General features: G+C 41.7%; 4 protein-coding genes, 1 non-coding gene and 3 pseudogenes across 21 annotated transcripts; 4 read left to right on the forward strand and 4 right to left on the reverse strand.

Moving 5' to 3' along the window:
• Positions 1-18793: 18793 nt before the first annotated feature.
• On the forward strand, positions 18794-19625 carry LOC100430485 (ribonuclease H1 pseudogene; annotated as a pseudogene).
• Positions 19626-43020: 23395 nt separating this feature from the next.
• Positions 43021-391913, forward strand: HHAT (hedgehog acyltransferase). Of its 9 annotated transcripts, XM_077937234.1 has the most exons (13): positions 43511-43624; positions 64633-64766; positions 81144-81211; positions 106904-107017; positions 119808-120002; positions 123800-124015; positions 137522-137693; positions 179171-179321; positions 227216-227251; positions 303794-303995; positions 338555-338699; positions 355307-355361; positions 389904-390006. In XM_077937234.1, exons 2-12 carry the CDS (start codon positions 64676-64678, stop codon positions 355333-355335), a joined length of 1419 nt encoding a protein of 472 aa, XP_077793360.1. In that variant the 5' UTR covers positions 43511-43624; positions 64633-64675; the 3' UTR covers positions 355336-355361; positions 389904-390006. The 9 variants fall into 9 exon arrangements, with proteins under 9 accessions (XP_077793340.1, XP_077793360.1, XP_014972971.3 ...); XM_077937214.1 differs by lacking the exons at positions 43511-43624; positions 355307-355361 and adding an exon at positions 43021-43159 and having other exon boundaries at positions 389904-391913; XM_015117485.3 differs by lacking the exon at positions 355307-355361 and having other exon boundaries at positions 389904-391913.
• Positions 93699-93810, reverse strand: LOC114674771 (U5 spliceosomal RNA). The gene has a single exon (XR_003725877.2). It is a non-coding gene; the product is annotated as a U5 spliceosomal RNA (small nuclear RNA).
• Positions 391914-393999: 2086 nt separating the features above from the next.
• Positions 394000-847745, reverse strand: KCNH1 (potassium voltage-gated channel subfamily H member 1). 2 transcript variants are annotated; one of them, XM_015116791.3, is made up of 11 exons: positions 847460-847745; positions 820443-820566; positions 816692-816798; positions 802889-803017; positions 795122-795240; positions 738302-738775; positions 647637-648066; positions 530135-530334; positions 523675-523927; positions 490416-490612; positions 394000-399767 (listed from the first exon to the last, which is right to left on the reverse strand). In XM_015116791.3, the coding sequence occupies exons 1-11, from the start codon at positions 847536-847538 to the stop codon at positions 398910-398912; spliced, it is 2970 nt and encodes a 989-aa protein (XP_014972277.1). In that variant the 5' UTR covers positions 847539-847745; the 3' UTR covers positions 394000-398909.
• LOC106993703 (importin-7 pseudogene) lies at positions 583529-586604 on the reverse strand (annotated as a pseudogene).
• LOC144338626 (uncharacterized) lies at positions 824327-837667 on the reverse strand (annotated as a pseudogene).
• A 120812-nt stretch (positions 847746-968557) lies between the features above and the next one.
• RCOR3 (REST corepressor 3) lies at positions 968558-1026954 on the forward strand. 5 transcript variants are annotated; one of them, XM_028852849.2, is made up of 12 exons: positions 968558-968912; positions 969289-969345; positions 980496-980573; positions 983148-983200; positions 985194-985355; positions 987048-987172; positions 988172-988250; positions 999613-999831; positions 1005780-1005857; positions 1015095-1015152; positions 1023650-1023891; positions 1024352-1026954. In XM_028852849.2, the coding sequence occupies exons 1-12, from the start codon at positions 968744-968746 to the stop codon at positions 1024694-1024696; spliced, it is 1665 nt and encodes a 554-aa protein (XP_028708682.1). In that variant the 5' UTR covers positions 968558-968743; the 3' UTR covers positions 1024697-1026954. The 5 variants fall into 5 exon arrangements, with proteins under 5 accessions (XP_028708682.1, XP_028708685.1, XP_077793307.1 ...); XM_028852852.2 differs by having other exon boundaries at positions 968558-968909; XM_077937181.1 differs by lacking the exon at positions 1023650-1023891.
• An 11618-nt stretch (positions 1026955-1038572) lies between these two features.
• TRAF5 (TNF receptor associated factor 5) lies at positions 1038573-1084993 on the forward strand. Of its 4 annotated transcripts, XM_028852877.2 has the most exons (12): positions 1038573-1038635; positions 1041317-1041413; positions 1064375-1064593; positions 1065538-1065595; positions 1067501-1067602; positions 1071076-1071240; positions 1071873-1071950; positions 1072258-1072332; positions 1077221-1077313; positions 1081619-1081759; positions 1083448-1083616; positions 1084265-1084993. In XM_028852877.2, the coding sequence occupies exons 3-12, from the start codon at positions 1064376-1064378 to the stop codon at positions 1084837-1084839; spliced, it is 1674 nt and encodes a 557-aa protein (XP_028708710.1). In that variant the 5' UTR covers positions 1038573-1038635; positions 1041317-1041413; position 1064375; the 3' UTR covers positions 1084840-1084993. The 4 variants fall into 4 exon arrangements, with proteins under 4 accessions (XP_028708710.1, XP_077793284.1, XP_028708712.1 ...); XM_077937158.1 differs by lacking the exon at positions 1041317-1041413; XM_028852879.2 differs by lacking the exons at positions 1038573-1038635; positions 1041317-1041413 and adding an exon at positions 1039618-1039634.
• The last annotated feature ends 10295 nt before the right edge of the window (positions 1084994-1095288 follow it).

Here is a 1095288-nt window from a genome sequence, read left to right on the forward strand (position 1 = left end):
AAGCCAGACCCCAGAGAGCCCTACAAGTTGGAACTGGGTCTCTCCTCTCAGCATGGGGACAACTTTGTCTCTTCCCCATCAGGCACATTGACCAGCTGAAAGATATTCAGTATGGTCACAGAGAAGGCAATCCGGAGTAAAAGATGCTTATTTAAAATGGATAATTCTTCCTCTCTCATCCTACTGAAAATATCTCTCTCTGTCCCTTGCTCCCTCCTGCAGTTTCAGCAGGGGTGTTGTGTGATCACATGTTAATTGAGTTGTAATTCCTCCTCCTGTTAAAGTGGGTATTTGTTCACGGGAGAGTTTAATGCTGTTGTACTGGGATGTCACAGATAGTTCTTCCTTCTTTACAGCAGTATGTAGTCAATGCTACATGTCAGCTGTATTGTCATTATTCTGCCAAATGGAGGATTGTAGTGGTTATGGTTGATTGGCACTCAGCATCTAGTCTGCCTTCACAGGTAGCATTTCCTGTTTGATTTACAGAAGCGGGTAAACTAAACTCCTCATTTCTCAGACTCCCTTGCAGCTAGGTTTCTAGAAGACAATTAGGTTCTCCCAATTAGATGTGCCTGACCCAAGTGAGACAAAGGCTGTCTTCATGCAGCTTTGACTATTAAGGATCTACCAGAGAACCAAGCAGCTAAGCTTGTCCTACCTCAGGGTGTTGCTCAGAGCCATCCCTGGAACCAGCAGCAAGCATGATTGTACAGACAGTATGTTTCTCTAAAGCAGCCTTCCAGCGCTCTGTCACCAGTCTTGTAGGTGTCAGGAGGCAATGATGTGGTGGTGGTGGTGATGGTGGTGGTAGCAGATGCCTGAATCCAGCTATGGATTTTTAAATTCATCAGCTTCAGATTTGCCCACCTTTGTAGCAGCTCCCCTGTTGGGCCAGTTCTGGTGTGCTGTTCTGAAAGTCATTCTAGGAGGCACAGTCTGGGGTCTGCTGCTTCAGCCCTGGCAATAATCTTTCAGGCATCTAATTCCTGATACTACATAATCTTTTTGTTTAAAATTGGTATAATGGTTTCTGTTTCCTATACCTGAACTCTTTTAAAACAGGGGGCTTTGGAAGTACAAAGAGCTGAGAGCCATGGAGAAAAATTCTAGCATTTGACTGTGGAAAGGGGACAGTTATAGTACCGCTCTTGCTGAAATGCCCATGAAAAGCTAGAAAGGTACTTTTTATGCCTATATGTATTACAAGTTGGTCAGAGGGCTTAGATTTAAAGCTTGCCCTAGGAAAGTTTCATTCATTTAGTCATTCAACAAACCTTTATTTTCTGCCAGGAACTATACTAGGCACTGTGGCCAAATAAAGAATAAACCATAATCCTTGCTCTCCAGGTGCTTGGAGCAAACATCCAAAGTAAAATTAAAGGCAGCTTGGAAGAAGCATCTTAACCAAAGTTTGGGAATAAGATCAAATTTAGATTAAATTGTGATTGATGACAGTTAAAATTGCCCAATTCTGTAGAGCTATTCCTCTTAAATCCTTTTTGGAGCTGACATGAGTCAGTAGATAAATAGCCTCACCTATGTGTTTCATTGAAATGCTTGTTTCCTGAGCATCTTCCCCGAGTGGAGTGTTTGTTTCATATGCATTAGCAAAGAATTATATTTTTCATTTAAAAAATATCTAGAAATGTTATTCCAAACTAGAACTCAGGTACAACACACATACCGTGGTTTGGAATGTGATATCAAGGTATCTATCACCAGCTCAATGCAGAGCATTAAAACTCTGGGAAAAATACAGCATCCTAAATGATGAATTTGCAAAACTGAACTTTTAAGGCAACAACAATAAGATGTCACTGGCTACTGCTTTATATATACGCAAAGGTTTTTGATAATATTGACCAATTATTAGGTTGGTACAAACGTAATCATGGTTTTTGTCATTAAAAGTAATGGAAGGCCTGGTGCAGTGGCTCATGACTGTAATCCCAGGACTTTGGGAGGCCAAGGTGGGTGGATCACCTGAGGTCAGGAGTTTAAGACCAGCCTGGCCAACATGGCGAAACCCCATCTCTACTAAAAAATACAAAAATTAGTCCATGGTGGCGTGGTGGCAGATGCCTGTAATCCCAGCTACTCAGGAGGCTGAGGCAGGGAGAATTGCTGGAACCCGGGAGGCAGAGGTTGCAGTGAGCCGAGGTCACACCACTGCACTCCAGCCTGGGTGAGAGTGAGACTCTGTCTTAAACAAACAAACAAACAAAAAGTAATGTGAAAAGCCTCAATTACTTCTGCACCAACCTAGTATATTGATTGTTTATTTTAACATGTATAAAACAAAAATAGAACTCTTCTTCATTTTCTTCACCCAAACATTTGTTTCCACGAGGGCAAGGACCTCTTCTATTTTGTTCACTGCTGTATTTCCAGCAACTGAAATAGACTCTTGCACATAGCTGGGCTCAATGAATATTATTTGAATGTTGAATATATCTTTTTAAAAGATTTTCTGTGCTGGGCATGGTGGCTCATGCCCGTAATCCCAGCACTTTGGGAGGCCAAGGTAGGCAGATCACGAGGTCAGGAGATCTGGAGCAGCCTGGCCAACATGGTGAAACTCCATCTCTACTAAAAATACAAAAATTAGCCGGGCATGGTGACAGGTACCTGTAATCCCAGTTACTCAGGAGGCTAAGGCAGGAGAATCGCTTGAACCCGGAGGCAGAGGTTGCAGTGAGCCAAGATTGTGCCATTGCACTCCAGCCTGGGGAACAAGAACAAGACTTCATCTCAAAAAAAAAAAAAAAAAGAGATTTTCTGGGCCAAGCACAGTGGCTCATGTCTATAATCCCAGCATTGTAGGAGGCTGGGGCAGGAGGATTGCTTGAGGCCAGACGTTTGAGACCAGCCTGAGCAACATAGTAAGACCCCCTTCTCTACAAACTTTTTAAAAAAAATATTAACCAGGCATGTTGGCATATGCCTGTAGCCCTAGCTACTCAAGAAGCTGAGGCAGGAGGATAGCTTGAGCCCAGTGGTTCAAGGTTATAGTGAGCTATGATTGCACCACTGCATTCCGTCCAGGCTGAGTGACACAGTGAGACTCTGTCTCTAAAAAATAATAATTAAAAAAAGATCTGTCTGGCTACTGTGTGAAGGATAGGCTATGGGGTGCAAGATGGCAAGCAAGGTGGCTACAGTAATCCAGGTGGGCAGGTGAGAGATGGTGGTGGCTTAGATTAAGGGTCTTTGGTGGAAGTGATAAGAAGTAGTCTGATTTGGAATCTCCTTAGAATGGAAACCTGTCAAGACCTGCCAATGGATAGGCTATGGAGTGTGAGAAAAAAAAAAAAAAAAAGGAATCAAGAGTGACTCCTAAATCTACTGCTAGAGCAATTGGGGGAATCATGGTCCATTTATGGGAACTCTCGGTGTAGGGACAGCCCAGGCAGCAGACTAGGCAAGTGTGTACGTGGCCTGGTCAAGGAAGAGCAAGGAGGCTAGTGAGCAGTGAGCCAGAAAAGGCAGGAGCTGAGGTCAGAGAGGTGTTTGGCACAGATCATGAGGATCTTGTCAAGGAAGGTGAAGACAGTTGATGTTGTTCTGAGTGATGGGAAGCTCTTGGAGGTACAAACTACAAGTGTTCTAACACATGATCACATTCGCATTTTTAAAGGATGATTCGGGCTTACGTATGTAGAAAATCAACCACAGAAATGAAGAAATAAAAATGGAGAGACTTGTTAGAGCTATAGCAGGGGAGAGGGTAAGAGACAGCGGTGGCTTGAACCAGGTTGGTGGCTGGGGTGGGGATGAGACCAGTGAGATCATGTCTGCTTCTGAAACATGCCAAGCTCATTCCCTCCTCCTGGACCCTCCCTGGTTGGTCCTACTAACTAGGCTGCACTGCACTCACTGTTCCACCTCATGCAGGTCTCTCCCCAATTATATCCTCGGAGGTCTTCCCTGAGAAAGATCACCTTTAACACAGTGCCTGGTGCCTCCTCTCTCACTCTTTGCTTTATTTTACTCATACTCTGTATCACCCACTGTTTTTATATTTTATTGACGTATTTTTATCATCAACTTCCCCCACTAAAAGGTCAACTCCATCAGGGCAGAGGTTTTGTTGTACTCACTGCTGCATCACCAGCCTCTAGGTCAGTGTCTGCAAACAGGTATTTGTTGAATATAAACGAAGCACTTAGGTAGGTGCTGGGAAGATTTTCTTTATATGACAAAGGGTTTCGTATGCAAATATTCAGCATAAACATGACTAAAGGACAGGGAGTATTCAAACTATGTTAAGTGCAGTGGTCCGATCATGGCTCACTGCAGCCTCCACCTCCAGGGCTCAAGTGATCCTCCTGCCTCAGCCTCCTGAGTACTGGGATTATAGGCATGCACCACCATGCCCAGCTAATTTTGTTCATTTTTTATAGAGATAATGTCTCACTATGTTGCCCAGGCTGGCCTCAAACTCCTGGCCTCAAACGATACTCCCAATTTGGTGTCCCAAAGTGCTGGGATTACAGGCATGAGCTACTGGGCCCAGACTACACAGGGGAACTTCTCATTGACATACAGTCAATAGGTGAGGGGCATAGCAGCAGGTTGATGCTTATGTATGTAAGTACTCTCTTGCACCAAGGTACAGGTCTAAATAAGAAAATTTAGTTATTTTTAATAAAAGTGCCTGGCTCATCATTTAAAAAATAGAACTTTTTGGGGGTGTAATTCCTGTTTAAAAAAAAAAAAAGATAGCATGTATTCATAATACAGACCTTTACACAAGCATATGCATTGAACAAATACATGTTGTCTTATTATTTTTGAATGCAGTCTTTTCCCCCTATTTCCTTTTCTTTAGTCAGCCCTAGCCCCATTTCTTCCCACCATAACACCTTGAATATGGAGTATACTTTTCTCTTTTTTATGTAATTCTGTATAGAATATATACCTATACACATACCCAGGGGGAATGCTGTTCATTGCTTTACAATGTGGGATCATTTATACACCTTTTCTCTCCTCATCTCAACACCACCTCATAGAAACTCCTCCAAGCTATCTGGCATACTCTGATTTTCCATGTTCATTGGTTACATACTATTCCATGGTGTGGACATGTAATAATGTGTTCAGCTATTCCCTCTTGGAAGGCAACCCTCTGTTTCCTGGCTTTTGCTCCTTTGAACTATGCCATAACACCCATCTTTGAAATGTACAGTTTCAGAGCAGGAGGTGAAGCTGGATGCTCTTTCATTCAATCCCACAGTTTTACAGTTAAGATGAAAAAGGATCAGAAAAGTAAAAGAACATGCCCAAGGTCACACAGCTATTGGCTTGGTGCTTTGTAAAAATTTGAATAGCTATTATTTCACACGCTCTTCACAAGCAGGGCAAGTATTATCATGTCAACCTTAAAAGTGGAGAAACTGAAGTCAAAGAGACCAATTGCTTTGATTTTATTGCCAGTGAGGGCTAAAGCTAGGGCTTAAAGCCAGGACTTCTGATTCCTGATCCCCAGTAGCTTCTTCCACTCCTACGTTGATGGAAACCATTAACTCAAAACTTCTACAGGGCAGCCTTCTGTTAATATATTCTAGACATCAACTATATACCAAGCCTGAAAAAAAAAAAAAGTTTCGTTAAAAGAATGATACAGTGTGGATTTGCCCATAATTCACAGCGTACTTTCCTTACCTATTAGAATAAATGATAGTCGAGGTTGTTAAAAACTGTCTTTGAAATCAGACAGATTTAATTGTGAGTGCTGGCTCTGTCACTAACTCTGCAACCTTCAGCGGATTATCCAGCATCCCTAAAACCCAGTTTCCTCATCTATAACCAAGGATATAATTGCACTGCACCTACCTTCTCAGGTATTGTTAGGATTAGATGCCACAGGTGTAAGAGCAGATAGGACAGTGCCTGGCACATAGTAAGCTCTTGATAAAGATTAGCTATTATTTTGGATGCTGTAATTCTTAGGTCTCACCCAACTGAACCAGTAGATATCTTTGATATCTTTCCTTCTTCACTCTTGTCTAGGACAGGGAAAGTCTTTCTTATCTACAGGTCCAGGGCAGCTCGATATCCTTGCTGGTTACTTTGTTATTTCTTCGTAAGTGTAGGGTTAGAGCGGGGAAGACCTTGAAACAGTTGTCTCTTTTAGCATTGTACATTGGCTAAAGTGGAGGGGAATCTGTCCCCGAAAACGGCAGAATGGGAATATTCTGACCCTTCTGAGCACGCCTGACTGTGTGAGCCATGGAGAATGCAGACATTTTTCAGCAACAGAACATAACTGTCAATGGATGTGTTACAGCTATTTTAGTGCCTTCTCCCCTCCTGGAGAAAAGCCATTTTCAAGCCCGTTGCTTGCAATGCATCAAGTGATGAAACACAGATAACAAATTGTGATTTGTTTGGCTTCATGCTTATTACACCCCCGGTTCTGGAAAGCATTGCACTTAGCCCCTTAATAATCCCTCTCCTGGGATCAATTACTAGGATTTATCTGGTTCCTCGAGCATAAAAGTGTTTTATTGTTTTTACTTTTGCTCCAAGTGAAGTGTGAGTGGGTAGGCCAGGTTTAAAGGGACTGTCCCAGGCAAGAATGTGAAGCTGCGATCATTGGCCCTGCTTTTACTGTCTACCGGGTCCTCATGACCAGGAAAGGGGGGAATATTTGGAAACGCCTTCCCTGGGGAGGCATCAGGTCCAGATGTCCTCATCTCTAGCTACTTGCATGTACATAGAATGTAGGTCTGCAGGTGCCTAACAAGGTGGGTGCTGCTCCAGGGGAGAGGCTGGAAAGCAGAACCAAGTTACCATCTCAGACCAAATCGTTTTTCCTCTAGAGTTTCACTGTAATCCAAACCAGTTGAACATTTGAGAAGTGGGTACCATGAAAAGGGGTAATGGAATTAGCTTTCATGTTTTTCCAGGACTCTAAACCATATTTCCTGTCACAACTGTACATTATTAATACAAGGCATCTGTTAGCGCAGAACTGCCTGAAAATGTGCACCCAAAAACCTTACATCTGGTTTCAATAATTTTTTTCTGACATTTGTAGTTGGTGGTGGTGGGGAGTGGGAGGAGGATGGGAAAAAAGGGGGAATTAAAGCAAGATGTTGCCTTTAACCCATCAGAAGCTCCTGTTGGAGCCGAAAGCTGGCGTTCTTAACGTGGTTTCTGCATTAGGTAATATAATTATATTAATTTAGCAGCAAATAGCAAGACTCCAGGCCTGGTGGGTGTGGGTGCCCGCTCGCTTTTATCCTGCCTTCTCTGGCTGCAGCAATTAGCTTCCTCTTGAGAAGGGGATTAGGAGGACCACCCCCCAGCGGCGGGGGTTGGGGGGCTCTCTCAGAACTGTCAGGTGTCATTCGGCTTACCCAGTCCCCCCACCACTCCCCGCCCCTGCAATTAACTCGCTCTCCTGCTTTGCCAGCCCCTCACCCGCGCAGAGACAAAGAGGCCTGTTCCCGAGGTGTCCGACCTCCTGCCCCCTCGGCGGGCCCCGCCCGGGTTCCTCCAGCAGGAATCGCCCCAGGCGCTGGGAGCCAGAGCAGGCCGGCTCTGACACCCGCCCCAGACTTTCCACGATCAGGTTTCAGCTCGACTAACGAGGGGGAAAGAAAGAACGCGCGACTTCCGCGGGCCAGAGCTGCGCCGGGGCCCGGGGGAAATGCAGGCCTGGCCTGGGTGGGAGGCGATGCGAAGAGGCTCCGGGCTCGGCCAGTGTCTGCCCCGGGACTGGGCCCTGGGACTGGGCGGGGCACAGGCGTCCCAGGAGGGGGCGCCCTAACTCGACGCGTACGGGCCACCTGTGCCTCCCACGCCTGCGCTGCCACCCGCCCTGCTCCGCCGTCGCCTCCTCAAAAGTGCCCCGGGTCCTCCGAGGCGGCGTCGTCCGAGATGCTCTGCAGAAGGAACGTCGGCTAAAGCCGGTCCTTGGGTACCCCCTGCCTCAGGAGGGGCAGAGCCCGGTTTGTCTTAAGTAGAACACTTGCCAAAAGGGGCTCTTTGGGATTTCGGACTTTTTTTTCCCCAAGCAACAGACGTACCTTTCTAGACTCACCAACTTAGAAACACAGGTTTTCTGTTTGTTTCATTAATAGACCTTCAAAGACCATCATGTCCCACAGCCTCCTCCTTTTCCAGATGAGGGAACTGAAAATCAGAAAGATTTTGCCTTTTGCTCAAGGTCACACAGCTCAAGTTCACTGTGCGACTGGGACTAGAGGGTCCGAATATTCTGCAGCTATGATATGAAAAAAAATAAGTTTGGCTGGAGGGTGGAGGGCATCCAGGTCTGTCCTGGCCAGCCGGCGGAGAGGCTCAGCCCAGGGTTCAGATTTTCCTGGAGCCAGTCCACCAGCGGTCAGGCCACATGTGAGTAATAAAGAATTGAGTGTTGTGTACTTTAGGCTGGTCTCCCTCTTCCTGGCCCCCTTTCCCGGCCTTAACTTCCTTTTGGAGTCCCTACTGACTTCTGGGTGTCCACCATGGGCCCTGTTGGAAAAATTTCAGCTCCATCCCAGAATAAAAGGAATGAAAACCTGGGGAAAGGAGCCAAGGAGGAAAAGCCACAAATACGCATCTGGCCGCGGCAGAGGGAGCAGATCCAAGAGTCTGCAGAGATGCACCGTGACTGCTGTTTGCAAAGTTTCAGCTGCCAGACACTGGGCTGCCCTCCTGGGTCCCGCTCCTGAGAAATCAGAGCAGTAGAGAGAAGACACATGTTCCCCACCAAATTTTTCCTGCTGCCAAGTCCTTCAAGTTTCTGCAGACCATGGGGAAGAGCAAGAACTGTGGAGTCAGACAAGAGGTAGCTGGAATTCCAACTCCCCAACCCATTAGATGGGGCCTTGAGTAAGTGACTCGACCTCTCTAAGCCTCAGTTTCTTTGCCTGTTACATGAGGGGAACAATAGGACCATTATGAGGACTTATATAATGTGTACTATATAAAGCACTTTACACAGTTCTTGTACCCAGGGCTACATTGTAACTTTTGTGGATTTTAGGCATTTTGGCCTTTGTGGCCCTGAGCCCTTCATCAAAAACAAAAATTAAAAAATACAAAAATATTTTATGGCTGCATTTGTATAAAGATGAACATAGTAATATTATGTAGTAAAGCATTTTTTTTTTTTTTTTGAAATGGAGTCTTGCTCTGTGGCCCAGGCTGGAGTACAGTGGCATGATCTTGGCTCACTGAAACCTCTGCCCACTGGGTTCAAGCGATTCTCCTGCCTCAGCCTCCTGAGAAGCTGGGATTACAGGCACTTGCCACCATGCCTGGCTAATTTTTGTATTTTTAGTGGAGACGGGGTTTCACCATGTTGGCCTGGCTGCTCTCAAACTCCTGGCCTCAAGTGATCTACCCGCCTTGGCTTCCCAAAGTGCTGGGATTACAGGCTTGAGCCAGCGTGCCCAGCCAGTACTAAAGCATTTTTTAATCTAAAAGTATTATATATTGTTTTGTTTCTACAAAGAAATTACAACATTTCCGTGGGCCCCCAAAAGCCCTGTGGGCCCTCGACACTGTGCCTAATGGATGTCAGCCCTGCTTGTCTCCCAGCTCAGGATCTGCTTTTAGGGTAGCCCAAACAAAGACATAGGGGCATGTCTATGGTGTGTGAGGAGCCACAGCAAAGAGGCAAACGAGAAGAGTGTAATGAGTGAAGGTGGGGGGAAATTGGAGAGAAATAATTTTCACAGACTCAGCCTCCCCACAATCCTCTGGCCATCACATGGGGCTGCTGTTGTAGCCTTCCCTGCAGGGTCTGTCAGGACTGTGCTTCCTGTACATTAGGTCTGCCCTCAGCACTACTGGCCTTCTATCTCCACTCCCTCTGCTCATACCCAGGCAGGTGGGTAGTGTAAAGTCCACCTTCCCCTATAGGCCCCTCTCAGTAGTTCCTCTTCACAGACAGGCATCTGTCCTGCCAGGATTCTAGTCCCTCTTGTCAAGGGGAGATCCCAGGCTTTGAAGCAACACTGCCCTAGCCTCCCGAGGCCCACATGTGGAATATCTGGCCATGCCCTCCCACCCACTTTTCTTCTCAGGGCAGGCCCACCTCTGGGGTACTTTTCAATTGCAGAGAGCCTCAGAAAGAGAGTGGACATGAGAAAAAAAGGCGCTATCCTACATGATATTAGCTTTTCTTCCATCTGAAGTCACAAGGCTGGGTCATGCAGTCAGTCCCTGGGGGCACATAGCTCTTAGGATTCTCTTCCAGCTACCAGGCAACTGGCAGAGACTAAACAGCTTATGTTTCTAAAGAGGGAGTGACTGGTGTTTATCAAAGACTGATGTGTGGGCTCCAGCGGCCTCTCCAGACGGTGGCTGAGGCCTGTCCTGAGCTCTGGGAAAGCAGGAAGTCCCCGGCTGGGCTGAGACTTGCTGGCTTTGCAGGAGCACTGGCAGGATCTGAGGAAAGCATTCCTCACAAATGTCTCCTTCAGAGGCTGGTGGATTCCTTAACAGCTAATTAGTGAGAAGTCACTACCATGATGGGAGCTGACCTAGGCCTTCCTCCACCTCCTCCTCGGGGTCGAGACCCCAGGAGAGACCAGCAATGCTTTACTATGGCCGTATTTCCTCCCCGACATCAATGCTTTCCTTAGGAATCATCTCTCCAGTTTCAGCCTTTTCTCAGAAACCAGCTTTTCTCTGACAAGTTTGCAGCTCAAAAGGAACTGGCTCCTCTTACTGTTGAAATCGGGCACATCTGGAAGCAGTAAACTTTTCAGCAGGCTGAGGGGGAAGAAAAGATGTCTTGTAGGGGACAGATTTACCTCTGGGACTAATTATTCTTTGTATTTCACCCGTCACATTTACCATCTTCATCAGAGCAAAGAGACAATAAGTGATATTAAATCCCAGAAAGATGCTTCTCCCCTTCAAGGAGAATCTCCTCTCAACACCCTGTCCTCTGACAAGGGCCATGTCACTGAGGTTGACACCGGGGCCTGGGAATCAGGGATGGGTGGGGCAGAGGTGCTTCCAAATGCTTTTCCTCGTTTGAATATAGTGTCTGTGTTTTCTATTGCTGGAAATATCCTTATGGGTCTGAAATCAAAGTCTTCTCTGGCCAGATTTTCCCCAGACGTAGGCTCCCTTTGGAAAGATAGAAATGAGAGGGGATTGGTTGTGGGGTTAAAAAATCATTTTGGGGGAATTCTGAACCAGCTCTTCTCCTCCCTTCTTCCTATCAAAAACTCATCCTGTGGCCAGTTGCACTGGCTCACACCTGTAATCCCAGCACTTTCGGAGGCTAAGGCAGGAGGATTGCTTGAGCTCAGGATTTCAAGACTAGCCTGGGCAACATGGTTAAACCCAGTCTCTCCAAAAAATACAAAAATTAGCCAGGCATGGTGGCACATGCCTGTAGTCTGAGCTACTTGGGAGGCTGAAGGGGGAAGATTGCTTGAGCCTGGGAGGTTGAGGCTGCAGTGAACTGAGATTGTGTCACTGCACTCCAGACTGGGTGACAGAGTGAGACCCTGTCTCAAAAACAAACAAATGAAACATCCTGGTAAAAAGATCAGAGAAGACACTGAGTCAGATTCTTCCAGAGCTGGGTGACAGTTGTGTGAAACCCCTATTAACCCCAGTGAGTGAGGCACCAAGTTCAAGAGGCTGAAGGTGAGGCCCAGAGTCAGCAAATGAGACATGGGGTTTTATTAGCGGCTTCCATACAGGGGAGCATCAGGATGGACAACATAATTGGGTGGCCTAGTGGCAGTGGGCTGGGCAGGAAAACTGCAATGGCCTCCAAATCTCATGCAGTTTGTATAGCATTTTCACTTAACACCCTCCCCCTAACAACTTTCACCCAGCAGACTTCATTTTGTCCCAAAATTCAGGGCCTCAATCCCCTGTACCACCGGTGTTCCACAGGATGGGCTGGGGACTCAGATGTTCTGCCTAGACAAAGAATTAATCTCCTGGTTGGCTACTCCCAGATTCCCTAGCTCAGAACACACATTCTGGTGCATCTGCCACACAGGGTCATTCCGAGGGTTTGCTAAACTTAATGCTGACAGGTGCGTTTACCCTACAATGACCCTCCACAAAGCCATCACTGTGATACCAGGGTTCAGGAGTTGTCACTTCCTTTCCCAACCACATAAATGAGCAGCTCAGACAGGGCCCCAGCATCCGATTGATTGTCTTCCCAATCCACACCTTTTTAACCCTTCGAACAGATACCACTCAAGTCAAGGGGATGAGTGTAGGATAAGATGTTCTCTCCCTCTGCACTCTTGTCAGATGTTGGCCTGAGGTGGCCCAGGAGGATCACAACCCCATCTTCTGAAGGGTGCCTGGTGTCTTTCAGGTCTTCCTTACTTAAAATGTGCTTGACAAAATTAGCATTAGTTGAAAGCTCCTTCAAAAGTACACAGTCTCCTCACCCTTTCCTGCCCCGCATCCCAGGCATCTTTAACAAGACCTCCAGGTGATTTGTATGAATGCTGTAGAATGAGAAGTTGTGTTCCAGATCAGTAGTTCTCAGTAATTGGCTTGGCTCGGAATCACCAGCAAGGGTTGTTAAAATGTTGACTGCAGGACACTACCCCAGAGTTTCTGATTCCAAAGGTCTGGCATGGCTGAGAATGTACATTTTTAATAAGTTCCCATGTGGTGCAGGTTGTGCTGATCCAGGGACAACGCCAACGTGGTTCCCAAGCCTAATTGCATAACACTTAAGGAATTGTGTTTAAAAATACAGATTCCTGGGCTTTACTTAAGAAATTCAGATTCAGAGGTCTTATAATCTAGTAACAGGGTTGTTACAACAAAGTACATTTGTATAGCACTTTACAGTTTACAAAATGCTTTTGTCAGAGGCTTTTGAACCAGAGCAACTCCATCTTGAATAGGAGCTGGGTAAAATGAGGCTGAGATCTACTCGGCTGCCTTCCCAGAGAGTTAAGGCATTCTAAGTCACAGGATGAGATAGGAGGTCAGCACAAGATATAGGTCATAGAGACTTTGTTGATAAAACAGGCTGCAGTAAAGAAGCCAGTTAAAACCCACCAAAACCAAGATGGTGACAAGAGTGACCTTTGGTTGTCCTCACTGCTACACTCCCGCCAGCGCCATGACATTTTACAAATGCCATGGCAATGTCAGGAAGTTACCCTATATGGTCTAAAAAGGGGAGGCATGACTAATTCACCCCTTGTTTATCATATAATCAAGAAATAACCATAAAATATGCAACCAGCAGCCCTCAGGGCTGCTCTGCCTGTGGAGTAGCCACTCTTTTATTCCTTCACTTTACTAATAAACTTGCTTTCACTTTGCTCTATGGGCTTACCTCAAATTCTTTCTTGCATGAGTTCCAAGAACCGTCTCTTGGGGTCTGGATCAGGACCCCTTTCCAGTGATGAAATGAGAGAGTTCCCTGGCCTCTTTGTAGGATGCACAACAGGGGTGTGGCTCATTTATTTACCGCCCCCCCACAACAAACACACAAATCCCTTAAGGTAACGGGAGCACGCAGGTGAGCAGGTGCAGGAGCTGGGGTGAGTGCTTTTGGGCTCCAGCCCCACAGCAGTGTCTAGGGGTGTTACAATGCTCTTTTAACCCTGCCGTATGGGGATGGCTTTACTGTTAAACAGCTGAGTGAAGAGTCAGTATGAGAGCCTTTTTGGGTTCCTGTATCCAGTGCATCCCGAATTCTTGTCCAGTATCCAGGAAGAATCAGGTCACACAGACTTGAAGGATGGTGAATGCAGGGATTTTACTGAGTGATGGAGGTAGTACTCAGTGGGACGGGGAGCTGGGGAGGGGATGGAGTGGGAAGATGATCTTCCCCTGGAGTTCAGGCATCCTGCAGCCAGTCTCCTCTGCAACTGCTCCCAGCTGAGCTCTTGACCTTCAGACACTTTGTCTGTTCTCCCCTTCTCTGCCATGCTGCTCTGCTGCTCTTCTGCTTGTGGAGCCTGGCGTTTGAGGTTTTTATGGGTACAGAATCGGGGTATGATGGGCCATGGTGGTTTTGGCAAACACTTGGGCAGGAAAACAAGGATAACTGTTCTCATTTAGGGCCGTGGTTTCCAGGCTTGAGGGTGGGGCCTCTGCTGGGGAACCACTCTCTTCTACCCAGTATTTCCCTGCCTCCTGTCTGTATCAGTAACACTTTTATAAGCAATATTCCATTTACTCTTTGGAGTGAAGAATCTTCTTACAAACAAGGAGGAAGCTCAGGCTCTGAGAGGTTAAGCAATTTATCTAATATTTCTTAGTGAGTAAGCCAAGATTTGAACCCAAGAATTCCAAAGCCACAACCCAAACTTTTCCATCTCATCATAGCCTGTTACAAAAGCATTGTAAAGATTGAGGCCATTTCAAGTATTTTTAGTTTCGTGATCACATTTGAGTTAACTGTTCACAGGGTTTTTCAGAGGCAGTTTTATGGTTTTGTGGAACCTGGTTAATGAACAGATAAGACTGTTTTGTACGGAGCAACATCTATTCCCATGCTGGTAATATCCTTGGGTACTTAGAAGTGTGCCAAATAGATTGAACATGCCTTCTCTGGTCTTAACTACCCTTCCAATTCTCCTTTTTTTAAAACAGTTAAAAAAAAATAAAAATAAAAAGACCCAACCCTTTCTTCAAAGGTCAAACTGATCAAGTTTTGATTTAGCTGAGCCTGAATCAATGAGTTTACTGAGTGTACAGACTCCCAGTCCACATCACTGCCATAATGCCCAACTAAGCTTTTTCAGTCAAAGAAAAGGCATCTGCTTGCATTGTAAGTACTAGTTGTTGATGACCAAAAAAAAAAACCATTGTATGCCTTAGGCCATATCTATGAAAAAAAAAAAAATCTTCCCAGAATCTGTCCTCAGATCCTTTTTAAATGCAAGTTGAGACGAGAGGTTTCCAAGCTGGCTGGGACAGAGAACAATGCCCTGGAGCTGTGGGTGTGGGAGTGGGTGCGGCTTGTCATCTGGCAGCTTTTGAAGAGTTGTCAAAAAAAGGCCATTTTGAAATAAGTGCTCCAGTTACCTACAAGAGGGCAGCGCCTAGGTCAGAAATGTCCAGAGGTCTCCTTGAAAAAAGAAAAGGGGAGAAAACAACCTTCCTAGCTGGGAAGCAGAGCTGATATTCTCCCATTGCACGAACCCCTTTCCGAGAGGTGTTTCTGGGAGCACTGAGATCAAATTACAAAACCATTTTCTGCCTCACATTACTCAGTTTTTTTCTTTCTTTCTTTCTTTCTTTTTTGAAATAGGGTCTCACTCTGTCACCCAGGCTGGAGTGCAGTGGCGTGATCTTGGCTCACCGCAGCCTCCATCTCCAGGGCTCAAGCGATCCTCCCACCTCAGCCTCCCGAGTAGCTGGGACCACAGGCACATGCCATTATGCCTGGCTACTTTTTGTATTTTTGGTAGAGATGGGGTTTTACCGTGTCGGCGAGGCTAGTCTTGAACTCCGGGGCTCAAGTGATCCACCTGCCTCAGCCTCCCAAAGTGCTGGGACTATGGGCGTGAGCCACCATGCCTGGCCTTAGTTGGGGTTTTAAGTGGCAAAACTTTCTTCTTTCAAAGTCCAGTGCTCCATTGATTTTCCCCTTTCCTCCCTGTCTGGCAGGAATGGCAGTGAGGAAGTCAAGGTGCTACAGAAGAGTGAGTCGAGGGTGCCTGTATCTTAGATCACATGCCATAACCAGGAAATATTTTTAGAAATCCAGAAAAAAAAAAATCTCCTGGGCGAATGGTGTCGATTTTGTGCTGTTTGGGGAAAGTGGCTCATCAGAGTAAATGCCTCTTTCTCTGATGCCTTAAGTATCCTCCCTGCCTCAGATGAGCAGGTTATTAAGGTAATGTTACCCTTTATTGTTGAAAAGCAGTGTAAATAGACACCCAGACTACAGAGATTACCTGCTTTCAAACTGCAGAAATGAGACACTTTCTCTTACAATTTCCCTTTCCACCAAATAGCATACCCTATTTACTTGGGGGAAATAGTCGCCTTCTTATAATGACCACACCCATTTGCTCAGATGGAAGAAGCTGGCAAAGTAAGTGCTGTTATTATCTGGGCAAATCTTTGAGAGTTTTCTTCCTCATCCTGTGTTGTTCCACTGTGAGCTTACTGCCCTCCCTTCATTCAGTCACATACAGAAGGTACTGCCCCTTCTGCTCCCCACAAGGGTCAAGGAACTCCCAGTCCTAGGATGGAGGGTGTCTCTTGACTGATGGGGATGGCGGTAGGGGTGAGAATCATTTCAGGACCATCTGATACTGAGAGAGGAGACCCAGCCTGCTGCCCTTGGAGAGCTCTCAGCTGATGAAGAAGGCACAGCCCTGACATGAGGAAATTTACACACACACGTGCACACATAGACACATACATATATACATTTACACATGTACATATGTGCACATATATATACATGCATTTCCACCAAATATTATATATTAATATATTTTTTCTTGGAATATATAGAGAAAAGTAGTATTTGATGAGTAACACTGAGACTAAGAGAGCATAATTAGTATTCATTGACCCAAACTATGGAGTTAGTGCTGGGGAAAAGAGATTTTAAAGGGAGCAGGTGTCCGGCTCCATGTAGAGCGAGTCAGTGTGACCGAGGTGTACTCTGAGTGCTTAATATTAGCCTAGGAAAGAATAGCAGAGACTCCGCCTGCTGCCTCCCGATAGGGATTTCTTTATAACCAAAGCACAATAGCTTTACCCAGCCCACTGTAACAGGATAAACAAGTTTGATGTAACTTCCAAATCTATTTTCTATTGTAAGTTCGTTTATTGAATAAAATAGCAATTCAACATGTTTGCAAATCATGGTGCTGTTAGATGCCAACGCTGGCAGCGATTCATGTGTTTACTGTACAGCTCGCCCAGTTAGGCTCTGCTACTCAGCAGAGCAGCAATGTGGAATTCCAAACAGCTGCAAGTAGTAAGTGGAAAGCGATTTTTGCTAATCATCCAGGAGGTTATGTGGCATGGTGGAAAATGGTTCCAGACAGCAACTTGCATGTAGAGTCAGGACTTGGAAGCGGCTTCTGGATATTTGCTTTTTGGACTGATACAAAGTAAGAGCGAAGTGGTGACGTGATCTTGCACACTTGCATTTGGTATTCTCTAAATGTGAACCTGAATTTGTTTTACATTAGAAAACCCCTTTTCAACAGTTTTTGGGCCTGGTTCCCAGGATCTGAGGAAAATGCACAAAAGCAAAGATGTGGTCCACTTATGGGGGAATATGGGAAAGCTACCTCCTCACGCTTCTCCAAAGGATTTAAAAATTCTTCTGAGGATGTGTGTGGTTTTTTAAAATCTATTTTGAATGTAGAATTAACTTATATCCATTCAGCCAGAGAAAAGTTGATCTTGGTTTCTCAGTAAAAGCACATTTCAAGATATCGACGTGGAAACAGGGGCTTTGGTGGTGGTCTACCAAGAAGTATACCTAATCTGTGAGTATCCCTGCTCAAGCTGGCCACTCTAAAACTCAAGACTTCCTAGGCCTACCATCACCTTTTGCCATGTAATGATCCCCAGCCCTGCTCCTCCTTGTCCTGGCTAGAGCTTAGAATGGGCTTTGGAAGCCCAGGCTAGAGGCTGCATTTCTCTCTCATCAAGAATGGGAAGTGAAGACCCTCTGCTGCTGCTTTTTGTCTGTGGCTGGAGCACTAAGAACATGGCCTCGAAGCTGGCTTCCAGATACCCAAGCAGCCAGGATCTCTGCTAGGTCCCTTCTGTCCTGGTGTTTGGCATCCGAGGTAGCCCTAGCCTGTGTTCCAGCCACCTAGCTGGTTGCTGCCAGCTCAGTTTCCCAGGACTTGGGCCTAATCCCGGTCTCACGCCTCACATGGAGCCGGCTGGTTCCTGTTAGCATGTCAGTCTACCCCTAACGGCGAGCATCGTTGCTGCCAAGAACTCATGAAACTGGATTCCCGTCCCTTGGACTTGTCTGTGGCTGCTCAGGGAAGGGCTGCGTCTGGTCCATATGTTCTGATTCATGATATCCCCTCCCGGCAGCCTGTAGTGCAACTGGCTTCAATCTGGAATTCTAGGTAGTGCTAACCCCTCTTTTGGAATAGCTCCTTATAGCTATGATCTGTGCTGAACAAAATAATCTTATAAAGTGCAGAGGCTTTCAGAGAATGTTATCTACCTTTCAAAGTAAAGTTCTCAAGAACATTCTAGAAGATCACGTTTTGTTTTTTTTCCACAGCTTAGCTCAAGGCATAGGGGATTTGATAGATTTATGACAAGGACTTTTTCAAATGTATTGATCTGGCTAGCTTTGGTCCTCAGAAGAATGTTCTGCCCTGGAGCAGGCCCGTCTTATCAGACACAGCTACACAAATGGGTTAGTTCTTGCAAGTGGTCCACCGACTGACCATAGAGAAAAATAATTAGCCAAGTCTTTAGTTATGCCTCAGAGTGGACATTTTTTTTTTTTTTTTTTTTTTTAAAGATAGGTTCTCACTCCTGTCGCCCAGGCTGGAGTGCAGTGGCACAATCTGGGCTCACTGCAGCCTCGATCTTCCGGGATCAGGTGATTCTCCCACCTCAGCCTCCACAGGTGTGGGCCATCATGCCCAGCTAACTTTTTGTAATCCTTTCAGTAGAGATGGGGTTTTGCTATGTTCCCCAGGCTGGTCTCAACTCCTGGATTCAGGCAATCCACCCACCTCCACCCCGAAAAGTGCTGGAATTATAGGCATGAGCCACCGTGTCCGGCCTCAGAGTGTACTTTTACTGAAGCTATTTTTGGTGGGCACTGTTGGGGTCGCACTGGTTTGAAGCGAGGGTGAGCCATGTGCCAGCCTTGATAGCTGTGCGCTGCCGCAGAGACCGTTGCAGCCTCAGGATGGCCTATGCTGTGGGGAGGGCCTGCAGGACCGGGGTCTTTCTGACCTGGAGTGAATGTAGAGCATAGGTGGACCTATTTCCTGCTGCCAGATTTAAGAAGTTTGCCACAGAAAATGAGGCCTGGGCCTTTGTCAGGAAATCTGCAAGCCCAGAAGATTCAGAAGGGCAGAAAAATAAACATGTACAAGAATCACAAACGAAAGCCATCAAGGGACTCCATGAGCCATTGAATGGCGATGGAGATGAAAGCGCAGAGTCGTGTGCAAAGCCTGTGAAGCAAATCACAGAGCCAGCACCTCGAATGAGCAGGGACATTTTCTTACATCGAAGGCTTTGTCGTCGAGTACACTGATGGCTGCTGCTCCAGAAACGGGTGGAGGAGAGCACTTGTGGGAACTGATGTTTACTGGGGGCCAGGCCATCCTTTAAATGTAGGCATTAGACTTCCTGGGTGACAGACAAACCAAAGAGCAGAAAATCATGCAGCCTGCAACACCATTGAACAAGGAGAGGCTGAAAACATCAAAAAATTGGTTCCGTACACAGATAGTATGTTTACTGTAAATAGTATAACTAACTGGGTTCAAGGTAGGAAGAAGAACAGGTGGAAGACAAGTACAGGGAAAGAGGTGATGAACAAAGAGGACTTTGTGGCACTGGAGAAGCTCACTCAAAGCATGGGCATTCAGTGGATACTTGTTCCTGGTCATCCAGGGTTTATCGGGAATGAAAAAGCTGATAGATTAGCAAGAGGAGCTAAACATTCTGAAGACTAAGCAAAGTGACTTTATTACTTGGGAAAAGTTGAGCCAGTGGCTGTTTTGCTACTTTTGCTTACTGGTACAGAAAAGAGACTACAGGCTGGACCATTGCAGTGGATGAGCAGATGTGGCTTTCACACTGAATCATGGTGGCACGGTGGCATTCTGTGATACATTTTGATAAAAAGTGGTTAAATATATAATAAATTGAACATCTCTCAGATTTAAGAATTATGTGAGATTTCAGCATTATGCTTACTAGGTTTGATACTGTTCTTGCTTATTTTATTGCAATCTGTTGTAAAATGCCACAGGTTTGATTTTTTTTTTTTTTTTTAGACAGAGTCTTGCTCTGTTGCCCAGGCTGAAATGTAGTGGCACAATCTCAGTTCACTGCAACCTCCACCTCGAGGATTCAAGTGATTCTCCTACCTCAGCCTCTCGAGTAGCTGGGACTACAGGCGCGTGCCACCACGCCCGACTAATTTTTGTATTTTTAGTAGAGATGGGGTTTCATCATGTTGGCCAGACTGGTCTCAAACTCCTGATCTCAAGTGATCCACCCACCTCAGCCTCCCAAAGTGCTAGGATTATAGGTGTGAGCCACTGTGCCTGGCCCACAGCTTTGATTTTGATAAGAAATCAAAAAAACATTGGTTAAAAGATGCAGGTCAGAAGTCTAGAAATATTCTGAAAAAATCCATTTACCTTCCAGTTCACAGACTTGAATCTCTTGCTTTTACAGGTGACTTGTGCATGTGGGCACATTAGAGACAGATGCAGCCTGGGGCCTGGGCGGGCTGCTCAGCAGAGAGGATGTGAGCTGGTCTTAGCCTCACATGCCTGCCTGCTGGGCAATGACATAACAGGCCAAGCCTGCACACAGGCGACCCTGGCTGCTAGGCCACTCTCTAGGAACAGACAACTTGTAAAGACCAAGATGTATAAATCAATCTTTCCAAAATTTCTTTGGCTCTTTTATTGAAAACTGTGCACACTTAAAAAAAAAGTTTGACATGATCATTGATTTAGTTTTAAACCTTTTTATCATAAAACGAAAACATACAGGAAGACAGACAGACAGACATACACACACACACACACACACACACACACACACACACACACGCTGTTTTCATTGAGACTTCTGCCTAGAAGAAAATCCTTATTGATCTGTATGTTCTGAAGGCTAGTGGCATTCAAAACTGTTAGCAGCATTCAGACATTTTTTATTTATTAATGGAACATTAATTTTTTAAAACCTCCCTTATTATTATTTTTTCTTTTTTTCTTTTTTTTTTTTTTTTTTTTTTTTGAGACGGAGTCTCGCTCTGTTGCCCAGGCTGGAGTGCAGTAGCATAATTTTGGCTCACTGAAACCTCTGCCTCCCAGGTTCAAGCAATTCTCCTGTCTCAGCCTCCAGAGTAGCTAGGATTATAGATGTGCGCCACACCACGCCCAGCTAATTTTTGTACTTCTAGTAGCAGGGTTTCACCATGTTGGTTAGGCAAACTCCTGGTCTCATGTGATCCATCCACCTCAGCCTCCCAAAGTGCTGGGATTACAGGCGTGAGCCATGGTGCCCGGCCAAAACCTCCCTTTTAAAAAAACCAATAATAATCTGTTAATCTAAATGCATACAGAAACACAACTTATGAGTTGGCCATTTTTTTCTTGCAATGGAAAATTAGATAACAACTACTGAACAGGCTCACAAATCATAACTTGGAAATACAGTTAAAACAGAGGTACATATGATCGTTTACTACTATTTTGCTTATTTCCAATAGATAGAATCACTATAAATGTCCCACATTAACATTTGTGTTTGTTCATTTCTGGTGAGTCCAAAAGGAATAAAAAAGTATTCCCAAACATTTAATATTTTAATTGTTTTGTTATTTTCAATGGGTTTTAGAAATAATCACTTACTCTGGTGTCATCCATTAGTAAAAACTTATTACTGCTTCAAATCATCTTTTGGCTAGATTGTATATAGAAATAAACGTGTAATTCATTAAAAATCTACTTGGTACATGTTGCCAGGCTTAGTCAAGGGAGCCCTAAAGCAGAGGTGTTTGAGACCTCTCCATTAAGCTATGAATACCTTTTTGTTAGTTACAAAACTTCTCTTACTGTAGGTAAAATAGGTGAAATGGTGGCTGATGTTGAGTCTGTGGTAGAAGGCCCAGACTCTGTTGTGAGCCACTCCTCCAGTCTCAAGGGTCTCCTTAGAATACCTAGACTACTATGGAGCACAGTTTGAAAACATGGCCTATTAGATGAGGTGTAATTTCAACCTTAGTGTTTCTTGGGTACTAAAGGGGGTCACCTTAATAGTAGTAACCCATGCCAGGCACCGTGGTGGACACCTGTAATCCCAGCACTTTGGGAGGCTGAGGTGGGTGTTCTTGAGTCTAGGAGTTTGAGACCAGCCTGAGTAACATGGCAAAACCTCATCTCTACAAAAAATACAAAATTAAAAAAACATCGTAATAACCCAAGTTTTATTGACTCTTCTTACCACATACTCAACTAGGACCTTTTATTTGTTTCAACAAAGTTCCATCCAGACTTCATAGAGTATGTCTTACATGTCCTTATGAATGGTGACCATATTATTATAGTCAACACACAGATTCCTCTAGGCTCATCCTTCTTCTCTGGCCTCAGTCCCATCCAATGTTCTCTGTCCACAAAACCTCTTGAGAGTGACTCTCCATTGCCCTAGCTTCTGGCCACCACAATCAGAATTTCAACATCCAAGCCAACTAAATCCAGAGGCCAAAGTTTCTAATCCATGAGGGCCAGAACAGCACTAGGTCCTGGCCCATCTGCCTGGCAACCTGTGTCATGCTGGTCCCTTAGGAAAGTAAGAATGATACTCTTGCCTCAGGCCTCACTGAGTCCCTCACAAAGACCAATAGTATAGCTTTAGCTCACAGCCCCTTTTCTACCAGGCTCAGACACCAAACTGAGGTGCCAGGTATGGAACAAATCCCACTTTGGCCTTTTATTTTTACCTCCAACCAGATGGCCATCAAACCTCCTCCCGTCTGTTTCTACCCCATATAGCAAACCTGCAAACTGACTATTCTTGTCCACCCACCAGTTTAGGTCCATTCTCTGACATGTTTAAATCTCAGTTTGGGCTCAAAGTGGAATTAATTCATCAGATGACATTATTCTAAAATTTGATGTCGGCTGTCTTGTTTCCCTTAGATTGACACCATTCACTTCTTTACGCTGTGGCTCTGAGCCCAGCCCTGGGGTGCTATAAGCTTAGATGGAGAGATGTGTTCAGGACATGAGGCACCTTCAGCACATGTACCAATATCTTTGGCCCTTGGAATGAATGTGTTATCCAAAGGGCAGCTACTGTCTTTACTAGATTTCCTGGAAAATTACAAAGAAAAACAAACAAACAAATAAACCACAAAAGCTATTTCCTGATTTTTCCAGCAACTCTGACTAGTTTTGAGTAGGTTGTTTTTATTATTTCTTCCTTTGGGGAACAAATTAAAGTTGTGTGTTTATTTCTGCAACATTGAGGAACACAAAGAGAAAGTCTCCCAAAAGGATGATCCTCTTTCCCATTCCAGATATTTGCCAACAACCACATGAAAAGGAAAAATATGCTTGAAGACATTGCATTATGCAATAGATTTGCCTTATAATATCACTTATAATTCCGATTCTATTTTAAATTCATGTAAGGTGTGACTCCCACTCCCTTGCGCCATCCAAAGTCATTTAAAGACCTAGGAGGGCTGGGCATGGTGGCTTATGCCTGTAATTCCAACACTTTGGGAAGCCAAGTTGGATGGATTGCTTGAACCCAGGAGTTTGAGACTAGCCTGGGCAACCTGGGGACAAACCTTGTCTCTACAAAAATGATAAAATTAGCCAAGCATGGTGGCATGCACCTGTAGTCTCAGCTACTCAGGAGGCTGAGGTGTGTGAATTACTTGAGCCCAAGAGGTCAAGGCTTCTGTGAGCTGAGATTGTGCCACTGTAATCCAGCCTGGGCAACAGAATGAGACCCTGTCTCAAAAAACAAACAAACAAACAAACAAACAAAAACCCTAGATGATAAATAAATAATCATACTGATAACAGCCTCTCATATTACCAGAGAGAACACGATTCTAATAAAAGCCAGTCATGACCACACTCAACATCTGGGATGGGGAAAAACTGTTGTGTTCTTTTCCCATTGGCTCTCCTTTTGGTCATATGAAGACAGCTTTAGGGCATTTGGAAGGCCTGTCTTGAGAACTTCTCAAGGCTGGTTTTAGTTAGTGGCACTTAGAGTACAACATTTTTAGATTTTTCCAAGAGGACCATCTATAAGCAATATTTCACCTGCCAATAGCAACAGCATCTCATAACCATGATGTGCTACTGTGCTCAAAGAATGCCTCCCTCTTCAAGGTAACAAAAGAATAGAACAAAGGCAGTTGAAGGAACTGAGACATATAAATGTATTGGTTTCATACAGCTGCAGTAACGAAGTACCAAAAACTTGGTAGCTAAAAACAACAGAAATTCATTCTCTCACAGTTCTGGAGTCACACGTCCAAAATCAAGGTGCTAGCAGAGTTTGTTCTTTCTGGAGGCACTGAGGGAAAAGCTGTTCCATGCCTCTCTCCTGGCTTCCGGTTGCTGCAAGCAATCCTTGGGTTCCTTGGTTTGTAGATATATCACCCCAATTTCTGTCTTCACATTGCTTCTTCTCCATGTGCCTTCTTCCTCCCCTCTTCTCCCCTTCCTTTCCCTCCCCTCTCCTCTTCTCCCCACCCTTCCTCTCCTTTCCTTTCCTCTCTTCTTCACTCCTCTTTTTCTCTTTTCAAGACACTTGTCATTGGATATAGGCTGATCCTAAGCAAACATAATCTCATCTCAAGATCCTTAATTAATTACATCTGCAGAGATCCTTTTTAAAAATAAGGGGATTAGAGACCAGCCTGGGCAACAGGGTGAAACCCCATCTCTACAAAAAATACAAAAAATTAGCTAGGTGTGGTGGCGTGTGCCTGTAGTCCCAGCTACCCGGGAGGCTGTGGTGGGAGAATCACCTGAGCCTAGGAGGTTGAGGCTGCAGTGAGCCATGATCGTACCACTGCACTCCAGCCTGGGTGATAGAGTGAGACTCTGTCTCAAAAAAAATAAAAAAATAAATGAATAACATTTAAAAATAAATATAAAAGTATGGGCATATTCACAGATTCTGTATCTTTTTTGGAAGGGGGATGGTGGCACCATTCAACCACCATAACATGTAAAGGAAAGTCAAGTAAATCCAATTAAAAAAGGCAACAAACATGTCTATAATCCTTTAAGAACAGATAAAATGACTGGAATTACGAACTGGGGATCAAGATATTGAGTTACATAGTCTTAGTTCTGTCAGTGTTGACTCTAGGATACTGGGCAAGACCTTCTCCTTTGCAGGCCTGGTATCTGCATTTATAAAATGAGAGGATGGATTAAATTAGCTTGAAAGTATGTTCTAGCTCTGGTGTTCCATGATTCCATATGAACATCCATTCTCCTAACTAGTTCTCACATGAGCTTATGTGCACACACACATGGGTGCAAGTCATACCCCACCCTCTTACAGATCAAGCCAGCCACCTCCCAAACCCAAATGTGGTTTCCACACTGAATCTATAACCTATGCTTTCTCATGTGGGGCATCTGGGAGCTGACTTCCATTGTGTCATGTTTGACTTGGCTGGAGAAATAAATTTGGCAGTGCTTAGAAATGCCACACCTTTATATTCTGAGTTTTTCCACAATCTTCTTGGTGTCCAGGACTTCTGATCACTTTTCTTTCTTATTTTCCAATTGCGTATTTCAGCCTGTGGTCTTCAGCCTTCCCACTGCTTTTAATGCCGCAGGAGCGGCCCACGTCTCAGATGATTGTCCTGGCACTGGCAGATGACCTAAGAAGGCAATAAACAGATAAAGAAGAGAGACTTGGAAATTCCTTGGCATCACTTCTTCTGGAACTCTTGATGGTAAAATGACCACATGCCAGAAATTACACTGCAACTCTACTCCAGAAAATCTGTGTGGCATCTAATTTTGGCGGATTAACTGAGTCTTACTATCCCAGACTTCATGTGAGGGCTGTGCAAGGGAAGGGTATACTCATGGAATTGTAGAATGACAGCTGGAGAAACTGTACACTTTTTTTCTATGTACAGTGTATATGCATTTTTCTAAAACCTAAGTTCCGTGAGAGTACAGAGTGTTGTTCACAGCTCTCTCCTCAGCACCTAGCCCAGGGTGTGGCAGGTAGTAGGCACTCATCAAATTTCTGATTATGAATGAAAATTAATGCAAATCAGATTCTTAGAAGAGTTCAGATCTCATGCAACATCCTCATTTCTGATTCATTTTCAGTAGCCAGAAATGTTAGTAGGCTAACACTTCAGTTTCTCTGCTAAATAATTGATGAACTAAAAAGGACTAAAAATATCAAGAGAATTCACCTGTAAGGAGGAGCTCTGCACGCCTTCCATTGTCGGCATTAAGGATAGCCCTTCAACTTACCTGCTTTGTAAATTTAGGCATTTTTAACATTGAGTTTTCTTAAACTTCTGTCTCTGCCTCCCCATTCTCCCTGCTGGGCACCTCCCCACCCCCTACCCCCGCCAGGTGCGTGCACAGGAACACACACACACAAGTGGCAGAGGGTCTCATCTCTCTTTGCCACTAGCCTGGCACCTATGGAAACAAACAAGGTCCTGTGCAGCCACCTAGTGGTGTCTCCTCACCCCTGCAGTTCCACATGGCTTCTAAAGGAAATAACAGAGGGCACTGGGAGGCACTGAGATACTTTGAAGACGGCCCACTTCCTCAAGGCATCTGGGACCTCACACAGAGGTGAGCCAGAGGGAAAAAAGGAGAGCGAGCTCAGGGCGTGCCTGGCTCCGGCCGCTGCCTCACTTCCTCGGGGGTCAGCGGCCAAAGGCGGTGGGGGTGAGGCCAGACGACCCTGCACCACCCGAAGGAAGTGATGTCATGGTCTTCTTCTCCGAGAAGCCTTTGACACGGAGGGCGGGGGCGGGGGGATAGGAATGAGTGCCAGGGTGGGACAGACAGCCCTTGTTCCATGGGAAACGTCGGGCTTTGAGAGACTTGTTTCATAAACATGCCTTGCCTCAATTTTGAACCCTCCATTTGAGTTCCTTTACAGAATTGTCCCTTGGGACTGAGAAACTGTTGTGATTGCAGAGGACACAGAAAAGGGTCAGCCAAGCAGTGATCAGAGAACAGGGGCAGGCAGAACTCAACAGCCACTAGGCAATGGGGTTTAAATGAAGAACCATAACATTGAACGAGGCTCCTGGGAGCTTAAGGACTCTGGAATCTTTCCACAGGGTCTCCAACCTTCACAGGTCCCAGGGTGCTGAGCCTAAGAAGGAGATGGAAGTAAAAGACCAGCACGATCAGACACACACCATTAGAAATACCTTTCTTCTCATTTCATACTCCACCCTGCAGTACCACTGTGAGTGCTACCATCCCGAGAGCACCTTGCCTTTGTGGATTTGACCAGTTTTCACCTGAGTAGTAATGTATCTTACGTCCACTGGAACCTTCCTTTACCCACGGACAGCTCTGTGTAAGCCTTTCTCGTCTGCCTACTACTTCTGCCTATAAATTATTAGGTTTCTCCATTTAAAATAAACGGAATTTCCCTCAAGCTTACGATCCATACTCATCCACACCCACACTCCTCGCCAGTGTCTCCAAAGAGCAGTTTATTTTGACCACTCTGTTCTGACCCCATTCCCATCTGGCTTCTGTCCTAAGCATGGTGGAAATTGCCTTTTTGGAGGTTGCTCATGACTTTCTACTTGCCAAATCCAAAGGCTTCATTAATAATAACATGTCAGTTTTGATATTTTATACAGTCACAGCTCTTGGTGTTCAAGGATGTAACTTAATTTTCTTAGAGCTGACCTCAAATCGTTAACTCAACCTCCAATGTCTGTGGCCTTCCTAATTCAAGATAAATCCAGCCTTTTCTGTTTTTTATCTTTTATTTTTTAGAGATGGAATCTTGCTCTGTCACCCAGGTGGGAGTGCAGTGGCACAATCATAGCTCACTGTAGCCTCCTGGGCACAAGGGATCCTCCTTCCTCAGTCTCCCGAGTAGGTGGGATTACAGATGCGTGCCACCACACTTGGATAATTTTTAAATTTTTTTCTGTAGAGACAGGACTCTCACTTTGTTGCCCAGATTGCTCTCAAACTCCTGGGCTCAAACAATCCTCCCACCTCAGCGTCCCAAATGCTGGGATTACAGGTGTGAGCCGCCACACCCAGTGCCCATTCTGTTTTTATTCTTATTTAAAATTTTTATTTTTATGTAACTTGTGTTAGAAATGTACCATCAGACCCATTTTTTTTGAGACAGGCTCTCGCTCTGTCGCCCATGCTAGAGTATAGTGGCTTGATCTCAGCTCACTGCAACCTCTGCTTCCTGGGCTCAAACAATTATCCCTCCTCAGCCTCCCGAGTAGCTGAGACTACAGGCACACACCACAAACCTGGCTAAGTTTTTGCATTTTCAGTAGAGACAGGGTTTCGGAATGTTGCCCAGGCTGGTCTTGAAGTCCTGGACTCAAGCAATCCACTCACCTCAGCCTCCCAAAGTGCTGGGGTTACAGGTTGGAGCCACCACACCCAGCCTCATTCTGTTTGAAAACAGAATTAAAACATAGTCTTTGAGAAGCAAATCAGAAGTTCCCTCCCCTTATTCCCCGACATTTTTTCAGTCTCTGTAGCTGCAGGGGGCATGTGACTGGGGGCAGCATTCGTGCATCATGTCGGTGTGGGGAGAAAAGCAGTGTCTGGCCCATCATGACATTCTGTCTACACCAATTTCCACTGACTAGTGACCCTTGCAACTTGATCTCATTGTCCTGAGCCAGCACTAGTTTCTGATGGCCAAGTTTCCACTGTCGCCTCTCTTTGCCTACATCCTTATGGTCCAGACTGCAGCTCCTTTGGATCCTTTTGGCTTGTCCAGGGCCTCTTCTGCATCCCTTTTGGTGGCCATAGAAACTTTTCAGATTTTTCTCCAGCCTCGCCAAGATGCGTGGGGGCTCTGAGTGGCCACCCTAAATCATGACTGCTCTGTTCTTCCAATGCCATTCTGGATGTGGAAATTCTCCCAGGAACTATGATTCTCCCTGGTGCATTCTGAGAGGAGAGACACATGTGTCCTCTGCTATGGAGAGTCTCTGGTGATGTATGAATTTCTTTGACTGTGACCATAAAAGAAAATGCATTTTACATCACGGCCGAGCACACGTACACATCACACACGAAACAACAACTTCATGAAACAACATTACCATTACCTTGCAACGAACTCTGGGATTTCCTAGTCCATTGTATTCTGTTTCTTTTCATGCTGGTTTCATCCCAATAAACCGATTTTATGATGCAAGAGGTCTCAGCCCACAGTTTAAAAAATATTGCCTTGATAGTGGGTTTGCTTGGTTCAGAGGGCGGGCTCTGGGCTCCATACCAAAACTTAGGAAGCAGCTACACACTTGTTTTGTTCTTTCTCAAAATGCACAGCTTTCAGAATCAAAGAAAGTCCTGCCTCTCAAGCTGTTGTCTCTACTATGGGTTTAAAATAAATCCATTCAGACATTCAACAGATTTTTTCTTCTCAGCTTTATCTACTTTCTGTCTGAGAACAATGTGTATGGAGTATGACACATGATAAAGAAAAGAGTAATGGCTATAAAGAAGCACAAGGGGAAAAAACCCTCAGTTAATATTCCCAAATATACCTATAATCCCAGCACTTTGGGAGGCCGAGTTAGGTGGATCACTTGAGGTCAGGAGTTGGAGACCAGCCTGGCCAGCATGGTGAAACATACAAAAATTAGCCAGGCATGGTTGGAGGTACCTGTAATTCTGGCTACTTGGGAGGCTGAGGCATGAGAATCGCTTGAACCCGGGAGGTAGAGGTTGCAGTGAGCTGAGACTGCACCCGTGCACTCCAGCCTGGGCGACAGAGCAAGACTTAGTCTCAAAAAACAAACAAAAAAAAATCCAAGCATTACATATTCTATTGGTAATAGTAATAGTAACTAATTATGATTGAGTATGTATTATGGGCCAGGTATGATGCTTAGCATTTCATGTTTATTATTTCAGTTAATCCTTACACCATCCCTATGATATGGTACAAATATTATCCCCATTTTATAAAAAGGAAGTTAAGGCTAACCTAAATTTGACTCTTTCCCTACCCTTTACATTCAGAGACCATTTCTCATGTCTGTTAGTTTCTTTGTTCTAGCCCTACCTCCATAAAATTAGGGATGAAAACTAGACCCTCTCTCTCAGCTCAGAAAGAGTCCAGCAAACTTTCAAAGGCAAGGCTGCTTTCTGCTAAGTTGGAAAAGTGAGGTCTTGCTGCACAGGCCTGCAGCTTGACCTGCACCCATCCCTCCTGCTGCTGTTAGCCATTCTCCTTCTAGGGCTTTCTATGGCCTAAAACTCAAGATCATCCAGAATCTTCTTCCAACCAGAAGGGATTGGGAGTCTGTCCTTCTCCTTAGCAACCTGCAGATCCTCATAGGAAATGATCACGGTAACTTCCCTTTATCTTTTCTAAAAGCCACATCTATAAAAGGGAGAAAGATGACTCAAGAATGCAAACAAAACATAACTATAAGTTTGAATTTTCTCCTTTGAGTTGGTGAGTTCCTTCTTTATCTAGCAAGTATTAATATTTATTGAAGATGTACTAGGCACAGTTCTAGGTGCTACTGGAGATTTGATGATGAGCAAGACAGATCAAATTCTTCCCCTTCTGAAATTTACACTCTATAGGGGCTGGTTTCTGGGGAGGGCAGGCAGTGGCTGGAGGTTTTCAGCTTTCTTTTAAGTCACACTTCCCAGTAAGAAATGTGTTTTGCACGGCAAGGTAGTATATTCCTTCTCCCTTCTGCCCCCACACAATAGAATCAAAGTTTTGTAGAACACTTGCTCTTACTAATATAAAAACTAAAAACATAAAGTTAATATTGCCTTATTAATACTTGAATGCAGCTGGGTGTGGTGACTCACATCTGTAATCCCAGTACTTTGGGATGCTAAGTCAGACAGATTGCTTGAGCCAAGGAGTTTGACACCATCCTGGGCGATATAATGAGACCCTGTCTCTACAAAAAATAAAACAAAATTAGCCAGGCCTGGTGGCAGGTGCTTGTGGTCCCAGCTACTCAGGTGACTGAGGTAGGAGGAGTGCTTGAACCTGGGTGGTTAAGGCTGCAGTGAGGTACGGTGGTGCTACTGCACTCCAGCCTGGGTGAGAGAGTGAGACCTCATCTCAAAACAAAAACAAAAACAAAAACAAAAAACTTGAATGCAGCATAAGAAAACTTTCCCCAACAAGCAATACAAAAACAAGAGTCAGGCAAGATTGTATTTAATGCACTAGGAGTACTTGTCTGCTTCTAAGTTTATTCCAGTCCAGAACATACAAGGATAATTCTCACTGTGCATACATTCATGTGCCTGTTTCTTTCTTTCCTTTGTTTTAATTGGTTTTAAAAGTTGGAAATCCTTGTTCATACAAATAGGTAATTGTGAGTGGTGATAATAAAGATGCATTCTTTTTGCCTATGAATGGAGATTCTTCTTTAATCTTACCCTACAATTATGATTCATTTAACGTCTTGTGATTACTCTTTCGTACAAACATAGAACTAAGCTGCAATAATTCATTCACCCCTTTTGGGCAGCAAGTTTAGGTCACTTATTGATTCAGGGTTCTGAAAAGAAAATGAGTCTTTCATTTGAAACCTTTTATCTTGTGTTTACAATTTGTCATCTGGAAAATCATGATTGCATCTGGAAAATCACTCCAAGTTTGAAACTGAGGAGTGAAATATAACGATCTCCCTAATTTTATTTCCATCATACTGACTTTACTAATAATATCATTTTCAATATGTTGTAACAATATGAGGAACAAATAGGTGCTAGGGTGATTGCTCTTAAGGTGACTTGCCATAACAAAATGTCTTTGGAATCCTGGACGTGTTGGACTTGCTGAATTATATTGTTGTTTTCTCCCTGAAGTTATACATTTAAGTTCATTTAAGAAAAATCAATAACCTCCATTAAATATACTAATTAAAAATGCCAAACATTGTCTTTGAAAATGAGATTGCTTGCCAAATGAGATTGCTTTCCAACTAGAAAAACGTGACTGTCATTTCTGAGTTTATTCATCCTGCTTAATACTTTCCCTTACGTTTCCGTAGGATAACCAATGAATTTCAGTGAGCTTCAGTGTGAGAGTATGGTTCATTCCAGTCTCACCAAAACACATCAATATTTTGGTTATTGATGAGCTCTTTTTAATAAATTTAACAACCTTCATGATGTTTTCCAATACCTCTATGAGATTTAGCAGAATTACTTCAAGAGATGGCACATTTCTATTGATTCTGATTTCTAAACACAACTGTCATTAATAGTTTTTACAAATATTTTAATAGCTTTGCTGTTTTCTAGCAATATCAGCTGGCCCTGCCTGTCACTCATTATTCCATTATTACATTTTATTTTATTTTAAAACGTAAATTAAAATAATTAAATTTGTTATTTTCTTTTAGAGATAGGGACTCCCTATGTTGTCTGAGCTGGAATGCAGTGCTTTTCTCAGACATGATCATAGCATGCTATATCCTTGAACTCCTCGGCTCAAGTGATCCTCCCTCCTCAGCTACCCAGGTAGCTGGGACTAAAGGTGCATGCCATCATGCCCAGCTCTATTTTTCCATTTTAGTAGATATTGACCAACAAAGCATTTTTCCACTTTTGTAAATATATACAATCCATTGTGTGTGCGGTTAAACAACACAAACACCCCCCCACACTCACACAGATCTTGTTGTTTTGCATACATGAGAGGAGTTTAACAACTTGCAGTATCTGTGCTCTTTTGGGGATGGATCTCAAGGTCTATACTGGATTTTAACCACATGAGAAGCATGACTCTAGAAGGTTCTGCAGTAGCACAGATCTGACTAGAAATACTACTATCCCAAAGAATTGTACACTTCAATTTATTAGCTGATTTGGTATTAAAAATCATATTCATCATAGCTATTTATATTAGAGAATAATTTTTATGTTTTTATTTTGAAAGATTGATTTTTTAAAGTGGTTTCATTTTGAAGTAGTATAGGTACATAATAGTTGTATATATTTATGGGGGTACATTTGATACTTTGATACAGGTATGCAATGTGTAATAATCACATTAGGGCAATTGGAGTATCCATCATCTCAAGCACTTATCATTTCTTTATGTTAGGGACATTCCAATTCCACTATTTTAGTTATTTTAAAGTAGACAACAATGTATTGTTAACTATAGTCACCCTATTGTGCTACCATATAGATCTTATTCATTTTATCTAACTGTATTTTTGTGCCCATTAACCATTTCCATTTTATCACCCTATCATTGCTACCCTTCCCAGTCTCTGGTAGCCATAATTGTACCCACTAATCTCCTCCCTGAGTTCAAATTTTTTTCTCACATATATGAGTGAGAACATGAGATATTCGTCTTTCTACACCTGGCGTACTGCACTTAACATAATGTCCCTCAGTTCTCTCTGTGTTGGTACAAATGGCAGGATTTCATTCCTTTTAGTGGTATATAATATTCCATTCTCTGTATGTGCCACAGTTTTTTATCCATTCATTTGTTGACGGACTCTTAAGTTGATTCCATATCTTGGCTATGGTGAATAGCACTTCACTAAACAGGGGAGTGCAGATATCTCTTTGATATACTGATTTCCTTTCTTTTGGATATATACCCAGCAGTAGGATTGCTGGATCATATGGTAGTTCTATTTTTCATTTTTTGAGGAACCTCCATAGTGTTCTCTATAGTGGTTGTACCAATTTACATTTCCACAAACAGTGTACAAGGGTTTCCCTTTCTCCACATCCTCACCAGCTTTCGTTATTGCCCGTCTTTTGGATAAATGCCATTTTAATTGGGGTGAGATAATATTTCATTGTAGTTTTCATTTGCATTTCTCCAATGATTTGATGTTGAGCATTTTTCCTGTACCTGTTTGCCATTTGTATGCCTTCTTTTGAGAAATGTCTATTTAGATCTTTTATCCATTTTTAAATTGGATTATTATTTTTTTCCTAATGAGTTGTTTGAGCTCCTTATATATTGTGGTTACCCTTTGTCAGATGGGTAGTTTGCAAATATTTCCTCCCATTCTGTGACTCGTCACTTCACTTTGTTGATTTTTTGCTTTGCTGTGCAGAAGCTTTTTAGCTTGATGTGATCCCAGTTGTCCATTTTTGCTTCGGTTGCTTGTGCTTCTGAGGTCTTACTCAAGAAAGCTTTGCTCAGACCAATGTTCTGGAGAGTTAGAAGAATAATTTTTCAACAACTGTGTGAGATCCATTTTCTCTTTTGTCCAACCATATGTAACTAAGTCTCGTTTACAGTTTATAGAACAGGCCAGGCGCGTTGGCTCATACCTGTAATCATCTCACTTTGTTAGGCTGAGACGGGCGAATCACTTGAGGTCAGGATTTCAAAACCAGCCTGGCCAAAATGGTGAAACCCCCTCTCTACTAAAAACGCACACAAAAATTAGCCGGGCGTGGTGGCGGGCACCTGTAATCCCAGCTACTTGGGAGGCTGAGGCAGGAGAATCACTTGAACCTGGGAGGTGGAGGTTGCAGTGAGCCGAGATTGTGCCATTGCACTCCAGTCTGGACCACAGGTTGAGTCTCCACCTCAACAAAACAAAACAAAACAAAACAAAACAAAACAAAACAAACAAAAAAACAGTTAATAGAACAACAGAGAAATTGTGTCAATAATTTTTTGTCCTTTGTTTTCTTTTAAAAATGTTTGAAGAGCTTATTAGTAAGTCTAGCATGCTGTGTTTCCAAGTGTCCTCCTAGTTTTGAAGGTGTCATTGCAAATAATATATTGGGGTTTGTCACTTTTGTTGGATTTTATGCACTGAAAATTTTTAAAAAAATAATCCGTCTTATAAAGCTGTGCATTCTCTTTTTCTTTTTAAAAGACATCTCAAATGAAGTTGAAGCTAACTAATTAGAATCAATCATTTTCTCAACATTGTCACTATTTACAGTTCTAGGTTGAACTTGGGCATTTCTCTAATTTTTCCTTCATTATTCTTTTCTAATAAGAAGAAATCCTGTTAAAGGGAAATTCATGCTAATTTAACAAAATACACATTTGATGCAAACCTGAGACATATCTCACTTGACAATGTTCTTTCAGAAAAAGGCTTTACAATGAACTCTGACTAATGTTAACATAAAATATAAACAGCTAATTATCTTATAAATATCATGGGCATATTCATATCATATATCAGAAAATCAAATGAGATGTTTGTTTTTAGAAGGTAGAATGACTTGTACTAGCCAACTGATATTCATCATAGTCTTTTTTTTTTTTTAATTCTTTTTGAGACAGAGTCTCACTCCATCACCCAGGCTAGAGTGCAGTGGTGCGATCTTGGCTCACTGCAATTTCCACCTCCCAGGTTCAAGCGATTATCCTGCCTCAACCTCCCAAGTACCTGGGATTACAGGTGTGTACCACCATGTCTGGCTAATTTTTTTTTTTTTTTTTTTTTTTGTGGTAAAGATGCAGTTTCACCATGTTGGCCAGGTTGGTCTCGAACTCTTGGCCTCAAGTGATCCACCTGCCTCAGCCTCTGTAAATGCTGGGATTATAGGCGTGAGCCACTGTGCTTGGCCCCTCATAGTCTTTTATTAGCTTTCTTAATCCCACTCATAGCAATTGGATGTAGTATTTCTTACAGTGTTCACAATTCCTAAAAAAGTCCAGTGATGTGTTCTCATATTTTCTATTTTATTCTAATTGCTTATTCTACTCTATTTCATTTTGTTAAAAAATAAGTAAAAAAAAAAAAAATTAAATGTAGTTGTGACCCATTAAGTTTATTTTACAACCTACTATGGTATTTTGTCTTCCAAGTAGTCTGAATAATGGTGACATAAATAATAAATATATAAACAAATGAGAGAAGTTCAGAGAGTGGTAAGTGCTATAGGAAAATGTAAAAGAATAATGTGATAGAAGAGAGTGACTGGGCAGAGATTAATTTTGCCAGGGATTGAATTTACCCTGGATAGGAAGGGTTCTTGGAGATGCTAATGAATTGCACTCTGCATAGTTTAGATTACTGATATAAGCCTGTTCTTCAGCATTTATGTGTAGTTTGAACTATATCATTTTAATTGTACTTCTGATTTGCCTATTGTTTTGTGTATATCTGGTGAATCCCCAGCCAGACTGCAACTTCCTGCAGGAGAAGTCTTTTTTCCCTTTTTATAAAATCTCCCCCAATACTCAGTTTTGTGCTGTGTGTAAAGTTGGTGCTAGACAAATGCTAGTTCAATGTTGATTATTGAAAATCACAATAAACCAGGGTGGACATTCTTATAGGTGGAGCAGACAAAAGCCTGTGCCAGATGGTCAGGGTTGGGTAGATCCTTGAATCCTTCAAAATAGCTCATGATTGCTCCTTGAGTGTGAATCTTTGTAATTAGAAATTCACTCCTTTGTCTTCCAGCCTCTATCAATGAAGTCTTAGCAACCATTTATGCCTCTGTTGAATGAGTATAATTCTGTGGCTGAGTCACGGCTGAACTTAAAAGGAGGATTGGCCTGGTTAATCCCTCCTAAGCACCAGTTTTTCTGTCTGGAGAGTTGCTACCAGATACTCAGGTCTGTCTGTCTGGATGGGATGCCCCAGTGGAATACTTAGCTTCTACTAATTGAGAGTCAGAGAGAAAACACACCCAGTGCAGGTGCCTGATTAATGACTTATGATTAAAGTAATAGTATAGAGAGGGACTGACCATTTATTACTCACATTTATATACTAATTTTGGTATTTTTGTTTTTAAGGAAATACAATACCAAGGCACAAATTGGTTCCCTCCTTTAAACCTCAATTATCATCAATTTTGCTCTATTTACTCTATTTCTGGTTTGCTTCTCAACTTCAGGGAGGACTCTCCTTGGCTTTGCTTGTAGTCAGAACTGAAGCCTTTCAAGCCAAGGTATGTCCGGTCATGTCTTGCCTCAGGGCTGACTGCTCTGGCTCCAAGTCGGGAAGGTCCAGAGGCCTTACTGCTCCAAGAGAAGCAGAGATCCTCAAAGTTCAGCCACTTCTGCCTGTGTGTGAAGCATTAAAGGCGGGGGAGAATCTCCCTCTTCTCCCTCTCCTCCCATCTACACTCTCCCCAACCCAACTTTTCTCCTGGTATTTAGACTTTGACATTGGTTTACTCCATTAATCTTATTTCTCATTTCCAAAAGGAACTTAGTTTCCTACCATCCATTCCTTCTACTCCAATCCCTGGCATTTAAAAGATGTTTATGCTTTTTAACAAGTGGTATTGGGAAAGTTGGATCACCATATGCAAAAGATTGAAGCTGGACCCTTATCTAATACCAAATACAAAAATTAACTTGAAATGGATCAAACTCCTAATCATAAGAATTAAAATTATAAAAATTTCAGAGGAAAATACAGGAAAAAATCTTCATGACATTGGTTTCTTGGATATGACATTAAAAATACCAGAAACTGGCCAGGCATGATTGTTCATGCCTGTAATCTCAGCACTTTGGGACGCCGATGTGGGAGGTTCACTTGAGCTCAGTAGTTTGAGACCAGCCTGGGCAACATAGTGAGACCTCTTCTCTACTAAAGATAAAAACAATTAGCCAGGCATGGTGGCATATCCTGATAGTCCCAGCTACTTGGGAGGCTAAGGCAGGAGGATCGCTTGAGCCCTGGAGATGGAGGCTGCAGTGAGGTATGAATGTGCCATTGCACTACAGCCTTGGTGACAGTGAGGCCCTGTTTCAAAAAACAAAATAAAAACAAAAACAAAAAAAAGCAACAAAAGAAAAAATAGTTAAATTAGATTTCACCAAAACTAAAATGTCTGTGCATCAAGTGACACAATCAGCAGAGTGAAAAGACAACCCATGGGATGGGAGAACATATTTGCAAATCATATATTTGATGAGTGATTAATATCCAGAATGTGTAAAGAACTCCTACAACTTAACAAGAAAACCAACAATACAATTTTTAAAAATGGGCATAGGACTTGATTAGACAGTTCTCCAGAGAAGGTATGTAAATGACCAATAAGCATATGAAAAGATGATCAACATCATTAATCATTAGGGAAATGTAAATTAAAACTACAAGGAGATACTACCCCATAATGATTAGAATGGCTAGTATAAAAACAAATAAAAAAATAACAAGTATTGGTGAGGATATGGAGAAATTGCACTGTTGATGGGAATGTAAAATGGTACAGCCTCTATGGAAAATAGTATGGCAATTCTTCGTAAAAATTAAAAACAGAATTACCATATGATTCAGCAATTTCACTTCTGGGTATATACTCAAAAGAACCCAACGCAGGGTCTCAAAGAGATGTTTGTATATCTGTGTTCATGGCAGCATTATTCACAATAGCCAAAAGAAGAAAGCAACTCAAGAGTCCATAGAGAGATAAATGGAAAAAATGTGTGACATACATACAATGGAATATTAGCAGTTTTAAAAAGGAAGGAAATTCTGACATGTGTCAGCTTAAAATGAAATCACACATTTTTTATACATTTAGAAAACAGACTTTATTTCTTATATAAGGTTGCAGACTGCAGGGTGGCCATCTTACAGGCTGAGAAGTGTAGCCTCTGGTTTTTTAAAGCCATTCAGCCACTCTTACGTCTTTTGATTGGAGAGTTTAGTCCATTTACATTCAATGTTATAATTGATAAGTAAGGACTTACTCCTGCCATTTTGTTATTTGTTTTCTGGTTGTTTGGTGGTCTTCTCTTCCTTCTTTCCTTCCTTTCTGCGTTCCTTTTAGTGAAGGTGATTTTCTCTGGTGGTTATGTTTTAATTTCTTGCTTTTTATTTTTTGTGTATCTGTTGTATGTTTTTGATTCAAGGTTACCATGAGGCTTGAAAATTATATCTTATAACACATTATCTTAAATTGATGACAACTTAACACTGAGTGCATAAACAAACAAGCAAGCAAAGAGAAAACTAATGAAAACTCTGCATTTTAACTTGCTTACCCTACTTTTTAACTTTTTGTTGTTTCTATCTTATTGTATTGTTTATGTCTTGAAAAGTTGTGGTAGCTATTATTTTTAATTGCTTCCTCTTTCAGTCTTTTCACTCAAGATATGAGGAGTTTACACACCACAATTACTGTGTTAAAATATTCTGTGTTTTTCTGTGTATGTACTATTACCCGTGAGTTCTGCACCTTCAGATGATTTCTTATTGCTCATTAACGTCCCTTTCTTTCAGATTGAAGAACTCCCTTTGGCATTTCTTGTACAGGGCTGGTGTTGATGAAAAATCCTTCAGCTTTTTTTGTCTGGAAAAGTCTTTATTTCTATACTTTTATGTTTGAAGGATATGGTTCACTGAATATACTATTCTAAGATAATTTTTTTTCTCCTCAGCACTTTAAACATGTCATGCCACTCTCTCTTGGCCTGTAAGGTTTCCCCTGAAAAGTCTGCTGCCAGACGTATTGGCGCTCCATTGTAGAGCTTTTTTTAAAATTTATTTTGTTTTTTGAGACATAGTCTCATTCTGTTGCCCAGGTTGGAGTGCAGTGATGCAATCTCAGCTCACTGCAACCTCTGCCAACCAGGTTTAAGTGATTCTCCTGCCTCAGCCTCCCAAGTAGCTGGGATTAGAGGCACCCACCACCATGCCTGGCTAATTTTGTATTTTTAGTAGAGACAGGGTTTCCCCATGTTGGTCAGGTTAGTCTCAAACTCCTGACCTCAGGTGATCCACCTGCCTCAGCCTCCCAAAGTGTTAGGATTACAGGTGTGAGCCACTGTGCCCGGCCAGTATCCTTTCTTTATCCTTGACCCTTGGAAGTTTGATTATTAAATGTCTTGAGGTAGTCTTATTTAGGTTAAATCAGCTTGGCGTTTTATAACCTTTTTCTACTTGGATATTGATCTATTCCTCTAGGTTTGGAAAGTTCTCTGTTATTACCCCTTTCAATAAACTTTCTACCCCTATCTTTTCTCAACCTCCTCTTTAAGGCCAATAACTCTCAGATTTGCCTTTTGAGGCTAATTTGTAGATCTTGTAGGTGTACTTCATGTTTTTTTTTTTTTTTTTTTTTTGAGACGGAGTCTCGCTCTGTCGCCCAGGCTGGAGTGCAGTGGCGCGATCCATGTTTTTAAATTATTTTTTCTTTTGTCTCCTCCCACTGTGTATTTTCAAATAGTCTGTCTTCAAGCCCACTAATTCTTTCTTCTACTCGATCAATTCTGCTATTAAAGGACTCAGATGCATTCTTCAGCATATCAATTGTATTTTTCAGTTCCAGAATTTTGGGCTTAATTCTTTTCAATTATTTCAATTGCTTCATTAAATTTACCTGATAGGATTCTGAATTCCTTCTCATGTTATCTTGAATTTCATTGAGTTTCTTCAAAAGAGCTATTTTGAATTCTCTGTCTGAAAGGTCACTCTGGGAGTGATGCCTTATTTAGTTTGTTTGGTGATGTCATGTTTTCCTGGATGGTCTTGATGCTTGTGAATGTGTGTCAGTGTCTGGGCATTGAAGAGTTAGGTATTTATTGTAGTCTTCACAGTGTGGGTTTGTCCTCATCCTTCTTGGGAAGGCTTTCCAGGTATTCAAAGGGACTTGGGTGTTGTGATCTTAGTTTTGGGTCACTGCAGTCATTTCTGCATTAGGGGGCACCCCAAGCCCAGGAATGCTATGGCTCTTGCAGACTCAGAGGTACCACCTTAGTGGTCTTGCATAAGATCTGAAAGAATCTTTCCCCAGCTGCTGCTGGAGGATGAGGGAGGGGTAGCGTCTGCAATTCAAGACTGTCTTTTCTACGCTTTTCAGTGCCTCTTTCAGTGATACAAAGTTAAAACCTGGTACTGCAATGGCCCACTTGATCTCTGGTTCTTATTAAGGTGTGTTTTTGTGGATAGCCGTTCATTTTGTTGTTCTTGAAGGGAGGACAATTGGTAGAGGCTTATATTTGGCCATCTTGCCCCACCTCTCTTAGATTTTGATAAATTTTAAGGGTTTTCATATTGCCAAATTGCTTACCCAACTAAACATTGTGTGTGAGTGCTATCACATAGCACCCATGCCAGGCTGTAATGTTATTTATTAATTTTTTGCCAACTTAATGTGTGAAAATTGTGTGTTCTTATTTTACTATACATTTCGTTGAGCTTTTTGCAATATATTTTGTTTCCTAATTTTATTTCCCTCCTCCTTTTTCTAGTGGGTTGTCTATAAATGTGTCTTGCTCGTCTATAATTGGTTTCTAATGTTTTCTTATTGATTGTATTAACTCTATATATAATTTTAAAATTAACACTTTGCAAATTTCTTGCAAATACCCCAGTCTATTGCTAATCTTTAAATTTTTGCTATTATGGCCAAGCACGGTGGCTCACACCTGTAATCCCAGCACTTTGGGAGGCTGAGGCAGGTGCATCACTTGAGGCCAGGAGTTCGAGACCAGCCTGGCCAACAAGGCAAAACCCTGTCTCTACTAAAAATTACAAAAATTAGCCAGGTGTGGTGGCTGGTGCATGCCTGTAATCCCAGCCACTCAGGTGGATAAGCCATGAGAATTGCTTGAATCTGCAGTGAGCTGAGATCATGCCACTGCACTCAGTCTGGGTGACAGAGTGAGACTCTCTCTGAAATATATATATACACACATAATTTTTGGCTATTTTTATTTAATTGATGTTTCTGATTGCCTGTGTTTAAATCTACCTTTATCTCCTTTGTGTTCTCTGGTGAATTTGAAGTGTGTTTATAGATAGGGGTTAAATCACACTGAACCTATATTAACAACAGCATCTTTTAGAAATTATGTAGGAGCTGTTATCACATCCCTGTCTCTAAGTCTGACACTACCTGAGTTGAGTTCTTATTCCACCACTCCCTCTGCCAAACCCTTGGATCTAGAGTTGCCAGATAAAATACCCAGTTAAATTTGATTTTCAGATACCTAGGATGTAAATTTGAATTTCAGATAAACTTTCTTTTTTTTTTGGTAGAGATGGAGTTTCATCATGTTGGCCAGGCTGGTTTCAAACTCCTGGATTCAAGTTATCTGCTCACCTTGGCCTCCCAAAGTGCTGGGATTACAAGCTTCCTGTAAGTACTTTTTTCTTTTTTTAAACACAAGTATATTCAAATATTGCATGGGTCATAGTGATACTAAAAAGTTACATATTGTTCATCTGAAATTATGTACTTATTTTTTGAGACAGAGTCCGGCTCAGTCACCCAGGTTGGAGTGCAGTGGTGCTATCTGAGCTCACTGCAACCTCTGCCTCCCCGGTTCAAGCGATTCTCATGCCTCAGCCTCCCAAGTGGCTGGGATTACAGGCGCAGGCCACCACACCCGGCTAATTTTTGTATTTTTAGTAGAGAGGGGGTTTCACCATGTTGGCCAGGCTGGTCTCAAACTCCTGGCCTCAAGCGACCCTCCTGCTACGGCTCCCAAAGTGCTGAGATTACAGGTGTGGGCCACCGTGCCCAGCCTGAAATTCAATTTTAATTGAGTATGCTGTATTTTTATTTGTTAAATCTGGCACTCCTATTTGGGGCTAGTTTACTAACACCTGCTTACTGAACACCATTCTGTACTAGATTTTGGGGTGGGTGGGTTGGGAGAAAGCAGAAAGAAAAGATGGCTCCAGCTCTTGGAGAGTTCATACTCTGGTTTCCTGGAGAATTCTACAATCGTTAAAATAATCCTCTCGACCATTACAATGACTGCTAGATGAAATTTCTGAGAGCACAGCTTCCGCATTTCCCTGCTGCCTAGGGCAGAGTTATCCACTTTTACCTTATCATAGAACCACCTGAGCCGCCCCTGCCATGGACAGTCTGATTCATTTGGTTTGGGGAGGGATCGGGAAGCCCGAGGTTTTAAGGAGAGCCAGGTGAGTATGCTGAAATAAGTCTGTAGAACTCTGGCAAGCCTGTCTGTTGGCTCAGGTTTGGAGGCCTCCGAGCAGCAACATCGTGCCAATTACACCCCGTTGGGGCATCTTCAGATCTTTCACTCTTCACAACTCAATCAAAATCTTCGTACCCATTTTGCAGTAGTGATCTCTGTAAGTTGTTTTACAATTCATAAAGTTTATTCTGTTTGATCTTCACTCTAATTTACAAGGAAAAGCAGGGAAGTTTATTTCTGTTTTACAGAGGTGGACAGGGAGGCTCACAGGGGCTAAGTTCACACAGCAAGCCCTCGAAACTGCCAGGGCTGCAAAGCCCGCCCTCTTTCCACCGCACCGAACTACCTTCCTTTCGCCTACAAAACGTAGGTGGGGACCACTGGTGTTGGAATGAAGGCCCACCTCGAGTTTCAGGTGACTTCCACTCTGCAATTAACTTGCAGGCAGCCCCACACCTGCAATGAACATACAGGTGGGGGGAGAGATATACACGCCAGGGTCAGTGGAAACCAGCAGCCGAGGGGTGAGCGGGGCTAGGGGTCCCGGGCCGCCGGCGGGGCACACGCGGTTCGGAGAGGCAGGCCGCTCTGTGGCCAGTCCCCCTGCGGCAGCACGGCCTGCTCGCCACCGCTCCGGGAGCGCCGCGGGTTCCCGAGGCCGGGCGCGGAGGGCGCGCGGGCACGGCGGCAGGGGCGTGCTCAGAGGACGCGCGCTGGACTACTCCTCCAAAGGGCAGCTCCGGGGGAAAGAGGGTGGCGTCCCGGGGAAGCCCGCAGCCGCCGCCGATGTCGCTGGGACTCGGAAGTGCCGAAAGAGGGGTGTTGGGAACTCGCGGCTCGCGTGAACGTTGCCGTCGCCGCCGCCCGGGACAGCCCGGAGGTTGGTAACTGGTGACCGTAGGGGGTCCTGGGGAGGTTAGATGGTGAATTTTCTGCGTCAGTTTACTTCGTTAAAAAAAAAAAATGCACAAAACGCTTTCCGTTTCCTACCCCAGTTTCCGTGTGCGCGCCCGAGGGCGGGACAGAGGAAGTTCCCGGTCGGGCGAAGGAGACAAAAGCGGCGGGGGCCGCGCGCTCAGTGCGCCCGGGCAAAGGCGGGGATCTGGGCGCCGGGACATGTCCGCGCACGGCCCAGCTGGCGTCCTCTCTCCTTGGCTTCGTCCCCAGCTTCCGGCACTGCTGCGGGGAGTTGCGAACTCTGGTCCCCTTGGCAGTATCAGCGGTGCGCCTGCCTGCCTGCCTGCTGTGACTCCAGGGACTCTAAAGTTAGAGACTTCCTTTGCGTTCTGTCTTCAGGACTCAGTTTCCTTCCTCTGTTCTGAGTCTAACCTTCAGGTGACAGGTCTTTATGCGGAAAACCCCTCCCCCCAATCCTCACCAGAGGTGCTTTACGGGTAGCATTGTGTTAAAAAATGTGTTACTACCTGTGTTCGTTGCTCTTGGATCAAGGTTGTAGAGCTAGGGCATTTGGCATCCTCGGAGGCTTGCATTATGTGGGAGTGAGACATTGCTTCTCTGTCTCTTTCTGTTTTTGTTGTTGTTTGTGTTTTTGAGACGGAGTTTGGCTCTTATCGCCCAGGCTGGAGTGCAATGGCACAATCTAAGCTCACTGCAACCTTCGCATCCCCGTTTCGAGCGATTCTCCAGCCTTGCCTCCTGAGTAGTTGGGATTACAGGCATGCGCCACCAAGCCCGGCTAATTTTGTATTTTTAGTAGCGACGGGGGTCTCACCATGTTGGCTAGGCTGGTCTCGAACTGTTGTCCTCAGGTGATCTGCCCGCCTCGGCCTCCCAAAGTGCTGGGATTACAGGCGTGAGCCACTGCGCCTGGCATCTCATTCATTCTCAGAGCTAAGGACCGATTTCAATGTGATTAAGTGCTATGGGAACGCAAGGAGAAGAGAGGGAAGGCTTCATTGAAGAAGTGGTAGTTAATTGAAGGAGACTTTGAGGAATGATTTTTTCCCCCTTCCATTCCTCATGTTCCATTTTCCCTGTGATTTTTCTCCCTCCTTTCTGGTTGCCAGTCAGTCCTTAATTGTGAATAAGTGTTTGATAAGGACAGCTCTGACCTGAGAGATTCCATTAATGTTAATTTAAGGAGACTATGTGCTTGTTAGGTGCTTTAGATACATTATTTCTAAACCTTACAGTAACTGGGAAAGATAGGTGGTGGTATAGCTTTTCACAGTGGGATAGAGAAAGCCTTGGAGGGGAGCCAAAGCTGCAGACTAGTACATGTCAGGGCTGGGTTTTGGACTCCTCTTTTGGATCAACGCCTGTGCTTTATCTGCTGTTTACTTTGTCCCCTCCTTGGGAGTAGGTTAGATGGATGAACCTAGGGTGAAAGTCAAGTCTCTGGAGGGAGCAGCCATTTTTGTGGGTGGCCAGATGTTGGGAGCTCTGTAGGTAGCATCACGAATTTGCGAGCATGGGCCTTAACTGCACCCCCAGCTTCCAGATGGACCTGGCCCAGCGGGAAGTGTTCCCTAAAGTAGTGGTCCCAACCTTTCTGGCACCAAGGACCGGTTTCATGGAAAATAATTTTTTCATGGACCGGGGGAGTGGGGATGGTTTGGGATAATTCAAGCGCGTTACATTTATTTTGTTTATTTGTTTTGAGATAGTCTTGCTGGGTCACCCAGGCTGGAGTGCAGTGGCACGATACCAGCTCACTGCAACCTCCACCTCCCGGGATCAAGCAATTCTCGTGCCTCAGCCTGCAGAGTAGCTTACAGGTGTGCGACACCACACCCGGCTAATTTTTGCATTTTTAATAGAGACAGGATTTCACCACGTCAACCAGGCTGGTCTCAAATTCCTGAACTCGAACTCCTGAACTCAAGCCATCCTCTCCTTGGCCTCCCACAGTGCTGGGATTACAGATGTGAATCACCATGCCCCCCCTGCATTACATTTATTGTGGACTTTATTTCTATTGTTACATTGTAATATACAATGAATACAACTCACCATAGAGTAGAATCAGTGGGACCCCTGAGCTTGTTTTCCTGCAACTAGGCGGTCCCATCTGATGGTGTTGGTAGACATTGACACGCAAAGTCTGTTTGCTTATGTCCAGTCTACTCCATAGTCTCATTTTGGTTGCTGTCACTGCAGAAGACCCTGCTTCACAAAGATAGGATGTTGGCAATGGAAGCAGGCTTTTTGGTGCTTTTGTGGCAATCTCAGGATGTTTCGCCTTGGCTTTAATCCAGAATGTACGGAGATGTGAAGTCGTCTCAAACGTACTTCTAGGGCCCCATCATTTGCGATCTCAAGCAGCTGGTCCTCTTCTGGCATGGACAAAGTCAATTCATCTGGCTTATTCACAAATGGGTGTAGGATCCTTCCCAGTTCGTGGGTCTCTTGTAGTTGGGAAGTAATGCTCAAACTCTTGAAAGCTGAGATAGGTGATCATGCACCAGCTGGGAGAGAGAAGGCCCTGACTTAGTCTCTTTCAAAATCTCTGCTAATGTTTGAAACATGTCAGAAATCCGTGTTCGCTTGTCGCCCCAATGATTCCAGTTTGGTTTTGAGTGCAGCCATTTATCTGTTGACTTGAACACAGTTCTCCCCTGAAGGGACAGATTGAGTTCATTGAGGAGGTAAGCAAGTAAGCAAGTTTTGCAACCCCTTCTGTGAAATGTGCTGCCAGTGGTGACTGTTTTTCTAAAAGAAATCCCTGGAGTGGCCCTCATAACTCAAACTCTGGCCAGTGATCTATCTTTAGTCATCCCACTTCTGTGTATAAAAGATGTGTGTGCCCTACATCCATCTCATAAAGCTGCGTGAACAGATGTGAGTTAAGGGCATGTACTTTAATGTGGTTAATAATTTCAATCATATCCTGCAAAACGTTGTTAAGTTCAGGTGACATTTTCCGGCTAGCCAGCACTTCTCTATGGATGTCACAGTGCATAGACTCATTCAGAAGTGACCTCTTTGACCTGAGTAGTGAAACCAGCCGTAGCAGTCGCTCTGCTCATGCACATACTACCCAAAATGACCAATTCAGTTTTCCTGATAGGTAATCATTCAAAGACTTGAATAGTTGTGCAGCTGTGGTGTTGGTTAGCAACAAAAGTGCAAGTGACACATCCTCGTGCATCTAACATCCTCATGCACATCCTCCTGAAAACCGTATCACATAAAAACAAGCATTGTTGCCTTGTCAACATTGGTAGACTAGTCAATCCAGATTGCGCACTGCAGTGACTCATTAATCCTCTCTAACAATTGTGCCTCAATATCTTCTGCTATTTCAATTCGCCTAGTTATGCTGCTAGAGAAGAACACATGCCACCTTTTGAACTGCAGCCTCTCCTAAAAGTTCAGAACAAATGTCCTTAGAAGTAGGCAGGACCAACTCTTCACCAATAGTAAAGGGCTTCTTAGCTTTAGCAATATGGTTAGCCACTAAGAATGATGCTCTCATTGCAGACACATTTGATGAAATGGTAGCCTTCAATAATTGCTTCTGTTCTTTGTGCTTATGTTTTTTCTTTTGAAACACTCCAAAGGTTTGTCTTTTAATGCAGGGTGCTTGGTCTCTATGTGGTGAAGCAGTTTTGAAGGTTTCATGGCTTCATTGGATAGCCAGTAGCCACATGTTATACAAAGTGGGTTTGGAGAATGTGAATCACCTGTTGCAATGAACCTGTAATTTGAGTTTGACTCCTGGTATTTTCTTTTAAACGCAGCTTTCTTTTTGTTGGCAGTCTTAGCGTCTTCTGTCTCATCATTGGGTCTTTCCCCCTTTTCAAAGAAGCTTACCAGTGATGTTTGTTTTTTCTCATTTTGGCTAGGGTTAACTTGTGGGCTTACCAAAACTGTGACTGAGACAAATGTGCAGCGTAGGAAACAGGCACAGCTGGAAGTGGTAAATAAAATAATGGGCGGGCCATGAGTGGACTAAAATAGGTGTCAGATTCTGATTAAAGCCTGCCCACGGATGCGGTTGTACAGTGGAAGTACATCAACTTACTTGCCATTATAAAGCCTGCCACCAGACGCAGCTTGTTGCTTGACACTCACTGATAGGATTTTGATATGAGTCTGCAAGCAATTGATTTATTATGGTCTCTGTGTAGTCAAACCTCTCTGTTAATGCTAATCTGTATTTGCAGCCACTCCCCAGTGCTAGCATCACTTGTAGTCCCAACAACTTGAGGGGCTGAGGAGGAAGGATCATTTGAGCCCAGGAGGTCAAGGCTGCAGTGAACTATGATCAGGCCACTGCACTCTAGCTGGCATGACAGAGTGAGACCCTGTTTCTTAAATAATAAAGTGAAAAAACTAAAAAAGCTCCAAATTTATGAGTATATGTACTTCTTTATTAATATAGTAAGTAACTTTTATTAAAAAGTAAAAACAAATTCAGTGCAGTAGCAAATAACTCCTGTAATTTCAAAGTAGTGATGCCCACGTAAATGGTATTTTGTAGTATTTTCAAAAGCTACACTGTGGTATGAAAGTATCTGTGGTATGAAAGTATCTGACTTTTCCTGGTGACAGTCATCAGACCTGCTCTTACTACCATGATTTTCTGGTTTTTTGAGACAGCGTCTCACTGTGTCACACAAGATGGAGTGCAGTGGCATAATCTCGGCTCACTGCAACCTTCACCTCCCGAGTTCAAGCAATTCTCATGCCTCACCCACCCCAGTAGCTGGGATTACAGATGTTCACCAACATGTCAGGCTAAGTTTGTAGTTTTAGTAGAGACAAGGTTTCGTCATGTTGGCCAGGCTGGTCTTGAACTCCTGACCTGAAGTGATCTGCCCACCTCGGCCTCCCAGTGTGTTGGAATTACAGGCGTAATTCCAACATATCTGGCCGGAACTGCTCTTACTACTGTGATTTGTTGTCCACATCTATAATCCAATGAAATGCTAATTTTCAACCAGAAATTCATGAAAATAGAGATATTTGAGCTCATATCCCGCTGAATTCTCTCTATGGACACCTTGGGAGTGGAGGGCTGGGGATCCTGGGTTACGTACAACCCTACTTAGTGGTTGTTTTCATCTAAGTACTTGCTGGCCACCTTAGAGTATCACTTTTTTTTTTTTTTTTTTTTTTTTGAGAAATGGTCTTGCTCTGTTTCCCAAGCTGGATCACAGCTCACTGCAGCCTCAACTTCCCAGGCTCCCACCTCAGCCTGCCGAGCAGCTGGGACTACTGGCGTGCAACACCATTCCTGGCTAATTTTTGTATTTTTAGTAGAGAAGGGATTTCGGCATGTTGCCGAGGCTGGTCTCAAACTCCTAGGCTCAAGTGATCTGCCCACCTCAGCCTCCCAAAATGGTGGGATTACAGGCATGAGCCACCACACCTGGCCTGTTAGCGCATTACTGATAGCAGTTTCCTTCTCCTTCAGTTAGTGTTCCCCTTAGCCCGGGTTCACAGTTGTTTCTGTTTGATGAAAGCTTTTGAGAGAGCATTGCTGGATTGTTTATATAATCTACCTGCTGTGCTCCTTCTGTGGGTAATACCATTGGAGAATATTCCTGAAATAGTGGATGTGTGTCATGTATACACCCTACCTGTCTTTTTTTTTTTTTTTGGCGAGTAGAAATTAACCTTAGTGGGCCGGGCGCGGTGGCTCAAGCCTGTAATCCCAGCACTTTGGGAGGCCGAGGCGGGCGGATCACGAGGTCAGGAGATCGAGACCATCCTGGCTAACACGGTGAAACCCCGTCTCTACTAAAAATACAAAAAAAAACTAGCCGGGCGAGGTGGCGGGCGCCTGTAGTCCCAGCTACTCGGGAGGCTGAGGCAGGAGAATGGCGTAAACCCGGGAGGCGGAGCTTGCAGTGAGCTGAGATCCGGCCACTGCACTCCAGCCTGGGTGACAGAGCAAGACTCCGTCTCAAAAAAAAAAAAAAAAAAAAGAAATTAACCTTAGTGGTAGATGATGTTATTAGTGTCAGGGAGGAAAGATGAACTACAATCACATATACCACAGACAGAAGCTCTTAAGATGTTATGAACAATTTCATGGTAATACATTTGAAAATTCAGATGAAATTGACAAGTTTTTTCCAATAAAATGTATTACTGAAGACAAAAGCTAGAAAAAAGAGTAGTCCTATATCTACCAAAGACATTGAATTTGTAGTTAAAAACCTTTCCACAGCAAAATTTTCAGGCCCAGATGGCTTTACTAGTGAAACTTCCAAACATTTAAGAAAATTAAAGAGGAACCACTTTCCAGTTTCATTTATGAGGCCAGCACAATCTTGTTACTAAAAATTGATAAGGATATGACAAGAAAAGTATAGACCAAATGCTCATACAGACAGACACATAAGTCTTAAATAATGGTAAGTCAAATCTAGCAATCTATAAAAAGGATAATAAATCATGACCAAGTTAGATTTATTTCAGGAATGTAAACTTTGGCTAACACTAGAAAAGTCAACAAATGCAATTTAACTCCATACATGAAGTAAAGGAGAAAAATTATTTGATACAATTCAGCACCCATTCATGATTAAAAAGAAAAAAAAAAACCTCCTTGCAAGCTGGAGCATTGAGATAAATTAGATTTAAAATAACAGAGGGTATGGTATTGCTCTGCAAATCTATAGATTTGGGCTAATCCCAATCAAAATCCTGGCAAATTTTTTTCTTCAAAAATAGGTGATAAGCTGATTGTAAAATTTATTTGGAAATTCCAGACAGTCTTAAGAGCAAAATTGGAGGACCTAAGCTACTAGATCAGTATTTAGTCATGTCAGTGTGGTATTGCATAAAACTACACAGATTATGGAACTGAGCAGAGAATCCATAAACAGGCTTATACATCTGTGGTCTGTTGATTTATGACAGAGGCAACTCTGCAGGGCACTGCAGAGGCAACACTGCAGGGCAGTGGAGAGAAGATGGTCTTCTCAGTAAATGACACTGGGTCGATTCGCTATCTACATAGACAAAATGAAGCTAGATTATGTACCTCATCTCATATACAAAAATTAAGATAACATCATATGCCTAAATGTGAATGCTAAAACAAAGCACCTGGAAGAAAGCTAAGTAAAATATCTTTATGACCCAGGGACAAGTTTTTTGAATAGGATACAAAAAGCACTAATTTGTACAGTTATAAGAATGAACCAATTATTGCCTCACATAACAACATGGATGAATCTTGTGACACAAAGCTGAACAAAACTAAGATAGATGTAAAAGAGTAAGTGCAATGTGATTCCATTCATGTGAAGTTCAAAAACAGACAACTAAATAAACCATGGTGGTAGAAGTCAGGCTAGTGGTCACCTTTGATGGAGTTAGTGACTAGGAAAGGGCAGAAGGGGCTTCAGAGGCGTTCTTTCACTTTTTTGAGACAGGATCTCGCTCTGTCACCCAGGCTGGAGTGCAGTGGTGTGATCTCAGCTCACTGCAACCTCCCTCTCCTGGGTTCAAGTGATCCTATCACCTCAGCCCACCTGAGTAGCTGGGACTATAGGCATGAGCCACCATGCCTGGCTGATTTTGTTTTTTGTTTTTGTTTTTGTTTAGAGATGGGGTCTTGCCATGTTGCCCAGGCTGGTCTTGAACCCCTGGGCTCAAGCAATCTGCCCATCTCCTCCTTTCAAAGTGCTAGAATTACAGATGTGAGCCACTACCTCTGGCCTGGCATGCAATTTTTATCTCAGTGATAATTACTTGGTAATTACATAAGGCTTTCCACTTCTCAAAAGCCCTAAGGGCTGGGCATGGTGGATCATTCCTGTAATCCCAGCACTTTGGGAGGCTGAGGAGGGAGGATCACTTGAGGTCAGGAGTTTGAAATCAGCCTGGCCAACATAGCAAGATCCTGTCTCTAAACAAAAGAAGACCAAAAAAATAGCAGGGTGTGGTGATGTGAGCCTGCAATCCCAGCTACTCCTGAAGCTAAGGCAGGAGGACCACTCTTGAGCCCAGGAATTTGAGGCTGCAATGAGCTATGATCATGCCATGCACTGTAGTCTGGGTGACAGAGTGAGACCCTGTTTAAGAAAAAAATAAAAAATAGTAAAAAGGAAGTCTTAAGGTTTTTTCTTCATTTAAGTATATTTTAATAAAGTTTACTTAAAACCTTGTAAAAAGTTAGGTTCATTCTGATGCTCCCAGGCTGGGGAGTGTAAGATGTGGTGGGCACGAGCCTTGCTGATTAAAAAGGTTTAAAATAGGTTGAGAATTTTCAGGGGGAAAGAATGCAATATCGCATCAGTAGCTTTTTTTGAATTAGGGACTTATAAAATTGACTCCCTTTTGCCAATCTTTAATGGCAGAGATCTGGCTTAAGGGAATTTCATATAAAAAGACTTAGAGTTATGTTTGATTATAAGATTGATACCAGTGTGAGGTGGAAATAAAAGCTAAGGGAGTATTAAGTAGAAAATTTTGTTTTCAGATTTAATTTTCTTCCAATTTAAGTTTTGAAAGTTTATGACCACTGGATTAAAAAACTTTTCTTCCAATTTAAGTTTTAAAAGTTCATGACCAGTGGATTAAAAAACAATCTGTTTTCTATAAATCCTTTCAGTTAGGTACTTTCCTCCCATAAGGCCATGAACTAACTGAGGGCAGGGGTGGCATGTGAGTTTCCTATTACACCTGTACTAAATTAACACAAATTCAGTGGCTTAAAACAACAGACATTTATTACCTTATGGTTCTGGATGTCAGAAGTCCAAAATATGACAGCAGGGTTCATTTCTTCTGGAGGTTCTAGGGAAGAATCTTTTTGCTGTCGTTGCCTTTTCCAGCCTCTAGATGCCTCTTAGATTCCTTCATCCGGGAGCCCTTCCTCCATCTTCCAAGCACACCACTCTAACCTCTGCCTCCATCATCACCTCACACTTCCTCTCTGTCTCTGACCCTTCCGCTTCCTTCCTAAAAGGAACCTTGTGATTACCTCGGGCCCACCCAGATAATCCAGGCTAACCTCTCAATCAAAAGATCCTTAATCACATCGGCAAAGTCCCTTTTGCTGTGTAAGGCAACATATTCACAGTTCCAGGGATCAGGACATGGACACTTCTAGGGGACCCATCTTTGGTGGACCCCACAGAGGGGATCTTTATATTTTGTCTTCACAAAGAGCACAGTTCCTAGTTGTCAGTAGAAGTTCATTCGTATTTGTTGAATGAAGACATGGGTCTAAGATTTCATTATTTGAGTGCAGTTTCTGAAAGAAGAGAAGTGATGGACTTGTCCTCCCACTGACACAACTGAAGCTTTGGGTTCAGGTTTAGGTACATGTATTATACAGAGACAACTGACAGTAAGGCAGAGGATCTGGGGACAGGCATAGTGGCTCATGCTTGTAATCCCAGCACTTTGGCAGGAATAGGTGGGAAGATCACTTGAGCCTGGGAGTTCAAGACCAGCCTGGGCAACATAGTGAGACACCCCCCCCCCATTTCTTAAAAAAAAAAAAAAAAAAAATGGGTGTGGTGGCTTTTGTCTATAGTCCTGGCTACTTGGGAGGCTGAGATGGAAGGATTGCTTGAGACTGGGAAGTTGAGACTGCAGTGAGCCAAGATTGTGCCACTGCATTCCAGCCTGAACAACAGAGAGTGAGACCTTGTTTCAGAAAGGAACCTGGAACCAAGTCATTGAAGTAATGGTTGAAGGAATCATAGATGTTAGTCTGGAAGAGGGTTTAGATGGAGTAGATGGCATTAGTTATCTATAAATATTTGAAGGAGTATTATTGGAAAGAATAAAAAAGCCTTTTTAGCATACTCAACAGTAATAGCATTAAAAACAACAAATAAGCATTTCAGAGTTTACTATGCCTAAGGCACTGTTTTATCATTTTATAAATTAACTTAATCCTCACATCAATCTTCTGAGGTTCGCTATTACTGTATTTTACAGATAAGGAAACTGAGGCTCAGAGAGGTTATGCACCTTGTCCTAGGTCACACAAGCGTGAAGCAGCAAAGCTGGGATTCAATCTTTGGCATTCTGACTCCAGAGCCATCCCTGAAACCATATCACACTGTGCTGTCTCCATGCCTTTAGTTCCAGAAGGTAGGAGAGGACTAGTGGCAGAGGAAGTCCACCCCTGTATTTTTTAGAAATCTGTATGTTTTAGAAATACAGGGGTAGATTTCAAGGGAAAACACAACAATCAGAACTGCTAGCCAGGCATAGTGGTGTGCACCTGGGAGGCTGAGGCAGGAGGATCGCTTGAGCCCAGGAGTTTGGAGCTGCAGTGAGCTGTGATCATGCCACTGCATTCCAGCCTGGGTGACAGAGTGAGACCCTGTCTCAAAACAAAAACAACAAAAGCAACAGCTGCTTAGGAACAGTGTTTCTCTGCCTTGTAATGTTACTGGAAATGGTCAAGTAGGCTATTATAAAAAGAATTCCCCAAACTGGCTGGAGATGAGACCAAATGGCAACAGAGATCCCACTGATTTTGAAAAAAATTAATTTTTTTCACTACATATATAAGAAGGGAGGGAACAACCTTTGTGACATTTTATGTAATAAAGATCCATTGTGAAAGGTATCTTTTCAACTAATTTTCCAGATTTTATTGATGAGTAACTCTTTATAATATACCTGGTGTGACAGATGTGTCCTCACCCCTTTTTAAGGTACCCTTGCTGCTCCTCCCATAAAGAAGTATAGTCTGTTTTCTCCTCCTTGAATCCAGGCTGGGTTTTGGACTTGCTTTGACCAATAAAGTGTTCTGTGGACTCTGGAGCCTGGTCCTTAAGGGATGTTGCACCTCTTGCCTCTGTTCTTTTGGTACCCTGAAGCCCCACTGCTGTGAAAAAGCCGAGTCTAGCCTACCAGAGGAGGAGCCCTGGCCTGGAGGAGAAGGGAGGGGCCTTGTGTGAGCTGGCGCCAAATGCCAGACATGTGCATGAGGTCATCATGGCCCCCTCCAGCCCCAGTGGAGTTGTGTGATGACAGAAGTCACACACAACTGAGTGACCCCAGGAGGGACATGAACAGAACTATCTAGACTGACATCCCACAAAATCCTTAAAAAGAATAAATGTTTATTGTTGTAAGGAACTACATGTTGTGATGGTTTCTTATGCAGCAATACATAACTGATACATAATATGTTGGTGTGGGTTTGGAAGTAGTGGGTATTTTAAACTATTCTGTAATTAGACATTTTCCCCAGTCCAGTGGACCTCTTTCAGTCTATCTAGTCATTCTTCTGTGTTGGTGAAACCTTTCTGGGTTTGGAGAAGTATTTCCTCTTAGTATTATGTGTGTTGAAGGATAAGAGTCTTTATAAGACTCTTATGTGGGGACCGGGCACGGTGGCTCACACCTGTAATTCCAGCAGTTTGGGAGGCTGAGGCGGGAGGATCACTCGAGGCCAGGAGTTCAAGACCAGCCTGGGCAACATGGCAAAACCCCATCTCTACTAAAAACAGAAAACTTAGCAGGGCGTGGTGGTGTGCACCTGTAATCCCAGCTACTCAGCAGTCTGAGGCATGAGAATTGCTTGAGCCCAGGAAGTGGAGGTTGCAGCGAGCTGGAATCATGCCAGCGCACTTCAGCCTGGGGGACAGAGCAAGACTGTGTCTCAAAAAAGGAGAAAAAAAAAAAAACTGAAGTCGGGTTTGGAGAGAATTGTGATATGGGAATCTGGACTTGGTGGTTTTCTTGGAGAAAATCATGTAATTTAGAGTCTATAAAATGGGGTTCCGTTTCATGAAAATTGGACTCTGGAAAAGGCAAAAGTGTCATACCACTTTTTGCGAATATGCTAGAATATTGCACTACTATTTCATTTTCTTTAAAGCCATTGTCATTTCAGTGGGCATGTGCTTCTTTCACTTTTATTACTTGTGGTTTCCAGAGTGCTCATTTGTTCCTGAATTTAGACCTATTTCAATTTTACTCTTATCTCTGCATAACTGCTAACTTTCCCCTCTTACTTACAAGGTAGATCGGTTTGGTTTAGTTTGCCTTTTTCAGTAAATCTTTTAAGGAATGTACGTGAGTTAGATGTTTCATGTGTATTTTGATTACATTTCATTGATTTAAAATTTTTTTCATCATAGAGAGTGTCTAATGTTATGCATAACGTTTAAAAATTCTATTACACTTAGACCACTTATATTACCTTCTGGCTTTCCTAATGGATTGATTTCATTATAGATTTTGGAAAATGAATCCAGTACACTCTAAGAATAGTGAGGTGGCTGAGGGAAGGCTCTGCAGTTAGACTCAGTGGGTATGAATTTAAGCTTTGCCACCTACCAGCTATGTGATTTGGGGCAGGTTTCTTTATCCTTTCTGGGCCTTGGTTTCCTCTTGTGTTAAGTGAGGTTATCAGAAGCACCAACCTCAAAGGGTTGTTATGAAGATTAAGTGAGATAATGCTTGTAAAGTGCCTTTTCAGCATAGGAAATCCGTAAATAGTACTTGTTATAGTACAGCTATTACTAAAGCATAAGAAAACTCAGTAGAGGGAAATCTTCGTTTAGGACATTAAGCAGTTAGTCAGTAGAAGTGACGATGGTGATGCTGGTGTGGGGGGATTGTTAGCTTAATGATGAGAGCTGTCTTATTAAAGTCCTCTGGTGCGTGTGAATATTGGGTTATAGCCCATTTAGTGCTTGATATCAAGATTTAAAAGCAGAAAAAATTTAAAATGGAAGTGTTGGAATCCATTAGTTGCCTGCATCAGAATTAAAGCTAAAGTACTTTTGAATGATATTGGAAGTTGCTGGGGGAAAACCATCTTGCAGCCATTATGTTTATGCATGTTTCAGGGTTTGGCAAGGTGAGCTGTGCTTTTCTTCCAAGATCAAGGAACCGGATTTCTGCCTGTATGACAGCGGGGGTTGGGAATTTTGGTTCTAATTTTTGCTTCATTGCTGGCTTCTCTGTCCATGGGCAGATCGCTGCTTCTTCCCAAGCAGGATTCTGATTCCTGAAAGGGCTCTAAAAGCTTAGCCCTCCTGTGAGGATCAGAGTAGATGGCAACTTTGAAAGCAGGTGGAGGGTAATTCCAAAGTAAATGCAAATGTAAGTAGCTCCAGTATAGAAAAAGCTCTGTTAGCTGAGAGATTCTTGCCATTTTACAGCTCAGATTTTATTCTGTGGCCCTCTTGAGTTCTATAATTCCCAGATAAATATATTTTTTGAAATATTCAACTTTGGGGTGTTTGTACCCAATTTGCAGGTGGAGAAAGCTCCCTATTACTCCAGTCTGAATTCCTTCCGTCTGATTCTAGGGAAACCTTTGCTATGATTTCCTTTAATGTCTAATATTAAAGGCATGTTCTGTCGCTGTGTCCTCACTTGCCTCGAAATTCTCACTCTTTTCAACATTTAACTTCGAGATCCTGTTGTCTTACAGCTTTGGAGTTGCTGTTTTATCTTCTTTATCTTCCTCTTTTTTCCCCCCTACCAACTTCTGGACTAGTTTGATGCCAGGGACAACTTACTTTTTCCCCGTCTGTGTGGCTTGGTTCCAGCACTCTCTCCACTTTCACTAAGGGCCTAAATCATCCACCTCCCTGCCTCTTGGGTCTACCACAGCATCAAGGCGCTGCTTTGTAGAGCTTCGTTCGAATAATTTTATGTACTGGCTTGCAAGCCTGAGGTTCTGCAGGAAATAAAATCTAAACGTGAAATCGTATGTTTTAAGACTCCTTACCACTTGGCTCCTGTTCTCCCTTCCCTGAACCATCCACACTTTCTCTTCTTTACAGTTCTGACCAGTATTCCCAAACTGGGAAAGTGTTCGTAGGCACATCTCACCATCACACATCCCAACAACCCAATCACTCTTACGTATCAATAGTGCAATCTCATTTATGTAGATTAATCAGGTAGACTGCTACTTAAACACAGGCTATGTCACTATAGATTGGCTGTTTTCTATAGAAATGATGCTGTAAGTGGTGATGACTTTTCTAGGCTATCTCACAGCTACCCACTTAGCTGATAATATTGGTGCAGGACTGACTGCATGAAAACAGAAAAGAAGCATCAGTTACACATTTTAGTAAGAATCTCCTTGATTTCAGATAGCTCTGCCTAAAGAGGGACATGCTTGTTTAGAGCATGAGAAATGGACACTTGATAATTTTCTGAGAGACTTTTTGGGAACCTCTAAGGGCCTGGACATTTTAAAAAGGTTCCAGTCATATTCCCAAATATACAGCTTTCCTTTTCTTTTTCCTTTTCCTTTTCATTGTGTCATAAATCCCTTAAGAGATATCTACTCTGATTTACTTTCTGGCTGCACAGCTGAAATAAACAGGGAAAACAAAGTAGGGAAATAATTTTCCTGAGATAAGTGGGCAAGTGTTGAAGGCTGAAAGAATGAGGGTCGTGATCAACTTAGTATACCACTGGAAGCTATATGAGTAAACAGCAAACTGTTTCTCATGAAAGCAGGTTGTTGGCAAACTGACAAACTGTGTCTGCCTCCCAGAAGGAATGCTGGGGACAGTCACCACCCAGGCACAGTGTTTCTTGTGATTAGGCAAATCTGAAGCCTGTTAGCAATAATGTGAACCTGTGATCAATCAAGCAGCTGACCAGTCGTTACCTCCTCCTCCCTGCTCTTTCTACCCAATAAAAACAAAGGGCTGTAGAAGTTGGAGGTTGCTGCTTTTGCTCACTAGAAGCAGGGAGCTCTCTTCTTCCCCGGCCCCTTCCTTTAAAATCGTTACTTTTGTTTTAAGTTTTCATTTCTGCCTTCATCCTCCTTCCTTTAGTCTCCTAATGATGGTCTCAAGTAGTAACAGTAGTAACTGTTGTAATGACGATCTCAAGTGGTAACAGTAGTGACTGTCGTAGTGACAGTCTCAAGTAGTAACTATGGCAGTCAGCTACAGGCAAGAGTTGAAAAGAGAGGTGAGGAAGAAAGGTCTGTTAAGGAGGGTGGGGGAGTGTCTGTGCGGTGGTGGTGTTTTGAGGTGGCATTCGTGTAATGGAGAGTGGTGAAAATGAAAGTGGAATGCCCATCGTTCCCTTGAGGGTAGCAGAGAAGGTAGGTGGTGAGGAAGAGGCACTGGGCTGGGCTGAAAGCTTGCAGGTGGCCCCCAGGGATAGTTTGCTTGCTGTCCAGGGTGGCCTTGGATTGGGCGTCAGAAGAGGAAGGAGACATTAACGAAAGCCCTGGGGATGCCAACCTCCTGAAAGAGGTCCAGATGCAGGTAGGATGGGCACACCCTTGGAAGGTCAGCCAGATTTCTTTGATTCAGGGGGAAAATCAGGGTCTGGGCTAGGTAGGCTCCTGATGAATGAAATTCACTAGTAACTGCTGATGTTTGTTGAGTGCTTATTCACTGCCAGGCCCTGGGCTGGCAGTAAAATGTAAAATGTAAGCATTTTACATTTAACCCCTCAACAACCCTATGAGAAAACATTTGGGAGGCCATTATTTACCCAAGTTTCCTCAACCAATAAATGACAGAGCCTGGGACTCCCCCCGCACCTGCCCACCCTTCCTCCCCCGACCCCACAGGTGGGTTTGGTGCCAGAATTTATCACTGTGCTGTCAGGTGGAGACTATTTGGTTCAATCCCTAAATTTTGGGGGTGAGGGGTCAGCTAGTTTTGCTGCTTCGTTACCTGCTGTTTTGCTGCTACTGTGTATCTTTGTGCATATGTCTACAAAACATGTAGCATTATTGAAACTGTTATTGTTTCCTTATACCACTGAATAGAAGAAAGTGGAGTTTGTGCTGGGGCCACTGTCTGTGGAGTTTGCACATTCTGGCTATGTCTGCAGGGGTTTTCTCTGGCTACTCGGTTTCCTCCCACGTCCCAAAGCTGTGCCCATTAGGTGAATTGGCGTGTCTAAATGGTCCCAGTGTGTGAGTGTAACTGAGCACCCTATTAAGTTTTTCTGTGATGGCATCGAATGCCTGTTGATGTTCATCTGTCCAAGGTTGGGGGCTCTGAATCTAGTCCCTTTTAAAGGCCTCATAAATTGGCTTAGCCGTCAACCCCAAATTTGGAATTCAAATTCAACAAAAGCCAGACATTCCTAGGAATCCCTGCAATTGCCTCCTGTTTTGGGGAGCCTTTGGGGCCACTGTTATCTGCTTTCAGTCGGGTCTTTAGGCTCCTTCAGCCTGAAGTCGAGGTTCCAGAGACTAGACCTTGATACAGCACAGACACCTGTGAAAATCTCCCCTACCAGGAGATGGCTTCAAGGCTACAGTCAATTTACAACCCAGCTGAGCCCCAGATGATGCCAGCCCATTCACAAGATGGAGCAACAATTCAAGATGAGTCATCGGAACAAGTCATGCGGGCCTGCACAGCCTCACCCCATGCCACAACTTCCTTCCCCTTCTTTTTTATTTATGTATTTTTATTTTATTTATTTTATTTTTTTGAGACGGAGTCTTGCTCTGTCGCCCAGGCTAGAGTGCAGTGGCCTGATCTCGGCTCACTGCAAGCTCCGCCTCCCAGGTTCACGCCATTCTCCTGCCACAGCCTCCAGAGTAGCTGGGACAACAGGCGCCCGCCACCACGCCCGGCTAATTTTTTGTATGTTTAGTAGAGATGGGGTTTCACCGTGTTAGCCAGGATGGTCTTGATCTCCTGACTTTGTGATCTGCCTGCCTCGGCCTCCCAAAGTGCTGGGATTACAGGCGTGAGCCACGGCGCCCAGCCTGCCTTCCCCTTCTTAAGCCTTTGCACTTCACTTGGAAATTTGAAGTGGTTCCATTAAGGCAAGAGTCTAGACCGTCTTGCCCATTGCTAGCTTTGGTCTGTAATCAAGTCACTTTCTTTCTACCATACCTCTATCTTGCTAATTTGTTTTGCAAGTAGTGAGCAGCTGAACCTGTGTTTGGTAATGAGTGTGGGGGTGTGAGTATGAGTGGGTTCTGCGCTGAGATGGCATCCTGTCCGGGGTTGGTTCCTTCCTTGCGTCCTGAGCTGCTGGAATGGGCTCCAGCTACCAGAGACCCTAAATTGGAACAAGTGGGGTGAAAAATGAATGCATAAAAATTACCTAATAAAAATTTGTAAAGTCTATGATAATCATACAAATGCATGACAAAAAAATGTAGTATGGAAGCTCTCAGTGAGCCCACCCTAATTGTAAATGTTTTGAACTGCATGGTGGCAGGAGGTGCTCGTTATAATTTTTGCTTTGCAAACATTTTATTCCTTGGTTTCACCCACCACCAGTACAACTGCCATCACTTGCTGATTCATCAAACTTGGGTAAATAATGATCTTACCTGTGCTTATTAATCTTTAAGTGTATGTATAGCTCATGTTTATTCATGTTTATTTCAGTGTTTACTATTAGAAGTGTTTTGGTCTTTAGATGTTTGGTGTTTTTGTGACCAGAAATATGCAGTAGGAACTTACCTTTTGTTTATATCAATTAGCCTATGGTAAAATTAGTTGCATTATACATTGTTTTGCTTAAAGTTACAATTTCCAAGACCCTACTAGTGATGTTAAATAAGGACTCATTGTACAATCCAGCTAAGAGCAGCACTAAGCTGAGTGCAGTGGCTCACGCCTGTAATCCCAGCACTTTGGGAGGCCATGGTGGGCAGATCTCCTGAGCTCAGCAGTTTGAGACCAACCTGGGCAACAAAAAAACTAGCCTGGCGTTGTGGTGCATGCCTGTAATCCCAGCTACTCAGGAGGCTGAGGCAGGAGAATCACTTGAGCCTGGGAAGTTGAGGCTGCAGCGAGCTGAGATCATGCCACTGTACTCCTGCTTGGGCAACAGAGCAAGACCCTGTCTCCAGGAAGAAGAAAAAAAGCACCAAAATGAAAAATTATTAAACCGAATTTTCTAGTTCCCTGAGGATTAAATCCTTAATGCAGGAGAATTGTCTCAGATAGAATGTCCCTGAAAAGCATCTAATGGCAAGCCTTCTAAAACTTTCATTTAGTCTACAAGATCATTTGTGTTCAAATTTCAATCCTTTTAGAAGATCAGCTTTTTGTTAATCAGATTCTTCATGAGGCAAAGAGGTCATCCGATGTAATACCAACATCTTTTGACAGGCGAGACATTAAATTATAAACCAAGAAGTTAAAATTACCTTCCCACTAAGGGGAAGCCTATCAAATTCCGGAAAAGCTCCAGAAAGGAGTCTTGTTATTCTGAAGATGAAAGTATTTAAAAATAAATTGTGAGTAGAAATGGATAAAGCTAGAAGTAGTTCTGAAAAATAGTAAGGAACTTGAGAACGTGTTATTGAAATACTAGGGTTTAGGCATTTGTTTTAAAGCATGAATGACTGCTTCCGGATCTCTTAAGTTGCAGGAAAAGTCCAGACCAAACTTTCTGGGTGACTTTTAGGTAATGAAATGGGGCACTCTGGGTGCAAGACCGCTTATTTCTGAAATCATGGTTTATCAAAGCTGAAGTTTATTTCCCTTCCTGCTCTGTCTCCCAGTGGCCTGAAGAAAGGAGTTTGTGTGTGGCAGATTCTGAGTCAGGCTCTAAGTCTGAGTCACTGTACACTGGCATTAATGGGATTGGCCGTGGCAGAGTGGACGGGCAGGGGCCTGGGTCCAAAGACTTGGCTTTGAGCCTTGGCTCAGTTATTTACTTATTTGTTTACTCATTTATTTAGACAAAAATTGTGCATATTTATGGTGTACAATGTGATGTCTAGCTATACATTATGAGATGATTAAATCAAGGTAATTAACATACCCATCACCTTACCTGCTTATCATTTTATGATGAGAACATTTACGGTCTACTCTTAGCACTTTTTAAGACTATAATACATTATTGTTAACTATAATCACCATGCTGTATGATAGATCCTCAGAATTTATTCATCCTGTCCAACATCTTTTAACCAGCATTTTCCCCCTTCCCCCCAGCCCCTGGCAACCACCACTTCTGTGAGTTTGACTTTTTTTAGATTTCACATATAAGTGAGATCATGCAGTATTTGCTTTTCTGCTCTGGCTCAGTTATTTCTGGCTCTGTGACCTCATCACATTTGTCATCTATAAAATGCCTACCTCCCCTGTTCCACTTCCACCTACTTCACCAGGCTGTTGTGAAAACAAAATGAGATAATGTGTGAATTCTGGGTTTTGGCATTACTGTCACATGTTAGAAGTAGTTGGTGGGGTTGGGGAGGGGGGTGCGGCTTAAAATTTTGCTCTTAGTTTGGCATCCACAATGAGACATATTTGAGAGGTTTAAGTAAAGCAGTAAAGGCCATAAATGGGTTTAAATTTAGTGAACTCTGTTAGTTGGAACATTTGGAATCATTTAATTTGCTGAATTTTAGGATCTAACTTTCCTGTACCTTCTCTATTACTTAGAATATAGTCATGGCTACCATGATGGAGAGATCTAGAATAGGAGAGGCTTCAACAACCTAGAAATGCATTTCTTTCTCCTGTAACAGTCTAGATCTAAGTAGTCTGGGGCACTTTGGGGGTTGGGGGTAGTACATGGATTTGGGGGCTGAGAGGCCTCTGTCTTGTCCACGTGGCTTTCACCTCTTCATCCATGGTGGCTGTTCCAATTCTGTTCAACAGGAAAGGGAGGGAAAGAAAGAGATGGCCACAGCCATGTCCCTTCACTCACATCCTTTTGAATGGAGCTATTCAGGTGTCCACACTTAGCTACAGTGTAGTGTTGGTGTCCAGAGGAAATTTTAATTGCTGTGTGAGAAGAGAGACTGAATTCTGAAAAGGGGTAGTGAGGGGCAGTGGGTAACAAGCAGTGTCTGTCACAGATGCCTGTGGTTATGTCATTAACTGCCCTTTAAGAAATGTATGGATGAGGCCTGGCACAGTGGCTTGTGCCTATAACCCCAGCTACTCAGGAGGCTGAGGAGACCAGGAAATCAAGATCAGTCTGGGCAACATAGACCCTGTCTCCAAAAATACATAAATAAAGTGCGTAGATGCATGGCAGACAGAGAGGTTTATAGTATTCCATTCTGATAATCAACTGCAGGATGGTACTTGATTTCTTATATATATTTTTTGAGGCAAGGTCTCACTCTGTCACCCAGGCTGGAGTGCAGTGGCACAATCTTGGCTCACTGCAACCTCAGCCTCTTGGATTCAAGTGATTTTCCTGCCTCAACCTCCTGAGTAGCTGGGATTACAGGCAAGCGCCACCACGCCTGGGTAATTCTTGTATTTTTAGTGGAGACAGGTTTTGCTGTGTTAGCCAGGCTGGTCTCAAACTCCTGGCCTCAAGTGATCCACCTGCCTTGGCCTCCCAAAGTGATGGGGTAACAGGTGTGTGCCACCGTGCCCCGCTGATTTTAAGTTTTTATTATATTTTTTAGAGATGGGATCTGGCTATTTTGCCCAGGCTGGTCTTGAACTCCTGGCCTCAAGTGATCCATCTTGGCCTCCCAAAGTGTTGGGATTACAGGCATGAGCCACCATGCTTGGCCTATAGTATGATACTTGAAAGGGACAACAAGGATGGTGAGCCTGTTGGCTTAGAGGTTTGGATATTGTTTGTGCTTTTCAGACTTTTTGAAGCCATTTATTATTCACAAAGCACATGGTAGTCCCTTCTTGCTACATTCCAGGCACTGCGCTAGGGGCTGGGGAGTCAGCGATCATCGTCCCTGCTATCTGAGGTTCACTCCACAGAAGAGACAAGTATATTATGCAATGAGTAGAGAACTGTCTGATGTATACTCTGATGGGAGGCTGTGGGAACCCCTAGGAAAAGACCTGACCCCTTTGACAGGCAGGATGCGTGTGTGTGGTGTATGTGTGGGTGTGCACGTGCATGTGTTTGTTGGATGCAGGAGGGAGTAAGGTCACAGGGAGGAGGAGGCTTTATTGGGGTTATGTCTGTATCACCTCGAATAGTGATGGTCTCAGGGAGTGTGAACTAACTGAATTGATGTTAAGATGCTGTTCTCTAGTGCCATGTTCATGGCTTAATGTTTTGTCTCTTTCTCAGAAACTCTCAGCGTGGGCATCGGGAATCTTCGTGCCTAGGAGCCATGCTGCCCCGATGGGAACTGGCACTTTACCTACTTGCCTCACTAGGCTTCCACTTCTATTCCTTCTATGAAGTTTACAAAGTCTCCAGAGGTAAGGCTCCAAGCTTTTCTGACCTTCTATCAAACAAGGAAACTCCTGTCAAAAAAAAGGAGCAGAGGTGGAAGATTCAAGAAGATGATCCAATAGTGTCGGATGATGTGGGCCTTGATTTGCTTCCCCCTGTCTTGGATAGTTTGAATCAGTGACCTGAGTCCATTAAGTTTTCTACCCTAATCCTTGGTCTTTTAGGTGATGCTGTGGCTTGTCTTCTATAATTGGTGGGTTTGATTCAAAGGCTATTGAAGGCCATGGAGGGGATTTGCATTCAGAATTCAAAGTAAAACTCTTAAATTTCTCTTTCATCATTACTCCTCTCAGACATATGAGACCCGGGCTCGTTTTATCTTCTTGTTCTGTCATTTTTAGTGTGTTGCCTTTGTCTGAGTGCTGGAGATAAATCATCATCAGGTCACATCCCTGCCCATACGAAGGAGAATGGGGACCCTCCTTTATTTTAGTGGCAGTTTGGCAGGGAGCACTAGTCACTCCTGCTCACGCCCAGTTGGCCAGCACTGAGTCCCACGGGCACAGCTGGGAGGTTGGGAAATAGTCATTAGCTTGGTGGCTATGTGCTACCTAAAACTACTTTTTTTTTTTTTTTTTTGAGACCTAGTTTCACTCTTGTCACCCAGGCTGGAGTGCAATGGCACGATCTCGGCTGACTGCAACCTCTGCCTCCTGGATTCAAGCAATTGTCCCAGCTCAGCCGCTGGGATTACAGGTGCCCACCGCCATGCCTGGCTAATTTTTGTATTTTTAGTAGAGATGTGGTTTCACCATGTTGGCCAGGCTGGTCTCGAACTCCTGACCTCAGGTGATCCTCCTGCCTCAGCCTCCCAAAGTGCTAGGATTACAGGTGTGAGCCACTGCACCCAGCCTAAAACTTCTCATGTTATGGAAGAAAGAGAAAGAATTTTGGAGGGTCCTTGAGCAGTCTCTGCCATAGGTAGCGAGAGTGTCCTTGAGGTGATAGTGATTACTGAGCCTTGTCTTAAGAAGAGCAAGAGTCAGCCAAGTAGAGAAGTGAGCAGAGGAACTCTGAACAGAGTTAAGTTTGCAGGCAAATGATGTTGGAGATAGCTTACCATCATCAGGGAACTACAAACCACTCATCAGGACTAGAGTGCAGAGTGTGATGGGGAGTGAAAGAGTTGAGCTTAGATCAAAGAGCAGGGATAGGTTGTGAAAGACATGGGTTGTATATTTGGCCAAGGAGTTTGGACCTTATCTTGAAGACAGGATGGCATATTGAAAGTAGTGCAGTCATTTAAAATGACAAAGGTAGGTTTTGGGAAGTACAGTTGAGAATGCTCTGCCTTCAGCATCTGCTACTCTATGGATCACCAGGGTTGATCTTCCTCTGCATTCTGAATGTGTCCCATTCATAGCCACGGACTTGGTTGCAGGAAATGACCATCTAAAGGAGATGAGCAGGGTTCTTTGGGCAAGGCTGTCGAAGTGGCTGCATTCTCTTGCTGGAGCCTCTGAGCTCTCAGAGCTTATGAAGAGGAACTAACCTGCTCTGTGTCAGGCTCCGTGTTAGATACTTCATGTACCTTGTCTCACTTGATCTTTAGCGCAGCCCTATGAGATAGGATATTTAGAAAACAAGCTTGGCTGCAGAAACTTAGCCTCCAGAGTAACTGTAGTTCACAGCTAGTGTGGTGTCTAGCTAGCATCAGAGACCCTGGTTCCTTCTCCCATGTTCCCCTGCTGTCTTCAACATGTCCCACCTTTTGTAAGGTAGCTGCTCTAGCTCTTGTTGTCAAGTTTGCTCTTTGATCAGCAGGAAGGATGGAAGGGAAGGGGAGGACAGGCTCTCTCCCTTTCAGAACTTGACTTGAAAGTGGCTTATATCATATCTATTCAAGTACTACTCACCAGAACCTAGTCCTGTGACCACATTCACTGAGAGGGGAGCTAGGAAATGTAATCTCTGGTTGGGAGGCCATTTATCCAGCCAAAGCACACGGATTCTATTGTAGAGAAAGCAAGAAGGGACATGAGCAGTCCATTGGCAGTCTCCTCCATAGAAGGGTATCTTCGTTACCTATTTCTGCACAACAAGCTATCCTGAAGCTTTGTGTTTTAAAGAAACAACCACCTTTTATGATCTCTCACTGTTCTGTGAGATTCCCCCTACCTCCCGTTTTGAATATACTTTATTTTTTAAAAGTCGTTTTAAAGCCAGGCATGGTGGTGCACTCCTGTAGTCCCAGTTACTTGGGAGGCTGAGGCAGTAGGATCACTTCAACTCAAGAGCTTAAGACCAGCCTGGACAACACAGCAAGACCATGTTTCAAAAACAGAACAACAAGAAAAGCAGTTTTTGGTTCACAGCAAAATTGAGCAGATAGTACAGAGAGCTCCCATAATACCCCATGCTCCTATACACACACAGCCTTGCCAACTAGCAGCGTCCAGCACTGGAGGGGTACGTTTGTTACAATTGATGAACCTACACTGACATATCATTATCGCCCAAAGTCCATACTTTACAATAGGGTTCACTCTTGGTGGTGTACGTTCTTTAGGTTTTAAGAAATGTGTAATGACCCATATCCACCATTGTAGTATCATATAGAGCAGTTTCACTGCCCTAAAACTCTTCTGTGCTTCGGCTACTTATCCTTCCCTCCCCCTGCCCCAACCCCTGGTAGCTCCTACTCTTTTTACTGTGGCCATAGTTTTACCTTTTCTAGAATGTCATATGTTTGCCTTTTCTTCAAATCATACAAAATGTAGCCTTTTCAGATTGATTTTTTTTTTTTTTTTTTTTTTTTTTTTTTTTTTACTTAGTAATAAGCATTTAAGGCTTCTCAGTGTCTTTTTATGGCTTGATAGCTCCTATCTTTTTACTGCTAAATAATTTGTGGTCTAGAAAAAACCACAGTTTATTAATCCACTCGCCTGCTGAAGGACATCTTGGTTTTTTCCAAGTTTTGGCAATTACAAATAAAGCTGCTATAAAGATCATGCATAGGTTTTGAATGGACATAAGTTTTTACCTCCTTTGGATAAATACCAAGGAGTGCAATTGCTGGATCATATAGTAAGAATATGTTAATTTTTGTAAGAAACTGCCAAACTGTCTTCCAAAGTGCCTGTGCCTTTTGTATTCCTGTCAGCAGTGAATCAGAGTTTCTGTTCTCTGCATCTTGCCAGCAACTGGTATTGTCACAGTTCAGGATGTTGTCCATTCTAATAGGTATGTAGTAGTATCTCATTGTTTTTCTATAAGGAAATGCATTTGCATTTTCCTAAGGACATACGATGTGGAGCATCTTTTTATATGCCTGTTTGCCATCTGTGTATCTTTGGTAAGGTGTCTGTCTGGTTCTTTTGCCCATTGTTAAATTGGGTTGATATGTCTTTTGCAAATAGTTTCTCCTAGTGTATGGCTTGTCTCATTGTCTTGACAGTGTCTTTAGAAAAACAGAAATTTTGAAATTTTAATGAAGTCTAGCTTATCAATTTTTTTTTTAAGGATTGTGCCTTTGGTCTTAGATCTAAAAAGTCATCACCCTACCCAACATCATCTAGATTTTCTCTTATGTTATCCTCTAGAAGTTTATAATTTTACATTTTATATTTAGGCCTATGATTCATTTTGAGTTAATTTTTGTAAAGGGTGTAAAGTCTGTGTTTAGACTGATTTTTTTGCAGGTAGATGTCCAGTTGTTCAGCACCATTTGTTGAAAAGACTATCTTTTCCTCATTGTTTTGCCTTTGCTCCTTTGTCAAAATTCAGTTAGCTATATTTATCTGGGTTTATTTCTGGGCTCTCTGTTATGTTCTATTGATATATTTGTCTATTCTTACACCAATACCATAATGTCTTGATTACTGTAGCTTTACAGTAAGTCTTGAAGTTGGATAGTGTCAGCCTTCTGACTGTTACTTGTGTTGTCTATTCTGGGTCTTTTGCCTGTCTGTATAAACTTTAAAGTCAGTTTGTTGACATCTACAAAATAATTTTAATTATAAAATAAAGATGTTTGTAGCAGTTTTATTAATAATTGCTAAAAATTGGAAGCAACCAGGATGTCATTAAGCAGGCAAATGGATTAATAAATTGCAGTATATTCAGACAATGGAATTTGCCAGGATTTTCACTGGGGTTGCATTGAATCTATAGATCAAGTTGGGAAGAACTGACATCTTGACAATATTGCGTCTTCCTAGCCATGAACATGGACTATCTCCCCATTTATTTAGTTACTTGATTTCTTTCATGAGAGTTTTATTGTTTTCCTGATATAGATCTTATATATATTTTGTTAGATTTATAGCTCAGTAGTATTTCATTTTTTGGGTGACAATGTAAATGGTGTTGTTTTAAATTTCAAATTCTATTTATTTCATTGCTGATATATAGGTAAGAAATTGACTTTGGTATAGTTACCTTAAATCCTGCAATCTTGTTGTTATTGCTTATTAATTCCAGGAGTTTTTCTGTCAGTTCTTTCAGATTTTCTACATAGGTAATCATGGTGTCTGCAAAGATGATTTTATTTCTTCCTTCTCAATCTTATATACCTTTTCTTTGTTGTTGTTGCCTTAATTAGGATTTCCAGTAGAATCTTGAAAAAGAGAGATGAGAGGAATATCCTTGCCTTATTCCTAATTTAACTGGGAAAACTTCTAGTTTCTCACCATTAAGTATGACGTTAGCTGTGGGTTTTTTATAGATGCTTTTCATCTATCTAGTTAAGGAAGTTCCCCTCTATTCCTAGTTTTCTGAGAGCTTTTGTTATGAACGACTGTATTAGTTAGGGTTCTCCAGGGAAATAGAATCAACAGGCTACATATAGCTATAAAAGGAGATTTATTACAAGGAATTGGCCCACACAATTATAGAGGCTGGGAAGTTTCATGATCTTCTGTCTGCAAGCTGTAGACCTGCGAAAGCCAGTGGTGCCATTCAGTTCAAGTCCGAAGGCCTGAGAACTGGAGCAGCCTAGGATGTAAATCCCAGTCTGAGGGCAGGAGAAGATGAACCGAGATGATCTAGCTCAAGCAGTAGCCAGAAACAAGAGTGAATTCTTCCTTCCTCCTCCTTTTGTTCTATTTAGACCCTCAATGGATTGGATGGTGCCCACCCGCATTAAAGAGGGCAACCTACTGTATCTGATTCAAATGCTTAACTCCTCAAGAAACACCCTCACAGGCACCTAGAAATAGTGTTTAATCTGGGCATTCCCTGGCCTGGTCAAGTTGACACATAGCACTAACCAACACAATAGATGCTGGTTTTTGTCAAGTGCTCTTTCTGCATTTCTTGATCATTTTATTCTTCTTTAGCCTGTTGATGTGTTGGATTACATTGATTTTTTGTGTTCTGTGAGATTTTGACTTTAATATACCTGGACTGGACTCAGCTGGCCTTTCTCCTGTTTCCTGTATTGTCAGCTGGGGCTGCAGTCATCTGGTGGCTCGATTGGGCTCACTCATCCAGGGTGGCTCACTCACATGGCTGGCAGTTGGTGCTGGCTGTCAGCTGGGAGCTCAGCTGGGGACTGTCAAGTGGAGTACTATGGTTCTCTCTAAATGGCTTCATGTGGCTTACATTTCTTACATTTATAACGGGGCAGCTGGGTTCCAGCTGTTGCACGTGCCACCTGGGAAGTTATACAGGTCACTTCTGCCTCATTTATTGGTCAAAGCAAATCACAGGGCCAGTCCAGATTGAAGGGGAGGAAAGACTACACCTTTTTACAGGTGGAGCAGCATATGGAGGAAGAGAAGAGTCTGATGGCAGCCACCTCCTGGAGTTTCTCTTCTATAATGGGTGTTATACTTCTTTACCCACATGAATCACTGAGGCTCAAAAGTATTACTTGTCCAAGGTCATGTATCTAATAACTAATAGAGCTGAAGCTTAAACCTAGGACTCTACAACTCTACTTCTTATGTTGTGGTAGCTTCTGGGAATGGGGCAAGGGGTCCCTTTGTAGATAGTACAAAACTTTTCTGCACCTTAACCTGTCCAGATGCTGTCATGCTGTGCGTCATGCTGACCACTCCCTAGCCTGAAGCTTCCTAAATCCTTAATGCCTTTCCTTTTATTGTCAGTGCCGACATTCCCAAGAAATATATTCCTCAAATGCTTTTGCCAGTTTAGCTCACAGGAGCCAGATCCCCGTGCCATGCTTAAGTATGTTTAACTGGTGCAGTGTTGAGCCTTCTTGGTTCCATATCTCACTTTCTAATTCAGGAAAAAGTGCTACTTACCCACATTGTAGAAGTGGGTCACTGGAAAAATTGTCTCTACTGTGAACTTTTTTAGGGCATTCGTGTCTGGAGCAAATGTGCTGCCTAGAATAGACTAGGGGCTCCAAGTGTATTTGTTAAGTGAAATGTCTCTGGTGGGCATCTGCATGGCTACTCTCCTTGGGCACAGAGCAGGCATCTCATTCACGGCTGTCTCTATCAGCAGTAGTGGGGTTGTCATGTGGTTGGGGACAGCAGACTGATTTTAACAGTTTTAGTCAAATGGAATCTCTCAGCAAATCCATAGCAGGGACTCAATAGAATACCCCTTCTTCCTTGCAACTCTACCAAATTAGAGTATCTTGAAGTCACATGGAAATATTTGGGGTGGTGACAGTGATCTGCTATGCTGGCTGACCTCGCCCCTGGTGCTCTGCAGTACTGTGGCTAATACACAGCTATTGCATTAGGTTGGTGCCTTATGGCTTAGTAGACATAAAACTTTTTATCTGTTTACTTTTTTTTTTTTTTTTTTTTTTTTTTTTGAGAGTCTTGCTCTGTCACCCAAGCTGGAGTGCAGTGGCACAATCTTGGCTCACTGTAACTTCTGCCTCCTGGGTTCAAGTAATTCTCCTGTCTCAGCCTCCCTAGTAGCTGTGACTACAGGTGCATGCCACCACACCTGGCTAATTTTTGTATTTTTAGTGGAGACAGGGTTTCACCATGTTAGCCAGGCTGGTCTCAAATTTCTAACCTCAGGTAATCCACTCCTCCCAGCCTCTCTAAGTGCTGGGATTACAGGCATGAGCCACCACGCCCAGCCCCTCTCTGTTTACATTTAATGTGAAAATGCAATGTGCCATGCATCAGAAGGCTTGTGTGATAGGCCTTGAACGAACTGATGCCTCTGCCTAAAAGAATGCCATATATTTTTCTGGCCATATCAATTTAATGCAATATTCAGAATAAAAACTATTGAATTCTCATCATTGAAAATCCTGGTGATAGAAGGAATTCACCTGTTTTGTTTTTGTTTTTTTTTTAAAGAAAGCACCTGGGAGGGGAAGTCTTTGACTATTTCAGTTTACCACCTATTGGTTCTTATTTAAATGTTTTATTTCTTCTTGTACCCATTTTGACATTTTACAGCTTTCTAGGGATCTACATACTTTATGTAGGTTTTCAGTTTGATTAGTATATTGTGGCTCTTAACTTTTTAAATTTTTTTGTGGTTTCATTTTATATTTTATCTGCATCATCTTCACTCTCTTCATTTCCTCTTTCCATTTCTTCCTCCCTTCTATTTTTTTTTCTTTCATCAGTGGTGCCAGAAATCTTATTAATCTTTTCATCATTTGGCTTTATTTTCTCAGTCATTTCTTTTTGTTTTCTAACTCATTGATTTTTGCCCTTATCTCATTATTTTCTTCCTTATTGTTTCTTTAGGTTTGGTCTGTTCCTTTTTATTTCAGTGTCATGAGTTGAATGCTTATCTCATTTACTTTGTAAAGAATGTGTTTGGATTGTTGATTGTTTTTCTCAGAAGGATTTCTAGAAGAGGAATTATAGAGTAAAACCACACAACCATTTTTCAGGTGCTTAATAGATGTACCCAGGCTGCTCTCAGGAAGGCTGTGCCAATTCACGCTTCCAAAGGAGGAGATCCATTTTTCTGTACTACTCCCAGCAAGTTGAATGCTCTTCAATCCATCTCAAGTGTATTTAGTATATGATGTGATATTTTTTCACAAATAGGTAACTAAACATTATGTCTTTTTTTTGAGACGGAGTCTTGCTCTATTACCCAGCCTGGAGTACAGTGGCACGATCTCTACTCGCTGTTACCTCTGCCTCCTGGGTCCAAGCAATTCTCATGCCTCTACTTCCCGAGTAGCTGGGATTACACGTGTGCACCACCACACCCTGCTAATTTTTGTATTTTTAGTAAAGACAGGTTTTTACCATGGTGGTCAGGCCGGTCTCAAACTCCTCGGCCTCCTAAGGTGCTGGGATTACTGGTGATTCTGATAATTATGATGGAATCTTGGTCATATACTGAATTCTTTTGTTAAAATTTAAAGTTTATTTTTATTTTTTATTTTACAAAAATAGAGACAAGATGTATGTTGCTGAGACTGGTCTCAAACTCCTGGACTCAAGCAATCTTCCTGCCTCTGCCTCCCAAAGTGCTGAGATTACAGACATGAGCCAGGTTGCCTGGCCTCACATATTAAATTATTATATTCTGTTTAATTGACTTCTCAATCAATTCTTACATCAATACTGTGCTGTTTTAATTATCCTTGATTTATAAAATGCTTAAGTATCTGGAGTAAGTTATTAGTCATTGGTTCTTTGTTTTCAGATCTTTCTTAGGCTATTCTTACTGGCTTATTCTTCCAGATATATATTTGAAATTGGCTACTTTCAAAAAATCATTAGGGTTTTAGTTAGAATTGTAATAAACTTATAAATTAATTTGTAAATAATTGATATTTTTATAATGTGTCTTTCTATCCAATAATATATTTTTTCTTTGCTTATTCAAAATCTTTAATCACTTCCCTTAATGAAGGTTTGTGGTCTTCTTCAAAATAGATCCTGCTGAAACTTAGGATTATTTCTGAGTCTTTTCCTTTCTCCTTTTGCGATTGGGATATTTTCCAAATTTCCTAGCTGATTATTTCTGATCTACACAAAAGGTATTTATTTTGGTTTATCTATTTTATATTTTAGCAATTTATTGAATTCTCTTATGTTCCATTGGCTCATTTGATTTTCCTTGTTCTTGTATTGATAATACCATCCGCAGATGATGATGGTAGTTTTGCTTCATTTGTTTTTGCTTTGCTAGGACATCTAGAACAATACAACAGTTGAATGTTATCCTGTTTTAATTCTGACTTTAATGGAAATCTCTGTATAGTGAAAGCTTGAACAAGCTTTACTTGTTTTTAAAAACTCATGTTAAGGAATCCTAGCCCCTTTAAATTGGCAATAAGTGTTTAATTTTATTTGTTTTTAAAGTACCTATTCCTTTTTTGACCTATTGATACATTTTAAAGTCATCAGTTTTCCAAAGGCAAACCATACGAATTCAATCCTACTACAAACCTACCATGGCCATGGTATTTTTAAACATACTTTTCCCCCTAGGGTTAAAAAAATATGGATTTCTAAGTGAGAGTGGTTGGCCTGTAATTTTGTTTTGTCTCATCCCCAATTTCAATCTTGATATTCTGTTAGCTTTATAAAACAACTGGAGATGATTCCATTTTAAAAAATATTATGGTACTGTTAAGGTAGTTTATGAAATGTCTGCATCAGTGTCTGATGTTATTCACTTCTAAGTATGTCTAGGCATGAAGTCTCTTTGGGAGTTTATTCATTGAAAACTTTTCAGTACTTTTCAGGGTTATTTGTATGCTTTCATTCTTAAGTCAGTTTGAACAATTCATATTTTTCTATTTCATTATTACTGTTTTTGAGACAGTGTCTCATTCTGTTGCTCAGGCTGGAGTGTAGTGGCTCGATCCTAGCTCACTGCAAACTCAAGCACCTGGGCTCAAGTGATCCTCCAACTTCAGCCTCCTAAGTAGCTAGGACTACAGGCACACATTACCACACTTGCACACTTGCTTGGCTATTTTTTTTTTTTTTTTTGGTGATAGGATCTTTCTATGTTGCCCAGGCTAGTCTTGAACCCCTGGCCTCAAGCCAAATCCCAAAGTCCCGGGATTATAGGCATGAACCACTATGCCTGGCCTGTGAAAATTATTTTCTAATGAAAAGCAGCCACCCTAGAACCTTCTGATTTTACAGAGACCAGGCACATCTTCTTTTATGAAGTAGCTATGATCCTGAAAAGTTGCATATTAATGACATTTTCATAAATGAAATTGTGTTTCCCATTGATTTGCATTTTCATGTCACAGGCTTTTTTTTTCATTTTTTTAATATTCAGTGATATATCTGTAGTTAATGTTTCTTTAAATACACTCTAGCACCAGGGAGCCCTCATATTTAAGGAGCCTTTGCTTTTTATGGTGCAAAGTATTTATTTGAATCACCACTCCCTGTTTCTTTGTTTTTATATAGTTGTTCTTAAAGTGGGATACAGCTAGTATAGCTGAACACATTCACCTTCTACCTTTTGTTTATTTCTGTATAAACCTGTGGTTTTCATTGTTACTAAGCTCGATTTATGAATAAAGGATACAGAAGCTCATTTATAGATCAGTTCTTTCTTTTACGTTGTTCATGCAACGTGCTAACCTCTCATGGGGCATGGGCTTTTTTGGAAGTAATTTTTCCCACTGACTTTTGTGATTAGAGGAACTTATTTGGTTGCAAGATGATCAGTAACTCTGGAGAGCCCAGTCCAGGGTGGGAAAACAAAGGCCACTGGTCCTGTCCTTGAACAGGTGTCCTTGCTCTTAGAACCAGGTGAGCTGACTGAGTATGGCTGGGGCCACCAGGGGTCCTTCAGTTAACAAGACTTTGTGAAAAGACCCAAATGTACTTCTGTAGGAGCCGGGAACTGAACAGCCTGTCATGAAGCTTTAACAGTGAGTGTTGTGGAACAGCCAAGGCTCCAAACATTCTGTTTGGTGATGCTTCACATTATATTTGACTGTGGTTTCCATTGTTACCTATGGCCAGAGTCTTAGGAAACAGTTGAATCACTGTCTTCGTATTGGAATGGATCCCAAGTCTTATAGCCTATCCCTTCCTTCTTGCACTGGCATTTTCCTCCTGGGTTGACACTGGTCCTTCAGGTAGGTGTTGGGGTTCAGGAGCACTACCTCAAAACGTGGCATCTTGGCATTTGAGAAAACAGCAGAAGCGGGAAAGTTACTCCCAACCTTTCTCCCCTGAAGCAGGTCATAAAACCCTCATCTGAGAGGTGCCTTCTCTATACACAAAGGAAGGGAACATCCTTATCTCAGAAGATGAAGGATCACACAGAAGAAATAGGTCTTGCTAAGTTCCCCTCAGTTTATTGCCATTAGAACATACTCATTTTGTCCAAATCTATTTCTCCACGACTGTCCAATCTTCATCAAACCTAGCATAAAATACACAAATTTAGCCATTTCTTTGGGTCTTCATTTCTTTACGAAGACTCCTGTATCATGTAAAACTTACATTAAATACATTTGTATGCTCTTCTCTTGTTAATGTGCCTTTTGTTACAGGGGCCTCAGTCATGAACCTACGAAAGTTAGAGGAAAAATATTTTTTTATCCTCACATAGGGGGAGTATTGGCTTCCAGATAATCTGCTTTCTTAAGACTTCTAGTAAGCCTCCCACAATGACATGGGGCAGAGACTGGGCTGGCGGGCATTTGCGGGCAAGCCCTAGTATTAGACTCCACAGCTCCTCATTCCTTCTGCTCCCCATCTGGTGCTCCATGTCAGACCCCACACACTGAACATGCATAGAGCTTATGGCTTACTCTTGGCTTGAGAGTTTCCATTTCAGTCCAGGCTGCTTCTCCTTCTCCCAGAAGCTCTAAAGTTTCCCATGCAAATTACACACCTGGTGGTCTGCCCCTGCAGACTCAGAATTTCTCAGGTGAGTGGCAGATGAGCAGCCCTATTTGGGAGTTCTGAAGGACATTTATGCAGTGTCTCCTTTTACATCCATTGGCATATATGATTTGCTTTCCCTTGGGTTATTTTTAAATCACTTTTTTATTCCTCAAGTGGAAATTGGAAGAGGAAAGAAGGAGCCCCTAGGCCTCCAGAGTGTCATAAAAAGCCACCCCCTTTCTGTAGGATAATCTGCAGATGAATATTTGAGAGTTGCTTACCACTAAATTCTCCCATCATCAGAAGCCCATCTTTTCTGTGCCGCCCTTCCTATTCTCAATGACTACCACAGTCTGTTGTACTCGTGGCTTCCTGGAGAAATAATCAGTAGGAGCTGATTGGAGTTTTGCCAATGCGTAGAAACAGCGGGGCACGTGCGCCATGACTGGGTGTGCTGCTCCCAGTGGCTTGTGTCTTGTGTCAGACTAGGGTGTGTGTGTGTATGTGTTTTCTTCTCTTTCTGATTATTGCCCTCTTACTACACCCACCCCAGAATTAATTTCCCATCAAAATGCTGAGAGTGAAAAGGGGTAGGTTAGTTAGAGGTTTTAAGTAAATGGTTTACCACCACAGCTCATTGACAGTGATTAAAATGCAAATCCTCTCACTCAGTAGGTAGGATGGAGCTTTGATGTATCCTTTTGTGGAAGGCAAGAATCAACAGCTGACGTGGTAATCAGGACTCATCAGCAGAAATTGCTTCATTTCTATGCTCTCAGGCAGTTTTGTGAAGCACTGAATTTGGGGAAATAGAAACAGGGCACTGGAAGAAAGAGCGGGCTCTGCCAGTCAGTCCTTTGTGATGGGGAGAGAATTCCCAGGCACAGAAGGCTGCTTTTCTGTTTGTGGTGGCCTCTTGCTTGACTGTGTTTGACTTAGGATAAAAACTCCAGTTCTGCTCAAAGAACGAAGGTCCGAGGTCCCTCCCTAAGAATAAAACTGCCTGTGCAAACATTATGAATGTAACTGCCTTTGTAGGACTAACAGATTAGTCATAAGATTAGAAATGAAGCTTAGGAGTTATGCAGCTGGAGGCCACAAGATTCTAAACCATCCCAATTGCTCCTAGGTAAAACTATCACTATTGTAAAACCTAAGATTGGTGCTTGAGATATTTTGCAGACCCTGTACTGGAGGGATCAGCTGGTGCCACCCAGATCGATGAACTGGCTCACCTGATCTTGTGGCTCCCACTCAGGAACCGACTCAGTACAACAGGACAGCTTTGACTCCCTATGATTTCATCTCCCACCTGACCAATCAGCCCTGGCCCTCTACCTGCCAAATTATCCTTAAAACAAAACAAAACAAACAAAAAACCAGTCTCACGAGGTCAGGAGTTCGAGACCAGCCTGACCAACATGGTGAAACCCTATCTCTACTAAAAATACAAAAATTAGCCAGGCATAGTGGCGCACACCTGTAATCCCAGCTACTCGAGAGTCTGAGGCAGGAGAATCGCTCTCACCCAGGAGGCGGAGGTTGCAGTGAGCCGAGATTGCAGCACTGTACTCCAACCTGGGCGACAGAGCGAGACTTCTTCTGGGGCGGGGCTGGGGGAAATTTTCAGGAGACTGATTTCAGTAATAATAAAACTCTCATCTGCCATTTAGGCAGCTCTGTGTGAATTAAATTTCTCTATTATCATTCCTCTGTCTTGATAAATGTGCTGTGTCTGGGCAGCGGGCCAAATGAACCCAAAGGGCGGTTACCAGAACATATAATCAGAAATTCTGAGGGTTACTGCAACTTGTGGAAAGATGTCCTGCCTCAGGTTCTCCTGTATCAACTACATTCTGCAGCTGGGGTTTTCAGCTAACTTAAGGCAATGTGAAGACAGTGAGTTCCAAATGGGTCATGAATGGATTTAACTTAGAATTTAAAATTTATGTCAGGGAGCATTTGTGTCAAGAAATGAGACAAAGGTGATATATATGAATTCTCCAAAACATGAGGAAAGATTTTTTTTTTTTTTTTTGATATGAAATTTCACTCTTGTGCCCAGGCTGGAGTGCAATGGTGCGATCTCGGCTCACTGGAACCTCTGCCTCCTGGCTTCAAGCGATTCTCCTGCCTCAGCCTCCCAAGTAGCGGTGATTACAGGCACCTACCACCACACCCAGCTAATTTTGTATTTTAGTAGACATGGGGTTTCTCCATGTTGGCCAGGCTGGTCTTGAACTCCCGACCTCAGGTGATCTGCCTGCCTTGGCCTCCCAAAGTACTGGGATTACAGGCTTGAGCCACTGCGCCTGGTCAAGGACGGATTTTTGGTCTAGAGCTATGCTGTCCAGTACTGTAGTCATGGGCCACACTGGATAGGGAGCATTTGAAATGTGGCCAGGTCAAACTGAGGTGTGCTATAAAGATGACATGTAAATAGGATTTTAAAGAATTAGAAAAAGGGAATGTAAAATAACTCATATCACTGTTTAATATTGATTTCATGTTGAAATACAATTTATATTGGAGTAAATAATATAGTAAAATTAACTTGACTTTTTTTTTTTTTTTTTTTTTACTTTGTGGCTATTAGAAACTAAATTTTTAAGTGTGGCTCATGTTCTATTTCTATTGGGCAGCACTAGGGAAGATTTTATCATCATTCTCCAGTCTGCATAGGGCTCCTTGCTCCCACTAGAGGGAGGTATGTTCCAGCCTCAGGAACTCTGAGGCTAGCGTGTAAATAAATGCCACTGCTTTTGAGTGAACTCTTAAAACAAGAAGCACCAAAAGAAGAGCTTAAGTTTTCGCTTTGTTTTAATCCCGTGTAACTCTGATGTTTCTAAAGGTTGCAGTTTGTGTGAAAGTGAAGCCAAAACAGAAGAGGGAAGAGGCAGAAAGTTTTTCTACTCTCTTTGCCCTAATGAATTCAGAGGTTTCTGTTACTTCTTTATTGGATCACAGTAACTTGTCATTTGTTTGCCAATTGTTCCCTTGGACTTGAGTCTGTGTGTCTGTGTGCAGTGCAACATGCAAATAGGTGCGTGCACACACACATACACAATGTCGTCTTGCATACAGCGGTCACAGAGAGGACCAGTGCCCTACTGTAATCACACACCTCCATGGCACACCCAGAGCACTTGGAGTGCACTGTAGCTGGGGCTCCTGGAGGTGTGCCATGTGTACCCTGGGCCGGTGTGCAAGCCCCTCCCTTTTTGTATTGTTCCTAAATGTTGCCTGTAGTCTGACGCTTGGCTTGCTGTTTGCATCTAGTGTGTGTGAATCTGCCCCTTGATCCTACTCTGAACCCAGCATCATTTCATGATTATATTTTAGTGACAGCACTCTCTCCTGGGTTTCCTTCTGGGTAGCTCCTTTTTGGTTTCTTGTGGTTTTTATACTTTTGTTGATCTGATAAGCATTAATATTTCCCCATTCTTGTCTAGGTACTCTTTGTCCTTTTTTGGGGGGGAATCTCAGTCATTCTGGTGGCTTTGTGCCACCCTTATACTGAGAACTCGTAAGTCTTTATCTCCAGCTTAGAGCATTCCTTTGAGCTCCACCCACACCCATGCAGCTGCCTACAGGACATCGCACCTCAGCATCAGCCCCCACAGCATTCCTTCCTGCATCAATTCACTCATCAGCACTATCGTCATTTCTTATTCTGTGTTTGTCTATCTTCCCCAGTCAACAGTAAGCCCCAGGAAGACAAAAGCCACACCAGTCTGGCTGCATTTCATTCCTAGTATCTTGTACTGTGTCTGGTTATTGTATATCCCCAAGAAGTGTTTGCAGATATTATTTTATCTTTGGTTTCAAATCAACTGTATTGTTTACTTATATACATTCTCATTACCATTATATGACTATTTTATTATATTTTGTTAGCATTATATCATAGTGGATCCAATCACCATATTTTGTGGCAAGTCAGTGTCAAAATTTCTTTCTTTTTTTTTTCTTTCTTTCTTCTTCTTTTTTTTTTTTTTTTGAGATGGAGTCTTGCTCTTGTTGCCTAGGCTAGAATACAATGGTGCAATCTTGGCTCACTGCAACCTCTGCCTCCCCGTTCAAGCGATTCTCCTGCCTCAGTCTCCTGAGTAACTGGGATTACAGGGGCCTGCCACCACACCTGGCTAATTTTTGTATTTTTAATAGAGGTAGGGTTTCACCATGTTGGTCAGGCTGGTCTCGAACTCCTGAACTCGTGATCCGCCCTCCTCATTCTCCCCAAGTGCTGGGATTACAGGCGTGAGCCACCATGCCTGGCCCAAAATTTCTAACAGCATGTGCACGTCGGCCATTTGCAGTAACCCTTCCCATGTTTTCCTGTGTTGGAAACTCTTCTCCCTTGCTCTCTCCTTTTGTGACCCTTATTACAAGCCAAATTTCCATCAGTGGCTCTACGTATTTCCAGGAACTTAGGTCACAGAACACTGGAAAGCAGGGTCAAGCAGTGTGGTATGTTTCCGTGCCTGCAGCTTAGTCCACCGGCTGCTTTTCCAGGACATGGTCCAATTCCTTTAGTGCTTCAGCTCTTCAGCCAACCCAATTTTGTTTAGATTTGTGACTAACGAAGACTTTTTTTTTTTGTTGGTTTGTTTTGGTCAGAACATGAAGAGGAGCTGGACCAGGAATTTGAGCTGGAGACTGACACTTTATTTGGAGGATTAAAGAAGGTACAAAGTGGATGAATAAAAAATCTCAGTTTTCAAACCTGGTTTCAATATTTCACATCACGTTTGTATTTGGAGTCGATCCAGGTATCGTATTCAGCAACAATCTGGAATGAGGTGTCCTTTCTGCTGTAAAGGTGTGAGTGTGCTGTGTTGGGGAAGGCATTCCCAGGGTCTGTATCTTCTTGTCCCCTGTTCTCTTCTGAAGATACCAGAAATATGATTAACTTTATCAGTTAGGACAGTTTTCACTTTTGGAAAGCTCAGAAACTTCTTTCTTGACCTAGCCAGATCCATTAGAATCACATGTGGCCCCTGGACACTCCTACACCGACCGTTGGCAGCTGCAGAAACATCTTCCTTCCGGCCCCTGAGTGTCCCTGGCTGTTCACGCTGCTGCACAGCGTGCTGGGAATTCACATTCCTCCTCCCTCTGGTGGGGCGGTGCCAGGGTGCTGGCTCACTTGTCTTCAGCAGCAGCTCATTTTGTATTTTGTCTACTTTGGTAGCAGGCAGAGTGGCCACTGTTCTTTCACATACCCGTGTCTTTCTAGATGTGACCAGTAGCACGTCTGTGCTAGAGTATATATTCTGGGTAGGGTACCACACCCTTCTCTTCCAATTGAGAGATGCCTGACTACTTTTTTCTCCCACCAGAACCCCTGTCCTTTTGAGGCTGGAGTTCTTCTCATTCTTCTCCATTCAGTTTCTTAGGGCCCCATTTCAGTTACGACTTGGACCGTGGAGGGTCCAGGGCCCAGCTCATGGTGTGGGCTTCGGGTCAAGGCTGATTATGGGCTGCATATTTGTTTTTCTAAGTATTTTTATATGTTTTTAAAATGTTATCAGAGCATTGTTTGTTTTTTGTTTTGTGTTTTCTATTTTTACTTTAAGTATGTAATATACCAAATAAATCATAAATTCAATCAGCTTTTTGTGGGCTGGCTTGGGACATAAAAGACACCTTGCATTCCAGGTTCTGAACATTCTGCTTATGAATGAACTTTTGCAAGACAGTTCATGTCCAAGTTGGGTACTGCCTGTACTAATATTTTTCTCCTGTTGTAAGTTGCAGATCTTACTCGAATTGTAACAAATATAGCTCAATTTCCATTTTGATTTGCTAGGGTAAGCCGTTCCTTTCTCCCAGCGCTGTACAGAGCCATGCATAAGATCCAAGGCCCATGTTTGTCTGGAACTAGGAAGAGGATCCTGCCCTGCGTGGGGTGCCATTCTTGGCTTTCCTTGCTCTACCCACCAGATACTTCCATGAAAACTTAGATGTAAATTGAATTTTCATCCGTGGCATCCATTTCTAGATAGCTCTTCTTTAAATAAGCTCTTTTTAGGATTGTTAGTGAGAATGTAATGTGGGTAGTATTGTACCCACCTCAGAGATGAGGACATTTAGGAAGCTTTGTCACAAAGTGGAATTTGAGATGTAATAGGAGGTAGCCTTTGTGTGTCTCAGATCTACTCTTTACGACTATAACATTAGCAGATGTCTTACAGCAGAAAAAAAGGTGATTTTTTTCCTTTTAGAATTAAAATTCAAACATTTTAGATAATATTGAAATATAGAATTATGTGCCAGGGGCACAAATAAGCAGACACATTGGAGAGACTTTGAGCTGCAGAGGAGCAGTGGTGAGGCAGCACGAGAAAGGAAACACAGGGTGAGGCCCCAACAAGGTTTGGAGCTGCCACGGATTTCATTATCAAGGGCAGGCTCAGCCCAGTCGTGTGTTGCTACTTCTAGACAAAGGGGCTTTGTCTTCACTGACTTCCCGGCTCCTGTCACTTCATTGGGTCAAGCCCAGCTGCTTGACTGACTCCCTGCAGAGGCTCCAGAGCCCTGCAGAGATGACCACTTCTCAGTGCTCTCCACTCCCCACAGTGCTCTCAGTGCTCTCCACTCCCCACAGTGCTCTCCACTCTCCACAGTGCTCTCCACTCCCCACAGTGCTCTCCACTCCCCACAGTGCTCTCCACTCTCCACAGTGCTCTCCACTCTCCACAGTGCTCTCAGTGCTCTCCACTCCCCACAGTGCTCTCCACTCTCCACAGTGCTCTCCACTCCCCACAGTGCTCTCCACTCTCCACAGTGCTCTCCACTCCCCACAGTGCTCTCCACTCTCCACAGTGCTCTCCACTCTCCACAGTGCTCTCAGTGCTCTCCACTCCCCACAGTGCTCTCAGTGCTCTCCACGCCCCACAGTGCTCTCCACTCTCCACAGTGCTCTCCACTCTCCACAGTGCTCTCCATTCTCCACAGTGCTGTCCACTCTCCACAGTGCTCTCAGTGTTCTCCACTCTCCACAGTGCTCTCCACTCTCCACAGTGCTCTCCACTCTCCACAGCGCTCTCAGTGCTCTCCACTCTCCACAGCAGCTCTCATAACAGGGCTGGGGTTGGGAGTGTTGTTGCTCAGGCCACTTCTGCCTTCACAGAAAAGTCCACGTGGCACAGGCACGTACTCTGGGAGCTCCAAGGATTCAGTCTTTTGCCATCCCGACAAATCTGTCTGTCCATCCCTCTGTCTCTCATTCATCGACAGTGCTGTGAGCGCCTCTCACCTTCTCATCTTTCTGCTTCTCATCACCTTGCATGTGGGGTGGGTGGTTTGGAGCCCTATAATTTATGGAGGAAATGGTGAGTCCTGGTGGATATCCAGCAGATGAAGGACATTGATATAGGTCCTTAGGATCAAAACAGTCTTTGCTGAATATTTCTTTTCTCAGAGGCTGTAGGAGGTGGCAAGCACATGCTATTTTGGTCCAAATTCTAATCAAAAGAAGATATTAGGTGTGACTAGAAATCATGACCTTTAGAAGAAAGTTTATGTTTTCTGACCAGCCCATCCCTTGAATGTTAGTCTGCAGCTGGATTGGTAAACCTCAGAACTGCTGACATTATTATTATTATTATTATTATTATTATTATTATTATTATTTTGAGACAGAGTCTCCCTCTGTTGCCCAGGCTAGAGTGCAGTGGCATGATCTTGGCTCACTGCAAGCTCTGCCTCCTAGGTTCTAGTGATTCTCCTGCCTCAGCTTCCTGAGTAGCTGGGGTTACAGGTGCCTGCCACCAAGCCCAGCTAATTTATTTTATTATTATTATTTTTTAGTAGAGATGGGGTTTCATTATGTTAGGCTGGTCTCGAACTCCTGACCTCAGGTGATCCACCTGCCTTGGCCTCCCAAAATACTGGGATTACAGGCATGAGCCACCATGCCTGGCCGACATTTTATTTTATTTTGTTGAGACAGGGTCTCGCTCTGTAACCCAGGCTGGAGTGCAGTGGCACAATCTCAGCTCACTGCAACCTCCATCTCTCGGGTTCAAACATTTCTCCTGTCTCAGCCTCCCAGGTAGCTGAGATTACAGGCACACACCACCACGCCTGGCCAATTTTTGTATTTTTAATAGAGATGGGGTTTCACCATCTTGACTAGGCTGGTTCAAACTCCTGGCCTCAAGTGATCCACCTGCCTTGGCCTCTCAAAGTGCTGGCATTACAAGTGTCAGCCACCATGACTGGCCACATTTTTTTTTTAAATATTATTATTTTTTTTAGAGATGGGATCCTGCTCTGTCACCCAGGCTGGAGTACAGTGGTGTAATCACAGCTCACTGGAGCCTTGAACTCCTGGGCTCAAACGATCCTCCTGCCTCAGCCTCTTGAGTAGCTGGGACTACAGACATGCACCACCATACCTGGCTAATTTTTTATTTTTTGTAGAGATGGGGTCTCACTATATTACCCAGGCTGGTCTTGAACTCCTAGCCTCAGCCTCCCAAAGCACTGGGGTTACAGGTGTGAGCCACACTGCCTGGCCACTACTGACATTTTAGATCAGATGGCTGTTGTGGGGAGCTGCTCTGGACATTGTACAATGCTTAGCAGAATCCCTGGACTCTACCTAGTAGATGCTAGCAGCATTTCCTGCCCTAAGCCTTAACAATTTAAAAAAGTGAGCTGGGTATGGTGCCTCACTCCTGTAATCCCAGCACTTTGGAAGGCTAAGGCCAGCAGATCACTTGAGGTCAGGAGTTTGAGATTAGCCTGGCCAACATGATGAAACCCCATGTCTACTAAAAATACAAAAATTAGCCAGGCATGGTGGCATGTGCCTGTAATCCCAGCTACTCCAGGGGCTGAGGCACGAGAATGGCTTGAACCCAGGAGGTGGAGGTTGCAGTGAGCTGAGATGGTGCCACTGCACTCTGCACTCCAGCCTGGGCATCAGAGTGAGACCCTGTCTCTAAAAATAAAAACAAAAACAAAAAACAATTTAAAAAGTCTCCATGCATTGTCAAATGCTCCCGGGAGGCAAAATCATCCCCTTTTAAAAGCAGCTCGTCTATAGCAATATTTAAGTGCTCTTAAATGACCACTGTCTTAGTCATGCCAATTTGCCATTCTTACCTTTGCTCATCCTGTTCCTCTTCTGGATTGGGGCTCACGCCTTCCCTGTCTGGCCGTCACTCACACTCCAGATCATAGCTGGCTCCCTGTCATGGAAGCATTGCCTGAACCTCAAGCCGGCCTTGGTACTCATAGTTCCTGACACTTCCCTGCCTCTCTCTTTACTTCCTTCCACAAATACAGCTTTCAACGAGAGGGTCTCTGTGCTCAAGTCCATATGGAGTGCTGGGGACGGTGGCGAACCAGACAGACAATGTTCCTATGCTAGTGTCTCCTACTAGGGACAGGCTGACCACAAATAAATGAACAAACAATGGCCGCAGACTGAGCTAAATGACATGAAGGCAGTAAACAGGGTGATAAGATAGCTCTATTTTGGATCAAATTGTGTACCCTATTATGAAAAATTGATTTGTAGAATTTTATTTGGTGTTATCCTTTCTCACATAGATTGTGGGTCCCACAAAAGCAAGGCTGGGATTTTAATCATTTCTGTATCTTCAATGCCTGGAGCAGAGTCAGTGAGTATTTTGTTGAATTTAACTGTAGGAAAGAGTGAAGTGCCAGGTTGCAGCATGGAGGTGAAATACATCGTCCTCCGTGCCTCTAGATAGCCGTGTAGGTAAGCGGGCGAAGTGGGACGGTGTGTAGAGTCAGAGGAGGGAGAGACCACTCTGGGCACAAAACAATCACAAACTGCCTCTGGGAGAAGGGGCTGCACCTTCACCTGAGCTGCAAAGAATGGGTAGGGTTTGGCAAGATCATCGGTAGAGGAGACGCTGTTCCAGTGGTGTCGCTGTGGTTAGAAAAGGGAAGAACATATTAGGGAAATGGTGACTCGAAGTGAAGCTTCACTTAGGGCAGTGAAAGGGAGCTGGACCTGACTGTAGTCCTCCAATTTTTGACGATGTTCGGGTTTGGAGGATTACAGCCCCAATCAAGAATGCCTTTGAGCTTTGTCATTTCTTTGAGCTTTGTCATTTCTTTGAGGGTAACGCTGATGGCACTTGCCGAGACAACAGATGCGGTGTGGGTGCTTGTGTAGGTGCGGCTGTCAAGGGCTGTTCAGACTCCATATGCTTTGGTTTTTGCATCCTTTTTTGTAATGTTTGCTCTTCCAGGCTGTCAGGGTAAAAGCGTCCCGCGACCCCCCAACCCCGCAGGCTCCAGCGTGCTGTGCTAGAGCCTGTGTGTGGCAGGGATGGGGTGAACCCAGACTTGCTGGGTTCTGGCGTGATCTGTCGTCGTATTTGCCAGTCCCTGTCTGTTACTTCTTACTGGTCTTCTCTCTAGTGATGCCAGGGAGATAGGGGAAATATTTCAGTGCCCATGTTGCTTGCTCGATGAAGTAAACATGTTTCTAGACAGTAGCATCTGAACCAAACTGATGCAAATGAAGTTCTATGTCAGGTATATTGTCATTAATTTTTTTCATTTTATTTAGGATTCAAGATCATAAATACTTGGCATAATGGAAAGAGCACAGGTTTGGAGTTGGATGGGCTTGAGTTCAAATTTGGCTTTGCTACATCTGGGAAAATAATTTACCTCCTTTGTAAAAAAAATGTATGTGTTTGAGACAGGCTGAAGTACAGTGGCATGATCTCGGGTCACTGTAACCTCTGCCTCCCAGGTTCAAGTGATTCTCTTGCCTCAGCCTCCTGAGTAGCTGGGGTTACAGGCGTGTGCCACCACACTCAGCTAGTTTTTGTATTTTTAGTAGAGATGGTGTTTTGCCATGTCGGCCAGGCTGGTCTCGAACTCCTGGCCTCAAGTGATCCACTCATCTCGGCCTTCCAAAGTGCTAGGATTACAGGCATGAGCCACTGTGGCCTGGCCTCATTTCCCTCCTTTTAGCCTCAGTTGTATTACCTGAAACATGGGAATAAAAGGTTATGAAGAGGTGATGGACAGAAAACACCCAGCATGCTTGTGGTTAGTATAGAATCGATGAACAATACATGTTATTCTGGTTATTGTTATTTTTTTCTTCCATGGATGAATAATTCCTTGCTTTAGCACTAAGAATTACTGATTCTTGGTTGGGCGCGGTGGCTCATGCCTGTAATCCCAGCACTTTCAGAGGCTGAGGTGGGCGGATCACCTGAGGTCAGGAGTTCACAACCAGTCTGGCCAACATGGTGAAACTCTGTCTCTACTAAAAATACAAAAATTAGCTGGGTGGTGGCGGGTGCCTATAATCCCAGCTACTTGGGAGGCTGAGGCAGGAGAATCACTTGAACCTGGGAGGCGGAGGTTGCAGTGAGCCGAGCCTGCACCATAGCACTCCAGCCTGGGCAACAAGAGTGAAACTCCGTCTCAAAAAAAAAAAAAAAAAAAGAATTGATTCTCCCTTTCTAGCAAGGAGGTAATGTTCTACAGAGTGACATTTACATGTAGAGGGGGACTGCTATTGAAAAGAGCTCTCAAAATCCTAATGCATTATAAAGAGTGTTACAAGTAATCAATTCTGTTCTTTCCTGAGGACACATTTTCCCATGACAGGTTTCTGAAATTGGGGCAGACCTCTAAATAAGCTGTTCTTTCAGAAGTAAAATCAGAAAGGACTTTCCAGTGCCTGTGAGGAGGCTTAGGAAGAAGAGGCAGAGGCAGGCAGGGAAGCTTGAATACGAATGACTGTGAACATAGAGAAAGAGGTACTTCTATAAAGATGTAGTTTTTAGCTACTTACGCTTTGCCCATGAAGGTTTTAAGATCTGGCTTATTTATAAATGCCTCTGCATTTTAATACTTCAGGAAAACAACATTCCATTTTGACTCATTTAACAAATGAGTTAAATGTGCACCTGCTGTGTAAGCAGCTTCCAGGCCACGTGCCAGGGATGCTGTGACATTCCAGGCTCAGTCTCTGTCCTGAGTGGGCTCTGAAGTTTTGGGGAAGGTGATGATGTGACAGTGAGCTGGTGGTGCAATAGCCACTGGGGCTTGTAGAGGCAGAGGGTGCAGAGAACCCCACCGGCAGGGACTGAAGGGAGGTGATGGCTGGGCGACGGGAAAGCTAGGTGAAGGGAATAGCATGCCTGACGACCTGGATTTGAGTGAAATAAATTTGACTTGGCTGGAAGGTTGAGTTGTGAGGAGGGCAAATGACTCAAGATAGGCAGGGAATAGATCATAAAGGCCATGGAGTGCCATATGTGGAGTCTGGACTTTATCCAGAGGGCAGTGGTCAGTCATTGAAGGGTTTCAGGTGCCATTTCTTCTGTGGACTCTTTCTGAAGCCCTCTGACTGATTTTCCTGTCTTGCCCTGTCTCTGTCTTCTTTCTCTTCTCTACACACACATACACACGTGCACACACACACACACACACGCTCTCTCTCTCTCTCTCTCTCTCTCTCTCTCAGTCTGTTAGTTTTGCAGAGCTAAACGCTTGATTCTACCTTCACCTTTTTTTTTTTTTTCCCATACAAAGTCTCGCTGTGTCACCCAGGCTGGGGTGCAGTGGCATGATCTTGGCTCGCTGCAACCTCTGCCTTCTGGGTTCAAGTGATTCTCTTGCCTCAGCCTCCCAAGAAGCTGGGACTACAGGTGCCCATCACCATGCCTGGCTAATGTTTGTATTTTTAGTAGAGATGAGTTTTCACTATGTTGTCCAGGCTGGTCTTGAACTCCCGACCTCATGATCTGCCCACTTTGGCCTCCCAAAGTCCTGGGATTGCAGGCGTGAGCCACTGCGCCTGGCCTTCAAGGACCTTTTCAATGAAACAAATAATATTTCCCATGAACTACTAGATAGAAAAGAGAGAGAACAGAGCAGGTTACCTGGTGGCTAAGAATTAATAAACAAATTTGCTGTTTATCCATTCACAATGCAGATGCTTTTTTTCTTTTTCTTTTTTTTTTTTTTTTTGAGACAGAGTCTCACTCTGTCACCCAGGCTGGAGTGCAGTGATGTGATCTCGGCTCACTGCAACCTCTGCCTCCCAGATTCAAGTGATTCTTCTGCCTCAGCCTCCCGAGCAGCTGGGCCTATAGGCACATACCACCACGCCCAGCTAATTTTTTGTATTTTTAGTCGAGACGGGGTTTTACCGTGTTAGCCAGGATGGTCTTGATCTCCTGACCTCCTGATCAGCCCGCCTCGGCCTCCCAACGTGCTGGGATTACAGGCGTGAGCCACTGCACCTGGCTGCAGATCCTGTTTTTACATGAGGCAGAGAGCTACAATTCCTATTCCTGTTCTCACCAGGAAATCACTAGCATCTTACGTTTTTCCTACCTGTCTGCAAATTTAAATGTCAGGAAGAAAATCTAGCATGGATGAGACTAGACAAAAGGTCTTGTACTGATGGGTAAGGAGCCGGCATTCTTTGTGTTCACAAGAAGGAAGCAAACCTGACCTTCCATCGCTAATCATGGGTTTTTTCTTATTTATTTATTTTTTTGAGACAGAGTCGCACTCTGTTGCCCGTGTTAGAGTGCAGTGGCGCAACCACGGTTCACTGTAACCTCTGCCTCCCAAGTTCAAGTGATTCTCGTGCCTCAGCCTCCCAAGTAGCAGGGCCTATAGGCATGTGCCACCATACTTGGCTAACTTTTTGCATTTTTAGTGGAGACAGGTTTTCAACATGCTGGCTAGGGTGGTCTCAAACTCCTGGCCTCAAGTCATCCGCCCGCCTTGGCCTCCCAAAGTGCTGGGATTACAGGTGTGAGCCACCCCACCTGGCCTAATCCGTGGGTTTCTTGCCCCTGCCATTTGGAGACCCTTCAACCCACATTCTTTGTCTGGAGGGGCTGGCATGGTACACAGGAATCTGTCTCTGCTAAGCAAGCCTCTCTGGAAAGGGGAAAAACTGTATAAAATCCAATTTTCTGTTAATCAAGACAGGCTGAACATTCACACACACAGCCAAATCACTTATTAATCTCCTGTCAGATGGAGGGAGGCAGAGAGATGACAGACATGCTGGAATAATCTTTGAGGGGCTGCGGCTTAATGAAAATGAGTTAAGGCCTAACCTCTGTAAACTCACCAGAATTTACACACATGAAACAAAGCAAATGTTGCCAAGAGATCAATGTTCCTTTACAAGAAGTCCCCAACCCCAATGGGCATGTTCACCTCAACTCAGCAAACATTATCAAGAGTCTACTCATGTTTGAGGGAGTTCGATGCAAAGATGAAGACATTCCCACTGTTGAGAATGGTGAGAAATTTCTCAGTCACAAAGCAGTCAGTTTACAAGTCAGTGCTTACTACCTGCTTTCTGGTCTGGGTTGTGATAATACTGTAGGTTAAGGAAGTAAGAGGCATTATTTCTCTACTCAACAAGTTTGTACTCTAGTTGAGAATTCCAGGAGGACACCCCTAGCTTTAATACGGCTGATGTGTGAAGTATGTAACAAGAGCCAGGGCTGTACACAGCCAGGACAGTTGGCCCTGCTGGTGGGTCCTGCCTGAAAGCTGGCCCTGGCATGCCGTTTAACAAAGTGTTTCCATAGGTAGGATTGTCCCTAGTCGGTGTAGCCAAAAATTGCTGGGAGAGTTTCTAGCCTTGGAATGATCAGAGAAGACTCTCTGGAGTAGGTGGGTTGGAGCTGAGTCTTGAATGGAAGTACTATGTTTTGAACTGACCCAAGCCTATTTTGTTGTTTAACAAAATAAAGTTCTTTGGTTTTACTCTTGGTAACTTCTGGCATTTGGAGGTGAATAGGAGTTAAACGTCTTCTCTCCCACAACCTTGCCACCAAGTGGTATGTTAAACAGTGAAAGTGTCTAACTCTGAATTCTCCTACAAGTACAAACATTCATTAGGTAGGGAGGTACAAAACCCATCATTGAGCCTGTTCCTGAAAGCTTGTGAAGCCTCTATTGTTTGTCTTTAGGTACTCCAACAAGCATCTTGCAGGAAGTTCCTTCTGAGGCTGGTGCAATTCTATTCTGCTGGCTGAAACCCTTCTACTCTGATTAGAGGATAGAGCCTTATTGAAGCAAAAGACACAGACCAAGAGAGTGTTAGACCTTCAATGCTTTGGGTGCTGGACTCAAGGGAGTTTTTTTTTGTCTTTTTTTATAGGGTCTCTCTTGGCCAGGCTGGAGTGTAGTGGTGCCAGCACCATAGCCCCCAGAATAGCTGGGACTGTGAGCATGTGCCACCATATCCAGCTAAGTTTTAAAATTTTTTTTTTTTTTTTTTTTTTTTTTGAGACGGAGTCTCGCTCTGTAGCCCAGGCTGGAGTGCAGTGGCCGGATCTCAGCTCACTGCAAGCTCCGCCTCCCAGGTTCACGCCATTCTCCGGCCTCAGCCTCCCGAGTAGCTGGGACTACAGGCACCCGCCACTTCGCCCGGCTAGTTTTTTTTTTGTTTTTTTTTTTGTATTTCTTAGTAGAGACGGCGTTTCACCGTGTTAGCCAGGATGGTCTCGATCTCCTGACCTCGTGATCCACCCGTCTCAGCCTCCCAAAGTGCTGGGATTACAGGCTTGAGCCACCGCGCCCGGCCAGTTTTAAAATTTTTGTACAGACAGGGTCTTGCTTTGTTGCCCAGGCTTATCTCAAACTCCCTGCCTTAAGCAGTCCTCCTGTCATGGCCCCCCATACTGTTAGGATTACAGGTGTGAGCTACCATACCCAGACTGACTTATTTATTTATTTATTTATTTTTTAAAGATAAGAGTCTTGCTCTGTCATCCAAGCTGGAGTGCGGTGGCATGATCATAGCTCACTGTAACCTCTAACTCCCGGGCATAAGCAATCCTTCTGGCTCAGCCTCCCAAAGTGTTGGGATTACAGGTGTGAACCACTGCACCTGGCCTCAAGGGATTCTTACATACTTCATTAGTACAAGGGTAATAATGAAAAATTTTAATCCATCACATGTTGAGCACCATGCTTTTCATTAGTAAAATATTTATTCCTAACATTCCTTATGCTAGTAAACTTTCAGGTGCAGCTTTAGGTACCATGTTGGAATTATTTGAATTGTAGTCATGTATGGGAGTAGATTTCTGATTAGAGTCCTTCAAATGCTAACTCACTCTTTCTGGACTCCTTATTTGGATACTTTCAATGTTAAGAACTGTCCTTAGAGGTGGATTAAAGTTAATTTACACACAAATATATAAGTGCTGTAACAGGATTCAGAATTATATAAGTGCCATAACAAGACCCAGAGAGAAAGGGGGAAGGGATTATTCCAGCCTAGGGCAGGTTGAATAGTGGCGGGATCTGAAATTTGGGGGGAGGTATGGGGAAGCGGGAAGGAGGGAAAACATTTCCTTCTCTCAGTACATTTCCTAAAAGTGGTGCCTGTCAGCATTTTTAAAAAGGTTATTACCTTTTAAAATCGTGACATGACAGTTGATAAGCCTTTGTTAAAAAGAAATTAAGCAGCAGCAGCAAGGTAAGAGCGAGATCACAGGGGCACGTGGGAGAAGATGTAAAGTGGGGTGTCTTTGTGTGGGGAACTGACTGATGCCACTTTCAGGGATGACAATAGCTGCCGAAAAGTTTGAGATGGATGAAGGTTTGTTATTCCACCATAATTTTGCTCCCAGGTTTGATGAAAGCAAATCTCAGGTCAAATTCTATCTGGCATATGTACGTTTATTAAACACTTGCTAGGCAAGCAGTGGAAACCAGTTTACACCAAGCTGATCAGTGGAATTGATGGAGTCCTTTAAGGAGCTTGCATCACCACCTTGCATTGAATTTTTTACTAGGTAGATAGAATATTATCTAGAGTGGGATGGATTTGGGCCTTCTTTAAAGACAGGCAACCAGAAATTCTCCAACCATGTGACTGAATTTAGGATCTTAAAGGCCATCACTTCTAAATTGTCTAAGCCAGTCTGTGTCTCTAATGTTAATGTTGTTAATTAGCAAGTCAGATGCCACCAGGGAAAGTTATATGACTTTTGAGATATTTGACTCATATATGACTCGGAGTTCTGAGATGGAAAACAAGAGTTAACCATGGCCTTGCAAGTTCTGTTACTCAGTGTTTAAGCTAACAGTGAACAGCATAACACTACAATCTAAAGTTGCTGCACTACAATGCTTTCATTTTAAAATCTTTTTTTATAAAACATGATCTGCCTTGCCAAGGCAAGGCTTCAAAAAATTAATTTTAAACTGATTTGTTTCTCTCCACGGAAATCTTTAGTAAAAGGCGAAAGATTTATTCGATCTGAAGAGAAACCAGTGAACACCGAAACTCGGTTTTAACTCATTATGGCAGTAACTGCAACTCCTAGTACACCGATGGTGCCTACAGTTCACACAAAAAGAATTACTGCCTACAGTTTGCACAAAAAGAATTATTCAATCTTCCCATAGTTAGAAATGTTGAGTCAAAAGAAATATTCTTTTAAGCTTTAAAGAGTTTACTATGTGCAGGGTACTATGGGTATGCAAATGAATGTTGAGTCATCGCCTTGAGATTCCACACCTTGTTATTCACCGGGTGCCTTTGGTGCTACCACTAGGGGGCGAAGTAGAGGACATGCTAGCAGGGTTCTAAATCCCATCCTGGGTTAACCATAGAAACTCTTGTTTTAGCCCTTTTTATACAATGGGACTTGGAGTACGATTTGTTATCTTTAGCATCGTCTTATTTTGAAACAATTACACACTTATAGGAAGTTGCAGCAGTAGTACAGAGAGGCTTTGTGTACCTCTAGCCAGATTCCCCAGTGGGGAATCTTTTTGTCCCCCAACTTTTAATTTTAGATTCCAGGGGTATATACACAAATTTGTTACCTGGGTATATTGTGTGACGCTGAGGTTGAGGGTGTGAATAATCCTGTCACCCAGGTACTGAGCACAGTACTCAATAGTTTTTCAGCCCTTGCCAGTCCTCCCTCCCACCCCCCAGCAGTCCCTGGTGTCTGCTGTTGTCAACAGGAGGACCTGATGGTTAGCTCCCCAGTGGGGAATCTTCCATAGTAAACTCAAACCCAGGAACTTGACATTAGTACAGCCCACAGACTTTAATCAGATTTCACCTGTTTTGCAGGCACCTATTTGTGTATATGTATATAGTTGTATGCAGTTTTATCACGTGTAAATTCATGTAAACACCAACATAATAAAGATATAGGACCTTGAAGAGCTACTCCGTGCTACCTCTTCTGTGGCCATACTCACCCTGTTCCTCCTCATCTCTAATCCCTGAAAAACCACAATGCTTTTAATATATATAAAATTATATTAGGATTCTTATATCTTATTGGTGAGAAGATATTTTTATCATTCTTCAATGACCCTTTTTGACCCTGGTGATTTTCTTTCTCTGAAGTCTACTTTATCTGCCATTGATAGAGCCACTCCCACTTTCTTTTGATTCATGTAAGTATGCCATATTCTTTTCCATCCTTTTAACTTTCCACCTCCCCATTTCATTATATTTAAAGTGAATTCCTGTAGACAGTCTAGAGTTGGGTCATTTTTCTAGCAATCCATTCTGCCAAGCTCTGGCTTTTAATTGCTGTATTTAATTTGATTGGGGTTTATTCAGCTTCTTGAATCTGTAGGTTTTTGCTTTTTGCCAAATTTGGGGATTTTTTTTTTTTTTGCCATTATTTCTTTGAACATATTTTTAACCTCATTTTTTTTCTTCTTTCTTTCTGGAAAATTTAATGACACCAATGTCAGGTCTTTTGTTCTTATATCAAGGGTCTCTGAGGCTGTATTTTTTCAGTCAGTTTTCTCTCTCTCTTGTTCAGATTGGGTGATTTTTATTGACCTATCCTTAGGTTCAAAAAAAAAAAAAAAAACTCACTGTGTCATCCAAGCTGGAGTGCAGTGGTGCAATCTTGGCTCACTGCAATCTCTGCCTCCTGGGTTCAAACGATTCTTCTGCCTCAGCCTCCCGAGAAGCTGGGATTACAGGCATGTGCCACCATGCCCAGCTAATTGTTTTGTATTTTTACTAGATAGGGGGTTTTGCCATGTCAGCCAGGCTGGTCTGGAACTCCTAGCCTCAAATGATCCACCCATCACGGCCTCCCAAAGTTATGGGATTACAGGCGTGAGCCACCATGCCTGGCTCAATAATTCTTTCTTATGTAATCTACTTTTGCTATTAAGCCCATCTAGTAAGTTATATTAAGTATAATTAATATTGCATTACTGTAAATATTAATATATCAACATTTACTTCATACTTAATTTTATTTTGCTTATTGTCATTCCGTAGGTCCTCAGCTCTCTAGCCCAGTCTGCTCTTTTCACCGTTCAGAATCTCCTTGCATTTGTTTTATAGATTACATCCAAGGGTTTTAGCTGTCATTAGTGGAAGGATAGGGATAAATGTGCGGACTATGTCTTGCCTGAAAGCAGAGGTCTCTGTGTTGTAGTCTGTGTTTTAAAGTAAGTTTCAGGTATCATAAATAAGATGAGTTATTTTATTAATACACAAATAGGTTTCTGAAGAGAGATGGTAGAAGCAATGGACAGCGGGGGAAGGATGGGGCAGTGTGCCCTGAGGATGTGGTGAGCCTTGGTCTTGTTCTTGTCTGTCTCTATTCCCGGTCTCCCAGGTTCCTGGGCTGCCTGTGATGGCTGGTGGGTTCACAGGTGATCTGGGTGGGGAGGTGTCTCTTGAACAGCTTGGGAGCTAATGGGCAAAGGGGACAGAGGTAAAGATGTATGGGAGTACTCTTCAACATAGCTCTGCTCACCTGTTTCCCTGGTCTTTCAGGCAGTATGTAAAGTAGAAAGGTGGCATCTGGGATTATGGAGGGTTCCTTTCTTCTTCCCCTAAATAGATGGCAAAAGTGTTAATTCTTCCTTTTTCTCTCTGAGATTATACTTTCTTAATTGGCCTTTTGCCCTGGGGATCTCCAACATTTTGGGCTTCCATGTGGAGTTCCAGTTTGCTATGTTTGCCCACTGCAGAGATGTTCTGTACAAACCAGTTTTCTTGCATGTGTGAAGACTTCCTCAGCAGAGAGTAAATTCTCTGAGTATAAGGATCATTTTAGGGGCTGTGGCCCCCAACAGGCTGAGGATCTTTTTTCCTTCCATGTTATTGTGACTCACTTTGTCTTTTTGATATTCTGGGGAAGTGACATTAATGGTATGTGTGATTTATTAGCATATTTTGAAGCTGAGGAGTCATGATTCTGTGTAATTTGTTCTCCAGTCATCTCATTCTATTACATTTTTTTGTCATGATCTCCAATTTGTTTATCACCTTTTTTCATCGTTTATAGCTCTTTTTTTCCATATACCTTGTAGAAAATATAGTGTTTTTCCAGTTTGAGAGATGTGGGGAAAATAATATAGTTTTGTGCCTTCAAGTTCACCCTGAAATTTAATGTTTCTTTTTAAACATTTGATTCCTTCTTTGCTGGCTTTAGGAGGAAAGGAAAGGTGGGAATATGGCATAGACAGAGCAGGGAGACAGAATCTATTCATGTTAAACCGAATAGATTCTGCAGTCTTGCTCTCCTGCATAATCCAAAGTGACTTCTGAGAAATAGGTAGGTAGGTAGAGAGTTGTGACCAGAGGATGTTACTGAGTTTAGGTTGGCAGTTGGGCTGAAGATATGCGAAATAATTTACCCATGTTCATTAGGTCCTCTTGTCTTAAGAGGCTTTCTCTTTTCTTCTTCCACAAAACACCTCCCCTTTACCATTTTACCCTGGACCAATTTGCCTGGCGTGTGTGGCGAGGGGCAATGAAGAGGCTGGGAATGGTACACAGTAGAACAGGGCAGCCTGGGCCTGTCCTGTTGGCGGCGTCCCTGCCCTTGTAAGCATCTTCACCTATGCAGGAGGGTGATGATGTTTCAGCAGGGACTTCGTTATTTCCAGAAAAAAAGGTTTTATTAGTGGAAGCGTTTTATCTTTCAGAAAGTATTGACTGGGAGAGAGTGTTGTCTCTGGAAATTGTAAGCAGTAAAATGATTTAGTTCAAATTCTTTTAGAAAGAGAAAAGCAGTTGTTGAAGGAAAAAGAAAACTCTTCCAATAATTGCTCAATGAATCATTAGCCCGGGTTCATTCGGAGAGCAGTGCCTCTTTTGTGCAGAATTCTTACAAAATTAGTCTCCTTTTGTGTTTCTTGTCTGGAGATTTACGGGCCATTCAGGTCAGTTTGCTGCCTTAGAATGTGCAGGGAAACATTTGTGATTTCAAGAACCTCATAAAGGTTTTCTCTGATTGCAGATAACTCTTATTTAGTGTAATAAGATATTATATATGGTCTCAAAGTAAACAATAAGCAAATAATGCTATTTAGGAAATAAGTACACAAACGTGTAGCATTTCTGTAGTATTTTATTTTTACAACTTGCTAGGTATGAGGATAAGGAAAATAGTAAATATATTCAGTTCTATACTGTTTTCTCTGAAGGAAAAAGGTATAATAATGAAAAATATACAGTGGTTGGTAAGGTAGGTCATTTCCTTTTTTTTTCTTTAAAAATTGATATATAATAGTTGTACACATTTTTGGGGTACATTTGATACTTTGACACCTCTATACAATGTGTAATTATCAAATAAAGGTAATTGGGATATCCATCACCTGAAACATTTACCTTTTTTTGGTATAGAGAACATTACATGTCTTTTGGTTTTGAAATACATAAATGCATCTGTGACTGTATTCTAACAAACAATCACTGCCTTCATTACCTAGTTCTTGAGCATTCATTGGGTTGACCTAGCTGGTGTTTTCTTCCATGTCATTTTCCTCCATTGAATAGACTTATTTCAGACTAGTGTCCTTCAAAGTGAATTGTTTTCATAATGCTTTTGTTATTAAGCTGGAGCTGGATTCCAATCAGAGGAAACATTTCTTCCATAGTATGTTAGTCATGGTTCCACTGCAGACAACAGAATCTGTTGCAGTCATTTTAAAAAGACAATTATTGCAGGGATTTAAAGACATTTCAGAATAATGGAAAGACCTCTAGGAGCAGGCACTAAGTGAGCTACCAGAAACAGTTCCGAGAGCCACCCTACACATCTGCTGCCACATAGCCCCTGGCTTGAGAACCTAGGGCTCTGGTGCCACATCTGACAGCTTCAGCATCTCTGACCTGACTAGACCCCAGAATCTCCATCATGGCTGCTGCAGAACAGCCAAAGGGCCTCTGCCACCATTTTCTTCAGAAGTCTTACAGCCCATGCATCGTTCCTTTACTCTCAGAGTCATAGTGTTTGTATTTGTTCATCAGAAGTTCAGCTATTTTTAGACCTGCCAGCTACAGGGAATTCGGGGATATGTAGTTTTCAACCTTCTAACCTGTAATGTGTAGGAAGTAATGCTAGAGAGGACTGAAGAGTCATGGTTGAGTTAATTGGCAGTACCTGCTGTACAAGCAGATGTTTTCTTCTTAGCAAAAGATTAAGATGGTTGCTTTCCTGAATGCTGAAGTTCCTTTTTGTTAACTATGGACTCACTTCTTTTCAGTCCACAATCTCTAGAACTTGCTTCTTTCCTTTTGTTGCACTGGGTTTGGGATCTTGAACAGCTGAACTCTCTCATATTCTAACTATGGGTGCTTCTAACTGTTTCAGGATGTGCGGCTTGAAAACTCCTGGAGTTGTGTTTCTGGGCCTATGAAAGTAAAATCGAGTTTGTTGTTTGTTCATTTATTTGTATATTTACTGAACAAACAAGGACATAGTACTTCATACATTCCTGGCTGTATTCCAGGTGTTTTCCATACTTTAGTTTATGTGTTTCTTATGAATATGAAATGGGTCCTCTATTGTAATAATACTATGCTTTGGCCATGTCTTGAGAGTCAGTAATTGATTTTTCAGAGAGTGGGCCTTGAGTTGGTCAGGAAAATCTGCAGAGCAGATCATCCACTAGAACTATTCTGTGAGCTTATATTTTCTCCCTACCTGGGGTTATAAAGGCATTCTAAGCCAGAAACTGGGTTCTTCACTTTTGGTATCTCTTCTTCCCCTTTCCCAGCAGACTGTGCTGATATCAGGTTCCTAAAAATAGTTTGACTCATTGTATAATCATTCAAATTTTTCGAACTTTTATTGAGCATCTAATATATTATGTTTATTGAAGGATACAAAGCTTAATATATATGTAGACCCTGTCGGAAAGGAGCTCACAGTCTAGTGGAGAGATAGCTCAGTAACCTGTAATTAAAACACAATGGGGGCTGGACCTGGTGGCTCACGCCTGTAATCCCAGCACTTTGGAAGGCCGAGAAGGGTGGATCATTTGCAGTCAGGAGTTCGAGACCAGCCTGGCCAATGTGGTGAAACCCCATCTCTACTAAAAATACAAAAATTAGTTGGGCGTGGTGGTGCACACCTGTAATTCCAGCTTCTTGGGAGCTGAAGCAGGAGAATCGCTTGAACTCAGGAGGTGGAGGTTGCAGTGAGCCGAGATCATGCCACTGCACTCCAGCCTGGTGACAGAGCGAGACTCCATCTCAAAAATAAAATAAAATAAAATAAGCCGGGCGCGGTGGCTCACGCCTGTAATCCCAGCACTTTGAGAGGCTGAGGCGAGAGGATCACAAGGTCAGGAGATCGAGACCATCTTGGCTAACACGGTGAAACCACATCTCTACTAAAAATACAAAAAAAAAAAAAAAAAAAAAAAATTAGCCGGGTGTAGTGGCGGGCGCCTGTAGTTCCAGCTACTCAGGCAGCTGAGGCAGAAGAATGGTGTGACCCCGGGAGGCAGAGCTTGCAGTGAGCTGAGATCGCACCCCTGCACTCCAGCCTGGGCGACAGAGCGAGACTCTGTCTCAAAATAAAATAACATAAAATAAAAAAATAAAAAGCACAGTGGGATAAGTTGCTTTGATGCAGGTAACCATAGTGGCATATTATGAGAGCATAGGCAAGGGACACTGAGTCCAGGCTGAATGGATGGATTAGGAAAGACTTCCTGGGAGAAGGCTTGCCTGAGCTGAGACCTGAAAGGTAGGTCCTCATTCACATGATGCTTCAGTGATGGTTTTTCCAAATAGAGGGAGCAAAGTGTGGGAGGCCCAGCTGCATGAATGTCAGGCTGTGGGGTCAGAGGGGTCAATGCAGTTGTAATGTGGGATGGTGGGGGCAGTGAAGGTTAGGTAGGACAGGGGGACAGGGCCATTTTATGAAGAACTGCATGAGTCTCACTGAGAAGTTTCTCTGAAATGCTAAGGGGAGCACATGAAGAATATTAAGTGGGGGAAATAACATGATCAATTATGCTCTTAAAAATATTACTTTGGTGCTGTGTAGGGGGCATGGAATGGAAGGAATAAGGCCAAATGGGTAGAAGTGAGTAGAGAACAGTCTGCAGAATTGAAGTAGGTCTAGCATATGGTACAGGGAGGAAAACGATTTTGCAGTAGCTCCAAGACTTTCCTGGATATCAAAGCCTAATTGATGTGCTGTGATTGAGCATATGAAGCAGCATATACTAGATGCTCAATAAACTTTCTTGAAATATTTGAATGATTATACAATGGGTCAAATCATTTTTTAAAAAGTTTTATTTATTTTTATTTTTTTGAGACAAAGTCTTGCTCTGTTACCTAGGTTGGAGTGCAGTGGCATGATCTCGGTTCACTGCAACCTCCACCTCCCAGGTTCAAGTGATTTTCATGTCTCAGCCTCCCGAGTAGCTGGGATTGTAAGTATGTACCAGCACTCCCAGCTAATTTTTGTATTTTTAGTAGAGATGGGGTTTCACCATGTTGGCCAGGCTGGTCTCGAGCTCCTGGCCTCAAGCTATCCACCCACCTCAGCTTTCCAAAGTGCTGGGATTATAGACGTGAGCCACTGCACCTGACCTCAAATCATTTTCAAGGCTCATCCATGGCCTTTCTTAGACTCTGCTTCATTTGTAGATGTAAACTTCTGAGCTGATAGCAAGCTATCTACAAATGCCATCAACAGGCCTAATAAAACAGTGCTCCTGACCCATCTCACTAGGAGATAAACAGTGGAACTATTCAGCAGGTCATGGACTGATTACAAAAAAAATCCAAAAAGACTCCAAAAACAGTGGGGCCAGGGATCTGGATTGAGGAACTAGCAGACTGAGCTAACTGATGTGGCAACAGGGTGAATTTCTCTCATTCACTTAGGGCGTCTTGATGAGTGCCTTGGCACTTGGCTTGGTACCTTACATTTTAGTCTATTGACCAGGCCTCAGTAGCTATGCATTTGTGTTGTTTTCAGCTAGAGAATAGTCCTCAATTTTCTGGGGAATGCAAGAGAAAGCACAGAACCAGAATTTTAGCCATCCCTTGTGATAACAACACAGTACTCCAGCTAAGCGGCTGAGAGTGAGTTGTGATCTGGCAAGGTTTAAGGGCGATGAGAATTCAAGGCTAGAAGGAGGAAAGATTTACTCAGTGGTGAGTTGCTAGGGCAAGTCCTCACTTGCCAGGAATTTTTTCTTGTAACTTTCTTCCCTAGTGACATAGGGGTGTGAGAAGGGGGGACCACCCCCTCTGCACGGGTGGGTGACAAGCACTTTCTTAGTATTTCTTTCCTTTAGCCTAGAAAATAACTGTCTTTCCCATTTTCTGAAAGGAATCTTAGACATTGTGCTAGTGGAGCCCTTCATTTTACACACAAGGAAATTCAAGTCCAGATAAGTGACTTTTCCAAGTTTAAACAGGGGGAGAAATGTGATAAGTACTAGATGGCCTGATTTTTTGGCTCCCTTCCTGCTCCCCGCCATTTGAAAGGCTTACTGAATGTTGGGTATATAGGAGACAGATTTGAGTCAAGGTTCTTGCTCCCGGAGAACTCCATTTTTCCCTCCAGAGAGAAAATACATGAATAAAAGTAATATAATAAATATGCCATAATAAAAGTTCTAGAATTGAGATGTGGATGACAGAGAAGGGAGTGCAGTGAGGTCCACCTGGGAGGCGCAGGGATGGGAAAGCCTCACTTCTGTGCTGACATTTGAATTGTACTATTTAGTGAGTGTTTTGTGCATGTCACTGGGCTGGCTTTGTGGCTGTGGGGCATTAATGAGGTGCACTCTGGGTTGTAGATTGTCTAGTCAAATAGTTTTGTGGGCCAAAGGGGTGGGAAGGGCAGAGAGTTCAGGTACAGGGACAAGTATGAGTAGAAACATCTCAGAAAAGGGTTTCCTCCTTGGCATCAGACAGGCCTAGGTTAGAAACCCAGTTCTGCCCCTTACTAGATTTGGACAAATAATCTGCTTTCTCTGACCTCCAGTTAACTCATTAGTAACACAGAGATAAAAAACAGAACTACTTAAAAAAGTAAAAAGAAGAATAAAGGAAAAATGAGCTTCAGGCCAGGCGCAGTGGCTTATGCCTGTAATCCCAGCATTTTGGGAGGCTGAGGCTGGTGGATCACTTGAGGTCAGGAGTTTGAGACCAGCCTGGACAATGTGGTGAAACCCCGTCTCTACTAAAACTACTAAAATTAGCCAGGTATGGTGGTATGTACCTGTAGTCCCAGCTACTTTGGGAGACTGAGGCACGAGAATCACTTGAGCCTGGGAGGCAGAGGTTGCAGTGAGCCAAGGTTGTGCCACTGCACTCCAGCCTGGGCAACAGAGTGAGAGTGTCTCAAATAAAAAGAGCTTCAAATTGCTGACAGAAAAAAACCCCCAAAAAACCCAAAAAACAAAAAACCCAAAACTTATTTATTTCAACTACATGACATTCTGAAAAAAGTGAAATATGGAGACAGTGAAAAGATCACTGTTTGCCAGGGATTGAGGGGGGGCAGGGTCAGGTTAGGAGGGATGAAGAGGTAGAGTACAGAGGATTTTTAGGGCAGTGAAACTATTCCGTATGATATGAAAATGGTGGATATGTGTTTTTATACATTTGTCCAAACCCATAGAATATGCAACATCAAGAGTGAACCCTAATGTAAACTATGGACTTTGGATGACAATGATGAATCAGTGTAGGTTCACCAATTGGAACAAATATATTACTGTGGTGGGGGATGCTGATGGAGAGGGGTTAAGGGGTCTATGGGAACTCTCTGAACGTTGTGCTTAATTCTTCTGTGAACTGAAAACTCTCTAAAAGATAAGGTCTATCAAACAAATGAACCACTTTAAAGATTGTTATGAGGTTGTAATTAGAAAACACATACTCGAATGTTCATCAGTGATTGTATGGGAAGAAAGGACAGGTCTGTCAGGTTCCTGGACATATGAAGTTGAGTTGCAGCACTGTTACCCCTCTCACTTTGCAGTGGATTTTTAGTGTCTTCATTGTGGGGTGTGGTGGTCTTGGTGCTGGGGGTGTTCCCATTTAGACTTTGAGCTCCTCATGGTGCCTAGAGTAGAACTCCATTGTGGGTAGGAAAAGCAGCAGTTACAAACACTAGGCCCAGACCCTTTCCTTTGTTAAGAAAGGAAAAAGTGTTTTGCCAGGAAGGTAGAGTTACTATTTAAGAAACCCAGAACGATTGTGTCTCTCAGAGTCCTTAGTATTGCCTGTTGGCAGAATGCAAGCCTCGGAATAAACAACCGCATTTGTTAACTTGTTCAGTGAATTCCGAAGTCTGGGTGCTCAGAGCTTTGAACGGTGAACAGGAGGATGACTGCTCTGTTGGTGAGTGTTAGGTAGCAGCTTCGGAGTGTGTGCCCTCCCCGGCTGGGAATGGTACGGGGTGGGCTGAGCTGTTAAGGATTCTGTGAGTTTATGAACATTCAGCTGTAGGAAGGCTTCATCAGTTGTGCAGATCGGTCCCCAGGCTGGTAGTATCACATCATCTGGAAGCTTGTTAGAAATACAGAATCCCAGGCCCCAGTCTTGATTGACTGCATCAGAATCTGCATTTTAACAAGTAGGTGGCTGTGTCCACCTTGAGGTTGGATGTGGGTGACTTCTCCTTGGAGTACAGCCTCCAAGCTTCCATGGAGAAGCCTGCCTAGTTCTGCCTGGCTGGGATTTAGCCCCAGTTTATAGCTGACCCCCTTAGAGTCCCAAAGAAGAGACTCCTAATTGACTAATAACCATGGAGTCAAGAAAGAAAATGGGGGAAAGGACAGAACATGATGTTGTTCCTGATTTCAGGCTTTCATGTTTGCCTTGAAATGTGTGACTGAGCTCAGAGTCTATAAAGCTTTTGCTTCGAGAAGCAGTGAGTCAATATTTTTCTTACCCAAATCATTAAACATCATCTTGACCTTTTCATTGGCCCAGCTTTTGTGTGTGGTCATTTCCCTTAGGTAACTTTTTTAAATGGGGAAGAATAGACATGAGAGAGACATTTTTATTGACTTTAAATGAATGTTTTTTGTAATAATTAGCGGTGAAAGGCCATGCGTAATTTTTGTTGATGGGATTTTACCAGCAGAGTTTTCAGGAGTCCTGGACTTTCTGGTGGAACAGAAAGTCTTAGATGTTTTGTCATATTATATCCTTTTCTCCCCCCTAAAAAATTAAACTTGGAGAAGTTTTGAGGCATAGGTAAGCTTGGGGTCATGAATTCTAAATGTAATTCTAAGTGTTCAAAAATGTTATATTTAAAAAACTCAAACGTTGTTTTTTCTTTTTTGAGTTTGTGTTAAAAAAAAAAGTCTCGGCTTTCCGTGTCTTTTTAGCTATATCCCTGTTATAAAAGTGGTATTTTACTAACATGGCCTCATCACATGACCTTTGAACTTGTTTACCTTTATTTGGTTAATTGACTCTCAGCTAACTTGGAAATCTCTAGATGGGGAAATAAACTGTGGATCAGGGATCAGGAGCCAGGTTAAAGCTTTGAGTTCTCTGCCGTGCTGCCTGGCTGTGTGTTGGTGGGCATGTCCCAGACTCTGGTGTAGTCATCTCTAAATGGAAGCAATTCAACTAGATACATGATTTCCAGCAGGGGACAGGGGCTTTAGGAGCAGATCATGTATCAGGATCTGGGGTGTGGAGAGCACGTGTAATTTGAGAATGCACAGTATTGTATTTCCTTATTTGAAGAAATGGGAAAACTTTTTTTAAATGAGTGGCACAAAGTAAAGCATGATACAGTCTTGGCTGGTGGTTTACAAGGGATGGGAAGCACATGGTTCTAGCAGTGAGTAATGGGTACTGCTGTTAAGTGAGTACTGTGTGCTGTTATAAACTTTTAATATACATATGCTCTTATTTAAGCCTCAAAAATCCCTGTAAGGTAAGTACTATTGTTGTATGAAGAAAAAGAACAGAAAGGTTAAGAATCATGTTCAAGGTCATCACAGCAAGTGTGAGTAGATCTGGGCTCTGGACCCAAACCAAGCCTCCAGTCTTAGCTACCTTGCACTCATAGTCTGTTATGAATCAAGATCAATTTTATGTGTATCTTACCTTCTGCAAAAAAAGTTTTATTTGTGTGTAACTGGTATGACATTACCCCACAATCTTAGGTACACCAAAAAAATCACACTTTTCTTCAAATCCAGTTAAGAGAGACTTCAAGTTCTACTTGTGGAGATTGGTGAGGGGTTCAATATCAGTAGTCATTGCAGGAGTCCTTTTCCAGGCACACGTTTTGGTTAGAAAATTCTGAGACCTCAAATCCCCCTCCATCCTGTGTGCATCTCCCCATGCTCCTCTTGGCCTCTGTGGTCCTTTCTGGGGCTCCTGAGGCCATGACTTGGAGGTGCTGGTTTCTAAGCATCCACATGTCCACTCTTTTCAGAGGTTTCTACCTACTCCTGCTGGGGAGCTTCATACATGTGGAACCTGGTACCGATGCAGACACAGAATGCCACATGGACACGGAGCTTCTTGGGGGGAAGGGAAGTGTACCTTTCATTCCTTTATTATAAATTTATATGAAATTAGTTAATTTCTCTGACAAATTATTCTGTCTGTAAATGGTAACAAGACTCAGAATGACTGACTTTAAGCCATATTATTAGTGTCCAATTTACATTTCTCTTCTTAGTGAAAACATCTAGTTGTCTAAACCGGGATAGCCTCAATTCATTACTTGTGCTATCTCTGTGACCTTGGGTAAATGAATTGAGTTCTTTAAGTCTCTGTTTCATCTTTTGCAAAATGGAAATAATAATAGTATCTATACTATAGAGGGCTCTGGGAGATCAGCTATAACAAAGACACTGAGTTGTAGAAAGTCCAAGGTGCATTTGGGGAATGGCAATAGCAATGATTCTGTTAGGTTGATGCAAAAGTAATTGCAGTTTTTGCCATTAACTAATAGCAAGCTGGAGGGGAGTGTACAGGTGGATGGGGAAAGGCTAGAAGTATGTAAAGCCTGTACAGAGTTTGGACTCACACTGACCTTTCCAGTTTTATTAACTGGAGTTTGTGTTCTGACTCAGACATGTACTGAAATCCCTCTGATAAACTCCTATTTTGTCCTATTTAGGATGCGACCGACTTTGAGTGGAGCTTCTGGATGGAATGGGGGAAGCAGTGGCTGGTGTGGCTTCTCCTTGGCCACATGGTAGTGTCTCAAATGGCCACACTGCTGGCAAGAAAGGTATGATTATTTGTGTTGTTACGTTTTAAGTGTGTTTTTCCTTTGCTTCTTGTAAAGAAAGAGTCCAAGCTAGGAATCAGAAGACATGAATATTAGCATTGGGGGCCTGGAAAAAATGATAAAGTTGTTAACGATCAATATAACATTTAAGATAAAAGTTCATAGTTCATATCCTGCACTTACTTTTTCCAACTTATTTTCAGACATTGAATATAAAGGTTGTAGAGTAAAACTAACCATGGAGGGTGGTGGTGGTCTTTAAGATCACTTCCGATCAATTTATCAAAAAGTTGCCTGTTGTTGAGAATCTAGACGAGTCCAAATTCAGAAGAAAATTGATGATTTACTTAAGAAGTGGGAATAATTTTAATCTCAAGTAGTTTATGCTGCTGTCGCTGTTTTAGATGGGAAGTCCAGTAGCATTTTGCTCTTGCCTTGGTCTGGCTTAGATAATGAAAGATTCTTCAAAGTGGTTATTTGAAAACTACTTTTATATGAGGCAGGATTGAGACCCTCTTCACAGGTCTAGCTAGCAAGGGACCTGGTATACTGCCAGGGGGATCTTTCTGTCACCTGAAGGCCAGGGTGTTGATCAGAGGCCTCTGATAAATGCTTCTTGCTTGCTATAGATTCCTGGCGGAGGAAAAAGTCTGTGCTTGGAAATTTACTGAGTAAAAACAAGACACAACCAATACCTGATTTGGAATTCAACCTAGGAAAAATGTTTTGATTCTCAGAGGTTCCCGGAGGTGATAAAACTGAAGTAGAAGAGAAACAGAAACCTCTGGAGATTGAGACCAGAAAGTGAGATACAGAAACAGGATGCCTTGTGGTTAGAGATGTGCACCTAACTTGAGTCAGTTTCTGACTCTACTGAAAATCGGTGCTTCCTGGGCATTGCTTCTAACCCTGGAAGATAGGCAATCCCAACAGCATATTAACTTCCTCTTAAATATGATATTGATTATTTTTTTGTACTCAAGTGGCTGCTGAACTGGCAAAATCCAAAATATTAGACGTCGTCAGATCTGAATATATTTTAAAATTTCATGTAACTTTGTGAGCAGACCTAATAATAATTTTTTTTGTTCCTAAGCTAGTAATAAATATATCTACCTCAGCCCTCGTTAATGGTTTTCTTTTCTCCCACAAATTTCTGTTTAGTTTCTTTTCCCCAAGAATTCAAAATTTCTGGAAATTTAACATTTTAATTTGTAACAAAGTTTTCCCACTCATGTGTAAATGACTTATTACCATAAGTCTTAGTTTTCCTATATGTAAAATGAATAGCTTCATACTGTTTTTTCTTTACCTCTGTGAGGGGAAGATGATGTACTTCGAGGATTGTACTAATTGTGTGGTGGAAGAGTGCTAGACATTGTATTACTCATGTTGGTCCTTAGTTTGGTCACTGATTAGCTTTCTAACCTGAGCAAAGGTTTTCACTGCATCTTCATTTATGGTCTTAGTGAATTTTTGTTGCTTAGAATACATAAAACTGAGTAATTTTATAAGAAAATGAACTTATTTAGTAATTTATGAAGAAAAGGAATTTACACAGTTATGGAGGCTGGGAAGTCCAAGGTTGAGGAGCCACATCTGGTGAGGGCCTTCTTGCTGGCGTCTCTGCAGTCCTGAGGCCATGCAGGAGATCAGGTGGTGGGCGTGATAGCTCAGGTATCTTTTCCTCTTCTTATAAAGCTTCCAGTCCCACTCCCATGATAACTCATTAATTCATGATATGGTTTGGCTCTGTGTCCTTACCCAAATCTCATGTCAAATTGCAATCCCCACGTCTTGGAGGAGGAGCCTGGTGGGAGGTGACTGAATCATGGGGGCAGACTTCCCGCTTACTGTTCTCATGATAGAGTTCGTATGAGATCTGGTTGTTTGAAAGTCTAGCACTCCCCACTTTGCTCATTCTCTCTTCTGCTCTGCCGTGGTAAGATGTGCTTGCTTCCCCTTTGCCTTCCGCCATGATGGTAGGCATTCCAGTCATGCTTCCTGAGGCATTCCAGTCATGCTTCCTGTTAAGTCTGTGGAAGTGTGAGTTAATTAAACCTCTTCCTCATAAATTACCCAGTCTCAGGTAGTTCTTTGTAGCAGTGTGTAAACAGACTAATACAACCTATGAATGAATGAATCCATTAATGAAGGCAGAGCCCTCATGATCCAATTGCTTCTTAAAGGCTGTACCTCACAATATTGCCACACTGGGGATTAAATTTCAGCACCAGTTTTGGAGGGGACAAACATTCAAAACATAGCAGTTGTCCTCTGCAAGATAGGATCAATAATATAGTATCAGTTTTTTTAATCCCTTTAAAATATGATGAACTTCATTTGTTAGACATTTCATCCTTAAAAGTAAAGATGAAACATGGAAAAGTGGAACAAAGAGAAAGCATAAAAGAAATGGTTGAAATAAGTTTAAATATGTCAGTCATTACAATCAACATAAGTGGATTCTCAAAAAAGATGAAGATTGTCAGACTAGATGAAAAAAAGAAAGAGAAATAAGGGAAAACAAAAACCAAAACGGAGCTCAGAGAGGCTTTTCTTAGCTGGATATCCTTAAAACAGAAGGACACATAATTTGAAAGTAAAAGTATGAAAAGATGTTCCAGGCAAATATTAAACCCCTCTCCCTCTGACAAACTACTGGTGCAGTTTTATTAATAGCGGCAAAGAGCATTACTGGTGACAAAGAGGGCTGCTGTTGAATAACAAACAGTTCATTTCTTATTAGGAAGATATTAAAACTCTAAGTTTATTTGCTTCAAAATATATAAAACAAAAAGTGATCATAAACATAAAGATAGATAGGTCTATTATTGTAGGGAGATTTTTTTCATGTTTTTTTATTTCAATGGTTTTTGGAGTACAGGTGGTTTTTGGTTACATGGATAAATTCTTCAGTGGTGATTTATGAAATTGTAGTGTACCTGTCACCCAAGCAGTGTATACTGTAGCCAATATGTAGTCTTTTATTCCTCACCCCCACAACCTTTCCCTCCGTAGCCCCAAAGTCCATTATACATTCTTATGCCTTTGTGTCTTCATAGCTTAGCTCCCCCTTATAAATGAGAACATATGATATTTGGTTTTCCATTTCTGACTTACTTCACTTAGAACAATGGCCTCCAGCTCCAACCAAGTTGCTGCAAAAGACATTATTTCTTTCCTTTTTATGACTGAGTAGTTATTCCATGGTGTACATATACCACATTTTCTTTATCCTCTCGTTGGTTGATGGGCACTTAGATTGGTTCCATATCTTTGCAATTGCAAATTGTGCTGCTATAAACATGCAGGTGCGTGTGCCTTTTTCATACAATGACTTCTTTTCCTTTGGGTAGATACCCAGTAGTGGGATTGCTGGATCAAATGGTAGTTCTACTTTTAGTTCCTTAAGGAATTCCTATACTGTTTTCTATAGTGGTTGTACTAATTTATGCTTCTGCCAGTAGTGTGAAAGTGTTCCCTTTTTATCACATTTACAGCAATATCTATTTTTTTGACTTTTAATTATTGATAAGTAATTATGGAAATTAAGTTGAAAAGCAATAAAAACAAGATCTACTTTTGTCAAACTAGAAGGTATACATATGCTTACCTCATAATAATTTTCAATATGAATTAAGAAGTTAAAATGAAAATCAAAAGTATTAAACTTTTAGAAAATATGACATAGAATATTGATGCCGACACAGATTTTTTTCATACAAGATACAAAAAGTGCAAATTATAGAGGAAAACACTGATAAATTTACATTAAAATTAAAAACTTTTTATCTAATGACACAATAGAAAAGTGGAAAGGCAAGTCAATAGTGGAAAAGTAATTTGCAAACTGACAAAGGATTGGCATATGGAATAAAGAAATTTCGTATAAAAGACAATCACTCAATAGAAAAATGATATAAGATATGAAGAGGAATTTGTAGAAGAGGAAACATAAATGACCAATAAACATATGAAAAAATGTTAAATTCATTAGTAATCAAACAATTGCATCTTAAAACTACAATAAGATATCATTTTATGCTTTCTAGTTTGGCAAAAACAAAACAAAAATCCCCTGATGATATCAGCGTTAGCTGCCTGAACTCATCCAGAAAGGGTGTTGAATATATATTGGTATAACTACTTAGTAACACATTATATAGTAAAGCCAGAGGAGGGCCTACCCTACAGCCACCAGCACTGTGTGATTTTATTTTCCTTTACAGACAGGACCTCACTGTGCTACCCAGGCTGGAGTGCAGTGGTGTAATCATGGCTCACTGTAACCTCGAACTCCTGGGCTTAAGCAATCCTCCTTCCTCAGCTCCTGAGTAGCTTGGACTACAGGCTGTGACACCACACCTGGCTAATTTTAAAAAGTTTTTGTAGAGACGAGATCTCACTATATTGCCCAGACTGGTCTTGAACTCCTGGCCTCAAGTGATCCTCCCATTTCACCCTCCCAAAGTGCTGGGATTACGGGCATGAGCTAGTGCACCTGGCCAGATATTTCGTATATTTTTAACTGAACACGTGGAAGAATGAAATGATGGGCAGAAGGAAAGGTGGAGTTGCCCTGGGGACACTGTGTTTTCATCTGTCCCCCCCATGTCTCTGGGCCATGTGCATCAGGACCCACATGGCCTCCTCTGATGGGTCTCCTTTGCCTCTCACCCTTGTTCTTGTTCCTCCTGTTCGCTTCCTGTAGATCAGTGTTTCTTAAATTTTTTTCAGTATTGTCCCTGAGGCACCTTTCGAGATAATTTTTTCCCTGATCATCTCTCCTCCTCTGTGAAATTTGAGTACTACAGATATCCTGTATATATCTGTTTATTTAGTGTGCGTATGCATAAGGAGTAAGGTTTTCTTGCCCCCGATAACCAACAAGTAACCTAAAACTTAGACAAAATATAGTACTAGTCTTCTACAAATGTTCAATTATTAAACAACAATAGAGATGGAGTCTTGCTGGTCTCAAACTCCTAGCTTCAAGCGACCCTCCCACATCTGCTTTACGAAGTGCTGGGATTACGGGCATGAGCCACCATGCCCAGTCATCACTAATTTTAATTTCCATTTTATCCTTAGGTCTAGCCTATAAAATCTGCCCCACCCCACCTCATTTGAAGGAGATACAACCCTTGTTGAGAATGCATGATTGAGATTAATTACCTTTTCCTGATTAGATGCCCCTCCCTCTTTCCAAACCTCCTCTACGTTCAGCTCCTGTTTTGCACCTGACACTATCAGAAATCTAGCTATATTAGGATATAGATGTCCCTTCATTTAATTTGCTTGTACCTTTGACTTCTTGCTCCTCCTCTTGTGGGAAGCAGTATTTGGTGTGGTTAAGAGCGCTAGGGTCAATCCCTGCATTGCTACTCTCAAACTGTGTAACCTTAAGTTCCTGAATATCTCTAAGGCTGTTTCCACAGTTGTGCAAGCGGCATGGCACTGCTGGCTTCATGGAGTTGTGGAGAGGGGCTGATAAGCAAACGTTTTTCAAGGTTATGCTTGCACATGAGGACAGCCCAATAGATGGTGTCTGCTGCTGTCATCTGCTGGCATTTGCTCCTGAGAGCAGTTTATGTTATTCAAGAATGGAGGGGACCATCTTGAGATTCCAAAATCCTCAAGGGCATAGGCCGTGTCTAGCATCCGTAGCAATGTTCCCATGCTGATGGACTTTTCAAGCTTGTCTTGGGTCCTGGGGGAAAGGATTGAGAAACACAGCCCCTTCTCTTGGGGAGTCACAGTTGAGTGGGAAGTTAGGAAAGCAAATACTGTTCACTGTTCTGTACCTGATGTGGTTGGCTGGGCACGCTATGGTGGGAGAAGGTGTGGGCCTCACCTGCCTTTCTGGTGTCAGGGCAGGCCTCCGAGAAGGTGGCTTTTGAGCTGTGGCTTCAAGGAAATGGAGTTCACTTGTTTCAGCTTCCTGCATCTTGTTACCAGGCAGGGCTGGACAGGGGGACTAGTCTTTTTCTCTGCAGAGCACATCTTATCCAATGTCCGTAGGAGGTGTTCTTTTGCATTTTTCTTGGAATGAGGCAGAGTGAGCACTGAGTCATCTCCCTCTGTATGTGCCTCTGTCATCCTCTGGGTGACCGCAGGTTTGATTTGTGAGACAGCTGGTGGGCCGGGTTCGGCCTGTGGCTGGGGCACAGTGCTTTCTTTGTCTGAGTTTGCTTGGCCCTTACATAAGTATGAACCACAGCGTTGGCCTCATTAGCACTCTGCTTTCACCACCTGGACTAAGTGTTCCAGATGGCCTTAATTCGGGTAGTTGTTTTTGGTACTTATTCAGGGTGGAAGATTTAGGCTGCAGTTGTCCTTTTTTTTTTCCTCCCCATTCTCTGAGGCATCCTAAACTATAGGCAATACTATGCAGGGACAGGCTTTAGCAATTCTTGCTGCTATAGCCTTAAGCCCTGAAAGATTCTAGCCTTCTCCTTTATCTAATATCTAATCTCGTCTCTTCCTTGGCTCGCTGCACCTCCTCCCACGGAGAGGTGGCAGGTTATTTTTATTTTCAAAAGCATGATCTATCTTTTTTTTTTTTTTTTTGCCATGGTAAGAAATAAAACTTTCCACTGAGTTACTTGGCTCAGTTAAACACCCTTTCCCTGGATAAGGCTCTCTCTTTGGGTTTTGGTGAGACTTCATCAGGAGCCAGTGGCCCTGGAGGGAAGGCTGAATCACGGCTCTGAGCTTTGGCTGTGTGTGTGTTATGATTGGATTGGATGTCGCGGGTCAGATAGTTGCCTCCTTTCATGAATGCCAACTGTGGCCTCACCACCACCTGAGACGTTGTGTTCTCTGCCCTCAGAACCAAAAAATACCCCCATGTGAACTTACTGAGAAGTCTGACCTGGTGTAGGGCTGAGGGTGGGTGCTGTTGCTAACCACACAGCTGGGTTCTCACTGTGCCTCTGATGGGGAGAACCCACATCATTAGCTATTGGCTGATGGGCTGAGCTCATCAGGCGCAGGATATGAAAGGGCTGAGAAGCCTGACCCATGGTGCTGAGTGAGATGAGTTAACCAACCTCTGGAAGGCTGCAGGGAGCAGAGCTTTTTTCCAGGACATTCCCAAATCCATGCGCCGAATAGAAATATCATGTGCTAATGGTTCTCCTGGAATCAGCCCCTTTCTACCTCCATCAATGCATGTCTAAGGAGAGATAAAATTCCTTTTGTGTGGGCCTGCTGGCCTTTACTCCCAGGAAAAAGCAGGCTAGAATGCAGTTTTTCAGACTCTGGGATGGGTGGGTTGTATCTTTCTGTTTGGGGAGATTGTATATAAATATATATGTATATATAAGACATATATATTTCAGTAGAGCTGCTGTTAATTATGTAGTATGTAATAAATTACGTCATACATAAGAATATTGATTGATTCCCATTCTTATTTCCCAAATAATGCTCCCATTGAGTGGTTTCTTGGCAGATGTGCAAAAAGAATAGGCAGGGACATCTGATAATGTTGCCAACAGGAATTCTGACCAAGGCTGACACTTTCATTCCTCCCTACAGAGGTAAACTCTAAGGAGGGAACCCACTCAGGCACATCCTGTTATCACTTGGCGCCCTTGGCACAGAATGAGCTGAAGTAGAAACAGATGGTGTGAGAAGGGGCATTGGCAGTTTTTCCTGACTCCTTATGAAGAAGGTTTTAAGAGTATGGATTTCAAAAGAAAGAGCAAATCTGTAGTCTTTTCTTAGGGTCACTGATTCCATCCTTGGAGCTCTGCCAGCTCAACTGGTTATTCTCCCGGGAGACTCTGCTGGGGTGATGGATAGAAGGCTCTATAGCAGGTATCCACTTTCCTGGATTGGTACCTGTGCCCCATCGGTTGTTAACTATTGGAGATTTCCCCCAACAGAAGTACAGTTGAGAGATGCTGTGAGTGGCAAACAGGTAATAGGCGGTGAGATGTGAAATGTCTCTTCCATTCTACCTACATACGCAAAACAGCCTTTGTTTATAAAGGGTTAAGTAGGACAAGTAGAGACTTTGGAAGACAGTAGGTTTTCACATTAGTGGGTTCCAAAGCCCACATTTTAGTACTATTTTCTTGTTTCTTCTTAGTCATGATCACAAGGTTAAATCCCAAGACTTGGGAAAGCGTATCCATCTACCCAGCTATCCATCCATGCAACTATTCTCTCCGTCCTTCCATCCAGTAGTTATGAAACACTTGATATATGCTGGGCACTGTGCCAGATTCTGGGCTCACATTACTGTAATCTAAACAAAGCAGGAGTTTAGCCTGTTAAAGGAGACTATCAAGTAGAGTCAGACCCCATTTTGAGAGTGGTTCAGTGTAGACCCAGGGAGCAGAGGGGAAGGATGCCTGCTTAAGTCAATCAGGGTTAGTAAGATCTATGTCTCATCAGAGAGGCCATAGCGTTCTCAGTCTGGCTTTGTCTCCACTGCTACATAAATAGGGTACACTTCCTTATTTTTCATCAGACTTTTAAACATTTTCCCTCTTCCCCTGCTTTCTGTTCATCTTCTATTAGAAATGGAAGAACCTGGAATAAAGAGCATTAAGGGAGGGTCAGAGTAGTTCCAGTGGGGCTGTCATCCTGTGCTCCAGCAAACCCATCTCAAGCTTCAGGTCACTCATGCTTTGATACCTTTTAAAAGAGCATGATAAATTCAAATTAAAACCACAACAAGATGTCATTACACACTTACCAGAATGGCTCAGATAGAACATAGTAACAGCACCAAATGCTGGCAAAGATGTGAATAAACTGGATCACACATGCATTGCTGGCAGGAAAGTATAATGCTACAGCCATGCTGGAAAATGTTTTATAGTTTATTATAGAGCTAAATATGCAACTACCTTGCACCCCAGCAAGTGTGATCTTGGGCGTTTATCCCAGAAAAATGAAAACTTATTTTTACACAAAAATCTATACATGTATGTTTGCATAAGTTTTATTTGTAATAGCCCCAAAATGGAAACAGCCTAGACAGCCTCCAGTAGGTAAATGGCTAACAAGCTGTGGTATATCCACATCATGGAACATTACTCAGCAATGAAAAGGAGCAAACCATTGATACAGCAACTTGAAGATATCTGCCGGAAATTACGCTGAGTGAAAAAGGCCAATCTTTGAAATGGAGAAGAGGTTATTGGTTGTCAGGATTAGGGATGGGGGTGGTCAGAGGAGTGGGAAGGAGGTAAATGTGGTATAAAATGGCAACATGAGGAATCCTTGTGGTGATGGAGCCGTTCTGCATTTTTACTGTGGTAGATACCAAACCTATACATGTGATAAAATTGTATAGAACTAAACACACACATAAATGAATACAAGTGAAACTAGGGAAATCTGAGTAAGTTTGGTGCATTGCAGCAACATCAATATCCTGGTTGTGATATTTGTGGTTTTAAACAATGTGCCATAGGAAGAAACCGGGTAAAGTGTACAAGGGATGTCTCCTGTATGTATATGTGAATACAACTATCTCAATAAAAATCTGAGAACATTATATAAAAGTTGTATGCAATTGGAATCTAAATTTATACATCAGAAACATCACAATCCAACATTAAGGCCATGTTTTACTTATACACTTGATGTGATCAATGTGATTCTTTGTGTCTTCTTTCAAGTAACAAGTAATTCCCAATCACATTCATGATTTGAACCTTGTAATTTAAATGAATTGGGCTATTTTGGTGTTTAGGTGTGTTTTCAAACTTGAGTTTGACGTACAGTACATGTATGACCAAATCTTGCATGTCTGCTCTTATTACCTTTAGAACTTGGGGAAAAAAAGTCTGAAAGCCTTTCTAGTGATGAGTCAGAAGTGTTGTTTTGGAACAAAATGCAACACATTTTATTTTTTTATTTTTGAAAAGTTAAAAAAAATTCTGGCCTGGTTGATGTCAGATGTCAGAGGCTTAATACTGATAGTTAAGCATTTTTACTTAAGAGAGAAAAAAGGTCGATAAACACATACACACATTTGGAGTAGAGATGGATGGGACAAGGCTATCCTTAGGCCTTTGCTTATGAAACTGGCCTTTGAAATGCTTAGAAAAAGCTCTTCTGCTGCCCAGAGGAGCAGGCCGTCCATGCTGCTGCTCACCCTGCTGGGCCATGCCACCCTTTAATCCTGGAACCCTCTTCATAGTGCTTGAGATCTAGGTATGTGCATGGGAAGGATCGTGGTTGGGCAGCTGTGCCCTAAGGGCTACATCTATAATGGGGACGGCCCTGCCATGATGCCAGTTGGATTGCAAGGCATGGGAGGCTGATTCTGCTCTAGCAGGATTTTGTTTACTTGTTTGTAACTTATTTTGAGATGGAGTTTCACTCTTGTCTCCCAGGCTGGAGTGCAATGGCGCGATCTTGGCTCACTGTAACCTCTGCCTCCCGGGTTCAAGTGATTCTCCTCTTGCAGGATTTTAATGGTGTTTTGGGGATAGGATTCATTCCAATGGCATTTTTATAGACAAAGTATGAAAATCAACATTGTAGTGGGATTCTAATCTATACAACAGTTTTGTGTAGGTGATTCTTTTTGCGTTATTCACATCTTTTCGTGGCCTATACATCATGAATGTATATAGTAGAGTTGCTTGTACCTGGGGAGAATCAGTGCATAATACTAAGATGGGTAGAGAACATGAGGCTCATGTGAGAGCATGTCCTGTGATGTCTTAGACCAGTTAAGTGTCGTCTGCCTGTACTGTTTGGCAGTAGGGAAACAGTGGGGGATGAATATGGGACAAATTTGTCTGCCTCAAGGTGGCTTTGGAGACCACTGTTAAATTCATCATAGAGTCTCTCCAGTAAATGGGGTTTGCACAACACTGTGAAGTATTTCCTGAAGGTTCTTTCAGCATTTTCCAAGTTGAAGCAGCTTCAGACTGTGGTAAGTTCCCAGATGAATCCTAGCAAACAGGCTTTTTCCGAAGGGATCAAATAGCACTTAATAAAAACATAACTGTGTCTATGTATGTAGCCACACATGCACGAAAAAGAATTCCATTGGTAAATGCTGTAGGTCATGTTGGAAAAGAACCTCCTTTTTTTCATTTGTTAAAACTACTTCTTCAAATAGTCTTTGGCGACGTATTCCTTATAATTGGACTCTGCCCAGAGGTGAGGGTTTGAAGCAAATTTATGTGGCTGTTTTCTGTGGGTAGTAGGATGGAAAAATAGTAAAAATGAACTTCACATTTCTCTGGTTTTCCTGGAACTTAAAAATGGCTGACCTAGTCTCATATTTAAAATGTTCTCTAAGAGTATAGGTTTGGGAAAGAATAGTAGGTAGGCAATATTTTGAAAGTGTTAGCATCAAAGCATGGGATTTGCAATTTATACTCCACACCTGTCTTGCCCTGAAAAGTCTTTGGCTCCACAAGAAGACTTAAATTCAGGCACTTCTCACTTTTCAATTCGGTGTGTTCCTGGGATCCACATTTTAAAATGCGTCCCTGTGAGACATCACATTTCCCTATGGGAATAACAACCGTATTTGTAGAGTCCTTCCTGTGTATACACCCCATGAAGGAGATACCGTTATTATTCCAGTTTTGTTTTGTTTGTTTTTGAGATGGAGTCTTGCTGTGTTGCCTAGGCTGGAGTGCAATGGTGCGATCTCAGCTCACAGCAACCTCCGCCTACCAGGTTCCAGGGATTCTTCTGCCTCAGCCTCCTGGGTAGTTGGGATTGCAGTCACCTACCACACCTGGCTAATTTTTGTATTTTTAGTAAAGATGGGGTTTATGCCATGTTGGTCAGGCTGGTCTCAAACTCCTGACCTCAGGTGATGCGCCTGTCTTGGCCTCCCAAAATGCTGGGATATTCCAGTTTAAATATGAAGAAATTAATCCACAGAGATGGAGTCATTTACCTCAGGTAACACAGGTAGTTATGAGACACAAGCATTTCAATTTAGGCAGTTAGACTTCAAAGCTTGAATCATTAAACCACAATGATATCTTGCGTCTCAAAGTTAAAACATTATAGTTATTAAATAAGGATTTCCCCATCAGATCTGACCAAAGTTATATCATGAAGCAAAGATATGTTAATTCATCTACTTATTCAATGTGATAACTATAAATTACTTGATGATTAGATAAAAATCTGTGATTCTCCTAAAATGGGAATAAATGTATCAATCAGGTAGACTATGCAAAGTCCTCAGTAGCTCATAAAGCAGGTAAGATGCAATTTTTCTATGACATAAATTTGACTAATCAATATGCAAAAAATCAAAAATGGAAAAATCCCTACATATTTAAAATCTCTGGCTTAGACTTTGGAAAGTCTTTCGTGGTTTGGATGATCCAGTTTTCTTAAGAAGCCTTCCTAGAAATGTGTACTAATACTTCCTCTCACCTTCACTTCTGAAGGATGGTGTATGTAGGATGTGGTCCAGTTGGCAGTTTTCCAGCTGTCTTCTGGCTTTCATTGTGTCTGTTGAAAAGTCAATCCAATATCTTATTGTTGTGTGACCCAGGGGTCTGGGTGGCTTTGGTTGAAGGCAGGAGAGTGGTTACTTGCTTCTGGGTGGAGCTGTTGGGACTCTGGGGGTTAATGTGGAAAGTCCCTCTGAATCTTGTTTGTTTTGTACCAAAATTCCCAGGGCAGTGATAATTAGAGTTTCTTTATTGGGTAATTAAATGTGATCCTCTTACATGTAGAACTTTCAGTATCAATTCCATGAGCTCACTTCTCTTTCTTTTCCTCCCTCTCCTTTCCCTCCCTGTCTCTCTCTGGTTGGGCCCCACCCTGTCTGCAGCACAGACCCTGGATTCTCATGCTCTATGGGATGTGGGCCTGCTGGTGTGTGCTGGGGACCCCTGGTGTGGCCATGGTTTTGCTCCATACCACCATCTCTTTCTGCGTGGCCCAGTTCCGGTCTCAGCTCCTGTCGTGGCTCTGTTCTCTCCTCCTGCTCTCCACACTGAGGCTGCAGGGTGTGGAGGAAGTTAAGGTAAGTGTCTTCCTGTTACCATCGGGAATCCAGAGAAGGCCCTTTTGGCTTTGCCTTGATCCCAGTAGACACCTTGGTTTTCAGATGAGATGATTGTAGAACTGTGATGGGGCTCCCCATAGTGGCCATACAAGGTTGCTACATGTGAACCCTAGTGGTGCATTCTGCAGTCCTATCATTCCTGGCTGTGTTTTAGCCCTGTGAGATTGCCCAGGGCTGGCCCTGTACCATCTCTCAGAGTTTGGGTAGGCATGTGGAGTGCCAGATGTCACAGGGCCAGAGGGCCAGGAACAAAGAGAGAAGAAACAAACAGAGGATTTACTAAAAATCATCTGGAGAGTGCCCTACAATTTATAGGGAATGTACACATCACTCAACTCATCTGATGGCCACAATGGCCCTGTGGTGGTAAGTCAGGTCTTTTTCTTCTTCCTAGTTGATTGAACAGATTCATTTATTCATTTATTGAGATGGAGTCTTGCTCTGTCACCCAGGCTGAAGTGCAGTGGCGCAATCTTGGCTCACTGCAACCTCTGCCTCCTGGGTTCAAGCGATTCTCATGCCTCAGTCAACCGAGTAGCTGGGACTACAGGTACCTGCCACCATACCCAGTTAATTTTTGTATTTTTAATAGAGACGGGGTTTCACCATGTTGGCCGGGCTGGCCTGAAACTCTTGGCTTCATGTGATCTGCCCGCCTTGGCCTCCCAAAGTGCTGGGATTATAGGTGTGAGCCATTGTGCTTGGTCAGGAACAGATTTATTATCTACTCATGTGACCTAGTGGAAGCACTTTCAATTTAGATAGTGAAAACAAAGGGTTATCTCCAAAGGGCCCAGACCAAGCTTTCATTTTAGTAAACCCAGAGGCATTTTGACAGACTCAGTCACCTATGGGTTGTTTGTGCTAATAGAGGAGGACACTGGGCTCAAACCACACTTCCTTATAGCTTTTGTTTGCATTAGTAAAGTCTTATTTTATAGGCACTTACCTTTTAGCTTTATTTTTTTCTTAGTCACAATAACAGTGCATTTTTATTTTATGATTGCACATCAGACTTGGCCCAGAGGATGGTGGATGACAGAGGGACTGCCTTCCGAGTTGAAGAGTTTACTGTGCCTTGCTGAGGCGATTGCACCTATCAGCAAATTCTTCTTGCACTGCATTTTCTGATTTCTGTTGTGTGTTCTCTGATCATCTCCTGGCAGTGGCTAGCATCTCCTGGACAGCTCCGGACTATCTGGTTCTGTCTTTGGTAACTGGAATAACCTAGCCCTGCTTGTGCAAATGAAGCTTAGGCCCCTCAGGCTATCTCAGGCCCACTCAGGCTGTGTGAGATTCCTTCTTTCACTTGTCTATTGAATACACCCTTTACATGTGCAAGTTGGAGCTGCCAAGGTCTGCGGCTGCAGGGGAGAAAAGGGAGAGTCTGTGTGGAACTCTCAACCATCCAGAAGTGGGAGCTTTCTTTTAAGGTAGAAATGCATGGCAAGAAGAACACAAGTCCAAGTCCCCAGCTCCAGGGTCTGGTCCTGGGCACTCGGCTTCAGAGCCCTTCACCTTTGGGGTCAGTTGACTCTGAGAATAGCCAGCCTGAGAGATGCACAGCTTGGAAAACACTGGGGGTCATGTGCCTAGGGCAGGACCATTGATGTTTCCCACCTTCATCGACCTTCTCCTTCCTAGCCCGGTTCCCAAACACTGCCCAACTGGCAGGAGCTGTTTTTTTGAGTCAGGCCAATCTGCTTACCTTTCCCTTTACACATTTACATATGCTTACACTGTTTGTTGGAACCAACCCTTCCCATCATCCCTGTCCACCTGATTCTCTTTCAAAGTACAGCTTAGACCTCAGTCTCTAAAGGCAAGTAATAAAAGAGGGCCACAGAAAACACAGATCATTTAGTATCACATACTGCTCTGAGAGCTGCTGGCTCTTACAAACCGGGGACACAATAAAACAGTAGCATGTAAGTGACCAGGTATCACATAGAGCTTTGGGGACACTACACACACCTATCCCTTCCTCTAACCCCCTAGGATCTCCATAGGCACATTCAAAATCTTGGGCTGTGTTGGATATTCTTTATTCAATCACTGTGGGACTGGAACTCCTGTGGTATCTATATTTTTGTTCATTCATTCAGTCACTCCTTCGTTGATCCAGGTGACTGCACTTAGCATTCATGTGCCCTGCATCGACACAGTAATGGGAAGGAACATGATGGGAAATGTGAGATGGATGACCTGGTTTCTAGTCTTTTCTAATCCCCGTCTCTTCTTACTCTGAAGCTGGAGCAATCATTTAGCCTCTGAGCCTCAGTCTCATTATTTGGAAAATGGAAGTAATAATTCCTCTTCCTTTCTCATGGGATTGTTCTGATAGTCAAACAAGATAATCTATGTTAAGTGATTTTGTGAAAATTGTAGCATTTTGAAAGTTGAAGCATTTTTTGCTGTTTTTAGTCTACCTTAATTTTTCTCACTCTCATTAATGATGTGGGGCTAATATTTTAAGCACATATATCAAAATCTGGACTTATGAGAGTATATCAGATAATCACTCCATTTTAACAAAAGATACTTCCCAGAGTGATTAACTAGGCAACCATTTAAGCAAGTGTGCTTAAAAACAGATTTACAGTAAAAATGAAAACAAGTTCATACCTAACTTTTTGGGGACCTGGCAAGTGTAAAAACAGAATCTAATTCCATTTATCATTTCTTTGGGGACAGTATCCGTTATGGATGTTGGAGGTAAATAAATATTCATTTGTTCTGTAAGTTTTACAGTGATTTGAAAAACATTGAGGAAGGAGATCATATGATTAGAAACTAGCTGGGTTTCCATGCTTTTGCACATGTGGTTCTCCTGATATGATTATCCTCTTTCCCCTTGGTGGCTGTTAAAGTCTTGTACAAGAAGTAGAAACTCTGTTCAGTGGTTGGTTTTTCTGTGTACAGCTTTAAGAGACTCTGATGGATCAAATTAATTACTTTCTCCTTTGACCCAAGTTATATTTCTTCTATATATTTCCATAAATAGCTTTTCTCACTGAATGTATTTTTGGAAAACATAAAAAATATAGAAAAATATAGAAGTTAGAAAATACTTCCTGATTTTACTCCCTGATATTAACATTTTACTGTATTTCCTTCTCATCTTTTGTTCCACGCATATTTTTGCACAGGTTATTTCTTGTTTCATGCTGTATTGTAATTGCATGTTTACACATCTATGTCCTGTATGAGAATTTAACATATTGAGGGCAGGGTTTATTTTTTAATATTTGTCTATAAAACTTATTTGACAGATGCTACTCAACTAAATGTAGAGCCAAACTGGTAACAAAAGAGCGAAAAGAAAAATACGTTGAAGACAGAAATCCCATGGGACATTTTAAGCCCCTCTTTGTTATCCGAATAGTTGAAGAAGCTGTCAGAGTATCCACTGGATGTAGCTAATCTGCACTTTATGCCCTGGGTATCTGATACATGTGTGTCTGGGAAAACCTTCATTATGTTGTGTCAGTCCTAATGCTAAGTTTACATTAGAGATGTTCTTTTTCCTACTGCTCATTAACTGCTTGCTTTGATTACCAATGAGATTTACCTGGTGTTCATTGGTTCTTGACTCCCCTTTATGGCACAGCTGCTCTACCTGAAGAAGAGGTCGCCTTCCCAGAGCCTGCTAGGATTCTCAGATGAAGGTGGCCCTGCTGGCCAGCAGCTGCAATGGGACTGGACGATGTCCCTGCTGGCCACTCAGAGGTTGTTCTCTCCTTTTGATTTTGTAGAGAAGGTGGTACAAGACAGAAAACGAGTACTACCTGCTGCAGTTCACGCTGACCGTTCGCTGCCTCTACTACACCAGCTTCAGCCTGGAGCTCTGCTGGCAGCAGCTGCCTGCTGCGTCGACCTCCTACTCCTTTCCCTGGATGCTGGCCTATGTCTTTTATTATCCAGTCTTCCACAATGGGCCCATCCTCAGCTTCCCGGAGTTCATCAAACAGGTAGAGCCCGCTGGGGATGGGATTGGGATTCTGTAGATTAAGCCTTTGTCACTGTTGCTCTGGGCTTCTCTGACTCTTGAGTCATTTCATTCAGAGGTGCCCACAGATTTACAACACTATTAGTTCTCATGAGGTTTTATGGAATAGATGAAATGCATATGAGAAATGAGCCTTTAAAGTTTGACCCCTCAGATATGTTAGCTCTAGGGGGTCCCACCTTGATTTTCAGTGAACTCTGGCAACCAGGATTAATGAGTGGGGCACAACGAGGAGTTTGGGAGTTGGTATCCAATGTGGCGAAGTCCCAAGGAAAGAAAAAAATTTGATTATGATGCTATTACTTGAAGGAATAGAAAAGGAAACTGTCTAAGCTGTTGCTTGGCAAATAATATGTTTCCTTTTATATTCAAAAGCTGCTTAAGAAATAGTCCTGCCATAGCCTGGGAGCTGTTCAGGGTGACCTAGATGTGAGAACAGAGTGGAGTTGAAGTAAGTTCGAAGGCAATGGTGTGTGTTGAGGACTGGATTCCCCTTTGTGCCCAGGCCCCTGCCTGCCTTCCTTGGACAGCATCCTTGTCTGAAATGCCATGTTAAACTACCTTTGTTGTTCCCCCCTACTTCACTTTTCCCCCTTGCTTACAACTTTCTTTTTTTTCTGCCTCCTCAACCTACCTCTAGTTTCATGGAGCATAATTGCTAAGTTAATTCACATAAGGAATTAGTAATTGACAATGCCTAAAACAGTGTTTCTCAAGGGATCTTCTACCCCCACCACCAAAACAAAACAATCCTCATAGAGGAGAGAATAACATGTACGTGCATACACACATATGCATGCACACGCACAACACACACCCACACATATGCACACACCTGGAAGTGCAGGGCAAGCAGCAGTGTTGCACATTTCTGGGCAGCAACATGAAAGATGCTCCCTGAAAAAGAAGAGAGGGTTCTTAGAAATCATATTTTGTCCTCAGAGTTCCACTGAATTATGCATTGTATTAAAGGATATATTTTTGCATTATAACAATAACATAATGTTCTAAAATTTCCAGTGAAAGTATGTAACTTTTTATATCTCTAGAAATCTGTAAGTGAAATCGATATTCTAGACAGATATGTTTAGTCTGTGGTTTCTCATACCTCGGTTTGGGATTGTTCTTTTGTCATGAAGGAATTTAAAATCTGCGTTTGAAATTGTGTTTAAAATTATTGTGTGAAAGAGATGGTTTAATGATGGCAGCTGATCTTCTAACTCAATGATTTGCAAAGTGTAGTTCCCAGACCAGCAGCGTCAGTATCACCAGAGAACTTGTTAGAAATACAAATTCTCAGGTCCTCTCCAACCTCCTGAATCAGAACCTGTAGGGTTAGAACCCAGGAAGGTGGTTTAACAGGCCCTTCAGGAGGAGGGTGGGAGTAAAGGTAGGGTGGGCACAGCATAGGGTGGGTTCCTCTCTTTTACAATCTCCTTACCTTTGTGAGTATTTGAATTATTCCCAGTTTGCCAGGCAATAACTTTTGGACCAAACATCCACACACAGACACCCCTTTCCTGAGGATGGCTGATAATTTTCAGAGAAACATAAACTAAATCCATTAGGAGGAAACAGATTATTTTCCCAACTTCCTCTTATATATAAGCTTTGCCCTGTATGCTCTGCACTTTATTATTATGCAAAATATCTGTTCCTGTTATTTCTCATCTCCTTTTTCTTCTTTTTTTGAGACAGAGTCTTACTCTGTCACCCAGGCTGGAGTGCAGTGGTGCAATCTCAGCTTACTGCAACCTCTACCTGCTGGGTTCAAGTGATTCCCGTGTCTCAGCCTCCTGAGTAGCTGGATTACAGGCATGCACCAGCAAGTCCAGCTAATTTTTTGTATTTTTAGTAGAGACCGGGTTTTGCTATGTTTCCCAGGCTTGCCTCTAACTCCTGAGGTCAGGCAGTCTGCCCTCAGCCTCCCAAAGTGCTAGGATTACAGGCTTGAGCCACCATGCCCGGCCCCCTTTTCCAATTGTGCCTTTTAGGGTCTAGTAAGAATATTAGAGGCCTCTAGTAGGGTCCTGTGTCACACAGAGGCATGCTTTAAGATTATTTCCCACCTAAATCCTTAGCCAAGGACTCTCATTCTCTTGAGTCTCAGTCTGGGGAAGTGAAGGGGCAGGTTGCTTCCTATAGGGGCCGGGTATAGACACTCTGGGTTTTATCCATGTCTTTTCCTTCCCCCCCCCCCTTTTTTTTTAACCTGTTCCAAAACAATAGCAATTGCTGACAGCAGGGAACTCGAAAGGGCAAATTAAAACCTCTATGTTTTGGGGAGTATTCATAAAACAGTCATTCTAGAAAAGGATAAATGTTCAGTAAGATATAGGGCAAATTTAAAAAGCCAGGAGGTTTCCGCACTTGCTGAAAGTGGCTGTGGGAAACTTCCCTTCTATGGAGAAGGGGGCTCTAAAGGGGGAGGGGGTTAAACCAAAAAGGTTATCTTGTAGTGAAAGGGTTCTTTCAGAGAAGCCAAGAAGGAAAAGGCTGGGAGGTGGGGAAAGAAAGCTAGTTGGAAGAACTTGTAAGTTAGATTTGCTCTGAATGAATGCTTGAATGAATGCATGCATGAAATGCCTTCAGCTATAAGGATTGGAAATATTGAAATGCATGGTTCTTAGACTGGCAGGTCAATGCCTAAAAATAACGTAGAGCAGGAGAATGACGCTGCACCACCAGGGGGCAGCAGTGCCCCATCGTGGAAACCAACCCCAGCGGGAAATCTTCACCCAGTATCTGCAAACTCCTAAGGATCAAATGACAATGTTAGTTTTAGGCATACCCCTGGAGAACGTATCTTCCACCCAATTTACATACACAAAATGAGGGAGGTATAGAAGAGGTATCTTCTGCAATGTAAAGCGTATGAAATTTGCATAATTAGTCATGAACAGGTAAAAATTTGCCTCAGCGCCTTAACTTGAAGGCTATTTCTGGTGGCATTTAGAGTTTTAGGAACATGGGCCCGATTTGATTTTCTCTCATGTTTCTGTGGCACTCGGATACCAAGTCAGCGGTGAGGCAGGGATTCTGAGGGACTTAGGGAAGGGAAGGACGTGGTGTTTATACTTGCTTAGCCTGGAGCCTGGGGCCGGTACGTCTTGAAGAGGTTGACTGGTGTGGTGTAGGCACTGGGGAGAGGAGCAGCCTTAGCGTGGTAGGCCAGGGACTCTTCCTTGCTGGGCACTGTGCTCTCCCACCTTAGAGAAGCCAGTGGTCAAATAGGGAATTTGGCATGGAGGTTAAGAGCAAAGATCCTGGAGCCCACCCTCCAGAGTTTGAATCCCTGCTCTGCTTTGGCTTGAGAGTGCTTGCCGAGTTATTTACCTTATTTATGCCTCAGTCTTCTTATCAGTGAAATGGGAAGAATAATAGTGCCTCCCTCAAGATTGCTGTGAGGATTAAATAATTGTGTATAGGTAATGTGGTTTGACAGGTTAATACTATAAAGTGTTAATTCTTACTCTTATTATTTGAGACAGAGTCTGGCTCAGTTACTCAGGCTGGAGTGCAGTGGCACAACTTCAGCTTTCTGCAACCTCCAGCTCCTGGTATCAAGTGATTCTCATGCCTCAGTCTCCCAGGTAGCTGGAATTATAGGTGTGCACCAACACACCCAGCTCATTTTTGTATTTTTAGTAGAGACGGTTTCACCATGTTGGCCAGGCTGGTCTCGAACTCCTGACTTTAGGTGATCTGCCTGTCTCGGCCTCCTAAAGTGCTGGTGTTACAAGTGTGAGCCACCATGCTCGGTCTCTTACTTTTATTATTGTGATTATTGGCCAGAAAGCATGTGGTAGGGTAGTTTAGGTCAGAAGGGAGACCCTGGGTATCCAGTCTGGTAGGCAGGCACAGCAGCAGGGGATACTGGGCCATGGCCATGCTTGGGCTCAGAAGAGGCCAGTGTGCTGGTTCCATCTATTTGAAGAGAGACCCAGGCAATTGCTGCGGGAACAGGCATGGGGGCAGTCCCAGAGTTGCTGGGACTGGCAAGAGCTGTGCAAGGCAGTCAATGTCCCAGAAGCTTTGTTTAGTATTTGGCATGGGCTCCTGGAATGATGCGAATTGTAATAAAATATACTAGCTGATCATTTAGTCTGAGCCAGGCTTTATACAATTCTAACTTCAAATTTTTGAGATTGTCTCACTCTGACACCCAGGTTGGAGTGCAATGGTGCAATCATAGCTCACTGTAGCTTTGGCCTCCCGAGCTCAAGTGATCCTCCCACCTCAGCCTCCTGAGTAGCTGGGACTATAGGTATGCATCACCACACTTGGCTAATTTAAAAAAAAATACTTTTCTAGAGATGAGGTCTTGCTATGTTGCCCAGGCTGGTCTCAAACTCCTGGCCTCAAGTGATCCTTTTGCTTCGGCCTCCCAAAGTGCTGGGGTTACAGGCACACACAATTGTGCCTGGCCATTCTAGCTTGTTTATTCCTCACAACCTATGAGAGAGATACTGTCATGACCACTTTATGGACAGGGAAACAGAGACAAAGAGAGGCTATTGCAATGCAGATAGGGTGAAGGGAATCAAGACATGGGCCTTATTGTGCTGACTTGGTGTGTGAGAGGAGTTAGAGTGGGATGGAGTGTCGCCTGGTGGACATGCAGGTCTGGAGGCTCAAGCTGGCTGGACCAAGTACCAGTCTTGGCAGCAGCAACACCTGGAGGCCCCACTTGCTGTTCCAGGAGAGCTCACTGGACGTCACTGGCCTTGGTCTGGATGGCTGGGGGGGCGGGAGTAATGTGGGTCTGATTAGGGAATGATTTGTTAGGAGTAAGGGTATGGTCTGTGACCAGTATAAAGGACTAAAACAACTGCCACAAGGCCTCCTAGACCCAAGCAAGAGAAGCCAATAAGTTAGTGGCTCAGGTGGTCCAGCTGAATATCTGGCTCTGGGGAGGGCTTTTGTTTTGTGCTCACAAACATATGTATTATTCGCGTGTGAAGAAAAAGAACCTTTCAGCTTTGAGAACTGTCATCTTTAATCATCAGAATATATTTGGAAGAGAGAGAAAGGTGTCGCTATTCCTTTTTATGCAATTTGCATGAAATGAGGTTTTAAAATATAATGCATTTTGAAATGCACTTTGCAGATGAGTTAATGTGTATTTTTTAGTGATGCTTGAACTTCTCAATTTCCATGGTAGCAGTTTCCAGTGGTCTTAAGGTTGGCAGTCCCCTAGGTTTGAAATGTCTCAAATGAAGTACTTTGCATGCAGGCAAGAGAGCTGCCCTGCACATTAGATGGGCTGTATATGGGCTGTCTGTTCTTCCTGCTGGGTCGAAAAGGGACAAATTTTGGACTTTTTTTTTTTTTTTTGAGATGGAGTCTCGCTGTGTGGACCAGGATGGAGTGCAGTGCCGCAACCTCAGCTCACTGCAACCTCCAACTCCTGGGTTTACGCCATTCTCCTGCCTCAGTCTCTTGAGTAGCTGGGACTGTAGGTGCCTGCCACCAGGCCCGGCTAATTTTTTTTTATTTTTTAGTAGAGACGAGGTTTCACTGTGTTAGCCAGGATGGTCTCGATCTTCTGACCTTGTGATCGCCCTCCTTGGCCTCCCAAAGTGCTGGGATTACAGGCATGAGCCACCATGCCTGGCCGGATTTTTTAAACAAAAGACAGTCAATTAGATTGCACATGTAAATAGACTGTAATAATGATATGAGTCTAAAGAATCATGAAAAACCTTTTTTTATTTTTTTATTTTTTTTTCAGGTGAAAGCAAATAGAAAGTTGGATTGTTTTTCTTTTGCTATGTTTATTTGTACAATTTTTTTTTTTTTTAATTTAGATGGAGTCTCGCTCTGTCGCTCAGGCTAGAGTGTAGTGACTCAATCTCAGCTCACTGCAACCTCCACCTCCCAGGTTCAAGCGATTCTCCTGCCTCAGCCTCCTGAGTAGCTGGGATTGCAGGCACAAGCTACCACACATGGCTAATTTTTGTATTTTTAGTAGAGACAGGGTTTGACCATGTTGGCCAGGCTGGTCTTGAACTTCTGACCTCAAGTGATCCGCCTGCCTTGGCCTCCCAAAGTGCTGCGATTACAGGCATGAGCCACCATGCCTGGCTTATTTGTGCAATTAATAAACATTTCTGTTGCTCAGAGCAAGGAGGCAGTTAGCACCAGAAAGGGAGTGTTGCAGAGAAAGGTCTAGCCCTTTTGGTCCTGTAGTGACATGTAATTATGCCTTATTAAACCTGGTAGGGAAGTTTTAGCTTGTGGAAACTAGGGAAGTCATTATTAGGAAGGCAACATCTGACAAAATGTACCTCATGATTTTTCTTAATTAAGATATTTGTGTCATTTTAGAAACTATGTAGTTTGAGGAGGGAAAGGAAGCCTTTGAATTGACCTTGAAACGTGATTGCCTGGAACTGAGAGGTGATTGGGTGTTAGTGGTATTTTCTTGATTGTCATGGGGGCTGTTGGTTCTGGCCTGTTGGCTCCCTTCCAGTCCAGCTGCTATCTCTCCACTCCTTGGGATGGGGCTCCATACCCAACACTGCTTGGAAGCCTGAGGTGCAGTCCTGGCCTTCAGGGGACCTGAGCTTGGGGTAGGTTATGCTGAACAGCCTGTGGGCCATATGCACAGTTGCTTATTTAGAAACTGTAGAAATATGGCTGTGGGTGAAGATTATCTGCTGTCAACACTGCTTTTGAGGCCATTATCGCGTTCAGCTAGAAGACTTGCTTCTCTCCAAGAGTTTGGGCAGGTTGGGCACACTGATTTATATCTGTAATCCCAGTGCTTTGGGAGGCTGAGGTAGGAGGATCACTTGAGGCCAGGAGTTTGAGACCAGCCTGGGCAACATGGTGAAACTCAGCTCTACAAAAAATAAAAAAATCAGCTGGGCATGGTGGTACATGCCTGTAGTCCCAGCTACTGGGGAGGCTGAGGCAGGAGGATCGCTTGAGCCCAGGAGATCAAGGCTACCATGAGGTAGGGTCACATCATTGTATTCCAGCCTAGGCAATAGAGTGACAGCCTGTGTCATAAAGAAAAGAGTCTGGGTGCCAGGAAAGACCTGTCCATTGGTCTACAGTGATTTTGCTGCCTCTACATGTCTTAACCTTGGTGTGAACTCCTCTAGCCTCTACAGACTAATGGATAGTATATGTCTTAGTCCATTCAGACTGCTATAACAAAATATCATAAACTGGATGGCTTCTAAGCATCAAACATTTATTTCTGACAGTTCTAGAGGCTGGGAAGTCCAAGATCAAGACACTGGCAGATTTGATGTCTGCTAAGGGCCTGCTTCCTGGTTCACAGGCTGGTATCTGTCACTGTGTGCTTTTGTGGTGGAAGGGGTCTAACTCTTCAGCATCTCTTTTGTAAGGGCACTATTCCCAACCATGAAGAATGCCCTCATGACCTAATTACTTCCTAAAGACCCCATCTCCTAGTACCATTACCTTGGGTGTTAGGATTTCAACATAGGAATTTTTGGAGGGATGTAAACATTCAATTTATAACATTCTGCCCCTGCCACCTGAAAATTAATATCCTCCTTACATGCAAAATATACTCATTCCATCCTGATAGCCCCAATAGTATTAACTTGTTCCAGCACCAGCTCAAGTGTCTGAAATCCAAAGTCTCCTTTAAATATCATCTAAGTCAGATGTGTGTAATACTCAAGGTATGATTCATCCTAATGCAAATTCCCCTTCAGCTATGAGCCTGTGAAATCAAGCTCTGTGCACCCAAATACAATGGTGAGACAGGCATAGGATGGACACTCCAATTCCAAAAGGTAGAAATCAGAAAGAAGAAAGGAGTAAAAGCTCCCGAGGAAGTCCAAAACCTTAAGGCTCAGGAATCATCATTTTTGGCTCATTACTCTGCCCTCCAGGCCCACGAGGGTGGAGGTTTCACCTTCCAGACACACTGGGGTGCCTTCTGGACACATGGTGGCAGGGAGGGGGGTTGTGGCTCTGCCTTCATGGGGGCTTTGCGCCTCCTGCCAATCGCCCAGGCCAGAATCTTGAGCTGGTGGCTCTACTGGTCTGGGGTCATGAGAGCAGTGCCACCTGCATGGCTCTGCTGGACCCTGCCTTTGTGCAGTTATTTGTCTGGGCCCCATGGCTCTGTAGGCATTGTTAGAAATCTAGGTGGAGGCAGCCACACCCGCTTACAGCTTCGCTGGTTGCAGTGCCAACTACACTGCACTGGGGCCCACAGAAGCCACTCTTGGGGCAGCCAAGGAGTTTGGTGATGGGGAGTGGGGAGCAGAGCCCACAGTGTGAGGCAGGACTGGGCAGTGACATCCCCTCCTTTGCATCTGCAATTGCTCTGTCCCCCAGGCCTTTGCACTCTGGCCTGTGATGATGGTGGCAGCAAAGAGGGTCAAAATATTCACAATATTATAATGTTACATTACTTTTTCTCTGACTGAAAAGAACCAATTTTAATTGTAAAACATAACTAAAATCTCACCATCCAAAGATTACCATTGTTGGCATTTGGTGTATATCTTTCCAGCCTTTCATTATTTTATGCACATTGAACAAAAATAGTTTTCATGACTGAATTCCCTTTGGAATCACTCTTCCATTGTCTTAGACAGGAGGGTCCTGGCTTCTGTTTAAACAGCTGACTAACCTTATCAGGTGGTTGTTTGGCCACATTCTCAATGTTCTCTCCTGAAGAGGCTTTCTCATTCTTTATAGTATGGAAAAGCTGAGAGTTTTCCAGATCTTTAAGTTCTGCTTCCCTTCTGATTAACACTTTTGTCTTTAAATCACTTTTCTCCTCTACTGTTTTACTATAAACAGTCAAGAGGAGCCAAGCTGCACCTTCAACACTTTGCTTAGAAATGGCTTTAGCTAAATATCCAATTTCATTACTCACAAATTCTGCCTTCCACGAAACACTAGGATATGAACACAATTCAGCCAACTTCTTTGCTGGTTCATAACAGGATTGCTTTTCTTTCAGTTTTCAATACCATATTTCTCTTGTCTAAGAAATCATCAGATGGCCTTTACCATGCATATTTCCACCAACATTCTGTTCACTACTGCTTAGCTCTTCTCTAAGAATATTGAGGCTTTCTCTACAGCTCTTCTCCTTTCCTTCTGAGCCCTTGCCAAAATTTCCCTTAAAGATCCATTTACAGCAATGTAGACTTCTTAAAGCATGCACCTCCAAACTCTTCCAGCCTCTATCCATTACCCCTTCCAAACTAATTGCATATTTTTGGGTGTTTGTTAAAGCAGCACTCCCACTCTTGGTACTGATTTTCGGCCGTAGTCCATTTGGGCTGCTGTAACAAAATACTATAAACTGGTTGGCTTATAAACAACATAAATGTATTGCTTACAGTTCTAGAGGCTGGGAATTCCATGATCAATGAGCTGGCAGATTCCGTGTCTGGTGAGGGCCTGCTTCCTTGTTCATAGATTGGCACCTTCTCACTGTCTTCACATGGTAGAAGGAACTAACTAACTCTCTGAGGTTTCCTTGATGAGAGCACCAATCCTAATCATGAAGGCTTTACTCTCATGACCTAATCACTTCTCAAAGGCCCCACATCCTAGTACCATCTCCTTGGGGGTTAGGATTTCAACATATGAATTTTAGGGGGACACAAACATGCAGACCAGAGCAGTGTGTTTGTAATCATTTCTTCTTTTGCTAGTGGTTATTAGGTCAAAATGAATTTGCTTTGGAGAGCTGGAAAAGGGTTGAGAATGAACAAAGAAGAACTCAGTACATAGCTACAAAAAACAAAAAAACAAAAAACCTAAGAGTGAAGGGAGAAGGAAAGGAGAAATAAAAATTAGTCTAGCATAAAACACGGAGAAGAATACTCACTCATAGAGGATGCTGGGCTTCCTGGCAGAAGTTCCGATGCCAGGCATTTGGAGAAACAGGATGAAGAAATAGAGGGGTCTTGAGGACATTGGCCTCACTAACAGAGAGGGTCCAAATATTCACAATATTGTAAGGTCACATTACTTTTTCTCTGATTTAAAAAAGAACCAATTTGGCCGGGTGCGGTTGCTCACACTTGTAATCCCAGCACTTTGGGAGGCCAAGGTGGGTGGATCACTGGAGGTCAGGAGTTTGAGACCAGCCTGGCCAATGTGGAGAAACCCTGTCTCTACTACAAATACAAAAAATAGCCAGGTGTGGTGGTGGTACGTGCCTGTAATCCCAGCTACTTGGGAGGCTAAGGCACAGGAATCGCTTGAACCTGGGAGGCAGAGGTTGGGGTGAGCTGAGATTGTGCCACTGCACTCCAGCCTGGGTGACAGAGTGAAACTGTGTCTTAAAAAAAAAAAATTAATTGTCAAAAATAACTAAACTCTCACCATCCAAAGATGACCACTGTTGACATTTGGTGTATATCTTTCCTGCCTTGGATTATTTTATGCACATTGAATAAAAATAGTTTTCATGACTATATAATATTGAGGTACACACATGCACTTAACCAACACCCTAGTGTTGGACATTTGGGTTATTTCCTTTTAACTTCTTGTTTATTAACACAAACGTGAATGATCTGGCAGGTCGATGTTTCCACGCTGAGGATTTAGTGATTGACTGGCTTGTAACAGATCTGCTGCCATAGACTTTGTAGGGTCTCTCAGAGCATGCATGCTTGGGGTAAGGATTCAAGTGAAAACCATTCTCAGTTTATGCCCAGAAAGGGGTCTGCCTGGGGTCACTAGTGCATCTTTAATTGCAGTTAGGTCTGATCAATACAAGTCTGCAAATACCCAAGGATACCCAGTCTTCCTTCTTGGAGAACTCAAGTTCTGCTTCCTGTCAATACTAACCAGATGAATTCTCCAAAGCAGTTACTGTTGTTTCTTAACAATGCAGATTGGTATGACTGCATAAAATGTCTTCCTGAAGTGAACTGAGGGAAACAAAAGGCAAAAGGGAAATTCCTGTTAGTTTTGCCAATTTTTTCCTTTTTTTTTTTTTTCTGAGACAGAGTCTCTCTCTGTCATCTAGGGTGGAGTGCAGTGGTATAGTCTAGGCTCATTGCAATCTCTGCCTCCCGGGTTAAAATGATTCTCCTGCCTCAGCCTCTTGGATAGCTGGGATTACAGGTGTGTGCCACCACATTCAGCTAATTTTTGTATTTTTAATAGAGATGGGGTTTCACCATGTCAGCCAGGCTGGTCTTGAACTCCTGACCTCAGGTGATCCACCTGCCTCCGCCTCCCAAAGTACTGGGATTATAGATGTGAGCCACCACCATACCCAGCCTAATTTACATTTTAAAAGTTAAACCAACAAGCTTTCCTGGGCATAGTTAACCAAGCAGATGGCAAAAGGGAGAAAGCTGTTTGTGCAGAAGATTGTAATGCCAATGAGCCGACCAAAATTTCTTAGCCTGGCTTCTTGTTGCGGGAGGACAGTTTGAGAGACTGGAAGTTTCTAACACTGGAAGTGTTAGAAAATGGAATAAAAATAAATCCCCTGCTGTGTAACTCTGTCTTCCCCACTGGGGGCAGTGCCTGCCACTCTCCTGGCTGCAGTGGGACCCACTGCATCCTGATGGTAGAGGAGAGAGAAGCTAAGGAGCTACCTCACGGAATGGGCCTTTGTGTCATGAGCCCTGGTAGGCAAATGCTAAAGCAAGCTCATTTCCTCCACCGGCTAATGTGTGCAGATGCAGCTTCGACATTTAACATTAGTCTGTCCTCTACATTTCAAGGGAGCTTTCAGTCTAATAAAATCTTGTCATTGTGAGATCCAGAAAACTTACTGCTCTCTCTAGTTTTTCTGTATTTATATTTGTTTAGTGGTATAAGGCTGAATGAAATGGAATTCACTTCACATTTTCCAGCATGTTTATGAATTCTAGAATCTATGTGTTTTAAGTTATTATGCATCTCTAAACAACAGGCAGTGAGGTGAGACCACAGAACCAGGCTTTAAAATTTTTCGTCTGTGTTGTCCACATGTATTGAGTATGCCCTCAGTAGCTTCTATTTGTATCTGTGACATTCCTCTCTTGCCTTTGGTGTTTGGCTCTGAGCTGTCTCCTAATGCTGCCCTGTAGCTGGTTGTCTGGGACATCACATGGGAAGGATGGGAAGACATACATGGAAATGGTTAATGATAGATACTAACTACCAAGTATCCAGGGCTTCTTGTATGCCAGTCACTGTACTTAGTACTTCACATACTTCATCATATTTAATCATCACAACAATGTTTTTTACTTTATGTTTGAGGAAGCCCAGACTCTGAAAGGTTAAGTAATTTGCTCAGGATCACACGGCTGCGTAGTTTGTGGTAGAATTTGATCTTGATCCTCTGACTCTAAAGTCCATTTTTTAAAGAAGAAAATTCCTTTTCTAATAACATCAAAAAGAACAAAATATTCAGGAATAACTTTAATCAAAGAGGTATAAGACTTGTACACTGGACACTACACACATTGCTGAAAGAAATTTAAAGAAGACCTGATAAATGGAAAAACAGCCCGAGTTTATGGAGTGAAAGACTCAATATTGTTTTGATGACAAAACTACCCAAAGTGATTTATTTTACTTTTTCTTTGTTTTGTTTTTTAGACGGAGTCTCGCTGTGTCGCCCAGGCTAGAGTGCAGTGGTGTGATCTTGGCTCACTGCAACCTCTGTCTCCCGGGTTCAAGCAATTCTCCTGCCTCAGCCTCCTGAGTAGCTGGGATTACAGGCATGTGTCACACCACGCCTGGCTAATTTTTGTATTTTTAGTAGAGATGGGGTTTCACCATATTGGCCAGGCTGGTCTCGAACTCCTGACCTCAGGTGATCTGCCCACGTGGGCCTCCCAAAATCCTGGGATTACAGGTGTGAGCCACCGTGACCCACCTTATTGTATGTTTTCTAAAGTCTGTATTCTTAACTGTTATGCTCTGCTGCCTACTAGGCAAGAGACTTGTTCCACATATTGTCTGCCATGTTTCGAAAACAACTTAGGGTGAAATGACACTCCCACACATCATTTTCCCTTGCTCTCAGCCCCTGTCTTTTTCTCTGTCTCTTCTACCAGTCCTGTGTCTCTTTTTGAGTGGGCCCTGCTTTTACCAGCCTCAGACATGAGTAGGTGATGGAAGAATTCAGGCAGGGTGGCGCCTGTAGCCTAAAGAAACTCCAAATTCCCAGTGGGGAAAATACACCGTGTGCTGCCCTTCCACTTGGGTTTTCCCAGGGCTGATGCTGGAGTGGAGGGATCAGTGCAGAACGTGGCTTTGGTTCTTGGCACTAGGCTAGCTTGTTGACCCCCATCCCCCATTCTTATTTTGAGACAGTGTTCAAGCTCAGATATGATTCTTCCACCCAAGAATGTTGAGTGTTCCCAAGACAAGCCAAACCAACCCTCTGTCAGCCGGCATAGCAATAATGTTTGTGGGAAGTTTATGAAAAATCTTATCGAGGGGACTGTTTCAGAAATCAATCACCACCTAATGACCTCTTTTGTTTCCACTTTAGATGCAGCAGCAGGAGCATGAATCCCTGAAGGGCAACGTGTGTGTCCTGGCCCTGGGGCTGGGCCGCCTTCTTTGCTGGTGGTGGCTGGCCGAGCTGATGGCTCACCTGATGTACATGCATGCCATCTACAGCAGCATCCCCCTCCTGGAGGCTGTCTCTGGTTGGACGTTAGGTAATTGTGGGAATCACTAACAGTGGGATGAGCCCCAGTAGTCAGTTAGCATCAGAGTGGAGCTGGAGTGGGGGTGAGGAGGGGTGCAGCTGCCTAGAGCAAACCCTCTTTATTATTATTTTTTAACCTACTCCTCTTGTGGCCAAGATTATGCACGTGAGAAGTGGTTGATGTGGTTGACATGATTGACGGAAGTGAGAGCTGTGCTTATAATCTGGGAACCAAGAATGGTGGCATTCTCCTCTGTAATGGGATCCTACTGAGCTTAGCTGGGTCCACATCTTCACAGATAGCTAGCATTGCGTTTAGCAGTAGAAAGCAGGAGTTGCTGGGGGCAGCTTTGAGTTCATTCTAAGAGGGAATGCTCCAAGATTGAGTTGTTCCACAGTCTTCCTTGTTCTTTGTGCATAGGGTATAAAAGAATACGAGGCTGGTTGTGGTGGCTCATGCCTGTAATCTAAGCACTTTGGGAGGCTGAAGCGGGCAGATCACTTGAGGTCAGGAGTTTGAGACCAGCCTGGCCAAGATGGTGAAATCATGTCTCTACTAAAAGTACAAAAATTAGCCAGGTGTGGTGAGAGACACCTGTAATCCCAGCTACTCGAGAAACTGAGGCAGGAGAATCACTTGAATCTGGGAGGCGGAGTTTGCAGTAAGCCAAGGTCATGCCACCACACTCCAGCCTGGGTGACAAAGCATGACTCTGTCTCAAAAAAGAATGAGTTTGAGGATCACACAGTTGTAGGTTTGAGTTTCAGCTTCACCAATGACTGATGGGTAACCTTGGCAGTTTACTTAACCTCTGAGCTCCAGCACCCTCATCTGTAAAACAGGGAGACTTAACTTTGTGGAATAATAGGAGGATATTAGAAAGTGCCGCACATTGAGGGTATACCTTGTAAAGTGTCTGGGGGATAGAATAAAGGGTGTGTGTGTATTTCCCTCTGTAGATACCCTTTTCTTATCTACCCTTTCCTGTGTGTCTGCCAGGGAGGTGGCATGGAAGTCTTATTTCCTCTGCAGGGCTAGTCTCCAGTATAGGATTTGTCTGTGGAGAAACCACTCTTCTTTATTCCTCTGGCCAAAACAGCAGAGCCCATGCCCGTTTCTGAATAAAATCTCTTCACTTCCTTGTTCTCTCTTTTTTTGAGGACTCCCGCAGTGACTGACTTCTGCCTGTACTCTGACCTCCAGCCTGTAGCTCCAATAACTGTGTGATCCTCAGGCAGATTAAGCTGTTTCCTGCTGAGGGCAAGAGTACAAGCCCGACTCCCTCCTTATCTGTTTAACATTTCATAGATCTTCCTAAACAAATCTTGATTGTTCTTGGTATCACACGTACTTAATCAGGATGTTTCCAAGGAAGAAACCTTTAAGATGGAAAAAATGCTAAGCTATTTTAATGATAGTCTCTTTCTTCAAAACAAAATTTTTTATAGTTTGGGGTTGCTTAATATTGTAAGGTTTTAATGATACAATTAGACAAACAGAATATGATTAAATGATAGCTTATACTAAGTCAGATCCCAGTTGTACGGGATACACACTAAGGGACTGTTTCAGCGTGAGGGTTTTTAAACTACAAGTAATGGAAGACACAATTCAAAATGGCGCTTAAACAATAAGGAAAAGTTATTCCATATAACAATGATACCTAAGTTCAGCACTAGGGGTAGTAAATTATGTGACTCTGATGGCACCAATACACCTTTTGTATGTCTACCATTCAGCTTAAACTAACCAGAATCTTAGAAGCCCTTAGTTTGTGCTCCTAATCCCATCAGCCTCTGTCACCCTTTCTGAAAAGGTAACCTGAATATTGTATTTATCCTTTTCTTTTTTTTCGTCATACTTTTACCACAGTTAAAATTGCATATGTTAACACCTCTTCATATGAATAGATTCATACTTGGTATGTATGTTCTATGACTTGATTTTCTTGTTTAACATGTTTTTGAGAAATATTCATGTTAACATGTAACTAGGTACCACTTATTTTCACTGCTGTATAGCATTCCAGTGTATCCATATACAAGAAGTTATTTGTCCATTCTACATATAGAAGGACATTTGAGTTTTTTTACAGGGTTTTGCTGTTCCATATAATGCCATTTCTGTGTCTCTTGGAGCTCACGTGTAAGGGTTTCCCTGTAGGGCTGTAACTTTCAAACTCTTTGGCACATTACCCACAGTAAGAAATACATTTTGTATTACAGGTGTGTGCATGAGTGTATGCATGTCTGTGTCTGTGTGTAAACTCTCACAAAGTCATACTTTACCTTGAACCACCTGCAATGTATACTGGCTGATATTTTCTGTTCCATATTATTCTATTTTAAAATATTCTATTTTAAAATCCCTGAATTAGATGAGTCACTATCCAGAGTTTGTCAAACATTGCTCGAATATATGTATGTCTATATATCTATATCTAGAAATAAGTATCATGGGTAGTATATATGTTCAGATTTATAACATAAATTATTTTTTAAATTGGCTAAACCAATTTATGCTCTTCTTGGCAGTGTATGAGGGTTTCCCTTGCTTGAAATTCTCACCAACACTTGATACTACTCAAAGCAATTTATAGATTTAATACAATCCCTATCAGTGACATTCTTCACAGAAAAAAAAAAAAACAAACTAAAATTTGTGTGGAACCAGAAAAGAACCGGAATAACCAAAGCAATTCTGAGCAAAAAAAAAAAAAAAGCTGGAGTCAGAACACTGCCACACCTCAAAATATACTACAAAGCTGTAGTAACCAAAACATCATGGTACTGGCATAAAAACAGGCATGTAGATCAATATAAAAGAATAGAGAACCCGGAAATTAATTCACATATCTTTTAATTTTGAAAATCTGGTGGTTGTGAATTTTATCTCATGGTTTTAATTTGCCTTTCCTTGGTTACTAATAAATTTGAGCATCTTTTCATAGGCTTAAAGGATTTTATTATATTATTTCTTATTTATTTTTGAGATAGTCCCACTCTGTCACCCAGGCTGGAGTATGGGTGATCTCAACTCACTGCAACTTCCACCTCTTGAGTTGAAGCAATTCTTATACCTCAGCCTTCCAAGTAGCTGAGATTACAGGCGTGCACCACCATACTCAGCTAATTTTTGTATTTTTAGTACAGACAGGGTTTCACCATGTTGGCCAGGCTGGTCTTGATCTCCTGACCTCAAGTGATCCACCCACCTCAGCCTCCCAAATTCCTAAGCTTACATCTATGAGCCCCTGTGCCTGGCCTGGTATATCATTTCTAATGAATAACTGTTGATAACTTTTGCCCATTTTTCTAATGGGATTTCTGTCTTTTTCTTATGGATTCATAAAATTTATTCTATATTATTTGAAAAAAGTCGTATGTGTAGTTGCAAATATTGACATCTTTTGGTTTGTGGTTTGACTTCTAATGTTTGTATGTTGTCTTTTGATGAACAGGCTTTATTTTAATGCAGTTGCATTTAGACATTTTTATTTATCATTTTTACTTTTTTGGGTCTTTCAAAAATAATTATTTCAAAAATATAAATAAAAATAATTAGGTAATTCTCTATTTTCTTCTAAAACTTTTAAAGTTAAAAAAATCTTTGGTTATTATGGACATTTGCATCATAGACTGATAAAATATAAACCATTCAAAGTAATTTTTTTTTTAAATTGACAAATAATAACTGTACATACTCATGGGGTACATGGTGATGTTTTGGTACATACAATGTATGGTGATCAGATCAGGGTAATTAGCATATCCATCATCACAAGCATTTATCATTTCTTTGTGTTGGGAACATTCAGTATTTTCCTTCTAGCTATTTGAAACTGTGTAATATATAATTAACGCTAGTCATCCTACAGTGCTATAGAACACTACAACTTATTCCTTCTACCTACTGTAGTTTTGTATCTTTTAACAAATCTCTCCCTATCCCTCCCTTTCCAGCTTCTAGTATTTTCTCTTTGGTTTTTTCACTTCTGTATGAACATTTATTAGCTTCCACCTATGAGTGAGAACATGTGGCGTTAACTTTTTGTTTCTAGCTTATTTCACTTAACAGAATGTCCCCCAGTTCCATCTTTGTTGCCTCAAATGATAAAATTTCATTCTTTTTTATGGTGGCATGGTATTCCATAGTGTAAAAATACCACATTTTCTGTTTCTTTTTTTTTTTTTTTTTTTGAGACAGAGTCTCGTCCCGTCGCCCAGGCTGGAGTGCAGTGGTGTGACCTCGGCTTATTGCAACCTCCGTCTCTTGGTTTCAAGTGATTCTCTTGCCTCAGCCTCCTCAGTAGCTAGAATTACAGGTGCCTGCCACCACACCTGGTTAATTTTTATATTTTTGGTAGAGATGGGGTTTCACCACATTGGCCTGGTATTACATTTTGAGGATGAGAGGTGGGGGTCTGGTTCAATTCTTCTGCATTTGGGTATTCAGTTTTCTCAGTACCATTAGTTGAACAGACTGTCCTTTCCTTAATGAGTGTTTTTGGCAGCTTTGTCAAAAATCAGTTGGCTTAGATAGTGGATTAATTTCTGGGTTCTCTATTCTTTTATATTGATCTATGTGCCTGTTTCTATGCAAGTACCATGTTGTTTTGGTTACTACAGTTTTGTAGTATATTTTGAGGTCTGGCAGTGTTCTGACTCCAGCTTTGTTCTTTTTGCTCAGAATTGCTTTGGCTACTCAGGATCTTTTGTGGTTCCACACAAATTTTAGGGTTTTTTTTTTTCTATTTTTGTGAAGAATGTTACTGGTATTTTGATAGGAATTGTATTAAATCTATAAATTGCTTTGAGTAGTATTGACATTTTAACAATATTCTTTCAATCCATGAGCATGGGATGTTTTTCCATTTGTTTGTATCCTCTTCAATGTTTGTATTTCTTTCATCAGTGTTTTGCAGTTTTCCTTGTGAAGGTTTTCACTGCCTTAGTTAAATTTACTCCTAGTTATTTTACTTTTTTGTAGCTACTGGAAGTGGAATTGCCTTCTTGATTTCTTTTTTTTTTTTTTTTGAGACGGAGTCTCACGCTGTTGCCCAGGCTGGAGTGCAGTGGCGCGATCTCGGCTCACTGCAAGCTCCGCCTCCTGGGTTCACGCCATTCTCCTGCCTCAGCCTCCTGAGTAGCTGGGACTACAGGCGCCCGCCACCGCGCCCGGCTAATTTTTTTTTTGTATTTTTAGTAGAGACGGGGTTTCACTGTGGTCTCGATCTCCTGACCTTGTGATCCGCCCGCCTCGGCCTCCCAAAGTGCTGGGATTACAGGCTTGAGCCACCGCGCCCGGCCGCCTTCTTGATTTCTTTAGTTCACTGTTTGTGTATAGAAATGATACTGATTTTTGTCTAATTGTACCCTGCAGCTTTACTGAATTTGTTTATCAATTCAAATAGTTTTTTTGGTAGAGTCTTTAGGTTTTTCTTTCTTTCTTTCTTTCTTTTAACTCTAAGTTCAGGGGTACATGTGCAGGTTTATTACATAGGAAATTTGTGCCATGGTTTATTTTTTTTTTGGTACAGATATTTCATCACCCAGCTATTAAGCTGAGTACCCATTAGTTATTTTTCCTGATCTTTTCCCTCCTCCCACCGTCCACCCCATGATAGGCCCCAGTGCATGTTGTTCTCTTCTATGCCTCCAGCTCCAACCATGTCCCTGCAAAGGACATTATATTGTTCTATTTTATGGCTGCATAGTATTCCATGGTGTATATGTACCACATTTTCTTTATCCAGGCTGGGCATTGTTGATGGGCATTTAGGTTGATTCCATGTTTTTGCTATTGTGAATAGTGTTGCAATGAACATACACATGAGTGCGTCTTTATAATAACACTATTTATATTCCTCTCAGTATATACCCAGTAATGGGATTGCTGGGTCAAATGGTATTTCTGTCTTTAGGTCTTTCAGGAATTGCCACACTGTCTTCTATAATGGTTGAACTAATTTACACTCTTACCAACAGTGTATAAGTGTTCCTGTTTCTCCACAATCTGGCCAGCATCTGTTATTTTTGGACTTTTTAGTAACAGCCATTCTGACTGGCATGAGATGGGATCTCATCGTGGTTTTGATTTGCATTTCTCTAATGATCAGTGATGCTGAGCTTTTTTTTCACATGATTGTTGGCCACATGTATGTCTTCTTTTGAAAAGACTTTATGTCCTTTGCCTATTACTTAATGAAATTGTTTATTTTTTTCTTGTAAATTTGCTTAAGTTCTTTGAGATGCTAGATATTAGACCTTTGTCAGATGCCTAGTGTGCAAAAATTTTCTCCCATTTTGTAGATTGTCTGTTTACTCTGTTGATAGTTTGTTTTGCTGTGCAGAAGCTCTTTAATTAGATCCCATTTGTCAATTTTGCTTTTGTTGCAATTGCTTTTGGCATCTTCGTCATGAAGTCTTTGCCCATGCTTGTGTCCCAAATGGTATTGCCTAGATTGTCTTCCAGGGTTTTTATAGTTTTGGGTTTTACATTTCTGTCTTTAATCTATCTTGGGTTAATTTTTGTATGTGCTATAAGGAAGGGGTCCAGTTTTAGTCTTCTGCATATGGCTAGCCAGTTATCCCAGCACCATTTATTGAATAGGGAATTATTTCCCCATTGCTTGTTTTCGCCAGGTTTGTTGAAGTTCATATAGTTGTATGTGTGTGGCCTTATTTCTGGATTCTCTGTTCTGTTTCATCAGTCTATGTGTTGGTTTTTGTATCAGTATCATGCTGTTTTGGTTACTATAGCCCTTTAGTGTAGTTTGAAGTTAAGTAGCATGATGCCTCCAGCTTTGTTCTGTTTGCTTAAGATTGCCTTGGATATATGGGCTCTTCTTTGGTTCCATATGAATTTTAAAATAGTTTTTTCTAGCTTGGTGAAGAATGTCAATGGTAGTTTAATAAGAATAGCATTGAATCTGTAAATTGCTTTGAGCAGTATGGCCATTTTCACAATATTGATTCTTCCCATCCATGAACATGGAATGTTTTCCCATTTGTTTTGTATCATCTCTGGTTTCTTTGAGCGGTGGGTTGTAGTTATCCTTGTAGCTATCTTTCACTTCCCTAGTTAGCTGCATTGCTAGGTATTTTATTATTTTTGTGGCAGTTGTAAATGGTAGTTTGTTGCTGATTTGGCTCTCAGCTTGACTGTTGTTGGTGTATACGTATGCTAGTGATTTTTGCACATTGATTCTGTATCCTGCGGCTCTGCTGAAGTTATCAGCTTATGAAGCTTTTGGGCTGAGATGATGGCGTTTTCTCAACATGGATCATGTCATCTATAAACGGGTAGTTTTACTTCCTTTAATACCTAGTTTATTGAGAGTGTTTAACCATGAATGGATGTTGTATTTTATTGAAAGCTTTTTCTGCATCTATCGAGATAATCATGTGGTTTTTTTCTTTAGTTCTGTTTTTGTAATAAATTACATTTATTGATTTACATATGTTGAGTCAACCTTGTGTCCCAGGGATAAAGCCTACTTGATTGTGGTGGATAAGCTTTTTAGTGCAGTGGTGGATTCTGTTTGCCAGTGTTTTGTTGAGGATTTTTGCATTGATGTTTGCAAGGACATTGGCCTGAAGTTTTCTTTTTTTGTATCTCTGCCAGGTTTTGGTATCAGGATGATGCTGGCCTCATAGAATGAGTTAGGTAGGAATCTCTCCTCCTCAATTTTTTGGAATAGTTTCAGTAGGAATGGTACCAGCTGTTTTTTGTACATCTGGTAGAATTTAGCTGTGAAGCCATCTGGTCCTGGGCTTTTTTGGTTGGTAAGCTATTTATTACTGCTTCAATTTCAGAGCTTCTTATTGGTCTGTTCAGGAATTCAGTTCTTTTCCTGGTTCTGTCTTGGGAGGGTGTATGTGTCCTGGAAATGATAACTTTCTTCTAGATTTTCTAGTTTGACATATTCATAATATTCTCTGATGGTTGTTTGTATTTCTGTGGGGTCAGTGGTAATATCCCCCTTGTTTCTTATTGTGTTCATTTGAATTTTCTCTCTTTTCTTTATTAGTCTAGCTAGTGGTCTATTTATTAATTTTTTTAAAAAAAACAATTCCTGGATTCACTGACCTTTCAAGTCTCTAATCCCTTTAGTGCAGCTCTGATTTTGGTTATTTCTCGTCTTCTGCTAGCTTTGGGTTTGGTTTGTTCTTGGTTCTTTAGTTCTTTTAGTTTTGATGTTAGGTTATTAACTTGAGATCTTTCTAACTTTTTGTTGTAGTCATTTAGTGTTATAACTTTCCCTCTTAACGTTGCCTTAGCTGTGTCCCAGAGACTCTGGTATGTTGTATTTTTATTCTGGTTGGTTTGAAAGAACTTGCTCATTTTGCCTTAATTTCATCATTTGCCCAAAAGTAATTCAGAAGCAGGTCATTCAATTTCCATGTAATTATATGATTTTGTAGTGCCAGCTACTCAGGCTGAGATGGGAGAATCACTTGAGCCCAGGAGGTCAAGGCTGCGGTGAGCTATGATCGCACCACTGCACTCCAGCAGCCTGGGCAACAGAGTGAGACTCTGTCCTCCACTCCGCGCCCCCCGCCAAAAGAAAAACCTTCATAGATTAAAGTGGTTAATTATTTTTAGCTACAATACCTATCATAAATCACCTATGAAATCATAGGTGATATGGCATACTTAAACTTTCCCCAATTCTTATGAGAAATTTTAAATATCTAGAATGTTTGAAGGAATTATGTAACAAACACAATGGATCCACCGTGTAGATCCAACAATTGTTAATTTTTGCCCCCAAGTAACATTCTCCTACCTAACTACAATTACATATCACGCTTGAAAATAGTACTTTTCTAATACCTAATATCTAGTCTATCTTCACATTTTCCTAGTTGTCTCCAAATATATTTTAAAGTTATTTTTGTCAACCCAGAATCAGCCAAATGCATCATTTGGTTTCATGTCTATTAGTCTACTTCAATCTAGAATAGTTCAACCATGTTTTAAAATGATAAGACTTTTTGAGGAGTCCAGACCTATTGTCTTTTAAAATGTCCCACACGCTAGATTTGATTTTTTTAAATTGCGTTATTCTTAAATTTGTTCTTCTATCCTGTCTGTTTCTGTAAATTGAAACTTAGATCTAGATCCTCTAGAGTCTTGATTTAATAAAACAATTTTTTTGCAAAAATAATATAGAATGCCCTGTGTTTCGTGTTGTATCTGTGGGGTGCATATAATGTCAGGTGGCCCCCTCTGTTTGCATCACAAAGTTAAATCACCTGCATATGGTGGTGGCGCCCCATCTCTCTCTTCTGAAGGTACATTTATCCCTTTGCAATTAGCAAGCAATATGTGGGATGTTAATTCAGTGCTATCTGAGTATCTTGTTCCCCAAAAACCTGGAAAATAGTGTTAGTGAATAGTTTTAACATTTTTTGATGAAACTTGCCTGAATCAGTTTTTTGAGTAGGAGTTTGAAATGCTGATTTTCCAAATCTATCATTATACCTGCATTTGATAGCTGGCATTCTTCTGTAAAGAAGACTTTTCCATCATAAACTGGAGCTGACTACAGTTTCTCATAAAAAGCCAGGGCAAATGTGTAATCGTTCCTCTTTAAACTTCATTTTATTTATTTATTTATTTATTTTTTTGAGATGGAGTCTCGCTCTGTCGCCCAGGCTGGAGTGCAGTGGCCAGATCTCAGCTCACTGCAAGCTCCGCCTCCCGGGTTCACGCCATTCTCCTGCCTCAGCCTCCCGAGTAGCTGGGACTATAGGCGCCCGCCACCTCGCCCGGCTAGTTTTTTGTATTTTTTAGTAGACACGGGGTTTCACCGTGTTAGCCAGGATGGTCTCGATCTCCTGACCTTGTGATCTGCCCGTCTCGGCCTCCCAAAGTGCTGGGATTACAGGCGTGAGCCACCGCGCCCGGCCTAAACTTCATTTTATAGAATAAGGAGTTCAGTGAAATATTCTCCTTCAATAGTAGTGTCAAATAATTTTATATTTTACAATTCAATGTAGTAATTTTCCTTTTGGATGCTAAAATTGTCCCAAATTTGGTCAGGCTGGCTTCTGTGTTCTCTTGACGAGCCTTTATTTGACTCTGAATGTTTCCTTAGTTTCTGGAACTGAAAGATACTCCAGTGCTCATCTTATATTTTCCTTAGCCCTGTATTGGAATCAGCCAAATCTTCAAAGGAGCCTTCGTTCCTTTTAGTTGGGGAATTATATTTGGGAGCCGAGATCCTAGTCTGTCCATTACTACAGGGGTGCTATTGTTTGGAGGCCTGAAAATTTCCAGTGAGTAGACTGGGGAATATGTTTTTACAAAAACATGAGTTTTGTAAAATGTGAGTTCATACTGAGATTTTAAATTCAGATTTAACATTACTATGTGTTTTCTTAGCAACTTTGATTTTATACTTGTGCCTTTTTTCTTTATTAATGAAGATCATAGTTTCTAACTACATGAGCATATTATTTGTGGTGACACTATGAGTAGTTTCAAAATTATAATACTCAACATTTTGACTAAAAATCACTGAATGACATTTAAGAATCATTTCAGTTCTTTTTTTCTCTTAGAGTCGAGGTAGATACTGAGTGCTCTGTATTCAAAAGCCATTTGAAATAATGCTTTTTAATGTGTGCTCATATTACTGATTTGATATTTGGTTAAATTCTTCTAAATTTGAATATGTCTTTTTATCAGTCCTATTTTTTATTTTTATAAGTTCTTTTTGATGCCTTTTTGTATCTGTGAGGTCTTATAGTTTCTTTTCCTTGCATATTCTTTCAAGTTTACTTATGTTTTCAAACATGATAAATATGTTTATCTTATATTCTATAGCTCGTAATTCTACATCTGCAATCTTTGTTGGTCTGATTATCCATTTTACTTCTGTCAGTTCTCACCCATATTTTGGGATGTTTGATTGTGAGCCCATGTTAATTGCTGCTTTGTCCTTGGGAATTCTTTGGTGTCTGTGTTTGAAATACATTCATCCAGAGAATATTTAGGTTTATATCTGCCAGGTGCTTGGAGTTATTACCAACGTGGTGTCACTTACATTTCTGGCTTGGGATTCTGAGGGGACACACCGGCAATGGGAATTTTGGGCTTTGGAAATCTGAATTTGTGTGGGCTCTCACCCTGATCTCCTATGTGTATGGGCTCCCAGGACCGCCGCCTGTCCCCACATGTGGCTTGTGGAAAACAAAGCCTAGGTCCTTGCAGCCTGGCAGGTTTTACCAGGGTAAAGACAAGCACCACCGCTCACCCATTTTTCAGCTCTTACTTTATATGTATATGTTTGGTCTCCAAGGACTTTTCCAAATAGCTCAAGCATATATTTTAAAATGATGCTTTTACATATTTCATTTAACATTTCTTAGGTGTTCTCCATTGGCATGATTTTCAAGATGGGACAGTCTGTTATATTGCCAGAAATGGAAATTCCCCTATACCTCTTTTTAAGAAGGAAGAAATCTCCCAAGAAACATTTCCAGCAGCTTCCCCCTTTATGCACCTTGTAGCTGTAACTGCATCATCTGGGTCATATGCCCATATTATAATCATCCCATGATTAGTTGTAACCAGGAATTTCTTTCAGGTTACTATGGGGAAGAGGTTGGACACTGGAATGAAATTCCCTTTCCAGTGGCAAGGACTGGGGGAAGAGAGTTGTTTGAGAGGCAGCCAGTACTTTGTATTAGGGCAAATACTTCTGAATACAAAGTTGCAGTGTAATGTTTCAAATTGGAAAATTTGAAAAGTAGTATCATAGGCAGCCAAGAAAATAGAAGATTTAAATTTTATGATTGTTTTATTCCACTCTTAAAACAATTAATTTGAGGCTTATGATTTGCAGAGTGACCAAATATCTCATTTTGCAGTCCTATTTTATATCTGTTGTCCTGACATCATTATAATAGTTCCTTTCATTCTCAAAAGTGTCATTGAAAAGTGAGCATCCATGGATTTTGGTATCTGTAGGGGTTCTGGGAACCAATTCCCCAGGGATACAGAGGACAACTATATAGTTAGATGCGACTGGAGCTCAGGAGTGGGATTGACAACGGAGACAGGTACGTGGGAACTGTTGCACACATGTGATAACTGAGGCCACAAGAGTGAAAGAACTTCCTTGAAAAATGTGTAGAATGAGAATAAAGGAGGGCCAAGTATAGAACTTTAGGGAATGCTAAAATTTAAGAGGTGAGCTGAAAAAGAGGAGTCAAAAACGAATGAGAAGGAATTTTAATAAACAAGGGAGGAAGCCAATGGTTTTGTGAAGGTTGCAAGAAGAAAGCTCAATTTATCAGAGGTTGAAAAGAGGCTGAGTAAGAGGGGATTTAAGAGAGTCTTTTGGCAAACGGGAGGTCATGGTTGACTTTGGTTATGGTTGACATTGTTCATTTTGGGAGACTAAAAACCAAGGTTACAGAATAAATCAAAGGTGAAAAAATAAGAGGCAGAAGCCAATATGCTGCTTTGGTTGTGTTAAATGATGATGCCTAGTATGTTCTGTTTCCCTGCCACGTAGTCTCAGATGGCCTTGCTGTCACATAGCCCAGTGGGTCCTGACTGCATCTTTTTTCCTTCTGGTGGACCTGCCATCTCCAGGCCACTCCTCAGGGTCTCCGTCTCTCCAGGCTGCCATGGTTGGAATATAGCATGGCAAACACCCCCTTTCTTTCCAGCATGTGGGCATCTTCAGCTTCAAGGTTTGGGGGCTAATCCTTCTTGAGATGATGTTCAGAAAGATAAAATAAGCATAAGGGGGTTATGAGGTTTGCAGAAGGCATATGGGCTTTGCGCCCTGGTTGCAGCCTCTGATTTCCTTCTGAACTAATACAGAGCTACAGTAATTTTTTTATTCTATCACTTTTAACCTCTCAATGGTAGGGCTCTCCTTCCATGATGGCCATTTTTTCCATCCAAAAGTTGTAGTTAAGTGTGAGGCAGCAGCACAGACAGAGTAAAAGATGCCTCTTTGTCTTACGTGGAAGAAGACATACAATATATCCTTCATCTCTAAACATCTCAGGACTGGGTAACATTCTACCCTGTCCAGGAATGACCCCCTCCGAACGCCCCAAGCTGAGTGAGAGCTGCTTTAGAGAAGTGCCTATACCACTGCCTCTGGGGTCTTTCTCCTGCAGCACTGACAGCACAGGTGCTTAATGAGTACTTCACGTGCAGGTTCAGGTGAAGTAAAATTTCACAGGGACTCTGCCTGGCAAATGACATCAGATTGGTGTTAGTGTGAGCAGCCAGATATCCAGATGAGTGATTGATGCAAGATTTTGCATAAGGCAGCGAAGGGAAATCATACATCTTACGTTATTATTCCAAAAAGGGATCGCTGCAAAGTTAACAGAAATAGAGAATATAAATAGAGGTGGTTTCTCATGGGATTGATGTGGTTAATCAAAGGAGAGAAATTCACATACTCCATGGAAGGTGTTCAACCCTTTCCTGGCGGGGATGGAACAAAACAGTGGTGGCTGCTTGTCTGTCAGGGCTCCGTTGCTACTCACTGTGATTGAGAGGACATTGGGGGCTCCATGGCAACAGGGCGACATTTGTTTTTCTTTCATTTCCCTTAATCCTCTCCTGGAGATATCAAAGTAAAATTTTCTTCCCATTTATTTTTCTCTCTCTTCAGGGTGATGTTGATGATGATTATTAATTTTAACCTTCTCCTTCAGTTTCTAGTGAGGGTTAGAGCTGCTGTAATCAGCCTCTCAGGTGGAGGCCAGGCTCCAGGAAGATCTGCTCCCTGAGCACTGCCTGGGCAGGGCATTGGGCTGTGGATGTTTTCCACACCAGCGTTGTACTGGTCTACGTGGGGTTACCTCTGCCCCCGCTGCAGCTGGCCCAGCACCTGCATTAGACGTATCTTACTGGAAGGATAGAACTTTAGAGAACACTAATATTTGACAGGTGAATAGAAAAAGAGGGCCATTAATGAATCAGAAGGAATATTAATTAATGAGGAAGGAAACAAGTGTCTCGCGAAGGTTTAAAAAAGAAGGAGGTGCACAATTTTTCAGAAGTTGAAGAGAGGCCAAGTAAGAGGGGACTGAAGAGATTCTGTTTCAGTTTTGGCAAATGAGTCGTGGTTGACTATGGTCATGGTTGCCACTGTTCATTTTTTGGGAATATAGGGTTGAAGAATAATCAGATATGAGAAAATAGAAATTGTTTGGGGGAAACTTTCAGTGTTTCTGCTTTCAGCAACTAAAAGCAATCAGAAACTAGTGGGAAATGTGATCGTGATTATAGCTTTCTGAAGGCCAGTGGGAGGCTGAATTCTCTTAATATGCAGGAATATTCAGGAAGAGGATACTGAGCAGCTCCTATCCATGTCTGCCGAGTTCAAACAAGGTTTAAGTTTAAGCAAGGAAGTGTTATTAGATATAGTCCTCAAGTGGTGTACCACAGACTGAACACCTCGAGGAAGACACACACTATCTCTTATAGAGCTGAAAACATGCACACGTCTTTCCCTAAGTAACTCTTCAAGTCCAGGCTCTCAGCGGGCTCAAGGGAGTGTCCACATCTCCTGGAATTAGGTCATAATGTTAATATCCTACAACTGTGAGCTCAGTTGTAGAGTTAGCTACCATTGACACACTTCATATTAAATAGAAGGGGAAAGAGATGAGAATGAAGAGAAATGTTAGTCAAAATTTACATGTAAATGCATTATACGGCAAATAAAGTACAGGTAATGGTTTAGAGTGAATTTTTATGTTTTTCATTAAGAAAACTTTTTAACTTTCAAAATTGATATATAATGTACATATTTTGGGGGTACACGTGATAATTTGATACATTCATATAACCAGAGTAATTGGGATCTCTTTTTAAATGCTGGGAACATTTGAATTATTTTCTTGCTGTTTTGAAATGTACAATCAATTAATGTTAACTATAGTTACCCTATTGATCTATTGAACAGCAGGTCTTCTCTCTTCTAAGTGTATATGTGTACCCATTAATCAGCCTCTCTTCATCCTCCCCTTCTGCTTACCCTTCCCAGTCTCTGGTAAACCACCAATCTACTCTGTCTTAACGAGATTCACTTTTATATCTCTGACATGTGAGTGAAAACATGCAGTGTTTATCTTTTTGTGCTTTGCTTATTTCACTTAACATAATGACCTCCAGTTCCGTTCATGTTCTACAAATGACAGAATTTCTTTTTTATGGCTGAATAATATTCCACTGTATTTATATTTCAGTTTTTTAACTCCATTAATGGACATTTAGGTTGATTTCATATTTTGGTTATTGTGAATAATGCTGCAATAAACATGGGGAGTACAGATATTGCTTTGACATGTGGATTTCCTTTCTATGGGGTGTATACCTAGTAGTGGAATTGCTGGATCATATGGTGGTTCTATTTTTGTGTTTTGGGGGAGTTTTTATATTGTTTTTCATAGAGGCTGTAGTAATTTACATTTCCACCAACAGTGTATGAGGTTCCCCCGTTCTTCACATCTTCAGCAGCATCTTTTTTTTTGTTTTTTTTTGATAAAAGCCATCCTAACTGGGGTGAGACAGTATCTCATTGTGGCTTTGATTTGCATTTCTCTAATGATTAGTTATGTTGTGCACTTTTTCATATGTTTGTTGACCATTTATATGTCATTTTTTGAGAAATGTCTTTTAGGTCTTTTGCCCATTTTTAAATTGGATTCTTTTTTTTTTTGGTATCGAGTTGTTTGAGTTCCTTGTATATTCTGGTTATTAATCTTTTGTCAGATAGATAATCTGTAAGTATTTTCTCCCATTCTGTGGGATGTCTCTTCACTTTGTTGATTATTTCTTTTGCTGTGCAGAAACTTTTTAGCTTGATGTAATCCATTTGTCTATTTTTTCCTTTTGTTGCCTGTGGTTTTGAGGCCTCGCCTAGAATCTTTGCCCAGACCAGTGTCCTGGAGTATTTTCCCAATGTTTTCTTCTAGCAGTTTCACAGTTTCAGGTCTTGGATGTAAGTCTGTAGTGTGGTTTGAATTAATTTTTGTATGTGGTGAGAGATAGAGGTCTAATTTGGTTCTTCTGCATGTGGTTATCCAGTTTTCCCAGCACCATTTATTGAAGAGAATGCCCTTTGCCTATTTTATGTTCTTGGCACCTTTGCGGAAAATGAGTTCACTGTGTATGCATGGATTTATATCTGGGTTCTCTATTCTATTGCATTGATCTGTACATCTTTTTTAAAATGCCATTACCATGCTTGATTTGGTTTCTATAGCTTTGCAGTATATTTTGAAGTCAGATAGCGTGATACCTTCAGCTTCGTTCTTTTTGCTCAGGGTTGCTTTGGCTATTTGGGGTCTTCTGTAGTTCCATATGAATTTTAGGATTTTTTTTCTATTTCTGTGAAGGATGTCATTGGCATTTTGATGGGGATAGAGCAATTTCTGTGCCTGATCAGGGGGGTTGTGACTTTCCCCTTCATTCTGTGTTCTTTTTTGCCTTCAGTTAGTACTTCTGCTGTTGGGTTTCTTAACTCTGGTGTGATCCAAATTTTGATTCTTCACAGGTCTAAGCCATTGCAAGTCCTGCTGTTGTCTTCCATTAACTAACCAGTAGACATGGCAATACTAGGTGATACCCCACAAAATCCCCTAAGTTTCCTTTATACTCCTCCTGCCTCCATTGTGTAGGAGTAACTCAATTTCCCTTTGACAGTAAAGGTTAAGCCTTCCAGCTTGTACTATAACTCCTCTTTCACTTGTTCTCCTAGTTCCATGAGGAACCCCAAATGGCTGGGTGATAGTAGGTTTTGATTTGATAGAGTCATTGTTTTGTCCCCTGGTGGAAGCACTTCTTTGCTGTGTGGTAAGACCTCTAACCAAGCACATCACAGAGTTGCATGGATGGGAAGAGGATTTCTTAGGAGTAGGTTAAGACGTGCAATAGTGAGAGGTGCCACTCCTTCTTCCCCTCTTTGAATACTGACTCTACATATTTAGGTGATGGGTAAGAGCACCATATGGAGTTTGCTGGCTCAGAGCACATTCTATATCCTGTGGGATAGAATCTCAACGTCACATGATGATGTATATGGGAACCTTTGACAGACTATTCTGTAAGGCTAACTGCTTTCGAATGATGGGATAAGACTAGTGAATCCCATAGCCCAACGTCTGACTTCATTTGCTACAAAATGAGGTCATTAGACAAAAGTGATGTTATGTCTGATAACATGACAGTGACTAAGACAGTCATTACGCCCATGGATGGTGAAACTGGCAGACACGTTGGTGAATTTGGAAAGCAGATTCACAAGGAACAACTCTCTGGCCCCTCCAAAACAGAAGAGGTCTAGTATAATCAGCCTCATACCAGAATATGGAAGGTCATAGGAAACTGGCAAATTAGGGACCCAGCTGTGCTAATAGCCAGGTTAATCTTGGTGAGAGGCTGTCCACATTGTTGATCCTATGCAAAGCTTTCATTACTGCCATTGCGGCTACTTTGGTCATGAGCCCATTGGAATGGCTGTGGAAAGAAGCTGGCTGATGTGCAGGGGCCATGACACCTTGTTATTTAGACTGCCAGGCCCTTTTGTTGAGTATTTACATGGGTCACAAATATCTCCACTGGGCTTATTTTGAGATGTTCATTTATATGCCTCTTCACTGATTTAAATGCCTCCTTATTAACGTTTATCCAATTGAATTCCTTCCACAATCCTAACTATCCCAGGAAACTATTGGACACTCCCATGAATCAGTTTTAGATTCTTACAGAAAAATTGACTAATGATATGTACCACTTGAAATTCCACCCAGTGTGAGGCTTTTTCCTTATTTGCTGTCCTTCAGGGCCACCTCACGTGCAAGGTTGCAGCTGTTCATTTCCAGCAGATTCCAGCATATCATGGGGAGCCATCAGTGAACAGAGCTCAGTTTCCCCTCCTCTACCAAGTCCTCTTTGGGCCTTAGGTGTGGGATGAGAGAAGGATAGCTATATAGCAGGAGTCAGCATATTGGGAGGAAGAGTTCTCTTTTCCTGCAACTTATTTGTGACTTCAGGATTCTCCTTGTGTGTGTGTGTATGTGTGTACACACACGTGTATGTATCCATTGATAATGGAATGCTTCCTGATATTGTGGCTAGGTGAATCAGATAACTCTAGTTGATAATGGATCACTCAGGTAATATGGTTCTCTGGTGTCCTGTGGTCAGGGATAGCTCACCTGGTGAATGAGTTAGAATGGCATGCACAGTTATGTATATATCACTTCCAAATTCCAAAGAGGTCTGCCAAAGCTGTGCCTCTTTCTTATGGATGAGTGGCATAAGGTAGACCAACTTGCCCTTTACTTGTATCTTGAACTTCCAGAAACTGCTCTGAAGTGATATACCCATATATATATATGTTTATTTCTGATATGCTCATACTTACTAAGGCATCTGGTATGCCTGCCACTCTTAATTTTGTAGGTCCTATTGGCATGCTCTATTAATGATTTTTCTTATGGTTATTTGGCTCTCTAGTTTAGAATCTTTAGATCTGTGAACTGACTCAGGTCTGGAAATTGGATAAATGATCATGGTGGCTTAAGTTAAGCCTTGTTCACTAAGACTAGATTATTTGCCAGTTATATAATGACAATAAAAATAACAGTAGTGGAAATGATAGCTAACATATATTGAGCACTTAATCTGTGCCAAACACTGCTTTAAAAGCTTTGTATTATATTAGCCTGTGTAATTCTCATGGCAGCCCTATGAGCAGGTAGAATCTTATTGCTATATTACAGTGAGGAAATGGAGACACAGAGAGGTTCAACTTGAATATTTGTCTGTTTAAGGTCTATGGACCTCATGATCAGTTGCCCTTCTCCAAAAATCCCAGTGAATCAGAGCATCTGACCACCAGGAAGGCCATGTGGCTTACTGTGGTCATCATGCACACGTCACCTTGGGGTTAAGTGGCATTATTTAGTCTATTACTTAAGGGGTTTGGTGTCCGCATTGAAATGAAGAATCTCGTTGTCTCCTAACAGCATTCTCAGCCCGCAGAGAATGGCCTTGGCAACACATTTCTGAGATGCTTGTGCTCCCCTCACTAGTGTATTTATTTATCAAATTCTCAGTGAAGGGAGTGTCTTCTGAGCTCTCTTAGAGACATAATTAGGGAGTGGGCTAGCAGGTCACACATGATAAATCCACCCTGACATTCTTATCTCCTGAAATCATTCTATTACTTCCTCTATGACTTCCCAAAGAATTTCTGGCATCTCAGCCCCACACATATGGGCAGCTGTGGTGTCTGGGTTTCCAGAGTCATACAGTCAGCTCCACTCCCAGCTGCTGCAGCTGGCATGTGGAATCCTGACTTGCTGGTAAGTGTACTCATATTGATCATTCCACCCCATCCAGTTAGTCTTCTTCCCTCCATCTAGATTCCTCAGAATCCATTTGCACATATATAGGTCAGAGTTTTGTGGTTCTTTTGGAGTGAAAGCCTTGTAATAGGCCCCTTGGGGCATGCTGGGGCTCATTTCTAGACAGTGAGGCATGGTGAGCAGGAGAGATGAAGAAAATCTGCTTCTCTTGCAAAGTAATTCCTTCATGAGACTTCATTGAAAGGGTCTTCAGGTAAGGCCAGATCAGCCTCACCTGAAAGCCTTACACAGGGAAAAATGGGCTGTCACTGCTGGGAAGTGATGCTCCCTGAGGTTTGGGGACTTGGGCTTTTCTGAATCACCTTAAATATCCGTTTTAGTTTTTAGGAGTTTCACTCTTTGTGGATTGGTAGCCCAGTCTATAGATATCTTGCAAGGGTGAGAATTCAGCTGGCAATGTAATTTAATAAAGATAAGGATAAAACTTTTTGGTTTTTTTGTTTATTGAGCCTGCTGACTACAAGAAATAAGAGATGGTTTTTAGCAGAGGCCGAGAAGGTCCCTGGGTTTCAGTCCATGCCCTGAGCTGAGAATTTAGGAATTTGAGCCTGTCATTCTCCTCTTAATCTCATTCTTTAAGCTCTCCTTGGCAGTTGAAAGCCACCAGCCTACACCATATTTCTTGGAATTAAAGACATCATGCCCTTAGTAGTTGTAAACTGTGTTCCCCAGGGAGGCTAGTTTGCAGGTGCTTATTAGGGTGTTCTCTTGAGATTAATTCTTGTGGGAGGAAAGGGGTGGAAGGAGGACCTGGAAGAGGGAAGAGCCAACTGTGATGGAGTCTTCATGGAAGCTCCAGTCGATTCTGTAGGGAGTTCTGCAGGTGGGGTAATTCTTTGGAGTGGTCCCAAGCAGAGTGAGGAGGCTAAGCCTTTCTACCCCCATGGCAATCAGTCCTTGGATGTAGCCTGCCCCAGAAAGGCTTGGGCGAGGTAGCTTTCCTGAGTGGATGCAATCTCCAGTGGAGGCAATCCCCAGCTGGGGGTTTCTGCTGGTCACCTCCCATCAGCTGGGACAGTGAGTCCTTCATTGCTTAAGGAAATCTGGGCAGTGCATCCTAGTATTCACCACAATAGTGTTTTGTGGAATTGTCTACTCAGTCACCCAGTGTTGGCTTCAATGGTTGCTTCTTTCCAGGTGACTCCAGACAATAATTTGATGAACAATTTCAATACTGTGTACCTGGAGCTTCCAGAGTCTCACTATTGATTAGTAGCTGGATTTTCACTGCCTTCAGCTCCAAAGCATCAAGACAACCAAGTCTAGGTTCCCCAGGTTTTCCTGAGTGTCTCGTGCCGACAGGTACTGAGTATCAGTTTCTTGAAACTATCAATTTCTTCCTTGGAAGTAGGAGAAACCAACTTTGGATGATTTATGCAGAAAATAAAATGTGTTAAAAGGAAAATGAGTAGCTCATACAATCACAGAACTCTGAACTCAGAGGACTGAATCCAGGGCTATGCAGCCAGGACTCAAACCCCACAATATGCCACAGTCTGTAAGGATGCCACCGCCTCCTAGGGTAACTTGCACTAGCCACTGTGTGCTGCCACTAATGTCACTGCCACTAGAGTGTGCTCGTCTAGTGGACAGAGCCTATTCAAAGTGCAGGGGAACCCGCGGGGACTGTGTGATGTGGATGGAGGGTAAGGAATGAGCAACGGGAGAGGGACTGTGGTCAAGTTTCACAAATGCCCATGTTGATTTTAGACAGCAGCAGCTTGTTGAATGGCTTGAGAATCAAGTTGCAAATAAGACCTCTTACATAGGAAATCTGAAGCCTGCTGGGCCCAGAGGGACAGAAAGCTCAGTAATTGGTTTTTCTAGAGGTACTGGTCTGAATGTCAAGTGTCTTTGCCAAAAGAGACCTTGCTCACTTTTCCGATCAATCTTTCTCTACACCTTCTGCCTGTCAAGTTGTTACCTAAGTGAGTTTTTTGGTGGTTAATCTACAAATATGACACTTTTTCAAATTATTTGCATTTTAATGTCAGTGAAAGTCAAGCTTGTCTTTAGATTTTGACAAAGATAGCCCCATGGCTCACCAAAGATATCTTAGTTCAAACTGTTCTTTTTAATAGTATAGTAATAATAGCAACATATTTTCCTCACCATGAAAGTGGAAATGATTGGCAGTTGGAAAAAGTATTTGTTCATTGACATCTTCTCAAATTTGTAATTAAGAGCAACAAATAATCTGCTAAACATTTCAACATGCAATAAATGTGTATATAAAAACAGATATACACATGTAAACATGTGTATATATGTACACACACACACACACACACATACACACACATTTTTAAATAGAGACTGGGTCTCACTATTTTGCCCAGGCTGGCCTCAAACTCCTGGACTTGAGCAATCCTTCCACCTCAGCCTCCCAAAGTACTGGGATTACAGATGTGAACCACCATGCCCAGCCAATATATAACACACAAACGAGGTTTTTTTTTTTTTTTTTTTTCTTTCTCCTGAGACAGAGTCTAACTCTGTTGCCCAGGCTGGAGTGCAGTGGTGTGATTTCGGCTCACTGCAACCTCCACCTCCTGGGTTCAAGCGATTCTCCTGCCTCAGCCTCCTGAGTAGCTGGGATTACAGGCATGCACCACCACACCCAGCGAATTTTTGTATATTTAGTAGAGACAGGGTTTCACCATGTTGGTCAGGCTGGTCTTGAACTCCTGACTGTGTGATCTGCCTGCCTCAGCCTCCCAAAGTGCTGGGATTACAGGCCTGAGCTACTGTGCCCAGCCAACACACAAACAAGTTTTAAACAGTGGTCACATGTTGACTAGTGAGCACAGTGGTGCAGAGAATATAAAATAGAATTGTGCTAGTATCTCTCGCTAGCCCTCTCTGCCTTTACTATTTGCCTTCTGCATTTTGTCCAGATAATCTACAAGGATTTGCAAGCCCTGTGTTCTTTACAGGCTACTTTTTTTTTTCCTTTTAAAAGGTCGCCTTGGCTTCAGAGCTTACAACCTACTTTGAAAGCTTACTATATTACGAACTTTTCCTCTATGTGGTGAAATAATCTTTTAGATTTCATTCTTTTAGAATATATATATTTTTTACTAGTTTTCAGGTATTCCTTTCTATGGCTTTACTAAAATTTAGTTAACCAATTCTCTGTTGTTGATTATTGCTTAAAATTTTGCCTCATTATAAATAATGTTTTAGTGAACATATTTACATTAACCTTTTTAAATTCACCTGGGATGATTTCCTCAGGGTAATTTCCTAGGTCAAAGGCTTTTGCAACTCATTGCCAAACCAGACTTTAGAAGGGTAGTGTCATTTTTCTTTCTTGACATCAGCAGTGTTTGAGAGAGGTGGTTGGTGGTGGACTGATTTTTTGTTAATGCAATTGATTTCTATTTAGAAGGCTAGACATCTCTTGCCACCTGCCCTACCTTTCTCTATTTTCTGGATTCTCCTCCCCTGCTATCCTCTTAGGGTGCTCATTAACATTCCTTCGCTCTTGGACAGTTACAGGCTCTCTCTCTGAGTATGAAGCAAGCTGCAGTCAGGTGCCATCTAAGCAGCCAACTATGGGAAAAGCGCAAAGGGCGGAACCTGCGGGAGATTCTCTTGTCAGGTGGGCAAGGCATGGAACTGTGGCCCTCTCCCCCAGCCTTTTCCCAAAAGACAACTGGGGCCTCACGGGAACCTTACAGGGCTTCTTGGAGGTCAGATTGCTTGAATATTGAGGCTATGAACCTACTGCATATATATATATATATATATATATATATATATATATATATATATATATATATATGAGTTTTTAGATAGGACAAACTTTTCTTCTTGCAAGATTATAGTGTTTGAAGCCTTTCAAATATGTCCTTCCCGTTTATGGAAAAAATACCATATTAATCAAGACACCAGTCAGTGGATGTTAGGAATAATGGGACAATCGGGACTTTGGGATTGTGGGGTGTAAAACTTGTTCTACAATGGTGCGACCTTGTTAAAAAGCAGAATATTTCTGCAGTTGTGTGCTGGCTTGTCATTGAGCTTAGATTAAAGCCAGTCTGATCCTCCTTAACAAAACATCATGTGGTCTGGCACCTGCCTCCGTGACTCATCTCCTCCCACCCTTGCCCCGGCCCCTGTGCTCCAGCACTCTGGGCTTCCTGCTCATCTTCAGACAGAGCAAGCATGGTGCCACTGCAGGGTGCTTTTATGAGCCGTTCCTTCATGTTAGAATGCTTTTGCCTTTCGTCATCATATGACTTCTTGTCATTCCCATCTCTGCTTAAATGTCATTGCCCCAAAGAAGCTGTCCTTGGTGACCCAAACAGAAATAGACAACCAGCGTTCTACATCACTGGATTTTTTTTCTCTGCGTAGGACTCATTGCCATCTGAAATTTTCCTCGTTTGTCTGCCTTCCATCCCTGAGTCTATGTTCCATGGACATAGGAACCTTAGTGAACTTGTTAATCATGGTGTCCCCACTGCCTAAAACAGTAGATAGCTAATATTTGACACTCCATAAATATTTATTGAGTATATGAATAGTGCAGTTGGTCAGGTAAACGCCTTTGTAGTTTGTTAAAAGCAAGTATCCTCAGTAGACTCATCTGGGGTCTGAAGATCTGAGCTTTAGTCTTAACCCCATATCCACGAATTCTGTGACATTGGAAAAACCACTTGTCATCTCTGAATCTCAGTGTCCTTATCTGTAAAATAAGAATCATAGTACTTACGCAGAGAACCCCCATGGTGGTTGAGAGGAATAGCTGTGACAGTAGAGATGCGCAAGCTGTCTGTAAGCTTTTCAACAAATGGACATTGTCTCTACCTGTTTATTAGAAGTAATTACAGGAGATTACCACAGGGTGCTTCCAAAGCTTGGAAAAAGAGAAAATGCAGCCCACTACAGAGAGAAGACTTTTATATCAGTGCATGATGGGTTAGAAACATGTATTTTGGTGGGCACTTGATTGAGGATCATTTAATTGGAGGCTTTAATCATACCATTGGAAAGATTTTGCCGATCAGAAAGGGAGCTGGTTTAGTCAGAACTAGACAAGGAAACGTCCAGAAGGCAAATCCTGACAATTCGCAGTCAAGCATTGGCTGGGGAAGGATGCCCTGGTTCAGCAATTTGCTTTGTCATGTCAGGTGGCAGAATATCCCTGTGGAGGAGACAGGTGCCTCCATCTTTCACAGCTTGAAGTCACTGAAGGTTCAGGTTCTTGAACCAGGGCCAGTGCCCCGGCCCTGATTTCTTTCTCACCAAGCACTCTCTGAATGCATCATTTGACTTCTTATGTGACTGACCTAAAGAAGATATGAGGCCCCACATTCTGGTAATATAGATCTGTCTCCGTGAGCTGGGTTAATGTGTGTCTACCCCTACACACAGATCTGTCTCAGGGTGCTGACAAATCAGGCTCCTGACCCACAAATCGGAGGACCCAGACCCTGGCTGAGGTGACTGTCAGTGTACAGCCACCTTGAAGGGGATGTGGCTGGGTGACCGGCTGCCTCGATCAGGGACTCCCACTCGGTAGCATAACTTTCCATCTGCAATGTGGTCATAGTTTAATTTGACAATTTATTTGGTTAGAGGTTCTTTTTTGTTTCTGAGATGGAGTCTTGCTCTGTTGCCCAGCCTGTAATGCAGTGGCTCGATCTCAGTGCTCACTGCAGCCTCTGCCTTCCTGGTTCAGGTGATTCTCCTGGCTCAGCTGCCCGAGTAGCTGGGACTACAGGCGCCTGCCACCACCCCCGGCTAATTTTTGTATTTTTAGTAGAGACAGGGTTTCACCATGTTGGCCAGGCTGGTCTTGAACTCCTGACCTCAGGTGATCCACCCACCTCAGTCTCCCAAAGTGTTGGGATTACAGGCATGAGCCACTGTACCCAGCAATTAAGAGATTCTTGAATGTAATTGATATTTTGTGTATGCATAGGAGGGTTTATCAGTCTTAGTGTAATAGTTTAGGGTAGACATACTAGAAGGGGCCAGGAGGTGGCAGTAAAAGATAGCTAGTCATTTAACCAATTCAAATTAGACCAAATTAGCCTAATATTCAGCCTCTCTAGGGTAATTTGCAAAGTATTGAGGTTGGAGCAGGATGGGTATTGCTTCTAGACCAGAGAGAGAGAGAGAGAGTCTACCGAAGTAGCCATTCTCATCCCAGCTTTCATGATTTCCCTGAATCTTTTTACTTTAAACTGTTTTTCATTAAATTCTCCTGTGAAATTAAAAAATTCTCAACTTACTCTAGTTTTCAGATTTTATGTAGAACATGTTTTTATATATAGGCTGTAGGTTGGACTGTCACTGGATTTCAGCAGTGAGGGTCTCCCAGCTCCTTAATTTCTAGATAAGGTGGACCTGACTCTTTATTCCCTAGATGGAGCGTGGCCCAGTGCTGTTCTGAGACATTTACTCCTATGCCACTTCTGTCCCTCACCTCCTGCTTCCATGGAATTGGTTCTGTTTGGGGATCATATTGCTGTCCCTATTGAATATCACCCTGGCTATCACGTGGCATTTGGTTATTTTTCTTAATTTGTACACACACACCATGCATGACACACACAACCACCAACAAAAATCTCTTTGGATGCAGCACGTGTTAGAGGACTTTAATAAAGGTTTGGGAGACAGTTCCACAAGCAGCTTAAAATTAGTGGTCGGACCTCCTGGATCCCTCTGCCATATCTGAAACTCAGACTCTGGCCTCTGGCCATGCTGTTCTGTCTTCTCTGTCTAGCTCCTTTTTCTGCCTTTTCTCCCCTTAGGAACAAAGCTCATCCTCTACTTTTTTTTCTAAACAGACTGATCTTTCTAAAACACAAAACAAATCATATAATTTTCTTATTTGATTTCCCAGGTCTCCCGCTATAAAGTTGTGCTTTGTAGCTGACGAGTGTGACCCTTTCTGATAGTGCCTTTCCCGTTGCTGAAGTCGCATCACCCTTCCTGTCTACGCTTTTTCCGCCCCAGCTGCGCTGGGATGGTTCATTTCTTCATGCTTTGGCTATGCCATTGCTTCAGGTTTTCTTTAGTTAATGCCTCTAAAACATCTCACTTCTGAACTACTCCCCCTGAGCCCCCAGGTTTAGAGGGAGCCTCCCTCTGCTCCTTCATGACTAAAATGAATTACTTTTCATTGGGAGAGAGAAGCTGAGAGTTCCAGTCTTAAACTGTCACCAATTTTGTGACACAGGGCATATTAAGGGAGGCTAAATGATTATGAGGAGTTATTTAAGTGCTGACCCTCCTCAAATGTAATTGTGATCACTGAAAAAGTGATGGTCATTTAATTCACATCAGTTCATCAAAGTTTCATTAAGTCTTCATAAAGAAATTTCTACTCATGAATTCGCTCTCTAAATGTTGGGTGCCAGGTACTGTGTGGGGCCACAGGTATAGAGAGGAAGCGGAGATTTCCAGCGGGAGTATGCATCCATAGTTCTGGGATTCAGGGGAAATATCAATGTTAGTGATACGTATTTGGGATTCAATAGTGAGAATATAGGCTGGGCGTGGTGGCTCCTGTTATCCCTGCACTTCGGGAGGCTAAGGTGGGTGGATCATGAGGTCAGGAGTTCAAAGCCAGCCTGGCCAACATGGTGAAACCCCATCTCTACTAAAAATACAAAAACTAGCAGGGCTTGATGGCAGGCACCTGCAATCCCAGTTTCTTGGGAGGCTGAGGGAGGAGAATTGCTTCAACCCGGGAGGCAGAGGTTGCAGTGAGCCAAGATTGCGCCGCTGCACTCAGCCTGGGCAACAGAGCAAGACTGCGTCTCGGGTGGGGGACAGGAAACAGTGAGAATATGGCTATTAAAGCTATTGGGAAGGGTGCCGACTAGGGAAAATATATGGGAGATCTGTATAGATCACTGGAGCCGTGGAGACATCCTGCTTTTCAAACATTTCTTATGTGAAAGGGAAGATGTTCTGAGTGCAACTTTCCTATTCTGAAGAATTAAAAAATTATTTTGTATCTTAAAAAAAATTTTTTTTTTTCAGATGGAGTCTTGCTCTGTTGCCCAGGCTGTAGTGCAGTGGTATGAGCTGCCGTACCTGGCCATATCTTTTATAATTGGTACATTGTAAATCATTTTTTTTTTTTTTTTACGAACTCCAAGGACTGTGACAATAGCAGAGGGCACATTTTATAATGAATCTACATATTAAATAAATATATAGATAAAATGTACAAACAGCTTTCCCCTGGAATGCTAGCAAATTTGAAAATTAGCTGAGGATTTATCTTTTGAGGGAGCTTTGATAACTGGCAGTAACTTTTTTTTCTTTTCTACTAATCCTTACCCGATGGAATAGGGTGGTGTTAAAAGTGATTTGTTAAAATAGGTGTTAAAATAGGGTTTTGTTAAAAGTGTGGGCGGATCACGAGGTCAGGGGATTGAGACCATCCTGGTTAACACAGTGAAACCGCGTCTCTACTAAGAATACAAAAAATTATCTGGGCGTGGTGGTGGGCGCCTGTAGTCCCAGCTACTCGGGAGGCTGAGGCAGGAGAATGGCGGGAACCCAGGAGGCGGAGCTTGCAGTGAGCCGAGATCGGGCCACTGCACTCCAACCTGGGCGACAGAGCGAGACTCCGTCCCAAAAAAAAAAAAAAAAAAAAAAAAAAATAGCGCTATTTGTAGAAGTATTTTAGCAGAACTCTGCAGAGAAGCTTGGAGCTTGGTTTCTCTAGTAGGGAGTATTAGGTTGGGTCTGGGTGATTGCTGATCTTCACTCTCAGGCTAGCAGAGCATTGTTTCTTTACAGTTAAGTTGTGCTTATCAAAATGATAGCAGTCTTTAGCTAATAAAATGAAAGGTCACTTCTGTGGCACAAGATTTCTCTTTGAAATTCCCTGCATGTTCTCTTTTCGGATAACTCAGTGATGGATGTCAGAATGAATTTGGAACATTACCTTTGAAATTCTGCCACAGAACAAACTGAGCGAGAAAGGTGACTTTTTTTCTTTTCTATACCTGAAAATCTGAAAATATTAGCGAAATTAGTATTTGGAAAATTAAAACAACAGAAAGGTAATCTCTATTTTTCCAAGAAAGCTGCTATTTACACTTTGAAATATCTTTTTATATTTATATTTATTTATTTAGAGACAGGGTCTCACCCTGTTACCTAGGCTGGGGTGCAGTGGTGCGACCATTGCTCAACATAGCCTTGAACTCTTGGGCTCTGGTGATCCTCCCACCTCAGCCTCCCAGGTAGCTATGACTATGGGCATGCATTACCATGCCTGGCTAATTTTTAAATTTTTTATAGAGACATGGTTTTGTGTGTTGCCCAGGCTGGTCTCCAACACTTGGTCTCCAGTGATCCTCCTGGCTCAGCCTCCCAAAACATGATATATCTTTTAAAAAATGGGGAAACAAAGTAGAGTGTGGATCTTCTAACTTAGGTCTCTAAAACTTGACTGGGCATAATTTTCTAGTACTTGTTTTATATATAGATTTCAGGTCTCTGGCTCAGATACTAAACAGAATCTTTCAAGGAGAGGCTAGGATTCTCTGTGATTATTATCCCGGAAGGTGTTTAGGACCAGATACATTTCAGAAGCGCTGTTGTAATTGCTAAAGATCATGGGGCATCTTGTTGTAGAAAGACATTCTTCTTCATAGGCTGCCAGTTCCCAGCGATCTAAGGACTGATAAGCTAATTCATTATTCTGATCCTTGACATTCTCCCCCTTCTCCCTCCCATCATTGGCCTCTCCATTTTTCTATTTTTCATGCTTTCTATGTACAAAGGCCAAGCAAGGAGGTGGGATTGTGCTGAGATAAGCCCATTTTGCTCATTGCCCCCTGCACATGCATTCAGTGGGTGGTGAGGAGGAAGTTGAATATTCAGGATTGAGGTGGGGGCTCTCAATGCCTCCCCTTTTAGAATATTGTATTCTGGAAAATTAAAAGCGAAAATGTAGAATTAACCCTAATGTATTCATCACCCAGGTTCAACAATTATCAACTCCTGGCCAATTTTCTTTCATCTGTACTCTCTCCCGTATTGTTTTAAAGCAAATCCCAGACATCTTATTACCTGTAAATATTTCAGTAGTATCTCTAAAAGATAAGAACTCTTACATTCTTTTGAACTTCAGAATCTTCTAAGAAAACAGAATATGGCAGAGTGGAGCTTTACCCTAACTAGGCAGAGCCTAGGATTAACGGGAGCAAAGACAGTGACTTGAGGTTTTTCTTTAAAAGAACTCAAAAAGGTAACATTTCTTCAATTCATTATTGAATGGTGCTTCTCTATGGTAAATCCATGGTAAATCCAGGTATGTGAGTTTATGGGAGAAAAGAGCTTTAGCAAGGGATTTGAGAGTGAGCGAGGAGGTAGAAAAGTGAAAATAATTGAAAGTTACATGGCAAAGTTTATAATAAAGCTTTGTGAAATGTACATTAGAGTCCTTTTTAAACACTTAACTGTTCACTGATTGGAGATTAAAAACCTGTCTAAGTGTAAGTAATCAGTTTTTTAGCTCAGTGTTTAAGTACTAACTGTTGTTGATATAACGCCTGTGCACCTATCTAAATGGTGATGAAATGCCAGCAAAGTTATCCATTTGCTTTTTCTCATTCTACAACATAACAGTGAGAGGAAAGAGATAAGACATTTGACATCTGATATTTGTTTTGAAAGCTGGGGAGACAAACATATATTAGTTAGCATAATATTCCTTTCTTTTTCCACTCTTTTGAGGAATTAAACATTCTAAGGTTTGTTAAGATACAGTAGAAAGATTTTTTATAAGTTTTCTTCTTGGATTAGAATCCTGAGGTTATTTAAAATTAATGCAGTGTGAACCTAAAGCTACTCTGGGATTTACTACTCTGGAACTTGACTGTTCAATTACAGATATTCTATGTAGTGTGAAGATAATTTCATGGTGCATGCTTGCAGAATGGAAGAGATGCCTGCTTGATGTGCTGTTATAAATATATACTGAAATGTAGCAAGTTGCAGCACGGTTATTTAAAATACCAACTATTCTCTGCCTTCCCTTTCCCCCTTTATCTCCTTCCCCCATAGTCCCCTCAGAATACCATGATCTTTGTTCATTCTTACCTAACTCATTGTTGTGCTCAGGTAACTTGGTGTACATATAACTTCTTAGATGCAGAAAATAGCTGCATCTAAGAAAATAGCTGCATCAAAGTATCCAACAAATTCAGATTTCCATACGTCAACTTTTAAGCCAAGTTGACGTATGGAAATCTGAATTTGTTGGATACTTTGGTGGGGGGGGCAATTATTTGCTTTCTGAAGATATTCTTTACTTTTTTGAAGGATTTGCAATAGAATCCTTTAATTAGTGGTTAATTTTCAATTCATTCTGCACATAGATTTTACAGAGCACTTCTTTTAGGCAAAGTGAGTGATTGTATTAGTTTGTTTTCATGCAGCTGATAAAGACATACCCGAAACTGGGAACAAAAAGAGGTTTAATTAGACTTACAGTTTCACATGGCTGGGAAGGCCTCAGAATCACCACGGGAGGCAAAAGGTACTTCTTACATGGTGGTGACAAGAGAGAAATGAGGAAGAAGCAAAAGCGGAAACCCCTGATACACCCATCAGATCTCGTGAGACTTACTCACTATCACGAGAATAGCACAGGAAAGACCAGCCCCCATGATTCAATTACCTCCCTGCTCCTGGGTACCTCCCACTACGCATGGGAATTCTGGGAGATACAATTCAAGTGGAGATTTGGGTGGGGACACAGCCAAACCATATCATGGACTCTGCCTGAAAATGTGCTTTTTAGAACTGTCAGGACATTTTGCCCTGTATAAAGCTCCCTTCTTGTCCCACATTATTTCATTAAGTCTTGCCTGGCTGTGTATGTGGAGTATTACTTTGCTTCTGCTGTGTGGAATCTTGCCTGCATTTCTTGAATCAAGTACAAGATGATGTCATAGGTGGTATCCTGAGGAACAAGATGGGCAAATAGGATTTAATATTCTACCTAGGTAAATTGTCTCCTCCAGCAACACATCTTTTCTTTAAAGAGGGGCATTTTGGTGATTTGAACCCGTTAAGAAGAAATTTTCCAAAACTAGGATTTTCCATGTCTAACATGTTCAAAGAATAGTCACTCTGGGAAGTAAACTCTCTCTTGGGTTTCCAAGTTAGTAACCACTCATTGTGACCTTGAGAGGATCAGTTTGGTGTTAAAGAAAAAGAAGAAACAGTTACCTGGGAGAGTGTTAGTTCATGGTTGACCAGTATAGAGCCCTTTCTACAGATCACTGGCTCCTCTCATTTAAGGACAAAGCAAGGGAGAATGATGGGAGGCCAGGAGACAATTTGGATGCAGCTGTGGAAGCCCTTTTTGGGGCTGACTCTTGACCTTGACAGAGATCACCTCTGGGAGCGGCTGAAAGGCTTCCTGAGCTTGATGGTCCTTGGCACACTAAGTGCCTGTCTTCTTGTCCCTGTCTTTCACATCACCTGCCCTTTATAGCAGAAAAAGGTATCTCTTATTGTGCCTGTGCTTCTTTGACCTGGTATTAGCTTGAAACAACTCAAAGAGCAAATCTGTTCACCTAGAGTTGCTCACCACAATGCGCCACCCCCTCATTTGATCTCAAATACCTTTGCATACATTGTGCTGCTTGAGGCTGGATTTTCTGAGGACCTTTAGAGCTCCTTCCCTGTGTTTTTTTGGTTCATTTGTTTTTTTTTTTTCCCTGCTTGAAATAACCTCTGTCGGCTCCCTGGTCAGCTTCACACAGGCTCTGTTCCACGTCTGGCCTCAGAGTTGTGTGTGAATCTAGTAAACATGGTGACTTGGAGACAGCTGACCCGATTCAAGTTACGACCCTGCCACTTGTTAGTGTGTGATCTTAGGCAAATGTTGTAACCTTTCTGTGTCCAAGTTTCCATCTGTAAAATGGGGAGTAATAGTAGTTCTTACCACAGAGAGAATGGAGCAAACACTTGTTTCTCCACCCTTAGTTTAAGAAATAAAATATTACAACATAGTTGAAGCCTGATTGGGTTCCCTCCTGATTGTGTTTCCCACCCTGCCCCTAAATGGCAGCCACTATCCTGAATTTGGTATTTTTATTCTTCTACATCTGTTTATGCTTTTACTGTTTGTGTGACTATTGTTTTACGTGGATATTGGTAAATAATAAGACCCGTGAGAGACGAGATGGAACTGTCTGAGAAGCCACGTGTGAAGGGTGTGTAGATCCCACTCTAGCAATTTGTGGGGGGAGGAGAGTGCAAAGCTCTGCCATAGCTCTCATCAGGAGAGCACCAGGTTTTGGTGTTGTCCCCTTCTGTTTGGCTGCTGTCCCTCCAGGTCTGTTGATGCACCCAAGGGGCACAGCCTGGCCTCTTTGTAGTGTTTTGTGCGTTCACGCAGAAAGGAATTATGCAGCCAGAAGTTTATAGCCCCAAACCACTCTCCAACCCACTCTAGTCTGTTCTTGCTTCATTTTACCAATGTCTGCTTTGTTTGTTCCTAGTTTTACGGATGTGATTAATGTTCCTCCCGCCTCTGACTTGTTGCCTTTTTTCCCCTTTCTGTCTCCCCTCCCTCCCTGGTTTGGTCTTACTTACTCTGAACACTCAGTCTTTGCATTTCCTAGAAGCAGCCCTGAAGCCTCTTCTGTGAACTACTCACCAGCCGGATGCAGCCGGGGTCCTGGGACCACCCCCTTTTTGAGCACCAGAGGGTCCACTACCGGGTGTGCATGGCCTTGCCATCAACATGCACAGCCAATTGTTTAGAGCATATTATTGCTGTACTATGAGTAGGGGATTTTGTGATATAGACCGTGCACAGTCAGGTAGATTACAGGTGTTCCCCTTAGTCAGAGATTCAGCTCAGGATCTCTTAGTGGATGAGTCTGAGCTACTGGTTTCTGACTGTTTCTCCTTCAGCAGGCCAGTGACACTGTTGAGCTCAGAAGTGGGGACACTAGCTTATTCCTGGTGGGGCTGCCTCTAGCTCTAGAGGTTTAGGTTGAATTGAAATGACACCAGTTGCTATAGTCATTCATTTCCAGAAATCAATGCTAGAGATGACTGAATTCCTTTTGCTTCTTTGGCCCCTCTGGCTGGCCAGGCTTCACACGAGGTGTCCCCGGTGCCTCTCCCCTACACGCTGCTCTTCCTTCTGGGCTCTAGCACTTGCTGCCCTGGAGTATATGGCAGCCATTCCTCAGTTCGGCCCATGACCTCACTCCCTTCCCCGACCAGTCACATTTACTGACTTTGGTTTTCTGGGTGCTGATCCATCTCCTCGTGACCAAGCACATTACAGAACTCCTGTGGGGCAATAGCTACCTTTTGTTCAGTGTGTCTACAGAGCCATCATGATGACTCTCAGCACTGGTGTTGACCACCTCAGGACATTAGCTTCTCTTCTTCCTTCACCCCTGGCTGGGAGAGAAAATCTCCAAGTGTCTGTTGTGGCACTTCTACCTTATGTTGAAGTTCCTGGTCTGTACTCTTCTTGATTCATCTTTATATTTCCAGTACTTACCCCAGATCTTATATATAAGAGGTTCTTATAAATAACCTCATATGAGAAAAAACTTATTTAAAAAAATGTAAGGTTCTTGAAGCTACAAAGCTTTTTTTAAAAATTATTCTTCTTCTTATTATTTTTTGAGACGGAGTCTCGCTCTGTCACCCAGGCTGGAGTGCAGTGGCCGGATCTCGGCTCACTGCAAACTCTGCCTCCTGGGTTTATGCCATTCTCCTGCCTCAGCCTCCCGAGTGGCTGGGACTACAGGCACCTGCCACCTCGCCCGGCTAGTTTTTTGTATTTTTTAGTAGAGACGGGGTGAAGCTACAAAGCTTTAATCACAAAGTTAAGCAAAATCTAGCGTAGGTTTGATGTGTACAAAGTAAAAGTTATTAGAGGGACTTGGAGCAGAAAATGTCCAGATGAGAGGTCAGGCCATGGACTGATGCAGGAACCCAGGACAGGCTGGAGATGAGAGCGTGGAGAGAGTCGGGGGGCACAAGCTAGTAAGGCAGCTTCCTGAAGCTGAGGGAAGTGAATTTTCATGAGGCAGTTGCTGAGTTGTTCTCCAGGTCTGTGGGGGAATTAACAATTCACAGGGTGATCTCATACAACTCAGACCCTTGTGTTTACCCCCGGGAAGATCTTCTGATCATTAACAAGGTTCACTGGATGCGCTACTCTGTATTGTGTGCCTGCTGCTTGGAGGTCCTGATGTTCAGCCATGTGGGGATGGCCTCTGGATATCCTGTAATCTGGTAGACAGTATCAGCAAGTGCAAAAAGACCTGTAAGATAATGAGTAGTAGAAATGTTAGTTGCACTTCCTCATATGTGGTACAGATAATAGAACACTAGAATTGAAATCATATGAGTTAAGCATTTTTTAAAAATCTAAAAATTTATATGTAGAGAAGGTACTTTTGGAAGCTTGGCATTTGGAGAAGATGCCGTTGATTTTGGAGCCAAAAGACCTGGGTTAAAGTCCCAACTGTGGATTGACTCTGAGGCTTGCAAAGGTCACTTAATCCTTATCAGTCTTTGCATTCTAATATGATATATGGGGGCAATACTTGTGGGATAGGGTGGTAAAAATTAACAGTGGGATAATGGACATGAAAGTGCATTCATTCTTTCATCCCATTCATTCATTCAGCAAATACTCATTGCTCATTTTGTGTTATGTGCCAGGCACTGGTTGGTGCTAAGGAGATGGAATTAAAGAAGATAGCTGTGATCTTTGCCCTTCAGATCTTATCGATAACTAGACTTTACAGAAAGCTGAACCACATTATGTACTGGGAAAATACTGTGTGACTATTTCAGCTGGGGCAGTTAGAAAAACTTTAAGAAATAATCGCACTTAGATGCGTAATGGCAGTTTAAGGGTAACTCTACCCTTAAACTTAGGTAGAATTTTGACAGACAAAATGGAGGAAGGGAACCTCTAGGCAGAGAAAAGAGTGTGAGCAAAGAGAAAGTGAAGGAGAGAATTGGATAAAATGAGTGGTTCAATGAGGACAGGAATGTCAGGGCAGGAAAAATAGGTTGGGCCTGGCCTTGGCTTCTCCTTCCCATTCCCTCCACCTTTCAGCGTGAGATTTTTAGCCACTCATTTGTGGACTAGAGCCGAGAGAAGGGTGATCAGCCAGATGGGATCTAGTCACTAGCTTCTTCATTTTTAGTTAAAATTATGACAAGTCAAGATTAAACACAAAGAAGGGCTGGGTAGGTATGTATGTCAATCTGGGAAGAACTAAATTCCAGGGGAGCTAGTTGGGATCTTTTCTTAGCCCTCCTAGAACTCTTATAGAATTTGACATTCGTCTCCTTTTGTCTTGAAAATCTGTGCCATTTACAGTTTTCAAGGGGAGAAAGCTAAATTCTGTTTCAGACGAGTTGAGTTTCAAGATGGCCCAATTAGAGGTGGCCTGCTGTTAGGCAGAATTAACTACACATTTAGTAACTTCAAGGCAGTAGCTGACATAGTGCTGGGACTTCTTTCTCTCCTTTTCACCAATGTTCTTGATACTGGGAATACAATATCTAAGGTCCCAAACCTACAGAAGACTCGTTGATTTGGTGGCAGGTCTGAACTTCAGTAGAGATTTAAAAATCCTCAGAGCTGACTGTATGCACTTCCCGGAAGTACTGTGATACAGTTTGTCTTCCTACTGTAGTATAAGGGGAATTTTTCATTCAGTTACTTCTTAAGGAAATGCTTATCAAACATCAACCATATGACAGATATTAGGTGCTGGGAATGCAAGAGGTATAAGACACCATTCCTGATCTTAAGGAACCTATAGTCTTAAGCTATACACACATGTATACAACTGTGGTCTGATAGGATAAGGACAGACAGATCATAAGAAGGGAGTATGATGAGAGCCCAAGAGGAAGCAGAGTGGCTGCATAGCTGACCTCCTCACCCCCTTCAAGTTTTGCTCAAATGTCCTTGTTTTGATGAAGACCACCCCACTCTCCTTTTAAAAAGGGCAGCATCAGCCACCTCAGCACTTCAGAGCTCCCTCACCCTATTCTACGGTTTTGCTTTTTCCATTACATTTATTGTCCTCTGTCTCAGTTGGCTGTTGCTGAATAACAAACCATCTCCAAACTTACCAGCTTAAAACAATGATTGCCTCTGTCTCCCTGTTCTGTTGGTTGACTGTACTTGGCTGGGTAGTTCTTGCTTGGGGTCTCTCCTATAGTTGCAGTCAGACATCAGCCAGGGTTGCCGTCTTTCAAAGGTGTAACTGGGCAGGATATCCAAGAGGTTTTCTCACATGGCTGGCCATTCAGGCTGCTGTCAGCTGGGAGCTCAGCTGATGCTGTTCCCCAGAATATCTTCATGTGGCCGCTCTGTGTGGCTTGGCCTTCTTTATATGACAACTGGGTTCTAAGAGGTACTATTCAAAGATTGAGCATTCCAAGGGGCAGGAAGTGGAAGGTGTCCGGCCAGTGGCAGACCACACTTGGAATTAGAACAACATCACTTCTTCTGTATCTGTTGGTCCTAGGACCTGCCCAGATTTACTCTTGATGGGGGAGTGGCAAGGTCACATTGCAGAAGACCATATGGGATGAAAGATACAGTTGCAGCCATCGTCAGGAAGTCATTCTGTCATACTTCCTAAAAAGTTTATAAAGTTTATTTTTATGTCTATTTTTTTGTTGACTCTTGCTAGGGTATAAGCCCCATGAGAGCAGGAGTATCCACTGATGCATTCCAAGCACCTAGAACCATGCTTGGCACATATGTACACAATGAATGTTTGTTATATGTGCAATGAATGGTGTCTGATCCTCTGTGTTTAGGTTGTTGCCTGTCCTCGGGGTGTGAGTATTAATCTCACTCCTAATTACATTCTTTTCTCTTTCAACAGACCGTAACACTCCATAAGGGCTGTTATCATGCCTTTTTATTCACCACCATATTGCTCAGTGCCTGGCAAGGAGCTGATGTTCAATAACTGTATGTTAAATGAATGAGATGAGACCATATTTGAGCTGGGATCTGAAGGATACATAGTATTTTGCCAAGAAAAGAAGGAGGGGTAGGGCACAGAGTCAGAAGAAAATACTGTGTGGCAAAAGAGAAGGATAAATGAGACTGCAGTGAAACTGTGAATCCCCTGAGGCTAGGTCCCACCGATTTGACCTCTAGTCTATTTCTCATAGGACATAACTGGTGATTCCATTAGTCATACCCTCTGCACATGCTTGTTGAATGAATGTCAAAGGAGTGTGTAATACATGAACTTATATATGGCTTTTTTATGTGGGGGAAGAAGTTGGGTTAGATAAAGTCATAACTCTTGCTAATTGAGAAAATCTTACATATACAAACCCAGAAATATTTGTTAAAGTATTGAAAAATAGTAAAATGTAATTTTTTTGAGCATAACGAAGTTAGTTCAATTTATGTCAAATAACTTGCAATCAGAGTAGAGTCATTTATAGTCTTATGTTGCCTTCCTGCCTATTGTATGCCCAAGAGAATGCAACAAGATATTTAGGGTCAACCCTGAAACGTAGACCAAATCTTACAAGGGAAAGAGACTAATTTTTAGGTCAAGGGGAAAGAAGAGTGAGCCATGCATTTTTCTTTTTTCTTTTTCTTTTTTCTTTTTCTTTTTTGGGACAGAGTCTCACCCTGTCACCAGGCTGGAGTGCAGTGGCATGATCTTGGCTCACTGCAGTCTTCGCCTCCCAGGTTCAAGTGATTCCACTGCCTCAACCTGGAATTGCTTGAACTGAGTAGCTGGGAGTACAAGCATGCACCACCACGCCCAACGAATTTTTTGTGTTTACTTAGTAGAGACGTGGCTTCACCATGTTGGCCAGGATGGTCTCGATCTCCTGACCTCGTGATCCACCTGCCTCAGCCTCCCAAAGTGCTGAGACTACAGGCATGAGCCACCGTGCCTGGCCAAGCCATGCATTTTTCAAAGGGATAATGAAAATCAACAGCAAGACAGCAGAGTAGTGAAATCCACGGTGCAAACCCAATTTTTAAAGAAAATTAACACACAAATTATTATTTGTAATTTAATCTTTAAATTTAATATTGTTTTAAAAATCATTATGTGTCTTTTATTATATAAGCTAGTAAACCAGATATTAAAATTTCAAGGAAAAAATCTATTTAAGCCTTTCATATCTTAAGTCATAAGAAATATTCAGTGATAGGAAAATAGAACACTTGTATGACTTCTTTTTTTTTAAATATTATAAAAATGTATTTAATCATATTGTTGGTTATCTGGTTAACTTTTCTCTATATCTTTTTTTAAGTTCTAGGGTACATGTGCACAACGTGCAGGTTTGTTACATATGTATACATGCTTTCCATTCACATAGCGCTTTAAGAAAACCCAAATCAAGCCCAATTACCTTATCTTTAATTATATTTAGCAGTAGAGTTTATTAAACATCTATGCAAAATCAGTCTTTTCCTTAGCCCAGTTCTGTGTGAAAGTACTAACAAATAGTGAATATTTTGTACACACAGTGACTCATAAAAACGTAGACTCAGCCGTAGATTTTAATTTATATGCCTTGGATCTGACAAATGTACAAAAATAGTGTAAAAAATAAAGCAATACTTGAGACATGAAGCAACCCATTTTTCCTGATCTGGCATCCTGTTAGCAGGGAGGAGAAGTCTGTGATGCTTCATATACATAAGAGCTTGGCATGGCCTTAACCATGCATACTCTTCCATAGGTCCATTGTTGCCTTCAGTTTTCAGGTGGATTATTTTCAGCTCTGGAAGCATTGTACCCTTTAATCAGTCATTCTTACGTATGTGTCCTGCCATCTCTAGTTGTGGAATTTTTCTGGCTAGAGCCTAGTGGTTCATTTTGCATGAGTTGAGAGCCTCCCTCATTGCCATCTCAGCCAGTGAGACTGATTTGTCACCCAGAGTGATCACATGCCCTTCAAGTATTTTATGATAGTATTGCTAGGACATATGTCTCACTTCTTGCTGAACGTGTGGTGTATGCCTATATTCACCTGTATGTATACATATATATTCACACACATATATCAGATTTGTTTTCCTGACTCTTACCAGGCACATCCAAGAATGCTGAAAGTTTATCCCTAGCCCTTCAGCAAGTATGACTGTAGTCTGATTTTCAAAAGTCTGAAGAACCTGTTTGATCACTTCTGAATGGGAACGAGACACAGCGGTTCCCAGGGGTTTCTCCTTGTAGGATGTATGACTTTCACATTTGAAACACCACCTGCCATCACCCAAACTGTATATTCAGAAAGTGGCTTATGTTTTTCTTCTGGCACCAGGGTTACCATTTATAGCCACACACTCGATAATAGTGACATTCTTTCAAAGATCATAGTGGGGCATCAAAGAGGACAGACGGTGGTATTTTCTGCTAGTACCTCTCTGAAGCTTGGTTATTTCCTTCAGAATATCCCAGAAGATAACCTGGTCTGCCACACCGACATGTCCTACAGTAATTTTCTGCACAGTGGGGAGGGCAATCTTGAGGTGAGAGAGCGTGTGACCATTTATCATCTTCCCTGGGGGTTCCTTCTGGGCTTGGCCTGTGGTCTTCTCCTTGTGGGCACTGCTCTGGCGGACCCACTGCCTCCTTACTCCGCTAGACCTCAGGCCTTCATGTGAGTTTTCCTTTTTTTTTTTTCCCAAAGAGCTTTATTGGAAGATAGCTCACATACCATAAAATCCACCCCTTTAAAGGGTACAGTTCAGTGACTTTTAGTATATTCACAGATATGATTCACCTATCACCACCACCAGTTTTAGAATATTTTCATCGCCTTGAAAAGAAACCCCACCTTTTATTAATTGCTGCCACTTCTCCCCAAGAAACCACTAATCTACTTTGTCTCTATAGATTTCCCTATTCTGGGCCTTCATATGAATGGAATAATACAATATGTGGTCTTTTGTGACTGGCTTGTTTCACTCAGCTTCATGTTTTCAGGGTTCATCCACATTGTGGCATTTATCAGTACTTCATTCCTTTTTATGGTGGGAAGTTATTCTGTTGTATAGACAGACCACACTGTGTTTATCCATTCATCTGCTGATGGATGTTTAGGTGGTCTCCTCTTTTGGCTATTGTGAATAATGCTGCTCTGTACATTGGGGTACACGTTTTTGTGTGAACATATGTTTTGTGTGAACATTTCGTTTCTCTTAGGTATATAACAAGGAGTGGAGTTGCTGGGTCATGTGTAACTCTGCTGAATCATTTGGGGAACCACCAGACTGTTTTCCAAAGCAGCTGCCTCGCTCTGCACTCCCAGCAGCTGTGCCTGGTGGTTCCAGTTTCTCCAGATCTCCATCAACACTTGCTGATCTGACCTTTCGATTCTAGTTATCCTAGTGGGTATAGACTCGTGTAGGTTTTCTTTTTTAACTTTGAACTTTTGGGTGTGCATTGTGGATGCATGTATGTATGAGGTATGGGAGATACAGCAAACAGGCATATGATGCATAATGATCGATACAGGCATTCAGTGTATAATAATCACATCAGGGTAAATAGGGTATCCATTACCTCAAGCATTTATCCTTTGTGTTAAAAATAACCCAATTATATTTTTCTAGTTATTTTAAAATGTGTAATTAATTATTGACCAAAGTTAACCTGTTATTCGGCCAAATACTAGATCTTATTCTTTTTTTTTTTTTTTTTTTTGTACCCATTATCACGTAGGTTTTGAAAGATTTTGGAAGGATTTTCCCCTTTGTAATAGTTTTTTAATGCACTGTACACATTTTGGGCATTCTCTTTCCTAGTATCTGTAAAAGCATGACTGCTAAGAGGTCCTCTTGCCTGTCACAATAATGAAATTTCATTTTTTGTTAATCGAAAATGGTTTTCATTGAAGAAAACCAATGTGGGATACTTTTGTAAAATGTGCGAGTGGAAGGGAGGAAGGGGTGGGTAGAGAAGCGAGGCAGTTGGCATAGCTCCTGGGGTGTTGGTCTCCTCCAGGAAGCTGCTGTGACTCTCATCCGTGTGTCTGACCGGCCTGTTTGCCTTTCAGGAGGACTGGCGTTAGCCCAGGTGCTCTTTTTCTACGTGAAGTACTTGGTGCTCTTTGGCGTGCCGGCTCTGCTCATGCGCCTGGATGGACTCACTCCGCCCGCCCTCCCTCGCTGCGTGAGCACCATGTTCAGTTTCACCGGGATGTGGAGGTCAGGCGCTGGGTTTGCTAAAGTTGGTCAGGCTTGTCCAGTGGGAGGAGCACGGCTGGACAGGCCTCAAAGGGTTCGGGCTACTGTCCTCTCCCTGTCTCTCGCTCAAGCTGCATTTGGCATCCGTTTCTTCATCCTACTAACAGGATGACTAATCCATGCTTTCTGGGTCTCTCACAATTATGATTAGTCTATGTAGATAGGTGAGATAAGAAAGTTTCTTTCTGAGTCTGTGTACTGGTGCACAAAGGGTTATGTTTGAAGTAGTTTCTTACTAACTTGGGAAAGGCTACTGTATCTTCATTTTTTAATTGCTTTCTCTTTTTCTTGAAAATGACATCAGTATATGTGAGACTGTTAAGAAAAAAAGACTCAGGATAATAGGTTAGGCCAGTGTTGCAGCATACTATTTATAAATGTCTCTAAGTTTCATTTTTCTTATTTCTTAAACGGTAGTCAAGGTAATCTCTGTCTCAAGGAGTTGTTTTGAAGATTAAATAACCTAATGTGTGTAGAGCAGGTGGTATAACATAGATGTTTACTAATGTTAGCTTTAACACTTGTGTTATTCTTATGCTCAGTGAACATGATAGACAGATACTTTTTTCTGAAATTTTCTTACTTTTCTAGATTTTGACCCATAGTCTTATGGTTGGTGTGGAGTCTTTTTTTCCTTAGTCCTTCTGCCATTTCAGATTGTTGTTTTCAATGTGATGGACTTGTTGCTGTGTTCCTCTTATCACTTCCAGAGTGTAATAAGTGACAGGATTGTGTTTGCAATGGGAAACCTAATGGAAGAACCTCAGGGTCAGCACTGGCACAACCATGGGAGTCGGTGCCTGATTCATGTGGCTCATTCCTTTTTATTTTTTGATTTTTGAGACAAGTTCTCGCTATGTTTCCCAGGCTAGTCTCAAACTCTGGGCTAGATCCTTCCACCTCAGCTCCCCCAGTAGCTGGGATTACAGGCTTATTCATTCTTAAATTTCGTCTCTGTAGGCAAAAAAACCCAAGACACAGGTAGGGAAAGAGCTCAATAAATACTGCCACATCTAATGTTGCTGTTCAAAAGGAGGTGGGTAGCACTCAACATCCTGATTTTTCATAGTAACTTATTACAGATGCTGAATTTATCAGAGCCTCTCTAAATACATTTTATTTTTGGTCCAGCTTGCTTCTTGGAGTAAGAAATTTCCTATGGTGATTGCAAGGAATGTCGAGTAGTTACTTTGATTTGTCCTTACTTCATCAAATATCACAGGTTGCCCTGTTTTCATGGCAAGATTGGGGAATGTTGGCAAAGAGGTACTCTCTAACTAGAAAGCCAGGGAATGGTTTTTGTTGAAAAGGTGACGCTGGTTGGAAGGCTCTGTTAACTTTTGATTTACTCATCAAAGTCACTTACTGAGTCAATGGGTTGGGACCCAGCATGATTTGGGGACATGTCACAAGTATCTGGTGTGAACCTTGCACAGTCCCTGTGCCTACTCAGTGTGAATGCTTGTACTGTTGCATTTCTTGGGAAGCACATTCTCCTAAAAGGCTTCTCCCGTATTGGCTGGCATGATAAAACCATAACTCCCTGGCATGCATGCTGGTTTCTGGGCCCATGTCCATAAATACCAACCCATTATGTCACCAGAGGCAGTTTTGGCAGTTGACTACATTTCATACTCAAAATGGTTGTCTTCTTGTCCTTTATTTTAATTTTTTTTTTTTTTTTGTCCAAGGAAGACCTTCAGCTCTATATCAACCACAGAGGTGGAGAGAACATGTCTGTCAAGACCGTTGTCACTGTCTTGATTAGAACTAGACTCATATAGTTGAGACCCCAGGCTGCTGAGACACTCTCCCCTCACTCAGTTAAAGTTTTAAGACAAATGTGGACAAAAGAGTAGTAATGAAAAGTTATTCTGAGGAGGAAGCTCTGGGGTGACCCCTTGGAGTGATGTGGTTCTAAAAAGAGGTGTTTCTGAGGGCATGTGACAAAATAACAAAGAGGGCCTTTCCTGGGAGTGACCTAGACTTTTATCCTGGCTTCTTTAGCATGCATAGGTGTAGGTTTTCCTCTCCACATTTTTAGGTTTCTTGAAGGATTTTCTGGGCTGCTAATTATACTTAGAAACACACAGGTCTTTGTACAGAATGGCCATTTCATACTAAGTAGTTAAATTTAGGTATGGAGATGAACTTTTTCTGAGATTCAGTGTACAATGTAAGACTCGGAAGTAGTTTTTTAATTGAAAAAAAAAATAGAATAACAATTAGAGTGTCTCTTTTGTGTGATTTGCAGATGCTCCTTTACTAGTAGGAGGAGGTTGACCATGTTGCATGTTCGGTATCTGGTAGCATAACCCTGACACTGGTCTTGGTCTCATTCTCTAACTGTTCTCTTTAAGAATGCTTGTTAAAGGAAACTAGGTTTTGAATTTGTAATTTCTATTAACAGCTAACCTTACTTTTTCTGGGCCATCTGTTGAAGTATTGCTGCGGACAGGGAATGGCTCTCTTCCTGAATTTAGGTTTGAGAAGAATTTAATCATGAGCAGATGTGAACGCTGGTGATGCAAATTATTCTGCTGGGTCATGTCAGCTATTCACATGGTGACGTAAAGGGTAAGGTGGATGGGAAGTGGAGAGAAGAATCTCCAGAGATGATTTAATGGTTACCTGAACTTCTCAGAGATCTACACTGAATGAGATTTAGAACTGCTGATAGAGGAATATTTAGCCCCCCCATTTTAATGGAGCCATACCCTCCTGAACACCATGCTGACTGATTGCATCATCTTTCAGCCTACTTAGCATTGAGAGACTTGAAGTCAGCAGCCTGCCATATCAGAGGAATATGAGCTCTACATCATAGAAAAGATAAAATTGGCCATTACCAGAGACATAATCTTCCTTGCCATGCTAGTTCAAATTGACTGTGAAAAATTGCAATTCACCAAGAAGGCCCAAACCTGAAAGTTAGGACCTGATGGGTTTGTTTTTCTTTCCTCGTAAACCTTCTCTTTCATATAATTTCTGCTCAGATTATTTACAGATATAATAAGACTCCAAGGAGTACATGTATTCCCACTTGCATGATTTTTCCATGGTCTTATGGACCTGAGAAAATGATAATTTTCTGCTTAATTTTTGGATTTCACATTTTAATTTAGATGGGCTGAGATCTGTAATAAGCATTTTTTGCCAGGAGTCATTAAAGATGACGTTGCATGTCTAAGGCTCCAAATAAGAGATCTGATCCTATTTTTGTGATTTGATTTCTAGCTGTGGAAGCAAAGTGATAGAATTTCCCATGGTGGCTGGTGAGTTATGGGTCAGTTTCAATTATTTCAGGAATCCTGCACAGCTTGCCCTCTGCATTTCTTGAATTATGATGCTTTCAGGTGTTCAGAGGCAAACTCATGCATCATTGCTTATCCCAGGGGGATCTGGGTGCTGTTGGTGGCTGCTAGACCTTAATACATAGGAGTATCTTTAGGCTGGGGATGAGGAGGAATCTGAGCACCTTCTTTTAGTCAGGTAGATTGCGTGGGCTGTTAGGTCAATAGAAGAATTTAGGTCCCTAGGTAGAGAGTTGGTCCAGCATGTTAGATGATAAATCAGCTCTACAAACTGCTGGCTTTGCATTAGTACTGCCTTTGAATCATGCTTAACCACCAGTTGCAGGGCAGGATGGCGGGCATGGAGTTGGTGAAATATTTTATCATGTCTACCGACATTGTTGGGTAGAAAGCTGGAATAGGGTGAGCATAAATAAGAAAAGGTCAAATAGGTGCTGTTAATAAAAGATTGCTTTTTTGGGCAGCGATCTATTGACTAAGAGCTGGCTACCTACTAGTTATGTGACTTTGGACAAATAATTTAAATTCTCTGGGTCAGTCTTTTAATCTCTAATAGGAGAATAGTACTACTTTGCCTCATAGGGGTGCTATGAGGATTGAGCGAGCTTGGCATATAGTAGGTCCTCAGGAAGGGGTAGTTTCTTAGTACTTTTTTTTTTGCTTGAAAATAAAACAAAGCCAGAGGTGACCGAGAGGTCCACCTGCTAATGGACTGGGGTAGGGAGGCAGGGAGCAGTGATGGGACTGGCCGATGGAAGGCTAAATTTCAGCTCTGCGCCGGAGATGTGATGATTCAGAGACAGAGACTACGGTGGAAGCAGTACGGGCTGGACCTTCAGAGGAGGGGCCTTGGTCTTGTCATTTTTGTCTGCTTCCTTATGTGAGAGGAAGACTGAGGTGTTGGATGAAAAGACTAGGAACAGCATCTTGTCACTAGACAATGCCTGTGTTCCCATCTACTTGTCTGTTAGCCCCAGCCACATTGAAGGGAGATGACCACCAGGATCCCTGTGCTGAAGTACAACCACCCCTACAAATCTCCTTATTCCTCAGTTTCTTGAGGCATTAAAATGGGGCTGATCATAGTACTCATCTCACTGGATTGTTGTAAGGGTTAGGTAAGATCATATACTAAAGCACTGGATACACTGCAGGCAAGCTGCAGACACCAAAATATAAGTGATTAACTAATCATTACATAATTATATAAATAATGATTAATAATCATTACAAATAGAGTAAAACTTATACCGTTTGTTCGTTTGTAGTTTATTTATGAGACAGTGTCTCGCTCTGTCACCCAGGCTGGAATGCAGTTGTGTGATTATAGCTCATAGCAGCCTCTACCTCCTGGGCTCAGGTGATCCTCCTGCCTCAGCTTCCCAAGTAGCTGTGACCACAGACACGCACCACCATACCCAGCTAATTTTTTTTTTTTTAAGTTCTGGGATACATGTGCTGAATGTGCAGGTTTGTTACATAGGTATACACGTGCCATGGTGGTCTGCTGCACCCATCAACCCATCATCTAGGTTTTAAGCTCCACATGCATTAGGTATTTGTCCTAATGTGCTCCCTCCCCTTTCCCCCACACCTGGCTAATTTTTAAAATTTTTTGTAGAGGAAGGGTCTCTACTATTTTGGCTAGACTGGTCTTGAATTCCTGGCCTCAAGCAATCTTCTCACCTTGGTCTCCCAAAGTGCTGGGATTACAGGCATGAGACACTGTGCCCAGCCCCACCATTTGCTTGTTTTTTAATTTCTCAGAAAAGAAAGACCTGATAAGGTGCTAAGTGTTGAAGTAGATGGAAGGTAGAAGAGGTGAGTGACAAAAGGTGGAAGACATGGATTTCAAATTAGATGCATGTGAGTCCCCTGAATCTGCCCCAGTATGACCTCTCCCCCACCCCTCACAGAGCTCTTATTCATTCATATAACTTTGCAAGCAGTTTCCAGCCACTAGACATTTATATTACCTCACATTTTTGGGTACCTACCTTAGTCAACCCCTATCTCATAGTTCCATCTCAACAAACTCAAAACATATTCTCTTTCTTGTAGCATTCATATTTTGAAATCCCCTTACCTTTTCCTTCAAACATAGACTTCCATAGATCAAAGTGGAAAGGGCTATCAAGTTAAAGCAAATTTTACAAACCATCATTATATTTTGCTTCCTGAATTTATTTTGCTTCACGGATTTATTTTTGCTTCACAGATACTGTGTCCTCTTCTCCATTTTCTCCCCGTGTGGAAGATTTTTTTTGGGGTGCCTTTACTGACAAGCTCTTAGATGACTGTTAGAGTAAGAAGTAATCTAATGTAAGAAGCACCAGACATTTTCAGATGGAAGATGTTGATCACCAGTCACCAGAACATAGTGTCTGAGGCCACAGATCTAGAGCCTGAACTGCCTGGGTTTGAATCCTGGCTGCACTGCTTATTAGCCGATGACCTCTCTGTGCCTTCGTTTCCTTCTCTGTAAGATGGAGATACTATAAAGGGTATCCAATTCCTAATGGAGCTGGAACCCTGTACCTTTCATGGTAATAGTCACACTCTACTTGGTTGCAACCCACCAACCCATAAGCCCTTTGAAGGCAGTGATCATGTCTTATTCTTTTTTTTTTTTTTTTTTTTTTTTTTTTTTTTGAGATGGAGTCTTGCTCTGTCCCCCTGGCTGGAGTGCAGTGGCACTATCTCGGCTCACTGCAAGCTCCGCCTCCCGGGATCATGCCATTCTCCTGCCTCAGTCTCCCGAGTAGCTGGGACTACAGGCGCCCGCCACCGCGCCCGGCTAATTTTTTTTGTATTTTTAGTAGAGCGGGGTTTCACCATGTTAGCCAGGATGGTCTCGATCTCCTGACCTTGTGATCCGCCCGCCTCGGCCTCCCAAAGTGCTGGGATTACAAGCGTGAGCCACCGCGCCCGGCGATCATGTCTTATTCTTGTTTAATGTTGTAATCCTAGCACCCTCCTCGGTGCCCAGCATTCAGTGGAAATCTATGCTGAATGGACACTGGTCACTCTTCTGAAATTTTGATCACCAGGTCTTAAGAGCAAGATTTCCAAGTATTTAGGTCTGGCAGCTGAGCGGCTTCTCTCTGCAGCATGTGGTGATATGTGGCTGTAGGTGTACCATACCATGACTGCTGTTGATACGCCACTGTCATCTCCCTGTTTTTCTCATTAAGTATTAATGCGTGACATGCCAACATATTGCATCTGCCGCGATTTCTTTGCGAATGACTTTGCCTTGTAAGGAATCTAGAAAGAAGAATGTTTGCCTTTCTTACTTTATTACTGTCATTATTTTATCAGATGTTGTGCCACATCCTCGATATGAGATGAGGGAGAAAGTTACAAATATAAAGGGAGAAAAGGGATTCAATTCAGACTTGGCTGTGAGAGAGGAGTTTGGCAACTGTTTATCTTTGGGGGTAGGATTTTTCTGAGGGAGGTGCTGAAAGGAGATATCCTAATGCCTTAAAGAGGAAGATGAGGAGCTGGATGTGGGGCTGGGAGTGAAGCCTTTCTAAAACACATCCTCAGAATAGCCCAAACTCTAATCATAATAATCATAATAACAGCAATAGCAGTAGCAGCAGTGCAAAGAACATAATGCTTACATTCTGCCAGGACAGTTGTTTTTAAAACATGTTTTAAATTCATTTAAAATAACATTATTAAGCCCAATATATGTTAATATAACATTTTTTCTGAAAAAGTCACTATTTCCAATATCAAATAATTTAGTGAGAAGAGTTTTTTTTTGCAGATTTAAACAAAATTCTAGCAATTTTCAATGCATTGTTGTTTACTATAGTCACCATATTGTATGACAGATCTCTTGAATTTACTCCTTCTAACTGAAATTTTGTATCCTATGAAGTAGTCAATATAATTACAGATAATCTAGGGAAATGGACAAATATTAAGAACAAGTCTAATTCATCTAAAATATTCACCACCTTTGGAAAGTAAAATTATCTGCTCCTGGAATAAGATCAGATAACATCTCAAAATCAATTAGAAGGTACTTGAGCTATTACAGCTTTGAAAATGTGTATCCCTGTGTTTGTGCATGCACACACACTCAAGTATAATTTATTCAGAAAAAAAGTCCTCCCACACAGCTTGTTCCCACTTCTGCAAGGACAGTTCTAAGTTCTTTTATATATTCAATGTATTTCATCTTTACAAAACCCCTGTGAAGTAGGTACTATTATTTTTGCACTCTACAGATGATGAAATTGAGGCATAGAGAGGTTGAGTAACTCTCCTTAGATCACACAGCGAGTGAGTGGTGGAGCTGGGATTTGAATCCAAACACATGGCTCTTGAGTCTGTGCTCTTGATCACTCCCTTTTACTGTCTCTCTAGTGAAATGGAACTGAAGCAGATTTCTCCTTCATAGTCTGGAGTGTGGGGCTTGTGGGACAGGATCTGGAATTTAGAGGTACCTGAGAATGACTATGGCTTACATACTGACTCCCTAGAAAGGGAATGGTTCAAGGAGTGATGGGAAGGGTTCAGTCTGTGTCACGGTTGATGAAAATAGTCAAACTCTGTAAAATATTTAAAGAGGTTTATTCTGAGCCAAATATGAATGATCAAGACCCAAGACACAGTCTCAAGAGGTCCTGAGAACCTGTGTTTGTTAGGTTATAGCTTGGTTTTATACCTCAAGGAGACATAACACATCAATGATTGCACGTGAGTTATGCATTTGTTTGGTCTGGAAAGGCAGGACAACTTGAAGTGGGGGCTTACAGGTCACAGGTGGATTTAAAGATTTTCTGATTATCAATTGGGAAAAGAGTTATCATCTAAAGACCTAGAATCGATAGCAAGGAATGTCTGGGTTAAGAGAAGGGGTTGTGGAGACCAAGGTTCTTATTATGTAGATGAAGTAGCTACTCTTAGAGACAATAGATGGCAAATGTTTCCTCTTCAGACCTTTAAAAGGTGCTCAACTCTCAGCCAATCTCTTCAAGATCAGAAAAGGACCTGGAAAGGGAAGGGGATTCTCTACAGAATGTAAATTTCCCCCACAAGAGACAGCTTTGCAGGGTCATTTCAGAATATGTCAAAGAGATATATTTTAGGGTAAAATACTTTAATTTCTTTCAGGGCCTGCTATCTGTCATGTAATGCTATACTAGAGTCAGGTTGAAATTTGGTATCTTATTGCCACAAAGAGTCTGTTTTGTCTTAAGATCTCTGTTTTAATGTTAATGCTGGTCAGTTGTGCCTGAATTTTGAAGGGAAGAGAGTATAATGAGGCATTTCAACCCCTTCTTCCCATCATGGCCTGAACTAATTTTTCAGGTCTACTTTTAAATCCCCTTAGCCAAGAGAAGAGGTCCATTCAGTCGGTTGGGGGGTTCAGTGTTTTGTTTTTGGTTTATAGCACCGAGGGGGAGGGTTGGGGAGAAAGAGAATCACCAGTTTAACCTGAGTCACTGACTGGATGAATGGTGTGGGGCCACTGGGGGCTTCTGTTCTTATCTTACATCCTTGTATTACAAACAGCAATCCAGAAACAGCTGCCCTGATAGAGGAAGGAAGTGGAGGCTTTACCTGGTGCCCACAAAGACTTAATTTGACTTAATTTCTCCTGCCAGTGTCTCCTCCTGCATCTCCTTTCCCACAGCCACCTTGACGACTGTCCTCCTCTTCTGTTCCTTTATCTCATTTCATGCTGGGTCAGGTCCTCCTTGCCAATGAAAAAGGAGAATTGTCCTACATCTGCTGGTCTTTAAGCTTCTGGGTCTCCTAGCTCTACCTTATTTCTAATTCAGACATACCTTCAGCAAAGTAGTGTTGCTTTTTGCCCCACCTCAGTTCTGAGGACTGAGTGCAACCTTCTATTTTTCTTAAATATTTACAGAATATTTGGATATGTCAATTTCACATTTATATGCAATTAAGGCTCTCATTCTTTTCCTGTATAATTTCTGCCTTTAGTCATCAGCTGAGAATGTCCTTCTACACTCCATCTAAAATTTATTTTTATGTAGGGCAGAAATTCCTAATTTGTGGATCCACAAGCCACTGATTCAGTTTTTCTTTAGCTTTTCGAAAGGCTACCCCCGTAGAATCCCTGCCTCCTAGCATGGGGACCGGCACACAGTAGGCACTTAACAAACCGATATTTTCTAAGTGAAAGAATGCATGATCCTTCACTATTCCCACTCCCTTGAGGAAGAGATAAAGAGTAATTATTTATTTTCCGAGACAGGTTCTCATTCTGTCGCCCAGGCTAGGTGCAGTGGTGCCATCATGGCTCACTGCAACCTCCACCCCTCCACCTTTCGGGTTCAGGTGGTCTTCCCACCTCAGCCTCCTGAGTAGCTGGGACTATAGACGTGCACCACCATGCTTGGCAAATTTAATTTTTGAAATATAGGTTTAACTTAATTTTTTATTTCCAGTGGTTAACCTGCCAGCCTAAGTCCATTTATGGTCATCATAAAATGCTGTCTTTTGCCATAGTCTCTATTTCCTATATTGACCTGAGACTTTCTGGGCCCATCCTCCAGCAGCCTGCATTCCAGGTTTTGTGTTTCTTTAAAATGTAAATGTTTCCATTTTTGTGTGTATTGAAAAACTCAGCATTAGAATCCAAGAAGGAGTTTGTGTTTCTTTATTGGTCTAGTGGATAAGAGTGAGTCTGACGAGGAGGGAAAGGTGGTGAACTTGGCCTGGTTGGGGTCCAGACTTCTTTTCTTCCTAACTTGGCCTCACCCCAGGTGTTTTTTGTTTGTTTGTTTGTTTGTTTTTGAGGCAGGGTCTCACTCTGTCACTAAGGTTGGAGTGCATTGGCTCAATCAGGGATTACTGTAGCCTCAACTTCCCAGGCTCAAGTGATCTTCCTGCCTCAGCCCACCCCCCCCACCACCCCCCCGCCAAAGTAATTGGGACTACAGGTGTGGGCCACCACACCTAGCTATTTTTTTTTTTTTTTTTTTTTTAATTTTAGAGACAAGGTCTCACTGTGTTGCCTATGCTGGTCTCGAACTCCTGAGTGCAAGTGATCCACCTCCCTTAGCCTCCCAAAGTGTTGGGGTTACAGGTGTGAGCCACTGTGCCGAGCTAACCCCAGTTCTTATTAACTAGGCAGAACCTTTTGAGTCCTGGCCAGGCTCTGACAAAGCTGTGTACTTTGTGGTAGGCTTACCTTGCCATCCATCATGGTGCACCTTATCCTGGTTTCCTGGCCTTCATCCCTCTACCTTTAATGCAAGAACTTCTGGATCTCTTCTTGCACAGGGATTGCTGAGGAAGACTTAGCACTGCCAGCCAAGCTCTCTCCTTCACTCTGCCTAACTACGTTTACTGTGATATGATCACCCTGTGTTTTTGTGGAAAGCATCTTGCAAGAGTCGTCTATCAGAGTCTGAACCAGGAAGTAAAGCCAGAGCCTCTCTGATTGGGTTTTTACCTCCACCTACATGACAGACTTCCCTTTCAGGATGCCATGGGGTGACCTGAGGGCAGGGGAAGCTAGAACATGAGACTGAATAATTTCATCCTCTTCCTTCTCTTTCTTTTTCTTCCCATGGTTCACTGTGTCACAAGGGACTAGTTTTTTGTTTCCTCTTCCTATTCTCTCTTGATGACATATTCTTCTTTAGGGAAGGAAGCCTTGTTGCCCAGCCTTTGTAGGGAGAATGGCGTATTCTTTTTGTCATATGGAGGAAAATAAGTTTTGACTCATTAGATTTGATTCTGAATTTGTGAGCAGCCAGACAACCACTAGGAATGAGAGATTGCTGAGAGTGAAATTCATTGTTCTAGTTTAAAAAAATCCCGTTAGAATTAGCTTATTTATTCTCGTGTAATTGTATTGTTAAGTAAGGATTTAGATATTATCATCAGTGAGAATCAGAGATACTGATATGTCCCAGATCACAGAGCTAGTACATGCTAACTGCGTTTAAATCCTAATCCTCTTAGTAAGAAAGGTTTTGAACCATAAGTGTGTTTGCTCGTAGAGGAGCATGTGAAAATTTGCATATTCTGTAGCACCGTGGGTGAATAGGTTTCTTCTTTCTGTTATACCCAGAAGAAAGGCAGAAGTTTTCTTATCCATTTTGTGAGTCCTGAGATTGCAGACGATTACAGCTACAGACAACATTTGTTTTGTGTTGCTTCGCAGACCTACTGCCATTTTTATTCTAATCCACCTGTCTGTACAGACATTCAAAGACTTTCTTTTGGTATACTAACAAATTCTCTGATACTACCCAACTGCTTACCTAATGAACAAGATGAATACTTTGTCTTCTACTAAGAACCATAAACTGTAATTACCTGCAGGGTAAAAGTTAAGACAAATTCTCTGGTTGTCATGCTTGCAAACAATGCTTTATTCTTTAGCATGGTGTATAAGCCTGGCTCCAATCTTCTATTCCAAATTCCTCTCACTCACCTTACTGGCAGTAGTGCAGAACAAGTCTTCATTCCTCAGTCCAGCCTGTGCAGCTCTCTCACAAACCTCTGTGACTTGGGTGCTGGCTTTCTAGTACCATAGGGCACACTCTCCGGACCCTTTTTTTTTTTTTTTTTGAGACGGAGTCTCACTCTGTCGCCCAGGCTGGAGTGCAGTGGTGCGATCTCGGTGCACTGCAAGCTCCGCCGCCCAGGTTCACGGCATTCTCCTGCCTCAGCCTGCTGAGTAGCTGGGACTACAGGTGCCCACCACCACGCCCAGCTAAGTGTTTGTATTTTTAGTGGAGACAGGGTTTCACCGTGTTAGCCAGGATGGTCTCGATCTCCTGACCTCGTGATCCGCCTGCCTCAGCCTCCCAAAGTGCTGGGATTACAGGCATGAGCCACCGCACCCGGCCTCCAGACCCTTCTTATATCAGACAAAATGCCACTGAACTTCTGGAGGCCAGGGACTGCTATACCTTACTGTTTTGTATTTGATATTTTGCTTTGACAAAGCCAGCGTTTTGGTATTTAGCAAGAGCCTTGCATTAGATTCTTGGTGTCTTAAGTAGGGTCTGAGGAACAGCCATATCAATCTTTCCTGGGAGCTTGTTAGAAATACAGGATCTTGACTACAAGATTGGAATCAGAATCTGCTTTTCAGCAAGATCTCCTAGGAACAGTGTATGCATATTAACATTTGAGAGTCACTGGGCTAGATGACTCCTCAGGACTTCTCCTCCTCGATGTGCAAGGCTCCATAGACTGCCTGGATGATGGCCATGAGTAACTGTAAATATGTTTGAATATTCAGTATCTTACATTCACATGGGTCACAGGGACCGAGACCCTGAAGAACTTAAATGGGAGTTTTTACTGACTTTACCAGGGGATGGCACCACAAACGGACTGAAGAGACAGGTGACAACAAACTTGACCAGTTCTAAGGCAGGGAGGGTGCTGGAGGGCAGCTCTTTGGAGGAGGTAAGGAATCAGGGAAGCTCGACTTACAGGTGCTCAAACCATATAAAGGCAACTGATCTACAGCCACAAAAACTTGGAAAAAATGAGTTGGCCCATTTGTCATCATAGGATGCATTTGTCCTCGAATTCATTTTCCTATATATGACTTCTCTTCCCTGCCCTCTTCCCACTGTTTCCCTAGAGTTGCTTCTTGTGTATAAGAAGCCCACAGGGGAGGGACTCCGCCGTTCAGGAGGGAATGCCCAGCCTCTCCTGGTTTCTGGCCAAGTCCTGTAGACATCCTTCTGTGAATTTCGGAGGATTGGCCACCTGATCTTCATGGCAGGGAGGGATCTAGTTTCCTGTGAGACTATTTAAATAGGAGAGCTGACCCACCAGACTTCTGGAAAGCATCATCAGGGGCATGGCCTTACTGTTGAAATAGAGATGACAAGTTCAAGTAGGCATTCCATTTCTGGGAAATGTTGCTAGCTGCAGGCTACAGAGGATTTGCTAAGAAGTTAATTAAAATATACATCATGGATGTCCTACAGGTGGCGCCTGGGTTGTGATTAGCAAGTGATTGGGAGGCAGTCAGGCGAGGTTGCTTGCTGCATTATTTTAATCGAGGTTCTTCACCTGGGAGTGGGGAACAGTGTTGTCATTAGGAGACTAAGGGAAATGGAGTTGCAGAGGCTTGGTGATGGGGGCAGTAGTTCAGATCTTATGACATATTGTCATCATAATGTAAATCTGCAAATAATACTTGTCTAGTCGGCGGCTGACTTAATTGGTAGCAGTAATTGTCATAGCAATATATTTCCAAGATTACTTATATTTATGTTGCAGTTGGGATTAGGTACCCTTCTTACAGTCTGGTTTTAATGAAAAAACTGAGACCTAAGATCTTAGGTTCCCCAGGATTTCTCAAGTGAGTTCCTGCTACAGAGTGGGATATGGTATATTTGAGACAGATGTATTTCCTCCTGAGTTGTGTCATCACTCACTCCAATAGGATTGATCCAGAGGGAAATTCAAGGGACTGGTTTTATGTGTTATGCTTTTTGTGTGCTTCATTTTCTATTAGCAGATTTAATTTTCCAAAAGGTTTTAGCAAGATCATCTGCCAATATTTGCCTTTGACTCAATCATAATCAACTAAAATGTAGCCTGGGTGCCTCCCTTCCTCAAGGTTGTTGGTTGTAAGAGTCCTATAGGTGGAACCAAGAAACTGGACCAGCCCCTTTCCTGGTTTGAGTAAAGACTTCAATTAGAGTTATGTGTGGAATTTGGCTGTGGTCCTTGGCTCTTGGGATGGTGAAATAGGAGCGTGAGAGGCTGAATCTCTGGAATCTGAGAAAATCTTTAGTAGCCTAAGGGTTCCAGGTATCTTGCCTGTGCTTCAGAGGAGAGGGATGGATGTTAGGTGAGGTGGAGAGTGATTCTCTCACACTCTATGAAAGCACCTTCCTAGTGGAGCCTTGACCACATAATGTAGGTAGAAAGGAATTTTCCTTATGACAAGTAGGGGTAGGACCTGCCCTCAAGAAATCTATGCAGGGGCTGTTCTTGTGTGAGTTTGTCATATATGCACCTCAAAAGTGCCATTTATCCAATCTTAGATGGATACTCTGGAACTGTTGGCCCTGAGGAATGTGTCCTTAAATGTTTTCCTGGTGCTGGGAAGCATTTTTCTGGACCCCTTCCCTCCATAATGAGAGACAAGCATCTGGGAGAGGGTTTGCAGAGTGGTGGCATCTGTGTCACGCCGTCTGACCCTTGTGGGCTTAAAGTGTGATCTGTTGGCTGTGTACTCTGACCACTGAGTGGCTGGTGGAAGTGCCCGCAGCAGGAGTAGTAAACAATTTGTCAGCTGTTCCTGGGCAAGTTTTATCAGCATCTCACTGAACAGAGTGTCCCCTATCGTATGACCTTTCCCCAAATGATTCTGTAACTTCATATTTGATTCTCAAATGGTCTAGATTATTCTCATCAATACTTCGCTCACAGACTATTTAGACTTGTTGTAGAGCCTCTCTGAATGAATTGTACCTGATAGTCCAAGTTCTCTTTGGTCAAGGAGTATTTATTGAGCACCTACTATGGGCCAACCATTGACAAATGGATATGATACAGAGCTGAATAGAGGAGTCCCTGCCCTCAGGGAGTTAATACTGACAAGTAATGTGTCACAAGACAGGCATGACCATCATTGAGTCTCTATAGCCCCTGAATGTTAAAAAACATTTCCACATCTATTGTCTCATTTATTGGTTCAATAGATTAGTCAGAGAAGGCCTTGTTTTTGTTATCTCCATTTTATTGATGAGAAAAATAAAAGCTTAGAGAGGTTAAACGATTTGCCCAGAGAGGAGAGTGGCAGACCTGAGACAATACCATGTCATCTCCCAACAGCATGTCCTAGTTTCCTTGATGTTGGTTTCTGTAACAGTTTACCAGTGATTAGCTTTAAACTGTCATGTCTTTAAAATGTAAATATTGTGGTCAGTGGGCACCTTGAAAACTAAATGAAATTACACTAATTCCCTGAAAATTAGTGAAATAAATTGTTTTGTTTGAATAATTGTACATCACTATTGATATAAAGTTGTTGGAAAAGCAGAGCAATATTTTAATTCATTTAAAAAGCATTTAAGGGAGTTATGTAATGATGTAGTGTAGAGAATAGAGCATGAGCTTTGGAGTCCGGCAGACTTGGGGTCACATCCTGTCCTTAATAGTTCTGTCACCTTGGTCAAGGTACTCAACTTATCTAAGCCTTAGTTTCTCTACCTGTTAATGGGCTACTGATGCCTACCTGCTGGGATGAAGGTGAGAAGTTAATCTTTCTGTATAAATTAAGGTTCATATTCTGTTTGTTACTGGACATTCAGGCATTAAAGGTGTGTGTGCGTGTGTATGTGTGTCTTTTGAGTAAACTGACACAATATGAATTACATAGCTATCGGAAGTTCATCTGGGGTAGAATGAGGTGTAGTCACCCTCCAGGGACACTGACACCAAGGTCCAAAGTGTGCTGGAGGTGAATCAGGTTTGAGAGAGACTTCACCTCTGTATTGAAATCCCATGGACAGACTGCGAGCTGAGGAGTCAAAGTTGAGCCACCAATTAACCCATTTATGCCTGAGGTTGCAATTTGTTGAATATTTGCAATCAGACCTCGGCAATGACATTGAGCAGTAGGATATAAATTACTCCCACATGTTTCGTGTTCCAGTAATGGAACACTAGGCATAAATAGTTGCCAGAGAAGACATGGAGCTGCAGCCATTGATACGTAACGAAGCTGCTGTTTACATGGGCAACTCTATGGAGCTTATTCCAGGAGGCACACCACCAGGGATTTTAGTTATTAAGGATTAATGCAATTATGATGGTGCTTGGCACCTCCCCCCTCCCCCTTTTCTGTTTGGAGCCTGTTGTATCCTGCACCCCTTGCTGGCTTGAACTTTCCATCTACAGTCTGCCTCTAGAAACCTGGCAACTGTCTACCTGGGTTCAGCTTCAGAGCCTGCAGGTAAACTCTTTGTTCCCCACCCAGCCTCTGCTTCCCTTTAGGCTCAGCTGACTATAAAATGTTTCTCTGACCTCTCCCTGATAGCTCCCCTCCAGGACAGAATTCCCACCTTATTCCTTTGTTTTCCTAGATACACTCATGTGGTACTTATCCTCTAGGAAGGCACTTGTCAGATCTCTGCTTCAGGGAAGGCTGTGACTCCATCCATCTATCCATTCACTGATCAAACAAATATTTGTTGAGTGCCTATTATGTGCCAGCAACTGTGCTATGTGCTGGGGATATAGTAGTGAACAAAACAGGCAAAAGCACATACTCTCACATAGCTTACTCATAGCTGGTGAGACAGATAATTAACAAACCTAATAAATAAGCGAATGATATGGTGTGTTAGGAAGTGATAAATGCTATGAAAAAGATAGAGCAGGGTGAGGGAGACTTGGAGTTCTGGGGGAAGGGTTGCAGTATACAGTCAATATCATTTTACGAACACTGAATTAGTGACCACTGAGCCATTGCTTCTAGGGGAAATACAGAGTTAGGTTCCTGCTAGCCTCTGGTCACAACCTTCTCATCAACTGATAATACATAACTTTGTTTTTTTGAGTGTTTCTGCTTAAAGACGCCTTCTTTACCATATGTAGTCGATTCATTCACATTGAACTCATGGCCAACAGCACCATAACTTGTGCTTGAATAAAGCTTTTCTAACACTTGTGTTTTCTCCATAAGTCTCATCACAGCCTTCCTGTACTTAGCAACGCTAGACAGCACTTCATTACTGTGCTTGGGGGTCACTTTTAGCAATGAAATCGCCAAAAACACAAAAATGTGTAAAACATGGCACTAAATAGGTGGCAGAAAGGATACTCGTAGTATGAGAGCTAAAGCATGCGGCATGGGCCTTGTTGGACCTCACCCAGCTGAGATCCTCAGCAGCACTTCAGACCTCATCGGGTGATGTACATATTTTGCTGCATGAAACTTGCCTGTGAGTGGCCACAAAAGTACCTCAAGTATTGATTTTGAGGTTACAAATAAATTTTAGTGAGATGAATTTGCAAATACACAATTTGTGAATAACAAGGATTGACTGTCAATGAATGATCAGCATAGGCCTCACTGAGAAGGTGATATCTGATGAAGACTTGGAGGAGATTACAGGAGTCATGTGGGTATTTGGAGAAGTGTTCCAGGAAGAAGGTGCAGCCAATGCCAGAGGTGTGCCCAAAGTGCTCAAGGAATAGCAAGAAGGCCAGTGTGGCTGTCATGGAGTGTGGAGTGACCAGGAGAGTGGCAGGAGATGAGGGTGGGGGAGTGGACTTTGTAAGCGATAGTGCATCCTTTGGTTTATATCTGAGTTAGATGGGGAGATGTGGAAGGTTTTTGAGCTAAGAAGTTTTTTTTTTTTTTTTTGAGACGGAGTCTGGCTCTGTTGCCCAGGCTGGAGTGCAGTGGCCGGATCTCAGCTCACTGCAAGCCCCGCCTCCCCGGTTCACGCCATTCTCCTGCCTCAGCCTCCCAAGTAGCTGGGAGTACAGGCGCCCGCCACCTCGCCCAGCTAATTTTTTTTGTATTTTAGTAGAGACAGGGTTTCACCATGTTAGCCAGGATGGTCTCAGCACTGTACTGTGTTGAGGCAGCAGTAAACCAGTTAAAAGGGTGCCAGCAGTAATCTATAGACAAGCCTAGATGTCATCATCTGGTCACCACTAAAAATAACTCTTCTGCACCTCCCAGTCCCCGGATCACTCCCAGATCACAAATAGAGCACAGTTCTTAGAACTCAGCCACCTTTTTGGAGCATCTCAAGGAGAGTTAAACTGTGGGATTACAGTACCTGCTGCTGCTGGTGCCTATCTGAAAATGTGCTGCCACTTGAAATTGAACTAATTGAAGCTTTAGTTTCTCTAATGCAATTTGGCATCTTGCATTATTAGCCTTACACATTCAGATTATTTTAAACACAGGGTGCCAGTAATTGGATAGAAGAATATTCCCTTCATTGTTTGTCTGGATAAAAGGTACATAAGCTTCCTTGCTAAGTTTCAGCTTTCCTTTTTACAACCATGATCGCAGCCGTTGAAAGCCACATCTCATTTACCTTCACTGGGAAGGGGAATGTGGCTAAATAGATTGCCTGCATGAAGATATTTGCATCCGAAGTAGAGAGTGGAAATAATTCATGTCACGTTGCTGTACTGCTATAATGAATACAGAATATACTTTAGGTAATGCATTATTAAAGGCATGCACAGCAGAGCTTCCGTGTATACAGTTTGAGCGTGAGCTTATTAGCATTTCAGGTTGATACCTCTTTTAGATTTAATTAGATTCCAGGCTTCAATCAATTTATTAAATGAATTTCTTGCTGCTTAAAAGGTGTAATATGTTCATGACAGTAGCTTTTCATCACTCTCTTCTCATTTCCTCATGCACTCAAGCAAATCTCAGCTTCCGTCTTGGATTCAAAGCCAGAGATTATTTTCGAAAGATACTATGCTGTATAAACGTAGCCTCTTTTGTGCTTGGGGATATTGGGGCTTTGGGGAGAGTTATTTTTTATCCACACTGTCTGACATGGATGTACTTCTTGTAGATTTACCACCAGTAAATGTAACCAATGCATAATAATAGCACTCTCTTCTGTTTCTGTGGCCCTTTGTCATTGTGACTCTTTCTACTATTATTTTGGCACAAAATTCACAAACTTTTATTTCTGTTGCCATGGGGAGAGTGTTGGGACTATTCAAATAGTGGGAAATTAAATGGAATGCGTCAAATCATATTAGTGATTGGCAAGATGAGCCAGAGAGCTAGACCATAAAGTGCGTAATTTCATGATGTTCTGCATTTGTTTAGAAGAGCAGAGAGAACACTTCTCTGAGCCCTGCAGCATCCTAACCTTGCCTCTGTCATTGCCTGCATGCATGTCCTTAAGTCAGCCCCTGGCTATGACTGCCTCATCTTTGAAGTGGGGCCCCTGGTATCTTGTCATTGGAAGGCAGGGGAGAGGTCTGATCTAGTTCCAGCAGTTCCTTCCAGCTTTAGGTTCTGTGTATTTGTGGGGTAAAGGAGGGTGATGTGAAAATAGATTAGTTTCTATTTATGTCTAATAGCCATCATCTAAATAAATAAAGCCTAAAATGCAAAGTGGAAGAAGTGATATAATTTATTTGATGTATTTTTAATTTGTGAATGAACTAGGGCCTCAGATTAAAGTCAGTTGTGCCCAGCTCAGTTAAGGAAGTTATTTTTATTATATGGACTGTTTATCTCCTCATGGGTTACATTTTTGAAAGCTCAGTTGGAAAGGAGATTAAAGACCCATCAACCAAGGTAGAATAATATAAGTATAAATCCATTTCTATACTATAAATCTTTTTATAAGGATAAATCCATTTTTGCCACAGAGCAAAAGCTGTGGTGAAAATGCTGTGAATTCACAATTCAGGAAAAAAAAAAAAATACTAGCTAAGAAGCAGAGCCCAGAGGCAAAATGGGATTGGGACTGACTGACAGGCTCAACTTCAAGGACAATGCTGGTTTTATTTGTTTCTACAAGCCTCAACATGGGCTAGGTTATGTAAGAGGCCTGTGAAATTTTAAAAACTGATTTTCCACCTGCAGATTATTCATGTAAGGAATGCTAAACCTTATTATTAACCCCAAGCCTGATTTCTTACAGAAAAGAGAGTGCAAAAATGCCTGACATGTAGTTGGAGTTCTAGGATCTTCTTTAACCTGGAAAATGTCCGTAGCCTTTTTTTGTCTTTTATGACATTTAAGAGTTCTCCCTTATTTAATAGAACACTCATAATTTTGAAGAATCCTCATGATGAGACTGATATACATTCTGGGCAGGAAAACTACATAAGAAGTGTTATATCCTTGTCGGGGTATGTCATCTGGAGGGACACCATGTCCCACTCTGCCCATTAGAGATGTTAATTTTCATCATCCTGAAGGATGAATTTTGTCTGATTTATCTACTGTTACCATAGTTACTTTTTTTTTTTTTTTTTTTTGGCCTTGCGGCTAATAAACAGTCTAGGGAAGACACTTGAAGACCATGCAAATACTCTGCTCTTTGTCAAAATGTCCCCCTAGACTTAGTGTTATGGGTTATTTTTGCCTGAGCCAGTTTTACCCTGATGTTTGCAAAATGATGACTTCCTGACTTTGGCACTTACCAGTGGCACTGGGTATTCTATTGAAAACATGAGCTCCTTCCCCCAGTTTATTTGTATATTTATTATCTGTATGGATGCACCACTTCCTGTTTTTTAGTAGTTTACAATTCATTACTTAATTATGTATTTATTTTTTGGTGCTCACATTGTCTCAGTCTTACCCAAGGGGAGCCCCATCGACCTGCTTCTGTGTCCTTGGACATGCCCAAATGGGATTTGAGAAGGATACCTTATATTAATAAACTCTGCCCTGCCAATCATATTTTTTCCCTCTGTGATCCCTAAAGTATCCATACATAAATTTGGAGTCATTGATGGCTATGTGCAGAGTAAGATGAGGTGTGGGCTAGGGGTTCATGGGGTCTCTTTGCTCCTCACTGAGCCCAAATTTGAAATTCAGTGTCTTGCCTCGTGTTGAGTGGCTACGAGAAGAACAAGAGAGAGAAGAGAGTACATGAGAATATGAATGAGGAAAGAGAAAGAACAAAGAGCTCAGGCCTCCTCTTCCCCCATGCAGGAGTGGGCTCAAGACCTAGATGGGAGTGAGAATAAAAACACATCTGTATACCTGACTTTTTAACATGCCGACTCCTCCTCCTAGGATATGCAGCACACAGTGCTATGGTCCGATCACTCTGAGGCAAGTCCTCCTCTCTGTAGGCTCAGGGTCGGCCGCCATAGACTTCTTCACTAGTCAGCCCTGGTCAGAGCTATAGCCTTCTTTCTTGTTCTTCACAGTTGCTTAAGAACAGGACCCATTTCATCTCTTCCTTGGGTGCTCCCAGCAGAACTGACACATGGACCTCTCCCATCAGCAACTCCTTAGGTCCTGGGGCTGTTTGGATCATGAGGTCTCTATATTAGTCAGTTTTCACACTGCTGATAAAGACATATCTGAGACTGGGTATAAATTATAAAGAAAAAGAGGTTTAAGGATGTACAGTTCCACATGGCTGGGGAGGCCTCACAATCATGGTTGAAGGCAATGAGGAGAAAGTCACGTCTTACATGGATGGCAGCAGGCAAAGAGAGAATGAGAACCAAGCAAAACAGCTTTCCCTTATCAAAGTCAGATCTCGTGAGACTCAGTCACTACCATAAGAACAGTGTGGGAGAAACCGCCCTCATGATTCAATTTTCTCCCACCGGGTCCTTCCCACAATATGTGGGAATTATGGGAGTACTGAGATTTGAGTGGAGACACAGCTAAACCATGTCAGTCTCAGACTGTATGCCCTGTGTGGTCTTGTGTTTCCAAAAGGCATCTGATAGGCTGTAATATTGGGCCTCAATTTCCTTTAAGCCAAGAGAGGGAATAGGATTAGGATCTTTAAGATGGTCTTCAACTTTAAAACTCTCTAATTCTGAAAATTGAGTCAGGAATTGTATGTGCTTGAATTAGTATTCTCACATATTTGCCCTTACTCATCACCGTAATGATTCTGCTATTGTGTCTAACAAAATAGGCACTTTTCATGGGTTTTCTTCTTTAACAACTTCTTAACCACTCCCCTAAATGATCCCTTTTGATAGAAGCGTAATCAGGATGTTAATTAATACATTTGCTAGCTCTCACATAAGGACATAAAAACAAAGTATTCTCACAAAAATAGGAAATGAATTTCTGTAACAGCCTAGTAAAGGGCATATTTCTGAATTCCTCCTAAGACTACGTTAAGTGAATGCTTACCCATAATGAAGCCACTCCAATCAGCTTCTCATTTCTTCTTCATTCATTTTGAAGGATTGTTCTTGAGCTGCTGAAAGTGCTATTCACATTATTAATAATTAGAGCTTTTATCTAGATGCTGGGTCCTCTTTTCAAGTATTCTGACCATCGGCAGCACTGTGTACTTACCTGCTGGCCACAGGTAGGACTGACCAAACATAGGTTCTTTTGAGTGGACAGTTAGAGTCCACACCCAGACTTTCAGTGTGGGGGAAGCACAGTCTTTCCTGTGCATCAGGCTAACTTCTAAGGTGGTGTATTAATAAGGGACTTGCCCCCAGTATTGACAGTTCATATCCAATAGTACCTTTTCTGCAGTTTGTATACTTAGAAAGTCAGGGGCTTCTGAAAACTCAAGAATCAAGAGCATTCATCTCAGGAGTTACTGTCATCTAAGATCAAGCCTCTTGATTATCTTCTTATTGGCCTGGGCATTAGGCAGGCAAGTGTCCTCTCCCCTCTGTCATTAAATCCTGCACTGGCTGCTAGCCTAAAGGAAAACTTGATTTGCTGATTATACTGTGGCTTTGAAAGCTGCTTCTGCTCTCTGAAGAATGTGAAAAGGAGGGATAATGAAGTCCCCAGTCACTCTCAACTTAGAACCATATAATTATTTTAAATTGTTTTCGTTGTCTGTTCTTCACACCTGTGATGTGGTTTTTCAGATTTCACTCCTAAGAAGTCCAGATCTTGATGCAGAGGCGTAGGCAGTAGGAGAGGATGGGCAGAAATGGGAGCTGCTAGGCCAGGCATCTGTGTGGCTGTGCAAAGAGCTTAGGGTCAGCTCAGACAGCAGAGCAGCAGATATGTGGGCAGAGTGAGGAGCTCAGGAGCAAAGGTGAGGACAAAGGGGTTGCAGAACCGTGAGGATGTGGTATAAGGGAGGCCATTCCCAGAATAAGTCAATACTCAAAAATAATGAAAAGTAACTAAGAGGTTTTTTTTTTTTTTTTAAAGCTATGGGAGAGCATAAACATGGTCTCCTACAGAGCCCCACAATATCTATTTGAGCCCCTCCCTGGACTTCACAGAGAATGGTCTTCAGAGGTATCCAGTTGAAAGACAAGGGTTAGTAGTATTCTGAAGGGAAGTTCACAATGGTTGCTAGAGTCCTATCCTCTTCCAAATTTGTTTTGACAGCCAGGAAGCACATGCATGTTTTAATATGTGTTTCTAGTATGACACTGAGAGATATGGATAATGAATGGCTTGGAAGAATGATCCAGAGATGCTGGTGAAGGGGTTCAGAAGATGTTGCTCCAAAATATGCCACTTTGGCAGATTATTTTGAGCTGAAAGAAACTGAGAACCAGCCAACACAGGAAATGCTCTTTTACCTTTCCCTCAGCTGCCTAAAATAAAGTATAAATTTCCCCTTTTGTAAAGGAAATGTACATATATGAAGGAAATGCTCATTAATGTTTATTAGTAAAGGCATCTGTAGCAGGAAGAAAGCTACAAGAGACAGCTTTTATCACCTAAGGGACTTTAATCTGCATACCAAGGCAACATTTATTCACCATCCATTTCCTCTTCTCACCTTCCATAATTTGCTTTCACCACCCCTCAGAAGCCCCAAACCCCTATTCTTCTCTGTAGCTCAGATGATACATTAGTTTCAATCATCTGGCTGCTTCCTCGTGGGATTCCCATGCATCTGTATGTAATTAAAATTATTTTTCCTCTGTTAATCTGTCTTATGTTAATTTGTAGACCAAAGATCCAGAAGGGTGGAAGGAAGCAATCTTTTTTTTCCCTCTACACTGGAGAATTTGATGCACAGCACAGCAATTTATAACAGAGAAGGAAAACCTATAAAGGTCACCTGGCTCTTCCTTCCCCTACATATCTGCATCACAGATTCCCTCATCTCCTTCAAATCTTGACTCACATATCACCTTCAAAGGGTGGCTTACCTGGACCATTCCGTTTAAAACTTCAACTGACATCCCCACTCACCCCATCACTCTCCACTTTTTCTTTTTGCTTTTTGCTCTAGTACTTGGCCATCCACTAACACATGATATGCTCTAGTTATTTATTATACACATAATGAGGGTGAATTGTTGATTGTCTGCCTTTCCCTGTTGGAACAGAAGTTCCATGAGAGTGAAGATGTTTTCCCATTTTATTCACTCATGTAGTTCAACAGCCCAAACAATGCCTAGCACCTAGTAGCTGTTCAATGTTATTCATTCGATGAATGAATGAATTTAATAAGAGGTAAAACATGGCCAGGCATAGTGGCTAATGCCTATAATCCTAGCACTTTGGAAGGCCGAGGTAGGAGGATTGCTTGAGCCCAGAAGTTTGAGACCAGCCTGGGCAATATAGTGAGACCTTGTCTCTACAGAAAATTTAAAAATTAGTAGAGCTTGGTGGTACACACCTGTAGTCTTAGCTACTCAGGAGGCTGAGGTGGGAGGATCATTTGAGCCCCTGAGGCAGAGGTTGCAGTGAGCCAACTGTGGCACTGTACTCCAGCCTGGACAACAGAGTGAGACTTTGTCTCACAAAAAGAAAAATAAGGTAAAACATTCACAGACATAGCAAAGAAGCCAAAATGGGGACCTGGAGGGAACTATTCTCAGGTTTGGCTTAAGTGAAAAAGGAACTTTCCATACTAAAAAGTGGACAACAGAAGCAATGTTTTGCTGAATGGTTCACGACAAATTCTATTGAAAAGTCTTAAGTAATGTTCTTTCTACCTGTATGTGTTCAGTCAGGATTCTAGCTCTTTGATACAAAGTCATTATTTTGATATCATTCATTTAGGGTACAACTTTATTTAAATGCAGTGCAAGTTATTTCTTTAAAATGTGCTGATTTGTACAATATTGTGTTGTTAGTAAATAGTTCTCTGCTGTCCCTGAAGAGCTAGGAGTGGGGATCAGGGAGTGGGGAGATTAAGCTGGAGGGAAGAGAGTTGAAGAAAGTTAACTGGAGATAGGGTTAAGCTGGGATTCTTTAGGAGGAGTGACAGAAAAGTCATTCTGAGGCTGTCAGCTTAATGCCATAATTGCGTTACATAATTTGATACATAAATGCTGAATAAACACCAATTAAAGCCTTCATGAGAGAGAAGCAGGCTAATCTGAGGATCTTACTTTGTGCACCTTGACTTGTGGTCATAATTGTCTCCACATTATTATTATTTTTGCAGCCTCCTCCAAGTAGCTTGTCAGTTCCCCTTGACCAGGGCCTCTTTTGGTCGTGTTCTCTTTCTATTCTATAGCAACTGGCATTCGGTGTTGTCCTGGTAACCATCATCTTCTCTGTTTGCATTTCTTATTTGGAGCTAGAAAAGCTGAGGTTGTAGGTTAGGCTTCCTACATGCTGACCATCTGTGAATCCAGGAAAACTGCCCATGACCTTCTTAAGCAGAGCACACACCTTTGGATCCATGCCTTTAGTGAAAGAGGAGCTCAGGAGAATCTGCAGATGCTCACCCTATATCACTTCCAGGTATGCATCCCCCACAGCCTGCAGTCCCAGTCCTTTGTGAAGGCCATAACATCATTTATGATTATTTCAGATCAGTTGAGTGGGCTTGTCTGTAGGAGGCATAGTCCTCAATGACTGTTTTACGTCTTAACATAGGGCAGCTATTAACTGCTGAGATATAGAAGGAAGCAAAGAATTTTGTGAGCCCATTTTAGTAAAAAAAAAAAAAAAAGTAACTGTAAAATTCCTCAATTGTTTTTAGATCTGGTAACCAGTACCATGGCCTCTGGATTAACCCAAGTTTGGCATCTGAGCTTTGCTCCCTGACGTCTGGTAAAGTGGTCTGGATTCCGGGCTCATAGGCTGCCAAGGCCTTCAAGTCGTGGAGTGAGACCAAGCAATGGTGTAGAAGAGCGGGGAGAAAGAGGCTTGTGAAATCAGGGAATAACTCTGGCCTTTAACACATTCTAAAGAGAGGAAAGGTATCTCTGAGCATCTCATACATTTCTGCCACCAGCAGATCTTCTCCACCAGAAATAACGACCACACATGGATATGAATGGAGTGATGTCTTTACTGATTTCCTTGGTTCTCCCCATTTGGAGTTGAAATGCCCTGACTTAGACTTGGTTCCTGGGAGAATTCTCTAGGGGACAGGGACAGGAAAGCTGAAGCTCAGAAATCAAACCTAAACATTTTCATATTCACCCAAGAAGTGACATTGATATTCTGGCCATATCAAACACCTTAGCAAACTTCCCAGGTTTGAAATCCCCATGTGCCCTCAGGCACATGAGATTATTGAGATTATTCATCAAAACTAATGTTTTCAGAAAGGGAACAAAAGACATACCTGCTAACCTGATGGTGGCATCACATCACAACTTGAAATTGAGGCCTGTGGGATTTAACCTGGATGTCATGTCTTAATTTTTGTCAAATGTAAACCCACTAATAGGAAAAGAGACTTTCACCCAAGTGAAAATTTTCTGCTAAGAAAAACATTCCAAAGTAGAGATTTTTACTTTTGATGTAGAAAAATGTTTCAACTATGAACTTGCAGAAACATTCTTCTACATCAGAAGACAAAAATAACACATTGTAAGGAACATAAGAAAAAAAATCCATATGGAAAAAGTTGAAACAGCCAATATGTGTTTAAGTGTCTCCATTATGCAGCCATCTCACATAAACTGTCTGAAGACACCATTTTTGTGAGACACACATCGAGAGAGAAAGAGAGAGTGTGTGTGTGTCTCTCTCTCCTGGATTGAAAGTGGGAAGAAATGGGGGAGGGGCAGTGATTTATATGCTGCTAAGTCCTCTGAGACCCTCGTCGATGGGGTTCAAGCCTGATTCAGGCCTCTCAAGCTGACCTTTGCAGGCCCATCACCATCTCTCGGAACTGGCCTCGCACCTCACTCTTGAGCCCTCTCCCTCTGTGCTCTCACTAATGCCAGACTGAAATGTTTCTAGAAGATAAATAAGTCTCTATCCAGTCATTGCTCTGCCTAACACTGTTTGGTGGCTCCCTAGTGCCTTAGGATAAACCACAAACTCCTATGAGGAGCAAGTTCAGAGAGCTGGTGGGAAGGCAGTGGTTATGGCTTTGAGCCATGAAACTTACTTCCTGGGTTAGGACCTTGTTCATCTACTTACCAGCTGAGAACCCTTGGGCAAGTTATTTATTTCTTTGGTTTTCAGCTTCTTCATCTGTAAATTGGGATAATAGTACGACCGTGACAGTATTGTTGAGAGGATTAAATGAGTTCTAACACGTACTAAACACCTAATAAAGATTCGCTTTTATTGTGGTTACTTATATTCTGCTCCCAGTTTGCTTCTGCTCCTATTCCTTCAGTCATACCCAGCTACTTGCAGAGCTCTACCCTACCGGCATTCACCTAATGGACCATATTTCTTTCTCTCTGTGTTTAGTTTTTTTTGTTTGTTTGTTTTGAGATGGAGTCTCACTTTGTCATCCAGGCTGGAGTGCAGCGGCCCGATCTCAGCTCACTGCAACCTCCGCCTCCTGGGTTCAAGCGATTCTCCTGCCTCAGCCTCCCAATAGCTGGGACTACAGACACACACCACCACGCTTGGCTAATTTTTGTATTTTTAGTAGAGACAGGATTTTACCATGTTGGCCAGACTGGTCTTGAATTCCTGACCTCAGGCGGTCTGCTGCCTCGGCCTCCCAAAGTGCTGGGATTACAGGTGTGAGCCACTGCACCTGACCCTGTATTTAGTTCCTATAAGCTACTTTCTCCGCCTAGAATGTCGTCACACATGTACCCACCTGCATCCTCTTCATTTATCTTCTACATCCTCCCACTAACTCTTCCTTAACCTTCAAAGTTCAGCTTAGGTCAAGACTCTTTTACTCTCAACAGCCTACCAGATTTCACTCTATCTTAGAGTCTCCTGTAGCTCCAGTTCATCTTTCTCTCCTACCATTTATGACACAGCACAATAATGGTCTGTTTACTTGTAGTTCTTCACTCCCCATCCCCATAAAAGAGGGATTATATCTTGATCATTTCTATATATCTCCTACCTGTATATTGTGTGTTCATAAATGCTGCTTCATGAATGGATGGTTAGATGGAGGGAGGCATGGATGAGTGAAGGCACTTTGAGAGATATTACCAAACTAGAATGTGTCTAATGTGGTTGTAATGGTTAGGGGTTTGGAAGTCTATTTGATTAAGAAATAGGTCAAATATTTGAGAAATACCCATGCTTTGTAAAAGAAGGCATGAGTAGGAGAGGGTTTAAATAGCTGTCTTGGGATATATAAGTGACTGGAGTGTACATTTACTTACTTTGTATTGTTTAACATGGCAGAACAATGACCAAGACTGGGATGAAAGATACAGGCCACTGTCAGCTCAAAATAAGGGATATAATTTTAATAAAGGGATTTCGTTTCAGTAGCAACTGCCTAGGTTATAGCAAAACTCTGCACCAAAAGCAAGTTAGACTAAATGATCTCTGAATTCTATTCTGTGCGTTAGTCTTTGTCTTCTTCCTGTCAATGGATGGGTTCAGATGCCAAGTGTCTTATCAGCCTTTTGGGATCTCATTTCTTAGAGGGCTACTGGGCTCCAATTCTTAAATAGTTCCTTTTCCCCTTTTTAGCCTGTGCACCCTCTTTTTTCTACAAATGCCTTCAAAGTTAATAGAATATCAGCAGTTGAAAGGATCAAGTACCTTGATTCTAGTTCAGCCAACCATCTGAATATTTGGTTTCCTTTATAACACCCTTCACAATGCTAAGTTTGCAACTTTTAGTCATCCCAGCAGAGACAGTCAAAAAGCAGGGAGATCTATAGGTCTTATGACAGTCAAGATTTTCCAGAGAAACAGAATCAATATAGATTGCACTCACATGTATGTATGTGCATGTAGATATACATACATATATATTATTAATTTTAAATAATTGGCAAATTCAAACTCTGCAGAGCAGGCTGGCAGACTAAAGAGCCAGGGAAGAGTTGATGTTCTACTTTTTAGTCAAAGGTGGTCTGCAGACAGAATTTCTGCCTCCTTGGGGCCCTCAGTCTTTTCTCTTAAGGCCTTCAACTGATTGAATAAGGCCCACCCACATTATGGAGGGTAATCTGCTTTACTTGAGGTCCACTGATTTAAGTGTTCATCACATTTTGAAAATACCTTACCTGCAGCATTTACACTAGTGTTTGACCAAACAACTGGTACCATAGCCTAGCCTAGTTGACACATAAAATTAGTCATCCCACGTCTGGAGTATGAGAGAGAGGTCAAAGCTAGAAATACAGATTTGGGAGTCTTGAGCATATAGGTAGCACTTAAAACCTTAAGACTGGGTGCTGAGTTTGCCAAAATGATCTAGTGACAGGAAAGTTCTCAAGGCAGCCCATTTGGTTATAGTCATAATTGAGCTGAAATCCACCCGAAAACCCTGTTTTCTGGTTCATTACTTATCCATCTTAAACTTCCTGGTTCCTTGCATCCCCCCTCAAATGGTATTCTTTCACATTCCTGCCTCAGCCTGGATGTTATCATCAGACATGTCTCTCTTTGTCAATCTGTCTTTAAAGTAGGCACTTGAAATTGAGGGTGACCTTTCTCTGAGTGAAGTGGGGAACAATTGTAGCATTAAGAAGAGGAGTGATGTGTCTTGGGTCTTTAAAGGATCATTCTGGCTGCTCTGTTGAGAATGGCTTTTTGGGAGCAAGGGGAGCCTTTTAGGAAGCTATTGAAGTGGAAGTGGTGAGAAGTCATCAGATTCTGGATATATCTCAAAGTAGAGCTAACAGGCTCTGCTGATGGATTGGATGTCAGGGTTACAGAGTTAAGTATGACTGCAGGGTTTTTAGCCTCAGCCACTGGTAGGATGGAGTTGCCATCAACTGAGATAGGGAAGGCTACCAGAGGAGTAGATGCAAGCGGGGAGATCAGGAGTTCAGTTTGGGATGTGTGAAGTTTGAAACTGCCTTTTTTTTTTTTTTTTTTTTTTTTGAGACAGAGAGTTTTGCTCTTTTTTCCCAGGCTGGAGTGCAATGGTGCGATCTCTGCTCACTGCAACCTCTGCCTCCCAGGTTCAAGTGATTCTCCTGCCTTGGCCTTCTAAGTAGCTGGGATTATAGTCGCACACCACCATGCCTGGCTGATTTTGTATTTTTGGTAGAGACAGGGTTTTACCATGTTGGCCAGGCTGGTCTCAAACTCCTGACTTCAGGTGATCCACCTGCCTTGGCCTCCCAAAGTGCTGGGATTACAGGCATGAGCCACTGTGCTCAGCCTGAAATTGCTTTTTGACATCCAAGTAGAGTTATTTAAAAAGTAAGGAGATGTGTGGCTCTGGACTGCAGGAAAGAGGCCTGAGCTGGAACTCCCAATTTGGGAGTCTTTAGCATAGGTAGTACTTAAAACCCAGAGACTGGGTGGTACGACTGCCAATGGCATGAGTACACAGAGGAAAGAAGAGGACCAAAGACTGATGAGCCCTGGCTCTCCAGCAGTGAGAGGCTGGAATCAGCAAAGGAACCTGAGAAGGAGCAGCCAGTGAGTTACCAGGAAAACCAAGAGAACATGGGGTCCTGGGAACTCAATGAAAATCAAGGAGGATATCTATATAATAGATTATAAACTTTATATATAGTATAAAATATTGTATACATCTGTAATATATAATACATGCTAAATATATATTTTCCATAAAGATTTTATATAAATTATATTACAACATTTATATATTAGATTACTTCTGGGGAAACACAGCAAAGGTGGCTTAGTGGAAAGGGCACCAGGAATCAGAGGGCCTGAGGGCTGGGCTCAGTTCTGTTGGTCTTAGTTCTTTAACTTTAGGCAAATTAAATAGCCTTTTTCAAGCAACATTTTTGACTCATCGGGAAAGTGGAGATTTTAATCCTTTCTTTACTTTCAGTTATTGCAAGAATCAACTGAAGTAGTAGATATGGATATGGTTTGTTAGCAATAAAGATCCTGTCGTCCCTCCTTCTCCCTCTCTTTATGTGTGTATAAATGTATATGCATATAGATAAGGAATTCCAGATATTTGTTATATTTTTAATGCCTGTTGGACCATTCACATTATGACCTATTGTAGGTCATAATCATTTTAGTGGGTTTCAGGCAACATTTGAAAATGAAATAGGACTGAGCATGCTGGCTCACGCCTGTAATCCCAGCACTTTGGGTGGCTGAGGCAGGCAGATTGCCTGAGGTCAAGAGTTCAAGACCAGCCTGGCCAACATGGTGAAACCCCATCTCTGCTAAAAATACAAAAGACAGATGGGCATGGTGGTGCATGCCTGTAGTCCCAGCTACTCGGGAGGCTGAGGCAGGAGAATCACGTGAACCTAGGAGGCAGAGGTTGCAGTGAGCCAAGATCACACCACTGCGTAACAGAGTCAGACTCTGTCTCAAAAAATGGAATAGAAAATATCAGTATTCATGGGTCAGAGAGAGTAAAGGTAATTACAGTTTTTTTGGGGAATCTTTTTAGTTATATACTTGCATTAGTTATCAAATTACCCCCATACTTAGTAGTTTAAAACAATAAGCATTTGTTATTTAGAGGGGTCAGGTATCTGTGACCTGCTTAGCTGGGTGGTTTGATTCAGGTGGAAGACAAGCTGTCAGCGAGGGCTGCAGTCATCTAAAGACCTCGCTGGGCTGATCTTCCAGGCCTGTGCTTGTGGCTGTTGGCAGGAGGCCTCAGCCTCTCACCACATAGGCCTTTTCTTAGTGCTACTCATGACATCTTTGCTGGTTTCTACCAGAACACATGAGCTAAGACAGACAGAGAACAAGAGTGTGCCCCCAAGACAGAAGATGCAGTATCAGATCAAAATTAAGAGTATCAGATCAAAAGTAATCAAGTCTGCTATGACTCTCTTCTCTTCTGTTAGTCACATCTAGCAATCCTGGTACAGTGCGAGAGGGACTTTACGAGAGTGTAAAGGGTGGGAGGTGGGGATTGTCCAGGGCCATCATGGAGACTGGCCATCACAACTTCTATAACTGGGTTGAGATACAAGATACATCTTTAAATGTGGGTCGTGTGAGAAAGTGTTTAAGAAACACTGCTGTACAGTGTCTAATACTGTGCACCATTAGGCAGAGGTATACATTAGCTAGCAGAAGCCCATTTAAGAAGCTCTGCTGTTGATGCGCTCTACACCCGTGGTTAATTACCTGTGACTTTAAGATCATGAATATGAACACCAGTGACTTTTACAATGAAGCAAGATAATGGAAGTCTTACTGGGCTATGGGGGACTGTTTGTCCTTAAGTAAATTGAGCCTATACTAATGTCCTTTCAGAGTCCTTCTGTCTGATTTCTGTAGTTCTATACCTTTTACCTATCTGGTCATCTGTCAAGTATATCTGCTGGTTGTGAGTTCTCACTTCAAATCTGTGGCCATATTTCATGCACAACTGCATGGCTTGTTTCTTATAGAATACAATACAGGAGTTTGTGATAGCAATTATACTTTCAGCTGATCTTTCTGCCTGTTTAGTCTTCTTAGGAGTGTGGTCTGAGTAATGAGCTTATGGAAAATTCTACCTGGAGATAAATGGGGTATAATTAAACTTTGATATTTTGAGAATAGGGATTATTAGAAACATAAAGGCATGCCCTACTTAAAGGAATCTTGTAGAATAATTACAGACATGATTTGTATAATATAATTTGATATATTCCCTGGTGTGAAAACAAATCTGTTTTAGCTCTCCTAGCCAATATTTTTTGTGTTGACTAGTGTAAATGACTGAAAAAGAACAAATTATTTTTGAAGTGCTAATAGATCCTAAGCAGGCTGGAAGTCTCTAGTTAAACAGTTAAAAGACCAGTAGAAAACACAACACAAAGTAAAAACATATGGCCTTGGGTTCTTAATTTGAAACTGTGAGAGTTTCAAACTGGAGTCGTTTCTTGATATAAAGTGAGCCCTACTAATTAATTGGAAAGGCACTATTCTACAAGAAAGTTTCTTAGTTTGATGTTGACTGTTTACTCTTCAACACTCTCCTACTACTTGTCAGCCCTGCAGCCACAGGTCTTCTCTGGCTTAAGATTTTACACCTGAGGGCTTCTCTGCATCTTCCAGTCACAGTGGAGGATTGGAGGATTGGAGAATGTGCTGTTTTCAGTGGGCTCGCGGGTCTGTAGAGGCCCATTTTTTCTCGAAGAGTTACTACTGTTAGAATGCTGGGCTGACCCTAATTTTTTTTTTTTTTTGAAACAGAGTCTCGCTCTGTTACCCAGGCTGGAGTGCAGTGGCATGATCTCAGTTCACTGCAACCTCCACCTTCCCGGTTCAAGCAATTCTCCTGCCTCAGCCTCCCAAGTAGCTGGGACTACAGGCATGCGCCACCACGCCCAGCTAATTTTTGTATTTTTAGTAGAGATGGGGTTTCACCATGTTGGCCAGGATGGTCTCGATGTCTTGACCTTGTGATCTGTCCGCCTCGGCCTCCCAAAGTGCTGGGATTACAGGTGTGAGCCACAAAGCCTGGCCATAATTTTTTATTTATGTATCAGTTGACCCCCTAAGCTATCAACTCCTGTGGTCAGGGACTGTCCATCCTTGTACCTGACAGCATTTGGCTCATGGGAGAAGCTCAGTAAATATAAAGAAATTACATTCTTTATTCTCTTGCGTGGATTTATGTCCAGAAGAACAATATTTGGGGTACAATATGCGTGTGATACTACTTTTCTTAGTGTTTCTATTAAATGTAGTAAATTTTAATTTTCCTTGAAGTATATGAAACTTAAAAATTTAAATGTTGAGACAACAATATGATTCTTATTTCTTGAAATAAGATTGATTTTAAAAAAAAATCTATTAAAAATTTGGTAACATTCAGTAGGAGAGGAATTTAGTTTTTATAACACAGATAGGGACCACTGGCAGCTTGAATGAGCAGGTTGAGAACCACTCAGCTAGAGAACACTGAAGGCCCCTTTATGTTCTCGCCTGTGCATATCCCTGAAGACCCAGCAACATCATCAGTTGGCTTTATGAAGTGACTTCTTCTCTGTCCAGAATGCTGTCTGAGCAATGGGTGGCTAATGAGGGTGCTGTAGGCCTGGCCCACTCACCCAGCATTAATTATAACTAGGAAAAACCAAAGCAACTGTTGGCATGGTGGATTGTGAAAGGCCAGGCACTCTTTTGTATGTATTGCTTCCCTGCCTTGCAGTCTGTTTTTATTTTTCCTTGCTGCCTCTGCTGTGCAAATCAGCCTATGCACTGCTTAGTCCTGAGAAGACCATCTGTGTCACACTGCCTTGAACCTCAGGCCTCAAGCCGTGACACAGCCCTGCAGAACTCCATCCTCATCTGTGTCCTTCTAGTCTCTGCTTCCCATTCCCCACACCTGCCTATGCTGCATTGTGACATTGACAGTTGACAAACTGTGGCTCCTTAATTTTTTTCTTCTGGACTTCAATAAAAAGAATTTGATAGAAAGTTATGGAAGTGGCCAGGCATCATGGCTCATGCCTGTCATTCCAACACTTTGGGAGGCCAAGATGGGCAGATCACTCAAGGTCAGGAATTTGAGACCAGCCTGGCCAACATGGCGAAACCCCGTCTCTACTAAAAATTCAAAAAACTTAGCTGGGCGTGGTGGTGCATGCCTGTAGTCCCGAGAATCCTTGTAACTCAGGAGTTGGAGGTTGCAGTGGGCTGGGATTGTGCCATTGCACTCCAACCTGGATGGCAAAGTGAGACTCTGACTCAAAAAAAAAAAAAAAAAAATTTATGGAAGGGAAAATAGCCATATTCATTTAGATTAGCTCAGCCACTTAAGTGAGAGAGATGCCCAAGAAGAGACTTAGACAGTTTGCTGGTAATTAGTAAGCCTAGGAGAGGCGGCTGCAAAGACTAGGAGAGCTTGTTGTTTTAAAACCCCGAAACTCTACTTATATCTTAGTCAAGTAGGGAATAAATAACCAAATGGGAATTCTTAAGGCTCCAATATATCATGAGTATGTGAGTAAAACTGAGAAAGGAAAGGACACAAATTAGTGAGAATGACACTAACGTCAAATATATTTTCAAAATTTGTTAGTATCATTTTTAGATACAATGACTGTTGTCTTTTGAGTCCTGGTTATGGTAAAAAGTATTTTGTTTCAATATAAAAGGAGGGAAAGCCTGTGTACCTCATTCCAGTTAAGCAACTTTTCAAACCAGTCGGCCTTGGGTAACAAGGCCAAATGTTCAACTATTCCGAGAGGTGAAACTAGATCCTTGAAGGGATCATGTGATGGCAGTTTTTCAAACCGTAATGAACAGATTCATCAAACACAGGTCATGAATAATCACTTGTTGTGATGTATTCGCAAACAAACTGCTGAAGGGTAGAATGAGGTATTAATAAGATGACTGATTATAAAAATATGCAGGGAAGATGTTCAGCTTTAAGATTGTATTAATAATAGCCTTATATTAGTTTTGTGTTGAATTCTTGTGACCTGCTGGCATTTTTAAATAAGTATTGACTCATTTAATTACCCAGCTCCCAGAACTCAACCCTTAGAAGCCTAACCTAATTTCTTTAGTTTCCTGAAGCTCTGGGTGTCTTGGGTCCAGTTTACTCTCTAAGCACATGCTGAAGCTTGTGTCTCTATGTAATTTTTGGAGCATCATGGAGAGGAAGGTGTAAGTCATATATCCTTGTTCTCTGTTTGGAGATACTCAGTGGTGTGGTTGTCAAGGGCAACCTGGGCAGAAAGACCAGCAGGGCTCTGTGGTTCCATTAGGGATGTAGACTTCTCTCCTCTTAATCTTGCTGCTTTTGGTTGCCCTCTGGGCATCATTACTGCAGTGCTCCTTGGAAGAAAGAAGACAACGTTTGTCACCATCTCCTGTGGCTCTGGAACCAGCTCCCCTTATCAGTCACCAACTCAAGTGATGTTCTGTGGGGACTGTTGCCAGTTGGCTTCCGCAGTGAGGATCCTAAACACTATGGAACTGACATGTTACCTGGGAAGTACCTCCCACACCAGGCTGTCCAACTTCTTGTTCTTCAAAGCCCAGCTAGAGCATCAGCTCCTCTGGGAAACCCTTCCTCCATGCCTCTCCTGCCCTCCCCCATGCTGGTAAAATGTAAACACCCCCTTAGGAGCTCTCACAGCACCTCATGCTTATCTCTTCTTTGGCATTTATCCCTTTGTTCCGGATTCATTGAATCACTTATATTTCCTCCACCAGACTGAATGCTGGAGGACCACATTCCGCTTTGTTCAGTTTTATTTTTCTAGCCTCTAATGCCATGCCTGGCACATAGTAGGCACTCTATTCATTAAATGGATTTATTTGCCATTCTTATTTTGGCCCATAGACTCGGTTTCCCCAGCCTCTGCCCTTTGCAGATGCTTGAAATCTCCTGGCACATCTGTTTCTGTCCTGTCTCCTCCCCTTTCTCCCTTTTGCCGCAGCAGCTTTGCCCTGTTTCATCGGTTGCATGGGAGTTTGGGTAGGAAAATGGAAATCACTCAAGATATGTTGGGTGGCAAGGATTAACTATAGGGAACTGGAGGCGCGCCAGATTCATAGAGGGGTGGTGAGTGGAGGGTCGGAAGGCTGTTGGAAGCTGCTGCTGCTGATCTTGGCTGTCTGCAGCACCAAAGTGGGGTCTCAAGAGTCCCTCACTGCAGAAGCAGCTAGCGAAACCCATGTCTGCCATCTGCTGACGTCCACAGGCCTGTCCGCAGCTGCCCCCTGGGAAAAGTGGCTTTTCTTGCTTTTTTCCCTTCAGTTCTTATGAGAGTGCCTCTCATTGGGAGAACTGAATCAGAAGTCAGCTGGAAAGGGAATCTGGGAAGTGCTAGTTTATAGGCATTTCACCTCTGAGGTACAGGCCAGTGCTTGGAAGGAAGGAATATCCACACACAAAATCTGGCATATCGAGAGCACTGCCTTGCTTCATCTGAAACCTTCTCCCTGAGCTGCCCACCGCCACCTTTAAAAAAAAAAAAAAAAAAAAAAAAAGAACAAAGCTCTGCCCATCTTATTGGATGCTTTAATTTTGTTAATATGTGGGAACCCTCATCCTTAGTCCTATCCCAACAGTTAATATCCCCTCTGCCTATATATTAGGTCTCCTGTATTCTTAAGAATTAAATCTTTCCTAGTCCAGAAGTTATAAGCATAATCTTTTGAAAAGTATATCTCATTTAATTTATAATACATTAGTCATTTGAAAATCACGGAATTTTTAGTGAGGCAATCTGAGTTTAAGTTAAAATCAGGTCCCTTATTAGCTACATAATTGTAGGAGAATCATTTAATCATGCATTCATGCATTTTCATATTTACCAGGCTTGTACTAAGTGCCAAGAACCAGGCTCTGTTAGGTACCACTGGCTGTTAAATGGTTATAATATACAAGCCTTATTTTCCTTACAGTTTGTTAAGAAATGTTTGTGATGGTGCTTTGTAAATTTAAAGTTCCATTGAAGTACTAATCATTATTTTCCTAATAGACAACAACTTATAAATTCATGTTTAGAATTCTTTAATAGAATTTATTATAGTTATAATACGTCAGCAAAGTGGTATCATGGTCATATTAAGGCACAACACCTGGAGTGAATCAGCCTCAATAACTTTTTTTCTTTCTTGCTATTTACTCAAGATTTAATTTAGCTTATACTATATACTTAATATATATACTCCTTACATACTCAAGATTTTTTGAGACTGTCTCCCTCTGTCACCCAGGCTAGAGTGCAGTGGCACAATCCCGGCCCACTGCAACCTCCGCCTCCGCCTCCTGGGTTCAAATGATTCTCCTTCCTCAGCCTCCCGAGTAGCTAGGAGTACAGGCATGTGCCATGACACCCAGCTAATTTTTGTATTTTTGGTAGAGACAGGGTTTTGCCATGTTGGCCAGGCTGGGCTCGAACTCCTGGCCTAAAGTGATTGGCTCACTTTGGCCTCCCAAAGTGCTAGGATTACAGGCTTGAGCCACTATATATTCAAGATTTAATTTTACTTAGCCTGGCTGCCTTGCGCATGGTTCTAGCAGGCAGGGATAAGGTTTAATTGTCCCACTAGAACAGGACACAGTAGGTGAGAGGTAAGTCCCCAAAGGAAGCCAGGCCTTCCCTCAGAACAAACAAGCAAACAAGCAAAACCAACAAATGTCCACATGTAACTCCTGTCTACTTTTCTCTCATCTGATGATTTTGCTTTATACTCTTAAAAATATTATCTCCACCAAATCACTGCCATTTGCATTCATCTTCTTTTAAATCTTCTGTACCTATCACCGGTACAATGGAAGACTTTCCCCCAAATGAACAAAAACCAACCTTGTTTGTTTCATCTTTCTTCGGTGACTATGGTTCCTTTTCTCCTTCAGGACATAACTCTTCCTCATAAGAACTACCCACACTGGGTAGTGTCCTCCTCTCCTTCTCATCCTCTCTTTACTTGGCTCTAGTCTGGCTTCCATTTCCACCACTCAATGAAACTAGTCCTCTAAGTTGCCAGTGACCTTTAATTTGGCAAATGTGTCCAATAGACGTTTTTACATGAAGAGATAAAATGCAAGATGAACTTAGACCCTTACACTCACCCCATGCACAAAAATTAACTCAAAATAGATGATGGACTTTAAGTGCTAAACTATGAAACTTTTAGAAGAAAACAGAAAATTTTCAAGATCTTGGGTTAGGCAAAGATGTCTTAGATATAACACCAAAATCATGATCCACAGTAGGAAAAATATCGATCAATTGGATTTTTGAAATTCACAACTTTTATGCTTCAAAGACATTTTCAGAAAATGAAAAGATAAACCATAGGTTGAGAGAAAATATTTGCAAATTACATATCCAGTAAAGGACTTGTTTCCAGAATACTCACAAGGGTAGGAACTCTCTTGTTCATTGCTGTATCCTAAGCATCTCTTGTAGCTCTATTGAGCATCTAGAAGGTACTCGATACATATTTCCTGGATAATCACAGCATTCATACAGTTTGGAGAATACTCTGTTAGGATTCTTAATGACGTCTAAGGAGGAGAGAAAACAATCTTGAACATTTGTAGAACGTTATTGAAGCATTTGTACCTACTACATTCATTCCCTTTTCTGTTGTTGGTATCACTGTATCCATGCCACAGTTAAGAAAACAGAGCCATGGAGAGATTAACTTTTTGCCTGTGGTCAAATGCTATTAAGTGGTAGAGTCAGAATCCAGATCTCGAATTTCTAATTCTACATTCAGTGTGTCATGATTTCCACTGTTGTTGGGGAAATGTCTTCACTCCTGAGCTGATGATGCCTGGGACTGGTGCCTTCTCACCTTTCCTTCAGCAGTGAAATGCCTAGATCTCAGGCTTGTGGGCTATTTTTCCAGACCCTCCTTCCTGATGATCTGATGGCAGACACACTTGTCTGATCCATAAGAGCATGTCACGTGATAACTCAGGACTGTGTTCACCATGTTCTGAGGAGTTTGTCCTCCCAGGGCTTGTTTTCTACTTTTCCATCAGACCTTGGTATTTCACCAAACGTGTTTGACTGGCAACTGGGATCATGCTAGTCTAAGTTCATTTTCACTTCTCACTATGTTCCCAGCGTAGCTTTTTATTCTTTTTTTTTTTTTTCTTGAGATGGAGTCTCTCTGTGTTGACTAGGCTGGAGTGCAGCGGAGTGATCTTGACGCCAACAACCACCTCCTGGGTTCAAGCGATTCTCCCGCCTCAGTCTCCCAAGTAGCTGGGATTACAGGCGCCCACCACTATGCCTGGCTAATTTTTGTATTTTTAGTAGAAATAGGGTTTCACCGTGTTGGCCAGGCTGTTCTTGAACTCCTGACCTCAGGTGATCCACCCTCCTTGGCCTCCCAAAGTGCTGGGATTACAGGCATGAACCACCACACCTGGCCCGGTTTTTTATTCTTGACTGTGAGCAGGTTGAGATGTAGGATAACAGATGGAGCTGAAGATGGTATGATATGGTGCCAGTTACTATATGATGTCATCAGTAAGCCTATTCCAAGAATTGTGCCTCAGGCATCCTTAGAAAATAAAGATGTTGCTTGACACTGAGAGGAGGGCAGCCTTTGGACACTTTGAACAAAAAGCTGGGGTCTAGGGGGCCTGGTCGATCAGCCTCAGCTCTGCTGTTTGTTGTATCTCAATTATTTCATGTTCCTTATTCTGTGCTTCCGAATTAGTCAAGTGAGGAGGAGGTTAGGGCAGATACACTTTCAGGTCTTCTCTGCTGTCTAAAATTGGGTTGGGTAGGCTAGCCAGAACTAATCAGGGCTTCTTGAGTCTAGGTATCAACTTTGTTACCCTAGCGATGTGCTTTGGTTTTTACCCCCAGCTGTGCAAATTAGTTTTCAAACTTCCCAGGCAGGAATGTAAAGGCTGAACTTTGGCAGCCCATTAATGGGATAAGCAAGTCTAGTGACAAAAGACTGAAGATTGAAAATGGAAGAGGTGGAGGCAAGGATTGAGAGCTGAATTTTGGTATATTGTCTACATGCTACCTTGCCTGTGTCATCTTTAGTGGCCATGACAACAGTGGTTCTAAAATATACCTCGGTTGTATGGTATTTGCCACTCCTGGCCATAGTCCATTGCTGTTTTTATCCCTAGCTCCCACCTAGCCAAGATTAGCCTGGGAGGAAGGACAGGACCCCAAAGGGCAGGCAGCCTGTTAGTGCAGAACAAGTCCTGGAGCTGGCCATAGGTTCTGGTCTGAGTTCTGCCATGGACGTGCTGTGTGGCCCCCATCCCTCCTCCGTCAAAGGAGCAGTTCTAAGCTAGGTGATATATAAACCTCTGTGCTCTGTGAGTAAGCATATGGGCAGCACCACTTTGTCAGGCCCAACAAGCCTAATTTTGATGCACTGCGAGGCTCTAATGAGTACAGCAGTCATAATCATAAATAAACTGCCAGGGCTGCCATGGTTGTGTTAGCCCAGGCACAGTCTACTAATTTGCTGATGGTAATCAGACAGGAGCTGCTGCTGTGGGAGGGAGCACTCATACTTAGAGACGCTGCCTGAAAGTGCCTGAAACACGAACTTGGAAACTTGAGGCTTAAAGGAATCTTAAAGGTCATCCATTCCAGTTTCTTTTTATCTCAAGCTTAAATCTGCCTCCCTGTGGCTGCTATCAATTGATGTGCAGATAACAAAACTTGCATATCGTACGAGATTTTCTATTTTTAATTTCTGGAAGGAGCTAAGAATAATATGTACAGGATCCATGTTCCTTATGCCTCGTCATAAGGAAATCCTGGTTTTCTGTGAGCTGGTTAGCAGTGAGACTATTTCCTTAAAAGGTGATAAGAATGATTGTGCTACAGTTTGATCAGTATCTTATTGCAGAAGAGAACCCCCATTTTTATCTGTGGGTGTTTATTTTATGCACTTACATAAAATATTCAATGTATTAAATAACTACTTTTGAGCCTCTTCTGTCTGCAGTGTACGATGCTAAGTGCCAGAGCAGACAGAAACATTGGTGCTTTATTACGGGCGTATCATTCACACATTGCTTCACTCAACGACATTTATTGCTTTCCGGCAGGCTCTGGTTCTTGCCCTTATGAAGTTTTTGGTCTGTTGTGGGAGAGAATGATTGATTAGTTATCAGTCACGCTGCATTGAAATTATTGTTGACTTTTCCATCCCTTTAGGCTCTATTCTCCCTGAAGCAGAGGTTACGTGCTGTGCATTACTGAATTTCCAGTATCTAGCACAGAATAGGCACATAATAAATATTTGTTAAATGAGTCTATGGTTGAATATATGAAGGAAAAAGCACAGACTTTGGTGTCTGCTCTAAGCTAGATCCTGACTGAGCATTTGATAGCCATGAGACTGGGAATAAAGACACAAGCCTTCATAAAATAGGACCTATTTAACAGGGTTGTTGTGAGGATTAAAAATTAGGATATACAGAGTGCTTAGCCCAGTGTTTGGCATATACTTCTAAGAAAACAATGTATATTCTTTTCCTACTGTAGCTCCTTAAGGTGCCTTTTGCATCTGTATAAAAAAACTAAATGAAAATATATTTCTATTTTTTTCTTTTTTGAGATGGAGTCTTGCTCTGTCACCCAGGCTGGAGTGCAATGGTGCAATCTCGGCTTACTGCGACCTCCGCCTCCTGGGTTCAAGTGATTCTCCTGCCTCAGCCTCCCTAGCAGCTGGGATTACAGGCATCCACCACCATGCCTGGCTAATGTTTGTATTTTTAGTAGAAACGGGGTTTCCCCATTTTGAACAGGCTGGTCTTGAACTCCTGACCTTGTGATCTACCTGCCTTGGCCTCCCAAAGTGCTGGGATTACAGGTATGAGCCACCACGCCTGGCCATGAGAATATATTTCTAGAATTCATTGGATTGCTAGTGTTTTGAAATTAAAGATGGCCCCACAGGGGAGGCCCCACCCCTTAACTCTTTGGAAGGAGCATGAGTTAGGTTTACCATGGTCAAGAGGAAATCCATACTGAACGTTTCAAAATCACTGATGGAGTAAATTGCAAATATTCTCATCACAAAAAATGTTAAATATTTGAGGTGATGGATATATTAATTAGCTCGATTTAATCATTCCATATTATGTTCAAAAATCATAGTTATCAGTTTGTACCCCATAAATATATATGACTATAATATGTCAATATGTAATAATAATGATGATAAAAGAATTGACTCATGATTCTGAGGAAGCTGCAAAAGTCCACAAATTCTGGTAACATAAGGCTAGCCCTCTGGTTGGGTAGACCACAGTTTTCTTTTGGATAGAGTAATTTTCTCTTATGATACTTAAAATTCTTAAGGTAATGATGAAATAACTTATTTTTAAAATACCACATAAATTTAAATAACAGTTTATAGTTTCAAATATGTTTGGTTTATTTCTTTCTAATGGGAACAGGATGAAAGGCATATACATTCTTTAAGCCAAACCTTTAGCATCGTATTAAATATGTTGCCTGACTTATTGGTGGTGAAGTTGGTAAGACTAAGATAATGACTCTTATGAAGAGCAGCTTTATGGACCACTTCATTCTCCAGCCAGTAAGATAGGTATCATTGGTTTTATCATGTGGTCTTGATTTTCATTTTATATATGTTCACTCATTTACAGCTCAAAAACAAAAGATATGAGGAAAAACTAATTAGAGTTATAGACAGTAGATTCTGATTTTAGGATGCATTGTTAATTTCTATATACAAAAAACATGAACTTGTTTGTCTTTATTTTGCAAGGAGTGTGCTTTCTGTTTTATCTTTCATTTTAAAAATGTTGAAATAATCTTAAAGTCACAAACATTAGAAGCATGGTACATGTAACGTTTTCCCCCTGAATTATTTGAGATTAGGTTGTGGACATGAAGCATCATCACCCTAAATACTTCACTGTATGCTTCCAAGGACACTTTCCTATGTATTAGGTTGGTGCAAAAGTGATTGTGGGTTTTGTCATTACTTTTAATGGCCAAGACCACATGCAATTACTTTTGCACCAACTGAATAACTGCAATATGCAGGTTGAATGTCTCTTATTTGAAATGTTTGGGTCCAGAAATCAGTGTTTTTGGATTTTGAGCTTTGCAGATGTTGGAATAGTTGCAGTTACACTAGTTGAGCATCTCAAATTAAAAAATCCAAAATCTGAAGGTGCTCCCATGAGCATTTTTATGAGCATCTCATTGGTGCTCAAAAAGTTTTAGATTTTGGAGCGTTTCAGATTTGAGATTTTTTGGATTTGGGATACTCAGCCCTCTAATAACCAAACTCAGGAAGTTAATCTTGGTGCATTCCTACTATTCATTCCTCAAAACCAAGGTACTGTTCCCTGGAGGGTCTTCTGGCTAGTGGAGACTATCTGGGCTCAGGTGTTAGCTTTACCCCTAACCAACAATCACTTAACCTCTCTGTGATTCTGTTTCTTCCTTTGTGGTGCAGATGATAATAGTATCTGTCTACCTCATAGTGTTACTGCAAACATAATTGTGTGTATGTGTGTAGAATGGAAGAGTGCCTGGTACATGCTAACCACTGTATGTGTGTTGGCTTTTACTATTAACATCTCCCCTTCTCCACTCTGTGTGCGCTGTACTGTGCCTGCATGGTGAGAAATTATAACCCTTTATTCTCCCCTAACCTTGCCTTTCTTTCTCACATGATCCGAAGAATGTGAGAAGCAGCATTAAATTAAAGCTTATGTATATTCTACCCATATCTTGTAGTCATTGTAAGGGCTCCTATATTTAGAGGTGATTTTTAAAAAACCTGCTCTTTGTCCCACCTCTGGAGCTCAAATTAATTTTTAGATACATTCATCCTTTCATGTATTGGGTGTCTACACAGAATTATCATTGGGAAGTATTTTCAAAGCCCTAAGATGTGCTTTGCAATGGAAATCTTTCAGGGCTATAAGAATGGATAATTTCCTGGCTATTAGTTGAATAAGAAAGACACATTTTGCCTTTCAGAGATTGTTATGTCTTATAATACAGAGATGGTTTCGAATATATTTAGTTTTTAAATATTCAGTAGGTGGTGTGCTAAAGCTTAGTGTCCTTAGGTAGGCCTCATGTTACAAGTAGAGGAGGAGATGGGAGAGGGAATTGGTTTGGCTGGCCACCGTTTCTATGAGGAAGGGCACCTGGAAATGGAAAGAAATGAATTGACTACCACATCATCCCCTGGAGGCCATGGCTAGGTTGAATGAGAATGATGGTGTTGGCATGAGTTGGGTGAACCTTATTTTTTTTAAACTGATAGTCATCCAGAAACAAAAGGACAAATAATGTATGTCTCCACTTACCTGAACTTCCATCACTTTGTGGAGCCTGGCTAGCTGAGACCAAGGAGGAGGGTGGAACCTGGGAAGAAAAAGTAGGTGGGAGAAGAAGTAGATGGGACAAGAAGTAGGTGGGAGAAGAAGCAGGTGGGAGAAGAAGCAGGTGGGAGAAGAAGCAGGTGGGAGAAGAAGCAGGTGGGAGAAGAAGCAGGTGGGAGAAGAAGCAGGTGGGAGAAGAAGCAAGTGGGAGAAGAAGCAGGTGGGCTTCCCTGGAGCAGGGCAGCCATGCTGGGAGAAGCAGAAATGAAGTGGAAGCAGGAAGACATCAGCTTTTAACATGAGCAGTCATTTTCAATTAGTAATAATGAAAGGCAGTGAGAACCCTGCTTTTAGTGGGGTTCTTGGGAAGAACAAGTAATTCATGCATTTTAGGGTTCAGTTTGATTTCCAGTTTTGTTTTCTACTGGCTGTCAGCTCCGGGGATACCAGTACCTGCCTCACCGGCATGTGTATGTGAGCACCAAACATAGTACTTGCCAGATTCTAAACAATAATATAATTTCTCATTATTATCAGGTTTTTCATTACTGTTTCAGTGCCTTCCTCCTACCCCAGTATATACTGCGGATGTCTGATTTCTTCCATGTCTGCTTTGTCCTGTGATTCCTGGAATAGTCTATTGCTGTCTGTTCCCAATGTAATTGAAAAGGCTCTACAAGCTTTGGATGAGTGAAGGAAGCTGAAATCTTTGTTTTAATCTACACATACTTCTACCTCCCATGTTATAGATGTGGCAACCTTAAAATTGCTGTCTGTGGTGTGGATATTTATTTATGGGGCTGAGCAAGGTAGCCTTGGTTTTGGTTAAGAGAAGGGATCATTTCTATTTTTAAAAAATTTGTGTTAAATATAATTTTAGAAAGAACTTAGCATCTTTTCCAGGTCAATGTAAAATTCAAATGAAACACATCACCTCTGCCTACAGGTAGATCTCTCTTTAGAGAACAGCTCTGTGCAGAAGACTTATGAATAAATGGAATTTATGTATCTCTAATCCCGTTTTTCCTGAATTATGTAATTATTTTAGGTCAGTGATATAGTAAATGAGGTCTGTCATGTTTTGGCTTTGAGTTTCTTTATTCTCACGTATGCTGTGTCCATTGTCTGTAAACAGATACTTAAGTACATAAAAGAATCTTGTCATTTAAAGGTATCCCACAGGGAATGACAGTAATTACCTGTCAAATGTCAAGTGGCAAGGTACCAGGCATGATGGGATGTTCGAGGGATGAGGCAAGGGTGGAGCTAGAAGCTAGGGACAGGTGGGGTCTGGACAGTCAGACCCCCCTCGAGGGTGAATTCCTGCATCCATTACCCCTTGTCTGAAAGGGACAGAATTAACTCAGGCCCTACTCAGTCAGGTTGGCAACCCAAGAGGTGAGACTCGTGGGTGGGATGCAACCACCACCCTTTAGGTGCTGGGAGCAGTGATTCCGCCTGGGGAACTATATCATCATGATTCTGGCTGCCTGGTCTTTTTCTCTCTCTCTCTTTTTTTTTTTTTTTTTTTTTTTTGAGATGGAGGCTTGCTGTGTCGCCCAGGCTGGAGTGCAGTGGCGCAATCTCGGCTCATTGCAAGCTCCGCCTGCCGGGTTCACACCATTCTTCTGCCTCAGCCTCCCGAGTAGCTGAGACTACACCGGCCACCTGGTCTTTTTACTCACACTCTGACCCAAAGGGAGAGAAGGGCACTGGCTACACAATCAGAGGTTCGGGAGGAACAAGCATGCTAGTTAGAGAAACCAAGCAGTGTCATTTATATGGACTGTACCAGTTTGGTGGTGTCAGGAAAAGGCTGTGACTTCAAGGGTCTGCCATAGACCAGTGCTATGGGATGCCTGGTATGAGGCTCAAGCACAATGGCAGGCTCCCAGCTAGTGCATGGAGCTGCAGCTCTTCCAATCCCCTGCTCAGGGCAGACCCAGAGATGGGACAGGATTGTTTTCTCAGGTGGAAAGCTCCAGGGACTACAACTAGGTGGGGCTTGAAAGGCCACTGCCGCACCAGCCTCTCCCCACCCCACTGCCCCCACAACCTTCTTCCCTTTGGCTAGTGTGGTGTTGTGCTTTTGAAACATATTTCAGGCTGAGTGCGATTGCTTGCACCTATAATCTCAGTACTTTGGGAGGTTGAGGTGGGAGGATTGCTCAAGCCCATGAGTTTGAGACCACCCTGGGCAACATAGACCATGTCTCTATTAAAAAAATTAAAAATTAGCCAGGTGTGGTGGTACACACCTGTAGTCACAGTTATTCTGGGGGCTGAGGTTGGAGGATTGGTTTAACCCAGGAGGTCAAGGCTGCAGTGAGTGTGATCGCACCGCTGCACTTCAGGCTGGGTGACAAAGCAAGACCTTGTCTCAAGGAAAAAAAAAACCATATACGTATACATATATATGTGTGTGTGTGTTTGTATACATATATATTTTTTAAATGAACATCTGAGACATGAATATTACAAACGGACTCTTCTATTGGAAAAGTGGAAGGTACCTGGGAGATCCACTCTCATGGCCTTTGTTTCTAGAGCGAGCTTACCCTTGCTGAGACACTTATGCTACTAGAGAGCAGTGTTTCTGCACCAGAATCTCCTGGAGGGCTGTTAAGTTTAATTGCTGGGCTCCATCCCCAGAATTTCAGAATTGGTATGTCTGAGGTGGGGCCTGAGAAGGCCTGGAATTGCAATTCCAACAAGTTCCCAGGAATGCTGCTGCTCCAGCGGCCGCATCTTGAGAACTACTGTGGTATAGCAATCCATTTATTCATGCTATGAATTTAAATTATATAGATAGTTGTCTAGTCTACCATTACTGTAAATATCTTTTCTTGATATGCCTGCCTATGTCTCCTTTGAACAGGTATTTTGATGTTGGACTGCATAAGTTCTTAATCAGGTAAGCCAATAATTTTTATTTTAGGTAACATTGAATAGCATGTCTATTATGAAAGACTGAAACGGAAAATCCTTGTTAAATATCTTGATAAATAATGGCATTTGTATATATATACTTGTCAAGAAAACATTGCTAACACTAGTTTTTTTGTGGTTCCCAGAATCACACATGATTAAGCAATTAAAGAAATCAATGTTTAAAGTGGCTTATTTCTGAAGTGATAGTTACGTAAGATCTCAGACAAGTATAATTCCAACTACTAGACTGCTGGAAAAACTAATTGAAAAATTAGGAGTGCCAGCTTGTATTCAGACATTAAACAACCGCCTTAACCAATTTTCCCTCCACTGAATTTAGTCTTTTTAAGTGGAATCTTTCAGTTGCTTTATAGTTGTGAAGATACAACCTTGTTCATAATTGAAAGAGATTACAGATGACAGTTTATATCCTAGTTTATTGGTGATTTTTACCAGAGTTGGCTTATGGGACATATTAATTTCAAATAGCTATTAAATCTAATAGAGGTTAAATGGAAATATACCAGCATTATAGTTTTAAGAATATGCATATTTTGTCTGCTATCAGTTTTGCTGTGTTTTCTAAATGTATTAATATTGAGCATGTATTACTCTAATAATGATAAATAATGATCATTAAAATGCTTGTCAAAACTATTGAGGGAAGCAGAAATGGTTGCTGAAAGACTGCAAGCTAAAGATGACAAGGAAACCAGAAATCATGTAAAGCGATTTGCTTTCTGCAAGTATGTATCTCTAAATGCTAGTTAATATTGTCTAATAGCCTGATAATGAACAGTCTGTAAACTCAATGTGATTTTTGGGTAAGTGTTATGCTGGTTTCGTTCTCTACAATGCGTGGCCATCTCCCTACTGGTAAGATGCTCTTTGAGAGGAAGTGTACATAATTGACATCACCTTTAATCCCACCAAAAACCACATTTCCTCTGCACTAGATATGGTAGTGTTCTGAGTAAGGCCATGCAGGCCTTATCCTCTTTGACCTCTTTTCCAAGGCCTCATCCAAGGCTGCACAGTGAAATCTCCTCGGCTTCCCTCCTACTCAAGGAATATGGATGGTCCTGGCTTTCTCCAGGACCATCCATACTTACTCCACAGATAGTAGAGTGTGAACTGCTATCTTCAACACAGCAAGGGTAAATACATTTTAGCAGGAAGGACAAAGAACCAGCAGTCATGGGAAAGCAGGCATGAACATTCCATATTTGAACTGATCAGAAGAATCTGGATGTATTATTACTTCAGGGAGTAGTTCGAGTTTTTTATTTAATGTCTTTGGTGCTTTGTATAACTCCCATTGTACTGTTCCCTTAATGCCTTGTAGTGGATGCAAGTTTGTACTCTTATTTTTTATAGTAAATTTCTTGAGGTCAGGGATCATGTCTTAGTCACCTATCAATGATTAGATTCAGAAACTTGTATAGTATCAACCTTCAGCAAACATTAGTGCTAGCAGGGAATGAATGAGATGAGACAGAAAGGACAAGAGGGGTGAAGCAGGTTGAGAAGAAGCTGTACAGTCGATTATTCAGCAAATAACTTAAGCTTACCATGTGCCACTTACTTGGATATGCCTGGGAATGCTGTCACTTGCAAAAACAGACATTTGATTTGAAGCTTTCCATGTGCTTATCCCTTGCCAGGCTTGTAGTTGGAGTGAACGGTGGGTCTGCCTCTGCTATCCCTCCTCTTTTTCCTTCTTCTGGGCTCCAACCCTTCCTCCTAAGTTGGGTCTGGAGGAAGGAGAGGGGGTGGTCAAGTGGCTCTAACGTGACCAAGGCTGGGATCCCCTTGCTCTGGCAGGAGGCCCTTTTGGGCAGGTACTGGAAGATGCTCTAACTGGTCACCTTAACCAGCATTCTGTGAAGCGAGCGCTGTTGGGAGAGTAAGGCTTCTCTCTACCCTGCCATGCCGTCTTCTGTGTTTCCTTACCCTCATTCGGGCAGGGAGCAGAGAAAATTAGCAGGTTTCTTGCTTATCCTACTGGGGAACGAGAGGTTAGTTTTGCAGGCATCCCTAGCCTCTGGGAGTAGGTCTCTTCCTCTCCCATCACATGACAGCGCGCTCCACTAGGCAAACAACTTAATGACTCCAAGGAGTCTCTTCCTCTTTCCTCTTCCCAGCTTGGGAGTAAGGGGTAGGGGTGGTAAAGATGGTGGTTGGGAGCAGAGGCAGTTCTCCATCTTGCAGTAATCCCAGAATGGGGTGGATCTCACCTCTTTATTTGCAGCTCTCTTTAGAAAGTGAGTATTTTCAGGCCGGACTTGGTGACTCGCACTTGTAATCCCAGCACTTTGGGAGGCCAAGGCAGGTGGATCATGAGGTCAGGAGATCGAGACCATCCTGGATAACACGGTGAAACCCCATCTCTACTAAAAATACAAAAAATTAGCCGGGCATGGTGGCAGGCCCCTCTAGTCCCAGCTACTCGGGAGGCTGAGGCAGGAGAATGGTGTGAACCCAGGAGGTGGAGCTTGCAGTGAGCCAAGATCACGCCACTAAGCTCTAGCCTCGGTGATAGGGCAAGACTCCGTCTCAAAAAAAAAAAAAAAAAAAAAGTATTTTCAACCATGTGCTGTGGCTTATGCCTGTAATCCCAGCACTTTGGGAGGCTGAGGTGGGCAAATCACTTGAAGCCAGGAGTTCAAGGCTAGCCTGGGCAATAGGAGAAAAAATCCTGCCTCTACTAAAAATACAAAAATTAGCCAGGCGTATTGACACACAGCTGTAATCCCAGCTACTTGGGTGGCTGAGGCACGAGGATCACTTGAACCCAGAAGGCCAAAGCTGCAGTGGGCCAAGATGGGCTGCTGCACTCCAGCCTGGGCGACAGAGTGAGACTCTGTCTCAAAAGAAAAAAAAAAAAAAAAAAAAGGAGGTATTTTCTTCTCCCAGCTTGGGAGGGAAGTCAAACCTGATGGGACCCAGCACCATTTATGACTGGACACCTTAATAAGAACTGTTTCTTTGGGACAATGACCCTGAAGCTAGGTTGAAGACGGTGGGGGCATGGTGGGGTTAGCAGTGAGGGGATGGCAGCAACAGCTCCTTTAAGAAGATAAGCTGTGAAGGGGAGGAAAGAAAGATAGGGCAGCTGGTGGAGAGGGTGGGTGGAGTGGGTATTTTTTTCTTTTTAATGGGATGAACTCTTGTATTTAGCCACCAGAAGGTCTTAAGTGTCCTTTAGACTTAGAGAAAGCAGTTTCATTTAGGTGGAGAGAAGTAGAGCCTGATTGCTAGGGGGAGTGAGTGGCCCCTTAGTAACCTCAGACAGCAATGGCATTTTCTTGTAAATATATCATTAGAGAAAACCTTAGAGGGTTGGAAGAGTGAAAGGGATGGTACTTAAGGAATCCTTCTCACTCTATAATGGCCAAGAGAAGAAAATATACTTCCCTTTGTAAAAGAGCAAATGTGGGAGAAATTGTCATAGGTTTCCTCCTCCCCTCTAAGATTAACTACATTTATTAGCTCCAACAAGCTCTTAATGTGCAGTTTGGTTTGTCAGGCTGTATTGAATACTTAGTGTTTGGTTTAAAAAAAAAAAAAAAAACTACAGCATGCCTGAAATTAATCAGCTGCATCTTTTAAATTGATGGAAGTCATGTCGACTTCTCTGGAATGACGTAAATTTCCACAAAGCCAAGAGCCCTATCTTTGATCTCAGACTAGGCATTTGCAAGGAGGGACATGCTTCCTTTTAAACCTTGAAGTACTCCACTGAGCCATGGGGGCAGGAAGGAGCTGTCACACTTAATGAAATGTGGGCATTTTTGGTATTAGTGTTTTGTGATGACTGTGGGAAAATTCAGTGAGCTCAGTTCTGCATCTTATAGAAATCATAGACAGAAGCAGCAATCACAACTCACCTAGGAATGGCCTCAGAAGAAGCCTACTGGCTGGAGTTCTTAATGTGACACTGCGTAAGAAAAGCTGACCAACCTGGGGAAAGAGATTACAGAATAAAAATTTCTGTTTCATTATAGATAACAGGGTGGCTTGTTTAAGTTTAGCTTAGTTTAGCTTTGGCAAGAAAGTAAATGATTTTTGGTTTGATTCTTGCTGACTGAGGCATGTTTCTTTTTCTTTCTTCTTTTATCTTTGAATAGATATGGGATTTTGCCATGTTTCCCAGACTGATCTTGAACTCCGTGAGCTCAAGCGATCCTCCCGCCTTGGCCTCCCACAGTGCTGGGATTACAGGCGTGAGCTACTGCACCTGGCCAGCATTTTCCATCTTACTCAGAATTGCAGCCAGCACTGTCTCTTTTAAGACAAAGGTGTACATGTGGTCTCACTTATATGTGGAATCTAAAAAAATTGAACTCATAGAAACAGTAGAATGGTAGCTACCAAGGTCTGGGAGTGGGGAATGAAGAAATGTCAAGGAATACAAAATTTCAGTTAGACAGAAAAAGGAAGTTCAAGAGCTCTATTGTATAATAGGGTGACAATAGCTAATAATGATGTATTCTTGAAAATTACTGAGAGAGGAGATTTTAGGCTTTCTCACCACACAAAAGATAAATATATGAAGAAATGCATGTGTTAATTAGCTTGATTTGTCCGTTTCACAATATAAACGTATTTCAAAACATGTTGTACACCATAAACATATACAATTTTTGTCAGCTAAAAAATAATAGTTTAAAAAAGATGAATGATACTTGTTTTGTTCCGTCCCCCACCTCTGACTGCTCCTGTCTGACCACCTCAGGTGGGGCAGTAGTTTTCAGTGGAGCAGGATAACATCATGACTTAAAAAAAAAATTGACACATTGTGTTTGTATTTATGGGCTACAATTTGATGTTTTGATATATATGTTGTATAATGATCAAATCGGGGTAGTTAGCATATCTGTCATCTTATGCATTTGTCATTTGTGGTGAGAACATGCTGTATTTGCTATTATACAATAACTATTTGATATAATATACAATACCTTACTATTAACCATTGTCACTCTACTGTGCAATTGAACACCAGAACTTACTCTTCCTATCTAATTGAAACTTTGTACCCCTTGACCAGTCTTTCCCTATCCTCCCCTCTCTACCCCATCTATGGTAATCACTGTTTTATTGTCTGCTACTGTGTTATTAATTTTTTTAAGATTCCACATGTCAGTGAAATCATGTAGTATTTGTCTATGTCTGGATCTTTTCAGTTAACATGATATCCTCCAGATCCATCCGTGTTGTCACAGATAACAGGATTTCTTTCTTTTTTATGGTTGCATAGTATTCCATTGTGTTGCCAAAATCAAATAAAATATAGAGATGAATCTCTAAATTTAAAACATTTTATTTGGCCCCAGGCACAGTGGCTCATGCCTGTAATCCCAGCACTTTGCGAGGCCATTTGCGAGGCCAAAGCAGGTAGATCACTTGAGGGCAGGAGTTCAAGACCAGCCTGGCCAACATGGCAGAACCCTATCTCTACTGAAAATACAAAAATTAGCTGGGTGTGGTAGCACACACCGATAGTTCCCGCTACTTGGGAGGCTGAGGCACAAGAATCTCTTGAACCTGGCAGGCAGAGGTTGCGGTGAGCTGAGATCATACCACTGCACTCCAGCCCAGGGTGACAGAGCAAGACTGTGTCTCAAAAACAAACATATGAGAAGCAAGAAGTTTCAATTCAGGGCATACATACAGACCAGGTGGCCTTCCATATGTCCAGAGAACAAACAGAAAGTTAGGAGTTGTGTTGGACAGAGAAATGTTATGTATTGTTTTGAAAGAAAGCTCATTGGCACTAGAAAGGCTTTTGAGAGATGGTAAGCTCTGATTGGTGACTGATGATGGTAAATAAAACCAGTGTTAGAGTCTCGGGAGGTCATTTCAGCAGCTATTAGGTAAAACTGGTCTTAGGGTTACAGCAGGCTGTTTCAGCACCTGAGCTTGTGGAACATTTAACTCTTGGAGCAGGTGCTATGTGTCCCAAGTGCTTTTCTTCCCTGGCCCCTCAACTCTGATTTAGTTGGGCATCACAATAGTGATCCAATTTGTATAATTAACTTTCACAGTGTGTATATGCCACATTTTCTCTATCTGTGCATCTGTTGTTGGACACTTGAGTTGATTCCATCTCTTGGCTATTATCAATAGTGCTGCAGTAAACATGGGAGTGCAGATATTTCTTCGATATACTGATGTTCTTTCCTTTGGATGTAGACCCAGTAGTGGGATTGCAGGATCATATGGTAGTTTGGTTCTTAATTTTTTGAGGAACCTCCAAACTGTTTTCCAAAGTGGCTGTACTAATTTACATTGCCACCAACAGTGTGTAATGTAAAGGGTTCTTTTATCTGCACATCCTTGCCAACACTTTTGTTTGCATTTTTTTTTTTTTTTTTTTTTTTGAGGCAGGGTCTCCCTCTGTCACTCAGGCTGTGGTGCAGTGGCATGATCATGGCTCACTGCAGCCTCAGCCTCCTGGACTCAAGCAATCTGCCTGCCTTAGTCTCCAGGTAGCTGGGATTATAGGCATGCACCATCATGCCCAGCAGTTTTTTTGTTTTTTTTTTTAATGGTAGAGACAGGGTCTTACTGTGTTGACCAGGCTGCCTTTGAACACCTGAGCTCAAGTGATTCTCCTGCCTTGGCCTCCCAAAGTGATGGGATTACAGGTATGAGCCACCACACTTGACCTTTTTTTTTTTTTTTTTTTTTTTTTTTTTTTTTTTTTTTTTGGTCTTTTTGGTGATAGCTATTCCAACTGGGATGAGGTGGTATCTCATTGTGGTTTTGATTTGCATTTCCCTGATGATAGGTGATGCTGAGTATCTTTTCATATGTCTGTTGGCCATTTGTGTATCTTCTTTTAAGAAATGTCTATTAAGATCTTCAGCTCATTTTAAAACACTTTGTTGTTTTTTTTTTTTGTTTGTTTTTTTGAGACAGAGTCTCACTCTGTCGCCCAGACTGGAGTGCAATGGCATGATCTCGGCTCACTGCAACTTCGCCTCCCGGGTTCAAGCAATTCTCCTGCCTCAGCCTCCTGAGTAGCTGGGATTACAGGCGTCCACCACCATGCCTGGCTAATTTTTTATATTTTTAGTAGAGACAGGGTTTCACTATGTTGGCCAGGCTTGTCTGGAACTCCTGACCTCATGATCCACCCACGTCGGCCTCCCAAAGTGCTGGGATTACAGATGTAAGCCACTGAACCTGACCTATTCTGTCTTTTTAATTGGGGAATTTGATCCATTGACATTCAAGATTATTATTGATAAGTAAGGACTTACTCCTGCCATTTTGCTAATTGTTTTTTGGTGGTTTTGTAGATCTTTCTTTCCTTTTTTCCTCTCTTGTTTTTTTCCCCTCTGGTTTGGTGGTTTTCTGTGTTGCGAAGCTTTTCTTCTTTTCTTTCTTTTTTTTTTTTTTTTATCTTATTTGTGTATCTGCTGTAATTTCTTTCTTTGTGGTTACTATGGGATTAACATAAAGAGTGCTGTAGTTATAATAGACTAACTTTTTAAAGCTGATAACTTAACTTTGGACATATGACTTTTAAAAGAGGACCCAATGCTATCCTTCTCCCAGTGTCTCTGAAACATTAAATTTGTCAATTGATAATTTTTCATTACTCTTTAACTTACAGATTTAAAATCAGAAAAGTATTCACCTGAGTTTTTTTCTATATTATTTACATGTATCTTTTAATTAATTTCAAATACATATTTCAAATAAGAATCTAGCTTTAAAAAAAAATAGCAAGATAAATTTTATCATCACTTTTCACATTTACTCCAGAGACCATGTGTGAGTTCATCAGAGCCACTACTTCTGTCCTAAGGAGAAGGTCTTGATACCTTCTCAGGACTAGTGGAAATGCAAAGTATGGAAATAATTCCACTGATACTTCTTAGGCAAATAGAACAAGGCAGTGAACCTCTGGCATGGCCCTGAAGCTATTTGAGAAGATCTCTGGAGATCTTTAATAGAGTCCTTAGAAGATAAATTTTTCCACAAATAAATAGATTTTGCATATTAGAATGGTGTTCAATATAGTGTATATTCAGTTCATACAAAGGCCAACATTTATATGAAATACATGTGCCCTTTTGAAGCATGATTTTGTTCTGATGAAAGAGAAGGTAGAAGAGGACAACTATTCACTTGTAGTGTCTTTTGTTCTTCTGGAGGTTGGTGCAGGTTTTCCATGAAGTCTGGAGTATCTTTGAATGGCCAGAAGGGCAGCCAATTTCAGCAATATGGGAGTTGGTGGCTTACTGAATTCTGAAATGATTATAAGTGATATTACCTGCTTCTGGCTTTTTCCTTGTTGATACCCCATACCTGACCCTTTCATAAAATTAGCCCTACAACAGAACAGAATTATTATTTGGGCTAAAAATCATTGGCATTTTGAATTTTATGAATCACAGGGTAATTTTTAACTTTCTTTATCTCAGATACCAGAAGTCTATCACTACATTTGCTGTAGTTAATTGTAGCATTCCTGGTATTGATGAAGAAGTCTGGTCACCATCTGAAGTGTTTCTTGGATTGTGTGATGTCTGAAACGTTCAAAAAATCTGCCTTGCGTCTTTAAGAAGCGAGGTGGTCAAATGAAGGATTAATTGAGGCTTATGTACTCCCTCTGAGAAGGAAGAGAGCTGAAGATGAGCCACTCTCTTTTTGGTGTCCCCTTAGGACCGTTTAGACCTATTTTGGCTCTGAGCTGCCCTGGAAACAGAAAGAGAGAGGCACACATTTGATCCTGGAAGTAGGATGGTAATGGGAAGTTAATTAGCATCTGTATTCAGTTTAGCAGTTTAGAACCAGCTAAAACACATGCATGTTCTGTGTCTACCAGGAAAGAAAGATGAAGTCATTGTGTGTGTGTGTGTGTGTGTGTGTGTGTGTGTGTGTGTGTGTGTATATATTTTTTTTTTTTTTTTTGAGATGGAGTCTTGCTCTGTCGCCCAGGCTGGAGTGCAGTGGCTGGATCTCAGCTCACTGCAAGCTCTGCCTCCCGGGTTCACGCCATTCTCCTGTCTCAGCCTCCCGAGTAGCTGGGACTACAGGCTATTTTTTTTGTATTTTTAGTAGAGATGGGGTTTCACCGTGTTAGCTAGGATGGTCTCTATCTCCTGACCTTGTGATCCACCTGCCTCGGCCTCCCAAAGTGCTGGGATTACAGGCATAAACCACCACGCCCAGCCCATTATGTATATATTTTTAAACACAGAGGTGATAACTCAGAGGCAAAAAATACTTGCTTTGTTACATAGGATTTTAAACTTTGTATTTTGTAAATGTAACATAAAGGTCGATTTCTGTTGAAACAGTTTTTACTAGTGATATAAAAAGTGAATGAGCTTATTAAAACACCACTTCCACCTGAGGTGAGTCTAAAGTGTGTATCTTTGCGGCCCTAATTAGACATTGCCCATCATCTTTTAGTGGCATTCGGGGGAGAAATGACACCTGGGAGGAGTCCCCAGGTCTCTTTCATCCCTGCCTGATGAAAACTCATCTCCTTTGAAGTGACTGCAGTATCAGTTTCTTTTAAACTTTTCTTTGATTCCACCAGAAAGAAGCTAAGGATCTGTATGATGTTCTTGTACTAAAGTGTTTTAAATAAAAAGTGAAGAACATGTGAGTGAAGAGACCCAGGTAACCAAAATAGGCCCCAGAGAGGCAGTTAATGAAAATACAGGCAGGGTGCTAGAGAGAAGTCCACTGGCTCCCATGGAGCTGGGAACCCCCTTCCGTCGTTGCTCCTGCACCCAGTCATTTTCCAAATCCTACTGACTTTGTCTTCTTTTTTTTTTTTTTTTTTTTTTTTGAGACGGAGTCTTGCTCTGTCGCCCAGGCTGGAGTGCTGTGGCCGGATCTCAGCTCACTGCAAGCTCCGCCTCCCGGGTTCACGCCATTCTCCTGCCTCAGCCTCCCGAGTAGCTGGGACTACAGGCGCCCGCCACCTCGCCCGGCTACTTTTTTGTATTTTTTAGTAGAGACGGGGTTTCACCATGTTAGCCAGGATGATCTCGATCTCCTGACCTCGTGATCCGCCCGTCTCGGCCTCCCAAAGTGCTGGGATTACAGGCTTGAGCCACCGCGCCTGGCCGACTTTGTCTTCTTAACATCTCTCACATCCACCCCTTCCTTTCTGTTTCTGGAGGAAAAGAATAATATGCACCTTTGTCTGTGAACTGGGCTTCTTATCCCACAGAGCTGTGATGAGGTTTAATAATACATGCTAATCACTCAGCTCTGTGCCTGGATATGATGGAAACTCAAGGCTAGTTTTATCTCCCTGCCCCCCACTCCCCAGTCCCACTTTACCTCTGGAATCAGAGTAACAGGATTTGAATCCTGGCACACTCTTCACTCTTTCTACCCGTGACTTTAGATAACTTACGTAACCTTTCTAAGACCTTGACTACTTATCTGTAAATTGGAAATCACAGTTTCTGGCTCAAGGAAGTTGTTTGCCAGGCTTGAATGGGATGAAGTGTGTCAAAAGTGTTTTAGGGGCCATAACACTCCATGCAGATGTTAGCTGTGATTCAGGTCTTCATTTTCTTTCCAACCAAGTTGTCCGAGCCTCCTCCCAGTCCCCTCACCTTTCATAGCTTTTCTTTCACTTTGCTTATGGCCACCCATCAGTCTCACAGAAACCCAGCCCTGATGCTGCCCCTCCCTCCTCGGAACCAGACTTTATACAACCTCGTGTCCTGGGCCCACCACAGTGGGTCTTCAGGCTACCTTTCCATCTCATCTCACCGTTATTCCCTTTGTGCCACTGCCACTTGGGACCAAATGCTGCTTTTTGCCCCATGCCTCACCATCTCCTGGCGTCTTTGTTAGCTATATCAGAAGTGCCTGTGCTTCCCCCATTAGTGCATATCCAAATCCCACCCGTCTCAGTCCATCTCAGATGCTGCCTTCTCTGTGCAGCCTTCCTCCCTCTACCTCGATAACGCTGTCTCCCAAGCCTCCTGGATCCTGGGAATCTTCCTAGATACTTTAGATCTCCAAGCTCTACATCTGGGAATTGGGCTAAGTAGATTTGGGTAGAGTCCAGCAATGAGTATAATTGTGAATCACTCCCAGTGACTCTGATTCTTAGGGGACTTTGGGACCCAGCTTTAAATATAGCATGTGTTCGCATGTGTGCACATACATGTTGCAGCCCCTCCCAGGTAGCCAGCAGGATCTGACTCATCTGGATCTTCCACATAGTACCTCACAACGTCTAATGTCTAGAGGGCTCCTCAACGTTTAAGAAAAATAAAGTTTATTTTCAAAAATGTAAAAGGACTTAGTAACCATGTAATTTTCTTTTCATTTAACCCGTTTATTTTTATACCAAATTAAGTGCCCTAAGCACTATTCTGGCTGCCAGGATCAAAGCAGTGACAAAATAGACAATGTCCCTGCCCTCTCTTTGCTCACATCCCAGTGAGTAAATGAGAAAACAAGTAAGCAGTGTGTGATGACATGGGTGAGTGTGGAGGATGTTAGCTAAATGAAATCAACCACTCACAGAAGAACAAGAACTGCATGAATCCACTTTTATGAGGTATCTAAAATAAACTCAGAAGCAAAAGCAAAAATAGAATGATGGTTGCCAGGGGTTGGGGGAAGGGAGAGTTGCTAATCAGCAGGTATAAAGTTTCAGGTAGGCGAGATGCATAAGCTCTGGACATCCACTGTACAGCATGCGCCTGTTGTTATCAGTACTGTATGGTGTAGTTAAAAACCTGTTAACAGGTTAGATCTCATGTTAAGTGTTTCTACAATAAAATTTTTTTTTAATGGAAGAACAAAAAGAACCCAAGTAAGCAAGCACTATCATTCCCTTGATGTGATGGAGGGTGCAGGCGTGAGAGCCGTGTTTGAAGGGCTGGGCAGGAAGGCCCTCTTTGAGGCAGTGGGTGACACAGAGATGAATGAGGAGGAAGGGGTCACCAGGGAAAGGGCCAGGGCTGGACTGTTCGAGCCAGAAGGAAGTACAAGTACCCAGCCTCTGAGTTGCAAAGGAATGTGCTTGAGGAACAGAAGGGGAGCCTGGGGCTGGCCAGTGAAGGAGCAAGGAGTCCTCCATGAGGCTGGAGGAAGAGGGAACAGCCAGACTGTGATGAAGACTGGGCTCCGTTTTGAACGTGATAGGCACCCTTGAAGGGTTTTAAGTAGGAGAGTGACAGGATCTGATTTACATTTTCGAAAGTCACTCTGACAGACTTAGGTGGGAATCTAGAGAAACTGGGAATTTTGAACCTCAACCATGACTGCGCTTCTGCATCATGAGCTGGAGCCTCCTAGTCCAGGTCTGTCCTGCTACTCGGGGGTTTCTCAAACAGACAGCTGCTGTGAAAGCTTCACTGTGTTGAGCAACAATAGACCTCAAATACCTCTTAATTTCTTTCTGCTTGCCTGGTGTGTTCCAAAATATGTAATTATGCACGTGAATATTCACTTCGAGGCAGTTAAGTGAGGGTTGGTCGTGGCAATAGACTGTCTCCAGAAGTATGGGCAGCTGAGTGGAGTTGGGGTCAGGGCTACGAAATGTACTTGGGATAGAGGTTTGCAGTTTTCCCAGGATGACAAGTACCCATCTTGTCTTCTGGCCACTCAGCAAACCAGGGCTTTGGCCTTGTCACTGGTTCGTCTCTCTTGCTTGGCCATTAGTTAGTGAGGTCTCTGAAGGCCCAGTTCTTAGCCATCAGCACCCTTGTGTTGATGCCCACTCGCCTTGGGTGTCAGCCCATCTTAGGATGCAGAGACCCTCTAAGTCCACAAGGCTGGCTCCTTCTCTGGGACTGCCAGTGCAATCTGTCACATACTGTGTTGGTGTGTTCTCCCATTTCTTGTCAAAAATTAAATCCCCTTCCAGGCTTTCCCCATCACAGTCGTGTCAATGTCCAAGACAACATTCCTTGTCCTTCAGATGCAAACACTTGGATTGCTTTGGAGTCCTTTTCTTATGTTCACAGAGTGTTAGAATGGAAGGGCCTTGATGATTATGCTCCACATTTCACTAATATTTCGTTTTTAGAAGATTTCTCAGATTCACTCCTTACCCTGATCTTGCTGTTACCACTTTTGAGGAAAAACTTGTTAGAATTATTTGTCTTCCTGGCTGTGCTATATTTGAGTTTATTAATGAGAAAATCCAGGTTTGAAAAGAAAAAAAGAAGAGAAACTCTCCACACTTGAGAATTGAGATGCATAATTTAGTTCCCACCATACATAGCTTTATCAATACAGATGTTCCTGTGAATAAATGTATCATTTAAAAAAATCAAAAAGAGCCCCTGGTGACTTGTTTGAGATATTTGCAATGTAGAGACATAGTTTTAAATGTAAAAAGCTCTGAGTCAGGGATGCTGCTTAGCAAGACGGGCTGTGAGATCCATGGTCTTAGGCCAGTACAGATGGGTTATTTACTTGACAGGCCGTTTGCTAAGTGTTGGCGCTGCCTTCTTCTGAATTCTCTTATGCATGGGGGATCTTTCTGCCTTATGAGGTTGCTGCATCTGGTAGAAGCCATAAATGTTTTTTCTTCCTTGCAGGAAGAGTCTCAGATCCCCCGTGCCTGAGATTAGATTCTGAAGAGAATGGTAGGTGGGCAGAGGTGGGACCTGAAGTGCATTCTGGTGAGGGTGGTAGTGGTGATACCCAGCTTGGAGGGACAGAGGTCCTGGGGTGGAGTCCTATGCCCAGCGCTGGAGATGGAGAGCCCGTTTCCCTGAGTCCAGTGGCAGACATGGTTGAGTCCCCACTGGAGTAGTGGTGGTATAATTTGTCAGCAGTTCTGATTGCATCACCGCTGAGCCTGGAACTCTGGCCCTTTCAGAGATTGTGCAAACTGCCTAACCTTCCTTAATAAACTAACCAGAGTGGGTTCTGGTTTTTTTTTTGTTGTTGTTGTTTGTTTGTTTGTTTTGCAACTGAAATAACTAATATAGTTACTTACTCAATGGACATTGGAGATGCCTAGCTCAACAGGTGGAGCACATGATCTTTAGTTAGCTTTGCCTGTGAGCTGCATCAATTCCACATACCAGAATTAAACACAATTAGAGCTATTTTTGCATCAGTAACAGAAGCAGCCTGTGGAATGGAAAGGGCATTGGATCAGATGCAGAAGACCAACACTCTAGACTGCTGTACCTCTCTAGCTGCAGCGGTTTTGTGTGAGTTGCTTCTGTTCGGGCCTTAGTTTTCTTATTTGTGAGATGAGAGAATTATACCAGATAAACTCTAAGGTCCCTTCCAATCTCAACAGCCTCTGCTAAGCAGCCTTGCTGTTTCTGATACTAGAGAGCAGCTTCTGTTGTCTAGATCTGTGCCAGCCAATACAGTAGCTATTAATCACTCATGGCTATTTAAATTTAAACTACTGAAATTCCATAAAATTACTGTGATGTTGTGATATAATATGAAATATATATTTGGTCTCTGCCTCCCAGTTTCCAGCACAGAGCTCCTAAAACACTTAGGGGCACTAGGATAATATTTTGTCCTGATATTTGGTCTTTGACCCCAGTTCCTGATGCATAGTTCTTAAATCCCTTGGAATTTCCTGAGTGATCAGAGCGTCTTTTGTTCTAATGAGGCAACTCTTGATGGGCTTCTGGATAGCATCAGGATGGGGGCTGGGTACCAGGGTAACCAACCATGTGATAAGAGGATGGGAACTTTTAGCCCCACCCTCATCACCACCTCCCAAGAATGCAGAGGCTCCTTCATTCTCTTCTTTCCTTTAATGCATGTGTCGCCCCCTCCTCCTGCATAGGCTGGCTCAGCACTCAGCTCAGACTCCCCTGGAAGCGTCAGGTGCTCCCTTGCAGCATGCTGTGTGGTCTCTCGCGGTTTTGCAGCGCAGGCTCCCATGGCTGAGTGCCTGGGTTTGTGTGCTGGATGCATTACTCTTGACTGTGTGACCAGCTTAACAGCTCCGTGCTTCACTTTCCTCATCTGTAAAATGAAGATTAATAATAATACCTATTTCACAGCAGGTTTTTGAGGACCAAATAACACAGTACACTTAGAGTGCTTAGAATAGTGTCCAGCAGTAATACAATGGCGGTTAGCCATCACCATTATCAGCATCATCATTTCCCTGGCTATCTTGTCATTCTTTGGGATCTTAGCATACTGAGTGGCAACACCTTTAAAAAGAAAACAATAAAGAAAATGAGTGATTCTGCTAATGCTTAAGATTTGGCGATTCACAAGTAAGCTCCCTGAGGGCCAGAATTGTGGGCTTGCTTTCTTCTACAATTTCCTTTGAGCACCTGGCAGAGGATGGTATGCCAACAGTGTGGCACTAATGAGTGGAGCTGCTGTAGGCCAAACCCAGGCCATCTCTGGTATGTACTAGCCATGTGAATTTATTAGCGAATATTTAATAGCACTGCTTCAGTTTCCCCATCTGTGAAATGGAGACATTGTCATCTTTGAGAGAAAAGTCAGATACTTTGAAACTCTGAGTTACATCAAGCAAATAAATAAATGGGTGAAGTCAATCTCTCTAAATGCATAAACCCATTCATTTATATATCAGATTTTTTTAGCATCTACTATGGGCAAGAAACCCTACTTGTTCTTGGAACACAGCAGTGAGCAAAAAGACATGGAGTTCCCACCCCCCGGGAGCTTATTATGCTTTAGGAGCAGAGAGGTGTTCATCAGGTGATCATATGCGTATCAGCAAAAGTATAGCAACCAGTAATGCCGAGAGAGACACATGGTTCTGCAAGTGTGTGTCACAATGCACCTGACCCAGGAGTGGTGCAGGGACTGGTCATGGGGAAGGTTCTCCCAGGATCTCTGGGGTGGAAGGTGGAGGGAAAAGCATATCAAACCCCTGTGGTGGGAGGAGCAGGGTGTGTCACAGGAGGAAGAAGAGAAAGAAAGTCCTTGTGTTCTGGGCACTAAGAGTGAGGCGCATAGTGAGACTGGTGGATTGTCCAGGGCTGGGCCATGTAAGGCCTTGAATGCCATTTTAAAGATCAAAGTCAGTTTTAGATGCTAAGCAATAGACTGGAAATGAATGACTAAGGAGTTTCCTGGGGAAACATAACTGTAGTTAAAAATTATGTGTGCAAATGTATCCTAGCATGTCTAAAGTTCTCATTCAGATGATGTAATTAACATATTGAAGGGAGAAACTTTCACTAGAAAATGCATAGTGTAGCCTATTAATATGCGGAAGTGGAAGGATCTGTTGTGAGGAATATTATCACTAATCTGTTACCAATCATAATCGCAATGTTTGCAATGATGTACAGTTTTATATTAATTAGGGTAGATTCATTTGCATTCAGATACCCTTTCCTGAATGAGAAAAATGTGATAGTACCATCAGGGACGTGGAAATCGGGCATACCCTGCCATCTGTAGAAATCTGTGATGCACCTATGTCCTGGTTTGTCAGCAAGTCAAAACCCCCATGTGCTCATACAAATTGTTACCCCCTGGGATATCATCCATTGATAAGTGCAGCCTTGGAACCTTGGGGATATTTTCAAATGTTGATCAACATATAAGATCAAATTTTGTTAGAAAATGGAGGCCAGGTGCGGTGGCTCATGCCGATAATCCCAGCACTTTGGGAGGCTGAGGCAGGTGGATCACCTGAGGTCAAGAGTTCGAGACCAGCCTGGCCAAGATAGCAAAACCCTGTTACTACTGAAAAGAACAAAAATTAGCCAGGTGTGGTGGCATGCGCCTGTAATCCCAGCTACTTGGGAGGTTGAGGGATGAGAATTGTTTGAATCCAGGATGTGGAGGTTGCAGTGAGCCGAGGTGGTGCCACTGCACTCCGGCCTGGGCAACAGAGCGAGACGTCGTCTCAAAAAAAAAAAAAAGAAAAAAAATGGGGATATTTGTTGTTAAGCTGATGTACATCAGACAGAACACTGAATTCAGCTATGAGGAGCGGTGACATCAATGTGGTACTGAGAGATCAGTATTTGTTGTGACTTGTGTAAAATTTAATCCCTACTCTAGCTATGCAGTACCTTTTGAACATTCTTGTGGCTTTTAGGGAATTTCTAGCCTTATGTACTCTGCCTCCTCAAAGTACAAGTCAAAAAGTCACTCTCTCGGCCTCTCTTGCAGCTAGTACCCCAGTGTATCCCAGGCCCAGCTTCTCAGGGACATCAAAGGGGTAACTGTAATTCAGAAGAGCATCATGGGAATGAGAGGGCCTCCCACAAAACTATTTCCAGCAAAGATGGTAGAGAGAAATGCAGCTTTCCCTGCAGCATAAACAGCGTTCTGCAGCACAGGCGTCTGCAGCACAGGCATCTGCAGTACCAGCACAGTGCTGCTGGCGGTGTCACCAAAAGCGGGGTGAACTGGAGTGGCCTCAGGGAGCAATGGTCTCCCAGCCTGATTTGCTGGCCCACCCAGGTATTCTGTGAGCACATGTCCTTTAATAAATTCCTTTTCTGCTTAGTTAGAGTCTGTTGTTTGCAACTAAAAACTGAGTTATATATCAGACTATATAAATAAGCACGGTAAAGACAGTAATTCATTCTGTTCTCACAGCGACTCAGTGTTGAAGAGGTACCACGTGAGTCTTGAGGTAACTGGATAAAGTTTAATCCTTTGGTTGTGCTGCCAGTTCAAATGTTTCTGCTCTGATGTAGGGTATACAAGCTCAGGTTATGTAAAATTGCACACAAAAACCATAGGATTTGTGGGAAAAATAGAGTTGAGTAAATCACTCAAAATCTATTCAACTTTGTCCAGAGCACCAAGAGAAACAGTAACAGTCCTAATAAGGATCTTAGCACATTTGAAATGTCATGTTGAATTCCTAGGAAATACATCTTCTAGTAAGTACATATTAGCCTTTACCTTAAAAGGTGAAGGTAACATGACTAAAGGGGTATAAACAAGGGTCGGGGCTATCAGGGCTAATTTGTTATGAATCATAATATTAATACCAATGTTTGCAATGATGTGCATATTTGCATTAATTAGAGGAGATTCATTTGCATTCGAATACCCTTTCCTGAATGAGAAAAATGTGTGACAGTACCAGCAGGGACTTGGAAATCAGGCGTACCCTGCAGCCTGTAGGAATGAGGAGTACTGAATAAGGAGTTATTAACAGAGCAACTTGTTCTGGAGACAAAGGCAGGGAGAGATGGAGAAGCATTTGCAGACTTCGCACAGACTTGAGGATGTCTGAGAGAGATGGCTCTGAATCCTTGTTCTGGGTTGTTCTTTTAAATAAGAACCTAGGAGAACTGGGTGGGCCCTATGTGCTTCTAAGATAGCGTGTTGACCGAACTAAGCCAATAAAAAGAGGCAGGATTAGTGGGTATTTGGTACAATAATCTAGTCAATTCTGTTAGTGAATTCTATGTTCAGATGCTCAAAGTATTGACAGGCTAAGAAAAAAAATGCTTATAAACAGTCACAATTTCTATTTTATAAGGATATTATTTTTCCCTTTACCAGTTAGTCATACATCAATTAACGACAAGGATACAGTCTGAGAAATGCATCGTTAGGCAATTTCATCATTGTGCAACAACGTAGAGTGTACTTACACAGACCTATGTGGTATAGCCTACTGCACACATAGGCTATATGGTAGAGCCTGTTGCTCCTGGGCTACAAACCTGTGCACTGTGTTACTGTACTGAATACTACAGGCAGTTGTAATATGGCAAGTATTCATGTAAACATAGAAGAGGTACAGTAAAAATACAGCATTATAATCTTATGAGACCACCCGTCGTATATGCAGTCCGTTGTTGACTGAATCATTATATAATGCATGACTGTACGTATGAACTATGGTAATTAAAGTGTGTGACTGTGTGTTGTAGAACAGTCTGTATTTGAAAGTACTGTGTAAACCTGAAAAGCTGGTGGACCTCTGGCATGTAAATAACGGGACTGTGGGCTTCAGATAGTCTCTAACATTGTTGAAGAGGAAGAAGAGGAACCTAGGCAGAGGACTAGAATCTCTTGTCAATGCATGCTGCAGAGGGGCGGAATAGCTTAACAGTTAGAAGTGTAAGTTGTGGAATTCAACCACCTGGGTTTGAATCCCTACTCTACTGCATACTAAGTCTGAACCTCGGTTTTTTTCTTATGTGAGTTGGAAATGATAAATTTGCTAATGTATGTAAAATACTTCGGACAGTTCCCTAAGTGGTGGATATTGTTATCTCTTATCTGTCCATCAGTCCACAATACCATCTGTTTCAAGGCTAAGGAGAGAAAACCCATGTGGAAGTGCCTCTCACAGGGTCTAACACTTAATAGGCACTCAGTATGTATTTGTGGAATTTGAATCTGATGAGAAAGATTGACATAGCTGCAACTAGCACTGTTTCTTTTCCTCTCACCAAATCTATGTGAAAAGGCTTGCTTAGTGGCAAGGGTGGGTGGGATAATCTTTATTGACAAGACAGATGCAAGAGCACATTCTACACCAAACAGGCGATGATTCCTGGGTATTTGCAAGCAACATGTGATCCCAGGGGAAGGTCTGACCTTCAAAATGTGTGTGGACTAGAAAGAAAGAGCAGCCTGGTTTCAGCTGTGAAAAGGCCATTTAAAATAAAAACACTTTAGAATCTGAAAGCCCACAGCATCTGTTTCTAATTGAAAGGTTATTTGCAGACAATGTGTTTTTCGTAGAGTGACATTTGTATGTGTTTATTAATATACTGAGTCTATTGCAGTGAAATCCATTTTGGAAATGGAAATAGATTTTTGAACATTTTAATCAATTTTTAAGCAAAATAATGAACTGGAAAACATTTAGCTGAGAAAGTGCATCTGATTACACAGGACAATTTTTCAGTTGTAATAAAATGCAGATATGTATTGTTTCTCCCTGTGCTACTGAGAGGAGGTTCCTTATTTTATCTCTGGACTCTATAATGTTTTTCCATTTTCATCTGATGCTTCAGAGGCCCAAGATTCTAGTCCTGGCTTTTCCATTTATTTCATGGCCTTAGGAAAGCCAATTCCCATTTCTGGACATCAGTTACTCATTGGTAAAAACACCTTATGATTTAAAAGGTCTCTTCTAGCCCTAAACTTATATAACTGTAGAATTCTGTGACTTGACTGAAGCAGGCAAATTCCTATAAGCAATTGAGCAATCCAAGAACCATGACGTTCTCCAGACCCCATATTGGAGTTTTAGATACTGGATTTTATGTTTCCGTCAGCACCATGTGCAGAGCTCCTACCATATGCAGAATACTCTTAAGGCCAATGATGGGACAGAAAGGTAAGCGACTACCTGAGTTTTCTGTGGTCTTGTTGGAGAGGGGGAACAAACATTTATGATATAATTAGAATGATTAAACCAGTTAGAAATGCCAGAGCACAAGCCTTTGATAATTGTAGAATACGAAAGGAAGAAAGAGTCCTAGTGGGCAATGTGGAGAAAGGGCCACATTCTTAAAGACAATATTTGTAACTGAAAAATGAGACTTGGGTTCATATTCTATTTACTGAGTCAAATCTGCACTACCTATTTTTTTTCCATATAGTTTTTCTGGAATATACCCTAGTTGAGTCTTTCTCTCTCACTAGATTTGTGAGCATCTCAGAAGCCTCTCCTTGTTTTTCGGTGTGAAGTCCCTGTGGCATCGAGCATGGCACTTCGTTCAATATAAATGTCTTGAATGGTGGAACGTCCCTGATCGTCACCTTCCAGCCCTATCATTGCTCACTGGCACTGGAATTTGGGTATGGCCAGGAGTGATAATTGGGTGAGATGGAGGTGAATGGCACAGAAAATCTGGCTCTTTTGTTAGTAGCTCTGCTGTTTTAGAAGTACAGATGGCAGCTGGCTGCTTCAGAAGACAGCATCTGTGGGGACTGTCAACTCCAAGGGAAATGGGTATGCCTGAGAAGAGTGCATCCCCAGATGCTGCTCTTGGCCTTATGTCTGGAGATGGTCTTTTCATGACTAAATATGTTTGTAATCACCTCTGAGACTCACAGACAACCTGCAGCTTTCTGTCTGTAAGAGCTTCTCCATCCTGTCCTTGATGCATCTTGCTGGAGCAGGCAGGAGAGCGGCAGCATTTGTATATAGTGCACCCATAGGTGTATTTTCAGAGGGAAAAAAATCAAGCTATGTGATCATTGCTTTAGATTGGGGATCTTTAAACGGGTTCTGTAGTCCTGCCAAGGAAGCTACTGGATAAACTGAGATTTAGGGATTTCCAATGATTTTGATCTTCCTGGCTTTCTCTCTAATAAAGAAATCAAGGGTTTGATAATTTGGTCTTACCAAACTTTTTAAAATTTCTGAGAAATCAATCCTGACTCCAAGAACAAAAAAGGCCCAGCTTAAATGAGTTTGTGCTGGCACCTGGTGGCTTGATGATGCAGAATACTCCCGGGTCCCCGAACTCACTGAGGGATGTGGCGTTAGGGAGGAGGCTGGAAGAGAAAGTGGATGGGGAGCTGGTGGGGGAATGAGGAGTCTCAGGCTGCCGTATAGAGTGGAAGGACATCTTTTCATCCTGGCTAGCTGCCACGCACTGGGGTAATTGTACTTTTTTTTTTTTTTTTCATGAGTGTTCTCCTAGGTGCTGTTCCGGGCACTGCTGAGCAGGCACCTATGGTCTATGAGGGGCATCCATTCTTTTCCTGGCTCTGATGGCTCACGTGGAGCTTGTCAAGTTTTCTTTTCAAACTCAACACTGTGTCACTGCACTGCTACCATGGTGGATTTGTACATTTCTGTTATATTTAGCTTTGGCTACCTGAGGATGTGGGGAGATGATTATTCACGCTACATGGGGTAAAGATTTATACATTTTTCCCCCTAAGGTTTTGTTATATTTTGTTTGTTTCATTAATGCTCTTTTTATATAACAATCCCCACCCCACTACGTCCTGTACATAAACAGAAATACAGGTGGAGTACCCCTTATCTGAAATGCTTGGGACTAGAAATGTTGAATTTTATATTTTTTCAGAATTTGGAATATTTGCATATACATAATGAGATATCTAGGGGATGGTACTGAAGTCTAAACATGAAATTCATTTGTTTAATGTACATCTTATATACGTAGCCTGAAGGTAATTTATACCATATTTTAAATAATTATGTGCATGAAACAGAGTTATGACTGCATTTGGACTGTGGCCTGTCACATGAGACCACGTGTGGCATTTTCTACTGGTGGCATCATCACGGAGCTCAAACATTTCAAATTTTAGAGTTTTCAATTTTGGATTTTCTTTAATAGAATTCCCAGAGAAAGGTCAAATATATAGGGTCTAGATTTACTCATCACGTCAGTGCTAAGATACCCATAGAATTGTACCTCTTGTGTCTAACATTCTGGCCTTCAATAAGGACCTTGTGGTTGGGTTGGTCTCTCTTTGCCTTCCATGGGAGTACTGCTAGTGGGATGCACTGCTGAAGTCACTCCTTGATAGAGGGTTGGCTTTGCATCCACATTTTCTTTTTTTTGTTTTCCTTTTTTATTATACTTTAAGTTCTAAGGTACATGTGCACAACTTGCAGGTTTGTTACATATGTATACATGTGCCATGTTGGTGTGCTGCACCCATTAACTCATCATTTACATTAGGTATATCTCCTAATGCTATCCCTCCCCCCTCCCCCCACCCCACAACAGGCCCTGGTGTGTGATGTTCCGCTTCCTGTGTCCAAGTGTTCTCATTGTTCAATTCCCACCTATGAGTGAGAACATGCGGTGTTTGGTTTTCTGTTCTTGAGATAGTTTGCTGAGAATGATGGTTTCCAGCTGCATCCGTGTCCCTACAAAGGACATGAATTTATCCTGTTTTATGGCTGCCTAGTATTCCGTGGTGTATATGTGCCACATTTTCTTAATCCAGTCTGTCATGGATGGACATTTGGGTTGGTCCCCAATGTCTTTGCTATTGTGAATAGTGCCGCAATAAACATATGTGTGCATGTGTCTTTTTAGCAGCAGCATGATTTATAATCCTTTGGATATATACCCAGTAATGGGATGGCTGGGTCAAACGGTATTTCTAGTTCTAGATCCTTGAGGAATTGCCACACTGTCTTCCACAATGGTTGAACTAGTTTACAGTCCCACCAACAGTGTAAAAGTGTTCCTATTTCTCCACATCCTCTCTAGCAGCTGTTGTTTCCTGACTTTTTAATGTTCGCCATTCTAACTGGTGTGAGATGGTATCTCATTGTGGTTTGGATTTGCATTTCTCTGATGGCTAGTGATGATGAGCATTTTTTCATGTGTCTGTTGGTTGCATAAATGTCTTCTTTTGAGAAGTGTCTGTTCCTATCCTTTGAGAATTGGAAAAAGCTACTTTAAAGTTCATATGGAACCAAAATTGAGCCTTCATTGCCAAACCAGTCCTAAGCCAAAAGAACAAAGCTGGAGGCATCATGCTACCTGACTTCAAACTATACTACAAGGCTACTGTAACCAAAACAGCGTGGTACTGGTACCAAAACAGAGATATAGACCAATGGAACAGAACAGAGCCCTCAGAAATAATACCACACATCTACAACCATCTGATCTTTGACAAACCTGACAAAAACAAGAAATGGGGAAAGGATTCCCTATTTAATAAATGGTGCTGGGAAAACTGCCTAGCCACAAGTAGAAAGCTAAAACTGGATCCCTTCCTTACACCTTATACAAAAATTAATTCAAGATGGATTAGAGACTTAAATGTTAGACCTAAAACCATGCATCCACATTTTCTTTTTTTTTTTTTTTTTTTTTGTGACAGAGTCTCGCTTTGTCACGCAGGCTGGAGTGCAGTGGCGCGATCTCGGCTCACTGCAAGCTCCGCCTCCCGGGTTCATGCCATTCTCCTGCCTCAGCCTCCGAGTAGCTGGGACTACGGTGCCACCACCACGCCCGGCTAATTTTTTGTATTTTTAGTAGAGACGGGGTTTCACCGTGTTAGCCAGGATGGTCTCGATCTCCTGACCTCGTGATCCACCCTCCTCGGCCTCCCAAAGTGCTGGGATTACAGGCGTGAGCCACCGCGCCCGGCTGCATCCACATTTTCTTAACTAGGCTTCCTGACCAGCCTCTGGCCTTTTGTAGGATTGTTTAGCTGTGTTGAGCACTAGGGATGAGCACAGGCCTCTCTGGGGCAAAGGCAATGCATCCCAGCCCTGAGGAAGGCCATTGTTATGCATGGAGCTCTGGGTTATAGGACCTCCACTGCCAGCACTACTTCTACCTGGCCATGTGAACATGCCCATATCGGGCTCCAGTTCCTCATCTGCCAAATAGAAGACAGTGACTACATCACAGGGTTTTGTGAAGATTGGGTTAGATGATTTATGTGGAAGAACTTGGTGGCACTGTACAGTATTGTAAGGTGGATTACTAGCGTGTTGCTCTAACCTACTGAGCTGTAATACTGTGGGGGAAGGGGACTGGGAAACATTGTGTGTGTGTGTGTGTGTGTGTGTGTGGTAAAATAATATAAATAATCTGTCTTTCATAGTTGATGATTCTCTGGACATTGGCTAGAATCCCTTTGGATCGGGGAGAGAGGTCAGTGGGAGCGGGTAGGCCATTTCGCTCGGTGTGCAAATAACTCTGTTCACACATCAGATGTCAGACTGGCTTGGCCTTTTATGACAGAAGCTACTATGAGCGACACTCTTGCTGGTGTGTGTGTGTGTACACGCGTGCATGCGTGCATGCGTGCATCCCTTCTTGTGCTGTATCTACACAGAAAACATAGCAAAGATTTTGATTGAAAATTTGGGAGTGGGGGAGAATCCCTGTGAATAGCACATCAACAAATAAAGACACCCACGAAATAAACAGTGTTCCAAACCAAACCAACTACAACACAAACATGCAAATATGCTAAAAGCTGTGTAACCAATAGCATGGCCCCCTTAGCTCTGAATTACAGAGCCTGGAAGAGCAGCTTGCGGATGCTCAAGATTCCAGTAATTACCCAACTAGCAGCCAGCTCTGTAACTCTCAGCCACTCCTGGGGAGATTCGGGCATATGCATATCAAGTCCAGCTATGAGCTGTCACTGGCCATCAGAGTGCTAATGACCAACTGATTTGGCTGCCTTAATGTGGTGGAATTCCTTTTGAGAATATTTCCTTTTTAACTGGGGAAAATACGTTTAGTGCTTTAGTAAGCACCTCATCACTGAAGCCACTGCTGCAAAATATATAAATAGCCTGTGTGAAAGTCCTGGGATATTTGTATGAATTTAGCCTATTCCAGCACACAGACCTTTACCATCTTTCATCCACCCAACCCAGAGTCTCTGATGCCTGTTGTTCCCTGAGGGCTCATAGCTACTACTGGCATTTTGAGAACGAGTTTCAGAGCATCTTTTCAGTACTCACTCAACTTTCTTTGTCTGAACAGAATGCAGCCAGTTCCCTCCAGTTTCCTGCTGGGGAACCCAGCTGTCTGCTGTTTTCATGTGTGTCCAGCCCAGGCATGCTGGGCTCAGTACCACATTACTGCTTGTGACTGCAGACTTTTCAGCCTCTGCCTGTTAGTGATTGTATCTCTTGTCTGCTATATCATTTACAGTGGAGGTGCAAGAGCAATATGGGAGAACCTGTCTTTTCTTGAGTTGGAGAAGGATTTGTGTCTCCTAATCAGCAGAAAGTTAATGTAACTGGGACATTCAGATAATGAATAGGGGGCTAATACAGGTGATCGGGAGTAGCAAAGACACCCCTCAGATAATTCCCCCATGGGGCTTCTGTTTGAGTTGGACCTTTGCCATACAGCAGGATTCGGCGATGTTGGCACTGTTGACATTTTGGACTGGTTAATTCTTTGTTGTGGGAGCTGTCCTGTGTACTTAGATGTTTAACAGCATCTCGGGCCTCTGCCTGCTAAATGTCAGTAGCACCCCCTACAAGTGATAATAAAAAATATCACCAGGTAGTGCCAACTAGCCCTGGGGTATGGAGAGGGAGGGGAATTGCACTTGGTTGAAAACCACTGTTAAAGATAAAATGTCACATTGGGTTTTGAACTGTACATAAAGGAAGGTGTAAAAAAAAGGTGGCTATAGGTCTTCAAGTTTAAAATAATGTCTGTTGCCTCTGATACAACCTCACCCAACCACCACTGTAATGTAATGTCTAGAGAACACTGAGAAAAGATGAACGAAATCAACACTGAAAAGTAGGGCTGGACTTCAGTCTGTTGTCAGAATCAATGAGAAATTTCCTTTACTTTGGCACAGAAAGCTCACTTGTCTGAAAATGCTGTCAGTGGCTTGTGCATGCTGTGCTACGAAGTCCCTCACCCTTCTTCTGCTGTCTGCCTGTCCTCCCAGTTCAGAAACACAGTCTGTTCCAAGCAGAAAGGTGGGCTGCCCTTCCTTGTACAAATACAGTGTCATTGTTGCATTCCGTTCCAGCGCAGTTGTTGTATTGCTCTTCTCAATTCATATACACCCCCCTTTCCACATCAATGTGGAGACTCCAATAATAATAAAATGAATAGACAGAAAGTGAGGAACACAGGATTGGGCCATTGGGGTTCATTTCTGTGTTCGGTCTTCCATCTTCCGTCTTCCACAGGTCAGCTATGGTAGGTGAAAATGGAGACAGGAAGGGCCCTGCTGACACATTGGGAAGGGCCATTTTAATGTGTCCTGTTGGTTAATTGATCAAACAAGCAAGGAATGGAGTAGAGGAAAATGCGCCCTGAAGGAAGAAGCAGCATATCAGAGAATACCTGTTGGAAACTTGAAATTGGACTAGGGACTGGCACCTCATTTTGTTCATCGAGTGTGTTACTTGAGGAGATTTGACTGTTGCTTAAGGAGAAACAGAACAAAGTGAAAAGCAATAAACTGTTTCCTTTACCCTTTCAATTGAAATAAGAAAAATTTTGAGAAACTCGAGTCATTTGAAGTTCTCCTTTATTAATTTTATAGAGAATTTTATGATTCTGGGTTTTATTGTTTTTGGTAATTGGATGCTATAAAAATTTTTCAGTGATTTTCTCTTCTTGATAATTAGAAATAGTGATGAAAGTATCGTTTTGTATTACAAGGCTTTCTTTTCCTTTAAACAATTGTACACATTTTGTATTTTTTTTCTTTTCTCCATACAGACTTTTATGAGAATGGATTCATTGTATCCCATAATTGCTATTATAGTATGTAATGAAAATGAGATATTAAGCATTGAAAATCACAGCAAAAGTCAATATATTCCTCATTGGTAGATAGCAGTTGGTGATAAATGCTAAATATGAATACATTTTACTTCTTCTAAGGATTTATGTAGAGAAAATAAATAATATTTAGCCATTGAAGAAAGTTTCCACTGTGAAGTAAGGGGCTCATCACTCCAAGTCTCAGAGGAAAAGCAGGCCTGTGAGATTATTTATTATAAATATAAAAAACAGGTCAAATATTTTAAAGCTTTAGTCTCATGTGGCATATATGAAATAGTAATAAACCATAAATAGAGGATAAGAAGGGAAGAAAAATGGAGTTAAGAGAAATAAGAAAGCATTTCTGGAAAAATAAGGATGCAATCACATAATTAAAGTTTTCTTTGGAGAACATGAAGATCGAAATTGACACTTGAAAATACTCCTGTGAGGAAGACCATCTTGAGATTGTCTTCCACATTGTAGAAAAAGATAAAAGAAAATAATAAATACTAGAGATAACTGTAAAACCTGAACAATGGGAGCAGAAGCGTTAAAAAGGGCAACATAAAGAAGAAAACTTTCCTGGATTTGAAAGGACTAACCATATTACAAGCAAAATGCATAGAAGGGGCTGGGCACAATGGCTCACGCCTGTAATCCCAGCAGTTTGGGAGGCCGAGGCAGGTGAATCACCTGAGGCAGGGGTTTGAGACCAGCCTGGCCAACATGGTGAAACCCCGTCTCTACCAAAAATACAAAAATTAGCCAGGCAGGGTGGCGGACTGCTGTAATCCCAGCTACTCAGGAGGCTGAGGCAAGAGAATTGGTTGAACCTGGGAGGCAGAGGCTACAGTGAGCTAAGATTGCACCACTGCACTCCAGCCTGGGTGACAGAGGGGGACCTTGTCTGGAAAAAAAACTCAAAGAGAGCCACGTGGAAGCATATTCTGCTGTAATTTGTGAATTATGGAACAAAAGGAAAAGGTACATAAGGATCCACACAGAGACAAGGGTTACTTAGGAGGAGAAAAAGATGTTGGACATCTGTCTGGCAACACCTCAGGACAAAAAAAAAAACAGTGGAACAAGGCCTATTGAGTACTGAGAAGGAAAGACTACGATTCAATAATTTTATATCCAGTTAAATTGTTTTAGTGTTTGAAGCCAACTGAATGACTTCTCTAAAAATGCTTTAGGGTACCTGCCCTGGACAAGCCCTCTTCTCACACAATGGTCTTGACCTGGAAGGACCTATGGAGTAGGAAGGCCTTTGAGCCTGGGTGGCCTTGCCATCTCCTGCTAAAGTGGTAGGAGTAGCAGTGGCCATTCCTCAGAAGTAACCTGCGATTTAAGATCTGGTAAACAGGGATGAGGTGGGCCAGCTAGATTCTACTTTGAGGATTTTGGAATAGAGAAAATATTGCAGTTGGTTTTGAGGACTCGAGGTAGGGAGTCACAGAGATGGGGGTGTTGTCAACAGCTCCCCAGTCTGGCAATGTGGAAACTGACATTGCAGAGGGCCAGAAGCTATGAGGAGGCAGGGATGCCGAGTGGGGTCAGAGAGGAGCAGAGAAGCCACACACAGGGACAGGGCAGCTGTTTCAATGCCTTTCTTGTGCTCACGAAGCTCTGTCATCCTTTGAATTTTGTCCTGTGTCCTTCCAGTAAATCCTCCTGGATATGAGAGTGTGTATCTGTTCCTTCTACTCAAGAAAAGTTCTTCCTATAAGGGCATTCTCAGATCGTCATGGGCTTATGAAGCAGGCCACCTGGCAACCTTTAATTGAAAACATTGCTTGAAGTACACTAAAAATTATAAATCAAATAATAAAGAAGTGTGAAGGGATTGGATTGCTCTGTGGGACTGTCAGTAGGCTTAATACCGAATGTCTCACTAAAGTCCTGAGGAGACTGGTCACCCAGTAGCCACCCTGATGACTTGGTCACTCTAGTGACATAGAAGATGGCCGAGGGCTTGGTATTTCTTTTCACAATAGCATCTGGATGAAACTAAAAAGTAAAGAATGTTGTTAGGGATTGTTACTCTCAATTTAGGCAATAATCCTGTAATTTGACATAAAAGATGTTCCAAAACAGCCTTTCTCTAAGGTAGCATTTATCATCAGAATTACAATTGCAGTTTAGTATAATGACAACAGTGTAGCAAATATGAACATTCATACAATGTTGCCTTGAGAGAAAACTGGGGAAAAAAATACCAAAATATTGATGTGGTTTTCTTTGGTGGTAGTAAATAGGAGATTTTTTCCCTCTTTATACACACACACACACTCTGTCTCTCTCGCTCTCTTTCTCTGACTCACCCTCACCTTCATATACATACATATAGTGTATACTAAATATATATAGATATCAAATATATTAAATATATATTTAATAGAAATATATTTTTAATATATTAAATATATATTTAATATATTAAATATATTAAATATAATAAATATTAAATATATCTATATATAGTGTGTATGTTTGCTTCAATGAGTAGATATTGATTTTTTTTTTAAGACATGAGGTCTTGCTACATCGTCCAGGTTGGAGTGCAGTGGCTATTCACAGGTGCAGTAATAGCACACTACAGCTTAGAACTCCTGGGCTCAAGTTATCCTCCCTTGCTTAGGTTCCCAAGTAGCTGGAACCTACAGGTATGCATCATCACACCCAGCTTAAGTATTGCTTTATTTAAATTTTTTTTGTTTGTTTTTTTGAGACAGAGTGTCTCGCTCTGTTGCCCAGGTTGAAGTGTGTTGGCGTGATCTCAGCTCACTGCAACCTCCGCCTCCTGGGTTCAAACAATTCTCCTGCCTCAGCCTCCTGAGTAGCTGTGACTACAAGCGCACACCACCACGCCCAGCTAATTTTTTTGTATTTTAGTAGAGATGAGGTTTCACCGTGTTGCCCAGGCTGGTCTCGAACTCCTGAGCTCAGGCAATCTGCCTGCCTCGGCCTCCCAAAGTGCTAGGATTACAGGTGGGAGCCACTGCACCCAGCCAAGTATTGCTTTTTAAATGAAAAAATATAAGCTTTATATTTAAAAAAATAGAGGCAATACTAAGCAGTGTTTCTGAATAAATCCACAATGAGTTACTAAGAACCTCCTGTGCATGGGGTATCATGTTTAGCCACTTGACCAACATTGTCTCCCCAAATCTTTCTGTGAATCCAGTAGAGTGTGGGGTTTTGCTATTTTCTAAATGAGGGGAAACAAGCTCTTTGAGGGTAAAGGCTTAACAAAGTCTCACAGGCAGATGTAGCAAGTTTGACTGTTCTAGAAAAGAATACCAGCCAACCACGGTGGCTCACGCCTGTAATCCTTGCACTTTGGGAGGCTGAGGCAGCAGATCACTTGAGGTCAGGAGTTTGAGACTAGCCTGGCCAACATGATGAAACCCCGTCTCTACCAAAAATACAAAAATTAGCTGGGTGTGGTGGAGTGTTCCTGAAATCCCAGCTCCTTGGGAGGCTGAAGCAGGAGAATCACTTGAACCCGGGAGGCGGAGGTTGCAGTGAGCTGAGATTGTGCCACTGCACTACAGCCTGGGTGACACAGCGAGACTCCATCTCAAAAACAAACAAACAAAACACAAAGCAATAACAAAAAGAAAAGAATATCTACATCCTCAGGGAACTTTAGAGGTTTAGGTGGAATGTCAGCATCCCCCCGGTCTCCTGGTCTGAATGACTCAGTTGAGGGCATGGGAAGGATTTGTTGTCTGCCCAGTGCCCCAGGCCAGCAATGTGAGTGTGGCCCTCCCTTGGAGAATGTCTCTGCACTGGCCGGGGAGTGCATCAGCATCAGCGCTTATTCCAGGGAATGCCTCTGTGCCGAGTATCTGAATGGGGGATGGCTGGCCAGTTGGTGGATTCATCTCCTTCCTCCTGCTTTCTCTTTTCCTTTCCCTTGATGTCCCTTTGTCTGTTTTTCCCATTGCCAGCCCTGCTTTTTGAATGGCAAAGGAAAGTGAAATTCAAACTGTTTCAAGATGAGACAAACAGAAAGTTGTCACTGTTGACAGATGACAACCTACGTATCCTTCTAGATCTTGATTACTCTTTATCTATCTGCCTGCCTCTCACACCTCTGGGCAGGGAATAAACAGGTAGGGGTGGGAGGTTGGCCTCCAACTGCCCAAATTTCTTGCTGTCACCTAAACTGTTACCCCTGGCTTACCAGGGACATGGTCATCCCTCTGGTGTATTTCAAAACACATTTTGATTTCTTTCCAATTCAGCAAATGCATTAGTTTATTTTCCTGTTTCTGTTGTATCAATGTTGGGTTTAGGAAATAAATAAAATTCTTAACAGTTTTTGCTGCATCAGTGTTTTAGTAAAAAAAATCAATATTGGTTGGATGCAGTGGCTTGCCCATGTAATCTCAGCATTTCAGGAGGCTGAGTTGGGAGGATTGCTTGAGGCCAGGAGTTGAAGACTGGCCTGGGCAACATAGCGAGACTCTGTCTCTGTAAAATAAAATAAAATATTAGCCAATCACGGTGGTGTGCACCTGCAGTCCCAGCCACTCAGGAGGCTGAGGTGGGAGGATCGCTTGAGCCTAGGAGCTCAAGGCTATAGTGAGCTAGGATCACACCACTGCACTCCAGTCTGTTTGACAGAGTGAGACCCTGTCTCTGAAAAAACAAAAATAAAATAATATTGTCTTAAATCATATTAAGTATACATGTTGTATATATATTATACATATATGGACATCTTTGTATGTATATATATTTTGATTGTTTTGTTTTACATTTGCAAAAGGTTTAGGGGCTGATCTCAGAGCTGTTTGCCAACAGAGGTAGATTAGTATGGCACCATTGTTCACAGACAGGCATCATGGGGAAAACTGCATTTGCTTCATTGTAATGACCACAGTTAAGCAAAGCTTTTGATTTTCTTGTTCTAAAGCCTTTATGGAACATTAGTCCTGGCGAGAAAGAGAAAACACGTTTAGTGAGTTCATAATCGGGAGCTGATGGAATAGCCTTTAAAAAAGCAGACACTTTTTTAAAAAGAAATTCAGCTACTTTCGTAAATGTGGGTTAACAGGGGCAGGGAAGTTAGGGGAGGATACAGGAAGGGTAAATTTCATGAGTAGGATGGTTGGGCATGTTTTCTCTGAATATTTTTTCTCTACCTTTTCTCTGAAAAATTAATAAGGCTCCAGGGTGTTTTTCTTTTTTTCCTTCTTTCATTTTCTCTGAAAAATTAAGGGAATTGTTCAAATAATCTCTCTTGACTCTTTAAAAAACTCATGTCTGACTGAGCATGGTGACTTGCACCTGTAATCCCAGCACTCTGGGAGGCTGAGGCAAGAGGATTGCTTGAAGCCAGGAGTTTGAGACCAGGAGTTCAAGCCTGCAGTGAGCTGGGATTGTGCCACTGCACTCCAGTCTGGGTCACAGAGTGAGACCCTGCCTCAACCCTCCCCACCCCTTCAAAAGACCTCATATGTCTTGAATTTTAATTTTTCCAAATTTTTCTTTGAATTCATTATTGGGGCTCTCATTGTTTCTTCATAGGACCCCCTCAATGGCCTTCCTACTATGCTCTGTATTATTGCCTGCGTTCTTTTGCCTCTAAGTCCATCCTTTCCATGACCTCCTTACCTTAACAGAACATGGATGAGAGTCTAGTAACATCCTCAGAAACCTTGGTAGCTCCTCTCTGCCCATAGGGATAGGTTCATCGAGGCCTCATATCCAATCCCAGCTCATCTTTCCAGCTCTATTTTTCTACACTCGCTGTCTCCACCTTCCACATAATCTAGACAGCTGAAGCAGTTCTTGGTCCCAGAACACATTGTTGACTTTTCTCTTCTCTACCCTTGGATTGCAGGTGGCCTGTGAGCTGTCTCTAAGATCCAAGATTTGTCTGTTTCAGGGTCTTTGGCCCTCTCAAATACTAGACCCCGAGAAAAGACTCTTTATTTTCTGCAAAAGATGGAGAAGGAAATAGTATACACTGCCCGTGCACTCTATTCACCCACTGCTGGTCCTGAGGTGTGGGAATCTCTCAAGCTCTAGGCATCAACAGTGGGAGGGGATGTAGCTGGTGATACTACAGTCTTAGTGACTTTTGACTATGTGGATTCCTGTCAAGGGACCTTGTCAAGTATCTTTACCTAGAGAAAGTTAGAAGGGTTTCATAAGGCTCCAGAGTGTTTTTCTTTTTTCTTTTCTTTTCTTTCCTTTTTTTTTTTTTTTTTTTTGGACAGAGTTTTGCTCTTGTTGCCCAGGCTGGAGTGCAAGGGCGCGATCCTGGCTGACCGCAACCTCTGCCTCCCGGGTTCAAGTGATTCTCCTGCCTCAGCCTCCTGAGTAGCTGGGATTACAGGTGTGCACCACCACGCCCAGCTAATTTGTGTATTTTTAGTAGAAACGAGGTTTCACCATGTTGGCCAGGCTGGTCTTGAACTCCTGACCTTGGGTAATCTGCCCTCCTTGGCCTCCCAAAGTGCTGGGATTACAGGCATGAGCCACCATGCCCAGCCCAGGGTGTTTTTCAGAGAAGACTCTACCAGCTATTCCTAATCTAGATCATACATGGGTTTGGTTCTCTTACAGGTGTCCTTCCACTCCCAGTTCATTCAAAGCATTCGTTAGCCACAATTCATGATCTTTCCTCAATATCTTATCTCTTCAATAGTTGTTACCTCAAAAAACGGTGTCTTCACTTCTTCCATTACATGCACCAGATGGCAGGAGTCATCTCTGATACCTCCTTCGTCCTCACCCTTAAATTCCCAGGTCTGTTGATTCTACATACCTATGTCTCCCAAATGTTCCCACTGTCTCTAAATATCCATGGCTACTGTCACCTCTTATCTGGGCGACTGAAGTAGTTTCCCATCTAGTCAACATCCATGTGTTCTCCTCCTCCTACCCATTCTCTATATTGTAATGAGAATGGCTTTTTAAAAACAAAAAAACACAATTCTGATCGAGGTACCCTTTGCTTAAAATACTCCAGTGATTCCCATTGCTTTGAAGATTTGAAGACAAAATTCTTAAACTGAACTATAAAGCTCTCCTTGCTTAGGCCTCTTCTCTTACCTCTCTTACCTCTGCAGCCTCATCATCTTTAGGCATCCCTCACTCTCAGCATTCAGCCTCATGAGTTTTCTTTGGGTCCCTTGAGTGCCCATTTTCTCTTGCTGCCACAAGACATTTGCACAAGCTATTCCATCAGCTTAGAATATTATTCTTCTCTCACTTGCTTAATAATCTTTCGCTTCACAACTCAATTTAGTCATGACCTTTTTTTTTTTTTTTTTTTTTTAAGATCAGAGTCTCACTCTGTTGCCCAGACTGGAGTACAGTGGCATAATCTCGGCTCACTGCAACCTCCACCTCCTGGGCTCAAGTGATTCTCCTGCCTCAGCCTCCCAAGTAGCTGGGATTACAGGCATGTGCCACCATGCTCAGCTAATTTTTGTAATTTTTGTAGAGATGGGGCTTCACCACATTGTCCAGTCTGGCCTCAAACTCCTGGGAACAAGAGATCCACCCACCTTGGCCTCCCAAAGTGCTGGTATTACAGGCGTGAGCCACTGCACCAGGCCTTAGTCGTCATTTCTTTAGGAGACCTTCTCTCATCTCTAAGTAAAACTGTTGTTTCTCCTGGAGTAGTATGTTTTATTTCTTTAGAGCCTCATGACAGCTTTTCATTTATTTGTGAAATGATTTGACTGCTTTTCTTCCCTGTTGGACTGTAAGCTCCATTAAAGTAGGGACCACGTATAGTTTTGCTTATATCGCCAACACTTAGTGCAACACCTGGCACTTAATAGGTTCCTTTAACTATTTGTTGAAGGTCATGAGGAAGGGCATTTCCTTTGTTCATGCTGTTTTCATACTACAGCTTTTTTCCTCCTTCTGCTTAACATTTAGTCTAAGCATCCCTTTAGATGACACTATGCTGTTTCTCACCAGCCAAAATTAATTACTCTACTTCAGCTGGTCAGTTCAGCTAACATTCTCTCAGTGTCTGTCTACTACATGCCAGGCAACACTCTGGGCCTTGGAGACATAAAAATGGGAAAGACATTGTCCCGGATACAAAGTGGTCCATAGTTTCCCTGAATGTGATGTATTTGAGTGCCATACTAGGAGTCTGAATAAAGTGATGGGAAAATACAGAAGCAGGACCATCCACTTGGCCTGGGGAAGCCACAGAACATTTCAGGGAATGTGATCCAGGGGCTGGACTTGAAGGTTGGCGTGTGATTCCACCAGGCATGGCAGATGGAGGAGGAGGGAACTGCTGAGCAGGAAGCACCTGGAGCAGAGGTGCAGAGGTGGAAGATGAGTGCATGCTTGGAAAGATGGCGGTCCAGTGTGGCTGGGGCGGTTAGGTCTACAGGGAGGTAAGAGGAGAGGCTGGGTTGTGGAGAGGCCAGGAAGGTGGGACATTATCTTGTCTGGCATGAGGAACCTCCACATGGGTTTAAGCACGGGCTTAACAGCATCAGATTTCATTTTTAAAATAACCCAGTGTCAGTGTGGAGAGGGTGTGGCAGCTGGTGGTGGTGAGGATGGAGGCACAGAGAAAAGCAAGGTGGTGGTTGCAGCGACCTGGGCAATGAAGAAGCAGGGCTTGAAGCTTCACCGTGAAAGTGGGAATGGAGAGTGTGGGATGATTTGAGAGAAAACTTGAAAGTCCGGGTGACAGACTTGATAATGAAGGCTGGATGGGAAAGAATGAGGGGAGAGTGGAGACAGAACAGCTTGGAGTTTTTGTGGGGTGAAGTGACAGATCGTGATGAACTGGGCCATCACCAGGGCCTCTCTGGACCCTTTCAAATGGTCTCAGATGGCGTTAGTGGTCAGGAGATGGGCTGAAATGGAATAGAGAGAATTAATAGGTTAGGCCGGGTGGGGTGACTCACGCCTGTAATCCCAGCACTTTGGGAGGCCGAGATGGGTGGATCTCCTGAGATTAGGAGTTCGAGACCGGCCTGACCAACATGGCGGAACCTCGTTTCTACTAAAAATACAAAATTATCTGAGCGTGGTGGCAAGCGCCTGTAATCCCAGCTACTCAGGAGGCTGAGGCAGGAGAATCACTTGAACCCGGGAGGCAGAGGTTGCGGTGAGCCAAGATTGTGCCATTGCACTCCAGCCTGGGCAACAAGAGCAAAACTCCATCTCAGAAAATTTAATAGGTTGCAAGACAAAAACTTTTTGATTCATAATTTGGGTAGAACTTGAGCAGAAATTTAAGTTGGTTCTCCATGAAGAAGGAAATCACTGGATTTGTTAGTGGGATTAATAGAAAATTACAGAAGCATATGGAATCCCGTTAAGAAAGTAGATCCCGGTCCCGCAGTAGTAGTCATCCTGGTGGTGATGAGGGCATATTTATTTTATCTGCTCATTAAGGCAGGTCCCAAAGGGCCTCTATTTGGCAGTATTCCAATAATCTAGTTACTATTTTTAGTCTCTAAAACATATTGGGCACCATTTTGTACTTAGCACTGAGTTGGGAGCTGTGAGGAAGACGATTAAATGAGTCATGAAAATCTCATTTCTTCCAAAGCCTCTGGGAATTCAGACTTCCAAGTTTCCCTCCAAATAGCGTTAATTTGTACATTCGACCAAGTCCTCCTGTGACTCCAGAACCTCATCCGAGGACCTATTTCTGTCTGCCTGTACTGAATCTGGAGTATCTGAGCAGGTGTGTTACTCCAGCCAGGTGGGCATCTTGAGTGTGTGTACACAGCCGAGCAGATTGACTTTGAAGTGCTGAATGGCATTAAAATGTCAAAACAGAATAATGTTCATGTAGGGTGGGTATAAACAGCTGTATGATAAGGTGGTGTTTCGGAGTCCAGAAAGATCTTGGGGAAAACTCTGATGACATAATTGCATGATTTCTTCTCTTATTTCATACCCTACTATACTCACTGACCCAGCAGTGATGGACCGTCCTGGTAGTCGCCATTGTCTTATGGAACATTTCTGTTCTGCTATCAGTGCTCACCGTGGGCACCAAGGCAGAGGAGAATTGGGGAAAGCACCCAAGAACACCTCGGAAAAAGGCCAGACCCAATTACCAAGGCCAAGTAAGCAACTGTCTGGTCTGATCTTGGCCTATGTTACTGTCCTGGACAAGGTCCAGTGCTTTAAGGGAGCTTTGTTGGAGGTGATACAAGGACTATCAAAAACAGTAGCTGCTTTAAAATGTTGTATCCCCAGAGCCTACAAGGCCTGGAAAATAGTAGGTGTTTAATAAGTGTTTGTTTGCTTGAATGAATTAATGAAGAACAAATAGATGAATGGATGAATCAGATTCCAAGTCACAGATCTGGAGTAGGAACCAGGGGACTGAGGGGAGCTCATGAGGCAGGTGGTACAGAAGGTGGGGACAGGCACCCAACTGTGGCTTGATGCTCTTGCTATGCCAGGGCTCTCCTTGGTGCATGAAGAATTAGAACAGGCTAGCTACCTAATTATTTGATTAGAACTTGAGCAGAAATTTAAGTTGGTTCTACATGAAGAAGGAAATCACTGGACTTGTTAATGGTATTAATTGAAAATTACAGAAGCATATGGAATTCCCATTAAGAAAGTAGATCCAGGCCCATCAACAGTAGTCATGCTGGTTGTGATGAGGGCATATTTATTTTATCTGCCTATTAAGGCAGGTCCCGAAGTGCCTGTATTTGGCATTATTTCAATTGCTGTTCCTAATGCCTAACAGACCCCGCTAACTGGGGGAGAAGTATTCTGAAGTTTACTGCCAGGCTTATGCGTTCAGCCTGGGCGGGGCTTCTCGGATGGCAAATGGCAGTGCAGTGCAGTGGTTCTTAAGAACGTGGATTTTTGAACCTGCTCCCAGCTTCCATTCTTGGCTCTGCCACTTACTACCTTGGGCAAGTTGCCTAATCTCTCTGTGCCTCAGTTTGCTCACCTGTAATAATAATGGCATTTACCTTGTAGGGTTGTTGTGAGGATCAAATGGCATAATACGTGTAAAGCACTAAAGTAGGCATGATTGTTGTTTTTGTTATTTGTCATTGTTTTTATTACTGTGGGTGAGGAAAGAATGATCAGATGTTGTCTATTTTTCATTTAGGTTTCTATAATGAAGGGTTGGTATTGAGCCACTGGCAATAAAGCCTTTTAGGAAATACATTTTGTCAGTTGCATACGAAGGATGGATTGGCAGAGTGTGGTACTGTGGGGAGGTTTATATTCAGAGTCCATGGTTCTCTATGAAGTCCAGGGCAAGCTGGCAGGACTCCCTGAATTCCAGAAATTGTAAGAAGAGTGTGCAAAGGGGCGAGAATCCATAGTTCTAGTCAGTCAGTGCTCAAAGGCCATTTCATGGGAAGACATCTATCTGCCTACAGGGTCTGGTAATAAGGAGACTTGAGTTTTAGGTTCACCATTTACTTGGAAGAGTTGTGGGCAATTTAGACTTCATTTTTTCCTCTTCGTAAAGTGAGCAGAATAATACATCTGTTTACCATATGGCATTATGATAGGATAAAAATAAAGAAGGAAGCTGGGTACAGTGGTGTACACTGTAGTCTCAGCTACTTGGGAGGCTGAGGTGGGAGGATGGCTTGAGCCTGGGAGTTTGAGGCCAGCCTGGGCAACTTAGCAAGACTGCATCTCAAAAAAAGCAGTGTGAGAAGATTAAGATATCCGTAAATAGATAAAATTCTGTTGTTCATTTGGATCATACTACTCACTTGCATTCTGCCTTTCTAAAAAAACAGAGTTGTCATATCTTAGGACACATGTACCAAGCAAGGGCTCATCAGAGCCAGAGAAGAGAATGTTTACTGTCTCTACTCACCCCCTTATCCACTATCCTCCCCAGGCACTGTGCTGATTTTCAACTGCAAGCCTTTGTGCTGTTTCCTGAAGTATTTGTTCTTTCTACTTCTGATGATCTAAACTCCACTCATCCTTTCATGCCTAGCTTATGTCTCACCTCTTCCCTAAAGCTGTTTGATTATTCCAGCCACACAGACTTCTCTCTTTTCTGAAATCCACAGATCAGCACTGACTTACTCTTCAGCTGGCTGGGATTTTTAACTCCTTTGTAAATGCCTTGGATATAAGAGCCATGGTTAGTTGATATGTGTACATCCAAAAGTACATGAGAGGAAAGAAATCTGTCTGTACGGTAGAAAAAGCACAACGGAGCATGGCTCCTTCTCTCCACCTTTTACCCTGTGTGTGTCCTTGGGTAAGTTATTTAAGCTCTTCTGAACTTCAGTTTCCTCAACTGTAAAATGGTGATAATACCTACTTCAGGACTGCTGTGCAGCTTAAATGATATAAAGCTGTGAGCACAGGAACGAGCACATAGTAGGCATTCAGTTAATGTTGTTTTGACCCCCTTTTCTCCTGCAGGGGAAAGCTAGGGATGAGAGAGAGGTGGGAAAGAGATACTGTTAACCCCACCAAAACTCAACATCGAATTCTCAGTGGCTTGCCTAATCTACAGAAGGGATGCCTTTTTTGTTTGTTTTTGAGACAGAGTCTCACTCTATTGCCCAGGCTGGAGTGCAGCGGCGTGATCTCAGCCCACTGCAACCTCTGCCTCCTGGGCTCAAGTGATTCTCCTGCCTCAGCCTCCCACGTAGCTGGGACTATAGACATATGCTACCACTTCCAGATAATTTGTATTTTTAATAGAGACAGGGTTTCACCATGTTGGCCAGGCTGGTCGTGAACTCTTGACCTCAAGTGATCTGCCCAGCTTGGTCTCGCAAAGCTCTAGGATTACAGGTGTGAGCAGCCACTCCTGGCCCAGAAGTGTTGACTTTTTAAGCAGGAGTAAGAACTCCTAAAGACTGATACAGAGCTAAAGGACACAGGGGATGTAAGAATCCTGACATCAGCTAGAGTCTAGGTTTCGATAGTAAGTGAGCGCAGATCTGTGGGTTTTTAAAAAAGAACTCCATGTGACTGGAATAATCAAATGTGTTGGCTCTTCTCTGAAGCCCTGGGTTCCTTGTAGGATGTGATGTATACTCCAGTGACCGAATTAAAGTGCCTTCAGAGGTTCTTAGTGCAGCCCGCTGCAAAGCCCAGGGAGAGAGGGAATGTCCCAGTGGCGAGCAAAAGTAGAATCCTTAGCACCCCCCACCCACGAGGAACTGGAAAGTGGGGACCCAGCATGACTCGTCACAGTTCTGAAGATTCTGCACCATTTAGACACAGTGCAGATTTAGCAATTATTCTGAAAACTGTAACCCTGCTAGAAGATTGGTAGGTTTATTTTTGTTTTTTAAACTGTGTTTCTGAGTAACCCCCTAGGAGAGCCTGCTGGGTTGTTGGCTCCAGAGACCAGGCAACAATGACTTTAAAGTGATTAATGCTTTCCCCCTTCATTATTCAAGATAAAACTTTATCATCACAAGGAACTACTTAATCAAAATGCCAGGAATCTTCTCGGTTATATGAAATTTATTGGAACGGTTCTTTTTTAATCTCAAGTCATAAAACCATTTTAAGATGTAAATGTCATAGCAACATTAATGAACAATTTATTGAAGGGAAAACAAATTGGTTTATCAACTCCCAGGCTGCTTTGGTAACCAAGGTACTTTAGAGAAGCTACTGCCTTTGTAAATAGGCGTGCAAGCCTTGCAGAGAGGCAGAGCTCCTGAAAAGTTCTGTGATGTTGAAGTCTTGGAAAGTGAACTAAGATTTTTATTAACCTTCAAGGCCATCTCAGTTGTGCCTCAGTGATGATTTTCTGCCAAGTGGCTAAAATAGAATCAGATTGGAACATGAGCTTTCCTTACTGACCATCGGCTACAATGCAGTGCTAGGAGTTAAGTTTCCTTTCTTTGTACTTCATAATCTATGACCTGCAGAGCACTGCAGTTGCTTCGTCTCCAGCATTATCGATTGGCTTGAGGGTGGCTTTCTCCCCATTTGTATTCCCAGTGACAGCTCTAACATTTTGTTTCTATGGATAAACAGACTTGTGGAGAGTAAGGATGATACGCAGGGAAGCAGGTGGCAGGAGTACGTTTTGAGAAAGCTCCTCGGGGCATTGGAATTTTCCAGGTAGATTCTTCAGGGACTCACACAACTTTCAGAGGGCTCTGGGAGAAAGCTTGCATCTTTGACAAGTAATCAGTGCTTTGCTTGTTTAAAACGTAGGTACCTTACATGTCCAATTTGTGTCCTTCTGAGATACTGTTCTTGAAAACCTCTGGCCTGTGCCTTGTGCCTGGCTGAGATGGTGGAAATACGGGAAATGGACTTGGAGATGGAAATTTGTGAACAGGTAGTTCACTGGCAAGTGCTCGTGGGATGGACAATTTTGAGGGAATGAGGCAAACAAGATTAAGCAAGGGGAAAATTGGACTGCTGGGCAGTTGTGGCAGAGGCATCACCTAGTTGGCCCCATGTTGCTCTCGAATTGAGACACCCTTCACAGTTGTCCTGCCTTGAGTCAAGGGAACCGGACACTTGTAAGCTTCTCCCTCTCGACCAGTTATTGATGTGGGCTGCCTCCAGGGAGGGCCATGTTGTTGGGTGAGGCAGCTCTCTTGGAGTAAAAGCAATTCCTGGAGAGGGCTCAGCTGCCAGGAGAGCAAATGGGGCTACCCTTGGTTTGCCTGGTGATTATATGTTAATGGACCTCCTCATTCCCCTTGAGAAGCCCTCCTTGGCTTTCTACCCTCACAGAATGACTCCTGCCCTCCTTTGAGTCCGACCTCTGTTTTCTTATAGCTGTCTCTCTCTTTGCTGGTCTATGAAGGCAGGGAGCAGGTCTCCTTCATCTCACATCCCCAGCCTTTAGTGCAGTGTCTGCGTTGAAGAGTTAAATGTCTTTATTCCCCCATTCAGGTGGCTCTACCCCATCTTTGCGTGTTCCACTGCATCTCTCTGTCCTAAGGCGTCAACATCTTCTTGACGTCATGCCAGCCCAAGGGCCTTTGAGGGGAGAGGAAGATGGGAGATGGAACCTTTTGCTTGGATCCAGTGGCTCTACTGCTGCCCAGAAAGAGGGAACCAAGTTGGCTTCCTGGCCCACAGCAAGAACAGCCAAGTCTTGCGATATTGGACCCCAAGCTGAATTTTCAGAGTGTGTCCGTTTGCTCTTCTTCATCTGTCAACTTGGCTCCCCACTTTGTACCCTGCCTTTAGAGGCTTTGAAAGGGTTGGGGTCAGAGAGGCTGTAGAGCTTCTTTAGCTTCAGGAGACTTCCAGATGGAGGGGAGGACATTCTTCTGTGGAGGCCCTTCTAGGATCATGGGGAAGATAGACATACACATTGGAAGGCAGAAGAGAGACTTCAGAAACATGAGTGAAGTGCAGAGTAATAAGACCTAAATTTAACCGTCTGGGCATCGGAGTTACAGTTCACCTAGCAATGGGGTTTCATAGTCTCCTGAAGGTTTCAACCCTAGCCCTGCTCAGTGGCCACAGGGCATCAGACAGTACTCTTCTCTGAGGCCAGAGTAAAACATCTTGGTGTTCAGGGCTGGCTTAGACTCCTGCAGTGTGAGCTTCTCAAATCATTTCTCCATGGACCTCAGCCTCCTTCCCTGGAAATGGGGATATGGGCTCAGAGTTGCTTAGGCCACCCAGGGCTCTGCCTCCTTCTCTCCCTCTCTCCCTCTCTCCACCTCTTCCTTTCCCTGTATGGTTTGCTGGGCCGTGGCTCCACCCCAAGCGTATCCACTTCATTACTCTCCAGCTCCCTTCCACTCCTGTCTGGGGCTGACATATTACTAGAAATGGCCCTGAAATTGTTCTCTTCCCTGATAAAATATTCATCACTGGGATCTGTATTTTTATTGAAAACTTAAAGTGGACAGGCTCCATTTCTGTTGTCATAGGTCATGGGCACGCAAAGCCCGCAGCGAACGAGCAGAACCAGGGCTGCTGGGTTATGAACACTGCGTGTGGAGAGCAGGGAGGGGATGCATTTTAAGAAAGAGAGTAATAATACCGATGATGATGATAAACCAGATAGGTTAATGATTTTAGCATGAGGGCGCACATTATTATAATTGTATAGTGAAAGTTTTGTCCACTGCTGCATCCTCAGTGCCCCTTGTAATGTCTGTCATCATGAGGGGTTCAAAAATGTTTGTTGAACTAATTACTTTCAGGAAAACCCTGACCCTCTCCTAATTCAGCTAGGGTTGTAACCTCGGTTTGCTGCTTTGTCCTGGCTTGTGAAGATGAGCTTTGGTGGGATGCTGTACTCGGAGGAGTAAGGGAGTTTTTGCCCTTTGGTGCTGGTCAGAGCTCAGTGCCGGGTTTGTGTCTTGAAGGTTGAGATTTGGGTTTGGAGACAAGGGCACCTTTCTCTACCCAGAGACCAGGCCACCCTCCCTGTGTGTGAGTTGTGGGTGGGAGTCCGTGGAGGTGCTGTGAAAATGTGCATGTGTGTGCAATGTGTGGGAACATACTAGCGAGAAGGCAGGGGGGTTTCAGCGTAAGACCTTGAAAGTGCTAAGATCCTTGAGTGAGAAGTTGCCATCTCTAAATCAGGAAAGTGGGTTTCCTTGACTTCCTGTCTTTCATGATGGATTTATGTGGCACCATCTAGTCTTTCTCAAGGTGTGTCTTGTGGTTCACTGGAGATCTGAGGGTCAGGAGAGAGATGGCGGCACTGAAAGAGAGGGTGCCATTTAGCAGTCTGCTCTCAGGCCGTTTAGCAAGGCTGGAATACATAAGGTTCGTGTTTGTTGAGTGGGTCCCCTGGAAGATGATTGGGTGCGAGCCATCCTGCTGGTGTTTTCTCTTCTGCCTACCTCCCTCTCCTGCAAAGAAGGCTGCCCACCAGATAAAGGGGGTCCCAGAAGCAAGAGGCTGTATATTGGGCCTCCTGTGATAGAGGCCAGAGGAAGGAAAGAATATGTTGAACTTGAGTTGGATATTTCACACCCAGGGACTTGAAGGGGGATCCCCTCAAGGAACCAATGAAAGTTTTCCACAAAAGCCTGGCATTTAGAAACATTCACCACAAAGAAAAACTAACAACCAGCCAATTTGAAGAAGCAGAAACAACCTACAGAAAGAGGCTACCTCCTTGCCTTAAGCACTCACTTGAGAAGACCCCTCTGCTGCCTGTAGTTCTACTCACCCCAACCCCTTGCTGTGACACCATAGTGAAGCCCAGATAAGCAGGAAGAGGAAGCATCAGCCTGCAGTACACCTTCTCTCCAAGCTGAGAGAACAAGCAACAGATCTTGCCCATGCTGGAGACAGGAAGAATTTTAATTCGTGCACAATACTGGAATTGTGAGATGAACAAGACTGGGAAGTCCTGGAATTGGGCCCTAGTCCTCTTTAAGGGAGTGGCCGCCCGTCAGTGGGAGTCTGTGGAGAGTGGGCATGACATAGAATAGTTGAGGGCAATTAGGAAATTGGGAGAAGAAGAGATTCTCTGGACTTCTATTTTCAGAGAGGAGTTTGTGCTGTTTCAAAGCAGCCAGGCTTTCACACACTGTCCCTCATAACTGTTAGATAACAGGCTTGAATCTGTTGGGTATTACCAACAAACCATTGAATTAATGGCTGAAGCCCATATATATTGATTGACAGACATCCGGGACAGAAATGGTGCCCATCAAACCCTCTTAGAAGCCTAGTGGTAAATTCTGCACTGGCGGCCTCATTAGTATGCATGTGTTGGACTCCAATCAGATCAGGGCTGGGAAGTGTTATTAAGCCCTGTGAGGAGAAGTGGGCCAGCTGAGCCTGATTAGTATTGATTGGAATTTCTTCCTACCAATAAATTTGCTTATTAATGTCGATGTTTGGAGGCCCTGTTTTTGAAAGCATAGCCATGTTTGTTCTTTTCTCTTTCACATGTCCTTCCCCCATTTTTTTTTTTAAAGACAATTTTCATTTGAAAAAGTATTTTGTGAGGAGTCAGAACTGTAGTGTGCAGGGGGTTTAGTCTATACTCTCGTTTCTTTTCTTTTCCTCCCCTTCTTGTGGTCTTTTTCTCATCTCGTCTCCAGCAGCAGGGGGCATGGAGGGCATGTAAATTGCAGCCCTATGAGGCTCCTCCCATATTGTCTCATGTTGCCTGACCTCTGGAGAGTTTTCCCTCAAGTGGTATCTTTCCCCTGATTTTCTTAAAATAAAGATGCAAACAAACAGAACCTTCCATCATTTGAGTCCATTCTTATGAAAAGGTCAGTTCTCCCAGGGCCAAGGGCTGTGTCTCTTCTGTTTATCACTATGTCCCCTAGCTGTGGTCAGCCCCCAGATGTTTATTAGGTGCATGAATATATGATATAAATGTGCACATGTCCAGCCTGGTTCCCACTGCTCCCTGCTGCTCACCTGAACCCCAGGGGGCTGCCCTCCCTCCTGGTCTGCCAACACCTACTGCCTCCTTTCCTCTCATCACCTTTGGGCCTCCAAACATCCTTCCTCCTGCTGACGAACACATATACCATCCTTTGGGCCCAGAGCGGCCTTCCAGAGGGGAGCTGATATGACAGCTTCACTCTCTTGCCATGTTTGATTGACTGTAGTTTGGCAGATGTTGTTGATTAGCTCTTTGAGCTGGAGACTGATGCTGATGAGACCAAGATGATGGAATTTAACTTCCTATAATTTGACCAAGAATAACAACGCATGGACCACAGATTTCACCCCTAACATAGCCAGCCACTCATGAATGGGTGTGATTTGTTCTGGTAAAGTAAGGATATTAGAGTCAGCATAATCCAATACCACTGGAAAAACAGCTCAAAGCCACTGACCCCCTGAAGGGCTAGATAAGCAGTTTCTTCTTTTAAATGAAGGACAGTGTAAGATTGTGCTGTAGAAATAGGGGATGGGACCCAGATGTGAGGCTTCCTGCGGACGGTGCTGATTGTCACCCACACTCACAGCAGGGCTCAGGATCAGCCCTTCCCCCTGAATGAGCTGGAGGAACATGGGGAGGACCCAGTGGTGCCAAAGGCTCACAGGTGAGAAAGAGACCCTAGGAGGGAGACAGAATGTGGCTGGGACCAACTTTGAGCAATCAATGAAATGCATTAAGGTATGAAATGCATATGTTATTAACTGACACTTGCTAAACTCCTGGATATGTGATAAAGAAAGAATGTCTTCACTCTATTTGTGAGTGGAGGACCCATAACAAATGCCCCCATGAACCTCCAAGTGTCCTTGGAAGGCAGATGAGTCCAAGATAAGCCAATCCCTTCCACTGCTTTCCAACTCCTGAAACCCCTGGTTTAGAAAGTTGAAATTTTGGAATCTTCCCCAGCCTGACGATCAGAACCTAAGTTGCACTTGTACACGAATGTCTCCTGCTTCGGTAGTGGATCAGGCCAGTTACTTGTTGGCTACTGTATTAGTCTGTTTTCACACTGCTGATAAAACATGCCCGAGACTGTGAATAAAAAGAGGTGTAATTGGACTTACAGTTCCACATGACTGGGGAGGCCTCAGAATCATGGCGAGAGGTGAAAGGCACTTCTTACATGGCAGCAGCAAGAGAAAATGAAGAAGAAGCTGAAGTGGAAACCCCTGATAAACCATCAGATCTCATGAGACTTATTCACTATCATGAGAACAGAACGGGAAAGACCAGCCCCTGTGATGCAATTACTTCCCACTGGATGCCTCCCACAAGAGGGAAAACTCTCTCCAGAGGGTTTGGGAATTCTGTTTACCCATTTCGAAATAAAACATTGCAATTCAAGTTGAAATTTGGGTGGGGACACAGCCAAACCATATCACCTACTGTCAAGGAAGAAGTGGGCAAGGCACTTGGCTGGTTATGTGGGCGGCCAGGAGTACGTGGGTGGAACAGGCCAGAAGACACTGTCCACATGGGTATTTGGGCGGATTTCCTGAGGAGTCAGAAGAGCATTCTTCCTGCTTGGCTTTCAGTGGTGTCCTGGGAAAGTGGCTACACTTTAAAAGGAACTGGATCCCTGGGGATTTTTCCTTCCACTTGAGCAGTGAGAATGATTCAACCTTGTATTTGAGGGTAATGCTGTATTGTGAGTTCCTTGGTGGCAGAGAGTTTTTTGTGACTCAGGTTTGAATTTCCCATAACAGCTAACACAGAGCCTTCTGCCAGAAGATATCCAGCAAACGGTGGGTGGATAAAAGCCGAGTGAATAGAAAACGTGTCTCACAAAACCTGGTGGTCTCAGTGTCCTTCGTAGTTCCAGAAGGAATCAGGATAGTGGAAGCTTTAAAATGAAGGCTGGTAACTCTTTTGCAAAGGAGTGCTGCAGTAGAGTTCTCCTACCTGGCTAAGGTAGGAGGGGTACCCTGTGCTTCTTTCTCTTGTTACTTTATTTAGAAAGAAAGGATGCAGTTGTCCCTAAGAGCAGATGCTGGCCACCTGCCAGGACTTGCCTTTGGGTCTTACCTGTTTGTGTTGGCTTGAGCAGTTCGTAGTGTTAATGACTGTAGAAGGAGCTTAAGGGGAAAGGATAGGGAAGAGTAAATATACTTTCCAGGGGCAGGAAATGGATTTGGTGACTTTTTTCTTGCTGCTTTCTGGTCCACTTTGAGGGGCTTCTGGTAAACAGAGCTTACAGGCTTTGGCGAAGTGAGGAAGAAAAATGTTTTATCTCGAAATGGGTAAACAGAATCTGCCATTTTCTTTGAATCTCCAAAACAGCTCTATAGGAAAAAGGCTGTTGAACCATTCAGAATTTTGCCAGTTATTCTTGAGGCCAGGCATGCATGGGTTGGGGTCATATGGCTGGGATGGTGGGGCATCCTTGGGAAAGGCGCACAGAGAAATTGAAATGGAAGTTGTGGGGTTGTCTTGGGGTCAGCTTAGTGCTAATGATGAGGTCCTGTCTGGAGTAGTGAGGAGACTGTGCTTCTAAAGTTTCTGTTTATTTCATAGTGATATCAAGTAGTAACTCATGGAATTGGATGGTATCTAACTTGGTAGAATCCTCTTCAGTCAGTTCATTGTCAGTTGATAGAAATTTGCTGAGCATTTGCTATGTGCTTGGCATTCCCATAGATATCACAGAGCGTGATGACTTATAAGGCAGAATCCATATGTCTGAGAAGTTTCAGCCTAGTTCAGATTATAGATTCACACAGGAAAGAGTACTGAATCAAGCATTGCCATCCATGCTGAGATTCTGAATGATGTGGTCAGGCTCTAGCCCCTTATCATGCTGTATTGCTTTTTTTTTTTTAAATAGTAGTCTGAAAGTATTTACCTATTCATTTGCTTATCTGTTTAAGTCTCCCCTACTAGAATATTTCATGAGGGCGGGGACCTTCTCTGTACTGTTCATGATTTTAAATAAACAGTTTAATCTCTGTCCACTTGGCCCATAGTAGGTACTCAGTAAATATCTGTTGAATAAATGGAGTGGATAAGTGCTGGAGGAGAGGTTAGTCGGTAAAGGTTGATGTGAAGCAGGATATAGTAGTGAATCTAGTTTTTAATTCCATTCAGCATTTATTATTCAGCACCCCTTATACATAGGTCATAGCTCACTTTGCAGATTCTCACTGATGATTGGAAGTGGTGGAGCTAGGATTTGGACACAGGCCTGTCTGACTCCTAAACCTTCATCTTTCCACCACACAATGCTGCCATTCACAAAAATGGCCAGGCTTTCCTACCAAATGTCCTAGAGACCATAGGTCAGAGGCAGAAATCCAGATCTGGTCTCTGTGTGCTCGGAACAGGATTTTATTGTGACACTATGCTGGCTGCTCTGTGGATGAGTGACTTATGCAGATGTGGTGGTTCCTTCTTTTGACCATTCAGTCATTGATGTCACCCAGGAAAAGTGTAGGTATTTTTGTGTGTGTGTGACATTATTGAAACAAAGTGTATCAGACTCTGTTATCTGAGAAATTATGGCAATTCCTTCCCAAAGACATTTCTAATGAGGTTGAAAGCCTGCTCAGTCAGTAATTTGGGAGCAGCTGTCTCTAGTAGTGCCAGGGGATTGAAGACTTTGGTTCACTGTAATCGTAGAAGGCCCTTTAAGCCCTGGGATCCTGTGTCTTTCTCCTGAATTGGCCATCTCTTAACTCTACCACTCGGCCAAGTTTTCCTGTGTGCTCCTTTCCCACGAACTCTTAGGATCACGCGAAAACCGTGTCCTGAGGCATTCAGTCCTCCAATTTCTCTCTTGTACCCTTCTAAGGACTAGTCCTGACCTTTGAATTGGTATTTAGTTCCTAAAGATGGTCCTTTATTTCTTTGCTTATTACTTCTCAGAATTGTGAACAAAAACAAACAAGGAAGAGAACACGGTGAGAATGTGTGTGACTTCCACAGAGTCAAAGTTTTTTGGTTTTTTTTCCCTTAAAAACAATGGGAATGTCCATATCTCACCTCTCTCATGCTTTGTTGGTTTTTCCCCAAGTTGTTCTGAGACTTGTTTATAACGGGAAGTTATTCCCTGAGGAGACCTCTGGCTTCTTGGGGGCTCACCCTGCCCAGGGCACTTACCTGTAAGTTAAAAAGAACCATATAAAAGGATGACAGCTATGACATCATTCAAGATAAATAGAAGAGGCTGCGGTGTGGTCCCAGCACTTTGGGAGGCCGAGGTAGGAGAATTGCTTGAATCCAGCAGCTCAAGACCAGCCTGGGCAACATAGACCCCATCTTTACCAAAAAAAAAAAAAAAAAAAAAAAAAGCCAGGTGTGATGGCAGCACCTGTAGTCCCGGTTACTCAGAATGCTGAGGCAAGAGGATGGATCACTTGAGATCAGGAGTTTGAGGCTACAGTGAGCTATGATCGTGCCACTGCCCTGCAGCCTGGGTGACAAAGCAAGACCCTGTGTCTTAAAACAAACAAACAAACAAACAGAGTGTGGTGGATCCGTTTTTTTCCTCTTTCTTTTTGACTTTAAAGACTTTTCAGATTAAGAAATGCCAACTCCTGAGCTGCACTGACCATGGAGAGTGAAGGAAGCTAGTGATCACTGAGGCCGGTATCTATGATGCTCTTTGATACATCTTTTCTCAAAGAAAGAAGGGGAAGATGTGGTGAAAATGGTCATCTCCTTTCCAGGTTTAAAACAGAATCCTTTGCCACATCCCAGTTTCTAGCTGAGGTGTGGGGTAAGTCCCATGGAACTAAGTGATTTCTTCACTGGCCTGTACCTTTTACCTTCATCATGGCCTCAAGGTGATCTTGGGCCACTTGTTTGGACAGATAGAAGGCCCTTTAGTTTCATCATAAAGAGTCTGTAGGATTAAAAGACTGAGAACTTTTGAAAATAAATCTATTCATAATGTTTAAATATGAGCAGGGTACTTAACCATTCTGTACCTCATTTTGCATAAATGTTGTATAAATAAGTCTAAATGTATAAATAGGTCTAAATGAAGAGGCTGGGCAAAGAGAGTTAGCATGGCATGGTGACAGGATGCCAGTTTCAGAGATAGGTGTGAGTCCAAATCTGTTTCCTCATCTGGAGAATGTGGGTTTTCTACCTCACATCATAGGTTTAATTGTGGCAAGTGCCCAGCCATCTGCCTGGTGCCTAGAAGGTGCTCAGTAAGTGTTCATTCTTAACCCTGTTTTACTGCTACTCTGTATGCTACTCACATTACCTTAAACTGCTGTCATTTTCTCTTTTTTCTGCATTTATTTGATTTCTAATTGACAAATAATAATTGTATATATTTATGGGGTACAATGTGATGTTTTGATGTATGTACACATTGTGAAGTGATTGTCAAGGTAATTAACATATTTATTGCCTCACGTAGTTATCATTTTTTTGTGGTGAGAACATTTAACATCAATTCTTTTGGCTGTCACTCTCAATGTTTGTTTTGTCTGTCAGGCAGAGGATACACTCCCTGAAGGTGGGGGCTGTGTCTCTAGCAACTTCATTTTCCTCATCGTGTCCAGCACAGTGCCTGACACCTGATAGTCACTTACTAACTTCTTCCAGTGCATAGTGGCTGCTCATAGTAGGTGTTATGTTAAATGAATGAATGAATATGACAGAGACTAACCAAATACAATGTAAACTTACTAACCAAATACAATGTAAATTATAAGATTACAACTTATAGATATCATTCGATAAACCAGCTCAGTTTTAAGTAGTTGTTGAATACTTAGGAGATAGTTGACTGCTGTTTCGAGGGCACCCTTTAGTGTAAACAATATTAGCAGCACGAATCATACAAGCACTAATTAGAGAAGGTAATTGGAAAGGATATATATTTTTCCAGTCTGCATCGTTGACATTGGGGGCTTCCACTTAAACAACTTATTAAGGAATGTCACTCATAAAGAAAAGGGTATTTAGCAGAAATTCTTTTCAATCCAATCCCCAAGGGCCAAGGGGTGGGGGGTGAGTAAAGAATTTTGAATTTGCTACAGCTGTCCTGAGGCCATTCATGATTTGGAGAGAGGAGCAGGGCTCCTTGCTTGCTTTGCCCTTTTGCTTCTTTGAGATGTTTCTTTCTGCTGAGGTGCATCTTTGTCACAGCTAACATCCAACATCTACTGAGTGCTTGCTGTATGCCAGGCATTCTTTGAGCTCTTTGTGTTCGATGTCTTGGTTAAGCTTTACGACATTCCTGTGGTGGATTTTATTGCCTCTACTCTAAGGATCAGGAGCCTAAGGCTCAGAACAGATAAACTTGGCTCAGAGCCTCACAACTACTAAGTGAAGGTGGGATTAGAATCCAAGGGTGAATCCATGCCTTAACCGCTATATTTTGAGGCATCTCCTTGGTTTTAATGCTTCTGGGTCAAGTGATTCTGCCTGTGGCAAGTACCTAGAGGGAATACAGAAGGGTACTGGGCATGTGGGGTATAGATTCTGGAACAGATGAGGTCTCAGCCCTATGGGGTTCCAATATAGCTAAGAAAATGAAGCAATTGAACAACTGTATAACTATCCAAATGGTAAGAATTTATAAATAGGCTGGACGCGGTGGCTCACGCCTGTAATCCCAGCACTTTGGGAGGCCGAGACGGGCGGATCACGAGGTCAGGAGACCGAGACCATCCTGGCTAACACGGTGAAACCCCATCTCTACTAAAAAATACAAAAAACTAGCCAGGCGAGGTGGCGGGCACCTGTAGTCCCAGCTACTCGGGAGGCTGAGGCAGGAGAATGGTGTGAACCCGGGAGGCGGAGCTTGCAGTGAGCTGAGATCCGGCCACTGCACTCCAGCCTGGGCGACAGAGTGAGACTCCATCTCAAAAAAAAAAAGAATTTATAAATAGCAGAAAAGATCGTGTTAGGGGCCGGGGATCATAATTTGAGTTTGGAAGATGGATGATGTTTATCTGAGGAGGCTTCCAGATGGAGCCTAAAGGTGAAATCAGAGTGGAGTGGGCGTGGAAGGCAGTTTATGGGATAGTGGGTGGGAAGCACGGTGGGGAGGGTTCTTTAACGTTGCAGTGGAGTGAAGTCCAGGGAGAGCCTCTTCAGATCCCATTCACAAGGGCATTCTTGCACAGTGATCCTGGAGGCTGGTCATGGGAGAGCAGGGAGTTGGGAACCACTTCTTATATCTATTCAGTGGTGCTCTCAGCAACTGCATGACAGATCCAACTCTCAGCATAGGTGTGAAGGAGAAATTTTGGTTTTGATACTTCTCTGATATTTTCCCCTCGGCCCGTTGTTATTCTTTTCCATAACCTTATATTGGGTCTTCACCATGCCAAGTTACTTGGGCTGGCCTCCCTCAGAGTACCCGTCACTTCAGCTCTTCTCTCTTCCTCCTTGCCTTCAATTCATTTCATAGATATTTCTTGAGTACCTACTGTATATTAGCATCAATGTATTATTAGCCTCAGTGAGTGGTTGACTAGCTGGTTAATGTGATAGATGAACCCATACTACACTGTTTTTGTTTGTTTGTTTGTTTGTTTTGAGATGGAGTCTCACTCTGTCACCCAGGCTGGAGTGCAGTGGTGCAATCTCAGCTTACTACAATCTCTGCCTCCTGGGTTCAAGTGATTCTCCTGCCTCAGCCTCCTGAGTAGCTGGGATTACAGGAGTCCGCCACCCTGCCTGGCTAATTTTTGTATTTTTGGTAGAGACGGGGTTTCACCATGTTGGCCAGGCTGATTTGGAACTCCTGACCTCAGGTGATCCGTCCACCTCGGCCTCCCCGAGTGCTGGGATTACAGGCGTAAAGCGCCTGGCTTCACTACATTGTTAATGTGCTGATGTGGTCTCCCAGTGTCAGCACATAGAAGTTAAGGGACAGAACCATGAGTGGTTGCTGATACTTTTAGAACTAGGCAGAGACTGAGTAGCCTGAGAGGGAGCACGAGGAGCAGTGGCTCTAAAGATGAAAGGAAAACAGAGAGCTCCATCGGAGCCACAGAAGCAAAGAATGCGAACAGCTAAAGTCATGTGGAAGGATGCTCGTGATTAGGTGAACGGAACAGTTTCCTAAAGTGGAATGTATGCCCTCCTGTTCTTATAAGAAGTATGTGTCTATGTGTATTTATAGAAGAATGTCATAAAGGACATACACAAAAAGCTCATTGGTAGTTCTGGATTTTAAAAAATACTTCTAAAGGTAAGGAGTACAGTAGTGGTAAGACATAAAGCAGACATTATCTAAAGAGGAAAATGGAAGGCACTGTCAATGCAAATGTAATAGACAGGACAAATAAGAGAGAGACACAGATGTAGTCATCAGCTGTGACAATATGGAGGTCTTTGATGACCTTGACAAAAGCTGATGGAATGGGGAGGGGAGGGACAGAAGTCAGACTGCAACAGGTTAAGGAGGGAATGGGATGGAGGGACTTAGAGACTGTATGTAGACTATTCTTTCAAGGACCTTAAATACCTGCTTTAAAAAAGCCATTAGGATTGAAGCTGGAAGAAGCTGTGGATGAAAGAAAGACATTTATGAAATGGGGAAGTGCATCTTTAGGCTAAGGAAAGAACCAGTCAGATAAGTTGGACAGAGATACTGGGGATGGGAGCTGGGAAGGGGAAGCATGGTTCCTCAGGAGGCAGAAGGAGACGGAGCTAACAAGCAGAGTTAGCCTTAGTTGTGGAAACGGCATCTCTTTTACTATGGGAGAAGGGCCAAATAGTGAATGGACGTGTGCTGATGGTGATAAGCATGATATATGTGGTTAGGCAAGAAGGAGAGGGTGCTCATATAATGGTCTTGATCTTGACTTTCTCAGAAAAGAGTGGTAGATGCAAGCTCTGCTGTGAGTTAAGTCTGCCCTGAAACGAATGTTACCACAGACATCCTCAGTAACAGGTTGTATATAAGCTTTTAGTCTGATCTGGCGTGTTCCTGTACACCTCTGTTGGATAGCACAGTATCAGCATGTAGTAGATACTTAGAAAATACTTGGTGATGATGCAAATATACGGTTAGGAAAAGAATGTGGCATTCCTAGTATGTTCTTCATTATTCCTGTCATTCCATGAATGCTCCTTCTGTTTCTGGCTGCATAATCCCAGAGGGACACAAACAAGGAAATATACAAAAAAAAAAAAAAAAAAAAAAAAAAAAAAAACCAGAAACCATGACAGTGAGAGAGTTTAGAATCACAAAGAATGGACAAGGAAGCTGAGAATCTGTAGCAGGCAAAAGCAAGCCTTTGGAGAGAGCTAAAAGCTCTCGTCAGCTATTTTGCAGGCTACCAGTTGATGGGTTGGTATTTGCTCTGTGTTTCTTTGAAGAAGAGAGTCAGGACCAACCAATGAAAAGCACCAGGAAGCATGTTTTCTTCAACCTAAGTTGTGTAAAAGTAGAAAGACTGTTTCACAAGCTGAGATCTGCTAAGAGTGTGGAGGTGTAGGCTGGATGGCTCTTGGTGTGAGTGTAGCTCAGGGGTCCCTGGGCAAGATGGCCTCTCAGATCCCTTCCAGTTCTAGTGTCCTCTGTACCAACTATAGGGGGTCATTCTTGGCCTCCAGACTTCTTGCTGTCATCAGGAGTTTCTACCAGATTTGAGTAGAAATGCGTTGAATTTTTTGTATCACCTCACAGTTAGTTGGATACTTTATCTACCTCTGCCATGCTTTGCTGCTACAATGATGATTTAGGTTCACAAACATAACTGTGAACACTTAAAGATGCCAAAAAAGCATCAAATGAAATACGGTGGAAAGCCCAGAACAAGGTGATTGACATTTACTGGAGGCTCAGTAGATATTAAAAAGCTAGAAAATATCAAATTAAACATTGTCTTTGTAGTGTTAAGCATATAGATTATCTATATTAATATTTGTAGTAATCATGGGGGAACAACTTGGTCTAGTGATGATACAGACACGAGATAGGGAAATACTGGGCAGAAGAGGGTGGTTCCCCAGCAAAGGCCCCATCCTCAAGCCTGGATACCTGTGGCCTTAAATGAGAACAGGCATTCTTGTTTTTGCACCCAAAAGTTGCCTTTTGGCCCGTCATACCCCTATCCTGTACCCATATAAACCCCAAACCCCAGGCTCCATAAGCAGATGAGGGGACAAGGAGACAAGACAAAGAGATGAGCTGATGAATGACTGAACAGCATGGCAGAGAAGGAGAGAAGAGAAGGAATGTGTGAATGCTGAGAGGAGTTCAGCTGGTGATGATTGGAGGGGAGATTGGCTGCTAGATGGCCAGACTCCAGGGGAAGACCATCTTTCCACTCCATTCCCCTTCCAGCTCCCCATCCATCCCACTGAGAGCCACCTCCACCACTCATTAAAACCCCTGCATTCATCCTTCTATGTGTGACCCAGTTCTTCAGGGATGCTGGACAAGAGCTCTGGATACAGAAAGCTGTCACACTGGCCCCCTGCCCTTGCAAAAAGGCAGAGGGTCCACTGAGCTGGTTAACACTTAAGCCATTCACAGATGGCAAGGCTAAAAGAATGCACTGTAACACATGACCATTTGGGCTTTGGGAGTCACAGGCTCCCACCCCTGGATGCTGCCATGGGGCTGGAGCCCGGGGTTGCTTGCTCCAGAGGATGCACATTCCTGTTGCACGTCCTGCGAGGGACGTCAGGCAACTCTCCCGTTTCATCAAGAAGAATGCACATTTTGAAATCAGACAAACCCAAGTCTCAATTTCTCCTCCACCATTAGTTGTGTAGCTTTCTTACTCTTAGACATCTCAGATCGAAGAGAACATGCATCACTGTAATTTTCACCAGTGGATGAAAAGTTCTGCTCTTTGATGCAACATGGAACAAAGTGACCAGTTCCTCAAGTAGGGAAGTAAGTAACCTCTCTGAGCTTTATTTTCCTCATCTGGAAATTGGGGGAGGGGGAAATTGCCCAGAGTAGCTTCATAAATTGAGTAACACCTATAAAATGTTCAGCGCAGTACCCGGTTCCCAGTGAGCAGTCAGTGTTTTCTCTCTCTTCTTTATCAAAATATTTAACTCAATGCAAATCCTTTTCTGATGATCAGTAGTGTCTCTAATACGCTATTGTTTATATCCTGTCAGTATAGTGATAATTTGTTTTACATTATTTCTCCATTCCTTTCCATCCCTTTTGCCTTATTAGATCATCACGTACCATCCTATGAGGTGAGCTGGGCATAGATTCCAAACTTATGTCCTAGATGGAGATGCTGTGGCCCAGCATGGGTCACAGCTGTTCGGGGTTATAGAGATGGAGACACAGCCTTGCTTATACCCAGGGACCTGCTTGCTGAGCCAGGCTCATTCTTGGGGGGCAACCAAAATCCAGATTTTATAACTGGGTGCCCTTGGTTCTCAGGTAACTTGTTAAGTGTGAAATTATGAAATGTATATTTGATCTTCCTCCCAGTTTCCTGACATACAACTCCTAAAATCCTTAGAATCTCTAAAGTCATGTGTCTTTTTGTATGTTAAGGAGTTGACTGATGGCTGGCAGCCCCGTAGTAGCTTCAGGATGAGGCTTATCACTAGAAAGACCAATGCCTGACGAGAGGGATGGGACTTTCAGCCCCACCCCTCAACCTCTGGGAATAGGAGAGTGGCTGAAGGTTAAGTTAATCACCAATTATTTAATCAACCATTCCTACGTAATGAAGTCTCCATAGAAGTCCAAAAGGACAGAGTATTGATGAACTTCCAGATAGCTAAACGTGTGAAGGCTCTTGGAGGGTGATACACCTGGGGAGGGCATGTAAGTTCTGAGCCCCTTCCACAACATTTCGCTTTATGCATCTCTTCATCTGTCTCTTTTGTAATAATCTTTATAATAACAATTTAAGGTAGATGTAAGTTTCCCTGAGTCCTGTGAGCTGCTCTAGCAAATTAAACCCAAGGAGGGAGGGTCGTGGGAGCCCCAATTTATGGCTGGTTATGTTACCGATGGAGGGTGTCTAGGGTCTTCGCATCTTGAACCAAGAATTGGGCAAAATGCACAAAGCAAGGAAAGAATGAAGCAACAAAAGCAGAGATTTATTGAAAATGAAAATATCCTCTACAGGGTCAGGACAGACCCAAGCATAGGGGCTCAAGAGCCCCGTTAGAGAATTTTCTGGGGTTTAAATACCCTCCAGAGGTTTCCATTGGTTACTTGGCTTATGCCGTATGTAAATGAAGAGGATCAAGTAAAGTTACAAAGTCATTTACTCAGTGTAGGCCCTGTGTAAATGGAGAGGATATTTCCTATCATAGCTGAGGTGTTTCCATTTGATTTAGTTCTAGGAAGTCAGTATGAATCAGCCTTATGTTCCCAGCCTCCAGACCCTATGCTCCTGCCTCAGCTGGTCAGAAGCACAGGTAAACCAACTTAGGGCTTGTGATTGGCATCAGAAGTAGGGCTCAGTTTTGTGGGGCCAAGTCCCCAACCTGTGTGATCTGACCCTATCTCCAGGTAGATAGTATCAGAATTAAATTCAGTTAGAGGACACCCAGTTCATGTCACTCCAGAACTGATTGCTTGCTTGGTATGTGGGAGAAAACCCCCAAACATGGGGTGTCAGAAGTGTGTTATAAGATTATAACAGCAGAGGCCGGGCACGATGGCTCTGCCTGTAATCCCATCACTTTGGGAGGCTGAGGCAGGCGGATCACCAGAGGTCAGGAGTTTGAGACCATCCTGGCCAACATGACAAAACCCCATCTCTACTAAAAATACAAAAATTAGCCGGGCGCAGTGGCAGGCACTTGTAATCCCAGAGACTCGGGAGGCTGAGGCAGGAGAATCACTTGAACCCGGGAGGTGGAGGTTGCAGTGAGCCAAGATTGTGCCATTGCACTCAGCTCAGGTGACAGAGCCAGACACACACACACACACACACACACACACACACACACACACACACACACACACACACAATGTATAGCAGCAGAATCTGTTTGTTTTCCACTCACTGAGAAAGGCTTATTTCATTTCTTTATAATGTACCCACATGTCTTTTTGTAGTCTACCTTTTGGATTTTCCATAGTAATGTACAATTACATTTTTTTAATTTGTGAACTTTTAGGATTTTTTTTTCCTTGATTCAGGAAGGCAATGATAATCTTTTTCCTCTGACATTGACTTTGCAAGAGCTTGTCAGTGGTATTAGGGGTACATTGGGATCGATGTCAACTAGCCAGTAAAGACAAAATTAGAACCCTCTACTGCTTTATATATCCTCTTCTTTATCTCGGATGTGGCTTTCCCCATGAACCTGTCCCTGGGAGCTGCCCCTCAGAATCAGCCCCTCATCCCCCAGCACATGCAAGTTGTCTATAGCTCCAGGCTGCATTTATTTCATTCTGCTTCGACTTTTTTTTTTTTTTTAACTGTACCTTTAGATGTTAAACATACCTCTAAACTGTCTGCCCCAGGCAGGCACAGACGTTTCAATCCCTCTTTATATTATCCCTATGCCTAGCCTGTAGTTGGTACTCAGCCTATTTTTTATAGGCACATTCCTTTCACAAACACAAATATACACAAAAACGACTGGGGAGCCAAGAGTGGCTTGGTTTGATTCTAGTAGAAGTCACTATACAGTTTGTGATACCAGGTTATATAGGTGCAACCCTGAGCCACCGTTAGAGTTTATGTGCTTTGTTCCTAGAAACTTGCACCTTGAAAGGGAGACATTTTACCTTAGCACTGTGAGAAGGGAGTAATGATCTCTAGCCCACATTCTGCTCTGGAAGTACACCCCTAGGAAGTATTTGAGCTCATCCAGAGCCATGGGAGGGGGTTCGGTCCTTTGCCAAGTCCCATGCCTTGCTCAGACCATGATCCTGGGAGATGTCTTACTCCCAAGGGGACTTTGGATGAGGGCCCTCTGGAGAGCTGTGCAGCCCTGTGAGGCTCAGCAGAGACACTGATGGAAGCTTGACCATGTACAGTGTAATCCCTGGGAACTAGGGACTCCTGGAGGGTATGAGAGATGCTGGAAAGAACACAGAGGACTCCGCAGCTGTGCCAGAGGCAGCTGTGTGCCCAGGGCTGGTGCTGCTGAGGAAGACAGTGAGCCACAGACCCACCACCCGGGAGTGTGTGTGGAGAGGAGCAGAAGGATAGGCATCAGACTAAAAAGACCTTTGCGCTAATGAGAGTGTGGGGTCACCCTTGGCATACATTCTAACATAGAGACTTGTATTCTCCAAGCAAGCTCCTCACTGAGGAGCTAGAACAGTGTGATTTGAAGTGACTGAGCTGCAGGAGAGGTCACTTAAGGCGGTGCTGTCAAGTCATAAGGTGACGCAGCAGGAAAGTGGTGGTAACTAGATGGGCTAGCAATATTGGCCCCGCAGGTGAACTCTGAAGAGTAGCTTGGTTGCCCCCAGCAGTCCAGCCCATTCTAGCATCCCTCTGGAGAGTTCTTGGCTCCTGGTGCCGTAAGAGGGGCAAGTGTTAAAGCTCACAGCTTCACCTTAACTCCCATGCTTTGCAGCATGGACAGTCAGCCTTCTCCTCTGGCCTTCTCATTTAGGTAAATAGGGAATGCTCTTGAAGGAGCCTCTCTCAATCTCTTGGCCTCGGCCGTCGAATTGAAAAAGGGTCAGCTTCTTAACCTCTGAAAATAAACTGTCTGATCTGTGCTACCCAAGGCAAAGATGGTGAGCTCTGGATCAGCTACTTCTGCCCTTCACATTGTCTCTGGGCATGAACCAGATACATAGCATCTCCTCCATGCCTTTCCCTTTCTTGTCAGGAAAGCTAATGGTGTTAGAGACCCAGATCTGCTGATTTGGTTACTGGCTGTTAGATTCAAGTCAACATACGCCGCCTGGGTAAATGAGGCTCCACAGGCATGCGGGCGCTTGGAGGGCATCTCTTTGTTCTTTGGCTCCATGAAATGGCTTTGCTTGGCAGCTGCCCCTTGCCTACAATTTCTCCTGTCATAGTCTTGGAAGGCAGGACCATGGTGTGGGTGGGAAGAGTTTGGAACAGCACATCCCTCATTTGGACCCAGCTGCTTCTCTGTATCCCCACACTCAGGACCTGGCTTCTCTCTGCAGCAACATTAGCCGCCTGTACTGGGGAGTGACTAATCACTCTCATCTTCTCTGCCTGCCTTTCTCAGGGGTAAGGTAAAGTCGAGCTCAGTACTCTCCGACCCATAAAACTTCTTTTCTCATCTTGACCCCACACTTGAGAGGGAGCCTTCCAAGCAAGTGAAATGCCATCAGTATGGTGTACTTCTTTCCCCAACCCTTGGGAAGTGGTTGTTTCCTAGCCTGGACCACCATGTTAATATCCAGATCTACAGCTGACATCTTTGGATTTCTTATGACTTTAGTGCATGAACAGAAGCATTTTTAATCTACTGAAGATTCTGCCTTGTATGTCACACGTTTAATGTCATCCTTAGACTGCCTCTGTCTGTAACATGCCAGCTCTTAAAATATTAATCTCTAATGTGCACTCAAGAGTTTACTCAATTACCACGGGATTTTTCAAATAAGCATCATCATCCCCGCAGCCCTGACTGCATTAAGAGAAAAATGCTTACCGGGCCATTGTTTCCTGAGCATGGGATGATGTTCCTGCTTTGTTTCCGAAAATGTTACACTGGCACGGCTGTGTTGGCTACTGCAGATTTATTGTCATTCATGCCCAAGCTCAAGCATTATCAGTTTTCCCTTTTAGTGCCAAACTTTAAAAGGTGCCATCTCTGATAGGGATCGTGAATCATAATTACGGTAAATGAGAGGCAGTTGAAACAGTTCTGTCAAAGCTGATTTGTCGGAGTGCGGATTTCAGTCTGGAGAGGGAGCAGCCGCCTCATTACCACCAGCAGTCATTCCACTTTGATTATTTTTTTGAAAATCACATCAGTTTCAGAGACCTTTATTTTCTTTCCTCCTGAAGACAGTCTTGAGTGTCAGTGTTTTGCAAAGGGTATCCATATAATACTTGCTGGCTTTTTCTCCCACTTTTACCCCTTTCTGGGCATTGTAACTCACCTGTGGCCACCCTAGATGACCATTTTCATTTCCAGTATGCCTTAAAGAAAGCCCAGGATACAATAGAAATGTGCTATTAGGAAATAATTTGTTACCTTGAGTCAAGATTAATCTCAGGCTTCCTACAAGTAACCCTTTTGGCTGGGTTTTGTGGCTCGTGCCTGTAATCCCAGTGACTTGGGAGGCCAAGGTGGGAGGATCGCTTGAGGCCAGGAGTTTGAAACCAGCCTGGGCAACATAGTGAGACCTGGTCTCTAAAATATAAAAAAAACGTAGCCAGGCATGGTGGTGTATACTCGCAGTCCCAGCTACTCAGAAGGCTGGGATGGGAGGATCCGTTGAGCCCAAGAGTTTGAGGCTGTAGTGAGCCATGATTGCACCAGTACATTCCAGCCTGAGCAACAGAGTGAGACCCACCACTCAAACTCTCCCCTGTGCATTTTGCACTTGCCGATGCATTTTAATTTTGGTTAAAAGACGAGAGTTAACTTCATGGCAGCAGAGGGGTAGGGAAAATGGAGAACTCAAAAGCATAAGCTAATATTTCAGGAGCTCTGTGTTCTGAAACCCAATCAGGGAAGACAGATCCCCTCTGCTTTGATAGAAACCAGTGAGGATCCTCCCACCTTGGCCTCCCAAAGTGCTGGGATTACAGGCGTGAGCCACCGCGCCTGACCCACACTACTCTTTTTGTGACCTGCGAACACGCTGGAATTGAAGTGACGTGCCTGGCCAAGGAAGAGGTATCGTCAGGAAAGTTAACCCAAGTAATACAGCAAAGGCCAACTCTTGGCCTCCTGGATCCCATCCCCTCACAGATATCGAAAACTGATGGGCACAGCCATGGTTTTATTTGATGCTTTTAAAGTTAAGGTCATATATGTTAAATATCACAACTTGAGTGCTTTAATTTTAAAAACATGTAACCCTGGAGTTTTGCTTTGTGGTTAAATCTCCCTTTTCTTTCGGTAGTTCCAGCAGCTTTCTTGGAGAGGTTGGCGTTGGTATGTGTCCCCCCCATCAGTCCCTGCCAGCCGTCCCTTTTGCTCAGGGTATCTCCTGTTGGTATCTATGATTTAGTCTGACTTCGTAAATATTCCCTCGAAACCCCACAGCACTTTAGAGGAGAACACAGTGGCGGCAGACATAAACAGTGATATTTACTTACGAAGTCACAGTTTCTAGCTGGAGAATCATCTTTTGTTTACAAGGAGTGACAGTCAAAGAAAAGAAGAGGCAAGAGAGATGAATCAGGGAAATGAGAAGGATGAAGGAAAGAGCAGGAGACAAAGGAAATTCACTAGGATTTATTGAGTGTCCTCCTGAATTCGGAGTCTAAATTAGACCCTGGTGGACTAAGAAGGGAAATTTTATAATTCTGTGTTGCAGGTATTGATGTAAGGTGGGGAATCCTGCATGCTGTCAGGCCTGGTGAGGTAGCTCAGAAGTACTAAAGAGCAGCACATCGGCAAGTTGAAAGAAATCATTTAGGTTGAGATGAATGCATGAATCTTAAAGAGGTAAAGAATCAAAGAGTGAGATTGGCTGGGGAAATTTTCGTGTAAGTGAATGTTAAACCCATTTTGAAAGATCAAATGATGGAAAAGACTGACCAGAGGCCTTCCGTGCTTGGGGGATGGGATGGCATGGCATGATTACAAGGCCCAGGTTTGGGCAGGAATGAAGTTAATGACTGGGGTGGAGAATCTATTTTGGAGGCTGGTAAGATGAAATTAGTGGCATAAGAGGCAGTTGGAGAATGACTTAGAAGAAGCCAAGCTGATGGGTTTAATTTAGGCCATAATACAATGGGAATCCACTGGAAGTGGGACCCCCGAAGGTAGAGACTTGCCCACCCTTATTAGACTAGATGCTTCCTGACCACAAAGAACTTGCCTCTTGTTTTCCTTTATGTTACACACGTCGGCTGTTGATTTTTGTTTTTGCTAACTGACCAACAGACCAGACTTCATATGTGTGGTACTGGGTTGCTTTGAAAACCTGGAGTATACACCTATCAAGGCCATGGACCCCGCCTCTGGGGCCCTCTCCAGCTTGGCTGCCACAAAATCATTACACCATAAACCCAGATGAGGAATGAAATGCTTCGGGAACCAGCTAGGCATTTCTTTATTGCACTTGTCCTCAGAGCACTTTCTTCCAGAGACTCCAAGGCATTGTACCAGCACAGTAACCTTTAAGTTGTACAAGTTTATTTTAGAGTGAACATTTTCCTAACAGCCATGATAAATGAGTTTGAAGATTAGGACCGGCAGGAGTGGCACTGAATAGGATGTGAGTGAGAGGCAGAGATGGAAAGGAAATATCCAGGAGAAACCCATAGTTCACATGCTGATTAGAGGAGGTGTATGCCCAGGATGGTGGCAATTTTAATCCCTGGATTTGGGATCTGCTGATGGAGCAAAGGTTGGGAAATGCCTTGGGGGCAAGGGTGGGCTCTTTCCCCTACCCCTTCTCCTCCTGACTGTGCAGTGGGAGAAGTCATGCATCCCTTCATCATATGGACATCCTCATTTGCCCCTTTACTTCTGGCTTTTCGTCCCCCCCCACCCCGCCCCCACCTTTTCCTCTGGCCTAGGGAAGCTTATAAATGCTTTTAGCATCCTCCTGGGAGAAAGGTGGGAAGACAGGCAGGCAGCCAGAAAATGTTGGTGGTTATTAAACTGAGGCTTCAAGGACCTTTTTATTAGCAATTAGACTCAGCTTTGCAGCACTAAAGAGTGTAAATTCCCACTCTGTCTCCTTTGCTCAAACCTCCAAAGAATCTGTTTTATATAGTATTTATTTATAACCCAGAATAGACCTGGGCCTGGGAGCCCTGGGGATGCTGAGGCTTCAGTGTGCTCTCAAGCAGAAGAAGAGGGTTAGAAACCCCAGGGAGGGAAACAGTACATACCCCTTTCTGGTGTTCACCTCCCCTGGGCCTTGGCATGTCCCTGTTTGTGACTGGGAGCTAGTTTTGATGCATGACATCTTGAAAAGTGCTTTTGGTGCTTTTGCTTTGCTTGCTTGTTTTACAGTCTCTGGTGTGAAGATTGTAATACCACAAAGACACATGTGTCATCAGGACTTTGACCTCCCAGGACATCATTAGGTCACTTAAACTGATAAAATGTCTAAACCTGTATAAGGACTTTCTTTAGACAGTTAGTTACTGCAGTAACTCATTATAAGAAAAGGACTTGGTCAGGTGACTTTTCTACTTGGCAGATAAAGGGGGAACCTGAGGGGAAGGGTGACAGTTATTTGATGGCAAAATGTTGGAGATAGACAAAATCGTAGTAGGTACTGCCTTACCCTGGCACACCCACATACCTTCTGCAGGCTCCTCCGCAGCCAGTGTTAGGTGTGTGGAGAACAGCTGGCTGTCATCTGGATTAAGAATAATCAACAGGTATATGTGGGTGTTGAATCCATAGCTTTGACCCAATAGCACTAAGTGACCTGGATTTGATAGTGACACTTTTAGGACTAATGGTTTCAAGTAAAGAACATCCCTGAGCAAGCAGTTCAGTGTTCTTGGTGTCTTCAAATGCTGATGAAAGATATAGGAGTGCTACTTGTTATGATAATGGCTTTTTAAAACCCCAGCTTTATTGGAGTGTAACTGATACACAAAAATTGCACATATTAATGTGTACAATTTGATGCGTTTGGACATATGCATGCACCCATGAAACCATCAACATAATCAAAGTAATAAGCATATCCATCACCTCCAAAAGTTTCCTTGTACCCCTTTGGGTTTTGTGTGTGTGTGTGTGTGTGTGTGTGTGTGTGTGTGTGTGTGTGTTAAGAACACTTAACATGATATTCGTTGAATGAAGTATGCTGCTGCTGGCCCATTATTAGTAAGTATAAACCTTTCATGTGTATGCAGTGTTAAAATCTCCAGAGTTCTATTCATGGGCACAGCATATCTTTCCATTTTTTGTGTGTGTTTACTTTCTTTCATCAATGTTTTATGGTTTTCAGTGTACAAATCTTTTGCCCTCTTGGCTAAATTTATTCCTAAGTATTTTATTCTTTGTCATTCTATTTTTTTCTTTTCTTTTTTTTTTGTTCTTTTAAAAATGATATTTTTTCTTAATTTTCTTTTTGGATCATTTATTGTTTATAGGAAATCAACTGATTTTTATGTTACTTTTATATCCTCCAATTTTACTGAATTTGTTTATTAGTTCTAATGGGTTTTTTGTAGTCTTTAGGGTTTTTCATATATAAGATCATGTTATCTATAAACAGACATAATGTTATTTCTTCCTTTCCAATTCGTATGCCTTTTATTTATTTTTCTTTTCTAATTACTCTAGCTAGTACTTCCAATACTATGTTGAAAAGATGTGGTGAGAGTGGGCATTCTTGCTTGTTGCCAATCTTAGCAAAAAGACTTTCAGTTTTTCAATGTCAAATATGTTAGCTGTGGCTTGTCATATATGGCCTTTATTGTACTGAAATAAATTTCTTCCGTACCTAGTGTGTTGAGAGTTTTTAATCATAAAAGTTTGTCTAATTTTGTCAAAAGTTTGTCTAATTTTGTCAAATGCTTTTTCTCCATGTATTAAGATGATAACAAAGGCTTTTGTCCTTCATTCTGTTAATGTGATGTATCATGCTAATTGATTTGTGTAAGCTGAGACATCCTTGCACCTTAGGGGTAGATCCCAGTTAATCATGATGAACCAATTCTTTCAACATACCGTTGAATTTCGTTTTCTAGTATTTTGTTGAGTATTCTTGCATCTATGTGCATCAGGGATATTGGCCTGTAGGTTTGTTTTGTTTTGTTTTGTTTTGTTATTGAGATGGAGTCTCACTCTGTCACCCAGGCTGGAGTGCAGAAGTGCAATCTTAGCTCACTGCAACCTCTGCCTCCTGAGTTCAAGCGATTCTCCTGTCTCAGTCTCCCAAGTAGCTGGGATTACAGGAGGCATGCACCACCACACTGGGCTAATTTTTGTATTTTTAGTAGAGACAGGGTTTCACCATGTTGGCCAGGCTGGTCTTGAACTCCTGACCTCATGTGATCTGCCTGCCTCAGCCTCTCAAAGTTCTGGGATTACAGATGTGAGCCACTGTGCCCAGCTGACCTGTAGTTTTTTAATGATGTCTTTGTCTGGCTTTGGTATCAGGGTAATGACAGCCTCATAAAATGAGTTTGGAAGTGTTCTTTTTCTTCAGTTCTTTTGACGGTTGGAGAAGGATTGGTATTACTTTTTCTTTGAATGTTTGTTAGAATCCACCAGCGAAGCCATCAGGTCCTGAGCTTTTCTTTGTTGTTAGGTTTTTAATTACTAATTCAATCTCTTTGTTATTAGTCTGTTTAGATTTTCCTGATTCTTTCTTGGTTGTATGTTTCAAGGTATATGTGCAAAAGATGCTCAATATCACCAGTCATCATGGAAATGAAAATCAAAATCACAATGAGATATCACTTCATATGTGTTAGGATGGCTATCATTTTCTAGAAAAACAAAGGTAACAGGTGTTGGTGAGGATGTGGAAAAATAGAACTCTTGTACATTGTTGGTACAGCCACTATGGAAAACAGTATGGAGATTCCTCAGAAAAATAAAAAAGAGCTACTATGTGATTCAGCGATTGCACTTTTGAGTATATAAAATAATGGAAATCAGTATCTAGAAGAGATATCTATACTTCCATATTAATTTCAGCATTATTCACAACAGCCAAGATATGGACATAACCTAAATATCTATTGATATATGGATTGATAAAGAAAATGTGGTATATACATACAATGTAATATTATTCAGCCTCAAAAAAGAAGAAATTCCTGCCAGTTGCAACATCATCGATGAACGTGAAGAATATTCTATTCAGTGAGATAAGCCCATAACAGGACAAATACTGTATGATTCCAGTTATATATAAGGCTATGAAGGTGAAATAAGCCCCTGATAGAAAGAGAAATACTGTATGATTCCACTTATATGAGGAATCTAAACATAGTCAAACTCCGCATGCATGTAGATGTTCACTGTAGCACTATTCACAATAGCAAGGACATGGAATCAACCTAAAAGCCCATCAATGGTAGATTGGATAAAGAAAAAGTGGTTCATATCCACCATAGACTACCATGAAGCCATGTAGAACAATGAGATCACGTACTTTGCAAGAACATGGATGGAACTGGAGGCCATTATCTTTAGCAGAAACAGAAAACCACATACTCCATGTTCTCACTTATAAGTGGGAGATAAAAGATGACACATGGACACACAGAGGGGAATGACAGACACCACAGATAGAGGGTGGGAGGAGGGAGAGAATCAGGAAAAATTGCTAATGGATACTAGGCTTAATATCTAGGTGATGAAATAATCTGTATAACAAACCCCCATGACACGAGTTTACCTATATAACAACCAGCACATGTACGCCTAAACTTAAAGGTTAAAAACTAGTCAAACTCATAGAAGCGAAGAATAGAATGGTGGTTGCCAGGTGCCAGGGGTGAGAGGAAGGGGGTCTTTTCCTTATCAATGGATATAAAATATTGGTTATGCAAGATGAAGAATTTCTAGAGATCCACTGGGTAGCATTGTGCCTATAGTTAACGATACTGTATTATGCATTTAAACAGTTGTTAGCAGTGTAGATTTCATGCTAAGTGTTCTTGCCATGATTTAAAAAAAATTAAATGTGGATCCAGAGTCTTTATATATTGTCTCATCTGATCTTCACAGCAACTCATACTCAAAGAAGGTTTTAGTGCTGCTAGTGCATACTCAGTGTGTATATTTAAGCTGAGAAGTTTACTTGACAAGTTTGGGGTTACAGAAGTTGGTGAGTGGCAGAGCAGGGCCAAGGTCACATCTTCTAGCTCTCAAGCACTGCCCTCTTTCTTGTCCTCCACTTCACCACTGTTGCTGCTTGGGCTGTTTTCTAGTGACAGATGTGCTTAGACTGAGCCATTCATACTCTCTCAGCCTCTCTTTCTGTGAGAAAGATAGAGCTTTTGTGAAGCCAGAGTTTGGGTTTTGAACTATGAAGGTGTGGTTGAATCTTTCTCTAAGATGGAGGCTACAAGCTTGGGTTTATCAGCACAGTACTTCAACTCACTGAACTACCAGCTCAGTGAGAAAAGAAAGAAATTATTATTTTTTAAATGTTGGCATCTAATTACATTTACCTAGAAGTTGAAGTGTAGGCTAAATATAGCTTGAATTTAATTTCTATTTTATAAATTCTACAATGTTCTGTTGCCAAAGAGGGCATAGAATTTTTAATAGATAATTTTCAGAATTGCATATGAAGCTTTTATACAGCATCTTTTAGTAAAGGAGCTGAGAATTAGTCCAGCTCAAAATATTTTCTCTGCTTTGAAAATAGACTCCTCTTAGCCTTCTGGAGGATGACAAAGCCTATGGTTGCCCATTAACCAACTGCTGGTTATTACTTATTAAGATGCTGTTATTATCTCTACTGGACAGAGAGATATTAAAAGCAAATTATATTCCTTTTTGTGTGCATCTTCCTTTGAAAACTTTTTTTCCTTATTAAAAAACAAGGCGGGGGGGATATGTATACAGAATGTGCAGGTTTGTTACATAGGTATACGTGTGTCATGGTGGTTTGCTGCTATGATGACCTGTCCTCTAAGTTCCCTCCCGCCACCTTCCACCCCCCAACAGGCCCTGGTGTGTGTTGTTCCCCTCTCTGTGTCCATGTGTTCTCATTGTTCAATTCCCACTTATGAGAACATGCAGTGTTTGGTTTTCTGTTCCTGTGTTAGTTTGCTGAGGATGATGGTTTCCAGCTTCATCCATGTCCCTGCAAAGGACGTGATCTCATTCCTTTATATGGCTGCATAGTATTCCACACATTTTCTTTATCCAGTCTATCATTGATGGGCATTTGGGTTGGTTCCAAATCTTTGCTATTGTGAATAGTGCTGCAAAAAACATACGTGTGCATATGTCTTTATAGTAGAATGATTTATATTCCTTTGGTTATATACCCAGTAATGGGATTGCTGGGTCAAATGGTATTTCTGGTTCTAGATCCTTGAGGAATTGCCATACTGTCTTCCACAATGGTTGAACTAATTTACATTCCCACCAACAATGTGAAAGCGTTCCTATTTCTCCACAGCCTAGCCAGCATCTATTGTTTCCTGACTTTTTAATAATCACCATTCTGACTGGTGTGAGATGGTATCTCATCGTGGTTTTGATTTGCATTTCTCTGATGCTGAGGGATGTTGAGCTTTCTTTCATATGTTTATTGGTCACATAAATGTTTTCTTTTGAGAAGTGTTCATATCCTCTTTCCACTTTTTGATGGGATTATTTGTTTTTTTCTTATAAATACGTTTAAGTTCCTTGTAAATTCTGGATATTAGACCTTTGTCAGATGGGTAGATTGTGAAAACTTTTTATAAGTAGATGTGTAGCTTCCTTTGTGATATCTACCTAGAAGATGGAGATTTGACTGGAGGGTCATCATTGGCTATGAGAAAGAGCACTAAAATGTGGGCCAAGGCCAAAGCCAGAGCCAGGGTTGGGTCAGGGGAGCTACTGCCCATGAGAACTGGGCTCAGGACAGCACAGCCAGCTCTGTAGAGAAACCTGAGCACAGGGACTGGTCTCAGGGCCCAGATGAAGCCAAGGTGAGGTCACCTCACCACCAGTGTAACATGGACAAAAGTCTTGCCTTTCCTAGCCACTAAAGGCTCTGTTCTTTGAAGGACTAGTACTTTTACTTTGGGTGGTAAATCTCTTAGGGTTAGAGTAGTTCCAGAGGTGTAGTGACACATACTTTTGACTTTAATAGGGTAATTAGGATTACAAAGTATGGAGAAACTTCAGGGTCTTTCAGTGGTCTGTATTCTTTAGGAACAGGTGTCTTCCAAAGTCTCCCAGTACCTGGTACAGGACCTTATAACCAATCTTCCCTTTGTTCCTGTTGCTTATAATGGGTCCATGACAATGGTGACAATTTACAACAAGTTTAAAAGCTATTCGAGGCTATCAGCAGTAAATGGAAATTGTGTTACATATATAAGTACTGTTGACTAGTAGCTGTGTAATACACACATACATGCATATGCATACGCACATCACATATCTAGTGCTGTCTGAATGAATCTTATAATTTAGTTCAAATGACACCCATAATAGACACATTTTGGTAAATAGCTGTTCAATCAGCGGAACAGACAGTACACACCGTAGGTTCCTGGGTTAAACTGCAAGCTGGAAAATGCAAAAGAGACTTCCTGGACATGGAAAATCAACTGGAGTTTATAGACTGAGTAGGTGTTGGAAAATCAGGGAGGATGGAGGAATATCTTCTAGATGTGGAAATGATATGACCAAGGGCACGGAGCTATCAAATTCTCCTTTATTCAGGATTTTAGGATTTGTTACCAGAGCCAACTGGGGAGAAGGGAAATAAGGGTGGAAAGTTAAGGCGGAGCTGGAGTAGGATGTCAGCAACTGCCTGCCCTAGCCCGGCCGAGGAATAGGTAAATAATGACAGGAAACCAGCAAGCCCACCTCGGCTCAGTGCAGGAGACAGTAAAAGCCACGTCCGTCAGTGTCTGGTGCTTCATCTTCATACCTTATTGGGGTCTGGGATTAGTCTGTCATAGAATTAAGTGGTAAATGTAGCAAGCCAAGGAGCTATTGTATGGGTCCTTGGAAAAAGGAAGTGTTGCGATTTTTAGATAAATGCGTTTACCACATGGATTGTTTCCACCCCTGTCTCCCACTGTAGGGCGTATATTTGTGTTGTTTTTCATAGTAGGTGTGAGGGAGCTAGATACTTTCTTCTCCCTTTATGTACCTCTACTCAGCATCACCCTAGCCACCAACTTTTTGTGCCCCACTTCTGAAATAGGCAGATGTCTGCAGGATGTCAGGGAGTTGAGATAGCAGGTGTTATCTCTGCTTGTGGGACAGAGGGTGACTACTTAGTCGCTCAAAAGCAGAAGTTATACCTCTTGTCTTCTGACACTGAACAGTGGCTAACAGAGCTCATTGGCTCAAATCCCTTTGTAAATTGTAAGCATTATTCTCTTGAGCAAGAATTCTTTCCTAGAAAGGACATTTTTCAGTTAATAAAACATCAGTGGATGTTTCTGTGGAGACTGCTTTGAAGATTTGGTTAAACAGGAAATATATCACCAAAAACACAACATTCTAGGTGCAGATTTTACTTCTCCTGTGTAAAATAGGCCTAGTTATTTCCTTGGAGGGTTGTTTTAATGATTAGAAATAGTATGCATAAAGCATCTGGCGCATGGGCACTGAGTAAAGGGTAGAAGTCATCAATACTGTCTACATTTTATATGGATTCTTCCTCCTGAGTTGGCGGTGTGCTATGGTGCATTGATTCGGTGAGATGCTTTTAAATTAAGAAGGTGGCTGCAGCATTTTCTATAAGCGGTGACCACACGAAGCCAGCCAGGCCGAGGCAGGCTTCATGAAGACTCAGCCTGACACAGTCACTGACGAGAAGCAAGGTTTTTAGTTTTGCTTTGCTGAGAAGGTGGTGCTGATTGCTTTCTTCCATTGGGAAATCAATTTACTGTGCAGCGAATCTTAGTAAGCAGTTTCATACTATTGCTTTTCTAAAAAAAGAGACATGTTTCTGTTTTTATTAATCATTAAACTGACAGAAGATGGTAGAATTTGTAAAAGAAAATAACCTGTTTGCTCTCCTTTTTACCACACGTACTGTTTTCTAGAAATTAAGAATAAAGAAGAGATTTTTATCTTCCAGTCTTGAAACTATACCCTCTTCTGGTTTGAAACAAACAGCCTCATGTCCTTGGAGACCTGCCATATATGAATTTCTGGAATAAAAGGAATTTTCAGAGATGTTTGTCTGCTGTCATTTTGAAGGCAAAGTAACAGAGCCTTGGTTCCAGGAGATGCCCAAAATAGCTGGGCATGTAATTTTGGGGCTAGATGTTTCCTGATCACAAGCTTGAAAACGTGTCCTCCTTGGAGTTGAATTCAAGATCAAGTACCACTGGTGTGGAGAATGAGAGGGTTTTATGCTATGGTTTTCTGACATATACAGCGCAGCTAATTTGTGTGTGTGTGTGTGTGATGGAGTCTCACTCTGTTGCCCAGGCTGGAGGGCAGTGGTGCTCACTGCAACCTCTGCCTCCCAAGTTCAAACAATTCTCCTGGCTCAGCCTCCCAAGTAGCTGAGACTATAGGTGTGCACCACCACACCTGGCTAATTTTTGTATTTTTAGTAGAGACAGGGTTCACCATGTTGGCCAGGCTGGTCTTGAACTCCTGACCTCAAGTGACCCCCCCCAGCCTCGGCCTCCCAAAGTTCTGGGATTACAGGCGTGAGCCACTGTCCCTGGCTGCAGCTCACTTTTAATTAGTGAGATACGATTTAAACAATAGCAACCACAACAACATGAAGCAGGTTGGGTGAAAAGAGAATTTGATAATCTGTTTTATAAAATAGCCCTCTGCACAGTTTCCTTAAAGAGAAGTCGTTCTTCATCCTTTTGCAATAGGTTTGATCACCCTATTTTATTTTTACATACAACACTGGTTATGTAAAGTTAAGGGCGGCCTCATGATGGGCCAGCGGTTACCTCCATGCAGGTAGGAAGCAGCGTAATTCTGGCCCATTTTTTGCCTCTGCTGAGTATTCTACACCAATAACCAAGCAGCCTCTGGGGGGCAGCAGAACACCGGATAAGACCACTGTGCCCTGGGCTGTCAGGCTTTTCTGACTTGTCATCCAGCCCCTCCTTTGTGTCCTTGGCGCAGAACCCAAGCTTCTCTTTGCCTACCAAAACTCATCCTCTTGGCCTTGCCAGAATGAGAGGCTTCGCCCTTCAGCCTCCTTTGCCCCACTGTTTTCGCTCACACCCTTCTCCCCTGCACTCTGAAACCTTCCTAGTCTACTTTGTACCATGTCACATAGCTTAATGATGGGACTTGTTTGCTATTGTTTCACAAGCAGGTATGCCCATCCTTATAGCAAGAACAAAGTCTTGTCTGTTTCCCATAGTGCCAGGAATTCCCTGAAGGCCTAAAGACATGCTCAACAGCAGGTGGAAGATTCCGTAATCTGTATTGACTGCTTGATGCCTATTTGCTAATTTGATTGTCAAGATGGTCCTGTTTTTGCACAAATGAAAGAATTGGCTTTGCTTTACTTATTTCTGAAACTGCTACATTCTCACATACCTTCCAGTTTAATAGTTCCTGATTGGGGTGAAATATAGAGGACTTTAAAAATTAGCCCACGGATGTAATGGAAGCAGTAAGTTGGGTGTACAGTTGCAGATTTGCTTCTTGGTCTTTCTCCTCCCCAACTGTGTACCTTGGGCAAATTAATTTCTCAACCTTAGTTTCCTCACCCATAAAATGGGATTATGTAAGGTGATCAAATAATTTATTATCCAAACTGGAAACTGGAACATATTTGAGAGTGGAGGATGTCAAACAAAAACCAGATATAGGTAGTAGTTGAAGCAGTAAAAAAATTTATTTGGGAACTATTGTAATAGGGGAAAAGAGACCTCAGTATGGAACTGGACTCAATTATTTTTTTTTTTGACAGAGTCTTGCTCTGTCACCCAGGCTTGAGTGCAGTAGCATGTTTTCAGCTCACTACAACCTTCACCTCCTCCTCCCAGGTTCAAGAGATTCTTCTGCCTCAGCCTCCCAAGTAGCTGGGACTACAGGCCCACACCACGATGCCTGGCTGATTTTTGTGTTTTTGGTTGAGACAGGATTTTGCCGTGTAGCCAGGCTGGTCTCGAACTCCTCACCTCAGGTGATCCACCCGCCTCGGCCTCCCTAAGTGCTGGGATTACATGCAAGAGTCACTGCACCCAGCCAGAACTGGGCTCAATTCTGAATACAGCTTGGACAAGGGGGATATAGCCAAGGAGCAAGGTGGAGGTCATTGAGTAGACTACTATTAAGAGGAAACGTTGGGAAATAGGGGGATTCTGGCTAAACAGACTTAACAGGATTCCTCCTGAAGGCAGCCAGGGTGATCAGACACCAAGAGTAGGTGATGAAGAATTTGGCCAGATATTGGAGCATGATCAGATACTGCAGGTGGGGGGTTCGTTCTAAACCGACTTAGCAGTATTCTTGCTACAATAAAGATGGACACCAAGGTCGAGGCCTAGAGAGCTTAGAGGAGCTTGACTAAAGTTTAGTCAAGGAGAGAGTCTTTGTCCAGTGGCATAGTTTGAAGTAATTACAATGGTATAGTCTTTTAAAAGATTTATTGCCTGATAAGTTGCTTTTGTTTTTAGCTTGCCTACCTATACAGTTCTATTAAGCCAGGTGTGGTGGCTCACGCCTGTAATCCTTGCACTTTGGGAGGCTAAGGCAGGAGGATCACTTGAGGCTAGGAGTTTAAGACCAGCCTACGCAACTTTTATCATCTCTACAAAAAAAAAATTTTAATTATCTGGGTGTGGTGGTGCATGCCTGTAGTCCCAGCTACTTGGGAGACTGAAGTGGGAGCATTGTCTGAGTTCAGGAGCTTGAGGTTGTGGTAAGCTAAGATTGCACCACTCCACTCCTGCCTGGGTAACATCTAGAGATGCTATCTCTAAAAATAAAATAGTCCTGTTGAAAACATTTTGACTAGAACAATTTCGTCTCCGAAAACAATTTTATTTCCTCCTCAAAAACAAGTTTGATCGCCTCCCCCAAATTAAAATGGTATATAAACAGGACAAATGCTAAGTTGTTTAAAATGCTGGGGCAGTGGGTATAAACCATACATATGGTGCTTTAAAGAATCAAACAAAGTAGTATTTGTAAAGTGTCTAGTACTTGGAACATACTGTGTATTCAGAAAAGGATTTTCTCCTTTTCCCTCCTGGAGGAAGGTTGGACAAAGAAGCACTGATCAGCAATAAACAAAGGCCTATGGGTTTTTTTAAAAGGCTATTGCAAAAAGCTCCTAGCTTTCCAGGTCCTAACAGCCTAAGGTGTGAGTTTTGTCCAACTCAAGCAGGAAAATACTGACTGAAGAACATAGTCCTGTCTCTCTGTACTCAGGCAGCTGTCTCGGCAATAGAGAACATACCCAGGGGACGGCTGTGCATTTTGTCTGGTACTTTGGCTGCCCTGTGAGCACAGAGCCCTTTTCTTTGTTGTGAATTCACGACTGCTTCTGGGCAACCTGCCTAGAAAGCTGGGGAACCGTCTCTGGCACCCATCTGCTGCACCCAGCTCCTGCCTGTTTAGGAACGTGATCTTACCAACTGCATTTAAATAATGGGTTTACCATAAACTTAATAGTCTGAGCTGTAAAATCCGCACCTGCTGTATTAGTCCATTTTCATACTGCTATGAAGAAATACCCAAGATTAGGTAATTTATAAAAAAAAAACAGTTTAATGGACTCACAGTTCCACATGGCTGGGGAGGCCTCATAATCATGGCGGAAGGCGAAAGAGGAGCAAAGGCACATCTTATATGGTGCCAGGCAAGAGAGCCTGTGCGGGGGAACTGCCCTTTGTACAACCATCAGATCTCGTGTGAGACTTATTCACTATCACGAGAACAGCATAGGAAAAACTCACTCCCATGATTCAATTACCTCGCACTGGGTCCCTCCCATGACACATGGGGATTTTGGGAGCTACAATTCAAGATGAGATTTGAGTGGGGTCACAGCCAAACCATATCACCTGCCTTGAAGGTTGCTGGTCCCGTGTAGCCAGAAGCCTAACTGCCATTCTGTGATTGGATTTCCAGGGTTGGGCCCGGGCCCACCCCTTTCAGAAACTCTAAATTCATGACTTCTTGCCCTGCCTCTTGTAAGTGCTATTTTGCTCTAGTAATGAGAGCTCTTGAGCCTGTGTGTTCATTTAACCTAACACCCTGCAGAGCTGAGGCTTGGGTTTTTGCCAACTCCTTGTGGGATGGAGAATCCAAGGAATCTGGCCTCCTGGAAGCGAGGAAGGATCTGCATATGTGAACAGCAGTGTGCGACAGGAGAGTCAAGCCAGGGAGCAGGCAGAGTTGCAGGGCAGCCCTCTGCATGGCTCCTAACAGCCTCTTCTTTCTCTAGGTATGTGTACATTCCAGTGGGCGGGTCCCAGCATGGCCTGCTAGGGACACTGTTTTCCACGGCGATGACATTTGCATTTGTGAGCTACTGGCATGGCGGCTACGACTACCTCTGGTGCTGGGCAGCGCTCAACTGGCTGGGAGTCACCGTGGAGAATGGAGTCCGGAGGCTGGTGGAGATTCCCTGCATCCAGGACAGTCTGGTGAGCAGGGTCCTTGCTTCTGTGTTAGGCGACAGCTGAGCTACGCAGATTAGGTCTGGGAGGGATGGGGCCATCAGATTCCCTGCCTTCACCGTGGGCCCTTTCTGCTAGGTTGGTTCAAAGTCCATATGCCTAGAGACAAGACAGCTGGAAAAGAAGCTTCTGTAGTGCTTATGTGTGTTTGTGTGTGTGTATGAGTATATATGTTATAACTATAAAAAATGTATTATGTAAAAATTAGAAAACTTAAACAAGAAAAAAACCTCCCTTCAACAGAAACCATGTTAAGATCCATTCTTCTAAATTTTTTCTATGTGTTTATACAAACAGACATATGTATGTAACATTAAAACAAATGCTATTACAGAGAGATGATTGTATCTGGACCACCTTTTTAAGTCACTGAGTCCATACCTAACCACCCTTTTTAATGGCTACATAGAATTCCCTTGTGTGGATATGCCGTAATTTATTTTAGTCTCCTATTATTAGTAATCATATTATTCTAAAGGTTTTTTGCAGCTGTCCACTGGATTAAAATGAATATCATAACCAGGATGAATTCTCATAAGTGAAATTTCCAGGTTCAAGGTTTTTCTCTTCTTTAATGTTCCTTATGTATATTGCCTATTAACTCTTAACTGCCCTGTAGACAAAAGTACACTGGTTTATGTTTCTACCAATGGCGCATAAGAATGACCTTGCTCATATTGAGTATAACTGGAATTTTAAATCCTGATGGGTGTTGTATATAGTAGTATAAAAAACAACTAAGGTTTTAAGAAACAGTTCAACTTTACAGGAAAGTGATTTGGAAAATCAGTTAAGCATTTCTCTTTACACATATATTTTAAGTGATTTTAAACTATGGGCATAGCTTTTATCTTGCAAATGTGGTATATGATATATTACAGTCTTGTCGGAAATCATCAGTTCTGAAGATGCAGCAATATCCCTCTAACCCCAAAAAAAGTAGCTAAAAAGAAATGTGCTGGCATCAGTGTTCATGGCAGGCAATCACACACAGAAAATTTGAAAAATGATTAATGTGGCTAAATTCCACCAATATGAATAACTAAAGCAAATGCACTTTAAAAAACCCTGTCAAAACAGAATACATTTACATATGTTTTTATAAAGATAGCCATAGTACAAGTGGACAGTTATTTCAATAAAAACTGAAATAAACTGAGTAGTCAAACAACACATTGGAGGGGATTTAAATATGCTCATGTATGTATAAAGATAAATATTTTTCCAGCCATCAGCAGGAAGGAAATGCCAGTGGATTCTAATAGAAAATGGTATTTCAGTGAAAGCCATGGCTATGTAACACACAGGAAAACGAAAAAGGATGGTATCATAAAGATTTTAATCTTCCCTCAAATCTGAGCATTCTGCTCCAAAGCCTGAAAACACAGTTATCACCTTTGAAAGACAGAAGGTTCTTTTCAGCCCTGTCTGTAGCCCTGTAACTCATTTCTGTGCTGTTTCATGAAGCAGCTAACATTAACCTTGAACTTAATGTTAAGCAGTGCTCTGTGGCCTTTGAGCCATAGCTTATGCTAGTAATAATTTTAGAAATCTAAAACGTTGGAGTAACCCAACTGTGCCATGTAGCCTGTGGCCTGTTCATTTTGGTTCAAAATAAATCAAGGCATCAGGCACATTTACTCACAGGATGAAGCTCTTGCCTGTCTACCTTGCTCCATCACAGCTTGCTTCAGGACTCACTCATTCACCTCACTTGACCTTCCATCTATAATTCAGGTACCTTGGTACATAGTAATTTTTGATACGCATTTTCTTGGCAAAATATTTGTCTTATATGTTGCAAATGTGATGTTTGACTTGCATCTTTATTGAGCAAGAATATATTTTATGAAACCTATTTTTATCACCTACAAGCCTGGTAGGAGGTGACGGCTATTTAGACAATGTACTCCTTGAGTACATGGCCAGGTTCCCATTACTCTGTTTATCCCCATTGTCTGAGTGAGCCTCAGTGTTAAGTCAGTGTACAATTAGTGCTTTCATATCAGATCGATTCTTCAGTTCTTCCTCCACTTGTCCAGACATAGAGTCTTCCTCCAGTACCCTGTTTCTTGTGTAGTTCCACACAACATCCAAATGCACACAAATTTTTGAGGGAACTATTTCCCCACTTAGTTTACCCTTCCTCTCTCTCTTTCCATGAATCAGTTTCCTGTTCTTCTGTCAAAATCCAAATAAAGACTTACTGCCTCTGTGAGTTCATTCTGCATGCCCCTCACGTCCTCAGTATTATTCAGAGTTCTCCAGAGAAACGGATCAATAGGGTGTGTGTGTGTTTGGGTGGGCGGGCGGGGGTGGGGTGTGGTAGGGATGATGGTAAAGAAATTTAGTGTACAGAATTAGACCGTGTGATTTTGTAGGCTGAGAAATTCAGACCCAGGAGAGCTAATGGTGTAAGTTCCAGTCCAAAAAAAAAAAAAAAAAAAAAAAGGCAAGAGAAGACCAGTGTCCTAGCTCAAAGACAGGCTTGAAGACAGAAAAAAATACTGTCTTAGCTTTCTGTTCTATTTAGAACTTCAACAGATTGGATGAGGCCCACTCACATTGGGGAAGGAAATCTGCTTTCTTCAGTCTACTGATTCAAATGTTAATCTCATCCAGAAACACCTTCACCAGAACACCCATGAATAATATTTAAGTGAATATTTGGGCCCATTCAGGTTTACAAATAAAATTAACCATCACACCCTTTCTTCATGGTGTATATCCTTCATCTGTTTTATTAAGATAGATTAGCAGATGTCTAAATAAAAAAAACTATTTTTTCTTTGTCATATCGTCTTTTCAAAAAATGTTTGCAGGTACATAGTAGGTGTTTGTATTTATGGGGTACCTGAGATATTTTGATACAAGCATGCAATGTGTAATTATCACATGATGGTAAATAGGGTATCCATCATCTCAAGCATTTATGCTTTCTTTGCGTTACAACCAATCCAATTGTACTCTTCCAGTCAGTTTTAAATATATAATAATTGTTGACTGCAGTCACCTTGTTGTGCTACCAAATACTATGACTTATTAATTCTATATAACTATATTTTTATGCTCATTAACCATCCTTCCACCCAACTACCCTTCCAGGCCTCTGGTCATCATCCTTTTACTCTCTGTCTCCACAAGTTCAGTTGTTTTAATTTTTAACTCCCACAAACAAGTGAGAACATGTGAAGTTTGTCTTTCTGTGCCTGGTTTATTTTCCTTAATTACTTCCAGTTCCATCCATGTTGTTGCAAAGGATAGGCCCTCATTCTTTTTTATGGCTGAATGATACGCCATTGGGTATATGTACCACATTGTCTTTATTTGTCTGTTGATGGACACTTAGATTGCTTCCAAATCTTGGCTATTGTGAATAGTACTATAGTAAACACGGGAGTGCAAATATCTCTTTAATTTACTGATTTCTTTTGAGTATATCCCAAACCATAGGACTGCTGAATCATATGATAATTCTGTTTTTAGTTTTTCGAGGAACCTGCGAACTGTTTTCCATAGTGGTTGTATTAATTTACATTCCCACCAACAGTGTACAATGATGCCCTTTTCTCCACATCCTTACCAGCATTCGTTATTGTCTGTCTTTTAGATAAAGCCATTTTAACTGGGGACAGATAATATCGTATTGTAGTTTTGACTTGAATTTTTCTGACTTTAATGTTGAGCGCTTTTTCATATACCTGTTTGCCACTTGTATGTCATCTTTTTCGAAATGTCTATTCAGATCCTTTGCCCATTTCTTAATCAGATTATTAGGTTTTTTTTCCTGCAGAGTTGTTTGAGCTCCTTATATATCCTGGCTATTAATCCCTTGTCAGATGGACAGTTGACAAATATTTTCTCCTATTCTGTGGGTTGTGTCTTCACTTATTGATTGTTTCCTTTACTGTGCAGAAAACTTTAAACTTGATGTGATCCCATTTGTCCATTTTTGCTTTGGTTGTGTATTACTAAAGGATTATTTGCTAACTCCAGTGTCCTGGCAAGTTTTTCCAATGTATTTTTTTAGTAGTTTCATATTGTGAGACCTTAAATTTAAGTCCTTAGTTCATTTTGATTTGATTTTTTTAATATGGTGAGAGAGAGGGGTCTAGTTTCATTCTTCTTTATATGGATATCCCGTTTTCCCAGCACCATTTTTTGAAGAGATTGTCCTTTCCCCAGTGTATGTTATTAGCACCTTTGTTGAAAATGAGTTCACTGTAGATGTGTGGATTTGTTTCCGGGTTCTCTATTCTGTTCTATTGATCTATGTGTCTGTTTTTGAGCAATACCATACTATTTTGGTTACTATAGCTTTATAGTATATTTTGAAGTTAAATAATGTGATTCATCCAGTTTTGCTCTTTTTGTTCGGAATAGCTTTGGCTATTCTGTGTCTTTTGCGGTTCCATATAAGTTTTAGGATTTTTTTTTTATTTCTGTGAAGAATGTCATTAGTATTTTGATAGAGATTGCATTGAAACTGTAGATTACTTTAGATAATATGGATGTTTTAACAATATTGATTATTTCAGTCCATGAACATGGAATATCTTTCCATTTTTTGTGTCCTCTTCAATTTCTTTCATCAGTGTTTTATAATTTTCATTGTGGGGATCTTTCACTTCTTGGTTAATTCCTAGGTATTTAATTTTATTCGTAGCTATTATAATTGGGATTACTTTCTTGATTGCTTTCTTTAGTCTGGCTAAAGGCTTGTCAATTAAATGAATCTTTTGAAAAAACAAACTTTTCATTTCATTGATTTTGTATTTTCATTGTTTCAATTTATGTATTTCATCTCTGATCTTTATTGTTTCCTTTGTTCTAATTTTGGGTTTGGTTTGCTCTTACTTTTCTAATTCTTTAAGGTGCATCATTAGGTTATTTTTAGTTTTTCGACTTTTCTGATGTAGGTGCCTATAGCTATAACTTTCGTCTTAGTATTTCTTTCGCTGTATCCCATCGGTTTTGGCATGTTGTGTATCCATTATCATTTGTTTCAAGGAGTTTTTCAATTTCTTTTTTAAGTTCTTCATTGACCCTCTGTCATTCAGGAGCATACTGTTTAATTTCCCTGTGTTTGTATAGTTTCCGAAATTCCTCTTGTTATTGATTTCTGCTTTTATTCCATTGTTCAGAGAAGGTAGTGGATATAATTTCATTTTGTAAAATGTTTTAAGACTGATTTTGTGGCCTAACATATGGTCTATCCTTGATAATGATCCATATGTGGAGGAGAAGAATGTGTGTTCTGCAGCCGTTGGATGAAATGTTCTGTAGATGTCGATTAGGTCCATTTGACCTGTGCTGCAGGTTAAAGCTGATGTTTCTTTGTTGATGTTCTGTTTGGATGATCTGTCTAATTCTGAAAGTGGGGTGTATAATTTCTTCAGCTGTTATTGGGATATCTCTCTTTAGCTCTAATAATATTTGCTTTAGACATCTGGGTGCTCCAATATTGGTTGCATATATTATTTACAACTGTTATATCTTCTTGCTGAATTGATCCCTTTATCATTGTATAATGATGATATATGTATCTTTGTCTCTTTTTATAGTTTTTGTCTTGAAATCTATTTTTCTGATGTAAGTATAGCTGCTGATGTTTTGTCTTGAAATCTATTTTGGTTTCCATTGGCATGGAATATCTTTTTCCATTTCTTTACTTTCAGTCTATGTGTCTTTATAAGTTAAGTGTGTTTCTTGTAGCCCACAGATCATGGGGTCCTGTTTTTTAATCTATATGTGTTTTTTAATCTATTCAGCCACTCTGTCTTTTGATTGGAGAGTTTAGTCCATTTACATTCAACATTGTTATTTATAAATTAGGACTTCCTCTTGCCATGTTACTATTCATTTTCTGTTTTGTGGTCTTCTTTCCCTCCTTTCTGTCTTTTAGTGAAAGTGATTTTCTCTGGTGGTGTGTTTTAATTTGTTGCTTTTTTGTGTATCTGTTGTGTGTTTTTTTTGTTTGAAATTACCATGAGGCTTGCAAATAATCTTATCACCCGTTATTTTAAACTGATGACATCTTAACACTGATTGCATAAACAAATTAATAAGCAAAGAGAAAACAAATAAAAACTCTACACTTTAACTTTGTACTACTTTTAACTTCTTGTTGTTTTTATTTATATCTCATTGTACTGTTTATGTCTTTAAAAGTTGTTGTTGTTATTATTTGTTACTGGTTTGTGTTTTAGTCTTTCTACTCAATATATGAGTAGTTTGTAGGCCACAATTACATTGTCATAGTATTCTGTGTTTTCCTGTGTACTTGATATTGCCAATGAGTTCTGCACCTTCAGATGATTTCTTATTGCTTATTAACATCCTTTTCTTTCAGACTGAAGAACTACCCTTGGCATTTCTTGCAGGACAGTTCTGGTGTTGATGAAATTCCTCAGCTTGTTTGTCTAGGCAAGTCTTTATTTCTCCTTCATGTTTGAAGGATATTTTTGCTGGATATATTATTTTAGGATAAAAGTTTTTTTCCTTTAGCACTGTGTGTCTTCTACCCTCCCCTGAATTGTAAGATTTCCATTGAAAAATCTTCTGCCGGATGTATTAGAGCTCCAATGTATGTTATTTATTTCTTTGCTCTCGTTGCTTTTCAGATTCTTTCTTTATCCTTGACTTTGGGAGTTTGATTATCTTGAGGTAGTCTTATTTGGGTTAAATCTATTTGATGTTCAGTAACCTTCTTGTTCTTGAATACTGATATCATTCTCTAGTTTGGGAAGTTCTCTGATACTATCTCTTTGGATAAATGTTCTACCCCTGTCTTTACCTCTCTTTACCTCCCTTTTAAGGCCATTAACTCTTAGATTTGCCTCTTTGAAGCTATTTTCTAGATCTTATAGGCATGCTTCATTCTCTTATTTTATTTTTTATCTCCTCTGACTGTATTTTCTTATAGCTCATCTTCAAGTGTGCTAATTCTTTCTTCTGCTTGATCAATTCTGCTAAGAGACTCTGAGGAATTTTTCAGTGTGTCAGTTGCATTTTTCATCTCCAGAATTCCTGCTTGATTCTTTGTAATTATTTCAGTGTCTGTTAAATTTATCTGATAGGGTTCTGAATTCCTTCTCTGTTTTGTCTTGAACTTCATTTAGTTTCCTCAAAGCAGCAATTTTGAATTCTCTACCTGAAAGGTCACATATCTTTGTGTCTCAGCAATTTGTTTCTGGTGCCTTCTTTAGTTCATTCAGTGAGGTCATATTTTCATGGATGGTTGTCATGCTTGTGCATGGTACAATAGTATTTGGGCATTGAAGAGTTAGGTGTTTATTGTAGTCTTCACAGTTTGGGCTTCTTTGTACCTATGCTTCTTGGGAAGGCTTTCCAGGTATTTGAAGGGACTTGGGCATTGTGATCTAAGTTTTTGGTTGCTCTAACTGTATTTGCATTATGGGGCACCCCATGTCCAGTAATGCTGTGAGTCTTGCAGACTCATGGAAGTACCACCTTGGTTATCTTAGAGAAGATCCAGAAGAATTATCTGGATTGCCAGGAAAAGACTCTTGTTCTCTTCCCTTACTTTCTCCCGAACAAATGGAGTCTGTGTGCTAAACTGGCTAGAGCTGGAGGTGGAGTGACACAAAAACTCCTGCGGGCCACCACCACTGGGACTGCACTGGGTCAGACCTGAAGTCAGCACAGTACTGGGTCTTGCCCATGACCTACAGTAACTACTGCCTGGCTACCACCTATGTTTGCTCAAGGCTCTAGGTTTCTATAATCAGCAGGTGGCAAAGCCAGCCAGACTTGTATCCTTCCCTTCAGGGTTATGGGTTCCTCCTGGTCCTGGGTGGGTCCTAAGATGCCATCCAGGAGCCAGGTCCTGGAGTCAGAAACCTTAGGAATCTACTTGGTGCATTATTCTACTACAGCTGAGCTGGCACCCAGGCTGCAATATAAAGTCCTTGCCACTCTGCCTTCTCCTTTCCACAAGCAGAGGAGTCTTTTCTCATGGCTACCACCACCCTAGGCCTGTGGCAAGTATTGCTTGGCTATTGCCAGTGTTCATTCAGCCTCCAAGGGCTCTTCATTCAGCTTGTGATGAATGCTGCCAAGCCTGGGTCCTTCCTTTCAGGACAGTAGACTCCCTTCTAGCCCAGGACAGGTGCAGAAATGTCTGAGCCAAAACCTGGAACTGGAAACCCAAGAGCCTACTCGGTGCTCTACTCCACTGTGGGTGAGCTGGTACTTTGGCTGCAAAACAAAGTCCTCTTTCCTCTTCCCTCTTCTTTTTTCAAGCAGGAGGAGTTCCCCATAGCTACCACAACAGGGAATGTGCTATGTCATGCCTGAAGCCAGCAAATCTCTGAGTCATACCAAAGGTCCACAGCAAGCACTGCCTGGCTACCACTGTTGATTATTCAGGGCCTAAGGGCTCTTTTGTCAACAGGTGATTTATTTTGCCAGGACTGCATCCTTCCCTTCAAAATAGTGGGTTCTCTTTTAGCCCAGGATGTGTCTAGAAATGTTGTCTGGGAGGTAGGGGTTGGGATGGAGGCCTCAGAACTCTGCCTGGCCCCCTATCTTACTGTGGCTGAGCAGGTATCCAAATTGCAAGACAAAGTTGTCTTAATTCTTCTGTCTCCTCTTCTCAAGCAGAAGTTTGAAAGGAATCTGTCTTGGGGCTGTGAGCTATGCTGCCTGGGGTTGGGAGAGGGGTGATGCAAGCACTCCCTTGGATGCCCTGGCTGGTGTCTCACTAGGTCACATGTCCCTGAAATCAACTGGCTTGAAGTTCAGCAAAGTATGAGGACTTGCTCAGGAATCAGTCCTTGTTTCCTAGACTACCTTTCAAGTTTATTTATGACCTTGGAGTCCCTTAGCCTTTGGGGAAAAGGGTTGCTGGAATCCAAGTTCTGACTTCGAGGGATGGATGCTTCCCCGCTGACTAGGGCTGCTCTAAGTGCCGCCTCCATGGGCACTGGGCTGAGTTCTGCCCAGTATCGCTTTCTGCTGTGACAGTGCAGCCCTGAGTTCCAGTGCCAAGTCCCACAGTCACTGTGATCTTTCTCCCCTAAGTGTACGAGTTGTTGCTCCATGCCATGTGGCTGCTGTTGGAGGATGGAGGAGAGGTGGCATTGTAATTTAAGACTGTCTTTCCTACCCTCTTCAGAGCCACTTTCAGTGATATGAAGTTAAAACCAGGTACTGTGATTGCTCATCCAATTTTTGGTTCTTATAAGGGTGTGTTTTTATGTGTAGATAGTTGTTTAATTGGGTGTTCCTACAGGGAGAATGATTGGTGAAGGCTTCTGTTTGGCCATCTTGCTTCACCTCCCACTTCTTTCATGTCTTCATCTTCAACCCCAAGGTCTTATTTGGGGATCAAAATATAGAAGAATTCTATTTCTTGGTGTTGGTAGACTGAGAGCTGAACATTCGCCCAAATACTTGTCAGAGCTGAGTGTTGGAAATAGGAAACCCTCTGATCGTCTACAACAGGGTTGTCTGATAGAACATTTATGGTGACAGAAATGTTCATTGCACTGTCTAATACAGTAGCTACTAGCCCCATTGAGCACTTGAAATGTGGCTAGTGCCTATTTAAACTCTGAATTTTAAATATATTTAATTTTAGCTAATTTAGATCCCAGTATCTCCCATAAGGCTAGTGGCCACCATTTTAAACAGTGCAACTCTGGAACATACCCCCCTTCTAGAAAACGTAACGTGCTGAACCTCTTGACTTGGAAATCTCCCAGGTTTCACACATGTAATACTGAGCTCATGCACCCCTACCTCCCAGTAATTCCAGCATACTGTCTTTCCCCAAATGACACCACCATCTATCTAGCTACTTAAGGCCAAAGCTATTATGTTATCCTTTGTACCTCTCTCCCCCTCAGATTCATCTGCATGTACTGTACATTCTACCTCCTAAGTAGACCTTGAATTTTTTTGTTTGTTTCTATTTCTCCTGAAATCCTAATCCAAGCTGCTCTCATTTCTTTCCTGGTCTACCAAATAGCTTCTAACTAAATCCCTGCTGCCACTTTCTCCCCCTTCCATTTATTATCCTCATAGTCCTGACTGATATTTCTCCATAAAAACCTAGCCATGTTGCTGCCCTTTAAATCCTATAGTGACTCCCATTTTGTTAGAACCAGGTCCACAACATTTAAGATGACCTATGACACCCTATCTGATCTTTAACTTACTGCCTCTTCCCACTCCTCCCCCCATCACCTCTCTGTTCTTCTTTCCATTCATTACATACCTGGTCCCTCTAGCCTCAGCTCCCCAACACAGGTACTTCCATCTTCTAGAACGCTCTCTTTCCTTCCCTTCCACCCCTACTCATCCTTCAGATTTCAGCTCAAATGATACCTAGTTTGGCCCTCCTAACTCAATTAGATCCCATTTGATAATTTATTTTGGGTACCTTGTATATGTTCTCTTCTGCTATATTTATCACAGTTGAAATGGAAATTTTAACATAATTTATTCCCTCATTGAACTGTAAGCCTCACAAGGTCAGAAATACTGTATTCTTGACCGTTATCCCAATTCCTGGCACAATGCCTTGTTGAATAAAAGAAAGAATGAATGATCCTTTCTGACTTCATTCACTGAGGGGAGTTTAAGATGAAATAGGCTTATGCAGCAACATGAAGAATATAGATTGAACACTGAAAAAACTGACTAAGACTGAGAGTTATTGAGTATTGGGAGATTATCTTACTAAGCAGCAGCATAGATACAAATAGGTCTAGTGATGGCAAAATGCTGTTATAATGCTCAATGCACAAAATATATATACAGGAAACAATGGGGTAAGGAGGAATTAGTCTTCCTGGTAGCCTGCTGCTTTATGAGAGAAGGGATTGTTGATTGTGACTCACTGAGACACAGAGCTGTAGGAAGCTGACAAAAGGCATTTTCACAAAGCATCCAAGCTCGGTGGATGTAGAGGAGTTACTGCTGGAGGACTGAGCTTTTTCTCTATACATGTACTCTCCAGGGAGCGAGGATTTCTGTTTGGCATTGAAATATTTTAATCAGAGGAAACATTTTGAAGTGACACCACTTCTTGCCAATTCTCGATTTGATCTCTCCTTTGACGGAAGGCTCCTTCAGGCTGCTTGTCGATTATTCCTACCCAAAGGAGAATCTATATCTCAAATAGTTCACCTACCCCCACCCCTGATTTCCATTTCATTGAATAATTTAAATTCGTTCTCCCCTCCCAGCCTTGCCTCCCCCTCTTTGCCCCAAGAGTGTCTTGCTGAGCTGATTTATATCCTCTCTGAAGCAGTAAAATTTCTATTTATAGACTTAATTGAGGAAACACACCTCTAGTGAAAACCACCGAGAATCAGTCTGATGGTTGTGGTAGGGATTTGATGTTCTGGGACATCAGAGAGAACCCAAAGACTCTATAGTGGTGGTAATTCAATTTATTGGCCATGTTGATCAGTTTGATTTTGAAGGTAGAGAATTCCAAATTGGTTTTAAGAGATCAACCAATTTAAAAGTATTGTTGATTGTAAATTGACCAACATGATCCAAACTATGGTTATTTGATTCTGTAGAATCCTAACTTACCACTTGACAAGACATACATGTCTAGTTGTCCTGATTAGAAAACCTTTTCCTAGGGGTCAGTAGTCCAAGCCCCGACTAAGCCTCTGAGGGAGTATAAAGAAAATTTGAGAAGAGCTGTGGTGTTTGATAATGGCTCATGGCCTTCTATTCCTCCACCATTTGGATTTCTTTCAACAAATTGAAATCAAGCAGTTACTGGACATAAGCCATTTTCTCCAGAAAATGGTACCCTTTCTCAACTGAGCCCACTTAGGCATAGTCAGCATGGCTATTCATTTCTTAACTTATTCATTTAGGGAAAAAATTCTCAGCATCTTATGTGGGAGACACTTTGCACATTACTGAAGGACTCTAAACTGAATAAGACATGATCCCTGCCATGAATTAAGGTTCCTTGCCTGGCCTTCTATCAGAGTACTCATATTATGATGACTGCTTTGGATTAAAGATGTAATAAAACCATGAAACGGGAGCTTCCCTCTATGAAGAGCTAGGATATCTATATGACAAATGAACTTGCCTTTATAAACATAATAAAATGCTGATTGACCTAGCCTTCCCAGGCATTGCTTAGAAGAAAGGTCCAGGCTAGAGACAGAAATTTGGGAGCATATAGATGATATTTTGGAGCCATGAGAATATTTGAGACTCTTAGAGAAAGAGAGAGAGAGAGAGAATGTGTGCGTGCGTGTGTGCAAAGAGAAGAAAAGGCAGCCAGGGAACACCAGTATTGAGAAGTTGGATGGAGGAGGAGTTGAGGAGGAGGAAAATCTAGAAGGTGATTTCACAGAAACTAAGAAGAGGGGAGATTTCATGGAGGGGAAGTGGTCCATGGTGGTGATGCTACTCAGGGGTCGAGTAAAATGAGAGTGCTGGCAGTGAGAAAAGAAAGCTGTGAGAGTTCATCCCTGCCCCCCAGGGGCTTATGATCCAGATGGAGAGACGAGATATGCACAGACCAGTTGAGGGCCACTATAAGGCATTATATGCAGAGTGACCAGAATGAGGCACAGAGGCAGCTGATGTTCATGGCGGTCAGTGTGAGCGAAGCTTTTGGGAAAGGTTCATTAAAGAGCCAAGGCTTGAATAGCAACCTGGAGAATCAACTGTAGGATTTGGCTAGGGTCAGGAGGGAGAAGAAGACTGGCATTGCAGGCTGGGAGAACAGTGCACACGCTGCCTGAAGTCAGGCACGGGCATGCTGTTTCTAGGTCACGAGGCTGCCAAGACAAATGGGAGAAGGGTGGTTAGAGGGGCCACATGGTTCCCATATAAAGGGATTTGAATGCCATGCTTAGAAATTTAGAAACACAAACCACTTAACCAAACAGGAGAGCATTAAATTAACATATTAATCCCACACATCAAATTAGCCTGTTGTGCCAGCTTATTAGTGCTCACTCGGGCCTCTGGGTCTGGAAAAAGCAATGTGTGTTGTTATGAACAGTGCGTTCCTTGGTGGATTACGACCCGTTGGCACCCCCACGGCATTGTCTCCCAGTCCTAAGGATCATTAGCGATGCAGGAAACACACTATGCAATTCTCTGGTTATACATTTTCTTCTCTGTGGGAACTGGAAGCCTGAATCTTAACCTCTCTGGTCTAAGAGGCAGAATTCTGAAAATAATTCCACGTTAGTTCCAATATGTTTAGTATGACAAAAGCATTTTCAAAGGTTCTTTTTAACTTTCCATGACTGAGTCAGCTGACAGATAGAAGGCTTTGAAATAGAACCCGTTTTCAGTTATTCCTGGACTGATGAGCGCCAGGACCGGCCAGTGCTTGGCCTTCTGCTGCCTTTCCCTGGCTGCTCAGTTTCTGCTGGAGCAAGACAGGTCACCTGCTCCAATCACCGGCTGCTATCATGGCATTCTTATACCTTCTCCCTGCTTAATGCAAAGGCTCACCTGGGACACCATAATCTCAGGAACGAGTACTGAGCCAAAGATGAGATCCACAGCGTAAATGTAAATGGTTGAAACTGGCTTTTCTTGGTGGTTTGTGGAGTTTGATTCTTCATCTGTGAGTCTCTGGTCTCTGTTTCTGCAGCACAGATGAATGGTGGTTGCTCTAATCACAGTCTAGTGCCTAGCAGCTTTCCATAGATGAACTTGGGAAATACAAATAATCTTAGTACGTATATGTTGAAGCTTTGGCTGTGTCTTTCCAATTCTGGGTATCTTTTTTTCTCCCCTAAATCCAAATTACCCACCGGAGGTGACAAAGCTTGAATTTCCAGTGTTCCTGTTATTGATGAAAAGAAAAATAGCCCCCTTGTTTATTCCTAAAATAATATGCACATACTTACTGCAGTATATTTTTACAATGTATATTTATATATGTACATATGCTGTGACTATATGTGTGCAGCATGTGTGTGTGCACGCGTATGTACGCAGTTTTAAAGATCTAAGGCAGAGATGTGCAGGACTTCCAAAATAAGATTCTTCTAAAGTACCTCACATTCTTTCCAAGTCCTAGAAATAAACTCTGCTTTAAAAAGCCTTTCGAGCAGCTGCTGGTCTTGTTAGAGATAAGCTGGGTTGGTATTAATATACTTGTGATTACTGACATGTATTGAAACACACAATTTAAGTTGGATCTTGCTTTTTCTTCTGGTGTCAAACCTGCAGTTTACCTAATAGGCTGGAGTAATCGCTAGAACAGACACTGACTGTCCACGGAAGGGTAGGAAGCAAGGGTACAGTATAAAAGGTGAAGTTCATCCATCAAACTGACTGCAGCTATTAAAAGTGATGTTAAAATAGTTTTTTTGTTTTGTTTTGTTTTGAGACAGAGTCTAACTCTGTTGCCCAGCCTGGAGTTCAGTGGCACGATCTGGGCTCATTGCAACCTCCACCTCCCAGGTTCAAGTGATGCTCCTGCCTCAGCCTCCCAAGTAGCTGGGACTACAGGTGCATGCCACCATGCCTGACTCTCTCTCTCTCTCTCTCTCTCTCTATATATATATATATGTGTGTGTATATATATATATATACATTTTTTTTTTTTTTTTGTATTTTTAGTAGAGACGGGTTTTCACCATGTTAGCCAGAATGGTCTTGATCTCCTGATACCGTGATCCGCCCACCTCGGCCTCCCAAAGTGCTGGGATTACAGGCCTGAGTCACCGCACCTGGCCTAAAATAGTTTTTTTGAGAGGGAATAGGTTCTTGACATATTAGTTTAAAATGATCACCAAAGAATGATAGATTTAATAAAACCTTATTTTTATTTAAAAATACACATAAACAGAAAGGTATGTGACAGGTTATACACTAAAATAATCGTGGTGGTTAACTCTTACTGGTAGTATTATTTGTGATACATAGTTTCTTATTTTTGCTTATTTATATTTTCAACTTTTGCTACAGTAAATGCATACTGTTGTCTAACTAAAAATTATTGAGAGAGAGGTGAGCAGGACGGATTCACCCTAGGGAGGCTTTGACTAGCTGATCCTGAATGCTTGATTTATGTTAGAAATTGAAAGTTAGTCAGATGTAGTGGCTCATACCTATAATCCTAACACTTTGAGGGGCCAAGGTGGGAGAATCCTTTGAGGCCAGGAGTTCGAGACCAACCTGGGAGACACAGTGGGATATGTTTGCTACAAAAACAAATAAAAATCAGCCTGTTTTGATAGCATGTGCCTGTTGTCCCAAATACTCAGGAGACTGAGGTGGAAGATCGCTTGAGGCCAGGAGTTCCGTGCTATAGCACACTATGATTTTACTTGGCGAATAGCTACTGTGCTCCAGTCTGGGCAACAGAGCAAGACTCAACAACAACAACAACAAAAAAAAAAAAAAGAAAAAGAAAAAAGAAAAAAAAAAAAGAAGAAGAAGAAGAACAAAGAAATTGAAGGTTAGAGTTGTCATTCTCCAGAACAAACTAGGTCTGTTGTAGTTGCCATCCTTTGCTAAAGAAGAAATGGTACCAGATACCGTACAAGAATTTCTCACATTTGTTATTTGATGTAACCACTGCAGCAAGCCTCCAGGGTAGGTGTTACTACCTCCAGTGTTACAGATAGGGAAACTGGAGACTGGGAAAGGTAAATAATTTATCTAAGAACACAGTTAAATGAGGAAGGGAGTCAAACCCAGTTATACATGATCTAAGCTTCCTGGATTTCAGACTAGAAGAATCTTTGTTTTGATAAACCCCTCCTACTTAGATCACCCGTTCACTTCATGTCTCTTTGCTGCTTATGCGTATTGGGCATTGGATTGATTAATATTCAGCCCTCAGTACTTGGACAACGTGGGGTTTGATTGTGTCTCCTCTCAACCTGTTTATCAAATAACTACTCTGAAAAATTGGTCCAACTAAAAAGGGAATGTTCACAGAGGGAATTTGACCACGTTATCTCATATGATGTTAACAGCAGCCTTATAGGTGTGTCTTATTATTCCCATTTTTACAAGGAAAAAAACTGAAACCTGAAAGTTTAAGTAAGATACATCCATGGTTCACACATCAAGCATGAATGTAATAAATAAATAAGCAAACAAGCAGCTTCCCTTCATCTCATTCTTGGGTCCCTTTCCCCAGCAACAGCAACGCAACATTCAATTCTCTTAGTTGTTTCTGATTTTTACTTCTTTCCAAAGTGTACACTAATTTTATTATTTCTTCATTTATGTTTCTTTCTTTCCTTCCTTCCTTCCTTTCCTTCTTTCTTTCCTTCCTTCCTTCCTTTCTTCCTTCCTTCCTTCCTTCCCTCCCTCACTCCCTCCCTCCCTCTCTCTCTCTCTTTCTTTCTTTCTTTCTTTCTTTCTTTCTTTCTTTCTTTCTTTCTTTCTTTCTGTCTGTCTGTCTGTCTGTCTGTCTGTCTGTCTGTCTGTCTTTCTTTCTTTCTTTCTGTCTGTCTTTTCCTTTTTTGAGGCAGAGTTTTGCTCTTGTTGCCCAGGCTGGAGTGCAGTGGCTTGATCTTGGCTCACTGCAACCTCCACCTCCCGGATTCAAGCCATTCTCCTGCTTCAGCCTCCTGAGTAGCTGGGATTACAGGTGTGCGCCACCACACCTGGCTAATTTTTTTTATTTTTAGTAGAGATGGAATTTCACCATGTTGGCCAGGCTGGTCTCGAACTCTTGACCTCAGGTCAGGTCCACCGGCCTTGGCCTCCCAGAGTTCTGGTATTACAGGCATGAGCCACCATGCTCAGCCTATTTCTTCATTTATGAATTGTAACTATTAGCTGCTTTCTTCATGAAAGTTTAGCATCTTAGTCCTATTCCCTATTTTTCCTCTTAATATAATAACTCCATTTTGTTTGTTAATTCAGCACTCAGCACACCATGGTAAGTGTGGCTCACTGCCAAACTGTTTAATATAAGTGCATCTCCTTTCTTATACAACTGTTTCTTCCACTTAGGTGAAGAATTGCCTTGCCATTTTTTTCTTTCATTAGTTTACTGTCCCTCCTGCTTCCCAGATTCTCCAATAGAACTGGAAAATCCCTCAGATAGAATTTTCCACATGGTCAGAGGTATCTGCTCATCTGTCTATTCTCTTCCTTTCCTGGAGAATCTCTCTTGAAGCCCTTCCATCCCCTTTTCCCACCTGACTCACTGCTCTTTAGATGCTCTGTTTAGCTGTTGTACTGCTGCTTCCCTTCTCCTCTCTCCTTTAACAAATCCCTGTTTCTTTGTGCTGGGTCTTGTTTTTTTTTATTTTTATTTTTTTCTTTTTCTCCCTTGGTTTGATGGAGCACATCCTTTAGTAGCTTTTTAAGAAAAAGGCCATAAAGAGATAGTGTTTTGAGACCCTGTATTTTCAAAAATGTCTTATATTTACTCTCACACTTGACTGGGCACTGGATTTCAGGTTGAAAAGTAATTTGTCCTAAGAATTTTGAAGATATTATCTGTCTCCTAGCTTTTTGCTTTTCTATTGAGAAATGCCATTTTCATTAGTGTATGTATTCTGTTTTTTGCTCTGGAAGCATTACTGCAAACATCTTTGGTATATATCTAAAATTCTACTGTGCCCATTGTCCCTGCCTTTAAATTCTCTTTGATGCAATTTATCTATGAAAGAACTTTTATCCTGGGGGCAAAGGAGGAAGAGGGAAACCTCGGGCTCTATATGTTTATTACCCAGCTTTTTAACTAATCTCCCAGCTTTTTTCTTCTTCATGGGTTACTCTTGCCATCTGTGGTACCTGGTGCCTCTATGCCTGGGCCTTATGGGTGTTTGGTGTATAAATGACTTTCATGTCTTTGACATCTAGTATTTGGGTATCTCAAATCTACTAATTCTTTAATTTGCTCTATCTTATTAAAATGAGTTGTCTTTGCTCACCCTGCTCTTCCCTTCATTTTTTATCTGTGGATGTATACCTTTTTCAAATGTTCACTTGCATTTTAATGAGACTTGCAAAGGGATCAGAGATGTTTATTATGTTTAACTGGATATCAGTAGAGGAGTTTTGTGTCCTATCACTTGGTGAATCATTCTTAGATTTTAAAATATTAAGATTACTTAAAAAGGAGGCCTTGCTTTAAACTGTTGTTTTTGTGGTTTTGACACGATGTAGCTGAGGCCACAGCTGTCACATCCTAGGCTTATTCACTAGTCCCAAGGGACCTAAGTGTAGCCTGGAGAGGGAGGCCCTCAGTACCATGCGCAGCTATCACTTGGGTGTGATGGTCGTCAGACTTTCATCTTCCCACCCATGTGCCTTGACTCTTTATGCTCAAGGGAGATGGCTGGGGTCTAAGGTCATTTAGTGGAAAGATTCCTAGGTTTTCTTTTGTTTGTTTTTCCCTTGTTACTTCTTTTTAACTTAATGAAGTCATTCACAACCATATACTTTTAAAAAATACATATAGAGAGATGAAGCTGAAAGTTCTCCGGGATACCCATCCCCCAACAAACACACCCTGCTCATTTTCCTCCCCAAGAGGTAACCATTGTTATCAGTTCGAATATAGTCTCCCATACCTTTGCTATTTTGTGTTTGTGTGGTTTAAGGAATATTCTAAAGTTTGCAGTTTTCTTCCTCACTGATATGCTGTGAAGATGTTTCTATGATAGTGTATGCAGATCTGTGTAATCAGGAATGGTATGGATGGTATGGATATATCATTCAGCCATTCTCCTGTTGAAAATTCAGGTTGCTTCTATTTTTTTTTTTCGCTTGCAAATAATGCGTCTGCAGTGAAGATTCCATTTTGAGCTTCCTTGTACACGTGTGTACGTGTTTCCTTAGGGTAGTTACCAAGAATAAAATAGGACAGAGGAGTTGGCAAACTAAGGCCCATGAGCCAGATTTGGTCAACTGATTGTTTTTGTATAGCCTGCAGTTATGAATTGTTTTTACATTTTAAAATTGTGTTATTGAATACTCTATCCTTTCCCCAGTTATTTAAAAGATCACCTTGTGAATATATAGTAAATATCAAAATATACATGGATTCACTTTTTGGCTATCTATTCTGTTGCTTTGATCTAGTTGATTGTTTTAGTTTTAAATACTAGAGTTTTATATTGTGTCCTGATTTCTGCTAGGGAAAGCCCCTACCTGTTTTTGGCATTTTTTCAGAATTGCATTGGCTAGTTTTGCCTGTTGACTCTTCCGTCTGAATTTTAGAACTGGTGAAGTTCCCCAAAACTTCCTTTGGTATTTTTATTGGAATGTGCTAGATGTGCATTGAATTGCAGTATGATTTGAGTACAGTTAATATTGTCTTAGTCCATTTGTGCTGCTACAATGAAATACCTGAGACAGGGTAATTTATGAGGAACAGAAATTTATTTCCTAGAGTCCTGGAGGCTGGGAGTCAAAGATCAAGACACTGGCCATTTAAGTGTCTGGTGAGGGCCCAGTCTCTCCCTCCAAGATGGCATCTTGTTGCTGCATTCTCCAGAGGGGACAAATGCTGTGTCCTCACATGGCAGAAGGAAGAAAGATGAAGGGGTAGAGTGAGTGAATCCACTCTGACAAGCCCTTTTAAAAGAGCCCAAATCCATTCATGGGGTGAAGCTCTCATGAATTAATCACTCCCCTAAAGGTCCCATCTCTTAATACCACCACAATGAGGATTAAGTTTCAACATGAATTTTGGAAGGGACACCATCATTCAAACCATAGCAAACGTTAATTATTCAAATCTTCTCTTATGGTCTTACATAAAGTTTCATCATTTCTTCTTAGAAGTCTTGCATACTTCTTTTTGTATCATTGCTTTGGTATAGGAAAAGTACTGATTTTTGTATTGAGTTAACCTTTTGCATTTATGTTGTCTAAATCTTTTGTTAGCTCTGCTAATTTGCCAGTTATTTCTTTTGAATTTTCTATATCAATGGTCACATCACCCACAAATAATGACAATCTTGTCTTTGCCAACAATTATAACTCTTACTACATCCAATTATCTCATTGTACTGACTAGGATATTTTGTACAGCTTTGGATAATAGAGGATAAAATGTCTTTATCTTGAAGTTTATGGGAATGCTTGCTGTGGGATTTTGGTATATCCTCTTTTTCAGCTTACATATGCTTTCTCTTTTTCTAGTCCTCTAGAGGTTTTTATTGTGAATGAGTGTACAATTTTACCCAATGCTTTATCGTCATTTATTGAGTGATCATAAGATTATTTTCCATGAGTTACGTAGATTATCTGTATGTCTCTAATATTGAATCACCCTTCCATTCCTGGGGTAAATCTTACTCCATGGAGAGTGTTTTTAAGTTACTCTTGTATTTGACTTGCTGCTATTTAATTTGTATTTTTTAAGGTAATAAAAATGAACAACAACAAAAATTACCAATAATTAACACCACTAAATTTGGAAAGAAATTTGGTGGAAATTTGAAATAATTAACACACCATTAAACTTGGAAAGAAATTTGGTTAGTCATAAAAAGCTAACATAAGAAAACTGGAAGCTAGCCTTTCTTCCACCGTTAAAGTGAAAGTTTTTATGACTTTGATATCAGGGCTGTGCTAATGTCATGAAATGAGTGGAAGCTTTCCATGGTTTTCTACTCTCCAAAAAAGTTTTTGTGAAATGGAATTTATCTCTTCTTGACATCTGGTAGACCTTGCTCATTAAAATCACCTGTATGCCAGGTATGGTGGCTCACACCTGTAATGCTAGCACTTTGGGAGGCCAATGCAGAAGGTTTGTTTGAGGCTACGAGTTTGAGACAAGCCTAGGCAACATAGTGAGACCCCATCTCTACAAAAACTTAAAAAAAATTAGCCAGGCATGGTGGCACGTACCTGTACTCCCAGCTACTCAGGGGACTGAGGCAGGAGGATCACATAAACCCAGGAGTTCAAGGCTCCAGTGAGCTATAATCATGCCACTGCACACTAGCCTGGGTGACAGAGTAAGGCACCATCTCTAAAAATAATTAACTAAAAATCATTTAGGTGAATTTTCTTTGAACATAGGGCTTTAACCACTAATTCAGTTTTTCTATGTGTGTTAGTCCATTTCCATACTGCTGTAAAGAACTTCTCACGACTGGGTAACTTATAAAGGAAAGAGGTTTAATTAACTCACAGTTCAACATGGCTGGGGAGGCCTCAGGAAACTTACAATCATGAAAAGGCACCTTCTTCACAAGGCTGAAGGAAGAAGTGCCAAGGGAAGGGGGAAGAGCCCCTTGTAAAACCATCAAATCTCATGAAAACTCACTCTCGTGAGAACAGCATGGGGGAAACCACCCCCATGATTCAATGACCTCCACCTGGTCTCTCCCTTGTCGCTTGGTGATTATGGGGATTACAATTCAAGATGAGATTTGTGCGGGGACACAAAGCCTAACCATATCACTATGTTTATGCTTTTTCAAACTTTCTACTTCTTTTATTCAAAATTGAGGTAATTTATATTTTCTAGATAATTTACCTTTTTAAGCTATATCTCTAAATATATTGTTATATAATCTCCAAAGATTTAAAAATTTTCTATATATATTATTTATTTTGCCTTGTTTTCTTAATTGATAAAAATTGCTAAAGTTTACTCATTTTATTTTTCCTTAAATAAACACTTTTGGTTTGAATGAATGAAATTTAAAAAAATGTAATGGTGTGTTAATTATTGCAAATTGTTGTTATGCATTATTTTATTGCAATGTTATCAGTGAGCATAGCTTTTATGGTAACTTTTTTCTTTATTTTTTCAACTTTTCAGTTTAGGGGTATGTGTGCAGGATGTGGAGGTTTATTATATAGGTAGATGTGTGCCATGGTGGTATGCTGCACAGATCATCTCATCACTAGGTATTAAGTGATGATTTTAAGGTAGTAAGTCCAGTGTCCATTAGCTATTCTTCCTGATGTTTTCCCTCTCTCTAGCCCCTCAGCAGGCCCCACTGTGTGTTGTTCCTTACCGTGGATTCATGTGTTCTCATCATTCAGCTCCCACTTGTAAGTGAGAACATGCGGTGCTTGGTTTTCTGTTCATGCATTAGTTTGCTGATGATAATGGTTTTCAGCTCCATCCATGTCCCTGCAAAGGATGTGATCTTGTTTTTTTTTTTTTTGGCTACACAGTATTTCATGGTGTATATATAGCACATTTCTCTTTGTCCAGTCTATCATTGATGGACATTTAGATTGACTCCGTCTTTGCTATTGTGAATAGTGCTGCAGTGAACATACGTGTGCATGTATCTTTATAATAGAATGATTTATATTCCTTTAGGTATTTACCCAGTAATGGGATTCCTGGGCCAAATGGTATTTCTGCCTCTAGGTCTTTGAGGAATTGCCACAGTGCCTTCCACAATGGTTGAGCTAACTTACACTCCTACCAACAGTGTAAAAGTGTTTTGTTTTGTTTTGTTTTGTTTTCTCTGCAACTGCAACCTCACCAGCATCTGTTGTTTTGACTTTTTTATAACTGCCATTCTGACTGGCATGAGATGCTATCTCATTGTGGTTTTGATTTGCATTTCTGTAATGATCAGTGATGTTGAGCTTTTTAAAAATATGTTGGCCACATTTGTGCCTTCTTTTGAGAAGTGTCATTCATGTCTTTTCCCTCCTTTTTAATGGGGTTGCTTGTTTTTCTCTTGTAAATTTATTTAAGTTCTTTATGGATGCTGGATAGTAGACCTTTGTCATATGGATAGATAGCAAATATTTACTCCCATCCTGTAAGTTGTCTGTTCACTCTGATGATAGTTTCTTTTGCTGTGCAGAAGCTCTTTAGTTTAATTAGGTACCATTTGCCAATTTTTGCTTTTGTTGCAATCACTTTTGGGGATTTTGTCATGAAAACTTTGCCTGTGCCTATGCCCTGAATAGTATTGCCTGGATTGTCTTCTAGGGTTTTTATAGTTTTGGATTTTATATTTAAGTCTTTAATCCATCTTGAATTAATTTTTATATGGTATAAGGAAGGGGTCCAGTTTCAGTTTTCTGCATGTGGCTAGCCAGTTCTCCCAGCACCATTTATTAAATAGGGAATTGTTTCCCCATTGCTTTTTTTGTCAGGTTTGTTGAAGATCAGATGGCTTAGGTATGCGGTCTCATTTCTGGGTTCTCTCTTCTGTTCCATCGATCTATGTGCCTGTTCTTATATCAGACATGTATTTTTGGTTACTGTAGCCTTATACTATAATTTGAAGTCAGGTAGTGTGATCCCTCCAGATTTGTTCTTTTTGCTTAGGAGTTGCCTTGGCTATTTGGGCTCTTTTTTGGTTCCATATGAATTTTAAAATAGTTTTTATTTTAAAATAGTTTTATAATTCTGTAAAGGATGTCAATGATAGTTTAATGGGAATAACACTGAATCTATGAACTACTTTGGGCAGTATGGCCATTTTCACGATATTGATTATTCCCATCCATGAGCATGGAATGTTCTTCCATTTGTGTCCTCTTTGATTTCTTTTAGCAGTAGTTTGTAGTTCTCCTTGAAGAGATCCTTCACTTCCCTTGTTAGCTGTATTACTAGGTATTTTTTTCTTTTTGTAGCAATTGTTAGTGGCAGTTCATTCATGATTTAGCCCTCTGCTTGCCTGTGGTTGGTGTATAGGAATGCTAGGGATTTTTGCATATTCTTTTTATATCCTGAGACTTTGCTGAAGTTGCTTATCAGCTTAAGAAGCTTTTGGGCTGAGATGATGGGGTTTTCTTTTATATATATATATATATATAAAGTGTATATATATATATATATATATATATAAAGTGTATATATATATATATATATATATAAAAAGTGTGTGTGTATATATATATATATATATATATATATACTTTTTTTATTGTTATACTTTAAGTTCTAGGGTACATGTGCACAACGTGCAGGTTTGTTACATATGTATACATGTGCCATGTTGGTTTGCTGCACCCATTAACTCGTCATTTACATTAGGTATATCTCCTGATGCTATCCCTCCTCCGTCCCCTCTCCCCACAATAGGCCCCGATGTGTGATGATCCCCTTCCTGTGTCCAAGTGATCTCATTGTTCAATTCCCACCTATGAGTGAGAACATGTGGTGTTTGGTTTTCTGTTCTTGCGATAGTTTGCTGAGAAGATGATGGGATTTTCTAAAGATAGGATCATGTTATCTCCAAACAAAGATAATTTGACTTCCTTTCTTCCTATTTGAATGCGCTTATTTCTTTCTCTTGCCTGATTGCCCTTGCCAGAGCTTCCAATACAATGTTGAATAGGAATGGTGAGAGAGAGCATCCTTGTCTAGTGCTGGTTTTCAAGGGGAACAGTTTCTGCTTTTGCTCATTCAGTAGGATGTTGGCTGTGGGTTTGTCACATATCACTCTTATATTTTGAGGTATGTTTCTTCAATACCTAGTTTATTGAGAGTTTTTAACAAGAAGGGATGTTGAATTTTCCCGAAGGCCTTTTCTGCATCTATTGTGATAATTATGTGGGTTTTTTTGTCTTTAGTTCTGTTTATGTGATGAATTACCTTTATTGATTTGCATATGTTGAACCAACCTTGCATCCCAGGGATGAAGCCAACTTGATCGTGGTGCATAAGCTTTTTGATGTGCTGCTGGATTTGGTTTGCCAGTATTTTATTGAGGATTTTTGCATCAATGTTCATCAAAGATATTGACCTGAAGTGTTCTTTTTTTGTTGTATCTCTGCCAGGTTTTGGCATCAGGATGATACTGGCCTTCATGATAACTTCTTAGAATGTATTTAGGCTCCCTTCCTGGTTTAATACATGTTGAGTTTGATTATGGTCCACCTGCATTTGAAAATTGCATGTATTCATTGTTCCATATATCTGTTAGCAAAGGCCTGTTAATGTTTTCATTGTGATGATGTATACTTAACATATAATTTGCCATTTTAACCACATTTTGGTATACAATTCAGGGGTATTAAATACATTCATATTGTTTTGCAGCCATCACGACCTTCAATCTCCAGAACTTTTTCATCATCCTGATCTGAAATCTCTCATCTTCTCCCTCCATCCCTAGTAGCCACTGTTCTATTTTCTGTATCTATGAATTTGACTGTTTTAGGTATCTTATATAAGTGCAGCCATACAATGTTTGTCCCTTTGTATCTGGCTTATTTCACTCAGTATAATGTCTTCAAAGTTCATTCATGTTGTGGCATACGTCAAAACTTCTTTCCTTTTTAAGGCTAAAATGCCATTTTATGTATATGTTACTCTGTTTACTCATCCATTGATAGACATTTGGGTTGCTTCCACCTTTTGTCTATTGTGAATAATACTGCTGTGTACATTGGTATACAAATATATGTTTGAGTCCCTTTCAATTCTTTTTTTGTATTATACCTTGAAATGAAATTGCTGGATCATATGGCAATTTTGTGTTTAATTTTTTGAGGAACCTATATACTGTTTTCCACAGTGGCTGTACCATTTTACATTCTCACCAGCAATGCACAGGGCTTCAAATTTCTTCTCATCCTCATCAACACTTGTTATTTCATTTTTGATATAGCCACCTTAGAAGGTGTGAAGTGATATCTCATGGTTTTGATTTGCATTTCCTTTATGATTTTTTATGTGCTTATTGGCCACGTGTATATCTTCTTTGGATAAATGTCTATTCAAGTTCTTTGTCCAGTTTTTTAAATTGCTTTTTTGTTGTTGTTGAATTGTAGGAGTTCTTGATATATTCTGGTTATTAAACTCTTTATCAATATGTGATTGCAGATATTTTCTCCCATTCCTGGGTTGTCTTTTTACTCTGTTAATAGTATCATTTAATGCATAAAAGTTTTTAATTTGGTAACGTCAAGTTTATCTCTTTTTACTTTTGTTGACTGTGCTTTTTGTGTGATAGCCAAGAAATCATTGCTAAATCCAATGTCATGAAGGCCTCCCCCTGTCTTCTTTTAAGAGTTTTATAGTTTTAGTTCTTCTTTTTAGATATTTGAACCCTTTTGAGTTAATTTTTGTATATAGTATAAGGGTCCAGTTTCATTATTTTGCATGTGTATATCCAGTTTTTCCAGAATCATTTGTTGGAAAGACTGTTCTTTCCTCATTAAATGCTCTTTCTGCCCTTGTTGAGAATCATTTGGCCTTGTCAAAAACTATTTAACTGTATATAAGGGTTTATTTCTGGTCTCTCTATTTTATTCCATTTGTCTATATGTTTATCTTTATGTCAGTACCACACTGTTTTGATTATTGTAGCTTTGTTTTAAGTGTTAAAATTAGCAAGTTTGTGTCCTGCAACTTTGTTCTGCTTTTTCAATGTTGTTTTGGCTAGTTAGGCCATTTGAGATCTTGGATGAATTTTAGGATGGGGTTTTCTATTTCTCCAAAGAATGTCATTGGGATTTTGATAGGGATTATATTGAATCTGTGGATAACTTTGGGTAGTATTGTTATTTTAACAATATTCTTCCCAACTGGGTGCAGTGGCTCATGCCTATAATTCCAGCACTTTGTGAGGCTGAGGTGGGAGGATCACTTGAGCTCAGGAGTTTAAGACCTGCCTGGGCAGTATAGTGAGACTACAAAAAAGTAAACAATTAGCCAATTGCAATTAGCCACACCTGTGGTGTTCCCAGCTTCTTAGGAGGCTGAGGTGGGAGGATTGCTTGAGCCCAGGAAGTCGAAGCTGCAGTGAGTCATGATTGTGCCACTGCACTCCAGCCTGGAGATAGAGTGAGACCCTGCCTCAAAAAAAAAAAATAAAAAATAAAAAAAAAAAAAAACTTCCTCCCATCTATGAATGTGGGATGTCTTTGTATTTATGTCTTCTTTGCATTGTTTTGTAGTTTCATTATACAAATTTTTTGCCTCCCTGGTTAAGTTTATTCGTAAGTATTTTATTCTTTTTAATGCCATTATAAATAGAATTGCTTTCTTAATTTCCTTTTCAGGTTTCTCATTGTTAGTGTATAGAGATATACAACTGTTTTTTTGCACCTTTATTTTTGTATCCTGCAACTTTGCTGAATTTGTTTAACATTTTTGGTAGAATTTTTAGGGTTTTGTACGTGTAATCTGTGAACAGAAATCATTTTACTTCTTTCTCATTTGGATGCTTGGCTTATTGTTTTCCTTTAAAAATTTTTAAGTGACACATAAAAATGTATTGTGTAAAACATATTTTGAAATGTGTATACCTGTGGAATGGCTTAATTAAGCAAATTAACATGCCCTACCTCACTTATTTTCTGTGGTGACAACACTTAAAATCTACTCTGTCAGTGATTTTCAAGAATATGATATATTGTTATTAACTATATAGTCACTGTGTTGTACAATAGATTACTTCAACTTATTCCTCCTATCTAATTGAAATTTTGAATCCTTTGACCAGCCAACATCTCTCCAACCCCCCTTTTCCCCCAGGGCCTATTAATTTTTATGCAGATATTTTATATTTCTATTTTGCTCTGTTAGATATCACTTTCTAGGGAGATTTGCTAAATCTCCTACTGCACTTGTAGATTCCAGTTACTTTTAAAAATTCCAGTGTCATTGTAAGCCATATGTTCTTGAAGACATATGGCATTTGAAATCAACAGTTGGTATCTGCCAACCATTGTTAGTGGGATACATGCGTGACGTATTTGTTGAACAAATACTTTTTGAAAATCCACTTTGTGTATGGCACTCAAAAGGCAAAGATCTTGAAGGCTGCAGTTGAGAGAAGGGAATCCACACTGCCTCACAGATATGAAGTTGTGTAATGTAGTAGGAGCATGAAGATGTTCAGTTAGAGAAACATGTGAATTCTTGCGCTGCACTTATCAGTCTATGATCCGGGTAAGTTACTTAATCTCTCTGCTCTTCTAGTTCTTCATTTGTAAAATATGAATTGTTTTTACCTATTTTACAGTATAAGTAAAGCTGCTCACACAGTGAATTTTTTGCATCACAAACTGTATTTATCTAAAACGTAGATAGATGTTGTCTAGCCCATGGGTTATAGAAACAGAAAATGGGTAACTGACTGTGCTAATACCAATGTGAATTAGGTAAATGAAGAGCCTCAGCACATCCTGGGCAACACAGATAAAAAGTAGAAATATAGAACCTAAACCCAAGTTGGGCTGGTCCAAAGCTGTTGCTCTCCTGAGCTGACATTAAGCTGGGACTTGAAGAATAAGGAAGATGCATTCAAAGTAGAGAGAACAGCTTTTGCTAAGTCGCATAAATATGGAAGCACATGTTATGTTTGGGGAACACGGAAGACAGCCATGTCATTGATAAAAAGTGGGGAGAGTTAAGATTGGGAAGTAAAATGGGATCCAGTTTAAAGTGCCTTCCCACTTTGGATTTCAGTCTCTAAGCAGTGAAGAAATATCAAAGCATTTTGCAGAGTAGAGACACATAATGTGCTTAACGAACTAGAGGGAGAAAGGCTAGAGTATGACATGTCAGTTAAAGTTGTGGCTTCTGGAAAACTCGAAGCAGAGATGTGCAGACTGGAGGTGGAGCCACGGCAGTAGAAAAGTAAGAACTTAGGGTGAGGCAGTACTATTGCTCAATCCGGAACTTTTAGCAGGACCCCAGGCACCCCAAACATGGCTTAAGTTCTCTGACTAGACAGAGCCAGTTGTTTCCTTAGTTATTTGAGAGGACTCTGAAATTTTTTCACGTACTGCATGGATTTAAATGCTAAACTTTGGCCTCTGCAGTTTTTAAACTAAGCTGGACATCTAAAGTGTGAGGAAGGTAACTTGTCCAGTTAAAGAAAACTGGCTTTGCCTTCATTGCTGCAGGTGTTTGATTCTCTCTCAGGAGCATGCACACAGAGTTCGGAGAATGTAACTGCATTGACCTGCTGTTGTTTGAAGCCCTGTACACTTGAAGGAAGGAGGAGGTATTGCTTTCAGAGGGTCTTCATGTATTCATTCAGCTTGGATATAGGGTGGGATAGAACATTTAGGAACTCAGGAAATTCTGTAACTTATTTAGGGCAAAGAATGAGACCGGTGATAGCTAATTATTGAGCACACATAGGATATGCATGGCTCTTGGATGGTACATAGTTGAGAAACAGTCCTGCCCTATCCTTGAGGAACCTGCTATGCTGGTAGGAACATGAGAGAGGGGAAACTGGTGAAACACAGACTTCTAGCTGAAAATGACTGAATGTTTTGAGAAGGGAAAACGTCCTACAGGTTGGCACAGAGATGGGACATGGGCCCTGGGCCCTGGAGTGACTGGAATCTGAGTCCTCCTGACCTTGATTGTGTCACTCTGGTCATTCTTCTCTTTCTTGAGAGTTATAATTGTGTCTCTTGTTGTCTCTAGCCTCATCTTAACAGTCTGTGGGGTGTTCACCGCTCATTTGCTCTCTCTGGTCTCCACCAACCCCTCCCTTGTCGTTGCCTTTTTCATCCTCTCTTACCCTCTGGTTAGCATTTTTATTAGAAAATGGAAAACTTCAGTGATTATATGGAAGAACCGTGTCCAGCTGCTCAAACCCACCCAGTTTCTGTTTTTAGCTTCTCCACCACTTAAAAACAAGCAGCATCAGGTCCCACTTGCCAAGCCTTTGTCACAGTCTCCAGCAGCCATTCCTTCAGCCATCTGCTCCTCCAGATGCTCAGCCTGTCCCCACCTCCCGTCTCAGCCCCACAAGCAGCCCGTCCGTGGATGAGTGAGGGGCTGGCAAGCCCACAACCTCCAGCCCAACTGTGCCATCTGTCTCCCATCTCCACGTATGTTTCTAGCTTTGCTTTTGACCCACATTCCTGCAGCCCCCCATCCCTGGCTTGTTTGCCCCCACCAATCCTGTGATTTCCAGGGAAAGGATGCTGCCTGGAAAAGATGGACGAGTTGCCATGGAGATTTGAATATACACAGGAAGCCACAGACACCTCACACCTGGAAGTACAAAGGAGTTTGACATAAGTTTAGTTTAGCCCTAAGGTTTAGTTGGTTTGGGTTGCAGTCCTTCCCATTGGAAGTCAGTGTCTTAGAGGGAAGTTTAAAGCCAAGTGTTGCCATAGCTGAGTGTTGTCATGATATTCCCCCATCCCGTGTCAGTCTCTTGGATCACAGGCAGACTACTCAGAGGAATTGGAGGTTAGCCCTAGGCCTGTGCTCTGAGTGTTCTCAGGGGCTTGCTGTAACCAGGCCAAAAGTCTAGCACCTGCCCTTGCACCTGAATAGTGGGTATATTCACATTCACAGGAAGAGAAACTGCCCGACCCACCCCTCTGTCATGTACCGTAGAGACCATGTAGAGAACTGGTCACCCCTGCCTGAGAACAAAGTGATTCTAAAGTGCCCCACCTCCCATTCTTCCTTTTTCTTCTGGATTTCAGGAATGTCAGGGGAGGAAGCTTGGAATTGGTGGCTACACCTTGCCTGTCTGTGGCCCGGGGCACAGGAGGCTCCTCCTCACTCTCCAGATGATGCCAGGTGGTGGGCAGGATAGGAGGGGCCTAGTGGTTGAATGCTGTGAGGGAACATTCCCTGCACTGGGATGCATTTCTCTGGATCCCAAAGGAAAGGGGGCACATTTTTGGCATTGCTCCTAATGCCCACATAGACCAAGCGAGAACTCTGCTCTGTGATGAATGTGCAGGAGAACAATTCGCCCTTTCTCAACAGGGCTCTGCTGACCTTTTGGGCAGGACAGGTCCGTCCTGCACATTGCAGTGTGTTTATTATCCCTGGCCCCTGCCCACCAAATGTCATATTGCCTTGTAGTCATTGAGACAACCAAAAATGCCCAGCAACTTTTCAAACATCTCCTAGGGGATAGTGCCACTCCCAGTTTTTTGCTGCCAGATAATCAGATTGCTACAGACCAATCTATGCCCTAAGAAGAGACCAGGACCAGACCAGAGCTCTCTTTTGTCCTGATAAATTCGTATTAATGAACATCATATTCTATTTGTCCATTATTGCCTTAACTGATCAACTTGGCAATTCTCTTTGTCATACCTGATGGCTTTTCACTGTCTTCTGATATTCCCCCATTCGTTTACAATTCTTCAACATGAATTCTCTTTTCAAGGGAGTTTTCAAGTACCTAAGCCATGAGGATGGTGACTTAACACCTGAGGCATGCCTCCCACTTGTGAGAGGCCTGCATCCTGGTGATGGAGGACCACCGGGGTAATTGCTGTAGGACTACGGAAAAGAGAGTGTAAGAGAAAAAGTCTTTAAAGTGGAGGCTTTGGCCCTGTGGCCTTAGAGATTCCGAAAGTTAAATTTATTGATGTAGCTGCCTGGTCCAAGGGAATATACCTTCTAGTTTTGTCCACATGACCTGTTTCCTCCTGGGAACTTACCCCTAGAGCTCCTATAAACCAGTGGCTGAGCCAGGGGGTTCCCAAGGTGGAGAGAGAGATCCCTGATGTCAAAACCATCACCTTCCAAAGTGTCCAGAGAATGCAAAGAGGAGAGATGAATTGCAGCTGAGACTCCTGTCCGCTTTGTTGTTAGTTATTACCCTCTTGTGGATGAATCGGACAGATCCCACCCCCTTTTCCTTCCTGTGGCCCATCATTCTTTTTCCCTACCGTTTCACCATGAAAAGGAGCAACACTCTGTTCATTTTGCTGCTTATTGGCATGGCTAGTTTTGTCAGAGGATGAGGCTGTTGGTTAAAATTAGGTTTTTGGATTCCTTGATCATCATCTATTTTGTCTCCCACCCACTCACCCTGGGGGATAATCAAGAATTGCCTATGGACATCTTGATATCTCCTTTAAATCCTTTTAGTTTGATTCTAACAGGCTGTGCTTTTTAACATTCTTGCTTATTTAAATTTTTTTTTTAATTTCCAAATTTTTAAAAAACATTTATAAAAATTGGATTGTAGTCATTCGTTCCAGATTTTAGCTGCCCCCCTCCCTTCCTGTCTCTGAGATCAGCAGCTCCTTCACAGTTGGTATGATTTTGACTTTTTTTTATCCTAAGTAGATAAAGGAACTCATGGAACCATGCAGCTTGGAAAGATATGGGGGTAATCACAGAATCAAAGGAAGAACTGTAGGAGCTGGGGCCTCAGGGCTAGACTGAGGAGCCTTATGCCTCCAAGACACACTGTCTGTTCTCACCTCCCTTGGCCCTCAGCTCCTCCTCCTGCTGTGGCCAGTCCTTACCCTGCCCCAAGTGTCAGCTCCATAGTCCTGCTTAGCAGCCCCATGCAAAGAGAGTCTTCCTCTCTCAGTACCTCTCTGTTGATTATTTAATAATTGTAGTCACTTCCCACAAAAGAAGAGCCACTTAGCTTAACAAGCTACGTGCACTCTCGGTAGTTGACGTTAACAAAGGAAAGATGACACAGTGCCTTTGTGTTCCCTTCTCAGGATGTGAGGCTGGGGGAGGCTGATGTGGTTAGAACAGAAGTGGTGGAGTGTCAGACTCAGCAGATCCCTTAGGAATCAAATGTCTTGTTAGTAACCGCAGTATCTGGAGAGAATTACTTGGATGCATTTATGTCAATTAAGACAATTCATATTTTCTTAATCCATTTTGGATCTTCCCCCGTCTCCCAACTTCCTCTCACCCTGCCTTCCTAGTTACTGCTAATTGAGTCAGTAATACCCAGAAAATATCTTCCTCTGCTTTAGAATGCAGAAAGTGGTAGATTAATGTCCCATTATTCTCAGAGGTGAAGAGTGCTGAATAATAAGCCTGCTCCTTCCCCATTTCTCTCTCATTAACAGTTTTCACACGATGTAGTTATCTTGTACCAGGTCTTGTCTGACAGTGTCCTCCTGTACGTGCCTGTGGCCTCCTAGAGCAGGGGCAAGACTAGAGGTAATCTTGCCTGGTGGCCTCTAAGTAGGGACACTCTGCATCACTGGAGAGCATTCCAGAACAACCATGGTCAGGCAGACATCTCACTGTCCACCGCACAGCGTCTCTGTGAGCGGGCCACCCTTGTGTTTGCCAGCAGTAAAAGCACGTTCCAAAGTGATGTTGGAGCAGAGAGCCGTGGGTGGGAAGATGGGGAGATAGAGGATAGCAGCCAGATCTGAGAGTTAGGAACAGACCCTGGGGCTGGCAGGAGAGAACAGGAGGAGTCAGAAATTCGTTTCTCTAGATGGAGAGGACACCGACCATGACTTCCAAAGCAGTCACAGGAGATTCACAGCAGGGCCGCCATAATAAGTAAGCCTCTTGCTGAAGACTCGCCCTCCAATTTAGTCCTTTTTGCCTGTCATGAATTGCATCGGCTGCTGTCATTGAGTTATTCCGAGTTCTGTTTGTAATTGGAACACAGCTGAAATTAGGATGCATGTGACCCTAGAGATGTGTGGGTTTCTGGAGGATATTTGGGAAATATCTCCAGACCCTTTGCTCCCTCTTTCTCTGTGTCTGTGGATTAGGTGGAGGTGCTTATCAGATACCCTGAGCCCCTGCTGTGCTGTACCTGGTTCTCATTCTGAACACACAGTCCCTCGGGGCGGTCCCCGTGCAAGTGCTAATAAGGCTCGCACACTCCAGCACCACGACCTCACTCGGGAGGGGGCTCCCAGAACAGTCAGTGCTGAAGAATAAAGGCTTTGTTTGCTTTGTGAAATCCCTAGGAAAATCTTAAAAGGAGAAGTACAATGAAGAACTAGGAAGGACAAGTGGAATTCTTTATTGTGATGCCGTAAAACATCCCTCCAGCCTTGAGTATTTCAGGCACGCCGATACACTTCATCCTCAGTGCCAATGTGTGCCGCGGGTGAAGTGTGGGCCTGAGCTCTGATTCCAGCCGTAGGCTCGGCTCACACTGATTGTCCTACACCCTTGTTATGAGATTACTCTTAATAGCATGTCAGGTTTAGGGGGCAGTTGGCTGGCTTCCCAGGGTCATTGTAACTGGCCCAGAGGAGCATGCTGATCTTGACCTAATTCCGTGGAGCTATATATACTAGTTATCACAGACAGCAGTTTGAAGTTCTTCCACCTGTAGGTTTACATGCAGAAAATAAGTGGAGGAGGGAGAGTGCTAAATCCTAACTGGTTTCAGTGCTTGTATTCCACATGTCAGAGGGAAGCCCTCACATTTTGTTCTCCCTCAAAGAAACAACTTGGGGTATGTCACTTCTTTCCTCAGGGTAGAATGAATATGTTGCAGGAGTACGGTTTTGTTTTGTTTTGAGACAGGATCTTGTTCTGTCACCCAGACTGGGGTCCTGTGGTGTGATCATGGCTCACTGCAGCCTCAAACTCCTGGGCTCAAGCAGTCCTCCCACCTTAGCCTCCCAAGTAGCTGGGACTACAGGCACATGCCACCAGGCCCAGCTAAGTTTTAAATTGTTTTTGTAGAGATGGTATATCACTATGTTGCCTAGGCTGGTCTTGAACTCCTGGGCCCAAGTGATCCTCCTACCTTAGCCTCCCAAAGTGTGAGATTATAGGCATGAGCCGCCACACCCAGACTGGAATTGAAGTTTTGAGAGCTGTTTAAATAATGACCTGGTTCAGGCTCTGTGGGGAGGCACCCTGGGCTGGTGACAGAAAGCTGGATGATGTCTTAGCCCCATTTTTTCCACCCTTGTCATGAGATGCCTTCTTGCCATTTTTCTCACAGACCCGATACTTCTCCCCACAAGCTCGCCATCGATTCCACGCTGCCCTTGCGTCTTGTTCCACCTCGATGCTGATCCTGTCCAACCTGGTGTTTCTGGGGGGCAATGAGGTTGGGAAAACCTACTGGAATAGGATCTTCATACAAGGTAAGTTGCTTGACAGTGCTGTTTTCAATCAGTTTCTTGTTTTCCATGTATGCGGGTGGGATCACACATGGGATGGATGGGATTTGGGGAACTCATTCATTGTTATGTTCATAGTATATGACCTCTAAAGTACCAGCCAGGAATAATTGCCTATGTTTAGCTATGACTTTAAGTGTCCCCTCTTTTTGATGCTCCATATCTCCTGTATGTGATACTTGTTTAACACCAAAAGGTATTATTCCAACTCTCCCAAAGTGTATAATCCCTTCCATTACACTATGTTTCCAATGATTTGATATTTCTTAATCTTTCCTGCTGCTGTGGTTGAATATCCCCTTCAAAACTCATGTTGAAATTTAATCCCCAATTGGCAGTATTGAGAGATGAGGCCTTTAAGAGGTGATTGGATCATGAGGGGTCTGCCCTCATGAATGGATTAACCCATTCACGGATTAATGGATTATTATGGAAGTGGGACTGGTGACTTTACAAGAAGAGGAAGAAAGACCTGAGCTAGGATGCTCAGCCTCTTCACCATGTGATGCCCTGTGCTACCTGAGGACTCTGCAGAGAGTTCCCACCAGCACGAAGGTCTTCCCCAGATGCAGCCCCTTGACCTTGGACTTCTCAGCTTCCATAACTGTAAGAAACAAATTCCATTTCTTTATAAATTATCCAGTTTTAGATATTCTGTTATAATCAACAGACAACAGAGACACCTAATGTCCGTGGGTCCTAGTCTGCAATGTACTGCAAAATCTCACCTTGTTTTGTTTATTGCTCTGAATGTCTTACTAGGAATCTGCCCTAGAAGCTTCCTTGTACTCTCCTGAAGCTGTGGCATGGCATTGGTATTTGCCACAGCTCTTGGTTGTGGGTATTTTTGTGTGAATACCAGGGGCCAACCTTATGTTTAATGTACATTAAATAGGTAATCTGAATATCCAAAGCAAAGCCATACCTGCAGCAGGTAAACTGCTGCTATGTGGGAGTTGTCAAAATATTCTATTAATAATTGATCATTGTTTATTTATGGTCACCATTTCCCTTGGGCTGGGACTGAGTTATATCTATGAGAATCGGGAGATTTGGAACTACTCACAGTACATACTACTGTAGCCAACTCGCTACATCTTAAAAGAGAAGATCCCTGCTCTGTTCCCTGCCCAGTGACACGGTCTTGTGCTTTTGCTTTGGGAAGCTTTGCCAAGTGGTGATGACGTAACTGCACAGCTGGCCCATCATCTCCACATCTGGGTCCCTGAGAAGGCAGCAGTGCTTTTGCTGCAGCTCTTTTCACACCAGAAATAACAGCAACACAGCTGCAGTATTTCAGAATGGCAAACCATGGGCCTAAACTGTGGCAGCCTTGGGTGAGCCAGGCTCAAAGGGCCAAGAGAGAGTCCTGTTCTACTTTAATCTTGTCACTAAAAGACCCCTCTTTGATCTTGCTTTCTGTGAGATGTTTTAGCTGATAGTTCCTGGAAAGACCATGTGCTTTCTAAGTGAAAGCTTTCCTTTAATAGAGATGAGAGATCGTAGGGTGCAAAGGATCTGAAGATCAGGTGGGTTACAGCATTTTTTACTTTTCTTGGGCCCTCTCACAGAACCTAGCACAATGATAAGAACATTGTGACTTGGGGGGAAAGTGCTGATTTGGTTTGCTTGTCACATAATGAGGAAGCTCTGATTTTCACTTCCCTGAATCAAATGCATTCAGTGTTTGCTACTTGCGAGGCACTGAGAACACAGAGATGAAAAAGGAAGCTCACAAATGTGAGTGCCAAACACACAAAAATGTGCGGTAGATTCAGGGAATTGCTCTGCCGGGTGTATGAGTGAATTATTGGAGGTCACAGGATAGAGTAACTGACTTTCCACGGAAGATATACTCTTCAGAAGAGGTGGCATTTGAATTGAAGTAATAATTCAGGAATTTGCTAGGTAGAAAAGGCAGGTATATCAGGGAAATTACCACTGGCTGCTTTGTCTGAAATTCCAAAATCTCAGTAATTTCTCACCATAGAAGTTTGTTTCTCTGACAGTTCAATACAAAGCCGGTGGCTTTTTCTAAGCAGTGGCTCCAGGACCTACAATGTTTGTTTTGATTCTCCAAAATCTTGTCCTGGCATCATGGAGGAGAAGAGAACACGGGACTGGCACACCAGGTGCTCAAACACGTGATATTTCTGCTTACATGTCATTGGTCAGAGCCAGTCACATGACCAACCCAAGTACAAGGCAGGGGCGTGTAGGGAAGCATGCAGATATCACTGTGCACCAGCTCTCTATGGCACAGCAGGAGCGGCACATGGGCCTGGCCAGAAATGCCCAAGAGGCAGTTGGAAATATGAGTTAGAGTTGGAGAAGACGGTGGAACCAGTGATTGAGATGTGTGGGGGTCAAGGGCGTAAAGGTTGTATGTGAGGCCAGGGGAGTAGATGCAGTTAACCATGGAGCTGTGTAGAGTGAGAAGAGAACAGGGTGGGAGAAACCCCGGGGAATGCTGGCATTGAAGGGAGCAGAGAGAAAGGCAGGAAGATCAAAGTGTGACTTACCTGACATCCTATGGAGTTAACCTCAGTCACATGGGATTGGGCTCTGAAAACGCGGTCTGCTGCTGCCACATGGGACCTGCTATGGTCTATGACTGAACGCACTATTTATGTCCTCCTTGGACTCCGGTGCCACAGCCCTGGGAACTCTGATTCTATAAATGTGGAAGGCTCTGTGGAATCATCTCTCTTCTGGGTTCCGAGGCCAGAGAAACTCAGCTTAGAAGGCTTTTTCTATGTCAGTGATTATCCAAATAAGCTTGTTTGCATCTCTGCTGGCCTGTGCCATGGGCCTCCTGAGTCAGGGAATGTCTGCTGGGGTTTTGGCAGTTGCCCCTTCATCTGTTCCTTGCTGTGGGTTTTTGTCCCTGGAGGATTGGCTTTAGATATCTCTTGGAGGTAAATGAACCAGATGGTGTCCAAGCTCCCATCCTGGAGAACTCTGGATTTCATTTAATAACTAATGTGACTTGATAGAAGATTAATATGAATATTCCTGTTTTGGTGAAATAAAATAATGAGTCTATACGATGCTCCCTCAGTCTCTGCTGGGGCTGTTCATATCCGAGCTTTGTAAAATTAAAAAAATCTGAATTCGGAAACTCATCTGACCTCAGAAAGTTTAGTTAAGGGATTGTCAAACTGTATATGGAATTGCTGACAAATGTGCACCTTTGACAGCCTTGTAGTCTTGGCATCTTCCCTGGGACACATGATCAGTTCCTGTCGCTCCAGAGCCCATCTTTACACACTGAGGAAATACAATGAAGCGAGTAAGAATGCTGGCTTTAGGGATGGAGAGCATTTAAGCTCAGTGTCTAGATTTCCAGATTTAAGGGAAAGGTGGCCCTTCCCTCTGCACCTTGATGGGTTGGGACCTGCTGCAGCAAGAGGGAGGAACCGCTGACACCACATCCCTCTAACAGGTCTTGCCTCAGAGTCCTGGAGAAGTAGGAAGGAGCAGATGGGTATCTAGGAGATAGGGATTATTGAGGAGATTTGTGAACACCTCACAGCTAATGGGGTGTGGATACACATGTGTCTTAAAAGATACCCCTCTCTGTTTCCCAGGGAGCCCTCTTCTGGCATCACTGATGTCCCTAGAAGTATCTCATGATTCACCTGGAAAAGTTGTCTTAAAATTGGTATCTTCCTGTCTCCAGTTCACTTGAATTTAGCCGTAGATTTGTTTGCTCTAAACTACAAAGTTTATTTTAGTGATTTCCATGAAAATGTCTGTCCTGGTCTCTGTGGGTCATATGGGTGAGATGAGGCTGTAAAACCAGACCCTTCCCTTTCTGTTGTGCACCTGCCCTGCTGTCTAGAGAGTGGAAGACAGAGTCTGAAGGCAAGGGATAGAAATGCTCAGTGGCAAACCTAGGGCTCTGGTAATGTGTCATCCCTAAAACAGTTTTGGTCAGGAAGTGTTACCTCTGCTGCTGAGATTGAAGAAGTAGTGTTGAGTTTATTCAGCAGAGAATAAGGGATCTATGTTTTTGTTTTGTTTTGTTTTGTTTAAAAAAAAAAAAAACTCCAAATTTTTACTTTTGAAGTTATGCTTCAAGCTGCTTGAGGAATATGCATATTTAGGCCTCACAAACTTTATTTAAAAGATTTAGCTGGTCCACGGATCTGAGAAGGATATGGCTGGAGATTTGGTCCAAATGCTGTTCTAGGAGGAACTCTGCTGTGTCATGCTTTGCAGAGACCAATGCAGGTTGCTTTTTACAAGTGCTTTGGCTCTGAAAAGCATTTGTTAATAGAAGGAGCTTTCTCATGCCTGCCATAAATCATTGACATTGAAGGATAATTTCTTCAACAAGCAGCTGAATAGAGCTCTGTAATTCAAAGGTATCAATGAGTTGTAACTCCAGATCAGCAAGGCCAGTCCCCATAAACCAGCTGTGGCCTAAGCATCTTGGCAGTGCTCTCTCCACTGTCCTGGGGTAATGAGGAGAAAAAGTATTCAAGGGGGGTGTTTATACACTGGGAATATATCTGGCCTTGAGAGGGCTGAGAGCCTTATAATGTTTGGATGGGTGCAGAATGGTGCTTCTTCTGAAAAGTCTGTGTGCTTTTGTCCAGGGAAGCCATGGACTTTGTTTTAAAAAAAAAAAGGAAAAGAAAAAAGGAAAACCAAACCATTTCCCAAGTGGAGGGGCCTGGATCACTGGGGTGATCCAGTGACAGTGTTGCAGTGACAAGAGCTTGGTAGAGATGTGGCATCCGCGGAACATTGCCCTGTCTGATGCCTCCTTACACATACACACCTGTACACACATGCACACATACACACATGGATGTTTGTTTTTGCTTCTATCATCCGATCTATTTTGGCAAGCTCTGCCTTAACACTTAGCTCCTGGAGTGACCCCATGCCAAGGCAAGGAGAATTTTATTCTTTTTCCCTCTAGATTGCAGTGAGAGAGGAGCTGGTAATTTTCTTATGCAGGTCCCCATATTTGCTTGCTATTTCTAGCTGAGAGAAGAGAAAGTATATTTTTCCCTGATTACTAGCTTGTCTGAGCAGTTTATTTGCCTCCAAACTCAAATGGTTCTGGACAGGCATTTTATTTAAAGCTGAACTAGAGTATTGCACTAGAGATTCTGGAGGGTTGTGGTTAAATAGAAATGCATTCCCATCGTATCTTCTCAAATTCTTGGGATTAAAAATTTCATTTCTGATGAAAGAGGACAGAGGGCAGGTGTCGGTGTCTCAGAGGCCATCCTTTCTGATGACTTTGTTTCACGGCCTTCCCTGGCCCTTCTCTCCAAGTGGAGTTTTCACTGCTGTCATTGATTGTGTCTGTGCCTCACTGGATCCTCTGAAAGTTCTAGAAGAGTTTGAAAAGCAGGGGCTTCCTGTGCATCATACTTAAGGGTGATGAGGTTGACATGTAGATGTATTACACAGTCTATCCGTGTTTACGTCATTGGTCTATTTATGACCATTCTTGGAATCTGAATGTCAAGACTTGCAGAAGCCTTGGTTTCTTTATTGCATGCCACATGGCCAGCCAGAGGCCTTGGGCATTAGTTTTCCCACAAGTAATTCCAGCCAAGTCACCAGGCATAGAATGTGAGGAATAGTGAGTGAAAGTCCTTATTCATAAGTGCACCTAGGGTTATGTTAAAGCTGAAACAAATTCTAAAATACCCAGGAAGGGCTTTCAACCAGATAACATTTAAATCTTTTGTGCTAGGTTGTGGAAACTTTTTCCTGCTAATTAGAGTTTCCAGGGCACTGAACCCTGACCACTTGCTGTGTTGCCAAGTTGGTTCCCTATGGCTACTGTAACAAGTTATTAAAAACTTGTTGGCTTAACACAAGTTTATTTTTCTTGTAGTTGTGAAGACCAGAAGTTTGAAATCAGTCTCACTGGGCTAGTCAAGGTGTTGGCAACGTTGGTTCCTTCTGGAGGCTATAGGGGAGAAGCTGTTTCCTTACCTTTTCCAATTTACAGAGATAGGTTTCTCTTGGCTCATGCCTTCTTTCCTTCCTCTGTCTTCAAAGCCAGCAGTGTAGCATCTTCAAACCATGTTCTTTCATCTGTCTTCTTCTGTCACACATATCTACCTCTTGTTCTTGCTGTCTCCTCCTCTGTTTCTCTCTTTCTTTTTTTTTTTTGAAACGGGGTCTCTGTCACCCAGGCTGGAGTGCAGTGGCATGATCTCAGCTCACTGCAACCTTCGCCTCTCAGGTTCAAGCGATTCTCCTGCTTCAGCCTCCCGAGTAACTGGGATTACAGGTGTGCGCCACCACGCCTGGCTAATTTTTGTATTTTTAGTAGAGACAGCATTTCACCATGTTCATCAGGCTGGTCTTGAACTCCTGACCTCGTGATCCGCCCACCTCAGCCTCCCAAAGTGCTAGGATTACAGGCATGAGCCACCGCACCTGGCCTCCTCCTCTGTCTCTCTTATAATGACCTTTGTGATTCCACTGGGCATGCCTGGATAATCCAGAGAAATTTCCCATCTCAAAATCTCTCAGTTGATCACCCCTGCAAGGTCTCTATTGCTGTGTGAGGTGACTTTGACTTTGACAGGTCTGGGGGCTTAGAGGGTGCGCGTCTCTAGTGGAGCCGTTACTTAGCCCACCGCACCACGCTGACATGGGCAATTGCTGTGGCACAGAACACCCCTCGGTGACACCACTGCCATAGCTTCTTTCTAAAGAGATTTGGTTATAATAGCAATTGGGATGTGCCACTAGCCTCCTTAAAATGTGAATCTGCCTGTCAAAAAAAAAGGTAATACTTAAATTTCACAGAAGGACACACGTGAGATTTGTTATCTTCAGGGAATTTCAAGGGTGTTGTTGAGGACTGCTGCAGTTTTGCCTGCTCAGTGTTTGTTTCCCATTCCTTGGTAACAGCGCCCTGCTTTTCCTTTGGGAACAGATCTCTCCCACCCGCCCTCAATCTGTGTGATTCCGGTGGGGCACACCCCATATCTAAGATCCACAATCAATGAGTGGCCTGGGACTGGCCAGGCAGTAGGGTCCGTCTCGCCATGTGATATAATTCCAGAGCTTTTGCTGGAACTATTGGGAAGCAGAAGCAATCTCTCCTTTGGAGTGTGGAGTTGTCAGGATGCAGAGCTGGAGCTGCTGAGCCCTCTCGTCCTCCCAGTGAACAGCCACGGAGGCGGGGGGCCAGCTCAGAGGAAGGCAGAGCTGCACGATGGAAACTGAAGCCATATAATTTTGAGCCCCTAGATCGAGGAATGCCTGAAGCCAACATATCTTTGTACTTTTCTGTTACAGGAGATTTATTTTTATTTTTTTTACTCAATCCATGTTGGGAGACAGTGTTCCAGGGTTTTCTTTGTTTCTGCATTTCTTGCAAACAGAGGCACTGGCTACCTTTGTTCCCAATTATTTCTCCTGGATTATTTGTATAGAAAACACCTCAGAATTGTCCAGCTACTAAGCAGCAATATCAGGTGAGATTACAAGCCCTTTGACTCCAAATTCTACATTCTTTGTATCAGACTACTCTTCTCTCTCTGCTCTGTGAGGCCTAAATCATGACAGGCAACCACTGTTTTCACTGTGACCCATCCCTGGGTGTCACTGCCAGAGACAGTCTAAGGTGCCTGGTTAATTGTTCTGATTCTTAGTACTTCTCCACTGAGCATGTTGGAAGGGTGACAAGAGTCAGACCTTCCAGGCTCTGGGGCTGATAGACCAGCCTGAGGCCTGTTAGCTGGATCAGCACTAACCAGACCACATGCCTACAACTCTTTTTATCCCAAGCTTGCTCAAGTGGTCAAGGACTCTGGCTTCCCTCTTTAGGTTTACTCCGACATTGCATTTGATTGGTCCCAAGCCCTGTTTCCAGTGTAATTACTCTTTTCCAGACCAAGAAAGCAGTGGAAAGAGGAGATAATTTTGTTTTGGCACACAATTTCAACGACTGGGGAAACAGAATTATCTCAGGTTGGCTGTCATAAGAGCCGAGGGCCTGTGACTGTCATATGTAAGGGCAGTGCTGGAAATGCAACAAAGGACAGCAACATGGCTGGCCGTGGTTCTTGTCTTTGCAGTGAAGATCAGAAAGTGGAATCCAGGGGACCTTTTCCTTGCCTCAGGAATTCTATCTGGCACTGTGGTCATTTATCTTAAGTGTAATTAAGGCACTCAAGTCTTTCAGTGAATATTCAACAAATGAGAGTGAAGACTATACAAAAAAACCTTTTCATTATCTTGAAACAAAGACAGAAAAAAGCATATCCTGTTTTGTCAGCACCTGTTTGGTACCATGTAAGATTGTTGAAGGGGTCACAGCTTCCAGCTGACACCTGTCAATTGGGCCTAGTTGGGCCATTTTCCTCTGTACTAACCTAACTCTCCCAGCTGCCAGGGGCTGCCCTGATCACATTAGCTGCTGCTGTGGAGTATTCTCTCTAAGGGGAAGCTACTGAAAGGGGAAAGCATGGAAAAGAGGGTGTTACGGTTGAATTGTGCCCACCCAATGAAGTCCTAATCGCCAATACCTCAAAATGTGACCTTTTGGAAATAGGGTCTTTATAGAGATGATAATGAAGCAGCGTCATTGTCTGGGGTAAATACCTGAGGTCTGTCATCTTACACCAAGGAAATCGAGTATGCAGACACAAAAGAAGTGGGTTTAGGAGTGGAGGTTTAATAGGCAAAAGAAAGAGAAAGGAGAACAGCTCTCTGTCTTGAGGAGGTGATGTCTGGTTTACATAGGGCCCAAAGATTGGTTGGACCAGGTGTGACATTTACATGGCACGAGGAAGCTAGCCTGGCTGGTGCCATGTCGCCTGCTCCTTACTGTACACATGGTTGGCAAAGAAAAGGGAAGATGGAGCCGCCATTTTGGACATGCCTAGTCACCACATAGCCTCTTTCCTATTGGCACAGCTGCCGGCATTCAAACTGCCATGCAAGCTTCCAGCTTGCTTGTCTATGTCTGCAGTTCAATTTTACAAGCTACTTTTTGTTAGAATATGGTTTGGGGCTGCTTTTCATTAAAAGGAAAACCTTACTGAGGACTTCCTGACCCTCACTATCTGCCTGCATAATTTCTTCTTAATTCCTATATCAGTAAGTTAAAAATGAGATTATTAGGGTATACTCTGGTGTCCTTATAAAAAGAGGAACTTTGGATACAAAGATAGACATGCACAGAGGAAGATGATGTAAAGCCACAGGGACCCAGGCATCTACGGGGAGATGGAGGCAGGGATTGGAGTGATGCTGCCACAAACAAAGGAATACCTGGAGCCACCAGAAGCTGGGAAGGACAAGGAAGGCTCCTCCCCTCCAGGTGTTGAGGAGAGCCTGTTCCTACTGGCTCCTTGATTTCAGAGTTCTAGACTCTATAACCAACAAACTAAATTTGTGTGGTTCTAAGCCACCTGGTTGGTAGTATTTGGTTCTGGCTGCCCTAGGGAATGAATATAGGGAGCATTATGTTGTGTGGCGTGTGGAGTTGGGGTAGGGAGAGGTACTGAGATGGGCTGGCAGTGACTCTTCCCCACTGTAAGAAACAGTTCATGAGTCCAGCAGCTGGAGGGCCAGAAACGCCCACTTCGAGTGTTCAGGTCCACATAATGGTTAGACTTTGCTGTCTGGGCATGGGCCGTAGGACAGACATTCCAACAGTGTGAAGTGAGGATAGGAGTCGTCAAATACCCAGTCACAGCAATGTCACATGGTTATCCAGAGGCACAGTGAGGGCCCTGGGAGGTGAGGAGCAAGGAAAGCCAGCCTTCTAGCTCCTGGGGAGCCATTATCTTTCACGGGTGATCCAGGTCAGGCAAGAGCAGGGATGTGGTAGGTGAAGGCGGGTGAGCAGAAACACGGCCCCGCAGTGAGTGTCCCAGGATGCACCAATCAGCCACTTTTAAAACAAAGCCAAACTTCCAGCCCCGACCTGCCTTCATATTTATCTTCTCCTCTTCTGCCCTTCTCTGACCCCTGACATTGATTACACAGGAAGCAGCAGATAGGAATAGCTAGCCTGGCAGTGTATGTCACCCTGTGTCAGGCTGGCAGATGGAGGCTTCCGGGCAGGGCAGGCCGAGCTGATACTCCACTTGAGAGCCACCCTGCATCCCACCAACCCAGGGCCGAAGCCTTTGTCCCCTGGGCGCCTGCTGGCATGTGTGCCCGCAGAGCCTCTCTGCACCCTTTTGTTCTCCTCTGGCTATTGTAGCATGCCAGCTGCTGACCACTCTTGCCCAGAGAAGGAGGCAGCTGCTAATTTTAGCCCTACTTAGGTCTCCAGGCAGCACATCTCAGGACTTAAAAAATATTTTTTGGTTGCATTTTTAGGTGATCTTGGGAAACAGAAAATTGGGAGGACTTCACCTGCTATCAGTAAAATGAAAAGGGAAGTTTAACCTTTTGTTTTAAAAAAGTTACTGTATTTCTTTGCTGTTAGAAATCTACTGGGGCCAGGGGCATTTGCCTACGAGAGTTAACTTGTAACCTGTGGCTTTTAGTGGGGTAAGAAGACAGACAGCTGAGTGCTAAGCCAGGGGATAGAACATTCTGCCCAGAGAGCACTAGGAAGATGTTTCTGGCCTCCCTGGGGGAGGCCGGGCCACTCTGCTGATACAAGGGAATGTGGAATTCTGCTTGGTAAACCTGATTTCCGTTTTTCCCCATTGTTTACATGTTGGGTAGGTGGGAGCACTCTCATTTGTCTTGGTTCCAAGTTGGGTTGCCTTAGCGAGAAGGCCTTTGAAACACATCTGTTGAGTCATGCACAGCAGGGAGCCATTTGTGTTCTGAGGGTTGTCAATCATAGAAAATCTGAAAAATACCGGACAACATAATGGCACAGCAGCCAAACCATGCCTGGACATTTTCTGGTCACACAGGTCTGTCTGTGGAGCTGTGCTTTTTCTCAGAAAGTTATTGGGGTTTTTTTTAATAAGCTAGAAGAAACCAGCTAACTTGTAACTTAACAAAATTGTTCCCAATCTTGTTGTTTTTCTGTTTGCGTTCACAGTTATCCATAACTGACTTTAGTCATATTTGAAGCTAACCTCTTGATTACTTTTTTCACTTTATGACTGCCATTTAAGGTTGCTGGAGGGTTGGCTCATGACTTTTGGATTGCAATACAAAATTTCTATCAGCCAGGGCTTTACCAAGAAAAGCAAAAGTCCATGGCAAAGAAATAAGCAATGTGGGAAGTATCTCAGCTTATCTGATGCAGGAGAAAGAAGGACAGTGGTCAGCTGAGTCTAGGTGCAAGGCTAAGTTATTTTTACAGAGAATACTGCCAGAAGGAGAGGGCTTTTGGGACATAGTGTTGTGATATATGCTTTGGGGACAAAAAGGTGAATGGCTCAGGGTTGCACCAATAAGCTGATTTTAAAACACAGCCAAACTTCTGGCTATCACTTGCCTTAATATGTGTCTTCTTAATTCTGTCTTCTGGGTGAGAAAGTCACCATGGAGGATGTGACATCAGAGGCGGGCTTAATGGATGAGTAAGTACCAGACTTGGGGGATGGGTCACAGCCTGTATAAAGGTATGGAGGCATAAATCATATATTCAGGAACTGCAAGCATCCTGGGATCATAGCAGGAGAGGATGCAAGGTGTGATATTGATGAGTAAGCTGTTTGCACCAACAAACACCAGGAAGGTAACTTGAGGATCAGGGAATGAAGTCCATACATGCCGTGCTAAGGAGTGTGCACTTCATCCTTAGTAGGCTGAGAAAGGCAGGGGCTACAAGGATTTTTGCAAGAAAGTGACATGATTTTCATTTTTGAAAGATCCATCTGGAGGTCACATGAAGGGGAGCAGTCCTAGGCGCAGGGCGATCAGGAGGAAGCTGTGGGAAAGATGGTGAGGCTCTCAGCTATGGCTGTGGGGCATCGAAGGACAGAAAAGATGGGAAAAGAAATCTTCAGAGTTCTCCCAGGGAGAATTTTAGGGAATCAGTTAAGTCTTCATAATTTGTACAATAATGGTTTTGGTACCTGAGATGGGCAAAAATACCTGAGGTTTATCCTTTTTATTTGGGAGCTCATTATAGATTAATTTCTGAAGTTTGGAGAAAGAATGGTCACTCCCTCTGTTTCTTTGCCTGTGCCCTTAGAATTTGAAAGGATATGCAAGTGCCAAGGAGAATGTGAAAACAAAGAGGGGGTGCTTTGCGGAGATGAGCCGCTTGCTCCATGTACTGCCTGAATTAATGTTTTTTCCAAGGCTAAGTTCGCTCTGGAAGGGGGACTCCTTTTATAGAAAGTGTTCTGTTCTCTGCAGATATTTTACAGATATTTCAGATTCGTCTTTTGTTTCCTTAAACATCAATAAGCGTAGCTGCTTTGTAATCTATGTTTGATACTTTAAGTATTTTTAATCTGTGTGAATCTGTGTCTGCTGTGTTCCTTTACTGCTGGGTTTTACCCCTACCTTCTCTTTCCTTGGATACTTGGTTATCTTCGACTACGTGCTGCTCATTATCTTGCGTAATTACGTGTGAGGTATTCCTGAGGCCCAGTGTGAACGTATCTTCCTCCAGACAAAATTTGTGCTTGCATCTGCCACACCAATAGGGCTGACTTAAGAGTTGCATTTCCTTAGGGAGGGATTCACTTCCCTCCCCTTCTCCTTTGGAGGTGGGAACTAGGTTTACCTCTGGTTAACCCTTAACCTTAGGATGAGTGTGATTATTTTCTGGACCCCAGCTTAATGTGTTTTTGAGGACCCACCTGTTAGACTCATTGCTTTTGTCAGGCTCTGGGATTTTTCTTCTGCTATCTCACCCCAAAGGCTGCAGCACAGTCTGGACAGACAGATGTTTTCAGGAAAAAAAAAACAAAAAAACTTTAAGAACTTTGTTTGCCGCCTTTGGTTCTCATTTTTTCTTAGATTTTGGCCTGGTTATTCCTTACTGTCTTTCCGGAATGTTGCTAGCTGTTTAGGGAAAAGAATTAAAACATTTATCTGTCAATTTTAGGATTCTGTTTTCTCCCAGTGGAAGTACTGGTACAAATAATATACCTACCATTGCCGGAAGCTGAAGTGTTAGATTCTACAGAAATTCTGCTTTTCCTCAGAGTCAAACATCCCAGTTGAAACGTCTAAGAAATGACAATGTGCTTCAAATATAAATAGGAGGTGTTAGGTAAATGCTTTATTAGTGAATTCATATTGAATTGCTAAGAGAAGTTAGGTGTGTCTGAGATGTCCCCCGATTTCTGAGGGCTGTTACAGAGGCAGTGTAGGGTGGTAGTGGAGGACTCTAGAGTCAGACATAATTGAGCCACTTACTAGTATGAGAACTTGGACAAGGGACCTAACCTCTTTAATACTCAAATTCCCACCTGTAAATTGAGAAAAATACCTACCTCATAGGGGGTTGTAGAGATTAAATAAGATAATAAATATAACCTTACACAGTTCCTGGCACATGATGACCCCTTACTAATGGTAGTTAGTTATTAGTACTGGTATTATATTAACCTTATTCTGCCACATGGCCCCATTTTTCTTCTATCAAAATAGTTTGGTGGATATGCACATGCAAAAGAATGAAGCTGGACCCATACCTCACATCATATACAAAAGTTAACTCACAGTGGATCAAAGACCAAAACGTAAGAGCCAAAACTATAAAACTCTTAAAACAAGATAAATCTCCATGACTTTGGATTAAATAATAGCTTCTCAGATATGACACCAAAGATACAAATAACAAAAGAAAAAATAGATCAATTGGGTGTCATCAAAACTAAAAACTTTGGTGCTTCAAAGGACATCAAAAAAATGAAAATACAGCCAGGATATGATAAATTTTTGCACATCATATAATGATGAGGAACTTGTATCTAGAATATATAACTCAATGATAAAATAAGACAATTCACCCAGTTAAAAATGGGCAAAGGGGGCTGGGGGTGGTGGCTCACACCTTTAATCCCAGGACTTTGGGAGGCCAAGGCAGGAGGATAACAAGGTTAAGAGATAGAGACCATCCTGGCCAACATAGTGAAACCCCGTCTCTACTAAAAATACAAAAATTAGCTGGGCATGGTGGCACACGCCTGTAGTCCCAGCTACTTGGGAGGCTGAGGCAGGAGAATTGCTTGAACCCAGGAGGCAGAGGTTGCAGTGAGCCAAGATCACACCACTGCACTCTAGCCTGGCAACAGAGCGAGACTCCGTCTCAAAAAAAAAAAAAAAAAAAAAAAGGGCAAAGGACCTGAATAGATATTTATGCAAAGAAGATATACAAATGATTAATAAGCACATGAAAAGACATTCAGCATCATTAGACATCAGAAAATGTGCATTAAAACCACAATAAGATAGCACTTCACAGCTACTCCCTTTACTGCTGATGGGAGTGTAAAATGAAAAACAGTTTAGTCTACAGTCTGGTAGTTTCTTAAAAAGTTAAACATAGAGTTACTATATGACATAGCAATTCTGCTCCTGTATATGTGCCCAAGAAAAATGAAAAGCTATGTTCACACAAAACCTGTACATGAATTTTCATACCAGCATTCTGCATAATAGCCAAAAAGTAGAAACAACCCAAATGTCTGTCAAATGATATGTGGCATATCCGTACAATGGAGTATTATTCAGCAATAAAGAGAAATGAAGTACTGATTTATGCTACAACATGGATGAACCTTGGAAACACGGTAAATGAAGGAAACCAGTCACAAAGGATCACATGTTGTTGATTCTATTTATGCAATGTCCAGAATAGGCAAATCTATAGAGACAGAAATAGAGTAGTAGTTGTCTGGAACTGGGAGGGATAGGGATTTGTAGGGTAATAGCTAATGGGCATGGGTTTCTTTTTAGGGGATGATGAAATATTCTAAAATTGAATATGGGGCTTGGTATGGTGGCCTGTGCCCATAATCTTAGCACTTTGGGAGGTTGAGGCAGGAAGATCACTTCCCTTTAGTTCAGGATTTCAAGACCAGCTTAAGCAACATAGGGAGACCCTGTATTTACAAAAAAAAAAAAAAAAATCTTTTAAATAGCCGAGTGTGGTGGCATGTGCCTGTAGTCCCAGCTGCTCTGGAGACTGAGGTGGGAGGATTGCTTGAGCCTGGGAGGCCAAGGCTGCAGTGAGCTATGATCATACCACTGCACCACAGCCTGGGTGACAGAGTGAGACCCTCCCTCAAAAATAAAATACTTAAAAATTAAAAAAAAAAAATTATTGTGGTGATGGTTTCAAAACTGTGAATATACTAAGAGCCACTGAACTGTGTTCTTTAAATTGGTGAATTGTGTGATATGCAAATCATATCTCAATAAGGGCATGTTAAAAACAGTTTAAGGCGGCCGGGCGCGGTGGCTCAAGCCTGTAATCCCAGCACTTTGGGAGGCCGAGACGGGTGGATCACGAGGTCAGGAGATCGAGACCATCCTGGCTAACACGGTGAAACCCCGTCTCTACTAAAAAATACAAAAAACTAGCCGGGCGAGGTGGCGGGCGCCTGTAGTCCCAGCTACTCGGGAGGCTGAGGCAGGAGAATGGCGTGAACCCGGGAGGCGGAGCTTGCAGTGAGCTGAGATCCGGCCACTGTACTCCAGCCTGGGCGACAGAGCAAGACTCCGTCTCAAAAAAAAAAAACAAAAAACAAAAAAACAGTTTAAGGCTAAAAGATAATTGATCCGATATGGCCCTATCCTCTCCGTCCATCTCTCTATTTGTCTTACCACCTTTTTTTTTTTTTTTTTTTTTTTTTTTTTTTTTTTTTTTGAGACAGAGTCTCGCTCTGTTGCCCAGACTGGAGTGCAGTGGTGCGATCTCGGCTCACCACAAGCTCCGCGTCCCAGCTTCATGGCATTCTCCTGCCTCAGCCTCCAGAGTAGCTGGGACTACAGGTGCCCGCCACCACGCCCAGCTAATTTTTTGTATTTTTAATAGAGACGGGGTTTCACCGTGTTAGCCACGATGGTCTTGATCTCCTGATCTCGTGATCCACCCGCCTTGGCCTCCCAAAGTGCTGGGATTACAGACGTGAGCCACCGCGCCTGGCCTTACCATCCATTTTATCCGTTCATCCACGCACCCAACAGCCTGTCCACTCTTCCTTCAACCCATTCATTTGTCCATTTACCCTTCCTTCTGCCCTCCCATCTCATCCCATGCCATTTTGCCTTCCTCCCTCACTCTGTCAATCCAAAAAAAAAAAAAAAAAAACGTAAAACCAAAAACTTGATTTGTTGCTCATCTGCTAGTTTAGTCTGTACTAGTCATCATGTAAGTCTCTGCTTTTCATCTTGCTAGTTTGGCATTTCCGGTGTCCTTATGACTTGCCACTTAGCATAAGATGAGTTTTCCAAGCTCTGCAGAGGAAATGCTCTTTATCAATCCCTCCAGTAAACAGATGGATGCATAGATGTGGGGACTGTGGGGTGTTTGATACATAGCCAGCAGCTTACTGAAATGGCGGGAACATCCAGGTCACATCTCACCTGACAGAAGTCCTCAGAATGGTGTGTAGAAAATTTTGGGTTTGTTGTTTGCTGTGACATCTCAGTGTTAAATGTGTGTGACACTCACTGTTTCCTCCTTTCAGTGGCTCAGTGCAGGTTTGATGCCTGGTAACTGCATTCCTCATTCTTAACACAATGGTGAGTGATTTCAAGGTTGACCTGGTTTAAAACAGCTTTCTTAATGAGACTGTTCACCTTTGTGTCATCATTAGTATGATGTCAGTTCTTTCCTTGCCCAACCTCCAGTACAGTTGTTTCCTAACTTTGTTGCCCATCAGAGTCACCTGGAGAGATTATTTAAAATGCAGAGTCCTGAGCTCTTACCTCTAAGAGATTCTGATTCAGTGGGTCTAGGGTAGCATCCGGGAACCAGTGTTTTAAGGAGCACCCCTAATGACTCTTAATTGGAATCCTCCTTGTACTACCCTGAGATACTCTACCATAATTGATCTGTTAATGCCAGCATTGGTTAACAATATGGGAGACTTCTAATTTCCCTTCTAATGCCTGGCTAGTGTTCATTTCTTCAAGCCTGGAAGTGTTAATCCATGGCTAAGAAGAAGCCATTACTATTCTGTGTATCTCCAGCTGAGTTAGTGGGTAGATTATAGTGCTTTGAGAATTTTGAAGGTGGCAAGAACTCAGCAGCCCTAGGCAGCTCTCATATATCCAGTGATGTAGATACTACAAACTAACTTATCCAAATAATCAGCATCTGGGGTTAGAAACGTACTGTTTGATATTAGATTTTTGCCCTTCTTCATTTTTCTTGGTTTAGTAAAAAAACCACTTTTTGAAGACAAGAGGGAGTGGCCTTAGGAAGAGAATTATTTGGGGCTGAGGGGTGAAATGAGATGTTAGTTGTAATGAAAACTCTTCTCTGACCACAGAATACTGAGTTCTGACTCCAATAAGCTGAGTAGTGGACTTTAAAATGCCTCTAGATCTGCACATACCTCAAGATGCTATGTGGACATATTTTTTTTTTTTTCTGATGAAGGTATAAACCCATCAGAACACTAAATTCCTCACCATCAAAATGACTTTGCCAAAGCCCTAACATGGAACTGTATTCAAAACATGTGTGTGTGCACCTCCCCACCCCCCCACACACACACTCACACACACACACCTCTTTAGGCTAATGCTAGCCAGTTTTGTTATTTGGGATTTTGAAGTACAAACAAGGAAATAGGAGGCTTAAACTAAATTTCAGCTGGAATTGAGGGAGAAAATACTGCAATAGCATCTTGGCTTAAGTGGACACAATTCTCTTTACAGTTTGCAAAGCACATGTATTTGCATTATAGTCCTATGATATAGATTGAACTAGAATTCAAGTTAACTGACCTGCCAAACCCACCTAGGTAGTAAATGGCAGAGCTGAGTTTTGAGCCCATGTCATCTAGCTGCTTCTTCAGTGCTATTTTCACTACATCGCACTACTAAGAAAATGCTGGGGTTTTACGAGTTGTCTGGCTGGATTTAATAACTGAAAGGAACCTTACCTTGTTCTTTAGGGTACAAATGATGAGCTACTGAATACTGTGTGAAAAGAACTATGTAAATGTTTGTGACATGGTGTCAGTGATTAGTGTATGTGTTTTCGGGAAGAACTGAATGTCCATATAGTGGCGCAGGAAGATCTTAGCACTTGTCTTCCTATCTGTTAATATCTCTTTTAGGAAGACTCCCAGGAACACATAAAACACATACAGTAAAATGCGCAAGTGTTAAATGTGCCAAATGATCAGTTTTTAAAATTGAAGACACCTGTTTAGTCAGTATCCAGCATTCTGGAAATTACTCCTTGTGATCCCTTTTAGTTATAATCCCCTTTAGACTAACCAATATCCTGATATCTATTAGGTTAGTACACAAGTAATTGCAGTTTTTGCCATTAATTTTAATAGCAAAAACAGCAATTACTTGTGCACCAACCTAATAACAATATAGATTAAATTTTGCCTACGTTTGAACTTTATTTAAATAGAATGATAAGGTACTAGCAGTTCTACTGTAATGCTTGTTTTGAAAATGCAAATTTCCATTATGATTGATGCATTAGAGAACAATTCGAGCATAATGCAATTTAGTGTTTGCTTATATGCAATTTTGTCCTCAAGAAACTCTAAATGAATGCAGAAATCTTCACTCAGTGAAACTGAGCCCAGTAGGAAAGCACAGCATGTACACACATGCACCTCATGTATCTACCAGCCACCTGGGTTGATTGTGTTATGAGACACACTCATCCACATCTCGTGTTACACACTCCATCCAGTCGTAGGCAATGCTACTTCCACCACGTCACAATAACTTGCAAGCTGCAACCCTTCTTACACCCTCTTCCACAAGCAAACTTCAGGTCTTTTTCAACATAAAATGCTATTTATTCTAGTATGTATGCATTTCTTAACAATTTTACATGTGTAAAACCGTGCTTCCATTTTTATTAGATTTCCCTATTTTTTAAAATTTGTCACTGCCAAAGTTTTGAATGTTTTGTTCCTGTCTTTCTCATAAGCCCTATGATTTTAGTTGCATGTATTTGCATATTGTGTTACCTTTGAGGAACACATACATCACATTAAAGCAGAAGGGACTGTATTTCTCTTTTGTGTCTGGCTCCTTTTGAGACTATGTTTGAGAGATTTATCATTGTTATGTGTAGCAATAGTTCATTTTCATTGCTGTACAGTATTTCGTTGTGTGAACATACCACAATTCATATATCTGTTCAACTGATGATGGACTTGTAGATTGTTTTTAGATTGAGACTGTTAAAAACCTTGTACATATTTCTTGTTGAGTATATACTTAGGAATTGCTGGGTCTTATGATACGTGTACGTTCAGCTTCAGTAGAAGTCACCAGTTTTCCAATGGGGTTGTACCAATTTATCATCTCACTAGAGTGCATGAGGAACCTAGTGGCCTCAAATCCTTTCCAAAACTTATAACTGTCTTTTTAATTTTAGCTATTCTGATAGGTGTGATTGTCATCTCATCATGATTTTAATTTGCATTTCCTTGACGACTAAAGTTTAAGTATCTTTGCAATGTTTATTAGCCACTTGTATACTCTTTTCTGTGAAATGTCTGTAGAAGTCTTTTGGCCATTTAAAAATAATTGAGTTGATTGGCTTTTTCTTCTCGATTTATAGGCATATATTCTGGGTAAGAATTTTTTGTTGGTTTTGTATGTTGTAAATATGTTCTCCCACTCTATGGCTTCCATTTTTTACTCTTTTAATGATGTTTTCTGAGGGACAAGGTTTTTACTTTTCAAGTCCTATTTATCAGTCAGTTCCTTCATTGTTAGTACTTTCTATGTTCTGGTTAGGAAATATTTGTTTACCCCAAACTCATGAACATATTGTTCTGTATTATCTTCTATCAGTAGAAGCTTTACTTTTTTACTTTCCCTATTTATATCTAAAATATGTTTAGTATTAATTTTGTGTATTAATGTGAGATAGGGATCCATTTTTTTGGTCTATTCGGATATTTAATTGACTCAGCAACATTCATTGAAAAAACCATTGTATCCCCCACAGATGTGTACTACAGCCTTTGTCATAAATCAGATGTCCATGGTCTGTTTGTCTCTTGCTGGGCCAATACAGCACTATCTTAAATCTTGTTGCTGTGAATGTGATTCCTTAATCTTAATTCTTCAGAATTGTCTTGGATACACTTAAATTTTTTACTTCAGAAACATCTTTTCAGTTTCTACAAAAAAAATTAACTTGGTTGGCTTTAGATTGGAATTACATTGAATGTGTATATAAGTTTGTTGAGAATTGAAATCTCTACAATATTGGTACATCTCTTGATTTATTTAGGAAACAAATATAAAACTCATAGTCAGTGTTAGTCTTTGATTAATCACAAATGAAATGATTATTTATATAGGTGGGAAAATAGCTTATGTATCCCAAAATGTTCTGGAACATACCACACGTCCAGAGGGTGAATCACTCCTTCATCTTTTGTAAGGCATCATGGTAGTCATGTCAGTTGAAGTTGGAGATGCGGAGATGGAGGAGATCATGATTTAGCACTGGTCAGTGAATCTTTTGCAGATTTTGTGTGAACAACCTGCCTGCAGAGAGTGGCATTCGCGTTGTCTTTCAGTAGCTTCATTTTTTTTTTTTTTTTAACCACCAGACAACTTTGTTGGAAGAGAAGAAGGAACATCTTATTCAATTTAATGGACAGAATTTAAATACAAAAGAACTAATTGCAGAAGCATCTGGAAACATTACACAGATGAGCCAGTGGTGTTTAGAGTTGGTGGAAAATGATATATTCATATGCCAAGAATTAAGATGTGATATTTTTGGAAATTTTTATTTTATGGAGAAATTCCTTTTTTTCTGTTTTAAGATCTGTAGCTGAAAAGATGGATATTTTGAAGAATTATTTGGAAATTTGGAGGTCCTCTGGCCCACCTCTCTCCCAAAGCAGCATACTTATTCCAGTATACTTTGCAGAAGCCATAGAATTGTAGATAGTTAGATCCAAAAAGATCTTGGAGGAGAGACTCTGGTCTAACCCTCCCATTTTGAAAAAGACACTGAGGTCTAGAAAGGTAACGTTACTTGTATACAATCAGGACTAGAGGCCAAGTCTCCTGACTCTCAGTCCAATGCTCATTTCCAGAGTTCAGCATTTCCCAAAGTATTCTCAAAGTATAATCCAAAGAAATAGTAATCATTTTGGGAGAGTAAAGTGCTTCATCTAAGAAGTAGTCTTGGGCTGGACGCTGTGGCTCATGCCTATAATCCCAGCATTTTGGGAGGCCAGGGCAGGCGGATCATCTGAAGTTAGGAGTTCGAGACCAGCCTGGCCAACATGGCGAAATCCCGTCTCTACTAAAAATACAAAAATTAGCTAGGCGTGGTGGTGGGTGCCTGTAATCTCAGCCACTTGGGAGGCTGAGGCAGGAGAATTGCTTGAACGTGGGAGGCAGAGGTTGTGGTGAGCTGAGATCGCACCACTGCACTCCAGAGTGATAGAGCATGACTCCGTCTCAAAAAAAAAAAAAAAAAAAAAATAGTAATACTGGTCTTGGGAGAGTGAAGTGCTCAGTCTAAAAGGTGATCCTTGGCAAAATCAGTTTGGAAAATTTTGCATAGCATGTCCTCTTGGAAATTTATGATACACATTGACACTTCTGCCATATAGTAAGGAGAGTTATTTAACTTTAATTCAGTCTTTTCTAAACATTTAACCATGGGCCACTTTTTGCACAGAACAACTTGTTATAAGCCCTGGGGTACTCCAGGAAACCTGCAGTAGATGACATGGGTCTGCCTGACAGCTTTTGCCACTGGTAAGGGCTCTCCTTGTAACTTCCACTTATTGCACATGGCCACGTCCTCTGGAGTAGTCATTTGGAGGTAGAGTTTCTTTCACATTTACTAATTGCACTTGCCTGGGCCTTTGCTTATGTTAATATATTTAGTCCTCACAAAATTTTCTAGAAAGGTGGTTAGTATAATCTCTGCTTTATAGACAAGGAAACAAAGAATCCAAGAGGTTACACAACTTGTTGAAGGGTGCCCAGCCTAGCGGACGGGACATGCTTCCGTCACACCTGGCTGCCTCCCTACCAGATACTACCTTCATTATTATGGAGACACCACCATTTGTCACTGTACTTTTTAAGAAATCCACTTTATTTAGGTGTAACTTTTATACATAAAATGCAGTCCCTTTATCCCAAGTACTGGATAATATTCAACACATTTTGACAAGTTGATATACTTGTGCAGTTGCTCCCACCATCAAGCTATGAAAAGATTAACCTGGCTAAGTTCACGCTGTGAGGTGCATGCTTTCTTTCTCAGTTCTGTCTTCAAAGCTTTTGCTGTGTTGCTGTGGGTCTGCTTTGTGCCACTCAAGGTTTAGTCTGGGACTCGGTCATGCTTGAAGTGTTAGTTCAGTTGCCCAGGCCTTCCTGATACCAGTTTGGGTCCCTCCTGTGCAGCTGAGGCCTGCTGTCTGAGACCTGTGGGGGCTCATGCACTGCAAACCCCTTACCCAGCTCACTCTCCTTCAGGGTTCCCTATATGCTCTCCAGCCCACAGGGCCCCCTTTTTCGGATCGCTTTGGCCAGAAAGACCAGATTTCCATCAGGGGTTTAGCCTCCCTGTTGCTGCTTCACCCTGCAGTTCTGCAACTGAGACCTGCCCTCCCAGCTCAGCTGAGAGATAAAAGAAGAAAAAGATAATGGGAAACTCACCCCCGTGCTTCAGCAAGTTTTGAGTCCTGCAAAATCTGCTGACTGTGTTTGCTTTTTTGAGTACTCTGGTAGTTGCCTTGTATACTTTGCACGGAGTTTTTCGTGTAAGTAGTGGGAGATCATAGCAGAACCAGAAGTCTCTATTTACTTTTAAATGTGTTTGATTTTTGTTACAAGAGACTTCTAAGCAGCTGGACTTTAAGGCCTATTTTTGAAAACTCCTGAGAATAAAAGAGACTTCGTATACTACAGCAGGAAAAATATTTACAAACTCCTAGCCCGAGCCTCTTGTGCTGGCAGGATAAGTTCCTGTTTTCTAATCTCCAAAGGAGTGAATGAACGTTCTCACCACTGTGCGCTCTATTCTAATCCTTTTAGTCCTAATGAAGAGGCTGTGAACATATCCCTGAGCCCTCGGATTAAAAGTCAAGACAAAAGCCCATAAGACAAGAACACACTGAATCCTATTTCTTGCTTTTATGAAAATTACAATATCTCTTGGAAAGAAAAACTGTTTCTTTTGCCAATATTTTTTATCATACTAAGGAAAATTTGAAAATAACAGAAAAGGAAGAAAATAACGTATAATCCCATAACCCAGAAATAATCACTGCTAACATTTTCTCTCTGCTTACAGATCTTGCAGAAATACGTCTTTATCTTTTGTTTACAATTTTACTACAGTAATAACCATGGAGTATAAAAATGATTATGAACTGAAACTCTAGATGTTTTTATATGAAACTCTAGATGTTTTTATATAAAATATCTTCTCATTACATATTTAAAATAATTCTGAGAAATTAATGGCTAATTGGCAATAAATGAAGATCTGTAATTTGTTCATTATTTTAAAATAAACATTAGCATCCCTAGCTATTCCAATTTTGAGTAAAATTATACACGCAAATCTTCAAAGAAAAAAGAGGTGCAAGTAATGGATGATTCCTTCCCACTGTATTAGCCTCCTCGAACTGCCATGACAAAGACCACAAACTGGAGAGTTTAGGTAACAGAAATTTATTCTCTCCCAGTTCTGGAGGCTTGAAGTCCATAATCCAAGCGTCAGAAGCGCATTCTCTCTTCGAGAGTCGGTAGAATCCTGCCTTGACTTTCCCTTGCTCTTTTCGTGTTCCTTGGATTGTAGCTACATCACTCCTGTCTCTGTCTTTTCTCTTCTGATGAGGATACCAGTCTTAATTAGGTTTAGGGCCTATCCTCATTGAATGTGACCTCATTTAACTTCATTACCTCTGCAAAGATCCTACTTCCAAACCATTACATTCTGAGGTACTGAGGGTGATGACTTATACATACCTTTCGGGGAACACAATTTAACCCATAAGACCTACCATTTGGTCCTTTTTCCCATTCCACTGGGGGCATTTTTCCTCCAGCCAGGATGCCTATCTCTCCCCTGTGACCAGCAGAGCTGCCTCAGATGGAAATGTCGTGTGGCATGTTAGGGGGAGTTGCCTTATGCGGTACCCTGGCTGCCAGCCTCCCTGCTTCCCAGCACCCCCAGCCATGTAACCCTGTCCACTCCTTTCTATCCCCACCCTTATCCCAATATCTCTGGCAAGGAGTTAGAACCTTACCAGAGCTGAGGGCCTCTTTCAGGTTTTCTCAAGAACAAAAAGCCGAGGGTAAATGTGAAACTATGTGGAGGAAACAGATTTCTCTTCTTAAATTTCCAGATTCAGAAACAATTATTGAACATCTGTTATGTCTGGGCACTGGGCCAGTTTCCTTTAATCTGTGTAAAATCATTTACTTTAAATGCTATACAACTTTTATTGCTGAGGAGACAGTTTTAGGTAGGTCAAGTCACATACTAGGTACATTTCAGAGTGGGGTTTTAAATCTGCAATGGCAGCCTGAAGGCAGAAAAATTGCAGTAAAGAGTCTGGGCCAGGTGTGGTGGCTCAAGCCTGTAATCCCAGCACTTTGGGAGGCTGAGGTGGGTGGATCACAAGGTCAGGAGTTCGAGACCAGCCTGGCCAATATGGTGAAACTCCGTCTCTACTAAAAATACAAAAATTAGCTGGGAGTGGGGGCGGACGCCTGTAGTCCCAGCTACTCGGGAGCCTGAGGCAGGAGAATCGCTTGAACCTGGGAGGTGGAGGTTGTAGTGAGCTGAAATTGGGCCACTGCACTCCAGCCTGGGAGACAGAGCGAGACTCCGTCTTAAAAAAAAAAAAAAAAAAAGTCTGGCTCCATTTTTTGATGCTTGACTGCTGACAGCTTTCAAGCCCCACCCCTCTGATTTCTTGTGTCCCACCTCTGGGTGAGCCTGTAAGAAAACAGACCCGCACTTTTCTTACGGGCTGCAAGTTCGATTTCCAAGCAAATCGAACCACTGGTCTGACCCTCACCACAATTAAAACCAAAGCCACTTGCCCTTCCCTTTTTTGAAGCTGATTTGGAATGGCTTGGATCCCCGCTATCTCCAGAAAGCCACATTATATGAGTAGTAACCTTTTCAGACCCTCCTGGTGTGGTATGTCATCATCAGTCTCAATGTCTGAGCCACTTTTGCATGGAGAATCTGCGGAACATCCGCAGATAAAAATATTCAAGGAAATTGAGTGCTGCCTCGCTGATCCTCAGAGGCCTAGTATGAACATGTAGTCAGCATACGTTCGGCTGACGGAGACTTGAAGCCATGCATTTATTGTTGAGGACCTTTCTCCCCAGCAGTGTACTTGGTGAGGATGGTGATGGAGACAAGGTTCTTTCCATCTTTGCAGCATTTGTTTCCTCTCTTCTGCTGTTGCACAGCTCTGAGTTCTTTACTCATTGGTGGAGGTCTTAAATTTTTTCCTCCATATCCAATCTGCTTATTCAGTGCTATTTGGTTATCATCCCAAGACCCTAAATTTATATACACTTACTCTTAAAGCCCCACAAGCTGATTGATTATGCACAACACGCATTGTCCAGAACATGCATTTTCCAGCAGTTGTTGTTTTCCCCCAGGTGAGGATTTATCTGTCCTATAGAGAAATGAGTGGCTCTATGTATGCATGTGTGTTACTACATAATGCAGGATTAATTTGAAAATTGCATGGAGGTCTGAATGTGAATTATGCAAAATGCAAAAGCCGGTTTTATTATGAGCATTTGAGTTAACATGCCTGCATACAGAAATGTTCAGGGAATTTATGGTTCAGTTCAAGTGACACCAGGATTGAGCCTTTTAAAAACAGACCATTCCCAGCATAATGATTCTATAATTTATTCGGAGTCAGACATTTAGCACTGCTGAATTTTGTGTTAAATAACCCAATTGGTATATATGAAAACAGCTTCCAGTAATTCAAATCCTTGGAATCAGCCCGACTGTATAATCGTGGCCTCAGCAAATACTTAAAGAGGGTAGAGGGGATATTTAGCATAAATTTGGCTATATAGTCAACTCTGGTATGTAATACAGGGGAATTAGTCTCAGATACATGGCTGTCTTCAGATGGGGTTTGGAATCTCATTCTGGCTCCCCTCTGACCACTCAGCACACCCAGGATCCCCTTTTACTTTCTTTGTCTAAGCGAGCTAGGAATAGAGACTCATTTTCATGAGTTTTCTAAGCATGGCACAATTGCCACGGGAAATTGGCATGGCTTTACAAAATAAGCCATGGCTTCACATCAGTTCCTAAAGAGTAAGCTGGAGAGGCCTGAGTGGGTCAGACCAAGGTAACCCTGGCACAGTGCTGGTCACGCAGAATACAGCAGCGATTGGTAGTGTTGGGACCTAACATTGCCATGACTGAGATAGACCTACATGAGCCTCAGATAGTGGAGAAATGCAGTGTTGTTCCCGATGTGAGGATGGGCTGCCTGGAGCCATGATACTGTTCACGCTGTGTCACCCTAAAGGTTTTATGTCATCTCTGGCAGGAGCCACATGGAGATCAGAGTCAAGAATGACCTTGACCTGTCCTATGTGTTGTCAACTATCGTGTCCCACTTATGGGTAATGGGAAAGCAGAATGTTGGAGTGTTGGGTTTGGGGATCCAGGTCAGCATGACAGAAATCTTGCCACCGACAGAGCCAACAATGCTGAAGTGGTCATAGGTTTATATGGCAGCAGCTTATTTGGAAGTTAAAAACAATAAAACAGCAAGGTGTTTATGCAAGGAGAGTATCTTCAGGGTTTGTGTCTCTATACGTGCATAGGCTACTCATATCATTTAGCATCAGAAATGTGCTTGTTCAGTGACAAGTGTTAGGCTTCAGGAAAGCTTTTTGGATTTATGGTTGTGAGATGTCAAAGAACGTTCTTGTCAGAGTCTTTCCCCTGCCTCCCCAGTAGAAAGGGGAAGAAACCTGTTCATCTTGCCTATATGGCATGATACTGAGGACTGGGATATTGAATACGACTCTGAAACAGCTCAAGTTTGCTGCTTGAGATTTGGATTTTTTATGATTTCCCATTCTATATTTTATGTTGAATAAATGGAGAATCAGATGGCTCCTATTCTCATAATGGTTTTGTGAGTAGGGATTGAATATTCTGGTTTTAAAGATGAGAAAACAAGAGGCTCAGAGAAGTTGGTGTACAGAGCTAACAAGTGATGGAGCTCAGGACCCCTCAGTCCAAGAGCAGGGCTCTTTTCTGTGGCTGGGAGTTCTGGCTCCTGAAACTGGCCCCAACCATGGAGGGTAGGACATCTTATTCCTTTCTTCGTTGTGTTTCTGCATCCTAGAGAGTATGCTGAAATAGAGTTTTCAAAAATTCATTTTTAAAGGTCACCCATAAAAAGGGTTGAACTATAGGTGCATACTTGGGAGCATGGTCTGGTTATTTTTTCTTTTCATTAAAAGAGCAAACATAATACAAGGGCCTTTTGTTTGCAGTTTTGGAATTTAGCCAATTATAAATACATTTAAGGGGATTCAGATCCAACTCAAGCTCTTAATCAGAGCATTTGGAAGCTCTTGGATAGAAGGTATATTTAATCTCTTTCTAGGTCAGCTGGATATCCCTGCATAGCTATTAGTTCAGACAAGATAAGCCTTGGAGCCCTTCTTTGCTTATAATGTGTTGGTGGGAGGCGGGGGGTGAGGTGGGAATGAGCTAGAGGCGCATGGGCCTGAGGCAGGCCTATAATTTATGAATTTATTTGCTTCATGGCACACTCCTTCCTTAGTTTGTCCATGAGGGGCAAATATAATCTTTTTAACATATTCTCATATTATAAATTTAGAAAGGGAAAGAGAAGACTCATTAGCTATATGAAATTTCACTGATTAAATATACTGGAAAGCTGTAGATAATTGCCAGGAGCCATACAATCTCATCCCAAGGGGGAGAGAGGAACCAGCTCAGAATGGAGCCTGGAGTAATTGTGACTCTGATCACAGGAGAAAGAGAACACTTGATGAGAGCTCCTCTAGTTGATTCTCCATAAAGGCTGAAACCCTCAAAGTTCTGGGTCTGTCTTCTGTGCATGGCAAATGCCCCCACTCATCTCTCCAGACTCAGCAGAATTATTGCCCCTCCTTTCCTGGTGTTCTCGATCCTACAGGGGCACTGATCAGTGTCTGGTGTATAATTGGGAGTTAGATGATGTATCTGTCAAGATCCAGTCTGGAAAACAGAGACTATACTAGGTATTTAAGCAGCAGGGATTTAATATAGGGAATTACACAAGTATTAGAAAGCTGAAAGAACAAAAAGGGACACTGAGGCATCCCAGATATATGTAGCTGTACAAAGCAGTTACTGTCTCTAGGATTGGGAAACACAAGGGAAGAAGTGAATTGCTAGAATCAAGGGTTTCAGAGAAGAGGCCCCTAGCAGCCATGCTGAAGGGTACCCTGTGGCTTATGATTGAACCTCAGACCGGGTGGCTGCGCAGCCAGCTCTGAGACCCCAAGGTAGGTGAGTACTGCTGAAGTTGAGAGTGTTGTTAGAAGCCGGAGGCTGGACCCACTGCTGCCTTCTCGGGCTGGAAGGACATTGACAAGAACTGGAAACAGGAAGGAAGTTCAGTTGTCGTCTTCTCCCGCTATATTGCAATAGGAATTGCTCAGAATTGAGGTGCACAAGCATAGTCATAGGGCCTAGACCATCCCAGACAGGATCATGGAAAACCTGGGCATCCCAGTAAGTAAAGCAGTCACCTGACCTTGCCTTGGTGGCCTCTAGGCCAGGGCTTGGTTGTCAGTAAGGGCAAGCCAGGAAAGGAACTAATGGAGTTGGAGGTGGGGGGCCCGCAGGAACCCTGAACCCTGACCCTAAGAGGCCCAGAAATGGCATGACCGAGGCTAATACATCATCCATCCTGACTGACTCAACTGAAGGAAAGCCTAGCTTTCAAGAGCTGGAGGAAGTAATTGGAATAAATGCTGGATACACATCAGCCACTCAATCATGGCATTTCCAAGAGAGAAGTCTTAATGACAAAAGCCTTGCCCACCCTAAGTAGTATTAAATGGGTGGGTGGATGGGATGGATAGATGGAATAGAGGGGATTGGAAGAGAGAGAGCAGGGAGTGGAGACAGGAATAAAGGAAGGAAAGAAAGAAAGAATGGAGGAATCAAAACAAATTCTTGTCTCTAGCTCTGCAGCTGAAGGGTCATAAGAGTGAAAATAGAAGTAGCGTACAGCCTTTCCTGTAGATGGTGGTTCACTATGAACCCCTTGCAGAGATTATGATGCCAGTAGTAAGGAAGTTGGTTTTGATTTCCTCAATAAAGATTCAGAAACAGTGAAATCTGAGCTGCTACAGAGGGCAGAACCCAGGGCCCACTGTGTTCTTTGAGCACAGAGCCCAGTGTGTGAGCACCTGGAGATACCAAGGTGCCCAGCCATTGTAAACTGCTCCCAGCCAAGCAGGCAGTCGCAGGCCTGGCCCTGCCTATGGAGCCTCCCCCGCAACTCAGTGCCCTTGCCCGTGCCCTCCAAGGGGGCCACAGAACACCCTTCAGGCTGGTGCAGTAATAACAGCCTCGCTCCGGTAGATCTGTAAGAAAAAGGCACCAGCCTGTTAGAAGAAATGGGGAAAGGGTGCAGAGAGTTCTCAGAAAAAGGAAATGCAGATGTCTCTGAAGCAAATGAGAAGACACTCAACCTCACTCTGCAAAAGAGAAATGCACCTTGAAAGTAGGACAAGGGGTACTATACCAGGTTGGCATAGATCAAAAAGTTTCACCTCATAGATTCCTGTAGAAGTATAAAGTGCCAGCTCCTCTAGAGAGAGCAGTTTGGCAGTACCTCTCAAAAGTGACCCGGCAGTTCCACTTCTAGGACTTTGACATCCAGACGTAATTTCACACATGTGAAATGAAATATACAAAGATATCCATTGTAATAGCAAAATATTGGAATGGACATAAATGTCCACTGGAGGCCACCAGGTGAATCAATTATGGCACATCCATTCTTCAGAATTCTTCCAAGCTGTTAGATCAAAACAGCCTTATATATATGTACATGGGACAATTTCCAAGATATAGAACCTTAAAAAATAGGAACAGTGTGTGTAGTATTTAGGTTCAAAAACAATACATATTTTAGAATGAAAAGTCAGCTACCAGCTAGGTGCAGTGGCTCACGCCTGTAATCCCAGCACTTTGGGAGGCTGAGGCCAGCAGATAGCTTGAGCCCAGGAGTTTGAGACCAGTCTTGGCAACATGATGAAACTCTTTCTCTAAAATATATACAAAAATTATCTGGGTGTGACAGTGCATCCCTGTGGTCCCAGCTACTTGGGGGAGGGTGGTGCTGAGGTGGGAGAATTGCTTGAGCCCAAGAAGTTAAGGCTGTAGTGAGCTGAGATTGCACCACTGCACTCCAGTCTGGGTGACAGAGTGAGACCCTGTCTCAAAAAAAAAAAAAAAAAAGTTAAATACCGTTTAATGTGTACGTTTCTGTGTACATACAATATCTGTGGGAGGATAAACAAGGAAATGGAAACAGAAAATGCCTACAGGGAGAGGAACTGAGGGATAGACAGAGGAGTGAGGGGAGATTTCCTTTTCCCTGCCTACCCTTTGGTACATTTTGTATTTTGTGCGTTATCTCGTCAAAAAGAAATAGATTTTTTTTTTTTGAAAAAAAGTCTTAGTCATGCTGGAGGCCACAGCAGCCAAGGTGGTGGGGCAGGAGCTGGAGGGCAGGCCTTCTGCATGTTGAAGGAGGGTCTTCATGGAGGATGGAAACCACTGGAAGGTGTGCCTGTGACAGTGGAATAGTGTGATGGGAGAATAGTGCGACAGTGGAATAGTGTGACGGAAATAGTGTGACGGCAGAATAGTGTGACAGCGGAATAGTATGACGGGAATAGTGTGACAGGAGAATAGTGTGACAGTGGAATAGTGTGACAGGAGAATAATGTGACAGCAAAAGAGTGCGAGAGTGGAATAGTGCAACAGTGGAATAGTGTGATGGGAATAGTGTGGCAGCAGAATAGTGTGACGGGAATAGTGTGAGAGGAGAATAGTGTGATGAGAGAATAGTGTGACAGTGGAATAATACGACAGTGGAATAGTGCAACAGTGGAATAGTGTGATGGGAATAATGTGACAGCAGAATAGTGTGATGGGAATAGTGTGACAGAATACTGTGACGGAAGTGTGACGGGAATAGTGTGACGGGGAATAGTGTGACGAGAATAGTGTGATGGGAATAGTATGACATTGGAATAGTGTGACGGGAATAGTGTGACAGTGGAATAGTGTGATGGGAATAGTGTGACAGTGGAATAGTGTGATGAGAATAGTGTGACGAGAATAGTGTGATGGGAATAGTGTGACAGTGGAATAGTGTGATGGGAATAGTGTGACAGCAGAATAGTGTGATGGGAATAGTGTGATGGAATAGTGTGACGGGAATAGTATGACAGCAGAATAGTGTGACAAGAATAGTGTGACAGTGGAATAGTGTGACAGGAATAGTGTGACAGTGGAATAGTGTGATGGGAATAGTGTGATGGGAGAATAGTGTGACAGCGGAATAGTGTGACGGGAATAGTGTGACAGGAAAATAGTGTGACAGTGGAATAGTGTGACGGGAGAATAATGTGACAGTGGAAGAGTGTGACAGTGGAATAGCGCAACAGTGGAATAGTGTGATGGGAATAGTGTGACAGCGGAATCGTGTGACGGGAATAGTGTGACAGGAGAATAGTATGACGAGAGAATAGTGTGACAGCGGAATAGTGCGACAGTGGAATAGTGCAACAGTGGAATACTGTGATGGAATAGTGACAGCAGAATAGTGTGACAGGAATAGTGTGACAGGAGAATAGTGCAACAGCGGAATAGTGCAACAGTGGAAAGGTGTGACGGGAATAGTGTGACAGTGGAATAGTGTGACAGCGGAATAGTGCAACAGTGGAATAGTGTGATGGGAATAGTGTGACAGTGGAATAGTGTGACGGAAATAGTGTGACCAGGGGAATAGTGTGATGGGAATAGTGTGACAGTGGAATAGTGTGATGGGAATAGTGTGACAGCGGAATAGTGTGACGGGATTAGTGTGATGGGAATAGTGTGACAGCAGAATAGTGTGACAGGAATAGTGTGATGGGAATAGTGTGACAGTGGAATAGTGTGACGGGAATAGTGTGACGGGAATAGTGTGATGGGAATATTGTGACAGCGGAATAGTATGATGGGAATAGTGTGATGGGGAATAGTGTGATGGGAATAGTGTGACAGTGGAATAGTGTGACGGAAATACTATGACAGTGGAATAGTGTGACGGGAATAGTGTGACGGGAATAGTGTGACAGTGGAATAGTGTGAAGGGAATAGTGTGACGGGAATAGTGTGACAGGAATAGTGTGACGGGAATAGTCTGACAGGGGAATAGTGTGATGGGAATAGTGTGATGGGAATAGTGTGACAGTAGAATAATGTGACAGGAATAGTGTGATGGGAATAGTGTGACAGCAGAATAGTGTGATGGGAATAGTGTGACGGGAATAGTGTGACGGGAATAGTGTGATGGGAATAGTGTGACAGTGGAATAGTGTGAAGGGAATAGTGTGATGGGAATAGTGTGATGGGAATAGTGTGACGGGAATAGTGTGATGGGAATAGTCTGACAGGGGAATAGTGTGATGGGAATAGTGTGACAGTAGAATAATGTGACGGGAATAGTGTGATGGGAATAGTGTGACAGCAGAATAGTGTGATGGGAATAGTGTGACGGGAATAGTGTGACAGCGGAATAGTGTGACAGCGGAATAGTGTGACGGGAATAGTGTGACAGTGGAATAGTGTGACAGTGGAATAGTGTGACAGGAGTAGTGTGACAGTGGAATAGTGTGACAGTGGAATAGTGTGACAGGAATACTGTGGGAATAGTGTGATGGTGGAATAGTGTGATGGCGGAATAGTGTGATAGCAGAATAGTGTGACGGGAATAGTGTGACGGGGGAATAATGTAACTGGAATAGTTTGACAGCGGAATAGTGTGACGGGAATAATGTGACAGTGGAATAGTGTGACAGGGGAATAGTGTGATGGGAATAGTGTGACAGGAATAATGTGACAGTGGAATAGTGTGATGGGAATAGTGTGACGGGAATAGTGTGATGGGAATAGTGTGACAACGGAATAGTCTGACAGGGGAATAGTGTGATGGGAATAGTGTGACAGTGGAATAATGTGATGGGAATAGTGTGACAGCGGAATAGTGTGACGGGAACAGTGTGACAGTGGAATAGTGTGACAGGGCAATAGTGTGACGGGAATAGTGTGACAGTGGAATAGCGTGACAGGGAATAGTGTGAGAGGAGAATAGTGTGACGGGAGTAGTGTGCCGGGGAATAGTGTGACAGGGGAATAGTGTGATGGGAGTAGTGTGCCGGGGAATAGTGTGACAGGAATAGTGTGACAGCAGAATAGTGTGATGGGAATAATGTGACAGTGGAATAGTGTGATGGGAATAGTGTGAGAGCGGAATAGTGTGATGGGAATAGTGTGACAGTGGAATAGTGTGATGGGAATAGTGTGAGAGCAGAATAGTGTGACAGTGGAATAGTGTGATGGGAATAGTGTGACAGTGGCATAGTGTGACAGGAATAGTGTGACAGCGGAATAGTGTGATGGAATAGTGTGACAGCAGAATAGTGTGACGGGAATAGTGTGACAGCGGAATAGTGTGACAGGAATAGTGTGACGGTGGAATAGTGTGACGGCGGAATAGTGTGAAGGGAATAGTGTGACTGGAATAGTGTGACAGTGGAATAGTGTGACAGGAGTAGTGTGACAGTGGAATAGTGTGACGGGCATAGTGTGACGGTGGAATAGTGTGACGGCAGAATAGTGTGACAGCAGAATAGTGTGACAGCAGAATTGTGTGATGGAAATAGTGTGACGGGAATAATGTGACTGGAATAGTTTGACAGCGGAATAGTGTGACGGGAATAATGTGACAGTGGAATAATGTGACGGGAATAGTGTGATGGGAATAGTGTGACGAGAATAGTGTGATGGGAATAGTGTGACAACAGAATAGTGTGACAGTGGAATAGTGTGATGGGAATAGTGTGACAGTGGAATAATGTGATGGGAATAGTGTGACAGCAGAATAGGGTGATGGGAACAGTGTGACAGTGGAATAGTGTGACAGGGCAATAGTGTGATGGGAATAGTGTGACAGAATAGTGTGACAGGGGAATAGTGTGACAGCAGAATAGTGTAACGGGAGTAGTGTGACGGGGAATAGTGTGACGGGAATAGTGTGATGGAAAGTGTGACAGGAATAGTGTGACAGCAGAATAGTGTGATGGGAATAATGTGACAGCGGAATAGTGTGATGGGAATAGTGTGACAGGGGAATAGTGTGACGGGAATAGTGTGACAAGAATAGTGTGACAGCAGAATAGCGTGACAGTGGAATAGTGAGCCATGGTTGGCCTTTCCCGTTCACGCACTGGCGACTGATAGAATCAAGGCAGTCCCCATTTCCACATGTGCTTAGCCCTGTCTATACCTGTGTCCTCTCCACCGGCTCTCAGTGTTCTGAAACCCACACCATGAATGCCTGGGTCCCTCCCTCCGCTAAACTGTAACTCTCCAAGGGCAGAGGCCAGTTATTCCATACCACATGCCTTGGCTCTTGGCATAGTGCCCAGCACACAGAAAAGGCATAATAAATGTTGAGTGAATCATTCATTAACATCAGGAAACACCCTGGGGTTCTGATTTATTGTTTTACGTGAGATTCTTGTCTCCCTACCCTAACTGAAAGGCAGCCTTTTAATCGCTGGTACCCCAGCACTTAGCCTATTGCTCTGTATATAGTAGGAGCTCAATAAGTGTTGAATGATGCGAGTCTCATGATGGCTAGTTTATCTTCAGATCAGATTGTTTCCAGCCAAACGGCAAGAACAGAGCCATATCTTCCCTGTGGAATGAGTACACAGCAGCCTCTAGGAAGGAGGTGGGAGGCTCTGCAATGGGAAGGGTTCCAACAGCCTAGGTCAGTACTCCTCCCAAGGGTGACGTCAGAGATGTACCAGAGGCACAGGGAGGGGACTGTCACAGTTCCTTCTTTGGACATCACCTCAAGCTCCAGTTTTTGGGACACAGATGGGGAGAAGTCCAGATCCCAGCCATAGGGCTGACCCTTGTAGACACTACCCCATCACTTTAGAGGAATCAGAGAAAGCCCACTGAGGGAGGCTGCTTGCACGTCCCGAACTGACCCAAAACCAAAGAAGCATCTGGAAACTCTACAAGGACTCCATCATGTAAATATTGTGCTCTGAGGTCACAAACATAACCAGCCAGAAGCTGCGGCAGCTGAGGCCCCTTCCCTGGAGGCCAACAATTTACCCCATGTAAAGATTACCAGGAAGAGAATAAATAGCTGGGAAAAGTTTCCCAAAGGATCCCAGCCTCCCTGCCACTCCCGTTGCCTGAACAGAAAGCATGGAGGAGGCAGGGAAGGTGCTAATGCCTCATTAGTGACTGTTGCAATCACTGGGATCTTGGCTGTCTTGATTGGCTTCTCCTCTGATCCACGTCAATGGCGCCCTGTCCTGTCTCCTCTGACCCTGTAGACAATTGGTTACTGGTGTTTGATTCTGAGCAGATCAGCCAGTGAAGAGGAAATGCTTCCTTGTGAGCTCCTGCAAAGTGTAGGAAATGTAGGCAACCCAGTGAGCAGGGCTGCTGCGAGAGGGACTCTTGGTGGGGGTGCAGGGGACACCCATCCCAGCCTGGGCTCGGAGCACCCACCAGGACTTGCTTGTTGTCCCAGGCAGACCTGTCATTGACTGTGGGAACATAGTGTTCCTTCAGAGCAGGGTCTGTAAGGCACAAAAACGTCTTTCCCTGTAACCGAAGTGGAAAAAAGTATCTGAGTCACTTTATACATCAGGTAAATATCCTCATGAGCACGTCATTAAAAATTTGCCATTTCCCCTGACGTTTCCACAGCTTGCTAGAACACTGCCTTCTGCTCTAGTTATAGACAAATGACCCTCCATTCCCTGCTTCTGCATTGGTCTTTTAGCTTATTCCTTGGACTGACTTTCTGGGGGGAGGGAAGGATGATTTGAAGACCTGTATTTTATAGGACTGTAACCTCTTAGAATTAGAAGGGACCTTTGTAGGGATCATCTGGTCCCACCTTCTCTCAGAGGCAGATAACTGCAATGGATGCCTTCCTAACAGCTTCCCAAACGCTCACATGCTGAGTGATTCCAAGAACGATGCCCACTTTCTGTTCAAAGGCTCTAAATGTTATGTGCTCCTTTTGACAGTAGCCAAAATCCATCTCCTGTCACTTCCATCCATGGGTCCTGGTTCTGTCTTCTGGAGTAACATAGACTAAGTCCATTTCCCTTTCCAGGTGACCTCATGTAGTTTTTCTAGGCTACACTTTTATTTATCTTCTTGTCCCCATGTGGAGCCCTTCTAGACCTCCCATAGAGGAGCCCTTCTAGACCTACACAGAGGAAGTGGCTTCTGTGTGACAGTGTCACTTCTACAGCATGGCATCTGGAGCCGGTCAGCCTCGCTGGAGTCCACAGTCACGCATGTACTTTCTCTTACTCTCAGGCTGAGCACACATACTCCCGAGCCCCCGCCCTTTGAGCCCCTTGTTTCCCATGTGGCCTGAGATGACAGCAGCAGTGACCATGGCTCCTCTCCAGGGCCAGGCAGCCGTGCTCATCCCCTGGTCCCCAATGGCTCCATAACTTTATGCTCCTGCAGGGGAAGTGGGTCACGCCAGGAGGAGCAGCTATAGCGTGAGACAGCCCAGTGCCTCTCCTCTCACCCTCAGCAAAGAACCCTTGGTCACCAGGGTTTCCATGTGGGTTTGATGGAGGAAGGGTAGAGATGTGGGGTCTTCTATATTCCTTTTCTCTCCCCTGAACAGTGATATAAGAGCCCTTGCCCCACCCTCAGGCAGCTCTCATGCTTCTTTAGCAGAGAGGGCCCCCAGACTCCCTGACTTCCCAGTGGGCCTCTCCCTGTGCTGCCTCCTCCTGGTGCCCAGGACCACCTAAATGCCCTGTGCTCCCAAGGCATGGCAAGCTGCTTCACCTCCAGGGGCTGGCTGCAGGGGGCAATGTGGACAGCGCCACCACGGTAGCATCCTTGAGCTTGGATGCCTTTACCTGTGTTCCCCACACCCCTCCTTGTACAGGATCTGGGAGATGAGATGCCTTTTCCAAATACCATTTGTAAATGTTGGAGCCATGTTTTTTTCCGAACTAATCTCAGAACTGTTCTGCGCTCCTGTCAGGTTGCTTTTGAAGAAGGCAGCTCAGGTGGTTAAAATGAGCACTAGTGGGACCAAACCTATGGCCTCAGGATCCTTCACGAGAAATGGCTCCACAGCCACCTACTGCGTCACAGGCACAGCCCATCCTACTTTTAGGCAGGAGGAGCAGGGGAGACAGTGGGGATGCCTCTGGACAGCCTAGCCCCACTGCTGGATGAAGAGCAGCAGCTGCTGGAAGATGATGCACAGAAAAGCTCTTGCTCCACAATACCTCCAGCTTTCAACTAGTCCCAATCTTTAGTGTGTTGATGAGCAAAATAGACTTTTGCAGACACAGTGGGAGCATGGAGGTGAGAACAAAGGCATCTTTGACAGGCAGGAACATTTCCTTCCCTTTCCAGAGCAGTGGCCTGCAATCCTAGCTCATCATCGCTTCTGGGAGCTCTGGGAAGAGTTGCTGCAGCCATGGCTGCTGCCCCTGGGGACTTGGCTTTATCATTCTGTTCTTTGCTCAGAAATTCAAGTCAAGTAATTTAGAATTCTTTATCCAACAACTGCTTTAGGAAAAGAACATATCAGAAGCATTTGCTGACATCACCTTTGAGATGTTCACGTAGTTTAGGCATCTCTGTCTTTCCTTTCCCTTACAACTCTTTCTGGCATTTTCATTTGGTGGTGGTAGGAGAGTGGGTGTGTGGAGTGCGTTCCTGCCCTTCCCTCCCTTGGTAAGTCCAGGTGTTCAGGACCAGTGCGCGCCAGGTGCCTCTTCTCCCAGGCACTTCCACAAGTGTAGAGGATGCCTAGATGGTGGGCACTTTCGTCAATTACCTTTGTGTTGCACAGGCTTGGAAAATGAGGGCCAAATGTACATAGAGGGTGTGGTCTTGATCAGAGGTTTTGCCACAACTATTATTTTTAATGGCCCGAAGCAGGCAGTCTTGTGAATGGGTACTCCAAAGTCAACAACCCTGTGTTTCTTCAGTCTCGTCTTTGTTTATTCATTGACCATTTTACCATGCATGCCCTGGTTCCAGGGACATAGGAAGAAAGAAGGCAGGTACACAGGCTCGCAGACCAGGTTCTACCTCCCATCAAAGAAGGAATCTCCTCCCTTATGTTCTGGCCCACACGCTGTCCTGCTCCAGCCCAAGGAAGCTCAGTCTCTTGAGCTTGTTTTGGTGTCCAAGGGCCCAAGTGTCCCTTTTCCTCCTGGCGTCTCCTCTTTCCTCCCAGCCCTGCCCCTAAGGGTGCTCAGACCTCTTGGCATCACTCTTCTAAAGTAGACTTTTATATATTTGCAGCAACTGTCTTCTCTTCTGCAGGGTCTTATCATTACCAGGTAGATATCATTTAATCCATCAAATGCTCCTTTCATACCATGTTCCCACACTTCTGCCGCTCCATATTTGTATAGTTGGATTAAAAAACAAAATCTGAGTTCAAGTCCTGGATATCCTTGTTAACCTTCTGTCTCATTGATCTGTCTAATACTGACAGTGGGGTGTTCTGCACCAAGTGGACCTAATAGACATCTACAGAACTCTCCACCCCAAATCAACAGAATATACATTCTTCTCAGCACCACACCACAATTATTCCAAAACTGACCACATAGTTGGAAGTAAAGCACTCCTCAGCAAATGTAAAAGAACAGAAATCACAACAAACTGTATCTCAGACCACAGTGCAATCGAATTAGAACTCAGGATTAAGAAACTCACTCAAAACCACACAAATACATGGAAACTGAACAACCTGCTCCTGAATCACTACTGGGTAAATAATGAAATGAAGGCAGAAATAATAAGTTCTTTGAAAACAGTGAGAACAAAGAGACGATGTACCAGAATCTCTGAGACACAGCTAAAGCAGTGTTTACAGGGAAATTTATAGCACTAAATGCCCACAGGAGACAGCAGGAAAGATCTAAAATCGGCACCCTAACTTCACAATTAAAAGAACTAGAGAAGCAAGAGCAAACACATTCAAAAGCTAGCAGAAGGCAAGAAATAACTAAGATCAGAGCAGAGCCAAAGGATATAGAGACACAAAAAAACCCTTCAAAAAAATCAATGAATCTAGGAGCTGGTTTTGTGAAAAGATCAACAAAATTGATAGACCGCTAGCAAGACTAATAAAGAAGAAAACAGAGAAGAATCAAATAGATGCAATAAAAAATGATAACGGGTATATAACCACCGACCCCAAAGAAATACAAACTACCATCAGAGAATACTATAAACACCTCTATGCAGATAAACTAGAAAATCTAAAAGAAATAGATAAATTCCTAGACACATACACCCTCCCAAGACTAAACCAAGAAGAAGTTGAATCTCTGAATAGACCAATAACAGGCTCTGAAATTGAGGCAATAATTAATAGCCTCCCAACCAAAAAAAGTCCAGGACCAGATGGATTCACAGTCGAGGTATTCTACCAGAGGTACAAAGAGGAGCTGGTACCATTCCTTCTGAAACTATTCCAATCAATAGAGAAAGAGGGGATCCTCCCTAACTCATTTTATGAGGCCAGCATCATCCTGATGCCAAAGCCTGGCAGAGACACAACAAAAAAAGACAATTATAGACCAATATCCCTGATAAACATCAATGCAAAAATCCTCAATAAAATACTGGGAAACTGAATCCAGCAGCACATCAAAAAACTTATCCACCACAATCAAGTTGGCTTCATCCCTGGGATGCAAGGCTGGTTCAACATACACAAGTCAATAAACGTAATCCATCATATAAACAGAATCAAAGACAAAAACCACGTGATTATCTCAATAGATGCAGAAAAGGCCTTCAACAAAATTCAACAGCCTTCATGCTAAAAACTCTCAATAAACTAGGTATCAATGGGATGTATCTCAAAATAATAAGAGCTATTTATGACAAACAGCCAATATCATACTGAATGGGCAAAAACTGGAAGCATTCCCTTTGAAAACTGGCATAAGACAGAGATGCCCTCTCTCACCATTCCTATTCAACATAGTGTTGGAAGTTCTGGCCAGGGCAACTAGGCAAGAGGAAGAAATAAAGGGTATTCAAATAGGAAGAGAGAAAGTCAAATTTTCCCTGTTTGCAGATGACATGATTTTATATTTAGAAATCCCCATAGTCTCAGCCCAAAATCTCCTTAAGCTGATTAGCAACTTCAGCAAAGTCTCAGGATACAAAATCAATGTGCAAAAATCACAAGCATTTCTATATACCAGTAACAGACAGACAAATCATGAGTGAACTCCCATTCACAATTGCTACAAAGAGAATAAAATACCTAGGAATCCAACTTACAAGGGGTGTGAAGGACCCCTTCAAGAAGAACTACAAACCACTGCTCAATGAAATAAAAGAGGACACAAGCAAATGGAAGACCATTCCATGCTCATGGATAGGAAGAATCAATATCATGAAAATGGCCATACTGCCCAAAGTAATTTATAGATTCAATGCCATCCCCATCAAGCTACCAATGACTTTCTTTACAGAATTGGAAAAAAACTACTTTAAAGTTCATATGGAACCAAAAAACAGCCTGCATTGCCAAGACAATCCTAAGCAAAAAGAACAAAGCTGGAGGCATCAGGCTACCTGACTTCAAACTATAAGACAAGGCTACAGTAGCCAAAACAGCATGGTACTGGTACCAAAACAGAGAGATAGACCAATGGAACAGAACAGATACCTTAGAAATAACACCACACATCTACAAACATCTGATCTTTGACAAACCTGACAAAAACAAGCAATGGGAAAAGGATTCCCTATTTAATACATGGTGCTTGGAAAACTGGCTAGCCATAAGTAGAAAGCTGAAACTGGATCCCTTCCTTACACCTTATACAAACATTAATTCAAGATGGATTAAAGACTTAAATGTTAGAACTAAAACTGTAAAAACCCTAGAAGGAAACCTAAGCAATACCATTCAGGATATAGGCATGGGCAGGGACTTTACGACTAAAACACCAAAAGCAATGGCACCAAAAGCCAAAATAGACAAATGGGATCTAATTAAAGAGCTTCTGCACAGCAAAAGAAACTACCATCAGAGTGAACAGGCAACCTACAGAATGGGAGAAGATTTTTGCAATCTACCCAGCTGACAAAGGGCTCATATCCAGAACCTACAAAGAACTTAAACAAATTTACAAAAAAAAAAAGCAACCTCATCAAAAAATGGGCAAAGGATATGAACAGACACTTCTCAAAAGAAGACATTTATGCAGCCAACAGACGCATGAAAAAATGCTCATCATCACTGGCCATCAGAGAAATGCAAATCCAAACCACAATGAGATACCATCTCACACCAGTTAGAATGGTGATCACTAAAAAGTCAGGAAACAACAGATGCTGGAAAGGATTTGGAGAAACAGGAATGCTTTTACACTGTTGGTGGGAGTGTAAACTAGTTCAACCATTGTGGAAGACAGTGTGGCAATTCCTCAAGAATCTAGAACTAGAAATACCATTTGATCCAGCCATCCCATTACTGGGTACATACCCAAAGGATTATAAATCATGCTACTATAAAGATACATGCACACATATGTTTATTGCAGCACTATTCACAATAGCAAAGACTAGGAACCAACCCAAATGTCCATCAATGATAGACTGGATTAAGAAAATGTGGCACATATACACCATGGAATACTATGCAGCCATAAAAAAGGATGAGTTCTTGTCCTTTGCAGGTACATGGATGAAACTGGAAACCATCATTCTCGGCAAACTATCACAAGGACAGAAAACCAAACACTGCATGTTCTAACTCATAGGTGAGAATTGAACAATGAGAACGCTTGGATACAGGGCAAGGAAAATCACACACAGGGACCTGTCGGGGGGTGGGTGGCAGGGGGAGGGATAGCATTAGGAGAAATACCGAATGTAAATGACGAGTTAATGGGTGCAGCACACCAACATGGCACATGTATACATATGTAACAAACCTGCACGTTGTGCACATGTACCATAGAACTTAAAGTATAATAAAAAAAAAGAAGTTAAAAATTAAATAAAGTACAAAAATCTGCTAAGTTTAGCTGTTTTCATGTTACTCAATTTTAACTCATTAGTGTCAGCTCATCCTCCTATCCTACCTAGTTTTTGGAAATCCTATCTCTGTTATCTGTGTCATCACTGAGTCTTTTGTCATCTGCACAATTGGATCCCAGAGCTGTGGAGCTGAACATGAGGTGTAGGGGAGGAGCGTGGTGGCCCCAGAGTATGCCCTCAGCCTTCGGTGGCACCTTTGCATAAGGCCTCAAACAAAGACGCAGACTGTGCCTATGGCAAGAATCCAGGCTGCTTGTCTGAATGCTAAGCACACAGTAGGTGCTTCATAAATACGGATGTGGGTGAGCGGTTGTCAGGCACGTCTGACGAGAAGCCTGATTCGTGGTGTGCCATCCCCGTTTCAGGAAAGTGGCTTCCATGAGCTCATTTGCTAGGCAGCATCCACTGTGTTTTATAGTGTGGTCATGAATTAATAATGAACAACACTCCTAATTAGGCTGGAATAAAAACACAGGTTAAAGAAGAGAAACAGCTGGGGAAGTGTGTTCTGACTGTGCAGCCTCTGGCTCCGGGGGCTTGATTTGGGGGTGTAGCAACCACTGCAGTGGACAGTTTTCTGGAAAGCGGGTCCCCTACCCAGTTGTCCCCGGAGAGAGAAAATATTTGTTTTTTCCAGCACCCCTTCTGCTTGTGCTGTCAGAAGAAGAAAAAGTGGCTCTGGCTGGTTCTCCCCACTCCCTGCATTTCAGGTGGAATGATTTTACTTCATGGAAGTGAGTGCTTTAGTAAGTGCTTGCCTGCGGGGCTTGCATCGGGAGTCAGGGAAGGATGAAAAATGTGGTAGAAGTTGGCCTCATCAGGATGTGAAATTGACTGTGAACAATGTGATTTATTAAAGACCACTGTTTGTGCTGGTTAAAATGTGCGCTCAGCTCCTAGCAAGGATCTCTTGCTCCGAATGGAGAAAGCTCCCTGAGGGTGGTCCCAGCTGCCCCTTCCTCTGTCTCTCCTTGCCAAATTCCCTTGCAGGCTCAGCCCTTAGCACGGGCCATGTAATTGTGGCTTTAACGGTTTTAATAAAGGATCATGCAGGCACTGGGAACATGCTCTTCAATGCTCACAGTCGAAATTAGGCACTAACCAAGACAAAGGATATAAGCATGCTCATCCATGCTTTCTCTGTCCCCCACTACAAAGACAAGAAAGGGCGGCCCCAGGAGATGGGGGGATCGAGTGAGTGAGTGATAGCTGAGGTCTAAAAATACCATCCTGAAGCTCCTTCCTCCCTGTCACCTTGAACACCTGGAGTAGGGGGATGAAATGAGATTTGGAGGCCAAGGATTTGAAGGAAAAGAATCCTGGCCAGGAGGGTTCACCGTGTGGCCTGAAGCAAGCTGCTGCTTTCTGAGCTTCAGTGGCCAAGTGCACTGTGGAGTCGCAGAGCCCTGAGTTCTAATGTCCAGTGAGCGTTTAGACCTTGGGAAAACTACTTCTCTGGGCCTTAGTTTCCGTATCTACTAAATGGGGCTGGTGACACCTGTCTGATAAGGTGGTTGTGAGAATGTGGGATGTACCCAGCCAAGCCACATGTAATGCTCAGTAAATGTCTGTCTCCTCTGCTCCATGCGTGAGCACCCAGTTTAGTAGGAAGCCCTTCCCCCTGCAGATTCCCCTACAACAGTAGTTCCCAAAGTGTGGTTCTCAGACCAGCAGCATCCACATCACCTGGGAACGTGCTAGAAATGCAGAATCTCAGGCCTACCCCAGACCTACTGGATCCGAAACTGTGGGGTGGGGCCCTGCAGTCTGCGTTTCACCTCCAGGTGGTTCTGGCTGTTCTGGGATTTTCTGCTTCAGTTTTGAACAAATGACAACCATCTAGTCCTTTCTCCTGAGAGGATGTGAAAGTGACAGCTGACCATTTTTTGAAAAACACTGTGAGGCCTGAACACTGGGGTTTGAGTTCCAGGTGCGTAAACTCTGTGAGGGTAAGGAATTATTATTAGAACCTTGAGGTAGCAAAAGCCCGTTCTTCAAAGCTTCTGTCCAGCTCCGCCTGTGTATGGAGTTAGATCCAGTGGTTTATAGGCTCAGAAGCCTGGGGCAGCTTTGCTCTTGCTGTGTATCTTTTGATAAGGAAACCAGCCCTCTGACGGAAGAAGGCTCCTGCCTCATAGGCTTATTAAGATTAAAACTCTAAATTTAGCTCCGGAGGAAGGTCTGCAGGCTCAAGGCCATTTGATGAATGACTCCACGATATCTGCAGACTGCAACTGCTGGAGTAAATAAGATTTAAATACAGCTGCCAAGCCACCTTATCATTCCCCCCTATCAGATCTGAACACGGTTAAACTAAGTGCTGTCAGAGCCAGCTCATTGAATGAAGGCAGCAGTGCATAAAGTCATTCTGAATAATTAATGAAATAATGGTTGTGAAGCTGGTGGGATGGTGCAGAGAGTGCTAGGGCAGGGCCAGTGTGTTTGCAGATCCGGTGTCAGCACCTTAGGACTAGGATCTGGTACCTGAGGCAGTTCTTTAAGGAAAGAAGCACTCATTCTCCAGTGGCCTCAAAATAGAAAATGCCACCAAAGCAGAGATATGTGATATTCGGGATATCTAACAAATATCAGGGCACAGGCATGGACCTGTAGATCCAAAGAGATGGTGGCCAAGTGCAAGAGCAGACCCTTGGGGCCCCTGCAGAACCACATGTGACCCCTCTTTTTGTAGAAGACAAGTCATGAGGGAGAGGCCAGGACCATGGCTTTTACTCACTCTAGGTAGCATATCATTCTTTTAATGTCAGGTATAGTCTCTCTGATGCACACCAACTGAGTGTCAGCCTTGAGGGCACATGCTGAGGATATGCTCAGAGTCAGTGACAGAGGCCCCCAAATTCATCAGTCACCAAGTCTTATAAATCTGTCTTTGGCAGCATCTCCTGGAGTTGCCTCTTTCCCTTCACTCTACTTCCCCATTGGATATCTCCTTCTCTGAGCCAGCCCATTAGCAAACCCTCTGGAGGTTGAAATTCATCAGCCTCACATTGGTGTTAACCAGGATGGCTATGTGGGCTGTTTCATGTGCACAGTGCACCCTACGGACATGGATGGATATGTTCGTGACATTTAAGAATCGTATTAGGTTGCTGCAAAAGTAATTGCGGTTTTGCCGTTGAAAGTAATGACAAAAACCACAATTACTTTTGCTCCAACCTAATATATCCTTCACATTTGCAGACTTAGGCTTTGACCAAGAAGAGTTTGTCTTAGGAGGTGAATCTTGTTTTCTTTACCACCTGGTAGTTCTTAGGAGTAATGGGAATCTCCTCTCTTTCCTTTCTTAGACTGGTTTTGAGTCACTGGGGGACGTTGCTCTATGGGACCAGAAAGTAAGAATCTATCATTTTAGCTGTAAGGACCCAAGGGCCAAGCTGGGAAGGTCATAGCGCTGTTCAACCCTCAGAACTGGGAACCAACAAGGTGATGACTGCACAGTGGACGAGCCAGAGGGACAGCAGGCAGTGGGGTGCTGGAGTCTCTAGCCTTGGTGGAAGGAGGAAGTTAAGGCAGTATTAATGCTAGATAAATAGTGGGTAATGGTAGATTTTAAAAACTAAGGGACAGACATCATTCAGACTATTTTCCACATAGGACTCAACCTGACACCCCGGGCTTGGGATGTGGACTCTGGGCCTTTGTGAGGTGATGTGACTTCAAGCAAGATTATCACTATTGGATTGAAATCAAAACCAAAGTTTGAGAATCCGCTAGCTGGGTGCTCTATGACAAGTTATTTACCTTTCTGAGCCCCAGTTTCTCCCTCTTAAAATGAGAATAGTAATTTCTACCTCAGAGTGTTGTAGGAATTAACTAAGATTGTGTATTCTTTGTGAATGGTGTAGTAGATTGCATATTCTTTGTAGAGCATTTACATGTAGACAGACTATGGTGCTGGGTGGCTAGGAAGAAAGCTTCCCTGAAGTTTGTTCACGTGCTGGCCATCAGCCATTTTCTTCTAAAAATGGGTACTAGTAGGATGTGGTCTTTGAAAAAGCCCTGTTAGAGACAAGATGGTAGTCACAGGCTCAGGAGTGCTGCCCAGCCTGACAGCCAAGTGAGCCTGTGATGCGGTAATTGATAGCTCAGACACAATTCAGCAACTCAATTAACTCATGTCCCATTAGGATGGATTGATTTATTCCTTGGGATAGGAATTTGTGCTGATTCAGCAACAGCAGCCTTCCCACTGCTGAATGCATCTGCATGGTTAAGAAAGCTTTTCCAGTACTCCTGCTCCCCAGAGGCCTCAGGGGAAGAAGGCATGATTAGGGGAGACCAGTGTTCAGTCCTACACACAACAAGTCCCTCTCCCCCTAGGAAGATGAAGGACTGAAGGTCCATCATTATTTTATATATATATATACATATGTATATATTAATTAGAGGCTCACTCTGTTGCCCAGGCTAGAGGTGCAGTGGCACAATTTTGGCTCACTGGAATCTCTGCCTCCCAGGTTCAAGTGATTCTTGTGCCTCAGCCTCCCGAGTAGCTGTGATCACAGGTGCACACCACCATACCCTGCTAATTTTTGTATTTTTAGTAGATACAAAGTTTTGCCATGTTGGCCAAACTGTTCTTGAACTCCTGGCCTCAAGTGACTTGGGCGCCTCGGGCTCCCAAAGTGCTGGGACTATGGGCATGAACCACCGTGCCTGGCCTACCATCATTTTGAAAATGAATTTTGGGCCGGGCCCGGTGGCTCACGCCTGTAATCCCAGCACTTTGGGAGGCCGAGGCAGGCAGATCATCTGGGGTCAGGAGTTGGAGACCAGCCTGAGCAACAAGGAGAAACTCTGTCTCTACTAAAAATACAAAATTAGCTGGGAGTAGTGGCGCATGCCTGTAATTGCAGCTACTTGGGAGGCTGAGGCAGGAGAATCACTTGAACCTGGGAGGCAGAGGTTGAGGTGAGCCAAGATCACGCCATTGCACTCCAGTCTGGGCAACAAGAGCGAAACTCCATCTCTAAATAGTGCCTGACTGCATTGGGATAAATGGTATTCCTCCTGGAATTCATGTGGACCTGGTACCTCAGCATGTTACTTCATTTGGAATCACCATTCATGATGATTCTGTCATCATAAATCTTACTCCTGAGGTCGGGAAAGGATAAGGAACCCTTGACAGCCGATTGGTACATGCCAGGTCTACTGTCTGTAGGAACATGTGTGCATTAAAAATTAGTCCAGTGAGCTGTGGGTATGTAACAGAATTATCAAGTGGCCCTATATTAATCTTTTGTATTTGTAAAACACTTTTAAAAGCACTACCAAATCTGTGATCTTATTTTATTTGCATGTATGCTTTTAAAAAAATTATTCTGAGCTCTCATTGTGTAGATGGGGAAACTGAGGCCCTAATAGGATCTCATAATACAGTCAGGATTATAAGTCCTCCTAAGTGCTATCTAGCCACCTCTCTGGATGGCATATACAGTAAGAATGGGGAGAATTTTCAGAACCTAGCTATGGCCTGTGCTAAACATGTCTATGCCTCACCTCTGGGCAATCTTGGGGACAGTCTTCCTTATAGTCCTGTGTGTTAGGCGGAAGCTTTCACAGGGTGTCACTTGATAGCCACAGGTGCCAAGCAGAGCTGTGCAATGCCCCAGGCCTAGCATTGTGTAAACGAAGCATCCCCATTGGCCCATCTCCACAGCTGGCCACTGGGCTCCATGTTTACCAAACACTGCTGATGCCTCACTCCAAACACAGCTGAAGTCCAGGAGTGCTTTCTGTGTCCAAAGCCCACTCCCCTCATCCTGCTCCCTGAACCCACTGAGGAGCAGGTGTTGGCCAGTCCCCTGGCATCTGTGCCTGAGCCGCAGTAATGAGAGTTCTGAGGGCTTCCAGCAGGATGGATCCATCTGGAAGTTCTGGGAAAGTACCTGGCTGTATTGAGCTAAATAGTGTTCCCCCGCAAATTCATGTATACCTGGCACCTCAGAATGTGACTTCATTTGGGAGTAGGTTATTTACAGATGTAACTTGTCAGGTATCTTGAGAGGAAATCCTGGATTTGGGATAGCCTTTAAATCCAATGACTGGTGCCCTTAGAAGAGGAGGAGAGGACAGAGGGAAGAAGGCTCTGTGAAAATGGATGCTGCCATAAGCCAAGGGATCCTAGGAGCCACCAGAAGCTGGAAGAGGTAAGGAAGGGTTCCTGCCAACACCTTGATTTCAGACTTCTGGCCTCCAGAACTAAGAATACATGTCTATTGTTTTAATCCACTAAGTTTGGTAAGTTGTTATGGCAGCCACAGGACACATACTGGCTGCCTAGCAGGAAGTGGAGCTGTGGGGCTGGTCCTGGAGCCAGGCTGCCAGGTGTCCTCTGCTGCCCTCACCTCTCTTGCCTGCGGGGCCTGGGAGAACACTGGAAAGCTAGGCTAAGGCGCAAGGAAGGCCAGGGCTTGACTTCCCTGTTGTCACTCTAATCTTGGTGGAGAAAGACTTCCATGCCCTCTCACCATTATTATTACTACCTTTTTTTAGTTTCTGTGTTATGCTAGGCACCATGCAAGTCTTTACATCATTTCACTCCCTCCTTGTAAGGACACTGTTCAGTAAGTTGCTCTATCCCTAGTTTTTCATTTGAGGTTCATTAACTTGCTCAAGGTTCCACAGCTGGCAAGTGGCAGAGCCAGAATTTGAACTCATCCCACTTAAGAGCCTGCACATGTACCACTATGCTACAGTGACTTCCCCATGCCATATTAATAATTATGGTAGCTAATGGCTGACATAGCAAGAAGAGAGCCTGTAACCATCCCCATGGGCTTCCTGCAGCCTCCTTCCTATTCCTACCACTGTCTGCCTGCCTGCCTCTTCCCTATGCAGCAGCCACGTCACATGATCCCCGTTCCTTGGATGGCCTGTAAGGTTACACATCAGGTGGTCTTCCTCTGGTAGCTGGTCCCTGTCCCTTGCCATCTGACAAACTCTTGCTCAGCCCATGTGGCCCAGTTTAAATGTGCTCTGTGCATTCCATCATCCAGTGCTTACCACATGGATCATAAGTCCCACTGGTATGTGTGTGTGTGTGTCTTTCCCAAGTTGGAGTGGGAGTGCTTTTGACACGGGACTGGGTCTTTCCATTTTGCCATCTTGTATCTTCCCCAGCATCTCTGGCTCTCCAGAACCCCCAATCAATGTTTAAGTGAAACATGCAGAAGACATGAAGATTGTTAAGCAACAAATACTCAGCAGAAAGGGCTGTTAATTTTTAAAAAAGAAGAAGAAAAAGAAAAGAACATCAGATATTCTAAGACAAGTATTTGTAGAGGGAATCACTAAAAGCTTTCAGTTTTGAAAGCAAATATTTAATTTAGGCTCCCCCTTCTGTGTGCTTACAAATGGCACTAAATTCAGTATAATGCTCAATCTACATTTTGAGATTTACTATGGGACTCATGGACTTTAAGAAAAAAATGTAGTTCATTGTAAATGCCTACATTTCACAGTCATTCTTTTCTTTTAACACAATTGGAGTGACAAAGGTAATGACTTCCTAGCTAGCCATATTCAAAAGAAATGTCAAAAATTTAAATTTATAAAGCTCTCTGTGAAATGTTGTGATGCCCCCAATCAAATGACCCTCCTGATCTTGTCCAGCACCCTTTTCCTCTCGGCTGCTGGCACCTTCCTGTCTTATTGCCAAGGACAGGCCACGTCTGCAAGTCTCTATCCCACTCTCCACCACTTGGAACTCTTGAAAGCTCTGGGGAGGCTGACCAAGGACAGAGGACCCTATATTTAGAGCTTCAGGATCCTAAATGCCCCAGGGCTCAGAGCTCCTATTAGTGCTATTTCACACTTACTACGAGTTAAAAAAAAAACAAAAACAAAAAAACAACGGTGAGGATGATGATGGTGATTTTTGTGTCTTGTCCATGAATCAATATTATTCTAGGGGGAAACGTACCCTGGTTTCAAACAACTCATCTACAAGTACAGGTTTTGGAACATGACCTACATGTTTACAGTGGCACGTGAGACTACTTTTTCTCAGACTCATGGACTTTTTTCCTTTTTCAATTACTAACTGCTTTAGTCCTCTAAACATGGATACTACTTCTTCTTCTTTTTTTTTTTTTTTAAACCAATACTGGGTCTAACTCTGTGGCCCAAGCAAGATTGCAGTGGTGCATTCATAGCTCACTGTAACCTCTAACTCCTGATCTCAAGTGATCCTTCCTCCTTGGCCTCTCAAGTAGCTAGGACTACAGAAACACACCACCAGGTCTGGCTGATTGATTGATTGATTGATTGAAGAGATGAGGTTTCACTATGTTTCCCAGGCTGGTCTCCAACTCTTGGACTCAAGTGATCCTCTCACCTCAGCCTCTCTAAGTGCTGGGATTACAGGTGCCTGGCCCTAAACATGGATTCTTTAAAAGCTTGCCCTTTTTCTAAACATGGTTCGTGTTTGCAGTAGTGCACTCCTCATTTTATGCTGACTCTGATGGTAATGTAGGACTCAATTGCTGAAGTTGTCATTACAGCAGACTTTCCAGGAGGCCTGTGTTGTTTCTCAGGTTGCCTTCTCCAAAAGGGGACAGTTTGCCCATATGGGACATCCTGCCCCAAGCATTTCTAACTGCTCTTCCATCTGTGTCCTCCCTCTGCAGGCTGGCCATGGGTGACCCTCTCTGTCCTGGGATTCTTGTACTGCTACTCCCACGTGGGCATTGCCTGGGCCCAGACCTATGCTATGGACTAATGCTGTTGGGCCCAGGCCAGTCCTTGCTGCTGGCCTCCAAGGCAAACAGTGCTTCACCCTGACCTCTCACTCCAGGACAGCCTGTAAGGGATTTGATCTGTTCATCTTCGGTTGAATGTTCTCACTCCAAGACTGGATGCTGGATCTCACAGAAAATTCACAGCCAGACAATCTTCTAACCTGGAGTCTTTGAAATCTTCTACCCCAACCCATCATTTTCCTATTGAGGAAGCTGGGGTCCAGGGCAGTTTTGTGTCTTGCCCAACTACACAAGGTGACATTTTGGTCTAGAACCTACTCTCATGAGCCCTTTGCATTCTTTCCCCTTAAGCAAGAATAGAATGTAGTGTACATTTATTGATTGAGACACAGAAATCCTGATTAGGCCTGTCTTCTGGGCAGTATTTCTAAAATATTTGAGTGACGTTGATGTTTAAGTGACCTCCTTCATCACATCCCACAGTGTCTCTAGAAGCAGCACTAGAGTTTGAGCTTCACACTTCAGCCCCTCTGTAGGAAAGAGAGCAAGCCACAGCTGTCTTTTGAATTACCTAGTCCAAGAAGACAGTAGCAGCCCTGTAGCATTCTAAGGCATCCATACCCAAGGAGTCCTGTGATTTGAGCTTCAGCAGGGTGATCTACATTTGGGTGCTTGTTTCTGAGATTTGCAGAGAAGTATAACATGGTAGTTCCTCTACCTTACAGTTAATAGTTTCTTAATACAGAAGCAGCATTTAGAAACCACAGGATAGTGTATCCACAGATGGGTGCTATCAGGCTAGTCACGATGATGGTGTCCTGGAGTCTTGTCCACCCTCTCTACACGTCTCAAAAGTCATCCTCCTACTCAGTGATTCACGTTTAGTGGTTTATATTGTTATGGTTTGATTCAAATGGAGCCTTTTTTGTCATGTAGATAATCTACATGTTTGTAGAATTATTTTTAATATGTTTGAGGAAAATGTTTAAAATCTAAATATATTCACATAACTTGATTATTCACTCCTCTAAAAAGATGCTGGATAGGCTACCAAAGGTCCCAAGTGGTAGATAATTCAGAATACTTCTGTGTGAATTTGGAATTTTTTTTTTGGAGTGGGGAGGGGTAAAGGAGCCTTAAAATTTGAATCCATAATATATCTAATTACAGGAGAATTTACAACATCTCAAGTAGGTGAATTAAGTTGTCATTGAGTGAAAGGCTCACTTGGACCTAGTGCTGCCTCCTGTTTATGACATAGCATGGCCCTTATGTCTTGAGTTGAGGTTATCAACTCAATGAGGCTTAAACTCCTAGAGTACAGGACCATTTTATTGACTGTCTTTCTTCATAGCTTCTCTGCTTGGCAAAGAGATGGGAGAGGAGCCAGATACTGACTACCCTGGGTGGGCACATTATGTGTTAACTAAAGCAAAAGAGAGAGGCCAGAGAGGGGCAGGTAGACCTGCATAGCAGCAGCCTCAGCAGCTGTCTTGGTAAAGGAGAGAGAGAGACATGGGGCCGGTGATTCCAGGGTGCTCAGAAGTTTTAGGAGGGAATGAGCCTCAGGGAGGAGTGGGCACCTACATGAATGCAGTAAACCTTCATGGACTAACACTCATTCAGGATTTGTGGCCAGCCAGAGGGAGTTCGGCTGAAGTTTACTCGGAAAGAAAGGGCTTGCTAAGAAAAAAAGAAGTATAAAAATGATGATATGGAAGTGTCTAATGTATGTGTACATGTAAGTAATACAAAAGTTTTGAGCTCTTCCAAGTATACCATTTATAGAAAAACAAATAGGCTTATTCATTCATTAAACTATTTTGGAAGAGTCAGTGGATCTATTTGAAAGTGGCAATCCTGAATTTCTTTTAAACTATTATATGATTCATAGTGGTTCTCAGGAATTAATAAATGATTACTGTGTTTAGCTCTGTATTTGAGGCTGATTAATTAATATGTGGATTATCCAGGACCATTGTTTTGCTTAACCTCTTCCTACTCCCCAGCTGTAATATGAAAATGATAATGCTTCTTTCCTCATGCATATTAACTAAAATCTTGTAGTTACTCTGAATAGTGGCGCCTGGGCACACAGAGGAGTTCAGTCAAGGACACTGGACATGTCATCAGCCCTGGGCAACTTCAGGCACAGTGTTGGGAAAAGACTAGACAAGGTCCCAAGGTCAGTTCCAGACCCTGGATCCTCTGATACCAGCCTCACTCTGCGGGCAAGACCAAGAGCTCCAAGCACAATCGCCAAGATGCTACCCAAGGAGGGAAGCAAGATACCTGAAGGACACCCAAACCTTAGTCATTCTAATTCTTGGGACCACACAAGAAGACTGAAAGGTTATTTTTTCAAATTAATTCGTTTGAAGTGTCAGGAGAAAACATTTTGTTCCATTAAAGATAGCAGGCCTCAAGAAAAAATCAATGACACAAATAATTGTATAATAATCTATATATTGGGAGAATAGCAATTTTGGTGGGGGAGGGGGCGGCTTCCCCTTACAGAAATTGAGACTGCTCACTTGCTTATTTAAAATAATACAACCATTGACAAAGAAAATAGTAAATTAACCATAATATAATGAGTTTGGTTTTTAGCAGGTATATCAGAATATATCCATACAATAGGGTTCCCTTCAGTGTGGACAACATGAGAAGCCAAATTATCGTGATACTACTGGCCTCAGCGCCTTTTGAGAAAGCCTCTCTGAGGCCTTTCTCAGGGAAATTATTTCATTTTAAAACAAAAAGCCCTCTTTTTAAAATCATTGAACTCCATCTGGCACCCAAAACATGGCATTCATTACTTAGCTCTATATTACTGGTCCTTTTGACTAATTACAAAAATCATATTCACAGAGATGTTTTGCAACATTGAAGAGATCTAGATAGAATGCTTTAGGCTGGGCATGGTGGCTCACACCTGTAATCCCAGCACTTTTGGGAGGCCGAGGCAGGTGGATCACTTGAGGTCAGGAGTTTGAGACCAGCCTGGGCAACAGAGTGAGACCCTGTCTCAAAAATAAATAAATAAATAATAAAGAATGCTTTAATACGTTATTAGTGATACTTTTGAAACAAACATCAATAATTTGGAATTTTAAACAATATCACCCTTAAATTATTTTTATAATGCTTTTGTGCAATTTGATTAAATCAGTTGCACAAAATGTAAGGAAACATTACATTGCACACAATGTAAGGAAACATCATTAAAAATACTGTACCCCTACTGTGATCCTATAAGATCAAGCAGAGGCTTGTAGGTCAGATTCCCCATCCCCTAATTAAGTTACACTGTCTATAATAAGAGAAGTGCCATGTTTGTAAAGTGGTCCAGTGGATGGTAAATAAGAACTCAGGTTGGCAATACTGTGGAGCCTTGCCATGAGCAGGAAGCAATACCTATTAAAATAGCAAAACTGAAACCATGCTGGTGTATGGGACTATTTCGATTAGAGGCAAGCTACCTTAATAGCTTCTGAGACTATCAATGAAGTGTAAAGCACAGATCAGAGCTCATATTGTAGACACTGAGTCATTCAAAAAAGATTGTTATATTCATACTATGTTTTAAAAGGTGCGAGGGAAACGTTAAGATATTTTATACAAATTTCAATCCAAATTGTTCAAAATAAAAAAGTGTACATCTAAGTAAGGGGGGGTGGTGGTCAGCTTCTGGTGTATCAGATCCATGTGTCATACAGTTTTCCGTGATACCAGGCATTGAGGTCAACATCTGTGCCCTTGTACAGCAACTGCAGCTGGACCTTAAGATCGTACAGCCACATACGTTCATGTCCATTCTCTCACTATTTGGTACTTTGACACACAGTCTTGGTGAATCTGGAACTGTAAGTTTTCAAAAAACTGTAAGTGCTGTCCAAATAAGAGCTTCCCAAACTCTTGAATAGAAAATACCATCCTAGGTCACAACTTAGGTCACAAATGTCATCTTAGGCCAGAACAGCCAATTCAGTGACCTAAAATTAAGGAAAGGCAAAAGCAAGTATCATGTATAAAATAGTTTATTACCATAATAAATAAAACTTTTTTTTACAAATATCATTTGTGCTTGTTTAAAAATGTTGAGAAGGGAATATCATCAATGGAGGGGCCTGCACGTTCCTCTTAACATTCCCAAGCCACAGATATACAGTGGTGTTCTTGGCAGCATCCTCAGCTGACCACAAAAATAGTATCAGCTCATTTACACTTTTGTTTATTCATGCTCATTTGGACAAAGTGACAGATGCAAAGGAAAAAGAAAAACCCAATAAAGGATTTGGCAGGACTCAATGGAAAGCGTATTAATATAAGGAGAAGCCCCAGAATGGTGAACTGCTCATGAGTAGAAGTGTCCTTGAGGTGCCAGCGAAACGTCGGATGTGGACAGTCTCCAACTAATGCACAAATACAGCATCGGAATATAAAGAGAATACATTCATTAGGGGAGGGTGCATCCTTCTTAACGTAAGATCAGTTTATATCCTGATACGAGATCTGTGAACTTCTCATTGAACAACTAATGGATCCATCGGATGACTCAGAAGCCAGATAGATAAAGAGACAAGGGCTGTAAGAAAAGTTTAATGGCAGGCAGGGAGGGCACCCACCGCTCTGGCACCTGCAGGGAATTCAAGTCCAGTTCTAGAGGTTCCAGAATAAGTAAGTCTGATATGCTTACATGAGAATGAAGTTTCACTTGAATTTAAGCTGCAGATAAATTCACATTGATTCTTTTGAGCTGTAGGGGGTAGAAATTAAAACTTCTCAACATGAACACCTTTGGTGAGAAAATGGTTTTTTCTCTGATGTTTGTTTGCAGTCAGTGCTGAGAGGATCATGAAGTCTCCTCCAGATGGAGGGCACAGGAGCTGGTGAAGGTAATCTTAATTGAAGCGAGTGAGAAGGCAGTATATAGAGCAATAACAATGATTTAGCAACAGAGGGAGGCTGGCTGGGGCATCAAGTGTGCCCTCAATGGCCTCCTCTTTAAGCAACACTAGGTGATAAGGGAGGAGAGAGGAAGGGGCGTTGGCAGCTCTATCACAGCTGGAGTTCCATTCAAGGGTCTTAAGGCTAAACGTCTTTATTGCAAGACATAGTACAATCTATTAATCAAATGCACATCAGCAATGTGTATCTATCTCCACCAGGGCTCCTAAAATTTCCCAGAGTATGCATGTGAGACAGAGTGGTCAGTGCAACAAGGGAAAATGAGGATCTTCCTATACCTAGTATTCCTAGAGTCCCCACAAGGGCTCAGACAAAGAGCCTGACAGTTGGTATAATACCTTCCAACTAAGGATTTGGAGAGGAAGTTTGCTGAATGGGATGGGGTGGTGTAGTACAATTTTACCCCTGCTCAGCCCTCCCCACTTCTGAAAGAGGAGGATTCCAGCAAAAGGGCTGATGTTTGGCCAACAGCAGCACACTGGATCAAAGAGGTTGAGGATAAAACAGGCCCCCAGGGATTGGATAACAAGAAGAAATCAAGTAAGAAATGTATTTCCAAAAGTTTGCTAGAAGGCTGCGAAATGGGCTCAGTTTTTTAAATACTTGGGCTATCCTGTAGCATTAATGTTGTAACCTTGTTAGCATAATGTAGCATTGCATTAATTAATGCAATGAGTTGCATTAATTGTACACTAGATAATTTGGTTTTTCAACCAAATGGTCCCCTCTGTTTCTGTCCTTTGGCTATCTTGTCATGTCCAGTGGAGGAGCCCTTTGTAAGTATATGGGATGGCAGTGCCCATTGCTGGAGTCAGTGCCCCCCCACCAAGAACAAACACCACCTCACTGACCATCTCAGTTCTCAGTTAACCCTAAACCCACCCCCTCCATCAGCCGGGAGGAGCATGTTCAACCAGCAGCCAAGTGACAGGGACAAAACCTCCCCACTTCAAAGCAGCCTGTCAGGATATTCTCTGGGAAATGGAGCTTCAGTATGAATGACATTCAAAGCAAAGAATTTAGTAGAAATCAAATAGCACTTACTAGACAATGGTGCCACATATCATGCCCCCACTCCTCAAAAAGGAAAAACATATATCCTGGGCAAATCTGTTCTCTTGGCATACTTTTTCTGAAGTCTAAATGTTCTGTCCCATACCTAGTAACTTTTTGTTTCCCTAATCTCTCTCCAGCCACCAGATAATGGTTTATACTGGAAGGCTCAGGTCAGTGGTGTCTGAGGCACATGGTCCTGGCTCGGGAACCCAGAGTGGCATCCTGGCATGGGAAGGCAGCACAAAGCAGCCTGCGGCCAAGTTCATGGTGTGAAAAGGAAGGGAGAAAGGTTTGGCTCATTTACACAATGTTTTTAAAGAGAAAACAATTACAGCAAAAAATCCCTCAAATCCTAGGGAGGATTACAGGAGAATAAAGCCCATGCACCCACACGTGCACCTGTGACCCCAAGAGGAACAGATTCCTGCCGCAGGAGCTGGCTTCCAGTCATGAGCCCAGTTTGCACTGATTCAGGAGTGCATTTCCAAAGCTACATTCCACCCTAAAACATGTCTGGACTTCAAAGCCTTACATCATCTTTGCCCCTCATACCCAGAGGTCTGAGAGATTTCATGGACATCCATCTCCCTCAGGCAGAGCTGGAGGGAAGTGGCAGGGCCTCTTGACATTGGCTATGGAGTGCTGGACAAGAAGCCTGCCATCAAGTCCCCGGAGAGCTGGGAGGCAACAAAAAGTCTCCAGGGGCAGGTGCTTCTGAGGCTGGGTTTTGGGGGTGGATTAGAGGCCTACCCTGCCTTAAAAGTGGTGGCTCCTAAACTTCAGAAGCAGGTTGAGGAGCATGTTTAAGAAATGGCAGACTAGAATGTTAGGGGGCAGCCAACAGATGGGATTCCAGATATTTTACGGGCTCTTACCCAAGGACTGGTTGGCAGCTTCTCAAGTGAAAGAGGCTGAAGGCCTCATAGCTTTATCCAAAGTCAGACAGTTGTGACTCGGCCTTAGGAAATTAGAATTCCTCTTCTTTGCATGCCGCCACCTGAGGCTAAATCTAATTATGTCACAGCCTGGAGAAGCTAGGGGCAGCCCCTGTAAGCCTCATGTGAGAAGCTACATATGAGGTTAGGGCTCCTGGAGCAGGACTCTCCCTTGAGCTCGCAGGCCCTGGCTTCCCAGGGCCATCTGTGCCAACCCTGTGAACCAGGAGAGGTCAGCCCTGCCTTGCACAGACAACCGAGGGCCCAGCCCTGGGACTCACCGTGAGCACTGGGCAGGACTAAGGAGGCGAGGCGGGGTGGGGTGGTGGGTAGGCTCGGACCAGAGGCTCTCAGAAACACTGAGTATCTTTGGTAGGGCAGAGGTACCAGGGATGGGGCCACCATCTAACATAGGCAAAGGTAAGCTCCCTGGATAAGTCCATGCTGTCACCTGTACTCCCAATTCCATTCCCTCCAAGCTGACTCTTCAGAGCTGAACTTCTAACCTTGCTTGTCAGTATTTGGGGTCCTGACACCTCTCTCTAGGGCATGTGCCCTGGCCAGCTCCACTGTGCCTGGAAGACACTTCTCCCCTTTCCTTTCTCAGATGCCACTGAGAGAAGCCCGAGCACATGAATAACCTGACTTAGGTGACCACGAGGCAGTGGACTGTCCCCAAGCATCGTGGCATAAGGGCTCAGATGGCCCATATGCAGCCCTGTGACCATCACTGGGAGCCACGGCTCCAAGGCCACTTTTCTCCATCACCTTACAGAGATAGCTGGAAACTCACTGCTTCGTTCTCTTTCCAGCTCCTGAAGAGAGGACAATCATGATCCTGAAATCTTTTGCCATTTTCTCTTGAAATCCTACTGACTTTAGTAGGAAATAGAGAGACTGGCTTTAAAATAAGGCCCAGCATGGCTCCCAAGTGCCTATAATGACCCCGTGCGGCGAACAAAATACAAAGGTCTGCAGGGCAATCCCAATGAGAATCAAAGTATAAACATAGCACTTGCTACAGTTCTGAGGTTGTGTGTGTCTGCTTTGTTAATAAAGCAACTCTGGGCTCATGACCCTTCCTGCCGATGCTCCATACCCTGAGGAATGCCACGGGGACACTTGGGAAGAGGCCAAGAAGGAACAGAGGCAAGGGAGCCTGTGTGTGAGGCCAGCGGCATGGAGCACGGCCAGAGGCTCAGCTGGGGACTCCAGAGCCCTCCCTGTCAACTGTCCCAGAGGAGCAGGCTGTGGGCCGCACCGCAGAGAACCCCTGGATCCTAAGGACCCCTCTCCAGCTCTTACCCTTGCCTCATCACCTTTGGGAAAGGAGACCTGAGGATTCCCAGCTCCAATGTCTATGGGCGGCATGCACCACACCTGCAGCTGCTTTTCTGGCCTTAACCATGAGACAGAAAGTTTCCGGGCTCTACCCTCCTGTCCCTCAAGCTCCGCTTGTCCCGAGCTAGTTACAAATGACAACTACAGGAGAACATGGTGATGTCAGACACAGGCTGTACAAGGACGGGGATGCCGGGAAGTCCCTGGCCCACCACAGTCCGTTGGGGGTCTTGGCAAAGGAGCCCAGCATGGTATATACATGAGAGGTTCTCGGCACTTTCCCACCAGTCCCCAGATGGCTGCTGCTCTGTTCTGGTAGTTTATCTTTTACAAATATCATGGTAGTAAAAAATTAAAAATGAAGGAAAATACCCTTTAGACAGCATGTCCCTTCTTTCAAAATTGTGCAAAGATGGTTCAGATGCAGCTGCCACCTTGCAGGGTAGGGGCACGCTACCCTTCCCGTATCTTTTTCCAGATAGAGAAAGAGCGCGTCTAAGCCACTGGCCCCACTTTTTCTGTCAGGAAAAGCCTACTTGAAAATTGTTGGTCATGTGGACGTGTGTGGTAGGGATGGTGGTCACGGCAAGGTTGTAGGTGTCTGTCTCTGACTTTTCTTTTAATAGACCTCTCAGCTGGCTCCAAAAATGTCTCTCTCTGATTCTGGGGACTGTGGCCTCGATATTTCAAACAGCTCCTGAGGAGACTGAGAGGATCTTCTGGAAGTTAATATCCTGAGTATCTCAGAGAGCTGTTTCTCAATATTGGTCATTTTGGCGTTTAAGGCCTTGATGTCCTCCTTCAGCTCGTGCCTCACCTCCAGGACTGTGGCCTGCAGCGTCTGCTCAGGGATGGGGTAGAAAGAATGCTTGACCTCTGCCAGGATGGGACTCCGATCCTGGGGACTCCTGGCCTCACCCACGTTGTCCAGCCGCAAGTCGCTCTTGGTGATGCCACTGTCACACGAGTCTGTCTTCTTCAGCGTGGCCTCGCCTGATGCTTTTGTCCTCTCGGGAAGTGTCTCCATCGACTCAGCCTTGGACACCTTGTTCCATTCCTCACCCTTCCCGCAAGCATCTTTGAAGCGGGCCCAGCCTTTGCGCTTGGCACAATCGCCCCCGCCCGCCTTGGGGCCCAGGCACTCGGACCCGGGTGCATGTAGCTTTGCGTGGTCTGGAACCCCGGAGGTGGAGGCTGCCTGGAAGGACACGGGCGTGGCAGGACTCTCACGTACGGTGACCACGCTGGCCTTCATGAGGCTGTGGTTGGCGGAGGCATGCTCTGTGAGGACATTGCCCTTCTCCACATCTAGGTCATCCAGGTCCCGGCCCCCTCTCTCAGCCGCCAGCCTGGCCTCTTTCTGCTGTCGGAATCTCTGGAAGAGGCGCCGGACAGGGTGGTCTGGGGGCAAGATCAGGGGGGCCTCATTCTTTCGTTTCATGCGCTCTTCCTCTTCACGTTTCACGTCACTGATCTTCCGGAACACAATCTGGAGAGAGAGAGAGAACGACATGCCATGTTAGCCACATGCTGGCTGCAGCAGCCCAGCTCAGCCCCTCTGCCTATCATGGCCCTCTCCTTCCAGTCCACCTGCTGCCAAGAGGCTGGGGCTCACAGCCTGCAAGGCCTCACGAGGCTTTTCTCTATGACTGACCTCACCCTCCTTTTATTGACACTGACTCCCAGCTTTCCAACAGCAGGTAATTGACTCCCTTTGTCATTCCCTTCAAGAGGAACAGATCCCATTTTTTTCCCTCCCCACATGCCAGGAGGCTGAAGAATCCAAAGAGCATCTTCCCAGGAAACTGTCCTAGCCTCCCTTAAATCCGTCCTTGTCTGCAATTCAGCATCATCTCATGAGCCTTTCAAATATCATTTTTCTGGCCCCACTTCAGACCTACTCCATTAGTATCTCTGCACAAAAGCTGGAGCATCTCTGGTCTAAACCATACTTCAGGGCAAGAAAGTCCCCTGGCAAGGCTACAGCTAAGGTTTCCAAGGCCACCCACAGATCTGGACCCTAAGTGAATGTGGTTGGCTGTGAAAAGTAAAAGCCAGTCTCGCACGGAAGTCCTCCTTGTCCTTGGTGAGCTTACAGTAGACTAACGTCTATAAAGTTGAACATAAACTTGTCCTAACAATAATACCCACACTTGGACAGTGATTTGCAGGTCACAAGGCACTTTAATGTTACTTCATGTATTCCTTTTGACAGCACTGTGAAGTCACTGGAACACCTGTTATTATCCCCATTTCAGACATAAGGAAACCGCAGCTCAGAGTGGCTAAATATCACCTAACAGGTAAGTTGCCTAGAGGGGACTTGTACCCAAGGTATCAAACCCCAGATCCATTAGGTGGCCAGCAGGTAATGACTAATGATAACAATACTTCACGCAGAGGATGGACCATCAGCAAAACAGACTCATGAATTTGGCCCTGAGTGCAGCATAAGCCACAGCTTACGGGGGCCTTCCCCGGGTCAGCATCTGACTATGGGAAAGCCCCATAATTTCTAGCTTATATTGCATGTGCCAGTTAGACTCTGGGACATGTTTTGACCCACATCATGTTTGAATTTGTGAGACGCAACCTGTAATAGGTTGTCTTTTTAGTGTAAATTTCTGATTTGAGGACTACAGGTATTGAGATTGTGTAGAAGTAGAGGAGAGGCCTGTGGTAAGGGAGAACAGCAGCTTTTTCATCATCCCAATCTGGGAAACTTTGTGCCCTGGGCAGGCAACTTAGACCCACCCAGAACCTGTCCCAGGGACTTGCCATAGGACCACCGGTCTTGGGGAGGCACACATGGTGTCATGCCAGGAGCAGGGGTTTGGGGTCAGAAAGAACTAAGTTTAAGTCCCAGCCCCATTACTTAACCATGTAACCTCACGCAGGTATCTTAACTTCTGAGTCTCAGCTTCCTCCTTAAAAAGTGAGGAAAATCTCTACTTTTCAGACTTGGTATAAAGCTGATACAGGATGACTTATATGAAATCACTGGCCCACTGGAGATGCTTAAATAGCTCCTGTTGTCCTCGCCCTTTCAAGGCCCCCAGCTGAAGATGACACGCAACTTGCCCTACCTCCTCCAAGAGGCCCTGCCCTGTGCTGTCACCAGTAGGTTCTCAGGTATGACCAACAAGACGACTGTTTTATAGTGCCCAACACAGAGAAGCCAAATAAACAGTTAATTGTTTGATGCTAGGAATCCATCAGCAAATCACTGGCAGACTAGAGGCCCACGTCTGTGCACTAACTTCTTGGTCAAAGTTTCTGTCACTAGATAACTTTACACTGAGGTCACTAACAGGTGGATGGGTGGTTAAATCTTCCAGCTAGTATCTGGATTCTGATATGTGACTTTCTGACCTCCACTGGGCAGCATTTCTCCCATCCCTGCCTCCTCTGGTCCCCTCTTTAGCCGTACCCCAACTGCCCCTATAGTCTGGCTTGCAGATCCAAGAAGTGGGACTCGGGAGAATCCTCTCCACCCTGAAGAGGGACAGAGAAACCCAATAAAGTCCTCATGGGGAGATGGGGAAGTGATAAGTAGAGTGATTGGGACCCTTTTCTCTCTGTGCTCTGAGTTGGATGCCTCTATACGCGCTGTACTCTGTTCTGGGAATGGCCTCTGCTCTCCATTGGGCATCCAAATCCTCTTCACACCAAGACCCAGCGCAAATGCACCTCCTCCAGAAAGTCTTCGCTGATTTCAATGTGCTGTAAGTTATCCTCCTACCTCCCCACTCCAATGGCCCTTTCTACAGTTTGACTGCTCTTCTGTCCTGATTACTCTCTATCTTGTATCCCTTTGTAGTAGAGAGGCCAACTCTCTTCTGCCTACTCACATGCCTTCTTAGAGAGGGGAGGAGAGAGAAGAGAATAGGAAGGAAGGTGGAATGGAGGGAAGGAATGCAGAAAAGAGGAAGGAGAAAGTGGGTGAGAATGTGAATGTACCCAAGAGAGATGATGGCTTTTACAGCTCATTGCTCTTTTCCTGCCCTTTATATCTGCAGGATATCTGATTCCTAACACTATCCCCCTTTTTCACTTGAGCAAGTTTGGGCAGGTCTATTCCTTGTAAGCAACAATTCCTGAACACAAACATATCCTATCCCGCTAAAAGGTCCCTGAGGGCTCAGAACAGTACTTTGGAGGTCACATTGTATTTTTTACTTTTTAAATGTTTGCTTATTATTTGCCCTGAAAGAGCAATGATTTTCCGTTTTGTTTCCAATTTCCAGCTGTTCAAAGTGCCTGGTACCTAGCAGGCCCTCAATAAATATTTGTGCGATGTAGAACACATAAATATTGGCTAATGAATCCGTGGGATAATATCTTCTTCCTGGAAAGATGAAATCACAGAGGTCATAGTCAATGTTATAAAAAGCAGAGTTTGGCCTGGACACACATCTCTCAACATCAAAGGTCAGGGGCAGCCTCTGAGACTTGAGATGTTCTAAGACTAATGAAAAGGAAGTTCTTCAGATATTGAGGAGTCAACAAAAAACTGATCCAAAGAGGCTTAACATAATTCATGGTGGACATTTCGGAGGGGAAGTGGGAGTTCCTCCTTGAGGGTGTGGCTACATTGTGCTTGTCCCCCAGAGGCCCCATGGGTCAGAATCCTGGACTGAACCAGCCAGCATATTCAGGTGTTATGACTGTGTGGTCGATGTGGGCAGTTCAGGCACTCACAGACAGGGCCTGTTGGTGGAACCACGGGTCTCTGGATCTGTGCAGGCTTTTTTTCCAAAGTGTCATCCTAGGCTGCCCTCCATCATCCTGTGTGATAGGCAGCCCCCCTGAACATCACTGTCTCAACCAATGGACAGGTGAGCCAGGGAAGAACTTCCTATCCTGCAGAAATGCCTGGTTCTTCCTTTGAGAATCAGGGAGGTAAAACCTGCCACCCCCAGGAGACAAGGCAAAAGGAATTTTTACAGAGCTGATGTGGTCTGACAGCTTTGCTGATCTGGAGTCAAGGGCTCTGCTTACTAACTTCAACTGCTTTTCTGGAGAAGTTAGTCATGGAGTGTGTCTCAGAGGCAGCCATGACCACGCATTTTGCCAAGTATTTTAGATCTGAGTGGGCAGGAGTGGTTGTATGACTCATGACAATGAGGTCTGTGCCACCAGCACCAGCCACAGCAGCTCTTCGTCTGCTTGGAGATGCTCCACAGCTTCCCATGGCAAGAGTGTATCCTGGGAATGATGGGCATGACTCCCAACTCCGTAACCCACGATGCTCCCTGTACTGGACAGGTGATGGATGGAGGTCTGGGGAACAAGTCTGTCCGAAGTATTCCATGATGCTCTAATAGGTACTATGAGGTGGGAGAAGTTCCAAGGTTAGGTACGTTTGAGCCGCAGTGTTAAATGGGTTGCTTTACTGCAGGACTTCTCAGAGCCTTACCACGCTAATGTGCCTTATGAATGTCTAAGAGGAAGACATTATATGCAGCATTTCTTAAGCCAGTTCCCCCAGATCCTCTCTTTTGAATGAAAGAACCCCTCTGGAAAACACTAAAATTATATCAATGTGTAGGGTATGGGATGTTCTCTGTATTTGTGTATAGCCCTGACAGATGGGCAGATGTTTCCTGTTCCAGCTAAAGGGGACCCCCTATCTCTAACTCACTCGCTAAGCCCCTGGAATTTGAGATTTGAGGACTCCATTGCAGATGCATTACCCCCTGGTAGACAGGCCAGGGTCAATCCAAACTCTGTGGCTATAGCCATCCTCGTTTGTGAAGCCAAAAGAAGTGATGTATATTGCCCTCCCTCCAAAAATCTGCTTCTAATGTTTGTGGTTTAATGGGGAGAGAGAAAAAGAGATCACAGGTAACTTCTCTATGCACCACACATAGGCTCCTGAAGGATGGTGTGAAAATAAAATCCTAAAGGACTTCCATTTTCACTCATCCTCATTGCAGACTGACCTCATACTGATTTCATCATCTCTGCCTGGCTGATTTTATTTTTGAACTCTTACATGAGCTCAGGGAACTGACATTTAAAAGTACCCCTGAGATGAACATTTTTGCAATGAGGACAACTGCTCATTGGCTCTTGCCTTCTTTCTTCACATCACAGATCCTTAGTCAGGGACCACACCAACAGAGAAGTGCTGGGGTCTGTCTGGAGAGTTTGTTGCACTGGAAAAGGCCCAGCCCTGGTGATAGAAAACTACTCTGTTCTTGGCATGGTTTCAAGGCACTGGTAATGGGATAAGTCCAGATCCTTCCTGGATCCAGCCAGAGTCCTGCCAGCCCACAGGGGCATATATTTTTCTAGCCTGACATGTTGCTCAGAATGCTGAGCAGCTCATGACTTATTGCAACCTGGAGACAGAGGACGCCTGGAGGGCAGGGACGCTGCTGTGCCTTGCTCATCCAACTTGGCATCCCTCTAAGCTCGCACCAAGCAACGGCACTAAGTCTGGGAAGACTAAAATGGTTGTTGAGCTGAATGGAATTGACACTCAGATCCTTAAGCTATAGGGATTTCTTGGTAATTATTTTCTACTAGGTTTGAAAAACCAATACCCCTGGAATCTGACGTGAGCCAGGATAGTCGACCACCTCTTCTGGGTTACATTAAGAGGGCCTGGCTCCTCTCAAGCCTAACCTGTTCTCAAGCCCTAGCCAGGACCAGGCCAAGGGGAGGAGTCATCCCCTCGGGGTCTCATGCATGGGGGAAAGGCAGGCCTAGGAGGGGAATGGACTTGCTGGAGTTCTGGCAGCAAGAGAATGTGAGGAGGACACCCAAGTGGGCGCACAGTTACTTAAAAGAACTCAGATTGTGGAATAAAAATACATATGTAATGTCAATCCTCAGTGGTTTGCATATATGAGCTGAGGTATGAGTCATCGAAATCTATGGATATATCAAAAGGGATTTAGATGATTTTCTCTTGGATTCAGACACATGTCCCCAATCTGAAATGCTCAACAGTAGAAAGAGCACTGGCTTGGAGTGGTCCTAGTTCTGCCACTGACTAGTCACTGTGTGACCTTGGGAAAGTTATATCCTTCCTTGGTTGTACCAGATCAATGGTTCTGAAATCTGGCTGCACTTCAGAACCCCTTGAAGAGGTTATCTAGTGAGTGAGAATTTCCCATGGCAGGGCTAGAAACTGGCATTTGCAGCAAGCTCCCAAGTGATTCTGACATGGGCAGCCTGACCCAGGTCTGCTGACTAGGCTCTCAGAACCCCTGGATGGATGGATGGTGAGGTCACTGCTACTCTGCTGTCCCCTGTGCATGGACTTGTGCTCACATGAGTGTGGCCACACACACCAGCCTCCTGCGCACCTCTCTGCCTGTACTCACACTTCCAGCCAGACTCAGCCCTCCTAGGTGCTACCTGGGATTGGAGTGGGGGATGACCCTGGTCTCTCACTCAGCCTCTGGTCCCTGAAGGATGACTGAGAGGAAACGGGGAGGCCCCGCAACCACCTTCAACTCTTTCTTTCTTAGATCTGACAAAAAGCTGTCTTAGAGTGGGGGGACATAAAGCCAAGCAAACATTTACTGAGCACCCACTGTCTGAGAGCACTCAGCAGGGCGCACACACTCTATAGCTCCTTGCTAGTAGGAGCCAGGCCTCTTGTCCCAGAGCTGGGGTCCATGTTGGTGCTGACTCAAGCACCGTGAGTGGCCGAGCGTCAGAAGGGCCCTAACATCCCCACAGGCCCACTTGACGTAGCTTTCCTTGTGGTTTCCTCACCCACCAGCCTCCTCCACCAGTCACCCTGCCTGGTTTTATGGCAGAGCATAAAACATGAAGGTTAACAAACTGGGCCATTTAAGAAACTTAAAACATGGAAAAACAAACTGCAGATGGGCAGATAGGATAAGGCAGTTGGTTGGGTTTTACTTTTGGAAAAGGCCACTTCTCAACCCCCTCAGAAAGATCACTTCTGTTATAATGGAATCAAATGCTACATTTTCTACTTGGTATCATGATGAATACGTGACAGCCCAGAACATGGGAGGCCCTGAGCCTCGAGGAGGGGAGGGGGCCCCAGAGGGACCCAGGCCAGTTCAGCTAAGGCTGTGTCCTGCCCTGGCCTGAGGCTGGAGGGAACAAAGCACAGCACTGTCCTCCAGGGGATGCCAGGCTCGGGAGATAGAGCAGTAAACTCACATCATAAGCACAGAGTGCTAAAGTGGGCCCAGGGTGGGAGGGCGAGGGCAGGAGCCTGTGGAGTCAGCATGGAGTGATGGCATGTGCACACGCTGGAAGTCAGGTGGACTTGGATCGTGTTCCCCAAACCTCAGTTTCAGCACAGAATACAACTGCTTTCACAGGACTGTTATAAGGATTAAGTTGGATAATGTAAGTAAGCCCTTAAGGAGAGTGCTTGACATTTAATGGTTGCTCAGTAAATGTATTATGTATTACTCTTTATGGGGGCGGTCCTTGAGATGATTCTAGAAGGATGAGCTAGAATTAGGTATAAAAGGTAAAGAATTTGGGTGAGGGTATTCCAAACAGGGAACAGGCCACGCCAAGACACAAAGGCAGAAACGCCAGCCAGGGAAGAACAGTGTCTTTGTGGTGGCAGTCCTGGTGAGAGGAGCTGATGCTGATGGAGAGCTCTGATGTGCCAGGCACTGTGTTAAATGTTGGACCTGTGCCATCCTCGAGGAAACCCCAGCAGGTGGGTACATTATTATCCTCACTTTTCAAATAATGAAACCAAGTTCAGAAAGAGTAAGTGATCGCCCAAGAGGACAAAGCTGTGGAGCTGTGAGCCAAACCCGGGCAACTGGAGTCCCTGCCCACACCATGTCTGAGGCCATTCTTCTAGGGAAAATGCCTTGGGTTTTAGGGCAAAGGACAGTTTCTCTCAGTATAGGCTGATGACCTCCACTAGTGTCTCTCCGTCTTTGTCCATTGGCAACTTCTCTAAAGAATTCAGGGGCAGCACTAGGAAGTAGAATATCTGGCCAAGGGAAGGCGAGAGGCCAAGAAGCCAAGATTCCCAGAGGATCTAAAGAGGGAATGCCTCTTTAGATGCATTAGGCTATGTGGTGTTTTAATTTGTCAGGATGAACCAATGACTCAGGGTGGAGCCCAGACTTTGATTGGTTAAGTTGAAAAAGAGGGCTAGCAACACATGAGCCCAACTGTTTGGCTTATTGAAAAATCCTGCCTCCCTGAAGGATGCTGAGGTTACCAGTTACCCTGTTGACCACTCGTGACCTCTGGGCCCAGCACTAGGCAGAAGGAGTAGGAATGCACAGATGTCCCAGTGGCCTTTATCCTGGAAAACCCTAGAGGCTAGAGCTGTTCTGTTCTCAGGGGACCTGGTCCACTGGCTCTCAGCACACTGCTAACAGGCAGGCCCCTCCCATCACCATGCAGCATCTGTACTTTCTTCTGGCATTAATCAAGAATGACTTGTCTGACCCATCAGTGCCATCCCATCATCTTATTCACTCCTCTAAGGTCCCCACTAGACTGGCAGACATGGGCAGTAGGTGGATTGGACATATCTTCTTTTGACAGACCAACCTGGGGCCTGAAAGACTCCCACAGATGCTCCTGTTCCTTTTTCTTCAGGAAGGTTCAAACCCAAGACAGATGAGTATCCTTCCTTCTCAGTGCCACCCAGAGAATGAGATGTGCCCCTGGGTTGCTACTCAAGGAAGAGATGGCACTGCTGTGCAGGAGTTGCTATCCTCTGGCATTTCACTAGGGGTCACATTTGTCACCTTCTCCTTGTTTTGTGCTCCCTCAGTGTAGTGGACTGAATTGTGACCCTCGAAAGGCGTGTCCACCCAGAATTTCAGAAGGCAGCCTTATTTGGAATAAGGTTCTTCACAGATGTAAGCAAGGTAAGGATCTCAAAATGAGATCATCCTGCATTAGAGTGGGCTCTAGACCAGTGATGAATGCCATTACAAGAGACAGGGAAAAATGCAGAACACAGAGAAAGGCCATGGGGAAGGTGGAGGTAGATACTGGAGTTATGTAGCTACAAGCCAAGGAATGCCAAGGATTGCTGACGGCAACCAGAAGCTAAGACAGGCCTGGAATGGATCCTTCCCCAAACCTCCAGAAGGAACCAAGGCAGTAGACAACTATATTTCAGACTTCTGGCCTCCGGAACTGTGAGAGAGAAGCAATTTGTTTTAAGCCACCAAAGTCTGTGGTCGTTTGTATGGCAGCCCTCAAACTAGAACACAAGGTCTGCTTCACCACTTCCTCCTCTCTCCCTCCCCTAACGGAGGCCCTGTCCACAGCCCTGCCCTTTGCGCTTAGGCCTCGCCAGCTGTTCTCCCTTCTGCTTCAGTATTTATCCTCACGCAGCTGAGGCCGGCATAGAAGCCAACAAGACAATGGATGTAAGTGCCCACACCCGCCGTGTGCTGGTTTCAGACCCTGAGGAAATTACTTGATCTTTCAAAGCCTTAGTTGTCTTCTGTACAGTTCCTACTTCTTCTTCCTGTGGAGTTGCAATGAAATAACATTTGAGAGAAGCCCCCCTTCCTTCACATTTATAAACCAATGCTGCTTTTCTTTCTAGTCCCAGCCTGAATATTCCCACACTGAGCACGGGTACATCAGTGTTTCAGAGACCCCTCAAACTCTACTGTCCTAGCCAGAGCAGTCTCCCTTCCCACCTAGTTGTTCTTCAGTGAAGGTGAAGTAGATAATCAGGTCAGTAGGAATCAGAACCCCACGTGGGTGGGTGGGAGGAGCAACTGAAGAGAGGCCAGGTAGAAGACTGTGACTAAAGCTAGTGACAGATATAGAGGGGATGGCCCAGGGAAGCAGAGGAACGGGCAGATAAAACACAACATGGCCCGCTTCTAGACATACACACCAGTTCATGATGCAAGGAGAAACAAATACAATCTGCAAACTCTGCACCTCATTAACCTGAACCTGAATCAAGAATGACTTGTCCAACCCATCAGTGCCATCCCATGAAGACTCAGGCATCATCTTATTCACTCTCATAAGGGTCCCTGCCTAGACTGGTGGCCATCTTCTTTTGACAGACCAACTTCAACCTGTGGCCTCACCTGCACTAGGTCCCTGAGGGGCATTTGCAGCCTTGTGGGTATCCCTGGGAAACACATGCTACTAACTCCTAGAGGGCTTTGGCCCCTAATGTTGTCTCCCATCCTAGGAACCAGACGGAAGCATGTGCAAAACACAGGCCTTCCCTTAGCCCTTCCAGAGGCAGTTTTAGGAGTCTGCTTGCCTGCCTATGTCTCCACTCCCAAGAGGTTCCACTCTGATCCCTCAAAGGAGGACAAGTCTTACAGACTGGAGCTTTGAACCTCTTCCTACTTCCATTAAAAGCTCCTTGAAGCATGTGGCCCCAGTGGGCAGCCCTCAGGACTCCTGTCTTTGCCCCTTCACTCAGGCAGTGCATAATGGGGAAGCCTAGAACCCCTGCCCTCCCCACCTCCAGCAGCACTTGCCAACCAGTAAGAGGGACAGAATCTCCTGGGGAGCTTTTCCAAATACACATCTAGGCACTACTCTCCTTGCATCCCTCTCTGCCCTTTAGTCTCCACCTCTATTTGAGAGCCAGTGCCCTAAGCCTAGAATGAAGATCATGCCAGTAAAGACAGGGGAAACAGGGTAAGGCAGCCACATAGGACATATTTCATACTCATGTTTCGAGGACACACACACACGTACTCAGCAGACAAGATGCCCCTTCTCGATGCCAGTGTACCAGCTGCACACGTAGCTCCTCTTACCAGCTACTCCCAGCCCTCTCTCCCTCTGCTTTTTTTTTCCCCCTTAGTGACTGACAGGTATCCTATCCTGGGTAGAGGCCTGAGGCACTGGATCTGAAGCCAAAAACAGCTGAAGGGTGGTGGGAGTGGGCAGTAATCCTATCCATGCTGCCTGAGCCCTCTGTCTGCAGGGAATATGCCCAGTGGGGAGCAGAGCCACAGCCTGTCCCCTAGGTGGGGAAGAAACTCTCAGCCAGTGAGGTCTGTAGTCCAAAATTCCCAGGGAATCCCCCTGGAGCTGGGCAGTCCCTAGTCCCAGGCCCCTTGGGGAGAGCCTGTTTTGTGATGGATTTCACAGGACTTCACGGCTCTGTATGTCCATTCTTCGACCAAACCTAAATTTCTGACTGGGGTTTTAAGCCTCAGGTCCTTTCTTTATGGAGAGGTGATATTCTCTCTGAAACTTCATTAAACAAGGAAACAGCTCTGATCAGCCATTCAAACACTCTTTATGCAGTGCCTACTGAATACAGAGCAATGTATGAAATGTATGAGATAGCTGGTCCACATTTAAAGAAAGCTAAGACTCTTCCTTTCAGAAGCTGATGATCCAACAGCTTTCCCAGCCTGAGCTGATCTGGGAAACAGCTGCATTTTACAGAAGGACCAACTGAGAATGAGAAAGGGAAGGGGGGATGGGAGACAGCGCCCATACAGTGTTTGCTTCTCCTTGGAATCAGGATGGTGGTTCAGAGGCTGTTCTAGAACAATCCAACCTCTCTTTAGAATGCTGACACTGATTTACAGAGTTGGCACTGCTCTATTCTTAGCCATGGACGGGGCCACCAGGCCATGACGCCACTCTCCTAATGAGAGGGGGCAACGGAGAGTTCCTGAGCAGCTGCCGCCAGCGGCTCAAGTCCTTTACTTTATCCAGCTTAGTCATGACAGCAGCTCTGGGAGATGCTCTGTTGAATGTGCTTTCATGAGGAACTTTTCCACTTGTGAGAGCATTACTCCCAGTTTACAGATGTGATGGTGACTCAGAATGGTAACTGGTCATTCACTTGAGTTCTTGGTATATAGTGCTAACATCAGTCCCTTAGGACCTGGACCATTTCTAACCTATCTCCCATTAACACCTAGTATATTTACACTGTGTTCAATTTTAGCACCTGAGACTATCAATATATTCATCTATCTCTTTGTGTGTTTGAATTATCTCCCTACTCCCATTGTCCCTCCCTCCCTCAATAAGACAAGTCTCCTTGCTAGAATAAACTCTACCTTGTTCATTTTTGTGGTCCCAAAACTAGAAGGGTACTTGTCACACAGCAAACATTCAGTAACTATTTGGGGACTGACAGATTGCGTGACTTGGGCAAGTCAATTAACTTCTATCTTTGTCTATTATAATTTGGAAATAATATGCTTTACAAGAGAGAAATATCGTGAGGATGAAATGAGACAGTGAGCCCCGGGATGTGTGCATCAGCTCTTTATGTATTGCCAATTAGCACCAAGTCCGCCCTCCACACTCTACTGGCTAGGCACCGGCCAGTAAGTTACCCAGACTCCCTTGCCGGCTGGTTTCCTGTTAGGGTCTACCAGTGGCAGCTCTGGCAGGAGACTGATAGGCGGGAGGAGGAGAGAAGGGGCTTCCTCCCTGCTTTCAGCTCCTGTAGTATGGCTCCAGCAGCCCCGGTCAGCTTTAGCCCCACTCTCCAGCAGTTTCTCTGGTCACTCCCTGCACAAGCTTCTTCAGCTCTCAGCTGTGTACCTGGGCAGTCAGGGTGCAGCTCCACAGCTCTCCCCACTCTCTGGGACACGGGTCAAGCCAAGCTCTCTTTCCAGAAGTCTGGGGAGGAGCTACAGGTGCCTCTTCCTCAGAGGTCCTGGCACAAGATAGGCAACACCCCTTCTCAGAGGGCTGCATGGAACACCCACTCACCAAAGCTAGGGCCCCTCCTCCAGCCTCCTAGGTTTTGGTAATACTGCCCTTTTGTGCTCCCAGCCCTGGTAGAGAATGCTGTTTATTTCCATTATTAATCCCTGGGTGTCCTCAGCATCTCCTTTTTGCTCTTTTAGCCTTTCAACTCCAACATCATGATTTAAATCCTCTCTTAAAAAATTAGTATAGTTTCAGTTTCTGTTTTCCTGACTGGGCCCTGAGTGATTGTGTGCGGGAGGGAGCTCGGGTTCAAGCCTAGCAAGGGGGTAGGCGCTCCCACTGAAACCTAATGGGAGCTGATACCTTTCTCCCAAAAAACTAGTAGCATGAGAAAGAAAGACACTTGAACTCCCACCTGGTAACCCAGTCCTCGTTTTATGGGGGGCACTGGCTAATGTCACCCTTGCCACTGTCAGTAATCAAGGCTTTGAATGTCTCTTGGTTTCCTTGGTTACCAGGACTTGGGGAAAGGGCATTTTTCTTCCTTGCTACTCAGTCTATTTTCCTCATTCAGAGGATCTGCTGTTCCCAAAGCTTTCAGAGAACAGCCCGCATAGAGGCCTGTGCAGGGAAGGAGGCAGAATTTTATCCAAGTCCATCTTAGAAGTACTGTCTTTTGATGAATCATCACTTGCCCAACTGTGGCCCTGGGTGAAACTGTAACACACAGCCATCTACTGAGCAGGTTGATGCTAACCATTTTACATAACTTATCTTCCAACTCTCAACCACAAGCCTGTGAAATTGAAACTAATTCTCATTCCTCTTTCAAAGTTAAGAATTCCAAATTTAGAGAAGTCCTTTGCTGATGGTTTACTCAGTCAGTCAGTGGGTGACCAGAACCCAAGTCTGCTGATATCCAAACTTTGCCACCAGGGCTGGGAACCCACACATTCCAGAGCTTAAGGGGCCCTGGGAAGGGAAGAAATTCATGCTGCTTTGCTTGGGAAGCTTCCCTGGGAAGGTCACCAGAGCTCTGGAGAGAGCTGAGCACCTGAGGGCCAAGAGGGTCTTCCTGCTGGGCCCAAGAAACATGGGCAGGATACCTGCTTATGCCAGGCTCTGAGCTTGTGCTAGGACATGAACTGAACTCCTCTGAGGATTATGCTAAACTGTGACTGCTGATAACCCAGACCCTGTGCTGCCTCCCGCAGCGGGACTGGGCTCCAGGCCTGGGGGTTGAGAGTTCAACTTTTCCCTCAGGAATATTCATCTATCTTTCTTGCAGGCCTGCAAGATGCTCTTGCCAAATGGAGACGTGGGATGCATTGATTTCAATCCCAGATCACGCACTGAGGTGCTCCTCTTTTCAAGGCAGCAAGGCAAGTAATTTGTCTCTCAAACTGCACATTCACACAAAATCCGTAGTCTGACCCTGGCAGACTGTATACTCATGTTATTACCACTCACTGCCATGGCGGGTACGGGGAGGTTGTGTCCTTCTGGCCCATGGCCAGGGCTCAGGGACTACTGGCTCCTCACTCCTGGAGTCCAGTCCCCATGTGGAGCATGGCCATGCAGTTTGCCAAGGGCAGTATTTCCAAGGCCCCTCCTCTGCTTCCATCAGCCACACGTGCCCAGCAATCCTTGTTCCTGGTACGGTAATCCACATCAATGCATCTGGGAAAGTGGCATTTTAATTTTCAGGAAGCAGATAATGCAAAATTAGGGGACTTGTGGTGCATATCAAGCAATTGTATCATTTCTACTTATTTTTTCACGTGCTGTCATTGTAGGTATATGGATAGACAGTTTGTGGATTGCTTTTCTCTCCTTCTGTCAGTATACACAAATGGCAAAAGTTAGTACTGAATCCAATATAGAATAGGAAGGCTGGTGTGTTCACTCCAGGAGTAACCTTAAGTATTTCAGTTGACCTAGAGGTTGAAAGCTCTACCTGGACAGTTAAGTTAAGGATCTGGACAGTTTAGCTTTCCCATTCCACACCTATAAGCTACCAGCCCACATATTTGAAGCAGGTAAGACCAATCTTGGCTTTCTTGGTTGGAGAGGAGGCAGAAGGAGAATAAACACTGCGGACTGCCCCCACCAAGATCTGTTCTGACCACCATGGGCTGGCACCTCCCACAGCTTAGCCCGCGGGAAATCCCCAAGAGCCAAGGGGTCTGGAGAAAGCTGAAGTGGGTTCCTAGTCCAGGGGAACAGGGCATTTGAGACGGACAAAGGCCCTAAGAGAAGAATAGATATACCATAACCAGATGAAGAGAAGGTAAAAGAGAAAGAGAAGGATCTCTGGCTAAAGGATTTTACTAGGAAGGTAACATGAAATAAGAAACAACAAGAGAAAGGGCAGAGAAGGGGGCATAGAGCCATCAAAATGGCAAAGAAATGAGCCTTTATGTACTAGAATCACGGAGGGGAGGGAGCCCCATGTCACCTGATAATGACAGTGGCTGCCAGATGCTGGGCTCTCCTGCGTACTGGGTTCTGTTCTAAACACTTCACATACATTATTTCCATGACCTTGTACAACAACCCTATGGGTAGCCACTATTACCATTCCCATTATGGAGAGGAGGAAGCTGGGGACAAGACTGTACACAGTGAGTAAGAGGCTGAACCCAGGCTGACCTGCCACCAGAGCCCGAGGGCTGCAGTGCCTGCCTACCATCCAGCCTGCATCCTCCTGCAGAGCCCACAGGCAGCTGCCCCTTCTTCTTTGATACTAGGAGGAGAGAACAGGGACTCCCCACCTTTATTTGAAAATGAGACTCCCTTTCCTTTGCACCACTGTCATCTCCCAGCCTACTGTGCAACGGACCCACATAAAGTAAGCGTATTTCTCCAGCTGGGTCTCTACCTTACACTCTGTTCCTATATTTTGGACCTTCTGCTCCCCAAGTGAGTCTCTCTGCTCCATTTTTGTACCCACTGTAAAGAGAACAATAGGCTCTGTGGAGTAGGCATGTGGGTTAAATGAGACACAATGTACATAAAGCACATGGCATCCCCAGTGCTCAATAAATACTATGCCTGCCTCTCCCCACCCTGGATTGAAGGTTTTGCCTTCCCTTTACTGAGAATGTGGCCCTCATGTGCCACTGATTCAACAGGAGGGACAATCCTATGCCTGGCCAAAGGAGCTGTATTTGGCCAAACCTGGGCACAGTGTGGACACAGACCCGTTCAGAGAAAGACTGGCAGAGGAATACCTTTGTAGTATGAGTATAATAATGGCCAGGAGAGCCCCACTCTGCTGAGGAGGAGCTTTGAGAAGCCATCTTTGGAGCAGGAGTGGAATCTCTCTAGGTAGATCCACTCTAGGTAGGTGGATCCCCAGGCAGCAAGCACAGCCACTAGGCACAAGCTAAGAACAGAGGGAACCACAGAAGCTGGACAGAAGGTGGCTGAAGAGCTTCTCTGCCCACCACTGGCAGGACCTACCTGTTCCTGTGTGCCTTCCTGTGCTCCACACCCCCAACCCCCAACCCTGCCCCATCTCTAATTTTCAATGACATGTCAAAAATGTTTCACCAATGACCCCATCCTACACATGAGTTTTTCCTGGAGTAAAGAATAATTAAAAAGTTAACCTAACCAGATGCGTATAGCTGGCAGCTGGGTTACTATTATTTATTTTATGAATGTGGATGCTGAGGCGCCAAGGTGTTTGGGGCTAGTAAGTGGTAGGGCCGGCTGGTATTTGAACCTAGGTATGAGTCCACAAACCCAAGCTTATTTTGCCTTCCTCCTGACCAGCTGCCAAGGACTCAGCCACTCATCAGTGGCAACTCCCAGGGATTAAATTAAATTGGCTGGGACAGCAAGAGCTGGAGCTGATGGTCTCAGATCCCGCTCCCATCTCAGGAAGAATCTTCTGTCCTGCTACAGCCCCTTGAAAATCAGCCAAGTGAGGAAGGGACAAACCACCATGCAAGTCAGGAAGTGATGAGCCACCAAAGATGGTGTTCAAAAGACATCTCTTTATATGTAATGGTTGCAACAATTATACTGTCCTCCAAGGCCACCAGGAATGACAAACACACTAAGAGGCTTACGGAAACACCAAGCAGGGAATGAAACAATGCTATCTTTGGTACAGGGAGCAGACACTTTACTGCCTACTGACACAACTCACAAGCTTCGCCGCATTCCCTGCTGCAGGTATGGGGTGTCCAAGCCAGCTTCATACTCTCATCTGGGCCCCTCTGGCCAGGAGTGTGAGGCCAAGGTTGGAGTATAGAGCACACCTGGGTCCAAGAACCTTCTGACTCCTTCAAAGTTGCTCTGCCTGGGTTTCAACAGCACCACAATCTGCTCTTTCTTCCCACCTTAACCCTGTATTCTCTTTGTCTTTTTCTTATTGATTTGTCATCTCTCTGTATATATTTTAGGCCTTAATTTGTTGCTATTTACATCTGTGGGAAAAAAAATCTTTTCCTAATCCAGCAGTTGGCAAGCTGCTTCTGTAAAGGGCCAGATAGTAAATATTTCTGGCTTTGCAGGCTACTCAATTCTGCCACGATAGCACAAAAACAGACAAAATGTAAACAAATGGGCACGGATGTGTTCCAATAGAACTTCACTTAAAAAACTAGATGGTGGGCCAGGATTGGCTCAGGTTATAGTTTGCTAACCACTGTCTTGGTCCATAGCTTGTCTTTTAATTATTTTTTGTGGTCTTTTGTTGTCTCAAAGTTTTTCACTTTAATGATCAAATTTTTCTCTTTTCATTTATGGTTTGTACTTTTTAGTTTATTTTTATTTTTATTTTTTATAGCGACAGGGGTCTCTTTATTTTGCCCAGATTGGTCTTGAACTCCTAACCTTGAGCAATCCTCTCACCTCAGCCTCCCAAAGCACTGGGATTGCAGGTCTGAGCCACCATGCCTGGCTTGGTTTGTACTTTTCGTATAGTTACCAATTACTATATAGATGAGGATACTGAGGCCCAGAGAGGGAGAGTGGCTTACTAAGGTCGCAAAGTTTCTCTGTAGCAGAGCTTTCTTCTAAGATTCTAAGGCACCACCTTGGGATCAGACAGCCTTGGCTTTGAATTTTGGCTGTTATTTATTAGCAATGCTTGGACAAACTTTCTTTTTTTTTTTCTTTAATATAACCCTTTTCCCTGAAGTTAATCTTCCTTCCTTCCATCTTTCTTTTATTTGCCTGGCTGTCCAATAAACCCATCACTAATTTACTTCACACGTCTGAATACCTCTATCATGTGCCCCCCAAAATATTTTCCATGTTTCTAAAAACATTAGTTCCATTTTTTCCCCCGGAGACATCATTTCTGGGGCCATCTGTACCCTTGCTCAAATATCATCTGGCTGTTTTCCAGGCCTGGGGTCTGCCGCCACTAGCTGACCTATGGCTATGTTCTTTTTCTTAGTTTTCTCCTCATTTTGCTGGAGCACATCCCCTAGTGGTTCTTCAGGAAAAAACATGCCCCCAAAGCCACTGGAATTCCTGCATTCTTAAAAAATATTTTTTATCTTCACCCTTGAATAACAATTTGGGGCATGGAATTCTTGGCTGAAATTCATTTTTCTATCAGAATTTTCAAAGTATTTGTTTATTAGCTTCTGTAAGTGAGCATTGTGATTAAGATAGCCATTCTGATTACTAATCCTTTGAGTGTAACTTACTGTATCACTTTGGAAGATTTAAAGATTTTTTTTTAACCTCTGAAAGTTTCAGAATTTCACAACACTGTGCTTCGATGTGGGTCTTTTTAACTCAAAGACCTGGACCCTTGGTGGCCCTGCAATCTGAGGATTCTTGTTCTTCAGCTCTGAAAAGTGTTCCTATATTATTTTCTTTGATAGTTTTTCTCCCCTCCATTTTCTGTTTTTCTTTGAACTCCTATCAGTTGAAATGTAGAGTCGATGTTTGAATTTTATTAACTTCCCCTTCCCCCTTTTCCTTATTCTTTGTCTTTTTATCTTCTATAAGATTTCTTTGATTAAATTTTCCAGACTTTTATTATGTTTTAAATTTTCTACTATCTTATTTTTTAAAACTCAAAGGCTCTTTGCTTCTTTTGAATTTTTAAATAGCATCCTGTTTTGTTTCATGGATATATGGACTTTATATCTTTATTGTAAGCATTTTTCTTTTGATCCTTGAGTTATCTCTATAGTCACTGGGTTGCATGAGGTAGAGCTGTAGAGCTGGAATTCTTTCCATCCCATATAAGGACTTTAAGCCAACCCCCTGAATTTTAATGCTGCAGTTTACCTCCTCCTCACCCCATGGTGATTTGTGCTTCTAAGGCCAGAGCTTTCTTGGGCTTTGCAAGAGAAAAAAAAAAGGCTCCTTTTCCATTTTAGCCCCTTCTGCATCTGTGCCGCAGCTTCTTCCACTTTACTAAATCAGTTATCTTTCCTCCGTCTGCCTTCCATCTTTCAAAATTACTTATCTGCTACTTTCTCTTCTCCCAAGTTTTAACAAATTAGTCCTTCTAGGTTTCTATATTTTTAAAAATGGTTTTTGTATCATTTCATTGGGTTTTCTGGAAAGTGAAGAAATGGATGTTTATGGCTAATCTCCCAAATTTAACACAATTTTATTATTTTAATTTTTAAAATGTACACCAGAAGCCCTTTCTAACTAATTTAAGAATCCAGAAGTCATAAAATAAAAATAAATTTGGTTATATAAAAATCCCTTCTGCATGGCAAAAAACAACATGTGCAAGTTAAAAGACAAATGGCAAAATGGGAAAATACTTGTAATTTATAATATGACAAAAACTGCTCCTAAAAATAATAAAAGACCCCAATATTCCTATTTTTTTAAATAGATAAGAGAGATCACAGAAAAGGAAATTTAAATGACTGCTAAGCATAAGAAAAAATTCTAAATCTCGCCCATAATATGAGATGTACACATTCAAACTACTCTTGAGATACCACTCTTGAAATTTATCAGATTGCTCAAAATCCGGAAGTCTCACCCCACACTTTGATAACAGGGTGTGGGGAAACAAGCATTCTCATACATCACTGGCAAGTTTAACCTTTTTGGATATCAGATTTCTCATCTATAAAATAGAGCTAATAACAGTGCCTACCTGCTTTATACAGTAATTGTAAGGACTAAAAGAAATAATGCATGTAAAGTGCCTAACACACAACTAGTACACATTTAATAAATACTACTTATTAACATATATTTGCTTGTGTCATTGTGTTTTTCTTCAATGATGATGCTACAAAAGACAAGATTAAATGCTGCCTTCCTAACTCTCCCATAAAATCTCTGATGACAAAGACTATGTCTCATATTTCTGTGTCCCTTCCAGGGCCCGCAGAGAGCAGGACACAAAGAAGTGTGTGGTCATGAAACATCTGATCTTTGAGGGACAGTATCGATTTTTATGTAAAATCTGTAATCTCGGGCTTGTGCTTAGTTTTGAATTATACTGTGAATTGGCCCAGCCCCAAAGCAGGAGGGCATAGAAGGCACAGCTAGAATTCAGGTGCCAGCAAGGGGAGGCCAGTATTCAAAGATGGTGCTCCATGTTCAAGTGTAGGGTGCACCCCATAGGCCAAGTGCTCTAAGAGAGACAAGACACACCTCTCCAAGACTGTCACCGGTGACCGCTGTTAGTGTAATAAAACAATGTCAGGGCAAGGAGAGGTGCCCTGGGCCAGAGCGGACATCACAATTCAATCTCCCTGGGTCAAGGGTGGGGAAAGCTTCTGGTGCCACCTGACAACATGTGTCAAAGGCAGCAGCCCTTCCTGCCCCTGCTATGAAGTCTGAAGGAAGGTCTGATCATAGTTGAAGGAAGGGAGGGGGCTAAGGAGCAGCACAATGCTCTGCTGTCTCAATAGCAGGAGGGTCCTTGACTTCCTGGCCATTTCAGCATTTAGGTTATCAACCTCATTTCTAATAACAATCGCCACACCTAGAAGATTAGAGGCCTATCACAGCCTTTCCTTCAATTCACTCCTATTTCTCCTCCTTTGTTTCCTCTGATAACAGAGGCAGAGGAGCCCAAGGGTGATGCTAAAACCAGAAGGGACCTGGTCTAGCGCTCTGTCTTCAAGCCAGTGACTTTCTAAACTGTTCCATGAAGACAGCCATTACTTCTGCCATTATTAGCAATATGAAAATTGACATTTGTTCCTACTTTGTGGTTGACAGAAAGCCAGCACACACATTATCTCATTTGGGATCACATATATGGGGCAAGTGTCCTTATTTTGTATAAATGAGATGACAGAGGCTGAGAGAGACAAGATCTATGGCTCTTCCAAACCTAAATGCTATTCTCCTTTTGAAGGTTTAGAGTTAACATTCCATATATACCTCAGTAGCCAAATCTGTATCTAGTCATCTAACAGTGAATTTTATAAACCTACACATAATTTGGTCTTTTATTTAAACCCAGTTCCACTGGCTCACGCTTTCACACACACGGAGAGCAACTGGTCAATACCATTCCTCCCTACACACACTTTGCAGAGCCAGGGACAGCAAACGATCCATCTAGAAACCTCATTGCCAGGCTGCAAGCCCAAGGTCTCCCTCCCTTCTCTGGGGTTTGTGGGGTTGAAGGTTGGGAGGGTTGGGTAGAGGTGAGGGGTCCTTGGTCTGAATTTTCCAAGGCTAGAAATGGGGAGAGGAAGGTAGGGAGGTGGGGCAGCCCCTGTGCAGGAGACAAGAATTGATCTCACTTGCATTAGCACCTTTGAAGAAGGAAAGACATATTTCATCCTCCCTCCCCTCTACCACTCCCTGCCAAGCTGAGGGTGGGGAAAAGAGCCGAGGGCACCTGCTGAGAAGTACCTGAGATAGACAAGACCTGTCATCTTCTCCAGAGGAGAAGGTCAGTTCACAGGCCTGCAGATTCTCATTTGTCTGCTTGCTCAAGCCCCTGAGTTGCTGACAAAGCTGTCAGAGAAGAATTGCAGGCCTCACAAGTCTCTCCTCCCTGGGGGTTTAACCTTCACCTAGTGTAACACATGGAGGTCAGACAGAGAAAACTAACTTCCAGAGAGGTGTCATTTTGGACTAACCAAACAGCATCCATCCAAGCAACAGTGATAGAGTCTTGGGGCTGGCTGTCCCAGGAGCTGGGGAGCAGAATTCTGGTCCCATTGAAACCAGAGGGTCAATCTTGGCCCTGAGGTAGACCCATTTGGCTTCAGTTTCCATAGCCAAAAAAGAAAGGAGGCTAAAACCACTCTAAACCTGACACCATTGCTTTGAAGATGTAATAAAAGGAAAGTGCCCAGATGATGGATCTCAGGGCTTTCAACTCTGAGGCCTCCTGATCTCTCCTTGGTCTTCCCTCCTACTATGGGATCAGCATTTCCCCCATGCTCTGTAGCTCTAAGCCAAGGTCTCCTCTTGTGATCAGCCATCTCTCCTTCCTTACCTCCCCCACTCCCTAGTTATGCTGTGTGTTTCCCCAGTATCTGGGCATCTCGATCCTAATCCCACTCTGCTTCTACACCAGGCCAGCCCTAAACAGTGTTCCTCCGACTGTAATCACAGTCAGCAGCAGCACTGAATGCTAAGAGCCAGGTGATATTTGCATATTGTATTTTACTTTACCCTTGCAATAATCCTAACGTAGGTGTTATCACTGGCCCCATTTGACAGATGAAGGAATTGAGACTTGGAGTGGTTAGTGGAAGCAACAAGATTTGAACCCAGAGAGTCAGGTTCCAGATCCTGTCCTTTTGCCAATTAGTTCTAATTCCTGTCACCAGTTTAATTCATTCCGAAATCTCCCCTCTTCCACAAAGCCTTCTTCTGGAGTAAACAGGAGGAGGAAGTTCCCCTTCCAGATTCACTCAGCCTTTGCCGCCATCAGCTCCATGGAATTTAGATACCAGCCCTTGCAGGGGTGGACCGTGCCTGGGTGGGGAGCATTCCACAGAGGGCTTGCTGTGCGCCTTCTGAGTCCCCAGTCATTGATATGTGCAGGGGATGCAAACAACCTTTAATATTTGCAGGAGCAAAATGCAGCATGGAAAGTAAAATCTAACACAAAATAAGCAAAGCATTTGAAAGTCAAATAAAACTGACCTTTGCTTTAGCCACTATTTGGGATTATGTGAGCCCTGGCTGGTGACTCAGAACCTGTTTGATGGATACCTAATGATTTAATTAGAACCACAAACTGTCAGGGCTGGAAAGGACTGCACATATCACTTTGTTTAACTCTTCTGTGTTACTGATGAGGAAACTGAGGCCCAGAGAAGGGTAATGACATGTTTCAGGCCTCCTGGCCAGGAAATACTGGGAGCTAATTCTTCTGAGTCTCAGACCATGCCTTACTAAGTAAATAGAAGGCAATAAAAACAGTTATTAGCAATTCGTGCTAAGAATAGTGGCTAATTCTCATCATATCACCCCAGATGGATACTGTTATTTTCACTTTGCAGATGAGAAAACTAAGGCTCAAGGATGTATCAGCAAGTAAGTGAAAGAACTCCACTGCTGGGAAGGGCCCCGATGGGCATTTCCTGTTATCTCTGTATCATCTCACATTTGCCAGATGTGTACTCAACCCAAGTTCTGTCAGGCATCACACCGAAGGCTGGGTGCAGAAGAGAAAGCATAGTCCCTACTGTGTGGGAATTCACAGTCCAGGAAGTAAGCAGATATTTGTATGTGAGGTGTGTGTGTGTGTGCGCGCGCACGCACATGTGTGTATGTGTGTAGGGATTGGCATAAGAACGCACCGAGGTCAGGTTTTCATATATATTGTGCCTTGACCAATACCTGAGAGGAGTCTGGTAGGCGTGGGCAAGTGCATCCATATCCAGGATGGGTGGGAGCAGGTGCCAGGTAATCAGGGGATGTGCAGGAACCCCACCCTGGGAATACACACTACCCAACCCCAGCTCTGCAAAGAGGTCTCTGTTCCCATCTCCTCCAGCACTGAGAAGCACCAGGCCTCTTCCCCTTTCAAGCGTACAGTCTGCCTGTAATAAGGCAGGCGGGCATTTACCCTGGCTTGACCCAGAGTCTCCTCCCAGATAGAGCTATTTACATCAAGAACTGTTCAAGGACAGGGACAGCACAAGCAATTACTGGTAGTAAAAACCCAAGCCATGCTCTGCCGTACTCCCCCCCAACGCTGTTTTTTATATGGTCAATAAAGTGGCGGCCTGATTCGTGCTCTTGGCAGGCAGAGCTTAGGTGTAAGTGTTCAGCCAGGAAGCCAGCTGGCCACACAGAGGGAAGATGGAACATCTTCACCATGTTGCTGGTTTAATGCTCCAGCCCAGTGGCAGGCTGTGGGCTCCAGATGTGGCCTGTCTGCAGGAGCATTTTCTAAAAAGTCCCTCAGCACTAACAAAGATGAAACTCCTACAGCCAGGCCATTCCCTCCTCTTAGGAACCTATAAAAGAGCCATCAATGTGTCTTGTCCTGGGGACAGAACACATACAAGGAGGCCTCCCTGCCCTCCCTCCCTCCCTCCCAATTCATCTGAGATTGAATCTATTCAGGCAGACACAATTTTCACAGAACGGCAAATGAGGTCTTCTTTTTTGTATACCACTCACTCTTAAGTGTGCTCTAGCTATGATAGTGGTGTATGATTCAGGCACATGGCAAGGCTGGACACAATAATGCAAACACAGGTACAATAGCAGGCCATGCAGATACTAAACAGTTCATCACATGAAGCATCTTGTGTGTTTGCAACAGCCCTTCACTGTCTCATTCTCCAGGCAAAGAAGGAATCCACTGTCTTATTCTCCAGGCAAAGAAAGGGTGTCCAGCATTCACCCTTTCTGGAGCCCATTTATGCTGCCTTTTCCCTGGATTGCTCTTCCTTTCCCCGACTCCCATTGTTGGTTCAAATACTTTCTCTATTGCAAAGGACTGAGGAATTCCACTTCTTCCATGAAGCCTTCCTTGATCCTCCCAGCCAGAAGTGCACAACTCTTTTCTGAACATAACATGATCTCTATTCCCCTCTAATAATTAAGAACAGGCTTCTGCTTTAAATTCATTTTTGATGTAAATATACTATTTAATGAAATAGTAAACATCATGAGATCTTGTATTTACATAGAGTCCATAAACAGATTTTATAATCATAGTCTCCATAAATTGACCCTATAAACTTGCTGATAACTCGAATTATATTCAGTTCCTTTACTATTGCAGGGTTATTGGACTGACCCACCAATGGGTAAGGATTACCTTACTCATTCTTGTACCCACTCACTCATTCAGGCACAAGTACTGAGCCTGCAGTCTGAAGTAACTAGTAATTTTAACTGGATTGGGTTAGTTTCTGGGAGGATTTCCTGCTAGGACAGTAAGTGTTCAATGGGTCTTGTTGTAACATTCAGATTCCCAATTCCAAAATGTAAAGTCTCTGTTGGGTTACTTTAAGAGACCCTAACTCCTCCAACCAGCACAATTCCATTTCCCTGGAAAGAGAATAGGGCAGGGAGGACAAGGGTGAAGGAGGCATTTGGATTTGAGGCTCAAGACCAGGGAATCCTTAATCTAAAATTGCAGATGTCCTTATAAAAAGGGAAAAATTTGGGCTGGGTGTGGTGGCTCACACCTGTAATCCCAGCTCTTTGGGAGGCTGAGGTGGGTGGATCACGTGGGGCCAGTAGCTCGAGACCAGCCTGGCCAACATGGTGAAACCCCATCTCTACTAAAAATACAAAAATTAGCTGGGCAAGGTGGCACACCTGTGGTCCTAGCTGCTTGGGAGGCTGAGGCAAAAGAATTGCTTAAACCCATGAGGCAGAGGTTGTAGTCAGCTAAGATTGCGCTACCGCACTCCGGCCTGGGCAACAGTGCGAGACCCTGTCTCAAAGGCGGGGAAGATTTTGACCTGGAGACACAGATATGCATACAGGGATGTGATGATGAAGGCAGAGACTGGGGTGATGCAGCAGAAGCCAAGGAGTGCTGGATTTCAGCAAACTAGCAGGAGGTGGGAGACAGGTATGGAACAGATTCTTCCTCACAAGCTTCAGAGGGAACCAACCCTACAGATACCTTGGTCTTGGACTTCTAGCCTCCAGAACTGTGAGACAATACATTTCTGTTATTTAAGCTGCTCAATTGGTGGTACTTTTTTTTACAGAAGCCCTAGCAAACTAACACAGAGACTTAAGACAGACAATGGTGACATCATGAAGCTAAGTTAACTAAGAGTCAGACCCATAATTCTATTAGTTTAAAAACCATATGTAGATACATACAGGGAAGTAGAAATGGGTGGGTGGATTGACAGACGGAAAGAAAGAGAGAAAGAAAGAGAGAAATACACTAAGAGAGAAAGAGAAAAAGAGAAAAAGAAAAGAAAGAAAGAAGAGAAAGAAGGAAGGAAGGAAGTTAGGAAGGAAGGAAGAAAGAAAAAGAGAGGAAAGAAAGAAAGAAGAAAGAAAGAAGAAAAAAGAAAGAAAGAAGAAAGAAAGAAAGAAAGAAAGAAAGAAAGAAAGAAAGAAAGAAAGAAAGAAAGAAAGAAAGAAAGAAAGAGAAAGGGAAAGAGAGAGAGAAATGATAGCTCTGACTGCTGTGCAGGCACTGTGCCTGGGTCCTCCCAAGCCCAGGAGCTCTCCCATACAGTGCTGGGGAGACACTATTAGTCTGTACGGTTGAGTCTTGGGAAAAACATCCCACAAGCAGATAATGTGATGTACATGGCACAATCACTATGCTAATTAGTCCTCATGAGCAACCTGTGATATACAGTCATGTGTCACTTAACAGGAATACATTCTGATAAATGTGTCACAGGGCAATTTTGTCATTGTGTGAACATCTTAGAGTATACTTAAACAAACCAAGATGGGATGGCCTACTATATGTCTATGTTATATGGTATAGCCTGTTGCTCCTAGGCTACAAACCCGTGCAGCATGTTACTCTACTGAATACTGTACTGAATATAGGTAATTGTATCTGTCTATCTATACATATTAAAATATAGAAAAGGTACAGTAAAAACACAATATAAAAGATTTTTTAAAATTAGCACACCTGTATAGGGCACTTAGCAAGAATAAAACTTGCAGGACTGGAAGTTGCTCTGGGTGAGTCAGTTGGAAGTGAATGGGAAGGCCTAGGATATTACTGTATTCTACTATAGACTATAAACACTGTACATTTAGGCTACACTAAAGTTATATATATATATAAATTAAGTGTGCTACAATGTTACAATGGCTATGACGTCACTAGGTGACAGAAATTTTTCAGCTCCATTATAATCTTATGGAACCACTACCATTGATGGCGCTAGGTAGTGCCTGACTATCTTCTTATCCCTATTTTACAGAATGAAGAGATGAAGCTCAGAGAAGCCTAATGCCACATGGCTGGTAAGTGGTATGGCAGGCATGGGAGTCATACTTGGGTCTGCTTGCCCTCAAACACCGGCTCCTTTTACCACACCCGCTGCTCTGCATACCCCTGCCTGCACAGACTCCGTGCTCAAATAGTGAATTCAACAGTCCCAACCTTGTGACCTGCACCAATTTTAAAGGGCTGATATAAATGCCATCATACCTGGCCTGCCAGAAATCTTGTGGGAAATCACCTGGGCCTCTGCTAAGATGCATGTAAATCTTAAAGTCCTGGGGCTGTTACTCTCTTCAGGGGCCCAAGCCAGGTTCTCCTTCATCTCTCTAAATTGTACTACCATTCCCAGGCATTGGGCCATCAGGGAAAGCTTAGCCTTAGCCTGGGGCCTATGGAATCTGGCTCATTTCTCACCAGGACCTTCTCATGCTCCTCAGAGATGCCAGCCTCTCTAGAGTCTCTGAGGGGTCTTACATGCTGTTCCTTTGGCCTGAGTTGCCTTTCCTCCTCCTCTTTGCCTAGCCAGCTCTTACTTCCTTCAGGTCCTCACTCAAATGTCATCTCCCTGGGACTCACCCTTCACCTTGGTTTGGGTTTCTCTCTCTTCTACCCCTTTATCATACAATGATGCAAGGGTATCCCTGATAACACGCCTCAAGCGCTACGGGCGTCAACTTTCTGAAGTCCTTGGCAGCTTGAGAGTCCACTGTGGGCAGGGACTTTGCCTGCCTTGCTCACACTCTATCCCCGGGGCATGCACACAGTAGGGTCAGGATGAACAACTGGTGAAGGAGTGTATGATGAAGGCCACAGTGGGGAACTTGTGGCTCTCAGAGGCGTGTTAGTTTCTCTGGAGGAAGCCCCTTCACCCCAGGCTTACACAGTTTCCTTCACCTAGGTGGCCACAGTCCCACATATGTTATTGTCCACAATGGCAGAAGGACAGCTGCTCAGGGCATCATTGGCCACCAAGTGGAATCACAACCCACAGGGCCCATTCCTGACAGCGAGCCAGGAATGTACTCTCTGAGTACAGCTCTCAGCCATTAGCACCATGAAGTCTAGCAAAGAACGTAGATGAGATGAAGCGGCCAGAAAAAAAGCCCTATGTTCAAAATAGTAATCGTAAGTCTCCAGAATCCATAAAAGGAACGTGGTAATGCTGTACCAACCATGAGTGATATTTGCCTTTCCTTAAAACAACTCAAATAAAAATAATACTTCTATGAACTAAACATAAAACAAAGCAAGGGTCATTCAGCCCATGTGTGAAGTTTTCACATCAAATCAACACCTCCTTGGGGGCTGTTTTCTGACACTTCCTGGTACTTGAAATAAAAACTCTGCCTGATTCAGGGCTGGGAGGGAGAGTGGGAATAGAGCCCAGGACACTGCCTGGAGGCTCACAGCAGAAGGAAGAGGCTGGGAGAAAGAAAAATGCCTTCAGGCTGTTTCCTAAGTCTTTCTGGCCCAGAGTCTGTTCTTTCCAGCTTGAAAAGCAAAACTTCTGATGCTAGAATGACTTTCCTTTAATATTTCCTTCTGCTGGTATGACTGTCCATTCCTCCAAAAACAATGCTGTAGACAGCAGAAAGTGACGGCAGTACTTGCTGCTGGTGTCACAGGTGGTTTGGCTCATACCTAGTCAGGAGTTTCACCTTTGCTTGCCTGAAACATTCATTCCTAATGCCTGTGGCCCTTGCATTCCTGTTATAAGTTCATTAAAAGGGTTCTGAGAGCTGCATACCCACATTAACAGGGATCTGTACCTGCCTACAAGTCTTGGAATTTTAGTCTATCAGCCCCAGGTCCAATGCCAAGGCCTTGAAGAAGTTATGAACAGTTGCCTTTCCCCACCCCCAGTCCCCCAACCCCAGCAGCGGAGCCACCTGCCTTCCCTTGGCCTGGCTCCCCTGACACAATGCAGATGACTCGTGCACATTCTCTCCACTCTACCTTCTCCATCAGGAGGGGTGCTATTGTGCAGGCAATATTTCTTTAACTGGGGTTTGCTCCTGTGTTTGTCAATTTATTTTATTCGCCTTTAAAAAGTTTTTTTTCTCTACCTTGGTTTGAAAAAAAAAAAAACAACAAATTCAAAGATGCTCGCTTAGATGCATAAAACACAAGATAAATGATAACATAATAAGGGCAGAAGGAAAATAAAGGTAAGAAATGAGATATAGCCAAGTACGGACCATGAGATTGACAGATGCCACCAATTTAGCATCCGGTGAGTAAAGGAAAATTTAGCATCTGAGTCTGGTAAAGGAAAGATGGCAATATCAGCAGACACAGATTGGGAGTACCTAGTCCTTAATTCCCAAAGAGATCAAGTGTCCAAATCATGCTTTCAGCACTGAAGATGCAGTTCTGCTCTGACTTTGGGGAATGTGGTCTGTTCTCTCCTTTCTTCCATCAATATTAAATGAGCATCTTCTAATTGCCAGGACTTTGGTAGACTCTGGGGATAAAATAGATATCAAGATGTGATCTCTTTCCTTGCTCTCCATAAAGAAATAGATTGCCTTCTTAACTGTTCTTGGCTTTGGGTGGTGAATTTCTGCATAGAGGTGTCAGGGGTTAGGGAAGGGATAGGGAGAAGAATGGCCCACCTGTCTTTGATTTTTTCTTTCCTCAACCTGCAATTCATGATCCTTCTTTCTCAGCCCCAATAAGTCCTTACACTTCACAGCCCAATTCAAATGCCACCTCCTTCAGGAAGCTGTTCCATATACTTCCAGGCTGAATTATGTCTGCTCATGTTGTATTAAAGACAATATATTTTCATGGAGTGGGAAATTCAGAGGTCAAATACACAAAAGTTAATTTTATTGCAAACTGAGGCATCTCTGAGTGGAGCTAACAGGAATTCAGCACCAATAAATTAGACCTGTGTCCTGGGAGCCTAGGGTTCACATATTCTCCTGTTACTCTGGTGGGAGGCTTCTCACGATTGTCCTAAACAAAAGGGTATGAATATCGATATTTTTTTCCAACCCACAGGCTAATATGCTGCCTGCCCTGCTCCCACGGTGAGACACATGTGAAGAAGAGGTCTTCTCCTGTCTAGAGTGTATGGAGGGAGGCAACTGGGGTCACAGAAAGTGCTTCGGGCCGTAGACTTGCACACAGACTCCAATCAACTTCTCTGTTTAATGACTAATGGCTTTGTGTACCTAGGGCAGATCACCTAACCTCTCCAAACTTCGGCTTCTACAGCTGTCAGTAAGGGGAGTAAAGTATAGTTCACAGAATTTTACAAAACATAAATGTTTCAAGGCAGACAAAAGGGTTTATAATGATACTTGGTTTGGGACAGGTGCTCATGAAAATTTTCTTTCTTCCAGTTTTTTGCCTTTACCTAGGGTTGGGGCGTCTGCTGCTTATTTATCATGCAACTTTAGGCAAGTTGTTAACCTAAAATTCAGTGCCCCTGTAAATGGATGGGTTGTGGAGAACTGAACACAGTGATACATGCAATGACCTTGTGACATCCACACAAGGGATCAGAATATACATATGCAGCATAATCATAAATTATAGTCTGAATTATCCATTCACTCTTTCTTCCAAAAGGTAGCCCATGGCTTTTGTGTGCCAGGCATTGTGCTATTGCTGGAGACATAAAGAGGATCATGATACTATCCCTGACTTCAAAGGAAGGCAGTCTGTATCATTTTTGCCTTCATCTTTTGTGCACTCCACACTCTGCATGTACTTTGTGTCTCTGTGGCATCTTCTCTGGAGGACACACTCAAGAAAGTAAGAAATGAGTCTTGTTGACTTGATTTATGCAGTGCCTCTGTGTGGCTGATGTATCACCTCATTTTCCCCTGGCCACTGCTCTGATGGTGCTCGGGATGTTTAGGGATGTGCACTATCTCCTCCCAAAGGGACCAATCCATGGTGATGTCTGGCTGGCACAGACTACCCATCAGAGACCTGTGTTGGTCCTGGTGAGTACAGAGGGCATGCAGCCAGGCCTGCAGAGAAAGCTTCAGATTGAGTCCACAGGAAGAATCTGCCTCAATAGGGGACCTGACAGCAGCAAAGACCCATGACAACTCAGTCAAAGTTCTGGGAATAGAAACCCCCAGCTATCTTCCATCAGGGGCAGGGATAGGCTTCCACCCACTCTGACAGGCTGCAGGGCTAGTTCTGGAAGAAACAACGTGCTGCCTACACCAGATGACTCACACCCAGGCACTTGAGTGAGCCTCCCGTCACTCCCTGCAAGAGGGTAGGGAGGGATGAGGAGCCCAGTTCCCTTTGCCTTGAGCCTTTGCCTCAATAGTCAGATTTAAATAACACACAATATAAATCTTAACAGGGCCAAGCACAGTGACTCACACATGTAATCCCAGCACTTTGGGAGGCCAAGGCAGGAGGGTTGCTTGAGGCCAGGAGTTGAAGACCAGCCTGCACGATATAGCAAGACACTGTTTCTATTTTAAAAATTAAAAAACAAAACAAAACAAAACAAACAAAAAAAAACATGTAATGGGATTAGTTTGGCATGGTTCAACTTTGCATTACTAATCTCCTTCATAAAAACATCCCCAGAATTTTGCACCATAATCACTAGGTCATAATTTTCCCATCAAGAGCTAATTGTTATCAATAATCATGAGTTGCTGTGATTTTTCAGGGCTAAGAAAGTGGGGCTAGAGGTTCTAGCCCAATTTTAGCAACAATAATCATCAAAACAAACCCACGTGTGACCTTCTATGGGGCCTGGAGGGGAAACGCTCTCTGAGGTATGTAGCTGAACCAACAACCTCTCGGAATGACTGGGATAGGAGGCGACCGCGACCGCCACCTCGACCTCGGTGGAAGGCTTCCTGCCTCAGCAAGGGCTCTGAGACCAGGGCAACAGGGCCATTCTCAGACAAAAGAACAAAGACTTCAGGAGAAGCTCCAGGGGACCTGCCACCCTGGCTTCAGGGATCCAAAGGAAAGTAGATCCTGGGACAATGGAAACAGTCCCTCAGAGAAGACAACTAGGAAATTTATGTATCACATTCCCTTCTAAACACTGCCCTGCTCTCGCCCCCTTCCCCCGCAATTCCTACTCAGTTTTATTCCATTTGCAATACTTGAGTGGGTCTTGCTTTAAGAAAGCATGTTACACAGGCTGGGCGTGGAGGCTCATGCCTGTAATCCCAGCACTTTGGGAGGCCAAGGCGAGTGGATCATGAGGTCAGAAGATCGAGACCATCCTGGCCAACACGGTGAAACCCCGCCTCTACTAAAAGAACAAACAAAAATTAGCCATGCATGGTGGTGCATGCCTGTAATCCAGCTACTGGGGAGGCTGAGGCAGGAGAATCACTTGAACCCGGAAGGCGGAGGTTGCAGTGAGCGGAGATTGCACCACTGCACTATAGCCTGGACGACAGAGCAAGACTCCGTCTCAAAAACAAAAAGCATGCTATACAACAATCTAGACTTTACTGAAACACATCAACAACTGTACGCTATCACTAAAGGGTTTACTTTGAAGAATGATTTACTACAGGGTTCTTCAAATAGTGAAGTCTTCCTTACAGGCATTTAAAATGGAATTGGGTTATGTCCTTCAACTTGCATGGAACTTTAACTTCCTCCAGACATGTCTACTACATTCACAGAGGCCTCCTGTGCTAATCTTCCGTTGTTTGCAGGCTCCGTTGGGTGTGATGACCAAAATGTCTCTGATTACATGCCCTGTCTCTCCAAGCAGGCTTCCCGAGGAAGCTTTCTCTCTCTGTTCCAACTATGGAGATCATTAGGGCCTCTGAAAAGAGTAGGTGCTGGGCATACACTTACAGATAATCACGAGTTGCTATGATTTTTCGGGGCTAAGAAAGTGGGGCTAGAGGTTCTAGCCCAAGTTAGCAACAATAATCATCAAAACAAACACATGTGTGACCCTCTGTGGGCCCTGGAAGAGGGCATACAGCACTAAGTTGACTGATCAACTTAGAGCAACAAAAATGATGAGTTTGTATCTTCCATTTGAGTTATATCTTCTATTTGACCACATACTGATTAATATCTAAAATCACTTAGCTTTACAAGTATCCCTTCTTTGCCTCCCAGGAAGCTGCTGGGGTCAGGTGAGATACCATGAGAAGAAAAAGCTGCCCTCATTTGCCCAACTTGTGTTTCCCTGAGGGATTTTGAAGAGCTAGGCCCTCAGCTAGAGCCTGGGGCAACAGAGATGAGATCCCATTTCTGGCCTAGGGCTGAATGCATATAACTGACTGGCAGTTATCCCTGTGCTCAACATGTAGGGGTTATGAAGGGCATCAACCAAACCTGGATGGATCAGGACAGGAATGCACTTTAGTCCCCAGACTGCACCTCAGCATGGCCCCTGCCGCTCCCCAATTCTCAGGGATTCAGCTTTTGACCAATGAGACACGTCCTGCTCTAAGGCAGAGGCTGACCAGTGCTCTCCCTCCCTTTTTCCCTGGGCCTCATCTCACTCCTGAGCAGACTGTCTGTAAGAAGCCCTGGCTCCAGGTTCCTAGAACCGAAGGACTAGGCACGCTCCTTCCACAGTTCATCAGAAAACCCAGTTGCTGGTGTGGTGAAGTAACATTTTGAAATACCCCCTTCTGGTATTTCCTGTTACCCCTTGACACTTTCTTGATTCTACAGACCGGATCTGCGGCAGTGGATTTACTTAGGAATAGCAGATTCCCTCGAGGAGTGCTGTCCAAGAGGAATATAACACAAGCACAAATGTGAGCCACATATGGGAATTTTCTAGTACCTACATTTTAAAAGTCAAAAGAAATAGGTAAAATTGGCTGAGTACAGTGGCTCATGCCTGTAATCCCAGCACTTTGGGAGGCCGAGGCGGGAGGATCACTTGAGATCACGAGTTTGAGACCAGCCTGGCCAACATAGTGAAACCCCGTCTCTACTAAAAATATAAAAACTAGCCGGGCGTGGCGGTGTGCACCTTTAATCCCAGCTACTGGGGAGGCTGAGGCCCGGGAACTGCTTGAACCCAGAAGGCGGCGGTTGCAGTGAGCTGAGATTGCACTACCATACTCCAGCCTGGGCAATAGAGTGAGACCACATTTCAAAAAAAAGAAAGAAAAAAAGAAATAGGTAAAATGAATTTTAATGTTTTATTTAACATAATATCTCCAAAATAGTAATCAACATAAAAAATATACATATAAAAAGTACTGTCTTCTATAAATATGTGTATGCAAATATATATGTATATATAAAATATCGTCTTCTATAAATAAAAATATATGTATGTATGTGTGTATATGTGTATATGTGTATATATAAATATATATACATATATATATAAAATACGAAGTCTTCAAAATCCCTTGTCTATTTTACCCTGGCAGCACATCTCAGTTCTGACTAGCTATATCTCAAGTGCTCAATAGGCACATGTGACCAGTGGCTACCACGTTAGACAATGTAGCCCCAGAGCCAAGGAAGTGTGAAGAGGTGGCTAAGAGGGAGCCACCCCTCAAGAGCCATGGGGTCAGGAACTGGAGAAGACTCAGGAGTGGGTTGCGATCAATGATATCTCAATGGAAACCAAAACGATTTTCAGATTTCCAGTGTGGTAGATGACAACTCCCAAGATTAGCCCCCAACCAAGGCACCAAATGCCTTTGCACCATGTAAAATTGCCCACAATTGCATTTTCCAGTATGGTAGCCATTGCTACATGTGGCCATTTAAATTAAAATTAATTTAAAATTAAATAAAATTAAAAAGGCATTAGCTCAGTTGCATTAGCCACATTTCAAGTGTTCATTAGCCATATATGGCTGGGGGCTACTGCATGGAGCAGTGCAAATATATTTCCATCATCACAGAAAGTTATATTGGACAGCACCAGCTAGAACTCGGAATCAACCCCTGAGAAATGTGGGGAGTGGCCCCAAATTTCCTGAGATAAAGATTCTGCTATTTGTCGGTATGGGGACTTATAAGGAAACCTAAACTGAATCATAGAAAAATAAGGTCATTTTAGTATACACCCAGACATGGATAAAACTGGAAACCATCATTCTCAGCAAACTAACACAGGAACAGAAAACCAAACACCACCTGTTCTCACTCATAAGTGGGAGTTGAACAATGAGAACATATGGACACAGAGAGGGGAGCATCACACACCAGGGCCTGCTGGGGAGTGGGGAGCAAGGGGAGGGAAAGCATTAGGACAAACACCTAATGCATGCACGGCTTAAAACCTAGATGACGGGTTGATAGCTGCAGCAAACCACCATAGTGCATGTATACCTACGTAACAAACCTGCACATTCTGCACATGTATCCCAGAACTTAAAGTAAAATAAAAAAAAGAAAAATAAGGTCATTTTTCTTGCATAGCTCAATATGTGGAATAAGATGAATAATTTAACTTTTAATAACATTCCTTTTAACTCTTGGTGAACATTGCTTCATTTGTAAATTTGGAAAACACTCCATATCACTGTACAAGGTGGCGTGAGGATCAAGTGAGACAAAGAGGGTCAAACATCTGACTCAAGTCGTGGCCCATTGGGCTTCCTTCCCTCCCTTTTCTAGGGTTATGTGTGTAAATGCCTATGTGTCCCTCCTCTCGTTCCTATATTCCTCTTAAATGCAGTGGCGGGCAGATTTTCACCCTCTGAAAAGAAGAGCCACATCATTGCAGTACACTGGGAACACCTCTAAAGCAGATGGAACATTCTGTGGCCAAACAGGACTAGTGAGACAGCAGAATGCAAACTGCTAAATGGAGAGAATAAGAGAAAATGGCTTTGTGGAAGGTACAAACAGCATCAAGACTTTTCAGGAGAAATCAAATTGATATGGTCATCCAGAACTTACAGACACAAAGAGAAAACAGGTGTGCAGAAAGTGGGGGCTGGGAATGGGAACTGAGGACTTCATTGCATTATTTTGACCGGAAATATGTGGTAAGCCAAGGCAGGAGGTATAATCCAAATAGAATTTCAGTAAAGGTCTACATTGCATTGACTTGCCAACAAAACTTTCTTATTTCATCTCCTTCTTATGGCAATGATATAAGAGTAAGAATAAGCATATGCAATTAAGCAGTAAATAAGGTAAAGTCACTCAAGACCAAGTTCACTTGGGGACAGTCTCAGAAAGAATGTGAAAGGGATCTGTGCTGAAGACAAAGGGTAAAATCATAAGGGATAGAATTTTAATTATATATAATGGGTTAACTTGACCTTGCTTGCCCCCAAAGAACTGGGACTAACATAGATCTATTGTTTGTTTCTACAAACTCTGGCCAAAAATGATGTGTGCCATTAATCATATAGTGGCATCACCACATTGCCTCACCTGTTCTCCTTGGCCAAATCCCTGTCTCAAGGGACTCTGGTCTAGGAAAAGGGGGTAGATCTCTTTCCTAACCAGGGATAGGAGCAATTATAGAAGCTGAGATTGTTTTCCCTGCTCCTTCATGTTATCCAGGAAAGCTGGGCCTCCTCACAGGGTAGTGGGAGTAGAAGACTCAACAAAAGCTATGTCATGCATGATATGACAGTCACTCTGACATTGATGTTGTTTCTCCCTCTGTATCTCTTTCCTTTTTAACTTTAGCAACCAGTATTACTTCCTCTGGGGCTTTGGAGCTAGAAGAATCCCACAATACCCAGGTACAACGCCTCATTTGATAGCTAGGACTCAGTGACCCAGAGAGTAGAGGGAAGTGCCATGTATAACAGCCCTGAGCACCTGGCAGCTGAGGCTAGGAACCCAGGCCCAGACCTCCTGCTTCAGCTCAGGGTTCTCTCCACTGTATCCAGGGGCCCTTCCAACTGGTGCTGGGTTTGCACACACAATAGGTACTTGATGCCCCTGGAGAATAAAGGTTCCTATAGTTAACCTGCATAACCCAGGCTCTACTGCTCTAGCTCTTGGCCACCTACCAGGAGCTAGCCTGATAATCAGAGTGGTTTTTAATGCCAATGAAAATTCTTCAATACAAGAGTTATGCTTACAAAGGCTTCCACTAGCTGTCAAAGCACTTGGTGGTTTGGGTTAATAAAATTTTTAGATCTTATAAAATGTATTTTCTCTTGAGGTATTTTTGCATTGTTTTTAGAATAATGAGATCCCAGATAAAAACTCGAGACTTAACAGAAGACTGCATAGAAGTTGATGGCCAAAATAAAATTTAGATTCTCCCTCAATGGAGAGACATAATTTCTCCCAGGCACAAGGCATGAAGTAGACTCTGTTCCAGCCCCTTGTTGCTTTTTTGAGACATGTCAGAAGCTATAGAAAGAGGCCGTCAGAAGGCAATGGCTAGGGTCCAGCTGTCCTCTATTCTGTGGTTCCAGGAAGAGACTACCGACTAGGCCCAGTTATTTGACCTTCTGATTCTAAATGGACTCAGGGTCTGCTGAAGACGACCCTCTCCCCCAGTCGCCCTGCCACTTCCCTCCATTGCCAATCAATGCACCAGTGGGCACGTAGCAGGTTCCTCAGTGGGTTCCAGCCCCATACTGAAAGCAGGCCAAGCACTGGAACTGGATCCTCACAAGGGATCATGAGCTTCACAGAGACATAAAAAAGAAAGTCTGCTCTAACGTTAAAAGATTACACATTAAACCCAGAAAGTCCCCCTATTCTATGAATAGGGATAAGAAGGATCTGTTCTGTGTTACTTTGTAGGACTGGAGTGAAGCTCAAAGGTGAGAAGGGAAAGGTATTTGTAAAAGGGCTGTTTTGGCTTCAGTGTTTCTTGTTATGTGTGCTTATACAGTCACACATATTAATATTTTACTCTTATTTTCTGGGCAGTGACAACCTCCCCCCATTATTCTGGCCACCACAGAGAGACTATGGCTTTCAAATTACATAGGCATATAGCAGGAGCCCACTGCACAGCCAGTGCTGTGTGAATGAAGGAAAGCCAGAAAGCCAGAGCTCGTGAGAAGGGATCAGAAGTTCTCTTGTGCCCCTGGGAGCGCAGGGGATGTAGAAGGGCCTGGTAGTGTTGATGGCACAGATGAGTCCTGCCCTCCACGGCTCCTGCCTCTCTATGGCTCTGCCCCATGTTCACTGCTGTTATCCCTCAGCATAGAGATCATTTACACATGTGTTTTCTCTCATAGCCACCTGGGCTTCTCGGGATTTGATTTATCCTCTGTCCTCTAGCTTGGCACAGTGTATGGTCTCAATAAAAGTGGATGGAAAGGATGACTGTCCTCTAAGAGTTTCTGAAATACCTTGGAATCAAGTCTAGTAAAATACAGCAATCTAAAGTCTGACAGATGGAAGAAGAGAAATTCAATTTATATAATGGGTAGAGAACAGCCTCCCAGAAATTTCATTGTTTAACATCCATTTGTGTAGGAACCTGAGGCATCTGGGGAAAATCTCACATTTGTCTTGCTGGGGTTAATGTGCTTCCCGTTCCTGACAGACCTCAGGGAAGACAACTTAACCTGATAAAAAATCAACACCAATTTATGGAAATATAAACAGACTTCTGAAGGGCACACAACCATAAGGGGAAAATTAATCAGTAAAGATGTACGAGCAAAGTACCTAAATCAACAAGGCAATCAGACAGAAAACTCCAACGGGAAACCTGCCTGCCTGGGCTCACCCACAGCCAGTGTTTCTCATGGTCTCTCAAATCCCTTTCCTTCCTGAAAAGAAAAAAAAAATGATACCTTACATTTTTTAACTGAAGATTTAAAAATATGTTATATAGAGTAAAATTGGGCTTCTTTTATCCTTTAGCCATGAGAAAAAAATGTTCTTTTGTTAGGAGGACCGTGGTCACCATGAAGGTCAATCATGGTCATCCATGGGGTCAACCGTGGCAGCCACGTTCCCCCAGCAGAGGAGCCCTACTTAGATCCAGCCACTCCTCAGAGGTGGAGAAGGGCAAGTGGGGAAATGTCCATCCTGGCCCCCAGGAAACTCTCCCTAAAGAAAAACCAAGAAGAAACACTTTCCGAATGTTTCTTCCTTTTAAAATAAAGTTAGTTAGCAACCCTGATGCCTTCATCAAAACAAAGAAAGGCCTTCTGATGACCGAATCTGAGGACGATCATCCAAAGTGCCGAACAAAGTGAAAAATGAAATCAAGATTTTTTCCGTTCTCTTGGTTCTGCTGGCTTCAGGGTCCTGATTTCATTAAGTTGAAAGGGAAAAACAGACAAAAGAAAAAGAAAAAGAAAAAAAAAAATTTTTTTTCAAACAAAATACAAGCAAGTTAACCATTGAGTAGAAAGGTCCAGCACTCGAAAGGTTAGCAAAAGGACACGTGTGAGTTGAAGCATGGTTGGGCAGCATTGATGCTTTTGATGGCAAACGTGCTGTCCTCATGTGGACAGAAGGTCAAAGATCTGTTCTAGGAGTGAGATGAGCACTCCTCATCATGGATCTGACATGGCCTTCGCTGGGGTATCCATAGCTTCTCACATTTCCCACTGTGGCCAGGGAAAGACTATGGTCTGTGTCATTCAAGGTTACCAGCTTACATGGGCTATCTGTGATCCCGTGTTTAGAAATGTGACAATAATAGTAGTCATCACTTACTGAACAGACTTTATCTGATTTAATCCTCACAATATGTGAGGATTATATTAATTCCCAATTTTCAGGCAAGAAAAAATAAGACCCAGAGAAGTTTAGTAACTTTTCCAAGGTGCTTCTCTCAGTAGAGTAGTTGTTAGCCTTTGCTGTACTTAGAATCCCAAACCACAGTGCCCAAGCTGTACGTTAAGCCAATTAAATCAGAATTTCTGGTGTGGAATTTTTTTAAAAAAAGCTCCTGGATGATTTCAATGTGCAGCCAAGGCTGGATAACCACTGATCCAGTAAGCAATAGAGTTAGGATCTGAATAGGATTCTAGGCCTCTGCTCATTTTTCTCTGCAATATTGTCAGTCAAGAAGGAACAATCCACAGATTTAAATAAATATTCATCAAATAGTGTTCCTACTGAAGATAGGAGACAGATTCAGAAAAAGAAATCCATTTGGCATAATGTTTACTTTTCTTATAAATAGAAACAGGCTGAGGGTTAAATGTCTTTTCCCTACAGCAGAATGCATGGGCTTTGCAAACAGCATTTTCAGACATTCAAAATCTTGGTACTTTATCAAGTTCTAGCTATGTGCTTGAGGGTTCAGTTGTAGTTTGACTTCAGGGCCACATACTAGCTTCTGGCACCCACAGTGAGAATACCGACTCACAAAGGGCATTCATGGCCAATGTCATCCTCGTACCTCATCTGTTCAGACAGATGCGTCCTGCTGCCAATTCCAATGAATGCTTCAGTTAATAGTCCTCATTTTCTAAGGCAAAATCATCAGGATTGAAACATCTTCCGCTGGCTGCTATGTGGAACAGAACATCCCATCTCCCTGACTTCTCCTGTCATGAGGAAATTATAGAAAATAATTTTCCCTATAAATGCCTGTTTTCCTGCAGATAGGAGCCACCATGGACACTTTAGCTGAGATATCTTTTTTTTTCTTTTTTTTTTTTGAGACGGAGTCTCGCTCTGTCGCCCAGGCTGGAGTGCAGTGGCCAGATCTAGCTGAGATATCTTAGTTGAGACATAAAGACTTGGTTAATCAGAACCATCAGCTTGTCACTGCCATTCAGACAAGCAATTAACCCTTTCTTCTAGTCAGACTATGGCTTCTAACTTCATTAAGACCTTCCTGGCTAGCATTCCCTCTTGTAAAACTTCTGTTCCTAATAGCATCACACTGCCCATAGCCCATAGCTGCACTACACAGACATATTTCACAGTCAGCATTACCTATGAAAGTATTTCTGAACCCTAGATGTGACACATTAGGCTTCATCTTACAAGTAGTTTTAAGGTATTCATTCAGTTTTTTATACATTAATTCAAGATACATTTACTGAGCCCCCTCTCTATTCTAGATACTGCCCTATACACTAGACAAAAAACACCAATTAATATCCAGACCCAGATCTAAGAAAGCTTCCAGTCTTGTGTGAAAGCTCAAAACATGGAAGGCAATTATAACCCAATGGGTGGCTAAATGATGGACTTGCCTATGGCTCCCTTAACTCAGTCTGGGGGTAGAGGGTGATCAGGGAAGGCCTCTTAGACAAGAAGAAGCCTGAATGGAGGAAATCGGCACAGAGGTATGAAGGATGAATAGGCTCTTAATGCTGTAGAAGCTCATTTCTGCAGGGCAGCTAAGACTATACCTGTCTCATTCAAAGGTTTCAAGTGGCTCTCGAGGCTCTTCAGAAAATGGCTTTCTAGCCCCTTCTCCTTCCCAGTCCCCTGTGCTGAGCCACTACTCTATTTCCCAAGCAGCCCTTACATATCCATATATTTCCATTCTTTTTGGGGCTATGTTCTTTGTCAGGAATGCCCATTATCCTCTGTCTGCTGGGCTTCTCCTCACCCTTCAAGGCCAAGTACAAATGTCACTTTCTCTGCAAAGACTTCCCTACCTCTGACAATCACAGGACTTCTGACATTATATTATAGTTATCTGTGTGCCTATCTGAGCCATAAGCTTCTGGAGGACAGGACTGCCTCTTAATCATATTCACATTCCCAGAGTTTGCCATATAGAAAGTGTATTATATGCCTTCTTTTTGACAAAGGAATGGAAGAGCAAAGTAACGCATCACAAATTTATGAGAACGTTTTCATCCATTTCAATGCAAAAGGAGGTAGAGTCTCCCTGGAAAAGGCTACAAATTGGGGTAAATGAACAGGATCCTGGTATCAGCTCCTGACAAGCCAAGGAGCAGCACTTGCCCAGTTTCTGAAAAGGAAGTTATTTGGTGACTCGCTGATGTGCAGTAATACCATAAGCAAGCAGAAACAAATGGGGAGACTTGGGAGCAAGTTGATTATTCATGAATCCAATTACAACTAATAGCTCAAGAAAGGGCCCTCTCAGATGCCTATAATAATTCATGCAGAGGACAGAAGGAACCCTGCCAGGTTGGCGTCTGGATCCTGAAGTGTCAGAGAGCTTGGACAGGTATGTAGCAAATCATCCCAGGGAGGCAAGCTCAACTTCTTAGACTCAATGCTGACAGGACCAAGGTCATGTTTAAGTCCCCTTAGGCTAGTTCACAGCCCAGAGACAAACTTTTCTGTGGACAGAGCCTGTGCTCCCTTATCTAAGCCAGTCACCCACAACATTTATCTTATTTTAAGGTCAGCAACCTCAGATGCAGGATGAGGTAATTAAACAGAGGGATTTAATAAAAAGTTCTCCTGCTGACATGCTGCACTGAACCCCAAACAGGGTGAGTCCAAAACATGCCTAAGTGGTTCAGGACCATGGACAGTTCCCAGGGGGTTGGACTACTCTCCTCTATTCATTTAAAAGTGCAGGTTCCAGCTCAGTAGTGCCTGCCTACTCAACGCTCAAGAGAGAGAGGTGGGTACGGAAACCCTTCCCATGTCTTTTATTATGAATGTAGTGAGAAACCAGAATGAGCTCAGGGAGGTGGAGGCCATCCCTTTGTCACCACTCTCAGTCTGGCCCACACTACTTGGGCATGGGTTAAAAAGTCAACAATTGCTAATGATGATGAATGATTACTTATGTTGTGATGGTGTGTGGGATTAGGAAGAGCACAAATGTCTTTTCTTACTCTATCATGAGTTCCTCATACTGTAGGAGAAACTATACTGGCCACCAGACAAAGATGTGTATTTCAATGGGAGAAAAAGAGAAGTATATAGAAGTATATACTTCAGTATTAAAGTCCTATTTTTGATGAGCAAGGCAAAGGCATATTCCCACTGTGTCTCCTTCATGGTAAGTATTTGACAGTTCTAATGTGCTCATAGAGGCTTATCTTACTCAAGAAGCCCACAGGAGAAAGGCCTCTGCTTAAATATACATATTGGTAGGATGCTGTCTCCCTATGTTGCCTAGTCTGGTCTCGAACTCCTGGCCTCAAGAAATCCTCCACCTTGGCCTCCTAAAGTGCTGGGATGACAGGTGTGGGCCACCAAGCCTGGTCCTCTGGTTAACTTTTCATTGTCCATGAGGAAATAGTGGGTAGGGTGTGTTTACAGGCATAGGAGCAGGATGAGGTATTCCTCATCTTAAAAAAAAATGTAGATGTTCTGCCATTAGATACACAAAAGATTATCCTTCTCTCAAACAAAACAAGCTCCTTTTAACAAGGAATCAGGGAGTTTGGTCCTTTGGAAATAATTTAATAAGCTTTCTCTGGAATCCAGTTTCAGCTAACATGCAAGAACCAGGCACATTTTCATCCCCTTTCCAGTATTCAAAACAGTCCACAAGGCACTCATGGAATAGGAAGCAGTAAAGTTTTAAAAGAAAAAATCCTGAAGCACATCTCCTGTCTCTGCATTGTCTGCACAGCTAATCTCAAGGGATCTCAATAATCCTCCAAACAAAAGAGACTGATCTAAACTACAAAGCAACTGTGAATGAACCACCGAATCAGGACAAATGAGACCAGGAGGTTCTAACCCTGTGTTCTCTATGGTCAGCAGACAACCTGCAGCAGAATCAATTGATACTTGTTAAAATGCAGACTCCTAGGGAACATCAAATATCTACTGAATCTTAATCTCTGGGGGTTGTTATTGAACCACATTTTAAAATAGGCTCTTTCTGAAGGAAGGTTGGTAAACAACTGCTCTAAGCCATAATTAATGTAGGCTTAGGAGTCTGAAGACTCTTGAGGCCCCCTTGTCTGAGTTCTGACGAGTTGTATGTTTTCAGAATGTCATTGTGCCCTCTTTAGTGATGATCTTGGAGCCTGAGACCACATGAAATAGACTGTGAGTTACTTTCATTTCCAGTGCCTGGCACATAAGGAATTCTTAAAGAATGGTGAATAGTGAAACGAATAAATAGATGATAATGAGAGACCACACAGTAGGACAGGTGATAGAACGGATGAACTAATGAACAAATGGAGACCAATAGTGAAATAACAGATTTCAGTATAACAATTACCAAACATGACTTGGAATTAATGTTTTGCCTTGATGACATGAAAATCTTAAATAAATTTCTCTCTGGTCATTCTATGTCATTTACTTAAAATGGGAAAAGACATGGGGGACTATTGGTTTGAGGTATCTGTGCAGAGGTCCCATGTGCACCCAGCACACACACACACGCTCACACACACACAGCCGTCCAGGGATGCAGCTGCCACACTAAATATTGATTAGCAACAGGAGGAGCCAGTTTTAGATGCGTTTACAAAGGAAAAGCAGCCTTGAATAGACAGCCCCTTAGGTAGAAAGTACAGCTCTATATTTTGATGGCTTTGCTACTTCACCTGGCATAGATAGGGCCAGCAAATGTCTTGCTGGGAACCAGCTGTGCTGGGCATGCTGCTCTTCTCTGACCCCAAATCTGCATCCCAACCTGCTAAAGGGCCTTCATTAGTAGGGCCTGAATTGCCTGGAACATTCAGATGTCTTTGTTGCCAAAATACTCTAAGCCAAAGCAAATACTGTCAGGTAACAACCAAAGGCTACCAAATGAAAAAGCAAGCTCACAGTGGACTATAATGTGGCTGAGGTTAGATTATACATGAAACTGTAAAGCTGGGCTTCTATGTGGGCAGAAAAGGATTAGAAAAAGTAATCATTTCCCTTCAAGCCATTCTGCAGTTTTAAATTCCTCGGCATGCGAGGGGGGAAAGGAAAGAAAATTTAGAGCACAGGATACATTTATGAGCCAAAAGATCAAATCAGATGTAATAAGTGGCTTCTTCTTTAGGTTTTCTTTATGTCCTTATTCTTCCTCCTACTGACCCAAACTTTGGTTAAGAGACTATCAAGAAAAAAAAAATGCAGCTGTCCTTTCCCTGTGCTTCAAAACCAAAGGGAAGCTTCTGGTAGAAATATTCCAAGTCTAACTTTCAATACTTATGGCAATAATGTCCACCCTGACATGTGGCAGGGGAAGTTCAAGTACACCATGCATTGCCAGGTGGCCCTCCCAGCTTGTGAGCTGTGACACCACGTTTCTCTTCACTCAAGAAAGCATACTGAAACTCAAGTAAGAATGGCATTATTATAGGTAGAACTTTGAATATGGTATAATTTTTAAAGTAAATCATATAAAAACATTTGCAATCGACTGTCATTAGTAATAAATTACTTGCAAAACACCTCACAACTTATTATGAAAAGTAAATCAATCTACCTTATTCAATAACAGACAGATTCCTTGTTCCTCAGGCTGTCAGAGAAAAATCCTAGGAAACCGATAAAACCTTTCCTCCTGGATGAAGATGACCCCTCTCAAAAATATGTTATCAGTACTTTAAAAATAGCTCTCAAAATTTCAAGTACAGGGTTTAAGTCAACACCAGAGCCATGTAATGCTGTAGCTTTTGCCATATCAGCTTACTTTGAGATTTACTGTATCAATATCCATTGTCTTTTTCTGCCCACCCCACCCTCTTTCATGGATAGAAACCATCCAGGGCTGATGAGGTCAGTCAAGAGAGTTCCCCAACTTCTGGCTGGGCCCTCTCTATTCATTCCTGCAGGCAGCTCTCAATAAAGCCAATGTCTTACTCTAAAATAAAGGTCAGTGGTCTTGTTTTCCAGAGCAACTGTGATGATACAGGAGGAAGATTAACATAGTTACCTCGCAAAGTGCTAAGGACAGTGCCTGGCCCACAGTAAATGCTATATAAGTGTCTGCTATTATGATAATGATAACATCTCAAAGCTGCAGGCAGGAACTATTGCTGCCTAAGGCTACGCAGGAAAATTACACTTCATATGCAAATTCCCTTCTTTCTAAAAGGCGGGTGCTACCAGTTTTCAAAGGGACAAGGTCAGGCCTTAGTTTCTGGTGTCAAAACATGGCTTATCTATATCAGAAAGAGCTCTTGACAGGGGAGGTTAAACAAAAAAGGAGTGAAATGGCCCACACCATTCGCCAGATGACCTTTCTAAGGGTAGCAAATTGGTTCTGAACTGAGAGACAGTTGGATAATAGCCAATCTCCTTCCCTACCTCTGACCCCCTACAATTTTGAGTGTATTTAGTAATTACTGATGAAATTTGCCAATTACCATTGCTTTTCCAGCTTTCCCCGTGTAACCCTTCTGGAGTCTTACTATTTTGAGGGAAATACGGGGCGGGTGGGGGCGGGAGTCTGAGCGCATGGGAGGTCAGATGTGGCAGCAAGCAAAAGTGAATGTAAGCTGTTTGGATTCCCTACCTGGCCCTACAGAAAAGCTCTGCCCAGGCTACAGCCAAGCACCTCCCCTCAGTGTTTTTGCTTTGTTCTTTTCAAATTACACTTAAGACAATTTGGAACGCCCATGTTGCCTATTCATGCCCAACCGTAATCAAACCAAGTGGATTTTCTGCTTTCAACTGGGATCTGTAATACACTCGATGGCCATTATAACCCTCTCCTCCGGACACCAACCAGGCAGGTATCTGGGTGTTAACCTTACTCGTCCTGTCTTTTTAACTCTCCTTTTCCTCATTAAAGATGAGGTGTCTGTGATTCACAAGACAGCTGAATCTATGACATGAAAGGGGCCAAGTGATCAGAGAATAGGAAGAAAAGATTTGAGAGTTATCTCCCTGCTCTGTTATTTCCTTAGATTTCATCTATCCAATTAGGTGCAAGCCTTTAAAGCAGAAATGATGCTGAAATATTTCTGGCTCTCCCATCCCCTTCCCTAACTTTCTAGGAAATGTTGTTTGTTGTTACAGTGATCATGTATCCATGCCACGTTACATCTTATAAAAGCCCATATACTTGGAGTTAAAAAATGCTAGGTCTTCGCTTCACAGAGAAGTTAAAAAATTGGCCCCACATTACCAAACAGGAAGTGGCAGAGCTGCATGGCTTCACCCAGGCTGCATGGCTTTAGAGCTTGCACCCTTAACCACTACTCTACAGTCCCTCACACTGGTTGATCCACTTCTCTTTTTATTCTTTCACAGGCCTTACCTCTTCATAGAAAAATTATTTACAGAGGCTTAAATAAGTGAGTTTAAGAAAGTAGAGACAGGGGAGTGTAATGGAAGCCAGGGAGAAGAACTCAAGGGCTTATTTCCAGTTATGGGGAAATTTTATGAAAGAGATGGGATCTCAAGAAATGCCACAAGCCCTTTGAAAAATAATCAATGATATAAATCCAGATTAAATTACCTCTTTAAAAATACATATATTGCTGTTCAAATACACAACTGTCTTGGGGAGTCTCTGATAGAGTTTCCAGGTAAAGCAGCAGAGCTCTAGTTACATTTATTAAGCCCACAAACCATTACCTGAGCAAACACTGAGCAAGTGAGAGAATCAATACCTGAAGTTTGCCCTGCCTAACTCCTCCTCCCAGCTCGGCAGGGTGCTCTACCACCCACACTGAGAAGCAGAGCTCATGCCTCTTATCTCAACCATTTCTGATTTTCTGTGCAAAGCTGACATGTCAGGTTGGAGCAAATGAAACAAATGAGTATTCTTGGGAAACCTGAGGCCCAGTGTGCCACGGAGGCATGCAGGCCCCTGAGCATCTCAGAAAGTCATTTAGGAATTCATCAGATCGGAAGGAACCCAGGCCAGTTGTGACCATGAGAACATCCCAAATAACATTAGCTGCAACCCCCACCATCTGGTCACAGCTCTGAGAGAAATGAGGTGGCTGAGGATAAATTTCTCTTACAGGAACTGCTCCCCAAAACTCACCCCCAGAAGCAGAACCAGGCAGCCCAGTGTGGCTCCTCTGGGGGTACACCACCAGCTTAGGCATCAACTCAGCATCATAACATTCAGAAAGTAAGTGGCCCACGGCGAGACCATGAGCAAAAGGCTGGTAGAGGTACCTGAGAGATAGTGGGTCAAACAAGAAAGGGACACAATTCATGCACAAGTTCCAGGTTCTTCTAACCACTGGAGTTCACACTGACCTCTCCCCTTGCAGGCTCCTCTAGCAGACATCCTTGCTTTGCCCAATTTCACAAGCCAGCCATCTCATCTATTGTGTGTTCATGGCTCAAGGGCAGAGGCTGTGTCGTCTATCTGCCTTCTAGGACAGAACCTCATTTGATCTTCATCACAGAGGAGGCCTGTCTTAGTCCACTGGAGTGCTATAACAAGATAGCTTAGACTGGGTAATTTATAAATAGCAGCAATATATTGCTCACACTTCTGGAGGCTGGGAAGTCCAAAACCAAGGTGCTGGCAGATTCAGTGTCTGGCAAGGGCTCTGTCTGCTTTACAGACAGCACATTCCTCACAATGTAGCAGAGGAAGTTAGTTCTCTGGGGCCTCTTTTATAAGGGCATTAATCCCATTTATGCAGGCAGAGCCCTCATGACCTACTCGCCTCTCAAAGGCCCTACCTACTAATACCAGCACCTTGGTGGTTAGTTTTCTACATACGAATTTGGGGAAAACACGAACATTCGGACCACAGCAAGGCCCTTAACACTTTCTGGATTTGGTGATGGGTCATCGAGAGCCCAGGGCACAGCAGCTCTCTGAGGTGAGTCTCTTCACATACCCTCTAAGAAGTCTCTGAGAGTTAAAGAAACAGGCTCCTTTCTCCTTGCTTTTGGTGACAGAAGAACCAGATGATCAAATTATCAATTAAGCAAAGCAAGTTAAATGGAAAACAAAGTATCCTTTCTTATGGCCTATTTTTTTTTTCTTTCTTACTTCAAGTTCTTAGAGAGAATGTACTTCTCAGAAAGCTGTGCAAAGTGGATAGCGATTTTCTGAGTAAAACTCAATCAATTGAGCTTAGGTTTGGAAAATACTCTGACTTGAGAAAGGAGAATCAAAGTGCATAGAAATTTGGCTAAAGGTTGGAGTTTACCTGAGGGTTAATCCAGATGATGGTAGCTACAAAGTAGCACAATGCTTGTCTGGGCATGTGCGGATGAAGTAGGAATTCTAAGCCCCCAGGAACCCTCTTCATCTTCAATTACCTTCCAAACCAGCCTGTTACAATACCTAAAATTATACCATTAACAATTAATTGATCTGGGTTAAGGCTCTGCATTAACATTTATGTTTTTATCTGAACAAATTCCAGGTATCACCATAGTCATTAAAGGCACTGCCCTCTGGGAAGGATAAGCTGCACCAGCTGTGGGCATTTACCAGGACACTCGTGAGATTTTTACTTTGTTAGCTAAGAGGAACACCTCATGTGACTGATAGGGAGGCTGACCTTGATGGGGAAAGGAGAACAGGTGCTTCTGAGGAGAGCTAGTCTGGGCAGGGCTGTGAAAAGAGAGGTGTGGGTAGAGAATATAAGCTCATCTGGGGTGTACAACAAAGAGGGGAAGGACACAGAAGGACAAGGAGAAAGGCAGGTCTTAGCCACTTCATTGTTCTCTCTTGTTCAAGGTCTGGTCACAAGTTCTCTTTCACCTTTAATCTCCAATAAGTTAATGCCTGGAGCATCTTCAATTAGTGTGTCTGTCACACACACACACACACACACACACACACACACACACACACCACACACACACACACACAGAGCCCTCAGAAGTCACACTCAGCTCCCCTAGAATCTATTTTAAAAGCCAGTCCTAATTCTGTGGCTCTGTCCATGGTTCTAGCAGGCAAGGTTCTGAAATCTTGCAATACAGAATCATAGACTTCAAAACACAAAATTGACATATCTATCATTATTTATGCTACATTTAATTCCAAATGATTAAAGATGATTAACTCATAAAAGAGATAAATTAGGGGAGTGATGGCAATTGATTTCATGAAAGGATTTCCTACTGAACCCCTTTGAATAGGACTCCCCATTTCCCTCAACAAGTCCCAACTATTTCCATACAGCCCCCAGCTGCAGGGACCTCATCAGAAGCTGTCTCTTCTTTGGAGGTCACAACATTGGTTGACTGTACTTCTTAAGCCTTCTCACCAAAATGTCCCAGAAGGTACAGGGAGCAAGAAAGAAAATAGAGACCCAGCTCAGGGCCCATTTAAAAAAAAAAAAAAAAAAGCAGCCGGGCGCGGTGGCTCAAGCCTGTAATCCCAGCACTTTGGGAGGCCGAGACGGGCGGATCACGAGGTCAGGAGATCGAGACCATCCTGGCTAACATGATGAAACCCCGTCTCTAGTAAAAAATACCAAAAAACTAGCCAGGCGAGGTGGCGGGTGCCTGTAGTCCCAGCTACTCGGGAGGCTGAGGCAGGAGAATGGTGTGGGGCGGAGCTTGCAGTGAGCCAAGATCCAGCCACTGCACCCCAGCCTGGGCAACAGAGCGAGACTCTGTCTCAAAAAAAAAAGGAAAAAAAAGCAACATTTATTTCTTCAAGTCCTACCTTTTATCTTACAATTAGGTAAAGTTTGCATTCTACTACATAAAGCATCTGTTTTTATTCTAATATCATTCCCCCGACCCCACCCCGCCAAAACCTTTGGGGAAAACAGATGCTACAGGAAACAGCACTTGGAAAGCAGAGGCGTGGCCTTCCTGTGACGGCTCAGCCTTCTCTTCTGCCCCTCTGCACCATATGTGGAAGATGTCACCCCCTGTGGCAGCAGGAGAAGAGTGAGCTGCAGGCCCCTGACTCTGATGGCTGACCTGCTCATGGGCCTTCCTAGGGCCTAGAGAGGGTACCCATTTGAACAAAAAACCTTAATAGCACCTACCCCATAAGGTTGTTTGAAGGACTAAAGGAAATAATCTAGTGTCAGACACTGAAGAAATGTAAGCTATTAATATTAGGATTTATTCTTCTTTTATCTAGTTAAGAAAGTGACCCAATTTTCCCCCTAGTTAAGGCCCTTTGGTGGCTCCTACAAGGAAGGACCTCTGCAACTGGCCACTGCCTGACTCTCTAGGCTTATTCTCTTCTTCTCCCTGCAGTCAGTCATGCCTTGGACCCCACTGTTTAGTCTTGGATGATTTAGAATGCTCCATACTTCCCATGCTATTTTGCACCTCAGGGCCTTTGTGTGTGCTGACTGCTCTGGCTGGAATGCATGCCCCCCACAGCCTCTCCTCCAGTAGTGAAGCCCCTTCATCTGATTAGACGCAGAAGGAGACAGAACATTTTCTGTGGAGACTTCTCAGTCCTCCTGCCTCCACAGACCTACTGTACACCCCAGGCATCACCTTTCTTGTTCTATTTCCAAGACTTTTTGTCTTTCTGAGTCACTTTTCAGATGTCCAGCTTGTTGGGAATGGGAATTCATCTCTATATGTCTTGTCTACATTTAAAAGACATTCAACAAATGTTTGATGAGTGTGTGTGTGTGTGTGTGTGTGATGCTGGGATGGGTGGGGGGAAGTGTTGATAGGTGCCAGGGGAGATGGAAGACACATTTGCCTAGCACATAGCCTGTAAAAATGGACTGTCATGCATTAGAGGCAGATATTCCATCTACAAAAATCTGCTGATCAGTCCTTAACCTAGTGCTGTAAGACAAGAAGGCTGCCAAAAAAGTTTCTATATGTTGATCACAATGGATGCAGGGTTTTTACTTGCCTGTGAATCAATCTATACCATTCTCTCCCCACAGTTGAGCGCACAGGTCTAGGATACTATATCCTGTCCCTACACACACATGCACATGCATGCAGGCATGCATACACACACACAGACACAGAGACAGAGAGAGAGAGAGAGCACCAGAGAGCCAGAGAGAGAGAGCATACTTTAGCTATTTCCTGCCACTTCAGTTTTGCCAGAACTGTTTATTTGTCGATGTATGGGTGTTTTGTTCAAGACTTTATATTTTTTCATTATAGTGATTATCTTATCCATTTTGCCTTCTGCTGGCTGTACTTTAGCTCACTGTTCTTTTGCATTATTTTGTTTTAGTTTTAATTTTTTTTTAGAGATAGGGTCTCATTAAGTTGCCCGGGTTGGAATGCAGCAGCTATTCACAGGCACAATCATAGTGCACCATAGCCTCAAACCCCTGGGCTCAAGCCATCCTTCTGCCTCAGCCTCCTGAGTAGCAGAGACTACAGGAGTGTGCCACCATGTCCAACTTTGCATTATTTTAATTCCTTTTTTAAAACTTTAGATTTAAGTGGGATGTTCCTGGGTAAAGAGTAGGCATTTATTAAGATTGCCCATGACTTGGGAGGCCGAGGTGGGCAGATCACCTGTGGACGGGAGTTCGAGACCAGCCTGGCCAACAAGGAGAAATCCCATCTCTACTAAAAATACAAAATTAGACAGGTGTGGTGGTGCATGCCTGTAATCCCAGCTAGTCAGAGGCTGAGGCAGGAGAATAGCTTCAACCCTGGAGGTGGAGATTACAGTGAGCTGAGTCCGTGCCATTGCACTCCAGCCTGGGCAACAAGAGCAAAACTCCATCTCAAAACAAAACAAAAATGAAAACAAACAAAAAACATTACCCATGACTAGAACACAGAGGTTCCATATCATCTGCCCTTGAAAACATCTAGATTAACGATAAGGATGGGAAACAAATACAGAGAAAAAAACACAAACTCTTAATATGTATACATAAATGTACCCCAAATAATCCTAAGCATCTAAATACCCAGGTTCCAGGAAGACAAGTGAAGGAAAAGAGGTTAGAGCAGCTGTGGGGAGCCAGAGGAACGGTTCTGGAGCCGTTCTGATTACGCTTCCAGATCATCAAGGCTCTGATTCTCACAGTACTTACACCTCTTTTTTGGGTTTTCTGCACAGCATGAGCAACTGCTAGGCATAATTAGTTAGGCTGGGTGCCTGAGCTGCTTGCTTACCAAAGAGTGTTGACTACCCCCTCTTCTCCCTCCTCCCAAGCAACATCACCATTTAGGCAGAACTACATGATTCAGCTCTTGCTAAAGGAGGTCGTAGCTGCTTTCTGGTAAGGGAACAAAGCAAAGAAGGAAAGGCAGTCTAGAAGAAGCCAAAGCCACGTGGTGATCAGATCTTTTATTTTGGATCTCATCATGCCCTGACTTCTGGATTTTCACTAGAGTATTTCCAGTGGAAAGTAAGGAGAGAGAAAAGGTAGTCACTGGGCAGCCAGAGGACAGAGAAATGGTCTCAGAGCTAAGTGGTTCAGTCACAGAGTAACTATGAGGAAAGACACCCAAAGGGAAGAGACTGACGGGGAATAAAAGAAAGTCATCTGGTGCATAATGAAAAGGTAGACTTCTGTGGTTTGGGTGTATATTTGACCCTTTCTCTTCTGATATAAAAACTGTTTGCTGTCTTACCTGTCGGCATTTAGAACTATAAACTTTTGTCCTTCAATCAATTAAGATTTTGAGTCAATTAATATTTATACTCTCTCTACTCAGGATTCAGACTCTGACCTCTTCCCTTGTCTATCTGCATTCATTTCTCAGATCATCTCACCCGGTCTCATGGCTTTAAATACTATCAATAGGCTGATGGCTCCTGAATTTATATAGTTAGCCCAGAACTCCCCTTTGATCTCTCAGTCTGAACTCTCAGTTCCTACATGCCCCCTCCCCATGCACATACCCCTCAAATTCCATCCTTCAAAAGTCTTCATCAACTCAGTCGCAACTTCATCCTTCCAATTAATCAGGCCGAAGGCCTTGCAACTGTTCACTCTCAAACACCCACAGAAAGTCCTATTGTAGCATCTGGCCATTTCTCCCCACACCTCCATTGCTACCAATTTAGACTAAGTCACCATTGTTTCTTAACTGGATTATTACAGTCTGCTCCTGACTCATCTCCCTGCTTCTACCCTTGTCCCACTCTGTCCTCAACACAGTTACCAAATTTATCTTTCAAAATTCAAGACAGAACATATCACTCCCTTGCTCAAAACCCTCCAAAGATTCCATCTCCCTTAGAGTAAGAGCCAAAGTCCATGCATTGGCCTATAATAAGTACCAGTTCTAGGCCCATAAGAATGAGTTTTCACCTCCACTTCTGATTTCATTTGCTACCGCTCTCCTCTCATTCACTCCCCCTCCCCAACCATATTGGCCTCTTTGCTTCTCCTCAGACATCTCAGTGTCTTTGCACCTGCTATTTCCTCTGTCTGGACCCTCTTCCTCAGATATCTACACAGCCTTCTCCTTCAATGAATCTGAGCTTTTGCTCAAATGTTTCCTTACTTGTGAAGGCTTCTCTGGCCACTCTACATCAAGTGATCCATGAAGGCAGCAACTGTGTTCACTGATGTATCCCTGATACAGAGCACAGCCTGACACATCAGAAACTCTCATTGCATATTTTGTAAACAAATGAGAAAATGTAGCTAAAGCTGGGCACATGACTCAAGCTAGGAAATCAGATGTTCTCTTCTGGGTCTATGACTCCAGAGGGTTGGGAAAATCAGTTGGAATGGATCCATCCCAGCAGTATTGCCCTGACAACAATGAACCTGTATTCCTGGCCTTTTTTTTTTTTTTTTTTTTTTTTTGACAGGGTCTTGCTCTGTCACTAGGCTCCAGTGCGGTGGCACAATCAGAGCTCACTGCAGCCTCAAACTCCTGGGCTCAAGGACTCCTCCTCCTGTCTCAGCCTCCTCAGTAGTTAGGACCTTAGGTGCATACCCACACACCCAGCTAATTTTTGTATTTTTTTGTAAAATAATCTTGCTATGTTTCCCAGCCTGATCTTGAACTCCTGGGCTCAAGTGATCCTCCTGCATTGGCCTCCCAAAGTGCCGGGATTACAGGCATGAGCCATTGTGCCTGACCTTGATTCTATTGTTTCTCAGCCTGATTCATTAGCTATACCTTCGATTCTGTAAGCAGCTTTACCTCCTTCCAATAAATTCCCCTTTTTCTCAAGTAGCTAGTGTCACTTTCTGGTGCTTAAAATGTAATAACTCTAATTGATAGGCTGTTTCACTCCCAATTCCTATACTATCCTGTGGCTCAATAAAAGTATTACATGCTCCATGAGCATTCTAGTCAGACAGATTGTCTTTCTACTGATATTCTAGGAACTACCCTCAATCTAAAATTTTATGATCTTATTAAAAATAATATTGACAGGTGCCCATATTACTTTGTATCTCTAAAATGTGAGTTAACCCCTCATTTTACTGAAGAGGAAATGGAAGCCCAAGAAGTTGAAGTAGGAGACTGTATGGAAAAAAGTCCAGACGTTAGAGCTTGATTTGCCAATCCTGTGCTCAATAATGCTCACTCCCCATCCTGACCAGAGTTAGAACAGTGGGATCAGTCATCTTACACATTGTCTTAGGACTGAACCTTCATTCTGCATCATAGCTTCTGGAGTTAGGGAGCCCCCAAAGCAACAGCTAGAGGCCCCCACTAGATTGTATGGTTTGCTTTCTTGCCTTTGAGAGGCCATATCTGGCCATGGAAAGTCCTCAGAGATGAAGCTAACTTGGCAGGACCCAAAGTCACCCTGAACATGCACTGCTGGGCTGGTGCTGCACTATTTTACCAGGCTTGTTATCGTTGAAAAGAGACTAGCAGAGGTCAGGGATAAATAAGAGCTGATAAATCTTAGTAGTCTGGCATGAATGCCGCTGATAGCCTTTTTCAACTCCAACTAAAAGTGCTTGTAGTTGTATTTGGAAACTGGCCATAGGGTCTTAGCTAAACTGAATTTTCAGGCTATGATATCTGCAAGTTTAGAAGTCACTTTAACTGCATGACCCACAGTTGATCAGCACCCAGGACAGCATCTCTTGTGAGCTTGGGAAGGATGGACCTAGCAGCACAACACACACCCAGCTGAATTCAGGACTCCAGGGCCTATATTCTGCAGGTAGAAAAGCTCAGATGTTGCATTTTAGTCTCAGTCCTAAAGGTCAATCCAAGACATTGGGGGTGGGGGGATGGAAACAAACACAGGAGCACAAACAGCAAAAGCTTAATCTTGCAGGGACTCTAGAGAGTTAACTGTAGAGTGGCTGGAGAGACAGGAGCTAAGTAAAGATAGTAAACCTTCCTGGAAAAAGTGAAACCTACTCAGGGATTTGAAGGAAGGAAGGAAGAAAATGGATATGCTAGAGAGAAGGGTACACAAGGCAGGAGGGCACAGACAGATAAAGATGAGCATGACAATCCAACCCTACACATTTCTTTCCATCAATACATTCAAAGTGTTCCCCAGAACATCAGGAAATACTATCTCTGAAAAGAATGTCCACCCCATTTTTCTTCAAATACAGTTACAAAATCAACTCTCTGATAAAGCTCTTTTCATTCCCTCCTATCTTTTTTTCAGAAATGGACTTCTGCCTTCTAACAATGGTGACTATATTTAGACCTGAAGAAATGTTAGCCATGATATGAGGCTTCTATATTCGGTTCTGCTTCTTCCTCTCACAATTACCTAACTCTATTGTTTCTGGGTTTGTTTTTCCTTGTTTTATTCCTAGATTCTCAGTCTTACACTCTGCCAGAAGCTGGTCTCTTCTGGCACGCTTTTTAGAATTTTACTTACAGGCTGCCACGATCTTATTTTCCTCACTCTCTGTTATTTACCTGCTGGGATTTAAAATAGTCATCTCCTATGTTAACTCTTTCCTCTTTGCCCCAACTTTGAGAAACAATCTCTAACTAAATTTTATAATTTTTTTTTTTTTAACTAAAAGAGACTTTGGAAGAATCAAACTCAGGCTTGTGACAGCTAAAACACACTTACCATGTCTTTTAAATGTAAAAACAGAGAGTGAGAAGGAAGAGGAGGGAGGGATGGAGAACATTTTTTCACAATCACCATGATGGAGGAGTCACAGATCATCAGGAAAAGCCAGTTCCAGAGGCTAAACTACAGCAAAGGTAACCTGTCTCAAAACCAAAAATTGAAACCTATCCCTTCAATTATTCCCCAAACTACTGATCAAGGTACCTGCTTTCCCCTCATTTAAAGAAAATTCAAGTCTTTAAAAGGACTAAATAATACCTTCCACCTAGGGAGACACATGCTCATTTAAATTGGCCCACTGCAGGCTGTGATAAAGTGGACACTAGGATCCTTCAAATGCCTGGGGTACGTATTGTCGAGTGTGAGAAGAAGGGCTTTCTGAATGATGCCATCACATGATCCATGACAGTAAAGACATAAAAAATAACAGAATATTGCAAACTTCTTCATTTTGACTTGTATAAACACAGATTTACCTACAACAGGATAAATGAATTCATATTATGAAACAAACACACTAGTAAATATAACATGCTCCATATAAATGGTGCAAGAGAATCCCCTAAGGCAAGAGGCATGCAGGAGGACCCAGGCCAAACCATTCCTCCTTGGCAGTACTGTTCCTCAGTCCTTCTGCTTGTATGGGTGGGGAGGCAAAAGGAGAAAGGAATGAAGACAGGAAAAAAGCAACAGCTGTAAAAGATGAGGCCAGGCAGATGTGAAAATTGAAGCTGTACTCAGGCCATTTTCCTTCTGGGGAATTTTAACACCAAGCTGCACCTAACAATTGCTCTACCCAAGCAACAACGCAAGAAAGCAGACATGAGGAGGATAGAGGCACAGGTGGTTAATGGAAGGCCCTCACAGAAAGCCCTGCCCCACAGACTGTGCCTCCCAAACTGTGCGAGGCCTGCCAGCATTCTGTGTACAAGGGACCAGCCCTGTCACAGGTACCAAGCGGAAACAGTCAATAGCCCACCAACCTACAGGGGCAGCCTGGGGCACCTGTTGATTCTTGCAGTAATGATCTGTGTTACTTAACTTGACATCAGTGTGGGGATATTCTAAAGGACTACAGAAAGGAAGTGTGCTGGGGGATGGGCAGAAGAGCCCCGCTAGATTAAAGAGCATGGATGGGATTCCTGGCAGGCAAAATCTTGCTTAATTTGGCTGAAGTTAATTGATTAGAGATAGTGCTCCCATAACTACTAGAAGGAAAACAACTGGGTGAGCTGCAAGGCTGAGTCAGGAGGTCACCTGCTGGAGCTGAGGCCAAGAGGTGACAGTGCTGCATAACCAAAGGCCTTCTCAGAACTAGCAAGTTGGATCACAGAAAGGCAGAGAACACAAAAAACAATAAATAAAAGGACAACAGGTCAAATCTAGTCACCATGAATTCTGAAGGAATTATTTTATTTCTGGGAATTTGGCCTGAATAAATCTCACTTTATTTCTGGGAATTTGGCTAGAATAAATGTTAGCAAAAGGGGACCATTTCTTCAAGGTGGTTTGTCCTCAAAGGATTCCCTTCATTCAGCTGCAAGTCTTGGTGCACTGGTACCCATGGCTTTTAAGTCCCCAGGGTAACAATGCTGGGGTACCCATCCAGATGGGAAGTAGAAATCCTGGCTTGACAGTTTCATAGCCCCCACTTTCCTATGGGCTCAAGGAGGCAGGCCCAGACCACTGCATCTCTGGGATTTCTCCCGGCACAGTTCTGGGCACACAGTGGTTCTTACTGGATGGGGCTGAATTTGAGTGAGAGCAGACAGTTTGAGCCTTAGACTGCTGCCTCAGGCACTTTCCCAGAAAACAATGATAAATTTAAAAGGCCCTGCTATGTTCCTAGTGCCGCACCCTCCAGCTCTTATCTCTAGACAAGGGATTGGGGGCTCAAGAAGCTGTCTGGAAGGCAATCATATCTGGGAACTAACTTGGAACTAACTGTCTAATGCAGCACAAGAGGGAGAATAATGTGCCTGAGACATGCAAGTTACGAACGAGGAGGCTCAGTTCATGGTGTGTGTGTGTGTGTGCGCGCACACACATGCATGTGTGTTGTGTGTGTTTTCAAGTATGCGAGATACTATGAAAAGACTTCAAAGCATTATCAGTTGCATTATTTATTGATCCAAAAAATGTATTCCAGCGGGGAGGGAGAAAAGAAAGAGGATAAAGATTAAAGCACCAGGAATAAATCAAGAATCAAGAAGGGGGCCCTTTGTAAATGTTTCGTGTAATAAATTAAACAGGCTACTTCACAAAAGTTGGAGGAGATAAGGTGAGTTCCCGGCCAAAGCAAGAGTCATGGGGAGTAGAAGAAAGAGGGAAGAAAGAGATGAGATCCTGGAGCTAGATGGAGCTGTCCTTTCCTGTAGGTGTCAGGGGAGGCACTGTGTAACTGGTTTCCCTTCAGTTGCTCAGAGGCTACCAAGCGAACAATCGCAGCCAATCAGAGTGCCCTGGAAGAGGCCCTAGGGTGAAGAGGGTAGAATGAAGGCAAGAGCAGCTTTCCCAGCAAGGCCAGGCAGCCTCACGGAAAGCCTTTGGAATCAGATCTCTAGTAGGCTCTTCCATTCAGGTAGAAAGAGGTACTCCTCATCACCACCTTAGCCTTGGCAGCCAGAAAGACTGGGACTCTCCACTGCCCTGGGAAGATCTGACAATCTAGGGGTCCTGGTTACAGCCTGAGCAGTGGGCTGAGGAACCCTCCATCTCTCGCAAGAAGCCAGGGTGACTGCATGGAAGTGAGGAATCTGGAAGTCTAGGACAAGAACGCCTATTTTTAGACTTGGGGACAGGACTGAGACTAACACAGCCTCTGGCCTGCCTATCAAGAGAAATCTTTACTGTTTAAATATTTCAGCAGCCACAAGTCTGCAGGTGATGCATCTAAACTGCGAAGCAGAATCAGCCTCAGAGTTGGAGGTGACTCTACTCATTCACCCCCAAAATATCAAGCGCCTACTCTGTGTCAGGATTGTTAGCAGAGCTGTCCCAAAATAACTCTGGGAGCCCGCTCTGCAACATCTGGGCACTGAGTTAGCTGGGACTGGGAGCCTCCCCTTCTCCCTGTGGGAAGGACTACACTCAAGCTCCACTTTCCAGGGGCTGGGGGCTTCTACTCTCCATTGAGGTGGGTGGTCTACAGCTTCTCATGGGCCTTAGCGCTCTCCAGTGCCAGGCAGCAGGCTTTCCCAGACCACTCCTGTAACCAGCTGACATCCCAGATCCAGCCTGCCTGTGCTTTTTTATGTCCCTTCACTACTGTTTGTTTTCTCACTTGTCCTGTAGGGGGAGGATAAGTAAAGGGGGTGTGGTCCCTCCACCGGAATGCAGGCTCAGAGTGTACCCAAGCCCCAGCACCCCCAATGAGATAATGAGGAACCCACGTCTATCTTCTCTTACTGACCATCACCCATGTAAGTCTATTCCTTAACCTGTGCGGCATTGTAGAATTTGTCCCAAATCCTAATACAATGGCCCTCAAGATTCAAAGGGCACCAGAATCACATGCAGGGCTTGGTAAAACACAGGTTGAGCTGGACACGGTGGCTCACACCTGTAATCCCAGCACTTTGGGAGACTGAGGCAGGCGGATCACGAGGTCATGAGTTCAAGACCGGCCTGACCAACACAGTGAAACCCCATCTCTACTAAAAATACGAAAATTAGTCAGGCATGGTGGCATGTGCCTGTAGTCCCAGCTACTCAGGAGGCTGAGGCAGGATAATCACTTGAACCTGGGAGATGGAAGTTGCAGTGAGCCAAGACTGCGCCACTGCACTCCAGCTTGGGCAACAGAGTGAGACTTTGCCAAACAGAAAAACAAACAAACAAACCAACAAACCACAGGTTGTTGGGCCTCACCCCATAGATTCTAATTCAGTTGATCTAGGGTGGGGTCATGAATTTACCTTTTTAATGAGGAACCACACATTGAAAAATATGCCTAGTGTCTGGGAGGCAAAGATCCATGGGACCCACCCTACAAGACACAAGCTGTTAGTTACTGGGGATGAAGCACGGGGCAAAGCTACTCTGAGATGTAAATGTTAAACAAAGATTACACATGTAAAATTATAAATTGTTGGCTGGGCACGGTGGCTCCCGCCTGTAATCCCAGCACTTTGGGAGGCCGAGGTGGGTAGGTCACCTGACGTCAGGAGTTCAAGACCAGCCTGACCAACATGGTGAAACCCTGTCTCTACTAAAAATACAAAAATTAGCCAGGCGTGGTGGTGCATGCCTGTAGTCCCAGCTACTCGAGAGGCTGAGACATGAGAATCGCTCTAACTCAGGAGGCAAAGGTTGCAGTGAGCAGAGATCATGCCACTGCGCTCCAACCCAGGTAACAGACTGAGACTCAGTCTCAAAAATAATAATAATAATAAATTGTTTAAGTGCTATGAAGAAAGAAAAAAGTGCCATGAGTAAAAGCCAATGTGAGGACTAACCTGGATTGGGAGCATGAGAGCAAGGGAAGGTCTCTGAGGAAATGGTTTATGGGTGCCTTCTATCCCCTGGATTTTTCTAGGGCAGCCAGGATTCAACTATTCTGCTCCAATTTTTAAACTAGAAATTCTGGTAGTTTCACATCCAAAACTGTATTTTTCAGATGGCTGCCTGCTTTTGAAAGTAGCCAAAAGACCTGTGTTTGACCGTATATGCCAATCAAGAAACGATGGTCACTAGACTTAAAAGCCATCTATCTGGTATAATACGATACGAAGCAGGAGTCACATGATACCAGGGGTCTCCTGCCATCTACACACTGTTCTGGAAAGTACCACCAGATTATATGTTTCAAATCACACTGGGGAACTAGCTTTTTCTACTATCCCAAAGTTGATCAGATAAACCTGCTCCCACCCGCCCCCAAGCAGTGCTAGGCTGGCCCAGCCACAGTGCCCAGTTGTTTTCTCTTCTCCAGCTGTCAGTTCTAGAAGGCTTTTCAGGGGAGGCCTTAGGGGAAAGAGGCGGGGAGTCAGGACGGCATCCACAGTGGCTGTATAGCCAAGCAGCCCTCTTCTAGGAGATGGACCCAGGCCTGTGGTGGGTGGTAGCAGAGTAACAGGGAGAAAGGCCACTCTGGCACTAGACTGAGTGGTGCTTTTACTCACAGAATACTAGGCAGGCCAACATTTTGAGGGGAATGCCAGAAGAGGCCCATTCTTCAAGAGCTGGGGCAGCCACAGACACAGAGAGAGACTGTGGTATGCCAATTTCTTTTTGGCCAGCATCCTGGGATCTAGTTGATCCTGCTATTGATAAACATGGTGCAGTGACCCTCTAAAGAGGCTGATCTTCAGGACTGTAATGGTGGCCAGCTCCAGCTGCACCCTTCTCCTTTCCCTTCTTACTCTGAGTCATGCAGCCTGCCAGACTCTCAGGCAAGGCCCCAGATGCACTTTATACTCGTGCAGAGTTTATAGTGTAAAAACTACCTCTCATGCTCTTAGGTGAAACTCATAACAATTGTATGAGTAAAACAGAGATGCCTCCCCTTTCATTTTACAGATGAGGAAATAGAGGCTCTGGAGGTGATGAAATTTGCTCAAGGTCATACAATTACTTAATGGTACCTGTAGAATGTGAGCCCTGGCTTTAAGTCCAGCTCTCTTTTAATCCATCCCAGTGCCTCTCAAAGCCTCTCTTCTACTCCCCATAGCACCAGGACAGCACGGGGGCTGCAATATACAGACTATGATGTCATACAACCTTTTCTATCTTTCTTTCTTTCTTTTTTTTTTTTAAAGACAGAGTCTGGCTCTGTCACAGTGGCGCAATCTCAGCTCACTGCAACCTCCGCCTCACGGGTTCAAGCGATTCTCCTGCTTCAGACTCCTGTGTAGCTGGATTACAGGTGCCTGCCACCACGCCTGGCTAATTTTTGTATTTTTAGTAGAGATGGGGTTTCACCATGGTGGCCAGGCTGGTCTTGAACTCCTGACCTTAAGTGATCCACCCACCTCGGCCTTCCAAAGTCCTGGGATTACAGGTGTGAGCCACCACGTCAGGCTATTACAACCTTTGCTTAAGTAGCAGTCCCTTAGGCCCTGGGTAGAGGGCACACCAAGGTTTTCTGCAGAATGGCACAGAGGAAGGGGGAAATTGTTGACTTCAGCACAGCCCTCTCTGGCTTTGGGAATCTTCTGTCCAGTAATGTAGTCAGAGTAGACCGTTCATTAGAGAAACTCCAGAAACATACAAGACTTCACACTGCAATAGGGGAAGAGACAGCCAGAGAAACAACCACCTTGTAGGTTGGAGGAGGAGACTAGGTGTTAAGTAGAAAGTAATGGATTTATTAAGCAGATAGGAATTACCAAACTGATTGCTATAAAATGAGTCCACATCTATAGCTGCCCCATTCCTGTGTACCTATCTCACCTGATGTTACTGAGCTCAGGGCAGTCTTGGAGAGCCACAGGGAGGTGTGACCACAGCACTGGCTTATGTCCCCCTGCCAACCTGGGTTGTGCAGCTGCTCTGCAACCGAGATAGAAATCAGGGTCTAAGGAGGTGGGGATTCAGTGAGGGGCACACACTTCAGTCCTCCTCTGGGAGATTTAATTTCATTCCCCAGTTTCTGAGTGTAGAGTGAGGAAGGGGAAGGGAAGGGTGCATAATATTAAAGCATTTTAAATTCAGGTCCCATGAATTCATATGTATGTTGGAAAGGATGGAGCTGACATATACCACTATATTTACTGGAGGATTTAATGAGCAGATTAAGAAACAACAAAGACTTGGGAAGATGATAAGGTCCTAGGGGCAAACTGTCTATTCCTTTACCTTTCACATGCAAAAAAATTGCTTTACTAAGGAACAAACTATTTCACCTTTTTCTTAAAGTAGGCATGCTTGAATGTCTTGAATGTAATAGTATTCTACCAAATTCTTTACTATGATTTCACAGTTTAGGATTTCATTAGTTCTAATTTGGCTATTCCACCAACTACTTTATATTTATGAAATTAGACATATTCGCCATCATACAAAAATAACATTTCTCCCCTAACTGCACCGTGTAACAATTATATAAAAAAATCACATAAATATAATTTAACTCCTGAGATGAGATCCTTTGACAGGGAACAAATGAGTAGAGCAGGTTCGGGAATGAGTGAGAGAGAGCCAGTACATGCCAATGCACGTGTATGTGTGTGTTCAGGCACAATGGCACTGCCAGCCACGTGCCTTGGCTCTGCTCAGGGGCAGAGCTCTGGTTTAACTCCATAGGGGGCACAGCTGCAAGGGTGTGAAGGCCAGGTCCCAGGGTGATGCAGCGTGTGTCAGGTGCAGGAGGCCAGCAGGAGCCAGCAGGCTCACATGCTCCTGTGTCCGCGTGGCCTTCAGACCTCCCTAGGGGGTGAAGCAGGAGTGGGATAGTGGGTATCTGGGCTCACTTAACCCATGCTCACCCCTTGATGCTCAACCCTGACCATCAGAAATAAAACACACACATCCCACACTCAATCTGCCTCTCAGACAGCCACTTTTAGAAACAGGAGAAATAAACCCTTAGTGAACGAAGCATTTGTTGAGCAACCATGATGACAGAACTTCCAAACCGTAATCCCTCTCCTTGAAACCTTTATGATTTGTTACAGAGAGAATGCAGTGCCTAGCACAGGGCTGCGTACCACAGTGAAACCTACTGCTGGGAAATGACAATAGAAAGAACCAGTATTCGGCCGGGCGCGGTGGCTCAAGCCTGTAATCCCAGCACTTTGGGAGGCCGAGATGGGCGGATCACGAGTTCAGGAGATCGAGACCATCCTGGCTAACACGGTGAAACCCTGTCTCTACTAAAATACAAAAAAAATTAGCCGGGCGAGGTGGCGGGCGCCTGTACTCCCAGCTACTCGGGAGGCTGAGGCAGGAGAATGGCGTGAACCCGGGAGGCGGGGCTTGCAGTGAGCTGAGATCCGGCCACTGCACTCTAGCCTGGGCAACAGAGCTAGACTCCGTCTCAAAAAAAAAAAAAAAAAAAAAAAAAAAGAAAGAACCAGTATTCAAATGTGAGGGTACTATGGAAGCTACATAATCATAGTAATAACTCTATCAAAATATGTTTTCCCCCAGGAGGTGGCAGGCCAAGATAAATAAGTACAGCCTCTTTCCAAGGAGATCTGACCCCTTACACCAAAGACTCTCCTGGCCCACGCCGGGCAGGCATCAGTTCTGAGGTGCTTTTCTAACTGGAAGGCTGGACTTGGCTTTGTGGTGACCTGCCCATCCTCACTGGCTGGACTGTCTCAGCCCACAGCCTCCTGTCACCCTTGAGTCCTCCCTGCATTAGCCCTCTTGAACCAGGCCTCCCACTCCCCAGCTTTATTCAGAGCTTCAGGCCTGAAATCTCCGCTTGGCCCTTCACACCCCACCTGTCCTACCTGCTCCCGCTGCCCCGGGCTTTGGCCTTCTGCCTGTTTCCTGTTCACAGACTCTCCTTGCCCTGTCCACTTGGCTCTGCTCCGGCTTCCTCCTTTTGCCTTCCTGTACTGCCCCAGTTTGAATTCTCCCCAGGCTCTCCTGCTTTCGGTAGCCAGGTTTGGCCTGGTCTTAGAGGCTTGGCTCTTGACACCCTGCAGTCTCTCGTCTTGCTCAAATGCCATCAGGGTCCCACTAGGTTCACTCAGGCCCTCAAGAAGAATTCTAATAAGGAAGCTCCTCAATTCCCTTGGCTGGATGGGAAAGCTACCCCAGGCCACCACAGAGCCCAGGCAGGCTCACTGCCTGCACACAGAGAGGCAGAAACATACAGAACTCCCAAGAGAGGCTTCTGGGAGAGCTTTTACCCAAGCTTTTAAGTAAAAGGAGATACTGGATGGTCCGATTTTCACTAGAGAGAGAAAACCTTGTATGGGGGAAACCTAACAGCAAAGAACAGACAGCATGAGCAATACCACAGGGCTCCAGTGGTAAGGAACAGTTCTATGTTATGCCCAAGTCCTCAGTGACAGGGTGTTCAATCAACAACACAGCATCACCTGGACCCTTATTAGAAATGCAGAATTTTGACCCCTCTCCTGACTTACTGAATTGGAACCTACTTGGAACCTGATTTTTAACAAGATCCCAGATGATTTGTGTGCAGATTACAGGTTGAGAGACACCAGTTTATAGAAATAACTTGGGACACAGGCAACTTCCCTTGGCCACCTCTGTCAGTGGAATGTTCTGAGGACCCCTGCGTGACAGGAGCCAATGCTCACTTTTTTTTTCTTTTTTTTTTGAGATGGAGTCTCGCTCTGTCATCCAGCCTGGAGTGCAATGGCGTGATCTCGTCTCACTGCGGCCTCCTCCTCCCAGGTTCAAGTGATTCTCATGCCTCATCCTCCCGAGTAGCTGGGACTACAGGTGCACACCATCGTGCCTGGCAAATTTTTGTATTTTTAGTAGAGATGGGGTTTCACCATGGTGGCCAGGCTGGTCTCGAACTCCTGACCTCAGGTGATCCACCCACCTCGGCCTCCCAAAGTGCTGGGATTACAGGCGTGAGCCACCGCGTCCAGCTGGCTGCTTGCTATCTTACTGCAGGCACATGGGCTGAAATGTGGGCCGCGGAAAGAGCATGGGATTTGGAATTGAGGATGTGATTTCAAGCTCTCGTTTGACCACACACTCCCACATACCACAGTTTGCTCCTTTGAGCCTCAGATTCCCCAAATGGAAAAACAGGGATAATAACAATAGTACCAACCTCACAAAGTTGTGGCAAAGATCCGATAAGATAAAATATGTGAAAGTGCCTCGTCCAAAGTAAAGCAGAGTACAGATGCTAACTGTGTTGTTTGCGTTGTATTTTAGAGTTCTAAGCCAGGAAGGTCACCCAGCCTGTTGCTTCAATAGACTCAGCTACATTGAAAACATTTAAGGACAGCAACAAGTAGGTCCTGATGAGTTTATCTGGGGCACAAAGGGAAAAACCAGACATAATTTTGGGTCTGGTAGAAACTGAGCCCAGGACAAGGTTTAAGAATCTAACTGCTCATCCCAAATCTTCAGTTTCATAAGCCAAGTCACAGGAAGGAATCTTGGTCTTCTAATTATACTTTCAAATCTCTTAAGCTGTAGGTGGTAGCTTTTTTGGCTGGGCCAGGATGGGATTATAGGGGAATCGAAAGATAAAGATAGGAATTACAAGTCAAGCAGGGACAGGTGGCAGGGAATGAGCCAATGTAAGATGGGATTTCAGAAGCCTCTTTCCAACGCCATCTTGTTTAAGACATTTGTATCTTACACTCTCCAGAGCAAACTGGATGGGCAGATACTATTAGAATCCAAGTTTGGGAAGATTCTTAAAAATATGAGAGCTCATCTAATGTTCTCATTTTACAATGAACACAACTGAGGTTAAGAACTTGCCCTGGTGGCAAATTTGGAGTAGAGCCCAAGTTCTGGCACCTAGTCCAGGGCAACAGGTACTTCCCTTAAGAGATACTGATCAATTCAGCCACTTGAGAGCCTCCAGAGGAAGAATAATGGACTGGTGCTAAGCTGGTAGGAGTTTCCTGGGCAGAGCTTTCTGGAGGAGGCATCTTTGAGTTGTGGTTCTATAGAGAGGAGAGTTATGTCTGGGGTTCCAGTACTCCCAGGCCCTCTTTGATGTGGTGTAGGAAACTGGGAGGGTCAGCTACATAGACTGAGTTACAGTCTGGGTTGAGGCAGAGCAGAAGAGAGAGAAGGTCAGCAGGCTGATGAGCTGGATGAAAGCTCAGGAATCACACTGATGAGGCTGCATTTGACAGAAGAGCTGGGAGGGTTGTGCAGGGACAGAGCCAGGACCAGATGCCCATCTTCACATGAAGAAAGCAGTTTGAGTGGTTGTATGACTAATGACTAGAGGAAGATAGAACCTGGACATAAAATTCAATTTGTAAGAATTTTAGCAAGAGTCAGGAGAGGATAAGTGTGGAGTAGGGCAACCAATGATCCCAGTTTGCCTAGGACTAAGGGGTTTCCCAGGATGCAGGGCTTTAAGTGCTAACGTTAGGACAGTTCCAGGCAAAGTGGGACAGCTAGTCACCCTGGTGTAATGGGTAGGGGCCACTGGGGTAGCGGCCTGGCTGGACCTGAGGGTGCCTACTGCTAAGAGGTAGAAGAGGGTGGCTGAAAATGTGAGGCTGGAATCCCCACTTATTAACTTTTGACTTGAAGTACAAAGGCTGAGTGGAAATTTAGTTGTAGTTCTAGTAGCTTAACTTATTGTTCATAAAATTGAGGCACTGTATGAATAAATGCAAGAAATAAATTTATGAATAAAGCCCCCAAATCCAGGGGAAATATTAGACATGTGCTGAATCATATAAGAAACCATGGGTGGGGCCGGGCGCAGTGGCTCACGCCTGTAATCCCAGCACTTGGGAGGCCAAGGCGGGCAGATCAAGAGGTCAGGAGATCCAGACCATCCTGGCTAACACGGTGAAACCCCGTCTCTACTAAAAATACAAAAAATTAGCCAGGCGCGGTGGTAGGCGCCTGTAGTCCCAGCTACTTGGAAGGCAGAGCTTGCAGTGAGCTGAGATCGTGCCACTGCACTCCAGCCTGGGCGACAGAGCGAGACTCCGTCTCAAAAATAAAAAATAAAAATAAAAAAAAAGAAACCATGGGTGATACCTGCTCTAAAGGATAAGCAGAACACCATGGAAACACAAATTAGAGGAGAGAGAGAATTCAGCTGGATATAGACTGAGGAAGGCTGCAAGCAGAAAACAGAATCTGAGCTGGATTTTAAAGGCCGGATTGGGTTTTGACAGGAGGAGGTAAGGAAGTGTGAAGGACATTTCAATAGAAGACATATGCAGAAGAGAGTACACTGCATGTTCTGTAACTGTTGTAGCCCAGGGGGGCGAAGGTATCAGGCAAAATAATGAAGATACAATCTGAACTGCAACCGGAAATACAAGTTTATAGAAGATCCCTGGGTCTGGATTTTACTCCAAGGCTGTAAGGAATCATCGAAGATTTTAGAACAAGAAAAGGACAGAGGTCTGAGCTTGAAAGTCAACAAAAGATCGTTCTTAACCAGCTATAATGAAGGAGAGTCCATAACTCCTTGGGTATCACTTACCACCAGCTCATAACTCCTGGCAGCCAGAAGCTCTAATGTCTAACACAAATCTCTTTCCTGAGATCCTGATGTCCTCTGTGCTTTGTGAATCTCTCCGTCAAGCAGAGTTCCACTGGGTTCTAGGGAGGTGCGCTTCATGAGAAGGCAAAGGAAACTGATATTTTACTCTGAGAGTCAAAGAAACTGTCAATTAACCAAATACTTGGACCTTCTTCCAAGAACTATTGAGGAGAAGAAACACAGTTTACATCAGAATCTTCTCTGCAAAAGAAGAAGATTCCTGTGCTGGCTTCAAGGTACTCAAGGAAGAGGTGGAAAATGAGAAAAAGAGAACAGAGGATGAGGAGGGAAAAGAATAGGAGAAGAGGGAGAAAGAGGAGAAAAAGAGGAAAGAGGAGGAGGAGGAAAGGGGTGTGTAGTTGGTTAAATTGTGTCTCCTCACCAAACCCCTCCAAGGATCCTTATGTACCAGGGTCCCAAACCCTGGTACCTATTAATGTGACCTCATTTGGAAGTAAGATCTTTGAAAATGTAATTAATTGAAGGAGCTCAAGATGAAATCATCTTGCATTTAGAGTGGGCCCTGAGTCCAGTGACTGTGTTCTTAAAAGAGAAAGGTGTGGGAGATTTGAACCCGAGAGACACAGGGGTGAAGGCCATATGAACACAGAGGCAGAGATTGGAATGATGTGGTCACAAGCGAAGGATCACCAGGAGCCACCAGAAGCTGAAAGAGGCAAGGAAGGGTTCCCCGCTACAGCCTTCAAAGGAAGTGTGGCCCTACCAACACCTTGATTTCTGATCTCTGGCCTCTGGAAGTGTGACAGAATAAATTTATGTTGTTTTACGCCACCAAATTTATGATAATCTGCTATAACAGTCATAGGAAACCAATAATTTGGGGATTCCCCAAGTGTGTGTGGGACATGGGAGGGAGATATCACAGTTTGTACCACTCTCAAGTAGCCACCAACATGATGGTTTTCTTTTCCTCAGGAAGTTCAAGAATGATGAGGAAAATCTGAGACTTCTGAACAATACAGGACACACACAAATAATGGAAAAGACACTAAATAAAGTGGAAACTAAGTAAACAATTGAAACGTGGAGTCAGAAGCCACTGACAGCCTAAGAAAGCCAAGTAGCCCAGCTTCCCCATGGGGTTGTCCTCGGCTTTGGTGAGGGGAGGAAGCAGGGTCTGTCCTGGATACTTGTTCCTGGGCTCAGGGCCCAGGTGTTCGGATGCACGGCTTCCCACTCTTTCAGTGGAGGTGCACCTATTGTCTCCTCGGCCAAAGACTCAGGATCATGAATAACGCATGGTAAACTCACTGGGGGGTCGTAGGCATAGATTATTTGTAAACACCATAAAAGGTCCCTGATCCAAAAGGCTCTGCACTCAAAGTGTATTACATGTACTTTCTATTCTCCCCAGGCCCTATTCCACCCCTACATCAGCCATTATAATTCTTAAAGATTTTGTGCTCAAGCCAGGGGCCCAAGTGGGGGCATTTACCCTCCATATAGTGCAAAAATACACAAATAACAATTGACCACCACATGACATAACACTTTGTAGGGTTTTCAAGCTTACAAATATCAGACTAATCTTTATCTTTGACCCAAAGGGAAAAAAATACTTCCCAAGCCAAGTAGACCTGACCTGAAAACATCACCATCTTGTCAAGAAACAGAACTTTTGGGATGATTGGATCCAAGGAATGGTTGTGTGGATTAACCAACCTTCTTCTCCCTGGCTGCCACTCTTAAGACTAATCACTGATAGGAGGAAATGCTGCTAACACATTGGTATAGTTTGGATATTTTTTTCCCTGCCCAAATTTCATGTTGAAATGTAATTCCCAGTGTTGGAGGTGGAGGCTGGTAGGAGGTGTGTGGGTCATGGGGGCGGATCCCTCATGGATTGGTGCTGTTCTTATGATAGTGAGTTCTTGTGAGATCTGCTTGATTAAAAGTGTGTGGTACCTCCCCCAACTCTCTCTATTGCTCCTGCTTTTACCATGTGATGTGCCTGCTCCACACTTCACCTTCCGCCACAAGCAAAAGCTTCCTGAGGCGTCCCCAGAAGCCGAGCAGATGCCGGCACCATGCTTGTGCGGCCTGAAGAATCATGAACCAATTAAAACTCTTTTCTTTATAAATTATCCAGTCTCAGGTATTTCTTTATAGCAACATAAGAAAGGCCTGATACACAAGAAGACACAGGCACACACACAGACACACACAAAGACACACACACAGAGCAGCAGCAGCATTGCTGGCACACAACAGTCCATGAGGAAAGCAAGCAAACTTCCAGCCATTGGTGTTAGATGAGCGTGCATGCATGATACAAGTGCAAACAGGGCCTGCTTCTGCAGAAGGAGACATTAGTAATCGAAGCTCATGCAGTGACAAAGGGGCAGCTGCTTATGCTTTAGTCCCCTCTGTGCCCCCTGTGCATGCAAAGCAGTCACCAGCAGTGGCAGAGAGGGAAGTAGGAAGCACAGAAAGGTCGGGGTGGGGGTGGGCTGCCCCTGCTTGTGGGCACAGAATGCAGCTTTGCTAACAGATTAGGTGGGGCTGGTGGAAATGGAAGAGGTGCTTAAAATGATTACTTATAGAGAGAATCCAAGGAGTTTTGTTGCTCATAACCACAGATAATTAGGAGCTGCCTCCAGCACTGGTCCAACAAGCTTAGAGCTGAAAGGACCCCTGTTCAGGTTCTAACCTGAGAGAAATGTCAGAGAAGAATTAGGAAGTGCTTTAACACAAAGCCCAGGATGAAAAACCTGGCAGCTCTCCAACTGCCTCAACATGCAGCATAATAGCTAAACAAAGCCACTCTGTGGCTACGTTCATCCAGCCATGAGGCAGAAGGACTGGGAAAACTGGATTTGGCATGCAAGCCCTTCCCTGGGTTTTCTTCTAGCCCAGCTCACAGTTTGGAGTTTGCAAAGGCATCCGCCTCCCTGGGCAAGAAGTTTGGCTGTGCAGAGCAGATACCAGGTTCCTCTCTTCCATAAATATTTCTGCAAAATCCATTCATCTTCCTGAAATCTCCAATTATGAGTACGCTTTGCCTTTATTTCTCAGTGCCCCTTTCTTTCCCTTAGCCCAATTCTTTCCCCAGATCCCCACTTTCCTAGGGCAAAAGAAAGTGGCTTCCACTCACAGCAAATTTTCTGAGTCCTCCCCACAGTGAAGTGAAAACCAAAGAGAGAACATTATGAGAGAAAGCAGCCCTATTCATACATCCTTAACTTTACATAATAATTTCATAATTGTTTTTTCTGAAACCAAGTTAAATCACATTTCTGCTGCAAAAATGCTTGAAATCGTGACTTTAGGGAAGGAGAGGTTGCCAGTGTACTGCATGGCACGCTGCTAGCTACAGAGCCCCTCATGGTGTACTTTTCTTTGTCAAGATTTCCAATATTTTAAACTCCATTTCCTAACTCTACAGGTGTTCTCTTTTTTTTCATATATGATCCTTCCACCTACGGCCATCTGCCATAGGATTTGTCCCATAGCCTGAAGAAACCCTCCCCCTGCTTACAGTCTTTGGAACCCAGCTTCATATCTTGGTTCATCCAGATGGTTACAGAGATCTTCTGATAGAGTTAGGATGCAGTTTCACTTCATCAATAGGGGGTGTCCAGTATATAATGTGCTCCAGCCTGAGGAATGCAGGGTTTTAGATGCTATAACACAAACAAATGTCCTCCTTTAAAAAATCATACTCTGTCAACCAGAAGTTATTTTCATGACTGCTTTAAGCATTTGCAAGAAGTGTGCTACGAAATACAGCAGAATACAGAAGCTGTCTGCAAATAGATCTCCAAGTGATAAGGCACCATCTTCAGTATGCTGCCTGTTACAAGAGGTTTTTAAAAAATTAAATCTATCATGGAAAATACACTGGCCTTTGCTACTATAGGCAGCTCAGGGACAGTCAGATAGTTGTAAAAGTCTGGGAAGAGAAAAGTTTGAGGAGCTACTGGGACCTTATAACATTGCCAGGTACAGTGGGAATTAGGATGGAAGGGATAGTGAATTTACTGGTGGCCCCCTGGGAATATTACTTCCCAGTCCATACTGATCCACTTGTCCTTGGGGTCCCTAGACACTTCTAGAAAAGGCTAATCCTGAAGGTTGGCCTACCCTGAAAGTCTGAGACAGTTCCATTCTGGTGTCTTTAAGCAGCCTTCTCTTAGGTAAAACAAGGTCAGGAAGGAGCTAGAAACAAATTTGGGGGGTGGGGAAGCTAGATAGTGATTTCTCTCAGGAGGCTGTCTTCCTAGGTTCTTACTGATTAGCAATTCAGATTCGCTGTTCTCACATCAGCCCATCCTGGAAAAGGCACCTTCCTGATAGAGTATGAGCCATCTAATCAATCATCTTGCTTTTGTGCTGCACCTCTTCCAAATAGTGACTCCATTTCTCTGATCCTAGGAGTGCAGTCCTGGCCAATGGGCCCTTTGTACCCCAGGGGGAGGCTGTCATCCCAGTGATGAATCTGGAGGCTTCAGCATGCCCTGTCTATCTCATGTGTAATTCCATTAAAGCAGCAGGCCACTGGCTACCACTTATGGGTATCTGGGCCCTATGGAGCCACCATGGGACTTGATGAATGATGGCATTTGAATCAACCATCTCTGTGCCCTGTCCATAATAAGGGACATAGGAGTACACAGAAGGGACTGGGTTTCTCTTCTAGTCAGGTAAATTCCTACCCCTCTATCAAGATCCAGCTCAAGAGTTACTCCCTCAAAGAGTTTCCTATTCCCATGGCCAGAAAAGGCCTTAGATTCACGGTTATCATATTCCCACTCTTACTTTAAGGCTTCATCCCAGCCCAGCTTTGGCCATATTCTAAGCTACTCCCTGACTCTTCAGGTTCTGCCCAGGTACAAATCTCCAGTCAAGCTGGCTACTCAACTGAGAGCTGAAGGTCATTCCTCTGACCTCTCATGATGAACAGAAGCAAACTGCAGCTCTGAATATTCCTGTCATAGACTATCACCAGACTTTTATGCTACCTCAGTGGTACCATAGCAGAGCCACATGCCAAATAGCCATCTGTCAGGAAGATCATTCAGTCTCATTCTGCTCCATTGTTTAATTATGCAAACTCATTTGCATCTCCTTCCTCCATCTCTGAACAAACAGCAATCATGCAAATACCATCAGCTATCAAGCCCGGTGGTGGCTCCATAGATCCCGGATACCCTTAGGCAGTGGCCAGGGGCCTGCTGCTCTAACAGAATTACTAAAGAGCTACACAGGGCATGCTGCAGCCTCCAAAACCAACACTGGGCTGACAGCTTCCTCCAGGGGTTACTGAGGACCCATCACCTAGAGAAGCTCTACTAGGATAGAGAAATGAGGTCACTGTTTGGAAGAGGTGCAGCACAAAAGCAAGAGCATGGTCTTGAGACTCAAGCAGACCACACTCCCCACAGCTTCTTGCCTATGCTCCTCACCTGAGAGGGGCCCTACCTGCTCTAGTCACAAGTCCACAGACGGCGCCTTTTTGAGAGTTTAGAGACATTGTTTGGTGACCTGGAAGTGGAGGTCAAAGCAGGCATTTTAGTTTCAGCCCAGAGATTGGAGTGCTTGCTCTGGACAGGACAAAGGCCCCCAAAGGCAGAATTGAGTGGCAAGTGTGGAGAGTGCGCCAGCAGTAGGTGCTGGAATTAGACTCTCTCCCATCTCAGGACAGAAACAGGAGAGTAGCTGAAGCCAAGGTTTCTCCCAGGCACCAAGACTTGCAGCCAGAGACAGCTTTGTGACCTGGAACCAGTCTATGTATGCCATTACCAGATGCCCCAGCCTGCTCCCTTGGTCAGTTGGGGGACAGTGGCCTACCAGCTGAGGAGGAAGAGGGAGGTGGAACCCACTCCCCTGGAGATCTAACCTCAAGCACAGTCTACCCTTAAAGAAGTGAGAAGCACAGCCCATCAAAGTCCCCACTGAGTCAAAGAAAATGTGAGTGTGGTGTCCGCTGCTAAAGGGAGCACCACCAAAGCCTGGAAATGGACCTGGAGAGGGGATAATATATCATCCTCCACCAACCTCCTCAGTCCACTGTTGTGGACTCAGCAGTGGCTCTTTCTGTTGGGGCTCAGGGAGCATAGGCTGAGAGAAACCACTTCTCAGGCTTCTCTAGTGAATCCATCCCCAGTGAAGACAAATGCACACTGGGAGGTGGTGCTTTTCATGCTTCTCCCTTGCCTCTGTCCCTGCCCCTAACTGCCGGCTCTTACTCTTAAGCCACTTACTAGACTGCAGCCTGAATTTCATCACCAAACAAAAATTACATTGCTACAATAAGCAATGCGTGAGAAGCCATAGCACGAAAATGTGTGCAACCATGGAACTCATACAGAGCCTTGGTGCCCTGAAAGCTCCCAGAAATGAAGCAGTTGCTTAACACAATATATACCACTGTCATACCCCAAGGGGAAAAAAGAATTTAAAAATCAAGAAGCTTTATCCAAACCTATCCAAATGATAGACACACACACACACACACACACACACACTATATATATATATATATAAAGGAGGAGTGCTGGCTCTCTCAGATGAGAGGGAACCAGTGCAAGAAGCACTGCAATAAAAAATCCAGAGTGTTCTGTCACCTCCAAGAGACCCCACTAGCTCCCAAGCAATGGATCTGAGCCAGAATGAAATGTCTGAAATGACAAACATAGAATTCAGGACATGGATGGCAAAGACCAATACCCAACAACATCATGAGCAAGTTGAATTCCAATACAAAGAAGCCAGAAAAACAATCCAAGATTTGAAGGACAATATGGCTATATTAAGAAAAAATGAAACAGGGCTCTGGAATTGAAAAATTCACTGCAGGAATTTCAAAATATAGTAGGAAGCTTTAACAACAGACTAGACCAAGCATAATAAAGTGTTTCAGAACTCTAAGATAGGTCCTTTGAATCAACCCAAATTCGTTTGTTTGAATCAACAAAAATAAAGAAAAAAGATTTTAAAAAATGAACTAAGCCTTCAAGAAATATGGGATTATGTAATGTGACCAAATATATGACTTTTTAGCATTCTCAAGAGAGAAGAGACAGTAAGCAACCTGGAAAATATATTTGAGGACATAATTCAGGAAAATTTCCCCAATCTTGCTAGAGAGGTCAACAGGCAGATACAAGAAATCTAGGGAATTCCTGTGAAATACTATACAACAGGGGTTCCCAACTCCTTGGGCCATGACTGGTACCAGTCCCTGGCCTGTTGAAAACTGGGCCATACAGCAGGAGATGAGCAGGAGGTGAACAAGCACTGCCACCGGAGCTCCGCCTCCTGTCAGATCAGCAGTGGCATTAGATTCTCATAGGAGCGTGAACTCCATTGTGAGCTGTGCATGTGAGGAATCTAGGTTGCACACTCCTTATGAGATGGAACAGTTTCATCCTGAAACCATCCCTGCCACCCCAGTTCATGGAAAAACTGTCTTCCACAAAACTGGTCCCTGGTGCCAAAAAGGTTGAGAACTGCTGCTATACAAGACAACCATTTCCAAGGCACATAGTGATCAGACTATCCAAGGTCAATGTGAAAGAAAAAAATCTTAAAGGCAGCTAGATAAAAAGGGTCATATTACCTATAAAGGGTAATACTATAATATTACCCTTTCATAGTATTAGTGTGAAAACCATCAGACTAAGAACAGACTTCTCAGCAGAAACCCTGCCAGCCAGAAGAGATTGGGGACCATTTTTGGCATTCTTGAAGAAAAGACATGCTAGCCAAGAATTTCATTTCCTGCCAAAGAAAGCTTCATAAACAAAGGAGAAATAAAGTCTTTCCCAGAGAAGCAATTGCTAAGGGGATTCATCACTACCAGACCAGTCCTACAAAAAATACTTAAGGGAGTTCTAAACATGGAAACAAATGTGTATTTGGCTGTTTTCATGCTTCTAATAAAGACATAACCGAGACTGGGCGATTTACAAAAGAAAGAGGTTTAATGCACTTATAGTTCCACATGGGGAGGCCTCACAATCATGGCAAAAGGCAAAGAGAAGCAAGTCATATCTTACATGGATGGTAGCAGGCAAAGAGAGAGGGCTTGTGCAGGGAGATTCCTCTTTATAAACCCATCAGATCTCATGAGACTTATTCACTATCATGAGAACAGCAAGGGAAAGACCTGCCCCTACGATTCAATTACCTCCCTCCAGATCCTTCCCACAACACAAGGGAATTCAAGATGAGATCTGGGTGGGGACACAGCCAAACCATATCAGAATGATACTTGCTACCACAAAAGTACGTGTAAGCACATAGCCCATAGACCCTATAAAGCAATGACAGAATTGAGACTAGCCAACAACACTACAACAGGAACAAAATCTCACAAAGCAACATTAACCTTGAGCGTCAATAGTCTAAATGCTCCACTTAAAATAAATAGAGTGGCAAATTGGATAAAAAAAACAAGACTCATCCTTTTACTATCTTCAAGAGACCCATCTCACATGTAATGACGCCCACAGACTCAATGTAAAGAGATGGCAAAAGATCTACTGCACAAATGGAAAACAAGACAGCAGGGAGTTGCTAGTCTTATATCACATAAAATAGGCTTCAAACCAACAAAAGTAGAAAAGGACAAAGAACAGTATTACATAATTATAAAGGTATTCAACTCAACAAGAACACTTAACTATCCCAAATATATATATAATTAACATTGGAGCATTCAGATTTATAATACTATTATTTCTAGACCCAAGAAATGACTTTGACAGCCATGAAGTAATAGTGGGGGACTTCAATATCCCACTGACAGCAATAGACAGATAATCAATGCAGAAAAATAAATTCTGGACTTAAATTTGGTACTCGACCAATCAGACTTAATAGACATCTACAGAAGACTCTACCCAACAACCACAATAGTATACATTCTTCTCATCTGCACATGGAACATACTGTAAGACTGACCATGTGCTTGGTCATACAGCAAGTCTCAATAAATTCAAAAAAATCAAAATCATAATCAAAAATCAAAATGGAATAAAAATAGAAATCAATTCCAAAGGAACTCTTAAAACTACCCAAATACATGGAAACTAAACAACTTGCTCCTGAATGACTTTTAGGTAAACAACAAAATTAAGGCAGAAATTTTAAAAAATTCTTTGGAACAAATGAAGATAGAGACACGACATACTAAAACCTCTGGGATGCATCAAAAGCAGTGTTAAGAGGAAAGTTTATAGTTCTAAATGCCTGTATCAAGAAGATAGAAAGATCTGAAATTAACAACCGAAGATCAGAGCTAAAGGAACTAGGAAAAAACAAACTAAATCCAAAGCTAGCAGAAGAAAAGACACAGCAAAAATCAGGGCAGAACTAAATGAAACAGACCAAAAATACTGATTCTTCCAGTTCATAAGCATGAAATGCTTTTCTGTTTGTGTTGTCTATGATTTATTTAAGTAGTATTTAATAGTTCTTCTCGTAGAGGTCTTTTACCTGCTTGGTTAGATGTATTCCTAGGTATTTTATTTTTGTGTGTGTGGCTACTGTAAATGAAATTGCATTTCTCTATGGTACTCTCTATGATCAAGTACCATAGAGAGGATCAACAAAACAAAAGGTTCGTTCTTCGAAAAGGATAAACAAGATCGATAGACCACTAGCTAGATTAACAAAGGAGAGAGAAGCTCCAAATAAGCACAACCAGAAGTGACAAAGGAAATATCACAACCAATCCCACAGAAATATAAAAGATCCTCAGAGACTATTATGAACATCTCTACATACACAAACTAGAAAATCTAGAAGAAATTGATAAATTTCTGGAAACACATAACCTCCAAGGATTGAATCAGGAAGAAAAAGAAATCCTGAACAAACCAATAGTGAGTAATGGAATTGAATCAGTAATAAAAAACCTGCCAACCAACAAAAGCCCTGGACCAGATGGATTCACAGCCAAATTCTACCAGATGTACAAAGAAAAGCTGGTACCAGTCCTACTGAAACTATTTTTAAAAATTTGAGGAGGAGGGACTCCTCCTTAACTCATTCTACTAAATCGGCATCATTATGAGACCAAAATCTGGCAAAGACACAACAAAAAAAGAAAACTACAGATCAATACCCTGATGAACATAGATGCAAAAATCCTCAGCAAAATACTAGGAAACTAAATCCAGCAGCACATCAAAAAGTTAATTCACTGTGATCGAGTGGGCTTTATTCCTGGGATGCAAGGATGGTTCAACATGTGCAAATCAAAAAATGTAATTCACCATATAAACAGAATGAAAAACAAAAACCATGTAATCATCTCAATAGATGCAGAAAATGTAGTCAATACAATCCAAAACCTCTTTATAATGAAAACCCTCAACAAACCGGGAATTGAAGGAACACACCTCAAAATAATAAAAGCCATCTATGACAGACACACAGCCAACATCCTACTGAATGGACAAGAGGTGGAAACATTCCCCCTAAGAACTAGAACAAAACAAAGATGTTCACTCTCATCACTCCTATTCAACATAGTAATGGAAGTTCTAATCAAAGTAATCAGACAAGAGAAAGAAACAAAGGGTATCCAAATAGGAAAGAAGAAGAAAAACTATCTCTTTGCTGATGACATTATTCTATATCTAAAAAACCCTAAAGACCAAAAGTCTCCTAGATTTGATGACTTCAGGAAAGTCTCAGGATACAAAATCAACATACAAAACTCAATAGCATTTCTATATACCAATAATGTGCAAACTGAGAGCCAAATCAAGAATGCAATTTCATTTACAGTAGCCACACACACAAAAATAAAATACCTAGGAATACATCTAACCAAGCAGGTAAAAGACCTCTATGAGAAGAACTACTTAAACAAATCATAGACAACATAAACAGAAAAGCATTCCGTGCTTATGAACTGGAAGAATCAGTATCATTAAAATGTGCATCCTTCCCAAGGCAATATACAGATTCAACACTATTCCTATCAAGTTACCAATGTCATTTTTTTTTTCACAGAATTAGAAAAAACTGCTCTAAAATTCATATGGAACCAAAAAAACAGCCCAAATAGCCAAAGCAATCCTGCACAAAAAGAATAAATCTGGAGGCAATCACATTATCCAACTTCAAAGTACACTATGAGGTTACAGTAACCAAAACAGCATGGTACTGATACAAAAACAAATACACCAATGGAACAGAATAGAAACTTTGAAATGAAGCCACACACCTAAAACTAACTGGTCTTTGACAAAGTCAACAAAAACAAACAATAGGGAAAGAATACCCTATTTAATAAATGATATGAGAAAATTGGCTAACTATATGCAGAAGAATGAAACTGGACCCCTACCTCTCACCATATACAAAAAATAACTCAAGATGAATTAAACATTTAAATGTAAGACCTTAAACTATAAAAATCCTAGAAGAAAATCTAGAAAATACCCTCTTAGATATTGACCTAGGCAAATAATTTATGCTAAGCCCTCAAAAGCAAATGCAACAAAATTAAAAATTGACAATTGGGGTCTAATTAAATGAAAGAGTTTCTGTACAGCAAAAGAACCTACGAACAGTGTAGACAGACAACCTACTGGATGGGAGAAAATATTTGCAAACTATGCATCTGATAAAGAACTAATATCCAGAATCTATGAGGAACTTAAATCAACAAGCAAAAACCAAATAACTTCATTAAAAAGTGGGCAAAGGACATGAACAGATGCTTCTCAAAGGAAGACATCCAAGTGGCCAAGAAACATGAAAAAATGTTCAACATCACTAATCATCAAAGAAATGCAAACCAAAACCACAAAGAATACCATCTCACACCAGTCAGTATGGTTATTGTTAAAAAAAAGTCACAAAATAACAGATGGTGAGGTTGGGGAGAAAAGGGAACGCTTACACATTGTTGGTGGGAATGCCAATTAGTTTAGCCCCTGAGGAAAACAGCTTGAAAAGTCTCAAAGAACTACAAATAGAATTACCATTCCACCCAGAAATCCCTTTACTAGTTATAAATCCAAAAGAAAATAAATTATTCTACCAAAAAAGACACCTGCACTCATATGTTTATCACAGCACCATTCACAATAGCAAATACATAGAATCAACCCAGGTGCCCATCAACAGTAGATTGGATAAAGAAACTATGGTACATATACACCTGGAATACTACAGAGCCATTAAAAAGAACAAAATCATGGCCTTTGCAGCAACATAAATGCAGCTGAAGTCCATTATCCTAAGTGAATTAATGCACAAACAGAAAACTATATACCACATGTTCTCACTAATAAGTAGTAGCTCAACATTGAGTACACATGGACACGAAGATGGGAACAATAAATACTTGGGATTCCAAAACTGGGGGTGGGGGTATGGAAGGGTCCAAAACTGGGCAGGGGGTAATGGTGGTGGGTGAAAGGGTTAAAAAACTATCTACCACTGGGTAGTATGTTCACTACTTGGATAGTGGGATCACCAGAAACCAAAACCTCAGCATCATGTAACATACCCATGTAACAAACCTGCACACATACCCCCAGATTCTAAAATTTAATAAAACAAACAACGGCAAAAAGAGTATGGGCTTGATGACTGCCAGGCTTGAGCTGCAATTCTAACTCCAATTAGCTTAATGGATCAGGGGCAAATTATTTAACCTATCTTGGCCTCAGTACCTAAGTGGGATACATGTAAAGGCGTTAGCACACACTTGGCAGATGAGACAATAAATTGGGATGGTTATTATATTTTATGCTGGCACCAGTGATATCTGCAGAGGCTGAGAGACCTCCACAATCAGGGCCCGGGGGAGAGAAAAAACGGGGAATGGGCTATGAAATATATAGGAAAAGCTTCAGAAGGACAAAGAAGGAAAGATGACTCTTTTAGCCAAGGCTTTAAGATATACAGCAACAGGCCAGCTGTGATGGCTCATGCCTGTAATCCCAGGACTTTGGGAGGTCAAAGTGGGTGGATCACTTGAGGTCAGGAGTTCAAGACCAGCTTGGCCGAGATAGTGAAACCCTGTCTCCACTAAAAATACAAAAAATTAGCCAGGCATGGTGGTGGGCGCCTGTAATCCCAGCTACTCGGGAGGCTGAGGCAGGAGAATTGCTTGAACCCAGGAGATGGAGGTTGCAGTGAGCCAAGATCGCGCCACTGCACTCCAGCCTGGGCGACAGAGGGAGACTCTGTCTCAGAAAAGAAGAAGAACAGAAGAATATATAGCAGTAATAAGATGGAGGGACATGCCCAATACTGGTTGGCAGATTTGTATATTTTTGTTGGTTGGTTGGTTGGTTGGTTGGTTGGTTGGTTGACGGATTGACTCATTGAATTATTGAACATTTGCTTTGTACCAAGCTCTAAAAGAGCTGATCAAGACAGAGAAGTGTGGCCAGGTAGGGTGGCTCATGCCTGTAATCCCAGCACTTTGGGAGGAACACCTGAGGTCAGGAGTTTGAGACCAGCCTGGCCAACATGGAGAAACCCCGTCTCTACTAAAAATACAAAATTAGCTGGGCACAGTGGCGCATGCCTGTAATTCCAGCTACTCAGAAGACTGAGTTGGGAGAATCACTTGAAACCGGGAGGCAGAGGTTGCAGTGAGCCAAGATCACGCCATTGCACTCCAGCCTGGGCAACAAGAGCAAGATTCCATCTCGGGAAAAAAAGTTAACTGGAAATACAACGAGAACTACAAAGAGGTGATTGTTGCTAATTGAATTAAAAGACAAGGGGCTTCATCTAGACTAGAGAGATTAAAGAGAAGCTATATGGAGCAGGGTCCCATTATAAATTCAAAATTTCAATCTAGAAATCTAAGTTAAGCACAGGCAGGGTAAGGACCATTAAGTGACATTAGTAAGAAGTAAACTGCCAACAACAAGGTTTGCAGCGAGATAAACCAAAACAGCGTGGACCTCTGACATATATTATACCAGATATGGTCTGCATGGACATTTGGTCTGGGATAGATTCTATATGTGAGCTCATATGCAGGTATTCAAATCCCCCTTGGAAATGGAGGAGAACTAACATTTCTTTTTATTCATCTAACATCTTATAAGGTAATTATTGTTATCAGAGGAGAGGCAGCCTGGGTTCAAATCCTGACTCTGCTTACCAAAAGCAAAGGCTACAATAAAAACCTCCATAACTTACTGTCAAAATTTATAAGGACATGCTCAGAACCACAGGGCACATTTTTAAGAGTAGAAGGAACACTTAAATAGGAAAAAGGAAGCCCAAACAACATGGCAGATGAGTTAGAAATGTGAAATTTGACTGGGCCAAAGAAAGAATGAGAAAGTAACTTGCAAGGAGGAACTTTGAAGCTAGTTAGAAAACATCCTTTGACAGCCTTCTAACATTAGCACAAGCGAAACGCACTTTGAAAATATGACTGGCTATTCACTAGAAAATGAGTGGGCCACTGGGCATTTGTAAGGGGTGGGAGGGGAGCTGAGTTGAGGAAGATGTTTAGAAATTGGGGAGACCCTGCCAGTAATCTCTGTTTGGGACTTTACTGAGGACCAGGTGACAGAGATTCCCACTGCCGGAGTATATTTTGGCTTCTTGATGTTTCAGAGGCAAGGCCTGTTTGCTCCACAGGTCAGTGATCATTTGAGCTGGAAGAGATACTAAAGAACATCTAGACCATGCTTCCTAAATGTGCTCTGTAAAACACTAGCTCTGGTGGATTTTAACAGGTATTTCATAATAGATAATACTTACAGATATAATTCAAAATTTTAGAGAACACATGAATGAGAAATCTTGGGTTACACATCTAAGACAGCAAGAAGCCAACTTGCTCACTTGAGGATGAACTTCTGATCTAGGATCCATGAGCACTACCCTTATTATGCTTCAATTACATACACCTAAGAAATTATTATTAAGGACGCTACTCTCCTCCAAAAGACTGCACTAACCTTATATTCTTCTAAACTAAGCCAGATCTTTTCTAATTTGTGGTAAACACTGTATGTAACAGTACATCAAGTAACTTGATGAGTATTAAAAGATAAATTACAACTTTCCTCCTCCTTCCTCTCTTCCATGCCTGACTCTACTATTCCCTCCATTCATTCTGTTATAGGAGGAATCAGATCCATTTTGAATCCAACAGAGCCATTCTTCACCAAACCTCACTGATGAACCACCTGGATCTCTGGGGCTACTTGAGGGGGTCAGCCTCAAATTTTAGAATTTTCTGTTCAGGAGATTTCTAGATGTTAAAATTCAGCCTATTACTTCTTTTTAAAAACTTTTAGCACCTAATGGGACCTAAGTCCCAGAAAAGCTAAGTAATACATTTGATGATTTTATTGTCATCATCCTTATCATTATCAGTATCCTCTTTATCATAATGATAGCCATACAAACACTGAGAATTTGCTATGTCAAAGAATGGTGCTGAGGCCTCTATTTCATACCTGAATAAAGTAGGGCCTAGAGAGGTTAGGTAACTGGCCTGAGGTCACTAAATAGGGCCAGGATTTGAATTCAAATACTCTCACTGCAGGATCCACATTTTAAACCACCAATCTAGTACCTCCACATGATTATCCTACCAGCCAAACCATTATGGCTCCTATTTTTCTTTGCTCTGCTGCCCCCATTGCTATGAATAATGGAAGGGAAGTAACACAGCTGTATACTACCACATGTGAGGCAATGTGCCTGGCACTTTCTCACTCTTTCCCATCACTACCATTTGGGGTAGGCAGTGTAGATCCACGGAAGACGACAAGGTGTACTTGTTCAATGCCACCCATCCTGACCCCCTGCCCCAGCTAGCAAATGGCAGAGCCTGGATGTGAAGATCTAGCTTTAAAGCCCACGTTCATTCCAGAACTTCATTAAACTTCACTAAAACTTCCTTAAAAATAGCCAGACATAGCCTGACAGACTACAGTTTAAGCTAATTCATACATAATGAAGCATGGAGCACTTTTATTATCTTCCACCTCCAGCATCAAGATGGGGTTCTGCTAAATGTTTCTTGGGGTACTGGGGAACACCTGAGGACCCATGAAAGACTGCACAGGTCCCTAACATCGCTCACTGATCCTCTTGAGGAAAACGGAAATTGATTTTGATTTACGGTTTGTTGTTCTGAAAGAATTATGGTCATGTCACTCACATCATCTCTCCCCCTCCCCCGACTCCTAATTCCAACACCATGATTTTATTATCTTTTTGGCTTGACAGACTAATAGATGATTTTAATTTCACAGAAGCCCACATATGGAGGGATGACAAGGAAAATATGGGCTATGCAGAGATCATTTTTAAAACTTAGGCTATGATGATTCAGGGGGGAAGTGGATGACATTTTTAAGTACCTAGCTTTAAGGTCTTTCTTTCCATCTTACCAACCTTCCACAGGAATTTGTTCAGGGAGAAAATTGAAAAGCTTTCCACTGCCACTTATGAGCAGAGCTTTCTCCAAGCATTCAATGCTTTCATCTTCTCTTCTCCAGAATAAAATGCTCTTTGGTTAAAGTGGGCTAGAAATGTACATATGGTATTCAAGACAGTTCACTATGGCAACCTCAGTTTTAGAAAACAGGCATTAGGAGGGCCCAGCTTTGAAAACATCAGTAACTATAGTCCCAAGCTCCCTCCCAAACTCACTAAGTTGGGGCTTTAACCAAACTAAAAAAAAAAAAAAAAAAAAAAAAAAAAAAAAAAAATTCATCCTGGAACAAATTAATATAAACAAACACTGCACAAAACAAACTCAATACACAACAATATTGGCTTTAAAAATAAAGCCCTACACACAGAATGAGAACCGCCCTCCCAATTACCTACGTGCCAATTATCCCATGCACTGACTGCTGTTAATTACCTAATTGCTTGTCTGCAGTACATCATTTAATTGTGGTACATTGCTTCTACTGTCCTAATGATCAGAAGGAGAATGTAATTCCCTAGGACCTGGGGAGTGAAACCTTACCTCAGGTTGAAAGGAAAGTACAGCCCAAGTGAAACATTGAGTAAAGAAATAAGGCTGGTTATAAACCAAGGGCAACAAAGTGTGAATTCAGAACCTCCAAGACTGGAGGTGGAAGTAGGGGATGGGCAGTGGGGAGGAGAAAGGGAAAAGTATGTATTGAGTGGTTCCTACAGGTACTGTGTCACTTTTTCTTTTTGTGTGTTTTACTGTATGTAAACTTCTCAATAAACCTAATTAGGGCAGCCATAAAAAAGAATGAGTTTGTGTCCTTTGCAGGGACATGGATGAAGCTGGAAACCATCATCCTCAGCAGACTAACACAGGCACAGAAAACCAAACACCAAATGTTCTCACTCATAAGTGGGAGTTGAACAATGAGAACACATGGACACAGGGAGGTGAACATCACACACTGGGGCCTGTCGGGGGGTGGGGGCCAAGGGGAGGGAGAGCATTTGGACAAAAACCTAATGCACGTGGGGCTTATAACCTAGATGATGGGTCGTAGGTGCAGCGAACCACCATGGCACATGTATATACCTAGGTAACAAACCTGCATGTTCCGCACATGTATTTCAGAACTTAAAATAAATACATAAAATGTAAAAAACCTAATTAGGAAGGACTTGTACTGCCCCTTCTCACAGACAAAGAAACTGAGGCTCTGAATAGTTAAGTAACTTGCCCAAAGGCACATAGCTGGTCAGCAGTCAAATCAGTATTCAAACCTAGTCCTTAGACTCAAAGCACTGCCCTTTCTAGTGAGTTACTAACAGCATGGCTGGGTTAACCCGCTGCCTAACCAAAGCAAAACATGTCATGCTTCCCACACCCAGCACACCCAGCTACCTGCTGTGCCCCTGTCACTACAAGGGGGAAATTTGTCACATCTCCCAACCTGGGGTATTACTATGGTTTTACCATACATGTTTCTGAGTGTACTGGCGGTGGCAAAGGCCACTGGAGAAAGATACTTAGGAGACAACACAAGCCTCCCCTGAAAAGTTAACAGAGTAGAATGCAGAAGCCAAAGAATACCAATATGGGAAGAGCTGAGAGCCACACTTCACTGAGGCTGCCACAGAATATGACACTGCTTAGCCAGAGAGCACATGCCAGGTTTGGAATCTGCCACTTATTAACCAGGCAATCTTGGAAAAGGGGTTTTCTTCCTCACAGGGTCCTAGTTTATTCAATTGAGAAATGGGAATGATACGGTAATATCATGAGGCTGTTCCAAAGATGTAATAAGCTGACATACACATACTGATACAGTGACGTAGCTTGCACAATATCTGGAGTTGGTAATAACTTACTGTTTATAGTCTGCAAAGCTCTGATTACAGATACAAGATGAAACCAGGCCTGGAGGAAAATGCACGTAGACCTGGCACCCTAGAGAGCCAAGGATTTGATGAGGAAGGCTCTAATTCCCCTTCTTTTCATGAAGAGCCACAAGTCACCTCCCTCAGAAGAAACAATAATGCTATGCTTTTCTTTTGTGCTTCCCTCTAGACTCCCTGTTAACTGACCTAAGATCTCAAAATAGCCTGATTTTTCCCTCCAAGAATGGAACTGGCCAAAACGGTGGGCAATTGCTGACCTCTTCACTGGCAGGAGCTGGAGAGGCAGCAAGGCCAGCAATGGATTCCACTTCTCAGAGTGACTGATCCCTCCTTTGCTGCAAGAGGTGCAGAGAACCTACGGCTAACACCTACCCTACAGAACATTGTGCAGGGCAATAACCCTGCGTGAACAAAGGCAGAGGAACTGCCTTCTTTTTACTTTTCAAAAGGCACAGGATAATAAAGAATAGGGTATCAATCAAGTGGATGGAACAAAATAACAATAACACACAAACGAATTGAGCACTCGCTATGTAGCTTTGCACTCATGTGAGCTTTGCAAATATTATCTTATTTAATGCTTGCAACTACCCTACAAGTTAGACATTTTCATCATCCCCATTTTACAGAAAGGAAACTTTTTTAGCTTATCCAGAATTATAGAAGCAATAAGTGGCAGAAGCAGGACCCAGACCAAAGTCTCACCTGGCTCAGACCTCACAAGCAAGAAAAACTAAAGGTCAAAATGCTGGATTTGCCTCCAGGTTCTGTCTCTTTCATCCTTGTCTGTGCCCTCATGTGGCTTTGGAGGAAATGGAGGAAATCAACAGTTTCTTTCTGAGTTGGGTTCCAAGAGCAGAGCTGAGAGCTAGGTGATGTTTATACCCTTGGATTTAGGGGAAAAGGAATGTGGCTTAGAATACAGAGGCTAGAGTAGGACAGGAAGCTGTGATCAGGAAGGCTTTAGTCAAGGTGTCACTTCTGGCTCCAATTCTTTCATTACCAACCCAGCTCTGTAACCTTTCTATAAAATGTGAAATGAGGATGTTAGGGAAGTAGGGAAGAGACTGAATGGTTACCAAGTCATCTTCCAGCTCAGAGTCTTTACTGCACATTGGAGAAGATCTGCAAGATCAAGCAACTCCCCAGACAGACGTCAAAGGCACTCTGTTGTCAAGAATCTTAGCAAATAAAACACTTAATTTTGCCAAGATAGAAACAGCTACAACAATACACTTCACTTTACCAGGAAAAAAAATAGCTACAAGAATAATTCATGCATGTAATGTTCTTGTCTTCCATGCCCTACGTAACTACAAATTAATTCTCAGAAGGACACAACAAGAGACTACAATGGCAATACCAAAATGACAAGCCTCTTTTTTTTTTTTTTCCAAAAAAGAATGGCTATCTCTTTACACAAAGGCTTTCACTAAAATTCCTTTGGATCCATACCAGACTCATACATAGTCACTCAGAGCTGGAAGGAAATTTGCAGGTCAGTTAGTCTGACTCTCCAACAGTTGCCTAAGTCCCTTCCACAATGTTTCTGAGTATGGGTGCCTAGGAGATGCCTAAGTACCCTCATAATAACGAACTTGATACACTCAAAGCAGCCTATTTCATTTTTTTGGGAGTTCTGATTTTTTTTCAAAAGACTTTTTATACTGTGCCAAAATCTGTCTATAATTTTGGTTCTTCCTCTGTACCCTGTGGCTATAAAAACTCCTCCACAACAGCCCTTCAAATATGTAGCCCCTGAGTCTTCTCTTCTGCAGAGCTATCACTCTGTACTTATAGAAAAAACCTGACCACTGAGGTGTCATTGTTTTTGTTGTCATTCTTGTGTTTTTTTTAAAGACAGATTTACTTGAGCCACAATTATTCCAAGAAGATTACTCCTCCAAATAACCCAAACTGCGTATTTTTTCAACCTATATTATCAGCAACACTGAAAGCTGATTATAATCAACTTGCTTTCACAGAAAGAAGGAATACATCAAAAAATAGACTATAAGAGAATCCACTTGGCTAAATGTATCACCAGCAAGCATCCTATGTTCCCAACCAACAGATCAACCAGGAAGAACACTGGATGCACATTTCTCCACCACCGCCCACCCTCCACTAGAATTTAAATGGCCGGGTTTCAAACCACAGAACTATAAAAACCATCTCGCCACAATCTTGCATTTTATAATGTGGAAGTTGAGGCCCAGAGATCCCATCTGTTTCTCCTTGCCATTCTCAAACTTTTATTAATTCTAGGCACCCCACACTTGGTTATGCACTGAGGATACTAAGGCACCAAGCCCTTGCCTTCACAGGTCTCTGTGCAGGGACCCACAAGATAGTCCAAGGGATTTAAAACAGGTTGAGGAATATTGCTGGGGTAGCCCAGTGACAGGCATTGGACTTAGAAGACAAAGGGTTGTTTCCTTTCTCCAGACTTTGTGCAAATTGCCCCTCCCAGTAGATCATCAGTCCCTTCTGTTTGGCAAACTCGTTCTTTGGACTCAGCTCAGGTATCACCCCTGACAATTAATCCTTGACTCCCTTTAGCTGTCCGCCTCCTTTATGCTCCCATAAAACCTTGTTCAAATCACAATCACTGTACTTACCATCTTCTACGCAATTATCTTTCTTGTGTTAACTTTTCTATTAGACTTTAGGTTCCTGGAGATAGGGAACTGAGTATCATTGGGTTTTATAAGTCTAGTCTCGTTCAGTTGGTACAATACTGGGTTTGATGAATAAAAAAGTAAACATTTCAGCAGTTTTTAGGGCTAACAGGGGTTTGTCACATACAGAAAAGAATTCCAGGTTGGGAAAGCAGCAGGCAGAGACACAGCACTCTGAAGGGGTGTCGTGTGCTTGGAGAACTGTGTGGAATTCTCATGGTGGCAATTCAGGGTGGGAAGGGTGGGCATAGAGAGAAGTTGAGGTCAGGGCTCAGGGGTTAAGTTTGGGCCAGATGTGGACAACCACATACACCATGCTGAAATGTACAGATAATATCCTTTCGTCAGGTAGGAGAGTGACAGATCAGATTTTTAAGGTTAGTCAAGCAGCCATAAGAAGGAAGCACTCCATTGACGGCAGACATGAGGCAGGAAGATGAATTTGGAGCCCACTGCATGATCCAGCTAGGGCATGAGGAAGGTTTTTAATGAAGAGCTTTGTGTCCTGAGAATTCTGTGGGGGCCTTGAGGATGAAGGCAAAGTACTGACTTAGATTTGAGAGCTTAAATAGAACCAACAGGATCTGATGAGTAACACGAGGCTTCAGAGAGGGAAAAGCAGCATCAACGTTGATGCCAGGGTTTCCCAGGACAAATTAGACAATGTAAATAGGAACCATGAGACAAGAAGCAGGTTGGGGAAAAGATTAAGTAGTCATTTTAGGAAAGATTCCTATGACAACCTTTCCATATGATTTCTCCAGGTGCAGAGCTATCTTATTATTGTTTTAACCAAAAGAGTTAGAGAGATGAAGTGCAAGAAAATCTGTCGTAAAAACCCCAAAAGTATGAGACCAATACTTTAATCCTCACAGAGACAGATGGAGCAGTTCTGATGATTTGAGAGTGGAAGAAACAACTTAAGGTGAAAAATCTTCTGGTTCTTAAACCACCAATCATTTCTCAACCAGTTTAGTTGGCAGTTGCATGCAAAATATTCTCTAGACAAACAAATTCCATGTCTCTCTTATTCTCTGGACCCAACTAAGTCATTTTCATATCTGTTAAAAAATTATCATTACTAGCTGACAGGCTAATGGCTTCACACTACTCAGCAAATCCCAGTCACCGCAGAGAATTCAGTTTGCAGTAATTAAGTGGCCCCACAGAGCCATTTTGCTGACTAGCAACCTCACGCTTTACTCATCTTTTCAAAATGCTAGGAGGTCTAGATATTGATGAGGGGAAAAAAAAAAAGCCACATCCCTGCCCCCAGCACACACATGAATAAATCCCTTCTGCACCAAAATGGATCCATCTTCTAATCTAGCAACATCCCCTCTCTCCTCCATTTTATAGCAAAAGCCCCGCAGAGAAAACAACAAACAGAACCTCTTTAGAACCAATTACTCTACTTAAATAAACAGCAAAGGGACTTTTCTGGTCACAGTGATTATCCAAAGTGCACAGGGACTGTTCTTTGTAGAAAATAACTGAAACTTTTAACTCACCCTCTTCCTCAGGTTGTATGTCAGAATCAGGTTCCGGGAGAAGGAATGGGAGAAGGCTGTGTAGAATTCCAGCACTTTCTGCAGGGCATCCCGCTTGATCACATGCAGATCGCAGTAGGTCAAGGCCCTCACATTGGCACAGGACTGGGCAAGGGTGGCTTCCTTCCAGAACACATCTCCAAACACGTCTCCTTTTCCTAAGGAGAGAAGGTGGTCATGAGGAACGTGTTGGCCAGGAGAGGTCTCCCCATCCAGCTGGCTTCCCTCTATTCCCCAGAACTGCTGTCCATTCAGCATTCTGCAGATTGGGCTCAGAAAAGGGAAACACTATTTTAACGTGAACCTTAACAACATGCAGTTTAAGAAATGTTTAAGTAGCAGTTAACACATGCCAAAGTTTAATCACTTTGAAATCATTTATGTCACCTCCTCGAAGGGTTATCTTGATCATCCTATCCAAAACAGGACACACACGCCCATTATTCTGTATCACACCCCTTTTCTCCCCCATAACACTAATCATAATCTTTCATTATATTACTTGTTCACTGGTTTATTGCATGTCTTTCAACTTGATAGCTCATGTGTCTTATTCATCCACATAACACAGTGCCTGCACATGGTAGGAGCTCAACCAATATTTATAGGCAGAAATAAAGAACGGAGGTAGACTGTGGTGGGTCTATACTAGTGTGACTGAGAGGTGAATATTTAAGGGAGCATGTGGACTCTTCATCAGCGATCTAATGAGCAAGAGAGGTCTCTCTCTGGGATGATTCACATGCAAGAAGTCAGACAGAGTTCTTTCCTTACCACAGTGTGTCCACCACCCTAAGGTTTATGTTTGTATGGTGCCTCTTTCTCATCCTCTCTCCCATACCTCCTTCCACAGCATGTTCCTTACCCTTGCTAAATGTCCTCCTGGTGGTATTAAAATATGGGCCCTATATAAATGGCATCTCCAGGATCCTCTCTATCCCTAGCATTCCACAAGAATACATTTAATAAGTCAATAGAATAATGCTATGGACTGAATGTGTGTGCCCCTCCCCCTTAATTCATATGTTAAAATCCTAACCCTCAGTGCAATGATATCAGGAAGCGAAGCCTTTGGGAGGTAATTAAGTCACGGGGGTGGAGCGTCTCATAAATGGGATTAATGTCCTTATAAAAGGGACTCCTAAGAGCTCTCCTGTGCTCTTTCTATCATGTGAGGATACAATGAGAAATAGGCAGTCTGCAAACCAGAAGGGGGCCCTCACCAGAACCTGACAATGCCAGCCCCTGGTCTCAGACTTCCAGCTTCCAGAACTGACAGAAATAAATTTCTGTTGTTTATAAGTTACCCAGTCTATGGTATTTTGTTATAGAAGCCCAAATTAAGACAAGTACTAATCCCATATAGCCATATTCTGGGTCAAAGCTTTATCAGTCGTCTTTAACCATCTGCTTTTCACACCTAGGGATATTCTTCCTACCTTTGCCAGCAAGCAACATTTTAACATATGTCAAATGCAAAGCCTAATTCATTTCTGGCATAGCCTCTGGTTATAAATAGTTTAAAATGTTGTTTATCTTGCCTCTAAATTTTCAGCACGATAAACACAAATTTGAATCCCCAGGGAGCCAACGAGGAGTACGCAGGAGGAAGGGGAAAATGCTACCAAGGGTGAAAAGTAATGTATTCAAGGGAGTTGTCAGCCTGTGCATCCAGATAGGCCAAGCTCCACAGCTGAAATCAAAGGACCTGTAGCTCAGTGTGTTTAACAGGCCAGCTGTTTTCCTGATTAAAGCTAAGGAGATAATTATACTTCCAAGTACATGGATAGAACTTGACTTTACCTCAAACATCAAAAAGTGTCCATTCTAAGTATGTAAGATAGCTGTGGGCACAGCCTTCCCTAAGCACCTCCAAAATGTGAGCTGAAAAACATTTATACTAGACATATTACTTCACAGTTCTCTATGTGTTTGTGGTTCTAATTTACGAAGATGGTTTTACTGAGTCAATGTGAATAGGATACATACTTGGGGTAGCTTCTAGGCAAATACGTCTTTAAAACTGTGCTACTTAGATTCCCTAACTAAGTTCTTTTTTCAAACATCTGTAACATAGGTGGCTCATTTAGGGCTGGGGTCAGTAAAGGGGAATGTTTCTCTCTGTAGGACGCTAACTGGCTTCCACGGAAATAGGCTCATTTATTGTGTACTCCCCAGTACTCAGTTCTAACCAACAAAGCTGGCCAATTCATTTGTAAATGTTATATGTATTAAGCATTCTATAACCTCCCTACACTGCCCACAATGGCTTATGCACCCTTCATATTTGTGTCATCTTGTTCCTCAAGGGAACGTCCTTCCTCCAGAACATTATGGTAGGTAGTTAAAAATAGGCGCTACCCATTCTTTTCCCCGCAGTACACACATGCTGCAACTCCCATCAAGAGGTGAAGTCTAATTCCCTCCCCTTGAATCTGGACTGGCCTTAGTCACTCCCTGGCCTCAACCAATAGAATGTGGAAGAAGCGATGTTCTGGGATTTTGAGTCAAGGTCATAAGAAGCCTTGCAGCCTCCGCCTGGATCTCTGAGAACACTCATTCTTGGGACTGTCCCTCTTGGAACCCAATCAACAAGTGAGAAGCACAAGCCACACAAGAGGTCACATGTGTGTGCTGGGGCCCACAGCCCAGCCGAGCTCTCAGCTGACAGTCTCAACTGCCAGTCATGTCAAGAAGCCATCTTAGTTGTCCTGCTCAGTCCAGCCTTCAGATGACTACAGCCCCAGTCAATGCCTGACTGCACCCACATGTCGGAAGTGCAAGTGACAACCAACCAGCTGAGCTAAACAACCCACAGAATGGAAGAGACAATAATAAGTTTCTTAAGCCATTAAATGTAGGAGTGGTTTGCTACACAGCAATAGAGAGCCAGAATACACAGAATCATGGAGCTTGAGACCAGTCTGGGCAACAAAGCAAGACATCGCCTTTACAAAAAAATGAAAAATAGCTGGGCATGGTGGCATGCACCTGTAGTTCCAACTACTCACGAGGCTGAGATGGGAGGATTGCTTAAACCCAGGAGTCCAGGAGTTTGAGACTGCAGTGAGCTATAACTGGGCACTCCAGCCTGGGCTACAGAGCAAGACCCTGTCTCAAAAAAAATTACCTGCTAGGTTATGTAATATTCCAGCAGAACATCACAAATCATCCCAACTCTGAGCTAGCATCCCCCTCTTCCTTCCCTGAAAGAACTATACAAGACAGAGCAAGGGGTGGCTCTAAGAGGGGCAGATTTTCCTCTGGAAGCGTTTGAATGTCTGTGAGAAAAATGTAGAATGTATAAAACCTGCAGTCTCCTATTGGGATGAAATGTGTTATAAGCCAGCACTATTGAGAGTAGAAGCTAGTTGATAATCTTGCCTGATTTGTATTAAGATTACTTCATCTAAACAAGACCAAAATACATGAGTGTTATACTTTTCAGATGAATTTGGGAGTCATTTTTCTAATTACAAAAGAAACTATTAGGTAAAAGAGTAGCACTGCATGTGCATGTAATTATAAATATATCTATAAAATTTCAGTTTATAAGCAACTCTTCAGGGGCATACCTATTGCATAAAATAAGGGGCAACCATATTGTGGTTGGAATACACCATGAAATAAATGCATCTGTAGAAATGACAATATTCCCATTATGAAACATTTTCCAATCACAGGTTTTGACAGAAAAAATAAATGGAGGGTAGTTCCTACCACAAAAAGTATTTCACGGTAAGATAATCATGATTAATCTGTAGGGTCTAAGAGTCTCAGTATTGTCAAAACTTGAGTTGATTTTCAACCCAAATTGAAAATCATATAACTTTACTTCCTGTCAAGGCGGTAGTTTTGGTATAAATTATCTGTTAGTGAGATTTAAGAATGTAATATCAGAGGACCTGTCAGATCCAAAACAAACTCAGGATTATTCTGGCAAATGCAAAATGTTTTTATGACACACATAACTTGGGAGAACTGTCAAGGGGAAGGAGACAGAACATTTGGCAAGCTGCTCATAAGTTACACACAATGCTGGAAATAATGAGTTCCCAGGTCAGGGTTGCAAATCAGAAGCCCGGACAAGCACTACACCCACATTTGTTTCTCATTTGCCAGTGTGTGAAATGATCATTCACTCAAGAACAAAAGGTACCCCAATGCACTCAGCAATCAAGCTACTGGAGGCAATCAGCCTATTGATTTATTTATTACACTGAGGCTCTGGGTGCAGAATGTTAAAACCTAATGTTCCAAGTCTCTAAAATACTAACATTCTAAGAGGACATTCTGAGCTGGGGGGAAAAAAAAGAGGGAAGTAAGGAAAGGCAGGCTAATTAAAACTCCAGGCAAACATCTCAGTAATAATTAATCCTCCTCCTCCTCCCGTCAATTATATGCAGCTGTCTTTACTGAACCTCCAATTCTGCAGTGGACTCTAAACAGCCCTATGGGGTACCAACATAGGACTGAAGAACATCCACAAAACATAGCTGGGAAGTGGGACACAGGGCTGAGGTGGCACAGGGCCAGGGAGGGGCACAGCACAGAAGAAAACCAAGTCCCTGCAGGCAATTTGGTTTAATGAAGGGCAAAGGCTAGAACAGCCAGCCACTTGAGGAAGCTGAAGGGGGGTGAGTGGGGTGAAATGGGATTGCCATGGTGAATTCAAGAGATGCTGGAACTCTGGGACCCTGGAAGGATCAATAGCCTTCCTGAGGTTAAAGAGTTGCAGGGAAGCAATTCTGATCTGAACTCTACAACTAAGTCTTGGAACCCTCGAGAGAAGGCACTGTTTATTCAAAGACAGGCTCTGAGTGAGCTTGGCAGACCTGGGAAATCAGAAAAAAATGAAATTTCTGGCTGCTTGTCTTCACTATTCCCTATTATATGCTCTTTTAAGGACAATCTCACAGTGTTATAATGTACTCCACAAAATATAATTCTAATATTAAACTATCTGCTATTAAGATCATTATTTCTAGACCCAAACCAATTTAAACAAATTCATTCAGTCATTCATGCAACTTTTGCCAGGCACGGTTCTAGGGGCTGAGGTGTAACAGCAGAACAGCAGATACAGTAAGGGAAGGAGATGCAGGTGACTATAATGTGTTAGGGCCTATAACAAGGCAGAGTCCAGGAGGTGTATCCAGCTCAAGTTCAAGGGATAAGGGAAGTCTTCCAAGATTTGATGTCTGAGTCGCAACCTGCAGGATGAGTTCAAGTTAAGCAGCATAAAGCTGAAGCATGGAGATGATTCCAGGCAGAGGGATCAGCATGAGAAACGCCTTAAGGCACAAAGATCTGCCTCTTTAGCAAAACTGAAAAGCTATGGCCAGGCGTGGTGGCTCACACCCATAATCCCAGCACTTTGGGAGGCCGAGGTGGGTGGATCACGAGGTCAGGAGATCAAGACCATTAGCTAACACAGTGAAACCCCGTCTTTACTAAAAATGCAAAAAAAAAAAAAAAAAAAAAAAAAAAAAAATTAGCTGGGCGTGGTGGTGGTGGTGGGTGCCTGTAGTCCCAGCTACTCGGGAGGCTGTGGCAGGAGAATGGCATGAACCTGGGAGGCAGAGGTTGCAGTGAGCTGAGATTGCACTCCAGTCTGGGCGACAGGGCGAGACTCCGGCTCAAAACAAAACAAACAAAACAAAAAAAACTGAAAAGCCATTTGGAAGCCTCAGAACCACCCCGTATTTTGAATTATCTGTTCCTTCATTCACCTGTAGAAATGAGAGTTATATTTTGTAATCCTTGGAGGAAAGTGCCTGGTTTCCTTATTTGGCAGCAAACTCACCTCAGCACCTTCCACACTGTACACTGAGAGTGAGAAACACCGGCTTGTTGAGTGAGTAGCTCTTTAAAGGTTTAGATCCACTACTCTGTTGGGGGCTTCTCTGGGAGGCTGAGAGAGGTGCCAGAAACACGGAGTACAGTAAGGTTTGCCCTCCTCCCCCTACCCCACTGCCTTTACTCCTCTTCCCTAGGGTATCAGGAAGTCCTTTGTCCTTATGCCATTTCAGGACAAGAGGGGTTTTTTCACTCACTTCATCAGGATGATGAAATGCAGCTGCAGAGACCTGACATCGCTGAGAGAGGCTCTGAGGAAGGGGCATCCTCTCTCCTGGCCCAAGAGAAAAACTGCTTAAAAGACAGATAAAGGGAGCTGGGTTAATCTTTCCAGGAAAGCCCTAAGCAGAATGTGTGCATACTCACTGACTAGATAGCTCAGGAAGACAATGACAAGGGCTCAGTTCTCAGACCACCTGGATTATACCACATACCAGGCCCTCTCTTCAGTTAGTGAAGCCATGACTAACACAAAAAGAGAATATGCCCAAATCTCCTCCTCCCCAGTACTGCCCTCAACACGTTTTCCAATAACTTGATCATCTATTCTTTCAATATGAGTTTTGGGGCCAGACAAGCTGGCTGCAAGCCCAGGTTCAACCCATTGAGGGCTCGTGCTGGCCCCTGCTGGACTTCTCCTCCCACTCCCTGCCCTCCAGTCACATTGGGAGTCTTGGAGTCCCTCTAAGTTTGGCTCCTGTCTCACATTAGGGTTTTCCCCGCACTGTCCAGACACTTCACCCTACACCTTGGCCTGGATGATGCCTGCTCATCCTTCAAAATATGCCTAAACCTCCTCTCTGATCCCTTGAGCAGAGTAGCTCCGTATTATGTATGTCCTTTTCACTCTGTTTCCCCCTGGAAACACCCATCGTACTTGGAACTGCTGCATACCCAGCACTGTCTCTGGTACATGGCAGGCACTCAATGGTTGTTGAATGTATACGTAAATGAACAGCACTGGGCATCTTATTGAATCTCTCTCAGTCTCAGTTTACTCAACTATAAAATGTGGCTAATCATACCAACCTGCTATGGTCTGAATATTTCTGTCCCTGCCCCCTCAAATTTATATGCTAAAACCCTAACTCCCAATACAGTGGTATTTGGAGGTGAGATCTGTAGGTGGTAACTGGATCATGAAGATAGAACCTTTATGATTAAGATGACTGCCCTGGCCAGGCACAGTGGCTCACACCTGTAATCCCAGATCAACAGAATATACATTCTTCTCAGCACCACATCACACTCATTCCAAAACTGACCACATAGTTGGAAGTAAAGCACTCCTCAGCAAATGTAAAAGAACAGAAATTATAACAAACTGTCTCTCAGACCACTGTATCAGCAGTGGAGGTTGACATCTGAAAACGGACAGACTGCCTATACAAGTGGGTCCTGAGTAGCCTAACTGGGAGACATCCCCCACTAGGTGCAGACCGACACCCCACACCTCACACAGTGGGGTACATCCCTGAGATGAAGCTTCCAGAGCAAGAATCGGACAGCAACACTCGCTGTTCAGCAATATTCTATCTGCTACAGCCTCCACTGCTGATACCCAAACAGGGTCTGGAGTGGACCTCAAGCAAACTCCAACAGACCTACAGCTGAGGGTCCTGACTGTTAGAAGGAAAACTAACAAACAGAAAGGTTACCCACACCAAAACCCCATCAGTACGTCACCATCATCAAAGACCAAAGGCAGATAAAACCACAAATATGGGGAAAAAGCAGGGCAGAAAAGCTGGAAATTCAAAAGTCAGAGCGCATCTCCCCCTCCAAAGGAACGCATCTCATCACCAGCAAGTGAACAAAGCTAGACAGAGAATGACTTTGACGAGTTGAGAGAAGAAGGCTTCAGTTGATCAAACTTCTCAGAGCTAAAGGAGGAACTACGTAACCAGCACAAAGAAACTAAAAACCTTGAAAAAAGAATGGATGAATGGATAATTAGAATAATCAATGCAGAGAAGATCTTAAAAGAACTGATAGAGATGAAAACCGTAACACGAGAACTACATGACAAATGCACAAGCTTCAGTAACCAACTCGATCAACTGAAAGAAAGAGTATTGGCGATTGAGGATCAAATGAATGAAATGAAGTGGGAAGAGAAGTGTAGAGAAAAAAGAGTAAAAAGAAATGAACAAAGCCTCCAAGAAATATGGGATTATGTGAAAAGACCAAATCTATGTCAGATTGGGGTTCCTGAAAGTGACGGTGAAAATGGAACCAAGTTGGAAAACACTCTGCAGGATATCATCCAGGAGAACTTCCCCAATCTACTAAGGCAGGCCAACATTCAAATTCAGGAAATACAGAGAATGCCACAAAGATACTCCTCAAGAAGAGCAACTCCAAGACACATAATTGTCAGATTCACCAAAGTTGAAATGAAGGAAAAAATGTTAAGGGCAGCCAGAGAGAAAGGTCGGGTTACACACAAAGGAAAGCCCATCAGACTAACAGCAGATCTCTCAGCAGAAACTCTCCAAGGCAGAAGAGAGTGGGGGCTAATATTTAACATTCTTAAAGAAAAGAATTTTCAACCCAGAATTTCATATCCAGCCAAACTAAGTTTCACAAGTGAAGCAGAAATAAAATCCTTTACAGACAAGCAAATGCTTAAGAGATTTTGTCACCACCAGGCCTGCCCTACAAGAGATCCTGAAGGAAGCACTAAACATGGAAAGGAACAACAGGTACCAGCCATTGCAAAAACATGCCAAAGTGTAAAGACCATCGAGGCTAGGAAGAAACTGCATCAACTAACGAGCAAAATAACCAGCTAATATCACAATGACAGGATCAAGTTCACACATAACAATGTTAACCTTAAATGTAAATGGACTAAATGCTCCAATTAAAAGACACAGACTGGCAAATTGGATAAAGAGTCAAGACCCATCAGTTTGCTATATTCAGGAGACCCATCTCACATGCAGAGACATACATAGGCTCAAAATAAAGGGATGGAGGAAGATCTACCAAGCAAATGGAAAACAAAAAAAAGCAGGGGTTGCAATCCTAGTCTCTGATAAAATAGACTTTAAACATCAAAGATCAAAAGAGACAAAGAAGGCCATTACATAATGGTAAAGAGATCAATTCAACAGGAAAAGCAAATTATCCTAAACATATATGCACCCAATACAGGAGCACCCAGATTCATAAAGCAAGTCCTTAGAGACTTACAAAGAGACTTAGACTCCCATACAATAATAATCGGAGACTTCAACACCCCACTGTCAACATTAGACAAATCAACGAGACAGAAAGTTAACAAGGATATCCAGGAATTGAACTTAACTCTGCACCAAGCGAACCTAATAGACATCTACAGAACTCTCCACCCCAAATCAACAGAATATACATTCTTCTCAGCACCACATCACACTCATTCCAAAACTGACCACATAGTTGGAAGTAAAGCACTCCTCAGCAAATGTAAAAGAACAGAAATTATAACAAACTGTCTCTCAGACCACAGTGCAATCAAACTAGAACTCAGGACTAAATAATCAAAACCGCTCAACTACATGGAAACTGAACAACCTGCTCCTGAATGACTACTGGGTCCATAATGAAATGAAGGCAGAAATAAAGATGTTCTTTGAAACCAATGAGAACAAAGATACAACATACCAGAATCTCTGGGACACATTTAAAGCAGTGTGTAGAGGGAAATGTATAGCACTAAATGCCCACAAGGGAAAGCTGGAAAGATCTAAAATTGACACCCTAACATCACAATTAAAAGAACTAGAGGAGCAAGAGCAAACACATTCAAAAGCTACCAGAAGGCAAGAAATAACTAAGATCAGAACAGAACTGAAGGACATAGAGACACAAAAATGCCCTCCAAAAAATCAGTGAATCCAGGAGCTGGTTTTTTGAAAAGATCAACAAAATTGATAGACCGCTAGCAAGACTAATAAAGAAGAAAAGAGAGAAGAATCAAATAGATGCAATAAAAAATGATAAAGGGGATATCACCACCAACCCCACAGAAATACAAACTACCATCAGAGAATACTATAAACACCTCTATGCAAATAAACTAGAAAACCTAGAAGAAATGCATAACTTCCTGGACACCTACACTCTCCCAAGACTAAACCAGAAAGAAGTTGAATCCCTGAATAGACCAATAGCAGGCTCTGAAATTGAGGCAATAATTAATAGCCTACCAACCAAAAAATGTCCAGGACCAGAAGGATTCACAGCCAAATTCTACCAGAGGTACAAGGAGGAGCTGGTACCATTCCTTCTGAAACTATTCCAATCAATAGAAAAAGAGGGAATCCTCCCTAACTCATTTTATGAGGCCAACATCATCCTGATACCAAAGCCTGACAGAGATACAACAAAAAAAGAGAATTTTAGACCAATATCCCTGATGAACATCGATGCAAAAATCCTCAATAAAATACTGGCAAACCGAATCCAGCAGCACATCAAAAAGCTTATCCACCATGATCAAGTGGGCTTCATACCTGAGATGCAAGGCTGGTTCAACATATGCAAATCAATAAACGTAATCTAGCATATAAACAGAACCAAAGACAAAAACCACATGATTATCTCAATAGATGCAGAAAAGGCCTTTGACAAAATTCAACAGTACTTCATGCTAAAAACTCTCAATAAATTCAGTATTGATGGAACGTATCTCAAAATAATAAGAGCTATTTATGACAAACCCACAGCCAATATCATACTGAATGGGCAAAAACTGGAAAAATTCCCTTTGAAAACTGGCACAAGACAGGGATGCCCTCTCTCACCACTCCTATTCAACATAGTGTTGGAAGTTCTGGCTAGGGCACTCAGGCAAGAGAAAGAAATCAAGGGTATTCAGTTAGGAAAAGAAGAAGTCAAATTGTCCCTGTTTGCAGATGACATGATTGTATATTCAGAAAACCCCATTGTCTCAGCCCAAAATCTCCTTAAGCTGATAAGCAACTTTAGCAAAGTCTCAGGATACAAAATCAATGTGCAAAAATCAGAAGCATTCTTATACATCAGTAACAGACAAATGGAGAGCCAAATCATGAATGAACTTCCATTCACAATTGCTTCAAAGAGAATAAAATACCTAGGAATCCAACTTACAAGGGATGTGAAGGACCTCTTCAAGGAGAACTACAAACCACTGTTCAGTGAAATAAAAGAGGACATAAACAAATGGAAGAACACACCATGCTCATGGATAGGAAGAATCAATATTGTGAAAATGGCCATACTGCCCAAGGTAATTTATAGATTCAATGCCATCCCCATCAAGCTACCAATGACTTTCTTCACAGAATTGGAAAAAACTGTTTTAAAGTTCATATGGAACCAAAAAAGAGGCCGCATTGCCAAGACAATCATAAGCCAAAACAACAAAGCTGGAGGCATCATGCTACCTGACTTCAAACTATACTACAAGCCTATAGTAACCAAAACAGCATGGGACTGGTACCAAAACAGAGATATAGACCTATGGTACAGAACAGAGCCCTCAGAAATAATACCACACATCTACAGCCATCTGATCTTTGACAAATCTGACAAAAACAAGAAATGGGGAAAGGATTCCCTATTTAATAAATGGTGCTGGGAAAGTTGGCTAGCCATAAGTAGAAAGCTGAAACTGGATCCTTTCCTTACTCCTTATATGAAAATTAACTCAAGATGGATTAGAGACTTAAATATTAGACCTAAAACCATAAAAACCCTAGAAGAAAACCTAGGTAATACCATTCAGGACATAGGCACGGGCAAGGACTTCATGTCTAAAACACCAAAAGCAACGGCAACAGAAGCCAAAATTGACAAATGGGATCTAATTAAACTAAAGAGCTCCTGCACAGCAAAAGAAACTACCATCAGAGTGAACAGGCAACCTACAGAATGGGAGAAAAATTTTGCAATCTACTCATCTGACAAAGGGCTAATATCCAGAACCTATAAAACTCAATCAAATTTACAAGAAAAAACAAACAACCCCATCAAAAAGTGGGAAAAGGATATGAACAGACATTTCTCAAAAGAAGACATTCATACAGCCAACAGACACATGAAAAAATGCTCATCATCACTCGGCATCAGAGAAATGCAAATCAAAACCACAATGAGATACCATCTCACACCAGTTAGAATGGCAATTTTTTAAAAAAAATCAGGAAACAACAGGTGCTGGAGAGGATGTGGAGAAATAGGAACACTTTTACACTGTTGGTGGGACTGTAAACTAGTTCAACCATTGTGGAAAACAGTGTGGCAATTCCTCAAGGATCTAGAATAGAAATACCATTTGACCCAGCCATCCCATTACTGGGGATATACCCAAAGGATTATAAGTCATGCTGCTATAAAGACACATGCACACGTATGTTTATTGTGGCACTATTCACAATAGCAAATACTTGGAATCAACCCAAATGTCCATCAGTGACAGACTGGATTAAGAAAATGTGGCACATATACACCATGGAATACTACGCAGTCATAGAGAAGGATGAGTTTGTGTCCTTTGTAGGGACATGGATGCAGCTGGAAACCATCATTCTCAGCAAACTATCTCAAGAACAGAAAACCAAATATCGCATGGTCTCTCACAGGTGGGAATTGAACAATGAGATCACTTGGACACAGGAAGGGGATCATCACACACCAGGTCCCATTGTGGGGAGAGCGTAGTGGGGAGGGATAGCATTAGGAGATATACCTAATGTAAATGACGAGTTAATGGGTGCAGCACACCAACATGGCACATGTATACATATGTAACAAACCTGCACGTTGTGCACATGTACCCTAGAACTTAAAGTATAATTTAAAAAAAAAAAAAAAGAAAGGAAGGAAGGAAAAGGATTAGTACACTTATAAAAGAAAGCTGAGAGAGTGCCCTCCCCATGTGAGGACACAGTAAGAAGGCACCATCTTTGAACCAGAAAGTGAGCCCTCACAGCTGGCACCTTGATCTTGGACTTCCCGGCATCCAGAACTGTGAGGAATAAATTTATGTTGTTTAAAAGCTACATAGTCTATGCTATTTTGTTATAGCAGCTGGAATAGACTAAGACACCACCTCATTGGGCTGTTGTAAAGTTTACATAAATGAATGTCAACAGATAACTTAGCACCATGCTTAGAACATAGTAGGTGTTCAATAAATGGTAGCCACCATAAAAGAAGAATCTTCCCAACAGCACTGTGAAGCAAATTCCACAGGGATTATCAGCCTCATTTTAAAGAAAGAAAAGTGAGTTCTGAAGAGGTTAAATGATTGCCTGTGACTGCCTCGTGGTCTCCATGCTGGCAAAGGAAATGCAAGATTCCCAGGGTGTCATCCTCTGCATTGCCTCCCTCAAGCAGCCCTCCTCTTCAATCAACATTCAGTGACACCTGCTTTAGGTAGGCATAATGCTAGGTGATGGAAAGGAGGATAAACGGGAGACAAAATTTTGACCTTACCGAGCGATGGCCTAGGTAGGTTTCCAGCTGTTTCCTCCAAATCAGTTCTCTCCTCTTATGGTAATGAAACTCATGACTTTTAGCTAGGCATAGTGACAACCAGAATAAAGACTAAATTGCAGGCAAGTGTGTCCATTTGTTCAAGTTCTGGCTAAGGGGAGGTGTGTAGAAGGGATATGTGCAATTTCAGATCATTTCCTTAAAGAGAAAGATCATGTTTACCTTTCCCTGTACCTCCTCCCCTTCCTACTGGCAGGAATAAGGATGTAAGTTAGCTTGGACCAGGAGGCCAAGGGCAACAACCTAGTTAGAGTGAGGTACCATACTAGGAGGAGGCTGGGTGCCTAATACCATGAGGTTGCCCCACCAGCCCTCTTACACCTGGACTGCTACATAAGAGGAGAATAAGCTTCCATCTTGTCTAAGCTTCCTTTCTTTTGGGTTTCTGTTGGAGCAGCTGAACCTGCAACCTAGCCAATTCAGGAGTCCATGATCCAGTGGGGCAGTACAATATGTTGACCTCTGTAATAGAGGTATATGCAAAAGTGCTTTTTTCACCTGCTCTAAGAAAAAGCATGAGCTTCCCTGTGTCTGATGGACTAAACAGTAAGATGATGATGAAGACTCTGGCAGCACATTCAGAGCAAAAGCTCCAGCAACTAGAGCTGAAACCTTGGTAATATCACTCACTTTCCAGCCCAGCCCTGACTGTGGACCAGAAAGCAAGGATTAGTGAGGACTCACAGTGTGCCAGGTTCAGGCACCAGCCAGGAACCCTGCACCCAGCACCCATTCTGTGCCTCATCCCAATGGTGCTGGAGTCCAGTTTTCCAAGTTGATTTTGAACACTTAATAACTCTCTCACATGGGAGAAGAGTAGGTAAACAAAGTTTTGACATCTTATAAATGTTGCTGTCTCTTATCTGTAGTAAAGGTACAAAGCTCTGCTTTTTATCCTTACTGCAAAAAATAAATGCTGCTGGCAGTATGTGACCTTGTTTTATCTGTTACAGTTTACAGACGTTAGAACATACATCAAAGACAGACAGACACAGTGGAAATCTCATCAACTTGTTTTCCCATGTAAGTAGTGAAAATGCACTAGCAGGAATAAAGCCTTAACTCTAAGGTCTTATCTGATTGTGCTGGGGTGTCGAGTGCTTAACTGACATGTTCTTTTGGATTTCTTACACCAACAAAGAAAGTGAGCAATGGAGGTGCTGAGGGGGCCTTGGCTGCAGAGATAGGCCTGTATTTCACTTTACTTCTCTAAAGGGCATCAATGCCTAGAAAAGTTTTGTCTCATTCTAGGTCTTGTGGGAGATCTCAGAGATGTTCAAGAAACATTTTTGTTTTTGTTTTTTGATGTTGGTACAAAGGAGTGCAATGGTTATGCTCTTCGGCAAACCATCTCTATATTAGAGATGGGAAACTGGAGTGTGTCAGCCACAGATATGGTCAATGAAATACACCCAAGAACCTGTAAGATTATACACCAGGTTCCATAGAAAGTGTGCTTGACTTTCTCCCAAGCAGTGAGTCGACTGAAAGTTTCCAAAGATGGGGTTATGTCTTACCATCTCTCTCCACGCAATTCAGCCTAGTTCCACAACCTGGCCTTACCTGTTATGGATCAGGCAGAATTCCAGTGATTGGGGGATAAAACAAAAGGCTATGAGATCATCTCTATCTTCAAAGAGATGATGCTCACAATGTAAGGAGACAAAACTTACATATGTGTATAACAATGAAGTATAAAACAATAGTAAAAAAAGGAATCCCGAGGTATGGGAGAGGCAGGGCTAGGCAGTACTACTGAGATTTCATAGAGAAGATGAGAATGGAGCTGGCCTTTATATGGTGAGGCGAGATAATTTAGATATACATGAAATAAATAGACAATTTTTCCAAAAAGCAGGAAAAAAGTTGGGTGGTAGGGAATGAAGACAGCTGGTTGAGCTGGGTTCACTTTCCTTTATCAACTAAACTTCTTGGTAGTCTTATTTACACTATCTCTGCTCTCTCACTCTTTTTTTTTTTTTTTTTTTTGACATGGAGTCTAAATCTGTTGCCCAGGCTGGAGTGCAGTGGTGCAATCTCGGCTCACTGCAACCTCTGCCTCCTGGGTTCAAGCAATTCTCCTGCCTCAGCCTCCCTAGTAGCTGGGATTACAGGCACCTGCCACCACACCCGGGTAATTTTTGTATATTTAGTAGAGACGGGGTGTTTCACTGTGTTGACCAGGCTGGTCTCGAACTCCTGACCTTGCGATCTGCCCGCCTCAGCTTGCATTCCTAATCTTAAGGAGAACTACTTTGTCCCCATTCCTGATATGTCTCTCCATGGCAAGGTGGCTCCAGCTGCATCATGTTCTGAACCTTCACCTGACTGATAGGTTTGCAGGAAAAACGAACTCATGCATAGACCAGCCCTTTGCTCTCTCCTCGGAATGAACTGCCTGTAGGAAGGATGTTCTCTCTGTCCTCTTCTGCCATAAGATTTACGGAGCAGACCCACATAGGAAGAGGCTTGTGCTGGTCATCATCACGAGGTGGGTCTAATTCTGGGTCTCAATATTAGGAAGTCTTCTTGGATGCAAATATAAAGCACATTCTCTAATATTAGGTCTATCTGGAAAATAAAAGGTGATGCCTTGACCTGTGCCAATCATACTTATTTTCTCTCTTGGTTCAGAACTCTTGGGGGAATCTATGCAATTTATTAAGCACCCCTGAACCCAATACCCATCCATCTTCATTTCTCAGGCTACTTGAATCTTGCTCCTCATCCCCACACTCCACTAATGCTACTCTCACCATAGTCAATAACTCCTTTGCTGATAAATCTAAAAGACACTTTGCAGTTTTCAATGAATCATACCTCTTTGATTCTAGCATACACTTATGGTGTAGAGCATTTTTATCTCTGAAATCGGAATGTGCCAGTTTACCTGGCAGCATTTATGGCCCACTGATTCTTAATGGGCCATAAAATATTAGTGTGTCTTACAATCCATGACATTGTCTATTTCGTGAACTATAGTTCTGTAACACTTGAAAATGACCATTTGTCACACTCCCCCACGACCCCTCCCCTGCCACACACCTCAATTGACTTCTGTTATATCCCTCTCTCCTGGTCTCTCCTCCTTTTCTGGAAATCCATCTCAGGCTCCTATAAGTTGGTATTCCTTGGGGCTGTGTTCTAGACTTTGTTGCTTCTTTCCCTCCCTTGTCTCTTTGGGTGTTCTCAGCCTCTCCCCTGGATTCAATTGTCATCTAGATCATGATCTTCCCTAGATTTTCACCTCAAGCCTTGATCTTTCTTCTGAGTCCAGAATCTCCCACTGGCTACTTTCACTCAGCTCAGACCCACAGATCTAAAAATGGAACTGGTCTTCCTTCCTGGGAAACCTGCCCATCCTCCAGTGTTGCCCATCCCAGTAAAGTCATCCAACTCATTCCAGGCTGCTGCTTCTTGCTCATCTTCATATCGAAAATAGATGGCCAAGCTCTGATAATTTCATACATAAAATACCTCTTGGATCTATTTTTCTTCATTTCCATAGCCATTTAAGTCAGGTTAGGCTACTGTCATCTCTCAGCATGTTCCCTGCCTTTTATCTTGGCTTTTTCTACTCCTTTCTCCACACAGCTGCCAGGATGATTTTTCTAAACACAAACGAGATTCTGTCATTCTTCTGCTTTAAAATCCTCACTGGCTCTCCATTACCCTGAGTCCAAATTCCTTAACAAGTCTCAAGGCCTTGCTCACCTATTCCACCCTCTTGAGAATGTTATACTCCAGGTATTTTGAACTACTTTTTTTTTTCCCCAGATGTGTCTCCAAAACCTTTGCAGATGCTTCTCCCTATTCCTAGAACACTCACTCTCTAATATCCCTTTGCAACTCCCCACAGTCACTGCTGTCCCTAGCGGAATTCAGCTTAGACATCAGCTCTCTCAGGAAGCCATCCTTGACTTCTTATAGCTGCTGGATTAGATGCCTGTTATATAAGCTCCCACAGCATCCTGTTCTTAGTCCTATTACAACTCTTGGCTCTATGTTATAAAATGCATATTTACTTGTCTGTTTCCTGGCTGAGAAGTTTGGCTTTATGAGAGGTGTATCTGTTTGGCCCACTGTTGTATTTCCAACCTCTAGCACTGTACCTGGCATGGTTATAAAATAAACAAATCAATACATCCATGAAAGCATGGGTTTGAGCAGAACAATGTAAGGTAGTCCAGGATATGAAAGACTTAGGATATCTTAGGCTGGATGACTTTGAGGAGAAGATAGGTCCCCAGTCCAAGTGCAAGAACCTGCGTATCCTTAGGACAGCTACAATGTCAGCCTGACTCAAGAAGAAGGAATTTGCTGACCTGCTCAGAAACACTCCTGTAATTCACTGTAATTCAGTTTAATGATAAGCTGAAAATTTACAGACTAAAAAGAACTAAAGATAATGCATGTTAGAAATTACTCTGTGACAGGGTCCTGGAGCAAGATGGCCGAATAGGAAAAGCTCCAGTCTCCAGCTCCCAGAGTGAGCGACACAAAAGACGGGTGATTTCTGCAGTTTCAACTGAGGTACTGGGTTCACCTCACTGGGGAGTGCTGGACAATCAGTGCTGGTCAGCTGTTGCAGCCCGACCAGCGAGAGCTGAAGCAGGGTGAGGCATCACCTCACCTGGGAAATGCAAGGGGGAAGGGAATCCCTTTTCCTAGCCAGGGGAACTAAGACACACAACACCTGGAAAATTGGGTAACTCCCACCCTAATACTGTGCTTTACCAAGGGTCTTAGCAAACGGCACACCAGGAGATTATATCCCACATCTGGCCAGGAGGGTCCCACGCCCATGGAGCCTCCCTCATTGCTAGCACAGCAGTCTGAGATCTAACTGCAAGGCAGCAGCTAGGCTGGGGGAGGGGCACCCGCAATTGCTGAGGCTTAAGTAGGTAACAAAGCCACCCAGGAAGCTCGAACTGGGTGGAGCCCACAGCAGCTCTAGGAGGCCTGCCAGTCTCTGTAGATTCCACCTCTGGGGACAGTGCACAGCTAAACAAAAAGTAGCAGAAAGCTCTGCAGATGCAAATGACACTGTCTGACAGCTTTGAAGAGAGGAGTGGTCCCAACACGGACTGCCAGCTCAAGTGGATCCCTGACCCCTGAGTAGCCTAACTGGAAGACATCCGCACTAGGTGCAGACCAACACCCCACACCTAGCACAGCAAGGTACACCCCTGAGACACAGCTTCAAGAGCAAGAATCAGACAAGATCACTTGCTGTTCAGCAATATTCTATCTTTTGCAGCCTCCACTGCTGATATCCAGGCAAAGAGGGTCTGGAGTGGACCTCAAGCAAACTCCAACAGACCTACAGCTGAGGGTCCTGACTGTTAGAAGGAAAACTAACAAACAGAAAGGACACCCACACCAAAACCCCATCAGTATATCACCATCATCAAAGACCAAAGGCAGATAAAACCACAAAGATGGGAAAAAAGCAGGGCAGAAAAGCTGGAAATTCAAAAAATAAGAGCGCATCTCCCCCTCTAAAGGAATGCAGCTCATTGCCAGCAACGGATCAAAGTTGGATGGGGAATGACTTTGACAAGTGGAGAGAAGAAGGTTTCAGTTGATCAAACTTCTCAGAGCTAAAAGAGGAATTACATACCCAGCGAAAGAAACTAAAAATCTTGAAAAAAGAATGGAAGAATGGATAACTAGAATAATCAATGCAGAGAAGGCCATAAATGAACTGACAGAGATAAAAACCATGATACGAGAAATATGTGACGAATGCACAAACTTCAGTAACCGACATGATCAACTGGAAGAAAGAGTATCAGCAATTGAGGATCAAATGAATGAAATGAAGCGAGAAGAGAAGTCTAAAGAAAAAAGAGGAAAAAGAAATGAACAAAGCCTGCAAGAAGTATGGGATTATGTGAAAAGACCAAATCTACGTCTGATTGGGGTGCCTGAAAGTGACGGTGAAAATGGAACCAAGTTGGAAAACACTCTGCAGGATATCATCCAGGAGAACTTCCCCAACCTAATAAGGCAGGCCAACATTCAAATTCAGGAAATACAGAGAATGCCACAAAGATACTCCTCAAGAAGAGCAACTCCAAGACACATAATTGTCAGATTCACCAAAGTTGAAATGAAGGAAAAAATGTTAAGGGCAGCCAGAGAGAAAGGTCGGGTTACACACAAAGGAAAGCCCATCAGACTAACAGCAGATCTCTCAGCAGAAACTCTCCAAGGCAGAAGAGAGTGGGGGCCAATATTCAACATTCTTAAAGAAAAGAATTTTCAACCCAGAATTTCATATCCAGCCAAACTAAGTTTCACAAGTGAAGCAGAAATAAAATCCTTTACAGACAAGCAAATGCTTAAGAGATTTTGTCACCACCAGGCCTGCCCTACAAGAGATCCTGAAGGAAGCACTAAACATGGAAAGGAACAACAGGTACCAGCCATTGCAAAAACATGCCAAAGTGTAAAGACCATCGAGGCTAGGAAGAAACTGCATCAACTAACAAGCAAAATAACCAGCTAATATCACAATGACAGGATCAAGTTCACACATAACAATGTTAACCTTAAATGTAGATGGACTAAATAGTCCAATTAAGAGACACAGACTGGCAAACTGTATAAAGAGCAAGACACATCAGTTTGCTGTATTCAGGAGACCCATCTAACATGCAGAGACACACATAGGCTCAAAATAAAGGGATGGAGGAAGATCTACCAAGCAAATGGAAAACAAAAAAAAGCAGGGGTTGCAATCCTAGTCTCTGATAAAACAGACTTTAAACCATCAAAGATCAAAAGAGACAAAGAAGGCCATTACAAAATGGTAAAGGGATCAATTCAACAGGAAGAGCTAACTATCCTAAATATATATGCACCCAATACAGGAGCACCCAGATTCATAAAGCAAGTCCTTAGAGACTTACAAAGAGACTTAGACTCCCATACAATAATAATCGGAGACTTCAACACCCCACTGTCAACATTAGACAAATCAACGAGACAGAAAGTTAACAAGGATATCCAGGAATTGAACTTAACTCTGCACCAAGCGAACCTAATAGACATCTACAGAACTCTCCACCACAAATCAACAGAATATACATTCTTCTCAGCACCACATCGCACTTACTCCAAAATGGACCACATAATTGGAAGTAAAGCACTCCTCAGCAAATGTAAAAGAACAGAAATTATAACAAACTGTCTCTCAGACCACAGTGCAATCAAACTAGAACTCAGGACTAAATAATCAAAACCGCTCAACTACATGGAAAGTGAACAATCTGCTCCTGAATGACTACTGGGTCCATAACAAAATGAAGGCAGAAATAAAGATGTTCTTTGAAACCAATGGGAACAAAGATACAACATACCAGAATCTCTGGGCACATTTAAAGCAGTGTATAGAGGGAAATTTATAGCACTAAATGCCCACAGGAGAAAGCAGGAAAGACCAAAAATTGACACTCTAACATCACAATTAAAAAAACTAGAGAAGCAAGAGCAAACACATTCAAAAACAAGCAGAAGGCAAGAAATAACTAAGATCAGAACAGAACTGAAAGAGACAGACAACACAAAAAGCCCTCCAAAAAATCAATGAATCCGGAGCTGGTTTTTTGAAAAGATCAACAAAATTGATAGACCGCTAGCAAGACTAATAAAGAAGAAAAGAGAGAAGAATCAAATAGAGACAATAAAAAATGATAAAGGGGATATCACCACCGACCCCACAGAAATACAAACTACCATCAGAGAATACTATAAACACCTCTATGCAAATAAACTAGAAAATGTAGAAGAAATGGATAATTTCCTGGACACTTACACTCTCCCAAGACTAAACCAGGAAGAAGTTGAATCCCTGAACAGACCAATAGCAGGCTCTGAAATTGAGGCAATAATTAATAGCCTATCAACCAAAAAATGTCCAGGACCAGACGGATTCACAGCCAAATTCTACCAGAGGTACAAGGAGGAGCTGGTACCATTCCTTCTGAAACTATTCCAATCAATAGAAAAAGAGGGAATCCTCCCTAACTCAATTTACGAGGCCAACATCATCCTGATACCAAAGGCTGACAGATATACAAAAAAAAAAAAAGAGAATTTTAGACCAATATCCCTGATGAACATCGATGCAAAAATCCTCAATAAAATACTGGCAAACCGAATCCAGCAGCACATCAAAAAGCTTATCCACCATGATCAAGTGGGCTTCATACCTGAGATGCAAGGCTGGTTCAACATACACAAATCAATAAATGTAATCCAGCATATAAACAGAACCAAAGACAAAAACCACATGATTATCTCAATAGATGCAGAAAAGGCCTTTGACAAAATTCAACAGCATTTCATGCTAAAAACTCTCAATAAATTCGGTATTGATGGAACGTATCTCAAAATAATAAGAGCTATTTATGACAAACCCACAGCCAATATCATACTGAATGGGCAAAAACTGGAAAAATTCCCTTTGAAAACTGGCACAAGACAGGGATGCCCTCTCTCACCACTCCTATTCAACATAGTGTTGGAAGTTCTGGCTAGGGCAATCAGGCAAGAGAAAGAAATCAAGGGTATTCAGTTAGGAAAAGAAGAAGTCAAATTGTCCCTGTTTGCAGATGACATGATTGTATATTTAGAAAACCCCATAAAAGAGGACACAAACAAATGGAAGAACACACCATGCTCATGGATAGGAAGAATCAATATTGTGAAAATGGCCATACTGCCCAAGGTAATTTATAGATTCAATGCCATCCCCATCAAGCTACCAATGACTTTCTTCACAGAATTGGAAAAAACTGTTTTAAAGTTCATATGGAACCAAAAAAGAGGCCGCATTGCCAAGACAATCATAAGCCAAAACAACAAAGCTGGAGGCATCACGCTACCTGACTTCAAACTATACTACAAGGCTACAGTAACCAAAACAGCATGGGACTGGTACCAAAACAGAGATATAGACCCATGGAACAGAACAGAGTCCTCAGAAATAATACCACACATCTATAGCCATCTGATCTTTGACAAACCTGACAAAAACAAGAAACAGGGAAAGGATTCCCTATTTAATAAATGGTGCTGGGAAAATTGGCTAGCCATAAGTAGAAAGCTGAAACTGGATCCTTTCCTTACTTCTTATATGAAAATTAATTCAAGATGGATTAGAGACTTAAATGTTAGACCTAATACCATAAAAACCCTAGAAGAAAACCTAACCATTCAGGACATAGGCACAGGCAAGGACTTCATGTCTAAAACACCAAAAGCAACGGCAACAGAAGCCAAAATTGACAAATGGGATCTAATCAAACTAAAGAGCTCCTGCACAGCAAAAGAAACTACCATCAGAGTGAACAGGCAACCTACAGAATGGGAGAAAATTTTTGCAACCTACTCCTCTGACAAAGAGCTAATATCCAGAACCTACAAAGAACTCAAACAAATTTACAAGAAAAAAACAAACAACCCCATCAAAAAGTGGGCAAAGGATATGAACAGACATTTCTCAAAAGAAGACATGCATACAGCCAACAGACACATGAAAAAATGCTCGTCATCACTGGCCTCAGAGAAATGCAAATCAAAACCACAATGAGGTACCATCTCACACCAGTTAGAATGGCAATCATTAAAAAGTCAGGAAACAACAGGTGCTGGAGAGGATGTGGAGAAATAGGAACACTTTTACACTGTTGCTGGGATTGTGAACTAGTTCAACCACTGTGGAAAACAGTATGGCGATTCCTCAAGGATCTAGAACTAGAAATACCATTTGACCCAGCCATCCCATTACTGGCAATACACCCAAAGGATTATAAATCATGCTGCTATAAAGACACATGCACACGTATGTTTACTGCGGCACCTTTCACAATAGCAAAGACTTGGAATCAACCCAAATGTCCATCAGTGACAGACTGGATTAAGAAAATGTGGCACATATACACCATGGAATACTATGCAGCCATAAAAAAGGATGAGTTTGTGTCCTTTGTAGGGACATGGATGCAGCTGGAAACCATCATTCTCAGCAAACTATCGCAAGAACGGAAAACCAAACACCGCATGTTCTCACTCATAGGTGGGAACTGAACAATGAGATCACTTGGACTCGGGAAGGGGAACATCACACACTGGGGCTTATTATGGGGAGGGGGTGGGGGAAGGGATGGAATTGGGAGTTATATCTGATGTAAATGATGAGTTGATGGGTGCTGATGAGTTGATGGGTGCAGCACACCAACATGGCACAAGTATACATATGTAACAAACCTGCATGTTGTGCACATGTACCCTAGAACTTAAAGTATAACAAAAAAAAAAAAAAGAAATTACTCTGTGACATAAATGCTGTCCCTAAAAGTATTAAAACGTCACCCAAATATGAGTCATCAGCCTTCCTTGTGGGGACTATGCTGATCATGAGAAAACAAGGCTGGCACCTCTGTCTGAATGGGGACTCAGCCATAAATGGCTAAGTTAAAGCAATGGTTTGGAAACTTCATGACAATTCTCCTTCTGTTCTTCATTATTGCAATTAGATAAAATTAAATTAGCCAAATCTCTCCACCAAGCAAACAGAACACAAATCTTCCACTGAAAGCAGGTGCAAATTTTCCAAGATTGCTATGGATGAGAACTTTGTTTTCTCCCCTTCTGATTATTTATAAAAGAATATAAGTGAGTTATAGAAAATAACTGAAATATGTTGAAAAATAGACAATAAAAATTACAAATAAGTCTACTGTCCAGAAAACTTCAGTTAACATTTTGGTATACCTTCCATCTTTCTTTTACTCATATATGCATTTTGATCTAGTTAAGGTTACTATATATATAGCTATATATTCTGCTTTTATCCCACTTAAAGTTATATTTGAAACATTTTGCATGCCAGTAAAACTTCTTCATATCATTATCATAACAACTGCCTTAATTTACCATAATTTATTATTCAACCAATCCCTCTGTCTAGACACTATAAAGTTATGAAAATTTCCTTTAGAAAGATCAATCAACTTCCTAACTGCTAGTGTCTTCGGGGACTGTAAACCAATTTTTAAAATTACTTAAGCAAACACAGAATTAGGAAAGAGACCTGGTCTCCGCCTCCACCCTCTCTCAATCAGATAATGTGTGCATTACATGATACAAGTGGTTTTGTATTTCTGAAGTTCTAGATTATTCATATTATAGCTTCTTTCTAAAAGTACAGACTTAGTTTAATCTCTTCAGATGATGGAACAGCTGTATGACTATTAATGCTTGGTTGGAGTGTTTAGGGTGACACTTACCCACAGCCTCCTCCCTTTGTGCTAAGCATGAGCAAACAACATTATTATATGGCAAGTGGCAGCAATATTTACCTAGCAACTTCAAGTCCCTGGAGCACTGTGGAGCAATGCACCACAGTGATGGCAGTGCGTGGGGGACCCCCTCCTCTCCATACTCAGCTCACAAGAATCTTGGGAAGCATCTCTGTGAAGGATTTAGCTTCTCCAATCCTCTAAAATAATGAGGGTTTACAGAAAGTTATTGTTGCTTTTGTTGTTGCTTTAGATCTTTGTCAGATAAGCCATTCTGTCTTCATTGCCTGGCCATCCTTCTTTTGAAGAACTCTTAGAGGGATGGGTTGGGTACTAGATGCAAAAATAAATGCCACTTTTTTTCTGATTGAATTGGTAAAAAAAAAAAATGCTGTCAAGACATCTATTTGAAAAATAATATCATTCTTCTAAATTATATCCTAATAACCAACAAATGTGAAATTTGAAGTAATGTTGACTTTCTCAATATCCCCTTGAAAATTAAAACAAATTTTTCCCCCACATTTAGAAAGTAGCATATATTCTTTTAAAGACAACTTGAAAGACAAATATTTTTTAAAAATTAAAATATCCTAAAGCTTCACAAACAAGACATGCACTATAACACGTTGGTGAAAACACCTATGGGCTTTTATCTATGAATGGTTTTCCCTCACATAACTGAGATCAGATTGCATTTAAAAACTGTATTTTACTTACTTTGCTTATTTCTAGTATCGTTTAAAATTTCTTGTGAGTATTGTGAATGGCTTCACTCCCATTTCTTTCTTTCTTTTTTAAGAGACAGGGTCTTGCTATGTTGCCTAGGCTGGAGTGCAGTAGCTCTTCACAGGTGCGATCGCGGTGCACTACAGCCTCAAAGTCCAAGGCTCAAATGATCCTCAACCGCCTGAGTAGCTGGGGCCATGGTCACAAGCCACCACACCTGGCTTTCCCAATTCCTTTCAAATGCTCTGAAATACTTGGTCACTTAGAAAAATATTCCTATGTTCTATCTGTGTCTTTTTAAAAAAAAATGCATTTCATATTTCTTCCTCTAAATCCCAAATTTCTGTCTTGACCCATGGTTTCTTTTCCTGATTCCAGACCCACAGGGTCCAAGTCACTGCTGGACTCTCCACTTTGATACACTATTGGCCATTAAATGCAACAATGTAACAGGTCAAAATGAAGCTCACCACTTTCTTTCTCACCACCATTTCCTCCTGACTTCATCTTCTACCACTGATGCCCCCATTTCCCCACTCATCAGAACTGCCTCTCTTGCTTCCCTCTCTTTGCTCCCCACATCCTACTTACAACCTTACAGACTCTGCTTCATGATGTTTTATGCACCTTTCTCTCCCAACTATGGATGGCAGATTTAGCAAATAAAAATACAAGATACCCAGTTAAAATAGAATTTCAAATAAATGAATAATTTCACTCATAAGCAAATCCCATGAAACATCTGGATAAAATTTATACTAGAAACTATGTATTGTTTACATGAAATTCAAATTAAACTGGGCATGTGGTATTGTATTTGGCAGCCCTACTCCTGTCTCCATTTTTACTGCCTGCATCTTAACACTCCTTACTTCTGCTATAAGCCATAGTTACCTAACAGCCTCCTGGTCTCTCTGTTCAATCCATTAATCTTTACAAATCACAGCTGTAATAGTGCCATGCTTTACTCACCACCTTCAGTGGTTTCCACTGCTGAGTTCCTCATGCTGACCTTTAAACTCATCTCATAGACTAGCCCTGATATGCCTCCCCAGCCCCATATCCCACTGCTGCCCCGTAGGGCTCACAGCTACAGCTCAAGTAACTGTCTTGTGGTTATGAAACACCCCCAACACTTTCCTTCCCTAGGCCTCAGCTCACATCATCTTTTCCATTTAGAATGCCCTACCTCACCTGTCCAAACCTTGACTCCATCCTCATAAAGCTGCTACTCTAGGCCTCTTATACAGATCACTGGGAAGTTGATCCTACCATGTAGTATGTCAAAAAAGTGGAGAATTGATCATTTCATGTGGTTTAGGTTAATGTAATAAAAGGTCTCCTACCCAGTGCATCCCAGCCTTAGTTGCTTCCCCACGTTCATCATCTCATCCCATTCCACAAAAAAACATCAAGCAGTAACTGCCTAAAGCAATGTTTCTCAAAGCGCAGTCCTCCAAGCACATGCATGGAATCACCTCTGGGGCTAGGGCTATAGATTCAGAACCTGTGGGGAACAAATGGGGCTTGGCATGATGAACAAGTTTCCCAGCTGAGTTTTGTGTTCACTATAGTTGAAAACCACTGGCCTCATGGAAAGGCTGCTCAGTCTGCTTTGCTCACGTTAGTACTTGAACATGCCACATGCATTTCCATGTATTCTTTAATACCTCTGGAGGCCCGTGCTGTACTTTCTACTTTCAGACTCAGACTACAAAACTCCTACTTGTCCTTCCAAGCCCAATTCAACTTCTACCTCCTGCATGAGCATTTCCCTGCTCACTGCAAGAAGTCTATAGAAAAAGGTACACACGTTACTTATTGCCACTAGCCATGCATTTGTCTCATCCCATGTAATGGAACATTCCTCCAAGACAAGATTTTTCTCTGTACCCCCAAAGAGATTAAGACCATGTTATGCTCTGGTGATTGCTAAATAAATAGATGCTGCAGTAATATCCAAATTAGGTCAATGAACCCAAGGAAGTTAACTAAGCAAAAATGAGAGTACCTTCCAAATTAGGAAGTGTGACAAGGAGGTGTCCTTCTAAAAATAAATAAGTAAATAAAATAAAGAAGATTTCATCCATGAACAAGCATTTATGCCTTTATGTACATATAAGTCCTAACTCAATAGTGACAGGACTGCAAGTAAGATCTGTGCCACGTGAACGAGGGCCTGCTCATCAATCTTCCCCATGGCTCTTCCCATTTCTTGGCAGACTTTGGCCCATCCACAAATCAAGAAGAGAGTTTCCTGTAGTCGAAAACCATACCTAGACCTGTTCCAAAAAGACATTGAAAACTGAACAAAATAGACCCATCTTCTTTCCTCCTTCACTTCCTCCTCCTCTGGCCCTGTTGATTTCTCCAGTCACTTCCGGAAACTATTCCCTGTCCGCACCTCCCACATCCCAGAGGTTCTCCCTCCCCTGCTATCTGTAGATTCTGGCTCTCCTTCTACTTCCTTATTCAGGGGTTCACCATTTTTCCTGAGCCTCTCTGCTAGTCTCCATGCCTCTGTATTTGTGGAATCCAAATCTTCCTGTCAACCCCCTTTCTAAAACTCTCTCTGGGTCCTTATCCCTATAAGATAAAGTCTTACTCTGGACTGTGGGGCTCCTCACAGCCTAACCTCTGCCTTCCTTTCAATTGCATTCTATTCAGAAAATAGCCTCTGGTGCTTTCCATGTGCTAGGTGCCAGAGATATGAAATCAAAGAGTCTGGGGCTCACAGGAGAGTGGGGAGTAAACATGCAATTGATGCAGTGTGACAGGCTCGGTAGAAACACAGGAGGTCTTTGAAGACTCTTAACCAGCTAGTGGCAACTCCTGCAAGGAGTTATAGCAGAACCAGGACTAGAGTTAAATCTCTAGCTTCAGGACTCTTTTTACTGCTTGATGCAGCCTGACCAAAATACTTCTGTTTGCCCCAAGGAAAAAAAAAAAATCCACAAAATGGAAAAACACAAGATGATCCATAAAGAAAATACAAATTCAGTATTAAAATGCAAAACGCATAAACATTACTAAGGGGACACTAAATCGCAGTGAAAGGAGATCATATAAATACTGCACTTATAAGATGGAAATGCAGGGAGATACTTAACACACTTATGCACAGCCCAGATGCTAGTCCATGACTCATCTATGTTGCTGAGTCACACGGTAACACAGAACACCAAGATAACTACTTACATGCAGATGCTACTAGTACTACTTGGATAGGGGAAAAATGGTATCTCTATCTTTTAATATTGATATCTATAAAAAATTAAATTACTTTTTAAAATCTAATAAATAAAATGCACATGTGAAAATCTCAAATTTATTTCAAGGAGCCAAGAAACTAGATTTGAGAAGCCATTAAATGATTTCTAAGGGAATTCCAAAAAGATATAAGGATTTCATGCAAAATTAAGGCAGAGAGAAGAGTAAAGGGACAGGAGATCATAAGAGATTTCTGATATGTTCTCTGTCCTCAGAGAATATCATCTAGATTTGTGGGACCACGTTTTAAACTGCAGACTGTGATCAGGTCAGGAAAACAATTTAGTGGGTCATGATGGTCATTTTTTTAATGAAAGAGAACATTATCTAATAGAAAATACCAGGTTGCAACTCACATAGCAAGAGAAGTATCAAATTCTGCGTATAACTGTGTGTGCACTTGTATATGTATTCATTTGCAAAGTAATATACATTTCATATGGCAGGTTCCAGTCACAAAAGTTTGAAAAACACTCTTCTTTAAAAGACTTTCCTTAGAAGGGCCTTATTTTTAACACAAACTAAACACACTTAGTTATGAGTACTGGCCCTTTCCTTTGTTCTTGGCATCTGTGCTAAAATTAAACAGAGAATGTGAGTGGAATATTAGAAATGGAAGGAGGAGGCAAATTAGCAGAATGTAAATGAGTGAATTGATAATAACAGAACAAAGAGCAAGACAACGAGATGGATGAGCTCTGGCGTTTTTTTCTAAAACCTCTTGCTTGTGATAACTAAGGATTACTTGGATATTTTCTGTCCTCTTTACAGCACTGGATATACAGTAGCTGCTCAATAATTGCTCATCCAGTGATCCTCTAGAATATCTGCACCCTCTCTCTGTCAATGCTAATCATGCAGAGTGATGGCTGTCTTTCCACTGTCAGCCCCCTCCACTTGTAGGAGGCTAGACTAATGTTTGGTCCACTGCTATATCCCCACTCCTATGACAGTGCCTGGCGGATAGCAGGTGTTCAATGCATTTTGGTTGAATTGTATTGAAGGGCATCAACAGACAATATAGTTATAATGCCCATTTGATGCTTAACCCCCTTGCAAGAAAAAACTGATTTCAGTCCATTGACCAAAGATATGCTAATTATAGAAAAACAACAAGAACAAAACTCTAAATTTAAGTTTCCAGGGAGCCAACAGCTTAGAGTCACTTTTGCCTCTTTGTCCAGAGCTCAGGTTGACTCGAAGGACTCGTCTCGACCTTTTAGAGAATAAGAGCCCCTTGAAATCTGATAAGTTATTTAGAATATTGAGTTTGGACCTACTTTTCAGACCCAGTCTGGCTCCTAGAGACAAAGTGGAGAAGCTTTTTCTAGTGTAGACAGCTTGAAGGCAACAACCACTTTGAATCCAAAGCTGCTGAGCTATTTCAGAGATCCTGTCCACATTGCTAACTAGAGCAGACAGAATGCCCGGGAAGGCCCAAAGTAGAGGGCTAGATTTAGAGACGCAGTCAACAAGGTCAAGTAATTCAACAATAAATCAAGCCCTGGTTTCTTCCTCACAAGAAGCCCAGGATGAAAGGAAATGAGAAGGGGCTAGGAAGCTGTTTGTCTCCCCCACCCCTCTTTAGCTCCGTCATGCCTCTATGCCTAAGTCTAGGTGTTCAAACCAACTCCTAGAAATGTAGCTGTGTGTGGTGAGTCACGAAGGATGCCTGAGCATGGAAAGGCATATGGTCAGTTATCAGTGGGAAGATGAGTGAAAGATGCCCTTATCAAAGGGTTAAGTCAAAGGTCAAACTTAAAGTATTGCTTGCTAGTTAACAGGTGCTCATCTCAGCCAGGCAAACATAAAAGCATGGCTATGACCACCAGTGGAAATTCCTCTTTATCGTGCATGCTAGAACTTAAAGTATAATAAATAAATAAATAAATAAATAAATAAATAAATAAATAAAAGAAATTCCTCTTTATCAAGGAAACTGATGAGTATTAAAGGTAGAGAAAAATGCTCCTTCATATCAGACATACTAAAGCAATGGTTTTAACCTTCATGAGTCCTATGTATACACAGTTGAATCTCGCTTCTCTGTGAAAAGGGGGCAAGGAACAGAGTAACCCTGGTCTGCAGAGTTCAATGGATACCATGGAATCTAGAACACTTATTTTGGCAAACAGTTTCAGCCTCCATTCCCCATCCAATTTCTTTTTGCATGTTTTTTGTTGTTGTTGTTGTTTGTTTATTGAGACAAGGTCTCCTTCTGTCACTCAGGCCTCAGGCCAGAGTGCAGCAATGTGATCATGTCTCACTGTAACCTTTGCTTCTGATCCTCCCACCTAAGCCTCCTGAGTAGTTGGGACCACAAGTGTATACCACCATGCCCATCTAATTTTTGTATTTTTTGTGGACACAGGGTTTTGCCATGTTGCCCAGGCTGGTCTTAAATTCCTGGACCCAAGAGATCCATCCGTCTCAGACTCCCAAAGTGCTGGGATGACAGGCATGAGCCACTGCACCCGACCACCCCACCCAATTTCTATCCCACGCTCCCTCTGACCATCTGCCAATGTATGCTGAAGGAACATAAATCATCCTTAGGTTAACCTAAGCCAAATGTAATCAAGAAAGCCACTTGGCTTAGGGCCAAAAAAACAAGAAGGAAGCTACATACTGTGTGCTCCAAAGTCAAGCGGGAACAAAGTTGGGGCTTTTCTTTTTCTTTCTTTCTTTCTTTTTTAAAATAACACTATCTAATGTCTCTCTGTAGTTTGAATCTCAATTCTAACTTCAGCATAACTTAATCTCCTCCGGCCTCAGTTTTCTAATAAATCATTTGTAAAAGATAAAACACGTTTACAATCTCTACCAGTAGCTGGCAACTTAATGGGCCAGCATACTACATTAATTATCATCAGAGGCTGGGCATGGTGGCTCATGCCTGTAATTTCAGCACTTTGGGAGCCCAAGGCGGGCAGATCACAAGGTTAGGAGATGGAGACCATCCTGGCTAACACGGTGAAACTCCATCTCTACTAAAATCAAAACAAAACAAAACAAAACAAAACAAAAACAAAACAAAAAAAATTAGCTGGGCATGGTGGCGGGTGCCTGTAGTCCCAGCTACTTGGGAGGCTGAGGCAGGAGAATGGCATGAACCCAGGAGGCAGAGCTTGCAGTGAGCCGAGATCGCACCACCGCACTCCAGCCTGGGCAACAGAGCCAAGATTCCGACTCAAAAAAAAAAAAATTATCATCAGAATTGCAGTATTACATTTTGTAATCCATTTTGGATTGAAGCAGAGGTTCTGGAGTCAGAGGGACTCTGGAATGCTGGTTTCATGGACTTCATCAGCCATGAGGAAATTTCCTTAACCTCTTTGAACATTAATTGTCTCATCTAAAACCATTTCATAGGGTTACTGTAAGGGTGAAATGAGTATCTGTGTGTCAAATGCTGTGTGTCAAATGGCACAGAATAGATGACCATAAATGATAGCTATTATTATGATGATGGCTTGCCCCCTTAGAGATATGCCACCAATAAAGAGCTGTTCTCTGGCTAGCTCAGAAAACCAGACACATTTCCTAAAAGCTACTGATGCTCAATGTCCTGATTACCAACACGTTCCCCCACGTCCCTGCTCCTCCTCCCACATTCTCTATTGCTGTGGATGGTGTACCAGCTTCCCTGTTATCCATGTGAGAAAACCTATAGTCCTCGTTGACTCCTCCTTCCCCGCCACAGCAAATCTGTCATTGGGTTCTTGATTCTACTTCTTGAATATCTCAACTCCATCTGTTTCTCTCCATCTGCTTGCCACAGTATTAGTTCAGGCCACCATCAACTTGCCTCTAGATAACATGCCTCCCACCTGGTCTCCTTACCCCAGCCTTCCCCATTCAATCCACTCCCCAAGCTGCAACTACTGTCATCTTTCTAAAGTACAAATCTCATCATGCCTCTCCCCTGCTTTCAGCTCTTCATTGGCTCCCCCAAATAATCCCAGTCACCTAATGTGGCTTCCAGAGTCTACCACGATCTGACTAGTGCTTCACTCCCTCCCTAGTCTGACATCTTACCATGTCCCCTCTTGTGTTCCAGCCACACTAAATAATTTGTAGTTCCCCAAGTGAGCCATGAATTTCTCCCTCTGAAAGGATGTGACACATTTAGGATACGTCATCCCTTCTCTTCTCCATGCTAACTCAATCTCAATTTTTAAGTTTTAGCATAGGTACAGGAAGACTTCCCACTTGAATACTGGGTTAGATGTGCCTCCCATTGTACTGTGAATGTCTGCTTATTTGTTCGTCTCCTACACTAGACTGGGAGCCCCTTGAGGATAAAACCCATTTTTCTTATTGAAATACTCCAGACATCAAACAGCGACTGGCTTTGTGCCAAACAGGCTCTCGCTGTTTGTTTGTTGGATAGATAAGTGAATATTAGCAATTGGCCCTGCCTTATGAAGCAATCTCTACCTGAAGGCAGCAGTGGCATTGAGCTGCCCAGTAGCTAAGCCAACCCCAGGTACCTTTGCTCATCCAGCAAAGCCAACACCTACCTAGGATGGCCACCACCTCATCATCTTGGATCACCTCCAGGGAGCCAGAAACCACAAAGCAGAGGCTGTCAACGCTCTCTCCTGCATGGTAGATGAGATCCCCTGGGGCACAATGCACCGTCTGGAACTCCATGGCCAGTGCCCGGAGGCAGCCATCACTGGCCAGCCGGAAGGCTGGGTGCTCCTTGAAAACCTTGCGGTTCAGGTGCACGCAGATGTCAGCTCTCATGTCCTTGGGGCAGATCTGCAGGACCTAGCCAGGCACAGAAAAAAAACAGTGTGAGGGTCCTCACTGTGGCCTTCAGCACTTCAGGGGGAGGAGCAACATCCACTACACCAGACTACACTCTTCTAACCAAAGTTCCTGCCCTTATGGAGCTTATATTCTTATAGATGAGACAGATAGTTTCTAAAAAAAAAATCTGTGCTGAATGTTCAGGACAGGGGTCTGAGAGTCAGCACTGGGAGTAAGTAGGACTCCTGCAGACTAGTGGTCAGAGAAGACTTCTCTGGGAAGGTGACTTTTTTTTTTTTTTTTTTTTTTGAGACAGAGTCTCACTCTGTCGTCCAGGCTGGAGGGCAGTGGCATCATAGCTCAACCGCAAGCTCCGCCTCCCAGGTTCACGCCATTCTCCTGCCTCAGCCTCCCGAGTAGCTGGGACCACGGGTGCCTGCCACCATGCCCAGCTAATTTTTTGTACTTTTAGTAGAGACGGGGTTTCATCGTGTTAGCCAGGATGGTCTCCATCTCCTGACCTCGTGATCCACCCGCCTCAGCCTCCCAAAGTGCTGGGATTACAAGCTTGAGCCACCGCACCCGGCCCAGAAGGTAACAAGCTGACTCCTGCATAAGGGCCTGAGTGAGCCATGTGAAGAAAAACATCCCAGCAAGATAGCAAACACAAAGACCCTAAGAGAGCCTGAGCAATGGCCAAAAGGAATGAGAGCAAAGGGGCAGGAGATGAGGATCAAAGACAACACGAAGTACAAGAGACTTTCAGGTGTAATAAGCCTTGGGTTTTACTCTGAGTATGACAGAAAATACTGGAGGATTTTTGAGCAGGAGAATGTCATGACCTGACTTACATCTGAAGAAGATCATTGAAGCTACAGAGTGATGTTAGAGAGTGCTGACTATAGGGTGTCAAGAGTCTAGTCAAGGAATCTAGTTAGGTCCCTCCTGCAGCTGTCCAGGTGAGAGGTGAGGGAAGCTTTGGCTGGGATGCTGGCAGGAGAGCCAGGGAGGAGCAGTTAAATTTAGAAAAGATTTGTAACGTAGCGTAGCACAGATATGATTTGCTGATGGACTGAATATAGGGTGTTATTTAAAGACAGATATAAAGTAACATTTACTAAGCACTTACTGAGTGGCAGGTGTTGCTAAGCACTTTAGAATCATTCATTCATTTAATACTTATCACACACATTATGGTATGCCAGGCATCATCCTAGGCTCTGAGGATGAAGCAGTAAAAAAATAAAAATAAAAAAAGACAAAACTCCCTGCCCTCATATAAGTTACCATCTAATGGGAGGAGACAAATAATAAGCAAAATAAATAAAATTTAGTGGTATGTGCTTAAAGAAAACAATAAAAAAAGGAAAGAAGGATAGGCAAAGTTGAACAGGGTTATGATTTTACATTTTAAACTGTTACGTGCATTTGCTAATTTAATCCTCCCATAAACTGTGTAAGTGTTATTATTATATCATTTTACGATGAGAAAACTGAGGCACAAGGAAGATAAATAACTTGCCCAAAATTGCCAGGAAATGGCACAGCTGGGGTTTCAAACTAGATAGCTTGACATCAGAGCCTGGTTTAGATCCCAACCAATTCCTATACTAGGCAGCTGCCCCCCAAAAAAGGCTTGTAATTTTATTATCAACATCTTGGCAGCATCTTGGAATTCAAGCAAAATGAAAACTGGAGGAGGCTATGCAGGTCTCATCTTCTGAAAAAATTAAAAATTTGCAGGTTTTTCTAGAGGGAGAAATATTTCTCTGGACTAAATGTTTGCAATAAAACATTGCATGGCCCCTTACATAGCAAGCATTAAGTACGGACACTTTCAAGCAAACGTCTCCAGAGAAATCAGAAGTGTTTCTAAAATAATCCATTCTCCCATCCTAGCTTATAAGCAAAGCTAGGGGCATAAAATCAAGTATGTTCAGTGATGACGTTTTCCTTGAGGTTCTGGGTACTTTCCCACCCCTGCTTCTCTGCCTTAGCACAAGCCATTTGCTACTGTATCTGCTGCTCATCCCCAAAGTTGGAAGACTTTCAGCCTCCTTCAAAGTCCAGCTCAAACCTCACCTCACCCCCGATGGCTTCACTTACATCCCCACCCCCTCAAGTGCCCCTGTGCACTCCTTGGAGGTACAGCAGTGGAAAGAGGTCAAAGAGTAGAATCCCAGCTCCTTCCCCTCCAGGTGACACTTTCCTTTCTCCTATCAAATGCAGACTGTTAACACTGACTTGTGAGATTAAATGAAATTATATCTACCAGTACATAGCCTGGGACAAAGTCTGGCCCCAGTAGGGGATTCGGAAAGCACAGATGCCCTTGCCCTGTGTACCTCTGCATTCTTGATCTGGGATTGCAGGATGCCCAGCAAGTGAGCATGCCCTCTGGGAGTACAGACACAGGACAGACCAAGGCAGAGAGGAAAATTCAGAATACTAATGCTTGGGCGGAGCACTTGCTAAGGACTTACTTCTAAAAGGCTCATTCAAAACACGACTCCTGCAGAAATGCAGATTTAATTTAGTTCCTCTTTTCTCTGAGCAGATCACTAGATAATGGGGCGCACTCGCACACCATGTCAAAACTGTGCCCAGTAGTCTGGAACCAAGACTTATTCTTCAGGTGAGTTCACCTTTAAATATATGGTTTCCCCTGGGCTAGACTTTACTCTTTCCCTGGAAGAGGCTGCTAGGGAATGAGGCCTTGGCATGGAGACAGTGTTTTATTCTGGGCACTGTTCCCAGAGCCAACGGAGAGTACAGTGTGAGCAGGTGAGGGAACCTGGAGGGGAGAAATTGCAAACTGTCACAGCCGTCAGTCATTTCCATCATTCTTCCCATCTATTGGCTCCACACTGAGGTGGGTGGGGTGTCTGGAATTCCTTTCTCTGAGTGGAGTGGGGAGGTCTCAACTCTGAGACCCCAGAGCCACCCTCCCCGGCTCTGGCCACCTTTCATACTGCTAGGTTTTGAGAAGAGACCATCCTTACTCTTCCTTGAAGGTCTCAAAGGCTAAAGGGAGATGTCAATGTGGAATTTCCTCCAGGCTAGGCAGAACAGGAGTCCTAAGTAAGAGAAGAGGCATTAGAATCAGGTAGAACTGGATTCACGTCCCAGCCTCAGCACTCACTAGATGCATGAATGTGAGGCAATAGTTAGCTCCTCTCCCCATGTCTTCATTTTTTTGAAATTTCATATAGAATTCTTCTGAGGATTCCATGAGCTGTTGTGTGGAACATCCTGGTATAATGCCTGACACATACAAGTGTTCAATGCCTGTGAGCTCTCATTTTTGATGTTGTCATCATAGCAGCAGCAGCAGCAATTTCAGGGAGGCTTTGAAGTCCAGAAGGTCATAGCCAAAAGGGCTTTAGAGGTCACCTAGTCTTAAAGATCATGTTTCCATGTGTATAGACATAAAAACAGACTTGGAGAGAGACAAGCGATGTGTTCAAAGTCACCAGCCAATAGCTGGTAAAACTGGGGTATCCCAGCACTACCACCCACATGCCCTGGCTCCCTGGTTATCACTGACCATTCTGACTTAGATTGGAGGGGAGGGGCAGATGTGGAGAGGTACAGGACGACAGGACTGGTTCTCTCCCCAGCAGCTGCCTGCCACAAGCTCCTGCCCAGAGGAGCAGCCAGCCCGGGACAGACTGGGCTCCAGAGTGAGCTGGGTCCACGGCTATTCCCTCTTCCATCTGGACCAGGAGCTGGGGTAAATCCCAAAGCCCTTCAGGAAAGTGAGGGCAGATCTGCAGGACAGATCTGCAGGGAGAGTAAGAGAGAGCAAATGCTGACGGTGCTGTCTCCCATGGGCAGCCACCCAGCCAGCCCTACAGCAAGCGGGGGGAAGGGCTTCCTTCCAGACAACCAGACTTACAAAGGCATCCTGGTGCCTGGGAAAAGGAGCCTAGGGCAGAGAGATCAAAGTTCCTTTCTGCTCCATCAGCTGCCAGGAACCCACAGAACCTACAGGCATTGTTGAGAGAACACAGCAGAAACAACAGGCGTAGTTGGGGCAGGTGGTTGGCAAAGGCAGCCACTAAGTTCAGCCCCAGCTGATGCCCTGCCCATCCAAGAAATTAGAATGACTCTATTGGGACTCATCCTCCTTCTCTCTAGTACATGTTTTAAATTTTTTTAAGTAATAGTAGGAAAAGCACAAGCTTTGAAGTCAGACAAAATGGTGTTCAAATCCTGGCTTTGCCATTCTTTATTCTGTGACCAGGGGCAGTTAGCAAAATGAATCGGGCCTCTTGTGCTTACCCCCTTCAATAGGGTAACAGGGTTGCTGTGGAGGCTAAATGAGACACTAGTGTAAGACCAGACATATAGAAGAAGCAAAACAAATATCTGTTCTTAATGCATGTTCAATAAATGGTAGCTGAGGTTGTAGTAGTGGTGTTATGGTTATCATGGCAAATAGTGAGCAAAACCAAAGTAATGTTCAAGTTGAGGATTAAATTCAGTTCAATTTTTCTTTTTAAACTGTCAACTCTCAACTGACAATTCTAATGAAGGAAGACTAGGAACATAAGTAGCTGATCCCAAAGCCAGCTGAATTTGGTTTGCAATGTGTCATTAGGTATTTTTGCAAACGTGTTATCTTTCTGTTTTCCTCATTCTAACAGTCGAAAGAATCAGTATGCCCTGAGTACTTACAGACTGGTGATAAAAAACAGACTTGATAAAGACTGAGAAGCAGAGAACGAATCTCATTGAGAATGGATTTAATCTCAATAGATCTGAGATTAAATCTTTTTTATAGAAAATATGCAAAGAAAATTCTTAAGTTAATAATAGGAAGTCCACTGTATGTTTTCTGTATTATTTCCAGTACCACCAAATTTTCATTACTCTATTGAAATGCATCTAGAATGATACAACCGTTAGAGAACAATAGGAATTTATCACCCTCTCCATTTTACAGGTGGGAAAACAAATAACCAGAGAGATGCCTAATTGATGTTCTGATCAAGTCAATTGATGATGAAGGCACAAACTCTTGTTCACTGTTTCCTGGACTTGTCTAGTGAATAGGGTTGCCTGGGCACTTGTTAAAAATTCATGGCACATGTACACCTGTGTAACAAACCTGCACGTTCTGCACATGTACTCTAGAACTTAAAGTATAATTAAAAAAAAACAAAAAGAGTAACTCCTTAAAAAAAAATGCTCTCTCACTTCCCCTAAGTTCTCATTCCATAGATCCAGTGAAGGCTGGGATAGTTTTTAAGGGCACTTATTAAAAATGTTCCCTCACCTCCCCCAACTTCTCATTCCACAGATCTGGGATGGGGGCTGGGATTATTTTTAATGATGACATCATGGGATTCTTTCTTTGAGACAGTCTTGCTCTGTTGCCCAGGCTAGAGTGCAGTGGCATTATCTTGGCTCACTGCAGCCTCTGCCTCCTGGGTTCAAGCAATTCTCCTGCCTCAGCCTCCTGAATAGTTGGAACTACAGGCACATGCCATCATGCCCAGTTAATTTTTTGTATTTTTAGTAGAGATGGGGTTTCCCCATGTTGCCAGGCTGGTCTCAAACTCCTGACCTCAAGTGATCCACCTGACTCGGCCTCCCAAAGTGCTGGGATTATAGGCATGAGCTGCTGCATCTGGCCTGACATCATGGGATTCTTATCAGGGTCAAGATGAGGGTGAGCTAAGTGAGGCAACAGCCTTGGGCACATAAAATTAAGGGAATGCCAAAAAAGTCAGTAATCAAGATAAATCATAGTTTAATGCTATTTTTTTTAAATCAAGGTTAATGCAAAAAAATCCATGATGAACAAAATACTGAAAGTTTGAATGAAGACAAGATCAGTAACAGTGCTTTCCTATCTTCAAGTCTGGGTAAAAAGAAAATTGGCAATACTGATCTCCCTTCTCTAGTCATGGCCCTGATTCTTATCATCGTCCAAGTTTGGGAAATTCTACCCTGGACAGTTAAACTTCCAGCTCCTCTCTTCTCCAGGAAATACACCCTGCTTTTCTAATTTCTTAAATAATGATTTTTGATTGTTGGTCTTGGAGTAAGGCTGATCTAGAAGTAAACAAAACCTCTGGAGGTAGGACCTGGAATCCCAAAGTACCCAAGTGAATTCTGAGCATAGCCAGGTCTGAGATCCACTGTCCTAGGCAAGCCTCAACACCCCTAGGGAAAGCAAGAGACAAATGATTTCCCTGAGCTCCTCAGCCTCCTTACCTTCTCTGTGTCAATGCCTCTGGACATGGACCAAGTGGACACGATATAATCCATGACTCGCTCACTCAATCCTTTTGGCACCTGGTAGAGCTTCAGGAAGTCTCGAACACTGTTGAGCATCTCATGGTATCTGTTGGTGTTGGCATACATCTGTTGGAAAATGGTCGTCACATTTCCGAAGATGGTGGCATAGAGAAGTGCTAGAGGTGAGGAGGAGGAGCAGGAGAAGAAATAACACGTGAGTGGTCCCTAAGCCAGGGTTCCAGAATGCTCAGCTTGCTCAGAGTAGGCCATTGGCCAGAGCTGCCTCCCCCTCCCGCCCGCAGTGCAGACTGCCTTGACTATTCTCAGGAGACCCTCTCACCTGGAGCTTCTGGGGCATGGATGCAAAGAAAGAGCCTCCTAACACCGAGCTACTAGGAGAAACCTGTGGGAGGCAGGGTTAGGGTGGATGGGAGCTGGCATGGCTGGGGACAGAACTAAGACACAGCAGTGGGGGCTAGGCAGTGGGTTGCGGGGGCGGGGGTGAGTTGTACTGCTTCATTTTATACCTTCTATCATAAAAAGTTTGAGCCATGCCTGAGGTCACTAGTCAAATGTGTGCCTATGTGCTCCATACCAGTCAAAATCCAAATCCATCGGTGAATGATCTTTGTCAAGCTCTGCTATGTGCCAAGCACTATATGCTACCTGCCAAGGACAGGATGGTAAATAAACAGTCAGACCTGGTCCTCACAGAGCTAAAAACAGAGCAGGAATGACAGGCCTTAAATAAATAATCACAAATAAATAAATAATAGCAAGTCTGCAGAGGGCAGTGAAGGATGTTATATCCTTGTTTTGCACTTATTGTTAGTGCACCGATCTGCTTCACTGTGATGTGGCTCCTGGGGAAAAACATAGCTTTAATATGGTAAGAATAAAATCAAGTCCCCTTTGAGACATAACAAGTATGTACTATGTGCTACTACAGCTCCCCCTACATTTGCATTAGGAAGAAGGATCATTCTGTTATTACAAAATCCCACCTTCTACCTCTAACTTCCATTGCTCAATGCTGAGCTCAACAGCTACTGCTTCCAGGAAGTCTTCCTAAATACCTTCTGCCCTCCATCTGTCACCACAAGTGCGACCATGATTTACCAGGCATATTTCTACAGAACTCATATGACACCATTTTGCAATCATGTGCTTCTTTCTTTGCCTATTCCCTGACAGTGTGAGTTGCTTGAAGGCTGAACCCTTCTTTTCCTTGCCGTTCTATCTCTAGGATCTAACACTATACCAGTACTTAATAGGTATTTGTCAAATTTCACACATTGTTGCTCTGGCTTTTTAAAAGATGAGTTATTATTGATATATAATAAACTGTACATGCTTAAAGTATATAATTTGCTGTTTTGACATATGTACACCAATAACACCATCACCACAATCAAAATAGTGAACATATCCATCACCGACAAAAGCTTTGTCATGCCTCTTTGTAATCCCTCCCTCCCATCCCCACCTGCTTTCCACCTGCCATCCCCAAACAACCACTGATCTCTCTTCTGGCACCACAGATTAACCTTCATTTTCTAGAATTTTATAGAGATAGAATCGTACAGTATGTAATCTTTTTAACATCTTTATTAAGATATAATTCATACACCATAAAATGTATCCATTTAAACCACAAAATTCAACGGTCTTTAGTATATTTACAGAGTTGTGCAACTATCACCACAATCTAAGTTTAGAATATATTCCTCCCAAAAGAAATCCCACACCCATTACCAATCATTCTCCATTTCCTCCCAAGTCTCTTGCCCTAGACAACTGCTAACCTACTTTCTATCTTTACTGATTTCCATATAAGTTAAAATCATACAACATGCGGCCTTCCATGACTAGCTTCTTTCACTTAACATAATGTTTTCCAGCTTCATCCCATGTTGCAGCATGTATCAGTACTTCATTCCTTTTTAATCTGAACACCACTCTATTGTGTGGATATTACACATTTCATTTACCCATTCATCAGTTCATGGGCATTTGGGTTGTGTCTGCTTTTTGGCTATTATAAACATTCATGTGTAAGTTGTTGTTGTTGTTGTTGTTGTTTTTAGATTGAGTCTCACTCTGTCCCCCAGGCTGGAGTGCAGTGGCGCGATCTCCGCTCACTGCAAGCTCCACCTCCCGGGTTCACACCATTCTCCTGCCTCAGCCTCCCGAGTAGCTGGGACTACAGGCACCCGCCACCACGCCCAGCTAATTTTTTGTATTTTTTAGTAGAGACGGAGTCTCACCATGTTAGCCAGGATGGTCTTGATCTCCTGACCTTGTGATCCGCCCACCTCAGCCTCCCAAAGTGCTGGTATTACAGGCATGAGTCACCGCTCCCAGCTGGCTCGTGTGCAAGTTTTTATGTGAACATATTTTCAATTCTTTTGTTTCTATACCTAGGAGTGAAATTGCTGGGTCATATGGTTACTACGTTTCACATGTTGGAGAAATTGCAGAATTGATTCCGAAAGTAACTGCACTACTTTACATTCCTGCCAGCAGTATATAAGAGTTCCAGTGTCTCAATATCCTCCATTAACATTTGTTATTGTGTCTTTTTCTTTCTAATGAGTATGACTTGCCATCTCATTGTGGTTTTGATTTGCATTTCCATAACAGCCAATGATGTTAAGCTTCTTTTCATGTGCTTATTGGTCATTTATATATCTTCTTTGAGAAACCAAATCTTTGCCCATTTTTCAATTGGTTTTTTAAATTGTTGAGTTGTAAGAATCTTTTATATAATCTGGATACAAATCCCTTCTTAGATAAACGATTTGCAAATACTTTCTCACATCACATGGGTTGTCTTTTCACTTTTTTTTGGTATTATTTACAGCACAAAAGTTTTTAGCTTTGATGTAGCTCATTGTATTTATATTTTTTTCTTTTTTACTCTTCTTTGACTGGTTTATTTGATTCAGCATATTTTGGGATTCATCCACATTATTGCATGTATTGTTTAATAATAGTTCATTTTTCTTTTTAAATAAGAAAAGCAAACATTTTACTTGAAATAATTAGAAATTTACAAGAAGCTTTGGGAGACTGAGGGAGGTGGATCACCTGAGGTCAGGAGTTCAAGACCAGCCTGGCCAACATGGTGAAACCTCATCTCTACTAAAAATATATATATATATAAATTAGCTGGGCATGAGGTTGCACACCTGTAGTCCCAGTTATTTGGGAGGCTGAGGTAGGAGAATCGCTTGAACCCAGGAGGCAGAGGTTGCAGTAAGCCAAGATCACGCCACTGCACTCCAGCCTGGGTGACAAAACAAGACTCCGTTTCAAAAAAAAAAAAAAAATTACAAGAAGTTGCCAAGATGGTACAGAAAAATTCTGCGTACCCTTCACCCAGTTTCTCTCATCTTACATGACTACAGCACAATATCAAGAACAGACTGACATTGCTATAAAGTATATGTATACTTCTGTGTCATTTTATCATATGTGTAGATTCATGTAACCAGCACTACATTCAAAATACAGAATTCTTCCATCACCACAGAGACCTCCTTGTGCTTCCCCTTTATGGGCATGCTTCCCCCAGCAATCACAACTTTTTCTCCTTTATTATAATTATGTCATTTTAAGAATGTTATAAAAGACAGGCACAGTGGCTCATGCCTGCAATCCCAGCACTTTGGGAGGCCAAGGCAGGCAGATCACTTGAGGCCAGGAGTTTAAGACCAGCCTGGTCAACATGGCAAAGCCCTGTTGCTACTAAAAATACAAAAAAAAAAAAAAAAAAAAAAAAAGTTTAGCCAGGCATGGTGATACACACCTTGTAGTCCCAACTACTTGGGAGGCTGAGGCATAAGAATCACTTGAACCTGGGAGAGGTAGATGTTGCGTGAGCTGAGATTGTGCCACTACACTCCAGCTTGGGTGGGTAACGAAGCCACTCTGTCTCAAATAATAATAATAATGTTATAGAAATGGAATCGCAAAGTATGTGACCCTTTGATACTGTCTTTTTTCACTCATCAAAATCATCCAAGTTGCTGCATGTATCAATAGTTCCTTCCTTGTATGGATGTACCACAAGCATTTCTTCCAAATAATCTTATGTCAGGGTTAGCTGACATACTATGGGAGACAAAAAATAAGAGAGAAATGCATGGATCTAGAGATAAGAGAAGGACTGAGGACACAAATCCATTGAAAGAGAGTTGTAAACAAGGATCAAAGAGTTCTCTGGAAAAGTACCAGGGACTGGTGTCAATCTGAACAAAATGAGTCAGACAAAAAGCAGACACTAGCTCTTCTAAGCTCATAGATAGCCTCATAACAATGCAGTTGAAGGTTCTGCCTCCTCCATGCCAATAGTGCATGAAGTGTGGTCAGAACTAACCATCCTCCCAGGAGATGGGTTAGTTGTCTTTTTCCAGTCAGTCTAACTCTAACGGAACAAGCCTATGTGGGCAGTCCTGCTTCAGCTGTTTTCTGATTCACAATGAACCAGGGATCACAGGCAAAGAGTACATGTGCCTCTTTTAGAATGGCTGCCAGAAAATTAATTTAATCTTGAGCCTAAAACAATAGTTACACCAAATCGATATAGTAAGAATAACTCTCTTGTCCATGATCTAGGAGAACCAGGCAGCAGGTCAGACGTCAAGCAGGGATGTACAACCATCATTTACAGCTCAGGGCTGCTCTTGTTCTAGGTTGCTTCTGAGGCATTCTGGAAGGTTAGGGGTCCTCAGGAGGCCCTTGCTCAATTATGATTACTATTATGAAATATTATTACACTAAAGGTTGATAATTCTCCTCTTAATGCCCCTTCCTTAATTTATTTTCCTTTTTACAAAAAATAGCGACATGTTCTCACAATGATGCCCAGGCTGGTCTCAAACTCCTGGCCTCAAGCAGTCCTCCCACCTCAGCCTCTCAAAGTACTGGAATTACACGTGTGAGCTACCATGCCCAGCCCCTAATTTTATATGAAGGGGGATTACATGTTTTTCATGCATGTAACATTTAAATTATATTGGTATCTTATATATAAAGCATTATACCTTAAATACTAAAAACCTAAGTGGGAGAGAAGACATGTAAGTCCAGTTGTCACCTGAATAGATACATGCGTGTGATGTGGAGAGGAAGGGAGAGATATTGTAATGCCACTGTCAGGAGAGTGAAAAAGCCAGCATGAACCTCCCAGTGCATAAGGTGTTATGGATGGCTCCAAATGTGGATTCTTTGAGTCTTTCCGTTTTGAGAAAGTAAGGAGACCTCCCCCAACCTCAAGGCAAAATGCTGATTTGGAGAAGAAGAGGTTTCTTTCATATTTGAGTGGTTTACAGTTTAACTACATCACAGCGAGAGCTTGGGTTCCTACCCAGAAAGAAAGAAAAAAAAAGATGGTATTATCCAGCCCTTAATTAGAAATAGCTGTGTGTGGCCGGGAGCGGTGGCTCAAGCCTGTAATCCCAGCATTTTGGGAGGCCGAGACAGGCGGATCACAAGGTCAGGAGATCGAGACCATCCTGGCTAACACGGTGAAATCCCGTCTCTACTAAAAAAATACAGAAAACTGGCCGGGCTAGGTGACGGGCGCCTGTAGTCCCAGCTACTCGGGAGGCTGAGGCAGGAGAATGGCGTGAACCCGGGAGGCGGAGCTTGCAGTGAGCTGAGATCCGGCCGCTGCGCTCCAGCCTGGGCAACGGAGCAAGACTCCGTCTCAAAAAAAAAAAAAAAAAAAAGAAATAGCTGTGTGGAATTTGGTGGGTGGGGGAGGGGGGAGGCGGGTGTAGCAAAAACACATATCTTTATCAATTTCATTTTCTTAAATTTTTCCTGGAAGCTTCTGAACTGTGCCATTGCCAGTTGTGTGACTCTTTCCTGTGAACTTAAAATGACAAGGTTCATAAATTTGGAAAGGAGAGCTTTATTTCTCATAAAGGATTGCAGCTTGCAGGGGGCTATTCTGACAGGCTGGGAAGCATAGCCTCCAGCCAGAAGCCAGAAGCAGACACTTCAAGAGGGAGAAGAATAAGACAAAGATGTATGGTGAATGGGGGTGGCCAAATATATATATTAAATAAGCTGTAGGAAGGATCATGAATATTCATAAAAGAGAAACATGCATGTGAACAGCTGAGCTTCATGCCTCTCCATGGGACCCATGTTCAAAAAATGGCAGCATTAGCATGAACCAAGGATGGCATTTTTAAAGCAGAGTACATGAAAACCCTCACTGTCCATCCTCCATAGACTAGCCAGAACCATTCTGTAGTGAGTGGTCTCGTATCAGGAAGGAATGCAGTTCAGCTGTTTTGTGAAAACCACAAAAGGGAGCCGCAGCATCAGTGATTATCAGTGGTGGAGTCTTTCAAACGGGCTGGTTTCTGTTTAGTCTTAGGGAAGAAAGACTTAGGGCATTTGGTGAGATAGGGGTTATAACAAGGCATGTTTAACCTCTCATCCTATTATGGCCAGGAACTCAGTTTCCAAGGCTTCTCTGAAGTCCCCTTGGCCAAGAGGAGGTCTGTTCAGTCAGTGAAGGGGCTTAGAATTTTATTTCTATTTCTCACTCTTCATCAGCAATCTAGGAAGTTTCTTCACTTATTTAGGTTAGAGCCCCTTATTCCTGCATCTCCTGTCTTCCTCTTTCTTGGTTTACCCCTTTCCCTCTTTTTAATGAGATATCTTCTAAGAGTTTTCTGAAAAAGGATATATGGGAACAAAGTTTTTTGAGACCTAACATGTCTACTCTTATATTCAATTAATAGCTTAGTTTGGTGTAGAATTCTGAAGTGGAAATCATTTCTCTCTGAATTTCTCTCTGAATTTTGGAAGCATTTCTCCAGTCTTATCTTGCAATTTGAGAAGTCAGAACTAGTAGGATCCCTTGTCCTTCATATTATAACCTGTTTTCTTTTTCTCTCTAGAAACTCTTTCTACAAGGTTCTGAAAATTCGTAATAATGCACCTTTTTGCTATGGTTCCATTTTCATCCATTGTGCTAAACTCTTTCAATCTGGAAATGTATGCCCTTCATTTCAAGAAAATTTTCTTGGATTATTTGATAATTTCTTCCCTTCCATTTCTATATTTTCTTTTCCCTGGCCTCCTGTGATGCAAATGTTGGACTCCTAGATTAATTTAATTTTATTTTTCTCTCTTCCTAATTCTATCACTTTATGAGAAATTTCTTCAGCTTCTGCTCTTTTTATTGAATTTTCATTTGATATTATACTTTTAATTTCCATGAGATTTTTTTCATTGTCTGAATGTTCCTTTTTAAGTGCATTCTGTTGTTTCTTAGATGTAGTATCTTCTCCTGTTTTCTCAAAGGATATCAATGATAGGTCCATTTTTGAGTTTACTTCTCTTCGCTTGGTCTTTGTTTCCTCATTTATTTATGTGCATGTTTGTCTGCCTTTCTTCTTAGAAATATATGGTAATCCTTAGATATCCACTCATATTTAAGAGTGGGGCCCTAGAAAACTGATTAAAAGCTTTAAGTGAATGAGTAGACATTGTCAACTGTGAGAATTCACTGTAGACTGACCTGGCTAGAGTTTGTGTTGAAGAATCCATGATGCTACCAACTTTAGGATTGTCCTTTTGGACTGCTCAGAGAAGACTCAATTTGCTGTCAAGAATGCTGGCAATATTCAGCAATTAAGTGAGGGAGAGAAAGGTTGAAGCTTTCAATATTCAGTGTACAAAGTTTCCCTTAATTCTTATTTTCATATAGCACCTCTATTTCACTGTGCCTGTTGTCCCCCAGTCCAGAGACTACCTCTAAAGAATAGACCAGGTTTCATTAATGTCAGGAGGCGCAATGACCCAACTGCACAAAATGAGGAAGACATCTGTGGGCCTAAATACTTGCTAAGCAAATTTTTAACCCGCCCTCTTTTTCTTAGCTCCACCTTCACCTCCACTTGTGGAGGTACTTATTGTCACTAATAGTTGAGTGGGGGTTCTGGTGAAAATCTTTTGGGAGTTCTGTTGCAAATCAAATTATTTTTCAGATTTCCCTTGTGTCACATTAGGGTTCAGCTTTATGGGGTCTACCAAGTCAGTCATTGCTTTCCAGCTTTCAGATTTATGTAACTGTTGTCTCTCCTCTCATTCTTTTTGTCTTTATGGATTTATGCTTGTAAAAAGGACTCCCCTTTACTGTTGCTTTTGTGGGGTTTCAGGGGTAATCAGATAGAAACATGTGCATTCAGCCAGCCATTACAGCAAAAGCAGTATCAATGACTTGCAAAGGCTTCAGGAATTACTGGCTTTGGCCCAATGTTCCCCATATGAAAGTGAAAAATGGTACCAAACCTGCAAAGATAAGCGCTCAGAGTAAAACAGTAATGATAAATAACACTACTACCTCATGGTAGATAGTCACTATTTAGCAGGTAAGGAAACTGAAGTCCAAGATCAAAGAAATAAGGCAATATGTAGCAAGGCCAGATCCCAGGATCTGTCTGACTCCAGCCACACACTGTATCTACTAAATCATCCATTCTCGAACTTCAGTGTGCATCAGAATCATGCGGAGAGCCTTTAAACTCATTCTGGGGTCTCACCTCCAAAGTAGATTTAATAGGTCATGAGTGGGCCCTAGAGCATATATATTTCTAACAAGATCCCAGGTGATACTTGCACTGCTAAGAACTTTGAGAAGAGTGGTATGATGATTCTCTAACTTCTACTGCAACTCCTTATTTTATTTCAGAATATGTTGTCAAGCTGTATGAACATAAATGTTGGTTTTGTCTTGCTCTTCACAGCCAAGGCTGACTGGATTATTCATTGATCACTTTTTCTGGAATAAGGATAGGCAAACTGAAAAGAAAAAGTAACTACCTATTAAGAGCCACTATATATTTTCTAAATATAGACTTTAACACCCTCCCTTTCTCTCTGTTTTTTTCTATCTCCCCTCTCTTCAACTCTACTACTCCTACTATCCTGCCACCCTGAGATTTCATAGATGCCAACGGGAAAAACTGAGAAAGTAGAAGCCCTTTCCAATCTCTGCTTTTAAGCCAGATAGTGCCTGAAATTCAATATCCATTAAGATTACACCTTACTGCTGCTTATTTTAAGGAGACTTAATTTGTTCCCTCTTTTGCCAAAAAAGAAAATAACTCTTATATGAATTTCCCTTAAAACAAAATCTCCAGTCTTATCATCCTTAATTCCCCATTAGTCATTTGATTAGGATGAACTGCTCATTAAGTAGCTGTGCTGTTGGCTGTGCAGGGTGCAGGAGAGAGTGTCATTAACACATACAACATTGGCACTGAGCACTCAAAGTGGTCCAGAGACACTCTCTCACTTCCAAGTAATAATGAGACAGAGTAAATACAGTCTAAAAAGGCAGAAAAGGAGCTCACAAGTTAAATTTTCTGCTTTCTATGTTAAGGGAAGCCAAGCAAATCCCTATAGGTGATTTCTGCACACACAACATTTCTCTTGATAAGGAAGGAAAGATGGGATCTTCAGAGTTATACTCTTCTGGGTTCAAATTCCAGCTCAGCTGCTTAGAACTGTGTGATCAGAGGCAAATAACTTTACTTCTTTTTCCTCTGTTTCTGTCAATCTAATAAAAAGAGAAACGTCTGCTCACTTCCCCCTGGGTTGTTGGCAGAATTAAATCAGATATTGTGTGAAAGTATCCAGAATACTGAGCTGGCACATAGAAACTCCCAATGTTATTTACTCTTTCCGTTAATCATCCTAGAGTCAACTATCATGACAGTTAACGCACACTGGACAGCATGTCATGAAGACAGTAACCTAGAACACTAACCTGAATTGAATTAAAAGACTGCTGCCTTTTAATTGCACTGACTCAAAATTTATCATTGCCAAACAATATTGGAGTCTAGAAGAGAGATGTTTTCAACTAAGCTCATCATGCACAGAGGCCTTCAAAGGAATTTCTAAAATCCATAAACACTAAGAACTTTGACGTGTTATGAAGCTATTCATGGATGAGAAGGGGCTGAAGAGTAAGTGTAGACAAGGGGAGAGTGTGAGGGGGTAGGGAATAAGACCTGAGAACCAGACTTAGTCCTTATTCTATTTCATCCAGCCCATGTAAGAGCAACACATCTAATTTTGTTAATGTAATTGTTTTGGTCTTTACTGTTGTTATTGCTTTTGCTTCTTTGAATGTGATATTGGTGGAGTAGGTGTGAGGATAGTGTTTATACTGGCATGGTAACTGACAACTAACTTTTAAATTATTTCCCGTAACTTAAAAGCCATAGCCAAGAAGCTCACTTCTTGGGCAGAAATGGGTAGTGATACGGTTTGGCTGTGTCCTCACCCAAATCTCATCTTGAATTGTAGCTACCATAATTCCCACGTGTTGTGGGAGGGACCCTGTGGGGGGTAACTGAATCATGGGGGTGGGTCTTTCCCATGTTGTTCTTGTGATAGTGAATAAGTCTCATGAGATACGATGGTTTTATAAATGGGAGCTTCCCCGCACAAGTTTTCTCTCCTGTCTGCCACCATGTAAGACGTGCCTTTTGCCTTCCACCATGATTGTGAGGCCTCCCCAGCCACACGGAACTGTGAGTGCATTAAACCACTTTTTTTTCATAAATTATCCAGTCTCAGGTATGTCTTTATTGGCAGCATGAAAATGGACTCATACAAGTAGTAACAATGGGAAGAAAAAGAAGTATCTACTCATTGCCATGCTAGCAGATCAATCCAGCATAGGAGGAGGATGCACAGGAGAATGCTGAGTCTATGCTTTGGAGACAAGAGCTGCAATTTGGAATACTGGCTCCACTACCCACTTCAGGATAATCATTTACTCTCTTTAAATTTCTTTGTATATAATAAATAATTACCTTATATTTTTAATAAGTGGAATAATATATAAAATGCTTATCACAGTATCTTGCACATAATAAATGCTCAATAAGTAATAATAATTAACAGCAGGATAATTAAAGACTAAAAAATTTTCTCGAAAGTTCATTATTTCCTGGAAATGTTACCTAACTTTATCATCAGATGTCTTAATTCAACAAACATTAAATGCTCAGATATGTCATGTGCTGGTCTGGGAAGCAGCATGGTATAGTAAAAATAACTCAGGTTCTGATGAGAAAGCAGCACTGTAATGGAATTCATGGCCCTGCCACTAAGTCAAGTAATGAGAGCCTCAGTTTTCTCATTTATGAAAGGGGAAGGATAATCCTCACTTCTTAGGGTGGCTGGGAATATTCAATTAATTAATACGACAACTGTCAAACACAATGCTGGATGGAACAGATTTGCAGTAAATCTTAGTTTTCTTTCCTGAACCACTCAGTGTTCATATTTTTCCATCAATCATCTCTGGATTCTGGTTTCTTCAGCTCTTGGCTTTGAATGATTATACTCCTACTGTGATAAGTTGGCCTGTGCTTTTCCTTAAATAGAAGACTTTCTGGAGTGTGGAAATTTTGGTGGAGTCACTTCAGAGGCACCTTCCTCTGCATTCAGTGGGTGCATTCAGTTTGTCAATGCTGTTGACAAGCTATTGAAGAGTCTGTCTCAAAGAGGTGAGTTTGCTCTGGTTCAATGATCCAAGGGCTTCTCCGAGTGTAATGTTGGAACAGCAGCATCACATCATCTGGGCATTTGGTAGAAATGCAAATTCTCAGGCCTACCCCAGACCTACTGGATCAGAATCTCTGGGGGTGAGACCCAGGAATTTGTTTCTTTCAAATTCTCCAGGTGGTTCTGAGGTATGTTAAAGTTTGAGAAACACTGGTTTATGCTATACCAATAAATACTCAGTACTTCCCTAATAAGATTTAAGTATAACGTCCTCCCCCAAGCGGGGAGGATGGCCAGATGAACAAAAAAAGATACTGGGCCATATTGAGAATGCATAAGGAGACTCTGAAGGTAGCTAACCTTACTCTACTATACAGGAAAATGGCCATGAAGCCAGGTGAGATTGAGAGAACCATCCCACAGATTAGCAACACCTTGATGGAAATAAGTACACTCAGCTCTGAATTTCCTGCCAGTGGAACCAAGTATCCCCATTTTTCTAAGAGATGGTTTAATTATTTTTTCTCTTTCTCCACTTCTTAGCCCTTTACAAATGCAAAAATACCCTTTTATCATCATGACCCCATTCCACCAGATACTCTCTACAGGGCTAGTTCACCTAACTCCTCAAGAGTCAACAGTCAATTTACAGACCGAAGCATGCCCACTATGGAACTTTCACCCACCAGGCCACCAGGAGGTTGCCTTGAGATAGCAGCTGATTTCTATGAACTCCCCCTACCAGGAGACTGCCTCATGATATGAAACTCCATCCCACCTGGGGCGCTTTTGGCCTAGTCCTGCCCACGAAGGTGCCAGCAGTCACCAGATAAACCACCCAGTAGATAAGGCACCGGAGGTAACACACAGATCCCACCCCCTTGCTCACTTCCTCCCCTGCCTTTTAAAAGTGTCTGATTTCTGTTCCAAAAGCAAAGTGGTATATTTAAAGGCGGGACATCTGTGCTTCTTCCTCTAAGCCAGCTTTGGAAATAAGTCACTTTCTTTTTACCAGATCTCACTCTTGTTAATCAGACTCTGCAAGCAGCGAGCGATTAACCCGCATTTCGGTTACACCAGCACTATCCCCTCATTTCTCTTCAACACATCAGCCATTGCCATGGGCACAGAAAGTAGCCCCCCGAAACAGAGAATATAAAACATAGATACATTCCCTATTTTATAACAAGAAAAGCCTAAAAACTCTCATTTAATAACCTGCTAAGAATAGCATAAATTCCTACACCACATTCAAACTCGGCCGTGTTGGTGCATGTCACTTAACAAGCACAGTTCTTACAGGGGAGACAGAAGGTTATTTTCAGCTACTTCTCAACTGTCGAATAAAACAACAGCTCCTGCTCCACAGTAAGCCATTAACAATGCAGTCTGTGCCACCTCATTTCAACCAGTGTTTTAATAGCACCACAGATAAAAGCACAGCAATTTCCACAGGCAATTACTTCTGCAGATGAATCAAGAAGGTCAGAAACAGGTTGAAAAGGTCTTCAGATAATTTGCCACTTTTACTTATTTTGAACTCGCTGAGTTCCTGATTGCAAAAAGACAACCATTTAGTTACAATGCACATGGCTAAAGGTAGACTGGCTTGTAGGTTTGCAAACCCAGGTCTTGCTTTACTTCCTAATGAGAGCTCTAAGTTTATTTTTCTCCAATATGAGTCATCAAAGGGAATCTAATTAACAAAGCCATTTAAAATAACACAATTTTAAAAGTCATTTAAACAAGCGTGTTAATCTTAACTAGGTCCGTTTTCCAATAGTAGTTAACATCTACTTTTAAGTTAGAAACTCTCACAAAACTCGATGTTTATTTTTCTTCTAAATCTCAAAACAAAAATAAAAGTGAAAAACTTTGCAGAAGCCACTACTATCACCACGAACTACATTGAAACATCATAATAATTGGACAGAAAGTGGCTTTTAAAGAAATACTTCTTTCAATAGAAATAAATTAAAATCACTTTGCTAATTTTTGCCAACTCTAATCTCAGTACCTCTAGCATTTGCTAATTTTCCACACTGAATAACCATAAGTCTTTTAGTTTATCAAAGGCAGAACTGGAATCCTTTAGTTGCTAAGTTACACTGCAAGTTATAGTGGTGCCTCTTCTCCACGTTGCCTCCAAAATAATAGATCCCCCTAACCTTTTACCACAGAGGATGCCAAGAAGTAGAGAATTGTGAGCCTATCATATCTGACAAAACTATTCATCTTGTATAAGTCAGTGGTCCTAATCCTGACTCTGTTGCTGAGCTGTAGGACAAGTGACTTTCACTCTTTGGGCATAGAAGGCCCAAATATTTGTTTAATGAATGAATAAATGAATAATAATAACAACTGATGCTTATATAGCTCTAATCATATGTGAGTCATTGTTGTAACTACTTTGCATACATAATTTATCTTAATGGTAGATACTATCATGATATCCATTTCACTGATAAAGAATCTAGTCAAAAATGTTTAAGTGACTTCCCCAAAGTCACACAGCCAGTAACAGATGGAAGAAAACACCCAGGCAGGTTGGCTCTGAAACTAGTCAAATACCTCTCGAAACAATAAACACACATATCAGCTGTGTGCTAGATACTGTCCTAATGCTTCACATATACTGACTCATTTAAATCTCTTTACAGGCCTATAAGATAGGGACTATCATTAGTCTCATTTGCACATGGGACACAGAGCGTTTAAGTAACTTAGCCAAAGTCACATAGTTAGTAAGCATACATAGAGCTAGATTCAAACCTAGGAAGTTTGGATACAAAATCTATGCCCTGAACCTTTGCACCAGTGCTTCTCAGCCTTAGCAGCATTGCCATTTGCGGCCAGTTACTTGCTGTGGGACACTGTCTTGTGCGTTGCAGCATGTTTAGGGACATTCCTGGCCTCTATCTACTAGATGCCAGCAGCACATCCCAGTTGTGAAATGAAGGTGTCTCCAGACATTGATGGCCATGCATCTCTTAGACGGCAAATTTGCCCTCATTTGAGAACTACTGCTCTAAGCTCTGCTGTTTTTCCTTGAGTAAACAAACTTGTCAAATGGGGAAGTCAGACAAGAAGCAGGACTCCCTGGGGCTCAAAGGGGGTCTAAACTTCCTTTGAGCCCTTTGAGCTCTAATATATGACTATGTAATTAGAAAAAATTGAAATGGATGATATTATACAGGGTCTATTCATGATAAAAACTTGGCTTTTCTCATCTTCTTGGCGCTAGAAAGACAATTTCCAGCCTAATAGTGATGTCCATAAATGACTTTAAAGACGTCTTATAAGCCTAGATATTTCTCATTCACAAAGATTTTAATCAGGTAGGAAATAATTCTCTGGCCATTACCCAATCATGAATCTCTGCTGTTTCCATTGTACCAAATCTGCTGCATTATAGTAATCAGAGCTTTGCAGTCACACTGACTATCCCGGCTCTGCTACTTACTTGCTGTGTGAGTTTGAGCAAAACACTTAGTGTGAGTTCAGTTTTCTCCATCTGTAAAAAGGAGATAATACCATCTGCCTTATAGTAAGATTTTGGTGAGGATTAAATTTGATGATATATATAAAGTGCCCCATGTAGTATGTGTTCAACAAGTCAGTTTTTTGCTATGTTATTACTATTTAAGGTACAGCTCAAAACATAATTCTTCCCAAAAGCTTCCCAGAACCAACACATAAGACTTCCCCACTCTATCCCTAAGTGTAGCTCATATGTGGTAATCAACAACACCCAGAGGGGCCCTACCTACCTGGAACAACAATGACCATTGTTCTCAACCAGGGGAATATTAGAATCACCAGAAAAGCTTTCTAAAAATTATGTTTTCTCAGGTTTACCTACAGCCAGCAGTGTGGTGAGAAGGGGGTGAGCAAGCAGATTTTTTAAAACTTCTCGTAACTCTTACAGGCACCATTACCTCATCCACGACCATGAGCTTCTAATTTAGTTTGCAAGTAACCACTGGATGCCTTATTTTTAAAAAGTCTGGTTAAGTTAAAGTATTTTAATATGTTTAAGGAAGGTTGTGTGTCCTTACAAAACAGATTGTAAAACAACAGGCTTAGCCAAAGATGTGCTTAATGCTAACTGGGTACTAATGATTAAAAAAAAAAATAGAAGGAAGAGTTAATTGAAGAAATTAGTAACTAAGGTGATACAGCAACTTTTTCCTAGTTGAGAGGAAATAATCATAGGCTACAGTCGGATTTCGCAGTCTAGGAAAATATGACACTCTTTGTTTTTCCCTTTTTCTTACTTGAAAGAGGAAGTATAAAGGAAAAATGTGTAGAGAAAAAGGTGATTTTAAGCCTTGAAATCAGAAAGGTCATTATTCTTCAGGAAGAGAGATGGCTCAGGAAGACTGGCCAAGTGTCAGGAGGAGGGAAGTGAGCCTTCACAAGGGCTCTGAACAGCCAAGATTTGAGTGTCTGCCATGACACCTCAGACCAGCTTCCTGCCCTTTTACTGGGGCTTCAAGGCAATCATGGCTATCCTGGGAGTAGAGAGAAACATGAAAATTAAGCTAAGCAGTGACTAGTAGTTAGAAAAACCGTTTAGGAAAAAAAATCCAGTATTCCATTTGTATTTAGCTGTTTGATGGGGGTATTTATACACCATGATAAACTTGTCAAAAAATAAATATTAGAAATCATTGGCTTCTACTCTTCTGTTAATAGTGTTGCTGTTGATGAAATTCTCTGGGTTTTCCATTCACCACAGCACCACCACAGAACAGTTGACTTGGTGTAGCTACCAGGACTGTAATAGTACTTAGGAAAAAATAATCATCCCAGTCTAGGTCACAAAAAGGGATTTTGGCTTCTGAATCGTTCTTGATTGCTTGCTCTGGGGGAAGCCAGTGGTCATGCCGTGAAGACACTCCAGCAGCCCCGCGGAGATGCACGTCATGTGAGGGAGTCACCTTGGAAGTGGCTCCTCTGGCCCAGTCATGACATCAGATGACAGAAGCGCTAGCCAATATCTGACTGCAACTGGGTTGCTCCCAAATTCATCATCCATGGAAGCCAGAAAGATAAATTACTGATGTTGTTTTAAGCCTCTACATTTTAGAGTAGTTTTCACAGAATAGATAACTAATCCAGAAATGTTGTGTCTGTTTCAACTTAAACATGAGCATTTTATTAACTTGAGAACTAGTTTGAGAAAACATTTTATAATTGCCTTATGCAGCATGTAGTAGACAGAAAACAATGGCTACCCAAAGATGTCCACATCCTTTTAATCATCCTAATTTCTAGAACCTATGAATATGTTACCTTACAGGGTAAAAGGAACTTCACAGCCAGGCACGGTGGGTCATGCCTGTAATCCCAGCACTTTGGGAGGCTGAGGGGGGTGGATCACGAGGTCAGGAGTTGAAGACCAGCCTGGCCAACATGGTGAAACCCTGTCTCTACTAAAAACACAAAAATTAGACAGGCGTGGTGGCACACACCTGTAGTCTCAGCCACTCGGGAGGATGAGACAGGAGAATTGCTTGAACTCAGGAGGCATAGGTTGCAGTGAACCGAGATCATGCCACTGCACTCCAGACTGGGTGACAGAGAGAGACTCTGTCTCAAAAAATAACAACAAAAAAGGAACTTTGCGGATTGATTAAGGATCTTGGGATGAGAAGATTACTGTGGATTATCCAGATGGATCAAAAGTAATCACAAAGGTCTTTACAATGGGAGCGGGGAAAGGTCCAAGGCAGAAGTAGGAGATATGATGACTGAAGCAAGAGGCTAGAATGATGTGAGGATGGCGATACAAGCCAAGGAATGTAGGTGGCCTCTAGATGCTGAGAAAGGCCGGGGGACAGATTCTTCCCCTGAAGCCTCCAGTAGGAGCACAGCCCTGCTGACACTTTGATTTTGACTTTTGACCTCCAGAACTACAAGGGAATAAATCTGTGTTGTTTTAAGCCACTAAGTTCACGTTAATCTATTATAGCAGCAATAAGAAACCAATGCAAAGCACTTAAATCATACCATCTTAAGTTTTTCAAATCATACTAATGGGGTAATGAAAAATGATCTGGGAGCTGTGAGATTTCAGATGAATCACTAAAGTGCTTTGAACCTCACCTTGTTTTGCCTATAAACTGATGTTTGATCACAATCATCTTGGTGGTCTCCCAAAGGCCCCACCTGACAATACCATCACACTGGGGATTAGGGCTTCGACATAGGAATTGGGGAAGGGAGATACATAATGGGACTGATATCACCATTCAGTCCATAGCAAATGGTAATAATAGAAATTAGACCAACTTTCAGTTGGTATGTTAATATTTTAAAATTCTCTGTAGAGAATCCACTCACGCAGACCATTCCCACCCCATCCCCTCTTGGGATGCCCCTGCTCCTCCCTGGTTTCTGGTTACAACAACAGGTCAGGGTATGGTGTCAGAATAATAGTTTTTTCATTTCTAGACCTCACCATATATCACCTATAAAGTGCAGTTTGGCCACGATCATCTTGGTGGTCCATGCAGAAACATCTGTAGTGGGTGAGCACATACTTGCCACACAGGAGAGCCAGGAGGAGTGAAACTTAGGGGGAAGCTGGAAGGAATGTGGAGGAGTAGGGCAGATTTCACAACTGGCGATTTAATCAGCAGCAGTACACTCCAGCTAAAAAAATTGCAGATCATATGCCCTCTTTGGAAATTGAAGCTGTACAACTATTTAATTTGAAATGGAATAGGCTTTTAGACAATCACTTGGTCCAGCAGATTAACTCCAGCTATTTATTTATTTATTTAAGAGGTGGGGTCTTACTCTGTCACCCAGGCTGGAGTGTGGTGGCATGATCATAGCTCATTGCAGCCTCGAACTCCGTGGCTCAAGTAATCCTCCCACCTCAGCCTCCTGAGTTGCTGGGGCTACAGGTATGAGTCACTGTGCCCAGCTCTATCTCTTCATTTATTTCACAAACAGATGCAAGCCTCTCCCTTGGGTGGGGAATGGTACTAGCTCTCAAATGCAATGTCCAATAGGACCTCGTCCAAGATGAATAGACAAAGAAATGTGGTATGGTCAGGGTGCTGTGAAGGGGTACCCAGTCTAGACTGGGGTGATGGGGATGGGCAGGGCATGCAGTGGGCCCAGAGAAAAATTTTGAAAGGTAAGTGGGAATTAGGGGTATGGCAGGGAAGTGGAGAAGGCAGACTCTCAAGCAAAAGCAAATGATTCAGAGCCCTGGGACATGGGATATGGATGGAGAGTAGTGAGAGACGAGGATGAAGAGGCAGGCAGGGGCCAGGCGGGAAGCCTTATGCCAGGCTAAGACACTTAGATTTGCCCACGAAACCATTTTCAGAGCTTCATTAAATATAATGAGAGTACAGGGACTGGCTTTTGCTAAAGAATTTATACCTACTCAATTATTTCCACCATTTAACTCTTATTGCCTGGGTTAAATCCTGGCAGAGTAATGAAATCACTGGATAGTCAGCCAATTGGTCAAAGAACACAGATTGAATGCCCAACTCCCTCACTTATAAACTCTCCTTCAACATTTTTTATCAGTCCTGTCACTCAGGCTAAACACCTTGACATCATTTCTGCCTATCGCTTTCCTCACCCTTCTCAGTTCAATTAACTCAAAACTACTTCTGATGTCTCTGGATTCCATTTTCTCTATTCCATTCCTGCTACTCCTTTTGAATTCAGAACCATTCTCTCTGAATGACCCACATGTCAATAGCTTCCCATGCTCTTGTCCTCTCTTCAGTTCCTCCCAAACCACCTTTAATCCTGCCTCTATTTCAGTAGCCATCTTCCCAAAACACTGTTTTGGTCATTCCCAGCTCCAAACTTCAGAAGTGCCCTCACTAAACTTAGCATCAAGTCTATCTTCCTAAGCATGGTGCCCAAACATAGAGTTCCAACCTGCCTTTGCAAACTTGTCTGCAACTACTTGCTTTCACACAAGCTATGCTTCAGACAACCCTGAGGTCTCCCCTTTCCTGCATCCAGAATTGGCTCCATGGGCGTGTGACCTGTGCAGTCACACGGGCCCCTACCCTTAGAAGGTCCTATGCTTAGCTCAATGCTCCACTATTGCTGTCTTGAAATTCCTAACAATTTTCAAGCAAGAGGACCCACATTTTCATTTTGCACTGGGTTTCACAAAATTATGCTGCTGATTCTGCATGCTTTTCACATCCCATCTGTACCCAATGTTCATATGTTGTTCCCTCCACATAAAAACTCTCATCTGCCCATTTCTCTGTGCTAGAACCTGATCCCTCTTTCAAGACCCAGCTCAAATATCATCAAGCCCTTGTCAGTCTCTCTAAGGTTCTCTTCTGGGCTCCCCAAGTACTTTGCTTTCACTTCTGTCTCAACACTCCACACAATACCTGAAACGTAGTCATGTGCAAACATGCCTTATTCCCCCTACCAGAAGAGAAAACAAGCCACTCTAGGATCGGGGTGGGAGGATAGCTTTTCACTTCTGCTGTTCCTCAATGCCCGGCACAGAGTAAACTCTCAATACGTTATTGATGAACTGAATTTTACTCCCTGTATTACACAATGATTTCTTGGCCACCAGTGACTCCTCTCTGTGTGAGCTGCTCCTGGATCAGCTCCAGTCCTGCTGACTATGTCCATGGTAACTCTGGGCCACCTCAGAAACTATGCTAATGTAAAAATGGGTACCAGGCAGCCAATTAGTTCAGGAGAGTGAAATGGCTTTGTAAGTGGTCATACATGTGAAGAGTTATATGAGTGAAAAAAATCAACCCAAATTTGAAAGTCAATAGGTCAGTGAAATGTTCCACAAAAGAGAACTGATTCCCAGTTGTGTAGAAAATTGCTCTCAAAGTAAGTGGTACACTGTAAGAAGGCCCAAGAGCCTTCCTGAGGTTGAAGACTCACAGAAGTAGCCAGTAGAACTCAGCTGTAACTGTCTTCCCCTGAGGCCCATACCGCATTAAGGAAAGTCCCAAGTACAATGCATACTCTCCCTGTGTTTTTCTTATAGCACATGTTAATCCATTTGGACCTCTTTCTTGCTTAAAACCCTCCAAATTCTCTTACTAGAGAACAGAGTCCAAATGTCTTAATACAAAATAGCAAACATGTATTGAGTGCCTTCTTTATGCCAAGCACTATGCCAAGTATTTTAGAGAGATTATGTCATTAAATCCTCACAGCAACCCAATATAGACGGTGCTATTATTATCATCCCTATTTTAAATATTTGGAAACTGAAAAAGAGGTCAAGTAAATTCCCCCAAATCACACAACAACCAAGTAGTAGAGCCAAGATTTGAACCCAGGCAGTCTGAGGCCTGAGTGCTTTATTACCCTAGTGGCCCTTGCCTACCTAGACTGCTTCATTTTTCACAGCTCTCCCCTGTCTCCTGCCCTTCACTGAAGCCCATCTGAACTGTGCACCGTGCTCCAAATGTGCCCATTTTTCTTGCTCAGCTTTTTTACTTTTTGTTGTTGTTGTTGTTGTTGCTGTTGTAGAGACAAGGTCTCGCTATATTGCTCAGTCTGGTCTTGAACTCCTGGCCTCAATCAATCCTCCCACCTCAGTCTCCCAAACTGTTGAGATTATACGCATGAGCCACCGCACCCTGACCTCTTGCTCAGGCTTCTAAACCTTTGTTCCCAGGAAGTCCATTATCCTAGTAAATGTGACCCCCCCTAAATCTGGGCCTCAAATTTATTGGTCCTAGGACTCCTTTCCACTTTTAAGAGATTGAGACCCTCAGGTTTAATTTCTAACATCATAAATATAAACAGATATAATCTTATGTAGATTATATAAAGAGGTAGACATCTATGTAGATATAATCTACATAAGATTATGTCTACAGATATATATCTACTGATATTTATAATATTAGAAATTAAACTTGAGAAATTTTAGAATATGTGTTTATTCACTTAAAAATCTCCTCACTGCATGTTAATATAGATAACATAGTTTATGGAAATAATGATACTGTCCAAAATAGAAAATAATTTGTAAAAGAAATGTTGTTGCTTTACATTGCCAAATCTTTTTAATGTCTGACTTAATAGATGATAACTAGATTCTTATATCTGCTTCTACACTCAATCTAATGTGACCTGTTGTTTGGGTTGAAGTATATGAAGAAAATCCAGCCTTACACAGGCATGTAGTTGGAAAAGGGAGGGGCATTTTAATAGCCTTTTCAGGTAACTAGGGATAGTCTTCTTTGATACTATCCTAGAATTTAACAAATGATAATCTCTTACAGTTTAGTTGTAGTGCGAAATCTGAAACCACATCAATGAGCTTTTCATACTCTTATTTCATACGCATATTATTAATTGGTCTATCTCAGATTTTGAATGGCTCTTTTACCCAGCATTATTTTGTAATATCATGCATTGGTCATTTGGAAAATATGGATTTGTTGACTTTTGCAGATCTTTTGAAAAATCAATGTATTTCACTAAACATTTTAAAAATCACATTTGTTAACATCACCAATCTTATAAAAAGTCTTTTTATTGGAAACTATTGAACTCACAGCGGCAGATACCAGTTTTTCATCACTCTAATTTTTGCTTGAAAGCTTTAATTTTATCATTGGCAACAAATACTTTCCATTATTTTCCTTGAAGTGATGGGTTCACCTCATTCAGTTTCAAGAAAATGTTCTGCCAAATACCCAAGTCTGAATAACCATAGTTTGACAGCCATTCTTTTGAGTAAAAATGGTGTTCCATGAAGACAACAGCTACGTCAGCTTGGAATACAATTGCACAAATGCTGTTCCTTAACACAACCTTGTATTTCAATATGCAGAAGTGCTGGTCTATAGTTCTCATTCTGTCCCACAGAATATTAAGCTACATTCAAGGATTGGGATTTCATAAATTAATAATTTATATTATGTTATTAAGTGAAACTGGCTTTAAAAAATACATGAGTATATGGCAGTGAAGAATACAGTCACTACTAACACAGTTTGAAGCTGCCTTAATTCATCCTCAGGTGTCCGCCATTTCACACACCTTTGCTTTTGTACTATCAGTGTAAATAGGAATGCAGTGAAACAGGCAAATATCCTAGTATTATAAAAATAATTTTGACCTCATGAAGTCTCTGAAAAGGCCTGAGACCATCATAGATCCACAAATCATACTTTGAGAACAGTTGCCCTGCATTCCTTTTTACAGACAATTCAAATGTCACTTCATCTTCTTTTGTGCCACCAATGTACCTTGTGTACATTTCTGGTATTAGTACACACAATATTTTATTATAGACAATTGATTATATTCTGTTTCTTACAGTATCAGTAACTTCAGGGCAGAAACTCACATGGTGTTCATGCAAAGTGTGCATATAGGCATTTATTATGAGGAACTAGTATTTCACTTATATCATTGTTTATGATTATGGAAAACGAAAGTACAATAGGGATACTCTATGTTAATCACTTGGTTAATCACTCTATGTTAACCCCTCTATGACTATGTATTCTCTCCTTCTAATTTTATCATATAGCAAACATTAACATAGAGGATTACTCTATGTTAATCAATTGTACACTTGGGTGTACAATTCAAATAAAAAATGTGCATGGTGTTTGTATTCTTTACTTTTTTCTGTTTGTTCTAAATCTGTTTACTGAAATATAAATTTATGTCTGCTGAATCTAATAAAAAGGGGTTTCCATTTTATTCTTTTTAAAGTTTTCTAATTTTAATTTGTTATATTTTCACAAAAGTATTAGTGTAAGATGGACTGAATATTTTTTCAAAATTAAAAGCAATTCTTCCCCACAGATAGGCTGAGAAGTACTGAACTAAAGGACTAAGAAAAGGCCATATGCTACTATTCTCATTTTTGTATTTAAGGATGATTCTCCAGACCCATCATCAGCAGGTGAGCTCTGAACTTCTTTCTACTGGCAACAATGGGTTTATGAGGAGCCATCCACACCCGTTCTCCAGTTCTCTCCCATCCCCATCCCCATGACTTTACAAGATGATTCCCTATGGAAGTAGTAATGCTGCCCAAAAAGAATAAGGTAAAAATAAGAAATATGGAAACTCAGATCAACTCAATGCATTTCAGATGATAAAACCAACCGTAGAAGAGTCAATAAAAAAAGACCAAACAATGTAGGAAGCATGACACCTTACCCTTCACGTAAAGGAGAACTTTAAAATTATTTTACTTTTCCTTTCCTTCTTTTGAAAGAGAGCACAGCCATCAGAAAGAAGCTAGCAACCCCCAGTTCAGCCTTCAGGATTTCATTTGAGAACATCTAAGAAGTATTTTTCTTCTCTCCATGAAATTATCTGCTAAAGCAGTTCTGCAATTATTCTGAATACATAGAAACTAAAATGACTTACACTCTGAAAGTTACATTTCCAACTGACTATGTGTGAAAAGCAGCTTTGTAAAATGTGCTTTTGTGTGCAGAACCCAGTGAGCAATTACCTATCCCCTCCTATCCAGGCTGTGCAGGCACAGAGCCTGGGCAGCACCTGTACCAAGGCTGCCAGTGCCTGCAGAGTTGGCACATAGACACTTGGAGTCTGATGGGAAACACATTCACCGTCAAAGCCCTAGTTTCTTAAGCCCGGACTGAATATAAATTTACCTTTTACAATTTCATAACTGTAACTCCAACCTCTTAGAAATATCAGCTTGTGGCCAGGCGCAGTGGCTCATGCCTGTAATCCCAGCATTTTGGGAGGCCGAGGCAGGCGAATCACCAGGTCAGAAGTTCAAGACCATCCTGACCAACGTGGTGAAACCCCCGTCTCTACTAAAAATACAAAAATTAGCCAGGTGTGGTGGCATGCACCTGTAATCCCAGCTACTCAGGAGGCTGAGGCAGGAGAATCACTTGAACCCAGGAGGCAGAGGTTGCAGTAAGCCAAGATCGTGCCATTGCACTCCAGCCTGGGCAACAGGGCAAGACTCCATCTCAAAAAATTAAAAAAAAAGAAATATCAGCTTGTAAAACCCCTCTATGACTATGTATTCTCTCCTTCTAATTTTATCATATAGCAAACATTAACATGTACTAGTACTTTTCAAGAACCTAGGCTGAGAATTGGTAAGATCAAAGATGACTAAGACAATTTGTATGCTAAAAGAGCTTTTATATATGCTGAATAATTTTTTTATACTTTATATTTATTGATTATACTTTACATTCAAACAACACAACTGCCTTCATACCACTGAAATAGGCAGAGGAAGGATCATTCCCATTTGCTTGAAGAGGAACTGAAGACTAGGACGTATTACATCATCTCCTTCTGTTAATACCACAAGGGGGCTAATCCAGAACATAATGGTAGTTAAGAGCATAGCTTTGGGGTCAGAGGGTTCTGGATCACAAACCAGTTCCAGTAGTCATTGCCTTGGCTTCTTATTTTAGGCAAAATTGCCCTTCTGTGCCTCAGTTCTCTCTTGTTTTTTTCTGTTTGTTTATTTGTTTGTTTGTTTGTTTTTTGGAGACAAAGTCTCACTCTGTTACCCAGGCTACAGTGCACTGGCATGATCTTGGCTGACGGCAATCTTCGCCTCCTGGTAAGGTTGGCAGAGTGATTCTCATGTCTCAGCCTCCTGAGTAGCTGGGATTACAGGCATGCACCACCATACCTGGCTAATTTTTGTATTTTTATTAGAGACAGAGTTTTACCATGTTGGTCAGGCTGGTCTTGAACTCATGACCTCAGGTGATCCACTCGTCTCAGCCTGCCAAAGTGCTAGAATTACAGGCATAAACCACCGCGCCCAGCCTCAGTTTTCTTACGTATAAAATGGAGATAAATAATACCTGTCTCAATTGGTTATTGGAATATTAATTGAGAAAATGTTCATGACGATGGGAGGAACTCAATAAATGATAGCAACTACACTACTTTATCAAGGGTCCTTTACTAAGCTCCCACTTACATGTACTGCAATATTTAAAAAATCACAGACATAGGAACTCACAATGTAATAAAAGGATAAATAAGCAAAGAATGTAACATAATAATACAAAAATGACAAATTGGGCATTGATAAGGACTGACTCCTCAACGTTCCCATAGTAACATCTAGATCTCAGAACACTTATTGGATACACTATCATTGTCAGGGTCTCTAACCATCTGCCCATTCCACCCCACCCCCAACCCAGCAGATTACGAGCTCCAGGTAATTTTTCCTCTTTTGCTAAATCCTTATTTACTATACAAGCCCTGACAGACCACACAGACCAGGAATGAGTGAGCCAAGGACAAGAAGCCTTGGGACCTGCCATGTAGTAGGCACTCAACAAAACATGTTGAATTAAAGTAAGTTGTTGATGACTAGGTTGTCTTTTCTAAAAATGTGTTTTTGGGGGCTACTCCTGCATGTAAAAGATTCCTGGGGCTCCGCTCTCAGGTAGAGTCCACATCTTTTACGACAGCAGCAGCTAAGGCTCTGAGCCATCCCCAGCTAAACATCGCTGTTCAAAAGCAGGTCCTTTCAGAAATAATTTGCAATGACTTCCTGAATAACAATGAACAAAAATCATTAAAACTGCTTCCAGGCTAACAGATTAGAAGATTCTCCCACAAGTTGAGAAGGCAGGAAAGGAAGGCCATCATGGAGGTGTGCATGGCTTATGTTTTTAAGTATGTTGTGTAGAGTATTCAATGTTATTCAGGATCTGGCCCCTGCATCTCTCCTGAGGGCAGTGGGACTGACACACGGCGCACTCCAAGTGATCTGATTCAACAAGAACTCTGGTCTAAGAAGGAAACTGGAGTTCCCACTCAGCAAAACAAAATACCTATCCTTTTGCTAACTAGCTTATCCTCCTAAGAAGGCATTCAACAGATATATTTGTTAACCAACTAATGTTAATATATATAGTTGTTAACCGACAAATGTTAAACATCCCTGGGCTCTTTCCCTCTTTGTGTACAGTACTTTCCCATGGTAAGTTCTAGTACCAACAATGTCTTGTTTATTACATTCCCAGCGCTATTTTTAGGGTCCTTTACAGATTGGTACCCTGTATTGCGGCCAGGCTGTCTGCCTTTTCATGTGCCCCCCTACAGAGTCTATTATCAACAGAGCAGTCAGTGACTTCTTAAAACCTAAATCAAATCATGTCCCCTCGACTCCCCATGTCACTCAAAATGAAAGCTGAAGCCATGATCCAGAATTCCCTCTGACCTGTCCCCTGCTATCTCTCTAAGACCATCCTTCCACCCTGGCATCATTGCTGTTGCCTAAAGACATCATCCTGCTTTTAGGGCCTTTGCACTGGCTGCTACCTGTATAGGAAGACTCTTCCCCCAAATAACTCTAGTGCTAACTACATCTCTTTTAAGTCTTGGCTCAACTGAATTTTTTAAAAAGGCTTCTCAAAGAGGTATAACATTGTATTTCACTGTCAACACCCCCACTGGCACTTGCAATTTCCTTTACCAAACTCTATGATCCCCAACTCCCAATAGCACTTACTACCTTCTAACGAGCCATAAAATTATTCAGTTTATTAATCAGTCACATAGCCTTTAGAATGTGGGAAAAATTGTTCTATGCGCTTTAGAAATAAATAATACAACTTTTATTATGTGTCTTATCTTCTGATTCCCTCCACTTGAGTATCTGTTCCACAAGGGAAAGTATCTTTGTTATATTCACTAATGTAAATCTGGTGCCTAGACTACTGCCTAGCACCTCAAGGGTGCTTAATAAATATTTATTAATAAATAAATGATTCCCCTACTAGTTCCTTTCACAGAAATATCCTTAAGTTTCCCTTACCCATCTCAAGTTTTGGTGTCTCTCTGTCTTTTCACAGACCACTCCCTCTCCCTGAAATGCCTTCCCCGTCATCTGCCTACAAACTCCTACTCATCCGTTAACTTCGTTCAAGCATCACCTCCCACGAGAAGCTTCCCTTCACCATATGCAGGCATAGTCAAGAGCTTCTTCCTTAGTGAAGCCACATCAAACCAAGGATGGCTTCCTAAAGAAGCCCAGCTCTGGCAGATAAAAGCGTCTGTGTTTGCCTTGCAGAGTCATTTCCCCTGAGGGTCAGGGTAGAGCTGACACCTGACCAGCAAGCACAGGGTGGGTTGGAAGACCTCAATAAGACATTTTCCTGGAGCATAACGTGCTCCATCAATCACACAGAATAAACCAGATTCTGTGTCAAATAAGGAGAAAGGAGAGGAAGAAGAAAAGAAACCAGCTGCTCCATCCAAAGGAGCAATTAAAAGATGTTTGAAAATAAACAGCAAAGGCAAAAGAAAAATTTTAAGTAGACAACGACTTCCTATGGCGGGTATGAAAAATGACGAGGTCAATCCAAGACAACTGAGTCATTCGGACCACAATCTATCTCCAGCGACTCCAGAGAACTACAAATTTTTCTCTGTCCTCATCTCTTGGAGGGACACAATCCTAACGCATTTAATTTATGTCATTTTTCTCCGCTGGTACTCCCAGGAGGTTTGAGAGTGCCATTTAAAAACTCTAAAAGACCAATAAAACTGCCCCAGCTTGGCCAGAGTTGAGGTTCTTGTACAGGGCAACACCATCAAACTTCAGTTAAGGAATGTATTTAGGTAACCAGCACTGGTTTTAGATTTCCAGAGATAATTATCTGAGTTTTCAGGCACACTGTCATTAAAAGCTGCTAAAGAGCTTTATAAATACCTACTGATTATGGTCCCTCAATTCTAAGTCTGACCAAGCATTTGAGAAAGCATGACTTTGTCATAAAGACACCTGCAAACACAGACTTCTCCAAACATATAGGTCAATTACTTGCTTTGTGGTTTATCCAAGGAAAATACTGTTGCCAACTTCTAACTGATGCTTTATTCTGCTTAAGTTCAAGTTATCTTAGCTAACTCAAAGCCTAAATAGGGGTTAAAATACAAAGCCTTTTAATTATCCTCATCAATCATCCATCCAAGTTTATATTCAGAAAATATATTCCCATTTTTAGGTTTCCAGAAATAAATTCTTTTACTAGGCATAATTTCATTGAAAGCTTTTAATGAGTTTTGTAAATTACCATCCTTCCCAAGGAGGTTCAAATCAGATTAAGATAGACTGAGAAAGGGAGCTGAGATTAGCCTCTGCCAGGACACCAGCTACTTCCTATCACCAAACAATGGAGGAAGTTGCAAATAGCTATGAATAGATGCCTCAGTAGGCCATCTGGGCCATGGCATAGCACTTGACATGGGGCAAGCACATGAGATCTAATAGCTGCAGAAATCATCTCCTCATACTTCCTCCTACAGCATTCTTAATAAGGGTAACCAAGAGTAAATATTTCCCCCCTTAGACAGCCTTCTAACTCTGTTTACTCTGTTACTGACCAGCTCAGGTGTTGGAAACATTTCTCCTCTAGGTCTTCTCCACTGAACATAACTGCACCTTCTGAGATACACAGGAAGAGTCTGTTTTTTCTCTTCATGAAATTCTTCAAGTACTTAGAGTAATGCTGCCTAACAGAACTTTCTGTGATGATTGAAATGTACTGTATCTATGTGCTGTCCAGTATGGTAACCACTAGCAACACGTGGCCAGTGAGTCCTTGAAATGTGCTGGTGCAACTGAGGAACAATTTTTTTTAATTTTAATTAATTTCAACTTAAATAGTTATGTGTGGTTAGTGGCTACTATATTGAACAGTTCAGATTTAAGGACATTTCTCATGATTTGCCAAAAATCTTCCCTTTTTCAGATAAACAGCTCTTGCTTTTAAATAGTTTCTCAAAAAAAAAAAAAAGTCTTCTAGAATCTTCTCCAGGCAATCAGTTCCTCTCTGATATGTCCCAATTTGCCAAATTCCTATAATGTACTAAAACAGAGAACTCCTGGTAAGGTCTGACCTAAAAGGCTATGCTCTCTTATCTGAGCCTGCTTAGATGTTTGAGAGTCCTCTCCTTAGACCCAACCTAGCCAGGATGTGGCATATACTGGGCACTCAGGGAATATTTGAAGCTTAGGTTAATATTGCAGATATTGTGGCATAACTTGATAAGCCTATTTTCCCAATTCTCCAGAGTCTTTTCAGCTCTACTTTTTAAAATTGCCGTGTTCTGATTTGTTTTGTTGGCTTTGAGGATTTATGCCTCTCCAGTACATCAGTTGTTCCTTCATTAAGGCTGTATATAAAAACATTTTTTAAACTGAAAACAAATATTTTAAAAGATAACCAGGATTATTTGGTGTCCATCAGGGAATGGATAACAAAAGGTAACCTCAAAAAAAAGCCAACGTCTCTGCAGGAGAATAAAACTTCAAGGTAAACACCTTCTTTCAGAGATCACAAATGACATCAATCAAAGTCAGAGAAAGTTAAATTCTTCGTACCTAACAGAGCAGGACCCGTTTATTTTCACTCACTACAAGTGTACTACAAGCCACCTCAGAGAGGCTGCAGATAGTCTATGCAGTGAAATGTTTTATATATTATACAACAAAGCAAATATCAGCAAATTACAATAGCTATACTCTTCTAGACAAGTCATTAAACAGGTGGTGCATTTCTCAAATACATATATATATATATTGAATTTGAGGAAGTTAAATAACGTTAGAGATACTTTATCACTATTACTGATTGTTCTTCAAAGAGCCAGCAGATCCCTAAACATTTAGCTTTAAGTTTTTCTTTTCCTCACACCAGATCATTAATAATCTGTAAACAGTCCCTGGGAAGAACTAAGAGAAGAACTATTTTCAGGAATTTGAGTAAGTACACTTACCTGTAAAGATGTTTTGCAAAGTGAATAATCACCAGTAACAGATCTGAGAATTACTAAATATGATATATTTATAAACCAGGTTTCTTAAAGTAGGGCACACAACCTGAGAATTATTCTAATGCTAAGAATTCATTACAAAGCCCCTGCTATAGACTAAAAGTTTGCGTCCCTTGAAAATTCATACATTGAAATCCCAATCCGCACTGTGATGGTATTAAGAAGCAGGGCCTTTGGTAGGTGATTAGGCCATGAGTGCAGAGCCCTCACCAATGGAAGTAGTGCTCTTGTAACAGAGACCTCAGAGAGTTCCCTTGTCTCTTTTACCATGTGAGGACACAGAAAAAAGATAGTGTCTATGAGCCAGGAAGTAGGCCTTCACCAAACGCTGACCTGTTGGTGCCTAGATCTTGGACTCCCCAGCTTCCAGAGCTGTGAGAAATAAATTTCTATTGTTTGTTACAGCAAACTATAGCTAAGACAGCTACCTTGTATGGCTGACAGAGACACCCTCCCTGCCCCCACTTTGCTGAGCTTCTGTATGTGAGTCATAAAGCTTTCTGAAGATAGGAGATAACTGAACTGATGATCTTCAGTTGAGTGACTAAAAACTCACAGAATGCCTTTTGTTCCTTGTAGTAAGTAATTCTTTACCAAACTTAATGTATGCAAATCCTTTCTGTGTATGTTCAATAAAAATAAATGGCTACGTGCTCACATGTAGGCACAAATAAGATAAGGTCTCTGATCTCACTAAGCCTCTTAGTCATCTTGAAAAATCTTTAGGCACAGAGTTTAGTCTCTTATTTTGTGAGACCAAGTATTAATTTTAACACAAAAAGTATAAAGGCCATTAAATATACTCATGTGTGCCAGAACTCCATGAACTCTAATTAAATTTTAACCAGAGCACTAACCTGCACAGATTCAAGGGAAACATTTACCTTCTTAACACTTATCTTTTCAAGTAAATATTTTATCTAAATTATGATTATTTCTGATTTAGAATCTTTGCAAGTTTCTACCGCTAGGTGCAAGAATATCTTCCAGGCAGTCCTAGAGAATGTTGTACCAGAACGTGGGAGAGAGGGGGAAAGGCAGAAGAGGAAGCCCAGAGTGGTAGAGCAATTTAGACCATAGCAACAGAACCACTGAGTGCCTGTGAAAACCTACATGTAATATAGTTAGACACGTCAGAGAAATTGGATCAAAGTGAAGAGTTAGGGAGAAATACTGATGATCTTAATTGGTTCATTACTTCTTATTTATTTAGAGGTAGGAATAGGATGGAGAAGAGGACAACTGAACAGGGCTTCAGTTCCCAACTGGTTTCTGGCCTCAGTGAGAACAACTCCTTAAAAATATGATTTCAGAAAGGCCTGGGGTGGTGGTTCAAGCCTGTAATCCCAGGACTTTCGGAGACCAAGGTAGGCAGATCACCTGAGATCAGGTGTTTGAGACCAGCATGGCCAACATAGTGAAACCCCATCTCTACTAAAAATACAAAAATTAGGTGGGTGTGGTGGCACACCCCTGTAGTCCCAGCTACTAGGGAGGCTGAGGCAGGAGAATCACTGGAAGCCAGGAGGCAGAGGTTGTAGTGAGCCAAAATTGTACCACTGCACTCCAGCCTGGGCAGCAGAGCGAGTCTCCGTCTCAAAAAAAAAAAAAAAAAAAAAAGGATTTCTATATTGGGCTTCATGTAACCTTTTGTTTAATAAGATAAATACATTTTGAAAGCCTCTGAGCTAAATGGCTATCCCCCACAGAATTTATAAGGAAGAGAGCAGGGTTTCAATGACAGTGAAGAGGGTAGCTTTGTACTTAGGCATATAGGTAATAGAACTGGAAAGTGCTATTCCTACCTCTAATTATTTGTGCTGAAATCTAATTTAAGAGATTGCACAGAAGTTGTATAACCTTATTGACAGTAATCATTAAGCCTGCCAGGAAATTACCTTAAGTCTCAGAAGAATGCTGATGCACTTTGGCAGAGTCCAAGTGGAGTCATACAAACTTCTCATCTGTTAATGCCCCTCAATTTACTGTAGAGCAAAATGATTCTCCTCCTTCATCTTCCCTGTCCACTTTCTAGCACTTTCCAAAAAAAGAGGTCTAGACTACAGTCACGCTATACAGAGACTATCCCCATCAGGAACATGAAAACCATGTGTAAGTCACAGCACTTTTGCAGTGAATACCAAGATAAAAAATACACGGTATCTCTCCTCGCGGAGCTGGGGTCTGATAGGAGACAGAGGTACATGAATTGTATAGAAAGACAAAGAAAAGCAAATACTACAAAGACGAGAGAGCAAATGTTCAGTGTTGGCATGGATGGTAGGCAGAGGTACTGGCCACTGAACCAATAAATAAATCAATTACGCGTATCCTGGAGAAGCAGGAAAAGCTGGAACCATTGCTTCACATCAGGACCCTCATTTCTTTTCTAGACAATTCTAACACCCTCTAAACGTGTCTCCCTGCTTACTTCATCTATTCTAGCCCATTCTCTACAACACGTGCTTAAAATCCTTCAATGGCTTCCAACCAAACGCAGAAGTCAGCACTGCTTACTATGACTTACAATGTTCTTCATGATCTGAATCTTGTCCACCACTCTGGCTTCATTTCTAAAGAATACGGGGCCTTCCTCAAAGGCTCCATGCTCTCAAATATATCTGGGCCTTTGCACAAGGTGTTTCTTCTGTCCAGAACATCTTCCTATTCTCAGTCTGCAGTCTGGCTAACTCCCTTCATTCCTGGAGATTCAGCTCCTCTAAAAAGCTTTTCTGGACAGCATCTGGGCTGGGCTAGTCATCCTTTCCCTGTGTTCCCAGAGCTCCCTGTGCTTAGCTCTATTGTAGTATTTGGCACTCTGCTTGTATCTGTCATGATATTTTCATCTGTATTAACTCCCCAAACTCAGATTGTGAATTCCTTAAGGGTAGAACATTCATTATCTTTGTTATCACCAATGATTCGTGCAGTACCTGGCACAGAATAGGGACTCAGCAAATGAGTCCAATAAAATATTGACCTGAAGATCCATGACAGAGAGAAAATCAATAAAAGGGGGAAAAATGTTAAAACTTTTTCTGTCATTTCTAGCTGGGAAACTAGAATCAAGTCACTTCATTACTCTGAAACTCAGGATTCTTACATGACAACAATGATTAACAGACTACACAAAGTAGTAGGAAGTACAAGAACCTTGGAATTGGCTATCCCTAGAACTGAATCCTTCATTTAGGTACTTATAGGCTATATGATTTAGGGAAAGTCATTTAGCACCTGGATGCCTCAGTGTCCACATGAAAATGGGGATAATAACAGTACCTATCTGATAGAGTTATTTAGAGGGTTAAATGAACTATTGCCTTGAAAGCATTTAGAAAAGTGTCTGCCACATTGCAACTAATAAATGCTAGGTATCACTGTTATTTTATGAAAATGCTTTGCACAATTTATAGATTCAATGTTATTCCTGTTCAACTACCATTGAAATTCTTCACAAAATTAGAAACAACTATTTTAAAATTTCATGGAATCAAAAAAGGGCCCAAATAGCCAAGAAAATCCTAAGCAAAAAGAACGAAGCTGGAAACATCACAGTACCCAACTTCAAACTATACTACAGGGCTATAGTAACCAAAACAGCTTGGTAGAGGTACAAGAACAGACACATAGACCAGTAGAACAGAATAGAGAACCAGAAATAGGACCATAGAGCTACAACCATCTGATCTTGGACAAACCTGACAAAAAACAAGCAATGGGGAAAGGATCCCCGATTTAATAAATGGTGCTGGGTGAACTGGCTAGCCATATGTAGAAAATTAAAACTGGACCCCTTCCTTACACCTTATATAAGAATCAACTAAAGATGGATTAAAAACTTAAATATAAAACCCAAAACTATAAAAACCATAGAAGAAAACCTAGGCAATACCATTCAGGACACAGGCATGGGCAAAGATTTCATGATGAAGATACCAAAAGCAACTGCAACAAAAGCAAAAGTTGACAAATGGGATCTAATTAAACTAAAGAGCTTCTGCACAGCAAATGAAACTATCAACAGAGTAAACAGACAACCTACAGAATGGGAGAACATTTTTGCAATATATCCATCTGACAAAGGTCTAATATCCAGCATCTATAAGGAACTTAAATTTGTAAGAGAAAAATGACCCCATTAAAAAGTGGGCAAAGGACATGAACAGACACTTCTCAAAAGAAGGCATTCATGTGGCCAAAAAACATATGAAAAAAGCTCAACATCACTGATCATTAGAGAAATGCAAATCAAAACCACAATGAGATACCATCTCACACCAGTCTGAATGCCCATTAAAAAGTCAAACAACAACAGATGCTGGCAGGGTTGCAAAGAAAAAGGAACGCTTTTATACTGCTGGTGGGAGTATAAAGTAGTTCAACCATTGTGGAAGACAGTGTGGTGATTCCTCAAAGACCTAGAGGCAGAAATACCATTTGATCCAGCAATCCCATTACTAAGTATATACCCAAAGGAATATAAGTCATTCTATTATAAAGACACATGCACGCATATGTTCATTGTAGCAGCATTCACAATAGCAAAGACATGGAATCAACCTAAATGTTCATCAGTGACAGACTGGATAAAGAAAATGTGGTACATATACACCATGGAATACTATGCAGCCATTAAAAGGAATGAGATCATGTCCTTTGCAGGGACATGGATGGAGCTGGAAGCCATTATCCTTAGCAAACTAACACAGGAACAGTAAACTAAATAATGCGTGTTCTCACTTAAAAGTGGGAGTGAAATGATGAGACCACATGGACACATGCTGAGGAACAACAAATACTGGGGCCTGTCGGAGGGTGAGGGGTGGGAAGAGGGAGATAATCAGGAAGACTAGCTAATGGATGCTGGGTTTAATACCTGGGTGATGGGATGATCTGTGCAGTAAACCACCATGGCACACATGTACCTGTGTAACAAACCCACATATCCCACACGTGTATCCGTGAACTTAAAAAAGTTGGAAATTATTTTAAAAAAAAAAAAAAAAAGGGAGAAGAAAATGCTTTGTAAATTGCCATATAAATGTCTATTTTCTTAAAAATAAAATAGCCTTTTTGAGATTATAGTAAGGAAAGTTCCCTGAGGGCTATAAGACAGAAGAACTTTATATCAAATGTGACTCTAGTTTTTAAAGTGATGCTCTATACTCGATTTCATTTCCAAGTATTCTGTGTATCTTTTAAAACTCAAAAGATAGACTTCTAAAGAAAAACAATTTGTATTCATAGTGGGAAAAGTTGCCTTAGCATTCTTAAGTTGAAATCTATCTTCTCTAGGACAAATGAAAGAATCACCTGACTGCCTGTCTAAAGGGAGATCTACCTGGAACAAAGGAATGGCCCAGGACCAATAAGCAAGTTATCCAATGCTGAGTGAGAGTGAGAGTGAGAGAGAGAGAGAGAGAGAGAGAAAGAGAGAGAGAGACAGAGAGACAGAGAGAGACAGTCCTGATGTTTTCTGAAATGTTTCTCCAGGAAATATCTGATCATATATTTATTTTTCTCAGTCTATGACAACAGAGGTCAAAGAAAAAATGTCTCTCAACCACAGCATTAACTGCATTAGGGCATTTTTCTTTTGGTAAAGGCAATGCATACTCCTCAGATAATAACTCTGGAGCTGTTTTGTTTGTTGCTGCTGTTGGTGCCTTTTGGGTGTTTTTGTTTTTTTAACATGCTAGATCTAAAACAAATCAAACAAAAAAACAAAACAAAAAAACAAAACCAGCAGTTGTTCTCCTGAATGCTTTCAGTCTTTCAGGTGGTTAAATGAAGAGCCAAGAAAAGAAAATATATCATAAGGCAAAAGAAAGAAAAAACAAAGAAAAAAAACCATGAGAAACAGCTGACTGGGGCTGCTTCGCAACAGTTATTTGCATACATGCCTGGGGCAGGCAGGAGAGGGGCATTTGTGTGAAGGGAACCTGTGTGAACAGTGTCAAGCCTCTCCACTGGATCCCATCAGGAGAGGGCAAAATGGAAATAACAACATCCCACCAGGTGGTCCTGGAATTAAATACTTGGAAGAACTCACTTCGAGCATTTTGCAAAGTAGTGTTGCAAAAGCAAGCTTGGCATCTTCTCTAGAGATGTTGAAGAGAAACTAAAATTGTTTTCAAGGGATAGCCTGCATTAGCAGTTTTCAGCTTTCTGTGGAGGTTATCATTTCAGACTCCAAAAGGCCCCTCACCAGTCACCCAAGCTACCACTGCTTCCCTGCTACCATTAGAATAACAAAACTCAAACAAATCACGAGCTCACCAAAACTATCAGGAGGAATGATGGTGCAGTTTACACTGTTGGTGATCAGACTTCACTAACAAGGTCAAACTTGTGGATTTGAATCTTATATGGGTCTGTTGCCTTTCTCCTCACAGACAGACACCAGGGCAGCTGTCCCACAAACGTGGGCTGGTAGACTGAATGGAGATGGGGCAAAACAGAGCAGCAGCCTCTGCAAAAACCTGTTCCTCCTACTTAAAAAAACAACTCAAAATATGGACCCCAAAAATGGTCAGTCAGTAATGGACAACACACAAAGCTGGTTCCTGTTAAATACCCTTTAACTATTTAAGGTAATCACTAGCTTATGCCTCTTCCTCTTCCTCTTCCAAAGCGGATACTCTCATCTCAGTTCCATGCTTTGTCATTTATACCGGTCTTCCTCTAAAAGGAAGTCACAGTGGTTCAATAGCCTATTAATACCAATTAATACCATAAAAGGCCAGCCTTCAAGGCTCCCTGTAAGATCCAGTGGACTATAAGCTCTCAACTAGTTCCTTCTAGCTCTGAGTTTCTGGGATCCTCTACATTGTCAAGAAAACCATCAGGGAATGGGAAGTTTATTTTACTCCCTGCACAGCAAATGCTGAATTTTAGAATATTGTTCAGGCTGGGAAAAATAATTAACTGTGAAATAACTTCTACTCCTATATAGCTAGATTAAATGTAGATATTCTTAAAACTACTTAAGAAATTGTAAAATCTCTCAGTCATCCATGGTGATAACTTTATACGACTGGGGACATGGGAAAAACTAACAGGCCCATGCAGATCCAAAATCTTGAATCTATATGGGAATAATCACTGCTATTATTATACCCCAAGGCTTCTATAATCTCTTATTTTAATACGGGGAAAACTGTTCACTAATAGGTTTTTTCCTGTATATATATAGGATCTGTCTTCTTTTCTAAGGACGAATGAACCCTAATAAATTATGACCCTAATGAATTGTTAATACTACTGGACTAAAGCAGTAGGGGACCAGGGACAGAGACTTGGTGTTGTCTTTCAATCCCATGCACACTCTGGAGGGGATTAAGAAATCTATGTGGGATAACACCGTGTGAGAGAATCCTGAAAACTTCTGATAAGCAGGTTTTTAAGTGGCTATAACATGAGCTCCTTCTTCAACAAAATTTCTCCAAATGAATACCCATTGACTGCTCTAATTCCACTTACTGTAGGCTCTGGTTATAAACACTGACCCAACACACACCTACTCAGTAAATCTGATGTACTTGCAAATTTGGCTTTGTCCCCACCAGCTCTGGATTTTCCATTTGCTCTGTTAGCCAAAAATAGCACCAGGGCACAAGAGCACGTTGCTTACCTCCCCTACCATGATCGTGGAAGCTCACCGACAATCACATAAGGTCTTAGTTCTTTTAATAAGACATGAAATTATTCCTTTGAAATAAGAATACTCTGCAGCATAGGGTAATAAAACCCAAAATATAACAAGTGTTATCTTAAAAAATCAAACTCTTTATTTAGAGACACGAAGAGGGTTTGTCTAGGTTGGCAGATAGACAGGGAACACAGATGGTGAGAGACCATGCTAACAAATGGACTAGATTTAAAAAATAACCATTATATGCTAGTCAAAGGTGCAATGATTTAATAAGCCGGGGATGGTAGAGGAATTCAAGCTCAACTGACATCTACTGAGTGGTTACTAAGTGTGGGGTACAAGGTTAGATCCTTTCATCATGGCATAGCATTTATTACTCATACCGCTGTGTGGTGTTACTATTTTTCGATTTCAGGTGATAAAACAGCTGAGTTTTAAGGAAACTAGGCTGAAAATCCCCTCAGCGATGATGAGGTTGGCAACCCTAATAGACCCACGTTCTAGATCATTAGTGCAAGAGTGGTCTCTAGCATCTCACCCATATGCAGTCCTTTACACCTCTGACATTACTGGCCTTCTGTAACACCTTACTGGCCTTCTGTAACAAGCCCTATAGCTAAAGTTGGTTTTTTTCAGTGACGAAAGTTAATTTGCATTGAGCAACCAGTACCATCTTCTCTGTCCCATCTTGTGAATAACAGCATACATCTGTGAGACAGTTGGCTGCAAGAACTCTAAGGAGGCTCTGTTTCCCATCTGGGAGATGGATGCCCCACCACCCACATTTCCTCGTTCGTTACATGTATTAACAAGTCAATAAGCCAAAGTTACAGAGAAAGTAGTCTTCCCTCTAAAATGTCCTCGGTGAAAGAAATAAGGAATGTGCCTGCAAATCATTCAAAGTCATCTAATACGGATCCAATACGGATCCATTACAAGACCCGCAGAAGGTAGAGAAAGCTCTCTTTGTGGAAGCAAGAAAAAGAACTGATATTGCATTGGGTCAACTAGTGCATAGCTCTGCTGCTTAGGTTGAGTTAATGTGCTTGCAAGAAATGTGGGAGTGGCATTTCTAGAACACTGGACCATTCTGATAAACCGTTAAGTATACTAACAGTGATTGGTCTCTATATGCTGAGCAATCACCCAGAAAATAGGCCCCCTGGAATATCCTATTGTATAATTTATTAAGAAACTAACCACTAATATGCTGAGCTCTTCAGAAGGTGGAAGAAGCAGGCTATTTGACAAATGTTTACACCCTCCCATTCTGGCTGAATGCTGATCTTTCTATGCTGTAACTCTACTCTAGTATGGGTTATCACTTAGGGTTTTGGGTTGGAATTCTTTTCTCTTTGAAAACAAATCTCCCAACACCTGACATACTAGGGATAAACTGCCCTAAGTGGACATTGAGACAGAGAGGTCAAGGCTAATTAAAAACAACCAAATGGCACACGGTATTTACCAAAGGTCACACAATCATGTCCATTTAATGCATGTTTGTGTAGAAAGGAGCAACGCATCAACACATTTACTGTCAGAGGTTGAGAGCAGCTGTTTGTTATCTGTAATAACATTTTGTTTTAGAAACACAGCTACCAGTGTCATCTAGTTCATCTCCTCTTAGAGCACAGATAGACTAAGAAGATGACTTGCCTTTATCTCTACCTCACATACAACTCTGCTTCAGAAACAGTCAGCTGCCTTGTGCAGGTGAATAGCAGTTGACTCTGAGTAAGAAGGGCTTAGGAGTTGGTATGGCTTACTGTCAATATACCAACTAATAATTTTTTTCCAAAAGACACTGATTTACTGATGAGACCACAAAGAAGGACTTCTGTCACGGCCCATGTTTATCAATACCCTCCAGCAGCATCTGGTGCCCTTAGGGATTTCCAGCAAGCCAAGTTACAATTCCTTTTTTGGTTTAGCTGGATTTTTGATAAAAATAACCTGTTGGGGCAAGTGAAAAAACACCTTGGTGATAAATAAGATACTGTATGTAAAAGTTTCTAACACTGTGCCCGGCATAAAACTGGCATTCAAATAGGTTTCTTCCAGTTGGGTGCAGTGGCTCATGCCTGCAATCCCAGCATTCTGGGAGGCCAAGGCAGGTGGATCATGAGGTCAAGAGATCGAGACCATCCTGGCCAACATAGTGAAACCCTGTCTCTACTAAAAATACCAAAAAATTAGCTGGGCAAGGTGGTGCATGCCTGTAATCCCAGCTACTTCGGATGCTGAAGCCGGATAATCACTTGAACCTGGAAGACAGAGGTTGCAGTGAGCCGAGATCGCACCACTGCACTCCAGCCTGGCAACAGAGCAAGACTCCATCTCAAAAAAATAAATAAACAAATAGTTTTCTTCCTTTCTTCCATCTCTCTTCTTTCATGAAGATTGTTATTTATTTTAATAATGCAGTAAGATGGATGGGAATGGGAAGACCTGCAAAGCATTTGTATGGGCTAGCATTTGTTGTACCTGGAAAACAAGTTTAGAAGTCACTGGAGTTACCATCATGAATTTTCCAAACTATGTCTCTACCTGTTTGATTCAACTCAACAAACATTTATTAAGTATGCATTATATGTCAGAATAGTGCTGGGGATATACAAATAAAAAACAAGGATTCTGCTCCATGTGCTCACAAAACCACAAGGAAGCAGCTTCCAGAGGCACATTTGGAGGGATGCAGGGAAGAAAAATGAGTGAATGCCTGCTCTCCAGGACAAGAATTTAATTAACATAATCGAAGCATAATGAGACTAATTGTAGCATGTAAATATTGCCAATTAACCAACAAGTGCCCAATTTCCCCACAAATTTAAAAATTACAGCCTTTTTTTAATTATTGAAGGAGGGCAAAAGTCAGTGTCAACAAGAAAAGCAAGTTCTTTCCATACTGTTTACAGAGAGGTCAAAAGATAGCCCTGCCCCTCAAAATCTTCATGTAAGTACTAGATTTAAAAGCAAGGTGTGGTCAGGCGTGGTGGCTCACACCTGCAGTCCCAGTACTTTGGAAGGCCAAGACAGGCAGATCAATTGAGGCCAGGAGTTCGAGACCAGCCTGGGAAACATGGTGAAACCTCGTCTCTACTTCTCTACTAAAAATACAAAAATTAGCCAGGTGTGGTGGCAGGTGCCTGTAATCCCAGCTACGTGGGAGGCTGAGGCAGGAGAATCTCTTGAACCCGGGAGGCAGAGGTTGCAGTGAGCCAAGATTGCACACTACACTCTAGCCTGGGCAACAGAGTGAGACTCCGTCTCTAAATAAATAAATAAAAGCAAGGTCACAAAAATCTCATCATTTGTGTGCAGAGGAACACTTAATCCAAAAGCTAAAGCAACCTGTTGTTTGTGTCATGGCTAAAGAACAAACAAGGGTAACAGCGAAGAAGCACCTCCATTAATTAGGGTCATGTTATTCCCACTGTAAATCCTAATCACTAGTTAGAAGTGAAGTTTCATTAAGGTCATTAGTGCCTATCAGGAAATTATAATATACTTACACTTAAATGTCATATTCTAATACTTCCCACAGGGACCTAAATTAAGTCAAGTTTCCATGCAATAATTCTTATAATACATAAACCTATCACCCCCTTTTCTGTGTGTGTGTGTGTTGTTTTTTCAGAAATTTTTTAGCATCTCCCTCATGACCAAAAATTACCATGAGCAAAACTAGATAGAATGTAACCATTCCCCTAGCTGTAAGTGTGCAGGCCAGAGATGAAGAGTGGAAGACTGAAAGGGTGGGTCAGATCCTGGAAGGCAACTGTCCTTTAAGATGAAAAACAGTGATAACTGCTGAGAAATCTCAACCTTAAGTGTGTTGAAAGTTGATAATGTCCACTTACGTAGTGAAGAATTTGTGAAACAGGACTGTCAAAGGGAGTTATAGGTTCTTGGAAGTAAGAAGCTCCATCTTTTGAATCTTAATACCTTCTAGATAGTTAAAGATAGTGTCTTATACATAGTAATACCTTATAGATAGTAGACATTCAATAAATGTTGTCTGAATTATGTTACTCAACATACCATATCTCTTTCCTGTCATTTTACAATTTAGAAAATGATTTGACACCGAGAATTGACACCATACAAATCTGCCAATGCTCACATTTCTTACTGACTGGTTGGTCACATGGCTACTTTCCCTAACCCTTGTCTTTATAAATTCAATTCAATTTAATTTGCATTGAGTTGAGTTCTGTCAAGACTCAATAGTCCATGTTAACAACCCACATTCTAGATCATTAGTGCAAGAGTGGTCTCTAGCATCTAACTCACAAGCAGTCCTTTATATCACTGATATTACTGGCCTTCTATAATAAGCCCTATAACTAAAGTTGTTTTTTTCAGTGATGGAAGTTAATTTGCACTGAGCCATCAGTACCATCTTCTCTGTCCCATCTTGTGAATAACAGCATACATCTGTGAGATAGTTGGCCAAGCTACAATCTTAGTCATGTGACATTTTTCTGTATGAAAAACAAATTAGGTTCTTATGAGGCCCAAGTATGAAATTTTGGCTTCATAATAATATACTATATATTCGACTTCATAATAACATCTTACCAGCTGGGCCTCCGTGTCAATTTTTTTCTAGTTTATTATTCTTCTCAAATAAACTACAGATTCCTTAATTGCATGTGTGGCAGAGCACATTATTAGGTGTTATAGAGGTTACAAAGGTAAAGAGTTAAGTATCTTAGACCTTAAAAAGCTTAGAGTATAGCAGAGAAAGAAATGTACGCAACTAATTACAATTCAAGGCAAAGTAAAATAACTTTAAGAGAAAAAAAAAGATTAAGTAGCACACTAAAAGGCAATGCAAGATTACTTCTAGATAGAAGGATATCAACTGCTTCTTTAAAGATATGAGCATTGGAATCTGGCCTTACACATATACATACATATGTGTGTGTGTATTATGTGCACATATTAAAATATACATATACTTGTACAGAATCCTGTAAACATTCTACCATATGAATACAATTCAGACAGAATTAAAAACAACAGAATTCCCTCTAAGAATTTCTGTAAGGATTCATTTAGATCACCATTGCCTCCTTGGAGGATGTGAATTAGAATAGAGTTTGTGAAACCATGGTTTTAAGCCATGAGCCTTTGTTTTGTTTTGTTTTGTTTTGTTTTGAAACGGAGTCTCGCTCTGTTGCCCAGGCTGGAGTGCAGTGGTGCAATCTCGGCTGACTGCAAGCTCCGCCTCCCGGGTTCGCACCATTCTCCTGCCTCGGCCTCCCGAGTAGCTGGGACTACAGGCGCCCGCCACCACATCAAGCTAATTTTTTGTATTTTTAGTAGGGATGGGGTTTCACCGTGTTAGCCAGGATGGTCTCGATTCCTGACCTCGTGATCCGCCCGCCTCGGCCTTCCAAAGTGCTGGGATTACAGGCGTGAGCCACTGCGCCTGGCCTTTTTATTTCTTTTTCTGAGATGGAGTTTTGCTCATTCGCCCAGGCTGGAGTAAAATGGCACGATCTCGGCTCACCATAACCGCCGCTTCCTGGATTCAAGCGATTCTCATGCCTCAGCCTCCCGAGTAGCTGGGATTACAGGCATGCACCACCACGCTTGGTTAATTTTGTATTTTTACCAGAGGGGGTTTCTCCATGTTGGTTAGGCTGGTCTGGAACTCCCAACCTCAGGTGATCCGCCCACCTCGGCCTCCCAAAGTGCTGGGATTACAGGCATAAGCCACTGCGCCGGGCTGCCATGAGCCTTTTAATCAAGCAACAATTTAAATAGAAGTTCGATATGTAAAACAAAGAATGGCTACTTAGGGTAGGAGAGGAAGGAACTCCATCTACCCCACCCCTTTCCCAAACTTGCCCACAGCCCAGGGTGGAAACTTCTTGACAAGATGACCAACAAATCCCTTCCTGCTGTCACTATCTGTGATTTAAGTCTAAGTCCATGGAGCACATGGCAAACCACAGCACTGTGTGTCTTAGAAGGAACAACATGTTGTATGAGCCCTGGGATCTTCCCTGGGGAGCATTCCCTGTATTTAGGGGAGGAAGCTGAACATATGTGAGAAGAAGTAAAGCAAAGCACTTGTTTAAGTGCCTGTCCTAGGAAGAAAGCTTTCAAAAAAAGGGAAAAAAAAGTCAAGGAAGACATCACAGAAGGAGAAAAGAGAACATGAGCTGTGAAAGACACTGATTAGCAGGAAGAGATAAAGCAAATAATTAATTTTTATCTAAAAACATTTGGGGCCAGGTGTAGTGGCTCGGGCCTGTAATCCCAGCCTTTTGGGAGGCCGAGGCGGGTGGATCACTTGAGGTCAGGATTTGAGACCAACCTAGCCAACATGGTGAAACCCTATCTCTACTAAAGAAAAAAAAAATACTAAAAAAAGTAGCTGGGTGTGGTGGCACGCACCCGTAGCTCCAGCTACTCAGGAGGCTGAGGCATGAGAATTGCTTAAACCCGGCAGGCGGAGGTTGCAGTGAGCTGAGATCCTGTCACTGCACTCCAGCCTGGATGACAGAGTGAGACTCTGTCTGAAAAAGAAAAAAAATTTTTTTAAAAAAGCATTTGGATCTGTGTTAAATGCAGAACCCAGAAATTAACTGCTGAATCCAAAGGGGGCTTTGGAGATGTGCAGGCCTATCACTCCTCCCACAGTTCTGCTAGCTCGGCCTTGGCAAAGCAAGAACTCTGGAGGGACTCTGGGGCACCAGCTCAGGCCTGACGCAGCAGTCTCAACTGCAAGCCAAGAGGCAGAACAATGCCACTCTAACATCATGATTCACAATGAGTGAAAACCACAATAAAGCTTTTCATCAGAGGAAAGGGAAAATAGTCTTTGTTTATCAGCATCCTGGGGGAGATCAAAAGCCTACTTTCTAGAGCTTGTTCCAGATGTCTCTTCTACCTCTTTAGAGCCTACTGGCCTCCAACAGCCATGCTCAGTATCTCTCATTTCATGCACAAAAAGGTCATTTCAGGCACAGCAAGAGAGCAGGCAGCTCTCTGCATTCTCATGCTGCCAAATCAACCTTCTCACTCACCTAAAGGGCTGTTCAATATGTGTCCTCATGGCCCACGTATCCTCAGAAGACAAAGCCATGTGCTGTCTGCTCTGGGACACAGAAAAAGGAGTCAATCCAGCCTTCTCTCTGAGTTGACTAAATCATGCTACATGATTCTCTCTGGCCACAGCCCTGCCAGCCTTTGGAAAGCTATGACTCCTGAGCCCAAGAAGCTCCCAGCTAATAGAGAACATGTTGTTGTCTCCCTCAGAGTGTTCTTGGTCTAGTGTGCCTGGGTACCTTGTTCTTTCATTTTCTCATTTCTTGAGCTAAGACGTAACTATTACAACCAAAAGAATCTACTTCTATCATCCCAACAGTGTGGCAGGAAAGCTATGTTCTTAAAATAAAAGTCACACAACACTGTAAAGTGAAGCAACACTGGATTTGAAAGTCAGGAACTAGATTAGTGTCATACCTCTGCCACTCACTAGGTGAGTAACTTTGAGAAGTCACATGACCTCTCTGACCTTTTGTTTCATCAATTGGAGATATACCTATTCAAAAATCAATAAATACCATCATGTGTCACTTAACAATAACATACAGTTTGAGAAATACATTTTTAGGTGATTCCATCCTTGTGTGAGCATCATAGAGTATACTCATATGAACCTAGATGGGATACCTACTATAATCCCAGGCTATGTGGTATAGACTGTTGCTCCTAGGCTACAAACCTGTACGCCTTGTTACTGCACTAAATGCTGTAAGCTGTAATAATACAATGGTAAGTATCTGTGTATCTGCAAATACCTAAACATAGAAAAGACACAGTAAAAATATGGTATTATAACATTTGGGAACCACCGTCCTTTACATGGTTTGTTGTTGAGTGAAAGGTTATGTGGCACATGACTGTATTTACTGAGTCCCTGCCTACTACATGCCAGGAATCATGCTAAATGCTGAGGATATTCTGGTGAGCAAATCAGACTTGGCCTTTGCCCCCACACAGTTTAAAGACTAGTAGAAGAGAAAGAGAATAAATAAGGAAACAAATACATATTTACAAATTAGAAGTGTTTGGAAGGATATAAAAAAAAAAAAAAAACAATGTGCTCAGAAAGAAAGCAAGATGGAGAATGAGGTTTTTCCCCCTCTGGGGGTAATCTGTAAGGGGAGTATGTGTGAGGGAGGAGGAAAAGCCATCAGAGAATACAGTGGAGAAGGAGGATTCCAGGCTGAAGGAACATCATAGACAAAGGCCCAGAGGGAAGGAGGGACTTAGCATGTTCAAAAGCTCAAAGAAGTTCAAGTGTTTGGAGCTGGGAGCTTGGGAAGCAAGAGGAGGTGGTGCGAGAGAAGGCTGGAGAGGGGGCAGGCAAGCAAAGTAACTAAGTCCTGCAAAGCTGCAGTGCTGTGCCTAGCACATAATAGGCCCTCAATCAACATGGGCTGCATGCAAAGGTTTTCTTTGACCAGGAGAATAAATTTTAATTTATAACCTAAATGACTTCTAGGAACCCTGCTATTTTAATGATTCTAGTCCCCAGATTGCTGAGGAAAAAAATTTTAAAGAGCCCCTTGTCCTTTGTGAACCACAAAATAAACAAAACCCCTGTGGAATGAGAATTTCACCCTTAGAGTCCCTACCTCATCCACCAAAGACAAGGAGGCACTATTTAAATAATATTTAGGCAAACATGCTTGGCCCAAGGGAAACAGTAAGTGCTTCTAAAGCTACAAACATTATGTAGGTTACAGGTTAAAATCATTTCATGGTTCCCTTTCTTTCATGAACAAACACTAGTTTTACTAATCAAGAAAAGATGTTAGAATTTCTTAGATATCCCATTAAAAAGACCCATACAGCCAAAGGCAATGTGGAAATTCTAGGCACAACTATGCCATCTGTTCATGCTCAAAAGATGGGTTTCACATCACATCTTATCTGAGTGGTATGTCCTCTTTTGGTGCCCCTGTCTTCTATTCTTTCCCTAGTTCCAACATTTCCATCATGTGCTAGCTTTCCCAGTGGAAATCAAGCATGAATATAAGGCCACTGAAAAGCTCTACTGAAAAACCACTAAAATGTTCATTTTTCCAAGATAACGTTTGGCAGCTATGGTAAAAAAGTGCAAGAGATTTGTAGTGAGACAGAGCTGGATTCAACCCCCAGCTCTGCCACTTACTGGCCATGTAAACTTTTGTTCCTTTTTGAGTCTCAGTTTCTTTTTCTGTCAAGCAGAGATAACACCTACCTGACGGGGCCTCTGTGGCTTAAAAGGGATCACATCTAAAGCCCCTTACCCACAGTATGGAGCATAGTAGGCACAAAATAACAGCCAGGTTTGGAAGGTGGCCCAAGTTTGAGATGCAGCAAAGTCCTTGCAGCCAGGACTGCTCCCCAGAGGCTTGGCCACTGAGGCAGATGATAAACAGAGAGAGCTGGAGCTTGTCATGAGAGGCTAACCCTGCTGACTCAACAGTGCCAGAACCTTTGCAATGGACCTCAAATCCCCCAGGGAGGAGGGATTTGGGTCCTCCTACAGGAGGACCCAGGGCTCCTGGTGGGCAAGTGCATTCCTTCCCAGGGACAAGGGCACTCTACAGAGCCCAGGCCCAGCCTGACTGGGTGCAACTAACCAGAGAAGCATTTACCTTTAGGAGCTTCAAAAGCCACAACTGCCCCTAGCCCAGGGTTAGAGAAACACAATCCTTGGAAGATTTATCAGGTCTTCCCAGGTCCCTGGTTTGCATCTTTCTTGTCAAATGGATCCACTGTTAGTCCTGTCTTTCTGATCAATACCTTTGTCTAAATTCTGCCTACAGACCCAAACCGTCCTGGTTCAAGTCAGCCCAGTTATCTTCTGCCTCTTGTGAATTATTTGTTAAGCATTTTCAATTCTTCTTCTAGGAGACTGATGACTCCAAATCAGGTGACATTTTAATACCCCTAGCAGTAAAAGCATTTATCTAAGCCCCCCCCCCCAAAAAAAAGAAACCAAAGTCTTATCTACTGGCATAATGTGTTTATCTCAATGAGATTTATCACATAAATGAAATAAAAGAGTGCCAAAAATCATGTTATTCCAGAAACATTCTTCCCCTAATATTTATAATGGTATGTTAAGTAGGAAAAATTCAGCAAATGATCAATTTAGAGAAAAAGAGCCTTTATATTTGGAATCTACCCATTAACTTAAAATCCACAAATCTTGTTTTATACAATAATGCATTCCTCCCCCCAATCTCAATATATTATCAAGTTATAATGAGAAAGTTTATATCTCATTTCACAGAATAACAAAAATAGAAGGGTATCCCCTCAACGTATAAATGAGGAAAGTGGGACTCAGAGGCCAAATTGCTTCAGATTAACTCAGCTAGTCCAAGAAAAGGGATGAATAATCAAAGCCTAATTCCAGTATGGTCAAAAATAAGAAAATAGAGAAAGGTACCTGGAAAATCTACAACCAAAGGCACAGGCTCCCAAAACCTGAATCTACAGAGCCAACTTTTACCCATGGCAGCTTTGGGAGCATCTCTGAAGAGCAGATTAAGAAATGTGGCAGAACTTATATCTGAAAGGTCTGGAGGCCAGGCTGGAAAGTGGTAGCTGTCCACCAGTTACAACCAGGGGCACCAGTTACAACCTGGGGCTGGCCCATCAATGGTGTGGACATTGTGGCCATGGTTACAGTGACCACCTGAGGAGAAGGGAGAAGTCTAGATTCCAGGTGTCTGTCGATTTTTAGGATGTGGTCTTGACCATATTCTCCTCCTACAGGCTGAGAACTAAACATAAAATGGAGCAGGTTAAGTGTATCAAGAACACAGATTTAGCCAGAGAACGCAAATGTTCTGCTAGCACCACGGAGATCTCATATATGTATAGGTACAGAAAACCAGACAATTGACCTTAGCTCTGGCTTGAGCATCATGACAGCCCCTGGGCTGGGAAGTAATAATTCAGACAATAGATGTTTAGCTGATGATAAGTGTCTGGGGCTCACCTCTTAGCTTATCCTTTGCAATTTCTTTTTATTCATTTTAACCTGATATCCCCTGCATACAAATGTTTAGTGATGAAGGAGGGTAATGGCATGAATGTGAGAAAGTTCTGGAAGTTTCCTCCCAAGAGCATCAGCTAAAGTTTTATCCACTTAAGAATAAGTAAACATACCCCAGGCCAGAGACATCACCAGTTACAGGCAAAAACATTCATTGACAGCCAGAAGAAGAAACCACAATCAGAGAGAGGGATACTGCAGAAGGGGGATTAAGATACTCTCTCATACAATTTTCTAAGCAAAGAATTTAAAAGACAAGAGACACGACCCCAGCCTTTCTTAAATCCCTTACTATTGACTGTAAGCTTCTAAGCAAAGTTGATTTCCCCTGTTCCCAAATAATACTCCACCCACTCCGGTGGCCAATAGCTCCATCAAAAGTGTAGGCATTGTGGCCATGGCTACAGAGACCACCTGGGGAGAAGAGAGAAGTCCAGGCTGTAGATGTCTGTTGATTTTTAGGATGTGGCCTTGACCATATTCTCCTTCTTTAGGCCTGGAACTAAACATAAAACACAGAGCAAGTAAGTGTATCCAGAATATAGACTGAGCTATAGAGTGCAAAGTTGCTCTGCTAGCACCATGGAGAGCGAAGCCCAGTCTCAGTAGGCTCATGTGTTATTTGGGGTCACCTGCCCTCCCCACTCACCTGCTGCCTTTCTATAGCAGAGTGTCACGACTCAGCTGGGAGTGCTGTGATGGCTTCACACATAGTCAAGGGGGCTGGACATTGCTATTAATATAACCCACTTTTCCCCTTAGTACTTTCTCCCTGCAGTGATTCATTCCACCTGCAAGTACTTGAGCTGTACCTGGGTGGCTCATTTATTTGCAAATAATAATTTCACAAGCATTAAAAAAGTAGGCAATTAGCTTATTCTTAATCTTAATATGCCACCTGGCTAGCAGGTGGTCTCCTGCCCCAAGCAATGATGCAGGCATTCTGGAGTCATCTCTGCCTCTTGCTGTACATGTTACTTTGCCTCCATCACCAACACCCTTTCAAATGTTCCTCCTTAGAAAATCTCAAGTTCTCAACTGAGCTTGTTATAGAAAAAGAGTTACAAACCCTTTGGGCAGCTGCCATCTAAAAACTCTGTTTTCCATATTTAGCTAGAGACCACAGTTTTCACTGAACTCATTCGTAATGTAAGTACCAACCACTCTTTAGAGAAATCTGCTGGAAGGGATGTTTCATGTAGCACTCCCAAACCAGAGCTTGCCTGGAATAATCCCCACTCACATGATGTCAAAAGAGCCAGAAACAGCCCCTGGAAAAACTGAAACATCATTTACTCTTTGCCCTTCAAATGAGCATTAAGGGTAGATTTCTGCTGCTCCTCCCTAACCCCCACCCCAAAACTGCTCTCCCACTGATTTCTAGGGCAGCTTACCTGAAGGGTGAGGTGATGAGAAAGTTGATCAAGATGAAACATTAAAGCTAAAAAACACAAATGAAGGCAAGGACATTTGTCCAGCCTCTTCTTGCTCATTCTCCAGCTCTGTCTCTGCCATGTGCACAAATCACCCATTTAGGCACATTTTTATCCCAGAATTCTAACTCCTCTCTGTTCAAGCCTTTACGGTGACCACTAGACAGTACCCCCACCCACCCCTACCCTCATGCTAGAACTTCCCATCAAGATACACTAATCTTGGCAATGGTTCTTACACAGAGGAGCACATTGGAATCACCGGTAGAGGAGGTATGTTAGAGATATTAGAGAAATTTGCTGGGAGGGATGTTTCATGTAGCACTCCCAAACCAGAGCCCGCCTGGAATAATCCCCACTCACATGATGTCAAAAGAGCCAGAAACAGCCCCTGGAAAAAACTGAAACATCAGTTGCTCTTTGCCCTTCAAATGAGCATTAAACCCACTATATATGTATCGAGAATATATTTATTATATATATAAATGTACCAAGAATATATATTTTTATATATATATAAATGTATCGAGAATATATTTATATATATATACACACACACACACACACACACACACACACACTCATACCTGGTGTTTACTCTGGAGGTGCTCATTTAGTAGGCCTATAATGGAGGTCTTGAATCTAAACTTTTTAGTAGCATCATGGATAAGTTGGATGCACTCTCAGTTGAGGTGCTCTAGCTTAGAGCCTTCCTGGGGGCTTGTGAGAAATACAAAGCCATGAGCCTACCCCATGCCTACTGTGTTAGAATCTGCATGTTAACAAGACCCTCAGGTGATCTGTATGCACATTAAAATCTGAGAAGCACTGGCTTAGAGCACATACAGGTCAATAGGTTACTGTTCACAGCAGCAACCACATGTTTAGTGCTTTATATAATGAAGACTTTACCCTTGTTAAAGGAATTTCAAATATCTGGGAGCTTGATCCTACAGAAGCAGAGAATAAATATGGGAGCCCGAGGCCTTATAGGCACTCTAAAAATCACATCATGAGTCATGGGGACAGATGTCTATTTTGTTTATGCGTAAGGCCGGACCACTGAATTTTCTTTTCTGAGACAGGTCTTATTCTGTTTCCCAGGCAACAACAGTTTTCGCATGGGGGTGGGGGTGAGGGGGGACTGTCTGGTGGTTACTGTAAAGGCTTGAACAGAAAGAAGTCAGGGTGAAAATGTGCCCAAATGGGTGATTTGTCCACATGGCTGAGACAAAGTGCAGTGTTGCAATCTTTTTTTTTCTTAATTATGCATTTTAAACATCAATATGTACATTTGTTTTTACAGTTATACATTTTCTCATCTGTTTTAGACAACAGCTTGTAATAGTTTTGAATCCATTAAGATGTTGCTTTCAATTTGAAATATTTTGTATATACATGTATATAAAAATAACCCAATGATGACTCATCTGACAGATGTTTAAGATCAATAAAGGCTTATTTTTCAACATGCAGTTAGGAAGAAAGGGAAGCAAGCCAACCTCTCTACACTCTCTTTTGCTGGCTTGTTTTTGCAGTGGTATCAGTAGTGTTTTTGGAGGGAACCACATGCCTTCAGCCTATCTAGTTAAGATCAGATACCACAATCAACAAGAAGGGTAGAAGAGATGGGGAACGGGGAGTGGGTAAGTGTTAAATATCAATTTTCGAAGTGTGCATTTTGTACTCTTTCTAGGTACAGGATTAAAAACAGGCCAATGAGGAAAAAATTGTTATAATTGTTATAAATTGTTATGTTGTTTTAAAACTGCAATCAAATCAAGACATAATAGCTGAATTAAGTTCTTTTAATAGATTGCACATATAGATGTTTAGCCATACTCTTAGATCAACTCTTTAACAGTAGAACTTCATATCCAATTAACATGGTCTAGATACCACCTTTCTTATTTTTTACAGTAAAGTCTGGTATTTAAATACCTACTTCTACACTGACAGCTTTAAGAAAAACAGGACACAGAGGGAGTTGTCATTTTTAGCAGCAATGAAATACCACCAACCCATTTTTACATACCAAATTCAAGTCCCTATCAGAAGTGAGTGGACCACAAAGTCACCGGGTACAAAATTGCTAGTTCATTTTTAAATCAATAACTTGAAATTACCCTTGCCCCCAACCCCATTACATCTTTTTATAAACAGCAAACTTTTTGCTGTTTTATACGTAGGCTAGCAGGCTTGTTTCAATATGAAAGTGCTAACTCATTTACAGAGTTTTATAATCAGTTATGTAGTGCTATAATAAATGTCCAATAATCTACATAAGAACAATGATGAATAAAAATGATGATTGAATAAGGCTATCAAATTACCTTATCTTATTTACATATAAAGAACAGATACCCAATGGTGAGGAAGAGACAGAAATTGAACAAATTCTCACAGGTTTAAAAATTACATCTACCTTTGAGTTTTATACTGTAAATGAGACATTTTAAGTAGCCCATGCCTATTTTTTCCTCAGAAAAAGAAAAGTTGCCTTCATGACATCCCCTCTTGTGTCAGATTTCCACAGTGTCACTTTGAAGCTTCAGAGTCAGGATCTTACTTTCTTCAAAAAATAAAGAAAATACACCCCCTAAGGTACCTCCAATCCTCCCCACCCGCAAAATCCCGCCGGTTTCTTTTCCAGTGCCAGGTTGCATGGTCAGGTCCTATCTCCCGGGATTATTGTTGTGATTTTTTTTTCTGTCCATCTATTGATCATTAGTTTAGAATAGATAACATGAACCGGTTCTGGAACCACTACTAGGAGGAACACAAGCTCTTCACTACAATCACACAGTAGGAAAGAAAGAGATAAATCAATTCATCCCTGGTGCTGGGCCTCCAAAATTGAAAGAATTTGGCACAACTGGAGCACTGAATTTGTATCCTCTGTGTGTCTCAATCATTTTGGATTCATGGGCTGCTCTTCTTTGATCAGCCAGAGTTGCTACATCTGTAACTATTTTCTTTGTTCTTCATTAAGGCCATGAGTCAGAGACTGATACCACACAGGATTATGATTTTGAATAGTCTGAAAGATAGCTTTAAATATCTGATACTCAACAACAGGGTTATCTTCGTCATCAATGACTGTGGAATAGCCTTCCTGAGCAGTTTCTTCAGCATCATCTTCTTCCCAATTTTCATCATCTCCATCTTCACCTGCCTGCTTAGCCAGAATCTCCAAATATTCTTTCTCATCTTTATCAATATCATCTTCATCACTCCCCAGTTCCTCGGTTTCATCATCATCTTCAGCTTCATCATCATCACTGTCATTTTTGGACAAAAGAGCATGGCAGGCATATGCTCTTTTCAATCCATTCAATAAAAGGATAAAAGCTGGCAAAATCTGTCCAGAAACCTGATTCAAACCTTGGGGTGTCTGTTCCATTATCAATAAGAGCACAGAGACTGAGACCACACATATTTCTGTCATGAAGCCTCAAGAAACAGTCAACATCATTAAGCCACTGTCTAATAAAATTATTTGTAACTGGTTAAACATTATTAGGGAAGTGAAGATTTTCTAAGGTATTGAGTAATAGGTATGCATTATAATGCAAAGCTGCAATTGCAACTTGCAGACATATAGTTCAAAGTTCACTTGTCTTAACCTCTGTCAGTCTTTCTAAGGCTGCTTGCACGAATAAGGAAATGCACTGGTCAATGTCATGCCCTTTGCACTGCAGAATGATGACCTCTAACAATTTTGCCGCATGACACTCTGCATCTTCTCCTGCAACTCCTGTAAGAACCTTTTTGCACATACTGTATATCATTTCAAGATACTGGGTATCAGACAGAAATGTCTTGCTAAGAACTGTTACATAATTATAAAGGAGCGGCATCATATCTGTAAAGTAATCAAAGCCATCTTGCTGAAAGACTTCAAATACAAGGGGTGGTAGCTGCCACATTTGTGGAGACACTTGTTGACATGTCAGGCTACGCGCTAAAGAGAATATCTCCTCATAGGATTCTGAGACATGCTGTTGTAAAACAGTACCAATGACCTGTAAGCAGATTCCCTCAAGCTGTTGGGTTATCTCTTTATGATCTTCAACTACAACTAAGAAGTGTATCAGCTGTATTCAGAATTCCCATAGCAGTAACTGCTTTGTCATCACTACCTTCTTTATCAGGACTGATCTGGATTACTTGGCTAAATGTCATTGCCAACTATTGTGCCATTTCTACTGCAACAAGAGTAACTTCTTCGCTATTTTCACAGATCATTTTCCGAATTACATTGGTAAGGTCATCATTTTCTGTTTCTCTTATAATATGAAGAAAAGCCTGCATTACAGGTCTAATGAATGGTGTGATATATTCTTTAAATTTTTCTTGATTGCTGATCAATACTTGAAAGACAATGGCAGCTTCCACTTTCACAGGCATGTCTCTATCATCAATCAGACATCTTGTTAGCTCTAAAGCTGTCTGAAGGTTCTGATCACTTTTGAACTTTACTTCACAAAAATAGTGAAGCACCCAGCAAGCCCTTGCTCTCATAGCCTAGTTCACTGCTGAAGAGAAAGAATACATGATTCTGCAACATGTATTCCATCTGATCTTTATAGATCTTCTTCTTCAGAAGTATTTCAGCTCAAGACCCAATCATATGCAGGGCTCCATCTGTTTTTCAAAGGTCAGCATTTGGTTCTGTAAGAATCCGGTAACAAAATCCCATAGTCTTTTGAAGTACCTGTTTCCTCTTACTACGGGCTGTAAACAAAAGCTTCTGGGCAGCAGTGGTAAAAGGAATGAAATCTTCAAACACATTAAACTTCATGCTTATATATTCGTAAGGGTCTTCTTCCCGAAGTTCCTCATCAGCATCTGTATAACACATCAATGGAAAAATAACATCTTGGATAATGCCTTGTATATGGGGTTTCAGTTTCTTCCAGGTGAGAGCATGAGAAACTCCTTGATTAATAGAATTTAATGTCTGTTGTAAAACTTGAGGAAACATATATTGCTTCTCCTTGTATTGTTATAACACCTTTAATAAAACTTGCTGGACACCAACAACAAATGCCTTCAGAAATACTTCAGCCAACTTACTGTAGTCCTAGGAAACATTGCCAGGGCTTTCATATCTTTCAAAAAGTCTTGCTAAAATATGTAAGGCCCACTTCTTGCATTTTCACTATGGTAACTCAGGTCGATCATCTTCTTCAATTCAAAGTGTTTCAGTCTTCAAAATTTCTATCCATTCTGTCAGGTTCTGTTGGTTTGTCAGTTCCAGTGGCAGTATATGCTGAATAAGAGCATAGAAGATCTTGAATATTTGTTTCTGGATGATGACAGACTGATCAGACTGGTCAGAAAGAAGCTGAATAAAATGATCCTTTAGAACTGGCAGAAAATGCTGCATTGCTACTACTAATGGACTCCACTCCTCTAGTTTTTTATACTCATAATTTTACCAAGCTGATAAAGGCAAAGAAGAATTCCTAGCCAACAAGCACTGTTATCGTACTGAAGATAAAAGCCAATTTTGTCCACAATGGCTGTCCAGCAGCTTGAATAATCATGTTTGATGATGTGATGAATGCATGTAGTAAGCTGTACCCTGATGAGCTCAGGAGAATGGATAATGGCTTCTACAATATTTTCTCAAATACAATGGCAATCTTCTTCTGGAATAGTATAAGGGGATATATACCCTTGTGCTGTTTCTCGACCAAGCCAATACTGTGTTATATTTTTCAAATACGTAACACCTGCCTCACAGGTAAATCCAGTTGTTCCAACAGTAATCTGGAGCAGCGGTGAGACAAAATTCAGAGACTTGTGTGTTTCATTGAGCTGGCGCTCCAAGGTCTCTCGCAGGGCTGGGTCCATGGTGCCCTGCAGGGCCTCGATAATGGTGTTGGGGTCCATCGCAGCACAGACCCAGTCAAACCCGGGGCTTCGGTGCTACTGGGCCAGGAAGAGTGCTACTCACTGCACACATGGACCTGCCACAGCAGCAACTGGTGCAAAAGGGCAGCGGTGCAATCTTAACTCACTGCAACCTTGAACTCCTGGGCTCAAGTGATCCTCCCACCTCAGCCTCCCAAGTAGCTGGGACTGCAGGCTCATGCTACCATGCCAAGCTGATTTTGTGTTGTTGTAGAGATAGGGTCTCACTAAGTTGCCCGGGCTGGTCTCGAACTCCTGGTCTCAAGCAATCATCCTCCCTCAGCCTCCCAAAGTGCTGGATTTACAAGCCTGAGTCACCATGCGTGGCCAATATTTTCAACAGTTAGAGGCAGGAATGAAAAACAATTCCTTTTTGCTTTGCTCAAAATAAGTATTTGTGAGCATCCACTTAAGAGTTACTGTGCTAGATGCTGGACATACAAATAGAAATAAGACCCAGTTCCTGCTCTTGTGGAAAGGGCAACATTAGAGAAATGTTCAGGAAATGGAGCAAAGGCCCTTATCTCAGCTTAAGGAAGTCTTAGCTCACTATTGTTTGGCTGAATCTCAAAAATGTACAAACCAACAGGAATGTCCCCTTCTTCCCCACAGATTCCCTGAAGCCAGTGAACTGTATGGCAGGAAAACCAAATACTAACTGTGAGTTGCCCTGTCCTAGAAGGCAAGAGAAGGGACTTCAGGGCATGCATGTCAAGTTAGGCTTTGATGACTTGTGTTAGAAGGTTCAGGAAGAAAGGAGCATCACTTATCCCCTATGAAAAAAAGGAATGGCCAAGAGACCTTCCTTGAATCCATGAAGAGCTTCCAAAAGGAAAAATTTTAAGTTTAGGGATGATAAGGAGCAGAAAGGCTTGGTCTGCTTTACCTGGTGAGCCTATCAATGTACCCATCAAGCACATGCTCGTTACCCAGCAGAGTGTTGGGCACTAGGGGGTGAAGGAGGATAGAATCTAAGATTACTTTTAGCTCTGAAAACCTCAAGACCATTTAGGTTAGGCTCTTCATTTTACAAAAGACCAAGTGCAGACCCAGAATAGGCCTTATCCAAAATCACATTACTAGCTCTTGAGTACAGGATTACTAGCAGGCTGCAATCTGGGAAGATGGCTGAAGTACACTCAACACTATATAAAACTCCAACATCAGTACTTTGGGCAACATGTAGTCACCAGAGGTTTCTGAGCTGGTGACCAGCTTAGTCAAAACCACTTTCCCCCTTGATAATAGTAAATGCCATTTCCAGTTAAGTTACAGATGACAGATTTTAAGTAATGTTTCCATGTCTATGTGTGAGATCTGAATGGTACCTCCATTACTGGCATTACATTTTATTCCTCAACCCTCCTCTTCACAGCTCTTATTAGGAAAGCACGGAAAGTCAGGTGATGAGGCCCACAGGAGCTGTGCCTTGCCAGTGTTCCCTCATGAAAGGCTGCAGCCAGAACTGTGTCCTTCCTTCTTGATGCAGGTCTCTATGCTTAACTTGTTCACCCTCTGTTCCAGAGCATTAGGTGCTCCAAGTGAAGTACTTTTGAATTCTGTCAACCCTGACCTCTCCCCTGTCATGTAGAAAGGCCTCAAGTGGTAGTTTCTGGGGCTACTGATCATACAAGCACATGCACCCTTCTCAGGAGAGGGAAATTAGAAAACTTGCTAACTAGAGGTGCCATGGCAGGTGCCAACTGGATCAGTGCAGGATGGAATAGCACATTCCAGAGAGCCTCATGAGTCCACTGCTAAGGGTAGAGCTAATTTACAAGAAACATGCAGAGGGTTTGGCTGGATCCCCTCTGATACTAACTGAGCCCAGCTCTCATATGGCATGGAGAGCCTATGGCATGGAGCGGATGGTGCTGGGGCAGGCTTCCCTCAGCCTGACAGCAGAGCAGCTGTCTCTACTATTGAGCCAGGTGTGACCCCAGAATGCCGTCTCTACCCCCTCAGCATGGTGGCAATGCCATGGCAGTGAGGATATGGGGAATGGGGAGCAGCTTAGGGGAGACTAAGGCATTGCAGGGCTGAGGTCCACTATGCAGCTCCAGGTCCCCCTACCATGCTCCTTCAAGAACGGAGTTGGTAGCAAAAGATTATCACCAAGTTCCTCTCAACTCAGCAAAACAAGTGGGGAAGTGAGAAAAGAAAGGAGGAGGAAGATAGCTTCCTGTGCTGTGAGGACTAATTGCAAGCAAAACATGTGTCAGCTGCCACTGCACACAGTAAACACTCAATGGATGGTAACCTTAAGGGTTTGGGCTGCACCTTTAGTGCCCAAATCCTATGCCTATGGAGGGACTGAGGTACTTGGACAACAACAATCAAGGCAGGTAGAGAAAATCTTAGTTTTGATTGTACCAAAACAAATCACCTCACCCTTAGCAGAGTAAGACAACTAGCATTTTACCATGTTCACTGATTCTGAGCATGAGAAATTTAGAAAAGGCCCAGCAGGATGGCTTGTCTCTGTTTCTTGACATCTGGAGCCTCATTCAGAAAGATTCAAAGATGGGGTAACTTAATTGGAATCATCTATGAGCCATAACTGGTGGTTGACCCATGCTGTCAGCTATAACCTGAAGCTGTAAGCTGGAACACCCATACATGGCCCTTCCATGTGGCTGTGTGAGTTTCTTTACAGAATGGTAGCTGGGTTCCTTTTTTTTTTCTTCTTTTTTTTTTCTTTTTTTTTTGAGATGGAGTCTTGCTCTCTCTCTCAGTCTGGAGTGCAGTGGCGCAATCTCGGTTCACTGCAAGCTCCTCCTCCCAGGTTTACACTGTTCTCCTGCCTTAGCCTCCCAAGTAGCTGGGACTACAGGTGCCCGCCAACATGCCCGGCTAATTTTTTGTATTTTTTAGTAAAGACAGGGTTTCACCGTGTTAGCCAGGATGGTCTCGATCTCCTGACCTTGTGATCCACCTGCCTCAGCCTCCCAAATGCTGGGATTACAGGCATGAGCCACTGCGCCCGGCCGGTAGTTGGGTTATAAGAGTAGGTGTCCCAAATAAATCACGCAGAATCTGTATGACCTTTGATGACTTAGCCTATCACTATAATGTGACTTCTGCCATAGCCACAAGGTTTTCCAGGTTCAAGGGCAGAGAACAAGTATCAAAGGCAAATTTTTAAAAGAACACGTGGAATGGAAGGTAATATTAAAGCTATCTCTGGAATATACAATCTGCTTCATTTGTCAGGCTAAATATATGCTCCCATAGTCTCCCAATGCAGAGATATTATGTGCAATGTCTGGAACAAATATTTTCATATGACAGCTCATTAATTCAGTCTTTACAATAATACTGCAAGGTAGTTTATTATTACTCCATGTTTTACCTGAAACTGAGCTCAAAAAGTTTAGACATCTTGACCAAGGTCATATAGTTTTTAAGCACCAAAGCAGTATCAAATTCAGATCTAAATCTGTTAACTACTTATTAAAACTCAAAGCTCATAGTCTTTAGAGGACATTTTGGGTCAAACTAAATGATCTTGGGTTCTAGGGCAGTAGGAATAAGGTGGCAAAGAAAAAAAAAGGCAGCTGTTCATTTGATGCCTAAATGTTCACAGTGTACATACAGTGCTGAAGCTAAGCTTGTAACTCTTAAGTGTTATTTTTTTCTAATAAATGCATTTTATGTAAGGGAAGACTTTGAAAAACAGTATCTCCAGATAGAATGGAAACTGGGCCACCTTACTAGTCTCTCCTACACCCCAATCGCATTTTCCAAAGTAGAGAGAAAGGTACAGTTCAGAACCTCTGTTTTTCAAACTGGAATAAGGCCCCTCTCTTACTTTTCCCCCAACTCTTTAAGATAGATCATTTTTATTTTGAAACTTAGCCTAGATTGTGGGGCAAAGAACAATCAAATGAAACGGGTGAATTCCCATTTTATTCCTTATTGTCATTCTCTATCTCAGGTAGCTGATGGATCCAGGCTAAATGTGAGTCAAAAAGTATGTTACAGATCAGCTTTAGTTGAAAAAAAAATGGGTATATATCAATACAACTCAATGGGGGAATAAAAACTTTTTCAACAAATAGTGTTAAGACAACTGGATATCTGCATGCAAGTGAATGAAGGTGGACCCCTACCTCACACCATACACAAAATTTAACTCAAAATGGATCATAGTCTTAATTGTAAAAGCTAATGCTCTAAAACTCTTAGATGATCATATAGGGGCAAATCTTTATGACCCTGAGTTAGACAAAGCCTCCTTAATTGTGACACCAAAAGTACAGTCTACAGAAGAAAACTAGATAAATTGGACTATGTGAAAACCTAAACTTTTGTACTGCAAAAGATACCATCAAGCACGAAAAAATGCAACTCACAGACTAGCAGAAAATATTTGCAAATAAAATACCTCATAAGAGATTTGTATACAGAATATATTATAAAAAAACTCATAACCCAATAGTGAAAATATTAATAACCCAAAATAGGCAAAGGATCTAAACAGACATTTCTCCAAAGAAGATATAGAAATGGCCAATAAGCACATGAAAAGATGTTCAACATCCCCAGTCATAGGGGAAATGCAAATCAAAACCACAATGAGACATCACTTTACACCCATTAAAATGGCCATAATCAAAACAACAAGTGTTAGTGATGATGTAGAAACATTAGAACACTGAAATTGTTGGAAGAATGTAAAGTGGTGCAGATGCTTTGGAAAAGTTTAGCAGTTCCTCAACATGTTAAATATGGAGTTACCAAATGACTCAGCAATTCCACTCCTAAGTCTATACCCAAAAAAGGCAGAAACAAATGTCCATATGAAAACTTGTACATAAATGTTCAATAACGTTCAGAGGAGCATTGTTCATAATGGCCAAAAAAGTGAAAACAGCCCATATACCTGTCAACTGATGAACAAATGAATTAGATGTGGTATAGCCATACAATAAAATATTATTCAGTAATAAAAAGGAATGAAGTACTGATAAATGCTACAAAATATTAGAACCTTGAAAATGTTATTCCAAGTGAAATAAGCCAATCACAAAAGACCACATATTGTACAATTCTATTTATATAAAGTGTCCAGAACAGGTAAATCTAGATTTAGAAAAAGTAGATTAGTGGTTGCCTAGGCCTACAAAATGTGAGGAGAAATGGAAAGCGACTGAAAATGGGTATGGGGTTTCTTTCGGGAATTATGAAAATGTTCTGAAATTGATAGTGGTGATGGTTGCACAACTCAATAAATGTACTTAAAACTACTGAATTGTACATTTTAATTATGCAAATTGTATGGTAGGTGAGTTTTATTTCAATATTTATATCCACACACACATACACATATATGTTTACACACACACACACACACACACATATATATGTCCAAAGCAAATTCATATTAAAGTGGGGGCAATGTCAAGAATAGAAAACCACCCACAGATGCTCCTCTGCTTTAGCCTGACATGTGGCTATGGGACCAAAGGTACTGTGAAAAACAATTAGACGGTGCTTTCTGAAAAACAATTTTATTGAGGTATAATTTACATGTGACAAAGTACTTCCATTTGAATTCATAGCTTGATGTGTTTTCACAAATGTGACCACCATATAACTAACACATTCAAGATACAGGATATTTTTTTACCCCAAAAAAAGTCCCATGTGCCCCTCTGTCCCAAAATGACCAGCCCTAGGCAACAATTGAGCTACTTTGTCATTTTAAGTAAGTTTTGCCCTTTTCTATAATTCCAGATAAATTAAATCCTACAGCATGTACTATCTGGGATCTGGACTGTTTTATAACTCAGGATAATATATTTGAAATTCAACCATGTGTCATGCATATCTCTAATACATTGCTTTTTTATTGCAGAGAGTATTCCCTTATATAAATAGACTAAAGTTTGTTTTGCATTTATCTGCTTAAGGACATTTGATATTTTTCCCTAATTTTAGTTATTATGAACACTGATATACAAGTTTTTGTGTGAACATATGTTTTCATTGCTCTTCGGTAAATGAACAGAAGTGGAAACACCAGGTCTTATAAGTGTATGCCTAACTTTATAAGAAATTGCCAAGCTGATTTCCAAAAATGTTAATACTATTCTACGTACCCACAAGCAATATATGTAAGTCTTTTGAATTTTATTCATCATAGTGGGTATCTCATTGTAGTTTTCAATAGCCTTTCCTTGATGACTAATTAAATGAAGCATTTTTTCATGTGCCTTTGGCCATTTACGTGTGCATGTGTGTGTGTGTGTGTGTGTGTGTGTGTGTGTGTGTGTGTGAGAAGTGTCTGTCCAAATCTTCCGCCTATTTAAAAAATTATTTTTAATTGAGTTGTATAAGTTTTTTTTAATACATTCGGGATTCAAATCTTTATCAGCTTAGTCTGTGGCTTAAAATTTCATTTTCTTAATGGTGTCTTTCTTAATAGTGCCTTTGATAAAGTCCAATGTATCATTTTTTTGCTTTTGTTTCAAATGTCTTGTGTCCTAAGAAATCTTTGCATATGCCAATGTTGAAAAACTTCTAGTTTTACAGTTTTAATTTTTATGTTTCAGTATACTACCTATTTTGAGTTAAATTTTGAGTCTAAAGGGTTGAAGTTCATTTTTTGTATATGAACATCCAATTTTGTAGAACCATTTGTTGAAAGACTATTTCCCCACTAAAATATCTTCTTAACAACATTTCATCACAAGATTCCTCATTTCCCTTTTATAGTCACACCTACTTCCTTCCAACTTTCCTTTAATCCTCTTCTCATTAACTCCTACCAACCACTAACCTGTTTTCCACTTCTATAATTTTGTCATTTCAAGAATACTGAATATATGGAATCATAAAGTATATAACATTTTGGGATTTGCTGTTTATTCTTTGCATTTATCCATGTATGATGCTCTTCCTTCATTTGTATAGATTTAAGTTTCACTGATAGTGTTTGTCTTGCATCTGAAGAACTTGCATCTTAAGTCCACTGGTGAATAATTCTGTCAGCTTTTGTTTGCCTGAAAAAGTTTTCATTTCATATTTATTTTTGAATGGTATTTTTATTGGATATAGAACTCTAGGTTGACAGTTTGCTGTTTTCGTTACAGCTCTTTAAAGATGTGATTTCATTTTCTTCTCATTTAAAAGTTTCTGACAAGACATATGTGAGTATTGTTATCTTTGTTCCTCTGTATGTAATTTTTTTGTCAGCTCTTAAAATTTTCTCTTTATCAATTTTGTTCAGTAATTTGATCATGAACTCCTTTGTGTTTTATCCTTCTTGGAGTTGTTGACCTGCCTGGATCTGTGAGTTTATAATTTTCATAAAATATGAAAAGTTTTTAGCCACTAGTTGAAATTTTTTCTGCCCTTCATCCTTTCTGGGACTCCAATGACATGCATATTTACAACAGCTGTTCAAAAGACCCTGTTTGTCAATTCTATTTTCTCTGTCATTTTAGGTCTATTTCCATTAACTGATTTTTCTCCTAGTTATGGGTCATGTGTTTTGTTTTGTTGTGTTGTGTTTTGTTGTGTTGCTTTTAGGCAAGCCTGGTAATTTTGGATTGGATGCTGGACATTGTGCCTTCATATTGTTGACTGCTGAATACTGTCCTCTTTAATGGATGTTGAACTGTGTTCTGACTGGCAGTTAACTTAATTACATATCAGTTTGATCCTTTTTTAGGCTTTATGAAAACTTTATTAAGTAGACTTTACTCTAGGGCTTATTTAGTCCTATAACTAAGCTGTGACTTATTTTGGAATGCCGTCAATATTAAGCAGGACCCTAAACCCTGGCTGGTCATAACTCAAACTTCTACCAGCCCTGTAATGCCTCTGGAAATATTCAGCTTACAGATACCTGGTAGTTCTTTGCCTGGCTTATGCAGTTTCAGCCTACATATAGCAGTGAGCTGCAGTTGCAAGAGGAACTCTGTAAAGATCCTCAGCGTTTTCTCTACTGAGCACATTCCAGCCACTCAACCTCTTCAAATTCAAATTTTTGTCTTCTCAACTCTGTGATATCATGCTCTTCTCGAGTGTGTATTGTGGTCCAGAAAGTATCTCCGGGCAGAAAGTTGGTATTATCACAGGGCTTATGTCATTTGTTTCCCTTCTCTGAGGAGTCACAGAACTGTACTAATTACCAAAAGGAGTTTTTATAGATTTTTGTCTGGTTTTCTAGTTGTTTACAGTAATAGAGTAAGTCCAACTCTAGTCACTCTCTTGTGTCTGGAAGTAGAAGTCACTGATATTATCTATGTTAATACAGTGAAAAAAAAAAACCCAGTGTTGTCCCTCTCTCCATCCTCACCCCCACACCTCCACTGCTAATACTGTCTCTGTGATGTGCAATATCCAAGGCTTGATTTAGGTCTAATGAATATCTCTGAGAACACAGTACACTTTGGGTTTCCCAGCACAAGAATTGAAATGAAAAAAGCACAGGGTACTCTCCCAGCTGAGATTCTCAGCCTCTTTTTTCCCCTACTGTGAACAGTGTCACCCAGGTGCCCTCACTCACCTATTTTAAATACACTCGCCAACTCTGCTAACAGCTTCAGCCTCTGTTAATCAGGTAGCTTTTCATTAACGTTCTTATCCTTGTCCCAGCATCTTATTAGTCATGCTTTATTAGTAGACATGTTAAGTCTCAAATCTTAGTTCCTGTTAGCTTCTCAGTATCTGTTGTCAAGTTGAAGATCTCAGACAGAAGGAGATAAGAACTGGTTCATTACAGAGTGACTCTTTCTAATAAATCTCCTTGGTTCTCTATGATACTTATATATTCTTCCCACTATAGTTGCCTTTTTCTCTCTATTTAGAACCAATACAAATCATAGAAATGAGATCATTCAGCTTAAGGGTATATTATCTTCACTTCAGCCCGTCCTTCTTTAAGATGAACAATGCTGTCTTTAGATTCTGATACTGGCTCTGCCACTTATTAGCTGGATAGCCCCAGACAATTGACTGACTGAGTTTGTTTCCATACTTACGGAATAGGAAAAATATATTCTGCGTATCTCACGGAGTTTTTTAAGGATTAAGCAAGATAATCTGTGTTAAGTACTTTATATAGTGCCTGCACCATGGTAAATGCTTAATAAATGTTAGCTATGATGACAATGATGGTGATTAAAATGGCCTTTCCATACACTCTGCATACCATCCCTCTGACTGACCTGAGGATTATAATTATTCCCTAGCTACTAGCAAAGAAGTTTCAATTTCCCTTCACTTCTGCTTTTAAACAGTTTTCTCCTATTTTACAAAAAAAAAAAGAGTGTGTTCTTTTCTTCCCTTTTCCAGCTCTTCATAAACACAGTGTATTAGTCCATTCTTTCATTGCTATAAAGAAATACCTGAGACTGGGTAATTTATAAAGAAAAGAGGTTTAATTGTCTCATGGTTCTGTAGGCTGTACAGAAAGCATGATGCTGACATCTGCTCAGCTTCTAGGGAGTCCTCAGGAAACTTACAATTATGGCAGAAGACAAACGGGGCACAAGATGTCTTACATGGCAGAGGAGGAGCAAGAGAGAGAGTGGGGAGGTGTTACACACTTATAAACGACCAGATCTCATGATAACTCACTCACTCACTATCATGAGAATAGCACTGACCAGATGATGCTACACCATTCATAAGAACTCTGCCCCCATGATTCAATCACCTCCCACCAGGGCCCACCACCAATAGTGGGGATTATCATTAAACGTGGGATTTGGGTGGGGACACAGATCAAAACCATATCACATGGTTTTTCATTTCTATGACTCTTCTATCCAATTTATTCTTAATTCCCTTTAATCAAGCTTTTATCCTCAATACTTTAATTTTCTGTAAAAGTTACCAATCATCTCTGAACCACATTAAATGTTATTTTCAAAGTCCTACTATTCCTTTCAAGTCCTACTGGGCTTTCTGTAGCTTTTGACAGAATTGTCCATTTTCTCAATTTTGGCTACCATGACCACTGAACTATCATTTTTCATTTTCTACTGGTGGCAGATTAAATTACTGCTATTACTTCTTGCTTCCCCTAAGCAATATTATCCATTCTCTTGCAATGGCCTTGTATGTAACAGAATCCCCTGCTTCTTGTCTTTCAGGCTTGACCATATGACTTTGAAAAATGAGATATTGGAAGGCATATCATGAACAAAGATTTGAAATGTGCTTGAATAGTTGGAGTTTCCCTCTTTTAAAAATTTTTTATTTTTTTAAATTTTTTTTCATTTGTTTTTAGAGAGATCTCACTCTGTTGTCCAGGCTGGTGTTCAGTAGAGTGATTATAGCTCACTGCAGCATTCAACTCCTGGGCTCAAGTGATTCTCCCTCCTCAGACTATCATGTAGCTGGGACTACAGGTGCATGCCACTGTGCCCAGCATTTTTTTTTTTTTTTTTTTTACTTTTTATAGAGATGGAGAGGGTCTCACTGTGTTTGCCAGGCTGGTCTTGAACTCCTGACCTCAACTATCCTCCTAACTCAGCCTCCCAAAGTTCTGGGATTACAGGCATGAGCCACCAGGCCCAACCCTAGGGTTCCCGCCTTATGCCCCTGATTCAAAGACATAAAAAGAACAGAAAAAAAAAAAAAAACAATAATATGTGAGTCAAGTCACTCCAGATACAGTTGACAGTAAATAATCATAGGGAGATTTATGAAAATGAAAGACTTAAAGAATTTCAGGCTGGGCGCAGTGGCTCAAGCCTGTAATCCCAGCACTCTGGGAGGCCAAGACAGGAGGATCACGAGGTCAGGAGATCAAGACCATCCTGGCTAACACGGTGAAACCCCATCTCTACTAAAAAATACAAAAAACTAGCCGGGCGAGGTGGCGGACGCCTGTAGTCCCAGCTACTCGGGCGGCTGAGGCAGGAGAATGGTGTAAACCCAGGAGGCGGAGCTTGCAGTGAGCTGAGATCCGGCCACTGCAGTCCAGCCTGGGAGACAGAGCGAGACTCTGTCTGAAAAAAAAAAAAAAGAATTTCAAAAAGTCAAACAGACCAATAATTACAATAGACAATGAGATAGTCATGAAAAAATAGATAAAATATTGTAAATATAATTCAGTTAAGTGGAATTGAGAGGCTATAATTCAGTTCTTAAAGCTTCTCAGTGATTCTAATATGCAGCCAAGTTTGAGTCACTGGTCTCAGTTTTGATAGTTTAAGTTCAAGGCTGGGGATTAGTTTAGCCCTAAGCATGTGACATAATTCTGGCCAATGAAGCATAAAGGAAAGTCTACTGAGGTTGGAGAATAGAAGTTTCTTGGAAAGTTTCTTCACTTTTAAAAGGAGTCAAAGAAAAAAAAAGTCTTCTACATCTGCTGGGCACTGTAGCAGCTGCATGTAGCCCTGGAAGTCTGGCAAAGGGTAATGCCCACGTGGAGGTAAAGGACAGGAAAGACAGAAGAAATCTGATGCTGTCTTTGAGTCACTGAATTAAACAGTGCTGAAGAAGCTGTACATTAGGGCATCTCACAATGTAAGAGAATAAATTTTCCTGCTGTTTAAAACAATTGAAGTTAGACATTTCTATTATTTATAGATGGAAGCATCCTGATACTATGACTAGCAGGATTTATCCTAGGAATATAAGAAGTGGCCAATATTAGAAAATCTGGCAAACATGCCATACTTTCTTCTGTATATATTCCAGAATAACTCTCTCAAAGGTCTCATGGAAACATGAACAGGGATATTCATCACAACACTGTGGTACCAAGGCAACAGAGGAAACCTAAGTCCACCACCGGGAATTAGATAAGTAAAATGTAGTCATTTTGCACAGCACTGAATATTGTGCAGAACCATGTCAGGAACAATACAATAGATTTGTATATTTTTTCATCAATATATACACACAAATTCATATACATATAGCAGCATATATACATATATATAGCAGCATACATACATATATATATATATCAGCATAGCTATAATGCCAAAGATCATAGTGTCTAATGAAAAAAAAAAAGAAATATATTCATAGCACAATATCTTTTAAGTAAATTAAACTCATATACCCCTACAAATACACATACCTCACTGTATATTTCTCAGGGATACATATATCTCAAAATATACAGATTGAAGGCAGAATGGTGGATTAAAGGGGTAAGAACAATAACAAAGAAACAACCAAGGTTGATAGTGTTCCATACACTTAGGAGTATGATTAATTCAGTTTCCTGTACTTGAAGGGAAGGAAGGAGGAAATGGAAGAAAGGAAGGAGAAAGAAAAGAAGAGAAATGGAGACCTATCAATGTAATTCACCACATTAAGAATTGAAATGAAACATATGATTCTTCTCAAGAAACACAGAGCATTTGATAAAACTTTCATGAATTATTCTTAATAAGCCAAGATTAGAAAAGCAGTGCTTTAATCTGGAAAGAATATCTATCAGAAACCTGGAGTCCAAATTACCTTCAATGGTAAAATTTCAAAAGCTTTCCCATTCAAGTCAGGAACAAGCAAGGAAACCTATATGACCACCGCTGTTGAATATTCTACCGAAGGTCCAAAAAATACAGTAGGAATGAAGAGTTGTAATGATTAGAAAATGAGTTAAAATTCTAAGTGTAGGTTATATATTTGTCTATATGGAAAATGGAAGTCAATAATGAGTAAAAGTTATTAGAACTATTAGGAGGGTTTAGGAAACTTGCTGTTTATAAAATCCACACACAAAAATCAATAGCAATATTTTGGCTGGGTGCAGTAGCTCACACCTGTAATCCCAGCACTTTGGGAGGCCAAGGCGAGCGGATCACTTGAGGTCAGGAGTTCAACACCAGCCTGACCAACATGGGGAACCCTATTTCTACTAAAAATACAGAAAAACTAGCTGGGCGTGGTGGCAGGTGCCGGTAATCCCAGCAACTCGGGAGGATGAGCAGGAGGATCACTTGAACCCAGGAGGTGGAAGGTGCAGTGAGCCAAGATCACGCCACTGCATTCCAGCCTGGGCGACAGAGCAAGACTCCATCTCAAAAAATCAACAACAACAACAACAACAACAAAATAGCATTACTTTAAGAAGCAATAATCAATTAGAATATCTAATAAGAAAAAACAGACCATTCATGATAGCAACAAACAGTGTAAAATATCTAGGAATAAAACAAAAATGTGCAGAGCATTTATGGAGAACATTATCAGGACTACATCACAGGAAATGTTTAAAAATTCCTGAATAAATGGAGAAATAAATCATTAATTACAAAACCCAACATTATTAAAATGTTAATTCTTCCCAAATTGTATTAAAAATTTGGGAAGGTTGCAAGCAAACATCCAAGAGTTTTCAGAGCACTTAAACTTACTTGAAAATTCCAGCATAAGGTCAATAATATATGAATAATTAAGACAATTGTTAAAAGAACAGCAAAGAGAACTGACCCACCAGTTAAAATATATTAAATGTCTATATTAATTAAAACAGTAGATGTGGACACAGTGATATACAAAGATTGGTAGATCAAAGAACCCTAGAAACATCTCTGGTCGGCATCTCAAATTTTACAATTCGAAACCTGAATCCTTCATCTACCGTCCTCTCATCCTAAATCTACTTGTCTCTCTGCTTTCTCCATTTCAGTTGACAGCCACTGTTTGGAATTTGGTTGTTTAACAGTAGGAAAATTTCTTCTTCCCATTTCCCTAGGATTCAATTCCTAACTCTGCCATAATGAGACAGGTTAAGACATATTCCCTGAAATTACACTACAGCCAGGGCTAACTAGGTCTATGAGAAAAATTGAAATCTTTTAAATGCTCTTCTCCCTACATCTACAGAGATCCCCTGAGGTTCTCCTTTCTCTGTGGGGTCTTTGCTTTTATAAGCTTCTCTTGAGAGGCATTGAAAATGGGACAGCATTTAACATAAACAAGCTGAAGAGGAAACCAGTGCAATCCCTGTTCTTTCAAGGAGCCATAAAGCGATGAGTAGCACAAAGTGCTCAGCTCTGTATGGGGCAGTGAAGGACATCTAGTTTTCTCATGGAAACCCTTAGCACCCTTGGCGTCACTAAGTGCCATTATACCCCTCTAAGTGCATGGTCAAACGCAGGCATAATTTGTTCTGCCTCCAGAGGATTACAGTAAAAATTAACTCAAAATGGATAAGTATACCAGATTGCTTTCTCCACCCTGCCTACCCAAGCATTTAACTTTACTGCTCAGTCTCAGAGATAATGAACTCATAGGTACTTCTCTCTTGAGGGAGATCTAAGTCAATTTAGCATGACTTTAATCCTCTGAATTAAAAAAAAAGTCACACAAAGACTGAATCCCATAGTTCACCAATCAGGACAAACACTTTGCAAAAAATGCCATTTGCTTTTGCAGGTGGAAAACTGCTTTCTAGAAATTTACTAATTAGAGCTGTAGTTGATGTGGTCATTCATATGAGCAAGAAGAGAAAGAGAGAGGAATAGAGCAGAGACGTAAGTGGAACATGGAAGACTGGGTTGCAGGAGTCTGAAGCAGGACACTGACTGCAGTCTCACAGAAAGTCTCATAGGTGTATAAAACAGCAAGGGAAGTGGCTCTGAGTCTCAGCTGCCCTGAGGGAGGATGGATGATGCTGAAATCTCAGGAACTGGGCAGGTCATCAAAGCAGGTAGGGCAAAGAATGCATTTCTTTCACATTGAAGTCACATGATGCTCCATTTTCCACACTTGCATCAGGACCCATCTGCTTCATGAGAAACATTACTGACAATGACGGAACCCCCATCACTATCCAAAAGTTCCTCTCAAAATCTGCTCCCATTTTCACTGCACTATTCCATACCATTTATTCAATCCATTTATTTTACAAATAACTGAACATGTCCTATGTACATATCATGGTACAACCTTCTGAAGAAAGTATAAAGATATCTATAGCCTGTGTACTCAGCTCCCCTAACACTGGGAATAAATATTATTTAATTTTTTGTTTTCTACACTAGGTCATTAGCTCCAGATGGCAGGGACCTTACCTATCTTGCTCATCATTGCATTTCCAGCATGATACCACCTGATATACAGGTGATAATGAATAAATGAATGATCTCTTTCCTTCTGTCATTAACAGTGTAAGTCAAACACAGATGCAAGAAATTAATTAAATGCATAAATAGCAAAGTAACTTAATTCTCTTCCTGAATTATAAATCTGGCATATGAATTCAATATTATACTCAATTATTTATGTATGTTGGCCATATTTGAACTCATAAGTCTCCAGCTAAAAGAAATCATTTAGATATTGCTTTTTGAAAGGTGCCAAATTACATAATAAAGGGATCAATGCTCCAAGAAGATATAATAATCCTTAATGAGTATGCATCTAACAACAGAGTTTTAAAGTACATGAGGCAAAAACTGATAGGACTGCAAGGAGAAAAAGATGAATCTACTATTACTGTTAGAGATTTCAATACCCTTCTGTAATAAATAGACATACCCAGGAGGCAGAGAATCAGTAAGGATACCAATGAACTCAATGGCATCATTAGTCAACTAGATAAAAGGGACATGTAGAGACTAATTTGCCCAAGAACAGCAGAATACACATTCTTCTCAAGCTCACATGGAACAGTCACCAAGACAGAACACATTCTGGGCCACAAAAGACATCTTAACAAGTTTAAAAGAATATAAACGAGGTAATGTCTGCTCTCAGATCATACAATAGAATTAAACTAGAAATCAACAGAAACATAGCTGGAAAACCTTGAAATACTTGGAGAATAAATATAACTCTAAATAACACATGAGTCAAAGAAGGAATATCCAGAGAATTTCAAAACTACTTCAAACTAAAATAAAAAAAAAAAAACTTATCAAAATTTGTGGGATGCAGCAAATACAGTGCATAGAGGAAAATTTATAGCATTGAGCACCTATATTAGAAAAGAAGAAAGATCTAAAATCAATCACCTAAGCTTCCACCTTAGGAAAGTAGAAAAAGAAGAGCAAATTAAATGCACAGTAAATGGAAAAGAAATTATAAAAGGTAGAGCAGAAATCAATAAAATTTAAAAATCAATAATCAATAAAACCAAAAGCTGGTTTCTTGAAAATATCAATAAAATATATAAGCTTCTAGCTAAGCTAATTCTAAAAAGGAGAGTGTTGCAGGAAGTCAGGGACCCTGAACAGAGGGACTGGCTGAAGCCGTGGTAGAAGAACATAAATTGTGAAGATTTCATGGACATTTATTAGTTCCCCAAATTAATACTTTTATAATTTTTTATGCCTGTCTTTACTGCAGTCTCTGAACATAAATTGTGAAGATTTCATGGACACTTATCACTTCCCCAATCAATACCCTTGTGATTTCCTATGCCTGTCTTTACTTTAATCTCTTAATCCCATCATCTTTGTAAGCTGAGGAGGATGTATGTCGCCTCAGGACCCTGTGATGATTGCGTTAACTGCACAAATTGTTTGTACAGCATGTGTGTTTGAACAATATGAAATCTGGGCACCTTGAAAAAAGAACAGGATAACAGCAATGTTCAGGGAATAAGGGAGATAACTTTAAACTGTGACTGCCTTGTGAGCTGGGCAGAACAAAGCCACATTTCTCTTCTTTCAAAAGCAAATAGGAGAAATATTGCTGAATTCTTTTTCTCAGCAAGCAACATCCCTGAGAAAGAGAATGTGTCCCTGAGGGGAGGCCTCTAAAATGGCCACTTTGGGGATGGCTGTCTTTTACGGTTGTAGTCAAAGGGATGAAATAAGCCCCAGTCTCCCGTAGCACTCCCAGGCTTATTAGGACAAGGAAATTCCCACCTAATAAATTTTGGTCAGACCGATTATCTGCTCTCAAACCCTGTCTCCTGATAAGATGTTATCAATGACTACGTGTGCCTGAAACTTCATTAGCAATTTTAATTTCGACCCGTTCTGTGGTCCTAGGATCTCACCGTGCCTCCATTTGCTTTGTGATATTTTATTACCTTGTGAAGCATGTGATTTCTGTGACCCACACCCTATTCATACACTCCCTCCCCTTTTGAAAATTGCTAATAAAACTTGCTGGTTTTAAGGTTCAAGAAGCATCACAGAACCTGCCGACATATGATGTCTCCCCCGGACACTCAGCTTTAAAATTTCTCTCTTTTGTACTCTTTCCCTTTATTTCTCAGACCAGCGGACACATAGAGAAATAGAAAAGAACGCACATTGAATATCAGGGATGGGGTTTCCCCGATAGGAGAGAGGGGACGTAAATTACTAATATCAGAAATGAAGGTGAGTACATCACTACAGACCTCATGAACATTAAAAGGATAATAAAGGAATACTTTGAACAACTCTATGCTCATAAATTTGATAACCTAGATGAAAATGACCAATTCCTTGAAAGACACAATATGCCAAGAAGAAATAAGCAATCTGAAGCGGTCTGTATCTATTCAAAAATTGGATCAATAATTAATAACTTCCTAAAACAGAAAGCACCAGACCCAGATAGGTTCACTGGTGAACTCTATCAGACATTTAAGAAATAAAAAGACAACAATTATCTATGATCACTTTCAAAATATAGAAACAGAATACTTCTGAACTCATTCTAGGAGGCCAGAATTACACTAATGCCAAAACCAAACAAAGACATTACAGAAAAGTACACTCTTATATCTCTCATGAATAGAGATGCAAAAATCCTCAACATGATATTAGCAAATTAAATCCAACAATGAATAAAAATAATTATACAGCAAAAACAAGTGGAATTCCAGATATGCAAGGCCAGTTCAACATGCAAAAATTAATTAATGCAATCTATTGCATCAACAAGCTAAAAATGAAAAATCACATGATTATATCAATAGATGCAGAAAAAGCATATGACAAAATCCAATACCTATTTCTGATAAAAACTCTCAGTAAACTAGTAATACAGGGGAACTTCCTCAACTTGATAAAGAATGTCTACAAAAAACCTAAAGCTAACAACATAGTTAATGGTGAGAAACTCAAAAATTTCCCACTAACATTAGGAACAAGGTAAGTATGTCTCTTCTCACTACTGATTTTCAATATACTGAAACTCCTAGCTAATGCATTAAGATAAGGAAATACAAGATATAAAGATTGGGAAGAAAGAAATAAATTTTTTTGCCGATTACATAATTCTATATGCAGAAAATCTGAAAGAACTGACAAAAAAATCTTTCGGAATTAATAGATTATTATAGCAGAGTTGTAAGATACAAGGTTAATACATAAAAATTACTTTTCAGTATGTCAGCAATGAACAGATGGAATCTGAAATCAGAAACACAGTATCATTTATATTAGCACCCCTAAAAATGAAATAGTTGTAACTCTAACAAATGTGTATAAGATCTACGTAAAGAAAACTACAAAACTCTTACGAAAGAAATCAAAGAACAAAATAAATAGAGAGGTAGTCCATGTTCATGGTTAGGAAGGCTCAATATTGTCAAGACGTCAGTTCCTCCCAAATTGATCTGTAGATTTAACACAATTCCAATAAAAATTCCAAGCAAGTTATTTTGTGGACATCAACAAGCTGATTCTAAAGTTTATATGGAGAGGCAAAGGACCCAGAATAGCCAATATAACACTGAAGGAGAAAAACAAAACTAGAGGACTGACACTATCCAACTTCAAGACTTACTATTAAAAGCTACAGTAATCAACAATACAGTGTTGGTAAAAGAATAAATAAATCAATCCATGCAATAGTATAGAAAGCCCAGAAATAGACATACAAATATAGTTAATTGATCTTTGATAAAGGAGTAAAAGCAACAAAGGAGAAAAGATAGTCTTTTCAACAAATGTTGCTCAGACAACTGGATATCCACATGCAAAAATATGAAACTAGACACAGACCATACACCTCTGACAAAAATTAACTCAAAATAAAGACTTACACATAAAATACAACCATACAACTTTCAGAAGAAAACTTAGGAGAAAATCTAGATCATCTTGGGTTTGGTGATGACTGTTCAGTTGCAGCACCAAAGGCACAAGAAAAGAAATAACGGATAAGGTGGACTTCATTAAAATTAAAATTTTCTCCTCTGTCAAAGACACTGTCAAGAGAATGAGAAGGCAAGTCACAAAATGGGGGAAAAAATTCCAAAAGACATATCAGATAAAAGATTGTTTCCCACAATAAATAAAGAACTCTAAAACTCAAAAATAAAAATGAAATCCGATTTTAAAATGGGCCAGACTTAATAGAGACCTTATGAAGGACAATAAACAGATGGTAAGTAAGCATATCAAAAGATACTCCATATCATATATCATCAGGGAAATGTAAATTAAAACAGTAACAGGATTTTTTTTTTTTTTTTTTTTGGAAACAGAGTCTCGTTCTGTCGCCCAGGCTGGAGTGCAGTGGTGCAATCTCAGCTCACTGCAACCTCTGCCTCCCAGGTTCAAGTGATTCTCGTGCCTCAGCTTCCCGAGTGGCTGGGATTACAGGCATGCTCCACCATGCCTGGCTAATTTTTGTATATTTTGTTGAGATGGGCTTTCACAATATTGCCCAGGCTGGTCTTGAGCCCCTGAGCTCAAGTAATCCGCCCACCATGGCCTCCCAAAGTGTTGGGATTACAGGCGTCAGCCACCATGCCCAGCCAAAACAATAAGAAGACATCTTTACACACATATTAAAACGGCCCAAATCCAGAATGCTAACTACATCAAATGTGGTAAGATTCTGGAACTATGGGAACTCTCATTCATTGCTGGTGGGAATGCAAAATGGTATAGCCACTTTGGAAGACAGTCTGGTGATTTCTCACAAAATTAAACATACTCTTACTATACAATCCAGCAATCATACTCCTTGTTATGATTGGTAACATACTACTTACTCATATGAATTGAAAATTTATGCCCACACAAAAACCCGCACATAGATATTTACAGTAGCTTTATTCATAATTGCCAAAACTTGGAAGCAACCAGGATGCCCTTCAGTAGATGAATGGATAAACTGTGGTACATCCAGACAATGGAATATTATTCACTGTTAAAAAGAAACGAGTTATGAGGCCATGAAAAGACATAGAGAAAACTTAAATGTATATTGCTATGTCAAAGAAGCCAATATGAAAAGGCTACTTACTGTATGATTCTAACCATATGACATTCTAGAAAAGGCTAAACTATAGAGACAGAAAAAATATCAAATGTTTCCTGGAGTTAGAGGGATGAGGGATGAATAGGCTGAGCACAAATTTTTAGGACAGTAAACTATTCTGTATGATCCTATAATAGTGAATACATGACATTATACTTTTGACCAAACCCATAGAGGGTACAACACCAAGAGTGAACCCTAATGTAAACTATGGACTTTGAATGACAATGATGTGTCAATGTAGTTTCATCAACTGTACCAAATGTATCACTCAGGTGGGAGATATTGATAATGCTGTGCATGGCAGGGGGTTAAGAGATACACGAGAAATCTCTGTACTTTCCACTCAATTTTGCTGTGAACCTAAAACCACTCTAAAAAATAAAATTCTATTATAAAATTTTTAAAAAATTTAAAGAGGTGCCCAAAGGAAGTGGTTTTCATAGACACGTGTAGTCACGGGTACAGATACCAAGCAGGTAAGCAATATTCCTCAAATGGAGATTGAGCAAGGGTCATCCTCATCTGGGTGTGGGAGAAAAAAGTTAAATTCCCATCAAGGGAGGAGAGAATATCAGGATAGCTTCAGAGAAAGTCAGCTCTAGATAGAATCACCGTACCCCACCGCCATTGTATAACATCTAAACTCATTCCCCAGATTTCAGGATCAAAAATAGCCCTCGGAAATCAACAGTGCTCAGATAGACGGAGGCTTGCAGATGCCAGAACAGGCTCACATGACAAACCCACCTCCACCCCCTTTACTTCAAAGTATGGAACTTTTAAGATTAGAAGAGGAACTTTCTGGTTCCTTTGCTATGAGTCAGAGATGCTTCTGGTGTACTTGGAGCAGGCAAGAGGAGGAAGAAAGCACAAACATAAGGAGGATGAGGAGTAGGAGGGAAAAATCATTTTCTTTTCAGGCTGAATATGCTCACTGGAAGATTGCTGAGGTGTTTCTCTTTGTTTGGAAAGAAAAACTCAATGCTTGCATCTAAACTACATCCTAATTAGAAGCCACATTAGGCAAAATCTCTAAACCTTTTCAGCCCTGAGAAGCAAAAGCGTCATCACATTATCACTCTGCAAAATTGAATCATTAATACACAGTAAAAACATAGAAACTGTGAAAAAGACTGTGAAGTATGCAGCCACAGGAATGCATTATGGAAGAATGAGTAATAAGCTCCAGTAGCTGTGGTGGTGGTTATAATGAATAAATCCTACCCTAACAAATGAAGTCACCTGATTCTCTTCCTAAATTACAAATCCAGTAGACCAGAGACAAGTGCTAGGTATGATGGTGGGGAAGCAAGCATTTAGAAAAACTTCCAATCCAGAGGTCTAGGCTTTTTCGGAGAAATGAATGTAAATGAATTCAGTTATACGTGGAAAGCTCAGCACCTTAGAGCAGCAAATGTGTGCTAATGAAGGCAAAGGATCCCAACAGAGCTTTGCTTCTGATAGAGAAAAGCTCTTCTTTCCTGGCTAACACATGTGAGGCTAACCTAGTCTCCCTGTCTTAGGCATGTTGGTCCTTGATCACCAGAGGCACCAGAATGGATTTGGGGGTGGAGGAGTTTCTCTATGAACACATCCTTGGCACTAGAAAAATAACACAAAGCATATATCCTAACAATTGTTGGCCTTCTTCATGGACAAGGCACAATTTGCTTCATGTCCTGTTATGGGATGGCATTGGGATTCTAGAACCAGAAACTATGTTTAAATATTGACACCACCATTTACTAGCTATGCAATCTTGAGCAGGTTGCTTAATCTCTTTGCATCCCAGCCAGCCTGGCTCAAAGTGCATATAAATTATATTTTATACTTCATAGTGTTATTGAGAGGATTAAGAAGAGCCATGCAAAAGGCTTTGTAATGTGTAAAGAAAGAGCTATACAAATTCACAGGTTTGTTATTCTGTCTTGGACAGCCCATTTTCATTAATGCCAAGCAAGCTTGGTGAAGGTTGAACTGTCCAGGAAAAGAAACAGAATATCTATAGACTCAGAAATACAAGATGTTCAATAGAAATTTATTACACTGATGAATAACTGAACAAGATTCATCAAATGATTAAACTTGGATGGTGAAACCAAGGGCCTAGATTACATCTGGTCTGAGGCAAACCTCTTCCTCCCAGCCCATGCTCTGGACAGTGATTCATCAGCCTCTCAGTTCTACAGACACTAACAGCTCTAAGCCATGTCCATGTCCTTGGATGCCTATGTCAGATCTAGTGAGAGGCATGCACAGAAAAAGAACTAGGGTGCAGAGAAAACATGGCAGAGAAATTGTTGCATCCATAGGCGCATGCATGCATAGAGCATGGTCATTATTGAAAGGGACAGAGTTGTCAACAGTCCTCACTCTAATGGCAAGTACAAACCAAGCCCCACCACAGGCATCTTTGGCTTCAATAGCATCAAGTCCAACAATGTGGTATCTACATCAAAGCAACCTCCTTCTCAAAAGAGCTTTGTTACTTGAGAGGATCCTCTCTTTCCTACACAACTAGCACCTGCAGCCTGCCTGGAGGTTTACAAAGCATTCCCGTATCTGTTATCTCAGTTAGCCTGTGAGAATCCCATGAGGAAGGCAGATACGTTCGTTTTAGCTCTGTTTTATAGAGGAAGGTGCCAGAGTTCAGAGAGTTTAAATGTCTTTGCCCGAAGGCACATAATTTATAAGTCATGGAGCTAGGCCCTCAAACTCAAACCTGACTTCAGATCCTAGAATGATCTTTCCTCAACCTCAGGATTACTCCTCACGTACTTTTGGTGAGAGAAGAGCAGCAGCACCCAAGAAATTTGTCTGCCATCCTCCATGCCTGTTCACTCTCCCCAGGCCTGGCCTGGAACCATACTTGCTTCAGAGAGGGAGTCACTCCCCTACCAAAGCTGTGCTGGAAGAGCTGCTAGACATCTCTCCAGAAATTGCCCTGCTCTCTGCCAGGCATTCATGGTACTATGAACTGCAATTCCTGAACTGATGGCTTAATGGAATATTCAGAAGACTGTCTTCCATCTCTTCTGGAGGAGACACCAGGCAGAGAGAAAGAAGTCAGTCATTGGCCTACTGTGAGTCAGCTTTACCCTTCCAGGACCAACTCAGGGCCGAAGTTCACTCACAGAGCCTTAGGCAGTTACTCAAACTTCTGAAGGGTGATTTCTCAATTTAACTATCTGAAGCCACACTTTTCCTATTTGCCTTCAGTAGGCACTGCCAGTGCACACAGATCCGGACTGAGGCCAAGAACAGACTCTGACCATAACCCCCTTATAATGGATCTTAAGATGGCTGAATAGGAACGACTGTGGTCTGCAGCTCCCAGCAAGATCAATGCAGAAGGCGGGTGATTTCTGCATTTCCAACTGAGGTACCCGGCTCATCTCACTGGGACTGGTTAGACAGTGGGTGCAGCAGCCCATGGAGGGTGAGCAGAAGCAGGGTGGGGCATCACCTAACCCAGGAAGCACAAGGGGTCGGGGAACTCCCTTCTCTAGTCAAGGGAAGCCCTGAGGGACTGTGCTGTGAGGAACAGTGCACTCTGGCCCAAATACTATGCTTTTCCCACAGTCTTCACAACCTGCAGACCAAGAAATTCCCTTGGGTGACTACGCCACCACGGCCCTGGGTTTCAAGCACAAAACTAGGTGGCCATTTGGGCAGACACTGAGCTAGCTGCAGAAGTTTTTTTTCATACCCCAGTGGTGCCTGGAACACCAATGAGACAGAACCATTCACTCCCCTGGGAAGGGGTCTGAAGCCAGGGAGCAAAGTGGTCTAGCTCAGTGGATCCCACACCAATAGAGCCCAGCAAGGTAAGATCCACTGGCTTGAAATTCTTGCTACCAGCACAGCAGTCTGACTGGGATACTTGAGCTTGGCAGGGGGAGGGGCGTCTGCCATTACTGAGGCTTGAGTAGGCAATTTTCTCTTCACAGTATTAAAAAGCTGTGGGGAAGTTCAAACTGGGTGGAGCTCACCAGAGCGCTGCAAAGCCAATATACCCAGACTGCCTCTCTAGATTCCTCTTCTCTGGGCAGAGCATCTCTGAAAGAGAGGCAGCAGCCCCAGTCAGGGTCTTATAGATAAAACTCCCATATCCTTGGGACAGAGCACCTAAAGGAAAGGGGTGGCTGTGGGCACAGGTTCAGCAGACTTAAACATTCCTGCCTGCTGGCTCAGAAGAGAGCAGCGGATCCCCCAGCACAGCACTTCAGCTCTGCTAAGGGACAGACTGCCTACTCAAGTGGGTCCCTGACCCCCGTGCCTCCTGACGGGGAGACACCTCCCAGCAGGGGTCCACAGACACCTCATACAGGAGAATTCCAGCTGGTGTCTGGTGGGTGACCCTCTGGGACAAAGCCTCCAGAGGAAGGAACAGGCAGCAATCTTTGCTGTTCTGCAGCCTCTGCTGGTGATACCCAGGCAAACAGGGTCTGGAGTGGACCTCCAGCAAACTCCAGAAGACCTGCAGCAGAGGGGCCTGCTTGATAAAGAAAAACTAACAAACCAAAAGGAATAGCAACACCACCAACAAAAAGGAGTTCCACACCAAAACCCTATTCAAAAGTCACCAACATCAAAGACCAAACATAGAAAAACACACGAAGATGAGGAAAAACCAGTGCAAAAAGGCTCCAAATTCCAAAAACCAGAACGCTTGTTCTCCTCCAAAGGATCACAACTCCTCACCAGCAAGGGAACAAAACTGGATGGAGAATGAGTTTGACAAATTGACAGAAGTAGGCTTCAGAAGGTGTGTAATAACAAACTTGTCTGAGCTAAAGGAGCATGTTCTAACCCAATGCAAGGAAACTAAGAACCTAGAAAAAAGGTTAGATGAATTGCTAACTAGAATAACCAGTTTAGCCAAGAGCATAAATGACTTGATGGAGCTGAAAAACACACCACGAGAACTTCCTGATATATACACAGTATCAATAACTGAATCGATCAAGTGGAAGAAAGGATATCAGATATTGAAGATCAACTTAATGAAACAAAGCATGAAGCCAAAATTAGAGAAAAAAGAATGAAAATGAATGAACAAAGCCTCCAAGAAAAATGGGACTATGTGAAAAGACCAAATCTACATTTGATTGATGTATCTGAAATTGACAGAGAGAATGGAACCAAGTTGGAAAACACTCTTCAGGATATTACACAAGAGAACTTCCCCAACATAGCAAGACAGGCCAACATTCAAATTCAGGAAATACAGAGAACACCATAAAGATACTCCTCAAGAAGAGCAACCCCAAGACACGTAATTGTCAGATTCACCAAGGTTGAAGTGAAAAAAAAAATGCTAAGGGCAGTCAGAGAGAAAGGTTGGGTTACCCACAAAGGGAACCCCATTGGACTAACAGCAGATCTCTCAGCAGAAACCCTACAAGCCAGAAGAGAGTGGGGGCCAGTATTCAACATTCTTAAAGAAAATGATTTTCAACCCAGAATTTCATATCTAGCCAAACTAAGCTTCATAAGCAAAGGAGAAATAAAATCCTTTACAGACAAGCAAATGCTGAGAGATTTTTGTCAACACCAGGCCTGCCTTACAAGAGCTCCCGAAAGAAGTGCTAAATATAGAAAGAACAACCAGGACCAGCCACTGCAAAACATACTAAATTGTAAAGACCATAGACACTATGAAAAAACTGCATCAACTAATAGGCAAAATAACCAGCTAGCATTACAATGACAGGATCAAATTCATACATAACCATATTAACCTTAAATGTAAACAGGCTAAATGCCCCAATTAAAAGACACAGACTGGCAAATTGGATAAAGAGTCAAGACCCATCAGTGTGCTGTATTCAGGATACCCATCTCATGTGAAAAGATGCATATAGGCTAAAAATAAAGGGATGGAGGAGTATTTACCAAGCAAATGAAAAGAAAAAAAAGAAAAGCAGCAGTGGCAATCCTAGTCTCTGATAAAACAGACTTTAAACCAACAAAGATTAAAAAAGACAAAGTGGTAAAGGGATCAACACAACAAGAAGAGCTAACTATCTTAAATATATATATGCACAATAAAGGAGCATCCAGATTCATAAAGCAAGTTCTAAGAGACCTACAAAGAGACTGAGACTTCCACACAATAATAGTGGGAGACTTTAACACCCCACTGAGACAAAAGATTAACAAGGATATTCAGGATGTGAACTCAACTCTGGACCAAGCAGACCTAACAGACATCTACAGAACTCTCCACTCCAAATCAACAGAATATACATTCTTCTCAGCACTACATCACAGTTATTCTAAAATTGACCACATAACTGGAAGTAAAACACTCCTCAGCAAATGCAAAAGAACAGATATCATAACAAACAGTCTATCAGACCACAGTGCAATCAAATTAGAACTCAGGATTAAGACACTCACTCAGAACCACACAACTACATGGAAACTGAACAACCTGCTCCTGAATGACTACTGGGTAAATAACAAAATTAAGGCAGAAACAATAAGTTCTTTGAAATCAGTGAGACCAAAGAGACAACGTACCAGAATCTCTGAGACACAGCTAAAGCAGTGTTTATGGGGAAATTTATAGCACTAAATGCCCACAGGAGAAAGCAGGAAAGATCTAAAATCAATACCTTAACATTACAATTAAAAGAACTAGAGAAGCAAGACCAAACAAATTCAAAAGCCAGCAGAAGACAAGAAATCACTAAGATGCGAGCAGAACTGAAGGAGATAGAGACACAAAAAAACCCTTCAAAAAATCATTAAGTCCAGGAGCTGGTTTTTTGAAAAGATTAACAAAATAGACCACTAGCCAGACTAATGAAGAAGAAAAGAGAGAAGAATCAAACAGACACAATAAAAAATGATAAAGGGGATATCACCACTGATCCCACAGAAATACAAACTACCATCAGAGAATACTATAAACACCTCTATGCAAACAAACTAGAAAATCTAGAAGAAGTGGATAAATTCCTGGACACATACACCCTCCCAAGACTAAACCAGGAAGAAGTCGAATCCCTGAATAGACCAATAACAAGTTCTGAAATTGAGCCTAACAACCAAACAGCCCAACAGGCTGAAACAGCCTAACAACCACAACAAAACCCAGGACCAGACGGATTCAAAGCCGAATTCTACCAGAAGTACAAAGAGGAGCTGGTACCATTACTTCTGACACTATTCCAAACAACAGAAAAAGAGGGACTCCTCCCTAACTCATTTTATGAGGCCAGCATCATCCTGATACCAAAACCTAGCAGAGACACAACAAAAAAAGAAAATTTCAGGCCAATATCCCTGAAGAACATCGATGGAAAAATCCTCAGTAAAATACTGGCAAACCGAATCCAGCAGCACATCAAAAAGCTTCTCCACCATGATGAAGTTGGCTTCATACCTGGGATGCAAGGCTGGTTCAACATATGCGAATCAATAAACATAGTCCATCTCATAATCAGAACCAATGACAAAAACCACATGATTATCTCAATAGATGATAGATGTAAAGAAGGCTTTCAATAAGATTCAACAGCCCTTCATGCTAAAAACTCTCAATAAACTGGGTAATGATGGAACGTATCTCAAAATAATAAGAGCTATTTAGGACTAACCCACAGCCAATGTCATATTGAATGGGCAGAAGCCAGAAGCATTCCCTTTGAAAACAAGCACAAGACAAGGATGCCCTCTCTCACCACTCCTATTCAACATCATATTGGAAGTTTTTGCCAGGGCAATCAGGCAAGAGAAAGAAATAAAGGTATCCAAAAAGGAAGGGAGGAAGTCAAATTGTCTGTTTGCAGATGACATGATTGTATATTTAGAAAAACCCATCGTCTCAGTCCAAAATCTCCTTAAGCTGATAAGAAACTTCAACAAAGTCTCAGGATACAAAATCAATGTGCAAAAATCACAAGCATTCTTATACACCAATAATAGACAGCCAAATCATGAGTGAAATCCCATTCACAATTGCTACAAAGAGAATAAAATACCTAGGAATCCAACCTACAAGGGATGTGAAGGACCTCTTCAAGGAGAACTACAAATCACTGCTCAAGAAAATAAGAGAGGACACAAATAAATGGAAAAATATTCCATGCTCATGGATAGGAAGAATCAGTATCGTGAAAATGGCGATACTGTCCAAAGTAATTGATAGATTCAATGCTATCCCCATCAAGCTACCATTGACTTTCTTCACAGAATTAGAAAAAACTACTTTAAATTTCATATGGAATCAAAAAAGAGCCCATATACCCAAGACAATCCTTAGCAAAAAGAACAAAGCCGGAGGCATCATGCTACCTGACTTCAAACTATACTACAAGGCTACAGTAACCAAAACATCTTGGTAGTGGTACCAAAACAGATATATAGACCAATGGAACAGAACAGATGCCTCAGAAATAACACCACACATCTACAACCATCTGATCTTTGACACATCTGACAAAAACAAGAAATGGGGAAAGGATACCCTATTTAATAAATGGTTCTGGGAAAACTGGCTAGCCATATGCAGAAAACTGAAACTGGACCCCTTCCTTACACTTTATACAAAAATTAATTCTAGAGGGATTAAAGACTTAAATGTAAGACCTAAAACTATAAAAAAAAAAAAAACCCTAGAAGAAAACCTAGGCAATATCATTCAGGACATAGGCATGGGCAAACACTTCATGACTAAAACAACAAAAGCAATGGCAACATAAGCCAAAATTGACAAATGAGATCTAATTAAATGAAAGAGCTTCTGCACAGCAAAAGAAACTATCATCAGAGTGAACAGGCACCCTATAGAATGGGAGATCTGCATTCTCTCAGTTTGACAAAGGGCTAATATCCAGGATCTACAAGGAACTTAAAAAAATTTACAAGAAAAACACAACTCCATCAAAAACTGGGTAAAGCATATGAGCAGACATTTATAAAAAGAAGACATTTGTGCAGCCAACAAACATATGAAAGAAAAGTTAATAATTAGTGGTCATTAGAGAAACACAAATCAAAACCAAAATGAGATACCATCTTACACCAGTTAGAATGGCGATTATTAAAAAGTCAGGAAACAACAGGTGCTGGAGAGGATGTGGAAAATAGGAATGCTTTTACACTGTTGGTGTAATTAGTTCAACCATTGTGGTTGTGGTTGAACAATTAGTTCAACCATTGTGAAAGACAGTGTGGCAATTCCTCAAGGATCTAGAACTAGAAATACCATTTGACCCAGCAATCCCATTACTAGGTATATACCCAGATTATAAATCATGCTGCTATAAAGTCACATGCACATGTATGCTTATTGCGACACTATTCACAATAGCAAAGACTTGGAACCAACCCAAATGTCATCAATGATAGACTGGATTAAGAAATTGTGGCACATATACACCATGGAATACTATGCAGCCATAAAAAAGGATGAGTTCATGTCCTTTGTAGGGACATGGATGAAGCTGGAAACCATCATTCTGAGCAAACTATCACAAGGACAGAAAACCAAACACCACATGTTCTAACTCACAGGTGGGAATTGAACAATGAGAACACTTGGACACAGGATGGAGAACACCACACGCTGGGACCTGTCAGGGGGTGGGGGCAGGGGAGAGGGATAGCATTAGGAGAAATACCGAATGTAAATGACGAGTTAATGGGTGTAGCAAAACAACATGGCACATGTATACATATGTAACAAAACTGCATGCTGTGCAGACATACCCTAGAACAGAAGAAAGGAAGAAGGAAGAAGGAAGAAGGAAGAAGGAAGAAGGAGGAGGAGGAGGAGAGGAAGAAGAGGAAGAAGAAGAAGAAGAAGAAGAAGAAGAAGAAGAAGAAGAAGAAGAAGAAGAAGTCGTCGTCGTCGTCGTCGTCGTCGTCAGGACACAACAGATGCTGGAGAGGATGTGGAGAATAGGATTATATACTGTTGGTGGGAGTGTAAATTAGTTCAACTATTGTGGAAGACAGTGTGGCGATTCTTCAAGGATCCAGAACCAAAAATACCATTTGAGCCAGCAATCCCATTACTGGGTATATACCCAAAGGATTCTAAATCATTCTACTATAAAGACTCATGCACACGTATGTTTATTGCAGCACTATCCACAATAGCAAAGAGTTGGAACCAACCCAAATGCTTATCAGTGACAGATTGGATAAAGAAAATGTGGCACATATTCACCGTGGATACTATGCAGCCATAAAAAAGGATCAGTTAATGTCCTTTGCAGGGACATGGATGAAGCTGGAAACCATCATTCTCAGCAAACTAACACAGGCACAGAAAACCAAACACCACATGTTCTCACTCATAAGTGGGAGTTGAACAATGAGAACACATGGACACAGGGAGATGAACATCACACACCGGGGCCTATCAGGGGGTCGGGGGGCTAAGGGAGGGATAGCATTAGAAGAAATACCTAATGTAGATCACGGGTTGATGGGTGCAGCAAACCACCATGGTGTGTATATACCTATGTAACAAATCTGCACGTTCTGCACCTGTATCCCAGAACTTAAACTGTGTGTGTGTGTGTGTGTATGTATATGTGTATATATATATACCCCTTATATCCTGTCCCACAGTTACACCATTCCCTGGAAGCCTGAAACTCATTTCTAAAACAGACTCATTGCTTTTGCCTATCAGTACCTTCTTCTAGGTTTAGTCTTTCCCACTTTTCTGCCTGAAGAAATGCCAGTTTCTCCTTTTAGAGCTATTAAAATGGCACCTCATTCCTTCTTTCAATCACTCATTTATGCAAGCAACAGCAAAGCCTTCCTTGTCTCTCAGAGGCAAACAGTCAAACACCCTCACTGACAGCTCCCCCACACATGCCTCCATCCCAGCATGGGTCACACCGTATTTTTTTTAAAAAACACATTTATCTATGTAAAAATGTATGAGTTCATTTAAGCAGTAATACTGAGTTAAAAATTAATACAGGTTGAACTTCGGTAAAAATGGACCCAAAAGTATGGACCCAAAAATGGCAAAAATGAACCCCAAAAAACTAAAGTTTGGACAATAATACAGTGGAGTCTACTATCCCCATCACCTTTGACAAGTCTTAATTGGTCTTGCCTCAAGAAGTGTTCCCAAAGACCTTTCTGTCTTATTGCCACTGCCATGCCTTAATTCAGAACACTGATCCACTCAATAAGCATTTGTTGATCACTGACTATGTACCAGTTATCAGTATATATAGTCCCTGCCCTCAAGCTCATAAATTCCTAGAAGAGTTATACAAGTGGACAATTATATTATCATGATAAACGCAATGTAGGAGATAATCACAGACAGCCTAGGGAAGGATACTGATTCCATTCTAAGGGGTTGGAGGAAAAGTGGTGGTCATGTGAACTGAGTCATTAAGGACTGGCAGGAGTTAAAAGAAGAGAAGAAAGTTCAGGCAGAAAGGCTAGTGCTCTTCATCCCTTTATAGAGATTCATATTTTCATTCAGTATCATTTTTGGTTTGTCTGAAAGACATCTGTTTACATTTTTTATAGTGCTGGTGTATTGATGATAAACTTTTTTCAGATTTTACATGTCTAAAATATCTTCATTTAAATCTTGTTTTGAAAGATATTTTTGCTGGATATAGAATTCTAGGTTGATAGTTTTCTTTCAGTACTTTAAAGATGGTGCGCTATTGTTTTCTACTTGCATTCTTTCTAGCATTCTTTCTAACAAGAAATCTGTCTTTGTTCCTTGTTATGCTGCATATATTTTTCCTATGGTTACCTTTAAGATTTTCTTTTCATCACTGATTTTGAAATTTTTATGATGTACCTTGGCATAGGTTTTTTGTGTGTTTTCATGTTTCTTGTGCTTGGGGTTTTCTGGGTTCTTGGATTTGTGAATTCATGTTTTTCATCAAGTTTGAAGATTTTTCAGCCATTATTTCTTCAAATACTGCTTCCACCATCTTTCTCTCTCATCCTTTGCTTTTATTTTTATTTTTTAAATTATAAAAGCAGCTTTGCAAGCCAGAGTAGGCTCAGAAAGATTTCCCTCTCTTCTCCTTTGCAGACTCCAATTATATGTATATTTGCCCTGTAAAGTTGTGTCATAGCTCATTGATGCCTCTTTCATTTCTCTTAAATTCTTTTCTCTCTAGGTATTTTATTTGGATAGTACATATTGCTATGTCTTCAAGTTTATTAATCTTCCCTTCTGCAATGTCTAGTGTCAATTCTGCCATTAATCCTACCTAATGCATTTTTTATCTTGGACAATGCTTTTTCATCCCTAGAATCTTGATTTGAACAAAAAATTTACCATGTCTCTACTTAAATACTGTAACATATGGAATACAGTTATAATAACTAATGTCTTTGCCTGCTAATTCTAAAAACCTGTAACAGTTGAGTCAATTTCAGCTGACTGATTTTTCTCCTCATCATGCATTGTATTTTCTTCTTTCTTTGCTTAATAGGTCATTTCCATTGAATGTCAGACATTGTGAATAGGACTTCTGGGTTACTGGGTATTCATATTTTTGAGCTTTATTCTGGAACACAGTTAAATTATTTGGAAACAACTTGATCTTTTGGGTCTTACCTTTAAGATCTGTTAAGTGGACCCAGAGCATTCTTTAGTCAAGAGATAATTATTTCCCACTGCCAAGGAAAGACCCTTCTGACTACTCAATCCAATATCCCGTGAATACAGCTGGCCTGGTGGGAAATGAACTTCTTCCCAACCTTGTGCAAGCACTAGTCACTGTTTGTTGTTGTTGTTGTTGTTGTTGTTTGTTTGTTGAGACGGAGTCTTGCTTAGTTGCCCAGGCTAGAGCGCAGTGGCGAGATCGCGGCTCACTGCAAGCTCCACCTCCCGGGTTCATGCCATCCTCCTGCCTCAGCCTCCGCAGTAGCTGGGACTACAGGCGCCCGCCACCATGCCTGGCTATTTTTAGTAGAGACGGGGTTTCACCATGTTAGCCAGGATGGTCTCGATCTCCTGACCTTGTGATCCACCGCCTCGGCCTCCAAAAGTGCTGGGATTACAGGCGTGAGCCACCGCACCTGGCCAGTCACTGTTTTTTAATAATCCTTTTGAGTCATTCTTCTCCTAGCTTTGGGCAGTTTCTTCATTCACAAGTGTTGATTAGTTATCTATTGAAGGCTTGAGGAAGATTCTCTGCAGTATCTTCCTAGTTTTCTCTTTGTGCAGCCCTCTCCTATTTGATACTTGCTATGGTCTGAATATGTCCCTCAAAAGTGCACGTGTTAAAAACGTAATCCCTCTGCCCTCACAAATGGATTGATGTATCTTGAAAATGAGTTGGTTATTATTGGAGGAGCTTTATTGTGAAAACGAGCTCTCTCTGGCTCTCTTGCCCACTCACCGTGTAATGCCCTCTGCCATATTATGATGCATCATGAAGGCCCTGACAAGATGCCAGCACCATGCTCTTGGACTTCCCAGCTTTCTGGAGGAATCATGAGCTAAGTAAACTCTTTCTTTTTAAATTATCCAGTCTGTGTGGTATTCTGTTTTAGTAGCAGAAAACAGACCAAGACAATACTCTCTTCTGTCATATCTAGCTGCCTTGATCAGATCCACACTCTCAGGTCCATCTCCTCAGATTCTGACTGAGTTCCCCAACCAGGATGCAGAAATTCTCTCAAGGCAGTAAACTGGGGTAATCATAGGGCTAACTTATTTCCTGCATCTTAGGGATCACTGTCCTTTGTTGCTTGATGTCTAGTATCTTGAAAGTATTGTTTTATATATTTTGTTAAGCTTTCTGTTCACTTTTGTTTCCTTTTTTTTCAGATAAGAGGGTAAATCTGGTCTTCGTTATATAACCTTGGACAAATTAATCACAGTGTATTTTAACACTGGATTTATGCATCTCTCTTTCTACTAGACTCTGAGCTCCTTAACAGTAGGGTCTGTGCTTTATTCATTTTTATATCTTCACACATGCATGGCACACAATGTAGATGGAATAATAATTAACAAAGGTTAATTCTATATCATAGATGTAGGCTACCTTTTTCCATTGCCTCAATTACAATGGGGATGGCAAGAGTGGTCCATTGGATATTTACAGCATCTCAGGATGCTGTAAAGAGAAAGAGACCACATAGGCCCTCTCCTCTGGTTTATCCCTTTATAAAACATGGAATCCTCTAATATATTCCTAACAAAGCAGCAAAAGCTAAAATGGTGTTTAGGTGGAGGAGGGGGAATGAGAGATGAAGTACTATGTCTCCCCTTTGCAACAGAAGGCCTCTCTGACCCATAATTATCTTCCCACACACACCCATTACCAACAGGGGTCTACAGAGACATCAGCAAACATAGCAAAGGGATAAAAGTTGAGAACAGAAGACAGAATATAGTTTCAGAGAAGAGATATTTCTCAAACTAAAAAAAAAAAAAAAAAATACTCTTGGACATGGCTACCAAAAAGATGGACCTAGATTGGCAGGACTGTCTCTCTGCTTTTGCTTTTCCAACAAAGCCATATCACATGCAGGCACAGGCATTTACATAGACACATCCTAAACCATACTGCAGCTGAGATTAACATAGACAGATCATCAGATAAGCAATCCTACAGTAATACTGCAGACAACCACAAGAGATTCTGAGTAATTTAGGATGTCAACAATTGTTACTGGTATTGCTTATCAGAGTAGGGTATGTGAGAAGAAACTTAATAAGAGTTAAACATGTAGGAGGTTTTATACAAACAATCTCAGTTTTTATGCCAACAATTTCAATCCTCCCCATTATTGGATATTAGCTGATATAGGACCATGTTCCCCCGTTTTATGTAAGAGAACTAAAATCCACAATGATTAAATGTCAAGTACAAATTGGTTTTCCTAGTCCTTAATTCTAAGACCTTGACCTGAACCACTCTAAACCACAGGTAAGTGATGAAGCTGGTGTCATCAATGTATGTGATATTAAAAAAAAAAAAAATGTTACTGACAAATCCCTACCATCAAAAATATAAACCCTAGAAAAAAACTGAGTAGTGACCAGGCTGTAGACAGTAGCCCTAAAACCATCTAAGCAGTTCAGGGCAACGTTGTGATAGACATAAGGTCAAAGAATACCTTTAAAAAGGAGACTGAAGGATTTTCTTCCTTTGTGTTTTCTGTATCTACATTAGATAGACTGGCTGAGGAGAATAATATGACCAGTAAACAGACAGAATAAGTACAGAGTCCTGGACCCTAGACCCTCAGCTAAATCCCTGAAGAAGTGAGTATATTTTACATGTAAACCAATAACATCAGACTAAAAGTGGAGGCTCTTTCCAGAACATTCTGGGTTTCTGGTGTCTAGCAACTCAGGGGAAAGTTTAGCTTTTCTTTAGAATTCATGTCAATCTGATACACAAAGAAAAAAGAAAAGGTTGAAGAAAGAAAAGAGAGGGAGGAGGAAAGAACAAGAAACAAGTGAAGAAAATAAAAATAAAAAAAAACAGACTTTTCCTTCCTATTTATTACCCCATGGAGGAGGTTGTGTATGACTGTACAGTTACCAAACGCCATCTTTTTCTGTCTTCCAGCAAACAGCTTTAGAATAGGAACCTCCTGATAGCACATCCCTACAGCATTTCTAAACAAGTATATTTTGGTCTTGGCAGACAAATCCTTGCCTGTGACTGGCTTCATACCTCTAAATGGGATGATCTTCTCCTGGAAGGAGCATTCCATGGCCCAGGGTGCTTTACTTCACTCACAGTGGGATCAGTAGTGAGCTCTAACTAAGCCTATACTATGTGCACTAACTCCTTAATAACTCGAAGGGCAACGTGACCACAGTGATCTGGATGTAGTGGATGGTAAGAAGCTGGTCTTCAAGTTAGTGAAGGACCATTATGAAAAAAAGGTTGGCCACTTGTGCTTCCTTCACCAGAAAAGAGAAGTAGAAATCCTCTTATCTAAGAGCAAAAGAGGGAGCCGAACGGACTGAACATAAAACTAAGTAGGCAAGGGAGATAATGGATAAAAATCTTTAAAACCAAGAAAAATAAGTACCTCCTCTGACTGGATTGGTTACAAACCCATCAGGAGCTTACATAGGATCTACTTTAGAGACTGCCTTCACCTCAAACACCTGCACGGGTAAGGAAAGAAATTAACTGTGTTCTCCTAGACACAGTGATGAGGACACCCCTGCCCTCTGTTCCAGCAGCTCCTACAGGCTTCCAAGGATATGAAATCAGACAAGAGCCCTACTGTGATTTTTAAATAAGACAGGATAATTTACTGAGATCTTAATTTGGATTTGCATAACCATTTGTAAAACCATAGCTCTTGCTATGGTTTTCTCTCCCCTGCTCCAAGAAGGTACCAGGCCTTGCATGCTCACCTGCCTTTGGGGAATGTAGGGAGAGGGGCAGTAGCACTAGAAGAGCAAAAAGCACAACCAACCTTCAGACAGCTTCTTTTGCATTGTCTCCTGCCATCTGGGCCACCTTTAAAGGGTATGGTACAGAGGAAGCTGAGAGGCAGAAGCAGGAAGAGAGCAGGCTGATGCTCCAAGACGAGAAGGAGACACAAGTCTATGGGCTCTAAGAAGAGTGGGCTAGGAAGCCTGTTGAGATAGCAAGACCCCTGGAGGGGTAAGTGGCAGTGGTTGTGTAGTGGCTGGCCGGGACCACCTTTCAGCTGCCTCCTCCAGGAACATCTGGCTTAGTCCAATGCCTTTCTAAACAATTCTAAGGCACTACATTTTTTTCTCTTTCCCTTGTGGATTACATTATATTGAAAAATACTGAAAATATGTCTACCATTGACAAAGACTTGGAAATCTTCTTTGTTAAACAGTAGTGTTTGTGGCAGGTATCTCTGTTGTTTGCAGAGCTGACCTGCCTGCTGATTATCACTTGTTTATAATAATACTTTTTAAGTATGACTATATTGCCTCGTACAAATGGGATACATCATCCCACCAAACTGGGCATCTGTCAAGGGCAGAAAATATGCCCTTTAATTATTCTACTCAAAACAATAAATATTTATCAACCTCAGCCCCACGGAAGGTACAGAAACATTAAGAGGCATGGTTTTGCCCTCTGGTGGCTTACAGTCTTGAGAAACAAGGCACAGAAGGTAAGAAACATACGACCTGCAAGTGAGTGGTAAATGTGTATAATATTGGCTTTAGACACCTCAGGGATTCACAAGTATGGGGCTTGCTGACAGTCCAGAGAGTGAACTGGCTGGGACTGCCTCGGAAAGGAGCAGAACTCGCTGCTGAGCACCCACTGTGAGCCAAGCCTGTGTCAAGCATGTGGCATCATAACCTCACTTAGAACCGCAAGACCCCTTGGAAGGGGCACAGGCAGTCCTGTCAACCACCTTTTACAGATACACCTCACAGTAAATGAATCCAGAATTTGTAACCAGGTCTAAGTGACTCCAAAATGCTCTTTTTCTCCTGTATCAAATTGCCACACCCAAGAGAAGCCTGGCTTGACATTCAGGTGTGGGGTAATGAGGGCCTGGACTCAGGTGAAGACAGAACAAATAGAGAAGCTAAGCTGAAGAGAGCTGTCTGCCTGATTGGGTGTTGGAGAAGAAGCACAGAGTGAATTAAGGAAGCTCAGACTCAGATTCTAACAGTGCCTTCCAGGGCTGGGCTCACAATGGTTTTTAATCAGTCTCATTAGTTACTTGCTCAGGTTAACCCTAAATATCTGACTATGATGCTATTTTATAGAACCCAGTATCCAGAAAGCAGTTCCCAAAGTGTGACCAGGAACTCTAGAGATTCCCCGAGACCCTTTCAGGGGTCCTTACATTCAAAATTATTTCCCTAATAAAACTAAGACATTACTGTCCTTTTTGACTCTCATTCTCTCACAAAAGTACAGTGAATAGTTTCCAGAAACCACATGGTATGTAATATTGCAATGGGCTGAATACAGAGGTAGATATGAGATTCCAGCTTCATTCATTAAGGTAGGGTCAAAAAGATTTGCAAAGCTAAAAGAACAACACTCTTGACACGAAATTATTTCTAAAAATATGCTGATAGTCAACATGCAATAACTTTGTTACTCTTATTCTTAAATGAATAGATTTTTAAATCTCAGTTTTAATTTCTAAAACAATATGTATTGAGAGAGAGAGATATATATATATATTATCATTATCTCATACAAACAAAAAATCTTTGGGATTTGGGGATTTCTGACAATGTTTTAAGATTATAAAGGAGTCTTGAGACCAAAAATATGAGAACCACTGATCTAAAAGAACAATGGTAAAGACAAGCTCTCAAAATGTATTTGTGTTTAACTTCCACTAATTGGTGGGCCAGGCATTCTACTAGGTGGTTTACATTGGTGACTTCATGTGATCCTCATAACACTTTCAGGTAAGAAACTTACCCTATTTTGCAGATGAGGAGAATGAGGCGCAGAGAGTTTGAACATCTTGCCCAGGGTCTCACAGCCATTAGCTAAGCAGAACAGAATTCAAGTCTATGTCTGTCAAATGCTAAGGCCCAGGCTGTTAACCATTATCTAGTTCTTGAAATGTACTTTAATTAGTTCTTTAATTTGTACCACTATTAAAGTACTAAACAGTTCTTTAATATGTACCACAAAGGTACGTATTAAAGTCAGATTTTTAAAAAACTAAATCCATGATAATAGATAATAGAAAAGACCCATCGTGAGGGAAGAAACTTTAGGAAAAAGGGGTAGTAAATGGTATAATTCTTTAGTCCTAAATGCTTGTTGCCTCCTAGGCACTATACTGTGCCCTAAGAACACAGTGGTAAACAAGGTAAACTCAGTTCTTCCACTTAAGGAGCTTAACAAGAGACAGTGAGTGAAAGGGCAGAGACAGATTTAAACAAATAATTACACAAATGCAAAGCAGATAAACAATGCAGCGATGCCTGGAAGGAAAGTAGGCTTGCTCAGAGTCATCTCCATTCACAAACCAAGGGAGCTGGGAAGGGCAACAGAGTATCTGGCACAAATCATCCCCGGTGCTCCTATCAGAACTTGAGCTGGGGCTGTTCAGAAAGTTCATCTGAGCAGAAGGGCATTTACAAGTTCTTTTGTTGGTTTCTTTATTTTTCAGCTATATACATCTTTGAACTTTTGAATCTAGATAAGCCAAGATTACTGTTTCATTTGAAAGGACAAATATGTTTTGTGAGGCATGGTGGGCTAGGGAAGGCTGTGGGAGGTGTGAAGCACTTGGGTATGTTTAGCTTGTTTAGAGACTTTCTGGAACAGAACTCTGGGCAGAGGCAGGGATATTAACTAGACCAGTGGGTAGTGCTGATGCAGATTCAGTGCAATTAGCCACCTTACTAATTTATGGTGCATAAACAGTGGACCAAGGTCACGACGGAACTAGAAGAACCTCTGCACAGCTCACACAGTCCATCTCTCCGCAGAGTGGCAGAAGAGCCACATTAATCTTTGTATGCAATGGTTACGGGAGTAATAGGGTTCTCCTCACTGACAGGCTTTTTTCTTTAAATCCAGATAGTACCTTGTTCTCCATTCTTTCCATCCCCCTTCTCCTCAATCTAGCCAGATAGAAAGAAGCCCAACTTTAGTACCCTATTATAGTCATACACAGCTCACATTACCCTAGCATAAAACACAGACAGCCCTCCCTCTAAGACTTTTGGTAGAAAAGCTGCATCTAATAGTACATATTCAATTAACATCTGGATCTAACAGATGCTACATGTCAACAGCTTCCAGATCTATATCTCTGACCAATCCTCTCTCTTTAGCCCCAGCTCATAAGCCAACTCTCTACTTACATCTCTTGGATAGCTCAAACTCAACATATTTAAACTCAAATTCATGATCTACCCCTAAATGGCACCCCTACCCCCACGTCCACAGCTAGTCCACCTCCATGAACCCAGGTCTATATAAGATACTAGTCTTGCAAATGCTCTGCCCTCAACCCTACCACAGCCAATTCATCACCTGGTCCTGTTGGTTCCACCTCCAAAATCCATCCTGGATTTTCCTCTTTCCATCTGCACTGCCACCAGCAACATCAGAGCTCACCTCAGCTCTCACCTGGGCAACTACAACATCCTCCTCACAGGACTCTGCCTCCAAGTGACTCTCCACATGGCAGTGGGTGCTCAGGTTGGATGGGGATGTGTGGGATGGTGTGGGCAGAGAGGAACACATGAAGTGCAGAGTCAAAATCAGGAGGCTCTGCACTGTTCCCATGAGGAGTGATGCAGACCAAGATTGGGGGTGTAATAACGGGAACCTAAAGAAGTGAAGGACACCAAGGGTCTTGTGGATGCTGACTTCTCAAGCAGAAAATGACACAGAAAAAAAGGGAAAAGGTCCAGGGGCTGGAGATGGGGCATGGTAGCTGGGAAGTCAGTGCCACTACTAAGAAAGTTAAGAAAGTTAGGAGGAAGAGCTGCTTTAGCAGTTCAAGACAAGCCTGTCGATCTTGAGAAAGAGAAGAATAGTTTCACACGGTGTCTTACATTCCATTTATCTGTTTTATGTAACAGAATCTAGTAGTCACTTGGATACTGAGCTTCTTGGGGCAGGGACAGTATCACCTATAGCTTGGAATCCTTGACCTCTGAAAACCACACCTCACTTTCAAAATACCTTTTCCTGGCTCTTCTGCACAGCTTCATTCATCGTATCACTCCAGCCCAGCTTTCCTGGACCCACTCATCCTGCATACTGGCATTCCTTTCTTCCTAACCATACTTGCTAGTCGTTTTGTTTAAATGTGTGTTCTAAGCTCACTAAATGATCAGCAATCCCACACAGATCTGACCCGACTCCCCTTCTGGCTACTTAAGTGGGGTATCTCCAATGGCCAGATGGACAGATAAATGCTCATCCCCATATCCAAATTATATAGCGGCTTCTTTAAGATGCACATCAAATGCTACATGACCCACAGGTCAATCCCTGCTTTACCAGTAATGATAATAATGAGCCTCTGAGGAGCATGTTACCATTAACATAGTATTTTCAGAGGTCTGCTCATAAAACTATAGAAGATGTGTCTTCCTGAAAGTCATTTCTCATTCTCCAAACTCCTATAGCCCTTTATCCAGATACTTTTTTTTTGCAGCATTTATCATACCCACTTTGATTCAGAGTAATTTTCTAGACCATCAGATTGTAAACTCCTTGAGGGCAGGCTCTGAGAACAATTCATCTCTGGAGCCCCACAGCCTGGCACAGTGCCAAGAACTCAGGACACCAAATAAATATATGATCAATGAATAAATAAAGCACAGTCAACATAGACAGCTCCCTGTGTAAATTTTAAAACCTGAGTAATGCTTAGAGGCTCAGAAGAAAAGCTGCCAGATAAAGACAAAAGGTACTATAATACTAATAGAAATAGTTAAAAGGAGTATGCCATAGGGTTACTACTTGATAGGTTTTATATTGCCCTTTGCTAAGGGTACCAGTAAGGCTGGCAAAGTCCTCAAAGGGCCTGGGTGCTCTCCCTCTACTCCTAACTCACGGAGAGAAGTACCACTAATTTGACTTACTATGTAGACCCAACTCCAAAAAAAAAAAAAGCACCACAAGGACTTAGAAAAAAGAAACAAAGAGAAAAATGAAAAAGCAGAATGTTTGTGGTTGGAGGAACCAGGGAACCAAACCAGGCCTTCAGGAGCTGCTGTATCCACCATCTGTTAGAGTTCACAGTTAGGCCAGAGACTTCTGCTCCCGACTGGCTCACAGCAGCTGGGCCTCAGCAGCCTGCAGAATAGGGGCTGACGCCAGAATGAATAAATTGAATTAATCCCTCCCTCTGTGGGTTCCTCAGCCTTGAAATGCTGGAAAGGCGTTTATCTCACCATGGTTGTTGAGTTTAGCAGGGGCAGGTAGACAGACATGCCCCACTCCATTGACTCTTCTCCCCTTAGTCCTAGGCTCCAAGAGATAGTCCCAAAATAGACCTAACCATTTCTATTTCTAGTGAATTCAAGGAAGCTCCCAGTTTGAGGTAATGAGGTTGGAAGTAGGATGGGGCAGGAATGAGGTAAATGAAGAGGTTTAGAAAAACTGTACCCACTGTGTACTTTCATCTGTGTCAACAGCAGCCCCTGAATTGGGTACAGCAGACCCAGAAGGGAGGGTCTCCTCTCCCCTGATGCAGTTTCTTCTACAACTAACAGGGATAAGGGGCTCCTGTGACAACCTGGTTTCAGAGTCAAAGATTTTAACACTGCTCTCCTTTCCCAAGTGAGAGGCTTCAAGGCCCAGCAGCAGTCTGTGAGTGCACAGCCAGCCACCCTGGAACATGCCTTTACCTCTGAGGCCCAAAATCTGGCTGAGGGAAGAGGGAAAATCTCTCCTTCAAAGCCCCTTGAGCTTCTGGAAAACAATTCTGCAGCTCAGAATCAAATCCCAGACCTGTTCAGGAAGAGGAAAGTGAGAGACAGAGTGGGGAAAGGGAGATGAAAAGGCAGAAGGTGAGATGGCCATGCTTGGGGATCAGAGCAGGTTAAGTGTGGTGATTCCTAGGTAGGAAGAAAAGGGCCAAATGAATAGGAGGAGGAGGGAGAGAAGGTGGGTGAGGAATAATACACAGGTGGGTTTACCCTGGATCAAGCAGCCTGGGGCCTTGCAGCAAAGTCCTAGAGCCCCAAATAAGAAAAACAAATGCATAGTGATTTCAGGAGAGTGAATATCTAAGCACTTGGGCCTCCACACCTCAGGCATTCAGAGGACACAGGGGCGTCTTCCCTTTTCCAAATACCACATCTCACAGGCAGTGCTAAGAGCTGGCCACACTAAGGATGCTGGGCTACATGTGGGCAGCTCAGAAGAGTGGAGGGGCCCCAGGAAGACCAGGATGAACAGACTCCAAGGAAACATCAAATGCCAGTAAGTGAACCAACGAGGGGAGGGAAAAGGAGAGGGCACCCACCGCCACCCGCAACCCTCTCACCAGGAGCAGCTGGTTCCCAACTCTGCAGAGCAGACAAAACCAACATGTGCCAATAGCTGAGGAGTGATTCTCAGGCTCTGATCAAATGTTTCTTTAGTAAAATAATTCCGTCAAGACACAGCATTTTTTCACTTTCAGCCCAGAGGAACTCAAGCAAAGGACACTGCAGGAAAAAGAGAACCAATTAAGATGCTGCTCTGCTGTTGACCATGGTCTCTATTTGCATGAGCAGATGTGGCCAAAAACACCATCTGGTGACCCCTGGGCCCTTAAACCTCTGTGCACATGGTGGTGGTGGGAGGAAGATGGCTCTGTTTTGAGGCTAAAAGGGAAGTCTTGGCTTCGGGAGATGAGCCCATTCATCATTGCTGCCAGGCAGCCCGTCTGTTTCCCACTGTTGCTGCCCAGCCACCCACAGACCCGCCATATGGCTGAAAGTGGTGGTTTCAGGCATTGCTAAAATGCTGTATCTACCTGCCCTGTTGGGAAGGAAGCCTGTGGTGAAGTGGGCCCTCCACAGTACAGCAGTACACTCTGTCCCTAACCCCAGGCAGCGACACTGCCAAGAGCTATCCACCTACTTTCTTAAGACTTCTGGTGCCGGGCGCGGTGGCTCAAGCCTGTAATCCCAGCACTTTGGGAGGCCGAGGCGGGCGGATCACAAGGTCAGGAGATCGAGACCACAGTGAAACCCCGTCTCTACTAAAAATACAAAAAATTAGCCGGGCGCGGTGGCGGGCGCCTGTAGTCCCAGCTACTCAGGAGGCTGAGGCAGGACAATGGCGGGAACCCGGGAGGCGGAGCTTGCAGTGAGCCGAGATCGCGCCACTGCACTCCAGCCTGGGCAACAGCGTGAGACTCCGTCTCAAAAAAAAAAAAAAAAGACTTCTGGAATCCCTCCCGTTCTCTCCATTCCCACTACCACTGCCTTCACTCAGACAATCATCATTTCTCCACTAAAATAATACAAAAACTTCCTGTCATGTCTGCCTTTCATCTTGCTCCTCTTCAATCCAATCTCTAATAATTTCTACTCCTTGATTAAAGTCCTGGATACCTCCTCCTACCTTCAGGAGAAAGTATAACCTCTTTAGCACATAGATCTCTTCAAAAGCAGCCCCTACTTTCTACTTTTGCTTTGATTGTAGCTAGTTGCTCTCTTCCCCTGCATTTCAGCTATGTGAATGCATTTCATTCTCTTCCAATGAACTGGGTCCTCTGGTCTGCCTCCATGCCCTGCCATCTCTCTTTTTTTTTTTCATCTGGCTAACTTAGGTCACAGTAAATGTCCATTGTTCCTTAACTCCAAAGCCTAGTTTAGGTCACTTCTACCCACTTCTTCCTTTGGAAGTCCATACTTAACTACAACCACAGGATTTCTCATGCTGTATCAAATTATCTATGTACTTGTCTGTCCCCTCTTAGTTTGCTGCCTCTGGAAGTTTTGTTTTATTTATCTCAGTATCTATCAGCCCTAAATTTTGTTAAATGAATGGATAAAATATACTTGTCAAAGACAGGCAGTAAATTAGCGACCTCTCTGGCAGGACTTGGGAAAGGCTCATCATGGCCTCTTAATGTCATTAAAAGTATTCCTACCAGTCACTCTAAGCATGGATGGTGAATATAGCATGTATTTCATTACATTAACAAATAGCAAAAATTTTTTCATGGATATATAGGCTCAGGGTAAAAAATTGTCTATTTGCTGCCAAGAAATACCTACGATGTACCCGGTATAGAACAGGCATTCATAATAAACAGAAAAAATGAAATATCATAATCGAAAGATTAAGATCCTGTTCACTTTCCCATTGGAATAAGGGTTGACATCTCAAGTCACCTCTCAACATTTTCTCCACTAAAGTCCTCTCTGGAAAGTCCTGGACCAATAGTGTAGAGCAGATCTCAAATTTACTAGCAACTCTCTGCCTCTCAGGAAGGGAGAGATGAAGGTTACTTTTCCCATCTTCAGGTGATAAAACAGAGGCATAGAAAAGCAAAATTGCTCCTTGGGGACACAAACAGAATTGGCCCCACTCCAGATGCTTGTTCTCTCCTTTCCCATCCTCGCCCCTAAGAGGCAGCAGAGCCAAGCCAAGGACACCTAATCTTGGAGAACAGTGAGCTGCAGTGGGCATAGAAAGGGCTATTGTATCTTAGTAGTTCTCCTGTTCTGCAGTCTCTTTATGCACCTGACCAGGAAACATAAGCCTCTAAGGAATGGTGGAATGTCAGCAGGCAATGCAATATAATGCCAAATACTTTTCTCACTAATAAGCGTAATTAAGGTCATTAAGTTATGAGTGTGAGAACATTCAACTGGAGGATATTTAAATAATGAGATAACTGCTTTACAAAAAGCCTGATTAAAAGAAGAAAGCAGCAGCTAAGTGAATCTGCAAAGTGGTAAGCATATCAGAAGCCTCCACACCGTGTAGAAGAATATCCTTCTTGGACTCTGTCCCCACTGACCCAAGAGCCTTCCCCCATGCTTCCCCACCCCCACCACTCCAGGGCCTCCATCTCTAGTGGACTAGCAGTTGGAGAGGAGAGTTGATGTACTCAATGGAAGGTGCGGAGAAATTCTTTCTGAGGCAGTATTATTTAATTTATTCCAAAGGCCAGTGATACAAATAAATGAATAATGCCTGCCATTTCATAATGAAAGGGGCAGGCTCAGGACCCCAGGCTGCGTGGAGACTGGCCACCTTCATGCACTTCATGGCTCTCTGAACTAATTTTGGAAGCGGGACTGTGGTTAGACAACTTCTAGACAGTGTTCACTAGGCAACACCCACATCTCTGTCTAGGGTAGGAACAGAAAGGAAGAGGAAGAGGAAAGGAATAATAATAAAAGCAGTAACTCCAGCAGTTATTTATTCAGCACTTACTATCTGCCAGGCGCCATGCCAGGGATTTCACCACCATTACATCTAAGCCTGTCAATCACTCTGCCAATGAAATAGAGCCATCACCTCCTCCATTTTACAGATGAGGAAACTGAAGTTCAGAAAAGAACACCTAGCTTTGGGAACTTTTCAAAGCCCCCTAGAGAGTGAGTAACTAAGGGGATGTGAGGGGGAGACAGGAGACCACCTCCACTGCCTACGTTCATCAGAAGGTTTACCCAGTCTTGACCCCCCTCATGACTCCCCAAACCATCAGCTCCTTAAGGAGGCAGAAGCAGAGGCAAAGTAGCAGCATGAGAGGAAGAAGAGCCATCCCTAAAAGGTGACTGTAGGGATCTGGACATAGGACAGGTCTTCGCTACACACAGAGTTGGTACCCGCAGTTGCAACTTATGAATCTCCCAGTTCCTCCACTTCCTAGCTGATTTTAGGCAAATGACTTATCACCTTTCTGGGCCTGTTTTCTTACCTGTAAAATGCGAATAATAGTCCCATCTCACAGGGCTTTGAGGATTAAATTAGTCAATATGAGTTAAGAGTAGTCCATAGTAAGTGTCTAATAAATTTTAGCTCTTAATATCATCAACATTGTCATTATCCTGACTGTTCCAAATATAAAAGCAAGGCATCCTGGTACTGTCAAGTACCAGGGACTTGGGGTTAAATCTCCTCCCTTAGTCTGATCAGGATCCAAACGGTCAATGTAGACACCTTCCCAAGTCAAGCACTGGTTCCATAGAGTGAGTTAGTCACCCTTCAGTTCCTGACATGTAGCCCGGAGTCCAGTGAACTGAGACTATTGCCAACAATAAATCGTTCACATTGACAGCTTAGAGCAAGAGAGTTCTGTGTGAGCATCATGTCTTTCATCTCAGGGGAAAAAAAAAGTTGTAAAACTGGCCTACCCTCTCTGTGTTCCCAGTGGGGTTCACAAAAGGGCAGCTGTGGGGCACTGAGGGAGCACTTCAGAAGACTCAAATGTAAGCTCTGTTTCTTCCTCTCAGTAACTGTGTCATGTCTGGAAAATTGATCAACTTTTCTGTGCCTCACTTCTTCAACTGTGTCACAATGATGATTAAGTGGCATAATGTATGTAAAACACTGTTTGCTCAAAGCAGTGTATCAATATAGAGAACTAGAATTAATATTTTCATTCTCCCTAAATCAAATCCACTTAGGCCAGTGTAAAGCCCTTACTCCTCTCAAACCAAACCTCACCTACATACTCCTACTTCCTCTTCTAGCTTGGTTTCAGGATCTCAAGGGAGCAGCTGATGGAGGGGGCAAGGGGCGTGACACAAGCCATCAGGTCTGAACTCCCAGAAGTAAAAGTCATGGGTTCTATTTTCAGCAGGGCTGGCTGTAGAAAGGTCAGTATGTGACCTCATGTGAGTCTTCTCCCTGCCTCAAGCCTCAGGCTCAGCTTATAAGCCTGGGGATAAGAAACAGCCAGGTCTCTAGGGCCCAGATGACTGTGAAAAGCAGGTCAGTAACTTCATATGGAGCAAGCAGCAGCGATGTCTGGCTGCCAGGGAATGGTGGCAGACACAGTGCTGAGGAAGGGATGGCAAGATGCTGCCGGGGCAGATATCACAGTTCAACACCACATGACTCCTCCCAGACTCAGCTAATATCCTCTAACTCTCAGGATCAAGTACTGGAGAGAAGTGCTTATTGTCATTCCACACAGTGACCGTCTTGGTTCCAGCTTTCAGCAGTATCCCAGAAAAATGGATTTCTATAACTACTTCTTATGCCTTCTTGACCACACAGGAATGAGACATCCAGTGGGTGAAGTTTTAAAAACAGTATGTCCAAATAGCCTGTCCCTAAAAAAGTCGGGGTTTTGTGAGCTACGTGTGTCACTGACAATTCAGTGTTTTTTCTCACATTCACTCGGATTCTCTCATTGACAGATTTGAGAAGCTCCCCCTGCACGTTTCTGAAGTGAGTGGGAGAAGAAGAGTGGCTCTAGAGCAGGTACTGCTTTTACCTGATACGATGTGAAGACATAATTACATGGGCAGAACACTCTCACACTGATGCCATGCTGATCAAATTTATGGCTAGCTGGAGGCTAGGGAGGTAATAACCAAGTGAGTAGATTAAAGACCAAGGTCCTTAAGAAATGACACCAAAAGCACAAGCAACAAAAGAGAAAAAATAGAAAAATCAGAATTCATCAAAATGTTAAACTTCTGGCATCAAAGGACACCATCAAAAAAGTGAAAAGGCACTTTCACTTTCTTGCAAATTATGTATCTGACAGATAATCAACCATAAATTTAAAATTGTAACTTGGTTAAAGCGATATCCAACCACATGGATGCAAAAAGGCTGAAACTTTTTTATATGAGAGTTCCCAGGAATCACTCAGATAAGAGTGGTAAATGGGAACTCAGAACCATTTCCCAGGGTTATATCTCCAAGTAGTCAGGGTCCAATGGCTCTTCTTAAGTGCCAAGAAATTGTACTCGGTGGGGAAGGACTCACTCTACTGGGAATCACGAAGTTTGGTCCAAAATGCCGATTGCCAAAGCAAAAGATGGTAGAAATGTGATTTCTCCATATGTAGATGTTTGCCAAGAACAAGCTTTGTCTAGGAACATTGGTATAGGGTGCGATTCTGCACGAGGAGAAGGAAAGGGAGAATGCAGCCCCACCCAGTGTCTTCTGGCCCAAGCTCAAATCAGGGTCTATGAAAAAGGACTGGAAAGAAAAAAAAAAAAAAAAAGGCAAGCTGAATGGAAAAAGCATTCTATTATTGGCAGTATGACGTGATCCTGTTCTGTCCTAATGCCAGGGCTGAGCATAGGTGGAGGAGGACATTTCCCCCACATTGGAGCAAACTACAGAGCGTATGCATGTGACTGTGGGTGACACAGAAGAAGTAACATCAGCACTTTGATGGAGAAAAATATCCATCCCGTTGGGGTTGGGGGTTCACATAGCAATTGAGAAACGATGTGGTATGCATCAGTAGTGGCCAGGGAAGGAGAGCAGATGCTACCAGGTGGAAAAACAAGCAGCTATGGTCACCCAGAGTTACCATGAGATATTACTCTTACCCCTTAAGCCATAAGTTGGGTTCTAATGGTCTTTCTGGTAAGCAACAGAAAAAGAAACTGTTTTGTTCCTGCTACTGTGACTCTTTTCCATGTCTATGTTTCCACATTGGTGTAGCCAAGGAAAATGGGGAGACACATTTGGATAAACATCAAGTCATAGAATTTGGTGCAATAAAAAGCCAACCGCAAAGGCACAGGATGGTAGAGGCAGGGTTCTTAGTACAACCGAGGAAATGAGTGTGAGGTTCTTCCTAATCTTAACCTCTGTGTCATCACTGGAGTGCTGGTTAATTACCACAGAAAATGAATGGCTAATTATCCATCTGTTCTCACATCATTTCTAAGTGGCTGACACATAGTAGGGTTTTGATAAATATTTGTGGAGGGGAGAGAGAAAGAGAAGCAAAGATGGAAGGCTTAAATCATACTTTCAACAATGTGTTCAGAAAGTCTTTTGCTCAGAAATCCTGCTTCCCTTTCACTTGTTAAGGTGCTGGATTCCATCCAAGGCTGCCAGCACCTGCATGGGAGCACAGCTCAGTATAATTAAACACCTGACCTTCCCAGGAGGGATGGAATCAAAATGACAGCCAGGGGAGAACCTGTGGCTTCTGCCTGTGCCCCGCCTCTCTGCTTGCAAGACTGGGCCAGATGGGTAGTCCCCAACAGCCCCGATCACTTTGTGTTTTCACTGCAGGGGTGCCGTTAGTCTGTTCTCTGTTAATTTGAACATTTGAGCCAGGCTTCATAGGGACTTCTTAGAGTTTACTATAGTTTCCCCAATGGGTGCATTGAAACTCCCTCACACCAAACCCAGGGATCTTTAAGAAGGGGGCCCAGCCCTCATTTATGTGATCAGGAGGAGGGACAGCCTACGCCCACCCCTGCTCTGGCTCAGCCACCCCCATTCCTGCCCAGGCCAGTTCTGTTTCCCATCTCCTTCTGCAAAGGAGGAACAAAGGATCATCCTCTGACCAGGGTCGGCTTTTGCAAGCAGGGCACCTGCAGCTCTGCAGAACTCACTGGTCATTTTTCACATATTAGATTTTGTTTTAAAGCCTCTGCTCTTTTTGTTCTTCCTACCAAGACCTCTCTCCTTGCCAAGCTTTCTTGCAGTGATGGTGGGTTTTTATCACCACGTAGCTGTGATTCAGAGCCAGACCTCTAGCTGATGAGAGCTGAAATAATTCTCTCCCATGCATGCAAAGAGCTTCACAATGGGGAAAAGTGAAAATGGAAACATTTTGTGAGTCTGCAAAATCACTGTCAGGTGAGAATTTATGGAGTTGGCTCTAACAGCTTCTCATTCTGCAGTATCCTCATCGGAAGATTTTCTTCTTGATATTTAGTTGGACAAACAAACCCTTATCAAGCTCTTCTTATACAAAGCATTGGGCTGTCCCTATTCTCTGTTACCAGATTTGCATATAACACCTTCTCCCTCCTTTACACACTCATCCAACACCTACCAAAGCCCCTGGTGGAATTGTTGAACCATTCAACCACATTAATGAACAAACAACACACACAAAGGGTAGTTAAAGAAAGGCATTAACATCAACTAGCAGGCCATCTGTGGCCGGACTGAACACTAAGCAGAAACAAAGGTTCTGAAAGGGAAGAATCTTTACCTTCATTTATGCCATTTAATTTGCATCGTTTCCATTTTCAGAAGAAGCAGTCCCAGGACTTAAGTACCTTGCTGACTATTAAGTAGTGCAGCCAAGATCCATACCCATGCTTGTCTCTTTTGATCCCAGGGACTTTCTATGCTATATAATTTCAAAAATGGAAGTTTTTCTCCTGACCTAATGGCAGCTGCACATGCAGCTTGACTGGTTTCATTGGCAGTGGATATGACTTTCACAAATCATCCTTGTTGTCTAGTTAGCCTCCTTTCTGAGTAGCATCAATTCAAAGGGGGCCTGTCCAGAGAAAGGGGCAGTCTTTGATGCCAACAAGCTCACCACTATCATGGGCTGTAGCATCTTCTGTCTAAACAAACTGAGTTATATAACCCAGAAATCCCTGGTGGAGTCCTCCAAGTAAAAAATCAAGTCTGCATCTCAGTGACTTTTCTAAACTGAAGACTACGGGATCGAGATCTGGATGTTAAAAAAATTTCATCAAATTGGACTTACTGCAAAATATTGCAATCCCGGGCTTTTGACACATGGAAAACAGTCAGAAGTGGTCATCAAGCACCAAAAAAAATTTCATCAAATTGGTCTTACTGCAAAATGTTGCAATCCCCGTCTTTTGACACATGGTAAACAGTCAGAGGTGGTCATCAAGCACTAGCCTACTGTGAAAAGGAGTCTGAGGGGCTGACAAGCCAGAAGACACAAAACAGGTGCTCAGTCCCTTTCTGATCAGTGCATCTTTCTTTCTGCCCACTATTTGGCAGCAAGGGGTTGCGGCTGCTTCTTCTGCAGCATTCAGCTCCCAGGTTCCTGCATCAGTGTCCTGCTCATTGCTGTCAGTGACTGGGGTGGCAGCACAGACAGGTGGAAAGACAATGATATTGGGAGACAGAGATCTGGGTTTGCATTGTGCCTGCACCATTCACAAGAAGGTTGACCAAGGGAAAGAGAATTGACCTCCCTAAGCCTTAGTTTCCTCACCTATAAAACTAGGATAATAACACCTATGACATAAGTGTTGGGACAGGTGAATAAAGAATGCGTGTAATGTGCTCTGCACACAGTATATGTTCAATCATTCATCATTATTAATACTGCTATTACTTACCTATCATTGTAAGTGATGCAAATCCTAACCATTATTCACCGGTCAAGTAAAATCTCTCCTCTTTTATGCCACATTCACGTCCATATTACACAAAAGATCACCATCTTCCTAGAAATCTGAAAGCTTATTCCATGAACACTTAGTGCTTTCCAGCTGCACATGGTTTTCCTACTTGCATTTGTGTAGATTGTAAGTTAACTGTGGAGAAAATATCATATTTTCTCTCTCTTCCTCCATTCATTCTATATTTATTGAGCCCACTGTGGACCATGGATTGGCTCACACAGCCCCTGACCTAAGCAGCTTGAAGTCTGGTTGTGAAAACATCAGCACACAGATGCAACATGATAAATCTTAGAAAAGCCTTAGGTGCCTGGCTCATGGCTCTTCCCAAATAAATGGGGTATACACTGCCTGACCCCTCCTTGACCTCCTCACTGGGAAGACACCCTGCACATGTGCCCATAACAAGCTGTCCTTTCCTTAGTGGAGACTCATCTCATTGACTCATCTGGCTCCCCTACCAGACTCCAAGCAACAGGAGGGCAGAGCTTGTCGGCCGCATTAACTGCTTCATCCTCAGTATGGCACACAGTGCTTGGCACATGACGCACTCAGCTGAGCCCAGAGGTACTCAGCTACACTGTTGATTAATTGAGGTTCTGGAGAACTGCAGGTAAATATAACATTTGTTTTCTCAAGGACCATACTTACTGATGTATTTTTAGAAACTATTTCCTGGTGGGCTTTCCTCCTCCCACCAATTTTAAAGAAGGAAAGGAAAATTCTTTTCTCCTCTGTGTGATTTCTCTATAGCTGCCTGTAGTTGTCAGTCTAGCAGTTGAGAGCCACAATAAATGCTTGCAAAAAAGCAGCTGAAGAAGTGTGAAATGTGATTAATCAAGTTCCTCTGCTTAAAGTAGAATAGAGACTTTCACCACTCTTTGCCCACCTTCACCCCTCCTGCTCAAGCTTCAAGGACACCCTACAAAGGAATCAGCCTCTGCAATCTACTGACATAACTGTGGCCTGTGGCTACCAGTACCAACTGCTGTCATGGAGATCTACAAGAGCAAGCATAGCACTAGTTGGGAGTCATGAGCCGGCTCTGTTTCTAACTAGCTGGGTGACCTTTGACAAATTACTCCACAGATTCTTTATCCATAACATGGGGAGAACATTACTTGCCCTATGGAGTATTGTGAGTTTCAAAGGAGACAACAGACATAGAAGCAAAATATTACTAGAAACAAAGGATTGGATTTTAGCAACATCTCCATATTATAATTGACATTTGAATTAAAATTATATTTTTAAAAAGGAAAGGAATTTTTCAAATAATGTGGGTACCTATAAGATCAGAACAATGACCCTTATCGGTTGGCATTCCATCATCAAAGCTTCTGAACATCTAAAACTTGTTGTAAATTCCTCTGCCCAGTGCAGTAATCCAACTATGAACAAGGATGATGCCCTCCCACAATACACACAAGATATTTTGTCACCGTAATTATAGTTCAAAATAATAGAGATATCTTCCACCCCTCTCCTGCAATCTCTCCACTGCCCTCTTTCTCTCCCTGATTCTTTACCCTGCATCCCCCGACCACACACACATCACAAAGAACATTTTCTCCTGCCAAATCCCAAAATAATCAAGGAAAGCAACAAGACAAAGGGAATGACTTTGTCAGATGAAACTGAAGTCAAAACCCAGTCCAGCCACCTCTCAAACTGTGACCTTAAGTAAGTTATTTCATGTCTCTGAACTCAGTTTTCTGATCTGCAAAACAGGGATAAGAAAGCCTATTTATAAGAGTTACTGGGTAGTGAAAACTTCCCAGCATGACCTGGCATGTCTTGGGCACTCAGTGCATGACTATTTGTAGTCTTTTCTCCCCTTCTCCACGGGGATCACTCCTGCTGCTCCTGTTACCATGTCCTGTCCAGTGAAGATCCTGCCAGTCAAGCCTGAACAGTGAAGCCTGGGAGGACTTCCAAACCACACAAAATGACTTTCTACTTAAGGGCTTCCCATAACTTGCTCCGCACTCAGGCCAATTTTTTTTTTAAGAAGCTTTGTATCTAAGGAACCTCACATCCAGATATACTTATATTTAATGACCTGTACTTTAAACACTGTAATGTACCTGATATTTTATGCAAGTTCAATTCTATTAAAGTAGAGCATACCCAAAGGACTAACAAATAGTTGAGAAACACCATCCTTTGTTGGGTCCTGTAATTGTGCTGCAAGAGAAGAAACAGAGGGGCAAGGAGAGAGTTATCATTGTTTAAACACTCTGCATGGAAGCACTAGGCTAGGTATTTTGGTACTTCACATCATTTTGTTTTTGCATCCCCATTTGGTACCTCCATTTTCAGTTAAGGAACCTGCTGAAGGTCAAAGCATTAATCATGGGCAGAGGTGGGCCTGAAAGCCAGAACTGACTGGTTTCAAAATGTAGGCTCTTTCCCACATTACAGCAGCCTAGGAACAAAAGAGAAGAGAAAGAACAAGACGACCCACAAGTCCCACCCTCAGGAAGCTTAGAGCCTCACCAGAGCTGGACCAAATAGCAGGCAAAAAAGATAGCCATGATGTCACAAGAATGTTCACAGAGCAGTGTAAAGTGAATCCAAGTGAATAAACCCAAAATAGGGTCCATCAGTCTAAGGGCATGAAATGACAAAGGGTTATGAACAGGGTGGGAGTAACCAGAGTTTTCTGGAGGAGGGGAGAAAGTGATGTGGAAGACAGAAAATAGTCTAAGGTTGTCCAAAATGGGGGCACCCAACTGAAATGCATAGTAGTAGGCAGAACTTTTTTGGGAAAAAAAAACAACAGGTTATAGAGAAAAAATCAAGCTGATTGCTGGCTAGAAAAGAACTCTAACGATAAATTGGAAATGAAAGGCTATTTCTCCTATAACATTCTGAACACTGCCCCATTCCCAAAATAAATATAAACCAAAAATGAAATTAAACAGCATTCTCATGCTCCTGAGAAGGGAGTAGCAATTACTACTTTCTTCTTTTTTCTAATTACAAAAAAGAAAAAGTTAACTAGGAAGAGCAAGAAACAAACACTGTTATTAACAACAATAAATCATGACATTGAATGTTAAATTTCAAATTTTTCCAAAACGTTGTTATATATTATTATCTCATTTAATTTTCACTTCGGCCAAGTGAGATTGTCAGGAGAGCCTCTTACCTCTAATTCACAAAAATAGAGGATACAGCCCAAAGCACAGAGCAGATCTAAGATTTGAATCAAAGTCTCTCAACTAGAAATATAAGGACAAAGCTCCAACAAGCTCTTCCTGCTGTGGAGGACTAATGTTTCCTAGTATCAATTGACAGAATAGGACTATGAGGAGAAGAAGGAAAGTTGAGGCTGACACTACTGGTCATCCCCCCCATATCAATTTTCCTTGTCTACATTATTGTATTTCTACTCAGGCACATGACCACTCAGAATAAATACTGTATTTCTATATTTCCCAGCTTCCCTTCCCAGTGTGGCTAGGTTACCAAGTTCCAGCCAATGTGATGCGAACAAAAGTGAAAGACAACTTCCTAGTCTTGTTCTCAAAAGTAAGGAGTATGACCAGCTTTCCCCTTCCTTTTATTTCTACTTTCTGGAATAAGAACATATGGCTGGGAAAAAAAAAAAAAAAGCCATATGGGATCCCAATATGAAAGTCATGTGTTGAATATAGCAGAGAAACCTGGGTCTCTGATGACTGCAGAGTAGCCAGGCCAACCCTAAACTTTTAGAAAATTTTGTTCATGCCACTTTGGGTCTCTGTCCAACAGCAGAACCCATATCCTACTTTTTTAAAAGTGTTGCCAATAGCACTGAAGCACTGAAGAAGCCTTCCAAAATATCAGGGTCTTCTCAATTGCTCTGATTCAAGAAGTCAGTAAACATTTACTAAGAGTCCACCATGTGTCAGAAGTCTCCTAAGAATATCATTACAGCCTCCTGGCAGTTGTGACCCACATGGTTTTAGAAAAATCAGTATGTTGGTACAGAATGTGAAAAGGGATACACAGCAGAAGTGAAACGGAAAGAAACAAGAAATCTTTAAATAAGGTCATGAAGGAGGCAGGGGAAAATCCCATATTTGAATGCAAGTGACAATCCAAGCTGAAGTGAGGCCACAAGGGATACTGCTGGGCTACAAGTGGGTGAGGTAATGGGGTCAAGTGTTCGGCAGTGCACGTAGTGTCTCTTCCTCCCAGGCAAGAAGGCAATAGAAGGAAACACTAGGGTGGGCCCAGTTGCTGTCTGGGAGTTTCCAGGCCTGAGGGAGAGGTTACCTAAAGCATTGATCCGGATGGTATCTGGCCCAGTAGAACTAGAAGCAGAGAGGAGAACTGGACCAAGGAAATGCTTACGAGAGTCCCTTTAGCTGACACTCAGCTAGAGTTTTAAGGACCTGAAGTGGGAGGAGAACTGGGAAGAGAAATGAATTCAAAGAGACAGGTGTTGTGCAGTGCTGAGGTAGGAGAACAAATATTAGGCTTGGGGGTGGAGAGTGTCTGGAGTAGGAGTACATTGTCTAGACCCCCTACCATTAGCAGACAGAAAGGAAATAGATGTGGCTGACTTAAAATGACAGAATGACAGCAATGACATTATGAGAAGAGAATCAGAAAAGTGCAAAGCCCATATTTAGAAAATGGAAACTATCTCTTTGCCATGAAATTATCCCTGGAGAGCTCCCCCAAACAGGGTCAGGTCCCTAACCTGAGACCTCCCACATAAAAGGACTCTTCCCCTGACAATTCTTCTTCCTTTGAGGGATTCCTCAAAGGCCAGGGAAAGGATCAGCCACAGTGAAGACTCCATCTCTAGGTCTTTGTTGCTGGCTGCTGGGCTGACAGGGTCTGTCTCTGTCCTTCCTATCCACCTCCACCACCCATACTGTCAGCTCCTTAAGAGCACCAACTATGGTGTTAAGTCACCAAATCCTTAGCACTTAGCCTGGCATCTGTTGGCACGTGGGGAGACACTCAGTATGTGCCTGTTGAATGGGGGACATTCTCTGCTAGATGTCACACAGAGGGCTGGCATGGCCTTGTGCTTCTCTTGGTATTACCAATGCATAGGAGAGACTATATTAGAGAAAATGAGTCCACTCACCATACCTTATAGTCAGCCCCTGCCAGGGACTACCACAGATCTACACAGGGAAGGCAGGGAAACCAGGGCAGAAGCTGGCTTGCCCCAATCCAGGCCAAGACCCCAGAATGGAAATTAGACATAAAACCAGGCACTTGGAGACACTGTAGATCACCTAAATCCACAGCTAATCACAAAAGCTCATTTTAGTCAACAGTTTTCACCCTTCTTAAAGCAATTTCTTCTCAGAACTGAAAAAAGGTAGGCTAGCTTGAAAATATTTAGTTTTCCTGCTGCATGTCATCCTCTGGGGAATTAGCCAAGTTGTAATGAGATGTTCAGAGCAGACAGGGGAGGTAATAGAAAGCTCGGATAATCTGTATTATGGCTAATACACTGCAACAAGATAGCCAAGAAACACTATTACTAAGGCATATAAAATTCAGTGCAAAGAGGAGAAAATCATTAACATACCCAGCACTCCAAAAACCCACTGGCTTTTTGTCTCTTTTTACCCCTTAAGGAGTGCTAGGCCTGACTACCAGAGTGACCTGGTAGTCAGGGAGGGAGACAGCACTGAGCATTTGATGTAAGTACAGGCTGTGGTCAATGCTCCCCATTCCTAGAGATCCCAAATCTGATGTCAGTCTAATCCCACGAGCTGTACAGGAAGGAGGTCAGTGTATACATGTGTATACACAGGCAAAAAAAGGTAAAAGAGAACCCTGTAAATCTAGTAAGACATCAGCAGTTGTCCTGAACAAACACTGTTTGGAGTATAAATTTACAAGGATAATTACCAACGCATTACACCAAGTGCAGTAACTTTCTTGTTAGCACAATTTGGCAGGTGTGTGTCACATGGAAAGTGGAACAGCTGAAACTGTGACAGGTTGCTGAAAAATGGCTGGTTTCCTAAGCACCCAGTCCCCTGAGTCTGTACCATAATCTTGTTCTTAAAATGACAACAACAACAAACAAGCGAAGAAAAAGTTTCCACTGCAGAAACTGCTGGCTTGCTAAAATCTATGAAGTGAATTTTCAGTGCCTAAGTGTGGAGAGACTGTTGGGGTCTGTGTCATTAGACCACACTACCACAGGAGAGAGATCTGGATCTGAATCTGTCTCTCCTGTCTACCAGTCCCAGGTTCTTGGGAAAGTGAGTTAACTTCTGTGAGCCTCCATTTCCTTATAAAATGGAGATAATAATCTCTAACATATACCGTTGTCATGAGCAGAAAAAATTGTGTGTAGAGTATTTTGTACAGTGTCTGGCAAATAATAAGTGTTCAAGGAAATGGTGTTAAGTAGACTTGCTTAACTAAACATCATCCTTGGCTGCATAACGCAGAGGTGACTACCCATGTATTTTACCTTTTTAAAAAAAGAAGTGGGCTGGGCGTGGTGGCTCACACCTGTAATTCCAGCACTTTGGGAGGCCGAGGAAGGTGGATCACCTGAGGTCAAGAGTTCGAGACCAGTCTGGCCAACATGGTGAAACCCCATCTCTACTAAAAATACAAAAATTAGCCAGGTGTTATGGCACGGGCCTATAAGCCCAGCTACTTGGGAGGCTAAGGCAGGAGAATCACTTGAACCCAAGAGGCAGAGGTTGCAGTGAGCCTATCATACCATTGCACTGCAGCCTGGGCAACAGAGTGAGACTCTGTCTCAAAAAAAAGAGAGAGAGAGAGAAGAGAGAAGAAGAAGAAGGGAGAGAGATAAGAGAGAAGAGAAAGAGAAGAGAGACAGAGAGAGAAAGAGACAGAGAGAAAAAAAGAAAGAGAGAGAGATCACCTGACTCTCAGAAGGTGGGAAGAGAAAAGAGGCGGTAATAATTGAAGTTTTCCCTGGAGACCATACCCAAGAAATTGTGCTTTCCATAGATGAATCATTTTGGGAAAAACAAACAAACAAACAAACAAAACCCAACTGCTTATCCTTACTATATGCCACCATGCCACCAGAACTATTTTCTTCCAGGTAAGAAGTTGCAGGGAAATCTCATATTTGAAAGCCTTTTGCAAGTCCATAAAATGGGACCCATTTCCTAAATGACCACTCTTAGCAAATTTTCCGTAATGGATATAACAAGGTATTTCGATTGACAAAGTGGCTCATCTCTCCCTCCCTCTAAGAGAAGGAAATCAAATCATGTCCTAAGCACGGTGCATCTGGTTGTTTATTTTGTGAGCCCCAAGGCTTACAAAAATGCTGTAAGTAAGCACTGCCTAGGAAATACATGCAGTTAAGGCTGAAACAGTTCCAGAAGAGAAAAGATCTTAAATCCTTTTCTGTGACATGAGAAAGCACCTCAAATTCTAATTAAGATGAAGCAATTAGCCACCCACAGATCCTTAACACTGCTTTCCATGGCCAGGCAATCATCTCTATTAAAACCCATTTTAAAGTAAGGAACAAACCCAAAGCTCCATAGGCACATACTTCGCACAAATCAATTACCCCCTTAGACACATTCCTTAAATACTCTCAGGAAAACTCTGCCCGCAGAGAGGGCTTTTATGAAAGGACTCCATCAGACATGATGAGGCTGTTGCAAAAAAGGAGGTACCAAGCAGCAAATGTGACAATTTGAGGTAATAAAACCCACTCACAAAGCGGCATGCTGAATCTCTGGTCAGCTGGACAAAGCAAGGCGGGCTGAAGCCTCAGGTTTCCCTGGGCGGTATAACAATTTGTCAACTCCATCCTAAAGGAGTACATCAAGAGAAACAGTTTCTGCCTACTGAAACAAGAACCCAAGAGTTTTTACGTGTGCTCAGACCTGTCTAAACTGAAGTTGCACCAGAGGACTGTCTTCTCACATCTCAATTTGTCATTGAAGTGCCCACAGGGTGCACTTGGCAGTTTCACAATGAGTCCAATCCACTCAAACTTGTTTGCTTTCTCCATCCCAGTTAGGTCCCTTCCTACATAAGACTCCCTTTAATGAGGGGAATTCATTGTTGTCTGCAGCCACAAGTTGCTTCTACATTCAGCAATAGAACAGCTATACAACGGTCAGTAAGTCAATAAGATCTAAGTATCTTTCTCAAGAACTAAGGTTGTTTCTCAATCCAATGAAGTTACTCCAATAACCTATTACTTCTCAACTGAACAAGAGCCTTTCTTCCCTCTGTGTCTGTGGATTTTTTTTTGAGTTGGAACATTTCCCATCAAGCAAGACATCAAAAATGTTGATCTAGACCAGCACTGTCCAGATGATTAAATTTAAATTTTTCCTAGGAGCTACTTTTAAAAGGAAAATGAAACAAATTAATTCTAAGAGAATATTTTGCTTAACCGATACATCCCAGAAATATTACCATTTCAATATACAATCAATATAAAACATAATTAATGAGATGTTTTGCATTCATTTTTCATACATTCTTTTTCTCATACTATATTAGACTATGCTGATCTAGAGCTATGTTCAAATTGACATGTAGCAAGATGGATATAGTTAATAATACTGTAATGCCTACAGGAAATTTGCTGGGAGAGCAGATTTCAAGTGCTTTCACCAAAAAAAAGGTAATGATGTAAAGGAATGGATATGTTAATTTGCTTCACTGTCATAATCATTTCACTATATCAAAACATCTCATTGCATACCTTAAATATATACAATTTTTATTAAAAAGAAAAAAATTGACATGAAAAGACTTCCATAACTCACTGTTCTATGAATAGTTTACCAAAGTGTGTATGCAGTAAGGTCTCATTTTAAGTTTATAAAAATCTATATGTATTCAGATATGCAAAGAAAATAGTCTATAAGGGAAGACACCAACAGTATTAGTAGTTATCTCTGAGAGGTAGAATTATGGATAGTCTTTACTTTCTAATTTGCACTCTTTTGTATTTTCTAAATTTTTTTGCAGTAAGCATATACTGCTTTAATTATCAAAGTAACTATAAGCCTAGTCTTTAAAAAAATCTCTCCCTTGTTTTAAGTTATTAGTCCCCTGATCCTGCTGGCACTATAGTCATTGCCCTATTTCCAGCTAACAGAAGAGATGGCCAAACAGCATGACCTTACCACCCCACCCAGCACTGTCATACTTACAGCCAATCATCATGATGGCCACTGCAAAGATCTTCTCAATATCTGTGGATGGGGCGATGTTCCCAAAGCCCACACTGGTGAGGCTGGTCATTGTGAAATACAACGAGGAGATGTAGACAGAATTCTTGCTGGGACCACCTTCCCACTTCCCTGAGCCAGACCCATTAAACTGGTAAGGGGTGCCAATGTCCATCGCTAGTTGGTACAGCCAGCTGTTGTTGCGGATTGTCTTGGTGTCCTCGTCAAAGATCTCATAGTCCCCAATGCTGTACCAGATGCAGGCCATCCAGTGTGCAGCCAGCCCAAACACACACACCAGCAGGACCAGCACAGCAGCTCCATATTCAATGTAGTGGTCCAGCTTACGGGCCACTCGCCCAAGACGGAGCAGCCGGACAACTTTTAGAGAGCTGAACAGGCTGCTGATGCCCTGGGAGAAGAGGAACACAGCGTCAGGGCCAAAGAACCAAAGATACTACTCTCGTCCCCTCCGCCCCACTTGGGCCATTATTTTAAGCATAGTATATTTCCATGAGATGCAATATTATGCAACCCTTAAAAAAAGTAAAATTAGAATTTTATTCCAAGATGTATGAAATGAAAATTCCCATTAGCATTTTCTACTTCCATTAAAAAGCAAGTAAGCAAGCAGACAAAACAAATAGAATTAGAATTATATTGTACATAATAAATAAATATATGTGGGCATCTTTCCATATCATTACTCACTTTAACAAATTTTAAGGGTTGTGTAATATTTCATCTCACAGAAATGAGATATTGCATAATATGAAAAAAGTTTAAGGGTTACATAACATTTATTTCATATTGCATAACATTTCATCCAAATTATATTGTGCATAAATATGCAAATATATATGTACTGAAAATGGTTGGGAAGTACACCAAAATATTAAGAGGTTATTGCTGCATTAGCAAGTTACGAAATTACAGGTAATTTTATGTTTTGTATATATTTTTGTTATATTTACTTAATTTCTATAATATTATTTATAATTTTAAAAAATAAGTTTATAAATTTAAAAACAAATACAGTTTTTGAAAAGCTAAAAATAAAGAAATAGCTGAGAAGAATAAAGAACTGAGATTCTGTTTCCTCAGAAACATTATAAATTCTTAGAAGGCCATATCACTTCTGTCAGGCCAGGGATTATACAATCAGACACCACCTACTTAAATACAATCAGTCAAGGAATCTAAAAGCTAGAAGGAACCTTCCGATTTCACCTGGTCAAGCCTCTTCCCTTCTGGCTGGCATCCACTGATCACACCAAGCCAGGTCTATTCTCCAAATAGTAGTTTTCTAGGGAACAACATTGTGGTAGTGAAGAAAACACTTGAGTACAAACCTGGAAAATGGGGTCTGAGACCAATATAAACCACTAACTTGCTGTGAATTTGGATAATTCAGCTACCTCTCGGTTCTCTTCTCTAGACAATGGGAGGTGGACTGAGGATCTCTAAGTCTTCTCCATACACTAACATACTCTTATTACCAAAGATAGCTGAAACATATTGCAGAAGCCATATCATTTAAAACCCCAAACCTAAGGTGTTCTAACGTGATTCCAAGATGTATGCAAGTGAAGTTTCTGTTAGCTTTTTTCTACCTCCATTACAAAGCAAATAAACAAGCAAACAAAACAGACATTTGAGTCAAGACTTTGTCCTCCCTTAAATAGCAAAAATGCAAGAAAGGATGATGTCCTTCACTAAGTAGATTGAATTACTTTTCACTATTTTAAACACTAACAGTTTCAATGTTACTGCTATTCTCTCTTGTCCACTGTCCCTTTAATGACAACACTCCAAGGGTCAAGTTATGTCACAGACAAAAGGAAAATGTACAAAAGCTTTTTGATGAACCTATGCCAGAGATCCACCAAGAGGCTTTTCCTCTTCCTGGATACAGTTAAACTATATTTTGCAGCTTCTTCCATCTGGGTAGTTCCTGGGGACTAGTTCTTGCCAATGGAATGTGAAGTGAAATATGTCACTTCCAGGCCATGGCAGTTAATAAGTGTGCTTTCTCTACATGCTTCTTCTCCCCTAGCACATCTTCCAGGTGAGTCTAGCATGACTGTGAGGCCACACATTGAAGGTGGACCCATAGCATGAAAAGAGCCTGGGTCCCGGAAGGACTATGTGGAACATCCCTTCCCCCAAAATCAATTTGAATTGTATTGTGATGTAAATGAGAAAGAAACCTCTGAAATAAGCCACTGGAACTTTGGGGAACATTTGTTACAGCAGCTAGTATTTGCCTTCCCTGACAAATACAGAACCCCTCTGTCATGTGAACACGTAAACCATACGTAGCATAGCCTTGTCAATACAGACCATATATCAGGTTGCCACACAAATTATTTTTGTTGAGGTGAGGATGGAAGAGGTGAGATTTATTGCCCTTTAAAAAAAAACTGACAAGTTCGTAGCCATAAAATGTTCAACCATTCTTGTCCAACATACACCAACAAATGGCTAGATGCAAGAATAAGAATAGATTTTTGTAGGCCAAGGAACTACATCTCCAGGGTCAGTCTCATCCAAACCGTTTTTAACAAACCTTACTTTTGGCATGCCCAATATTCCTCCTCTGGGTCTCTTTTTCCCCTATGTGTGTTTTTCTCAAAAACCCACTATGTAAAAAAGGCTGAGAAAATCCCTTATACTAAAGCACAAAAGACTAATGAGGGTAAATGGATATCCTCTCTTTATAGGCATTTACATTCTAACAGAGGAGAAAACCTTGGGAAACCAACTTCCAACAGTGGAATTAAAAGTACCCACAGCCTGCATGGAGGAGATATTTTGGGAGGCAAAGGAGTGTTTTTGATGACTCAGAAATCAAACACCACATAAGCAGCCACCTACTCTCCACCTCCTCATAAGGAGGTCCCTGAAATCATCTTTCAAACAGTTCTACTCTGAAGCAGAACTTACTGCCCAGGGCAAAACGGCCTTGTCATTTTTCCTTACTTGTATTCAGTTCAAAGCAACATTTATGTAGAACCCACTATGTACTCTTTGTGCTAATGCTATAGAGAAGAGATTAAACCGACAGTGTCTTTTTCTTCTTGTTCACTATTGTATCTCCAACACCTAGAATATGGAAGGTGCTCAATAGGGAGAAAATGAGGAAGAATCAAAAGCATAATAATAGTGAGAGATACAAGACATGATAACTGAAAATATATTTCTGCCTAATAATTGCAGAATTGGAGAGCTAAGAGGGAGCATAGAATTCACCTAGGCCAATTCCTCTGAGTTCAGCAATGTCCTCTAGACCACCTTTAAGAAATGGTCATCCAGCCTCTCCTAGACCACTCCCACTCCTACTACCTCTGAAGAGCAGACTTCTGTGGCAGTCATTTATAGAGATAAACTGCCATTGGGGGTCCCATCATCTTTCTTATCTCCCTCTTACTTCGTCCTTTCTCCATCCTTCCTCTGTGGCCACCACAGTCCATGCAATTACTAGCCAAAGGCCATGCTATCCTCTAGCCATACACTCAAAGTGTTGCAAGCATCCCACATTGTGGAGGCACAATTGTACGACTGTGCCTGCTCGGACTGGTCCTTCAGCCCAGAATGCTCAGCATTCCTGTTTTGCATACTAGTGAGTCTTCAGGTTTGTCACCAACTCCAACCAAGTACCAACTCCTCCATGTGTCCATAAGTATTCTATATTCGTTATCACTTGAACACATTGCCTTGCATTAATTTCCTGTACCTATTTCCCCAACTACATCAGGAACTATACCTCTCTGAAGGCAATAGCCACTTTTTATTCATTTTAGAAGCCCCATGTATTCAGCATGTGTTGTGTTAAATAAGGTCCCCACAAAAATCTATGTCCTTCCTAGAACCTCAGAATATGACCTCATTTGGAAAAAGGATCATTGCAGGTATAGTTAGCTAAGATGAGGTCATACTGAAATAGGGTAGATCTTTAATCCAGTATTACTGGTGTCCTTATAAGAAGAGAAGAGATGGATACAGAGGGAAAATAGTATGTAACAGATGCAGATACAAGGACTGGAGTGATGCAGATACAGATTGGAGGGAGGTATCTTCAAGTTAAGGAATGCCAAAAATTGCCATCATTACTAGAGGCTAAGAGAAAGGCATGCAATAGATTCTCCCCATGGCTCTGCCAACACCTTGATTTTAGACTTCTAGCCTCCAGAACTGTAAGAGAATAAATTTATGCAGTAACATGCTACAGCAGCCCTAGGGAATGAATATACCCATACAAGGTCTAGAGCCCAGTGCCTTTGCAGAAAGGGTCTTCAATATTTTCTCAACTAAATTTAAGTTTGAATTATTATACAATTCTTTCTTGTTATAAAGAGCCCCTGAAACAATAAAAAACAAGCATTTTTTTCATTGTGTTGTTTATCTATCTGTACACTGATACTCTACTACACGGTTGTTGCATTAGTTCTCTTTTACTGCATTAGCAGCTGGAATTCTAGTTATTTAAAAGCATTTTAAGCTATTAATTTGAGATTTTTTTCTTTACTTGCCTGAGTTCAGTAGATGAGATAAATAAAAAAGAATACTCCAAATATTTTTATTTTATTTTAGTACACTAAAAACATGAGACTTCTTGCATCAGAAAACACACCTCACCCCTTGGCTGTCAGAGCTTCTGCACACTGTGGAACCAGGGACTGGCCTACACCTGGGACATATCACCACCAGCAACGCTGTCTCCATGACCAGTGGAGCCACTGTACATGATGTGCACTTCCAGGGTTGCCTGTCAGGCAGCTCCAACCCCCAGAAAAGCCACATAACTGCCTCCACTAACAACTGTAGTCTAGGCCACCGAGGCACTCACAGATACCATTGATGTTGATTACAGCCAAAACATAAACAAAAACAACAAACAAACAAACAAAAAAACCTATTTGGAGACTACACTCCTGGACTCACCCAAATGAAAGCCAAAGTGCCCTACCCAACTGATGCTATAGGATATACTTACAGAAGAGTCCTTCCCTACAAAAGCCACTCCATAAAACTGGAAGAGGTAACAATTCTACCAGATGCACAGATATCAATGTAGGAACACAGGAAACACGAAAAAGAAAGAATGCATGACACCTCTAAAGGAACACAATAATTCTCCTGTAACAGACCCAAAAGAAAAGGAAATCTATAAAATGTCTAAAAAGGAATTCAGAATAATGCTCTTAAAGAAACTCAGTGAGGATCCACTGGGATTAAGAAGGCAGACAGGAGGCAGGACTAGCTTGCAGCTCCCACTTGGATGGACAGAGCAGTGTGTGGAGACTCACACTGTGAACTTTTGCTCCAAGAACTACTGCAGGAATATACCAGCAAAGCCAAAAAATCCACAGACCCTCTGACGGAACTTGATCACTGTTACAGGTTCCTTGATATGCCAAAAACCTGTGAGTCAGCTTGCTTTCTCAGTGGGGAGGCTCACGGCCTCAGGCAGGTTCTTAGCCCTGGTTACCTGCTTCCCAGAAATAGACTCAGTGCTGTTAGGGGGGACATGGTGAGAGTGAGACCAGCCTTTAGGACTGAGGGCTATATGGGAACAGGGTGAAGCCTGTGACTGCCAGCTTTCCCCTACTTCCCTGGTGACCTGTATGACTCTGCACAGACAGCCATCATCCCCCTGGGAATATAACTCCACTGGACTGGGAACCACACTCCCAACCCCCACAGCAACTGCAGCAAGCCTCACACAAGGAGAGACTGAATTCAGACATGCCTATCCCTGCCCCCAGCTGGTGGTCTTTCTTTACCCACCCTGGTAGCCAAAGACAAAGGTCATAATCTCTTGGGAGCCCTATGGTACTGCCCACCACCTGAGAAACCTGAATACTTAACCAGGTGTCCCTGGGCAAGTTTTTATCCTCCCTAAAGGACCGCAGCTGATGTAGTCTTGAAAGTGCCATCTCCTGGCTGGTGGCCAACCAACACAAAAAATAGCACACTCAACAAAAACACAATCTCACACCTGTAATCCCAGCACTTTGGGAGACTGAGGTGGGTGAATCACCTGAGGTCAGGAGTTTGAGACCAGCCTGGCAAACACGGTGAAACCCCATCTATACTGAAAACACAAAAAATTAGCCAGGCATGGTGGCAGGTGCCTGTAATGCCAGCTACTCAGGAGGCTGAGGCAGGCGAATCGCTTGAACCCAGGAGGTGGAGGTTGCAGTGGTTGCAGTGAGCCGAGATCGCACCATTGCACTCCAGCCTGGACAACAAGAGCAAAACTACATCTCAAAAAATGCACGCACACATGCACGCATGCACACACACACACACACACACAACTAAGAATCCTCAGAGTCCACTTCAATCCTCTGCTACCTCCACTGGAGCAGGCGCTGGTATCCATGGCTATAAGACCTCAAGATGGATCACATCACAGGACTCTTTGCCAACACTCCCCAGTATGATCTCGGAGCCCAGTAGCTCCACTGGGTGACCAGACCCAGAAGAGCAAAAACAATCCCTGCAGTTTCGCTCTTAGGAAGCCTCATTCCTAGGGAAAGTGGGAGAACACTGTATCAAGGGAGCACTCTATGGGACAAAAGAATCTGAACAGCAGCCCTTGAATCCCAGAACTTCCCCTCGACATAGTAAATCCAAATAAGAAGGAACCAGCAAAACAATTCTGGTAATATGACAAAACAAGCTTCTGTGACACCCCAAAAGATCATACCAGCTCACCAGCAATGGATCCAAACCAAGACAAAACTTCTGAATTGCCAGAAAAAGAATTCAGGAGGTCGATTATTAAGCTAATCAAGAAGGCACCAGAGAAAGGTGAAGTCCAACTTAAAGAAATCAAAAACATAATACAGGATATGAAACGAGAATCCTTCAGTGAAATAGACAACATAAATTAAAAAACAATCACAACTTCTGGAAATGAAAGAAACACTTAGAGAAATGCAAAATGCACTGCAAAGTCTCAGGATAGAATTGAACAAGCAGGAGAAAGAACCTCAGAGCCTGAAGACAAGGCTTTCAAATTAGCCCAATCCAACAAAGAAAAAGAAAAAAGAATTTTAAGAAATGAACAAAGCCTCCAAGAAATTTGGGACTATGTTAAACATCCAAACCTAAGAATAATTGGTATTCCTGAGGAAGAAGAGAAATCTAGAAGTTTGGAAACCATATTTGAGGGAATAATCAAGAAAAACTTCCCCAGCCTTGCTAGAGATCTAGACAACCAAATAATAGAAGCTCAAAGAACACCAAGAGGAGTCACTGGAAAAAGGTCATTGCCTAGGCACACAGTCATCAGGTTATCTAAAGCCAAGACAAAGGAAAGAATCTTAAGACCTGTGAGGCAAAAGCATCAGGTAACCTATAAAGGAAAACCTATCAGCTTAACAGCGGATTTCTCACCAGAAACCCTACAAACTTGAATGAACTGGGATCCTATTTTTAGCCTCCTTAAACAAAACAATTATCAGCCAAAAATTTTGTATCCAGCAAAACTAAGCTTCATAAATGAAGGTAAGATGCAATCTTTTCCAGATAAACAAATGCTGAGAGAATTCACCATTAACAAGTCATCACTACAAGAACTGCTAAAAGGAGCTCTAAATCTTGAAACAAATCCTTGAAATACACCAAAATAGAACCTCCTTAAAGCACAAATCTCACAGGACCTATATAACAATAACACAATGGGAAAAAAAATATATTCAGGCAACAAATATATGATGAATAGAATAATATCTCAAATCTCACTCAGTACTAACATTGAATGTAAATGACCTAAAGGCTCCACTTAAAAGATACAGAATGGCAGAATGGATAAGAATTAACCAACCAAATTTCTGATGTCTTCAGGAGACTCACCTAACACATAGGGACTCACATAAATTTAAGGTAAAGAGGTGGAAAAAGATATTCTATGCAAATGGTCAACAAAAGTGAGCAGGAGTGGCTATTCTTATATCAGACAAAACAAACTTTAAAACAATAGCAGTTAAAAAAAGACAAAAGGGGCACCATATAATGATAAAAGGCCTTGTCCAACAGGAAAATATGACAATTCTAAATATATATGCACCTAACACTGAAGCTCCCAAATTTATAAAACAATTAGTACTAGACCTAAGAAATGAGATAGATGGCAACACAATAATAGTGGGGGACTTTAATACTCCACTGACAATACTAGATAGGTCATCAAGACAGAAAGTCAACCCTACCACAAATAAACTTAACAGATATTTACACAACATTCTAACCAACAACTGCAGAATACACATTCAGCACATGGAACATTCTCCAAGACAGACCATATGATAGGACACAAAACAAGTCTCAGTAAATTTAAGACAATCTAAATTATATCAAGTACTCCCTCAAACCACAGTGGAATAAAATTGGAAATGAACTCCAAAAGGAACCCTCAAAACCATGCAAATACATGGAAATTAAATAACCTGCTCCTGAATGATCACTGGGTCAAAAATGAAATCCAGAAGAAAATTTAAAAATTCTTTGAACTGAACAATAATAGTGAAACAACCTATCAAAACCTCTGGGATATAGCAAGAGCAGTGTTAAGATGAAAGTTCATAGCCGTAAGTGTCTACATCAAAAAGTCTGAAAGAGCACAAATAGACAACCTAAGGTCACACCTTACAGAACCGCACAAACAAGAACAATCCAAACCCAAACCCAAACCCAGCAGAAGAAAAGAAACAACAAAGATAGAGCAGAACTAAATGAAACAAACAAAAAGGATGAAACAAAAAGATGGTTCTTTGAAAAGATAAAATTGATGGACCATTAGCAAGATTAACCAAAAAAGAAAAGACCCAAATAAGCTCAATTACAAACGAAACGGGAGATAGTACAACTAATACCACAGAAATACAAAAGATTATTCAAGGCTACTGTGAAAACCTTTATGCACATAAACTAGAAAACCTAGAGGAGATGAATAAATTCCTGGAAAAATACAATCTTCCTAGATTTAACCAGGAAGATACAGAATCTCAGAACAGACCAATAACAAGTAGCGAGATTGAAATAATTTAAAAATTTCTGCCAAGAAAAAGTCAAGGGCCAGATGGATTCACAGCTGAATTCTATCAGATATTCTGAGAATTTATATCAATCTACTGACACTATTCCAAAAGATAGAGAAAGAGGGAATCCTCCGTAAATCATTCTGTGAAGCCAGTATAACCCTACTACCAAAATCAGGGAAGGACATGACCAAAAAAGAAAACTACAGGCCAATATCCCTGATGAACACAGATTAAAAAATCCTCAACAAAATACTAATGAACAGAATCCAACATCATATTAAAAAGATAATCCACCATGATCAAGTGGGTTTCATACCAGGGATGTAGAGATGGTTTAACATACACAAGTCAATAAATGTGATACACCACATAAACAGAAATAAAAACAAAAATCACACGATCATCTCAATAGATGCAGAAAAAGCATTTGACAAAATTCAGCATCTCTTTATGATTAAAACTCTCAGCAAAATCTGCATAGAAGGAACATACCTTAAGGTAATAAAAGCCATGTATGACAAACCACAGCCAACATCATACAGAACAGGGAAAAGAAAGCATTCCCCCATGAGAACTGGAACAACACAAGGATGCCCACTTTCACCACTTCTATTCAACATAGTACTGATAGACTTAGCCAGAGCAATCAGACAAGAGAGAAATCAAGGGCATCCAAATCAATAAAGAGGGACTCAAACTGTCACTGTTTGCTGATGATATAATCATATACCTAGAAAACCCTAAAAAGACTCATCCAAAAAGCTCCTAGAACTGATAAAAGCATTCAGCAAATTTTCCAGATACAAAATTAATGTACGCAAATCAGTAGCTCTTTTATTCACCAACAGCAATCAAGCTGAGAATTAAATCAAGAACTGAATCCCTTTCACAATAACCGCAAAAAAATAAAGTAAAATACATAGGAATATACTTAACCAAGGAGGTGAAAGACCTCTACAAGGAAAACTACAAAACACTGCTGAAAGAAATCATAGACGACACAGACAAATGGAAACATATCCCATGCTCATGGATGGGTAGAATCAATATCATGAAAATGACCATACTGTCAAAAGCAATCTACAAATTCAATGCAATTCCCATCAAAATATCACCATCATTCTTCACAGAACTAGAAAAAAAAATCCTAAAATTCTTATGGAATCAAAAGAGAGCCCATATAGCCAAAGCAAGACTAAGCAAAAAGAAAAAATCTGGAGGCATCAGATTACCTAACTGCAAACTACATTATAAGGCCATAGTCACCAAAATAGCATGGTACTGGTATAAAAATAAGCACATAGACCAATGGAATAGAATAAGGAACCCAGAAGTAAACCCAAATACTTACAGACAACCAATATTTGACAAAGCAAACAAAAAATAAAGTGGGGAAAAGACACCTTATTCAACAAATGGTGCTGGGATGATTGGCAAGCCACATGTAGAAGAATAAAACTGAATCCTCATCTCTCACCTTATACAAAAATCAACTCAAGATGGATCAAAGACTTAAATCTAAGACCCGAAACCATAACAAGTCTAGAAGATAACATTGGAAAAACATTTCTAGACATTGACTTAGGCAAAGACTTCATGACCAAGAACCCAAAAGCAAATGCAACAAAAACAAAGATAAATAGGTAGGACTTAATTAAACTAAAAAGCTTCTGCACAGCAAAATAAATAAGCAGCAGAGTTAACAGACAATCCACAGAGTGGGAGAAAATCTTCACAATCTATACATCTGACAAAGGACTAATATCCAGAATCTACAAAGAACTCAAACAAATCAGCAAGAAAAAAACAATCTCATCAAAAAGTGGGCTAAGGACATAAATAGACAATTCTCAAAAGAAGATATACAAATGGCCAGCAAGCATATGGAAAAATGCTAAACATTACTAATTACAGGGAAACCACAATGCGTACTTCACTCCTACAGAATGGCCATAATAAAAAAATCAAAAATAACAGACATTGGCAAGGATACAGTGAAAAGGGAACACTTTCACATTGTTGGTGAGACTGTAAGCTAGTACAACCACTATGGAAAACAGTGTGGAGATTCCTTAAAGAACTGAAAGTAGATCTACCATTTGATCTAACAATCCCACTACTAGGTATCTACCCAGAGGAAAAGAAGTCATTATACGAAAAAGATACTTGCACACACGTTTATTGCAGCACAGTTTGCAATCGCAAAAATATGGAACCAGCCCAAATGCATGTCAATCAACAAGTGGATAAAGTGTGCTGAATATATATACCATGGAATACTACTCAGCTATAAAAAAGAATAAAATAATGGCATTCACAGCAACCTGGATGGAATTAGAGACTATTATTCTAAATGAAGTAACTCAAGAATGGAAAAACAAACATTGTATGTTCTCGCTCATATGTGGGAGCTAAGCTATGAGGATGCAAAGGCATAAGAATGATACATTGGACTTTAGAGACTCAGGGGAAAGGGTGAGAGTAGTAAGGGATAAAAGACTAGACACTGGATACAGTGTACACTGCTCTGGTGATGGGTGCACCAAAATCTCAGAAATCACCACTAAAGAACTGTTCATGTAACCAAACACAAACTGTTCCCCAGAAACCTAATAAAATTTTTAAAAATTAAAACAAAATAAACTCAGTGAGATATAAAAGAATACAGATAGATAATTCAGCAAAACTAAGAAAAACAACTCATGATCTAAATGAGAAATTCAACAAAGAGATAGATACCATAAAAGAGAACAAAACAGAAATCTTGGAGGTAAACTCAGTGAACGAAATAAAAAATACAATCCAGAGTGTCAACAACAGACCTAGTTCAAGCAGAAGAAACAATTTCTGAACTTGAGACAAGCCTCTTGAAGTAATCCAGAGGACAAACAAATAAAAAGTAATGAAGAAAGTCTATGGGACACCATTAAGTTAATAAATTTTTACATTATGTAAATTCAAGAAGGTGAAAAGATACTTAAGAAAACCTACTTAATGAAATAATAGTTGGAAACTTCCCATATCTTGGGAGAGATATGGACATCCACCCACATCCAGGAAGTTCGACAGTCCCCAAATAGTTTCAACCCAATAAGGGTTATCTGTGAGGCACATTATAGTCAAACTGTTAGAAGTCAAAGATAGAATTCTAAAAACAGCAAGAGAAAAAGCTTCAAGTCACATATCAGGGAATCACCATTTCTTACGAGAAATGCTTAAGAGAGTCCAACATCTAGAAAAGAAAGGATGATAACTACTATGATAAAAACATATGAAAGTATAAAACTTACTGGCTGAGGAGATATGCAAATGAGAATGAAAAAGAAATTAAACCTTGTCACTACAGAAAACCACCAAACCACAAAGATAAACAGTAACAGAGAAAATGAGGAATATCTAAATCACCAAAACAACAAAAATAACAGAAGTACTAACCTATCAATAATAACCTTGAATGTGAACGTATTATATTACCCAATTAAAAGATATACACTGCATGAATGAATAAAAAACCAAGACTCAACTACAGGCTACCTAAAAGAAACCCACTTCACCTGTAAAAATACACAGAGACTGAAAAAGAAAGGATGGAAAAAAAAATACTCCATGCAAACAGAAATCAAAACCAAGCAGGAGTAGCACACTTATGTAAGAAAAAATAAACTCTAAGCCAAAAACTGTAAAAAGAGACAAAGAAGTTCCTTATATAATGATCAAAGAATTAATTTAGCAAGACAATATAATAACTGTAAATATATAGGCACCCAACACTGGAGCTCTCATAGATATAAAGCACATATTACTAGATCTAAAAGAAAAGATAGACCCCAATAAAATACAAGTTGGTGACTTCAACATCCCACTCTCAGCATTAGATAGATCATTTAGACAGAAAATCAACAAACAAACATCAGATTTAAACTGCACTACAGACCAAACAGACCTCATAGACATTTACCCACATTTCATCGAACGTTCTCCAGGATAGATCATATGTTAGGCCACAGAATAAGTCATGAGAAGTTTTTAAAAATTAAATCATATCAAGTATCTTTTCATACCACAACTGAATAAAACTAGAAATCAATAAATACAGCAACTTTGAAAACTATACAAATACATAGAAATTAAACAACATGCTCCTAAATGACCAATGGATCTCTAAAGAAATTAAGAAGGAAATTTAAAATTTTCTTAAAATAAGTGAAAACAGAAACACAACATACCAAAAACAATGGGATACAGCAAAGGTAATACTAAGCAGGAAGGTTATAGCAATAAACAGCTACATCAAAAAAGCAGAAAGACATTGAATAAGCAGCCTCACAGTGAACTCAAGGAAGTAGAAAAGCAAGAACAAACCAAACAAAATTAGTAGAAGGAAAGAAGCAACAAGAATCAGAACAAAAATAAATGAAATAGAGACTTAAAAACATACAAAAAAAAATAAAATGAAAAGTTGTTTTTTAAAAAAGGTAAGCAAAATCAACAAACCATTAGCTAAACCAACTAAGAAAAAAAGAGGTAAGACCCAAATAAATAAAATCAGAAATGAAAAAGGTGACATTACAATGGATAACACAGAAATAGAAAGGATCATTAGAGACTATTAGAAACAGGAACCATCACACTGACTTCAAAATTTACTACAAAGCTATAGTAACCAAAACAGCACAGTACTGGCATTAAAACAGACACATAGACCAATGGATAGAAAAAAGAACCCAGAAATAAACCCATGTATTTACATCCAACTTATTTTCAAAAAAGGTCCCAAGGACATACATTGGGGAAAGGACAGTCTCTTCAATAAATGATGCTGGGGAAACTGGATATCCACATACGGAAAGATGAAACTAGACTCCTATCTCTCACCACATGCAAAAACCAACTCGAAATGGATTAAACACCTACATGTAAGACTAGAAATTATGAAACTACTGTAAGAAAACTTATGGAAAATGTTTCAGGACATTAGTCTGGGAAAAGATTTTATAGGTAACCCCTCAAAAGTAAAGGTAGCAAAGCCAGAAGAGACAAATGGGATTATATAAAACTACAAAGCTTCTGTAAAGCAAAGGAAACAATCCACAGAGTGAAGAGACAACCTAAAGAATGGATTTGTAAACTCTTCATCCAACAAGGATGAATATCCTTAAATAACATCTAGAATATACAAGGAACTCAAAAGCAAAACATTTAAAATAATCTGATTAAGAATTGGCAGATGGGCTGGGCGCGGTGGCTCACGCCTGTAATCCCAGCACTTTGGGAGGCCAAGGTGGACAGATCATGAGGTCAGGAGTTCCAGACTAGCCTGGCCAATATGGTACCAAAAATACAAAAATTAGCTGGGCAGGGTGGCTCGCGCCTGTAGTCCCAGCTACTCGGGAGGCTGAGGCAGAAGAATCGCTTGAACCCAGGAGGTGGACGTTGCAGTGAGCCGAGATGGTGACACTGCACTCCAGCCTGGGTAACAGAGCAAGACTCTGTCTCAAAAAAAAAAAAAAGAATTGGCGGATGATCTAAAAAGTATATGAAAAAATGCTCAACATCATTAATCATTAGGGAAATGTAAATCAAAACCACAATGAGATACCATCTCATTCCAGTTAGAATGGCTACTATCAAAAAGATAAAAAGTAACAATTGCTAGTGAGGATGAGATGAAAAAGGAACTCTTGTACACTACTGGTAGCAATATAAATGGGTTCAGTCACTATAGACAACAGTAAGGAAGTTCTTCAGAAAACTAAAAATAGAACCATCATATGATCCAGATATCCCAATGCTGGGTTATGCCCAAAGGAAAGGGAATCAGTATGTCAAAGAGATAGCTGCACTCATGTTTACTATAGCACTGTTCACAATAGCTAAGATATGGAATTTACCTTAGTGTCATCAACAGATAAATGGACAAAGAAAATGTCACACACACACAAATACTATTCAGCCATAAAAAAATAAAATAAAATCCTGTCATTTGCAGGATGACAAATGGATGAGCCTGGAACACATTATGTTAAATGAAATGAACCAGGCACAAAAAGATAAATATTACATGCTCACACTTATATACGGAAGGTAAAAAGGTTTTCTCATAGAGGTAGAGAGCAAAAACAATGGTTACCAGAGACTGAAAAGGGGAGAGAGAATAGGGAGAGTTCAGTTATTGGATACAAAATTACAACTTGAGAGGAGCAATACATTCTAGTATCCTATAGCACTACAGGGTGACTACAGTTAATAACTTATTATACGTTTTTAAATAGCTAAAAGAGTTCCTAGCACAAAGAAGTGATAAATGCTTGAGGTGATTGATATGCTAAATACACTGATTTGACCAGTATACATTGTATACATGTATTGAAAATCACACTGTACCCCATAAAAATGAACTGTTATGTGCCAATTAAAAATAATTTTAAAAGAAAACCTACCTCACATTTCAAATAATTCCATAGAGTTCTTTAACACAAATTTGCAATTACGAACAATCAAGAATTTCAAGTTGGATCAACATGGATGAAGAGACAGTGAGAACCTATTTTAGTGAGCTTTATCCCTGAAGGCCAACATCTATGACTGGAGAGAATGCGCTGGTAAATCTCAGTAACCTCTGTTGTAGTTATACTGATGCAATTCAAATTGAAATGGAAATTTAGCAATTATTAGATTCATCTGTGTGCAAGCTAGCAAATTTTAGCCATTCACTTGGCCTAAATAAAGCATTCCCTTAAACTGGGCTTTACATTGTCTTCTCATCTAACCAGGTTCACCAATTCTCTGCTCGATTTTATTTTTTCTGTCATAGACAGGGAAATAACAGTCACAGACTGATGACAATGTGTTGCTGAAAAGAACCACTTAGTCTTTCAGGTTGATAGATAGTTCTGACAGGCTTCCAGGTCCGTATGGAGACACAATCACATCCATAGCAAATTCTGCAGGAAAATTTTTTTTAAAGTTTCCTGATTGCTTTCAACCCCATATTACTCATCACTACTCTTTCCCTGCATCCTCCTCCAGCTAAAGACCTCCTTTTCAATGCTTCCCTCTGAGACCTCTGGAACCCATCTTCATGTGTAGAGAAATTCCCAACCTCAGCATCTTCATAGGTTGTTCTCACCACCTTCTTGCTTTAGTTGAAACCTGGCTTTCCCCCAGCACCCTGCTTTTTTTCCCTCTTCTCCCTTACATCCTGGAGTTAATAGTAGAGAGTTTTCAAGCTCTACACTTGCATCTTCCAAACAAGTGCTATTTGGCACTCAAAAACCAAAATTCTCCTCTCCCTTAACATTCATGCCATCAAGCAATACCACATCCTCATTACTGCTATCTAATTATGAATGGGTGACATCTGTTTAATGCTTACAAATGTGCCAGAAATTAGACTTAGTATTTTCATTAATTATCTTGCATACCAATTTCTTGGTCCCTCCCTTATAGCCCCTGAATCTTTTCTCCTGGCTCCCCAGTCAATCTCCTGCTGTCAGCACAGGAAACTTTAATGTCCATGGGGAAAAATCATTCAACACTCTATTCTTTGACCTCCTCATTGCCAATGATCTTTACCTTTACTCCACATCATCACTGGAAACCACACCAGCTCTGAAATATTTACACATGAGCATTCTACACGATGAGTGCAACTTTCCATGCCTCCCACTCTTTTCCACTTATCGCCATCCTACCTAATTTTTGGCTTCTCTTTGATATCTCTATTCCTCATCTCTTTTTATTTTTCCAGCTATCAACTCTGCAGATTCCACTTCCTTTTGTATCACACTAGACTCTGTTAGTTACATCACTTCGAGTACTCTCTTCCCACCGCTCTAACAACCTTGCTCCTTGCCCTCCTGCCACATTTGCCCTGCCAAACTTCCTAACATTCCTTTCTAAAACTACAATCAACACACAACGGCTCAATTTCTCATTTACCACTTATTTTTCCATCCATCACAATCAGACGTTCACTCTTACCGCTTCTCAGAATCTACCTTCCCAAGGGTCACCAATGACTTTCTAATTTTGTACGTTCAGCACTTGACACTTGTAATGAACATTTGACATTCTGTATGGCCACACAGTATCTCAACTGTCTTCCTGTGTTTGAGGAATCATCACCTTACAAGGTGTATCCTGTCTCCTACCACACAAGCTGAGCATGCCAGAATACCTGCTTTTCCATGTAACTACAGTATGAGCACATGATCTAGAATTGGCCCATCAGAGGTACCCACTCCAGTAACTGAATAGTACCTAATGGAGGAACTACACAAGACCCTTTTGGTTAGAGCATGGCAGTATTGCTAGTTCCCAGAGGCAGTGGATCGTGTTCTGGAAGTGGTATTCAGTGTCCCCTGATGGTTTTATCAGCTGTGTATATTACAGGTCCATGTCCAGTAGCAGCAGCAGTGGTATATTCCTGTTCTCATTCTACAACATGATTTGGGGCATTGTTCCTGGCCACGTAGCCTCCAAATGTTTTCCTGATCTTTCCAAAAGCTCTGTGAGTTCCTAACATCCTTTTAATAACCTTTTTTCCTCCTTATATTAACCAGATTTGAACACTGACTACTACAACAATTGAGAAAAGACTATCCTCCCTTGGTTCCCAAAGCACCTCTCTTTATGCGAAATTGTTCCCTAAGGCTTTTTCTAGACCTCCTTCTCTTCTCAATATAGCCCCTTTCCCTGGGCAGCTGCATCCATTAACGTGGCTTTAACCACCATCTATTCACTAATGACCTGCAAATCTACCTTTTCAATCCAGGCATTCCTCCCGACCTCAAGACCTCTATGGGAATGTCCCTGGAATGACCCTTCGGCATGTCACTGGAATGTCTATGGTTTTGGCATGTCTAACCCTCATTCTATCTCCTATCCTCTAACTTGGAGAATGTGCTCTGGGTCTATAATCTCTCAAGTACAAAACCAGGTATCATCATCTTAGTTGGTCATGCAAGCATTTCTTCACTGAATGTCCTTTTAAGAAGGGCAATGTTAAGCATATTGGTATTCCAATAGGTAATTTTGCTGCCATTTGGATAAAAATAGGAAATAAATTATTTTCTTATCTATACATAAAATCACTCTAGAAATACATGTTAAATACTAGAAATATCGATTGTCCCCAAGAAGGAAGACTTTCTTACTGTATTTGCTCTTTTGAACATTGTACCATGTGAATTTACTTATTCAGTTTTTAAATTAAGTTATAAAAATAATTAAAGTTTAGAAATACAACACAACCCCACTTAAACTAGGCAATATCTCCCTCTGTCTTCTAGATAAAATTTATTTAGTTTAGCAAATGAGACCCTTCGTAATTTAATCCTTGGCAGCCTCATCTCTCACTCTTTCTCTCCCAGGAACCTCTCTTTAGTCATATCAGATTATTTGTGGTTCCACAATCACACTGTGCCTTCACTCACGCTGTTTCTTCTGTCTCAAACGCTGTCACACTGGTTGTCTGCCTGGAAAACTCCTACCCATCCTCAGATACACTTCTCAGTATCCCAGTGGGAAGATGAGTCACAACATCTTTATTATTAAAAAATTATCACTGTATAAAGTATGCAAGTAGTTTATCTTTTAAAATAAATATTAGTGTGGATTTGACCTTATCTCAAGAATAGTATCACTCTCTGACTTGAATTCTAATTGGCTTTCTTGACTGTAAGAAAGGAGTACGAATATGGCAGTGTCTTAGAAACTGTGAATCAGGTATCAATCATAGGAACGTAACTTTCCATGTGGTCTTTATGGACAAAAAAATGAGAACTGCTAGTCTAAGACGCAACACAAACAGTTTCCTCTCTGTGAAGCCCCCTAATCCCCATAGGCAGAGCTGTACATGCCCTCCTCTAGGCTCCCATGAATGGTTCTTCATTCATTCTTTAAACAAATAATTCCTGCACACCTAGTACAAGCCACACACGGTTTCAAGCACTAATAAACCGGTCTTGGTGACAAGACCAAAATCCATGCCCTTCTGGAACTTTCATTTGACTGCAGGGGGAGACAGAGAATAGATAAGAAAAGTAATGTTTTGTTATATGACAATAAGATGAAAAATTAGGCAGGAAATGAAAATATAGGGTGCCAAAAAGAGGGATGATGGTCATTGTTAAATAGGGTTGTGAAGGAAAACTCTTCACTGAGATGTTAGCATTAAAGGCCCAACAGAGAGGAGAGTGGAAGCTACAAAAGAATCTAAGTGAAGCATGTTCCAGACAGAAGGATCAGCAAGTGCAAGATGTCCTGAGGCCGGACTGGCATTTGTCACAATGTCTTTCTATTAGGCTGACAGGCTTTTGAGGTCAGGAAACACATCTTTGGCGAGAATAATCAATATTTATTGAGTGGTTTCTGACTACCAGGCACAGAAGGCATTTTACATGCATTAACTCACTTAATCATCATGACCTTTCGAGGTAAGGATATTATATACCCAACTTACAGTTGAAGAAACAGATACACAGCATCATTTGTCCAATATAGCATAGGTAGAAAGCAGCACAGCTGGAATTTGAACTTAGATCAACTGACCACCAAGTATACGTTCTTAACCCTTTGCCCTATAGATTCCACCTTTAAATTCTCATCTTTACAATTGTAGCTCACTGTGGATGCCCAATAAATGTTTGTTGAATGGAAACTTAAACTGTGACTTATAAGAAGTTTTGATGATGGAAAATTAGTGGTCTGTTATAAGGATTTACTGTGTTATTAACAGAGATAGTCTTGTTGGTTGTCTTTATAAAACAGAGATGACTTCAAGAATAAATATTCCATGATGATCCCATTACTCTGAGAACTGCAAAGCCATTACAACTGTACCATGGAATAAACTGGCTTACCAGATTTTATTGGAAGTTACTCAATGAAGCTTAAATATAATTTTCTTCCCTTCCATTGCTTCAACATTTTACTTTAGGCTGGTTTAATTCAATTTGGTAATCATTTCCTGAAAACCTAGGACAGAAAGACACAGCCAAGAGCTACCAGTAATACAAAAACTAGGAAGATACAATTTCCTGCCCTCATGTTGCCTACAATCAGCCACAGAGAAAACACAGCCTGTAAGCTGCAATGCAGCAGCAAGCACAAGTTAGCTGCCATCATTAAGACTGAATTAGCACAAGACCTGTGGGTATGCATCAAGATTTTCTTCTATTTATTTAACAGGTCCATTGCCATATTCAGGGGAAGGATGTGGTTACTGAGTGTAGAGAGCTTTTAACTAAAAATGGGATAGCTTGCAACCTTCCATTTGTTTAACCCAATAATGTGTCCAAAAGGCACATCTGCAGTCTCCATAGAAAACAATCATTGAAGGAAGTTTACAAATGTTGCTTAATACCATCCACTTCCTTTCTGTTTACAATTCAAACCATGAAATAAGCTGTGTATTCAGTTGTGATAATGTAGGGCTCTCTTTCCTTCTAGAGGCCTGAAAACTGAAATATTTTTCATTGGCCAAATAAAATCCAAAGGATACAGAAAAGAGAATCTGGTTTTATCAAACCATATCTCCATCTTCTCAGAACACAAATTTGAGGTTTTCTTCTCCCAAGGAAATGAAATTAATCCAAGTAGCCTAGAATCTATTTCTCTCATATTGAAGGAAGCAATACAATCCTGTTGTATCCTGACACTGATGCAGTTAGCCATGCCCTTAATTTACTTTAGGCTAATTTGATTTAAATTCTCCAAGACGACAGTATGTCAGGGTCTGGCGGGGATGAAAACCCCAATGACTTTCATGGGGGTTGCATCTATAGGCATGTTTGCCCCTGGGCCCGAGTATAGTACTGGTCCACTTATCAGTCCCCTGGGCAGAGCTCTGGATACAGAACAGCACCAACATTAGGAAAGCATCACCTTGACTAGGAAGATTTGAAGAAGCAAGGAAGCGGCTGGGTCTCCTGACCACATGTGCTAACACTATTTACTTCATGCAGAGGGAAAACACAGGTAACTCCCTATGCAATCTAATTTGGCCTTTAAAAAGCACGCATTCCCTCCACAAACATAATCCACTTCAGTGGCATCCTTGCCCAACACCAAGCTTCAAGTAAGAAGGTAGAAGCCTCCAAATGTGTAGCCTCCTGACAAGCACTGAGAATTTGTGGTATGCTTGCCCTAGGCCTCCACTAGCTGGTGGGGGGAAAGGAGGCAGGGTTTTAAAAAGCTGGTTTAGATGTGCAAAAGGTTCCCTGGAATTTGGGGAGCCTGGTATGCTAAAGTACAGGTCAGCAGCCCAAACACCTGGGTTGTATCTGTGAGAACTGGGCAGGGTGCTGAGAATTCCCAATACTCAGGGACTACCTCACATGTTTGGCAAACCAAAGCTCTGTGAGGCAGAGTACCCTCCGAAAAAAAGCTTGGCAGGCCACTGGGCATACTTCTGAGGAGTCACAGGAAGTCAAAGCAGGTTCCCAAAAGAGGTGCCATGAGGGTGGACTTGGCCCCATGATGCCTCTCAGTGTGACTGAAAAAGGGACAGGGAGAAACAAGAGGACTCACAGGGAAACAGCGCAATCCTAACTCAGGGATTTTCTAGGTTTAAGGTAATAAGGGCCCCCTTCCAGCTGGAAGGAGGATCAGTATTTTGCCTTTATATTGTTTATGGTTTTAACTCTGTCCTATCTTCACAAATAGATTTAAAGCCCGTGAGAGCCATTTGTCTTTGCAGCTCAACAGAGAATGGTGATGAGACTACTAATCATTCTAGACTTCCATTCCATGAAGCGGCTGAGAGACACAGAGCTCCACTCTACTGCCATTAGGCCTTCTGAGGATAAATCTCTGTAGAGATTTGTAAAGAAAATTATAGCTCCTTTAAGAGGCTTCCAGTAAATATATAGATCCAAAGTTTCTGGAGACAGGCAGAAGTAAGTAAACATACTTAATCATTCTGTGTGGATTAAAATAATCAATAAGTAAAACTTTTGAGAATAAGAGAAGCCATAGACAAAATAAACTGCCTTCTTGTTAGGAAAACAACAACAAAAGGCCACCAAGAGGAGTCTCATGGATGGACCATATCACATGTGGGATTCAATCTAAGGTCACAGGCTAAGACCAGGCCCCCTGTGACCCCAATAGGTCACCCAACTTCTCCGAGCTTCACATCTTCACCTATAAACTAGGAGAAATGCAGGTAATACAGGGCTAATGCCCATAAAAGTATTAGTGGTTGTTTTACAAGGGTGCCACCTTGCTGTCTTCCAGCTGTAAAAAAAAAAGCTAAAAAAGACAAGTCACAAAGCGGAGAAACTATTTCTCCACAGTGAAGAGAAAGAATCTGAATTATCAAAAGAAGTTAACCCTAGATGAGAGTTAATAAATAAGGAGAATAATGCCCCTTCTCTGAAAATTTGCAAACAAGCAGTCACATATACTGGACCAAAACAGCCGTGTAAGTGTCAGGAAAACGGGCAGGGATCCTAGACTTGTGCTTCAGGACACTCAGAGACCCATAGGGGAGCAAAGGTCAGTTTCACCTGATACGGTTATTTAAAAAAAAAAAAAAAACAAGGATATCTGAGATAATGAAAACTCATAGGATACAATTTATACCTAGGTATTGGTCTTTCTAAACTTGCTTTAAAAGATCTAGCACTTCTTTGACTATAATTATCAGAAGTTACCAAAATAACAAATATACCACTCAGAAGTTTATTTTTGTGGAAAAGTTGTATATAGACTTTGACCTGTCATCCCAATCCTGCTAAGTAGTAGCAAATAACAATAATTTTAAAGAACTTGCAATGTGCCAATCAGTCCTAACTCTTAGTCTTACAGTCATTCATTCAATTCTCACAACTATCCTATGGAAAAAATGCTGCAATTTTTCCCATTTTATGTGAATGTAGTTTTTTTATGAATTAACTGTTGGACAAGCAGCCATGAGGATGAGTTCTATTGATTACAATTAGACTTTTGGAAACAAGCAATGAAATCAAAGTCTCCATGGCTATTCCAAAGACACCAGCCAAACCAGCCTACTGTTTTCCCCCAATCACTCAGAAAATTCTCCCCCAAACTCAACCCAACTATAATAGAACTGATGAGTCTCCACCTTTTTTTTTTTTTTTGAGACAGAGTCTCCCTCTGTCGCCCAGGCTGGAGCGCAGTGGCGCGGCAGCAGCACAGCGGCGCGATCTGGGCTCACTGCAAGCTCCGCCTCCTGGGTTCACGCCATTCTCGTCCATCAGCCTCCCCAGCACCTGGGACTACTGGTGCACACCACCAGGCCCAGCTAATTTTTGTATTTTTTTGGTAGAGACGGGATTTCACCGAGCTGGCCCGGATGGTCTCCATCTCCTGACCTTGTGATCCGCCCACCTCGGCCTCCCAAAGTGCTAGGATTACAGGCGTGAGCCACCACGCCCAGCCTCTCCCCTTCTTTTTAAGTAGTGAGCAGGTTGTGTATAAGCACCAAGTAGCAGAATGAAAAGTACACCCCTGAGAGGAAGCTTCCAAAGCAAGAATCAGACAGGTACACTCGCTGTTCAGCAATATTCTATGTTCTGCAGCCTCTGCTGCTGATACCCAGGCAAACAGGGTCTGGAGTGGACCTCAAGCAATCTCCAACAGACCTACAGCTGAGGGTCCTGACTGTTAAAAGGAAAACTAACAAACAGGAAGGACACCCACACCAAAACCCCATCAGTACATCACCATCATCAAAGACCAAAGGCAGATAAAACCACAAAGATGGGGAAAAAGCAGGGCAGAAAAGCTGAAAATTCAAAAAATAAGAGCGCATCTCCCCCTCCAAAGGAACGCAGCTCATCGTCAGCAACGGATTAAAGCTGGACTTAGAATGACTTTGACGAGATGAGAGAAGAAGGCTTCAGTCCATCAAACTTCTCAGAGCTAGAGGAGGAATTACGTACCCAGCGCAAAGAAACTAAAAATCTTGAAAAAAGAGTGGAAGAATTGGTAACTAGAATAATTAATGCAGAGAAGGCCATAAACGAACTGATAGAGATGAAAACCATGACACGAGAAATACGTGACAAATGCACAAGCTTCAGTAACCGACTCGATCAACTGGAAGAAAGAGTATCAGCAATTGAGGATCAAATGAATGAAATGAAGCGAGAAAAGAAATCTAAAGAAAAAAGAAGAAAAAGAAATGAACAAAGCCTGCAAGAAGTATGGGATTTTGTAAAAAGACCAAATCTATGTCTGACTGGGGTGCCTGAAAGTGACGGGGAAAATGGAACCAAGTTGGAAAACACTCTGCAGGATATCATCCAGGAGAACTTCCCCAATCTAGTAAGGCAGGCCAACATTCAAATTCAGGAAATAGAGAGAATGCCACAAAGATACTCCTCAAGAAGAGCAACTCCAAGACACATAATTGCCAGATTCACCAAAGTTGAAATGAAGGAAAAAATGTTAAGGGCAGCCAGAGAGAAATGTCGGGTTACACACAAAGGGAAGCCCATCAGACTAACAGCAGATCTCTCAGCAGAAACTCTACAAGCCAGAAGAGAGGGGGGCCAATATTTAAATTCTCAAAGAAAAGAATTTTCAACCCAGAATTTCATATCCAGCCAAATTAAGTTTCATAAGTGAAGGAGAAATAAAATCCTTTACAGACAAGCAAATGCTTAGAGATTTTGTCACCACCAGGCCTGCCTTACAAGAGACCCTGAAGGAAGCACTAAACATGGAAAGGAACAACCGGTACCAGCCATTGCAAAAACATGCCAAAATGTAAAGATCATCAAGGCTAGGAAGAAACTGCATCAACTAACGAGCAAAATAACCAGTTAATATAATGGCAGGATCAAGTTCACACATAACAATATTAACCTTAAATGTAAATGGACTAAGTGGACCAATTAAAAGACACAGACTGGCAAACTGGATAAAGAGTCAGGACCCATCAGTTTGCTGTATTCAGGACACCCATCTAACATGCAGAGATACACATAGGCTCAAAATAAAGGGATGGAGGAAGATCTACCAAGCAAATGGAGAACAAAAAAAAGCAGGGGTTGCAATACTAGTCTCTGATAAAACAGACTTTAAATCATCAAAGATCAAAAGAGACAAAGAAGGCCATTACATAATGGTAAAGGGATCAATTCAGCAGGAAAAGCTAACTATCCTAAATATATATGCACCCAATACAGGAGCACCCAGATTCATAAAGCAAGTCCTTAGAGACTTACAAAGAGACTTAAGACTCCCATACAATAATAATGGGAGACTTCAACACCCCACTGCCAACATTAGACAGATCAACAAGACAGAAAGTCAACAAGGATATCCAGGAATTGAACTCATCTCTGCAGCAAGCAGACCTAATAGACATCTACAGAACTCTCCATCCCAAATCAACAGAATATACATTCTTCTCAGCACCACATCACACTTATTCCAAAATTGACCACATAATTGGAAATAAAGCACTCCTCAGCAAATGTACAAGACAGAAATTATAACAAACTGTCTCTCAGACCACAGTGCAATCAAACTAGAACTCAGGACTAAGAAACTCAATCAAAACCGCTCAACTACATGGAAACTGAATAACCTGCTCCTGAATGACAACTGGGTACATAACGAAATGAAGGCAGAAATAAAGATGTTCTTTGAAACCAAAGAGAACAAAGATACAACATACCAGAATCTCTGGGACACATTTAAAGCAGTGTGTAGTGGGAAATTTATAGCACCAAATGCCCACAAGAGAAAGCTGGAAAGATCTAAAATTGACACCCTAACATCACAATTAAAAGAACTAGAGATGCAAGAGCAAACACATTCAAAAGCTAGCAGAAGGCAAGAAATAACTAAGATCAGAGCAGAATTGAAGGAGATAGAGACACAAAAAACCCTCCAAAAAAATCAATGAATCCAGGAGTTGGTTTTTTGAAAAGATCAACAAATTGATAGACCGCTAGCAAGACTAATAAAGAAGAGAGAAGAATCAAATAGATGCAATAAAAAAATGATAAAGGGGATATCGCCACCAACCCCATAGAAATACAAACTACCATCAGAGAATACTATAAACACCTCTACACAAATAAACTAGAAAATCTAGAAGAAATGGATAATTTCCTGGACACTTACATTCTCCCAAGACTAAACCAGGAAGAAGTTGAATCCCTGAATAGACCAATAGCAGGCTCTGAAATTGAGGCAATAATTAATAGCCTACCAACCAAAAAAAGTCCAGGACCAGATGGATTCACAGCTGAATTCTACCAGAGGTACAAGGAGGAGCTGGTACCATTCCTTCTGAAACTATTCCAATCAATAGAAAAAGAGGGAATCCTCCCTAACTCATTTTATGAGGCCAGCATCATCCTGATACCAAAGCCTGGCAGAGATACAACAAAAAAGGAGAATTTTAGACCAACATCCCTGATGAACATCGATGCAAAAATCCTCAATAAAATACTGGCAAACCAGATCCAGCAGCACATCAAAAAGCTTATCCACCATGATCAAGTGGGCTTTATCCCTGCGATGCAAGGCTGGTTCAACATACGCAAATCAATAAATGTAATCCAGCATATAAACAGAACCAAAGACAAAAACCACATGGTTATCTCAACAGATGCAGAAAAGGCCTTTGACAAAATTCAACAGCCCTTCATGCTAAAAACACTCAATAAATTCGGTATTGATGCAACGTATCTCAAAATAATAAGAGCTATTTATGACAAACCCACAGCCAATATCATACTGAATGGGCAAAAACTGGAAAAATTCCCTTTGAAAACTGGCACAAGACAGGGATGCCCTCTCTCACCACTCCTATTCAACCTAGTGTTGGAAGTTCTGGCTAGGGCAATCAGGCAAGAGAAAGAAATAAAGGGTATTCAGTTAGGAAAAGAAGAAGTCAAATTGTCCCTGTTTGCAGATGACATGATTGTATATTTAGAAAACCCCATTGTCTCAGCCCAAAATCTCCTTAAGCTGATAAGAAACTTCAGCAAAGTCTCAGGATACAAAATTAATGTGCAAAAATCACAAGCATTCTTATACACCAGTAACAGACAAACAGAGAGCCAAATCATGAATGAACTTCCATTCACAATTGCTACAAAGAGAATAAAATACCTAGGAATCCAACTTACAAGGGATGTGAAGGACCTCTTCAAGGAGAACTACAAACCACTGCTCAGTGATATAAAAGAGGACGTAAACAAATGGAAGAACATACCATGCTCATGGACAGGAAGAATCAATATTGTGAAAATGGCCATACTGCCCAAGGTAATTTATAGATTCAATGCCATCCCCATCAAGCTACCAATGAGTTTCTTCACAGAATTGGAAAAAACTGCTTTAAAGTTCATACGGAACCAAAAAAGAGCCCACATTGCCAAGACAATCCTAAGTCAAAACAACAAAGCTGGAGGCATCACGCTACCTGACTTCAAACTATACTACAAGGCTACAGTAACCAAAACAGCATGGTACTGGTACCAAAACAGAGATATAGACCAATGGAACAGAACTAGTCCTCAGAAATAATACCACACATCTACAGCCATCTGATCTTTGACAAACCTGACAAAAACACGAAACGGAGAAAGGATTCCCTATTTAATAAATGGTGCTGGGAAAATTGGCTAGCCATAAGAAGAAAGCTGAAACTGGATCCTTTCCTTACTCCTCATATGAAAATTAATTCAAGATGGATTAGAGACTTAAATGTTAGACCTAATACCATAAAAACCCTAGAAGAAAACCTACGTAATACCATTCAGGACATAGGCACGGGCAAGGACTTCATGTCTAAAACACCAAAATCAATGGCAACAAAAGCAAAAATTGACAAATGGGATCTCATTAAACTAAAGAGCTTCTGCACAGCAAAAGAAACTACCATCAGAGTGAACAAGCAACCTACAGAATGGGAGAAAATTTTTGCAATCTACTCATCTGACAAAGGGCTAATATCCAGAACCTACAAAGAACTCAAACAAATTTACAAGAAAAAAACAAACAACCCCATCAAAAAGTGGGCAAAGGATATGAACAGACATTTCTCAAAAGAAGACATTCATACAGCCAACAAACACATGAAAAAATGCTCATTATCACTGACCATCAGAGAAATGCAAATCAAAACCACAATGAGATACCATCTCACACCAGTTAGAATGGCAATCATTAAAAAGTCAGGAAACAACAGGTGCTGGAGAGGATGTGGAGAAATAGGAACACTTTTACACTGTTGCTGGGAATGTAAACTAGTTCAACCATCATGGAAAACAGTATAGCGATTCCTCAAGGATCTAGAACTAGAAGTACCATATGACCCAGCCATCCCATTACTGGGTATATACCCAAAGGATTATAAATCATGCTGCTATAAAGACACATGCACATGTATGTTTATTGCGGCACTATTCACAATAGCAAAGACTTGGAATCAACCCAAATGTCCATCAGTGACAGACTGGATTAAGAAAATGTGGCACATATACACCATGGAATACTATGCAGCCATGAAAAAGGATGAGTTTGTGTCCTTTGTAGGGTCATGGATGTAGCTGGAAACCATCATTCTCAGCAAACTATCGCAAGAACAGAAAACCAAACACCGCATGTTCTCACTCATAGGTGGGAACTGAACAATGAGATCACTTGGACTCAGGAAGGGGAACATCACACACCAGGGCCTATCATGGGGAGGGGGGAAGGGGGAGGGATGGCATTGGGAGTTATACCTGATGTAAATGACGAGTTGATGGGTGCTGACGAGTTGATGGGTGCAGCACACCAACATGGCACAAGTATACATATGTAACAAACCTGCACGTTATGCACATGTACCCTAGAACTTAAAGTATAATAATAAAAAATAAAAATAAAAAAATAAACAAAAGCAGTGGTAGAATAAAAAGATGTTCCTTGCATCCCCAAAAGACTAGTGTCAGAATAGATTAGATTTGGTCACCGCTATATTCGCAAAGACTGAGGACTCTGGGCTCTTACAAGGTGACCTGAAGACAGGCAGGATGGTGTCCTGGGACTACCCAGGGCAGAACCTGTGTACATTCCATGGGGACTCAGTAGATACCCGTTTCCCACATATACTGGGCCCAGGGACTGAAAGCTGGCTTCAGTTCTTTAAATACTGTGTATTATCCAAATCATTTTGGCTCAGAAATAAAAAGTAGGCACTAAAAGACTCCCAGGACTCTCAGTTCAGCCCCAGAGGAGGCCACTAATGCCCAGAGAGGTAAAGAAACTGACTCCAAAGTCACTGGCCTAGCTAGGGTCACTCTGCAGTTCCCCCAACTCTTACCTGAATCATAGAACTATTATGAGTCTACAGCAAATCAATTCATAAGCGTGTTTTTTAGAAACTTAAAATCAAAACATCTAAAAATGAGTACTGGTGGCAGTAGTGGTAATCTTTAGAAATGGCTTTTAAAGTCATAATGCATTTATGGACAGTAATTTAAATCCCTTTCCTGGTGATACTAGGACACAATCCCATGTTTGGACAGAACACAGCCCTCCACTGCAAAGGCCCTCCAGGCAAGCAAACAGAGCCACAGCTCCCCAGGCCAGAAAGCAGATGGCCAAAGGAAGCTGCCAAAGGGTGGGACCACCTAACTGCCATCTAAATGGAGAGCTGAGGACATAAGCCTCGCCTCAGGGGTTCTGGGATCACAGAACTATGGGTCAGGAGGGGACTTCAGGGGTAACTGATCCCACACCCCTTCTCTTACAGATAAGGAACCAGAAGTGCAGGAAAGGGTGCCTCATTCCAGGCACAGAGCAGCAAATGACAAAGCTGAGACACAAACCCTGGTTTCCTGACTCCTCATATAATATACATTATTCCTTGTGGCCAAATCTAGAAAAAAACAGGCTACAGTATTTTTTTATTGCAATAAAAAATATATAACATAAAATGTACCATTTTAACCCTCTTTAAGTGTACAGTTCAGTGGCATTAAATACATTCACAAGGTTGTACAACCATAACCACTATTCATCTCCAGAAATTTTTCATGTTTCCAAACTGAAACTGAATTAAACACTAATTCCACATCCTCCCTTTTGCCAGCTCCTGATAACCTCCAATCTACTTTCTGTCTCTATGATTTTACCTATTCTAGAAACCTATATAAGTGGAATCATACAATGTTTGTCCTTTTGTGTCTGGCTTCTTTCATTTAGCACAGTGTTTTCGGGCTCATCCATGTTATAGCATGTGTCAGAATTTCATTACTTTTTAGTGAATAAATAATATCCTATTGTGTGTGTACAACACATTTTGCTTACCCATTCATCTATTAATGGGCACTTGGGTTGTATCTACATTTTGGCTACGACGAATAATGCTGCTATAAGCATTGGTGCACAAATATCTATTTGAGGTCTCAGGATGCAGTACTTAACTTTTTTTGCTGTTTTAAACTAACTCTTACACAGTGTTTACTATGTGCCAGGCACTGTATGTTATAAACATGACCTTATTTAATTCTCATAATTCCTGTAAGTTAGGAACTACACGTATCACCATTTTACAAAGAAGGAAACTGAGGCACTGATAAATTAAGTAACTTTCCCAAGATTATAAAGTGACTAAGTGGCAAAGCCAAATTCAAACCCAAGTCACGTGGTTCAGGATGTGCAGGAGGCCAGAGCAGAGGAGGAACAGTTACAATAAATGGGCCTTCCAAGGGCTTCCCCTCAGGATGAAGGCCAAAGTCTTCACAGTGGTCCCCAAGGGCCACACATTCTGCAATGCTCTCTCTCCTGATTCAGGATGTCTCCAACTTTGTTTCTTACCACTGTCCCCTCAACTCACTCACTCATTCACTCCCACGTAGTCACAGGGAACTTCCGTTTTTCCTCAGATACATTGGATACCCTTCCACCGCAGGGCCTTCACACTTGTTTATCCTCTGCCAGAACGTTGGCACCCAATCGTCCTCACTCACCTCATTGGAGTTGTTGCTCAAATGTTACCTTCTCCAAGGACTTCACTGACACACTTAAAATCACAACTCCTAGACCCCCTTCCCTGTTTCATTTTTCTCCAGAGCATCTATCACCATTGAGTGTACTAGAGGCTTTACATTTATTTGTTGATGCCTCACACACTAGAATGTACACACTGCCTTGGCAGGGACTGCTGTGTCCTCAGCACCCAGAACACTGCCAGTATAGCAGGCCCTCAACAAAGATTAGCTGGATGAATTAATACATAGCATCCATGTAGCACTTCACAGTTTACGAAACTTTTCCACGAATATTATCCCACTTGGTCTTCATAAAATAACTGCAAACGTCTCAGAGGGATCGCACCATGAAGGTCAGACTAGCTCCTGCTGGTCCGGAGAATATTCCTAGGAGTCTGAGGCATGGCTTGTACTTTCTGTGGGAACTTACAGAGCACTGGACCAGAAAACAGCCCCAGGATACCCAGTCAATGTCCCGGAAGCCCGGGAGCACGCGTACCCAGGCTGCCTTAGGGAGGCAAGATGCCCTGCCCCTCCTTGGTGAAAGCCTGGAGACAAAAACCATGTTTCAGAATCAGAAGTCCTTTCCCATTTGCTTCACTCTGCAACAAAAACTAGGGCACTTATTTGTGAGCCAGTCACTGAGATACTCCTGTTCTAGAAACTCCCGTATTACTCATCCAACTTTTGATGCAGAAATATACTGCACAGCCTTCTCTGAGGCATCAACAACAGCCCTAGAGACACATCTCACAATAAACAAGGGAAAAACATGGCCCAAATTTGTGTTTTATTCTCCACCTGGACTATTCTCAGCACCTCACTGCCACCCATAAGGCCCTTGTGACCTGGCCCCTGCCCACTCCTCCTGCCTTCTCTCCTGCCATGTTCTCACACACCCACACTCCAGTGACGCTGAACAACTTGAATTCCTCAGATCTGCCATGGTCTGTCTTACCACCTGCCCTTCATGTAGGTGGGTTTCCATGCCCAAAATGATTTCTCTTCTCACTGTCTTCCCCTTTCTGCTTTTTACCTAACCAAGTTCCTACCTATCCTTCATTTTAGAACTCTTCCTTGACATCCCAGCCAGAGTAGCCCTACTCCCAAGCATCCAGCACATATTCCTGTTGTAAACTCACCACAGTGCAATATCACCGCCAACTTACCGGTCCCCTCACCATCCTATATGTAACTATCAGTCTCCTGAGGGCAGGGACCCTGTTAATTTCAAGACCAAAGCCCCAGAACCTACCTGTTCTTGTGCCTGGTGCTAACAGGCACCATACAAATAATTGCTGAATGACTTTGGAAATTAGATCAACCTCTAAGGAGACAGCTTTTGAACAAGGGTGAGACCACCTGCCCTAGAATTGTCTTCTTCCTTATAGATCAATCCCTACCCCATTCATACCACCGGGTCTCTTGGCTGAAAAGCAAATGTTAAAGCTCAATTCTTCACCTTAAAAAAAATAAATAACATATATCAGTCTATATATGATGTTCACTGAGATACACCACTGGTAAACAAGAACTGGGAACAGCCTACATAACCGATAACAGAAGAATTGTTAATTAAAAATAAATTAGCTTGGGAAAAAATTGTAAGTTATCAGAAAAATAAAATGAATAAGAGATTTGGGATCAGAAATCCTGGCTTTACTTGCTTGCTATCTGTGTGATCTGGAGCATATCACTTAATCACTATGAAAGTTCCATGGAATGAGAACACTCCCATCTTATCGCATGGGTTTTTGTGATAATAAATCAAGATAATTGCCCTCCATAGTGGCTGATGCCTGTAATCCCAGCACTTTGGGGTGGGGATTGGGAGCAGATTGCTTGAGCCCAGGAGTTTGAGACCAGCCTGGGCAACATTCAGTGAGACCCTACCCCTGTAAAAACAAAAAAAAAAAAAAAAGGAAAAAATTAGCCGAGTATAGTGGTGCATGCCTGTGGTCCCAGCTACTCAGGAGGCTGAGGCGGGAGGATCACTTGAGCCCAGGAGTTCAACGCTGCAGTAAGCTGTGATTGTGCCACTGCACTCCAGCAACAGAGTAAGACCCTGTCTCTTAAAAAATAATAATAATAATGGATACAAAGCATTTTTTACATTATAAAGCAATACACAAATACATGCTCATTAAAATTAGTTATCACTACTATAGAAGAATGTTTGACAAAGAAAAGCTGTAGGCAAAAATGAATATGACTATGTAAATTATGTGCACATTTTAGATAAAGACAGGAAGGAAATAAGCAGAAATGAAAAATCATTGAGTTAAGGCAGGAGTCAACAAAGATTTTCTGTAGAGGGCCAGACGTCAGGCTTTGCTGGTCATACAGTCTCTGTCACAATTACTCAATGCTGCCATTATACCCTAAAGCAGCCATAGAAAATATCTAGATGTAGGCGAGGCGTGGTGGCTCATACCTGTAATCCCAGCACTTTGGGAGGCCGAGGCGGGCAGATCATGAGGTCAGGAGATCGAGACCACCCTGGCTAACACAGTGAAACCGCGTCTCTACTAAAAATACCAAAAAAAAAAAAAATTGCCAGGTGTGGTGGCAGGCGCCTGTAGTCCCAGCTACTCAGGAGGCCGAGGCAGGAGAATGGTGTGGACCTGGGAGGCATGCAGTTAGCTGAGATTGCACCACTGCACTACAGCCTGGGCAACAGAGCAAAACCCTGTCTCAAAAAAAAAGAAAAAAAAAGAAAGAAAACATCCAGATGAAGAAACATGCCTGGGTTCTAACAAAACTTTATTTATGGATACTAAAACTTGAATTTCATATCATTTTCTCATGTCACAAAATATTATCCCTCTCTTTTGTCTTTCATCAACTATCTAAAAAAGTAAAAACCATTCTTAGCTCATGGGCTGTCCAAAAACAAGTGGTAGGCTAGATTTGCCCTGTAGTTTGCTGAGTCCTGGGTTAGAGTGATGTGTATTGAACAATTTTTTTATTATAGTTTTCTTTAATATTGTTATATGCCTTTTATACTTAAAGGGAAAAAGATACCATGAACTGCCCAAGGACTGCCAGAGTAAAATCGACCAACCTCAGATTGAAACATGAGTCAGCTAGCCCTTGTGTCCTCTGCAAACACATGTCCCATATACCAAGGTGTCATAACCCTTCTCTCCTGGAAGAGCCCAGTACACATCTTGCTTATTCCTCAGCTTTGGCATTTCAAGTTCCTTTCCTATGTCTTTAACCCTGTCAGCCCAAATCTTACCACCTTCCTCAAGAACAAACCCTAAGTTCACCTACTGCAGGAAGTCGTCCCTAATTAACCGCATCCAAAGAGATTACCCCTTTGCTTTATTAAGCAATGTGAACACAGTTGTTGTTGTTTTAACACAGTCCTCAATTGTTACATCCCAGTCTATTTTCTCTCCTAACATGACAGTAACAGCAAGGGCAGAACCCATGCCCTCTGCTAGTTTTCTACCTCCCGCAGGTCCTGGCTCCTCCTAGAGGGGAACACACAAAACAGCACTTCATAAACGCAATGAACTGGTTGCACCAGCCAATGCTCAGGTTTCTGCTGTTGATTTTAGTGATATGATCAGCGTTCTCTGCTGATCTGCCACAATTAGCCATATCGCCCATTATAATTGTTCATCTGGTCATTACTTTGGTACATTCCAAGCTGCTGCAAAGTAATTATATTCTAAACACGGAGCCGCTCACCCCAATTCCAGACCTTGGCAGCAACGTTATGAGATAACATTATATGAAGATGCTATGAATCAATCAGCTAGGTATAAGGAGGATATTTAAAAGAAAGAATGGAAAAACAGTGAACCAACCATGTGAAACCTGCTTTAATCAAACAGAGTATTCTTCTAAAACCAGAAGCCAGTGAGGAAAAGATTGCCAAGCCACACAAACACAAAGAGAACAAGAACAAAAACCGATGTATAAATAGGTCAGTTTCTTTCCCACCTTCATTTTTCTCTGAGTACCAGGTAACAGCCTCTTCTTGGTCTCCCTCCAGAGTGCCACCTACTGCCCAGGCAGGGGAGGGCAAGTGGGAAGCTGGCAGCTGCTGTCCCCTCACTTCTCAGTTTAGATTTCTTAAAGACAGGCCCTGAACAAGAGCTCCAGAATGTGTCCAGTTACCACCTGCCACTTATTGGGACTATTAACTCATGTGACAGATACATCATCTCATTTTATCATCACAATAACTCTATGAAGTATGTACTTTAATCTTCGTATTAACATAGGAACAACGGACAAATACTGGCTAAAAAGTGCTACTTATTGAGTGGCCTCAAGTGCCAGGCCCAGCCCTGGAGATTCAACATGAAGCAAAGTAGAGGATCTCTGCCTTCACGGAACTTACCTTCTAGTGGGAGAAACAAAAATAAGCAAAAGAAAATAAAAGTTTAATAAGATTATATCTGAATGTGTAAAGTGCTATAAATGACATTAAAAGGTTAAATGGGTAAAGAATCATTCTTAATTAAAACTGGGAGAGAAGGGGAGTATTTCCAGACAGACTCAGCCTAAATGTGCAGTGAGAATCTCTGCAGACTCAAACAGCACAACTCAGGACATCCAAGAACCAGGGTGGGCATGCTCTGTCCACAGGGCTATGACAGAAACTCCACTAGGGGCAGACGGCCTCTATACAGGTGTGCTGTGCGAAAAGTAGCAGGCGGGTGGGGGGCATAGCCTGTGTGCATCCAGGAAAACTGAGAAAACATAAAGAGGAAACTACAGATAGGGTTTGTAAAGCATAAGATTCAGGGGGAAAATGGAAAAGATGGAAATACTTATGCTAATATATGTCAAAGAGAATGTTCTTGATGCTTTAGGAGCATTTGAACCTGCTGTGTGCATGTAATTTATATAACAAGCCAGAGCTGCTGGGATCCCTCTCCTCTGGTGTTTAGCTAATGGAAGCTATGCAATCTGCTGGCAGTTTGTTGGTCTGAGTTTACAAAGCTGCCTAGCAGAAGCATTTCTTTCTAGATACTCTTCTTGTCATGGTTCCAGGGGTTAACGGGATCAGCTTTCCTCAGGCATAGAGAAATGTATTGGTAATGAGATAAAATCCAGTAGATTATGCTTTTTCTGTAATGGTGTAATTTTATTAAAATATCAAACCCTTATTATGATCATTGACTATTTATACATATTAAAAGAGATATGGTGCTCAGAGTAAGGACTAAAGCAACACAACCACGTCAGTACAAATAGAATAACCTCGACTGAACTCAGGCCAACTCTCCTTCACCCTCTTAAAACAGTTATATGACGCACACTGTTGTCTTTTCTAGAACATTCTCCTTACTCCCTTGTGCAAAAGCCTTTCTTCTTTGAGGTTTAAGCCATGCGTTCCTGGCCCTCCTTCTTATCTCTCTACCTTGTGGCCACTCTCTGTCACTCCCTGAGGACACTTGCGTGGGGTACACCATCCTCCAAGGGCCCACATCTTCCTCTGTGATGTTTCCTCAGTCACCCAGACAAGCTGCCTAGCACCTGAGCACTTGGTCTTCCTCTCTGTCTCTTTACCTCCTCTCTCCCTCAGCATCTACTGCCCAGGCAATATCTAAGGAATTGTCACTTCACAGGGTGTACTAATTCTAAAGTACCAAACACTGATGTACTCATCTCTGGCCATAAACTCCTTCCCTCCAGCTCATTCACACCCTTATTCCTACTTCACCAGCCCTTGAAACTCAGATATACACCATATCTTTCCTTTCTCCCTGGTGCATAACTCCTTGATGATGTAACTTCCTTCCTCATAAAGCCTCATCTTTCTATCAGTCTATCCAGCAGAGATTTATGGAGTCCTTACTGTGTGCAGGTCCTGACCTAGGCACAGACATTAAGCCTGGTCACTTTACGGGGCTTACAGCTTGTGGAAGGGTCAGACAAACCAGTAATACGTTCAGTACAGCAACAGGGGGAGAACAAACAGAGCTCTGACCCAGAATAAAGATTAAAGTGTGTCATTTCTGTTGCCCTCTAACAATCATATTCAACACTCAGCCCTCTTGCCTTACTACTCCATGGCTCCCAAAAGTCCACTCTAACTTTGGGTATTTTGGATCAATCCAAAGACTCACTCTTTAAAAAAAAAAAAAGTCACATAAACCTGCCAATTGTTCTTACTGAATTTATGGTTTCTAATTTCAGGCTAGCCTGTAGCTAAGGCTTCCATGTACAGTTGAGGTTGTAAACTTCACAACCCTTGGAATATCATTCAGGTAAACTATTATGAGAATATTATTGGTGTCTCTAATCTTGTGCATTTACGTAAGCTAGGCAACCATATGCAGTAGCTTCAACCACAGTAATATTTTTATGGAGGTTTTTATTTGGCTGGTTAATTGGTTGACTGCTTGGTTTTTGATTAGCTCCTTTTCTAATATGCTATTACAGCTGTTCCAAATTTTCATACTCAATTTCAAAAGGTACCCCAGCTTTTATTTGACCCAGATAATCAAAGCTATCAAATATGAACTCCCTCACAATCTTTCTCCCACACCTATTATTATTCCTACACCTATAGCCACCTTTCTATTTTCTTAGAGCATAGGGTGAGCCTTTTCTATTTTAAGGCTAAGCCCTCCAGCTCTGCTCTGGATTCCCTATCTTAAGGAACTCTATCACTTGAATATAAAATATTTTGCTCCCTCCAGGCACAGACTATTTTCTGGAAATATAAGTTGCCACTTGGCCCCAACCTCAACACTCAGGTTGAACCTAGGGCAAGCTGGCATCCACCCTCAACATCCACGTGGGCTGTTCTCACCATAAAGTTTCTATTAGATATACTGAAAGAAGCTTTTCAATCCTTGTGTATTTGCTGACAATTACCTTTCTCAAAATTCTATCTTACCCTGGTTTCTATGAAAACTCTCTTGGTTTTGCTCCAACTTTTCTGGCAATCTGGATCTGTCCCTTTCCTCCATTTCCATAGCCCTCATCTTCTCTTGCATGGAATACTCCAAAGCATTTCAGTTGGTCTCCCTGGCTCAGGTGTAACCTCCTCCAATCTGTCTCCATAAACGGAAATTCAGGATTCTTTCCAATCCAATTAATTTTAATCCAATCCTGTCTTTTCCGGGCAGGAAATCCTCCAGTGGTTTCCCATTGCCTACAAGTGGTTTCCCAGCGCCTACAAGTAAAATTCACACCCCCTAGAATGGCATTCAAAACCGTCTCTTATCCAGAACCTTCAATCTCTTACTTCTAACTCTGCCTCTCTCCCTACTGACCTCTTTCACTACCAGCTCCAGATATACTCAAAAATTTGCAGTTCTCCTTATTCTTTCTTTTGCCTTCATAACTTAGCATAAGACATTCTCTTTTTTAAAAAATTATACTTCAAAGTCCTAGGGTACATGTGCAAAATGTGCAGGTTTGTTACATAGATATACATGTGCCATGTTGGTTTGCTGCACCTATCAACTTGTTATTTACATTAGGTATTTCTGCAAATGCTATTTCCCCCCAGTCCCCCAACCCCCGACAGGCCCTGGTATATGATGTTCCCAGTCTTGTGTCCAAGTGTTCTCACTGTTCAGTTCCCACCTATGAGTGAGAACATGCGGCGTTTGGTTTTCTGTCCTTGTGACAGTTTGCTCAGAATGATGGTTTCCAGCTGCATCCATGTCCCTGCAAAGGACATGAACTCATCCTTTTTTATGGCTGCATAGTATTCCATGGTGTGTATGTGCCACGTTTTCTTAATCCAGTCTATCATTGATGGACATTTAGCTTGGTTCCAAGTCTTTGCTATTGTGAATAGTGCTGCAATAAACATACATGTGCATGTGTCTTTATAGTAGCATGATTTATAATTCTTTGGGCATATACCCAGTAATCAGGTTGCTGGGTCAAATGGTATTTCTAGTTCCAGATACAGGAGGAAATGCCACACTGTCTTCCACAATGGTTGAACTAATTTACACTCCCACCAACAGTGAGCATTCTCTCCAGCATCTGTTGCTTCCTGACTTTTTAATGATCGCCATTCTAACTGGTGTGAGATGGTATCTCATTGTGATTTCGATTTGCATTTCTCTGATGACCAGTGATGATGAGCATTTTTTCATGTGTATGTTGGCTGCACAAAGGTCTTCTTTTCAGAAGTGTCTGTTCATATCCTTTGCCCACTTTTTGATGGGGTTGTTTTTTTCTTGTAAATTTGTTTAAGTTCTTTATAGATGTTGGATATTAGCCCTTTGTCAGATGAGTAGATTGCAAAAATTTTCTCCCATTCTGTAGGTTGCCTGTTCACTCTGATGGTAGTTTCTTTTGCTGTGCAGAAGTGCTTTAGTTTAATCAGATCCCATTTGTCAATGTTGGCTTTTGTTGCCATTGCTTTTGGTGTTTTAGTCATGAAGTCTTTGCCTAGGCCTATGTCCTGAATGGTATTGCCTAGGTTTTCTTCTAGGGCTTTTATGGTTTTAGGTCTAACATTTAAGTCTTTAATTCATCTTGAATTAATTTTTGTATAAGGTGTAAGGAAGGGATCCAGTTTCAGTTTTCTGCATATGGCTGGCCAGTTTTCCCAGCACCATTTATTAAACAGGAAATCCTTTCCCCATTTCTTGTTTTTGTCAGGTTTGTCAAAGATCAGATGGTTGTAGATGTGTGGTATTATTTCTGAGGCCTCTGTTCTGTTCCATTGGTCTGTATATCTGTTTTGGTACCAGTACCAAGCTGTTTTGGTTACTGTAGCCTTGTAGTATAGTTTGACGTCAGGTAGCGTGATGCTTCCAGCTTTGTTCTTTTTGCTACAGATTGTCTTGGATATGTGGGCTCTTTTTTTGGTTCCATATGAAATTTAAAGTAGTTTTTTCCAATTCTGTGAAGAAAGTCATTGGTAGCTTGATGGGGATGGCATTGAATCTGTAAATTACCTTGGGCAGTATGGCCATTTTCATGATATTGATTCTTCCTGTCCATGAGCATGGAATATTCTTCCATTTGTTTGTATCCTCTTTTATTTCAGTGAGCAATGGTTTGTAGTTCTCCTTGCTGGGGTACTTCACATCCCTTGTAAGTTGAAATCCTAGGTATTTTTTTCTCTTTGTAACAATTGTGAATGGGAGTTCACTCATGATTTGGCTCCCTGTTTGTCTGCTATTGGTGTATAGGAATGCTTGTGATTTTTACACATTGATTATGTACCATGAGACTTGGCTGAAGTTGTTTATCATAAGCTTAAGGAGATTTTTGGCTGAGACGATGGGGTTTTCTAAATATACAATCATGTCATCTGCAAACAGGGACAATTTGACTTCCTCTTTTCCTAATTAAATACCTTTATTTCTTTCTCTTGCCTGATTGCTCTGGCCAGAATTTCCAACACTATGTTGAATAGGAGTGGTGAGAGAGGGCATCCTTGTGCCAGTTTTCAAAGGGAATGCATCCAGTTTTTGCCCATTCAGTATGATATTGGCTGTGGGTTTGTCATAAATAGCTCTTATTATTTTGAGATATGTTCCATAAATACCTAGTTTATTGAGAGTTTTTAGCATGAAGGGCTGTTGAATTTTGTCAAAGGCCTTTTTTCACAACTATGAAGATAATCATGTGGTTTTTGTCATTGGTTCTATTTATGTGATGGATTATGTTTACTGATTTGAGTATGCTAAACCAGCCTTGCATCCCAGGGATGAAGCCAACTCGATCGTGGTAGAGAAGCTTTCGATGTGCTGCTGGATTCGGTTTGCCAGTATTTTATTGAGGATTTTTGCATCGATGTTCATCAGGGATGTTGGTCTAAAATTCTTTTTCTTTGTTGTGTCTCTGCCAGGCTTTGATATCAGGATGATGCTGGCTCATAAAATGAGTTAGGGAGGATTCCCTCTTTTTCTATTGATTGGAATAGTTTCAGAAGGAATAGTACCAGCTCCTCTTTGTACCTCTGGTAGAATTCGGCTGTGAATCCATCTGGTCCTGGAGTATTTATGGTTGGTAGGCTATTAATTATTGCCTCAATTTCAGAGCCTGTTATTCATTTATTCAGAGATTCCACTTCTTCCTGGTTTAGTCTTGGGAGAGTGTATGTTTCCAGGAATTTATCAATTTCTTCTAGATTTCTAGTTTATTTGCATAGAGGTGTTTATAGTATTCTCTGACGGTACTTTGTATTTCTATGGGATTGGTGGTGATATCCCCTTTATCATTTTTTATTGTCTCTATTTGATTCTTCTTTCTCTTCCTCTTTATTAGTCTTGCTAGCAGTCTATCAATTTTGTTGATGTTTTCAAAAAACCAGCTCCTGGATTCAGATTCGTTGATTTTTTGAAGGATTTTTTGTTTCTCTTTCTCCTTCAGTTCACTCAGATCTTAGTTATTTCTTGCGTTCTGCTAGCTTTTGAATTTGTTTGGTCTTGCTTCTCTAGTTCTTTTAATTGTGATGTCAGGGTGTTGATTTTAGATATTTCCTGCTTTTTCTTGTGGGCATTTAGTGCTATAAATTTCCCTCTACATACTGCTTTAGCTGTGTCCCAGAGATTCTGGTACATTGTGTCTTTGTTCTCATTGATTTCAAAGAACTTGTTTCTTTTTAATTTTGTTATTTACCTAGTAGTCATTCAGGAGCACGTTGTTCAGTTTCCATGTAGTTGTGCGATTTTGAGTGAATTTCTTAATCCTGAGTTCTAACTTGATTGCACTGTGGTCTGAGAGTTTGTTGTGATTTCTGTTCTTTTACATTTGCTGAGGAGTCCTTTACTTCCAATTATGTTGTCAATTTTAGAATAAGTGCGATGTGATGCTGAGAAGAGTGTATATTTCTGTTGATTTGGGGTAAAGAGTTCTGCAGATGTCTATTAGGTCTGCTTGGTACAGAGCTGAGTTCAAGTCCTGGATATCCTTCTTAACCTTCTGTCTCATCAATCTGTCTAATATTGACAATGGGGTGTTAAAATCTCCCATTATTATTGTGTGGGAGCCTGAGTCTCTTTGTAGCTGTCTAAGGTCTTGCTTTACGAATCTGGGTGCTCCTGTATTGGGTGCATATATATTTAGGATAGTTAGCTCTTCTTCTTGAATTGATCCCTTTACCATTATGTAATGGCCTTCTTCATCTCTTTCGATCTTTGTTGGTTTAAAGACTGTTTTAGCAGAGACTAGGATTGCAATCCCTGCTCTTCTTGCTTTCCATTTGCTTGGTAGATCTTCCTCCATCCCTTTCTTTTGAGCCTATGTGTCTCTGCACGTGAGATGGGTCTCCTGAATACAGCACACTGATGGGTCTTGACTCTTTATCCAATTTGCCAGTCTGTGTCTTTTAATTGGGGCATTTAGCCCATTTACATTTAAGGTTAATATTGTTATGTGTGAATTTGATCCTGTTATTATGATGGTAGCTGCTTTTTTTGTCCATTAATTGATACAGTTTCTTCACAGCCTCAATGGTCTTTACAATTCGGCATGTTTTTATAGTGGCTGGTACCGTTGTTCCTTTCCATGTTTAGTGCTTCCTTCAGGAGCTCTTGTAAGGCAGGCCTGGTGATGACAAAATCTCTCCATATTTGCTTGTCTGTAAAGGATTTTATTTCTCCTTCACTTATGAAGCTTAGTTTAGCTGGATATGAAATTCAGAGTTGAAAATTCTTTTAAGAATGTTGAATGTTGAATATTGGCCCCACTCTCTTCTGGCTTATTGGGTTTCTGCTGAGAGATCCAATGTTAGCCCTTCCCTTTGTGGGTAACCCAGCCTTTCTCTCTGACTGCCCTTAACATTTTTTCCTTCATTTCAACCTTGGTGAATTTAACAATTATGTGTCTTGGGGTTGCTCTTCTCGAGGAGTATCTTTGTGGCATTCTCTGCATTTCCTCAATTTCAATCTTGGCCTGCCTTGCTACGATGGGGAAATTCTCCTGGATAATATCCTGAAGAGAGTTTACCCACCTGGTTCCATTCTCCCCATCACTTTTAGATACATCAATCAAACATAGATTTGGTCTTTTCACATAGTCCCATATTTCTTGGAGGTTTTGTTCGTTTCCTTTTACTCTTTTCTCTACTCTTGTCTTCTCACTTTATTCCATTAATTTCATCTTCAATCACTGATATCCTTTCTTCCACTTGATTGAATCACCTATTGAAGCTTGTGCATGCATCACAAAGTTCTCGTACCACGGTTTTCAGCTCCATCAGGTCATTTAAGGTCTTCTCTACACTGTTTATTCTAGGCAGCCATTTGTCTAACCCTTTTTCAAGGTGTTTAGCTTCCTTGTGATGGGTTAGAACATGCTTCTTTAGTTCAGAGAAGTTAGTTATTACCGACCTGCTGAAACCTACTGCTGTCAACTCGTCAAAGTCATCCTCTGTCCAGCTTTGTTCTATTGCTGGCGAGGAGCTGCAATCCTTTGGAGGAGAAGAGGTGCTCTGGTTTTTAGAATTTTCAGCTTTTCTACTCTGGTTTCTCCCCATCTTTGTGGTTTTTATCTACCTTTGGTCTTTGATGTTGGTGACCAAAAAATGAGGTTTTGGTGTGGATGTCCTTTTTGTTGATGTTGATGCCATTCCTTTCTGTTTGTTAGTTTTCCTTCTAACAGTCAGGTCCCTCAGCTGCAGGTCTGTTGGAGCTTGCTGGAGGTCCACTACAGACCCTGTTTGCCTGAGTATCATGGCAGAGGCTGTAAAACAGCAAATATTGCAGAACAGCAAATATTGCTGCCTGATCCTTCCTCTGGAAGCTTTGTCCCAGAGGGGCACCTGCCTGTATGAGGTGTCTGTCGGCCCCTACTGGGAGGTATCTCCCAGTTAGGCTACATGTGGGTTAGGGACCCACTTGAGGAGGCAGTCCGTCCATTCTCAGAGCTCAAATGCCATGCTGGCAGAACCACTGCTCTCTTCAGAGCTGACAGACAGGGACGTGTAAGTCTGCAAAAGTTGTCTGCTGCCTTTTGTTCACCTATGCCCTTCCCATAGAGGTGGAGTCTAGAGGCAGCAGGCCTTGTTGAGCTGCAGTTCGAGCTTCCCAGCCACTTTATTTACCTACTCAAGCCTCAGCAATGGCGGATGCCCCTACACCACACCCCCAACAGGCTGCAGCCTCGCAGGTCAATCTCAGACTGCTGCACTAGCAGTGAGCAAGGCTCCATGGGCGTGGGACCTGCTGAGCCAGGCATGGTAGAGAATCTCCTGGTCTGCCAATTGCTAAGACAGTGGGAAAAGTGCAGTATTTAGGCAGAAGTGTACCAATCTTCCAGGTACAGTATGTCACGGCTTCCCTTGGCTAGGAAAGGGAAATCCCCCAACCCCTTGCACTTCCCAGGTGAGGCGGTGCCCCGCCCTGCTTCAGTTCGCCCTCTGTGGGCTGTACCCACCATCCAACCAGTCCCAATGAGATGAACCAGGTACCTCAGTTGGAAATACAGAAATCACCCATCTTCTGCGTCAATCACACTGGGAGCTGCAGACCAGTGCTGTTCCCATTCAGCCACCTTGGAATGGACAAGAGGCTCTCTTTGCCAGAAATGTTCTTTACCACAAGCAGCATTTTGGTAAATTTATTACTTAATGTTCACATGCATAAAATAATTATGAAATGTATATGTCACATAAAAATAATGAATCCACTATGCAGCCTAAGGACTAGAACATCATCAATTTTAATTGCATCCACCCATGTGCTCCTTCCTAGCCTCCTCCAAGAATTAACTACTACCTGTATCACAAATTTTAGGTTTCCATTTCTTGCTTTACATAAAAATTTACTGAGGTATAGTAATTTTTGCACATCCATCAAACCATCACCACAATCAAAATAATTGCATTTCATGACCACCAAATGTTCATTTCACCACTTTGTAATGTCCCATCCTTCAGCATGCTCTCTCCACCTCTCTCTCCAGGCAACCACAATGTGCTTTCTGCCACTATAGATCAGTTTGCATTTTCTAGAATTTTTATTTAAATGGAATCATACAGTGTACACTCTGACTTCTTTTGCTCAAAAAAAGTATTTTAGAATTCATCTACGTTGTTGCAAATATCAACAGTTTATTCCTTTGTATGACTGAGTAGTAGCCTATTGTATAAATGCATCACAATATACTTACCCATTACCTACTGAAGATGTTTGGATTTTTCCCTTAAAAAATATATAAAGCTGCTATGAAGATCTCTGTACAAGTCTTTATATAGTCACATGCTATATTTCTCTTCAGTAAATAAAAGTTAAATAGCAGGGTCACATAATAGGTATATATTTGATTTTTAAAGAAACATCCAAACTGTTTTCTAAAATGATTATTCTATTTTATGTTCCTACCAGAAATGTAGGAGAGTTCCAGTTCCTCCACATCAATATTTGGTATAGTCAGTTTTTAATTTTAATCATTCTAATAGGTACATGGTGGTTTCTTGTAGTTTTAGCATCATTTCTTGATAACTAATGATGCTGAGCTTTTTATCTCTTGAACATATACAATGAAGTTATAATAACTATTTTAATGCCTTGTTTGCTAATTTTATCTTCTGTATCATGTCTGGGTCAGTTTTCATGTGCTTATTTGCCATCTTTATATCTGCTTTGATGACATGTCTGTTAAAATCTTTTGTCTATTTTTTATTGGATGTTCGTCTTATTGAGTTTTAAGCATTCTTTCCATATTTTGGCTAAAACTTTTCATTAGATATGTGACATGCAAATATTTTTTTTTCCCAGCATGAGGCTTGTCTTTTTATTCTTGTAACAGCATAATTCAAGAAGCAGATTTTTTTCAGGCATTTTTCTCTTTTATTTCAATGGGACAGTTTATGCTTAAATGCCCTCAAGATAAACAATTTTTTCTTCTATATTTTCTAATCCAGTATTAAATCCATTCGACATGTTTTTTCCTTTCATCTCTAGAAGTCTGATGAGTCTTTTTTATATTTTTTATGATTCTACTTATTAAGCTCAGTCTTTTCTCTTGTTTCTTGAACATACAGAATACAGTTATAGAGGCTGGGCATGGTGGCTCACACCTGTAATCCCAGCACTTTAGGAGGCCAAGGCAGGTGGATCACCTGAGGTTGGGAGTTCAAGAACAGCCTGACCAACATGGAGAAACCCCGTTTCTACTAAAACTTAAAAATTAGCCAGGCGTGGTGGTGCATGCCTGTAATCCCAGCTACTCGGGAAGCTGAGGCAAGCGAATCACTTGAACCTGGGAGGCAGAGGTTGCAGTGAGCCAAGATTGCACCATTGCACTCCAATCTGGGAAACAAAAGCGAACCTCTGTCTTAAAAAACAAACAAAAAGAATACAGTTATAATAATTGTTTTAATGCTTTGTCTGATAATTTTATCATCTGTAGTTTTTCCACGCTAGCTAATGGGAACTATTTCCAGTCCTGTGTGTACTCCAAGTACTGCTCTCTCTAATCCTTTTGAGTAGCCCTTTCCTTGACTTCAAGTAGTTTTTACACAGGCCTGCAATGATCACTACTCAGCTGAAGATAAAAGGGGGACCTTTTGCAGCTTTCTGCAGCTTTTTCTCTCTGTGCAATTTTCTTCTCTCTGGTGTTACACTTTGGCCTACCTATACTCCTAGTTCCATCTCCTTACTCAGGAAGACTGCTGAGCTCTGCCTGGACTCCCCCTCCCTATGGCATGGCCTCTCCAGGCAGTAAGCCAGGGAATTATAAGGCTCAGATTGTTTTTCAGCCCTCAGAGATCATTCTCCTTGATTGTCTGATACCTGATAGTTTGAAAACTGTCATTTCATATATCTTTTCCTTTTTTTTCATTGTTTCAGGAGGCTGGGTCTCTATTACTTCATCTTGGCAGAAATGGAGTCTCTAATCCTCCTGTCCCCTGCTAGCTCTCCATTTTTAACAAATGTACAGATCCTTAAATAATGCTATTTAGTTTTATTGTTCTTAAGCTTTATAAACATACTATGTTATGCATTGGGTGAATATACCACCCAATGGAATTTTATTTTGCATTGATGGAGATCTGGGTTGTTTCCAGGTTTTTAATCATAAAAACAATGCTGCTATGAACATCCTTGAACATGCCCCTGATGCAACTTTGCATGAGACTCTAGGGATGAGTCTCACACCTAGGAATGAGACTGCCAGATTTTATACTGTCTTGTAACATGCTTGTCATTTGAGGTTCTCAGACTTTTTACATTTTGTGATCTATTGAGCATGTAACAGTATCTACTTGCAGTCTTATTCCTGTTTCTCTGGTTACATATGAGGTAAAGCATCATTTCCTATGTTGGTAGTCATTTGTGCTTCCTCTTCAGTGTGATGGCTGCTCATGTGTTTTGCCTATTAATTTACTGGGTTCTTTGCCATTTTCTTATTGCTTTGTGGAACTTCTCTTTAACAACGTATTCGCAAATGGTAACTTGTCTTTTCATTTCCTTCATGCAGTCTCTGCTGAACAGAAATTCTTAATTTTAATGTGGTCAAATGCATCAAACTTACATTAGCTTTTTTTGGCAACTGCCTTAAGAAACCCTCTACTGGGGCCTCACTCTTAGAAGGAAAACTAAAAAACAGAAAAGAAGAGCATCAACATCAACAAAAAGGACATCCACACAGAAACCCTGTCCAAAGGTCACCAACATCAAAGTCCAAACATAGATAAATCCACAAAGATGGGGAGATACCAGCACAAAAACGCTGAAAATTCCAAAAACCAGAATGCCTCCTCTCCTCCAAAGGATCACAACTCCTCACCAGCACAGGAACAAAACTGGATGGAGAATGAGTTTGACGAATTGACAGAAATAGGCTTCAGAAGGTTGGTAATAACAAACTCCTCTGAGCTAAATAAAGGAGCATATTCTAACCCAATGCAAGGAAGCTAAGAACCTTGAAAAATGGTTAGAGGAATTGCTAACTGGAATAACCAGTTTATACAAGAATATAAATGACCTGATGGAACTGAAAAACACAGCACAAGAACTTCATGAAGCATACACAAGTATCAATGCCAAATTGATCAAGTGGAAGAAAGGACATCAGAGGTTGAATATCAACTTAATGAAATAAAGTGTGAGGACAAGATTAGAGAAAAAAGAATGAAAAGGAATGAACAAAGGCTCCAACAAATATGGAACTATGTGAAAAGACCAAACCTACATTTGACTGGTATACCAGAAAGTGACTGGGAGAATGAAACCAAGTTAGAAAACACTCTTCAGGATATTATCCAGGAGAACTCCCCCAACAGAGCAAGACAGGCCAACATTCAAATTCAGGAAATATAGAGAGCACCACAAAGATACTCCTCAAGAAGAGCAAACCCAAGACACATAATTGTCGTATTCACCAAGGTTGAAATGAAGGAAAAAATGTTAAGGGCAGCCAGAGAGAAAGGTTGGGTTACCCACAAAGGGAAGCCCATCCGACTAATGGTGGATCTCTCAGCAGAAACCACACAAGCCAGAAGTGGGGGCCAATATTCAACATTCTTAAAGAAAAGAATTTAGCCGGGTGCAGTGGCTCACGCCTGTAATCCCAGCACTTTGGGAGGCCGAGATGGGCGGACCATGAGGTCAGGAGATCGAGACCATTGTGGCGAACACAGTGAAACCCCATCTCTACTAAAAATACAAAAAAATTAGCCGGGCATGGTGGCGGGTGCCTGTAGTCCCAGCTACTCAGGAGGCTGAGGCAGAAGAATGGCATGAACCAGGGGGCGGAGCTTGCAGCGAGCAGACATTGCACCAGAGTGAGTGGACATTGCATTCCAGCCTTGGGGACAGAGCAACACTCCATCTCAAAAAAAAGAAAAGAAAAGAATTTTGAACCCCAAATTTCATATCCAGCCAAACTAAGCTTCATAAGTGAAGGAGAAATAAAATCCTTTACAGACAAGCAAATGCGGAGAGATTTTGTCACCACCAGCCCTGCCTTACAAGAGCTCCTGAAGGAAGCACTAAACATGGAAAGGAACAACTAGTATCAGCCACTGCAAAAACATACCAAATTGTAAAGACCATCGACACTATGCAGAAACTGCATCAATTAACGGGCAAAAAAAACCAGCTAACAATATAATGACAGGATCAAATTCACACATAACAATATTAACCTCAAATGTAAATGGGCTAAGTGCTCCAATTAAAAGACACAGACTGGAAATTGGATAAAGAGTCAAGACCCATCAGTGTGCTGTATTCAGGAAACCCATCTCACGTACAGAGACACACATAGGCTCAAAAGAAAGGGATGGAGAAAGATCTACCAAGCAAACGGAAAACAAAAAAAAAGCAGGGGTTGCAATCCTAGTCTCGGATAAAACAGACTTTAAACCATCAAAGATCAAAAAGAGACAAAGAAGGCCATTACATAACAGTAAAGGGATCAATTCAACAAGAAGAGCTAACTATCCTAAATATATATGCACCCCATAGAGGAGAAACCAGATTCATAAAGTAAGTCCTAAGAGACTACAAAGAGACTTAGATTCCCACATAATAATAGTGGGAGACTTTAACCCCCCACTATCAATATTAGACAAATCAATGATAAAGAAAATCAACAAGGATATCCAGGATTTCAACTCAGCTCTGTACCAAGCAGACCTAACAGACATCTACAGAACTCTTCACCTCAAATCAACAGAATACACATTCTTCTCAGCACCACATCACACTTATTCTAAAACTGACAACATAATTGGAAGTGAAACACTCCTCAGCAAATGCAAGAGAATGGAAATCATAATAAACTGTCTCTCAGACCACAGTGCAATCAAATTAGAACTCAGGATTAAGAAACTCACTCAAAATTGCACAACTACATGGAACCTGAACAACCCGTTCCTGAATGAATACTGGGTAAATAATGAAATTAAGGCAGAAATAAGCATCTTCTTTGAAACCAATGAGAACAAAGATACAACGTACCAGAATCTCTGGGACACAGCTAAAGCAGTGTTAGAGGGAAATTTATAGCACTAAGTGCCCAAAAGAGAAAGCAGGAAAGATCTAAAATTGGCACTCTAACATCATAATTCAAAAGCTAGCAGAATACAAGAATTAACTAAGATCAAAACAGAACTGAAGGAGATAGAGAAACAAAAATCCCCTTCACAACAAAAAAATCAATGAATCCAGAGTCTGGTTTTTTGGAAAGATCAACAAAATAGATAGACTTCTAGCCAGACTAATAAAGAGGAAAAGAGAGAAGAATCAAATAGACACAATAAAAAATGATAAAGGGGACATCACCACTGATCCCACAGAAACACAAACTACCATCAGAGAATACTATAAACACCACTATGCAAATAAACTAGAAAATCTAGAAGAAATGGATAAATTCCTGGACACATACACTCTCCCAAGTCTAAACCAGGAAGAAGTCAAATTCCTCAATAGACCAATAACCATATCTGAAATTGGGACAGTAATTAACAGCCTACAAGCCAAAAAAAAGTCCAGGACCAGATGGATTCACAGTCAAATTCTACCAGAGGTACAAAGAGGAGCTGGTACCATTCCTTCTGAAACTATTCAGATTAATAGAAAACAGGGACTCATCCCTAATTCATTTTATGAGGCCAGCATCATCGTGATACCAAAACCTGGCAGAGATACAACAATAAAAGAAAATTTCAGGCCAATATCCTTGATGAACATCAATGCAAAAATCCTCAATAAAATACTGGCAACCCGAATCCAGCAGCACATCAAAAGCTTCTCCACCACGATCAAGTCAGCTTCACCCTGGCATGCAACTGGTTCAATATATGCAACTCAATAAACATAATCCATCACAAACAGAACCAATGACAAAAACAACAATTATCTCAATAGATGCAGAAAAGGCTTTTGATAAAATTCAACACCACTTCATGCTAAAAAAAACTCTTAGTAGACTAGGTATTGATGGAACATATCTCAAAATAATAAGAGCTATTTATGACAAACCCACAGCCAATATACAGAATGGGCAAAAACTGGAAGCATTCCCTTTGAAAACCAGCATGAGACAAGGATGCCCTCTTTCACCACTCCTATTCCACACAGTATTGGAAGTTCTGGCCAGAGCAATCAGGCAAGAGAAAGAAATAAAGGGTATTCAAATAGGATAAGAGGAAGTCAAATTGTCCCTGTTTGCAGATGACATGATTGTATATTTAGAAAACCCCATCGTCTCAGCCCAAAATCTCCTTAAGCTGATAAGCAACTTCAGCAAAGTCTCATGGTAAAAAATCAATGTGCAAAAATCACAAGCATTCTTTCTTCACAGAATTAGAAAAAACTACTTTAAGTTTTATATGGAACCAAAAAAGAGCCCACATAGCCAAGACAATCCTAAGCAAAAAGAACAAAGCTGGAGGCATCATACTACCTGACTTCAAACTATACTATAAACTATACACCAATAATAGACAAACAGAGCCAAACCATGTGAGAACTCCCATTCACAATTGCTACAAAGAGAATGAAATACCTAGGAATACAACTTACAAGGGATGTGAAGGACCTCTTCAAGGAGAACTACAAACCACTGCTCAAGGAAATAAGAGAGGACATAAACAAACTGAAAAACATTCCGTGCTCATGGATAAGAAGAATCAGTATCATGAAAATGGCCATACTGCCCAAAGTAATTGAGAGATTCAATGCTATCCCCATCAAGCTACCATTGACTTTCTTCACAGAATTAGAAAAAACTACTTTAAATTTCATATGGAACCAAAAAAAGAGCCCACATATCCAAGACAATCCTAAACAAAAAGAACAAAGCTGGAGGCATCATGTTACCTGACTTCAAACTATACTACAGGGATACAGTAACCAAAACAGCTTGGTACTGGTACCAAAACAGATAAACAGACCAATGGAACAGAACAGACACCTCAGAAATAACACCACACATCTACAACCATCTGATCTTTGACAAACCTAACAAAAACAAGCAATGGGGAAAGGGTTCCCTATTTAATAAATGATGTTGGGAAAACTGGCCAGTCATATGCAGAAAACTCAAACTGAACCCCTTCCTTACACCTTACACAAAAATTAACTCAAGGTGGATTAAAGACTTAAATATAAGACCTGAAACCATACAACCCCTAGAAGAAAACCTAGGCAATACCATTCAGGACATAGGCCTAGGCAAAGACTTCATGACTAAAACACCAAAAGCAATGGCAACAAAAGCAAAAATTGACAAATGGGATCTGATTAAGCTAAAGAGCTTCTGCACAGCAAAAGAAACTACCATCAGAGTGAACAGGCAACCTAAAGAATGGGAGAAAATTTTTGCAATCTACCCAGCTGACAAAGGGCTGATATCCAGAATCTACAAAGAATTTATTTACAAGAAAAAAAAAAAACATCAAAAAGTGGGTGAAGGATATGAACAGACACTTCTCAAATGAAGACATTTATGCAGCCAACATACACATGAAAAAATGCTCATCATCACTGGTCATCAGAGAAACGCAAATCAAAATCACAATGAGATACCATCTCACATCAGTTAGAATGGCATTAAAAAGTCATCTGTTGTTTCATTAAAAAGTCAGGAAACAACAGATGCTGGAGAGGATGTGGAGAAATAGGAATGCTTTCACACTGTTGGTGGGAGTGTAAATTAGTTCAACCATTGTGGAAGACAGTGTGGCGATTTCTCATGGATCTCTAACTAGAAATACCATTTGACCCAGCAATCCCATTACTGGGTATATACCCAAGGGATTATAAATCATTCTACTATAAAGACACATGCACACATACGTTTACTGGGGCACTGTTCACAAAAGCAAAGACTTGGAACCAACCCAAATACCCATCAATGATAGACTCGATAAAGAAAATGTGGCATATACACACCATGGAATATTATGCAGCCATAAAAAAGGATTGAGTTCATGTCAAACTAACACAAGAACAGAAAACCAAACACCACATGTTCTCACTCATAAGTGGGAGTTGAACAATGAGAACACATGGACACAGGGAGGGGAACATCACACACTGGGGCCTGTCAGGGGTTGGGGGCTTGCGGAGGGATACCATTAGGAGAAATATCTAATGTAGATCATGGGCTGATAGGTACAGCAAGCCACCATGGCATGTGTAAAGCTATGTAACAAACCTGCATGTTCTGCACATGTACCCCAGAACTTAACGTATAATAAAGTAAAATACAATAAAGTGTAAAAAAATAAAGACACCCTCTGCTATGCAAAGGATATAAGGGTTTTTCCTAAAAGTTTGAAAGTTTTGCCTTTCACACTTAAGTCAAATGACTTAAGCTTTTTTTTTTTTGTCTGAAGCTTCTTGTTTACATGTGGTATGAGGGAGAAAAAAAATACCACTTCATCTCTACAAATAATCAAATGTCTCAGAACCACTTATTGAGTGGTCCTTCCTTACCCTAGTGACCTGTGATGCTACCTTTATTCTTCCTATTTCCTGATATATGGGTCTGTTTCTATTCAGTTCCATCTGTCTATTTGTCTATCCGGCATCAATACTGTATTGTCCCAATTATTAGATTGTTATAAGAAGTCTTAATATCTGTCAGAGAATATCCTTCCACTTAATTTTTCTTCATTCGTTGCTTCCTTCCCAATCCTTACAACTATTTCTTTTTTCTCTCTTACTGTATTGGCTAGGACTTTGAACAAAATGTTGACTTGAAGCTATGATAGTGAACATTGTCTTGTTCTTGATTTTAAATAAAATGTTCTTAAAATATACCCCCACTACAATGATGTTTTCAGAAGATTTTTAATAGATATTCCTTATCAAATGAAGAACATCCCTTTTTATTCCTAATTTGCTAAGAGGTTTTATCAGGAAACGTTTTTGACTTTTTGCCTTCTCTGCATCTATAATTATATGGATTTTCTCCTTTCATCTGTTACTGTAATAAATCAGATTTATAAATTTTCTAATATTAAACCACCTGTGTATTCTTGGAATAAATTCAACTTAATTATAACACCTTACCTTTTCTGTACTTTATGAATTCTTGTTTACTCTTTTTTGGTTATAAATTTTTCATCCATCCTCATGAGTGAGGTTAACTTATAATTTTACTTTTCTGCACCATGCTTATGTTTTGGTTTTGTGATTTTACTGGTCTTACAGAATGAATTGAGAGTATTCCTTCTTTTTCTATTATCTGAAAAACTTTACATAAGACTAGAATAATATGTATCTTGAAAATTTGGTAGCATTCATCTATAAAATCACCTGGTGCTTACATTTCTTCATTAGAAGTTATATGCCACTTCAATTATTAACAATTTTAGGGCAAGATGGTTTTCTGTTATTTTAATTGAGTCAAGTTTATCTCCCTTAGGAATTTTATTATTTGATCTAAGTTTTCAAACATACTGCTCTAAATGCTTAATTTTCTCTTACTGTCTTCTAAATCTCTATTATATTTGTAGAACTGCCTTGGTTTAGGCCTAATGTTGTTTGGTCTAAGCCTTCTCACCAAAGTTTTATCATTTTTGTGAGTCTTTTCAAACAGTCAACTTTTGATATTGCTAATCTTGCCTGTGTATTTTTAAAAATCTTTAATTCCTGCTTTCATCTTTATCTTCCTCCTACTTTTAAATAATTTGTTTTTTTAAATTATCTTGTTGAATGCTTATTATTTTTAAATCTTTCTTCTTTGATGTTTTAAATTACCATCTAAGTAATGTCTTAGCCTCATCCCACAACTTTTTTTCATTTTGTTTTTGAGACAGGGTTGCACTCTGTCATCTATGCTGGAGTACAGTGGCATGATCTCTGCCCACTGCAGCCTCAATATCTGAGGCTCAGGTGATCCTCCAACCTCAGCCTCCTGAGTAGCTGGGAGTATAGGTACATGCCACCACACCAAACTAATTTTGATTGGTTTTTTTATTCTCCTGCTTTAATTTTTTTTCTTTTCCTAAGTTCCAGGATACATGTGCAGAATGTGCAGGTTTGTCACACAGATATACATGTGCCATGGTGGTTTGCTGCACCTATCAACCCATCACCTAGGTTTTAAGCCTTGCACACATTAACTATTTGTCCTGATATTCTCCCTCCCCTTGTCCCCTACCTCCGACAGGCCCCGGTGAGTGATGGTCCCCTCCCTGTGTCCATGTGTTCTCATTGTTCAACTCCCACTTATGAGTGAGAACATGCGGTGTTTGTTTCCTGTTCGTGTTTGGTTTCCCATTCCTGTGTGGTTTCCTGTTCCTGTGTTAGTTTGCTGAGGATGATGGCTTCCAGCTTCATCCATGTCCCTGCAAAGAACATGATAAGACCACATATCTACAACCATCTGATCTTCAACACACCCGGCAAAAACAAGCAATGGGGAAAGGATTTCCTATTTAATAAATGGTGCTGGGAAAACTGGCTAGCCATACGCAGAAAACTAAAACTGGACCCCTTCCTCAAACCTTATACAAAAATTAACTCAAAATAAATTAAAGACTTAAATGTAAAACCCAAAACCATAAAAATACTGGAAGAAAACTTAGGCAATACCATTCAGGACATAGGCATGGGCAAAGATTTTATGATGAAATCACCCAAAGCAACTGCAACAAATGCTAAAATTGACAAATGGGATCTAATTAAACTAAAGAGCTTCTGCACAGCAAAAGAAACTCATCAGAGAAAGCAGGCAACCTACAGAATGGGAGGAAAATTTTGCAATCTATCCATCTGACAAAGGTCTAATATCCAGAATTTACAAGGAACTTAAATTTTTAAAAAATTAAAAAAAAAAAACTACCACATCAAAAAAAAACTACCACATCAAAAAAAAAACAAAAACAAAAAACTACATCAAAAAGTTGGCAGAGGACATGAACAGACACTTCTCAAAAGAAGACATTTATGTAGCCAATAAACATGAAAGAAAGCTCAATATCACTGATCACTAGAGAAATGCAAATCAAAACCACAATCAGATACCATCTCACGCCAGTCAGAATGAAGACTTTTTTGGGTTGTAGCAGAGACGAAGTCTCATTATATTTTCCAGGCTGGTCTCAAACTCCTGGGCTCAAGCGATCCTCACACTTCAGTCCCCCAAAGTGCTGAGATTATAGGCATAAGCCACCACAGCCAACCCATGATGCTTCATATGTAGCATTTTCATCATCTTATAGGTCTAAATATTTTCCAATCCCTATCATTCTTCTGTGACCCATAAGTTATCTAGAGCATTGTGTAGTTGAGTCCACTTACACCAGCTCAAGAAAGCAATTGTTAAGTTTTCGGAAATTTTGAAAGCTAGTTGTTAAACACAGTCATTATTAAAAATCAAATTACATGAACTTAAAATTAAATTAGTTACATGAAAATCCAAGATAATAAATACTCAAAGTACTTTACCTCCTATTTTACTGCATTTTACTATTAGCCATGCTCTCAAGATTATTCTATGTATCTGGATGGTGAAAATATTACACAATGTTGTGCTACTGTGCATCTCTTCCTAACTGATACTCAGTGCAGTCTCGTGGGTAACCTGAAATCAGTGATGGAAAAGTATTTATGTCATAGAAATTAGCAAAATCTACAAATCAGGACTTTTTTTCCTTCTGGAGAATGAGTTGTTCAATATTTGTACATTTTTATATTATCTGAACTTATTTTCTAGTATACATTGTTTATATTGTATATGTACTTTATGTATATATACTTCATACTCAAAGATATATATACTTCATACTTAAAGAAGCTTTTAAAATGCTACATGCTGAGAGAAATGGTAGAATTAGTGTGCATATAATCCATTATTATGTTTTTAACAAATACACATGATGAGTAACATGTGGTAGTTCACCTTTGGGGGTCAAGGGAAGGTACAGAAAAGACCCAAAAGTCCTTAAAAATCCACTCAGATGCAAATGCCTGTGACCTTATGTGAGCAATCTAAGTTCTATTTATGCTACATTGGTGAATGCTTCCTACACAACTTTAAAACAGAGGGGTTTTTTTCCCTATTTTTTCTCCTAAAACACCACCCACCAAGTTCTAATTATAACATCATATATTTGAATCACGCTTTATGAGTTAGGAAGCATTTTTTAATATAGTATCTCTTGATCCTTACAAGGACCCCATGAGACAGGTATTAGCACCTAAAAGGCTGCCTCCCATTCTGGTTTCTAAGACTTGTAGACTGGATTGTGCTTCCTGATAACTTTTGTCAGTTTAGACTTTAATTCTGCCCCATTCCACCTTCATAATTCCAGACTAAGGAGTTTTAATCCTTTTGTTGGTCTTCATCCAGAAACCTCTCACTCTCTTGAATGATTTCAGTTGCCCTAAAGTTCCTTTTTTTTTTTTTTTTTGAAAAAAAAAAAAAAAAAAAAAAGCTTATTTATATATTGGGAAAGAAAAAAAGATAAAACCCTGCTTTTAACAAAGAGGCTATCAAAATTGGCAAGCCAGTTTGTTTTCTGATGAAGACAATCATTGTAAAAGGCAGTAAAATGATAGATTGAAAAATTCATTTCTCATTGCAACAGTAAATGTAACTAGGGCAACAGTCATTTCAGTGATAGAACACAATGAAATCATGCCTGCCTCACTGGAAAAGGTCTATATCTACTGGACAAATGTGTATTCAAGTCAAAGGAGGGCTAGAATGCATTCACAGCAGTAATGAGTCTAGATGGTTCTTCAAGCAACAGGAAAATCTCAGCCTGAAATCTTAAGAAAAACCTCTATAACAAATCCTTTCTACAATCTTGCTTGAGTTTGAGTACTGACTGAATTGAGTATTGTCTCATCTCTCTCCTTCCATTCACTGCCAAATGTCTCACAAAAAATAAAAATAAAATAAAATAAAAAAGCAAAACGGGCTGTTTGCCTCCCATCTACTTACTCTTCTACCCTTTATCATGAGGCATCCATCATTGTTTCATCTGCTATCTCAAAATTCATGACTACTGATCATGAACTTCAATGACATTTCCTCATTCTCTAGCACCCACATGCATATGATTCCCATAGCTACCCTTTTAGCCCAACTTCTCTCCAAAGTTCTATGTTAATATCATTCTGACCTCTGGACATTTCAACCTGAAAGTCACACTGGCACTTCAAATTCAACATATCCCACAGTGAAATAACATTACTTAAATTCTTATATTTGATGCTCAATAATGTAACAAAAAATGAGATCACCTTCTAAGCATATACAGCCCCTAGACCCATTCTCTTTATATCTATACTGTCCTTCCGTTAATGGAGTCAACATCTTCTAAGACAGAAATTCATGGTCAACAAAGACTCTTTCTCTCAATTCCCTACCTAATCAACCATTAAATCGTGTCAACTGAACATTATAAACCTGATTTCCATCCATATAGCTATCCTTTCTTTTCTCTTCAAACTTAAATGACTCCAAATCCATTTGTCACTTTTTTCCTCTCAGAGTCATATTTATTTTGTGGCAAGAGTAATGAACTTTTTTAAAGGAAGGGAAAGTCAACTGTAATTTCATTGACCTTATCAGGTAATGTTTCCTTCCAGTGTAGGTATAGTATATATAATTTCATACAGTTTTATTTTTAAGTTTTTAATTATAGCAAACTTACAATTTTAAAGCCTGTTTTCTTTGATGAAAATAATATACTTACCACCAATGTCATTAGTCATTGCAGCTACTTTTAAGTGGAAACATCATCAAAATGATGTCTTAACCATTTCACTATTATGAGAATAGTAGATTATTTACAATGTTACATATTTAAAGATAATGCTGCAACAAATATTCCATGCACATGGGATTTTTTTTCCTTTGAATTATTTCAAATGAATATTTTTAAGATAGGTTCAACATTTTACATTAATTTATTAATATATTTTTCTTGCCATCTATTACTATTTTCCCAAAGGTTTGCAACAATTTTCAGAGTATGAGTTTGTCAGTTTCACCACAGCCTCCCCAGAAATATATACAGTTCAATGACGACTTTCTTTCTTCCCTTCCCTCCTCCTCTCTCTTACCCTTCTTAAGGATAAAGCATCCACTTTTTCACTATCATAATGTTAGCAGTAGGTGTTTTGTTAAATGCTCTTTATCAGGTTGAAGAGGTTCTTTTCTATTTCTAGTGAGTCGAGCATTTTTATCACAAATTTTACTGAATGATTTTTCTGTACCTATTAATATCAACTTGTGGATTTTGTCTTTTATCGTATTAGTACAGTATATTACAGTAATTAATTTTTTGATATTAAAACAGCCAAGTATTCCTCAGATAAATCTCTTTTGGTCATGGTGAATAATTCTTTTTACATGTTGCCAGATTTGGTTTGCTAATATTTTGTTTAGGAGCTTTGTGTCTTTATTAATAAGAATATTGGCTTGTTGTTTTGTCTGGCTTTATTAACAGAGTACTACTAGTCTCAGAGATATAATTTTTATGTGTTTCTTCTTTTTTTTTTGAGATGGAGTCTCTGTCACCCAGACTGGAGTGTAGTGGCACGATATCGGCTCACTGCAACCTCCACCTCCCGGGTTCAAGTCATTCTCCTGCCTCAGCCTCCCAAGTAGCTGAGATTACAGGCACGTGACACCACACCTGGCTAATTTTTTGTATTTTTAGTAAAGATGGGGTTTCACTGTGTTATCCAGGATAGTCTTGATCTCCTGACCTCATGATGCATCTGCCTCGGCATCCCAAAGTGCTGGGATTACAGGTGTTAGCCACCACGCCTGGCCCTTCCTCCATTTTAAGAGTTTGTGCTATTATCATACATATATCAATAGATGTTTTGTACCCAATACATTATTATTGCTTTATCCACACATCCTTTAAAGAAGTTAGGAGAAGAGATTATAAAAAGATATATTTTAAAGTATTTTTTATTAACCTATGTACTTACCATTTCTGATGCCCTTTACTTCTTCCTTGGGATTTGAGTTAAAACTAATGTCATTTCCTTTCATTCTGAAGGACTTCACTTGGTATATTCTATAAGACGTGTCTGCTAGCAACCAGTTTCCCCAGTCTTTCTTAGAAATGTCTTTATTTTGCTGTCATTTATGAAGAATAGTTTTGATAGATTAGAATTCTTGGTTGAGGAAAATTTTGTTTCTTGAATGGGTCATTTCATTGTTTTCTGGCCCCCACTGCTTCAGGTAAAAAGTCAGCCATTCATCATATCGACAAGTCATTTTCTCTTAGCTTTCACAATTTTCACTTTGTCTTTTACTCTGTTCAGTTTTCTTTAATCTTTTTTCTCTGTTCTTCAGATTAGATAATTTCTATTAATCTATTTTCAAATTAATTTTTTTCTTCTCAATCTTAAATTTGCTGTTTAGCTCCTGTAGCGAATTTTTCTCAAAAAGAAATTCAAGAAAACTCAAGAAAAATCCAGCACTTGAGATCTACCCTCTTAGTCAATTTCTGGTATACAATAACGTATAGTCATTTTGTTGTGCTATCCTAAACTTACTCATCTTGCATAACTAAAACTGTACACCTTTTGTCCAACAGTACCCCCATCATTCCACCCCCAGCTCCTGGTAACCACCATTCTACTCTCTGCTTCTGTAATTTCAACTGTTTTGAATTTCTCAATAAATGAGATCATGCAGTATTTGTCTTCCTGTGCCTGACATTTTTTGGCATGAAATTACAGTTTTATTTTTATAGCCTTACATAGATTGTTGTTCGTTGGGTCAGTAGATTCAAAGGGAAAAAAAATATTCTTCAACCCAATGTTATACATAGTTAAGGTGACTGGGCTGAATCCTACCAACCTGAAAAAAAATGGATTTTTTGCTTTTATTAATATTTTTAATTGACACTTAACAATCATACATATTTATGGGGTACAGTGTGATATTTCAGTACATGTATACAATGTGTAATGATCAAATCAGGATAAGTAGCATATCTATCACCTCAAACATTTATCGTTTGTGTTCAGAACATTCGAAATATGCTCTTCGAGCTATTTCATGAATTTATTTCAGTTATTGTACTTTTCAACTTCAGAATTTGTTTTATAATTTCTAGCTCCTTACTTATTGAGTCATTGGTGTTATACTCTCCTTTAATTCTTTAAATATAGTTGCATTTAGTTTCTTGAACATGTTTATAATTTCTTTGAAGACTTGGTATGCTAAACCCAATATCTGAGGACACTGAGAGGCAGTTTCGATTGACTTTTTTTCTCCTTCTGAGTGTGAGTCACACATTACTGTTTCTTTGTAAGCCTGATCATGTTTTGTTGAAACCTGAACATTATAGGTAATATACTGTAGTAACTCTACTGATTTTTCCCCACTTGAAGGTTGTTGTTGTTTAATAACTTGTCTCAGCTAAATCTGTGAAATCTGTCTCCCTCAGTGTGTGTGGTTATGATATCCCTGTTGAGTTCCTGTTAACTATTATTATGCTTGTTTTTCATTTGTAAGCCTAAACTCTTAAGAGTCACCTTTGTGTCTACATAGGTTGGCAGTCAGTCAATGATTAGACAGAGGATGTGATCTAACATCTCAAGTCCATAAGGCTTTCATCCTCTGCCAGTGAATCTGTGTGTGGGTAGGCACATGCACTCAAAGTCCAAGCTGTTTTATGTCTGCCTAGACTTTCACTTGCTGTTGGGCCCTGTAGTGTCTCCTCTGAATATTCAAACAGCCTCAAAGTTGGTCAACAGTATATGGACAGTTTGAGCTCTCTACAGTCTTTGCTGCACCTCAGGCAGGAATATGCTCACTTTAATCAATCCTGCAACCTTGGGCTTCTAGAGATGTTGGCCTTTCCCATTCACCCTATTTCTGAGACTGTCACTTCCACTGACAATGCTGGTGGGTGTGGGCATTACCAGCCACTTCAATCAAGTCAATTCAGCAACACCGCTGTTAGTCCTCATAGCCTGCCTTGCCCTGGCCAAACCTCCATGCTAACAAAGCTGTAGCGGGAGGAAGGAAAATGAGAGGAATCTCAAGAAAAAACATTGGAGACTCCCGCTGTCGTTACAGGAAGTCATACAGTTCTTTAAGTATAAATGTTTCTCAAATTGTTGTATAACTTTGGACAGTTTCTAAAACACTGAAATTGTTATTTGTGTCAATTCTGTCCAACTTTATAGTTGCTTTTTAGGAAGAGGATTTGCCAACCTCACTGAGCCATAGCTAATCCATATTTTCAAATACTCATTATTGTTTCATTTAGCATTTTTAATTATTAGTAACATTGAACATTTTCTGGTTTATATTTCCCATTGAGTGAATTTTCCTTTCTCCTGTTTTACTTCGTCATATCTGGATCTTTTTCTCAACTCTATAAATTTATTATAGATGTTAAATCTTTGTCTATATGTTTGATGTAATAAACTCAATTATTTTTCTCATGTCATTTTTATAATTTTTCCTCAGGAGCTTTTTATTTCAAGCATTGCAGTGTTTTCTGGTCTTTGAAGGCTGAGAAAGTTCCCAGGTACTCTTTACCCAAACCAGTTATACTGGCTTATCAATCAATTCCCCAGTTTCCCATCTTCAGCACACCCTATGTAGTGCTTTTTTCATACAGGCAAGATAACCATTAAGTGCTAATGAATTAAATTATTTCTGACAGGAAATTCATGCTAACAGGAGGTAATATTAGTGACATCTAAATTTTGAAATATATGCAGTTTTATTATATTTATTATAATATCTTTATTTATTGTAATATCTTTAGCTTCTGACAAGGTAAAACAAAGAGGTTCTGGACAAATATTAACAAATTATGATATTTGTAACCTGGCAACATTATTAACATGTCACGAAATGCTAAATTATTTTAGGCATTTAGATTAAATATGCTTTTTCCTTCTATGTTCACTTCTTCCATCTCCTTTACCCTTGAAATGGCTTCCTTCATGGTTGGCAAGCTGTAGTTCAAGCTTTGTCTGAAACAACTGCTAAGTGAGTACAACATGAAATTGGAAACTGGGCAAGGTATATGAGCTCAGCTACAAACCGGATCCCCAGATACAGGTTAAGACATGATGATGCAGCCATGATGAAGAGGAGCACGTAAGGCCCATAATCAGAAAAGGTCACCTGTGTAATGGGTGTTCACAAGAATCTACATGCTGATAACAGGATTTGCTGCCTTAAGTCACCTTCCCAGAACTAACTTGCCCTAACACGAGATTTACAGGCAGCATGATGTTGAGAGCCTGATGTGTCTACCCTCCAATGCACTAACAGGAAACAATCAATCTAGGAGGTTATGAGGGTAAAAATCCTTTAAACTAAGAAACTGCACTATTAACAAAAGTATGTTGATGAAAGATATAGAAATAGCATATGCAAATGAACTGGTGGGTCAGCAGAAAGCCCAGAGGAAAGAAAAGAATCATTTGCACTGTATTATGATATGATCCAAGGCTGAAAGAGACTCTGTTTGTTGCACTTGAGTTGTCATGAGAATGGTACGAGGATTAATAGGGAGAGTCCATCCAGTTCTCTGGATCTCCAGAGAGGGGTGGCACTGGATATATACTGAGAAGCAACAAGATAAGAAGCTATGAAAAGGGACATCACAATGTATTAGGCAATGTGTGTGTGTGTATGTGTGTGTGCATTTATATACATACATATGACAAAGCAGATATTGCTACCTACATTTTACATATAATGATACTGAGGCTTAGTTACAGATGTTACCTTGGTCCTGTAGCTCCAAAGCCTGTGCATTTTCCACTATGAGAGCTTTAAAAACTTTCATTAGGTATCTTGAATGTGGAAAGAAGGTTTCATAAACATCCCACAATATGAACTCTTATATCCCTCTCTGTAAGCAATCCTTTGACTTTCCAGAACAAAACCATTTCATGAAAGGGGATAACATGCACTAAAGTCACTCAGAGAAAGCCACTCAAGATCTCACCTGGCCCAGGCAGACAGTGCTTTCAGCATATTTAGGTCAGATGGAAAAAGACACAGAGTTTAACTCATGTCTTATTCTATGCATTGACCATGTTGGACTGAACTGTCAGGGAACTGACTGTCAAAAGGAAAACTCAGCATTAGAGATATGATTGCTTCAGCAACTACATCTAGTCTCAGGGGCTCCTCAGTCCATGAATGAGTCATTAAAAGTAACAACGACAAAAAAAAAAATGAATCATCCCTTATCACACCATGGCTATATGAAGAAAATCACCAGCATGAAAAAAGAAGGGCCAGTGTTTGGCTTTCTTATGACTGAGTAGGAGTAACTATGTAGCTGTCCTAAATGAATCTGGTCATTAATATAGAGAACATTTTTTCAATATAAAAATGTCTTCATTTGCTAGCTATAAATACTATTTCTATAAATACTATCTCAATAAGGAATGACATAATCTGAAACCAGGTTTTCCTTCTCTATAATTATATTCAAATTGCCCAAAGTCCATCTGTACTGTCAAATGAAACAGAAATGGGGCCAGAATTCCAGTGACTCAGGCAAAACTTCCTGGGAAACTCGTGGAGACTTTTATTCTACGCCAGAATTGTTCCCTTTGCTCCAATTGCCTTCATTTTACTCTTAGTTCTAGAAGTGGAGGCTGTTTAGAAACAGAGTGAAGAGCTAAAATTTTCAAGGTTTCAAGGCAGGGTAAAGAGGGGCCAGGGGAATGTGTATGTGTGGTCACATGTATGTGGGCACATATGTGTTAAGTTTGGTGCATAGGTTAGGGGGAAGTGGGTATGGTTTGAAAGAGGACACCAAAAGCAAAGTTAATCTTAATTTCCACCCCCCAAAAAAGTGGCTCAGAAATCAGTTAGGCAAGAACTAGAAAACTGGTCTGGGGGTCATGAAATCTAATCTTTAGTGCACCAGCAATAAGACTTTGAACAAGTCAATTGCTCCTGACTCTTGTCTTTTTTCATAAAATTTTCAACATCCACACAGGAATATTGGGAATAAAATTAAGTAACAGCTAGAAAAATGATGCAAACAGTACTTAAAGCTTTATTATTGCTTTATTATTGCAAGATATGCTGAGAACTGTTTACAAATTCAGATAAACCAAAAATAAATGAACCACAATAACACAAGGCAGGTCTATTGCAGTAAGCCATCGCCTAGGATTAATGTATCTCCTGATAGCAGGATAAATACTTAGAAGTAACATATTTGAAAGTGTTGCCCCAAGACATAATAAATGACTATGATGACTAACTTGGGGAGCCAGAATTGGAATTGGATTATGTGAGAACAGAAGGCCTATAAACAGGCTAAACAAATACTGCTGTTTAATATGTGAGGCCCCACAGTGAAGCAGTGTTCATGCTGTAGTGGAGTGAAGACAAAGAAAACCAGATTCTCTCTAGAAGAAAAACAAAATGAAATGGAAGCTATGTTTTATGATTTGCTGCCTGCTTGAGATTAGACTTGACAATGTTCAATAAAGCAAACAAATTTCATTCACTGAATTGGTGGTGCTGACCAACTAGCTTTGTGTGTCTCTATCATGGCTTGGAAACTGACATGCTTATAATAGGATGAAAATAATAGATGTTCAATGTAGCTACTTAGCTAACATTTTTTTTTCTTTTTGCAAAAATAGTGCTACTGTCACACATTTTAGGTTGCTTTTCCACATATGAGTTGAATCAAACTGTGACATCTTCACATTCTCTGTCAGTACCTCCGTGATCATGGGCTGGCCCACCAGTGGCTAAACAAAGTACAGCAGGTCAAGTTTTGTGCTTTTTCAATGCATCTGCTCCACACAAGGATCACCCTCTCCTAAGTTCAAGACTCAGAGATGTTAACTTCTGCTGTGGATAATTGTTTTTAACAAACTTCCAATATGTTTATGCAGCAAAAACAAAGGTAAAAGACATAAAGTACTACTTTTGTGAATAGAAAGATATCAAAGCCAGTCTGTGAATTTTCTTGTTATAGCCACAAGCTGAGATTTGCTCCTCAGCTGGAATATACACAAACCAGTGTTAGAATCTATCAATTTCTATACTCAGATATTGAGTTTCTTCTGACACCTATGTAGCCAGCCACAACAGTGTATCTTCAAGGGCATACCCTCTAAAATAGGGAGTCTAAGGAGCCATACACCGGATATGCCCTCCTGCTTCTTAACATCAGGCTCTTAATAAAGGGTTTTTGTTGTTGTTGTCAAGGAACAGAAATGAGAAAAAGCTGCCAAGCAGTTATAATTTGGAGTATCTTGTGTGTAGCACTTCAAGAGATTTAAAACAGCCCAAGTTCCCAAATGCAGTGAAAACCACTGGGGTTCTCAGGATAATCTATAGGCACTGAGATACTTGTGCCTAGAGAGAATTCCATTCTTTCTGAAAAATATTTCATTATTACCTGATGAGTCACTTATTTCATTTTCTACTTTCCTAAATTACTGTTTGATTTTGATTTTTATAAGGGGCACTTTGTAACTAACCCAATTTATTTTAAAAGCTTCTAAGTGTTTTCTCTTCCTTAGTCCCTACTATTTCTTCTGTGTGATTGCAGAAAAGCTATTGTGTTATGAACATGCTGCACTGCTCTGTATATTCACCTTCCTGGGCAAATACTCAGCTCATCTGATACTTAACGTGTCTTTCTTGCTGACTCTTCAGGGTACATATCTCCCCTACCACATCCAATAAGCATGATGGATTACATTCAATTTAGTTAATGCCAACCTATAACTAATTACAGCAGCATCTCAAATCAGGCTGCAGTTACAGCCTTGCCAAAGTGCCCTTTATCAACAGCTTCTTTCCAGAGATTGATTCAGCAAGGATGGTGAATTCAATTGTAAATATGAGAAGAGGGTACAATGGCTAAGCTGCCAACACCAAGCGCTGTGAGTCCTAACTGTTGAAGGAGATAGATGCATGGATCCTTGGAGTAAATGAAGAAAAATGTAAATTGCAGCATCCCAGAGGGGCCTGCTGGCCATTACTCATGTTACTTACTCATGTTACGCAGTGTTATGCTAGGCGGATTTGGTGGTTAGCAGGGTGCCCACAGGTCAAGAAAAGATTCACAATAATCTGGACAAGCTACTGTTTTGAAATTCCAAGTGTGACCCTGGGCAAGGTACCCTCTCTTGATCTCAGGTTCCCCATCAGTAAGATAGAAAGACAGCAGAGCCTGGTTTCTAAACCCAGATGCATCCCTGAGGGGCTCTGTAAGTTGAGAGTAAGTTACTCAACTTTTCTAAACTTTGGTTTACTCAACAGCATAACAGAAGTAAGAATAACTACCTTGCATAATTGTGAGGATTTAATATGATAATGTTTATAGAACATCAGCAGAATGTCTAGCACATATTACAACCTCAATAAATGATAACCAATATTGGTTCCAAGATCAGTATTTCATCCATTTTGATTATAAGAATCAAAATGAAATTGCATACGGAAAAGAGCTATGAAAAAATATTAAGTGCTAAGGCATTAGAATACAGAGTTTACCTAGAACCCCACAATAACATGGACAATCTATGTTTTGCTTTACCAACATAGACTATGGGAAAACAGGCAAGAAGTAATCCTCTCTAAGGGCCCTTACTTTGCTCCTTACTGTATAAAATGATATAAAATCAATTGCAGAAAGAGTCTTCAAAAAAACTAAAATTAAAATTACCATGTCACAGAATCCCACTTCTGGGTATATATCTAAAGGAAATGAAATCAGTATGTCAAAAAGATATCTGCATGCTCATGTTCACTGCAGGCATTACTATTCACAATAGCCAAGATATGGAATCAAGCTAAGTGTCCATGGTTGGATGAATGGATTAAGAAAATGTAGTATATACACACACTGGAAAATTATACAGCGTTTCTTTTTTAGAAGAAAATCTTGTCTTTTGCAAACCATGTGTAAAACTGGAAGACGTTATGCTAAACGAAGTAAGTCAGACACAGAAAGACAAATACTGCATGATCTCACTTACATTTGGAATCGAAAAAAGTCAAACCCATAGAAGTATTGAGTAGAATGGTGGTTAACAGAGGCTGAGGAGGCAGGGGGAGTTGGGGAGATGGTGGTCAAAGGGTACAAAGTTTCAGTTAGACAGGAGGAATAAGTTTTAGTGATCTATTGCTCAACATGGTGACCATAGTTAATGTATTATACATCTCAAAATTGCTAGAAGAGGTTTTCTGTTCTTGCCACACACACAAAAAATAGGTAAGGTGTTAAATATGTTAATTAGTTTGATTTAATCATCCCACAATGATCAAAAATATCACATTGTACCCCATAAATATAAATAATTATTTGTCAATAAAAATAAAATAAGATTTAATTTTTTTAAGGATGAAAACCTGAAAGCAGAAAACAGAATTAGCCCTTAGCACTGCCAGTCTGGTCTGCCCTTTAGAGCTGGCTTTATTGTAAAATCTCTCCTGAGATTGGGGCCTCCCCTTTTAGCCAAGGCTCCGGCATGCAGAGAGTGAATGATCATCAAGAGGCTCAAGCTCAAATCCTCAGGAATAAAGAGCAGCTTCCCAAAGGCAATACTTCCCAGGATCAAGTACCTTTGTGAGGTTAGTAATTGTTCTTTTGGATAGTTTCCTGGGCTGACAACACTAGTGCCCAAATGCTAACAATGTGGGCACTGCATTCGTCTACATAGGTATCTAATTTAATCCCTACAACATCTTGCAAGGAGACACTGCTCTTATTAAAGATGAGAACACCGCGATTCAGAGGATAACCAATGTGCCCAAGGGCACGCATCTAATAAGAGACCGAATCAAACAGGTGATTGTTATTTTGTCATGCCCTTCTGCACAACAGTAAGATACTATTGTTTGACCACCTGACGATTCTATCTGCCAATCTCGGGCTATATCTTTCTCGCAGACCTAGCTCAAAATCCTCAACCTGAAGAAATTATATTTCCCCTAAAAGTTCCAAGGCACTGAACAGAGCGCTCATTTCTGGTGGTATTTAATCAATCACTGCTGAATAAATACAGAGGTAAGGCAGCATGTTTTTGTCATATCTTTTCCCAAAGACACAAAACACATTCATATTTTTTTTATTTCATCGGTTCTAGTGGCTGCTTTTTTAATACTTTTTTTTTGAATTGAGACATAAATAAGGGGTTCTATAAAACATTTTAAATGGCATTATTTGTAAGGTCTCTTTCTTTCCTCTAAGTGTTACCGTGCTATTTGTTGCTTTTTCTATTCAAATGGAATCTTTTCGTTTTTATACATCCATTTCAAAAAAATGATTATAAAATGTAACTTAAAAAAGAAGTCTCCTCTATTGCTTAGCATGTTTTATTTTATATTTTTTCTTTATGCTTTCCCTTAATGAGACTTCTCCTACCTTTTCTAAATAGCCCTAAATGGATCTGCCAACTTGTTTACAACATGCTTAAACCTACACTCACCATTTGCACTACTTTCATGGGTCTGTCTTTGCACCAGTGGGGAGACGACAGGCTGTCTCCAGCACCTCCATCCATGTCTCTGAGGCAGGTCATGCTCTCAGAAGTCTCCCTCTAGGCCCCCACCCACATAGTTGTGATCTGACAGTGGAGCACACACTCCTTTCTCACTCACTGAAGTTCACCCAACCCTCCCTCTCTGCTTACATCAGCCCTCCACTGCTCCTCTCACAATTATAATTAGAAATATGTACGCTATTTTAAGTTACTTTGATTAGTGTGTAAACATATAACAAGTAATATGTCATTAAATTTTAATCAGCCTGGTGGGAGAGATGATGTTTCCAAGGGACTTTTCCTGACCATCTCATATCACCCACAAAGGAGTTTCTCATTCTACCGAAAAGGAATGATTCTCATGCACTTTAATTTCCAGTATGTGTATGGTAACATTCATGTAGTAAATTACTAAGCACTGATTACACATCTTTACCTTCAAAAACTTTCAAAATATTAAAAAGGTAACAGTACACAAAGATAAACTACTGCTTCCTAAAGGAAGCCTTAAAGCCTCTAGTTCTTACAAAAGCCTCTGTCATTGATTGTAATATTCTCTTCCCTCCTAACCAACATCCCGAGACACACTTCAGCTAATTTGCAAACCTTATGTCTTATCAACATAAATTTCCTGCGCTTGGAGAAATACATTTAACACTCATTCCCATGAAAAGTTTTAATACTCAAAATCCTTTAATATCTTCCACATTCTTTGTGCTCCCTTTTCTATATACTGTGGCTGCGACGTATTGTTGGCTATGAGCTGGATAGTTCCAAAGAAACCAGAATTATCTAAGCTAAATTTGACCCCTAATTGTAGTGAACCTAAGGCTAAACAAGACATCACCCAAATATTAAGTAATTCTGGGATCTCAAGTGAGAACAAGATTTGTTCTGTCACTAGCTGTACTTCTTGACAAAGTCACCAACCTCTCTGTGTCTCTGACTTCATCAGTAGTCAGAAGGTAATAAAAAAGAAATCTGTGCTTATAGGGGTTTTATGAGGTTCAAAGAAAAGAAATAAATAAACAGGATGAAGCATTATGAAATATTCATTATCTTAGTATTCATAAAGAAAATATCTAAAGTTTAAAATATAATAAAAAATTAAAGCATAATGTTAACTCAAAACACAGAATTGCTGACATTCTGACATTCTCCTATAAACTATTAGACTTCATTCATGAACAGTTGGTATTGATCATACTCAAATGATGATTCCACTAATTGTTCAGCATTATAATTAAAATAAAAAAGATACTTTCTGCAGACTTGTTTTTTCTTACTATCTCATGTGATCTTGATTCACCCATTCATTGTTTTCCTCATTCCATCAATATCTGAATGCCTATTGTGTGCCAGAAACTGTGCTAAGTGCCACAACTTGCAAAGGAACAAGACACAATCCCTTCTCACTAGTAAAATTGAGTTGAGTCATAATTAATCATGTAAGAAGATTATACAACATAAAAATATTTTGGTTTCTGTACAGAATACTGTAGGAATGCAAAAAAAGAAAGTGACCAAGTCAGTCTAAGAGAGTCTTCAAGGAGATGGTAGTCTCTGCAGGGTCTTAAAGGATGGGCCCCCTTCCAAGTTCTTGCTAGAGAAAAGCACCAGGTTCAACAAAAAGGGGAAGAACTTTATAGCATGAAGACAATGGATCTGGTTAGCACAGAAACATAATTGTAATCATTTAGAAAATAATTATGTACGCCAGGGGTTAGTCTAAACTCCTTTTTGCAGTCAACGCCCTTCAAAATCTGGCTTCTACCTAACCTTTCAGTGTTATACCCCAGTAGATGTGAAGCACACTAGTTGAAAGTATATGCTAGAATCAAACAAGCCTATATTCAAATCCCACTCCAAGATGACTATCAGTGTAACCTTCGGCAGATGGAAACCTCTCTGAGCCTCTCTTTCCTCATGTATAAAAATGGAATGATGATATGCCAGATTCGTAAGATTCCTTTTTTTTTTTCTTTTTTTTTTTTTGGAGACAGAGTCTTGCTCTGTCACCCAGACTGGAGTGCAGTGGCGCCATCTCGGCTCACTGCAACCTCCACCTCCCAGGTTCATGACATTCTCCTGCCTCAGCCTCCCGAGTAGCTGGGACTACAGGCACCCACCACCACGCCCAGCTAATTTTTTGTATTTTCAGTAGAGACAGGGTTTCACCATGTTAGCCAGGATGGTCTCGATCTCCTGACCTCATGATCCGCCTGCTTTGGACTCCCAAAGTGCTGGGATTACAGGTGTGAGCCACTGCACCCGGCCATTCGTAAGATTCTTATGAGGAGTTCAGGAGATGAGATGTATAAAATATTTAACACTTACTAAACACTTAAGTTCTCAAAAAACATCAGCCAAGATATCTAATTGTCTACCCCACATCTATTTTCCATTCCTTCTTGCTAGAGAATCTCTATTTTGGTGGGGCGCCATCTACCAAGCTAAGGACTATATTCCTTCCATTCTCTTACACAGAGAGGTGACAACATCACACAATTCTGACCACTGATATATAAGTAGAAGTCACTAGACAGGCTTCCAAAAAATCTTTAAAAGAGGAACAGATTCAGGAGGCTTATGTTCTTCTGCCTTTTGTCATTCTTCCTTTTTTCTACTTGGAACATAAACTTGATGACTAGAACTGGAGCAGCCATTCTGTGACTACATGAAAGAGCAAGAGAATCACAGAAATCTCAGCCCAGATAAACTTAAGCCACTGAATTAATATAGCAATTATCTGCCAATGGATTCTAATGCTGTGAGAAAAAATAAACCCCTATTTCCAGGCCTGGAAAGCCTAAGGATTAAGATATCCTTCCTAAACTTACAGTACACATACAACTCTTAATATTTAAGCAGACCCAAAACTCCTTACCCAAATGCCTTAGGCCCAGATAGGCTGCAGAATTCAGATAGCTAATAAGGTCCATTTATCATATATGACCAAACACCCCTAAACAGAATTGGGCAGCACCTGTCCTAAAGCATAGGAATATTTTTGCAGAGAAATGTATGAATATTCAAACTAAGTGAGCTATGTCAAGATCTTAAGTAGTAAACATCAACTCAGGTTGGGTTTCTTCAAGTACATTCAGGCCAGTAGAGATTTTGCCACTAAATAGGTTATACTCATTTTTCTCAGCTTTTGGGATTTGAGGATTGTGTATAATGGACCATGGATCTGTAGTAAAAGACAGAATGTATCTATAATCCAAGTGTAAGTAATATGCTGTGGGGGCTGAATAGAAAAATAAAGGCTGGGCGCGGTGGCTCAAGCCTGTAATCCCAGCACTTTGGGAGGCCGAGACGGGAGGATCACGAGGTCAGGAGATCGACACCATCCTGGCTAACACGGTGAAACCCCGTCTCTACTAAAAAATACAAAAAAACTAGCCGTGCGAGGTGGCGGGTGTCTGTAGTCCCAGCTACTCGGGAGGCTGAGGCAGGAGAATGGCATAAACCCGGGAGGCGGAGCTTGCAGTGAGCTGAGATCCGGCCACTGCACTCCAGCCTGGGCGACAGAGCAAGACTCCGTCTCAAAAAAAAAAAGAAAAAGAAAAATATATTATACCTGACTCAGAGGAATCAGAAAAGGTATCTCGAGTAAAGGAACCCCTAAGCTTAAACCATAATGGATGATTAAGATTTTTGAGAGATAGCTAAGGCTTCTTCAGATATGGAAAGAACTGCATGAGCAAAGCCCTCAATAACATTGTACTCTGACCACCAGTGAAGAAGAGATAAATATTAATAATAAAAAAACAATTAAAATAACATTTACTGAAAGATGCTGATACACCAGACACTGCTCTACTCATTTCACCTATATTAACTCATTTCATCCTCACTTAAATCCCATGAGGTGAGTATAATCATTATTCCAATATTTCAGATGAGCAACTGAGCACAGAGAAGTTAAATATAATTGCTTAAGGGCATTTAGCTAGTAAGAGGACTCAAATTCAGACAGTCTAAATGATAGCCCTAATAAAAACTCAATGAAATTCCAATTTTGACCTATCTAACTGACCATTTTTTTAATTACTATCCTGTGCTGGTGAGGTACAAGAAAACTAGTATGTACCTCTGTAAACCTGTACAATCTTATTGACAGGCAAGCAGACAGTATGTATCAAAAGCCATTAAAATGTACATTCCCGCTTTCCCAATAATTCTACTTCTAATGATTTTTCTCAAAGAAATAATCAGAGTCTTCTGGTAATAGCGGACTGATAAATTCAGATGAACTATCCTATTGAGAACAACTATAAACCCTGGACAAACAACTTTATAAAATCAGCTTGAATGCATCAGTGAGCTAGCAAGGCAGTGAAGACTTACGTGGCCAGACATGGCAGTTCATGCATGTAATCCCAGCACTTTGAAAGGGCAAGGAAGGAGGATCACTTGAACCCAGTAGTTCAAAACCAGCCTAGGCAACATAGTGAGACCCCCATCTCTAGGGGAAAAAAAAATAGCCAGGCTTGGTAGTGGACACCTGTGGTCCCAGCCACTAGAGAGGCTGAGGTAAGAGGATCACTTGAGCCTGGGAGTGGGAGGTTGAGGCTGCAGTGAGTCGTAATCATGCCACTGCACTCCAGCTGGGGCAATAGAGTGAGATGCTGTCTCAAAAAAAATATATATATATACACACATACACACACACACACACACGTGGCTACAATATATACAATGGCTACTCTCTAGAGCAAAGTAAACCAGAAAAAGTCTTGAAATACAGCTTCAAATCACCTCACTCCATGAAACTGTATTCAGATGAGCCTGGTTGCTAGTGTTCTTAGCTACCTGTAAGAAGCAAATTTAAATACTCTCTAAAAAATCTATACCATCTTAGGGCCCAAAACATTTTTTAAAAATTTCATGTAGAATGTCCAGTACACAATCCAAAATAACTAGCACATAAAGAGATACAACAATCTGTGGGAAAACTAAGAGAAACAATAGAACACAATAGGATGAAACCCACGGAGACTTCAGAATTATGGAGTTATTGAATGTAGACATTAAAATAATTATCCTTAACATATTTTACAAGATAGAAGGAAAAATCGGGAATTTTAGCTGAAAACTTAAAACTATAAAATAAGCCATTTGACAATTCTAACTCTGAAAAATACAATAACCAAAATTAAGAATGCATTGTATGAGTTTAGAAGTAATTAGCCAAAGCTGAAGAGTATTAGGAAACTGGGAGATGAGTCAGAAAAAAATATCCAGAATGAAGCATGGGAAGAGAAAAGGTTAAAAAATACAAGAGATTATAAGACAGACACAGGGGATAGAGTGCAAAGAGTCAACCTGTGTGTCCTTGGAATTCCGGAGCAAAGAGAAAGTCAAGTTATAAGGAGATAAAGTTATAAAGAGATAGCAGCAGAGAATTCTCCAAAACTGATCCCAGCAAAAAAATGAACCCTCCCACTACACCAGGGGTCAGCCAAATTTGGCCAGTGGCCTGTTTCAGTATGACTTGTGAGCTAAGAATTTTTTTTTTTTTTTTTTTACATCATTAAAGGGTCATGAAAGAAGAAGGGGAGAGGAAAGGAGGAGAGACCACATGTGACACAAACAGCCTAAACGAATTATCTGCCCCTTTACAGAAAAGGTTTGCTGACACCTGAACCACAGATGTAAGGATTCCTATAAACCCCATATGCTCCTCTAAATCTACCCTTTGCTTGGTATCTCAGATCACCAATGAGGAGAACTAAAAGAAGTTTGGAAGGAGAAGAAAGGACAATGAGATTAGGGTATTTATTTCCCCAGCTGCCTCCAAAAAGTCACCATAGGATGCCTGCATCCCTTGACCAATATAAAAATTCCTATGAAGTAACTTTCTTCACACTACCTCTCTGCTTCTAGCTATTAGTGAAAGCTCCCCTTCCCTTTCATGTTAGGGGTGATAAAGCCCCTAACTCTAATCCTGATCCAGGCTTCTGCTGTTACTAGCTCCCAGGTCTGCACTATCCCTTGCTGTTTCATAATATCTTTCCCAATGCATTATATATCTATTATCTACAAGGTCTGACAAACGGTGGCCATATCTAGGTACAGCATAATAAAACTACTAGAAGAGATGAAAGAGAAGGAAGAAGAGGAGGAGAAAGGAAGAAAGACAATAAATCTTAAAAGCACCAGAGAAAAAAAAGAATTACGAGGGACAACAATTAAACCAAGAGCTAAATTCTCAAAAGAAATAATAAAAGTCTGAGGAATTATGGAAAAATATATCCAAATTACCAAAAGAAAACAATTAGCAATCATGAATCCAATCACACCAGTGCAAATATCTTTCAAGAACTGAAACAAAATAGAGGTATTTTGAGACAAACAAAATATGACAATTGGTCACCAGCAGACTAAACAGATGCTAAAGGGTGTTCTTCAGGCAGAAAGAAAAATATACCAGATGGAAGGCAGAATATGACTGAAGGGATGAGGAACAATGAAAGGGGAAATAGATAAAAGTATCGATGCATAAGACAACAATGAAGATACATACACTATGTATATACTTGACAATAATAACATATAAGTAAAGAAGGTAAAAGAGTTTAAAGCAGTCTAAAATCCTTGCAGTATCTAGGAAGGGGTACAAGTACTAATTTACAACAGAACTGTATTTTTCCAGAGTGCCCACCCAAAGTGTAGTAAAATAATTAGAAAGTTAATAGACAGGTGAATAATACCAAATAATCCCAAAAGAAGGTAAAAGAGCAGAGGAGAGAAAGAGAAAAGGCAAGACAACTAAGAGCAAACAGCAAGATAGAAGATAGAAACTAAGATATCACGTCAAATGTAATAAAGGTGATGAATTAACTCCTTCAAATTAAAGGTAAGTGTGTTAGAGTGGATTTAAAATAGGCTTCTTAGAAGAGCTATATCTAAAATACAAGAATATAGCAAGGTTTATGTTAAGGGATAGAAAAATATACCACGTAAACACTAAAAACAAATCAAAACTGGTGTTGCTCTATTAATATGACACAAAGTAGACTTTAAAGAAAAATTATTACTAGACAGACACACTTCACAATGTTAAGGTTCAAAGTAGCAGAAAGATAAAAATTCCAAAATTCTAAAATAAAAGTTGTTTCTTTGGAAACATTTAATAATAAAGTTAGTAAATTGGCAATACTGATTGTAGAGGGGGAAGAGAGAACAAATAAGAGATAATGAAGATGAGCAAATATAATCAATATGAAGAATGAAAAAAGGAAAACAGCATCACTACATATCTTACAGACCTTAAAAGATAAAGGGACATTATTTATGAACAACTGTATACCAATAACTCTGAAACTTTAAGTACAATAGAAATATTCCTAGAAAAAATCAGCTTACAAAAACTGACTCCAGAAGTAACAGACAATTTGAATGGGTCTTTGATTATTTAAATAATTAAATCCAAAATGGAAAATTCCAAGCCCAGATTGCCTCACTTGGTGAATTCTTCCAAATATTTAAGGGAGAAATAAAAATGTTAAAATTCATTACAAAACTGCATTGATTAACGCAATGTGATACTGGTGAAGTTAAGTACAAACAAATCAGTGAAAGAGAATTGAGTCCAGAAAAAGATCCAGGCCTATAAAGACACCTATAAAGACACTTATAATTAAGTGAAAGACTGGACTGAAGACAAGTGAAGAAAGGATGGCATTTTCAAATAAATGATACTAGGTCAACTGGATATCCATCTGAGGAAAAAATAAAACTTGATCTCTGTTTCATATCATACACAATAATCAGTCTAAGTGGATTTCAGATCTAAATGTGAATGGAAAACAATAAAACTAGTGGAAGATGATATGGGAAAGTATCTTGAACTTGAGAGTATGAAATTTAAACAAGACATAAAAGCATATAAATGAAAAATTGATATATTGTTCTAAATTAATAACATTTGCTCATCAAAATGCATCCTAAAAAGAGAAAATAGGAAAAACACATAGTAGGGAAAAAATATTTACAGCACATATAACCCATAAAGGGTTCATATCCAGACTATATAAAGAACTTCTACAAATCAATTTTTTAATAAAAAATGTATTATGTGTAGAAAAGGAGACCGCATAAGCACTTCATAAAAGAGAATAACCAAAGATGCTGACTCCCAGCAAAAATTTATGAAACGATGCTAAACCTCTTTAGTCATTCAAAAAATATATATCAAAACTAGAACAAGAAACAACTAAAAGCTCATTGGATTAGGCAGAATTAAGTAAACTGGAAACATCAGTGTTGGCAAGGAAGTAAAGCAGTGGAAATTCTCATGTATTGCAACCACTTTGTGCAAAACACTCAATGCAACCACTTTGGACAGCTGTTTGGCAGTATTTACTAAACAATATACATACACGTAAAGCCCAGCAATTCCACTCTGTCTAACAGAAATCAGGGTACTAAGAGTATGAATATTCATTTAAAAAACAACCTAAATGAACATCAACAGTAGACTGGATTAACAAATTGAAGGATATTCATACAAGCGATTACAAACAATAACAATGAACTAACTACTGATGGACTCAAAAGCATTCCTGAATCTCTCGAAAGCTGTACTGAACAAAATGAGATAACATAAAAGAATGCATCATTGTCCCATTTAATTTATATGAAGATCAGAAATCAGCAAAATAGAAACACTAGTGTTAGAAATCAGGTTGCTCTGGAGGAGGAAGAAGGGAGAAGTGATTAGGAGCAATGAGGGATGTCTGGGGAGTTGGTCACATTCTATTTCTTGACCTGGATGATGGCTACATAGATGCTTGCTTTGTTAGAATTCATTGAAAACCATATTTCTGTTTTAAACACTTTAAAAGAAACAATCAGAGATGTGACACAAATTTATTTACAAAGACATACTGTTTCATTATTATGATAAAAAAGTTAAAAAAAGGAAGTAACCTAAATGCCAAATCTTGATATATCCATACAATGAACTACTGTATAATCATTTAAGTTCCTGCTATAAAAGAATTTTTAATGTCATAAAAAGGGAAAATCTATTGTTGAGATAATAAAATAGAAAACTCACTATATACAGTATAATTCCATTTTAATAAAATATACAAACATATATATGCTTTATATATGAAGGAACAAAAAGGCAGACAATATATGCCAAAATGTTAACAAGATAAAATCAAGGGCAATCATTATTTCATTATTTCTACATCTATATTTTTAAATTTTTTTACAAGTAACATGAAAAACTGAAATGAAAAATTGGAATTAAAAAATTCTTTTTGTAAAGATTATCCAGAGGCTAACACTAAGTCTGTCTTCACTTGGAAGCACATCCCTGAGGCACGGTATTTCTCCCATAAAGTCTGAAGCACTCTTTCTTATAAGTTAACATTTATAGACTCCAGAGCTAAATATTGCATGGTAACATAAAAAGAAATCATAAGATGTCTGCATGGCTCTGACACAGACTCCCAATCATTGTTTTCTTCGATCAGAGCCAGATCACAGAGCTCCTATTCCCCCTTTCACTAGAGTTTAACTGGGTTAAGAGCTTCATGAACAACAAGCAAATGGCCAAGCTATTTTTCACTAACATTTGTCTTCCTTCACAAATAAAGATTAAACCAAAGAAAATCGCCTCTTCCCCCAGCCCCATATGCAATGCCTGTGCCTAACCTTTCCTGCCCTCATGTGGTCCTCCCTTTCCCACTCAGCAAAGTTCTACCTCTCTTTCAACACCTTCCTAAACAGGTGTTTTTGCTTTTTTCTGGAAGCCTCCCATAATTCTCCTAATCCAATTGTGCTCAGAAGTTTCCTCAGCATGTATGAGTCCTGCAGGGCCCCTCAGCAGATCATTCCGCCTTTGCTGCAACTTTCTCTTCCAGCGGCTTCTATAACTTCCGGTGTCATTTTCCTACCTCTGAGTACGTGCCACTGCCTACATTTAGATGCATGAGGAAGAAGAAAAACCAAAAAAAAGATCTCAAAGTTCTCAGAATCTATTGTTTATAAAGAAACCAAATACCACTTTACACATATTAGATGGCTACTCTCATCCATTAAGCTGGCTATATACAGAAAATAACAAGTGTTAGCAAGGATGTGGAAAAAAGGGAACCCTTGAGCACTGTTGGTGGAATGTAAAATGGTGCAGCTGCTATGCAAAACAGTATAGTAGTTCCTCAAAAAACTAAAAATAGAATTATCATGACTCAGCAATTCCACTTCTAGATACAACCCAAAAGAATTAAAAGCAAACACTTGAACAGAGATATTTGTACTCCAGTGTTCATAGCAACATTATTCATAATCACCAAAAGTAGAAGCAACTCATATCCACTGATGGGTGAATGGATAAACAAAACGTGGTATATAGACACAATGAAATATTATTCATCCTTAAAAAGGAAGCAAATTCTGACAACATGAATAAACCTTGATGACATTACGCTAAGTGAAATAAGCCAGTTACAAAAGGACAAATATTGTAGAATTCCAATTATGAGGTACCTATGTTTGTCAAGAGAAGAACTGCCCAGCTGAGCCAAGCCCAAATTTCAACAGAATAATTATGCAACAAAATATTTATTTTATTAAACCACTAAGTTTTAGGGTGGTTTCTTATGTAGCATTATACAACTGAAACAATTAATACTACACCCCAGTAAAAGTGAGCAAGCTACTGACACACTCAATATGGTTGATGCTTAGAGCCATTGTGCTGCCAGAAGCCAGGTACAAAATATTACACACTGAATCATTCCACTTACCTGTACTTCAAGAACAGGTAAAACTAATCTATGGCGATAGAAATCAGAATAATGGTTACTTCAGTGGAGGGCAGTCTAGGATAAAACGGATGAGAACCTTCTAGGGTGCTGGAGAAATCCGATGTTTTGATCTAAGTAGTGGTTATGTGCAAGTATATGTTTGTAAAAATTCACTAAGCCATATACTTTAATGCATTTTTATCACACTTAACTTTATGTATTTTTTACCTCAATTTTTTAAAGTTTCAAAAAATTCTACTGAAAGGAGATTAGCTATAACAAAGCCTATATCAGATTATGATTAGTGCTATGAAAAAGTAAAAGGATAGAAATTTGTAGTAGGGTTCTCAGGGAAAGCCACTCTAATCATGTAACGTTGAGCAAACACCTCAATGAAGTGAGAGGAAAGGCCATTTAGGGGTCTGCCCCTAATGAGAGAACAGCAAGTACCCCAAGACCAGCAAGAGGCCATGGCACCTAAAACAGTAAAAGGCAGCCAAGGGATAGACTATGGAGTGCCTGATAGGCAACCATTGTGGATTTTATTGTGTGAGATGAGAGACTGCTAGGTCTAATGCTGCCAACATGTAGAAGAAGATGAGAACTGAGATCTGACCATTGGATTTGGCTATGTGGACATCACTGGCACCTTTGACAAGAACAGTTACAGTTTCAATAGAGTGACAAGGATGAAAACCCGATCAGAATAAGTGCAAGAAAGAGAAGATAAAAAGCAGAAACAACAAGAACAGAGAACTCTTTCTAGGAGTCTTTCAGTAAAAGCAGCAGGAAAATGGGGCAGCAGGTGGGGTATGTGGAGAGAGCTTTACAAAGAGGGGATATATTCCTTGATCATACAGAAGAGAAAGGAAACAACTGAGGAGTGGGCAAGAGGAAATGAATTCAGCACAAAAGCTGACCCACTAGAAGGAAGGAAGCAGAGTATGTGGGCAGGCCACAAAGTGGATTTAGCTATGGGAGTACACGTAAGTTCTTTTTCTTTCCTTTCCTTTTTTTTTTTTTTTTTTTTTTTTTTGAGATGGAGTCTTGCTCTGTCACCCAGATGGAGTGCAGTGGCGCGATCTCGGCTCTCTGCAACCTCCACCTCCCGGGTTCAAGGGATTCTCCTGCCTCAGCCTCCCGAGTAGCTGGGACTAGAGGTGCCTGCCACCATGCCCAGTTAATTTTTGTATTTTTAGTAGAGACCGAGTTTCACTATGTTGGCCAGGCTGGTCTCAAACTCCCGACCTCAGGTGATCTGCCCTCCTCAGCCTCCCAAAGTGCTGGGATTACAGGCGTGAGCCACTGCGCCCGGCCAAGTTCTCTTTTTATCGCTCCTCTTTTGTCAGTGAATAAGAAGTAACAGGATCAGGGAAGAATGCGAGCTGGGTATTGTCAGCCTGAAGAGAGAGGAGAAGCTATGAAGGTTTGCCTTGTTGGAGAACACATCCTGGGGAAATTCAGGGGGAATTCCAGGTGAGCTGAAGTCAATCTGCACAGTGATGGAGTTCTCCACTCACATTCTCCGGTCACATTCGGGGACTAGGACACAGCCTAGATGAGGCAGAAAATAAGAGTCCAAGTGGGATGGGGGTTTGGCCAGGCATTAGGACTGAGGGGCAGAGGAACAGGAGTTTGGGGAATGGAGTTCAGTGCACTAGTGGAGGTGACGACCTAATTACAGTAGCTTCAAGATATGGGAGGAGGGAAAGCAGGGACATGTTATTTCCCTAACTCATTCCCACCACTGCTTCCTAGGTACACCTTCAAAAACAAAAATCAGATGAGATCCCACCCTAACGGAAGCCCATGATGGTTTCTTTGTGCCCACATGATAAACTGTAAACTCCTTGGCAAGACTCTAGGATTCTTTATCACTGGACTCGGCCTTCGTCCCTCCCCCAGTGCTAACTCTGATTTGGGCACAACCAATGTCTTGCTCATCCCTTATAGCACAGGCCTTTGCACACGTTCTTTCCTCTCCCAGAAACGCCCTACTTCCTCCTCACAAGGCTAAACCTACTCATCTCCACCAGGAAGCCTCCCTGGATTCTCCCACTAGGCTAAGTGCTCCCTGTTGTAGGCTGCAACACCTTGAACTGACCCCTAGAACGCCTCTCACATTCTCTGCCGAGTCTATTATCTGTGGCCCCTACTAAACCAGGGGCTCCTTGGGGAGTTATATCCCTATCCCCTGTCATCTAAGTCAATTACATTTCTTCGAAGAGGGACCAACCTGAAAAAGGAGCCAAGAAAAGTTGGTGGGGAACTAAAAGAGAAGCCGAACTTGGGTTGGCCAGAGAGGATCCTGGGAGAGAAGAATGGCAAGTCAACAGAGGGGAGTCAGACACAGCAGCTGAGTTTATTCTGCTCCCCAGTGCTGAACTCTTTTTTTTTTTTTTTTTTTTTTTTTTTTTTTTTTTTTAAATCATACTTTAAGTTCTGGGATACACCTGCAGAACATGCAGGTTACATAGGTATACACGTGCCATAGTGGTTTGCTGCACCCATCAACCCATCATCTACATTAGGTATTTCTCCTAATGCTATCCCTCCTCTACCCCCACAACCCCCAACAGGCCCTGGTGTGTGATGGTCCCCTCCTGTGTTCTCATTGTTCAACTCCCACTTATGATGAGAACATGTGGTGTTTGGTTTTCTGTTCCTGTGTTTAGTTTGCTGAGAATGATGGTTTCCAGCTTCATCCATGTCCCCGCAAAGGACATGAACTCATCCTTTTTTATGGTTGCACAGTATTCCCTGGTGTATATGTGCCATATTTTCTTTATCCAGTCTATCATTGATGGGCATTTGGGTTGGTTCCAAGTCTTTACTATTGTGAACAGTGCTGCAATAAACATATGTGTGCATGTGTCTTTATAGTAGAATGATGTATAATCCTTTGGGTATATACCCAGTAATGGGATTGCTGGGCAAATGGTATTTCTGGTTCTAGATTCTTGAAGAATTGCCACAAGGAATCTTCTACAATGGTTGAACTCTTGCATTGCCTCAGAGCCATTTGTTTTTAGGTTTTACATTTTTTTTTAACTCTTGAATCACAGTTTCACAGTCAATCACGGCTTCCTGGAAGCCATGCAGGATCGACTTCCTGCTGTTAGAAATGCTCCCCTAGCCATTCCCCAGCTCCCACATATACACACCCCAGGTAGGATCATGACTCGGGTGCCTGTGCAGGGACAGCACCTATAGCCCAGTCTTCCATGTGAAGCCTCTGCTTTAACAAGAGGCATGTCTGCTCCACAATCCTTCACCCACTGTGAGAGCAAGTCAGGAGGAAGACTGAGAACATAAATCAAAGGAAAAGTTCTAGACAATGTTTCCAGCATGGGGGCAGTGGCAACATCAGGAGCATCACTGAAAACAGACTCAGCCCCTGGCCACTGCTGGCAAGTCACACTCATCAAAAGAGAAACGCACTCATCCGCAGCACTTCCTGCCGCTAACAAGACACAGGAGTGAAAACTACTGTGTGTCTGATTTTGTCCTCTTTTTTTCAAAATAATTGGTTAAGAAATACTCAGCACAAACATAAAAGACAGAAATGCCATGGAAAAAAGAATGAAATATGAGGACACTATGGTACGACTTAGTTTTTCTGTCCATTTTACTATCGGACATAATGGCTTGTAAGAAATGTTGCTTTCACCCAGGTGCTACCACAGGCTGCTAAGACTGGCCAGCCTGCATCCTGGGGTCTCACCTCCTCTCCACCCTCCAATCAAACCCACAGCAGAAGGAAATCCCAGACCAAGACCTGTGCTGATCAGAATTGAAATCGCCATTGCTACAGAGTGATGATTTTTAATTGCTATTGCTAAATAAATCATGGTACATCCATACAATAGGATATTATTCTGCAATTTTAAAAAAGTTATCACAAAAAAATAAATCATGGTACATCCATACAATAGGGTATTATTCTGCAATTTTAAAAAAGTTATCACAAAAGAAATGGACGAACCCGATATACATGTTGCTAAGTGAAAGAAACCAATCTGAGAGACTACATGCTGTGTGATTCCTATGTTACGACATTCTGAAAATGCAAAACTATAAAGAGATCAGTGGTTGCTAGGAATTGGGGTAGGGGGATAAATACGTGGAACACAGGGGATGTTTAAGGCACTGAAACTTCTCTATATGATACTGTAATGGTTGATATGCATCATTACACACTTGTCCAAACCCATAGAATGTATAATCCAAAGAATGAACTCTCATGTTAACTATAGGCTATATGCTATATGAACTTAGCTAACAATAATGTATTAATATTGGCTCATCAATGATGACAAGTGTACCACAGTAATGCAAAATGTTAATAGAGAGGAAACTGTGGGTGAGAAGGGGAGGGGAGGGTGGTCTCTGTACATCCCACTGCAATTTTCTATAAACTGAAACAGCTCTAAAACATAAAGTCTACTAATTTGAAAAACCAAATTGCTATTATGAGCCACAAGGACTGCCTATACAGTATCGTTAGAAATCAAAGGGGAAGAAAAGCCCTGGTCATCTCATGACTTTCACCTGACAGCTTCCCAACTGCTTCCAGCTGGACAGCAAGAGGAGTCACCGATGTGAAAACTGAAATGTTAGCCATCTACTTAAAAAGAACCACAGGTTGGCCGGGCGCGGTGGCTCAAGCCTGTAATCCCAGCACTTTGGGAGGCCGAGACGGGCGGATCACGAGGTCAGGAGATCGAGAACATCCTGGCTGACACGGTGAAACCCCGTCTCTACTAAAAAATACAAAAAACTAGCCGGGCGAGGTGGCGGGCGCCTGTAGTCCCAGCTACTCAGGAGGCTGAGGCAGGAGAATGGCGTGAACCCGGGAGGCAGAGCTTGCAGTGAGCCGAGATCTGGCCACTGCACTCCAGCCTGGGCGGCAGAGCGAGACTCCGTCTCAAAAAAAAAAAAAAAAAAAAGAACCACAGGTAAGGACTGACAGGGATAAATTAACAGGCTAAGCAATGAACGTTGGTCCAACTTGCTTTCAGCATCAGCGATAAGGAAAGCCTGGAAGAGCAGGGAATAGTGAGCCTAGAAGAACCTAGAGGTGAGGCCATTCAACCCAGGATAGGCAATGAGACCTTGGAGTCACTGCTGACCTCCACCCTCACCATCCATCCCCACACACCTGCACCAGTGACCTCATGTTAGGGTCACACAGGCTGACCACCCAAACCCGTCACCCCTCAGCTGTGAAAAAGGTCCATGAAAATGAGGGGAACAGCAGGCGCCACGCCAGGGAATGATTCAGAGAAAGGGCCCCAGGGACTGAAATGCATAGCTTGGTTCCCTCGTCTTCCAGATTCTCTGATGAGACAGCATGACCTGCAGGAGAAAGCACAAGCCCAGGAGTCAGGAGACTAGAGTCCGGTTTCACTACCTCAAAACAGCTGCCATCAGGCAAATGGACAAACTGTCCCTTTCATCTGCAAAACCAGGATAATACCTGCTCTCAAGCCACAGAAGGTTAGAGCTGGGATGGGCTCATCACACAGGTGAGGCAAAGAAAAGCTGAGGGAGATGAAGTTACTTTCACAAGGTTGCACAACTGGGTGAGAAAGTCCCTCTTGGGTAACAACTTGCCGTCCTCCCAGTTCAGCGCAGTCTCTTCACTGCCACACAGAGTTAGGATAAAGGTGATCTGTATGAGTGTTTTGGAAACTTGAAATCACAAGATAAAGGAAAATTTGTCATGCTGTCATCTTTTCATTGGCACATTTTGCTCCTGTTCTGCTAGAAGGTGAGTATCTCCCATGAATGTGAGCTCTTGGCAAGTGTCAGCTGCATCACTGGCACTAGCTGGTTGTGCTGCTGCCTGAGGTTTCAGAGCCAGGGATAGAAAAAAGCTCTTGGCCACCTTCAGGCTCCAGGGCACCAGCACTGTCACCTGGGAGATAACAGCCCCATTCTCCCCTTTGCATTTCCACACTTCAATAGCAGTAAGCAGTAAGTTTCCTTAGGAGAGCAAATCTGTTTTGTCGGTAATAATTCAGTCTTTAACACATGAAACACACTAGCCCAACAATCCACTCAGCACTTGAAAGAGACTTATTTAGCTTTTGCTTTGACATACCCATTCCAAGCTTTAGTTTGCTCTGTTTCCAGACCTTTTGTCCTCCAACCATTTTAACTAATGTGCAAACATATTCTCAAACGGCCTCCGAAACAGATTATTACCAACAGACTGGAGAATGACGCAAATGTAGCCCATCTACATAAGTGAAACAAGTTTAGCCAAAGGGATCACTTGTGTGGCTTAAATCATGGAGATGGGCTATATCCACAGGGCTGAATTCATAATTGCAGGCTTTAACAATTTACCCCAGTTCTTTTTTGACCCAGGCTTTGGGTGGCTCCAATCTTTTCACTTCAAGAACTCCCCACCCCCACTGCACACATACACACAGATGGCAAAGCCAACACAGCTCACGTCCTTCTTTGGTGGTCTCCACTGGCACACAAGTCCATTGGCATAATTTTGAGAACACCAAAGATGATTCAGCTAGCTCCACATGTACTTTTTATGAGAAATGAGTCAATAAGTTGTTTCTCTGCACACTCCCCCAGAGAAAGAACCTAGAGCACAGGGAGCTGTAATATTAGATTAGTAACTCCACAACAGATCACAGGTGAGAAGACAGCATGTGGTAAATAGGAAGCCACTAAGCCATTAATCAGAATTCTCCAACCCAGGGGGTTTTCCCTCAGCCGAATCCAGGTTCAGAAGATGGGGTGCCCTTCATGGGCTCTCCAACATCCTCTAACCAACATCAGCCATTCATTCCCACTAATTTAATGGTGTCGTTTCACTAAAGGACTATGCCTGGGAAACTGTGCTGGGTCTGTCCCTTGGCAAGCATCTTTAACTGCTCATGTCATCCCCAACACAGATGCCTTGGGGAGAATGTAGCTGCCCACCTCCATCTACCCCAACCAGACCCTGTGTCCAACTTCTCCACCACACTCAGACAAGCCAAGGAGTGAGCCACACACGTCAGAAGCTTCCTGGTCAGTTTTGACTCAACTGTCCATTAAAGTGTTTTGTTCCTATTTTATAAATATCTGATGCTATTAGGAATAGAGAAGTCAGAAGGGAACTCATTATTACTGTGATTATATGGTATGTTATTCGATCTTGAGAGAGTCATTTCCCCTCTGAGTCTTTTTTCTTACTTGTGAATTAAGAAGGTTGAACTATAAGACCCCCATGGTCCTGTCAGGCTGTGACCTCAAGTGGGTCTACTTATTACCTGCTAAATGGTCCCAGCCCCCACCCTGTTTTCCTCCCACCCCAATTACAAGAAAGAGGTCAGGGTGCTAGGCCTCTTGTTCTTACAGTAACCTTCTGGAGGTGAGACTAATGCAGATGAGATTTAGCATTCACCAGACTTTAGCTCTTGGAGCTGGCAGGAAACTCAAATAATCCACCACCCAAAAGCTATGCAGTAAGGCAGGTATAGCAGTACTATCCCCAAGATGTACATAGGAAAACCATGATCCAGAAAGGCTAAATGATATGCACAAGGATCCCAGCTGTTTCAACGGGTGATACCAAGAGAACTAAAAGCCAAATCTTCCCATTCCTCACACTGCTCTCCCTCCACACCACCAGAGTTGTTATGAAAGGGCATTATTTGAGGTGTTAGCCAAAGCTTTAAAAGAAATTACCAAATATAAAATGATATCTTACAGAAGGTAACAATAGCTATAGCCCTTAATATTTATACTATTATTTATGACCCAGAGGTGATAGTAAGAGGTTTGATACTAAGCCCTTTACCAATGAGAAAGCTACAGATAACTGACATTTTTCCTATTAACCAATCTATTTCATGAATCTATAAATCAGAAACCACTACTGGGGTATTTATAAATAACAGCAAAGGAGTTCCAACCCAACATATTCAGTTGGTTTGGAACTCCTTCCCAGGGGAGAAGAACTCTGCTCTGTTAACCTACCAGGTGACTGACACATTTTACATATGTGTTTATAGTTCTGCCAATTTTTAATAAGAATCTGTGGAAGCTGGAAAACTGTTCTATTTATCTGCAAAATTTCAGTGCCATTACTCTAAATAGAAAATGGTTTATTTTAAAAACCAGTGTGTTTTTAAAGCTAAATTTCACTTTCCCCATATGTGTTTAAGAAGCTCTTTTAGATTCACATAATTTATTTGAATTACCTAAGCCAAAATGATCATATTTTCCTAAGAAAAAATTTTCTAAAAATGTGCTCACAGAGAAAAATATTCCCAACACGTACTAAAATTCTCATTTGTGGGCCAGGAGTGGTGGCTCATACCTGTAATCTTAGCACTTTGGGAGGTCGAGGCAGGTGGATCACTTGAGGTCAGGAGTTCAAGACCAGCCTGGCCAACATGGTGAAACCCCATCTCTACTAAAAATACAAGAAATAGCTGGGCAGTAGCATGTGCCTATAATCCCAGCTACTCGGGAGGCTGAGGCAGGAGAATTGCTTGAACCCGAGAGACGGAGGTCGTGGTGAGCTGAGATCGTGCCACTACATTCCGGCCTGGGTGATAGAGCAAGACTTTGTCTCAAAAAAAAAAAATTCTCATTTAAGAACCCCAACATTCATGTTAGGTATGATTCTGCTCTTGTAAATGATCAGTCTTGACTCATTTCATCCCCCTACAAAATTCACACAAGCCACCCCAGAGAATTAGTCTTTGGGATTTTAAAGTATTTTAAAACCCACCACACAGATACAAGCATGGGTTGTTGTGAATCTAGAGCATCTGAGCATCCAAATTCTCTCCTTCCAGCTCTACATTGGCAGCATTTTGTAGCAAAAGCTACATTGGAAAGAGAAGCTCACTGGAAAGAGAAGTGGTAGCAGTTCTGTTTTCCCAGAGAAAAGGCTGCTGTCCCACTGCTGGTACTGATCTGAAGGCACAAAGGCATCATTATACCACCAGTAAGACATGGAGTCTTGACATCCCGGGAGGATGACCTGGATGTCCCAGGTCTTGACATTCCGGGAGGGAGCAGGCTGTTCCTTTTAATGTTCTCAAGCCTGAGTCCTATGAGCCCTTTAGTTCTGAAATGTGTCTTGCACCTCAACTTAGTTTCCAGGTGGCTTCCTAGATTACCCACACAACCCAGCCAGACTGAGACCTTGGGAGCCTCTGTAATCTGAAGCAATGAGGGCCCAGCTGACCAGGGCTGGAGACTTGCCAAATGAACTGCCTTATCTTAATCCATCTGGAATGTCAACTAGGAGTAAGAAAAAGGAAGGACAATTCCCACAGAACACAAACTAGATAAGAATCTGACATTTTTCTTTGCAATGACTTGACATCCTCACTTTTTCAAAGAAAATCACCTTAATCAGTCCAGTGGCCCTTCCTGCTACCACATGGCCCAGGCACTCATTCAGAAAATGACTTAGAGCATGTCCTAATTCCAACACATTTACAGAGAATTTAGCTTCCTTTAATTTCATCCATTGCCTGCAGGACTAACAATTGAAAACAGTTGCTGTAGTTTGAATGTTTGTCTCCTCCAAACCTCATGTTGAAATTTGATCCCCGGTGTTGGAAATAGGGCCTAATGGGAGGTGTTTGGGTCATGGGGGTGGATCCTTCTTGAATAGATTAATGTCCTCTCTGGGGGAAGTGGGGTGGTAAGTGGATTCTTACTCCATTAGTTCCCACAAAAGCAGGTTGTTACAAAGAGCCTGGCACCTCCTCTTCCTGTCTCTCACTTCCTCTCTCACCATCTGATCTCTGGACAAGCTGGCTCCCCCCTTCACCTTCTACCATGAGTGACCCGGTCCGAAATCTTCCAGCCATCAGAATTTTGATTTTTCTTTGTAAGTTACCCTGCCTCAGGTATTTCTCTATAGCAACACAAAATGGACTGAAACAGCAGTGTAATCCAAAACAATACTGCTCCTCTTAACCACAAGCTGGTGCCTGACTACCTCAGTACATGGTTGCCTCCAAATTCATTTTAGCGAAGAAGTAACTCATCTCAAAATTTAACAGAAAAAAGGAAAAGCAAACTTTCAGGAAAATGGTATTCCTATTACCAGGAGTTATTTGGCTATGAAACAGCCAAAAGTCAGCAGCAGATAAAAGAAAAGTCTGCATAATTAGAATAACCAATAGGTAGACATTCAGCAACTATATACTCAATAGAAGACTTGCCAGTGCAGTGGCCATGCATGCCTGCTGCTGCAGGCCCACCATTCCTGAACCAGTGGCTTACATTCCACGTGGAGTAGGAGTAAGCCTTTGGTCTCTTCCCCACCCATTCACCGTCATGCAGGGCCTCCAAACCGCCAAAGGATGGGAACAGCAGGCAAGGGTATCTATCAAGCATGCTCCCTCTGTTCTACACATCAGTCATGCTATTTCCCACCCATTTATTCTTCTGTTGACCACCCACATTTAATTCAGTTTTAAAGACATGACAACAAGGTCTGAGATTTGAGGGATGTACCTGACTCTCTCTCCCCTCCAGTGGTGGTGGAATCTGATCAGCAAAACCAATCTTCCCTGGATCACCCATAAAGGCACTAACCTCATCCACGTTCTCAAAAGCGTTGATGACATCATATGGCAAACAGGACAGAAGGTCAATCACAAACCACGTCTTCAGGTAGTTCATGCGGATAAGTTTGGGGTCAGAAATCACCTCCCCTGCTGGTCCAACAAAGGTGGTATGAAAATTGAGCACAATGTCCACCAGAAAGATAACATCCACGATGCTATCAACAACCAGCCAGGCCACATTGTTCTGCCTGGTTTTGAAGGAGACATTATAAGGGACCAAGATGGCTGTATAGAAGGTCAAGATCAAGATGATCCAATCCCACGTGGTCTTAAAAACACAGTAATGTAAGATGATGTGAGGGGGAGTCTTTGGTGCCTCTTGCTTGTACTGGGGAAGGATGTCTGAGCCCAGCTGTAGGACCTGTACAGAAAAACATGACCAAGAGAGAACTAAGTTAGGATTTAATTGCAAGTATCTAACCAGTCAGCATCTGTGATTGACAAATGGTCACAACACTCTAGATAAATCGTTTGGATACAATAACAGGTATAAAGGAATATGGGAAAATGAAAGTGAACATTTATAATAGAAATAATCATAAAGAAACAATTACAAACTACTATTTGGCTGTGAGCCAAGTGTTATACTAAACACTTTACACACATTTATTATCTCAATTCTAAACACACCTTTGTTCTATTAGCCAATTATTATTCCATAAGTTAGAAACTGGGGCTCAAAAAGATTAAGCAACTTTTTGTTCAATAAATATTAATTGCTCTGATTTCATCCAACAGTGGCAGAATGCACATTCTTCTCATCAGCACATGGAACATTCTCCAGGAAGACTATATGTGAGATGACAAAACAAGTGTTAACAAGCTTTTAAAAATCAAATTCATATCAAGAATCTTTCCTGACCACAGTGAAAGTAAACTAGAAATTGAAACATGTGGAACTTGGGAAACTTTATGAATACATGGAAGTTAAACATGCTCCTGAATAACCAGTGGGTCAATAGAGAAATTAAGAAAGAAATTTTAAAGTGTCTTGAAACAAATGAAAACATAACAAAAACCTATGGGATACAGCAAAAGCAATACTAAGAGGGAAGGTTATAGCAATAAATGCCTACATCAAAGAAGTTAAAAGATTTTAAATAAACAACCTAACAACGCACCTCAAGGAACTAGAAAAGCAAGAACAAACCAAATCCAAAATTAGAAGAAGGAAAGATATAAAATAAGAACTAAATTAAATAAAATTGAGACAAAAAATACAAAAGAGCAATGAAATGACAAGCTGGGTTTTTTAAAACCTAAGTTTAAAAAACCCAAACCTTTAACCAAGAAAAGAAACCCCCAATAAAATTCAAGATGAAAAAGGAAATATTACAAGAAACAGCAAACAAATACAAAGGATCATTAGAAGCTACTATGAATAATCATATGCCAACAAATTGGAAAACCTAGAGGAAATGGATAAATTCCTGGACACATACAATCTACCAAGATTGAAACAGGAAGAAATGGAAAACTCTAACAAACCAATAACAAGAAATACGATTAATTGAATCAGTAATTTTAAAAATCTCCCAACAAAGAAAAGCCCAGGACCAGATGGCTTCAATGCTGAATGTTACCAAAGTTTTAAAGAAGAATTAGTACCAGCTATTCTCAAACTATTTTTAAAAATTGAAGGAGAGGGCATTCTTCCAAACTCAATCTATGAGGCCAGCATTACCCTGATACCAAAACCAGACAAGGGCAAATCGAAAGAAGAAAACTACAAGCAAATATTCCTGATAAACCTACATACAAAATCTTCAACACAACACTAGCAAACTGAATCCAACAGAACATCAAAAAAAAAATGGTGTACACTATAATAAACTGGAATTTATCCAGAGATGCGAGAATGACTCAACACATGCAAATTAACAAACATGGTACATCACATCAGCAGTAGGGGAAAAAAATTATTATCTCAATAGATGCAGAAAAAGCATTTGATAAAATTCAATATCCCTTCAAGATTAAAAAAAAAAAAAAACTCTCAACAAATTAGGTATAGAAGAAAGGTACTCAAATGCCTTACATTCGCAGCAACCTGCATGAGATTGGAGACTATGATTGTAAGTGAAGTAACCCAGAAATGGAAAACCAAACATCGTATATTCTCACTCATGAGTGGGGGCTAAGCTAGGAGGATGCAAAGCCATAAGAATGACACAACAGACTTAGGGGACTCAGGAGGAAAGGGTAGGAAGGGGGTGAGGGATAAAAGACTACAAATTGAGTTCAGTGTATGCTGCTTGGGTGATGGGTGCACCAAAATCTCACAAATCACCACTAAAGAACTTATTCATATAACCAAACACCTACCTGTTCCTCAGTAACCTATGGAAATAAAAAAATATATATATATATAAAAAGACCTTACAGGACAAACCCACAGCTAACATCATACTGAATAGGAAAAAGTTGAAAGCCTTCCCTTTAAGATCAGGAACAAGACAAGAATGCCCATTTTCACCACTGTTATTCAACACAGCACTGAAAGTCCCAGACAGAACAATTAGGCAAGAGAAAGAAATAAAAGGCATCCAAATTGAAGCAGAGGAAATAAAACTGTCCCTGTTTACAGACATAATCATATATTTAGAGAAACATAGACTACACACACACACACAAAACCTGTTAGAACTGGTAAACAAATTCACTGAAGTTGCAGGATACAAAAATCAACATACAAAAGTCAGTAGCATTTCCACACACCATCAGCAAACAATCTGAAAATGAAATCAAAGGAGCAATTCCATTATCAATAGCCACGAAAAAAATTAAGTGTCTGGGAATAAATTTAACCAAAGAGAAGAAAAAATCTCTACAAATAAAGCTATAAAACACTGAGACAAGAAATTGAAGAGGACACAAAAAAATAGAAAAGTATTCCATGGATTAGGAGAATATTATTACAATGTCTAATTACCCAAAGCAATCTACAGATTCAATGCAATCCCTATTAAATTACCAATGACACTCTTCACAGAAGTAGAACAACTTAATCCTAAAATTTACATGGAATCACAGAAGACCCAGAACAGCAAAAGCTATCCTGAGCCAAAAGAACAAAACTAGAGGAATCACATTACCTGACTTCAAACTATACTACAGAGTTAAAGTAACCAAAACAACAGGGTAGTTGCATAAAAACAGACACATAGACCAATGAAACAGATAGAGAACCCAGAAGTAAATCCATGTATCTACAATGAACTCATTTTCAACAAAGGTGCCAAGAACATACATTGAGAAAAGGACAGTCTCTTCAACAAATGGTGCTGGGCAAACTGGATATCCATATGCAGAAGAATGAAATTAGAACCCTATCTCTTCTCATATTCAAAAATCAAGTCACACTGGGTTAAAAATTTAAATCTAAGACTTCAAACTATGGAATCACTAAAATAAAACTTTAGGGAAACTCTCCATGTTGCTGGACTGGGCAAAGATTTTTAAGGTAAACCTCAAAAGTACCGGCAACCAAGGCAAAAATAGCCAAATAGGATTATATCAAGCTGAAAAGCTTCTGCACAGCAAAGGAAACAATCAACAGAATGAAAAGACAACCTACAGAATGGGAGAAAATATCTGCAAACTATTCATCTAACAAGGGATTTCTAGAATATACAAGGAATTCAACTCAACAGCAAAAATTGAATAATGTGATTTAAAAATGAGGAAGTAATCTGAATAGCTATTTATCAAAAGAACACATACAAATAAATGGCCAACAGGGATATGAAAAAATGCTCAACATTACTAATCATCAGGAAAATGCAAATCAAAATGCAATGAAATATAATCTTATCGCAGTTAAAATGGCTATTATCAAAAAGACACATATACACAAAAAAATTTTGATGGGCTGGGCGTGGTGGCTCACGCCTGTAATCCCAGCACTTTGGAAGGCCAAGGTGGGTGGATCACCTTAGGTCAGGAGTTCGAGATCAGCCTGGCCAACGTGGTAAAACCCGGCTCTACTAAAAATACAAAATTAGCCGGGCATGGTGGCATGCACCTGTAATCCCAGCTACTCAGGAGGCTGAGGCAGGAGAAACACTTGAACCCGGGAGACAGAGGCTGTAGTGGGCCAAAATCATGCCACTGCACTCCAGCCTGGGCAACAGAGCAAGACTCTATCTCTATAAAAATAAAAAATAAAAAATAAATACTGGTGAGGATCCAGATGAAGGGAAATTATTATATACTTTTGGTGGGGATGTAAATTAATACAGCCATTATGCAAAACATATTGAGGTTCCTTGAATAAAAACAGAACTACCATATGATGCAGCAATCCCATTGGTGGGTATATATCCAAAGGAAAGGAAAATGGTATGTCAAAGAGCTATTGGCACTCCCATATTTATTGCAGCATTATTCACAGTATCCAAGATACGGAATCAACCTAACTGTCCACTGACAGATGAATGGATAAACAAAATATGAATGGATATATATACCCAATAGAATATCATTTTGCCGTAAAAAAAAGAATGAAATCCTGTCATTTGCAGCAACATGGATAACCCTGGAGGATATTACGTTAAATGAAATAAGCCAGGCACAGAAAGACAAATACCACATGTTCCACTCATATATGAAAGCTAAAAAAGCTGAACTCCTAGAAGTAGAGAGTAGAATAGTGGTTACCAGAGGCTGAGAATGGTACCAGAAGAGAGTGTGATAGGGAAGGGTTGGTTAATTGATACAAAATTTCAGCTAGAGTAAAAAAACAGATTAAGTATTTAAGATGATGGATATCCCGACTACCCTGATTTGATTATATAAATTTATCAACCTATCACATGTACCCCCAAAATAGGTATATCTAAAGTGTATCAATAAAAGTTTTTTTAAATTAGTATTTGATAGGAGAAATAAGTGTTCTATAGCACAGTAGAGTGAATAGAATAATAATTTACTATATTTCAAATAACTAGAAGAGAGGATTTTGAATGTTTCTAGCACAAAGAAATGAAAAATGTTTGAGGTGATGGAGACCTCAATCACCCCAATTTCATCATTACATACTGTATACATGTATCAAAATATCATGTGTACTCCATAAACATACATAATTATGTATCAATTAAAATTTTTAAATATATTTATTGCTCTGTGCCTGGAACTGTTCTAGGTACTGGACGTGCAGCAATGAAGGAAACAGCATGATGCCTGCTCTCGTGGAGCTCAGTCTAGGAGACAAATCAAAATCATTTCAAATTGTGATAACCACTAAATAACACTGGGGCAGGCAGAACACTGTGATTTGATAAAATGTGACTTGAGTAAGAGAGGGAAAGTGTTTGAATTGAAACCTAAGTGACAATAAAGAACCAGCCATTTAAGTTTGTATGGAAAAATTATCCTAGGCAGAGGGTGTAACTGGTGTAATAACCCTAGGGTGAAATAAGCTTGATATTATCAGGAAAAGAAAGAAGTCCAATGTGGCCGAAGCACAATGAGTGGGAGGAGGCGAGGGAGAAGATGCTAGATGAGCTCTGAAAGGAAAACGGAAACTAGTCCACACAGGACCCAGTGGGATATTGGGAGGTGTTAGATTTTATTCTATGTACGGCTGGGTGTAACCAGAGGGTTTTAGGTAAAAGAATAATAATCGGATGCATGTTTCTAAAAGATCACCCTGGCTGCTTTCTAGATAATGAGTTGGTACAAAGGATTGAGGGAAGAATAGAATCTGGGTACTTGTTATAACAGAGAAAAAGATGAGATGATAGAGAAAAGCAGTCCAATTTTGTACATATCAATATTTCTGCAGTATAACCCAGCTGGACTTGCTGATAGCTAGAAAGAAAAGGAAAAAAAAGGCAACGAAGAGTACCAACTACTACATTCCATGAGCCCAGCATGCTGGCTGGCCCAAAGGAGGCACTACAGGACTGTTTTTAAGTGAGTGAGTGAACTCTAAAGTCCTCCAGCTAGCGAGAGATGGAGACAGGATCACAAAACAGATCTAACTAGATTCAAAACACATGCTGTTCCACATCATGGTTACATTTCCCTGAGTAACTTAGGATTCTAAGGAAGCAGACTTAGTGCAGGAAGAAGTCCAGAGAAGGTTGGTTCCAGGAGAGACTCACCAACGGGTTTCATCCTCATTAGTCAGAGGCAACAAGCTGTGCCTTCTCATACCAAGCCAAGCTGGAAGGGACTCCCAGCTGCTCCTCTGACACTTGCAGGTTCTTATAAATCTCTAGGTAAAACTCCTCTTGTGTCATGGGAACTTCTTGTTACCTCTAGAGGTTGAAGACCGTTTAGTAAAAGTAAAATTAGCTGAACACCCCTGTTTCCCCTATGGTTGACACCAGCCTTTAAAAGGGGGCAAAGGAAAGCTAGGAATCCAGAGTGTCAGTGTGCGTCTTTGGGTGGAAGAACTCTTTCCACTCCTCCTGCGAATGCACTCCTCCCTACTATGCTTGAGATTTTAATTTCTCTCTCCATGAAAAGGAAATTACAAGAGTGTGATTAAGGAAGCTTGGATTCTGAGACCTCAGCAAGAAAGAAGTTTGGCCTTTAAGAATTGTTGGGAAAAGCTGAGTGTTGAGAGAAGCTGAGGCAGAGCTTGGATAATGTAAAAGAGTCTTAGAACATGTCTGGGGTCCAGGGTCTAAAACCCCTCATGGCCTTTGGAACACCAAGTTCTGTGCTAAAGGGTGGAAGGCTCCCCTGACGCACCATAGTCTAAGCCCAGGGCCCAAAACCCCTCGTGGCTTGGACAGAATCCATGGCTCAGGGCATAAAACCTCTCCTGACCTCTGGCATGTGTCTAGACTTGCTGGCTCCTTGCTTCTAGCCCTCCCAGGCTCCTAGATGGATTTTGTCTTAGAATTGGCCATATAAATGCTAAACCATCACAGCTGTAAATCATGTGCTTAATGCAACGCCCCCTTTCAACCCCACATTCTTGCCACCTGTTTCTTTGTTTGATCACCAATAAACAGTCTGGGCTTCCAGAGCTTGGGGCCTTTGCAGCCTCCATAACTAGTGTTGGCCCCGTGGACCCACTTTCTCTCTCAAATTGTCTTTTCTCATTCCTTTGACTCCACCGGACTTTGTCACCCCCACAACCTGGTGTGGGGTCTGATCACCCCAACAAGAATACAGCAAATAAATGAACCAAATAGGACTTCCATTTCTGGAATGATAGAGTAGACATATTTTTCCCTATTCCTCCCTCTAAGTGCAACTAAAAAGCCTTCATCATTATATCTAAAACAAATATAAGACGACTCTGAAAGGTGGAGAAAAGAAAGCAAACTGGCTAGGAACGACACAGTGGTGAGCTCTCCGGGTTTTCCTTTTGACTCATGTATTCCTGACTTGGAGCTAAAGAAGCCAGCAACCTGGAAACTCCAAGGAGTACAGACAAAAAAAAAAAAAAAAAAAAATCCCAACAAAAGCCTATTCTTTCCAGCCAAAAGGACTGGGAAATGAGCAGCCTCAAAAGACAGAAAGCTGTTAGATAATAACCACTCTACTATAACCACATAGCACAGAAAAATTGTGTGCCCCCACCCCGCCTCAGCTAAGTCAGCAGGGCCTACTAGGAAGCCTAGACTTCCCCTTTCTTGAGGCTGTAATGAAGCACCCAATCTCCCATCTCCTCTCCTACTGAGATATTCCAGCCAGAAAAGGCCCAGTAAGAAGCATGGACTTCCACACAATGCCACCTCCACCAACAGTAATGAGGTGCCCCTTTCCCTCCTCAATGGGATGGTCAGAGGAAGCCTAGTGGACAGCTGGGATTTTCACCACTGCCCAGCAGTCATGAGGTCATCCCCCACAACGCAGAGAGGTATCCATGTAAGCTTAGTGAGGAGCTGGAATTCCTATCTCTACCCAGCAGTAACAAGGAGGAGTACCCCCCTCAGGTGTCAATTGAGGCTGAGTGGGAAATCTGTATGTTTACCCTGACCTGGCAAAAGTGAGAGGATGACTACCTCTTCTTCTGCCATATAAATGTTAAACCTAAAATTCAAACTTTAAATAAGATCCGGAGACTACCCAAATGCCAAACTTTCAATAAAAAATTCATTCATTATACCAAGAACCAGGAAGATATCAAATGGAATGAAAAACAGGTAATCAATAGATGCCAACACCAAAATTATGTATCAGAAATATCAAAGATTTTTGAACAATCATAAAAGTGCTTTAACAAGCAATTAGGGACAAGCAAAGAAGATATAAAGAACCAAATGGAAGTTTTAGAACCAGAAAATATAATAACGAATATAAAAAAATCCAATGGATAGGCTCAAAAGCAAAATGAGGCCAGGCACAGTGGCTCATGTCTGTAATCCTAACACTTTGGAGGCCAATGTAGGAGGATCACTTGAACTCAGGAGTTTGAGGCCAGCCTGAGCAACATAGTGAGACCCCATCTCTACAAAACATTTAAATGTAGCCGTGCCTGGCGGTACATGCCTGTAGTTCCAGCTATTCAGGAGGCTAAGGTGAGAGGATTGGTTGAGCCCAGGCAGTTGAGGCAGGAGTGAGTCATGATCACTCCAGTGTGGGCAACAAAGTAGGCAAAGCTGTCTCAGGAAAAAAAAAAAAAAAAACAAATGAACAAGATGAAGAAAAAAATTAGTGAACTTTAACTTGAAGATAAAACAATAGAAATTATCCTATGATTGTTGTTCTGTAATAGAAAGTATCTGAACAATAGAGACAGAAAGGCAAATTACATAATGATAAAAAGCATCACTCCAAGAAGACGGAACAATCCTGATGTATATGTACCAAACAAGAACTGTAAAATATATAAAGCAAAAACCTAATAAAATCAAAAGGAGAAACAGACCCACAGTACTCCTCTCTCAATAACTGATAGAGCAACTAGGTAGAAAACTAGCAAAGAAAGAGAAGAACTCAACAATACCATCAAACAATAGAATTTAATCAATATTTACAGAATACTATCCCCAACAGAAGCAAAATACAGTCTTTACAAGTGTACACGAAATAGTATTCAGGATAGATCATATGCTAATCCATAAAATAAACCTTAATAAATACAACAATTAAAATCACCAGAGCATATTCTCAACTACAATGGAATCACACTAGAAACCAATAAAGATAATGGGAAAATATCCAAACACTCGGAAACTAAGTATCACACTTCTAAACAATCCATGGGCCAAAGATAAAGTGGCAAGGGAAACTTTTATTGAACTCAATGAAAATGAAAATAGAAGTGGGATACTGTGAAAGTAGCACAAAAAGGGAAATGTTTATCACTAAATGTTTACCTAAGACAAAAAGCCTTAAATCAATATTCTAAGCTCCCACCTCAAGAATCTATCAAAAGAGAACAAAAATAAAACTAAAGCAAGCAGGAGGAAGGAAATAATAATGAGCAGAAATCGATGAAATTAAAAATAGGAAAACAAGAGAAAATCAGTGGTCTTTGAAAAGATCAGTAACATAAAATAACATCAACAAACCTGTAATCAGACTGAAAATAAAGAGAGAACAGAAATTACCAGCATTAAGAATGGAAAAGAGAATATCACTATAAACACTGGAGACATTAAAAAAAAAAAAAAAGGGAATGCTACAAACAACTCTACACACATAAAGTTGACCAGTTAGATGAAATGGACCTCAAAAACCACAAACTACCACACCGATAGCCATAAAATTATTGAGGGAATCAAATGCATAGTTTTAAAACTCCCAGAAAAAAAATCCCCAGGCCCAGATGATTTTAATAAATAATGGTGTCAAAATTTAAAGAATTAACAGCAATTCTACACAATCTCTAAAAGAAAATAGAAGCAGAGGGAACACTTCTCAATTCATTTTGTGAAACTAATTTTACCCTGATTCCCAAAACCAAAGATAGTACAAAAAAGAAAACTACAGACTAGTAGCTCTCATAAATACAGATGCAAATATCCTTAACAAATAGTAGCAAACAGAATTCAGCAATATATAAAAAGAATGAGGCCAGGCGTGGTGACTCAGGCCTGTGATCTCAGTGCTTTGAGAGGCTGAGGTAAGAGGATGTTTGAGGCCAGAAGTTCAAGACCAGCCTCGGCAACATAGTGAGACCCCCCATCTCTACAAAAAAAAAAAAAAAAAAAAAAAAAAAGGCCAGTGATGGTGGTGCATGCCTATAGTCCTAGCTGCTTGGGAGGCTGAGGCAGGAGGATCACTTGAGCCCAAGAGTTCGAGGCTGCAGTGAGCTAGGATCATAGCACCACACTCCAGCCTGGGTAACCAAGCAAAATCCTGCCACTTAACAAAAAACAAACAAAAAAAAAAGGTGGGGTACATTTCAAGAGTGCAAAGCTGGCTCAATATTGAAAAAAAAAAAAAAAGCCATGTAATGTACGATATAACAAGCTAATAAAAAAATCACTTACCAATTGATATACAAAACATTCAATAAAATTCAACACCTAACACCCATTCATGATAAAACTCTCAGAAAAAAAAAAAAAAAAAAAAAAAAAAAAAAAAAAAAAAACACAGAAATAGAGAACTTCCTAAACTTAATAAAGAGCATCTACCAAAAAACCTACAGCTAACATTACTCTTAATGGTGAAAGACTGAAAATTTTCCCCCTACGACAAGGAACAAGGCAAAATATCAGCTCTCACCACTCTTAATCAACACAGTACTGCCATTGCAATAACCCAAAATAAGGAAATAAATGGCATTCAGATCAGAGAGGATGAAATAAAACTATCCCGATTTGCAAATGACATAATGCTACACAGAACATCCCAAAGAATTCACATAAAAACTTCAAGATACACATATAAAAATTATTGTATTTCTACATATAGGAATGAACACTAAAATTACATAATACCATTTATAATCATTCCAAAAATACTCAGATGTAAATATAACAAAACACATGCAGGATTTGAATGCTGAAAACAACAAAATGTTAATGAAAGAGATTAAAGAAATGGAGAGACATATCACGTTCCTAAATTAGAAGACTAAACATACTAAAGCTATCCATTCTCTCCCAATCGTTATACAAGTTTAGCACAATTTCTATCAAAATGCTGGCAAGAGTTTTTGTAGATGTGCACAAGATTACTTTAAAATTTATATGAAAGGTAAAGGAACCAAAACAGCTAAAACAATCTTGAATAAGAAAAATTAAGTAGTTCAAACTCATCAAATGATGTACATTAAACATGAGTGGGTTTTTAGTTTTAGTTTTGGGTTAATATATCAATTATACTTCAATAAAGCTGTTTTTAAAAAGAAAGTAGGAGGAATCATTCCAACCAATCACAACACTTGATATATAGCTACAGTAATGAACACTATGTGGTACTGGAAAAAGAACAGATACATAGATTAATAGAACAGAATAGAGAGCCCAGAAATAGACCCATACAAACATACTCAACTGATTTTTGACAATGGTGCGAAAGCAATCTGTGCAGGAAAGATGGCATTTTTAACAAATGGTACAGGAACAAGTGGACATCAATAAGCCAGAAAAGGAACCAGGACCTAAGTCTAGCATCTTATTTAAAAACTAACTCGAAATGGATTGCGGACTTAATATAAAACATAAAACTAAAAAAGTTTTTTTTAGAAGAAAAATGAAAGAAAATCTTCAGAATCTAGGGCCAGGCAAACTGTTCTTAGATTTGACACCAAAAGCATAATCCATAAATGGGAAAAGTGACAAGTTAGACTTCATCAAAATTTAAAACAAACAACTGTGTTGAGGATGAAATGAAAATCTGTGACTGAAAGGAATATCTGCAAAGCAAACATCGAATAAATAGTATCTAGAATATATCATCTATAATGTATAACGTCAAAACTCAACTATAAAAAATCTAATTAAAAGCTGAGTAAAAGGTATAAACAGACATTTTACCCAAAAGGAGATACAGATAACTAATAAGCACATGAAAAAAATGTTCAACATCATTAGTCACTCAGGAAATGCAAATTAAAATTACACTGTGATATTACTACACACCTATCAAAACGGCTAAAATAAAAAGTGACAAGACCAACTCCTGGTGAGAATGCAGATAAACTAGATCATTCATGTATTCTTAGTAGGAATGTAAAATGGTGCATGCACTCCAGAAGAGTTTGGCAGTTTATTAACAACTAAATATGCAACTACCATATGACCTAGCAATTACACTCCTGGGCATTTATCCCAGAAAAATGAAAACTTATGTTCACATAAAAACTTGTACATGAATGTTTATAGCAGCTTTGCTCATAATCGGCCAAAACTGGAAACAATCCAAATATCCTTCAACAGATAAATGGTTAAACTGGGTTGCTTCTATATATATCATAGAGCTCTACTCAGCAATAAAAATATAAAAACTATTGATACATGCAACAATCTGGATGAGTCTCCAGAGACTGAGGGAAAAAAAAAACCTCAAAGATTACATATTTATGACTCCATATATGTAATATTCTTGAAATGACAAAATTATAGGAAGAGACTTAGTAATTTACCAGGGCTTAAGGAAGGAGTAAGGGCAGGAAGGAAGGGGGTGGGAGGCTGAAGTACCCATAAAAAGGCAACATAAGGTATTCTTTTTTTATATAGTTAAACAACTTTATTAACATAGTCAAACAGTGATTAACATTCACATCTATTATGTCACATCATACAAATGTAAATACAAAATTACTACAGTACAATATATATTCTCTGCATGATCCAAAATATTTGGTGGCCCCAAAAAACTCTCTTTAAAATTCAGCGGCTTATCAAAAACTAAAACCATATTCTATTTAAAATGGAGATCTGTTAACACAGAGTTAGACTTCAAGAAATACCAATTTAGTAGAGTTTGAGAAGTTGCAGGAGGATATGTTTCAAGGACACATTCTAACATAGTGTGGCAGGTACAGCAAACATCCGATTTAAAGCTTTAAAGCATAACTTTAAACTTCCTTTGATAGTACTTTGAAACATGAGGTATTCTTATGGTGAGGAAAATATTCTGTACCTCGACTGTATCAATGCCAATATCCAGGTTGTGATATTATCCTACAGTTTTGCAGGCAATTACCATCAGGAGAAGCTGGGTAAAGGGCCCATGGGGTCGCTTACACTGTTTCTTACAGCTCTATGTGATTCTAGTTATCTCAAAATAAAAAGTCTAGTTTTTAAAATCAACTGAACGTAGATGAATTACAAATATTTTAAGGGGTCCTGAGCATTCAGGTAAGGGAAAGGCAAGGTGAAAACGGAAGCAAGTTATGCAGGGGCTTATTGCAGGTTTTTAAGATACAGTCTGGGTGATAAGACTATTCAGCAAGAACTCAAAAGAATCCACAGTAAACAGACACCTGCTGTTTGCAAACCAGTCATCTAGAGCTCCATAGTTCTTGGTAACAAATCCTCAGGAGGAAATGCCCTTTCAAAGAAAAATGGCTCTTCTGTGACAGTTTGATATAATCTATAATTATTTCTAGGTGGATTTTCCATTCTGATTCTTTCTAGGATGCTATTAGGCCCTTGACTGAGTGAGGTCTTAGTTCAATAGTGTCTTCATACCTCCCCAAAATGCCAGGTTGACCACAGAGTCTCCCCTGATGATATTCCTACAATACGTATTCAAAGATGAATTGATGGCAGCACTAGGCTAGAGAGGGAGGGTTGATGGAGACTTGTATTCAGTACCTCTCTTCCCATCTCTAGGATGTTGCCTTTTACATTTAAACCACAGGGTACTGGCTTTCTAAAATATTTTTATTGCTAGGACATTTTATCAGGATAAATGTCAGACATTCTCTTTCCAAGTCTTTATGTAAAAGGCTATGAGTGATTCCAGCAAGATCAAGTTTTTAACCATCCGACCTAGGATCCTACATATTTCACCCTGATATGAACTCTTTAGCAATTATCAGGATATTACTGAAAATAGAAGATGGAAATTCCATGAAGTGAGTTATTACAGAAAACCAATATGCTTAAGAGAAATTCCCTAACCAAAAGAGTATTTCACAGCTAGTTAACTATCTGGCTCCAACAGTCCTTTCATAATACAGTACAAATGACTATTCATATTCCTCAGAAAGACTTCCCTGAGACTGACCATCTTCCTCCTCAGAAGTGTGTGTGGAAATGGATTCAGACTAGAAAGACAAGTGACAGCATTGCTCTGATTGTTACCAAGGCACCAGGCTCTTGGTTTAGGTTCCGCTGCTTGCTGCACATAAAGTCAATCACTGAGATGACAAGTACTGCCAGGAAAAAAGGCTTTAATCGGGTGTTGCAGCTCAAGAGATGGGAGAACAAACTCAAATCCATCTCCCTGAGCAACTAAAATTGGGGGTTTATGTAGTGGGGAAGGAATGTAGCTACATGTGGGTAAACAAGAATTAGGGAGGGGTAGGGAAGAGGAGTTGGCCACCAAGAAGCAGGTGGTTGGTTAGGCAATCATGATGGGTGAGAAGTCTGGCATCTCATTGTCCAGATGCAGTGTTCTGGTGAGTTTCAGCTCCTTGATACTATCTGGGAGGCCTGACGGTTGGTTTCCTGAAAAAGGGACTCAGATAGGACAAATGTAACTTTCCTAAGTTTTAAGACTGGGAGGGTCAATTTATATGTTTCTTCAAAAGAAACCAAAAACATAAGTTCTACAGGACAACTGGGGAAATTTCACCATGAGCCTGTGATCTCCACCCTCAGGAGAAAAAGCTTTCTCAGGACCATTCAGGATATGACTATCTGGAAAGGCGTTAGTATCCTCCAAAGGGAGGGAATCTCTGGGCACTGAGTCACAATGCATAGGATACAGACTTTGTCCAGTCATAGAAGCATGCCATAGAAGCATATGTTAGATGCTCAATGAGATTTCAGAAGCTTTACAGAGAAATTAGGCTTAATAACCTGGTCTTGGTGATCCTAGTGACCACAGTACAGTCAGTAATCTCCCTTGCCTCTTTTCTGCCCTTGTCAGTATGAGCATGTGCTTCTGGTGTCTTCCTTTGATTAGTCTTGTACAATGGAAGCTTCCTAGGAGAGGCTTGTGTCTGTCCTATTCGCCCAGTCAGACTGGGAGTTCCCCAAAGGCAGATGCTACTTCTGCTAGGATAATGTCACTAGTCTACACTCTCTAACACTCTCCTGCTACAACATCCAATGCCAGGCTTTGTCCAGAGGAAGTGCTCATTACAGGCCATTATTTACGGGGCCAAACAATGTTCATCTTGAAGATTGATTCTGGAAGGAAAAAAATGTTTTTCTCTTGATGAAAAACAGGGAAATCAGACTGACTAATCTATCACATTTCTCTAGCATTTTTACTTCCAAAAGTCCCCTATTGTATTTTTAAATCCTTGTAACCACCCTGTGAGGAGGTTCTACAGATGGGAAAATGGAGGCTTTGTATAATGGAGGTGACATGACTCACCCTGAGTCATGCCAGAGGTGAGTAAGCAGAGAAGCTGGGAGTAGAAGCCACAGGCTGTCAGCTCCAAGCCTCCGAGTCTTTTCACTAATCCATCTGTACAGCATGAAATACTTTTCATAACACACTGACATACATCATCACATCTCATGCAATGGGAAGGCTGGTATTTTGCTTATTTTACAAATTGGGAAAATAGACCCAGAAGGTAAACTATTTGTTCACAGTCACATTGCAGATGACAAAAGAGGACCATATACTCCAGTCCAGTTTCCTGATTCAGTGCCTTTTTTTTTTTTTTTTTTAACTGTGCACAGACTCTTAATAGCTTACTGTTTTTCTACAGAACCCCTGAATGATAGCAGCATGCCTTCCTGTCATCTTATGCAACCAGCTCCTGGTCAAAGGCACCATCTCCCACTGTGGACCTTCTCCAGGACTTCCCAAATAAGTCCAAAACCAGGCGCACTGGCCAGAGCCTGTCTCTCTTAAGAGTACCTACTCTAATCCCCAAACTACACCTAACTAGAGTAGGAGAGCAGGACCATACCTTGTGATATGGTTTGGCTGTGTCCCCATCCAAATCTCAACTTGAATTATATCTCTCAGAATTCCTACATGTTGTGGGGAGACCCAGGGGAAGGTAAGCGAATCATGGGGCCAGTCTTTCCCCTACTGTTCTCATTATAGTGAATAAGTCTCACGAGATCTGATGATTTATCAGGGGTTTCTACTTTCGCTTCTCCCCCTTTTTTTTTTTTGAGACGGAGTCTCGCTGTGTCGCCCAGGCTGGAGTGCAGTGGCCGGATCTCAGCTCACTGCAAGCTCCGCCTCCCGGGTTCACGCCATTCTCCTGCCTCAGCCTCCCGAGTAGCTGGGACTACAGGCGCCCGCCACCACGCCCGGCTAGTTTTTTGTATTTTTTAGTAGAGATGGGGTTTCACCGTGTTAGCCAGGATGGTCTCCATCTCCTGACCTCCTGATTCGCCTGTCTCAGCCTCCCAAAGTGCTAGGATTACAGGCTTGAGCCACCGCGCCCGGCCTCTCCCTTTTCTTTTTTTCTTTTTTTTTTTTTTTTTTTTTTGAGACAGAGTCTCTCCCACTGTTGCCCAGGCTGGAGTGCAGTGGCGCGATCTTGGCTCAGTGCAAGCTCCACCTCCTGGGGTCAGGCCATTCTCCTGCCTCAGCCTCCCGAGTAGCTGGGACTACAGCTGTCCACCACCACGCCCAGCTAATTTTTTGTATTTTTAGTAGAGATGGGGTTTCACTGCGTTAGCCAGGATGGTCCTAATCTCTCGACCTTGTGATCTGCCCACCTCAGCCTCCCAAAGTGCTGGGATTACAGGCGTGAGCCACCGCACCCAGCTACTTCTCACTCATTTCCTCTTGCTGCTTTTACCTGCCACCATGATTCTAAGGCCTCCCCAGCCATGTGAAACTGTAAGTCTAATTAATCCTCTTTTTCTTCCCAGTCTCAGGTATGTCTTTATCAGCAGCATGAAAACAGACTAATACAGTAAATTGGTACCAGTACAGTGGGGTGCTGCTGAAAAGATATCCGAAAATGTGGAAGCGACTTTAGAACTGGGTAACAGGCAGAGGCTGGAACAGTTTGGAGGGCTCAGAAGAAGACAGAAAAATGTGGAAAAGTTTGGAACTTCCTAGAGACTTGTTGAATAGCTTTGCCCAAAATGCTGGTAGCAACATGGACAATAAGATCCAGGCTGACCCCAGAATGGTAGATCCAACAGCTTGCCCTATACACCTGCAAAAGCCACAGACACTCAACGCCAGCCCGTTAAAGCAGATGGGAGGGAGGCTGTACCCTGCAAAGTCACAGGGGTGGAGCTGCCCAAGAGCATGGGAAGGTACCTCTTGCATCAGTGATTTGGATGTGAGACCTGGAATCAAAGGAGATCATTTTGGAGCTTTAAAATTTGACTGCCCTGCTGGATTTCAAACTTGCATGGGCCCTGTAACCCCTTTGATTTGGTCAATTTCTCCCATTTGGAATGGCTGTATTTACCCGATACCTGTACCCTTATTGTATCCAGGAAGTAACCAGCTTGCTTTTGATTTTACAGGCTCATAAGTGGAAGGGACGTGCCTTGTCTCAGATGAGACTTTGGACTGTGGACTTTTGGGTTAATGCTGAAATGAGTTAAGACTTCGGGGGACTGTTGGGAAGGCGTGATTGGTTTTGAAATGTGAGGACATGAGACTTGGAGTGGCCAGGGGTACAATGATATGGTTTGGCTGTGTCCCCATCCAAATCTCAACTTGAATTGTATCTCCCAGAATTCCCACGTGTGGGAGGGGGAGCTAATTGAATTGTGGGGGCCAGTCTTTCCTGAGCTATTCTCGTGATAGTGAATAAGTCTCACGAGATCTGATGATGGGTTTATTTGGGGTTTCCACTTTTGCTTCTTCCTCATTTTCTCTTGTTGCCACCATGGTAAAAAGTGCCTCTCACTTCCTGCCATGATTCTGAGGTCTCCCCAGCCATGTGGAACTGTAAGTCTAATTAAATCTCTTTTTCTTCCCAGTCTCAGGTATGTCTTTAGCATGAAAACAGACTAACACACTAAAATTTTTCGTGTCCAGTAAATATCATCATGCAAAGTGATTTCTGCTGAGAATGGTCAGAGATCATAATATCTTATTCTAAGCTCTTAAGTCTTGTTCTCTGCTACACCTCACTCTTAACTCATGTTTTTGCCTTAGGAATCATCGAAAAAACAGAACCAGGGAAAGACTCCTGCATCCTCCAATGGTCACATATCTACAAATCAGCGTCCATCCTCCCCTACCTACTTCATCTTGTTTCAAGAGAGGAAGTGCCCTCTTCTGTGAAAGGCCAATTCCTCCCAAGTGCTCTGAGTCTCATCCTCCCACCTCCTCAAATGCTTTAGCCCAGTCCTCAACCTGTGATTCTCTTTTTTCTTCCCATCAGCCTCTCTTTGAATACAGAATCAATTCATCAACATCTTTAGACATAATCAACTCAACTTTCTTGCTACAGCTCTTTTGCTATTTCCCTTTATAGCCAGATTTTTTGAAAGAGAAGTCTAAACACAATGTGTCCATTTTCTCACCTCAAATCACCTTCCAACACATCCCAATCTACTGCCTCCACTCACTACGGAAATAGCTGTTTTTAAGGTTAGTGTTACTACATCCAGTGTACTCTTCCATCCTGATCTACCTCATCCTCTCAGCAGCATGTTACAGTTCTTCCTTCTCGAACACCCTCCTTGCTTGGCTTTCCTGATGCCACTCTCTCTTGCTCTAGTACCACAAAGGTGTGCAGCGCAGCTCCCGCTTCAAGCAAACCTCCAGAACTAATCTATCAGGGAGTTCTGTTGCTTCTACCACCAAATAAATATAACTCAGGAGCCATTCACTACCTCTCACTCACCTCTACAACTATATTCAATGTACCATCCTGTCTCACAACACCATGGCAGAAGCTTCATCTCTCTCTACTTTCATTCTTGCCCTCCTCAAATTCATATATCATACATCAACTTGTATTCCATCAGGTCACTTCCCTGATCACAACATTCCAGCTCTTTACATCAGACTCCATCAGACTTCAAATAAGATCTACATTCTTGCTGTGACCTACAATCCCCTGCCTATCTTTCCTACCTAATCTGAACCCTTCTGACTTCACCAACCATATTCCACCCACTGGTTTTTGGTTTTTTTGTTTGTTTTTGTTGTTGTTTTTTTCAGATGGAGTCTCACTCTGTGTCCCAGGCTGCAGTGCAGTGGCATGATATTGGCTCACTGTAACCTCTGCCTCCTGGATTCTCGTGCCTGAGACTCCTGAGCAGCTGGGATTACAGGTGCACGGCAACACGACCGTCTAATTTTTGTATTTTTAGTAGGGACGGGGTTTCATCATGTTGGCCAGGCTGTTCTAGAACTCCTGACCTCAAGTGATCCACCCGGGTGCCTTGGCCTCCCAAAGTACTGGGATTACAGGCATGAACCAGCGCGCTTGGCCCACCCACTGGCTTTCTGCAAAGACACCAACTCTTTCTATGTAGCAGCTCAGAATGCTCCTCTCCTACTTTCCATGTGGATGGATTCTTCTCAACCTTTAGGTCTCAAATTAAGTGTCATCTCCTTATAGAAGCCTTCCCTGATACCCTCTCTAAAATAGAATCTTCACCCATTTCCTTCTTCTGTTACTTTCTATTTATCAACAGGATTTTTATTGTACTCATCAGGAATTGTAATACATGTATCTATTTTTTTACTTGCTTATAGATGTCTCTCTTACTAGATCATAAGCCCCATGAAAACAAAGTGCTTGTCTCTACTTACCATCACAAGGCCTGGCACATAGTGTTTAACAAAAATCACTTGAATGAAGAATTAGCTGAATAATTTATAAAACAATTAGTACTAGACCTAAGAAATGAGATATACAGCAACACAATAATAGTGGCGGACTTCAATACTCCACTGACAGCACTAGACAGGTCATCAAGACAGAAAGTCAACAAAGAAACAATGGATTTAAACTATACCTTGGAACAAATGGGCTTAGTAGGTATTTAAAGAACATTCTACCCAACAACCACAGAATTTACATTCTATTCATCAGCACATGGAACTTTCTCCAAGATAGACCATATGATAGGCCACAAAATAAGCCTCAATAAATTTAAGAAAATTGAAATTATATCAAGCACTCTCTCAGACCACAGTAGAATAAAACTGGAAATGAACTCCAAAAGGAACCTTCAAAGCCATGCAAATACATGGATATTAAACAACCTGCTCCTGAATGATCACTGGATCAAAAATGAAGTTAAGATAGAAATTTAAAACTTCAAGAGGAACAACAATAGTGACACAATCTATCAAAACCTCTGGGATACAGCAAAGGCAGTGCTAAGAGGGAAGTTCATAGCCCAAAATGCCTACCTACATCAAAAAGTCTGAAAGAGCGTAAGACAAGCTAAGGTCACACCTCAAGGAACTAGAGAAACAAGAACAAGCCAAACCCAAACCCAGCAGAAGAAAGGAAATAACCAAGATCAGAGCAGAATTAAATGAAATTGAAACAAACAAAAAAAGACAAATGAAACAAAAAGCTGGTTCTTTGAAAAGATAAATAAAATGGATAGACCATTAGCAAGATTAACCAAGAAAAGAAGAGAGAAAATCCAAATAACCTCACTAAGAAATGAAACAGGAGATATTACAACTGACACTACTGAAATACAAAAGATCCTTTACACACATAAACTGGAAAACATAGAGGAGATGGATGAATTCCTGGAAGGATACAACCATTCTAGCTTAAATCAGGAAGAATTAGATACCCTAAACAGACAGTAACAAGCAGTGAGATTGAAATGGTAACAAAAAAGTTACCAACAAAAAAAGTTCAGGACCAGATGAATTCACAGCTGAATTATACCAGACATTCAAAGTCCTATTGACACTATTCCACAAGATAAAGAGAGAATCCTCCCTAAATCATTCTATGAAGCCAGTATCACCCTAATACCAAAACCAGGAAAGGACATAGCCAAAAAAGAATACTACAGACCAATATCCCTGATGAACATATATGCAAAAATCCTTTAAAAATACTAGCTAACCAAATCCAACAACATATCAAGAAGATAATCCACCATTATCAAGTGAGTTTCATACCAGGGATGCAGGGATGGTTTAACATACACAAATCAATAAATGTAATACACCACATAAACAGAATTAAAAACAAAAATCACATGACCATCTCAATAGACACAGAAAAAGCATTCGACAAAATCCAGCATCCCTTTATGATTAAAACTCTCAGCAAAATCAGCATACAAAGGACATACCTAAATGTAATAAAAACCCATCTATGAAAAACCCACAGTCAACACAATACTGAAAGGGATGGGAAAAGTTGAAAGCATTCCCTCTGAAAACTGGAACAAGACAAAGATGCCCACTCTTATCACTTCTCTTGAACACAGCACTGGAATCCTAGCCAGAGCAATTTGACAAGAGAAAGAAATAAAGGGCATCCAAATTTGTAAAGAGGAACTCAAACTGTCAATGTTTGCTGATGATATGATTGTATACCTAGAAAACCCTAAAGACACCGCCAAAAACCTCCTAGAACTGATAAAAGAATTCAGCAAAGTGTCCAGATACAAAATTAACATACACAAATCAGTAGTTCTTCTGTACACCAACAACGACCAAGTGGAGAACCAAATCAAGAACTCAACCCCTTTACCCCCTGGCATAGGCAAGGATTTCACGACCAAGAACCCAAAAGCAAATGCAATAAAAACAAAGATAAATAGTTTGGACTTAATTAAAGTAAAGAGCCTTTGCACAACAAAAGGAATAGTCAGCAGGGTAAACAGACAATTCACAGAGTGGGAGAAAATCTTCACAATCTACACATCTGACAAAGGACTAATATCCAAAATCTACAACAAACTAAAACAAAATAGCAAGAAAAAAATTAATCCCATCAAAAAGTGGACTAAGGACATGAATAGACAATTCTCAAAAGAAGATATTCAAATGGACAAAAACATATGAAAAAATGCTCAACATCACTAACGATTAGGGAAATGTAAATCAAAACCACAATGCGATACCACCTTACTCCTACAAGAATGGCCATAATCAAAAATAATCAAAACTAATAGATATTGGTGTGGATGTGGTGAAAAGGAAACACTTCTACACTGCTGGTGGGAATGTAAACTATACAACCACTATGGAAAACAGTGTGGAGATTCCTTAAAGAACTAAAAGTAGAACTACCATTTGATCCAGCAATCCCACTACTGGGTATCTAACCAGAGGAAAAGAAGTCATTATATGAAAAAGATGCTTGCACACACATATTTATAGCAGCACAGTTCACGACTGCAAAAATGTGGAACCAACCCAATGCCCAACAATCAATGTGTGGATACACTGTGGGGGATATATATATATGAATGATGGAATAGTGGTCTCAGCAATAAAAAGGGAATGAATTAATGGCATTCACAGCAACCTGGATGAGATCGGAGACTGTTATTCTAAGTGAAGTAACTCAGGAATGGAAAACCAAACATTGTATGTTCTTACTCATAAGTGGGAGCTAAGCTATGAGCATACAAAGGCACAAGAATGACGCAATAAACTTTGGAGACTCAGGGGAAAGGGTGAAAAGGGAGTGAGGAATAAAATACTACAAATTGGGTTCAGTGTATACTGCTCAGGTGATGGGTGCACCAAAATCTCACAAATCACCACTAAAGAACTGACTCATGAAACCAAACACCACCTGTCCTCCAATAACCTATGGAAATAAAAAAATCAAAAAGAAAAAAAAAAGAATTAGCTGAAGAACAAATTAAGCCAAAGAAGAAACTAAATAAAAAGATCCAAATAATTATATAATTATTTTTAAACCACTTTATTGAGGTATGATTGTAATGGAAAAAGCTGTGCCTATTTAATGTATACAACTTGAGGATTTGGAGATAAGTATACTCCTGGGAAACCATCACCACAATCTATGCCCATAAACCTGTCCATCATTCCAAAAAAAGCTTCCTCCTGTCCTCTTTATTATTATTTTTGTGATAAACACACTTAGCATGAGTTCTACCCTCTTAGCAAATTTTTAAGTATACAATATTATTAACTATACTATACTATATATCTCTAGGACTTATGTATCTTGTATAAGTGAAATTTTATGCCCTTTGACTAATATCTGCCTGTTTTGCCCTTCCCGCAGTCCCTGGAAATCGCTATTCTAGTCTCTGCTTCTCTAACTTTGACTATTTTGGATTAATAATACAAGTGCTATCATGCAGCACTTGTCCTTCTATGTCTGGCTTATTTCACTTAGCATGATGTCCTCCAGGTTCATCCATATTATCACAAATGGCAGGATTTGACTCTTTTGTAAGACTGAATAATATTCTATAGTGTGTATATAACACGTTTTCTTTATTCTACCATCAATAGATATTTAGGTTTCTTCCATGTCTTGGCTATTGTGAATAATAGTGCAATGAGCATGGGAGTGCAGCTATCTCTTCAAGAGCCTGATTTCAATTCTTCTGTATAATTCTTGACAAAAATATAATATCAAGAGCATTCTTAAAATGCTATCATAATCATGATATAGATAAGAACGGATATGTTAAGTCCTAGGTTCATATTCTATGTACCTTCCGTGAAGAAATAAAAATAAAAACGAGAGTCCATGTAGACCATTTAATAGCATGAAAGTTTCCAGCAGACGCCCTTCCCCAGGAGCAAGGGTGTTATGGCATTGGTTATCATGTATTGAGTACTTACTACATGCTCTACCCTGACCTCATAAGCCCTTTATATTTAGTTCATTTCATTCTCACAACTCTATGAGGCACCTGCTATTATCATTCCTATTTTATAAGAAGAAACTAAGGTTTAGAAAAGTAGCTTATCCAAGGCCACAAAGGTTTTAAGGGTGCAGCCAAGTTTTGAAACCCTTGTCAGGTTTAACTCTAGGGTCCATGCTTTAAACCCCTCTGCTCTCATGCCGGGTTCCAGGCTGAGTACCTCACATACAAAATACAATTTCATCCTTATAACAACCATGTGAGGTAAATATTGGTCTCTATTTTATAGACAAGGAAAAGTTATTCAAGAGAGGCTAAGCTGCCCAAAACTTAAGCTGCACAAAGCTAATTAAGTAATGAAGCTGAAATTCAAACCCAAGTCTAATTCAAAAGTCCATACTCTAAATTAATACTAACAATGGAAATAAAATGCAAGCCACAAATGTGAGTCTTATATGATTTGGCAGCCACAAAAAAGTAAAAGCAAACAAGTAAAATTTAATATTTTAATCCAATAATTTAATGTAATATATCTAAAATATCATTTCAACAGGTAATCAATACATAAAATCACTAGTGAGATATTTTACATTATTTCATACTGAGTTTGAAATCTGTTATGGATTTCACACCTAGTATACCTCTCAACTCAGACAAGGCACATCTCAATTGCTTAATAGCTACATATTGCCAGTGGTTACCACACTGAACAGCACAGGTCCAAACCATGAAGTTACACCACACCACACGAATATCCTGTACTAGCTTAAACAAATATAGGCATTAGTCTCATAGATTTGTAATGGATCACCTATATACATACTAGACAACAAAATAATGAAGTAAATGTGAACGCAGGCATGTGGGTACATGCAAAAGCATGAGACAAGGAGGTGGGGAACAGGTAGGCGATATCAGAAAATGAAGGGATGGTGGGGACACTATTACAGAGGGGGCTAAAAACACAGTAAGTTCATCAAGGTGCAGCTTTCGAAGGCTGAACCTGGCAAAGTCTCAGCCTGGGAACCCCAATCTTGGCTTCAGAGCTGATCAACCTTGAGCAAGTCAAGATCTCCATGCCTCAGTTTCCTCACCTGAAAAATGAAGCTAATACCGCCTAGACCAGAGAGATACTATGACGATCAAATCAGAATATAGATATGAGTGACTGTGTGTGTGTGTACATTCTTGTGAATGGTTAAGCAGTATTCAAAAACTAATACTTTTGTCAGCAAAAGAAATAATCAGCAGGGTAAAAACAGACAACCCACAGAGTGGGAGAAAATATTCTCAAAATATGCATCTGTCAAATGACTAATATCCAGAATCTACAAGGAACTCAAATCAGCAAGGAAAAAAAATCCTATCAAAAAGTGGGCTAAGGACACAAACAGACAACTCTCAAAAGAGAATATATAAATGGCTAACAAACATATGAAAAAATATACAATGGCCAACAAATGTGAAAAAAATGAAAACATATGAAGAAATAATCCTATCAAAAAGTGGGATAAGCACATGAATAGACAGCTCTCAGAAGAATATACAAATGGCCAACAGACATATTAAAAAATGCTCAACATCACAAATTATCAGGAAAATGCAAATCAAAACCACAATGCGATACCACCTTACTCCTGCAAGAATGCCTGTAATTTAAAAATTAAAAAATAATAGATGTTGGCATGGATGTGGTAAAAAGGGAACACTTTTACACTGCTGGTGTGAATGCTAACTAGTACAATCACTATGGGAAACAGTGTGGAGATTCCTTAAAGAACTAAAAGTAAAACTAACATTTGATCCAGCAATCCCACTCCTGAGTATCTACCCAGAGGAAAGTAAGTCATTATATGAAAAAGACACTTGCACAGGCATGTTTACAGCAGCATAATTTGCAACTGCAAAAATAAGGAACCAGCCCAAATGTCCATCAATCAACAAATGGATAAAGAAAATGTGGTGTGTGTGTGTATGTGTGTGTGTGTATATATATATATATACACACACACACACCATGGAATGTGTGTATATATATATATATATATATATACACACACACACCATGGAATACTACTCAGCCATACAAAGGAACCAAATAACAGCATTCGCAGCAACCTGGATGGAGTTGGAGACCATTATTCTAAGTGAAGTGACTCAGGAATGGAAAAGCAAACGTCGTATGTTCTCACTTATAAGTGGGAGCTAAGCTCTGGGGATCCAAAGGCATAAGAATGATACATTGGACTTTGGGGACTAGTGGGGAATAATGGGGGAGTGAGGAATAAAAGACTGCACATTGGGCACAGTGTACACTGCTCGGGTGATGGGTGCACCAAACCTCAGATATCACCACTAAGGAACTTATCCATGTTACCAAACACCACCTGTTCCCCAAAAACTACTTAAATTTTAAAAACTAATAGTTTTGCACAAACAAAGAAAAATATTACTTCAGGAGATTCCGGATGAGAATCAGGAAGTTTCAAGCCTAAAATTGGGGTGGTCCAGAAAGTCCTTAGCTTCCTCAAGGATCAGAGACCAAGAACAGCAGAACTGAGATTAAGAAGAAAGGGAGACTGATAAAGTACATTTGTTTGAAGAAAAAAAAAAAAAAAAGACAAAGTAGCCTCATAGACTCCATCAATTCTATAAAACCTGGAGTCTAATAAAAACATCCATTAACTGAATATCTGATGGAGAGCTGGACATGAAAATGTACCCACAAGGAACCCACAGTTTAGAACAGAAGAGAGATGTATAAACAAATTATTAAAATATAATGCAACAAGTGGTAGGGAATGCATATGTAAAAGTACTTTAACAGCAAAGAAAAAGAGACAACAAATTGACTTTTAGGTGATAAAAAAAAGGCTTAGATTTTAAAGTGATTGTCAAGATCTCCATTAAAGGATGAGCCACAAGGCAGACAACACTCATATATGTCTGGCATTTTAGGCAAACCAACTATGTGTGCAAAAGCTCAAATGTGTAAAGGAAGGCAGTACAAAAGCTTACTTGAGAGGAATCTGGTATGGCTGAAACAAGGGTTTTTTTGGTTTGTTGTTGTTGTCATTGTGTTTGGGGGGACTAGAGAGGGCAATACTGGGTGATAAAGCTTCATTAAGGGAGAGCAGGACTTGATGTGCCCTTGATGCATAGGTAAGAACTTTTAAGTAAGATAGGTTCATAGTCAAAGTGCTCTTGATGAAGGTAACTGGGCAGCAGTGTGGAGGAGGGCCTGGAAGGGGCCAGTATGGAGGCAGGGAGGTCTGCTACAAGACTACTACAGGATTCCAGAAAGAAAAGACACAGGCTTGAACTGGGGAGTAACATTAGACAAAGTTGTGAACAAACTCCAGTTTTCCTCAGAGCTTGAAGACCTGGCCAATCCACTATGGCCAGAATGGGCCCTAACAAAGGTTGGCAATACCAGCAGCCTCAAGATCCCCATCTCTCAGGAGTGTCCGCTGTCATCTCCCTGGATGATGGCAGCAGAAGAAACCAGAGTCAAATACAGAGAAATTTCTCTTCGAGACTGGTCCCAGGGTACTCACCACTTGCCACCAAATTGGCTTCACTGGTCATTTAAGGACACAAGTAGGTCACCCTCCATAAATACTACCATCACCATCATCTACAACTGCCTGAACATCTCCCTCTGAGGGTGATAAGAAACCTTGGTCCTCTAAACCCTTACTCTAGGTACACCCATCCCAGCACCTATATGTGTGTTTCTTTCCATTCCATAGAGTTCCAAAAAGCTTCCCTGTTTAGAAATGACTTGGGTTTTTACGACTACAAAGTGAGGACAAACTCAGCCCACACATTCTCAAAAAAAAAAAAAAAAAAAAAAAAAAAAAAAAAAAATTGAGGCAAGCTTGATGCTAGGGTGGTGAGCTTGATGCTAGAGGCTAGGGTGCTGCTCTAGTCACAAAATAAAGCCTGATTTGGGGTTTCAGACATCCCTAGCTAAACAACAACTTAATTCCCATGATAAACACCCTTCTCCATAAACCAGGCAGGTGCTATTTTTAGGACTTTTTCCATGATGCACTTGTTCTTTAATGGAAGAGGTAAGAGCAGCGGGAAGCAATTAAAAGTATTAACCATATACTTTACACTGCAGCCCAGGACCAACCCACATGACACCATCACAAATACAATCCCATGTTGAAATGCAACTGGGCAACAATCTTGGTTTCTTCCTATTTTGTTGAGAAATACTTCAGCTGTATTCTTTTAACTTTTAATCTTGAAATCTTCAGCTGTGTATTTTTTTACTTCAATATGATTAAGAATTAGTGGTGAGGCCGAGTCACAGAAGCGTTGCCATCATAATCAAGTCAGTCATGAACAGTTTTCCATTATCCATGATCAAGGTAGAAAGGTGACATGAGCAGAGGAAGGTGTTAATGTGGAAGGGAAATGACATTTACTGAGGTCCCTACCAATGGTCTGCACTGAACCAAGTGCTTGCTGCCTTTTCTCATTCATTCATTCAATGAACATTTATCAAGTACTTACTACGTTATCAGCGTTGTGTTCGATGGGAGATGTAACAGTAAAGAACCGAGACATTCTTTTTTTGTTGTTTCTGTTGTTGTTGTTGTTGTTGTTGTTGTTGTTGTTGTTTTGAGATAAGAGTCTTGCTCTATCACCCCAGCTGCAGTGCAGTGGCACAATCTCAGCTCACTGCAACCTCCGCCTCCCGAGTTCAAGCGATTCTCGTGCCTCAGTCTCCGAAGTAGCTGGGACTACAGGTGTGCACCAGCACACCTGGCTAAGGTTTATATTTTTAGTAGAGATTGGATTTCACCATGTTGGCCAGGCTGATCTCAAGCTCCTGACTTCAGGTGATCTGCCCACCTCGGCCTCCCAAAGTTCTGTGATTACAGGCGTGAGCCACCATGCCTGGCTAAGAGACACGAATACTGCCTGTGTGGGCCTTTCATCTAATGGAGGAGGCAAACCTGAAACCAAAGTTTTCCCAGTGTCATGAACACTCAAAGTAGAAACTGAATATGGCAATGACAGCTTCTAAGAGGAAGCCTACCTGGAGTGGGGTAGGAGCAGTTGGAAAGGCCTCAGAGAGGAGGTGTGAGATCTACACTGAGACTTGAAGAGTGAGTAGGAAGTAGCCCAGCCAACAGATGGAGCAAGAGCTTCCAGGCAAATGGTGGCATGTTCCAAGGCCCAGGGTCAAGAGAGAGAGTGTTTGACAGGCATAAATGGCCCCTGGCTGATGCTGAGGTCAAACGGGGTACAGCTAGATGAGGCTAGAGAAGAGAGTTTGGTCTTGTAAGTCACCATGTAAAATTCAAATTTATCCAAAGAGGCAACAAAAAGACATTAAAGGATTTTAAAGAAGGGAGTAATAAAATCAGAGTTGTCTTTAAAAGCATCACAAATCCTCACAACAATCTTTTAGGATAAGTAATATTATCCTTATTTCATGAGAATGAGGAAAGATTAGGGAGGCTAAGTAACTTTTACAAAGTCACACAGCTGGAATGTAGTGGAGCTTTGGAGGAGGATTTGGGTCAGTCTGACTCCAAATCTCTTTCTCTTTGCACTACGTCATCCTGTCTCTAAAGAAAAAGAAAAAAAAAAATTGCAAAAAATCCCTAAACCTGATTTCAGCTAATTATTTATTGCTTTTTCACCAAAATCAAGTGCAGAGTTGATCCCTGGCATCATTGAACAGTTGAGTTCTCCCCTGCCTGACTTCAGTAAACGAAGTTTATTAAAACATAATAAATACATACACAAAACAGCCCTCCCAGGAAAAAAGCAGAGAATACCCTTCCACAAAATCCCAGCCTCAGAAAGGAGAGAGCTGGTAAGATGGAATTCCATGGCCCCCGTGTGCACAGGCCAGCCTTTAGGGCTGCAAGGCAGCAGGAAGGTCATACACTGTTTGGCCACTACCCAAGCTCATTTTCAACGTACCATGAAGCGGTCATCCAAAACGCCTCCAGTAACAGCACACTTACAACCTACAGTCACAGCCATATTGCCCACATTGAGACCATTGTGAGTATTTTAAAAGACTCTTTATGACAGGCAACACTGCTGAAAACCCAGGTACTTAGAGTAGAAGCTCCTGTTGCCAAAGTGACTTTCTTCTCCAAAGAAACAGATCCACATAGTAAGGAGTCATTTCAGCGTTATCACTTTTCCTCTAGTCTGAGGAGCCAAATGAAGCCAACACCCAAAAAAGTTAAAGAGAAGAATAGGAAATCTCAATTTTAGAGTTTGAGAATCAAGGGAGCTTGTTTTTAGAAAAAGGGGTAACATTTTTTGCTTATGGAAATCCTAGCAGCTTCCACCAGTGCTACTGGATTGGGGAGCTGGACACTAAGGATTTGGGCATGGCCTCAGCTCTACTACAGTAGCACACAGGTCACTCATCACCAGAAAATGTGTATAGCAAGCCTGACCGTGCATGTGTTCAACAGGTAAAGTTCATCACAACTTTAATTCTCTGTGTATCTGTCCAGCTGCCTGTAGAGGTGACTGGCTATGGCCATCTCTCACTCCTCATGCACATCCTACAGACAGATGGCTGAAAGCTGTACTCTCATGCACATAAGGAAAGCATCCTCCAGATTTAACAGACCAAATCTTTGTGTAGTTCATTAAAAAACAGATAATTTTCCCTTACATTTTTATTTATATGTTAAAATTTAAGATTGAGTAAAACAATTAATAGTATTTCTAATGGTGAGGGAAGAAAGAAAATGGCTCATGATTATATAGGCAGTGTAAACTGGTCCAACCTTGTTTTTTCAACTTCAGCACTTTCTACCCAGTTTTAAGTGTTCACATCCTGCCTCCTTACTTTCACTTCTAGTAATCTATCCTATTCATAAGAGCATGAGTGTTTAAAGAGTTGTCCATAGAGTAGACTAAGTAATGCAAGTAAACTGTCCATTTCTACCAAACACATTGAAACATAACAGGAATACAAACCAGTGCAGCTAATAAGAGCTGAAACCAAACAGACCAAGAGTTTTTCAGAAGCAGGGGTTATCAGAACCAGTTATGCACTATAGGAGACAGGAGTAGAGGTCACAAGCTCTTGCTGGAGTGACAAGGAGATGCCATGACAGAGAAACACAAAACAGAAAATCTCTATTCCATATCTAAAAGATATAAAAAGGAAACTGATCATCTATCTAGAACTTTGGGTAGAAAAAAGGGTTATCTGTAAAAAACCAGAACCCCAAGTCTGTGCCATGCATGAGTGTAGAGTCAGAATTTACACTGCTCTCATAGTTAGGAGCTCCCAGGCTAAAACTCTTACAGAAAAGTTGGTCTGAACCAGGCAAAACCATAGTATGTGACATTGATAAACTCATCTTAACCACCACAATCAGATGCCTCATCAACTGGAGATCCAATGGACTCCGATCAAAAGACTCCAGTTGCAGATAAGCTTACCACAAGAGGAAATTAAACACCAAGAGAGAGGATTTAAGGTGTGCCTAAATTCTGAAGCAATAAAAAAGGAGCAATGTTAATAGACATGAATAAGACACTATTTTTGAAGACCAGGAAGATTTGAAAAAGAACTTCATAGAATTTCTAGAAATAAAAAGATAGACATTTGGCTGGGCATGGTGGCTCACACCTCTAATCCCAGCACTTTGGGAGGCCAACGCAGGCAGATCACCTGATGTCAGGAGTTCAAGACCAGCCTGGCCAACATGGTGAAACCCCATCTCTACTAAAAATAATACAAAAAAAAAAAAAAATTAGCCAGGCATGGTGGTGCACACCTGTAATCCCAGCTACTCAGGAGGCTGAGGAAAGGGAATCTCTTGAACCTGGGAACCAGAGGTTGCAGTGAGCCGAGATGGCATCACTGTATTCTAGCCTGAGTGACAAAGTGAGACTCTGCCTCAAATAAGAAAAAAAAAAAAAAATCTAAAATAAAACAAACATCTCAGTGAACATATGATTCTAAAATTAAATATTCAGTTAAGCTATGATTTCAGAGAGAGGGAATAAATAATGACATATGTAGACATGAAAAGACTAAAAGAATTTATTAATCTCCGAATCTATGAAAGAGCTACTCAAGGATATACTTCAGCAAGACGGAAACTAAAAGTTGTGAACTACAAAATCTATGATGACCAAACAAAATGGTAAAATATATATTGATAAATCAAATTAGGTATTAACTATAGAATAGAAAAATAATGGCCAATGAGGAAGTTAAAAATAAGAAAAAACTAAAATGCTAGAGAACAGTACGTATGACAGTACTTTAGAGTTAAAATACTCTAAATACTGAGGTCCTTGTTTTGTGTTAGAAGCAGTTAAAGTTATTAGCTTCAAAATCAGTATATGCTGTTAAAAATATATAAATATAATCTATAAAAGAACAAAAATAGAGTGTATACCTTTGAAACCAATAGAAAAAAATTAAAATAACATTGAGTGGAAATCAAGGAAAGAGGGAGGGAGATAAAAAGGGAAAGAACGGGGAGACAGTAAGGAAGGAATGGCGGAACTGGAGGGGGAGAAAGCAGATAAACAGAAAACACAAAATCAGATACCAGAATAATACCAGACATATTCCAAATATATCAGTAAGAATAAGAACCATAAAATGATTAGATTGGAAGGCACATCAAGACAGTATAGAAGCCTCCAGCGAGCACCCCCTCCACAAGAACACGAAATTGAACAACTATCCACACAAAAAAAGCACCTACATAAGAGCCAAAAAAAATCAAGTGAGTAATCACAGTACCTGGTTTTAACATCATATAAAAAGGCGCTGAAGAGGGAAGAAAAGACAGCTGTAAACTGCCTATACCACCCCTCCCCTATCCCCAGCAGTAGCCACATGGCATGGAAAGAGAATCCATGCACCTACGGGAGGGAGAACACAGTGATTGTGGGACTCTGGATTGGAACACAGTGCTGCCCTGTCACAGTGGAAAGTAACATGGGGCAGAGCTCAACTGGTACCCATGGAGGGAGAATTCAGACCAGCCCTAACCAGAGGCTAATCATCCATCCCAAAGATCAGAACCTACATTCCAACAAGCCATGCCACTGCAAGCCAAGGTCCTCTGTGATGCTAAATAAGCTAGACCACAAGGACTATAATTCCTGGGCAAGTCCTGATGCTGTGCTGGACTTGAAGATAGTGAGTGTGGGGTGAATGTGACCTAGTAAGATACCAGCTGAGGTGGCCGAGGGAGTGCTTGAGTTACTCCTCCTCCAAACCCAGACAGTGCAGCTCACAGCTCCAGGAAAGACTCCTTCCCTCAGCTTGAGGAGAGGGGAGAGTAAAAAGGACTTTGTCTTGCAACTAGGATACCAGCTCAGCCACAGTAGGATAGGGCAACAGGCAGAGTTCTGGGGCCCGCCATTCTGGGCTCTAGCTCATGGACAACACTTCTAGACACACCATGGGCCAGAAGGGAACCTGATGCCTTGAACAAAAAGACCCAGTCCTGGCAGGCTTCACTACCTGCTGACTACAGAGGCCTTGGGCCCTGAATAATCAGGAATGGTAACCAGGCAGTGCTAACCCGAGTCCTTGGGTAAGAGACTCAGAACCATGCTGGCTTCAGGTGTGACCCAGCCATACCCAGCTGTGGTGGCTATGGGGACAGTCTCCTTTTGCTTGAGGAAAGGAGAGGGAAGAAGAAAGGAGACTTCATCTTGCAGTTTGGGTACCAGCTCAACCACAGTAGGGTAGAGTGCCAAGAAGGCTCCTGGGATCCCCGATTCATGGTTTTGGCCCCTGGACCTGCCCTGAGCCTCTAGAGGGGAGCCCACTGCCCTAAAGGAGAAACTCAGGATGGACAGTATTCACCACAAGTTGACTAAAGAGTCCCTGGGACTTGAGTGAACATCAGCAGTAGCCAGGCAGTACTTGCCAAGGGGCCTAGGTAGTGGTGGCTACAGGCCTTGAGAAAAGGGGAGAGGGGGAAGGACTTTGTCTCATGGCTTGAGTGCCAGATCAGCTACAATAGAATAGAGCACCAAGTAGATACCTAAGGTTCATGACTCCAGGCCCTGGCTCCTGGACAGTATCTCTGGACCCATCCAAGGATGGGGGGAAACTCACTGCCTTGAAGAGAAGGAAACAAGCCACCTGGATTTGCACTTGCTGATTGTAGAGCCCTTGGGCCTTGAGTGAACATAAGCAATAGCCAGGCAGGGGGTCACTGTAGGCCTTGGGTGGGACCCAGTGTTGTACTGGCTTGGGGTCTAACCTAGCACAGTATCAGTGGTGGTGGCCACAGGGGTGCTTGTGTCACCCATCTGAAAGCAGCAGGTAGCTTGGCACAGAAGGAGACATTCCATTGGTTTGGGAGAAAATAAGGGAAGAGAATAAGTATCTCTTCCTAGTAATCCAGAGAATTCTTCTGAAGCTCAATCAAGACCACCAAGGTGGTACCTCTATGAGTCTGCAAGAGCCACAGCTTGGGGTGTGCCCTTATGCGGATACAGCTGCAGTAACCAAAAACTTAGTCAAAACACCCAACTCCCTTTGAATACATGGAAAGCCCTCCCAAGAAAGATGGGTGCAAACTGCAATACCAAACTCTTCAATCCCCAGACAGTGATGAACATCCACCAGTGTCAAGACCATCTAAAATGTGACCTCACCCAAATGAACTAAATAAGGCACCCAGTGACCAATCCTAGAGAGACAGAGAGATGAGACCTTTCAAAGAAAGAATTCAAGATACCTACTGAGGAAACTCAACAAAATTCAAGATAACATAGAGAAGGAATTTAGAATCCTATCAGATAAACTTAATAGATTAAATAATTTAAAAGAATCAAGTAGAATTTCTAGAGCTGAAAAATACAACTGACATATTGAAGAATGCATCAGTCTCTTAATAGTAGAACTGATCAAGCAAAAGAAAGAAACAGTGAGCTTGAAGACAGGCTATTTGAAAACACACAGAGGAGACAAAAGAAAAAGGAATGAAAAGCCAGGCACAGTGGCTCATGCCTATGGTCCTAGTACTTTGGGGCGCCAAGGTAGGCAGATCGCTTGAGCCCAGGAGTTCGAGACCAGCCTGGGCAACACGCAAAACCCCATCTCTACAAAAAATTTTTAATTCACTGGGTATTTTAAGTAACTGGGACTACGTTTGCTTGTAGTCCCAGTTACTTGGGAGGCTGAGGTGGGAGGATCGCTCGAGCCCAGGAGGTTAAGGTGGCAGTAAGCCATGATTGTGCCACTGCACTCTAGCCTGGGAGGCAGAGAGAGACCCTGTCCCAAAAAAATGAAAAAAAGAAAGAAGAAAAAAACCAGAAAACAAAAGAAAAGAGAAACAGAGACAAACAGAGAAAGAGAAACAGAGAGAGAAACAGAGAGAGAGAGAGAGAGAGAGAAAGAAAGAAAGAAAGAAAGAAAGAAAGAAAGAAAGAAAGAAAGAAAGAAAGAAAGAAAGAAAGAAAGAAAGACAGACAGACAGACAGACAGACACAAACTAGAAAATAGTCTCAAAAGTTATTGGCCTTAAAGAGGAGATGGGATGAGAGATCAGAAAAAAAGTTTATTAAAGGGATTATAACTGAGAACTTTCCAAATAAAGATATTAATATTCAAGTACAGGAAAGTTACAGAACACCAAGCAACCCAAATAAAACTACCTCGAGACATTTAATAATCAAACTCCCAAAAGTCAAGGATAAAGAAAGGATCCTAAAAGCAGCAACAGAAAAGAAACAACACACAAAGGAGCTCCAATACATCTGGCAACAGACTTCTCAGTGGAATCCTCATAGGCCAGGAGAGACTGACACAACATACTTAAAATACAGAAGGAAAAAATTTTTATCCTAGGATAGTATATTGAACAAAAATATTCTTCAAACATGAAGAAAAAATATTTTCCCAAACAAAAGCTGAAGAATGTCATCAACACCAGAACTGTCCTACAGGAAACACTAAAGAGAGTCCTTCAGTCTGAAAGAAAAGGATATTAATGAGCAAAAAGAAATTCTCTGAATTTTCACTGGTAATAGTAAGTACACAGAAAAGCACAGTATATTATAACTGTAATTGTGGTGTGTAAACTCATATCTTGAGTAGAAAGACTAAAAGTTGAACCAATAAAAAATGGTAGCTATATTTTTTAAGATAGACAGTACAATAAAATAGAAATAACAAAGTTTAAAAGCAGGGGATGAAGTTAAAGTGCAGACTTTTTTTTTTAACCAGTTTTCTCTTTTCTTGTTTATGCAATCAATATTAAGTTGTCATCAACTTAAAATAATGGCTTATAAGATAGTATTCCCAAGCCTCATGGTAACTTCTAATCAAAATCATACAACATATCCACAAAAAAAAAAGGCAAGAAAATAAAACCCACCACCTGAGAAAATCACCTTCATGAAAAGAAAGAAATGAAAGAAGGAAGACCACAAAACAACCAGAAAAACAACAAAATGGCAGAAGTCCTTACTTATCAACAATAACATTGAATGTAAATGGACTAAACTCACCAATCAAAAGTCACAGAGTAACTAAATTGACTAAAAATAAGCAAGACTCAAAGATCTGTTGCCTACAAGAAACACACTTCACCTAGAAGGACACACACAGACTGAAAATAAAGGGATAGAAAAAGATATTCCATGCAAATGGAAACTAAAACACAATAGGAATAGCAGCTATACTTATATTGGACTAAATAGATTTCAAGACAAAAACTATAAAAAGAGACAAAGATGGCCAGATGCGGTGGCTCACGCCTGTAATCCCAACACTATGGGAGGCCGAGGTAGGTGGATCACAAGGTCAGTAGTTCAAGACCATCCTGGCTAACATGGTGAAACCCTGTCTCTACTGAAAATACAAAAAATTAGCTGGGTGTGGTGGCATGTGACTGTAGTCCCAGCTACTCAGGAGGCTGAGGCAGGAGAATCATTTGAACATGGGAGGCAGAGGTTGCAGTGAGCTGAGATCACACCACCGTACTCCAGCCTGGGCAACAGAGCAAGACTCCATCTCAAAAAAAAAAGAGAGAGAGAGAGAGAGACAGACAAAGTCATTAATGATGATAAATGAGTCAAATGATAAAAGAGTCAATTCAGTCAGAGGCTATAACAATTGTAAATACATATGCACCCAACAGTAGTGCACCCATATATGTAAAGCAAATATTATTAGTGCTAAAGAAAGAGAGAGATTCCCAGGGCCAGGCGTGGTGGCTCACGCCTGTAATCCCAGCAGTTTGGGAGGCCGAGGTGGGCAGATCACGAGGTCAGGAGATCTAGACCATCCGGGCTAACACGGTGAAACCCCATCTCTACTAAAAAATATAAAAAATTAGCTAGGCGTGGTGGTGGGCACCTGTAGTCCCAGCTACTCAAGAGGCTATGGTAGGAGAATGGCATGAACCTGGGAGGCAGAGCTTGCAGTGAGCCAAGATTGCACCACTGCACTCCAGCCTGGGCGACAGAGCGAGATTCCATCTCAAAAAAAAAGAGAGAGAGAGAGAGAGAAAGATTCCAAAAAAAATAATAGCTAGAGACTTCTACACCCCACTTTCAGCACAAGACAGATCATCTGGACAGAAAATAAAGAAACATGGGATTTAACCTACACTACAGACCAAATAGACCTAACAAATGTTTACAGAACATTTCATCCAACACCTGCAAAATACACATTCTTCTCCTCAGCACATGAATAATTTTTAAGGATAGACCATAAATTAGGCCACAAAACAAGTCTTAAAATGTTCAAAAAACTGAAATTATATCAAATGTCTTCTCTGACCACAACAGAATAAAACTATAAATCAATAACAAGAGGAATTTTGGAAACTATACAAACACATGGAAATCTAAAAATATGCTCTTGAATGACGAGTGGGTCAATGAAGAAATTAAGAAAATTGAAAAATTTCTTGAAACAAATGAAAATGGAAACATAACATACCAAAACCTATGGGATACAGCAAAAGCACTACTAAAAGTTCATACCAATAAATGCCTACAGCAAAAGAGTAGACAAACTTCAAATAAATAACCTAATGATGTATCTTAAATAGAAAAGAGCAAACCAAGCCTAAAATTAGTAGAAGAAATAATAAAGATCAGAACAGAAATAAATGAAATTGAAACAGGAAAAATAATATAAAAGAGAAACGAAATAAAAGCTGGTTTTTTGAAAAGAAAAAAAAATCAACAAAACTTTAGACTAAACAAAAAAAAAAAAGAAGACTCAAAGTCAGATGAAAAAGGAGACATTACAACTGATATTGCAGAAACTGAAAGGATCATTAGAAGCTACTATGAGCAATTACACGCCAATACATTGGAAAACCTGGAAGAAATGGGTAAATTCCTAGACATATACAACCTACCAAGATTGAACCGTGAAGTAATCCAAAACCTGAACAAACCAATAACAAGTAATGAGATCAAAGTCATAATAAAAAGTCTCCCAGCAAAGAAAAGCCTGGGATCCAATGGCTTCACTGCTGAATTTTACCAAACACAAAGAAGAACTAACACCAATGCTACTCAAAGTATTCCAAAACATAGAGGAGAAGGAAATACATCCAAACTCATTCTACATGGACAGTATTATCCTGATAACAAAATCAGACAAAGATACATCAAAAAAAGACAACTACAGCCCAATATCCCTGATGAACACTGATGCAAAAATCCTCAACAAAATACTAGCAAACTGAATTCAATAACACATTAAGAAGATCATTTGTCATGACCAAGAGAAATATATGCCAGGGATGCAAGGGGTTTAACAAATTACGCAAATTAATCAGTGTGCTGCATCATATCCACAGAATGAAGGACAAAAAACATACAATCATTTCAATTGACGCCTTAAAAACATTTGATAAAATTCATTATGCCTCATGATTAAAAGTAAACACCTCAAGAAACTAGAGAAGGAAGATACATCAATACAATAAAAGCCATATAAAACAGATTCACAGCTAGTATAATACCGAATGGGGGAAAACTGAAAACCTTTCTTCTAAAATCTGGAATGAGACAAGGATGCCCGCTTTCACCACTGTTATTCAACATAGTACTGGAAGTCCTAAGTAGAGCAATCAGATTCAGTCCTCACCAGAGCAAAAGAAATTAAGGACATCCGAATTGAAGAGGAAGAAGTCATTGTTTGCAGATGACATAATCTTAAATTTGGAAAAAACTAAAGACTCCATTAAAAAAACTATTAGAACAGATAAACAAATTCAGTAAAGTTGCAGGACACAAAATCAACATACAAAAAACCAGCAGCATTTTAAATACCAAGAGCAAACAATCTGAAAGAGAAATCAAGAAAGCAATTCCATTTACAATAGCTACAAATAAAATACCTGGGAATTAATTTACCCAAACAAGTGAAATTTCTCTACAATGAAAGCTACAAAACATTGAGGCAACAAATTGAAGAGGACACACAAAAAAAGAGAAAAGTATTCCATGCTCATGAATTAGAAAAATCAATATTATTATAATATCCAACTACTCAAAGCAATCTACAAATTCAATGCAATTCCTATTAAAATACTAATGACATGTTTCACAGAAATAAAAAAATTAATCCTAAAATTTATATGGAGCAACAGAAGACCCAGAATAGCCAAAGCTATTCTGAGCAAACAGAACAGAACTGGAAGAATCACATGATCTGACTTCAAATTATACTACAGAGCTGTAATAACCAAAACAGCATGGTACTCACATAAAAACAGACACATAGACCAATTGAATAGAATGGAGAACCCAGAAATAAATCCATACCTCTACAGTGAACTCATTTTTGACAAAGGTGTGAAAAACATACATTGGGGAAAGAACAGTCTCTTCAATGAATGGTGCTGGGAAAACTGGATTATCCATATGCAGAAGGATGAAATTAGACCCCTATCTTGCACCCAACACAAAAATCAAATCAAAATGGATTAAAAACTTAAATCTAATACCTAACTATGAAACCACTAAAAGAAAACATTGGGGAAACTCTCCAAGACATTGGACTGGGCAAAGATTTCTTGAGTAATACCCCACAAGTACAGGCAACCAAAGCAAAAATGGACAAATGGCATCATATCAAGTTAAAAATCTTCTGCATGGCAAAGGAAACAATCAACAAAGAAACAATCTACAGAATAGGAGAAAATATTTGCAAACTATCCACCTGACAAGGAATTAATAACCATAGTATATAAGGAACTCAAACAACTCTGTAAGTTAAAATCTAATCATCTCATTTAAAATGGGCAAAAGATCTGAACAGACATTTCTCAAAAGATGACATACAAATGGCAAAGAGGTACGTGAAAGGTGCTAAACGTCACTGATCAGAGAAATGCAAATGAAAATTACAATGAGATATCACATAACCCCAGTTAAAATGGCTTTGATCCAAAGGACAAGCAATAACAAATGCTGGTGAGGATGTGGAGGAAAAGGAATCCTCATAAACTCTTGTTAGAAATGTAAATTAGTACAACCACAGTGAAGAAGGATTTGGAGATTCCTCAAAAAGCTAAAAATCGAGCTACCATACTATCCAGCAATCCCACCTGCTAGGTATATTCCCAAAAGAAATAAATCAGTATATCCAAGAGATATCTGCACTTCCATATTTATTGCAGCACTGTTCACAATAGCCAGCATATGGAATCAACCTAAGTGTATATTGATGGATGAATGGATAAACAAAATGTGGTACACATACACAATGGAATTATTATTCAACCATAAAAAAAAATGAAATCCTGTCCTTTGCAACAACATGGATAGAACTGGAGGCTATTATGTTAGGTGAAATAAGCCAAGTGCAGAAAGATAAATATCTCATGTTATTATGTGGGGGCCCCCAAAAATAATTAAACTCATGAAGATAGGGTAGAATTATGGTTACCAGAGTCTAGGAATGATAGCGGTGGTGGCGGGCTGCGTGGAATAAAGAGGAGATGGTTAATGGATAAAGAGGATTTGGTAGTAGAGGTGGGGGTAGATAATGGCTAAAGAAGAGATGGTAGTGAAGGGGGAGATAAAGAGGAACAGGGGGATAAAGAAGAGATGGTTCGGCCTGGTGCAGTGGCTCACGCCTGTAATCCTAGCACTTTGAGAGGCCAAGGTAAGCAGATAACTTGAAGTCAGGAGTTCGAGACCAGCCTGGTCAACATAATGAAAACCCTTCTCTACTAAAAATACAAAAATTAGCCTGGTGTAGCAACACGTGCCTGGAGTTCTGGCTACTAAGGAGGCTGAGGCAGGAGAATCCCTTGAACTCAGGAGGCAGAGGCTGCATTGAGCCAAGATCACGCCACTGCGCTCCAGCCTGGGTGACAGACCAAGATTCCATCTGTGGGCAGGGGAAGAGATGGTTAATGGGTAAAAAATTACAGTTAAATAGGAAGAACAGGTCTACTATATGTTTCAAAATAACTGAAAAATAGAATTTTTTAACACAAAGAAATGATGAATGCTTGAGGTGATGGATACCCCAATTACCCTTATCTGATCATTACACATTGTATGCTCGTATCAAAATATCACATGTATCCCATAAATATGTAAATCTATTATGTACCCATAATTAAAAATAAAACATTTTTCAGTGGATATTTGTTAAATTACTCTATACTACTCTGAAGGAAAAGTTTCTGAATTAAAACTAAAAATATGCATACAAGGAATTTCACTGAAGCATTATCTGTAATTACCAAAGATTGGTAACAAATATCTATCAACAGGGGATAGCTGAATAGGTTTGGATATAGTAATGCAATGGAATATAATGCAACCATTAAAAAGAATGAAGGAGACAAATGCTCTTAGGAAAACATACCTATTATATTGATGAATGGGTTAAAAAAATTAAATAAATTGGCCAGGCACGGTGGCTCACGCCTGTAATCCTAGCACTTTGCGGGGCCGAGGTGGGCGGATCATGAGGTCAGGAGATGGAGACCATCCTGGCGAACACGGTGAAACCCCGTCTCTACTAAAAATACAAAAACTTAGCCCGGCATGGTGGCGGGCACCTGTAGTCCCAGCTACTCGGGAGGCTGAGGCAGGAGAATGGTGTGAACCCAGGAGGCGGGGCTTGCAGTGAGCCAAGATCATGCCATTGCACTCCAGCCTGGGCGACAGAGCGAGACTCTCTCTCAAAAAAAAAAAATCAAGGGAATTTTAAAATAATATAGTAGGACCACATTTTCGTTTTAAAAATGTGTAAGTATATATAAATTATATCAAGCTAAAAACCTTCTGCATAGCCAAGGAAACAATCAGCAAAGTGAAGCAACAACCTGCAGAATGGAAGAACATATTTGCAAATCATAAATCTGATAACGAGTTAATATCCAAAATAAATAAGGCACTCAAAAAACTGAATAGTAAGACAACAAATAACCTAATTTTAAAAAAGGCAAAGGATATGAATAAACATTTCTCAAAAGGAGACATACAAATGGACAACAGGTATATGAAAAAAATGCTCAAAATCACCAATCATCAGAGAAATGCAAATTTAAATCACGATGAGATACCACTTCACATCTGTTAAGATGACTATTATCAAAAAGATTAAAGATAAGCATTGGAGAAAATGTGGAGAAAATGAAACCCTTGCACACTATTGGTGGGAGTGTAAATTAGTAGAGCTCTTATGAAAAAACAGTACAGAGGTTCCTCAAGATATTTAAAATAGAATGACCATATGATTCACCAATCTCACTACAGGGTATATCGTCAAAGGAAATGAAATCAATATGTCAAAGAAATACTGGCACTTCTATGTCTATTGCAACATTATTCACAATAACCAAGATATGGAATCAACCTAAGTGTCCAACAACAGATGAACAGATAAACAAAATGTGGCACATATACTACAATGGAATATTCAGCCATAAAAAAGAATGAAATCCTGTCATTTGTAACAACATAAATGGAACTGGAGGACATTGTGTTAAGTGAAGTAAGTCAAGCCCAGAAAGACAAATATTGCATGATCTCGCCTGTATGTGGAACCTAAAAAAGTTGAATAGAAGTAGAGAGTAGAATGGTGGTTACCAGGGTCTGGGAGAAAGAGGGAAGGTTGGGTAAGATGTTGGTCAAAGGATACAAAATTTCATTTGGATAGGAAGAATAAGTGCAAGAAATCTATTGTATAACATGATGACTATAGTTAATAACAAAGTATTGTATCCTTAAAAATTGCTGAGAGTAGATTTTAAATGTTCTCACCACACACAAAAATATAAGTACGTGAGGTGATACATGTTTGATTTAGCCATTCTACAATGTATATATATTTCAAGACAACATGTTATACATAATATGTACAATTTTTTTCAATTAAAAAAGTTTTTAAAGCCAGATACAGTGACTCACACCAGTATTCCCAGAACTTTAGGAGGCTGAGGTGGGAAGACAGCTTGAGCCCAGGAGTTTGAGACCAGACTGGACAACAGAGTGAGACCCCCATCTCTACAAAAAAATGGAAAAATTAGGCATGGTGGCCTATATTTGCAAATACCCCAATATTTACACCTGTAGTCCCCACCTACTTGGGAGGCTGAGGTGAGAGGATCTCTTGAGCCTTGACCTCCCAGGCTCTAGACCTCCCACACCACTGAGCTGTAGCCTGGGCAGCAGAGTGAGATCTTTTCTTAAAAAAAAAAAAAAAAAAATTTAACGTGGAAAAAGTATACAAATGCTTATAATAAAACACATAAACTTTAAAAACTGGTTACTTCCAAGAAACAATAGGTATTTCATGTTTTACTTTAGATACGTCTTTAGTTTTAAAATCTGATTTTTAAAACCTGATTTCTGAAAATGGAGAAAGCTTCCAGAAAGTGATACAAAGAGCCAAACGTCTAAATCTAGTATTAAACTAATATCTGTTGAAGATTTATTGCAAATTGAGTATCATTTATCCAAAATGCTTGGGACCAAAAATTCTGAATGTTTTTGGATTTTGGAATATTTGCATGTAATATCTTGGGAATGGAACCCAAGTCTAAACACAAAATTTATTTTTTTCATGTATACTTTATATACATAGCCTAAAGGTAATATCATACAATATTTTTAATAATTTTGTGCATGAAACAGAGCTTGTGTACACTGAACCATCAGAAAGCAAAAGTGTCACTACCTCATTCCAGTGTTCAAAAAGTTTTGGATTTTCACATTAGAGATGCTCAACCTGTATATGCCATAGGGTTCATATTAAGAATCGCTCTCACTCTTCACAAATCTATGAGTACATATTATTCTCATTTCAAATTACTATCGCTATTTCAAGAGAAGAGGAGGAAACAGAAGCTTTTAGGAAATGACTTGCCTGACATCACACAGGTAAAATTAAGTTGCCAAATAGGCTATAACCCTTAATGCTGTTTCAGCACACTATTCCTGTAACTGAGGGGAAAACTGCAGAATACACATATGGTATTTACCAGATGTACCGTCTAATTCAACTTATAATGAGATGGTATCATGAGCTTTGAGCTGGAATACCCACTCCCCAGGACATGCCTATATGCTCGTGCCTACGCTCCAGCTATCATAATTGCAGATCTCAGATTACATCTTGACCTGGCTTCTTCATGGGGAAGGTTCCAGAGATGATGTGATGGGGAAAGATGGTGTCCCTTCCACATCTTCCCCGCAGTAATCCCATGGAGAAAGAGGCCAGGCTGGCAGCATGGAGTGATCCCAGGCAGACCAAACCCAGCAGAGTCACTCCTGCATGGAAGCCACACAGCAAATCCTGATGAGCAGGACTGCTGCTCTCTCCTACAGACTGAGACTTTCCTCCTTATAAGGGCACCAGGAGTTACAGCAACAAAAGTCTCAGAAGTGTGTCCCTCAGATCCCCTTTTAAAAAGGTTTCTCTGCCCAGCTTCAGGAACTGCAGTTAGCTGACAGCCTCCAGCTGCTGGTTCCTAAGGGACAGAAAGCTGAGCTTCCAGCGAGCACCCACCCATGACAAAGCAAGAAGGTGGCTAAGGGCCTGGTCATTTTTGCCCTATATGGGACTTCTCTCACTGGCAATCTTTGCTGATGGCCTTCCTGTCAGGCTGGTAGAGCCTCTGTGGATCTGCACTGTGGCCTGATACTACCCCTGCCTAGTGCTGTTTCCTCCCTGTTTTCACAGGTGTTAGCTCCGTGTCTGCATCTCGGAGCATCCAACCTGTGACAAAGGTCCTCCAGCCTAACTTATGCACTGACATAAGGTATTTTTAAGATCAGAGATTAACTGGGTTTCCTTTGCTGAGAAGGGGGAGATTTCAGCATCCCCTACCCAGTCTAAAGCCAAAAAGCCTGGTCGCCCTCGTATAAGCAGTAGCAGAGGGCTAGGAAGAAGAAACAACGCCCAGAAGGAATTGCCCTGAATGAGAAAAAGGCTGGGTTCAGAGTCAGGTAAACCTGGTTTTCATTCCAGAGTCCCCCACTTACCACCAGGTGACCTCGAACAAGTGAGTGAACTTCCCTATGCCTCTGTTTCCTCCGCTGTAAAACTGCTCCAGGTTTAGAGGATTATAGGAGGAGACAAGGAGCACAGAATGTGGTACACAGTACTTCCTTCCTTCTTTTCTTGAATCAGTCCATAAAGGAGATACGAGTTCTACAGTAAGAACTAAGGCCAGACTGCCTGAGCTCAGGAGAGAGGATCAGACTAACAGGGAGATTAAACTGGCTTTGAAAACAACACGTGCAATCTATTTAAATGCAAAATTGCTATTCTCAGTCCACCTGTGCTTTGTGTCAATTTTTTCCTAGCGGTGGGAGAGGTTTCACGGAGGTCTCCATACTCTTATTCAGTCTCCATTTGATCAGTGAGAAAACAGGACAAAATATCAGCTATGGATAGAGAACACATTTTTCTGTTTAGAACTTCCTACCAACTTCCAACACATCATGTAAATGCCTTAGAAGCCATCACTCTATCCTAATAACGAAGTAAAAAGCTGAACAATCTGAAAAATCAACTTTTTTTTCTTTTTTGAGACGGAATCTCGCTCTGTCGCCCAGGCTGGAGTGCAGTGGCACAATCTTGGCTCACTGCAACCTCTGCCTCCCGGGTTCAAGTGATTCTTCTGCCTCAGCCTCCTGAGCAGCTAGGACTATAGGCATGCACCACCATGCCTGGCTAATTTTTCTATTTTTAGTAGAGAAGCGGTTTCACTATATTGGCCAGGCTGGTCTCAAACCCCTGACCTTGGGATCCACCCACCTCGGCATCCCAAAGTGCTGGGATTACAGGTGTGAGCCACTGCACCCGGCAACAACTCTTCTTAGATCCATCAGAGAAGTGAGTGCACAAGGCAAAATGATACCTCCAAAGCTGGAAAGACAGACTGGTGAATACAGAGAATCACAACTGGCCAGAGCAGACAGGCAGGAACAGAAACCTCCACAGGAACCAGTGCTGGGTAGGAAAATCTAAACTGTAACTGAAAAATTGCTGTAGGCTATGTGGACGAGTCTGAGCATTAAAAACTCCAGGGAGGACCCATTCTTAGGAAGTCCCTTACACTTTGTGAATTGTACCTCCAGGAACTATCCAGGTCCTCACAGTGAAGACGGAAGAAAAATCCCCTTGTGCTTCTGGCAGTGGGACGAGAAAGGGAACCATTTTTAAATACACCAGAGCATTCTGATCTTCTTAACAAGGCCTGACCTCAGGAGAAACTATTTAACCAGAGCCTAACTAACTGATTGGAGGAAAGGAAATACCCATCTCCAGCCAGCTCCAGCCACCCTGTCCCTGCCAAGAGGTGAGGGGAGGAATGAAAAGAACTTGTAAAATTCATAGCCCAGGGGCACAGACTCACTAAAAACTGAGACCTAATCACAGTACTATAGAACATTCCTCCCCCACCCCACACCTTACCATCACATTACTAAATGGCCTATTTACCTAGCACATGACAGCTGACTTTCAGCAAAAAGTCACAAGGCATATTGAAAGGCAAAAACACAGTTTGAAGAGACAGAGTAAGCATCAGAACCAGACCCAGGTATGGCAGGGATGTTGGAATTATCAGACTGGGAATTTAAAACAACTAGCGTTAATTTTTAAAGGGCTCTAATAGATAAAAGTGGACAATACGCAAGAAGAGATAGGCAATGTAAGCAGAGAGATGAGAACTCTAAGAAAGAACCAAAACAAAATGCTGGAGATAAGAAACACTGTAATTGAAACAAAGAATGTCTTTGATGGATTCATTAGTAAACTGAAAACAGCTGAGGAAAGAATCTCTGTGCTTGAGGACACGCCAATAGAGACTTCCAGAACTAAAACATTTTAGAAAACAGAATATTCAAGAATTGTGGGACAACCACAAAAGGTATAGCATACACATAATGAGAATACCAGAAGGAAAAGTAAGACAGGAACAGAAGAAACATTCAAAGCAATGATCACTGAGAATTTTCCCAAATTAATGTCACCCACCAAACCTCAGATCACAGAAGTACAGAGAACAGCAACTCAGACAAACACCACAAAAACGGCCGGGCGTGGTGGCTCACGCCTGTAATCCCAGCACTTTGGGAGGCCGAGGCCGGGGGATCACGAGGTCAGGAGATGAAGACCATCCTGGCTAACACAGTAAAACCCCGTCTCTACTAAAAATACAAAAATTAGCCAGGCGTGGCGAGAGGTGCCTGTAATCCCAGCTATAGGAGGCTGAGGCAGGAGAATTGCTTGAACCCAGGAGGTGGAGGTTGCAGTGAGCCAAGATCACGAGACTGTACTCCAGCCTGGGGGACAGAGTGAGACTCCATCTCAAAAAGAAAAAAAAAAAAAAAAAAGTCGGGAAAAAAAAAATCACCTAGCCTAAAAAGAAGGAAAGATAAGAATTACAGTTGACGCTTGAACAATGCAGGAGTTAGAGACACCGATGCCCCCACACAGTCAAATCTACAATAACTTTTGACTCCAAAAATTCACTAATAGCCTACTATTGACCAGAAGCCTTACCAACAATATAAAGTCAATTAACACATCCTTTGTATGTTATTTTGTATTACATACTGTATTCTCACAATAAAGCTACAGAAAACAAAATGTTATTAACAAAATCATAAGGAAAATACATTCACAGTAATGTACTGTATTTATCAATACCATAAATTTATATCATCTGTTTACAATACGAATAGTCTATCTGAAATGGCAGGCAGCCACAGCTGCAGACCCCAATCTATGATATATATGGAGCAATCCAACTTTTTCTTGTAACTAGTGTCACTTCGTATGGGTCCCCTAGTGTTACCGAGGTTTATGGTATTCTACTAAACACGATAAAAAAAAAAATATGCTAGAGATTCATGATGAGAACCTTGACAGATCACTTTTAACTGCTATATAAAATTTACTAGAGAAAAGGACTGTTCAGGAGGAGATGATTAGCATCACAACATTTAAGTGGATACTGTGAACTTGAGTGGATGCTGTGAACTTGAGTTCACAGCAAGAACAACAGGAAGTGGCTACGAAATTATTACAGTAGTAAAGTATGTACTTTAGTTCATGTTATGCAGTTATTTAATACTGCCTCTTTACGTCTGTAAATGTTCTGTTTATGTGCATACGTTTTTATAAATTTTAACTTTTTGTAATAGATTTGTTTATATTTTATGGTAATAATGAAATAGACTAGTATCTACATATATTTTATGCATTCATGACATACCTAACTTTTTCAATATTTCTAGGCTAAGGAGTTGGTCTGCATGTTTTTCAAGTCATTGTAAATCTCCAAAATATTTTCAGTATACTTTTTAAAAAATAATCCACATATTAGTGGACTCACACAGTTCAAGCCCATGTTGTTCAAGGATCAACTGTACATCCAACTTCTCAGAAACCATGCAAGTAAGAAGAAAGTGGAATGAGATATTTAAAGAGTTGAGAGGAAAAAAAAAACCCACCAACCTAGAATTTTGGACCTTGTGAAATTATCCTTCAAAAATGAAGGAAAAGGCCAGGTGCAGTGGCTCACGCCTGTAATCCCAGCACTTTGGGAGGCCAAGGAGGGAGGATCACCTGAGGTCAGGAGTTCAAGACCAGCCTGGCCAACATGGTGAAACCCCATCTCTACTAAAATTACAAAGATTAACCGGGCGTGGTGATGCATGCCTGTAATCCCAGCTACTCAGGAGGCTGAGGCAGGAAAATCACTTGAACTTGGGAGGTAGAGATTGCAGTGAGCCAAGATCATGTTATTGCACTCCAGCCTGGTCAGCAGAGGCAGACTCCATCTCCAAAAAAAAAAAGGAAAAATCGACTTTTTCAGACAAAAATGGAGTGAATTTGTTGCCAGTAGACCTGTCTTGCAAGAAATGTCAAAAGAAGTCCTTCAGAGAGAATGAGAATTACATAGGTCAGACACTTAGAGGTACATCAAGAAAGAAAGAGCACAGAGAGGAATAAGTGAAGGTAAAATGAAACTTTTATTTTACTTATTTTTAACTAATCTAACAGATGACAGTTTAATGAAAAAATAACGTGTATTCAATTATGCATGCATATGTATGTTTATGAATACATGAAATGAGTTAAAGCAATGATACAAGGAATGAGAGGAATTAGGAACATCTTCCTATTATAAGGTACTTAGTATAGTATTATTTGAAAGGGGCTTGGATTACTTGTAAATGTATTTTGCAAACTCTAGGGCAACCAGTAAAAATAATTTTTTTTTGCATTTTGATTGCTGCTAAGGAAGGAGAAAAAGTTGAATCATATAAAATGCTCAATTAAAACCAAAAAAGGCAGAAAAAGAATGGAAGACAAAATAAGAAGAAAAAGGGCAACGAACAGAAAAAGCAACAAATACCAGAGGTATTAATCCAACTATATCAATAATCACCTTAAACTTCAGTGGTCTAAAATATACAAATTAAAAGACACAGACTGTCAGACCAGATGAAAAAACAAGACCCAACTATATGTCATCTACAGAAAGTCATTTTAAATATGAGGACACATATTGATTAAAAAGTGAAGAGATGGAGAAAGATATATCATGCTAACAGTAATCAAAAGAACGCAGGAGTAGCTGTATTAACTTCAGACAGAGCAGACTTCAAAGCAAGAAAAGTTATCAGAGATGAAGAGGGTCATTATAATGATAAAAGAGTCAATTCTCAAAAAAGACATAATCTTTAACACCTGTACATCTAACAACAGAGCATCAAAAAATGTCGGGAGAAAATTGATACTGCAAGGAAAAATAGATGAATTCATTATTATAGTTGAAGACTTAAATACCTCTCTATCAGATATGGACAGATTTAGCAGGCAGAAAATCATTAAGGATATAGTTGAACTCAATAACACAATCAATCAACTGGATAGAATGAACATGTAGAGACTACTTTGTCCAACAATAGCAGAAATCACCTTCTCTCAAGGTCACATGGAACATTCACCAAGATAGACCACATTTTGGGCCATGTAACCCACCTTAACAAACAAATAGAAATCATACAATGTCTGCTCTCAGGCCACAGTGGAATTAAACTAGAAATCAGTTAGAGAAAATAGCTAGAAAATCCAAAAATACTTGGGAGACCAAACAACACACTTCTAAATAATACACAGGCCAAAGACTATATCTCAAGAGAAAATAAAATATATTTTAACTAAATGAAAAAGAGAATACAAATTAAAATTCGTGGCATGCAGCAAAAGCAGTGTTTAGAGGGAAATTTTTAGCATTAAATGCATATACTAGAAAAGAAAAAAATAAAAAATCAATAAGCTTCTGCTTTAGGAAACTAAAAAATTAAAGCAAATTAAATCCAAAGTAAGCAGAAGAAAAGAACAAAAATTGGAGCAGAAAGCAATGAAATTGAAAGCAAAAAATCAATAGAAAAAAACATTAACAAAACCAAAAGCTCATTCTTTGAAAAGATCAATAAAAATCAATAAGCCTCTAGCCAGGTTAACTAAAACATACTAGCCGCTGAGATGAGACCTAGATGTTTGCCTTATATTGGCAATCAATGAGCAACCACTTATGCCAGACCGGTAGACTAAAACTCATTAACATTGTTTCCTTTCTTTCGTTCATTCCACCAATTAAAAAAAAAAAAAAAAAAAAAAACCTTAATATTGAATACCTACTATGTGCCAAACACCGTTCTAAGTGCTTGAGATTTATCACTGAATAAACACAATAAGTAAGTAAACTGTATATTACATTAGAAGGTATCACGTGGAAGAAAACATAGATCAGATTAAAAAGAGGACTAGAAGTTGTCCTTAATTTGGTATAAATTTATAATATATAATAGTATTATTCTCATCCCTTTCTTATCCTCTTAAAAACATAAATATATTAATAATAGTTAATTTTATATCACAGTATTTGAATTACAGGATAGGAAGAAGACAAATGAACATCACCAATGACTTCGCAGCCTCTTTTGGGGAAAAGGCTGGCATATTTTCCACTGTACATAGAGTAATTGTACCATGTTAGATGGAAGTATGATTTTCTTATTGACTTATTTGGAGATTAAATATGGATTATAAAAATGCTTATGAGTATCAAGTTGACAAGAGGTGAGGAGGTAATAGTTCTATGTATCAACTTGGCTAGGACGTGGCACTCAGGTATTTAAGCCAACACTAAACTAAGTGTTGCTGTAAAAGTATTATGTAGATGTGATTAACATCTACAATCAGTCGACTTTCAGGAAAAGATATAATCCTCTGTAATCTGAGTAGGCCTCATCCAGTCAGTCAAAAGGCATTAAAAGCAGAACTGAGTTTTCCTAAGGAAGAAGGAATTTGTTGTGAACTTCAGCATCAGCTCTTCCCAAGGGTTTCCAGTCTGTCAACTTGCCCTGAATTTTGGACACAAGTAGCCAATCACCACAATCACGTAAGTCAATTCCTTGCAATAAATCTCTTCATATTAAGTACCTACTAGCTCTGTTTCTCTGGTAGAACTCTGACTGATACAGTCAGCTACATAGAGAAAATAACATTTGGGCAAAGACTTGCAGTTAAGCATGGTGTGTACAAGGAACAGCAAAAAGGCCAGTGTGGCTGAATAAGAGTGAGCAAGGGGAGAGACGTAGGAGAGGAGGTTATTCTATTAACCATAAGAAGCAGCAGAGAAAGTACAGGCTGTGAGTTGAAAGGTCTCCTTTAGCATCCTTTCTATCATAAGCCAAGCCCACATCATGACAAAAAATGATGCTACCATCATCCAAATATCTCTCCTTCTCTAAAATGGTACAAATGAATGTTCCCCATCTCCACTGTTGACAAAAGCTTCTGGTTACTACAAGGAGATCTTTTGTACCTAACTCATTGTACATTACTGCATATATTCAGAACATTATTTGTGAGCTGAATCATGTTGGTAGTGTCTCCACTAGGGGGTATGGAACTCTGGAGCCAGGCTAGAACATAGATCCAAAATCATCCAAACGTGGATCAAGGACTGACGAGCCATCTACAGTCAATGGGACAGTTTACCTGTTTTCCTTGGGTAAGACGGTGGTTTGGAGTCAAGAAGATTTAATGCTTCTAACTGGTCCCGCCCAGATGTAGTTGAAAAAATAAAGACCAGGATTCCAGATCCAAGATGGCCAAATAGGAACAGCTCCGGTCTGCAGCTCCCAGCGTGATCAACACAGAAGACAAGTGTTTTCTGCATTTCCAACTGAGGTACCTGGTTCATCTCACTGGGACTAGTTGGACAGTGGGTGCAGCCCACAGAGAGCGAGCCAAAGCAGGGAGGGGCATCGCCTCACCCATAAAGCACAAGGGGTCAGGGGATTTCCCTTTCCTAGCCAAGGGAAGCCACGACAGAGGGCACCTAGAAAAACGGGGCACTCCCAGACAAATACAGTGCTTTTCCAATGGTCTTAGAAAATGGCACACCAGGAGATTATATCCCATGCCTGGCTCCACCGACCCCAAGCCCACGGAGCCTTGCTTACTGCTAGCACAGCAGTCTGAGCTCCACCTGTGAGACAGCAGCCTGGCAGGGGGAGGGGCGTCTGCCATTACTGAGGCTTGAGTAGGTAAACAAAGCAGCCAGGGAAGCTCGGACTGAAGGAGATAGAGATACCAAAAACCCTTCAAAAAATCAGTGAATCCAGGAGCTGATTTTTTGAAAAAGTCAACAAAATCGATAGACTGCTAGCAAGACTAATAAAGAAGAAAAAAGAGAAGAAGTAAACAGACACAATAAAAAATGATAAAGGGGATATCACCACTGATCCCACAGAAATACAAACTACCATCAGAGAATACTATAAACACCTCTATGCAAATAAACTAGAAAATCTAGAAGAAATGGATAAATTCCTGGACAGATACACCCTCCCAAGACTAAACCAGGAAGAAGTGGAATCTCTGAATACACCAATAACAGGCTCTGAAATTGAGGCAATAATTAATAGCCTCCCAACCAAAAAAAAGTCCAGGACCAGAGGGATTCACAGCCAAATTCTACCAGAGGTACAAGGAGGAGCTGGTACCATTCCTTCTGAAACTATTCCAATCAATAGAAAAAGAGGGAATCCTCCCTAACTCATTTTACGAGGCCAACATCATCCTGATACCAAAGCCTGACAGAGATACAACAAAAAAAGAGAATTTTAGACCAACATCCCTGATGAACATCGATGCAAAAATCCTCAATAAAATACTGGCAAACCGACTCCAGCAGCACATCAAAAAGTTTATCCAACACAATCAAGTTGGCTTCATCCCTGGGATGCAAGGCTGGTTCAACATATGCAAATCAATAAACATAGTCCATCATATAAACAGAACCAACGACAAAAACCACATGATTATCTCAATAGATGCAGAAAAGCCTTCAACGGAATTCAACAGCCCTTCATGCTAAAAACTCTCAATAAACTAGGTAATGATGGAATGTATCTCAAAATAAGAGCTATTTATGACAAACCCACAGCCAATATCATACTGAATGGGCAAAAACTGGAAGCATTCCCTTTGAAAACTGGCATAAGACAAGAATGCCCTGTCTCACCACTCCTATTCAACATAGTGTTGGAAGTTCTGGCCAGGGCAATCAGGCAAGAGAAACAAAAGGTATTTAATTAGGAAAAAAGGAAATCAAATTGTCCCTGTTTGCAGATGACATGATTGTATATTTAGAAAACCCCATTGTCTCAGCCCAAAATCTCCTTAGGCTGATAAGCAACTTCAGCAAAGTCTCACGGTACAAAATCAATGTGCAAAAATCACAAGCATTCCTATACACCAATAACAGACAAACAGAGAACCAAATCATGAGTGAACTACCATTCACAATTGCTACAAAGAGAATAAATACCTAGCAATACAATTTACAAGGGATGTGAAGAACCCCTTCAAGGACAACTACAAACCACTGCTAAACAAAATAAAAGAGGACAGAAACAAATGGAAGAACATTCCATCCTCATGGATAGGAAGAATCAATATCGTGAAAATGCCCATAGTGCCCAAAGTAATTTATAGATTCAATGTCATCCCCATCAAGCTACCAATGACTTTCTTCACAAAACTGGAAAAAACTACTTTAAAGTTCATATGGAACCAAAAAAAGCCCATATTGCCAAGACAATCCTAAGCAAAAAGAACAAAGCTGGAGGCATCACGCTACCTGACTTCAAACTATACTACAAGGCTACAGTAACCAAAACAGCATAGTACTGGTACCAAAACAGATATATAGACCAATGGAACAGAACAGAGTCCTTAGAAATAACACCACACATCTACAACCATCTGATCTTTGACAAACCTGACAAAAAGAAGAAATGGGGAAAGGATTCCCTGTTTAATAAATGGTGCTGGGAAAACTGGCTAGCTGTATGTAGAAAGCTGAAACTGAACCCCTTCCTTACACCTTATATAAAAATTAATTCAAGATGAATTAAGGACTTAAATGTGAGACCTAAAACCATAAAAACCCTAGAAAAAAACCTAGGCAATCCCATTCAGGACATAGGCATGGGCAAGGACTTCATGACTAAAACACCACAAATAATGGCAACAAAATAGACAAATGGGATCTAATTAAACTAAAGAGCTTCTGCACAGCAAAAGAAACTACCATCAGAGTGAACAGGCAACCTACAGAATGGGAGAAAATTTTTGCAATCTACCCATCTGACAAAGGACTAATATCGAGAATCTACAAAGAACTTAAACAAATTTACAAGAAAAAAACAAAAACCCCATCAAAAAGCGGGTGAATGATATGAACAGACACTTCTCAAATGAAGATATTTATGCAGCCAACATATACATGAAAAAATGCTCATCATCACTGGTCATCAGAGAAATGCAAATCAAAACCACAATGAGATACCATCTCACACCAGTTAGAATGGCAATCATTAAAAAGTCAGGAAACAACAGGTGCTGGAGAGGATGTGGAGAAATAGGAAAGCTTCTACACTGTTGGTGTGAATGTAAACTAGTTCAACCATTGTGGAAGACAGTGTGGCAATTCCTCAAGGATCTAGAACTAGAAATACCATTTGACCCAGCAATCCCATTACTGGGTATATACCCAAAGGATTATAAATCATTCTACTATAAAGACACATGCACACATATGTTTATTACAGCACTATTCACAATAGCAGAGACTAGGAATCAACCCAAATGTCCATCAATGATAGACTGGATTAAGAAAATGTGGCACATATACACCATGGAATACTATGCAACCATAAAAAGGATGAGTTCATGTCCTTTGCATGGACATGGATGCAGCTGGAAACCATCATTCTGAGCAAACTATCACAATGTCTGCTTTAGGATGGGAGGAAGATGGTTGGTGACAGGTCTTTACTGAGAAAACCAAACACCACATGTTCTCACTCATAGGTGGGAACTGAACAAAGAGAACACTTGGACACAGGGCAGGGAACATCATACCCCAGGGCCTGTAGTGGGATGGGGGACAGGGGGAGAGATAGCATTAGGAGAAATATCTAATGTAAATGATGAGTTAATGGGTGCAGCAAACCAACATGGCAATGTATACCTATGTAATACACCTGCATGTTGTGCGCATGTACCCTAGAACTTAAAGTATAATAAAAAGAAGTTAAAAAATTTTTTTAAATGAAATAAAATAAAAATAAAGACCAGGCACCATCAAAGGCAGATAATGACAAGTTGGGTGCGTGAAGCCTAATAAGATACCTTGTCAAGGCTTCCTAACCTCTCACTTACCCCAGCAAAAAGAAGAATGCCAAATTTTCCTTACTACAAAGATTACCAAAATAATAATAATTTTAAGTATATTCATTAACATGTAAAAATGCTCATGATTATATAAAGTGAAGAAAAGGCAACACAATCACATTTAATGTACACACTATTGCTAGATGTGTCTCAACTTCATAAACATTAACATGAAAAAATGAATTTCTTAGCGTTTAGGAAATAGGATATCTACAAAGAAACAAGTTAAATGCACACACCAAAAAAATGTAAAATGCCATGTGGTTGTTGAGATTGCAGGTAATTTTTATTTTCTTCTTTTCACTTCCTGTATCTTCTTTGCCTATAATGGTATGTATTGCTCTAATAACAAAATTGTTTAAAAACTCCTTCCTGTACACGAAGCACTTCTAGCTCCTTAAAAAAGTGATCTGACACTTTTAATCTCAAGCAAGCTGAAACAGAGCTTTTCCAGCCTGCTTTTGCACATGGGAAAGTATAAAGCTCAAAGGAGTTAGGTCACTTACCCAGTGTCACACATTGTGGTGTGTAAGCCCAGCCAAGACAGGCGTCTGGGGGTCCTGAAGGTCCTCTCCATGATAGCACCTAGTTTTGTGCCATTGTCTCAGCCTATGCACCCCCTAAAAGTGAGGCTCAAGATGAGCTAACCCCTTGCTCTTACCTCTGCCAGGCGGGAGTGCTTGTGGACATTCTCGCCTTTTTGCACGCTTGGAGCCAGCTGCTGCAGGACACCCCTGCTGCTTGTCAGTGCTCTTGTCAGCCGAGCAAACTTCCCCCAGCCTGAAGCAAGTGGAAGAGTGAAAAGACAGGGTCAACCACATCCCAAAGGTGCACAGACATTCACGTTAGAAGCTATACTGTCAGAAACAGACACCCCCAATGCCCTCCTAAGCTCCCAACAGTCACTCTGCATCCCTGCAGGCAAGACCCACTGCTCAGAAAAGCACCTTGTGTGTCGCAATTTGCTTCTCCCCTGCACTTTCACTTCATCCTAATCATAGTTCGTGAAGCTGGTAGAGCAGGTTTTAGTACCATTTTACAAATAGGGAGACTAAGACACAGAGTGCCCAGACAATGAGAGTCTAGCACATCTCTCCACTATGGCCCAAGCCTTCTTCACCAGATAATACCAGGTAATTGAGATGGTTCTCTGATTTGGTAACTTGGCTCAGAGTTACCAAATCTGAGTTCCCAAATTGAGTTACCAAATTGGTTCCCAATCCCCAGGCTACCTGATCTTGCAGAAACAACTGGTTCTGGGTTTTAAATGGACAAGCTAGTTCAATAGCCATTCTATGCATTACCTTCTCCAAGGCCAGAGGAGTAAGAAATGATTTCAACCCCTGGGGAGGTGGGGGAAAAGCAGTGGTAGATTTTAGTCTGCTTTAGGATGGAAGAAAGATGGTTGGTGACAGGTCTTTACTGAGAATCGAAGATGTCTGAGTGATCTTGACACCTTTTAAAGGCCCCCAAAGACAATTGTCCATTTCAACACTCAACAACCCATCTACATCAAGGTTATGACCATGCAGTTGCCCCATGAGACCCTTGAAGTCCTGTCAGGATTCTCAAGAATCAGGAATTGGGTTTTAGGAGCTCCAAAAACCCAGACATGGGGTATATAGCAAATAAACAGAGCATGCAACTATTTTTACATTACAGCTAAAAGCAGGACTAGGTGATTTTATTTTTTTATATCCTTTAGAGTTTAGAAGCATTCAGCACCTTCCAGTAGAAATCTCATCTGCCAAATTTTACCCTGGAGCAACTTTCCAAGATAGGATCCAGAGGACAATGGAGTTAAGCAGAAGAATGTCCATATTTTATTTTTCTATACAACCTTTGAGAATCATAAACTGGATAAATTTTTGTCAATATAGTAAGAATAGCAAATCAGCTCTTTTTTGTCTCATTCCAGAAGTGCCAGGCTTCAATAAAAAGCCAGTAGTGCTTTCATCCACCCTGATGCCACGAAGCAGAAATGTGGAACTGCTGGGATTGGCTTGAAAAGATACGCATAGTGGTTTGACTGTGGGCGGGTGGGGTATCCCACTAATGTTAACAGGAGGGGACAGCATGGACTCTGTAGGGGTCTTTGACATCTCCCCCAATGTCAATGAATGTGCTATGGGAACTATGAATTAAGATTTTTTAAAAGTCACTTTCAGAGGAAGGCTCTACTTTAGCTTAAAATACAGCTGAAACTGGATTCCAAAAAGCTTTTCGAGAAGAGCAGAGAGTTTATTTTTCAGTCAGTTGTGTATGTAAACATCAGCAAGGGCTCTGCACCCACCCTACCACCACCACCAGCGTGATCTATATACTGTGAGAACAGTGATGAGAGGGAGCTGGCAGAGCAGGTGCCCCAAACCCCTTGGTTCATCACCTGATATAACATAAAAGAATAAAAAGGAATATCCCTGGACCTCTGGGCATTTCCCTAGACTCAGGATAGCCCCTCACTCTCTGGCCTAGCCCTGATTCTCTTTGCAAGAGTGGGCTCTTAAAAGAGTGGGCTCTCGGCTGGCTGAGCAAGGGCATGGGAAGGTGAGTGGGTGTTGAAAAGGAAATGGATGAACAGTGTGAAATTTGCATCACACTTCTACCCAGGATGGGCAGGAAGGAAGGAAATAAGTTTTTACCCAAGTTCCCAAACCCATATTTTCTTTCCTGTGCTATAGATACTTTATAATGGCAATCATGCCTCGCCAGATGAAAAAATAGATTCAATCACTCATGTGTTAATTCTATAAACATAATTACTAGGTACCAGGTATGGTACTAGATACTAGAGACATTAACATGAATAAGACACAGATTCTGGCCTCAGAGAGCACACACTCTAGCAGGGAAGACTGACAATTATGAAATCATGACATAGTGAACTAAGTTCTATGACAGGGATGAGTACAGAATGCTATGGCCAAGACTGTCAAAAGAAGGCATATACCTAATCCAGGCGGGGGAGACAAAGCAAGTTTCCTGAAGGAAATGGCACTAGAGCAAAGTTTTAAACAATGAGTAGGAATTAGGTAGACTTAAGGAAAGAAAGACATCCCACACAGAAGGAACAGCACCTACAAAGGCAGAAAATTATAAAACAGGGTAATATGTCAGTGAAGAACAAGACATTCGGAATGGCTGGATGAAGGGCCATGGCTTATAAGTGGGAGGGGGATGCCAGGCATGTCCTGAGATGATGCTAAAGAGGTTGGTAGGGGCCAAACCAAGAAGAACCTGGACAGTAAAAACCTACAAGGTAAGTTAAGAACCTTGAACTTCATCCTGAAACCCACTGAGAGCCACTGAAGGACTTTAAATGTGGTGAGGAAGGAGATACACATGCCAATTTGCATTTTAAATGAACAGAACAACAAAGTGGATAGTGGGCTGGGAAAAAAAAAAAAAAAAAAGACAGATAGAAGTATGTTAGGACAACAGGCAAGAGACCATGTGGGCCTGGACCAATGCTGCGGCCTGGGCCGGGGTCAAGGGGAGACTTGAGGGCAGCTACAGAGTCAGGACTCTGAAAAAAATAGCTATAGAGGAAAAGAAAAAGCAACCTAGGTGGCTCCTGAGTTTCTGGTTTGGGTGACAACTGGGGTGACAGCTATTCAAGGAGATTAAAAACATATGAAGAGCAAACCAATTTGGTGGAAGATAATACATACAATTTGGACCAACAATGTCCCTTACAGCAGACCCATCAGAAGAATCATTTCTGAAGAAAGTGAAACTCCTATTGTCCAAAAGGCCAAATGGGAGGGGACAACCCAAACCGAACTTAGCTCAAAATGGTCTTGCTCAGGGGAAGTCAGACAGTCACTTTCCACATGATTCATTGTTGTCCTTCAAGGAAGAATACTGGCCTATCCCTAGCAGGCTTACCTGCTTCCTGTATTGAACCCCAACTTGCTTTAGGCAGGCATATATTAGATCATTGACTGTGCTTTACTGTTTTATTTGCTTACCTGCCTATGCCTTCTCCCAAATAGACTCAGAGGCTCTATCGCAGGCATTTCCTTGTGTCCAGCACCTAGCATGAGGCCAGGCACCCAACAGGTGAATACAATAGGTGTACTGGACAAATAAAGAACAAATATTTTTTCTCTCATCACCCTACTTCTGTCTGGATTTGCAATAGATATAAGGTCCCAAAGGATAGGCAGCCCATTTCACAAACTCTCTTCAGTTTTAGGGGGTATTTCTGTGCCTCTCTTTTGCCAGGCATTTCTGCACCCACTCCTCCAATTCCATCCCACTTGTAAGTTCAACACTGAATAGTGCTCAAATGAAGAAACCCCTGGCCCAGGATTCTTCCAGTTCCATCACAAATGTCACCAGCAAGTTAGGCATAGCAGAGCTGTGGATGCCATGAGAAAATTGAAACCATACATGATCAGGAAAATGAGAGGGGAAGTGGGCAGGAGCAGAAGAGGAAGAGTATAGAAAGAAAAAAGACAAAAGGAGAGGAACACAGTATACAATCTAGCAATCAGCTAAAAGGTATTTACTGGGTCTTTTCTCCATTCTCAGGAATGGAGAAATGGCTTTTACCCTGTCTTGACCCGACAATGGCTGGTGGGTGTCAACTTAGCTGAGCCACCAATGAGCCTGAATCTTTCTTTTTCAGGCCAGAAGAGATGGTGCTGGGATGAGTTAGAATTCCAGTTCCTCTGAGAGTAAGTCCAGGGGTACCAAAAAAGACAGAGGACAGCCTTATCCTGAGATACAGGGTCAGAAATTCAGAAGGAGTTGATAGCATAATCCAAACATCCAGCAGAATATAGTCAACACAGGGTACAGCATGGAGAGTCAGTGTGGACCACTGCCTAAGCGTCCTCAAGTCTCTTCCCACAATCTTTTCCTTACCAATGTACAAAGCACCAAAAATCTAGAACGGCTTCTTCAAGTAGCAGTCACTAAATCGTCACTTTCCCATCAGCCTAAGGGCGGAGACATAAAATGTTAACATTGAAGGGCGGTGGGGCCTGCGACTTGGGTCTATTACTATTTCTCCCATGTCCAGCATGAAGATACATGGAGAAGGGTGAACAGTTACAACAGTTTGCCAGAGCCTTCATCCTGCAATATTCTAAATCTCTGGCTCTTAGAAACCTACTCCAAAGTTTTGCATTCCTTTTGTTGTCTGCATTTGCCTTAAGTTTAACTCTGAATTTAGAAGTAAACAAGTGAATCTTTGAAAATGAATTTGCTCCTTTAATATGACATTAGTTGGCAGGATAATAGAGAAAACAAGAGGACTGACTCATCCTTTGGTGAGCAATGTAAAGAGAGAAAATTCTGAGCTTTACACTCTAATTCTATACTCATTTGCCCAACCCTCCTGACTCAGAAGAGAGAACGTGACAGAAACATATCCCACAGCCTACTCCCAATTATCTACAACAAAAGAAAAAGCAAGAGATAAGGAACAAATGAAATCACTGGAGCATCACAGATTCTCATTTTAGGCAGGAATTCCTACCTACTCTCTCATTCAGCCTTTAAGCATGCATACACACACACACACACACACACACACACACACACCCAGAACTGTTAGCAAACAGCAAACCTAACTTGACTTTCATTCCCTGCTCCATGCCATCCGTGGGCACTATTTGTCAGAGAGTAAGAGAATTACTGTCAAAAGACAGAGAGCAAAGTGAAGATGAGGAAGTCAGAGGCCTACCTAGCTCATAAAAAGGACGGTGAGAACTGGTACACCAAATGACAGAGGGGACTCTGAAAGCATTTCCAGGACCCATCCCCTCTGCCTGAGGCTCTGGGTAGAAGAGAAGTTACTTTGTGTCAGATCCTGAAATAGGCTACTGTCAATTATCCCATGTGTTGGACCCTTTGCGGGTGATTTGTGGGAAAATTGGGGGCACAAACTGGCTTCTTGCATCACTATCAGGATGTACCCACCCCAGCCCCAAGTCCCCAAATTAGGTACTACATGATCTGAGAAAACAAAGTAATTTTAAAGACAATTTGAACACAACCGATTTAAAAGGCTAATATGGTGGTGGGAAAACATCCCATGGGGCTATGCCAAAGAGCAATTATCTGGGAATTTTCTGGAGTTTTAGATTATCCACATTTCCATTTCATCTCCAAAGTGAATTCTAAACAAGCCTAAGTCAGCAAGACTCAAGATTCTTAATGGTGACTGAGGTGCTGTACTGAAAACCCAGCTGGTCTCCCGGAAAGAAGCTGCTGAGAGTACATCCAAGAAGAAATGTCAAGCCAGGAGATAATCCAGCCACATGGCAGCATATTTTCTAGGATCTAGACTTGATCCCTGTAGCAAAAATTGCAGTTTATAGACTTAAAATAACAAGGCCTAGAGAATGATCATGTGCTTCCATCATAAGCACACTGATATAAAGTTTGACTTGTCCTAAGCAGACCACCAAACCACAGTGGGCCAGGGGCACAATGACATGGCAAGTGGGAAGGTCTGAACATATCTGCCATGGCATTTGAAATTGACAGGCTTATAAAGCCATGTCTTTGAGGAGACATTAAGCGTGGTCTACTAGCAGGATTCCTACATCGAGGGCTAACGTGTGTGTGTGTCAAATTTTTATGAATCCAGCCAGAAGTTACTCCTATTTATTTCACTGACAAAAACAATTAATATCTGGTCCCCTCAGCTAAGAAGAAACAGAGTAAATGTGTGTGTATGTCCTCATGAGTATCTGTAAGTATGTATGTGTATATACCAAAACTCTTATCAACAGAGAAATGCACCATTGAGGCAGGTTAAATGAAGTGGATCATTTTATTCCTGGAAAATAAACCTAAGTCTCACTACATCACTCTGATTTATCCCTCTTTAGGTTTCATGAGCATCAAATGCAGGTACCTACATGCCAGGTACGGAGCATTCTGTTAGGTATGCTTTTCCTACTAAATAATAACAGCACATCACCTACGAATGTTCCAGTGGTAATAAAAAAAAAAACATTTTGATTCAACCAAATCACATAAATTTTTAAGAGAAAAATTGCAAAAATAAATGTAAAAATATTCAATTGCCTTCAAAATACTACTTTTGAGTTTATTAGGTTAAAAAAGCAACTGGCCCTTCTATATGGTAACAAGATGATACTTAATCATGAGTGAACCCACTGCCACGAAATAGCTACTGCACTGAGAAATCTTCAAATTAGAAACTAGAAATCGGGCAATCATGTATCTGTAAGCAAAGGGAGACTCAGGTGGCTGAAACGCTGGTTGAGAGACTGCATCTGCTGCAGTCTTAAAACCAAAAGGCAAGCTGAAATTGAGTTAGTGAGCTATCAGACAGTTTTAAAAAAATAGGATGCGCTGGTATTCACAGTACTGTGCTCAGAACTCCATAAATGTGAGTGGTTCAATGTGCCAGGATTTTAAATACCCTCAGAGGACACAGCCCTTGAGAGAGCATCCACATAATGCTTTTTATTTCCTCCTATCATGCTCATTTAACAACAAAAATTTTGTCACATCAAAAATAATATGTCTCAGTTTAACTCTCCCCTGGACTCCGCTCTCACCTCTTTGCTACGTCCACAAGGAGCAGAGTTCGCCAGCAGAGCTGAAAAATCAACCACAGAGCCAGATAGCACTGCAACATGAAAAAACTCCTAGCCTCTTGGTTATCTTGAGTGTAAGCTATGAACGAGGGATGTGAAAGAGGTTCTATGTCACCCCCTAATCCAAAACCTCTGGGACTAACTTGCCATCTTTTTTATGTCCTGATGAGCTGAACCTCTTCAGGGATACAGTTGTTGCAGAAACCCTGAGCCATCTCCTTTCCTGGGTCCCCTATGTTATGCAAACAATACATGCATATGATATGGCTGAGATGAGTGCTAAAATCTGTGATCACATAGCTAATTAAATGACCCATATAGAAATGTTACTCAGGACCTGGCTTCATTAATGTCATGTTCCAAATGAATTAACCAGTCACAGACTTAATCAACCACAGACACAAAGATGTGCTAAAGTCTGCTGTAACAATCTTGAAGTGCTAGAATTCAGTCAAATCTAAGAAAGTTTATATATAAAGCAGATGAATGTAGCCATAGACCACCCCATTTGTATGACTGACATTTGTTATGTGAAAACTTAAAAAGATTCTGATGATACTAGAGTTCCCAAACTATCTTCTTCTGCCTAACTAATATCGGAAAGGGTTAATTATTAAAGGTATGAAATTGATTGAAATGCTTTCATAAACAAAGTGTTTTTTCTCCCCTTCTCCTCCCTGGATACACTCCGGAATGACACAGTGCTTTGCTCCATACAAATTAAAGTTAGAATCTTGAGGTTTGTAAATTGATTGCCTTGACAACCACAAATTCTCTGTAATGAGAGCCACACTAAAGACAAAAAAGGCATAAATGTATCTGTACAAGTGAGAATTACAAACCTTTACATGAATCATCCTCAATTGGCTGTTTGAAAGCTGTTATGTCACTGAAAGTGCAAAGAAATAAAACCACTTTATCCTGTTCGTTTCGAATTGGAGCAATTTTCACAAAGAACCACACAGGTGTCCCTGAAAGGAATATCAAAAGGTTGGTCAGTAATTTGCATTCTCATTTGAGGGGCTATGGAAGCAAAGACTTGGGAATGAATAGGTACAAATATTAATTCATTTTTCAAATGGTCTTATTCCTTCAAGTCCTGGGTTATCATCACACCATAAATGTTTTTTCTTGCTGGAATAAAAACTTTCACAGTGACTATTCAGTAAGGGATTTCTCCTGTTCAACTAATTTTCTAAGTGCAGATCTCTTAACTTGTAAAACAATTAGGAAATAGGTTGAAAACCCCACCTGATCTTATGGAAGAAACTTAGGTACAAAGACCTAAAGACTTACCTTAGACCACATAGTAGACAGTAAAGAGTAGGGGCCAAGATAGGCCCTGCCAACCATGGCCAGCAGACCATGCCAACTCAAATTTCAAACTTCATCCATTGCTAAAGGATCCCAGGGTCAAAATCCAGTTTAGGAATCCACCAATTTGACTCATATGACCAATCACACATGGGCCAGAAACTATATTTCTTTTTTTTTTTAGACTCTCAGGCTGGAGTACAATGGTGTAATCTCGGCTCACTGTAACCTCTGCCTCCCGGATTCAAGTGATTCTCCCGCCTCAGCCTCCCGAGGTAGCTGGGATTACAGGCACCCACCACCACGCCCGGGTAATTTTTGTATTTTTAGTAGAGGCGGCCAGGGTGGTCTCGAACTCTCAACCTCCAGTGATCCGACCACCTTGGCCTCCCACAGTGCTGGGATTACAGGCATGAGCCACTGCGTCCAACCCAGAAACTGTATTTCTACATCCCTCTCCTTAAAATAAAAATCTAAGAGATCCAATGCAATGGTAAATGACAAGCCATTGAAGAAGGAAAGGAACACCACAATAATTCCCCCGTACAAAGCTCTCCAGAAAAGAAGGATTCCAAGCAGGTTTGGGCTTCGATCACGTTCGTGCCATAGGAAGCTCAATGAATGTGTTTCAATATCAATCCTTGTTCCTGAGGTACAGTGGAGGATAAATGAGTTCTTCCTAAGCTCTGTCTTCATTCACAGAAGGAGGCAGGTAGGGCTATTCTGACTGGCTTCTTGGAGAGGGTACCCACTCAGGTATCAACAGTCAAATATCTGCATAGTCACTCGCTGGCTTCCCAAAAATAATTAAGGAAAATAAATGAATCTTTTCTAGCCATAGAAGACATCACAGCAAGAAGCACCAATTTATTCTATGATACAAAATTAAATGAGACACAAAGCAATCCTATGTTCTTTTCTTCCTAGTTCTTATATTCCGGCTCCTACAATAGCATCTAGAAGAACTGAATAACTATTTGTTGAATTTTGCATAACTGGCATAATACTTAGCATACTATTTTATAACCATTTGCAAATCAAAATAAAGTAGCTATTTCCCCATGCTAAGTAATAGTTTCCTATGTAGCCAGCACTGTGCTCAGCACTTTACATATGTTATTTTGTGAGATAGAGAGCAGACAACTCACTGAATCTTGGAGATGAAAATAGATCCTCAAGAGGTCACCTGGCTTTCTCTGTCCACAATCACATCAAACTCTGTACTGTACACCAGGGACAGACAGACATCTCTGATTAACATTAGGCTTAGTTAGCCAATCTAGCTTGACAACAACTACTTCAGAGATTTAACTATACCACCTATTCACATGTCAGTAGTAATAACCCTGAAATGCACAAACAGGCAGCAAGTAGATCCAATGGAAATGTGTTCTCCTTAAATCTTGATTATCTATGTATTCCGCTATAGTTAATTTTAATCTTCTTTCCATTCTCTTTGTGTAATTTTCAGCTGCCAGTTTCTAGGTGTTCTGCAAATACCAACAGATTATAATGTCACCTTAAGAAGTGTTTTGAAAGAAAACTCTACCATATGAAAATCACAAATAGCATTTCAAAGTTAAGAATATGACCTCTGAATTGTTCACTGTTTTTGGAAGTATATATTACTGTTTCTCCCAGTTTTTTCTCAGAATCTGCAGGATTTTAAACCATTTTCAATTAAGCAACAGAAAACTCAAAGTGTCACAGCAATTACATTTATATCCTCACAGCTCTCAATTGTACCCTCTCCATTAAGGCAAAAACACAAATCAAAAAAAAATTTTTTGCTCTAAAAAAAAATTTAAGCATTTTTTCAGATGATAAACCAGAAAATACCACTAATTACTCCCCACTTAATAGGTGAATTTGTTTAAACTATGTCTCTCTGTTGCCCAGGCTGGAGCACATTGTGTGTGGGTTCCTGTCATCTGATTTATTACTAATTTGACAAATGTATTACTAATTTGACCAATTAGTAATAAATCAGGTGACAAGAACCCACTCATGATGCCTGCTCCTAGAATCTCCAGAACCCTCCCCTCCCAGCTATAGCCCTGTAGCCCATCACTGCACTGCACCGGCTGGGCCTGATGCCTGGGAACTTGCTCATTCTTTATGTTTCATTTATGACTACAGGCGTGGATGACACTAAGCCACATTTCCAAGATCATGAAAACCATTGTATTAGTTGTATTGGGAGGTCTTTTTCATTTGTCCACAGCTCAAGCTTACCATGAATGAACTCTCCCCACTTAACAGGTCCATTTGTTTAAAGTGTGTCTCTCTGTCACCCAGGCCGTAGTACAGTTGCACGATCTTGGCTCACTGCAACCTCCACGTCCTGGATTCAAGAGATTCCCCTGCCTCAGCCTCCTGGGTAGCTGGGACTACAGGTGCATGCCACCACACCTGGCTAATTTTTGTATTTTTAGTAGAGATGGGGTTTCACATGTTGGCCAAGCTGGTCTTGAACTCCTGACCTCAGGTGATTCTCCTGCCTCAGCCTCCCAAAGTGCTGGGATTACAGGCGTGAGCCACTGCACCCGGCCATGTTCCCTAATTAAACACATACTACTCTGACCATTCCTTTTCAGTATCTAAATATATATCTTATAACAAAAATTCATACAATCAGGACATAGTGCCTTAGCGTTCATCTTGAGTTAAATATAGGGACTTTTTAAGGGAAAGGACCTCCTTTTTCCTGATCTGGTGTTTCTCTGTGGAAGAACATCTTGCAGTGTAACACTCTGGGCCTTTTTCCTGGGTTGGTTGGTAATCTGGGAGACAAGAGCTGGATATGTGTAGCTTGGCCCCTTCTCTGCTTTGCTCCCCTACCCTATAAAGTGGGAAAGGCAAAAGGCAGGAAGGATGGCTGGTAAGAGGAAAAGCCTGCAGTTCTCCAGTACTACCTGTGACTTGCAGGTAACTCTGTCTGATTCTAGGTTTCACTTTTAGAAACTCACTTGCCCACAGGTAAAAACTACATTCCCCAGGATCAGCTTCATTAGTCACAAAAGTGATATCTTATCCTCTATTGCAGGAGTCCCCAACCTTTTTGGCACCAGGGACCAGTTTCATGGAATACAATTTTTCCATGGACCAGGGTGGGAGGATGATTTCAAGATTAAACTGTTCCACCTCAGATCATCAGGCATTAGATTCTCACAAGGAGCAGGCAACCTCACATACACAGTTCACAATAGGGTTCATGCTTCTGTGATAATCTAATGCCACCGCTGATCTGATAGGAGGTGGAGCTCAGGTGGTAATGCTCGGTCAGCTGCCACTCACCTCCTGCTATATGGCCCAGTTCCGAACAGGCCACGGACTGGTAGCAGTCTGTGGCCTGGGAACTGGGGACCCCTGCTATATTGGCCTGATTCCTTTACCTCTCAATTGGTTCTGATCATGGACAGGGAAGTTAAGTGTTATGTACTGGCCCCCTCAAAGCTTAACAGCTAAGGACTTTTTCTTTAAATAGATCATAATACACTCCAAGGGCGAGAGACCTGATCTACTTCCTCTGTCTTACCACCGGCACCCCTACTTCCTGGCATTCAATGCAGTATTATGCACAGGGTCATGTGAAGCCATTGCATCACTCCACTCCAGGGAGTGCCGTCATGGAGTTGCACAACAGCCTTGGTGGGGTAGATGCTCTAGGAATGCTAAATTAAAAAAAATAAATCCTACACCCAGTGTTTTCAGTCCCGAATTATCACTACCCAAACAGTCTAGGAAAGTGAGTAGAACAGGCTTAAGTTTTCACTTCTGGAATTCTTTCAGAAGAGAACGTAAGTCCCTCCTAGGTGGTACAGACTACTATTTCAACCTTTTCCACTTAACAGCAAAGGATTTTTATTTAATGAAATATAACTTAAAGATTTAATATGTGAAACAGTTGCTTCAAGTGAATGTGAACCATCTGGAACCTGGACCCCACTCAAGCCAGTTTCCCTTCTACCCTCCAAGGATATTCAGGAATCCTTTGGCTCCATTCAGACATTGACTTTCCTGCAGATAGAACTTGGAGCAAGTAGCCTACAGGGGTCTCTCCTAGAACCCAAATTCTACAGCAGAATCCATTCCATCAAGATGCTAGAGAGGCAATAAATGCAAATATTCACATACATACATAAAAAATCAGGAAGTAAAATTTCTGCCTCCTTACCCAAGTACTACTATGGAAAAACTGAGAAAAGTAAGCATTTGATGTCCTACTGCAAAAAGGACAAAGTGTCAATGTTAAATCCTTTATTAAAGAAAGATCTATGTACAAACCCAGGAACAACATAGCACCTGACAACCCTACTGATGGCAGAGGCTGCTGCTGCTGCTGGGAAGGAGGCTCTTTCCAAGATGAGGATGTCCAATGGGAGGGCAGTTCCAGGTCAGCCTTTTTAGATCACTCTGATTTTCATCCCTTATGTAGCTCCCTTAGGTCATGTAGTAATGAACCTGACAACCTAACCTGGCTTTGAGGTTCCTCAGCCTTGGCTGATAACAAAACAGCAAGGATCAGATATATGAGAGAATTTTTGGCCTCCATCAATCTTCTCTCTACCCTGGGCTTCCTCCCAAGTACTCTCTGTAATCAGGCATCTGGGCATCCAGACCATATTCAACAGCAGTGGAACAGACCAAGCCACTGTGATTGGCTTTTGGGAAGGGCTGCACTCTAATAGGTCCAGAAACTAGACTTGGGGATGGTAGCCTGTGCTGGGAAATAGAACAATTGGTCTGGGGTCAACTTTATGGAGATGAATTACAAGTACAGAGAGGATGAGACAGCACCAGAGAAATGTAATGGCCACCGGCCATTAGAACATCTGCTACTGAGTCCCAACCCCTGAGTTTGAGCCCTGTATCTTCAGTTATTGGGAGCCTTGGCCGCATCAGTTTAACTTCTCTCACCATCAGACTCTTCATTTGTAAAATGGGGATAACAGAGTTACTTAAAATAAAGTAAAAATACCCACATGTCTGATACATAGATGTTTAAAACTATCACTTTCTTTCTTTTTTATTTATTTATTTATTTATTTTTTGAGATGGAGTCTCACTCTATTGCCTAGCCTGGAGTGCAGTGGCACAATCTCGGCTTCCTGCAACTTCCGCCTCCTGGGTTCAAGCGATTCTCCTGCCTCAGCCTCCTGAGTAGCTGGGATTACAGATGCCCACCACCGCACCGGCTAATTTTTGTATTTTTAGTAGAGATGGGGTTTTGCCATGTTGGCCAAGCTAGTCTTGAACTCCTGACTTCACGTGATCTGCCCGCCTCGGCCTCCCAAAGTGCTATGATTACAGGCGTGAGCCACCATGCCTGGCCCCAAAACTATCACTTTCCTTTCTTCCTTCCTTTTAAATTTCTCACCTGTAAGATGGAAATGCCCAACCTCATTTCACATGGCTGTTTGAATGACTTAAAAACAGGAAGTATTTCAAAGTGTTTAACAAAACTCTGAAGCTGCCTCTGCCTGTTTTGAGGAAAGAGGGCCAGTCTCATATATAACAAGGGCAAAACTAGGAAAATCAATACTTAAGCCTCAACATAATTAAAATTGCATGATAAGCATAAAACAAGACCTAAATAAATGGAGAGAGTTAAATTGTTTGTAGATAAGATTCCATTTTATAAGATGTCAAACCTCTGTCTCTAATATATATATCTCTCTCTAATGCAATTTCAATCATGTTTTTGTATTTGTTTTTCTCTGACTCTGATGAATTAAAATTCAATTCAAACAGAAAAATTAAGGTGTACGCATGGCCAATAAATCTTTGAAATTATTAGAAAGAAAAATAATAACAGGGACTGCCTACTACAGTAATTAAGAGTCACTGGCACAGGCCTCAAAAGAAAAACAATAAAAATAATAATCATTGAGTACTTACAATGGGGTCAGATCCTGAAACATTGTGGTTTACTTCTCACAATGACTCTATAATGTAGAATAGCTACTATGATATTGTTCTCATTTCAAATGTGGGAATCCAAGTAGGCAAGTATCCTAGACAAACTCACATAGCTAATAAATTACTAGAGGGTTCCTAGAGAAGAAGACAGAAACAAATCCACATATGTGTGAGACCTTAGCATATAAAGAAAAGGGCATTTCAAATCAGAAAGGAAGAGCTGGATTATTTAATAAATAGTAACAGGACAGCTGAATAAGCAATGTGGAAAATAAGTGAGATTGTTGCTTCACATAATATATAAAAATAAATTCTAAATGGTTTAATATTCTAAATATTTTAACACAACTACAAAAGTACCAAAAGGAACAACGGAGGCATATTTTTATTGTTTAGGTAAGGAGAACTTCCTAAGCATTATATAAAACTCGGAACCAAAAAGGAAAACATTGACACAAAACTTGTTCACTTCTAAATGGTTAAAAAAAAATAAAAAGTTTAAGAAGTTAAAAGAAAAAATGTTTGGAGAAAAATGTTTTTCAATATGTCTATGATTTACGATCAACATTCATTACATATAAGCAGCTCCTACCATTGAATAAATAAAAGGTAACCCATTCAGCAAATAAGTAAAATATGATTGCTTTGCCTATTAGATTTGTCTCCACAACTAGACTGTAACCTCCTCAAAGGCACAGTCTGTTTCTTACACCTATATCTCTGTGGCCCACTGGGTCTGGCACAGTGCTGAGCCTACAGTAGGTAATCAATGTGTACTTGGCCAGCAGCTTCTCCTTGCTGGCTCAGCAGAAATGCTGTCAGATGCCTTTCCCTGGGCTTCTCTGAGTGGGAAGCTGATCCAGAGCTCCCAGATTCCAGGCCACTAGCCACACCACAAACTGTGGAGTCACACGTTGGGGGAGTGCTGTCCAGAGGATGTACTGACTGCTTTTATTCAGGGTTAATACTTCTGGATTTTCTTGTTTGAAAAATTGAAAAATTAATTGAGTAGCACAGGAGTGAACACATGAATATTTACTGAATGACTTCATTAATGACAACTGTTATTGATGTAAGAAAATCAGGCCAGGCATGGTGGCTCATGCCTGTAATCTCGACCTGGGAGGTAGAGATGGGTGGATGGCTTGAGCTAGGAGGTGAAGACCAGCCTGGCCAACATGGTGAAACCCCAATTCTACAAAAATACCCAAAAAAATGAGCTGAGCATGATGGTGCCTGCCTATAGTCCCAGGTACTTGGGTGGCTGGAGCCTGGGATGCAGAGGTTGCAGTGAGGTGAGATCACGTCACCGAAAGAAGAGAGGAGAGGGGAGGGGAGGGGAGGGGAGGAAGGAGGGAGGGAAGGGAAAGGAGAGGAAGGAAGGAGAGGAAGGAAGGAAAGGAAGGAAGGAAAGAAAGAAAGGGAAGAAAGGAAAGAAAGGAAGGAAGGAAAGAAAGAAAGGGAAGAAAGGAAAGAAAGGAAGGAAGGAAAGAAAGAAAGGAAAGAAAGGAAGGAAGGAAAGGAAGGAAAGAAAGGAAGAAAGGAAAGAAAGAAGGAAAGAAGGAAAGAAAGAAAAGAAAGAAAGAAAGAAAAGGAAATCATACAGCATACTAAACATGAGGCAAGTAACAATATGAAATATATAGCACTCCAGAAATGCCAGGTTTTCCAAATAGCCAATAGATAGAAATCTTTCAAATAATCCATCCTTCAACATATGTAATGAATTCCACTCATTCCAAACCACACCATGAAGCCTTCTGCTAATTACTGTCAACTCCCCAAAAGATAGGACAAATATTAATGCTTATCAATGGAAGATCCTGTCAGGCCTCTGAGCCCAAGCCAAGCCATCGCATCCCCTGTGACTTGCACGTATACGCCCAGATGGCCTGAAGTAACTGAAGAATCACAAAAGAAGTGCAAATGCCCTGCCCCGCCTTAACTGATGACATTCCACCACAAAAGAAGTGAAAATGGCCCGTCCTTGCCTTAAGTGATGACATTATCTTGTGAAATTCCTTTTCCTGGCTCTTGCTGGCTCAAAAAGCTCCCGCACTGAGCACCCTGTGACCCCCACTCCTGCCCGCCAGAGAACAAACCCCCTTTGACTGTAATTTTCCTTTACCTACCCAAATCCTATAAAATGGCCCCACCCTCATCTCCCTTTGCTGACTCTCTTTTCGGACTCAGCCCGCCTGCACCCAGGTGAAATAAACAGCCATGTTGCTCACACAAAGCCCGTTTGATGGTCTCTTCACATGGATGCGCATGACAGATCCTTTCTACAAAGTTGTCCTTGCAAACCCTAGAGAATGAGACTGGGAAAAAGAGAACTAAAACAATGTATTAAAAGCTTGTAAAAATGAGTGGGAAAATCCCTATAATTAAATAGGATATATAGGCAAAGAATCCGAACAATTAACATTTAAAAGGGTAATTTTAAATGGATAATAAATAGGAAAAAAATACTTCAATCTCACTAGCATTAAAAAGCTCATTAAACAAAAAAAATTGTGGGCAATTTGACAATTTAAAAATTATGCTATTCAATGCTGGTGAGGCATAATGAGTCAGACACTCACATTCTGTATGAGGACTTGGAAATGGGTTCAGTCCTTCTGGAAAGCTATTTGGCAAAATGTCTCAGAAACCTTAGTTCATATTCCTTGACACAGCAATTCTCAACTTCTAGGAAATATTTCATAATGTCAACAAAATACATTTGTAGGGAGGGGGGAGGGGGGGGGAGGGGGGAGGGATTGCATTGGGAGTTATACCTGATGTAAATGACGAGTTGATGGGTGCAGCACACCAACAAGGCACAAGTATACATATGCAACAAACCTGCACGTTATGCACATGTACCCTACAACTTAAAGTATAATAATAATAAATTAAAAAAAAAATAAAAATTAAAAAAAAAAAAAATACATTTGTATAACAATTTTTACCTCAGCATTGTTTTCAATAATGAAAATTGAGCCTCATAAATAATAATAGAGGAAACATTAATAAAATTCTTTCTAAATTATATTTATGAGAAATTTTAATAATGGGGATAAATAAACATATGATTTTTAAATTGTATACATGTCAAAATCTCCATTATGTAAAATGTACACAGACAAAAACAAAAAGGAAACACACCAAAAAGTTAATAGTATAATAGTACTTCTCTGAGTCTGTTGGGGTTTTTTTTCTTTAAATTTTTTGCATGCATTCATCATGGTAAAAATGCATTAATTTAAAAATCAGAGAAAAAATATGCTTTAAGATAGCGATATTTCACTTTTTAAAATCTCAACAAGAAGAACTTTTACCTCATGGAACTCTATATTGCTTTAAAATGCTGAGTGTTTTACTCTATTGAACAGCGAAGTTTCAAAGTAGAAGCAAAAGTTTCAAAGTAGAAGCAAACTCTACCTCCACAGAGGTGAAAAGAAACATGAAACCCTCCTTCCTCCCCTCCGCCCCTTTTCCATTCCCAGTGGACTCCTCTCTTCCTGCTCACTCCCTGGCTCTGATGCCCTCACTTTGCACCACAACATGTTGTTTCTCTCTTGTTTCTTGGTAAATATCAGGTTCCTTTCAAAGTAACTCAGCAAACATTCACCTCCTCACTCCTCAATGCCGGCTCCCAGCCAGGCCAGACACTAGCAAGTTTTACCTAACGCGGGGCTTCCTACTTCTGGGCTCCGCCTGGGGCTCCCAAACTAAGGGAGGAGCCCATCACAGGACACCACTGACAAAGGCCCTGCGCTCATCTCCTCCATGGCCCCCTGGACACCTGTCAGTTTGAATGCCTCTTCCAGGCATTCACTGGCCTGACCAGGCCACTATCATTTTGCTGTCAGAGGGATTCCTAACAGCTCCTCTACCTCCTGCTCACTAAGCTGTATTCCATCTCCACGCTCTAGCTGGAGCCATATTTCTTTTCATTTCTTTTTTAGAAGGGTTTTGCTATGTTTCCCAGGTCAGATTCAAACTTCTGGGCTCAAACGATCCTCCCCCCTCAGCCTCCAAGTAGCTGGGATTACAGGCGTGAGCCACCACTCCTCGGCTTAGAGCCATCTTTCTAAAATGGAATCTGAAGACATACTCACCCTGCTTAAAATCCCTCAACACCCCTCACCTCCACCGCCTTCTCTACCACTGCCGCTTTTAAGACAATTGCTTCTAAACGATTTAACTTGGCTGTGTGACTAGCCCTTCCTAGCTTCTCCAACCTCATATTACTTCTCATGTATTTATATATTTTTATATATATATACACACACACACAGACACACACACACATTTTGGAGACAGAGTCTCTCTGTCACCCAGGCTGAAGAGCAGTGGCACAATCTCAGCTCACTGCAACCTCTGCCTCTGGAGTTTGAGCAATTCTCCTGCCTCACCCTCCCAAGTAGCTGGGATTACAGGCACCCGCCACCACACCCAGCTAATTTTTGTATTTTTAGTAGATGGGGTTTCACCATGTTGGCCAAGCTGGTCTCAAACTCCTGACCTCAAGTGATCCACCCACCTCGGCCTCCCAAAGTGCTGGGATTATAGGCGTGAGTCACTGCGCCTGGCCCCTCATCTATTCATATATTTATTTACTCCATGAGTTTGGGTGGAGCACTTTCTATGTGTCAGGCACTGGGCTGGGTGCAAGGGGTAGAGCTCTGAAAGAGATGCACCCTGTTGGCATGGAAGCCAGTCTTCACTGCAGCTCTTTCTGTCCTTGTTACTCCAAGTGTGATCTGTTTCTTGTTGCTATCTGGAATTGCAGCATCGGCATCACCTGGAAGCAGAACCGCAGATCCTTTGCTAGACCCTCGGCATAGAAATACACATTTCCATTCACTGGTGAGTTCTTATGCATGTCAAAGTTGAAGAAGCATGGGTTTGTGTCTCTTGAACCCTCAGTGCTCTCTCTCTGCTGCAGCCCTCTTCACATGCATTCAGCCTGGGATACTCTTGGCCCTGATCTTTGTCTAACTCCCCTCTATCCTTCCAGTTTCTGCATGGCACTTAATGTCTGTTAGGAAGACTTCCTTCCCTGACCCCCTAAGTTGGAGTTGTGAGCCACCTATGTGGTGTCACCATCAAAGCACTTACGGCTCTGTTCCATGGATGCTGCCCCTTCCCCTACAGATGCTGTAAGAGCAGACATTGTGTCTGTCTCTTCATATTTGCATCCCTAGCAGCGAGCCTACTGTCTGCCATAGGGTTGTAGCTCAATAAAAAGCTATTGGAAAAAACACATACACAGAGAGAGAGAGAATCCAGTGCAACTGTATAATTTCCAGGCTTAACAAATAAGTTAAAGGTTCTTAATTCCTCAAGAGAGGGTGGGATTTGGAGGTAGTGGGCAGGTCCTAGGAAGAAAACATTATCTTCATCATTTCCTTAGTTTCATGGTTCATGTTGCATGTACAAGTTTAGCTTTGTCCAGAGCCCCTGCTGACCCACTAGGCATCTTTGTGTGAATTAGAAAGAGAAACTCCTTCCTCAGCACAGATGCAATTCCAGACCATGGTCCATGGAGAACTAAGCAAGGAAATCACAAGTTGATTTCCACTTCCCCCTAAGAGGGTATAGCCTGCACGACCTTATGTGTTAGCCCTGCCTTGTACCCACAATAAAACTAAGAATGGCCATGGAGCAAACAGTGGAAACTAGCCCTGGTGCTACATGACCTCGGATGAGGAATTAACTTTCAGTTGTGCCTATTTCACAGCGCTTAAAGAATCCACATTTTAAAATACAGTCATGCCTTACACAAAGTTTATTTTCTAAAGGTAAGAGCTAGGGTGAAAATTGTATATGATCATAATTACTCTTGAAAATGCTTTAATAGCACCCATAAAGTAGAGCCTGATGCCCAGGTTGATATGCCACTTTGGAGACTATCAATAAACCTACCACAAACTTCAGGAAGGGAAGAAATGCTGATTCTTTGGTCGGCCATCATTTGATCTAGTTGGTTTACCTGGGTAGTTCATGTCTACCTAAAGTACAGAACTTCAAATATCAGAATCAATCACTTTCAGCATAGTGAGATACTCATAATACAGGATCTTCAGCCTCAGAGACAGCTAGGAGAAGGCAGATTGCCCTGTCGCATCTCAGACTCACTCTGGGGCACATGCTCACTGAAACCAATGGCAAGTGAATCATTAGTGCTGCCAAAGTGGTAAACTTTTAACTTATTCCATTAGCTTATGACACATGTGCAGAACATGTCTTTCCGCTGTTGGTATGCTTCTGGTAAGAGCTGTTGCTTTGAGTTGAGTCGTGTTCCCCCATAGTGGAAACACTGGCATACAGCCCTCCACAGTCTTTCCCTTCGTTCCTTTCCTAGCTAATAGTGGGGTGGGAACTAGATCTGCCAGCAGAGGGAGTGAATTGGAGCAAGGCAACAAGTCCAGTGTGAAAGCTTTGGTAACAACCCTCTCGGGCTTGTGGATGGCCAGTGCTAATCTCTCAGACCAGTATCGGCACAGACTACCAAGCAAACAGTAATCTCAGTCACCTACTCCAATACCCCAGACCTGAAAAAAGTCCCAGCTGCTCCCAGATAAAAACAACACATGCCCTTTACTTTCCAGGGCAAAACATATCACTCAAACCTAAATGCCACCAAATTAAACAGTTATCCTCATGTGCCATAAGGACCACCCCAGAATTGTTCAATTCAATCAATTTCCTACCAGTCAATCCTACATATAAGGAACAGGACTTCTTACAAAACTAGTGTTTTTAAAAAACAGAAACAAACCACTATTAACACCCATGCAGCCTTGCTAGGCCCATATACCCTACTTTCCCTACTTCTAATACAGCTAATCTCCAACAGGAAACCTCCTAAGGGAAGAGCAAGTTTTATACTTCTGTATGGCTATTGACCTAAAACCTCATTAACATACTTTGTGGAAGTAATTGTAGCCACAAACAAATACAAATTAACAATGTATTGTTCTTAATACTGGGGACAAACTTTTATTTAGAAGCTCTTAATTAGGCACCCACTAATGTGCTAAGTGCTGTGGAAGATAGATACAAAGATGAACTGGACAGAATTTCTGTCCCATCTTGTCCCTCCCTTTTTAAAAAGTCTACAAGCGCCTTAAGCTAGCAACTCACCATATGTAAACCAGTAGGAAAAAACACTAACTCTTAGCAACAACAACATAGATGAATAAGTCTTAATTAGTGACAAGAACCTCATCAAATGTTCCTGTGAGAAACAGTGTAACTGATCACTCTGTATCATTCATCCCAACATACACAATGGCTTCAAGTAACAGCATTTACCTGATGGGAGAGAAGAAAAACCAAGACAGCAACACAGGAAGAGATGTTTTACTATTTCAAACACATAAAAAGATATAGTTCAGAATGGTCTCAATACTCACTGTTCTTCTTGTACATTAAAATTTCAAAGGAATTCATCTCATAGTTTTCAAATGTTTGCCGTACTTTTTCAATCGTGTCTTTATCAGTCAGCTCCCCATACATAAAACTGCAAACAACCAAAGAACTCAAGTTAGATTAACAAGTATTCATTATTCTACAACCATATGTTAAATATCTGTTCTATATTCAGCACTGTGCTATGTACTGTGGAACACACACACACACACAACGAAAACATTAACTAACTTAAAAAAATTTACTGATTCAACTCTGAATAAGACTTTTTCATTGCCTCCAAAAAACTAACAGTCTAATGAGAGATACACACCATAAAACAGTACATCAGAAAACAGTGGATTAGAGAACAGTGTGATCACTGCCACAATGGCAAGCACACATAATGAATTACAGAACACACAGAATAGGCACAGTGCACTCCCTGGTTGATCAGAGAATGCGTCCCAAAAGTAAGGACAATTAGGTCTAAGGGCAGGAAGGAGGGAAAATGGCTGAGAGAAAGAAGGAGAAAAACATTCCAAACAAAAGACAAGCAACTGCAAAGGCACAGAGGTGACAGTCAGATTAACTCCAGACCCTGATTATAGTTCATTTCAGTATGATTGAAATATAGACAATGAGAGGGAAATTTGCAACAGATAATATAGAGAAGTAAACAGAGGCAAGATCATGGAGGAGACCACGGCATTATAAGCCATGGGAAGTAATTTAATCTTTATCTTGAAAGCAATGGGAGCACACGGGAGGGTTTTAAGCAAAGGAGAAACATGATCAGATTTCATTTTAGAAATACAACTCTGGGAGACTTCCTGGTAAAGATGGCTGGGTAAGTTTAGACCATAGATTTTTTTCCTTTTCTAGTTCTCAGCAAAATAAATTCATTTATTTAAATGTACATGTAATGTGTTAGAGAAAACCTCAGAAGAGTTGAAGGTCTACCTACTAACACCAGTTCTCACCAGAAGCAAGAAAATCGCCAGGACTGTCTATTTACCTGGGCCCCACACTGAATCTGGTCTAAAAATTATGGTTTGTGCCTCTGGGAACAGGATATACTTCCAGTTAAGTGGAATAAATAATGGCACAGGAGACTAACAAAATGCCAGAGGAGGGGGGAAAAAACATCTTTCAATGGGGCTGGAATGTCCAGTTCTCTGACAAAGGCTGCCCATGGGCCCAGCAAGCATTTCCCCTACCCACCCCAGGCCTGCAGACTGCAATAACAAGAAAGAGCAGCAATGATCACTCCTCAAGTCAGGTAATGCACAAACTGGCATGGGTTCCTGAATGTTACTGTAAAGTCAATATAATCTAACCTTTTTTGATGACTTGAATCACAGAAACATAGAGTTTCAGAGCTACAAAGAACCTCAGAGGTTATCAAGTGCAATTTCTGATCTAAAATTGAACCACCAAGTCAAGCACTATGCTTAGCTTGATACTGGAACAACCCTGGGCTTACTACAGGCTTCCAAATTCTGGCACCCAATAAGAAAAGAGTCCTAGCTGTTGACTTTGTGAATTCTGTGTCACAGTTGTTATTTTATGTCCCTTCCCAGTCCTCTGAGGAATGTGATTATCTGTGGTTGTCCTTATGTACTCTGCTTTGGGGTTGTACTCTTCGTCTGTAAGCCAGGAAATGGAAAACTGAGCTTGTTGAATTACCTCTAGAAAGAAGAATAGATCAAGACTAATTGAGCCCTGCCTAAGAATAAGAGGATTTTTCCTCTTTCTCTTTGTGAATTAATTTTCTGTATAAGTGACCTCCATTTAAATGAAGTGATGGTATATATGCTAGCAATTTCCTTAACAAGGTAAAAGAAATCTCTGTAAAGTTGAATCTTCAAATAAATGAAGTGCCATAATTACACCCAGTTTTCATTCGTCTTATGTACTTTTTCAAGCTGTAGATTACCAGTAGTTCTAAGTGTCCTTTACCTGGATCTTAGATTGCAAATGCTTACAATGCACAAAATAAGTAAAAGAGACTCCTGAGCTATCAGGAACATAGCTAGCACAAAGGTATGTTTATTTATAGAGAAGGGATACCTTCGGGTAATTCAGTAAGTTGCTGAGAACTGTGCATAAAAAAAAAAGCTGGCTAAATTAGCAAGTTATTTTATCTGATTTCCTTAAAGTGTCTGATTATAGCCAATAAGAAGAAAGGTAAGGAAAGGCTGTTCAAGTCCCACTAAAAAGTGAAGCTACGTCTCTGAAATTGTTCTGATTATATATGTGCAGTACAGATAGAGATGTAGATGCAGATAAACAGATCTATAAATACTTTAGAGGATAACAGCACACAAAGAATATAAGATAATTCTATTATATTAAGAATTATAATTTCTAAACCCTTGAACAGTCAGGGGGAAAAATCTTCAATTTTCCATTTCTCAGTCCCCAAAATCTAAGATTTAAGAAAGTAGAAATATTTTCAAAACATTTGATACTTCCTTCTTATGAGCTCAGACATTTATTTTATTTTAGAAGACTGTTTTATTTTAAAATAATGTAAAGTGACATGGCTGACTTAGCAAGTAAAAATGCAACTTCTGAAAACAGAAGACTATGCTTGGTCAGACAGCTTTCTCCACTCTTCATAGATGAGTTTGTTTCTTCATTTGGCATGAATGATTCCACTTCATGCAAACACCACTGAAGACAGAAGACGGAAGAAGGCAGAGACTGAGAGGAGCCAAAAGGCTATGGTGGGCCAAGACCTTGCCAGGGCACAGCAGGGGAATGTCTGGCAGGATCCAGGCTGTATGTCTGGCTCAACACCTGGAAGATGCTTTAAAAGAGCTTTTCTAACACCACGGCCCAAGGACACTGCTTGGTTAGAAACCCTGTAAAAATATACCAGCTTCACTGTTAGTACAATTTGCTAAGAGTTCAGAGAGAGAGAGAGGTAATAGCATGAATTAGAAGGCAACAAAATATTGGTTCTCTCATCTTTTTCTGAAGTAAAAAAATCTGGCTGAGGCCAGGTGTGGGGGCTCATGCCTATAATCCAGCACTTTGGGAGGCCAAGGCGGGCAGATCACCTAAGGTCAGGAGTTCGAGACCAGCCTGGCCAACATGGTGAAACCCTGTCTCTACTAAAAATAAAAATAAAAATAAAAAATTAGCCGGGTGTGGTGGCACACGGCTGTAATCCCAGCTACTCAGGAGGCTGAATCAGGAGAATTGCTTGAACCCAGGAGGCAGAGGTTGCAGTGAGCCAAGATCACACCACTGCACTCCAGTCTGGGCAACAAAGCAAGAAGCCATCTCAAAACAAAAAAGAATTTTGACTGAAGAAAAGCTCTAGGAACAAGGCCCTTGTCTCCAACATTGTAGTTACTCTTCTAAAATGCTCACAAATTTTTAAAAATTGTTCTAATCATCTAAAATTTCATTTCACTGTATTTGAGCCTCTAACTTTCACATTTAATTTAATCTAAAATGCCATAACTTTTGAGTTCACATTTTATAGACAGAATGGTTTTCCTGAGTTCTTCTGGGTTTTCTCCCATCTTAGTGACTGCAAGTTTGTCAGTTGTGGGAACTATGTTTTATATCTGCTTTGATTTTCCCAGTACAGTACATGAACTAGAGATGATATGGCAATAAATTTTCCTCTGAATACACACTGAATGAGGTAAAGGCAATTCCCAAATGCAGTAAGCCACTTTCTTTTTCCAAAAGATACCATAATAGATTGTTCAGCAGAACAACCCCAAACATAAATACCTGCAGGTGCTGCTTTTTTGCATCACTTCTGCCCTGTGATAGCCAGAAAGCTTGCAAAATCCATCATTGCTGTACACAATAGGCCAGTCCACTATCTGAGCATTCCCCAACACAAAATTAGTATCTGTTAAAAAAAAAAAAAAAGGGAAAAAAGGGCACATGAGGCAACACATTAGTTGAGATTCAATGAGGACATAAATAATGTCAAGCAATCCAGATATTTCTGTTTCCCTCCAAAACAGAGACTTTTGAACAGGAATGTGGCCCTGTAAGGAATACAAAACAACATTGTTTTAGAAGTGAATATTTTGAATACAAGTGCTAACTTAGGTCACTGTACTCCAAAAACAAGTTAGAAAAGAAAGCGTACCTAACCAAACCAACGAATCCTGCAGAAATCCAGTGGATTCCCATGAGACATATTTAAGTCCTAATTTTTCATCCCAGTGAAGGTATACCAATAATACAGAGCAAGAGAGAGCCCAAAAGTAATTTATTCTGAGCTCTGTCCAGCATCTTAGCCTTTTCAGTCTTTTGGCCAGAGGCTAAAAATTTGCCTTCTTGACCCTAACTAGGATTTGCCCGACCTAGGGGGCATCTCAGGAAGGTACAGGAAGGAGGCTGAGCACTGCCTCATGGACACACATACCACCATGGAACCCTTCCCTTGGTAAGGAATAGTAACTAGACTCTCTTAATACTAGAGCTTTTAGAGGCTGATCAAGATGCCCACACAACAGGACCTTCTTGCTAATTTTGAAATTCTTGCTGATTTTGAAATGCAGCCACAGAGCTGTCTGTGTTTGGCCAGTTTAGTGTATTCTCACTACTTCCCACATTTTTGAAAATCAGTCATCAATACTTTTTATGCTCAGGAAATCAACTGTGCTTCCTTTCTTTTCAAGCATTTCAATTAAGCAAATAACATCCAGAACTTAAATGTAATCATTATTTAAGTTTGGCCCTTCCTTTCCACAGAAGACCCATGCACTTCCCCACCCTCCAAAAAAAGAAAGAATACAAACATCCTTCTTTAGTTGTAAACTGGAGAGGGTATTGTGTATGTATGTGTGTGTCTGTAGATACACATACTACATAGAGTGAAATAAGAGTGATATATTATATCATTATTTAATTGAAAGCATTTACAGTTTTTTCACAATATGGGTAGCCAACCCTTCAGATAGGCTTCTGCACTCTTCTTAGATGAGTTTATACTTGATTTGGCAGGCTTGGGAAAATGATTCCACTTCATACAGACACCACTGAAGACAAAAGACTTGGAAGAAGACAGCGTCTGAGGAGCTAAGGGTTGTGGTGAGCCATGATCTTACAGAGGAGGGTGAAGGAGGAGGAATTACTAAACATGGCAATCTATTATTGAGAATGCTTTGATCTATTTAAAAGGAACAGAAAACACAATATTTATGAGGTGAATCTATAAAGCTACTATTTTTATAAATATGCTTTCAATGAAAATCTACAACCAGTCCTTCCCTCCATCTGTCCCATATATACATAAATTGCTCTTGAGTGCCAACAGGTGCCAAGCACAATGCAAGACCCTGGAGGTCTCCAGATTGATAAGAAACAGTCCCTGCGCTCAAGGAACTTAGCAAGACAAATAGATATGTCCACAACTAACTAAAGAAACAGGTAAGAAAACAATGAACTCTGAGAGAGGTAAAGGGCTGTATCTTAGAGGGGATAATATTTGAATTTGCTCTAGTCTAAAAGGATGAGTAAGATTTATTTAAACTTTTTGAATGCCTAATATGTAACTGGCACAGATAATACAAAAACAATAGATATAGAAATTAAAATATGATCACTGTCTTCGTGAACTCAAGAGGGTGTGAGAGGAAGAGAACATTCCAGGCAGAGGATCCAGCGTGGGCAAAGGCATGGCAGCATGGAACACAGCGCAGGCTAGGGTAGACAAAAGGCAGCCAGGAAGAGTGGCAGGATAAGTAACTGGAGACTAGACTGGGAAGGGTCTTGAATGAATAAAGTCAGAGAGCTTTGATTTTATCCTAGGGGCAGAATAATCCTTCATATTGGTCTTCTCTCCCTGAATAAACTCAATTTCCTGAACTGAATAGCTTAGACTTAAAAGTAGTACAGTATTTACTAAATTCCTCCCAAGTGAACATGAAGCCTAGTCAGTTTGACTATCTCTTTTGTTAAATCCTGAAATAGTAGTTAATTTCCCTCAAAATACCTAGAGCAGGAGGAAAAACTGAGTATTCTTTATCATGGCTAATGCTCCACTGAGATTATCTATGCAGAAAGAGGGAAGAATAGCCAGTTATATATAACGGATTGACCATATGTGTTTATTTTCTTTTGTATACCAGACCCCAGTAAAATAAAAGTAAACAAATTAAAAATGCAAAAATCCACAAAAATGAAAATTACGTAAAAAAAGAATGAACAACAAAAATAAAATAACTGGGGAAGAAGGTGCAATATTATAGGAAACAGAGAAGAACTTTAAAAAAAAATCTAATTGGTATCCTTAGAGAGATTCAAGAAGTATTACATCCACAAAACAAAAACAGAATGCTATGTGGAAAAAATAATAAGGGAACAAGAACTCTTGTAAATTAAAAATGAATAGCAATTAAATATTGAACATGAATTTTAGAAGATACAATCTAACAGAAAGTAATACAGAAAGAGAAAGAGACAAGAAACACGGAGAAGAAAAAAAAAAAAAGACATGGAGGATCAATCCCAGAGGAAAAAACATGCACCTGAAGAGGAACAGCAGGAAGAACAACTTGAGAAAAGGCCAGAAGACATTCTTTTTAAAATTAAAACAATCAAATGTGAGTGTACAATGAAGATATTTTCACATATGCAAAGATTAGGGGAAATTATTTACCACATATTCTTTCTTTGGCAGTTACTTAAGTAAAATGAGGGAATAAAGCAAAAAGGAGGACAACATGGAAACCAGGAAAAAATAGCTCCAAATGTAGAAAGCAAGGAAGAGAGCTAGTAGATAGTATTCAACATGAAACAATTCAGAGACTAGAAGTTCCAAAAGAGAATTATCTACGGATAAAGGAGGTCAGGATTTGATGATATTCTTGATTATTTAGAACAACATTGTCAACAAAGGTATGGCAGGAAAGAGAATTAGAAACATCAAAGAAAACAAAAACCAAAATCTCATCATCACATCATTGTAAGAATAAGGTAAGCACCTTATTAATTTCCAATTTTAAAACCAATACATAATAAAGGATGAAATATTTAATTATCATAAGTATCTGAATGTAATCTCATTGATTCTGACACTAAAAATACAGATGATAAAAGTTTAGGGAGAGAAAAGAGAACAATGATGAAGAGAATAAGAGATGGTGTGTACAGCTGATTAAAAAATGGTATAAATATTTTACTTAAAGTTACAAAAATAAATAATAAGAGAGTAATATAATTATATTAGGAGGAGGGGTAGGGAGTAAGATTAAGTGAGCTAAAACCTCAACTAATTAACAGAAGTCAACAGATAATATCTAAAATGGATAATCTATAAATAGCTATAATGCATGTTATTTAGAGAGATGGCAGAAACTATAAGAAGAAAGCTAAAATTAGAAGACACGGCCTCTGGTGAGTAGGATGGGAGGAGGGACAAGGCATAGAATGGTTATTGACATTACATTACAAGCTCTTCTGCTTGATTTTTGTTAACATGAACTTACTGACTTTGATAAAAATAACTATGTACTTAATTTTAATTAATTTAATCTAAAAGATTAATTTATTGATCAAATTTTTTACTTACTGAAAAATGAGAGCAAGATAGATTTCAAGCTCCGGATATCACTGCAAGTGCTCGCAAAAGTGTTCTGATCACCTTTTAAAGTTATTCATCCTTCTGGAAGCATACCCTCAGTCCCTGGTGTGCATATTACAGCCCCATCTAAGAAAAACCAAGCCCACCGCCTCTGCCCAGCGGTCCCACCGTCTGGGAAGTGAGGGGCGCCTCTGCCCGGCCCCTACCCAGTCTAGGAAGTGAGGAGCCCCTCTGCCTGGCCGCCCCACCGTCTGGGAAGTGAGAACGACCTCTCCCTGGCCGCCGCACTCACTGGGAAATGAGGGGCGCCTCTGCCCGACCGCCGCCCCGTCTGGGAAGTGAGGAGTCCCTCTGCCCGACCGCCGCCCAGTCTGGGAAGTGAGGAGTCCCTCTGCCCGGCCCCCCCCTCCCACCGTCTGGGAAGTGAGGAGTCCCTCTGCCCGGCCCCCCCCCCCCCACCGTCTGGGAAGTGAGGAGTCCCTCTGCCCGGCCCCCCCCCGCCCCCACCGTCTGGGAAGTGAGGAGTCCCTCTGCCCGGCCCCCCCCCGCCCCCACCGTCTGGGAAGTGAGGAGTCCCTCTGCCCGGCCCCCCCCCCCCACCGTCTGGGAAGTGAGGAGTCCCTCTGCCCGGCCCCCCCCCGCCCCCACCGTCTGGGAAGTGAGGAGTCCCTCTGCCCGGCCCCCCCCCCACCGTCTGGGAAGTGAGGAGTCCCTCTGCCCGGCCCCCCCCCCACCGTCTGGGAAGTGAGGAGTCCCTCTGCCCGGCCCCCCCACCGTCAGGGAAGTGAGGAGTCCCTCTGCCCGGCCCCCCCACCGTCTGGGAAGTGAGGAGTCCCTCTGCCCGGCCCCCCCACCGTCTGGGAAGTGAGGAGTCCCTCTGCCCGGCCCCCCTACCGTCTGGGAAGTGAGGAGTCCCTCTGCCCGGCCCCCCTACCGTCTGGGAAGTGAGGAGCACCTCTGCCCGGCCTCCGCCCCGTCTGGGAAGTGAGAAGCACCTCTGCCCGGCCCCCCTACCGTCTGGGAAGTGAGAAGCACCTCTGCCCGGCCCCCCTACCGTCTGGGAAGTGAGGAGCACCTCTGCCCGGCCCCCCTACCGTCTGGGAAGTGAGGAGCACCTCTGCCCGGCCCCCCTACCGTCTGGGAAGTGAGAAGCACCTCTGCCCGGCCCCCCTACCGTCTGGGAAGTGAGGAGCACCTCTGCCCGGCCCCCCTACCGTCTGGGAAGTGAGGAGCACCTCTGCCCGGCCCCCCTACCGTCTGGGAAGTGAGGAGCACCTCTGCCCGGCCCCCCTACCGTCTGGGAAGTGAGGAGCACCTCTGCCCGGCCGCCGCCCCGTCTGGGAAGTGAGGAACCCCTCTGCCCAGGCACCTCACCGTCTGGGAAGTTAGAGCGCCTCTGCCCGGCCACTGCACCATCTGGGAAGTGAGGAGGGTCTCTGGCCTGCCGCCGCCCGGTCTGGGAAATGAGGAGCCCCTCACTGGCCGCTGCACTGTGAAGTGAGGAGCGACTCTGTGCCTGCCCCCCCTCCCCCGCCCCCCCACGCCCCTCACCCTGGTCTGGGAAGTGAAGAACCCCTCTGCCCGGCCGCCGCCCCGTCTGGGAAGTGAGGTGCCCCTCTGCCTGGCCGCTGCACTCTCTGGAAAGTAAGGAGCGCCTCTGCCCAGCCATCTCACCGTCTGGGAAATTGGAACGCCTCTGCCCGGTCTGGGAAGTGAGGAGAGTCTCTGGCCTGCCGCCGCCCCGTCTGGGAAGTGAGGAGGGCCTACGCTCGGCTGCCCCACCGTCTGGGAAGCAAGAAGTTCCTCTGCCCCGCCACTGTGCAACCCTCCAAGTATGAAGTAACAGCCTTGTGTGTGATCTTTCTGCCCTCCCCAAGTTTGCATTTTCGACATTAAAGTTTACTTTTTAATAAGAAGAAGAAAAAAAAAAAACAAGCCCACTAGCATCTTCTCTGACTTTAGTAAGGGAAACAGAAAAATAGGAAGTGCAGTAGGAATCGAATCATCAGCCTATCACCCACTCAGAAGATTCTCACCATAGAATTTAAAATTCCAAAATAGTGTCCTCTCACTGCTAACCCAAGCAAGCAATTACAGCTCTAGGGAGCAAGATTCCCTCGTCACTCCATGATAGAAGGTCTAGGAATTCCCTCTTTACCCAAGGAGTCAGAGAGAATGGAAAAAAGATTTCTAGTCCCAGCCACAAAGCCATTTGCCTCCAACAGTATACAAATTCTTCCCCCATCCCTGCCCCATTCCTAGCACGCACGTTCCCTTCTATTCTAAACCACAGATAATTGACCTGTAAATTACCTTCCAGAACACAATCTGTTTATAAGTTAGGGGCTACCCATACAAATGCCATAACACCACAAATATAATCTAAGGGACTAAGGGATTCCACAGAAGTGAGATTTTAGGTATTAATAATAATGGGTACCATTTATTGATAATTACTCTGTACCAGGTACTGTTTTAAGTACTTTACCGTGTATCATGGTGTTTTTCAATCTTTACATAAATCTTTGTGAAGTGATATTACTTTACTGAAGGAAGTCTCAGGGATTGCCTCATTTTACTCATGAGGAAACTGGGTCTCTGAGGATACACAATCACCATTTATACCAGGGTAAAGTTGGGATTTGAACCTAGGTCTGTGTGACTTCAAAATTTATGCTTTTAATCATTATATTACATAGTCTCCTTATGCCATTAGGTGCTAAAATCAGACCATTTCTATGAATACTGTTATTGTAGTCATATATTGTTATTCTGCTTCTGGTATACAATGATGCCCTCTGGAAATTTTGATGTGAGTAGAAGTCATTGTTCCAGTGCTGAATGCTTGGGTTCTCCTGTCTTTTCAATGTTTTGTCTCTTCTCTCACTTGAAGACTACCATCTTTTACTTCTTAAAACCTAGCGTGCTGGCCAGTTTCTGTAACAGTCCTGCTTCCATACAGTAGAAGAGGAGAAGGAACAGGAGAGAAGAGGGTAAACTTTGTGCCTGGCTCCCCATTTGACACTCAGGGGTGAGGAGGAACACCACACTGGGTGACCCAAAGCAGCTGCACAGGTAACTTGGCCATGTTACAGTCCTGAGCCTCCCTCAGTTCCCATGGAGTCTGGAAAGAATCCAGAAGTCCCCAACTGCCCGTGGCTGCTGAAGTTGAATAAGCGGATGATTATCACAGTGGAGCGAGCTGACCTTATAGCCAAGGGCTGTATGTTAACCTACCCAATCCTAGGATCAAATGGGGTGGGTGGGGGTGTTTGGGGGAGGACAGTGAGTCAGGCAAATATCAGATGTGAGCTGGAGGCCAGGAATAGCCTACATTAGATCAAGTCTCTCTCTCTCTCTCTCTCTCTCTCTCTCTCTCTCTCTCTCTCTTTCACACACACACACACACACAGAGAGAGAGAGAGAGAGAGAGAGAGAGAGAGAGAGAGAGAATATGTGTGTTGGATTGGGGCAGAGATACCAAGTTTTATTCCATCCAGGAGAGTGGAACGTAAGTTTGCCAGCTGTGGACTGGAGCCCCACATATCAGCCGCGCACCCAGTGACCAGCAGAGCAGGGACCATTGCCAGAGACTCAAGGAACAAGAGGGGAAAACTAGGGCTCTGCATCCAGGGCTCTGAGGCTCCAGAGGCTATGCAAGTGCCACTTGTTTCCACCCCACACACCATCTTAGAAGCAATGAGGTGGGTAGAAGTGGAATCTGAGTCCAGAAGAGACTGAGGTACCCAAAAGACTATTTAAACCAGAAGAGCTAGAGATACCACTTTAGAGTCCCCTCAACCACATTCCCTTTGCTATTCAGTAAGATGGGAGGGAAGAGCAAAGGGGAAGATTAGATCCGTTCAATAAAATAAAGAAATAAGCCTATGTATGTATGTCTGAGTGAATTTACCAGGATGCCTCTAGAAGTATGTCTGCCATAAGAATAAATAGGCTCAGAAAATGGGAATCTCCTGAATAAAGTACATAAATTCCAGTACGAGAACACTATGACAGCAACTTCGCTTAGCCAAGGCTTCTGAATTCCTCCAGGTGGTTGGCCGTATTCCCCATGGTTGAGAATGCCAAATAAGAGAGCTAAAGTGAAGCGACACAGAGTTTCTAGCCAAATGCACAGATGGGCATTCTACGTCCAAACATCAATGACTCTGGGATTATTTACTATTTTTCGCACTCAGTAAACAGAAACCTAATTTTAAGCTAAGCAAAACTTAATTAGCAAAGTAACCCACTGCTTGAATAAAATATCAAATAATATATAATATCCTATATAAATAAATGGAAATATATCCCATGTTCATGTACTGGAAGAATTAATAATTCTTTTGTGTGGGGGGGGGGAATGGGAGTTGGGTTTTTTGGTTTTTTTTTTTTGAGACAGGGTCTTGTTCTGTCGCCCAGGCTGGAGTGCAGTGGTGCAATCTCAGCTCACTGCAACCTCTGCATCCCAGGTTCAACCTCCACCTCCCAGATTCAAGCAATTCTCCTGCCTCAGCCTCCTGAGTAGCTGGGACTATAGGCACACATCACCATGACCAGCTGATTTTTGTATTTTTAGTAGAGACGGGGATTCACCATGTTGGTGAGGCAGGTCTCGAACTCCTGACCTCAAGTGATCCACCTGCCTTGGCCTCCCAAAGTGCTGGGATTACAGGCATGAGTCACTGCACCTAGCCAGAATTAATATTGTTAACATGTTCAGACTACCTGTGATGGTTAATAGTGAGTGTCAAATTGAGTGGATTTAATGATACAAAGCATTAATCCTTGGTGTGTCTGTGAGGGTGTTGCCAAAGGAGATTAACATTTGAGTCAGTGGGCTGAGGAAGGCAGACCCACCCTTCATCTGGTGGGCACCATCTAACCAGCTTCCAGCAAATATAAAGCAGGCAGAAAAACGTGAAAAAGCAAGACTGGTCTAGTCTTCCAGACTACATCTTTCTCCTGTGCTGGATGCTTCCTGCCCTTGAACATCGGTCTCCAAGTTCTTCAGTTTTGGGACTCGGACTGGCTCTCCTTGCTCCTCAGCTTGCGGACAGCCTATTTTGGGACCTTGTGATTGTGTAAGTTAATACTTCTATTAGTTAATATTAATATGTATATAAACCCGCCTTTATATACACACACACACACACACACACATCCTATTAGTCCTGTCCCTCCAGAGAACCCTAATACACTGCCCAAAATGATCTACAGATTAAATGCAATCCTTATCAGAATTCCAAGGACATTTCAGCCAGGCATGGTGGCTCACACCTGCAATCCCAACACTTGAAGAGGCCAAGGTGGGAGAATTGCTGGAGCTCAGGAGTTTGAGACCAGCCTGGGCACCACAGTCAGTGCTTGTCTCCAATAAAAACTTTTTAAAAATTAGCCAGGCACAATGACATGTGCCCATAGTCCCAGCTACTCGGGAGGCTGAGGTGGGAGGATCACTTGAGCAAAAGAGGTCAAGGCTGCAGTGAGCTATGAGCATGCCACTGCAACCCAGCCTGGGCAAGACAGCAAGACCCTGTCTCTATAAAAACAAACGAATCAATGACATTTTTCACATAAATAGAAAAAATATCCTAAAGTTTATATGGAATGCTAAACTCATTCAAAAACACCCTCTCAGAAACACTGAGAATAATGTTTGATTAAATATCTGGGTACCCCATGGCCCACTGATAAAATTAACTACCACAAACACCAAAGCCGAGGCTCTTAACAATATCACTTCTGCAACAGTCTTTAATGGAATCAGCAGAGCCACAGCTTGCAATTTTTCAGTGCCCTCACAGGCCCAATGGTACTCTGAGTTTGGGAGGATTGAGCACCATTTCAAAGCTCTATTTTGATAAAGAGTTTTTATGCAGGCAATACTTACCTTTCCACTCCTGGGGTTTCCACTGAGAGAAAAGACTGTCCACCCACCCCTAGATAGAAGTATTGGGGTGAATACTTTGGTCCGCCTTTTCATCCCCGCCACTTATACTTTCATAATCAGACTGACCAAACTCTCGGTAGCTACCTCAAGAGCAAGAGGAATCACTCTGTCTTGGCCTATGCCCCAGCCTGGTGGGGAAAGAGAGGGTTTGGGCTACTTGTCTCCTTATGGCACTCAGAATCTATAATACTTGTGACAGGCCCTGCCAGACCTGGGCTTAACTTCAGCTTCTCAGCCTAGGAGTAGGTCAGTAACTCATGGTCTAGAAGCCAGGGTGTAAGCTTGAGAAGGGAGACAAATGGCACCACTATCTTCTCTAATCCAATAATAGTAATAGAGCTGATTCTGTATTTTGACCCTCATTTGGCTCCTTCAGACAGTCTTCAATTGAGTAAAAATCTGAAGAGAATGAGAGTAAAATGGGCTCCAACACATTAATAAGCATCAAACCCCCAAGATTCCAAGGGTATTAAGAGGAACTCCTAGAACTGCTGAATCACACTGGTGAGACCCTTTATGAATACCTCCAGAGGAAGAGGAAATACGGCCACTTTTACAACACTGCTGATGCTGTGTAAGTCCTTTTCACTGTCCTTCTTTTTTACGTGTGTGGAAAAGACCAGACCGTTACACATCTCAGGTCCCCTACTCTATATTAGGTAGTACAGTCAAAGCCTCATTATAACCAGTTAAGATTATATTGGTAGCCCCCAATAAGCCCTGCCTCCTTGCATTCATGCCTTGTGTAGTTCTCTCCCGCTTGCATCTGGGCGGGCCTATGATTTGCTTCAATCAACAGAATGCAGTAGAGTTGGTGCTGTGCCCACTGCAGGCGTAAGCCTTAAGATCTGGTGACTTCTGCTGCTGTGCTCTTGGGAGCCCTGAAATTCCTTGTAAGAAGTTCGGCCATGCTACAGGAGAGGCCATAAGGAGACTGTGCAACCAGAGCCAACCTAGAGAGAAAGAGGTCCTGAGATTACATGGAGAAGAACCGAGGAATCTAGTCAACAATGAAAACCAATAGAAGAATGAGGGGTAAAAGACACTCTAGTAATCTACTCTTCCCCTTCCCCAGCAGTCCCTAGGCTTCCCAGAGCACAATTTGTGAGAAGAAAGGGGATGACAACAAGTTTAATTCTAGTCACAGTGTTGTCCCTAATGAGCTGTAGGTAAGTCACTTCAGCTCTATAGATCTGATGGGGGACAGGGTCAACTAAATCTCCATGCTTCTGGCAGCAATAAAATACGACTCTCTAAGTAATCAGATGCATAACAAAGAACAAATCAGATGATGCCCCGCAACCTGCAATCCATGCATCCATTTGGAGTAATCAAACCAGTCATCACCATGAAATATCACTTCTCTAAATGCTGGACTCTGTGCAGCCTGGATCACTTCAAAAACAGCAGAAACACCCTCTAAACTTAATACCCTTATTCCAGGTGAACCATGTTGTATCAGGCTTTTGCTCAGTGGAATTGTTTGGATTTGGGATATGATGTGATGTGCAGTATTAATATTAAAATGTACCATGTTGTCAAATGATTCAACAGTAGAAATAAATCACATATTGGTGGGTCCATTTATATATAGGGAAAATGCCTAAATGTGTCTTCGAAAACAAATATGCTATTGATGCACACACATACACACACACACGTATATGTACATATGTATCTTTTACAAGGAGAATGTGTAACTTCCAATCAGCCAATAGCCCATTCTGAAGCATCAAACCTGCCTCCAAATTTGTATTTTCTGAACTTATCAAGTCCTTCCTACATTGTTCAGTAAATATGTAGGTTCAACCTGGCTGCCTTTGACATGATTTATTCATTGGCTCTCATCTGAAAGTTCCCCTGCATCCCAGGTCTTTGATGCAAATTAGCCAGATTCTACTGCCGACTTCTGATGCCTTTTTACCCCCTAAGGGTCTATAGCTGCAAGAGTGTGTACAATTAAGTGTAAGGCTTCCTAAATTCAACCTTCCTCAGCCCACACAGTTTTCCTCTGGTTCATAGCATAAAACAAACATTCTCTAAAAATTTAAAAGACTCCCCTCCTCCCCTTACTGTATAAAGTTTCTCCAACTGATGAGGCATGAGCCAAACTACACTGCAGTAGTCAGAAGTGTCAAAATCATTCCAAGCCTACCATTTGCCCATAAAGCATAACACAGACATATTCTCAAGAGAAATTATTAAAAATCGCTTTTCATCAAAATTACCACAAATAACAAAGGAAAAACTAACTAAAGCAACGACTTAGAAAAGTGACTCAGTTTGGCAGTTACGCAGATAAAAGCTACATTCAGCAAGCAGTGCACACAAGTGTACTGTTCCCTGCCAACACTGGTTATTTGGAGGGCTACAGTAAATATTTCACAATACACGTCTAATAACTTGAGATATTTTAGTCAGAAGAGCACATGTCTTCCTGACATTTTAGAATTAGAATTATAGATTTCTAAGGATATCAGTACTCTTACAAAAAGGAAGTTTGAGGCCGGGTGCGGTGGCTCATGCCCAGCACTTTGGGAGGCCAAGGCGGGCGGATCACAAGGTCAGAAGATTGAGACCATGGTGAAACCCCATCTCCATTAAAAATACAAAAAATTAGGCAGGCGTGGTGGCAGGTGCCTGTAGTTCCAGCTACTCGGGAGGCTGAGGCAGGAGAATGGCATGAACCCAGGAGGTGGAGCTTGCAGTGAGCCGAGATCATGCCACTGCACTCCAGCCTGGGCGAGAGAGCGAGACTCCATCTCCAAAAAAAAAAAAAAAAAAAGCAAGTTTGAGTAAAAATATACTTTCCTTCTTTTAGAATAAAGAATTGAAAGATAATGATTGAGATAAATGAGAATAAGTGCTATGTATTTTTACTATATAAAGACCAGAAAACAATAGTTTGATTTACCCGAACCTAAATAAAATCCATACCAGAAATTACTTAAAAAAAAAAGACAGATCAAGGTTATTTAGGAGAATGGAGAGGATGGAATGAGAAACAAGAAATTAAATCAGTATGATATACCCAAATAAAACATCTAAAATCTTAACATCAGCAAAAGTCATCTTGTGGCTCTATTGTGATTTTCAACAATAAAGTCTCATGAAAATGACTCTTCTAAATTGTCAAAAGCCTAATCTTTGCACAAAACAAACTGAACTCTCAAGAGATTCAATAGTTATTTGCTTTCTCTGATTTTAATATCCTACAGAAATACATTTTTTATTAAGTCAGTAAATTACAATGGAGAGAGAGATTTCAATTTCAAAAGCAAACTCAAACACTTCATTTATTGGGTAGTTACCCCTAAGTACATGATATCAAAAGCATGACCTCCATCTTCATTCAGCATCAAATTAATTTTAAAACAATAAAAACAGATGAACCAGTTTCACAAGAAGTATGGAAGAGAATGAAAATGTGTTGAAATATAGAGACTTTTATTACTGAATGATATTTTACTTAAGAAATAAGAGATCAGTGATATCTTGAATTACTGTTAAGAAATATTTGTGTAATCAATTGTTTAAAAGTGTTTCAATAGATTAATCAATCTATTTAATGATTGATTCTATATATATATACACATATATATATATTTTTTGAGACAGAGTTTTGCTCTTGTCACCCAGGATAGAGTGCGATGGCACAATCCTGGCTCACTGCAACCTCTGTCTCCTGGGTTCAAGCAATTCTCCTGCCTCAGCCTCCTGACTAGCTAGAATTCCAGGTGTGTGCCACCATGCCCAGCTAACTTTTGTATTTTTAGTAGAGACAGGATTTCACCATGTTGGCCAGGCTGGTCTCGAACTCCTGACCTCAGCTGATCCACCTGCCTCAGCCTCCCAAAATGCTGGGATTACAGGTGTGAGCCACCGTGCCTGGCCCAATAGATTTTATTCTCATTTTTACAGTCTTAATAATTTCTTAATGCACATCTGTATATATTATAGACAATTTGAACAAAAAGTCTTAGACCATAATCGAATAACACAAAAACATTCACTCTCAGAACTCAAAAAAAGTGACGACTCAAAGTAAGCAACATAAAAATATTAATGAATGCTAGGAAAAGGGGGTTTTTTTGGTAAGTTGGCTTTACATTTGTCTCCTGTGTTATTTTAAGGAAGTCAAGTTGTCTCTGTTTGCAGATGACATGATTTTATATTTAGAAAACACCATCACATCAGCCCAAAAATTTCTTGAACTGATTAACAATTTAAGCAAAGTCTCAGGACACAAAATCAATGTGCAAAAATCACAAGCATTCCTTTACACCAACAATAGGCAAGCAGAAAGCCAAATCATGAATGAACTCCCATTCACAATCACTGCAAAGAGAATAAAATACCTAGGAATACAGCTAACAAGGGATATGAAGGACCTCTTTAAGGAGAACTACAAACCACTGCTCTGGGAAATAAGAGAGGACACAAACAAATGGAAAAAAATTCCATCCTCATGGATAGCAAGAATCAACATCATGAAAATGGCCATACTACCCAAAGTAATTTATAGATTCAATGCTATTCCCATCAAAATACCATTGACATTATTCACGGAATTAGAAAACACTATTTTAAATTTCATATAGAATCAAAGAAGACCCTATATAGCCAAGACAATGCTAAGCAAAAAGAACAAAACTAGCGGCATCACACTACCTGACTTCAAACTACACTACAAGGCTATAATAACCAAAACAGCATGGTACTGGTACCAAAACAGACATACAGACCAATGGAGCAGAACAGAGACCTCAGAAATAAAACCACACCATCTACAACCATCTGCTCTTTGACAAACCTGACAAAAACAAGCAATGAGGAGAGGATCTCCTATTCAGTAAATGGTGCTAGGAAAACTGGCTAGCCATATGCAGAAAACTGAAATCAGACTCCTTCCTTACACCTTATATAAAAATTAACTCAAGATAGATTAAAGACTTAAATGTAAAACCCAAAACCATAAAAACTCTAGAAGAAAACCTAAGTAATACCATTCAGGACATGGGCATGGGCAAAGACTTCATGACAAAAATGCCAAAAGCAATTGCAACAAAAGCCAAAATTGACAAATGGGATCTAATTAAACTAAAGAGCTTCTGCACAGCAAAAGAAACTATCATCAGAGTGAACAGACAGCCTACAGAATGGGAGAAAATTTTTGCAATCTACTCATCTGACAAAGGTCTAATATCCAGAATTTACAAGGAAATTAAACATATTTACAAGGGAAAAACAAACAACCCCATCAAAAAGTGGACAAAGAATATGAACAGACACTTCTCAAAATAAGACATTTATGTAGTCAACAAACATATGAAAAAAGCTCAACATCACTGATCATCAAAGAAATGCAAATCAAAACCACAATGAGATACCATCTCATATCAGTCAGAATGATGGTTATTAAACAGTCAGGAAACAATAGATGCTGGCCAGGCTGTGGAGAAACAGGAACGCTTTTACACCGTTGGTGGGAATGTAAACTAGTTCAACCATTGTGGAAGACAGTGTGGAGATTCCTCAAGGATCTAGAACCAGAAATACTATTTGACCCAGCAATCCCATTACTGGGTATATACCCAAAGAAATATAAATCATTCTACTATAAAGACACATGCACATGCATATTTATTGCAGCACTATTTACAATAGCAAAGACATGGAACCAACCAAAATGCCCATCAATGATAGACTGGATAAAGAAAATGTGGTACATATACACCATGGAATACTATCCAGCCATAAAAAGGAATGAGATCATGTCCTTTGCAGGGACATGAATGAAGCTGGAAGCCATCATCCTCAGCAAACTAACCTGGGGACAGAAAACCAAACACTGCATGTTCTCACTCATAAGTGGGAGTTGAACAATGAGAACACATGGACACAGAGAGGGGAACAACATATGCCAGGTCCTGTTGGGGGTGGGAGTAGAGGGGAGGGAGCTTAAAGAATGGGTCAGTAGGTGCTGCAAACCACCATGGCACATGTATACATATGTAACAAACCTGCACGTTCTGCATACATATCCCCTTTTTTTTTTTAGAAGAAATAAAGAAAAAAAAAGAAACATTAAAAAAAAAAAAAAAAAGACTTGAACAGGGTATAGCACCAGAGTGAATGGGAGGAATCTCAAAGCAGCTCTCTGTTTAATACAACAAATATTTGAGTAACTACTCTGTCCCAGGCATGGCAGGAGTGTAGGGGACACGCTTGTCCATTTTTAAGCAACGTCCAGTTTCCCTATCTGGCTTTATCTGCCCCACTCTACATATCACAAAATTCCATGTCCTACCCCCTCCACCCAGGCCCCAGTCACAGAAAACTAGGCCTGGAGTGGACCGCTGGCCAAACAACCAATAGTCAGGGCTGGACCAATGAGATTCTCTCCCCAGAACAAAACTCAGACAACTAAAGCTGAGAGATCCGTAGAGCTGAGCATGTATCTTTGACCACATGCATGCTGATGAGTAAATGGAGAAAAGTGGTCTTGAGAGAGAAACGGGGAGCTCAGATACACAGGGGAGCATATATGAGGCCATTTGAAGGGAGAACTGGACAGACAGAAAGACAGGCAGATGGGCAGAGATGGATAGATGGAGGCAGAGACAGCAGAGACAGACAGCAAAGAGACATGGACAGTGGCAGAGACAGCAAAAACAGAGACAGTGATGAAGACAGATGGTAGATGGTGACAGAAGGTGACACAGATTAAAGGTAGACAGTGGCAGAGACAGGCAGGAAGATAGACAGATGGAGAAAGGAGAGGAGACAGCGAGGGAATGAAGGGACATAGGGCATGGGGCAGAGGCCAGGCCCACGGAGTACAAAAGCATGAGCCGAGAGCAAGAGACCAATAATAGCAAGACCGAGAGAGTGAGCCGCGGGAGTGAAAGACCAGGAGAGGATAGGACATGAGAGACTGAGGGGAGAGAATAAGACCAAAGGCCAGAGAGAGATACAAAAAGAGAAGAAGAAAACCAGGAAACTGGAGATACGGTGTTACTAGACACACGTGAGAGGTACGGATTGGGAAGCTGGAGGGGAGGAGACATTTTAAATGAAGAAAAGACGTAGGAAAGCGGCCACTCAGTGAAGTCAGGCTGGAGCACAGTCCTGGAGTGCTCCAGCCAGGTGGGAAAGCGTAAAGGAGAATTTCATCTGACATGACAGTGACTAAAATTTAGGAGCCCTTTTTTCTTTAAAAAGTATCAGCTATCATTTCAAAATGGCAAATGCAGTATACACACTTATTTCCTCATTCTTGAATGATGAAAAAAGATGGAAATGGGACGTGAAAGTATTCTATCAAGCTTGTCGGTGACCAACTCACTGAACTGAAAAGCAACGGCAGGCACATACTGCCTTCTTCAGGCAGAACCCAGGTGTTTTTGTGTGTTGAAAGGAGTACCTAAGTGCACATCCCCTCACCAAATTCACCGCCATGACTGAATGGTCTGCACAAAATGTTAAGAAACCACTTTTGGTTCATGCCTGTAATCCCAGCACTTTGGGAGGCCGAGGCGGGCGGATCACAAGGTCAGAAGATCAAGACCATCCTGGCCAACACAATGAAACCCCATCTCTACTAAAATACGAAAAATTAGCTGGGCATGGTAGTAAGCACCTGTAGTCCCAGCTGCTCAGGAGACTAAGCCAGGGGAATTGCTTGAACTCGGGAGGCGGAGGTTTCAGTGAGCCGAGATTGTGCCACTGCACTCCAGCCTGGTGACAAAGCAAGACTGACTCCGTCTCAAAAAAAAAAAAACAGACAGAAAGAAACCACTTTATCCAAAGAACAAGTAATTGGCTTTTCTCAGCCAGGGTCTTGGCAGCAAAATATGACATACTCAATGGGTAATTTGAGGAATGTTTAATAAAGGAACTATTTACAAAGGTGTGGGAGAGGTATAGGCAGTAGTGTGTTAGCAAGCTGACTCTAGGAAGAAAAGAGTCCCAATTTATAACATTGGCCAATTTCTAAGGTGTAAATACCTTACGCCTTGGTATAAGCAGTTTTCAAGCTTCCAAAGCGAAGTCCCTGAACCAAGAATAAGGAAGAGATGCACATAATCACATCTTTTTTTTTTTTTTTTTTTTTTTTTTTTGAGACGGAGTCTCACGCTGTTGCCCAGGCTGGAGTGCAGTGGCGCGATCTCGGCTCACTGCAAGCTCCGCCTCCCGGGTTCCCGCCATTCTCCTGCCTCAGCCTCCTGAGTAGCTGGGACTACAGGCGCCCGCCACCGCGCCCGGCTAATTTTTTGTATTTTTAGTAGAGGCGGGGTTTCACAGTGGTCTCGATCTCCTGACCTTGTGATCCGCCCGCCTCGGCCTCCCAAAGTGCTGGGATTACAGGCTTGAGCCACCGCGCCCGGCCCACATAATCACATCTTAAGAGGTAGAACCAGCCAGTTGCAGTCTGCTCCAGCACTCCACTGAGGAACACTCCAAGACATTAGTAACAGCTGGAAGCTTTAAGTCTCCAACCCTACCCAAACCCAAAGAGAGCAAGCTAGAGACGGTAAGCTTTAATCAGGGGAAAACAGCTAGGCTAAGATGACCTCGCGGGAGAGAACAAGGAGAATAAGGACTACAACCTCTCTCTTGCTTCCCATTTCATGTGATGTACCCCACAAGCTGAAGGCAGCCAAAAGCCAAAAAGCAAGGAAGGCTACAGGTGTACTCTATACAGGTCAGCCTCCCAACCTCCAACAAGAGACAGGCTGGTAAAGAAGAGTGTGGTTCTAGGGAGGCAAACAAACTATTCAGTACCTTGACCCACACAGAGGCTTCAAGCACAGCCTTAATGATGACAGCATAGAAGTCTAATATATTCAGTCCTGATAATGCCGAGAGGAAAAGAAAGCAAATAAAATAAAAACTTAAATATCAATTTAATGGAAATAAATATAGTCTTATCACTCAAATTAACTCCATTTTCTTTGCATGGCCCTGAAGTTCTAGTCTAAGACGTATTTTCCAACTTCACTCTTAATACAAATCAAAGTTAAGCCATAGATAAATATCAGTAAAATTTGCCAATACAGTATCATCTTTCAAATGCTGACTCCAGCACTCTGAGAATGCCAGTGGAGGGTGTCTAAATCATTGCTTTAAGGGAAGAAAAAGGAGACTGAAGGCCATTTCTCTTCCTTACAGAAGCACCTGTTGTGATTGCAGAACCTTTAAAAGGCTATGGGAAATGATGGCTTTTAGTCACTCTCAATTAATAATTACATTAATAATTATAGCATTGACTCAGTTAATTTCAGAACATCAGTTTTATGCAACATAGGACTGATCAAAAGACTTGTCATTTTAATTTACATAATGAACAATCAGTATGAGTAAGCAAAATTGACTATTGGCGTAACTCTGTAATACCTAATCAGGAGAATTTTAAGTGGTTTTGTCATTAACAGGAGTGTTTCACTGGTAGAGCAGAAACTGTGAGAATCAAGGGAGATGCTGAAGTTGGCTGGACTGTGATCTGTTCAGCAAGACCACACTTGCAGCAGGGCGCAGTGGCTGACACCTGTAATCCCAGCACTTTGGGAAGCTGAGGCAGGTGGGTCGCTTGAGCCCAGGAGTCCGAGAACCCCCCGGACAACATGGCAAAACCCCATCTCTACGAAAAATATAAAAATTAGCTGGGTGTGGGACCGGGCGCAGTGACTCACACCTGTAATCCCAGCACTTTGGGAGGCCGAGGTGGGTGGATCACAAGGTCATGAGATCAAGACCATCCTGGCTAACACGGTGAAACCCCATCTCTACTAAAAATACAAAAAATTAGCCAGGCATGGCGGCAGGCTCCTGTAGTCACAGCTACTCAGGAGGCTGAGGCAGGAGAATGGTGTGAACCCGGGAGGTGGAGCTTGCAGTGAGCCCAGATTGCACCACTGCATTCCAGCCTGGGCAACAGAGAGAGACTCTGTCTCAAAAAAAAAAAAAAAAGCTGGGTGTGGTGGCACATGCCTGTAGTCCCAGCTACTCGGGAGGCTGAGGTGGGAGGATGGGAGGATTGCTTGAGCCTGTGAGGCAGAGGCTGTAGTGAGCTGACATTGCACCACTCCAATCCAGCCTGGGTGACAGAGTGAGATCCTATAATATCTCAAAAAAAAAAAAAAAAAGGCTGCACTTGCCTAGAGAACAGCCAGAGCATCAAACACATTCCAGCATCTAGGATGTACTAAAAACTCACACCAATGGATGAGCAACTCAAGACAGCATGCCAAAGAAGACAGAGCAGTGGGATATCCCAGAGGAATAAGGTTTGTTTAAAAAAATCTCAACCGCATCAGAACAAAATGTCACACATTCTGCAATCTTCTTTTAATTCACTTACGGGATCTGGTCATCCCACACCCAACCTCACAAAAAAATAAATAGCTGTAAAATCTAAGAATAATTTTGGGTGAGGTGTTTATAAGGGAAAAATATGTAGTAAGTGTTGAATCATTAAAACATCCCTTAAATCTTTGGAGAGGTTTACAAAGCACGTTGGCCTCCGTCATAGATTCCTCTGTTAGACCCAGCATCACAAAAGCTGTACTCATTTTGGTATTCCTACTTGTTAGCACAGTATTGGGCACATAGGAAGTCCACCGTGCTTATAAAACTGAACCATAAGCTAGCCTTTGCTTTTTGTTTTAATTTTCCATTGAGTTTTGATTCCTCCACTAAATCTGTGCCTTTCCTTCTGTCATTTTGTTTTCATTTCAGTGAAACAAATATAAATCATTCACTTCCTAGTTCCTTCTCCCTTCCAGCTCTAATTCTTGCATAATCTCTGTCCCCAGGGTTTAGTGCTTCTCAAATTAAGAAAATGAATCTCCTAAACACACACACACCAAAAAAAAAAAAAAAAAAACCCACCACACTTGCATGTACCCTTTGCATATAATTCTAACTGTACGAGTCTTTCACACGTCATTTACAATCATGTGTGAGGGAGCTCCTCAGAGAGAATAGTTCAACCCACAGTGGATACTGATGCCTCCCAAAGGGCAAGAACAAGTTTTGTTTTCATTTCATTTTGGTCATGTGCTCCTATTAACATAACTCTCAATGACCCTGTTTTATTAGTTACTAGATTGTTTGGGCAACACCACTATTAAAGACAAAAGAAGAAAATACCAAATGCTGGCAAGGATGTGCAGTGATGGAAACGCTCATACACTGCTGGTGGGAGTCTATATTAATATAAACCCTTTGGAAAACTGTTTGACAGCATCTACCGCAGTTAAACATGTGCATCTTAGATATATACTCAAGAGAAATGTGGGCCCACAGGTCCCGAAAGATATACTAAGAATGTTTGTAGCAGCATTAATAGCACAAAAGTGGAAACAATCCATCAATGGCAGAATGGATACAATGTGTGGTACAGTCATACTATAAAGCACTATGCAGCAGTGAAAACACATCAACAGGCCAGGTGCAGTGGCTCATGCCTGTAATCCCAGCACTTTGGAAGTCCAAGGTGGGTGGATCACAAGGTCAGGAGTTCAAGACCAGCCTGACCAACATGATGAAACCTTGTATCTACTAAAAATACAAAAATTAGCCAGGCGTGGTGGTGCACGCCTGTAATCCCAGCTACTCAGGAGGCTGAGGCAGGAGAATTGCTTGAACCTGGGAGGCAGAGGTTGCAGTGAGCCAAGATCCCGCCACTGCCTGGGCAACAAAGTGAGACTCTGTCTCACAAAAAAAAAAAAAAGAAAGAAAAAAGAAAAGAAAAGAAAAGAAAAGGAAGCAGTACATGCAACAACATGGAGGAATTGCCACCCGACAAAAGAATACATGCTAGATGATCCCATGTATATAAAGCTCCAAAACAAATAAAAATTTGTTTATTAACTATAGTGGGTTTTTTTTTTTAGGAATGCAAAACAAACTGGTAAAATTATGAGGAAAAGCAAGAAAGTGATCATCATACAATCAGGAGACACCACCCGTTGGGAGAAGAGTGAGGGTCTTAGGATCAGGAAGGCTTTGGGGGCTTCTAGAGGGCTGGCAAGACCCTATTTCTTGACACAGGTGGCAATGACATACAGTATCACTTTATGGAAATATGTTAAGCTGTACAAAATTGTTTTGTGTGCTTTTCTATTGGTGGTACTGAACAACTAAAAAGAAAAAGATTAAAAGGGGAGAAGAATACAATACAAAACTTATCAAAATTTTTTAAAGGTTTGCAGCTGGAAAAAACAGTGGGCTGTCAGTTTTGTTCCATGGAGAAGACTGCAAATAAGTGGTAGCTATAAGAAGACAGATTTTGGTAAGACCAAATGACAGCAACAAAGGGAGGAGGAAGAGGCAGAAAGAAGAGAAGAGAAAAACAAGGAGTGGAGGCAAAAAGAAACACAATTATACTTGCTTACAAACAGAATATTCCTCATGAGAAAGTGAGGGTTCCATCACTGAAGCTAGTCAAGCACAGGCTGGAGGACCATCGGGAGGGATGTTCTGGAGAGGATGCAAACAGTGGAAAATGAATTGTGTAGCATGTCCCCCAGAACTAAGATGCTGTGATTCTATTTCTCTTTCTCAACAGTTATAGGTGTGGCCACTTAGAGAAACAGAAAAAATAAAAACCAAGAAAATTATGGTCCAAATATCCTAAATGTATAAAGCAGATATTCTAGTAGATTTTAAAATGTTTACAAGCCATTAACTAATCAAAAATAAAGGGAAGGGAAGAATTGAAGAGCTTCAAGGTAATGCTCAAGGAACCACTCCCAAATGAGGTCCAACCATAAATGAAGAGTTGGCATTGGAAACAATGAAGGCAAGGATTCAGTTGACCCACAGTGTTCCTCAAATGCATCTATTCTTTTAAGATAGATTATTAAAATAAATGGGTTGCCTAAAAGTCATGGAATTTGGAAGCTTTATTTCCTTAACATTAAATCACAAGGCTTCAGCCTCTCAATCCCCCATCTAACATCAGCCAATAGATTTAACGTTTTGACACTTTCAGAGAAAGATAGCTGAGCCTTGGCTGAAGACTTAGAATATTTTGCAAGAAAAAACAAGCTCTGCTGAGCTGGTGATAATCCAGATTACCATCCATTTCCCCTTTTAGAAGCACAATGGATTTTAACCAGTTTTCTGTTTTATAAATATTACCATGGCTCAAAACATCTATGAGGAGACACAACATTACTCGTGGCTCTCATCCTGTTTGCTAACTAATTATATCAACAACCTGAACCAACTTAACACTATACAAAAACACAGCTGATTTAGCAATCTGTAAATTATACATGTACATAAATCTGTACTAAAATGTGCTGTGTTTCACTCCTGCTAATGTGCATGGATTCTTACTGGCACCTACAATTGTTTGATATAGGTTCCCGAACACTAAAACATATGTTCTGCCCAGAATGGGACCATTTAGAGTAATATTTTTGTAGTTTCCTGGCACTAAGGTCTGCCAGCCTTTCTAAGACAGATCTCCTATTTGCTTCAGCGAACATTCTGACAACAAGTGCCTGCAGATTTAAGCAACTATCAAAAAATATTCTGTAACAACACTTTCCATCCATGAATATAAAGAGAAATGGGCTGGTTTTGCCTATGTGGCAACAAAGCCAGTAGGATTTAAAATGATCACTGACATGACCATAAGCAAAATCAAATAAAATATGGAGTATTAATTATTTCTGCTGCCTACTTATGGCAATAAAAAAACAGATAATTATCAAATCTTTCCTTCAAATGGGATTCAAAGTATACCAAAGAAAGTTAAAGTAGATTTAATACCAGCAAGACCAGTAAACACCTTAGAAATGTTTTTTAAATACAGTGACAGGCCTAAACAGTTTCAGCCAGTCAACACTGTAAAATAGGGGCAAGAACCCTGGACCAAGATTCACTAGAATGTAATTTGCTAATCACAAGGAGGGTTTCTTGTTTACCACTGTATCCTCAGTGTTCCATAAATACATTCAATAAATCTTTGTTGAATGAAGAAACCAGTAACAACTACTGGCTAGTTCCTGATCTGTCTCTAATTGCCTTTTCCTAAGTCTGCCTCTTACTAACTGTAGGTAAATCACTTAACCTGAGGATTCTTAGGTGAGTTTTAGTTTAAGGATTTTAGTTCCTTAAATTCTAAAATGGAGACACTGCACCTCCTCTACTAGCTTATAAGGATCAAAGGCGATATTCTATGAAAAGTGACTTGGTACTTTATAATGGGGCACACAGATGTTAAGTGCCCATTATCCCCGCCTTTGCCTTCAGCTAAACCACTGACAAAGGTGAACAGACTGCATTTCCTTGAAATATAATTAGCCTCTCCTTTACCCTATTATTCTGTTGAGATGTAGTAGTGTGGCTGTTAGCCAAGATAGATGTTGTTCTTGTTGTTATAGCATTTTATTTAATCTCCACTCGGAAATTATGCTTCTTGAGAGAATATAATGGTAACATGAGGAAAGTGTTTCTGCATGGTGTACCATAAAGAATATGACATTGGATTCAAATGGTTTGGGGCCTCATCAGTTCTGCCCTTAAATATTTGAGGAAAGTCTCTTGCATGTTTCCTTATTTATACAGTGATGGGGAAGGAGAGGCAGACTAGATAATAATTAAGGTCTGTCTCTTCCTACAGTTCTCTGACATTCCAGACATCAGATATTCAAATAACCCAAAATGAAGTCAGTACTACTGTTCATTATCATATGAGAAGTTTTTAAAGGATGATAAAAATAGTTCCACAGACTAAATCATAAAAGCTGAAGAAATAATAATGCTGAGAGAAGGATATATGATATATGTCCTCTAAGGAATACCAGCCTCAGGCATTGTTTGCTCTGCCACTTTGAATAAGCCACTTACTATTCCTAGGACTCAGTTTTCTGATCTGTAAAAGAGGAACATTAATAGTGCACAGGACCACTGGGAGAAAACACCTAATAAAATGATCATAAAACATTGCTTTTCCAAGGTAAAATGCTATTTTAATACCATAATGTCCAAAAAAAGGGCTCATGGATTTTAGAACGAGACAATCAATATCTTTAAATAGACTTTTCCCACCACAGTAAAATAGTATAATGCACGCAGATATTGTGATATTTCCAGGAGTTCGCATTTTTCTTCCATTTGTGTTCAGGAAATATTATAAAAAGGATCACCTTTTAAACATTAAGTGCCATATTTCAAGATGAGAATCATTTCTTCTGAAATAATAATTTTAAAAATTCATCCAACTCTCCCAAGATGCTTCATTTTTGTTGAAGCTATTCGTTTGATTGGTTCATTGAAATCAACCTGCTGAAACTGATGTTGAAATGACAACGCCCATCCTAAAAATATTCCCAGTGACTTACTCTAGTCACATTCTATGCTTACAGAGGGAAAGTGGCTCTAATAAGATCAACTAAACTAGACAGTATTCTGCCTTCACAGCTCCAAGATTCTTAAGGTTCTCTTACAAACCCAAGGCATCTTGTGACTTTTACATGTAAGTTTCTCTTCCTGCTCCCTCCACTCAAAAATATACACAGTATACATTGGGGTTTCCCCTCTAACATACAGGGTACTGCCTCTTTACTGAAAAATAGAATTGTCATTGATATTTATGAGGAAGTTGGTGTCACTGACAATGGGATAACCAAATTTTCAAGATTGTCTCCATACCCCTTAATAGTCCAATAAAAATAGCAATAATAGCACAGTAACTCTTAGTTATTTTATTTAAAAATCCATGAACACCTCCAGCTTTTTTCATGGCAAAACAGTTCATTGTGGCTGTTCACATAGTAATTATCATCCCCTTGCATCCCCAGGTAATGACTGTGACCTTGACCTAAAAGCCACCTTAGTTTGAATAAGGAAGACCTTGAAAGCAAAGGTGACTGACCAGAAACACTCTTAGGAGGCACACAATGAAGAAATGATCATTTCTAAGAAAGTACTTAAATAATACATGATTATTTGCTATGCTAGTTGATGTGTTTTATTATAAGATAAACTTAAATCACTGTTTAATTAAAGAGTATTAGTAACATAAGTTACTTTTCATGCCCTTCCCCTGAATCCCTAACTAAATCCAAACAGAATCTCATCTGAAATCTTGAGATTTACACATGATTAAAACCCATTTCCTAAGTTAGCTCCTCATGTCCCCCTGGTAGAAGAATGTCATCTGTTTCTGGAAGGGGTGGAGTGGGGGGTCTAGGAGTCTGCAAAGAGCATCTTATGCTTGGCTGTCTTTCAATGTAGCGTTTGATGAGCTCGTGCGCTGCGCCTTCCAACTGCCAGGACTCCTTTTTGCTCTGCAAGTGCTTAGCTGGGGTCTCTCCGCTGTAAGTCCAAAAGCGTTTGGAATTCTTCCTTACCATCCCTGCTCCTAGGACTCTCGCCTCTCAAGGCTTCATGCTACCGTCGATCTTAATGCCACAAGGAAACAGATGAGTGCTGATGATCAGTTTATTGGGTAATGGATCTATTTATAGGTTTGGTGAGATTGGGAATTTATAAGTGAGCAACACTTAAGGGTGGCATAAAACAGTTGTGGGTTTGGAAGACAGGAAATATAACAGGTTTGTACCTGTGACCATTTAGTCCGCTCTGCACCTGTGCCCTCCACTTCCCACCTGACGCCAGGAGAACCATCTGCCCCTCACTTCGAAGGTGAGCCTTAACTTCACCTGGAAAGGGGTGGGGGAGTGAAGGGGTGGAATCAGGCCGCCGACAGCACTTCCCCACACCTCGGACTTTTCAGTTGCAGGGATGGAAGGTGGAGGCAGCCGCATCCTCCCATTCTGAGGCAACGGGGACCGGGAGTTGCCCGTCTCTACTGCTGGCTCTCCCTGGGGAGAGGCGGCGCCTCCGGGAGCCCCAGAGCCCTCGCGGAAGGGTGGGCAGTGCCGACGGGGCACGCGCTCTCGCTCCGGCTGCGGCCAGCTTTCCATCACTTTTCCCAGGACTTTGCTCAGCAGCTGTCACGCACCCTTGAAGATGAGACCAAGAGGGCGCGAGAAAGGCCCAAAAGGCGTCCCCAGAAGAGCTCTCCTGTTAGGATGGGGACCCATCAGACCCCGCCCCGCCCTGCCCACCTTTCTCTGCCTCAGGGAGGCTGCCCTGGGTGCCCGCGCCGCGGCTCCTTAGCGGAGCTCGCGGGTTCTGCTGCATCTGCTGGCTCCGAGCGGCGAGAGGTTCTGCAATAAAAGCACGGATAAAACGCCCGGGTAATCGAAATCCGAATGCACCTCTTACCATTGGACCGCCGGACAATATTCTCCAGAAACGTGTTCTGCGGGGCCACCAGTCCCCTCCTGCCCCCAGCCATGGTCATTCTCCCAGCAGCTCAGGGTCCGGGGGGCGTCCTGGCGCTGCTTCTTACGACAGCAGGAAACTGGACTCGGGGCCCGCATGCAGTCCCGGCTCGAAGCGCCCCATGCGCCCCGCGGGGACCCGCAGGCAGGGCTGGCGGCTCCCTACGGCTGCTACCCTCGCGCCCTCTTCGCGCCTCCCTCCCTGCGGCCCGCCTCGCAGTGCACTCGCGCCGGCCTCGGCTCGCTGCAGCCGCCTCCGGGTGGGCGGAGGGAGCAGCGGCGCCTGGGCCGGCGGCGCCCCCTACCGGGCTCGTGCCCCCCACCGGCCTGCGGGAGACCAAGCTTTGGGGTTCCTGCAGAGGCCGGGAAGCGGCGGGCGGCCGTGGACCAAGGCTGGGACGGCAGCGCCACCCTCTGGGTACAGCTGGGAAATGTGTTCAGGATGTGCCTTGGGTTGGGTGGAGAGGGCATTGTGAGCAGCTTTCAGGGCGGATTCACCCCTAACAAGTCTTGGGGGAGCGTGCTGATGTAACTCTCTTCCTTTGCTCTGTTTCAGGCCAGGGACCCCGGGACGTCTAAGGCTCTGGGAACACCTTCTTGCCTTCCTGTAAGATTTGTCAGCCTGACTAGTGAAAGTTGCCCCACCTTGATTCTAGGCCAGTGTTGGAGCAGTAATTAATGAAGTTGTATTGCAACAATGCAGATTTACAGTGACTGGCAGATTCAGCTTCAGAAGAGTTGTCTTGGGTTGTTTTTACCGTAGACACAAATGCAGGCTCCTGATGTTTGGTATGATCAATATCAAACTGCCTGACAAACATCAAAAACGGTGGACTTGTCTCTAAGGACGAGTGCTCAGGGGAGGGGCAGTATTAATTAAGCAACCGTGGCTTTGGCTTGAAGGGTAGTCTGTAGTGCAGAGGATACAGTTAGTTTTTACAGCTGACCCCTAGTATACAGAAGAACCACGTACATCCAAGGTTTCTGGACAGGGGCTAAGACAATAGTCGTTTGTTCACTTATTTTGGGGGATTTCGAACCAAACATACTCTGTACCTGCCTTTTTACTATATATCCCCCGTCGGTGTGGTGGGAGACTAAGCCTATGTCCCACAGAGGAAATGAATGGAGACTTTACTAGTTTCAGACCGAGTCAACAGTCAACACGAAAATGTAAGAGGAAAAAAAAAACTGACCCCGGAAATTAATTGTCTGGGTTAGCCATCCTGACATATCCTAATGTATTGCAAAGACATCCTGTCTCAGTTAATTAATCTCAAAAACAGAAGAACTAATTCTTGCCCAGAAATCTCTCAGAGTTGCTGTGAAGATCAAGCAAGATTATGTATGGGGACAGCACCCTAAATTGTAAAGTGCTTTGCCAAGGTCAGATGTCATTATTGGAGTGACTAAATAAATTGGGCCATTACGAATATCACCCTTTGTCTCGTCTTGTGAAGAGACAAAGTAAACAGATTGCTCTTAGCAGAGAGTTAAATAAGGTTGTCATAGGATTTGAAATGAAAGTAATGATACACTTTTCCCTTAAGATAGCCTTCTACCCATCGCCTGTCACCCAGTCTAGAACTGTGATTTCTTAAACCCTAGCTCCGTCTAGTGGTTCTTTGTTCTATTACAAATGAGATAACACAGTGGTTGAAGAGAACATGACTCTCAAATGCATTTGGTGCTGAGCTGAGCCAGTTTGGTGCCTATCGACTTCATTTAAATAAGTCCATTTAAATAAGGTTTTTAAAGTTGTGTTATTGCACAAACATGCCAAGGGAAGATTTTTCATGACAATATTAAAAACCCATCAAGAAACTTCATAATCCTGCTTGTGAAAGGAAGATAAAGAAAATAATGCAGAGGGGAAAACTATCATAGAGTTAATAAAATTTGTAAGGTTTTAATGAGCTCTCATGTTCTATGGCTTAGATAAAAAAGGAAACAGATGATATTAGTTTGAGATGAGAGATGTTAAAGCCTTGGTGGGCTACCTGATAAGAAAAAGAAATGAGATGTCTTCCATTTAAAATGTACTACTGAAATGGATCTCAACATGGACTGTGCATGCGTGTGTGTGTGCGTACGTGTGTGTGCGCGTGCGTGTGTGTGTGTGTATTGGCACCTTTTTGAATACTACAATTTTTGGTGGCACATTTGAAGAAATTAAAAGACCTAAAACAAAGTAGTGCTACTACAAAGTGGTCCTTTTTTTAAAGTTTTAAACCTCCAGATTGTGTGCCATAACACAATCACATTATTTCATATCTTTTTGCTTAAATAAGACTGGATGCTTATAAAAGCACTGTTATACTGTGTTATGGCACTTTAAGTACTTGCTTAGAAATGATCCTTTCTTCATTGTGTGCTTCATAAGAGTGTTTCTGGTCAGTCACCTTTCCTTTCAAGGTCTTCCTTATTCAAACTAAGGTGGCTTTTAGGTCAAGATCACAGTCATTACCTGGGGATGCAAGAGGAAGATAATTACTACGTGAACAGCCAATGAACTGTTTTTGCCATAAAAAAAAAAAAAGCTGGAAGTGTTCATGATTTTTAAATAAAATAAATATTTAAGAGTTAAATTGTTCAAAAGTCAGCAATCTTTCATCACAATGTGAGTGTCTCACAGTGTCTGTGGAGGTACATCCAATTTTTTCCCCCATTCCCTTGGTTCACTCACAACACATCTGACTGTAGGAATAGAATCACATTCTCCCCTGTCCACAGCCACATTCTCAATATTCCAGTGAACACTCCCTCTTTCTTGGTGCTAGTTGACAGGATACTGTGCTTCTTACCTTTTACTTGCCACCTTCTGTTCCCTCCTTAACATTGAGTTCCAGCACCTGCTCAACTTAAAAGTTCTGTCTGAGATCTACCTCTGTAATATAGGAATCTCAGTTAGAGTAAATTTTAATCTTACAGATTTGTCGAAACTTGGTTACAGATTCGTGAAGGATTCACAATATACCAATGTACCTTGGAAAACAGTTGAGAACGCTTATATTTTTGCATAACATACAAAGCCACTCCTTCATTTAAAGGGACAACTTTAGATAACTGTGACCAGAGTTCCAATTCAAATGCCTCTATCCATCTGTGCAGAAAATGGAGCCCATTTTCTGCAGGGATACAGAGTTCAGATACAGAGTTGGAAATAAATTCTAAAATGTGAGTCTACTGCTTCTAGGCTTCTTTCCTCCTCAGGGGCTCTCCTCCTGTATCCCTCAGCATTTTGTTTACCTCTTAGCTATAAGAAGTGTTTATGTCTGTATCATGCTATAGATTATGTCTGTATCACGCTCCTTGAAACAAAGACACACTATAACTATCTTTGTTCTCATAAATGCTATTAAGCTACACTGTAGTTAGTGAGTTCACAAATGTAATAGATAGTGATGGAGGCATAATGCTATAGGGAGAATATGGAGATGGTGGTCTGCAGATTGGCTGGGAAAAGAGTCCAGGAAATGACAGAAAAATCTCTCCCCGCAACAACAACAACCAGTCTATCAAACGAAGAGGATGACAATGCCACACATCAGAAGGGGCAAATGGTATCATATAAAGACAGGAACTTCATTTTTTTTTTTTTTTTTTTTTTTTGAAACGGAGTCTCGCTGTGTCTCCCAGGCTGGAGTGCAGTGGCGTGATCTCGGCTCACTGCAAGCTCCGCCTCCCGGGTTCACGCCATTCTCCCGCCTCAGCCTCCCAAGTAGCTGAGACTACAGGTGCCTGCCACCACGCCCGGCTAGTTTTTTTTTTTTTGTATTTTTAGTAGAGACGGGGTTTCACCATGTTAGCCAGGATAGTCTCGATCTCCTGACCTCGTGATCCACCCGCCTCGGCCTCCCAAAGTGCTGGGATTACAGGCTTGAGCCACCGCGCCCGGCGGAACTTCATTTTTCCTTCCATTAAGACCACAAGGTGTGGGTGACAGATTTTCGAAAGCCAGGAACCTCTCTAACGTAGGAAAGTTGCCTGTGAGTCCTAGAAGGTCTGAGAGCTGGAAGGGGCAGGCTACAGATGCATCATCATGAGCAACTTAAGTGGAGGAGAAATTGAACATAGAGGCGACTTCACTATTCAGCCACCATGAGTGAAATATCTAAATATCTAAAAGTGGAGAGGAATTTGCAGCATGAGAAATTTCAGCTTCTATAGCCCAATGACTGACTGACTTCTTGTATGTAATTTCTGTTAACAAAACTTCTATTTGAATCAACTTATAGGAAGAATGTTGGGCAGACTATATACAATGAAAAAAATGATTCCCTACTATAGATGTATCTCCCCAGTGTTGGGAGAAGGGACAGAATCTGCTTCAAAGGAAATACTAGTCCCTGAATTTGATTGACTAGGGGCAAAGAATGCACTGATGTGGGTCTACACTTACCCATGGCTAACCCAACAGACAGTGTGAAGCATTTGTAGAATTGAGTTATATCCTTCCAATTGCCCTAAGCTATTCTTCCTTCTCATTTCCTCTAAACAAAAGAGAAAAGGATCTTTTATCACACCCTTCCCTCAGTGGGAAATAATTAAAAGTCATTTACAACAGTCTCATTATAACAAACATTTGCATGGTGTCTAGTATATAGCAGACACTGGGATAGGTTCTAAGGATTAAAAGATGGTTATGACTGGCACCTGCCCACAAGAAATTCAACAAACACTTAATGAATGTGTATGTTCTTCATGATTTCTTTCAAGTGCTTTCCTGTCTCCAATGTGCCCTCTAAATCTTCCTTTCTTTTTAAATAAACTATAGTTCAACTTGACCTCTTCGCTTATGATTTTTTTTTTTTTTTTGGAGACAGGGTCTCAAAAAAGCCAGAAGTTCAGGTGAGAATTTGTCTAGTTCCTCATTGCCATATTTAAACCACTACTCTTCTCCATTCATGTAAAATGTCTCCTACTTTGAAGTTCATGACCGATGACAATATCACTATTACTTCCCTTCAATTCTTAAAACAAACTTGGGGAAAACTGTATTCAGTTATGAAAAAGCTGAGTTGCCTGCAGGACATTTCAGAGAAATATCAAGTAGGAAGTAGGATATTCACATCTAGAACCCAAGAGAAACATCTGGGTGGTGCTCGAAATTGGAAATCACCAGTTTATAGCTTTCAAAGGAGACTGAGAAAGAGCAGTTTAGAAGTGGAGGGAACTGAGAGAAGTGGTTTTATAGAAGCCCAGAGGGGAAAACTCTTTAAATGAAAAGAAAGAAGAAAAGCGTCATTTGTTGTACACTGTAGAGATAAACACTGGAAAATGTGCATTAGCTCTAATGATTAGTTGGCCATTTGATACATTAGTGGAAACATTTTCAATGGAATAGTAGGGAGGGAGCCAAAGTGCAAGGCATTTAAAGATTAAATAGAAACATACAATTAAACCGTTCACGCCTGTAATCCCAACACTTTGGGAGGCCGAGGCAGGCAGATCAGCTGAGATTAGGAGTTTGAGACCAGCCTGGCCAACATGGTGAAACCCCATCTCTACTAAAAACACAAAAATTAGCTTGGCATGGTGGTGGGTGCCTGTAATCCCAGCTTCTTGAGAGGCTGAGGCAAGATAATAGCTTGAACCCGGGAGGCAGAGATTGCAGTGAGCCAAGATCATGCCATTGCACTCCAGCCTGGGCAACAAGAGCAAAACTCCGTCACAAAACAAACAAACAAAAAAATATATATACAATTAAGATGGCAGATGGGGCTAAGGTGCAGTGGGTACCACCTTGCTCTCCTAAGCATACAGAAATGCCAGGTAAGGCTGGGCACAGTGGCTCACGCCTGTAATCCCAACACTTCAGGAGGCCTAGGCGGGTGGATCACTTGAAGTCAGGAGTTCTAGACCAGCCTGGCCAACGTGGTGAAACCCTGTCTCTACTAAAAATAAAAAAATTAGCCTGACGTGGTGGCACACACCTGTAATACCAGCTACTCAGGAGGCTGAATATTTTATTGAAAACTTTATCCATGTCTATTGAGATGATCACATGGTTTTTGTTTTTAATTCAATTTATGTGGTAAATTACGTTTATTGATTTGTGTATGTTGAACCAACCTTGCATCCTAGGAATGAAGCTTACTTGATCATGGTGAATTAACACTTTGATATGCTATTGAATTTGGTTTGCTAATATTTAACTGAGGATTTTTGTATCTATGTTCATCAGGGATGTTAGCCTGTAGTTTTCTTTTTTTGTTGTATCTTTTGCCAGGTTTTGGTATCATGGTGATGCTGGCTTCATAGAATGAGTTAGCGAGGAGTCCCTTCTCCCTGATTTTTTGGAATAGTTTCAGTGAAATTAGTACCAGCTCTTCTTTGTACATCTAGTAGAGTTTGACTGTGAATGGACCTGGTTCAGGGTTTTTATGGGTTGGTAAGTGTTTTGTTTTGTTTTGTTTTGTTTTCACGGATTCAATTTCAGAACTCAATATTGGTCTGTTCAGTGTTTCAATTTCTTCCCATTTCAATCATGGGAGATTGTGTGTTTCCAGGAATTTATTTATTTTCTCTAGATTTTCTACTTTGTGCACATACAGGTGTTCATAATAATTTCAAAGGATCTTTTCTGTTTCTGTGGGATTGGTTGTAATGTCAACTTGTCATTTATGATTGTGCTTATTTGGCTATCTTTTTTTTGTTATTCTCACTAGCAATCTATTGATCTCATTTATCCTTTCAAAGAACCAATTTTTGGTTTCACTGATTTTTTATATGGATTTTTGGGTCTCAATTTCATTCAGTTCTGCTCTGATCTTAGTTATTTCTGTTATTCTAACTTTAAGGTTAGTTTGTTCTTGTTTTTCTAGTTCCTCTAGGCATGATGCTATTAATAGATTATTAATTTGAGAGCTTTCTTTTTAAAGTGAGTATTTAGCACTAAACTTCATACTACTTTTGCTGCATCCCAAAGATTTGGCTATGTCGTGTCTCTATTTTCATTAATTTCAAAGATTTTTTTTTAAATTTCTGCCTTAATTTCATTGTTTACCCAAAAGTCATTCAGGAGCAAGTTCTTTAATTTCCATGTAATAGTGTGGTTTTTGTTTTGTTTTGTTTGAGATGGAGTCTTGTTCTGTCGCCCAGTCTGGAATGCAATGGCACAATGTCAGCTCACTGCAACCTCTGCTTCCTGGGTTCAAGTGATTCTCCCACTTCAGCCACCCAAGTAGCTGGGATTACAGGCCCACACCACCACACCTGACTAATTTTTGTACTTTTAGTAGAGATGAGGTTTCAACATGTTGACCAGGCTGGTCTCCAACTCCTGACCCCAAGTGATCCGCCCACCTCAGCCTCCTAAAGTGCTGGGATTACAGGCGTGAGTCATCGTGCCCGGCCAATAGTGTGGTTTTGAGAGATCTTTTTGGTACTGATTTCTATTTTTATTCCACTATGGTTCAAGAGTATGGTTGGTGTGATTTGTTGTTTTTTTTTTTTTAATTGAGACTTGCTTTATGGCTGAGAAGGTGGTTGATCTTGGAGTATGTTCCATGTGCAGATAAGAATGTATATTCTGTGGCTGATGGATGGAGTATTTGGTAGATGTCTATTAGATCCAGTTGATCCAGTGTTGAATTTAAGTCCAGAATTTCTTTGCTGACATTCTGCCTCAGTGATCTGTCTAATATCGTCAGTGGGGTGTTGAATTTCCCTAATATTGTGTGGCTGTCTAAGTCTTTTTGTAGGTCTAGAAGTACTTGTTTTATGAATTTGAGTGCGCCAACATTGCGTATTTATAGTCAAGTCTTGTTTAACTGAACACTTTATCATTATATAATCCCTTTCTTTGTCCATTTTAAACCTTTTGGTTAGTTTAAGGTCTGTTTTATCTGATATAAGAATAGTAATTCCTACTCTTTTTTGTTCTCCATTTGTGTGGTAGATCTTTCTCCAGCCCCTTACTTTGAGCTGATGAGTGTCATTAAGTGTGAGATGGGTCTCTTGCAGACAGTAAGTGAATGTCTGCAAGAAAAAAAATGTTTTTTTATCCAATTTGTCACTCTGCGCCTTTTAAGTGGGGCATTTAGACCATTTACATTCAAGGTTAATATTGACATGTGAGGTTTTGGTCCTAGTGTGAAGTTGTTAGCTGGTTGCTTTGTAGTCTCTATTGTGTGATTGCTTTATATGGTCTGTGAACTATGTACTTAAGTGTGGTTTTATGGTAGGAGGTATCATTCTTTTTCATTTCCATGTTTAGAACTGCTTTAAGGATCTCTTGCAAGGCTGGCCTAATGGTAATTAATTCTCTTTGTGCTTGTTTGTCTGGAAAAGATTTTATTTCTCCTTCACTTATGAAGCTTTGTTTGCCTGGATATAGAAATTCTCGGTTGAAGTTCTTTTCTTTATGAATGCTGAAAATAGCCCCCAGTCTCTCCTGGCTTTTAAGGTTCCTGCTGAGAAGTCTGCTGTTGACCGAACAAGGTTCCATTTGCACATAATCTGACCTTTTTCTCTAGCTGCCTTTAAGATTTTTTTTTCTTAACATTGACCTTGGACAGTTGGTGACTATATGCGTTGGTAGCATTCATTTTGTATAGTGTCTCATAGGTGTTCCCTGGATGTCTTGTATCTAGATGTCTATTCTTCTAGCAAGATTAAGGAAATTTTCTTGGATTATTTCCATGAGAATGGTCATAAAGAAAATACAATCAAACGAAAATATGCCGTGAAAAGAAAAAAAAGACGTAAAAAATTAATATGGTATATGGTAAATACATTGAAAGTGACAGAAATGCATTCAAATATATCAGTAATCACAGTTAATGTAAAGGGATTAAATTTGCTTTTTCAAAGAAACTATTAGATCAGAAAAAAAAAACACCACCTTTTAGTGGTTTAAAAGAACCTCACATAGAGCACAGTGATATAAGAATGTTTAAAATGTAAAGAAATGGGCCAGATGTAGTGTCCCATGCCGGTAATCCAGAGTGTTGGGAGGCCGAAGCAGGAGGAACACTTGAACCCAGGAGTTCGAGAATAGCCTGGGCAACATAGTGAGACCCATCTCTACAAAAAAAAATTTTTAATTAGCTAGGTGTGGTGGCTTATGCTGTTCAGTCTAGCTACTTGGGAAGCTGAAGCAGGAGGATCACCTGAGCCCAGGAATTTGAGACTCCAGTGCTATGATCATGCCACTACACTCCAGCCTGGGCAACAGAAGGAGACCCTATCTCTAAAAAATATAATAAAAATCGGTTGAACATGGTACCAAATGCCTGTAAACCCAGCATTTTGGAAGACTGAGGTGGAAGAAATGTTTGAGTCCAGGAGTTTGAAATCAGCCTAGGCCACAAAGCGATACCTTGTCTTCACACACACACACACACAAAATTTAATAAAAAATTAGCTGGCATGGTGGCATGCACCTGAAGTCCCAGCTACTCAGGAGGCTGAGGCAGGAGGATCACTTGAGCCCAGGAGGTTGAGGCTTCAGTGAGCTATGATTGAGCCACTGCATTCCAACCTGGGTGACAGAGTGAGACCCTGTCTCTAAATATTTAATAGTAATAATAAAAAAATAGACAAAAAGGAAAAAGGCCAGGCACGGTGGCTCACACCTGTAAGCCCAGCACTTTGGGAGGTCAAGGCAGGCAGATCACCTGAGGTCAGGAGTTCAAGACCAGCCTGGCCAACATGGTGAAACCCCATCTCTATAAAAATACAAAAATTAGCTGCACGTGGTGGTGGGCACCTGTAATCCTAGCTACTCAGGAGGCTGAGGCTGGAAAATCACTTGAACCCCAGAAGGCAGAGGTTGTAGTAAGCCAAGATCACGCCATTGCACTCCAGCCTGGGCGACAAGAACAAGACTCCACCTCCCAAAAAAAAAAAAGAAGAAGAAAGAAAGAAAAGGATATAGCAGAACTTTAGATTCAGGCAATATTTCAAATTAGAAAACTTTAAAACCCTCCTACTACAAATATCAAAAAATTCTGGAGAGATATATATGTGTGTGTGTGTGTGTGTACACAACCTTCTGTGAAATCAAGTAAATTCCTCAGGCACAAAAAAGAAAGACAGAACTGAAAACCAAAGCAATGAGTACAAGCACAGTGATCTAACACTGTGACTGCCCAAGCAATTAGGGGAGGAGATGGTGGAAACCCCGATTAAGGCCAGGTCAAGAAAAGTTTTATTGTCATGCTGAATTCAGGCTTTATTCTATGAATAATGTAGTGTAATAAAAGTTTAGGCAAGTGCATGACATGATTTGTATTTTATAAAAATATCTCTGACAGCAATGGGATAAATGGGCATGTAGAGAAACAGAGAAGGAAAGTTGAGTAAGGAAGACAAGGGCTATGCTATGTCAATGGTAAGGGAAATAGAGAAGACTGCATGGATGTAAGAGCTGTGTGTGAAGTAGAATCATCAAAACTTGGTGAATCTGTGGATATAAGAATTTGAGTTAGAACGTCAAAAGTCGTAACCAGTGTTCTGCCTGGACAAGCAGGTATACAATGGAGCCACTCCTTCAAAGGGGAGCACAAAAAATTTCAAAAGGAGGATCCTCCTCCTCCTTTTGAGGGGGCTGAAAAACAACAACAAAACATCTCTGACCTTAAATACTTAAATTCTGGTTGAGTGAGACTGGCAAAAATAAATTTGTTTTTCATGTCTTAAAACATAAATATCTTTCACTCACCTTTAATCATTTCATTTTGGAGCTAAAGGAGAATGCTTTAGAGCAGGTATAATTATTATAGAAAATATAAACTATCAGAATTATTTTACAGCATGGGACTTTGGAGATAAGTGCCATTATGTTAAGGTAAGGGGTACCTCAGTTGTTGTTCAGCCTTTCAAAAGATCCTTTGACATTTTCTTTTCTAGTTGACTTCCTCAGCTCATTCATGAGATTTGGAACCTTTAAAATGTTGCTGCAATCCAATTCTCACATGACTGTTGTTAAAAAAAAAAAAAAAAAAAAAAAAAGCTTAACAAGATATTGGCGTATCTAACTAGTACTTTGATAACCCCACAATATTAGTTACCTATTGCTGAAAAAAATTACTGCATAATTTAACAGCTTAAAACAACAAATATTTATTATCTCACAGTTTACTTGGGTCAGGAATCCAAGTGCAGCTTAGGTGGGTGCCTTTGGTATAAGGTGTCTCATAAGGCTACAATCAGGCTGCTGGCTGGGATTGCAGTCTCATCTGAAGGCTCAGCTGGGCAGAGGATCTTCTAACCTCCCTCACATGGATTTTGGCAAACTTTAATTCCTGACAGGTTGTTAGACAAAAGCCTCCTTCTGTTCCTTGCCATCTGGACATCTCCACTGAGCAGCTCACAACATAACATTTGACTTCCCACAGAGTGAGCAAGTGTCAGAGCAGACAAGTGACTGTCTAATATAAAAGCCACAGCCACACAGTCTTTCTTTTTTTTTTCTGAGAAGGAGTCTCTGTCTGTTGCCCAGGCTGGAGTGCAGTAGCACAATCTCAGCTCACAGCAGCCTCTGCCTCCCAGGTTCAAGCAATTCTCCTGCCTCAGCCTCCCAAGTAGCTGGGATTACAGGCATGCCCCACCATGCCTGGCTAATTTTTATATTTTTAGTAGAGACAGGGTTTCACCATGTTAGCCAGGATGGTCTCAAACTCCTGACCTCAAGTGATCTACCCACCTCAGCCTCCCAAAGTGTTGAGGTTACAGGCGTGAGCCACCACGCCTGGCCCAACACACTCTTTTTGTGACCTAATCTCAGAAGTAACCTTCCATCCCCATCACTTCTACTATGTTCTGTTCATTAAAAATCAAGCTCACACTCAAGGGGAAGGGATGACACCAGGGCATGAATACCAGGAGGTCGGGACCACTTTCTTAGAGGCTGCTTACCACATCTACTTTTGACCCTAAACATCTATCAACCATTGTCTACCACATTCTTCTGTATCTTTGTGATATTCAGGTTACTTAACTCTTTAACCACTACCGCACCACCACAACCTTTACTCCCCAAGTTATTCAGCTTAGATGGTGTGATCTGTCATTTTAGAAACTTTCTCACTAGTATCTTACCTGGCCTCTCTATCTCTTCATAATACCTAACTCGGGATAAACACACTATCTACTCCCTCTTGGCATGCATCCAGGTGGCTAAGCCATGCTGGATGAAGCTGCAAAACAGGCCAGGTTGGCATTACTATCCAAATGATTTCCTATTCCACCAGAGCCTTCAACACTATCTAGCCGTCATGTTATACTGCTCTAGATAAGCTTGCTTTCTACTATTCACCCTTTTAAACCTTCTTCCTTCCTTCTCACTCCCAATTTCAATTTTGCACCCAACTTCCCAAAACTAAAAGCCAATGGTATGAGTTCCCTTGTGCTTCTACCACAAACACCTGTTTATAATTGCTAGCTACCATCCCCTCATCTTTTCCACCTTTCGAAATTGTAGTGTGCTCTGAATGCCATCGCCTGTCACTTTCTCTCTATTGAATCCTTCATATTAATATTAAAAAGTAAAATCCCCTGACAGCACTTTTGACTACCAGCTGCTCTCCTATATTTCTCCTCCTCTTCTTTACTGTCAATCTTTAAAGAATTGCCTGGACTATTTCCATTCCCTTACATCCTATTATTTCTTCAACTCAATACATCTGCTTTCCCTCCCATTACTCTAATGAAATGGTTCTTACTAAAGTTATTAATGGCCTCCATATCACTAAAGCCAGGGGACATTTTTCAGCCTTCATATTACCAGACCTCTTGGTGGCATTTATAGCATACTTTTCCCTTGGCTTCTGTGATTACTGTATTTTTTATTTTTTTCTTCTGTGTCTTTGTAGTGGCATTATTGATATTTATGGTTTTCCAACATCTTTTAGGTGCCTTTCTATATTGTGTTCATTTCCTCATCTCACCCCTTACCCCCCCCCAAATCAAAGACCAGGACCTACATTGCCAGCTCCTCTCACAATCAAGTTTAACCATGTGATCTAGAGTCCTCCACTCAGTTGCATCCACGAGACTTGGACTTAGAAAAAAATGATGTGAAGAAGGAAACAAGTCAAATTCATTTAGCTTGCATAGGTTATTGCGAGGGTTAAATTTTATAATATACATAGAGTAATTAGAACAGTGCCTGGGACAACGCAAGCACTGTTTCTGCGTTAGCTGTTATTATTCATACAGGAACAGTGATAGTGCTGGCGGCTTTTGGGGATAGCAAGAAACATTATCAGTAATCACAAAAACCAAGGTTAAGTTTCATTCCCCTGATGTATAAGTTTCAAATAATCAAAAAAATATATTTAAAGGAGCCCTATTACCACCCTATGTAAGCCAAAGATTGTCATCAAACATAAGACACTCAAAGCCATCTAAGGACCTGCTACCGTGGCTGTATGCCAGGTAAGATCATGGATAGATCAAGGTGTGTTAAACATAATCTATAGGAGGTTGGAAGATTCAGTGTGATTTCCATAGCGGTGTCAAATGCTTAATCTACATTTCTAGGTGTGGCCAGCTGCAGAAGGACATGGTCAACCTTCATATATGGAATTTACTTTTTCAGAAATTAAAAGAGGATCAGGGGAAAAAATGCCTTGGTCTAGAGGGCAAAAGTTGACTCAATTAACCTGAAACAGGGACTACCTTCCCCTAATTTTCATCAATGTTTGGGATTAGCTATGACTGTAAATTGTATAAAATGAGAAAAGTCTTTTTTTTTTTTTTAATGGATTACTGCTTTGCAAGACTGCATACCTGAATAATATGGGATGATATGTGTAATTTCATATAATCAACACATCTGAATAATAAGAATAACATATTATCTACTTCACTTGGTTGTAACAAGGAGTGATTAAATAAATTAATACACATAAAGCAATAAGAGCAATGTCTGGCATACCGTTGTTTGCTTGATTGTTTGTTTTATTTTGTTCATACACTTCATGCTGTGCCATTCCCTTTTACGGTTCTAAAAACAGTATATGCAGCTAAACTGCCTGCAATTCAAGGGCTCTTTGAGGGGAAGGTCACTCACCGCATGACAGGAGAAGGAAGAAAACCCATGAATTTTAAGAGTTTATTTTGGAAGACAAAGTCCTCCCATCCCACCTTAATCTTTCCAGGAACTTGTAGCAAAAGTCTCCTAAGAGAAGAGGTGGGCAGAGGCCTTAAGGGTTTCTATTGTATGACAATGCTTAAGGCTATGCCTGCCTGCCCCAGACCGGCTTTCCACCCACTACAGTGCCTAGCTCAGGCAGTGCCTTCCTCTCCTTCCCCAGGCCAGCAATGCTGACTCCCTCAGAGCCTTGTAAGCAGCAATTTTTATAACCTTAACCATGCAAATGAGTGTCCAACTATAGCCAGAGAGTCCAGGAGAGCAACAGAAAAGGATTGCGCTCTCTGCATAACACTGGGCAAGATTCAGAATTTAAAATTCTGAATCCCGCTGAACAACTACTCCTCTTTGTGCTTTTAAGTCACTGGGGAATTGTTGGTGTGTTTGGATACCTTTGGTTTATTTACACTATACATGTTCTTGTTATCACAGATTTTCTCTTCACCAGCATGGGGTCTACTTGCCTCTGCTCTTCAAATGCCACTTTGTTTCCTCGCTATGGTCCTCCTTTTCTGTAAATACTGTCTCAGCATTAACAGCCTCCTCTATGGCTACCTAGCAGGTCATTTAGTAAATTATCTTTTATTAAGATCTACATAGAATGAATACTCAGGAGCGTTAATTCAATTTACCTGTGTAAAGAAACTATTCACTATTACAACACAGTTCTAAAAGTACTCTGATAAATCATCCTGATAAGGAAGAAAGTGAAGAGGAACATAAAGAAACCAGAGCATCTATAACTCTTTAAATAGTTCCTCTTTTGAATAATGTAAGTACAGAAATAACAAAAGATAAATGCCAGTCGGATACGGTGGCTAATGCCTGTAATCCCAGCACTTTGGGAGGCCAAGGTGGGCGGATCATTTGAGGTCAGGAGTTCTAGACCAGCCTGGCCAACATGGTGAAATCCCATCTCTACGAAAAACACAAAAATTAGTCGGGTGTGGTGGCATGCGCCTGTAGTCCCAGCTACTTGGGAGGCTGAGGCAGGAGAATCTCTTGAACCTGGGAGGCGGAGGTTGCAGTGAGCCAAGATCACACCACTGCACTCCAACCTGGCAACACAACCAGACTCCACCTCAAAAAAAAAAAAAAAAAAGATAAATGCCAAATAGCTGTATCAACCTAGGGAACAAATGCCAGAGACTAATTCCTTTAAGATTCTGAGAACCCGTGTAAAATGCTACAGGTAACATTATTCTTAGAACAAGAAAATGAATATGTAAAGCAGAGGACCACCATTTGGAGTATATGCATATAAATGTAACAGACTACAGAAAATATGTAATTCCTCAAGATCCTTTTTGCTGTTACCTACTTTGTTAAAGAGAATAATATTTGAACTGTAGTCAACTTTTTACCATCATAAAGAAGAAATTGAAGTCTAAAATATGGAAAAAGTATCTTAGGAAACTGTAGCTAAAGTTAGTTCAAGTTTCCAAGCCCCGCTGAATTAAAAGAACTAAAAGCCTAAACTCAAGAAAATGTTTTCTTGATTTTGTTCAAAAGGGATAAGAAGTGAATTATTTTGAAAAACCACACTTTAACTAAATACTTATTCTGGACAAATTGCTGATAGGTTATTAAACAGATGAGTTAGGAGTATGTGTTAGCCCTTTCTTGCATTGCTATAAAGAAATACCTAAGACTGGTTAATTTATAAAGAAAGGGGGTTTAATTGGCGAATGGTTCCGCAGTCTTTACAGGAAGCATGGTGTTGACATCTGCTGGGCTTCTAGTGAAGCCTCAGGGAGCTTTCAATCATTGTAGAAGGTGAAGGGGGGACAGGGTCTCACATGGTGAGAATGGGAGCAAGTGAGAGAGTGTAGGGGGAAGGTACCACACACTTTTAAAGACCAGATGTCATGAGAATTCACTCACTATCACATAGACAGCACCAAGTGGATGGGGTTAAACTATTCATAAGAAATCCACCCCCATGATTTAAATACCTCCCACCATGCCCACCTCCAACATTGGAAATTATATAAGATTTAGAGGGGACATCCAAACTATATCAGTGTACCTACAAGAAAAGAAGGTTAATTGCTGAGAAGCAGAATAGGTAAATCAAACGGGGAAAGAAAGAGGAGCATAAGGTGGTAGAAGGAGGGAGAGTACAAAGAGTTCTTTGTAATATGGACCAAAAAGATTACTCAAGGAGGTCTTCAATGAAAAGTAGGCAGTATAGGCAGTGGTTACTATGAGCCTTGGGTGAGACTCAGTGCTGTCCCAGTGGTGGTGGCCACAGGGGTGCTTGTGTCACCCCGCCTCAGCTCCAGGCAACTGGAGAAAGAACACAGAAAGAGAGAGAGAGAGAGACTCCATTTATCTGGAAGAAAATAAGGGAGAGAACAAGAGTCTTCCTGCTAATCCAGAGAATTCTTCTGGATCTTATCCAAGACCACCAAGGAGGTACCTCAAAATGTCTGCAAGAGACACAGAAATACTGAACTTGGGTTGCCCCCAATGCAGATACAGCTATGGCGGCCAAAAACTTAGATCACAACATCCAAGTCCCTTCAAATACCTGGAGAGCCCTCCTAACAAGGATGGGTACAAAGAAGACCAAACTATGAAGATTTCAATAAATACTTAACTATTCAATGCCCATACACTGACAAACATCGAGAAGCATCAAGAATATTCAGGAAAACATGACCTCACCAAACAAACTAAATAAGGTACTAGTGACTTGGCTCGGCGCGGTGGCTCATGCCTGTAATCCCAACACTTTGGGAGGCTGAGGTGGGTGGATCATGAGGTCAGGAGTTCAAGACTAGCCTGGCCAAGATGGTGAAACCCTGTCTCTACTAAAAATACAAAAAATTAGCCGGGCGTGGTGGCAGGTGCCTGTAATCCTAGCTACTCGGGAGGCTGAGGCAGGAGAATGCCTTGAATTCAGAGGGCAGAGGTTGCAGTGATCCAAGATCACACCACTGCATTCCAACATGGGTGACAGAGTAAGACTCTGTCTCAAAAAAATAAATTAAATAAATAAATAAATAAAAATAAGGTACTAGTGACCAGTTACAGAGACACAGAGATATGTGACCTTACAGACAGATAATTCAAAATAGCTGTTTTGAGGAAACACAATGAAATTCAAGATAACACAGAGAAGGAATTCAGAATCCTAACAGATAGGATTTAACAAAGAGATTTAAATAATTTAAAAGAATTCAGAAGAAATTATGGAGTTTAAAATGCAATTGAGGCCAGATACTGTGGCTCACACCTGTAATCCCAATACTTTGGAAGGCTGAGGCAGGTGAATTACCTGAAGTCAGGAGTTCAAGACCAGCCTGGCCAACATGATGAAACCCCATCTTTACCAAAAAATACAAAAATTAGTAGAGCGTGATGGCACACGCCTGTATTCCCAGCTACTCAGAAGGCTGAGGCAGGAGAATTGCTTGAACCCAGGAGGTGGAGGTTCCAGTGAGCCGAGATTGCGTGACTGCACTCTAGCCTGGGTAACAGAGAGCCTGTCTCAAACAAAAACAAACAAACAAACAAAAAAGCAATTGATATGCTGAAGAAAGTATCAGACTCTCATAACAGCAGAATTGATCAAGCAGAAGAAAGACATAGTGAACTCAAAGACAGACTATTTTGAAAATACACAGAAGATACAAAATAAAGAAATAAACAAGAAAAAGAATGAAACACACCTACAAGATCAAAAACATAGCCTCAAAAGGGCAAATCTAAGAGTTATTGGCCCGTAAGAGGAGATTGAGAGAGATAGGAGTAGAAAGTTTATTCAAAGGGATAATACCAGAAAACTTCCCAAACCTAGAGAAAGACATCAACATTCAACTACAAGAAGGTTACTGAACACTAAGCAGATTTAACCCAAAGAAGACTACCTCAGAGCATTTAATAAACTACTAAAGGTCAAGGATAAAGAAAGGATCCTAAAAGCCACAAGAGAAAAGAAACAAATAACAACACAATGGAGTACCAATATGTCCGGCAGAAGACTTTTCAGTGGAAACCTTACAGGCCAGAAGAAGGCGGCATGACATATTTAAAGTGAGGAAGGACTGTAATCTCAGCATTTTGGGAGGCCGAAGCAGGTGTATTGCCTGATGTCAGGAGTTCAAGACCAGCCTGGCCAACATGGTGAAACCCCATCTCTACCAAAAATACAAAAATTAGCCAGGTGTGGTGGTGGGCACCTGTAATCCCAGCTACTTGGGAGGCTGAGGTGAGAGAATTGCTTGAACCCAGGAGGCAGAGGTTGCGCTGAGCTGAGATCGTGCCAGTGCACTCCAGCCTGGGAAACATAGTAAGATTCTGTCTCAAAAAAATTTTTTTTAATAAAATAAATAAATAAAGTGATGAAGGAAAAACTTTTATCCTAGAATAGTGTATCTAGAGAAAATATCCTTCCCACATGAAAAAGAAATAAAGACTTTCCCAGACAAACAAAAGTTGAGGGATCTCATAAACACCAGACCTGGCCTACAAGAAATACTAACAGAGTTCTTTTTTTTTTTTTTTTTTTTTGAGACGGAGTCTCGCTCTGTCGCCCAGGCTGGAGTGCAGTGGCGCGATCTCGGCTCACTGCAAGCTCCGCCTCCTGGGTTTACGCCATTCTCCTGCCTCAGCCTCCTGAGTAGCTGGGACTACAGGCGCCCGCCACCGCGCCCGGCTAATTTTTTGTATTTTTAGTAGAGACGGGGTTTCACCGTGGTCTCGATCTCCTGACCTTGTGATCCGCCCGCCTCGGCCTCCCAAAGTGCTGGGATTACAGGCGTGAGCCACCGCGCCCGGCCCAGAGTTCTTTAATCTGAAAGAAAGGAATGTTAATGAGCAAGAAGACATCACCTGAAGGTACAAAACTCACTGGTAATACTAAATACACAGCATATTATAACACTGTGATTGTGGTGTGTAAATTCTCAAATCTCGAGTAGAAAGACTAAAAGATGAACTGATCAAAAATAATAATTATATCAAATTTTCAAGACAATACGATAAGATATAAATGGAAACAAAAAAGTTAAAAAGCGGGGGGGCCGGGCGCGGTGGCTCAAGCCTGTAATCCCAGCACTTTGGGAGGCCGAGACGGGCAGATCACGAGGTCAGGAGATCGAGACCATCCTGGCTAACATGGTGAAACCCCATCTCTACTAAAAAATACAAAAAACTAGCCGGGTGAGGTGGCGGGCGCCTGTAGTCCCAGCTACTCGGGAGGCTGAGGCAGGAGAATGGCGTGCACCCGGGAGGTGGAGCTTGCAGTGAGCTGAGATCCGGCCACTGCACTCCAGCCTGGGCGACAGAGTGAGACTCCGTCTCAAAAAAAAAAAAGAAAAAAAAAAAAAAAAAAAACAGGGGATGAATTTGTTTGTTTGTTTATTTATTTATTTATTTATTTTGAGATGGAGTCTTGCTTTGTCTCTGAGGCTGCAGTTCAGTGGCATGATCTTGGCTCACTGCAACCTCTGCCTCCTGGGTTCAAAGGATCCTCCCACCTCCGTCTCCCAAGTAGCTGGGATTACAAGCATTTGCATGACACCCAGCTAATTTTTGTATTTTTTAGTAGAGGCGGGGTTTCACCATGTTGGCTGGGCTGGTCTCAAACTACTGACTTTAAATGATCCACCCACCTCAGCCTCCCAAAGTGCTGGGATTACAGGCATGAGCCACCATGCCCAGCCAAAGCACGGGAATGAATTTAAACTGTAGAGTATTTATTAGCTGTCTCTTGCTCATAGTTTGTTTATACAATCATCATTAAGTTGTCATCAGCTTAAAAATAGGTTTTTAAATATTATTTGTAAGACTTGGGGTAACCTAAAATCAAAAAACATACAACAGATACACAAAAAATAAAAAGGAAGAAATTAAAATGTACCACCTGAGAAAATCACTGTCAGCAAATGGAAGACAGGAAAAAAGGAAAGGAGGAGAAGACTACAAAACAACAAGAAAATAAATAACTAAAATGACAGAAGTAAGTATGTACTTATCAATAATAATATTGAATGTAAATGTATTAAACTCTCCAATTAAAAAACATAGAGTGGCTGCATGGATTAGAAAATAAGACCTAATGATCTGTTGCTTACAAGAAATACACTTCACCTATAAAGACACATATAAACTGAAAATAACGGAATTGAAAAAGATATTCCATGCAAATGGAAACCAAAAAAGAACAGGAGTAGCTACGCTTGTATCAGACAAAATAAGTTTTAAGACAGGAACTATAAAAACAGACAAAGAATGTCATTATACAATAAAAATGGAGTCATTTCAGCAAGAAGATATAAGAATTGTAAATGTGCATATACCCAACACTGGAGCAGCCTGATATATAACGCAAATATTATTAGAGCTTATAGAGAGAGTGAGATCCCCGTACAGCAATAGCTGAAGACTTTAATACCGCACTTTCAGCACTGGACAGATCTTCCAGAAAGAAAATTAGCAAGGACATTGGACTTAATCTGCACTACAGACTAAATGCACCTAATAGATGTTTACAGAACATTTCATCCAATGGCTCTAGAATACACGTTCTCCTCAGCACATGGATCATTTTCAAAGATAGACCATATGATAGGCCACAAAATAAGTCTTAAAACATTCAGAAAAAATGAAATAATATCAAGTATCTTCTCTTCCACAGTGGAATAAAACTAGAAGTCAGTAACAAGAGGAATTTTGGAAACTGTACAAACACATGGAAATCAAACAATACACTCCTTAATGATCAATATAACAATGAAGAGACTAAGAAGAAAATTGATAAATTTCTTGAAACAAATGATAATGGAAACACAACATACCAAAACCTATAAGATACAGTGGGCAGGGCATGGTGGCTCATGCCTATAATCCCAGCACTTTGGGAGGCTGAGGCGGGTGGATCACAAGGTCAGGAGATCGAGACTATCCTGGCTAACACGGTGAAACCCTGTCTCTACTAAAAATACAAAAAATTAGCCGGGCATGGTGGCGGGCACCTGTAGTCCCAGCTACTCGGGAGGCTGAGGCAGGAGAATGGCATGAACCCAGGAAGCGAAGCTTGCAGTGAGCCGAGATCACACCACTGCACTCTAGTCTGGGAGACACAGCGAGACTCCATCTCAAAAAAAAAAAAAAAAGATACAGTGAAAGCAGTACTAAAAGAAAATATTTACAGCTGTAAGTGTCTACATCAAAAAAGTAGAAAAACTTCAAATAAACAACCTAATGATGCATCTTTTTTTTTTTTTTTTTGAGACGGAGTCTGGCTCTATCACCCAGGCTGGATTGCAGTGGAGGGATCTTGACTCGCTGCAACCTCTGCCCCCCAGGTTCAAGTGATTCTTGTGCCTCAGCCTCCCAAGTAACTGGGATTACAGGCATGCATCACCACACCCAGCTAATTTCTGTATTTTCAGTAGAGATGGGGTTTCACCATGTTGGCCAGACTGGTGTTGAACTCCTGACCTCAGGTGATCTACTCACCTTGGCCTCCCAAAGTGCTAGGATTACAGGCATGAGCCACCTCACCCAGACTATTTTAATTTTTTTAAATATATTTTTAACTTTTATTTTAGGTTCGGGGTACCTGTGAAGTTTTGTTTCATAGGTAAATTTGTGTCATGGAGGTTTGTTGTACAGATTATTTCATCATGCAGGTATTAAGCCCAGTACTCAACAGTTATCTTTTCTGCTCCTCTCCCTCCTCCCACTCTCTACCCTGTTAGATCCCAGCATCTGTTGTTTCCTTTTTTACATTCATAAGTTCTCATCATTTAGCTCCCACTTGTAAGTGAAAACATGTGGTATTTGGTTTTCTGTTCCTGCATTCATTTGCTATAGATAATGGCTTCCAGCTCCATTCATATATATGCAAAAGACATAATCTTGTTCTTTTTATTGCTGCATAGTATTCCATAGTGTATATGTACCACATGTTCTGTATCCAATCTGTCACTGATGGGCAGTTAGTTTGATTCCATGTCTTTGCTATTGTGAATAGTGCTGCAGTGAACATTCGCATGCATGTGTCTTTATGGTAAAATAATTTATATTCCTCTGGGTATATGCTCAGGAATAGTATTACTGAGTCAAATGGTAGTTCTGCTTTTAGCTCTTTGAAGAATCACCATGCTTTGAACAAATTTACACTTTCCACAATGTTTGAACAAATTTGCACTCCCATCAACAATGTATAAGGGTTTACTTTTCTCTGCAACCTTGCAAGCATCTGTTATTTTTTGACTTTTTAATGATAGCCATTCTGACTGCTGTGAGATGGTACCTCACTATGGTTTTTGATTTGCACTTCTCTAATAATCAGTGATAGTGAGCTTTTTCTCAAATGCTTATTGCCTGTATGTATGTCTCCTTTTGAAAAGTGTCTGTTCATATCCTTTGCCCACTTTTAAATAGGATTGTTTGTTTTTCTCTTCTTTATTTGTTTAAGTTCCTTATAGATGCTGGATATTAGACCTTTGTCAGATGTATAGTTTGCAAATATTTTCCCCCTTTCTGTAAGTTGTCTGTTCAACCTGTTGATAGTTTATTTTGCTGTGCAGAAGTTCTAATGCTTTTAGATTCCACTTGTCAATTTTTACTTTTGTTGCTCTTGCTTTTGGTGTCTTTGTCATGAAATCTTTGCCTGTTCCTATGTCTAGAATGGTATTGCTTAGGTTGTCTTCCAGGGTTTTTATTGTTTCGGACTTTACATTTAAATCTTTAAACCATCTTGAGTTGATTTTGTATATGGTATAAAGGAGTCCAGGCCGGGCACGGTGGCTCACACCTGTAACCCCAGCACTTTGGGAGGTCGAGGCAGGTGGATCACGAGGTCAGGAGTTCAAGACCAGCCTGACCAAGACGGTGAAACTCTGTCTCTACTAAAAATACAAAAATTAGCTGGGCGTGGTAGCAGGCACCTGTAATCCCAGCTACTCAGGAGGCTGAGGCAGAGAATTGCTTGAACTTAGGAAGTGGAGTTTGCAGTGAGCTGAGATGATGCCACTGCACTCCAGCCTGGGCAACAGAGAAAGACTCTCTCTCAAAAAAAAAAAAAAAAAAAAGAAGGGGTCCAGCTTCAATCTTCTACATATGGCTAGCCAGTTATCCCAGCACTGTTTATTGAATAGGGAGTCTTTTCCGCATTGCTTGTTTTTGTCACCTTTGTCAAAGATCAGATGGTTATAAGTGTGCAGCCTTGTTTCTGAGTTGTCTATTCTGTTCCATTGGCCTAGCTGTCTGTTTTTGTACCAGTACTACGCTGTTTTGGTTACTGCAGCTCTGTAACAGAGTTTGAAGTTTGCTAATGTGATGCCTCCAACTTTGTTCTTTTTACTTAGGATTGCCTTGGCTATTCAGGCTCTTTTTTGGTTCCATATGAAATTTAAAATAGTTTTTTCTAGCTCTGTGAATAATGTCCTTGGTAGTTTTATAGGCGTCACATTGAATCTGTACATTGCTTTGGGCAGTGCGACCAATTTAATGATATTGATTCTTCCTATCCATGAGCATGGAACATTTTTTCATTTGTTTATGTTTTCTCCGATTTCTTTGAGCAGTGTTTTGTAATTCTCATTGTAAAGACCTTTCATCTTCCCAGTTAACTTATTTTATTCTTTTTGTGGCAATTGTGAATGAGATTGCCATTCTGATTTGGCTTTCGGTTTGGCTGTTGATGGTGTATAGGAATGCTAGTGATTTTTGTACATTGATTTTGTATCCTGAAACTTTGATGAAGTTGTTTATCAGCTGAAGAAGCTTTTGGGCTGAGACTATGGGGTTTTCTAGATATAGAATTATGTCATCTGCAAACAGAGATAGTTTTACTTCCTCTCTTCCTATTTGGATGCCCTTTATTTCTTTCTCTTGCATGATCGCTCTGTTGAGGATTTCCAATACTAGGAAATGTTGAATAAGAGTGGTGAGAAAGGGCATCCTTGTCTTGTGTTGATTTTCAAGGGGAATGCTTCCAGCTTTTGCTCATTCAGTATGATGTTGGCTGCAGGTTTGTCATAGATGGCTCTTATTATTTTGAAGTATGTTCCTTCAATACCTAGTTTATTAAGAGTTTATAGCGTGAAGAGTGTTTAATTTTATCAAAAGCCTTTTCTGCATCTATTGAAATAATCATGTGGTTTTTGTCTTCTGTTCTGTTTATGTGATGAATCACATTTATTAATTTTCATATAATGAACCAACTTTGCATCCTTTGGATCAAGCCTACTTGATCATGGTGGATTAGTTTTTGATGTGCTGCTGAATTTGGTTTTCCGATATTTTGTTGAAGATTTTTGCATTGATGTTCATCAAGGATATTGGGCTGAAGTTTTCTTTTATTGTTGTGTCTCTGCCAGGTTTTTGTTTCAAGGTGATGCTGACCTCATAAAATGAGTTAGGGGATGGGCACAGTGGCTTACATCTGCAATCCCATCACTTTAGAGGGCTGAGGTGGGTGAATTGTTTGAGATTAGGAGTTCAAGACCAGCCTGGCCAACATGACAAAACCCCATCTCTACTAAAAATACAAAAATTAGCTGGGTGTGGTGGTGTGCACCTGTAATCCCAGCTACTCAGGAGACTGAGGCATGAGAATTGCTTGAACTTGGGAGGCAGAGATTGCAGTGAGCTGAGATCACACCACTGCACTCCAGCCTGGGTGACAGAGCAAGACTCTGAAAAAAAAAAAAAGAACTAGGGAGGATTCCCTCCTTCTCAATGTTTGGAATAGTTTCTGTAGAAATGTATCAGCTCTTCTTTGTACATCTGGAAGAATTCAGCTGTGAATCCATTAGGTCCTGGGTTTTTTATGGTTAGTAGGCTATTTACTACTGAATCAATTTCAGAGCTCATTATTGGTCTGTTCACAGAATCAATCTCTTCCTGGTTCAATCTTGGATGAATGTATTTGTCCAGGAATTTTTGCATCTCTTCTAGGTTTTCTAGTTTGTGTGCAAGAGGTGTTTGTAGTAGTTTCCGATGGTTATTTTTATTTCTGTGGCATCAGTTGTAACACTCCTTTTGTCATTGTTAATTGTACTTATTTGGATCTTCTCTCTTTTCTTCTTGATGAGTCTAGCTGGCAGCCTATCTATCTTAATAATGTTTTCAAAAAACCAACTTCTGGATTCGTTGATCTTTTGAATGGCTTTTTGTCTTAATTTCCTTTAGTTTAGCTCTGATTTTTATAATTTCTTGTCGTCTTCTAGCTTTGGGGTTGATTTTTTCTTGCTTCTCTAATTATTTCAGTTGTGATGTTATGTTGTTAAACTTAGATCTTTCTAACTGTTTGATGTAGGCATTTTAGTGCTATGAATTTCCCCTTTTAACACTGCCTTAACTGTGTCCCAGAGATTTTGGTATGTTGTATCTTTGTTGTCATTATTTTCAAAGAACTTCTTGATTTCTGCCTTAATTTCATTATTTACCCAAAAGTCATTTAGGAGCATGTGCTTAATTTCCATGTAATTTTATGGTTTTGAGCGATTTTCTTGGCCTTGAATTTCATTATTATTGAGTTGTGGTCCAAGAGTATGTTTGGTATGATTTTGGTCCTTTTGCATTTGCTGAGAATTATTTTATGTCCAATTATGTGACTGATTTTAGAGTATGCGTTATATGGCAGGCAATGAGAAGAATGTATTTTCAGCTGTTTTGGGGTGGAGAGTTCTGTAAGGGTCTATCACATTCATTTCATCCAAAGTTGAGTTCAGGTCCTGAATACCTTTGTTAATCTTCTGCCTGGATGATCTGTCTAATAATGTCACCAGAGTGTTGAAGTCACTCATCATTATTCTTTGGGAGTCTATGTCTCTTTGTAGGTCTCTTAAGAACTTGCTTTATGAATCTGGGTGCTCCTGTGTTGGGTGCATATATATTTAGAATAGTTAGGTCTTATTTAATCAAACCCTCTACCGTTATGTAATATCCTTATTTGTCTTTCTTATCTTTATTGGTTTGAAGTCTGTTTTGTCAGAAACTAAGATTGCAACTCCTGCTTTCTCTGTTTTCCATTTTCTTGCTAGATTTTTAATCTCCATCCCTTTATTTTGAGCCTATGTGTGTGTCATTACATGTGAGATGGGTGTCTTGAAGGCAGCATACCATTGGATCTTGCTTTGTTTGTTTATTTGTTATTCTTTTTTTCATCTACTTTGGCATCACCACACCTGGATGGAGCTTGCTTTTTTATCCAGGTTGCCACTCTGTGCCTTTTAAAGCGGGCATTTATCTTGATTGCATTCAAGATTAATATTGATATGTGTGGATTTGATCCTATCATTGTGTTGTTTGCTGGTATTATGTTGGCTTGTTCATGTGTTTGCTTTATAGTGACACTGATGTGTGTTTTTAAGTGTGTTTTTGTGTTATCTGGTAGTGGTTTTTCCTTTCAATATTTAGTGCTCCTTTCAAGATCTCTTGTAGGGTAGGTATGGTAGTAACAAACTCCCTCAACGTTTGCTTGTATGAAAAGGATCTTATTTCTCCTTCACTTAGGAAGTTTAGGTTTGGCTGGGTATGCAATGCTTGGCTGAAAATTTTTTATTTAAGAATATTGAGGCCGGGCGCGGTGGCTCAAGCCTGTAATCCCAGCACTTTGGGAGGCCGAGACGGGCAGATCACAAGGTCAGGAGATCGAGACCATCCTGGCTAACGTGGTGAAACCCCGTCTCTACTAAAAATACAAAAAACTAGCCGGGCGAGGTGGCAGGCGCCTGTAGTCCCAGCTACTCCGGAGGCTGAGGCAGGGGAATGGCGTGAACCCGGGAGGCGGAGCTTGCAGTGAGCTGAGATCCAGCCACTGCACTCCAGCCTGGGCGACAGAGCGAGACTCCGTCTCAAAAAAAAAAAAAAAAAAGAATATTGAATATAGGCCCCAATCTCTTCTGACGTGTAGGGTTTCAGCTGAGAGGTCTTCTGGTAGTCTGCTGGGGTCCCTTTGTAGGTAACCTACCCCTAATCTCTAGCTGCCTTTAACATTCTTTCTTTCATTTTGACCTTGGAAAATCTGATGATTATGTGTCTTGTGGGTGTTCTTCTTCTTCTTCTTCTTCTTTTTTTTTTTTTTTTTTTCTGAGATGTAGTTTTGCTCTAGTTGCCCAGGCTGGAGTGCAATGGCGTGATCTTGGCTCACTGCAACCTCTGCCTCCCGGGTTCAAGCAATTCTCCTGCCTCAGCCTCCCAAGTAGCTAGGACTACAGGTGTGTGCCATCATGCCTGGCTAATTTTTTATTTTTCTGTATTTTTAGTAGATACAGGTTTTCACCATGTTGATCAGGCTGGTCTCAAACTCCTGACCTCAGGTGATCCACCCACCTCAGCCTCCCAAAGAGTTGGGATTACAGGTGTGAGCCACCATGCCCAGCCTGTGGGTGATCTTCTTGTGTTGAACTTTGTAGGAGTTCTCTGGATTTCCTGAATTTTGCATTTGCTTCTCTAGCAAGGTCAAGGAAGTTTTCATGAATGATATCCTGAAATACATTTTTGAATTTGTTTGCTTTCTCCGCCTCTCTTTCAAAAATGCCAGTGATTGGTACATTTGACCTCTTTACGTAATTCCATACTTCTTAGAGATTTTGTTTGTTCCTTTTTTTTAATTTAATTTAATTTTATTTTATTTTATTTTATTTTTTTGAGATGGAGTTTCGCTCTTGTCGCCTAGGCTGGAATGCAATGGCACGATCTTGGCTCACTGCAACCTCTGCCTCCGAGGTTCAAGCAATTCTCCTGCCTTGGCCACCTGAGTAGCTGGGACTACAGGTGCCCACCACCATGCCCAGCTAATTTTTGTATTTTTAGAAGAGATGGGGTTTCACTATGTTACCCAGGCTGGTCTCAAACTCCTGACCTCAGGTGATCCACCTGCCTCAGCCTCCCAAAGTGCTGGGATTACAGGCACGAGCCACCACACGTGGCCTGTTTGTTCCTTTTCACTCTTTTTTTTTCTTTTGTCTGACTGCATTATTTCAGAGAACCAGTCTTCAAGTTCTGCAATTCTTTCCTCAGCTTGGTTTATTCTGCTGTTGATATTTGTAATTGTATTGTGAAATTTTTGTATTGTGTTATTCAGTTTTGTCAGACCTCTTAGTTATTTTTTATACCAGCTATTTTGTCCTTTGGTTCCTGTTTTGCTTTAATTGGGATTCTTAATTTCTTTGGATTGGGTTTTGCTGTCTTCCTGAATCTCAGTGATTATTTTCCTAACCGTATTCTGAATTCTGTTTCTCTCATTTCAGCCAGCTCAGCCTGGTTAAGAACTCTTGAAGAATTGGTGTGGTCATTTGGAGGACATACAACAGACGCTCAGGTCATTTGGGTTACTAGAGTTCTTGCATTGGTCCTTCTCATCTCTGCATGTGGATATTCCTTTAACTGCAGTGTAGACTTCTGGACGTTTTCACTGTGCCAAGGCTTTGTGCAGGGTCTTTATTTGAAGCTGACTTCCTATCTCTGGTTTCAGAGTGGGGAATGTTAGGGCAGGCACGGTGGCTCACGCCTGTAATCCCAGCACTTTGGGAGGCCGAGGTGGGGGGATCACCTGAGGTCAGGAGTTTGAGACCAGCCTAGCCAACATGATGAAACCCCGTCTCTACTAAAAATACAAAAATTAGCTGGGCGTAGTGGCACACGCCTGTAATCCCTTGGGAGACTGAGGCAGGAGAATCACTTGAACCCAGGAGGTGGATGTTGCAGTGAGCTGAGATCACAACACTGCACTCCAGCCTGGGTGATAGAGTGAGACTCTGCCAAAAAAAAAAAAAAAAAAAAAAAACCTCTCAAAGTGGGGTACGTTTGCAAGGTATTTTTGTTGTTGTTGTTGTTGTTTTGGGGACAGAGTCTCACTCTGTTGCCCAGGCTGGAGTGCAGTGGCACGATGTCGGCTCACTGCATCCTCCGCCTACAGGGTTCAAGTGATTCTCCCGCCTCAGCCTCCTGAGTAGCTGGGACTACAGGAGCACACCACCATGCCCTGTTAATTGTTTATATTTTAGTAGAAATGGGGTTTCACCATGTTGCTCAGGCTGGTCTCAAACTCCTGAGCTCAGGCAATCTGCTCACCCTGGCCTCCGAAAGTGCTAGAATTCCAGGCATGAACCATCGCATCTGGCCTGCAAGGTGTTTTTGGAGTTGAAGCTTTGGGGTGTGATCCAGTACGTAGCATTTAGGCTTACTGATCAATTGGTAGACTCTTGCTCGGTTCTGTGGCTCCCCTACGTTTCCTAATAATTACAGCCACGTTCCCTCTCAATGCTTTGAAAGTGTGGTTTCCTCTCCCCCTCGAGTGTTGGTTGTTGATCACTGCTTGGCACTCCTAGACTGCCCACTGTATCTCTGGGGTGATGTCGGTGTTTGTTTCTTCCCCAACTTGGAGGCAGCAGAGGAATAGGCCTTAGTAGTGGTTGTGGCCAAGGGTCTTTTCTTTTCCCCCGGGGGCTCCACCCAGAGGAATGCAGATCAGCAATTACTCAGTGCAATCAGCCCAGGATGGAGGGTCTGTGCTGTGGGCCCAAGCCAGGGGTACCCTGTGTGGTGATAAGCAGTGGAAGGTGTGTGGGACCAGTGGGAGACAGACTGGCATCCTCTCCTTGGGTCAACTGCAGCTTGTTGGAGTGTGGATAAGCACTTAGGGCCTTTGCTCCTTGTTTGTCCGAAGGTGGCAAGGGCAGTTTTACTGTAGAGGCAGTAGCAGAGAGGCTTTCAGTTGTCCCTGGAGACTCTGTTCAGGGAGTTGCCGAGTTGCTACTGGCTCAGTAGCTCTGGCGCAGGGCTGGCTGGAGGCCAGGTGTGGAAGACCTGCCTGGTGAGGAGATACAGGAGTGGGCACCCATGTAACAGTCTGGCCACTTTTCTTTAGGGCTTCTTCAGTATGCTGGAGGCCTGCTCCAGTCCTTAGTCACCTCAGATTTTCTAGTACCTGGAGGTATCTCTTGAAGGATGAAAAGCAGCAAAGATGGCAGCCTGCCCCTTCCTCTGGGAGCTCTGTCCCAGGGAGATACAGACCTGTTGCCAACCAGAATGCATCTGACGGAGGTGGCTGGAGATACCAGTTGGAAGGTCCTGCCCATTGAGAAGGAGTGGGATCAGGGAGCTGCTTAAAAATGCAGTCTGGCCATGTTTTCACACATCAGCTGTGCTGTGCTGGGGATCCACCTCAGCTCTCCATTGCCATGGACACCCCAAAGCCTGAAGGCTGGAATGGCTAAGTCACCCAAACAGCAAAGATGGTGGCCTGATCCTCCCCTCGGGACCTCCAACACAGGGGCTGTGAAACCTCTGTCAGGCAGAAAACACTGGTAAGGGTAGCTGGAGACCCCGGTTGGGAGGCCCCACCTGGTGATAAGGAATGGGATCAAGGACTCACTTTAAAAAGCAGTCTGGCAATGTTTTTGCAGAGCAGCTGTGCTGTGCTGGGGTACCACTTCCACCCCTGATCAGCTTGGGCTCTCCAAAGCTGGAAGGCTGGAATCGCTAAGTTGCCCAAACAGCAAAGGTAGCAGCCCACCCCTCCCTCTGGGATGTCCATTCCAGGGAAATTTCAAATATCTGTTGGCCAGATAATACTGCTGAGGGTGGCTGGAGATGCTGGTTGGGAGGTCCTGCCAGTGAGGAGGAATGGAACAGGGACATGCCTTAGAAAGCAGCCTGGCCACATTTTCATAGAGCAGCTGTGTTGTGCTGGAGGATCCCTTCCATCCTGATCAGCTCAGACTCTCCAAAGCCCAAAGGCTGGAATGGCTAAGTTGCTCAAACAGCAAAGATGACAGCTCACCTCTCCTTCTGGGAGCTCTGTTCCAGGGAGGTCTCAAAACTCTTGTCTGCCAGAGAACACTGGCAGGGGTAGCTGGAAGCCCCGATTTGGGGGTCCCACCCAGACAGGAGGAACAGGATCAGACACCGACTTTACAAAAGCAGTCTGGCCATGCTTTTATAAAGCAGCTGTGCTGTGCAGGGGTACTGCCTCCACCCCCAGTTAGCTGGGACTCTCCAAAGCCCAAAGGCTGAAATGACTAAGTCGCCCTAACAGCAAAGATGGCAGCCTTCCCCTCCCACTGCGAGCTCTGTCTCATGGAGGTGCAATGCTGCTGGTGGCTGGCTGGAATTCCAAGCCAGTGGGTCTTATCCTATGAGGTGCCATGGAAGTGGGGCCTGTAGACTGTCACTGCTCAGCCCCCTGGATTCAGCCTCTTTCCTATGGGTATGTACACTTGTCTCATCTCCTGCTTTGCCAGAGTTGCAGCTACTTTTAATGGGAGTCCAGGAAAGCCCAGGTATCTAAAGCTCCTGGTTCTCCACACATCCCTGAGCAGCTGCTCTGCTGAGACTCCACGTAGCTCTATCTGTCAGACTGAAGGCCCTAATGGAGTGGGTTCATGAGGGGATCTCCTGACCTGAGGGTTGCAAAGATCCATGGGCGAAGCATGGGTTCCCATGGTTGCACATTCCCTGGGTTGGGGAGGCTCCCCTGGCTCCATGTCACTCCTGGGTGTGCCATCATCCTGCCTTGCTTTTCTTCATTCTCCATGGGTCAAGTTGTTGCCTTAGTTAGTCCCACTGAGAGTACCTGGATGTTTCAGTTGAAGGTGCTGAATTTACTCGCCCCTTCCATTCCTCTCCGTGAGAGCCATGCACACTAGCTGCCTCTAGTCAGCCACCTTGGCCACCCTTCTCCTCACGATGCATCTTGAAGAACTAGGAAAGCAGGAACACACCAAACCAAAGGAGAAAAAAAGAAATAATAACGATCAGAGCAGAAATAAATGAAATTGACATGAAGAAAACAATACAAGAGATTAATGAAACAAAAAATTGGTTTATTGAAAAGATAAATAAAATTCACAAACCTTTAGCCAGACTAAGAACAAAAGAGAGAAGACCCAAATAAATAAAATCAGATATGAAAAAGAGACATTAAAACTGATTCTCCAGAAATTCAAAGATCATTAGAGGCTACTTTATTGGCATATCAGCAACTATATGCCAATAAATTGGAAAATCTAAGAGAAATGGATAAATTCCTAGATACATACAACCTACCAAGATTGAACCAGGAAGAAATCAAAAACCTGAGAAGACTAATAAGAAGATTGAAGCTATAATGGAAAGTCTCCCACCAAAGAAAAGTCTGCAACTTAGCGGCTTCACTGCTGAATTTTACCAAACCCTTAAAGAAGAACTAATACATATATCCAGAATGGTATTGCCTTGGTTGTCTTCCAGGGTTTTTGTAGTTTTATAGTTTTTGGTTTTACGTGTAAATCTTTAATCCAAATTAAGTTAATTTTGTATGTGGTGTAAGGAAGGGGTCCAGTTTCAATCTTCTGCTTTTGGCTAGCCAGTTATCCCAGCACTGTATATTGAATAGGGAATCTTTTCCCAATTGCTAGTTTTTATAAGGTTTTTCAAAGACCAGATAGTTGTAGATGTGCAGCCTCATTTTTAGGTTCTCTATTCTGTTACACTGGTCTATATGTCTGTTTTTGTACTAGTACCATGCTGTTTTGGTTACTGTAGCCCCATAGTAGAGTTTGAAGTCAGGTAGTGTGATGCCTCCAGCTTTGTTCTTTTGTGTAGATTGCCTTGGCTATTCAGCCTCTTTCTTTTTATTTGGTTCCATATGAGATTTAAAATCATTTTTTCTAGTTATTTGAAGAATATCTATGATAGTTTAGTGGGAATAGCATTGAATCTACAAATTGCTTTGGGCAGCATGGCCATTTTAACAATATTGATTCTTCCTATCCATGAGCATAGAATGTTTTTCCATTTGCTTGTGTCATCTCTGATTTCTTTGAGCAGTGTTTTATAGTTCTCCTTGTAGAGATCTTTCAACTCCCTGGTTAGCTGTATGCCTAGGTATTTTATTCTTTGTGTGGGAATCATGAATGGGATTGCATTCCTGACTTGGCTCTCAGCTTGACTGTTGTTGATTCATAGGAATGTTAGTGAATTTTGCACATTGATTTTGTATCCTAATACTTTGCTAAAGTTGTTTATCAGCTGAAGGAGCTTTTGGACTGAGACTATGGGGTTTTCTATATATAGAATCATGTCATCTGATACACCAAAAATAATCACAAAAGCAAAAACTGACAAATGGGATCTAATTAAACTAAAGAGCTTCTGCACAGCAAAGGAAACTATCAACAGAATAAACAAAAACCTACAGAATGGGAGAAAATTTTTGCAAACGATGCATCTGACAAAAGTCTAATATCCAGCATCTATAAGGAACATCAACAAATTTACAAGAAAAAAATCAAACAACCCCATTAAAAAGTAGACAAAGGACATGAAAAGACACTTTTCAAAAGAAAGCATACAAGTGGCCAACAATCATGAAAAGAAGCTCAACATCACTCATCATTAGAGAATTGATGCACAGGCAATCTTTCAAAGCAAAAAATGATCAAAAAAACCTTCTGCATAGTAAAGGAAATAATCAATAAATTGAAGAGACAACCCACAGAATGGGAGAAAATATTTGCAAACTATCAACCTGACAAGAGATTAATAACCACAACATATAATGAACTCAAACAACTCTACAGGGAACAATCTAATAATCTGATTTTAAAATGGGCAAAAAATCTGAATAGACATTTCTAAAAAGAAGACACACAAATGGCAAACAGATATTTGAAAAAGGTGCTCAACATCACTGATCATCAGAGAAGTGCAAATCAAAATTACAATTAGCTATCACCTTACCCCAGTTAAAATAGCTTCTATCTACAAGACAGGCAATAACAAATGCTGGCGAGGATGTGGAGAAAAGGGAACCCTTGTACATTATTGGCGGGAATGTAAATTAGTACATCCACTATGAAGAACAGTTTGGAGATTCCTCAAAAAACTAGAAATAGAGCTACCATGTGATCCAGCAATGCCACTACTGGTATATATCCAAAAAAAAAAAAAAAAAAAAAAAAAAGAAAATCAGTATATCAAAGAGATATCTGCACTTTCATGTTTATTGCAACACTATTACCTAAGTGTCCATCAGTAGTCAAAAGGATAAACAAAACGTGGTACATATACACAATGGAATACTATTCAGCCATAAAAAAAAAATGAGATCCTGTAATTTGCAACAGCGGGGACAGAATTGAAGGTTATCATGTCAAGTGAACGATGTTAGGCACAGAAAAACAAACTTCACATGTTCTCAGTAATCTGTGGAGGCTGAACATTGAAACAATTGAATTTATGGAGGTAGAGAGTAGAATGATGGTTATCAGAGGATGAAAAGCGTAGCTGGGGTGGGGGTGGTCAATATAATTAGACAGATATATAAAATATAATTAGAATGAATAAGATCTGATATTTAAGAGCACAAGAGAGTGACTACAGTCAATAATAATTTATTGTACATTTTTAAATACCTAAAAGTACAATCGGATTGTTTGTAACACAAAGAAAGGATAAATGCTTGAGGTGATGGATACCCCATTTACTCTGATATGATTTTTACACACTGTATGTCTGTATCAAAATATCTCATGTACCCTATAAACATATATATCTATTATGTGCCCACAATACTTTTTAAAAAAAAAAAAAAAAAAGAAAGGAAAATAGGCAGTGGCTAGCACATATTTCCAAGACACCTGATTCTATGGGGTCTTTGTGCCTTTCGTGGCCTTTGAACTATTTACAACTCTGTAACTTATAGACGACTGATAGCAATGCAAATTATTCTTGTCCAGAGACTGCAAATGAATTATTTTTGATGGTGTTTCAGTTGATTTTCCTCTCCTGGTGTTGAAGAAGCCAGTTTTACATTTTTGAAGTAAATTCATTTAAGTATTCCTGATGGCTCATGTGGCCCAATACATGTCTGTACTAGATTCTCCTTTGAATCTGTTTTGGTTTTTGTAGCATCTTACTAGTTCCCTCATTAATAAATGAGTTAAATAAAGTATTTCACTTGTGTTTATATTTGTATAAGATACATTTTTCCTTTAAAAATATATATTTTTCTATTGGATGATGGGAGAGGCTTCCAGGCATAGGGAATAATGATATGTTTTTAAGACATGATAATGAGAAAGAACATGGTATGCTGGTAGCAGAAGAGGCACAGGAGTAGTAGAGAGGTGGGCTAGAAGGATAAGCATAATTTAGGTCACAAGGGCCTTGTGATGTAATGAAAGTTTAAAAATATATTATCTTAACAGCTAATATCAGAATTCCTCTTAGGAAGGTTACTATACTTTTTGAGGCAATGCTTGGAATGCTGCGTGGTGATAGAACATAAGGCATGAAAGTCAGCAGGGATCAAGGTAAACATTTTAGGAGATAGCTAAAGAAAGCCACCTAAAACAAAGAAAGACATTTGTTTTATCTCCTGAAAAGGGAGGAGAGAAAGAGAATCAGAAATATGATGTGCAATTTAGACCATGTAAGATGAAGAGTCAGTAAAAATGGTGTTGAAATAGCCAAAAAGCATTTCAAAAAAGCGATGCCTAAAGCTCAACTTGACATTTTTTGCATTGTCACAACGTAAACCCTTTCAAAATTAGCTTTGTGTCGGTGGATTTTATGGGCATATTCTAGGGGATTCTGTGATGTTTGTAGAACTTAAAAAGGAACAGAATTACATATCTCAGTTGCTGCAGAGTCCCAACCTACTAAAACCTAAGCCCAGAAGTGGGGGTGCTAACGCAAAGGGTTCTCCCTACAGAGACACAGAAATCTTTTTTTTTTTTTTTTTTTTTTGGAGACCGAGTCTTGCTCTGTCGCCCAGGCTGGGGTGCAGTGGCCGGATCTCAGCTCACTGCAAGCTCCACCTCCCGGGTTTACGCCATTCTCCTGCCTCAGCCTCCCGAGTAGCTGGGACTACAGGCGCCCGCCACCTCGCCCGGCTAGTTTTTTGTATTTTTTAGTAGAGATGGGGTTTCACCGTGTTAGCCAGGATGGTCTCGATCTCCTGACCTCGTGATCCACCCGTCTCGGCCTCCCAAAGTGCTGGGATTACAGGCTTGAGCCACCGCGCCCGGCCTTGAGACACAGAAATCTTAGATAGAAACCGAGATTCCCTCGTGTTTGGAATGACCTTATTTAGCTCTCAATGGGTAATAGATGACATGTGAGTTACACAAACCAAGCATAATGAACTTCAGCTTAGTCTTGAAAATGATAGAGAGCCACTGAGGTGGCTGGAGTGTTGAGATATGACATGAGAACAAGGGCAATGACTTGAGAACAAGGGCAATGAAGTGCTGACTTGGAGTGAGGAGAGCAACAAGAGAAGAGTTGCAAATTACAGAACATCTTATTTTGTAATGGGCAAAAAAAAAAAAAAAAAAAAACAACCTTTACATGGGAACCTTAAAAATAAACTTATAAAACTCAGGACACAGAGCAAAGCTGTGATTGGTAAAGTAATGGGGAGAAGGCCAGACAGTGGTTTCGATCACCAACTCATTGTTTCACACTTCTAGTTTCTACCAGAGGGAAAGTCTAAAATTAGCTTCTCAAATATTGTCAGCATTTAAGAAGTAATATCAGCACTAGTGCAGGAGAAAATGGGAAATGATGTGTGAACAGCTTCTAGGGAGTGTTGACATTTTTAAAGAAATGGTTCAGGGAAGGACCATCTTTCTTATCAACTACAAACTCTTTTTGAGGATCAACCTATATTGAAACACTTTGACAGATACAGTTGTTTAAGAGCCCACTCAGTACTGCAGAGCAAAGGAGAAAAAATAATTCTATTAGTTCATTCTTACACTGCTATAAAGAAACCTGAGACTGGGTAACTTATAAAGAAAGAAGGTTTAATTGGCTCATGGTTCTGCCGGCTGTACAGGAAGCATAGCGGCTTCTGCTTCTTGGGAGAACTCAGGAAGCTTCCAATCACGTCAGAAGGCAAAGGGGAAACAAACACATGGCATGGCCAGAGCAGGAAGAAGAGAGAGTGAGTGGGGAAGGTGCTGCACACTTTTAAACAACCAGATCTCATGAGAACTCCCTCACTATCACAAGAACAACACCAAATGGATGGTGCTAAACCACTCATGAGAAATCCACCTCCAAGGTCCCACCTCCAACAGTGGGGACTAGAATTTGACATGAGATTTGATGGGGACACAGATCCAAACCATATTATTCCACCCCTGGGCCCCCTAAATCTCATGTTCTTCTCACATTGCAAAATATAATCATCCCTTCTCAACAGTCCTCCAAAGTCTTAACTCTTTTCTGCATTAACTCAAAAGTCCAAAGTCTCATCTGAGACAAGGCTACTCCCTTCCACATATTAGCCTATAAAATGAAAAACAAGTTAGTTACTTTAAACATACAATGGGGGTATAGGCATTGGGTAGGTACTCCCATTCCAAAGGGAGAAATCAACCAAAAGAAAGGGGCTACAAGTCCCATGCAAGTCCAAAACCCAGCAGGGCAGTCATTATATCTTAAAGCTCCAAAATAATTTCCTTTGACTCCAAGTCCCATATCTAGGACATACTTATGCAAGGGATGAGCTCCCAAGGCCTTAGGAAGCTCTGCCCCTGTGGATCTGCAGGGTGTAGCCCCTGCAGCTGCTTTCATGGGATGGCACTGAATGCCTACAACTTTTCCAGGTGCATGGTGCAAGCCGTCAGTGGATCCACCATTCTGGGGTCTGGAGGATGATGGCACTCTTCTCACAGCTCCAGTGGGCAGTTCCCCAGTGGGGACTCTGTTGGGGGGATGCTCCAACCCCACATTTACCCTCCACACTATCCTAGTAGAAGTTCTCCATGAGGGCTCCACTCTTGCAACAGGCTTCTGCCTGGACATTCAGGCTTTTCCGTACATCCTCTGAAATCTAGGCAGAGGTGCCCAAGCCTCAACTCTTGCACTTTTCCCCCCCCACAGGTTTAACACCATGTGGAAGCTCCCAAGTCTTACAGTTTGTACCCTCTGAAGCAGCAGCCCAAACTGTACCTGGGCCCTTTGAGCTATGGCTGAAGCTGGAGTGGCTACAATGCAGGGACCAGTGTCCTGAGGCTGTGCAGGGTAACCAGGGTCATGGGTCTGGCCCACAAAACCATCCTCCCCTCCTAGGCCTCTGGGCCTGTGATAGGAGGGGCTGCTGCAAAGGTTTCTGAAATGCCTTCCAGGCCTTTCCCCCATTGTCTTGGCAATTAGCAATTGGCTCTTTTTTACTTATACAAATTTCTAAAGCCTGTTGGAATTCTTCCCCTGAAAATGGGCTTTTCTTTTCTTACCACATGACCAGGCTGCAAATTTTCCAAATCTTTGCTCTACTTCCCCTTTAAACGTAAGTTTAAACATAGGTTGATTTTTTGCTCACACATATAAGCATAGACTGTTAGAAGCAGTTAGGCCACATCTTGAACACTTTGCTGCTTAGAAATTTCTTCCACCAGATACCGTAAATCGTCACTCTCAAGTTCAAAGTTCCGCAGATCCCTAGGGCAGGGGCACAAAGCAGCCAAATTATTTGCTAAGGCATAACAAAAGTGACCTTTACTTCAGTTCTCAATAAGTTCCTCATTTCTACCTGAGACCTTATCAGCCTGAACTTCACTGTCCATATCACTACTAGCATTTTGGTCATAACCATTCAACCAGTCTCTAGGAAGTTCCAAATATTCCTTCATTTTCCTGTCTTCTTCTAAGCCCTCCACACTCTTCCAATTTCTGCTCATTACCCAGTTCCAAAGTCACTTTCACATTTTCAGGTATCTTTATAGCAAAGCCCCACTCCTCACTACCAATTTTCTTCATTAGTTCTTGCATTGTTATAAAAAAAACCTGACACAGGTAATTTATAAAGAAAAGAGGTTTGGCCAGGCACGGTGGCTCATGGCCAGCACTTTGGGAGGCTGAGGCAGGCGGATCACAAGGTCAGGAGATTGAGACCATCCCGGCTAACACGGTGAAACTCTGTCTCCACTAAAAATACAAAAAATTAGATGGGCGTGGTGGTGGGTGCCTGTAGTCCCAGCTGCTCGGGAGGCTGAGGCAGAAGAATGGCATGAACCTGGGAGGCGGGGAGCTTGCAGTGAGCCAAGATTGCACCACTGCACTCCAGCCTGGGTGACAGAGCAAGACTCTGTCTCAAAAAAAAAAAAAAAAAAAAAGGAGAAAAGAAAAGAAGTTTAATTGGCTTGCATAATGCTGGCATCTGCTCAGTTTCTGGGGAGACCTCTAGAAACTTACAATCATGGTGGAGGGGAAAGGAGGAGTGAGACATCTCACATGGCGGGAACAGGAGCAAGAGACATGTGCGGGTGGTACCACAGACTTTTAAACAACCAGGTCTCATGATAATTCACTCACTCACTCTCATGAGAACAGCACGAAGAGGATGGTGCTAAAACATTCGTGAAGCAGTACCCCCGTGATCCAATCACCTCCCACCAGGCCACACCTCCAACATTAGGGATTACAATTCAACATGAGATTTGGGTGGGGACACAAATCCAAACCATATCAATAATGTTTTATTGGACTCAGGTCAAAACATGGTTGAGAATATGAGCTTGAGGGTCAAACAGAATCTAACTTAAGAATGAGTTCTACAACTTACTGGTGATGTGACCTGGGCAAGTTACGTAACCTCTCTGTGCCCGTTTTCATCTATAAATAAGAGGTAAGGCCAGGCATGTTAGCTCACACCTGTAATCCCAATTACTTTTGGAGGCCGAGGCAGGTGGATCACTTAAGGTCAGGAGTTTGAGACCAGCCTGGCCAACATAGTGAAATCCAGTCTCTACTAAAATACAAAAATTAACTGGGTATGGTGGTGCATGCCTGTAATCCCAGCTACTCAGGAGACTGAGGCAGGAGAATTGCTTGAACCTGGGAGGCAGAGGTTGCAGTGAGCCGAGATCATGCCACTGCACTCCAGCCTGGGCAACAGAGCAAGACTCTTGCCTCAAAAAAAAAAAAAAAAAAAAAGGTTAGGTGCGGTGGCTAATGCCTGGAATCCCAGCACTTTGGGAGGCCAAGGCAGGTGGATCACCTGAGGTCAGGAGTTCAAGACCAGCCTGACCAACATGGAGAAACCCCGTATCTACTAAAAATACAAAATTAGCCGGGCGTGGTGGCACATGCCTGTCATCTCAGCTACTCAGGAGGCTGTGGCAGGGGAATCGCTTGAACCTGGGAGGCAGAGGTTGCAGTGAGCCAAGATCACACCATTGCACTCCAGCCTGGGCAACAAGAGCAAAACTCCATCTCAAAAGAAAAAAAAAAAAAAGAGTTAATACAATAATTTTCTTAAATGAGTAATACGGATTAAACAACAGTAATAATCATGACTAAGTACTTAGACAACGATAGCTTATTATAGCACTTAATATTTTCCACACTGTATAGCATTTTATACGTACTTTTTAATCCCCATTAAGAATTCTGTAATGCAGATACTATTATCATCCTGATTGTACAGAGGAGATGATGCATGTAAAGTGCTTACATGATGAATACCACATAGCACATGATCAATAGATATTCCATGTTATTACAGATGAGCTTGATGTTAGAAAGTACAATTTGGATAAGAAGGACCAAAGATCACCTCATGACATTTTCTACATTGGACAAGTGCGTAGTAATAATCTATCACCTGGGACACTCTACCTAGTAGCTTGCTAGTGGAAAAATTTTCTCAGCCTCTTCTATAATAACCTTACAACTTTGTATCTATTTCGTATGCAATAGGAGCAATTAGAGACTTCTGTAGAGCAATGGCATGATCAAATCATGTTAAAGAAGACTGATTTGTCAAGAGTAGGTATAATGAATAGGAGTGAGGAGAGGGGAGGCATAGAAACCAACTAGGAAATTAATATTACTGCTGGCAAGAAATTTGACAATAAAATAGGAATAGGAGTCTTGATGAGAGATTTTAGAAGTTTTGCTTATCTGTACATCAGGAATGATGGTCTGTAGTTCTCTTTCCTTGTAATGCTTTTGTATAGTTTTGGCATCAGAATAATGCTGGCCTCATTAAATGAGTTGGGAAATATTCCCTCTTCTGTAAGGAATATTTTTCTGGAAGAGGTCATGTGGAATTGGTATTACTTCTGATTGTCACACATTTTACCTATATGCATGTTATAAAACCCTCAATACACTGATGTTGGTTTTGTTTAAAAAGTCAATTATCTTTATAAGAGATTTAAAAAATAATTAAAACTCTCATATATTTATTAACAAAGTTACCACTTATAGTGCTTTTTATTCTTTTGTGTAAATCTGTATTTCTACCCGGTGTCACTTCCTTCCAGTATGAAAATGTTAACATTTCTTGTAGTGAAGATATGCTGGTATTAAATTATTTAAGTTTTTGTCTGTCTGAAAAGGTCTTTATTTTGCCTTCATTTTTAAAAGATATTTTTGCTGGATATAAAATTCTAGGTGGCAGGTTTTTTTCTCCATTCTGCACTATAAAGATTATCCCACTGTCTTCTTATTTTCATTGTTTCCAGTGAAAAATCTGATATCATCTTTATCTTTTTTATCTGACTGCTTTTAAGATTTTCTCTCTATGACTAGTTTTGAGAAATTTGATTATTATGTGCCTTAATGTCATTGTATTCACGTTTCTTGAGCTTTGGGTTCATTGAGCTTCTTGGACCTGTGGATTTATAGCTTTCGTCAAATTTGGAAAATATTTGGCCATTCTTTTTCTAAATATTTGCCTCTGTCCTACATCTCTATTTTAGGGAATCCAATTACATATATATTAGGCCACTGAAATTGTCTCACAGCTCACGGCTCTTTTCATTTAAAATAAATTGTTTCTGATTTATTTTGAATACTTTTTATTGCTATATGTTCAAGTTCATTCATCTTTTCTTATGTAATTATAGTCTACTGTTAATCCTATCCAGGGTCTTTTTCATCTCAGACATTGCAGTTTTCATCTCTAGAAGTTTGGGTTGGATCCTTTTTATATCTTCACATACCTACTTATCTCTTTGTATGTACACAAAATGTTTACAATATCTTTTAGTGTCTTTATCTGTTAGTTCTAAAATCTGTATCATTTCTTGCTTCTTTGCAAGAAATTTTTGATTGGATATCAGACATTTTAAATTTTATCTGCTGCTTTTTGTCCAACATCTTAGCAAGGCTGTGTTTGCCACTGCTCTCTGAGCTTTGCAATGCGCTCAAGGACAACAAGAAGAAAGATGCTGGAAAGTTGGCCAAGAAAGACAAAGACCCAGTGAACAAATCCAGGGACAAGGCCAAAAAGAAGAAGTGGTCCAAAGGCAAAGTTCAGGACAAGCTCAATAACATAGTCTTGTTTGACAAAGCTACCTATAACAAACTCTGTAAGGAAGTTCCCAACTATAAACTTATAACCCCAGCTGTGGTCTCTGAGAGACTGAAGATTCAAGGCTCCCTGGCCAGGGCAGCCCTTCAGGAGCTCCTTAGTAAAGGATTTATCAAACTGGTTTCAAAGCACAGAGCTCAAGTAATTTACACCAGAAATACAAAGGGTGGAGATGCTCCAGCTGTTGGTGAAGATGCACGAATAGGTCCAACCAACTGTTCATTTGGAAAAATAAAACTTTATTAAATAAAAAAAAAATCTGCTTAGGTGTTGGATATTTTTATATTCCCATAGGTATTCTTGAACTTTGTTCTAGGATGCTGGTATCTTACTTGAAAATAATTTTTAGTCTTGCTTTTAAGATGTTAGGTGAGACCAGAGGTGCACTTAGTCTAGATTATTTCTGACTACTGAGGCAAGAACTTTTTGAGTCCTCTACTAAATATCCCATGATATAACATTTTCCAGGTTGGATTATAGAAGCAGGCACTACTCCCTTCTCTGTAGTAGAGCTGAGTACTATTCTCTTTAATCTTCTTGGATGGTTCTTTGTCCAGTCTGGATAATTTTCTCATACACATGTGCCAATCAATACTCTGCTTAATACTCAAGGGGACCTTCCTCAGGCACTAACCACATTTTCATGTGCTCAATAGCCAAATGTGATTAATGGCCAATGTTTTTAGTGACACATATATGAAACATTACTATTAATATTATTGCAGAAATTTCTATTGGAAAGTATTATTCTAGAGCCAGGCTTATCTGACATCAAGCCTTTACTCATTGCATCAGTGCTTCTCAAAATTTACTGTGCATTTAGACCAGCTAGGGATCTTGTCAAAATGCAGATTTGGCTTCAGGAGGTCTGGTTCATATCTGAGATTCTCTATTTCCAACAAGATACCAGATGATGAGAATGCTATGAGTCAGCAGACCACAGTTGAGCAACGCTGTAACCCAGGAGATACAAGCTTGCATATATTATTAAGTTGGTCTGTTTTCTTTTTATGTGGAAGAAAAACACACTGAAACAAACGAAAATAGACTAATAGTGAGAAAAGATCAGTGTAACATCTCATAATTTTTTTTTTTTTGCTTTTATGCAATTGTTTCAATACCTAACTGACAATTCTACATTTACACACAAGTTAATTTTCTAAATACATATTTAGGAGGGTGAGTTCCATGTTTGCTTAATTTTAATGTGAAGAGAACTTTATGCTAAGAGGATAAAATAGTATTCAGTGATATACTAGAGATGGCTCATACCATTTTATGAGAATTGTTAAATTTTTAGAAATTTTGCAAGCCATTATGCAAAGTTAAAATATAATTAAATTACTTTAAAATAAAGATATCAACTACTCAAACCCATCACTGCCTAATTATTTTGCTACTTTTTTTTCTATATTGTTTTACTACTTTACTATTATTTACCTCTTGAGGTTACTAGCATCTGTTTTATCTGCCAAGTTGAAATACAACATTTTGGTGAGCTACTACATGTTGGTAGTGACAGTGACAGGAGGCTGCCGAATGCCTAGGCTTAGGGGCAGGTCCCCGGCAAAATCCCACCTACAAGCCGAAGATAGTTTAAAGCCTGAAAGCAAAGCTACAAGTTAAATCCCCGGACCAGATCGAGAACCCACCTTCCCGTTTGGCATACCTTCCTCTGATTGATCCCCATTCTTCATCTATTTTACATATACCTGCCCTTCCCTAGTTGGTTTTCTACACTGTTGTGCTGACCTTTGAGTGTTGTCTTTGCTTTGACCTTTTTTGCATACTCACACACCAATCAGCACATACTCCCCATTGTGAGCCCATAAAAGGCCCTGGGCACAGCTATATTGAGAACTTTCCCGCCTTCAAGTAGGGGGACCATCCCTGCGTCCCCTCCCCACTAAAAGCTGTTTCATCACTCAATATAACTCCCTGCCTTGCTCACTCTTCAAGTGTCTGCATGCCTACTTTTTCCTGGTCATGAGACAAGAACCCAGAGCTCACTGAGCTAAGGAGCAAAAAGTCCTGCATCAGTAGCTTGAAATTGACCATTTACACCACAGAAACAAGAAAATACTGCAAATAAGGGCTTCCCTTTTTCCCCAGAGGGCTAACTGTTACACATTTACCAGCACACCTCTGATGGTAGTGCCTTGGGAGCCACAGTAGATTCAAAACATAATAAATTAAGTAGTGTCTTAAACAATAATATTTCTCACCAATTCTTAGAGTTAACTGGGATCAGACATTTTGAAACATGGGAGAAACATGATAATCAAGCCTAGGGGCAGATCACTCACCCAGGAAAAAAGGCCAGATCCTTAGACCCAGAGAATCTGGCATACCATAATAATCCAGCTTCTTACCCACAGCAGGAACCATGAGGCTACACAAGATCTTGAGGAAGGGAAGCAACCAGCTTTGTTCTTAACTGGAACAGACATCTCAGTCATTTATGTGCTGGAGATAAAACTTATTGATGCAGGACTCTTCCTTCCATGTGCCCTCACTGCCTCTCCACTTCCCAGCAGGCCCAGAATGATCAAAGAGTGTCTGTGCTTTGCCATCACAGTTTCTAGGTCTTTTATGATGCAGAATTGGGAGAATAAGTAAGAATAGTAAGAACAGAATATGGGAGAGGAGGACATGAGATCTAAATTGAGACCCTTTCTGAGGGTCAATGTGGGGGTTGGGGAGAATTACAGGCTAAGTAAATAGAAGGCCAATAAGTGGCATAGCTTAATCTAAGAGTTGGAGGAGGCATGGGTAGAGATGTGTTTGAAGAGGTTAAGTGGGTGATTATGTTAGACCTTGTGAACCTGGTAAAGATTCCCTCTATCCAAGAGCAACAGAAGGCCACTGAAGGATTTGAAAGAGAGAAGATACAGGATTACATTTACATTTTGGAAATAACATTTCAGCTGCAAAGTAGAGAATATATTGGAATGGGCTAAGCCTGGAGACAGGGAGACCAGTTGGCAGTGACCTGATGGTAACGAACAATTACAGAAGTTATAGGGTATTTATACCTTTGCAGTGGGCATAGGCAAATAAGACAAGTTCAATACAGGCTATTGAAAAGTTATTTGAATACCTGGGATCTTAACCTTTTAACCTTAGATATTTGCCTTTGTGAAAGGAAAAGAAATCTTGGGGCCCCAAGGTCGCTAAGCTAAGAGGAAAAGTTAAGCTGGGAACTGCTTAGGGCATACCTGCCTCCCATTTTATTCAAAATCATCCCTCTGCTCACTGAGAAAAGTACATATTTGATAGCCTCCTTTGGAAAGGGTGATCAGAAACTCAGAAGAATGCAACATTTGTCTCTTATCTACCTATGACCTGGACGCCCCCTCCCCACTACCAAGTTGTCCCAATATTGATTGATGACTCATGTCTCCCTCAAATGTATAAAACCAAGCTGTGCTCTGACCACCTTGGACATATGTCATCAGAACCTCCTGAGGCTGTGTCACAGGTGTACATCCTTAGCTTTGGCAAAATTAACTTCTGAAATTGACTGAGATGTGTCTCAGATATTTGGGGATCACACCTTATACCTGGGTGTGTAGAGTCCTCCCTTCCTTATAATTATACAGGATCTATCACATGCAAGGTACTCTGGATAGAGTAAACTTCTAGTGTTCCAAAGGAATTTAAACTATTAAAGATATATTTATTTTATTGTTGCAAAGTGTCTCTCTTCTGAGGAACAAAAAGCACTTTATAATATTGTTTTATAGCCTACTGGTTCCCTGTGAAGCTGGAATAATCAACAATCACAGTCTTTTGACTCATTAACAGGATTGAGTATTCACAGGCTATAAACTATCAATCAACTATCCAGAGAGGGAGCAGTCTCTCCTTTGGGGATGTTCTGTGCCATCCTCATTGACAAACCAAACATAACCCCCAGGCTACCTTAAAAGATTAAGATTTATGTTTGAGAACTCTAAGGACCCATTAATCAAGAAGACTGGTGAACAAACTATGCTTTAGTTTACTTGTAAACAGTATATATGTGTTCTCAACCTGAGAATAATCACTAATGCTATCAGCATACCTTGGATATACATTTTCCCTAGATATTTTAGTTTGGAATAACTTGAACCCAATTTTCATGCATTAATATTAGTTCATAATTATAGTCATGTGTCACTTCACAACAGGGATATGTTCTGAGAAATGCAGCCTCAGGAGATGCCATTCTTGTACAAACACCATACAGTGTACTTACACAAACCTACATGGTATAGCCTACTACACACCTAGGCTGTATGGCATAGCCTATTACTCCCAGGCTACAAACATGCACAGCATGTTACTGTGCTGAACACTGTAGGCAACTGTAACACAATAAGTATTTGTTTATCTAAATATATCTAAATGTAGAAATGACACAGTAAAAATACAGTATCATAATCTTACGGGACTACAGTCGTATACATGGTCCATAGTTCACTGAAACATCATTATGCAGGTCATGACTATCACATCTGAAAACGCAAAGCAACAGATTCTCTTTTGTTTTTGTTAAAACTGTGTTGGCTCTACCTTCTCTAGCAGAGCTGCACCTAAACACTTCCAACTTAATGTACTCACAAAAATGTGATTGTCTCTTTTGAGAACATTCTGTCTCTACATAGATTAATATCTGTAGAATTCATAAGGAAAAACAAAACAATACATATCTTTCATTTATATATACACAGATACAGATAAATAGACCATTCCAGAAAAGGAAATTAACTTCAGTGAACTATTTGTAATTCATTCCTTCAAAAAATTAAAGGTTATTTGAAATCTGGAATTCATATTAGACTGTGAAGTTAAACTCTGGGTGAACTTTTCTGATGAAGGGAATTTAACATACCAGAAGGAATAACTTCCAAATCTCAAGGTCAAACATGGGGCTATGAACTTATGGCCACTGGGGTGATCAAATGGCTGAAAGTCATTGCAGTATAATTCAGGTAGTAAAACGTGGGAAAAGGTGGGGTATCGATGTTATAGGGAAAGTGCCCAAATGTTGGAATAACCCCAGAAGCTAAAAGAAGAGCCTCAGACACATCAGATAGTAAAGAAGTACCTACAGGAAAGCAAGACTATTACTTATCAGTCATACCACATGTAAGACCTACAACTTGAATGCTCTTATGACACTGAGTGTTAAACAACTTCTCCTTGCAGAAGTGCTGTGACTAGGTTTCAGTTCTATAGTTCTGTCTATCCATTTGGTCAGAAGATAATGAGAATCTGCAAATGCTGCGCACCATCCAAAGGCCAGAGTTATAGAGATGAAAGATACTCAAGGGTTTTGGGGCTGAAATGGGAACAAGGAAAGGAAAAAAAAAAAAAAAAAAAAAACCCAGATGGTGTATTTGAGCAGGGATCTGTGGAGTGCTAAGAACTGGAAGATAGTATAGAAACAATAATACACACACATGCTGGTACTGTTATGAACTCTTTGTAGGGATTCATGCATTAAATGTGCACTACAGCATAAGAGACTGGCATAATTATTATCCCATTTTACAGAGGTAGAAATTAAGGTATGAAGGTTATGTTATTTGTCCAAGGTCACAAACATTACTGCCAAGCATTCAGGCAGCCCCACGCACGGCAAAGTAAATGTCTGATCACCTCCAAGAAAGCAACAGAGATCATCATCATCACCACCACTCAATGCGCTGCACATGCCAGGCTTCTCTCTAAGTGTTGTTGTTGTTTATGATGTTGTTGTTGTTGTTGTTGTTTTTGAGATGGAGTCTCACTCTGTCGCCCAGGCTGGAGTTCAGTGGGACCATCTCGGTTCACTGCAACCTCCACCTCCCAGGTTCAAGCGATTCTCCTGCCTCAACCTCCCGAGTAGCTAGGACTACAGGCACCCGCCACCACACCCAGCTAATTTTTGTATTTTTAGTAGAAGCAGGGTTTCACCATATTGACCAGGCTGGTCTCAAACTCCTGACCTTGTGATCCGCCCGCCTTGGCCTCCCAAAGTGCTGGGATTATAGGCGTGAGCTATGGTGCCCAGCCTCTGTAAGTGTTTTATATATATTAACTCATCGAATCCTCACAACCCTCTTTTTTGTTTTGAGGCAGACTTTTTAAAATAATTGAATTTTTAGAGAAGTTTTAAGTTTACAAAAAAAATCCTGTGGAAAATACAGACAGTTCCCCTATACCATCCCTTCCCCAGCCCCACCCTCAGCACACATAGTTTTCCTTATTAACATCTTTTATTCATGTTGTACTTTTGTTACAATTGATGAGCCAATGTTGATACATTGTTAAAAGTCCACAGTTTACATTAGGCTTGACTCTGTGTTGTGGGGTTCTACAGGTTTTGACAAGTGTGACATGTATCCACCATTACATCACACAGCATAGTTTCCTGTGTTCCACCTACTCCTCCCTGCCTCCCCACCTCCAAACCCTTAGTACACACTGATCTTTTCACTTTTCGGTTTGCCTGTTCCAGAATATTATGTGTTTGAAATCATATAGTATGTAGCTTTTTCATAATGCCTTCTTTCTATTAACAATATACATTTATGATTCTTCCATGTCTTTTTGTGGCTTGATAGCTTATTTGTTTTTACTGCTTAATGATACTCCATTGCATAAATGTACCCGTTTGTTTACCCATTCACCTACTAAAGGACATATTGGTTGCTTCCAAGTTTCGGCAATTATGAATAAAACTGTTATAACCATACATGTGCAAGCTTTTCTGTAGACAAAAGTTTTCAACTCATTTGGGTAAAAACCAAGGTGCATGATTGCTAGATCCTATGGTAAGAGTATGTTCACTTTTGTAAGAAACTGCCAAACTGTCTTCCAAAGTGACTGTACCATTTTGCATTCCTACCAGCAATAAGTGAGAGTTCCTGTTGTTCTACATCCTCTCCAATATTTGATGTCAGTTTTTGGATTTTTGCTATTCTAATATTAATAGGTATGTAGTGGCACCTCATTATTGTTTTAGTTTGCAATTCCCTAGTGACATAGAATGTTGAGCATCTTTTTATGTGCTTATGTGCCATCTTCGATCTTTTGCCCACTTTTAACTGGGTTAACAACTCCATTTTTAGATGAGATAACTGAGACATAGGAGTTCAACAACTTGCCCACAGTTACACAGCTGCGGTTGAGCCCTGGCATGAGCCCACACTCTTAATCACTATTCTATATTGCCTTTGGGATACACATTTTAGAGCTAAAAAGCCTGGATCTCAATGCTGGCTTTCCAGTTTACTTGGTGTCTAACCATTGATTATTTAATCTCTCTGAGCCTCAGTTTCTTGTTCTATAATATGAGGATGCCAGTTCTCACCATTGTCAAGAGTATTAAGACAGAGAAAGCACTGAATTTGTTCTCAGCATATAGCAGCTGCCAGTAAATGGTAGCTACCATTAGTCCAATGCCTCATAAAGAGTGAGAAAGCCCTATAGTAGCCATAAGAATTAGCTCATGCCTGGAAACTAAAATAGATCAGTCTAGAGCTTTAAAATCTGTGGAAACTCAGACATTCTTGGTAAGGTTTTCATAATCAGCTGTCAGTTGACACCTCAACTCCTTATACCTAGTGCATATGAATGAGTAAAGGGAGTTCTAGTTCCTGAAAGAAATTTTTTTTACTGTACTCAATTTCTCTTTCCTGTTCATCTTACCCTCCTGCTATCCCTCTTGCTATCCCTGCAAAAAAAAAAAAAAAAAAAAAAGTTACACTTCTATTAATCTTTCAACTAATGAAGCCTGCCTGGAACCAGATGTGCTCTGCATGCCTCCACTGAAAACTGGAATGGTGGCAGAAAAGAAAAACATCCAAGCAATTGCATTTGATGTGAATGAATAACTCTCAGAGGATCCAGGGCTCCTCTGAAACCACAGCAGATCTGGGTTGAGAGTGTCCTTAAGACCATATTATAGACTGGGCACAGTGGCTCACACCTGTAATCCTAACATTTTGGGAGGCCGAGGTGGGAGGACCACCAGAGGTCTGTCCAACATGGTGAAACCCCATCTCTACTAAAAATACACCCAAAAATATTAGCCGGGCATGGCAGCATGCACCTGTAATCCCAGCTATTTGGGAGGCTAAGGCAGGAGAATTGCTTGAACCCTGAGGCAGAGGTTGCAGTGAGCTAAGATCACACCTTTGCAGTCCAGCCTGGGCAACAGAGTGGGACTCCATCTCAAAAAAAACAAAAAACAAAACAAAACAAAAACAACAAAAAAAAACATATTCTAGAGAGAGTTATGAAAAAATAGATTACAGACTTAAGATTATCAATAAAAGTAGAAGCAAACTGGATAAACAGTTTCTGAAATTATTTTCCAATGAAAGTGATCAAAAGCAAAGAATACGAGTTCAAAGAGGAAAAAAAATTCCTAAAGAATCCTGATGTTCAAACCTCCCACTTTTTTCTGATGCTGTAGCATCTTTAGAATATCTTACCTTCTTTTTTTTATTTGTTTTTTGGAGACGGAGTCTCGCTCTGGCGCCCAGGCTGGAGTGCAGTGGCTGGATCTCAGCTCACTGCAAGCTCCGCCTCCCAGGTTTACGCCATTCTCCTGCCTCAGCCTCCCGAGTAGCTGGGACTACAGGCGCCCGCCACCTCGCCCAGCTAGTTTTTTTGTATTTTTTTAGTAGAGACGGGGTTTCACCTCGTTAGCCAGGATAGTCTCGATCTCCTGACCTCGTGATCCGCCCGTCTCGGCCTCCCAAAGTGCTGGGATTACAGGCTTGAGCCACCGCGCCCGGCCGAATATCTTACCTTCTTTAAATAATGACCCTTAACTAGTTTAAATAACTTTTTCCCCATGAGAGTTGACTAAGTTAAATAATTTACTTACATATCTGGGATCAAAATTGAAGCTCCTCCCCTTAGTGATTCAAGTTTCCAGAACACACCTGTCTTCTTCTAGCAGTAGTTAATGAGAAAGTTGTATTAAGTAAGACAATAAATTAATTATGTTTGGAAGAAACAGGTTTTACAGGCTTAAACTGGCATTAAAATCTTGCAAAGTACTTGGTTTAGCTTTTAAAATTTTACCTTTTGATTTTCCTTAAATAAAGAATGACTCTTCAGATTGGCCACTCCCAGATTCCTTAGCTCAGAACGCCAAACACACGTTCAGGTGCATCTGCCACACAGGGTCATTATCAGGGTATGCATAGTTATTGCTGTCAGGTGTGTCAACCATGCACTATGTTAAACAGTCCTGGGATTGGACATACCTCTGTGTGAACCAGTATTGAGAATAAGCGAAAATAACCTAGCTACTTTCTCCTGGAAGACAAGACCATGAGCTAACTAAAACAGTTTAATTTCAAGATTAACTATATGCTTGCCTCACTTGAGCTCACCAGAACAAAGCTACTATGTCATAATTTCTGCCCAATCCTCAACCAGTTCTCCACCCTAAAACTACCCAGCCTTCACCCTAACTCCTATAAGTATCCTCCTGACTTCTCCCTTCTGGGATATTACTAAGTCTCTGTCAAGGCGATGTTTGCCCTTATTACAGTAAGTCTAATGCATTTAGGTTTGTTTGATCAACAGCTTGTTTTGTTTTTCTTTTCTGGTGGTCTTTTGGAAAGACAATAGTCAATATTTTACAGATGAAGAAATCTGCCCAAACATACAGTTACTATGAACTACTTTCTTGAAGAGCCAACAATTAAACCCAGCTGTAACTAATTCTGAAGTTCCTATTCTATCCATAGATGTATACATTTAGGCATAAGTGTTAGATTAGATAAAGGAAACACAGCTTTTACTGTATATTCTTAGAAGTTTACAAGTAAACAACTTTAAAAGAGATGGCAGCATTAAAAATGGCAGTTTATAAATGCAAGGGAAATTCAAGTCCTTAAGTCAAGTCAAAATTTATTCACTGCCATCTGTTCTTCACAGTGACACAGCAATAAAGTGCATAAATAAATGAGTCACAGGCTATAAAAGAGTTGCCTAAATGAGTCTTCAAACAGATATAAACAAAAAAGAACTGAAATCTAAGTATTGATTGATAACAATAAGTGAAACTTAGAATTTTCCACATGATCCTAAGAAAAATCTCCTCAGCCCTCTTAGGTCAATGTTCAATGTGCTCTATAATCATAGACTTCTGAAGCCTGAGCATTGAGTGGCTATTGAAAATACAAAACATCAAATAAAAATACAAAAGTATTTCTGTTTCAAATGCACTGAAGATACTTCGTTGACTTTGAAATAAAGCAAAACAGACAGACTGTGAGACACAGAGAAAGGTGAAGTTTGATCAGTAGTCCCAGTTTGATTCATTCTGAAAGGAGGTAGAGAAGAGGTAAATATAAAAGCAGAGTCAAATGAAAGAAAACAATAAACCATTTGCCAGAAAATATAAGACACATTCTGTACTGACCAAGGGCTCTCAGCTCAGCAAGAGGCGTTCCAGGGTCAGGATGAAAAGCTGGGGTCAGAGTGTGGTGAGCATTGACACTCCCCCATTAAGGAGCGTCCAAAGGGACACAGACTAGAGGGTACAAGCGATTTCCACAACAGGGAAAGTTTCCTTCAACTCCTGGTATGGAGAGGAACCATCACCTTACCATTACACATATTTGAGAATGCAAATTGCACTGTTGATGAATGAGTTAATAACAATAACAGTTGGCTCACGCCTGTAAGCCCAGCACTTTGGGAAGCCAAGGAGGGCAGATTGCCCAGAAATTCAAGACCAGCCTGAGCAACATGGCGAAACCCCATCTCTACAAAAAAAACCATAAAAATTTTCTGTTTTTTTGGTGGTGCATGCCTATAGACCCAGCTACTCAGGAGGTTGAGGTGGGAGGATCGCTTGAACCTGGAAAGTCAAGGCTGCAGTGAGCCATAACCACACCACTGCACTCCAGCCTGGGTGACAGAGTAAGACCCCATCTCAAAAAAAAAAAAAGTAAAAAACAAAAAATAAATAAATAACAAAACAAAAATAATAGCTAACATTTTCATGCAGTGCTTGTTCTGTACCAGGCAATGTTCTAAGTACTTTACATATATTAACTTATTTAAGTGCATCCTATGAGTACCTATGAGGTAGGCACTGTTACTCTATATATGAGGAAATTGAGGCATAGGGAGATTAAGTGACTTGTCTGGGTCTCACAGGAATGGCAGAGCCAAGACGAATCAATCAATTAATGCAGCCACTTGTGATGCTCTGCCTTAGCAGACAGAAACACATGCTGTTTTTTTGCACTCATAATGTAGAAATAGATTTTACACTCAGCAGTCCACTTCAGATCTCAGTACTGAGTGCTCATCAGTATTCGTACAGAATAGAGGCTTCTCCCCCTTGCTCTATGGCATTTTGTGCTTATTTATCACTGACAACGCACGCAATTTGTCACATTTTATCTCCCATTTCTTTCTTATTGTATATATTTATGGGGTACGACGTGATGTTTTGAGATATATATATACATTGTGAAATTATTAATTTAAGCTAATTAACATATGCATTACCTGACAAACTATCATTATTTGTAGTGAGATCATTTAAAAATACTCTTAGCAATTTTCAAGGGTACAGTACATTAGTATTAACTATAGTCACCATGCTGTACAACACACATCTCTAGAACTTATTCCTCCTGTGTAACTGAAACTTTGTACCCTTTGAATACCTGCCGTTTCATTAGAACATCTCACACACACACACACACACAAATGCACATGCGTGCGCACAGGCACACACACACACACACACACACACACACACACACACCCCTGGGTTGTCGTACTTAAACTGTGCTCTTGGGAGTGTATTTAGGTAGTTGGCTAAAACTGTTTTATTTATTTATTTATTTATTTATTTATAAAACAGGGTCTCACTTTGTCACCCAGGCTGGCATACAGTGGTACAATCATAGCTCACTGTAGCCCCTACCTCCTGGGTTCAAGCAACTCTCTCACCTCAGCCTCCCAAGTAGCTGGTCCTACAAGCACACACCACCACACCCAGCTAATTAAAAAAAACACACAATTGGCTGGGCATGGTGGCTCACTCTTGTAATCTCAGCACTTTGGGAGGCCAAGGTGGGTGAATCATGAGGTCAGGAGTTTGAGACCAGCCCGGACAACATAGTAAAACCCTGTTTCTACTAAAAATACAAAAATTAGCCAGGCATGGTGGCACATGACTATAATCCCAGCTACTTGGGAGGCTGAGACAGGAGAATTGCTTGAACTCAGGAAGTAGAGGTTGCAGTAAGCCAAGATAGCGCCACTGCACTCCAGCCTGGGTGACAGAGCGAGACTCCATCTTAAAAAAAAAAAAAAAAAAAAAAAAAAAACAAAACAAAACTATAGCGATGGGGTCTTGCTGTGTTGCCCAAACTGGTCTTAAACTCCTGGACTCAAGTTATCCTCCTGCCTCATCCTCCCAGAGTGCTGGGATTGCAGGCGTGAGCCACTGTGCCCAGACTGATTTGTTTTTGTTGTTGTTGTTGTTGTTTGTTTTTGTTTTTTGTTTTCTGAGACCGAGTCTCACTCTGTCGCCCATGCTGGAGTGCAGTGGCGCAATGTCGGCTCACTGCAAGCTCCGCCTCCCGGGTTCACGCCATTCTCCTGCCTCAGCCTCCGGAGTAGCTGGGACTAGGGGCGCCCGCCACCACACCCGGCTAATTTTTTGTATTTGTAGTAGAAATGGGGTTTTACCATGTTAGCCAGGATGGTCTCAATCTCCTGACCTCGTGATCTGCCCGCCTTGGCCTCCCAAAGTGCTGGGATTACAGGCGTGAGCCATCGTGTCCAGCTGAATTTGTTATTTTTTAATTAATTTTCAGAATTATATTTAGCCAATTTAAAGGATTATGTTTAAATATTTTAAAGGGTTATTTAAAGGATTATTTTTAAATGTTTACATTTAGTGTAAACTTTTTATTTTGGAACAATCTCAAACTTCCAGACAAGTTGCAAGTAGAGTTCAAACAACTTTTCTTCTGGAAGAAATCATTTGAGAATAAGTTTCTAACCTGATGCCCCAATACCCACAAATACTTTAGCATGTAGTTCCTACAAACAAGAACATTTTCCTGCAAATTCAGAACACAACCATCAGAATTAGAAAGCTAACACTGATACTACAATAAAATTTCATCCTCAGACCCTCAGACCCTAATTGTCCCATTAATGTTCTTTATAGATCCAGTTAAGGATCACATATTGCAGCCAGGTGCGGTGGCTCACATCTGTAATCCCAGCACTTTGGGAGGCCCAGGCGGGCGGATCACTTGAGGGCAGGAGTTCGTGACCAGCCTGGCCATCACAGTGAAACCCCATTTCTACTAAAAATACAATAATTAGCCAGGTGCGGTAGTACACACCTGTAACCCCAGCTATTAGGGGGGCTGAGACAGGAGAATCACTTGAACCTGGGAGGCACATTTTGCAGTGAGCAGAGATCAGGCCACTGCACTCCAGCCTGGGCAACAGAGCAAGACTCTGTTTTGAAAAAAAAAAAAAAAAAAAAGGATCAAATATTGCATTTAGTTGTCCTGTCTCTAGTCTCCTTCAGCCTAGAACAGTTCCTCAGTCTTTCCTTGACTTTCACAGCCTTGATATTTTTGAAGATTATAGAGCAGTTATTTTATAGAATGTCTCTTAATTTGGAGTTGTCTGACATTTTCTTATGATTAAATTCATGTTACATGCCTTCAGCAGGAATATTACAGAAATTATGATGTGGTTCCTCACATTGCATTTTTATTTGTTCCTTTACTGATAATATCAGCTTTAATCATTTGATTAAGGTGGTGTCTGCCAGGCATCTCCACTATAAATTTACTCTTCTCTTTATTTTTTTTTTTTTTTTTTTTTTTTTTTTTTGAGATGGAGTCTCGCTCTGTCACCCAGGCTGGAGTGCAGTGGCCGGATCTCAGCTCACTGCAAGCTCCGCCTCCCGGGTTCATGCCATTCTCCTGCCTCAGCCTCCCGAGTAGCTGGGACTACAGGCGCCTGCCACCTCGCCCGGCTAAGTTTTTGTATTTTTAGTAGAGACGGGGTTTCACTGTGTTAGCCAGGATGGTCTCGATCTCCTGACCTCGTGATCCGCCCGTCTCGGCCTCCCAAAGTGCTGGGATTACAGGCTTGAGCCACCGCGCCCGGCTACTCTTCTCTTTATAATTAATGAATATTTTGTGTGGAGTCACTTTGAAACAATTTAAATAACCCATTCTTTATCAGATGTTCCATTTATTAATTTATATTAGCATGGACTCATGACTTCCTATTATAGTCAATGGGTTATAATCCCTTAGATGATAGATATCATTTGTTTGATGCTCAAATTGTCAAGTGAAATCTCCTTCAAGCTTGCTTCTGGGTACTTTTGACATGGTCCTATTATTTCTAGGATAATATTTTGATCTCTGGCTCACCAAGATGTTCCAAACGTTTCATCTTTTTTTTTTTTTTTTTTTTTTTTTGAGACGGGGACTTGCTCTGTCGCTCGGGTTGGAGTGCAGTGGCCAGATCTCAGCTCACTGTAAGCTCCGCCTCCCGGGTTTACGCTGCCTCAGCCTCCAGAGTAGCTGGGACTACATGCGCCTGCCTAGTTTTTTGTATTTTTTTAGTAGAGACGGGGTTTCACCGTGTTTGCCAGGATGGTCTCGATCTCCTGACCTCATGATCCGCCCCTCTCGGCCTCCCAAAGTGCTGGGATTACAGGCTTGAGCTACCGCGCCCGGCCCCAAACGTTTCATCTAAAAATGGAATTAGTCATATCTCTGGAAACCCCTTGGTCCTTTTTAGTAGAAAATGACATTTAAAAATCTGGGTGAAAGTTGTGCTTATTGCTCTTGGGGGGTCAGTTGCTACCACAAGGCCACACATACACACACACACACACACACACACACCCCTATCTATTTTTAGTGCTGTATTTATTTTCTTGATGTAATATTCTATTTACTGAAAGCCATGAGTTCACATAGATACAACCAATTCTAATCTGACATCATAGCATTCATTGTAGTTTTCTCCCTTTCTATTAGACAGTGAAAATCTTGACTTCCTTTTCTCTTGAAATCTTGACTTTTTTATCAAGCCCCTTGTTTGTAATGAGTCTCCCATGACTGCTTCTGGGTCTCTCCTGCCTAGAGGCCCTCTTTATCCTGCCAGGAAACCTCATGCCAGGCTGCCCTCATGCCTGGTGACCTTACCACCCTGCTTGGGCTCTGGCACTCCCCACTGGAGAGCCCCTCCTCATGAATGTCCTCGCTGTCCCACTCAAGGCTTCACCCATGTATGGCAGCCTCTTCCTCCCACGTGGGCTCAGACTCACCTGGTCAGGTTGACCCCTACAAGGATGCTCCACACAGCCTACTTGTTACCTGGTTCCCCCTTGAGGCTGCCCACCTCACAATGTGATAACCACCTTGCTCTGTCACAATCCCGACTTTTATAATCGAGCTTTTTTTTGGAGACGGAGTCTCGCTCTGTCTCCCAGACTGGCTTGAGTGCAGTGGTACGATCTCGGCTCACTGCAACCTCCGCCTCCCAGGTTCAAGCGATTCTTGTGCCTCAGCCTCCTGAGTAGGTAGGACTACAGGCTCATGCCACCATGTCTGGCTAATTTTTGTATTTTTAGTAGAGACTGGGTTTCACTATGTTGGCCAGGCCAATCTCGAACCCCTGACCTCAGATGATCCACCCGCCTAGGCCTCCCGAAGTGCTGGGATTACAGGTGTGAGCCACCGTGCCCAGCCTATAATTGAACTTTTCAGAAAGCAGAAGGGAAAGAGAAACGCAAAGGAAGCCAACAGATACATTTCAAAACATCAGCATTGTTCAAAATAAAAAAGAAATCACCAGAAACTTTCGTTTTCAAACTGCAAGAAAAAGATTTTCAGCAAGTCAAAGCACTGTTTTTAGAAAGGAAAACAATTCTAAGCATGAAGAAAATGTTTATTTGACATGAAGATCCTATATCAACCAATAAACAAAAATGTATTAATCACGTGCTACTTTCTGGAACTTCCCCTAACATTTGCATGGCCCAGGACAAAAATACAAATGGAGACCCACATGCCAATAGAGAAAATACGTAAAAGTTATCGGCAACATTAATAAAATTTCAGATAAAATATATTCTAACCTCTTATCTTGACAAATTACCTTTATAAACAACAAAATTTTAAAATGTATAAAACTATGTTTTTATATGATCAGAAGTCAGATAAATATCAAAGACAATTGAACTGAATTACAATTGCACATGTCAGAGTGTTCCACTGATGAGCCAGTGAAAACTGGGTAACAGAGGCATACATAATTCGTTAATTACACTGATTCTAGCTGGAGTGCAGTGGCGCGATCTCGGTTCACTGCAAGCTCTGCCTCCCAGGTTCACGCCATTCTCCTGCCTCAGCCTTCCAAGTAACTGGGACTACAGGTGCCCGCCACCACACCCGGCTAATTTTTTGTATTTTTAGTAGATACAGGGTTTCACCATGTTAGCCAGGATGGTCTTGGTCTCCTGACCTCGTGATCCACCTGCCTTGGCCTCCCAAAGTGCTGGGATTACAGGCGTGAGCCACCACGCCCAGCCTTTTTTTAAATTTTTTTATTTTAGACAGAATCTCACTCTCTCGCCCAGGATGGAGTGCAATGGTGCCATCTCGGCTCACTGTAACCTCTGCCTCCTGGGTTCAAGTGATTCTCCTGCCTCAGCCTTTGGAGTAGCTGGGATTACAGGCACGTGTCACCAGGCCTGTCTAATTTTTGTATTTTTAGTAGAGATGGGGTTTCTCCGTGTTCGTCAGGCTGCTCTCGAACTCCTGACCTCGTGATTCACCCACCTCAACCTCCCAAAGTGCTGGGATTACAGGCATGAGCCACCACACCCGGCCTACTCTTACTTTCATTTTACCAAAATCACTAATTATGTGGTCATAATCAAGATTTTTACATTATTTGCTTCTACCATAAGTAACTCTAAATTAGCCTTTCTTGAGCCACGGAAGTCCCTATGTAAGTTTGTTTTTTTTATTTTTACCAATTTCAATTTGGAGAACAACAGCACTGAGACAACAGCAAGTGAAATAAAATTTCTAAAGCAATACTTAGATTCAAAAACAAATCATGAACTTTATGTTGTGTGTCTAAACATTGTAATGAAGCCACATATGATAAAGTATTATAATTGCTAAAATATTACAGAACACTTAGTTCCATCATGTAAATCATTATCATACACTACTTTTTGACATCTTTTAAATCAGTATTAATACCCAAGCTTTTATGTGAAGAATCAGTATCATGCTTCATACATGTTATATCTAGACCTACATATAGGTAGATTTAAGAGTAATACAAATCATTTAATATTGCAAAATGTTTCCCAGGTGCCATGTTAAGAGCAAGCAAGAAAATGGATGCTGGGCAGTATTGGGATATAATTCATTATGCAAAAATATATTTATATCACCTGAGAGGAAAGAATTGACAATTTTTTTTTCTCTTACCTAACCACTTCTACTGATGAAATACTTCCCTCAGAAATAATATGTGTCTGAAGTTGGCATTGGCCCAACCTACAACCTTCACAGAACTTTGACACAGTCACCTTTTATTTTAAGGACACAGGGCAAGAGATGAGATGAACGCTGCTATTAGTCTTGAGAGGGGCTGTTGGGATTACAGGTCATGCTGTGCCACAGCTGAGACCATAACACAGGTAACTCCTGCCCATGGATTTATGAATAAACTCATATTTTTGTTTTTGTGATACATGGAGCCCTCTAAGACATGGGGCCCAAGGCAAAAACCCCTTCTCTGGCACTGAAGGGCCATGATGCTATGCTGTTTCTACTGCATAAAGTGCTCTGGGAAATAAAAAGTGAGGTTATAAAATACAGCAGAATCTTCATGAGATTTGAAAACCTAAACAGGGAGCAGGTAGAGTACTAGAATGCATAAAGGGAACAAATGCAATAAGAGAGACAGTTGCCCCAATGCTGGAAATATGAGATTATTTACACCCATGACTGCTCCAAGAGCAGGGACAGTTTCCAGAGCCTCAGAGCCTTGCAAAGCGCCTGGTGCAAAATCAATGAACAATAAATGCTGAGGATGAAAGAAAGGAGCACATGGCCCCTGAATTGATGAACTCAAACTTCTGATGCCTTTAGATGTTCTCCCCGTTTGTCCTCCACTTCTTTCTCTTTCTCCCTTGTCTGCCCAGAGTTTCTCCCTTTTATCCTTTCTTGTCTCCCACGGACATATCCTTAGTAGTTAACCTTATCCACTCTCTTAGGTTCTAGATACCAGTGGGTATTTGATATTTTCCTCCCATTTAAATTTCTTTTATTTAGGGTTTTCCATGGGGATGTTGTACATACTTACATACGCATTTAACTGACATTAGAGTTTTTTCCTATGCATCCTATGTAATATCATTTCCATTAATGGAGTTTCTAACAAGGAATTGGGTCACAGAATCTTTAACTTTGTTAAAGATGCTTTTACAACAAAGTGACATTTTTGAGGTGACTTCCTGGGCCCATTAAAAACAGGAAGTCAGGCCGGGCATGGTGGCTCATGCCTATATTTCCAGCACTTTGGGAGGCCGAGGTGGGTGGATCGCCTGAGGTCAGGAGTTCGAGACCAGCCTGGCTAACATAGTGAAACCCCGTCTCTACTAAAAATACAAAAAATTAGCTGGGTGCAGTGGCAGGTGCCTGTAATCCCAGCTACTCTGGAGGCAGAGGCAGGAGAATCACTTGAACTCGGGAGGCGGAGGTTGCAGTGAGCCGAGATTGTGCCATTGCACTCCAGCCTGGACAACAAGAGTGAGACTCCGTCTTTAAAAAAAAAAAAAAGAAAAAAGAGGAAGTCTTAATCATGCTCAGTAATTAAGAGAAAATAAATAGCTAATATGAAATGAACACAAATTGTTATTCATCTGTTTTGGAATGGAGAGATGTACTATATATGCACAAACATTCCCAGGCATGCTCTAATTCACCACTTAAATGCCTATTTTATCCTATCTTGGTTTAGTTCTGGCAGCTTTAATTATGATCAAATGCTGAGAGTCGAGAAATAAACCAGATATTTGTCAAGCACCCACAAAGTTCATGGTACCATATGAGGTAGTAGGAACACAGTGTACAGAAGAGCCAGTCTTCTTAAGGAGTTCATAATCTAAGCAGGAAACAGAAACACACAATTACAGTAACTGCAAAATGAATAGGTCAAAGACTGCGTTTGTAAATTACAGAATGGATTGAATGGATTGAATAAATTCGAGTCCTACCTAAACACTGGTTTGCACGAAAGCATACAAAAAAGGAAATAAAGAAGCCAACTGAGAGCATGACACATTCAATTTAGTCTTTTTTATTGAGGTAAAATTTACTTACAGTCAAATGCATAGATCTTAGGTATGTAAGTCAATGAGTTTTAACAAATGCGTATACACATTACAATATAACATTCATGATGCTCTGGTTTCTCTTCAGAACAAAGCTTTCACCTTTTATAATATATCATTTATGATATAGACTATTTCCATCACCCTAGAAAATTCATTAACATCTTGGCCAGGTGCAGTGGCTCACACCTGTAATTCCAACACTTTGGGAGGCCGAGACAGGTGGATCACAAGGTCAGGAGTTCGAGACCAGCCTGGCCAAATGGTGAAACCCCATCTGTACTAAAAATACAAAAATTAGCCGGGCGTGGTGGTGGCGCCTGTAGTCATAGTTACTACGGAGGCTGAGGCACGAGAATCGCTTGAACCCAGGAGGTGGAGGTTGCAGTGAGCCAAGATCGTACCATTGCACTCCAGCCTGGGGAACAAGAGCAAAACTCCATCTTAAAAAAAAAAAAAAAAAAAAAGTTTGTTAACATCTGTAGGATCTATATACAGTGATATCCCTCTTTCATTCCTGATTTTAGTAGTTTGTGTTTTCTCTCTTTTTTTCTTGGTCAGTTAATTTTATTACTTGTTTCAAAAAACAGCTCTTAACTGTGGTTCTTCATTGTTTGTACATCTTCTATTTTCTTGATTTCTGCTCTTTATTATTTTCTTTCTTGTACTTTTTTGGCTTTAATTTTCTCTTTTTTTAGGTTTTTAAAGTAGAAACTGAGATCACTGATTTAAGACATTTCCCATTTTCTTTCTTTTTTTTTCTTTTGAGATGGGGTCTCACTGTGTTGCCCAGGCTGGTCTTGAACACCTGGCTTCAAGCAATCCTGAACCCCTAGCCTCAAGCGAGTCTCCTGCCTCAACTTCCCATGTTGAGATTACAGTCATGAGCCACTGTGCCCAGGCTAATCTTTGCCTTTTAATTGGGTGATTAATCTATTTATAGTGAATGTAATTATTGATATTATTGGGATTGAGTTTACCATCGTGCTTTCGGTTTTCTATATATCCCATCTGTTATTTTCTTCTCATCATACTTTTTCTTTTTCTTTTAGTATAATCTTTTTCTGTTTCTTTCTTTTTCTTTTAGACTACATTTCAATTCTTCTATTGGTTTTCTAGCTATGTGGCTTTGAATTGTTTAAAGTGGTTGCTCAGTGGATTATATGTACCTGAAACCTACTATAGTCTAATTAGGGTTAATAGTGTACACACAGGCCGGGCGCGGTGGCTCAAACCTGTAATCCCAGCACTTTGGGAGGCCGAGACGGGCGGATCACGAGGTCAGGAGATCGAGACCATCCTGGCTAACACGGTGAAACCCCGTCTCTATTAAGAAATACAAAAAACCAGCCGGGCGAGGTGGCAGGCGCCTGTAGTCCCAGCTACTCGGGAGGCTGAGGCCGGAGAATGGCGTAAACCCGGGAGGCGGAGCTTGCAGTGAGCTGAGATCCGGCCACTGCACTCCAGCCTGGGTGACAGAGCGAGACTCCGTCTCAAAAAAAAAAAAAAAAAAAAAAAATAGTGTACACACAAAATGCAAGACTTAACATTATATTCCTCTCCCTTTTTTTTTTTTTTTTGAGATGGAGTTTTGCGCTTGTTGCCCAAGGTGGAGTGCAATGGCGTGATCTCCGTTCACTGCAACCTCTGCCTCCCGAGTTCAAACGATTCTCCTGCCTCAGCCTCTCAAGTAGCTGAGATTACAGGCTTGCACCACCATGCCCAGCTAATTTTTTGTATTTTTAGTAGAAATGAGGTTTCACCATGTTATCCAGGCTGGTCTCAAACTCCTGACCTCACGTCATCTGCCCGCCTTGGCCTCCCAAAATGCTGGGATTACAGGCATGAGCCACCGCACCCTGCCAATCCCTTCATATTTTGTGCCATTTTTGTAATACACTTCATTGCTACATATGTAATAAATTTGACTGTGTAATGTTACTATTTTTGCTTTAAATAATTTATAAGAAACTAAGCAGTCTAATATGTATGATTGGATTTCCAGAAACAGAGAAGAAAATGAAGGGAACAGAAAATACGTTTGAAGAAACAATTGCCAAAAACTTCCTAAATTTTGTGAAAAACATATACGGGCTGAGCATCTAAACCTGAAAATCTGAAATCCATATTACTCCAAAAATCCAAGTCATTTTGAGTGTTGACATGATCTTCAAAGGAAATGCTCACTGGAGCATTTTGGAGTTCAGATTTTTGGATTTTGATGCTCACCTGATAAGTATAATGCAAATATTCCAAAATCAAAAAAAAAAAAAAAAAAAAAAAAACTACAAAGCCCGAAGCACGTTTTAATCCAAGCTGGGGTTCACTAAACACACACAAATATCCCAAGTACATCAAAGTCAAACTGCTAAAAAGCAAAAATAAACAAAATTCTTAAGGCAGCCTGAGAAAAAGAGATACATTACATACAGGAGAACAATGATAAGAAATATCGTTAAATTCTCATTAGAAAAAAATGGAGACCAAAAGAAATGAACACCTCTTTAAATGCTAAAAAAAAAAAAAAAAAACAAGAAAAGGCTATCAACACAGCATTCTAAATGCAGCAAAAATGCCTTTCAAAATTAAGAGTGAAAGTCTTATTTTCCATATTTATGGAGTGAAGAGTTCAAGCAAATCCTTCCACAGAGAACAATTATGAAATCTGAACAAAATATTGCTTAGAAAACAACTACTTAAAGGTATTTGAAAGCGACCAGAAGCAGTCAGAAACCAGAAGTGAGTTTACACTTGAAAATCCACTTTGAAAATGGGTCAGAATTGTGAATTTCTGACGGTTTTGCCCTAGGATGTTTCTCCAAACTCCTTATCTCCAGAAGCAGAAAACTGAAGCCTTACCCACTCAATGTGACAGAGGACAGAGTTCTTTCAGAGATGAAAGAGCAGCTGGAAATGTATAACTCTACAAGTGCAAGAGTGTCAAAATATCTGTATGCTCTATACCTCTTTCCATATCCCTGATCAACCATTATGAGTGCATGGGAGAAACTGATGGGACAATATAGTTTTAGTCCAAGCAAGTTAACTGCCTATTAAAATAAAAGCCAACAATCATCAGAAGAACATAAGAGTGTCCAGTGTTACTACAATGCATCACCTACAATATTCAGTTTTCAACCAAAAATTACTAACCATGCAAAGAAACAGGAAAGCATGACCTATACTAAGGATGAGAGGAAATCAATAGACAATGACTCCAAGTGGGCCCCAATGCTGAATGTCAGGGGTCCCCAACTCCTGGGCCATGGACCAGTACCGGTCTGCGGCCTGTTAGGAACCCGCCTGCACAGCAGGAGGTGAGCTGTGGGTCAGCGAGCATTACCACCTGAGCTCTGCCTCCTGTCAGATCAGCAGCAGCATTATATTCTCATAGGAGCATGAACCCTATTGTGAACTGTACATGCAAGGGATCTAGGTTGTGCTCCTTATAAGAGTCTAACTTGGCTGGGCGCAGTGGCTCATGCCTGCAATCCCAGCACTTTGGGAGGCCAAGGCGGGCAGATCGCCTGAGGTTGGGTGTTTGAGACCAGCCTGGCAGTATGGTGAAACCCCATCTCTACTAAAAATACAAAAATTAGCCAAGTGTGGTGGCAGGCGCTTGTAATCCCAGTTACTCAACGAGCTGAGGCAGGAAAATCGCTTCAATCTGTGAGCCGAGATCACGCCACTGCACTCCAGCCTGGGCAACAGAGCGAGACTCTGTCTCAAAAAAAAAAAAAAAAAAAAAAAAATCTGAGGTGGAACAGTTTCATCCCGAAACCCATCCCCCACTCCCATGTAAAAATTGTTTTTGACAAAACCCATCCCTGGTGCTGCTGCTGTATACAGAAGTCAAAGATTTCAAAGCAGCTATTATAAAGAATTAAAGTGTGTCCAAATAATTAAAGGAAAATTTTGTCTCAATATATGAATAGCTAGAGAATCTCAACACACAAGTGGAAATTATTTTCTAAAAAGAAAAAGTTGACATTCTAGAGTGAAAAATAAAGTGATAGAAATAAAAAGTTACAGATCTAATAAGTTCAACAAATCCCAAGCAGGATAAATACAAAGAAAACCACAGCTAGTTAGCACATTGGAGTCAAACTGCTAAAAATCATAAAGAAAAATCCAAAAAGCCTATGTTTTGTCTGGTTTTCTTATTGTGTGGTAGGAAAGAAAATCCAAGACCAATTAATTTGGTAATGGTTGGAAATAAAAGTCCCATACATTGCTTTTAAATCTGGCTCTCAAAAGACCTACTAATTAACTTGTACTCATTCTCTCTCTATTCCTGTTACGCTTTATGTGCACCATCACTTACTTTTGGGATGCTCTGTGCAATCCATGACAACTACTCCTTTGAACCTGTCTATATTAGTCATCTATACGGTATAACAAAATACCATAGATTGGATGGCTTAAACAACAGCTGTTTATTTCTCACAGTTCTGGAGGCTGGGAAGTCCAAGATCAACATGCTGGGAAATTCACTTCCTGGTGAGGTTCTTGTTTCTAACTTGTAGCTGCCTGCCTTCTTGCTGTGTCCTCACACTATGGAGAAAGAGCTCTGCTCTCTCTTCCTCTTCTTATAAGGACACTAATCTCATAATGAGGGCACTACCCTCCTGATCTAACTCTCTGCCAAAAGCCCCACCTCCAAATACCATCACATGGTGGGTTAAGGATACAACATAAGAATTTGGGCAGGGGGTAACACAAACATTTAGTCCATAACAATCTCACTGGTCCTCTTAAAGCAATGAAAACAATCTGAATTTATCAGTAACTTTTGATAGAGTTTTGGTTAAGCTCTTAGCATTCAAAGAATAAACGAACCCTTGGATTTCTAAGGTACAACAAACGTTGTTTGAGCAACAGGATACCTTCAAGGATTTCAGTTTAGGAAGAGTAATGGAAGAAATGATGCTGCCTAACCCAGTGCTTTTAAACAATTGTGAAACATTCCAGAATGGTTCTTCATCTGAACCTTTCCTTTCCTTCTGTTATCTCCTTAATCACTGCCTTGGAGTTGGAATAAGAATACAATTTAACATATTTTTCAAATAATCATAGGAGGAGAGAGAGAGAACATTCTGTGCCCTTCCGCCCTTTTTGAACCCTGAGGTGTTAAACTGTGTTAGCATCTTTTTAACCCATAAGCATCACTGACATGGCATTTCTCAATCTTTTTTTCTTTACTTGACAGAAAAGACTCTTCTTTTAGCAAGGGCCAATTGCTACCACAAAATAAACTTATTTAATTGGACTTGTCCTTTTATTTCCAAGACTGATTTAACTGGGGATAGTCTAGGCTGACACATGAACAAAATGGAAACAATTCAAACCTGGAAACAAATTGCACCCATTTACTGAACTTGAATACTACATTTTAGCTGCACTTCAGATAAATTTAAAGGACTTTCAAAGTACTTTACCACTTCAAATTGGAAGTGAATGTGTAACTATTTTTATAAAACTACTGAGTAAATTTGGACATGAAAATATTCTCCAAAACCTCCTAAAGTGAAGTAATACTCAGATGGTGGAGTTTCTGTTCCTTGAGAAGTGAAGGCAGTGTTTTTACCTTGGATGTGTGGAATGTCTCTAGGAGGAATGGATGTTTTGTTTTTGCTTTTTAAAGAAATTACCACCTTTAATACAGTGACAAATGGCATGCTATGAGGGAAGAATAAGGGGTGGAAAAATCAAGGGAAAGAGCCATGTCGGAACTCCTTCAGGCTAGCCACAGTAGGATGGCAATCTCCCAGGTCACAGTCAGCACATTTCAACAGAACCACACTCTGCTCTGAGTTTGGTGGCTTTCGTTTTCATTTGTAATTCTAATCACATTTTTATTTGTTCCACACTTTCTTCTTGGCACCTCCTAATTATTGACACGAGACAAATTGGCCAAACTTCTGGCTAAAATTGGGATGCCTCCTACCTGACAGGACTTTGTGTTTATCTTTTACTGCCTAGAGTATGAGATTCTATCCAAAATTGGGCAAGTGAGATGTTTAAGATGCAAAGGGTGGAGATGGAATTTTCCAACCCTTGAAATGCGCAAGAGAACAAAAAACATGTATTCTTGTACTTTTAGTTTAGGCTCATTTATTTTTCACAGTACATTTTACCCGTGTGAAATATGAGGGGAAAATTACTTTACTTTGGATCTCTATAAATTTCAAACTTCTTTAGCTGTAATACAGAGAAAATTTGACAACTGGCCCAGATGGTTAACTGTCTATTAATCTGATTTTGCTCTCTGTGTTGAAACAAACTCGACAAGCTTGTCAGGGAACCAATAGCCTCCTCAGTTTGTCTATGCTTTCTGTCTACAGAGTTCCCTTCTCACCTGTCCAACTGTTTGAAACCTTTTCCATCTACCCTAACACTCCAAATTCTAGATATTAGTTTTTTTCTGTCTCCCTAGCCAGAGTGTGAATAAAAGGCTTATCTCCTATATTTTGTTCTAAAGGGCCTGACCACATGCTCACCTAAAGGATAAAGCAGGCTGAAAGCCTACCTATTAACTATGGTGTATAAAGGGAAGCAAATAACTTTTTTTTTTTTTTTTTTTTGAGACAGAGTCTCACTCTGTCGCCCAGGCTGGAGTGCGTGTCACAATCTCGGTTGACTGCAACCTCCGCCTCCCAGGTTCAAGTGATTCTCCTGCCTCAGCCTCCTGAGTAGCTGGGATTACAGGCACGCGCCACCATGCCCGGCTAATTTTTCTGTATTTTTAGTAGAGACAGGGTTTTACCATGTTGGTCTGACTGGTCTCGAACTCCTGACCTTGTGATCCGCCCACTTCGGCCTCCCAAAGTGCTGGGATTACAGGCCTGAGACACCGCGCCCGGCCACATTTTTAAATTAAACTCAGAAAATTATTCAATACTTGTATCTAGAGCATGTGCCTCCAGGTTCATTGAGCCAATACGTGGGTAAATGAGAGAAAAGTTGCATTTTTAAGTTAGAGAAGAGTGGTTTTTGTTATATGAAGGTTTTTCAACTTTATTAGTAAAGCTTCTGCGTGAAGGTCAGAATGTCTATGAACTGTTAAATTTCACTTACAAAGTAAATCTGTCTCCCCAACAAGTATACAAATAGGTTACCCCAAGGATCAGGCCCACATGATTCATAGCTACTTATAGGATCTGAGCCTACACAGTCAAGCAACACGGAGTACATGGCAGTCCTTTGTTGTTTACAGTGGTGATTGTGGGCAAAGTAAACAGCTGGTATGAATCCTTTAGGACAGCTGAGAGGCCCATAGACAATCACACAATTCAATTGTTTTCATTTTGTGAGAAATCTGTTTATATGGGAGAAGGAAGGCTGGAAAAACTCTTCAAAATTGGCTTGATCCAGTGATTTCCAAACCTGAGTAATTATAAAAATTATCTGGGAGATTGTGAAAATGCTGATTTCTAAGTCTCACCTCATCTACTTGAGTCAGCAAATAGAGCTCTGATATTTATATCGTTTTAAAAGCTCCCCGGGGCCAGGCAAGGTGGCTCACGTCTGTAATCCCAGCACTTTGGGAGGCTGAGGCAGGTAGATTGTTTGAGCCCGGGAGTTCAAGATCTACCTGAATAACATGGTGAAACCGTCTCTACAAAAACTACAAAAATTAGCCGCGTGTTGTGACACACACCTGTAGTCCCAGCTACTCGGGAGGCAGAGGCGGGAGGATGGCTTGAGCCCAGGAGTCAGAGGCTGCAGTGAGCAGCAATCGCCCCACTCATTCCAGCCTGGGTCAAAGAGCAAAACTCTGTCTCAGAATAAAACAACAACAACAACAACAACAAAACTCCCTGGGTGATCAGTGGGCAGCCAGGTTTTGGGGATCTACTATTTTCTTATTTATTCTTATGTAGAATAAAAGAGTTATTAAATTACAATGATAATGTATCACATTATAGATGAATATCTACATATATCAGTGGTTTTGCATAATGACCAAAATAATGTTGGCAAGGTCAGAAAAGTTTTCCTGGAGTTATTCATGGAGTCATAGCTGTGCACAAAGCCAGCCTGACTCTGGAGGGCTTTCTCTGCTTAGTTGCCCTTCCCCTCATCACCATCCCCTTCATCTGAAAAAATTACTCTTGTTCCCCGATAAAATCTGTATTGTTATTTGTTAGATTATACAAACAGTATATGCATGGCAAAAAATAAATAAATAATAAATAAACAACACATAAAGGAAACAAAAGTATAAATGATTTCAAACTCTACCATGTTTAGACAACTCTCATTCAGTGGGGACCCATTATTTCATAAAAATCTTTATGCATATGTACAAATGTATAGCTCTAAATATATATATGTGTGTGTGTATAAATATTTATATGTGTGTATATATATACGTGTGTGTATATTTATATACGTGCGTGTGTGTGTGTATATATATGTGTGTATATATATTTTTTTAATGGAGTCTCTCTCTGTCACCTAGGCTGGAATGCAGTGGCATGATCTCAGCTCACTGCAACTTCCACCTTCCGAGTTCAAGCAATTCTCCTGTCTCAGCCTCCCGAGTAGCTGGGATTACAGGTGCCCACCACCACAACTGGCTAATTTATATATTTTCAGTAGAGATGGGGTTTCACAATGTTGGCCAGGCTGGTCTCGAACTCCTGGACTCAAGTGATCTGCCCGCCTTGGCCTCTCAAAATGCTGGGATTACAAGCGTGAGCCACCGTGCCTGGCCTAAATATATATTTATGTAACTGTTGTAGATTAGATTATTAATTAGAAATATTAACCCTCTCCCATACCCCCACATCCATGAGTAGAATGTACTTCCCTATCCCTTGACTTTGTCATTTGCTTTGGCTAATGAAGGAGGAAGTTGACAATGTACTAGTTTCATAGATGTCCCTCATGTTTCCACTTGACATCTTGAGTTTCTGCCATTCCATGAGAAAAGCGCACCAAAACAGCCTGCTAATACCAGGAAGAAGATGAGAGCCACATCCAGTGAAGCCTTCCCTGCAGACCCAGCCCAACTTCCACTGATGTGGAAGCTAAATAAATAGATATTGCTGTATGGCACCGAGAGTTTGCAAATCTTTGTGACATAATAGCTAGGCAATGAAAAACCTTTTTTTTTTTTTTTTTTTTTTTTTGAGACGGGTCTCACTCTATCACCCAGGCTGGAGTACAGTGATGTGATCTTGGCTCACTGCAGCCTCCGCCTCCCTGGTTCAAGCGATTCTCCTGTGTCAGCCTCCCAAGTAGCTGGGATTACAGGCACGCACCACTAAGCCTGGCTAATTTTTAGTAGAATGGGGGTTTCGCCATATTGGCCAGGCCGGTCTCAAACTCCTAACCTCAGGTGATCCATCTGTCTTAGCCTCCCAAAGTGCTGGGATTACAGGCGTAAGCCACCATGCCCAGCTGAAAAAACTTTTTTAAAATAATAAATTACATTATATTATCCATGCATACATGGTCATGTTGCATGATACCATATTTTTGTAAGTTTTTGTGGTTGATTTTTGTTTGCTTGCTATATCTTTCCCAACCTCCTTACCATAACCTCCCCTCCAATCCCCGTGTAGCCAATGTTACCAATCTAGATTATATCTTTCCATACCTTTATCCATATAGCTACACGCAACCATAGAAATATCTACATGAAGGAAGGTCATCATTGTTTGTTTTATGAAAACGGAATAATATTATAATTATGATGTCATGAAAGAGAAGTATGGTCAGATATCTATACATATATACATGCATATATGTATCTATATATGATACACATACATATGTATACACACATACATATATACATACACACATCTGACACAGGGATGTAGGCCTCTCTCAGGGTGAGAAAAGGCTTCCCTGAGGGACTGATACTTAAGTTGAGCCATAAGGATGGTGTTGTGGGCTAAATTGTGTCCCTCAAAAGTTCATAACTTGAGATTCTAACCTTCATTAGCTCTGAATGTGACTGTTTTTGGGGATAGGGTCTTTAAAGCGGTAATTAAGTTAAAATGAGTTCATTTGGGTGGGTCCTAATCTAATAAGACTGGTGTCCTTGTAGGAAGAGGAAATTTAGACACGAACACACAGAGAGAAGACCATGTGAAAACCCAGGGAGAAGACAGCGACCTATAAGCCAAGGAGAGAGGCCTCGGAAGAAACCAACTCTGGCCAGGCGCGGTGGCTGACACCTGTAATCTCAGCACTTTGGGAGGCCAAGGTGGGCAGATCACCTGAGGTCGAGAGTTCGAGACCAGCCTGACCAACATGGAGAAACCCCATTTCTACTAAAAATACAAAATTAGCCAGGCATGCTGGTGTATGCCTGTAATCCCAGCTACTCAGGAGGCTGAGGCAGGAGAATCGCTTGAACCTGGGAGGCAGAAGTTGCAGTGACCCGAGATCCCGCCATTGTACTCCAGCCTAGGCAAAAAGAGAAGAACTTTGTCTAAAAAAAAAAGAAAGAAAGAAAGAAAGAAACCAACACTTCTTGGCCGGTCGCGGTGGCTCAAGCCTGTAATCCCAGCACTTTGGGAGGCCGAGGCGGGCGGATCACAAGGTCAGGAGATCGAGACCACAGTGAAACCCCGTCTCTACTAAAAATACAAAAAATTAGCCGGGCGCGGTGGCGGGCGCCTGTAGTCCCAGCTACTCAGGAGGCTGAGGCAGGAGAATGGCGTGAACCCAGGAGGCGGAGCTTGCAGTGAGCCGAGATCCCGCCACTGCACTCCAGCCTGGGCAACAGCGTGAGACTCCGTCTCAAAAAAAAAAAAAAAAAAAGAAACCAACACTTCTGCAACCTTTGTCTCAGACTTCTAGCCTCCAGAATTGTGAGACAATAGATTTTTGTTGTTCAAGCCATCTAGTCTGTGGCACTTTATTACAGCAGCCCTAAGAAACTAATATGAATGAATAGGAGTTTTCCATTACAGGGAGATAAGGAAAGGGTCCTCACACATTGCTGGTGGAAATGGGCATTTTAACAGCCTTTTTGGATAGCAATTTGACAATAACCATGAAAAATTTGTTTCCAGTTATTTTGCCACTACAATGCAATTTTAAAAACACTTATATATTTATCCTCACTCACTGAATGGGCTTTTATTTCTATGAACAGATTCCCAAGAGTGAAATTGCTGGCATGAGATCTTGTTAAAAAATGCTTTTCTTGTGGGTTTCCCCAGAGTCCTGTTGTTCCTATGATTACACTGTAAAACTGCTGATCTCAGAATATTTCATTTCCTAAAGCTCAAGTTGTATATTAAGCATAAAAATCAGTTCGAAAAATTGCTCTCAACAAAATAAGAGGTAGCAAAATTCTGAAACTATGCAGATTATATTAACTTTCTACCGCTGCATAAAAATTACACAAACTTAGGGGCTTAAAACAATACACATTTATTATTTCACAGTTTCTAAAAGTCTGGAGTCTAGGAAGGGCTTAGCGAGGTCCTCCTCAAGGTTGCAATCGAGGTGTTAGTTGGGCTGTGTTCTCATCTGGAGGCTGAACCAGGGGGAAAATCTACTTCCAAACTCATTCAAATGGTTGGCAGAATTCATTTCTTTGCAGTTGTAAGGCAGAGGGCCCAGCTTCTTGCTGGCTGGAGGCTGGAGGTCGTCTGCATGGCCTTATCATATAGGTTTCCCCAATATTGCCGTTTACTTCATCAAGCCAGCAAGGAGAGTCTGTAAAGTTAGTCTGTTAGCAAGACAGAGACTTACATAACATAATCACAGAAGCAACACCACGTCACCTTTGTCATATTCTATTGGTTAAAAGTAAGTCACAAGTCCTGTCTATTTTCATGGGAAAGGGATTACACAAAGGCATGAACACTAGAAGGCAGAAATCATAAGGGCCACCTTACAGTCTGTCTGCCACACAGATTTAAAACCTTCCTTGTGGCTAGGTGCGGTGGCTCACGCCTATAATCCTAGCACTTTGGGAGGCCAGGGCAGGTGGATCACCTGAGGTCAGGAGTTTGAGATCAGCCTGGCCAACATACTGAAACCCTGTCTCTACTAAAAACATGAAAAAATAGCCAGACATGGCAGTGCACATCTGTAATCCTAGCTACTTGGGAGGCTGAGGCAGGAGAATCGCTTGAATCGGGGAGGTGGAGGTTGCAGTGAGCCCAGATTGCACCACTGCACTCCAGCCTGGGCAACAAAGTAAGACTCTGTCTCAAAATAAAATAAAATAAAATAAAATAAAATAAAATAAAATAAAATAAAAATAAAATAAAATAAAATATTCCAGGCCGGCGCGGTGGCTTATGCCCGTAATCCCAGCCCTTTGGGAGGCCAAGTCATGTGGATCGCTTAAGGCCAGGAGTTTAAGACCAGCCTGGCCAACATGGCAAAACCCCATCTCTACTAAAAATATAAAAATTAGCTGGGCGTGGTGGTGAGCACCTGTAATCCCAGCTACTCAGGAGGCTGAGGCAGGAGAATCACGTGAACCCGGGATGGGGAGGTTGCAGTGAGCCAAGGTCATGCCACTGCACTCCAGCCTGGGCAACAGAGAGCGACTCTGTCCCAAAAAATAAAATAAAATAGAAATCTTCCTTGTCTGTGAATGAAAATATGTAATTTTTTTATTGCACTAATCAAATGTATCAATGTTCCTGATTTCTCAAAACAAGTCGGTAAAGATACCTGATGTTCCTTGCTTCCTTCCTTGGCTTTCTATGGCTTGATGTTGCTTTCACTTTATTATGATTAAATTGAAGTCAACAAACATTTGTGAATACCTGCTAAGTAGCAGTCTTTCCGGAGGTTGTGAGAGGCCTAAACACTTCCGTTTTTTGAGGCTACCATTATACTATAAAAACTGGAGAAATTAGTAATAATGGTTACAACATTGTTGTATATTTTAAATGGAAAGTGTAATATCTGAAATTAAAAAGTCCTTGAACTTTATAGCAGAACAGACATAAGAAAGTCAGTTAATAGAACAATAAAAACTATCCAATCTGAAAAACAAATGAAACATTTTTGAAAAAAACTAACAAAGCCTGAGGAAGCTGAGGGACCATATCAAAGGAGTTGATATAGGGGCAACGGGAGCCCCAAAAAGAAAGAAGAGAGAACATGCAGTAGAAAAAAATGTGTGAGGAAATGATAGCAACAAAACTCCTGAAATTAGGTGAAAGACAAATTGATAGATTCAAGAAACCCTAATCAGGATAAATACAAGGAAAACCACATCTAGACATATCCTAGTCAAACTGCTTGTGATAGACAGTTTTGACATGGCCCCCACTGACCTCAGCCTCCTGGTGCTCATGCCTTTGTATAATCCCCTTCCCTCGAGTGTGAGCTGAACCTAGTGACTTGCTTTTAATGAATAGAATACAACAAAACTAATGGGATGTCACTTCCATGATTAGGTTACAAAAATTGTGACTTCCCTTTTGGTCGTGCGCTCTCTCTGTGTGTGTGTGTGTGTGTGTGTGTGTGCGCGCGCGCGCGCGTGTGCGTGTGTGTGTACATGAAGCAAGCTGTCATACTGTGAGATGCTGTATGGAGGGGACCATGTGTCAAGGAACTAAGGGAAACCTCTGGCCAATAGCTCATGAAAAACTGAGACTTCTCTGGCTGACAGCCACAAGGAACGTGGCAATCACCACGTGAATGAACTCTGTGACAATTCTTCACAGTCAAGCCTGAGAAGACTATAGCCTTGTGAGGGGACTCAAAGCCAAAGCAGAGGACCAAGAAAGCTACACCCAGATTCCTGATCCACAGAAATTATGAGATAGTAAGTGTCTGTTGTTTTACCTGCTGAGTTTTGGAACAATTTGTTACACAGCAATAAATAATCAATACACTGCTGAAAACCAAAAATTAACAGGAAACTGTGACAGTAGCCAGGAAAAAAAAGCAATATATTACATTCTAGGGGGAAAAGTATTCAATGGTTCAATGGCATTGAACTTTTTATCAGAAGCTGTGGGGCCCAGGAGGCAGTGAATGATATTTTTCAAGTGCTTAAAGAATTAAACTGTCATTTCACCATTCTACATCCAGCCAAAATATCCTATGAAAATGAAAACAAACAACAAAAAACTAAATAAGTGTTTAAATAAAGGAAAACTAAGAAACTTCATTACCACCAGATGTGCATTATAAGAAATGCTAGAGGGAGTTCATCAGATTGACAGAAATGACACCAAAGGAAAACTTGGATCTTTAAGAATGAATTTATTTATTAATTTATTTAGTAACAGGGTCTCGCTGTGTCATCCAGGCTGGAGTATAGTGGCATGATCGTGGCTCACTGCAACCTCTGCCTCCCAGGCTCAAGCAATCCTCCCACCTCAGCCTCCCAAGTAGCTGGGACCACAGGAGCATGCCACCATACCTGGGCAAATTTTTTTTGTATTTTTGGTAGAGACAAGATTTTGCCATGTTGCCCAGGGTGGTCTCAAACTCCCAGGCTCAAGTGATCGGCCCACCTTGACCTCCCAAAGTGCTGAGCTTATAGGCATAAACCACTGTGCCTGGCCTAGGAATGATTTTAAATCATCAGGAATGGTAAATATCGGAACACATTACAGTTTTTCCTCTTAATTTATTTGGAATACATATAGATATTTAAGTTACAGCATTTACAGCATTATTTTTTGAAGTTTATAATGTAGATGCGTTACATATGATAACTATAGCACAAAATGGCAGGTAGAGTGTTAAATGGACCTATACAAATGAAGTAGGTCCTATACTAACAGGAAAAAAAAGCAGACCTAAATCAAATCTTATTAATTATTATATTAAATGTTAATGGATTATGCACTGAAAAAAGGGTCAGGGGAGGAATTATTAGATTTTTGTTTTGTTTTGTTTTTTGAGACAGAGTGTCATTCTGTTGCCCAGGCTGAGGTGCAGTGGTGCAATCTCGGCTCACTGTAACCTCTGCCTCCCAGGTTCAAGCGATTCTCCTTCCCCAGCCTCCCGAGTAGCTGAGACTATAGGTGTATGCCACCATGTCCGGCTAATTTTTGTATTTTTAGTGGAGATGGGGTTTCACCATGTTGGCCAGGCTGGTGTCGAACTCCTGACCTCAGGTGATCTGCCCACCTCAGCCTCCCAAAGTGCTGAAATTAGAGGCGTAAGCCATCATGCCCAGCTTGAGCCACCCTGCCCAGCTCAGAATGAATTTTAAAAAGCAAGACTCATCTCAGACACGTATTTAAAATAATGCTTGTTAACTTTTTTTTTTTTTTTTTTGAGATGGAGTCTTGCTCTGTCGCCCAGACTGGAGTGCAGTGGTGTGATCTCGGCTCACTGCAAGTTCCTCCTCCCAGGTTCACACCATTCTCCTGCCTCAGCCTCCCCAGTAGCTGGGACTACAGGCGCCCGCCACCACGCCCGGCTAATTTTTTGTATTTTTAGTAGAGACGAGGTTTCACCGTGTTAGCCAGGATGTTCTTGATCTCCTGACCTCGTGATCCGCCTGCCTCGGCCTCCCAAAGTGCTGGGATTACAGGCATGAGCCACCACGCCCAGCCTGCTTGTTAACTTTTATCTAGTATTTCTAGGTATTTTTAGCTGAAAGATTTTTGTATCTACTATTTTTCTGGTATCAGAAATCTTGAAGTCTTCTTTTATTGTGAGATTACTTGGAAGAGGAAATAAAATAACAACTACGTACCAGTTCATTCCCTAACTTCTACTCATGGTTGGAGGGTGGCCTTAAACAATAGAATAGGAGGCTAGAGGCAAATGAGGTCCTGGGCATCTAGATCAGTAGGTAACTTCTAAACAGGGGTATGTTGGATCATGTTCTTTGTGGTCTTTGCATCTTATTTTTTTCTCTTGTTTCTCATTTGACCAAAAAAAAAAAAAAAAAAGAAAATTAATAACTGTGCACCAGCACTGTGCTATAGCACAGTGGAAATACAGGAAAGAACAACATAGACATAGTCCCTGACCTTAAAAAGCAGCCCAGTCTGATAAACAAACATTTAAAAATTACTCAAATAATTATTGGATAACCATATGACAAATGTTAAATACAAGTTACCATGAGAGCCAGGTACAGGGCCAGTCAGCTGAGTTCCTAAGCCTCATCGACTGGGTCCACTCAGTAATCTTGGAGAACCAAAAAGAAAACTCAAAAAAACAAAAACAAAAAAGCCTAAGTAAGGTAAATACAGGAAGAGCCAGAAGCTAGTTTAAAATAGATGTCATATAAGTCATGCACTTTATCTAGACATATAATATTCAAATTAATATTGTACTTAATACTTATCTGGTTCCCCTTGGCAACCATGCAGGAGTGGCTCAACAGAGAGGAAAAGAAAAAAAAAATTGTATCATTCTGGCAGCTTCAAGAAGTTACCATGGAGAAGAGAGATGCCAACAAGAAAGAAGACATTATTATGACCAAAACCAGAATAACAGTATGTAATGTGCAAGCTCCTAGCCCTATAAATCATACAATTTCAGTGGCATCAGCGAGGGAGAAGACAGCACAACTGTGAATCAAGATAGTACAGCAGGTCAGGTGTAGTGGCTCACGCCTATAATCCTAGTACTTTGGGAGGCCGAGGCGGGCGGATCATCTGAGGTCGGGAGTTCAAGAGCAGCCTGGCCACCATGGCGAAACCCTGTCTCTACAAAAAAATACAAAAATTAGCCGGGCATGGTGGCACGCACCTGTAATCCCAACTACTTAGGAGGCTGAAACAGGAGAATCACTTGAACCCAGGAGGTGGAGGTTGCAGTGGACTGAGATCGTGCCATTGCACTCCAGTCTAGGTAACAGAGTGAGACACTGTCTAAAAAAAAAAAAAAAAAAAAAAAGATAGCACAGCAGTCTGGCAGTATTCAGGAAGAAGAGGGGTTAAGTTCTACCTGCCTCATCTCCCTGAGGTTTGCCATTTTCATCACAGACTAGAAGAATATGTGTCTGTTTACTACCATATTCTCAGTGCCTGGAAAAAAATAACATTCAATCAATGAGTCATGTATAAACACAGTGATGCCTCAAAAAGTGTTAAAAATTGCGACCAATATATTCTAGTGGCAAATGAAGGCGTGTATCAATTACATTTTGAAAAGTTACTGTTATGATAAGCACAGTCTGAGAGATATGCTATAGAAGGCAGGACCAAAGAGACTTATCAGGTTGGTGAAAAGTAACTGTGGTTTTTGCCATTAAAAGTAATTTAAAAGTAATGACAAAAACCACAATTACTTTTGCACCAACCTAATACTTCCTTAAGAAGGAAAATGAGCCGGGCGCGGTGGCTCAAGCCTGTAATCCCAGCACTTTGGGAGGCCGAGACGGGCGGATCGCAAGGTCAGGAGATCGAGACCATCCTGGCTAATATGGTGAAACCCCGTCTCTACTAAAAATACAAAAAAACTAGCCGGGCGAGGTGGTGGGCGCCTGTAGTCCCAGCTACTCGGGAGGCTGAGGCAGGAGAATGGCGTAAACCCGGGAGGCGGAGCTTGCAGTGAGCTGAGATCTGGCCACTGCACTCCAGCCTGGGCGACAGAGCGAGACTCCGTCTCAAAAAAAAAAAAAAAAAGAAGGAAAATGAGCTGATAGAGGCCACTACCCTGATTCTCAGTGGGTAAAAGGCAACATTATTTACTTAAGAAAGAACTGGGCCAGGTGCGGTGGCTCATGCCTATAATCTTAGGACTTTGAGAGGCCGAGGTGGGCAGATTGCCTGAGATCAGGAGTTAGAGACCAGTCTGGGCAACACAGTGAAGCCCCATCTCCACTAAAATACAAAAGAAATCACCCGGGCGTGGTGGCGTGTGCCTGTAGTCTCAGCCAACCTGGGAGGCTGAGATTGCAGTGACCGGTGATCGTGCCACTGCACTCCAGCCTGGGCAACAGAGCAAGACTCCGTCTCAAAAACAAACAAACAAACAAACAAAATACAATTGTTAAGATGTTTAAGGGATAAGCAGTGATTTGGAAAATCTCAGGGAACTAAACAGACAAAAACTGGAGTTCAGAGCCTGAAATGGAGAAAGAATCCTGGACAACATGCCAGGTTTTAAGTAGAGATCCCTGAATGACCATTTTCTAGGTTCAAGGGTGTAACCATAATATAGCATGCCTCATAGAGTCTTAAACTCAGCCTCTAGCCATCTCAAGGCCTGATCAAAATTAATGACATCTGTCTCTAGTTAACTGCTGGCAAGACCGGTGCAGTGGCTCATGCCACCCGACACTTTGAGAGGCCAAGGGAGGAGGACTGCTTGAGCCCAGGAGTTTGAGACCAGCTGAGCAACAAAGTGAGACTCCTTCTCTACAACAAATTGTAAAATTAGCCAGGTGTGGTGGTGCACATCTGTGGTCCAAGCTGCACAAGAGGCTGAAGCAGGAGGATTGCTTGAGCCCAGAAGATCAAGGCTGTAGTAAACCATGTTCATACTACTGCACTCCAGCCTGGGCAACAAAGCAAGACCTTGTCTCCAAAAAATACAAGGATCAAAAAATATATATTGTAAAACAAACTTATAAAACACGGTTTAGAAAAAAAAAGGGAGGCCAACATATGTCTAAATGAGAAGAAATAGAATGGTCAAAATAATATTTGAAGAGATCGTTTCTGAGAATTTTCCAGAATTGATGAAAGACCTTGAACTACAGATTCAAAGATCTCTAGAAACTTCAACCAGAATAAATACAAAGAAAATTATATCCGGACATTTCATAGTAAAATGGTTTAGAATTAAGGAGAAAGAAAAAAATCTTAAAAGTGACTGAAATAGGAGAGATGCATAATTTTAAAGGAGTAACAATAAAACTGATAGCTGGCTGGGCACGGTGGCTCATGCCTATAATCCCAGCACTTTGGGAGGCCGAGGTGGGGCAGATCACCTGAAGTCAGGAGTTCGAGACCAGCCTGGCCAACATCATGAAACCCTATCTCTACTAAAAATACAAAAATTAGCCAAGCGTGGTGGCACACGCCTGTAGTCCCAGCTACTTGGGAGACTAAGGCAGGAGAATCACTAGAACCCGGGAGGTGGAGGTTGTGGTGAGCCAAGATTGCGCCCCTACACCCTGAACAACAGAGTGAGACTCTGTCTCAAGAAAAAATAAAAATAAATAAAAAATAAAACTGATAGCTGACCCTTTAATAGAAAACATGAAAGCCATTAAACAGTGGAATAAAATCTTCAAAGGGCTGAAAGAGAGTGACAACCAACCTAGAAATCTATATCCAGGCAGGGCACGGTGACTCACGCCTGTAATCCCAGAAATCTGGGAGGCCAAGGTGGGCGGATCACTTGAGGTCAGGAGTTTGAGACCAGTCTGGCCAACATGGTGAAACCCTGTCTCTACTAAAAATACAAAAATTAGCTGGGTGTGGTGGCAGGCACCTGTGGTCCCAGCTACTCAGGAGGCTGAGGAAGGAGAGTTGCTTGAACCTGGGAGGTGGAGGTTGCAGTGCACCAAGATTGCACCACTGCACTCCAGCCTGGGCAACAGAGCAAAACCATGTCTCAAAAAAAATAAGAAAAGAAAAACTATATTCAGACATATATATTTCAAAAGTGAAGGTGAAATAAAGACATTTGCCTATGCACAAAAACTTGGAAAAATGTAATGCCAGCACATCTACACCCAAGGAAATACAAAGAGAGTTTTCCAAGCAAAAGGAAAATGATCCCTAATTGAAGCTCAATAGCACAGGTATATAAAGAAGTGGTAGCTATATAGTTAAAACTAGATGAATATTGACTGTTAAAACAACGATAATATCTTGGGGAGGTTAAAATATATGTAAAAATACACAGAATTTAAATACATATACTTTATGGTAAAAAATTAATAAATATATGATAAGGTGTGAAGGGAAAAGGAGTTTACTACACTATTGTTCAAGAATAAGGGTAAAATAAAGTACTTTCAGTCATAAAATAACTTTTTTTCCCCTTTTTAGAGGGAAAGAGATGGGGTTTTCACTCTTTTGCCCAGGCTGAAGTGCAGTGGCATCATCATAGCCCACAGCAGTCTTGATCTGCTAGGCTCAAGAGGTCCTCTCTCACCTTAGCTTCCCAAGTAGCTGGAACTGCATGCACGTGTCCCCACATCCAGCTAAGTTTTTTTTTATTTTTTGGAGAGACAAGGTCTTACTGTGTTGCCCAGGCTGGTGTGGAACTCCTGGGCTCAGGCAATCCTCTTGCTTCAGCCTCCCAAAGTGCTGGGGTAACAGGCATGAGCCACCACGCCTGACCATAAAAAACTATGAAAGTTTAGTACTAATAAGCTCTTGGTGAAAAAACAACTAAAGAATTTTCTTTGGCAAAATTTAAATGAACCCAGAAAGAAACAGTGGGAGTAAATATATTGGTAAACGTTTTGGTAACACTAAACAAATATGGACTATAAGGGAAAAAAGGAAAGACGGAAGGGAGGAATGGAGGGAGAGAGAGAGAAAAGAAAAGAAAACAAAGGAAAGAGGGAGGGAAAAAAGAAGAGAAGGAGGGAGGAAGGGAAAGAGTAGCAATAATAATAAATCACTAATTTGAGAAAGTGTAAAAACAAGTTAGAGGCAACATGAAAATGCGGACAGTGTTGTTTCTAAAGTTATAGTATTGGCCGGGCGCGGTGGCTCAAACCTGTAATCCCAGCACTTTGGGAGGCCGAGACGGGCGGATCACGAGGTCAGGAGATCGAGACCATCCTGGCTAACACGGTGAAACTCCGTCTCTACTAAAAAATACAAAAAAAAACTAGCCGGGCGAGGTGGCGGGCGCCTGTAGTCCCGGCTACTCGGGAGGCTGAGGCAGGAGAATGGCGGGAACCCGGGAGGCGGAGCTTGCAGTGAGCTGAGATCCGGCCACAGCACTCCAGCCTGGGTGACAGAGCGAGACTCCGTCTCAAAAATAAAATAAAATAAAATAAAGTTATAGTATTCAAGTTCTATTTTTCTCTATGCTTTTTGTCTTTTCAACATTTTCTACTCTTGTGTATGCACTATTTTTGTAATCGGGATAAGCTATAAATGCTGGGGGTATTGATTTTCTTTTCTTTTCTTTTCTTTTTGAGATGGAGTCTCGCTCTGTTGCCCAGGCTGGAGTGCAGTGGCACTATCTTGGCTCACTGCAACCTCCACCTCCTGGGTTCACGCCATTCCCCTGCCTCAGCCTCCCGAGTAGCTGGGACTACAGGCGCCCGCCACCACACCCGGCTAATTTTTTGTATTTTTAGTAGAGACGGGATTTCACCATGTTAGCCAGGATGGTCTTGATCTCCTGACCTCGTGATCCACCCACTTCAGCCTCCCAAAGTGCTGGGATTACAGGCGTGTGCCACTGCGCCCGGCAAATTTCCATTTTTGTTAATAAGATTCTACTTCTGTAGAATGATTAACTATAAGGTCCAAACATATGCTCTATAGATCCATGATCATAGATAATACAATTAAGATTCAAAAAGTTAATAAACTTGTCAAGATTGCACACTGGGCATAGAGTGGGCTAAAAGAGAATTCCGACATCCTCCCTTTCAACTTCACAGTGGGTTGAAAAAACACATCAGTTTTTACTTACACCTGTCACCAAAATCTTACTCATAATATAGACTATGGACCAGGATCTGGACTATTTTTAAGCAGGTTTTTATTTCCCTCAAAAAATGAATTAATAATGAAAATAACTCAGGAAGAGTAATAGTTAGCAATTTAACATTTTAGGTTTTCTCTATGACCTGTAATACCAGCTAACAACATAACCTTAAAAAGGCTACTCCAAGTACTATTGCATTTTAAGACGTCCACGAAATGATTGGAGAATTTCTTATCCCTAATGAGACTCTGGGTAAACTTGTACATAATGTTCTTACCAATAACACAGGAAAGCTCTCTTGCTCAAGAAAACATGGCCAGTAATCTCAAACAAGTAAATACATGCTATGCTGTGAAGAATATGCAAAGGCGAGGAAGATGATTTTCTCTTATAATCTCCCTTGGTATCATATTTAACACACCTTGTAAATGTATTTTTTGGTTAATTATGTAGTTAGGGCATCACGCAGAGTAGCGAGTAAATTGAGACTGTTTTTTGTTTCAAAACTTAGCAGATTTTGGCATCCAAAAAGTATAGATGAGGTATGCTAAAGTTCTGAATATTTGGGTTTACCTCATGTAAAATAAACTTTATTCATGTATTCAACAAATATTTACTGACCACTTCTAAGGGTCAAGGACAGTTTTAGTTACTGGAAATTTGGCCATGCAAGGCCACTGCCTTAAGAGAGCTCACATTCTAGTGGATAAAGCTAAGAAATAAAACTTTTATGTTTTTTATATATATATATATATGTGTGTGTGTGTGTTGTGTTTGTGTGTGTGTGTGTGTATATATATATATATATTTTAAGACAAGGTCTCGCTCTGTCACTCAGGCTGGGGTGCAGTGATGCAATCATAGCTCACTGCTACCTGAAAACCTCAAACTGCTAGGCTCAAACCATCTTCCCACCTCAGCCTCCAGAGTAGCTGGGACTACAGGTACATGCCACCACACTTGGCTAATTGTTTTTATTTTTGTAGAGATAGGGGGTCTCACTATGTTGCCCAGACTGGTCTTGAACTCCTGGCCTCAAGCAGTCCTCCTGCTTCAGCCTCCCAAAGTGCTGAGATTACAGGTATGACTCATTGTGTCCACTGGAAACCATTTTTTTACATTTACAAGGCACCTACTGAGTGTGTTGCATGCTAAGACTGAACTCTAGAAAACGATATGATGGAAGGAAGTGGGGGTGCAATTTCGATAGGGTAACAGGGAAGGCCTTTAAAGAAGGTATTTGGGATGTTGGAGGGACAGAAACAAGACCTGGATGGCTGGAACCCAGTGAATGAAAGGGAGGGTGGCACAAGATAAGGATGGAGAGGCAGGCAGGAGCTTGATCATGCAACTTCATACAAACATTTGCTTGGCATCTCCTCCTTTCCTGTCTTTTGCTGTTTACTAGGTTTCCATTCATTTCATCCGAATGGCCACAGTCTTTGCTCTTCAGAAAAAGATATCTTAGGAACATAACCTATAGTTACGATATTCTAATCTACTTATCTCTAAAAGTTAATCATGCATTCTTCATAGTGCTTAAAATGCCCTTATAAAGAGAATTTCTTTGCAGATCCAGGATAACTGGCAAAGGAGTCAATGAAAGTGATTGTTGAAGACAACAGATAACTTGGGTCTAGTGGTGGTAGAGGCCCTTGGCAGAATTTTCTTTGCTATTTGAAATGTAAATTTATTCTCGCTGTAAAGGCAAACTCAATATTCAATACAAAAATATAATTATTTTATCGGTACAAACTTACCATCTCTTTAATGCCCCCTACTGTGGTATCCTGTTAATCACAGTAATATATTAAAACTGGGATGGAGTCAGCTAAGCTGTAGCTTTCCAGAAGAATGCTTTCTGAAGCTTAGCTGCTTCTTCTAAAAACAACGTCCTTACTTAACTCTCTGGGTTATAAAATGTTTATGTGAAAAACCTTCCAAAACAGTTTTAATCAAAAGTCAGAAACTTATTAAACCTTTTTCTTTCTTTAGTATTAGGATACAGTGCATTAAAATGCATAAGAACAGGTAACAGATGAAGCTTTGTTCTTCAACCCCCTTGATGCCTGTAGATTTGATACTTAAAATTACCTTAAGTTTGAGGTAGGAAAGACTTTTCTTCTTGTTTCAAAGCCCTTCCATATCAACCTCTTACCAAAGCACTTGGAGACAATGTGATAAGAAAGGCAAACTCGGAAAGGGAGAATAATCAGTATTTCAAAAGTAATTTCTCTCTTCAAGGATCCTAAAAGTTTTAATAAAATATTAAATGGATGGAAGTAGTAAAGAAAAAAATAATGTACCATATTCCTTTAAAATCCAGGGTAAATTTAAAACCTATAATTGATAATTGAAGGTCTTCCTGACCCTATAACAACTCCAATACCACCTTGTTGACAGTACAAACAAAGGCATAGCCCAAAAGCATTGAGGCCACTGACAACCCATAGCCTTCCTATCAAAAATCCTTAACCCAGCAGGTTTCCTAACAGGGGATCTAAATCTTAATTAATTACCATACAAACATGTGAGTTGTTTGCACTCAGCCAAATCTTAAAGTACTTGCAGAATCAGGACAGAGCCAGCTATACCAATTCTAAGTTAATGTGGACTGAACAAGGTTTTATTAATAGCAAAGAAGAATTAAAATCCCAAACTTACAAGGTTTTCAACAAAAGTAAAGTTTGCTAAAAGTTAACAGTGTAACATGTATTATCCTAATACCACAGACTCTCAAAGGATTTCTCAGACAGTTTGCAAGAAATAACAGAATCTATCCAGTAAGGATAGTATCTACAATCCCAGATAGACCCTTTGGCAGCAGTGACTCTCCAAAACCGCCCAGGCCTAGACCTCCTCACTGCTGAGAAAGGAGAACTCTGCCCCTTAGGGGAAGAGTGTTGTTTTTACACTACCCAGTCAGGGATAGTACAAGATGCTGCCTGGAGTTTATAGGAAAAGACAGTTCTGAAATCAGACAATGCCTTTCAAACTCTTATACCAACCTCTGGAGTTGGACAACATGACTTCTCCCCTTTCTAGGTCCCGTGACCACCATCTTGCTATTACTAGCCCTCGGGGCCTGTATTTTTAACCTCTTTGTCAAATTTGTTTCCTCTAGAATCGAGGCCATCGAGCTATAGATTGTCTTACAAATGGAACCCCAAATGAGCTCAACTAACAACTTCTACTGAGGATCCCTGCACAACCCCCTGGCCCTTTCACTGGCCTAAAGAGTTCCCCTCTGGAGGACACTACAACTGCATGGCCCTTTCTTCACCCCTATCCAGCAGTAAGTAGCTAGAGCGGTCATTGTCCAATTCCCAACAGCAGCTGGGATGTCCTGTTTAGAAGGGGATTGAGAGGTGAAGCCAGCTGGGTTCCTGGGTAGAGTGGGGACTTGGGGAACTTTTCTGTCTAGCTAAAGGATTGTAAACACACCAATCAGTGTTCTGTGTCTAGCTAAAGGTTTGTAAATGCACCAATCAGCCCTCTGTAAGAATGGACCAATCAGCTCTCTGTAAAATGGACCAATCAGCTCTCTGTAAAATGGACCAATCAGCAGATGTGGGTGGGGCCAAATAAGGGAATAAAACGTGGCAACCTGAGCCAGCAGTTGCAACCCACTCTGGTCCCCTTCCATACTGTGGAAGGTTTGTTCTTTCACTCCTCACAATAAATCTTGCTGCTGCTCACTCTTTGGGTCTGCACTATCTTTATGAGCTATAACACTCACTGTGAAGGTCTGTGGCTTCACTCCTGAAATCAGTGAGACCATGAACCCACCAGGAGGAACAAACAACTCTGGACACGCCACCTTTAAGAGCTGTAACACTCACTACGAAGGTCTGCGGCTTCACTTCTGAAGTCAGCAAGACCACGAACCCACCAGAAGGAAGAAACTCTGGACACATCTGAACATCTGAAGGAACAAACTCTGGACGAACCATCTTTAAGAACTGTTACACTCGGCCAGGCATGGTGGCTCATGCCTGTAATCCCAGCACTTTGGGAGGCTGAGATGGGCAGATCACAAGGTCTGGGGATCGAGATCATCCTGGCCAACGTGGTGAAACCCCGTCTCTATTAAAAATACAAAAATTAGCCATGGTACGTGCCTGTAATCCCAGAGACTCGGGAGGCTGAGGCAGGAGAATCACTTGAACCAGGGAGTTGGAGGTTGTCGTGAGCTGAGATCACGCAACTGCACTCCAGCCTGGTGATAGAGTGAGACTCCGTCTAAAAAAAGAAAGAAAAAAAAAAAGAACTGTAACACTCACCATGAGGATCTACGGCTTCATTCTTGAAATCAGCGAGACCAAGAACCCACAGGAAGGAACCAATTCCAGACATGCTTTCATGCTATTTCATGTACTTCATGCCATAGGTCTCATGTCTTTTATTCTTACTCCGTCCAGTCCATTCTCAACATTTGAGCCACTGTGGCCTCTTTAAAACAAAAACCAAATCATGTCCTCTTCTGATCAAAACAGAGGAGGCTCCCTATGTGACTCACAGTAAAAGACCAAAAGTCCTTACCAAAAATGGCTCAAGTTTCTACTGGATCTTGTTCCACCACACCATTACACCCCGACCAATTTAGCTTCCACTCACTCACCGCACTCCAGCCATCCTGGATTCCTTGCTTTCCCTTGAAAATGGCAGGCTAGCGTTCATCTTAGAGCCTTTGCACAGTCTGTTTCCTCTACCAGCAATGCTGTTGCCCTGCTATCTTCATGGCTAACTCCATTACCTCCTTCAAATCATCTTGAGTTTCAACTGCTTGTCAGGACCAACTTTGAACACCTATTTCAAATTTCATCCCCACCCACTCTGCACTCTCAGTGCCCCTTAGTATGACCTACTTCTTATTTTTTTCTATAGCATATATCACCTTCTAATATAAAATATTGTAATATAATACATTATATACTGTATATTTCTTTTTTCTTTTTTTTTTTTTTTGAGACACGGTCTCACTTCGTTGCCCAGGCTGGAGCGCAGTGGTATGAACATGGCTTACTGTAGTCTCAGCCTCCTGGGCTCAAGTGATCCTCCCACCTCAGCCTCCCAAGTAGCTGGAACTACAGGTGCATACCACCACATCCTGCTAATTTTTGTATTTTTTGGTAGAGATGGGGTCTCCCTATGTTGCCCAGACTGATCTCGAACTCCTGGGCTCAAGCAATCCACACCCCTCCTCCTCTCAAAGTGCACAATTGTAGACATGAGCCACCATGCCCAGCTAATTGTATATTTCATATATATTTTATATAATGTTTATTTGTTTCTTTTTATTTTTACTTTTTTTTCTTTTGAGATGGAGTCCAGCTCTGTCGCCCAGGCTGGAGTGCAGTGGCATGATCTCAGCTCACTGCAACTTCTGCCTCCCGGGTTCTCACTGCAACCTCTGCTTCCCAGGTTCAAGCGATTCTCCTGCCTCAGCCTCCTGAGTACCTGGGACTACAGGCACCCACCACCACACCTGACTAATTTTTTGTATTTTTAGTAGAGACGGGGTTTCACCTTGTTGGCCAGGCTAGTCTCAAACTCCTGACCTCAGGTGATCTGCCCGCCTAGGCCTCCCAAAGTGCTGGGACTACAGGCATGAACCACCGCACCCGGCCATAAAAATTTTCTTTAAAAAACTATATATTGGGCCGGGCGCAGTGGCTCACGCCTGTAATCCCAGCACTTTGGGAGGCCGAGGGGGGCAGATCACGGGGTCAGGAGATCGAGACCATCCTGGCTAATACGGTGAAACCCCGTTGCCATTAAAAATACAAAAATTAGCCAAGCGTGGTGGCGGGTGCCTGCAGTCCCAGCTGCATGGAAGGCTGAGGCAGGAGACCCACTGGCGTGAACCTGGGAGGCGGAGGTTGCAGTGAGCCGAGATCGTGCCACTGCCCTCCAGCCTGGGTGACAGAGTGAGATTCTGTCTTTAAAAAAAAAAAATTAAAAAATGTTGTTTTGAATTACGTATGTATTGTGCAATGGCTAAATCAAGCTAATTGACATAGTAATTACCTCCCATACTTATTTTCTGTGGTGAGAACACTTAAAATCTACTCTCCTAACAATTTTCAAGACTGTGATACATTGTTATTTACTATAGTCACCATGCTATGCAATAGATCTCTTGAACTTATTTCTCCTAACTAAAATTTTGTATCCTTTGACCAGTGTTACTGAAACACTCAGTTCCTGGTTACCGTTTTTCTACTCTCTGCTTCTATTAACGAGTTCAACTTTTTTAGATTCCACATATAAGCGAAATCATGCAGTATTTATCTTTCTGTGCTAGGCTTATTTCATCTGGCATAATGTTCTCCAGGCTCACCCATGATATACACACACACACACACACATACACACACACACACAGAGTTTATCATTCATTTTCTCCTCCTCCTAACTTGTAAGGCTCGTAAGAACAGGGATATTTACTAAGAACAGTGCCTGACACATAGCAAGCACTCAATAAATATTTGCTATTAAATGGACAATGTAGAGTACAATCTATACTTATTATGGAAAAACTTTATGCATTGGAGTTAATAAGCATTTGAACTGTTCAGTTATTTATGTAGAGGCCAAAGTGATCAACTTAAATTCCTTCCTCAATATTTAGCATAATGCTAAGATAAAAACTTTTCTTTAACTGTTCTTTAATTGTTTGTTATTCACATAAATGCTATTCTCAACTGTTCATTATTCAGATAAATGGTATTGCTCTCAAAGAGGGCACAGTGAGTGAGCAGATCAATAACAAATCACTGTTAAGCAGGATGCTCAGAGATGATATGCTATAATGATGCTGATTTAGTAGCATCTTATACAGAAAAGGGAAATATAGGAATTTTGCAGTAATAGAGTATAACATTTCCCCTTTAGGTTTCAACTACAAATAAGCTACTTAGAAGTCTGTAGATCATAGGTTTCTGAGGCTGGGAAACAATATTTGCTGGTAAGCAGTAAGGCAGTCAATCTCATTTGGATGTAAATAAAAACAATATTGCTTCTTCCGGACTTAAAACTTGCCATATTTGGCCGGGCGCGGTGGCTCAAGCCTGTAATCCCAGCACTTTGGGAGGCCGAGACGGGCGGATCACGAGGTCAGGAGATCGAGACCATCCTGGCTAAGACGGTGAAACCCCGTCTCTACTAAAAAGTACAAAAAACTAGCTGGGCGAGGTGGCGGGCGCCTGTAGTCCCAGCTACTCGGGAGGCTGAGCCAGGAGAATGGCGTAAACCCGGGAGGCGGAGCTTGCAGTGAGCAGAGATCCGGCCACCGCACTCCAGCCTGGGTGACAGAGCGAGACTCCGTCTCAAAAAAAAAAATAAAAAAAAAAAAATAAAAAATAAAAAAAATAAAACGCCATATTTTTCTTTGGATGGGGGGGATGTTAAATATTCTCTGTTATTTAAAATAATTTCAAAATAAACTATTTCAGTGCTTTCAAAGAAAAGTCATTGAGAACAGTAGCATGAACGAGCCTAATGCTACAGTGAGGAGAATGCAAATGAGTAAAGAATACTCCACCTCTCTGAAAGCTAGAAATCTAAGTCAGGCCTAGGAAGTCTATCCTGGCCTGGTAGAAGGGTATATTAGACCTAAAGAATCAGTATGGGACTATATTTCCGACTTCAATTTAATGGGTTTTCAAAAAACAGTATCAAGAATTTATGTGGGCCAGGCGCGGTGGTTCACGCCTGTAATCCCAGCATTTTGGGAAGCCAAGGTGGGAGGATCACAAGGTCAGGAATTCGAGACCAGCCTGGCCAGCGTGGTGAAACTCCGTCTCTAACAAAAATACAAAAAATTAGCCAGGCATGGTGGCGAGTGCCTGTAGTCCCATCTACTCAGGAGGCTGAGGCAGGAGAATTGCTTGAACCCAGCAGGCAGAGATTGCAGTGAGCCGAAATCGCACCATTGCACTCCAGCCTGGGCAACAAAGAGAGACTCTATCTAAAAAAAAAAAAAAAAAAAAAAAAAAAAGGAATTAATGTGGCTGGAAATTAAGACCTATTAAGAAAGGTCAGGGTCTTGCTCTGTCATCCAGGCTGGAGTGCAGTGGCATGATACATAGCATACTGTAACCTCCAACTGCTGGACTCAAGCAATCCTCTCACCTCAGCCCCACAGGTAGCTGAGACTACAGGTGCGCATCACTGTGCCCTACTAATTTTTATTTTATTTTATTTAGTTTATTTTTTGTAGAGACAGTGTCTTGGTACATTACCCAGGCTACTCTCAAACTCATGACCTCAACTGATCATCCTACCTCAGCCTCCCAAAGTGCTAGGATTATAGGCATAAGCCACTGCACCCTGTCAGAAGTTTCTTTCATGTCGTATTTTACAAGTTACATATTGTTTCCCTATATATTACCTCATTTTGTCATTTTGATCATGACTAAGCTGTCCACCAAATAGGTTAGATAATTTAAAAAATAATAAAAATGAGTTTTTTTAATTTTAAATGAGATGTAAACATCTTTTTGTTTCGTTATTTTTACAGACATGACTTCGGATATATTACATTTCAAAATTATTGTTATGGTATAAGGACTATTGCTTTTTATTACATAGGACAGATGGTCCCCAAGTTTAGACAAGGTTGAAGTTAAAGGAAGATGAGACAACCCTGGCTCACTGTGCCTGGGTGAAGAGCAGTTTGTCCCTGAAACTGTCCACACTCAATTTTGTCGTGTATCCAGAGTCGGTCCAGCTTTCAGGCTTCCTCTTGCTAAACAAAAACTCAACAAAGCTGAAAGAAGTATTTCCCCATTGTAATTAATACAATTACTTCCCATTTTATACATGTTCAAGGACTTTGTGCTCCAACAAAAGGTGACAAAGAAATACATAATGTCTCTCTCTTTTTTTTTTTCTTTTGAGAGGGTGTCTCACCTTGTCACCCAGGGTGGAGTGCAGTGGCACGATCTCAGCTCACTGCAACCTTCGCCCCCCTGGGTTCAAGTGATTCATCTGCTTCGGCCACACAAGTAGCTGGGACTACAGACAGGTGCCACCACACCCAGTTAATTTTTGTATTTTTAGTAGAGACGAGGTTTCGCCATGTTGGCCAGGCTGGTCTCGAACTTCTGACCTCAGGTGATCTGCCCGCCTCAGCCTCCAAAGTGCTGGGATTATAGACGTGAGCCACCACGTCCAGCCTTTAACACATCTTAAATTTAAAGATTAAACATTAAGTATGACTGAAAATTATAACAATTTAAATATTAAATGAAAATCATCAGTCTGTTACCAGTTGTCAGATAAAATGAATAAAGTATTACAAACAAGATAAGCTAAACGCTATCAAAAATAAAGAAAATGTAACACATGTATTACAAAAAACGATTTTTTTTCAAAAGTTGTTCCTCTAAGTGTGTTGATTGGTTATTAGTGAACTTATTTTTGTGCAAATTTTTCCTGCTGCCGAAAAAGCTATTCGTGGTCCTATAATAGCTGGAAAAGAGTACAACAGACAAACCCCATGGAGATGGAGAGGGAGAGGCATGCGCCATGCGCTGGAGCTGAGGTATTGCAGGATACACCGAGGAAAAGCTGAAAGAATGCACAGAGAACTGGTTGTCACAGAAGCAGTTGGAAAAAAAGATAGGCCAGGTGAAGCCAAGACACTCTGAAGTGTGGCTGGGCACGGTGACTCACACCTGTAATCCAAGCACTTTGGGAGGCCAAGGTGGGTGGATCATTTGAGGTTAGGAGTTCGAGACCAGCCTGGCCAACGTGGTGAAACCCCATTTCTACTAACAATACAAAAATTAGCCAGGCATAGTGGCATGCACCTGTACTCGGGAGGCTGAGGCAGGAGAATCGCTTGAACCCAGGAGCCAGAGGTTGCAGTGAGTGAAATCACGCCATTGAACTCCAGCCTAGGTGACAGAGTTAGACTCCATCGCAAAAAAAAAAAAAAACAAAAAACACTCTGAAGTGGTTTACAAGAGTATGTAGTACAGGAACAAATCTGAGAGGTTGGCAGCCAGTTGAGAGACTGGGGTGGCTCCCGTGGCATGGTTCCTGCCTTTTGGAACCTAATTTATTCAATGTTGTCTTCATTTAGGTTTCCCCCAAAAAAATAATAAATTAAAATTTTAAAAAAGACCCTGAGACAGCTGGGCGCGGTGGCTCACGCCTGTAATCCCAGCACTTTGGGAGGCCAAGGTGCGTGGATCACCTGAGGTTGGGAGTTCGAGATCAACCTGACCAACATGAAGAAACCCCGTCTCTACTAAAAATACAAAAAGTACCTGGGCGTGATGGCTCATGCCTGTAATCCCAGCTACGTACAAGGCTGAGGCAGGAGAATTACTTGAACCCAGGAGGCGGAGGTTGCAGTGAGCTGAGATCAAGCCATTGCACTCCAGCCTGGGCAATAAGAGCAAAACTCCGTCTCAAAAAAAAAAAAAAAAAAACCCTGAGATAGAACTTGGGTATAGGAAGATTATTTGTGAGGCGATCCTAAGAAGCTGAGATAAGGAAATGGAGAAAGTGAGAAGGAAAGGAGAAAAGGCAAAAAGTGTGTTAAAAAGTGTGTTTTACTGAGTGAGTTTCTGCTGTGGGTAACTACAGCTCAATCCTGCTGCAGATCCTTTGAGAAACTGTGTGGATTGTATCTCAGAATTGTCTGCTGGAAGTTGAGGAGGCCAGGGAACTTACCCACCCACTCCACACCCTGTTGGTTGAAGATTGCCCCCATGGGTGTTCACCCACAACCCCACTTCTGTGCCGCACCTCATTGTAACAAAGCAAGCTCTCAAGAGGCTGAAGAAAGCCTTCAGGCAAAGGAGAGAAATGCAGTGCTTGAAATGAGACACTGAGTGTGTGAAAACCATCCTCTCCTGCAACTGCAAGTGAACTCAGGAGTGCCAAACGGATATGAGGCAGAGTATGAACAGTGTTTGCTACAGAGACTTTTCCTGTGGATTCAGAAAAGGCCATTCAGTGCAGAGGTTTAGCCTTTGCTCTCCCACACTGTAATTCCACTTTTAAAATTGGGCTAAGGCCGGGCGCGGTGGCTCACGCCTGTAATCGCAGCACTTTGGGAGGCCAAGGCGGGTGGATCACCTGAGGTCGGGAGTTCAAGACCAGCCTGACCAACATGGAGAAACCCCGTCTCTACTAAAAATACAAAAATTAGCCAGGCATGGTGGCTCATGCCTGTAATCCCACCTACTCGAGAGGCTGAGGCAGGAGAATCGCTTGAACCCAGGAGGCAGAGGTTGCGGTGAGCTGAGATCGCGCCATTGCGCTCCAGCCTGGGCAAAAAGAGTGAAACGCCATCTCAAAAATAAATAAATAAATAAATAAAAATAAAATAAAATTGGGCCAAGGCCAGGTTCAGTGGCTCACATCTGTAATCCCAACACTTTGAGAGGCCGAGGCAGGAGGATTGCTTGAGGCCAGGAGTTTGAGACCAGCCTGGGCAACATCGCAAGACCCTGTCTGTACAAAATAAAATAAAAATTAGCTGGGTGTGGTGGGGTGCACCTGTAGTCCTAGCTACTCAAGAGGCTGAGGTAGGAGGATCACTTGAGCACAGAAGGTCCAGGCTGCAATGAACTATGATTGCACCACTGCAGTCTCCAACTTGGATGACATGTCTCTTTAAGGAAAAAAAAAAATTGATAGCCAGGCGCTGTGGCTCATGCCTGTAATCCCAGCACTTTGTGAGGCTGAGGAGGGGCAGATAACGAGGTCAGGAGTTCGAGACCAGCCTGACCAACATGGTGAAACCCCCTGTCTGCTAAAAATACAAAAATTATTCAGGCATAGTGGCACGCGCCTGTAATCCCAGCTACTCGGGAGGCTGAGGCAGGAGAATCACTTGAAACAGGGAGGCAGAGGTTACAGTGAGCTGAGATCATGCCACTGCACTCCAGCCTGGGTGACAGAGCGAGACTCCATCTCAAAAAGAAAAAAGAATTGAGCTCACCCATCAGTAATGAGATTCATATATGTCTGCACAGTCTGACTGGTGGTCCTGGGTAAACTAAGGAGACAGTCGTCCCTTGTCCTGTGTCTTCCCTAGTCTCATGTCTTCCTGGAAGGATACCATGCCCCAGATTTCCTCTCAGGGCCCGGTGGTACAGAGAGCAGTGACACACAGCTGAACTAGGGAAAATGCAGGTGCCTAAAGAGACCCTGGGTAGGCAGCTTAAGGAGAAGTTAGATTGAATCAGCCTGACACGGTGGCTCACGGCTATAATCCCAGCACTTTGTGAGGCCGAGGCAGGCAGATCACCAGGTCAGGAGTTCGAGACCAGCCTGGCCAATATGGTGAAACCCCATCTCAACTGAAAATACAAAAATTAGCTGGGCATGATGGCACACACCTGTACTCCCAGCTACTTAGAAGGCTGAAGTAGGAGAATCGCTTGAACCCAGGAGGCAGAGGTTGCAGTGAGCTGAGATCGCGCCATTGCACTCCAGCCTGAAGACAGAGCAAGACTCCGTCTCAAAAAAAAAAAAAAAAAAAAAACACGGAATCTGCCCATAAGTAGAGAGAAATAAAATGAAGAATGAGGTAACCGTAAAACCCAACTTAAGCCAGGCACAGTGACTCACACCTGTGATACCAGCACTTTGGGAGGCCAAGGCGGGCGGATCACCTGAGGTCAGGAGTTCAAGACCAGCCTGGCCAACATGGACAAATCCCATCTCTACTAAAAAAAAAAAAAAAAAAAAATTAGCCGGATGTGGTGGCGCATACCTGTAATACCAGCTACTCAGGAGGATGAGGTAGGAGAATTGCTTGAACCTGGGAGGCAGAGGTTGCGGTGAGCCGAGATCGTGCCACTGCACTCCAGCCTGGGCAACAAGAGTGAAACTCCGTCTCAAAAAAAAAAAAAACAAAAAAAAAACTTAAAACGCAGCTTTCAATTTATAACAAAAATAGTTTACATTTTTGAACACTTGGTTGGTGTAAATAATTGTATGTGTATTTGTATTCCATTCTGTTCCACAGGGATTTGAAATTGCTTTACGTGTTTGCAGAAACAAAAATACAATTACATAAGAGCCTTGTTTAAAAAGGAGTCACGTGCTTCATAACAATGTTTTTGGTCCAGGATGGACAGCATAAACATGGTAGCATACAATGATAGTACCTAAGTTGTTTTTGTTTTTGTTTTTTGAAACAGGATCTTGCTTTGTAGCCCAGGCTGGAGTACAGTGGAGTGATCACAGCTCACTGTAGCTTAGGCCTCCAGGGCTCAAGTGATCCTCCCACCTCTCAGCCTCCCAAGTAGCTGTGACTACAGGCCTGTGCCACCATGCCCAGCTAATATTTTGTATTTTTTGTAGAGATGGGTGGGATTTCACCATGTTGCCCATGCTGGTCTCAAACTCCTGGGCTCAAGTGATCTGCCTGCCTCAGCCTCCCTAAATGCCGGGATTACAGGAATGAGCCACCACTCCCAGTCAGTAGTCCTTAAGATTATAAAGGAGCTGAAAAATTCGTATCACTCAATGATGTCGTAGCCACGGTAAGTTGTAGTGCACTGCATTACTCACATATTTTTGGTGATGCTGGAGAATAACAAACCTACTGAACTGAGATGCCAGTTGTATAGAAGTGTAGCACATACAATTATGTACAGTACATAATACTTGATAATGATAAACAACTGCGTTACTGGTTTATGTATTTATTGTACTGTACTTTTTTTTTTTTCTTTTCTTTTGAGACGGAGTTTTGCTCTTATTACCCAGACTGGAGTACAATGGCACGATCTCAGCTGACCACAACCTCCGCCTTCCAGGTTCAAGCAATTCTCCTGCCTCAGCCTCCTGAGTAGGTGGGATTACAGGCAAGTGCCATCACGCCCGGCTAATTTCATATTTTTAGTAGAGATGGGGTTTCACCATGTTGGCCAGGCTGGTCTCGAACTCCTGACCTTGTGATTCACCTGCCTCGGCCTCCCAAAGTGCTGGAATTACAGGCATGAGCCACCTCGCCTGGCCACCATATTGTTATTGTACTCTTTCTATGCTTAGATACACAAGGATTTACCAAGTGTTCAGGATAGTAACATGCTGTACAGGTTTGTAGCTGAGGTGTATAGTAGTCTGTATCATCCAGGTTTGTGTAAGTATGTACTATGATGTTCAAACAATGATAAAATCGCCCAATGACACATTTCTCAGAAAATTTCCCTGTCATTAAGCAACCCATGACTGTATTTACAGTGAGTTATTAAACCCCTAAGGATGCCAGGCGCAGCGGTTCATGCCCATAATCCCACACTTTGGTGGTTCATGCCTGTAATCCCACACTTTAGGAGGCAAAGGTGGTGGATCACCTGAGACTGGGTGTTCCAGACCAGCCTGACCAACATGGAGAAACCCCACCTCTACTAAAAATACAAAATTAGCCAGGTGTGGTGGTGCATACCTGTAATCCCAGCTACTCAGGAGGCTGAGGCAGGAGAATCGCTTGACCCCGGGAGGCAGAGGTTGCAGTGAGCCGAGATTGTGCCATTGTACTCCAGCCTGGGTAACGAGAGCAAAACTCTGTCTCAAACAAACAAACAAACACCCTATGGATATTCAGTGGCTGGCTGGGGATTCACAAAACTACAAGATAAATATGGCACATCTTTAAGAAACAACAGTGTTACAATGATTTTCATAGGCGAAGGTGTGGGAGGAGCTGCCTGAGATGTACATTGGAGATGGTTACCATTCTCCTAAAAAGCTACAGCATAAAGATGCTGTTATGTTTATTTTTAAATTTTTATTTATTTATTTATGTATTTTGAGATGGAGTCTTGCTCTGTCACCAGGCTGGAGTACAGTGGCACGATCTCGGCTCACTGCAACTTCTACCTCTCAGGTTCAAGGGATTCCCCGGCCTCAGCCTCCCGAGTAGCTAGGACTACCGGTGCGCACCACCACGCCCTGCTATTTTTTTTGTATTTTAGTAGAGACAGGGTTTCACCATGTTAGCCAGGATAGTCTCGATCTCCCGACCTCGTGATCTGCCCGCCCCAGCCTCCCAAAGTGCTGGGATTACAGGCGTGAGCCACCACAGCCAGTCTTTTTTTTATTACTATTATTTTTTGAGACAGAGTCTCGCTCTGTCACCCAGGCTGGAGTGCAATGGCACAATCTCAGCTCACTACAACCTCCACCTCCTGTGTTCAAGTGATTCTTCTGCCTCATCCTCCTGAGTAGCTAGGACTACAGGTGCATGCCACCACACCCAGTTAATTTTTGTATTTTTAGTAGAGATAGGGTTTCACCATGTTGGAAAGGGGGGTCTCGAACTCCTGACCTCGTGATCTGCCCTCCTCAGCCTCCCAAAGTGCTGGGATTACAGGCATCAGCCACCACGCCCAGCTGATGTTTATGTGTCAACTTTATTGGGCCAAAAGGAATCCAGGTATTTATTTAGTCAAACATTATTTTGGGTGTGTCTGAGAGGGTGTTTCTGGCCAAGATTAACATTTAAATCAGTAAACTGAGTGAAGTACATTAGCATCCATCATGTGGGTGGGCCTCATCAAATAAGTTGAGGATATCAGACGAGATAGGGCACATTCAGGGTGGTATGGCCGTAGATGAGGGTATCAATAGAACAAAAAAGCTGACCCTCCTTTGAGTAAGGGAGAATTCTTCCTGCCTGATAGCATTTGTTTGAACTAAGACATCAGCACTTCCTGGGTCAAGAGCCAGCTAGCCTTCAAACAGGAATGATGGCATTGTCTCCCCTGGTTCTCCACTATTCCGACTCAGACCAGAAGTAAAACTATCAGTTCTGCTGGGACTGCACCTTGCAGACTCACCCTGCAGATCTTTGAACTTACCAGCCTCCATAATTATGTGGGCCAGTTTCTTATTTCATATATATATATATATATATAATCTCCTGTTGGTTCTGTTTCTCTGCAGAATGCTGACTAAAACCCAGGCTGAGAACTTTAGTATTTGGCCTGTTGATTTAGAAATAACTTCCTTCCCAATGTCTTCACAAGTATCTGCTAACCTTGGTAAACAAAATTATAATCACTTCATTTCCTAAAAGCTTCAAACTGAAATTAACATAAAAATAAATTATAGAATCCAGGTGGTGGGTAAATTAATTCTCCCTGTATAATTCTTTCTACTTTTCTGTGTGTTTGATAATTTTTATAACAAAATATTTGAAAAAAGAAATTGCTGGCCGGGCACAGTGGCTCATGCCTATAATCCCAACACTTTGGGAGACCAAGGCAGGCAGATCACCTGAAGTCGAGAATTTGAGACCAGCCTGACCAACATGGAGAAACCCTGTCTCTACTAAAAATACAAAATTAGCTGGGCATGGTGGCTCCTGCCTGTAATTCCACCTACTCGGGAGGCTGAGGCAGGAGAATTGCTTGAACCCGGAAGGCGGAGGTTGCAGTGAGCTGATATTGACGCCACTGCATTCCAGCCTGGGCAACAAGAGGGAAACTCCATCTCAAAAAATAAATAAATAAAAGAAAGAAAAGAAAAGAAAGTGCTTTGAAGTACATAGGTTATGACAAAAAATCTCTTATATTAAAGAGAAAAAAATATTTATAAAATAGAATAAATTGATACAACCTTACTAGGATTTTAAATAAATGTAGTTTAATTCAAATCCCCCCAATTCCAAAATGGCAGTAACAAGACAAAAATAGAGCAGTGTGAAGTTTTCTATAACTTCACTGCTCCTTTCAGATACCCTACTCAACACCTACCCCTTCTCTCCTCTTTCAGCACATGGCCTTTCCTCTTCACTGAGAAGAGTGATACCATCAGGCATGAAATGCTCCACTGTCAGGCCAGGCACAATGGCTCATGCCTGTAATCCCAGCACTTTGGGAGGGCAAGGCAGGAGATCACTTGATATCAGGAGTTCAAGACCAGCCTGGCCAATGTGGTGAAACTCCATCTCTACAAAAAATACAAAAAGTAAGCCAGGCGCGGAGGCTCATACCTGTAATCCCAGCACTTTGGGAGGCGGAGGCAGGTGGATCACTAGGTCAGGAGATGGAGACCATCCTGGCCAACATGGCGAAATCTCGTCTCTCCTAAAAATACAAAACTTAGCTGGGTGTGGTGGCATGTGTCTGCAATCCCAGCTACTTGTAAGGCTGAGGCAGGAGAATCGCTTGAACCAGGGAGTTGGAGGTTGCAGTGAGCCGAGATCATGCCACTACACTCCAGCCTGGCGACAGAGCGAGACTCCATCTTAAAAAAAAAAAAAAAAAAAAAAAAAGTTGGGTGTGGTGGCGGGCGACTCTAGTCCCAGCTACCCAGGAGGCTGAGTCAGGAGAACTGCTTGAGCCCAGGAGGTAAAGGGTGAAGTGAGCCGAGATCATACCACTGCACTCCAGCCTGGGCAACAGAGCAAGACTCCACTTCAAAAATAAAAAATAAAAAATTAAAATTAAAAAAAGAGAAATGCTCCACTGTCTAACACCATTACCTAGAAACTTATTGGTAGGTGTCCCCTTTTTAGTTTTCTCTAGTCTCAGGGGAGGAGGTATACTTCCTCCTATTCCAACCAATCTAGTCACCTTGTCCCTACTCCCTCCTCATTCTCCAAAGTCTTGTTCTATCACTTAGTCCTCTGTTCTTGTTTCTTGGGCCCCTTTCTCATTTCTGGTTTCTTTCCCTACAATATTTATGAAATGCCTAACAATCCTCTTCTCTAAAATGCTCTTCCTTTGTCTCAGATCCACAAGATAACTATTTTATGGAGATTCCTGTCTAGAAGATTCTGGGCATTCCTTAGGTAATGCCACTCAGAGTGCTGCTCTGTGAACTGTTTATTACTAGTCAGATTGAGATAAGGAGCTTTCATTAGAGTGTAAAGCAACTGTGTCAGTAAGTATGCAGTTTCGTGTACTTGGCTTTTGTTTTTTTAAGTAAGACTTCCTCAATGAAAGAAGCAGTGTGTTGATTTACATTCTGGCATAGGTCTCTTATCTCACTGTGGACTGGTAATGAATAGTTTGTGGATTGGTGCCCATCTGTGAACTAGCTTGTTTGTGGACCACATCTTGAGTAACATTGACTAGAGTAACACTAATGCAACTCCGTATATCCCCACACCAACATCCTACCCTAGTTAAATGAGGCTAGAGAGAGAACTATCGGAATTATTTTTGTTTGGTGCACAGTTGATGCTTCTAAAACACAGATCATGTGTGTCTGTCTGAATCAGTTTTTGTCCAGGGCATTGTTTTTCAAATTAAAGATCTTGAAGGGTTGTAAAATCAATGCAGTGAGGGTTAACCAGCAAGATAATATAAAATGAAATAGAAAATATTTTCATGCATCACAAACCACTTGTTAAAAATTGTTTTGTGAAACTTTTGATTCAGCTATATTTATATTTTTGATAGATTAGATTATTGTTCAGAGAGATTCGTCTCTCACCTCCATGGGTGGAGGATATTTTTCTGCCCCTGAACATTGGGCTTCCTATATGACTTGCTTCAGCCAATGGAATGATAGCAGATCAAAGGTTTGATGAGTCGTTGCGCAACTGGGCTTACTCTTTTGCACTTCTACCATTTCCATGAGAAAAATATGCCCAGACTAGTCTGCAGGTATCAATAGGATAAGAGGTATATGGGGCAGAGCCACCTGAGCTAAACCACTTAGCCAGGCTCAGCCTATGTTAGCCAACCACCAACCACCCTCAGATACATGAGCAGCCAAGAGCAGCAGTGCCACCTAGCTGAGTCCAGCGTAGATTGGCTGGCCCTAACTAACCCAAAACAACTGAGCGGAAATTAGTGCTTATTGTTATAACCCCTGCTTTTCTTAACCTATTTCAAGATAAGTCTCCGTCTCTTGCAACTTAAGCAGCAAGTTCTTATTAATACAATAGTATTAGGGACATGGATGCAGCTGGAAACCATCATTCTGAGCAAACTATCGCAAGAACAGAAAACCAAACACTGCACGTTCTCACTCATAGGTGGGAATTGAACAATGAGAACACCTGGACACACGGCGGGGAACATCACACACTGGGGCCTGTTGTGGGGTGGGGGGAGGGGGGAGGCATAGCATTAAGAGAAATACCTGATGTAAATGACGAGTAAATGGGAGCAGCACACCAACATGGCACATGTATACATATGTAACCTGCACATTGTGCACATGTACCCTAGAACTTAAAGAATAATTTAAAAAATAAATAAATAAAAATAAATAGTATTTATAGGCCAAGCATGGTGGCTCACACCTGTAATCCCAGCACTTTGGGAGACCGAGGCAGGTGGATCACCTGAGGTCAGGAGTTTGAGACCAGCCTGGCCAACATGGTGAAACCCCATCTCTACTTAAGAATACAAAAATTAGCTGGGCATGGTGGCAGGCACCTGTAATCCCAGCTAATTGAGAGACTGAGGCAGGAGAATTGCTGGAACCCGGGAGACAGAGGTTGCAGTGAGCTGAGATTGCGCCATTGCACTCCAACCTGGGTGACAAGAGCAATACTTCGTCTCAAAAAAAAAGAAAAAATAGTATTTATAAATAGTATTAAGCCCTGGTGTTCACACTGACATATTTTATTCATTCTATTTATAATCCATCTCCTCAGGCTGGGCGTGGTGGCTCATGCCTGTAATCCCAGCACTTTGGGAGATGTAGGCGGGCGGATCGTGAGGTCAAGAGATTGAGACCATCCTAGCCAACATGGTGAAACCCCATCTCTACTAAGAGTACAAATTAGCTGGGCATGATGGCACATGCCTGTAGTCCCAGCTACGCGGGAGGCTGAGGCAGGAGAATCACTTGAACCCGGGAGGCGGAGGTTGCAGTGAGCTGAGATCCTGCCACTGCACTCCAGCCTGACTCCGTCTCAATAAAAATAAAATTCCATCTGCTTACAATATTCCTAGCTTAAATGCTACATAAAATTATATATTAGAAGCAAAGGTAAGAATTTTTCCCCACAGCTTTATTCAACTTAATACTTTCTGGTGGGGCGCAGTGGCTCATGCCTGTGATCCTAGTGCTCTGGGAGGCCGAGGTGGGCAGATCGCCTGAAGTCAGGAGTTTGAGACCAGCCTGGCCAACATGACAAAACCCCATCTCTACTAAAAAATACAAAATATTAGCCAGGTGTGGTGGTGTGTGCCCGTAGTCCCAGCTACTCCAGAGGCTGAGGCAGAAGAATTGTTTGAACCCCAGAGGTGGAGATTGCAGTGAGCCGACATCATAACACCACACTCCAGCCTGGATGACAGAGCTAGATCCCGTCAATAAATAAATAAATAAATAAATACAACTTAATAATTTCCTATCCAGTTATTATGATTACACTTCAGTCTATAGAATACTAGATCCTTCACAGAGGCTTCAAATATATCACAACTGAAAAGCTTTGTTTTCAAAATGCAATTCACAGCTCAGAAGTAATGGGAAGTAATTTCTAATACCTGTCTAAATTTATAATTCCCATTATTATGAACTTGATACTTACTATGTTTTTGATACTCCATCCAAGAGGGCTGTCCATTGGGTGAGAGGTCACAGTAGTAAGAGCTATGAGGTGTATCACTCCCTGTATGGGCTAAGGTGGAAGAGGTAAAGGTTGAGCTGTACCTCTCCTATCAAGGAGCATCTCTCATACAGGTGGAGGATTCTAGAGGGACTTCCAATAACCAACAAAAATATCCCATGCATTCGGGTCTGCTATACCCAGTGAGTGTTACTCAGAGAAACAGTAGTAATCAACAGAATAAAGACTACAACCTGGTTGTGGATGGTGAGGTATTAATAAGAAGACAATCTCCCTGCTTCCTCCTCCTCAGACCAAATCACAGCTGTAAGTACTGAGGGAAGAGAGTAAAGGGCACGGCATGAAGGCCAAGTCCTGAGAGCCACAAATTTGGTTTATGCTGAATCGAATGACATTGTTCTGACAACCAAAGTAATGGAATAAGATCAAAGTATATCTAGGAGAGCCCTATATGCAGGGGTGGTGGGGAAGGTGGCCGTGTGTGTATGTGCATGTGTGTGCGGTGTGCCAAAGCTTGCAACAGTTACTTTTTCTCATGCCTGTAATCCCAATATTTTGGGAGGTGGAGGCGGGAGGACCATTTGAGTCCAGGAGTTTGATACCAGCCTAGGCAACATAACAAAACTCTATCTCTACAAAAAAAAATAAATAAATAAAATTAGAAATTAGCAGAGCATGGTGACACATGCCTGTAGTCCCAGCTACTGGATAGGCTGAGACGGGAGAATCACTTGAGCCCAGGAGTTTGAGGCTGCATTGAGCCATGATCATGCCCCTGTACTCCAGCCTGGACAATACAGCAGGACTCTGTCAATCAATTAATCTTTTTATCCTAATAAGATTTTCCAGGGGACCCATTTCTTTGTATTATTATCTACAGGAATATTCCTATCTAGATAAGAGACCACTGTATAGATTCATGGTGCCATCTCCTTGGCCAATTCTGAAGAAGCTTTGATGTGATTTCTAATGTCTATATTTAATACTACTACTACTAATTAACATACTACCAACAATAATTAACATTAATGACTCTGTCATTATGCCAAATTTATAGATTATTCTACACATTATATTTAGATTACTACCTCCAATCTCCAAGAAAGTATTTTAGGGCCGGGGTGTGGTGGCTCACGCCTGTAATTCCAACACTTTGGGAGGCCGAGGCGGGTGGGTCACGAGGTCAGAAGATGGAGACCATCCTGGCTAACACAGTGAAACCTTGTCTCTACTAAAAATAAAAAATTAGCCAGGTGTGGTGACACGCACCTGTAATCCCAGCTACTCAGGAGGCTGAGGCAGGAGAATCACTTGAACCCAGCAGCCGGAGGTTACAGTGAGCCAAGACCGCACCACTGTACTCTAGCCTGGTGACAGAGTGAGAATTCGTCTCAAAAAAAAAAAAAAAAAAAAAAAAAGAAAGAAAGAAAGAAAAAGAAAGTATTTTAGGAGCCTTCTAATCTCACGAGAAGCAAATTTCTGAAACATTTTATTTTCCAGGATTATTTCCACAAATCAATTTAATGTTATTTTGTTTCCATTTTAGTGGTTGATACATCTAATGTTATCCCCACATCTTCAGATTACTTTATAATTTGGATCCCGGAGATCTCTATAGACTGATTTTAATGAATATATTCCTTAACAGTCTTTTTAAACAGAAAAAGGCTATGAATTCTATTTTATAATTTGTGAAACAAAGAAGAGAATGTGGCGGGGCATGGTGGCTTACGGCTGTAATCCCAACATTTTGGGAGGCCGAGGCAGGTGGATCACCTGAGGTCAGGAGTTCGAGACCAGTGTGGCTAACATGGCGAAAACCCGTCTCTACTAAAAATACAAAAAGTAGCAGGGTGCAGTGGCGCGTGCCTGTACTCCCAGCTACTCAGGAGGCTGAAGCTGGAGAGTCCTTTGAACCTGGGAGGTGGCGGTTGCAGTGAGCCAAGATGGCGGCGCCACTGCACTCCAGCCTGGGCAACAGAGTGAGACCATGTCTCAAAAAAAGAAAAAAGAAAAAAGAAAAAAAAAAAAAAGAAGAGAATGTGTTAGTAAAGAATGCAGCATACTGAGGCTGACTTGAAATGTAAACTTTAGCGCGTCCGTAATCCCAGCTACTCAGGAGGCTGACGCAGGAGAATCTACTTGAACCTGGGAGGCGGAGGTTTCAGTGAGCCGAGATCGTGCCACTGCACCTCAGCCTGGGTGACAGAGTGAAACTCCGTCTCAAAATAAATAAATAAATAAAGTTTAAAGTTTTCACTGTCTAGTCTTTTTATTTAGGCAAATAAATCCTTATAAAATCATATAACAGGAAGAAATTTACATAATTGCTAACTTGCTTGTTTAAAAGACCGTATAAATATTAAATAGAATTCGTCCAGATGGGTAAATATCTATATTACTGTAAACCCTGAACATTTGAGACAGGTCTCAGTTAATTTATAAAGTTTATTTTGTCAAGGTTGAAGACACGCACCCAAGTGCGCGTCAGGAGGTTCTGACAGGTGCCCAACATGGTCAGACACATGTTTGGTTTTACACATGTTAGGGAGACGTGAGACATCAATCAACATATGTAAGATGAACATTGGTTTGGTTCGGAGAAGGCGGGACAACTCAAAGCAAAGGCAGGACAACTTGAAGTGGGGAGGGGGCTTCCAGGTCAAAGGCAGATAAGAGACAAATGGTTGCATTGTTTTGAGTTTCTGATTACCCTTTCCAAAGGAGGCAATCAGATATGCATCTCAGCGAGCAGAAGGGAGACTTTGAATAGAATTGGAGGCAGGTTTGCCCTAACCAGTTCCCAGCTTGACTTTTCCCTTTAGTTTAGTGATTTGGGGGCCCCAAGATTTACTTTACTTTCACATTATTTTAGGAGATAATGAGGTTTCATAGTTTCCTGTCACAAACAACTCCAGGATTTTAAAAAATACATAGAAAATGTTCTGTTTATTTTTATTTTTGAGACAGAGTCTCACTCTGTCGCCCAGGCTGGAGTGTAGCAGCGCGATCTTGGCTCACTGCATGGTCCGCCTCCCAGGTTCAAGCCATTCTCCTGCCTCAGCCTCCCCTGTAGCTGGGACTACAGGTGCCTGCCACCACGCCCGGCTAATTTTTTTTTTTTTTTTTTTTTTTTAGTAGAGACGGGGTTTTACCGTGTTAGCCAGGATGGTCTCGATCTCCTGACCTCGTGATCCGCCCGCCTCGGCCTCCCAAAGTTCTGGGATTACAGGCGTGAGCCACTGCACTTGGCCAGAAAATGTTCTTTATTTTCAACTGCAGTATTCATTCATTAAACAACGCTGAGAATTTACTCTGCACTAGATATTTCACCTGATGCTGAGGATATATATTAAAATTCTGTTCCTGTTCTTCAATAGAAATTCAGTTTACTACAGGTGCAAATGCCCACATGTGAGACATTTAATACATTGGGTGAGAAAGTTAGAATTCAAGAAGTTCCCAAAATGTTCAGATAAGCTAAAACAAGCCAGTTGAAATTAAATAGCAATACATTTATACACACTCAGGAGGGAAAAAAAGGAAAGTAAAAAGTCTGCTGGAGTATAAACGGGGAGAGATCAGGCTAAATAACAACAGATGTAAAAAAGACCCAGGGGATGCAGATGACACCAAATTTAGTAACCTTGTGCAGTTGTTGCCAAGAAAGCTAATTTTACGATGGATTAATAAAAATATGCAAAGACCCCAAAATATTTCCAATTGATTTTGCATTAATCAGATCTCACAGAAGGCGCGGGGCGGCGGCGGTGGGGGGGGGTGGTTTGTCTTATTTGAAGTACAAATTAGAACTTTTCATGAGACAATCAAAAAGCTGAAGGATCTGAAAACAGTGTCAATGAAGATTTGTCAAAGGGAATAATGATGTTTAGTCTGTAAAAGAAGCTTAAGTGGGACTTGATTGCTGTTTTTAAGTATTTAAAGAGCTAGTGTGACAGAGATTGCTAGCTGCTTTTCAGTACTCATTTCCTTTGTAGTCCTTAGCAATGGAACCCTGCTTTTTAGTGGGGCACTTTGAAATTTCCCAACCTCCTTTGAGATTAGATGGATCATGTGACTAAGCTGTGGATGTTGATGTATCAGCATAAGTGCTTTGCAAGACTGCCCGGAAGTCTCCTTAATGAGAGGGGTGTGCTCTTTGGCTTTTACTCCTGTGTGCTGCTGCACGTAGCAGGGTCCCGACTGGCACTCTAGCAGCCATTCTGGATTGCAAGGGTAAAAGTTATGCTCCAGGAACAGTGGAGGGCAAAATGGAAGAAGTCTGGATTCCTCACCAGTTCATTGCAGTTGTCATGTCAGCCCAATATTGCCTACTTCTGTATGTCTTTTACATGAAAATAAATAAAATTTCATTTTGTTTAAGACACTGCTGTTTGGGGTTTCTTTTGTATGTAGTTGAACTTTGGGTACAAAAAAAAATACGTTTTCTAAGACTTAAACATTTTTATTTTTGGCCAGGCGCGGTGGCTCATGCCTCTAATCCCAGCATTTTGGAAGGCTGAGGCGGACAGATCACAAGGTCAGGAGTTCAAGACCAGCCTGACCAACAAGGTGAAACCCCATCTCTTACTAAAAATACAAAAATTAGCCGGCTGTGGTGGTGTGTGCCTGTAGTCCCAGCTACTCGGGAGGCTGAGGCAGGAGAATTGCTTGAACCCAGGAGGTGAAGGTTGCACTGAGCCGAGATCACAGCACTGTACTCCAGCCTGGGCGACAGAGCAAGACTCCATCTCAAAAAAAAAAAAAGACTTAAACATTTTAAAAAATGAAATGATCGGCCAGGCACAGTGGCTCACACATGTAATCCCAGCACTTTGGGAGGGCGAGGCAGGCAGATCACCTGAGGTCAGGAGATAGAGATCATCCTGGCTAACATGGCGAAACCCCGTCTCTTCTAAAAATACAAAATTAGCTGGATGTGGTGGCACGCGCCCGTAATCCCAGCTACTCGGGAGGCTGAGGCAGGAGAACCGCTTGAACCTGGGAGGCAGAAGTTGCAGTGAACTGAGATCGCGCCACTGCACTCCAGCCTGGGGGACAAGAGCGAGACTCCATCAAAAAAGGAAGGAAGGAAGGAAGGAAGGAAGGAAGGAAGGAAGGAAGGAAGGAAGGAAGGAAGGAAGGAAAAGGAAGGAAGGAAGGAAGGAAGGGAGGGAGGGAGGGAGGGAGGGAGAGGGATCTACTCTGTGATGCAGAGTTACTATCTCTGTATCTGTTTAAATGGAGACATTCAAATGAAGATCTGTTTGAATTTATAATTTCAGAAATGGTGACTATTCCAGGAGGTAAAAATAAAGGTTACCAGACCTTAAGATTACATGATTTCTCTGGCTGTGGGGATCAGTAGCTCTAAAAAAATTTATTAAAATAAAAATTTAAAAATTAAAAAAATTAAAGTTCCTTCTCCCTATTATGTTTGTGTCCAACATGAGCTGGCTTAATGTTAGGCAGTCCCCTGGTCATGCTTCTCAGGATCACCTGATTCTATTTTGGAGTTAAAGACCAACACTTCTAAAGTAATAAGGAAGCTGCATGAGGTGGGTCACACCTGTAATCCCAGCACTTTGGGAGGCCAAGGAGAGAGGATCACTTGAGGCCAGAAATTATCAAGACAGGGAAATTGCAATGGAGAAAAAGTAACTAACGCAGAGCCAGCAGTGCGGGAGATTGGAGTCTTATTATTGCTCAAATCAGTCTTTAAAGACAATTTGTGGGGTAGGGGTTTGGGAAGTGGGGAGTGCTGATTGGTCAGGTTGGAGATGTAATCCAAGTGAGACTTTCTTGCTGTCTTCTGTTCCTGGGTGGGATGGCAGAACTGGTTGAGCCAGATTACCAGTCTGGGTGGTGTCAGTTGGTCCATCCAGTGCAGGGTCTGCAAAATATCTCAAGTACTGATGTTAGGTTTCATAATAGTGATGTTATCCCCAGGAGCAATTTGGGGAGGTTCAGACTCTTGGAGCCAGAGGCTGCATGGCCCATAAACCCTAATTTCTAATCTTGTAGCTAATTTGTTAGTCCTGCAAAAGCAGACTGGTCCCAGGCAAAAAAGGGCTATTATCAATTTCATTTCAGAGTCAAATCATGAACTGAATTCCTTCCCAAAGTTAGTTCCACCTACGCCCAGGAATGAACAAAGACAGCTTAAAGGTGAGAAGCAAGATGGAGTTAATTAGGTCTGATCTCTTTCACTGTCATAATTTCCTCAATTATATTTTTGCAAAGGTGGTTTCAAGACCACCCTGTGCAACATGCAAGACCCTGTTGCCGTGAAAAAATTTTTTAAAATTAGCTGGGTGTGGTGGTGCACACCTGTAGTTGCAGCTACTCAGGAAGGTGGCTGAAGCAGGAGGATTGCTTGAGTTTAGGAATTTGGGGTGGTAGTCAACTATGATCATGCCACTGCATGCCAGCCTGGGTGACAGAGTAAGATCCAAGATCAGTCTCAACAACAAAAAAAATAATAATAATGAAGGAAAATCAAAGAACAAATCAATGAACGCTTCAGCGTAAGTGGTTGCATAAAGAAAATCATAATTAACCTGAATAATATGAATAAAACAGGAGCTCAACTGAGGCCTTTCCTATGTGCCTAGTACAGCTGGTGAATCAAGGTATAATCCACAATAACTGCCCTGCTGAAAACTTTTTTTATTTTTTAAAATGAGGATACTAACACCCCATCTTCTTTCCATCTTGCCTCTTCCATTCTACTTTCTAACTTCAATTAGTTATAACTTTATTTTTACATTATTTTAATTTTTTTTACTGTAAATATCTGTTTTGTCTATTAGTTGATTCTTTAAACACTTATTTTCTTGAAACAATAACACCTATACATGTTAAGAGTCCAACCATGCAAAAAAATATGCAGGAAGATAAAGTCCCCCTTTCCATCCCAGATTGTGACACCTTTTCCTCAGATATAACCAGTTTTGGTGTACTCTTTCAAAAATATTCTGAGGCTGGGTGCAGTGGCTCACGCCTGTAATCCCAGCACTTTAGGAGGCCGAGGGGGGTGAATCACGAGGTCAGGAGTTCCACACCAGCCTGGCCCAAATGGCGAAACCCCATCTCTACTAAAAATACAAAAATTAGCCAAGCGTTGTTGTGCGTGCCTGTAATCCTAGCTACTCAGGAGGCTGAGGGAGGAGAATCACTTGAACCTGGGGGGTGGAGTTTGCAGTGAGCCAAGATCGCACCATTGCACTCCAGGCTAGACAACAGTGTGAGACTCCATCTCAAAAAAAAAAAAACCAAAAACATATATATTCTGAACATATATAGGCAGCTAGAAAGAATATATACACACACAAATATACATGAAAATATGTAAATGCTTTATTTATATTTGAACATTGACTTTTTTACTTAAAATATCTTTAAGATTGTTCTATATTGGTATAAATAGACATGCTTCATTCTTTTTGAAAAGTTCTTGCCGGGCGCGGTGGCTCACGCCTGTAATCCCAGCAGTTTGGGAGGCCGAGGCGGGCGGATCACAAGGTCAGGAGATCGAGACCACGGTGAAACCCCGTCTCTACTAAAAATACAAAAAATTAGCCGGGCGCGGTTGTGGGCGCCTGTAGTCCCAGCTACTCGGGAGGCTGAGGCAGGAGAATGGCGTGAACCCGGGAGGCGGAGCTTGCAGTGAGCCGAGATCGCGCCACTGCACTCCAGCCTGGGCGACAGAGCGAGACTCCGTCTCAAAAAAAAAAAAAAAAAAAAGAAAAGTTCTCATACATCCTATTATATGTATGTGCGTGTGTGTTAATTTTAAAGGCTAAAAACCAATAACAGCAATAACAAAAATACAGATAAAAATTTTAATTTTATTACAGAAAAATATTTTAGAAGCTTACATTTAGAACTCAATTTGTTCAATTCAGCAAACATTGAATAAGCATCTACTGCCGGGCATGGTGGCTCACACCTGTAATCCCAGCACTTTGGGAGGCCGAGGCGGGCAGATCATCTGAAGTCAGGAGATCGAGATAAGCCTGGCCAACATGGTGAAACCCCCGTCTCTACTAAAAAAATACAAAAATTAGCCGGGTGTGCTAGCTACTCAGAAGGCTGAGGCGGGAGAATCGCTTGAACCCAGGAGGTGAAGGTTGCAGTGAGCTGAGATTATACCACCACACTCCAGACTGGGCAACAAGAGTGAAACTCTGTCTCAAAAAAAAAGCATCTTCTAAACACACAGACCCCAATTACTTACTAACTACTCCTTTTTTTTTTTTTTTTTTAACATAAAGTTGTAGCTTTAAACACCCATCTGATAACAGGGGGGAAATGATAATAGTGGGGAAACAGCATTTGTACTTCAACTTTAAAATGTTAGATATATATGCTGGGCGTGGTGGCTCACGCCTGTAATCCCAGCACTTTGGGAGGCCAAGGCGGGCAGATCACCTGAGGTCAGGAGATTGAGACCATCCTGGCTAACACGGTGAAACTCTGTCTCTACTAAAAATACAAAAAATTAGCCAGGCGTGGTGGTGCGTGCCTGTAGTCCCATCTACTCGGGAGGCTGAGGCAGCAGAATGGCATGAACCCAGGAGGCGGAGCTTGCAGTGAGCCGAGATCGCGCCACTGCACTCCAGCCTGGGCGACAAAGTGAGACTCCGTCTCAAAAAAAAAAAAAAAAAAAAAATATATATATATATATAAATTAGCCAGGCATGGTGGTGTGCGCCTGTAGTCCCAGCTACTCAGGAGGCTGAGACTGGAGAATTGCTTGAACCTGGGAGGTGGAGGTTGCAGTGAGCCAAGATCGAACCACTGCATTCCAGCCTGGGTGACAGAGCAAGACTCCTTCTCAATAAATAAATAAATAAAATGTTAGATATATACATATTGTTGGCTGTATCTCCATAGTTACTTTGCTTCAAGACACTATGTGTTGTCGTGTGTGTTCCTGTCCTTACCCATATGAGTACGTTGCTGGAGTAGGCTCACATTTTTCGTTCCTATTTCCTTACTCCATTTCTCAATCTACTGCAGCTTGGCTTTTCAGCCCAGTAATCCCAGTAAAGTTGCTCTTACCAGAATAATTCATGACTTCTTACTTGCATAAGCATTTGAGTCTTAACCTCTCTTGGCCTAGTGACCCTGTTTCTCTTTGCATCTCTCTATACCCCTGGTTTCAGTAAAGCACACTCTCCTAGTTCTCTTCCTATTTCTCAATTCCTTTCACTCTCTTTCATGGATTTTTGCCCCTCTTTTAGACTCTTTGATATTGGTGTTCCCTTGCTTTTCATTCTCAGCTCATTATACTTTTCATCTTGTATGCTCTTCTTGTGTGACTTAGTTAGGTCTTTCTGTGGTCTGAATATATGTATTCTCCCAAAATTCATATGTTGGAACTTAATACCCAATGTGATAGTATTAAGAGGCGGGGCCTTTTGGGAAATGATTAAGACATGAGTGGCGTTAGTGCCCTTATAAAAGATGTTGAAGGGAACTGCCTTGCTTCTTCTGCCTTGTGAAGACACAGCAACAAGGCAACATCTATGAAGCAGAGAATGTTCCCCAGGCACCAAATCTGCTGATTCCCTGATCTTGGATTTACCAGCCTCCAGAACTGTAAGAAAGAAGTTTCTATTGTTTGTAAATGACCCAGTCTGAGGTATTTTGTTATGCAGCCTGAATGGACTAAGACAGGTCTTACAACCTTGGTTAGCTACAATCAATCACTAGCAACTCCTCTCTCTCCAGCGCTGATCTTAATTTTATGTCCAACTGCATATTGGATATCTCACTATGGAGCACCCAGTATATCCAGAAATAAACTCATTCTTTTTTTTTTTTTTTTTGAGACAGAGTTTAGCTCTTGTTACCCAGGCTGGAGTGCAATGGCGCCATCTTGGCTCACCACAACGTCTGCCTCCGGGGTTCAAGTGATTCTCCTGCCTCAGCATCCTGAATAGCTGGGATTACAGGCATGCGCCACCATGCCCAGCTAATTTTGCATTTTTAGTAGAGATGGGGTTTCTGCATGTTGGTCAGGCTGGTCTCGAACTCTCGACCTCAGGTGATCTGAATGCCTTGGCCTCCCAAAGTGCTGGGATTACAGGCGTGAGCCACCATACCTGGCAACTCATCCTTCTTGTCCCGTAAAATGGCAAATATTCAGTATTCATCATCTCAGTTGTTGACACAATCATCTCTCCAGACACCTAAGCCAAAATCCTTGTATCAGATTAAATTCATCCCTTCCTTTCGACTTTCTTTATTTAGTTGGTCCCCAGATTTTGCTAATTTTACCTACTAAATATTTCTATCTGTCCCTGCCTCTAGCCTTGCTACCACTGCTGTAATTTAAGACTCATCATTTCTTGATTACTTCAATAGCTTCCTTTTTTTTGGGGGGGGGGTGCAAATTCTATTCCATCTAAAATACCAATTGGACCCAATCTCCTGCTTAGATCGCTCTGATCTTGTTTCATTATCTGTAAATTGCCTAACCCTTTTGAATGCTATAAAAGGTTTAATGTGACTCACAACTTGCCTAACTCTGGGTTCACTTCATGTTCTAGGAATACAAAACCATTTTTAGTTCTCTGACATAACATCTTAATTCCATATTCTTTGTCTTTCCCATACTATTTTCTGTATCTAGAATACTCAATATTTTCCTTTATAAGTAGTTTTTTTGTTTTTTGTTTTTTTTGAGATGGAGTCTTGCTCTGTTGTCCAGGCTGAAGTGCAGTGGCATGGTCTCAGCTCACTGCAACCTCTGCCTCCTGGGTTTAAGTGATTGTCCTGCCTCAGCCTCCTGAGGAGCTGAGACTACAGGTGCATGCCACTATACCCAGCTAATTTTTGTATTTTTTGTAGAGATGCGGTTTCACCATGTTGGCCAGGATGGTCTGAATCTCCTGACCTCGTGATATGCCCACCTTGGCCTCCCAAAGTGCTGGGATTACTGGTAAGAGCCACCATGACAGGCATAAACAGTGCTTTCTCTGTCCTATTTAAGAAATGTTTGACTACCTAAAATTATAAAAGTGTTATTGTTTTACCTTTTACATTGAGGTCCACAACGTATTTTGATTTTTTTTTTCAGTATGAGTAGGCATCAAGGTTACTTTCTTTCCACATGATATGCAATTGCCCCAGCACTACTTATTGACATGTCAATTTTTCTCCACATTACTACAGTGTCACCTTTGCATAAATAAAATGTTCACATAAGCATCTGTTTGAGAACTCTATACAGATCCATGTTTCTATTTTCTATCCTTACGCCAGTACCACAATAATTTTTATAGCTGCTTTAGCAGTAATATGTGGTGGTATAAATCCTCCAACTTTGTTCTTTTTCTAGATTGTCTTGGTTGTTCTTGACCTTCCCAATTTCCATATAAATTTTGGAATCAGCTTGCAATTTAATACACACACACACACATACACTCTCACACCCTCCTGGTATTCTAGTAGAGATTACTCTAGATCTACTAAATCAATTTGGTTAGAAGAATATCTTTAGAATATCTAGTCTTCCAGGCCAGACACGGTGGCTCACGCCTGTAATCCCAGCACTTTGGGAGGCCAAAGCGGGCGGATCACAAGGTCAGGAGTTCGAAACCAGCCTGACCAACATGGTGAAACCCCATCTCTAGGCCGGGTATGGTGGCACACGCCTGTAATCCCAGCACTTTGGGAGGCGGAGGCAGGCTTGAGATCAGGAGTTCGACACCAGCCTGGCCAACAAGGTGAAACCCCATCTCTACTAAAAATACAAAAATTAGCCGGGCATGATGGCAGGCACCTGTAATCCCAGCTACTTGGGAGGCTGAGGCAGGAGAATCACTTGAACCCGGAGGTGGAGGTTGCAGTGAGCCAAGATTGTGTCACTGCACTCCAGCCGCGGTGACAGAGCAATACTCTGTCACCCCCCCAAAAAAAAGAAAAAAAAAGATACCCCATCTCTCCCATCTCTACTAAAAATACAAAAATTAGTCGGGCGTGGTGGCACATGACTGTAATCCCAGCTACTCAGGAGGCTGAGGCAGGAGAATCACTTGAACCTGGGAGGCAGAGGTTGCAGTGAGCTGAGATCATGCCTTTGCACTCCAGCCTGGGTGACAGAGCAAGACTCGGTGTCAAAAAAAAAAAAAAGAATATCTAGTCTTCCAATCCATGAGTATAGCCATTCATTTGGGTCTTCTGTAATTTTTCTCAATAACATAATTTTCAGTATAGAGTTCTTACACATCTTTCATAAGATTTATTCCTAGCCGGGTGCAGTGGCTCATGCCTGTAATCCCAGCACTTTGGGAGGCCGAGGCGGGCAGATCATGAGGTCGGGAGATTGAGACCATCCTGGCTAACACGGTGAAACCCCGTCTCTACTAAAAATACAAAAAAAAACTCAGCCAGGCGCGGTGGCAGGCACCTGTAGTCCCAGCTACTCAGGAGCCTGAGGCAGGAGAATGGCGTGAACCCAGGAAGCTGAGTTTGCAGTTAGCCGAGATCGCACCACTGCACTCTAGCCTGGGCGATAGAGCAAGACTCTGTCTCAAAAAAAAAAAAAAGAAAGATTTATTCCTAATAGTAGTGGGCTGAATCCTATCCCCAAAGAAATCAGGTGTTAATCCTTGGAACCTATAACTGTTACCTTATTTGAAAAAAGGGTCTTTGCAGATGTGATTAGGGTAAGGATCTTGAGACAAGGAGATGATCTTGGATTATCCAGGTGGGCCCTAAATGTCATCACATTGTCCTTATATAAGAGAGGTAGAGGCTGGAGTGATGTGGCTTCAACCCAAGAAATGTCAGCAGACATCAGAAACTGGAAAAAGCAAGGAACAGATTCTTACTCAGAGCCTCTGGACGGAGCACATCTCTGTTGACACCTTGACTTCAGACTTCTGGCCTCCAGAACTGATAGCATACGTTCTTTCTGGTTTTGTTTTTGTTTTTTGAGACGGAGTCTTGCTCTGTCACCCAGGCTGGAGTGCAGCGGTGCTATCTCAGCTCATTGCAACTTCTGCCTCCCGGGTTCAAAGGATTCTTCTGTCTCAGCCTCCTGAGTAGCTGGGACTACAGGCACGTGCCACCACGCCTAGCTAATTTTTGTATTTTCAATAGAGACGGGGTTTTACCATGTTGGCCAGGATGGTCTCAATCTCCTGACCTCGTGATCTGCCCGCCTCAGCCTCCCAAAGTGTTGGGATTACAGATGTGAGCCACCACGCCTGGCCATAAGTTTGTTTTAAACCACAGAGTTTGTGGTAATTTGTTACAATGGCCACAGGAAACTCAAACACTAGGTATTTGAAATTGTTGATGCATTTGTGTATCAATTTTTTAAAAATTCTTTGTTTTTTTTTTGTGACGGAGTCTTACTCTGTTTCCCAGGCTGGAGTGCAGTGGTGTGATCTCGGCTCACTGTGAACTCCGACTCCCAGGTTCAAGTGATTCTCCTGCCTCAGCTTCCCGAGTAACTGGGATTACAGGCGTGCAACACCATGCCTGGCTAATTTTATTTATTTATTTAGAGATGCAGTTTCACTCTTGTTGCCCAGGCTGGAATGCAATAGCGTGATCTCCGCTCACTGCAACCTCTGCCTCTCAGGTTCAAGCGATTCTCCTGCCTCAGCCTCCTGAGTAGCTAGGATTACAGGCACCCACCACCATGCCTGGCTAATTTTTGTATTTTTAGTAGAGACAGGGTTTTATCATGTAGGCCAGGCTGGTCTCAAACTTCTGACCTCAGGTGATACGCCTGCCTCAGCCTCCAAAACTGGTGGGATTACAGGCATGAGCCACTGTGCCTGGCTAAAAACTCATTTTCTAATTCTTTAATGCTAGCACATAAAAATACAATTGATTTTTATAGCTAACTGTATCCAGCAACTTGCTTAAAATCACTTAATACTAAGTGTGTAGATTACTGTAATTTTATGTATAAAATGATAGACTATCATGCTTTCTCTAGATAACAGGTTTATGTATTTCTTTCCAATCCTTACACATTTTCCCTTGCCTTTATGCATTGCTGGGATCTGTAGTACAATACTGAAGTACATCCTATCTTTTGACTTTGTAACTACGAGAAAGTATTCTGTTCCAAATTTAAAATATGCAACTAGTAAAACTTTTAAAAACACAGTAAAACACCAGCCAAAAAAATCAACAACAGCTTTCTAGTTAAATCCAAAGGTCTTTTCTTAAGCCCTTCTCATGATTCTGCATCAGTGGACACTGCTTATTAACCCATTCTTTTTTGTTTTTTTAATTTTTTTTGAGACAGTCTCGCTGTCGCCAGGCTGGAGTGCAGTGGCATGATCTTGGCTCACTGCAATCTCCGCCTCCTGGGTTCAAGCGAGTATCCTGCCTCAGCCTTCTGAGTAGATGGGATGACAGGAGCCCGCCACCACATCCAGCTAATTATTGTATTTTTAGTAGAGATGGGGTTTCACCATGTTGGCCAGGATGGTCTTGATCTTCTGACCTCATGATCTGCCTACCTCGGCCTCCCATAGTGCCAGGATTACAGGCGTGAGCCACCGCGCCCGGCCTGTTAAGGCATTCTAAAGCATTCTTCTTCCCTATCCAGCTTCTGCTTTTCCTCTTCTAACCCGTTACAGACAGGCATTTCCAAGATTTCGCCTTAGACCTTTTCTCTTTGTATATTAGTCCTTGTTAGCTATTGGGAAACATTTTAAGGCCCATTATTATTCAGAACCAGGCCAGCTTCAGGTGCTTTCCTTTTCTTCAGGAACAAAACAGAAACCTATTATACTTTCCTTTTTAGGAAATGCCGCCGGGCGCTGTGGCTCACGCCTGTAATCCCAGCACTTTGGGAGGCTGAGGCGGGCGGATCACCTGAGGTTGGGGAGTTCGCGACCAGCCTGACCAACATGGTGAAAACCCGTCTCTACTAAAAATACAAAATTAGCTGGGCGTGGTGGCACATGCCTGTCATCCCAGCTACTCGGGTGCCTGAGGCAGGAGAATCGTTTGAACCCGGAAGGCAGAGGTTGTGCCGAGCCGAGATCGTGCCATTGCACTCCAGCCTGGGGAACAAGAGTGAAACTCCGTCTCAAAAAAAAAAAAAAAAAAAAAAAAAAAATAATGATAAATAGGTTAAAAAAATGCCATACTTTCCCCTGGCCCAGGTTCTGTTCCCAACCGTGGAATGCAGTCTTCTCTGCGTCTGCCCTTTTGTGCTGTGCTCGAGGGGGAATCTTCTCACTTTACTGGTTTTACTAATAAACAGAAGTTACAAAGGTCCCCAAATCTTTCCAATGTTTTGGTTCCTGATCTATATGCAGATTCCTTTTTGCAGGAAAGTGCATGGGGCGCCACAACGGTGGGTGTTAGAAAGCTGGCTGGCTCAGAGGCCTCAGTGTGAGTAGCATTTGACAGGGTCTAGCTTTTGTGTTACAGGACCAAAGAAGCTGAATCATGTTCATTAGAAGCTGCTGCATAAAAACCAATATACCAGTGTATTAATTTGCAATGAAAAATACGACCGTCAAGGAAAACGGCTATTCATTTCATTTGGCCAGGGCATTCTCTCCTTGTAGGAAAACTATACGGGAATTAAAATAATATTCAGAATTGTATTTATTGAGAAAAGGAACAGAATAAAAGGTCCAGTTTTATGATTCAAATATTTAATGGAATCACATTAAGCTTTAATAGAGAGATGAGACTATCTCTACTACCAGAACCAGATAGTTTTGTATACACACACTTCACTTTAGAAATATTCACTTCCCAGGGTTTTCTTGGCTCAATTCCTGAGTTAGATATATTATTTCTTTCAGTAAGGTTTGCTCTGGCCAGAGACGTTCATTTCTGGTTTGATCCACTCTGGATTGATCCATAATATAATTATTACAAGACAATCTTTATTTTCAAGAATTTGGAGAGTATCTGTTGAACCCCAATACCGCTCAGCATACACCTGCATACTAGACGCTGGCAGTTAAATCCTCACTTATTTCTACTTATTCGTAAGGGGGGAAAAAAGGAATGAGAAAAAAAGGAAAAGAAAATCATAAACAGCCCCCAATGCCAGGCAGCCTGGCACGCAGCACACGCCCTCAAATCTGGTGAAGGAATAAACGCAGTTTCCTACTCCTTTCGCCGAATGCAATTCAGAAAAGCATTACAGAGCACATCTCCTTCCAGGCTGGAAACGCTGCCAGAACGCAGCTCTAGCTTCGCCTCCGCCGGGGGACTCCGCCCTCTCCCCCAGCGCTCCAAGAGGAGATCGCAGGTCCGCGAGAAATGAAAACGTGTCTACTGGACCAGGTCTCCTGTTCATCTTATTTCCCCATCACTCACAGCACTCACTCCCCAGCTATTAAAACATCAAAGAAAAGAAAGAAGGAAAGAAATGTGGGAAGAATAAGACAGTAGGGTTAGGATGAGGGAGAAGGGCTTCAGCAAAACACAGTTGCATCGCTCAGCCCCGGAAACTCATCCCGTCATCCCCACACTCCCTCTAGGGAATTGGGCCCCACTTCAGAGATCCAGAAACAAAAATTGTAGCGTGGAGATCGTTAGAGCCGAGTCTACTTCTTTCGCCGGTTGGGCCTCAGAGCCCCAAAGCCGCCCAGCTAGACTGCGCGACTGCACGGCGGCCCAGCGCGCGCCCCCAGCTCGAGGCTTCCGGTGAACACCGGGAAACTGAGCGGACTGCCCGTCCAGACATCTGAGGTCGGCCGCACTCCGAACCGTGCCTACAGCCGGGTCCGCAGAGGGGGGCCGCTCCCCGCAGTCGCCCGGTCGGGTCGCGCCCGTCCTTTCTCAGAATGACCGCGTTCCTTCCGCCCAGAGAGGGCAAAGAGTCCCGCTCCCTCGCGTGCACCTCCCGCCCGCGCTCCGGAGCGCCCCCTAGGAAGAAAGCCCGCGCGGCAGCCACGCCTCGGTGGCGATTTTATTAGCACTCCGTTGGGGTGGCCCGGCTGCCGGCGAGCGGGGTTTCCCCGCCCCTCCCCCCTTCCCCTCCCCCCTTCCCCTCCCCCCAGGCGGCCGGAACCTCCCTGCGGGGCGGAGTGATACCGGCGGCGGCGTAGAGCGCAGCGCGGCCTAGGGGCGCCCGGGACTGCGCGGGGCGGGCGGCGGCGGAGGGAGGAGGGGAGAGAGGCGGGGCCGGGGCGGGTTGTTGTGAGGCGACTGCGCTACTGCCGGAGCGGGGCGGTTATGGCGGCTCCATATTAACAGCCTCCTCCTCCTCCGCCGCCGCCGTCTCCTCCTCCTCCTCCTTTCCCTCCCGCCAGCTCTCTAAGCCATCTCCCCCTTCACCCTGACGCCTACCTCTTCCCCTCACCTTTCCCCCTCCCCTGTTCTACCATGCCCGGCATGATGGAGAAAGGGCCCGAGTTACTGGGGAAGAACCGGTCGGCCAACGGCAGCGCCAAGAGCCCGGCAGGCGGCGGCGGCAGCGGCGCCTCGTCCACCAACGGCGGGCTGCACTACTCGGAGCCCGAGAGCGGCTGCAGCAGCGACGACGAGCACGGTGGTAGCCTCGAACTCCTCCCCGCCAGCCCGCCTGCCCCCCTCCCTCTTCCCCTCCCCCAGCCCCCTCCCCTCGCCGCTCTCCCGCCCTCCCTCCCCTCAGAGCCCGGGCGCTGCGGTAGCCTCGAACTCCCGGTGCAGTGCAGCAGCACCCCCGCGACCCCCGTCCCTCCGCCCTCGACCAATCCTCCGCCCTTGCCCCCCCCTCCCCGCCCCCATCCACTGCCATCTCCTGGAGTGCCCCGAGTTAATATCTTCCCATCCACCCGCCGCTTCTTTCCTCCATCTAGAGATTTTTATTTTTTATTAAGTGTCTCTTCCTTTTTCTTTCTTTTCTTCTTTTTTATTTTTTTTATATTTTTTTTGGCATTGCTTTGCAGATGTTGGGATGAGAGTCGGAGCCGAATACCAAGCTCGGATCCCTGAATTTGATCCAGGTAGATACATTTGCTTAAGCAAAATCTTATCTTCCCTTTCCTGGGCTTGGTTTGGGGTGGACGGGCTAGGGGTCCGGGCATGGGGCCGGGAGGGGATGTGGGCTTGGGCTGGGCAGACATCCGTGGCGGGGAGGCTGTCAGGCTTGGCCGGGCTGTGACACTGGGAGTGTGGGCAGATGTGTGCACTGCAAGGTTAACATGGTTCCCTTCGGAGGCCACTTGCCCGCTGGTGGCATCGCCTTCCTGACCCTTGAGCTGGAACGGGGTCGGGGTGAGCAGAGGGAGACGGCCCCTGGCGGAGTCCAGGGTCCGAGGCCGCGGGCTGGAGGAGCAGGCGTGCAGACTGTGTGGACGAACCGTGGAAATGTCAATTGCCACCTCGCTTGCCTCGGCACCGGGGCGGGCGGCGGAGGCCAGGGCGGCTGTCACCGGCTGGGGAAGCCAAGGGCGAGCCATGCCGACCCGCGCGCAGCGGGGATTGTCTCTTTTCTTTCTTTTTGGCTAGGTGGTGTAGCTTTGGTCGCGGCAGCTCTGCGGAGTGCGGGAGCCGCGGAGAGAAAGGGGTGGGGGAAGGGGGTGGGGAGACGCCAGCGGCAGGCACACCTCGCTCGCCAGCCAGCCCTGGGAAGTTAGACCACAGGACAGTGGCTGCAGCTGCCAAGGAGACATTTTCTCCCCGAGCAGCCAGGTTCCAGCGTCCTCTGCCAACCCAGCTTGCGGGCTCCCTGTCTACTTTTCTCCAAACAGGCTCCCCGGCGGTCACGAGATTTCAGCTTGTGCGGGGATTGGGCGAGAGTTCCGCATATGGAGGCGCCCTTGCTGGAGCCTCTCGGAGTGGAGCGCGTTTCCTTCTCCCCACCCTGCCCGAGACCCTTCTCAGTTCAGGCTTTGGACAGACTTTCAGAGGGGCCCACCTTTTTATTTCCCTCCTTACAGTTCGTCAGTTTTTTTGCCCGGTGCCCGTTCATAATATTGCGTTTGTGTCAGACCTTCGATTTCTATGTTAGATATTAAAGAGTTTCCTTGTATTTTCCTGGGGAGAAACAGAATGTTTAATTATTAGAATACAGAGGTGTATTTTTTGTCCCTCCTCTACCTGTTAGGAAATGCAAAATGATATTTACCAACCATTTGGATTTCAGATAGCAGCTCCTCCTCCTGTCCCAAGTGAGGAGGATAAAAAGTAATGAGTGTTAAAATGATTGTCAGGACAGTTTCATTTTTAATAGGTGAAAACAGTGATGCAAGAGTGTTCACTAGATTTGGGTTGCCTTCTAAATGACTGGCTGGGAATACATTTTATTTAAAGACTATCAGTGTATATACTGATGGGCTTCAAGTAATTTTAAATGTTTTATGAAGCTAATTTTCTTTATTGATGTTGCTAGTAGGTGAATGGCACTTTCACACCACTCTGCTCCCTCTGGGTTTACTTGACATTTGGAAGGAGCACACTTTGGCTTTAAGAGACTGAATTCAGGCCAGGTGCCGTGGCTCATGCCTGTAATCCCAGCACTTTGGGAGGCTGAGGCGGGCAGATCACCATGTCAGGAGATCGAGACCATCCTGGCTAACACAGTGAAACCCCGTCTCTACTGAAAACACAAAAAATTAGCCGAGCGTGGTGGCACGCACCTGTAATCCCAGCTATTCGGGAGGCTGAGGCAGGAGAATCGCTTGAATCTGGGAGGCTGAGGTTGCAGTGAGCCAAGATCACGCCACTGCATTCCAGCCTGGGCGACAGAGTGAGACTCCATCTCAAAAAAAAAAAAAAAAAAAAAAAAAAAAAATCTGAATTCCTAACTCCCAACTCTTCTTTTTGTGGTCTGAGCAAGCCACACACACTATCCCTGCACCTCAGTATTCCTGGCTAGAAAAACTTTTTTGTTTTTTTGAGATGAAGTCTCGCTCTGTCTCTCAGGCTGGAGTGCAGTGGCGCGATCTCGGCTCACTGCAACCTCCACCTCCCGGGTTCAAGTGATTCTCCTGCCTCAGCCTCCTGAGTAGCTGGGACTACAGGCACACGTCACCATGCCCAGCTAATTTTTATATTTTTAGTAGAGATGGGGTTTCGCCATCTTAGCCAGGCTGATCTTGAACTCCTGACCTCGTGATCTGCCTGCCTCAACCTCCCAAAGTGCTGGGATTACAGGTGTGAACCACCCACCGCGCCCAGCCTATAAAAACTATTTAATGGAATTCTTACCAGGATTAAATGATGGGCATATGGCAGGTAATTCTATAAAGATTAAAATTTGTAATTATGAAGAATTATTCTGGATGTATTCACACCTTTCTGATTTGGAGCTTTCATTGGGAGTCTCCACCTCAGCAGCTACAATTATTTCTTAAGTTAATATATCTATCTATTTGCCCCAATGGGTAGATTTCTGAGTCAATATTTATTTCATAGACAACTATATACAGTTTTATTAGGAGTCTTGTGCTTAAGAGCCAAACTTAATGCTGGAACAAACTTGTACATGCCATAGCATTACATTGGAAAGCATTGATCTAATCATTGGAAAGCATCTTTTTTGTTTCAGGATAAACTGAACACTGGAACAAATTTCCAAATTTTGAGAATAATCACTTAGAATAATATTAATGTGGTTTTACGTGACCATTGTTAACCAACTTAATCTACAATAATATTTTGCTTATTTTGAACCCGAATAGAATATTTGAGGAGAAAAAAAATCACTGAAATGTTTTTAAAGTCATTAAAGTCAGATTTTCAATTTATTTACTCAGACTAATTTAATTTTATTATTAGAATAAGGCTAGACATCACTTTCTTTAACTTCACTTACTCATTTTCTGCTTAAGAGTCTTCTCCAGAAGCATACCGAACCCAAGGACAGAATTAAAACTGACCACCATTTAAACTTACAAGGGCTTTTCTTACCTGTTAAAGGCTAATCTTATCAATCAAACGTAGATTATCAGTTATTGGGCATTTTTTACAGGGAAATACTGGGCCTCTGCCATTCAACATTATACTGCTGATCTATTTTATTATAAATGTTGTGCTGTTGTGTTTTTCACATCAATATAATTAGGTGGGAATATAAACACATTACCTTGGGAAAAATAATAGACGAAAAGTTTTTTTTGACAGAGTCTTGCTCTGTCACTCAGGCTGGAGTGCAGTGGTGCGATCTTGGCTCACTGCAACCTCCACCTCCTGGGTTCAAGCAATTCTCCTGCCTCAGCCTCCCGAGTAACTGGAACTACAGGCACGTGCTACCGTGCCCGGCTAATTTTTTTTTTTTTTTGTATTTTTGTAGAGAAAAGGTTTCACCATGTTGGCCGGGCTAGTCTTGAACTCCCAAAGTGTTGGGATTACAGGCTTGAGCCACTGCACCCTGCCAAAAAGATATTTATTAGTTATGGAAATTGAGACATGGTTAGCTCCTCTCTCTTCTCTTTCTCATTATCTTTGTCTCCTAAACCACTCAATCCATCTTTATGGAGATTGTTGACGCATAGTTCTAGAAGTCATTTGAAAGAAAAATGCCTTGGGTGCTGAGTTTGTAAAATTTGCTGTGATCAGAATGTAGAAAAATTTCTAGGATTTTTTATGTAGGCTAATTTTATTGGAAAAGGTGATAGTGATGATGATAAAAATTAAGCAGGTAAAGAATGAATTGGCCAGGGGCTATCGCTCATGGGTATAATCCCAACGCTCATGGGTATAATCCCAGCATTTTGGGAGGCTGAGGTGAGAGGATCGCTTGAGCCCAGGAGTTTGAGACCAGCCTGGGCAATATAGTGGGACCCCGTCACTACAGAAAATTCAAAAATTAGCCAAGTGTTGTGGCATACCACATCTGTACTTCCAGCTACTCAGAAGACTGAGGTGGGAGATCACTTGAGTCCAGGAAGTTGAGGCTGCAGTAAGCTATGATGGTGCCACTGTGCTATACCCTGGGTGACAGAATGAGACTCGGTCTCAAAAAAAAAAAAAAAAAAAAAAATTTATTAAAGTGATTATTTTAGGAAATATGAGAAGAATTGAGATTTATACTGGAATTACTGAAGTTAAGAGATTAGGAACAGTTTACCTTAATTATGAAACCATTGCTAATAATGTCTTTACTAACTATATTTCTGATTATTTTCTTTCCATTGTTCACTAGATCTTCCCAACTTTTATTTAGTGCCTACTAACTGTACTTACCTCATGAGAACAGTTTTTGTGTGTAGAGCCTAATTTCTTATCATATGCCTTTAATCTAATATGGCATAATAGCCTTGGATGAACCACCTGACTTCTCTAGGCCTTAGTTTTCTCGTTTGTAAAAGGATGATGATGTTAAGAATATCACAAGATTAAGCGAAAAATACTGTATATAAAGCAGTGGTTTTCAAAATATTTTACTTACATATCCATGAAATAATTTTGAAAAAAGGTTTACATATTTTTAGTCAACATCTATTACTTGTCACTGAGTTTAAATAGTTGAAAAATATAATCTGTAGTGTATTGAAAATATTAATACTTTGATAATGAAGTCTTTATATCTTTATTTTAAATGTATCCAATTAAATATAAATACTACAGTGATGTAATAGTACTATTTTGTAAAATATGTAGACAAGCTTCTAACATTCTGAAAGTTTACATTGTTCCTTTTCGTCTTTGAAGTCATTTCCATGCATTTTCTCCACAGAATTTTATCTTATATAATTTTTTTTTTGTGCTTTTAAGTGCTTTATTGGGCCAGCGCAGTGGCTCATGCTTGTAATCCCAGCACTTCGGGAGGCCAAGGCAGGTGGATCCCTTGAGGTCAGGAGTTCAAGACCAGCCTGGCCAACATGGCGAAACCCCATCTCTACTAAAAATACAAAAAATTAGCTGGGTATGGTAGTGGGCACCTGTAATCCCAGCTACTTGAGAGGCTGAGGCAGAATTGCTTGAACCCGGGAGGTGGAGGTTGGAGTGAGCCGAGATTGCACCATTGCACTCCAGCCTAGGCGACAGTGAGATTCTGTCTCAAATGAATAAATAAAGTAAAATAAAATAAAGTGCTTTATTGATCACCTGTGAGTAAGGTTCTGAGTGTTACATCTCTTCTGGCTTGAGTTATTACAATTAATGCATAATTGATTAAAACTCTAGTAGTTATGGTGCCTTGAGTAAAGGAGTGTTTTCCTGACACCCTGTTTGAAACCCTGGAGGGTTTAACATTTTGGGTCATGTACTCTTGTAAGATTTGGAATGCATGAGAGATGGTGCCTTTTTATTTTTTTTTAAGTGAGAGACGGGCATTTGTGAAGAGAGATGATGGAAGTAGAATGAGTCTAACCTCTTATCATTTGACCACATGTGAGTTTTCAGGCAGATTGTCTTCGGAAAGAGAACATAGGGAAGTTAAAGTTCTGAAAATTGATTCTCTTGAAACTTACTCGTGCTCATGTGCCCCGGGAAAGTCTTTGTTTACCCAAGTTTGAAGTTGGTATATATTAAGTATATAATTTAGAACCTAGTATATAAGTAGTAAAATGTTACAATATATTTAGTACATTTTAATATTCTCAGTATTTAAGTTCTTTATATAGTATATTTGTTCCATGATCTTCTTCGAAGTCCTTATTTTTAATGTCCTAAAGGAAATCTAAAAAGTAATAGATTTTTATTTTTATTGATGTGGAAATCCTAGTTTATTGAATTATATTTTCCCTTCCTAGTTGTTGGTTTTCTCCAGCAGTCTTATAAATGTAAGACTCCAGTTAAAAGATCTAATAATTTCAAAGTGATTAACCTTTAAATGTTTTATCTAAAACTGAAGACAATTGATTGTTCAACAATTTTATTTTCAGAACTGATATGCTACTGTAGTCTTTTAAAATTATGGTAGCTTGCTATCTAGGTTTTGGTTTGTTTTTTAATCTATTCAGAAGATAAGGTACTTTAAGTCATGGTTGTTTTGTTGGTGAGTCAGGTTTGAGTCTCAGTAATGTTTCTAAATATCAGATAGTTTTGAGGTATAATCTTAAATATTGTTACAGATAAAAACAAAATAAACATGGGGTTAATGTCTATTTAATGTTTTAGTTCATTCTGACTTTTACAATGAAAAAGGTAAAACTTACTGGATGCAAAGCATCCCAAGAGGTAGATAAATTATTTTTAATAGTACATGTTACTTTCTCCTATTTTATAGGAAAGGAATCACGTCTGAATTGTGAGAAAAACATAAAGGTCATTACAGCTATTCAATTTCATTTTCTTTTTTTTTTTTTTTTTTTTTTGAGGCGGAGTCTCACTATGTCGCCCAGGGTGGAGTGCAGTGGCCGGATCTCAGCTCACTGCAAGCTCCGCCTCCCGGGTTTTTACGCCATTCTCCTGCCTCAGCCTCCCGAGTAGCCGGGACTACAGGCGCCCACCACCTCGCCCGGCTAGTTTTTTGTATTTTTTAGTAGAGACGGGGTTTCACCGTGTTAGCCAGGATGGTCTCGAACTCCTGACCTCGTGATCCGCCCGTCTCGGCCTCCCAAAGTGCTGGGATTACAGGCTTGAGCCACCGCGCCCGGCCTCAATTTCATTTTCAAGAGGTTGGCGAGAGAGGACATCAGCCATTTTTGAGATATATTCCCTTGAGGTTTTATTCATTTGTAGTTGATACGGTGAGAAGAAGCCTTTTTAGGATAAAGAAGGAAGGAACTTAAGAAAGAACTGTCTTCAATAAGCGTATACTAGTAATAATAATAATTAAATCATAGATAATGCTTACCATATGCCACGTACTTATATTCATTTAATTTTTTTTTTTTTTTTTTTTGAGACGGAGTCTCGCTCTGTCGCCCGGGCTGGAGTGCAATGGCGCGATCTCGGCTCACTGCAAGCTCCACCTCCCGGGTTCACGCCATTCTCCCGCCTCAGCCTCCGAGTAGCTGGGACTACAGGCGCCTGCCACCACGCCCGGCTAGTTTTTGTATTTTTAGTAGAGACGGGGTTTCACCATGTTAGCCAGGATGGTCTCGATCTCCTGACCTCGTGATCCACCCGCCTCGGCCTCCCAAAGTGCTGGGATTACAGGCTTGAGCCACCGCGCCCGGCCTTCATTTAATTTTTGAGCAACTCTGTCAGATAGGTACTCATCATCCATATTTTTAGAGATAAGGAAAACTGAGGCACAGACATTAAATAGATTTATCCAAGGTGACACAGCTACCAAGTAGCAGAGCTGGTATTCAGATTCTGGGAGTTGGGCTCTATAGTTCATACTCTTAACCATTGCACTAAAATACCACTCATTTCCTGTATCAGTCATCTCTTGGGCCTAGTTGGCACATATATAATTGAAAATAGTAGAGTCCAGTTCAGAGTTAGGGAAGGAAAATTGTGAAATGCTTAATTAGGCATTCTCTGCTATCAGACAGGATTGCTCTATGTATGCCTCTCCTGTATCCTCTACCCGCTCACCCATATTGGACGAGCTGTTAGTTCCCACAGCTTGGATACCAGTTTCTGTCAGATTGAACCCTTAATTACAATGCTAAGAATTTTTTTGGAAACTTACTTATTTATTGAGATAGGGTCTTGCTCTGTTGCCCAGGCTGGAGTGCAGTAGTGTCATCATGACTCACTGCAGCCTCGAACTCCTGGGCTCAAGCGATCCTCCCACCTCAGCCTCTTGAGTAACTGGGACTACAAGTGCACGCGACCACATCCAGCTAATTTTTTGTAGTTTTAGTAGAGACAGGGTCTCACGGTGTTTCCCAGACTGGCCTCAAACTTCTGGGCTCAAGCCATCCATCCTCCTTGGCCTCCCAAAGTACTGAGATTATAGGTAAGAGCCACTGCACCGAGCCTGTAGCTGTTACTTTTTTATGGGGAAAAATTTAAAAAATAGTTTAATACCTGTTTGAGAAGGGCCATTTAATGAAGATATTTTAATTCAGACTTTCTGTAAGGCAAGAATGAGATGCAAGGAAATTATGTTTAAATATTTAGCGTGATATGCCATTAAGACTTGAGACTTAATGGAAAACTTTCTTTGTTGCATTTCATGTTCTGTTAAGTAGGATTTAAATGATCTTATTGTCATGATTCCATTGTGCAAAATCAGTTCCATATTAAAGGATTGAAGTTTAGGATATTCACTTTGTATAACGTTAGATTTTATGAATTAAGTAAAGGCTTCTGACCTACTTAAATAGGGTTTTTGTTTTATTACCATTGAGTGGGTTGACTATTTTGTGTTTGTATTTTTGTTTACAGGGTGAAAACTTAAATATGTATCTTAATATTGAAGTTTTAAAAAGATATCTCAAAGTTTCTTTTTTTTTTTTTTTTCCGAGGTGGAGTTTTGCTCTTGTTGCCCAGGCTGGAGTGCAATAGAGCAATCTCGGCTCACCGCAACCTCTGCCTCCCGGGTTCAAGTGATCATCCTGCCTCAGCCTCTCAAGTAGCTGGGATTACAGGCATGCACCAACCACACCCGGCTAATTTTTGTATTTTTAGTAGAGATGGGATTTCTCCATGTTGGTCAGGCTGGTCTTGAACTTCCGACCTCAAGTGATCCGCCCACCTAAGCCTCCCAAAGTGCTGGGATTACAGGCTTGAGCCACAGGGCTTGGCCAGTTTATTTGCATTGAATATAAATTTCACATAATGAACTGTAATTTGGCATTTTCCTAAATTCTCAGCTCATGCTTTTGTGTCCTCTTTTATTAAAGATATGACAAAATACAAAAGGCTTTCGAATACTTTGGTAGTGTTTCTTCTTTCAGTTCTCTTTTCTTCTTAATTTTCCTTATAACATACATAGAATTTTAAGATAAATTTATATTTTATGGCAATGTATGATTTTTTAACTAAAATTTATTGATCGGTAATGATATATGATGCTTGTCTAAAAATAAAAATATTGAATGGTACTATATTATTGCCTGATAGATAACTTCTCTAAGATGGAGATTACAGTAGTAGTTCTCCTACCACTAGAAATGAATGTTCTTCATTCCAAGTATCTTATAACTTTATAAAGGATTACAGTTTAACCTCGGAATTATTTTAATATTTTATGTGAGTAATTTTAGAATTCTGGCTATTAATGGTAATTATCAGTACCACATAAAAGTCATTGATGAGCCGGGTGCAGTGGATCACGCCTGTCATCCCAGCACTTTGGGAGGCCGAGGTGGGTGGATCACCTGAGGTTGGGAGTTCGAGACCAGCCTGACCAACATGGAGAAACCTTGTCTCTACTAAAAATACAAAGTTAGCCAAGCATGGTGGCGCGTTCCTGTAATCCCAGGACTTTGGCAGGCCAAGGCAGGCGGATCACGAGGTCAGGAGTTGAAGACCAGCCTGGCCAACATGGTGAAACCCCGTCTCTACTAAAATAGAAAAATTAGCTGGGTGTGGTGGTGCATGCCTGTAATCCCAGTTACTCGGGAGTCTGAGGCAGGAGAATCGCTTGAACTTGGGAGGCAGAGGTTGCAGTGAGCCTAGATCGTGATATTGAACAGCCTGGGCAACAAGAGTGAAACTTCATCTCAAAAAAAAAAAAAAAAGTAGCAGCAATGCTTCATTTGTTGATAGTTTTAATGAATTAAATGCAACTAAGAATTAGGTAGACCAGAAGAATAACACTGAATGATTAAAATAATAGATAGAGTCTACAGGCATGTAACTTAGCTCTGGCATAGCTGTCTCAGCCCTTCATGCTGTTGATTCTTAATTTATATGAAGGTTAATAGGGCTTGATTTTTCTGACTTTCTAGGCTATAAAATAATATAAATTAGAGGCTGGGTGTGGTGGCATGCAGCTGTGATCCCAACTACTTGGAAGGCTGAGGCAGTAGGATTGCTTGAGGCCAGTAGTTCGAGACCAGCCTAGGCAACGTAGCCAGACTTCACATCTTTAAAAAGAAAGAAAGAAATTAGAAAATGTTACTATTCTTCCAAGTCAGAAGTAGAAGTAGACTTTGAGATTATATTAAGAAGAAATTGCATTAACTTTTTTACCTTGACTTTTTTTTTTTTTTTTTTTTGAGATGGAGCCTGGCTGATACCCAGGCTAGAGTGCAGCTGTGTGATCTCGGCTCACTGCAACCTCTGCCTCCCAGGTTCAAGTGATCCTCCTGCCTCAGCCTCCCAAGTAGCTGGGATTACAGGCGTGTGCCACCACACCTGGCTAATTTTCTCATTTTTAGTAGAGATGGGGTTTCGCCACGTTGGCCAGGCTGGTCTTGAACTCCTGACCTCTGATGATCCGCCTGCCTTAGCCTCCCAAAGTGCTGGGATTACAGGCGTGAGCCACTGCACCCAGCCTTTTTTATTTTTATTTTTCTTGACTTTTCTTCTAATACAGAGCACAAACTTTTATAAATATAAAATGTCATAAATGAACTTAAGTTTAAAAGTGAATGGCTGGCAGACCCTTAGCAAGAAATAAAATTAAATAAAAAGCAGACATAAGTGTTTAAAAATTACAGCACTCTTGACCCATTTAGATATGGGGCAAAACAGTACCTGAGGCATTCTTTCTCGTTTAAAAGTCTTGAGTTTTTAAAGATGATCTCTAAGTAATGTATGGAAGTTTATATCAGATTTATTACCTTCTGTCAAGTAGAGATATGTAATGTACTGAAGAAAGTCTTTTTTACTTTAAAAGGGATAAACCAGCATTTGTAAAATTCCCTTAATTTTTATAAACAAGCTATTTACTATATGTAATGTAAATCTATTTTCCTTTTGTTTTCCTGTATTTTCTTTCCTTGTCCTCCTTTGCAGATACTGTACTAAAACTGAAATAAAGCTTACTTTTTTTTTTTTGAGATGGAGTCTCGCTCTGTCATCCAGGCTGGAGTGCAGTGGCACATCTTGGCTCACTGCAAGCTCCGCCTCCCGGAATCACACTATTCTCTTGCCTCAGCCTCCCAGGTAGCTGGAACTACAGGCGCCCGCCACCATGCCTGGCTAATTTTTCGTTTTCATATTTTTAGTAGAGACGGGGTTTCACTGTGTTAGCCAAGATGGTCTCCATCTGACCTCATGATCTGCCCACCTCGCCCGCCCAAAGTACTGGGATTACAGGGATGAGCCACTGTGTCTGGCCAGCTTACTTTGTTTATACTTATTTTCAGTGTAAATAAAATCCATCATATTCAAAGTAATTATTTTTTTCCCCCAGGTGCTACAAAGTACACAGATAAAGACAATGGAGGGATGCTTGTATGGTCTCCATATCACAGTATCCCAGATGCCAAATGTAAGTTTTCTGAAATTAAATGTTAATGTCAGCAGGAGTTTATCACCCAATTCAAAATGTGACTTATATTTGTTTTTGGGTCTTTTAGATTCTCATAAAACAGTTTTGTCTTTGTTTTTATTATTATTCTTATTTTTTTTTTAATGGAGGTTGTTATATTAGAATGTTTTTCCTTTTGGAAGATAGTGGGTTGATCATTCCAATTTGTGTCAGGCCCATGAAGAATGAAAAACCTAGGATCTGATGGCATTGCTGCTTAAATCCTCAAGCAGGGGAGGGAGTTACTATGTAGACATCTGCCCAGGCTTTTCCTCAGTATTTGGAGCGGTAAAGACATGCCTTCAAACTTCAAAGAGCCCACTATCATTACCATTTTAAAGAGGAAAGGGGAAAGAACTGACTTCAGCAGCCATCAGGTCATCTTTGTGCTCTCCATTTCTGGACGGAGACCTTCTGGATCATTGACCATGCACTTCTTGAATCATGGTGTGGCTTTAGACTTCAATGTGATGTAGCGGACCTGATCCTTTGCGGCACATCAGATATAGGAAACGTGCAGGTAACAACACTAAGATCCCCACCCCTCCATTCAGTTATCATTTAGTTTGTTAAATAACAACAAGAACAACAACGACACTGAACAGTTAATTCTAGCAGCTGTAAGATAAGCTTGTCTTTTTAGAATATTTACTAACATCTTAAAGGTGTCTGATTTATTTAGTCCCATGAAAATTAATGATATCCTATCGTGTATAGTAAGTCGAATCATGCTTATTGATGCAATAAGAGAGCTAAAAATTGAAAACCGAGTATGTTTCTGCTTAACTGATAAATCTTTCTATTTAAGAGCTGTAAAACACCAGCCAAAGGTCTAGCTGGTAGTCTAGAAATTGTGTGCCCTTGAAGCATTCCTAACAGAAAACATGAAATTATTCATCTGGCCTGGGACTGTTTAATGAGAACCTGAAAGAGACTATTAGTTTCCCAGGTTCAATTCTCATTACAGACAAAGGTTTTCATTCACAAACTGAGCATCAGGGTATCATTGAATTTTACTGGCTTAGTTCTGTTTTATACAATGGTTCATTTCTTAGCAAAGTGGAAACAAAATTCAGCCAGAGAGTCCTGGTAGTGTAGTGTTCATGTGGAATATTTAAATGAAGGTCTAGGGTGATGGTTTTCAGCCCTGGAAGTGCATTGGAATCACTTGGGGAATTTTTTTTTTTTTAAGTACTTATATCTAGTCTCTTTCTCAGACCAATTAAGTCAGAGGCTTCAAGGGTGGATCCTGGATGTCTTACTTTTTAAAAGCTCCCACACTGATTGTAATGCATAGCCAGGGTTGGAAACCACAAGTCAATTGGTGGTGTTCAGCATATATTTAGACCTGTCATGTATTTAAGTGCTTTGGGCTGTAAACAAAATGTAATATTTGGGTTTTCTACACAAAAAGCTTACCCTTTGTGGGGAGATTTGATAGCATACATTTAAACATTTTATTATAATAGCATTATTGTTATAAGAGCATATTCATATATTAGACTGTACTGACTAATAATCACAGCAAATACTTATAAAATTCTTAAAATGGACCAGGTGCTGTTCTGGGCATTTTCCATTTATTAACTATTTAATCACAGGAGGAAGGTAGTGTTTTTAACAACTATTTAGAGTGAGGAAACTAAGGTACAAAAAGGTCAAAAGTTACTTGGCCAAAGTCAAAAAAACAGCAATAAGCTGATAATCAAACCTAGGTAGACTAGCTGTTCCGGAATCAGGATTCTTAACCACTGCTTCTCAAAAATATTTCCAAAAAGTTAATTTATACATACACACACATATAAAAATTAATTAGAATCAAGGAAGAGCGATTTTATGGAGTTCACATAAAACTGAGTTCTGGTGAATGTGTTGGACTTCTCAGCAATGAGGCCTTGAAATAATAGCCAGTTTATCATCATTGAAACTGCTTATCTAAATAATTCTGTTGGCTTAATTACATATGGAAGATAAATGAAAGTGGAATACTCAAACATGCTTTGTATTACAAGCAGGAAGAGCTGAAGAAAATTTAGGAGTACTGAAGCATACTTAAATGTGTCATTGTTATGTATAACTGGCAGAACTATAAGCTATCCTTTATACATCAATCAAAAATGGAATGGTAAAGGCTTTGGATCAACTTTAAATATGTGAAAGGGTCTTAAACGGCTAACTCTCTTCAAATAAAGACTATTAGAAAAGAAATTATCTTAATATTTTATACAATAATTAGATCTATTGGCTACCCACAGATTGGTCTTTTTCTGCATACAAAAATATAGTAATGTCATTGAATTTAGTAAGTATAACGTGTAGTTGTAGAGATAAGTTATACTAAATAAAATTTTAAACCAGGTGAGCATCTGATCTTGCTATTACAAGTCTCTTTGTAACATTTCATGGGAGGTATCTTTGGCTATTTTTTTACCCTGGAATATAAATTGTTTTGCTTTGCTATGTTAAGAACAAAAGTAGACCTAGGTAAATTAATTAAATGAGAATAATTAATTATATACCATTATTTCATTGCAGTGGATGAATACATTGCAATTGCAAAGGAGAAGCATGGCTACAATGTGGAACAGGTATGTAGAGAAACACTTCAATAGTAAGGCTTGTCTCAATATTTACCAAATCCAGAGAATCTCATCATAGTTTCTGTCCTAACAAAGTGCATAATCTTGACCAGCTATTTTATAGATACCACAAAAGTCCTAGCAAAGAGTGACCTTTCAATATTAAGGAGTTTGCTTTTATAAACATTATTCATCTCAAGGGCTTAAATATTTTTCTCTCAGTATATCTGTTTCTTATTCTACTTTGAGTTCTGAAAATTTCTGGAAGCCTTCAGTATTCCTCTGGCAATGCTTTCCAAAATGAAAAGTTAAGGTTTTGGTGTATTTTGGAGTCAGCGTACACAGATAGAACTTTAAAACAATTCTTTTATTTATAAAAAATTTTATTAATGATAGAGGTAATTCTCTTTTGACTTTTTGTTCTATAGGATCTAAAAGTTAAACTTTACATTTAAGGGAATATTTAAGACTTTTAAATTTTGAATGAAATTACAAAAGGCTGTTTTTGTTAACTTTAAAAGGATATATCTATATATGATATATCTGTCTGTATGTAGAGTTAAGTCTCTTCAAATAAAAATTATAACAAAATCAAGAAATTATCTTAATATTTTATACTATAATTCGATCTAATGGCTACCCACAGATTGGTCTTTTTCTGCATACAAAATATAGTAATGTCATTGAATTTAGTAAGTATAACATACATAGTCATGGAGATAAGTTATATTAAATAGACTATAATGTTTTTATATAATGTATATTATGTAATATACTGTGTTATATATAATATACTATATATAGAGAGACAAATATATGGTACATTATCCTTAGTAATAAGGGAATGGAAAATATGGAAAAATGAAATGAAAGAGATCTTAAATCTCAAATAAGTATTTCAACCTTTATCAGAATTTATAGTAAAATAGGTATATTTGTTTTAAGATAAGTAAGAAAGGTAAATTATCTGTAACCTGGGTTATCAAGAGCTAACTTTATAGTCCAATTACATGGTAAAGGAATATTTTTGTGAAATTGAGATGTTTATTTTATCTATATCTACCTAAATGTAATTAACTTTTGTGTGAATTTTGAAGCCTTTGATTGCCTATTTTGTTTTTAAGCCTTGCCTTTCTGTTTAATATTTGAGAAAGTTAATCCTTTAAAATAGGACTATCCATATGTTCGTTTTCCTGTGTATTTTAAAGGACTGTTATCAGAGTACAGAAATTAACAAACTCAGTATTTAAAAAGTGGCTATATCTCTTAGAAAATAAAAGTTTGTGCCCTAAGCGATGCTTAATACCTTATAATAAAGAGAAAGGCCTACTACTTAAAATAGAAGGGGAATTTATGGAATTTTTGGAAGTTGTCCATTTCAGTCTTTGTTTTGATTTGGTAATTAAGTCATTGAAGTTATTTATATGCCTCCTAATAATTCTGTTTATATGTTCTGATAATAAATAACTTAAATGTGGTTAAAAAATTGTTAAAGTTGCAGTGGAGGTACTTTTACTTCTTGGACATGGTTAGCCTGTGATACACTTGTAAAAGATTAAAACTTAAATATCTCCCTACTAAGCCCCAAATGAGCATTTCTGGCTTTGTGGCATCTGATCATTTCATTCAAGTATGGATTTACTGGAAAATTTCCTTTTAGCATATATTTTCCTACATATTGACAAATTTTAAAATGTGGGTTAAACTCTTGGTGTGAACCTACAAATCTGCTTTGTAGTCACTCTCCTCAGCTCACTGTTTTTCCTAGATTCTGCAGCAAATATGGTATGTAAGAACATTCACTGTTCTGAGGCCCTGATTTAAAAGAAATAAATAAATGAGGTCTGCTACCTGGGCGCCCCTGATTTAAAGTCCCAAACTGTGAGTCTATCTTCAGTTGAAGTCATAGGCTTAAGATTTTGATCTAATTTGTGTTTAACTTTCTTAAGTGTGATGGAACATAAGTCCATTAAAACCAAAAGGGAATGATTTCTCTTCAAAGGCACTTGGCATGTTGTTCTGGCATAAACATAACATTGAGAAGTCCCTTGCTGATCTCCCTAATTTCACTCCCTTTCCGGATGAGTGGACAGTGGAAGATAAAGTCCTATTTGAACAAGCCTTTAGTTTTCATGGAAAGAGCTTTCACAGGATTCAGCAAATGGTATGGTAATTTTAATCTTACTGTGGTTCATATGTGAATGATATCTTAAGCTACTATTGAACACGTCCTAATTATTAAATACAAAAACATTCTTCAATTTAATTTTAAAAACTATTTGGAAACAGGTATATTTGTATACAATCCTATTTTCTGCAACCACTCTTACATGACAGTTATGTGCTATTGCATTACAGTAAATTAGCTTTTATTTTGACTTACATAACGTAATAATACACATGTAATAGAGTTATTTTGTATGTTTATTGTTTCAGGAAAAAAAAATTCAACTTTATTTTTAAATGTTTCACTCTTTGACATGAGGATTTTTTCCAACTTATATATTTTTGGATATGAAAGTCCCGTTTTAAAAAGTCCTTATTAGGCTGGGCGCGGTGGCTCATGACCGTAATCCAGCACTTTCGGAGGCTGAGGCAGGCGGATCATGAGGTCAGGAGATCGAGACCATCCTGGCTAACATGGTGAAACCCTGTCTCTACTAAAAATACAAAAAATTAGCCGGGTGTGGTGGCATGCGCCTGTCGCCCAGCTATTTGGGAGGCTGAGGCAGAAGAATAGCTTGAACCCGGGAAGCAGAGGTTGCAGTGAACCGAGATCACACCACTGCATTCCAGCCTGGGTAACAGAGCGAGACTCTGTCTCAAAAAACAAAAAACAAATTATTTCAATATTGTCCAGATGGTGCTGCTGCTTTTTTCTTTCTTTCTTTTTTTTTTTTTTTTTTGTGTGTGTGTGGAGAGAAACTGCTCTGTATTTCTAGTTCCTACATTTTTAGTATTGTGTCAAAATAATGTAAATCTGAGAAGTTCCTGCATTAAACTATTTTAACCTCAGTAGATGAAAATTAGATAATGTTTGCAAATATATCTAGGTGTCTTCCATAATGAAAGAGAACATTTTTGGTGGGGAAGTTGCATCCTTGTTTTCACTATGACAGATCAGTCAGTGCATGATCATCAGTCATTTTAATACTCAGACTTCATTTGATGGCCAAAGCCTGTTTGCATTATTTACCATTTTAAGACTGGATTTAAAACAAAGTTATTCAAAAAAATGTATTGTTAAGAATCGAATAGCTTTTCTTTAAAACATCTTGCTAAATGAAAGAAGCAAGACACAAAGGTCACATATTGTATGATTCCCTTTATGTAAAATGTCCAGAATAGGCAAATCCATAGAGAGAGAAGGCAGATTAGTGGTTGCCAGGGACTGGTGGAGGGGTAGAATAGGGAATGATTGCTAATGGGTACAGGATTTCTTTTTGAGATTATGAAAATGTTCTGGAATTAGATAGAGATGGTGATTGTACAAGTTAGTGAATTTGCCAAAACCACTAATATGTACACTTGAAATAGTGAATTTTATTTTATGTGAATTATATATATTGAATACTAACATGACTGCGCTGGGAACTTCTGGGGACATTCTCACCAAATTAGTTTGTGACCTCTTCCCCTCCTCTTCCAGAACAAATAGGAATATTCATTCAGAAATGTCAGTGACATTGATATGGGATACTGACTGTAGTAGTACTTTTTAGCTCTATAATTCATAAAGGTACCCATGAAATATTTTTTAATTATGCCTTTACTAAATAGTAAAGAATATCATCAAAATTATTATTCATTTTGTTTATGAATTAAACTTGCTGATATTAACATGATTTTTTTTAAGCTTCCAGATAAGACAATTGCAAGCCTTGTAAAATATTACTATTCTTGGAAAAAAACTCGCTCTAGGACAAGTTTGATGGATCGCCAGGCTCGTAAACTAGCTAATAGACATAATCAGGGTGACAGGTAGGTTGGTTACCTTCATATAGTTACATTGTTAGGGACACTGCATTGGGTTGCTTACATTTCCTAAGGCAGAAAATTTATCACAACACATTGTAAATATTCCTTATTCTTACGTTTATGTTTCTACTCTGACAAGAAGAGCCAAGTGGTTAGAAGTTTTAATATTAAGACCTCTTTCACCTCTTTTAATTTTAATCACAAATGCTTCCTTTTAGTATTGATATTTAATACACATTTAGAATATATTAAAGAATATGTTCTATGAAAGAAGCTCTTTTTATAATTACCTGAGTAACCGAAATCCTCATTATTGAGGCTAAATCTTTTGATAGTATAAAGTCATTTTGTTTCATTTTGTCTGTATTCTCCAATTGGAGGACTGAAATTTAAGTATTACATCAATTTGTATGTGTTCCCATTTCCCAAATGGTATTTCTTTTTAAATCCCTTTCCCACTGGGTCTCTGTTTTTGAGCTAGAAGTGTTTGCTAAAAGGATTCTGTATACCCAATGAGATAAATGTTTCTGAACACTACAGAAATCTGAATTAAAAGCTCATCTTCTCAAGTACAACTCTTATTCTGTTAAATAATATTTAGTAAAATTATTAAGATATATATATATTACAGTTTGATAAGAGCACTAGAATACAATAAAAAGAAGGGAATTGGTTGGGTGCAGTGGCTCACACCTGTAATCTCCGCACTTTGGGAGGCTGAGGTGGGCAGATCACTTGAGGTCAGGAGTTTAAGACCAGCCTGGCCAACATGGTGAAACCCCATCTCTACTAAAAATACAAAAATTAGCTGGGTGTGGTGGTGGGCACCTGTAATCCCAGCTACTTGGGAGGCTGAGGTGAGAGAATCGCTTGAACCCAGGAGGCAAAGGTTGCAGTGAGCTGAGATCGTGCCATTGCACTCCAGCCTGGGCAATAAGAGTGAAACACTGTCTTAAAAAAAAAAAGGGGGAATTAAGTGTACTAATTTTTGTTTCTTCTCAGTGATGATGATGTAGAAGAAACACATCCAATGGATGGGAATGATAGTGATTATGATCCCAAAAAAGAAGCCAAAAAAGAGGTAATGATGATCATTAGAAGTGCTTGTGATTGTTCTACAAATCTGCTGAAAAAGAATGAACAGTACTTCATGTTAAGAAAAACTTTTTAGGCCGGGCGCGGTGGCTCAAGCCTGTAATCCCAGCACTTTGGGAGGCCGAGGCGGGTGGATCACAAGGTCAGGAGATCGAGACCACAGTGAAACCCCGTCTCTACTAAAAATACAAAAAATTAGCCGGGCGCGGTGGCGGGCGCCTGTAGTCCTAGCTACTCAGGAGGCTGAGGCAGGAGAATGGCGTGAACCGAGGAGGCGGAGCTTGCAGTGAGCCGAGATCATCGCGCCACTGCACTCCAGCCTGGGCAACAGCGTGAGACTCCGTCTCAAAAAAAAAAAAAAAAAAAGAAAAACTTTTTAATGTAATGTTTTATGAGATAGTAAATTTCAGTGTTAATTAGCAATACAGTTGTACCTAGAACCCCAGTTAACCAAGCTGTTGAAAGTTGAAAATACCATTGAAACTGGAAAAAGATCTGAGTTTGTTTAAACTTAGCATTTACTAGATATGTGACCTCATCCAATTTAGTGACTCATTCTTCTGAAGAAACTCAATGCCATGGGTCATTCATCACTTTAAACTGTTTCATCAATGTTATTTTAAAAATGTTCATTCTACCTCAATTTTGTGTTTTACTAATTTTCTTTCTATGGCTAAATATTGTCAGATTCCTTAATTCCTTCATTTTCTTCCCCAAGTCTGCCTTACCTTTGTTTCCCAGAGCCATGGTCCCAATGATCAACTATGAGAATCTCTTTCTTTCCCATTTCCCCATTCCTTTAACTCCCTACTTCCCTTATCCTTCTGCTATACCATCCCTAGCCCTGTAAACTCATGATGCTGGATTAGTTGTTATTCATGGTCTGAGAGACACAGCAGGAGAAAATGATACAATTATGTAAATTGTAAATTGTTACTACTATGGAAAACAGTTTCCAGTCTCACTGTAGTCCTTAAGTGCCTCTTAGTTTTTAATCTCTAAGTCCCAGGTTTTTTTCTTGGTAAAACGAAAATAATAGGATTGTTTTGAGAATCAAAGAGGTAATATGTATAAAAGCACTTTTTATAGTACCCAGGACATAGAAATCTTGTATACAAGTTGCTGTTGTTTTATCTGGGCAGCTGTTTTGAACATTCCTTCCCTTCCTACACATTGCCTAATACCCCTCCACCCCTAAAAACACTTGGCAGATAGCTTCATCCATGTCACGGAGAAAGTGTCAGACAGAAGCTGTCTTAAATTCCAGCCCTTCTTCTAAAAGTTCTATGCTACCATGCTGGCCTTTCCACTGTGGCGTATTAGTACTTAGAACATATTACAGTTACTGTATTTTGCCCACTAAGCTGCGAACTCTTTGAAGTCAGGGACTGAGTTATTCATTTGTATCCCCTGACACTTTGCACAGTACCTGGTATATGGCAAATATTCAATAAATGTTTATTCAATAAATGGTTGTTGAATGAACAGTCTTGGGACTTAATATCCCTCTCTCACAGTAAGAAAGATCTTTTTTCTTTTCCTATACAATTTCACTGCTTGTGTGATCCTATCCATCCCTTCGTGTCTACTCTGAGATGTTCTCCACCAGTTATCCCTTGTCTTTCCCATATTTTCAACCTTTCAGTGCAGCCAAAAGTATGTTCAAGTCTTCCATTTAAAAGTATATCTCTGGCTGGGCGCAGTGGCTCACGCCTGTTGTAATCCCAGCACTTTGGGAGGCCGAGGCGGGCAGATCACCTGAGGTCAGGAGTTTGAGACCAGCCTGACCAACATGGAGAAACCCTGTCTGTACTAAAAATACAAAATTAGCCAGGCATGCTGGCACATGCCTGTAATCCCAGTTACTCGGGAGGTCGAGGCAGGAGAATCGCTTGAACCTGGGAGGCGGAGGTTGCAGTGAGCCGAGATTGCAACATACTCCAGCCTGGGTAACAAGAGTGAAACTCCATCTCAAAAAAAAAAAAAAAAAGTGTATGTCTTAACCACTCTAGAAAACAAATCACCCTTCTTAGCACTACTTCACTTTTGAGTTTGCTTTAGTCAGGCTGCTTCTGTCCCACCACTTCACTGAAACTGCTGACAGGTTACCAATGATTTGCAAAATGCAACATCCAGTGATCAGTTGTATTCTACTCGTGCTTTCTGTATCAAATTACTGACCCCTCCCTTCTTGAAAAGCTGTCTTTGACTTTTGTAATGCCATTCTGATTCCTGTCTACCTTTTTAACCATTGTGTCACAATTTTAGTGGCATCTTTTTCTTTCTTACTCTATTCTTTTATCATTATTCTTTTTAATTCTGTCTCTCAAAAAACTGTGAGATTTGATCTCTCTGTTCTTTGTGTGATTGCCACCTTCTTAGGTTCTCATCTCTTCTCTGAATTATCCTAACAGTTTTCTCTCTGATTATCTCTATGCCTCCCTTTTTCAGATTCTCCATACCACCCTTTCCAGTCCATTGGCTACCCTGTTGCCAAAGCAATCCTTTGTAAAGTTGCCAATTCACTGCTTGGTGAATCCTTCCATGGTGTTGTCTATAGGATAAAATACAAACTCTCCAGTTATGCATTCCCTACCCTTCCCCATTTATATCAGAGTACTAACAGTGTTTTAGATATGTCTTTTAGTTCCCTGGCTTTTGTCCTATGATTATGTTGGTCCCTTTTTTTCTGGAATTCCTTTCTTCCCAAATCTGCCTAGGAAATTCCTCACAACTCTACAAGATGTAGCTTCTCTATGAAATCTTGTGCCTTATCTTGAATTGACAACCTCCTTATTTCTCCTTAAATCTATTGCAGTACTAATTCTACTGAGTGGTAGTTGTTTACTCATAGTTTCCCCTTCCTGCCTTCCTGTCTGTGTGGTGAGCTCTTTAAGAGCAAGAATATATTTTAACTATTTTCCACTCCCAGGGGCTGATACATAGTAAGCATTTAGTAAAATTTTAATGAATGAGAATACATACTATATGCTCTTTATTATGATATAAACCTGAAAACTTAGGAATTTGCTACCTAGAAAGTATATGTGTGTATATATACATATATATGGAATATATAGTTTTGCCCAACTATGCAAGATGATACATACTCATTTGGTCTTTTGCTCATGATCTCATCTTACCAGAAAATAAATAATATGAGGGAAGTATAAGTTAAAAAGTTTTAAGAGGATATTGCAGAGGTGTGGTCCAAGACTAGCACTATGTGTCAGCAGCTTCATTCATTTCTCCGCTCATTCCAAACAATAAGGTTACCAGGCAGGGAAAGAAACTACATTATTGCTTTTAATACAGATCTTTGTAGCTGCTTCTGCGTGTTGTTAACATATTACATAGAAACTTAATTTTAACTTTTAAAAATTGTGAACTATATATATTGTAGAGTATGTACAGTTTAAAGAAAAATGATAGATACCAGTGTATCTACCACTGAGCTGTAGAAACAGGACTTCTGTTTGTGTTTCCTCAATTGGATATTCTTTTTTGTTTGTTTGTTTTTGAGAGGGAGTCTCACTTTGTCCCCCAGGCTAGAGTGCAGTGGCGTGATCTTGGTTCCCTGCAGCTTCCACCTGGGCTCAAGCAATTCTCCTGCCCCAGCCTCCCGAGTAGCTGGGATTATAGGCATGTGTCACCATGCCTGACTAATTTTTGTATTTTAAGTAGAAATGGGGTTTCGCCATTTTGGCTAGACTGGTCTAGAACTCCTGACCTTAGGTGATTGGCCTGCCTCAGCTTCCCAAAGTGCTGGGATTATAGGCGTGAGCCACCATGGCCGGCCTCAATTGCACATTCTCACCTTCTCTCTAGAGGGAGCCAGTATAATGAAATTTATTAATTATTCACTTCTTTCTTTATAGTTTTATCACGTATGTATATTATCACATATAATGATTATCATTCAGTTTCATTTATTTCATACTTCATTTAAATGGAATCATATTTATGTATTCAGTACCTGCCTTTTGTTATTATTTTTTTATTGCTATATTATAGTGTTCCATTGTATACATATACTGCAACTTATTCACTCTCCAATTAATAAACTTAATTTCCAGCTTTTTATTATGCACACTGCTGATATGAACATGTTCTGGATACACATGTCTTAGAGTTCCTTTGGTACAATAGTTCTCAGCTAGGTTTAGCACTGACCCCATAGGGGACATTTAGAAATTGTGGAGGTGTTTTCATTGTTACAGTGATTGTGGGGCATTTCAGTTGTTGAGTGGGTAGGAGAAACAGATGACAACTATACTGAAATGCAAAGCACAGATTGTTTCACCAAAATACCAACAGTGATTTATTGAGTAACAGTGTCCCAGGATTCTTTGGAATGGAGTCACTCTATTTTAGGGAATAGCCACATTAAACTTTCCTAGGTAATGGCAAATTGTTTTCTATAGCTGATATACCTCCAGTAGGCTATGAGAGTACCCATTGTCTACTTTCTTGCCAATGCTTGATCAGACTTTTAAAATGTTCCAAATCTGGCAGTATGAGATGGCATTTCATTGTGTCCTCAGTTTCATTCATAGGTAACTACTGAGGCTGTGTGTTTTTCTCTCTATTAGCTGTTGTTACATCTTTTTAAAAGTGTTTTGTTTGTGGAATTTTTTGTTTTGTTTTTTTTTGGGGACAGAATCTTGCTTGTTGCCCAAGCTAGTGTGCAGTGGTGTGATCATAGCCACTGCAGCTTCAAACTTGTGGACTCAAATGATCCGCCTGCTTCATCCTCCCAAGTAGCTGGGATTGCAGACGTGAACCAGCATGCCTGGCTTGTAGTTTTTTATTTTTTCCACCTATTTTTCCACTTGATAGTTGTCTTTTTCTTGCAGATTGAATGTAAAGTTTTTTCTTATTGAATTCTTTGTATATTCTGGATATGAGTCCTTTGGTTAACAGCAAAGATCTTTTACCAGTTTGCGGTTTGTCTTTTTACTCTCTACAGGGAAGTAAACAGCTATTTCATCAAAAGCATATAAATTTTAAATTTATTATTTATTTATTTATTTATTTGAGATAGAGTCTCACTCTGTCGCCCAGGCTGGAGTGCAGTGGTGCGATCTCAGCTCACTGCAAGGTCCACCTGCCGTGCTGAGTAGCTGGCACTACAGGCGCAGGCCACCATGCCTGGCTAATTTTTTTTTTTTTTTTTTTTGTATTTTTAGTAGACGGGGTTTCATCATGTTAGCCAGGATGGTCTCAATCTCCTGACCTCGTGATGCGTCCGCCTCACCCTCCCAAAGTGCTGGCATTACAGATGTGAGCCACTGTGCCCGGCCAATTTTAAATTTATTTATTTATTTTAAAATTTTATTTTATTTTATTTTATTTTTGAGACGGAGTCTTGCTCTGTCGCCCAGGCTGGAGTGCAGTGGCCGGATCTCAGCTCACTGCAAGCTCCGCCTTCTGGGTTTATGCCATTCTCCTGCCTCAGCCTCCCGAGTAGCTGGGACTACAGGCGGCTAGTTTTTTGTATTTTTTAGTAGAGACAGGGTTTGACTGTGTTAGCCAGGATGGTCTCGATCTCCTGACCTCATGATCCGCCTGTCTCGGCCTCCCAAAGTGCTGGGATTACAGGCTTGAGCCACCGCGCCCGGCCCAATTTTAAATTTAAATTCCAGTATTCTTTTACATTTTCTTTTGAAAGTTTTAAACTTTTTCTCCTGAAGTCCTTGCTGTAGCAGTAAATAAGTTCATGTTGTAATGTAGAGATCCTTTATTTTTTTATTTATTTAACAGTTGGGGGTCTTGTTTTGTCACCCAGGCTGGTGTGCAGTGACACAATCATAGCTCACTGCTGCCACAAATTCCTGGGCTCAAGCCATCCTCTTGCCTCCTAAGTAGCTGGGACTACAGGCATGCACCACCACACCCAGCTAATTTTTTTTTTTTTTAAATTTTTTGTAGAGATTGGGTCTTGCTACATTGTCCAGACTGGTCTTGAGCTCCTGGGCTCAAGTGATCCTCCCACCTTGGCCTCCCAAGGTGCTGGGATTATAGGCGTGAGCCACCATGCCTGGCTGTTTATTTTTTTAATATGGAATTGAATATCTTTTTCAACTGGTCTGCAGTACCAGCTTTATTATATATGAGGCTTATGCATATGCCTGGCTCTCTATTCTGCTTCTGTTGTCAGTTAAATATTCCTTGCTAATCCCACATTTTTTCAGTTACTTATAGTAAGCCTCATAAGTCTTGATAGTTCTGGGGTAAGTTCTGCTATTTGGTGATTCTTCTTAAGGAGTGCGCACCTGAACTAGTTAGCGTCACCAGTATAATTTGAATAGAAGATATGATAGGGAACATTTTTCTGATTGTAAAGAGAATGGTTTTTGTTTCAACATCAAGTAGGTAGGATGTTATTAAAGGTTTTTGACTCATTCACATTGCTGGTATTTGATGCTAGCTGTAGGTTGGAGCAATTCCATTTGGCCTCTCCAATTTGGTGGTCTCTGAGTAATCTGACTTCTTGCCATAATGGCTTGTTTCCTGCAAAGTAATCAATCCCAGAAGCACTAAGTGGAAACTACTCAGCTGTTTCTGGCCCCGCCTTGAAAGTTACTCAGAGTCACTTCTCTTGCATTCAGTGGTTATAAATGAGTCACTAAAGTTGGTTCAGAATCAAAGGGAAAGAATATAGACCCCTGCTTCCCCATGGCAGAAATGTTGAGGAATTTGTTGACATGTTTTAAACCTCCAAGCCCAGAGTATGGAATTTTCATAAATGTTTTCCCATGTGTGCTTACGGATATTATCTTGGTAACAAGGTTTTATATATGTCCATTAATATAGGTTTGTCAGTTCTGTGGTTGAAATCCATATTCTTACTGCTTGTCTACTTGACAGCTTGGTGGTGGTTGTCTGCTTATGTGATCAGTTATTCTGATCACTCAATTATTGAGAAGCAGTTGTTTATATGTTGAAGTTAGTGTTATTAGGTGCATACAAATTGTTTTATCTTGCTGCTGAATTAAGCCTTTTATCATTATGTAGAATCTCTTGTATTGGCTTCCACCTTGAAGATTATTTTGTCTGTTATGCCGATAGCTCCACCATTTTTCTTCTGTTAGGTATTTGCCTGGTTTATCTTTATCATTTTACTTTCAACATTTCTGTGTCCTCACATTTTAAGTATGTGTCTTATAAGGAGCAGATAGCTGGGCGTATGTATTAATATTTTATCTGAAGAGTTTAGCCCATTTGTATTGATCATGTTTAGCTGATGTATTTTTGTTCTTTCTTATTTTTACCTTCTATTCGACTTGCTTTTCCTAGTCTTCTTTCCCTTCGTTCATGTCCTATTTTTGGGGATTAAGAATCCATTTCTTACTCTGTTTTCTTTCCCTCTCTGTCTCTACTTGTTTGGGATGTTTCCATATTTTCTTTTTTTTTTTTTCTTTGTTTGAGACAGAGTCTCGCTTTGTCACCCAGGCTGGAGTGCAGTGGCGCAATCTCCGCTTACTGCAACCTCTGCCTCCCGGGTTCAAGCGATTTTCCTGCCTCAGCCTCCCGAGGAGCTGGGACTATAGTCGCATGCCACCACGCCTGGCTATTTTTTTTTTTTTTTTTTTGAGACGGAGTCTCGCTGTGTCTCCCAGACTGGAGTGCAGTGGCGCGATCTTGGCTCACTGCAAGCTCCACTTCCCGGGTTCACGCCATTCTCCTGCCTCAGCCTTCCGAGTAGCTGGGACTACAGGCGCCTGCCACCACACCCGGCTAATTTTTTGTATTTTTAGTAGAGACAGTGTTTCACCGTGTTAGCCAGGATGGTCTCAATCTCCTGACCTCGTGATCCACCCACCTTGGCCTACCAAAGTGCTGGGATTACAGGCATGAGCCACCACGCCCGGCCATTTTTTGTATTTTTTTTTTTTTTTTTTTTTTTTTGAGACGGAGTCTCGCTCTGTCGCCCAGGCTGGGGTGCAGTGGCCGGATCTCAGCTCACTGCAAGCTCCGCCTCCCGGGTTCACACCATTCTCCTGCCTCAGCCTCCCGAGTAGCTGGGACTACAGGCGCCCACCACCTCGCCCGGCTAGTTTTTTGTATTTTTTTAGTAGAGACGGGGTTTCACCGTGTTAGCCAGGATGGTCTCGATCTCCCGACCTCGTGATCCGCCCGTCTCGGCCTCCCAAAGTGCTGGGATTACAGGCTTGAGCCACCGCGCCCGGCCCATTTTTTGTATTTTTAATAGAGATGGGGTTTCATCGTGTTAGCCAGGATGGTCTTGATCTCCTGAGCTTGTGATCCGCCCCCCTCGGCCTCCCAAAGTGCTGGGATTACAGGCATGAGCCAGCACGCCTGGCCGGGATGTTGCTATATTTCTATTCTTATTGTATACTCTGAAAATTTTATCCTGCGTATTTAATTTAAAATCTAATATTGATGTCTTTATTGACTTTCTGATTAATAGAAGGCCCTTAGAATGCTTTGACTCCATCCACTACCATCCTGATTTATATACTAGTTTTGTCCACAGTTTGTTACATCTTGGTTTTTTAAATCTCACAAATCAAACATATAGTCTCTTTTATTTAGATTTACCCACATTTTAACTTCTGTTTTGCCCACCATTCTTTCCTGAATCTAAAGGCTTTCTTTGAAAATAATTTCCTTTTTCCTGCAGTATATTCTTTAGAAGCTCATTTAGTGAAGACCTGTTGGTCATAAACAGATTTTTTGAGACATGGGTTTGAAGTGCATTGTTCTAGAGAGGAGTTGCATTTGCTTCTGTTGTCTCTAGACACTACCAGTCTAAGATACTTTAAACTAAAATCATGATTTGGGGTTTTTCAGACAAACAGATCATATAAATTTAGGCCCCAAATCTGCCTGAATGGAGGACTGTGGTTGGGACACTTTTGGGAGACTCTTTTTTGGTTTCTTTCCACCCAGCCAAGAGTGAGATGAGCATGACTCCCATTAATCACCCCCTCCCTCTGCAGAGCAGGGGTGTTTTTTTCCTACTTCACAAAATGATGGAGTTCCCCTTTTAGCATTCTGGCTTGTCTCCTGTGCCCTGCACCTGTTGTCCATTGAAGCGTGGCTTTAAGCAAATGACAACCACTGCATATTTAATTCTCCCTCTGGATTCTTGCTTTCTCATCATTTCTGGCGTCGGAAGAATTTCCTTACTTCCCTGCCAGCTCAGAAGTGAATGTTAAAAGACTTTTAAAAAATGTTTGATCCAGCAGTTTTAGTAGTGCCCTACTGGGAGGAGTTTCTCTGAACATCAGATCCGCCATGTGTTGCTTGGAGTTAGCTTCGAGCAATTAAGTGGATTATGCTTCATAATAAATTTTCAGTGGGTGCAGTGGCTCACACTTGTAATCCCAGCACTAAATTTAGGTGGCCAAGGCAGGTGGATCACCTGAAGTCAGGAGTTGAAGACCAGCCTGCTTAACATGGCGAAACCCCATCTCTGCTAAAAATACAAAAATTAGCTGGGCATGGTGGCGGGTGCCTGTAATCCCAGCTACTCGGGAGGCTGAGGCAGGAGAATTGCTTGAACCTGGGAGGCGGAGGTTGTAGTGAGCCAAGATTGTGCCACTGCACTGCAGCTTGGGCGACAGAGCAAGACTCCATCTCAAAAAAAAAAAAAAAGATTTTTTTTTAAATGAATTTTACTAAGAGTTCCTTTTCTAAGAAATTGGAGTATTAGGCCGGGCGTGTTGACTCATGCCTATAATACTAGCACTTTGAGTGCCCGAAGTAGGCAGATCACTTGAGTCTAGGAGTTTGAGACCAGCCTGGGCAACATGGTGAGAATCCCATCTCTACAAAAAAAGAAAAATTAGCCAGGCATAGTGGCACACACCTGTAGTCCTGGCTACTCAGGAGGCTGAGCTGGGAGGATCACTTGAGCCCATGAGGTCAAGGCTACATTGAGCAGTGCTCATGCCACTGCACTTAGCCTGGGTGACAGAGTGAGACCTTGTCTCAAAAAAAAAGGCCAGGCACGGTGGCTCACGCCTGTAATACCAGTGCTTTGGGAGGCCGAGGCGGGCGGATCACGAGGTCAGGAGATCGAGACCATCCTGGCTAACACAGTGAAACCCCATCTCCACTAAAATTACAAAAAAAAAAAAAAACTAGCCGGGCGTGATGGGGTGGGCGCCTGTAGTCCCAGCTACTTGGGAGGCTGAGAGCTTGTAGTGAGCCAAGATCGGGCCACTGCACTTCAGTCTGGGCGACAGAGTGAGACTCTGTCTAGGAAAAAAAAAATAAAAAAAAAAAATTGGATTATTAAATATATTCATTGAAATAATCTTCAACCTAAAAGATATAGTTTCTAATAGATTATTCTTTCAGAATAATGTATTTTTATATCATACTTTAAGAACAAGTTATAATGAAATAATGCTTAAAACTTTAGTCATCATTGTTACACTTTTTAAACCCTTCCGAGGCATAAATTTACTTTTATTTTAATCATAGATTTGGAAGTTAGAAATATTTTCAAGGTTAAGATAATTGTGTCCCTTTTAACCTTTAGAGGCATAGTTTTCTTTCAGCAACTGTGAAGTAAAAATGAAATGTTATCTCTCTTTAACCAGCTGTCTAATCTGCTATGTGTCATAATTTCTAAATTGTCCCCTTTTTTCTTTCTAATTTTAATTTATTTATTTATTTATTTTTATTTATTTTTTTTCTTGAGACGGAGTCTCGTTCTGTCGCCAAGGCTGGAGTGCAGTGGCGCGATCTTGGCTCACTGCAACCTGCACCTCCTGGGTTCAAGCAATTCTCTGCCTCAGCCTCCCGAGTAGCTGGGATTACAGGTGCCCGCCACCACGCCCGGCTAATTTTTTGTATTTTTAGTAGAGATGGGGTTTCATCATCTTGGCCAGGCTTGTCTTGAACTCCTGACCTCGTGATCCACCCCCCTCGGCCTCCCAAAGTGCTGGGATTACAGGCGTGAGCCACCGCGCCCGGCCTCTAATTTTTATTTTCAGAGAAACTTTGCATTTAATAAGTTGGCTCCCGCCCCCGGCCCTTTATTGTTGAGGAAAAATATATCACATCTTGAAGTACACAGGAAAGTTTAGAGTCTAACTTATTTTTTCACTTATTCCTAGTCCTCTGGGCCTAAAAATCAAACACTTGATTGAGTGGATTAAGCAAGGATATATTATCTTGTATGCTTTTCCCCCCAGTTGGTGAGTGCTATGTGTGTATGTGTTTGGACTTGTACATAATATATAATTGGTTAGAAGTGTTTTTTTTTATGTGTACTTATTGCAGCAGATACTTCCAATATTAATAGACTGTTTTCACTTTATACATTTGTGAAAACCAAGTGACCTGTTATTCTGCTTTTATTCTCTTAGGGTAATACTGAACAACCTGTCCAAACTAGCAAGATTGGACTTGGAAGAAGAGAGTATCAGAGTTTACAACATCGCCATCATTCTCAGCGTTCTAAGTGCCGTCCACCTAAGGGCATGTATTTAACCCAGGAAGATGTGGTAGCAGTTTCCTGTAGTCCCAATGCAGCCAACACCATCCTGAGGCAACTGGACATGGAGCTGATCTCTCTAAAACGTCAGGTATTTTATAAAAATAATATTTTTAATGATTATGTGCATTTTGGCTATCCGCCTTTACCTAGGTTGAGCTCAGTTGTTTGCAGATTTTTCTTAGCCATCCACTTATGCAAGTTTCATTTTTAAAAATTTATCTTATGTCCAACTTAGAAGATACCTCTGCCTGTTTAGATTTGAATCCCAGCATTGCTGCCTGTTAGTTCTGTGGTCTTGGGCAAATTATATAACCTCTGTAGCTGCTTCAATGTTCTATCTATAAAATCGGGGATAATAATCATTCTTCTCTTGCAGGTTATTGAGAATTATTTGCAATGATACATTTAGATTGTTTAGTAGTGCTTGGCATATTTTGAATGCTTAGTGAATAATGGTTGTTGTCTGCATCATCATCATCATCAGTAGTAGTAGTACGGTAGTATTGTAAGGGCAGCATCATCATAATCAGATAGTAGTTAAAAATCAGCATCTAGAGTCAGTGGACCTGTTAAGTTCTAACCCTGGCACCATCTCCTTCCTGTGTAACCTTAGAGGAGCTCTTTAACTTCTCTCAGCTTCAGTTTTCTCATCTGGAAATGTGGATAATATTGTAGTGGTTGAGAGGAATTAAACAAGATAATATATGGTAAGTGCTTAAAACAGTGCCTGGCACATATTAAGTACTCAGTTATTCATTGTTATTAGATCTCTGGCCTTTCTTAGTTGTCTTTTCCTTTTTTTTTTTTTTTTTTTTTTTTGTTATTTTTCTCTAATCCCTTAAACCTAGATATTCTTCTAAATCTGTACTTTCTTGGTCTATATCAGCCAACCCTATACTCTATGCCAGTGACTTCTGAGTCTTATTTCTCAAGCTGTGACTTTTCTCAAGCTTCTTAGCTATAGTTCCAGCTGCCTACTAGGTCTTCTCCTAAAAGACTTTTTTCTCTGTTTTCTGTGTGTTGAAACATCAGAATCATCTTTTATTCATCCCCTGCTGTTATCACTTTCCCAACACATGTAAACCAAAGTGGTAACCAAGTTATGTGAGTTTTATCTCTGAAATTTCCTTTAAATCAATTCCCTCTTTTTTATTTCATCACTACTGCCCATTTAGGCTCTTGCTGTCACTTACCTGACAATAACTATCTTGTTGATTCTTTTTTTTTCCTTATTTTAAAAAATTTTTTGTAGAGAAAGGTTCTCGCTATGTTACCCAGGCTTGTCTCAAACTCCTGGGCTCAAGCAATCTTCCTGCCTGTGCCTCAAAGTGCTGGGATTATAGGCATGAGCCACCACGCTGGGCCTCTTGTTGATTCTTTCTGTTACTTCTCTTTAGCTGGAGGTTACACATTGTTGCCAGTGCTATCTTTTTAAAGTACTGGTCTGATCATTGTCACTCATCTTAAACCTCTTTGTTAGTTTCTACTTGACTTTAGCAGGTTACAGTAGAGGTAGACAAATCACGTTAAGAAATTTGAAATTCATCCTGAGTTAGGAAACTACTGAAGGACTTTGAAAAGGAAAGGTGGACCACGGTCATATTTACATTTTTCAGTGATATCTTTTGCATTTTCTTGTGTTTTTTTTTTATTTTTTATTTTTTGCTTTTTTTTGTAGTTGCTTTAGTGATTACAATATTCATCCTTAGCTTATCACTGTATATTTAGTTAATATTACAGTAGTCCTCCCTTAATCCGTAGTTTCACTTTCCATGGTTTCAGTTACCTGCAATACAGTACCATAAGATATTTTGAGAGACAGACTATATTCACATAACTTTTATTGCAGTATATTGTTGTAATTGTTCTATTTTTAATTCGCTATTGTTACTCTCTTGTGCCTAACTTATAAATTAAACTTTATCATAGGTATGTATATACAGGGAAGAACAGTACAGGTTGAGCATCCCTAATCTGAAAATCTGAAATGCTCCAAAATTTGAAACTTTTTGAGCACAGACATATTGCTCAAAGGAAATGGTCATTGGAGCATTTTGGATTTTGGGTTTTCAGATTAGGGATGTGCGACTGTTAATATATTATGCAAATATCCCAAAATCCCCTGAAATTTGAAACACTTCTGGTTCCAAGCATTTTGGATAAGGGAATACTCAACCTGCATATGTTATGATTTGGTACTATCCACAGTTTCAGGCATCCACTGGGAATTTTGGACTGTATCCCCTGCGGATATGGGAGGACTACTGTATTCTACTGCTTACAAAATGTAAGAACCTTGCAACAGTATAGTGTGGGATCAAGATTCTCTATCTTAAACATGTTCAGATTTTTCCAATTCCTTGGTCCTGGTTATTCACCCAAACTGCTTTTCTGTTTCTCTTTTCCTTCCTTAATAAACATAGGCCACATTTGCTTCCTCTGCTTTCTTACCAAAACTTATTCTCCAACCCTTTCTAATCCAGATTCTGCCCCGTATGATATTCCAGTTCTACTGAAACACCTCTTTGAAGATGATTTATGGGCTGACATGGTGGCTCATGCCTGTAATCCCAACACTTTGGGAGGCCAAGACAGGAACATCACTTGAGGCCAGGGGTTTGACCCCAGCCTGAACAATATAGTGAGACTTCATCTCTGTGAAAAAAATTGTTTTAAATAGCCAAGCGTGGTTGTGTGTATCTGTAGTGTAGTCCTACAAGAGAGGCTGAGGTGAGAGGATCGCTTGAGCCTGGGAGTTCAAGGTTTACAGTGGAAAAAAAAAATCATTTATGAACAAGTAGCCACATCTAAGGCTGCCTTCTTGGTTTTTAACTACTGTGACTACTCAGTAATGTTTGACACTGTCAACCATTACTTTAATTTTGGAATTTCTTTCACTTGACTTTGTGACTGTCTTGAGTATGTGTGTGTACAGTACATATGTAATAGTACATATTTAGAAGGCAGCTATGCTCACCGCTATACCACCAACACATCTCATATTTGGTTAAATGCTTAGCCTTTAGTCAAACTATGAATGCAAGACACCTATCTTCCAAACCACAGCAGTCCTCTTTAGAAAACTTCTAAATCATCTGCTGTAATACTTTAAAAGTGCTAAAAATATCAAGGAATAAAGTGTACTCAGTCACCTGTATTCATACTTCACTACTACTCCTACACTTAGGGACTATTTTTATTGATTTTTTTTAGAAGGCACTTTAAGCTTTAACTTCCTAATTTGGTTATTCATTTGATGTGTGACAGTAAAGGTTTGCACTCATGGGTTTACAAATCCTGTTAACCACTGCTACTTTTATGTCACAAACATCTCATATGCAGTGTTCAAACTGAATTCTTCCGCACTCACTCTAGTTATCCGTTCCACTTTTTGTATTCTCTGTCTCAGTGAGTAGTGCCACATACTCTCAATTACTGAAGCCAGTGACCAATTAGCCTCAATTCCTCTTAATTCTCCACAATCAAGTGTTTACAAAGATGTCTTGGCTGGGTGCAGTGGCTCATACCTGTAATCCCAGCACTTCTGGAGGCCGAGGCGGGTGAATCATGAGGTCAGTAGTTGAAGACCAGCCTGGCCAACATGGTGAAACCCCGTGTCTACTAAAACTACAAAAATTAGCCAGGCACGGTGGCAGGTGCCTGTAATCCCAGCTACTCAGGAGGCCGAGGCAGGAGAATTGCTTGAACCCCGGGCGGCAGAGGTTGCAGTGAGCCGAGATCGTGCCACTGTACTCCAGCCTGGGTGACAGAGTGAGACTCTGTCTTCAAAAAAAAAAAAAAAAAAGTCTTAATTTTGTTTCCAAGGCATTTCTTTAATCTCTGTATACCACTACCATCCTTCCTTCATTCCTACAGTTTTAATGAAAGTTTTCTTAATTATTTATTATTTCTCACCTGGATTGTTAATTTCCATCCTCTTTACACTATTCTGTTCTTCACATTACTACCAGAAGTGTCTTTCTAAAAGGCAGATATGATCATTTTGTTCCCTTGCTTAAAAATCCTTTAGCTTTCCTTCAGTCTTTAGGCAAAGTTAAAATTCCTCTTCAGTCTTCAGGCAAAGTTAAAATTCCTCGGTCTGACCCCAGCCTAACTTCTTGCCTTTGCCTTAGGGCTTTTCTGTCTTCCTAAGTGTTATTCTGCCTGGAATGCAGTCCCTCCTCCCAAGCTTGTCTGCCAGTTTAATTCTTTAAAACTCAATTTAGCTGTCCTTTTCTTTGGAACACTTTCCCTAATCTTCCCGACCACCTGTTCATCAACATACATAGAAGCACATTTACTCTCTCATTCTCTTTGTCTCTCCGAGTCTGTGTTAGGTGTTTTAGCGTTTATCATACTTTTATTTTACTTATCTTCCCACTATTCTATGAAATCCTCGAGAATTGAGACTTTACATTCTATCTCTATATGTCTATCTAACATGGCCAGCTGACTACCCTTGAATCATCCTAGATTTTATGCATTTTAGCTGTGGCTTTAAGATCTCTAGTGAAAAAAGTTCATAAATTATAAGTATTTCGCTGTCCATACTAGGGGGGAAAAACAGAGGAAAAAAGTAAACAATCCTAACCCTTAACAGTCTAAATATTGCTAGTAGAATAGAAGTTAAAAACTTGGTATGATTTAAATTCAGGTTGTATCTCCTAGCCTTAGGAAGGTTTCTTAACTTGGCTGTGCCTTATATTCCTCATCTGTAAAAATGGTTATAAGTAGAGTCTGTTCTGCTATAACTTTTTTTGAAAATGTGGATTTGTTCTAATGCAATTAATATACTTGGGAATAATTTGAGCATAACATGAATTGTTTGTTTATGTATGATTTTTGTCAGCAAAACAAAATGTACTCAGCTGAACTGAGCACACACACATCTCAAACATGTACCAGCTACCTCAATTCACTGTGTGTTATGAACCATACCTATATGGTGTTAAAACTTTTCATCTGATTTCAAGTAACCCTCCTACCACTTCCATAATAATTCACAAACTACAACCATTTTGACTCCCACTTCCATAAGCAACCTTCAGGTCTTTTTTTAAGGTAAAGTACTATCTTTGTTGTAGCATTTATGGATAAAAAAATCATTTAGAATGTATAAAACTGTGTTGCCATTTTTGTTAGGTTCCTGTCTTATGTGTCATTGAAGTTTAAATGTTGTGTCCCAACCTCCTTTTCCCTATAAGCCCTGTGGTTTTTATTATGAATTTTGCATAGCACACTGACCTTTTTTTTTTTTAAAGACAGGGTCTTGCTTTGTTGCCTAGGCTAGAGTGCATTGGCATAATCACAGCTCACTATAACCTTGAACTCTTGGGCTTAAGCAGTCCTCCCACCTTAGCCTCCTGAATAGCTAGGACTACAGGTTCATGCCACCATGCTCAGCTAATTTTTTTTTTTTTTTTTTTTTCTCCATCGAGACAGGTTCTCATTATATTACCAGGGTGGTCTCAGACTCCTGGCCTCCCAAAAACACTAGAATTTTAGGTGTGAGCTACTGTACCTGGCTAGTTCAGTGACTTTTAATGTATTTGTCATGTTATAGCAGAACTGATTGTACTTACCTCACAGAGTGGTTTTGAAAATTAAGTGATTTATTACATATAAAGGACTGAGAATGATGTTTTATACATAATAAATACCTAATAAATGTTAGCCACCATCATCATCATTATTATTGGAAAAATTCTTATTTAGTCAAAACACTATGGTAATGAGAAAAATTGATGGAATTTAATTCCTATGTGTGCCAGTTGTCTTTGGTTATAACAGTTATTGCTAAAAGATATTCAAGACCATGATATTCAAAGATATTCAGAATCTTTTAGTCTCTTAGATGTTTAGTTCATACATGTATAAGTTGAATTAGTGGCATGTCATGCCCTAAGTGTGATTAGTATGACTATTCTAAAATAAAATTTAAGAGGGTTTTGGAATATATTCTTTTCACTTATTGAGTACTCAACAAATTTACCTAAGTACGCGATCTGATTCACATTTGGGGTTATTTTGTTGAAGGTTCAGAATGCTAAGCAAGTAAACAGTGCACTTAAACAGAAAATGGAAGGTGGAATTGAAGAATTCAAACCTCCTGAGGTATGTTATTGAAGGATACATGTGATTAAGTATAGTGAAAACTTTTTTTTTTTCAGTTGTCCAGTGTCCAAGTACTATTTTGGTCACATGCATCATTAATACTTTGAAGGTTTCATAATATGGATAATTTATTATGTCTCTATTTTTTTATTTAGATGATCTTATGAGGCTTGGTTAATCATTTTGTATCTAAGTTAAATTATTTATTTCCTGCCCTTAGAAATTCATAGCAAGCAAAGTAATTAGGGAAAATAGTAATAGGAACAGTGTATGTGAAACTAGAAGCTCATTGATGAGCATGCTAGTGTATTTCTGGGTCTACAGCAATGTTTGCTGAAAGCCCTTTCCTGCTTGTGTGAATTGGTAACACAACAAGAAAAATATCATGAAAACAAGCTAGATTATTTTAACAAATTTTTATTTTAATTTAAGATAATTGTCTTTGGCTCAGCTTCCACTTACGATTTTAGTATGGGGACTTACAGTCTTGTACTTACAAAAACAAGGTATTGATTGACCATTTTCTCAAGTCTTCTATTTCAGTTGAAACCTAAATATGTTTTTGATATTTGTGGTAATTATAGGGGTACTTATATTCCCTTAAAATCCAATCAGGTCTTTTTCTAGGAGCTTCTACTATATCTTTTTTCTCTCTTTAACATTTCCATATTATGCTTCATATCCTGGATTTGCCTTTCTGTGTATGTGATAATCAGATAATCTTATTTGGTCTTATTGGGACTTTTTTTCCCCAGAAGGGGAAAAGAACTTGGTTGACTGAAATATCTACAGATGAAATTTATGGAGGGGCTATGGGGAGGCAGAACAGTAGTACTTCAGAAATTATGTACCATATGCCATCTTAGTTATCAGTGTCTTTCAGAAAGGAAGACTTATGAAAAAAGTTGTTTTTCATTGTTTTGAATAATCTCTTTCAAGAAGGCTAGGTTATGGAAAAGAGTGAAAAATAATACAAAACGGATATCTCATTCCTGGCCCACAGGTAAAGTGACAAACATTCTAGTAACAGTCATTTAAGGATAATATAATACAAAAAATTACTATTTTATTTTGTTATATTATTGCAACAAAAATTATTTTAATTTGTATTATGCATTAAAATGCATGAATGCAAACAATTTTAAATGTCTATAATTTTGTAATCTAAAACTTAAATACCGCAGATACTAAAAACATGGGAATAGCAGGAAGAACTTTATACTAGCAAGTGTGAAAAATAAAATGTAGAAATTCCTAGGAAAATGTGTCTTATCAAAATTGCCTGAAAAAGAAAGAAAAGCTGAATAATTGGTAATCATGAAGTAAAACGAAATAATAATTAACATTTTTCTCTCATAAGAAAACTTCAGACCCAGACAGTTTTACAAAAAACATTTACTAAATTTTCAAGAAAAGGATAATTCTCATCTCAGATTTTTCCATAAAATTACAGGACAGCCTCACTCATTAACTTTATAAAAAGAAAGATGCGAAAGTCCAGTAGCATTTTATAGCTTCTCTATGTGCTATCTCATTTTAAATCCATACAGCTAGGTGAACCAGATACTATTATTTTACATGAGGAAACTGGAAATCAGGGAGGTTAACAACTTTCTCAAGGTGACAGAACTAGTAAATAATGAAACTCTGGCTATATCTCATCTTTTTAGAGTCCTGATTGGATTTCTATATTAGTATATGTCATGTTGCCTCTTACATTTGGAAGTTTTTATATAATAGCAAAATTATATATTACATTTCCACATTTTAATGCAGCTATTGGGTGAGAAGTTATCAAACATTTATTGTAATTTTTGATTTATTATAAAAATAATGATCAAAATAAAATAGCCAAAATGTTAACACTCTATCATCCATATATTGAAGTTTGGATATTACTTTGGGTTGATATATTGAACTTATATGATGTGAAAAATGTATATATATTGTATCATCTAGAGAGTCCCCAGGATATATTTATATTTGTCATATTGTCCTTACTGCTTTGGGGAGGAAGGCAACTTGAATTTCAGATTAACAATTACAATAAAGAACTTGAAGAATCAGGTAATCTATCCCCTTACCTTTATTTTAAACCATATCTAATCAAAGAATGTTAATAAGCTTTGGAATAATTACAATAAGCCATGAAATGAAGTAACTCGCCGGGCATGGTGGCTCAAGCCTGTAATCCCAGCACTTTGGGAGGCCGAGTCGGGCGGATCACGAGGTCAGGAGATCGAGACCATCCTGGCTTACCCGGTGAAACCCCATCTCTACTAAAAAATACAAAAAAAACTAGCCGGACAAGGTGGCGGGAGCCTGTAGTCCCAGCTACTCGGGAGGCTGAGGCAGGAGAATGGCGTAAACCCAGGAGGTGGAGCTTGCCGTGAGCTGAGATCCGGCCACTGCACTCCAGCCTGGGCGACAGAGCGAGACTCCGTCTCAAAAAAAAAAAAAAAAAGAAATGAAGTAACTCTACTAAAAGTAAGCTGTTACTAAAGTGTTACTTATTAATTTGGTTGTATTTCTTATTTTCATTTAGGGAAAAATTTGTTGAAGAAAGTCCATTCACTTCCACAAGTATTTACTGATCAACTATTTCATATGAGGCACTGTGTTAGGCCCTGTGAGAAGTGTGTGGGAAGAGGGAACACATAAAGATGTGGACAAGATGATGTGATTTTTCCACCTACTCTAAAAAAAAAAGAACTTTCAGTCTAGATGTTATAAGACAAACTGATAAAAGTTGTATGATAGATTTATAAGCAAAGTATACAGGGAAACAAGTGGGCATTATTCATTCTGGCAAGGACAGTTAGAGAAGACTTCTTAGAGGGAGAATACTGCAGCTGAGGTTTGAAGGATAAGAGGGATTTTTTGCACATACAAAAATGACCAAAGAAGTCATTCCAAGCTGAGGGAATAATAAGAGCAATGGTTTGGTGTTGAACAGTACATTCAAAAATGTAAATCTAGTAGGGGAAAATTAAAAGCCCTTTTAAAAATGAGTCAACAGGTATTCCCTGAGCACTTACTATGTGCTCATTATTGTGCTAATTAATTGCTATTGAGGATTCCATGAAAATGTAAAACAGTCTTTTCTCAAGAAGCATATTGTCTACTTAGGAAGGCAAACTTGGATGCAGAGAAGGAATGAACATGGTATATGAGAGATGTTAGGAGGGTTGAGTAGGGGCATCTTTGTGATAAACATCAGTGGGCAAGTCCAGAGTATAAAGTCCTTGTGAAAGCCAGAAAGAGAAGTTTGCTTTTTAAATTAAGTCAAATGGAAAGACCCTGTAGTTTCTTTAGTACAGAAGGATGTAAAGAAAAATTTTAATTATAGGAAAGTTATGTCATTATTATGCAGGATAAATTAGAACAGGAAAACTTTATAGCTGCTAAAATATTAAGCATGTAAGTTGTAAATGATTAAGGGGTATCAGTAGGGTTGGGTATTAGTTATAGGAATGGAAGCAAGCAGTAAACCCAAAGAACATTGCAAGGTAGGGAAATTAATATGTCTTCCTTGAAAGTATGTGAGAATGTTGAGGGTGTCGCTGGTATGTCTTCTGCTTTTTGTTTTGGATGGAGGTAAATGGGTAGGTGGAGGAAAGATTGATGAATCCAGAAGGAAGAATAAGTATAACTGAAAAAGGAGTGCTTTTTGAAGCTATAAATTCTCCATCTATGGTTGTTTTCCTGCAAAGGTAGACGACATCCTTTCATTATGGATGTTGGGTGGAATTTTCAGCATCAAGTAGAAAGTTTAACTTGGTGACCTTTTCCACCTCTTTCAACTCAGAGGTAGTATGAATCTACCACTGACGAAAATGGGAAATTTAGCAGGGAAAGGATGGAGTAAAAATGCCGAATTCCCTAAGGATGTCATAGATAGTTCTAGAAGGCTTTTTGGGACCTTTGATATTGTTATATATTAGATTGTCTTATTTTATATTATTATATTATTTTTAAAGCAACAGCATTTCAGATAGGTGTTTTTGTAGAAGAATATACTCTGTGATACCATACTGTAGCTACCTACAGCTACCACACAGTTTTAGATTCCTAGACATATTCTAGTTGTCCTTTCTTTAATCTCTACCAGAGTTTCTCAGATTTAAAAGACAATATTAAAATCAATAACGTATGTGAGTCCTGTATATTTAAAATTTTTGACCCTATTTTTCTTCACTCTTCCCCCTCTTCTGCTTCCACTTGTCACACACTGACTGCTTAATCCTATACAGTTTCAACCGTCCCTTCTGCATTTTTCTTTTTCTTTCTTTTTTTTTTTTTTTTTTGAGACAATCTCACTCCCATCCCTCAGGCTGGAGTGCAGTGGCGTGATCTCGGCTCTCTGCAACCTCCATCTTCCGGGCTCAGGTGATTCTCCCACCTTAGCCTCCTAAGTAGCTGGGACCACAGGCACACCACCACACCTGGCTAATTTTTTATAATTTTCCTAGAGACAGGGTCTTGCTGTGTTGCCCAGGCTGGTCTCAAACTCCTGGGCTCAAGTGATCCACCCGCCTCGCCTCCCAAGGTGCTGGGATTACAGGTGTGAGCCACTGTGCTCAGCCCCTTCTGCATTTTTCCACTAAGCTGCCTCTTACAAAGGTTAGCATTGGCACTGATGACCACTTTCCACAACTTTTAACTTCTCATTCCCACTACCCCTCTTTTTCTTCCTTTAACTTTTGGGAGGTTATGTTCTCTTTTATAACTCTTCTTCTGTTCCCTGGTTTGTCTTCTATACATATAGGCATTCTCCAAGTTGTCCTCAAAATTCATTTCCCTTGTCTTGAATACACAATCTCATTGTTTTACTGTGTTAAAGTCATATCATATGTTCATTTAAATTACACAAATTTATCCAGACATTCAGTCAAATAAGAGAGAAAGAATGTTTAGCAATAGCAAGTGCAGTAGTGCTGGCAATTCTTCTTACACTCCATTTATTGAATGTATGCCCCACAGTGAGCAGTGGTGAACTGAGAATTCAGAATCCACTGTTTCTTTAGTCAGTCTTAGTTTCTGCATGCCTTCTGTGTGTCTCTTTGAACTGAGAGAGAATTTTGTGTGTGTGTGTGTGTATGTGTGTGTTTGTAAAAAACAACACTACCCTAAATTCAAGCCAACAGCTTCATCTGTGGTTTAACTGAAAAACTAGTGGTCCATTCCAATGCTGGAGGAATACCTGGCTGTGTGGGTGTATTGAGAGACTGTGTGCCTGTCTCTGGCTACCTTTTTAAAGACATTTCAAGAGTAATCTTGAAAAAAAAAATTTTTTTTTTTTTTTTTTTTTTTTTGAGACAGAGTCTCGCTGTGTCTCCCAGGCTGGAGTGCAGTGGCGTGATCTCGGCTCACTGCAAGCTCCGCCTCCTGGCTTCACACCATTCTCCCGCCTCAGCCTCCCAAGTAGCTGGGACTACAGGCGCCCGCCACCACGCCCGCCTAGTTTTTTGTATTTTTAGTAGAGACGGGGTTTCACCATGTTAGCCAGGATAGTCTCGATCTCCTGACCTCATGATCCACCCGCCTCGGCCTCCCAAAGTGCTGGGATTACAGGCTTGAGCCACCGTGCCCGGCCAGAAAAAAATTTTTTTTTAAAAATTGTAGGCCAATTTTAGACCTGAGTAAGATAATGACTCCATTGTTTTTTCTTATAAAAATTTCCCAGACTCTTCAAAACTGTGTTTTAAATAAATGAATCTGATTTTAGCCTCAGGTGGAACCTGAACTCCACCTGAATGTCCAATACCTCATTCTCATTGTATCCCAAATTAAATTAAATCTTAGCCTCACCTTCCCACATCTCCCACAGCAGCATTTCTTGATTTCTCAGGTTCTTAACAGCATTGTCCTTCTCTGAGCTTTCCAGGATTAAAGTCTTATTTTAGTTATGATCATACCCCTGACCCCTTGCCCCCCAAAACAAAACATAACTATTGCTTATTAAATTTAGTGTGAACTTATCAACCTTGAATTTTACTACCCTTCCAAAAGTGGATGGCCCTTATCATATTTTAATTTAGTTAAATATCACCAGCTTGCCAGGCTATTACTTCTTACTGACACAAATACTGTTTTCCCTTACATGTGGATTGCCTTCCCATTATTTGCCTTTCAGAAGCTTTTCCTATTCTAAACCCATCTCAGTCTTCAACCTTTCCTTGTTCTGTTTCCCCACTTAAATCATTATGACTTTTTCTCTCATCTTGAAATTCCCCCATATACTCTGTACTTTTTAACTTTAAAGCTGTTTGTATTCATTCATTTTCTGATTTGTAAGCTTTCTGCAGTTTAGATGAAAAAAATTTTCATAATGCATGTTATTTTTTCTTTCAGTTTTTGTTACCTTTTCATTAATGATACCTTTCCCTCCAGTTTCTTTCAGATTTAATAAACATGAATTGATCAACTTTTATTTGCATAGGCAGTGTGCCAGATGCCTTTTTAGATATATTCTAAATATATCCTCATATTTAGTTATATTTAATCCTTAGAGCTACCTAAAACATCGTTATTGCAAGTTGTATGTACAGAAGATCCTCAATATCCAACTCGTCATTCATCCATGTAATGCATGGAGAAGCAAAAATTGCCAAACAAGAACATTGACTAATAAACCAATCATTTATAAAATTAGGCTCTACTCACCAACTCTTCCTAATTAACTTTAGCTGTTATCTGTCCCATTCACTACATTATCCTTCTCTGTCACTCTCTTGCTAATACAATGCAAATACAACACAAACCAAAATGAAATTGCATACTTTGCAAAAGATGAGAAACTTCATGAAGTCTCTTAAACTGCAAGAGAATGACATTAGTCACCTACAAAATTGTCAGATGAGTATCCAGCAGAATTAACCATTAAAGAAAAAAGTGATCACTCACAGGCAAGCACTTCGCAAAAGAATAATTTGAGAACCAAGTATTAAGAGAGGACCTTGAGAAAATTGTTTCAATAAGCCTTTAAAGCAAAAAATGACCCATTTTATGATCATGTAAATTTCAAAGCCAAAGGATGTTGCACCATTGTATCATCAGAAAAGATATGCCAAAAATAAAGTGTATTAAACAAGTCATTAACTATTTTTTAAAAAGAGCTAATTTCTACAGGTTTTAGTTTCACATTTCAGATTGAACTGCAATCAACCTTTTATTTTTTTACCATTTACTATAAAATATTTTGACCTGTTTTAAATTGATTTCAGTACTAGTTATCCTTGGGTACCAAGGTCATCTTTTATCCACCTTACACAGCCAAGGTAGCATCAGATTGCCTGTGCATGAACTCAGTGTAAACTTCCTTAGTGTAAAGTTAGGGTCTCAATTAAGGATATATGTCCCTTCTTTAAATAGAGTTCCTCCTCCATTCTTGTTACTCCCCTTTTGGGGGAACATATGTTTACCTAATTTTCCCTATCTCCTTTTTTATTTTTTCTTTTTTAGATTTGTTGTGCTCTTTTATTACTGTTTCTTTATGTCTCTCATAGTTTTTATCCTATTCTCCCCTTTCTCTTTTCCTTTTTACTGTTCTTCCTTTGCCTCATCACCAGGTTCCTAACCTTGAGGCTTATCCACTGTTTACTACCTCGCCTGCCCTGCTGTCCCTTTTTAATCTCCTCATTTAGAATACAGTGATTTGTTTTAGGTTTTTCTCTCGTTAACTCTTAAGTCCATTTTTTTTTGTTTTTTGTTTTTTGCTTTTTCATTTTTCCTCTTTTTTTTTTTTAACTTTGGATTTTTGTTTCATTCTTCATTCTGAGTACTTGCACCTCCTTACTTTTGGTGAGAAAGTTGGTGTTACCTAGAACCTCTGTGTGCTATAGAAACTCTTATTGCTAAGACCATGAGTGAGGTAAGACCTAAACGCCACTTCTCAAAGGAAGCCCTCTTTCTGTTTTGCCCAACATGCCCAGGTATTACACGGAGCCACTTTATCTTGGCAGTTCCTTCTGCAAACCCCTGCATGTTGGTGTATTTATTTCTGTCCATCTACTGTCAAAGGTCCTCGATTTACCACTCAGTGGGTATACACTAATGAAGTCTGATTAGATACTTGCTGTTGTAATATTACCATACTGAAAATCCTAAATTTAGGATTTTTGTGGGGAGAAATATTGGGGGGTCTTGAAAAAACATATTCTTATCAGGATCACTTTCTGCTTCAGAAATTTAAAGAAATATTTTAGGACTTAGGCCTGTTCTGTAGTCCTATGATAATTTATACCACTGTTTTCAGGTATGAAGGATAGGTTTAATCTTAAATATGAAGGGAAGAAATTTTGGAGTCATAGATCCTCTCTGAAGAAAATAAAGTTTCAGCTGGGTGCAGTAGCTCACGTTTGTAATCCCAGCACTTTGGGAGGCCCAGATGGGCAGGTCACTTGAGGTCAGGAGTTTGAGACCAGCCTGGCCAACATGGTGAAGCCTCATCTCCAGTAAAAATACAAAATTGGCCGGACATGGTGGTGGGTGCCTGTAATCCCAGCCATTCAGGAGGCTGAGGCAGGAGAATCAATTGAACCTGGGAGGCGGAGGTTGCAGTGAGCCAAGATCATGCCACTGCACTCCAGCCTGGGCATCAGGGTGAAGAAGAAAATAAAGTTTCTTGCTTATGGCCAGAGGTTTGAAACCAGCCTGGCCACATAGCGAGACCTCATCTCTTAAAAAAAATAATAATAATTAGCTGAGTGTGGTGGCAGGCGCCCGTGGTGCCAGCCATTACTTGGGAGGCTGAGGTAAGAGGATTGCTTGAGCCTGGGATTTTGAGGTTGCTGTGAGCCGTGATCATGTCACTGCACACTCTGGCCTGGGCAACAGAACAAGACCCTGTCTCAAAAAAGAAAAAAGGAAAAGCAAAGAAAGTCTCTTAAATGTTTAAAACTAGGCTAAAATTCATAGCTGCAATGTGTGATAGGAATATTATAGTTGGAAAATGGGAGACTAATAGATTTTCTCACATTTTAATATTTCTAATTAGAGCATAAATGCAAATGTTGTTCCTTCTCACAAATTGGTACATTTCCCTTTCATTATCTTTCTGCATGGGTAAAAGGTAACTCAGAATATGTATTTTTACTTTCTAAAAATAGAATCTTCATAAATCAGAGTTGTAGTAATCTCATGTCTGTGATTTGATGAAAACTTAAAAAAAAATAAGCACTTTGGAAAATGTCTGTCTTCATATCCTCATTAGGAAACTTCTCTTTAATTTTGTAGTCAAATCAGAAAATTAATGCCCGTTGGACCACAGAGGAGCAGCTTCTAGCAGTGCAAGGTATATTAAAGATAAGCAGTTATTGTTGTTAATAATTATTTAATTTGTCATGAAAGGTGACTACCCTAGTTCTTCCCTTCCTTTAGAAATTGGTCAAGAAAGGGCTCTTGTGTTTATCACAAAGTCCTGGTGACCAGGAATTCTGTGTTGTATTTGTGGATGTGACATACTCAAGTCTACGTACATTTTGAGTCCTGAACAGCACGTAATGCATTCTCGGCACTAAATAATTGATGGTGATAATTAAGCATGAAAAAGTCACATGGGCTCTCTGTGCTTTTCCTTTGATATTCCTGCAATTGGGTTCATTCTTACTATATATATCATTCATTGATAACTCAAAAGCATCAATAAACTATAGATGTTTCTGATTTCTCTACTTTGTAAAATAGTGTTTATCTGATAAATGTCAGGATTGAAAATATTAACTACATGCTTAACTTTCAATGTTTCATACTTCCCTTAAGAGATGTACCACTGAATGCTTAGAAACCTGACTTTAAATAGGTATATTTTTGAAAAGAGACTTGAGAGATATCAAAAAATCACATTCAGCATTTTAAATGCACTATTTCTAAGAATGTTTTGTTGAATTATATGGTAGAAGACTTTTTTTTTATTAGGAATACCCATGGGCAAATTGGAAGCATTATAAACTTGGATTTTCTCATGTTTAAATGACTTAAAGACAAATTGTATATTTTTATTCATTGTTACGGATTTGTTTTCTCTTCATGATACATTTATGTGCAGGTCTGATTATACAATTTAAAGTTTGGTCTACATTTTGTTTCTTCCTGCCTGAGCACCTCTTTGTGTTGAGTGCTAATAACTTTTTTTTAATGTAGGTTAACTACTGTTGAGAGAGTGGGGCCCCAGTGAAACATATAAGCATACCTTTTAAAATGTTGCCAAATAGTCTTCAGAGAACATATTTAACACAAAAATGCTGTGCAGACATCATTCCGATTGATCGACTGATAGATGACTCTGCAGTTTGGATTAGAGAGAGTAAGAATTAGCCAGCCAGCATGATTTGAAAATGACACAGGAGGGTGCCAGCAGGATGATGTGTCAGCCCTTGCTTTGGCCTGTGCAGCATAGCACAGTCATTTCATAAAGAATTGATACTATGACACAGGGTGCTGGATGTGCATTGGACACATCTGTAATTATAGAACTGAGTTTCTGAATGAGTCAAAACAAGGTTTAGTTAGTTCATAATGTTCAAAAATAGCTGTTTTTAAATTAGGCTCTGCTAATTTAAATTATTGTTTAAAAAATTAGCATTTTCAGTGGCTGCTTTATATTCATTTAGAGCAATGGCCTACATGTTTAATATAGTCATTTTGAATAGGGATTTCTTTTATTCATGTAAAGCCACTATTTCCCTCTATCTTAGTAGCCTGGTAAAAACTGAACCCTGATTTCCAGTATTCAGTTGCTTAAAGACTAGTATATTAACTCTGTATTTTTAAGAAATTATCCCAGTGAAAGAATTTTCTGAAAAGAGTGTCATAGGAAAAAAAATCTAGGCTAATACTTCTCTACACAGCACTCAGTATTTGATATTGCTCTGTAGCAGTACTTTAAGTTATAGAGTCCATTGAATCTTTTGGCTGGGTTGGTTACTACCCAAAGCTGCATTCAAAGGAAGAGCAGTGGTAATATCTAAATATATAGTTTGAACTATATATGTGGACATAACTTATAAATATTAAAATAAAATAATGGAGTAGTCATATATATAACCAAACATTTCCTCTGTACTGAGGTATATTCAGTATTATACTATGTGCATTTAAAAAGTAACCCTTGAAGTTACACTAATGCAGCAGTTTGTATGGAAGTATGCATGTTTGCAGGATTTCAAAGGCACTTTTTAAATAATGTGTTAATGGTGTTAATGTCTCTGTTTTATTTATTCTTTGGATTTTTTTTTGTTTTCATTTTTGGGTTTTGTTGTTGTTACATAAAATAAAACTATAAAGGCTATTCGTGCCCAAAATAGCTATTTTAAAGAGAATTTTAAAGTGTTATATTGTCTTATGTGCCCATGCATTTATATGGTGCTCAGAAGTGTGTCTTATAAGTAGTATAATCATGTAGTAACGTCCCCTGTACCTGAGTTTCAGTGCAGTTAAGGGACATAATTTCAGGGTCTTTTAATACACAGTTTACTGTCTAGAAGTACTTATCTTAGCAGGCAATTGTTTTTGTTTTTTGGTAAACCTTTATATTACTCTAATGACCAATTTAGTTTTCCAAAGTAATAATAAACTTTTGATATTAACATGTTTTAATTTGTATAGCACTTTATATGCAAGACATTTTACACATACATTTCTGATTTGACACTTACTTGTTAAATGCTTTATTTTATCTGGCTCATAGTAGAAGACTTACAGTGACCTGCAGAAAAAAATATTGACTCTGGTGCAACTAGTGAGATTTACAACTTTACTATTAAATAAGTTTTTTTGTTACTACTCTTTTGAAACCAAACATATTGAGATCATTTCCTTTCCTAGGGCTTAAATATGTATTTCCCACCCTACTTTCCTGTTCCATCTACTCCTATAGTTGTTAACTAAATGTTAACTATTTAAATAAGTTTCCCTTCTTTCTTTCTTAATTGGAAGAGAGGGGAAACCATGCTCAGATGAAATAGGAATGTCTGTTTACACTTTTGTAATCAGTCACTTTATTATGTTAATTCTAGTTCTACCTATGTTATAATTTTAATAGAATTCTTCAAGAGTCTCCAGGTAGGATATCATTAATACTGCTAATTTAATCCTCAAAATATTTGCCAGGAAAGGTACTTCTACAGTTTCTATCAGTTGTTCCAACCCTAAGTATCTAATTTTTATTATGACCAAATTTTATTATGACCAATAATGATCTTTCCATATTTGTGTTAATGATAAAATATTCCTGTTTGTAGCTTATACATATATAAATATTTTTCTCTAACCTATAATGCTTTTAGAAGTTATCCTAAAATCCAACTTGATATTCATGATAAACAGCATTCAGAAATCAAGAATTTTTAAAGGGACTGGGTGTGGTGGCTCACGCCTGTCATCCCAGCACTTTGAGAGGCTAAGGTAGGTGAATCACTTGAGGCCAGGAGTTTGACACTAGCCTGGCCAACATGGTGAAACCCCATCTTAACTGAAAATACAAACAATTAGCCGAGTATGGTGGCGCACACCTGTAGTCCCAACTACTTGGGAGGCTGAGGCAGGAGATTTGCTTGAACTTGGAAGGTGGAGGTTGCAGTGAGACAAGATGGCACTCCAGCCTGGGCAACAGAGCGAGACTCTGACTCAAAAAAAAAAAAAAAGAATTTTAAAAGGAATTTAAAAAGGAATTAGATTATTCTAAGTGTATCTTTTTTCCATTTAAAATGGAATGATGGTTAGCTGTTTTCAAAAAGCAATATGTTTAAATTATAGTACAAAACACTTTTTTAAAGTATGTAGAGGCTAGAAGCATGGTATATGGTATTTGCATTTTAATTATAAGCTGCCTCTTAAATATATTCATTTCCTAGTCAGTAGTGCTTAAAAAAAGCTTCCCAACTAAAATTTATGCTACTTTAGGATAAACAAAATTTTTTCCAATTGTATAAAGATATCAGCTTTAATTAGTTATTTTTATATAGTTATTTTTTATAATTACTACCTTTTATATAAAACAGAAAATGACAGAACTATGTTCACATGACTTATGCTTATAGTAAAAGTTACCTTTTCTTGTAGTTCATTCACCTTTTTAAGATAAATGAATTTTCAAGTCTAGAAATTGTCTTTTTTCCGTCTCATACTAACAAAAAGATAGAAGGGTTTGTAAAGGAGAGAAAGTAGATTTGGCAGTTGCTTAAAAATAAAAGGATGGTAACACAGTACAAGAATGATCAAAAGGAAGTAGAACGAGGAGATTTATATCTTTCCATCTGAAAAGCACCCTTTTGCTTTAGAGATTATTTTTCTATTATAACAGATACCATAAGAACGGAGGTTCAAAAGTATAATTGTCAGCCCTCTGATACACTTACATTAAATAATTAATGATTCAAAATTTCCAGCATTTTTGTAATGGAATGTAACTTACAATGTGATTTTGACTTTTAGCCCTTCCATGTATACATCAGTCACTGTTCTGCTGCTACTGCTACCTTTTCTACCTTTTAATATGGAATTCTTGAAGAGATTTATAGGAGGTGGAAATACACACTCCCAAATGGCTTGAGTTTAAAATGTATGTCTTAATGATAGAAGAGAATAATCTCTCTGGAGTTTCTAGATGTTATTGTATTCCTGTTATTTTAAAAATACATTTTTGAAAAATTAATGTTTCCCAGTTAAACTAAGTACATGTTCACTTTAATAAATTTTGCTGTGAAAGCCAGAAAAAAAATCCTCTGAAATTTGATTATCTATAAGCAGCTTACCATGTTTCGTCTTTTGGGTGTGTTTTTTTTTTTTTTTTTGTGGTCCAAAATCAATTTTTTTTTTTTTTTTTTTTTTTGAGACAGAGTCTCACTTTGTCACCCAGGCTGGAGCACTGTGGCAGTATGTCGGCTCACTGCAACCTCCACCTCCTGGGTTTAAGTGATTCTTGTGCCTCAGCCTCCCGAATAGCTGGGACTACAGGCGTTTACCACCACACCCGGCTAATTTTTGTATTTTTAGTAGAAACTGGGTTGTACCATTTTGGCTAGGCTGGTCTCGAACTCCTGGACTTCAAGTGATCTGTCCACCTTGGCCTCCCAAAGTGTTGGGATTACAGGCATGAGCCACCATGCCCAGCCCCAAAATCAAATTTTAAAAAATGGTTTTAAACATACCAAAGGCAGCTATCCATGCTATCCCTTCTAGCTAAACATAAAAATAATTTAAAAAGATTCAGATTCTGATTTTACAGTTGGGAAATACCACATAAATTCTCCTGAAGTTACCACCATCTTACTAGCCAAAGATTTAAAAAAAAAAAAAAATGTGTGGACAGACTCCACTAATTCAGAATGTCTGATAATTCAGATAATGGCTATGCTCATGTCTCTACTGCTAATAAAAATATCTTCTTTAGCAAGTTAAAGTATTGACAAGAAATGTTTAAAAAAGATGTTTTTGCCTTGGGTAATATAGATTCCTGGTTGGAATATGTGGGCTTTCATAAAATGTAATGATAACAGAATATCCTAATGACTTATATTTTTATGTTAATTCCCAAATAAAACTTTATAAAGATTATAAGGTATCATCTGCCACCATAGAAAGCCAAGTTGTTTCATTGTAGCTTTCAAATGAAATTTAGAAATTTGACTGAAAACAGTTTTTTTTCTTCCTGGGAAACGTACTATTTGTCTGTTTATTCCACTAACCTTTGAAAACGACTCACTTTGAAAGTCTCACTTTCCCTAGAAGTGAGACTTTAACAACTATAGTTCAAGCATACCTTTTACATCTTCAGGAAGGGAGATTGACTTAATCATATTTAACTCCCTTCCTGAGAAAGTAGTCAGATCACCTTGTTTATTATCAACTATGAAGAAATAATGGAGTGCCCTTCCCCCAGGGACAGATTGAAACTAGGGTAAGCTCTGATGCTGTAAGTTGTTCAAGTTAGTTGCTGCTCATCACTACCACCTGCTAGTTGTTTCAGAAGCCTAGCTGGAGATTCTTTTAAAGGAGCAGTCTCATTGAGTCAGTTGGGGTTTCACTAGAGTTTGCCTAGTTGCTAGCAACAGTATAGAGCTTAAGAGTTCCATCGTCTAACCAAAATGCTCTTGAGCTATGCCATTCTGAGTGTGAAGGTAATGAAGAATTCAGCCATATATATCTAATACCTCTTGTGGTTTAGGGAAGAACAATCGTATTTCCTTATTTCCTAAGCACTTCCTGTGTACTCAGCATTGTAGTAATGCTAGTGCTGCTTTGTATTTTCTAGGACAGTACTTTCCAACCTTTTTCACATCATGGTACACAGAGAAAATTATGAAATTTGTCACAACACACTGGGGCGAGCAGATGAAGCTGCTCTTGTCCAAATGAGACTGCCAAGGAGCTCCAGCTATTCCAGACCCTGTCCAGCCATCCTTCAGGCTGAGGGGATTTGTTCTTAGGAACAAATGTGCCTAGATATTTGTTGGAATATCTAGGTTGGAATATCTGAGGTTGGAATCCTCAGCCAAACTACAGAAGTCTACAGTGTGGTCTGAGCCTTAAGAGTTTAACTGGCATACATGAGTTAATTATAAACATATTATAGTTAATGATAAGCATACTTGAGTGAGTTAGAAAAAGTTGTCAACATTGAACATCTCTAGAAACACTCTTACAGGAAGTAGTTTTGAGTTTAAGATATATAATTTTACAAATGTAACAATATTGGTGACAAGGTAAAGTCCATTGAACAAGAGAAAATTAAGTGGAAGATCAAAAGGAGTATAGTCAGAAGAAGGGGCACTTATTTAATGGAATCAGACTTGGGGACAACTTAAAGTTTTGGAATATATTTTGCAAAATAAGTGTTCTGAGGTTTATAATATCTTTAGACTTGGAGTCAGAGTTAGTTTAATGTGACTTCTTCTTAGGAATACAGTCTCATCTAAGACTTTTTTTAAGGTTTTCACTTCTAAACTCATGTATTCAGTAGGTTTGACCATTGCTAGAATGTAAATTAAGTGTTCCTTATGAAAATTAGTAACTGATAGAACATTATATTTGGTTTCTAATTAGTAGTTAATCTTCAGTGCAGCAAACTCAAATTTAGAATTTAGAAATGGCACAGAGACTCACCCTTCTAAGAGTTGCTATTTTCTAAAATGTAAAAGTAGTAGAGAAGTACTTGAATATATAACAGTAACTCCTATCAAATATCCTTGGATTTTTATTACCAAATAAACTCTCAGTGGAATCTAGTCACTATTAGAATTTATAGTTAACTGTCAAGTTCAAACTGGAAATCAACCTCATGGGTTTAAAGGGAGTATAAATTCATTTATGCTGATAAAATATTATAAACAGTGTCTATCGTTACTTTATTGTCATGTACATGTATTTTCCTTTGAGAACACTGCAAATGAGCATAGCTTACAAACCCAGAACTCTACCTTAAAAATGGGATATAATTAGAGGATAGTAGTGTCAGACCTCCTGTCCAGAGTGCTCTTAGATAAAGGAATTCCCCTTAGAGTCAAGCCCAGCTAGTTTAATGTAGTCAGAGATGCTTATTTCCAAATTCTCAATTTAAAATAAAGCAGAATTTGAAAGTAGGATTGTTACATCATGATAGTGCTTTAGGGTAACTGAGTATTTCATATTAATTGGTATTGGTAAGAATAGCATTTCTGCTGGGTATTAACATATCCATATATTCTCTCATCTGTGATCATATACATGTTGTTTATTTAAGCCCCCATATTTTTGTCTCTTTTCTCATCTCTTTCATTAATGAGTTACTGTTTTCTGGTATTTTTAAAAGCAGTTATCAAATTATAAAAATTTTCAACAACTTTTCTATTTTCTATTCTGTTTTGAGCTAAGTGCATCTCCTAGAATGAGTCTGTGAACTTCTTTTAGAATTCCCTTAAGAGGAAATTACTATCTATTTAAAATTCTATAGTATAGTTAACAATCTCAACTTCTTAAATCAATTATTACCCTTCATTATAATGAAACTTCCTTAGTGTAAAGTTAGGTTCTCAATTAACAATATGTATCCCTTCTTAAGTTTAAGGTAGTGATGATGAGCACAAGTGCTCTTCAGGTAGTCATTACTGTTACGTTATTCTTTAAGCTATAATCTTACATCCATTCAGTCTTTAAAACTACTAGATGAGTTAAAATCCAACTGACTCTGAAAAAAAACTTCCCTTTTAAAAATCCACCAACTTGTGATGATTCTCCTGCTTTTCATGTTTAAGTTCTTACCTAATTTCAATTTGTTGGTACCCTGGTGGTATAGGCAAGTATTCATGTTGAAGTTAGTATTAAGACCAAAATTATAATGCTTTTCTTAATGGGGGAACCCTAAGGCTACTCACTCAGTCCATTGAGGGGATAAGAGAGATGGCTCATTCCCATCCAGTTTTGTTTACAAACGATGTTGCTCAAATTTAGGTGACTGGCTACTAGGGAAATAAATGAATGTGGAATTGAGGATGGAACAAAGAATTCAATGCTTTACAATAAATGGACTGTATTTGAGAGTTCAAGAGAGGATTGGAGAAAATAACTGAGTATGTAAAAAATGGTAAGTTTCTGATTGTTCAGTTGAAGGCAAGTGGCTGGCTCGATGAAATGACATAACTGATAGTTTTCATCTGTGACCCTGATATCTTAGCCTCTATCTCAGAATTGAGAACTGAGCAGAGTTTGTCAGAAAGGATTGTCATTGCTGGTATCTTTTGTGTGTGCATGATGTATAGTACACACAGCTCTCCTTATTGATCCTTCACAGGTGTATTATTTACTTTGCCTTCCAGGTGTCCGCAAATATGGTAAAGATTTTCAAGCTATTGCAGATGTAATTGGCAACAAGACTGTTGGCCAAGTGAAGAACTTCTTTGTAAACTACAGGCGTCGGTTTAACTTAGAGGAGGTATTGCAGGAGTGGGAAGCAGAACAAGGAACCCAGGCTTCTAATGGTGATGCTTCTACTTTAGGGGAGGAGACAAAAAGTGCTTCTAATGTGCCATCAGGGAAGAGCACTGATGAAGAAGAGGAGGTGTGTTTGTGTATGGAATTTCAGCTAATATGAGTTGAGGAATCACCATTTTGTGTGGTATTCTGTAAGGTTAATTTGTCAAGAGGACTAGCTAAATTGAGCATGAAAGGTTGACAATACACTTACTCAGTGGTGCATCTCTCGTGACTCTTAAGTCATAATGACATGCTAAGTTCTGATTCTAGAAGAATGGAGTGTATTGTTCTTTCATAGTCTTATTTTTATTTCCAGTGTTAAGCTGTTTACAAATAAAGATGCCTGTTTGGTAGCCTCGTTGGTTTTTGGTTTTTTGTTTTGTTTTGTTTAAAATAAAAGAAGCTTGTGCTTCCAATAAACACTGGTGTTATGTTTTTGTTTTGTTTTTGTTTGTTTTGTTTTTCCTGTGACAGCCCAAACTATATTGTATTAAGTTCATTAGGACTTACATCTCATACATGTATTTTTGTTTCCTCACCTCTAGGCACAGACCCCACAGGCTCCTCGGACACTGGGTCCATCACCTCCTGTCCCATCATCCACTCCAACACCAACAGCCCCTATTGCCACTCTGAACCAGCCTCCACCACTTCTTCGTCCAACACTGCCTGCTGCCCCTGCTCTTCACCGGCAGCCTCCTCCACTCCAGCAGCAGGCTCGGTTCATCCAGCCCCGGCCAACTTTAAATCAGCCTCCACCACCTCTTATTCGCCCTGCTAATTCTATGCCACCCCGTCTAAACCCAAGACCAGTGTTGTCCACGGTTGGTGGTCAACAGCCACCATCACTTATTGGAATTCAGACAGATTCACAGTCCTCACTGCACTAAAAATTAAATTGGACAGAGCTGCAGTAACTTTTCACCCCATCATTATACCAATGCTCATCTGACTGATGAAAAAGAGGAAAGAATAATCATTTCTAGATACTGAGGCTGCGAACTAGTTCTGTGGCAGTGGACTGGCATAAGTGGATGTCTAAGAAATTTTTCAGTCCACTAGACTAAAATGTTACACAACAAAAAGCCTCCAGTTAGCCTCCTTTCTAGAGTATATGTTCAGCAATGTTGAACTCATAAAAGGAAAAAAAAAAAGATTTAAGTATTCTATATACCAAGTTTTTGTTTTGTTTTTACTGTATTTATTTTATCGAGGTTCTTTATATTCCTGCCTCTTCATAGTCAAGGCTCTTAGTACAGGAATATTGACTTAGGAATTGTGAAAACTCCTTAAGTTTCTTAAGTTAAGGATGTTCGGCTTTTTTCTTTAATTTAATTTTTTAAAAACATTTTCCTATGTTAGGAGTGCAAGAATAGCCAGCATTTCAGATTTTGACATATGTTCATTTTATGCATATTTAAGAAATTATAGCTGCATATCCCTTCTTTCAAAAAATGTTGCTTTTTTTTCTAAAGGAATTTTAATATGTTCCTTTAAAAGAAAGCAATTTAATCAATTGCAAAGCAATTATATAAAACCACAAAGAATGTACTGAACCTACTAACCCTTTAACATACATTTTAGGGTCCTAGCGCAGAGTCCTTGTTTAAAGGTCATTGACTCATCATCTATCAGTAATGAGAGGATTGGAAGAATAATTTTGCATACAAATGAGGACTTAATTTGTTGAAATATAATCTCTTTAAGTTCCTTGAAAATGGAGTTGGGTTTTTTTTTGTTTCTAAATGCTATCTGCTTTTAACTAGTAGTTGCCTACATCTGGGGACTTCAGAGAAGAATTATATTTTGTTAGTTATGTAGACACAGTGGTTATGGAAGCATTTATTTACAGTACCCTTTTCGTGTTTGGTTTCTGAACTTAAAATTGCCCTTATACTTAATAATATGGTCTGCATTTAATATGAAAAGTGTTTTCTTGATAAATCTCTATTGTACTATTTGGATACATTTGTGTATTCCTTGCAGCCAACCTGTATTTGTGGGATTGGTTTAGGGTTAAATCATCAACATTATTTCAAAAATAAATTTAAGAATTTGTTCTGTGTTATCTAAAGATGTATCAGTATATTGTCACAATTGTGCTGTTAACTAAAAATGCTGAGACCCCTTTTTATAGAAGAACACAAAAGACATCAAGTCTTCTTAATTCAACCCATAATCATTAAGTCCTTACAAAGAATATTTTACAAGTGATAGTATTTCAACAATGTGTAATTAATATTTTTGATACAATGATTTCATATTGGAATCATTATTTGTGCAAAGGGACAGATCACTTATATTGCTATACTAGTGGACATAGGCTAAATGTTTGCACATTCACATTCTTATCACATGTAGAATACTTCACAAAATAATAGTCAACATAAGGCCCTAATTTATGTTTTGAAAGATCATGTGTTCCCAAAATATTCCCTATCATTGGCTCCACAGCCTTAAAGTGCTATAGATTTAAGTTCATTGATTAGTTTTAATTTTTAATTTTAGACCACTTATTTCCATAAATACCCTACGTACTGGCATATCTGAAACTCTTTTTCCAGGTTAGGTTCTTTCTCATTGAATCATCTTAAATAGTTCTTGGACCTGAATTTAGCTGATTTAAAATTCTTAATATTCAACAATTTATACTTATTTTTTCTTTAAAAGCCACAGGGGACAGTTATGTATCTTCAAATATCTAAAGCATTTTTTTAAAGCACTTAAATTGTCTTACGTATGTGCATACTATACCTTTACAGCGTTTATTGTCTTGTCTCTTGTCAGTAGACCTTCAGTACACAATATGTGGGATATGTCAGTCAAGTTGGTCAGCACCAGCATCTGTCCAGCTGTTCAGTATATTGTGATTCATTAAAAAATCTGTTCTATCCCAGACATGGGCCAAGGTGCTGTATCTGAGGGATGTGCTGTAATTTGATTTACATGCATTAGAGCACACAGTAGAAAAACCTTAGCTTCATTAGTAATATGACACATGTATATAGTGAGATGTCTTTATTGTGTGCTTTGCATATTTTGTAAATATTTTGCACGTCATTATTTTTCTTTTTTGTTTAAGCAGTGTTTGGCCTGGAAGAGTGATATGCTTGCTGCTTAATCAAAGGATTAAAGATTTAAAGATGTCTATGTCTTCTATTTTTATATAATTTCATGTCCTATGAGGAATTCAGTACCTCTTCACTGTGAAATTTGAAATAATGATTTTTATAAAAGCAAAACTAGAAATCTTTTAATGACAATTTTAATTAATTTCAGGCTTATCATTTTTGAAAAATCTACACCAAAGTGGTTTTTTAAAATTACATAACTAAAATCACACTGTGGATACGTCTTATAAAACTAATGGAAAAAATGTTTTTCTATATGATATAATTCTAGTGTAATATGGATGAGGTAAGGGTAAGTTATGATCAAAACTTGTTCTTAATAAGCTTGCAATTGAGTAAAATAGAATATAAAATAAAGGTGAAATAATATGAAATTTTGTCTTAATGTAGGCCTACATTCTTTTTAGGAATGGATGTAGAGAGCAAGCCAAGAACATGACTATCATTTTTAAGAATATTCAAAATTGCAAGTACAGTCATGTCCCTTAACAATGGGGATATGGTCTGAGAAAGGTGCTGTTAGGTGATTTTGTTGTGCTGTGAATCAGATTGTACTTGTACAAACATAGGTGGCAAAGGCTACTACACACCTAGGCAACAGTCCTATGGTATACGGTAATATGCTGTACTGTATACTGTACTGTATGTACTGTAGTAATGTACATAGGCAGTTATAACAGTGGTAATATCTGTGTATCTAAACATAGAAAAGGTATAGTAAAAATACTATATATATTTATTTATTTTTTTGAGACAGGTTCTTACTCTGTTGCACAGGCTGGAGTGCAGTGGTATGATCTTGGCTCAGCAACCTTTGCCTCCCAGGCTCAAGTGATTCTCCTATCTCAGCCTCCCGAGTAGCTGGGATTACAGGTGCCCGCCACCACACCTGGCTAAGTTTTGCATTTTTTAGTAGAGATGGGGTTCCACCATGTTGGCCAGACTCATCTTGAAGTCCTGATCTCAGGTGATCCACCTGTCTTGGCCTCCCAAAGTGCTGGGATTACAGGTGTGAGCCACCATGCCCTGCTGATGTTATAATTTTAAAGAACACCAGTGTATTTGCAGTCACTGACCGAAGTGTCGTGTGGTGCATGACTGTACTTGGGCTAAAGTACCTAGTTTAGTTATTAAGTATGTTGTATTAATTTTATGTTCCCTCCCGTTATCAAAAGATTATGAATATTAATAACTGCTAACTAGTTAACACTGGGGTGTCAGGATCGCCTCAAAAAGAATAATAATCTGACTTAGAACTCTAAACAGAATCTATCTCTCTCTGTGCATGCCCAAAATAAATGACAAGTACATTCTTATTAGAGGACACACAAGAAAAATGTGTGTGTTTAAATTTAGCCATTCATTATAGATTACATCGTTTATAAGAAAATAACAGAATAAACGAATACAGAAAGAACCCAAGAATCAAGTTCGAGAAACCATTCCATATTAGAAAATGTCCACAAGAAACTTTTGACATCTGATGTATGGTAGTACCTAAACTGTTTTCTTCTAGGAAAAAGTAGGTCATGTATAACTCCCCACAACTTACTTCTTTGTCATAACTGCCTTAGGGAAGGAATGTTCTGCAGCAGTATATTAGCGACAATGGAGTATATTAGCGACAATGGATTAGCGACAATGGAGAATTAAACACGACAAGGAATGCTCCTAAATGTGTGAGTTTGTGTCTAAGGGGCCATGTGGCTTTATCTGCCCTTTTTTGCTCTCCTAAGTCCTACAGAGCTAAGGGAGAAACAGTGAAGATCAGAAGTTAATATTGGGGGAGATGTTTGCCAATTGTCATTACTAGGTTTAAAGTAGACAACTGTTAATTAATAAAGGGAACAGGTCTTTACAATGCAGTAATTTAAACTTCAGAATCCTAAAGCAGGAATCTGGTTGTGCAGGGTCTCTAAGGAAAAAATGCTGGTGATATGAAGCAGAGGGATCTAAGAACAGTCTTCACAATGTAAATGACATCAAAGTTGATGTCTCAGAATGCTTCATATGTTTCCTTCCTTTGGACTATTTTAAGAAAGGTGAAATTTTTATTCTGTACAATTTAATCTTACTTGTAAGGTACAGTTACCAATAACTAAGAAGATGCTGAATAATACCACAACACAAGGTATCTCTTGAGGGATCTGTCTAGTTTACTACCCAGAACAGCTTTCTTATTTGACAGGATTTGGCTTGAAGAGGCCTTTAATCCAAAGACCATTTTTGTTGATATCCTACCCCTTCATCTTTTCCAAAAGAGTGAAAACAATCAGAATCATTGAGGGCTTGTGGCCTATGTATGCAAAATAGTTGCCCACCAACCTTAATATGATGAGTTTTCCAACTTGACTAAACAACCTCTGTGAGCCTCATTTTCCTCATTTGGGGAGGAATATATAAACTGGGGCATACAGTACCTGTCCAATGTATGTTAGAGGTTTTTACATGTCTACTTATACCATACCCTTCTTAATAAGGGAAATATATTTTGACTTTTTTTTATTTTTTTGGACAGAGTCTCGCTCTGTCACCCAGGCTGGAGTGCAATGGTGCAATCTCAGTTCATTTTTTTTTTTTTTTAATTAAAGTGCAGTGCAAAAAGGGGAGATTAATTTCAGTTCAAGATGACAGACTGGACATAGTCTTTTACTTTTACTTTTCTTTCCCATAATCTCCCCCACCAGTCTTACTGAAATGACAAGAAATAGAAAAACCAAAATAACCCTTAGCGCAGTGCTAGGAAGCCAGAGGAGGAGCTACCAGCAGGTGGGAGTAAATGTATGACAAAAGCCCACAGAATTAAGGAACCTCTAATGTGACAAAGAGCTGAAGCCAGCCTTTTGCTAACAGCCAGCAAAGAACTCAGGCCTTCAGTTGGACAACCTGCCAGGAACTGAATCCTGCCAACAACGATGTGCACTTGAAAATGGATCCTTCCCCAGTTGGGTCTTGAGATGACCAGAACCCAGCTAACACCTTGATTGCAGCCTAGGATTAAAGTAGATGCATCCAGATTCCTTACAGAAACTCTGAGTTAAAGTGTGTTTGAGCTGCTAAGTTTTGGCAGTGGTTTGTTTTGCAGCAATAGAAAACTAATACAATGGATAAATATATACAGTGTTAACACTAATCAAAAGAAAGTTGGAGTGACTGTATTAATGTCAGAAAAAGATTTCAAAGCAAAGACTGTCATCAGGGTTAAAGATGGTCATTTAATAATGATAAAGGTGGGCAGTTCATCGAGAGGATTCCTGATAAAACTGCAAGAAGAAATACACAAATTCACCATTATAGTCAGAGATTTCAACACCATCTCTCAATAACTGATAGAATGTGGAAGCCAAAAATTAGAGTATAGAAGACTTGAATAACACACCTTTACCTAATTGAAATGTGGGATCGGCCGGGCGCGGTGGCTCAAGCCTGTAATCCCAGCACTTTGGGAGGCCGAGGCGGGCGGATCACGAGGTCAGGAGATCGAGACCATCCTGGCTAACACGGTGAAACCCCGTCTCTACTAAAAATACAAAAAGAAATTAGCCGGGCGTGGTGGCGGGCGCCTGTAGTCCCAGCTACTCCGGAGGCTGAGGCAGGAGAATGGCGTGAACCCGGGAGGCGGAGCTTGCAGTGAGCCGAGATCGCGCCACTGCACTCCAGTCTGGGCGACAGAGCGAGACTCCGTCTCAAAAAAAAAAAAAAAAAAAAAAGAAATGTGGGATCATTCTACCCAACAGTAGAACAAACACTCTTTTCATGTGCACATGACATTTTTCTCAATATCAGCACTACTGACATTTTAGGTTAGATAATTCTTTGTTGTGCATTTAGAACGTTGAACAGAATCCTCAGCCTCTACCCACTAGATACCAGTAGAACCCACCTCCCCAGTCTGACAATCGAAAATGTCTCCAGACATTGTCAAATGTCCCATAAGGAGCAAAATCACCTCCAGTCGAGAATCATTGCAATATATCATATTAATAAAATAAAGGAAAAAATGCATATGATTATGTTGATAGACACAGAAAAGATACTTGACAAAATCCAGCACCTATTCATGATTAAAACTTAGAAAACTAGGAATATAACGAAACTTCCTCAGCCTGATAAGAGCATCTACAAGGAGCCTACAGTTAACATCACACTTAATTGAATGCTTCCCCTCAGGATGGAAATCAATGCAAGGATGTCTGCACTCACAACTCTATTCAGTGGTTTACTGGAGGTTATAGCCAGTTCAATAGGCAAGAAAAAAGTATACAGATTGGAAAGGAAAAACTAAAATTGTTTTTATGTGCAGATGACATGAAATTGCATGTAAAAAATCTCAAGAAACCTGCAGAAACTAGAATAGTAGTTTTTGCAAGTAGCAAGCTTAAGAAAATCAGAGGATACAAGATCAATGTAAAATCAATTGTATTTTCATATAATGGCAACAACTGATCTGAGAATGGAATTAAGAAAATTTTATTCATGATAGTATCAAAAAGAAAAAAAATACTTAGGAATAAACAAAAATGTGCAAGACTTGTCCACCAAAAACTATACTGATGAGAGAAATAAGACCTAAATAACTGTTCATGGATTGGAAGACTTGATATTGTTAAAATGGCATTTCTCCTCAAATTGATTTATTTCAGTCTAATTCTTATAAAAATCCTAGCAGGCTTAATTTGCACAGACTGACAAACTAATTTTGAAATTTATAATGGTGATGCAAAGGACCTAGACCAGGGGCCAGTAAACTTTTTCTATAAACAGCCAAATAGTAAATATGTTAGGCTTTGTGGTCCACAAACTGTTGCAACTCCTAACCTCTGCCATTTTAGTTCAAAAACAGCTAGAGAAAATTTATAAATGAACAGACATAGCTATGTGTCAATAAAACTTTATTTACAAAAACAGGCAGCAACTCCTTAAAATAGACAAAACAATTTTGAAGAAGAACAAAATTGGGTGATTGGCACTAACTAATTTCCATATTTGTTATAAAGATGCAATAATCCAAGATTGTGATATTGGTATAATGATGGACATACAGATCAATGGAACAAAATAAAGAGTCCAGAAATAGACTCACACATATGTGATCAACTAATTTTCAATGAAAGTGTCAGTGTAATTCAAGGCAGAAATGATAGAATATCTGCATGCAAAAAAAAAACCTCCAATAAACCTTGATCCTTACCTCACATCATGCATAAAAATAAACATGAGATGGAACACAGACCTAAATATAAGAACAAAAACGGCCGAGCACGGCGGCTCGCACATGTGATCCCAGCATTTTGGAAGCCTGAGGCGGGAGGATCACCTCAGGTTGGAAGTTTGAGACCAGCCTGGCCAATATGGTGAAACCCTGTCTCTACTAAAAATACAAAAATTAGCCGGGTATGTGGCGCATGCCTGTAATCCCAGGTACTCGCGAGGCTGAGGCAGGAGAATGAATGACTTGAACCCAGGATGTGGAGGCTGCAGTGAGCTGAGATCGTGCCACTGTACTCCAGCCTAGGTGCGGCAGGGTAAGACTCTGTCTCAAAAAACAAAACGAAAAAGAACAACTATAACTTTCTAGGAAAAAACACAAGAAAATATATCACTGAAGCATGATCCATAATAGAAAAAAATTGATAAATTGTATTTCATCAAAATTAAAAATGTTACTTTTCAAAAGACACAAGAAAATGAAAAGGTTAGCCATTGGCCAGGAGAAAATATTTGCAAAACATAAGTCTGATCAAAGATTTGTATCCAGAATATACAACGAACTCTTACAATTCAAATATAAAAGCTCTTTCAAATCAGTAATAGAACAAAAAGAGGGGGGTGGTGGAAGATTTGGATACACATTTGCTGAAGAAGATATGCAAATGGAAAATAAGTACATAAAAAGATGATCACATATTAGTCATAAAGGAAATGCAAAGTAAAACCACAATGAGCTACCTGTAACACCCACTAGAATAGCTAATATTAAAAAAAAAAACTGACAATAGCAAGTGTTGTCAGGGATGTGAAGAAACTGGAACCCTCTTACATGGATGGTAGAAATGTAATATGATACAACTACTTTGGAAACCTATTTGGCAACATCTAAAAGACTAAATGTACACTTACAATACAACCCATTAATTTTACTCCTAGGCATCTACCTAAAGAGAAATGAAAATTTATGTGCACACAAAAACTTCTATTCAAATGTTTACAGCAGCATTATTTATAATTGTAAAAACTAGAAATAATACAAATGTCTATCACTTGGGGAATAAACAAAATGGTCTATCAATACAATTTTTTTTTATTATGGATCATGCTTTGATAATATATTTTCATGTGTTTTTTTCTAGAAATTTATAGTTTTGTTCTTATATTTAGATCTTATGCTCCATCTGTTTAATTTTTATTCGTGGTATAAGGTAGTCAACAATAAGAAAGAAAACACTATTGACTTATGCACCAACATGGATCAATCACAAAAGTATTTTCCTACTTGACACAAAATGCTACATATTTATTCATATTAATTTTCTTCTTTTTTTTTTTTTTTTAGATGGAGTTTTGCTCTTGTTGCCCAGGCTGGAGTGCAATGGTGTGATCTTGGCTCACCACAACCTCTACCTTCTGGGTTCAAGTGATTCTCCTGCCTCAGGCCTCCGGAGTAGCTGGGATTACGGGTGCCTGCCACCATGCCCGGCTGATTTTTTTGTATTTTTAGTAAAGAAGGGGTTTCACCATGTTGGCCAGGCTGGTCTTGAACTCCTGACCTTATGATCTACCTGCCTCGACCTCCCAAAGTGCTGGAATTACAGGCGTGAGCCACGGCGCCTGGCCTTATTCATATTAATTTTCAAAAAAATGCAAAGCTATGGAGACAAAGGAGATCTCTTGCCTGAGGCCAGGGCTGGGTGTGTGGACTGACTGCAAAGGGACACAGGGGGCGATGGATTTGTTCTAAAATTTCATTGTGGTTATGGCTGCACAACTGTATACATTTACTAAAATTCATCAATTGGGTGAATCTTATGTTATTAAAAGTACATCAGCAAAGTTGTTTAAACAAGGAAGAAGAAGTATGGAACTGGAAGGGCTGTACAAAAGCTGTATCACAATGAGAGGCCCTCATTTGTGCCAACAGAAAGTAGCATGAGATTTCAGAGGATAGAAGTGGCAAGGTCATGGAATACTGAGGAACGATTGAACTTTGTGTTTTTTCCCAGGATGGGCCCTTCCTGAGCTTATGCCTTTCTTTCTAATGCTTCTGTCCTGTTTTCTGTGAAATGGAAGATGTGACTAACCAGGGTTCCAAGATCATTGCTTGAAATCTCAGCATATAGAGTAAGCACTATTCTCAAAAATAAATACCAAATAAATGGTCTTCCTTGTTACCAACCTATTACAAAATGCAAGACCAAACTGTGCCAATCAAACCTATTATCTTACTTCATGATTCCTAAGGCTAAATAATAACTTTTAAATCTATATTGTAATGCCTTCTGGTGATTATGCAGAATTAATATGTTAAAATGGTTTCCTAGTAGTGACAGGAATTGCATGTGTGAATCTTATTAAAGAAACTGTCAAAGAGGACAGAATTCATACTTAGCCAGGTGTACAATGAAGACAGGAGGCCTAATTTAAAAACAATAAAAATCTCATTTCTCCAGCCAAGGCTGACCATCAGACAATCAAACCATGAACAGGAATAAGGAAGGGTGTGTTTATGTATCAAGCAGGGGATCCCCTGGAATAAATACATAATATAAGGCCATAGGAACAGTAGAGGTCTGCTTTTTTAGAGTGGTGCTGACCCTATAACATAGTAGATAACAATAGAGTAAAGCAAGGTAGAACAAAAGAAACATGGTTTTTTTCTTAAGCTCCTGAGTTAAAGGTGCAGCTGCTGAATGCACATACACAGGCTCTTTTGCAAAGGGAGGCTTACAAAAAATTTACATTGGTCCCAAGAGAAGCTCCCTGCCCCATCCCAGTACTCCCTGCCTCTCTTCTTGTGGTGGTCAGCACACTGACAGGCAGAGCTGAGCTAAAGGTTATTTGATGGAAGCAAAGGAACCAGTCATTCATGTCTTGTCTCAATACAACACCTACTTAGTGAGCAAGCTGCGTGTTCTCTGTGCACAAGACCCTGAGATCTGCTTTTTGCCTGGAAGTGGTTTGCTGCTACAGTATATCACACTTTCCGTGTGTGGTTCTATTACAGACAAAGACTTTCCATTGTAACTTGCAATTGAGTCAAAGGTGCAATCTATGACCCAAGGAGAGGATTTTCCCTCCTTATCTGATCTCGCTGATCCCTACGTGATGGGAAGTACGAACTTTCGCCCCGCTAACTAACTCACTACATTGATCAGTCTTGTCACAGAGGAGCAGCCTGAGGAAGATAATGCATCCATCTACTATTCCAGTAGGCGGCGTCCTCGCCTCTCCATCAGCACCATCTTTACATTGGCAGCCAGGGTTGCAGTCTCTCATCCTAATTTACACAGCAAATTAAACAGCTGAAATCCATGTCTTCGGGCATCTAGAGCAATATTACAGTGTCTAGAAGCAACAGATAAAAGGGTTAGCCCTTTCCTTCTGCATAAAACTGTAGTGTAGAGTTCAGCCCTGGTCTTATTTTGTAACTGAATTTAGTCTGAAGGTTGGATTTTGTTCAATGTTAGATATCATGTTGAACTTAATGCTGAATATTTTCAAAACACTAAAAGTACTACAATTTGTCTTTAAGTTGTTTTGTTTGAATTCACACCAATCATTTATTTGAGGGGTAGGGTGTAGTGGCTAGGAGTACCAGAACCAGACTTCCCAGAATTCAAATTCTGCCTCTCTCAAACTAATAATTTTGTGATTCTGGGCAAATTGCTCAATAGATAAGATTTTGCATCTATAAAATGGAGTTGATTATTAAATGAGTTAACATGAAAAAGTACCGAGCACAGAAACTGGTATATAAAACTTAATAGGCCGGGCGCAGAGGCTCATGCCTATAATCCTAGTAGTTTGGTAGGCCGAGGTGGGTGGATCACTTGGGATCAGGAATTTGGGATCAGCCTGGCCAACATGGCAAAACTCCATCTCTACTAAGAATACAAAAATTAGCTGGGGTGTGGTGGCGCACGCCTATAGTCCCAGCTACTTGGGAGGCTGAGGCAGGAGAATCGTGTAAACCCAGGAGGTAGAGGTTGCAGTGAGCCAAGATCGTGCCACTGCACTCCAGCCTGGGTGACAGAGCGAGATTCCATCTCAAAAAAAAAAAAAAAGAAAAAGAAAAAACCCAAAAACTTTAATAAACGTTAGTTATCACTTGAAGGTATTTAATTTTTTTATATGTGCATTTACGTACTTACAGGATTCAAATTCCACTTTATGATCAACAAGGAAATTGGGACTATGTTATTGACTTCTGACTAATATCCATCTAAAATTCCTTTACCTTTCTACTTAGACTCAGCCCTCGAGTTATGCGGCCCTCATTTCCCACCACAATAAAGATCCACCTCTCTATCCCAGCTTTTATTCCATCATATTTAAGGCTTGGATGTAATTTTTGGAACAGTTGACTGCTTTATTCAGTTGGTGGGGAGAGGAGTAGGAGAGAGAAGCAAATCACAGTCAATGACAGGACTAGCGATTCTGAGCATACCTGCATGTATGCATACTAGACACTGATGTTCCAGCCAGTGAAAGGAGATGTAACTTCTAAAACCATTATCAACTTTATTATGCTTGGAAGTAATGAGGAGAGGCAAGAAGCAGGCAATTGTAAGAGAAAGTGGGTGGGACGTAGTGGCTCACACCTTTAATCCCAGTACTTTGGGAGGTCGAGGTGGCAGGATTGCTTAAACCCAGGAGTTTGAGACCAGCCTGGGCAACATAGTAAGTCTCCATCTCTTTAAAAAAAAAAAAAAAAAAAAGTAGCTGGGCGAGCTGGGCGTAGTGGTGTGTGCCTGTAGTCCCAGCTACTCTGGAGGCTGAAGCGGCAGAATTACTTGAGCCCAGGAGATCCAGCCTGCAGTGAGCTGTGATCATGCCACTGCACTCAGCCTGGGTGACAGAGTGAGAACCTCTCTCAAAAAATACACACACACACAAAGAGTGGGAAACTATAGTGTATGGCAGAACAGAGAGGAGAACTTGGGTTCACTAAGCACCTACTCTGTGTCAGGTGTACAGGAATGCTGTCTCATTTAATTCTCATGAGAAGATTATGAGACAGATCTAGAGTACCGAAGCAACACCCACCAGTGCATCTCCCCCACGGAGCGGTTAATCTAACTCACCAACCAAAAAAGGTTTGGATCTGGATTTCTGGCTCTTTTGAGAAATAAGAGATCAGGTAACAATAGGCTGGCACTGGGTGGTGGCTGCTCCACTAGATCCTCCACCTGCTGCTGGAGGCACCAGCGCCTCCCTCCTTTCTCCATGACCACCTCTGCCTCCCTCCTGTATGTTTCCTGCCCAGCTCCTGAGCACATCTGAGTTTTTGACTCCCAAGGTGTATATTATTCTCCCCTTTTATTGACAAGTACGGTAACTGAAACTCAGAACAGTCAAGTACTTTTCCCACGGTGGCCTAACTGAAAGTAAAGGATCTAGATAGAATTGGAATTTTGGTTCATTTCATTTATATAGAATGTATTGCCTTTGGAGAGAACATATTGTAAGAAAGAGCTCATATTTAAGAGTGCGCAGGCTGAGCGCGGTGGCTCAGGCCTGTTGGGAGGGCGAGGAGGGTGGATCACAAGGTCAAGAGATGAGACCAGCCTGGCCAACATGGTGAAACCCCGTCTCTACCAAAAATACAAAAATTAGCCGGGCGTGGTGGCGCATGCTTGTAATCCCAGCTACTCGGGAGGCTGAGGCAGGAGAATCGCTTGAACCTGGGAGGCCGAGGTTGCAGTCAGCCGAGATCACGCCACCGCACTCCAGCCTGGCATCAGAGCGAGACTCCGTCTCAAAAAATAAAATGAAATAAAAAATAAATAAAATAAATAAAGAGAGAGAGAGAGAGACTTGGATTCAAGTTCCAGTTGCAGAGCTTGCTGAGTGTGTCTCACCTTGGGTACGTCACTCCACGTTGCTGCTCTGGCCCTCAGAGAGCTCATCTGTAAAATGGGGATGACCAGGCCTACTTCACCAGCTTGTTTTGAGGACCACAGGAGATGCTTGGGAAGCCAACCCTTGACATAACGGGGAGCTCTACAACTCTCAGAGATTGGTGGTGTTAGGCCAACAGGCCAACAGCAAGAGGAGGGCTGGCAAATTTGTGCTACCCTGAAGGAAAGTCCGGGAAGGACTGATTTGAGCCAGCTCTCAAGGCCTTGAGCAAATAGGTCAACACAGAAAAGGACTGGCTGAGCCTTATCTTGCCTGACGGAAGAGCAAGACGTCCACAATTCGAACGCACGTGAGGGAAATCAGATGACTAGACTTGTAGATACTAACGGTTCTGAAGCGGGTAGGTTAGCTTTCCAACCGCCTGGGTGACGGTCTCAGCCTCCGCCCGACCCCTTCCTGCGCGTCCGCTCTTCCCCTGCGCCTGCCCGCGCCCCTCCGCCCGCGCCCGGGCCCCGCCCCAGGCCTCGCCCCCGCTTCGCCGCCGCCGCCGCCGGGCGCAGCCCCGGAGCAGCTGCGCGCCTGCAGACCGGCCCCGCGGAGGCCGCGCGCCGAGCCCCACGTGAGTCCGGCGGATCGCCGCCCAGGGCACCCTCGCGGCGGAAGGTCCGGGGTGGGGACACCGACGAGGGCTTTTCATCTCGTCCCAGTTACTTTGAAACCGAAAGCGCCTGCTGGCGTCCGGCCGGTCCCCGACCGGCAGGGAGGGCGCGAGGCGGCGGCTGGGCCGAGGGAGGCGGAGGGTCCCGGGCTCGCGGGAGACCGGCGGGGCAGGTGACCGCCGACTGCCCCGGGACAGCGGGTGCGGTGCGGAGCGGGTTTTCTTAGCCGGGGAGAGGTGTGGCGAGGGCGGAGACTGGGGGTCCCGAGCTGGGGAGCTGGTCCAGAGGGCGGCTGTGGACCGGAGGGGCCACGTTCTGTCGGGGTGCGCTGGTGGGGAGGACTTTCAGGCACGTCCCGCACACCCGCACTGCAAACCAGGCCCTGGCCCCCTTCCGAACCCGAAGGCACCCCCTCCACCTTTGCAGGGCTTTCCAATCAAAGCAACTCCAGAATGAAACGTCAGGATTGCCAGGAATGGAAGCCTCCACTAGCTGTTCGTTTACGCGTCTTCCTTTAGAAAGCAGATACCCCCTCCCCCAGAAGGCCAGCTCTAACGAGCCTTGACGCAAACCAAAGTTCCGAGAGGTGGAAGGAGTTGCCCAGAGGCACCCAGAGAACTCGCAGATTCTGAGTTCTCCGTACCAGATTGTCTCCACTTTGTTCCTGTTCTGCAGGGTCTTCGTGGTTCTGAGAATGTTCGGGGCCAAGCTCTTGCCGCGGGTCCCACTGGGCCACTCTGGCTGGCCGACTTTCTCTGCTCATTCTGCCTCCTTCTGCTAAGTTTCCATATTTGGGTATTTCAGATTTACTTTCATGAGAACTCAGTTATCTCGCTGTGGCACCAGGCGAGCGTTGAGGTTGGTGAAACCAGGCGAGGCTCCCTGCCAGGGTTGCCCCTGCAGCCCCTACCCTCCATAGCCCTGGGCTCTGACCCACCTCCTGTGAAGATGGGCATCTGGTAAACAGTTAATTCTGTAAATATTTATTGGGCAGGTGCTGTGTGAGAACTGGGCTGGGGCCAATGGAATATGATTATTTCCTCCAGAGATACTTGCATTTTAAAAGGGCTCTGGAAGACCTGAGATGCAAAGAAATTAGTTGAACCATTTCTGGGAATAGAACAGTTCTGGGTGTGTGCGAGATAATTTTAGGCAGCAAAAGGCTGGGCTAGGACCTCACAAATCCCAGCACAGCTGCTCTGCCTTATGTACTCACAAAGCTGAAAACAGGGGTGTTAATGTAATTGGTGGTTTGGGTGGAAACACTTCCATCCCTAACTCTAATTTGAACTAGAAAGACAGAAATTGCTGCAGGAACGATGCACGTAAGATGGAAGTGGAAAACGCCTAGCTTCTGTAAAGGTTTTTGATTTTGTTACAGTTACTGTTTTTGTTGTAACTCTGTGGAATGGATCAACTCTCAGATCCCTGGGTCCTGGACAGAGGCAGGAGAAAGTGTCTGAGCCAGCATCTGGAACAGGGGAAGTGATGGAGAAGGATACTCCTCCCACGGCCTCTGGGCTGAGGCCTGTTGTGATGGGCAGGGTAGGATGGTGGTGTTTCCCTCTGTCAGCAAGCATCACTCGCTGGACTTGGGTAGTAGGGCGATGGAAAGAATGTGAAAAAGAGCTGCCGTCTACTGAATGTCCTAATGATAGGGACTGGGATGTTTCAGAGGGGATGATTTGCACAGTCGGGGAGCTAGATGCCTCAGAGTCACTCTTGTTAGGCTAGCAATGGGAAAGGCACCTCAGTACTTAGACCAACCTTCTGTGATTAGCTCAGCTTTACTGGGGAGCACCTTGAAGGAAAAATAATTATTTGTTTGTAAAGCTCATTCCTTTGCAGAGCATTTTCTCTTTGCCCTTGTCGTTTTGTTCTCATTTTGTCCTCCATGATGCCCTCGTGAGAGCAGGCTTATTCTCTACATCTCTCAGATTGTGAGGGTGAAGCACTGAGGGGGTAAATAGGTCCCTGAGCTCCACTGCTGGACCAGGCCCAGAGCATTGAGGTGTCTGGTTCCCCTGCTCCAGGCCCCTCACCCTGGCTTCTCAGAGAGCCATATCTGCCCACCTCCTCCTCTGTCTGAGGGGTCAGCAAGGGGACCCAGATTCTGATAATGCCTCTGTGGTCTGTCCCCAGCAACATGGAGCAAGTTCTGCTGGAGGCTCTGGCCTAACCACCACAGGAACAGGCATCCACTCTGTTAGCTCTGCCCAGCCAGGCAAACTCGGGGCAAGACGCGTGTCTGTTTTCATGTGTGTCTTGGAACCTGGCATAGAGTAGGCCTAAACAGATGTTTGCTGAATCGAATTAAATTCATTCAGGGTGTGTCTCCCTTGGGGTCTGAGCTTCCAGGGACAAGTGCTGGGTAGGCTTGGGAGAGAGAGGTTGAGCTCGCTGCAGGACTTGCTTAAATCCAGAAATTAGAATAACACTGTACAGCTTACAAGAAGCCCATCTCATCTGATTAATTTCTCACTACCTCCTCAAGAGAAGGGAGAGGCAGATGCTATTCCTTCCACTTTACCTGGTTGCAAGCTGAGGCTCAGAAGTGATTTAAAAGACCTCACAGCATATAGGGTTGGGGCAGGACCCAACTCCAAGTCTTCTTTCTCCAATTCCTGTGCTTTTCCCATAGTTTCTTAACTAAAGGAAGCCAGAATTCTGGGCAGGAGGAGGACGAGAGAACCAGCGCGACAGTCATCAAAAGCTGCCTGACCTTGTCACTGATCGGGGTTAGTGTCTGACTCAGTCTCTGAAGAGCTTTTATCTGCCCAGGTTGTGGCTTTTTCTGGGGTTCTGGATAGGAGTTCTAGCTCCAGTAGAGGTGTAGCAGGTGAGTGTCTGTGTGTGTTGGGGCAGAGGTGAACACGCTGCAGGAGAGAGGCAGTCCTCAGAGCTGGCAGGCACCTGCTGCTGCCGCTGCTGCCGCTGCTGCCACCACCACCCAGGAGTGGGCCAGCATGAATTTGTTGCCTTGTCCAGATGAAAGCTTTATTTGAAGGATCACACAGCAGCCTTGACCCACATGGCCTCCAGCAAGTCCTATCTTGTGAGAAAGTGGCATGGAGGACCAGGCAGGAGATAAAAGTGAAAGTACTCATTAGTCCTGACAGAGGAACTCAGTCTGTTTCCAGTGAGAGTGGTGAGCACATTTTGCATATTTGTACCTGGAGGCAGGTAGTGATGCATGCTTGGATTGTGCTGTAGCAAAAGCAGTATATATGCAAATGGTCTGTACACTGTGCAGTATCCATGTGACATGCAGGTCTTAGAGACCCAGTATTAAGTGACAAAGCCCAGTGAGTGCCCTCCCAGGATATCTGTGTGGAGCGAGGGCTGCCATCTCACTTTCAGCAGAGCCCCATGTCTGATTTCTTGACACCACAGGCTCCATCAGCTTCCGTCCTTAGCAATTCAGAACATTCCTGAATTTTTTCCCATGGCGTTTTTTTTTTTTTTTTTTTTTCCCTCTTAAGGAGAAAGTGCTCTCCAGATCAAGGCGAAAGCACGTTCTCCATCTACACTCCCAAGTCAGCTCTCTCCTCCTCCCTCTGAGGTGGGTTCCCTCCCTCCCTCCCACAGACTTCTTCCCTCCCTCCCTCCCACAGACTTCTTCCCTCCCTCCCTCCCACAGACTTCTTCCCTCCCTCCCTCCCACAGACTTCTTCCCTCCCCTACAAGCTGAGTTTTCTGTTAATAAGAAGACTCCATGTTTCCCAGTCCCTCTTCTCTTTCTTTCACTGACAAGCTTCTGGAAAGAGTGGCCAGCTCTTGCACTCGCTCCTCACTTGGCACCGTGCACCTGCTGTGCTGCTCTGATTGCTCTGTGTAGGTTTCCAGGACCTGGTACTCCTCAGTCGCCAGCCCATACCAGCCCACGCTGCAGCTATTACTTACCTCCTTGGAGGTTGCTACACCACCCCCACCAGCATTCCCTTCCTTGACGTCCAGCTTCTTATCCTCCTCTGTCCTGCAAATGCAGGTATGGAACCAAGCCTGGGTCCTCAGGCTGGATTTCAATTCTCTGTGCTTCTTTCCTTGAGCCCTTGGCCATTCCCAAGACTTAAACCAACACTCTTAGGGAAAGGCTGATCAAATTTCCATCCCTCACCCAGTTCTCTTCTTCACCATTATGATTTGCAATATTCAGAATCTTCCCCATGCTGTTTCAGGAGCACCTTAGACATTCGTCCCAGGCCGCCTCTTTCTCTGTGTTCTCTCTAACTGTTGCAGAAATTGCTGCTGTTCCTCAGTCACCTTTATCCTGTCCCCCTCAGCCAGTCCTGATCTATCTATTCCCAGTTCAGGGCCACAGGGACTCTTTCCTGGGCAACCTTAATTAAGAATTGACTCGTTTTCCTGCCCCAGGTCCATCTGTATTCAATTTTCCTTTTCACACTACTGCAGAGGGGCCTCCCTAATACATAGCCTGGTCAAGACCTGCTACTTTCAATGATGGTGTAGTAGAAACAGTGTGGACTTCAGAATCTGGTAGGCCTGGGTTCAAATCTGGGTTTATGATTTGCTGGTTGTAGTTATATAATCTGAGCAAGTTGCCCAACTTCTATAGTGTCTGTATTCCCACTGGTAAATAGAAATAGTAATGTGTGCCACTTGGGGTTGCTGGAAAGATTAAATGAGTCAATATATACACAGAACGTGGAGTCTGGCAGATATTCAGTAAAACTAGTTTTCTCCTTCCATGTGGTTAATAGCTGTAGAGCATTGTGGGGTTTCTGGGGAGCTGGAAAATGCATGCCTAGCCTAAAGGCATCAAATTTAAATTAAAAACCAACAGAAGAATTGCTGTGTGTCCGAGTAGACCATCTCTTTTTTTTTTTTTTTTTTTTTTTTGAGATGGAGTTTCACTCTTGTCACCCAGACTGCAGTGCAGTGGCACAATCTCAGTTCACTGCAACCTCTGCCTCCGGGATTCAAGCGATTCTCCTGCCTCAGCCTCCCAAGTAGCTGGGATTACAGGCGCCCGCCACCGCAGCTGGCTAATTTTTTGCATTTTTAGTAGAGACGGGGTTTCGCCATGTTGGGCAGGCTGGTCTCAAACTCCTGACCTCAGGTGATCCGCCTGCCTTGGCCTCCCAAAGTGCTGGGATTACAGGTGTGAGCCACTGTGCCGGGGTGAGTAGACCATCATTTAAACTAGCCTATTGCTGCCACTTTGCCATCTCTAAACCAGGTAGACCTCAGGGGCCAGGGTAGGGAAGCTGGGATGGGACAGGGATGGGGATAAGCTGGGATGAGTCTTTGGCAGGCAGAGGGGGCAGGCAGCCTCAGAGGCTGGGGCCCTATGGTCCAGGTTTCAAGGGCAGGAGTCCAGTTTTCAGTACTTGTGGGCAGAGCAGGCGGCAGCTTTGCAGGAAGAATAGTGCTTGGCAGAGAGCCAACACAGGAAAAAAATACAACAGATTTGGAAAACAAAAATACAAGCTCTGACTTGATCACCAGGAGCAGACCAGTTACTTTAGCAGGATCCGATGTGAAGGCACAGCAGGATGAGGTTGACTTGATGCAAAGCCACCACCCAGAGCCCTTTCTGTTCTCCTGTACTAAGGCGGATGGCTTAGAACAGCCAGGCTGTGTTCTAATGCTTCTGTTAGGGAGACCCTTGACCCTGGAGGATGGAGGGAGGTGGATGGGTTTAAGATAAGCAGCAGCCATGAAGGTCGCTCTTCTGTCTTCATGATTTTAGGATTTCTGAGGTAGAGGCTGGGTTGATATCTATGATGCAACCTAGGAAAACTTACCATGCCTCCCTGGGTTAAAGGCAGAATAATTTAATATAAAGCAAAGGCTTATATGCTAAGCAGATGCAGAATGAAAGAAGTGATTAAAACATTGGGTGGAGTTATTCTAGGAATAACTCACTAGGGAGTGAGAGGGGTAGATAGGAGAAATGGGGGGGGAATATTGGACTTAAGCAAAGATGTTTTAAAAAGATGAAGAACATTTTAGTCACCCTTAATGAATGGGAAGCAGATTATTTGGGAGCAGACTGATTTCTTTATGTTAAGATGTTTTATTTCAAAAACCAGTACTTCGGGATGTTGCCTCAAATTCTCTGTATCATTCCCACAGACCTCCTTTAGAGATATTTATTGCCATGTATTAGCTGTGGACAGCCAAAGGCTAAGTTCTTTCCCCACTTCCTTGATACTAACAGTTCCCATAGGGCCTCTGTATGACTAGGTGGTTCACTTTCAGTTCACTTACACTGGATCTTCCTAACAAGTGGACCTCTCTAGCCCTCATCTCTTCTACCTCATAACAGCAGTGCTAGATTTTCTCATCATCATTTCTGTTCAAGCCTTGTTAAATAGCTCTAGGCCTTTCTTTTTTGTTGTTATTTTGTTTTGTTTTGAGATGGAGTCTTGCTCTGTTGCCCAGGCTGGAGTGCAGTGGTGCCAACTTGGCTCACTGCAACTTCTGCCTCCCAGGTTCAAGCGATTCTCCTGCCTCAGCTTCTGGAGTAGCTAGGATTACAGGCACCTGCCACCACGCCTGGCTAAGTTTTGTATTTTTAGTAGAAATGGGGTTTCACCATGCTGGCCAGGCTGGCCTTGAACTCCTGACCTCAGGCGATCCACCCCCATCGGCCTCCCAAAGTGCTGGGATTACAGGCGTGAGCCACTGTGCCTGGCCTTGTTTTGTTTTTTTGAGATAGGTCCTTGCTCTGTCACTCAGGCTGGAGTGCAGTGGTACAATTTCAGGTCACTGCAACCTCTGCCTCCCGGGTTCAAGCAAGTCTCTCACCTCAGCCCTTCGAGTAGCTGAAATTACAGGTGCCCACCACCAGTCCCGGCTAATTTTTGTATTTTTAGTAGAGGTGGGGTTTCACCATGTTAGCCAGGCTGGTCTCAACACCTGGTCTCAAGTGATCTGCCCACCTCGGCCTCCCAAAGTGCTGGAATTACAGGTATAAGCCACCGTACCTGGCCTAAAGACTTGTAGGCCTTTCTACACCTGACTTGCCTATGCCTACCTTTTCTTACATCATTTCTCCTGCCTAGAATGCCTCCTGTTCAAATCCATTAATCCATACCCCGCCACTCTTTTCAAAACAAATTCAAAATTCATCTCGTTAGGCTTCTGTGTTGGGGGTCCCCAAGACCATCCCCAGGTTCAGTGATTTGCTAGGAGGACTTATAGGATTCAGCGTCCAGCAGATGGTCATACTCACAGCTATGATTCATATGCAAAAGGATGCAAAGCAAAATGAGCAAAGGGAAAAGGCTTATGGGGCAAAGCCCAGGGGAGACCAGGTGCAAAATTCCAAGAGTCTTGGAAAAGACTCTGCAAAGGACTGCCAAGGGGGAATCACACAGGATGTGCTGAATTTCTCCAGCAGTGCATTGTGACAGCAGGTGTGAAGCACCGTCTACCAGGGAAGCCCATTAGAGACTCAGTGCCCAAGGTTTTTACTGAGGGCTGGTCATGTAGATACTTCATCTAGCACATGTCAAAATTCCAGACTCCAGAAGAAAAACAGGTGTTCCACATAAAACACATTGGCCAGGCACGGTGGCTCACGCCTGTAATCCCAGCACTTTGGGAGACCAAGGGGGGCAGATCACGAGGTCAGGAGATCAAGACCATCCTGGCTAACATGGTGAAACCCTGTCTTTACTAAAAAACACAAAAAAATAGGGGGCTTGGTGGCACGCACCTGTAGTCCCAGCTACTTGGGAGGCTGAGGCGGGAGAATCACTTGAACTCAGGAGGCGGAGGTTGCAGTGAGCCGAGATCGCACCATTGCACTCCAGCCTGGGCGACAGAGCGAGACTCCATCTCAAAACAAAACACATTGTTTACCTAGACAGTTTAAGCACAGTGAGCCACTCTTAGCAGTTCAGGTGGTGGGAACCTTACTGAAATCCATGTTCCAGACACCAGCCAGGGGCCATCCTTGCGAGCAGAACTTTCTAAAGATAGCAGTGTCAGGCTTGCTGTGTTAACTTGTTTCTGCACAGCTTTTCTTCATAATCTCATCTGTTCTGTCCTCTCAGTGCCTAACTATAGTTATGTTGTAGAGAAAATTGCCCTATACAAAGAACCAGAAGACCTGGGTTTCAGCCCAGCACGGCCTCCTACTGCTGTGTGGCCCTTTGAACCCCTCCATTTTCCTCATTGGGAAAAGAGGAATTATAATTCTTGCTTGTAGGTCTCAATGGTGACTAAAGACCAAAGAAATTGATGTATTTGGTCATTCCATCCATCCCTCATGATTGAGTACCTCCTTTATCTAAGGCAGTGAGTGAGCTGTGGAGAGTAAGATGTGAGTGTGACATGGTGGCTTTGACAGCAGACAAGCCTGAATCCCTACCCAGCAGTTACCAGCTGTGGTACCTCGAACACATTGTGTCACCCCCTGGCTTTGGGTTCCCGATCTGTAAAATATGAAGATGGATAATACAATGAGTATCTACAAACGTGGGCTGCTGTGTGGATTAAGTGGAACAGCCTATGTACAGCTCCTGTGGTATCTAGAACATTGTGGCACCCCAAGTGGCAACTGTTAATTGACTCAGATATTTGAGTGTTTGCTCTGTGTCTGCACCTTGAAAAATATAAGACACAATTCCAGCACTGCTTTCTCCATGCTGGGGAAGACTATTGTTGAACAGATAATTAATTACATAAACAATTCTTTACATTCCTGGCAAGTGTTGTTAAGGAGAAGTATAGGTGGTTAAAGGGCGTGTCGTAAGTCGGGGGGACCCTAACTTGACGGAGGAGGCACACAGAGGCATAGCTGCATATGTGAGGCTTCATCTGGGCTTGAATGTGTTTAGCTCAGCAAGAGGAGGGGAGAGAGGGAAAGATGTTTCCGGCAGAGACAACAGCTTCAGGAAAGGGAGACCCAGCCTTAGGGCGAAGGCTGTAAGTGGGGAAGGTTCTCTGTTCATATGAGGAGTGGCAAAAAGACCAGGAATCCAGGAGAGGTGGAGGACAGGTGGGGAGATTGGCCTAATTCAGAGGTCACCTCTGCCGCCACCCTGGCAGGGAAGGGGCAGAGCAGGGGCCCCATGCAGGGAGACTTGCAGGTGTGGTGGCAGGAAGTAGAGGTGGTCTGGTCTGATGATCTCTGTTTTTTTTTTTTTTTTTTTTGCTGTGCAGTAGGAAGTAGAGTTTCCTGGTGAGACTGGAGGGAGTGGTCAAGGTTTGTGGAGGAGAGAAAGGTTTAAAATCAACATTGAACAGAGTGAGCTGAGAGGGAAAAGCTGGCTTTGTGCTGTTACTGTGTTGGCATGATGAAGTCTCTGGAAAAGGAGTCTGGCAAATGGGATTTTAGATCTCTAGCACCTTGTACAATGCCTGGCACCTAATTGAGGGCCCCATAAATGTTGGTTGCATTGAATTGTTGGCTGGCCTATCTATATATATTTTTCTCAGCATTTCCCCCTTTCCCAGGTGCCTGCTACCCTTGGGCTAAAGCTTCCCGCTTAGCACCTCACCCAGAGGCTAGCTCACATTAGTGTGTCAGAGGGGAGCCCTGCTCAGGCTTTACTCTTGTGGTCCTGTGTGGCTACACTGTCCCCCCACCCCTTACAGTGACTCCCCAACTCCCACCCCAGGTCAGCCATCATGAGCCAGCCTTGCTCTCTCCAGCTGGGACTGGTAGAATTTCAGCACTTACAAACAGGTGAAATGAAAAGGTTTAGGCAGTGAGAAGCATGCTTAGCAGGAGAGAGGCTGCCCTGCTTTCTGGGGAATAGCTGTTACAGTCGTTCTGTTAAGTATTTACTAAGCACCTATCATGTGCACTGTTTTTTTGTTGTTGTTGTTGTTTGTTTTGTTTTGTTTTGTTTTGAGACGGAGTCTTGCTCTGTCATCCAGGCTGGAGTGCAGTGGCGTGATCTTGGCTCACTGTAACCTCCACCTCCCTGGTTCAAGTGATTCTTATGCCTCAGCCTCCTGAGTAGCTGAGATTACAGGCATACGCCACCATGCCCGGCTAATTTTTGTATTTTTGGTAGAGACGGGTTTCACCGTGTTGGCCAGGCTGGTCTCAAACTCCAGACCTCCAGACTTCAACTGAGCTGTTTGCCTTGACCTTCCAAAGTGCTGGGATTACATGCTTGAGCCACTGCACCAGGCCATGTGCACTGTTTTATGTGTTGGGACCTCAGTACCCAAAGAAACAATCCCTGGTGTGATGGAGCTTATATTCTATTCTGATAGGGGAAGACAGTAAAGACGTGAACAAGTAATATGTTAGGCAGTAATAAGTGCATTGGAGGAAAATGCAGTAGAAGATGGGTCTGCCAGGGATGTTGCGTTTTCCATGTAGGGTGGTCAGCAAAGGCCTCCTTTGTGAGATAACATTTGAGCAGATTCCTAAAGTGGAGGAAGAAGCTCTTCAGATACCAGGGTGAAGAGTATTCCAGGCAGGGGAAAAGCAAGCAGAAGCATCTCCTGCTGTTCAAGAAGAAGCAAGGCCAGTGTTGCCAGAGTGAGTAGATAAGGGGGAAGTCACTAGGAAGTGAGGACACAGAATGGAGGGGCAGAGAAACGGAGGGCCCTGACCTCCCAGGTCACTGGCTTCTACCCAGAGTGCGATGGGGCCATTGGAGCAGAGGAGCAGCAGAGACAGCTTCTGTTTTTAAAAGCATCACTCTGGCTGCTGGGTTGTGAATGGGCTGTAAAGGAGCAAGGCAGAGCAAGAGACCAGCTAGGAGACTGATGCAGTAACCACTGGGGAGATGATGGCAGCTTAGGCCAGAGTGGTTATGCTGACAGTGGTGAGGAGGAGGGTGGGGGGATATGTTGGGAAGGAAGATCCCATGGGATTTGGTGTTGTGAGATAGAGAGTAAGAGAGGACCCAAGGATCACTCCAAAATTTTTGGTCCAAGCGACGCTGTGATTGGTGGTACCATTTCACTGAGATGGAGAAAGGCTATAGGGGGAGCAGGTTGCATGGGGATTGGATGTGTTAAGTTTGTGATGCCTATTCAATGTGGAGGCATATACTAAACAGTGGAGTGTGTCTGAGGCTCAGGGGAGAGGTCCAGATTACAGATAGAAATCAGGGCATTGTCAGCCATAGCTGGTAAGGCCAGGAGGTGGGACATGCTCACCCAGAGAATGAGTGCAGATAGAAGAGAGCAGGTCCAGCACCAGCCTGAAGCTCCAAGAGATAAGAGAAGGTGACCTGGAAGCTGCCACGGTGATCTGACTGGTGCTCCTCATGCTGCAGAATCTAGCCTGGGAATTTGCTAGAAAATGAGATTCTAGTTGCTACTGAGAGATCATGACACTGAAGTGTATTAATCAGTATCATATTATAACAAATGGACCCCCTTCCTCTGGGGTAAGATGTCCAAGCCAGCATTTTCATCATGTTCTAGAACAGATTCTTAGCAGAGCATCTGGGGCCCTGACTGCTCAGAGAGCTGCTGCTATAGTTTTGTGCATATGCATATGCATGATCCCTACCTTGACTGAAAAATTACTGGGCACAGGAGCTACCTGGTAACCCACTCTCCTCCACTCCCATAATACAATAAGGTGCAGCCTTTGCATGTGACTGGCACTGAATAAAGCTGGCTAGGAGGGCAGGGTGGACATGCATGGTGATTAAGTGCTTATTTACGTGCCAGGAATTGTGTGATAATAATTTACGTGGATTAACTCATTTAATCTTAACTCCAAGCCTTTGTAGCAGGTACCATTATTGTCTTTTTTTTTTTTTTTTTTTTTTGAGACAGAGTCTCACTTTGTCACCCAGGCTGGAGTGCAGTGGTGCAATCTTGGCTCACTGCAACCTCCATCTCCTGGGTTCAAGTGATTCTCCTGCCTCAGCCTCCCAAGTAGCTGGGATTACAGGTGTGCGCCACCATGCTCAGGTAATTTTTAGTAGAGACAGGGTTTCGCCATGTTGCCCAGGCTGGTCTCGAACTCTTGAGCTCAGACAATCCACCTGCCTCGGCCTCCCATATTGTCCCATTTTCTAGATGAGGAAGGGGTAACACAGGTAAGCGAATGGCAGAAGGGGTTGAACCCCAGCAGTCTGGCCCCAGAGCTGGTCTCTAACCAATAAGTGATACTTCCTGCCATCAAGCCCTCCTGTTTGGTGTTGGCTGCGATGTGGTGCATTTTCTCCCAGCTGTGACACAGAGTGAGGAGCACTGGCTTTGGAGTTGGAAAGTCTGTGTTCAAATCCGTGTGCCCACGCACTAGCTGTGTGATTTGGGGAAAGTTGTTTAAGAACTTGAGGCCTCGGACTCTTCATTGGGAATATGATGAGGATAGCAGTATTGCCACAGGGTTAGTGTGGAACTGTGTATGATATTGTATGTGAAAGTGCAGGCTGGAAATTCCTAGTACATGTCAGGTTTTATTATTATCATTATTGTTATCATCATTATCTTGAGAAACCAAACTGTGGATCTCCTAGGACTAACCAGAAGAGCTGCCAGAGGCCTGGGGATCATAGCAAACCCAACAGGCCCTGCTTCCACCAGAGCAGGTATTCTGTGTACTCTTTTATTTATTGATGTTTCTGCATGAAATTCGGTTTGGTGAGTTCCGCTGTGAAACAAGGCAACACTTGGGTAGCTGTTCCCTTAAGTCCTTCCAGAGCTGACAGGCTCAGTTGTGGGGTGGGGGGTGGAGAGGGTGGGAGAATCCACTCCCCCAATCTATCTACTTCTCTTGGATCTCCTCTCTGGGCTCCCTACCCGCTCTCCCTCTTCTGTTGCCCTGATCAGGCCCATGAGTCCCAACAGCCTGAAGGCTGCATTTTTCAAGTCACACTCTAGGATGCCTGCCTGTATGTGGGCTGGGCACCTAGGGTGTGCCTGGGGTGTATCTGGGGTAGCCCACCCCAGGAAGGGTCTCTCATCTGCTTCCGCCATGGACTGGACCACAGCTGGCCTTGCCGCCAGGCGGGAGGGGATTGCCCTGTGTGCCTCTCACAACACGTACCCCAGCCACAGCCCTCACAGCTCTGGGCAGTAGGCAGTTGGCAGTATGTCACATGTCTGTGGTCAGCCTTGGAAATGTAAACTTACACAAAGGCAGCTGTGGATGAGCATTTGTGGGAAGGTGGGGCACCGCTAGAATGATGTTGACCTTTGGTAGCTAAAAGTCACCAAAAGGTCATGCCACGGTTTCTAAATACTCATTGGTACTTCTGTTCTGTAGCCCGTCTAGGGTGGTCTCAGGTTTCTCCCCTTTCTTCAGAGTACCCTTAGGCCCTGGAGGGTGGGGCTGGGTAAAGCCTGGGTTCAGTCCTCATTTGAAAATGTTTCTGAATTCCAAGCTAAATCTAAACCGTTGTCTGTTGGCTGTGCATCGAGGGGTCACTGCAGCCTCATTCACTTTACGAGTGTTTGTGCTCTTCGTACTTGTCTTTGTTTTTGTTTTTTGAGACGCAGTCTTGCTCTGTTGCCCAGGCTGAAGTGCAGTGGCGCAGTCTTGGCTCACTGCAACTCCCGCCTCCCAGGTTCAACTGATTCTCCTGCCTCAGCCTCCTGAGCAGCTGGGATTACAGGTGCGTGCCACCATGCCCAGCTTTTTGTATTTTTAGTAGAGATGGGGTTTCGTCATGTTGGCCAGGCCGCTCTCCAACTCCTGACCTCAGGTGATCCACCCACCTCAGCCTCCCAAAATGCGGGGATTATAGGCGTGAGCTGTTGGGAAAAAGCTGAGTGTTGGGAGGGAAACTGAGGCAGGACTTGCATAATGTCCTTGGGAATATGTCTAGACTTGCTGGCTCCTTGCTTCTAGCCCTCCTAGGCTCCTATTCCCATTATCTCAAGTAGCAGAACATGTTCCATATAAATGCTAAACCATCACAGCTGTAAATCATGTGCTTAATGCAACGTGTCCTTTTGACCTCCACATTCTCACCGCCTGTTTCTCTGTTGGATTACCAATAAATAGCGTGGGCTCCCAGAGCTCGGGGACGTCCCAGCCTCCATGATTGCGATGGCTTCTTGGTGTCCCACCTTTATCTCTCAAACGGTCTTTTTCTCAATCCTTTGAGTCTGCCGGCCTTTGTCACCCCCATGAGCTGGTATTGGGTCTGATCACCCCAACAGTGAGCCACCGCTCCTGGCCTCTTTGTACCTTCTTTGTAAGCAAGGAGGATGGTCAGGAAGGGGGAAGGGGGAGAGAAGTGTGAGTCTGAGATGACAGCCCCATAGCTCCATGCAGTGGGCACACCCACCCCCATTTGGGAATGCAGTTGAGCTGGCAGTAGGCAGCCTTTCCGATGAAGAGAAGCCTTTCCAATGAGGAGAAGTTCTTGAGCTGAGTCAAGAACAAAGGGCAGAAGGCTGACCTAGCCTTGGGGAACCCTGTAGGAGTGGAATGCTGGCAAGGAGCTACTGAGAGGTGTGGTTCAGAGCTGGGAGGAGAAGCAACAAATACAGAACCCTAGGGCCAAGGGATCAGGGAGTTTCAAGAAGGAAGTGCCAAATGTCACATAAAGAGCGGGAGGGCAGTGATTTAGGAGAGACTAGTCAACAAATGTGATGATGTGATTACCGTTTAGATCATCAAACTAACATAATATGCTTTCCCAGACTACGTATGGCCTCATACACCACATCCCCGGATGATTCGGGCCTGCCGACTTATTCCAGGTAGAGTACAGATGAGCTTGGGAGGGCCAGGAAGGCTTCAGAGAGGCGCTGATGGGATCTGATAAAGGATACAGGTCTGTGGGTGCCACCTGGGAGGTGTGTTTCCATCGGGCACTGCTCTAGAGCTGGGAATGGGAAGGAGAAGAGGGGTAGGGGGAGAAAGAGGTTGATGGGGCATTGCTGGGCTGAGGATGGAGAATGGGTCGGAGCTCCAGCGGATGGGGAATTTGGGCCCATGTGTTGCATTTTTGTTTCCTCATCAGTGTCTGCCTATGGTAGGTTCCCAGCAAAGAAATGATTTACAAAAAGTGACTGAATCAATAAATGTTTAGTGCAAGATAGTCCAGTGTAACCATGAATTCAAAATTGGGTGAAATGAGGAGGCAAATAGCATGTCAGGCAGTCAGGTTATCTCAGAGTGGGGGACGTTGATGGAGACACTCAGGGACAAGTGCTTATTAATAATAATAGCCCTTATGACACCTCTGTGTACTACCACTATAAGCTCTTCACGCATAGAGGGGCAGCAAACTTTCTGTAAAGAACCAGGTAGTAACTATGTGTTTGAGGCCTTGTGGGCCATGTGGTCTGTGGGGCAACTGCTCAGCTCCTCTGTGGTAGCACATAAACAACCATAGACAATGTGTAAGTGAATGAACATGGCTGTGTTCTAATAAAACTTTATTACAAAACATGTGATGGGCCAACCCCTGATATATATGGTATTGACTTATTTAATCTTCAGAAGTTCTATGTGGTAGCTACTGTTATCGTTATCACCATTTTATTTTTTTATATTTTTCTTTTTTTTGAATTTTGATAAGTCCTACTTTTTTATTTTTATGGGTGTGTATTAGGTATATATGGGCTACATGAGATATTTTGATATGGGCATACAATGCATAATAATCCCATCAGGGTAAATGGGGTATCCATTATCTCAAGCATCTATCATTTCTTTGTGTTACAGTCATCCCAATTCTTTTAGTTATTTTTAAATGTACAATAAATTCTTGTTGACTACTATAGTTACCCTGTTATCAAATACTAGATTGTATTCTATATAGCTATTCTGACTATATTTTTGTACCCATTAATCATCCCTACTTCTTCTCCCCAACACTTCCCCAACCCCACAACTATTCTTCTCAGCCTCTAGTAACCATCCTTCTACTCTCTGTCTCCGTAAGTTCAATTGTTTTAATTTTTAGCTCCCACAAACAAGAACATGTGAAGCTTGTCTTTCTGGCCTAGCTTATTTCACTTAACATAATGTTCTCTAGTTCTATCTATGTTGTTCCAAGTGATGGGATCTTGTTCTTTTCTATGGCTGAACACTGTGTATATTTACCACATGTTTTGTATCCATTCATCTGTTGATAGATGCTTAGGTTTCTTCCAAATCTTGGTTCTTCAGTGCTGCAGTAAACATGAGAGTGCAGATGTCTCTTCAATATTCTGATTTCCTTTCTTTTGAATATATACCCAGCAGTGGGATTGCTGGATCATATGTAGTTCTGTTTTTAGTTTTCTGAGGAACCTCCATACCATTCTTCACAGTGGCTGTACTAATCTACATTCCTACCAACAGTGTACGAGGGTTCCCTTTCCTCCATGTCCTGTCCAGCATTTCATTTTACAGATGAGGAAATGGAGAAGCATAGAGACCAAGTAATTTGCCTAAGGTCACATGGCTATGAAGGTGTATGGGCAGGGTTTGAATCCAGGCAGGTCTACTCCAGAGTCCATGGTGGTAATTGCCATGCCATGCTGACTCTCGGAACCTTGGAGGGGGAGGGAGGAACCCCAGCTCCTCATCCCCTGAAGGCCTCCACCACTACCTGGCAGTAGGAACTCACTAGGCCTCCATTTCCTCATTTAAAAAAATGGGGAATAATGATTATATTTTTTATGTGTGTATATATATATATATATATATATATATATATATATATATATATATCTCATATATTACCCTGTCTCCTATGCTGGAGTGCAGTGGCGCCATCATAGCTCACTGTAGCCTTGACCTCCTGGGCTCAAGCAATCCTCCCACCTCAGCCTCCTGAATGGCTGGGATTACAGGCTTTAGCCAACACACCTGGCTGAGGGGTTAAAATGAGCTAATGCATATAAATTAGCTGTCTCTGTGCTTGGACATAGCCTCAGTACTTGTACTCCTAACCCATATCTGACTCCAGCATTAGGCTCCATTCACTTCTTTTAATACCCTTCCCTTGCCCTCCGCCTCAATAGGAACTCTCCTAGATTGTCTTCATGGCCCTTTCCCACTGTGGCCTCACACTAACTCTGAGTTTCCACATTGATTATTGAGTCATCTGGGTTATTGGGTACTCTGGCCTGGGGACTAAGGAGGATAGCCCTGCCCTTGAGGAGCTCGAGGAGCTGTCCCTAGGTAGCAGTGGGGACTGTTACAGAGCTGGAGCCAAGGATGGGGGCCGAGCGCACCAGAGTTGAACAAGGCTTCCTAGTGGAGAAAGCTGCTGTGTGGGAAGATCAGTAGAGCTTTCTTTGTTATTTTTTCCTCTTGGTCTAGTTTCTGAGAGCAAATCTAAAGGTCTCCTGGATACCTTAAAAGTACCACCTGGAGTCAGGTCGACTCTACATGGTTCCGAGAAGAGTTCCACTAAAGGCATCTCTGTAAGTGTGACTGACTTGAGGCAGCAGCAGCTTCGGCCATGTCAGCGTGGGTGTGCAGCCTGGAGGGTTGGGGGAAGAGGGATGCCCTTCAGCCTTTGCGCTCCCATCTACTCACCAACAGTGCTTGCTGTACCACCAGGAGAATGGGGAACCAGTGGTTTCCTGACAACTTGGAGAGAAGTCACAGTTCTCTTTAAAGTAATTAAAATTATACTCACATCATTCTTTGTCCTGTTCCCAAGACAACGTTCTTCTGTGAAGGCGTAAGGAAAAGCAAAGAAAACATACGCTTATCTCTGCCTCTAAGACATCAAAGCCAGTCATGCTGGGGCAAGGACGGTGCGTCGGTGGACTGCAGTCACATGTTTTCTGGTTGTTGTGGTGTCACCTGGTCTCTGCATGAGCTCCCGGCCACATTAGGTGCAATGGAAAATGGCCTTATTGGTTCTCCCTTTCTCCAAGGCCTTCATCTTTGACCTGCCTGGTTAAAGGGGTTTCTTCTGCAATTTTTGAGGGAAGACCTCTCCGGGCCATCACAGACAGAAGCTTTGGAAAAACTGTGAGACCATTTCAGTTCTCCCTTGTGCCAGGAGGGTAGCCTAACAGATAAAGTGCCTTCTCCTCCTTCCTTTTCCTTTCCTTTTTTGAGTTAGGGTCTTTCTCTGTCGCCCAGGCTGAAGTGCAGTGGCGTGAACAATGAACACAGCTCACTGCAACCTTGACCTCCCAGGCCCAAGCGATCCTCCTGCCACAGCCCCCCAAGTAGCTGGGACTATAGGCATGTACCACCACACCCTGCTAATTTTATTTATTTGTTTATTTATTTATTTTGAGACATAATTTTGCTCTTGTTGCTCAGTCTGGAGTGTAATGGTGCAACCTCAACTCACCGCAGCCTCCCGGGTTCAAGAGATTCTCCTGCCTCAGCCTCCCAAGTAGCTGGGATTACAGGCATGCACCACCACGCCCAGCTAATTTTGTATTCTTAGTAGACACAGGGTTTCTCCATGTTGGTCAGACTGCTCTCGAACTCCCAATCTCAGGTGATCTGCCCACCTTGGCCTCCCAAAGTGCTGGGATTACAAGCATGAGCCACTAGCAGGAGAGCATCTGGAACCCACCCAGGGTATGGATTCAAGAGACCCGTTGGGTCACTGCATCTTGGGATTAAACATTTTAACTTTTCTTTACCACCAGCCACAGTCTCTCCTCTTTAAGCCCAGGACCCATTGGTGGGCCTTGGGTGGGTTTGGGGAATAACATATTTGTATCCTTCCCATGCTGCTCAAGTGGGTATTAGGCGGTTGACCAACACTGCCAGTGAGACCTGAGCAGAGCTGACAAATGGACAGTTTGGCTTCTAGCAGCCCATCCACAGAGAGAGGGGCCATCTGGTGTCATTAAAGCCATGGAGGAACACCAGTCACTGTTGAGATGCTGCTCAGCACCCAGGGATGGGGGAGAGGTCCCCTGGCTTCCCCCTCTTCCCACCCCAGTGCCTCTCATTGGCTGAACCTCGCCAGAAGCCAGGGAGCCTGGAAAACAGTTGGTGGCATCAATTTTTACCCTACCTCATGGTGCAGACCTAAGCAGAGCAAGAGTAGGGAGTGGATCTGGGCAAACAGGCAAATGACTGGCTTGTTCCCTTAATTTCGCTTCAGCTACAGTTAATTGCTAACCATTCTAGAACTTTCGTGATACCGGGAAATTCTTTAATCTCTTTCATCTAGAAAATGCCTCCTCTTTCTTCAAGACCAGCTGAGATGATTTCTTCTCTGTGAAATCAGCACAGACACCTCAGAAATTGTTAGCTACCCCACACCTAGGCTCTACCAGTTCTTTGTCGGAATCTCTGTTTGTAGTACTTGCCAGCGGGATGTTGTAACTGATCATTTTTGTTCCTTGTTTCTTCTGTCCTTGGAGGGCTTCAAGGGCAGATGCAACGTCACAGCCTCTGCATTCTCAGGACCTAACCCAGGGTCAGTGCAGGGATGTGCAGATGAGTGGGCTGTGGGGTGTCCTACTCACGGTTTCATGGATGGTGAGTGGCAGAGCACAGACAGAGGTCTCTGGTCCTGTGCCCTTTTCACTCTGGGATTTTATCTGTAGTAATCAGTAATTCCCCAAGAATCAGAACTTGAAAACCCTGGAGACAAATTTCATGGACTTAAGTCTTATGCACTATAACATAATATATGTAAAAACTCCCCAATTTTTCAAATCTTCATTAATCCAAACTGGTTGTTGGCAGGGGTGTGGAGGTAGCATGGATAGACAGACCAGGATCTACCTTTCTTTGTTAAATCTTTCTTAAACTCTGCAAAACACATATCTTTTTTTGTTATGACTGAAGGATAAGCTCACGTTGCTTCAGAATGTGAGAATATTTATCATATGTTCTCCAGAAATCTGTAGAGATATGTAAGTAAAGAATTTAAATGGTGGCATCCACAGCTTTCCTTTGGAATTCCTAAAAAATTCTCATGGAAAAGATGCATCAATTTATGAAACAAGAAGATGGCATTTCAAAGAAACTCAGCAAGAGTTCTTAGGGAATAGATGGGATATGACTTTCTCTTGTCTCTTTGGGCTTGAGTTAACAACTCTTCAGTAGGAGTACCATACTGTACATCCCATTGATGGCAAGAATAAGAATGCCCTTGACTGCAGAAAGGTGATATATATGCTCTATTTTTAGCACTTTTGATATGTTTTATTTTTCTCCTGACTTGCAAGAACTGAGCTTCTTTGTGGTTCCTGGTACGTAAGCTGTTATACACAGAGGGGAAAGATTTTAATAAAATTGAGTGCTTACTCATTTCCACTAAATAGCTGCCTGGGAATGACAGAGTACCAGCTGAAAATATCTAATTAATTAGATAAATATATTTGTTAGGTAAAAAAGCATAGCCTTTCTAGTTCTGCTGTTGGGCTCTCTCATGTCAGTGAAGACAGTGGGTCCAGGCTTGAGGAAGCTTCAGAAGGAGACGGACCCTGCCCTGGGAGGCATCACAGCTCTGTTGATATACCAGAACCTCACCCAGAAAGACACCTCAAGTCCACATCTCACAGCTGAACATAAATGCTTATTTTTTACAATGTATGATGAGATTAAAAACCCAATTTCATAAAAACAAATACTGGACAAGACAATAACAGATTAGAAAGTGAACAAGGTCAGTGAATGACTTAGGCTTGTTGAATAGGCCTGGGAAATAAACACATGGATGGGGAGAGGAAGGATAGGGCATTCAGTCCTCTGCTGGCTGTTCAGCAGGAGCAAGGAGACTGTACGAGTCACATGTGCTGTGCCTGCTGGGACAAAGCTGACAAGACAAGGGCCTGCACAACAGCCTAGTAGAGCAGTGGTTTCCAAAGTGTGCTTCAAAGGCCCCTGGGGTGCTGGAACAGCTCTTACTAGGAAAACACTTAATGGACTCTTACTTCAGGTGAGTTCAGGTAAGAGCCAATTGTGTGCATCTCTTTCACAGTTCCAGTTCAGTGACCTTTTGCATTGTTACCTTGAAATTAGCCATAGTGGAAGTGTTTAACTACAGAAATTGGCAAATGCTACAAACTGGAGCTTTCCACTAGTTGAGCAGATTATTAAACGTTTACTAGCACAGCACTGCCTGCAGCTCCCTGATACACTTTCCGGGGATCTGCATGGTCAAAACTATTTTCATAATAGTACTGACATCATTTGCCATTTTTACTCTTCTTTTACAAATGCACAGAGGTGTTTTCCTGAACAGACTGAATGTAGGAGCAGACATGAGAATCCAGCTATCTTCTATTAAGCAAGACATTAAAGAGATGTGCAAACATGTAAAATGGTGGCACTCTTCTCACTAATTCTTTTGTTTTGGAAAATGGTTATTTTTCATAAAAATATTATTTGTATTAACATATAATTGGCTTATTATCTTGAAGTAAATACTTTTTTAATTCCTCAATTTGACTCTCAAGTATGGCAAATATGAATAGATATAATTTGCATAAACAAAAACTCTTAGGGATCTTCCATTAAAAAAAGACAAAATTTTATTTTAGAGCAGTTTTAGGTTCACAGCAAAATTGAATGAAAGTCTGTTTATCCATTCTTTCTTTCATGGATTGTGCCTTTGGTGTTGTACCTAAAAAGTCATTGTCAAACTCAAGATCATCTAGATTTTGTCCTATGTTATCTAGTAGGAGTTGTAGGTTTTGCATTTTACTTTCATATCTGTGATCCATTCTGAGTTAATTTTTGTGAAGGTGTCAGGTCTGTGTCTAGCTTCATTTTCTGATATGGATGTCTAGTTGTCCCAGCACCATTTGTTGAAAAGACTGTCTTTGCATCATTGTTTTGCCTTTGTCCTTTTGCCAAGGGTCAGTTGACTGTATTTATGTGGGTCTATTTCTGGGCTCTTTATTCTGTTCCATGGATCTATTTGCCTGTTCTTTTGACAGTATTCCACTGTCTTGATTACTGTAGCTTTATAATAAGTTTTGAAGTTGGGTAGTATCTTTCATCTTCAGTATTGTGCTCTTGTGTTGGATCTTTGGCTCCTCAAGTTTTAAGAGTGTTATCTCAGACCAGGTGCTGTGGCTCATACCTGTAGTAATCCTATTGCTTTACTGAGCTGAAAGGATTGCTTGTGGCCAGGAGTTCAAGACCAGCCTGGGCAACATAGTAAGACCCTTGTCTCTAAAAAAATAAAAATAAAAAAAGTTAGCCAGGTGTGGTGGCACACACCTGTAGTCCTAACTACTGGGGAGGTTTAGGTGGAAGGATCACTTGAGCCCAGGAGTTGGAGGTTACAGTGAGCCATGATTATACCACTGCCCTCTAGCCTGGGCTACAGAGTGAGACCCTGTCTCTGAAAAAAAAAAAAGAAGAGTGTTATCTTAGTGCTGCCATCACAAAATACCTCAGATGGGTAATTTATAAAGAACAAAATGTATTTCTCACAGTTCTGAAGGCTGGGAAGTCCACAATCAAGACACCAGCAGATTCTGTGTCTGGTGAGGGCTCACTTTCTGCTTCCAAGATAACAGCTTATTGCTGCATCCTCCAGAGGAGATGAACACTGTTCTCACGTGGGGAAAGGTGGAAGGGCAAAAGAACCTAGCTAGTTCCTTTGAGCCCATTTTAAGGTCACTGGTCCCATCCATGGATACACAGCCCTCATGACTTAATCACCTCATAAAGGTCCCACCTCTCAATACTATGACACTGGACCTTAGGTTTCAACATATGAATTCTAGGGGGGACACATACATTCAAATCATAGGGGGTCCTGAGACCAAAAAGCTGGAGAACTACTGTTGTGGCAAAAAATGGACATACACACAGATGCGTTCCATAGATTCTTGTGTTAGGAAGAGTGTAGCGTGTAGTGGAGGGGAACCTGAACTGAGTTTTGTACTGCCTCATTCTGGGGACTGAATGAGCCTGTTGCTTTAGGTACATCTCTGAGAGTCCAAATTTAGATGCTGTGTGACAGACTTGGGCCTGGCCTCAGAAGAGAATCTCAGAGGGACATAGAATATGACATCAGGGCACAGGATGTGAAGTGCCAACCTCCCCAGGAACGAGGGAACACAAAGCAGAGTAAGGAAGTTTGAAAGTGGTTCTTCGAGTTCTCTGAGAGAAAGGTGCGTCTTGGTTATTAGGGCTGTGCATGTAAATAAAATGTTTTGCCTCTTCATCTTCAGAATTAAAACTTTTGTTAAATCCCAAGAATCAGCCATGTTACAGGAGGGAACATTTGTATCTTACACTGCTTACCTACCACCCTTGAAATTTTGCAGGAAACACTAGGGAAAAGGTGGAGCTTTGGTCTCAAACCCCCGACTTTTTATTTATTTATTTATTTTTGAGACAGGGTCTCTTGCCCTGTCACCCAGACTGGAGTGCAGTGGCATAATCATGACTCAGTGCAGCCTCTACCTCCCAGGCTCAAGTGATCCCACCTGCCTCAGTCTCCCAAGTAGCTTGTGCAAAGGCCCGGTGGCATAAAGTGTGGTGTATTAGAAGAACGAAAAAAAAGCCTGTGTGGCTGGAGTACAGAAAGCCAGGGAAGAGAGGTCCAGGATGCTGCTGGATTGGGGAGGATACAATCTTGAGCCTGCTTAGCATTGTTGACTTTCTCTCAGAGCCCTGAGAAGCCACTAAAAGATGAAGGGAGATAACCTTACATTGTACTTGGCATTTTGAAAGTCTCATCCTGGCTCTAGTATGGAGAGTAGATTGGAGAAGAAAGCAATGAATGAACTCGTATTTAGTTCAGGTGAGAAATGATGTGGCTTGGTACTTGTCTTAGCTTGGGCTGCTATAAGAAAGCACCATAGACTGGGTAGCTTATAACCTACAGAGGTTTCTGACGGTTCTGGAAGCTGAAAGCCCAAGATCAGGGTGCCAGTGTGGTTGGGTTCGGATGAGGTCCCTGTTCCGGGCTGCAGACTTAACTGCTGTATCATCACATGGCAGCAAGAGGGCCAGGGACGTCTCTGGCATCTTTAGAGAGGAGGTCTCGACATGTTGCCTGGGCTAGACTTGAACTCCTGGGTTCAAGCCATCTTCCTACCTCAGCCTCCTGAGTAACTGGGACTACAGGTGTGCACCATCATTCCCGGCTCTCTCTTGTCTCTTTTTTTTTTTTTGAAACGGAGTCTTGCTCTGATGCCCAGGCTGGAGTGCAGTGGCACGATCTCGGTTCACTGAAATCTCTGCCCCCTGGGTTCACGCTGTTCTCCTGCCTCAGCCTCCCAGGTAGCTGGGACCACAGGCATCCACCACTGCGCCTGCCTAATTTTTTGTATTTTTAGTAGAGACGGGGTTTCACCGCATTAGCCAGGATGGTCTCTATCTCTTGACCTCATGAGCCGCCCGCCTTGGCCTCCCAAAGTGTTGGGATTACAGGCGTGAGCCTCCACGCCCAGCCTTCCCTAGCCTCTTCTTATAAGGGCACTAATCCCATTCATGAGGTCTCCAATCTCATGATTTCGTTACCTGCCAAATACGCACCTCCTAATACTGTCACATTGGGGGTTAGAATTTCCACATATGAGTTTTGGGGGGAATACAAACATTCAATCTACTGCAATGGCAGTGATAGATACTCTGAGTAATATATTTGTGTGCAAGAAGTCATTGGCAAACTCAAGATCATCTAGATTTTATCCTATGTTATCTTGTAGGAGTTTTATAGCTTTGCATTTTATGTTTGTGTCTGTGATCCATTCTGAGTTAATTTTTGTGAAGGGTGTCAGGTCTGTGTCTAGCTTCGTTTTCTGATGTGGATGTCCAGTTGTCCCAGCACCATTTATTGAAAAGACTTATCTTTGCATCATTGTTTTGCCTTTGCTCCTTTATCAAAGGTCAGTTGACTGTATTTATGTGGGTCTATTTCTGGGTTCTCTATTCTGTTCCCTGGATCTATTTGTCTATTCTGTTGATAGTACTACACTGTCTTGATTACCGTAGCTCTATAATAAGTTTTGAAGTTGAGTAGTGTCAGTCCTCCAGCTTTGTTCTTCTCCTTCAATATTGTGTTGCTGTGTTGGGTCTTCAGCTCCACAGGTTTTAAGAGTGTTATCTTAGGCTAGGTGCAGTGGATTACCCAGCACTTTGGGAGCCTGAGCCGCAAAGATCACTTGTGTCCAGGAGCTCAAGACCAGCCTGGGCAACATAGCGAGACCCTGTCTGTATTAGTCCATTTTCATGCTGCTTATAAAGACATACCCAAGACTGGGCAATTTATAAAAAAGAGAGGTTTAATGGACTTACAGTTCCACGGGGCTGCAGATGCCTCACAATCATGGCAGAAGGCAAGGAGGAGCCAGTCATGTCTTACATGGATGGCAGCAGGCAAAATGAGAGAGAGAGAGCTTATGCAGGGAAACTCCACCTTATAAAGTCATCAGATCTCATGAGACTTATGTACACAAGAACAGCATGGGAAAGACCATGATTCAATTACCTGGGTCCCTCCCACAACATGTGTGAATTTAAGAGAAGTCTTGGATGGGGACACAGCCAAACCATGTCACTGTTTCTAAAAAAAAAAAAAAAAGAATTTTTTTTTTTTTTTTAATTGGCCAGGTGTGGTGGTGTGTGCCTGTAGTGCCTGTAGTCCCAGCTACTGGGGAGGGATCAGTTGAGCCCAGGAGTTGGAGATTACAGTGAGCCATGATCACACCACTGGCCTCCAGCTAGAAGTCATCTGGTCCAGCCTGTAACCTGAGCACCCCAAAGACATTGTACCTTTGCCAGAGACCCCTGGTGGCAGGAGGTTGTCACTGTTGTTTCAGAGTGACAACAGATGACCATGTGAATGATGTACATTAATTATGAGACAAATAACCAAAGCACCTGATGGCTGTAGTTGTTTCAGTGTTTGCACACTTAATTTTCCTTCTTCTCCCCTGACCCCTGCAGAATGGCTTATTCAGAAGAACATAGAGGTATGCCCTGTGGTTTCATCCGCCAGAATTCCGGCAACTCCATTTCCTTGGACTTCGAGCCCAATATAGAGTACCAGTTTGTGGAGCGGTTGGAAGAGCGCTACAAATGTGCCTTCTGCCGCTCGGTGCTTCACAACCCCCACCAGACAGGATGTGGGCACCGCTTCTGCCAGCACTGCATCCTGTCCCTGAGGTGAGTGGGCAGGGCCTGCAACTCTGGCCATGGCAGGCCCAGCATCCAGGTGGCAACTGTGGCCACTCAACTGTTTTCCTGGGTTTTGGAGTTGCTTAACTTGGCCACAGGACCATGACTATAAGGAAGGACTCTCCCAGATCCCTTCTGTGAGGGCCTGAAGAATAATCATTTTTTGGTCACTAATTTACAGATATTCACCTTTTCTTAAAATTCAGACTGCACCTGCTTTGCATGGGAGAGCAGACCTAGACACACACTCCATCATGGGAGCTGGCTGTGGAGAAGGGTTTGAATCTCACAATGTCTGTGTTGTAGTTACCCCAATCTTCCCTTGCCTTGAGGAAGAGGTGCTGTGGCTCCTAGAAGGGACCTTGCTGCCATGGATGCTGTCCACTCCTGGGCAGCTGTAAGACCTGGGTCATGCTGTGTTGAGGGAGGAGACCAGGAGAGTTGTGGAAGCAGGCACATTTTGGGGGGTTATATAGGAAGCAAGGCAGTCATTTTACCCTGCCAAGCTTTGAAAGGGGGTTATTACAGTGCATCCTCATTCCCTCATGTGTTCGTGCATTCAGCACCTGTGTGTTCTGTGCTCTCATGCTGAAGAGCCACAGCGTGGAACAGGACCCCGTGTCTGCCCTCTAGAATGTCCCAGTCTAGAGACAAATGTGGCACAGTGTGATAAAGGATGGGGACTTTTAGCTCTGTCCAGGGACTCACTGACTGCATCCTGGAGGATGCATGAAGTTTTTCAGGCAAACTGAAAGACTAGGAAGGTGCTGAAGGACGGGTGCAGAAGGCACCTTCTAGGTAGAGGGAATAGCATGTGCAGACAGGGACCAGCCTGCCCAGGGCTAGAGCATGACTGGAGCCCTGGGGCTGGTCTTGGAAATGCTGTTGAGGTAAACAACTAACTCTGACTCTATTTTAATTTTTTTCTCCAGAGAATTAAACACAGTGCCAATCTGCCCTGTAGACAAAGAGGTCATCAAATCTCAGGAGGTAAGAAAGTCACTGCTTTAGTCTAGCAGCTCTCAGGGTGATGGAGAAGAAGTCAATGAATTGGACATTGAGATTGGAGCAAGAGAGTGGTCGAGGGAGACCTTCCTTGAAGTCCATATTCTTCTGCTGTGGAGTCACATCAGACCCTACTCGTAGCCCTGTCTGAGGGGCTTGTTTGGATCTTTATTGACCACACCCCTCCTCCACCCCAAGTCTCCTCTCCTGCTGCTGCTTTATCCCCTTCCTATACTAGCTCTAGCTAATATATTATGGTTTTGATTTGCATTTTCCTGTTGGCTAATGAAGTTGAACATTTTTTCATGTGCTTATTAGCTATTTGTACATCTTCTGTGTTAAAAATGCCTACTTATTTTCTTTGCTCATTAAAAAAAATTGAGTTATTTACCTTTTGTTGAATTATAAGAGTTATTTATAACCTGTAATCCTAGCACTTTGGGAGACTGACGTAGGCAGATCACATGAGGCCAGGAGTTTGAGACCAGCTTGACCAACATGGCGAAACCCCGTCTCTACTGAAAATACAAAAATTAGCTGGGTGTGGTAGTGCACATCTGTAATCCCAGCTACTTGGGGGGCCAAGGCACAAGAATCGCTTGAACCCAGGAGTTGGAGGTTGCAGTGAGCTGAGATCATGCCACTGCACTCCAGCCTGGGTGACAGAGCAAGACTCTGTCTCAAAAAAAAAAAAAAAAAAAAGTTCTTTATATATTCTGGATCTAAATCTCTTAGCAGCCGTTTGGCTGCTAAGATTTGCAAGTATTTTTCTTCCATTCTGTGGGTTGTCCTTTCCCTTTCTTGACAGTGTGTTTGAAGCACAAAATTTTTTCATTTTGATGAAGTCTAATTCATTTTTTTTTTTCTTTTTTTGGCTGCTTGTTCTTTTTTGGTGTTGTATCTAAGAAACCATTGTCTGTTCCATTGTCATGAAGGTTTTCTCCCTTAAAACTCCCCTTTAAGGTCAGTTTTCTTCCTTTAAGATTCTGTTGCAGGATGTTCAAGCAGAAGCTTTCCTTGAGCCCTCGTCTGCTGTACTTGCGTCTTCTCTATACCCCTTATGATGTGTTTTGCAAATACCTACAACGGGGCTGTGCTGCAGTTAGTGTCTGTCTGACCTACTGTCCAGGGGTTGGCATACTACAGTCTTGGGGCAAATCCAGCCTGCCTCCTGTTTTTGTATGGCCTGTAAGCTAAGAAATTCTTTTTACATAATGGTGGGTGCATAGAAACCCTCATATTTTTGCAACTTCTTGTGAGTCTTAAACTACTTCAAAATAAAAATTCATTTTAAATAATCAAAAGAAGAAAGTATTGTGACATGTAGAAATTATGTGAAGTTCAAATTTCAGTGTTCATAAATAGTGTTCTATTGGAATGTAGCTGTGCCCATTCATTTAAATATTGTGTATGGAAGCGTTGAAATGTGGCAACAGAGACGATTGTGATGTGGACTATCTGACCCCTTACAGAGAAAGTTTGCCGATTCCTGGTTTGTGCTAAAATAGCAAGCCAGCACAGCCTCAGTGACACTGTCTGATGAGTAATACATTTACCCTGGGACTGGAAGCTGAAAGCATCACTCTTGACCAAACTTTACCTCCTGACGTTTAAGAATGTGGGATCAGGTTCACCATAAGATTCACCTAGCTGCAGCCTGTTGCACAGGGCATTGTTACCTGGCTTATATGTTTGATGGTTTGTCAAAAGCATATATCCGAGACAGCCTTTTCTTTCAGTGTGGTATAAGTGTGATATTTTCATTCCAGCTGGTGCCTGGAAGTTTCCACCTGCCTTCTGAGATATACTTGAAGATCAAATTAATAATAGCTTAATTCACATTGCTGTAAAACTTTGGAGTGTGTGAGACCTATTATGTTTATCTTTTAGGTTTTTAAAGACAATTGCTGCAAAAGAGAAGTCCTCAACTTGTATGTATATTGCAGCAATGCTCCTGGATGTAATGCCAAGGTTATTCTGGGCCGGTACCAGGTTGGTATTATTCATGAACAGTATCTGCCTTTGCCATTTTTCCAGGGATATGTATTGAACCCCTTTATGTGACAGTTACTGAGCTAAGCATGGTACAGGGATTCAGTCAATTGCCCTCAAGGATTCCCAGTCTAGCAATACAGGTGGCTACAGTGCTGTAGCCCACCTAGGGCTGAGGTGTGAGTGAAGAGGTTCGTCCTGTATGGAGCGCATGGAGAACATCTTATATCCACTAGACCTTAATTGTGTGATAGGGATCACTGAGCCAGAAGAGAGGGTGTGGGACATGCTGGACAAAACAAACACTCAAGAATATATTATTTTGGGGGAACTGTGTGGGACCCAGGGCATGACTACAGAAAGACACAATTGTGAGGTCCTTCCCCGAAAGCATTTGCTCTCTCACTTGGTGCTGTCTAGGTGTTTCCCAGCAACTGTGGGGCCTGGCCTCATGGGGTTTATGATCTAACACAGATCACTCAGACCAGGACAGAGACAGGCTGTGGGTTAAAGGTAAAGCATTGATAGGAGAGACAAACCAACAAGTTGTAGGGGAAATGTAAGTGAAGGGGAATTGAGTGCCTTTCAAATGAAGTAACCCCAACTGCTCTTCCCTCCAGCTAGGGAAGGTGGTTAAATGGGAAGCTGGAAGTGTGGTACTGCCTGGCAAGCCCATGTCAAGTTTGATCACACTGCATGTGAACATGCCTCAGGCTTCTCTAACTTCCAGGGAATTGCTGAGAGGCTGCTGAAATTTCCCCTGCACACCCACACATTTTGGAACACATATTTCAGATGATTCAGTCTTTTCTCTATCACACCTCCCAATCCCTCAGGCACTGAGCTTATAAATGTGTAAATGATTTCCTTGTTAACCCAGGGATTTATTTGGAGGTTCATAGACTGTTTGTTATGTGTTATGTTTTCATGTGTCCTTTGCCTCTTGTTTGAATAGTCAAGTCCTAGAGCAAGGCCTTTTTTCCAACTTTGTTGTCACTAAGCCTAAAAAGTAAATGAGGCTCAAATGGACCATTGAACAGCTTTAGTGACCAAAACTGGCTTGTGGAGAGCAGGGGCTGGTTACTCTCCACCTGTTTCTTTTATATTTCCCCTCATTCCTTGTTTCCCACCCACCCCCTTGTGTGGTAAGGTGTAGAATCTTACAGGTCACAGAGTTTCGATGAATATTGACTGGGTGAGGGTTGAGGAGTAATATCAACCAGTTTTGGAGAAGAGATGGATTCTAACTGTGATCACCATGTGATTCTTACTACCAGAGGTGAAGGAGAATAGCTGTATTTGTTTATCTCACTGTCAAAAAACTGTTTGATTTTCTTCTGAGAAGGGGTCAGTGAATGTTAAGAGTCAAACAATAATAATAATAATAAAGACCCAGATAGTAACTATTTTAGGCTTTGCAGGCCATACAGTCTCTGTCACAATTACTCAGCTCTCCCGTTTGAGAGGGAAAGCAGCTCTAGACAATATGTGAAGGAATAGGTGTGGCTCCTCTCCAATAAAACTTTAATTATAAAAACAAGTAGCAGGCTGGATTTGGCCTGTGAGTCTTAGCTTGCCAATTTTGTCTTAAAGGACCCTCAGAGGGACAAATTCTCTAACATTTTGGTAACTTGCCAGCATGACAATAACTGCAGTGATTCAAAGGTTTTCACTGAGATATGCCTGCTTTTTAACATCTAGAATGTTGGCCAGGCATGGTGGCTCACGACTGTAATACCAGCACTTTGGGAGGCCAAGGCGGGCCAGTCACCAGAGCTCAGGAGTTTGAGACCAGCCTGGCCAACATGGCAAAACCCTGTCTCTACCAAAAATACAAAAATTAGACGGGCATGGTGGCTGGCACCTGTAATCCCAGCTACTCGGGAGGCTGAGGCAGGAGACTTGCTTGAAACCTGGGAGGTGGAGGTTGCAGTGAGCCGAGATGGTGCCACTGCTCTTCAGCCTAGGTGACAGAGCAAGACTCTGTCTAAAAAAAAAAAAAAAAGAGAAAAAAAAAAACTAGAATGTCCAGCCTGGCCAACATGGTGAAACCCTGTCTCTACTAAAAATACAAAAATTAGCTGGGTGTGGTGCAGACCTGTAATCCCAGCTACTCTGGAAGCTGAGGCACAAGGAACGCTTCAACCTAGGAGGTGGAGGTTGCAGTGAACGGAGATCGTGCCACTTCACTCCACCCTGGGTGACAGAGAGAGACCCTGACTCAAAAGTAAAATAAAATAAAATAATGTAATATAAAAATAAAAATAAAATAGAATGTGAAGAATCCTGGAGTGAACACTGTCCATGTCATCATTCTCTATGATGATTAAATTAAATCATTTAATATTAAATATTAAATAGTATATATAATGTTATATATTATATTGCATATAATATATTAAATATATATATTATTTATAATGTATTAAATATATTTACATGTAAATAATATTTATATTTAATAATGTTAAATAACATTAGAGAATATTTAAAATAACTTTTAAAATAAAATTAGAGAATATTTAAAATAAAATTTAAATAACTTACTATTTGTGACAGAGTCTTTGTCACCTAGGCTGGAGTGTAGTGGGACAATCATAGCTCACTGCAGCCTCAAACTTCTGGACTCAACTGATCCTCCCACCTCAGCCTCCTGTGTAGTTGGGACCTCAGGTGCACACTGCAACACTTGGCTAACTAAAAAAAATTTTTTTGTGTGGAGACAAGGTCTTGGGGTCATACTGGACTTGAGTCCTGGCCTCAAGTGATCCTCCCATCTCAGCCTCCCAAAGTTCTGGGATTAAAAGCATGAGCCACCACATGTGGCCAATAAAGTATTATTAATTATTAAAAATTTTCCTGATTTTACCAGTCTGACCATTCCTAGCTTCTCTTGGGCCTGCAAACCTGTATTTCCTCTGCCTCCTTTATCATTTCTGGAATAGCTTCCTCTGCCTTATTTTCGTCTTCTTACTCCTTTCCCTTTCTTCCTTGAGTTAGGATATGCCCTTCTCTCCTTTTTTCTTTTTCCTGTGTCCTTTTACCATCTGCTGTGCAGAGACCCATACTTGATGCTGGGGGTTGGTATGAAGAGTCCACACACACAAAAAAATGTCCTTGAAGAACTGGTAAATTAAGGAAAATATCCAAGAACTAACCTGAGAATATGAGCACGTTATTAGATCATCTAAAACAAACTTGGTGTACTTCCCTCCTCACCCATCTTCCCCTGTCCTCTGAATTCCCCCCAAGACTGGCTTTCCCATCTCTGGTACAAGCATCCCTCCCCATGCCCTCTCCTCAAGAGAGGCAGTGGGCAGCATCCCCTGAGAGCCTACCCTCTGCCTTGCCCTGTGCAAGCCTTTCTGCCCAGCTGCCCACCCTGTTCTCTCTCCCTCCCTGGGCCTTCCAGCTGACTTCCCTCCTACCACACTGGTCAGCAGGTCCCACTGGCCTGTTGTTATCTGTTGCAGGATCACCTTCAGCAGTGCTTATTTCAAGCTGTGCAGTGTTCTAATGAGAACTGCCAGGAACCAGTCCTACGGAAAGACCTGAAAGAGCATTTGAGTGCATACTGTCAGTTTCGAGAGGAAAAATGCCTTTATTGCAAAAAGGATGTGGTAGTCATCAATCTACAGGTAAAAAACAACACACACAACAGTCATCTTTATGGAGCTAAATTATGCCTGACTGGTCACAGTGAATCAGGTGGAATGCCAGAAGAACATTCCTGCATTTATTTTTGTACAGAATTAGTCTAAAGAATTTGCTTTTTGGAGAGAAGTTCTGTGAAAAGCTTAAAACCTTCTTGTTGGTAGCACTGTCTTCATTTATTATTGGCAAAAATGTTATTTGAACACATGCTGTGTATGTGTAAGGAATGCTGGGCGCTGAGTCACAAGGAGGTGAAGATAATGTCTACGTTCTGAATTCTGCAGTGTAGCTGGGGAGGCAGGATGTAGGCATAAAAAGAAAGCATGGGTACCTTTTACATGTCCCGAAGGAGCTATGCTGGCAGTTCCCCAATCTACCTTCTTTGAGTCCTGTGCTCTATGACTTTCTTTTGAAATAATTGGAAAATTTAATATTTTAATTAAGTTCATTTATACCTAGAAAGTGGACATCTTTAATCCTTTTTTGGAACTAGGCAATAACTTCCTGTAGAGAGTAAGCCACATGACATAGATCCCCAAAGAGACACAGGTGTAATCACTGTGAGGCCATGAAAGATAACCCTTGGCTTTGTTTTATTATACTTTGTCTGTTTCAGAATCATGAGGAAAACTTGTGTCCTGAATACCCAGTATTTTGTCCCAACAATTGTGCGAAGATTATTCTAAAAACTGAGGTAACTGCAAATAATCCTCTCTGTAGATTTTATGGAAGATGAAGTTTTAGTAATCATTGTGGTCTGTGTTTGATAAAATCCCAAATATAAGGGCCCAGGGCTTAAATTACACTCATGACCATGACATATCTGCCTTCCCTTCTCTTTTTCTGCAAACTCTCTTCAGTTTTCGTCACAGCTCTTTCTTGCCAGGCCTCTCTCCTTCTCCTGGTCCTTGCCTTCTTCCCAAGCCACCCTTGGCTCCCTGATTGCTGCAGTTGGAAAATAAGTGATGAATTTCTATAGCTTGTGACTCTGCATTTCGTAGGTGGATGAACACCTGGCTGTATGTCCTGAAGCTGAGCAAGACTGTCCTTTTAAGCACTATGGCTGTGCTGTAACGGTATGGAATGACTTTTTGTTTCTGCCTATACATTCTACTGTATAATTTGCTTGGCAAGTTCAGTTTACTCTCTGTTCCATCGAGGATGGAGAATTACAGTTCTGAGAAATCTAAGGCTAATTATTTTAGAGTTCTCCAGAGAAACAGAACCAATGGGGGTATATACATATATAGAGATTTGTTTTAAGAAGTTGACTCTTGCAGTTGTGGGGGCTAGCAAGTCCAAAATCTGCAGGGAAGCTCAGCAATCTGGAAACTCTGGCTGTCTGGAGTTTCTATGCTGCAGTTTTGAGGAGAAGCATTTTTTCTTCAGGAAACCGTAGTGTTTGCTCTGAAGGCCTTCAAATGATTGGATAAGGCCCATCACACTATAGAGGGTAATCTGCTTACTTCAGGTCTACCAATTGTTCTCACCACATCTGTGAAATACCTTCACAGCAACATATAGACTTGTTTTGAGCAAACAACTGGGCACCTTAGCCTAGCCAGGTTGACACATAAAATTAACCATCACAATAATTATTTCTTTGTTCTTTTTGTTTTCCTTGAGACAGAGTCTCACTGTGTCACCCAGGCTAGAGTGCAGTGGCGCAATCTCGGCTCACTACAACCTCTACATCCCGGGTTCAAGCAATTCTCCTGCCTCAGCCTCCTGAGTGGCTGGGATTACAGGCACCCTTCACCATGCCTGGCTAATTTTTGTATTTTTGTTAGAGACAGGGTTTCACCACGTTGGCCAGGCTGGTCTTGAACTCCAGACCTCAGGCGATCCACCTGCCTTGGCCTCCCAAAGTGCTGGGATTACAGCACCGTGCCTGGCCCACAGTAATTGTTTCTAATTCTGATTCCATTGCCTCCACCTGGTTTGGGAACCTTCTGGGGTTACTCCTCTCATGATTACAAATCCTGGTTTTATGGTGATATACCCTTGTATGTTACCAAGTATACTGAAAAAAAATGGACTTAAAATCGTGTTTTAATATGTATGTTATTACCTTTTAAATACTTTAAAATAATACTCAATGAATTATACAAAATAAAATAAAATAAAAATTGATTTCTATTTCAGTCTTTTTAGTAAATTCCAGACGGAGCAGAGTTTTAGGTATTAAAATATGTCATGCTCTGTATTATCATTCTGTATTTTCTATAAATCTAAAATTATTCCGAAATAGAAAGTTTACTTCAGAAATCATGAAAATACTAGAAGGAAAGATGAGTGATTTTTTTTTTTTTTTTTTTTTTGAGACGGAGTCTCGCTCTGTTGCCCAGGCTGGAGTGCAGTGGTGGGATCTTGGCTCACTGCAAGCTCCACCTCCTGGGTTCATGCCATTCTCCTGCCTCAGCCTCCTGAGTAGCTGGGACTGTAGGCACCCGCTACCACGCCCGGCTAATTTTTTGTATTTTTAGTAGAGACGGGATTTCACCGTGTTAGCCAGGATGGTCTCGATCTCCTGACCTTGTGAACCGCCCGCCTCAGCCTCCCAAAGTGCTGGGATTACAGGTGTGAGCCACCGTGCCTGGCTGGCCTCAGCCTCCCAAAGTGCTGGGATTACAGGTGTGAGCCACCGTGCCTGGCTGAATTTTTTTATTCTTAAAGAGGCTGGTGCGGTGGCTCATACCTGTAATCCCAGCATTTTGGGAGGCTGAGGTGGGTGGATCATTTGAGATCAGGAGTTCAAGACCAGCCTGGCCAACATGGTGAAACCCTGCCTCTAACAAAAATACAAAAATTAGCTGAGTGTGGTGGTACACACCTGTAATCTCAGCTACTCGGGAGGCTGAGGTATGAGAATTGCTTGAACCCGGGAGGCTGAGGTTGCAGTGAGCTGAGGTCACGCCACTGCACTCCAGCCTGGGTGATAGAGTGAGACTCTGTCTCCAAACAAACAATGCCCCCGCCCCGCAACAACAACAAAAGCCCTTTCTTAAATGACTAACATAAAACCAGAAGCCATAATTTTGATAAACTTATAAATATTTAAAACTTCTATATGATTTTTTAAAGTACCATAAATAAAGTCAAACAGCAAACAATGAACTGGAGGGAAAAGTTTGGAACATATGATCAGACAAAAAAAAAAAGCGGGGGACTATTTTCCTTTATATACAAAGAAACCTTTAGTGTTAATAACTTACTCAACTTAATGGAAAAATAGGCAAAGAAATATAGTATATAGGCAGTTCCAGAAAAAAATTCATTTGACTGATAAATGTAAGAAAAGATGCTCATTTCACTCCTAAATAAATGTACATTATAACAAGAAATATAATTTTACCTAATGTCATCAAATTGACAAAGATTAAAACATCTTATGATATCTCACTTTTTTTTTTTTTTTTTGAGACAGAGTCTCGCTCTGTCGCCCAGGCTGGAGTGCAGTGGCCGGATCTCAGCTCACTGCAAGCTCCGCCTCCCGGGTTTACGCCATTCTCCTGCCTCAGCCTCCCAAGTAGCTGGGACTACAGGCGCCCGCCACCTCGCCCGGCTAGTTTTTTTTTGTATTTTTAGTAGAGACGGGGTTTCACCATGTTAGCCAGGATGGTCTCGATCTCCTGACCTTGTGATCCGCCCGTCTCGGCCTCCCAAAGTGCTGGGATTACAGGCTTGAGCCACCGCGCCCGGCCGATATCTCACTTTTTTAAGGGTGATTTGGTTATATCTATGAAAATAAAAAAATGAATCCATACATTGTGCATTTCTGCTAGGATTTATGTTACAGATATCCTTTCTTAAATTATACAGTGATTACACATACACAAACACACACAAAGATGTTTATTATTGTTTGTATAGCAAGAAAATCCCACAACCCAAAACTAAAAACAACCTGTAAGTCTATCATTAAAACACCAACTACATAATTATATATTCATATGTTAGAATTTATATAGCTGATAAAAATAATGAGATATGTAAAAAATTAAATATAGTATGTTCTCATTTGTGTTAAAAATGTGTATATATCCTTACTGACTCTGGTAAGACTAGGAAATTGGGTGTGGAGATGGAAAGAGGAGGCCTTTTACTTATCATTCTTCATCTTATGTTGTTTGACATAAGCACATATTTCTTTTATTTTAAAAACCATTTGAAAAAATGTATATTGTGAGAATGATTTTTTAAAAAATCTATGAAGAGTCTATAAATTTGTCACATATCAAACCAGAGGTTGTCTTGGCCGCAAAAAGGATGGGGTTTACCTTTCTTGTGCATCAGCACAATTGTCCAGCTTGGGCAACATGGTGAAACCCTGTCTCTACCAAACAATACAAAAATTAGCCAGGTGTAGTGGCGCACCCTGTAGTCCCAGCTCCTTGGGAGGCTGAGGTGGGAGAATCCCTTGAGCCAGGGAGGCAAAGATTGCAGTGAGCCAAGGTCATGCAATTGTAATCCAGCCTGGGCAACAGAGTGAGACCCTGTCTCAAGGAAAAAAAAAAAAAAAGTGCAGAATTGCTTTCTAGCTCTAAAAATGATCTTTACAGTCAGGCCCAAATCTCCAGTTGGTTTGTATTCTAGAACTTGCCTCAGCATCAGAGCTTGGAATGGCTGGGGGAGTTATTCTCTGGAACCTATCACCAAAGAAGCCAACCCTAACCCAAATGGAAATTGATGATAAATATTTAGTTAGACTGCATGGATCACCTTGATGCACCTAACAAACATTTGCTTTTACTGGTAATATAGGCAGGCAGTCTGCAAAAAAAATATTTTAATGATTAGGGAAAAAGCAACCATTTCTTCTTGCAAATGTATTCTGTGGTTTTGAGGGCAACATATATGTATGGGCTGAAATTAAAATCAGGTGGCATTCCTTCTGCCCATGGCAGCCAGTCCATGATTGGAGGCAGCATGGAAATGTGCTTGACAGGAGGAAGAACTAGTGTTGACTTAAAACTGATTTGAAGAGGCCAGGCGCAGTGGCTCATGCCTGTAATCCCAGCACTTTGGGAGGCCGAGGCAGGCAGATCATGAGGTCAGGAGTTCAAGACCAGCTTGGGCAATATGGTGAAACCCCGTCTCTACTAAAAATACAAAAATTAGCCAGGCATGGTGGCATGTGCCTGTAATCCCAGCTACTCAGGAGGCTAAGGCAGGAGAATCGCTTGAACCCAGGTGGAGGTTGCAGTGAGCCAAGATCGTGCCACCGCACTCCAGCCTGGGTGACAGAGTGTCAAAAAACAAACAAAACTGATTTGAAGATAACCCACGAAGGAGATAGGTTTTATATGGGAATAGTTGAGAGATGATAATAACTACGCTTAACCCACAGTCATATACTCCCAGGGCAAGGAAGAAAATCAGCCAGGGCAAGGAAGAAAATCAGCACTGCGAATTTTGATATTGGCCTGATTCTCTGTCTCATGGATATTGTAGAATCCTAAAGCTGGGGCCAGGTATGGTGGCTCACACCTTTAATCCCAGTACTTTGTGAGACCAAGGCAGGCAGATCACTTGAGGCCAGGAGTTCGAGACCACCCTGGCCAACATAGTGAAACTCCGTCTCTACTAAAAATACAAAAATTAGCTGGGTGTGGTGGCACACACCTGTAATCCCAGCTACTCGGGAGGCTGGGGCACAAGAATCTCTTGAACCCAAGAGGCAGAGGCTGCAGTGAGCCAAGAACACACCACTACACTCCAGTCTGGGCGACAGAGCAGAGCAGGCTGTCTCAAAAAAAAAAAAAAAAAAAAAAAAAAGAATCCTAAAGCTGGAAAAGGGACCCACTGGAGTCATTTTTCCTGCAACCCACTAGAGACTGGTGCATGTTTAAACTACTAAAGTAAGCAAAGTTGTTAAGATTCTATTTTAGCAGAATATCCTACCACCTCTTTCATTTTTGAAGCCTCTCAGCAACCTGACTTATTTTTCTCTTCATATTGAAGGATAAACGGAGGAACCTGCAGGAACATGAGCATTCAGCCTTACGGGAGCACATGCGTTTGGTTTTAGAAAAGAACGTCCAATTAGAAGAACAGGTAAATCTTCAAAGTTTCAAATAAAAAGTGAGGCAACAGAATTGCTAGGATTTGCCTGCTCTATGCTGGTATTTTTCTATTCTCCTCTATTTCAGTATGAGTCAATTGGAGGTAGATGTTTTTCTGTTAAGTGGCCAAACAGGCTCACAGGATTATAGAACATTAAAATTGGAAGGTGCTGTTAGGATCCTTGGGTCCCTCCCCCTCATTCAACAGATGAAATAACTGAACTCTGATAAATTTTTATGTGTTTTAATCGTTAAGTAGCAGAATTCAATCTCAAAACTCATGTCCTGTGATTCTAAGATACCATAACTAAGATACCATAACTTCCTCTCAATAGCCTATCTACACACCTTTTGGTTAATACCTGGCACTTAGCAATTTGATGTTTCAGTTACATTAATATTACTGTGAAACAACAGTTGACTATCTATTCTAAGCACTATGGGTTTTATAAATTTTGTGGTAAGTCTAAACTCCTGCCTTTGAGAAGCTTTGCAACCTGATAAATGCATACATCCACACTTATTTCACCGAGTTGTGATTATCAAGTGATATTTTATGCAAATGCCTGCCATAGTGCCTGTGGCACTCATATTAACCTCAATAAATGCTGATTCTATTGAGCAATTTTTAGGAAAGTTAATTATTTTGTTAGAACATCTCAGAAAATCAGACTTTTCTTTTTTTTTTTCTTTTTTTTTTTGAGACGAGTCTTGCTCTGTCACCGAGGCTGGAGTGCAGTGGCGCGATCTTGGCTCACTGCAAGCTCCGCCTCCCAGGTTCACGCCATTCTCCTGCCTCAGCCTCCCGAGTAGCTGGGACTACAGGCGTCCGCCACCACGCCTGGCTAATTTTTTGTATTTTTTAGTAGAGACGGGGTTTCACGTGTTAGCCAGGATGGTCTCGATCTCCTGACCTTGTGATCTGCCCGCCTTGGCCTCCCAAAGTGATGGGATTACAGGCGTGAGCCACCACACCCAGCGGAAAATCAGACTTTTCAAGCCCAGGTAGGGAAGAAAACCATTTTCAGAAAAGGAGCTGATGTTTGCTACTGCAGATGATTTTTTGATGTCTGATTTTCTATTAAAGTAGGTGGGTGAGTTCCAGGGTCAGATCCTGGAGAAAATTAGGAAGACTGATTAAACAGTAACTTTGGTAGAAGGCATGCTGCCTAGTAACCGTTCCCAAGTTTTTTCTGTATCAGTTGCCTCATTCATCCATCCTTTCATTCAAGAAACACCTACCATATGTCAGGTACAATGTTTGCTGCTAGGGACACTGAGCCAAGGAAGACATAGCCTCTATCCTTGAAGAACTAACATAAATGTAAACAGGTTAATTATCATGCCTTGTAGGACATGCTGTAACTCAGTCTGGGGTACAGAGGCTGCAGCAATTTATTTTGGGGGAGTTGGAGAAGACTTTCAAAGTAAGACATCCAAGCTGCCTCTTGAAGGAGGAAGGATTCATCAGTTAAAATGTTGTGGAAGAAGGACATCCAAAAGGGAGAGCTTGCACTGAAGCAAGGAGGCATAAGAAATGCTGATGAATCAAGGAAATGGGGTTTTAGGATGAATGGACTTCTGAGTATGAGATAGAGAGAGGCTGCAGACTAGTGTGTTGTATCCAGATTGCAGTGGCCTTCTGTGTAGCCTAAGAAGTTTTGGACACTGCGCATTCAATTATTTTTTCATTCATTCATTCTCTGCCTTGTTTCAGAAAGGTTTTAAGGACCAGAAGTTTGAACCAATTGTTTTTTTCCAGTAATAGGGAGCTAATGGAGGTTTCTTAATTGGAAAATACTTGGTCAGCTAATTGTTTGTTTATTTGTTTGTTGAGATAGGGTCTGGCCCTGTCACCCAGGCTGGAGTACACTGGTGTGATCTGGACTCTCTGTAATCTCTGCCTCCCAGACTCAAGAAATCCTCCACCTTAGCCTCTTGAGTAGCTGGGACTATAGGTGTGTACCACCACACTCGGCTAATTTTTGTATTTTTTTTTTTTTTTTTTTTGTAGAGACAGGGTTTTGCCATGTTGCCCAGGCTGGTCTCATGAGCTCAAGCTATCTGCCTGCCTCAGCCGCCCAAAGCGGTTTGTTTGCTTTTGTTTTTTAAAGCAAGACAGTTGGTAAGAGCATGGCAATTGATAAGAGTGAAGGCTCTGGAGCCAGAATGCCTAGGTTTGCAGCCAGGCTGCACACTAGCCATATGAGTTTGGACAAACTACTTCATTTCTGTCATCCCCCATTTCCTCATTTGTAATTGGGGTTGTGGTGACGGTAAAAAGGGATAATATAGTTAAGCTAGTAGCACAATGCCTAACACATAATAAGTACTTCAATAGTAGGTGGAAGCAGGATACTGGAGGTGGTGGTGGTGATGTTGAAGGCTCAACCAAGGCCATGTCAGCTGGAAAAAGAGAGAGTATCAGGAGACCTTCTGAGGTTGTAAATGACATGCATTAAGCTGAGTAGGGAGGGGACATGGTAATGATATTAAGCGAGATGGGCACTACAAAACTGGAGCAGGTTAGAGGTGAGGGTGCAGAGAGAGACAAGGAGTTTGCTTTTGGCCAGGCAGGTAGGTGGAAGTCAGCTCTAGGGTTCTAAGTAAAGGATTCTAGGGCCAGAGATCAAGTGATTGTCTCAGCCATTTGTGCATTCATTCATAAACTATGTATCAAATGCCCTCTCTGTGCCAGGCACTGTCCTAGGCTCTAAGGATAAACAAATAAATGAGATGTAGTCTCAAGAAACAATTTAGTGGAGAGGAAGACCAAAACAACAACAACAAAAAGCAAGTTATAAGCGTGACAATGATGATTTATACACTAGAATATGGACAGGGTATCATGGAACTTGAGAGGTGGTCTTGGTGGGTGGTGCAAGTAAGGAAATATTTCCAAGAGGATGTACCCGTGAGTGGAGGCTTAGAAAGTGGTAGTTTTTAGATGAAGAGAGAGGTGTATGAGACAGCAGGGCCTGACGGGAAATAGGAGTTGTGTGGTCTTGCTGGGCAGGATGCATGTGGAATGTGAATGGGCTTGAGGCTGAAAGTGTAGCCAGGGGCAGGTCACGTAGGGCCCAGTGTCACCTGTAAAAGCAAGCCACTAGAGACGTTTATGCAGGGAAGGCTCAAGACCAGATTTTTATCTTAATATTATTCTGGTCACAGTAAGGAATACAAATGGAAGGAGAACAAGACTAAAGCCAGGGAGAGCATTCATGTTGTTCATTCATTTAACAAATATTTATCAAGCACCTACTGGTGACAGGCAACAGTCCAGTTGCTGGGGTCATAGTGGACTGTGAGGTTCATGCCAGTCCCGGCTCTCACGGAGCTTATGTTCTGGTGTGTGTTGTGGGTAGAATGGGTAGAGCAGGACCAGTTAGAAAGCTGCTGTTGCAGCCCAAGGGAGAAATAATGAAGACTGAAACTAGTGCTGAAATGAGAAATGGATGTAAGTCTTTTTGTTTCTATTGTCGTGTTAAAAATTAAAATTGGCAACTGTTGCAGATTGAATGGATATGGGAATAAGAGAAGAGCTGTCTAGGATCAGCTTTAGGTATCTAATTGTTTCCTTCAAGTAGATTATAAAATCTGTCAATATGCTACCTACACATTTTGCCTATCCCTTGCTGGTTTGTATGCTGGATGGGTTACTTAAACTCTCTACCTCTGTTTCCTCATCTGAAAAATGAGTCTAATATTCGTGCAACTCATAGGGTTCTTTGAGGCATACAAGAGCTAATGAATATTAGGGTATGATAGTCAGCAAGTTTTTGCCATTATTACTATTGATACTGCACATGTAACATTTAATGTGGTATGGTGATCAGTACTCTTTCGTGGTAGTTTTATTTTGTTTTAAGAGACAAGGTGTCACTATGTTGCCCAGGCTGGACTCAATCTCCTGGGCTCAAGTGATCCTCCCCCATCAGCCTCCCAGGTACCTGGGATTACAGGTGCCTGGCTTTTGTGGTTGCTTAATAAGTCCATGTTGAATGAATGAAGAGAACCAGTTCAGTAAATTCAGTCAAGTGATGTCTGTCATTAGATGAACCATCATAGTAGGTTAGGTATAGAAAAGGCTGATGAGAAATTCTGTAGATGTGGCTTTTTGGAACCACCTGTAAATATCTTCCTATAATTATATAGGAATCTACCTGTAAATATTTTCCTAGAAATAAATTTGTACATTTTTTCCTAGAAACACTTTCTTACCTGCAAGTACGATTTTAACTTATATGCATGCAGTTATATTCAATGACTTTATTTTTCCTCACATCCCTGTTATTAGATTTCTGATTTACATAAGAGCCTAGAACAGAAAGAAAGTAAAATCCAGCAGCTAGCAGAAACTATAAAGAAACTTGAAAAGGAGTTCAAGCAGTTTGCACAGTTGTTTGGCAAAAATGGAAGCTTCCTCCCAAACATCCAGGTAAGAAATGGCCTTTCTGTTGAAAGCCAAGATTTGGCTTTCAATTGCAGTGAGGGTTTTTCTTTTAACTTTTTAAATAGAAATAATTTAAAATATACAGAAAAGCTGTAAGAATAAGATGGTGCAAAGAACACTTGTATAACCTCCACCCAGATTCACTCATGGTCAACGTTGTGTCCCGTTTGCTTCATCATTCATGCTCCCCTCCACTCTTCCTCCCCCATCGTGTGTTTGTGTGTATGTGTGTGTGGGCATGTGTGCATGTGCGTGCACATACTCTTTCTAAACCATTTGCAAGTATGCTGCATATTTTATGGCCCTTTACCTCTACATGTTAATACTTCAGTATGTATTTCCTAAGAATAAAGATCTTCTTTTACACAACCCCAGTACGTTTTGCAGTATCAGTAACTTTGATACAATACTTCTATATAATTTATAGCAATTAGGGTTTTAATTAATGTTGGGCCAGTATTAATCACTTGATTGCAGATTCACTGAGAGCATCTGTAGTTCTGCATTTTGTAGTCAACAAGTGAAACTATTAATTTCCTTGGGAAGAAAATGCTTTAAACATCACTAAAATATAGCAGAAATAGTACTTTGTAAATTATGAACGTTAAATAACCATAAATGAATTCTGATGAATAATGTCTTTATCATGATTATAAAATTTATAGTGAAAAAGATTTCAAGACATGTGGTATAGGCAATATATTTGAAATTTAGGTTATCCCAGAAAATCTAGGCCCTATAATTTCCATACTTAGCCAGCACATTATACATTAAACACACACACACACATCCCTCATATACATACAATGTATATGTATGTGAAATATGTATAATGTGTATATGCATATGTGTATATACATATATATGTACAGATGCTCCTCGACTTACAATGTAGTTATGTCTTGATAAACCCATTAAGTTGAAAATATTGTAAGTCAAAAATGTGTTTGATACACCTAACCTATTAAACATCATAACCTAGCCTAACATACCTTAAATGTGCTCAGAACACTTAAATTAGCCTACAGTTGGGCAGTCATCTAACACAAAGCCTATTTTATAATAAAGTATTGAATTCCTCATGTAATTTATCAAATTCTGAAAGTGAAAAACAAAATGGGTACTTTGAGTAGCCATATCTTATACACACACAGGGAAAGGGAGGAGTAATTTTATTTAGTCTCTTCCACCTGAGAGAGCAGTCAAAAGTTTAGGCCTTACTCAGGGCCTTCTGTACCACCCATAGAGCTCAGGCCAGAACAGGTGCGCCTATTCCATCTAATTCTCCACCTTCTAGCAAAGCAGGAGTGAATCAGGAGATTGGCTTCTAAAAAGAGGAAAAAGTGTAGGGCAAGAGGAGAGACAACATGAAAATAAATATATAAAGATGGGTTGGAGAACCAAGCAGAGGAAAACAGAGGGAGGATAAAAATTAGGTAAAGAAAAGTTCAAACATTTGGAACAGGAGCTGTGGTAGGAGAGGAGGAGGAGGAAGATAATTAGGTGGCTCATCTCTCTGTGATCCTCACTGAATTTTATTTTCTGGGCTTGTATTTTTCATTCTGTTAATTGATTAAATGTGATATGTTTGAATTGAAAAAAATGCTAATCTCAATGAATTGCTAAAATATTAACTAATTTTTTAAACATGATTATCCATTTTGTAATGAAAGGTTTTTGCCAGTCACATTGACAAGTCAGCTTGGCTAGAAGCTCAAGTGCATCAATTATTACAAATGGTTAACCAGCAACAAAATAAATTTGACCTGAGGCCTTTGATGGAAGCAGTTGATACAGTGAAACAGAAAATTACCCTGCTAGAAAACAATGATCAAAGATTAGGTATGTCTGATATTTTATTTCTCTTTTGGTGACTCATTTGTCTGCATGTGTTCATGAAACAACCAAACACCTGGCCAAATAGAGAGTCACATCTGTCCAGGATAAACAATGGCTAAATCTGCTATTTGTGAAAGCATCATGAGATTCTGGCCACTCAGGCAAAAATGAGGGAGGGCCACAAGTGGGGTTGGGGGACTGGGCTAGGAGATTCCAAGACTGGAAACAGGTCAGCAAATTCCAAGAACAGAGATTGATGACTTTCAAGAAGAGTGGAAAATAATGAGAAACCTCAGGGAGAGATGTGGTGGGATCATTGTTTTAGGTATGGGAAAATATTAAAGGGTTTGGCTATTTAAAAGCATTCTAGTCAGAAAAGTGTGGGGCTCAGCATGCTGACTCACGCTAGTTGAATGCTCAGTGTGTCTTCTCTACACTTCAGTGAGTTTAAGATACACATCCAGGTTTCCTTGGAGGCAGTGTGCCAAAACATGATATTCCCTGAGTTAATATTATTACAACAAATGAATTCGGCTCATCTTTAGGATGTCAGGATTTTGCTGATACTCTTTCAGGTAACAAAATTCCACTTTGGGAAAATTTTAAAGATAACTTTCAGGCCTATGGAATCTTTTTTTTTCTTATTTGCAGCTGTTTTAGAAGAGGAAACTAACAAACATGATACCCACATTAATATTCATAAAGCACAGCTGAATAAAAATGAAGAGCGATTTAAACTGCTGGAGGGTACTTGCTATAATGGAAAGCTCATTTGGAAGGTGACAGATTACAAGATGAAGAAGAGGGAGGCAGTGGATGGGCACACAGTGTCCATCTTCAGCCAGTCCTTCTACACCGGCCGCTGTGGCTACCGGCTCTGTGCTAGAGCATACCTGAATGGGGATGGGTCAGGGAAGGGGACACACCTGTCCCTATACTTTGTGGTCATGCGAGGAGAGTTTGACTCACTGTTGCAGTGGCCATTCAGGCAGAGGGTGACACTGATGCTTCTGGACCAGAGTGGCAAAAAGAACATTATGGAGACCTTCAAGCCTGACCCCAATAGCAGCAGCTTTAAAAGACCTGATGGGGAGATGAACATTGCCTCTGGCTGTCCCCGCTTTGTGGCTCATTCTGTTTTGGAGAATGCCAAGAACGCCTACATTAAAGATGACACTCTGTTCTTGAAAGTGGCCGTGGACTTAACTGACCTGGAGGATCTCTAATCACTGTTTATGGGGTGATAAGAGGACTTTTTGGGGCCAGAACCGTGGAGTAGAGCACATTTGATTATCATATTGACCTGGATTTAGACTCAAAGCACATTTGTATTTGCCTTTTTCCTTAACGTTTGAAGTCAGTTTAAAACTTCTGAAGTGCTGTCTTTTTACATTTTACTCTGTCCTAGTTTGAAACTTAAAACTGTTAGAATATTCTCTTATTATGCGGCCGGGCGCGGTGGCTTAAGCCTGTAATCCCAGCACTTTGGGAGGCCGAGTCGGGCGGATCACGAGGTCAGGAGATCGAGAACATCCTGGCTAACACGGTGAAACCCCGTCTCTACTAAAAATACAAAAAACTAGCCGGGCGAGGTGGCGGGCGCCTGTAGTCCCAGCTACTCGGGAGGCTGAAGCAGGAGAATGGCGTAAACCCGGGGGGCGGAGCTTGCAGTGAGCTGAGATCCGGCCACTGCACTCCAGCCTGGGCGACAGAGCGAGACTCCGTCTCAAAAAAAAAAAAAAAAATATTCTCTTATTATTTATATTTTTATATTTCTTGAAAGATGGTAAGTTTCTTGAAGTTTCCAGGGCGTTTTTCTTTTACTGGTGCTTAGCGCAGTGTCTCAGGCACTCTAAATATTGAATGTTACGGAGGACCTAGAGGTAGCAGAATTCCCAGTTGAAAATGTTTTGATATTTTATTGTTTGGCCTATTGATTCTAGACCTGGCCTTAAGTCTGCAAAAACCATCTTTATAAGGTAGGCTGTTCCAGTTAAGTAGTGGGTGATGTAGTTACAAAGATAATACGCTCAGTTTGGATCTTTTTTTTCAGTTAAATGCTAAATATGTGAAAATTACTATACCTCTAAGTATTTTCATGAAATTCACCAGCAGTTTGCAGGTACTGTTTTGCAAGGCTGCATAAGAACTGGTGAATGGGGTAAGCATTTTCATTCTTCCTGATGAAGTAAAGCAGAAAGTACTGCATAGTAATATGTAAGATATAGCTAGCCAGCTAAAATTCAGATTTCATTAGGTTCAACCCTATGAAAAAAACTATTTTCATAGGTCAAAAATGGTAAAAACTTAGCAGTTTCATAAGATTCAACCAAATAAATATATATACACACACACATACATATACACCTATATATTTGTGTATACAAACAGTTTGAGTGTATTTTGGTAACAGTAGTAAATCAATGTGAGGATGGATAGAATTTAGTATATAATAGAGAAAATGTCATAAATGGATAAAAGGAATTTACAACTTGAGGAGAAAACCTTTATAATTTCCTATGGGTGTCAGAAGTACTCTCAGCGAAAATGGATGGCTAAAACAGTATCTACTATTCTCTGATAACTTTTTTTTTTTTTTGAGACAGAGTCTTGTTGTCACCCAGGCTGGATGGAGTGCAGTGACGTGATCTCAGCTCACTGCAACCTCCGCCTCCTGGGTTCAAGTGATTCTCCTGCCTCAGCCTCCTGAGTAGCTGGGATTACAGGCAACCGTCACCACACCTGGCTAATTTTTGTATTTTTAGTAGAGACGGAGTTTTGCCATGTTGGCCAAGCTGGTCTCCAACTCCTGACCTCAAGCGATCTGCCTTCCTTGGCCTCCCAAAGTGCTGAAATTATAGGCATGACCCACTGCGCCAAGCCTCTGACAACGTTTGAATTTGTAAGCTGCTATGCAAGTGGGCATTTATATAAACTTGTAATGTTTCTTGTCAGAATTCTGAGTACTTTGTGAAGAACAGAAATGATCATGTTCTTATGCATCTATCTGTATGGGTCTGAAGGTGTATATACAAATTGAGATGAGTCTTTATGACTCTTGATAAGCCTAAGTTTAACAACAACAACAAAAATGCCAAGTTGTCCTGAGCCCTCCTGCATTGTTATGCCACTTCTCTACTGCTCATACGCAGGCTGGCTCCCCTGGGCATACAAAGATGAGTATGGGCCATGGGCCCCTGTAGAGCTGCTCACCTGGTGATGACCATGCACCTTACAATTTCTGAGCAGTTAACCCTATAGAAGCATGCTTTATATGAGTGTCTTCTGGGAAGAGGAACCTTCTTAATCTCTTCTGTGGGATTTTCAAATGCTAAAGACTCACACTGCAGCAATTATCCCAGATGATTAAATTCAAAGAAATATGTTCACAACAGGAATATACTAAAGAACTAGAGCGTCGCTGCTGGTGAACTGTGGCATAGCTGATGCTCAACACATCACCTCGGACAAATTCAGGAAGCATTTCTCTAGCCCACAAGGCCAGACCCAGGTGCTCTGTGTGTTTGTTTTTAGTGTTCTTCATCATATCCAAGTTCACTCTCTCTTCCTGAGCAGTGGACGATCGTATTGCTGTAACTTCTTTTGAGTAGTTGATGTGGAAAACATTTTAAAGTGAATTTGTCAAAATGCTGGTTTTGTGTTTTATCCAACTTTTGTGCATATATATATAAAGTATGTCATGGCATGGTTTGCTTAGGAGTTCAGAGTTCCTTCATCATTGAAATAGTGATTAAGTGATCCCAGAACAAGGAGTTCTAGTGTAAAAAGCACCCCTTTTTCACAAAACAAGAGTTGTGATTTTGCTTTGAAACAAGGTGGATCTATGTAAGCTATTTTTCCTTTTTTATGAACGGAACAGTAATTTTTCTTCTGTATCAATAAGATTTAAATTTTTATTTCCATTTTGGGTTAATTTTGGTTCCTGATGAAAAGATAACAATACACTAAGCATAAAGGGGAAGTTAATATCCTTGAGAAAGTTACAGAAGGATTGTAGTGGGGGTGTGTGTGTTAATAATGCTTATTAACAAGTCTAAAATCTGACCCCTGATTTCCACATTTGGTATTTTCAGAGAAAACAAGAGACAGTCACAGCCAGGATCAATTCACAGTGCCAGTCCTGAATACAATAGGACAGTGAGGTACAAACCCTTTGTGTGGTCCCTGGATAATCAGTCCACACTACTGACTATCTCTTTTCTCTTAGAAAGCAGTTGGAGATATATGTCTCAATCTTATATAAGAATTCTGAGCTGGAGATAAAGGTTTGATGGAGGCACAGTAGGGGTCCCAGGTGGTGAAATCACACAGGAATAACACATTCTATGGGAAGAGGAAGAAGAACCTGTAAAGCATTTGGAGAAGGAATGATCCAGAGGTAAGAAAAACACCAAGGAAGGTGGGAAGAGAAAAGAATGTCAACAGGGCCAAATGCCAGCTTGGGAAGAGCAGCCACTCCCAGAGCACTCCCACAGCCCTTGTGAACTCACTGTCACCCCCATGCTGCTCTCTCCTCAAGTCTGTATCTCTGACCCTGGCCTTTGCCATAAGCTGATCCGAGTACCTGCTGAACATCTAAATTCAGGAGTCCCATAGGGACTTTAAGGACCACTTCACCATACAGAACTGGAAATCTTCCCACCCTCCCCACCACTGCCAACCTATTACTCCATTTTTTCTATCTAAGTGACATCATTGTCCAAGCCAAAAGTTTGGACACTATTCTGGATTCCTCCCTCATCTTCCCTGTCCAGTAACCCACACTGCACTGCGAATTTGACCTCCAAATAATTTCTTTAGAGGTATTCCCACTACTTACCCTTCCTCAGTACTACTGTCTTGTTTCAGGCCTACATTATTTTTTAAATCACAACTGTTCTCCCTATTTTTAGTTGTGCCTCTTTGGAGATTGACACTGTGACAGTCTCCACAGTGTCACCTAATGATCCATCTCAAAGAAAATCTGAGAATGACTCCCACCCCACCCACACTGTGGCTTCATAGCCCATAGGAAAAAGCCCAGCCTCCATGGAGTGCCATACAAGGCCCTCCATGCCCACTTCTACCCTTCCAGCCTCACCTCCTGACATTTCTACCTTGCATTTAGCAACACCAACCCAAGCTATCTGATACTTGTCTGAGCTTATACTATATGTCTATCTGGAATACTCTTTTTTTGAGATAGGGTCTTACTCTGTCACCCAGGCTGTAGTCCAGTGGCGCAATTATAGCTCACTGCAGCCTTGACCTCCCTGGGTTCAGGTGATCCTCCCACCTCTGCCTCCCAAGTAGATGGAACTACAAGCACGCAACACCAGGCCCGGCTAATTTTTTTGTATTTTCTGTAGAGATGGGGTTTCACCCTGTTCCCCAGGCTGGTCTCGAACTTCTGGACTCCAGTGATCTGCCCACCTCAGCCTCCCAAAGAGTTGTGATTACAGGCGTGAGCCACCATGCCTGGCCTGGAATACTCTTCTCTATCCTTACCTTCTTTGCCTGGATAATTCTTGCCCTTTAAGATTCTGCTTTGGCCTCACCTCCTCTGGGATGCCTTCCTAAACTATCCTTTAATCTGTAACCCTACTCCCACACTTCACCCTTAGTAACTGCCCATCGGGTTCATTTTGCCTACTGCCCAGATAGAGCTGATTTATCAAGACAAAGGAATTGTAACAGAGAAAGAGTTTAATTCACACAGCTGGTTGTACAGGAGACCGCAGTTTTATTATTGCTCAAATCAGTCTCCCTGAAAATTCGGAAACTGGGGTTTTTAAGGATAATCTCATGGGGATGGGGGCAGGTAGTGGGGAGTGCTGACTGGTCCCCCGGGAAATGGGGAGTCAAAGCTGTCCTCTTGTGCTGAGTCAGTTCCGGAGTGGAAGCCACGAGACCATCAATCTGGGTGGGAGCAGCTGATCCATCCAGTGCAGGGTCTGAAAATACCTTGAGCACCAATCCTAGGTTTTATAATAGTGATGTTATCCCTAGGAGCAACTGGGGAGGCTTAGAATCTTGTGGCCTCTAGCTGCATGACTCCTAAACCATAATTTCTAATCCTGTGGCTAATTTGTTAGTCCTAGAAAGTCTGGTCCCCAGACAGGAAGGGGGTTTGTTTTGGGATGGGACTGTTGTGATCTTTGTTTCAAAGTAAAACTGTAAGTTCCTCCCAAAGTTAGTTCTGCCTACACTCAGGAATGCACAAGAACAGCTTGGGAGTTAGAAGTGAGATAGAGTTGGCTAGGTTAGATCTCTTTCACTGTCATAATTGGCTGTCATAATTTTCTGCAAAGGCGGTTTCACCTTCACTATATCAAAAGTCCTTGCTCTGTGCTGTATACTGCCTTGCCCATAACTCGATTGCTCGACTTTTCTTTTTCCAGAAAACAAATGTTGACTACATATTTATCAGATTGTGTGAGTTACAAACAGAACAGATATTGTCCGTGTCCTCCTCAGACTTCTAATCTGTAGGTCAATCACAAGTGGTACAGAAAAATGATCAGAGTGTAAATGTTCCCGGCCTCTGGGCTGGCAAAGACTTTGCCTCTCAACTTCTCTCCCCAGTGTCCTAAGGAAGTGTACCTCTCAGAACTGTTTTGGATGTTTGTGATGCAAAATAAGAGAACAGGCAGAAAAACATTTGAAAGGTGAGCTCTAAGGGAAAGATTTATGGAGAATAGCTAAACAGATCCACATAAGGATTGGGGAGAATTAAAGAAGAGAGAGGACAGAATTTGAAACTATGGAAACACTGCCAAAGCAGCCATGGAAATAAGAAAAAAAACAAAAAACAAACAGAAACTATAGGAACTGCTGGAACTGTGACTTGGAGCCTTTTTGATTATTTTTTCTTTCAAGACACCCATGCTGAAGACTGAATACGTTTTAAAATTATTTTTGGCTGTTTGAAATATACAACTTGAAACTCCACGCATAGACTCTATGGCCCCAGAATTATAAGACATTTGAACAAATTAAGTACATAACAATACAAGTTGTGACAAGTGCCTTGAAGAAAATCACAGAGTACAGGAAAAGATTGATGGGGGCTGCTGTGGGGAAAATGTACTGGGGTTGTCAGAGAAGGCCTTAATTCTGAGGTAACACAATTATCTCATGTTCATGTGACATGTTTTCTGAATACCCAGCACTTTTCAACACCCTTATAAAGTCTGAGGAATTTCCTATGAGAAAACTTGCCTCCTTGACCCCCTTTGTAGCACAGCAATGTGACCTATGCCCCACCAAGCAGGCATAGTCAATGCAAAATTTCAACTTGAAAGTCAGCAAGATAGGCCAGGCATGGTGGCTCACGCCTGTAATCTCAGCACTTTGGGAGGCTGAGGCGGGCGATCACAAAGTCAGGAGTTCAAGACCAGCCTGGCCAACATGGTGAAAGCCCATCTCTACTAAAAATACAAAAATTAGCTGGGCGTGGTGGCAGGCGCCTGTAGTCCCAGCTACTCAGGAGGCTGAGACGGGAGAATTACTTGAACCTGGGAGGCAGAGGTTGCAGTGAGCTGAGATCATGCCACTGTACTCCAGCCTGGGTGGCAGAGTGAGACTCCGTCTCCCCCCAAAAAAAAAAAAAAAAAAAAAAAGTGAGCAAGATGAAGAAGGAAACATGCCTAATTCTGGCTACCAATGGGGACCGCCAGTGTTTGTGGAAGTTGCAGTTTTGGTGTCAATGGTGGCAGCAGCAACAGATTCTCACTAGATCCTCTAGTGTGTTTGGGTACTGTTGTTTCCACATTTGGCCTCTGGCTGTCCTGGAGATTCTGTGAGCTACATGATATTGTTAAAGTCCTTTTCTTTCTCAACCAGAGTGGATTCTGTTGTTTGTAACTAACTGCCTGACCTAATCAAGCTGAGATCTGAAAGATGAGTCAGCTGTGGAAAGAGCTGTCAGGGTGGATCAGTAATCTGGGCAGAGGGCACTGAAGAGTGTTGGTTCAATGAACTGAGAGGAGGATAGTGTGGTGGGAGTTTGGTAGAAATCAGGAGAATGATAGTTGATGAGGCTAGAGAGGGAGGCACAGGGTTTAGAACCTGAGTGCTCAGGCCATGGTGAGAAGTTTATGGTTTATGTAAAGTTTAATGAAAGTTAACATGTTATGGGCAAAGGATGCATGATCTGATTAATATTTTGTCTCTTAATGTGGAGCATAGATTAGAAGGGGGACAAGAGAGAACATGGGAAGAGTATTAAGGTTAAATCATATCGAAATTGCATTTCATGTCTGTTCCCTCTGAAGCCGAGAACCATGTCTAATTCAAAAATGCATAGCAGGTGCTCAAACAGTGTCTTAAGCTGAATGAATACAATAATGCACTGAATTTTTATAACAACTCTGATAGGCAAGTCTTCTGCCCATTCCATAGATGAAAAATCTGGTAAAGAGATCCAAGTACTAGGCACTGTCCTAAGAATGTTACATATATTAACACATTAACCTTACAGTAACCTCATGAGGTATATGCTATTTTATCCCCACTTTACAGATGAAACAACTGAGGCACAGAGAGTTTATGTAATAAGCTCTAGGTTGCTCAGCTAGTAAGTGGTAGTGCTAAGATCTGAATCCAGGCAGTCTGGCCTCACAGGCTCCACTCTTAACCACTACACAGACTGCCTCATATGGATACTGATGAATTCTAAACACACACATACATATATAAAGATACACCTTTAAATGAGTTAGAAGAGTAACTACTATTCATAGAATAAAAATCAAATATAACTTTCAAACCACTAAAGTGGGAAAAAAACTGGAAAAAGAGACTGTCAAACCAAAGGCAGTAAAGAGTACAGGAAGCATGATACATAGAAAAAATGAGTGAGATATATCTATGAATAAGTTAAGTGTTACTATTAAGAGGGGGAAATCTCAAATGAAGGGGACACATACATGCTTTTAAAAAACATACCGAAAACAAAATAGAACTAATAACTGCATTAGCTTTGTAGTCAGAGAAACTCTTGCACACATGTACCAGGAAACATGTACAAGAAAATTTACTGTCAGCAGTTTGTAACAGCAAAAAAAAAGAAAAAAAGAAAGAAAAAAGAAAAAACTGGGGCAAAAAAATAACCTGTGTTGGCATGGAGTGGAGCAAACAGCAGCTCTCCTGCATTGCTGGTGGAGGGTAAGCTGGTACAACCACTGGAGAACAATCTGGCAATATCAAAGTTGAACTGTGCAAACCGTTCTACCTTGCAATTCCATTTCTAGACATTATCCTAAAGAAATTCTTACCATATGTCTAAGAAGCTGTGTGAAAGAATTAACTTACATTGTAATGACAGAAATCATGAATCATTAAATTGCTAGCAACTGGAGAATGGATAAATGGTGGTACAGTTATACAATGGAATACTATTCAGCAGTTAAAAAACTAGAACTACAGGAATCAACCTGGATAAATTTTACATACATAATTATAGGTGACAAAAGCAAGTGACATGAATATCATTTATATTAGGTTTAAAAAGCATAAAACAGTACTGTATGTTACTTAACATCGCTACATGTATGTGGAGCATATAAAAAAGCTTTCATGGGAATGACATACCAAATTCAAGTAGTAGTTAATTGCAGAGAGGAAGAGAGGGAGAATGAGATTGCAGACCGTTTTACAAGGAGCTCTAACTGAATGTTAAAATCTGAAGCAAATACGAGAAAATGTTAAAATGGGATAAAGCTAGATGGTCGGTATACAAGTGTTCATTATATTATTTTCTGTAACTACATTCTGGTAATATTTCGTATTAAACATTTTAAAGGAAAGTTAAGCTTTCAACTCGAGATTCTATAAAAAGAACAAAATAAACCCAAAGAAATAAGAAATTAATGAAGGCATACATTAATGAAAGATAAATTACTTTTAAGACAGATTTTATCTGTAAAACCAAAAGCTGGTTTGATAAATATGATCAAGAAAAACACTCCAATACAATATATAAGAATATATATGTGGCCGGGCGCGGTGGCTCACGCCTGTAATCCCAACACTTTGGGAGGCCGAGGCGGGCGGATCACGAGGTCAGGAGATCGAGACCATCCTGGCTAACACGGTGAAACCCCGTCTCTACTAAAAATACAAAAAATTAGCCGGGCGTAGTGGCGGGCGCCTGTAGTCCCAGCTACTCAGGAGACTGAGGCAGGAGAATGGCGTGAACCCGGCAGGCGGAGCTTGCAGTGAGCCGAGGTTACGCCACTGCACTCCAGCCTGGGCGACAGAGCGAGACTCCGTCTCAAAAAATATGTATATATATATTTCAGGTACATTTTCTAACATTTAAAAAAAATCTCATATTGTTGTCAACCATTCTTATATATTCTTACATATATATATATTTGTTTGTTTGTTTGTTTGTTTTTGAGACGGAGTCTCGCTCTGTCCTCCAGGCTGGAGTGCAGTGGCGCAACCTCGACTCACTGCAAGCTCTGCCTCCCGGGTTCACGCCATTCTCCTGCCTCAGTCTCCGGAGTAGCTGGGACTACAGGCGCCTGCCACCACGCCCGGCTAAGTTTTCGTTTTCGTATTTTTAGTAGAGACGGGGTTTCACCGTGTTAGCCAGGATGGTCTCCACCTCCTGACCTCGTGATCCGCCCGCCTCGGTCTCCCAAAGTGCTGGGATTACAGGCGTGAGCCACCGCGCCCGGCCAATACTTTTCTAGAAAAAACTAATTTTTTCAAGAAGCAAAATAAACAATTCCATGTATCAATAACCATGGAAGCTATATTAAAAACAAAACTATCCATTAAGATGGCCCCACACCCAGAAGGCTTTAAAGATGAGTTCTTCAAAACCTAAGGAATGTGTCATTCACACATGTTATGTCTATTCCAGGTCGTATAAAAATAAATTAATCTGGCTGACTCCTAGCACAACCTGATACCAAAGGACAAGGACAGCAAAAGAAAACCATACGCCAATCTAACTTACGTGCATACATGAAAATCCAAAATTAAATACACAGCAAATTGCATCCAGCAATATACTGAAAAAATAACATACCAGGATTGTAAGGATGGCTCACCATTAGAAAATCTATTGTTGTAGTTATTTTATTGTAGAGTAATGGAATAAAGGCCATACAATCAAAGACTGACACTGAAAATACTTGGTAAAACTTAGTCATTTGCTGATTTAAAAAAAAAATGAAATGGTAAACTACGAAAAGAACATAATTTGCCTATACACCCACTCACACACACACCATAAACCTGCAGAAGATGTCTTGAATGAAACCTAAGATGCAATCCAAAATAACTCCTGGTAAGAAATAAGTGCCTCCGTGGCTACTATTCAGTGTTGCGTTGGATTCTTCGGAAAAGCCAGAATTGTTCTTTACAGATAAATTCTTACCTACAAATCAAAGAGGACTGCCTGTCAAATTTTTCAAATACGAAGGTTTAGTGAAATGTCCAGATAGATCAATAATCAAAAGCCATACTTATACAAGGGTACTAATGGATTAATAGTCTATTAGTAAAACAAACAACAACAACAAAAATAGCTACGAAAAATGTTAAATGCGCACACCACCAAGCAAACTGCAACACTTTACCTGAAAAACAAAGGAAGAACTGAATTAATTAAAAAAAAAAAATAGCCACATTGCTGGATGGCAATTATCAATATTGTA

Source organism: Macaca mulatta, chromosome 1 (assembly GCF_049350105.2).
Source record: "Macaca mulatta isolate MMU2019108-1 chromosome 1, T2T-MMU8v2.0, whole genome shotgun sequence".
In the NCBI taxonomy this organism is placed as follows: Eukaryota; Metazoa; Chordata; class Mammalia; order Primates; family Cercopithecidae; genus Macaca; species Macaca mulatta.

Coding starts and splice junctions, on each gene's coding strand:
- HHAT (XM_015117501.3), top strand. CDS start 43,531: ATGTCGCTGGGACTCGGAAGTGCCGAAAGAGGGGTGTTGGGAACTCGC. Junction 43,625..81,143: donor CCGCCCGGGACAGCCCGGAG/GTTGGTAACTGG, acceptor TGTTTTGGTCAG/AACATGAAGAGGAGCTGGAC. Junction 124,016..137,521: donor TCCCGGAGTTCATCAAACAG/GTAGAGCCCGCT, acceptor TTTCCACTTTAG/ATGCAGCAGCAGGAGCATGA.
- KCNH1 (XM_015116791.3), bottom strand. CDS start 847,538: ATGACCATGGCTGGGGGCAGGAGGGGACTGGTGGCCCCGCAGAACACG. Junction 530,335..647,636: donor GGCCATCATGATGATTGGCT/GTAAGTATGACA, acceptor CCTCACCTCTAG/CACTTCTCTATGCCACCATC. Junction 399,768..490,415: donor CATACAACCTGAGGAAGAGG/GTGAGTTAAAAG, acceptor CTCTCTCTCCAG/ATTGTGTTCCGGAAGATCAG.
- RCOR3 (XM_028852849.2), top strand. CDS start 968,744: ATGCCCGGCATGATGGAGAAAGGGCCCGAGTTACTGGGGAAGAACCGG. Junction 968,913..969,288: donor CAGCGACGACGAGCACGGTG/GTAGCCTCGAAC, acceptor ATTGCTTTGCAG/ATGTTGGGATGAGAGTCGGA. Junction 987,173..988,171: donor AGACATAATCAGGGTGACAG/GTAGGTTGGTTA, acceptor GTTTCTTCTCAG/TGATGATGATGTAGAAGAAA.
- TRAF5 (XM_015117415.3), top strand. CDS start 1,055,915: ATGGTTCCGAGAAGAGTTCCACTAAAGGCATCTCT. Junction 1,067,603..1,071,075: donor TTATTCTGGGCCGGTACCAG/GTTGGTATTATT, acceptor TATCTGTTGCAG/GATCACCTTCAGCAGTGCTT. Junction 1,083,617..1,084,264: donor AAACAATGATCAAAGATTAG/GTATGTCTGATA, acceptor TCTTATTTGCAG/CTGTTTTAGAAGAGGAAACT.